Source organism: Anser cygnoides, chromosome 13, assembly GCF_040182565.1.
Source record: "Anser cygnoides isolate HZ-2024a breed goose chromosome 13, Taihu_goose_T2T_genome, whole genome shotgun sequence".
In the NCBI taxonomy this organism is placed as follows: Eukaryota; Metazoa; Chordata; class Aves; order Anseriformes; family Anatidae; genus Anser; species Anser cygnoides.
Window position 1 is genome coordinate 410,839 of NC_089885.1, and position 1,113,681 is coordinate 1,524,519.

Sequence of the window (1,113,681 nt, forward strand, 5' to 3'; positions counted from 1 at the left end):
ATCCCCAGTGGTGCCAGTGCACTCTCTGGACTCACTGCACTGCATCCCCACTGGTGCCAGTGCACTCTCCGGACTCACTGCACTGCATCCCCAGTGGTGCCAGTGCACTCTCTGGACTCACTGCACTGCATCCCCAGTGGTACCAGTGCACTCTCTGGACTCACTGCAGTGCATCCCCAGTGGTGCCAGTGCACTCTCTGGACTCACTGCACTGCATCCCCAGTGGTGCCATTGCACTCTCTGGACTCACTGCGGTGCATCCCCAGTGGTGCCAGTGCACTCTCTGGACTCACTGCACTGCATCCCCAGTGGTGCCAGTGCACTGTGTGGACTCACTGCGGTGCATCCCCAGAAGTGCCCGTGCACTCTCTGGATTCACTGCACTGCATCCCCAGTGGTGCCAGTGCACTCTCTGGACTCACTGCACTGCATCCCCACTGGTGCCAGTGCACTCTCTGGACTCACTGCATTGCATCCCCAGTGGTGCCAGTGCACTCTCTGGACTCACCGCACTGCATCCCCAGTGGTGCCAGTGCACTCTCTGGACTCACCGGGGTGCATACCCAGTGATGCCAGTGCACTCCCTGGAGTCACTGCACTGCATCCCCAGTTATGCCAGTGCACTCTCTGGAGTCACTGCACTGCATACCCAGTGGTGCCCGTGTACTCACCGGAGTCACTGCAGTTCATCCCCAGTGGTGCCAGAGCACTCTCCGGAGTCACTGCACTGCATCCCCAGTGGTGCAACACTCTCTGGACTCACTGCACTGCATCCCCAGTGGTGCCAGTGCAGTCTCCGGACTCACCGGGGTGCATCCCCAGTGGTGCCAGTGCACTCTCCGGAACCACTGTACTGCATCCCCAGTGGTGCCAGTGCACTCTCCGAACTCCCTGCACTGCATCCCCAGTAGTGCCAGTGCACTCTCCGGACTCACCGGGGTGCGTCCCCAGTGGTGCCAGTGAACTCTCTGGACTCACTGGGGTGCATCCCCAGTGGTGCCAGTGCACTCTCTGGACTCACTGCACTGCATCCCCAGTGGTGCCAGTGCACTCTCTGCACTCACTGCAGTGCATCCCCAGTGGTGCCAGTGCACTCTCCGGACTCACTGCCCTGCATCCCCAGTGGTGCCAGTGCACTCTCTGGACTCACTGCCGTGCATCTCCAGTGGTGCCAGTGCACTCTCAGGACTCACTACAGTGCATCCCCACTGGTGCCAGTGCACTCTCTGGACTCACTGCACTGCATCCCCAGCGGTGCCAGTGCACTCTCTGGAGTCACTGCACTGCATCCCCAGTGGTGCCAGTGCACTCTCGGGACTCACTGCAGTGCATCCCCAGTGGTGCCAGTGAACTCTCCGGACTCACCGGGGTGCATCCCCAGTGGTGCCAGTGAACTCTCCGGACTCACTGCACTGCATCCCCAGTGGTGCCAGTGCACTCTCCGGACTCACTGCACTGCATCCCCTGTGGTGCTAGGGCACTCTCCGGACTCACTGCACTGCATCCTCAGTGGTGCCAGTGCACTCTCCGGACTCACTGCACTGCATCCCCAGTGGTGCCAGGGCACTCTCCGGACTCACTGCACTGCATCCCCACTGGTGCCAGGGCACTCTCCGGACTCACTGCAGTGCATCTCCAGTGGTGCCAGTGCACTCTCTGGACTCACTGCGGTGCATCCCCAGTGGTGCTAGTGCACTCTCTGGACTCACTGCGGTGTATCCCCAGTAGTGCCCGTGCACTCTCTGGACTCACTGCACTGCATCCCCAGTGGTGCCAGTGCACTCTCTGGACTCTCTGCACGGCATGCCCAGTGGTGGAAGTGCACTCTCTGGACTCACTGCAGTGCATCCCCAGTGGTGCCAGTGCACTCTCCGGACTCACTGCACTGCATCCCCTCTGATGCCAGTGCACTCTCTGGACTCACTTCAGTGCATCCCTTTGGTGCCAGGGCACTCTCCGGACTCACTGCACTGCATCCCCAGTGGTGCCAGGGCACTCTCCGGACTCACTACCCTGCATAACCAGTGGTGCCAGTGCACTCTCCGGACTCACTGCACTGCATCCCCAGTGGTGCCAGTGCACTCTATGGACTCACTGCACTGCATCCCCAGTGGTGCCAGTGCAGTCTCCGGACTCACTGCACTGCGTCCCCAGTGGTGCCAGTGCACTCTCTGGACTCACTGCAGTACATCCTGTGTGGTGCCAGTGCACTCTCCGGACTCACTGCACTGCATCCCCAGTGGTGCCAGGGCACTCTCCGGATTCACTGCACTGCATCCCCAGTGGTGCCAGTGAACTCTCCGGACTCACTGCACTGCATCCCCTGTGGTGCCAGTGCACTCTTCGGACTCACCGGGGTGCATCCCCAGTGGTGCCGGTGCACTCTCCGGACTCACCGGGGTGCATCCCCAGTGGTGCCGGTGCACTCTCCGGACTCACTGCACTGCATCCCCAGTGGTGCCGGTGCACTCTCCGGACTCACTGCACTGCATCCCCAGTGGTGCTGTTGCACTCTCCGGACTCATTGGAGTGCATGCCCTGTGGTGCCGGCGCACTCTCCCGACTCACCGGGGTGCATGCCCTGTGGTGCCGGCGCACTCTCCGGACTCACCGGGGTGCATCCCCAGTGGGGCCAGTGCACTCTCCGGACTCACTGCACTGCATCCCCAGTGGTGCCAGTGCACTCTCTGGACTCACTGCACTGCATCCCCACTGGTGCCAGTGCACTCTCCGGACTCACTGCACTGCATCCCCAGTGGTGCCAGTGCACTCTCTGGACTCACTGCACTGCATCCCCAGTGGTGCCAGGGCACTCTCCGGACGCACTGCACTGCATCCCCAGTGGTGCCAGGGCACTCTCCGAACTCACTGCACTGCATCCCCAGTGGTGACAGGGCACTCTCTGGACTCACTGCACTGCATGCCCAGTGGTGCCAGTACACTCTCTGGACTCACTGCAGTGCATCCCCTGTGGTGCCAGTGCACTCTCTGGACTCACTCCTGTGCATCCCCTGTGGTGCCAGTGCACTCTCTGGACTCACTGCGGTGCATCCCCTGTGGTGCCAGTGCACTCTCCGGACTCACTGCACTGCATCCCCAGTGGTGCCAGTGAACTCTCCGGACTCACTGCACTGCATCCCCAGTGGTGTTAGTGAACTCTCCAGACTCAGAGGGGTGCATCCCCAGTGGTGTTAGTGAACTCTCCAGACTCACAGGGGTGCATCCCCAGTGGTGCCAGTGAACTCTCCGGACTCACTGCACTGCATCCCCAGTGGTGCCAGTGCACTCTCCGGACTCACTGCACTGCATCCCCAGTGGTGCCAGTGCACTCTCTGGACTCACTGCACTGCATCCCCAGTGGTGCCAGTGCACTCTCTGGACTCACTGTACTGCATCGCCAGTGGTGCCAGTGCACTCTCCGGACACACCGGGGTGCATCCCCAGTGGTGCCAGTGAACTCTCCGGACTCACTGCACTGCATCCCCAGTGGTGGAAGTGCACTCTCCGGACTCACCAGGGTGCGTCCCCAGTGGTGCCAGTGAACTCTCCGGACTCACTGCACTGCATCCCCAGTGGTGGAAGTGCACTCTCCGGACTCACTGCACTGCATCCCCAGTGGTGCCAGTGCACTCTCTGGACTCACTGCACTGCATCCCCAGTGGTGTTAGTGAACTCTCCAGACTCACAGGGGTGCATCACCAGTGGTGCCAGGGAACTCTCCGGACTCACTGCACTGCATCCCCAGTGGTGCCAGTGCACTCTCCGGACTCACTGCACTGCATGCCAAGTGGTGCCAGTGCACTCTCCGGACTCACGGCAATGCATCCCCAGTGGTGCCCGGGCACCTTCCGGACTCACTGCACTGCATCCCCAGTGGTGCCAGGGCACTCTCCGGATTCACTGCACTGCATCCCCAGTGGTGCCAGGGCACTCTCCGGACGCACTGCACTGCATCCCCAGTGGTGCCAGGGCACTCTCTCGACTCACTGCACTGCATCCCCAGTGGTGCCACGGCACTCTCCGAACTCACTGCACTGCATCCCCAGTGGTGCCAGGGCACTCTCTGGACTCACTGCACTGCATGCCCAGTGGTGCCAGTACACTCTCTGGACTCACTGCAGTGCATCCCCTGTGGTGCCGGTGCACTCTCTGGACTCACTCCTGTGCATCCCCTGTGGTGCCAGTGCACTCTCTGGACTCACTGCACTGCATCCCCTGTGGTGCCAGTGCACTCTCCGGACTCACTGCACTGCATCCCCAGTGGTGCAAGTGAACTCTCCAGACTCACAGGGGTGCATCTCCAGTGGTGCCAGTGAACTCTCCGGACTCACTGCACTGCATCCCCAGTGGTGGAAGTGTACTCTCCGGACTCACTGCACTGCATCCCCAGTGGTGCCAGTGCACTCTCTGGACTCACTGCACTGCATCCCCAGTGGTGTTAGTGAACTCTCCAGACTCACTGCACTGCATCCCCAGTGGTGCCAGTGAACTCTCTGGACTCACTGCACTGCATCCCCAGTGGTTCCAGGGCACTCTCCGGACTCACTGCACTGCATGCCAAGTGGTGCCAGTGCACTCTCCGGACTCACTGCAATGCATCCCCAGTGGTGCCCGGGCACCTTCCGGACTCACTGCACTGCATCCCCAGTGGTGCCAGGGCACTCTCCGGACTCACTACACTGCATCCCCAGTGGTGACAGGGCACTCTCCGGACGCACTGCACTGCATCCCCAGTGGTGCCAGGGCACTCTCTCGACTCACTGCACTGCATCCCCAGTGGTGCCAGGGCACTCTCCGAACTCACTGCACTGCATCCCCAGTGGTGCCAGGGCACTCTCTGGACTCACTGCACTGCATGCCCAGTGGTGCCAGTACACTCTCTGGACTCACTGCAGTGCATCCCCTGTGGTGCCAGTGCACTCTCTGGACTCACTCCTGTGCATCCCCTGTGGTGCCAGTGCACTCTCTGGACTCACTGCGGTGCATCCCCTGTGGTGCCAGTGCACTCTCCGGACTCACTGCACGGCATCCCCAGTGGTGCCAGTGAACTCTCCGGACTCACTGGACTGCATTCCCAGTAGTGCCAGAGCACTGTCCGGACTCACTGCACTGCATCCCCAGTGGTGCCAGTGCACTCTCCGGACTCACTGCAGTGCATCGAAAGTGGTGCCAGGGCACTCTCCGGGGTCACTGCACTGCATCCCCAGTGGTGCCAGTGCACTCTCCGGAGTCACTGCAGTGCATCCCCAGTGGTGCCAGTGCACTCTCCGGACTCACCGGGGTGCGTCCCCAGTGGTGCCAGTGCACTCTCCGGACTCACCGGGGTGCATTCCTAGTGATGCCAGTGAACTCTCCGGACTCACTGCAATGCGTCCCCAGTGGTGCCAGGGCACTCTCCGGACTCACTGCACTGCATGCCCAGTGGTGCCAGTGCACTCTCTGGACTCACTGCAGTGCATCCCCAGTGGTGCCAGTGCACTCTCCGGACTCACTGCACTGCATCCCCAGTGGTGCCAGTGCACTCTCTGGACTCACTGCAGTACGTCCCCAGTGCTGCCAGTGCACTCTCTGGACTCATTGCACTGCATCCCCAGTGGTGCCAGTGCACTCTCTGGACTCACTGCACGGCATCCCCAGTGGTGCCAGTGCACTCTCTGGACACACTGCACTGCATCCCCGGTGGTGCCAGTGCACTCTCTGGACTCACTGCAGTGCATCCCCAGTGCTGCCAATGCACTCTCTGGACTCATTGCACTGCATCCCCACTGGTGCCAGTGCACTCTCTGGACTCACTGCAGTGCATGCCCAGTGGTGCCAGTGCACTCTCTGGACTCATTGCACTGCATCCCCAGTGGTGCCAGTGCACTCTCTGGACTCACTGCATTGCATCCCCTGTGGTGCCAGTGCACTCTCTGGACTCACTGCACTGCATCCCCAGTGGTGCCAGTGCACTCTCTGGACTCACTGCACTGCATCCCCACTGGTGCCAGTGCACTCTCTGGACTCACTGCGGTGCATCCCCAGTGGTGCCAGTGCACTCTCTGGACTCACTGCGGTGCATCCCCAGTGGTGCCAGTGCACTCTCTGGACTCACTGCACTGCATCCCCAGTGGTGCTAGTGCACTCTCTGGACTCACTGCACTGCATCCCCAGTGGTGCCAGTGCACTCTCTGCTCTCACTGCAGTGCATCCCCAGTGGTGCCAGTGCACTCTCTGGACTCACCGGGGTGCATCCCCAGTGATGCCAGTGCACTCCCTGGAGTCACTGCACTGCATCCCCAGTGGTGCCAGTGCACTCTCTGGAGTCACTGCACTGCATCCCCAGTGGTGCCCGTGTACTCTCCGGAGTCACTGCAGTGCATCCCCAGTGGTGCCAGAGCACTCTCCGGAGTCACTGCACTGCATGCCCAGTGGTGCAACACTCTCTGGACTCACTGCACTGCATCCCCAGTGGTGCCAGTGCACTCTCCGGACTCACCGGGGTGCATCCCCAGTGGTGCCAGTGCACTCTCCGGAACCACTGTACTGCATCCCCAGTGGTGCCAGTGCACTCTCCGAACTCCCTGCACTGCATCCCCAGTAGTACCCGTGCACTCTCCGGACTCACTGCACTGCATCCCCAGTGGTGCCAGTGCACTCTCCGGACTCTCCGGTGTGCATCCCCAGTGGTGCCAGTGCACTCTCCGGACTGACTGCACTGCATCCCCAGTGGTGCCAGTGCACTCTCCGGACTCACCGGGCTGCATTCCCAGTGGTGCCAGTGCACTATCCGGACTCACCGGGGTGCGTCCCCAGTGGTGCCAGTGAACTCTCTGGACTCACTGGGGTGCATCCCCAGTGGTGCCAGTGCACTCTCCGGACTCACTGCAATGCATCCCCAGTGGTGCCCGGGCACCTTCCGGACTCACTGCACTGCATCCCCAGTGGTGCCAGGGCACTCTCCGGACTCACTGCACTGCATCCCCAGTGGTGCCAGGGCACTCTCCGGACGCACTGCACTGCATCCCCAGTGGTGCCAGGGCACTCTCTCGACTCACTGCACTGCATCCCCAGTGGTGCCAGGGCACTGTCCGAACTCACTGCACTGCATCCCCAGTGGTGCCAGGGCACTCTCTGGACTCACTGCACTGCATGCCCAGTGGTGCCAGTACACTCTCTGGACTCACTGCAGTGCATCCCCTGTGGTGCCAGTGCACTCTCTGGACTCACTCCTGTGCATCCCCTGTGGTGCCAGTACACTCTCTGGACTCACTGCGGTGCATCCCCTGTGGTGCCAGTGCACTCTCCGGACTCACTGCACTGCATCCCCAGTGGTGCCAGTGAACTCTCCGGACTCACTGCACTGCATTCCCAGTGGTGCCAGTGCACTCTCTGGACTCACTGCAGTGCATCCCCAGTGGTGCCAGTGCACTCTCTGGACTCACTGCACTGCATGCCCAGTGGTGCCAGTGCACTCTCCGGAGTCACTGCAGTGCATCCCCAGTGGTGCCAGAGCACTCTCCGGAGTCACTGCACTGCATGCCCAGTGGTGCAACACTCTCTGGACTCACTGCACTGCATCCCCAGTGGTGCCAGTGCAGTCTCCGGACTCACCGGGGTGCATCCCCAGTGGTGCCAGTGCACTCTCCGGAACCACTGTACTGCATCCCCAGTGGTGCCAGTGCACTCTCCGAACTCCCTGCACTGCATCGCCAGTAGTGCCCGTGCACTCTCCGGACTCACTGCACTGCATCCCCAGTGGTGCCAGTGCACTCTCCGGACTCACCGGGGTGCATTCCCAGTGGTGCCAGTGCACTCTCCGGACTCACCGGGGTGCGTCCCCAGTGGTGCCAGTGAACTCTCTGGACTCACTGGGGTGCATCCCCAGTGGTGCCAGTGCACTCTCTGGACTCACTGCACTGCATCCCCAGTGGTGCCAGAGCACTTTCCGGACTCACTGCACTGCATGCCCAGTGGTGCCAGGGCACTCTCCGGACTCACTGCACTGCATCCCCAGTGGTGCCAGTGCACTCTCTGGAGTCACTACACTGCATCCCCATTGACGCCCGTGTACTCTCCGGAGTCACTGCAGTGCATCCCCAGTGGTGGAAGTGCACTCTCCGGAGTCACTGCACTGCATGCCCAGTGGTGCAACACTCTCTGGACTCACTGCACTGCATCCCCAGTGGTGCCAGTCCACTCTCCGGACTCACCGGGGTGCATCCCCAGTGCTGCCAGTGCACTCTCCGGAACCACTGCACTGCATCCCCAGTGGTGCCAGTGCACTCTCCGGACTCACTGCACTGCATGCCAAGTGGTGCCAGTGCACTCTCCGGACTCACTACAATGCAACCCCTGTGCTGCCCGGGCACCTTCCGGACTCACTGCACTGCATCCCCAGTGGTGCCAGGGCACTCTCCGGACGCACTGCACTGCATCCCCAGTGGTGCCAGGGCACTCTCTCGACTCACTGCACTGCATCCCCAGTGGTGCCAGTGCACTCTCCGAACTCACTGCACTGCATCCCCAGTGGTGCCAGGGCACTCTCTGGACTCACTGCACTGCATGCCCAGTGGTGCCAGTACACTCTCTGGACTCACTGCAGTGCATCCCCAGTGGTGCCAGTGCACTCTCTGGACTCACTCCTGTGCATCCCCTGTGGTGCCAGTGCACTCTCTGGACTCACTGCGGTGCATCCCCAGTGGTGCCAGTGCACTCTCCGGACTCACTGCACTGCATCCCCAGTGGTGCCAGTGAACTCTCCGGACTCACTGCACTGCATCCCCAGTGGTGTTAGTGAACTCTCCAGACTCAGATGGGTGCATCCCCAGTGGTGTTAGTGAACTCTCCAGACTCACAGGGGTGCATCCCCAGTGGTGCCAGTGAACTCTCCGGACTCACTGCACTGCATCCCCAGTGGTGCCAGTGCACTCTCCGGACTCACTGCACTGCATGCCAAGTGGTGCCAGTGCACTCTCCTGACTCACTGCAATGCATCCCCAGTGGTGCCCGGGCACCTTCCGGACTCACTGCACTGCATCCCCAGTGGTGCCAGGGCACTCTCCGGACGCACTGCACTGCATCCCCAGTGGTGCCAGGGCACTCCCTCGACTCACTGCACTGCATCCCCTGTGGTGCCAGGGCACTCTCCGGACTCACTGCACTGCATCGAAAGTGGTGCCAGGGCACTCTCTGGACTCACTGCACTGCATGCCCAGTGGTGCCAGTACACTCTCTGGACTCACTGCAGTGCATCCCCTGTGGTGCCAGTGCACTCTCTGGACTCACTCCTGTGCATCCCCAGTGGTGCCAGGGCACTCTCCGGACGCACTGCACTGCATCCCCAGTGGTGCCAGGGCACTCCCTCGACTCACTGCACTGCATCCCCTGTGGTGCCAGTGCACTCTCCGGACTCACTGCACTGCATCCCCAGTGGTGCCAGTGAACTCTCCGGACTCACTGCACTGCATTCCCAGTGGTGCCAGACCACTCTCCGGACTCACTGCACTGCATCCCCAGTGGTGCCAGTGCACTCTCCGGACTCACTGCAGTGCATCGAAAGTGGTGCCAGGGCACTCTCCGGGGTCACTGCAGTGCATCCCCAGTGGTGCCAGTGCACTCTCCGGAGTCACTGCAGTGCATCCCCAGTGGTGCCAGTGCACTCTCCGGACTCACCGGGGTGCGTCCCCAGTGGTGCCAGTGCACTCTCCGGACTCACCGGGGTGCATTCCTAGTGATGCCAGTGAACTCTCCGGACTCACTGCACTGCGTCCCCAGTGGTGCCAGGGCACTCTCCGGACTCACTGCACTGCATCCCCAGTGGTGCCAGTGCACTCTCTGGACTCACTGCAGTGCATCCCCAGTGGTGCCAGTGCACTCTCCGGACTCACTGCACTGCATCCCCAGTGGTGCCAGTGCACTCTCTGGACTCACTGCAGTGCGTCCCCAGTGCTGCCAGTGCACTCTCTGGACTCATTGCACTGCATCCCCAGTGGTGCCAGTGCACTCTCTGGACTCACTGCACTGCATCCCCAGTGGTGCCAGTGCACTCTCTGGACTCACTGCAGTGCATCCCCAGTGGTGCCAGTGCACTCTCTGGACTCACTGCAGTGCATCCCCAGTGCTGCCAATGCACTCTCTGGACTCATTGCACTGCATCCCCACTGGTGCCAGTGCACTCTCTGGACTCACTGCAGTGCATGCCCAGTGGTGCCAGTGCACTCTCTGGACTCATTGCACTGCATCCCCAGTGGTGCCAGTGCACTCTCTGGACTCACTGCATTGCATCCCCAGTGGTGCCAGTGCACTCTCTGGACTCACTGCAGTGCATCCCCAGTGGTGCCAGTGCACTCTCCGGACTCACCGGGGTGCATCCCCAGTGGGGCCAGTGCACTCTCTGGACTCACTGCACTGCATCCCCAGTGGTGCCAGTGCACTCTCTGGACTCACTGCACTGCATCCCCAGTGGTGCCAGTGCACTCTCTGGACTCACTGCAGAGCATCCACAGTGGTGCCAGTGCACTCTCTGGACTCACTGCAGTGCATCCCCAGTGGTGCCAGTGCACTCTCTGGACTCACTGCAGTGCATCCCCAGTGGTGCCAGTGCACTCTCTGGACTCACTGCACTGCATCCCCAGTGGTGCCAGTCCACTCTCTGGACTCACCGGGGTGCATCCCCAGTGGTGCCAGTGCACTCTCCGGACTCACTGCAGTGCATCCCCAGTGGTGCCAGTGCACTCTCCGGACTCACCGGGGTGCATCCCCAGTGGGGCCAGTGCACTCTCTGGACTCACTGCACTGCATCCCCAGTGGGGCCAGTGCACTCTCTGGACTCACTGCACTGCATCCCCAGTGGTGCCAGTGCACTCTCTGGACTCACTGCACTGCATCCCCAGTGCTGCCAGTGCACTCTCTGGACTCACTGCAGAGCATCCCCAGTGGTGCCAGTGCACTCTCTGGACTCACTGCGGTGCATCCCCACTGGTGCCAGTGCACTCTCTGGACTCACTGCGGTGCATCCCCAGTGGTGCCAGGGCACTCTCTGGACTCACTGCACTGCATCCCCAGTGGTGCCAGTGCACTCTCTGGACTCACTGCACTGCATCCCCAGTGGTGCCAGTGCACTCTCTGCACTCACTGCAGTGCATCCCCAGTGCTGCCAGTGCACTCTCTGGACTCACCGGGGTGCATCCCCAGTGATGCCAGTGCACTCCCTGGAGTCACTGCACTGCATCCCCAGTGGTGCCAGTGCACTCTCTGGAGTCACTGCACTGCATCCCCAGTGGTGCCCGTGTACTCTCCGGAGTCACTGCAGTGCATCCCCAGTGGTGCCAGAGCACTCTCCGGAGTCACTGCACTGCATGCCCAGTGGTGCAACACTCTCTGGACTCACTGCACTGCATCCCCAGTGGTGCCAGTGCAGTCTCCGGACTCACCGGGGTGCATCCCCAGTGGTGCCAGTGCACTCTCGGAATTCCCTGCACTGCATCCCCAGTAGTGCCCGTACACTCTCCGGACTGACTGCACTGCATCCCCAGTGGTGCCAGTGCACTCTCCGGACTCACCGGGGTGCATTCCCAGTGGTGCCAGTGCACTCTCCGGACTCACCGGGGTGCGTCCCCAGTGGTGCCAGTGAACTCTCTGGACTCACTGGGGTGCATCCCCAGTGGTGCCAGTGCACTCTCTGGACTCACTGCACTGCATCCCCAGTGGTGCCAGTGCACTCTCTGCACTCACTGCAGTGCATCCCCAGTGGTGCCAGTGCACTCTCTGGACTCACTGCACTGCATCTCCAGTGGTGCCAGTGCACTCTCCGGAGTCACTGCAGTGCATCCCCATTGACGCCCGTGTACTCTCCGGAGTCACTGCAGTGCATCCCCAGTGGTGCCAGTGCACTCTCTGCACTCACTGCAGTGCATCCCCAGTGGTGCCAGTGCACTCTCTGGAGTCACTGCACTGCATCCCCATTGACGCCCGTGTACTCTCCGGAGTCACTGCAGTGCATCCCCAGTGGTGCCAGTGCACTCTCCGGAGTCATTGCACTGCATGCCCAGTGGTGCAACACTCTCTGGACTCACTGCACTGCATCCCCAGTGGTGCCAGTCCACTCTCCGGACTCACCGGGGTGCATCCCCAGTGGTGCCAGTGCACTCTCCGGAACCACTGCACTGCATCCCCAGGGGTGCAAGTGCACTCTCCGGACGCACTGCACTGCATCCCCAGTGGTGCCAGGGCACTCTCCCGACTCACTGCACTGCATCCCCAGTGGTGCCAGTGCACTCTCCGGACTCACTGCACTGCATCCCCAGTGGTGCCAGGGCACTCTCTGGACTCACTGCACTGCATGCCCAGTGGTGCCAGTACACTCTCTGGACTCACTGCAGTGCATCCCCTGTGGTGCCAGTGCACTCTCTGGACTCACTCCTGTGCATCCCCTGTGGTGCCAGTGCACTCCCTGGACTCACTGCGGTGCATCCCCTGTGGTGCCAGTGCACTCTCCGGACTCACTGCACTGCATCCCCAGTGGTGCCAGTGAACTCTCCGGACTCACTGCACTGCATTCCCAGTGGTGCCAGAGCAGTCTCCGGACTCACTGCACTGCATCCCCAGTGGTGCCAGTGCACTCTCCGGACTCACTGCAGTGCATCGAAAGTGGTGCCAGGGCACTCTCCGGGGTCACTGCAGTGCATCCCCAGTGGTGCCAGTGCACTCTCCGGAGTCACTGCAGTGCATCCCCAGTGGTGCCAGTGCACTCTCCGGACTCACCGGGGTGCGTCCCCAGTGGTGCCAGTGCACTCTCCGGACTCACCGGGGTGCATTCCTAGTGATGCCAGTGAACTCTCCGGACTCACTGCACTGCGTACCCAGTGGTGCCAGGGCACTCTCCGGACTCACTGCACTGCATGCCCAGTGGTGCCAGTGCACTCTCTGGACTCACTGTTCTGCATCCCCAGTGGTGCCAGTGCACTCTCTGGACTCACTGTTCTGCATCCCCAGTGGTGCCAGTGCACTCTCCGGACTCACTGCACTGCATCCCCAGTGGTGCCAGTGCACTCTCTGGACTCACTGCAGTGCGTCCCCAGTGCTGCCAGTGCACTCTCTGGACTCATTGCACTGCATCCCCAGTGGTGCCAGTGCACTCTCTGGACTCACTGCACTGCATCCCCAGTGGTGCCAGTGCACTCTCTGGACTCACTGCAGTGCATCCCCAGTGCTGCCAATGCACTCTCTGGACTCATTGCACTGCATCCCCACTGGTGCCAGTGCACTCTCTGGACTCACTGCAGTGCATGCCCAGTGGTGCCAGTGCACTCTCTGGACTCATTGCACTGCATCCCCAGTGGTGCCAGTGCACTCTCTTGACTCACTGCATTGCATCCCCAGTGGTGCCAGTGCACTCTCTGGACTCACTGCAGTGCATCCCCAGTGGTGCCAGTGCACTCTCTGGACTCACTGCACTGCATCCCCAGTGGTGCCAGTGCACTCTCTGGACTCACTGCACTGCATCCCCACTGGTGCCAGTGCACTCTCTGGACTCACTGGGGTGCATCCCCAGTGGTGCCAGTGCACTCTCTGGACTCACTGCGGTGCATCCCCAGTGGTGCCAGTGCACTCTCTGGACTCACTGCGGTGCATCCCCAGTGGTGCCAGTGCACTCTCTGGACTCACTGCACTGCATCCCCAGTGGTGCCAGTGCGCTCTCTGGACTCACTGCACTGCATCCCCAGTGGTGCCAGTGCACTCTCTGGACTCACTGCAGTGCATCCCCAGTGGTGCCAGTGCACTCTCTGGACTCACTGCACTGCATCCCCAGTGGTACCAGTGCACTCTCTGGAGTCACTGCACTGCATCCCCATTGACGCCCGTGTACTCTCCGGAGTCACTACAGTGCATCCCCAGTGGTGCCAGTGCACTCTCTGGACTCACTGCAGTGCATCCCCAGTGGTGCCAGTGCACTCTCTGGACTCACTGCACTGCATCCCCAGTGGTGCCAGTGCACTCTCTGCACTCACTGCAGTGCATCCCCAGTGCTGCCAGTGCACTCTCTGGACTCACCGGGGTGCATCCCCAGTGATGCCAGTGCACTCCCTGGAGTCACTGCACTGCATCCCCAGTGGTGCCAGTGCACTCTCTGGAGTCACTGCACTGCATCCCCAGTGGTGCCCGTGTACTCTCCGGAGTCACTGCAGTGCATCCCCAGTGGTGCCAGAGCACTCTCCGGAGTCACTGCACTGCATGCCCAGTGGTGCAACACTCTCTGGACTCACTACACTGCATCCCCAGTGGTGCCAGTGCAGTCTCCGGACTCACCGGGGTGCATCCCCAGTGGTGCCAGTGCACTCTCCGAATTCCCTGCACTGCATCCCCAGTAGTGCCCGTGCACTCTCCGGACTCACTGCACTGCATCCCCAGTGGTGCCAGTGCACTCTCCGGACTCTCCGGTGTGCATCCCCAGTGGTGCCAGTGCACTCTCCGGACTGACTGTACTGCATCCCCAGTGGTGCCAGTGCACTCTCCGGACTCACCGGGGTGCGTCCCCAGTGGTGCCAGTGAACTCTCTGGACTCACTGGGGTGCATCCCCAGTGGTGCCAGTGCACTCTCTGGACTCACTGCACTGCATCCCCAGTGGTGCCAGTGCACTCTCTGCACTCACTGCACTGCATCCCCAGTGGTGCCAGTGCACTCTCTGGACTCACTGCAGTGCATCCCCAGTGGTGCCAGTGCACTCTCCGGACTCACTGCAGTGCATCCCCAGTGGTGCCAGGGCACTCTCTGGAGTCACTGCACTGCATCCCCATTGACGCCCGTGTACTCTCCGGAGTCACTGCAGTGCATCCCCAGTGGTGCCAGTGCACTCTCCGGAGTCATTGCACTGCATGCCCAGTGGTGCAACACTCTCTGGACTCACTGCACTGCATCCCCAGTGGTGCCAGTCCACTCTCCGGACTCACCGGGGTGCATCCCCAGTGGTGCCAGTGCACTCTCCGGAACCACTGCACTGCATCCCCAGTGGTGCCAGTGCACTCCGGACTCACTGCATCCCCAGTAGTGCCAGAGCACTCTCTGGACTCACTGCACTGCATCCCCAGCGGTGCCAGTGCACTCTCCGGAGTCTCCGGTGTGCATCCCCAGTGGTGCCAGTGCACTCTCCGGACTCACTGCACTGCATCCCCAGTGGTGCCAGTGCACTCTCCGGACTCACCGGGGTGCATCCCCAGTGGGGCCAGTGCACTCTCCGGACTCACTGCACTGCATCCCCAGTGGTGCCAGTGCACTCTCTGGACTCACTGCACTGCATCCCCACTGGTGCCAGTGCACTCTCTGGACTCACTGCACTGCATCCCCAGTGGTGCCAGTGCAGTCTCCGGACTCACCGGGGTGCATCCCCAGTGGTGCCAGTGCACTCTCCGGAACCACTGTACTGCATCCCCAGTGGTGCCAGTGCACTCTCCGAACTCCCTGCACTGCATCCCCAGTAGTGCCAGTGCACTCTCCGGACTCACTGCACTGCATCCCCAGTGGTGCCAGGGCACTCTCCGGACTCAGTGCGGTGCATCCCCTGTGGTGCCAGTGCACTCTCTGGAGTCACTGCACTGCATCCCCAGTGGTGCCCGTGTACTCTCCGGAGTCACTGCAGTGCATCCCCAGTGGTGCCAGAGCACTCTCCGGAGTCACTGCACTGCATGCCCAGTGGTGCAACACTCTCTGGACTCACTGCACTGCATCCCCAGTGGTGCCAGTGCAGTCTCCGGACTCACCGGGGTGCATCCCCAGTGGTGCCAGTGCACTCTCCGAATTCCCTGCACTGCATCCACAGTAGTGCCCGTGCACTCTCCGGACTCACTGCACTGCATCCCCAGTGGTGCCAGTGCACTCTCCGGACTCTCCGGTGTGCATCCCCAGTGGTGCCAGTGCACTCTCCGGACTCACCGGGGTGCGTCCCCAGTGGTGCCAGTGAACTCTCTGGACTCACTGGGGTGCATCCCCAGTGGTGCCAGTGCACTCTCTGGACTCACTGCACTGCATCCCCAGTGGTGCCAGTGCACTCTCTACACTCACTGCAGTGCATCCCCAGTGGTGCCCGTGTACTCTCCGGAGTCACTGCAGTGCATCCCCAGTGGTGCCAGAGCACTCTCCGGAGTCACTGCACTGCATGCCCAGTGGTGCAACACTCTTTGGACTCACTGCACTGCATCCCCAGTGGTGCCAGTGCAGTCTCCGGACTCACCTGGGGTGCATCCCCAGTGGTGCCAGTGCACTCTCCGGACTGACTGCACTGCATCCCCAGTGGTGCCAGTGCACTCTCCGGACTCACCGGGGTGCATTCCCAGTGGTGCCAGTGCACTCTCTGGACTCACCGGGGTGCGTCCCCAGTGGTGCCAGTGAACTCTCTGGACTCACTGGGGTGCATCCCCAGTGGTGCCAGTGCACTCTCTGGACTCACTGCACTGCATCCCGAGTGGTGCCAGTGCACTCTCTGCACTCACTGCAGTGCATCCCCAGTGGTGCCAGTGCACTCTCTGGACTCACTGCACTGCATCTCCACTGGTGCCAGTGCACTCTCTGGAGTCACTGCACTGCATCCCCATTGCCCGTGTACTCTCCGGAGTCACTGCAGTGCATCCCCAGTGGTGCCAGTGCACTCTCCGGAGTCACTGCACTGCATCCCCAGTGGTGCAACACTCTCTGGACTCACTGCACTGCATCCCCAGTGGTGCCAGTCCACTCTCCGGACTCACCGGGGTGCATCCCCAGTGGTGCCAGTGCACTCTCCGGAACCACTGCACTGCATCCCCAGTGGTGCCAGGGCACTCTCCGGACGCACTGCACTGCATCCCCAGTGGTGCCAGGGCACTCTCTCGACTCACTGCACTGCATCCCCAGTGGTGCCAGTGCACTCTCCGGACTCACTGCACTGCATCCCCAGTGGTGCCAGGGCACTCTCTGGACTCACTGCACTGCATGCCCAGTGGTGCCAGTACACTCTCTGGACTCACTGCAGTGCATCCCCTGTGGTGCCAGTGCACTCTCTGGACTCACTCCTGTGCATCCCCTGTGGTGCCAGTGCACTCTCTGGACTCACTGCGGTGCATCCCCTGTGGTGCCAGTGCACTCTCCGGACTCACTGCACTGCATCCCCAGTGGTGCCAGTGAACTCTCCGGACTCACTGCACTGCATTCCCAGTGGTGCCAGAGCACTCTCCGGACTCACTGCACTGCATCCCCAGTGGTGCCAGTGCACTCTCCGGACTCACTGCAGTGCATCGAAAGTGGTGCCAGGGCACTCTCCAGGGTCACTGCAGTGCATCCCCAGTGGTGCCAGTGCACTCTCCGGAGTCACTGCAGTGCATCCCCAGTGGTGCCAGTGCACTCTCCGGACTCACCGGGGTGCGTCCCCAGTGGTGCCAGTGCACTCTCCGGACTCACCGGGGTGCATTCCTAGTGATGCCAGTGAACTCTCCGGACTCACTGCACTGCGTCCCCAGTGGTGCCAGGGCACTCTCCGGACTCACTGCACTGCATGCCCAGTGGTGCCAGTGCACTCTCTGGACTCACTGCAGTGCATCCCCAGTGGTGCCAGTGCACTCTCTGGACTCACTGCACTGCATCCCCAGTGGTGCCAGTGCACTCTCTGGACTCACTGCAGTGCGTCCCCAGTGCTGCCAGTGCACTCTCTGGACTCATTGCACTGCATCCCCAGTGGTGCCAGTGCACTCTCTGGACTCACTGCACTGCATCCCCAGTGGTTCCAGTGCACTCTCTGGACTCACTGCAGTGCATCCCCAGTGGTGCCAGTGCACTCTCTGGACTCACTGCAGTGCATCCCCAGTGCTGCCAATGCACTCTCTGGACTCATTGCACTGCATCCCCACTGGTGCCAGTGCACTCTCTGGACTCACTGCAGTGCATCCCCAGTGGTGCCAGTGCACTCTCTGGACTCATTGCACTGCATCCCCAGTGGTGCCAGTGCACTCTCTGGACTCACTGCATTGAATCCCCAGTGGTGCCAGTGCACTCTCTGGACTCACTGCAGTGCATCCCCAGTGGTGCCAGTGCACTCTCTGGACTCACTGCACTGCATCCCCAGTGGTGCCAGTGCACTCTCTGGACTCACTGCACTGCATCCCCACTGGTGCCAGTGCACTCTCTGGACTCACTGCGGTGCATCCCCAGTGGTGCCAGTGCACTCTCTGGAATCACTGCGGTGCATCCCCAGTGGTGCCAGTGCACTCTCTGGACTCACTGCACTGCATCCCCAGTGGTACCAGTGAACTCTCTGGACTCACTGCACTGCATCCCCAGTGGTGCCAGTGCACTCTCTGGACTCACTGCAGTGCATCCCCAGTGGTGCCAGTGCACTCTCTGGACTCACTGCACTGCATCCCCAGTGGTACCAGTGCACTCTCTGGAGTCACTGCACTGCATCCCCATTGATGCCCGTGTACTCTCCGGAGTCACTACAGTGCATCCCCAGTGGTGCCAGTGCACTCTCCGGAGTCACTCCACTGCATGCCCAGTGGTGCAACACTCTCTGGACTCACTGCGGTGCATCCCCAGTGGTGCCAGTGCACTCTCTGGACTCACTGCACTGCATCCCCAGTGGTGCCAGTCCACTCTCTGGACTCACTGGGGTGCATCCCCAGTGGTGCCAGTGCACTCTCCGGACTCACTGCAGTGCATCCCCAGTGGTGCCAGTGCACTCTCCGGACTCACCGGGGTGCATCCCCAGTGGGGCCAGTGCACTCTCTGGACTCACTGCACTGCATCCCCAGTGGGGCCAGTGCACTCTCTGGACTCACTGCACTGCATCCCCAGTGGTGCCAGTGCACTCTCTGGACTCACTGCACTGCATCCCCAGTGGTGCCAGTGCACTCTCTGGACTCACTGCAGAGCATCCCCAGTGGTGCCAGTGCACTCTCTGGACTCACTGCGGTGCATCCCCACTGGTGCCAGTGCACTCTCTGGACTCACTGCGGTGCATCCCCAGTGGTGCCAGGGCACTCTCTGGACTCACTGCACTGCATCCCCAGTGGTGCCAGTGCACTCTCTGGACTCACTGCACTGCATCCCCAGTGGTGCCAGTGCACTCTCTGCATTCACTGCAGTGCATCCCCAGTGCTGCCAGTGCACTCTCTGGACTCACTGGGGTGCATCCCCAGTGATGCCAGTGCACTCCCTGGAGTCACTGCACTGCATCCCCAGTGGTGCCAGTGCACTCTCTGGAGTCACTGCACTGCATCCCCAGTGGTGCCCGTGTACTCTCCGGAGTCACTGCAGTGCATCCCCAGTGGTGCCAGAGCACTCTCCGGAGTCACTGCACTGCATGCCCAGTGGTGCAACACTCTCTGGACTCACTGCAGTGCATCCCCAGTGGTGCCAGTGCAGTCTCCGGACTCACCGGGGTGCATCCCCAGTGGTGCCAGTGCACTCTCCGAATTCCCTGCACTGCATCCCCAGTAGTGCCCGTGCACTCTCCGGACTCACTGCACTGCATCCCCAGTGGTGCCAGTGCACTCTCCGGACTCTCCGGTGTGCATCCCCAGTGGTGCCAGTGCACTCTCCGGACTGACTGCACTGCATCCCCAGTGGTGCCAGTGCACTCTCCGGACTCACCGGGGTGCATTCCCAGTGGTGCCAGTGCACTCTCCGGACTCACCGGGGTGCGTCCCCAGTGGTGCCAGTGAACTCTCTGGACTCACTGCAGTGCATCCCCAGTGGTGCCAGTGCACTCTCTGGACTCACTGCACTGCATCCCCAGTGGTGCCAGTGCACTCTCTGCACTCACTGCAGTGCATCCCCAGTGGTGCCAGTGCACTCTCTGGACTCACTGCACTGCATCTCCAGTGGTGCCAGTGCACTCTCCGGAGTCACTGCAGTGCATCCCCCTTGACGCCCGTGTACTCTCCGGAGTCACTGCAGTGCATCCCCAGTGGTGCCTGTGCACTCTCTGCACTCACTGCAGTGCATCCCCAGTGGTGCCAGTGCACTCTCTGGAGTCACTGCACTGCATCCCCATTGACGCCCGTGTACTCTCCGGAGTCACTGCAGTGCATCCACAGTGGTGCCAGTGCACTCTCCGGAGTCATTGCACTGCATGCCCAGTGGTGCAACACTCTCTGGACTCACTGCACTGCATCCCCAGTGGTGCCAGTCCACTCTCCGGACTCACCGGGGTGCATCCCCAGTGGTGCCAGTGCACTCTCTGGAACCACTGCACTGCATCCCCAGTGGTGCCAGTGCACGCTCCGGACTCACTGCACTGCATCCCCAGTAGTGCCAGAGCACTCTCCGGACTCACTGCACTGCATCCCCAGCGGTGCCAGTGCACTCTCCGGACTCTCCGGTGTGCATCCCCAGTGGTGCCAGTGCACTCTCCGGACTCACTGCACTGCATCCCCAGTGGTGCCAGTGCACTCTCCGGACTCACCGGGGTGCATCCCCAGTGGGGCCAGTGCACTCTCCGGACTCACTGCACTGCATCCTCAGTGGTGCCAGTGCACTCTCTGGACTCACTGCACTGCATCCCCACTGGTGCCAGTGCACTCTCTGGACTCACTGCACTGCATCCCCAGTGGTGCCAGTGCAGTCTCCGGACTCATCGGGGTGCATCCCCAGTGGTGCCAGTGCACTCTCCGGAACCACTGTACTGCATCCCCAGTGGTGCCAGTGCACTCTCCGAACTCCCTGCACTGCATCCCCAGTAGTGCCAGTGCACTCTCCGGACTCACTGCACTGCATCCCCAGTGGTGCCAGGGCACTCTCCGGACTCACTGCGGTGCATCCCCTGTGGTGCCAGTGCACTCTCTAGAGTCACTGCAGTGCATCCCCAGTGGTGCCAGAGCACTTTCCGGACTCACTGCACTGCATGCCCAGTGGTGCCAGGGCACTCTCCGGACTCACTGCACTGCATCCCCAGTGGTGCCAGTGCACTCTCCGGACTCACCGGGGTGCATCCACAGTGGTGCCGGTGCACTCTCTGGACTCACTGCACTACATCCCCAGTGGTGCCAGTGCACTCTCCTGACTCACTGCACTGCATCCCCAGTGGTGCCAGTGCACTCTCTGGACTCACCGCACTGCATCCCCAGTGGTACCAATGCACTCTCTGGACTCACCGGGGTGCATCACAAGTGATGCCAGTGCACTCTCTAGAGTCACTGCACTGCATCCCCAGTGGTGCCAGTGCACTCTCTGGAGTCACTGCAGTGCATCCCCAGTGGTGCCCGTGTACTCTCTGGAGTCACTGCAGTGCATCCCCAGTGGTGCCAGTGCACTCTCCGGACTCACTGCACTGCATCCCCAGTGGTGCAACACTCTCTGGACTCACTGCACTGCATCCCCAGTGGTGCCGGCGCACTCTCCGGACTCACCGGGGTCCATCCCCAGTGGTGCCAGTGCACTCTCCGGAGTCACTGTACTGCATCCCCAGTGGTGCCAGTGCACTCTCCGGACTCACTGCACTGCATCGCCAGTGGTTCCAGTGCACTCTACGTAATCACTGCACTGCATCTCCAGTGGTGCCAGTGCACTCTCTGGACTCACTGCACTGCATGCCCAGTGGTGCCAGTGCACTCTCTGGACTCACTGCAGTGCATCCCCAGTGGTGCCAGTGCACTCTCCGGAGTCACTGCAGTGCATCCCCAGTGGTGACAGTGCACTCTCCGGAGTCACTGCACTGCATTCCAAAGGTGCCAGTGCACTCTCCGGACTCACTGCACTGCATCCCCAGTGGTGCCAGAGCACTCTCCGGACTCACTGCACTGCATCCCCAGTGGTGCCAGTACACTCTCCGGAGTCACTGCACTGCATCCCCAGTGGTGCCAGTGCACTCTCCGGACTCACTGCACTGCATCCCCAGTGGTGCCAGTGCACTCTCGGGACACACTGCACTGCATCCCCAGTGGTGCCAGTGCACTCTCCGGACACACCGGGGTGCATCCCCAGTGGTGCCAGTGCACTCTCCGGACTCACTACAGTGCATCCCCACTGGTGCCAGTGAACTCTCCGGACTCACTGCACTGCGTCCCTAGTGGTGCCAGTGCACTCTCTGGACTCACTGCACTGCATCCCCACTTGTGCCAGTGCACTCTCTGGACTCATTGCACTACATCCCCTGTGGTGTTAGTGAACTCTCCAGACTCACAGGGGTGCATCCCCAGTGGTGCCAGTGATCTCTCCGGACTCACTGTACTGCATCCCCAGTGGTGCCAGTGCACTCTCTGGACTCACTGCACTGCATCCCCAGTGGTGCCAGTGCACTCTCCGGACTCACTGCACTGCATCCCAAGTGGTGCCAGTGAACTCTCCGGACTCACTGCACTGCATCCCCAGTGGTGCCAGTGCACTCCCCAGAATCACTGCACTGCATCTCCAGTGGTGCCAGTGCAATCTCTGGACTCACTGCAGTGCATCCATAGTGCTGCCAGTGCACTCTCTGGACTCATTGCACTGCATCCCCAGTGGTGCCAGTGCACTCTCTGGACTCACTGCACTGCATCCCCAGTGGTGCCAGTGCACTCTCTGGACTCACTGCAGTGCATCCCCAGTGGTGCCAGTGCACTCTCTGGACTCACTGCACTGCATCCCCACTGGTGCCAGTGCACTCTCTGGACTCACTGCAGTGCATCCCCAGTGCTGCCAGTGCACTCTCTGGACTCATTACACTGCATCCCCACTGGTGCCAGTGCACTCTCTGGACTCATTGCAGTGCATCCCCAGTGGTGCCAGTGCACTCTCTGGACTCACTGCACTGCATCCCCAGTGGTGCCAGTGCACTCTCTGGACTCACTGCATTGCATCCCCAGTGGTGCCAGTGCACTCTCTGGACTCACTGCAGTGCATCCCCAGTGGTGCCAGTGCACTCTCTGGACTCACTGCACTGCATCCCCAGTGGTGCCAGTGCACTCTCTGGACTCACTGCACTGCATCCCCAGTGGTGCCAGTGCACTCTCTGGACTCACTGCGGTGCATCCCCAGTGGTGCCAGTGCACTCTCTGGTGTCACTGCACTGCATCCCCAGTGGTGCCAGTGCACTCTCTGGACTCACTGCACTGCATCCCCAGTGGTGCCCGTGCACTCTCTGGACTCACTGCACTGCATCCCCAGTGGTGCCAGTGCACTCTCTGGACTCTCTGCACTGCATGCCCAGTGGTGCAAGTGCACTCTCTGGACTCACTGCACTGCATCCCCAGTGGTGCCAGTGCACTCTCTGGACTCACTGCACTGCATCCCCAGTAGTGCCAGTGCACTCTCTGGACTCACCGGGGTGCATCCCCAGTGATGCCAGTGCACTCTCTGGAGTCACTGCACTGCATCCCCAGTGGTGCCAGTGCACTCTCTGGAGTCACTGCACTGCATCCCCAGTGATGCCCGTGTACTCTCCGGAGTCATTGCAGTGCATCCCCAGTGGTGCCAGTGCAATTTCCGGAGTCACTGCACTGCATGCCCAGTGGTGCAACACTCTCTGGACTCACTGCACTGCATCCCCAGTGGTGCCAGTGCACTCTCCGGACTCACCGGGGTGCATCCACAGTGGTGCCAGTGCACTCTCCGGAACCACTGCACTGCATCCCCAGTGGTGCCAGTGCACTCTTGGACTCACTGCAGTGCATCCCCAGTGGTGCAGTGCACTCTCTGGACTCACTGCACTGCATCCCCAGAGGTACCAGTGCACTCTCTGGACTCATTGCACTGCATCCCCAGTGGTGCCAGTGCACTCTCTGGACTCACTGCACTGCATCCCCAGTGGTGCCAGCGCACTCTCCGGAATCACTGCACTGCATTTCCAGTGGTGCCAGTGCACTCTCTGGAGTCACTGCAGTGCATCCCCAGTGGTGCCAGTGCACTCTCTGGACTCACTGCACTGCATCCCCAGTGGTGCCAGTGCACTCTCCGGACTCACTGCACTGCATCCCCAGTAGTGCCAGTGCACTCTCCGGACTCACTGCACTGCATCCCCAGTGGTGCCAGTACACTCTCCGGAGTCACTGCACTGCATCCCCAGTGGTGCCAGTGCACTCTCCGGACTCACTGCAGTGCATCCCCAGTGGTGCCAGTGCACTCTCCGGACTCACTGCACTGCATCCGCAGTGGTGCCAGTGCACTCTCCGGACACACCGGGGTGCATCCCCAGTGGTGCCAGTGCACTCTCCGGACTCACCAGGGTGCGTCCCCAGTGGTGCCAGTGAACTCTCCGGACTCACTGCACTGCATCCCCAGTGGTGCAAGTGCACTCTCCGGACTCACTGCACTGCATCACCAGTGGTGCCAGTGCACCCTCTGGACTCACTGCACTGCATCCCCGGTGGTGTTAGTGAACTCTCCAGACTCACAGGGGTGCATCCCCAGTGGTGCCAGTGAACTCTCCGGACTCACTGCACTGCATCCCCAGTGGTGCCAGTGCACTCTCCGGACTCACTGCACTGCATGCCAAGTGGTGCCAGTGCACTCTCCGGACTCACTGCAATGCATCCCCAGTGGTGCCCGGGCACCTTCCGGACTCACTGCACTGCATCCCCAGTGGTGCCAGGGCACTGTCCGGACTCACTGCACTGCATCCCCAGTGGTGCCAGGGCACTCTCCGGACGCACTGCACTGCATCCCCAGTGGTGCCAGGGCACTCTCTCGACTCACTGCACTGCATCCCCAGTGGTGCCAGTGCACTCTCCGAACTCACTGCACTGCATCCCCAGTGGTGCCAGGGCACTCTCTGGACTCACTGCACTGCATGCCCAGTGGTGCCAGTGCACTCTGTGGACTCACTGCAGTGCATCCCCTGTGGTGCCAGTGCACTCTCTGGACTCACTCCTGTGCATCCCCTGTGGTGCCAGTGCACTCTCTGGACTCACTGCGGTGCATCCCCTGTGGTGCCAGTGCACTCTCCGGACTCACTGCACTGCATCCCCAGTGGTGCCAGTGAACTCTCCGGACTCACTGCTCTGCATTCCCAGTGGTGCCAGAGCACTCTCCGGACTCACTGCACTGCATCCCCAGTGGTACCAGTGCACTATCCGGACTCACTGCAGTGCATCGAAAGTGGTGCCAGGGCACTCTCCGGGGTCACTGCAGTGCATCCCCAGTGGTGCCAGTGCACTCTCCGGAGTCACTGCAGTGCATCCCCAGTGGTGCCAGTGCACTCTCCGGACTCACCGGGGTGCGTCCCCAGTTGTGCCAGTACACTCTCCGGACTCACCGTGGTGCATTCCTAGTGATGCCAGTGAACTCTCCGGACTCACTGCACTGCGTCCCCAGTGGTGCCAGGGCACTCTCCGGACTCACTGCACTGCATGCCCAGTGGTGCCAGTGCACTCTCTGGACTCACTGCACTGCATCCCCAGTGGTGCCAGTGCACTCTCCGGACTCACTGCACTGCATCCCCAGTGGTGCCAGTGCACTCTCTGGACTCACCGGGGCACTGCATCCCCAGTGGTGCCAGTGCACTCTCTGGACTCATTGCACTGCATCCCCAGTGGTGCCAGTGCACTCTCTGGACTCACTGCGGTGCATCCCCACTGGTGCCAGTGCAGTGGTGCCAGTGCACTCTCCGGACTCACTGCACTGCATCCCCAGTGGTGCCAGTGCACTCTCTGGACTCACCGGGGTGCATCCCCAGTGGTGCCAGTGCACTCTCTGGACTCTGCACTGCATCCCCAGTGGTGCCAGTGCACTCTCTGCACTGCGGTGCATCCCCACCCAGCACTCTCTGGTGCATCCCCAGTGGTGCAAGTGCACTCTCTGGACTCACTGCACTGCATCCCCAGTGGTGCCAGTGCACTCTCTGGACTCACTGCACTGCATCCCCAGTGGTGCCAGTGCACTCTCTGGACTCACTGCACTGCATCCCCAGTGGTGCCAGTGCACTCTCTGGACTCACTGCGGTGCATCCCCAGTGGTGCCAGTGCACTCTCTGGTGTCATTGCACTGCATCTCCAGTGGTGCCAGTGCACTCTCCGGACTCACTGCACTGCATCCCCAGTGGTGCCAGTGCACTCTCTGGACTCAATGCGGTGCATCCCCAGTAGTGCCCGTGCACTCTCTGGACTCACTGCACTGCATCCCCAGTGGTGCCAGTGCACTCTCTGGACTCTCTGCACTGCATGCCCAGTGGTGCAAGTGCACTCTCTGGACTCACTGCACTGCATCCCCAGTGGTGCCAGTGCACTCTCTGGACTCACTGCACTGCATCCCCAGTGGTGCCAGTGCACTCTCTGGACTCACCGGGGTGCATCCCCAGTGATGCCAGTGCACTCTCTGGAGTCACTGCACTGCATCCCCAGTGGTGCCAGTGCACTCTCTGGAGTCGGTGCACTGCATCCCCAGTGATGCCCGTGTACTCTCCGGAGTCAGTGCAGTGCATCCCCAGTGGTGCCAGTGCAATTTCCGGAGTCACTGCACTGCATGCCCAGTGGTGCAACACTCTCTGGACTCACTGCACTGCATCCCCAGTGGTGCCAGTGCACTCTCCGGACTCACCGGGGTGCATCCACAGTGGTGCCAGTGCACTCTCCGGAACCATTGCACTGCATCCCCAGTGGTGCCAGTGCACTCTTGGACTCACTGCAGTGCATCCCCAGTGGTGCCAGTGCACTCTCTGGACTCACTGCACTGCATCCCCAGAGGTACCAGTGCACTCTCTGGACTCATTGCACTGCATCCCCAGTGGTGCCAGTGCACTCTCTGGACTCACTGCACTGCATCCCCAGTGGTGCCAGTGCACTCTCCGGAATCACTGCACTGCATTTCCAGTGGTGCCAGTGCACTCTCCGGACTCACCGGGGTGCGTCCCCAGTGGTGCCAGTGCACTCTCTGGACTCACTGCACTGCATCCCCAGTGGTGCCAGTGCACTCTCCGGACTCACTGCACTGCATCCCCAGTAGTGCCAGTGCACTCTCCGGACTCACTGCGCTGCATCCCCAGTGGTGCCAGTACACTCTCCGGAGTCACTGCACTGCATCCCCAGTGGTGCCAGTGCACTCTCCGGACTCACTGCAGTGCATCCCCAGTGGTGCCAGTGCACGCTCCGGACTCACTGCACTGCATCCCCAGTGGTGCCAGTGCACTCTCCGGACACACCGGGGTGCATCCCCAGTGGTGCCAGTGCACTCTCCGGACTCACCAGGGTGCGTCCCCAGTGGTGCCAGTGAACTCTCCGGACTCACTGCACTGCATCCCCAGTGGTGCCCGTGTACTCTCCGGAGTCATTGCAGTGCATCCCCAGTGGTGCCAGAGCACTCTCCGGAGTCACTGCACTGCATGCCCAGTGGTGCAACACTCTCTGGACTCACTGCACTGCATCCCCAGTGGTGCTAGTGCAGTCTCCGGACTCACCGGGGTGCATCCCCAGTGGTGCCAGTGCACTCTCCGGAACCACTGTACTGCATCCCCAGTGGTGCCAGTGCACTCTCCGAACTCCCTGCACTGCATCCCCAGTAGTGCCAGTGCACTCTCCGGACTCTCCGGTGTGCATCCCCAGTGGTGCCAGTGCACTCTCCGGACTGACTGCACTGCATCCCCAGTGGTTCCAGTGCACTCTCCGGACTCTCCGGTGTGCATCCCCAGTGGTGCCAGTGCACTCTCCGGACTGACTGCACTGCATCCCAATGGTGCCAGTGCACTCTCCGGACTCACCGGGGTGCATTCCCAGTGGTGCCAGTGCACTCTCCGGACTCACCGGGGTGCGTCCCCAGTGGTGCCAGTGAACTCTCTGGACTCACTGGGGTGCATCCCCAGTGGTGCCAGTGCACTCTCTGGACTCACTGCACTGCATCCCCAGTGGTGCCAGTGCACTCTCTGCACTCACTGCAGTGCATCCCCAGTGGTGCCAGTGCACTCTCTGGACTCACTGCACTGCATCTCCAGTGGTGCCAGTGCACTCTCTGGAGTCACTGCACTGCATCCCCATTGACGCCCGTGTACTCTCTGGAGTCACTGCAGTGCATCCCCAGTGGTGCCAGTGCACTCTCCGGAGTCACTGCACTGCATGCCCAGTGGTGCAACACTCTCTGGACTCACTGCACTGCATCCCCAGTGGTGCCAGTCCACTCTCCGGACTCACCGGGGTGCATCCCCAGTGGTGCCAGTGCACTCTCCGGAACCACTGCACTGCATCCCCAGTGGTGCCAGGGCACTCTCCGGACTCACTGCACTGCATCCCCAGTGGTGCCAGTGCACTCTCCGGACTCACTGCACTGCATCCCCAGTGGTGCCCGGGCACCTTCTGGACTCACTGCACTGCATCCCCAGTGGTGCCAGGGCACTCTCCGGACTCACTGCACTGCATCCCCAGTGGTGCCAGGGCACTCTCCGGACGCACTGCACTGCATCCCCAGTGGTGCCAGGGCACTCTCTCGACTCACTGCACTGCATCCCCAGTGGTGCCAGTGCACTCTCCGAACTCACTGCACTGCATGCCCAGTGGTGCCAGTGCACTCTCTGGACTCACTGCACTGCATGCCCAGTGGTGCCAGTGCACTCTCTGGACTCACTGCAGTGCATCCCCTGTGGTGCCAGTGCACTCTCTGGACTCACTCCTGTGCATCCCCTGTGGTGCCAGTGCACTCTCTCGACTCGCTGCGGTGCATCCCCTGTGGTGCCAGTGCACTCTCCGGACTCACTGCACTGCATCCCCAGTGGTGCCAGTGAACTCTCCGGACTCACTGCACTGCATTCCCAGTGGTGCCAGAGCACTCTCCGGACTCACTGCACTGCATCCCCAGTGGTGCCAGTGCACTCTCCGGACTCACTGCAGTGCATCGAAAGTGGTGCCAGGGCACTCTCCGGGGTCACTGCAGTGCATCCCCAGTGGTGCCAGTGCACTCTCCGGAGTCACTGCAGTGCATCCCCAGTGGTGCCAGTGCACTCTCCGGACTCACCGGGGTGCGTCCCCAGTGGTGCCAGAGCACTCTCCGGACTCACCGGGGTGCATTCCTAGTGATGCCAGTGAACTCTCCGGACTCACTGCACTGCGTCCCCAGTGGTGCCAGGGCACTCTCCGGACTCACTGCACTGCATGCCCAGTGGTGCCAGTGCACTCTCTGGACTCACTGCACTGCATCCCCAGTGGTGCCAGTGCACTCTCCGAACTCACTGCACTGCATCCCCAGTGGTGCCAGTGCACTCTCTGGACTCACTGCAGTGCATCCCCAGTGCTGCCAGTGCACTCTCTGGACTCATTGCACTGCATCCCCAGTGGTGCCAGTGCACTCTCTGGACTCACTGCACTGCATCCCCAGTGGTGCCAGTGCACTCTCTGGACTCACTGCAGTGCATCCCCAGTGGTGCCAGTGCACTCTCTGGACTCACTGCAGTGCATCCCCAGTGCTGCCAATGCACTCTCTGGACTCATTGCACTGCATCCCCAGTGGTGCCAGGGCACTCTCTGGACTCACTGCGGTGCATCCCCAGTGGTGCCAGTGCACTCTCTGGACTCACTGCACTGCATCCCCAGTGGTGCAAGTGCACTCTCTGGACTCACTGCACTGCATCCCCAGTGGTGCCAGTGCACTCTCTGGACTCACTGCACTGCATCCCCAGTGGTGCCAGTGCACTCTCTGGAGTCACTGCACTGCATCCCCCGTGGTGCCCGTGTACTCTCCGGAGTCATTGCAGTGCATCCCCAGTGGTGCCAGAGCACTCTCCGGAGTCACTGCACTGCATGCCCAGTGGTGCAACACTCTCTGGACTCACTGCACTGCATCCCCAGTGGTGCCAGTGCAGTCTCCGGACTCACCGGGGTGCATCCCCAGTGGTGCCAGTGCACTCTCCGGAACCACTGTACTGCATCCCCAGTGGTGCCAGTGCACTCTCCGAACTCCCTGCACTGCATCCCCAGTAGTGCCAGTGCACTCTCCGGACTCACTGCACTGCATCCCCAGTGGTGCCAGTGCACTCTCCGGACTGACTGCACTGCATCCCCAGTGGTGCCAGTGCACTCTCCGGACTCACCGGGGTGCATTCCCAGTGGTGCCAGTGCACTCTCTGGACTCACCGGGGTGCGTCCCCAGTGGTGCCAGTGAACTCTCTGGACTCACTGGGGTGCATCCCCAGTGGTGCCAGTGCACTCTCTGGACTCACTGCACTGCATCCCCAGTGGTGCCAGTGCACTCTCTGCACTCACTGCAGTGCATCCCCAGTGGTGCCAGTGCACTCTCTGGACTCACTGCACTGCATCTCCACTGGTGCCAGTGCACTCTCTGGAGTCACTGCACTGCATCCCCATTGACGCCCGTGTACTCTCCGGAGTCACTGCAGTGCATCCCCAGTGGTGCCAGTGCACTCTCCGGAGTCACTGCACATGCATCCCCAGTGGTGCCAGGGCACTCTCTCGACTCACTGCACTGCATCCCCAGTGGTGCCAGTGCACTCTCCGAACTCACTGCACTGCATGCCCAGTGGTACCAGTGCACTCTCTGGACTCACTGCAGTGCATCCCCAGTGGTGCCAGTGCACTCTCTGGACTCACTGCACTGCATCCCCAGTGGTGCCATTGCACTCTCTGGACTCACTGCGGTGCATCCCCAGTGGTGCCAGTGCACTCTCTGGACTCACTGCACTGCATCCCCAGTGGTGCCAGTGCACTGTGTGGACTCACTGCGGTGCATCCCCAGAAGTGCCCGTGCACTCTCTGGATTCACTGCACTGCATCCCCAGTGGTGCCAGTGCACTCTCTGGACTCACTGCACTGCATCCCCACTGGTGCCAGTGCACTCTCTGGACTCACTGCATTGCATCCCCAGTGGTGCCAGTGCACTCTTTGGACTCACCGCACTGCATCCCCAGTGGTGCCAGTGCACTCTCTGGACTCACCGGGGTGCATACCCAGTGATGCCAGTGCACTCCCTGGAGTCACTGCACTGCATCCCCAGTTATGCCAGTGCACTCTCTGGAGTCACTGCACTGCATACCCAGTGGTGCCCGTGTACTCACCGGAGTCACTGCAGTTCATCCCCAGTGGTGCCAGAGCACTCTCCGGAGTCACTGCACTGCATCCCCAGTGGTGCAACACTCTCTGGACTCACTGCACTGCATCCCCAGTGGTGCCAGTGCAGTCTCCGGACTCACCGGGGTGCATCCCCAGTGGTGCCAGTGCACTCTCCGGAACCACTGTACTGCATCCCCAGTGGTGCCAGTGCACTCTCCGAACTCCCTGCACTGCATCCCCAGTAGTGCCAGTGCACTCTCCGGACTCACCGGGGTGCGTCCCCAGTGGTGCCAGTGAACTCTCTGGACTCACTGGGGTGCATCCCCAGTGGTGCCAGTGCACTCTCTGGACTCACTGCACTGCATCCCCAGTGGTGCCAGTGCACTCTCTGCACTCACTGCAGTGCATCCCCAGTGGTGCCAGTGCACTCTCCGGACTCACTGCCCTGCATCCCCAGTGGTGCCAGTGCACTCTCTGGACTCACTGCCGTGCATCTCCAGTGGTGCCAGTGCACTCTCAGGACTCACTACAGTGCATCCCCACTGGTGCCAGTGCACTCTCTGGACTCACTGCACTGCATCCCCAGCGGTGCCAGTGCAGTCTCTGGAGTCACTGCACTGCATCCCCAGTGGTGCCAGTGCACTCTCTGGACTCACTGCAGTGCATCCCCAGTGGTGCCAGTGAACTCTCCGGACTCACCGGGGTGCATCCCCAGTGGTGCCAGTGAACTCTCCGGACTCACTGCACTGCATCCCCAGTGGTGCCAGTGCACTCTCCGGACTCACTGCACTGCATCCCCTGTGGTGCTAGGGCACTCTCCGGACTCACTGCACTGCATCCTCAGTGGTGCCAGTGCACTCTCCGGACTCACTGCACTGCATCCCCAGTGGTGCCAGGGCACTCTCCGGACTCACTGCACTGCATCCCCACTGGTGCCAGGGCACTCTCCGGACTCACTGCAGTGCATCTCCAGTGGTGCCAGTGCACTCTCTGGACTCACTGCGGTGCATCCCCAGTGGTGCTAGTGCACTCTCTGGACTCACTGCGGTGTATCCCCAGTAGTGCCCGTGCACTCTCTGGACTCACTGCACTGCATCCCCAGTGGTGCCAGTGCACTCTCTGGACTCACTGCACTGCATCCCCAGTGGTGCCAGTGCACTCTCCGGACTCACTGCACTGCGTCCCCAGTGGTGCCAGTGCACTCTCTGGACTCACTGCAGTACATCCTGTGTGGTGCCAGTGCACTCTCCGGACTCACTGCACTGCATCCCCAGTGGTGCCAGGGCACTCTCCGGATTCACTGCACTGCATCCCCAGTGGTGCCAGTGAACTCTCCGGACTCACTGCACTGCATCCCCTGTGGTGCCAGTGCACTCTTCGGACTCACCGGGGTGCATCCCCAGTGGTGCCGGTGCACTCTCCGGACTCACCGGGGTGCATCCCCAGTGGTGCCGGTGCACTCTCCGGACTCACTGCACTGCATCCCCAGTGGTGCCGGTGCACTCTCCGGACTCACTGCACTGCATCCCCAGTGGTGCCGTTGCACTCTCCGGACTCACTGGAGTGCATGCCCTGTGGTGCCGGCGCACTCTCCCGACTCACCGGGGTGCATGCCCTGTGGTGCCGGCGCACTCTCCGGACTCACCGGGGTGCATCCCCAGTGGGGCCAGTGCACTCTCCGGACTCACTGCACTGCATCCCCAGTGGTGCCAGTGCACTCTCTGGACTCACTGCACTGCATCCCCACTGGTGCCAGTGCACTCTCCGGACTCACTGCACTGCATCCCCAGTGGTGCCAGTGCACTCTCTGGACTCACTGCACTGCATCCCCAGTGGTACCAGTGCACTCTCTGGACTCACTGCAGTGCATCCCCAGTGGTGCCAGTGCACTCTCTGGACTCACTGCACTGCATCCCCAGTGGTGCCATTGCACTCTCTGGACTCACTGCGGTGCATCCCCAGTGGTGCCAGTGCACTCTCTGGACTCACTGCACTGCATCCCCAGTGGTGCCAGTGCACTGTGTGGACTCACTGCGGTGCATCCCCAGAAGTGCCCGTGCACTCTCTGGATTCACTGCACTGCATCCCCAGTGGTGCCAGTGCACTCTCTGGACTCACTGCACTGCATCCCCACTGGTGCCAGTGCACTCTCTGGACTCACTGCATTGCATCCCCAGTGGTGCCAGTGCACTCTCTGGACTCACCGCACTGCATCCCCAGTGGTGCCAGTGCACTCTCTGGACTCACCGGGGTGCATACCCAGTGATGCCAGTGCACTCCCTGGAGTCACTGCACTGCATCCCCAGTTATGCCAGTGCACTCTCTGGAGTCACTGCACTGCATACCCAGTGGTGCCCGTGTACTCACCGGAGTCACTGCAGTTCATCCCCAGTGGTGCCAGAGCACTCTCCGGAGTCACTGCACTGCATCCCCAGTGGTGCAACACTCTCTGGACTCACTGCACTGCATCCCCAGTGGTGCCAGTGCAGTCTCCGGACTCACCGGGGTGCATCCCCAGTGGTGCCAGTGCACTCTCCGGAACCACTGTACTGCATCCCCAGTGGTGCCAGTGCACTCTCCGAACTCCCTGCACTGCATCCCCAGTAGTGCCAGTGCACTCTCCGGACTCACCGGGGTGCGTCCCCAGTGGTGCCAGTGAACTCTCTGGACTCACTGGGGTGCATCCCCAGTGGTGCCAGTGCACTCTCTGGACTCACTGCACTGCATCCCCAGTGGTGCCAGTGCACTCTCTGCACTCACTGCAGTGCATCCCCAGTGGTGCCAGTGCACTCTCCGGACTCACTGCCCTGCATCCCCAGTAGTGCCAGTGCACTCTCCGGACTCACTGCCGTGCATCTCCAGTGGTGCCAGTGCACTCTCAGGACTCACTACAGTGCATCCCCACTGGTGCCAGTGCACTCTCTGGACTCACTGCACTGCATCCCCAGCGGTGCCAGTGCACTCTCTGGAGTCACTGCACTGCATCCCCAGTGGTGCCAGTGCACTCTCGGGACTCACTGCAGTGCATCCCCAGTGGTGCCAGTGAACTCTCCGGACTCACCGGGGTGCATCCCCAGTGGTGCCAGTGAACTCTCCGGACTCACTGCACTGCATCCCCAGTGGTGCCAGTGCACTCTCCGGACTCACTGCACTGCATCCCCTGTGGTGCTAGGGCACTCTCCGGACTCACTGCACTGCATCCTCAGTGGTGCCAGTGCACTCTCCGGACTCACTGCACTGCATCCCCAGTGGTGCCAGGGCACTCTCCGGACTCACTGCACTGCATCCCCACTGGTGCCAGGGCACTCTCCGGACTCACTGCAGTGCATCTCCAGTGGTGCCAGTGCACTCTCTGGACTCACTGCGGTGCATCCCCAGTGGTGCTAGTGCACTCTCTGGACTCACTGCGGTGTATCCCCAGTAGTGCCCGTGCACTCTCTGGACTCACTGCACTGCATCCCCAGTGGTGCCAGTGCACTCTCTGGACTCTCTGCACGGCATGCCCAGTGGTGGAAGTGCACTCTCTGGACTCACTGCAGTGCATCCCCAGTGGTGCCAGTGCACTCTCCGGACTCACTGCACTGCATCCCCTCTGATGCCAGTGCACTCTCTGGACTCACTTCAGTGCATCCCTTTGGTGCCAGGGCACTCTCCGGACTCACTGCACTGCATCCCCAGTGGTGCCAGGGCACTCTCCGGACTCACTACCCTGCATAACCAGTGGTGCCAGTGCACTCTCCGGACTCACTGCACTGCATCCCCAGTGGTGCCAGTGCACTCTCTGGACTCACTGCACTGCATCCCCAGTGGTGCCAGTGCACTCTCCGGACTCACTGCACTGCGTCCCCAGTGGTGCCAGTGCACTCTCTGGACTCACTGCAGTACATCCTGTGTGGTGCCAGTGCACTCTCCGGACTCACTGCACTGCATCCCCAGTGGTGCCAGGGCACTCTCCGGATTCACTGCACTGCATCCCCAGTGGTGCCAGTGAACTCTCCGGACTCACTGCACTGCATCCCCTGTGGTGCCAGTGCACTCTTCGGACTCACCGGGGTGCATCCCCAGTGGTGCCGGTGCACTCTCCGGACTCACCGGTGTGCATCCCCAGTGGTGCCGGTGCACTCTCCGGACTCACTGCACTGCATCCCCAGTGGTGCCGGTGCACTCTCCGGACTCACTGCACTGCATCCCCAGTGGTGCTGTTGCACTCTCCGGACTCATTGGAGTGCATGCCCTGTGGTGCCGGCGCACTCTCCCGACTCACCGGGGTGCATGCCCTGTGGTGCCGGCGCACTCTCCGGACTCACCGGGGTGCATCCCCAGTGGGGCCAGTGCACTCTCCGGACTCACTGCACTGCATCCCCAGTGGTGCCAGTGCACTCTCTGGACTCACTGCACTGCATCCCCACTGGTGCCAGTGCACTCTCCGGACTCACTGCACTGCATCCCCAGTGGTGCCAGTGCACTCTCTGGACTCACTGCACTGCATCCCCAGTGGTACCAGTGCACTCTCTGGACTCACTGCAGTGCATCCCCAGTGGTGCCAGTGCACTCTCTGGACTCACTGCACTGCATCCCCAGTGGTGCCATTGCACTCTCTGGACTCACTGCGGTGCATCCCCAGTGGTGCCAGTGCACTCTCTGGACTCACTGCACTGCATCCCCAGTGGTGCCAGTGCACTGTGTGGACTCACTGCGGTGCATCCCCAGAAGTGCCCGTGCACTCTCTGGATTCACTGCACTGCATCCCCAGTGGTGCCAGTGCACTCTCTGGACTCACTGCACTGCATCCCCACTGGTGCCAGTGCACTCTCTGGACTCACTGCATTGCATCCCCAGTGGTGCCAGTGCACTCTCTGGACTCACCGCACTGCATCCCCAGTGGTGCCAGTGCACTCTCTGGACTCACCGGGGTGCATACCCAGTGATGCCAGTGCACTCCCTGGAGTCACTGCACTGCATCCCCAGTTATGCCAGTGCACTCTCTGGAGTCACTGCACTGCATACCCAGTGGTGCCCGTGTACTCACCGGAGTCACTGCAGTTCATCCCCAGTGGTGCCAGAGCACTCTCTGGACTCACTGCACTGCATCCCCAGTGGTGCAACACTCTCTGGACTCACTGCACTGCATCCCCAGTGGTGCCAGTGCAGTCTCCGGACTCACCGGGGTGCATCCCCAGTGGTGCCAGTGCACTCTCCGGAACCACTGTACTGCATCCCCAGTGGTGCCAGTGCACTCTCCGAACTCCCTGCACTGCATCCCCAGTAGTGCCAGTGCACTCTCCGGACTCACCGGGGTGCGTCCCCAGTGGTGCCAGTGCACTCTCCGGACTCACTGCACTGCATCCCCAGTGGTGCCAGTGCACTCTCTGCACTCACTGCAGTGCATCCCCAGTGGTGCCAGTGCACTCTCCGGACTCACTGCCCTGCATCCCCAGTGGTGCCAGTGCACTCTCTGGACTCACTGCCCTGCATCTCCAGTGGTGCCAGTGCACTCTCAGGACTCACTACAGTGCATCCCCACTGGTGCCAGTGCACTCTCTGGACTCACTGCACTGCATCCCCAGTGGTGCCAGTGCAGTCTCTGGAGTCACTGCACTGCATCCCCAGTGGTGCCAGTGCACTCTCTGGACTCACTGCAGTGCATCCCCAGTGGTGCCAGTGAACTCTCCGGACTCACCGGGGTGCATCCCCAGTGGTGCCAGTGAACTCTCCGGACTCACTGCACTGCATCCCCAGTGGTGCCAGTGCACTCTCTGGACTCACTGCACTGCATCCCCTGTGGTGCTAGGGCACTCTCCGGACTCACTGCACTGCATCCTCAGTGGTGCCAGTGCACTCTCCGGACTCACTGCACTGCATCCCCAGTGGTACCAAGGCACTCTGCGGACTCACTGCACTACATGCCCAGTGGTGCCAGGGCACTCTCCGGACTCACTGCACTGCATCCCCACTGGTGCCAGGGCACTCTCCGGACTCACTGCAGTGCATCTCCAGTGGTGCCAGTGCACTCTCTGGACTCACTGCGGTGCATCCCCAGTGGTGCTAGTGCACTCTCTGGACTCACTGCGGTGTATCCCCAGTAGTGCCCGTGCACTCTCTGGACTCACTGCACTGCATCCCCAGTGGTGCCAGTGCACTCTCTGGACTCTGTGCACGGCATGCCCAGTGGTGGAAGTGCACTCTCTGGACTCACTGCAGTGCATCCCCAGTGGTGCCAGTGCACTCTCCGGACTCACTGCACTGCATCCGCTCTGATGCCAGTGCACTCTCTGGACTCACTTCAGTGCATCCCTTTGGTGCCAGGGCACTCTCCGGACTCACTGCACTGCATCCCCAGTGGTGCCAGGGCACTCTCCGGACTCACTACCCTGCATAACCAGTGGTGCCAGTGCACTCTCCGGACTCACTGCACTGCATTCCCAGTGGTGCCAGTGCACTCTCTGGACTCACTGCACTGCATCCCCAGTGGTGCCAGTGCACTCTCCGGACTCACTGCACTGCGTCCCCAGTGGTGCCAGTGCACTCTCTGGACTCACTGCAGTACATCCCGTGTGGTGCCAGTGCACTCTCCGGACTCACTGCACTGCATCCCCAGTGGTGCCAGGGCACTCTCCGGATTCACTGCACTGCATCCCCAGTGGTGCCAGTGAACTCTCCGGACTCACTGCACTGCATCCCCTGTGGTGCCAGTGCACTCTTCGGACTCACCGGGGTGCATCCCCAGTGGTGCCGGTGCACTCTCCGGACTCACCGGGGTGCATCCCCAGTGGTGCCGGTGCACTCTCCGGACTCACTGCACTGCATCCCCAGTGGTGCCGGTGCACTCTCCGGACTCACTGCACTGCATCCCCAGTGGTGCCGGCGCACTCTCCGGAGCCCCCGGGGTGCATCCCCAGTGGGGCCAGCGCACTCTCCGGACTCCCCGCGGTGCAGCCCCAGTGGGGCCCGCGCACTCTCCGGAGCCCCCGGGGTGCATCCCCAGTGGGGCCAGCGCACTCTCCAGAGCCCCCGGGGTGCATCCCCAGTGGTTCCGGCGCACTCTCCAGAGCCCCCGGGGTGCATCCCCAGTGGGGCTGGCGCACTCTCCGGAGCCCCCGGGGTGCATCCCCAGTGGGGCCGGCGCACTCTCCGGAGCCCCCAGGGTGCATCCGAAGTGGGGCCGGCACACTCTCCGGAGCCCCCGGGGTGCATCCCCATTGGGTCGGCGCGCTCTCCGGAGCCCCCGTGGTGCAGCCCCAGTGGGGCCGGCGCACTCTCCGGACTCCCCGCGGTGCAGCCCCAGTGGGGCCGGCGCACTCTCCGGACTCACCGCGGTGCAGCCCCATTGGGAACGGCGCACTCTCCGGACTCCCTGCGGTGCAGCCCCAGTGGGAACGGCGCACTCTCCGGACTCCCCGCGGTGCAGCCCCAGTGGGGCCGGCGCACTCTCTGGACTCCCCACGGTGCAGCCCCAGCGGGGCCGGCGCACTCTCCGGACTCCCCACGGTGCAGCCCCAGCGGGGCCGGCGCACTCTCCGGACTCCCCGCGGTGCATCCCCAGTGGGGCCGGCGCATACTCCGGAGTCCCCGGGGTACATACCCAGTGGGGCCGGCGCACTCTCCGGAGTCCCCGCGGTGCATCCCCAGTGGGGTCGGCGCACTCTCCGGAGCCCCCGGGGTGCATCCCCAGTGGGGCCGGCGCACTCTCCGGAGCCCCCGGGGTGCATAACCAGTGGGGCCGGCGCACTCTCCGGAGCCCCCGGGGTGCATCCCCAGTGGGGCTGGCGCACTCTCCGGAGCCCCCGGGGTGCATCCCCAGTGGGGCCGGCGCACTCTCCGGAGCCCCCGGGGTGCATCCCCAGTGGGGCCGGCGCACTCTCCGGAGTCCCCGCGGTGCAGCCCCAGTGGGCCGGCGCATTCTCCGGACTCCCCGCGGTGCATCGCCAGTGGGGCCGGCGCACTCTCCGGACTCCCCGCGGTGCAACCCCAGTGGGGCCGGCGCACTCTCTGGACTCACTGCACTGCATCCCCTGTGGTGCCGATGCCCTCTCCGGACTCACTGCACTGCATCCCCTGTGGTGCCAGGGCACTCTCTCGACTCACTGCACTGCATCCCCTGTGGTGCCAGTGCACTCTCTGGACTCACTGCAGTGCATCCCCTGTGGTGCCAGTGCACTCTCTGGACTCACTGCACTGCATCCCCTGTGGTGCCAGTGCACTCTCCGGACTCACTGCACTGCGTCCCCAGTGGTGCCAGTGCACTCTCCGGACTCACTGCACTGCATCCCGTGTGGTGCCAGTGCACTCTCCGGACTCATTGCACTGCATCCCCAGTGGTGCCAGTGCACTCTCCGGACTCACTGCACTGCATCCCCAGTGGTGCCGGTGCACTCTCCGGACTCACTGCACTGCATCCCCAGTGGTGCCGGTGCACTCTCCGGACTCACTGCACTGCATCCCCAGTGGTGCCGGCGGACTCTCCCGACTCACCGGGGTGCATGCCCCAGTGGGGCCGGCGCACTCTCCGGACTCACCGGGGTGCATCCCCAGTGGGGCCGGCGCACTCTCCGGAGCCCCCAGGGTGCATCCCCAGTGGGGCCGGCGCACTCTCCGGACTCCCCGCAGTGCATCCCCAGTGGGGCCGGCGCACTCTCCGGACTCCCTGCAGTGCAGCCCCAGTGGGGCCGGCGCACTCTCCGGACTCCCCATCGGTGCAGCCCCAGTGGGGCCGGCGCACTCTCCGGAGTCCCCGGGGTACATCCCCAGTGGGGCCGGCGCACTCTCCGGAGTCCCCACGGTGCATCCCCAGTGGGGCTGGCGCACTCTCCGGAGCCCCCGGGGTGCATCCCCAGTGGTGCCGGCGCACTCTCCGGAGCCCCCGGGGTGCATCCCCAGTGGGGCCGGCGCACTCTCCAGAGCCCCCGGGGTGCATCCCCAGTGGGACCGACGCACTCTCCGAAGCCCCCGGGGTGCATCCCCAGTGGGGCTGGCGCACTCTCCGGAGCCCCCGGGGTGCATCCGAAGTGGGGCCGGCGCACTCTCCGGAGCCCCCGGGGTGCATCCCCAGTGGGGCCGGCGCACTCTCCGGACTCCCCGCAGTGCATCCCCAGTGGGGCCGGCGCACTCTCCGGACTCCCCGCGGTACAGCCCCAATGGGGCCGGCACACTCTCCGGACTCCCCGCGGCGCAGCCCCAGTGGGGCCGGCGCACTCTCCGGACTCCCCGCGGTGCAGCCCCAGTGGGGCCGGCGCACTCTCCGGACTCCCCGCGGTGCATCCCCAGGGGGGCCGGCGCATACTCCGGAGTCCCCGGGGTACATACCCAGTGGGGCCGGCGCACTCTCCGGAGTCCCCGCGGTGCATCCCCAGTGGGGCCTGCGCACTCTCCGGAGCCCCCAGGGCGCATCCCCAGTGGGGCCGGAGCACTCTCCGGAGCCCCCGGGGTGCATCCCCAGTGGGGCCGGCGCACTCTCTGGACTCCCCGCGGTGCAGCCCCAGTGGGGCCGGCGCACTCTCCGGACTCCCCGCGGTGAATGCCCAGTGGGGCCAGGACACTCTCCGGACTCCCCGCGGTGCATGCCCAGTGGGGCCAGGGCACTCTCCGGACTCCCCGCGGTACATCCCCTGTGGTGCCGGTGCACTCTCCGGACTCACTGCACTGCATCCCCAGTGGTGCCAGTGCACTCTCCGGCCTCACTGCACTGCATCCCCAGTGGTGCCATTGCACTCTCCGGACTCACTGCACTGCATCCCCAGTGGTGCCAGGGCACTCTCCGGACTCCCTGCAGTGCGTCCCCAGTGGTGCCAGTGCACTCTCTGGACTCACTGCACTGCGTCCCCACTGGTGCCAGTGCACTCTCCGGACTCACTGCACTGCGTCCCCAGTGGTGCCAGTGCACTCTCCGGACTCACTGCACTGCATCCCCAGTGGTGCCAGTGCACTCTCCAGACTCACTGCACTGCATCCCCTGTGGTACCAGTGCACTCTCTGGACTCACTGCGGTGCATCCCCTGTGATACCAGTGCACTCTCCGGACTCACTGCACTGCATCCCCTGTGGTGCCAGTGCACTCTCCGGACTAACTGCACTGCATCCCCAGTGGTGCCAGGGCACTCTCCGGACTCACTGCACTGCATCCACTGTGGTGCCAGTGCACTTTCCGGACTCACTGCACTGCATCCCCAGTGGTGCCAGTGCACTCTCTGGACTCACTGCAGTGCATCCCCAGTGGTGCCAGTGCACTCTCTGGACTCACCGGGGTGCATCCCCTGTGGTGCCAGTGCACTCTCCGGACTCACCGGGGTGCATCCCCAGTGCTGCCAGTGCACTCTCCGGAATCACTGCAATGCGTCCCCAGTGCTGCCAGTGCACTCTCTGGACTCACTGCACTGCATCCCCAGTGGTGCCAGTGCACTCTCCGGACTCACTGCACTGCATCCCCAGTGGTGCCAGGGCACTCTCCGGACACACTGCACTGCATGCCCACTGGTGCCAGGGCACTCTCCGGACTCACTGCACTGCATGCCCAGTGGTGCCAGGGCACTCTCTGGACTCACTGCACTACATGCCCAGTGGTGCCAGTGTACTCTCTGGACTCACTGCAGTGCATCCCTCTGGTGCCAGGGCACTCTCCGGACTCACTGCACTGCATGCCCAGTGGTGCCAGGGCACTCTCTGGACTCACTGCACTGCATCCCCAGTGTTGCCAGGGCACTCTCCAGACTCACTGCACTGCATCCTCGTTGGTGCCAGGGCACTCTCCGGACTCACCGGGGTGCATCCCCAGTGGTGCCAGTGAACTCTCCGGACTCACTGCACTGCATCCCCAGTGGTACCAGTGCACTCTCCGGACTCACTGCACTGCGTCCCCAGTGGTGCCAGTGCACTCTCTGGACTCACTGCAGTGCATCCCGTGTGGTGCCAGTGCACTCTCCGGACTCACTGCACTGCATCCCCTGTGGTGCCAGTGAACTCTCCGGACTCACTGCACTGCATCCCCAGTGGTGCCAGTGCACTCTCCGGACGCACTGCACTGCATCCCCAGTGGTGGCAGGGCACTCTCTCGACTCACTGCACTGCATCCCCAGTGGTGCCAGTGCACTCTCCGAACTCACTGCACTGCATCCCCAGTGGTGCCAGGGCACTCTCCGAACTCACTGCACTGCATGCCCAGTGGTGCCAGTGCACTCTCTGGACTCACTGCAGTGCATCCCCTGTGGTGCCAGTGCACTCTCTGGACTCACTCCTGTGCATCCCCTGTGGTGCCAGTGCACTCTCTGGACTCACTGCGGTGCATCCCCTGTGGTACCAGTGCACTCTCCGGACTCACTGCACTGCATCCCCAGTGGTGCCAGTGAACTCTCCGGACTCACTCCTCTGCATTCCCAGAGGTGCCAGAGCACTCTCCGGACTCACTGCACTGCATCCCCAGTGGTGCCAGTGCACTCTCCGGACTCACTGCAGTGCATCGAAGGTGGTGCCAGGGCACTCTCCAGGGTCACTGCAGTGCATCCCCAGTGGTGCCAGTGCACTCTCCGGAGTCACTGCAGTGCATCCCCAGTGGTGCCAGTGCACTCTCCGGACTCACCGGGGTGCGTCCCCAGTGGTGCCAGTGCACTCTCCGGACTCACCGGGGTGCATTCCTAGTGATGCCAGTGAACTCTCCGGACTCACTGCACTGCGTCCCCAGTGGTGCCAGGGCACTCTCCGGACTCACTGCACTGCATGCCCAGTGGTGCCAGTGCACTCTCTGGACTCACTGCACTGCATCCCCAGTGGTGCCAGTGCACTCTCCGGACTCACTGCACTGCATCCCCAGTGGTGCCAGTGCACTCTCTGGACTCACTGCAGTGCATCCCCAGTGCTGCCAGTGCACTCTCTGGACTCATTGCACTGCATCCCCAGTGGTGCCAGTGCACTCTCTGGACTCACTGCACTGCATCCCCAGTGGTGCCAGTGCACACTCTGGACTCACTGCAGTGCATCCCCAGTGGTGCCAGTGCACTCTCTGGACTCACTGCAGTGCATCCCCAGTGCTGCCAATGCACTCTCTGGACTCATTGCACTGCATCCCCAGTGGTGCCAGTGCACTCTCTGGACTCACTGCACTGCATCCCCAGTGGTGCCAGTGCACTCTCCGGACTCACTGCACTGCATCCCCAGTGGTGCCAGTGCACTCTCTGGACTCACTGCACTGCATCCCCAGTGGTGCCAGTGCACTCTCTGGAGTCACTGCACTGCATCCCCAGTGGTGCCCGTGTACTCTCCGGAGTCATTGCAGTGCATCCCCAGTGGTGCCAGAGCACTCTCCGGAGTCACTGCACTGCATGCCCAGTGGTGCAACACTCTCTGGACTCACTGCACTGCATCCCCAGTGGTGCCAGTGCAGTCTCCGGACTCACCGGGGTGCATCCCCAGTGGTGCCAGTGCACTCTCCGGAACCACTGTACTGCATCCCCAGTGGTGCCAGTGCACTCTCCGAACTCCCTGCACTGCATCCCCAGTAGTGCCAGTGCACTCTCCGGACTCTCCGGTGTGCATCCCCAGTGGTGCCAGTGCACTCTCCGGACTGACTGCACTGCATCCCCAGTGGTTCCAGTGCACTCTCCGGACTCTCCGGTGTGCATCCCCAGTGGTGCCAGTGCACTCTCCGGACTGACTGCACTGCACCCCAGTGGTGCCAGTGCACTCTCCGGACTCACCGGGGTGCATTCCCAGTGGTGCCAGTGCACTCTCCGGACTCACCGGGGTGCTTCCCCAGTGGTGCCAGTGAACTCTCTGGACTCACTGGGGTGCATCCCCAGTGGTGCCAGTGCACTCTCTGGACTCACTGCACTGCATCCCCAGTGGTGCCAGTGCACTCTCTGCACTCACTGCAGTGCATCCCCAGTGGTGCCAGTGCACTCTCTGGACTCACTGCACTGCATCTCCAGTGGTGCCAGTGCACTCTCTGGAGTCACTGCACTGCATCCCCATTGACGCCCGTGTACTCTCCGGAGTCACTGCAGTGCATCCCCAGTGGTGCCAGTGCACTCTCCGGAGTCACTGCACTGCATGCCCAGTGGTGCAACACTCTCTGGACTCACTGCACTGCATCCCCAGTGGTGCCAGTCCACTCTCCGGACTCACCGGGGTGCATCCCCAGTGGTGCCAGTGCACTCTACGGAACCACTGCACTGCATCCCCAGTGGTGCCAGGGCACTCTCCGGACTCACTGCACTGCATCCCCAGTGGTGCCAGGGCACTCTCCGGACTCACTGCACTGCATGCCAAGTGGTGCCAGTGCACTCTCCGGACTCACTGCAATGCATCCCCAGTGGTGCCCGGGCACCTTCCGGACTCACTGCACTGCATCCCCAGTGGTGCCAGGGCACTCTCTGGACTCACTGCACTGCATCCCCAGTGGTGCCAGGGCACTCTCCGGACGCACTGCACTGCATCCCCAGTGGTGCCAGGGCACTCTCTCGACTCACTGCACTGCATCCCCAGTGGTGCCAGTGCACTCTCCGAACTCACTGCACTGCATCCCCAGTGGTGCCAGGGCACTCTCTGGACTCACTGCACTGCATGCCCAGTGGTGCCAGTGCACTCTCTGGACTCACTGCAGTGCATCCCCTGTGGTGCCAGTGCACTCTCTGGACTCACTCCTGTGCATCCCCTGTGGTGCCAGTGCACTCTCCGGACTCACTGCACTGCATCCCCTGTGGTGCCAGTGCACTCTCCGGACTCACTGCACTGCATCCCCAGTGGTGCCAGTGAACTCTCCGGACTCACTGCACTGCATTCCCAGTGGTGCCAGAGCACTCTCCGGACTCACTGCACTGCATCCCCAGTGGTGCCAGTGCACTCTCCGGACTCACTGCACTGCATCGAAAGTGGTGCCAGGGCACTCTCCGGGGTCACTGCAGTGCATCCCCAGTGGTGCCAGTGCACTCTCCGGAGTCACTGCAGTGCATCCCCAGTGGTGCCAGTGCACTCTCCGGACTCACCGGGGTGCGTCCCCAGTGGTGCCAGAGCACTCTCCGGACTCACCGGGGTGCATCCCCAGTGGGGCCGGCGCACTCTCCGGAGCCCCCGGGGTGCATTCCCAGTGGGGCCGGCGCACTCTCCAGAGCCCCCGGGGTGCATCCCCAGTGGGGCCGGCGCACTCTCCAGAGCCCCCGGGGTGCATCCCCAGTGGGGCCGGCGCACTCTCCGGAGCCCCCAGGGTGCATCCCCAGTGGGGCCGGCGCACTCTCCGGACTCCCCGCAGTGCATCCCCAGTGGGGCCGGCGCACTCTCCGGACTCCCTGCAGTGCAGCCCCAGTGGGGCCGGCGCACTCTCCGGACTCCCCGCGGTGCAGCCCCAGTGGGGCCGGCGCACTCTCCGGAGTCCCCGGGGTACATCCCCAGTGGGGCCGGCGCACTCTCCGGAGTCCCCACGGTGCATCCCCAGTGGGGCTGGCGCACTCTCCGGAGCCCCCGGGGTGCATCCCCAGTGGGGCCGGCGCATACTCCGGAGCCCCCGGGGTGCATCCCCAGTGGTTCCGGCGCACTCTCCGGACTCTCCGGTGTGCATCCCCAGTGGTGCCAGTGCACTCTCCGGACTGACTGCACTGCATCCCCAGTGGTTCCAGTGCACTCTCCGGACTCTCCGGTGTGCATCCCCAGTGGTGCCAGTGCACTCTCCGGACTGACTGCACTGCATCCCCAGTGGTGCCAGTGCACTCTCCGGACTCACCGGGGTGCATTCCCAGTGGTGCCAGTGCACTCTCCGGACTCACCGGGGTGCGTCCCCAGTGGTGCCAGTGAACTCTCTGGACTCACTGGGGTGCATCCCCAGTGGTGCCAGTGCACTCTCTGGACTCACTGCACTGCATCCCCAGTGGTGCCAGTGCACTCTCTGCACTCACTCCTGTGCATCCCCAGTGGTGCCAGTGCACTCTCTGGACTCACTGCACTGCATCTCCAGTGGTGCCAGTGCACTCTCTTGAGTCACTGCACTGCATCCCCATTGACGCCCGTGTACTCTCCGGAGTCACTGCAGTGCATCCCCAGTGGTGCCAGTGCACTCTCCGGAGTCACTGCACTGCATGCCCAGTGGTGCAACACTCTCTGGACTCACTGCACTGCATCCCCAGTGGTGCCAGTCCACTCTCCGGACTCACCGGGGTGCATCCCCAGTGGTGCCAGTGCACTCTACGGAACCACTGCACTGCATCCCCAGTGGTGCCAGGGCACTCTCCGGACTCACTGCACTGCATCCCCAGTGGTGCCAGGGCACTCTCCGGACTCACTGCACTGCATGCCAAGTGGTGCCAGTGCACTCTCCGGACTCACTGCAATGCATCCCCAGTGGTGCCCGGGCACCTTCCGGACTCACTGCACTGCATCCCCAGTGGTGCCAGGGCACTCTCCGGACTCACTGCACTGCATCCCCAGTGGTGCCAGGGCACTCTCCGGACGCACTGCACTGCATCCCCAGTGGTGCCAGGGCACTCTCTCGACTCACTGCACTGCATCCCCAGTGGTGCCAGTGCACTCTCCGAACTCACTGCACTGCATCCCCAGTAGTGCCAGGGCACTCTCTGGACTCACTGCACTGCATGCCCAGTGGTGCCAGTGCACTCTCTGGACTCACTGCAGTGCATCCCCTGTGGTGCCAGTGAACTCTCTGGACTCACTGCACTGCATCCCCTGTGGTGCCAGTGCACTCTCCGGACTCACTGCACTGCATCCCCAGTGGTGCCAGTGAACTCTCCGGACTCACTGCACTGCATTCCCAGTGGTGCCAGAGCACTCTCCGGACTCACTGCACTGCATCCCCAGTGGTGCCAGTGCACTCTCCGGACTCACTGCAGTGCATCGAAAGTGGTGCCAGGGCACTCTCCGGGGTCACTGCAGTGCATCCCCAGTGGTGCCAGTGCACTCTCCGGAGTCACTGCAGTGCATCCCCAGTGGTGCCAGTGCACTCTCCGGACTCACCGGGGTGCGTCCCCAGTGGTGCCAGAGCACTCTCCGGACTCACCGGGGTGCATTCCTAGTGATGCCAGTGAACTCTCCGGACTCACTGCACTGCGTCCCCAGTGGTGCCAGGGCACTCTCCGGACTCACTGCACTGCATGCCCAGTGGTGCCAGTCCACTCTCTGGACTCACTGCACTGCATCCTCAGTGGTGCCAGTGCACTCTCCGAACTCACTGCACTGCATCCCCAGTGGTGCCAGTGCACTCTCTGGACTCACTGCAGTGCATCCCCAGTGCTGCCAGTGCACTCTCTGGACTCATTGCACTGCATCCCCAGTGGTGCCAGTGCACTCTCTGGACTCACTGCACTGCATCCCCAGTGGTGCCAGTGCACTCTCTGGACTCACTGCGGTGCATCCCCAGTGGTGCCAGTGCACTCTCTGGACTCACTGCACTGCATCCCCAGTGGTGCAAGTGCACTCTCTGGACTCACTGCACTGCATCCCCAGTGGTGCCAGTGCACTCTCTGGACTCACTGCACTGCATCCCCAGTGGTGCCAGTGCACTCTCCGGAGTCACTGCACTGCATGCCCAGTGGTGCAACACTCTCTGGACTCACTGCACTGCATCCCCAGTGGTGCCAGTGCAGTCTCCGGACTCACCGGGGTGCATCCCCAGTGGTGCCAGTGCACTCTCCGGAACCACTGTACTGCATCCCCAGTGGTGCCAGTGCACTCTCCGAACTCCCTGCACTGCATCCCCAGTAGTGCCAGTGCACTCTCCGGACTCACTGCACTGCATCCCCAGTGGTGCCAGTGCACTCTCCGGACTGACTGCACTGCATCCCCAGTGGTGCCAGTGCACTCTCCGGACTCACCGGGGTGCATTCCCAGTGGTGCCAGTGCACTCTCCGGACTCACTGCACTGCATCCCCAGTGGTGCCAGGGCACTCTCTGGACTCACTGCACTGCATGCCCAGTGGTGCCAGTGCACTCTCTGGACTCACTGCAGTGCATCCCCTGTGGTGCCAGTGCACTCTCTGGACTCACTCCTGTGCATCCCCTGTGGTGCCAGTGCACTCTCCGGACTCACTGCACTGCATCCCCTGTGGTGCCAGTGCACTCTCCGGACTCACTGCACTGCATCCCCAGTGGTGCCAGTGAACTCTCCGGACTCACTGCACTGCATCCCCAGTGGTGCCAGGGCACTCTCTGGACTCACTGCACTGCATGCCCAGTGGTGCCAGTGCACTCTCTGGACTCACTGCAGTGCATCCCCTGTGGTGCCAGTGCACTCTCTGGACTCACTCCTGTGCATCCCCTGTGGTGCCAGTGCACTCTCCGGACTCACTGCACTGCATCCCCTGTGGTGCCAGTGCACTCTCCGGACTCACTGCACTGCATCCCCAGTGGTGCCAGTGAACTCTCCGGACTCACTGCACTGCATTCCCAGTGGTGCCAGAGCACTCTCCGGACTCACTGCACTGCATCCCCAGTGGTGCCAGTGCACTCTCCGGACTCACTGCACTGCATCGAAAGTGGTGCCAGGGCACTCTCCGGGGTCACTGCAGTGCATCCCCAGTGGTGCCAGTGCACTCTCCGGAGTCACTGCAGTGCATCCCCAGTGGTGCCAGTGCACTCTCCGGACTCACCGGGGTGCGTCCCCAGTGGTGCCAGAGCACTCTCCGGACTCACCGGGGTGCATCCCCAGTGGGGCCGGCGCACTCTCCGGAGCCCCCGGGGTGCATTCCCAGTGGGGCCGGCGCACTCTCCAGAGCCCCCGGGGTGCATCCCCAGTGGGGCCGGCGCACTCTCCAGAGCCCCCGGGGTGCATCCCCAGTGGGGCCGGCGCACTCTCCGGAGCCCCCAGGGTGCATCCCCAGTGGGGCCGGCGCACTCTCCGGACTCCCCGCAGTGCATCCCCAGTGGGGCCGGCGCACTCTCCGGACTCCCTGCAGTGCAGCCCCAGTGGGGCCGGCGCACTCTCCGGACTCCCCGCGGTGCAGCCCCAGTGGGGCCGGCGCACTCTCCGGAGTCCCCGGGGTACATCCCCAGTGGGGCCGGCGCACTCTCCGGAGTCCCCACGGTGCATCCCCAGTGGGGCTGGCGCACTCTCCGGAGCCCCCGGGGTGCATCCCCAGTGGGGCCGGCGCATACTCCGGAGCCCCCGGGGTGCATCCCCAGTGGTTCCGGCGCACTCTCCGGACTCTCCGGTGTGCATCCCCAGTGGTGCCAGTGCACTCTCCGGACTGACTGCACTGCATCCCCAGTGGTTCCAGTGCACTCTCCGGACTCTCCGGTGTGCATCCCCAGTGGTGCCAGTGCACTCTCCGGACTGACTGCACTGCATCCCCAGTGGTGCCAGTGCACTCTCCGGACTCACCGGGGTGCATTCCCAGTGGTGCCAGTGCACTCTCCGGACTCACCGGGGTGCGTCCCCAGTGGTGCCAGTGAACTCTCTGGACTCACTGGGGTGCATCCCCAGTGGTGCCAGTGCACTCTCTGGACTCACTGCACTGCATCCCCAGTGGTGCCAGTGCACTCTCTGCACTCACTCCTGTGCATCCCCAGTGGTGCCAGTGCACTCTCTGGACTCACTGCACTGCATCTCCAGTGGTGCCAGTGCACTCTCTTGAGTCACTGCACTGCATCCCCATTGACGCCCGTGTACTCTCCGGAGTCACTGCAGTGCATCCCCAGTGGTGCCAGTGCACTCTCCGGAGTCACTGCACTGCATGCCCAGTGGTGCAACACTCTCTGGACTCACTGCACTGCATCCCCAGTGGTGCCAGTCCACTCTCCGGACTCACCGGGGTGCATCCCCAGTGGTGCCAGTGCACTCTACGGAACCACTGCACTGCATCCCCAGTGGTGCCAGGGCACTCTCCGGACTCACTGCACTGCATCCCCAGTGGTGCCAGGGCACTCTCCGGACTCACTGCACTGCATGCCAAGTGGTGCCAGTGCACTCTCCGGACTCACTGCAATGCATCCCCAGTGGTGCCCGGGCACCTTCCGGACTCACTGCACTGCATCCCCAGTGGTGCCAGGGCACTCTCCGGACTCACTGCACTGCATCCCCAGTGGTGCCAGGGCACTCTCCGGACGCACTGCACTGCATCCCCAGTGGTGCCAGGGCACTCTCTCGACTCACTGCACTGCATCCCCAGTGGTGCCAGTGCACTCTCCGAACTCACTGCACTGCATCCCCAGTAGTGCCAGGGCACTCTCTGGACTCACTGCACTGCATGCCCAGTGGTGCCAGTGCACTCTCTGGACTCACTGCAGTGCATCCCCTGTGGTGCCAGTGAACTCTCTGGACTCACTGCACTGCATCCCCTGTGGTGCCAGTGCACTCTCCGGACTCACTGCACTGCATCCCCAGTGGTGCCAGTGAACTCTCCGGACTCACTGCACTGCATTCCCAGTGGTGCCAGAGCACTCTCCGGACTCACTGCACTGCATCCCCAGTGGTGCCAGTGCACTCTCCGGACTCACTGCAGTGCATCGAAAGTGGTGCCAGGGCACTCTCCGGGGTCACTGCAGTGCATCCCCAGTGGTGCCAGTGCACTCTCCGGAGTCACTGCAGTGCATCCCCAGTGGTGCCAGTGCACTCTCCGGACTCACCGGGGTGCGTCCCCAGTGGTGCCAGAGCACTCTCCGGACTCACCGGGGTGCATTCCTAGTGATGCCAGTGAACTCTCCGGACTCACTGCACTGCGTCCCCAGTGGTGCCAGGGCACTCTCCGGACTCACTGCACTGCATGCCCAGTGGTGCCAGTCCACTCTCTGGACTCACTGCACTGCATCCTCAGTGGTGCCAGTGCACTCTCCGAACTCACTGCACTGCATCCCCAGTGGTGCCAGTGCACTCTCTGGACTCACTGCAGTGCATCCCCAGTGCTGCCAGTGCACTCTCTGGACTCATTGCACTGCATCCCCAGTGGTGCCAGTGCACTCTCTGGACTCACTGCACTGCATCCCCAGTGGTGCCAGTGCACTCTCTGGACTCACTGCGGTGCATCCCCAGTGGTGCCAGTGCACTCTCTGGACTCACTGCACTGCATCCCCAGTGGTGCAAGTGCACTCTCTGGACTCACTGCACTGCATCCCCAGTGGTGCCAGTGCACTCTCTGGACTCACTGCACTGCATCCCCAGTGGTGCCAGTGCACTCTCCGGAGTCACTGCACTGCATGCCCAGTGGTGCAACACTCTCTGGACTCACTGCACTGCATCCCCAGTGGTGCCAGTGCAGTCTCCGGACTCACCGGGGTGCATCCCCAGTGGTGCCAGTGCACTCTCCGGAACCACTGTACTGCATCCCCAGTGGTGCCAGTGCACTCTCCGAACTCCCTGCACTGCATCCCCAGTAGTGCCAGTGCACTCTCCGGACTCACTGCACTGCATCCCCAGTGGTGCCAGTGCACTCTCCGGACTGACTGCACTGCATCCCCAGTGGTGCCAGTGCACTCTCCGGACTCACCGGGGTGCATTCCCAGTGGTGCCAGTGCACTCTCCGGACTCACTGCACTGCATCCCCAGTGGTGCCAGTGCACTCTCCGGACTCACTGCACTGCATCCCCTGTGGTGCCAGTGAACTCTCCGGACTCACTGCACTGCATCCCCAGTGGTGCCGGTGCACTCTCCGGACTCACTGCACTGCATCCCCAGTGGTGCCGGTGCACTCTCCGGACTCACTGCACTGCATCCCCAGTGGTGCCGGCGCACTCTCCCGACTCACCGGGGTGCATGCCCCAGTGGGGCCGGCGCACTCTCCGGAGCCCCCGGGGTGCATTCCCAGTGGGGCCGGCGCACTCTCCGGAGCCCCCGGGGTGCATTCCCAGTGGGGCCGGCGCACTCTCCAGAGCCCCCGGGGTGCATCCCCAGTGGTGCCGGCGCACTCTCCGGACTCACCGGGGTGCATCCCCAGTGGGGCCGGCGCACTCTCCGGAGCCCCCGGGGTGCATCCCCAGTGGGGCCGGCGCACTCTCCGGACTCCCCGCAGTGCATCCCCAGTGGGGCCAGCGCACTCTCCGGACTCCCTGCAGTGCAGCCCCAGTGGGGCCGGCGCACTCTCCGGACTCCCCGCGGTGCAGCCCCAGTGGGGCCGGCGCACTCTCCGGAGTCCCCGGGGTACATCCCCAGTGGGGCCGGCGCACTCTCCGGAGTCCCCACGGTGCATCCCCAGTGGGGCTGGCGCACTCTCCGGAGCCCCCGGGGTGCATCCCCAGTGGGGCCGGCGCATACTCCGGAGCCCCCGGGGTGCATCCCCAGTGGTTCCGGCGCACTCTCCGGAGCCCCCGGGGTGCATCCCCAGTGGGGCCGGCGCACTCTCCAGAGCCCCCGGGGTGCATCCCCAGTGGGACCGGCGCACTCTCCGAAGCCCCCGGGGTGCATCCCCAGTGGGGCCGGCGCACTCTCCGGAGCCCCCGGGGTGCATCCGAAGTGGGGCCGGCGCACTCTCCGGAGCCCCCGGGGTGCATCCCCAGTGGGGCCGGCGCACTCTCCGGAGCCCCCGTGGTGCCACCCCAGTGGGGCCGGCGCACTCTCCGGACTCCCCGCGGTACAGCCCCAATGGGGCCGGCGCACTCTCCGGACTCCCCGCGGCGCAGCCCCAGTGGGGCCGGCGCACTCTCCGGACTCCCCGCGGTGCAGCCCCAGTGGGGCCGGCGCACTCTCCGGACTCCCCGCGGTGCAGCCCCAGTGGGGCCGGCGCATACTCCGGAGTCCCCGGGGTACATACCCAGTGGGGCCGGCGCACTCTCCGGAGTCCCCGCGGTGCATCCCCAGTGGGGCCGGCGCACTCTCCGGAGCCCCCAGGGCGCATCCCCAGTGGGGCCGGAGCACTCTCCGGAGCCCCCGGGGTGCATCCCCAGTGGGGCCGGCGCACTCTCTGGACTCCCCGCGGTGCAGCCCCAGTGGGGCCGGCGCACTCTCCGGACTCCCCGCGGTGAATGCCCAGTGGGGCCAGGACACTCTCCGGACTCCCCGCGGTGCATGCCCAGTGGGGCCAGGGCACTCTCCGGACTCCCCGCGGTACATCCCCTGTGGTGCCGGTGCACTCTCCGGACTCACTGCACTGCATCCCCAGTGGTGCCAGTGCACTCTCCGGCCTCACTGCACTGCATCCCCAGTGGTGCCATTGCACTCTCCGGACTCACTGCACTGCATGCCCAGTGGGGCCAGGGCACTCTCCGGACTCCCCGCGGTACATCCCCTGTGGTGCCGGTGCACTCTCCGGACTCACTGCACTGCATCCCCAGTGGTGCCAGTGCACTCTCCGGCCTCACTGCACTGCATCCCCAGTGGTGCCATTGCACTCTCCGGACTCACTGCACTGCATGCCCAGTGGTGCCAGGGCACTCTCCGGACTCCCTGCACTGCGTCCCCAGTGGTGCCAGTGCACTCTCCGGACTCACTGCACTGCATCCCCAGTGGTGCCAGTGCACTCTCCAAACTCACTGCACTGCATCCCCTGTGGTACCAGTGCACTCTCTGGACTCACTGCGGTGCATCCCCTGTGGTGCCAGTGCACTCTCCGGACTCACTGCACTGCATCCCCTGTGGTGCCAGTGCACTCTCCGGACTAGCTGCACTGCATCCCCAGTGGTGCCAGGGCACTCTCCGGACTCACTGCACTGCATCCACTGTGGTGCCAGTGCACTTTCCGGACTCACTGCACTGCATCCCCAGTGGTGCCAGTGCACTCTCTGGACTCACTGCAGTGCATCCCCAGTAGTGCCAGTGCACTCTCTGGACTCACCGGGGTGCATCCCCTGTGGTGCCAGTGCACTCTCCGGACTCACCAGGGTGCATCCCCAGTGCTGCCAGTGCACTCTCCGGAATCACTGGGGTGCGTCCCCAGTGCTGCCAGTGCACTCTCTGGACTCACTGCACTGCATCCCCAGTGGTGCCAGTGCACTCTCCGGACTCACTGCACTGCATCCCCAGTGGTGCCAGGGCACTCTCCGGACACACTGCACTGCATGCCCAGTGGTGCCAGGGCACTCTCCGGACTCACTGCACTGCATGCCCAGTGGTGCCAGGGCACTCTCTGGACTCACTGCACTACATGCCCAGTGGTGCCAGTGTACTCTCTGGACTCACTGCAGTGCATCCCTCTGGTGCCAGGGCACTCTCCGGACTCACTGCACTGCATGCCCAGTGGTGCCAGGGCACTCTCTGGACTCACTGCACTGCATCCCCAGTGTTGCCAGGGCACTCTCCAGACTCACTGCACTGCATCCTCGTTGGTGCCAGGGCACTCTACGGACTTACCGGGGTGCATCCCCAGTGGTGCCAGTGAACTCTCCGGACTCACTGCACTGCATCCCCAGTGGTACCAGTGCACTCTCCGGACTCACTGCACTGCGTCCCCAGTGGTGCCAGTGCACTCTCTGGACTCACTGCAGTGCATCCCGTGTGGTGCCAGTGCACTCTCCGGACTCACTGCACTGCATCCCCAGTGGTGCCAGTGCACTCTCCGGACTCACTGCACTGCATCCCCTGTGGTGCCAGTGAACTCTTCGGACTCACTGCACTGCATCCCCTGTGGTGCCAGTGCACTCTCCGGACTCACCGGGATTCATCCCCAGTGGTGCCGGTGCACTCTCCGGACTCACCGGGGTGCATCCCCAGTAGTGCCGGTGCACTCTCCGGACTCACTGCACTGCATCCCCAGTGGTGCCGGTGCACTCTCCGGACTCACTGCACTGCATCCCCTGTGGTGCCGTTGCACTCTCCGGACTCACTGCACTGCATCCCCTGTGGTGCCGGTGAACTCTCCGGACTCACTGCACTGCATCCCCTGTGGTGCCGGTGCACTCTCTGGACTCACTGCGGTGCATCCCCTGTGGTACCAGTGCACTCTCTGGACTCACTGCGGTGCATCCCCTGTGGTGCCAGTGCACTCTCCGGACTCACTGCACTGCATCCCCTGTGGTGCCAGTGCACTCTCCGGACTAACTGCACTGCATCCCCAGAGGTGCCAGGGCACTCTCCGGACTCACTGCACTGCATCCACAGTGGTGCCAGTGCACTTTCTGGACTCACTGCACTGCATCCCCAGTGGTGCCAGTGCACTCTCTGGACTCACTGCAGTGCATCCCCAGTGGTGCCAGTGCACTCCCCGGACTCACCGGGGTGCATCCCCAGTGGTGCCAGTGCACTCTCCGGACTCACTGCACTGCATCCCCAGTGGTGCCAGTGCACTCTCCAGACTCACTGCACTGCATCCCCAGTGGTGCCGGTGAACTCTCCGGACTCACTGCACTGCATCCCCTGTGGTGCCGGTGCACTCTCCGTACTCACTGCACTGCATGCCCTGTGGTGCCGGTGCACTCTCCGGACTCACTGCACTGCATCCCCTGTGGTGCCGGTGCAATCTCTGGACTCACTGCGTTGCATCCCCTGTGGTACCAGTGCACTCTCTGGACTCACTGCGGTGCATCCCCTGTGGTGCCAGTGCACTCTCCGGACTCACTGCACTGCATCCCCTGTGGTGCCAGTGCACTCTCCGGACTAACTGCACTGCATACCCAGTGGTGCCAGGGCACTCTCCGGACTCACTCCACTGCATCCACAGTGGTGCCAGTGCACTTTCCGGACTCACTGCACTGCATCCCCAGTGGTGCCAGTGCACTCTCTGGACTCACTGGGGTGCATCCCCAGTGGTGCCAGTGCACTCTCCGGACTCACCGGGGTGCATCCCCAGTGGTGCCAGTGCACTCTCCGGACTCACCGGGGTGCATCCCCAGTGCTGCCAGTGCACTCTCCGGAATCACTGCAATGCGTCCCCAGTGCTGCCAGTGCACTCTCTGGACTCACTGCACTGCATCCCCAGTGGTGCCAGGGCACTCTCCGGACTCACTGCACTGCATCCCCAGTGGTGCCAGGGCACTCTCCGGACACACTGCACTGCATGCCCTGTGGTGCCAGGGCACTCTCCGGACTCACTGCACTGCATGCCCAGTGGTGCCAGGGCACTCTCTGGACTCACTGCACTGCATGCCCAGTGGTGCCAGTGTACTATCTGGACTCACTGCAGTGCATCCCTCTGGTGCCAGGGCACTCTCCGGACTCACTGCACTGCATGCCCAGTGGTGCCAGGGCACTCTCCGGACTCCCCACGGTGCAGCCCCAGTGGGGCCGGCGCACTCTCCGGAGTCCCCGCGGTGCATCCCCAGTGGGGCCGGCGCACTCTCCGGAGCCCCCGGGGTGCATCCCCAGTGGGGCTGGCGCACTCTCCAGAGCCCCCGGGGTGCATCCCCAGTGGGACCGGCGCACTCTCCGGAGCCCCCGGGGTGCATCCCCAGTGGGGCCGGCGCACTCTCCGGAGCCCCCGGGGTGCAGCCGCAGTGGGGCCGGCGCACTCTCCGGAGCCCCCGCGGTGTATCCCCAGTGGGGCCGGCGCACTCCCCGGAGCCCCCGCGGTGCATCCCTAGTGGGGCCGGCGCACTCTCCGGAGCCCCCGGGGTGTATCCCCAGTGGGGCCGGCGCACTCTCCGGAGCCCTCGGGGTGTATCCCCAGTGGGGCCGGCGCACTCTCCGGAGCCCCCGGGGTGCATCCGCAGTGGGGCCGGCGCACTCTCCGAAGCCCCCGGGGTGTATCCCCAGTGGGGCCGACGCACTCTGCGGAGGCCCCAGTGGGGTCCCCAGAGGGCCGGCGCACTCTCCGCACTCTCCGGACTCCCCGCGGCGCAGCCCCAGTGGGGCCGGCGCACTCTCCGGACTCCCCGCGGCGCAGCCCCAGTGGGGCCGGCGCACTCTCCGGACTCCCCGCGGTGCATCCCCTGTGGTGCCGCCCCAGTGCACTCTCCGGACTCTCCGGCACTCGGATTGCACTGCATCCCGCAGTGGTGCCAGTGCATCCCCTCTATGGACTCACTGCACTTGCATGCATCCCCAGTGGTGCCAGTGCACTCTCTGGACTCACTGCAGTGCATCCCCAGTGGTGCCAGTGCACTCTCCGGCCTCACTGCACTGCATCCCCAGTGGTGCCAGTGCACTCTCCGGACTCACCGGGGTGCATCCCCAGTGGTGCCAGGGCACTCTCTGCACTCACTGCACTGCATCCCCTGTGGTGCCGGTGCACTCTCCGGACTCACTGCACTGCATCCCCTGTGGTGCCGGTGCACTCTCCGGACTCACTGCACTGCATCCCCTGTGGTGCCGGTGCACTCTCTGGACTCACTGCGGTGCATCCCCTGTGGTGCCAGTGCACTCTCTGGACTCACTGCACTGCATCCCCTGTGGTGCCAGTGCACTCTCCGGACTAACTGCACTGCATCCCCAGTGGTGCCAGGGCACTCTCCGGACTCACTGCACTGCATCCACAGTGATGCCACTGCACATTCCGGACTCACTGCACTGCATCCCCAGTGGTGCCAGTGCAGTCTCTGGACTCACTGCAGTGCATCCCCAGTGGTGCCAGTGCACTCTCCGGACTCACCGGGGTGCATCCCCAGTGGTGCCAGTGCACTCTCCGGACTCACCGGCGTGCATCCCCAGTACTGCCAGTGCACTCTCCGGAATCACTGCAATGCATCCCCAGTGGTGCCAGTGCACTCTCTGGACTCACTGCACTGCATCCCCAATGGTGCCAGTGCACTCTCCGGACTCACTGCACTGCATCCCCAGTTTTGCCAGGGCACTCTCCGGACACACTGCACTGCATGCCCAGTGGTGCCAGGGCACTCTCCGGACACACTGCACTGCATGCCCAGTGGTGCCAGGGCAGTCTCCGGACTCACTGCACTGCATGCCCAGTGGTGCCAGTGCACTCTCCGGACTCACTGCACTGCATGCCCAGTGGTGCCAGGGCACTCTCCGGACTCACTGCGGTGCATCCCCTGTGGTGCCAGTGCACTCTCTGGACTCACTGCAGTGCATCCCTCTGGTGCCAGGGCACTCTCTGGACTCACTGCACTGCATGCCCAGTAGTGCCAGTGCACTCTACGGACTCCCCGCGGTGCAGCCCCACTGGGGCCGGCGCACTCTCCGGACTCCCCGCGGTGCAGCCCCAGTGGGGCCGGCGCACTCTCCGGACTCCCCGCGGTGCAGCCCCAGTGGGACCGGCGCACTCTCCGGACTCTCCGCGGTGAATGCCCAGTGGGGCCGGTGCACTCTCCGGACTCACTGCACTGCATGCCCAGTGGGGCCAGCGCACTCTCCGGCCTCACCGGGGTGCATCCCCAGTGGTGCCAGTGCACTCTCCGGACTCACCGGAGTGCATCCCCAGTGGTACCAGTGAACTGTCTGGACTCACTGGGCTGCATCCCCAGTGGTGCCAGTGAACTGTCTGCACTCACTGGGGTGCATCCCCAGTGGTGCCAGTGCACTCTCCGGACTCACTGCAGTGCATCCCCAGTGGTGCCAGTGCACTCTCCGGACTCACCGGGGTGCATCCCCAGTAGTGCCAGTGCACTCTCCGGACTCACCGGGGTGCATCCCCAGTGGTGCCGGTGCACTCTCCGCACTCACTGCAGTGCATCCCCAGTGGTGCCAGTGCACTCTCCGGACTCACTGCACTTCATCCCCAGTGGTGCCAGTGCACTCTCCGGACTCAGAGAACTGCATCCCCAGTGGTGCCAGTGCACTCTCCAGACTCACCGGGGTGCATCCCCAGTGGGGCCAGTGCACTCTCCGGACTCACCGGGGTGCATCCCCAGTGGGGCCAGTGCACTCTCCGGACTCACCGGGGTGCATCCCCAGTGGTGCCAGTGCACTCTCCGGACTCACCGGAGTGCATCCCCAGTGGTGCCAGTGAACTCTCCGGACTCACCGGGGTGCATCCCCAGTGGTGCCAGTGAACTCTCCGGACTCACTGCACTGCATCCCCAGTGGTGCCAGTGCACTCTCCGGACTCTGTGCACTGCATCCCCAGTGGTACCAGGGCACTCTCCGGACTCACTGCACTGCATCCCCAGTGGTGCCAGGGCACTCTCCGGACTCACTGCACTGCATCCCCAGTGGTGCCAGGGCACTCTCTGGACTCTCTGAACTGCATCCCCTGTGGTGCCAGTGCACTCTCCGGACTAACTGCACTGCATCCCCAGTGGTGCCAGGGCACTCTCCGGACTCACTGCACTGCATCTACAGCGGTGCCAGTGCACTTTCCGGACTCACTGCACTGCATCCCCAGTGGTGCCAGTGCACTCTCTGGACTCACTGCAGTGCATCCCCAGTGGTGCCAGTACACTCTCCGGACTCATCGGGGTGCATCCCCAGTGCTGCCAGTGCACTCTCCGGACTCACTGCACTGCATCCCCAGTGGTGCCAGGGCACTCTCCGGACACACTGCACTGCATCCCCAGTGGTGCCAGTGCACTCTCCGGAATCACTGCAATGCGTCCCCAGTGGTGCCAGTGCACTCTCTGGACTCACTGCAGTGCATCCCCAGTGGTGCCAGTACACTCTCCGGACTCACCGGGGTGCATCCCCAGTGCTGCCAGTGCACTCTCCGGACTCACTGCACTGCATCCACAGTGGTGCCAGTGCACTTTCCGGACTCCCTGCACTGCATCCCCAGTGGTGCCAGTGCACTCTCCGGAATCACTGCAATGCGTCCCCAGTGGTGCCAGTGCACTCTCCGGACTCACTGTGGTGCATCCCCTGTGGTGCCACTGCACTCTCCGGACTCACTGCACTGCATCCCCAGTGGTGCCAGGGCACTCTCCGGACACACTGCACTGCATCCCCAGTGGATCCCGTGCACTCTCCGGACTCACTGCACTGCATGCCCAGTGGTGCCAGGGCACTCTCCGGACTCACTGCACTGCATGCCCAGTGCTGCCAGGACACTCTCCGGACTCACTGCACTGCATGGCCTGTGGTGCCAGGACACTCTCCGGACTCAATGCACTGCATGCCCAGTGGTGCCAGGGCACTCTCCGGACTCACTGCGGTGCATCCCCTGTGGTGCCAGTGCACTCTCTGGACTCACTGAACTGCATCCCTCTGGTGCCAGGGCACTCTCCGGACTCACTGCACTGCATGCCCAGTGGTGCCAGGGCACTCTCCGGACTCTCCGGTGTGCATCCCCGGTGGTGCCAGTGCACTCTCCAGCCTCACCGGGGTGCATCCCCAGTGGTGCCACTGAACTCTACGGACTCACTACACTGCATCCCCAGTGGTACCAGTCCACTCTCCGGACTCACTGCACTGCGTCCCCAGTGGTGCCAGTCCACTCTCCGGACTCACTGCACTGCGTCCCCAGTGGATCCCGTGCACTCTCCGGACTCACTGCACTGCATGCCCAGTGGTGCCAGGGCACTCTCCGGACTCACTGCACTGCATGCCCAGTGGTGCCAGGGCACTCTCTGGACTCTCTGCACTGCATCCCCTGTGGTGCCAGTGCACTCTCTGGACTCACTGCGGTGCATCCCCTGTGGTGCCAGTGCATTAGCCGGACTAACTGCACTGCATCCCCAGTGGTGCCAGGGCACTCTCCGGACTCACTGCACTGCATCCCCAGTGGTGCCAGGGCACTCTCCGGACTCACTGCACTGCATCCACAGTGGTGCCAGTGCACTTTCCGGACTCACTGCACTGCATCCCCAGTGGTGCCAGTGCACTCTCTGGACTCACTGCAGTGCATCCCCAGTGGTGCCAGTGCACTCTCCGGACTCACCGGGGTGCATCCCCAGTGCTGCCAGTGCACTCTCCGGAATCACTGCAATGCGTCCCCAGTGGTGCCAGTGCACTCTCCGGACTCACTGTGGTACATCCCCAGTGGTGCCAGTGCACTCTCCGGACTCACTGCACTGCATCCCCAGTGGTGCCAGGGCACTCTCCGGACACACTGCACTGCATCTCCAGTGGATCCCGTGCACTCTCCGGACTCACTGCACTGCATGCCCAGTGGTGCCAGGGCACTCTCCGGACTCACTACACTGCATGACCAGTGCTGCCAGGACACTCTCCGGACTCACTGCACTGCATGCCCAGTGGTGCAAGGACACTCTCCGGACTCACTGCGGTGCATCCCCTATGGTGCCAGTGCACTCTCTGGACTCACTGAACTGCATCCCTCTGGTGCCAGGGCACTCTCCGGACTCACTGCACTGCATGCCCAGTGGTGCCAGGGCACTCTCCGGACTCTCCGGTGTGCATCCCCAGTGGTGCCAGTGCACTCTCCGGCCTCACCGGGGTGCATTCCCAGTGGTGCCAGTCCACTCTCCGGACTCACTGCACTGCATCCCCAGTGGTACCAGTCCACTCTCCGGACTCACTGCACTGCATCCCCAGTGGATCCCGTGCACTCTCTGGACTCACTGCACTGCATGCCCAGTGGTGCCAGGGCACTCTCCGGACTCACTGCACTGCATCCCCAGTGGTGCCAGTGCACTCTCTGGACTCACTGAACTGCATCCCCAGTGGTGCCAGTACACTCTCCGGACTCACCGGGGTGCATCCCCAGTGCTGCCAGTGCACTCTCCGGACTCACTGCACTGCATCCCCAGTGGTGCCAGGGCACTCTCCGGACACACTGCACTGCATCCCCAGTGGTACCAGTGCACTCTCCGGAATCACTGCAATGCGTCCCCAGTGGTGCCAGTGCACTCTCTGGACTCACTGCAGTGCATCCCCAGTGGTGCCAGTACACTCTCCGGACTCACCGGGGTGCATCCCCAGTGCTGCCAGTGCACTCTCCGGACTCACTGCACTGCATCCACAGTGCTGCCAGTGCACTTTCCGGACTCACTGCACTGCATCCCCAGTGGTGCCAGTGCACTCTCCGGAATCACTGCAATGCGTCCCCAGTGGTGCCAGTGCACTCTCCGGACTCACTGTGGTGCATCCCCAGTGGTGCCAGTGCACTCTCCGGACTCACTGCACTGCATCCCCAGTGGTGCCAGGGCACTCTCCGGACACACTGCACTGCATCCCCAGTGGATCCCGTGCACTCTCCGGACTCACTGCACTGCATGCCCAGTGGTGCCAGGGCACTCTCCGGACTCACTGCACTGCATGCCCAGTGCTGCCAGGACACTCTCCGGACTCACTGCACTGCATGTCCTGTGGTGCCAGGACACTCTCCGGACTCACTGCACTGCATGCCCAGTGGTGCCAGGGCACTCTCCGGACTCACTGCGGTGCATCCCCTGTGGTGCCAGTGCACTCTCTGGACTCACTGAACTGCATCCCTCTGGTGCCAGGGCACTCTCCGGACTCACTGCACTGCATGCCCAGTGGTGCCAGGGCACTCTCCGGACTCTCCGGTGTGCATCCCCAGTGGTGCCAGTGCACTCTCCGGCCTCACCGGGGTGCATCCCCAGTGGTGCCAGTGAACTCTACGGACTCAGTGCACTGCATCCCCAGTGGTGCCAGTGCACTCTCTGGACTCACTGCAGTGCATCCCCTCTGATGCCAGTGCACTCTCCGGACTCACCGGGGTGCATCCCCAGTGCTGCCAGTGCACTCTCCGGAATCACTGCAATGCGTCCCCAGTGGTGCCAGTGCACTCTCCGGACTCACTGTGGTGCATCCCCAGTGGTGCCAGTGCACTCTCCGGACTCACTGCACTGCATGCCCAGTGGTGCCAGGGCACTCTCTGGACTCTCTGCACTGCATCCCCTGTGGTGCCAGTGCACTCTCTGGACTCACTGCGGTGCATCCCCTGTGGTGCCAGTGCATTCTCCGGACTAACTGCACTGCATCCCCAGTGGTGCCAGTGCACTCTCTGGACTCACTGCACTGCATCCCCAGTGGTGCCAGTCCACTCTCTGGACTCACTGCACTGCATGCCCAGTGGTGCCAGGGCACTCTCCGGACTCTCCGGTGTGCATCCCCAGTGGTGCCAGTGCACTCTCCGGCCTCACCGGGGTGCATCCCCAGTGGTGCCAGTGAACTCTACGGACTCACTGCACTGCATCCCCAGTGGTGCCAGTGCACTCTCTGGACTCACTGCAGTGCATCCCCTCTGATGCCAGTGCACTCTCCGGACTCACCGGGGTGCATCCCCAGTGCTGCCAGTGCACTCTCCGGAATCACTGCAATGCGTCCCCAGTGGTGCCAGTGCACTCTCCGGACTCACTGTGGTGCATCCCCAGTGGTGCCAGGGCACTCTCTGGACTCACTGCACTGCATGCCCAGTGGTGCCAGGGCACTCTCTGGACTCTCTGCACTGCATCCCCTGTGGTGCCAGTGCACTCTCTGGACTCACTGCGGTGCATCCCCTGTGGTGCCAGTGCATTCTCCGGACTAACTGCACTGCATCCCCAGTGGTGCCAGGGCACTCTCCGGACTCACTGCACTGCATCCACAGTGGTGCCAGTGCACTTTCCGGACTCACTGCACTGCATCCCCAGTGGTGCCAGTGCACTCTCTGGACTCACTGCACTGCATCCCCAGTTGTGCCAGTGCACTCTCCGGACTCACCGGGGTGCATCCCCAGTGCTGCCAGTGCACTCTCCGGAATCACTGCAATGCGTCCCCAGTGGTGCCAGTGCACTCTCCGGACTCACTGTGGTGCATCCCCAGTGGTGCCAGGGCACTCTCCGGACTCACCGGGGTGCATCCGCAGTGGTGCCAGTGCACTCTCCGGACTCCCTGCACTGCGTCCCCAGTGGTGCCAGTGCACTCTCTGGACTCCCTGTACTGCGTCCCCAGTGGTGCCAGTGCACTCTCCGGACTCATTGCACTGCGTCCCCAGTGGTGCCAGTGCACTCTCCGGACTCATTGCACTGCGTCCCCAGTGGTGCCGGTGAACTCTCCGGACTCACTGCACTGCGTCCCCTGTGGTGCCGGTGAACTCTCCGGACTCACTGCACTGCGTCCCCTGTGGTGCCGGTGAACTCTCCGGACTCACTGCACTGCATCCCCTGTGGTGCCGGTGAACTCTCCGGACTCACTGCACTGCATCCCCTGTGGTGCCGGTGAACTCTCCGGACTCACTGCGGTGCATCCCCTGTGGTTCCGGTGAACTCTCCGGACTCACTGCGGTGCATCCCCTGTGGTGCCGGTGAACTCTCTGGACTCACTGCACTGCATCCCCAGTGGTGCCAGTGCACTTTCCGGACTCACTGCACTGCATCCCCAGTGCTGCCAGTGCACTCTCCGGACTCACCGGGGTGCATGCCCAGTGCTGCCAGTGCACTCTCCGGACTCACCGGGGTGCATCCCCAGTGCTGCCAGTGCACTCTCCGGACTCACCGGGGTGCATCCCCAGTGCTGCCAGTGTACTCTCCGGACTCACCGGGGTGCATCCCCAGTGCTGCCAGTGCACTCTCCGGACTCACCGGGGTGCATCCCCAGTGCTGCCAGTGCACTCTCCGGACTCACTGCACTGCATCCCCAGTGGTGCCAGTGCACTCTCCGGACTCACTGCACTGCATGCCCAGTGGTCCCAGGGCACTCTCCGGACTCACCAGGGTGCATACCCAGTGGTGCCAGTGAACTCTCCGGACTCACTGCACTGCATCCCCTCTGGTACCACTGCACTCTCCGGACTCACTGCACTGTGTCCCCAGTGGTGCCAGTGCACTCTCCGGACTCACCAGGGTGCATCCCCAGTGGTGCCGGTGCACTCTCCGGACTCACTGCAGTGCATCCCCTGTGGTGCCGGTGAACTCTCCGGACTCACTGCACTGCATCCCCTGTGGTGCCGGTGAACTCTCCGGACTCAATGCACTGCATCCCCTGTGGTGCCGGCGCACTCTCCGGACTCACTGCACTGCATCCCCTGTGGTGCCGGCGCACTCTCCGGACTCACTGCACTGCATCCCCTGTGGTGCCGGCGCACTCTCCGGACTCACCGGGGTGCATCCCCAGTGGTGCAGGCGCACTCTCCGGACTCACCGGGGTGCATCCCCAGTGGGGCCGGCGCACTCTCCGGACTCACCGGGGTGCACCCCCAGTGGGGCCGGCGCACTCTCCGGACTCACTGCACTGCATCCCCAGTGGTGCCGGTGCACTCTCCGGGGTGCACGCCCTGTGGTGCCGGCGCACTCTCCGGACTCTCCGGGGTGCATCCCCAGTGGGGTCGGCGCACTCTCCGGAGTCCCCGCGGCGCAATCCCAGTGGGGCCGGCGCACTCTCCGGAGTCCCCGCGGCGCATCTCCAGTGGGCCGGCGCACTCTCCGGACTCCCCGCGGCGCAGCCCCCGTGGGGCCGGCGCACTCTCCGGACTCCCCGCGGCGCAGCCCCCGTGGGGCCGGCGCACTCTCCGGACTCCCTGCTCTGCGTCCCCTGTGGGGCCGGCGCACTCTCCGGACTCCCTGCTCTGCGTCCCCTGTGGTGCCGGCGCACTCTCCGGACTCCCTGCTCTGCGTCCCCTGTGGTGCCGGCGCACTCTCCGGACTCCCTGCACTGCGTCCCCTGTGGTGCCGGCGCACTCTCCGGACTCCCTGCACTGCGTCCCCTGTGGTGCCGGCGCACTCTCCGGACTCCCTGCTCTGCGTCCCCTGTGGTGCCGGCGCACTCTCCGGACTCCCTGCTCTGCGTCCCCTGTGGTGCCGGCGCACTCTCCGGACTCCCTGCTCTGCGTCCCCTGTGGTGCCGGCGCACTCTCCGGACTCCCTGCTCTGCGTCCCCTGTGGTGCCGGCGCACTCTCCGGACTCCCTGCTCTGCGTCCCCTGTGGTGCCGGCGCACTCTCCGGACTCCCTGCTCTGCGTCCCCTGTGGTGCCGGCGCACTCTCCGGACTCCCTGCTCTGCGTCCCCTGTGGTGCCGGCGCACTCTCCGGACTCCCTGCTCTGCGTCCCCTGTGGTGCCGGCGCACTCTCCGGACTCCCTGCGGTGCGTCCCCTGTGGTGCCGGCGCACTCTCCGGACTCCCTGCGGTGCGTCCCCTGTGGTGCCGGCGCACTCTCCGGACTCCCTGCGGTGCGTCCCCTGTGGTGCCGGCGCACTCTCCGGACTCCCTGCGGTGCGTCCCCTGTGGTGCCGGCGCACTCTCCGGACTCCCTGCGGTGCGTCCCCTGTGGTGCCGGCGCACTCTCCGGACTCCCTGCGGTGCGTCCCCTGTGGTGCCGGCGCACTCTCCGGACTCCCTGCGGTGCGTCCCCTGTGGTGCCGGCGCACTCTCCGGACTCCCTGCGGTGCGTCCCCTGTGGTGCCGGCGCACTCTCCGGACTCCCTGCGGTGCGTCCCCTGTGGTGCCGGCGCACTCTCCGGACTCCCTGCGGTGCGTCCCCTGTGGTGCCGGCGCACTCTCCGGACTCCCTGCGGTGCGTCCCCTGTGGTGCCGGCGCACTCTCCGGACTCCCTGCGGTGCGTCGCCTGTGGTGCCGGCGCACTCTCCGGACTCCCTGCGGTGCGTCGCCTGTGGTGCCGGCGCACTCTCCGGACTCCCTGCGGTGCGTCGCCTGTGGTGCCGGCGCACTCTCCGGACTCCCTGCGGTGCGTCGCCTGTGGTGCCGGCGCACTCTCCGGACTCCCTGCGGTGCGTCGCCTGTGGTGCCGGCGCACTCTCCGGACTCCCTGCGGTGCGTCGCCTGTGGTGCCGGCGCACTCTCCGGACTCCCTGCGGTGCGTCGCCTGTGGTGCCGGCGCACTCTCCGGACTCCCTGCGGTGCGTCGCCTGTGGTGCCGGCGCACTCTCCGGACTCCCTGCGGTGCGTCGCCTGTGGTGCCGGCGCACTCTCCGGACTCCCTGCGGTGCGTCGCCTGTGGTGCCGGCGCACTCTCCGGACTCCCTGCGGTGCGTCGCCTGTGGTGCCGGCGCACTCTCCGGACTCCCTGCGGTGCGTCGCCTGTGGTGCCGGCGCACTCTCCGGACTCCCTGCGGTGCGTCGCCTGTGGTGCCGGCGCACTCTCCGGACTCCCTGCGGTGCGTCGCCTGTGGTGCCGGCGCACTCTCCGGACTCCCTGCGGTGCGTCGCCTGTGGTGCCGGCGCACTCTCCGGACTCCCTGCGGTGCGTCGCCTGTGGTGCCGGCGCACTCTCCGGACTCCCTGCGGTGCGTCGCCTGTGGTGCCGGCGCACTCTCCGGACTCCCTGCGGTGCGTCGCCTGTGGTGCCGGCGCACTCTCCGGACTCCCTGCGGTGCGTCGCCTGTGGTGCCGGCGCACTCTCCGGACTCCCTGCGGTGCGTCGCCTGTGGTGCCGGCGCACTCTCCGGACTCCCTGCGGTGCGTCGCCTGTGGTGCCGGCGCACTCTCCGGACTCCCTGCGGTGCGTCGCCTGTGGTGCCGGCGCACTCTCCGGACTCCCTGCGGTGCGTCGCCTGTGGTGCCGGCGCACTCTCCGGACTCCCTGCGGTGCGTCGCCTGTGGTGCCGGCGCACTCTCCGGACTCCCTGCGGTGCGTCGCCTGTGGTGCCGGCGCACTCTCCGGACTCCCTGCGGTGCGTCGCCTGTGGTGCCGGCGCACTCTCCGGACTCCCTGCGGTGCGTCGCCTGTGGTGCCGGCGCACTCTCCGGACTCCCTGCGGTGCGTCGCCTGTGGTGCCGGCGCACTCTCCGGACTCCCTGCGGTGCGTCGCCTGTGGTGCCGGCGCACTCTCCGGACTCCCTGCGGTGCGTCGCCTGTGGTGCCGGCGCACTCTCCGGACTCCCTGCGGTGCGTCGCCTGTGGTGCCGGCGCACTCTCCGGACTCCCTGCGGTGCGTCGCCTGTGGTGCCGGCGCACTCTCCGGACTCCCTGCGGTGCGTCGCCTGTGGTGCCGGCGCACTCTCCGGACTCCCTGCGGTGCGTCGCCTGTGGTGCCGGCGCACTCTCCGGACTCCCTGCAGTGCATCGCCTGTGGTGCCGGCGCACTCTCCGGACTCCCTGCGGTGCATCGCCTGTGGTGCCGGTGCACTCTCTGGACTCACTGCGGTGCATCCCCAGTGGTGCCGGTGCACTCTCCGTACTCACTGCACTGCATTCCCTGTGGTGCCAGGGCACTCTCCGGACTCACTGCACTGCATCCCCAGTGCTGCCAGTGCACTCTCCGGACTCACCGGGTTGCATCCCCAGTGCTGCCAGTGCACTCTCCGGACTCACCGGGTTGCATCCCCAGTGGTGCCAGTGCACTCTCCGGACTCACCGGGGTGCATCCCCAGTGCTGCCAGTGCACTCTCCGGAATCACTGCAATGCGTCCCCAGTGGTGCCAGTGCACTCTCCGGACTCACTGCACTGCATCCCCAGTGGTGCCAGTGCACTCTCCGGACTCACTGAACTGCATCCCCAGTGGTGCCAGGGCACTCTCCGGCCTCACTGCACTGCATCCCCAGTGGTGCCAGTGCACTCTCCGGACTCACCGGGGTGCATACCCAGTGGTGCCAGGGCACTCTCCGGCCTCACTGCACTGCATCCCCAGTGGTGCCAGTGCACTCTCCGGACTCACCGGGGTGCATCCCCTCTGGTGCCAGTGCACTCTCCGGACTCACTGCACTGCATCCCCTCTGGTACCACTGCAGTCTCCGGACTCACTGCACTGCCTCCCCAGCGGTGCCGGCGCCCTCTCCGGACTCACCGGGGTGCATCCCCAGCGGTGCCGGCGCCCTCTCCGGACTCCCCGCGGTGCAGCCCCAGCGGGGCCGGCGCACTCTCCGGACTCCCCGCGGTGCAGCCCCTAGCGGGGCCGGCGCCCTCTCCGGACTCCCCGCGGTGCAGCCCCAGCGGGGCCGGCGCCCTCTCCGGACTCCCCGCGGTGCAGCCCCAGCGGGGCCGGCGCCCTCTCCGGACTCCCCGCGGTGCAGCCCCAGCGGGGCCGGCGCCCTCTCCGGACTCCCCGCGGTGCAGCCCCAGCGGGGCCGGCGCCCTCTCCGGACTCCCCGCGGTGCAGCCCCAGCGGGGCCGGCGCACTCTCCGGACTCCCCGCGGTGCAGCCCCAGCGGGGCCGGCGCACTCTCCGGACTCCCCGCGGTGCAGCCCCAGCGGGGCCGGCGCACTCTCCGGACTCCCCGCGGTGCATGCCCAGAGGGGCCAGGGCACTCTCCGGACTCCCCGCGGTGCATGCCCAGAGGGGCCAGGGCACTCTCCGGACTCCCCGCGGTGCATGCCCAGTGCGGCCAGGGCACTCTCCGGACTCCCCGGGGTGCATGCCCAGTGCGGCCAGGGCACTCTCCGGACTCCCCGGGGTGCATGCCCAGTGCGGCCAGGGCACTCTCCGGACTCCCCGGGGTGCATGCCCAGTGCGGCCAGGGCACTCTCCGGACTCCCCGGGGTGCATGCCCAGTGCTAGCAGGGCACTCTCCGGACTCACTGCGGTGCATGCCCATCCCAACCTAGGAAAAGACTACACCTTACCTGCCTCCTGCTGCTCTTTTCAGATACATGCTTGCACAGGGAGCTTCCATGATCCAGTTCTCCTAAACCCTGCTCCATCACTTTACCACCACAGCTCTAACTTGGATAATATTTGACATACAGGCCAAGACTCACAGGAAGCCCCAGTCAATCTCTCAAAATCCTAAGGGACCTAGAACACACAAGCTAACATTACCACCCTATCCAGAAACACGCTCTAACAACTACTCACCTGAAGAAGAGCTGCATGCAATAAGGGCACCTCCTCCTACTATATAGATTGCTTTCCTCTAACAGATCCTTCTAGCCCTTACCTCAAAGAGATGTGCATTTCCAAGTAGAGACCGGTACGCATCAGTCCACAGACTACAACCCACCCAAAGAACCCTGCAACTGACAGAAGGAAAATCAAAGCACTTACCCTAAGAGCAGCCCAGGCAGAAGGAGCTCCCCCTCAGGCCTTGCCTGGGGCTCATATACCATTTGGCCCCGCCCAGCACCCAAACCCAATCACCTGGGAAAGGGGAGGGGCAAAAAACAACAAAGCAGACAGAGCAGGACAAGCAACAGGTGTAGGTTTTTTTTTTTTTCCATATGGTTTTTAGCTCAACACCATGCAGAGTGCAGACAAGAGAACTGGGGTGTTTCTAGAAGCAACAATCCCCAGGCTTTTGCTTCAGCTTTGAATATTGAGAGGACCATACAACCAAGCAAGTAACTGATCTTCTTCAGCCTGCATTAAAGCTTTCTTTCTGCACAGGAAGAAAAATCTAGGAGCACCACAGATGACACACCAAAAAAGAAAAACCAGTTCCATGAAATAACATCACTTACAGGAAAAATCACACACTTGAGTAGGCTATCTGAAAACCAAAAGGCTATGCTCATGGCTCAGCATTTCAGAAACTAGAACCCGCTGACGCCCCCCCAGGAACATGGCAGGAGATGCACAATGCTGTCACAAGTGCTTGCAAAGCCTGCCCGACAGGCCAAACAGACTAACAATGCACCCACCAACTCAGGGCCCACACTGCCATCCGCTCACCCTCGTGCCTCTTTCAAGTTTCCAGCTTAGTCCATGCCCATGACCTGGCCTACAAGAACCAGAGAGAAGGCCACGCCCATGATGGACACGCAAACAGTACAGCTCCTTGCAGAGGTCTCAAGCACAGAGACCAGAGCCAGAAAAAAACCACCCTCAGGTCCACAAAGGCCAAAAGGCCAGGAATGCACAGCAGCCCCTGCAAGGGTAATCACAGACTTATCCTCTACAGATGAGGAAGGTGACCCTGCTCAGCCTCTTCCTCATACTGCCCTTATGCAGTCAAGGCCCTTGCCATGCATACTGAGGCTCTTTGTGAATCCTCTGGACAGTTACGCAAATGCCTTGATATATCTAGAGATTAAAATAGAACGCCCAAATAAGGAACCATACCCCACCATTTCCCAAACACAAGTTAGCCAGCAACCCCTCCTAAAACATACCTCTAGGACGTGAATTCCAAGCACTTAACATCTGGAAGGCTGCAAGGTCTAAAGACTCCACAGCCAGCCAAACCACAGGCAAAAGCTCCAGAAATATAACAAACTGCCCCTAACCCTGGAAAAGACTACACCTTACCTGCCTCCTGCTGCTATTTTCAGATACATGCTTGCACAGGGAGCTTCCATGATCCAGTTCTCCTAAACCCTGCTCCATCACTTTACCACCACAGCTCTAACTCTCTAACTTGGATAATATTTGACATAGAGGCCAAGACTCACAGGAAGCCCTAATCAATCTGTCAAAATCCTAAGGGACCTAGAACACACAAGCTAACATTACCACCCTATCCAGAAACACGCTCTAACAATTACTCACCTGAAGAAGAGCTGCATGCAATAAGGGCACCTCCTCCTACTATATAGATTGCTTTCCTCTAACAGATCCTTCTAGCCCTTACCTCAAAGAGATGTGCATTTCCAAGTAGAGACCGGTACGCATCAGTCCATAGACTCCAACCCACCCAAAGAACCCTGCAACTGACAGAAGGAAAAACAAAGCACTTACCCCTAAGAGCAGCCCAGGCAGAAGGAGCTCCCCCTCAGGCCTTGCCTGGGGCTCATATACCATATGGCCCCGCCCAGCACCCAAACCCAATCACCTGGGGAAGGGGAGGGGCAAAAAACAACAAAGTAGACAGAGCAGGACAAGCAACAGGTGTGGTTTTTTTTTTTCCATATGGTTTTTAGCTCAACACCATGCAGAGTGCAGACAGGAGAACTGGGGTGTTTCTAGAAGCAACAATCCCCAGGCTTTTGCTTCAACTTTGAATATTGAGAGGACCATACAACCAAGCAAGTAGCTGATCATCTTCAGCTGGCATTAAACCTTTCCTTTACATAGGAAGAAAAATCTAGGAGCACCACAGATGACACACCAAAAAAGAAAAACCAATTCCATGAAATAACATCACTCACAGGAAAAATCACACACTTGAGTAGGCTATCTGAAAACCAAAAGGCTATGCTGATGGGTCAGCATTTCAGGAACTGGACCCGCTGACGCCCCTCGGGAACATGACAGGAGATGCACAATGCTGTCACAAGTGCTTGCAAAGCCTGCCCAACAGGCCAAACAGACTAACACAATGCACCCACCAACTCAGGGCCCACACTGCCATCCACTCACCCTCGTGCCTCTTTCAAGTTTCCAGCTTAGTCCATGCCCATGACAAGGCCTAGAAGAAACAGAGAAGGCCACGCCCACGATGGACACGCAAACAGTACAGCTCCTTGCAGAGGTCTCAAGCACAGAGACCAGAGCCGGAAAAAAACACACCCTCACGCCCACAAAGGCCACACCCTCACGCCCACAAAGGCCACACCCTCACGCCCACAAAGGCCACACCCTCACGCCCACAAAGGCCACACCCTCACGCCCACAAAGGCCACACCCTCACGCCCACAAAGGCCACACCCTCACGCCCACAAAGGCCACACCCTCACGCCCACAAAGGCCACACCCTCACGCCCACAAAGGCCACACCCTCACGCCCACAAAGGCCACACCCTCACGCCCACAAAGGCCACACCCTCACGCCCACAAAGGCCACACCCTCACGCCCACAAAGGCCACACCCTCACGCCCACAAAGGCCACACCCTCACGCCCACAAAGGCCACACCCTCACGCCCACAAAGGCCACACCCTCACGCCCACAAAGGCCACACCCTCACGCCCACAAAGGCCACACCCTCACGCCCACAAAGGCCACACCCTCACGCCCACAAAGGCCACACGGCCAGGAATTCACAGCAGCCCCAGCAGGGGCAATCACAGACTTATCCTCTACAGATTAAAAAGGTGACCCTACTCAGCCTCTTCCTCATACTGCCCTTATGCAGTCAAGGCCCTTGCCATGCATACTGAGGCTCTTTGTGAATCCTCTGGACAGTTGCGCAAATGCCTTGATATATCTAGAGATTAAAATAGAACCCCCAAATAAGGAACCGTACCCCACCATTTCCCAAACACAAGTTAGCCAGCAACCCCTCCTAAAACATACCTCTAGGACGTGAATTCCAAGCACGTAACATCTGGAAGGCTGCAAGGTCTAAAGACTCCACAGCCAGCCAAACCACAGGCAAAAGCTCCAGAAATATAACAAACTGCCCCCAACCCTGGAAAAGACTACACCTTACCTGCCTCCTGCTGCTCTTTGCAGATACATGCTTGCACAGGGTGCTTCCATGATCCAGTTCTCCTAAACCCTGCTCCATCACTTTACCACCACAGCTCTAACTTGGATAATATTTGACATACAGGCCAAGACTCACGGGAAGCCCCAATCAATCTGTCAAAATCCTAAGGGACCTAGAACACACAAGCTAACATTACCACCCTATCCGTAAACACGCTCTAACAATTACTCACCTGAACAAGAGCTGCATGCAATAAAGACACCTCCTCCTACTATATAGATTGCTTTCCTCTAACAGATCCTTCTAGCCCTTACCTTAAAGTGATGTGCATTTCCAAGTAGAGACCGGTACGCATCAGTCCATAGACTCCAACCCACCCAAAGAACCCTGCAACTGACAGAAGGAAAAACAAAGCACTTACCCCTAAGAGCAGCCCAGGCAGAAGAAGCTCCCTCAGGCCTTGCCTGGGGCTCATATACCATTTGGCCCCGCCCAGCACCCAAATCAAATCACATGGGAAAGGGGAGAGGCAAAAAACAACAAAGTAGACAGAGCAGGACAAGCAGCATCTGTGTTTTTCTTTGTCTTCTTTCCATCTGGTTTTTAGCTCAACACCATGCAGAGTGCAGACAAGAGAACTGGGGTGTTTCTAGAAGCAACAATCCCCAGGCTTTTGCTTCAGCTTTGAATATTGAGAGGACAATAGGACCAAGCAAGTAGCTGATCATCTTCAGCTGGCATTAAACCTTTCCTTTACATAGGAAGAAAAATCTAGGAGCACCACAGATGACACACCAAAAAAGAAAAACCAGTTCCATGAAATAACATCACTCACAGGAAAAAATCACACACTTGAGTAGGCTATCTGAAAACCAAAAGGCTATGCTCATGGCTCAGCATTTCAGGAACTGGACCCGCTGACGCCCCTCGGGAACACAGCAGGAGATGCACAATGCTGTCACAAGTGCTTGCAAAGCCTGCCCAACAGGCCAAACAGACTAACAATGCACCCACCAAGTCAGGGCCCACACTGCCATCCGCTCACCCTCGTGCCTCTTTCAAGTTTCCAGCTTAGTCCATGCCCATGACAAGGCCTACAAGAAACAGAGAGAAGGCCACGCCCACGATGGACACGCAAACAGTACAGCTCCTTGCAGAGGTCTCAAGCACAGAGACCAGAGCCGGAAAAACACACACCCTCACGTCCACAAAGGCCACACCCTCACGTCCACAAAGGCCACACCCTCACGTCCACAAAGGCCACACCCTCACGTCCACAAAGGCCACACCCTCACGTCCACAAAGGCCACACCCTCACGTCCACAAAGGCCACACGGCCATGAATTCACAGCAGCCCCAGCAGCGGTAATCACAGACTTTTATCCTCTACAGATGAAAAAGGTGACCCTGCTCAGCCTCTTCCTCATACTGCCCTTATGCAGTCAAGGCCCTTGCCATGCATACTGAGGCTCTTTGTGAATCCTCTGGACAGTTACGCAAATGCCTTGATATATCTAGAGATTAAAATAGAACGCCCAAATAAGGAACCGTACCCCACCATTTCCCAAACACAAGTTAGCCAGCAACCCCTCCTAAAACATACCTCTAGGATGTGAATTCCAAGCACTTAACATCTGGAAGGCTGCAAGGTCTAAAGACTCCACAGCCAGCTAAACCACAGGCAAAAGCTCCAGAAATATAACAAACTGCCCCTAACCCTGGAACAGACTACACCTTACCTGCCTCCTGCTGCTCTTTGCAGATACATGCTTGCACAGGGAGCTTCCATGATCCAGTTCTCCTAAAACCCTGCTCCATCACTTTACCACCACAACTGGAACTTCGATAATATTTGACATAGAGGCCAAGACTCACAGGAAGCCCTAATCAATCTGTCAAAATCCTAAGGGACCCAGAACACACAAGCTAACATTACCACCCTATCCGTAAACACGCTCTAACAATTACTCACCTGAAGAAGAGCTGCATGCAATAAGGGCACCTCCTCCTACTATATAGATTGCTTTCCTCTAACAGATCCTTCTAGCCCTTACCTCAAAGAGATGTGCATTTCCAAGTAGAGACCGGTACACATCAGTCCATAGACTCCAACCCACCCAAAGAACCCTGCAACTGACAGAAGGGAAAACAAAGCACTTACCCCTAAGAGCAGCCCAGGCACAATGAGCTCCCTCAGGCCTTGCCTGGGGCTCATATACCATTTGGCCCCGCCCAGCACCCAAACCCAATCACCTGGGAGAGGGGAGGGGCAAAAAACAACAAAGTAGACAGAGCAGGACAAGCAGCAGCTGTGGTTTTCTTTTTTTTTTTTCCCATCTGGTTTTCAGCTCAACACCATGCAGAGTGCAGATAAGAGAACTGGGGTGTTTCTAGAAGCAGCAATGCCTATGCTTTTGCTTCAGCTTTGAATATTGAACACTTCTCTCCTCTACAACCCCTTTCTCAGGAACCAGGCAGCATTCAAGTGACCTGCTTTGCTCCTATTCTGAAGACTATCACAGTCCACCTTGCCTGTGGCACCTGAGAAACAGAAGAGAAAGCAACCACAGCAGCAAAAGCCACAGCACCCTTAGGTCAGTTACTCTCATCCCCTCCTTTACCTCAGCAGCTTACCTACCCCACAGAGCAGATGCTTCCATCTGTTCTCTTTAGCCACTTACAGCACCTCAAAAAGGCAAACTGGAATTTTACTCTATTTGATGTCGTAAAATAACTGCAGTGACAACCGCACCCCAAAAGCAACTGCTACATCTCTTCATCGCCCACCAGAGTCACTCCAGAGGCAGCTCGGCTCATGACATCCTTTATCGCACACTGCGTTTCCGCCTGAACAAAGAAAAACACAGAAGATAAACATTCAGCTGCCACCATTAGCACCCATCCCTCAACAACAGAAGTGACTCCATAGTTCATTTTATCATTTTAAAACAGCAGTCCACTTGCCTCTGTACCTGGAAATTAGATCCAAGCTCAAAAGGAGTAGACAGCATCACCCATGCCACCTGGCAACACAAAAGGACAAAATGACCGCTGTGCTTGCAAGCAACCACCTGCCACACCGCTCCTCTGGCCCAAACAGCCTCACCTCAGACCCTCAGAGGGAAACACTTGAACGTCTTCCCCTGTGGTAGTTTTACTGGGGTGGGCAACCGAGCTCCACCACAATCACTCTCTCACTCAGCCTGCTTCACCATGGTCCTCGGCACAGGCCGCCGGGGACTTCTGCTCCGGCGCCTGGAGTACCTCTCCCCCTCCTTATTCACTGACCTTGGCGCCTGCAAGGCTGTTCCTCACTCCTCTTGCTCTCCCAGCTGCTGCGTGGCACAGCGTGTGGTTTTTTTTTTCCTTTCTTAAATATGCTCTCACAGACGCGCAAACAACATCACTTATTGGCTCCGCTCGGCAGTGGGGCCCATACCTAACGTGGGGCAGCTTCTAGGCTCTTCCCACAGAAGCCACCCCTAGAGCCCACTGCTACCAAAACCTTGCCACATAAACCCACTACATCCCTTCACTTCGGTTAAGGGACGACCAGGCTGACAACACGCTCACCTTCCCTCACTGCTCCGTGACACGGGGATTTCCCTGTCCAAGACTGCACTAGGCACCTGCAGAGACAAGAGAAAAAGCACACCCTGAGGCACCGCACAGCCACAGCGTACCTGCTACAATACCTCCCTCATCCCAGCTCCTTTACCTCAGCTGCTCGTTAGCTCCATCTGAGACAAATGTGCCCGGGCGGCGCTGCGATCACAGACTTATCTTTCATGAATGGAAAAGGTGAGCCTGCTCACTCTTGTGGGAATAGAAATGTTGTTTTTGCAGTGTTACATTGTTTAGAAGGAAAGAATGTGGTATTGTGATATGCTTACAGTGATAAGAAACCTCAGCAGGTGACCTCGTAAAATGCAGACAACCAGACTCCTTAGAGCAATCAGGTAAAAATCACTATGTTAAGTCAAGCCAGATAAGGGGAGAACACATTACCATCTCAAAAACAGGCCGGAAACTGAAGGCCAGGCATTGTCTGTGAAGCATCAGATAGATTGTGAACCTGGATTACCCACTCCACTGGGGAAACACGGGAGGGTCCTGTCATCAAAAAGTGTATAAACTGTGCTTTGGAACCAGTAGGTGCGCTCTCCTGCTTGTGGGGTGCCTGCCATTGCAATCGCGAATAAATTACTACTTCACTGAGATCCTCGCCTGACCCTAAGTTATTGGCTACGGAGTGTTTCTCACAATTTGGGGGCTCGTCCGGGAGCCAGTCACCTACCGGGGAGCCCCACCGCCGCAGCAGCAGGAAGGCATGCCCCGCTGATTTCAGCGGTCCTGTGCATCGATGGTGGCGGACTGCGGAGAGCTGACAGAGGGCCCGAGACTGAATAAAGAGGCAGGATCCATGAAGTAGTGGGGAAGGGAAGAAGGTAGGCACTCCGGGTTTAAGAATTGATCCAGTAACTCTGTGCACAGACCAAGGTAAGAAATATTAAGTATTGCCTTGGGGGTCGGGTGAGACTCTGTGTGATGTGTGATTGAGACGTACTTTTGTACGAAGCAACTGTGGAGTCCTGATCTGCAGTTCCGTAGCTCCACGAGGGTCGCGGCCAGAGACGGACGAAGCGTGAGATAAGGGAGAGAAAGGAAGAGTCTCGGGAAATTTGGTGTATGGTAAGCCCTTGCACAGGGAAGTGCTTGGCAATACACCAGGGAAATTTGGTGTGCGGTAGTCCTTGCACGGGGAAGTGCATGGCAGTACACCAGGGAAATTTGGTGTACAGTAATCCTTGCACAGGGAAGTGCTTGGAAGTACACCAGGGAAACTGGTAAACTCATAGGTGTGCGGTAGCCCTTGCACGGGGAAGTGCTTGGCAGTACACCCCCATTTTCCAGAATCGGAACATTAGTGTGTGGTACCCTGCAGGAGGAAAATTTCTGTAGCAGCACACTGACAAGGGCTAGGAAAAATGGGAAATATGAGTTCCAGGGGACAGGGAAATATCCCTGGGGGAGTGCCTACCGAAAGTTCTTCCTGAAGAATGATAAGAAATTGAAAATATAATCTCAAAATTAGAGGAGATGATAAAAAAAAAATATATGGTTAAATATTGTGTATTAGTCTGGACAAAAGAACCAATTAAGGAAACAGCAGTATTTTGGCCAAAATACAGGCCTGATAAAAATTCAGGCTTTAAATTTACGTGTAAACAATAAGATTCCTTTTTTTTGGAGGAGGAGCCAAGTTATGCTCCCTATAATCCTAATATTGCACCAGTGGCAGCAGCAGCCGCTCCAGGAAAGGAGACAGGGACTGCAATTAACACTGTCCCTAGAGAAGAGCGTACTCTAGGCTCTGGCAAGAATTAGAACAAGGTAGAAGAGGTACTGAGAATTTTGCCTTCCCTGATACTAACAGTACTAACACTAACCGTGTATCCTCTTAAGTGAACTTCCCCCCCTCCTTACCAGCAGAGAGGTTAGGAGTTTCCTAGGACCTAACTTATACTCTGGGGGGGGGGAATTATGTATATAAATATGTTGTTTACAGGGAAAGAAATGGGAATGATCAGGAGGAGAGCTGCTATACAAAAATGGGAAAGAACTCATCCTCCAGGACCAGGGGTAATACCGGCAAGGCAGAAATAACCACTTGCCGATCCTGGCTGGAATAATCTTAGTGTGCAACACAGAAATCATATGAGAGACTTGGGGTCAGAATGAGAAAGTACTTGGGGATGAATCCTGAGGACCCGGTATCCCAAGGACTCTTGAAAGTTCATTTTGTGATTGAAGCCTGGCAAGATACACAGAAAATGCTCCAGAAGGTGGGGGGGATGTAGTGAACAGTCACTGGGGGGCCCTCCTGTGGGAGGCCCTGAACGTGTGTGTCAAGAGGGGAGATGAGAAGGAAAAGCAGAGAGTGAAACTAATGGTATTGACAGTGTAGCAAGTAGTCAGGCAGAGGGTTGGAGAAAGAGGAAGAAAATCTTCAGGGGGAGTCAGGGCCAGGATGGAAAAGAGAGGAAGAGAAATGAAGGAATGGCAGGCAAGGAAAGCTACCCGTGTTGCGGCCTGAATCTTAGCAGGGACAGGCTTTGATGGGATGTTTTAAGTGTGGGCAGGCTGGCTACTTCAGGTAGGAATATCCGGAGTGGAAGAAGGAGGAGAGAAGGAAAATGGGATGAGGGAGAAAGGTATGGAATTAAGTTGGCTAATGACTGAGACTTTGGTGAAAGTACAGGCTGGAGAAAGATAAGAAGTGTTAAAAAGGGTTATTGAAGGTGTTAAAGGTGTAGGATGTAATGTTTGACAGAGCTGTTTTTTGAATGAGTTGGGAAAGTTGAATGAGCAGGGAAAGAGGATGTAGGCATTATCTAAGTAACAGTCTAGAAGTTTTGGTATATTTGCTGTGGTGTTTGGTCAGTTTCCCAAGTATCGAGAAGGGGGGGGGGGGGGACGGGGGGGGCAGCCTGCTCCACCAGGGGCGTCTCCACAGGCCACAGGGGGCTTCAGCTCCGGCACCTGGAGCGCCTCCACCCCCTCCTTCTGTGCTGACTTTGGTGTCTGCAGGGAGGTTTCTCGCTCCTCGCTCTCCCAGCTGCTGTTGAGCAGCAGGTTTTTGTTTGTTTGTTTGTTTTCGTGGATGTGCTCTCACAGAGGCACAGACTGTGTTGCTCATGGCTTGGCTCTGGGCAGCGGTGGGCCCCTCTGGGGCCGGATGAAATTGTCCCTTATCTGCTACGGGGAGGTTTCTGGATTCTCCACGTGGGGGGCTGTCACTGCAGCCCCCCCCAAACCTTGCCATCAAACCCAATACACTGGGGCAGCTAGGTCATTACTGGCCTGTAAAGTATCAGGGATTAAATTAACTAATGAAACCCTAAAAAGTGATGGGGGTAGAAGGGGCTGGGATAACAGTGCCACCTTTGGGGGATACCAAGCTGAGACTAGGGGATAAGATGATCTCTGGGCAATTATTGTATGTACCCAAGGCAGGGACTAACTTGTTGGGAAGGGATTTGATGATGAAATTGGGCATTCAAATAGTAAATTGTTAGACTGGAATAACAGTGGTATTAATGGAGTGCTCTCAGGCCCTGACAGCAAAGATATATTCACCTCTGACTGGAAAGACTCTGAAGCGGGGGCGGAAGCAACAATACATATGGACAGTTTTACCTCAGGGGTTTACAGGGCCACCGATTAATTTGGGCAAAGTTCTAGAACAGATTTTGGAGCAATTCCAACCTCCCAAGGAGGAATTTCTGTTACAAAATGTGTATGATCGTTTATTGTCAGGACAGGAGAAAACAGTTGTGAAGGAAGCTACTAACAAGCTATTCAACTTTCTGGGAAAGCAGGGCTTGGGAGTATTGAAAAATAAATTACAGTATGTAGAAAGAGAAGTCAGGTATTTAAGGCATCTAATGTCTGAGGGAAAACGGAGAATAAATCGAGAGAGTTTTCAGGGAATTGTTGAAAACTAAGAAAGAACTAAAAAGTTTTAAGAGAGATTTCTTTAACGAATCAGGAGCCACGAAGTCTGAGGGAAAATGGATACTCCCTGATGGGAGAGAAATGCTGAATAAAGCACCAATGAGGCAAATATGATGTTTTACATCAAGAGAGTCACTGGGAGATGCAAGCAATGTGTGATGTTGTGCTAAGAAAGTATGTCTGTGTAGGAATATACACTTTAGTGAAGCAAATATGCACAGGATGTACCACATGTCAAAAGGCAAATAAAAAGGTCATTTGTAACTCACCTAGAGGGGGACAGGAGCCAGGGATTCGACCTTTACAAAGTATACAGGTAAACTTTACTGAGTTACCTAAAGGAGGGAGATTTAAGTACTTGTTTGTCCTAATTGACCACGTGACTGGATGGGTGTAAGCTTTCCCCTCTGTATCTGCCACTGCAAACACGGTGGCTAAGGTATCACTGGAGCAAATAGTCCCTAGATATGGGATAGCTGAAAACATTGATTCAGATCAAGGAAGTAATTTTACTTCACAAGTACTGCAAGGGTTAATGCAGGTCTTAGAGATTGAGTGGGATTTTCACACCCCCAGGCACCCCTCCTCTTCTGGGAATGTAAAGCGAATGAACCAGACATTAAAGAAGCAGTTAACTAAATTAGTGTTAAAAACCCAACTTCCTTGGGTAAAATGTTTACTTTTAGCACTCCTACAGGTTCAAACAGCACCAAGAAACGATATAGGAATTTCACCGTATGAGATGCTGTTCGGATTACCCTATCTGGGCAGAAGGGATGAGATACCACAATTCGAAACGAGAGAGATTTCTTAAGAACTGTATTCTGGGGTTGTCCTCTTCTTTGTCATTTCTCAGGACCCGTGGGAAATTGGGTCCTGATTCGGACCTGGAAAGGATCAACTCCGGCCCGAATGGGAAGGACACTTCCAAGTACTACTAACCACTGAAACAGCCATAGGAACTGCGGGAAAAGGTTGGACTCACTATACTTGAGTGAAGGCATCCGTCGACCCTAGTACCTGGGAAGCTGTTCCTACAGAAGACTTGTTGGAAGCTGAAATCGAAGAGAAAAATCTCATAGTGGACTCTGAGCGGGATAAGAGCTTGCAATTGTAAACTAACCTTTTATTTTCACAGGTAACTAATGAGTGTGACTTGTGATTGAGAGAAAGGACAGACCTATAGCGAATTGAAGTGTTCCCAAGGGGGGGTTTGTTATAGTAGTAGTGTATATCTTATTCTTTGTATTGATAATTATTTGGAAACCTAAGGTTTAAAAATAATGACAGGGAAAAATCAATTATTAATTTTGTTTTTAATGATTGTAGGCCTCAGAGAAAGCCTTGGTCAATTGGCAACTTGGAAAAGGCACGACCAGATAATAGTAAGATGGGATACCCCGTCAAAATAGGGGTGAATGTGACAGAGGGTTATGTACCACTATCTGTCATGTTTGGTGCTTGTGAGGTGTTAGCTTGTGGAGATTTAAATGCCCAACGACAATTGAGCAGAGAGAACAAATAACTGGGAGAGACCCAACAGCCAGATTGAGAATAGCTGTATGGAAACGATCCTCTATTTCCATCAGAGAAAGGGAGAAACTCAAGGAGAAAACAGGAGAGAAAACAGGAGGCCCTCTTTGAAACGCAGCAGTTCAAACATTTGAGATTGAAACAGGGTATGGGGATGTGAATGCCTGGATAGAATGGGTCAAATATCCTGTCCAGAGTCTCAACCATAGCAATTGCTATGCTTGTGCCTCGGGATGACCGATTGCCCAGATAATGCCCTGCCCATTGGGGTGGACCAAGGATTCCCAGGGAATGCGATGTATGATTGCACTGTACCAAGAAAAGACTGCCTGGAGAAATGAGGCCTGTAAGTCTCTCTCTTTGCTGTTCCCTTCCTTGCATGATAGCAATATCAGGGCTCCCCCTGTATTCTCCACAGCTATAGGTAACCGTACAGCTTGCCTCTCACGGCAGGGTGTGAGTGCTACCCGGCATCTGGGAGAATTTGCCTTGTGCACGAGGACCTTGAATGCTACCGAGGACTTGATGGGAAACTATTCAAGACTTGAGATCCCCAGGGCAGATCTCTGGTGGTACTGTGGAGGGAAGATCTTACGGTCCACCCTGCCATCTAACTGGGAAGGCACTTGTGCACTTGTTCAATTACCTATACCCTTCACCCTGGCATTTGAAAGAGAAACATCCCAAATACCCAGAAGAAGTAAAAGAAGCTTAGGAGTATCATTTGATGATAGAGCGTACATAGATTCTATTGGGGTGCCTAGAGGATTTCCTGATGAACATAAAGCCAGGAATCAAATTGCTGCAGGGTTTGAGTCACTGTTCTGGTGGGTAACAATTAATAAAAATGTGGATTGGATTAATTATATTTATTATAATCAGCAGAGATTCATGAACTATACAAGAGATGCGATAAGAGGAATCACTGAACAACCAGATGCCACCAGCAAAATGGCTTGGGAAAAGAGAATAGCATTAGATATGATTCTTGCGGAGAAAGGTGGTGTGTGCGTGATGCTGGGCAACCGTTGTTGTACTTTTATCCCTAACAATACTGCCCCGGATGGCACAGTAACTAGAGCATTGCAAGGGCTTACCACCCTTGAAAATGAATTGGCAGAAAACTCAGGAGCAGACACTTCCATCACAGGATGGTTGGAATCTTGGTTTGGTAAATGGAAAGGGATGGTAGTGTCCATATTTACATCCAGTGGCTGTCAAAACTCCTGCTACTACAGTCAAGGTTGTTGCATTATCCCCTGTGTAAGGGGACTTGTCCAGCAGTTAACTGAAACTGCACTTTTGAAACAAATGACCATGGATCCACCACCCTACTCAGATAAGATGATGATATTAGAGAAAATGGAAAGCAAAGAAAGTGAAGAAGAGGAAGACATCTACCAAATTACATCTTAGAGAAAAATTTTGCAAAAATCAACAAATTATAAAAAGAGAAAAGGGGGGAATTGTGGCAATAGAAATGTTGTTTTTGCAGTGTTACATTGTTTAGAAGGAAAGAATGTGGTATTGAGATATGTTTACAGTGATAAGAAACCTCAGCAGGTGACCTCGTAAAATGCAGACAACCAGACTCCTTAGAGCAATCAGGTAAAAATCACTATGTTAAGTCAAGCCAGATAAGGGGAGAACACATTACCATCTCAAAAACAGGCCGGAAACTGAAGGCCAGGCATTGTCTGTGAAGCATCAGATAGATTGTGAACCTGGATTACCCACTCCACTGGGGAAACACGGGAGGGTCCTGTCATCAAAAAGTATATAAACTGTGTTTTGGAACCAGTAGGTGCGCTCTCCTGCTTGTGGGGCGCCCGCCATTGCAATCGAGAATAAATTACTACTTCACTGAGATCTTCGCCTGAGCCTAAGTTATTGGCTATGCAGTGTTTCTCACACTCTCTAGGTAATACTACTCTTCTGCAGTCAAGGAACCGTACCCCACGATTTCCCAAACACAAGTTAGCCAGCAACCCCTCCTAAACATACCTCTAGGACATGAATTCCAAGCACTTAACATCTAGAAGGCTGCAAGGTCTAAAGACTCCACAGCCAGCCAAACCACAGGCAAAAGCTCCAGAAATATAACAAGCTGCCCCTAACCCTGGAACAGACTACACCTTACCTGCCTCCTGCTGCTCTTTTCAGATACATGCTTGCACAGGGAGCTTCCATGATCCAGTTCTCCTAAACCCTGCTCCATCACTATACCACCACAGCTGGAACTTGGATAATATTTGATATACAGGCTAAGACTCATAGGAAGCCCCAATCAATCTGTCAAAATCCTAATGGACCTAGAACACACAAGCTAACATTACCACCCTATCCGTAAACATGCTCTAACAATTACTCACCTGAACAAGAGCTGCACGCAATAAAGGCACCTACTCCTACTATATAGATTGCTTTCCTCTAACAGATCCTTCTAGCCCTTACCTCAAAGAGATGTGCATTTCCAAGTAGAGACCGGTACGCATCAGTCCATAGACTCCAACTCACCCAAAGAACCCTGCAACTGACAGAAGGGAAAACAAAGCACTTACCCCTAAGAGCAGCCCAGGCACAATGAGCTCCCTCATGCCTTGCCTGGGGCTCATATACCATTTGGCCCTGCCCAGCACCCAAACCCAATCACCTGGGAAAGGGGAGGGGCAAAAAACAACAAAGTAGACAGAGCAGGACAAAGCAGCAGCTGTGGTTTTTTTTTTCATCTGCATTTTAGCTCAACACCATGCAGAGTGCAGACAAGAGAACCGGGGTGTTTCTAGAAGCAGCAATGCCTATGCTTTTGCTTCAGCTTTGCATGTTGAAAGCTTCTCTCCTCTACAACCCCTTTCTCAGGAACCAGGCAGCATTCAAGTGACCTGCTTTGCTCCTATTCTGAAGACTATCACAGTCCACCTTGCCTGTGGCACCTGAGAAACAGAAGAGAAAGCAACCACAGCAGCAAAAGCCACAGCACCCTTAGGTCAGTTACTCTCATCCCCTCCTTTACCTCAGCAGCTTACCTACCCCACAGAGCAGATGCTTCCATCTGTTCTCTTTAGCCACTTACAGCACCTCAAAAAGGCAAACTGGAATTTTACTCTATTTGATGTCGTAAAATAACTGCAGTGACAACCGCACCCCAAAAGCAACTGCTACATCTCTTCATCGCCCACCAGAGTCACTCCAGAGGCAGCTCGGCTCATGACATCCTTTATCGCACACTGCGTTTCCGCCTGAACAAAGAAAAACACAGAAGATAAACATTCAGCTGCCACCATTAGCACCCATCCCTCAACAACAGAAGTGACCCCATATTTAATGTTATCATTTCAAAACAGCAGTCCACTTGCCTCTGTACCTGGAAGTTAGATCCAAGCTCGAAAGGACCAGCCACCATCACCCATGCCACCTGGGAATACTAAAGGACAAAATGACCACTGTATTCGCAAGCAACCACCTGCCACACCGCTCCTCTGGCCCAAACAGCCTCACCTCAGACCCTCAGAGGGAAACACTTGAACGTCTTCCCCTGTGGTAGTTTTACTGGGGTGGGCAACCGAGCTCCACCACAATCACTCTCTCACTCAGCCTGCTTCACCATGGTCCTCGGCACAGGCCGCCGGGGACTTCTGCTCCGGCGCCTGGAGTACCTCTCCCCCTCCTTATTCACTGACCTTGGCGCCTGCAAGGCTGTTCCTCACTCCTCTTGCTCTCCCAGCTGCTGCGTGGCACAGCGTGTGGTTTTTTTTTTCCTTTCTTAAATATGCTCTCACAGACGCGCAAACAACATCACTTATTGGCTCCGCTCGGCAGTGGGGCCCATACCTAACGTGGGGCAGCTTCTAGGCTCTTCCCACAGAAGCCACCCCTAGAGCCCACTGCTACCAAAACCTTGCCACATAAACCCACTACATCCCTTCACTTCGGTTAAGGGACGACCAGGCTGACAACACGCTCACCTTCCCTCACTGCTCCGTGACACGGGGATTTCCCTGTCCAAGACTGCACTAGGCACCTGCAGAGACAAGAGAAAAAGCACACCCTGAGGCACCGCACAGCCACAGCGTACCTGCTACAATACCTCCCTCATCCCAGCTCCTTTACCTCAGCTGCTCGTTAGCTCCATCTGAGACAAATGTGCCCGGGCGGGCGGGCGGCGCCGCGCCAAAATGTGCCCGGGCAAAATGTGCCCGGGCGGGGCGGCGCCGCGCCAAAATGGCCCGGGCGGGCGGGCGGCGCCGCGCCAAAATGTGCCGCGCCAAAATGGCCCGGGCGGGCGGGCGGCGCCGCGCCAAAATGTGCCCGGGCGGGCGGGCGGCGCCGCGCCAAAATGTGCGGGCGGGCGGCGCCGCGCCAAAATGTGCCCGGGCGGGCGGGCGGCGCCGCGCCAAAATGTGCCCGGGCGGGCGGGCGGCGCCGCGCCAAAATGTGCCCGGGCGGGCGGGCGGCGCCGCGCCAAAATGTGCCCGGGCGGGCGGGCGGCGCCGCGCCAAAATGTGCCCGGGCGGGCGGGCGGCGCCGCGCCAAAATGTGCCCGGGCGGGCGGGCGGCGCCGCGCCAAAATGTGCCCGGGCGGGCGGGCGGCGCCGCGCCAAAATGTGCCCGGGCGGGCGGGCGGCGCCGCGCCAAAATGTGCCCGGGCGGGCGGGCGGCGCCGCGCCAAAATGTGCCCGGGCGGGCGGGCGGCGCCGCGCCAAAATGTGCCCGGGCGGGCGGGCGGCGCCGCGCCAAAATGTGCCCGGGCGGGCGGGCGGCGCCGCGCCAAAATGTGCCCGGGCGGGCGGGCGGCGCCGCGCCAAAATGTGCCCGGGCGGGCGGGCGGCGCCGCGCCAAAATGTGCCCGGGCGGGCGGGCGGCGCCGCGCCAAAATGTGCCCGGGCGGGCGGGCGGCGCCGCGCCAAAATGTGCCCGGGCGGGCGGGCGGCGCCGCGCCAAAATGTGCCCGGGCGGGCGGGCGGCGCCGCGCCAAAATGTGCCCGGGCGGGCGGGCGGCGCCGCGCCAAAATGTGCCCGGGCGGGCGGGCGGCGCCGCGCCAAAATGTGCCCGGGCGGGCGGGCGGCGCCGCGCCAAAATGTGCCCGGGCGGGCGGGCGGCGCCGCGCCAAAATGTGCCCGGGCGGGCGGGCGGCGCCGCGCCAAAATGTGCCCGGGCGGGCGGGCGGCGCCGCGCCAAAATGTGCCCGGGCGGGCGGGCGGCGCCGCGCCAAAATGTGCCCGGGCGGGCGGGCGGCGCCGCGCCAAAATGTGCCCGGGCGGGCGGGCGGCGCCGCGCCAAAATGTGCCCGGGCGGGCGGGCGGCGCCGCGCCAAAATGTGCCCGGGCGGGCGGGCGGCGCCGCGCCAAAATGTGCCCGGGCGGGCGGGCGGCGCCGCGCCAAAATGTGCCCGGGCGGGCGGGCGGCGCCGCGCCAAAATGTGCCCGGGCGGGCGGGCGGCGCCGCGCCAAAATGTGCCCGGGCGGGCGGGCGGCGCCGCGCCAAAATGTGCCCGGGCGGGCGGGCGGCGCCGCGCCAAAATGTGCCCGGGCGGGCGGGCGGCGCCGCGCCAAAATGTGCCCGGGCGGGCGGGCGGCGCCGCGCCAAAATGTGCCCGGGCGGGCGGGCGGCGCCGCGCCAAAATGTGCCCGGGCGGGCGGGCGGCGCCGCGCCAAAATGTGCCCGGGCGGGCGGGCGGCGCCGCGCCAAAATGTGCCCGGGCGGGCGGGCGGCGCCGCGCCAAAATGTGCCCGGGCGGGCGGGCGGCGCCGCGCCAAAATGTGCCCGGGCGGGCGGGCGGCGCCGCGCCAAAATGTGCCCGGGCGGGCGGGCGGCGCCGCGCCAAAATGTGCCCGGGCGGGCGGGCGGCGCCGCGCCAAAATGTGCCCGGGCGGGCGGGCGGCGCCGCGCCAAAATGTGCCCGGGCGGGCGGGCGGCGCCGCGCCAAAATGTGCCCGGGCGGGCGGGCGGCGCCGCGCCAAAATGTGCCCGGGCGGGCGGGCGGCGCCGCGCCAAAATGTGCCCGGGCGGGCGGGCGGCGCCGCGCCAAAATGTGCCCGGGCGGGCGGGCGGCGCCGCGCCAAAATGTGCCCGGGCGGGCGGGCGGCGCCGCGCCAAAATGTGCCCGGGCGGGCGGGCGGCGCCGCGCCAAAATGTGCCCGGGCGGGCGGGCGGCGCCGCGCCAAAATGTGCCCGGGCGGGCGGGCGGCGCCGCGCCAAAATGTGCCCGGGCGGTGCCCGGGCGGGCGGGCGGCGCCGCGCCAAAATGTGCCCGGGCGGGCGGGCGGCGCCGCGCCAAAATGTGCCCGGGCGGGCGGGCGGCGCCGCGCCAAAATGTGCCCGGGCGGGCGGGCGGCGCCGCGCCAAAATGTGCCCGGGCGGGCGGGCGGCGCCGCGCCAAAATGTGCCCGGGCGGGCGGGCGGCGCCGCGCCAAAATGTGCCCGGGCGGGCGGGCGGCGCCGCGCCAAAATGTGCCCGGGCGGGCGGGCGGCGCCGCGCCAAAATGTGCCCGGGCGGGCGGGCGGCGCCGCGCCAAAATGTGCCCGGGCGGGCGGGCGGCGCCGCGCCAAAATGTGCCCGGGCGGGCGGGCGGCGCCGCGCCAAAATGTGCCCGGGCGGGCGGGCGGCGCCGCGCCAAAATGTGCCCGGGCGGGCGGGCGGCGCCGCGCCAAAATGTGCCCGGGCGGGCGGGCGGCGCCGCGCCAAAATGTGCCCGGGCGGGCGGGCGGCGCCGCGCCAAAATGTGCCCGGGCGGGCGGGCGGCGCCGCGCCAAAATGTGCCCGGGCGGGCGGGCGGCGCCGCGCCAAAATGTGCCCGGGCGGGCGGGCGGCGCCGCGCCAAAATGTGCCCGGGCGGGCGGGCGGCGCCGCGCCAAAATGTGCCCGGGCGGGCGGGCGGCGCCGCGCCAAAATGTGCCCGGGCGGGCGGGCGGCGCCGCGCCAAAATGTGCCCGGGCGGGCGGGCGGCGCCGCGCCAAAATGTGCCCGGGCGGGCGGGCGGCGCCGCGCCAAAATGTGCCCGGGCGGGCGGGCGGCGCCGCGCCAAAATGTGCCCGGGCGGGCGGGCGGCGCCGCGCCAAAATGTGCCCGGGCGGGCGGGCGGCGCCGCGCCAAAATGTGCCCGGGCGGGCGGGCGGCGCCGCGCCAAAATGTGCCCGGGCGGGCGGGCGGCGCCGCGCCAAAATGTGCCCGGGCGGGCGGGCGGCGCCGCGCCAAAATGTGCCCGGGCGGGCGGGCGGCGCCGCGCCAAAATGTGCCCGGGCGGGCGGGCGGCGCCGCGCCAAAATGTGCCCGGGCGGGCGGGCGGCGCCGCGCCAAAATGTGCCCGGGCGGGCGGGCGGCGCCGCGCCAAAATGTGCCCGGGCGGGCGGGCGGCGCCGCGCCAAAATGTGCCCGGGCGGGCGGGCGGCGCCGCGCCAAAATGTGCCCGGGCGGGCGGGCGGCGCCGCGCCAAAATGTGCCCGGGCGGGCGGGCGGCGCCGCGCCAAAATGTGCCCGGGCGGGCGGGCGGCGCCGCGCCAAAATGTGCCCGGGCGGGCGGGCGGCGCCGCGCCAAAATGTGCCCGGGCGGGCGGGCGGCGCCGCGCCAAAATGTGCCCGGGCGGGCGGGCGGCGCCGCGCCAAAATGTGCCCGGGCGGGCGGGCGGCGCCGCGCCAAAATGTGCCCGGGCGGGCGGGCGGCGCCGCGCCAAAATGTGCCCGGGCGGGCGGGCGGCGCCGCGCCAAAATGTGCCCGGGCGGCGGGCGGCGCCGCGCCAAAATGTGCCCGGGCGGGCGGGCGGCGCCGCGCCAAAATGTGCCCGCCAAAATGGCGGGCGGGCGGCGCCGCGCCAAAATGTGCCCGGGCGGGCGGGCGGCGCCGCGCCAAAAGGCGCCGCGATCACAGGCTTATCTTTCACGAATAGAAAAGGTGAGCCTGCTCACTCTCTAGGTAATACTGCGCTTATGCAGTCAAGGAACCGTACCCCCACCATTTCCCAAACACAAGTTAGCCAGCAACCCCTCCCAAAACATACCTCTAGGACATGAATTCCAAGCACTTAACATCTAGAAGGCTGCAAGGTCTAAAGACTCCACAGCCAGCCAAACCACAGGCAAAAGCTCCAGAAATATAACAAACTGCCCCCAACCCTGGAAAAGACTACACCCTACCTGCTTCCTGCTGCTCTTTGCAGATACATGCTTGCACAGGGAGCTTCCATGATCCAGTTCTCCTAAACCCTGCTCCATCACTTTATCACCACAGCTGGAACTTGGATAATATTTGACATACAGGCCAAGACTCACAGGAAGCCCCAATCAATCTGTGAATATCCTAAGGGACCTAGAACACACAAGCTAACATTACCACCCTATCCATAAACACGCTCTAACAATTACTCACCTGAAGAAGAGCTGCATGCAATAAAGACACCTCCTCCTACTATATAGATTGCTTTCCTCTAACAGATCCTTCTAGCCCTTACCTCAAAGAGATGTGCATTTCCAAGTAGAGACCGGTACGCATCAGTCCATAGACTCCAACCCACCCAAAGAACCCTGCAACTGACAGAAGGAAAAACAAAGCACTTACCCCTAAGAGCAGCCCAGGCAGAAGGAGCTCCCCCTCAGGCCTTGCCTGGGGCTCATATACCATATGGCCCCACCCAGCACCCAAACCCAATCACCTGGGAGAGGGGAGGGGCAAAAAACAACAAAGTAGACAGAGCAGGACAAGCAGCAGCTGTTTTTCTTTTTTCTTTTTTTCTATCTGGTTTTCAGCTCAACACCATGCAGAGTGCAGACAAGAGAACTGGGGTGTTTCTAGGAGCAACAATCCCCAGGCTTTTGTTTCAGCTTTGAATATTGAGAGGACAATATTGTTAGTAATAGAAGAAGAAATAATACAATATTGTTTAGTATGTTACATTTGCGATGTACTGTTCCGAGGCTGCGCTTGGAAGATACAAAATCTATGTGCAAGGGTAACATGAGAATGCCCCAATTCATGATGAGGAGTAGGGAGGATTAAAAGAATGCTCAATTTGCAAGACATCTAGATAACTGGGGCTTCTTGGACTCTGGGAACTGGGTCAAACCAACCTTGCGGTTTGGACTGAGACCAAGGGCTCAGAGAGCATGCGTGAAAAGGAAAGGTTAAAAAGTTCAACTCTGATGAAGACATCGTACTTCATCCCGACGACCACCCGGACGACCACCAGAGAGTAATACGCAAGCGCAGAAGGACTGATAAGATAATTAGCATACGAAGCGAGGCTAGGCGGAGCTAGGAAATGAATATGCATAGATGAGTTGTGAAACCTAATGCATATGTAGTATCTTAGGAGATAAAAGAGAACTAAGAGAACAAATCAGACGAAGTTAGATTTGGGCAGGCATGCCCCTAACTTCCGGCGCCTAATAAAGCACCTTCATATAATCACTTTGTGGATTATGTGTCTTCATGAACGCTAACATTTTGGCGACCCAGGTGGGACCTCGTGGGCACTGCTGAGGCGGCTCGCGAACTGATCACGCTCCAGCCGGCACCGAGGAGTTTCTCGGGGAGCCATCGGCCGCGACCGACCCCCGCTGCTCACAACGTACCTCTGAAAGGGTAAGAAAAAGGTGCTTTCTGGTAATCGGTACCGATCTGGTCTGGGAGCCTGCCGGTCAGACGCGGCGAAAGCCACGCACGGTTGGGCTAGGGAATTCCCGTGGTAAGCCTAGGCGCCGTCCGTCAGACAGTCGCGAAAGCGCTGCAGGTTCGGCATCAGTGGTCTGGTTTTGCTGCAGGCTCAGCATCTGGTTCGGTTCGGTAAAAGCTATAGCTGATAATGGAAAAACTTAAAAGTATTCTGGGCGGTAATGCTTCGGTACCGCGATCCTCCCCTTTGGGCTGTTTACTAGCACACTGGAAGGAGGGGTGTTTCGGGCAGGAGTCACGAAAGGGTAAACTGGTTGATTACTGTAATGTTTGGTGGCCACAGTATGAACTAGAAGATCAAGAAAGTTGGCCAGAAAACGGAACCTTACAGTACAATACTATCTTACAATTAATGTTATTTTGTGAGCGAGAGTGCAAGGGGCCTCTCTGTGTGATTGCGTGATTGTGTTGTGAGTGAGACGCAGCATCGCTACGAAGCGAGTGCGGAGTTCCGATCCGCGGTTCCGTATTCTCCGCGAGGGGAGCGGCCGGAGATGAACGAAGCGCATGACAGACCGAAAAGAAGTGCTGCTTTATCCAAATGTTGATTGGTGGTGCCCAATACACGGGCCCGGCGGTGCATCTTGCAATCCTATTTCGTTCTTAAATGTTTTGAGTGTGACAAGGAGGAAGGTGGGAGCATTATCTAAGTAACAGTTTAAAAGTTTCGGTATATTTGCGGTGGTGTTTGGTCAGTTTCCCAAGTATCGGGGGAGGGGGGCTGACTGATTATCAAAGCGGTAGAACGGAGAGTCACTTCTTTGGTGGTTCGGGCCTGAGCCCTGCGAATTTGGTAAGAAGGGGGAGAGCAAATTTATTTAGGCCTCAATACCTTTTAAACCCCCGTCTTGATGGATACACAGGAGTGATTCCTTGTTTTGTGTAGGCTTACTAACAAAGTGCATGAGAAAAATTAGCATTCGGCTTGAAATTCGGCCTTGTTGAAATGTAAATTTTGTGGAAAAGGTGGTATTGTTTGTCTAGAAGACGGAAGGCTGAGTGCTTCAGGTGTTTTTCCGAAGTCCTGTGGATTTACGATTGGAACGGGGCTCATTAATAATCTGAAATAGTGAAGTTTGTATGTGGTGTTTAATCCCAGAGAATTGGGACATTTGAGAAGACTAGGAAAACATAGTAAAAACCTGCAATAAAAAGGTTTGCGTGGAAATTGAAACAAGGGACAGTAATTAATATAAATAAATAAAAGGGAATGGGAAATCAAGGAAATGGGTAATATCCAAAACAAAGACGTTTTAAAGAAAGCCTCCTTGGGTGTATATTGGCACATTGCAAGGATATTGTCGGAAGGGGGAGTGGGGGGGGGCGCGGAAAGCAAGAGGATTTCCACTAAGTATTGCAATCAATTGTGGCCACTGTATAAACTAAATGGCCACTTTATGGATCAATCGACTATAACAGTGTCTTGCAATTAATGTTGTTTTTGAGGAGAGAAGGAAAATAGGATGAAATGTTGTATACTGATATGTTGTTTCAGCATCTTGGAGGGAAAAGGTATGGAATTAAGTTGGCCCCTGACTGAGGCTTTGGTGTTGGCATTAGAAAAGTACAGGCTGGAGGAAGATAAAGGAAGTGTTAAAAGGGTTGTTGAAGGTGTTAAAGGCTGTGTGGCATGTAGTATTTAACAGAGCTGTTTGAAGTTGAATGAGCAGGGGAAGAGGATGTAGGAATGTTAATAGTTCCGCCTCAACCCGAGGCTGAGATCTCAAAATCGCGGTGTGAGCCCTCTGGGGCGGAGGGACCGTGATGGGTCCGGGAGAGAGTTGTCACGGAAACAGAAAAGCAGCTAACTCTTAAAACAACCTGAGTTCCTGTGTAAGCTCAGATTGCCAATGGGACCGCTCAGGGAACTTTCAACCATTGCATTCCCCTGACCGACCCCCCCCCCCCCCCCCCCCCCCCGAGACCCTTACCACCCCGGAAATTATGTAAATACCAAAATCTGGTTAAATTGGGAATTGAGAATCTGTTCCAACAAGGTCCAAAAGAAAACCCTATGGAATTTTTGAATTTTTGGACCAACTTTGAAATGCAATGGAAAAAAAAAAAAAAAAAAGACAGAAAATTTGGACCTGGCTTCAGAAAACAAACAGAGGCAATTGGCTAGCCTCTTTCTAGGGCAATCGGCCCCTGATATCAGAAAGAATTTGTCTTAGGCTGCAGGATAAACTTACAACAGTCAGAAATGACAGGGACCTGGGGCATCTACCCTAGCAGGTCCACTAGTTGAAATAAAGCTAGGAAACGAAGAGAGAGGCTTGAATTTTTGTTGTTGTTGGTTACAGGAGCTTCTTTCTCTGTGTTAATTAGTCTGTAAATGTAATAGGAGCAACATATTCAGTGTTAAATAGTTTAAAAGGACGATTGGGAACTAAGACAACTACAATAATTGGAGCCACAGGGAAGGAGGAGGAACGGCCATTCTTACAACCCCTTGATTTGCGTTTTGGGGGTAAGGAACTAACCCATGAATTTTTGTATGTACCAGAATGCCCGATTCCACTCTTGGGACGGGATCTATTAGCTAAATTAGATGCAACAATAACCTTTGAGGATGGAGAATTAATAATGAAGGTACCTGAGTCCAAAGTAGGACAAATCCTAATGATCAAAGATAAACCCTTTGTTAATATTCCAAGAGAAGTAGAAAATGCAGTTATACCAACAGTATGGGAAACAGATGTACCAGGGAAGTCGAAACTGGCACAACCGGTAAAGGTGGAATTAAAGGAAGGAGCCAAACCTGTTTGAATCAAACAATATCCACTTAAGATAGAAGCTAGGCAGGGGACAGTGAAAATTATTGACAAATTTCTCAAACATCAGATTCTGGAAGAATGTAAATCGGAATACAATACTCCAATTTTTCCAGTAAGGAAGCCGAATGGTGAGTATAGATTGGTACAAGATCTTAGAGCAATAAATGAAATAACAAAGGACATTCACCCGGTAGTGGCTAATCCTTACACATTGTTAACATCTGTGAGAGAGATATATAAATGGTTTACTGTGATAGATTTAAAGGATGCCTTCTTTTGCATACCTCTTGATAAAGATAGTAGAAAATTATTTGCCTTCAAATGGGAAAACATATTGAAGTTTTTGTACCACATATGGTAACAACTGTTTTAGAACAAAAGGGGGGCCACTGGTTATCACCCAGCCGAATGATGAAATATCAGGCAATACTAACTGAACAAGATGACGTAACCTTGAAAACAACTAACCTGTTAAATTCAGCAGTCTTTCTAGGAACTGTTCCAGAAGAAGGACCGTTGGAACACAATTGTGTGGAAATAATTGAACATACCCATGCGAGCCGTGAGGATTTGAAGGATGTACCCCTTGAAAGGTATGACTGGGAACTTTTTACTGATGGTAGTAGTTTTGCGGAGAATGGAACACGATATGCAGGGTATGCAGTAACAACCCTGAAGACAGTGATCGAAGCAAAACCTTTACCACCTGAAACATCAGCACAGCGAGCGGAACTGATAGCCCTACCTCGAGCACTGGAACTGAGTAAAGGGAAGATGGTAAATATTTGGACAGATTCAAAGTATGCTTTTGGAGTAGTCCATGTTCATGGAGCATTATGGAAAGAAAGAGGGCTGTTGTCCTCACAAGGAGCCAATATAAGGTATCAAGAGGAGGTGTTAAATTTGATAAATGCGGTGCAAAAACCAAAACAAGTGGCTATTATGCACTGTAAAGCTCATCAAGGAGGAACCTTGAAAATATCAGAAGGGAATCGGCTGGCAGATCGAGCAGCTCGACAAATTGCTCGGGAGGTGTGGAATGTAATGGCTTTGGTACCACTCAAGGTAGGCCCCACTCGTCTTAATCTTCCCAAGGAACCAAGATATTCACCAGAGGATGAGAAATTAGCAAATCTCCTAAAGGCCCGAAAGAACTCTGATGGACGGTATGTAACTGCTATGGGCCAGGTAGTAATACCCCCCTTGGTGATGCGAGAAATACTTCAGACAAGACATAATGAGTGTCACTGGGGTGCAGAGGCAATGGTAACATTTTAAAACGTAGCATTATCTCTACACATATGTTAACAATGGCAAAATCAGTAATGTCAAAGTGTGAGATTTGTCTGAAAAATAATCCAGTAGCAAGAAAACATGCTGAAATGGGAAGAGTTAGAGTAGGAATAGAACCAGGAGATTACTGGCAAGTTGATTTTGTAGAGTTACCTAGGACTAGGGGATGTAGGTATTTGTTAGTAGGGGTTGACACCTTTTTCAGATGGCCAGAAGCCCTTCCCTGTCGCACCAATCAAGCTAAAGAGACAGTAAAATGGTTACATAATGGAAAACCATTCCGAGGTTTGGGGTACCATTAGGAATATCCTCGGATAGGGGGCCGCGCTTTGTTTCATCTGTGGTTAAAGACGTAAGTCGGCTATTAGGAATTTCTTGGAATTTACATACTGCATGGAGACCCCAATCTAGTGGACAGGTAGAAAGGATGAACCAAACTCTAAAGGGACAGATCAGTAAAATCTGCCAGGAAGCCAAAATACAATGGCCACAAGCTTTGCCTATAGCTTTACTGAGAATAAGGATAAAGCCAAGGAGTGGAATGTCAGTAAGCCCATACGAGATTACGTATGGAAAGCCTTATGAATCCCCAGAACCAAATCCTAATATGCATATAACAGGGAACCAGGATGTTTATAATTATGTATTGTCTCTTGGTAAAACTTTAGCTCAACTTCGAAGTGTTCTGGTGTGGAACCGACCGTTGGCACTGGAAAATCCTGTCCACGACATTCAGCCAGGTGACCAAGTGTACATTAAAAACTGGAATGAAGAACCCCTGAGAGAACGGTGGGCTGGACCTTATCAAGTATTATTGACTACTTTTAAAGGTAGAAGGGGTGGATGCTTGGATTCATTATACTCGGGTGAAAAAGGTTCCCGAATTTTGGTCAGTGCGAGCAATCGGAGATACAAAACTACAGATGAAGCGCGTATAACCATACAATGTTGGGGTTCTTAACAACAGTAACGATAACAGTAATTGTTTTGTGTAAATACCTTGTAATTGGGTTCCTAGAAATACCAGAAAAATATAAGAAAGAGGAAATATTCAGAGGAGAAAATGTTACTTTGGAATGTGGAATGCACAGCGATAAACCAATAACAATTAGCTCTCTACAGGTGGTCTGGGAAAAAACAAGTGACTCCAGACAGAGCCAGGAAATATACGTAGACACAACCAGGGACAATACAGGACTGAAGGCTGGATGGAAGGGGAAGGCATACGTAAGTAAAACCATAGAATTGGGCCAACAACTGAGAGGAGCTACCACCTGAACCCTGTTTAGTGTTACTAAAGTCAACAAAGGAAACTACCGGTGCATGGTAACACATGAAAATAGCACAGATTACGGGATAAGAGAAATATTGGTATATCCGAAATTGGATAAAGGAATATTGGTAGCCCACTGGAAAGGATCTAGAAGAAAAAGAGAGGGCCAGGTGCCATGGACACAAGTGGTACAGATCCCACACAGGCAACCATCAGAGAATTTACTGGTAGGATTGATTAAAGATTTTGCCATAATGAAAGGAACTGATAGAATTACTGCTTGTTTGCCCATCCCAAAAGCAACGGGGGACCCGCTTGAGTGGGGTATAATAACCTCCCCACTGCCCCAAGTAAAAGGAAATGAAACAATTCAATGTAAAGAAGTGAAAGTTCTAGAGAGGATAAATGTTACACAATACTATAGGAAACTGAGCCCCCCAACATCAAGGTCTGAATGTGAAAAGAAGAACTACCATTGCATAACAATAGGCAGATTTAAGAATGTGGGACAGTGTTATTACGACGAACTACGTGTAGTAGAAGGAGTTAGAGAAAAGATTGTTTGGGAATGTCAAGAGAAAAATAAGCCAAAAGGAATGAAAGGGTGGGATAGTGATTGGACAGTAAGTTTATTGCAGAAATTCCAGTATGGAGGGAATACATCATGGTGTATTAAATGGCAGGGGAAGCAGAATGGAACTGATCAGTTTTATACAGTAAGCCGGGTTGACAGTAGTGGTAGACAAGAGTCAACAAAGGTAGCTTGGTGGACTTGTGAGAAGAAATATACTTGCGACAGTAATAATGAAGATATCAAGCACTTACTTCCGGTATTGATAGCTCTTAGGGCAGGATGTGCTTGCCGAGGAATTAAGTACAATTCGGAAAGAAATAGCCAGGCTGGTCAAGTCGCAGTGGATTGTAGCTATAGTACCATAAAAAGTCCAGGACAATTTGTATGGGCAGCCAGTAATGGAACTTGGACTACACACCCGCCGATAGATGGGGAAGTAAAAGAAATAACTCTAGGACTCCCTCCCCACACTGCGTCCAATATGGAAAAAGTCTCCTTTTAAGGGAAAGTTGGAAACCCTACAAATTAGTAGGGCAAAAAGAAGTTTAGAAGAAGGGGCAGATGAAGATATATGGCATGAACCCTCGGATGGAGTAAAATTCAGTTGGGCGTTAGAATCTCTATTTGCACAGGTAGCTACTTATCGAAATAGGGAAATGATTTATAAACTTACAGGACAAGTGAGTAGGCACGAGAGCCACGAAAGAAGGCTTTAGAGACCTTAATATCCAACTACAATCTACAACTAAAATGGTGCTACAAAATCGATTGGCATTAGATACACTGTTATTAAAGGAACATGGAGTATGTGGATTTCTAAAAGATCATATTGATCATTGCTGCATCCACATTTCAAATGTGACTATTGATGTAGAACATGTCATAGAACAACTGGCTTGAGTGGAACAAGATGCAGAACAGGAAGAGAAAGATATGACAACAAGCTGGTTGGATAAAATTTTTAGTGGATGGAATATTAGTAATTGGGTTAAGTCCTTACTGGAGACAATAATTATATTGGTGATTGTAGGGGTACTAATTTGGTTAACATTTATAATGCTGAAAAGTCTGATTCTAAGGAAGACAACCTGGAACCGGACAGTGATGCAAACTATTGCTCAGCAAATGGAACCACATCCTCAATATCCTCCACCGGCATCTAACAACTTTGGATTTCAGAGAAAGAATCTGAGGAACCCAGGAAGTGAAATTGAATGAAAACCGAATAGACAAGATCAGTTTCAGATCAAGTGAACCCAACCAGAAGGGTGAACGTAACATAAAGCAGAAGTGGTGGACTTATGAAATGTTGTGACAATCCTAATCTTTGTAATTTCCTTGATTCTTAATGATGTAATTTTCCATGATTATATTATTGGTGAGCACTGAGTGTAAAATATTTTAGTTAGTTAGTGAAAGCATTTGCCCTCCTCGAAAGGAGTGAAATGCTTTCAAAGGGGGGAAATGTTAGTAATAGAAGAAGAAATAATACAATATTGTTTAGTATGTTACATTTGCGATGTACTGTTCCGAGGCTGCGCTTGGAAGATACAAAAACTATGTGCAAGGGTAACATGAGAATGCCCCAATTCATGATGAGGAGTAAGGAGGATTAAAAGAATGCTCAATTTGCAAGACATCTAGATAACTGGGGCTTCTTGGACTCTGGGAACTGGGTCAAACCAACCTTGCGGTTTGGACTGAGACCAAGGGCTCAGAGAGCATGCGTGAAAAGGAAAGGTTAAAAAGTTCAACTCTGATGAAGACATCGTACTTCATCCTGACGACCACCCGGACGACCACCAGAGAGTAATACGCAAGTGCAGAAGGACTGATAAGATAATTAGCATACGAAGCGAGGCTAGGCGGAGCTAGGAAATGAATATGCATAGATGAGTTGTGAAACCTAATGCATATGTAGTATCTTAGGAGATAAAAGAGAACTAAGAGAACAAATCAGACGAAGTTAGATTTGGGCAGGCATGCCCCTAACTTCCGGCGCCTAATAAAGCACCTTCATATAATCACTTTGTGGATTATGTGTCTTCATGAACGCTAACAATATGACCAAGCAAAAAACTGATCTTTTTCAGCTGGCATTGGCTTAAACTTTTCTTTGTGCATAGTGAGAAAAATCTGAACCTGATCTCCTTCTATGACCAAGTGATGCGCTTGGTGGATGAGGGGAAGGCTGTGGATGTGATCTACCTTGACTTCAGTAAGGCTTTTGACACCGTTTCCCACAGCATTCTCCTCAAGAAACTGGCCGCTCGTGGCTTGGACTGGCGTACGCTTTGTTGGGTTAAAAACTGGCTGGATGGCCGGGCCCAAAGAGTTGTGGTGAATGGAGCCAAATCCAGTTGGAGGCCGGTCACTAGTGGAGTCCCCCAGGGCTCAGTGCTGGGGCCAGTCCTCTTTAATATCTTTATCGATGACCTGGATGAGGGGATCGAGTGCACCCTCAGTAAGTTTGCAGATGACACCAAGTTAGGTGTGTGTGTCGATCTGCTCGAGGGAAGAAAGGCTCTGCAGGAGGATCTGGATAGGCTGGACCGATGGGCTGAGGTCAACTGTATGAAGTTCAACAAGGCCAAGTGCCAGGTCCTGCATCTGGGGCGCAACAACCCCAAGCAGCGCTACAGGCTGGGAGATGAGTGGCTGGAAAGCTGCCGGGGATAGAAGGACCTGGGAGTACTGGTTGATAGGCAGCTGAATGTGAGCCAGCAGTGTGCCCAGGTGGCCAAGAAGGCCAACAGCATCCTGGCTTGCATAAGAAGCAGTGTGGCCAGCAGGTCTAGGGAGGTGATTGTGCCCCTGTACTCGGCTCTGGTGAGGCCGCACCTCAAGTACTGTGTTCAGTTTTGGGCCCCTCGCTACAAGGAGGACATGGAGGTGCTCAAGAGAGTTCAGAGAAGGGCAACGAAGCTGGTGAGGAGTCTGGAGAACAAGTCTTACAAGGAGCGGCTGAGGGAGCTGGGGTTGTTCAGCCTGGAGAAGAGGAGGCTCAGGGGTGACCTCATTGTTCTCTATAGGTACCTTAAAGGAGGCTGTAGAGAGGTGGGGGTTGGTCTATTCTCCCACATGCCTGGTGACAGGACGAGGGGGAATGGGCTAAAGTTGTGCCAGGGGAGTTTTAGGTTGGATGTTAGGAAGAACTTCTTTACTGAAATGGTTGTTAGGCATTGGAACGGACTGCCCAGGGAGGTGGTTGAGTCACCATCCCTGGAGGTCTTTAAAAGACGTTTAGATGTAGCCCTTAGTGATATGGTTTAGAGGAGGTCTTGTTAGTGTTAGGACAGAGGTTGGACTAGATGATCTTGGAGGTCTCTTCCAACCTAGATGATTCTGTGATTCAAAGAGATGTGCATTTCCAAGTAGAGACTGGTACGCATCAGTCCATAGACTCCAACCCACCCAAAGAACCCTGCAACTGACAGAAGGAAAAACAAAGCACTTACCCCTAAGAGCAGCCCAGGCACAATGAGCTCCCCCTCAGGCCTTGCCTGGGGCTCATATACCATTTGGCCCCACCCAGCACCCAAACCCAATCACCTGGGAAAGGGGAGGGGCAAAAAACAACAAAGTAGACAGAGCAGGACAAGCAGCAGCTGTGGTTTTCTTTTTTTATTTTCCATCTGGTTTTCAGCTCAACACCATGCAGAGTGCAGACAAGAGAACTGGGGTGTTCCTAGAATCAGCAATCCCCAAGCTTTTGCTTCAGCTTTGAATATTGAGAGGACCATACAACCAAGCAAGTAACTGATCTTCTTCAGCTGGCATTAAAGCTTTCTTTCTGCATAGGAAGAAAAATCTAGGTGCATCACAGATGACACGCCAAAAGAAAAAAACCAATTCCATGAAATAACATCACTCACAGGGAAAATCACACACTTGAGTAGGCTATCTGAAAACCAAAAGGCTATGCTGATGGGTCAGCATTTCAGGAACTGGACCCGCTGATGCCCCTCAGGAACATGGCAGGAGATGCACAATGCTGTCACAAGTGCTTGCAAAGCCTGCCCAACAGGCCAAACAGACTAACAATCCACCCACCAACTCAAGGCCCACACTGCCATCCACTCAACCTCGTGCCTCTTTCAAGTTTCCAGCTTAGTCCATGCCCATGACAAGGCCTACAAGAAACAAAGAGAGAAGGCCACGCCCATGATGGACACGCAAACAGTACAGCTCCTTGCAGAGGTCTCAAGCACAGAGACCAGAGCCAGAAAAAAACCACCCTCAGGTCCACAAAGGCCAAAAGGCCAGGAATGCACAGCAGCCCCTGCAAGGGTAATCACAGACTTATCCTCTACAGATGAGGAAGGTGACCCTGCTCAGCCTCTTCCTCATACTGCCCTTATGCAGTCAAGGCCCTTGCCATGCATACTGAGGCTCTTTGTGAATCCTCTGGACAGTTACGCAAATGCCTTGATATATCTAGAGATTAAAATAGAACGCCCAAATAAGGAACCATACCCCACCATTTCCCAAACACAAGTTAGCCAGCAACCCCTCCTAAAACATACCTCTAGGACGTGAATTCCAAGCACTTAACATCTGGAAGGCTGCAAGGTCTAAAGACTCCACAGCCAGCCAAACCACAGGCAAAAGCTCCAGAAATATAACAAGCTGCCCCTAACCCTGGAAAAGACTACACCTTACCTGCCTCCTGCTGCTCTTTTCAGATACATGCTTGCACAGGGAGCTTCCATGATCCAGTTCTCCTAAACCCTGCTCCATCACTTTACCGCCACAGCTGGAACTTGGATAATATTTGACATACAGGCCAAGACTCACAGGAAGCCCCAATCAATCTGTCAAAATCCTAAGGGACCTAGAACACACAAGCTAACATTACCACCCTATCCGTAAACACGCTCTAACAATTACTCACCTGAAGAAGAGCTGCATGCAATAAAGGCACCTCCTCCTACTATATAGATTGCTTTCCTCTAACAGATCCTTCTAGCCCTTACCTCAAAGAGATGTGCATTTCCAAGTAGAGACTGGTACGCATCAGTCCATAGACTCCAACCCACCCAAAGAACCCTGCAACTGACAGAAGGAAAAACAAAGCACTTACCCCTAAGAGCAGCCCAGGCACAATGACTGGGGCTCATGTACCATTTGGCCCCGCCCAGCACCCAAACCCAATCACCTGGGAAAGGGGAGGGGCAAAAAACAACAAAGTAGACAGGGCAGGACAAGCAGCAGGTATGTCATTTTTTTTTCCATCTGGTTTTCAGCTCAACACCATGCAGAGTGCAGACAAGAGAACTGGGGTGTTTCTAGAAGCAACAATCCCCAGGCTTTTACTTCAGCTTTGAAAATATTTAAAGGGGGCCCCTGGCGGGCCCCCAGGCGCCTCCCAGGACCCACCCCGGCGACCCCCGGCAGGCCCGCCGAGCGGCCCCGGAGTACCCACCCCGGCGACCCCCGGCGGACCCCTGGGCACCCCGGAGGACCCACCCCGGCAACCCTCAGCGAGCTCCCGGGCACCCCGCAGGACCCAGCCCGGCGAACCCCGGCGGGACCCTGGGCGCCCCGGAGGACCTACCCCGGTGACACCCGGCACGCCTACAGGCACCCCGCAGGACCCACCACGGTTACCCCCGGCGGGCCCTCGGGCGCCCCGGACGACCCACCCCAGCGACCCACAGCGGGCCCCCGGGCGTGCCGGAGGACCCACCCCAGTGACCCCTGGCTGGACTCCGAGCGCCCCGCAGGACACACCCCGGCAACACATGACAGAACCCCGGGCGCCCCGGAACACCAACCCCGGTGACACCCAGCAAGCCTATGGGCACCGCGGAGGACCCACCCCGGCGACCCCCGGCGGGCCCCTGGGCGCCCCGGAGGACCCACCCCATAGACCCCCGGCTGGCCCCCGGGCGCCCCGGAGGACCCACCCCTGTGACCGCCAGCGGGCCCCCGGGAGACCTGGAGGACCCATCCAGGCGACCCTCGGCGGGCCACCGGGCGCCCCGAAGGACCCACCCCGGCGACCCCCAGCAAGCCCCCGGGTGCCCTGGAAGACCTGTTCCCGTGACCCCCAGTGGGCCCCCAGGCGCCCCAGACGACCCAACACAGTGACCCTAGGCTAGCCCCCGGGCGCCCCGGAGGATCCAGCCAGGTGATCCCCAATGGGCCCCCGGGCGCCCCGCAGGACCCACCCCCATGACCCCTGGCAGGCCCCCTGGCACCCCGGAGGACCTACCCCGGTGACTGACGGCAGACACCAGGGTACCCCGGAGGACTGACCCCAGTGACCCCCGGCAGGCCCCTGGGCGCCCCGGAGGACCCACTGCGGTGACCCTCGGTGGGCCCCCAGGCGCCCTGGAAGACCCACCCTGGTAACCCCCGGCAGCCCCCCGGGCACCCCAGAGGACCCACCCCAGCGACCCCCGACGGGGCCCCGGGCACCCCAGAGGACCCACCTCGCTGACCCCCGGCGGGGCCACCAGGTGCCCCGGAGGACCCCCCCCGGCGACCCTCAGCGAGCTCCTGGGCGCCCCACAGGACCCAGCCCGGTGACCCCCAGCAGGCCCCCGGGCGCCCCGGAGGGCCTATCCCGGCTACCCCCGGCAGGCCCCCGTTCGCCCCGCAGGACCGCCCCCCGTGACCCCCGGCGGGCCCCCGGGCGCCCCAGAGGGCCTATCCCGGCAAACTCTGGCGGGCCCATGGGAGCCCCGGAGGACCAACCCCAGCGACCCTCAGCGAGCTCCCGGGCGCCTCGCAGGACCCACCCCGGCAAGCCACGGCAGCCCCCCGGGCGCCCCAGAGGACCCACCCCGGCGACCCCCGACGGGGCCCCGGGCACCCCGGAGGACCCACCTCGCTGACCCCTGGCGGGGCCACCAGGCGCCCCAGAGGACCCGCCCCGGTGACCCCCGGCGGGCTCCAGGGCGCCCCCGAGGAGCCACCCCGGTGACCGCCAGTCGGAGGAAAAGCCCTTCCACTCCAGCCCCAAGTATGTGGAAAAGCTCCTTCCCCTCAGGCCCCAAATATAAAGGATTACCCATCCCCTCCAGCTACAACCCTTCAGAAAAAGCCCCTTCCCCTCTGACTCAAACCCTGAGGAAAAGCCCCTTCCCCTCTGACTCAAACCCTGAGGAAAAGCCCCTTCTCCTCCGACCCAAACACTGTGGAAAAGTCCAACCCTGAGGAAAAGCTCCTCCCCCTCCAGCCCCAACCATGAGGAAAAGTCCCAATCCTGAGGCAAAATCCTATTCCCTTCCAGCCCCAACCTGGAAGAAAAGCCCCTTCCCCTCCGGCCCCAACCCTGAGGAAAAGCCACAACGCTCAGGAAAAATCCTATTCCCCTGTGGACCCAAACCTGAGGAAAACACCCTTCCCCTCTGGCCCCAACCCTGAGGAAAAGCCCTTCCCCTACGGCCTCAACCCTGAGGAAAAGCCCCAGCTCTGAGGAAAAGACCCTTCTCCTCCGGCCCCAACCCTGAGGAAAAGCCCCTTCCCTTCTGACCCCAACCCTGAGGAGAAGCCCCTTCCCCTCAGGCCCGAAGCCTGAGGAAAAGCCCCTGCCAATCCGTCCCCAAACCGGAGGAAAAGCCCCTTCCCCTCTGGCCCCAACCATGAGAAAAAACCCCTTCCCGTCCGGCCCCAACCCTGAGGAAAAGGCCCAAACTTTTTGGGAAAAGCTCCTTCCCCTACAGCCACAACCCTGAGGAAAAGCCCCATCTCTGAGGAAAAGACCCATCCCTTCTGGCTCCACCTATAGAGCAAAGGCCCATCCCCTCTGGCCCGAACCCTGAGGAAAAGCCCCATCGCTGAGAAAATATCTTATTCCGCTCCGGACCCAACCCTGTGGAAAACCCGCATCTAGTCCGACCCCAACCATGAGGAAAATCCCCTTCCCCTCTGACCCCAACCCTGAGGAAAAGCCCCTTCCCCTCCAGCCCCACCCCTAAGGAAAAGTCCCTTTCCCTCAGGCCACAACCCTTATGAAAAGCCCCTTCCAGTCGAGCCCCAACCCTGAGAAAAAGCCCCTTCCCCTGCAGCCCCAACCCTGAGGAAAAGCCCCTTCCCCTCCGGCCCCAGCCCTGAGGAAAATCACCTTCCCCTCCAGCCCGAACCCTGAGGAAAAGCCTCTTCCCCTCTAGCCCCAACCATGTGGGAAAGCACCAATCCTGAGGAAAAGCCCCTTCCTGTCCGGCCCCAACCTTAAGGAGAGACCCCAAACTTGCGGAAAAGCCCATCCCTCTGGCCGTAACCCTCAGGAAAAGCCACAACCCTGTGGAAAAGCCCCTTCCCCTCCGGCCCCAAACCTGACGAAAAGCCACTTCCCCTCCTGCCCCAATCCTGAGGAAAAGAACCTTCCCCTTTGGCGCCAACCCTCAGGAAAAGCCCCTTCCCCTTTGGCCCCAACTGTGAAGTAAATCCCCTTCCCCTTGGCGCCAATGCTGAGGAAAAGCTCCATCCCCTCTGTCCCCAGCCCTGATGAAAATCCCCTTCCTCTCAGGCCCCAAGCCTGAGGAAAAGCCCCTGCCACGCCCTCCGACCCCAACCATGAAGTAAATCCCCTTCCCCTTGGCACCAATGCTGAGGAAAAGCCCCTTCCCCTCCGGCCCCAACCAAGAGAAAAAACCTCTTCCGCTCCGGCCCTAACCCTGAGCAAAAGGCCAAAACCTTAGGAAAAGCCCCTTGCCCTATGGCCACAACCCTGAGGAAATGCCCCAGCTCTAAGGAAAAGACCCATCCCCTCCGGCCCCAACTATAAAGCAAAGCCCCATCCCCTCCAGCCCCAACTGTGAGGAAAAGCCCCTTCCCCTCTGACCCCAACCCTGAGGAAAAGCCCCTTCCCCTCCAGCCCCACCCCTGAGGAAAAGCCCCTTTCCCTCAGGCCGCAACCCTTATGGAAAGCCCCTTCCAGTCGAGCCCCAACCCTGAGGAAAAGCCCCTTCCCCTCAGGCCACAACCCTTATGAAAAGCCCCTTCCCCTCCAGCCCCAAGCCTGTGGAAAAGCCCCTTCCCCTCCAGCCCCAACCCTGAGGAAAAGCCCCTTCCCCTCAGGCCCCAGCCCTAAAGAGAAGCCCCAACCCGTAAGAAAAGACCCTTCCCCTCTGACCCCAACTGGAGGATAAGCCCCTTCTCCTCCTTCCCCAACCCTAAGCAAAATCCTCAACCCTGAGGCAAAGCCCCTTCCCCTCCGGCCCCACTCCTGAGGAAAAACCGCTTCCGCTCCAGCCGCAACCCTTAGGAAATGCCCAAACCTTGAGGAAAAGCCCCTGCCACCCGGCCGAAACCCTGAGGTAAAGGCCCTTCCACCCCGGCCCCAAACCCTGAGGTGAATCCCCTTCCCCTTGGCCCCAACCCTGAGGAAAAGCCCCTTCCCCTCCGACCCCAACCCTGGGGAAAAGCCACAATGCTGAGGAAAAATCCTATTCCCCTCCGGCCCCAACCCTGAGGAAAAGCCCCTTCCCCTCTGACCCCAACCCTGAGGAAAACCCAGGGGTCACCTCCTGGGCCCCCGGGTGCCCGCCGGGGGTCACCGGGGTGGGTCCTCCGGGGTGCCCGGGGGCCCGTTGGGGGTCACCGGGGCGGGGGGGGGGGGGGTGCACTTAGTCACATCGTCTGAATTTTGGGGTAGACCTGTGTGGTGTCATGAGTTGGACTCGATGATCCTTACGGGACCATTCCAACTCAGGCTATTCTATGATTCTATAACCGCCTTCGGTTTCAGCGAGAATTAAGGCCCTCACAACTGAAGTTTCTTCTGGATGGTGTTTCTTCTTAATAGGATAATTTTATTTACCTTTTGAAGTCTTACAAGGATGTAAGAACAAAAGCAAAGCCCTAAAACAGTACCTGAGGCATAGGCTACTTTTCAGCCTGCAGCAGACTATAGGTATGATATTTTCATTTCAGATAAATATGATCTACTTAATGTGAAGTGTTTCGGCATGCTTACAATCTGCCAAAGGCCAGAAAAGGCCAAAGGCCAGACCTTCATTCTAAGACTGTATGGGAAAGAAAAAAAAACAACAACAACAGAGAAGGAACTTTTCCTTCACCTCAATTTTATTATTATTTTGCAACTCCTTCACGTGTCCACAAGGAATTCTGCCCCTCTCCCCCCCACTCCAAAAAAAAAACAACAAATAAATAAAAATTAGGAATTTTGGCATAGAGGTATAATTTCAGTTCACACCAGAAGACATTCTTCTCACTGAAGTACAGTTAAGACCCACAAAGTGCCAAAAAGCCTGCCAAAAAGTAATGTGTTTACAAGTTAGTTTTATACGTTGATATTATTTACTTATCTGGTCTTGCATTCAGGGCTTGGTCTATCTGGGGGGAACATGGAATGCTGTGCAAGGTTGTTTGGTTGTATGACAACATGACTTTAAAATTCTGAACTGTTTGTATAGAAGCAAAATACAGAAGAGTACACTATCCCCAAGGGAAATGTAGAAACTACCTGTTGCTTCTCAGGTAGAAAGTTAAAAAGTGTAAGCATCTGTTAAGGTGTAAGAAAAAGTGTCATCAGCAGTATGAGCACAATTCTTACGTATACATGAAGATTTTCCTCTCCAATTTCCAACTTGGAGTGCAACATTTTTCATCATACTCTTAGATCAGAATTCTGGTTCTAACACTGGTTCCTAGTGCAAATTTCCAAAGAGAGAAGCAAACCAGTCCTGACTGCTTTAAATGAGTTGGAGATAGCAACCAAATGTAAATGAAGAAAATAAACCTGTAGGAATGTTTTCAAATAATTGTCATTGTCCAAAAGCTTTAAATTGCTTGAATCCTTGAAAGTTAATTAATGTAAACTCAGGTTGCATCACTGGATTTGAAGTAGTAGGATAGACTTGCACCATTGCAGAGCCTCCGTCACAGTTTAAATCGGCACTGCCTCTGACTTCACAAGAATGAACGAGAAAAGCACATCTTTCTACCTTGTCAGCTGCTGGCAGACCTAGAGAAAGAAAAAACAAAAGTTGTTAAAATTAAAAAGTAATGTCTTTTTAGGACATTTCACCCAATATGTAATATTGAATAGTAACCAGACAACAAATGAAAGGGAAGATGAAACAGTAGAAGGTACTTGCATGGCCTTAATTTACATGGCAATTGACAACAACCTCAATCTGCAATGATTTGTAAGTGCCTTACACCATTCACCCTTGAGACATAAAAATGAGATTCCCGTATTATGTAAGGGGAGTGCAATCCCTCTCAAAATACGAGAGTCTGGGCTACACGACTGAGTACTGAAAATCTTAAGACTAGGCAGCACCAAAGTCAACTGAGAAGGGAGGATGAGTCTCTCTGGACATTCACATAACAGAAAGGAAACTCAGATTTTAGCCCTAAGCAACTATTTTTAGAGACAGGCTGGGAAGCAGTTCTTTTCAAGCCAGGGACCATTTCAGCATCCTCAAAGCTAAAGAAACAGTTGACAGCTCTGTCGAATCATGTTCCTGGCAAAAAAAATCCTGGGGACCAGATCTGGGGACCAGATCTGGGGACCAGCCCTGGGGACTAGGTCTGGGAACCAGCCATGGGGACTAGCCCAGGGGAGCAGGTCTTGGGACCAGGTCTGAGGAGCAGGTGTTGGTAGCAGGTCTGGGGACCAGATCTGCAGAACAGGTGTAAGGAGTAGGTGTAGGGATCAGGTCTTTCAGAGCAGGTCTGGGGACCAGGCCTGGGGATCAGTTCTGCAGAGCACGTCTGGGGAGCAGGTCTGGGGAGCAGCCCTGGGCACCAACCCTGGGGACCAGGTCTGGGGACCAGACCTGCGGAACAGCTGTGAGGAGCAGGTGTAGGGAGCAGGTCCTGGGGACCAGTTCTGCTGACTACGTCTGGGGACTAGCTCTGGGTAGAAGGTCAGGTTAGCCCGTCTGGGGAGCAGGTCTGGGTACCAGTTCTTGTGACCAGATCTGGGGACTAACTCTGGGGAGCAGATCTGCAGAACTGTTGTGGGGAGCAGGCCTGGGGACCAGGTCTTGGGACCAGCTCAGGGGACCAGTTCTGCGGACCCGATCAAAGAAAAGTTCTTTGGATCAGATCTGTGGGACCAGGTCTGGGGAAAATATCTGCGGGCCAGATCTGGAGACCGGGTGTAGGCATCAGGTCTGGGGAGTAGTTCTGCAGAGCATGTCTGGGGACCAGGTCTGGGGAGCAGGTCAGGGGAGCAGGTGTGGGGAGCAGGTATGGGGACCAGGTCAGGAGACCAGGTTTGCAGAGGGATCTGGGGACAAGGTCTGGGGATCATGTCTGGGGACCAGCTCTGGACACAAGGTCTTGGGACCAGATCTGTGGAACAGGTGTGAGGAGAAGTTGTAGGGAGCAGGTCTTGGGGGCAGGTCTGGGGACCAGGTCTGGGAACAAGTTCTGTGGACCACGTCTGGGGATCAGCTCTGGGGAGCCGGTCTGGGGAGCAGGTCTGGCTACCTGATATGGGGCCCAGCTCTGGGGACCATGTCAGGGGACCAGGTCCAGGGACCAGGTCTGGGGACCAGGTGTGGGGAACAGGACTGGGGACTCGATCTGGGGAGCACGTCTGGGGACCAGGTCTTGTGACCAGATCTGGGGACCAGCTCTGGGGACGAGAACTGCGGAACAGGTGTGGGGAGAAGGTCTGGGTAGCTGATCTGGGGAGCAGGTCCGGGGACCGGATCTGGGGACCTGGTTTGGGGACCAGCCCTGGGCACAAACTCTGAGTAGCAAGTCTGGGGACCCGCTCTGGGGAACAACTCTGCAGAGTAAGTCTGGGGACCAGATCTGGGGACTTGGTCTGTGGACCAGTTCTTTGGATCAGATCTGGGAGACTAGATCTGGGGAAAACATCTGTGGACCAGATCTGGCGACCAGGTGTGGGGTCCAAATCTGGGTACAAGGTGTGGGCACTAAATCTGTGGACCAAATGTGGGGGGTCAAATCTTGGGACAAGGTCTGGGGACCAAGTGTGGGGAATAGGTCTTGGCATCAGGTCTGGGGAGCAGATCTGGGGAGCAGATCTGGGGACCAGATCTGAGGACCAGGTCTGGGGACCAGGTCTTGGGATCAGGTCTGGGGACCAGATGTTGGGAGCATATCTGGGGACAAGGTGTGGGGACCAGATCTGGGAACCAGATCTGGGGACCAGATCAGGTTAACAGGTCTGGGGAGCTGATCTGGGGCCCAGCTCTGGGGAGCCAGTCTGGGGACCATGTCTGGGAACCAGGTCCAGGGACCAGGTCTGGGGACCAGGTGTGAGGACTAGACTTCGGGACGAGATTTGGGGACCAGATCAGGGAACGAGGTTTGTGGACCAGGTCTGGGGACCAGATCTGGGGACTCGATCTGAGGACCAGGTCTTGTGACCAGCTCTGGGGACCAGGTCTGGGCACCAAATGTGGGGATAAGTTCTGGGAACCAGGTTTGGGGAATAGGTCTTGGGATCAGGTCTGGGGACCAGCTCTAGGAACCAGGTCTGGGCACCAAATGTGGGGACAAGTTCTGGGAACCAGGTGTGGGGAAGAGGTCTTGGAACCAGGTCTGGGGACCAGATGTGGGGACAAGAGCTGGGGACCAGATGTGGGGACTAGATCTGGGGATTAGATCTGGGGATGAGATCGGGGGAACAGGTCTAGGGACCAGGTCTCAGGACAAGCCCTGGGGACAAGTTCTGGGGACCAGACCTGGGCCCAGCTCTGAGGACTATATGGGGACCAGGTCTGGGCACCAGGTGTTGGGAACAGGTCTGGGGACTCAATCTGGGGATCAGGTCTGGGGACCAGATCTTGTGACCAGATCTGGGGACCAGCTCTGGGGCCAGATCTGCAGAACAGGTGTGGGGAGCAGGTCTGGGCACAGGTCCGGGTCTGGGGCTTGGGGTCAAATCCGTGTCTGGGGCTTTGGGGTCTGGTCTGGGTCGGGGGCTCTGGGGTTGGATCTGGGGTGGGGTCTCCAGGGTCTGGTCTGGGGCGGGGGCTCTGGCATTGGGTCTGGGTCAGTGGCTCGGGGGTCACAGGTCTGGGGTCAAGGGCTTGGGATCAAGGTTCTGGGGTCAAGGGTCCAGGGTGGGGGCTCCGGGGTTGGGGGTCTGGGGTCGAGGGTTCCGGATCAGGGCTCTGTGGTTGAGAGTCCGAGGTTGGGGCTCAGGGATGATACTCAGGGTTGGGCCTCGGCGTCAAGCCTGGTTCTAGGGGTTGGGGTCGGGGGCTCCGGGGTCGGGTCCAGGCTGGGGGCTCTGGGGTTGTGTTTCCAGGGTCAAGGGTTTGGGGTTGAGTGTCCGGGGTTGGGGCTCAGGGTTGGGGCTCGGGGTTAGCTCTGGGTCTGGGGTCAGCTCTGGGGTTGGGGGCTCGGGGTTAGGGCTCGGAGTCAGGGCTCAGAGTCAGGGTCAGCTTGGGGTGGGGGCTCAGGGCTCAAGGGTCCGGGTTGGGCTCAGGGTTGGGACTCATGTCCAGGTCTGAGGTCTGTTTTGGGGGTATGTGTCAGCTCTGGCTTGGTCTGAGGCTCGGGCTCAGCTCCATGTCCGAGGCTTGTGGTCAGCTTCAGGGTCGAGGGTCCGGGGTCGAGGGTGCGGGGCTGGGGTTTGGGGCTGGGGCTCAGGACTGGGGCTCTGGACTGAGGCTCGGGGTTGGGGCATGGGGTTGGTGCTTGGGGTCAGCTCCAGGTCAGGGCTCAGGGTCGGCTCCGGGTCTGGGTCCTTGGGTCAGGTCTGGGTCTGGGGTTCGGGGTCAGGTCTGGGGTGCAGTCTCTAGGGTCGGGTTCAGGGTGGGGGTTCCCGGTTCAAAGGTCTGGTGTTGAGGGTCTGGGTTTGGGGCTCAGAGTTGAGGCTCGTGGTTGGGGCTCAGGTTTGGATCTCAGGGTTGGAGCTTAGAGTTGGGGCTTGGGGTCAGCTCCGGGTTTGGAGCTTGGGGTCAGCTCTGGGTTGGGGCTCCAGGTCAGATATGGAGTCGGGGATCGGGATTAGCTATGGGGTCTGGGGCTCGGGTCTGAGGCTCAGATTTAGCTCCAGAGTTGGGGGCTCTGTGGTCATAAGTCCGGGATTGGAGCTCGGTATTGGGGTTCAGGGTTGGGCGTCGTGGTCGGGTCCAGTTCCGGGGCTCAGCTCCAGGGTCCGGCGTTGGTCTGGGTTAGGGGTTCTGGGGTCATGTTTCCACGGTCAAGGGTCCAGGGCCAAGGGTATGCGGTTGGGGTTCGGGTTTGGGGCTCAGGTTTGGGGCTCTTGTTTGGGGCTCAGGTTTAGCTCTGGGTCTGGGGTCAGCTCCAGGATTGGGGGTCTCGGGGTTGGAGGCTTGGCATCAGGTCTTTGGGTGGGGGCTTAGGGTTGGGGCTCGGGGTCAGTTCCACGGTTGCGGGCTCAGGATCGGGGCTCAGGTCCAGGTCCAGAGCTCAGGCTCAGGATCTGGTCCGAGTGCAGGTCTGGATCTCGGGTCTGGGTCTGGGCCTTGGGCTCGAGCTCGAGTCCAAGGCTCGGGGTCTGATCTGTGTCTGGGATGGGGGGTCAGCTCTGGGTCCAGGTCTTGGGGTCAGTTCAGGAGTGGGGACGCTGGGGTCGACAGTCTGGGGTCAGCTCTGGGGTCGGGGGCTTGTACTCGGGGCTCGGGGTCAGGGGCTGGGGTTCGGGGCTCAGGGCAAACTCCGGGGTCGAGGGTCCTGGGCTCGGGCACAGGTCCGGGTATGGGGCTCGGGGTCGAATCCATGTCTGGGGCTCTGGGGTCTGGTCTGGGGTGGGGGCTTTGGCATTGGGTCTGAGTCAGTGGCTCGGGGGTCACGGGTCTGGGGTCGTGGGTTCAGGGTCAGGGCTCTGTGGTCGAGAGTCTGGGGTTGGTGCTCAGGGTTGGGCCTCGGGGTCGAGCCCAGTTCTGGGGGTCGGGGGAGGGGGCTCCAGGGTCAGGTCCGGGTCGGGGGCTCTGGGTTTGTGTTTCCGGGGTCAAGAGTTTGGGGTCAAGGGTGCGGGGTTGGGGCTTGGGGTTGAGGCTCAGGTTTGGGTCTCGGGGTTAGCTCCAGGACAGGGTCAGCTCTGGGTTCAGGGACTCGGGGTCAGGGATCGAAGTCGGGGCTCGCAGTCAGGGCTCTGGGTCCAGGGCCTGTTCCCAGTGTTGGAGGCTTGGGGTCAGCTCCTTGGTCAGAACTCAGAGTCAGCTCCAGGGTCTGGGGCTCAGGTCCCTGCCTCAGGGTCAGGTCCAGGGCTTGGGCTTGGGTTTGAGGCTCGGGGCTGGGGCTTGTGTCTTGAGGTTGTGGCTCAGCGTACAGGGTAATGGGTCGAGGGTCTGGGATCGAGGGTCTGGGGTTGGGGCTCAGGGTTATCTCCGGCTCCAGGTTCTGTTCCGGGGGTCGCGGGTCGGGGTTATCTCTGGGGTCGCGGTCAGCTCCGGGGTCGGTAACTCATGGTCAAGGGCTCGGGGTTGGGGTCTGGCTTCGGGGCTCTGGGTCTAGCGTCTGTTCTGGGGTCGGGGGCTCGGGCTCAGCTTTGGGGTCAGGGGCTTGGGGTCAGCTCCTGGGCCAGGGCTCAGGGTCAGCTGCTGGGTCAGGTCTTGGTGTCAGCTCCAGGGTGGGGACTACAGGGTCGGGGGGCCAGGGTGAAGGGTCCGGGTTCGATGGTCCCAGGTGAAGTGTACGGGGCTCAGGCTTGGGGTTTGTGCTTGGTGTTGGGAATCAGCGTTAGCTCTGGGTCTGGGGTCCATTCTGGGTGTCGGGGGCTCCAGGCTCAAGGGTCTGGGATTGGGCTTGGGGTTGGGACTCAGGATTAGCTCTGGGTCTAGGTCTGAAGTCCATTTTGGCGGTCTGGGTCAGCTCCGGCTTGGTCTGAGGCTCGGGCTCAGCTCCAGGTCCGGGACTTGTGGTCAGCTTTGGGGTCGAGGGTCCAGGGTCAAGTGTCCAGCGTTGGGGCTCGGGGCTGGGGCTCTGGACAGGGGCTTGGGGCTGGGGCACGGGGTTGGTGCTCAGGGTCAGCTCCGTGTCAGGGGCTCGGGGTCAGTTCTGGGTCCTTGGGTCAGGTCCGGGTCCAGGGCTCAAGGACAGGTCCCAGGTGGGGCTCCGGGTCAGTTATGGAGTCGGGGCTTGGGGTTAGCTATGGGGTCTGAGGCTTGGGTCCGAGGCTCAGATTTAGCTCTGGAGTTGGGGGCTCTGTGGTCAAGAGTCCAGGGTTGGGGCTAGGTGTTGGGGTTCAGGGTTGGGCGTTGTGGTTGGGTCCGGTTCCGGGGCTCGGCTCCAGGGTCCGGCGTTGGTCTGGGTTGGGGGTTCCAAGGTCATGGTTCCATGGTCAAGGGTCCGGGGTCATGGGTACGGGGTTGGGGTTTGGGGCTCAGGTTTGGGGCTCAGGGTTAGCTCCAGGTTCAAGGGCTCAGGGTCAGCTCCAAGGTCGGGGTCAGCTCCGGGTTTGGGGTCTCGGGGTTGGGGGCTCGGAGTCAGGACTTCAGGTCGGGGCTTGGGGTTGGGGCTCATGGTCAGTTCCACGGTCGCAGGCTCAGGACTGGGGCTCGGGTCCGGGTCCAGGGCTCAGGCTCAGTATCTGGTCCGGGTGCGGGTCTGGATCTCGGGTCTGGGCCTCAGGCTCAAGGCTGGAGCTCGGGGTCAGATCCAGGGGTCAGCTCTCAGTCCAGGTCTTTGGGTTGGGTTTGGGTCCAGGGCTCAGGGTCAGTTCCAGGGTGGGGGATCCGGGGTCAGGTCTGGGGTGGGGCTTGGGGTTGGCACTCAGGGATGGGGCTTGGGGTTAGATCTGGGTCCTGGGTCAGCTCCGGGGTCAGCTCCATTGTCCAGGACTCATGTTTGGGGCTCATAGTTAGCTCTGGAGTGGAGACTCCGGGGTCAAAAGTCTGGGGTCAGTTCTAGGGTCAGGGGCTCAGAGTCGGGGCTTGGGGTCAGGGCTCGGGGTCAGGGCAAACTCTGGGGTCAAGGGTCCTGGGCTCGGGCATGGGTCCAGGTCTGGGGCTCAGGGTCGGAACCAGGTCCGGGGCTCTGGGGTTGGGTCTGGGTCGGGGGCTCCAGAGTCAGGTCCAGAGTGAGAGGTCCCAGTCTCCAGGGTCTGGTTTGAGGCAGGGGCTCTGGCATTGGGTCCAGGTTGGTGGCTCGGGGGTCAAGGGTTGCTCATCATTTGTCGCAGCGATGATAGCAAATTACATCCAAAGACAATCAAGAACACCCAAGCAATCACCTCTAAACGGCAGCTTTGATTATTTTTTTCCTCTAACATTACCATATTTAGTAACTTGTAATAAATTTCATAACCATTCCTCCATGGAATTTAGCACTATTAAATTATGCTTATTCTTGCTGGTACAATAAGTTTAAGAGTATTTATTAATCTCAAACAATTATTGTTTATACAGAGTGGAATTTACAGAAGCAAGTGGTAGTCCAACTATGGCGAGACCATACAAGGAACTAGCCCTACATGCTTGAGTCCCAAGTTGCCATATTACAGGATAACTTGGAACATAGCATGACACTACATATTCTTTACAAAGCCATTCCAGGAGATAAAAGGACATATTAGGTTGTGAAAAATCAAAATACATTTTCTCAATACTGACTACAGGTTTAAGCAAAAGTATGGAATAGTCGGTAAAGCCTACCAGGGACATCACAAGGTAAGACGGACAGTGCTTAAAATAACAGCTACTCCCCCACCACCCACCCCCCCACACCCCTTTACCTTTAAAAAAAAAAAAAAAAAAAGGCAAACAGATACAGTGATGAGACTCTGGCAGACTACATATAAAAGACTTAATCCTATACCACTTGTAAGCTACTTTATTTTTGACTACGAAAAGGTAACATAAAAATTCCATCAAGTCACAGCAGTTAATATTTCATTGCCACATTGCGTTGTTGGTGTAAGGTTGTCACAGCCTACAAGGTATATTAAGAGGTTTGACCCTTTGGTGTCATTTGCTGTTTTCAACTTGACTGGAATAAAATAAACAAGAAGCCCCGATAACAAAAAACCACCCCACGCTGAAGTAACAACCTGTATAGAGCAGTTGACAGAGACTTGATGGAAAATTGTGCTCTCTAGTGGACAAATGTGATTTTGCACAATAAAGTTTCAAACCATGCTGATTCATCCACCTGACCAACCCATCTTTAGTGCAGAGAAAAATATCAAGGTTTGGACAACATGAAAAGAGTGCAAGTGCCTTGTTCAACAGATTTATTATAACCGAGATAGGTTTATACTGAGTTACATGACAGACCAGAGCTAAATAAGGCTTCTAATTATACAAAGAAAATACCTGAGACATGCTTTTATGCTTGTTTACATTTAAAAAAGTGGCACGTAATGCAATAACATGTTTTTCTTTTTTTTTAATAACATGACTACTTGGTTAATTTTAGTGTAGTCCTAGATAATACTGTATAGTCTGTATACTGTGTTTTTACACTAGGTAATGCTGTTTGGTTTACAGAATAAGGAGTAGGATTTTTCTACAAATAAGCTGAATAACAGAATTATCTCTGTTGATTTATTTATAGGAAGAAGAACTATCATGATCCCCAACTTCTTTATTTGTAGTCATGCATACACCACTCTATTCTTAAATATACTGAATGAGTCTTCAGGAAATACTAACTCTCTAGCTTTTCTTGTAGTGTTAAGAAAAATATAACCCATTTTCTTCATCACTGCTGTCCTATGTTTATTTTTTCTGGGCAGGTATGGACTAATGAACACATGAATTCAACTTAATAGCAGATGAATTAGAATGTATTTTTAAAGAATAATTTGGCCACTTTATGCTTCCTCAACAGTATACAGAATTTAACTTCTTTGAACTCTGCATCCTAACTAGGTTGCTGGAATAAGTCTGAAGTTAGAAGACAAAAATATGAAAGTGTTTAAAAAGCTAAGTTTACAGTTAATGTGCTAATTTTAAAAGGTATTAAAATATGGCATGTATTTAAATCAAAAGCAAGGATCTAGAAAGACATGGGACATTAGATTTTCTCTTTGATGTGGTTGCTGAATGCGATGATCAGCTGTTGACTATTACAGAAAGTAGCATTCTCTTCCTCTTTGGCCCTTAAAGATGAAATATGGGAAGGAAGCATGGGGAAAATGTTTCTTTTTATAATGCATACAGAAATCTACCTTTCATGTTTTAAGTTACCTAATATACTCAGAACAGGCAGCCTAAGACTTAAGCAAAGCCAATTTGAAAAGTATCATAAGCCATGAGGTATCATAGAAGTTAAAAATCTGCCTTCCAAAAATCTAGCAGACAAATCTTTTGGTTTCTTATTTTTAATGAAAAAAGTTTAATGGATGATCTTATGCCTAGAGCAAGAAAGGGAGAGTTGCACTGACTTGGGGTATAACTGGTGCTGATTTGACAGTAATTTTAACAATTGTATTTAGTTAGTCCCATGACAGCAAACTTAAAAAGTTTCTGCACTGGCAGTCATTCATAATTTTAAGTCAGAGAACAGTTGTCAGTGATGTGATAAAAGGAAAATCTCTAGTTCAGCAGTTTTGTCAGTTCTTATTATTTTTTCTATTCAGTGATATAAGATAGAAACTGTAGTTTGGGTATGGCTAAATATCCATATTTTTGAAGTGCTGGAACTCTAAGAGACAGTTTCCATTTAATATTCTCCTGGCTCTATCATTTAAACCATACTATATTTAACCCATATCATTTAAAATCATATATAAGAAAGACTTCAGTTCATCTAAGAAAATGGTTTTGAAATTAAGGAGACAGAAGCAAGAGATACCCCTTCCAGTTCTGTGCATTTATCATTACAGATAGGTAATACAGAGAGATCTTAAATATATTTAGCTTAAAATTCCATAGTATTCATGCAAAATTAGCATAAAGTTTTGAGCATGTTGTAGCACCACTTCAAATTAACTGATACCTGATATCATTGGTTTTGTTGTATTAATACCTGTCAGTTATACTAGTGCACATACAGAGGGGAGGCAGGCCAGTAACTGAGAGAAATGCTTGTTTTTCTAAGCCTCATTTGGGAGTGGGCAGGTCTGTAAAACCTGCCTTTTTAGCTACAAAAGCGTTACCACAGCAAGACAGAAGTTTCACTGGGTTTTGCAGACTCAGCTAGCTACATCACATTAGAGTTGGTTCGCTATTGAAAGTCATGGAGAAAAATACTAAAGTATAGCTCAGTAAATTAACACCTTAATTGTAAGCCATCCAAAAATTAGGTCAAATGTTATAGGCTAAGATCCTACTTAGAAATTCAATTTAGCCCACATAGGAAGTGCAAATATGTTATCTTCCAATTAAAAATCAATCTTGTTTCTTGAGGGGAAGAGAGAGACCAAAACCCCAGACAATTCATGCCAGCTTACAATCCCATCCTACAAGAAAACTTTGAGGTTTTTGGAACAGCCCGGAAATCATCCAGTGACAAATTACTGTTGCTGCTACAACACTACTGCGACAGACCATTTTAAGGGTAATTTCCAGTAACTCCTTCAGAAGCCATTGTGCAAAGAACGCAAAAGCTCACACTGACCTATTATAATTCAAGTACTCTCTCTACTTCATGATAAAGAGGCTTTAGAGAAGATGAAAGCACAGCCCAGGAGATCTTCTTAAGACAGGGCAAATGTCAGAATTTTTTCCATTTCCTACAGCTCAGCAGTTGCAGAAGTGCCGTTTGTGTAACCACCTTTAGACTTTATGTGGTCCTGAATCGATGCAGTCTAGAAGAAGAAGGGGTAGAGTGAGTTAGAACATTCATCTTACAAAGTCTGGTTGTCAGAGCAATTTCTGAAAGCATAAGTTTGAAGAAGCAGACAGTGCTAGGTCCCAACAGCAATGGGGAGAAATAACAACTAAAAAAAAACCAACAACCTGGAAGTTCTGTGTTAAGTCAGTGTATGAAATGGGTATTGCTGTCCGAAGTCCAACTATTCTTACATCTCTCACCTTGACACAACTTTGATTTTGGGTGATGCGAAATCTGGACCTAGTATCAAGTGCTTCCACCCACAGAATCATTATCCCAAAAGGTTCTCTTCACATGTAGAGACACTGGGGAAGTCAGACTGTCTTGTGGAACATATCTTCTACAGTATTTTATGCTTACAGACCAAGGGGCAATTCTGTTCTGAAGCTATTCTGGGGGGTTTGGGTGAACATGAAGACAGATGTTTTTTCCTTCCATGATATTACCTAGTATTTTAGTATTTAGTGGCTCTACAGGCTACTGAGCCGAGATTCCTGCTTATCCAAGAGTGCGTACTTACTGATGAAGAGTTTCTACTCATCTCTCTTGTCCCAACATGAGCATTGTGGAAAAAGTTCATTGGCTCCCCTATCATGTTCCGGTACAGTCTCTGACACCTCTTCTATAAGAAGGAAGGTATGTTTCTACTCAGAAAATATGAGGCAGCTTTCAGACGGAAACAAGGAGTGGCAAACAAAGAAAAAAGACAGCCAGTTCTGACCCCCCAGTGACTCCCTGTGGCAACCAGGCTTGTCGCGTTAAGGGGTGTAGCCAATTAACCTTTACGGGTCCGGTCGGATTCAGGGTACTGAACTATCACAGTCACAGATTCACCAATAACGCATTAACCAATATGGGTCTGATCAGATTCAGAGCACTGAACTACCACTGTCACGGATTCACCAATAACGTATAACCGCCCTTACTCTAGTCGCATTCAGTGAGAACTATCACGGCTAGGAACAATGCAGTTAAGTGCAATTTATTACAGCAACAGGTACACAGGTTCTTTGGATTGCTGGTGATAATTTACTGTCTGCAAATGCAAGCTAGCATGCATGAAATACACAGGTGTGCAGCCTGGAAATTAACACATTAAAAGGCACAAAGACTCTAGAGATTTCTAAGTTTCCGTGGAGACACACAGTATAACCAAGTGTTCAAATCTCACCCAAAGGCATCCCAATGGGGGGGGGAAGAGAGGCTCAGCCCGTCAACTGATCCCAGGGGTCAGGAGGTCCTCAGGATTCCCTCGTGATGGTACCTTCCCTGATGGTTGTATCTTCCCTAACGATGGTATCTTCCCTAATGATGGTATCTTCCCTGACATGTCGTCTCTCTTAGGCCAATTTATATTATTTCCTATCTTTTAGGTGGAGCTTGAGTGACTCTAGTCAAGCGTATCTTAGTTATGATTGGTGAAAAGTTTTCCCGTCTCTGTTTAAAGGTATAGGTTCCGAGAAATTCAGAGCGCGTGCTCAGTGAGGGGTGGTTGCACCTTGGAGGTGGGTAGCTTTTGGGATGGAGGTGTGTTTTGGTATTATAATGACATTATAATGAGCAAAATTACACTAGAGTACAGCATTTGTCAAAACATGACAGGTCGTTGGCTCAGGGTAGCAAAAAGTGCAGCATATCAGTCTCGGTGTGCACATGAACAATCGAGTCCCCACCTGATCACAGAGCCTAGCCGTGGTGTCTCCACTCCACTCTATGCTCTGTACTGTTCCTCAGAGTCAGCACACCAGGTTCCGCCAGTGCAGTAGCATCTAAGATTGGAAGCCTAGGGAACGCTCAGGTAATGCAGCTACACCCTACCCTGAAAGCCTCTTCAATGCTGTACATTTTCTTTAAAATGTGAATATTAGTTTTATTTTCCTAGTTACTTTAGGCAATTGCACCATAAGGCTGAAGCTTCACGCTGGTCACACTATGGGAGGGTCAAAATCACCTTTATTACTGCTACTTGATTTTTAGCAAAAGCTTTCTTGAATTTTGGAAAAGTCAGTCCCCTACATACAGGGTCTGAGAACTGCAAACAATCATACAGGCAAAGTTTCTGGCAAAAAAACATATAAAGCTTAAACACAGCATAACACATCCATTCTTAGCTTTTCCATTACTTAGTCCAATTTAATCAAAACAACGTGATAGTAAAAGTGTTTTATATTATAACCAAAAGATAAAATTACAAATGTGATAAAAGATGGTAGTTGTGCATCTACCTACCAGCTGGGGTTGTTCACCATTGCACCAGCTAAAACAAACCAGGAATTCAGTCATTATATGTTTTCAGTAGGTTATACAATCTTGTTACTTAATTATTTCTCTGGGAGTTAAAGCAGTACAAGGACCAAGATGAGGTTCCTCAAGTGAATTTAGGAAGGAATTGCTTGAGCAGATTCACAGAGAAAGATCACAGAAAGCATCTGACAAGTATACCTAGAAAGAAATTATTTAATTTATACTAAAATATCTAAAATTTTGATAACAGTTATTGAGCAACAGACATTTCAACAAGACTGAAACAAGTCTGTAAGACAACTGTTTTAGACATACCTACACAGAGCAGCAGTATCAATTTAAAAATCAGTATGTTCACATCAGAAAACACCATGAAGAAGCATGCACATTTATTCCCAGGCAGAAAGTAGAATATATTCTAGTTTCTGTAAAGAAGTGTAATTAAAGCAAAACAAGAACTAAACTAAGTCTTGTTTAACAGTCAATGACCCTGTTGTAACTAGAGCTGGCCAAAGCTTCTCAACTATTTAGTATTTCCAGAAAGAACAGCTTAGAAGCACAACAGATTGAACGCCTAAGCTTCACAAATATTTGCAAAACAAAGTATTCTTATGTCTTACATAGTTGCTCTTCACAGACACAGAGAAGTTCAAAGTAAAGAGAACTCTACAACTCCAAAAAGCCATTAAACCAGAAAAAAAGAGCTTTTTATATCGGCAACAGAACCAGTTCATCAGACAGAGCCCAGACCTTCCCAGAACACAGAGAACTATTAACACAGCAATCCCAAATCAGAATCACAAACAGGAAACTCACAGACTATACATGTCCTAAAGCTATGATAAAACCCAACAGTGTAGTCTTAGTGACTTTTTTTATTTTTATTTTTTTTAAGAAATATCCCCTCAGGCACCTTTAGTAGCCTTTCATATAAGCTTTTTCACATCTTAGAACACTAAAACAATGTAATAACAGGCCAATTTATTAAGAAGTTCTTTAAAAAGCTTATACCTTAACAGAAGTTGCAACACCATAAATTCAGCCTTTCTAAATCAATACCAAAGTCTTCACAAACTGCATAAACTCCCCCTATCGCAGGCATTTCTTACTTATGTAGTCCCACAGCTACGTAATTAGCACATCAATTTCTTAAACCTTTGTAATTTTATTTCACTTTGTCACTTTTCACACTTCAAGCAGATTTTTTTAATTTCTGCCATTTATCTTTCAAAGTGTTTGCGACATTTGTGTCCTAGCTTTAGGTGTTCTATATGATACATTATTGCAGAAATGAAAACTTCCATTTTATCCTGTGTGGTTTTAATACAACTCACTAGCTGGCAAAATTATCATTTTTAACCCCACTTCATCCTCTCACAAAGGCCTTTATCAGCATTGGTGCCTTGTATGGGTGCAGCAAAGAAGGGACAGTGGTCCCCACAACCGCAAGAACACGCAGAAATGAAAGCTTTTGCCCACATTTCACAGAAGTTGCAGACTATTTGGGTTTATTGCATGTTAAGAAGATTATCAAAGCTAAGATTTTCTTAAAAATCACAAAGTGTGTCACTGTACCCTAATAACCTATTTTGAAAGCAGAATTACTGGGGGGTGAAATGAGTTTACCAGAGTCAAATTAGACATGGGAACATCCCCATCCCAAAATAGTGGCCGTACGCCTGCTCTCCTCTTGCTGTACCCCGCAGCCTTCAGCCTCAGCAGCATGTACCTGCATGTCACCTGCGACTTCAGGTGTCCTGCCAGGTGCCACCTCCTCATTCAAGCACTGGCAAGCAGCCAGCTCGTGCCTTGGCAACCCCAGCATATTTGCAGCTGATATTCCTTGATTATAATCCTGACAGCTAAACTAGACCACTTTGGTGTGAATCCGCACCCCAGGATGATTCCTTTGCTTGGTAACTTGCTGCAGAAGTCTATCTGGCAGTGCACTTCATGCTTACCTACAAGTGTCAGAAAAGGAGAATGGAAGCCAAAATGATGCTCTGGTTTGGCGTGAGATTTGTACAGCAATGCAGTTTTCTCAGCACTACCCATCCAGTCCTTGGCTCACTTCCACTCCTGAGCAGCCCTGCAGGTGTCATCCTGGCAAAGAGCAGCGCTAAATGTCTTCCTGTTGTGGTCTGCAACTGGGCTCTTCTTTTCCTCTGCATGAGTCAGGGTGTCATACTCCAGAACAGGAATGTCCGCACAAGGGCACATGACACCACCTTCCTCCTGGAGACTCAAGGTTTCCACAGTAATTTAAAAAACATCTTAACGTGCTCAGGCTCGCCCAAGACTAATAAAAGCCAACAAGAATCCCAAAACCGAGGAGAAAACATTTTGTCACTGTTGGCACACAGCCCAGAACCAGACAATATCCTGTTGTTCTTTCTCTCTGTTTTTCCCCATAGCAGCAGCAGCATCAAGAAAAGAGAGACAAAGGGCTGGGGAAACGGCTAGCACACGCAGACACAGATGTTGAATGCGATGGGCAGGATATACAGCCATGCTGCAGTCTGTGGAGTTAAAGTGCCCCAGAGCTTTATGAATGTTTAGATATATTTCACTGAATGTAACAGTCAATTTGTCCCACCATTGCTATGCATTAAAAAGTATTGCAAATATTTCTGTGTTTTACTTATACTAATTCTATATGAAGTGTAGAACATTCTCCTGAATGAAAACAAAAGGATCTCCCCTTTCCATTGATAGGAGATGAGCACCATAATCTTAATAACAGAGTAAATGCATCTATTCTCCACAATTGCCCTACAGACTCAAGGTCTGGTCATGGCGAATTCTTGACTCAAGCTGCTGGTGAAAGGCAATAACTGCAAAGTTAGCAGCTGCTACCTCACCTCAGCTGCAGGCTGGTCTCCCTTGTGACTTGCGGAAAATGGACTCCACAATCAATAAGACTGTAAAGTAGGTATGTTTATTCAGCGCTGGGAAGCATGGGGGGTAGTCCCACCAAAGTCGTGCGCACCTGACGCAGCAATTTGCCATGGTTATATGCAGCAAAGAGTTACATATGCATGAAGCTTCACAATACACCTACACATATTCATAACCTGTCCCCGCTTCATATTAAAATTAGTTCCAAGGTGTCATTTCCATAAACTCCTCCCATCTGCACTTGTGCAGTGTCTCCTGGTGGTGGTCGTCGGGGGTCGTGGGGATGAAGATTGATGACTCTTCCTCGTCACCGCTAGTTGACCTCTTGTCTTTGCGCAGACTCAGTCGCTCCTTGGCTCTTGTCCACCCACAGGACCAGTTTCTGTCAGTTTCTTAAGACAGGTTCACACTGTTATTAAGAGACTGACCTTGGTAAGGGGCCCAAGGCTTCTTGCTTTAGTTAATTTGCACAACGCACCATAGTTAGCAAAGACACTAAGTAGCATCCTAGTTTAATGCTGTCAGCACTCTGTCTCTACTTGATAAGATTCTCCTAACTCCCTCTCTCAGTCACCCCTTTTCTAAAAAGTTAATAAATTCTTTTACTATTTCTAGGTTCAATATAGTGTTTCCCCATCTAACACTCTTTCAAAATACCTGTTAGACTCCAGTTTCCATCTGAGTTGGCTCTTTTTCCACTCACTGTAGGAGTTTTCTGTACTCTTAAAACACCGTAAGGTACATCAGATCACTACGCAAAGAACCATGGACAAAACCATGACCATGATTATTGTAATAAACTTTTTCAGCCAGGTTAGGTTTGGCAAGCAAGAAGTTAATTTTTCTACCAAGTCTGTAAATCCCCAGGATGTATCATCCTGAGCTACTGCATGCAAAATTTTATTCTTTTCCCAAATCTTCTCCAGGTCAGTCTCAATCTGTTTTTATTAACATATACACAGCAAGTTCGGTTTACGACTGTACACAATCCTCCCTCCTTGGCTAAAAGCATATCTAATCCCATCCTATTCTGAAGCACTACATTGTGTAGGGAGGAAATTCCTTACTGTAATGCCGAAAGAGCATCGGCTGTGGCATTTTCAATAATTTCTAATGTGGCTGAGATATTTATGACAGCTTTTTCTAATTCACTTATTCCCAGGGATGGAATCAACCATCTTACAAACTATGGATTCCCATGGGTCTCATCACAAGGGGTTATTTGAAACAGTACATGTTTGTCTCCATAAGGTCCGGATTATTCCCGGAGGTGGTTCAGTGAATATACCCCCTCGAGTGCTAAGACAGCCTCCAACACAATGACCCTTCTAATTTAAGGGTAAGCTTTTTCTAGCACACCCATCTCTGCATAGCCAATAGGACCCTTCTTGTAGCTTGCAAATTTGCGTGAGAGAATTGAGGCCATGAGATCCTGAGTTCGTATCCTTTTTATCAGCACATATTGTGACACCTACACCATAATCTCTAATTTTAGTAAGATTAAAAGTTCCTACATGTTCTTCCATACTACAGTTGTCAGGTTACTGGGCTAAATAACTAAGTGGACCTGTACCTACGCATGGGGTTTTATCGCTTAAGCATCTGGTGTATATGTTAACATTTTCGCGTGGGAGTAGTTCAAATCTCTCCCCTAGATGTTCACAATCATCCTTGCCAAATGGACATGTTCCATTTCTTGGGTGCGCAAAGGTCAGTGTCCAATTCATACTGGGTATGCCCCATACGGGGAATTCTAGGTTGCCTCTAGGCAGCAGTGTGCACACACAACAGTCAGAAAGGTTGAAACTATCACTCACTGCCTGGGTGAGTTTCATATAGGTATTGTGCACCCACTGTTCAGTTCCCTTGACCAATGATACCATTAAGACTGTGAGAAATGTAACCTTCCAGGTGGCACCTGAAAGAGGTAAGGAGTACCTGGAACGGTCCTTCCCACTGTGGTTCCAAGGTCTTCTCTGCAAGAGACTTTACATACACACAATCTCCAGGTTGTATATTGTGAACTGGTCCATCTAGCCCTCTACCCAGAGTCCCACTCACATGCTTTCCAATTTAATTGAGGTGTTTACCTAGGGCCACCATATAGGAGGTCATAATTTCATCCCCATCTTGCATGGATATTCCTCTTTGTATTCCATAGGGTTGTCCATATCAGATTTCAAAGGAGCTTAGCCCTTCCTTTGCCCTTCGTATACACAAAAGGGCTAAAGGAAGAGACTGAGGCCAGACCAAATTTGCGTCTTGTCCCAGCTTCACAATTTGCTGTTTGATTAAGTGGTTCATTTTTTTTCTAATTGGCCACTCGACTGAGGGCGATATAGGGTATGAAGTTGCCAGTCTATACCTAAATGGTGGCTAATTTGTTGTACCACTTTGGAGATAAAGTGTGGTTCCCTGTCAGAGGATATAATTGCTGGAACTCCAAAACGAGTTAATATCTTAGTTACCTCCCGAGCCCTGGCTGTTTTGGTAGGGAATGCTTCTGGCCATCCTGAAAAGGTGTCAGTTAATACCAATAAATACTGATACCCCCTTTTCTTGGGAGTTTGAAAAAAATTAATTTACCACTGTTTGGAACTTGATTCCTGTCTGTGGTTTACTTTTCAGCTCCCCAGCATGCTTTATTATGTTCTCCAATTACCATTCAATTTAATATCACAATTCTCCCATAATTTATTTACGTTAAACCTGTAGGTAACAGTTTCCGTTTACATCTTAGAATATTCTACTTCATTTTCTAAAGCTTTTGTTAATGCCTGGTTTTCTGTTCCTGGTACTAGTGCCAAAATTTGACTCTCAGATGCCTGTTCTGCCACCCCCTTGGCTCCTGCATCAGCCAATCTATTTCCCCTTTCAATATCAGTATCCCCTGCTTGATGTAACTTTAGTAGGCAGGTATACCGCTTGGAGTTACTTCAGTAAGATAAAAGTCCTCTCTCCTTCCAAATTGCCCTGTGTGCATGCATTACACAAAAGGCATATTTCAAATCTGTCCAAATGTTTGCCAGCTCAAGAACTCTTATCAAGGCGATGATTTCCACTTTTTGGGCTGATGTTTGTTACCGCATATCCTGTGAGGCGAAGTCCCTGGCAGACGAAGCTGCTGCCATCTATATACCAATCCTCCGCATCTTCTAGGGGTGTATCCTTTAAGTCTGGTCATCTGGAGTATACCTTGTCCATGGTCTTGATGCAATCATGAATGGGTAATCTGGAAACTCTGTTACTAAGGAAAGAGGCTGGGTTCACAGTATTAGTGCCGAAAAAAATCAGCAAACTAATAGTCCATTGTACACATTCTTTTTCTTCTTTAGTGGCTATCATTTGCATATTGCAGCAGTGTCTCCTTTTCCCGAAGGGGTCCTTCAAGCTTCAAGATCACAGGCTAGTTGTTTCCCAAATATGGTGGGGCTATTCTTGAACCCCTGTGGTAACACTGTCCAAGTAAGCTGTTTTCCCTCCTCTATTAGGATTTTCCCATTCAAAGGCAAAGAGTTTCTGGCTTTCAGTTGCCACAGGCAGGCAGAAAAGGCATCCTTTAAATCTCGTACCGTGAACCAAACTTGACTGTGTTATAAATTAGTTTTGGTAGAAATCATCCCCAACACATCGTGGGTAAGGTAGATCGAATTTCTATTTATTTGAGCAATTCAGCAAGCAGCGATAAGTAAAACAGCTCTGGGTGGCCGGGGAGTCTCCTGCTCCGCCAACGGCACACACCTAAGCCCGCCAGAGTCTCGATTTATAGCCTAGTAGTTCCGGGTTTAGTGGCACATCCTGGTGTCTTCTTACGACTGCGAGGCCTGTTGCTAGGGGGTCTTCGTCAGTCCTCTGGTGGTCATGGGGATGAAGATCGTTGCCTTCCTCTGCGTTGGGGTCATGACTTTGCTGCTGATATGTGTGTTCTCATGCGAGGGGGAATGCCATTTTGCCCTTTTTTGGAGCTGGTTTCTTCTGCAATTGTTAACTTAACAGGAAATGCCTATACCTGTTTTTTTCCTTCAACAGGATATTGGGGGTATAAGCAGTTAACTATTGAAAACCTTCCCATCAGCAATATTTAATGAACAAACAAGGCTTTACCCATTACAATCCCCCCTTTTTCTCTGTATCATTTTGTTCATTAAATCTATTTAGTTCTAATTGACTCAGGATTCATGTTTCCTCTAGTATGGGTCTATCATTTATCGATTTGTACTTTGTCCTCATAAGCATCAGATGAGCAGCCTCCAATCTACCTTTAACAATCGCTATGACTTTGTTAAGGATACAAGGACCAAACATCAGTGCTAGGGTTAATAAAATCAGCGGGCCAACTATTGTTGACAACAGAGTGGTGAGCCACGGCGAGTGATTATACCAGGACTCGTACCAGCTTTGCTGGGCCTCCCGCTCTCTTTTTCTCCTTTCCAATCCTTCTCTAAGTTTGGTCATGGTATCCCTCACAATTCCAGTATGATCAGCATATACACAGCATTCCTCCCCGAGAATGGTGCACAATCCCCCTTGTACAATAAATCTAGTCCTCTGTGATTCTGTAATACCCCTTCGGATAATGATCTTATAGATTTTTCTAAAGCAGTGATAGATTTCTCAATTCTGGCTAAATCTTCATCCACAGCTGTTCGTAGAGAGGTGAACTCTCTTTCTTGTTTGATTAGCGAAGCAACTCCTGTGCCTACCCCTGCACCCCGCCCCCCAAAACCATTAGGGTAGCCACTGTCAGTGTGGAAATTGGTTCCCGTTTTGTCAAATGGTGTTCTTGACTGATCTGATTGTCATACATAAAATTCTCTGGCTGGTAGAGTATCTTTGGGATGATTATTACTTGAACACAGAATTCTGCAGACCCATTGAACAAGTCCAGGGATAAACAAGGGGTAACTCCTATCTTTGAGCATATCCACCTAGCATCCTTCGCTGGTAATAACCACTCCGCCAGTTTCTTTATATTTCCGATGTTAGTTTGATTTGCACACAAGTGCATTTTATCGGGTGGGACTTGTCCCATGCATCTCCCCTTCCCAGTCACTTGGGTCAGCGTTATGCCCTGACCCTCTTTCCCCCACATACATTGTGAGGGATTGGATCCATTTACCCGTCGGGCCTTCTCATTGACCCCCACAGCTTCGTAAAAGGGCGGCCTTACCCCATAACAGAGCAAGCACCGCTCAGTCAGGTGAGGGTTGGTAGCATTTAACAGCTGGTAGCTTACTTGCATCAATTTCCATAGTGCCCCTTCCTGGGTTCGAGCTGGGGCAGAGGTAGAAATCTGTTTGGTTCAGACACAGGTTTGGGGGTGCCAGTTGACAAAGGGATGTGAGAAAACTTGGTGCACCCACCGTAGTTACTTGGTTAATGATAACTTGGTCCTCCCACCTAATTAAACTCCACTTAAAGGGCTGGTGCGAATATCCCTGGTCGGCCCCAGCCGGACAGGGGATATTCAATAGGAGAGGTAGCGCCAACATACACCAGGGCAACGTCCTTTTAGAATTCTGGGGAGGCGGCTTCAAGTTATGGTGGGTACTAGGCGGTTTATTCGGCCGGACTCCATCATCTCAAATAGGGGTGGGTACCAAATAACTCTCCCCACTGTTGTACCCCTCTGCCTCGCCCGCCTACTTGGTTGCCTCAAGCAGCGGGGGTTCACTTTCTTCACGGCAGCAAGGGTAATCTTCAGGGGCCTAGGTACCGATTTCCCTGTTCCAGCCACTCCCAGTCCCAGTTACTCACTCCTCCTTAGGCGCATTACCCTTCTGATGTATGGGTCTGGGTACATTAAAGAATTTACCTTCTCCTACTTCCCAGTTTCGTTTACAGTGAACCTATTATTCCTTAGAGAGGGTTACCGATCATACGATTACAAATTCACTCTTCAGTCCCTTTTCGCATGGTCGGCCTCAAGTCTCCGGGTCGGCTGACCACTCTCCACTGTTCCTCCGGTATTGGTCCTTTAACTCGGCTAGCGTGAGTCCATCCTTTCTCAGCTGTCCAGACAGCTGTGTCTGTGGTAAGTAGAACAAGGTAGGGTCCTTCCCAACGAGGAGTTAAAGAGGTCTCTTTCCAGGATTTTATCAGAACCTGGTCTCCTGCTTTGATCCTGTGTATGGCCATCTCTAGAGTGGGGGGGGCATTGTACTACTCACTTTGCTGCAGGATCCCCCTTATATTGTGAGGTGACAATACCCTCAGTTCGCCCCCAAAGGTGATTTTATGTGTTTCTTCCACCAAGAGCGCAGCCACGACCACTGCCTGGAGACAGGTGGGCCATCCCCTACTCACGGGGTCCAAAAGTTTAGAAAGATATCCCATGGGTTTCTTTTTCCCTGCCCAGTCTTGAGTTAAGACCCCAAATGCTGTCCCCTCCTTTATGTTGATAAATAGATAAAAGGGTCTCTTCGCATCGGGTAAATTTAACACAGGAGCGTTCACTAAATCCATTTTTAAGTCTATCAGGCTTTGCTCATCGCTTTGGCTCCATTTCATTAATCCTTCCCCAACCAGTTTCTGATACAAAAACTTCACTTTGCTACTATAATTTTCAATCCATTGCCGACAATATCCTAACAATCCCAGCAGCTGCCTAACTTGTCTTTTGCTTTTTGGCGCTTGTAGTGACAAAATCCCATTTACTCGTTCGGGGTCTAGTTTCTTAGTACCCTTACTTAGCCAATGTCCTAAATATTTCACCTCTTCCTCCGTAAACTGTAATTTTGACTTTGATACTTTCAGTCCCTTTAAGCTCAAGAAGTTTAGTACCTTGATACTTTATGTTCTGACTGCCTCCTGACTCTCTCCTGCTAACAGCAAATCATCCACATGTTGGACTAAGGTTACTTCAGGATTTGGTTCATAGTTCTCTAATACTTGTTCTAATGCCTGACCGAATAGATTTGGTGATTCTGTGAATCCTTGGGGAAGCACGTTCCATTTTAATTGTTATTTCCGATGGGTTGCAGGATCTTCCCACTCGAAGGCGAAATAATCCCTGCATTCCCTTTTTAAAGGACATGCCCAAAACACATCTTTTAGGTCTATGACACTATACCATTTCTGCACTGGGGACAGCTGGCTTAGCAAAGTATGTGGGTTAGCTACTACAGGAAATCTGGTTATTGTTCTTTTGTTGACCTCCCTCAAGTCTTGGACTAGCCGATAAGAGCCATCAGGCTTCTCAATAGGTAATATAGGAGTGTTATGAGGTGACATGCAAGTCTCCAGTAATCCCTGTTGTAGTAGCCTCTCGATTACTGGTTGCAGCCCCTCCCTGCCTTCTTGAGACATTGGGTATTGTTTTACCCTGATAGGAGTCTCGGGATTCCTGATAGTGACTTCAAAGGGACTAATATCTAAACAGCCTACTGATTCGGGAGAATACCACACCTCAGGGTTTATTTTTGCCTCGTCCTCTACAGTATAATTTAACCTCAATTCCTTTATTTTCTACCTCCAAATTAATTTTTAGCTTAACCATTAAGTCTCTTCCCAACAGGTTATATTCAGCTTCTGGTACTAATAAAAAGGATCCTGTGCAACTTTGGGCTGGGGTCTCTATTTCCACCCATTTTATTACTGAGACCCTAAAGGGCTCTCCTTTTGCTCCTATCACCTGTAATTTCTCCGAGGAAGGTTGACATCCCCGGGGTACCATTTGGACAGTCGATCTTTCTGCCCCAGAGTCCACAAGGAACTCCACTTCTTGATGCTGGGGACCTAACTTCAATTTTGTCAAGGGCTCCGTTATACCAGAAGTCCCCAGTCGATGGAGCCCCTGACTCCCCTAATCTTTAAACATTCGCTCATCTTGTAAGCGTTTTCTGCAGTCCTTTTTCATGTGTCCCTTCTTTTGGTAATAAAAACATTCTGTCTTAGATCCCTCTGATCACTCTGGCTCCTCGGAGGTCTTTTTCGTGGTAGCGGAACACCCTTTGGGCGAGTGGGGGGCCCTTTTTGTCCTTCCCGGACCGCTGCCACTAGAATCCTGGCCTGCCTTTTATGAATCTCTTCTTCTCTTCGCACATATACCTTCTGAGCTTCTCTCAGCAGTTCATCCATCCCTCTATCCTGCCAATCCTCTAATTTTTCTAATTTCTGCCTGATATCCCCCCATGATTTTGCCACAAATTGCGTTTTTAACAAGGCCTGTCCCACTGGTGTACCAGGGTCCAGTCCTGAATAAAGCTGGAGGTTCTTCCTTAATCTCTCCAGCCATTCTGTGGGAGTTTCATCCTTCTTTTAATGTTCACTAAAGGCCTTATTTATATTTTGTCCTCTAGGGACTGACTCCCTTATACCTTGTACAATAATAGTCCTTAAATCCTGCATATGATCCCTATCTTGATCATTTTGGTTATTTCAGTTAGGCCTCTGTAGGGGCCATTTAAGATCTCCCACAGGACCCTGCTGGTGTTGTTGGTCCCAGATTCGCATTCCAGCCCTCAGGATCATATTCCTTTCTTCTGCAGTGAATAATATACCTAAAATGGCCTGGAGTTCTTTCCAGGTGTAAACATTAGATGCCAAAAATTGGTCTACTCACTCAGAGACTCCAAGAGGATCTTCTAAGAGATTTCCCAACTCCTTCTTGAATTCTCTGACGTCTCCCGTATTTAGGGGGATGGAGACGTATCCCATACCGGATTGGGGCTCTCCCATTGCAACCTCTCTTAGGGGATGTAGTCTACCCTCACCCTCTCGATTTCTAGTTTGGCTCCAAGTTACCCGTCTAGTTCCCCGAGGGGTGTCCGTGGCTGAATCAGAGTCACTATGGTAGCCCGGAGCTGTGGGGGGGGGCTGGAGGTGAGGGAGGAGGGGGTATATAAGGGAGGGGTGAAACTGGGACTTCTTCCTCATTCCGTTCATTCTTTTTCCTCCCCCCTTTTTCTCTTAATGGGTATAAGTTGGCTCGGTTCTCAGATCCTATCCATAAGTGTGCATACTCACTCTCCTCTAGGCTGAAAGGCTCCTTTGAATTCACATAAAGGTTTAGAGCCTGACAGATCCATTCCTCAAAGGACCCAAACACGGGCCGATATAATGGGTGAGCCACTAATTTGATTCCCAACCCAACTTCCATACAATAATGTATCATCTTAACTTTATCCTTACCCCACCTAGAGGGGTAATCTTTCCAATGTTTAATCATTAACCCTAACGGGCTCTCCGGTGGTATCGGGGGCAACCTAGCCTTGGGTTCCGACCCACCCATGGGACCAGAAGACTTGCTCCTCTTCTGTCCCATCTTCCAGAGTGCCTTCACACACACACACGGTCTTTACCTCCCGTTCATGGCCCAGTCCCTCGCGGGAGGTGGGAACCGCACTACCAGGGAGTCCGCACTCACTTCGTCCTCGGTTGGACGTCTCACACAGGCACACTCTGAGATTCCCAACCCCAATCGAACAGATAACCGGCCTATACTTACTCACTCCTGAGTCTTCGTTCGGAGCTTCGTGCACAAAGATTAAGGGGTTACCGGTTATTTATTTACTTATCGCTGGAACTTTAGGTTCGTCGGTAGGGGTGAGTTGGCTTGGGGACCTCCAGACAGGGACCGCAGAATCAGAGGGGCGCGCCTCCCCTGGGAGGGATCCAGCTGAGCTACCACTATCAAAGCCATGGCAAAAATTTGTTATAAATTAGTTTTGGTAGAAATCATCCCCAACACATCGTGGGTAAGGTAGATCGAATTTCTATTTATTTGAGCAATTCAGCAAGCAGCGATAAGTAAAACAGCTCTGGGTGGCCGGGGAGTCTCCTGCTCCGCCAACGGCACACACCTAAGCCTGCCAGAGTCTCGATTTATAGCCTAGTAGTTCCGGGTTTAGTGGCACATCCTGGTGTCTTCTTACGACTGCGAGGCCTGTTGCTAGGGGGTCTTCGTCAGTCCTCTGGTGGTCATGGGGATGAAGATCGTTGCCTTCCTCTGCGTTGGGGTCATGACTTTGCTGCTGATATGTGTGTTCTCATGCGAGGGGGAATGCCATTTTGCCCTTTTTTGGAGCTGGTTTCTTCTGCAATTGTTAACTTAACAGGAAATTCCTATACTTGTTTTTTTCCTTCAACAGGGTATTGGGAGTATAAGCAGTTAACCATTGAAAACCTTCCCATCAGCAATATTTAATGAACAAACAAGGCTTTACCCATTACAACTGTTTTTCTCATTTTGTAATTCCAATCATTTTTCCCAATTTAAATTTCAGGCATTGCAAAAAACGCCTTTTCCTGTTGGCCAGTTGCTCCTATTACATTTACAGACTTATTAACACAGAGAAAGAAGCTCCCGTAAGCAACAAAAAATTCAAGCCTCTCTCTTTGTTCCCTAGCTTTATTTCAACCAGTGGACCTGCTAGGGTAGATGTCCCAGGTCCCTGTCATTCCTGCCTGCAGCCTAAGACAATTTCTTTCTGATATCAGGGGCCAATTGCCCTAGGAAGAGGCTAGCCAATTGCCTCTGTTTGTTTTCTGAAGCCAGGTCCAATTTTTTTGTTGTTGTTTGTTTTGTTTTGTTTTTTCCTTCATTGCATTTCAAAGTTGGTCCAAAAATTCAAAAATTCCATAGGGGTTTCTTTTGGGCCTTGTTGGGACAGATTCTCAATTCCCAATTTAACCAGATTTTGGTATTTACATAACCATACATGATTTCTGGGGTGATTAGGGTCTCAGTGGGGGGTCGGTCAGGGGAATGCAATCGTCGACAGTTCTCTGAGTGGTCCCATTGGCAATCTGAGCTCAAAGATGAACTCAGGTTGTTTTAAGAGTTAGCTGCTTTTCTGTTTCCATGACAGCTCTCTCCGACCCATCATGGTCCCTCTGCTCCAGAGGGCTCACACCCATGATTCTGAGATCTCAGCCTCCAGTTGAGGTGGAACTATTAACATTCCTACATCCTCTTTCCCTGCTCATTCAACTTCAAACAGCTCTGTCAAATACTACAGCCACAGCTTTAACACCTTCAACAACCCTTTTAACACTTCCTTTATCTTTCTCCAGCCTGTATTTTTCTAATGCCAACACCAAAGCCTCAGTCAGGGGCCAACTTAATTCCATACCTTTTCCCTCCAAGATGCTGAAACAACATATACAACATTTCATCCTATTTTCCTTCTCTCTTCAAAAATATTAATTGCAAGATAGCGTTATAGTCGATTGATCCATAAAGTGGCCATTTAACTTATATAGTGGCCACCATTGATTGCAATACTTAGTGCTTTGTTTTGGATATTACCCATTTCCTTGACTTCCCATTCCCTTTTATTTATTTATGTTAGTTACTGTCCCTTGTTTCAATTTCCACACAAACCTTTTTATTGCAGGTTTTTACTATTTTCTCCTAATCTTCTTCCCAAATGTCCCAGTTCTCTGGGATTAAACTCTTCTTTCCACATACAAACTTTACTATTTCAGATTATTAATGAGCCCCGTTCCAATCATAAATCCACAGGATTTCAGGAAACACCTGAAGCACTCAGCCTTCCATCTTCTAGACAAACAATACCACCTTTTCCACAAAATTTACATTTCAACAGGACCGAATTTCAAGCTGAATGCCAGTTTTTCTCATGCACTTGGTTAGTAAGCCCACACCAAACAAGGAATCACTCCTGCATATCCGTCAATATGGGGGTTTAAAAAGGTATTGAGGCCTAAATAAATTCGCTCTCCCCCTTCTTACCAAATTCCCAGGGCTCAAGCCTGAACCACCAAAGAAGCGACTCTCTGTTCTACCACTTCGATAATCAGTCAGCCCCCTCCCCCCCAATGCTTGGGAAACTGACCAAACACCACCATGAATATACCAAAACTTTTAAACTGTTACTTAGATCATGCTTCAGCCTTCCTCCTTGTTACACTCAAAATATTTAAGAACAAAATAGGATTATAAGATGCACCACTGGGCCCGTATATTGGGCACCACCAGTCAACACTTGGCTAAAACAGCACTTCTTTTCAGTCTGTCATGCACTTCGTTCATCTCCAGCCGCTCCCTTCGCGGAGAATACAGAACCGCAGATTGGAACTCCGCACTCACATCACAGCGATGCTGTGTCTCACTCACAGCACAATCACGCAATTACACAGAGAGGCCCCTTGCACTTCTCGTTCATACCACAAGAATATGTCACTTAAAACAATAACCAAACTTGTTTGTACCGTCTCTGGCTGTGTTCCTCGTGGAGTAATTCACTTCACAACAATACTTTGTCTCAAACACATACACTTGCACAAATGCTTTCAACATGAGATACCCAGACATCCACAAATAAGACATACAATTATTACCACTCCAGTTAATAGCCCTCCAGCAGCTGTAAATATTACCCAGATAACCTTGTCACAACTGCGAGAGGCCCGCTTACCCGTCTCCTGATTCTTACACAGTCCTTAGCAGGTCCATCCTGGCTCCCAAAACTGAGATGCAGCGGTAACCTCAGATTTGCTTGATCTGTTCCCAAGATTTCTAGCAGCCACTCTATCGGTCAGCAAATACCCCTTGACCACTCCATCGGTCACCAAATCTCCTGTGACCGCTCTATCGGTCAGCCTGTAGGTTACCCTCCTCCCTTACGGGGACTATGCTCCACGCCAGATGTCTCTGCGTGATTTACCAGCTGCCCCAGCCACGCATACGACTTACAGGCCCTGCCTGTACTATAAAACATACCGTTTCTCCACAACTTCAGGAGGTCTTTTTCTGCTCCCGCGGTGAGTGGCTGAGAGTGGAGGCTCCTCCAAGGAAAATACTCGGGGTGCACCTAGGGGTGTCCGCTCCGCAGTCGATCCCGCAGCCAAGCAGAGCGTCTCCTGGCTGGCTCGCCAAACTGACTTACGGAAAACGGACTCCACAATCAATAAGACTGTGAAGTAGGTATGTTTATTCAGCGCTGGGAAGCATGGGGGGTAGTCCCACCAAAGTCGTGCGCACCTGACGCAGCAATTTGCCATGGTTATATGCAGCAAAGAGTTACATATGCATAAAGTTTCACAATACACCTACACATATTCATAACCTGTCCCTGCTTCATATTAAAATTAGTTCCAAGGTGTCATTTCCATAAACTCCTCCCATCTGCACTTGTGAAGTGTCTCCTGGTGGTGGTCGTCGGGGGTCGTGGGGATGAAGATTGATGACTCTTCCTCGTCACCGCTAGCTGACCTCTTGTCTTTGCGCAGACTCAGTCGCTCCTTGGCTCTTGTCCATCCACAGGACCAGTTTCTGTCACTTTCTTAAGATAGGCTCACACTCTTATTAAGAGACTGACCTTGGTAAGGGGCCCAAGGCTTCTTGCTTTAGTTAATTTGCACAACGCACCATAGTTAGCAAAGACACTAAGTAGCATCCTAGTTTAATGCCGTCGGTGCTCTATCTCTACTTGATAAGATTCTCCTAACTCCCTCTCTCAGGCCCTTCCTGTACTATAAAACATACTGTTTGTCCACAGCTTCAGGAGGTCTTTGTCTGCTCTTGTGGTGAGTGGCTGAGAGTGGAGGCTCCTCCAAGGAAAATACTCGGGGTGCACCTAGGGGCATCCGCTCCGCAGTCAATCCCGCAGCCAAGCAGAGCGTCTCCTGGCTGGCTCGCCAAACTGACTCGCAGAAAACGGACTCCACAGTCAGTAAGATTGTAAAGTAGGTATGTTTATTCAGCGCTGGGCAGCATGGGGGGTAGTCCCACCAAAATCGTGCACGCGCGACACGGCAACTTGCCATGGTTATATGCAGTAAAGAGTTACATATGGGGTCATCTGAATGAGACAGGTGGAAGCTGCAGTGGCTGTAACTTTGCCAGCTGACTGCACTGTGTGAGCTACAGCTCGGGACCTTGCCGCCTCAGGAGGAACCCGAAGCCTGGGGTGATCCCCAGCACCGACCTGTCCTCACAGGCTGCCCGAGTTCATCTACCCCCGCGGTATGTGAAGTCGGATCTCCCTAGGAAGAAGTCCAGGCCGCCGTGTACTCCCAGCACCGGGTACATGAGTTCATGTCACCAACACTCCAGACAGATGCCTAACATAGGGACCTGTCCACGTGGCACACGAATGCACCCCTGAGGCCTCTGGAAGGGCAGGCGATGCAGCCAGGCCTCCCCAGCCTCCCCCCAGGCATTTCAAGAATTTGAAGTTCCATTCCTAAAAGTAGTCTTAGCTAGGATAACTGTTGAATTTTTATTTTATTGAAGTCCCCAAGTGGAAACTCATTGGTTTGTTTAACCAATGTAATTTATTTTAATGTAAAATACACTTTTTTATGACAGAGAATGCTTCTGTCTCTGATTTGTCAAGTCTTTAAAACAATTTTTTGTTCCCACAAGCTGCCTTTTTAAAAAAGAAGAGAGCTCTTTGAAGGGCTTAACTGAAAACTTGTTGCTGGGTTGTGCATTTTCTTGTTTTCTCTCCCCCCCCCCAAAAAAAAAAAATGTAAACATCACTTCTTGCAATTTGTACTTGTAATTTTCAGAATCTCTAATCCAGAGTTTCTTTGGATCACTGGTAGGCATTAAAATAAAAGTTGGCGTTGTTTCTCTCACCTGTATTTCCAGTTCTAAGAACAACACATTTAATTAAATGTTCTAGATGTCTTTCTTGTCAATATCTTAGAAAAAATGGTTCATTTAATTTGTCACTACATAAATTTTTACGTAAATTAAGTCACATAAGACTTTCTAGGCTAATCTAAAAATAAAAAAGGCGGAAAGAAACAAAACAAAACCCTAAGAGGCGTGTGTCAGACAAAAAAAAAAAAAAAGTCACTGAAATTCTGCATTGAGGTGCAGGAGAAATGAGAGGCAGCTCCAGTAAAATTTTTTGAGCTGGCCAGCTTTTAAAATTTAAAAATATTTCAAGCATTAGCTCTGACCTGCCCACAGTGAGACAACAGCGGAGTTCAGATTTTACATCTGATCTAAGAAGCTGCCACAGTGAAAAGTTTCAGTGAAGCAGGGGAAGTCCAGGAGATGGTGAGACTCGCACAGCTAGACCATCATGTTTTACATGAGACAGTGCCTAAGGGTAAGCAGTTCAAAACCTGACTGTTCAAAGCTGATGATGCTTCAGGAGCAGGGCTTCTTCCAACTCCGTGCTCATCTGAATTTTCCTGTCAGTGTTCAGAAAGGGAATTGACAATGAGATGAAGAAAAATCCCTAAAGCTGAGGGATAAAAGGCTAAGAGATAGTTTAATTTGAACCACTGGATGTTTTTGGAGGAGAGAAAAGAACAGTGGATTGTATGTTAAGACTTGAAACAGTCGTAGTGCTATTTTCATTTGATGTGACCTCCTGTATAAAAACAACTGAGAGCCTGTATCAGGAGAGAACCCAACTGAAGGGTTTTATAAGGCAGAAAGCCAATCTTTCCCGATTACTCTTTTCTGTTCGTCACTGAACTCTCAGAACAAGCCCAGAAACAATCAGGAACTGGCTCTGCAGCCTTTCAGACCCGAGCGCTCCGTTAGAGGAGCCGCTTCTCCTCCCGGCTGCGCCAGCCCCGTGGCCATGGCCTATCAGCGCTCCGTCAGCGCCACACAAGGGCGGCGGGGCGCGGTGCTTCCCGGGGCGGGAAGCCGGAAAGTGCCGAAGCCGCTCGGGTTGGGAACCGAAGGGTGCCGAGGCCGCTCGGGTCGCAGCCGAAGGAAGCCGAGGGCGCTCGGGCGGAGCGCGGCGGCCGGCGGGGGAGGGCAGCGCGGCGCAGCGCCCCCTGGCGGCGGCGCGGCGGGGGCGGCGCGCGAGCGGAGCCGAGCCTGAGCCCGAGCGCGAGCCCGAGCCCGAGCCCGAGGAGCGGCGGCGGCCGTTCGTGAGGGGAAGGGCGGCCGGAGCGCAGGTAACGCGGACCCTCGCCACCCTCCCCCGTCCCCCGCCGCCCCCCGCTCCCCGCCGCCGCTCCCCCGGGCAGGGCCGGGCCGCTCCGGAGCTGCGGGCCTGGGCCCGGGCCCGCCGCCTGTCAGCGCGGCCCGCCGCCCCCGGGGGCCTCCGGGCGCTGGCTCCGCGTCCAGCCGCGGCCGGGGAGCTCCTCCCGGGGGCTGCCCGGCCCCTCGGGGCGCCCCGCTCCCCCTTTTGCTGCCTCGCCTCCCCGGAACGGCCCTGCAGATGCCCGGGGAGCGGGGCTGTTTCTCTTCCTGGGCAGGGAAGGGAGGTAGCCGCAGCGTTTCCAGCGGCGCCGGGGCAGGTATGCACGGGTCCTGGTGGCCGGGCCCTAAACACGCTGCCGAGCCTCTCCTAAATACTGGTGGAAATATTCCACAACTGAAAACAAACCTCTGTTAACGCTTAGACCCTTTGAGGAACACCCATACGGCATCCTGGTTTTCAAACTTACCCTATTTGCTATTGAATTAGACCAGCAGGTTTTTTCCTCTCTAGGAGATAAGAACAGAGGGTATATTCAGCTCTGCACGTACCTTGCACGGGAGGCAAAGGGACAGATAAAAAAAAAAAAAAAAACAAATTCGCAGAGTGCTGTAGCATTAAGCTTATGCTTAGTATCTCATGCCGAGATTTGGTTTTTCAAAATTATTAAACTGCAAATGTGGGACACTGTCACACCATTAAAGCCATAAATCCGTGGTTTTGCTTATTTGATACCTCTTGCTTTCTCTTTTTAGGAATGGAGGGGGAAAAACTGATCTCTGCAACAGACACGCAGTATTCTAGTGCGCTCCTTCAGTCTTTGAACGAACAACGTGGCCACGGACTTTTTTGTGATGTTACTGTCATCGTGGAGGACCGGAAATTTCGAGCTCACAGAAACATTCTTTCTGCCTCAAGCACATACTTTCACCAGCTTTTCTCGGTGGCAGGGCAAGTGGTTGAACTGAGCTTTGTAAGAGCCGAAATCTTTGCGGAAATACTTAACTATATGTATAGTTCCAAAATAATCTCTGTCCGATCTGACTTACTTGACGAATTGATTAAATCAGGGCAACTGTTGGGCATTAAATTCATAGCCGATCTGTGCATACCACCTTCTGAAGGAAAAAGCACGTCAAACGAGGTCAAAGATGCTGCTTCAGAAACTTCAACGTCTACCCCCACTCAAAAGGATGCTGAAACACAAGTACCTGCAATCAGGCAAGAGGGTGGGGATGTATTGGGGGGGATGCCGGTTATAACTGAATCGTTCTCCTTGCATGGCATATCATATGAGACTGCAAAAATAACAGTGAGCGACTCAGATGATGACGATGATGTCATTTTTTGCTCTGAGATCATTCCTCCAAAAGAATGTACTAAAGATACAAGTGCTGCAACCCACAACCAACCTTGCCCAAATGCAGCTGGAGTTTCTGACCAAAAATCATGCAGCAGTGGTGGCTCCCCACTATTGACTAGCCCCACAGCAACTCAAAAACTCTCTTCCTCTGCTAACCAGCTGCATCCAAACCAAACACAATCAAGTGCGGAATCCCTCATCTCTGGGACACCGCAGCATTTGACACCTGAGATTATTTTGCTAAATCGGCCTCCAGTTAACACACCACCCAGTGTCAGCTCCTCACATCAAACACATGTGACCCCTACGATTAATTTGGTTGAGGAGAACCAGAAGCCATCTAACAACAGTTCTTCAGCTGAAACAGAAACGACTGCTGTTGATGATGTAGAAGAGGTGGTTGAAGATGACGACGATGTCATTAGCTCCTCTAGTCCTGGTTCAGTCAGCAATAGCTCTTTGGTTCAGCAGCCTGCTGCGTCCAAGGCCACAGCCTCTGAAGGATCAGGTGTACAGAAAAAACAGGTTGTTACGTTTTCACAAGAGCCATCTTCTAAGCCTGGAGAATTTAAAATAAAAATCTCAGATGTCCTTACTGGAAACAACAGGGAATTCAGTGCAGGCATTGCACCAAAACATGTGGCAGAAGGGCAGAAAATCATAACATTAGATACAGCCACTGAAATAGAAGGCTTATCCACAGGCTGTAAGGTCTATGCAAACATTGGTGAGGACACCTATGACATAGTCATTCCCGTAAAGGATGATCCCGAGGAAGGAGAAGCCAAGCGTAATGAAACGCCCAAAACATCTGGTGATGATTCTCCAGGCAGGAAACGCATGAAAGTTAAGCACGACGACCACTACGAGCTGATAGTGGATGGAAGGGTCTACTACATCTGCATTGTATGTAAGAGATCCTATGTGTGTCTGACGAGTTTACGGAGACATTTTAACGTTCATTCCTGGGAGAAGAAGTATCCGTGCCGATACTGTGATAAGGTTTTCCCTCTCGCAGAATACCGTACAAAGCATGAAATCCACCACACCGGCGAGCGGAGGTACCAGTGCTTGACGTGTGGCAAGTCTTTCATCAACTACCAAATCATGGCCTCACACGTAAGATCGGTCCATAGCCAAGACCCTTCTGGAGACACCAAGCTTTACCGATTGCACCCTTGCAGGTCGTTGCAGATCAGACAGTATGCATACATTACTGATCGTTCAAGCAGTATACCGGTATTAAATGAGAATGGAATTGTTTATCGTGTTGACACAGGAAAAGAGAGCACCGAAGGAACAACATCAAATCCTCCAGCCAAACAAATGACCTGGGATGATATTTTCATTCCGCAGGCAAACGAAGCAATTTTTAAACAAAATCAATCAGAGGGTAGCACTGAATTTGAGTTTGTAATACCAGAATCTTACTGAAATGCATTAAATGCTGGAAAAGGGCTTCAGTGCGGAAACACTGCAGCTGTTTTAAATGAACTGTTAAAATAATTGCAGAACAAATTGTTAAAGTGAAAACAAGTTAACTTGTTCTACCAAGTCATCAAATGGTAGTACTTAGATGGATCGTTAGTAGCTGCAAGCAATTTGTGGAAGCAATTCATCTGAAAGTTTACTTGAATACAGATTACGACATTTCCAAGGAGCTAGCAGTGTTTGCTAGTATGTTAATTTTGATCAAACTGTGGGGATTCGTAACTTGAAAAAGGTACAGTTTATTCTAAAGAACTAGAGATCTAAAGTCATTTGTAAAGTAATCGATGTATTTCCTGTACCCACACTTCTTATGTAAACCCTTTCTTTCATGGTAGCACTTTAATGCTGAACTGTGTTTAAACATTAATCAAGAAAACAGTAAAAATATTCATCATAGTCTCTTGAATGTGGAACCATTTAAAAAATTAATCCCACAACTCATTTTATTTTTTCTGAGCAATGCATTACTGCAAGGGTCCAGAGTTTGGAGTAGTGTATTTTTGAACTAGCATCTTCATTTTGCTTTTATAAGCAATATGAATCATCTGTCTTCATGCAAGTATTCTTGCCAACACGTTAGCCAGTCTGGGCTAACTTGAACAAACTTTATATTTGTGTTTGGCAGTATGGTGAGCAGAGTATTCAGTGTCTGGACCATTATAATTTACTCTTTGTAACAGGGAAAAAAGTCAGTGATCCGTAGCGAGGAAACTTGGAATGCTTAGGAAGATAATTTTGCCCTTTCAAATCTTGAGGAATATTGTTAGGTTTTCTTATTACAGAAGATACCAGTAGTTTGGAATAAAGTGCTGTTTTTTGCTCTTCATGGAGAAAGGTTTCAATCTGGTATATAAAAAAAAAAAAGTAATCCTTATGATATTTTTTTTTTTTTGCTAGCTGAAGGCTTTGAAATTTGCTTCTTAAAACTGAGAAATAACCCAAGTGCTGCGTCAGCTTAGGACTGAGACTGCTGAGGATCTTGTATGTCTATTTGGCTAGATTTTTAAGTGAAACAGGAATTTTTTTTTTTTTCCTTCTCCCATTTATAGAAGGAATGTAACCATGTAATAATGATGAACCAACAATCAAAAAATACCCCTCATCCCTCATAGTCCACAGTATAATTCCTCTACAGCTGCCTAGTTGTCATCTGTTTTCAGTTTCAAGTTTATTATATTGCCCTGTTTTTTCTCCTTGCAATTGGTACATTTTTAGACTCAGGAGATGATCCAAGAAGTCCAACCTGAACAGGAAACAGTAGATCTGAGAAAAACAACTGTTTACCATAGTTTAGCATGTCAGATTTAGTGACTTCTTGAATTTCTGTAAATGGTAATACGAAAACTGCACAGAAATTCTAGCAATGACTGACTGAGCGAGATTGTTGTGCGTAGTGCTAGTTAGTTATTGTAACCTTTCATTGCTTAAATTACAGCTAAAAGTTTTTCTTCTCCTGTTTCAAGTAAGCGTCTTGGTCCTACGACTTTCAAAGATTTTAGGCATGTTATGAAGGTTCCAGTTGTATATGAACCTTCCTGACAGAAAGATACTTAACTGGTAAATGGTTCAAATACAACTGGAGCTATAAAAAAGGGTACCAGAAATGCATAACGATGGGAGAAAGAGGAGAATGTTTACTTTCTACGTGTAATACTCAGCACTTCTGTTTTGTAGGCCAAAAATTATATACGTGGTTATTTCCCAGATCATGTTGCAAATGCCTTTGAGTATAACGGAATATGCTTTCAAATGTTACAGGTTGGATGTAGTCTGAGATAGTATTGCAGCAGCCACATGTAATCCTCACAAGGAGTAAGTATTGATTGCCTGACGTAGCTGGCTGCGTGCTGTGTAGAAATTTCATGAACTTTTGGTCATAAAAAATGCGATGGTTCTGTAGTTGACATGACACATAGAGAATTAAGGATACACTGCAAAGTGTGCGTTCAGTAATAACAAAAAATAATGGCTATCAATATTTGCTGCTGATATATTTAAACCTTAAATTAAACTGTGCCTACTAAAGGTCTCTCTTTGGAGGAAAACTGGAAAATTAGGGCTTTGTAACTGTATTTTTGCTAGAAGACTCGTGCTTGCATGTGTCTCAGGGTCTTCAGTTTTCCTTGGAAGTGATTTTTGATATCCAAAGTCCAGAGGTCACATAAAGCGTTTTTTAATTTTACTTCCAATATTTATTGATTTGGAAACATGTTAGATCCTCTTTAAACTTTATGGGGTCATGAGCTTTTATATTTAGATTCCTGGCTATTGCACTTATATTTGTTCGTTTGTTTTTAAACATTTAGCTTCCACTTTAACTTAATGAAAAAACTTATGTAAATATTAAGAAATTGGCTTTGGGGTAATGAGCGAAAAAGTTGGAATCTGAAAAAGCATTTATATAAAAATTAACAATTTCAACAGAGTGCTAGCAAACCTCAGTCATTTATACACATATAAAAACATTAACGGATCTGCTGCAAAATGTAATGATGGTGGTTGCATCCTCATTGTATGGTTTCTTTGGAGATTCATCCCATAGCATTCCAGTATATGAATAAAATAAAAAACAAGAAAAAATCACCTGCTTATTTATTTTGTACTGTTAAGGCATGCAGCTTATAAAAAGATGCAGAAGCTGACAACTATATACATTGAACATTTGAGTTCTACACCTGTTACCTATGAACTGTTCCATGTGAAAAATCAATAATTTTTGCTAGATCTGTAATGTATATACTTGTATAGTCTTTCTTTAACATACTTTTTAAAGTTGTGTTCTACTTTTCATTAATCAATACTTGATATTAGGTCTTTGAGCTTTCTATGTCAAAAAATAAAAAGTTTAATTCCAGAGATGTGTAGCATGTTTCTTTTCGATCACAAATCAGCTTCTGCAATCTAACATGTTCAATGGCTAATAGTTTGTAACATTCTTCTCCAGGTCTATAAGAATAGCAGGAAACTCTCCCTAGAGGTTGTTTTTGTTGTTTTTATTTTTATTTGAGGTTTTCTTTGTTGTTTTTTTCTGTTTTTCCTTTGATTGAGCACTTTCCAAGAAAGCATTTTAGCTGAAACACTCCTCTGCATATTTTTAAGCTGAATTTTGTTATATATGCTTACCCTTCAGACCAGTAGAGTACTCTGTCCAACTACTAATGTGGTTGCAAATGACCTAGAAATCAAGAAAAATATATATAGTGACCAGCACAATGCATTTCAGCTAGCTCAGCGTTAGGTCTTCTATTCTTAACTGGTTATCATATGGAATAGTCAGATTGCTGTGGAACGGTGGCTAACATTGAGAAAATTACTGACTTCAGTTGAGCTTAGCACAGATAAGGGATACAATTCAATGAGTAATATATAAAAATGATAGTTTAGATGTCTTTATCTACTTGGCACAGGTCTTCCACTTACTTCTGTTAACATCAAATAGCAGTTGGCATGATCAGGAAAGAATTAGGCCCAAATACAATAAACACAAAAGTACATGAAACTCTTAACTGGATGGATTATTCACCCATGTTAAGCAGAAGTTCAGCAGCAATGACTTTACAGTGACTGAAATCAACGTGCACCGTTATGTGGGTAGGGCTGCAAAACTATGATGTGTGGGGACATCTGAGGCTTAACAAAACAGAACTTAATAATAAAACAAATCTCTGCCTACTCCTGGTAGAACCACCCATTTCCCAGTACAGCAAATCCTGTTGTTTTGTGTTTTTGTTTGTTCTTAAATGCATGCTGTTAAACCAAATTCCTCAACTAGCATTAAAGGTGCTTGTGAAACAGGACCATTGCTAAAGCGTAAAATGCAAGTTATAAATGTTTACAAAAATCACACAATTTTATTTAACTTTGGTAAAGTAATAAAAGGGTACATATGAGTCACAATTTTACGTTCGCATAAGAAATAATGAATACAGTGCAGAATGTTGCAGTTACATTAAACAGTTTTACTCAAGCAGAAGGTAGTGGGTAGTTCAACAGAAAAATCCAACTGGTAATTTTTTTTTTTTTTTTTTTATAAATGTGACAATGGCCTTATCCTTTTACAGTGAATTTAAAGCAGCAATGTAATTTTTGCTTAAATATTCCTTAGAGTTCCTTAAAAAACAAGAATTTGGATAATTTCCTAAGTTTAGTATATCTGTCAAGTCGAAACCAATGACACCATCATTTCCTTACTGTTTCTCTGCCACTAAGTTGTGCTCCCCTCATGAGTTTTCTTAGTCCTGTCCTATAGTGTCCCCTAGTCCTTCTAGCCCTATTTGGTAGACAGGCACAAATGGTATAGTATGTTTGTTGAAAGTGGGACAGGACTGTTAGCTTCCATTTCAAGGATGCAGCAATAAAAAGTTTTCTGATATTAAATGTATGTATCCTTCAAATTCTAGGTTTGTGGGGAGTTTTATCAGAGGTACTGCCTATTTGGAAATTGCACACGAATCTCTTTAACAATATTTCGTTCACAAAAACGTAATATAAAATGGATGAAGCCCTAGTATGCAAATTTATTTTCAATATGCAAATTTACAGGAGCTGCACTTCAACGATCTCAGTAAAACAAAATGTCACCAGGAAATGTTCTGCATACACTACTGCTTTAAATCCCAAGAGCTGTATTGCTTTCTCCAGCTATTTATTTTTCTTTGTTGCTGGAGAAAAGGTACATGCTTGCTTCTGGATAAAAGGTGTCATCCTTTAACTTACTGATATATTGACTAGAGTTTGACAGTGGAATGATAAGGTTAACACACAGCCGAGCTAAAGGCTTTGCAAATGCATAGTAGTAAAAACAGCATTATAAAGTGTGGGTATACTTTGAAAAGTGAGATCAGGGACTTCAGCATTTATTTTCCATTTTGACAGTATTTCAATTTGTTTAGCTTAAGAGCAGAGAGATGCTACAGTTTAAATTCTAGCTGTTGTTTTCTTTCCCTAGCATGTATACCACTTCCAGATTCTGCATGCCAGATTTAGCTTTCTGGTACCTTTCTGTCTGCATCAAATTGAAGGTCATGTAGACCACTTAAGAATAGGATCAACAGTTTGGTGCAAAGGAAATCAAATCTTTAGGAAATAAGGAATAAAATGTCAATACCTTTTTTTTTTTTTTTTTTTTTTTACCTCTGAAGCAAGCAGTTGAGAATGCTCAGGTTGAGCAGCTCAGATCTAAAAGCTGTCATCTGAAGTCACTTCCTGGAGTAGAACCACACTTTACAGGACATTATTGTATCACATAACAAAGCTGACCTTCTTTTGTTATGCAGGATGCATGCAAAATCTGTTGGAATCTAGATCAATCAGCACAGTCATCAGCTGAAGATTAAATGAAAGTCACGACAATAATTGTAAATTCCTATCAGCTTCACCCTATATTACATGGTGTTGAATTTTATCCATGTGAGACTTACATCTTGGAGAACTAGTAGTGGAAATTCCTTATGTGCAGCCTGTAATACAGCTACTAAAACGGTGCTTATTCAGGGTGCTGATTCAACCCGTTAAAAAAGTTAAAATTAGAAGCGTAAAAAAAATTCCCAACCAAACAGAAGGCAAAAAAAAAAGTTTTCACTGCATTGTTTCAGTGACTTGTGGATAGTTCCTGATGCTCTTTTTAGGAATACAAGGAAGATTTAGGCAGTGCAACCACCCGAACTGTTTGATTTCAGCATTACATATACAGAATTCAGAGACAAACAACTGCATTTCACCTTTTATCTTAAGAAGTAACCCAAAATAAACCAGCTAATAAAGCTTATTAAAGTTTTTCCTGTCAAAAAAGCAATATTCCAGTTGTTCTGCTAGACACATATGAAAATACCCTATGAAGTTATCTCTATTCTTTAGTTTTAGTGTTAAGAGACGCTGTCGTGGCTCCTCACGAGGATTTCCATTACACAGACTGTAATCAACAAGTGACGTGAGCTAGGTTCTGTGGCCCCACAAAATCCCAACAACTGGAGACCAAAGACCAAACAAAACAAGCATCAAGCTGAGCTGTCTGCAAGCACACTCACCTTGAACAGATAGATATTCTTGGGCAACTGTTGGTCCTGGCTACTCTTACTTCGGCTTGGCTCAAGATGGAGTAAGGCAGACCAGAATCTAACATACGTGTCGTGACACTTTATTAAAAACCAATGACTATATGAACCTCACTGGAAAATGAGGAGGCTGGAATTTAGGTCCCCTGCTACTCACCACCACTGCAAAACATCCGCAGTATATCCCCTTCCTCACACCCCACTGATAAACCTCTGAAATAAGTTTTGCATGAAATAACAGTCTGATCAACTAGTCATATTTGCAGTTATCTTCTGTTTCTATCCTCCTGCTACCTCCCACAGTAAAATATAAATACAAAATGTTCACAATTATTTCAATGGCAAGTATTTCTTCTCTCCCACATTCTTTATGGCGTATAAGGTGGTGGCTTTTCAAAAGGTGGAAAATACGGCGGGGAGTAACGAGGCGGTGCATTGGAAGACCACATATAGCTGGGAGAAGGTGACACTGACTGGGGGTCGTCGGAGAGGCCAGAAGGAGTGGAGGCTGGAAACACGCTGGAATGCTGCAGGAAAAAAGCGAGAAAGCTGTAACATTTCTAAATAAAGGACAATGGTAAAATAAGATTTCATTACCGAGCAGTGTAAGATTAATATTTCAAGACTCAATTCTGCAAAGCATGTGTACACACAAGGAAGCATTCAAATAACTCGTTGCACTCAAGGAGGCATTTAAGAATTTCTCTCTCATCACTTCTGCTGCGTACCTGCTTGCGTTTCACATAGCCTGGCCAACTGAAAACTGATTAATCTCTTTCACATCTTGGGTTTCATACATCAGTGAGTGGCAACAAAGAGGCTAGAGATCATTTCTTCTTGTACTACTTTTATCACTAATTAAAAAAGAAAAAAGCAACCAAAAGAAAAACAATGGCAATAAGATAGTGAAATCCTTCAGTAAGTACAAAGCTTCAAAAGGTTTTACACAGAAAATTTGTGCGTGCCTGAAAATTAACTTCTGCTCTCCAAAATACCTTTGTTATCAAAAATACCTTAAGCCTAAAGTCATATGACGTTGGCACTGTGAGAGACCTGTGAACATGCTGCGTTCTGTCCACAAATAGGCCAGACAAATTAACTCTGAATAGGTAATGAAATACTGTCACTTACACCGGCTCCTGGGCCACCAATACACTGGTATCTTTATCCCTGGCAATCATATTCCCAAGCTGCACCTTGTGTTACCATTTGGCCACCTGGCCCATCCTAAGGAGGCACTCGTAGGGCAGCCTGGGGAAGGGACAGGGTCATGCTATCAGCACACTGCGTTTCTGAAAAGTGTTCCTGCTTTGGCACTGAGCAGCAAGCACCCTCAGGCTGGCTCATCCCATGGGCTGCGGGCAGGCACTGCTCACCCAGAGCCAGCATGACAAAACGTGTGCCAGGAGAGGATTTGTATGGCACTGCTGAGGGATCAGCACTGGAGCAGGGCACTCACACCCTGCAAGACTGAGCTGCAGACAACGTTCAAGGTCAGATTTTATCCTGGTCGGGGCAAGGATGACTGACTGTGGAGATAGTAAATTGTTTTCAAACAGCTTTTTTTTTTAATGCTTACTTACTAAATCACTTATCTAAAACTGACCTGTGACAGTTTATTGATTGGATATATAACCCATGAAAGCCCAGCTTGGTCATCTAGGTGGCCACAGAAAGCCATACAGCTCATTCTCATTTTAAATAACACAGCAGCCCCCATCAGTGGCAACCCCGAGCCTGCAGAACCACTTATTTGGAAAGACACTGCTGCAGCAGCACAGCACGGACACCGTTGAGCAAAGGCAGCCTTGGGTTTCAAACACAACAAAGCATCTGAGTGCTGCTGCCTGGCAACAGCCCAAGGCTTTGAGGAGAGCTGCCTTTGTTGCAGCTGCAGAGCCGGCCTGGCTTGCTCCAGCTTCAGGCAGCAGCCCGGTTTTATTAACGAAGCCAGCACTAATACCTCTCTTTCGAAAGGGGATAAGAGGCAGAACATGCTGCTGCTGCTGCGGTGAAATGAACCATTCATCTGCATCCTCTTGCAGAAGGCAAAACGTTGCAGGACTGAGATGTGCTCAGCTAATTGTCCCCTGGCCACCAGACCATGCAAAGGGAAGAATAACATACAGGCTGCCACCCCCACCAGAACAGCTTCCTCCTGCCCAGTTCCTGTCTCAGCATATCGCAAAGACTTTGTCACCATGAAGAGCCCGCCCTCCTGGGGGATGTCCCTTCCCATGGTGAGTACTAGTAACTGCCAACATCCATCGGCAAAAACCAGAGCGCCAGTTCTGCTATCTTACATTGTGTGGAAAAGCAAAGATGCTGCGGGGACACAAATTTCCTTACAGACTTTGGAGTGGCATTTTTTTCTTTTCTTTTCCTTGGGAAAGAGGTCACTTAGAGTGGGAAGTACTGACCTTGCCAATTTTAGCACCAGAATTTTTGCAGCCTTCGAGAGGGCCTTGAGGAGCAAGGTTGGGCATGCTCCATATGCTACAGAACAGCAGGGGAGAAGGTATCAGTGTGGTAAAGACACTGCTCAGATCAGAAAAGATAAAGAGACTACACAACCAGAGCCCTCAGCTAATGCTTTCACACAGGCTCTCACATTTCCTCGAGGACAAGAAAGGATCACACTTAGAACTGCGTCTGAAAGCAAGACTTGGCTATTTTAAATTTAGATTACCTTAATTTACAACCAGCTTTTGTTGGCCAGCTCCTAAGCCAACACCTGTGGTATCACAGCAGTGAGAAACAAGGGCTTTCATCTGCTGGCTGAGATGTAAATGCTAGGAGAGCCCCAGCAGTACTTTTAGTTGAAAAGCAGGGCAAATCAACCCATGCTGAGCTCACTGCTGGTGCAGTAGCAGCACAGACAAGCACAGAGTTAAACAGTGCTTATTATCAGCTGAGTGTCTGGCAAATGGACTTCACAGAAGAGCTTGTTTAGGTATATGCTGAGGTTGGCATTTCTGTAACAGGAAAAAGTTATACAACACTGCTGACTGTCCCAGGTTGTGCTAATCTCAAAAAATAAGTCACGAATCTGTATACATAAGTCCTAGAATTTCTGATGTTCAAATATCTCTAAGAAATTCCAACAACAGTGTTGTCCAGTGGCACTAGCAGTAAAAACAGAAAGGTTTGGATGCAAGGCACATTTAGTGCATGGGTCTGATGGGGGAGATTGTGGCTACTGCAGACCACATCTCTTAGCTGACGTCTAAGAAATTGAGCTCTTGTTAATTAAAAAAAGTCTCCAGCCATGATGGTTGCCAAGAAAATGTATGATGTTAAATTAACATCACCACTCTGGTAATATCCACCTGAAGGAAGAACTGATGTTGAAGCAGATATGGACATTTCTACAAATGAAAACTGATGCTGACAGCAAGGTTCAAGTGAAATCACAGGTCCATAACTCAGAAGAGACAGGGATTGCAGCAGCAGTGGTGTTTGCAGGGACTGCTCTTAGAACAGCTGAAGTATGTCGGAAAAACAGAAGAGGTTTTCAGTTGGTATACCAGGAGCTCAGAGAGCTCATTTTCAAAAGCTCATCTGTTTCTCTCGGGCACAGCAGCTGGCCTAATAAAAACTATCACCAGAACATCTTGCTTTGCCTCTATCCTCAGAGCATCACAGATGCCAGAGGCAATGCCTATTTTTAATGTGGCCTCTGCTGGTGAATGACAGGGGAAGCAGGCAGCACGTCCTGTTGCCTTCTCCTTAAGGAGAAGCTTTCAGGAAAACCTTGTCTTAGTCAGAGAGAGTGCTGCCAAGGAGCAGTGGATAGTAAGAAAGGCCTGGTGTTCTCTGTATGAACAGGAAAATTAAACCGTGTAAATGACAGGAAGACAGGCCTCCAGAGTCCTGCAGACTGGGCTATATTTAACTTTCTAGCTAAACAAGGAAACATCCCATAACGTTCTGTACCTGAAAGTCATACGCAGAGTACGGAGGCAGGTGAGGAGTGCTGTGGTAGTAGGTGTTGTAAGATGTCACCTGTGGCCTCGAGTAATAGGACACCGTAGGATGTGCATTTTCAACCGTGCAGTTCAGCGTAGGGAGGGAAGGAGTCTGTTAAAACAAAGAGAATCTCAGCTGCTAACCAGGACATCTTCAGAGTCACCAAAAACTGACAGCTGAATGAAAACAGAGATGATTTAAAGGAGCAAAGTGTCTCCCTAGAGCTTGATTCTGCTGAATCAGCAGCTAGCAATCCAGTTCCCTCTTAGGCAGCAGGCAAGTCTTGAGGTCATTTCATTCTTTACCAATCCATTGTTTCCTTTAGATTCCCCAGAACAAGCCTGGCAATAGCCCAGTGCATGCTAGTACTCAAACAAAGTGACTGCTTGGACTATTTCTCCTATTTGTGAAGGTGCTAAGTGTTAATTTTGATTACTCTATTATTCAGTGCATTTTGAGATCGGCATATTTCAAATCCTCTTGTGCTGCTGTTCACAGACACTTCCATATATCTTTTTGCAGTGGTTTACAAACTGTCTGGTGTGGGTCAAATCTCAAAAGACTGTAACGCACAGCTGGGAATGTATCTCAAGATGCGTTTGGGAAGATTTTAGTGGGTCTGAAAACAGAGTAGGAAAGTTCAAAATTCTGAAATAAGGCACCCCTGGCGAAGGGCCCAAGATTTGTTTGTAAGAAAAATATATTGCCGAGACAAAAAATGCTCTTTTTCTGTGTGTCTCATTTTGTATTATTCCAAATGAGTCACAAGAGACTGAAAAAAGAAATATGTTTTGAATGTTCAGCTCTCCCCATTGATTTGTTCTCGGCAGAACAAAACTGTATGGGACGTGACAAGCAGCCTGGTTGAGTGAGGGTACTTCAAAGCTTGTGGTGCCAGAACAGCATTTTTTTCCACTCTCTGAAGTTTGCACTCTCTTGCCTGGCTTTGGTCCTAAGCTTACCTTCTCAGATTCTGCACCATTAAGAAACTAGATGGAGAGTTTCAGCCTAGCAGGGCTGCGTAATACAGTTCAGAACTCTACTATTGCTATAAAATCAACAATTTGAGAGCAACAACCACGCATTTCCTTGTTGAAGGTCAGTGCTATGAAAAGAAAGATCATTTTTAAAGAAAAAGTTCATTTTTATTCATACTGGTATTGCCAACACTTCCGAGAAGGTTCCTTTTGAAAATAAAATCCCTATTTCTTTTCATCTTTTCTAATTGTGTTCAGGCAGTGACACCAGATCAGAAAAGTTAATCATTTTCACTTTCTCCTTAGAATTATTTCATGTCCTTCTTCCTGGCCTGATTGCAGTGATGCATAGATCATTTGCACTGAAATATCAATAGCTGTTTCCATGCTTATTTTAAAAAGGCAATTTGTCTGATTTGCACAGAAATTGGTATCACCTTACCATGTCTTTAAAGCCTCCAAGTATCGCTGCTGTAATGATCCCTAGGAATAGCCCCACTATGTTCAAAATTGTTGCCGACCAAAGCAAGTGGTAAAGGTGAATGATGTCCTGGCAGCTGCTGACATCAATGTATTCATAGTAGCCTCCAGAAATCTCTACTCTGCTGGATTAGGAAAAAAAAAATCCCACAATAAAACAATAATGATAAAAAAACGCACCACATAATAAAACCTAAGCTCTTCACTGGGCAGTAAAACACACACTGCAATTTAATGATTGCCTGGACCTAACCACCAAGAAGAGAGTGAGGGTAAAGCCTGCTAGATCCCATTCTTGTGGCATCTGAGATCTCCCTGCATGATACTGGCAGCAGAGATGCCCTGATATGCTGTGAAACAAACAAGTCCTGCGAGACCTACTAATATCAAAATGCCCTTGAGTCTGAACCTGCCTCTTATTTCCATCAACTGAAATCTCCAGAGCCAGCCCTTCATGCTGGTGGCTTCCCAAGGACATACCAGTCCTGGAATCAGTAGGGAAACCAGCCTCCTTCCCCTATTACTCACTTCCAGTTTCTTCTTTTCCTTTTTCTTGTTGTAGTGGGCCACTGCAGAAGAGATTGCAATGAGGAGATGATTTCAAGCAGAATCGAGGCAGAGGTTAACCACTGGCCTTGGCTGTGAAGTGCCTGAACAACCTGAACTAGAGAAAGCACATACCATGACTGCCTTTAACAACACAACCTGTACTTACTGCTTGTACGAGCTTGTTCCTATGGAGATGCGTAAGAGCATAATGCTCTCAGTGAACCCTGGTACACCATCAAGAACATTCAGCACTGTACAGACTTTAAAGAATACTATAACGACGTGAAGAACCATGAAGCTGCTGAATCTCACCAGGGATGGCAACCCTGCACAGCATTCAGCATGAAGGGGCTCATACAATACTGCTGCATCCAGCATTCCTGGCATCACAAAGGACGTAAAATTGCCTCGCTTTTTCAGTAATTCCCATCCTTTACACAATAAACGTGTTAACCAGCCTTTAGTGCCTTTCTTACTGAGATCCCAAAAGAACCAGCATCTCCACAGTGCAATGCACTTATGGGGCACCAAGCAAGATTAAGATTGTAACAACTGGTACAAAATAAGGGAAAATGGGTCCAAGGCAGAACCCTGAACCAGGCTGGCTGGGGAAAAAATAAATAAATAAACACCCATTAATACAGAACAGTTACGAATTTTTCTGTTCCAGTCACTTCTAGGTGTATCATTCCCTTCAGTTAGTAAAAAGCAATCATGTTCTTTAAATGCTCACACAGAAACGACGTACTACGGAGACAAGGGATTACCCTTCCCACCATGCTGAGCCACCCTCTTCCAACAGCATCTTTTGATCTCCCTCCACAGTCAATGATTTACACTGGGGCCAGCTCAACTAAGTATGATGAGAAACATTAACCTCGAAACAGCCCTAGGCAAGAGCCAGCACTAAGAAAATCATTTTCTTCTCTGCTGACACACACTAGACACTCCAAATGATGTAAGAACTGCATGCTCCACAGTTAGCTTAGGCACAGCAGCCGGATCAAACAATGGTGTGATCACTGTGTGAGAGTGCTCTGTTGCTTCTGACCCTTCTGACTCAGCCTTGCACACTGCTGGTGCGCTTTCCACTCTTGTATCCATAGAAGATATTCGCTGGGCAAAGAGGGCGCTGATTTATGAACATGCAGGTGGCACTAGTTTGTGAACTCTCCTCCCTGTTACTAGGGTGGGGAACAAAACAGCGAGGAAGGTGAGGAAGAACAGCATCGGAAGAACAGTGTCAGAGTCTTTATCTACTAAAATGAAATAAAACCCAATGAACAAGTGGTACCCACAGGTGTCAGGACAAAGGACACTCAACAGTGGGAAAAAAAAAGGGACCAGGAATGGAAGTAACGGAACATTACACCCATAATGGGAAGTAACACCCATTTTTCCAGCTGGACTGGCGTGGGGTATGCTTACATGTAGCTGGCATAGATTTAGTATACTTCATACACCCCTTCACTCTCTTTCTGACTGGGAGTCCTTATGGGGAGCAACGACAGCTTCAGTTCCCTTCCTACAACAGCTGTCATTAACCAAAACTTTGCTCCTGCCTTATCCTGGCCCTTCAGACACCTGCAAAACAGCATGACAGCATGACCACTGCTTACTCTGCCCATGGCATGAATGGTTTTTTTTTTTTTTTTTTTTTTTTTAAAGCTTACTCACTTCCCACAGTTGTACAGGTCACAACAGAAGCAGGTGTTGGTTTTTATTTTCGGTGTGCAGGGTGCACGGCGTTGTGGATGACAGATTGCCTGTGTGAATCCAGAAGAAATACGTAAAGCACATGAGGATACAATCACCAAACACGATTTCCGCTGCCATTTGGCCTGCTCTACACGTAGGTTTTGCACTGATCCCAATACAAGCCCCAGGCAGATTTTTCTTCCCTTATCTTGCAGCACAGCTCTCATAAAGTAGGCAGACTGCAATAAAGACACACATGACTAGAACAGACCAGGCTTTCCTTCCACCATGGGGAAGTCACAGATAAGCACACGTCTGCATAGGAAGGGGGTTGTACAACTCTTGCAAAGAGATAAGACCCTGCTGAATTAACACTCTTCCCCAGATGGCAATGTAGAGCAAAGAACTGTCAAGAGGCTGACACTAACTGAGGGAAAGATTCCCATATCGGCAAATAACTGAGCAAAGAGGTTAACTGGCTGCCTGTGGGTGCTAACACCTAAGTTCACATGGATGGTCTTTGGGCTGAAAAGGGAATGGACACCACCAATGCCACTGGGTAGCACTTTATTTGCACCTCCAGCAGGCATTTTTATGTGGAATGTAGTGGTTATTCACAGCTACTCAGACACCTGGGAGGAAATCTTAGAGGAAAAGAAGCCAAGGGTGTCCCATACACACTGTCACTGTGTGGCAGGAACACCTGCCCCCAGCAGGAGAAGACACGAGCAGAGGTGCAGAGGAAGGTACATTTTGTTCACATCCACAGAAATCACTGCTGTCTGGACTCTTAAATCCACACCCTGTTCCTGTAATGAACGTGCAGCTGAAGAGCTAAAGAAATCAGTGTATTTTCCTCTCCCATCTCCTCCTTTCTAATTACTTCTCCGCTAGCACAGCACCAAACATGGAGAAAGGTATTCCCAGCCTACCAGCCGCTCCGCAGAGCTCTGAAGATGGCAGCGGCCGCCTGGCAGGAGGTTTCTCCACCTGCAAGACGAAGCCACCCCTGCAAGGAGACAGCAGAGCCACAGCTGCTCTCACCTCTGGTGGCGTGGTGCTCTTTGAGTAGTACTGGCATCGCCCTGCATACAGCGGCCGTAGGTCCTGCCGATGGAAAAGCGCCAGAATTAGCACCACATTAAAACAAAAATCTGCTACCCAGTTGGGCTGTGGAAGCAGGCCAGGCTTTGGAGAGACTCCTGCCTCAGGACCCACCCACGGCATCCCCCCCAAGCCCCATACAGTTTTTAGCTCTGGTCCTTTGAGGCACATATCTGTGGCAGCTAACATGGGAGCAGCGGGCTCTTAAGCCAGCCTCGCCTGGGTGAGGGCAGCCACCCTGAGCTGAATTACTCATTCCTCATTTCCCCAGACGCATCCCAGGGACACCTAACATGTTTCCAAGGGTTCTTCATGCTGAATCATAACGCTTTATCATTAAAGTATCGGGAAATCTGCCCTTCTGGGCTCCTGAGTGAATGGTGGGAAAGGATGACGGGTGGCTCAGCCTGCAAACACACGTTAATGCCTCGCTTAGGGACAGCCTGCTCCCCGGCCAAACCTGCAGAGAAAGCAATGCCAAATTTCCCTTCGGGGCAGGGAGGGTGGTGGCAGCTCCTTTGCCTTGTGCATGCTGGCTGATGTGCAGTAGGGACAAACCCATGCCCAGGACCCCCCCTGCAGGCAGCCGGGCCCACTCTCTGTGTGTCACTCAGAGCACCCAGTGGCAGGGCCACAGTGGGAACACTATGTGCTCGGGTGGCAGGAGCACGTCTCTGGCCAGACAGCGACATTCTTGCACGGTTAGGGGAGGCCGAAAGCACGCCCATTAATCAAGAGACAGAAACCAGAGCCCTCATCTCCCCAGCCACACGGCCCCTGCTGCAGACGCACAGGCATTCCAGCGACTGGCAGGACCAAGTGCCAGCTCACGCCGTCACCCAGCCCACGAGGTCAGCGCCCCAAATCACGCAGCTGGCCTGTGGGCTCAGGCTCTAGAGGTGCTCTATCAAAGCTTCATGAGCCCCTGAGAGGGTTTATCAAAGCTTCACGAGCCCCTGAGAGGCAGGCAGAGGTGGTCAAGAGTTACTCATCACATCCCGACAGACTGAGACCTATTGCTGTCGTGTGCTCTGCCAGCAAATCCTGCCATCCCAACATCTCTCTACCACTTGGATGCTCAGAGGCAGAAAGGGGAGTCTGCATTACAAGGCAGAATAAAGAGCCAGCTGACACACGGAGTTTCCATTTCATGGTAACTGTGACAGTCTGAAATTGCTTCCCACTCTGATTGCAAATAAACTCTAAGCGTGTCTTTTTAATCCCATTTTGACAAAAATTAAAACCAAACAAAAACAAAATCATCAAACATCAAAGCTGCAGGAAAAAAAAATCTGTTTGCAGTTATAAATTTTGATTTAAAACTTCAAATGAAATCACGTTTGTTTGGTTTTTTTATATCCTAACAGCTGAAGTTTTTGCATGTCCTGCTGTACTAGTGATTGGTCATGCCAGCAGCAGCTCATATTGGTTTTTAAGTCATCAAATAGAAACTTAGAGCCCAGTGAGTGCTTCCTGTTTGGACTGCACCCCCGCAATGAACTTTGTATCAAACTGCTTCCCTCTACTAGAACATACACTGATTCAATCAGCATTAGGAACGACCACTACAAGCATGTAAAATAAGACTGATGCTACTGCTCGTATATTATCACTTGACACTAGCTGTAATTCACATTACGCCTTATACATTTCAGTCTCAGTAAGCACACAAAGCACAAAAGAACTAAAGCAAAGTTTCCAGGTCTTAATGCTTAATGTAAGTTTCAAAATATATTTTTGTAAAGCCAACACGTTTTTCCTAAATTTTGTAATTTAAACCAGCATTCAGCACCTGACACGTATTTACAGAGCTCGATGCAGTCTGTTGTGGCGTGCGGACACATCACCTCTTTTCCTCGAGTAAAAGGACGGCAGGCCCCGTGTTTTCCTGGAAGCACTTACTATGTGTCTGGCAGCAAAGACGCCATCTACTATGGCACAGCAGAACGCAGCAATGACACCAAAGCTGATGAAGACAATCGATGCGACCAGCTGAGAAAGGAAAACAAAGCAAAGTATGATCTGCCTCGCCACAACCAAATGCTTCGTGCCCGCTCCACAAGAATACAGAAACCACAGTCAATAAGCCCTCGAGCAATCAATGACCCAAACGTTTGCCTGGGCTGCACAGACTGGTCTCATTGAAGTCGATGGGATCCGTGTCTCAGAGGAGAGCCTGTTCTCATGCAGAGGTAGAGGCAACACAGTAGGAGCAGCAGCACTGTGCCAGACAGGTTCTCTGGGGATGTGATATTGTAATGCAAGTTCTTCCGTGACACCAAAGTGCTAAACTTAGGCTGGGGATACACCTCCTCTTCTGGCTGCTGCTGTCCTTAACTCTTCCCTGAAGAGAAAGGAGGGATTTCTTCTCCCCCACCCCAAAGAGCTGCAGACAAGGTGCTCCCGTGAACACCCCTCAGGCCATTTCAGCCCACGGTGGCTTCTGCTGAAGCCAGCAAAGGCCACACAGGACCTCAGTGACTGTGCTGGCTGGCACAACAAATGGCTGAGGGCTGCAGCTTCTTCAGCTGGCAAGGAGAGGTGCGTGCGCTGCCTCTGTACCCTGTGCCAGGTGAGTGCCAGAACAGCCCCCTCTGGCTTGGAGGGGCTGCAAGGAGTCAGCCACGGCCATGTCGCACCCTGTGTTGTGCTGGGATGGAGAGACACCGAGCAGGGAGACCACCGAAAGCAGGGGGGCACTGAGGGGCACGACAAGCATTTTGTCAGTATTAGCATTTGCCCTCCAAACTAAGCAGCCTACCAGACAGGTTCACACACTTGGGAACGGCAGCATTTCCATTTAAAGAACTGAAAGCTTTGGTGAGTTTTTCCCCAGTGGTTTTTAACTCCAGAGGTTGTAGTCTTCAAGTGCTGCTTGCTAAAAGCTGCTTCTCCACAAGTACAGAGGTGATTCTGGTAATTAGGAGTTCTGAGCAACATTAAAAGTGATTAATAATACACACACAAAAGTAACAACTAGCCTGGCCAGCACTGACAAATACCTCAGGTCTCTGGGCATGGCTGGGGATGTTTGTTTTAAAGCCCAGCTGTTAAGTAATACTTAACTTGAAAAACTCAGTTCTTGGCACTGCTTAAAAGAGCCAGTTCTCAGGAGGACAAACCAAAACCCTTGACAAGCACAAGCCAGAAAGGATCCTATATGTATTTTTTTTAAGTATCTTGGAATTTTCAGGTAACTCACACTGGTTTTATTCTGTGAAAGCAGTGCCAACAAAGAGCAGACACCCCTACTTTTCTCCCACTGCTGCAGCCTCTCCAGCCAGTTGTTCGGTGATCCTGAAGGAAGAGGAGTCATTTCTCTATCTCAAACACCTTTTCTCTCTCCTTGAGTCTGAAGCGGTTTTCAGGGAGACCACAAAAATCCCTGAAGGCCTGAGGGCAGGCAGGGTGCTCCCTCCCCACCCAAGCTGGAAAACAGCCACCACCCAAGAACCTGAACAGAACAAGACAATGTGGAATCCACAGGTGGTGATACATCCCTCTATCCCTATATCTTTTTCCTTTATTTGGAACGTATGTGCTTTTACCAAGCCTCTAATAATTCCTCAGCAAATTATCAGTAAAAGTTTAACCTTGCTAAAACCCTGAAAGGCTCCTATTGTCTTGTCCTCCAATCCAGACCTTCAAACAATCCTATTTCCTCCTCAGCCAAATGGAATGAGACATCATCCTGGACACACAAGCATGCTTCCAAGACTTGCACTGCCCCATTGCAAAGAGAAACTGTGGTGGTAGGCAGAGCAGACTAAGATTAATCCAACTGCTGCAAAAACAAGTCACTGTCACCAGTAACAAGCTGCTGCTGGAATTAGATGCCCCAATAAGCCTGCCGATGGTAGCAAGCAACAAGTTTTCCAGGGTCAGGACCCCATTTCTGTTTGCTGTAAACACCAGCAATTCCTCCCCACTTGGACCCACTCCATCTCCACGGCTGGAGCACAACTTGGACCATCACTCACAACGGTCACGCTCCTCTGCCCTAACCAGTGAGAGCACAAAACGGGGGAAACCACAACTTCGTACAATCTCAGTGGAAGGAATGTTTTTTATGGCTTAGGTTATTCTGTAGTAAGTTTCCCTCTGTACTTTCCTTCATTGCATGCACACACAAAGGAGGATGTTCTCCCTAAAAAGCACGAACACTGGAGATGGTAACTGAGCCAAAACCTAAGTATATACAATTGGGTTATTTGTCTGTTGGCCCCCCTCTTGCAGACAGGAGCTGTTAATGTGGTTATTTCAAATGACACAAGGTTAATTTTTCTTAAGACTTTAAGACTTTAATTTTCTTTAAGACTTTAATTTTTCTTAAGACTTTCGTAACAGCCCCACTAGGATCTGAGGATCTGGAGTCAGAAATGGGTTTGCTAACTTTACATACCCCCGATTTCCTCTCTGAGCTGGAGAAAAAGAAGCCTGAAAAACAAACACTGAGAATTTATGAGAAAGATAATAAAACGGCAAATTAAAGTATAAAATGGCATTTTAAAAACTGTGTGGTTTTCAACTAATCTTATGATTTGTCAAGAAGATTTTTGATTCAGAGTTGACAATACTGTTACTCTAACAAGAAAAAGATAGTGGCTCTTCAGGTAGCTGTCACTGATGTCAGTTACATGGAGCTGAACTTGCACAAGAAAAGACAAACTGATTTTGGATAAAGTAGGAACTATAAAATAGGAGCTTTCTGGTCTGAAGTCTCCTTCAGGCCACATCCCAGCAATACGCGGGATGCAAAGCTGCTGGCAACTCCTTTTGCATGGCATAGGTGACTGTCAGAAAGCTGCACAAAATGCTGACTCCTCACTTGAAAACTGCTGCCCCCGAGGAACAAGCTCTTCTGAAAGCTCTCCCTCGCTCTGACAAGCCAGAGGAGCAGCCACACGGCAGGGAAGCCAGCATGCCAAGGTGGGAGGAATGAGAGCCATCTATTTCTGCCAGCAGGCGGGACAGAATTAAGTTTCAGGTTAGTTCTCCCTTTGGCCATGTTGGCACACTTAACTCCTCGTGCCCCCCCAGCCAGCTCATGGGGAGAAACATGCACAGGAACACAGCTATAAAAGTTGCTTTTAGCTCGTCCTGCCCTCACTGAGGAGAGACTGAGTAATGAGCAATGCAGACAGCCTTCTAGTAAATTAGGACACCAAGGAAGTCCATAAAAAAATAAAACCATCTTGCACTGCCAGTGGTATTAAGGAAACATGTAATGGGCTCAAGTGCCACTGTAAAATTAAGTGCCCCTGGGTAAAGAGGAAACATGAATAAAGTATGGGGACAATGAGTGGCAGCAACTCTGCGTCCTCTGCAGTCAGAGCAGGTTCACGTTAGCCTGCAAACTGAGGTGGCAGTGATGCAATCCTTGCAAAGCTGGGTCACGCATGCTTTTTAGGACAAAAAATGACAGAGAAATGAGAAGAACAGACACCTGCTACCCAGGGCTCTTCAGAATAAACAACCAAGCCAGGTCAGAGCCACGCTGTCATTTACGAGCAGCCCTGTGAACATGGCACTGGTATAATATGATGCTCGCTCAACCAGGCTCTGATCTGCTTCTAATACACGATGAGCAAGAGGCTTGGAAAGCTGCAAGGACAGAAGGAGCAGGACATGTTGCTCTCACATAGCTGGTGCAAGAACAACAAATAGCCATCAGGAAACCCACCTACCCTGAGCCCTGTAGGAAAGGAAGGTTTCCTCTCCTGCAGGGTCTGTCCCATCCTCTCCCTGCTGCCAGGGCTGTGCTCTGGGGGGAGGACGCTGCTTGCAAAGCAAAGGGCAGCCCAGCCTCTGACAGTACAAGCAGGAATTTCTCCAGATCCCCTTCTACCTTTGTCAGCAGCACATGGTGCTAAGCAAGTCCACAGGCCTCTCTGCAGAGGCAGCTCCATCACTGCAAAAGCAGGCAGTGGTGGTGGGCGCGCAGGACGGGCAGCTGCAGCACGGTCCCCCCGTGCCACCTCACATGAGGAAGGCTGGAAAGACCTTGCTGCCAGGGCCTGGGGCAGCCATTGGGAGGGACACTGCAGCTGCTGACACCTCCAAGCACCTCCAGGCACAGGTGGGAAGAGGAAGAGGTTGTGAAACAGAGCCTGCAAGACACCCTTAGGGGACATGAGAGACCCAGCCAAGACAGGCCTTTCTGCTGGGCCTTCTAGAGGCTTTCGCCTCGTCTCTGGGTTGGCTGTTTCACCACGTGCTTGATCTTCCTCTCTATCCTTTGCTTAGAATAGAAAGCCACCAAAAGCAATTTTTGCAGAGCTTCAAGCCTCTAGGAATTTATTTTAAAAGATTTAAAATAACTGTATTGTACCTAAACTATTTCTATTCTGTGCCACATACTGTGACAGCTCAAATGAAAAAGCGCTGGGAGTGAGTCCACAAAGCACTGAGTGTCCTGAAAATGCCAAACACTATTTTGAGCCCTTGAAAAATCCCACTGAGTTCAATGAGACTGTGTATAGTCACTGTGTGCTTCCTCAAGCATTTTTTAAAATTTAAAAAAATATCTGGGTTAACAGCCTTGTTCTCCTGGGCTGCCAAGAACCATCCACAGTTCTCAAGAGGCATGCAACTCTAGCCTGGAAGGGTTAGGAAAACTAGTAACACTCTTCACATACAAAATTCAAGTTACTGTCACTTTTTTTTTCTTGAAAGTCTACATAGTGAACTTACCATTTGCCTTTTGTTTTCTATCAAGTTTGATCCAATTATTCCAAGAAACGACCCAAAACCAAGCTGAAAGACAACATATTGTTAGCATTTAGATCAGGAAGACACCCAACATATTTCACATACAGACAGAACACAAATCCAGAAGCAGCAAAAGAACACATTGATGCGTGAGCACTCTTCCCTCAGCAAGGAAATCAATGGAGTCTGTCACTAGTTAGAACTGTCAAGTGTATCCCTCATGTGACACTAAAAGGTGTGTAAAAACCAAAAGGATGAATTCTGACCTCAATCCCCTCCCTGGTGATGCTGAGAAATGGGTGGTGGATGAGGATGTGCACTGCTGTCTTGGAACAACCCTGCCAACGTTCAGCAGTCCTCAGATGCAAACCTAGCAGGACATCACTAGCATTTGCAGGACCAGGCTCTAGTAACCTCACCAAGGATGCGAGCTTTCACCTAAGTTTTCAGCTCAGAGTCCCTTGATGTGAAGCATGAAAAAAGGGAGAGCTCATGCTCACGAAGACTCAGCAGTTTCTCTCCACCTGCTACCCCTCCCTCACTTCCAGGGGTGAAGTGTCATCAGCCAGTGTCTTTCTTTCACCAAAAGAGCCCACAGCAGCCCAGCCAACAGAATGAGCTACTCCAGCAAAAGCATATTTTCTTGCTGCTGTAACTGACAACCCTGTTTTTATTTCAGCTCAGTGAAGTCAGTTAGGAGTGCAGTGTCCTACCACCTTTCTCTATAGCCTTAAGCTATTTAACTACACTAAAGAAGTTTCTAGGACACAGTATGCCTCAACCAAGCTAAAAACAGGGAACTGAGGACTACAGGGGAAGATCCAGACGTACTTCTGTAAGGGTCATAACTAGAAAGGTCTTTGATCAGTGCATAGCACACACAACCCCGCTTCTCTTGGTCAGCAAAGAGAAATGCTGGGAAGTCCTACAGCTGCCATTGCTTGTACTCAGCGGGCTACAAATCCATTCAGTAGATGAGGGGGGCAGTGAAGATCTGGGTGAGAAAGCTAAATAACTGGCCAGCTCCTAAGGAAGCAAAGTAAGGCACAAAACAAGTTGCAGTGGCTCAAGAACGGGTCAAGCAACCTGAAATCGGTATTTTAAGATCCAGGAATGGAAAGGAATGGTTTAACAAATCCAGTATTAACAAGGAGGGGCATAAGTAGAGATTAGCAGGCAGAAACGTGACAAAAAGTTGGTGTTAAAACTTACCATGCCCTGCTTAAGCCCTGTAACATTTGGTGCTGGTGCAAAAGGCAGCAAAGAGTGCTGTCTCCAACAGCAGGGGATTAAAGCAGAGCAGCTGACTTAGCTACTGCTTCCCAGCTGTCTGGGCTGCACTCTGAGCGGACCCACATTGGGCTCCAAAGGAACCAGCCACCACGGTGTGAAGCACAGCAGTGAGGGCAGGCACTAAAAGGGAAGAGAGCCAGGGCGTGGCTGAACTGCCCCAAACAGATCTGCTGATGTTTCTGGGCTGATCTTTTATTATTTTATTCAGCCTGGGAAAACAAAAACCCCCACCTTTCCCATGTAAGAAGAGTCTTAAAATTCAATTTCAAGCCCCAAACCTGAGCGATCCAGGCATTAACAGTGACTTGGATCCAGGTAATATTTTCAGTCTGGTGATATTTAGCAGCAAAGAGGATGTCTGGCAATACACACCTAAGGCAAACATTCAAGAAAACCATTTTGTACCCTTTAAACTTGATCTGACATGTTTAAGAGAAGTGCACATGGCATTTCAGAGCAGCCCCAAACCAAAATGTGAGAGACTTGAGATAATTTAAGATAACTAAAAAAGAAAAAAAATCAGAGTGACTGAGCACATCCAATGGGCAAAGATCAAATAAGTTGGTGGATTCTCATCCTGCATTAATGGGAAAAACAGCAGTTCTTCATCAGAGCCCTTAGTAATCTGCATTAATTGCATCACTGTTATTTGCTGGTGGATAGGATCCCCCGGGGACATCTGTCTGGAAGGAGGACAGGGTACAAATGAACGTGCTTTTCCAGAAGAATGCCCGAGGCCAACTTCCTTGACAAGGAGCCATTACAGAAAAGGCTTTTCACTCAAAGCCTAAGAAAGGTCAATCATTTACACTGATGCCAGAAGCTGTTATAACTTGGAGAGAGCATTTGTACCACATGGATGGCCTTTAACAAGGCAACACAGAGAAGAGGCTTCTTATAAGCCTTGTTCTGCCTTCACAGAGGCACTGTCCCATTCCTCAATCCGGCTGTCTTGCACAGAGCTGTGCCACATCTGGCTGCCTCTGCAGCTGCTGGACACCCCTCTTCCACTGTACAAAGCGAAAGAGTTCTTGGAGTTCACAGCTGAGAAGTCTTGAAGAACATTTTTCTTGAAGATTCACAAAAGAGATGGAAGAAACTTGTGAGTTATTACTTTAAAAAGATGCAGGATTTTTAAGCTAACCTCTCAACCTGTGATCCCCACTCCCATAAGGGTAATTGCCCTCTGTACCTGATGATTACTCCTGCTTGCTGAGCATCACTCTTGTAGTCTGGGCTTCCCAGGCCCACATCAGTCAGCCAGCCACAGGTGATGCTATTTCCCATGGAGGCACCGCTGAGGTGTTCACAGAAGTAGCTGTGAAGGTACCAGTGGTCAGGGTGGCAGTGAAGGCAGCCTAGGTACGGGACACGTCCTCGTGCCCTCTGCTTCAGCTCCTCCAGCTGTGTCAGTGAGGAACTGCTCTGTTTGTGAAAAAAACAAAACCCCACTGACGCATGGAAGGTCTCTAGTGCCTGCTTCAGTCCTTCCTCAGGAGCAGAGGCCTAGGAAGGTGATTTCCCCACAGACATACACTTCCTTCTATACCCAACACAGGCGATCCAAGGGAGGAGCATTAGGCCTGGGGGCTAGGAGGCACCCTGGCGGCCAAATGGCACAGTACAGATCTACTTTTAGAGAAGCCAGTGCCAGCCAGGTGTCAGTGACAGCACATATGTGGAGCCATCACACCCAGGGTAGCTGAACGTCCACCCAGATCACCACAGGGCTGCTGTGCGACCACAGATGGAGCCTGCTGCTTCATCTACTCGCACATGTCAGGGCCCTAGGCTGAGGAGCACAAAGCTAGACCAAAACAGAGCTTTGGGGCTCTCTCTTTTCCTCACTGACACAGAGTAACAGCACCAGCAATGCCGTGGAGACATGTGTGGGCCTAACCTCAGTGTGAAGCTGTGGGTGACACGACTTCTGTGGAGCCACTGCCTGTGGATGTCATCTGCCCAGGGACACCTCACCAACGCCCTTTCAGCACAGCAAAGGGAGAGATCCCATCTTGTTACAAAACATCAGCTACTTTAAGTACCTGCTGAGGCACCCAGCAGCAAACGGGAATGCTTTCCTGCTCAGGAGAGCAGCGAGGTGGTTGTGCATTTCCACAGCTTAGTGGACTGAGAGAGGGAATTTGGTGACAAGCCTACAGACACAATCAGGGGGTCTCCAAATAAAGTGAGTGACTCAACACCCTTCTCAAGTACAGGAACTCAAGAAGCCCTTGAGCAGATCGAGTCTCAAAAAACATGCAAGCGGTGCTGACGTTGCCAGAGAATAAATAGCAAGGGAGATGTCACAGGGATGCAAACACCAGGCTCCACCATCTGCGGCAGTCTGGGGGACCTGCTCTGAGGCACGAGGTCCAGCTCGGGCTGACAGCATAGGCTTAGCCTGGAGAGCTGGAAGCCAGATCGTCACCCTTCGCAACACCTTTCCTCGATAGTTCTCTTTTAAAAAGATCAGGTCCAAAAGCAGAGTTACTTGCATGAGCCAGAAAACTGATCCTAAATCAAAGAGACCAAATGCTGTCTGTAATAACATTCCACACAAATGGCTACAAAGGGGCTTTCTTCACTCACAGAAGAGCTTGTCCACAGGGAAGTAAAAACCTCCCAGAGATCAGCAGTGCATGGTAAATAAATCAGATAGCAATAAGGCAAGAACAACTCTCCCCCTAGTAATCTGACCTGGCTTTAAACCTCCGACTTTGGGGCTCCAAACCTAAGCGCACAGCAGCCTTTGGCTGTTACACCAGGAGCCTCTAGCTCGAGGGCTGCAGTTGTGCTCAGCTCCTAAGAAATGGATTTAGCTGCAGCTCAGTCCTTTTGGTTCTCCTGTACGAGCATGCCTCAGACATCGGGACAGCCCAGCATGTGCTTTCCAGCTCATGCTGGACCTCTTTTTGGGCAGCACCACAGAGTGCACACGTGTGGTTCTGAGCCAGGAGGTGCACAATGTACTGTCCCCACACGCTTCTGCAGACGGTTGTACATCTACTGGCAGGAAGGCTGGGCACCAGTGGTCTTCCCTAAATTAAGCAATTTGAAGATCATCCTTCCTCATTCTCATTTATTGATTTAAAAAATAAAAATAAAAAAATCGATGTGCTAGCCGCTTTGATATGTATGCTTCCCTGGCAAATTGCCAAAGCTATTGCCAGCGTGGTTCTCCATTCAGACTCCCAACCATTAAACACTTCTGCATGTGAACTTTTTGACCATGAGTTCATATGAACAGTATTTTGCTTTTGGACTCCATTATCTTTGTAGGTCCCTTTCAGCTGAACTAGTCTATCCTAAAACCCAGTCTCTCAGCTGTTGTTAGCACCTCATGGTCCTTCTCACTTATGGCTGGGGTTAATCTGATGCATGCAAACAAAGAAGTTCTTGCGTTGCTTTGACTGACGTCACACCTATTTATCTGTCTCACTATTAGATCAAAAGCATGTAATTACCTAAGCTCAGGGGAAACTGCCACTTGACTGGATGGGATTTTTGCATGGGAATGAGCAGCAGGTGCAAAATAATAATAAAACAAATAAATCAAATTGCAATGAAGTAGCTGAGCATACGTTAATATTCAGGACAAGATCACCCTTTACAACATTTGCAGCATCACAAGGGACTTTGTAGGCAATAAGTTTTCTAGACCTACCTAGGAGTTCTATACTTACAATAACCCCTGGGTAATAACCTCCAACAGTCACATTTTGGGTTCTTGTTGTAGCAGCTAGGCCCACCGTTAGAATTAATACTGACACAATGAGGAGAGTCACAGTTACGTAGAGGGAATTTCTTTTTCTTCTATTGAACGACCCTAAAAACACACATACACAACAGAATTTGCTAATTCCATCTGGGGACGGTCACTGTATCGCAAAATTCTCCTCCCACCACCAGCCACATAACAGTGAATTTCCTTTCTGGTAACGTGAGAATATTTTTGGTTTTGGCTGTCTCTTTTCACCTTCACTAACATGCTTTATCAACTGCTAACTAGGGCATCTGAATTCACATCTGTTTATCATTGCTTGGATATGGATGAAGAGAGCCTTAAGAACTGTAACTTGGCAAAGCTCACCTAGATAAAACAAAGCTTTCCAGTCCCTTCGAGTCTGGGACAATTGACCTAATGAGAAATACTACCATTAGGTATTCTTTTCTGATATGTCTGCTTACATCGAGCCAAGTATCCACACTCTACACCACCTGTTTTGAAGGGGGAAATTCACTGTTCACTGTAAACATATCAGAAGGCATCCACAATTTTCCATATAAATGAGACATCACCAGTAACAGCCACTTCCCCTGCGGTATCATCCTCTACTTTCAGCAAGGGCCAGGTATTTTTACATGTTTGAATAATGAATTTGTGGGTTAAGGAAACTCATATACAGCTGCCTAATTCTTTTTTTTTTTAATGTATTTATAGATCTCCCAAACAAACATAAATATAAAATAGTGATCCCATCAGCCAAGAGGAAAGCTGGCTGCCATCTTACGCTCAGCAAAATCTTTAGGGGTGTTTGTTCAGTGTGTATTCTGCAATCTTTAAATCACTTTGTGGAACAAGCCTTTTGATTATATTTCATGCATTATGTAAACACAACCCATCACAAGCGAGCAGCTGGCAGGATAACAGGCTGTAACGGTCCCCTGCCTGCCCCGGGGCTGCGCCTGCTCCCCGCGGCTGCCGGGACCACTCCAAATCCCATCCCTGCAGCCCGGGGCTCTCCAAAGCACCCAGGGAGCAGGCAGAGGCATTACCCACTCCAGAGGCTCCCAAGTGGTGTGCACACCACAAGCACCTTGCAAGGTATTTCAAAGCAGGGCTGGAACGCACCCCAGGAGCAAGGGGCTGCTTCTACCATGGAGCATGTTCCCTAGAGAAAACTCTATCCCAGCCAAACCCAGGACATGTTAACTTTCTTCCTAGGAGCTGATGTAGTGCTGTGTTTTGGATTTAGGAGGAAAATACCAGCTCCTAAGAAGAAAGTTAACTCCATCCCAGCCAAAACCAGGACAAAAACACCCCTGGGAGCCCCCATCTGAGGTGAGCAGGGCACTCTGGCAGCTTGCATGTGGTAGAAAAAACAGCCGCCGAAAGGAACTGCTGACTCAACGGGCTGACAGGACTTGGCCAAGCCAAACACCACTGTCCTGCCGAAATTCTCCAAAGGTAAATGCACTTCAGGCCTCACAAGGCAGCTTGCTGTCTTGACGATGGATGTTCCAGACTGTAAAGAAGGGCCTGCACCTTCTCCAGGGTCTGCAAATTTTTGCAACAAAGCTAAAGAGATCTTCTGTGTTCACCACAACAGCTACATGGACGCACATTGGTACAAACCACTTCCTTCCTCTGCAGGGACAGCTCTCCCCGTCAAGCAGAGACCCCACCACCAGCCACAGCACATCCTCACCAAGCTGGTCCATGCTCTGTGTTGGCACAGCCACAATCAGCTCCATGCTGAACCATCACATCCACAAAAAGCAGATGAGTTCAAAAGCACAGCCGAGTCCTGAGCAGGCTTACCACCCCACAACAAGGAGATAAAAGGCAGGAGGAGTTTGCAGGGAAAAACAGTGTCCTTTTTGACTTGCTAGCATCTCTGGAAGGAAAGCTCTTCTCCTGCTTGTGCCCTTGGGCACATCTGTAACTGCAGTAATGGGACATCACAAGGTCCAAAAGCAAGAGATCTGACAAGTGGTTAGTCAGTTCTTAGCTGGAGTGAATATCTAGACAGGTGCTAGTTCCAAATAAAACACAGATTTCAAATAACTGCTAAAGCATCCCTAGGGCCCAGGCTGGATCTTTTATCAGCACCCTCCTTTTATTCTCCTAAATCTGCCAAATAAGCTAATAATATAAAATCTGGACTTTTAGGTGTTTAAAATCCATCAAGATACCAGGCCATTCTGAACATACTGCCTCCCAAATACCAGAGCTTGTGCAACGCTCCAGTTCCAATGTCATCCTTTCAATGCAAGCATCACAGAAATGTCATGAAATACCAAACCACTGGGACTAAAGGTTCAGCTGAACAAAAAGCTTCAGAAAGGGGGGGGAGCAAGTTACTACCTTTTACAGGGCTTAGTTCTGAATGGAAGGAGGGAAGAACCTGTCTTGCTTAAACACACAGTAGGTCACCAACCTTCTGATCACCACTATAGCTTGGCTGGTAAATGAGAAGTAGAACAGCCATAAGTTCCTCACACAGCTTAAACTCTTTAGGGTTAGGCTGTGTGGGTGTGCAGATCCTCGTTTGCCTGTCAAACAGCCCTGCAGAGCCAGCCTGAATGAGTGCGTGGCATACACATGGAGCTACACACCGGTCCTTCTGCATTTCCCATTATCGATCCTTCAAAAAGTCACAATGAAAAATGGCAAAATATGCCATCTTCCTCAAAACCAGAGTATTTTGTAGTAACTTTTCTTCAAGAAAATGCTCTAAAACAAGAAGCTTGAAACATCACATATGCACTTGGAACTTGTTTCACAACCGTGCTCCCCACATTCGCATTTCTCCATTGTTTCCCAGCTCACAAGTGACACACACTAACATGCGATAGAGTGGAACAAAAGGTTTCCAATCAAAAAACTTCTGAAATCTTCTAAATATTCCTTAATAAGAGAGGGGAAAAAAAAAAGCCAAATGCTTTAATCCCAGGTCTGAAGAAAAACCACCATAACCCTTTAATTTGAAATCTCACGGATAATGCGATCATCTCCACTTCATCTCTGTTCTAGGACACTAATGTCATTATTCCTTTCTCTGAAAAGCTTCTTTGTTACACGTACATTGATAAAGTGGTTTTGTACTTCCAGAAGGACGCCTGCAGCTGCTTCAGCGGTCCTGTGGCTTGTAAACAGCATGCCCACTGATGGCTGCCCTGGCTAAATCACCCATCAGGACATTAATTTTTGCTGCGAAATTCCCCAGTAGCTTGGCTATTTTCCTCTTTGCTACTGAACCTGGTGCAGCTTTACGTGCAGGAGAGCAAAGCGAAGCCACAAGCGCTGCGCAGCTTTGCCATCTCTCCTTTTAAAAGGCAGTAACAGCCTTTTCTCTGTGATTTATCCAGATACCTCTAAACTTGCCGTGTTTAGAGGTATCTTGCAGTGTGAGCATATGAGGCAGCTCACGTTTAAGTCTGTGAGGCAGATGTAAAGAAATTAGCGCTGCGTATCACCTAATTCTTTCACTGGAATGGCACTCGAAATGCGTTCAGGCTTCACTAAGACCATTTTTACATCGAGCCCCAGAAACGTCCTCAGCACAACAGCCACAAACCCACCACCAACCGGGGTGTCAGCAGGGCGAGCCCCCTACGAAACCAGGGTGGTTTTCTGCAGATTGCTGCAGAAGTTCGGAGTGACAGCTACCTTCGTGTGGCCCCGATGTGCTCCAGCTCCTGCCGCCGGGCACAGCGCCGACTCCTCTCGGCGAGAGGGGGGACGAGCGTGCAGCGGGGCAGCCCCCAGTAACCACCGGTCCCCTACAGCCCCCGGCCCCGCCGCCCAACATGGCCGCGCCGCCGCCGCCCCCGCCCCCGGCCCCGGCCCCGCTTACCCACGGAGTCGGGCAAGGCAATGCCGCCCGGCCGCTGCTGAGTCAGGGCCTGCCGCATGCTGCCCGCCGGGCCCCGGCCCCGGCCCCGGCCCGGGCAGCGGCTCCGCGGCGCCTGCGCGCAGCGGCTGAGGCGGCTGCGGGGCCGGGGGCGGGCTCGGAGCCTGGTGGGGGCCGGGCCGGGGCCTCGCTGTGGGGCCCTAAGGGTATTGTGGGCTCCGTGCGACGCCCGAAATCCCACCCGGGAGTCCGAGCTCTGAGCTGAGGGACCCCTCGCTGAGCCGGGCCGGGCCGGTTCGCTTGGCTCGGCCCCGTTAGGAGCACCCTCCGAGCCGTGAAGCCCCGTGGCAGCCCCAATATCACTAGGGGAGAAGGGGAGGGGCGTTATAGACACACACCCTAATTCCCCGCCAGAATTACAACTCGGCCCTCACAGCCGTTAGCACATTTTGGGGTGCGGTGGGGTGTTTCTGCCCAGGGGGTTATTTTGTGGATGGGAGGGCTGAAAGTGCTGCCCTGTAGCCAAGTTGTGCCGCAACGCTCGGCCCCCTGCGCTCACCAGTGGCACACCACAAAATTCAGGGCTGGGGCTGCCCTGCCTCATCCTCCCCGCTCCCCACATCGCTCCCCTGGCCTCTCTACACCCCACCAGCTCCCCCCCATCTCAATTCCCTGCTGCTTTGGGTGCTCCCATCCTTTGCCAAACGTCCCTGTCCTCCCCATCCACACGGGGCGATGGTGAATCCAGCACAATCAGAGACAGACTTGGGCACCTCCAGCCCCTGTCCCCCCGTGTTTTGGTGCAGATTTTTACTTCCCAGTGCTCCGGTTTCCCTGCAGTGCCTGATGTTGCCCAGGCCCCATCGTGAGAGGCCCCACGAGCACCTCATGTCCCTGGCTGAGGAGCTGGGGCAGGCCCTTAGCCTCTGTTTTCCAAATAGTGTCTGTAAAATGGGGATAAAAGCATCTTCCCAGCAGGCTTTGTAATTGCTTGTAAATCATTTTTAATGCCCTGGGCTGAGAGGCGCTAAGTGCAAATCATGTAATTATTTCAAGCCAAATCATATTTCATCAAGTTAAAAGAAACTAATCCTATCTCTACTTCAAAAACCCACACTTTTATTGGATAAGAGCCTAATTACCAGCCTCTCCCGGGAGCAAAGAGAAAGCACACACTGACAGCGGTGCAAGAGGCAAGCTACAAATGCCCAGATCAATTAATGGCAAAGAACGCTTTGCCTCCAGAGAAAGCAGCAGTTATTTACCTTGGATGAACCGGCACAGCCCCATGCACACCGATACAGGGGCGTGCGTGTGCTCACGGGGAGCTGCGTGCACCCCAAGTCCCACAGGCCCTGTGGAGCACCAGTGCCCCATCCCAGCTCCATCCTGCACAGGCTCTGGTACCATGCTAGCCCCACTATGTGCCCAGTGGCAGACATGGGGCAGCCCGGGGCCACTGCCAGATCCCGCTCCTTCCTGCTGGGCACATTTGCTAGCGCAGTTGGGGAGCAGCTCTCGGCCACACGCGGGAAAGGCGGTGCAAGACGGCACTCGGCTCCTGCGGCCCTGTGACGTCCCCATGCCTCGGTGCAAAGCCTAGGGCTGTGGCAAGGCAGCATTTCCTCACCGCTAAGCGGGGCCTGAAGAAAGGAAGGTTTCTGGCTATGTTTGAAATGTGCTGGGGGTGTGAGCTGAGCTGGTGGCTGGTGCCATGCTCCAGCTCAGGCTGTCGCTGTAAAACAAACCCCACTGTTCCTCGAGAGCTGCATGGGGCACAACAGGAACGGTGGCTCTCACATAGCTCCCATGCTGCTGGAGCTACTCCAGGAGGTTCAGCAAGGCTTTTCTCTTCATCCCCCCACTGCCCCCCACCCACAACCCATTGCTCCCAGCATGCAGGTCCCTCACAGCCACAGGACCTTAGCACCCTGTACCCTAACACAGCCTCCTGTGCCCATAATTCACTGACAAGGGAAAATGTGATCCTCCCCAGCACGGAGATGCAGCAAGGCATCACTCCAGAGCATGTCCCGCTGGCCATGCCTGGGGAGCAGACGCTGTGTGCCCCCAGGTGCTGCCTCGATTCAAAGGGATAAATATAAACCTGCCCCTCTGCTGCAAGAGAGGTTTTGCAAGTGTGGAGCGGGGTCCGGCGGTGACTGACAAGCACATATTGACAGCCACACAGCCACCGAGAGCCCTAGTGACTGCCGAGTGTTTGTTAACAGACACCCCGTCTCCCCATGGCACAGCGCCCCGCTCCCCGTGTCGGGTGTTAGCTGCTGCTGGGGGGGCTCCAGCAGTACAGTACGCTGCGGGGCCGCTGCAAAGGGCACCAGGTGGCAGGGGCCTTATGCCCGGAACGGGATTCTGTTGCGTTGAGCTCACCCCTCTTAGGAAAGCAAGTTATTTTTTGACCCACTCCTGAACACTGAAGTCTTCTGGGTGAGTGAGCAAAAGCAGCCGTGGTTCGTCAGCCGCTACCACTGCGGGCAGGCAAAGGTCTCCCGCCCCCCTGGGCTGGGGGAGCCTCGCTCAGCTGGAGCCAGCAGCGGGGCTGGGGGCTGCAGTGGGCAGGGGGCTGTGCCCACGGGCCCCACGGTGGGGACAGAGGCGCTGGGCTCAGCCCTGGGCTAACGCTCACGTTTGTCTGTTTCAGAGCCAGGGATGGAGCTGAACGCTGCCTCCCCAGGAGGCAAAAGGCCGGTAAGTGTTCGGGGGCTGCTCCGAGAGGCGAGGCAGGGGCTGCAGCCACGCAGCTCACCTCCTGGCGGGTGAAAGTGGCAGCTTTGCTTTAGGAAATGCTGCCTGATGCCCCTGCGAAATGCCAGCGCTGTGCACTGGGAGGGAAGGGAGAGGCAGCGGGGCCGGCGGTGCTGCAGCCCTGTGAGCGGCTTTCCATAAAATCCTTACGGTTGTCCTGGACTCCTGCCCTGTCCTTCCTTGCTGGCCATGCACCCTCAGCACCCGGACATCCTCACGGGAACAGCCAGTGCTGGGGGAGCTGCTCCAGGCCCCCAGCCAGCTGCCCCAGCTCCGCTCAGCCCACCCCACTGAGCTGGCAGGATGGGACCTTCACTGGGTGCTGCATCTGCAGCATGGAGCCTGTGTTCCCCTGCTACGGCTCTTTTTAGCGGGGAGGAGACTGGGAGGAAGGAGAATTCATCCTCTTCTTCCTCCTTCTTGTCATCTTTCTCCATCAGTTGCCCCATGCAGGTGTTCTGCCTCGCACACCCACGCCTTTCCCCCACTTCTCACTACTTCGCAGTATCTGAATGGAGCTCAATCCCCCTCGATCCGGAGGGATTTCCTAGCCAGACTTTCTGCTAAGCCACTGGCCGCGTCCCAGGGCAATCCGCAGGCTATAAATGCATCGCTGGCCCAACAGGTGTCCGCAGCCAGTGGGTTTCCACGGCCCTTGGCACAAGCTGCCAATGCAGCTGCTGTGGGGTCCGGCTGTGCTCGCCCGCATGGCCCCATCTCCCCGAGCCCGCTGCAAGCACGGCCAGACCCAGCCAACTGCACCCAAGCTCTGCCTTACGGCACAGGGAGGCGATGGGCCGAGTCCAGGGCTCCAGTTTTGCATGCTTTCCATTTGGTGTCCTAGCTCAGCCCCCATTCTCCCGGCATCCAACCTCGACACTAAGCCTGCTCCTTTGGGGAAAGGTGGGTTTGGGGAGAAACTCCTCCTGGTGGGCAAGCCCTGCTCTGGGGTCACCCAGCCCTGAGCTCCAAGCAAGGGCTGCACCCCGTCCCACATTGCTGCCTGGTTTTAGAGCTTCCCCAGGTTCAAGGCATTTAGGGACAGTCGCCCTAAATCACATCTCCAGTGACTCATGGCCAGAGAGAGAGAATTTAGCGTCTGTGAGCTCCAGATAAATGCTTCTTCATCACCAGGGCCGTGGCACAAAGAAAACTCTCTCTGTGCCTGGGGATGCGCCTTTCCTGGGAACTTGGTGTAATTCAAAAAATAACATCACAGGGATTTCTCCAAAGACTAAACACTTGCTTGCACGCCAAGAAAAATAAAGCGGATGACCTCTTCAGTGATGCTGCTTGGTGTCATCCGCAGTAGCACGGAAAATGCGCGCATGTGATAAGAGATGTGGTAGTGTGGGAACAGCCCCAGCTCGCCCAGCTTGCAGGCTTTCTTGTGGTCGCATTGACGCAGGTTAGAGAAGACAAACTTCTGTAAATGCCAGGACAAGGAGACGGCACTCAGCGTGACCGCAGTGCCATGGAAAAAAAAAGAACACTGGAATCTAAGTGATCATAAGTCAGAACAGCCAGAAACCGCCATCCTTAACTCAAGAGTGATGATGGGAAAATGGAAATTTGAAACATTTCCAGCTATTAAGTGCTTTTGCATTTATTTTTGGCCAATGAGATGCTCAGCCTGCCTGTGGGGGTTGTGTTCTGTAACTCTTCCAGGAAAATAAGGATGAAGAGAAAGTGCAGGATCCCAACACAGGGGAAGCAGAGACCAAGGCAGAGATGGGGAACAAAACTTGGGCAGACCTGGCCGGGGAGATGAAGACCTTCCTGTGGAACCCAGAGGAGAGAACCTGCCTGGGGAGAACAGCCAAGAGCTGGGGTAGGTCCTTGTTTGAGCCTCGTTTTCAGGGATTGGTGCCTTTTCTCCTTCATGGTGGATGCACTTGCCTGCGAACATCCTCACTAGCCTGGATCACCACCCCGTCCCAGCAGTGAGGGGTGCACATTTCTGAGCGGGGCAATAAAAACAGCTAGTTGGCAAGGGGGAGGACAAGGAGACAACCTAGAAAAAGTTACCTTGGTCTGGACGCCAGTGTTTATCAAGAGCTCATGAGCAAAAGTTTAGAAAAAAATTAAGAGACGGAGAAAATGCAGGGGACCCCAGCTCTGTTGTGGCCTGGATCCTGCCAGTGCAAGCAGGGAGCAAGCCCTCTGCACCTGGTGAGGTGGCAGTAGTGGTGGGCCTGAAGTGAATGCTGGCCGGACAGCCCTCCTTGCACCCCAGGACGGTCTCGTCCCTGTCCCTGTCCCTTTCCCCATCCCCCCACTGCTCCTTGGGTACAACTGTTGGGCTGGCATGGATGCGTCCCCAGCCAAGCAGTGCTGGAAGTTGCACATCTGCAGGCATGGGGAGGGCACAGTGAGCACCAGCACACGGGTAGCACCTCCTGGTGCCCCACGGGTGGGCAGTGATGCCACCCCTGGTGGTGACAGCCCCATCTGCCCCATCCTGGCCCGCAGCGGGACGCAGCCCCACAGCAGTTCCCAGCCCCATGCCTGCGCACAGCTGCGTTCCCAGGGCTCCCTCCACGCTGCCGGCACGTTTCTCCTGGGAAATGTTTGGGTTAGGTTTTGCTTTGCTCCGCGCCACTGGGTTTTATTCATAGGCCGTGGCCTCCTGAGACATCCTCAGCCGTCAGCCTGGCCCTGAGGAAAACAAACCCCGTGCCTGGACGTCAGGGCTGAGATGCCGGCGGTGCCGCGGGCTGGGTGATGCCGTCTGCTGCGATCCCAGTGCCTGGGTCCTCATCACAGCCAATGGGAGGTCAGGGTGGGAGCACCTCCACGCAGCCCCCTCCTGGGTCCTGACCCAGCTCTGGGAAGGGCTATGCCACAAAACAGACCCAAAGGATCCATCGCCAGGGCCTGGACAGGCAGGGAGTCTATCCAACAGCCCCATGCCCCAAAATTCTGGTGTCAGGGTGGAGGTGGCTGCCAGCATCCCCATGGGACATGCTTGGGTTGCACTGACAGCAACATGCCCTCTCTGCTCTGCAGGCCTGATCTTACTGTTTTACTTCGTTTTTTACACGTGCCTGGCGGGGATGTTCGCCTTCTGCATGTACGTGATGCTGCTCACCCTGAGCCCCTACACACCCACCTACCGGGACCGCGTGTCTCCACCAGGTACGTGCCGGCCTCGGGTGCCTCTGCTGGCACACACAGGGAAGCTGTGACGGAAGAGTTGGGTAGGCAGAAAGAAATATTATTAGTATTAATTATTAATAATAATAATTGTTATTAATTATAATAATTATTAATAATAATAGACATAATAGGAAATTTTGCAGACTAAATGTAGAGGTCTTTTTTCTTACCTTCTTTGCAAATGGACAGAGAGTCAAGGTAAGATCTTGAAGCTTCTGTTGAAGCAGAAATAAAGAACCAAAGAGACTCACCAGAGATTGTCCCGAGCCAAGTCCCAGCTGCTGCAGATCCAGGCAGAGCCCTACTGGGTTTCCACCAGCTGAAGACCTGTCCCCATCTGTTGTGGGGGCCAGGCTCCAAGCCTGGTTCAGCAAAGTGCTTCTAAACGGCATCGCCCAGGGTGCTACTGTGCAGTGCAGCAGCAATGCTGTTGCAGCTCCCCAGCCATCAGGCTGTCTGGAGAGGACCAGATGTCTTAAATAGCCCCCACGTGAAGCCTTTGTTCAGATTATATTAATTGTTATTGTAAGTACTCAATTATTCTGATTATTCTCAAAGAGGCAAGTTTAGGCATTTCATAGATGATACCCACTCATTTCATCTGCTGCCCTTTTATACCTCAGACCTTCAAAACCAAAATGCAAATCAGGAGTAGCTTTTACACTTTTTTTGGTTTTGTTTCCTTTGGGGGGGGGGGGGGGAATAGGGAACAATGTTCAAAACCTTCTTTCCCCATGGCAGAAGCAGCATTTCCCTGGGCTTTCATGTCAGTGGGGAACAAGTGACCCCCTGGCCCTCTCCCTGCCCACAACTGGCTGAGAGCATGGGGGTCCCTTGGCCCCTGCGTGCTGCAGGAAGATGAGGATGGGGATGATGAGGATGATAACGATGTCACTGCCTGCTTGAGAGCTGGTGCTGCTGGCCCATGCCCGTGCCCAGCCCACCCGACGTGCTCCCCAGCCCATGGCCAGTCCCCATACCTGCTCTGACGGCGTCCATCTTGTTCTTCAGGAGTGATGATCAGGCCGTACCTGAATGGATTCACCATCGCCTTCAACATCTCCAAGCGCAGCACATGGCAGCCGTACGTGGACAGCATGCACCACTTCCTAGCAGGTGGGTGCTGGGGGGCCGTGGGGCAGAGCACTTCTGGGTGCCTCACATCTCCTGCCTGGAAAGGGAGGATTCATGAGGTGGTCTCAGGAGCTTCTGTGGGAGGAAACTTCCCGATCCAGGAGGGACTGCCCTTCATGTGAGGGTGCACTCAGTGATTTGATGTGAGCAGGTCTGGAGAAGCATTAATGAGTCGCTTGGTTTCCACCAGCTTATGATGACAAGGTTCAAGAGGAGAAGAACATTGAGTGCATCTCGGGGCAGTACTTCATCCAAGGGGGCAATGAGAGCGAAGAGAAGAAGGCCTGCCAGTTCAAGCGCTCGCTGCTGCAGAACTGCTCGGGAATCGAGGATCAAACATTTGGCTACTCCAGAGGCCAGCCCTGCATCCTGCTGAAGATGAACCGGGTACAAAAAAATCTGGTTGTCGTAATTCCTTCCTTCAGTGGATCCCAGTGGGACAGACTAAGGACTGTGCGGGGACCGAAACTCATCCTGTTCTCAGGCCCAGGGAAACAGGGAACGAGAAACCCCAAACCTGCTGGCTTGTACCTACCAGAAAACCTAAAAAGGAAGCACTACAAAACTCTCCAGATTTGATTTGATGAAGGGCTGGGTACATGGCAGCACCTGTGCCAGCCTCCTAAAGTGAGCTTTAGGGCTACACCTCAGGCCCTCATTTCTTTATAATGGGTATTTTTGCAGAACCAAATTTATTAGAAAATTTCCAGTATTCTGGCAGCTCAGCGCATGCTGCTGGAAAAATAAAGGAGGGGGGGAAGCGAGCTGTGTGGGGAGGTGGCTGTGTTATACCAGGGATGCTCCCAGCACCCTGCTCTACCTCTCCTGACACATTGTGGTCTTCCTGGGCGATGTGACTGCCGTGCACAAGAGCTCTAGAAAGGGAGGCAGCACGTGCTTGGTGTTGCATTTCCTACAAGCGCGAATGTCTTTTTTCTCTGCAGATCATAGGCTACCGCCCTGGTGCTGGGGTCCCCGTGAGCGTGGACTGCAAAGTGCAGGTACTGCCGCGCGCCATGCCCTCAGCTTAGCCCAGTGCCCTCTCAAGGCCCTGTGCTCCTCACGCCCCCAGCCCAAGCAAGGTGGTCTGCTGAGGGCTGCCCACGAGCCTCCTGCTTCCCATCCTGGCCCTCACCCTCTCACTGCTGGTTCCCAAAGCCCCCGGAGCTGGGGGAGGAGGCTGGAGCTGCTGGCATCCACCCACAGCCCTGTCACGGAGAGCACCCTGCAAGCCGACAGCAGCAGCAGGAGCGACTCCCATGCAGGGCAGCAGCTGGATCATACCCTTAGAGAGTGATAAAGAAGTAGCCAAGCACAGAGAGAGACCCATGGGCAGCAAACGCTGTAACCTTCACCCATACCCTCCTAGCAGTTTCGCTCTGGCTTGCTGCAGCAGCCACTGGCTCACAGAGCAAACCTGCCATGAGTGAGTGAGCAGCTGGCGCAGCTGAGCCATGGTGGGGATTTGCAGGAGATTTTTGTGCTAAAGTTCCTTTGCCTTACTTATTTTGTGCCCCACATGCTACGTGAGTACCTTTTTGTTTCCATCACAGAAAGGCAATGAGAGTGACCTGAGGTCAGTGGACTTCTACCCTGGGAATGGCACGTTTGACCTCATGTATTATCCCTACTACGGCAAGATCACACATGTAAGTAAGGGTTCGGATGTTCTGGTGGCTTTGTTACCTCTCCTTGGGAAGGAGCTACTGCAGAGGGTACAGATGCACTCACTGGCTATTTCAGGCAGCTGCAGGCAGGAGGGAGGCCATGGGCACTGGGATTGCAGCGCTCTATTTTTGTCTCTGACAAACTGCAGGGAATCTTTAGGGACGCTGGTTTTCCCTTGCCAGCAGTGGGAACAGTTACTTTTTCTGCCTGGAGTCCAGGACTGGCTGTGCTAGTCCCCCAGACTAACTCTGGGGGGATGCTAACTAACACTAACACTGGTCTCAACACCACCATTTTCCTAGGGTGCTGGGGAAGGTGACAGGCAACACAGGAGGAAAAGCCCCTTAAAATGAGGTTCCTATTAAAGACATGACAAAAGCACTGCAAATTGAGCAGCTTGATGCAGAGCGGGAAAACACCAGTGTGTTTCTGGTCCCACTGGTGGGGGCTGAGCTGGGTCATGCAGCCAATTACCCGTGATATTTACTGACCATGACAGAACATCGCCTGCTTTCCTGCTCCCTCAGCAAATCTCCCTCCTTTTCAGGTCAACTACACGTCCCCACTGGTGGCCATGCACTTCACAGACGTGAAGAGGAATTCTTTGGTCCCCATTCAGTGCAGCCTGCACGGGAAAGGGATCGTCAATGACGTTAACAGCGACCGCTTCCTGGGCCGGATCATCTTCATGCTCAGCATCGGGAAGTAGCCACAGCAAACACAGGGCACTTAGGTTTTGTCAGGCAGAGGCTTTTTCCTTTTTAAAGCATAAAGGCAGCATTTTTTTTCCTGCTAGGAAAACAGACACATGGAAAATTTTAATTTATTTTTGTTTATAGTTAGGAAACAAATGAGATGCAACAGTGTGGAACCACATCTTTTACCAGCTGATGTAAATCATTATTAGTAAAAGCTAAGTTATACCCTGGGCAGGGAACCTGCAAGAGCATTTCAGTTTTTATTAGAGGAACTCTGGTATCTGAACACTATTTTCATAAGGTCTTTTACAAGTCACCCCTGCGGAATGCATTTTTCCTGGCTTTAAATTTCAGTCTTCACCATAGTTTTATGTGCATTTCTCAGGCAAATGCTAACAAGATGGTAATTTATAAGTACTATTCTTGTTAAAATAATAAACAGCAAAAAATCTGGATTATGCTTGCAGTGACAGCTAAGAAGTGAAAATGGCAAATCTCAGGATGCCTCCTAGGAGCCTCAGCACCTCATGCAGCTTGGTCAGCATGTGCCAGGTGCTCGAGCAAAGGCCACATAGGGCAGCCCTTGAACCTTTCCAGTTGTTCCCAGGCAGACAAGTGCCTTTCTCCCTCCTCCTCACTTCAGTACTTCTCTCGAGTCTGTTGGGCAGGGGACAAATGAAAGGAGCTCTTTATTCTCTCCCTGTCACGGCTCACAACTCCTCCTTCCCCTGCTCACGCCCAGAAGTGCCCGTGAAAAATATTCCTCCCTGGGGAAGCCCCCACTTTGCTCCATCCCCAGCCTCCTCAGGTGGAAGCAGGGCTGAGCTAGCTCAGAGAGGCGTTACAAGGCTTAATCCGTGTTCATGTCGATCAAGGTATTTGCTATCTTTGTTCCCCAGGGCAAAGCAGTGGTGATTTCAGCATCTATTACAGCCAAACACTTTGTTTCTACAGACACTCAAACTCAATTTAAAGTAGTTTTGATTCTTTGGAAAATGAGATTTTTTTTTATTATACACCTTCACATTTAACATACAGAGAGTATATTTCATCTCTCTTATCAGCTATGAGCAGGACAGGACACCTTAGGATAACGTACTGCTTGGAAAGCACACTTATTAAATTACTTACTGACTGAACAAGAGCATTATGGTATGTTTGTCCTACATCCTAGTCCAGATACTTAATCTGCCATCAATTTTGATCTATATAAGTCTCTAAGAAGTCTTTTTTTGTATTAAAAATAAAGTGACTACAGTAAAATTAACTCTATGGTATCATTCTTAAAACACTAATGTAACAAACGTAATTTGTAACTTTTGTGGGCTCTGCTGGCCAGCTAGGGACTGGTTTTCAAAGACGAATGTAATGTGTGTAATCCTTGAATTTTGAGCATTTGATTAACTTTCTGAAGAGTTTAGAAGTCCAGCACAGCAAGTCTCACTATAAGGCAAGTATCACAATCAACCCTTTGGCAAAACCTATTTCTTAAGAACCCTTAAAAATATTAAATACTGGTATTTTAGGAGTTAATTCTCCTCAGATGTGATTATCCACATGAAACTGATAAGAGATAGGGCAACGTTATCATTTTTTCCTCCACAACTTACCCAAAAGGGCTTGTTCTGATTAACAGAAAACAGCCTCTGCCCATGAAGGCACTGCAGCGATAGTTGCTCTAATTTTGACATCAGAACTAAGTTAAAACCACAGATGTTTCCCAGCCTGCCAACTGCTTTAGGTCTTTTAAAGCACTTCTGTTTCTATAGGATCCTGAAAGGAAACAAACCCCACTGTGCTTCAGGCCAAGAAATGAACAGCTATCCAGCCAGCAACAGGATCAAGCATTATTTATCCATTCCATGCCTGCCTGGTGGAAGGATTCACGAAGCAGCAGGGACTGTCCTTTGGCAGATGCTGTACCAATACACAATTCTTTTTTTGTCACCCCAACAGCCAGACTTAGGCATGTTAAAAAGCCCCTTGGAAAAGCTCTGGGAAATTGCATGTGTGTTTACTTACACCGATGCAAACATTTACAACCATCAGAGTTAACTTTATTTGCCATACACATATTCTGCTTCCAGCAGGTTCAAACTGTCACTCCAAGATCTGGAGAGCTGTACACACTGTTCTTCATGCTACAACAACCTTTAAGTGCTGGCTCAATTTCTGACTTCTATTGAAGCCCAAAATAGTCTTTTATATACATATATTTTATATATACACACATATATAAAATATACGTGTGTGTGCAACCAGGAATTCACCACATTTTAATAAAACAACCTAGCACGTGATGCAAAAAAGTGATGCAAGATTGCAACCTGAGCATGAAACCGTGGCTGGAATCCACCTGCTGGCAGCAGAGAAGCGATGCCCCTCGACAAGCAGATGTTACGCAGAAGTTACCAGCCTCAAAATAATTCACCGTTCAGCTCTCTGGCAGGGAGATCAGGTATTGTGATAGCAAAGATACAACATAAAAGACCACGACAACCAAAACTGAAACCCAGTCTGAGTCAGCAGCATTAAATTATACTCCGTAAAAAAAAAAAAAAAAAAAAAAAAAAAAAAAAAAAAAGACAGCTCGGTTCCAGGACGGTTCCAGGACCCATTGCAGTGCAAAAGTCAAGTATGTCAGACTCAGGTAGAGCTTAGGTTTGGTCACACTGAGGACAGAAATAACTGAACACACAGGTATTTCTCAATCAGCACTATCTTATTAGCGATCTCCCTTCCCCTGAATAGATGTGAGCTACTAAACAACGTTCCTGACTGCCTCCTTTGTGGATGAGTTATTGAAGGTGCCCTCCCCACGGCATAGGTACAGGCTCAGCGCACAGAGACTCAGCACTAAGCAGATTTACTCAACACCACACTGCAAGCCACCAGCACCTCTCTGCAGACCTGGCAGCTCTCAAACCACGCACAGAAAATGGGAACGGAGTTCACAAGCTGCAAAAGGCTTTTGCCTTGCTGGACCAAATAGGCTGAAAGTGGCTTCTGTCATCTATCAACACAAACCTAGTGGGAACGAAGATGAATTCAACCTCAAATGACTAGCTTCTGTTTTGAAACAGGTTAGATACAGAACAAAAGAAGTAACAAAGAAAGCAACCTCAGATATTTTTTCCTTCAGAAGCCACTTTCTTTAGCATGCGTGTGTGTGTGTATATATATATATACACACACATATATACACACATATATATTTGAAGTTTCTGCTTTATGGTCAGCATTTCTCATACTATAAAGTTTGTGCCCTTACCCTGCTAAACATTTCTGAGTGTGTAATAACTAGGAGGTTAAAGCCAGATTAATCCTATAAACACATTCCTAGACCACAGCTTTTCAGTGATCGCCTACTAACCCATGCAAGCTTTCCAATGGAGCTGCAGGAATCTCTGAACAAGCTGTGCTCTCAGTCAGCGCTCAGAACAGCCAAGCCTCGTATGGAGCAGGGCTGAAAGGCTGCAAGGTTTCTCGTCTGTGCACAGAATCAAAACTGAGACAAGCTGCTGCCAGTGAAGCACCAGCCTCCCGTCCTCATTTCACAACTGGGCTCAGAACAAGAAGAAAAACACAAATTAAAAACGTTAGCTTTAGCAGACTGCTGACTTCTCTGAGTAGTGGAAATTCACCAGGACTTATCTTAGTGAGCACAGACATGCTAATGCAAAGCCGTTGCACACACGTTAGCAACCACCTTCTTCATACTGGCATTAAACACGTGGATTTACCAGAAGAATAAGCTGTTCTCGTATTAGGTTGATTTACTAGTGAGGCCAGGTACTACCTTTACATTCAGAAGGAACAGGAAATTCAGACTGGTTCACAAGAAAAAGCTGCGAAGCAATGAGAAAAGACAACAGCCATAAGCCAAGCTCCAACTAGAAGTCTGTTAAGAGCTTGGTAGTCTTCTCCCACAGCACGTACAATCCTTTTCTACGTAGCACTCATACCTTTAATTATCACATGGTTTTAGCTTCAGCATTATCTGAGATAAGCTGTACACAACTAGAAATTTTCTCGTATAAAAAGATTAAACAACAGAAATAAAGTCTCTTAGATGTTGTCTGTAGTCAAAATAATCACATTTCTCACGTGTGCACACATTAACTCTGCTCAGTCCTACGGTCCTCAGAATATTTACTTTCTCCAAAACCATACAGGGACTTCAAATACATTTCCAAGTCATCTCATGGCAAGTTATTCTGTCATGATGCATGTGGGTTGTTTGTTTTTAATAAACTATGAACTTTTCTTTTTTAGGGGCAGATCAGTGAGTCTGGGAAAAGGAGAAGAGCAGGAGAGGTGGCAGCAGATACAGAACTAAGAGATTATACGGACTGATAGCCAGTACGACTTTTCCTTCTTCCAATGATATAAGATATAAAGACAAGAATGATAAGGAAGCCAAGTGCCATGCCCACCACGATGGGAATAAGAAAGTTCAGGTCAGAATCAGCAAGGCATTCTTCGGCTGCAGAAAGAACAAAAAAAACAAACGAACAAAAAAAAAAAAAAAAAAGAAAGAAAGGCAAGGGAGAACAAATTAGTAAAGGAAACCAAGCATTAGAATCCAAGTACAGCAAGGAACAAGAAGATGCTTACATTTTTTAATACGTATCACTGTATTATGTAAATAATACATTTGAAGTAACATCACCATTAAGTAAAAAAATTCATATAAAGATGTATTTCTTTAAACATATATACAGTGCACATTGCTTGGTAAAATACTCCTGATTTGTACATTAACTTTCATCTTGCTCTAGTGCACCGTCCCCTCAGATATACTAGAAACATGAAGACAAGACCGTAGCCTGAGCATGCACTAGCTAATTACACCTGGCTAATTACAGCTGAGTTAACAGCAATAAAGGAACATAAACCAGACTGGTATACTGCTGTCTTGTCCAAGCAATTTCCCAAACCCTTGAATCACCAACCTGCTCTAGGCTTTAGACATGGAGAGATAACAGAGAAGGCAACAAAGTAACTGAAAGTAGAAACTTACTGGAGACTTTAAAAGGCAGCCAAGATGCAAATGCTGAAAGCACTGAGCAGAAAATACTGAGGGACACTCTTTTTGGGTGGGTAACTTTATTTATTTTCAATTCAAGTACAAGAAAAGGGTTACCATTGTCAGCTGAGAATTAGGCAGACCTTACTGAAATCAACAGAAGAGAGGAGACAGCTGTGACACTGCAGTGCTTCTCAACAGACCAGTTGAAAAGTATGTGACCAACTCCTCCCCGACACAAACACTCATGCAAATATCAGCAAACACAGCTGGGATCCTGTTTCAAATGCAGCCTGGAGCACACATGGAAGCAGAGCTTAGCATTCTTCACCCGTTTCAAGAGAGGGCTGGGTTCCACTCACGTGGTGCCAAGAAATGGGATGTTCAGTGAGATTCAGCGTCAGCATCCTGCTTCAGCACCGCGAGGGTGTTCGGCTATGAGGCTTTTAAAGCATCTCCTTAGAAATTTCCTTTTTGCTCAAGTTTATTTTAGAATGTGCTCAAGTTTTAGAGCAGAATAAGCATCATGCACACACTCAATGCTTTATCAAAAGTTACCAGCTATTAAAGTGGATATTTAAACCATTTGAGTGTCATTCAGCCTTAGTTACGGGAAGTTTACTGTCTTGATTTAGCTCACTCACAGTCCAGCACAGTGACCACCAACCTTCAAAGAAAGGCTATGCAAGGCCTTTGGTTTGTAAAAAGGAAAACAAGAACGTCGGGGGGCTCAGCACCTGAAAATACTGATCTGACACTCTGAAGGCACCGACTGCCAAGCTGAGCAACACTTTAAAGTGGAAAGAAGAGGAATGGGACATGCACCTTGTACAATGAGCTGTTGCAAAACATTCAGACTACTAAAAAAAGTATTTAGGTATCTTAAAAGAGAAGCGTGAATTGTGCTATACCTTTGATCACTGAGGATTAACATATACAATTTAATTACTACATGCTGCATAATGGGTAATTAATACCGTGAATCAATTTGCTAGGGATGAAGTGTGCCCAGCAGGCAGCAACAGAAATTCCCTTTTTCTCTTTTTAAAAGCAAGGAGATTGCTGCAATGTATGTTACAATATAGCACCGTTGCAAGAAATTAACAGGATAAAGAAGGTTTAAAGTTTAAGACCAGAAACATCCCATCTCTTAAGTTTGCCACCGCTGCTGGCTTGCGTCTGTTTAAATATTGCCACTGTACAATTGTGAGAAGCTTCAAAGAAGCGTCTCCAAACAGACCACCTGGAAACCATACATCACCATAAACAGACTTCACATTCAGGCCATTAGGAGAAAAAGGGTTAAATGTTTTAGACACATTAGATTGAACGTCTGTGTTCAAAATAACCAGAAATCTTGGCTACCAAGATTTTTAGCCTTGGTATAAAAAGCTAGCTTCCCTTTTAATTCCAATCATGAAATGCAACTAATAGCCCAAAACTTTGTAATGTTTTTATTGGTATAGGCTATACAATAAAGAACACCATAGTGTTTATTGTTTTTACTTTTTAAAAGGAAGCATTCATCAGCTGAAAAAACTTTTCGAGGACTACTACCATGGCATCTTTAAGCTAAAAGACCAGAAATCTTGGTATCTTAAAGCACAGTTTTCATATTTAGTAAACTGTATATAAGGCACAGTCAATACTAATTAAAACAAACTGCAGTGCACGATAGATTATATACATTAATATTCAACATCCACAAGCACACATATTAAATGCTGTTTCCACAGACCAGAACAAAACTGTTTATTCTTATAGTGCCACTGCATGTCTTCACAATTCTGAAATTTGAAATGTAGTATTTTAGAAGAACTGAAATTAATTCATCAGTTGATTAAGAACTAGAACATACTCTGCACGTCATAAAGTTCAAACATAAACCATGACAATAAATTCCACATCAGTTCTTAGCCAGATGCTAGTTTTAACCTATGATTTGCCTGACTGTGCAAGCAAGCTGCTGTTCTGAGTCTTTTGAGTTCAGTTTTATTAATTTGCTTCAAGAAAGTTAAACTTTCCCATTTTAAAATTGCTCGTATCCAGCATTACGGTGTTTCTTGTGGCCAAAAAAGTAAGCCATAAGTACTAGGACAACTAATCCTCCCAAAGCTGCTCCTACTGCTATGGGTACAATGAAGTTGTCCACCTCTGGGCTGCAGTCTTCAGCTAAATAGAAAAAGGGCAAGTTTGAAAAAGAAATGCATTTCAACATAAATATTTAATACTATAAGCACCCTCTAATTATTTAGAACAGTTACCCTTTCCCCATCAGGGCATTAAGACAGTCATCCAGAAAACCTTGTCCTCCTCCCCCCTTCCCAAAATATGGTAGCAATAGTCCCCCTTCCCAAACATCATACTAACAGATTCATAATTCCATGATACGTGTTGTTGAAAAGCAGCTATCTGTATATTACTATATAAAGAATTATAATTATTGTATACCCTTTGTATACACAGGCGGCTTCCAGTGACCAGTTACCAACTGCAAGTCTCCAGGACAGAGAGCAATACTGGAGATATAACTACAATCAAAATAGTAATGCTTTGACTAAAACAAAAAAAAAGTTAAGAAACCTTTATGCTTATTATAGGACAACAGTAATTGCTGCTTGTTTCAAGATTTGTCAGACTCAGCCAGACTGACACGTACTGACAAGCTGATGGCAGTTTGATGCCTGCAGTCCCATCGTAGTTTAAGTTCACTTTGATTTACAGCCTCAGGAACAGAAACTGTTAAGCTCTTTAAAAAGAGCCTATTAAAATATTTGTTATTCTTCACATTAAAACACTTCAGCTGACCTCAGCTTACAGTTCAGAAAGGTACTAACATTATTTTGTCTTTAGGTAGCAGACATGAAGGTAGCTTTAATGTAATGATGGCATATGCAGTGCAGGCTAGAATCAAGAAGAAAGGGTGTGTGATTAGATTGTACTTTTTCCTCCCATCATATCACCATTGAGTTCACAACACAGGCCAGCAAGAGGCATGGTAAAGAGAAGACTAGTGTCTCTCTTGATGCAGAAGAAGCCAAAGTGCTTAGTAGTACTGTTATGAGAAGAACTGGCAGCACAGAGAGGACCAACATAACTTCTGCCTTAGAGGATGAAGCTGCTAACCAGCTCCCTGAAGAGTCCCTAATGCTTTCCCACTCTTGCTAAATGCTGGGACTTACTTCATTTTCCAAGACAACTTAAAAAAAATAAAATAAAAAAATGAACTACTCACAACTGTACACCAGTTTAAGATGGCTAGCAAAAATGAAATTGTAATGGCATCTTATCTGGAAGGAGCAACAATTGCCAAAAGAGTTTACAAGCAAATTTCTAATGATGAATGGGACACAGTGTCTCAATTAGTTCTCAAGCTGTCTTCTGCTAGAGGATTGTACCCAAGCACACTGCAGAATGTGCTACAAAACAAAGCAATAAGACACAGGCAACCAAGGACTCTTTGAGGAGCACCTTCACAAGTTACATAACAGAATCTCAGATATAGACTGATTAAGTTGGCCTTACTCCTTTATTTTATTTTCTTTAAAAAAAGGTAATACAAGATGTCTGTTTTCAAATCGGTTAAAAAATATGAACAAGTTTCCTTAAGAAACAGAACAATCTTTATTATTTAGAGCACATGTTGAGCGGGTTGACAATTCCCTATGGAGCAATACATACAGGAAAACTAGTGGTTTTATAACAACAGGCAGTCAGGTGAAACTTAGATGTTTTTTGAACCAGTTATCTGCACATCGGTCTAGGAGCACTTTAATCTCTCAGCCAGTAGAGTTGCAAACAAAGATCAAGCTCCGGGTTTTTGCAAAGGTGCATTTAGTTTTGTTGGATTTTAGGAGCAGTTTGCACTAATCTTCTATTTTGTCACTTGGAAATCATGCAAAGATCAAAAATGCACATGATCAAATGAATACAGTGTGGTGACTACTCCATAACAGAAATGTACGTATAACTGGTGACACTGAACATCAGTCAGGAAAACGCTAAAAATCTATAGGAACTTCTGCATTTAATGATATATTAATATGATAAAGTCATTAGATCCACTATTTGATTTTGTTTTTAATTAACATGTAAAGTCTTGAAGCCTGTTTTGAGGTTAAACTTATAGTAGCTCCCCACTTTCATTAAAATGATTCAGTAACTGATGCAAAATTCAAGCTGCAGACTACAAGCTATAGTAACCTTTATCCACCCATTCTTGCTTCCTTAGCTACTGTCAAGGTAAAACTGTTTTCACCAAAAAAGTCTTTTTACTGAAAGTGTATTATCTGTACACAAACATGCCACAGACATCTCTACAAGCCTAGAAAACACCAATAAAACACTAAACCAGTTTTGATGCAAGCTAAACTCATTCTAAAGAAGAGACATAATGTTCATTAAATGACTAGTTTAGGCAGCTCATGTTATGACATATGCAAAAAGGTCACACATTTTAGAAAAAGAGTTTTTTTCCATGCAGTAAAAATTATGTATTACAGCACAAGGAGGCCAGAAAAAAAAGTGCAGCAAGGGTTAAGACTCTACAGAGCTGCAGCTTAAGAACAGTCCATTTGCACTGCATTTTTTAAGCTAGTTAGCCTTTCCACACAGCAAGGAAAAATAGGTGTAATTTGTCTATCTCAAACTTGTTTGGCTTTTGCATTCTTAACGTTAATAAATGGTACACAGCAAACAAACAAACACAAAGTACATTAAACACTGAGGATGCCAATGGCAGACAGTTGTTATGTGGATTTTGATTAGCAGAGAACCATTCAAGATGAAGATTTAAAGACAGCTCAAGTTGCAGCAACAGATACTGGCTCATTAAATGAAAGCATCTTTAAACAATGGTAATTCAAAGCAACAAGACAGACCAGTTCTGTGCAAGGTATGATATAAAGTTAAGTGCACTTTAAAGTTCTGGAATATTTAGACCAGTTATTCCCTTTAAACTGATTCCAGAAAAAAAAAAAAGTCTGCATGACTTTAGCAGAAACCTGCCTCAGTTGAATTATTTCAGGGAATTGCCAAGGTATATAACTGATGAAGAATTCAGTGCCTAATAGTATTTTTTTTATTTTTGGAAAGCATTTAGAAACTGCACTGAAGTCTTCCAACATATCAACCACCTGGCAAGCATACGTTACCCGCTTTGTTTGTATAGCCAGGGTATGGGAATGGTTCCTGAAACCACCAAGGCAGGAGTAAACTACTCAAACTCCGTCAAAGCTAAGTAAGTTACTGCTGCCACTTCAAAACACCACTTAATTACCAGCCTGAAGTTCAACTCTATGAAAAACAAAGTTATTACTGGGCATCATACAATCCGTAAGTACTACGTGAGTCAACATAGTGACTAATGCTGTCAACTTAACCGACAATTATGACAAGTAAGGAACGCAGAAGGGAGAAGCAAGTACATATCCTATGCAATCCTGGGAATTGCCCAATGCACATCAGTTTAGAACGTGTTCTAGTTTCAGGCTACAATTTGTAAAAAGTGGAAATGAATCCTAAACACTCCAGTGGTTTTTCTTCCAAAATAAAATACTCAGCCTAGCAATGTATCCAATAGTGGTATATGAACATCTTCGGAACAGCTATGAAACCCACGTCGTCTTCTCTGGAGCAGAAAAACTAAGAATGTAGTTCTGCTTCATCTGGGATAAACATTCTCCCTTTGTTTCCCAACTCCAATTTGCCGTGGCTAGCACTTAGTCCTAAGGTTTGGGGCTTTTTTGGACTTGCACTTGCTTCATTTAGAGTGAAATCAGAACAGTGATTACATTTAGATTCACAAAGTTTGATATCCAGCATAGCTTTTTCTTCTGCCAATTATGTAAGCAATCACTATAATGACAATCAAGCCAGCAAGTGCAGCACCAACTACAATTGGGATTAGAATGGTGTCATCATCCAGCGAACACTCCTGGGCTGTAGATGAGAGAAAGGTTGCAACAAGGAATAAATAAAGATAGAATACTTGCCAAGTGTGGTATAAAAATCTATTTTCCTTAATATGAAGATGCTCAAAATCAAGTATGATTATATCTTTATGCTAAAAGAACTGTAGAGGTCACATGGGTATTACTAGCATATATTAATCCTTGTAATCATTTGGAACATTTGATAAGCTAACAAACTAAAGGAACTGTCCTGGCGTACAAGTTTTCATGTACACAAGGTCTGTACTAGACAATGGAGCAGCCATTCTTCTACTGCTAAGACAAAACCAGGCTTACCTATTTCATGCTTAAGGCAAGCCTGGTACATTTACTGATTAAGAATAAAGTAACCTGGATTTGGTGTTGAGAACCTATCTAGAACAGAGACGTTACAGTGAGATGAAATTGCTAGCTAGAAGAAAGAAGAAGCAGCTAGCTGCAACTGGAACTACAAGGTAAAATGGGACTAACTCTTTACAGCATATTACAGTAAACTTACTGTAAACAGTAAAATTACTGTTTACCCTGTTTATATCTAGGGAGGTTACTTACCTCTCGCTAAGGGGAAAAACAGTTCAAAAATCTGCACCCAGTCTATTTACCTACAGATTAATCTACAAATATTATCATGAAGCACAGTCTGAATACCAGGTTACACCAAAGGGTAAGAATTAGGTCATTTAAACCATTCCAGTTTTCCCCAGACAATCAGGATAGTGCAGCAAACAATCATTTTGGATTGTTTCTTTGGTCTTGGATATTCAAGACTGTTTCCAAAAGTAGCTCTGTCAGTTCATTTTTCCCCAACATTCCTATTCCTTAGACCCACAGGTCTAAAGAAAAGAAATGCCTAATGGTGTTAAGAAGGTCTTCCACTAAAGTTTTATCCCATGTTCTTATACATTTAAGCTACAAAAAGCTGTATGTATGTCAAGAAGATGTTGGAGAACTTCTAACCTACTGTGCAAGGCAATGCTAAGTCCCTCTTCAGCGTCTCTAGATCCTTTGAGAGGGAGAGCAACATAATTAGCAGACTGTTTTTTTTTTTCCTTAAGTGATGAGAACAAAGCTGACAGTCTTCCTTGACCTGGAATGTCAGTCTCAGAAGTTCAATTCATTCCATGTATATAAAAAAAACAAACCAGTGGGGCAAGAGCTTCAAAAGCAAAGTACTTATGTCCAGCTCTAGTACTTTTTAGCAAGTAAGAATTTTGCAAGCATTGCAAGAGTTGTTGCAAAAAAGCAATCAAGTAAAAAGAAAGAACTTTTACCTATTGCGAACTTGTTTTCCTTCACGAGGAATGGTTGAACCCACAGATTAAAAGTATGTACTTGAAGATCTTCATTAATCTCAAGAGTTTGCTCTTTTCGACACATGTAGGAATTACCAAGGAAAGCATCCCACTTGCTGAAGTTGTTGTTATCTGCATTTAAAATGACTAAACAAAGGGGAAGAAAAAAGAAAAAAAAAAAGGAATTTGCACACACTTTAAATGCAAGAAAGATGTTAATACATTCATAAGACTAAGGAGCTGAATCTAGATGGACCAAGAAAGACAAAGAGCTTCACAGTGGACACAACAGTTATCTCATACCTCAAAAAAATATTTTACTGAGAACTGTGAAGCCCACCTGATTTATATTTATCAAAAAGAGGCTCCATGAGCAGAAGCCTAGGAAAAAACAAACCTACACTGTTGTTTAGAGCAACTTTTGTAGCCATTTGTGGTTGATACTTGGTTCATACCCACTTAAAGATTTAAAAGCAGGAAGTAACAGTAAGCACCAGCAGTATTTATTTCAGAAGGAACTGATATAGACATAGAATTAAAGCTTACACTTGCTTTAAGGCAGGTATTATCTCTTACCAGAACCATTCAGGTGGTTGAGTAGCGTAACATTCACCTCTTTCAGATAAAATTTTCGTACACTTGCACTTGCATTCTGTTTAACAAGCAAGAATCAACTGTCAGTGTGCCATTCTGCATTTTTAATTTTAGTAACACATGCTTTCCAAAGCCTATCACATTTACCAGTCTTACATTTCCCACAACTTTATCCCAGTTATCCATTTGTCTTGAGGCAGCGAGCTGCCACTTCCACTTCCTATATGGGAGCAGCCTACCACCAGCAAGTTACAAATGTTTGTTTTTTTAAACCAAAAATGCTCATCATGCAATGCTGTTAAAAGTTAAATCTTAGTTAAAAATAAAAGAAGTTACTTACAACAATGAACGTGAAATCAATCAATGTGCTGTTTCCATCGTTCAATTTCAGAGTAGCTGATGTGTTCCCACATGTCCCATCCACACTAGTTGTTTTCGGATTGATGTTGATCAAAAGAGGCTGAAATACATACCATGTCAAAGCAGCTCAGCTAACATCAGTAATTTATTATTTCAGTCAACAGCAGTCTCAAGCTAGAAGAACTTGTCATGAAGGAGAGGACAACATGAAGTCCTAGTCTGGCTACTACCTAACCAAGGCTGTTTGAGTTACATTTACATGCTGGTAACACAAACAACTTGCCCTGTGGTATCTTATCCTGACTTGAGAGAGAAGAAAAAAAAAAATAAAAAAAAAAGCAAAGGTCAGGGCTTTTCTTTTGTGCTCCTAAAACAACAGTTTAGCTTTGGCTCCCTCTGGGGGAAAAGACAGCATCTGCAGGGCTCAACAGCCTTAGAAGCTAAGAAAGTTCCAGGCCTTTCATGACCTTAGAGGTGCTTCCAGTAACCAGTTAAGTTTAATGCAGGTAAGGTTTTGAAGCTAATTACATATCATGCCGCAGAACTATCCTGATGCCAGAGAGGTGTCATGTACACTGAGAAGCAGTTTGGACAACCTTTCTACTCTTCTTCATGAGGTTCAAAAAGGCCAAGTACATCAACAAGGCCAAGTACAAGGTGCTGCACCAGGGTCAGGGCAATCTCAAACACCAGTACAGACTGACTGACAAATGCATTGAGGTCAGCCCCACAAAGAAGGATGTGGGGGTACTGAAGGATGGAAAATGCAAAATGAGCCGGCAACATGCACTTGCAGAAGGCAACTGTACCCTGGGCTGCATCAAAAGTGGGGCCAGCAGGTCGAGGGAGGTGTTTCTGCCCCTCTACTCCATTCCCCTAAGATCCCACCTGGAGCACTGTGTTCAGCTCTGGGGCCCCCAGCACAAGGCAGACATGGACCTATGATAGCGGGTCCAGAGGAGGACCATGAAAATGAACAGAAGGCTAGAGCACCTCTCCTATGAAGAGGGGCTGAGATAGCTGAGGTTGCTCAGCCTGGAGAAGAGAAGGCTCCAAGGAGACCTTACTGTGGCCTTCCAATACTTAATGGAAGCCTACAAGAAAGATGGTAAAAACTTTACCAGGAAATGTAGTAATAGAACAAGGGGTAATTTTTTTTTTTTTTTTTTTTTTTTTTTAACTAAAAGAGGGTAAATTCCGATTAGATATAAGGAAGTAATTCTTCACTATGAAGGTAGTGAGACACTGGAACAGGCTGCCCAGAGAAGCTGTGGATGCCCCATCCCTGGAAGTGCTCAAGGCCAGGCTGGATGCAGCTTTGAGCAACCTGGACTAGTGGAAAGTGTCCCTGCCCATGGCAGGTGGGTAGAAACTACATAGTCTCAAAGGTCCCTTCCAACCCAAACTCTTCTATGATTCTAAAATATAAGAGAGGCACCTTGTCTTGGGAAACATTCAGCTGCAGCCCCACAGTAGCCAGAAGACAAGTTTTATTTCCAGATTTAAGAGAATAGTTTCCTGTGACTGGATTCTCAACAGGTTTGGGAGCAGTGGTTGGAGCAGGCGATGAAGTGGTGGTGGATGCGGTAGTTACATTGGCAGCAGTAGGCACAACAGTAGGTGCAGCAGTGGGCGTATCAGCATGACATCTAGTCTCTGAAAAGAAGTTTTAACACAAATTTCAGCATAGAAATGGTGGTTAAAGTCTCATGACCCAGAGGTCAGTTCAATACAAATACCAATTTCTCTGGTGAAATCTAAGCCCACTGGGAATCTGCTAATCCCCAGTCAAGAGTTTCAAACTCTGCCCTATGGCACAGGATGCCAAGCAATTAACTGCTACAATTTATTCTAAGAAATTTTATTAATGCCCACAGATTTAAATCCATGTACCACAAACAATACTACTTCTGATACACTGAACTGAAACACATCCACAAAGATAATTACTCTTGGTGGTTATAAAAATTGATGCACACTTGCTTCAAACTAAGTAAACAACACTACTGAGCTGTAGGTAGCAGGATAATGTACTAGTCTATTCTGACTAGTTGAGCTATGAGACTACAAGCTACAGCAGGCTCCGTATTATTTAAAAGCAGAGAATCTACCACTGAAAACAGAAGGCAATGAGTTAAAAATCCTGAAGCTCCAATGATCTAGTCTACAACAACAGTTCTGTAGTGTTTAATACCCCGATTATTGAAATACACACTTTATTAGACTGTTGCTTTGGCATGAAAACAATCTACCTTACAATATATAGCTAAATCTGCTCTATTAATTTATTTTTCCAGGAACAAGGAAAGGCATAAAGGATATTTATATATTATCGAATATAGCACATCTTAGAACTGTTGGATTTTTTTTTGTATTACAGGACTTCGGTCCCTGCACTAAAATGCAATACAAAAATGCTCACTCACAATTTGAAAAGCTCACCTGTTTTACCAATTGTGCCATTCTGAACAAAAGGCTGCATAGTAATATTCCAGAAAAACTGCGTTACATTTTCTGCTTCAAAAGAGGTAGTATGATGACACACGAAGACATTATTTAGTTGAACTGGATGCATAGAATCCTTTACGACAACTGTAACAGGTCCTACAAACGAGCACAAATATTTTAATACCTTGTTTACAACAAGAACATTTATAGGCAGTGTCACATTATCTATAACTCCATAGTATTAAAAATAAGAGAGAACAAATGGGAGTTATGTTTAACAATCCTATCCTCTCCTGAATGTTTTACCCACGTGTCCTGACCCAGGGTACTAAGTACTGCTGAGAAGTAACCAAGCTTCCGGAACTAGAGAAGTCATTAGAAAGGAGAACTCTCTTACCTATTTATTATTTTTTTTCAAGAAAAAACCCCTATTATTAGTAGGCATTAGTAGAAAGAAAGCCTAACACCGCATTGTTTCACTAGGTGGAAGGTGAAATAGTGCACAAAGAAATAAGTCTTCCATATACTTGTTACGTACTAGCAGCACACCAATCAAGGCTGTTCAAATGGTTAACATTCCCCTTCCTTTCTGTTTAGAGGCACTACTAGATTTAGTTAAGCTAACTAGTTGGCATTCTTATCCAGAACGCAAGTACTCTGAGCAACAGTTGGGCAGCACACGGCATCAAAGTCACTAGATACACTCTTAATACTTAAAATTTTGAAAAAGCCTAGCAAGGTCAGGTACGTGAGATACGACCTGAGACTGTTTTGTACGCAAGATTCTGCACTGGATACTACCTTTTCTTTTAGCATCAGGAAATACAGCAGCATCATTGGTGTTGTAGGTAAATGTGATAAAGTCAGCCTGGTAAGTTTCGTTAGTTTCTGTAAAGTTAACACTCCAAGAGTGACCATCTCCAAACTGTATTGCCAGAAGTGCAGCTTGTGTGTCATTGCCACAGACACTTCCATCGTGTGTCACGTTAGATGGCAAATCCAAACTTGCATTTTTCTAGAAGAAAAAAAGTTTTAAATGTTTTCAGATAACAATTCTTCCCCGTGATGGTGTTACAAACGTCCTGGGAATAGGCTAAAATAATCTTGTGCAATGTTCTTTTTCACAATTTTGTACAATAACCTATATGAGTCCGGTATCAGGGAGGAGCCACATAAGATTTGAGGACAAAAGTACAAATCTCACTTGGATGAACATCTCAGCTACGCTGAGCATTTACTGTTTGTGTTAAGAACACTACTACATTGATAAACAAACTCCACCAAGTCTGACCACTATGCCTTCTACATAAATACAATAGGGCACTTGTCAGTTATTTGTATTATTAATCGAGAACTTATGCTTTGTTTCAAAATGCATGTTTAGGAGTATTCTTAACTGACTTCGTCAAGAAAATCAACAAACTAAATACAAGAGAGTACTTAAAAGTTTTATCCAAGGCAAAATGCATTTCTCAATGGAAGTTAGCTTCAGATACTTACATAATCACTACTGTTTGTTTCATATTTTATCAAGAATTTCATCATCCATTGTGCATACAAGCACGTAACGTTAGAGGCATCCTTTACATCTACTTCCACTGCATAGGACTGGAAAAAACCTGTAAGATAGGATTATTAGCTAGTAAGACAGATTTTACTTCATTTTCTAGAAGCACTTAGGAGAATGATTCATTACAAAGTAGTAGGGTAAATTATTTCAGGTCTGGATTCAATTTGCCAGACAATGAGAGTCAGTGAACTTGTGACAAATGTAAAAACCAGGAAGCCCACCATGACGTTATCAAGGCTAGATAAAAATTGAGAGGATGTTTTATAGTCTACTTACCTGACGAAAACTAATTGTCTAAATCAGCATTCGCTTTCTGGTGACTGAAACTGAGTAAATTGAATTGCACAAAAACCACATTTGAAACAAAGTAGTGCTTGTAGACCAGTCTCCAAACTATTTGACATGTTTCATCAGTGGTACGACCCAAGTTGACCTCTAAGAGAAGACGCTGGCGTGCCCTCATTGTGTTTCCACGATTTCTGGCTCAAGGTACATGGAAGCTAAATTCCATTTAAGATCTTAGAGAACTTTTTATAGTTGCTGGATTTTTAACCCAGTCTGACTCTCAACAGGGGGATTTCCCCATAGCCAGTTTTCATTTGCTTTTGTCTGCAATTTCTCGTCTGCCACATCTCTCTAGAACAGATAGATCAGAAGGATCAAAAGAATCAATCCTGACTAACCTCAGGTTCATGTTTATCAGGCAACCTTCCTTAAACATACAGTAATTACGACCACACAGTTCTCTTCAACAGCCATCTGAGTTTCTTCATCCTCTAACACACAATACTGCACAACTAGCTTCATGTTCTACCTCAATATTAGAGGATTTCCTCCCTGCCCCATACAGGTTCTCTCCTCTAGCAGCAATACCAAGTTCAGTACACAAGTCAGTTGGCTGTCACAACACTAAACTGCAGCTTGCATTGTTGATGCTGTCTGGAACTCAAAACTCTATGTACACTGACAAGCTTAAACTGGCACACCTGTAAAAAGTATCTAAGGCAGAGCTTGGAGAAAAGTCCACTCTGAAGCACAGGAAATTGTGCTGGATGCCACACCAGTGATTTATTAGTGTTATAACCTTCGTGTAGCTATCGTGTTGTAAGAACGTTTCGGACTAAGAACAAGGCAGTAAATTAGGGTTTGGACGTGGTTTATTTTGAACTTGAAGCAACAAATATCAAAGAGTTTTAGCTTCGATGGTGGCAGCAAATACACTACCCCACCTGACGAAGCGTAATACCTGTTAAAATCATTTACCTATCACGTCAAGTAACTGAGGCCATACTCTATTTGTTGAGAGTAGGCACATAAATGTGCACCCTGCTCTCGTTACACAAATTGTTGTTGCCCCTGTTATCTACATTTTCCTGGAAGAAAATTCACCAACCACTTTAAATCAGCTCATTAAATGACTTATTCAATAATCTGAAAGAGCCATAAGAAGCCACTCGTTGCTAACAGTCACACTTTATTTTTTTTCTGACCTACTAATATGGGCTCTACCATTCTAACAGAAGCAACCTTCATATTCGTGCTATCCTCCTCAGTCATTGACAGGAAATGAAAACCCACAACCAAAATTTGGGTTCTGTTGCACCATCGAGCTTGCTTCCTCCTGCCCTCAGCGCCTGCATGTTTTGCTAAGCAATACTTTTCTGATCAATGACTGATCAGCCTTCAACAGCACTCAGTGTGTGGTCTCAAAAGGATGTCCTCCCTCCCTTAAAAGCTGAAAGGGTACACCAGAACTTCAGGCTACTGCCTCCAGCAACGCAGCCCGTAGTAGCTCACCTGCACCCTCTACCATCGGGGAAAGTTGTTTTGGTATCACTGTGATTGCTTGGCGTAACAGCTTCAGCACAAGAGAAGAGCAGCATGGGCAGCATTGGCAGCTGGAAGCATGAGCATTGCTTCTTTCCAGTGGGAGAGCAGGAAACGTGGCTGGCTGAATTTGGAGTGAGATCCGAGAACATGTAGAAGCTAGAGCTTCAACACTGCAGAACTATACAATGCTCTCACAACAATTACAGACTATGTCAGAAGGACAAAGCATCATTCTGGCATTAAAAAATGAAGCAGAAGATGTTTTGTATCACACAATTTCTCTGTTTATCTGTTTTAATCTATTATTTCTTCAGACCATCAATTTGAACAAAAACAATTTTGACAGAACTGGAACTATTACTCTCTCGGGATATTTTTCAAGTTTCTGGAAGTTTCTACTTAAAAACGCTAAAGATAAACAACACCTAAATATTCATGAACTACCCTATTCCCCATCCCCTGCCAAAACCAGCAGTACTAGGTAGATGTAAAACCTGCCAGGTACAAACAGGAGGAGGAGACAACTCAAAGAAAGCAACTCCTTTCTGCGCAGACCTTTGAAGTTTGTTGCTCACGGATGGCTGCCTGGAGACGCCAGAAACAAAAACAGTTGGACTTTTACTCCCGAAAATCCTTAGGGCTACCATACATTCCCACTTTCCTGCAATAATCTGCTGTATGCGGCATTTCTGTGTGATCCATTGAAGCCTGCAGATCTTTCTACAGCACTTGAAAGTTCTCCATTTAGTATCTGCACAGATGCTGACCCTAACTAACTGTAAAACTTTACACTTAGACCTGGGAAGTAACTGAAGAAAAGGAGAATGCAATCCAATAAATCAAAAGACGGTTCATATTCATAACATTCATATTTCCACCATCCACAACACTTGCTGTTTCTCAAAATTTTGTAATATTTACTTTCCTCTGCCACCTAACCACTGAATAAAATTCTGACTGTGGGCAGAGCAGAACCCAGCTCACTTTCAGACTGACAGCAAACAAATAAAATGACTAACAGCACATGAAGAATACCCATACATCTGAATCCCTATTTTCACTAATTTCTACGCAGGAGATTGTTAGACATCCACAGCACCCATACTGTACAGACACAGGCAGTGCATCTACTTCCCAGGCAAGGTTTGCACATAGCTCTATGATGCAACCAAGAGATAACAGCTTTGCGATCTACTCCCATAGAGCACACACTTGTTGCCAAGAGGCAGCTTAGAGTTCCAGCAACACGAAATATAAAACTCTCCCTCTTCGTTTAAGGAGGTATTTGTTACTGCACCTGAGCACCAGCTCTGCATTACTGCCCAGTCTCATTTCAGAAGGAACGTGGCCAAACCTTAGGTTTTTGGAAACAACTGCAACCTAGCCAGGACAGCCATATACACACATCTATAGGTCACATCACCTGCCGTCTTAAACACCCCCACTGAGCCATAATGCCTGGTACGTGCAGGACGTAATTATTTTACCACAACCCCAGAATAGTATAAATCAAAAGGAGCTTGATAACGATGCTTCAGTAATTTGCTTTGTAATGCTGTGATTTTATTTTTAAATTTTTTCCGTGTTATTTTACACGGCACGTCTTTTTCACCTTCATAAAAAGGCACACAAGTATAGAATGCTGTAACTGAGGTGTGACATTCTGTGCTATGGGTTAGCAAGTGACAGCAGCGAAGAGACAGCAATACTTACAGAGACTGAAAATATCCTCAGAACAAAGTGGGCCCTAATCAGAAGTATTGGGTTACCTAGCACACAGACTGTTTTATTTACACAGAAATTAGCTTGCAAATAACTTCTCCAAAGGGGATATTTCTGCATAGGTTTTATTAGATGCAACAGTAAAGAGAAATGGAGAAATCCTACACTAAGCAACTTCACGGGGTAGACTGGACCAACACAGATAATTCCAATACACACATGCACCTTGCACACCCTGACCTACTTAGTTACATCAGCAGCAGCTAATGACAACTGGAAAAATGTTTTGTCCAGCACAACTTCTTTCCAGATGACAGAAAAAAATACACGATCCCTGCTTTATAAAGCATTTGTTCTACTGTTAAATAACTGATTAGAGGATGCATTCAAAAGTCAGGTGTGCAAAGGTAACTTACACCTGGCAAGAAGCACTAGCATAGCAATGGACTACATTAACCGCTAAATTTATAATATGTAATCTGGAAAACAGAGGCACCAAAAGCACGAGAGCTACTCTTCACAAAACCTAAGGATCAAACTGCCTCCTCACATGCTTTGCTTGCATAACAGTGCTGGAGACAGTAAAACCCACGATAATAAAAAGGTAGGTTACATTTATTGGGAGACGAATCTGTCTTTTTACAAATTGGTCAGCGTAATCATTTGTAAACATGTATATTGTGTATAAAGGTGTGATATATATATATATATATATATACACACTTCGCTGTCTGTATTATAAAGGCACCCACTCAACCAGGAAGCTGTAGCACGGCCTGCCACTTAATGCAACTGCAGAAAGTTGCTGAAGTTAGCATTTAGGCGTAAGACCTTTTAATAGAGCAGGTAGAGCATTAACCAACACGGGGAAGGAAGCAGAGGCTGACAAGGCCACTGCCAGAAGGCCAGCTTCACAAGAGCAGGGCAGCTCTGGGCAGCATGCTCCATGCTTCCAGAGCAGCCTGTGAGGGAGATCCCGCCTCAAAAAAACAAAACAAAAAAAAACATATAAGCGCACAGCTATAAAGATATAAAACCGCATCAGCACCACTTGAACGAACCATTTATTTATTTATTTATTTTTCGTGAGGAGGAAAAAAAAAAAGCACAAGTATTACAACAGCCCCTACGAGGGAGCGGCCCGAAGCTGCGTCAGAAGGCTGCTCACACACAGGGCGGCAGCCGGGGACCGCACACACCCCCTCGGTTCCTCCGCAGCCCCCCGGAGGCTCAGGCACCGGGGCCGTACCGAGCGCCCCCCTCAACTCCTCGCCCCGCCGCCGTCTCCCCTCAGCCGGGGCCCCGTGAGACAAGGAGCGCGCGACCCCCCCCCGCCCCTCGCGCACGGCCGTTGCCCTCGTCACGTGCTCCCCCCCTCCTCCCCCCCGCTCACCGGAGGCGCCCAGCAGCAGCAGCAGCAGCCGGGAGAGGGGGAGCAGGGCGGCGGGGCCCCGGCGCGTCTCCATGCTGCCGGCCCAGGCGCTCTGCCGAGGGTCGAGTGAGGGAGGCGGGCGCGGCAAGAGCCTCGCCACCGGTCATGTGAGGGGAGGGGCGCGGCTCGGTGCTGTGGTTCGCGGACGGAGAGCCTGCCGCCCGTGAGGCGGGCGAGCGGGCGGGACTTTCCGCGGCACGATCCCACTTCTTCATCGTGTGGGGAGCGTGAGGGGTTTCCGTCTGTGCTCGCCTTTCCCATGCAGAAGGGAAAGGTGTTTCTGGGCGCATCTGAGCCCCTTCCAGAAGCGAGGCTGAGGGAAAAGATGTTTTGTGCCCGGCGTCAAAGCCGCGGCCTGCGCCTCAGGGGAGGCTGGGTTGCGTGAGGAGAGCTGAGGGAAGGTGCACCCACTAGGCCACCCCATACAGAGGTGTTCACTGCAAAAAAATAAAGCTTTAAAACACCTGCCGTGTTAAATAAAGTAATAAAGGGGTGAGAAATGAGCTAAAACAAAACACTGAATTTGGGTAGCAGGGCAGGCATGGCAAGAGCGTAAGATGCGTGAGCAAGGCTTCTCGTCACGAAATGGTGGCCACAGTGCTCTGTGTGGTGCCCCCATTTCCAGCTGCCTTGCCAGGGTGGTGGTAGATCCATTGCGTGCCCCACAGGCAGCAGCCACAGCTTTTGGGGGGTATTTGTGTTCCTAATGCTGGAGCAGATTCAGTGCTGGCAAGCTGGTGCGATGACTGGACAGAAACATTTCCCGTAATTGCCTCCGCTGAGCGGGGTGGGGTTTGGCACCAGCACCGAGAACTGGGATGCTTTGCTGCTGGTTTTGTTGATGCCAAAATGCAGAGCGAAAGTGGGAGAAAGCGGCTGCCTGGTGTAAACCTGGGGAAAGGACAGTGGGGTAGGAAGGCAGGGAAGGCAAGAAACCTGCTTGACTTGAGGCTGGATGAAGGTATAAAGTGTGGTGTATGCTGGACTGTGGCCTGCAGAGTATTGATTAGGGGAGAAAAGAGAAAAAATAAAATGAAAAGAAGACAAGACTGGTCTGGCAAAGAAGTGAGATATGGGGAAGAAGAAGAGACTGAGACTGGGAGACAGAAAAAGCAATGGCAGGAGGATGCTCTGAGTAAGCAGGAGCTCTGGGTCCAGCAAGGAAAGGCTCTCCTGGAATAAGATGTTCCTGCATCTGGTGCTGGAGGAAAACTGCAAATCCTATCTGAATAGTCAGGAACTAGGAGACATGCCCAGTCATGAGAAAAGAAAATGACAGCTCTCTTCAAGGACAATAAAACACATTAATCTGATACAAGGAGACAGTGGGAGTATAGATGGTGTAGATAGGAAAGCGGTATGAAGTCCTGAGGAAGTAGAAATAATGCAATTGGTGGTGAAAGGTCAGTTAAATATTCTCCATTGTGTACTTGTAATACCATACTTCTCCATGGTAAAATACTTTGTATTTTTCCAAAAAGCACCGCAAAACAACACCTGGCAAGGCAGGATCACCACTGAAAATAGTGAGTTGTGCTATGGGGGATCCATGCTTAAGTGCTTGTGTGGTCAGATTTGTTCTCTGTTTCTTTACATTTCTTGCTGTGATTCACGAGTTCTCCTAGAACCAACCTACTGTGTGTATACATACGTGTAGGTACATCTGCCTAAACATCTTGTGTGTGAACATCAAAATTCATGTCATTTCAAAATACACAGAAATAGTATATTTTTTTATTCAGCCTTTGGGCTTAATTTACAGAAAAGTTACCTACCAAAATAAACTGCATACCCGAGCCAGCACTTGTTGCAGGCTGCAGGGGAGCATCAGGTAACAGCATCAGAGCTAAAACCACTAATTCTGAAAGTAGCAAGTCTTTCATCTTTCTCAGTTCTGTTGTGAAGAACAGGACGTTTCAGAGGCTTGGGAGGGCCCTGCCTCTGGTGCTTTTACATTTCCTCATGCTTCATTGCTTTGGTGCAAAGTCCTGTCTATAAAGAGTGGTGTCTCAGGGAGTTAGGAGCAATTACATTAAGAGGATTTGAATATTAGGATAGAGACATAATTGGGCTTTAATTAATAGAAGGAGGAGAAAATGTTTGGTATGTTTCAGGCACTTTGTGTGCTGGAATGTTGTATTTTGTGTTAACTGGAACATTGACTTCAGGACATGTAGCTTTATTTATAAACATTGCTGTATTCAAATATCCCCTTGTTCTGAGTGAAGAATCCTGAACATTTTTGATCTTTTGCTTTGCACTAGGAAACAGACCGAAATTACAAGAAGTTCTGCACAAGTAAAGGGCAGACCGATTACTTTGTTTCCGTTACAGCAATTTAGGGAAATGTGAAATGAAATGGCAGATACCATAACAAGTGAATCGGTTTCTGTTCAGTAACACAGACTGAAATTAGCAACTGGTGTAGGATTAAAAACCAGTTTATATAACTTAGTACAGTGAGAAATACATTATTTTGCACCAGAAATATCTTCATTAATATCAGAACACAGATTCATCTCTTTGCTTGTTGCAACACCTGGTTGCTTTACCCTCCCTGTGTTTCCATCCTTGCTATGCAACCACTTTCCACATGCATTTTGTGGTGTTATGCCATTTTACCGTGATGTGTTGTATGTACTTTTTATTCAGGAGTTTACTTCTTGCTTGCTGTATCAATCAGGATAAATGAGAGGACGGTTCCTCCCCTGGAGCTACGGAAAACAACGTATGGGCCTAATTCTTTTTGCCATGAAGTTAGCCCCAAACTGGCTGTAAGAGTAACTAGCAGAAAGCTGGAGTTGCAAGAGGACAGGGGCCGTCTTGGAGTTAGCTCAGCAAAACCTACATGCTTCATGTGTCTGAACATGGTGGTTATCCACAAGGGTTGTTTGGGGTTTTGCAAAGCAGTGTGCTCTTGCATAGTGATACTCTCCTCTGGCCCAGCCAACTGACAGAAGCTTGGTTTTGGCAGTATTCTCCCTAAAGGGAGCATTTTTGGGCAGTTCCCAAAGCCTGTCTTCTGTTGGTAGCTCTGGAAGGAAAAAAATGAACTGTGCTCCTCTCTCTCTGTTAACAAACCAAACCCTCCAGCTTTCCTTAGAAAAAAATTGTACTGGCTGGGGTCAGAGGTTGTTTGATTTCTCTTAAATTCTGTGGAAAGCTGGTATGTTCAGTACTGGTAGGATTCAAGCTCTGACAAATATTCATTACTTCTTATTTGTTGTGAATAATTAATTTGTGCATCGTGGCAACTTAAAGATGGTGGCATTTATGTGAAAGCTGGACCCCAGTAACACAAGATCCTGCTCTTGTGGTCACCTGTTTTCCTCTAATGATAGAGGCCTGAACAATTATGACCATGATGCAGAAAAAAACGCCTTCCCTTTTGCTTACTAGAGAAATGATTTTGCATTTGGCATGATTTTGAGAGCCACTGGTGGATGGCAAGCTGATCCTGTTTTTGAAAGACATTCCTTCCATTTACTGCTGGATTTGAACACGAGGACTGCAGTGTTTCTGTACAGCATTACATTTTTACTGCAAGTTTGATGTCAGTAGTTTTAAGAAGGTATTGACATGTACTGAAGACATCTGCGATACATTATTTATTTAGAATTTGTTTCATCAAGGCATATAAATTCATGCCTAATTTCAAACATATAGGCTGTTTTATGGCTTTCATTCATGTCATATGCTTGATGCCCAGCATCTGCTTAATCCTGTGTGAATCCTTTAGCAGTTTCAGCTGGTTGGATATTAGGTTTGTAATCAGATTTTTCTTAATCTGGAGACTTGCAAAACTCGATGGATGGTCAAAGCAAAGTGTTTGGTGTTTAACAGAGCACCGAGTAACCTAATGCTTCTGATCCATGGTGCAGAAGAGTACAGCTTGTGCAAAAAGAAAAAAATATCTAGGACGTGCAGTAGTTACTGCTTTATTCTAATGTGTTTTTATTCAATCTTTTAGAAACTTGCTTAAACAACATGCTATTTTGCATGTCTTTTCCAGAGATGCTTCTGTGGGAGGCAGGGGAAGGCTTTGGCACCACTGTGCAAGGGAGGAGCAGAGCAGGGAGAGGCTGGCACGGCAAGGTGGTCACAGAGCCACTTGTGGGTGGATGAAATGTGGGGCTGCACTGACCACTGTGAGGGATACAGCTGCTCACTGAGGTTTTCCTTCTTGTGCAGCCCCATTCCTTGTGCTGGGCAGTGGAATAGGGATTTGCTGCGCCTGGGCACTTTAATGAAGAATAAACATTGTCCAGCAGAGCTGGCAGCTGAAGCGCTTCAGCTGTGTATGTTATTGGAAACGTGTGACTCCCAGGAGCTCTGCTGCTGGAGCCCTGAAATAATTGATTGCTATCCAAAAATGTAAGAAAGCTGCGGTTCAGTCTCGCTCTGAGCAGATGGCGGTGTTTCTGAGCGGCTCCTTTTCTGGAGGAGGTGGTGGTAGGAAACCAAACCATTAAATGCTGCTGCGCCAGCAAACTGCTGAGTCAAGACTGGGGCAATCACGTGGAATGCCAAAAAAAGAAACCTTTGTGCTGAGGTGAAGGGATCAGAGACCAGGCTGCAGGACACAGCTGCAAAACTTCCTGCAAAAGCCCTCTGCCAGCTCGTGTTGTGACACTGCTGGGAAAGCACACTCCCAGCTCAGAGGGAGAAGCAAAGGTAGGGGAGAAGGCATTTGGCCACAGGCATGTTATTCAAACACACTCAAAACACCATTTGAATCCTGCGCTGGCTGGGATATTGTGCCTGTAAGCAGATCTTAGGAAGCGAGCACGATACAGGTGCAGCAGGTGCTGCTTTGCTGTCCCACTGCTGCCAGCCCTGATGCTGCTGTCACTGGTTTGCAGTACCATGTTACACACAGGAGCACCCACCAGCTGCTGCTGGTGATGAGTGGCACAGTGATCAGCTGTTGGGAGGTGGCAGGAGATGAGATTTACACATTTTGTGAGGTTTTCAAGATTTAAATCTGTTTGATGTGGAAAAACAAACTTATTTTTCAATAGATGGACTAACGACTCAGTGTATTCTTTGTGCTTGTAAGAGCTAAGTAGAGCAAATGTCAGTACTCTCCCTTTTGCATTTTTATCTACATAGATGGCTGACTTTCTGGAGATACGTGCGTCAGCTTCAGAGAAGAAACTATTTTGTGAAGAAGCCTGGCTTTGCACAGAGGGCATCTCCCACTTCCACTCTTACAGAAAACACGCTTTTTCGGAGAAATTTCAGCAGGAAGTTTCAAACTCAAGCAGGAAGCTGCATCTAAAGTACAGGGTTGGAAGGGAAACTATATATCACAGAGCTGTTATATTATGGGGGTGCTACTGCAGGGCTCCAGCGCTCCATCATGCCTGGCCTGTTCCCAGCCCCGGCAGAGCAAGCAGGCTTGGGCTGGCAAAGCCTGAGCTCGTACCTTGCACTGCCCTATCCCACCAATACTGTTGGAGTTTGAGGCTGCAGATCTGCTTTGTGCCTTTGGAGCTAGGGTCTGAAGCAGCAGCTGCTGCAGGAATAAAAACAGCAAGAAAGGAGGCAAGGGCCATGCAGAACATCGCCATTGCGGGCGAGTGGCAGCATTGCAACGCTCCGCTCGCAGAACCAGTTCGATGTAGCATAGAGCAGGCCCTACTGGAGCTGGGGCCAGGCTCCAGCTTACCTGTGAGCAGGCAGCTCTTGGCACTCCTTGTAGCATTGTTCCCAGCCCCTGCCTCCTTCCCAGCATGCACCCAGCTGAGCAGGGCCTGACACAGCGCCAGACATGGCCTTCAGCAGACACTAACAGAGCTGTGCTGCTGGGAGCCTGCAGCTGGCACTGAGGGGAACATTTCCTTCCCGTAGACAGGGGGCTGTTTTAGAGAAAGGTAACCTTTTTGTGAACATTGTCAAAAACAGCTATCAGATATACTTCAAACTTCAGAGACCACACAAGTGTGAGCAAAATGCACATTGTGATTTCATGTGAGGCTTTCTCTGAGAGGGGGGAAAAAAGCAACACAAAGTGAACATATTGCTAAGAATCCAGCACCAATAGTTCAGTAGGTATTAGAACTACTTCCCCTTTCCACATGGTAAAAAGAAATCCATTCCTTATAATCTTAGCTGCAGCATACTCTCATGCTCTCTCCCTGCTGCAGAGGCACAGTGGCTATGCTGCACCAAGGCTATGCCTCCTACAATCTCCTTTTTACTGAAAACATTGTTAGGTGGAGCAGAGCCTCTAGACTTACACTTGTTTAGAAAAGCCAATCTTTCATAATAAAATGCCCAAGTAATTTTAACTTTTAACACAGAACACCTAGTGACATCCCTATTATAAAATACAGATATTTCAAGCTGAAACATCTGATTGATTTCAGGAGTTAAGCTAAACAGTCGTCACTAAAAATGTAGTATTTGCTGGATATCAGCTACCACCCTTAAAAAAGGAGCTTTATATGGCACTGCCACATGCTACTTCATTTTAGAAAGTTACCTTTGACACTTTGTGTATACTTAATACTTAATGTCCGGTAAGCAGCAGCAAGGCAAGATCTAAGAGATATCTGAAAGACAGCCTTGTATGAGGAAGCAAAGTTACTTAACCAGAAGAAATAACTGCTCCATTGTAGGTAGATCAACATCTGTTGCTTCTCTTCGCAGTTGAATTCAAAATCAGGAGGGATTACTTTATGAAATGCACTGTGGTTTACTGTAATAGGAGTATTTACTGCTTTTGTTCAGAGGGAATAGACAGAAGATCCATCAGTCTCCAACTATCAATCTGCTTTTGTAGGATTATTTATTTTTTTTAAACAAAATTCTGTAGGATTGTGGAGAACGTAGGAAGTAGGAAATATTCTTTTTAAGAAGAAATTGTTACTGGAAGAAACATGCCATGCATTTAGATGTCTCCAAGCTATAACAGAAAAAAAGTCACTTGAGCAGCATTAGTGGAAGACATTTACCATATCTATTTTAAAATGCCACCCACTAGGACTGTTTTGTGATCACGGCAGTGCTGTGCAAGGTCAGCCTCCCTACAGTATATGCATCTTCAAGAGAACTGCTTGGAAGAATCATCACTTGCCTCCCTGCAGTTATCTGTGCTTTCAAACTACCTCTCAAGTGCTCCAAAAGCAAAACCACCTCGCATCTCCCCACCTGTCCCCAGAACACCTGCATTAGGAGAGGCTGGGCTGAAGATATTCCCAGCAAATTCTGCTCAGATTTAGTCTGACAGTTCCAAATGGCTGAAGAAAAAATAGGAGCTGGCCCAATCAGCCATCACCAACAAGAGAAGCCCTAGCCTTTACTCCAATGACTGTGCCAGAACCATTAGAAAAATCACTAAATGCACTGGGAGACCAGGAATAGTGCTCTCACCTTTAAGGCCAGACATACACCAGGAGAGTAGCCTCCTCTACTAGCAACAGGCCACCACATTTGGTGTTTTTGTACCATTTCTGGTTTAGAAAAGTCAAGGGATTTTAATGACTGAAATGAAAAAGGAACTACTCATTATATTTAAATAGCACACGGGTATTTTGCTATCAAAGCACAAGCTAAAGATTTTAAAGAAGCCAGAAACATTAGTAAGCCCAACATACAGAAATTTGAGTAAGAAGGCATTTTACACAAGAGTTTATCAACACAAAACTGTTTAATATTTATTAAATGACACAAAATACCTAGATAACAGACTCACTCTCTGAAAGGACATGTATTTACATTATTTACCAACTTTAAGAAAGACTCTCTGTATCCATATCAGACTTGTTATGAAACATTAAAAAGGTTTTGCTGCTTTTTGCATCGAAGGATGCAATGATGACACATGCCCTGTTTGCAAGTCTGCATAAACTATAACTTTTTGATGCAGTGAAAAAGCACATTTTTTTTTTTAGTTCTGGTAGCCGAGTGAAGAGGCTTCTGAAAAGTAACAGGGTTAGGTTTTTTTTTCCCCACTCCAGACATATTCTGAAGAACTGTTATACAAAAAGTATATTACATTTTTGAATGCTGCTGTACTCTTACAATTTTAGTGTAACTTTTCAAAGAAAATATTATTCCTACTGTATGAAGTCACTAAAAAAAAACAAAGTGGTATCTGAACCACTAGATGCACCATTAGATGCACTTTTGTTTCTTTAAAAAAAGAAAAAGACATTAGGGCAAATGATATGCTTAGGAAAAAACAAAAGTCTGAATGATAAAAAAAAAAGAGCAGAGACCAAAATATGAAGCACAGCTAAAGCAACTTAACAATTTGCTAGTTTTTTTTTTTTCTTTTTTTATTATTAACTATTTACTTTGGCACCTTTGTGTAAACTATAGAACAAAATGTTTACAACACATTTGCAATTACAGCATTTAAACAAAATGGTCACTTTTTAAGCCAGCCAAGACAAAAAAAATAGTCCATTTATGGGTATAAAGATTAAAAAAACCTAAAATATATATTTCTAAGAATAAACTGCAATTTCTTATGAACAAGGTGCTATAAACTGCATGCAAGAGTCAAGATTAAAAATGTGTGGCCAAACAGACAAGCTGTGTTATAGCCAGATGAACTGTGGTCCAAGCCCACTCCTATTTTTATTTTTTTTTTTCATATAGAGATATATATGGCTCAATAGGCAGGCACGTGATCCCAGCAAGAAGTTGTAGAGTTATACGGCTGGACAAGAAATCTTGGCTGCAGCTTTGTCATTAACCAGGAATGAGTGAGACCTTAGCAGAAGAGATGAACAAGTTCTTGGGGAAAAGCTGTGAAGATCCAGCAATGAGAAGCCTTCTCCCCTCCCCTCTCTCACCCCTTCGCTCAGCCTAGCCAGTATTCTCAAAATCCATTCTTCGGGTTGCTTTAACTAGGTTGCCACTCAGGGTCTGCCTCAGATCATGGAAGTCTCATGAGAGTTGAGGACATTTTTCTATGTACTAATTTTTGCATTTAAGTTACTGAAAAGGATGGGATAAAAATTAATTAAGCCTTTGTACCTTTCTGATTGGTTTGACTGAACGCAACACACTTGTCTGATGAGGGAGGATTTTACCAGAGCAGACGTTTTTAACATGTGGTGGTGTTTGATTTGCTACAACTGATTGAATGGAACCAGTTCAATGTCGATTTCATCGTCTCCTGTCTCACAAAGAGAGAAGTTTTATGCTCCTTCTCCAAAAACCTTTTTAAAAGGAATCTTTTATTGGCTAAAGATACAAAACACATACAAGAAAAAGGAACACTGAATGGAAAATACAGAAGGTTTTTTTTTTTTTTTTTGGGGGGGGGGGGGGGGGCAGGGAATGACATGTTTTCCTCCCCAGTGGATGTCTATTCGAACTAATACTTAAAGATTTGCCTCTGTTTGCTGGAGCAATCTTCAAGTTGCTTACCAAATAATTGTATTAGCATTTATTACAGAGGCAAGGGTGGTCCTGGATACCTACCAGAAGTTATGCTGCAATATTGTCAGAAGATAAGGTACATTTTCTGCAGATCATATAAGGAGCTGTATGACAGTTAGTGGAGGGTGACAGCAAGTAATTTAGTGGGAGAAAAAAACAACAATCATCTGCTTCATCTGACAACTGAGGACTGCATACAAAAGAGCTTGAGCAAAACACAGCTGGAGAAAACATGGAATTAAACAATGGACCAAAAAAGCAGCAAGGATGGGATGTGTCAAATGCAAAACAGACACGCACGCACGCACTCCCCCTCTCACACATACACACCCCTGAATGTGGTATCACAGTGATAAAAAGTTATAGATCCTAGATAGCTAAGTTACACTGTCACTAAAAAAAGTATCATCTTGCTTTCAAGAAATATCTGGTATTCTCCAGGACTATCAGTGCCTGAAAGAGGATGAGGTTTTTCACTGTACTTTGCAACACAGCTGATTGTAGGTCTAAAGCTTGGCTGGGTAAGGAAGAACTGTTATGTGGAGGAGTTACCTTTTCTGCTGACACTTTTTTTTCCCCATGTATTCCTGGCATACACTGCTATAGCAATAAAAAACGCATTCTGTTGAAAAAAGCTCTACATTCAAGTGACTTAATTCTCCCATGTCTTATCAAGATGCAAAGAATGCTTTCTGGTCATCTAAGAAAATGTTTTAGATGCCTCGTAGCAATACTCAACTATCTTTCTGTATGAGAGGTAGGCTTCTGGGTTCTAGGAGGCCTGCCACATCTAGGGCTGAGTTCTTAAAGCTTTAAGTTAAAGCAATCCAAAGCAGGGCAGTCTTGTAAGCACCCTGTCTAAACCTTGAGGTTTGTTCAAGTTCAGAATGTTGCAAAGCAAGTATTAAAATTAGTTTGTAACTTTTGTTCTTATAGCTGTACCACAAGAACAGTGTGGCTTTTCATAAATACCTTTAAATAGATTCTCTTTTGTAGAGTATTGCTGCCAAGAGGTGAAGGCCTCCTACCCATGACTAGTAAAAACTGTCACTTTTGTTTCCATTATGGCTGTTTTATGCTTAAAATTCCCGAAGGTGAACACCAAGTCTTACAGGCAAGCCATATAAATATAAACCTAAACTTGTTTTGTTGTAGCAGTTATTTAAGAATGGTATTTGTATATATAATATATATGCCCACACTGCAACCTTTATACATCATTTTTATATTGGTATCATTTTTATCTTAATTGCAACCAAGAATATATTCCACTAGATCAGCAATAAGCATAGCTTGGCTTATTCCCCATTTCCCCTCCCTCGAGAAAAATCCAGGTGTGGGTATCAACCAGATCAATGGTATGTTGCTAACTGAAATGCATTCTGTACAGTAAATTAAAAGTTTGCATGCAGTTTAAGCATTTTAAAGGCTATTTTCTTACATTAACTAACCTTCTGTTTCCATTTAAAGGCATCAAAGACATCTGTCTTATCAAGGGACTCCTCTTCAGACCCAGAGACAAATGGAATCACGAAGACCAGATACTTTCTTGCAGCTTTCTGCACATCTTACTAAATAACATGCAAAGAGTTCAACAGCATTCTTCTTAAAATGTAAATAGTACTCTTTAAATGGGCATGTTAACCACTGAAAGAAGTCGTCCACTCTACTATACTTCTCCATTACACTGCTTTCATTCAGTCATCGGTAGTATAAAAAGTCAATTAACGGGATCAACAGGCTAGTTTATCCACTGGCAATTGCGTATGACACCAAGTGTGCAGTAAAACAAAGGCCAACATATGTTTATGCAATATAGTTGTACTGATTTGGGTTTTCTTTATCTCTTTCCATGTAGTCCCTGTCAATTAAGGATTCTATTCTCTTCTTAAGGTCAGCAGGCTGTAAAATAAAGCAGATGTCAGTATTATGATTTTGTGGTCAATGTTTCTCTAATTCTTTCTATTTAAGCCAAATACGATGCTGTTCAAAATGACAAAGGAAACAAATATCATCACTTAAATCCCTTAGAGCATTAAAGATCCTTAAATTTTCAGTGTATAACTGACTGAAGAGAAAGTTACAAAATTAGCTTGTTACTTGCAACTAAGCATAGTCTTTTTACAGCAGGGAAAGATATCTGCTGCTGTTTAAACTGAACTCTACTACGAACAACCACAATTCATACATTTCATACCAAAGCGGTTTTATTTGTGACTTTTACCTAGATGGTGTAAGTCATTTTATCTTGATGCAAATAAGTTTTGCAAGAGTTTGGGTGCCCTAAGACTTTGTTCAGTGAAGAACTTATATCAAACGTCTCAAGATGGAGGAGTGGGGAAAAGCAAGCTCAGCTACAGCTTATGTAAAACTTACAGGCCTGCAGTAGCTGAACATGTTAACAAAACAGAGTAACATGGCAATACCTTTAATTTTAAATTCCCATTGATAGAATGCACTGTATATTTGAACTCAAACACAGATACATCACTGTCTATTTGAAAATCCATTTGGCATTTGTACACAATAAGCTATTCATTCATATATTGCAACTATGGGCTGCTTTAGCTTTGAGACATTCACAAATACTTAATTTTCATTCCATAGATATTTGTATATATCAACTAATATAATCTGTCTAGGAAAAACATTGTACATTTATTGGCTACTAATTTATTAAAAATTGTCAACCAAATTAAGTCAAGAATCAAAAACACTTCTGTATATCTGAACCATTTTTCTCTCACCCCTAAAACAGCATTGCCAGAAAACATAAGCAATGCAAGAACATCCATGTGTAAACATAGACAGCTTAGCTTCCAATTAGTACTAGCAAACTCACAGTTCTGAGAACCATTATTAATATGTTTTATTAACTTACCAAAAGCCAGAGGCAATATTCAGATAAATGAATGAATGCAACTGGCACTTAAAAAAATTTCTGAAATTAAGTATTTGTCTCTCCTAACAGTTAAAAAAAAAAGGCACACTTTAGACAGAAACACTGTTTAACTGAGGACAGGCCAGGGAACGTAACAAGTAGTAACACATTTTTAAAGAAAAAAATCAGTACTACACCTTTACTGGGAATTTAAGCTGGTTGTAGACCTCTGACACAAGCAAGTTATGACTCAACGTTTTGCGCATCTTCATGATTCGTACAATTGCGGCGTCAATCTGGTATTGCCGGTCCTGGAATACTCTCTCTGTAGTGCTTGCCTGTTCCTCTACCTGATGGATCCATTTAAAAGAGTTTTAAAGAGAATACTAGAACTGTTGAATCAATTCATCTTCATATCTAGGACAATTCTTAGTTTATGACAATAAAAGGTTTACTGTCATATATTTGACATAAATCCTTTAAAGACGAAACTCTGCTCTTAAGAAGAACTTGCACAAGGGATGGTAAATTCACTGAATTGGTTTCTATGTTCACAAATCAGTAAAGCCCTAGAGAATGATTAAGGGTGAAAAAGAACAGTTACTAACTGGAACTTTTGCTAATCAACCTCATTTATAGAGCATCATTGGTATCTAAGTTAGTCTGGAAGCTCACATTTAAATCCTCATTGCTATGTTTGTGCTAACATCCACAATATACGTGCATGTTTCACACAGATACCAGTATGTACGTTACAACTGAGAGGGAAAAAAGCTTGTAAACGGGCAGGCAACAAGATACCTAACCAAGAATCAAAACCCCACAGCATTAAACACAAAACAAAAAACCAATCAAACAAACAACAAAAATACCGTTTCTTTCATCTGAATTTGGTTGATTTTTATCCTGAAGAGCTTATGTCTGAAATCATCATTGCATGTGAATTTATCACCGTCTTCAACGTCTTTTCCTTTGGGGCTTTTAGTCAGTACTCTGGCTTTGCCACAAGCCAGAGACTGAAGTGTCCTTCTCAGCTCTCCATCCTCTATAGCAGAAACAAGTTGTTTAGTATTTTTAGTCAAGAACACTTGGAAGTACTCAGTTGTTTTCAACACCAACCTATCCCAGTGGCTTGCTTTATCTCCTCTAAACTGAACTCCTCTCCTTCATTAAACATGAGCAGCACCAGTGTCTGGAACAAGGAGACCTGAAGTTCTTTTTTCCCCTGTCACAGGGAAAACAACAGACATCAGTAGGGTGTTTTTTCAGGGGAGAAAAAACGATCAAGTCACTGTTCTATGTCAATTCTATATCAATTATTTCACTTAAAGGATGCAGTTGCTCCTTTATTCATTAGGGAATATAAAAGAATAAAAGTTACTGGTCACCTTTTGTTTTTAAAATGAAATGCAGACTAAGATAGAGGTTAGAAGGTTAAACTACCAAATACCAAATTTGCTAAGGTATACATCTACTTGAGACAAATTCAAATCCATCAAGTGCTTAAAATCACAGTTTGAAAGACCTCTAATCCAAAGTGTAACACATGCATTAGTTAAAAATACAGCATCAGCAACCATAGGATCTTTGCAATAACCATGTTTGATATTTCCTGTTTTATCATTAACATTGTTATGAAAAATACAACTAACTGGTAACATTCCTGGATTCCAAGATAAATTTTCTTGAAATATATTCATGACCATGAAGAAATGCTGAAGGGAAACAGAAGCTCTCTAAAACTGACATTTTGGAACTGACAAAGCAACACAAATAAGAGAAACAAGACTCACCTCTTTAAATTCTGCTTTTAGTACACAGTGACCTAGTGTTGATTGCCACTGAAGTTTCCTACCACTGTGTTTTCCTAAATAAAAGGTCTTGAAAATCTCCTGCAGTTTTACCATCTAAAAATGGAAGAAAAACAAAAAAGCACATACCAATACACAATTTCTACTTTAAAAGCATCCCTTCGTACTCCACAATCAAACTACGTAGCAGTTGATGATAAAACCAAGTTGCAGTTGGTATCAAGATGCATTACTATTAGGCTGCTATTTGGTGTAACATGACTCTATTCATTACCTCTGGGGGTAGGTGGACCTCCATAGGCACATAAGTTGGCCAATAACCCATAGTCAAGATATTCACTGTTAGTTCAATGTTGCCAGGTACATTCTGATTTTGCATATACTGCAGAAAGAAAACAAATTGAAATACACGAGTGTTTATTAAACACATTTCAGGTAGAACTGAAAAGCTACCTAGAGCAGACATTAGAGCACAGAAGGCAAGTAACCTTGTGATGCCTTTGTTATGTAAAATGTGAGCTACATACAAGAAAATTAGGATAAGAAAAAGCACTTTCAGGTGTTTTAAAGGTGTTTTTCAGGAAGAAAACAGGAAAAGAAGTGCTTTAGCAAGCTGATGTGAAGATGTACCTAGTTATATCCTATAACTAGATGTACTTATAAGTAGGTACATCTTCACATCACAATTCATGTAAGATACATCAATTGAAGAAATTAAGTTGCACTTCACTTGTAGTCAAACAGTTACAGGACTGCTGTAATTGATGTCCAAAAGCATTGTCTGAGAAGCATCGTTACTTGCCTAAATGACTAAATTTATGAGCCAGTCCCATCAGAATATAGTGCTACTAACTGGTGTTGAAATGTTTTAGAAGTTTACAATTCTCCTTTTATTGTTTTCTTTCCTTTTTTTTTTTTTGTTTAAAGCTTCTTGTTCCAGGAAAACAACTAATAAATGCAGCATTTTTTTCTAAAAGTAGAGAAACAAATTAAGAAAACTCTCACTGATTTTCAGTGAGGGCTTTTGCCCACTCCCTTTGAAAGGGATCACTAACAAAGCCCTTTTCTCTGTAGTGAAAGAACATTACAGACTAGAATAATTCAAAAGGAGTTTAAATCAATTACAATAGAAATGTTTACAACTGAAGACATCCTGCACTCTCTTATTAGCCTTTTTGAAAATAACTCATTCATAAACCAAGCAAGTGAAGGAGCCATGGCAGGCTTTCCAGCATTACCTGTTTAAATTGTATCATTATGTCTTTTGAAAGCTCCATATCTTTAAACATTCCTTCAAGTTTGCTGGTGAAAGCAGCTCCACATTCTATAAAAAAGAAAATTTCATTCTTTAAAAAAAGATCAACAACATAGAGTATTTATTGTAAGTATTAGAATGCACTTGGAAGCAAGACCACCTATTTCAGTAAATGTTCAGCAAATAAAGACCCGGACTTAATTATGAAACGTAATAAGGTTATAAACAAGAGGGGGAAAAGTGTTTTTAATGTGGCAGCTATTTTGCAACCTATTTTTTTCCCCCGTGTGGACATGACTATTCTTCCTAGGAATCCACCGGCAGCTTGTCACTCAGACTTTGATCTTAATCTTAATGAGCCGCCTACCAAACCCTCTCTTGATGGTGGAACAGCACTGAGCTCTAAAAATCTTGCTCCTACCACCCAAAGAAGCCATACTACGAAGCAATGAAGACCAGACTACAAGACTGCTAACTGGCAGCTTCATGGTTCAGACCTTATACAGAGTAAATTGCAAGAGGAAAAGTCACCCTCAAGTTCTCTGAATACATCACTGATTTATTCTGCAGGGAACATCAACTCTATCCCACAGGCCACGAGACACAGTGAACTTTAAACTGCTGGGTTTTGGCTATTTCTGCTATAGTTACTAAAATAAAAGCAAACGATTCTCCCCAAAAAACACCAGTCACTCAAGAATTGCATGCAAAGATTTTTGGCCTCATGTAAAGCATGAAATACAAACAGCACTTCTGGGAGGTCTCATTAAAATGACTGTTTTCAAAAGGAAGCTGGAAAAGGGAGAGAGATTTACCATGTTTGAGTTTGGAAAGCATAGATTTTTCAGCATCGACTGATGCACTCTTCCCAACTAATAGCCTCTTCGCTAGATCTTTTTTATAAAAGGCCTCAAACACATCTTTTCCTGTAACAGATGAGATTTGACAGTGATCACAAGTCATTGGGAGCTTTTAAACATTACTGATATTAAGGGGCCCAATTCAAAATTCAGTAAAGCTAGCAAGGACCTTCACGTTAAGATTTAAACAGAGTTGGAGTCAGGTCTCATTACAGGCATTTTAATAAATACTAGTTAAACAGCACTGCACCAGCAAACTGCATGTACAGAGAATGAATGCTTAAAAATGTAGAAAGATCGCAAAAGTGAATTCAAAGTACTTTTATGTTGCTGATTAAACAACTGTATCCACACACAAAAACATCACTTACCATATATGAATCTAAATATGATCATAATTTTATCCAGCATTTTTTCAAGTTCTTCATCGGTAGCTTCTTTGTTGCCTGCACGGAGCTTTGAATCTACATATTTAGCTAAAAGAATGTTAAGGTATAACAAGTTTATCATATGCCTAGTAGCACAATGGAAACAACGATGCACTTGTTTTTAAATTTAATATTGTTAAAATCTTTTTATTGTTAAAATCTAAATTGTTTAAATCACCTGCATAACAAGGCACAGAAGATACCACAATTTGAGGATGTAGTGTATGTTGTATCTCAACACACAATTCCGTATCACACCACATCTGTTTAAGCTGCATCAGCAACCCCCTCCTGTCCCCCCACCCAAATTCTCACATAGGAAGAGACCAAATGAAAATACCTATGAGTTCAGCTGGCTTATTTGGTCTTTTATTAATGAATGTTTCAAAGGCTTCTTTCATGGCATTTACAAACTTCTCATTCTTGAGAAAGCAAACATCAATAATATGGTCAACTTTATCTTTAAAATCAAGCAGTTCTTGGACCATGGTTTTGTCTTTTTCTGGATTAATTACTATTGTGCTACCAAATGCCTGAAAAATAAAACATGTCTTTCAATTAGTCTGAACAATGAATTTAAATGAAAACACTTTTAAAACTTAAGTTATCTTTGTAATGTTTTGGTTTTGATATTCCTATTAGTTCCACTAACACAACAGAAGTAACAGCATTATAAAGGAATTATATGTCGTCATTCTCAGACCGTGTATGTTGATTCAAAACCAAACTGTCAATAGATAAACAAATTTAGAACTTTTTTCTGACAAGAAATTTCAGAATGGAGATGATAGAAGTGTTTTGTCATTATCAAAACACATATTGGAAAAAATATAGTTGTCTCCCACAACTAGCTATAAACAAGGTAACTCCAAATTTATTTTGGAGTTTATTTGGAGTTCAAATTTATTTGGAGTTCAATAATTCAGTTGAACAATTTGCTATTTTCTTCAACAAGACCTGAACAGTTACTGTACTTTTCCCAGTAGAGTTTCAAAGGCTGTTAATATTTGCTTATAAGCATGTAATGATTTCTTACAAAAATGCAATAGTTTTTAGAGATGACTTAAATATCTGTGTATAAAACCCAATCAATACCAGAATTCTAGAAATGGTACCTTTATGTACTCAATCCAGTGTTGTAAGAGAACTTGCACTCCACCTCTCACACGACTAAATAACTGATACAGAAGAGACAGGTCTTGAATTCGATTTTCATCAAGAAGGTGATTTAAACCTGCAAATGAGAGAATTTCAGTAAAAATTGAAAACATACAACGATCCCCAGAGAGCACAGCATATTACTACAGTAAGGGACCTCTTCAATACTAGCATTTCTTATCAATCTGTTAGGTTGTATTTTTTTTAATTGGAATGCTACCCGATTTAACAGAAATCCAGTGAAATGTAGAAGAGCTATCTGGACTGGTTCTTAGGCTACTTTACATAACATGTTAATCACAACACCTTTGCTTACTTCTGCTCTACTCTGCCCTAAAAATTTGAGAGGTCTATGCTCTATGGATCAGAAGGAAAGGTCCTCTGGCAATACAGAGCTCTAAGTCTCAATTCCAGCTGAAAAAATGCATTTTACAGATGTCTGAAGGCAAGCAACTTCAAGAAATATCTTCACCTTCCGCTTTTTTTAACTTTCTGGCAGAAGGCCTGATACTCTAGAGCAAGGTTCTAAAAAGTACATGGGTAAATATTGCCAACCTGATACTCCTCTCAATAAACAGTCTGTTCCAGATGTGCAGGAAGATGCTCACATACTAACCAGATTGTGGACAAAACAGATAAGAATTTGATCATTTTATTATCCAACTTTTGCTACACCCATATTTATCTCCAGACTATCCCTCAGAGTAACAAATGGTCACTAACTCCACAGAGACTGTTGAAGAGCTGAGGTTAATGTACATCACTGCTCAAATTTCACATTTTTTTATTTTTTAAATAAAAAAAACAGCTTTATTTTACAAACAGCAAGCAATCAGTGTTTCTCTTTTCCGGTGCAGCCAGAATTCAAAGGCTTTTCCCTTACCTCTAAGTCTTCAGAATGCTACTCAACACATTGAGCTGAAGAGTCCCCTATTCTAGTTTTCAGTTTGCTTTGTTATATAACTGAAGACACCACTGTGGCTTCTTACCTCTGACAAGGAGAATGGTACTTGCCCTCTTGCAAAATGGTCAGTGCTATTTCATGAACTGAGTAGCAAAGGGCATTAAAGAATGATGTAGCTTGTGTCATCCCCCAGCACCTGAATCTGTCACTTTCTTTTTCAGCAGAGGAATTGAAAGCCCCGAAGCAGTAATTAGAAACATTTCTATAAAGAAGAAAGATTACCTTTCTGAAGAATTGCTGTTAAATGTTCACCTAGAAGTTGCTTTTCTACAGTTGCAATTAGTGGCTTCCTATAGAAAAAATGTTTAGAATTACTTTTCCTTTTTCCAGTATTGACAGTTTTAATTATTTTGAGATTACACTAACTACAATCAGCATTGGGAGTGCTCTAATTATCTGTGGCCAAAGACGTAAATGAGTATACACATTTGTCCTTTTTTCAACCTGATTTTGTGGAAATCCTGACTCCAAGTAGAAAAGACTGAAGAGTAAAATTAGTCAATTTTCCACACCCCATTAAGAATATGTAAATATTAACAGCCTTTTACTTGAGAATTCTCTATCCTCTGTCCTATTTTTTTCAGGTAGTATGACAGCTGATTATTTGCATTTCAGGAAGATGTTTGGACGGGGAGTGGCAGCCTGTATTTCTAAATAGAGATGCCCAACAATGTTTATGTCAAAGCAGTGACTTACAAGAAAAGGCTATCAGCTGTGTGAACCAAGACAGTACTTCATCATAACCAAGGAATTTTGGGAAATAAGAAGCATTTGATGATTGTTTAATAACTGAAATAAACTGTAGCTATTAGATGGCTCTCAACAAGAGAGCCAAACCACTAATGATACAAAGCAAAGAGAGATTACACTTACTGTGTACTCTGATCTAAGTAAGTGATTATCCTGTCTGCTTCTTCTTCCAAGCGCTTGTTGACATGGTGAAGATATTCTGGAACCTGAAAATGCCAGAGTAGTTTTGTATGTTTTAAAAATCAAAAGAGAAAAAAATGACAATGCTGGCTGACAGCTCCAGCAGCTCCAGTTTAAAGCACAAATCATTACACTGTGAATGAAGGAAGCCTCATCTGAATTTGCTTTCTCAGAGTACTATAAAACATACAAGACACATTATTGCCCAGTACACTATTTAGTGCAACAGACTAGTTCCTCTCCTTGAGAAGTGTCCCGTCATTAGGCATAAAAAAATAATTGAAAATTCAAAATACCTCTCTTTCCTGCATAAGCCTCTGGCCCTCTGCTGCATACAAGCGGTTAGTCTCTTCCAAGAATCTATGTTCGAAAGAATCTTGATATATCTAGGGAAATAACACAACAACAATCCAGGGTAAAGCTTAATGAGCACTAAATAAGAATAAGCTGGTTTATTGGTTGAAAGCTGAAACAAGCTTACTCACCTGCAAGTCAGAAAGCATGCTTAAAAGGCTTCGCAGTAAGCTCCTATCAATAGCCTCACCATTTCTTTCCCTCTCAATGAGTAGAAGAATGCCATCAATAGTTTTGTTCTGAACCTTCTGATCACTTATTATATGAGTTCTGAACAATTCTAGCCCCATATCCCTAAAAAGAAAATAAAAACTATTTAATATATTGCATAAGAATCAGCCCCAAATATTAATAAAATTTGATCTAGATCAAACAGAGCCCAATAAATTACATGCATTCTCTGAATTCCTCACTCCTTTATCCCCAAATGACTCATGATGAACAAGCACATACATACTAAAATAAGCCATGACAAAGCACCAACTCTAAGTTACAGATTTTAAAGACCAACACGTTTTTTTTAAATAACCCCCTAACTTTTGCAGTATTTTTCAGTTGACAGGCTGATTGAAACTAAATAAACAATAGCTTTCAACTAGGAAAGGAGAATGCCATTCTGGGCCCCAATTCCAAGTTTAAACTGTTGGACAATATTCCTTTTAGTCCACCACTTACTGATCTAAGTGTGTTAGGCAGACATCAGAAGATCTCAGTGATTTGAAAGAGAAGGATCTCTATGGCAAAGTAATCCAGGTAGCTTAGCACCCAGTGAAGAGCCAAATGTTGTATGGCAAAGGCACTGTAGGGCATTTGCTAATTACTAAAATCGGGCTGGGGAAGGAGGGGTTGTGTTCATAAGAAAACTACTTGCTCTTATTTTTAGGTAACTTTTCCCCTTCAAAAACGTTCAAAGAACTTCAAATACTATGCATGTTACTGTTACACTACTAAAGGCAATAACTGGACAACCCAAACCCTGGCACTTCAGTTGTTGAACATGTCCTCTCCTTTTACTGTGCAAACTGGAGGCTGATATATATTTAGCTGAGATTTGCTATCACAGTTCTAGAAGAATCCTACAATTCATGGTAAGTACATTAAAAATGTGACCCCCCTTTGCAATAAGCAGGTACATATTCACCATCTAATTTACAGGTCACTAGAACGCAGCTAGTAAGATAACATGGGATAATTTAAATAGTCCCCTCACAATTTTATCCTTTGTGCCCTTACCAAATAGATGGCAGCATTGAATTCTGAAGTACGTAAGTTCGATCCAAGAACAAAAAGATACTTCTAATCATAATCTGGTATGAGAAGAAGAAAAAAAGCCACAATCATTTTACTCTTGAAACTGAAGAGCAAAACAAATTATGCTTGACAACAACAAAAAAATTCCAGTGACAGGCTTTAGGCAGTGCTTTGTTATTTATTTAAAACACTCCTCCAATTACGGTGAGCTGCTCAGTCAACATTTAGCATTTTTCTCTAGAAAAAAAATAGCTCCTTTCATAACAGGTATGAACAGAAAAAAGGTTGCATAAGAACAACTGTTCAGAAGTGGTGTACCCCCACCCAGCCCCAAGGTCAGACCAATGTGTTAAAAAAAATATACTACATTATTTTCATGGCTTAATTTCTAACGTACCAGATACGGTTGTATTTCACAAAGAAGCCTTATTAAATTTAAGACAACATTTCAGAACCACAGTGTGTTTGTAAAGGAACAGAATTAAGTAAAGTATCAGCTGGACTAGTGAACTGTTTTTCTTTAAAAGGAAAAAAAAACACTTACCATTTGTCTGCAGTGGTCTTGCCAGCATTTGTCTATTTTCTTTAGAAAAAGAACACTATCCAATGAATCCATGAAGAAATCATTAAGAAAATTATGATTAACAGGCAGCACTAACGGCGAAATGAACCAGCATTTTGTTTTATTTAAAAGACACTTAACATACAGCACAACGAACTCACCTACTCCCAAACAAGACCACTTAATTTCTTCCAACTTGTTTAGTTTTAATGAGGGTCCTGGCGTAAACAAGGTGTTCTCAATAATGACAAACAAAAACAATTTGAACTATTTAAAAAAAAGGAAATACACTTCTGAATGCTTTGTCCAATGCTCCATCCTGGCAGGGGCTTGCATGGGAAACAAGCAAACCTCAAAACCCAACAATTCACAATATGTCTAACAGCCTGCCACTACATAGATTCTGTAATTTCATGTCATGTTAAGAGAGAACCTTAAGAGAAAAACTTTGTTTGCAAATTTTGACTTGTACTCAGTTCACAGGGTAATTCTGGTACTAATTAACATCCACTTTACAAGATCTCATTCTGATGCAACTCCAAACTTTTCTAGATACACCATTTTGATCCTCAGAACTGGTACCATCGTACATTTCCAGTCCACTAGCACTTTTCCAAACAGAAAAAAAGGAACTAGTTCCAAAATTTTTCTGTTTACCCAAGCACGGCAGGTTTGGTACTTGATGCAGCCAACACAGCCGTTTTTAAGCCTTACTTTATGAGCTTCTCCAAGATGTCAAAACGTATCATAAATACCAAGAACATTTTCTCATGAAGTTATCACACGATTACAGATAAAGGAACTAGCAGTGTTCTTTGTGAGGTCCCCAAAAAAATGGAAACAGACCCAGTTATGCAAAAAATAGGAATTCAAATCACCATGGCCTAATGTCACGAACTAGTGAAAGAAATCGATCGCCACATGCTGGCAGGTAAAAACATTCTGGCTTGTCAACAGCTTAATAAAAAGGATATTCTCTGAATTGGTGAATTTGTGCTTTAATGTGGTCTTCACAGATCTGTCTCAACTGCTTGTACAAGTTTGCAGAAATCTTGTAGGAGCAGAGATTTTCAACAGCCTGAAGTAAAGAGAAACAGATACTAAGCAGTCTGCTTATAGTCTGACATGTGGTTTTACAAGGAAAGAAAGAGATGTGGAATTCTTCTGCTTCTCATTCAAAGGTTACCTGCTTTTAATTGTAACACTTAACAGCTGCATGCAAGAGAGAGACATGACACTAACAGCAATATGCGACAAAATGAGAGCCATGCCCTGAACAGCTTAGAACATGAGGGCTTATTAATTTCAGCTGGAGTATCAATAGCTAATAAGGAACACAAAGAACAAGGATGTTGGTTTAGTACATTCAAGCAGCTTGCTGTGTTTCATACTTCAAAGCAGACACTAAGGTCCTCATTTTATCAGCTGCCGTGCTCTGCAAGTCACACCAATATTGGTTAAAAAAACACACTGCTTGTCCTTTCCTTGATTAAAATTCCCCTTACCCACAAAACTAAGTGTGTGTGTCCCTTTACCCATTGGCTATATTTAGTTTGAATCCTGAACAATTTTTGGTAGTATAACTACATTCCAGGTGTTTACAGTGGCAAACGTTCTAGATCACAATCAAGTACTACAAGATTTGTGCCTGTGCTTCATAGCAAGAAAAGTTTAATGAGGACTTGTCTTAGGAGACTGATCACGGAAACAAGCATTCTACAGTCCATAAGCACAATGAAGACTTTTCCAAAATGTATGCCTATTGCCCAGATTTGGCAAGAAACAGAGCAATTCTAACTCCTTGAGATACAAAGTCACAATGTGTGTATATTCTGGAAAACATCTGTACAAACAAGAGAGGAAAAACATATATGGCTTTCAACCAATGCTTCCTGATCTTATTTGTTTTCTTAATGGAAAGTGCTTTAGTTGCCAGTACAACCAACTCATAGGATCAAAGTACTGGAAAATCAAGTTTGCTCCCCAGCAACCATGGGCAGCCAGGCAGTGAAAACAGTTCAGATGTGTACAGAGCATCCCTATTCCATTACACTGAAGTCCCCACATCCCCAAATACTTCCTGACAGTGCACATAGAAGCCATCAGCTTCTCACAGTTAACAGCCACCACTGCAAGCACAGCAATAATCAAAACAGCTAAACCAGTCATCGTTCCTGGGGTGGAAGCACCAGCTTGCTTGCAAGTGCACTACAGCTAATGTGGGCTCTATGACAGAGAGGTTGAATCAAAAGAAAACAAAACCCCAGCCAACACAACCAAAAAAGAAAACTAAACCTGCATAAGCTTATTGTCATAAAAAGACAGGTACAGCAAGAGAGTGAGTACACCAATTAACACTAAAGCAGCATCTCTGAACACTGACCTACACAAATACAAACCAGGTATGTGACGTATGAATCATGATTAGGAAAGCCAGAAATTGATTGTCACCATACACAGACATGAAAGTATACAGACCTTAATAGCTGGAAATGGCAGTAAAATTCAACTCTCAGCCTTAACACTTAAGAAAACCCAAACAAATACAAAGATGCAATAGGAGGAGATAATCTACTTCATGGTTCTTTAAACACCAAGTTTAGAGAGGCTGATTAGACCTGTAGTAAGTGCAATAAACAGACTTCTCCCACTTATTTTGGAGAAGAAACAGAGCTGGAAAGACAAATGCTGTCGACTTGTTAGTCACCTGCATAATCCCGCTTAGACTCACTTCTAACTAGCAGCCTGACACCAGCAGCCATTTCGCTGTACTTCATCAGTAAAAACTACTGGTCAGCTCCCCCATCTCAACAGCTCATGTAAAGCTGCGCTTTTGCCTCTGTGTATCAGAAACTCCTATATGTTAAACACCAAGTATGTGCTAGAATCTGAGTGCTTGAACAACAGGTACAAAGCTTCTGCATCCTCATTGAGAACATCTGTAAAAATGTTTTAGTTTGTGAATTCTGCTCAACTTACTGGCATTATTATGTTAATTTTTAAGAGGGCAAACTTTCCAAGGACACAAACAAAACTTTAAGATTTGCTCTGTGGAGCGAAACAATATTGCAATGTTATGTGCAGCAAATTTAACTACTGGTGCTACAAAACAATAGTTGTATTATAGAGAGAAAATTCCTGGTAACTTTAGGAGCTACAGTTCAAAAAATTGCTTTGTTCAGAATTAGTGGAATATAACATTTTGGCCAGGGCATCGGTGTCTTAAAGATGGTCAGAACACCTGAAAGCAAAGTGTTGTACTTCTTTTGTGTAACGTATTTTTTTAATTTTTAATTGCAGCATCCACACCAGGGTCTCTGTTAGGAAAAAACTGGAAAGGGCTCTGATGAGAGAACAACAGAATTTCCCAGAAGTACTTACATCTGTGATTGATTAGAAAAGGAAAACTAACAATGGATCTAGTACCAAAGACCTAGATGATTTCTTCCTGGTACTACAAGAAGGAAACTTGTTTTGATAAAGAAGCTGTCAATTCTGTAGCACTTCAGCTGATCACAGATGTGTATTATTTCTCTTGCTGGGGTAGGTGGCGAACAACATAAGTAATAAAGTTATGGCCCACAAAGAAATAAAGCCTCAAAATGTTTGCTCAGAGAGGTTTTCCAACACAGACAACAGTTAAACCAAATTCAAATTTAACTCAATTATCAAGTATGTTATTTTGAGGTGTGCAGCAAGAACTTTTGCAGGTTATTTTGCAATTCCCCTCTGTGCTTGGATAATGGTGTCTGCCATGGCATATTTGGAACCAGATCCATTTACCAAACAGCTGTTCAGAAACGACATTAGTTAAGTAAGCATTTAAAAACGCTGATTGCTATTCTTATTTTTAAATGAAGACATTATTAGATTTATAAAAAGAATACAAAGATTTCATACTAGATTGCACTCTATTCTCTTAAAACCTAGCTACATTATTATAATGTTAACAGAGATTTAGAAAAAAATCTTATCCTTTTGTTTTCTGAGCATAAACACCATTAAAAAGCAAGGCTGTGGTAAAACTGAACAGAAATTTTTCATTGCTAATTTTGTAGCAGAGGCAAAGTTTTCAATACAACTTTGCATCTTTAAACAATCTTGAATATCCTCAAGTACTTGATTAACTGTTATTTGCTCTGCTGATCAGTGTACAGTGAGTTGTTTAAAATACCAGCCAATATAGTGTATTGTAATTTATTAATTTCATCAGGTTTTGCAGAATTAACAATACTGTAGTTACTTTAACAACACCATATATCATCTTGACCAACTGTTAGAAAAAGCTATTTTTAAATTAATTGAACATTATAAAGAATTATCATAACCTCAAAAATGCACTGGACCAAGGAACTCGACCAGTTAGGTTCCAGGTTCTACAAGGAATGGCAATTTATCTTTCCCTAAATCTGACCCCAAACCTTGTGCAAACAGGATTTTTCTCCCTAACTTTTCACAGAAATTAAGTATAACCAAATGGGAATTTATTTTTTTTTTATGGAAAGGGGAGGGAATGGGGAAGAAGAGACACTAAAAACAGACAGAGAAGGATTTATATATACACATGGAGAAACCAACCAACGAGGTAATAAAAACTTTAGGAGTAATTAGAGTGCTTCCTTATACCCAGCTAGAGCAGCATGGCTACTACACCACTAAAACCACAAGCACTAGGATGTTAGGAGGGGGCAGGTGAGGAGAAAGAGCTGAAAAAGCAGAAGTTGAGTTTACAGAAAAACATGTTAGGAAATGCAGTTCGAGTGTGATCACTTCCTAAAACGTCTAGGGCAAAGCAATCAAAGCTGTTGCTGGAAATAAATGAGTTTTAATTCTCAATTAAGACATAATGCTCAATGATAAGCAACTGCAATCAAACCAACATAATACAATGGTATTCTATTTACTTTTTAAGGGGCAAACAAAAAGTTTCAGTGTTTAAATGAATTACTTATAACCCTCAATCACAGATACTGTCTTGAGACAAAGGATTATATCTTTAAATCATCTTTTTCATACCTAAACACCACCGTCTTAGGATTTCACATTTCTCCTTCAGCAGCTACACACCATAAACCCTCAAACAGTAAAGGAAATACAGCCCCTTGCCTTATTTAATTCTTGTCAAGTGTTGCAAGGGAAACCACACCTTGGATTATGTTGTGGCAAGTAAAAAAACTTTGTTCAATGTTAGGTCTCCTGAGATTTGTGTTGATCAATTTCAGATCCGAGAAACTGTTCTATGAAAAGATTTCAAGTGAGAATATCAACCAAAATATCATATTCCTAACACTGTCTCAAAATTGTTTTAAATAAAAAACCCAAATCACCAAAACCCCACCCCACCACTTGTACTTAAAGCGCTTACCTGATAGAGCTCCTCTAAATTGTACTTAATTGAAGTACTGTTCTGGATAGCTTCTACAGCCTCTTTCAGTTTTTGCCAGGTTTCATCTGTGTAGTTTTCGGGCAATTTGGGTTTATCTTGAAAAGAAATTATTTTATAGAATTTGAGAAAGTATTAAGTAAAACATTTTACCTTTTACAGAAAGACATAGCTCAGAGAAGACATAGGCTGATGCTCTAGGTTGTACTTAGACATTAGTGTAAAAGCAGTACCTTATGTTTGAAATGATATCACACCGTAAAAATTCAGCATTATTCTTCACATAACACATCACAACATCAGTAGCCCAAATTGTATGTGTGATTTATTAAAAAATAAAAATCACAATGTGTCATACATGAGCAGCTTAATAGGTAGAAACCCTAAAACCCAGCAAAACAGACCTGCATCTTCATTACACTCCCTTTTTGTACAAGGACATCACAGATAAGAGTAAAAAACTGAACATTAAAGCTGAAAATGATGGATTAACAGCTGTGTATAGATTATTTCTTATCAAGTTCATTAATTCTACTCTGTATTAGCACTTGGAAAGAAACCCCAAGACACATACACGGAAATACTTTATTATAAAGTAAGGCTTTATAGTCACAAGGAAAACCTTCCAATTCTGAACTAATCCATTTATACGTCTCGTGGGTTTGGCCAGTGAATATTTGTGAGTGAAGCCCTCTTTTAATGTTCATACAGCTCAAGCTTTGCAGATTTGATGCTTTCCATTAAGTTTCTCCCATTTAAAAAAGGCTGAGAAAGATTAGCCAAGTCACACACCCAGAAAACTGTAACTATTTTAAAACTGTGTGCTCTCAAGCTAGTTAAAACAACCCTTTTTGTTGTAACACACAAGTTCTCAAATGGAAGCAGGAGGAGGAGAAACATAAGGAAGTCACATGCACATCCATGCCACCAACAAGTGGAACTGATCCAGAGTATTCGCTCTATTTAAATGGACTTCTGCAAACCCAAAGGTAAAAAAACAAAGCTTTTTGATTTCTTTTGAAAAAAATAATAAAAGCAAAACAACCCCACTTCTCTCTTTTTGTTTTTCCTCATACATTTCCCTACAGTATTGGCAATATCTCAACATTGCTGTGCTGTAAGAATCTATAGGGACAACTCATACGAGCAGGACTTGCCCACTTTCGCTAGAAAGAAACGAGTACACTACTCAGCAGTAAATACCAAGATTTGGGGTTTTGGGAAGTTGTAAAGGATGTTATTGCTATCACACACAAAAGCACACCGAGACTATTGTTCAGTTTAGCATCTGAGAGTAAATAAAAAGCAAAGCTGGCAGCTTCTCAAAACATCCTTTTAAAGCCAGCAACTAGAATACCAATTCCTAAGCAATGAGAATTGCAGCACCATGCAATCTATGACATTTAGCTAGTATTTTGAACAGAAAAAGCCGACTTTCCTTAAAGATAACAACAGGGTACATGCAGCAGAAGAGTGACATTTCTTTTTCACCATCGTGCATCACAAGTATAAATTTTCAAACAGCCAAACTAAACAACGACAATGTGACCAGGGGAAATGGGTGGAGAAGATTCTTGAGGATTACAAGGCCCTCAAAACAAAAAGTTACACTGGAACACTACAGTGACTAAAATGATCCTGATCCTTACCTCCTGGGATATCTCTACAGCACATCTGCATCAGTTGTGTATTTCAAAATTAGTTTTAATCTTAATATCCTTAAGCCCCTCTACCCCTACACTCAAACACATTAGGAAAAAGAAGTTTCTTTCTTGATTTGTTTTTAATCAGACTGTTGTAAAAGACTGCAAGAGGCAGGAAGGAAACAAAAAAATTTCACAATTTACCCATCTTTATAGGATAAAGACTACAGAGTTTTAGCTAAGCTGTCTACACCTACTGTAATTTTGTTTACTAGAATATTATGCAGCACTGCAGCAGAAAGTTTCATCTCCCTGCTTCAGCTGGTCTCAAGTAACAACGCTGGAGAAGCTCAAACATGTTTGTTGGGAAACTGTAAAATAATGTAAACTTGAAGAAAGAGCACATCCAGAGAGAGAAAAGACATTAAAAAGCTAAACAATAAGAGCTGAAGCAAGGATATTGTGCGGAAAGCATCCAACAAAAATCTGACCTTCTTTGAATGTAAGTGGGGGAAGCAGAAAGAAAATCTGCCATGATAGCCTGATAATCACCTTAGTTTCAACATTTAAAGCTAAGCACAGGCAGAATAACCAACAAACAGACAAAATGGATAGGGGCAAGACATAGATTCAGGTCCAATTTAAAAAAAAAAAAGGCCATGAAATGTTAAAAGTTTAACAAAAGCAATTTACACTCTTATGTAGTAAAATATTTTGTTTAACAGGCAGGTTAAGGCCTTCTCCCCGACAGCGTGAAAGCAGACTGAAAAATAATCCTAAACTGGGAAGACTAGCTCAGGATGTGTGCATGACTGGGCAAGTATGCATGATAAATATTATTGCCCCCTTCACGTAAGTTTAGAAACGTTTACCACAGAAAAGCATTTCCTGTAAAACCTGGAGCTATTTGAAAGCCAACCGGTTTTCATGTTGAAAACAAAACAGAGAGCTGAGAGGCAGCTCCGCACGGGTGGTGAGGAATTATGGCCTGTTACCTTTAAAGTTCTTGATCACTAATTTCTTAGCGGACCCAGGTTTACTGTTGGCGAAACTGGAAACGGTAGAGGAGGCAGCTTTGGTCAGGCCATTTGCGTGGTGCCCTACAGCCACTGAAGAAATTAAAAGGCTTTTATTTTTGAGCTGCTGTTGGTGCTGCTGTTGAGAAGAGGCAGCAGGAGAGGAGGAGGAAGACGACTCTTCAGCCATCTTCACATCGAGTCCAATAAAATCCAAGGAGTCCTCAAAGCGCAGCTTCTTCTGGAGGTGATGGTTGGAGGAGGCAACCCCTGAGGAGCACGAGGAGGCAGTAATGACAGCGGAAGATGAGGAGGAGTTGGTTTTGGAAGGAGAAGAGGAGCAGGAGGAAATAGAATCAAATTCTTCTCTTTCAGAGTTGCTGTTGCTACTGTTATTTAACTTTCTCTTCTTGCAGGAGGAGCTGCTGCTGCTATTACCATCAGTGGCAGGTCTGACCTCCTGAGCTGCAGCTGGGGGGTTGGGGGAAGAGAAACCTGTGGGAAACATGAACACACAGAAGTGAACAGGCTGTGGGGCATCAAATCCTTGTGATGTGACAAAGAGGGGGAGAGAGTTTTAGGGTCAGTCGCCGGGGTCTCTTCAAGGAGTCTTTTAATTCCTCTCTCCTCCTCTTATCAGCGGAGTCCTTCCGTGCTCCCCCTCCTTCGCCGCCTTCTTCCTCGGAGCGATCGCCCTGTCTCCCCTCTCGCCCCTTTATCGCTTCGCTTCTCCTCACAGTTTGCCTCCGTTTTCCTGCCGGCACTCCCTTCTCAAGGGAGTGTGTCCGCTCCTGCCTCTTGCGGCCCACCGTCTTCTCCCGGTCCTTCTCTCCGGCACCCCCGCCTCCCCCGGGCCGCCTGCTCCCCGAGCTCTGCCTCGCGCTCCCCTGCCGCCTCCTCTCCGCCGAGCAGCCCCGGGGAAGGCTGAGCGCGGCTCCTCACGCCGGGCCTCCAGCCCCTCGCGCCTCCCTCTCCCGCTCCGCCGCCCAGCCGACTCCTTTTCCCCGCAGCCCGGCTCCGCTCGGGCTCCGCTCGGGCTGCCCCCCTGCCCCTCTCTGCGGGCTGCTGGCTCTGCCTGGGGCGGGCGGCCCGGCACGGGGCTTGTTATTGTCAATACACGGCAGAGAGGGAGCCTAAAGATGGCGGCACATCCGCTCGCGCTGCATGCTGGGGCGGGGACGCCCGGAAGCGCGGCAGGGCGTCCCGGGGATGCGGCGGGCCCCGCCCCGGCCCCGCAGGCCGCACCTCGACCCTATAGGCCCGGCCCCGCCGGAGCGCATCCCCCACGCGTCCGCTCCCGCCGCCCTCCCACCGCCCTCTGACCCACCGGAAGCGATCATGCTGGCCGGCCGCGCGTGGCGGGAGCGGGCGGGGGGCGGGGCGGGGCCGCGACTCCCTCAGGCGGTCCCGGGGGGCGGGGCCGCGGCGCTGAGGGGCGGCGGGGGGGGGCCCGAGGGGGCTCCGTGGAGGCCCTGCCCCGCGGGACCGCAGTTCCTGTCCTTAAACGTGGCCGCGCGAACTGAGCTACCGCGTGCGGCTCTTCTGGGCGCTCACGGGCCCGTCCCGGCGGGCGGGCGATGTGGGGTGCTCCGGGTTTTGGGGGAGCTCCGGCGGTGACGGGGCGCCGCGGGTGGAGTTTCGCTGGGTTTCAAACTGCCGGCGCGGCTGCGGGGGGTGCTGGCTCGGCAGAGTGCTCGTCAAGACTGCTCTGGGGAGCGCGGGAGACAAGTTGGGACGGCCTGTCAAGGCGGCGGGCTCCTGCTCGCGCCCAAGTGAGTGTGTGAGCTCGGATACCACAGCCCTTTCCTGTCCCTTTTTTAACTATTAGTGTGTTCCTGACTCTGTATTTTACAATAGGAATAAATGATACCATGTAAAACAGCTGGATTTTACTTTGTATAGCTGCATTGCCATTGTATTAGGTTCCAATTAGCAGCTATAGTAGCAAAGTTCATTAATTCCTTTGGTATGGAAAAATAACTCAGTAGTTATCATAAACGATGACCTTTTGTCTTCTTTATGCCTGTGGTAACATTTCCGTTGCTCTAAAACGAAATTGGGCTGTTGTCTGTGTGTATGTCTGTATGCTTTTATAGCAGTCAGCTGCATAAAGAGCAAAACCATTCGCGTCTGCTCCTCACAGAGATAAAGAACAATACTTTTTTCATTTTGTGTTTAGCATCATTAGTTATGACGGGCTGATGTTCATAGCTATGACTCTGGTTTCGTGTTAGAAGCGATATATTTATTGCTTGCCAACACAGCAGCTCCAGCGCCTCCAGCCGCCTCCCGCCCGGCCCGTCAGGCACTGCCCGCCTCCCCACTATGCGCATGCGCCGAGTCTCCGCGCGGCCCCCTGGGAGCTGTAGTCACGCCCAGCGCGGCGTTGGGTTGCCATGGAGGCGGCGCGACACGCCGTAAAGCGCGCGGCGCTTCCGGCTGGCGTGGAGGGCAGGGTCGGCACCTCGTGTGAGGCTGTGGCTGCCCGCGCCGACGCCTCCCGCCTGGCCCCGCCGCTGCCTGGCGCCCGCCGCCCCCAGGATGTTCAAGAAGTAAGTGGGGCCGCGCTCGGGAAGCTGAGGGGGGCCGCCCGCGGGCCCGCCGCTCTCCGGGCCCGGCCCTGCCCGCTGCTCCGGCAGAGCCAGGCCCGGGGGGGGCGTGCCGTCAGCAAAATCTGCTCCATGAGTCCCTGGAATACCTCTGCGTGCCTGTAGGACGCCAAAGAGGTGTCTCAGGGGTGTGCACGGTGTGTAGGGGACAAAGCCAGCCTCCTGCTGGGAAAGCTTTCTCCTCCCTTAGCCGGGCGTTCCCAGGGGGATAGGTTTAGGTTTAAGCCTCGTGAAGTCCTACGCTGAAAGCTGTACAGATGTTACCCTGTTAATTCCCCTATCGATTTACAACTGTTTCTTAATAATGCCTCTCAAATATGCCACCTCTTGGGCAGCAGGTTCTGTGTTTCTGAAATGCTCTCACTTGGCAGATTTGATGAAAAGGAAAATGTATCAAACTGCATCCAGTTGAAGACTTCAGTTATTAAAGGTATTAAGAACCAGCTGATAGACCAATTTCCTGTTATTGAACCATGGCTGAACCAAATTATGCCAAAGAAAGACCCTGTCAAAATAGTACGATGGTAAGTTTCTTTCCTCTTAACCTCCACTTCCAAAGTGCTTGGGTTGCTTCATTCTTCTGTTTACTTTCCATAGCAGAAGGACATAGGGGATTCGTTTCTTATAGATAATAGTGCTTGTTATCACCAAACCAGAAAGTTTGCACGTGCTTGTTGTGCTTTTGAGGGTGTGTTGGTAGGATGCTTGCGGAAAATAAAAGTGCTGGCTAATAGTGAATGTACAGCATACTTGGTGGCTCTGGGAATTAGCTTATTGAAGGGAAACATTCATCTTTGTGAATGTGAAAGGTCAAACTTGTTTGGACAGTTCCAGTAGCATTTTTTTTTTAATATTGGGCTTCCATGTATTGTTTGGATGACTTTCCTTTTTTTTTTTTTAATTGGAGGGTAGTATATTTTTGCTAATCTTTGTGAACAGCTGGTTGGCTGCTTCTGGATCTTTAAGGGGAAGAAAGTGTGCATGGGACCAGTGTTCAAGGCATACAAGATAATATTTTTAGTTTTAAACTTTCTTGATAGTTGACTGCCTTCTCAGATGCCAAGGTAGACCAGAATGTGCAAAGTGAAATATTTAACTTAAACAAAAAAAGGGCTAAGGAGTTACTAGAACTATGTTTCTATTTTTTTTATCTTGCAGTCACGAGCATATAGAAATACTCACTGTGAATGGGGAGTTGCTGTTCTTCAGACAAAGAGAAGGGGTTTTTTACCCAACGCTAAGGTTGCTTCACAAATGTAAGTTTGCTGAGTACAGTGGAGGTGGGGAGAGGGGTGAGTGTGTGATTCAAGAGGGCTTCTGTATAAATAGGTTTAAAAAAACCCACAACCTACTACACGTTACAGAACAGATCTTTAAAATGTCCTATACCTTCCAAACTGTAATTGCATGGCCTTTGCAGGTGCCTATGTGATTTGCATTCCTCCAGAATTAATGTAATTCTATATGTTAAATAATGTAACCTCTGTTTTTTAAACAATAAATTGCATAAAGTCCCACAAAAATTCTTTACAGTGAATTCTCTAGCACATAGTCTAAACTTCTTGTTGTTAGTCCTGTTGCCCTGTCTTTGTTCTTCCAAGTCTTTCTTTAAACCCTTCTTGCTGCCTTCAAATACTTGTAGGTTCTTACTGCAAAAATAGTCTTTAATTGTGGATTTAATGATGCAATGGATGCTCGTCTCCTTTCAGTATTTAGGCTGCCTGGTTTGTACTTGTTTCAGTGTCATATCTTAAGTTATTTTTATTGCTGTTCTTACTGTTCTGCTCAATTCTGTTATGATTGGATGAGTTTAGGTGACAGTAAGTCTCAATGTTTGAAATGTTACAAGAGGTTGTACATGCTTGAAAAATGCCTTTGAGAGCTGACGGCCTTCCTAATTTTGTCTGTCTTTGCCTTTTTCGTCTCAATAATGTTAAAGTGTTTATTTTTCACGGGAGAGATTATACATGTTATTTGGGGGATTTAACGTCCCTTAGCATGTGGGCACTTGAGCAATTGTTTTCATGGGGGAAGCTCATTAAAACTTGCTCAGTATGTGGGCTCTGTGAGTGAGCAGGAGGCTTAGGCCCAGTGTTTGATTCTGATAGTTGCAGCCTTTGTTTCTCAGAGGAAAAAATAATATATATGTATTTGATCAGGGAAAACTGTCCTCGTGTCCTTTCAGGACAGTGCTGTCTGGCAGGTGCTCTGATAATTGTTTCTCAGCCTTCCTACCCTTGCAGCACTTTAAGCATCGAATTGCCCCTTTTAAAGTGACTTGGTAATGAGCTATTCATGTTGTCATCCTCACATATTAATTGTAATGCTATATCTTTCCCCTCCTAGATCCATTTATTCTACCACATCAGCAGGTTGATAAAGGAGCCATTAAATTTGTGCTAAGTGGAGCTAATATAATGTGCCCTGGCCTGACATCTCCTGGAGCCAAACTTTACCCTGCTGCGGTTGATACTGTTGTTGTATCCTTCTTCATCTGTGGATTACTGCTTGCTGAGTTAATTTTCTATTCATGTGTTCTCAGCTGATTGTAATTTGAATTACTCTGGAGTTGAATGGTATGGAATGGAGTAACTAGCAATCTGAAAAGACCTGCAGAGGTTCAGGTGTTATTTGGCAAGGTGAAAATTGTTCTTAATTCCTTTTACTTACTGTGATGTTCCAAACCCCCACATAATTAATTCTGCTCTGCTCCATTAGGTGGGATGCTCTACCATTAATCTGATAGGTAATTGGAGCTCCTTCATGATGTTGGAACTGTGGAAGGAGATGAGGTACAGCCTAATTTGTAACCTGCCTTCTTAATCAATTCATCTTCAGTTATAGAAGGATGTGGTCCTGTTCTCAGGGCATTTGGACGGAGGTTTAGGATCAGCTCTGCTGTAATCCGGACTTGCTCCATGCATCTGGCGAACTTCAGCATATCTGAAAGGAGGAAAGTGTGCTAATTCACTTCTGCTAATTGTATTAGTGAGCAAATACAATGCCAACCTCTGCTGCTTTTGTCGTTATTCGGAAGCTGTGGGAAAAGATGAGCAGTTGGCATTACATGTTATTGAACTTTGAAAAGGCCATGTCTGATTTCAGTGCTTATATTTTCAGATTTGTCTCAATTATTCTCCACGTTGGAATCTAAAATGGCCTCATGTATAGTTGTAGCTTTGTTCTAGAAAGGGAGAGACTGTCATCTCTCTGTGCTAGGCATAAAGGAAGAAATAGAATGTAATGGTGGGAGGTCTTTTTATTTTGTAATTGCTATTTGAGGTTCATAAATACATGCTTTATGTTCCGTGCACTGTGATTCAATTGTTAAATGCAGTGTGTGATTCTGCTTATCTTCAAGAGCTAGTGCTCTACAATTACTAAAGGGGCAACAGTTCAACTAGGGAGTTTGTTGCTTTTTGAAAGGTGATTTTATGTTATTGCTTTTACTTTTCTGAAATAGTTTTAAAAAAATCCGTTTTCCTTAGTGGTAACTTGTAGGCAATAATGGCAGAGGGAAAGCAACATGCATTATGTGTGGGAGTAATGAAGATGTCAGCTGAGGACATGTAAGTGTTGTGACAATTGAAATGTAACCTGTCCCGTGTCATAATTGTTAGTTTGGAATTTAAGCACCCCTGTCATGGTTACTGAATCACTATTGTATCATATTTCTTTCAAGTATGGCGTTTATTCAAGCTGTTCTTTTGTTAATTAATATTAAAGTCGAGAGGAAGAGGAGGCAAGGAATCCCTTCCCTAGATTTTTGTTTACGAAATTAAAATAAAGTATTTACGTAAATGTGGATTTTAAGATGCACAACAGCAGTAGTGCCTCTGAATGTCACTGTTTCTTGTGCTCTGATCATACTTCTTCAAAGATCTTGCTGAACAAAGAAATATTTGTTACAGTACTTGCTGCCTGGGCTGGGCAAGAAGTGTAATTTGGATCTGTGTGGGTTGGCATCATTAAAGTGATTTTGTCTGCAGGAGTAACAGAGACTAAAGTCCTGCTGGTACTTGGCTGACCAACTGGGCATTTCCTCTGTGGCCTTCTCTTTTTCTTTGCCTTGTACCGATGTGCAGCACTCCTGCCTGATGTGCTTAGTAGCTTAGCTAAGCTGCTTGTGAAATGTGGAGGTCCATTTGGGGATAAACATCAAGTGAAAACTACTTCAGAAGAAAGAGGCAGAAAACTAAAATGGGCATTAGTTATTCCTAGCATAAATGCTAAATTATGAGGAATTAAAACACTTTGCCATTTTAAGTTGTGGCACCTGGCAGCAGCATGATCTTGCATCATACAAAGCAGCCCCTGTAAGTCTGGGCTGCTTTGGTTGCAGCCCCATCCAGCAGTAGTGTGGGTGACAAAGCTGATTCTGATGAAAACAAGCCACTTTTTCTTGTGGGGTTATTCTCATCTGGGTCATCTTCTGTACTGAGTCACTGTGCAATCATAAGGAGTAATGAGAGCATGAGGGGGAGAGGTGGCAACGTGCCCTAACGGACAGGGGTAGAATGGGACTGCTGCAGCCTGGATTTGCACCTGCTCTAGCTGGTAGGGAATTACTGCTCAGGATTATCTGTAGCGTTTTTGAGAGGTTGAGAACATGTAGGAAGAAGGGAAATGTGTAGCTATTTATTTATTTATTTAGCTAGCTAGTCTTACACCTGCAGTGATGTGCAAGCCTGGATTATTTGTATTCCTAATCCTAATTTCAAATTCAGCAGCCTTGCAGGTGAATGTCCTGTTCTTACAAGGAGCAACATAAACTGGAGAGGAAAAATTGATATTGATCTATGCAGCATGTTAGCATACTGTTTGCTGTGATACTGTTTCACAGTTTTGTTTTATTCAGTATGATTTCAGTCACTTGGTATGAGTATGATTATGATACACGATGCATTAATGCAATTAGCATAGAAGTATTTTCCTTCCTGATTACCTTTGGACAAGTTCTATAAGTAATAGAGTACTTGGTGTAAAGAGGGTAAATTATATTCTCCAGGGTAATTAAACTTTTCAGTTTTGGAATGATTAGTTTTGTCTTTTATTGTGACAAGACTGGATTTTTTTTCTATGGAATTAATCTACTGGAAAAAAGATGAACACAAATCCAGTGCAGATGTATAAAACAACCACTTTTAAGAGCTGACTTGACTCAAACTATATAGGACAGGATGTCTGTAACACGTTGCAAGTTCCACATTAATTTAGCATTTGTAGTCCTTTATTAAGTGGGTAGATGACCTGCAACTAGAAGCAAACCAGCTCACCTGTATTTGATCGTCTGTGGCATATTTGGAACCAGAGCATGTCAGGCTCTGTGTTCTTGCCTTGTTTCCTGTTACACCCCCCCACTTGTGCTACAAGGGGAAGAGTCATTTACAGCCCCTGTGCTTCTTTGATAGAGAAATGCTGCAATTCATACAACCCTTCTGGTGACTTTCTTAGGAACTGTCTCCCACAAAGAAGCAGTTAAAAATACTATCAAAGGGGTTTGACAAAATATGGGAGGCAAATATTGTCATATTATTACACATGACTCACATTGCTGAATGATAGCAAACACCGTTTCCTGTCCATATGTCGTTTATGACTTGTGGATGATAGCTTCTCCCCTTTTAATTGACAAATAGTACACTTTTTTTTTACTTTACATATGGAGTCTAGTACTGCTCTAATCTTTAACGTAATGCTTTTGTACTCTTTTCATTCTTCAACAGTGAGAAGGTCAACAAAGGGATTGGCATCGAAAATATCCACTATTTAAATGATGGTCTTTGGCATATGAAGACATACAAGTGAAACAAACGGGACTGTGTTACTCCAAGGGAATGCACTTAGGTTAAATGTGGACTGCTTTGTAATTCCTTGTTTTTAATGTGACTGAATGTACAAGTTATTTTGTTCTGTGGCTATGCTAAAATAAATCAAATGAATGCGAAAGTACTGTTAGGCTACAATAGTTTTCTAGATTTCTTTTTATTACAGTTCTTAATTGTTTTGTCTTAAACCCTCATCTTCAGTCACTGAAGATACCTGATGGAGAGATGCTGCATGGACTGTGAGTAGACTATTTTGAACGACAAAGAGGAAAAAGCCAAGAAATGTTTACATTTTTATGCTCTTCTAAAAGAGTAATTTAAAGTGTATATGAAATATAAGTAGTATGGTTTCTAAAACCTCTCAAACACTCCAGATTTTTTTCTTCTGATTAATGTCTCACTCGCTTACCTGTTTCTTGAATGTGGAGAGATCTTTTTTAACTTTTTTTAAACTTAATTTATTAACGGCATTAACTTTAATATTTTACATCAGGAATTTCTCTTTTTAAGATGCATTTATCTGTATAGGACTTATGAACTTAAAGTCATACTTGGACTATAAATTCTTTTATGCTAGTTCATATCTTAAGAATATATATTATGTTCCGATTTCTACCTGACAACACTGTTTGATATCACTCCTTATAGTGGAATTTACAGCAACGGTGGGCATACTTCAAATTGAGTATGTGCCAGTTGGTGCCTGATGTTCTACTCCCTGTTTACCTTCATATTTTAGGAGCAGGAACAAAATCACTGTTCAACAAAGGCATGGTAGCAAAACCTAGTTATCAGTGTAGCCAGGAGCAGCTTCTTCAGGTGGAGATGGCAGCTTGTGCGCACTGCCATGTGCACGTACATCTACACATCTACAGAACTGGTTAAAGAGCACGGTGTTTACCTGGATAATCTGACTCTGTTTAGTGACTGCATACCCAAAGCTATGCCGATGGAAAACAGCCTGTGCCATGGAATTATTTAATAAACTAAGGAAACTTTAAGGTCTACTGCTCATAACTCTGTCTCTGGAAGTATTTGTTAATATTTCAAGTCTCTATTCTAACACTTATTTTATTAATCCTAGAGCTTAATTTTGTATGCAGTGCCTTGTCTCAGTGCTGTTCTGCATGTTTAATTTCTGCACTCTGGGACCTTTCAGCAGATAGTGGCAGAAGCGTTCTCAATCTAATTCAGAAGTTAAAACACAACATGAGAGATGAAACGAATTACTTAACGTGCTACTTTAAGATTTCTTCTGTGAAGTTATTTAAAAGACTACTCTTGAAAATGACAGGATATGTCTGAAACTATTGATGTAGGAATACAAAAACTAAGATGATTAACACTTTGCACAAAGTTTGGTCAAATCTCACACAGTCCCTTCAGAATAATAGCAGACGTTATTATGCATATCAAAGACTTAGCACTAACAAGAAATCAGGATATTTATAACAGGAATCAGTTTGTGCCTCAGTGGCTCTTCTGGGTATGAGGTGAGCTAGCCTGAATTCAATGGTTTGTTTTTTCCTCTTCTGTCTTTTCTCTTTGTCCCTTCCTCCCCCTGTTCTGCTACAGCATCTCTCAAATATGGGATAAATGAAGTATATTCTGGTTTGGACTGTTAATGCCCATTTATTTTCTTGACCTGCTCTGAGTGCTGCTGTTGTAGTGGTATCACAGTTGTTTCTAATATCAGAAACATCTTTGAAATTTCAGTTGTATGTAGGTTTTGGCAGCAATTATGAGCATGTTTGCCTTGCTGTCAGTTGACCTCTGACAGGAGGTAAGGTGTGCCTTCTAAAACAGCTGAGCTGTGGTAGCTTGCCTGGGGTCTGAGCAGTTCTCTTCCCATTCTTACAAAAAAATCAAGGACCTGAATGATGCTCAGCACACAAAAGTTGCTACTCTCATGAGCTCTGGAGTACCCATTGTGGAACAGCTACTTCATACCCATCAGCTACTTCACATCACCTTTTCTCCTTTACTGCAGCTAAGGATAGGATGAAATGCTCCAAATGCTGTGTCAAAAGAAAGTTGTCCTCACCTAATAGCTATTTTATAGGTAACTGTAGTACCAGTAAAGCCTGTGCTAGATGTAGCACAGAGATGCAATACCTACTTTAAATCTTGAAACGTCTAGGTCAGATAAGTGAATTTTAAATGGCGTAAACACCATTATTTATTACCACTTTGTTACCATGTAACTGTGACTGGTGCAGGAATGGAGTTGTGACCAGGTGGCATATATAAAACTTGGGATTTCAAGTGCACTTATTTTTTTAAAGTGGAGAGTTCTACACATTGCTGTTTTGTATCATGTACAAAGAAAGGGTGAGTGTACAGGCGCGTTGATCTTTCTGCATATTAGTGTTCAAAAATACCTGTAAATGCAGCTGTACTTTCCACTTACATTGACAGCTAACCAACTTCCTTGTAAATACTATTAGCACTACTAACAGTGAAAACTGCTAGATGGAACCTTTATTCAAATATGCTTATAAAACACTTTTAAATGAGCAATTACTCTTGTGCTAACAGGCTACCTGACCGTGTTAATATTTATCCAAATTTAATTATCTCTTGCTTTTGTGTGATTGAGAATGGCCGTCCAAAGGTCACTGATTATTCTGCGGGAACTTCCTAATAGATGTTTCTTGCTGGCTTGTTCCCTGCTAGCTTCTTACTGGGTTAGGAGACCACATAAAGCGATGGGTGCACCCTTTGCAGTGCATAACCAATGTAGCTTAAGCTGATGTGCAGCTTGGAGTAAAGGAAGTCACTTAATAGTCTTTGAGACTGAATCTGTGGCCAGTTTTATTGGTACATTTTAGAAAGATACAAAGATGTTCGAGAAGTGCCTGAAAGAACTGAGAGAATGGAAATCTTGCAAAAATATATTTGTAACAGACTAAAGTTCTTCTTAGTTTTCATTAATAAATAGTTGGATAATACAACCCCCCCATATAAACTTAATTTCCTTTTATCACAAACATCAACAGGTCCTTTATTTCCTTCTAGCACTGTCAAAAAAACTCAATCATTTCTGTATAAAAGATTAAGAAAGAACATTCTCCTTCTACTTTTAAAATTAAGAGCTTTACCAAATCTGTGTGCAAAAACTGTACACCAGTACCATCAGGTACGAAAATTGAGTGTCTGTACAATGAGCACAGTTAACTCCTTGGTTCTGTGTCCTTTCTCAAAGACATCAGTCATTGTCTGAACCTTCAGGTGGCAGAAAGATGAGTGCATCGTTGTAAGTGTGGCCATAGGGTCTCAGCCTGTAAACACCATACATCATCACGTGCATGTGGTTGGGGGTCAGTCCATTGAAAGTGATGGCCATGTCTGAGCAGCAGCCATCTACCACCTGCTCAGGGTGATTAGCCATTGCTTCTTTGATGAGGGCGTTGACTGACTTGGTATTAAAGACATCTTTTCCTTCTGAGTCTTCAGCATTGTCAGCAATCACTCCAGTATACTTCAGGCATACTGCTAGCTGTTTATCCTCAGAAAGTTTCCAAATCATACCTCCCTGCTCTGGACACTTGTCAGTGTCTTCAAAAATACGGGAAAGTCGTCTCAGCGATCCGATGCTTAAGACGATTCCTCCCTTGCTATCTACATACTCCAGGTCACCAGATTTCACAGTATGGCCTATGTAAAAAGGCTGTGCAGGGTCTTTCTTCAGTAAGAAATACTTGAGATTTTCAATAATAGCAAATGTTGTTGGATAGGCAAGAAAGAACCAGTTGAATTCATCTTTGTAGCGCTCATATGTTAACTTGTAAGCTTTTCTCATCATCATCCACATATCGTTTGTGTTGAGGACTACCGAATTAAACACTTTGACATTCTCAGAGCTGTAGAACTCTGCCTTGTCACAGTGCTTGCTCCACGTCTCTTTCACTGCAGCCCAGTGCCCGAGGTCCTTAGGTTTCACAAGGATGATACAATAAACACGGATACTCTGACTGAGCTCCAGACGCTCATCTTCTGAAAGATTCAAGACATCTTCTTTGTTGGGAGCCTGGATATGATGGTGCTCATGGTGATGTGCTCTAGTCCCATGGCCCATCTTAAAATGTCCGAGAAGCGTAACCAGCACGCAGAAGACTCCTCCTAACACCACACCTTTCATGAATGAACCGCTTTCGGAAATCATTTTCCCTAGAAAAGAAGCACACTTCAGCAGCTCGAAGGGCACACGTTTACGCCGCAGACTCCCCGTCCTTTCACTGCAATCTCCCACCCCCAAGCCCAGCCTCGCTCCTCTCACGTACCGGGCGGGACAAGCCCCCAGCCCACCGGCTCTTTCCATGCCCGACCCCCGGTCCTACCCCCGGTCCTGCCCCCGGGGGGGCTGCGAGGAGCCGCCGGGAGCCGTGGCAGCGCCTCCGGGGCAGCCCCCGCCGCTCCCCGGGGCTCGCCGCGGCTTCAGGCCCAGCCTCCACTCACCGGTGCCGCCGCTGCCGCCCTGCGCCCGGCCACCGCCCCCTTCCCTCCCCTTCCTTCTCTTCCTTTCCTTCCCTCCCCTTTCCCTCCCCTTCGCCGGCGGAAGCACGGCATAGCCCTTCCAGGCGCCGCCCGCCGCTGTGGGGCCGCCCCCTGCCGAACCCGCAGCCCGCTGCGGCCTTGCGCCGTGCGGGGAAGGCTGGATGCAGGCCGATCCCGTGAGGGGTCGCTTCCCTCGCCCCGGTCACCTCCCTCGCCCCAGGAGGAAAAGGAGGAACCCCCCAACCCACAGCCAGGATCAAGCCTGGTGCCCCCCTCACTGAATGCCCGGCCCCAAATGCCCCGTGCTGCGAGCGGTGTTTGCTTGGTTTCCTGCTCCCGGCCCAGGGCACGCAGGATTTGTAAAAATTTAACAAAAAAAGCAGAAACATTTTTCAGAGGCAGACTTCCCCCCCCCCCTTTTTTTTTCCTTTTGTGGTAAGCGCTGCTGAGCTGCAGGTTGAAAGAAGCATGTCAGAATCCGTTTGTACACGTCACCTCTCAAGAGTTTACCATTGACATCTGACTTGAAGGCCCTTTATTAGCAGATGGCAGCGTACCCTTAGTGATCAGGCTGAAGTCCCATATGGGTTTTCCCTGTATTGTAAGATACATATTTCATTTTTAGCCCTGACTGGCTAAACTTAGTGGGTTTTATTGAAGGCTGTTTACAGCTGAGCTGCTCTGGATTCTCTGGCATCTGGCTGGGATCCACCAAGGCCTCACTATTCAGCTAAGTTTCTTTATAGGCCACTGGCTGTAGACTCCAAGGTTTAAAGATGTTATCTTTGGCAAAGAGATACGTAAGAATGTTGGTTGCTTGATTCTTCTGGGCTTGGGGAACCAGTGCCTGTGGTTCAGGTAAAAAAATAATACAAAAGAGCTGGTTCTGGCTAGTTCAGTATATATCCAGAATGGCTCCGTTCAGTGGAGCTGGTCCCCAATTACACACTGATAGAGAAGGACCTACTGTCAGTTTGCATGTTCTCCTAGTCCTGTTACCTCACTAAAGAAACATCACTTATCCCATCTTCTCCCACCCAGCTGCTTTTAAAGTATAAGCAGGACGATTCTCAGGTGCTTATCACAGCAGAAAATGGAGGTCAATTCAAAGTTTGTATTATACATCTCCTGTTTGCAGAATCCATTGTGGCTTTCAGGGCTTCAGCACTTGCTTGATCAGGTTCTTCAGAGATTTGAATGAGTTGCGGCTTGTTGCTTCAGCTGATGCTTCAACAAATTGTTTTCCTGCTTGACTTTAGTGAGGTTCTTTCCAAGGCTCTGACAGAATGACTAATGTAGCCACAGATTTTGACTGTCACTTTAATATATTTTCAACATTGCCTTTATCCAGCAGCAGATCAGTGAAGAGAAAGTTTAAGCAGCATATAAAGCATGTTATAGTCCTGAAAAGACTCTTCTGGCTCCTATGTTGCTTGAAATTGTTGCTGGGTGTTAAAAGGAGTAAAAAGGCATAGGAATGCATAAGATCTCACCACAGCCATTGTTAGTTCCTCTGGAGCTATATTAGAGATCATTCAGACACACACGTACTCTTGAAACCACCTCAAATCCCTGCAAGAACCTGTTTTTAAGAGCTGCAGGAGGTGACTGTTTAAAGTCATTCCACCATGGGCTGGGAACTAGCCAAATGTCAGAAACAGGGAAGGCACAGCCCTAAGATGGGAGTTACAGGAGGAAAGCCAAGGGAGATGATGAGCCACAAGGACCGAAGCAGGAGCTGGCGCCTCCAAGACTGAAGCAAATGGATGTGCATTAGTTTTGTATTGAAACACATGTGCCCACAGAATATCAGCCAGATTTCGGCTTTGAGTACCAGCTTGCTGTCCACTGAGATGTTCTGATCATTTGTGATATCTTTACCACACTCTCCAACAATAGCAGCTTTTGAAACCTATGACTTGTGCCAGGATCTAAGCTGCTGACAGAGCTGAAGAGCTCCATGGCTTGTTGCATGTCTTGACAGACAGCTGATCCCCTGCTATGTTCTGTTTGTCTTTCTTCGCTGGCTGTAGCTGCGCTGTCTTCTGAGGCTCTTTCTTGCCTCCAAGGAAAGACATCAAGACGTTATGTTCTCACTTGTGTGGTGCAAAATGTCCATGAGAGATTGGCCATTATCAAAACATATTTGATAGGAACTTTGTTCCAATTAACATGAAATGTTTCAGCTGACACACGAGTTGTCATCTTTTACAGTGACTGCTTGTTAATGATCACAAATGACTGCTGTCCACTCTCCTGGAAGCAGAGGCATCTGTCTCTCTTAACTATGCGTGCAGTAGAGAGGCTGGGCTAGAGCAGTGCGGTAACATTCAGAAAGGGTAACCAAAACTAGAAATGACCTATTGTGGATGTTTCTGGGTAGTTAAAACAACAGATGAGCTGTATAGAAAGAAACTTGAAATTACGAGAAGTGCAGAGGTATGGTTGGACTGGGACAGCTGACTTTGTCATCACATCACCCATCTGTTTAATAACTTTATCAATGACATAGACAGTGGAATCTAGTGCACCCTCAGCCAGTTTGCAGATGACACCGAGCTAAGTGGTGCAATTGATAGGACAAAAAGAAGGGATGCCATGTGAAGGGACCTGGACAAGCTTGAGAACCTTGTCCTCCTCTGGTCTGCCCTTGTGAGGCCCCACCTGAGCACTGTGTTCAGGTCTGGGGCCCCCAGCACAAGAAGGGTCCTGTTAGAGTGGGTCCAGAGAAGAGCTACGAGGATGATCAGGGGGTTGGAGCACCTCTCCTATGAAGAAAGGCTGAGAGAGCTGGGGACCTTCAACCTGCAGAAGAGATGGCTCTAAGGACACCTCATTGTGGCCTTAGTGATAGGATGAGGGGGAACAATTTCAAACTAGAAGAGGGGAGATTTAGATGAGATGTTAGGAAGAAATTCTTCACTCGGAGGGTGGTGAGGCACTGAACAGGCTGCCTAGAGAAGCTGTGGATGCCCCAGCCCTGGAGGTGTTCAAGGCCAGGATGGATGAGGCCCTGGACAAGCTGGTCTGGTGGGTGGCATCCCTGCCCATGGCAGGGTTTAGAAATGGATGGGCTTTAAGGTCCATTCCAACCCAAACCATTCTGTGATTCTATGATGCTGCTGAAGCTGCTGGCATACCCACTAGTTATACCAGTCCACCTGACTCCATCAGAAGAGAAGGCCACGCATGGTTATGGTGCAAGGCCTACAAACTCTCATCTTGAAGAGCTGAACTCCCACAGAAGCCTACAGAGCCAGTGCAGATGAAGAGGGGCTTTTGTGAAAAGACCAACTATTACTGTCCTGTTACACACCTGGTACTTTCTATAGTTTTGTTCAGCATGTAGAGTGCACAATGAACAAACAAATGTGCTTAGGTCTTTGATCCTATTGTTGGAAAAGGTTTGGGAATCCCTGTTTTAAAATCTCAAAGTAGTTAGGTGGAGATTCTAATTAGCAGGTAGGAAAAGCCAGATCTTTTCATTCACTTCACAGGGAGCTTCCCAGCTCAGTATTTCTTTTGGAGGAGTATGGGTTCTGGAGCCAAACTTTAGCTCCCTCTTCTGAAATTTTTGCCCTGCATCCTTGTCTTCACTTTAATTTCACACTCAAAATGGAATCCATGCAGGCTGAGCTGAAGAGTGATGCAGGCACAGACCCTGATTGCTGTGAGTCAGTTTTAAGCAAGCCCCTAGTTAGCCAAGAGATCAAGAAAGCCTCTTAACTTCATGTATCTCCAAGTGGTGAGACCAAGGATTGGCAGCATCCAGCCAGATAGGTAGGGGAAAGGAGGGACAGGGACTTTTTGTAATACATTTATATCTTCAGCGAGTGTTCACAGCCACATTCGACACAAAAACTTTGTCACAGGGGTAGGCATTGGACAATGGAATAAAGTTTTAATGCAAACAAGAGATTTGTGTTGTATTTTTAATACTAATTTCAAACTCCATGATGAGGTATTTACCTCTGAAAAACGTGTTCTCTCCAGGTGTTGGGCAAAATGCCAGAATTACCAGTTGAAATTTTCTGGCTGTATTATATAGGAGATAATGCATAATGGACTCTTTCAGCCTTGAAATCTTTTAAATTGATTAACTGTATTAAACAATAGTTTTAAATCACTTTTCTCTCCTCTTTCATCCATGAGCACTGTCAAGGAAGGTCTTGGCATTGAAATAGCCATTATTTAAATGATGCCCTCAAGCACAGGAAGATATATGAGAAGCAAAAAACTCCAGAGGAACTTACCAACTTTGTACTGCTATATAGTTTCTTGTTTTTATTATGTGTAGCTAAATGGAAAAAAACATCTTATTTTCTGGCTATGCTAAATCAATCAAGTGAATGCTAACGTCCCGCTAGCTGCAGCAATTCTGCTGGAATTGAACTAACAGAGACAATGCCCAGAGCTGAGCTGACATCATTGTAGATGGCTCCAATGTGCAAATACAACAGAAAGAGAATACGAACTAGCCATTTAATGCTATCTCTCTCGGAAGGACAGGAAAAAAAGAATCATTATTGATCAAATAGAAACAGACAGGGAAAAAAAAAAAAGCCAGAGGCAGAGAAATCTTATTTTTCAAGCTCCCAAAGAAAAGAAAAAAGTGATGACGAAAATAGAATTCTATCAGAAAGAATGGGTTCTTAATAGTCTTTTAAAATAAAATGCATGAAGCAGTGATGAAGTTATTTTGCTGCATCCCTAAGGAGTTTGCTTTTGCCAGTCTGAGCCCCTAGCACTTGGAAAAATACCTCTGCAGAAAATGATGGTCTCAGCAGAGCTTTTCAGGCTAAGATCACATAGGTAAGAAGCCCTGTTGTGAGCAGCAGTGACAAAGACAGCCCCGTGGCACACAGACAAGCCAGAATGGGAGCTTTGCTCTTTGGGCACTGCCTTGATGGGATTTACAGACAGTTCGTGGTGCCTGAGCACAGGGGTAGGTTTGTGGTTTGGCTTACAGGAATTCTGGGCCTGGGTCAGAAAACCTGTAGACCTTGCCTCAGTTTGGTTACCTGCTGCCTGGAGATGCACAAGTGTTTCTGTCATAGTATTAGTATATAGTCTAGTAAATAGCAAATAGTTATTGCTAGTAGATGGAAAGACCTGTGAATTTCTGTTGATGTTATCGTATTATGGGAAGAGGAAGAAGAGAAAGGGTGGAAATAGAAGAGCTTTAGCAGGCCTGAATGTCAATAGCTTCCATGAGATGCTTTGCCGAGCTAAATGTTGACATCCTTCTGACATGGAAAGTGAGGTTGTGAAATAGATTCTTCAAGCAGACATTTGCTTTCCTATACCAATGTTGAAGGAGGAGACTCCTGAGCTATATGTGCAGAGGCCAAACAAATGTGTCTGCTAGCTACACGTATTTGCAGCAAGCTGGAATTATTCATGATGTTAGAACAGCAACTCAGCAACTGTTCTGCAGCTGTAGATCTGTGATTTAGGGGAGGGGAGATGTACCAGGAACATTATATGCCTGGTCCTGGGGTTAGGGGACAAACTGCTTCATCTTTACCTGCTAGATGAGGACCCAAAAAGAGGGAGCTACTTCTGTCCGGGAGGGGATTGTGTTGCTCTGGGACTGTGATCAGATGCAGAAGCTTTATGCTTTATGCTTTCAGGTGAAGCAGGTGTGAGAAACACTCTGTAGCCAATAACTTAGGCTCAGGCGAGGATCTCAGTGAAGTAGTAATTTATTCGCGATTGCAATGGCGGGCGTCCCACAAGCAGGGGCGCACCTACTGGTTCCAAAACACAGTTTATATACTTTTTGATGACAGGACCCTCCCCTGTTTACGCCCCTGGCAGATAGGGGACAATTTCATCCGGCCCCAAAGGGGCCCACCGTTGCCCAGAGCCAAGCCATGAGCAACACAGTCTGTGCCTCTGTGAGAGCACATCCACGAAAACAAACAAACAAAAACCTGCTGCTCAACAGCAGCTGGGAGAGCGAAGAGTGAGAAACCTCCCCGCAGACACCAAAGTCAGCACAGAAGGAGGGGGTGGAGGTGCTCCAGGCGCCAGAGCCGAAGTCCCCTGCGGCCTGTGGAGAGGCCCCTGGTGGAGCAGGCTGCCATCCTCCCCCTCCCCCCCGTCCCCCCCGCCCTTTCTCGATACTTGGGAAACTGACCAAACACCACAACAAATATACCAAAACTTCTAGACTGTTACTTAGATAATGCCTACATCCTCTTTCCCTGCTCATTCAACTTTCCCAACTCATTCAAAAAACAGCTCTGTCAAACATTACATACCACACCTTTAACACCTTCAATAACCCTTTTTAACACTTCTTTTCATCTTTCTCCAGCCTGTACTTTCTCTCCTCCTATTCCTATTTGAAGTGGCCAGCCTGGCCACACTTCAAAGCCTGTCCCTGAGCTTTCCTTGCCTGCCATTCCTCCATCTCTCTTCCTCTCCTTTCCATCCTGGCCCTGACTCCTCCTGAAAATTTTCTTCCTCTTTCTCCAACCCTCTGCCTCACTACCTGCTACACTGTCAATACCATTAGTTTTGCTCTCTGCTTTTCCTTCTCATCTCCTCTCCCGACACACACCTTCAGGGCCTCCCACAGGAGGGCCCCCCACAGTGACTGTTCACTACATCCCCACACCTTCTGAAGCTTTTTCTGCATATCTTGCCAGGCTTTAATCACAAAATGAACTTTCAAGAGCCCTTGAGATATCGGGTCCTCAGGATTCATCCACGAGTACTTTCTCATTCTGACCCCAAGTCTCTCATATGATTTCTGTGTTGCGCATTATTATTATTCCAGCCAGGATCGGCAAGTGGTTATTTCTGCCCTGCCGGTATTACCCCTGGTCCTGGAGGATGAGCTCTTTCCCATTCTTGTATAGCAGCTCTCCTCCTGATCATTCCCATTTCTTTCCCTGTAAACAACATATTTATATACATAATTCCTCCCCAAGAGTATAAGTTAGGTCCTAGGAACTGGTCTAGTAATTCAGCTAGCCTGTCGGGGTCCTCAGTTAAAGACTTCATCTCCTTCTTAAAACTCCTAACCTCTCTGCCAGTAAGGAGAGGGGGGAGTTCACCTAAGAGGATACACAGTTAGTGTTAGTACTGTTAGTATCAGGGAAGGCAAAATTCTCAGTATCTCTTCTACCTTGTTCCAATTCTTGCCAGAGCCTAGAGTACGCTCTTCTCTAGGGACAGTGTTAATTGCAGTCCCTGTTTCCCTTCCTGGAGCGACTGCTGCTGCCACCGGTGCAATATTAGGATTATAGGGAGCATAACTTGGCTCCTCCAAAAAAAAAAAAAAAAAAAAAGTAATCTTATTGTTTACACATAAATTTAAAGCCTGAATTTTCATCAGGCCCGTATTTTGGCCAAAATACTGCTGTTTCCTTAATTGGTTCTTTTGTCCAGACTAATACACAATATATAACCTTTTTTTTTTATCATCTCCTCTAATTTTGAGATTATTTTTCCAATTTCTTATCATTCTTCAGGAAGAACTGTCGGTAGGCACTCCCCCAGGGATATTTCCCTGTCCCCTGGAACTCATATTTCCCATTTTTCCTAGCCCTTGTCAGTGTGCTGCTACAGAAATTTCCCTCCTGCAGGGTACCACACACTAATGTTCCGATTCTGGAAAATGGGGGTGTACTGCCAAGCACTTCCCCGTGCAAGGGGCACCGCACACCTATGAGTTTACCAGATTCCCTGGTGTACTGCCAAGCACTTCCCCGTACAAGGGCTACCGTACACCAAATTTCCCTGGTGTACTGCCAAGCACTTCCCTGTGCAAGGGCTTACCATACACCAATTTCCCGAGACTCTTCCTTTCTCTCCCTTATCTCACGCTTCGTCCGTCTCTGGCCGTGCCCCTCGTGGAGCTACGGAACCGCAGATCAGGACTCCACACTCGCTTCATACAAAAGTACGTCTCAATCACACGTCACACAGAGTCTCACCCGACCCCCAAGGCAATACGTAATATTTCTGACCTTGGTCTGTGCACAGAGTTACCGGATCAATTCTTAAACCCGGAGTGCCTACCTTCTTCCCTTTCCCACTACTTCATGGATCTTGCCTCTTTAATCAGTCTCGGGCCCTCTGTCAGCTCTCCGCAGAACCGCCACCGTCGATGCACAGGACCGCTGAAATCAGCGGGGCATGCCTTCCTGCTGCTGCGGCGGTGGGGCTCCCCGGTAGGTGACTGGATCCCAGACAAGCCCCCAGATTGTGAGAAACACTCTGTAGTCAATAACTTAGGCTCAGGCGAGGATCTCAGTGAAGTAGTAATTTATTCGCGATTGCAATGGCGGGCGTCCCACAAGCAGGAGCGCACCTACTGGTTCCAAAACACAGTTTATATACTTTTTGATGACAGGACCCTCCCGTGTTTCCCCAGTGGAGTGGGTAATCCAGGTTCACAATCTATCTGATGCTTCACAGACAATGCATGGCCTTCAGTTGCTCGCCTGTTAAATTTCAAATTTCTTTTGACTTTTTTTGCTGCTTGAAGTGGTAATGTTTCTTCACTTACCTGACTTGACTTAACACCATGATTTTCACCTAATTGTTCTAAGGAGTCTGGTTGTCTGCATTTTACAAGGTCGCCTGCTAAGTTTTCTTATCACTGCAAGCATATCTCAATACTCCATTCCTTACCTTTAAACAACGTAACTCTGCAAAAACAGCATTTTTATTCCCACAATTCCCCCCGTTTTTTTTTTATAAATTGTTGATTTTTGCAAAACTTTTCTCTAAGGTGTAATTTGGTAGATATCTTCTTCTTCTTCACCTTCTTTGCTTTCCATCTCCTCTAATATCATCACCTTATCTGAGTTAGGTGGTGGCTTCATGGTCATTTGTTTCAATAGTGCAGTTTTAATTAACCACTGTACTAGTCCTCTTACACAGGGGATAATGCAACAACCAACGGCTGTCAAAACTCCTGCTACTACAATCAAGGATGTAAATATGCCTAATTTTTCTGCCAATTCACTGGCAAGGGTGGTAAACCCTTGCAATGCTCTAGTTACTATGCCATCCGGGGCAGTATTGTTGGGTATAAAAGTGCAACAATGGTTGCTCAGTTCACACACACACACACACACACACCTCCTTTCTCCGCAAGCACCATATCTAATGCTATTCTGTTTTCCCGAGCCATTTTGCTGGTGGCATCTAGTTGTTCAGCGATTCCTCTTATTGCATCCCTTGTATAATTTATGAATCTTTGCTGATTATAATAAATATAATTAATCCAATCCACATTCTTATTGATTGTTACCCATCAGAACAGTGACTCAAACCCTGCAGCAATTTGATTCTTGGCTTCCTGTTCATCGGGAAATCCTCTAGGCACCCCAATAGAATCTATGTACGCTCTATCATCAAATAATACTCCTAAGCTTCTTTTACTTCTTCTGGGTATTTGGGATGTTTCTCTTTCAAATGCCAGGGTGAAGGGTATAGCTAATTGAACAAGTGCACAAGTGCCTTCCCAGTTAGATGGCAGGGTGGACCGTAAGATCTTCCCTCCACAGTACCACCAGAGATCTGCCCTGGGGATCTCAAGTCTTGAATAGTTTCCCATCAAGTCCTCGGTAGCATTCAAGGTCCTCGTGCACAAGGCAAATTCTCCCAGATGCCGGGTAGCACTCACACCCTGCCGTGAGAGGCAAGCTGTATGGTTACCTATAGCTGTGGAGAATACAGGGGGAGCCCTGATATTGCTATCATGCAAGGAAGGGAACAGCAAAGAGAGAGACTTACAGGCCTCATTTCTCCAGGCAGTCTTTTCTTGGTACAATGCAATCATACATCGCATCCCCTGGGAATCCTTGGTCCACCCCAATGGGCAGGGCACTAACCGGGCAATCGGTCATCCCGAGGCACAAGCATAGCAATTGCTATGGTTGAGACTCTGGACAGGATATTTGACCCATTCTATCCAGGCATTCACATCCCCATACCCCGTTTCAATCCCAAATGTTTGAACTGTTGCATTTCAAAGAGGGCCTCCTGTTTTCTCTCCTGTTTTCTCCTTGAGTTTCTCCCTTTCTCTGATGGCAATAGAGGATCGTTTCCATACAGCTATTCTCAATCTGGCTGTTTGGTTTCTCCCAGTTATTTGTTCTCCCAGCTCAATTGTCGTTGGGCATTTAAATCTCCATAACCTGACACCTCACAAGCATCAAACATGACAGATAGTGGTACATAACCCTCTGTCACATTCACCCATATTTTTATGGGGTATCCCGTCTTACTATTATCTGGTCATGCCTTTTCCAAGTTGCCAATTGACCAAGGCTTTCTCTGAGGCCTACAGTCACTAAAAACAAAATTAATAATTGATTTTTCCCTGTCATTATTTTTAAACCTTAGGTTTCCAAATAATTATCAATACAAAGAATAAGATGTACACTACTACTATAACAAAAACCCCTTGGGAGCACGTCAATTCGCTATAGGTCTGTCCTTTCTCTCAATCACAAGTCATATTCATTAGTTACCTGTGAAAATCACAGAATCACAGAATCGTCTAGGTTGGAAGAGACCTCCAAGATCATCTAGTCCAACCTCTGTCCTAACACTAACAAGTCCTCCACTAAACCATATCACTAAGAGCTACATCTAAACATCTTTTAAAGACCTCCAGGGATGGCGACTCAACCACCTCCCTGGGCAGCCCATTCCAATGCCTAACAACCCTTTCAGTAAAGAAGTTCTTCCTAACATCCAACCTAAACCTCCCCTGGCACAACTTTAGCCCATTCCCCCTCGTCCTGTCACCAGGCACGTGGGAGAATAGACCAACCTCCACCTCTCTACAGCCTCCTTTAAGGTACCTATAGAGAGCGATAAGGTCACCCCTGAGCCTCCTCTTCTCCAGGCTGAACAACCCCAGCTCCCTCAGCCGCTCCTTGTAAGACTTGTTCTCCAGACCCCTCACCAGCTTCGTTGCCCTCCTCTGGACTCTCTCAAGCACCTCCATGTCCTTCTTGTAGCGAGGGGCTCAAAACTGAACACAGTACTCGAGGTGCGGCCTCACCAGAGCCGAGTACAGGGGGACAATCACCTCCCTAGACCTGCTGGCCACACTGCTTCTTATGCAAGCCAGGATGCTGTTGGCCTTCTTGGCCACCTGAGCACACTGCTGGCTCATATTCAGCTGCCTATCAACCGGTACTCCTAGGTCCTTCTCTGCCAGGCAGCTTTCCAGCCACTCATCTCCCAGCCTGTAGCGCTGCTTGGGGTTGTTACGCCCCAGATGCAGGACCCGGCATTTAGCCTTGTTGAACTTCATGCAGTTGACCTCAGCCCATCGGTCCAGCCTATCCAGATCCTCCTGCAGAGCCTTCCTTCCCTCGAGCAGATCGACATACGCACCTAACTTGGTGTCATCTGCAAACTTACTGAGGGTGCACTCGATCCCCTCATCCAGGTTATCAATAAAGATATTAAAGAGGACCGGCCCCAGCACTGAGCCCTGGGGGACTCCACTAGTAACCGGCCTCCAACTGGATTTGGCTCCATTCACCACAACTCTTTGGGCCCGGCCATCCAGCCGGTTTTTAACCCAAGAACAAGGATGTAAGCAGTGCTAACAGTGTATGATGTGAGCAGGGAGTAACGCAGGCTGCAGGCAAAAGGGGAGGGCACAGAGGGTCTGAGATTGCTGTGTTTGAGATCAGTCATGTCAGATTTTAGCTTCTTTCCCTTTCAAACAGATATTGACAGCGCTGCGTTGCTTCATGGGTGCTCAGTTTGGCCACTCCAAGAGTGCTGTCTGGTTTCTTTCTGTCTGGTTTGTAAATAATGAGCTTTTCTAGACTCCTGACTTGCACAGCCTTGTGCTACTGCAGCTTCTGTGCTGCAGCCTTTAGCAGAGGCTCTGCTGTCAACAACAACCACAGCACTCCCGAGCTTTGCCTTTTATCGGCCTTTTTGGAAACCTTTTCCATATACAAAGGTGCCTCTTTGCTCCTTAGCGCTATGGTAATCTCTCCAGCATGCCAACAGCCTAATCCTACAGGAGGGGGCACCAGGAGAAATGTGCCTGGGGGATCCCTGACCCTACAGCTTGGTGCTGCTGCTGGCTCCCTGCAGCACTGCCAGCCTGGACAGCAGCAAGCACTGGTGGAGGGGATGCTTCATAGGTGCTTCATAGTCTGCTCTGTTCTCACCTCGTTTCTGTAGAGCTTACTTGCACTTTATCCTCTATATGTGGACTTAAAAAAAAAGTTCAATATTTAACATGCCCATGATTATGAGAGCACACTCATAGTTTCAGCTGTTGATAAGCTGACTCATGAATGATGGTGCCCTAATTTCACACTCATATCTACACATCTACCTTAAGGCCAGAATAACACAGTTGCTCCTTATTACTCCTTCTTTCACCTGGGCTTAATTTTGTTACCCATTATTCTGAAGAGTTTTTCATGAGAACAAGTTATGGATGTTTGGGTCAGTTATCTCAGTACAAGAGGCTGTGAGACTGCTATGGAAGAAAAGAAAAATATGTTTAGGAATGTGAATTGTCAGTGATGTACAGTATCAATTCACATTCTAAAAGATTGAATTAAAAGTGATAATTATGTGCTGTTTTTGCTGCTTAAGTGGTTTAATGCCATTAAGACTTTGCTGCTTAATGGAAAAGCTTAGAATCAGACTAGCATGGGAATACTAAAAATTTTAATGGATTTCTGTTCAAGTTGTTCTTCCTATTAGGAAACAAATGTACCAAAATATATAACTAGGTCTTTGAATTCAATTATTAATCCTCTCTCCTAATTTGAAGAGCAAAATTATCATTTAACAGCAGTTCTCTGAAATGGAATTTTAATGATACTAGTCATCTTGGAGTTGAACATGATTTTTCCCAGTCGGAACAAAGTTAGAGGATTCTTAGTGCTGAATCAGTTTTAGACATTAATCCTAAGCAGTTAAAATTATACTGTCAAAAGCAGGTCTTGAACATCTATCAAACAGAAACATTTTCAGTGCATTCTCATGTGTTATCTGGCTTCACTGTATGAGAAAAAGGCTTTGGAAAGTGGTAATTGGAACGGGATTGTAGGAGTAATGTATGGGAAGAGAACTACAGCATATACTTGGAAGGATTTGCAGTGGTCAGATCCATGGCTCTAACATAGATCTGATGGGCTTTGTCAAAATGGGATCCTGTCTACCCAAAGAAATGTGTTGTAGTTTAGGTGAAGTGCTTGTTTTGACTGTGGAATGAGAGAGGAAAGCAGGCAGAAGACTGCCAACAGTTGGTGGCTCACCCTTCTACAGGCTGGTGCTGAAGCAAATGGATTGAGGTGTAACTCAGGCTCCGTGAGTGGGGATGGAGACATTCATGGCTTATAGTGAGCTGCCCTGGGTTACAACTGCTATTGCAAATTCAAAACCAGGAATAATCCCCAGGAAGAATCTGCAAAACTCTCTAGGAAGAATCCAGATAATGGTGGGATGACCCGATTAAAAAACTTGTCCCGTTTCATGGTTAGTCCCGTATTTCCAGCTGCAGCTGCATCTGATTATTCCCTGGGATTTTCTTCCATCCCCTCTAAAAGGGATATAAACTCTATGGAGATCCAGGCAGGTTTTTGCTCAGTGAGGTTAACTACCAAAGCTACTTTGTTCTCAGTGCTTAATGGCAGCTGTTTGTGCTTTATGATTCCTATCCTGGAAAATTAAAGTTAGTAGTTATACTCCACAATGCTGTGCTATTTGGGACAACAGTAATTTGCCAGGAGCAACTTCATGACACATCTGAAAATGAAGTCATCTCTTTGGGCCAGCAAGACGTCAGTCCCTTCACTCTGTTAGTATTTTAGGATTTTAAACTGTATGACTGAAGTTGATACTGACTAAGAGGCTTGCTTGGCCTGTTAGTAATAGTAAACAGAATACCCACAATTACAGCTTGCTTATTTGGATTATTACTTTTTTTTTCATGTATTTGTATTTTGTTTTGCTTCTTTCCATGCTTTAATGACCAAAAAATGTAAAAGATGTATCTTGTATGTTCCCAAGATCTTTCTGATGGAAGTATCAGGACCTCCTTTACAGTGGTACTCAATTTTCCTGACTTACAGCAGCACAGCAGAGCAGTCTTTTAACTGAAAAAATACTGTGAGATAGAATTCCTTTCCCTTTGAAATTGAGAAATTGCTATAAGTTGACAGAAATGCTTATAATGCAAGTAACCATCTTGCAAGTCTGACTCTGAGGTTCATGGATGTTATTGGGATCAATGGATATGTTGCCTTTTCATCTTCTATGATCCCAAATTGTCTGTCAGGGGTAGCTAGGCTAATTGTAGGACTTCTTCTCTCTGGTGATTTTTCTGGTTGGAAGTCCATCAGGAATACCACCATGATCAACATGAATATAGGTCCCAACGTCATTCCCCCTCCTTGATTTGAAGTGAAAGGTAGGTTGGAATACAGGATCAAGCCCTTAATTTGTTACTTACATTTGATTTGAAGCTTAGTGTTCAAGGTTAAGCTAAAAGGTTAAGGGAATAATTCATGCCTGTGAACAACTCATCATGTTAGACAGAAAGTAATTTGGTCCAAGGCACAGCATGTTGGAAGATTGCCACTTCCTTTCTTTTTCAGCGCTCTTCTGTATTCTCACTCCTTTTAAACAGTCTTCTCACCGCTTTTTGTGTGTAACTGGGCTTCCTTTCTGAAGCCTTCCCAAATTCAAACTGAATTGGGCAATAATTTCCTATTTGTGTTTGATACAAAAGTTTTCAAAAGAACTTCACAGACACTAATCAGGGTAAAAATGAAAATCTAAAATCTGTCTTACTCTAATGTTTCCTTTGGAAACCATTTAATTTCTTACAAGCACACTTTGGCAGATGATGTGGCCCTTAAAGTAATAAATCACAGGAACATAAGACACTTCAGTGCAGCTGCAACATGGCTAGTTAGGATCCTATTCAAGAAAAAGGCTTAGGCAGTGTATTTTCTTTCCTATATCCTGCTGTACTATTTCTCCCCCTTATAGATCATGTGAAAAGACTCTCAGAATGCTCTTATAATTGTCTCCTTAGAGTTACAATCTGCAAATGCTTTTTTTCTAAAAGATAAAAATACCCAAATCTTAATGGAGCTTTTTTAAATGGCACATCGTTAACTCTCCAACCTTCTTCACAGTTTTGTAAATCTCTTTAATAAGGGTGAGGAGAAGCTTAGACAGGTCTCTTTGATTAAAGATTTGACCTGGAATTACTTTGATTTTGTATTATGGAATCAGCAGGTTTACTGTGGCAGCCTTAACAGAGAATCTTTTCAAGTGTTTTGCAGGTAGAGCTGTAAAGAGAGTAAATGCTATATAAAACTTCCTAAAAAAACACAGCAGAACCAGTTAACCATCAGAACACTATATTGAAAAGATGTATCCACAGAGCATGGGGAACAAACTACCTTGCTACTTTACAGCCTGAATTTGCAATTCCTGTGAGCTCCTGTGGCAGAGTTTCAAGAAGAGGAGGCTGGATTCAGTGATCCATGGTGTCCCTTCAACCCTGTGCCCAGGGTTCCTGTGAAATTCTAACAGTTCTGAGAAATGACTCAATTCAGCAAGAAATATAATCAAGCCAGTGAGTTTCATGGAACCGAACATGCTCAGTGCTCTGTCACCATGCATGACTTGGCTCAGAGGAAGTAACCAAGGACACAAGAGCCTGTGATGCCTTTTAACCCCACTAATATCAAGTCCTATGGCTACAAGTTTCTTAGAAGTTGATGTTCCTCTCCACAACACCTAACTCTCTGCTGCCTGAACACATTTGCTGTATTTGTCAATAGGATCTCTAAAGCTTAGGCAAAACTTTCAGTATGAGGCAGTAAGTCTACACTGGGTTTATTGTACAATATTTAATAAAACCCAACTAAAAAAAAATAAAATCTCTCTCTCTCTCTCTCTCTCTCTTTTTGCTTTCATGGCCTGAATACACTGACAACATCCCTGTAACTGTCAGCTAGGAACAGAAACCTGCACAGAGAAATTAGCACTGCTGTAGAGGTAGCCTTTGCTCTGGAGAGTCTTAAGTCTGTTTGCTAGGCCCGTATGTCTCACGTCAGCATGATGGAGCGTGCCTTATATGTAGTTAAATCTGGAAGACCTGGAAGCATAACCACAGTGTTAAGAACACCATTATAGAGTCAGCAAGGGAGTCAGTCTTAATTTTCCCTGTTTGCCCATTCTTCCTGGTTGTTGTGTGCTGCAGAATTGCAAATGGTGTGTATAGAGCAGCAAGTGTGTGCACATTTGAGCTACTCATTCACTGCAAGCTGATGCCAGCTGAACTTGCCATGAAAACAACACCATCTCACTAGTATGGATGACCCTGCCCATGAGACAGGGTGTCTATATGTTCCCTTTCCTTAGCTGCCCCCAGCCCCTGCTGCTCTCCTTTGCTGAGGTGCCAGGACACGTTCTTTGAGACTCGCCTTGTGCTGGAGGTAAGTGAGTGCAGCCCCAAGAAGGAGGGCTGGTCTCCTTTCTCCTCTCCCACCAGCACCAGGTACAGGAGCAGCTCTTCCCAGACATGCAGGGCAGCTCCACATCGGTACTTTGCTGGGCAGATGGGAGCACTGCTGGTGGGGAAGGGGAAAATGTAAGAATAGAGTGTGTTTTTCCTCCCCCAACTGCTAGACCAGAAAGACCATTCAAAGAGGGCTCAGATCTGGAGGAGGGAAGCAGGGAAGACTCCCAAAAGGAGCGGACACAGTAGAGATGGTGAGAAATAGGCCATGAAGGTGACACTGCAGATAGCTTTTCAGCCTTAAAGAAAAGTAAAAAGTCTTCATGGCTCCTGAAGGAAAGCCTTTCCAGTGGCTGTGGGTAGTTATTTTTGTCAATTTGCAGGGAATATTAAAAAAAAAAAAAAAAAAAAAAGACTTCTGGTAGTATGTTCTGATAAAATGTTCTTTCCCCCCTGCAATGACAGCATTAAAGATGCTGCAAGTGAATTTATTAGACTCTTGTGTACCACATGCGCATCCTACTCCAGAACTTGATGGGTGAATGTAGACAGATATTTCTGCAGGATGTTCAATGGTTTTAATCCCTCCTGAGGTTGGTAACAGAGGAGGTTTCAGCCCTTATCAGGGGCCCTTAGCATTTTCTTAGAATAAGCCCCATTTCTAGAGACCCTGGGGAAACTGAGCGCTGATTGGTTTAGTCTGATTAGGTTGCGGCAAGGCTGAAATACTGTTGAGGGAAACAGTGCTGCAGAGGTGCTTGAACAAGAAAAATACCGAAGGTGATCCCAGAAGTAGCTGGTATTCAAAGCACAGCTCAGGTAAGGACACAGCACATCTAATGGGACAGGGTAGAGGACACGGAGCACTAGCAGTGCTGCGTTCAGAGAGCTGTGCCAGATTCACCTCTATAGGCTTCCCGAAAACCTTAGAGTTTTTGGATATTTGCAGATTTGTTACTATTTCTTTTGAGGAAAGATGGTAGATATACATTCCTTAAGTAGCAGCATCTGGGTACCTGCCTCTGGATGCGGCCAAATAGGAGGGTTCAACAGCAAGCTGAACAAAGTAAAGCATTTAGCTGATTCTGCTGTAGGAGTGGGATGCATCTCCTCTATGACTCCCTGGCAATCTGCATACATCCTCCTCAAGAGAGGTGTGATTATTCCTGCCTGTGACAGTCTTTTTGGAAAGGCAATTGCAGTGCTTAAGTCTAATCAAATGCCAGATGACAGGAGCCAGGACAAACCCTCAGTCTCTGTGCAGTGCCGGTGTAACTAGGGAGGTGGTGTGACAGTAATCAAATGAAATGGCTCCAGGTCACTGTTGCCCTTTGTTTCAGTAGGGAATGCTGGCCTTCATCCTGGGTTTGATCCAGCTGCTATTAATATGATGCAAAAACACTCACAAACTTTTCTATTATAATATATATCTCTATAAAGATCAGATCCATAATGTTTGTTGCCAAAGTATGTTGTGCTACCTGTGCACTGTTTTCACAGACATCAGTGAGATCAGATGATCACATCTGCTTAAGAAAAAAATCTCGTGATTCTCTCCTGATTGGTACAGAGTTTTAAAACAATGGTGGAGCATCTAAAGGGACAGTGCTGAGACAAGTCCAGCTGCTTTACAGGTGAGGGGATTATTCACCCCTTCCATGTTTTAGGCATGCAATCTTTTGGCACTCTGAATCACCACCTCTGTTGGAAGCATTCCCCTCTCTCCCCCTGCATTTTCCTCACAGGGAATACAAACTTCTATCTTTGGATATGGCTTTGAAAACCTGAACAGGCTGCCCCTTCACGCCCACAAAGCTAGAGTACAAAAAATAAAAATATTACCTTCTATTCCTTGGAGCTCTGACATCTCTCTCCTGTTCTTGATTTTCATACTGTGCCATTTCCTCATCTATTTTACTGAGTGCATAGGAGCCTTTATTGCTTCAAGTATTTAGATAGAATGAAAACTATTGCTTAAATGAATAGCTCCTGAAATTGTTTCCTTGCTGGGAATCGTTAATATGCCATATGGATTCAACTCATGTATCTGAGCTAATATTGCACCCTGAATTGCTAAAACAATTTATTTTGAACCCTTAACACTTTATTGAACAGGAGAGGATGATTTTTCTTTTTTTTTTAAGTAGTCGAGGCTTCAAATGTGTCTATGCCAGAGTCATTCAAGATATCACCTGTGTGCATTTCCTTCTCCCAGGGTGTTACATATTTTACTCTCCCACCGATGGTCTGAGGACATTTTGCAAAGTTATTGTCTATTCAGATGAGGGGAAAAGGAGGCGTAAGAAATGTCACAATGTCTCATGCAGAGCTGAGAACAGAACTGCCCTCTGGCTTCCTAGGACACCAGCAAGCCTCTCCACCTCCCTGGATGGTGGTCCAGAAACCTGTATTGCTCAGGAACAGGGCTCTCTGCAGCACTCAGAAGTCAGCAGGCAATTCAGCAGGACCTGGCCAGAGTAGCTAGTGTTGGGAGGGTTGGAAAAGGCTGAAATAAAAGGGTGAAGCAGGGTAAGGATAAGAGATTGGAGCTGATGGAAGTTTCAAGGCAAGCACCACCTTTGAGTAGCTGACAGTGTTCTCTCAGCATACTGCAAATGCAGAATTAAACGTACTGGCTTTAATCACCTTCCTCAAGTCTTTCTGATGTTTACCTGCTATATGCAAGGAAATAGTCACTCTAGCTCAGCTGACAAATGGTAGTTCATTAGGATATGGTAATTTGATTGCTTGTTATTGTCTTTCTCTGCTCTTAGTATCTGAGAGTATTCTAAACCGTAAGGGAAATAATCTGTCCCGATTTATGTCACCAAAAAAAAAAATTATCCCAAAGGAAGATTAATTCCAAGAAACAAAATTGTCTGTTAACATAAATGGCTGTTAGCTGTAGTGAGCATTAAACCCAAATGTATCCATTCTCTCCACGTGGCACCACAGTTTTTAGTACAGAGGCTTGAGTGCTACATTAAAGCTGAAAGAGAGCTTTATGGCTCAGCTAGGCATCGAAATGGTACCGGTTCGGAAAGCCTGACAGACGAGACAGGCTAAAGAAGAATAGGTGAATCAAAGCTGAGGGTAGAACACTAACTCAGCCCCAATACACCCATTGCTCCTATGGTTTAGGAACGATACTTCTGTTGATTTACTTGCCTTGCCTTGTCTCAGGAGATGAGGTCTGTAACAATGATTGAGAGCTCCCTCCTGAACCTGTGTGGACTTGCTCAACAAGGGGATTAAAACTGGATTTCATCTCAGTAGCTCACGCAGTCTAGCACCAGGAAGCCTGCTGTTAGCAGGGTAGATCAGTTGCCTGGCGTGTGCCTGTGCATCCTTATGAGCTAGAGAGGTGTGTCCCAGTTTTAGGGCAGAGGTGCTCAGGCTGCAGCTTGAAAGCCTGCTGTGGCTGGCTGGGTTGGGCCTCTGGGAGAACAGATTTAGGGAAGGGAAAAAAACTGCTGAGGAACAGCATCTGGGAGAGTGAGGAGTGAGAACCAGCCCTGCAGAGACCAAGCGCAGTGAGAAAGAAGGGCTCCAGGCACACAGCAGAAGTTCCCCTGCGGCCTGTGGACAGGCCCCTGGTGGAGCAGGCTGTCCCCCTGCACCCATGGGTCCCACACGGAGCAGATCTCCACGCTGCAGCCCGTGGAGGAGCCCCCGGTGGAGCAGGTGGATGTGGCCTGGAGAAGGCTGCGGCTCTTGGAGAGCCCCCGCAGGAGCAGGCCCCAGGCCGGAGCTGCAGCCCGTGGGGAGGAGCCCACGCAGGAGCAGGGGTCTGGGGGGAGCTGCTGCCCGTGGGGGACCCATGCTGGAGCAGTTTGCTCCTGGGGGATGGACCCCATGGTACGGAGCCATGTGGGAGCAGTTCTTGAAGAGCTGCTGCCTGTGGGCAGCCCATGTAGGATCAGTTCGGGAAGGACAGCATCCCGTGGGAGGAACCCCACATGGAGCAGGGGCAGAGAATGACTGTGAAGGAGTGGCGGAGATGAAGCATGGACTGACCCCATTCTTCTCCTGTGCCGCTCAGGGAGGACACAAAAGAGGGTGGATGGGGCGGAAGATGGTTTTATTTTGTTTTTAGTTTCTCACTGTGCTAGTCCACTAGTGATAGGTAATAAATTTTATTAATCTCCCTATTCTGAGTCTGTTTTGCCCGTGACAATAACTGATGAGTGATCTCCCTGTCCTCATCTCAGCCCTTGAGACCTTTTCATCGTATTTTCTCCCCCTTTCCCTTTGAGGAAGGGCAGCGAGAGAGCAGCTGCAGTGGAGTGCAGCTGCCCAGCAGGGTAAAAACACTACAGGGGCCGTGCATTCACAGGAACCATTCTGCATGCTGGCAAGCAACCACAGAGTTCACGCCTGACTACAGCACTTCAGCTCTGCAATAAGCACATTTTCCTCAGCTGCAGGAGCTCTTCTCCTACACTTGCAGAGCAAAGCCTGTTTGTCTAGCAGGTGTCAGGGCTGCACAGTCAGCTCAGCGTGGTGAGAGGAGATGCGTTTATTTTTAAGCATCTCTCTTTCTGAAAGCGGGAAGGTAACAGATAGATTCACCTCAATAAAAAGAGTACTGTTCTTCCCCAAGCTTCTAGTCAATACCACAGCTTGTTCTGAGCCAGTCCCATGGGCTGGATGAGTGCATTGTTAGAAGCCCTTGCAACACGCAAGCAAAACAGACCCCAAAGGAGCTGACCGTGTTTTGGGAGAGAAAGAACTGTCTGAAAGCTTCATCCTTTGTTCAGGTATGGGTTATTCTATTGCCTGTCATATTTTAACTCCAGTTGCCCTTCAAGCACATATCTAAACTCTTGCCAGTAAGGGATCTTGTAAGTCATTTCATTCCAACTGCTTGAAATCTGATGTTGAAGGACTGGTGATAAAATACCATGCATTAAAATTAAATTGGGAAACTAGCAGCGTGATACAAAATAAAGGGCAGGGTTGTATGTATATGGCTCTTGGCACAATATTAGTTTTGGTCTGTGAAGAGCATTCCCACGAAGTAAATAAATACAAAAATTTGCACAAAGCTTCCCTACTCAAAGCACTCATTCTCCTAGTGACACTCCTAGCCTACCTCTTAGCTCTGCAGCACTTTCTGAAAGATCTTGTTTGCTCTGGATGGGCTGGGGGTGGTGGAAATTATCTCCATTCACAAGATGCAGTGGGACATGGTATTCTATTTTAAGAACAAAAGTCAGATTTCTCTAAGTACAGCTAATGGACTGAATGTTTGATGTAGAGCCCACACAGGTCACTCAGTGATGGTGAAATAACATTATGAGACTTAAACCTTAACAGGTTCCTCGCTCAGTAGCTGTCTTAGAAATAAGCTGTCCTCCTAAATGCTTTAGTCTTTTGAGCTCTGCTGAGTGCTGGGCTGCACACTGTGCTCTCACAACACACCAGTACCAGAGCAAATGCTCCCTGGCAATGGGATGGGGTGCTAAGCAGTGAAAAGGATGGGTAGGAAACCTCTTTTGTTCCTTGCTTCCTTTCCTCTTGTCAGATTGAACAAATGACCCTGATACTTGGGAACACTGTACAGAAACAGCAGGTGTGTATAGGTCAAGCCTAACCATTCTAGCTGGAGTAGGGACTGTCATGTTTGACTTTTTTTTTTTCTTTTATTTCTTTTTCTCGTACAGACGGCTTATTTTATCTTGAGTCCAGTTATATTCACATCTGTGAATCTCTGTGAAACAAAGATGTTTGTGTTTATAGGTGGGAGCTGAGGCTTTTTGTAGAAGATGAGTTATAAAGTGCTTAATTAGGAGGGTGGAGAGCTTGAAATGAAACCTACACCTTGCCATTGAGAGTGGCATCGTGCTCCTCAGCTGTATTGATTAATTCATGCTGCCTTGAAATGCTATTGTGCAGGTTACCTCACCTCTAGCAAATGGTGTTGTTTTTATAATGAAGTGGAAAGGGTTTGGAATAATGAGACACAAAAATAATCACTGTGGTGGAGCAATAGAAAACTCCCATCTTCTTAAAAGATGTATGAAGTGCCTTTTCCTGTGCGATTGGTCAGCACAATGATAGGATAGCATATCACACTGACTGCTCTGCTTTCTTCCATCCGAGATGATGGTGGGAAGGCAATCTCTGAAATGAAGATGAGAACACAGTGAGGGTACTTAAACTGACTACAGGCTCCTTGATCAATGTGATGAGTAAACTCAGACCATGAACAATATATCACAAAAGCACACAGATTACGTTCTCCTTGAAGAGGGATGAGAAGGGAGCCAATGCTTATATCCCCCCCCCAAAAAAAACACACCAAAACCAACCCTCAAAAGTCTGTCAGGCTATTTTGTGGTTATTTTGAAAAAAAAGCAACCTACCAGGCATCTAGGCCTGTTTTCTGAGAGAAAGGAAACCAAATCTCTTTATATTAGAATGGTGGAATAGTCCCAGGGGCATCTCTATCTTATTGTGTATTCACTGTAGGAAGAAACAGGAGGAGAGAAGAGGAGGGAGACTTTTCTCCTTGACAATAGTCTGGTCATCTGTGTAAACTAAGTCTTTGTGATTGCAAATATTTATTTGAGCAGAATGCAAGGGAAGATCAAAACTATTTTATCACATCTGGTGAATAAAGAGGGATGAAGGAAGTTGTTTAGGTACAAGGATTTCACTGCCTTTGAGACAGCATTTCCTATAGCAGCAGAAATTGCCAGCTGCTAGCCAGAATTCTTTTTCTTATTTTTTTTTTTATTTAAAACAGGAAAAAAAAATCTCTACCATTGTAATGGTTCTGAACATTTACATATTATCCTCTGTTTCATACCCTCCAAATACCCTCCAAACCCTCCAAGCTCTGAGTAACTTCAGATTCTGTTAAGTACCAATGCACTTAATGATATTTGCTCCTTACAAATGGGATAGTCTCAGGTTCATTTTGAATTGTAATCCTTAGAGCTATTGCCTTCTTACAGATCCAGGTGAATGCAGGGGTAGCTGGAGAGGCATCTTGTAAGAGAGGATACAACCAGACTAGGCTGGATATGGTACTGTGCTGGCACAGGTATGGCCTTAGCATGGAGTAGAAGACTTGTGCTCTGTCTGCACTTGCATTTTCCAGAAAGCCCCAAATGACTTGCCAGGAATAGAAACACGGTCTGCATGGTGGTAATGATCTTTTTGCTCTCTGCGTGTGTTTTTGAGATGAATACATGCTAAAACTAACCCGCTAGCCATAAAAATCAGTAAAAATTACCCTGCTTGAAATAAAAATGTCAGACCCACTTGGTCTTATTTAAGAGGAAAAAGTCATCATGTGCACTGACGATGAGGCCTGTGGGAAAGAGATTTTAGGAGATTCTCTGTATTCTGTCTCAGTGCAGCACTGATGGCTACTTTGAAGCAGAGCTACTTAAAATAATAGTTTGATGGCTTCATTAAACTCTAAGTTTCTCCAACGGAAAGTGTAGTCCAGAGAGAAGTATTTTTAGTATACTCTTAAAAAGTCAACAGCCCATCCCTTCCTGATGTGTACCCTTGACTGTGAGAACAAATTGTACTGTAACTACTCTGAGTCCCATTCTTGTTGAAAGAGACAAAGTATTTCTCTAAATAAAAATAATAACAATATAAAAGGCTTTATTTGTCTAAACATTTCTGTATAACCTGAATTAGAGAACTGTGGATTTGGGTCCCAGTGTAATATGGATGCAATTGCAAAAATCAATGCATAAAACAGAGCCTAGAAAAGAATTGTATTTAACAGGAGACAGAAAATCAAAACAGATTCCAAACAAATTAGAAATTAAGACCGCAGCAGCTTGAGCCGAGTTTGCCTTATGGGGAAAGCTTATTAATGTAACTAAGGTGATTTTTTCTTTTTCTTTTTTTTTTTCTCTCTCTCTCTTTTTTTTTTTTTCCAGAACTCCCCATCAGTAGTATTTGCCCATGTCACATCTCTGTTCTGTGACTTGATATGGCAATGAGAACAGCAGATCAACAACAATAAAATGACAAGATAATTAAAGCTTTACTTTACAACATGTGGGAACTTCAAAGATATTAGAAGGTGCTGATACAAAGTCTGAGCAACTGAGCTGTAGCAATATCACAGAACTGAAGCAATATAGCTTTTAGTCTAGAGAAATATGCTGTATTTCCCAGATCTAATAACGTATATTGCATCCTTAATTTGTTTTAGAAAAAAAGATCCAAGTGCTTTGCATTTGTTTAGCCCAATCCAGTCTTAACCTTTGCTAAAATGAAAGGGTCTTGCATGTCATATAGAGGAAAATCTACCAAATATATAGCTTTTGGAAAAGAACGGTCATTTGTGGTTACAATATTGGAGTTGTGGACACTATAGGCCTCTCCATAATAAGAAATCCACTCTCTTTCATATAGGTTCATTTCATTTAAAAATCACTGGAAGTGTTATAACTGTTCACTATCTAAACTATTACTAGGAGGATACGGTTCAGGGGAGACCTTATTGCTGTCTGCAGCTGCCTGACTGGAGAACATGGAGGAGACAAGTCCAAGCTCTTCTCAGAGGAGCACAGTGATGGGACAAGAGGCAATGGGTGCACACTGGAACATGGGACGTTCCGGTTGATTATAAGGAAAAACTCTTCTACCACAATGGTGACCAGAGAGGTTATGGGATCTCTGTCCTTGGACGTGTTTGAGCCTGAGCTGGATGGGTCCCGGAACAACCTGCTCTAATTCAGTCCGCTTCGAGCAGGACCTCAGAAGGTCCCTCCCAGCTTAAATTATTCTGTGACTCTATGATTTTTGAGATTGGAGCTAGATCCTTAACTTCTGAACTAATGTTTATTATCTTTAGTAGTACTAATATATGCATATATACATATATATAATCTCTTGACTGTCTGTAGCAGATGAAATAACTGGAAGGCATTTGACTTGACATTATATATAGCAAAATGGTGCACCAGGTTCATTATGTGTCAGGCTGTTCTTCATGGAGTCTGGAAGTAAAGAAACAACCATGGGATTGTTGCAGTATTTCCCAAAGTCAGCACAGCTGGATAATGGGATTTAGTATGCTGACTTGTGGAGCTGAAAAATGATAACTGGAAAGATAAACCTCTCCTAATTAAAAACAAACAAACAAACAAACAAAACCAGCATGGTATGAAGTTGCTTTTGTGTCTATGCTATGGTAAAAGTAGGAGCAACTTCTGTGTTACAGATTGATACTGGAACGTATTTTACCCTGAGTTTATGTTGGATTTCAACACAGATCTAGATGTTTCTCCAGTGCTTTCCTTCAGGCAACCTATTTTATGGACTGCTCTGTTCCTGTGCCCAGTTCTGCCACTCACCTTTCTGACCCTAAACCATTTCTGGGTGCTAGCATCAATTACTGAGCAGCATGTGCTTTGTGCTTTGCTGTCTTTTCTGACTGAGATTTTTTCTGCCTGCAGCAGATGAAGGAGCTTGTACAAAGTCAGCTGTTTTTTTACAGCCGTCCAGCAGTCCATTAAATGTCTGCTCTGGATACCTGAAGTCCATGGGTCCATTCAGTTTGTTAGTTCAGAAGCTTTTAGTGCACTAAAACACCACTATCCCCTTTCTCCCTTCAGTTACTACAGCATCCTTTAAGCCTCCTCTTTGTTTCATTCATTTTGCAAAATAAAATATGTAATGAGCCCCAGTCATGATCTTCCAACTGTTTGCCTGGTTGCAAACTGTCATTTCCAAGAGGATATATTAATGGTGCTGTTATCCCTTGATCATGTCAATTTTAATGCATGCAAGTGCTGTTTCTGCCTCATTCCCACATAATTACAAGCCTGTGTTTGGCAAATGAGGATATGTTTGCTTTCTTGATTAAGAAGGTTCTAAAATTTTTTTGCATGCTTGGTAGGAAATAACTTATGAAAAGAGCTAGTTTTAGAAGAGAAGCCCAGCAGTAGAGATTTTTAGATTTCCCTAATACTTTCCTCTGCTGGGCAGAAAGCAGTTTGTGAATGCTAATGAAATCAGCTTTGCATTACCCCAGTGAAGTAGCTGTGCATTATTCCCACAAGGAGATGGAAGCACAGTGTGATTAAGTGACTTGTCTGCATTCGTATGGCTGCTGGGATTCCAGTATTTGCTCAGGTGTTGGCTCACAGCACTAGACCCAAGGGCCAATTTGGGATACAGTAAAATTTTTCTTCTTTCATTGTAATGAAAGACTTGGTAATTTTTTTTCATTCCTTTTTTTTTTTTTTTTTAATTTTTAACTTATTGAAATTTTTTAAATTTTCTCACATCTGAGGGAATGGATGGTGGGCTGTATATATATCCTCATTTATTTCCACTCTGAGCCCTGCCTGGATCACAAAGGAAGGAGCTGTCCCTTAGAGCCAATCAGTGGTGTCCCATAGTTCAAATTCCCCTGGTAAGCCACCATTTTAATGGCATTTTTCTCTGATGAGCCTTCTGATGTCCCTTCATAGCTCTTGTATAGTCAGGATCATGCGTTTCAAACTAGCTTCTTTTACTGCAGCATTAAAAGAGTCATCTAGTCTATTCCCTCCTATTGCATACTCCTGATTATTTTTTACTGAAGTTGTTTTAGTAACTTTAAATAGTTTTGTTTCTAAAACAAAATATTATTATAATAACTTTTGTCTGTATGAACTTCAGTTTTTTTAAGTTTTTCTGGAGGAACTTGGAGCGTTGGAAGGAGTTGGCTATGGAGGGCCCAAGCCATTTCTTGGTGTACACATACAGTCCAATATTCAAATAGTCCATGGATCTGTTCAGGCAGATTTGTTGAGATCTGGGGACAGTGACACATATGGGGGTCTGTTGGCTGTGTGTGTGTTCAGTTCAGGAAAGCTGCTGAGATCCTCCACTGTGTAAAATGAAGCTGCTGTCTTGGAATCAGCAGTGCTGCAGCTGCTTAACCACAGTGCTGCTTACCAGCCAGCTACAAGACCGATACTCTTATACGCTACCCTGCAGAGAATTGCATAAATTAGAGACCATGCAAGGAGGCCAATAAACACGTTAATTTAGTGGTTGATAAGTGCTGCTGATTCCCATGCTTCTTCCAGGATATAATTCTCTAAACACCCATGTCACAGAGGTGACCACTAATCCCCAGTTCACCGGCAGTGGTGCTGCACCTGGTAACTTGGGGCCGTAGCAGCAGGGAGCTACTTATTATCTCAGTTTTTTTTTTAAGGAGACAGAGGTAATCAGTTGAATGACAGGCTGACTGTGATGCCAAGTGGTCTATTGTGTGCTAACCCCAGTGACAGATGAATGCATGCTTCAAAGAACCAGCATGCCAGCAAGCAGCAACAGGAGTGTATCTAACGCTGGCTGGCTGGTTGGGGGACAAGGAGAAACAGCAGATGGTCCCTTGCATCTGATGCTGTTGTCTCCTGTGCTGACAGCGGGGTCCTTGTGACCAGTATCAGAAAATGAGATTATTCCTGCTGCTTTAGGAGGGATTTCTGTTTATCCTGACAAGGGGAAAATGAACAACTTTTGTCAGAGTTTGTAATGCAGCTCTCAGATCGCAGAGCAGCACTGACTGGGAGGGCAAGGTGGTTCCTGTCTTGGGATGTGAGCACAGGCCGCGATCAAGGCCTGCGGCCCAGGCTCTGGCATGCGAGCTCCATCCATCCAGGATCTTGGGATCTGCTGCACTGCCCTTCCACCTCACTAAAAATCCAGTAGCTTTTGTATGAAACCATGCCCAGGGCAGTCTGCCAATTACTGTTCATCTGAAAATGGCATTAACCAGCAAGCGTGTGCTTGTGTATGTGCTGGGAAACAGGGGAGAAGAAACAGTCCAACACCAGGTTTTGATTTAGGCTTTGGGGATGTACAAGCCTCCACACAACATGCTTTCTGTGACACATACGTACTGAGACACATTTACATGGCAACTATTATGGTGCATGTTGTTTGTGATTGGGACTGCAGACAGTACTAATTTTCTCCTTGAAAGGCAACAAGCTCTAAATTGCATCAAAAGACCCAGAAAACTTATGAATAACTTTCTATGGCTGTGTGTTTGCTTGTGGCATGAGTCCCTCCTCCAGTTCCTTAGTCTGCTTACCTTCAAAATTTAGGGTGGTTTCTGAAGCCCCAAGTAATGGAGACATGCGCCCACATAAGCATTTGACAGAGATTGTGTTGTTTTGTCAGTTTTCTCACTATTGTAACAAATTACCTTAGTAGTATTAGTGTTATTATTATTATTGTTGTTGTTGTTGTTATTTTTTTGGGCAGAAGGGAGGCAAAGAGTACTTTGCTGTCTTAACAGCCTCAGCCCTCACAGAATCAGTTAAAATGGAAAGTTACTGCAGTGTGAAGATCAGAGCAAAGGCTCTGACAGAGTGCAGCTGGTTCAAATCATCATTGATTAATCTATCATCTCTGATTGAAAATTGGTGGTGTGACGCTGTCAGAGTCATTTCATACAGGACAAGTCTGATGGTGGTTATTCCTTGAGTGGCTTGGCTTTCACCCTCCTTTGCATCGAACTCTCAGAGTGCAGTGGAGAGCCACGGGAGGCCTCTAGGGCATTCTAGAAGACACTAGGGGCCACTGCGAGACTTTTGCGGGGGGGGGGGGGGGGGGGCGGAGTTAGAGGACACTGGGGTGCCCTGATAGACATGGACAGGCACTGGAGCACACTGGAGATTCATGGGAGGTGTGTAGTGAGCACTGGAAGGACTTTATAGGACACTGGAGAGCCTTAAAAGGTCTCTAGCTGGTGCTAGAGCACACTCAAATGCTCTGGGAGGCCTTAAGTGTGCACTAGAGAGCCCTGAGAGGCCTACACGGGGGCAGTAAATGTTACATACAGTAAGGGTCCCTGGGAGGCCTCTAGGGTGTATTCTTGTGTCCCCTTGTGTCCTCTACTGCCACCTCGAGGCCTTCTTCCTCTTGTGAGCCCTGGAAGTCACCTAGAACCTCCTTTTGGATTATATCACTTTCCCAAGGCCACCTAGGACCTGTCAGTTAGCTGTAGGATTACCTAGAAACCTCCCAGGGATGCCAGTGCACACTCTTATGTGACCTAGAGGCCTCACAGTGCCCCTAGAATTTTCCAGGACTTTCCAGTATGCTCCAGCACCGCTCAGAATTCCCAGAGCCCCCTGGTGTTTTTAATGCACTCTGGAGACCTCACAGGTGTCTACAGTGGCTTCTAGTACAGCTTAGAAGTCTCCCAGGATACTCTAGAGGCCTACCAGCGCCTTTCACTGTAAGCTCATTTGTTCTATAGTCCTACTAGTGCAACCTCAAGTCTTCCCAGGGATTATTACTGGAATCTACTTCCCCCTAGAGGTCTCACTGGGCTATCCAGTGCATTCTAGGACATGCTAGAGGCCCCCCAGAGTCCCCTGGTGTGCTATGTTGCCTGCTTGAGGCCTTTCACGGATGTCTGCTGTCCTCTTGGATGCCCTAGAGGCTTCTCAGTGCAGCCTCGAGGCCTCCTGTTGCACTATGGTGTGATCTAATGCAATCAGGCGGAGCCACAGGGCCTCCCAGTGGACTCTAGTATGCCCTGAAGGACTTGCTGGACTCCCCAGTGTTTTCTAGAGTATCCAGCAGGCTTCCTAATGCTCTTCAATGTGCTATAGTGCTTTCTACAGTCCTCCCAAGCCTCAGAGTACAATCTTGTGTTCCCTAGCTGCTTCGGAGGGCCTCCCAGTAAACTCTATCGCATCCCAGGCCCTCCCAGATAGCTCTAGGATGCGCTAGAGACCTGAGGAACCCCACTGCACTCAAGAGAGTGCTAGAGGTCTCCCAGAGGCCCCCTGGGCCTCCTGGTGTAATCTGGCACCTTCTGGAACATTCCCATGGCCCTCCCAGTGTGCTCTGATGCCCCTGTAGACCTCACAAGGCTCTCAAGTGTGCTCTAGCATCCCCTAGAAACTTTCCAGGGCAATATAGAGGCCTTGGAAAGTTTCCTGTAACCTCTAGTATCCCTTGCAGGCTTCTGAAGGCCCCTCATTACACTTCACAGAACACTAGAGGCCTCCCAGTGCACCCTAGAGTTTTCCGGGGCCTACCAGTGTAGTCCAACACCCCCGGAAAACTGTCAGGGCTGCTCAGTGTGCTCTAATACTTCCCGGAGAACTCATGGGACTCTACAGTGTGTTCCAGAGTCCCACAGAAGATTCCCAGGGCACTCTTGAGGCATCCCAGGGCCAGCAGAGCACTCTGGATTGCTGGACGGTCCTGCTAGTGCACCATAGAGGCCTCCAGAGGACAGCAGATTACACTACGGTTCCCTCGAAGGGCTCTCTAGTGCACAGTAGGGCCCACTAGAGGCCTCCCGGGGTCTCCCAGTGTGCTCAAAGGACAAGTAGAGTGATCACAGGGCTCTCCACTGTCCTCTAGGAGTTCCTAAAGAGTTTCCAGTTTCCCACGGCCCTCCACTCTGTTCTAGAGCCTCTGGAGCTCTACAACGGCACCCCAGTGCAGTCAAGCTCCCCTAGTGTCCTTTAGGATGTCCTAGCAGGCTTGAGGTCTCCTGTTGCCTTTTGGTGTGATCTGATGCGTTCTGGAGGTCTTGCAGGGCCTCCCAGTGGACTCTAGTGCTCTCTGAACATCTTGCTGGACTCTCCATTACTCTCTGGAGTATCTGACAGAAATCCTGGTGCCTCCTGGAGGCCTCCCAGTCTTCAAAATGCCCTCTAGTGTCCTGTGGATACTTCCCAGGGCCTATCGGTTTTCTCCAGGGTGCCCTAGAGGAATCATAGGGCCCCCCACTGCACTCTAGAGAGTCCTAGAGGCATCCCAGTAAGCCCTAGAGGCTCCCAGGGACTCCCAGTGCAATCTAGCACCTGCTGGTGTGCCCTAGGGCCCTTTGGAGACTCCCAGGGCACCCAGAGGCCTCCCAGGGCCCTGCAGTGTACTCTAGCACTAGCTAGAGGCCTCCCAGGGCTCTCCGCTGTCCTTTGGGGTGCCCTAAAGGCCTCCCAGTGCACACTACAGGCCTCCCATGGCCCTCCAGTTTGCTCTAGAGCCTCTGCAGGTCTACAGCAGACCCCTACTGTACTCAAATTCCCCAACCTTAAGGGGCTTCTGTTGTGTTCTTGGGAATTCGCATTAATTGCTGCTAGATGGAGGCCTGTAATAACAGACAGTCGTGAACATTGCAGATAACTAATAAGCCACAGAGGGAGAAGAATGTGGGAAGGAGCACTGGTGTTATTTTTCTTCTGGGCTCCATACTGGGCAGTGACAACAGGTTCTAACATGCCTTACTAAAATTGGGTTATGTTTCAGTGAGAGACTTATAAAGGACTCTTTGTTTAGTGAAGGAACCTTTGTGGTTCTTCTTCTTCAGTGTGCTGCAGTATTTGTATGGTGCTGAGGGACCCTGGAAGTGTAACTCAATGCCACACACCCCTCCACAAGGCTAAACAGCTAAAGCATGGGGAGTTGCAAAACTCTGCTGAGATGTTTTGTGGCTGCAGTTCTTATTTCATTCAAAATGGTACAGTTCAATATTGAGATGAAAGAGCATAGGTTTTTAACTAATTCAGCTCTGTTTTTCTTATAATAGTTTAAACCTTAGTGTTCTGAAAAGCATGGTATTTCTCTATCGAAGAGGAAGGTTTATGGTCCATATTTTTTCATTGAACTTCATCTTTATAGAGAAATAGTTCATCACAGATATTTTTTCCTGAGTATTTTTCAAGTACTTACTTGCTTTAATAGAACCATTATTACCATAATTACTTATAAATAAAAATGCTAACTAACCAGAAAAATGCTTTGCTGATCTCCTAATGATGTTTTTCTGGGCTGTATAATGCTGTTACATACTTCATAAGCACAGAGATACTTGTGTATTTATTTTTAAAACTGGTATCATATTAATAAGCTGAAGGCTTCCTTAAAGCAAGGCTTTAAGACAGCCAGATCTTGCTGAACCTGTAATTGCTATTTGCTGGCAGGGTCAACAACTTTCAGATCTCATCAGAATACTGGATGGTTGCAAAACTGCTATCCAAATACAGCAGCAAATATATTACTCTCTGCCTCTGCTCCACCTGCACATTGTAAATAGCTAGAGAAGGAGAACTGCTGAACTGAAGATTCTGAAATGAGAGCCATCAATAACTTAACCACTTATAATTTATTTCTTCATTACTCATTGCACTGTGGCTAAAATTAATGTTTTGGGTTTTTTGCTCTTTTCTAACAGTATTACCATAAGTAAAGGTTCCTTATTCCTGAATTCCTGCAAATTCAGTGCATCTACAGGCAACAGTTTATCACATCAGAATGAACTGATGTAGGCAAAGAATGGTAGGCTGAGAACTAGTTTGCTTGCAGAAACCATGGGCAATCTCGAAAGTGTTTAGGGCACAGGGGGAGAATGTACTTTTAGTTAAGTAACTACTCACACTGGAAATCAGGAGTTTTATTATTATTATTATTATTTTTAAGTTACAAAATTACTGATCTAAGGTTTGTACCTAACTCTGAGGAGAACTTGCATGGTTTGCTTAAATCTTGAAAGTGGCTACTGAGCTCAAAAGGTGTCATCATAACAATTGTAGTCAAGGAGAGCCAATGTGGCTTGAGGAAATTTCTGTACTTTTTGGACAGTCTGTTCATTGCAGCTTAGTGCTGAATGAAACCTAATTTAGTTTGTGTCAGGAGTTAGATACTTTAACATAAAAAATCTGAAGACAGGGTGTTATTCGTGATGTTTGGGTTTCTATAGCCCATTGTAGTAACGTTGTGTAGAGAGTATATAAAAACAGAGGTCCTGCTGCTGATATATTTACTAATGCTGTCATATCTTAGGTTGGGAGGGACTTCTGGGGGTTATCTGTCCTGCTTTGAGGAGGGCATCTCTTGAATCAGGCTGCTCAGTGTCTGCTCCAGTTGAGTTGTAGATATCACCAAGGATAAAAATTCCCCACCCACCTGGCCTGCTTCTGGTGTCTGACCACCTGTATGGTGGAAAAAAAAAAACACCTTGCAAATATCTAATCAGAATTTTCTGTGTTCTAACTTGCATCCAGTGCCTCTTGTCCACATTTCTTTCCAGGAAAACCCTGTCTCCATTTCCTCTACATCTTTCCAATAGGTAGCTGAAGACGGCAATTAAGACTTCCTTCTGCCTTTTTCAGGCTGAAAAAAACAAACAAACAACAACAACAAAAAAACAGTTCTAAGCTTCTCTTCATATACCAAATGCTCCAGGTCCCCTGACCATCTGTACTGAATCCAGCATACCAGTGTCTTGTACTGAGAAGCTGAAAACATGACAGTTGTACTCCAGATGTGCTCTCACAAGTGTCAGAGGGGTAGATTTCTTCCTCTGCACTCATGCTGATTGCACCCAGTAGGTGATTGTCCTCCCTTGCTCCAAGGGCACATTGCTGTTCACGTTGTTCATTAGGACCCCCAGCTCTGTGCATACCTGTGTTGCTGCCTGGGGTTATTTCATCCTAGATGTAGCACTTGGCATTTGCTGAACTTCATAAAGTTCCCTTCAGTTCATGTCTTCAGCCTGCTGATGGCCCTTTACAGGGGTGCTCAGCAGGTATAGTGGTGCTGCTCCTTGGAGTATCAAGCACTCCCCTCAACTTGGTGTTGTCTCTGAAATTGCTGAGAGTGTCATTCAGGTCATTGAAAGACTTTAAACAGCATTGACTGATATTGATCTCTGAGGGATGTTACTAATGGCACTAGTTGGGCTTGATGGAATTGAAGACAACGTTGGGGGTTTTTGTTTAATCCTATAAACACAGGAAAACTGGTTTAGGGTAGTAGCTGATGTACACATTTCACCCTGTTGCACATGATGTGCCTGGATGTACTTCCTCTATTGTTGGCTGACTTCTTCCATTCCCTCCCCATTTTAAAAATGAAAATGTGCCACCTATATTAGTTATGATTGTGTGGCTCATATTTCAAAGAGCGGCAGAGTTCAGTCATGCTGGGCTGAAGGGCCCTTTTCTCTTTTTTTTTTTTTTGAGTGAGCAACCCTAGGAGCATGCTATTCTGTGCGTTGCATGCCTTCTATTTCAGGAGAAGCAGATCCCCAGCACATCCTGTGTTTTGGGGTGAAATGTCTCTAAGCTGCTGCTTTGCTGTGTGTACTGCACCAGTAGATCAGGGTGTGTGTTGGACAGCCATGAGGCAGGCAGTGTGCCCAGAATATTAACAGTCGTTGTTTTGACTCATTGCCTCGATTGTCTCCTGCCTGAGTTCAATTACTAATGATGGCCCTGGGGCAGTGTTGGCTATAGAACACTGGCTTTGGGAATAGTTTGTTTTAGCAATCATGTATTTTAATTACAAATGAGGGGAGGTTACTTTGCTCCTATTAATGTGAACTGAAGTTTGAATACCAGGTGCCCTGCTCCTGATAGTAGGAAAACAAGTTAGGTGCTGGGGAGCAGCAAGGGCAGGTGAGCTGGAAGCCAAGGGTGACGGGTAGCCAGGTTGGGCAGTGACCTCCCTGAGCTTACAAACAACTCCTGAACCAAGGGGAGAGCCCATGGCCAAGATCTCTCCCACCTCTTCTGCCCCTGTGGCTCTTCCCAGTAGTTGGATCCCAATTTATCTCTGTGCTGGGTCAGAGCTGGGTTTGAGCAGCTAAGCCTTGCAAGGGAGAGTTTACAGAGCATCTCCGTGTGCTTGGACCCTTACATTACAGCAGGAGATACCAATCTCTTTAATTTGATACCTTGTAGGTACCGCTGAAGCTTAACTATAATACTTGTTTTATAGTCTGAAGTCTTTTTTATAGCTGATAAAGGGAATTAGGACCTGAAGTTTAATCTCTTTTCTCAAGGCTTAATCAGCTGTGAGACTGACCATGCAAAACAGATCACAGGTTGCTAATGAAGATTCCTCTGATCAGTATGAGATATGAGGTGCATTGAGAGCAGACAGGTATGAAAGGAAAACGTATTTTGGCTACAGGCTTGACAAAGTGAATTAGGGAGCAGTAAAGTCAGCCTGCCTGTGGTATCTAGTCTACGTCATATTATGGTACCTTATTTCCAGATTAATATAATGCAAAAAAGGGGATGGTATTTACAGATCAAGAGACTCAAATCCATTGTTTTCCTCTCTCTGACCGAGAGCAGGACCATTTGTTTCTTGCTAGCATTCGTGAGTGTCAGATTTTGTGGCATTCCATCTTCCTTGCTGCTCAGAGAAAATCACTTGCTACTTAATGAAAAACACCTCCCAGGATGTAGAAAATGAAGACCGTTCTTTGAACCTTTCTGGCTTTACTAGGACCTGCCTAGCCTTCAGACGGCCAGCACTTACCACATGATGGTACATTTCATAAATGCCTGTAACACTCCCTCTGATCTTACCTGCTCTGCTTAGGAGAATGCCACTTTATTTGGGAAACAGATGGCCTTCAGTCATAGTTCTGCTACTCTGCTGGCCAAATGGCAAAGTATCTCTTGGTTTTACTGCTTTTCTACTATTTTTCTTGCCTTGAGATTTCCAACTCCATGCTATTTTTAACAAGTATGTTGCATTGCAAGTGTTTTCGTGGTCATGCTTTCAGTCCCCGCTGGCTCCTCTTGTTCTGCGCAATTACTATTCACAAATTTAATGTGCTACTTATTTGCTCTTCCAGGTGCTTCAGTAGCAATATTATATAAAATGGAGTCTAATGTTAATCTCTGTAGAAGCACACTTAAATACTTTTCTCGTTCAAGAACACTTCTGCTCAATGTTGCACTCTGCTTAAATTTTCCAGTTAACTTGCAAGCCATCTGACAGCGCTTCTGTCCTATCCAATTTGATTCAAACATCTTAGTGATTTTTGTGAGGCAGTATTGTGGATGCTTGACAAAAGTCTAGATATTGCATCTCCTGTGTTCCCTTCATCTACAACTTTGGTAACTTGATTAAAAAAAAAAAAAATCCATCTTATTTGGTCCAGTTTGTTGCATTGGTTATAGTGCCATTGCAATAGACTCTTCAGGCTCACTCCTATTTTTCGAGTATTGTTTGTAAGCCTCTGGTCACTGACTTGGTCTCTAAGTGCCACAGCAATACGTGTATTAAAGCACTTTTCCTTAGGCCAGGGGGCTCTTCAGAGTTGTCTGAAGGAGCTGCGGTTCTCCAGGACTAAAAGGAGAAGGGCCGGAAGATAGACCAGGGAAACTATAGGCTTGTTAGTTTGACCTCAGTGCCAGGGAAGCTCATGGAGCAGATTATCTTGAGTGTCAGCACACAGCACTTGCAGGGCAACCAGGCAATCAGGCCCAGTCAGCATGGGTTTATGAAGGGCAGGTCCTGCTTGACGAACCTGATCTCCTTCTATGACAAAGTGACACACTTAGTGGATGAGGGAAAGGCTGTGGATGTGGTCTAACTTGACTTCAGTAAGGCTTTTGACACCATTTCCCACAGCATTCTCCTCAAGAAACTGGCTGCTCTTGGCTTGGACTGGCATACGCTTGGTTGGGTTAGAAACTGGCTGGGTAGCCGGGCCCAAAGAGTCGTGGTGAATGGAGTCAAATCCAGTTGGAGGCCAGTCACTAGTGGAGTCCCCCAGGGCTCAGTACTGGGGCCAGTCCTCTTTAATATCTTTATCGGTGATCTGGATGAGGGGATCAAGTGCACCCCCAGTAAGTTTGCAGATGATACCAAGTTAGGTGTGTGTGTCGATCTGCTCGAGGGTAGGATCTGGATAGGCTGGACTGATGGGCCAACTGTATGAAGTTCAACAAGGCCAAGTGCCGGGTCCTGCATCTGGGGCGTAACAACCCCAAGCAGTGCTACAGGGTGGGAGATGTGTGGTTGGAAAGCTGCCTGGCAGAGAAGGACCTGGGAGTACTGGTTGATAGTCAGCTGAATATGAGCCAGCAGTGTGCTCAGGTGGCCAAGAAGGCCAACAGCATCCTGGCTTGCGTAAGAAGCAGTGTGGCCAGCAGGGCTAAGGAAGTGATTGTCCCCCTGTACTCAGCTCTGGTGAAGCCACACCTTGAGTACTGTGTTCAGTTTTGGGCCCCTTACTACAAGAAGGATGTCGAGGTGCTTGAGAGAGTCCAGAGAAGGGCAGTAAAGCTGGTGAGGGGTCTGGAGAACAAGTCTTACAAGGAGCGGCTGAGGGAGCTGGGGTTGTTCAGCCTGGAGAAGAGGAGGCTCAGGGGTGACCTCATCGCTCTCTATAGGTACCTTAAAGGAGGCTGTAGTGAGGTGGGGGTTGGTCTGTTCTCCCACATGCCTGGTGACAGGACGAGGGGGAATGGGCTAAAGTTGTGCCAGCGGAGTTTAGGTTGGATATTAGGAAGAACTTCTTTACCGAAAGGGTTGTTAGGCATTTGAATGGGCTGCCCAGGGAAGTAGTTGAGTCACCATCCCTGGAGGTCTTTAAAAGATGTTTAGATGTAGAGCTTAGTGATATGGTTTAGTGGAGGACTTGTTAGTGTTAGGTCAGAGGTTGGACTCGGTGATCTTGGAGGTCTCTTCCAACCTAGATGATTCTGTGAGTTGGTCTGGCCGAAAACTAACAGGATGATGAACTCCTGAGTAAAATTCAAGGTAGAGCAACTTTGCTAAACCTAGTCAAGGGAGCTTGTTCTCCCTGGTTGGAACGGGGTCAGAATTATAACATACCTTGGCAAATGCCAATTCCCTAATGCTCCTGCTCCCTGCCAGCACAGTGATGTGCTGCAGTTGACTCTGTATTGCAACAATTGGCTCCATTGCTGCCGTTGTAGTTCTGTATCGTCCCAGTCAGCCTGTGAGCTGATTTTCAGAGAAACCTGTAGCTCTGAAAGTGCTTTTAAGGCCTCTGTATCCTTTACTTTTGTGCTTCAGTGTTGGCACAAGGGAAATAGAGAAAATGGGACTTGGAGTTAGCAGTTAAATGCTCATAGCTAGGAAATGCCTTGTAGTGTGGAAATCCTGCAAGAGGAAAGTCTCCTGTGGTCTCTGTGGCTCATGGACTGGGAAGGGTTGAGAGAGCAAGGGGAAAACTAAGGCTGGCAGCCTTCTCCTGTGCAGCTGGAGGGTGCAGGGTGCTGGTAATGTGTGTCAGGGTCCAGGTGCTGTGTGCCAGGGTGCTCTCTGCTTTCCTCGTAGTCCTGCAGTGCTGACCAAGCTTCCTGTAATGATTCCTGCATGTGGAAATTCATCTCAAAGCACTTGCTGTCACATCTGTTCAATGTACTTACTGCTTTGCAACAATGGCCAGAGCTCTGTGCACATCCCTGAAATGTTTCCTGCTGGGGCACAAACCAAACCGCTTTTAGCAGCGCAATGCCCTGACTTTGTTGGCAATCCCAGCACTGCTGAGGTGCTGTGCTAAAAGTGTCCCCCCACAGTACCTCCTGAAAGACGAGGATTCCTGTTTGAGCCTCGTGTGTGTGCTGCCTAACAGCCTGCCTGCAGCTGGCAGCTTGCTGCAAGAGGACCTACATCACGTGTGGGATTTGTGGCTGCAGTTGAGGGGTGTATCGATCTTGTATATTGTGCTGCTGCTGGGCTCTCTGGGATGGTGGGAGGGGAGGTCAGGATTGTTACAGCTCTGCCAGGAGCTCCAGATTTCCCCCCCCCCATCTCCAAACTGGCTAAAACAACCTAATATGCACAGTTTTCTGGGAAATCAGGAAGTAATATGAGGAAAAAATAGCATATGCTCAGGAGCATGTCGCCCAAAGAAATGAAATGGGTAATGTTGCCCTGAGCAAATAGGATTTATAGCAATTTCAATATGTGGGTGTGGGAGAAAATGCAGACAAGTGTAATAAAAGAAATATTGGTTGTTTTTCGCAAGCAATAGCTGTGTAAAATATTGTCCTTGGGACAGAAAAAGTTACCTTGATTCTGAAATAATGCACTCAGCCTCTGGCTGTCAGTGTTATATCAAAGCCTCAGTAAATTTTTTATTCCCACAGGCATTATTTTACAGCTATTGTCCGCCATATCAAACTCCATTCATAACGTGTATTTATAGCTGGGGTGATCTGTGAGATTCTTCATAATATATAAAAATGAGGAGGCTGCCACAAAATGGCTTTTGGTTTCCTCTGAGGTTTGCGAAACAGATGTTAAAAGCAAATGATTTAAAGCAGCAATTTTATTAAAAATGTATTAGTGCCATTTGGAGCTTTCACAGCTATTCTCCAGAACTACGCTGGGCTTCCAAGAATGAAGTGTGAGGCTTTGAATCTGCAGCTTTGTTTTTAGCTTATTTTAGGCTTTGAGGCAACAAATCTGCTGGACCAAATTTATGCTAAAGAAATATGTGCCAGATTTATGCCAATAGACCTTCTGGTTCAACCTTTGTGTGTATATATGTAAAAATGTATTCATTATAGATTCAATATATATAAATATATATTCATTCGGCTTTTGTTTCACGTTAATGGCAGACAACTGAAGACTAGCCTTCTAAAGGTATTCAGGCACTTAGTTATGCAGACCACTCTCCAGGTGGATTTACAAATGCCTGAGGAGGCTGTATGTTTCCCTGACATTGGCTTTAGGAGTGACCTGCTTAGGCTTGCCTGGAAGCTCTAGTAAATACTTAGGTACAGTTTGGGAAAATAACCCCATGGGCCAAACGTGTTTTTCCCAAAACACAGAAGGAGCACATCAGGCAGGGATTTCAGCCCAGGTTTCCATGTTCCGGCTGGTGCCTGCCTCCATTTGGGAGGCCAGGCTGTGCAGCTTTGCACGTCAGGGTCACAATCTGCGTACTGACCCAGGTCTCACTTATTTACTTTGAAAGGATCAGCATGTACCAGGCTGTATTATGCTGGTCAGTCTAGTGAAGTAATATCACAAAGAGTGATTAAATAGGCCAGACTATGCAGCTGGCAGTGAAGACACAGGACTCAGTACCCAGATCATGCTTCTCTGAAAGAAGTAGGAGTCTAGCCAATGCTAACAGTAAGAAGAGCAGCAAGCAGTTGTGTCCTAAGATCCTGAGCTGGCATGAGAAGACTGATTGTTAGTGTGGTATGCTTCCATTCAAAGTGTAAGACATTTGGCAAATGGGTAACATGTTAGTTTGAAAGTTTAAGGTTTTTGTGTTGTCTATGTACCTGTGCTGGTCCACATGCACATATGAATTATTTCACGTGGTCAGAGCTCCAAAGCCAGGAAGGAAACACCCCCATCGGGGCAGAAAAAGGGTTTCCTTCTTGCAGAAGATCTGCAAGGAATAACATAACATATCTTCTGCATTTTCTGGAAGCATGAGGGGTTTGGGTGAAAGCACTCCTGTCCTGCCCAGCTCCCCTTCGCACACTTTGCTTGCAGCTGGGATAGAGCTGCGTCTTTGAAGGCTACTGGAGGAACGTTTTATGTGCTGCTTGGCTTTATGTTGGTTTGGGTAGCTTTTCTTCCATCTTCTCTAACTATTAAAGAGCAAGATAAAATATAAGTGTGGGAAAGACCTTGAGAGTTCAGTACAGCCTATTGATAAAGCTGACACTTATGTCAGCAGTAGTGGAGGAAACTCAGCTCCAGTTACAGGGTAATGGTTGTGCTGCAAACCCTGCTTTGTGAGAATATTTAGTGAGAGAAGACAACTTTGTCTCAAGAAACAAATAAGATCTTCCCTGTTACATTACGGCATCAAGAAATTACATCATAAATTGCTATTTTTGTCATTAAACCGCAGGGCATTTTTTTGAATGTGAGTGTTCATAAATGAAACAAAATGGAGACATTAAAGCAGGCAGGTAATACTTCAAGGTAGTGACTAGATAGCTTTTTTTTCCCACCTCCTGTTTTTATTATTCTTTGCTTCTGATAATAGCTTCTTTAGAGGAGGTTTTAAAAATGGATTGTCCATAATGTTCTGCAGTGTCAGATATAAATAAAGGAAAAGTGCCGCATGTTTTCTTGTCGAAAGCTTCTTGTAGAGCTATGTAATCAGGGCAATTACATCTTTGCCTGTAGTTTGTCTTGTGGGTTTGCTGTGCATACCAATTAAATCAGTCAAGAATTGAACGTAATTGCCTGGCCTCCTTGTACATCTGGCAACTTGCTCGGAGTGTAGTGGTTTCTGACTCCCCTGGATCCTACATTATTTATGACAGCAGTTTTTCTTATCCCTTCAAAAATATATTTTGAGGGCTTTCTGCCTCTTGTGTTTTGCATTTCTTCTTCTGTTTAGGGATCACAGTCAAAGATGAATGATATACATCTGGAAAGCCCAGAGCTACTGCTTTTCTCTCAATGGAAGGAAACGAGAAGAAAGGGGTAGTAAAAGCTAAACAGGTGATGTGGCAAAAAAGGATGGCTGACATGGAGGAGATACAGTGCTTGGGATATCCTGGAAAAGCCAGTATTCCAGTGGAGTGAGACTCCTGGTGTGAGGTGCATGTACTTGGATGGGGAGGAATGACTCAGTGTCTTCAGACAGTAGCTACTCTCTGCTTTTCTCCATTCAACTTGTCTGCCATCCTAATTTTGCGTTCTTTCTTAATCTTCTGACTGTTGGCATAATGCTCTGTACTTACTATATATCTTCCTTTGTGCATGCAAGCTTAGTTCTCCTTTGGAAATATTTTCTTTACCAAAAAAGTTGAATTTATTTTACATGCTTTCTTTGGAGCAAAGTCTATGTCATGCTCTGCAGAATAGTAACTCTGATGTCCAAATTACAACAATTCACTGTACAGACCTGTTATTTCTCTTTACTCTCAGGGTTTCCCAGTTTGACACTAGGGAGCTGCTGAGCTTCAGATCAAATTGCCTCCTTGTACCACCTGCCCTCTGCTCCAGCCATCCTTACGTGCAGCAGAGTACCTCGATGGGTAGCATGCCAACACCTGCAGGGAACAGGTGATAGCTGGAGATGGATGGACATTTTGAATAATGTAGAAAATTCAGTTTTCAAATGGATTCTCGAAGGTCTTTGTTATAAAATGTCATGCCAGCAAAAATGAGGGAAACCAACACTGCCTGGCTGAGAGAACATTATTCTGAATTGAAACTCCAAAATCTGAATTATTTAAAAAAGAAGCCCACAACCCACTTCTGTTTAAAGAATTCCCTATCATCCTATTCTCTACTTCAGCATCAGAGTTGTAGGAGTAATAAAGAAAACAAGATGTGCCCTTGCTTGGAAAAATATTTACTTATATTATAAATGGATTAAGAATGATTAAAGACCAAGTCTTTCAAGGTTGCTTCCAATGCTGTGATATGGTGGCCAGTGAACACTACAGTTGTCTTTTATCAAGCTTATTGCTATGACTCTTCAAAAGCAGTGGAGTTTCTAGGTTTTCTTAAAGATAATGGCTTTATTTGAATTGACATTCTAAATGCAGCTATACTTCTGGCAGGGGAGAGTGGGAATTAATGTCTTGCTTTGCTATGTTATGAGATCTGCAAGTAGATGGCTAATATTTTCCTTCTCTTGAGTTTTGTTTCCTGATTTTAGTAATTTGTTCCATGTACTATTCAATGAAAAATGTATGAAAGGTCTCAATGTTGAAATGAGAGGGCATTCACTGGATTTATCACAGAAATTGAGATGTATTGTGAAAGATAGGCATCTTGGATAACATCACTTTCTCTTTACTGCCAAGCATCATTACGGGATTGGTAAGGAATATTAGATACTCACTGAAGAACTGGCTGTGGTATTGCATAGGTTTGGGGTGATATGGCTACAGCTCATAACACAAGATCAGATTGTGGCACAAAAGCTAAGTAGACTCCCAAGCAGATGAGTAACCTCAGAAGTGCATGAGGTATATGCATTTCTTCAGTCTTCTTGATAGTGGTCAGCACGAGTAGATATCTTATGCTGAGTCTTGAATATCAGCTAAATATGTATTAGAGGATAGGGCTTGAAGAGGAGTTAGCAGTCTTCATGTTTCTGATTTCTAATTTATGAGCTGTAGCATTCAAACATTATTCAGTCTGAGTTTTTGATGTGGTTAGTCCTCTGCACTGAAGGAAGTGTATGGATATTTTCTGAGAAATTTCTTTATTTCCATTAGTAAATTAAATGATGTGCTCAAATATAAGGGATGGAGACCTCATTTTTCAAAAGAATGGTAAAATGAATGCCTAAGTCATTACATATTCCGGGAACACTTGGTAAATTTAGGGCTGCAAGTCTGTTTGCTCATAACAAATTTCAAAATCACATACTTCAGAAAAGAATACCTGTAAAATGTTACTGTATGTTGTTTGATTGGATCTGATATACGTATACAATATGACTTTATTTTTGCTTTAATGTGAGAGGTGTTATGAATAGATTATCCATATAAATTACTAGTGCAAGGAGAAACCAGGGAAGATGCCAGAAAATTTCCTCAGCAGACAGAGGTAGAGGAAAACCTCTGGTGCATGGTGAGGCTGTCAGCAAGCAGGAAATACAGACAGAAAGAGCAAAATGGAGTCTGAGGAGGTGAGTAAGGGTGTTGACTTGATCTGAGGAAGATATTGCAGTCCTGCCTGGAGATTACCTGTGTCCTAGGATTAATCTCTTACACTTGTAGTTGATAGAAACTATAAAAATTGTTGTTACCTGAAAGATGCCTTTTGGCTATGTGTAGCAGTCATGATAATAGCAATAGGCAGTGTTACTGCCAAATGTGCCTGCCATTGTCTCTTAAATACACATAAGAACTAGCAGATGAGTTTCCATTATCATGACATGAGTTTACTGAATCTAAACATATAAGTGAGATAAAGGAGTTATTAATGATACATATGAATTTATTAAAAGAACAGATTTTTCCTATGGAACTGAGTATTAAAAAAGTTACTTTCTAGGCCAAGCTATGACTCCAGTGCCAGCAGAACTTTGGACACCTCTGTCCGTTTGGGAGAAAGGGATGGTGGTTGGGTGTAGCTGTTGGAAGTGGGATGCTGAGCCAGGCTGCCCTGCCAGCCAGCCCTCTGCTAGGCCCTGGGGAGGACAGGAAAGGCTTGTGCATCGTGGAACCCCAAAGATCTCAGTGTTTGGCACTTCTGGAACTCCAGAAGAACAGAAATGTATACAGTAGGAAGCCTCATTTGTGTTGAGATTAAAACAAAAAATAAACAGCTGGAAAAAAGTTGAGGGGGAAAACTTAGCTGTGATATAAACAGAAGACTTGAAGGACAACTGTAGGGACAATTTTAGTCAGGCTTCAAATATCCCTACACAAAATCAAATAATCCTACACCACACTTCACAATCCTGCCCAAACGGTTAAGTGAGGATGACAGTACCTGCAGGGAGATAAACAATGCAGTCTGAGAGTTTTTTCTTAACATTAAGGCCTTCAACATAACATAGTAAGATAATATTTAATGATAGTTCTTCATCTAACATGACTTTCTGGCCTTTAGATGGTTAAAACAATTACAGTTTATGAAAATATTGGGGAAACTCAGTTTCTAAAATACCCTGTGATCTTGTGTTAATTTGATTGAACACTGGAATTTCTTGAAAACCCTTGACTTTTGGTAACTGATTGGACAGCTAATTAAACTTGAATTGTAGTAAAATACAAGTAACTTGAGGCATTTTGTCCTCTAAAAGCTACCAGAAAAGGTTTTGCAATAAAAGCTGAAATCCTTCTTCTGACTACGTTGGGAAAAATGCTTTTCTGGGGGTGGGTGAGGTGTAGAGTCCATTTTTTTCAGCAAGGTAAACACTACATCCTATCCTTTTTCCCATTAATGGAAACAAGTGTTTTTATGGCTGACTTAATATGTTCAGGGGGTGGGGGGGAACAGAGGAAGAGATGTCATAACATGCTTGCATCACTAACTATGAGCTGCTTCAAGATCTGTAATGGCTTCTTGAAACTTGTTTTGTGTATACTTTCTCTGAAGAGCAATACAGCGTTGTATAATTATGTCACTAAAATGTGAATCCTGCCTCCTCCCTCAATAAATTATAGTGAGATATAGACAACCAGATACAAGTTTCTTTTCTGAGAGTTATGATAGTGGTAGTCCAGGGATTTGCAGTTAGACTTTCCCTCCTCTCGTGCTTTGATTGCACTCCCTTTCTACTGGACTTAACTGACAATTTTTGTTTTCAAGGAGAAACTCTCAAAAATAGCTTTGTGTGACAAGATATAGCTTGGTAGTAATATAGCTGAAAAGAAAAAATAAATTTTCTTTTTCAGATAGTCTTCTAAGCAAGTTGCAGAACTTCTTTAATACACTGAGCCCAGCACAAGACTTTGAAGAACCAGCCTTCCAGTCATTAAAAATTAAATGAATAAACAAAACAGTTGTTTTTCACCCAGCGTACTGTCACTGTTAGTTTAAAAGCAGTCATCTGATTTACTTGCAAACCAGAAGTCTAGCATAAAAACTCTTCAGTGCTGCTATAATTGGGTTTTATAGGCAGCAATCTGCATCATCCTTCATTTGCACATATAGTGCAAAGGTATACCTGCTGCTCCTTGTTTGAGTGTAGAAGGACTGGGAGACTAAAGAACAGCAGCTTCTTGAGGTCTTTGCAGTAATGCCTTTTCTACTTTTGGGTTTCTTTCAAGGGGAGAAGATTCATGCACGGAGATTGAGGAGTAAAGGGTATCAGGACTGGCAGATGGGGTAAGAAGCCAAAACATATTGCAAAGAAATTGAGATTCCATTTTTGAATTTAATTCCTCTTCTTCCTTTTCTCATCTCTCCAGTCTGCAATATTTTGGGTAAAACACTAGTAAAATGTGTTAATTATTTTGTGTGGCAAATAGAAAATTCAAGTACAGCTTGAGCTCTATTCTACATTCCTGTTTCGAATCAATCCTGAAATATGGCACAAACATCATGGTCTGTCCCTTACTGATCTCAGAGGGCCTGATGTGCCTGATCCCCAGTAGAGAAGGCAAGAGTGATCCCAAAGCAAAATTTAGGACTGTACGTCTGTACAGCAGGAGCTGTGTCATACAGGACACAAGTTACTTGTGCTTATGATGGATCATGAGAATGCATGGTTCTGTATTTTAGTGGTTTTACGACCTCTTCCTTCTGCAGATTACTTAACTCTGCTTGCTTTGTGAATGTGGTACTTTGCAGCTTGGTTACCCAGGAGCCTTCCTGACATCCCTGCTAGCCTATTGCTTACCATACAAGTTCTGCTGCCATGTAATCTAGCCCAGATATCCCAGTGACTGGAACACAGGACAAGAGCCTCTGCAAAACTCTGGGTGTTTACTGAATTGCAGTATCAGGATATAAGATTGGACAGGATATAATCATCTGGGGTGACAGCTGGCAAGACCCTTGGTTTTAAGAGCAAAAACCATGAATGCAAAATCTCTCAATTTAGAAGACAGTCTTCAAGCAAGGTATTTATGAACCCAGATGTATCATCGGGTTATAAAAGCAGGGTAAATAGATAAATTATGGTGAACTCTGACAGAGGTGCACATTTAAGCGCTTCTGAGAAAGGAAAGAGCTCGCACTAGGCTGAAACACCTAGATATTTCTGATGCTTTTTGACCTGACTGTGACATGTTCAGAGAGTGTAAATTGCCAGGAGAGTAGTGGTTGTCCTGCATCTAATCAATGATTATAAGGCCAATGTGCAATAGGTATCATTACAGAGTAGTGTGGGGCACATGCATGAAAAGAGGCTGGTAAAAGAGAATTTCCTGACTGTTTTAGTCAGGAAAAGCCAGTCTACCAGCTGAGAGGAAATTAAGGTAATAAAACCCCCTCTGACTAGCAGGCAAGAGGAAAAACACTGAAGTTGTAGGTTTGAGAGCTGCATTTTTTTAATAGAGCCCTCCCTAATGAGATGACTGGTACCTGGGAACAGATGAGTGCCCTTCAGTTCAGCAGAATTTAAGAGCTTAAGCTCCTTGTGGTAAGAGGCCACTCAGAACAGCTTACTCAGCTCTCTTTATCCGTCCATGTGTCTCTTCTCCAGGCCTTCATGCTTACCCTACAATCTCTCTTACCTTGTGTCAAGGATCCACATCTGAATTACAGCGTTATCATTTTCAGGCAGGAAATGCAGATGCTAATACACGGGGTGATATTTGTTCCCTTCCCCTACTAGTAACTCTCACTTTGTGATTTGTGAGTGTGTTCCTCTGTCTGAAGCAGGAGCCTGTTCCTCTGTGCTGCATGTGCTGAGATTTCTTTATAGAGGACCACTGAAGAACGTAAAGTGAGCTCACGCATTGGTTGCATGTGGAGAACGTGGCAGTAGCTGTTTTGAAACCTGAGAGGTGGCTCTGTAGCAGTCAGAACAAAAGACATGCAACTGGGAAGGATTTGTGCAGATCCAGGCCTCTAGCCTCACCTGAGGGAAATTCAAGGCCAACAATGTGTTAATTGTAATCTAATTTAAATATGCACTGTAAGTGTGATTTCTTTCCTTCCTTATTCTCCTGGCATGAAGTGTTATTAAACTCACAGTTGTCACCCAGCTCTGTTTGTTGGCACTCTATGGCTCAGTTACTACGTCAGTTATCAAATTAACTTTTTTCCTTTCCATTACAGTTACCAGTCTAATAGCATAATAAAAACCCTACTACCCCCTGGGAGCAGGAGAAACTGCAAGGTGTTTCTTCATGTATGACTGCCAGGACAGAGCGACTTTAGCTGAAATTATGGATGTTCAGCTGGTACTGAAAACACCAACCCACAGGCCTGGCTTTGAGATCTGTATTTATTTTTTTTTGTACTTCCAGATAGCAGGGGTGTTCTGCAGGCTTCTATCCTCTCATTATTAGTAATGAATAATAATTCTGGCCTGACAGGTGTCATGGCATAATCCTTAATTTGCACATTGAGTTTTGCACTGGTTGTGAATGTGATGTGCCTGCTGAGTGTGAGTAAGGGGCAGTGACTGTGTTGGATCCTACTCCAGAGCCTTTTTCCCAAGATAGGACTGTAGATGTCAGTGTTTAACTGGCGCAGTGTTACTGACTGCCCTGCTGCATTAATTTAAGTCAACGTTTGGTTCTGACTCTTCACTGCAGTGGGGAAAAAATGTGCTTTCAAACTGGGACTCAGCACCTGAAAAGAGCAGTCTCCTTCAGTGAAGCAGTGCTTGATTCAAAAGCCCTTTTCCCTCATTCATAACAAAATTCCCACTGTGACCTTGCATCTTGCCACAAAAAAAAAAAAAAAGCCTTGAATTGCAGGCTTGTAAATATGTGCTGTTGTTTGGAATCTGTTTTTTAATTCATGCGATAGGATGCCATGCACTATTGCCAAATGTTATTCATGAGAAGCAAAGAATAGTTCTGCATGTTTTTAGTATGTCCCAAGTCTTTGAATAAGGATTTTCACCAAAGAATTGTTCAATTAATTTTTTATGGGACAACTGAAGCCTAGTGGGTGAGTTTGAAGACTCCCATTGACAGTAGGAGGCTGTGACTGTAGAACATAGCATATTTTTTTTTGCACAATATATGCAGTTTTTCATGTCTTAATTATGTAATCGTAAGTCCTGATTCTTATATCTGATTTGAAGGGCACTAAGCATCTTAATTATAGTTTTGAAAACGAAGGTAGGGTAAAATTATCCAAATTCTGGAGCATTTGCCAAACCATGGAATTGAATTTCATACCATGTGAAGGCTGCAGATAAAAACAAACTTAGCTAGCATGTATTTTGTTCACAAATTAGGTGTGCTGGATGCATTACAATCTGAAACAATTAATTTCGGATCCGGTTCCTGCTTTTCAGGACAACAGGCACTGCCTATTATAATAGGCTTCCAGGCAACTGCATCCAACGCTACCCAGCAAAATCTTCCAGCTAATAGGATGAGATGTAAATAGGACTTGAGTTCAACATGCTCTGATTGTCCTGTGCCAGAAGTAAACCCTGTGGAGTGCTTGTTGCTCTATGCTTGCTTTGGAGTGCTTCTTCAGCATTCTAGTTAAAATTTAAGCAGGTGAATAGTATCAGTTCCAGTTGCAATTGGAGGACATAAGTAATTCCAGTAAGAAAATAAAGGAAGATTTCTTGTAAAAGAAATGAGATTTTTTCTTCGGGATAATGAACTGTAAAGATATTATGGATGGGAGAGTCAGGGTGGTCCCTTACCCAGTCCTGGTATTTCCACAAGGTGGGGGAGACAGGGAGTTAATAATTTAATCAGGTGGTAATTTTTGTGTCAAGGTTGTTACTGAAGAAAACTTGTCCAGGTTTGGCCAGCTTGTTCTATTAAACGCTCCAGGAGTCCAGTTTGGCCAGGACTCTGCTGCATGTGTCCTGTTCAATGCCCTCAGCCATGGCAAAATGGGCCAAGTTGCACTGGGTTTGGGTCTCATCTGCCCCCAAGAACCTCGCTTTGATCACCTGTGGCTTAAGTGTGGAAATAATGTCTGCTGGGGGGACAGGAGGGAAGAAAACGGGAGTGGGAATCCTGCAGAGACACAGAGGTTGGAAGCAGAGAAGGAGAATTATCATGTTTCAGTCAGAGCTGCTTCCAGTGGAGAACATAAATGGGGCTTACCAAGGACCCGAATTGATCTCTTCTGGATTATTGTGTACAGCTCTGACCCATATCCAATGAAAATAAACTGGTGCAAATAGAACCTGCTAGCATGTTAAGGAGAATAGAGAGCTTATTTTATGAGAGGAGAATAGAAGAGGTTGCCTGGCTTGATTAGCATAGTATAATGAAGGCCAGAGAGGATATATTTACTTATAAATATATCAAAGTGATAAATTTGAAGCAGGGAGAGGGCTTCAGCTGGAGGCCAACTAAAGATTAGCTCTGAGTAAAGGCTGTTGGTGGTAGGAGGGTGAAGGGCTGGAAAATGACTGATTTTTCCTGTCCATGGAAGTGAAAGCCCCGATACAGTGAAGTGAAGCACAGTGCTGAAGGTGGTGATGGAGCAGCCTAAGGCCTGGCAGATGGAAGGTCCTGTGACTCCCCAGAGCAGGTTTTGAGGGAAGGGAGCAGCCCAGCACTGTGGTCAGACTGGTCATGATGCACAAGGACCTTCCAGATATAGGAATCTCTGGACTAGATTCTGTTTGTGTCTCTGTTAATATTTATGGGCTTCAGTGGAGCTTGCCACAGGCAGGAGGGTTTGCCCGTGCAGATGTCAGACTAAAGCTTGTCCAGAACCTTTTAACAGAAGGATTTTACATTGTTTGCTTCATGGCAGCCTCCCACTTCTAATTAAATTTAAACTCAGTGAGTTTTCTGGGGTACGGGAGGGCTCTGGTGTAAAGCTGGAAATAACAATAACCCAGTTGTTAATTGGAGAGTCACAGAGTTGTTTGGGTTGGGAACTCTGGAGGTCATCTGGTCCAACCCCTAAAGGTGTACTGTGGGTTCCACACTTCTCCAGACAGAATTGGGCTCAAACCTTAACTTGGCATCTCATATTTTTGAATGAGCGAGCTTTACTACAGTGGGATCCAATTTTGTACTCTCTTCTAATCAGTTAGGAAAATTTATTTAAGAAATGTATGTGTAAGCCTATATTGGAAACAGGTGTGTCCTAACCAGAGTCTCTTAGGAAAGTGTGTTAGAGGCAAGAACTGAGAACAGCATGAGCTTTGGGAACTGTGCAACCGGATTTTCCCCGAGTCCAGGTGGTTATTAAAGGTGCTCAGACTACCGCATCCATCTCCATTAACGGGAGGTGCAGACTGTTTCCCTATACTGCAAAGCTGCATTTGTTTGCTTACAGGAGAAGGCAGCTGCTGCTGGCTCTGCTGGTCTCTGAAATCCTTTAAAAGCAGTTCAGTTGTTACTGTACTAGCTGGACATAAAGCAATATTTCTTATTTTATCCAAAGATGTTAGTGTGCTGTGGGAAATACAAACTTTTGCTAGCCATTTAGTTAACTTCAAAGATTAATTTCCATTCTTTTTGCACTTTCTCATTCAAATGCATGCTAGGAAATGCCACTTATCAGTAAGAGCCTGAGGCTTTATTAATGCAAAATTCTTAATTAAATTTGCTAACAGAAGAGATTTGTCATCACTTATATACCTCTATGTAAATATTTAACCATGAAAGAAGAAACTTGTAGGGTCCAATCTTGCCGTCTAAACATGGGCAGCTCAAGGATTCTTAAAGCAGATGCACGTGGGTCAAAATGGAGCAGGGATGACCCACAGACTTTTAACACTACCCAGAGGCTGTTCTTCCCGTGTCATTAATTGCCAATAATTTAACTGCAGTGGCTTTACCCTGTGAGTGTGCTGTCTGCACCAAGGTTCTGTCACTGGGAGCCTGTTAAATTGAAAGCCGACTTAAAGCTCTGCACAGAGCAGCTCCCAGGGGAAATGGAGATTTCTCTCTGGGAAGATTTTCTGGATTATATCCAAGCTTTGGACCACTGTACCTGCCATTCCATATAGGAAACGTGTCCAGTTTTCCATGTTGGACTCAAGTTTAGCTATAGCTTGAGGCTCTTCTTTACTTCAGCATTGTGTAGAATGGCCTTTTGTCTTTGAAAAGGTATAGCTGAAGAAAATGTATTGCTGAAAAATGTATCTGAATCCCAAAACACTTACTACAGCCTATTTTGAATCATTTGTAGAGAGAGTTGTGATTCAGCATCTCCTACAATCAAACCTGGCCAGGTCTCTCCACTTGAACAGTCTTACTCTCTCTTATCCCTTAGCTGAAACAGGATCTCATCTGCTGTGATCTTAGAGTTTCTGTAACCTAGAAGAAACTTATTGAAAGTCCCAGGAGAACTTGGGGGTTCACTTCAATACTTCTCCTGCCTATTACAAGAAGAATTGGCATCCAAAGTTCAAGTAGGCAGCCTGTTTCCTATGTGTTTGCAGCAGGGAAAAATGCTCTTGGGGTTAGCACATTAGCACTTTAGCTTGGATTAGATACCTTTGTTTACCTCATGAGGTGGTCTCAGAGTATATCACCTGGATTCCTTTTGGACAAAACTGAACTATAAAACATGATCTAGGATTGCATCTAGCTTGCTGCAATGACCAGTGGGCGTGTTGGTCTGTGGGACCAACTAGATTTGGTCTGAAGGTGAATCTTTCAAAAATGTGCATAATGCAAATATTTGTTTTTTAGCACTACCTGTTTTATTCTGTAGATCTGATACCATTGTGCTGTGCTACTTGTCAGAGCAGACATAACCTGAGCTCCTTTACAGCTGATAGCAAAGAACCTCTTTGATCCAGGAATTTATTCAGTGTCAAGAAGGTAATCCCATGGAATACATGTAAGTTGTCAATAGACAGCCATTTTTTGCAACTCCATAACTTGCAGTTAAGACTTGCATTTAACTTTGTATTATTGGTATAAGTTGCACTGCCTGCAACTCAAGGTAGGATGTTAGTACATTTTAGTACATATGTAGTACACTTCAAACACTCCAACAAACCTAACTTGATTTTGGGACAGTCCTGAGATAAGCAGCACCAAAAGTTGTCATGGGAAGCCAGGCTTTTCGTCATTTTTAACTGGTGAGATGCTCAGTAAAAAGAAATAGCAAACATTTCTAGTGAAATGGAAATGCAGTCGTGCTGGAGCACTCTGTAAAAGGGTGCCTTCCTTCAGCTGTCAGCCTGGCCTTCAGGTAGGATGGTGACCCCCTTGAATGTAATGTCAGAATTCCTCTGGATTCCACCAAACAAGGCTCATCCATCTGCCAGCCTTTGATACGAGGTTGTTGCGGGGAAAACAAAACCTCTGTTCAAGTCTGCCTATGCTGCATACAGATTTGCATGTTTTCCCTTAATGTACTGTCCACCTTCCAGGGCTTAGACATTTTGTTCCTGTTATTTCCTTACAGCAAAGCAGAATGTTCCTGTAGGTGGTTGAAATAGGTGACAATACTGATCTGAGGCTCTGTGTTGTTAAATGAAATGGTATCTCATGCTCTGGCAGGGGGAACTCACTGGGTGTGTATGTGGCAAGTTCTAAATCATGATCCCCATCACTTTATGTGGGGCTTGGGGTTATTCTGGGTAGAGTATTTCCTTTAACTTGATGTAAATCACATCAAATCCCTTGGTTCTGGGGAGGAGAGGAAAGGTGGTGTAATTGCAGAGAATTAAAATCCTCAGGCAGGGTTAGTTCAGAATATGAAAACTCAGTTGCTGGTTCTGGCAGTTACTGAGGCATTGCAGGTTTTCACAACATGTGCCACACACCACAGTTTAGGAGTCAAATCCTTGGTTCATGCCATGCTATACCCTCAGCCATCCTAACTTGCATCTGGCAGGCTTGCCTTTATTTACTGGAATAGCTTGTATCAGCCTCTATGTAATCTCCATCATTTGTACCCCAATATTTACAGGTAAAGTGGTGTTTCTAGCCAAATGAACCCATCTGCTTAGACCGAGACAATTCATTGCATGCTGCAGCTTATTTGCAAACGTGCATGTATATTGACTTAACAGAGGGAGCTGTGAGTGAACAGTGTGTGGTTCCCTTGTTTTAAATGTGCCATCTTTGAGGCCTTTTTGTTAAAGGTTTGGTTGCATGGCACTTTTTCAGGGTTTCTTAGGAAAGGTTCTTCAGTGTCTGAAGTATTCAGAGCACCTGGAAACAGCACTGTTAATCCCCAGGAATTGTAAAGGATGGCAGTAGCGTACTCAGCAGAATGCAACACTTCAGCTTATAGGGTACCACCAAACTGGAGATAAGATCTACTTGTCAGCCCTTCATTAATACAAGCACCCAAGTGACCTTAGGCAATTTCTTCTCCTTGCTTCTGTTTCTATTCCTGTGGTTTTTTTTTTTTTCTTTTTTCTTCTGACTTTGCTCTCAGTAGAGTGCTTTTCTGGCAAGAAATGTCTGTTATTTTGTGACTCCTGCTATAAGGACGATCTGCTCCTGCTTCACACCTCTGGATGCTGTGATGCAAGTGAAAATAAAAGCTTTTACAGAACAGTGTAATTATGATGATCTTTCTAATACCCAGTTTGTGCTTCAACAGAGTGTCCAAGACAAGTCTCTGAGGTCCTGGCTGGGAACCAGTGGGCATGTTGCTAGAACCTTGCTCCTGCGCTCGTGGAAATGGGCTTGCTTCATAAGGGAACTGGGAAGCTTGATGATTGCCAGGTTCTCCTCCACAAAAGATTTGTGGGCAAAAGGCAGTATATGAAAACACATCTTCAGAATGGCCTCAACCGTTTGCAGTTTGGATGGCAGCACCCTGAACGAGTGTGACCAACAGTAGTGGAATGCCTGCAAGCAGTTCTGTCTTGTACACGTTTTGAGTTTTCCAGTTGTTGGCTTTAGTACAGCCAACCCCAAATGCGGGCAGACAAACCTCTGAACCCACAGTCTTTCCTTTTAGCATTCAGGTACTCTGTTGCAACAAGTATGCTAATACGTGTCAACACTTTGTGCCAGTGCTTAGCTGCTTCTGCAGTGAAAGACTTCACGCTCAGTAGGTGACAGCAGCAGTGGTGTGCAGGCTCCATGCTAACTCTCTGCTAAGGAGGACAGTATGATGCAAAATGTTATCTCAGCTAATTTTGGACAGTATATGTCTTCCATGGGAAGAAACCCTCCCCCTGCCCCAAATAAACCCCGACTAGTTTCACTGAACCCTCTTCCATTTCAGTCGTGCAAAAGTCTGCTGTGTTAAATGCTGCTATATTAAAGAATTGTGTGATTATCAAGGAAGTGTTTACCCAGTGGTTTTGAATTACTCACATAAAATCTCCCCGGCTTTCTAAATATTGGAACAATAAGTAATACCAAAAGTTAAACTAGTGGATAACTTCAGAGAGATCATGCTGATTTCCATAAAAAACTACTAACTACAGAAACAACTTGTTGATTTGTTTACTGAGTGTCAGTAATCTTTCTTTAAGCTCGGACAAATTCAGCAATTTCATGTGCCTTTTTCTGACCTTGGATTTTTTTCTACCTTGGACATATATTTGATATGATATTAGAGTTGTCTGCAGTAATCCTTAGGGATGTGTAGTCTCTTTCCATGAGATCAATAGCGCTTTCCTGCTAAAGTGCTTTTTTTGTGGGTAGTCATTCCAAACGTGGTGCGCTCCGTAAAAAGCCCTCTAAGTGTTATTTGAAACAGATTGAAGTTTGCACCTTCTGTTATAATGTTTTTCAGAATGATAGAAAAATAACTTCTGTACAGAAAGCCTTTTGCTCAGTCATCACAAACGCTGTCATCTTACCAGCCACTGGCCTCCAGTTTTCACAGAATCACAGAATCACAGAATCGTCTAGGTTGGAAGAGACCTCCAAGATCATCTAGTCCAACCTCTGTCCTAACACTAACAAGTCCTCCACTAAACCATATCACTAAGAGCTACATCTAAACGTCTTTTAAAGACCTCCAGGGATGGTGACTCAACCACCTCCCTGGGCAGCCCATTCCAATGCCTAACAACCCTTTCAGTAAAGAAGTTCTTCCTAATATCCAACCTAAACCTCCCCTGGCACAACTTCAGCCCATTCCCCCTCGTCCTGTCACCGGGCACATGGGAGAATAGACCAACACCTACCTCTCTACAGCCTCCTTTAAGGTACCTATAGAGAGCGATGAGGTCTCCCCTGAGCCTCCTCTTCTCCAGGCTAAAAAACCCCAGCTCCCTCAGCCGCTCCTCGTAAGACTTGTTCTCCAGACCTCTCACCAGCTTCATTGCCCTTCTCTGGACTCTCTCGAGCACCTTCATGTCCTTCTTGTAGCGAGGGGCCCAAAACTGAACACAGTACTCGAGGTGCGGCCTCACCAGAGCCGAGTACAGGGGGACAATCACCTCCCTAGACCTGCTGGCCACACTGCTTCTTATACAGGCCAGGATGCTGTTGGCCTTCTTGGCCACCTGAGCACACTGCTGGCTCATATTTTTTCCTGCATGTTTGTAGTGGGCAATGGATGTGGTATATGTTGGGGACTGCTGATGTTCTAATGATGGTTGTGGTGATTATGACACCAAATGCTGACATAATCAGCCTGCAGGATGATGCTCGTACAGAAAAGCCCAGCTTGGGTGGGAAAGACTCAGAATGGCTCAGTTGCTGGATGTTGGTCTGCAGCACTGCAGTAGCAATGATTATATTGGAGAAACATCGTATGCAGGGGCAGCAGCTGTCTACCCACTAGATTACCAGCATGGTAATTCTCTATAGAAATTCACTAATTTCATTTTTTCTCTCTCTGACCATGTAAGCTAGTAATGTATATGTATGAAAAGGATGATTGAAAATTGCAGTGGAAGATTGTGTCCTGAAGGCTTGTTACTTTGCACGTGTAGCTCTTGAAAGAATGTCTATCTATTCCTACAGTTTTAATATCAGAGTAAGTGGAAATACCCAGTTTCTGGTCCATATGCATGTTCTGCAGAACTTAAGATGCTTGAAGTCCTTGAGTTTCCCCTGGCTGTTTGTGTGGGGCTCTCTAGCAAAGTGTGGTGGCTGACAGAAGAGCAGGAGGAATGTGGTTTCCTGGAGGCTTGGTCTCAAGTTAGGTAGCCTACAGCTTCCCAGCTGGGCAGTCTCTGGCAAAACTCCTGAATGCCTGCTATTCTGGTGGCTGAACGGAAGCACAGAATTGTTTCACACTTTTTCTTTCACGCCAAAGTGCAAGCCCTAAACCTCTTACCCTCTAATTACATTGCACCTTCAGTTTTCAGCTTCCAAGTTTTCAGAGATTCTAAATATCTTTTGATGCTTTTGTTCTTGTTGAGAAGTATAGGAGTTGACCATGAAACTGCACAGAAGAGAAATGTATTCATTCACCTTAACTTTTATTCTATTCCTACTCTTTGGAAACAGCTCCCAGACCTCAGAAGAGGTTGTATGTGTTATAAGGGTATAGACAGTCTGTTAACTAACGTAGAGAATTGGAAGCTCAGGCTGAAAACCAAATAATTTTTAGTCTTTCCTGTAAAAGATGGTGGTAAGTTCACTAAAAGCTCTGATAATGCTGTTACTGCTTAAAGCTTTTCTGCTTGCTTTTTTTGTGTTACAAATACTTACTATAACTTTTTTTTTTTTTTTTCTTAATAGCCTGCTTTTACCTCAACCTTGCTCTATTGTGGTTTTAAACAAGTTATCAGAGGGATCATGCTCTTATCTTTGCATGTTTTGGGGAACTGTGATTTTATCTCCTCTGCCCAATTTGTGTTTCTTCATGACTACAAGGAAGTCACTTCAAGATTAACTGCAATGGCTGTTGGTGAAATGAACTTTTGTACGAAGAAAGCACCTCACCAAAAGGCACTGCAAGGAGTATGGTAGATCTTGTGTGGAAAGGTGTAAGAAATATATTACATAGGGCCTAACTCTTTCCTTTGAAAAGAGTGAATTCTAGTCTTTACCCTGTAACGGTAGATGGAAATGGGGAATGTTCAGCATAGGTTAGGACTGAGCCCTTACTGTCCAAAATTGGTTAAATAGATGAAATGATCAGAAGACTTACAAGGTTGCATGTTTTTTTTTTCTCCACCTATTTGAATTGATGATGGGTTATTGTGCCATGCAAAGTAGCTTCAGCAATTTTTCTGAGGGTTCAGTTAATACTAGTTCTGCTTTCCCTACTGTCCTGGTTCCAGTTAGGACAGAGTTAATTTTCCTCATAGTAGCTGGTAGGGTGCTATGTTTTGGATTAGGATGAGAAGAGCGCTGATAACATGCTGATGTTTTAATTGTTGCAGAGCAGTGTTTACACCAGGCCAAGGACTTTTCAGCTTCTCGCTCTGTCCTGCCAGCGAGCAGGCTGGGGGTGCAGCAGGATCTGGGAGGGGACAGACCCAGGACAGCTGACCCAAACTGACCAAAGGGGTATTCCATACCATCTGACGTCATGCTAAACAATATATAGGGGTGGCTGGCCGGGGTGGGGGGCCGGCTGCTCGGGGATAGGCTGGGCATCGGTCAGCGGGTGGTGAGCAATTGCATTGTGCATCGCTTGTTTCTTACACATTATTATTATTAATACTATTATCATTATCACTATTATTATTATTGTTATTATTATATTCCTGTCTTAATAAACTGTCTTTATCTCAACTCACAGGCTTCACTTTCCCGTTTCTCTCCCCCATCCCAGAGAGGAAGGGGGGAGGGTGAGCGAACAGCTGTGTGGTGTTTAGCTGCCAGCCGGGTTAAACCACAACACCTCCATTCGCTTACTAAACACACTTCAGAGACAAAAGCTTTCAATACTCTGATATCTGCTCCTGTTAGTACTGTTTTATCCAGAGTGCAGCTTCCACCTACTGCAGGGATTTAGGGAGGGGAAAAAAACAACAACAACAACAAAAAACAAGCAAGAATGTATTTTCAAAGTTGTATAAAATGTCTTTAAAGTGCAGGGAAAAACAACTCAGCAAACCTCCCCTGCCTGGGCACCACAGAAGAACTCATGATGACCTGCTTGATTGTTTTGCTTGTCTTGTTAGTTGTAGCATGTGATATGAACAACACACAGCTCTTGTTTCTCTAGTATGCCCTTCTCTGGCATCACTGGTCTTGTGAGCAAGTACATTTCCTTGTTACTGTGCCCCAGGGGCTGTGGCTCCTGCACAGAGGAGCAGGGTGTGAAGCTGGGCTGCACCATATTGCTGTCAGCTCATAGCCAGCCACCCCCCAGCAAGGTGCTCTGTATTCACTTGTGGAAGCAAAAGCAGGTGGAAAGTTGATTTATTCCCTGCCTGGAGATTTCTGCAGCATAAGATTATCTGTGGGTGACATAAAGGCAGCGTAGCTGAATATACAGGGGCTCTGCTGGGAGCTCTCCTGCTTGCTGGCCCTGGGCACACAGAGACAGGAGTGGGGAGAGAAGGACACGGCTGTGAGCCTGTTGTGCTCTGTGTCCAGGCTGATGGGATAGCCCCTTGAAGGGCTCTGCAGATGAAACAACTTGGCCAGATTGTCAGTCCTTCAGGCTGTTGTGGTTTTTGGCATGATGTGATTTTTCTCTATCAAAACCAAACACAGCCTTTTCTCTGCGAGAAATTGGCCTACACAGGCTTATCTTCAGCATGGAGGTTGTTGGCTTCTGTTATAAGCTTGATTTATCCATTTTACTTGCTGGTATGAGGCACCCACCATGTTGTCCAAGGTATTTTCATTTAGCTGGTGAAGCAATATGTGAGACTTCTGGGTTTGATGCTATGGTGTCCACCTTGGAGGTGTAAGTCTGCAAGGAGGGGACATTGCTGCTGGCCCTCTTGGTCCTCCTTTGTATATGAATTCACCCCTATAAGGAGAGCAAATTGCAGAGGACCTAGTTATACCTCTTATGCTGTTGGTGACATTGTACCTTGTTCCTGGTGACCACCAGGAAGATGAGATGCATCCTTGTAGCTACTTATAGACTCCCAGTGTCTGATGGCATGAACCATTGAGTAGGGTGTATGGTTACATGGGGCAGCCCCTTGAACTGGGGTGAATCTCTGACTTTCTAGCCTAGAAAGAGGCCAAGGTAGTTTCTTCCCAGAAAAAAAAGCTGTTCATTTGTACAATTACCATATGGCTTGTAAGCCATTGCCTTGATGTTGCCTGTTCAGGACAGCTTTATTAGTACTTGTGTACCCCTGTTCTTTGTGGGCGCATGAAAAAAGAGGCCTAATTTGTGGAGACTATGCACTTGGACACGGTAAGAAGTTACAGATCAGCTAGTTATTTTATGTGACAAGCTCTTGCTGTCCTGATGGTAAGCCCTCTCTGGGTGCCTGCCTGCAGCAGACAGCTCAGCCAGTCCTTTCCTCCCTGCTACAGTTCCTGTGTCACAGCAGCTACTATGCTGTGAGACCTGCATGCAATTCCTTTCATTTAATCTGCTTTCAGAGCCTTCTGCAAGGCAGGTATTTTACCACTGAACAAGAAATGAAGATGATATTTACTATAGGCACAGTTTGCCCAAAGCCATCGTTAGCAAGACAACTTTATTAGTATGTTTTGAAAAGGTAAAAGCAGGGTTCGTGAGCCTAGTGCCCTGACTTTGTTATCTGGATTTTGGAAAGCCAAAACCAGGCAAAATTGTCTGTGCTTCAGACAAGACCTTTGAAAGAAAATTGTTTCCTTTTGCAAGAAATGTTCAAGATCGGAGGACAGTACCTGGCAAGCTCTTCATTTGGAAATAATTATTATTGGGCTTTGGGAAATGAGGGCACATGGAAGCCCTGGGGGAGCCTGGTGTCCGAGGGTTAAGGGGCAAGGGTCACCTACTGTGACTCCTGTTATGATGCCACAAGTCCAGTGCTGAATTCACTTTCCAGCACACAACGACTGTGAATACTCTTTTTTTTTTTTTTTTTTTTTTTGAGTGGAAATGCAATATGTGATGAGCTAACTTTTATCTTGTGCTTCCCTAAACCTTTGGGACAAACTCATCACTTCTGCAAGCCGTTTCATGTTGCTGAGGAGCCTGTCTGGGGATGGCTCAGTGTGTGCATAACAAAAAAGTTAAAAGGAGTAAATGCTGAGAAATGATGAAAACTATGGCTCCAGCCCTTTCTTGAATCCTGGCCTTCATGATAAGAAGCTGCCTCATGAAGCACTGCCTCCTGACTTATTCCACCATCCGTCCTCGCACAGTTACAGTGCCCTGTTAACACAACATTGAATTTATTCAGTGTCCAGTGTATTTATCTGGTTAGTGCTGCGAGGGACAGTGCTGCTGACGTCCCCAGGAGTGAGCCAGTGCTGCACGGAGAAGCTCGGTCAGCTCAAGGTGACACCAGCAGTCCTTAGTTAAACAGAGCTTCAATCTGGAGCTCCCAGTAGGTTAGTGTCAGAGCTGCATCATCTTCCTTGCTGTGCCTCCACATCCAACTTTCACAGCATCACAGTTGTTTAATTATTTGTTGGTTGTTGCTGACCTCAGTAATTGTCTGCAGAACTTCTGGAGGAAAAAAAAAAAGTATCTAGGCCATTTAAAAAGCCCTTTCTTTGATTAGTCGCTTCTCCAGGCTTTGGGGACTTTGCTACCTCTTCCTTAGCAGCCGGTTGGGGGTGGCAGCAAGGTTAGAGAGCATCCTTGGTGCTGTTTTAGGTTAGTGCCACTCTGGCCCTCGTGATGCACAGGAGGGTGCAAACAGCCTATTTTTGAGTTGAAATGGGTAATGTCAAGAATGCATAGCTTCTAACACATGCTGTCTTATGAAGTAAGCATGGGATTGTGTGTTTCTGATTGCTTCTTGACTCAAAGTGATAACGGAGAGTCATTTGATCGAGACTCAGCAGGAAAACTACTAAAAGTCATTTAACTCTTAGTGTGGATGTCTCTTCCTAAAACACATCCATCTCCTGAGAGATGTCTTCATCTATAATAAATAAAAAGTGTTGTATTATAACATCTTAATATGCTTTTTTTCCTGATCTGGGCAAAGCTCTTTACCTTTTAAAATTCCCCATGATTTCATTCAGGAAATATATATAACAGTTTTATACCTATATCTCATTTTCTGAGTGGGTTTGTAGTGAGACTGTTGTGATATTTGAAGTGAACAGAAGCTTTTAATTGTGATTACAGAACTGTTTTAATCTCTCTGTAGTGGTGAATGTAGAAATGCAAACTATTCCTTACAGTATAGCCATGTTTTACTTAATTTGGTGGGATTTTGATCTCTGACTCCTGTGGATCTCTGATTTGTTGTATTGAAGTGCCTCCTGAGGCTCCAATTGAGGACGGCTGATGAGACTTCACTGCTGAAATACAGTGAATACCTTCAGTAGCAATAATTACTGCCTGGAGCAACTCAAGAGCTGGCATGTTATTGAAATGTTCCTGTTACAACTCAATTTCTGTGGAGCTAACAGGAGAATGCTGTCCTCTTCTTTACATAAGATTTCACTCTTTACTCCTAATTATGAAGGATCGTGTTAGGATGACAGTTTATTTTCATATTTACTTCTCATTTTCCTGTTCTTGAATGGTTTTAGATATCTGTCGTGTCTTTTAGGAACTTTTAAATGAAAACAGTTGTATCAAAGGAAAAGAATGTGTTATTGTTTTATGCTGTTTTCATATCAGATGTGAAAAATTTCTGGCAGTGCATTGCAAATATACCAGAGTGGTTCTGTTCTCAATAGCAGTGATTTGTGCTATTTCCTCTAAGAGGAATTTCATCCTTAATTTCTCTTTTTGTCTTCAGAAATGGTTGAGTTTCAACTGTAATTAAATGTTCTGGAGATCCAGTCGAACAAAGATCCCCAGATAGTTATGTCATTATTTATGCTGATAATAAATAAATAGTAGAGTTCTTGTTTAAGGTCCGCTAGCTGTACTGAATGATGAGACGCTGGCATGTTCCCACAGATGTGTTACAAATGAGGGGTAGACTTTTGTTTTGAAAGAACCGTTTGTGGTCAAAACCAGAAACTTCCTGAGGGATGCATTTTTGATTAAATGTAAACTAAGACTTTAAAGCTTGCAGACTTGTATTATGTTTTTGTAAAGATTTTAGAGCTCCCACTGTGCATTAAAGATCCCAGTCTCTTGTTTTCAGGCCTGGCAGTGAAAGAGTAGCTTGGTGAATCCCTGTATATGTTTTCAGGATAACGTGTCCAAGGAGATGAACTGTCTCATAAAACTAGCAATATGTGAAGCATTAAATATGTACATAACTCAGAATCACAGAATCGTCTAGGTTGGAAGAGACCTCCAAGATCATCTAGTCCAACCTCTGTCCTAACACTAACAAGTCCTCCACTAAACCATATCACTAAGGGCTACATCTAAACGTCTTTTAAAGACCTCCAAGGGTGGTGACTCAACCACCTCCCTGGGCAGCCCATTCCAATGCCTAACAACCTTTCAGTAAAGAAGTTCTTCCTAATATCCAACCTAAACCTCCCCTGGCACAACTTTAGCCCAGTCCCCCTCGTCCTGTCACCAGGCACGTGGGAGAATAGACCAACACCTACCTCTCTACAGCCTCCTTTAAGGTACCTATAGAGAGCGATGAGGTCTCCCCTGAGCCTCCTCTTCTCCAGGCTAAAAAACCCCAGCTCCCTCAGCCGCTCCTTGTAAGACTTGTTCTCCAGACCTCTCACCAGCTTCGTTGCCCTTCTCTGGACTCTCTCAAGCACCTTCATGTCCTTCTTGTAGCGAGGGGCCCAAAACTGAACACAGTACTTGAGGTGCGGCCTCACCAGAGCCGAGTACAGGGGGACAATCACCTCCCTAGACCTGCTGGCCACACTGCTTCTTACGCAAGCCAGGATGCTGTTGGCCTTCTTGGCCACCTGAGCACACTGCTGGCTCATATTCAGCTGACTATCAACCAGTACTCCCAGGTCCTTCTCCGCCAGGCAGCTTTCCAGCCACTCATCTCCCAGCCTGTAGCGCTGCTTGGGGTTGTTGTGCCCCAGATGCAGGACCCGGCACTTGGCCTTGTTGAACTTCATGCAGTTGACCTCAGCCCATCGGTCCAGCCTATCCAGATCCTCCTGCAGAGCCTTCCTACTCTCGAGCAGATCAACACACGCACCTAACTTGGTGTCATCTGCAAACTTACTGAGGGTGCACTCGATCCCCTCATCCAGGTCATCGATAAAGATATTAAAGAGGACTGGCCCCAGCACTGAGCCCTGGGGGACTCCACTAGTAACCGGCCTCCAACTGGATTTGGCTCCATTCACCACAACTCTTTGGGCCCGGCCATCCAGCCAGTTTTTATCCTAACAAAGCGTACGCCAGTCCAAGCCACGAGCAGCCAGTTTCTTGAGGAGAATGTTGTGGGAAATGGTGTCAAAAGCCTTACTGAAGTCAAGATAGACCAAGGTAGACATCCACAGCCTTCCCCTCATCCACCAAGCGCGTCACTTGGTCATAGAAGGAGATCAGGTTCGTCAAGCAGGACCTGCCCTTCATAAACCCATGCTGACTGGGCCTGATCGCCTGGTTGCCCTGTAAATGCCGCGTGATAACACTCAAGATAATCTGCTCCATGAGCTTCCCTGGCACTGAGGTCAAACTAACAGGCCTATAGTTCCCCGGGTCTACCCTCCGGCCCTTCTTGTAGATGGGTGTCACATTTGCTAGCTGCCAGTCGACTGGAACCTCCCCTGATAGCCAGGACTGCCGATAAATAATGGAAAGCAGCTTGGCCAGCTCCTCCGCCAGTTCGCTCAGTACCCTCGGGTGGATCCCATCCGGCCCCATCGACTTGCATACATCCAAGTGCTGTAGCAGGTCACCAACCATTTCCTCATGGATAGTGAGGGCCACATCCTGCTCCCCATCCCCTTCCACCAGCTCAGGGTACCAGGTATCCAGAGAACAACCGGTCTTGCCGCTAAAGACTGAGGCAAAGAAAGCATTGAGCACCTCAGCCTTTTCCTCATCTTTTGTAACTAAGTTTCCCCCCACATCCAGTAAAGGATGGAGATTCTCCTTAGTCCTCCTTTTTGCGTTGATGTATTTGTAAAAACGTTTTTTGTTATCTTTAACGGCAGTAGCCAGATTGAGCTCCAGATGAGCTTTGGCCTTTCTAATTTCGTCCCTACACAGCCTCGCAACATCCTTATAGTCCTCCTGAGTAGCCCGCCCTCTTTTCCAAAGATTATAAACCCTCCTTTTTCTCCTAAGCTCGAACCACAACTCTCTGCTCAGCCAGGCCGGTCTAGTTCCGCATCGACTCGTCTTTGGGCACGTGGGGACAGACCGCTCCTGAGCTGTTAAGATTTCCTTCTTGAGGAGTGCCCAGCCTTCCTGGACTCTTTTGCCCTTCAGAACCTCCTCCCAAGGGACTCTGCCAACCAGTGTCCTGAACAGCTCAAAGTCAGCCCTCTGGAAGTCCAAGACAGCGGTTTTACTGGTCTCCTTCCTGACTTCGCCAAGAATAGAGAACTGAACCATTTCGTGGTCACTCTGCCCGAGACAGCTCTCGACCACCACATCTCCCACCAGTCCGTCACTGTTTGTGAACAGAAGGTCTAGCGGGGCACCTCCCCTGGTAGGCTCACTAACCAGCTGCATCAGGAAGCTATATTCCACACTCTCCAGAAACCTCCTAGACTGCTTTCTCTGGGCTGTGTTGTGCTTCCAGGATATGTCTGGCAAGTTGAAGTCCCCCACGAGAACAAGCACTGACAATTTCACGGCTTCTGCCAGCTGCCTGTAGAACTCCTCATCAGTCTCCTCATCCTGGCTCGGCGGTCTATAACAGACCCCCACCAGGATGCTTGCCTTGTTGGCCTTCCCTCTGATCCTAACCCACAGGGACTCAACCTTATCATTCCCAGCCTGAAGTTCCTCAACATCAAAACACTCTCTAATATAGAGAGCCACACCACCACCCCTTCTGTGCTGCCTGTCCCTTCTGAAGAGCCTATAGCCAGACATTGCAGCACTCCAGTCATGAGAGTGGTCCCACCACATTTCCGTGATGGCAACCAAGTCATAGCCTTCCCGCTGCACGATGGCTTCCAGCTCCTCCTGTTTGTTGCCCATGCTGCGTGCATTAGTGTAGATGCACTTCAGCTGGGCCATTGCCATCTTCCCCGGCTCTGCCATTGTTCTCCCCGGCACAGCTCCAACAGGCCTTCTTTCAGCCCCATCCCCCTTCTTTCCTAGTTTAAAGCCCTCTCAACGAGCCCTGCTAGCTCCTGGGCTAGAATCCGTTTTCCCCTTAGAGATAGGGACCCGTCTGCGGCCATCAGGCCGGGTGCCGAGTAAAGCGCCCCATGGTCAAAAAAAACAAAATTTCTGTGTTGGCACCAGCCTCTGAGCCACGTGTTAATCAGGTAGGCTTTCCGTATCCTCTCGGTACCCCTCCCTGCTACTGCAGGGATAGGTGAAAACACCACCTGTACTCCCGCTCCATCCACTAACCGTCCCAGTCCCCTAAAGTCCAGTTTGATAGCCTTCAGGCTTCTCTCATCAATATCATCACTGCCAGCCTGGACTATCAAAAGAGGGTAGTAGTCAGAGGGGCGGACCACGTTGGGAAGCTTCCTGGCAACATCCCTGACTCTGGCCCCAGGGAGGCAGCCAACTTCCCTACAGATAGGGTCAGGTCGACAAATAGGGCCCTCCGTTCCCCTGAGAAGGGAGTTGCCTACTACAATCACCCTTCTGTCTTTCTTGGTGGAGGCAGTCTTGAGGCGTGGAGTCGGCTTCCTCGCCCTAGGCATCCTCCTGGGTAGACTTTCTACCTCGTCCTCACCCACCAGTCTCTCAAGCTCCAGGGCCTCAAATCTGTTACGTAAGGGCACCTGGGAATGTAGGGCCGGTATGGGGGGGCGTTGCCTGAAAGGTCGAGCAGGGACCTGTCTCCATCCCTCCTCAACTTCTAGGTCGCCCCCCTCTGCCCGACAGCAACAGGGCAGGGGGTCCATCCCCATTTGGGGTGTCTCACCCCGGTACCTCTCCTTCAGGCCCTGCAGGGAGTCACTCCACCAGTCTATCTCCCGCTCACACTCCCTAATAGCCCTCAACCTCTCCACCTCCTCTTTGAGTTCTGCCACCAGGCAGAGCAGGTCGTCCACCTGCTTGCACCTCACACACACGGCGCCTCTGCCTCCCTCAGATGGCAGCAACAGGCTCAGGCAGTCCCTGCACCCAGAGACCTGAACTGCCACATTTTTGAGCAGGCAGTCAGTCCGGGTGGTTACAGACTTTCTAGTGAGAGTGCTCTGCCTGGTGCAGACCATCGCAATCCAGTTAGCAGTCGACAGCCGTTAAAGATGTTGTTTTTATGTGCGGGGGGAAACTCTGCCCTCACCGCCCTCCCTGCTCGCCCTCCCTGCTCGCCCTCCCTGCTCGCCCTCCCTGCTCGCCCTCCCTGCTCGCCCTCCCTGCTCGCCCTCCCTGCTCGCCCTCCCTGCTCGCCCTCCCTGCTCGCCCTCCCTGCTCGCCCTCCCTGCTCGCCCTCCCTCGCAAACTGCCGCGCCCACCCTTCTGACGCCCCGCGCCCTGTTTGCCCGCCCTGTTCGCCGCGCTCCCTAGGGGCTGCTTTTGAACGGCCGGGGAGGGGGCGCTGCTGGCTCCGCCTACGCCTCGTCAGCCTCCCTCGCGGGGGCTGCCGGGTCCTGGCGGCTCCCTCGAGCGGCCTCGATGTCGGAAAAAAAGGCCTGCCTGTCCCGATCCCCCGCTCCGCTGCAGACCGCGTCTACCCCGGAGCCGATCGCCTCGGCAAGTGGCTCAACTCTTATTAACCACAAACAGTCAGCATCTGCAACTGAAATGACAAAGCGCATAAAGCACCAGGCATGAAGGCAGAAAGGAAAGGATGAGCAATGCTGGCATGGCAATTACTCTGCTCTCGAAACTGGGCCCTCTGTGGAGACTCAAACTCCCGAAGTGTGACACAGATGATGGTACTTTGCACTTGGTTTGCACTTACATGTTCACAGTGCTGTACAAACATTTGTGGTAATTAATCCTCAACTCTCCTGTGGGGAAGATTATTATTATTACTTACTCCAGTGACAAGTCTGTAAAAATCACAGGCTACCACTGTCTGGTTATTGCTGTAGTCTTGATGCAGAGATCCTGAGCAACTGGCACTTAATTTGTACCATGATGTCATCAGAAATATACTAAACATCTCCAGGAGGTCCATGTTATTGCAAGCTTTTTTTAATCACGTATCGTGAACATGGATGATCTTAGGACTGTGAACTAGTCCCTTTCCTGCAGGTAGTTTCTCAGCAGCTATAATCTGCCCAGGGAAGTTCTTGTTGTAAGGACTGTCATTATAAGAGCTCGCTTACTCTCCTTGTGGTCCATGCCCGGTTTTAACACACTGCGCATCATTCAGCATGATATGGCCCAACACTTGCTTCCTGATCTGCTCAAGGAAGAGTGGTAAGGTACAGATGTGCATTGCATTGGATACTGTTTCAGTTGATACATTAACCTTAATGCAGGATTTTCAGAATTTTAGTGGCTTTAATCTTTTCTCCCGTGTCACTACTTCTAGTTTTTGGTTTTGTTATAAAGAGAATAATAGAGGCTAAAGACCAATTGCTTGTGCAAAATACTGCTTGTGCATATTACTGGGTCAATATATTTGTACTTGAATTAATGCAAATATGCAAGACAATATTCTGATCCTGTACTCTTAATTTGTACATGCAAAGTACGCTTGAGTACATTTCCCATGTGTGAATCTGTCATTTAACTCTGAAGGTACTACAGATTTGAAGAATGGTGTGTGTTTGTTTTTTTGGAGATCTCCTTGGTGGCTTTGGAGATCTTGCTCTATAGGAGAGGAAATGTTAACCAAGCTCTTCATCCAAAGTGAAGCTCTTTGGAAGAGTCTTTTTTTATTTTTTATTTTTATTAAATCACATTGTGTAAATGAGAGTCCCAAAGGAAAAGACTGTGGCTTGAAACAGAAAAACATCATCCTGAATGTGGAAGAGGGGAAGTAGTTAAAATATTTATTTCTAGTAGGTTGGAGAACAACATATGTTAGGCTGGCTTGACTTTTTCCAGGCATAAACTACTGTGACATGCACTGCTACGCACAGCAACAAACACTACCTAAAGCAGAACGCCCCATGAAGCATTCAGTGAGCACAGGGTGGTGGAGGCAGGATGGTGTTTGTTTAAGAAGAAGCTGATGTTTGTCAGAAGATGTGGCAAATACGACATTATTTTTTATTTTCTACACAACCCTGTAAGGTATCAGACATGTTCTAATGAGATTCTGAAATACCAGGCTTATAAATATTGATCGAGGATGTTCATTCTCATCCACAGAGAGATTGCATTTTGCAATTATACAGCTTCATTCATGTGAACTGTATTGCAATTTGTTCTTCTGTCTCCTTCACAGGAGGAACTGTTCAGAGTTACAGTTCAATCTCTGTTCTCAGTCAACCCTCTTTTGCCACCTCTATTTCTGAGCTGATGAGATATTTAAAATTGCCTGGTATTTGAAGGATGCCAAACAAGGAGATTTCAAAGGCTTGTGTATGAAACTTAAGAGGTGGCAGCAGTTGTTTTCTGTTAGAAGAACGGGAAAGTTGGTCACTATTTGTCGTTTTAGAGGAAAATGATCTATTTTCACTTAGAGCTTTCTAAAAATGTTGACCTATGCAAAATGCTGTAACCCTGGAGTGCACTATGCTTCTTGTGTCTTGCAGTGAATGCACGTGAAATTTTGCATTAGTCTTCGCTTAGTTCATCACAGTAAAACCCATCTGAAATTTCCAGGCCTTGTTTAACTTCAGGCTTGGGGAGAGACACAAAATGAAACAGGCACCCTCCCAGTCCCTCAAAACTAAAGAAACCACCCACCAATGCTCCAGTTTCCTGGTTCACAGCCCTGCTGGTGATACTTCATCAGGTGGGCTTAGTTTTTGAAGAAATTTGAATATCACAACTCAAGTCTGAATGTCACAACTCAACAACCTTTTGTTTGAGAGATGCAAGTCTTTCTCTTGATGTCTGAACAGCGCACTGATTTGTGGGCAGTGTGTGGCCAGACAGATTGCCTTCCTCTCCTTCAGCCTTCACTGAGGTATTTTCACTGCTGCATCTGAATATCCACTGTTAGTGATGGCTGACAGGTAAATACTGTCTTGTGAGAGAGAACACAAGCTGTGTAGGTAATCTTTTGCTGCTTGTTTAGTGTTTTCTAAGCTGAAGACAAAGCTTTTGAGTCTGGTTTGAAGTGAAAGATACTTAGTGAATGCTGCAATGGGGAGAAATAGCTGACCTCAGCTGCTTACATATAATCCTAAAACAGGGAAGTTGAGCTTTGCATTTCCAGTCTTGAGATGTATACAACTGAATAGACTATAAAATGGAGAAGCGGGTTGAAAGGCACCTCATGCCCAGAGGGATGGCTGAAGGGGCACAGAGAGGTATTCAAGTTGGCTGCTTCTGGTCTGTCTCAGTGCTGTCCCTGGGTCTTGATCTGGCAGAGCTGCCAGGCTGTAATGTCTACCTGTTCCTGTGTCACACCCTGAGCTTTCCTCACAACCCTGCTCTACTTTTCTGCCTTCCTGCACTTGCTTGACCATTTAAAAAAAATAAATAAATGTACTGCATGGAAAGTCGATAGCTGTTTGCTGGGGGGCCCCCTTCAAGGCTTCTTGCTGCGGCCAACAAGATGTTGGCCAACAAATGTTGGCCAACACTGACATGGGGACTGACTGCCCCTTCAGCAAAAAAAAACTAGGAAGGGGAGGGAAGGGGAGAATCAAATGGCTTTTCAGAGGCACTGCTTTCCTGTGCCAGCTACAGGCTTCTTGCCTGCTATCCCACAGTTGGTTGTATTTTCTGTTAACAGTAATTTTCTATCATTATGACTCCAGCCTTTGTTCTCTAAATAGAAAATAAGGATAGGCCATGCAGTGAATAGATCAAAGCTGCTTTAATAGTATGCTTTTTGTCAAATGTATGCAGCCACAGCAGAGCTGTATACAAACGGAATGCTGTTAATCTTATTTTGGCACCAGTGAGAGCATGTAAATGAATTAGATATTGAAGTAAAATTACATCCTAAACTTCTTGCCCTTGGAATTATCAGACATTGATTTTTGGTATATATCACAGTTACTTCATGCACAACCATAATGCATTTACTTTCTGTCTAGTAGAAGGGCTTGTGAATTTACCTGATTCTGGGAGCATGAACCCATGTCAATAATAAGGCAAAATGAAACGCAAGCAAAAATCCAAACCCTTCAGAGCCGAAAATCTACTCTCCTGGGCTGTGATTTGGCAAACAAAGCAGGGCCATCTTGTATTTGAGCCCTTGGAGAAACAAGTATATTGTTGCAGAAGGGAATGGCTCTTCAGGTGTCTCTGTTCCTATTGATGGTAACACTGAGGTGGTTGCTCTGCCTGGAGATGTTTCTACATGTGGCTGGAGTGGGTATCATAGCTGTGGTGGTGGAGGAGAAAATCCACTGTAGAAGGAACGAGGCAGAGGAAGATGACTCATGACTCACCTCTCCAACCTAGCAGAGCATATCTGCTGTGAAATATGAGGTGAAGTTAAAGCAGCATGAACTTAGGAATTGTTTTTATGATGTGCAAACTGTGCTGATAAATGTACTGTGGGAGAGAAACTCTGCAGAGAGTGCCTGTGGTAAGTGGAAGCTCCCCATGGGCTCTGTGCCAGCCAGACGTCGTATGGCTGAGGCAGGTACCGTGCTGAAGCTGAGCTGAAATCCTGGCAAGAGGCTGAACAAATCTTTTTTTGGAAAGAATCTAGAGAACTGGGATTCAACAGTGCATGAAGGTGACTGTATATGTTTTGGCCCTCTTGAACCTATGCTGTGACAGTGGAAATCCCCTGAATATATTCCTATATTGGCCTGGGATGAGGTTTGCCCTGGAATAGGTTTCCTGGCATTATGCATGTCAGCACAAGATGACTTCAACATCTCATCTGTAGAACAGCTGTGTGGCATGAGATATTGCCTGCTTGTAGCTTATTAAACTGGTGCAATAGGATCTACAAGAACAGGTACTTTATCCTTTCTTAGTGAAACGTCTTTTCTATGCAATTAAATACGACTACAGTATTCATTTTTTCCTCTGTGTTGGCAATTGTGTGCTATGTTTCTCTCTCCCTCCTTCATCCCTTCTTTCCCTCATAAGCTGCATTTTACTGGTGGCTGCGGTGGCCTGCTGGATTTTCCCTTCAGGGGTATGTTTCCTACTTTGAACCATCCCTTGTGTCACTAGAGGTTCTTACTGCAGGTGACTCAATATCAGGCTGAAGCCTTCAGATTCTCTGGATGGAAGAGCTGTGATGTGTAATTAGCTTGAATTTAGAGACATTAGTTGCCTTGAACTAAATGTGTGTAAAACTTCTGGGTTTTTCATCCTTTGATGGAGAAAAGACCACAGTGTTCAGTCATGGATGTAAAACTCATCAATGCTTCAGGCAAGTGCTGTGGTTTGTGGTGGCATGGATAAATGCCAAATGTGAAGCTCTGCCTGATGCTAAGCTACAGCGTGAAACTGTTTGCACTTTGGAAGTCATTCAGTGCAAACACAGCTTTTCCAGCATCAGGCTATGATGGGACTGACAGCAGTTTTTGGATGTTCCCCTAATGCAGTGCAGCATATATGAAGAAATCAAATGCTTCAGAGTGGGCAAAATACTATCTGTAGTGCATGTTTCCCCCTGATATTAAGAGGGAGTGACTAGGGCAGAATTTGTACAAAAATGCATTATACTACTCTTCATCAGTGAAGGCTGAATGTAAAGATTTCTCATTGAAATATGACTTGTGGTATGTCTCAAGGACATATGCAGACATGTTCTCTAGGTACTTATCTGTGAAGATTTTTCACAAGTTGATGCATTGCTACCTTACGTTTGTTCAAGGACAGCTCCAGTGTAGAATGAGAAGAACTTGAACAGCTTCGGGTGGTTCTTTTATTATAATTCAAAATTAGAGAGACCACATTTTTCATAATTAGGGATAAAAGCAGGAGCAGTTGACTGACTTTTTTATTAAAGAATAACTGAATATGCTTGGCAGATATGTGAATATGAACATGAATTATGCGTTGGGATTATTAGTAATAAGATGGTGAATCTTTCTTGTTAATGCAGGGAATATGTCCCTAGAATTGTTTGCTTACCTTCAGTTCAGTCCCTGTGTTTTAGGACAAGAAAAATTAACATTACTTATCACTGTCTTTTCACCATTTTTTTGTAGCCAATTATATCTCGCATTCATAACTCAGATTTTTAGTAGAATATAAATGAAATAGGCAGATTACCTGCTTATTTTTAGTTAATAACATTGCAGCCAATGAAGATAAAAACAAAGGAATGGGAAATCAATGCAACAACTCCAACTAAAATTAGGCAGCCAAACTGTTAGCGAGTAGGGAAGGAGAGGGGCAAAAATGTCAGTATTTGTGCTTAATGATCTGCTAAGAAATGGCATCCTTAGCGAGGTATTTTCTACCTCTCTCCCGGGGAGGTAAAGCTGTCTGTTTTCTGAACTTCAAGATCAAGTTGTTCCTGTTTAGTTTAAATAGGAAAATGTCTGAAATCCCCTAATGATTGACCGGGCCATGCTCTTCAAAACTGCCTCCTGGTAGAGCTTCCTGGCACCATATCTGTGCTGGATCCAAGAAAAATGAAAAGGTACTTGAATACCTAGCTCAGATGTGCTGGAAGAGAGCTGAGCTCCTGTCACCTATGGTGCTGGCTCACTGAGGGGAGGGCACGCACGGACACAGTGATTTTCCTTTTCAAGCTGTCAGGAGCAGCTTTTTTTTTTTTTTTTTTTTTTTTTTTTCTGTTTTACAGTTCATCAGTGACTTTTGCATTAGTAAAGCACTATTTTGTCCACCACACATCTGCCTGTCACTTCCTGCTCTCCAGAATCAGCATCTGTCTGTGGATTTTCACTGCTCTGCCTAGGGCAGATTCTCCACCAGCCACTTCAAAACTGCATTGCGTGACTTGAGATGGACAAAGCACTCTGCAGATGGATGACCTGGAGATTCCCATGTGGGGATTTTGGAATTGTATGCCTTGGGAGGGTTTGGCTTGCTGCTCTTCCCTTTGGAGCATTCCTGCTATAGGTTCATAAAACATCAGACAGGAGCATCTGTGAAGGATGCTCCTAATGTAACATGAATCACTGACGTTCTCCAGTGCCTGAGGGTGAGTTTCATTATTGTCAGGCTTGGTTTTATCCAGGCGAAGCTGTATTAAAGCAGAATTAGAGCTTGGTATTTATATTCTTATGCTGATTTGAATTGTTTTTAATTTCTTTCTAAGTACCCAGATGTGATCATTAAGCATAATAGATGCCTCTTACCATCTCAATTCATTACACACCACAGGCCAAAATATGTACTTATTAGCTTGAGTTCTTGTTTAACCCTTTTTATCAAGCAACAGTTTTGGAAATGGATAACACAGCCGAGGAAAAAATGTTACCATCATACTGGCTACTGTGGTAAGTTGTGCAGCAGAAAAAAATGTCATGTTGCAGCAACGAGACCATGGTCTATTAGATATTGTATGGCTGCAATTTTCACTCCTGCTTTCTGATTATTGGTGCTGAGACTTTAATCACATGCGTTTTCTTATTGTGCTTAACAAATTATTTAGCACATTCTACCTTATTTAAGGCACATGAAGAATAACAAATAGGCCTCCATCATTCCCTGTCCTGAGGCAGGGATAGAAAGGGAAATTTAAGGCAAAACAGCTTTGTAAAAGAAAAAGAGGGACTCATATCTAATGGATTTGGGGGATAACAAGGACAGGATAAAATTATCCTCTCAGGAATGAAGTGCACAAAAAAGGGCAAGACCATTTTAGGAGGTGCCTGTGGCCACATTCATTCTTGGGTTGCTGCTGTAACCAGTCCGTTATATATCATATATTTTGGTAGTGATGCATAGATCTGGCCAACCACTCACTGGCTGTGAGGAAGATAGTACAACTAGGCTGACTTCAGGATATTCTCAGCCATAGCTGCTCATTGGAGCAACATTTGAGTTTTGTTGTAAAATCTGCTGGTTTTAAGCTTATGAATAAGGGGTGTGTGTGCATGTGGTTGATGGTGTTTGATTTGCATGGTGACCAGGACATTGTCCAGGACTGCTGGAGCAGCTGAGCACCATCATGAGCACACGTAGGTAGTAGGGGCCTGCCATCATTTTCTGGAGTACTCCAGCAGAGGGTATAGCTTTGTGGGGGGCCATCATGTGGTAAAACAGAGTGAGTGGCTGTGGCGTAATGACCACACGGACACCAGGGTTCTTTTAGGATCAGTAACTGCTGCTACTCTATTGATGACATAACTTCATTATATATCTCCCTTATCGAGGACAGGCTCCCTTCTTATACCATTTGCCCCACAGCAGTACTTTTCCACTAAATATTCATTGGTCAACAACTTTGCCCGGCAACCGCAAACACCCAGCAACTTCCATGCCTTAATGGCTGGAGAACAAGCAACTTGAGATGGCAAGGCATCTCCTCAGTCATCCTTCTTTGTTCCCTCTAAACTCTTTACATTCCTGATGGCCTCATCGTTAAGAGTCCGATGTTACCACCAACCATGGGGCTTATCGACCCCCATGGCCACACTCCCACAAGTGGTAACTTGCTTTTGTGTCTGGAGGCTGATGGTGGGAAGTGATGGGAGGGGAAGTAGCCTGCCAAAGCTGCAATCTGGGGAGAGGCACTGGTAGGGGTCCCACGGTTCAGAGCAAGCAGCAGGCTGCAGTTACTAGAGCTTCCTTTCCTTTTTGGAGGCTTTCCTGATTTTCCTCAAATTGCTGGTATCATAAGGGAAACTGATTTAGGGCCATCTCTGAGGGCCTGTCACAAACCTAGGGTGAGAGAGTGTGTGGGTACTGCTGTCTCCTTTGTCTTTGGGTTATTGGACGTACCAACATGGTACCAACATAACCTGATCTAGTGGGTGGAATCACTGCACGCTACAGGGAGTAGAACTAGATGGTCTTCAATGTCCTTTCTGACAGCTTCTACATTGGCATGATGGGGAAAAATAATCCTCTTAGCTGATTGTAGTTGCTTAACTAGATACTTTGAGCCCATGCTTTGCCCATCCTCACATTAATTTTCACTGATAAGAGGAGCAAAAGGGTTGGGTCTGGCCTGGGCCCATGCTGTAAGTATGCAGGCTTGCTGCAGTGCACTCATCTTAGGTTCCTTGCAGTGCTGTTAACAAAATTATCCCATGGGCATATAATTTTTCTTGCATAAACTACTATTCCTTGCTTTGATTTACCCATTAATACAAAGGCTTTATTGTTGCTTTTCTTCTGGAAAAGCAACCCTTTTATTTTTCTTTCACATGGCAAAAATATTCATATTGCAGCTCTGTGTCCCCCTCGCCTGGGGGACAATCCCTGCTACTTTGCTGGTATTTGATATAAATAGATTCTGAGAAGGTGAGGCAGGTTCAGCAGCTGGAGATAAGGACAACGAAGGGAACTCCGCCAGGATGAAATGATGTTGCGTGGCTGAGAATTTCTTGCTGAAGCAGTTATTGACTGTGAAATGGTGAGAGTTGACAGGTACTGCATGACATCTCTTATAGAGGAGATTTCCTAGAGATCTTTGGGCAGGTTTGAGACTTTGCACTTGGCTTTTCACTACCTGTTTAGGTAAAGAGAACTTGAAAATGGAGAAATGGAATAACTGTACTGATATTTTAACTTTTTACTGAGTACTGTAGATGAACTGTTACATTCATTTCACTGGGAGGAGAAACAGGCAATTGGATTGGGCCAGTGTGAGGCTTCAATACTATTTTCTGATGTTAATACTATTTTCCAATGTTTACCTTGTAGTCTTAAATTTTCATTTAGGTTTATATGAATATGTGACAATTCCTTCTTGATTGCTTTGCATGGAAAATACAGCATCTATGCACATATTGGAAGGATAAAATAAAGGAGGGTGCACCTTCTAGTTACAGGAGAGTAGTAATAAAAGTGAGCATACCAAATGCTGCCTTTCATTTCAGATCCGTGGTGGGACATAAATATTTCCATGCCAGTCTTATTTTCCATTGAGCACAGTAGTTTGTCTCTAGGCATCCTCTTTTGGGCACAGTCAGAGAAAGAATAAACGGAATAAAGCAAGTATGCTCCAGTCTTTTGCCTACATCAAGTACTCTCAGGAATTGATAGTTTAGGGTTTTTGACCCTCTGGGAAAGCAGAGATTCCTTAGTATATCTTAAGGAACCTGACAGGTTAAATCATGCTTTGGTTCCCTGTCAGATGATTATGCTGGGGAGTGAGCAATTTCATTAGAAAATGGGCTCTGAGAAGCAATATTAGGAGTTGCAAAACTCTCAGTCAAAGCTGAGGGTGCAAACTAGAATTTTGGCAGATGAGGATGACAGATAAACACTAGCTGAGATCTTTAGAAATGAAAAATTTAGAAGCACCTATCAAGAGACTGGGTGGTAATACATAATGTGCCATTTGCCTGTTCAGATTCAGTATAGACTTGCAAGAACGCTGCTTTCTCTGCTGACAACTGTAATATATCTGATAATGCTACTGGACTCCGGTACTGTGTATAGCTGTGCTGCATATTCATTTGTTTTGTGTATGAATGAGTCTTCTACTTTGTTAGAATGATGGATTATACTTGGTGCAGATGGGACTGGTGTTGGCTGGGGTCTCCTCTCATTAGTTTAGCGAGGAAATTCCTCTCGATTTCAGTGGGAGCACACTTATGCCAGTGCTGGAGGGCTTTTGAAAGCTGGCTTTGGCCCATGGCCACTCGCAGGGCAACGGTAGGCTTTTGTGCCAAGGCAGCAACATATTAAATACTTGTACTATTTGTTTGCAGATGAGGCATGGGTGCAAAGATACAAACCCTCAGTTCTTGTTAAATGTCATTTTTCACCCATGACACTAGAATTTGGCATGCTTCCATCCTCTTCAAATGCTCTTGCAAGCGCATGGCATTGCACAGACTGGGAAGTTACTCCTGGTAGTGTAAAGAATATTGGTGACAGTAAGCTCTGTTTTTCTAATTCATTTAAAAAAAATAAAAATCTTTGCTGTAGAATGGTTTCTGGATAGCACTGCTTGAAAACAGCATCTTGAAAACATTCTAAAAAGAGCAGAGGAGCTGAATTACTTGGGAATTTGCTAATGAGAGCACCGCGGTCTTTATCTGTTTTGTGCTCTGTGCAGCTACCCTTCACAAATCTGTGCAACTAAAACAGCCAAGATCTGCATCAACTTCCCCAAAACAAATTAAGGTCTTGATTTAGCAGTTTAATTACTTAGGAATGAGCTGTGAACTTCCCAGATACTGGTTTATGATGTGTGAAGCTTTAATTTGAGCCCCCAGTCAGGTTAGAATCATCAAGTTAGAGTACTTCAATATTTTATGTGCATTTTGTCCATGGAGGTACGGTCAGACGTTCTCCTCTGGCTGTGAGCTCAAGTTCCCGGGGAGTCAGGATGGGGACCTCTTAGGGCTCTCACTACAAATCCCAATCACTTCCTTCCTGACATTCACTGAGAATCCATTTTGTAAGTCTTTGGTAGATGATGAACATAGTTTGAAGGCTCACAGCTGAGATCAAGACCATAAGATTCCTTCCCCATCTGATTTCAGTCTTCTCCACTTCATGTCAGCCTGTGGAGTCCCTGGCTGAGACTGCTCTGTAAAATTCTCTCCTGTACAAGTAAGTGTACGAAAAAAACTGGAAGAGGACAGAAAATGTATTCAGATCTTGCCTTCTGCTCCTCTCCCTGCTCTATACTGTTTCAAGAGGTGTATGCAACCCAGTATTGTTGTCTAGAAGCATGTGAATTCTTTTTGCTGTATTCTGTCTACTTTCAGCCAACACTTTTGGGGGTCAGGTGAACCTCAGTGTGGTGAGTATTCTTGAAATGACAGGTATCTCGTTTAGGTGGCAGGCTGACTGGTTCTTTATGTGATTGTAGAAGCTTGTTAGCAGTGATTTTGCTCTTGGTTTTGTTCCCAAGCATTTGGCTCATCTGAGATTTAAGTGGGCATGCGATCCTGAGTGACAGCCGCCAGTTCCTCATGGCTCGGAGTGGACTGTGTTAAACGAAGAACCAAGTTTCCTTCAGTGAGGAAAGGATTGATTTTTCTGTAGGAGATGAAATGTCATTGCAGAAACTGGTTTGCATATCCCAGTATGTCGGATGTTTGTGTAGCAACACGTAAGAAAAAGAAGTATTTCTACAGGTTGCTGAAGTTATTCTCTAAGTTGTTTCCGGAGAAGGAAAATACTTGGTGGAATATGGGGCATACTGAGTTGGTAAAGAACCAAAAGCTCATATCTCCATTTCCCAGCCTTTTGCATTCTAGATACCTGAGCTTGGTCTGAATAGATGAATCCCAGAGCTTATGACTCAACACCATCATTTCAGCTTCATAGAAGCACATTCCACAAATACATGGAAAAATAAAGCTGTTCGCCTGGTCTTTTCTAGCAGTAGAAAATGAGGCTTCATGTGATATAGCACTAGTTATTGTGTAGTGATTTAGTAAGCATTTTAAGAATCCATTTATTCAGGGCTAGAGTTACACATTTTTGTCCTGAGCAGCATCTTGTTTTGTTAAATCAAGGCGCTGCTGACAGCAGGGAGGTACTTAAAAGCAGGATGACTAATTCAGGGGTTTTATGTTAACAGTAAATATTTTTGCTTCAGCATTCGTAGGAAAGGTCATATAGATGTATATTGCTAATTCTAGTAATAATTTTTATTCATTAGCTGGTCAGCAGTGATCTATGTCTCTCCCAATTTACCTGAGCCTTTTACGAGCAGCTCTGACTAACATCTGTGGCTCTCGCCTACCCAGGGCTGAGCTCCTTTGTCTGCCGCTTGCTGTGTTTTAGTGAATCACTCTGCTGAGGAGCTTTCTCCACACCTCTGCTTCTTAGCAAATTGCCTTCTGAGCCCTGGCACTGAAACGCAATTGGTTATGCTTCATTATCTCATTCAATAGAAATTCAGTCTCCTGAAGACTGCAGTTAAGTTTCCTCTTTGCCTGAAAGACACGGAATTTAACTGCAATCTCGTTGGTCTTCTCTGAAGCAGGGAAGGGAGGACAAGGCAGAAAAATACTGAACCAAACCAGAGGCAAGATGCTTTGGCAGACTATTTGGTAGCTTCTCTCCACTGTATAACTTACACGTGGAAGCTGTAAGGGCTCTGACTGAGACAGCTTGCAGCCACAAGGTGTTGGTGGTGGCTTTAGGCCATGCTGTTATCTTCAAGGCCTGATGCTTTGGCACAGTGGACTCATGCTGCTCATGCCACCTCCAAATTCTCTGTTTGAGAAGATCCCTTGTGTTTATCATGCATTAACTTTATTAGAAGAGCTACAGGTTCTGTGTTCTCCGTTCAGTAAGGATAGTTGTAAACTAGTTGTAAACTACAAAAGTAGGTTGGCTGGTCATAACTGGAGGTAGTTGTTGCCCAAATTGAGGGTAAATGGTTTACTGACAGTAAAAGGAATCCCTACTTCACTGTCCTTAATCCCTGTTCCTGTCTTAAGGGGAGCTGAATGCATGAAAGACTTTCAGCCTAAATTTCTGGAGCTTGAACTCCTGCTGAGGCTAGGGCTATGATTAGTAGAGGATGGAATGATGAAAAGGTACAAATATTTGGTTAATATTTTTTTTTTTCTTTTTTCCCTGTGGAGTGTGGAATAGGAGGAGGTGTGGTGCTTTATTCTGTGTAAACCCAGCGCTGCTGTTCTGCAAAAGTCCCAGACCCTGGGCCTGTAAGTTTTAGCTGCTCCCAGTCCAAACCACTGTCCCCTCCTGGTTCTCCTCTTTTCAGGCCTGCCTCTTTCTGCCTGCTGTTCTCAGGCTTGCTGAGTTATTCTGTGCCACTGTTGTAAGCTCAGAGGATTTTTCAAAATGATGGCTTTATTTTTCTCTGCTCTTCATAGTCCTGCCAGACTGCCCTGCAGCAAAATGCATTTCAGGTGTGAGCTCTCACCAGTCCCTCTAGGAATAAGTCACTGCTTCATTTCTCATCCGTAAAAGGGAAGCGATTGCTTCTTCTGTCTCATGTGATATAAGAATAGAAAGTTCATTTGTAGGTATGGGATGTTGGGACTCTGTAGACACGAGGCTGTCCAAGTTTTTAGGAGAGTTGTAAATGTTTTTCAAGGCATTTCCCTTCCCTTCTGCTTTGTTTCTGTAGGATGGTCCTGTAGAAAATCATTCATTAGCATACTATTTTGGAACAGAAGAAACATTGTTCTTCAGAGAAGGTGAGCAGCATGAGTAACATTCCGTTGCCCCCCACTTAAGCACCATGACTATCAGTGTCTGGTTGAAGATGAATGTAGCTTGTACTTCCCAGTTGTGTGTATATTTAAAAAAAGGAAAAAAAAAAAAAGCCTATGGGAATTTTTATAAGTTTTGCAATTCTACCAAGATGCAATATAATGTGATGGCCTCACTTCTCTTTAACCCCCCAGATTCCAGAAAATAAGCAAAAATCTCCAGTTACAAATATACCACTGTTTCTGCCTATTTTCTGTCCCTGGGAAGAGAAGGTGAAGCTCCATAAAGCTATGCTATGCCTCCTTCCTCTGCATTGCCACCACCTTTATGTGGGCTCAGCTGTAATACTCCTCTGCCCACTGACGCCAGTCCTTGCTCTCCTTTCCCATCCCCTCCTAGGTGGGAGCCGTGCTGTGGGGCACTCTGCTCGTGACTGTAGACGAGTAGAGCTGTGCACGGCTGAATTATCCCATAAAGGCAAACTGAATCGTTACTATCAGGTGTTAAAAGTGAGGAACAGAAGCACAGCTTGACCATGGGATGAGAGGTGTGTAGATCATTTCTAAAGGCTGCTAAAAGCATGTTCAGTGGGGCCTAGAGCTGGAGGAGTGATGACATTTCCTTGTTAGCTGCGTTGCTGCTGAGGTTCAGGTTTGAGGCAAACTAGCAGCCAGCTAGTTTGTTCTAAAGATATTTAGATCATGTTGGTTATTACTGTATGTGACAGCAGTAATATCACCTGACAGGTTTCATCACTGCTAAGTGGTTCCCTTTAGACTTGGCTTTTGTAGCCACCTCAGGTTGTGACATACCTTTAGGACCCTGGGGAAAAAAATAATCTCAACTAGTAATCCATCTTGTCTCTTACATGGCTGGTTTCCACTGCCAGAAGCGTCATCTCCCCAAACACAGAAATCACAGATCTGAATTTCTTAATTCAGACATCTTGAAGTGAAACAGCAAATCGGTTTTAATTTGCAGAATGCTTATGTATGCCAGCATCAAGTGGTGTCTCTTGCCTTTCTTAGTTTATTGTCCAAAGCTTCTCCCATTATTAAGTGACTGTGTTGGTAAAGAAGCTAGGAAAGCCCATCTTCTGAACCTCGGAGCCCTGAATGCATAGTAAGCCTAAGTCATCTGTCACTGTTTGTCTGAACACCCTGGCCCTTTCTGCAGTCTCTCCATATTACCCGACCCTTTCATAGACAAGCATATGAATACAGAGAGAATTTGTGAGGCACTTAAGGCCTCCATTTCAGGTGATTGGAAAGGGACTTAGATGTCTGAATCCAATGCAAGACTGTGCTGAGATGACTTGTTCAGTGCTTTGCAGAGATCTGTGTTGGAGCAGGGCATTAAACAAGTCCATACTGGTAGCTTCATGGTGGATCATCCTCCCTGCTAAAGACAAGACTACTCAGTCATGCAGGCTGTCTCCGGCCCTTGATGAGCTGCCTTCTATATTGACTTTGCTCGTTCTTGCCAAGCCAATTTTTGAGTCTCTGGTAATAAAGTTTTTGCTACTGCCTGCCCTCTGCCCTCGTTAAATTGCTGATGCATCAGGCTTATGGAAGGGGTTGGAAAGCTCTTCTATCCCATTGTGTTATGCTGTGATATAGAATGGACTACTTCCAGTTACAGATAGCTGGGTGTAGACATTATTCTTGCATGCATGTTAAATGGTTGAGTTTGCATGTAGAGGAGAGCTGGCTTAAAGGGAGTTCACCTTTAAGAGTAGTGATAACTCAGGATGTTTTCTTGCAATATTTTCTTTGCTTTTCTGTTAGATTCCTCTGGATTTCTGTCAGTGACAGCATGCCCCTGGCTCTCATTACTTGCCTGCTTTCGTTAATGTATCTTTATTCATTTTTCTAGATTGCCAGTGAAGATTACAAAAATGCACCCTGCTTTTTGGCAGATTCTCACCTTACCCTAGTGTGCTCTTCCTCAACAGATTGGGGCTTTATCTTGCGATGCTATCTTTTTTAATAATGTTACAGAAAACTGTCAGTAATCTGATGTCCCAGCTGTTCTTGGTTTTGAGAGTAAAATTTGAGAGACATTGTGCAGAAAGCAAATATATTCCAGCTGCTTCTGTAATAATAAACAAGTACTTTTGTGACTAGCAGAACTAATGAAAACTGGTTTACTATGGCTTTGTGTCTCATGGTTGATTGGCTTTTTAACTAAATTATTCTAAAGCTATAGAAGTGAGGTGGAGCTTTATAAGCCATCAGAGAATTCACAACAAATGGAGATAAGTTCAGGGGAGAGAATATTTTGGTCAGGGGAAGAGCTTTAACAAAGTTTATAACTAAGAGTGAGCTCTGGAGGATTCGTGGTAGGGTACAAAAAAAGTAAGAGGTGGAAATCTCACGTCTAATAACTGAAAAATTTGAGAGGAATTTTCTGCAATTAGGGCATACAAAATGAGTTTTTCCCATGAAGGTTTCTTGATGGTTGATAAGGGTTGAGATCACAATGAGTTCTTACAATCTCTGTTCACCATAATATTTTTTCTCCTTTACCTGTCTATTTTTCTTTAAGTTTGAAGGATTTAGTACCATTGAAGACCTCTATCCAAATATAATGCCATGAGCAAATAGGTTTACATGTGACCATCACAGCAGGCAGAGAGAGTCTCACGGACAAAGACGGAGCTTTCACATAAAGCCCCAAACCAACCTGGCATAATTTAAAGGAGGTTTGCATGTTCTTTCCTAGAAATGGAGCAAAGCAGGCTTTTTTGGGGAAGTATATGTGTCAGGTTACTCAAGACCTGCATCTGTCCTGACACCCTGATGATCTCAGCATTTGTTGTTACTTTTCAATGGTTGCTCTGCTTGTCTTTCCGAACTTCTACTTGGGCACTGTTTCCTTATTCTTTGTACAATCCTTCCATTTCAGCTCCTCCACTCACAGTGTAGCTGTTTGGAATAAGGATGTGCTTGTTGTGAATGTAGTTAGAAAGGTAGTTCAGTGGTACTTTATCCTGTCGACTGAGCTTCTGAGGAGATCTTCGGTTTATTGAAATACCGGGGCATTAACTGAACGCTTCATATTTCAGGTATAAAATGAAGTCCACAACTAGGTTTTTGTTGGCTTTTTTCACCATTCTTTAGTATATTTGTCTAATACTTCACACTTAAAGACCATTTTTTCCAAATACCTTTTGTTTTTCTTTTCCTTGGCTTTTCAGTGATATGTCAGCAGTTACTTATGTGAAGAATTTTCTAGCTGAACTGCTATGGGTGATGAAAAGCATATTGGTTTGGTGAAAGAGCAGCTTAAGAAATAAAAATAAAAAGTGAAAATACTGATGTAAAACATCTCAAAATCCCATCTGCTCCAGGAAGTGAAATGCTTTGAAATCCCAGGGAGAGGTAAAGTGCAGCACAAAACCTGTGAGAATGTTTTTTTTTTTAACAGTAGGCAAGCTACTGACCAGTGATGCTGGCATTGTTTTATTCCCTCCAGCATTTTTTTTCCTGTTCATCTTCTGAAAAGCATTAGTATTGGCTTTTTCTCCTACCTCAAGACAGTGTGAAGTGTTGTATAAACATGTTGGAGTGCCTGTCTAGTATCTTCCTGAAAGGATTCTGGGATCCCTGGCAGACCTGCTTTGGCAGTCCAGCAGCACTTATTCAAGATAAATAAATAGTTTCATGCAGTGTCTGGTTAAAACAATTTTTTTCCTGAATTATCATTATGTTGTGCTTAGCCAGGTGAAAGCAGTACCTTTTTACACAGCTATAGATAGTTACAGATGGATATGATGTTTCCCATATTGAACCAGACAATGGATAGTATGAGGAAGACTGTAGGCTGAGTCCCTGGCATTTCCAGCAGGATTTGGGCTGTTGTTTAATGACATTACAGATAAAGCTCATCCCTATATTTAAATGACTGATGGATACATCCTGTGATCCGTGCAGGCTTTAACTTAAAGTTGAATTATGTGGAGTCAGCCTCTTGTAAGTACCTGGAACTGCAAAGAGCACCAAAATGATGCATTAGGCATTCAGCTCCACAATTTAGCTTTTCAAAATCCCTCTCCAGCTTCTGCCTAACTGGGGAGGTTGCAGTGTTTTCTCACAAAGTTACTTTGGCTCTTAGTTTCTGATTTCCTACTGCCTGGGCTGGAATTATTAACGTCTTGACACAGCTGCATGGTTAGGAACCCAACTGGCATCTTAGTACGTGACAATCCAACCCAGGCTGGCTTGTGTTTAGAGCTCAGGTTTCCCCCTACTTGCTAATACAGCTTCTTGTGCAGCAATGCTCCTCTGTTGATGTCTCACTGTCCTGGTGATTATCTAATTATTGCATACAAAGTGGGACAGCTTTAGCACCTCAGATTGAGTGAGAGCGTGTCATATGGGCATTGCTATCAGAACTGTCCTGTGTCTGCACACATCTTATTTTTAAGTTTGTTTTTAATCTGGTACCCTAGGTCACAGTAAGCAATCTGCTTTGGAACAACAGGAGCTCCATCTTTAGAAAGTTTGTGGTCTTATTCCTAACTCTTTTTCTTCCTGGCAGCCTTCCAGCTCCTCTCCTATGCTGCATTGCCGTGAGCTTGTCTTGTCTTGTCCCTGTACCTGTGTAAACCTCAGTGTAATGGTTTATTTTCAACAGTTGCCACCTGTTTGTATGAGTGCTTCTAAAGGTGTCCTTTTTCTGATGACTGCTGGTGGTGAGTTCACACCTGAGGCTTTGAGCCTCCTCCCCTCAAAAACTCCTATGTGGATCTCTTCAGATGTCCTGGATATAATTACTCTTTAAGAGCTGTACCACCAGCCTCTTCCAGAGGAAATCGTTGTTGTCCTTTGTGGTAAGGAACATCTCTTCCTCTTGACATATAAGCAAGGAAGGGTCTCATAGATCATTAATATCCACTGTCTTTCCTTACTTGTTTTGTTCCATGTCATACTGCCTGGATTTCCCAGGTATCAAAAAGATAGCATGACAAAATGATTTGCCTCTTTGTAAGGGATTTCTGCTGCTTTTTCAGTCTTCAGAAGTACCTGGCTGACTTCACCACCTTCCTCACGTACCCGCTATATCCCCACAATGTCAAAGGACTGCAGTCACTTCAGAGGTGGGGGCTTGACCTATAAGACATACACACAGTTCTGTTCAACGCACTTGTACTGTCCTATATGCACCAGTCAAACAGATCAATTTAACTATTCCTTACTCCATCTTAATGTGGAAGATTGTGGAACAGTTTCAAGCAAAGCTTGCCAAGTTAGGGGTGGAATACTCCTCTTCTAGGTCATGTTGCCACTTTTTGGGAGCTAACATAGTCTTTAAGAAGAGCTGTTTTGTCCCTTAGATAATGAGATTTTTAACTGAAGCAAGTACTAGCTAAAATCTTTATGGTACCCTCTCCAATGCTTGGTTTGTTCTTTATCTGTAGTGAAAATAGCTTCGTGAAGGGTGTTTAGTCACCAGTTACAGTGCTGAATCACGAATGATGAAGTTTTTGGCAAGCTGGGATGAGGGGCCACAACTGATACTGAGAAAGTGTTGTCATGGAACAGAACAGACACGTTAATTTTTGATTTACTCATAACCCGGGGGGGGGTGGGGGGTGGGGAGAGGGAGTAAATCAATCTTTGCCAAAGGGAAAGAATTCAATCAATAGGAAAAGACACTTGCTTTTCAAGCTAGTGTTAGGGTATTAAAACATGAGTAAAAAAAAAAAATAAAATTAAAAGCCATAAAAATGTCTTGACGGTGTAATTTTAATCTTAAAATTGCCAAAGCATACAAGTGGATTATAATGTCTTGCAATAATAGAGAAATGATTGATGACTTGGATTTGGAGTGACTTTTTGATATAGAGCATGGAGAATAGGGTAAATACATTTTACAGTGACAACACATTACTTTCCTTTTTTATTTTCTTTATATTATAGCTGTATGGGATGTTTTTCTCCAAGGGAGAAAGACAGGTCAATGTTAGGCAAAGAGATAGAAAGAGCTTCATCAAAAGAATTAAAGTCTAGGGACAGGCAGAGAGAGAGGTTTATGTGAGGTTGAGAGAGACCCAGCAGAGCAGAAGAAAAGAAAAAAGATGAAGTAAAAGAGTCTATTCCAACAATCTGTGTTGTATGAAAAGTATTCCAGGTGGCTAATTTACCAATTTAATTCTTGTATGCTAGGAGGTGGTCTAGACGTATGTGGGCTTTCCCACATTATTCAGAGCCCTAAGAAGTCTCTTCCGTTCTTGGAATCAGATCTCCTCAAAGAGAACAAGTGAAAAAAGCTCCTTTCAGCAGCTTTGCGCTCATTTTCCCCCAGTAGTCAGCACAGTACATGTGCTTTACAAGGGTTTGAACATGCTGCTCCTTAATATCCCCGTGGATACTGTTCTGGGTTAGCTTCCCTTCTCCAATGTTTTCCCTGCTGGCTAGTAGGGTTAGTACTTAGAATTCCATTCCTCTTACTCTGACATAATTTCTTGTGAAGTGTTCCTTAATTTTGAGGTACTAAATTGATTTATCCCTGGGTTCTTTATCAATGGGCACACCTAATTATGGAAAACAGACTAAATCCATCCCCTTGGTATGAGATTGAGAAGAAAGAAATCTTTTCTTGCAAGATTTTCAGCAGCTTTCCTATGGGCACAGCCTGGAAACACTTGAGCTATGTGAATGTTTCACCTGTTTCCTGCTGAGTCAATAAGCAATAGTCCTGCTGGCAGTAGCATCACCTGGTCTGCAGGAAGAAGGTACTAATGGTAGCCACCCCTCAAAAACCTGGTTAGAGCAGATGGATGTGATAGCTCTTCATGCTTCAGGTTGAATGGATGAGGCCATCTCACCCTGCATGTGGTAGTGGAAATGGCAGGAAATTACTGTTTCAGGCCTTGGTGTGTGTATATGGCGAGGCCAATTAAATTAAACTGAGCAGACTGATGGCAGCAGCCTTGGACTGACTTTTGTGTGTGAGAGTAAAACTGAAAGGTGAGGGGGCTCAGTGGGGTGAGCACAGATCTGGGAGGAGGTAGATATGGAGCTTCTCTAGGGCATTGGCTCGTGGCAAAGACCAAGTGAGACATCTGAGTTAGGAGGGAGGTGTTTCCTCTTGTTTTTTTGTCCAGGCAAATGGGATGTTGTAGGTTGTTTAATTGCAATGGCACTGAAGGAAGCTTCTCACTCTCATAATCCCTTTTCATGCTGAAAAAGAGCACTCAAGAGTCTTAAGAGTTTTACCTAAGTAATCAATTTCTTAGCCATTTACATCTTGGAAATGATTTTACAGTCTAGGGCTCTCAATCTTTTTTTCAAGTACATAATGCAAATCTTTTTAAGGCTGTGTAATGCATTCAGAGAAGAAAGGGGAGCTCATGGTTGAGCTGGGAGGTGTTTTTTATTTACTTTTTTTTTTACATGGAGCTATGGATAAGAGGAGGAAGGGGAAACTGTTCCATATAGGGACTGAAAATCACTATTATAACCTTCTTCTGGAGGTCTAAGTCCTATAGAGGTCTCTGCCTCCGGAAAGGAGAGCAGACCTTCTTATATTCTTATCATCTGTGTGTCTTTGCTATCTCTCAAGCATCTTGGAATGGAGATTCAGGTCTTCGATGAGTTTGTAAAGCATTGCTTGTGTCTGGTGCTGCCCAGGTAAAACTAGCTGTGTGAACCACTATGAAATGAACTTATCTCTGTTCTAGTGCTGAGAATTACTCAAATAACTTTTTATGTTTGATCCAAAAATATAAAATGCTAATGGCAGTAATAAGCTCCTGTAGGGGTTAACGGTCTGTCCCCTGGAACCAATGTTTCCTGGATGAAACGAAACATTACATCCCATCTTTTTTCCCCCGTATACTATGATTTCCAAATGGATGGATAATTGCCAAAAATAGGGAGCTAGAAGATCAATAAGAAGCATATGGTGAAAGTGCAAATAGAAAAATCATGTATCATTACAATTTTATGTATTTCTAGTGTTGATAGTCAGGTGACCTTTTAACACAGACTAAAAAAGCTTTTAATAATTTTAATCAACTTCATTTCTAAAGAGCGCCATAGTCATGAATAAGCCTTTGCTGAGGATTGAAGCTGTTCAGAAGGTTTTGTCTTCCTTTAATTAGTCTTGATAATGAGGCCTCATTTTAGAGGAAAACCTAATTTAATGGTCTTGGTATTGAATGACCTTGATGTGGTTAAGATACTTGTCTATATGTGTGTGGGAAATGCAAATAATGGAGGCTCTTTTGGCTCCCAGCCCATGAGCCTCAATAAGGTACTGGATGTTACTTTAAATTTGCTTGCTTTGCAGGTCAGATTGAAGGATGCCTGAGATGAGCAGTATTTTTTTTTTCCTGCTGTTGGTAGGTTGAACCTGCTGATTAATGTACCTCTTGCCCTTTTTTTTTTTTTTTTTTTTCAAATGGTTGAATTCACCCTCCCTTTGAATTTCCTTTGCGGTGCTAGAGGCTTCCAAGATATTTTATTTTCTTAAATATGTGCTAAATGAAGGCTCTGACTCATCAGGGTCTGATAATTGAATCCAAACTTGTAACTTATTTTAATTACAATATGTTTTAATGTGCTGTGCAGAATTTCTGTAACAGGTTGCTCCTGCAAGTGCAATTCTGCTTGAAACAGGAAGGGCACTTATTTGTCACCCTGCTTCATCCAGAGACCTGTATGTATTACAGTATGTAATATATAGGTACTTTTTATTACACCTTGAGCTCAAGATGTTTATTTTTGTACTTTTTTTCTCATACATTTAAGATTTCAACTCACTTATTTCAGCATCTGCTTTATTTGTATATTACTTTATATTTTATGTACATCTTAGTTTTTGGCCCTAAACTAGATCTTAAGCAACATACATGAATTGCTTTCTCAAAGTTAGTGGAAGCCCAGGCTGGAGCATACAACAGCAGTGACTGGAACAAGTTTGAATTGTAGAGAAAGCTTTTTATTGCTTTCTGACGGTTGGCTAAGTTGTGAGAACAGAAAGCAAGCTGCAGCTTTCCTGGGAGAACAGCATGAGACCTAGTACACGGGGCACTGGGAACACCAGGTTTCTGTATCTAGTCTTGCTATTAGTTTGCTGGATGGTGAATGAGTCACTTTATTCTCCAGGATCTGTTTTCTCTTCTCTAAAAAAGAGGAAGATGCAGATTGCCATGCTAAGCTTGGTGATCTACTGATGGAAAGCTTTCTGTAAAAGCCATTATTACTGCATAAGTAGTGTTAATTAGACGTTGTAATGCAAATGATAGGAAGGAAAATGGAAATGACCTCTTAAAACTGAGCAATAATAGTGATGATGTGGGTGTCTGTGTGGGAGTGAGATGGAAGAAGAGGAAGAAAACAAGTGGAACTCTCCAGATTGTTTCCCTAAAAGGCTGGATTACCAATTGGGGCCTTTTCTGGGTGTGCATGGGTACACAGGTGCACACGTGTGGGGAACTGTGTGATGTGGCAATGTCTCAGGTGCCTCTAATATCCGAGCCCTTACCATAATTCACTGCATCTTTCAAGTGCCTAATCATACATGTCACCCCAGAAGTTGGTGGGCAATGTAGTGTTAAATTTTGCCTGTTAGGATTAGTCTGATGTCCTGCTTCCTTAGACAGAAGGTGCTTTTCTGCCCCACTGAAGCATGGCTGACATAGCTCTCAGCTGCTGGCATCCTGAGAGGCTGTGCTACAATATAGGCAGATGTATCTGAGAAGCAGGGATAAAGTTTGGTTAAAAAAAAAAAAGTAATTTTAAATTGTCTAGTTTGTAGGTGTTTTTTATTATTTATTTTTTTTCCCCATACCGGTGTTGCTCTGTCTGCTTCTGTGCTTCCTGGCTGTGGATGAATGCTGATTAAACTTTGGTCATTATGTGTTTGAACATCATGTGTCTTGACGAGCTGTTGAGGAATGTACAGTTATGATGGATGTAATGTTGGCTTTTCACCAGCTGTGAATCAGGATAGGATCCTAGTTGTGCATTCATTCTTCCTGATTGTTCTTGAGGGGAAAAAGGGAGGAGGAAAAAAACACAAAACAGAACAAGCCTTATGTAATGATCAACCAAATCAGAGCATATGCTAGGCACTGCATATGTGCTGTGTGTCTGTTCTTGCAGCATCTCTCTTATTGATATGCACTGGGATGTTTAGACCACTGTCTTTGAACTTATGCAGTGAAGCAACGGTAGCAAAATATTTTTACTTAGTGCTATTTTAGTGTGTCATATATTTGCTTCTGCTGTGGCATATTTTTGCTTATATTCTAAATATTGCAAAGTTAAATTAAATCTTTGTCCATGAATTATAGTGCTTAAAGATTCAAAATTTTGGTCCCTGAATATCCATAGCCTTAAATTTACAAACCTATAAAACAATAGCTATATTTCTTTGTGATTTGTATCTGACTGTGTTTTTTCAGACCTTATGCATAGAGTACATTGTTCCCAAATGATATCATCTCCCTGGAAACCCATAAAATCATCTTGTGTTTAACTGACTATTAACACCATTGCCCTGTTTAAAACTAGAATTTTATGAAGATGACTAGGAAATGTACAGATTACATAAGGATTACATTACACTGCTTTGGAGCTGCAGTGCAAGCTGTTTACAGCAGAAATGCAAATAGCTCGACAATCTTGAGCCTTCCAGTCTTCTCTTTGCTCTGTGGATTACTGTGATGGTTCATTTACATTTACTTTGACAATGCTACCTGCCACTGATAAAGAGGTGAGTCTAGATTTGAGGGGAACCGTTTAAATAACAGCATAATTGTATTTATAAAAATTGTCCCTTGGGGGCAGAGCATGGCTACAGATGAGCAAAACCCATTTTCCTTCATGTAATCCATTACTGTTAATTTGTTGCTCTCTTTAAGAGCCTTCAGCTGGCCAAGTGGGAAATTATTTCTTGCCTGTGTACTCTTGCCTCTGAATTCAGAAATGTCAAAGGAAAGAGTAAAAATGGAAGAGTGGGGGGAAGAATCCAACCTTGCTTTTGTGAACTCTGCAGCTCAGCCTGGGCTTCAGAAGGGCAGCTCTGGAGCTCCCACCTCCTGCCCATCTCAGTTAAGGAAAAATAATCTGTTAAAATGGAGCCATGACAAGATGTTAAGAATTCTCCTAAGCTTACCAGACAGTGAGGCAGAGGAAGCCTTGATGAAGCTGATCATAGTGGAAGGCTCTGTCATAGGTCAGAGAGCTCAATCTGGAGGAAAGTAGGACAGTAAAGCTGGGGGAATGGATCGTGTAGCATTGGCAATAGCCCAGTCACAGTAATTGCTGCAGAGAAGGGAATTCAGAGTGCAGGAAATGGGAAAGAGAAAAACCGTCCATAAAAATCAAGGAGAAACCCTTACTGAATGTATTGCTGAATGTACAATGAACATGACCTATACTTTGAAGATGATGGCTTCCCTCAGAATAGCAAAATAGGATTTGTGTTCATGATACCTCCATTCTCCTAAAACAAATATTCTGCTTGCCCAGGAACTGATTAAAGGCTGCATTCTTAGTCATTTGGGACCTAAGAGAAAAGGTAAGCATCCTCCCGTGCACCCTGTCCATGTGTAGTCCATTTGGATAAAGCTGATTGCTCTCTCCAACCTACCTTGAGCTGATGCAGATGACTTTACAGGACCATGATCCTGATGCTTCCTTACTGATTTCTTTCCTCTTGCATCTCCCTTCCAGTAACGTGCTCCTTAGAGGAGGGGTCTGTAACCTTTTATGTTCTCTACTGAACGTCAACAGCTAATGTGTATAGAAGGGAGGCTGCATGCTGAAAAACTGGGAGATGATGGCAACATGATTTGCAGTAAAAACCAACTATGTTCTGTATGTGTTAGAGCCCTGATGGGTTTATGGCTGTTAGCTTCTGACTGTCAGTAGTGTAGGTGGTCCAGGTGAACTGGGTTAGTAACAAGAACGCTGCTTGCTCTGTCTGATATGCAGTGGAAGGAGGGAGTAGAGCGTAATACAGCTGTTAAAAGTTATGGGAGAATTAGGGTAGTGCCAGGACTTTGGAAAATAAGTTTGCTTGCAGCCAATTCTAGTGACTCATTTTCCATCTCTTCAGCCTCCTGTAAGAGGCATGCTTGCCTTGAGCATGTGTTTTCCAACCACAACTGGCTTCCTCTGTAATGCTCTTAAAACTTCACAAGTTTTTGGTATTGTTTCTTTCAAGGATTCTGACATATTTCAAAGTACTTTGTGGAGGTGAGCTCAAAGCTTGCAGGATTTATTACCTTGTTTTCTACGTGCCTGGGAAGAGCAGTACTTCCCTTCGGAAAGAGATTCTTAGGCTGAGTGAGCCAGTGACAGATGGAATAGAAGCAAGATGATCTCTGTCACTTTTGGTATGTTTTAAACCACACACAGACTGTATAATTGCTTGGGACCATCTGATTGAACATCTTCTGTTGGTCCATCTGGTCTCTCCTTGCCTCATGATGGCCTAGGTGACACAGTCCTTAGATCAGTCCTTGCAGTGATCTCCTTATGTTCTGAGCACTTAAAAAGAGCATCTATGTTGGTTTTATTTTTGATAATTTCGCACAACATTCAACGTGCCTTCTTTTAGTCTGTAGCCTCTAATCTGTATTTCCTCTGCTTCATTTTAAGCCTATTTATTTTTCTGAAATGATGGATAAACTGTTCATTATAGATTTTTCTTCTATGGAGTGATACTGTACCCATGACATGACTGCTATTTTGTAGTTGCATAGGCATTAGAAAGTAAGTCAGTTTTGCATTTCATGAAAAGGTGGAAATTCATAGTTTTTTCCCCTATCTTTAACCAATGTTTTGTCATACAGATTTTGGTGATGTTTCTGCAGGGTAGGCTGCAGTTTTCAAGGTTTCTTCTTGTGTGAATTCCTCTTTAAGTTCTCAAGTCTGAGAAGTTATTGACTCATTTCCTTTGTATCTTGTTCTGCTGTAGGTGGGAGGCTTATGGTTAGGAGGTGAGGCTTTCCAGACCAAGCAGTGGGAAGCTGATGCAGGTGAGACACTCTGCATGCTACATGGATAGTCTTTCATGTTTAGTTTATTGGAAAAGTGAAAACTGTGCAGGAGTGGAGGTTCTTCCTGCTGCATTTGCAGTGGTACAGGAGAGCAGGATCTCTGGTGATGAGTTATCATAGTGGAGGCCAATTGTGTAGGTCAGGCACACAGGTATGAAGATGATTTCAATCTTCGTCCCTTAACCCTAATATTTTCTTCTTAAGGAATTACATTGTAAGGAGACCAATGTGAACATAGTTAAGTATTTCAAAAACCAAAAATAAATTAAAATCCACAAAAAACCTGCAGAAACTTGGGGTTAAGGCTTTTTGTTGATGAACTCTTCTCATTGATGCATGGGCATAACACGTTATAAATACAAATGCATTGATGTTTCACAAATAACATAGCTTTGTACTTTTGGGTTTCTATTTGTTCTAGGTGTTTCGCCAAATCCGTAAGAGTCATTTATATCCGCAGTGCGTAGAACTTGCCATCAATTAAACTGAACAAAGTATTTGCTGCCTTCTGCGAGGATAAAGCAAGCATCTTGTGTTCTCAGCCAAATTAGCTTTAGAGTTTAACTGCCTTTTTTGGATTGAACCTTGCAAGCTGCCAAAATGACTCAACGGGGGAAAAAAAAAAAAAAAGTGAGGCGTTCAGTGAGGTCTCTTCTTGGTATAATGGTTATAACTCTATCGTTAGTCAGCAGCACAGTCTTTAATCACCGAGTGTGCTCCACTCAGAGCCTGGCTGGGAGAGGGGTGCTGCATCCGAGTGCAGTGCCACAATCTGTCACCATCAGCTGCTGCTTGCAGAGCTCTGCAGATGGTGTTTGCTCTCCCTGTCCCTTCCTCGTCTCACAGCGCTGGTAAGGAATGCTTAGAGTTGAGTGATGTTGAAAGAGGATGCCCTGTACCTCCTCAGGTAGGCATTTCTTCATCTGTGTAAATAAAACAAGTTTTTTTTTTTTTCCACTTCTGTCTGTCTATGGCAAGGCACAGTGAGGTTCCTCAACTCCAAGGCTCCTCTGTTTCTGCTGTCAGCTAACAGCTTACCACCACCAGCAACTTCAGGTGCTCTTAGGTATGACCAAACTCTTACCTGAGGTCTGGGCTGGGCAAACACATCCGCTTGGTAGGACAGGAAAAACACTGTTACTAAATACCTATGTCAGGATCTGAAACACTGGGACATTCTTGGAGGAAGTGTTACCAATTTTTGTCCTGTTCTAACTTCCCATGTGGCCTCTCCTTACGGCTGCTGTTAGGACACAGGATTAGTATTTCCTCTAACCCCGTATGGCTGATCTCATGTAACTTCAAGTCTGAATCTGGCAGCATGAAGCCTCATCTGTTCCAGAAAGCCAGGCATCCAGTGTGTTGTGGTGGCTTTTATTTCTCTCTTGGCTCTGTGTATGAGACCAACAGATTTATAACAAGTGTGAGGTTGTAGGCTGTTTGGGGTCTTGCTAGTTGGATCAGCCCTGAAACACCCCTCACAACAGACTTCTTTTTCCTTCTGGCTTCCTAGCCTGGTGCTGAATGAGTTCAGCAGACCCTCCTTGCCCTTCATCAGTGCATCTCCTTTGGGAAGGAGCAGTGGTGCCTTGCTTTCATCTCTGGGGCTTTTTCCTAGTTTTGTCTCTTTGAGAAACATTGGCAGGAGTTTCCCCAGACACTGTCTTGGGGTTGGTTGAGCCCTCCCCAAATCTTCCTCTGCAAGTCTCAATGCACCTGGGCACCAAAACCTCCCAAAGCTGCTGAGGTTGGGTGTGACAGACCTCTCTGAGTCCTGACTACCGGTAACAGAGATGAGCTGTCCTTGGTACCGCAGCGTCAATCTTTTTCAAATAAGAAGAATAGACTTTTATTTTTTATTTTTATTTTATTTTATTTTCCTGCAAAAGGGAGCAGGCAGAAATGTCTGTGCTCTCCCCAGGGAGCTGCTCTTTTCCTCCAGACTCCTCCCACCCCTAAAAGCTTTTGGCTGGTGTTTTTTCTCTGGGAGAGGAAGGCGCTTGTTCAAATAATCCTGCCTCTCCGGTGTGGTGCGGGCATTGTGGCCGCTGTCGCAGGCTATTCTCCTCTGTAGTCTCAGCAGCACTAACGAGGGGCATGTGCTGTTTAATGCATTTTATCCCTCCTGTCTGCCCTGCCTGGGGGGCCGTTCATTGTGTTGCAGCGTTGCTTTTACATGAGGTATTGCATCAGGCAGCACAGAGGATGTGGTGCTGAATTTAAGCAGCTGGAGGTCGTGCTGTGTGCTTTTCAGGGAGAGCGGAAATAGCCACTGGCTCTTTCCTCTTTTTCAGTACAATTTTGTGCATCTGAAGTGTTACGGCTATTGTATATTTCCAGAAGAGGTTGCTGAGTTAGTAGCCAGGGTTTTCGGTGTGGTAGTTCACCTGTAAGCCTATCAGAGGTGTTTTTTGTCACCACGACAGCCCAATGCAGCTTTCAGTGGGACATATTTTACTCATTTGACGTACTTGAACAGTCTGGTCGTAGCTGGTTTTGATTGTTTTGCAAAGTTTGATAGAGAGCAAAGAAAAGAAGTAGTGTAGGGTTTCTGCCTTTGGTGCACCACAGCAACACAGGCCAAGTTTATGGGGTCATTTTCCTCTGCCCTCTGGAGGGAAGCGATGTTATGCCTTGTCACACTGGCAGAGCAGGGTTCACAGATGATTTCTCTGAGCTAACTTCCCCAGTGTGAGTCTGTGGAAGGAATCTTGGTGGACTACTGACTCGTGTGTGTGCAGGCATCGTGTGTATCCTAGGTTTCTGAGGAAGCGAGGGATTGCCAGGGCTTTGCACAGATGGCTCTGCACGCCAACCAGTGGAACCAGCTTGTGTCATAGCTCATCACTTTTTAATGACTACTTCAAACTTGTCTCAAAGCTGTTTGTTAGCATGGCCTTGTGGCTGGCATTTATACATATTTCTCTCTTATCCTGTCAAATTCTTCTTCTTTTTTTTTTTTCCCCCCATGGTAGGCTGCTCTTCTTTTTCATTTCACAGCATATTTATTTTAAATTTTGTTTTACAGTTGATAGAGATGGTTTGCTTTAAAGTGAAATGAATTGGGTTATCCTTGTGCAGCAGGTTTACCTTCATACTACATTTTTTTTGTGATGTTTATAAACCGAATGAACCTAGAGGGTAAAAAATTCATATCTGATAAGCTATCATTTAGAACAGTTGGTTGCTGGTGTTGCTAATATGAAAGTAAGTAATTCTAAGGCAGACTTAATATTTGAGTATGGCAAAAGACAGAAATTAATTGTCCTGAACTACATGGTTACTGATCTGCATCAGGTCACATTTGCACACATTATTTTCTGTCTTGCAGCTGCATTGTTTTTGCTTTCTGGACTGTGAGAGAAAGGTCTTGGCAGGAACTCTATCAACCAAGAATATTTTAAAACACAAGTGGATGTTACCTTTTCTGCATGTCCATTTTACTTGTAAAAAGTAAACATGTGAATTGGGGTAGGCAGCAGGAACGCTTTCATCTTTGCAGTGACACAGAGCTGCTTTTGTTGCAGACTCTGCAGCGAGTAGCTGATTGAAGAACAGAGAAGAAGAGCAAAGTGCAGCCCACTATGTGGGTCATGAGGCCATCAGAAGCGAGAGGTGTACTGGGCAGTTTCACTGATTCCCAGTGCCCTTATCTCTTAAGAACTACAGAATCAATTTCTAGCACACATCCACTTCATCTTACTGGTTTTGGTCACAGCTTGTTCCATAGACATTAATGCTATTTCTCCAAACCTTAGGTATCCAATTATAATTATGATAAAGCAGGTTCCATAATACAAATTGCACAGATAAAACAGTCTGTGAAGATAACATGACTTTGGGCAAATTCATTGAATAAACAGATTTGTTACACAACTTCCCCAACACTGTCAGGGAGCTTGCCCTCCCCTTGTACCTCTAGCTCAGCCCAGAGGACTCTGATACTCCCAGGGAAAAAAAATGAGGCAATTGCTAGTATAAATAATTATTTCAGGGAACATGAAGGAAAAAAGTCTGAAAGCAGAAGAGAAGTCACTGGAGTTTGTGTGAAAAATACACGCAGATCTCTGTTGGGTAGAGTTGAGCTCTGCAGAAGCATCCCAGTGGCCAGATTTTGCTTGCTGGGGTGGTGCTGCCTCCCTCCCCTGGCCTGTGCCCCTTCTGTCTGGGTGTATTTCAGTGCATGCAACTCTGACAGTAGCAGGATTCCAAGAAAATTTGAATGCCAGTATAGTCCTTTGGTTCATAGTGGTGTGGATTGAGTAGTTTCTAAGAGCAATACATGGGGAAGCTTACTCTGAGTCTGCTGTTTTGTATGAATTTCCCAGCCTTTGGTTTTCCTTGGGACTGAGGATTTCTGTTCCAGGAGCAGTATTTGTAAAAGGGCAAATTATCTAAGATGCCTCTGAATATATGCATAAGTCTCTATCCAAGGGAAGATTTTCGGCCTCTGAGGCAGAAAATTATTCAAGCTTCCCAAGTGTGTCAAGGGCTGTTTTACACCCTATTCTTGATATACGCAGGGTGTCTTGTCTGTTTTGCTTACATCTGTGATGGTCCTTCTATAATACCTTGTTCAAGGTATACATCAGGCTGTTCTGTTACATGTGGCGGCACCCAGATGGGTCTGCAAGCTGCCTGGACTTGCATATGGTCGGTGGTGCTGGGTTAAGGGCAACACATGACTGAGAGTTTGAGGTCTGCATAAAAGAATCTGGGCAAAGCTGTACCTGTAGGGGACCTGTGCCAGGCTGAAAAACTATTTCATTTTTACCTCCAACGTTCAGAGCTCTTTCCATTTACCTCAGTGTTACTACTTAAGAGGGGAAAAAAAAAAAAAAAAAACATCTGGATTTCATTACCTCCTTGAAAGGAAACAAATAATGCAAAACTCCCTGATAAGTAGTAATAAAACTATTTCACCTACTGTAAAAGAGGAATATCACTTCTATATGTGACTAAATTGAGTTTTGAGCACAGGATAGCCTGCAAGGGTGTTTATTTTCATAGTATGCCATCTCAGGAAACTTTCAGCCTTACTTGAAGAGAAAATAGTATTTGAATTAACTTCCATAATTTTCAGAATTATAATCAATGCTACCTATCTGACTCTCTAAAATCTTGGAAGTTCTTCCTCTTTGTGGTGTTCCTCTAAATTAGCTGTTTCTTGGCAGTTTGAAAGATATGAGCTCTTTATCATTTTTTTTCCTCTAGGGATTTTTTTTTCTTTTTTTCTGATACCTTTTTGATTACAGCTTTTGGCAATGATTTGACCATTCCTTCAAGATTTGCTATTGCTTTCCTATGTTTGGGCAGATAAATATCACACTGCTCACTTGTGTTTAAGTAAAACCATGACATTTTTTGTATTATGCTTTTTCAAACAAATAAGAATATTTTGACCTGTAGGTGGACTTTGTGTGTTCCTGCTGTGAAAGCAGACTTGGAGTACGTTTCCAGTTCTTCTTTTTGTTTCACCTGTGGCAAGAAAGTAAATACATCAATGTTTACTTCTTAGTATGTGTTTCTGAAATGGGTTTAGACAATGGCCCTCTTCTGTGAATTACCCTGTCGTACACAGATAACATGTTATGTTCTGCTTTATTAGGGAATGTATATGAAACATGCTAATTTATACATAAAGACTCAAAGAAAACAAATGAGTATCAGAAGCATTAATTTAACAACAAAAGTGTCCACTTTGAGATGGGACTGGTGTCAGGGAGATGAGTACTACTGATGTAACATTTCTGACTGGTGTAATAACTGCCTTAACCGTACCTGTTGATGCTTGTTTCTGGAATACCAACTACATAGTTTTTAAATGGCACTTACAAATATCAAAAATAAGAAATAATTTAGTGCAGGTACCTTCCTAGTCCTTACCCTGACACCATATTCCTGCTGATTATTTAACTTCTTTGTAACTGTAGTGACGAATTTTGTTCTTTTTATCTGTTCTCCTTGGTACTGGGGGAAATATTGTTTCTTATACTGCGTTGTTTTGTTCTTTGAAAGGGCAGTCTGTTACCTCTTTAGCAACAGTATGGTAATTGAACACTTTTTGAAACTTTTGGTATGTATGTGTAACTTCAGGGGACCTACATATATCTTGCTGCTCAAAGGTGAAATGTAAAGATATATTTTCCTCATTATCAGGGTTATGTATATATTGTGATGAACTTCATATCTGGTACCTCTGCCTATTTATTTTTGTAATCTTTGTAGAATTGATGTAAGTCTTTTTTTTTTTTTTTTACTGGAAATATGACAATATTTAGGCAGCTAATTCTTTATGCTATTGGAAGAAACATAGAGCAACTCTCAACTCTACATGAATGTTTCATTATATTAGTCCATAACGTGCAATTGAATATTGTATTTTTGACACACAAAATAACTAGAAATGGCATTAGCATTTTTTTCACCTGAAGCGAAGGAAGGTGTCTGGCAGGAAAAAACAAATGAAGGAAAGGGAGTGGAGGGTGCATCCTCTTCTGATGCTTTAGTTGGATTTTGTGATTGGTGTGGCCCTGTACTTTGTATGTGGACTCCAAAATTCCTGAGGACGAAGGGACAAGGTTTTGAGGATCTCAGCCTGGCTTGCATTTTGTTGTGATGGTGAAAAATAGGAGTTGACTGAAAGAACTTAGCTCAGCATTGCAAGCACAGCAAATGAATATCAAAGGCTGATGAGTACTGTCATTGAAATGGCAGGCAGGATAGTCTTTTTAATGTGAAATCAGACTTAAGGAAGATGGCAAAAATACCTGTTACCTAGGTCTGTATTTCTTGATAAGTAAGAAAACTTGTGACTCTGCCCTTAGTTAGGTAGTTTTAAGTTTGGTAGTTTTTATGTTTTAGCTGCAGCCAAAAGTTTGTATCTCTGCTAGTGTGGTGTACTCCAAAGAAGAGTATTTTTCCTGTAAATGTAATTCAGTGACTTACAGGAACTGTTTTTGCAGCCTCCTTTCTATGTCATTGGTAATGGAAAAATAAATGCAGAGCAAATAAAATTTCATACTGGCTAGAGTTAAGAGGAAAATAATTTCTAATACATTGAGCAAGTTTTGTTATATATATATAGTAATAAATTGTGGAATGGGCTTTTCCTTTTTTCCATCTGTATCTGTCTTGGGTCTTACACAACCATAACCCAATTTCGTACTTCTTTTTAAACTTTGGGTCAAATTCTGCTGAAAAATTCTTAGTGACACACAGAAGTGTCTTACAAAAAGTGCGAAGACCTAAGAAAGATGAACTCAAATGATTTTATTGATGTAAAATGTTTCACTGCAGTCTATTTTCAGAGTGATTTCTTATTTAGGCAGGCAAAGGTACTCTTTTTTTTTTTTTTGCTATAAAACTTCAGCTAGAGCTGAGGGAAAACCTTGTGGTGAATGTTCTAATGTTCTTTCTTCTCAAAAATGCTGATTTAACAAGGTGCAAAACTTCCCCAGAAGTGACTTTTTTAAATTAATAAGAGATGCTGTTACCAAATTCATGATGAAGTTTTGAAGTCAGAACATCGTACCCTACATCAGCAACAGGGGCAGCCCTTGAGTGGGCATGGTGGCTGTTGTTCAAGGCTCCTTGGGAGGTTTGGTCTCAGCCTCTGCTGTTGGAGCTGCTCTTCATTGTGTAAATTACATCCTAGTGTGAAGCATACTTAAACTTATGGCCTGTGGTACTCGCTATATGTCATGACTTCTTTGTTTGTTTCTTGTCTGCAGTAAACATTCATTTATAAAAGTAGTTCATCTCTAAAGGAGTCCAGTCTCTGGCTGGCAGTGATAACTAGAGATTGTATCGCTTACTGGATTGTGCAAGACCAATGTTCAGGAGATTTTTCACTGTCTTGTGAAGCAATTATTCTGGGACCTCATCGTCTTCCCCCTGGAAATTTCTTTTAAATTCCTCCTGTTCCTCCTTTCCCTTGCTGCATGGCACTGCCCTGATAATCAGCCTGACACATGGGCTGCCTACATGACCTTCCTCAAACCCCAGTCTCTAAATGGGCAGTGATGGCAGGAGCCCTTTGCCAGGGAAGAGGGCTGGTCGACACTTTCTATTTTCCTGCTGTGCTGTTATTGAAGGTTAGGAGAGAGCTGGATCAAAGCCAGAGGCAGCAGGCTCAGCCCCCTGACTAGAGCAGCACTGCACACACCATCCCATCTCTTCCCAGGCTCAAGTCCCCAGCAGTTGCTTAAGCATGCGTATTTATCGTTTTGCTTCTCTGTGCAGCAGTCTGATTGTGTAGCTCTGGTGACTTAATGAGCACCTTTGGGATCTGGGCGCTGGCATTTCAACCAAAGAAATGCACTTGCTTGAGCTGGTTGATACCAGCTTAGTGTGGGAGAAAGGAACAAATCCCCCTGGCTTGAAATGCATTGGATAGAGAAATAACCATTAAACCTTCTGATGTGGCAGCACCATTCCTGTTTGCCGCTGAGAAGTTTTTAGCGTCTAGACAAAGAACAGAGTAAAATAAGTATATTTACATAAACTTTATTGGGAAGGAACAATAACAAATGTAAACAGCCATTTGTGCATGTTAAGATAACTGAAGCCCGGTCTCACCAGCTAGCTTTTAAGATGATCCCTGTGGGAGTTGCGCAGGAACTTTCCATTAGTTGCATCGTTTCACATGTAGCAGGTGTATGATGGGGATTTTTTTCCTGACACAGCCATTAGCTGGTGCTGTCAGATGCAAAATACAGCGTGACTCTATTGATTTGCCTTCCTTAGCCCAACATGGACAATCTCATTGTCCTCTGGGTGAGCCAATTTCCATAAGTGAGCTTAGAGGAAGATTACTCACTCGTACCATGCACAACAAAGGCAGGATGCTTCCCCTCCTCAAAAACTGATTTGAAAGAGAACAATAGCAGATGTACAGAAACTATTTAGTTCCACTACTTTTTGCCTGCAGCTGCATTGAAAACAAGGCAATGAAATGATCTCACTTTGATGCAGAATTCAAGAAAAGCTGCTCAAACTTGTTTTCTGAACTTCTTTTCTCTGTGGGCTTTTGTGTGTGTATGTCTTAAAAAAAAAAAAAGGGGGGGGGGGTGGTGGGCAAAAAACAGAACCCAGTCCCCTTAGTCTTCCTTTGTGTCCATCCTCTGTCTTGTTTGCAGTATTGCTCTTGCTGGAGATATCACAATGGTAGCGACCCATTGAGAAGGATAGCTCATGTCTCAGTCTTGCAGCTCCAGAGAAGAGTGGTGATTACTGTTGGGGCTTAGAGGATGTCTGTGACTTGTGGTTGATATCAAAGCCATAGTTACAGTGAATGCAATACCACCCCTTACTCCTGCTAAAATTAGGAAAAGGAAAAGGCGGATTTAACGTGACTGGAAAAAAACAAACAAACAACAACAACAAAACAACTTTGTGCTAAGGTTGTCTTTTTTTTTTTCATAGTCAGTTACTGAGTTCTGGGAAAAATGGAAGCTTTTATCTTTGCCATATCCTAAAAACCAAGCAAAACCCTCAAACTTATTTTCATTTTTTTGTATTTATTTTTCATAAAGTAAAACAAACCAAACCACAAACCTGCAGTTTTAAAGCAAGATTAGTTTGTGGTGTTTCCCCTTTCTTTTTTCATTTTATGAAAAGTGTTAAGATGTGTTTTTACTGCTGTATTTGTATTCTTGTGAAGCTCCCTGCCACAGGTTTACCAATCCTTTTAAAACTAAAAAATTGCATCGTACGTTCGTGTTTATGGATCACGAAGGTTTGAAAGGTATTGATGGTTCACTGTCTCCGTCTAAAACTCCTTGAGGCATACCTACTCACCGTCAGCTGTCCTAGGGGAGCTGTGCACCTTTTCCAAGTCATTGGGATATCCATCTGAAATGGGCTTCCAGGCTGAATGGGTCTTTGATCTTTCTCTCATGTCTTGTTCTGAAGTACTATCTTATTTCTAAAAAGTTTGTTGGAATGATACAGATTCCGTAAGATTTTGAAATTCCAGGTCAGTGGTCATAAGTGGGAGATGAGGTTGCTGAACAGAATAGGGGCCAGGGACTTGCCTAGAAAGGTGCCAGTGGGTGACCAGCTAATGAGTTACTTTAATTCAGCGGAGTGTTGAATTGTCTTTAAGTGCATTCTTACAGCTCAGACCATGAGTAGCCCAATGGTAGGAGCAGTTTCTTGTATGACTGAAAGTGGTTTTGTTAAATTGGGGTCAGCATCTGTAACACTGTGCAGGAAAGGAGTCCGAAAATTATAATTAAAATTACAATCAGGAGAATACCTGCTGGCTGGCCAGCATTAAAGTCACATCAGCATTGCTAAGTACAGTTAGGGAGTAGCTGCAGCTGGAGAAATGAATGTTCTGCTGGGAGCATGCTGGTACGGTGACGGTGCATGCCCTTTACTAGCAAGGGTCTATATCAAAGCCAAGGGCACGTATGCCCTGTCTGCAGGCCGTACACCAGGCCCTGCTTCCCAAGACTACAAATGCTGAGCTGAAGACGGTTGGTAGTGCTGGATCAGAGAGGAGAACTTAATTCATTGCTGCTGCCTGAGCCCGAGCCCAAACTGTCTGCTGTATCCCTCATTGTGGGAGCAGGGGTTTGGGTGGGCTGTTGGGTCAAGCACCTTTGCTTCCCTCCTGTCCCAGCAGTAGAAGAGTGGTGTTAACTCTGCAGTTACACTGCTAACAGCAACAAATTCTGGTCTATTCTGTTCCAGTAGGATTATAATGACATTATCTCATTACAGTAGTGCTAATCTTTCAAAGCCATCTTCAATGGGAAATTAAATTAGAAGGAAGTTGTAAAAGTACAGTAAACGGTTGTCCTTGTGGACCTCAACAGTGCATACAATATTAACAGGGCTGGAGAGTCCAGTTTGCACTGAAGATTTCCCTGCAATGTGGAAGTTGATATCTATACCTACAAAGACTTATTTAAATGTTTCTAGCCAAAGTGGAAAAAATATAGCAATACAGTGATGTCTGAATGGTAATGCAAAGGCAACCAGTTTGGGCAAAGGTGGAAAATTACCATTCCTGAGTTCTACAGAATGATGAAGTTAATAATGTTTCAGATTACTCTCCTACCCCCCCGAAAATGTGGATATAAAAGTGACTTATATTGTAAAAGAGCTATTTCTCAACTAAACTGTCCTTTTAACTGGTGGAAGGTGTTTCTGCCCTGAAAAGAACTTGAAATAGCTTAGCTCTGCTGATACATAGTGTTGTCTTTCTGGACAAATATAATGCATTTCTGTTTTTATTAATTTCTTAAGATGGGCAGCTTTTGTGTAAAGGGTGAGTTTGGATAAACTCTCATTTTTGAAGTTGTCTGTGGAATCATCTTATATCCTGTTTGAGAGAGAAGACAATGCTATGGAAATGAAAAATGAGTTTGTGCAAAAAGTTATCTTTCCTCCAAGATACTACGGAAATAGTGTTTCACAGCAGGGTTTATTACTTTTCCCTAAGATATATAGACATGTGTTATCAGTTTAATGCAGCTATTGGATTCATAGAGGAGTAACATCACTTCCAAAGTTGCAGATAATATTGAGTAGATATTCTCAGAGAGTCAAAGAACTTTGATGCCTTAGTTCAGCTTTGGCCTTCGTTGTTTGCATCTCTTGGCATCTCAAGAGATTTTCTGTAATTATTGTACTAATTCTAATTTTCTGTTCATGAAAGTATAACTAGTACAATCCAGTTATTTCACTGGAGAGAAAGTTACGCTTGAAAAGATATACTAGAATATTTAAATGGAAATGGCATATGGGAGAAGTAAGAATCTTCTCATTGGATATTTGGATTATCTGCATTGAGTGGGTGTTGCACAGATACTTGTTTAGCCCAGGAATCATGTTTCTTGAAAGAAGCAGATCAGTTTTCATTCAGTGAAGAGATTTAAAATCTGAAGATAAACTTAGTCTGCCCCCCTCCCCATAAATATGTATGTAAATATACACAGTGCTTTGGAGATTTATAGGAAGTAAAACTTTAGGCTCTCTCTCCATACCAGGATTACAATAAAAATAATTTCATTCTACTTTTTGTATGAAAAGGGTAAGTGCTCAACCCATTTTCTTTCCTTGTTCTTGATATTAGTATTGCCTCATTATATTTAATGAATGCCATCTTCCTGGGTGTAATAATTTCTGAGAGGGAGAGTAATCTTTGGAAAGCCTAAGAAAAAAAAAATCAAAGGGAACAAGATAATTAAAAGGACTGCTACTATCTGATGATACAGGAGTGCATATGTTCTCTGCTAGAAGTGAAAAACCTGTGTATAATCAGAGCTCACGTGTAAACTCACATGCATCTGGATAAAGTCAGAATTGAGCCTAGTGTTGCAAGTGGTGGTGGTTATTCAGGGTAGAAAGTTATTCCCTCCAGTCGTGCTGGAAGCCTCTCTGCTAAAAGTCATAATGCCATCCTTTACATTTTGATTTGAATGCAGTGAATTGCAAATGTCAACTTCAAAAAACATCAGCAGTAAATCGAGCTTCTCATTTGTAACTGTAAGGAAGAATATTACTGCTTCAAACATGCAAATTGATAAGCGTGAAAACAGGCTTTTTTTTGGCATCTACCTTGAAATTGTTGATCTGTGTCTGCATGGTTGGTGCCCTTGAGAAGTTTAAATGATTAGACCAGTAACATTTGTCTAGATCACTCTGTATTTAGTAGTAAGAGTCTCTTGGGCATTCAACCACTTGGCTGAGTGCAAATTGTGAATCCTAGACATACAGTACAGGAAGGCAATCAAAATGTGGTATCTATCTACTTTCTAACTGTAATGTAAATAATGTTTCTGTGCCAGCTCAGGGAAGAGTGCCTGAAGGTATTAGGAGCAAAAAATGAAATCATTGTCAGGTGCGCCTTGCAGGGCTTTCATTGTATGAGTTACTACTCAACACTAATAAGAGATGGGACAGCTATTAGTCCAAAATTGCTCATATGAAGTGAAACAGCAAAAACTCATTTTAAACCTTGACCTTTCTGGTGCTAATCACTGCTGCAGGGCAGGAATTACCACTGCCCTTTGGAGTCTGATCATTCAGTTATCCTGCCCACGTGAGCACGATGCTGCAACAGTACCTGTGAAGTGGTGAGGAACTTGTGATGGATGCCATTAAATAAAACTGCCTCAAAATTTGGTAACGGTTGTTATAATGATTTCAAGGCACAATGGACAGATCACTACTGTGCTCCCCTTGCCTCAGGCTAAATGATGAAATTATTTTCAAGCCACCTGGCTAAAAGCAGGATATCCCTTATAGGAAATTTGTACAGAATTTAATAGATGCTTAACAATAACTGATACTTCTTAATGCCTATAGGATTCTTGGGGCATTTCTCTATGTCCTACTGAATACTAGCAGGCTTGCTCACAGGGGGCACGATGAAAAGTCAGTATGCCAACTGATTTGGTGAAAATACCTTCACCCTTATGCTTTGTTTTATTTATGATGAAAGTATCAGAATGTGTTTTGTGCTGCTTGGGGAAGAAAACATAAGGTTGGTGATGTCCGCATGAGCTGGACAGAGGCCCTGCACTTCTGTGATTGAGTGGAGTAACTCCTTGTGAAGCTGCCTTGGGCTCAAAGCAGTCACAAGAGTGCTTACCCATCTTCTGTTTGTCTCAGCTTGGAGTCAGAAAGTCAGAAAGTTTTCAATCTTTTGGAGAAAACTTTAGAGAGAAATTTCTACTTGTTTTCCATCATCAGTTTCCACGGAACTGAAAGGTTCCATGTTGTACCTTTTAACAAGAACTGTAAATGGGTGCCCAGGTTTTCTATGACATTGTCTTCTATCCTAGACCATTCTAAGGGTTATAGACCTTGTCAAGCTGGATAAGAAATTGCTCAAAGGGCTGGTGGCAGTCAAGTCTTCTTTGAGACTGCTGTTCATAGTATCTTTGGTAGGATCTCTCCTGTTGGAAAGAGTAATGCATTGTCTACTACTAACAGACTGATACCTTTCTTCCTCTTAATAAAGAGGAAAATTATAGTTTATTGTCAATCACAAATAGATTGCATAAAGAATATTGCTGTTCCTCTTTTAAAGTTAAGACTGCAGCAAACCATGTATTTCTTCATTAATTAAGTGATTTCCCAACAATCTGACTTAATTTGACCTCTGATCACTCCCCATTTTTGTCTCGCCTTATTAAAATAGCTTTTTCACCCGTTTCTGGATCCATCCTTCCTCAGTTTTGGTGAGGGAGAGTAACAAGCTTTATTTCAAAAGGAATGAGAACCTCCAGAGTTTACTACCAACTTTATTCCCAGAGAAGATGTAAAACCTTCCCTGGTTTCCTCAGAAGATGCAGTGGCTGTCAAGGTAAAGCGTGCTAATTGGCATCTTCATGTTGATGATCTGTCAACTCTTTGCTCCACCAAGGCTTCAAAATGCAGCATTAGTGTGGCTGGAGCTGAATGAACATGTTTTCCCCCAGCCAGCAGTGGTCACAGGAAGCAGTGTGTGGTCTAAGCATGCAAACTAAGCGTTCAGTAGGAAGTCCAAGCTATTTGTACCAAGGGAACTTTTTATAAAAAGAAGGGAGATACTTTCTAAGTTTCATGTTTATCTGTCCACATTGAAAAGGTGCCTCCACTCCTTGGATAACTGTGAGAAGGTTGTCAGGTCACAGTTCTCCTGATTGTGCCCGTGCTTTGTGTAGGAACAGAATTGATGGGTTGAATTTGGTGCTATATTTTATTGCTCCTAAAGTTTCTGTTAGGGTGTACCAGTGACAGTGTAGCCTTTTGTCTGCTGGGACCAGGACCAAAACAACTAATCTCATCTCAGGTGCTGCTTTCCAAATGCTTCTTGGTTTCTACTGATGTGGACCTTGGTAGAACAGGTGACTAGCTCGTCTGGCCAGGTACGAGCGGCCAGATATGAGCAGCCAGATAGCAAAACTGCAAGTGGGTTGTTGAAAAACAAAAAGAAAGCAAGCTCTGTGGCTAGGGTGGCTGTTAGCAGTATCCTCCTGACTGAAGCCTGTCCTGTGGCTGCTTGGTGCAAGCAGCTGTGGGCACTGCTGGCCATTGAGCTGCATGCAGAGCATCTGCTCTTTCCACCAGGGGCAATCTGGGCCATGAGGCATCTTGTGGCCTTGTTCTGCAGGGTGCTAACATGCTCCACTGTCGGGGGGAGGGGGGGGGGGGGGGTATCTCCAGGTCGTTTCCTACAAAGGCTGCTTAAATATTTTTATTTCAAACACAAGAAATGGACAAGTAACCATTGGGCTAGCATGTCGTACTGCCACCATAGTATTTCTTGTACATTTCTCTAAACCTCGAAGGTACTTTAAGTCTTTTAGCTTTGGTTTCCTTTTCTACAAACTTGTGTTTTATCTGGATAAGCTCAAGTTCTTTTATGCGGTCTCTAATTGATTACATTTTTACTGAGGTGGTACAGACAGAAAACAACTGACTGATGGTTAACTTCTCAGGTTGTTGTCATGTATTGATGCTTATGTGAAAAATCAGTGTATGAGAGAGGTGAAAGATAAGCATTAAACCATGCCAAGTGGAGAGAGCAGAACATAGGTTCAAAAATATTAATGAGGGCATGTAAGTATTTAGCTTCATTTATGAATAAAGAGCTAAAGTAAAATGCAGTATTCTCTTAAAATTGTATGACTCAGCTTTGGTGTTTCCAGCTGAGGCTGTCTGATCTCTTCAGTAGCTGGCAAACCCATGGGGCCAGAGCATCATTGGTTTATGTTGGCAGTCCGTTTGGATTGCACTTTTATTTATTTTTGAAGATGGCTTGTCCAATTTGGTGGCATGAAAAGGTTTTATTTTGCTGTTCAGCTAGAACACACAGCATTTACAGGCTGGCATGGAAGAAGGTGGGTGGTTTGTGTGGGAAGTGTGCAGGATAAGCAGTACAAGAGAGGCTGCATGAAGAAGAAAAAAAGTAATGTACTATTCAAAGACATTCAAAAATTAGAGCTATAGATCTAAGGACTTGAATAGAACAATTTGCAAAGCATTTTAGTGGCATTCAGTATCTTGCAAAGTTAAAATACTTCCAGCAGTGCCTTTCTTTTGCCTTTTGCTAGGAAATCCTGGGATAAAAACCAACTCATCTGCAAAGTGGCAAGAAAATATGTATTGATTAGATGGGAAGAGGTTGGACATAGCCATCAGCAATCCAGAGATACAATACAAGTGCCCAAAAATGTTTTAGCTGAATTTAAATGACTTTTGTGGGGTAATGTTCATACAGCTTCAGAGTTGTTTAACTATCTAGCTAGCTTCAGAATATGGTAATGAACATTAACATCTGTTATATCAGTGATTTTTATTGTTAGGTAATTAATTTCTGATTTTGTGAAGCTTCCTGTGGTGATAATGAAGCCTGGGGTATGAAGAAATTCTTTAATGTGTTCTGTGTGCATCATCCTGTTCAGTAGCCTTCTTTCCTTTGCGTCTGCCTTCCCCCCCTCCCGATTACATTTTTTATATCTTGCTACCTTGCAGCAGAAAAGACAGCTGAAGCTGTGGGATTGGCAGGAAACACATGGGTCTCTGAATCCAGTCTGCTGCAGTCACAGGCAGCTGTACAGCAGGTGCTGGATGTTGCTGCGAAATTGTCTCAATTCATTCTTGCACATCTCCTGAGCCACTGCGAGGAGATCACTCAGCAGCCCGCGTATTTATTCAGAAAGTGGGGTTGTTTAGGACAAAGACCAAAAAGCTTCACCTGCTGTATGTCAAGTGCTGCAGTGGAAGAGCGCAGGAGGAAGCAACCCCAACTCCACAGTGCTGACATCCACGGGAAGACCTCGTTTTCCTGAGCAATCCAGATTGCCTTGCTTAGCATCGAGCTATAAGTCTGTCAGTTGTGTTTAGATACTGGAACTGAAAAACCCATGAGAGAGACAGGCTATTTGTACAACGGGTTGAGAGTGTTTGGGTGCCAAGACTTTAGCTTAATATTTTACAGCCTCTTTTATCCTTTTAACTCTACTGAGGTCACTGAAGTCAGAAGAGGGATGAGGTTGCCCCATTCTCTTTTACTGCTGTTGAAAACGGTTTTATGCATACAGAGCTACCCTTAGTTTCTTTTCCTCCCTCCAAAGTCTCTCTTTTTTATTAGTCCTCCCTGCTCTCCTCCTCCATAGCTTCTCCTCCTCATGCTTACTTTCCTTCTCAGTTTCCAAATTGCTACATTCATCACTGTCGGCTTCCCCTTCTTTTGTAAACTCCTTCAGCTTATCTTCACTTCAGATAAATAGTTTTGATTTAATATTTTAGATGCTTCCAGGTTTCTTCTGAGTTTTTTCTTATGCATCATCTTTGGCATTTTTTTTACACAGATATAAATATTAATTAGATTTGATTTTTTTAATGTAGAGGGTTGTGAAGACTATTTTGTACTCTGATCCATATTTCATGTGCCAAATTTCATGCAATCAGCAGTGCTCAAAATAGGGAGGATCATAGAGACAAAAAAAAAATAAAGAGAACTTTACTTTTCTTGTAATAGTAGAAGAAACTTGTAGTTTAGGAAGAGGCAGAGAAAAGCATGGGTGGAATATGGCATCAGAGCAATGTGTACCAAGAGGAGTTGGTTATTTTTGGTTTAATGTACTCAGGCTGACTTTGAAATGCACAGATTTACACTAACGTTAGTCTGTTATTGCTAAACTTGCTCCCATGAAGATACCAGATATGGAAACGATGAAAGATCTAGAAAAATCAAAGTCTTACAGTGATATCATGTGTGGGCTCTTAGACCTGCCTAGCTTTCTCTGTGAGCTGGATGTAAGTGAACCTGATGGAAAAGAGCCATCAGAATCCACCAGAATCCTTCTCCATTCTGCTTCTTTTCTGTGGCTTTTGCAAAAGGGACATCTGTTTTCTTAGAAAAATGCAATATTATCAACTCTCAAAAATGGTTTGTGAGATGCTGGCAAAGCCCTTAAGAAAACAAAGATAAGGCTATTAGACAAGATAGACTATTACAGGCTTTTGAATTCCTTTCGTAGAATGATCTACGGAAGTTCTCAGCTTCTCAAACTCCCTCTCTTCCTGTCCTTAGGAAAATTCATTTGAAATGTAGGTGCTAGAACTGAAACTCTTTCAAATTCCCTGACTGTGCAGGTTGCCATCTGCTGAAGCGGCATGCTTACCTTGTTATTGCCTCTGTTTTGAAGCCTGATTTGTATAGGTTTCCTCCAGCACTTTTGTGGTCTATGGGCTGTGCATTGATAGTGCTCCAGAATAAAGCCTGACAAGGCTAATGTGGATAACGAATTGTTCTCACAAGTCACAGTATGGGGTTTGGGAGAGAGATGGGGGTTGTTTTATTTGAAGGTTACAGGGCGGGGGGAAGAAAATCTTAGTTTTGAAATTTATCACTCTGTCTTGCTCTCTTTTTATTTGGTCATGTCACAGTCCTCTTTGTCTTCCCCTTGCCTCAGATTTAAGCTTCTTGTCACAGCTCTTCTACCTTATCTGCAGCGTGACTCCTCACAGCACGTATTTCCTACACAAATTTCTTGATGTGTTGCTGGGTTTTCTTCACGTTCAAAAGTTCCTTTGTCAACTCTGGGTCCCCTTAAAGGTGTCACAAATTAACCTGGTTCATCAATACTTTTCCTCTAGCTGCCCCTCTATGTCTCAATAAATGATGCTTGAACTGTGCTGCCTGTAGTGAATCTGGCTGATAATTTTGGGTATTTGTTTGCTTTTTTCCCTTCTCCTTCATAAGATGCTGACCAAGAGATTTTTGCACACCGAGGAGCATTTACAAATCTATAATAACAATCTTGAATTTATTAGCAAAACTTCTTTCTGCATCAGCCCCTTTTGTGATTTCTCTAGTCTAGACCGACATGTTTTTCTGTTTTCAGGATCTTCTGTCCAAAACAGTGACTATAGCTATAGAACTGACAAATTGAGAGTTTAAATAAAGAGATTTACGAAAAACCTGGATGTGGTTAAAATGGCAGGGAGAAGGGAGCTAACATGCTATTAAAGAATGCTAAACATTAAGGAGAACACTTTAAAAAATACATGGCCTATAGCTGGCAGGCTAAAACGATATTATGTTTTTAGTGTTTCATCTGAAAGCTTATATATAATAAATGTCATTGATGTGACTTTGAGTGAAAATATCACCAGCTTTGTAGTAAAGCTGTTGGAATGTAATGTTTATTTTTTTTATTCGCCTACTAAAAAAGAAGTAATTTTTGGATATATATATATATATTTAATTGCTGCATTTCCCTCAAAGGACCCAAACAGAAGCTCTAATTTATGGTCTTCATAACCATGGGCAGTGCAGGGAGTTTAGACTTTCACTTTTGTTATTGTGGCCTTATTAAATATGAATGTACTCTTGCCACATAAGGGAAAACTAAATCAGACCAAATTTGTTGCACTTTACATAATTATGCTTTGAGAACAATGTATAATTAATAAAGTAATTGTAGATTCAGGGTATGGAGTGCTATTACCACTTAAATCTAATTTTTTTTTAAAGGTGAGAGATTCCTGTGTATATCTGGGGAAAACAAGCAAACTACAAATAGAGATGTCACCTTAATAAATGAAATCACTGGAGTGATAAATTCCTCTGTCCCGTAGAAGGAAATGGTTTTAAGCTCAGGTGAACCCAGATGATCTCCCTTCCCCCATTTTCTTAATTTGAATTTTTGTTGTAGTTATGAAGTTGCCTAGTTAAATTTAAATTGATATTGAATTAATACTTTATAGCTCAGTTTTTAATGTGCCAAACAAAAAATACTTATGGACTCTTTCCCAGTGTAATAAGGCAGGAAGAATATACCTAAAGACTGATGAGGAAGACAGGAATTTGTCAAACTTGTGAACCTTAATAGTGGATCTCCTATACCTAAAAGAAAAGGAAGAACATTGTACTGTTATCTTTTTTTTGGTTTTGTTTTGTTTTAAATAGGCTTGAGGTTTCTATTTCTAATGTTTTTCTTCTCTTCTATTGCTGTATTTTAGAGAACTGAACAGATTAAATCTTGCTCAAGCAAATATGCTGAAAATATGCAAAGGAAAATAGAGTGGCACCACATCAGCTGTGCATCCTAGTTCTGCTGAGGCTGTTTGTTTTCCTGGGCCGGAGGAAAGCCTGTGAAAATCAATGCTTAGGACCTAAAGACATCTGCATGGCAGATGGCTGGCATCAGTTCTCCTCTTGCTTGTGCTTGGCACTACTATTTCCTTATTTTGAAACAAAAAACAAAACAAAAAACAAACACAATACCCAAGTATCCCTAGTGTAATAAGCCACAAAACATATTTCTGTGCTCATCCATGTTGTGTTCCTCTTCTCCAGAAGGAACCTGGGTAATGTTTCCAGGACCTTCTGTACATTTTGGCTGGGATCAGTGAGATCCTAGCTTGGGTGTCCCATGGTAGAGTCTGGGTACCAGTGTCGTGGTTAACAAGGCTGGAGGACAGTGCTCATCGGTGTTCACTGCATCCAGGAAAGCAAAATCAAAATGCATTTCTTTCCTTGACAGCAGGGGAAGAGTTGATAGAATGTACCTTAACTACTAACAAATTTAGGATCTTTCACATAGTTATAAGGCTGCTTAAATTAGTTCTCTCCTCTAATTTTTAAACAGAACAGATGCAACTTCTATTCAAGTGCCTCTTTGTTCTGCTGTTAAGAACTGTTCTGCTGCAGTTCTTAAAAGCAGCTGTGAAGACATTTCTCGTTGAAACACCATAGATAGAAAGAGCTTTAGGTTATGTTTCTCCAGTCTGACACATGATCTTATTTATCTTTTCTCTTGCAACACCACAGTAATGAGCTGTGTCTTTGTTTGGGAATCAATATTGGAATACATTCTTCTCAGCAACTGAATTTTGGAGCAGTCCTGAGAGAAGGTTTAGGGGGGTAGCCTGATTCCCTCTATAACTGTACTTGCTTTATTAGTTATAGCTACTGCTGGTTTATGCTGTGGGTGGTAGGTGGAAGAAAAACAATACAGACAGAAGCAGAATCCAAATGGAAGAGCATCCAGGCAAGAGTTATTTCTTTAGAGTGGTTACGAGTGGGCTATTTGGTGGTGGCATTTTAGTGGAGCTATGTTGGGGCAATTACTTAAACATAGAGCTGATTTATTTCCTTTGAACCAGTATTAACAGGCATATAGCTTTTCTAGCTAGCTGAAACTGGTGGCATCACTTTTAGAGGGGAAAAGTAGATTTCAATCATAAAGATAGCTTGTCTTTTTCACAGATTACGATAGAAAGATGAAACCAAAGTTTACCATTTTTTGTCCTACAGTCCTGATTTCCATGTAACATTACTGCTGTCCTAACTCTTCTCAATCTGTGCTGTCAGGGCAGGGGGGTAATGAATAAAATGGTCACTCGAAGTTTCCACATCAGATGGGTTCAAAAGAAGTAAATCAGCCTAGAGAGTAGAGATGATTTTTGACAGCTACAAACAGGGAAGAGATTCTGCTGAAATTCTGTTGAATCAACAGTGTTCACCAGCTCCTCTGCTAGTTTCAGATATACTGTGTGAATAGTTCTTTTCTGTAAGCTTTTCCCACAAAAATAACTTCATGTTGGATAACCAGTGGCTGCCTGTTAAAAGCTAGCAAATTGAAATCGCAAAGAATGTTTCCCTTGTGCTTACACAGAAGATAATAAAAGGTTAGGGCAGGAGTACACAGTATTTTTTTTTTCTCCCTTTCTCTATTTCCTTAGACCAAGAGTCAAAGCTTGCCTATAGTTTAATCCATCTCCAGATACTGGATTTCAATGTGAGAGAAAGTGAATAGAATTTAAAGGTTGTTTTCAGGCTGGACAAGACCCAGTGTTGCTTCCTGCCTTAGTATCTTCCTGCCTTAATATGTAAAAAGGAAAAAAACAAAATCAGAAAGGAGCAGGATCAATAGCATCTCTAAATACATTCTCTTATAGCAAGATATATTAGATTCATTTCTGTCCCACAGGAGCCTACTCAAATTGGATGGAATTTTAAGGATGAGAATTATAAATGTAAAAACTCTCTCTCTGAATAGAACCTGAGGTAGCGGAAACTTCAGGGAATTAGTGTAATAATTCTTATGACTCTACAAAATAAGCAGCCAGCCACTTTGTTTATTTGTTAAAGCTTCTGAGTAGCCTTCAAGGTTGTATGAAACAATTACAGCTTTTACTCATTTGTACTTGCAATTCTTTCATCTATTATTGCAGCCTGTGAGACCCTCTGTGTCCTAAAAAAAAACCCCAAAACAACACAACAAACCAAAACAAACAAAAAACCCACAAATGAATATAAAAATATTAACATATTACTAAAAGGTATGTGTGTTAGTTCCCAAATTATCATCTATTTGTATCACACCTGTCACCATGGAGTGTGGTTAAATCCAGCTTTAGGAACAACTCTAGATATTCCGTAGTACACAATTCAAAAGCAAAAATGTGTGTGAATCATCTCAAAATTATTTCAACTCTTTTGGCTGAAGTTTGAGGAAAAGTCTATTTTTAATTCCATTTGTCTTCCTGCAGTATACCCTTGTAAGGCTGATGTATTTCAGATGTTTTTTCCTTACTTAATGTTCCTGACCCTTGCGTAGCCTGGACTGTGTGGCTGGGTAGAGCTGGCCAGTGAAACGTTACACCTGATGCTCATCTCCAGCATGGGCTCTGGGGCTTCTCACTGATTTATCAGCCAGTGCAGAAAAAGTTCCAGGCTGCCGCATCTACACACCTTGGCCGTGATGAAATAACCTTGCATCTGATAAAACAATAGCGTGTGACTAAATGGCAGGTAGCATGCAGTTCTGACATTTACACTGCAGGATGAAGGATTCTTTCCCTTCTCTGGCCAGACAGCAGACCACACGTACTCTGTCAGGATGTGTTCAGGAACAGCCAATGAATAATTTCGGCCCTTCCTAAGCCAGCCAGCACATCAGCTCGGAGAGAGTATTTCTGCACTTATTTATTTTCCTTCCTTGTCTGGCTTGGTTTCTCTTGCTGCCCCCCCCCCCCCCCCCCCCCCCCCCTTTTTTTTTTCCAGTGGGGTCTGTCGTGACACCAGACCAGCTATGACTATCTCAGGGGGGTGACAGATGCTTTCTTTGTGCTCAGTTTCACTTCCAGGCCATCACCACAGGCATAACACACTCTCTAAGCTGGATTTTTCACCTCCAGAACTAGAGGCCAGATTCTAAAAAAAAAAAAAAAAAAAAAAATCCCAAACCCCAGTTTCTTTCCTTTAAACCAAGTATAGGTGCCAAAGTCTATTGGAGTGATCTACAAAACAGCACCCAGTTGCTCAGGTGTTTAACAGCCCACCAGCTGCTCCTGGTCTGTCAGGTGTTGCTTTGGGCCTAACATTGTGTTTCTGTGCATAGCTGCAGCAGCACATGTCTGTAGTCTGTAACTAGGAACATCTCTCTGGAATGCGCAGGTGAGATAAAGATAAGGAGCCTGGATGTCACAAGCATGCTGTGGCCTCTTATAACCCAGCAATGTGGTGTTCAGCACAAGGCACCCTGTGCACAGCTGCGTGGCAGCTCGGGCCTTGCATGTGGGAGTGCTCGCCACCTCTCACTTGCTGGTTAAAGCACTTTCTGAGGATCAGGGGCTCTGGGTGAAGCTCCGTCCCTGGACCTTTGAACCCACATCCCATGTCTTCCAGGAGCATGCGAACTTTGTCATTTTCTTGATGTTTTCTGTGGTGCTTGTGGGTGCAGAGCCCACTGGCCTGGGATGGCACAGTGAGGCTGTGGCTCTGCAGGGCACTCGCCTGTTGGGATGAGGCCTAGCTTCCAGTGCCTCCTTCACCAGTGCTATTTCCTCATCTTAAAAGCAAACAAATGAGAAAAACAAATCCCTAAACACTTGGCTACTAAAGGTACCGTGCTCCGGAAATCCCATGTTGCCTATTTTGGCATGCTTAATGAAAAGTAATCAAATAGAATGATAACTTTGAAGCAGAAGATGTGGAGATTTTAAGGGAACTGCCCCTCTTTTCCTTGATTTCACAGGCTTGTGTTTTCACAAGTCATTTCCTAATACTAAGTATCTTTATTTGCCTTTTTCTTTCCATTTAATCAAGTGTTGGAATTTGGGTAAACAACCTTTTATATACAAAGCCTTTGTGTATAACAAATGATATAGGGAAGTCATAAAGAAGAGACAAGATGGGAAAAATACTGTTTTTCTTGGCTTGTCTTCACACCCTGCAGGCAAGATTCAACGCACAAAGTGGTTAGCCACTGATATACTGTTTCATATCTAAATGGAATTTGCTATCAATTTTTTTTTCATTCTAATTCTTTTAACTTTACGCTTACCTGGCTTCTGGGGAGGCAAACACCTCAGTTCCTTTCTCTCACTTTGTTTCCTTGTATTGCAATATGTTGGAAATAGGGCTGTGAAATGAAAATACTGTTACACAACAGTGAATAATACTACAGTAGCTATATTAGGCTATACTAACCAGGAGAAGATTTAGTATCTTCTCCATGCTTCAGGTCAATTAATTTATAAAATGAGAACATCTTGTACAAGGACCAGGATAAGTTGAAATTTGAGACTTAAGATCAGTTGTATGCCACGTTTAATTAAGCAAATATAATAAATTGCAAATAGTGATTATGGAAGAAAGAAGGAGGACTAGAGCAAGGCCACATATTGGGAAGAAGCTTTTCTGCAAGATTCTTAGGAGTAAATGAACCCTTTCTTTAATGATCTGTGCTAGTCTTTGAAATGAGAATATCTGACTACAACAGTTCTGAAAACCTAAATTAAAAACTGTGAGGAAAATCCAGTTGTGCTTAGGAAGTGTTTGTCAAGATGACTTTGTAGTCTACAATGGCAAAAACTGAAGTGAAACGTGGGTGGCAGAAATCCCAGGCTGGGCTCACCCCTCTCTTCTTTCAGAAAAGAGATGGAGTTTTGAGGATAGTGATGAGCAAAGCCAAGGGGTCTTAATGATCCCTAATGAAACAGTTACTGGATTCAGGATACTAAAACAGAGAGAAGCTGCCACACTGAAAGAGTGCTTCTGGATTTTTGGGTATTTGAGTGGTAATAACTTATAACCACTCTTGGTGGGCTGTTAACTGATACTGTTTAATAGACTGAAGTGAGAAGCATAGGGGAGGTGGTAGTGGTGATGGGGAGGTACTGAGAGAAGATCAACTGTTGCTGCTTTTTATATAGTGTAAAATAACAGCACTGAGGCAGGGCAGTTCTGCTGAAAGCTTGCTCTTCCTTGGAAACTGAGGGGTTCTCCAGTTCCCAGTGTTAACAGGACTTTGGATATGCAGCATCTTCCCTTGAGGCAGTATTTAGTGGTATCTAACAATGTTATTTTGATTGATGGGGTGGTTTGAGAGATCTTTAATTCCCACAGAAATTTATTGCTGCTGGAGAATGATAGTGGGGACCTTCCACGGTAAAGAGGCTTGTAAGAAACAGCTATTTGTCTTGTACTGCATTTGTAGCCTTTCATTAAACCCTTAGCCTAACTCTTAAGCTGAAGATTGTCAGTGATGTGGAGTTTTTCAAGTCAATACTTTGATCCATGATATATTTTTTTCCCATCCTGTCATGTGTTGGACAAGTACAGCTAATGCAACTAGAAGCAGTTGAAAGAATATTAGGAATGAGCATGAGGAGAGGAAGGAAAGACAGATGGACTAGACATTTTAAATGCCTCTACAAGTGGTATATAATTAATACCAATTACAAATGAGTCACTTTTTGATTGTACAGGTAGTGCTTACATGTATTTGCATCTCTTGCTGAACTATCATTTTCAAAGGCAAAGTTCTGTCAATGTATGAAAGATGATTTTACACAGAATGGAGATAAGTTAATAGAAACCACCCCAGAGTGAACCAAAACCTTGGATAAACTAAAGAAGATCTAAAGGATTGCATATTAATCAAACTGTGACACGTTGTTCCTGAGTATTTGTGCTGCTGTCACTTATCTGTGTGGAAAGTCATTTTAACACCATTCTCAACAGAGTACAACTGCCTTTCCTAAGCCTTGTTAGAATCAAAGGTGCCATCAATCCTCATCTGATTTTGGAAGGTAGTATAAAATCTTTTTGCTTCTCAGTTTGCCATGATGGACAGTTGTGTGTGAGGGAACATTTCTCAATATTTTAAACCTTAATTTATTGTTGCAAATGCAAAATTTAAAATCAACTGGAAAAAAAATACATTTGTTCTGCAAGTCTGCTTATGAAGAGGGAGTTTTATTAGTTTTTAGGTCTCACTCAGTTAAGCAGTCTTTCTCAAATTGGTAAAGGCATCATTAAGTTCTGCATGAAGATGATCTGTATTATGGTAACAAGAATTATCATCCCTATCTGTAGCCAAACTGAGGTTGGCCAGGAAGTTCTTTGAGATTCACTTAGTTTTGTTGTTCTTTCTCCTTTGTTCCTATTTATCATGCAGTAACTAAGCCTACTGTTTTTTTCCTCCTGTGACAGGAGGCATAAGTGTTAAAATGCTTATTAACATAAGCCAAAGTTACAAATTTAAATACACCCACATTCAAACTGGAAACTTTCCATCTGGGCCCATCTCTGTGTAAAACCTGTCTCTGGTGCTGTTTTCAGACTGTTTGGAATGAAGTACTGGAAAGATCAAGATGTTTTGCTCCCAGAGGTCTGTGGATGCATTTTGGAGAGTTCTGTATAAATGCCTTTTTCTTTAAAAACAAACAACAACAACAACAAACAAAACAAAACAAAAAAACAAACAAAAAACAAAAAAAAACCAACAACAAAAAACAAACCCACAAACTTAACAATCTCTAATTTATATAGCTGTCACTTCTTTCATCTTCAACACAGATGCAACTGCATTAATGCTGCCTTGTAGAGATTTTCATTTGCTGTAATGTAATATAGCACACATAACATGTAGGCTCAATCACAGTTAGTTGTTTAAGTGGTTTTCATTTGATTAAATATGTAATGGTTTATTTGGCAAGCCCACTAGTTTGATTGCTTCACTCCTGGCAACTCCATTTCTGTTTAATTTGCTGGGTTTGTGTTTTTCAGGAAGAGGCTGGAGTAAGGAAAAATGTTGAATGATTACTGACAGTGCTGCCTTAAATGCAAAGAGAAATAAAGTGTGATAGAAAGGTGGTGCTGCTTAAAGATGCTGTGCTGGTGCCGGATAGAATATTTTAAGATTTGTTTTCATCTAGCATGAGTTAAGTTGAAGGCTGGATTCATGAGATAAAATGACATCCACAGCTAGGTTATGCTGTTCCTATGAGTCTTGCATGGAAATCACGATGCAGACTTCACCATTATGAATGGTAGCAAAGTTCTTGTAAATGCAAATTCTTTATAAGAAAAAGTTAGCTAAGATTTGTACTTTGCTGGATGATGAGAAGCAAGGTTTGCAGGAGGTTAGCATCAAGCAATACAAGTTCATAGTTAGTGATGCTAAATATTGTAGCGTTACAATCTTACGTGCTCACTGCATTTATTTTGTATGTCTCTATTTTGTATATTCCTTTTTCATTCAGTTACAATATCCCTCATCAAAATAATGCTCATCAAAATAACTCTACTAGGAAAAATCTGAATACAGGATTTCACTGAACATTGCTTTGCTTGTGCTGCTAGACAAAACCCTACGGTGAGATGGAATTAAAGATGACATGCTTGTAATCATCTGAGACCAAAAAATTATGACAGAGGATATTAGCTATCCCCCAAACAAGTACAACGCATCAGAAAAGTCATAATTTACCATTAAAGGAAATCTTAATATTTCAAAACATGGAAATACAGTGTTAAAGGCCCAAGTAACATTGTGACAATAATAAACCTGCTCAGTAGCAAAACTGTTTTTCAATAGAATTATTTGGTATCAAATTAGGCTTTAAAAAAAGTGAGGACCTTTTTATATTAATTTCTCTCTTCTCATCTTGGAAAAAAGCACTTGATTTAAGAAATGAATTGCTATATTATTGAGCAAGTGAGCATTGTTAACTTTGTGTGTAAATATGTTTGAGATGTTTGTACTGTTTTCTTTCATTGGCATGGGATAGTTTAATGTATTAAGCCTTGGTAAGGAACAATATTAACTTATTGATGTTTCTCTGTCATCTCTATCTATCAAGATGGAGATGGATTAGTAGGGGGGTGCAAGTGGATCAGGCAGTAAGGTTGGTGTAGCTACATCAAAACATTTAGTAGACAGATTTGCTAGTGTACTGAGTGCCAAGGTCTTCTGGTGCCTAATTCCTCAAGTAATCAGCAGCTTCTGAACCTTCAGCAGGCAGTCTCAACTGAGCCAAGAACAGCCAACCAACAATAAAACTTACTGTGTCAGTGCTAGGGCAGATAACTGCAACGTCACGTGTTCCACCAAGTTGCAGCAGGACAGACTAGCTACAAAGGGTTATTTATTTAAGGATTACATGTCTAAATTTTCTGGGAAGAAGCCCTATGCACCCCAGACTGTCTTGTGTAATGCTGATGAATTTGTGTTCTGAATCCACTTAAAAATAATTTTCATGTATCTTTATTTTTTGATTCTGTTTTCTCCTCCCTGTCATCATACCTGTTTTGTATGCTTGTTTATGAGCACAGAGACACGTAGTTGCTCTCTGTTAATGTCTGCAAGCTTCTTGTCGTACAGCTCTTCAGGAATATACTGGGCAGAATGACTGTGAGGTCCCTTCCAGCCCTGCATCATTCTATACTTGGACATAATATACATGGTGTTTTAATGAATTTTGATGATGTGGAAGATTATAAGCATCTCTTATTTATTGAGATATAAAAAAGTCCAACACATGCTAAATTCCTTTAAATTAAACTTGAGTCATTTAACTCAGTTTAACTAATGGTTTTACTTATGGTCTCAGATCACGTAAGCCTCTCCTCTCCAGACATGTGCTATACTTCTCATACCTGAAAAAGCTTAAATCTTTATTAAAATAGGGAGGAAGGAACAGAATACACTATTTCTATGGGTTGTGTTTTTTGTTTTGATAAGATATAAGAAATACCAGCCTATTTGTAATGTTTTTCAGGACAAATTGATTTATATCTAGAAAACCTATATGACTTCCCAGCACAGAGTTATACTGTTGATTCATTTCCTTCCTTCCTGTTTCAACATGTGCTGAAAAATAAACACATTTCATGTCTTGGCAATGATCATGAACTACCTCAATTTGTTGAGACCCTTGAGGCCTGTGTTTAAACAAAAAAAATGGACAGAATCGGCAAGTGAGCATTTCCCTAAATGGAGAAATAATTGCCTAATTTGTGGCAGGGGAATGGTGACTACCTGACAATTACAATTTAGTACAGAATGAGACTTTCTAGTGCTTATTTGCATTGTTCAAGAGGACAAGAGAAAGAAACGATCCTCTTCCCTTTCCCACATGCTCAGAAGTCATACATCCCATGGGAAGCGAACCCAGCACCCTGCTGGATGCCTCTCGAGGAGCATAATGGGGTTGGCACTGCTGCCACGGTGGGCTGGGCACAGGCTGGGAGAGCACCTATTTCTGTCTTGCTTCTTGGCTTTTGCTTTTTTTTTTCCTATCCTTTTGTGGATAAAGGAGTAAATAGGAACTTCGGTGTAGATTTCCTTAATAAAAGGTTGGACGAGTCTTCTCATTGCCCCCACTTTCATTCAGGGAAGTGCAGAAGTTTGCTCCTAGACCTGTGCAGCTTCACTGAGGTATAAGCATTTGTGGTAAGCTTGGGAAGTCACTGGACTCTCACAGGTGTTAATACTTGTAAAAATACTGCCAAACCCCACTGGTGCAGCAGTCCTGCATCATGCCCAAGAGAATCACATCGTTTGCTTAGACTTTATGTGAATGTTAATTTTTTAAAATTGTTTTCAATTTTGAATGGCTTAGTGGTTAGCTTTTGTGGCTTTATAGGAAGAAGTTAAAAGGACTCAAAAAAACAAACAAGCAAACAAAAAAACCACACAAAACAACCAGTGAAACTTAAGAATCTCTCAGGAGCTTGAGCAAGGAGAAAACATAAAGTGCCACAAGTTAAAGTGTCATCCTAAATGTAAGCATCTCATTGTTCAGCACTAAAACAACTAATTTTCTTTGGTCAGGGAATCATGTGATGTTATCTGAACTCAGCAGTGTGATCTGAGTGAACTAGATTATCCAAACTCTTAAAAATAATGAAACAAACAACTGTGCCCTTCATGTAGCATTCAAAAGCTGCTTCTAGTTTCACCAACCTCCAATTTCTTCTAGGATATATCACTAAAAACAAGTTCAACTCCAGCATGTATGTCAAGGGAAAGCCTCTAAAGAATAAACTACCTCATTTTAATATTTTCTATATTTAATATAGGAATGCTTTGTTATGTAAAAACAGTTCAAAGATATTCTGTTAATTTAGCATGGAGAAAGTGGTGAAAATCGGTGCAGTCCAGGAAGCTGAAAATTTTTTTAATTAAAAATGCCAGGCTAATTTGTTTCACTCCGAGCTGTTGCTATTGTGCTATTGGGCTGTTGTGCAGTCTTGTCGGCTATTTGTCTGAATATAAATAACTGTAATTTTCACACTTGTCTCTTCCTACAGTTTCTCAAAACGTTTGGTTATAGCATCAAATTAATTTCATATCTGCTGAGCAGGTTTTTATACAAAAAGTTTTCAATAGCAAATTATTTTATCTTTCATAAAAACAAATAAATGGACTAGCTGAGCAAAGGAGTATTGTTTGCAGCTAGCTTGAACAAAGCTCTTTCTGTAAGCTCACGACTCCCAGGCAAAGCTGCTCTTGCACCATCAGGGCTGGGTGGGAGCCCAACCCTCCGGGCTGCCTGCAAACAGAGAGATGGAAGTGAACACTTGTGACAATGAAGGGAATGGGTGTACCGAGTCATGCTGCCAGCCTCCAGCAGCTTGTGGGCTTCCGAAGCTAGAGGTGGTATCTGCATATATATCTGCAAAATACCCCTGCAAGTTTTAAGTGGTTCTTAGCACTCGTTTTCCACCTCAGGCACGGGAAGAAGATAGGACTGGGTGCAGTGTAATTCTTCTTTGGTGATAGTGGAAAAACGTCACACTGGGTATCTGCATGCCAGTGCTTCAGGGGCTTTTGGATTAGTTAATCAGCTGACCAAAACAGCAAGATGTCTCTTCAAGCAGGCTGATTTCAGAAGGCTTTAAATTATGGCTATTTTGGGAGCTACAGCTGCTTTTTTGTATTCATGCAGCTGGTGAGAGACTGGTAATTGGGCTCCCATGTAAAAGTTTCCAGGTGTGTAACGAGGAGGAGCAGGTACCATTATACCAGATGTCTGAAAATGTTCAGAGTAAAGGGTTGAATTTTGTGAAGTTGAAAGTTTTTTTTTTTTTTTTTTTTGTGGAAGTACAATGACAGGAAAACCTTTAGCAATAGCTTACGTAATCTCATTTCTCCCAGTAGGATGCGATTAAAAGGAAAAATGTTGGGTTCACATTTGTCCCAATTATTTGGGGAAAAGGATGGATGTACACACTGGAAAAGCAGGAGCAATCTGACTCTTTCATTACTGACTATAAAAATGGCTGGAAAGGAAAGTCAGCTGACTCAATACCAGCAGTCTCTGAGTGTTGCGGCCCGCCTTGGAAAGGTATGGCTTGTCTCTCACCTTCAGGCAAATTGGCACCTATGACACCACTGTCAGATAATACAAGTTACCTGTGGAAATCAGCTGAAAGAGTGAAAAAACAAACAGAAAAGTAGTAACCCACGTTACTCCCTTAGCTGTTCCCTTCCTAGGATGGGAAGAGGTCCTCCGTTATCAGGAGCTGTATTGATCCTAATGGGAAGTGAGAGGCTCTAAAAAAAACTAATAAAAAAAATAATAATAAAAAAGAGGCTCTACAAAGAGCTGCTGGAATCCCAAGTGTGCAAGATAATGAGGCAGTAATTACCTAGCAGGAGAATAACAGGTTTTCTTGCATATGGCTGATCTTAACTCAGCTTAAAAGGTCTAAAGTAGAAGGTTGTTGACTGCTGCTGTTCTTACTGCTTTCTGTATTTGCAGGCTGTCCAATATCTGTAAGTAGTGGTCATAAGCGAGAACCTTAGTGATGAGAGAGCTGAGCAGTCTGGTTCTTATCCACAGAGTTTCTGGTGTTGGTGTCTCAACTTGAGGAAATAATGGGGTTTACTTTTTAAAAACAATAAGGTTAGAATTTTATTTATATTCTTTCAAAACATTGGTAGTATGCCAAGATTTACTTTATCCAACATGAATATCAAAAGCATGATTTGCCATATCATGGTAAAATTGCTGCTCTCTTTAATATATACTTTAGCAATACCCTTGTGCTACAGGTTGCAGGCAAAATGTTTTGTCCCATTCCAGTTTTCTATTTATTTCTAGAAACTTAGTTTAATCCCAAAAATGATTAGTAATGATTTGGAATGAAGTGACATTTCAGAGGCTTGCAAAGGCCATTTAAAAAAGTGTCCTCAAACCAGCCTCTTCTCACAGAGCTTGTGCTGTAGTTACCCTCAGTCCTTCAAACCCTGCCCAGTGTTCTGGACTCCAGGTTTCAGTAAACAGTTATAAACAAATTATGAGCAGCTCCAAAACTATTGATGTCTGACTGGATCTTCAGTGTTGTTTTTTGCTGCAGACACTCAGGCTGTAACTGCTAAAAGAGACTAACAGGCGTACTTGTGTAAGTGTTTTTTTAGAGACACATTGAAAAGCTGATGTTGTGGTCTATAAAGTAGAAATACGTTAACGCGGAGGAATGGGATGAGATCCCCCACAGCATGAATCCCATTAATCTCTGTGGGTAATGCTGTGTTACCCATGAGATCCTAGAAGCATTAATCCCAGCTGTGGCTAGGGCTTGTGTCTTGGTGGTGATGCTTGGTCCTAGATCGCTGCGGGGCACTCTCAGGGCGTAAAGTGCCATGTAGGGGGGGAAGCAGCGTTGCTCTGTTGTACTTGTGAGCAGTGCATGGGCCTGCGTCTTCTTTCTCCTTGGCTCCAACATCTCCAGGTGATGTGCCTTCATCGATGTTTTCAGTCCCAGAAGGTCCCTGTTGTGATAGAGACAGGGTTAGGCCCTGGGAAGCCACGCTGATGGTGGCTTCTGTACCTCCTGCCATGAGCACAGCTCTGCCTGCCTTTGTGTGGGAAGGAATTTGAGGGAAAAGGGACAGGGACGTAGGAGCAGCAAGCTCTGTTCTTATCAGTTCTCCTTTACTCCAGTGAAATGAGATTAAAGATGCAGGTTAATTGAAGAGCACTGGGAAATCTTGTATCCTGCAAGGAATCCAGGAATGTCCTAATGATGGATAATCATGTGAAATCATGTTGGTATAGCTTAACTGCATGCATTGAGGTGCCTCTGCACTTTCCATGAATTGTAAAGATTTATGAAGCTTCTGCTCGTGACAAGTGCTTGCTTTCCTTACTTGTGCATTTCCATATTCTTCTGTCACATCCATCCCGTGAGCCAACTGCTGCTCCCCCTGGGCTGCACACAGTGAGCGCCCAGCGTTATTTGCAGGTACCCAGGGGGTGATTGTTTCCGATGAAGAAAGATGAAACGCTTAGTCACCTCATGAAGAATAAGTGAAGGTACTAGTATTTAGCAAAACGCATTTGCAATCTGTGTCTGAAATACTCATTCCAAATTTATTGTGAATATCGGATCATTTACAGGAATGGATGTTTTGTGGTATGACTGTTTGGTGGCAGAGTATATAAAAATTCACAACCTGTTTGTTCTTATTTAGTTCTAAGTCCCATTTACTTCAAGGCTTCCTGGATCACACCTGAATCACCTTTTTACTAATACAGTGACATATCTTTATAAATCAGAAGGTTTATGGCCTTGACTCATGCTCTTTTTATTTTCCATCCATCTAAACAACCCACGACTATTACTAGATAGGTATATTAATGTTCTTTCCCTCAAATGTGCAGTATCACAAAATATTGTTCAACTGAACAGTTTTTCTGGTGCTTTTCAATTTTTGGTACGAATGTATAACCCTAGGAGGTATTACAGGCATTCCTCCTCCTCCCTCCCTCTTTCTGTCCCGATCCATAAACTCCATTCAATTCACTTTGGAGCACGGATGGTGAATTACTGTAATGCAGAAACCTAATGTGAGTCAGCGTGTGTTTATGACGTTTGGAATCCAGTACCTGAAAAATGCCTTTGAATCTGGCCCAGGGCAGTGACAACATGAGGACTCTACACAGTGCTGGAAATAAGGGAGTGGGGTACTTCTGTGGAAATATTGGAGCTTTGGTTTATTCTGGCTGTGGTTAATGCCATCATACACCCAGTCTGCCATCAGCACCTGCTGTATGGTAGAAATTACTTGTTAGTGCATCACCGTTTTTATTAGTGTCCTTGGTGGACTAGAGATCCAGGAATTATATGTTGAGAGAGGCACTTGTTCATTGATTTTATTAAAATGAAAAGAAATAATATCCTGGGAACATTTTGATTGTCTTAGCTTTTGCTAAAACTTTTTATAAACCCCAAATTTTGGGTTTAATATAACTTGGCCGAATGTGTCTAACTTCTCACCTTTCTGTGGCTGTCAAAAACCACTATTTATTAGTGCCTACAATATAGCTGTTTCTGCACTTTAGAGTTAAACATGATCTTTAAAAGTGGCAACCAATATAACACTGGGTGTCAGCAGTACATCCATCATGTCAGAACGCTGTTTAGCTTTATTTTATTTTTAGCTGTTTATTCTAGCAATATTTACGTCTCCTTATTCTTCATTTCTATAAAAGCCATTTCTGTTTAGTGTGTGTTTAGATCTCTGCTTCGTGCAGGTGGAAACAGGTGCAGTGTTCAAATTATATCTTGGTGCCAGGCACCTCAGGGACGCTGCTTTTCTGCAAAGGGAAATTTTGGAGGTTTTAATCATGACAAGAGAATTTTTTTTTTTTGGGGGGGGGGGGGTATTAAAAAGTATGAAAGCATTTAAAAGTCAAATGAAAGTCCCTAAACAATGTGAAATCTGTCCCCAAATCTGTTTTCACTTAAATCTTTGACCAGGATTTCATTCCTCTGATGTATCAAATCAGTTTATTAGGGATCACTTGAAATCCTTTCTCCTTCCCTGTGTAACACCTAAGCCCAAGGTAGGATTTCTCCACTTGCCTGTGAACGTGTAATTTTTATTCAAGGAGCCATCCAATGAGTCATTCTTTCATTCTTCTGATGGTAATCAATTTCCTATTGTCTTTTTCTGGCATATTTCCTTCTCCCAGGATCTGGGATAAAAGTGATGATAACATTCTGTCACAGATCTGTACGTTCTTAAAGACAAGTTCCCTTGGGAAAGAATGTATTACAGGTAAAGATTTTGCTTACTAGCCCTGTAATACAGCAATAACTACATATACTAGAGCTCTTTTAAATATTCTGGCTCTGGTTTTTCATCAAAGACCAAACCCAAATCCCATCAAAGTCAGTGGGAACCTACTGACTTCTTCAGACTTCCATTAGAGGTACAGGGACTACAGAGCACTTCAAGGAAGTGCTTATATTCAAACACCATTCTTCAGAGCATCTCTTTAATTTTTTTTTTTTCCTGTTAGCAGAGACAGCATTATGGATATCTTCATCCCTAGGAAAAAAGGTTATTTCTTTAGATGGGAGTTCAGAAGCACTGGCCCAGTTTGGTGTTGTAGCACAACTCGTGCCCAGCAGAAAACTCGGGGGAAGCAGGGAGAGGTGATGACGGTGGATTGCCCTCTGTCCAGGCACTCGTTGTGTTCACAGCAAGCTGGCCCTGAGTGCTAGGTTGCTAGGAAGGGCTGAGTGGTTTCTGCTGAATCACTGCAGGGAGTTTATTGTGAGCACAGCAGCCTGCATGGTGCCCTGGCAGAGTCTTGCAGGGACCTCCTGGTCCAGTGTGCATGGTCCTGTCTATGTGCAGGTGTTTCCCTGCCTGGCACAGGCCACTGAACTGCAATTTTTCCTCACAGGGCTGTGCCTTATAGCACATAGATAGCTTAGAAGTTTCATTGGAGTTTGTGAATTTCTGGGGAAAAATAAAGACTACACCAGTGGTATTCTTTTAACGCTTCTGAAATTCACATCTTTCTGAAACTGGATAGTTGTTGCTCTGCAACAGATTTGCTTTCCTATACAGTTCTGCTCCTAAAGTATGTGCTTTGAAAGGATGGATTTTGAATATTTGTATCTCAAAACATGAAGCAAAAGCAAGTATACTCTTCATAAGTTACCTCGTTTATTCTGTTTTCCTTCCAAGTACGTGTGCCTGGAACTTTCCCGGTTGGTTCCCCAGTTCCAGGTGGTTTCCTTAATTGCAGGTTTCCCCAGTGCAGAGACAGAACTTCAGCTTTAATTACCTTTCTAGTAGTGCATAAGGATTTTTGGTTGGCTAATCTCAACTACTTCATCTGTTGCAGAGTCTGAGATGAGCATTTTGCCATTAACATGCTGTCATAAAACAAGAGCAGCTCATGTGCTCATACAGAATCACAGAATTGTCTGGGTTGGAAGAGACCTCCAAGATCACCCAGTCCAACCTCTGACCTAACACTAACAAGTCCTCCACTAAACCATATCACTAAGCTCAACATCTAAATGTCTCTTAAAGACCTCCAGGGATGGTGACTCAACCACCTCCCTGGGCAGCCCATTCAAATGCCTAACAACCCTTTCGGTAAAGAAGTTCTTCCTAATATCCAACCTAAACCTCCCCTGGCACAAATTTAGCCCAGTCCCCCTCGTCCTGTCACCAGGCATGTGGGAGAATAGACCAACCCCTACCTCGCTACAGCCTCCTTTAAGGTACCTGTAGAGAGTGATAAGGTCACCCCTGAGCCTCCTCTTCTCCAGGCTGAACAATCCCAGCTCCCTCAGCCACTCCTCGTAAGACTTGTTCTCCAGACCCCTCACCAGCCCCGTCGCCCTTCTCTGGACTCTCTCGAGCACCTCAACGTCCTTCTTGTAGCAAGGGGCCCAAAACGGAACACAGTACTCAAGGTGCGGCCTCACCAGAGCAGAGTACAGGGGGAGAATCACTTCCCTAGACCTGCTGGCCACACTGCTTCTTACACAAGCCAGGATGCTGTTGGCCTTCTTGGCCACCTGAGCACACTGCTGGCTCATGTTCAGCCGACTATCAACCAGTACTCCCAGGTCCTTCTCTGCCAGGCAGCTTTCCAGCCACTCATCTCCCAGCCTGTAGCGCTGCTTGGGGTTGTTGTGCCCCAGATGCAGGACCCGGCACTTGGCCTTGTTGAACTTCATACAGTTGATCTCAGCCCATCAGTCCAGCCTATCCAGATCCTCCTGCAGAGCCTTCTTACCCTCGAGCAGATTGACACAGGCACCTAACTTGGTGTCATTTGCAAACTTACTGAGGGTGCACTCGATCCCCTCATCCAGATCATCGATAAAGATATTAAAGAGGACTGGCCCCAGTACTGAGCCCTGGGGGACTCCACTAGTGACTGGCCTCCAACTGGATTTAACTCCATTCACCACGACTCTTTGGGCCCGCCCATCCAGCCAGTGTTTAACCCAACCAAGTGTACACCAGTCCAAGCCCCGAGCAGCCAGTTTCTTGAGGAGAATGTTGTGGGAAACGGTGTCAAAAGCCTTACTGAAGTCAAGTTAGACCACATCCACAGCCCTTCCCTCATCCACTAAGCGTGTCACTTTGTCATAGAAGGAGATCAGGTTCGTCAAGCAGGACCTGCCCTTCATAAACCCATGCTGACTGGGCCTGATTGCCTGGTTGCCCTGCAAGTGCCGCGTGATGACACTCAAGATAATCTGCTCCATGAGCTTCCCTGGCACTAAGGTCAAACTAACAGGCCTATAGTTTCCCGGGTCAACCTTCCAGCCCTTCTTGTAGATGGGCGTCACATTTGCTAGCTGCCAGGCGACTGGAACCTCCCCTGATAGTCAGGACTGCTGATAAACGATGGAAAGTGGCTTGGCCAGCTCCTCCGTCAGTTCGCTCAGTACCCTCGGGTGGATCCCATCCGGCCCCATCGACTTGCATACATCCAAGTGCTGTAGCAGGTCACCAACCATTTCCTCATGGATAGTGAGGGCCACATCCTGCTCCCCATCCCCTTCCACCAGCTCAGGGTACTGGGTATCCAGAGAACAACTGGTTTTGCCGCTAAAGACTGAGGCAAAGAAGGCATTAAGCACCTCAGCTTTTTCCTCATCCCTTGTAACTAAGTTTCCCCCCGCATCCAGTAAAGGATGGAGATTCTCCTTAGTCCTCCTTTTGGTGTTGATGTATTTGTAAAAACATTTTCTGTTATCTTTAACAGCAGTAGCCAGATTGAGCTCCAGATGAGCTTTGGCCCTTCTAATTTTGTCCCTGCACAGCCGCGCAACAGCCTTATAGTCCTCGTGAGTGGTCTGCCCTCTTTTCCAAAGATTATAAACCCTCTTTTTTCTCCCAAGCTCGAACCACAACTCTCTGCTCAGCCAGGCCGGTCTTCTTCCACACCGGCTTGTCTTTGGGCATGTGGGAACAGACCGCTCCTGAGCCATTAAGATTTCCTTCTTGAAGAGTGCCCAGCCTTCCTGGACTCCTCTGCCCTTCAGAACCACCTCCCAAGGGACTCTGCCAACCAGTGTCCTGAACAGCTCAAAGTCAGCCCTCTGGAATTCCAAGACAGCGGTTTTACTGGTCTCCTTCCTGACTTCGCCAAGAATAGAGAATTCTACCATTTCGTGGTCACTCTGCCCGAGACAGCTCCTGACCACCACATCTCCCACCAGTCCGTCACTGTTTGTGAACAGAAGGTCTAGCGGGGCACCTCCCCTGGTAGGCTCACTAACCAGCTGCGTCAGGAAGCTATCTTCCACGCTCTCCAGAAACCTCCTAGACTGCTTCCTCCGAGCTGTATGGTATTTCCAGGATATGTCTGGGAAGTTGAAGTCCCCCACGAGAACAAGCACTGACAATTTCACGGCTTCTGCCAGCTGCCTGTAGAACTCCTCATCACTCTCCTCATCCTGGCTCGGCGGTCTATAACAGACCCCCACCAGGATGCTTGCCTTGTTGGCCTTCCCTCTGATCCTAACCCACAGGGACTCAACCTTATCATTCCCAGCCTGAAGTTCCTCAACATCAAAACACTCTCTAATATAGAGAGCCACACCACCACCCCTTTTGTGCTGCCTGTCCCTTCTGAAGCACCTATAGCCAGTCATTGCAGCACTCCAGTCATGAGAGTGGTCCCACCACGTTTCCGTGATGGCAACCAAGTCATAGCCTTCCCGCTGCACGATGGCTTCCAGCTCCTCCTGTTTGTTACCCATGCTGCGTGCATTAGTGTAGATGTAGACTTTCTAGAGAGAGCAATCTGCCTGGTGTAGACCATTGCAGCCCAGCTAGCGGTCGACAGCCGTTAGAGGAGTTGTTCGTATGGGCGGAGGGGGGAACATTCTGCGCTCTCTGCCCTCCCTTCTCGCTCTGCCTGCGCGCACTGCTGCGCCCTGCCCTGGTCGCCGCGCTCCCTAGGGGCTGCTTTTGAACGGCCGGGGAGGGGACGCTGCTGGCTCCGCCTATGCCTCATCAGCCTCTCTCGCAAGGGCTGCCGGGTCCTGGCGGCTCCCTCGAGTGGCCTCGATGGCGGAAAAAGAGCCCTGCCTGTCCCGATCCCCCGCTCCGCTGCAGAACGCGTCTGCCCCGGAGCTGATCGCCTCGGCAAGTGGAGATACTCTCATATATACTGAGAGTATCTTTTTTGGTAGCTGGTATTTACCCATGATGACTTTTGTGAGTACCTCCTAACTGATTTTGGATCTGTCTCTGTATTTTGCAGGATTTGGTTTTAGGTACTGTAAGAGGCAGCAGAACAAGCCCTGGGATATGCAGGCAGGTGGAAGAAGCAAGGAAGAGCTTTTAACAGGAAAGAGCCTTTAAAGGAAAACTGCTTTCAAAAAGAATTTTATTAAAACATTTATTTATTTATTTATTAACACCACTGCCTGGAAAACAATTTATTTTGATCTGTAAGACTTTATTTAGATTAACAGTTACCCTAAAACCATAATAACCATTACAAAAAAAAATGTGGTCATTCCCATCCTAAGAGTTTGGGAGTAATTGGATTTGTCTGGGCTGCTGGTAGCAGAGCTCTCACCTACAAACACCTGGGACGAGGAGCCTCAGCTGGTGTGGTGGAGCCCTGCTTCCCTATGGCTGCAGGAGTGGGAGTGAGCTGGTGTTTGCAGACTGATTAGCTGTCGCTGATCCAGTTAATGATTTTCCCTTTCCAGCTATTTCTCGGAGTCTGTAATGCTGTAAAAGAACTGCATAAGAAAAAAAAAAACAACAAACACAACACAAACAAACATGCCGTCATGTTTTATCAAGAGGAGAACCTGGGTTTGGACACTTGGTGTTTCTTCTTGATGTGCAAACACACAAGGTCATAATATGCACCTCAGATACCAAGGTTTAGCCTTAAGAAGCCATTCTTGAGGGGGGTCATAAATCTCTAAAGGGAGATAATGACAGAAGTGCTGATGCAAACTGATTATATCAGTCTGAATGCAACTGCCAAAATACAATTAAAGAAACAGCTTATATTCTCTGTCTCCTAGGCAGGATATGATTGTTCATGTCATTACCACACTTGTTATTTTCTTGGTGACAATTGATTTAATGTACTGTTTGGAAAACGTATGTGCTTATTCTCTCAGTGCTGATTTATGACGTGATAAGAAAGTGCCAAATTTTTTAGCAATAAAGCAGATCCTGTGCAGTGTGGGATATAGTCAGCATTTCATCCTCTAGTCCCCAAAGACTAATGGATAGATTGAGAGAATTACTGTTGGCTGCCGTTTAGTACAGTTGCATTTAATATAGGTGATGTGTGGCACTAGTCTGCCGGATTCTACTGTTGTGCCTAGAGTTTTGGAAAGCAGAATTGCTCACTGTAGCTCTGCTGTGCTCCAAAAAGGCTCAAACTTCACACAGCTTGTGGGCATGAGCACTGGCTTTGCTGGGAAAGGTGGTGGTTCTTCCACGTAGTTCTTCCACCCCTGCCCTATGTCTGCTCAGGGGATAAAATTCTCTTGTTATCTTCTGTGGGCATGCTAAAGTAGGGAGGGTCCAACCAGAACTCATGACAGTCAACGGGAAGGGGAGCTCAGGTTTGGGGAGGTTATACTGGTGCGTTTTGGTGTTCATCGGGTAAATCTAGAGAGCATTGGTGGAAATGGGTGATCTGAATCAGCAATCAAACACCTTTCCACATTGTACCAGTAGTATTCTTGTCTTTTATTTATATTCTTAAGGATTATTTTTCTGAAGGGAGGTTTGTACTGATTAACTGGTAAACAATTAGAATATGGATTTTCAGTGGAGTAAAGTCATTATCCAAGATCTGGCACTTAGTTTTACAGAGTCAAACGAGGTATCTGCTGTATCACGTGAAAAGATGCATAGCTCTGACACACATTAGGTTGGCTCCTTAATTTTACAGTTGGCTTTGCTGTCCAGGTTGTAATAACTCTTCTTTATTTACTAGACTCATTTTGACTCTTTGCTCTGGCTCTTGAATAGAAGCTGGAATTAAACTTAGGCAGAAAAGGTGCTTTAAAATAAATCAACAGTAAATGTGCTGAGTAATGAAGAAAAATATAATCAAAATATATTTCCTATTTTCCTTGAAAGTGTCATCTAGCGCAGATTTATAAAAGGAAATGTTTTCAGCACTTGGTGAAGTGAACTGATTTCTGGTCAAAAATCTTTTGATTTTGGATTGTCCAAGCTAGTTTTTATTAATAGATTATAAAAGGGAAAAAATCTGAATTTTTGAATCCTAGCTGTTCTTTTACTTTGGAAAAAAAATGAACTGAACTGGAGTGAAGGAAAGAAAAAAGCAAAACTAAAGAGAATATATTCTTGAAATCTATTGGAGAGGTAGCTAAAATGTCAAGGCTTGGTTTGTTACATAATGAGACTCCAGCTCAAATGCTTAGACAGTGACTCCCTCACCTCATTTTTTCAGAAACTTTGTCGATAGCATATAATTGCAAAGATTAGCACTTAATTTGATTTGTTTCAGTAGGGACCCAGTAACTTTAGGCAGTGATGAATATTTTCATAATACATCGAAACTGACGTCTATAAAGAAAAATGCATGTTTGAAATTTAAACTAAACTATTTTGAATATAACCAGTGCTTATTAACTGTTGAAAAAGATGAAACAAAATCTTTTGAATCAATAAGTTCCAGTCATTAGATTACCAAATACCAGTCATGATTTGCTCAGCTCCATGGCATCAAGATGCCCCGCTCTCCCTAAAAAAAGGGTATTTATGTGCATACATAGTGGGTGCCCGTGTGCTCTACTGTACTGCAGAACCGATGTTTTCTGAAGTCATTGCTTTCTATGTTGGTGATCTGGGAACAGCCATCAGTAGGGCACAGAGTAGAGCAACAACCTGCTGAGAGGTGTTGGGCAACCCAGGAACTTGGGGGGAATCTTAAATTTGGCCCTGAAAGGGATGGCGCAGGGGGTTTGAGACAGGCTCTTCTTGGAGGTGCTCAATGAAAGGGCAAGAGTCAGCAGACGCTTAAGGCAGAGCCCTTGCAAGGGCCCTTTCAACCTGAATTATTATTATTTCAACCTTTCAGGGTTTTGCATGAGGGCTTCGCTGCCTCCAGCTGTGGGTTTGCAACTGGCTGATGGTGCTGTGCCCTCCTGCCATGCCACCCTGAACTTCTGTAGGTGCATATTCCATATTTTTCAGTCTTTCTGTTGTGGCAATGTGTATTCTCTCTACGTGCTGTTGAGTAATGCTGCAAGTATCATTAATGCATAAGGATTTATTTAAAACTATTCTCTCTGAGGCCTGAAGGAAAATTTCTCATTGTTTACCAAGCTGTATGTATAATAAGCACTTGCATCACTTACTGAATTCCTAGTGATATGGGAAATACCCGTGTATTTCCCAATGGGTTGGTGAATATTGTTGCAAATCAGCTTGCTTTATGAATGGCTTTGTATCGACTGTCGGTTTTAATCTTGCTGGTGTTGTTTGAGTGTTTCACAGATAATGGCTTTTGCCTCAGATGGCTCATAGAGTAATGGAGATTTCTTTAATGAGGATCATTATTATTTGTAATGCACTGACCTGATCATGCATCAGGTTTCCATTGTGCCCTATAAAACCACAGGGCAAAAATATTTTCAGTTTTAAAGAATATCCAACCAAAGCATAGGTCAAATGTCAGCAAAGCTGACTACAAAAAACAAAACCAAACCAAAACAAACAAACAAAATAAAACAAAAAAACAAGTCATGTTAATAAAATAACTTTTGGGGGACGAGAAGGAAAACAAATGTTCATGATTTAATTAAAGCTGCGAAGAAATCGGACGCTTTGAAGTTGTGTGTTACTGTTTCTCTCTTGTATGGAATCCACATTTGACCTTTCAATAGAATAGAGTATCTCGCTGAAGAGAAAATGACTCATTAAAACTGAATGTGATAGATAGCACCTATTAATCAATGGTATGGAAATTCTTTAGGCTTCGGACTAGGTGTTTAGATGCATCTCTTGGGAATCAATATTGTTTCCAAGTGACTAAAACAAAATCAATAGGAGACATAGATTTCATTTTGGTTACAAATCATTAATTTCCAGTGTTTCTGAACTTTAAACTACAAACAAAATCTTTGTAAAAGATTTTGCCTTTTAAAGAATAAGCAGTACTCAGGAGATCCTGACAAGTTATGTCATCTGAGGTACAGCATCTTGCAAGCATCTAATTCACTATTCCTGTGGTCTTGCAATGTATTGGTACTGCAGACTAGTTGTGAGCAAGATCCTGATTGCAAATACTCCATCAGTGCATTGAGGGTCTGTAGTAAAAACTGAGATTTTTCTGTCATTCCTTTCTATGTTATCTTATACTCTTCTTTGGAGTATGCTCCTGTAGAAAATGCTGATATGATATAGAAATGCTGTGGCTTGGAAGAAATTTTCTCTCTCTGTTAAAGAAACAAAAGTGAAAACACCCTTGAACCATAGGGATGTAAAAAGCTAAAGCAATAACAGCCTTTAGGTTACTGCTGAAGACTTAAGATGGGACAACAGTTAAATCCTAAGGAAAAAAAAGTGGTAACAGAGGAGGTTGGGGGAGCAGAGCATGAACTTCTCTTCTGGGAACTTAGAAGCCAGTGAGTCATCTCTCTTTATTCAAGGGGCAGGGACAGAAATGAGATTTTTATCCCACAAATATAAGGAAGTGAATTTTGGGGCATTGCCTGTACTGCACTGCAGCATTACATAGTCACTACCTTACGCTGTTTTGTTGAATTTTTATGCGAGAAAGTTAGCAACTCCCACACTGAGCACCTGACCTGTAATACTGGTGCTCAGGAAAGAATAGGCCTATTGTGAAATTGTCTCCTCATTAGCTGTAGCCTGCAGAACATTCATCCTGGTTCCCATCACTTAAAGCCTAATCAGTGTCCTTGCTTTTATTTTGTTCGATGATGCATACAGAGAAGAAGGCATTGCTGTTCTATCTTGGTAATGCTTTGTACAGTTCCACCTCCCCACCTCCTTTCTGAAGCTAGGTTTGTTTGAACAAATATGATACTGGGAAAAAGAAAAATTAAAAGTGGGCTACAGAATTTTCACTTTTCTGCTACAAAAGGTCAAGAGCTCTTAACATAGACTTGAATCTCAAGGTGTAATGGAATGTTATTGGAAATTCTTATTGGATTCATATTTGCACTCTTTTGTTCTTTGACGGTTTCAAGATGTGAATTCTCCCTGCTCCTCTGTGGTGCTTTGCAGTGAAGATTACTAGAAAAAAGAGAAACACAGTCTAACTTCCTCTAGCTGTTACTCTGTTGATAGTCAAGTGTGCAATTAACACAAAACCAGATTTAATACAAAGCATAACAGAGACTTGCAGCAGAAGTGAAACTTCAGGAAATCTGGTAAAAGCTGCCAAGAGGAGGAGAGGTTGCTGCAAGAAAGAAGTAGAGCTAAAGGAACTCTGATTGGAGTTGAATGAATGCAATAATAAAGTATTTGAGAATGTTCTTGTGAATAAAACCTGCTGATTTGATTTGCTGATATTACATGGGATTTTAATCACTTATTTGCAAGCATCTGGTTGAGCTAATTCTTATTCACATGAGCAAAACATAAAGACGAAAGTGCCATGAATACTTGCTTAGATTTCTGAGGTATTCCCACTAGAAGTGGCTTAGTCCTTTTGCAAAGCTTTTTTTCTTTTAATTTGCACCAAAGACTATCAAAGTTACATGTGTAGTGAGGGAACTCTTGAAAATCAGTGTGTTTGTTGACCATAGGTTAAAAGAATGGAAGAGCGCTGGCAGCGTAGATCATAGAGAAGAGGAAGGGGTGACTCAGTGTGACTGTCCTGAAGATGTCAGTAATATGGGGCTACCATTTTATGGACAGAAATGGCTGGGGTGGTTATTACTGCTCTCAATTTAAATATTAATCCAAAGTCTTCAAGAGTTAACCAATTAATGATAAATCTTTGGTACCAAAGGCATTATATGAGTATTTAATATGGCACAGCTTATAAGACAGTAAATCCCACTTCTGAGCAGCTGTAGCTGTTTGCAAGCCTTTGAGAAGCACCACGGATTTGTGGTGTGCAGCATTAATCTACAGTGGCTTGGCCACTTCAGAGGTGTTCCAGGTGTATTGGTGGGTTACCTGAGAATGATCAGGTTTGCGCAGGCTCAAGTTTTGTATCTTCTTCTCTCTTAATTTTATGCCAGGTCAGATATCATTCACCCTTCCATAGCAGGCACTATACTGTAATGCATATTATAGCAATATAATGATATGTGTCCTCAACAGCTAAGGAGCCCTTTCTGTACTCAGAACCACATATTCTTCTGGTCTTTGGCAGAAACATCATGCTGTTATTTTTAATTTTGTTCTTTTTTCAGACACACACTGTGTGGTCTTTAACATCCACCTGAGTGACTGTGAGACTCAGCTCAGAGGGAGAGTCTTTATTAGGTCAACATCTTTCATCTTCTCTTGCCAGTTTTAAAATTCTCTGTGTGAGATGTCATCTACCCTCTCCCCCCTGAGGTGTGTGAACCCTGTGTCCCATAGCAAGGGAAGAACACACAAAACCTCAAGGGGCTACATGGTGGGAAGGAGACTGAGTCCTTGTCCTGTATGCCCCTTACCCAGGATGGTATGTGAGATCACTGTATGGGATTTACTCTATTATGTAGGATATCCAACTTCTCTGACGATTTCACGCTTTCATTTTTTTCTTGTGCACAAGTAGATGAGGAAAGGTGTAGAGTCCACACCCTCTTCTAAGGCTTGTTTCTTCTTTTTTTTTTTTTTTTTAATTGTTGCAGCTTTGTCAATTGAGTCTGTCACTCCCACCCCATCCCTTCACAGCATAGGAGCAATTACAGCAGAAGAAAGTCCTCTTGCTTGGATGGTTCATAGACCTCAAGGAACTGTTTTATACCTATATTATCTAAAGAGTTGCTGACTGGAGTAGTTTGGCTTTTCTCATAGCTGAGCACTGAGAACAGTAGCAAGGTCTTGGGCATCTCTTTGGGCCCCCTTTGCTCCTACATTCAGCTCTGTGCTCTGCTGTCCTCCCCTATGGCTGTTGTAGCATGCTGAGGTTTGTCACTGTCTCTGAGGCTTTGTCAGGTGTGTGCTGTCCCTGATAAAATCAACACTGAGTTTTACTACAATAAAATATTGATACACTTAAAATGAATCCCAAGTTCAGATCCTGCTAAGACTTCTGTATGTGTTTAACTATTTGTGGTGGGTGTCTTCTCTGTCTGTATGAAGTAGAGTTGAATACATGCATGTATGCATGCGGGTGGGAGATTGCTGTGATTTTGTCATTCAGGTTCACCATTTGTTCGTGTTTACATTTATGAGTAAAAAGAGCTACAGAAATTCAGTGGAGGAAAATATTCTTTCCGCCCCCTCACATTGTTAGTCTAAGTCACAGCAGTGGTTTTTTGTTTGTTCTTACAGGTTTCTTTGCTAGGGCCCTACTCTCATCCCTAAATTGATTATTTTTGCTATAGGTTCGTATTTCAGTATGCAGATGTACAAAAGAGGCTACCTTCAACCCATACTCTGTACCTGCTGAGATTTGATTTTGGAATGACCTCGTTCTCTTGAAGACTGAAGATCGTACTTTGTAAATTAATCTCTTCTCAAGGCCCAATCCAATCTACCAAGTAAAGATTGAAGGAACCTCCTATAAAAAGCTTATGATAAAGTCCAAATGAGACCACTGTAAATTTCACCATGTACTTCAAACAAAGACAAGTGATTCAAAAACATTTATTCAATGTCTTCTTTGAGACCAAAGGTGCCAATTAACTAGGCCTTGCTGCAAGTTGAGTTCTTTTTGCTGTCAATAACCGTCATGCAAGATGCATTAGTTCTCTTACAGGCACTTACCACGGAAATTTTATGCCTACCATAAATTTAAACATGAGTTATTGAGAGAGAAACGTACAAGAGCTCCTACTAAATTATATGCATCACAGTTAATACAATCATTTCTTTCATGACCTGGTGAAACAAATGACAAATAAATGGTAGGTCATTTTGCTGATAACAATGCAAATATGTTGTTAAATGGCTTTGGAGCCAGATAGAGAACATCATTACCTTTGACCTAATGTCCAGCTCTACATTGCCACTTTCTAACTTAATCCTGAATAGATCCCAATTAAAATCAGTTTAGTTGAAGAACATTTTAGGACAAGTTTGTGTTCATCTGCTTAATTATATTTCCTAATCAGGTAAACTTTAGTATCTGTCATCATTGATTCCTGAGGCTGGAAGTTGAATATGTCCACGTGTGGGAGCAAATTTCAGCTGATAGGACTTTCATAGCCTTCATTATTGCTCTCACAAATACTGACAAAAAGCTTTAATCAGAAGCTGCTAGAAGCAAGTTAGTCAAATAAGAAGTCAAAAAAAAAAGTACTTTTCTTAAGGTTACTTTTGCAACAGTACAGATTTAAACAATATCTTCCTTTCCTTACTATAGTAACAATTGGAAAATAAATGAAGTTTCATATCTCATGGTGAACATATGTCTGGAAATGGTTTAATTAGGAGACTAGAAACAAGTTTATCACTTACACTGATACTGTGCTAAGGAGCTGTGAGGGGCATTGTCTGGTGTCTCTTCTTGTCTATCCAGTGTTTATGAAGAGTGGCTTTTTGGTTCCAAGGTTTTTAGTGTCTGATGCATGAACTGAGGTGCTCAGGCAAGCTCAATTCACCTCTAGCAAGTTATTTTTGCTACCAATAATAAACTGTATAGCACTTTAGGAAGTTGTAGAGTTTATCAGCTGCCATGATTAAGCACTAATGCTATCAAAACTTAAACTTGCTATTGTCCTACTGACTTTGTCATGCTGAATTGTGTAATACAGTGGGAATGCTCAAGCAAAAAGAGGAAGAGTAGTTTCACACCTTGACTTAGCAGAAGTAACTCAGTCTGTAGATGTTTAACCTGATTGGTGTCTTCTGACAAGGAAACCTCAAGGTTCATTTTGTATAACTTAGGGCTGGGCATGAGATTTTTAGTTGTCACTCTTATGGTCAGAAGTGGTGGGGAAGATAGCAAATTTTCAAGACTGGGAGAAGGCAGAATAATGGCTTTATAGGCATAGTTAGAGGTATATAGGCTCTTCTCTAGACTACTGGTAGGGGATAACTTGGTCTTAAGTGGAACACCCAGTTTTAGCTGCACTGGTGGCTATTCAGTATTAGTTGTTTATAGTTTTGGTATGTACTGTTTGCAAGCACATGCTAAAGCTGGAGATGCCTAATGGCTCTGCTATTATTGTTTATGCTAGATAGATCTAGACAGCATCCTCCCAAATGTGATTTTGTTGCTGCAAGAGAGGAGGCAGGCAGTTACGCTGTAGATCATGCAGGATTATTGATTTCAAATTCAATGTACACAGACTTTGATAAACTCAAAGAGTTTAGGAGGATTTCCTTTGCTTCAAATCTCTTGTCAGGTTTAATCAGTCTTGAAACAATTTTAAAGAATATTTTTAGGCTATTCTTGAACCCAGGAAGGAAGTGGAAAAAAAATCCTCAAAAAAGCCCTATTCCCTATGTTTTTATAGTAATTTTTAATTATTATTATTTTTTAATTTTTTGTTGGAAACAAGTATATGGAATCTAATCTTAAACCACAGTTACACAGGCTCCCTTGCTGCTGTGGCTGCTTTTCCAGGCTGGATGTGTTATCACAAGTAGAGATGCCTTAGGTGCCATATAAAAAATAAATATGTCCTGGTAACTTGTTGGGGCTGCCACTGAGTCTGCAATACATGAACAGGAATGAATGAGTCTTGTCTCCCAAAACTTTTTTAGAAAGCTTTAATTTTGAAATAAAAGAGCAGGCGAAGATGTGAAGAATTGAGGTAAAGAGACTTGTTCAAAACCATGTGGGAAATCATTAGTGAGGACATAGCTTCTGTCACCTGGATCCCAGATCCCCAGATCCCTGTCACATGTCTCAGTAAGGAGACAGTTTTGTTAGCAAGGCTTTCCCTGCATGTTATTTATTGCTTCCGTCTCTCCTGGCCTTCTGCAAGGTCTTTGGGAAGCAATTAGAATGGATATTTGAAAATCCTTAGTATTCTTCCCTCAGTTCTCTCTTTTTTTTTTTTTTTTTTACTATTTTCTTTTTATTTTTGTGGGACTGGGTTCTTCTCCAAACATTTAGAGGCTTCCCTGTCTGTGACAGACTTCATAATTTTCATGACCGAATTACGTTACATTACTGTTCCACACAGACATTGTAGTGATCGATAGCATAAAAATAAGATGTGGCTACAATTCCCACCGAAGAAAGATTAACTGCCTCTATAGATTTCAAAGAACAGAAGGATATGAATGGAGAAAGGAAAATAGCCTACTTTTTCCCCAAATGCATTGGGTATACAGAGGGCATCCGTTATGCCAAATTCCCTGTTGTACATGTGAGAGAAAGGTTGGAAGTATCAGGTGAGTTGTGAGGGCACAGGTCGGCTCTCTGCGAACACCTATTTGCTGTGAATGGGTGTTTATGCTGATCCCAGGAGGTGGTTCATGACAAAGGGATGGATGTTTTTGGCTCAGTTCTGAGTGCTCTTGACAAGTAGGAAGATTAATGAGTTGAATAAACGAAAAATGTATCAGGAGGATATTTGTTCTTTGGAAAGATGAAGAATATAGAATGAGAACGCTTTGGGTGTAGGTGTGCCAAGACACTTGCAGAATGCAAAGGTGTGGTAGGATCACCGAGACTGCAGAATGAGAAGCAGCTGCAAGGAAGTTCCTGAGGTTCCCCGCGGTGGGTACCACTGCTCAGAGCACTGCCACAGCACTGTGCACCTACCCAGAGGTCAAAGCTTTGCACACTTTACTGACCCCTACCATTCTGTGAGGCTGATGAAGTGAAAATGGGAATTCTATCCCTCTCAAGAAGCATGAGCCTTGGTGATGGCCAAATGATGCACTGAATGCTAAACATGGGCTGATCTGTGGGGCCGGGGGGGCTGTTACTGAGTCAAAATGCAGTGGAAGGGAAGGTAGGCACTAAGCTGCCAGCTCTACATGGATTCAAGTGGCTGAGAAATTCTTTCTGCAAGGGTGCGATCTGTCAGGGCCCCGGTATATCAATAGGGGTTGCATGTCCCACCCTACCTGGGGGTTTGGCTGCTGACGCTGAAGTCTGACCCCCTGACTGCTCAGAAGAGCTAGGAGAAACCTCATCCACCCAGAGCCCCTGCCCCTTGGTCCAGGAGGTCTTTGTAAGCTCAAACACCTCTCCTTTGGCCCTTGCCTGAGCTGTGCTGTAGGTAGACCCGTGCCTTGCTGGTCCTGACCTCGTTTGGCTGACTTCTTGGCTGGACCTGGGACCTGCCTCTGGTGGTCACTGTGGCTGCTGTCATGGAGCTGCTCTGCTTCAAGTTCCAGCAGGTCACACCGTGTGAATTCAGGGGCTGTGTCCTCTCTGCATTTGAGTGAGTCACTGTCAAGTCCTATGTAGCTCGACTTGGAGAGTCTGAAAGAGAGAAGCAAAGCTTCAAATCTGATTTGGGTGGCCATGGGCTACCTGGAAGTGCAGGCTGTGGTCTGCTGTTACCTATCACTTGGGGGTCTGCTAGGAATACCCTGCAGCAAGGCTGGGAGACTTGCCTGCCCCATGCAGTAGTGTGGGTGAGAAGGGTAGAAAGATGGTGGAGGAGCAGTAAGCACCTATCTTAATGCAACTATATTAATCTGGTCTGTGTAGCACTTACCTGAGTTTCTGTGAGGATTTCTTTTCCACCAACTGACCTTAGAGATGATAATGCTGCCATTTGCTGTAATCTGTTATTTTTCACTGCAAACCCCAAGTGTGTAAATGCTGAAGGTTTTGTGTTTGGTCTTGCTAATGACCTACAGAAAATCTGTTCTGTTTGCCCTTGCACTTCTCATTCTTCAGTTTGTTGAAAGTCCTGTGTTTAATTGCAGTCAAACAGCTGCTGTTTCTCTAGAAACATGCACGTTAGAGACATGAACGCTTAAAATTAATAAATGTAGCGTGATGAACCATTTAGTGTGCATATGATTTTTATTCTGTCTGAGGCACATAACTGAGCAAACATGTATCGCTTGTTCTGCACCTTCCAAGAATGAGCAGAAAAATCCCTTTTCTCTATGCTTTGTGAATAAAATTCTCTCTTTGCTAGTTTTGTTCGATGTGAGCAGCACCAAAGCTGGGTTTTGTGGTTGCCTTGTTATGCGTGTCTCAGTATGGTCCTTATGTCTGCTGAGTGAAATTTACGATGTTTATGATGGCTGATTTGTAGGTTTGGTCCACATCACTGAAGACATGCCCACATGTGCTAGCAATGGTATGGGAAAGAACATTCTAGTATTTCTAATGGTACCTGACATGACACTGAATAGCCAAGAGGGGATTCTGACATGGCTATGTGGCTTCTAGGACTTAATGTAGCTTTTGAGAGCTAGCTTGGGTATCTCTGTGCAAGTGCTGTGTGCAGTCTTGTAATAGAGATACGACTTGCCACATGCAGGTAACCAAACAATGCCGAAACACTCAGGAATTTGCATGGCTGGCTGGCAGCATGAAGGATATTTCTGTTTTATCCTCTGTTCAGGACAATGTGGAGTCTGATTGAAATCATTGTAGGATAACAGTTCTGCAGGTGCATGCGTGCTTGATCTTGAATACTTGGTAGAAGTACTGAAAAAGGAGCTGGTATTGGTGGAGTGGGGAAGGGTGGGAGACAGTGTGGACCCTTGTAGCGCTACACCTTGATTTCACCTCAGAAGACTTCTATGTCAGTCTTCCAAGTAAAGCTCAGTTTATGCACTAAAGCATGATTTATTGCAAAGTTTAGATCACACTAGGTAGTGTAGAGTCCAAGGCAACTTCCCCTTTTCTGTGAGCAAATTTACATTGTTCTACAGGATCCTAGTTAAAAGACAAAATATAAAATACTATTGGAGGACCAGTTGATATTTCCTGTAGTGTTTAAACCTGAGCTTTCAGATACAGTTGTATACAGCCATAACATGAAATGCGGTAATGTTTGGGAGCTTTAATATTGAACCAAGAGGAATTATAAACTCAACAGCTGGACATCAATTCCACAGCATTAATTCTGTCACAAATCAAATACATCAGAAAAAAGGTCTTGTCATCAATAGTTTATTGCCATGTAAAGAATGCAAATAATTCCACACAACTGTGCAGTTTCTTTACAGGAGCTATTTTAAACCAGAATCATTAGATGCAGTACTGTGTGTTAATGGCAATTAGCTTCTGACTACCGCTAAGGGTTCCTCATCTACCATTGACATTAATTATTCTATTTTGGCTCATTGACTTGCAAAATCACTAAATGATTCCTTTGTTACAAAACACCACATTCAAAGAGCATATCTGATGGAAACACAGGTCTGCTCATCATCTTATTGCTATTGAGAACTTGTCACTTTGGAGAAGAATTGGAGAAAACAGAAATTTTTGCAAATGGTTTTCAAAAGAAATTAAAGTTGTTATATTTAGAGTGTGTCTGCTTGTCACTCATGCTTTAGCTGTCTTACAGTAGAGGGCAGAAGTGAATTCTTTTCAATTTGCAATCTTCAGGCTTGTAAATTGAAAAATTCACATCTGCCCTTTCTAGCTTAAGAAAGATTGACAGCAAAAGGTCACATTTTCAAAATGAATATGTTATGAATTACCCCTTATGTTGTATCATTATTTTCAGATTTTATATTGGCCCGCTGCAATAGTTTTTGAGCACCCAGTAATCTTTAACATAGTTATACTTGCAACACCTATATGACAGAGGGAAGTCCTATTATCTTTCTGTTTGTAACCAGAAAACCCAATTGCAACAAGTCTTGTTGACTTGTCTGTGGTTGCATGAGAAGTCTGTGATAAAATCAGTTGTCATGTTACTATACAAGTTGCTCGACCCCTGGTTATGTTGTAGTGTCTTCTGCAAGGTGGGACTCCATCTCTGTTTCTAAGGATGAGGATGCAGGTTTTATCTCACTCTGTGTGCTTTCTGATTTATTGCTGTAAAATTTCTGACATATTACCATACATTTGAATGTTTTACAAGGTTTCTGACTTGAGGCACTGACGAACCAAGGAAACAGTCGACAAAGATCAGCAGTCAGCTGGTGCATGACAACAAACAAGAGCAGGAATTCCAGAGAGCAGCAGGTAGAGACAGTGCAAATATTTGTGTTTCTCATCTTTGCAGAGGTCACAAATTTGGGTTGCAGAATGTTAATTAGACACCTGCTTTGCTTTGTCTGAAGACAAAGGGGAAAAAAAAGGCTAGCTTTCTCGTGTGTCATTTTTTGACAGCTTGAAGTAGCGTCATATTTTTTTTGGTGGACAACACTATCATTACCTGCAGTTAAAATGTTTTTGTGGCATTCATTCCTAGACAGTGACAGTCTAAAAATCAAACCCATTTGGGAATACAATTAATACTTGGAAGGAGGAAGAGTCTGAGATGTATAATTTAACTAAGTGACAATGAAAGGTCTGACATAATCAGACAACTATTTTAAGAGTTTGAGCAGCAAGCAAGGAATAATTACTCAGGATGGATTGAGGGATAAAATTAGGAAAGGTCAGACTATAAAATGGTCTCTAAAAGGAGATTGCAGGAGACACTTTAGAAACAAGAGCGGTAGAATTTTACTGTAAGTACTTAAAAAATGGGTACCACTAACCTAATAAATAGTGATTTTGCATCTAACATTTGTAATTCATGAGTGTTGGGGAGCTTGGGGTACCTGAGTGGTTTTCCACTAGAGCAGCTGAATGGCTTCAGCTCAGGTGCACACCGTGCACTAAAAGCTGTATAACAGTTGGTTTTTGGAGATGAAGATTACCTCCTACTCTGGAGCAGAGGAATGGATAAGAGAAGGTTACAAGGGAGCATGGATGCCCAGGCTTCTGAGGCAGGGTCTAGGATGAAAAGCATGAGTTGTACCAAAAGGGATGGGAATGGGAGTGGTGGTGATGTGGCAGTGGAAAAAAAGGCAGCATCTGGAGGCATGCAGGGAAGAGGCAGTCTCAGAGCGAGGTCAGTGCAGATGTGTCCTTTAAACAGAAGCAAATGGAAGTCTTTGGGGAGGCTGGGGAGGTCCGTCAGTTGGAGAATGGGGGAAGAAAATGAGAGATTGCTTCTTAAGGCAGCAGAGGGAATGGCAGGCACAAAAGCCTAGTGCTGGGACTGTGCCTGGATAGAGTTGAGAAGCTCCGTGCTTCAGTTGTTTTTCACATCATCCAATGATTTTATTCATGTGTTTTTGGGAATTGAAAATTTCCTTTCATCTGCAGTCTGCAATTTCTCATTGGCTATTCAACATATGTTTCTTTTTGGGAAAAAATAGTGACATTTCCGTTGGCATGAAGTGCTACCAGAGGAGTTGCATGAATTTGCATGAGCCACTTTTTATTTGTCAAGTGCTTGAAGATGCTTCTGTGTTTTTAAAATATAAAATTCTCACTGAGAGAAAGTATGTGTCTGGGTGTAACCCAAGAGCCTGATTCTCTTCACGTTCACCTCAGTTTCATACCAAGGCAATGCTGTAGACTTGTCTGAGTAGGGGCAGTCTGAAACTCAATATCTCCTCCGTTTGTGATAGGAACTGTGTAACAGTAATAATTCATGTTCATAGCTTAAAGAAAACAAACAAAAAAAGCCCAACACACCACCACAAACTTGTTTGGATAATAAAATGTTCAGTAATGAAGTAATCATAGATCGGTGGGATCACCTGAGGGTTTTTATATATCTGTCTCTCTTCCTAATATGTTTTCCTCTTTGCCTAACCATCCATTCATGCTGTTTCTCCTCTGCAGAAACACAACACAACGCTTCTGCTGACTGGACAGAGGGTCAGATCAATACAGGGCAAATTCCTGTTAATGAGATTTTGATTCTTTGACATTTCAGTCAATGTTTACTTGAAACACATGGTGGGAGTCTGATGTTAGCAATCCGGTTCTCAATCGTTTCTGAAGTAGGCAATCAGAGATACTGGTGTCTTTTATTTATTTATTTATTTATTTATTTTAAATGGAGGTCATAAATTTGTGTTGCTCAGTGTTAATTAGCTCCTTAATATGCCATTGGTCTGCATACCATTGAAAGCTTACTTTCGTGTTGGTGCTAGCTTTTAGAAAGAAAGTTTCAGTTTATTTTACTAGACAACCCCCATGTCTCTTAATTAGTAACTTCCCCTAATTTAATTCCATGGCAGTGACTATTTGACAGATGAACTAGTCTTTTGTGTGCACGCGATGCAAACAGCATTTTTATTAAACATCAGAGGTGCACAACCAAGCAACACATCCATCAGTTACGTTTCTATTTGCTGTGTTTTGCCAACATCTAATTTCTGGGGGATTGCACTTTTCTGTTACCAAAAATGCATCTCAAAGGTGAAATCTCTCATTTCATGAGAGAGGATGAGGTAGCTATTTTGATGTTAAAACATTACTTCTTGTAGAGTCTGGGCTGTCCTTTGCCATTAACATGTAACCTGGGTCACTTTATGTCCAAATCCTGCTGTATGCAGGACAACGGAGATCATCAAATGACAAGTCTCTTCTTTTTTGACCAGGCTTGCCTCTATTTAAGTGGAGTAATGAGAGAACAGACAGCAGAAGAGCCAGGAACAGGTAGTAATGGTTGGTGTGTGCCCAGTTAGATAATGTTTTATCTCAGAGAGGGCTGGAATGCCACGAGACATCGAGTGAGGACATACACAATACAGATCACTGGCAGGTTGTAGAGGTATTTGCTGTGATATCAAAGATAGATGATATCTTCTGCACTGGTGGTTGCATTTTGAGAATTTCTTTCAAAAACTGTTTATAGGTACATATCCTAAGGAGAGTATCTCTTTTGGATCCAGAGTGTGTAAAGTAACTTAAACATATAATACTGTGTAGTGCTAGCGCTTCCCTAAGATGCTGAACTCTAAGTGTGAGTTTTAATCCTGACAGTCTGAAATAGAGTCTAAATGGTTAAAACCGGAGTACCTGACTTGTATTGACTGTGTCCTGCATTAGATCTCATTTGACAGTCTCCAGCTGTGGGAACTAGGACTGCTGCTGTGATCTCCCTGTTAAACAGGTCATTTTGAGCCATTCATTATAGCTCACCACTTCCTGCAAGTATAAGGAGTTTTTCAGGTATCAAGCAATGTATATTCTGTAGAGCTACTGCGATCCTTCATTTGAGAGGGGCTTGTCACATCAGCCTGGCCGTGAAAGGCCTCTCCTTAAATGTTTTATTTTAAAATAAAGTGTAGCTCAAGGCCTGGTATGATAACTTCCAGTTAGTTAAAAAAGAACCTGCTGGAGGGCAGCATTTTGAGAACAGACAAACCAGCATTTGGAAATTCGGCCAGACAGAGGTCTACAAAAGGTCGCTCAGAGATGCAAGGAGAGAGTTGTTCCAGATGCTCCCTCTGTGCTCTGTCTCTGAATTTTCTTGACTCTGGGGACCCTCTGCATAAAAGAATGAAAAGAGCCAGGTTCTAGGAACGGGCTGACCCTCTGGCCAATGCAGATCGGTCAGGCAGCTGCAAAGCAGCGGTCAGAATACAGTCCCGTTAAACGTGATGAATTATAGCTTCTCTTTCTGAAGAGGGAAAAAAATCCAAATCTACTGAAATTGAAACATAATAAAATAAAATTCCTCTAATGCAGGGTAATCATGTGAATTTGCCTTACACATTGTGATTTACAGGGCCTTAAATGTACTTCCAATTTCTGTCCCTTTTATTCTGTGCAGTCTTGGAAAACTGATCGGTTGAACTTGGCTTTGAGAATAACACAATGCAGCCAGCCTAGCTCTTCTCCCAGACAGAACCATGCTATTTATTCAGATGAAAATATTTATTAAACTATTCTTGTGCTGGCTTTGCTATCCTTCAGGATAAATAAAAGTTTCCAGTCCAATTAATAGCTAACCAAAAATGAAGAATATTTGTTTGAGATCTTGGTGGATGAAATGAGTCTCAGCAAATACTGCAAATTACTCCAGTAGCATCTTTTCAGAAATATAATACTGAACTGCAATTGTAGTAAATTATCGGCTTTTCTCTACAATGCTTTGATCCTTAGAGCAATTTTTTTTTCTTTTGCTAGTATGCATACCCCCAAAAAAGAAATGTAACAAGATGCTTAAATTGCTGAGTGTTGTGTGTGATAGCGATTGGGCTCATTGATGCTGCATTATCTAAGACTAAATTGGCATCAACTTTTTTTCCCTCTGAATCCTGAAGATTTTGTGTTCTTTTTAATTGTTGGAGGAAGGTCAGCACAGAGTGTACCCTCTGGCTTTTAACCTTAGACAGAAACGTCCTAAATGAATAGAAAACTGCACGTCAGTGAAATGAACTCTTGCTGAAAGCAATGTGTAGGCTTCTCATGTTTTGCGTTTGTGATGACACAAGCTTTGACCTTGGCATGTATCTTTTTGAAAGACGAGTCACATTTGTTGCCTTCAGCCTAATAGCAGTGCTGATGGCAGAAACTATGCACTTGCATGAACAGCAGCTCCTGACCTACTGCAATTTGTAGCCCTAGTTGGAGAAACACTTTAATATTGAAATGCTGTTCTCTTGTAATATCTCAGCATAAGTTTCTCAGCTTCTGTCTTTCTGCAGTCAAAATGGAAGTGGTAAGAGACATGGATGGTTAGGGCTTGATCTGGTAAATTAATTTCTTTGCCCATTTGGCTGAGCCTGGCGTCTGGTAGTTGTAGAGAGCTAACCTTGTGGACTGGACTGTTCCTACAGCCAGAGGGAATTTCTGAGCTCATCCCGTATCTTTTTTTCCAGCTGTGGCAGGCAAGAAACAGGAGTCCTCTGCAATATCTCAGCCTTTGGCCCCAAAGAGCAGCAGTGTGGTGCATGGGTGGAAATGGATGCTGTGGGGCAAGGAGTCCTGTTTATTTCCCCCGAGCATTCAACTCAGCCTCCACGGTGTCCCACAATGCAGATCTGAGTAATGGGAGGAAATACAGGTCAAAGTTTTAACTTATAAACAACTGGCAGGCTGGAGGTGCCAGCACAGGCTGCGGTGGCCTTTGTGTGAGAAGGGCATCGAGCCCAGAGAGGTCCACGTCTCAGTGCCAGCTGATCCTGTGCTGCTGCACTGGTAGGAGATTAATTTCAGCACCTACTTCTGAAATTATTTCAGGGTGTTTGCATCAAATGCTGTGGCTGAATGCAATCAGGTTGAATGCACAGGGAGAGAAGTTTATTTTCCATCTACCTGAGCTTGCCCAAAATTAGGAAAAAAAAAAAACAACAAACCTCAAGCCCATTTCCCTCGGGGTTTTGGCTCGTATTTCTTTGTTGAGACAGGAGATTCATCAGTAGAAGAATAGCTTCCCATCTGTTAGGGATGCAGAAGAAGAGAAATACATTTGGTACTCTGATTCCCCCCACCTAAGTTCTGCTCTCCCTGAGGAGAAACAAATTTGGTTTTCCTTCGAAGCCCAATGAGGGCAAGAAGAAAGTGGAACAGCTGAAAAACTTCTCAGCATTTTAAAGAATATTTGGAGGATAAACAGGCCTGGAGGCATCACAGTGACTTTGAACAAAGCTGGAAGCATTACTGGCCTCTGTTTGCAGAGGTCTGTGTAAACAGTTTCCAGTTGGGTGAATTTAGAGGCTTCCCTGGTTTGATTTGAAATTTCACTTAAATTGTCCCCAGTGTGTCAGGGACACTCTCAGGCAATGGCAGTTGGGAGATTTTTCATGTCACCAATTTGACCATCTGCCTTTGACAATAAAACGTGTGCAGCAGTTGATGAGATGTTGCAAGAAAACACAGAACGTGCTGGGAAAAATGCTGTGAGCAATTCGTGTCTCATTTCTCCCCGAGCCTTCAGCCAGGGAAAGCTGTGGAGCAGATGCAAGCCCAAAAGGAGGGGATTTTGTGCACTAAATAAGTGAAATTGAAATACCAATCTTCAGATGTGAACCAGCTATGAGAAACATTAGATGCTTGCACAATGTTTATGGGAGTCTGTACAAAACCTGTGTGTGAAATCTCTATACAGTAAGCTGAATATAATGCTTTTGTATATGGTTCTTCTGAGTGCTGTTTTGTGAGCAAGAAGATGCTGAAGAGTTTGTGGTTTCTGCCTGTGATTTAGCTTAGGATATCCAGGTGGAGTTTGAAACACCTCATCCATGGGTTCCTGGAGACAGCTGATGCTGAGGAGTGCTCTGTATCCGGCAAACCTGGAAAGTGTGTGACTGCCAGCTCTGGCTTGGAGCGAGGGCTGGGGGATGCAGAAAACCCTCTGGCTCCAGCTCTCTGTCCCACCAAAGTGGGCCAGGTCTCTTTTTGTCTCCCTTCTCATTCCTGTTTCTGTGTTTTCCATCGAAAAGCATGCTTCAGCGTGACTGCGCACGGTCTGTCTTCCAGCAGGAGAGGCTGGAGAAGAGATTAGAAAAAGAACCAGGTTCCAATTTCCATTCAAAGATCCCTGATATGGTCCCAAGGGCTCTGCTGTCCATGTGCCAAGCTGTTACTTGTACAAGTGTGTTACTGTTTATGCATGTAATGTGTCCTCTTGGTTGCTAAAAATATGATAGTGTAAAGGGAATGTTTAGTTGTTAATCAAATGCCTTAATGGCAAGAACTGTTTTTTTCAGAGCTGAGCCTTATTCATGCATAGAAAGAATTTCCTTTGATTTACACCGAGCTCCTTTTGTAGGACACATTTCTCTGGTGGTTAGTATGGTTTTGTTAATCTTTTGTTGTGCTGTGTTAAATGCAATTATTTTCTGATGGGCAGAAAACTAAAGAGCAGCATTCTTCAGGAGACCCAGCTGAGGGTGTAAAGAATGACCTCACAGAACCTTCCATTAACAGGAACCTCTGACTGAAGCTGCGCATGGGATGCTTTGCTCATCCTCTGATCTTTCTCCCTGCCATTTTTTTTCCAGCAGCAGCAGCATGCTTCCCTCTTTCTCAGTCACTGAGATGGCCATGCCTGTTTCCCTGGAAATAGCACTGAAGCTGAGGCCCTGCAGATCAGCTCCTGCGTGCTCTGCTCTGAACCATCCGACCCCAGCCAGAATTCACCGTGCCAGATCTTTGGTCTGTTTACTCAGCACACCCGACACCAGGCTCCTGAATTCATAGCTTTGCTGTGTTGAGGTCTGATGTGAGGCATGGCCGTCTTCTTCCCTCTTTTTCTCTTTGAGACCATGTTTAGGAGACCTGGATTTATTTTTGCCGTTCTGCAGAGCTGTAAATATCAAGGGGCTCTACACAGTTATTAGTGTTTTTCTGCCCTGTAGGCTTCAGAAGGTAAGATTTTTTAGCATATGGGAAGATGAGACTATTAGAGAGACTGCTGTGAAGTGTTATGTGAAACACTTTGATTTCTTTTCTTGCAGAGCACATTATGGGTCATGTTGCCCTGAACTGTTCTTCTTACACCCACCTGCTGTCTTGAGCTCATTTCCTTACATTGAGAAAGTACCTGGGAAAGAATTGACTCAGAAAATAGTTCATGGTGATGTAATCCTATAAGAGTTTAGAAAAGTAGGCAAAAGAGATGTTTTAAATGAAATAGTTTGTCATTTTGGGCACTGGAACCTGCACCTGGAGATGTTTTCTCACCGGTAGGGGAGATCTACCTTTTGCCATGCTTATTTACTGTAAGTTTTTCTGAGCTCTTTGAGGAATCTTGGACATAGATGCTAGGATGTGAGGTCACATTTCTACATCAGTTATACTGATGTAGAAATAATATCATATATGTTATATATAACATACATGTTATGCTAGTAACATGTAACATATATGTTATGCTAGGATGCAAGGTCACTCCACATTTATTGTGTGGAGTGAAGTAATGGAGAGCCAGCAAAGGCTGTTTATAAATTGGTTTTCTAAGCACTGTTGGGCTGTTCTAGAATTTGTGCTGTGTATTTCCTAGCATTTCATCCACACATTTAGCAATCTATACTCAAGATCACTTTTCAGTTTTTCATTGTCAGTTCATGGCCTGCCAGAAGAGTGAATTACTTTTCTACCTGATCATCTGCTTATGCAGGCACAGAAGAGAACTTTTAGATCATGTTTCTGCTCTGTATTGTAAAATCCAGTGTTACTACAGGCAAGAATTTTATTTTAACACAGTATATCTCTCAGATTTCCAGAACAAATCCCATATGTAGCTCTGTTCCTTTCAAGAGAACCCCCTAATAACAGACATCTGGTCTTTTCCTGTATGCATTAATTTTGCTTCAATAGCCAATAAATGTTTGATGTGCACGTAATAATGCAAAGAAAAAGTGACTTTCTGCTGTGTTGTATTTGCTTTCATTAGATATTTCAAAGAGGATGTAATGTTTGTAGTGTTCCCAGATGCTTCATGAAAACAAATACTAATACCTAATTACTGCCTTACAAACACTTTATTCTATGTGGCAATAATTTATAATTGAATAGTATTAATTAGACCAGAGACTCGGTCCTGATCTAAGAGGTATCTGCCTTTCTGATCACATTTTTCCCCCCTTTAGCACATACATCCTTGTCATTTTCATTTTGTAATAGAGACAAAAGAAGTAGAATCTTTGTTAAAAATACATTCTTACTTATGATTTTGTCAAAATTTTACTTGAGTTTCTAGAAAAAGAAAAACAGTGAATGAAGTCAACAAGTTGTCTGGTCCCTTTCTCTACGTTACCATGTGTCATCATGGTAGCTTGAGGACTGGCAGTGGGTTAATGTCCTAACTAAAATCAATTATTTCAGAAAGTGGTATCTGTAATCGAATCAGAAACCGTTCATGGAAAAGAAACCAAGCACCAGACAAAGAGTTCAGACATAGGAAACACTGTATATCAGCACAAATCCAATAAAAGTAAAATCAAACCAACAGTGACATTTTCCTAGTGACAGAGAAATGTGGTACATGCTGCAATGAACTCACTTGCCTGGGGACCCGTGGTGACCATCAGCCTGCAGGCATGATGCATGATGCTGAGTGTTTGACTTGCAAGTGTGCTGCTAGAGATGCTTTTTGCTATTCCTGACTGAAGCCAAAACATTGTTTTAAGAATAATTTACAACAATGTATTCTGGTTGATGCATTTATATCCTGTAGTGTCTTCTTTCCATGAAACTCAGACTGTGCGTTTTATGTAATATAGGACTCATTAAAGCCAAGCATTGTCAGTTAAGAAAGTGTTCTCCTTGCACAAAATAGTAAAATGGGCTTTTGATGCAAGTGAATTCATATATAGACTTGGGTGCTATAAACTGAGCCTTGTATATGCAAACTACTAAAAATTTCATACAAATGCTAGAGAATGTACCATCCAGCTACGTTTGGACTCTAGAGATATTCATATTTAGCTTTCTATGGTGAATATGTTTCTTGACAACCTGGTAAAATACAAGATAATAAAGAGACACAAAATGTAGCTAATGTTCATTGGCAACATATTTCTATGTATGTTATTGTCACAACTGAATTAAATTATATTAAAAAAAAAAGCTTGCTAGTAGGTTTAAATTATTACTTAAATCATGAATTATGTCTGTTAAAAAGTCTAATCAGACTTTTCAGAAAATCTATATTATTCTGTTTTCAGATGGATTGGCTGCAGTGGTAATCAAGAGAAGAAGAAAACCATAATATTGTCCACTTGAAACCTGGGGAAAGAGAAAAGGTAAAAGACCTTTAATTCACTAGTTGCACCTTTTTGGTTGTTTCTTTGGGAAACCATGTCATTACTGATGAATGGATTCTCTGATAATGTTGAATAATCAATTCCTATTTATTATAAACCCACAAGGAAAGAAAATTATTTCTTTTAATCAAAAAGAAAAAATGAGATGGTATAATACAACATTCAAAGAGGCTAGTAAATACTATAGCTGAGTTAAACTACTTGTTATGATTGACAATAATGGCTTTTATTCTTGAGACAAGGCTAACATTACCTTGGCTGAAATGTGTGTTAGGATTATATGGTAGAAAGTTGTTTTATTATTAAAACTTAATTAGGCACGAGAACCATTCATTGGTGAATTTGGATGGCAAATTTTATCCTTGGCGACTTCTGCTTTTTGGGTTTTCCAGTGGGTTTCTGTCCCATGCACTCAGGGAGCAGGTAAGGACCAGATGCGGGTCAGGAATGGGAGTCTGGTGACGCACTGGGCTCTCCTCAGGGACATTCTGGGTTTTACGATCACCTGCTTATGTGTTACCTTTTTGGTTACTTGTTTGTGCTGTGGTAGTCATTGGACTCTTTGTTGCTGAGGTCTTGGTTTTTCTAGGTGTGTTTTGGAAACCTGGGATCCTTATAAATTTATTTAAGATGGATTGAAAAGCAAGGAAAGAAGAAATAGAAAATATTATTTAGAGGCAATATTCTTAGCTGGTGATGCCATTCCTAACCCAGCTAACGATGGAGTTACACTGTCCTTAGGTTTCTGCCATATGTTGCTCCTGTCTTTTGCTCATACATCTGCAAACTTAGCAAATAGCCCAGAAATTTCAGTGGAAGCTGTAACAACCCTGTAGTGCTTCTTAGACCGGTTCAAGGCTTCTCAGCAGAGCAGACAAAATTGTATTTTCTGATCCAAGCCTGAGGGCTGGAAGCACAAGCGAGACAGAGGATGGTTCAGGGGGGAGGTCTGAAAAACTGGGTCACTGACTCACGCTCCCTGGGGAGGCTGGAGGGAGCCGGGAGGCTGTGACTGCTCTCCAGCCTCGGAGAAACCTGTGTTTGTCCACTTTGTTTGGGCCAGGAGCTGCCCTTTTGTAAGTAGGTGAAAACTATCTGTCCACCGTTAAAGTTCAGTCTTGGTTGCTATTGTCTTGGGGTGACTGAAGCCAGGCAGCTTCTGTAGAGATGCTAGTCTTTTCCCATTTTTTAGCAGCTGTCTCTGGTGTTTTGTTGTGTGTGCCCAGTCTCTGAATTGTTCCACCATTCTCTGTTTTCAGCCTTTTTGAGTTGAAGCATCTTTTCTTCATAGTATTTATTGTCTTGCTGAGACAGGGAACATCCCTTAAGAGGTTTAGGATGCCAGACGTACATGATGGCAAATCTTCCTGCTGCTGTGGAATGTTAGCAGTGCAGTGGTGGATGCTGGCTGATATGTAGTGTTGCTGCCCACAGCCAGGAAAAAGAGCATCCAAAAGGTAACAAAAATGTTCTTCTTTTCTCAAGTGGACTTCCTGAAGGTCTGAAAATGATCACTTTTTTATGTTCCTTCTCTATTGGACATGTACTCTTCCAAGGGCTTGCATTCAAATTTTAAGTCTTGCAACATACTTATAGGTGAAAATGATTATTTTCATACCTTCTATCTCTGAGCAGGTGAATATGTTAGCCCCTTTAGGAATATTTTACATATTTTTCTCTTTCTGAATCATGTTTGTAATGCACTTCAATGAGCAAGGTTTCCCAGTGTTAGCTGCATAGGGATTTATGCAGAATTTAAGATTTAAAAGTATTTATTTTTTTTAGCATCCTCTTGTTGCTCTCATGGCTTGATATGTAATGGCTCACAAAGGAGACCAGGTGCAAAGTGTCCATAGACAGCAGGTGGAGTTTGGGCTCTCAAATCCACAGGGAAATGTTCTGTTATCCCCTGTTAGCATAAGAAGTTTCATGGCTGATATAAAGTAACACAAGGGTTCAGATGACAATCAGATTCACATATGCTGTTTCTAGAAAGACAAATTGCAAAGGACTCTTGAAGATGCTAAACTTGCGCTGTAGTTGCCTATAACGTGATTTTGAAACTGGAGCGAAGAGAATAGCAGAGCGAGCTATTAAAATTCAGTTTTACAACCGGCAGAAAAGGTAGCGTGAGCTGACTTCCACTGGCATTTGCTTCTGCTCTCTTTTGTTCTTGTTTTGCTTAATTAAAGAGCACAAATCTAACCTGAAAATGTCTGTACAAGTACAGCATACCTCTATTTCCAGGGTTTATCTGCAGTAATGTTAAGATAGAAGATTTTTTCTTTATTATTATCTTTTTTGCAGGCAACTTTTATCTAATAAATATAATGAAGGCAGCGAGGCAGCTGTGTGTTTCAGTTTTCAGATGGTGCCGGGCATGATTAACATAGAAGCAGGCAGTAAGGATTAAACGACAAACTCAAATCACTTTCAGGCTCTTCCTCAGGGCACTGTTTATTAATTCAAACAGCAACAAAAAAAAAGAAACTCACAAGGCAACACAAAATGAAGCATCATTCCTCAACCAACACAGCTGCTGGCTGCCTCCCTCGCTTGCCTGGGACTGGTTCCAGGAGTCACCTTCCCCTGCTAACCCTGGCAAAGTAGGAAAAAGCTGTCTCCCTGCACAAGATGGGCTGGAAGAAGGGTCACTGGGTTTTGTAAAAGTCAGGCCATGTTACGTATACAGTTAATACGAGGGTTTGTGGAAGGTGGGGATTCAGGGTTGGGTGCTCAGGAACACACCCTGCATTGCTCTTAGGGGCAGGTGTCTTACTGTTGACCCTTGAAGCAACGTAAGACAGCTCCTCTCTGAGCTTAGGCAGTAATCTATATCCTAGAGGCAAGGCCATGTGGGTGACTCCTTGAATTTCCTTTTACATGGTGTTGTTGTTTCTGTATCAAATCTTCTGCATTCTGTAGATGAATATCATGAATTTGGTCAGTGAACGTTAATCATGACTGTGTCCCTTTAACAAATGTAATGATATATAACTAGGCCCACAGTAAGTAATTACTTGGACTCTCTTACTAATTAATTACCTGAGGATGTTTATGGTCTGTTCAGCACAAGAACAACTGGCATTATCCATTAAAAAAAAAGAGCATTTGCAGAAACGTTCCCAGTGTAAAGTGTGTTATCTTAATGCTTCATTTCAAGAACAAATGTTAATACATTTTTTTTTCTGTTGAAATAACTTAATTCCAGCCCCTCTGGTTCATAGACAAGTCATTCATTTACTCCAAGTAAATATTCCAAAGTCTTCCATTATGAAATCGTAGAAATTAGAGGTGAAAATGATGTGTTTATTCCTGCAGCCCAGTCCTTTTCCCTCACAGAGTTGGTTCTCCTAGAATACATGCTGATTTTTGATACTACAGAATAGCCTCCCCCGGGAGTTACACAAATTGTGTTAAATTCCGACATTACTGAAATCAGAACTTCTGTTTTTATTGAGTGATGATTTCATATAACAGATATCAACTCTGCTGTTAAGTATGGCAAGCAGAAGAACTGGAAATTCTCCTTACTTTGGCTTAGTGATGCACTGGGGTGGATGATCAGATCTTCCCAGTGGAAATTCCTCTAGGTGTGGAAAAGCAGTACAATTGTATGTCTGTGTGTCCTGCTGTTGTAACATCCATGGCAATAAGTCGATCCTCTGAGCCACAGAATCTGCTCTCAATATCAGTGCTTAGAAAAAAAAAACAAAACATGTAACATTTACTAGTCATATTTCCTAGATGAACAATGGAATAGAGGATTGCTCAAAAATATTATTACTGATTTCTGTTGGTTTGGCTCTCCCAAAGGCTGGGATGATGAAGGTCTGTGCCTTAACTGAGGCATGAGGCTTCATGAGTTACACTGACCCAAGCTCTCAGGGAAGCAGGAGGGAGGGTAAAGGTGACGGTAGAAGGGAAGAAATGAATGGTGGCGATAAAACAGTAAGTAAGTGTCCTTTCATTTAACAAGTGCCAAGGTACTGTGGAGGCTGGGGCAAGTGCTCGTTGGGTACTTTCTGGAGAGCTGTGGCTTGGGAGCTTGTGTGGAGTGCTCAGGAAGGGCTGGAGTAGGGTAGCAGGAACACAAATGAGTACCACCAAAGTTCATGGGTCGCTTGGACCTCAGTCTAACAATCCTTGCAAGGATTTTCTTGTGTCACCTCTCCCTCAGTTGCTACATAATCCCTGAAGTGTTTTTATTTTGAGTGCACAGTGCCACAAAACCTGATTTTAACGGGTGAAGTGCTACCAGCAGTCGCTCTGTTACCTCCCATGTGCTGACAGTGGCTCTGAACGTGGCTGGCTGGTTAGTGGGTCTTTGCATGAGGTCATTCGCATATTCCAAAGGTTAAAGGGAAAAATTTCCGGGTCATTCAAGCCTTTGCTTGTTTGAATGTGTCTGCCTGGACTTGATAAAATAACAGCAATTAGTATCATCTTTCTGAGAAACAGGAGTGATCTTATCAAATTTTGGGAGTAGGTTAATGCTAATGCATGATATTTATATGGCTTTGCATTGAAGAACTTCAATTTGCAGCATGAATAGTTCAATTTCTATTTAGGGTACAACTCCAAAGGAAGTATAATTACAGTTAAGGGGTGTCGCAGAACTGGTGAAGCATGAGGTTAAGAAAACACAGGAGATATTTTGTGAACACATTTTAGGGTTATGCCTTCCTAAATATAGAGGAGGCATAACTAAATAAGAAACAACTTACCAATTGGTTTGGGCATTTCACCTCTTGAAAAATGAATGAATAAATAATGATGCTCTTGACTTTGTTCACTTGATTTTTGAAATATCCACCTCTGCTAGAGCCAGCACATATGAGACTATCCAATCTCCCCAAAATATACATAATTAGTTGCACCTATATCAGAATCTCTTTTACATCTGTCGTGTTTGAGCTATTTTTGTTAATGAGAAGGTTATTCAGTACCTTGTCAAAGCATACATAAATCTGCTTGGTGGCAGTACTTATAATTCATTTGAAGTGGATAAAATTGATATTCATTTAATATGGACAAAATTTGAAGATGCCTATTTTTCTTCACCTTTCCAGTTTGTTTTCCCTTGCACAGCATGAATAGTTCGTAGTGACCGTGATTGTCCCCCATACACACCTGTTTAATCATACTTTTTCTTCTTTAATCCACCCATTTACAGCAATCTTTGCTTTTAGCAAAATATTGAGATGCAATCAGGCAAAGCTGTCAGATTGTTCTGTGTCTGAATGCAAGATGCTGATTACTGTTGCCACTGTTAGCTGAATAACACTATTAAAGGCTTTTATGAAGTATTTGCATTGCTTGTTCATACAAATATAAAATCATGGCAACACCACGGTGAGAAAGGAAACAATGCTCATCTTGTGACACATTTCTTCCAACACAAGACAGCAACAATAATCTGTGGAAAATATCTGTATACACAGCACATTTGACAGTGTCTTTTGGTTTGTTAATTGCTAAATTGTTTAAACAGCAACACTCTCCATTGCATGCAGATTGTCGAACAGCTCTCAGCAAAGAGGGCAGAGTTGGTAGGGATGTGCATATCCTTGCCTCTATGGGATGTCCACACTGCTGGTGCTCTCCTGGAGGATAGGGAAGGAAATTGGACCTACAAATATGAGGTAGAAAATAGGGTAGTGGATTGTGTCATTGCAGAAGGTTTGTCTGTGGGACAATGTGCCTACTGTTCTGTTAAGGTTTATTACCACTGGATAAATCTGCAAGGAAGACAATGCAATGTTGGCTTAGAAAATACGGTCTTTGGAGGTGCTGAGTGAGGGAGCAATTCCAGAGAAATATCACCAAGCTAGGAGGTTTTCTACCTGAGGCAAAGAAGAAGGGTCTTGGTTTGTCTTGCAAGACAGTAACGCCTCGAGTTCTCCTTGCAGTCAGCTGCAGCTGTAAACGTAATGTAAATAAAAACACTTGCAAATGGCCAGGAAGCCTGTGTGGTGGTGCTGAGGCACATCTGCTTGCGTCCTCTGTCACTTTGGTATTGTTGTATTGTTTCTTGTATTCCCCCATAGCAATTATGCCACTATTACAAAAGAAAGTATCCCATTGTTTTAGTAAGAGTCATTCATGATAAGCTTGATTACAAAGCCGTTCAGCAGCCAGAACTCAGCAGAGCACAGAAATCTCTTGCTGCAGCCTCATCCATGGCAGCAGGGAATGCCATAGCAGTATGGCCAAGGTCTGCAGTGGCAACACACGTGAAGAGTAACTGCATGAAATAGCGATGTTAGAAACAGCACAAAACCAGAATCCTTGTAGTGACCTGCTGATGCCCCTTGGCACCTGTCTAAAAAGTGTCTGTGTTACGGTAATACACTTGGGTGAAAATTGTCTGCCTTGTCTTATGTGCTTTATTGCTTGCAAATATCATTCTGAAATACTTGCTGGTGCATTTCTATTGTTTAATAGCCACTTAATAAGATCGGATAAAGATTTTACATTTTGGCTTTTGCTTTCAATTTGACAGGCACTTTGCAGTGCAGTAATGGCTCTAGTAATCAGTTTTCAGTGTCGCGTGACTGAGAGGACTGTGAGTGTGTCTGCTCTTGTCCAGCCATAATCTGAAGTTATAAACACTTCTTCCCATACAATTCAAGAAATTGCCTTTGTACTTCTCACTTTAATTTGTGCCAGTTACAGATGTAGGACTTTCAAGGAACCATGTTGATCAAGAGTAATTTAATACCTGGTTATTTTTGCAAGCTTTATAATATAATGATTTATCCTATGCTTTAATAGTACCTGTTTTCATTCTTACTACTTTGTGTCTTTTGGCTGATAAATATTTAGAATAGAATAGAAATAATTTTGAACTAGCACCCAGTTATATCTTCTATGCTCTAATAAGAGCTGAAAATATGACAAAATAACTTCAACTGACCTGAAAGCAAATATAATGAGAATATGGAATGAAATAGTTCCATTGTCAATGCAGGGCAATCCATAGTCGATGTGTGTTTCCCTTTGAAATGTGTTAGAGCCACTGAGCTCACTTTATAAAGGATCTGCTCCTTTTGAAGTTCCCAACCTAGAGCAAGAGTTGCAGACCTGAGGGTCCTGGCTTCTGCTTTGGAATCTGCCATGAAAACATGATGCCTATGCTGTGCATGCACCTTTTCCACTTGGCCCCTGTTTCCCACCCATCGCCTATTTGATGATAATTAAAGCAGAATGAAATGTTCTCACAAAAATTCCATAAAAATTACATATACTCAAATTGGCCAAATATTCAGTAATTTCACTCTGGTTAGGCCATATCAGCCCATTTCTATCTGCCAGTTTCAATTAATCCATTGCTGAAATGCTTAAAGCATGCAAATGTCTCTGCTGCCTCCTGTCTCTCCGCTTGGCACATGAGAGTATGATGGGCTGAAGACTCTTGTCATCCCCTTCTGATGTGGTTTGCCAACAGATGGCAACAGGTCTTTGAGGACAACCCTGTTGTTGCTACTTTCAGCATCAACATGAAATTTCAGCACTGTCTGGGAGGGGAACGTGACACAAACCTGAGCTGGTTTCCGTCCTCAGACATTCTTTTATCAATTAGCAAAACCGATGAAGGATTTGACACAGCCTTGGGAGTGTCTGTGTCCCGCAGGATGCGATTTGCTGCGCATACTGATGATGATCAGATCCACAGGATATTGGGGGATATAGAAGTTGAATTTACGGTACAATTTTTTCATATTGGGTAGGTAGTTTTTCCTTTATTCTGGAAAGGATGGAGTGCAAACCCTGATGCTTTCAGGAGGCACAGTTATGCATAGTATATTAGGTAAACATCTCAAGTAGAAGCAAACCTTTTCAAACCTTCACTCAGGCAACATTTACCGAGTAGTGTCTTCAGTTCAGTATCGTGTAAGTGCTGGTTGGTAACCAAATGATGGTTTGGGGGAGTGCTGCTTTAATTAATGTGATCAGTATTTCACAGTGTAAGATATAGCACCCACGCTGCTAAATGGAGCAAGTGCCAACACTGGGGTTGGTCAGGACTTGGCTTCCAAGGTGTGTCAGTGACTCACTTCCCCATCACTGACCCAATCACATTTGCCTTTCTCACTGCAGACCCTGTCATGAGCCCCAAGATGAGTAAATTGTACAATTCATCGAAGGAGAGATTGTAGCAGTGCACAGTGCAAGACTGAGGGTTGTCAGCTGAGGCCATGCTCTTGTAAACAGTCAGGAGTGAGAAAAGAGTAAGGAGAAATCGTCTTGTTAAAATAAAATGTTTGGAGAGTGCTGAGACAAGAGGTGTACTGAAGCTTGGCTTCATGCACGCTCCATCACAAGATGGATATGTCAGTATTTGTCTGCTTTGCACAACCCTGGCTTGTGGCTCTCAGCCATGTCCAAATGGTGAGAAACACACAGCACTTCAAGAGTGGTCATCCCGAATGTAAAGGAGCTGGAAACAATTCTGTTGGTGCTCAGATTGACATTTTAAAACAGATTCAGAGCCTTAGTTTCGGCCTTTATCATCCTCCTATTGAGCGCACACAGTTCACCAGTCTTAGAGTCATGTCTGGCCATATTCTTATACCCTCTAGGTACCTTCAGCAGCCCCTGGTAGGAAGCGTGCTTTGGTGTTTTGGCCACCTTCATTCCCCTGTTCACCATATGCTGTCACAGATTTATTAAGGATTACATCTGCATAATCACCAACCTGCTTTATTTCATCAGCTGTTCCAGTTGGCAGCACCAGGTGCTTTCCCCAGTCTTCCTGCTTTTTTCCCTTTTGGTTTTGATCACAGCCCACAAAACAAATGGTCCTCCTCTGACCACCTAAATGGCTGCCATTTTCTTATTACCATATGGCTCATCCCTCAGTGGATCGTACAGTGCTCTCATATCGCCTAGCCAACAAGCTTTGCTGCCTGACGTTCCTCACAGATTCAGGGCTGTTTGTGGTTATTGTTTGTGTGACTTCTTGTAAGACAAAGTGAGCTCGGTGTTGTGCCCTTCCCTGAGACTTCTGCATGCTTCATCTTCACATAAATAAGCCTTTTATTAGTCCATACATCTGTCCTTTTAGTGAAATGGGATGGGGCTTGCCAACAAATGAGGAAAAGCTGGTTTTACTTTTTAAATTAACATTTCTGCCTTCAAAATAAAATAATATGTTAACTTGATGACCTGTTGACTGTCTCTTAGTAGAAAGAAGCTTTTGTTAATGTCCAGGTAGTGGTCATGTAAGGATTGCAATAATAGCCCCAACCTGAATTTATATCACAGATTTTGATGTGTTTTGGGATTGTTTTTATGTTTTTTTTTTCTTTATTTAGAACGCAAGGTCCTTGGAAGCCATCTGGGACCTACTGTGTTGTTTACCATAGAGATAATACAGTGATACATTTTAAACTGCTTTTTAATGTGTTTTCTGGCAAATTATCTGTTGCTGTGCTAGGTGTGAAATCATCTTAAGGGGGACAAGTGGTATTGGCATTTGTGCAGGCTTGTTGTTTCTAACTAACATTTGCATTAGATTACAATGGTAAATGCTGTCTTCAGTGAAGAAACATTTTGCATGTTCTCAATGGTATTTTAAAATGGAGTATTGCTAGTCTGAATATGAGTCAGCTGAAATTACAGAAAATGTTTCCTTTAAAATACCATCTGAATAGAAACAGCTGTCATATCACACATAACCTGAAACAAAGCCTAGCACGAAACTTGCTTGGCATGTAATAACCCTAGTATTAGAATCTATAATGTTTTAATTTCTTCCTTGGAATATCTTTTGTGCACTTGGCATAGTGCATTTGCATATGAATGGGAAAAGCAAAATTATATTCCTAGGTTCATGCAAAGAAGCTAATTTCTAATGCTATCAATAGGGGAACTTCATTTTTATTTCTAGCATCATTGTATCAGGCTAAAACTCTTCTTATTGCCATCAGTATGTTTGTCAGATGAAGTTCTGAGATCATCTAAATATTTTATGAAGTTCAATGAACAGTGAAAATAATCTTGTTAAGACCTGTTTCACTAGTAGATTAATCAGTACTATAGTTTCTCTTTCTTATAGGAAGTTATTACTATTCAACTTAGCTTATGGTCATCTTTATATATATATATATATATAAACTAAATATGAAGAATCATTCTCTATATGTATAGAGTCTGTACTTAGTTTTATATGGTAAACAAATGTGGGGGAAAAGGTCAGAAATGGTATCTTACATTGGTCCATTTTGATGCTATGGAATAATATGAAATACCATTTTTAGAAGGGCGATTGAAATGAAATCTTGAGTGTATTTGAAATCAAAATGATCTGAAGGCACAGCAAACACACAAGACATTTTATTTATTGCAAAGAAGTTTCACAAAGAGGGAAGATAAGAGTGACTGGGTAAGCAAGCAGCTTTTAGATAGCAGATAAAACTGTAAAATGAAAGCAGTAGAGTGAAGGACAGAAAATATTATACGTCTATTCTCTGAGCTATATTATCCATTTCATGAACGGTGAAGCAGCAGGCTGACTTCCTCACCTCTCCTGCTGGCAATGTAAAATGAGCTACTGTATTTAGTCAAATTGTCACTTTAGATTAATGATTTCAAGAAACTCAGCACTGAAATATAATCAACGTGCTGAAACCTTATCCTGAAAGGGGAGAGATGGCTTATAGTAAAAACTGAGTGGAATATTCAGAGCAACCCTTACTTCATAACATTTAGGGCTGGCACAGGAGATAGATGAAGAGCATCATAACCTCATGCTGCTCTTACTGGAGGCCTCATTCTTGTCAAAATGAGGCTGTGTTTGGGTCTTTAAAAACGTGTGAATGATGAGCTGCACTAAAGGCAATTTGCCGCTAATATTTTTGTGTTTTCCTTTCAGCGTGGTGAGGATTTCAAAATTCAAAACCCAAGGGTAAAATGCAACCTAAAGAAAGAGGGAATGCAGATTAGATGTAACCCATTACTCTGTGTTCATTGTCATTAAACAAGCTCAGAAAAACGTGCTTTGAAGCCTATATAGATCTTTTTGCACTAAAGCAGTTGGGCTTTACTAGGGTTTATTAAGCAGTCAGGATGAGCCACATGCTTCTGAACTTGGCGTGCAAATTGAAAACCTCGTTTTGGGGTTAAAAGAATGAATCCAATGAAAAAAATAGTTCTGGGAAATAATAGGGAAATGTTTTAAGAATTTTTCTTGTTCCTGACTTACTGCATGGTACCTGTGTGGTGCAGGGGATTGTGATCATCAGGCAACCTGATATAGTGTATTGATTCAGGAGCTACAGTCAATACAAAGAAAAAGGATGCATCAAAGATGGAGGGGGAGCCTTTCAGTATTGACTCTCTTGTTTCTGATGGCCCAAGTGTCAGAGTTGATTCTGGAAGAAGTTTAATTTCCTTTGCCCTCTAGGTATTCTCTTAAATAAAGAAAATAGTGTAGCAGGAATTGCATCAAGACCAGTGAAGATTCCCCAGGTACTTTTGTCTTGTAAAATCTCAGGAAGATTTTACACAAGATTTTGGGCTATGTAACAGGTTTTGGGCTATGTAACAGGTTCTGAGCTATATAATAAGCATACTAATCTGTGGCCATTGCAGTAACTCTAAGATGTCCTATTTGTCAGCAGCTATCTGGAGTAGAGGGAGAAGGATACCCAGGTGGAGGTGCATAACATGAATAACACGAGGTCTGGGAGTGCTTCCGATGTAGGATAGGATTCAATTAATGCTGATTAAAACATTTGGGAATCTTTCCAGATACACGGATCCTCATTCATACAAAAACTAGACAGAAAAGAGTAAAAACAAAAGCAAACAATAACAACAAAACAAACAGGTGTAGCATAATTTAAATACACTGAAGGAAGGGAAATGAAAGTGTAAGTACCAGTTCATTTGTCCTGAGTGTCTGATAGCACAGCGGTTTCTGAAAGACATGGAAATTGCCGTATTGCTGTGCCTACTAATAGGGTGCAAAATGTTGGAACCCAGTTGTGGCATCTTTGAATTCCCATCAAATTGCTAGCATTACTTAAACATCCATTCTCATGACTGCATTTATTGTCCAGTGGTGGCTTGCTTGCCTTTCACTGTGTGAGAATCTCAGTCCTAAAATCAAATCATGTTTACTTTGCTTTTTTCTCCTTGGTCAAGGATCACAATCCTTTTCATACTGAGTATTTTGGTACTTAACCAATTAAAACTCCCCTTCTCTATCTAGTAATCTACCTTCCTGTCCTTTCATCCTTTCAGTCCACTGCTCAAGTATTACAGATCTAGAAGACTTTAAAGGTTTTGTATTACTTCCTTTATACTTTCCCAGAACTGCCTAGAGGTTTGATTTTTTTTTTTATATTTTCTTTTATTTTAAATATTCTTCCCTGTCCAAGACCTCTTGTGATAGTACCAGCCCAAGGATATTGCTTGCTGTTGAGTTGTAACACCCCAGGCTTAAAGATGTTGCTCATGCTTTTGCTGCTCATGATGTTGTTACAGAAAGGGCAGTTTGTGCCTGCTGCACCAAAATGATACATTTGAATCTGAAATCAGGGATTTTGCAGTACCCAGAGAAACTTGGATCTCCTTTGGTTTTCATATTTATTTTAAATTCATTTCAAAAACATAGAATAGTTAGTGGGCCATATCTGTGGAGCAGTAACCATGTTTGTTGATTAAAGGGTTGTTGTTTGATCAAAAGCATTCATAACAATTACAATCAAGATAACATCTTTAATTCCTCAAACACCTTGTAGGCAGAAGGTTCCTCAAGCCCATGGCAAAAATATACACTGTACAAAAGAATTGTTTTATCTTCACTGACTTACTATTGCCTCAGGGCTATGATGCAGCAGTTGTTTCAACTGAGTATGAGTTAATCAATGCTGTGCTGTAGATAGATTTTATTTGGATTTTTCCTAGGATGTGTGTTAACGGTATTTTTTCATTTGTATAAAAGGCTTCAGCAGCACAAGAAGCAGATTGATCTTGCCTGAGCTCTCACTTGGGAAGAGAGCATCCTGTTGCCCCTTTTTGTGGCATTGTCTCATAGCTGTTAATATACCTGCATCTATTGTGCTCCTTTCCTTGTTCTTTCTGTCTGGCTGGCATTTCAGCATGCGTGGGTACTAATCTATACATGTAGGGACAATATATTACGGATGGAAGAATTGTCTGTATATACTAACAAAAATCTCTTCAGTTCACAAAGGTTTTTTTTTCAGTAATGTAGCTGTTAACTTCATCCTAAAAAAAAAAAAAATCAACTACAGAGAAACTACAGCTTCTCAATAGTGGGGAGGCTAGGCCCAGAAATTTAATTTGTATTGCATTTAAACAACATTTAAAATAACCAAAAGCAGTATTGGATCTCTTCCACTGAGAGTTTAGCAGAAAAAAAATAATTTAAAAACATGTAGAAAGGAAGGGGAATCTGTGCTTAAGTGGCATTCACTAAGGGGATGCTATTGTTCTCTGACATATCCTATTGTTATACAAAGATAACATCCTTCATCAAGTACATGATCTTTTCATGAATATTGTGATTCAGAATCAGGCTTTTATTAAAGAAGATAGGAATAAACGTATCAACAGAGAGGGATTTTCCCATGCTCAGGCAGAGCTGGAATTTATAATTCTGTAGTATAGTAATGGCTTGTAGTTCAGGTTTGTGCTCAACTGCTATGAAATGAAAATGGACATGTGGGGTCCATCCAGTACCATCAGAAACATAATGGAAAAAAGGAATAAATGCCTAGTGGATCACCACTTTATGTATGAGGAAAGAGCAGCCTCATGTGCTGCTGCAGGGTTTATACTAAATGGAGAAGTAAAAAAAAAAAAAAAAGTGTTAAACACTGGCAGGTGATGAGAACTTCATAGTTTAGAAATATGCACTTGAACAAATGATCTGTCCATGTTAATCATGGGTATTCTTGCATCCCAAAATTAATGACATCCATAGTGAATAATATTATCTAGCCTAAAATAATTCCATACTCTATCAAAAACAGCTGTCTTCTCATTTCTTGAAAGTTGAAAACACCTTACCTTGATTCTTTTATTTCAGGTTTTAGTTTTTATTTCAGGTTTCAGCTTTTATTTCCATGTGTTTCAGATACTTATGCTCCAGGGGTTAAAGAAACGGAGTTGGAAACTCTTCTGTACAAACTAATACATTATAGGCACTTCTAGTGTCCCTTCACTGACCTCAACAGCAATCATGTAGGCACATTTTCTGTTCAAGTAATAAGTGTTGTAATTCACATACTTTGTGAATTAATTCAGCTTCGATAAGCAGAAATTGCTAAATGGTGTCAAGTTATGAGTAGAAGTTTTATGAAGCAAGATCTTTCCCCCTAGAGATGAGGCTAACAAGTCATCTGGTCTATTTCAAGGAAAAATACATAAAACCTGGTAGGCCTCATAAGACTTTGTATTCACAAAATCATCTTATCATTGTCTAATTTTCACATCAGGACCAAAGTATGCTAAGCATGTCTCAAAAACTATACTGTCATGCAGTAAATTTTGCAAAACACGTTAGTTTTATACTTGCTGCTACATTGGTTTGTTACTTGCATACCAGATAAATGTCATTTTCTATATAATAAGGATTTCAAAAAGCAGTCAGTCCTCATTTTAGTATGATGATACCATACAAATGTCTGGCTTTTCATTTTTTTGGTGCGTGGCTTCAGAGAACATATAACTTCTTGTCTTTTTTCCAGTTGCAATGCAATCAGTTTTGTAGTTATAACAAGTTCCAGTTCTGTACGTGACTGATTTTAGTTAATAAAATCCTTATTGGTACCTTTTCCTGTAAGGGACTGTTGGACATAGTCAGAATTTTATCATCAGAGCTGCACATATTTTTATAATGGATTCCATTACGGAGAACAACTTAACACAATGCAATGCAAATCCTGATCAGTGCTCTCCTTTGGTGTCACCACCAGCACAGTTTGTTAGAAATGGGGACGAGGACAGGCTGATTAAAAACAAAATAGGGCACTGTCCTTGTTGAGCTATCTGAACTTTGTCTTTCTTTTTCAGCTCTTCAGCTCATTTCCATTTCATTTACTTGCTCTAGCACTCTGATTTTTTTTCCAGTGCTTCACATATTGACCACTTCCCTCCTGCCTTCTCTGACCTCGTTCTTCTACACAGAGACTTTTACAGGTAGGTGAGGATTTTGAGTACCTCAAGGATAGCTTTTTATGAAGTGATTGTGATCTGACTGTGTATCTAAGTTGAAGGAGTTTATACACAAGCTGTCCCAAAAGATGCACTGGATAATGTTTCTTACATAAAAGAAAGTAGAAAGCAAGGTGAGGAAATTGGTGGTTCAAGCCAATAAATGCTTTCTATTGTGTTTGTTATTGTACTTTAGGGTTAGGAACTCCAGAGGTCTTCAGTGAAATATTGGAAAGGAATACAGCATCCAGATAAGGAAGCTCTGTAAAACCCTGTCATTACAAACTCTGAGTCACAGAGATTTTCATTTATGGTTAGTTGTCTAAGAAGAAATGAGCCCTAGGTAAAACAGACCATTAATTTCATCAGCTTACCACAAATTCGTGCTAGTCCTAATATGGTAGATGTAAAAATCAGTAATATGACTATGGCTTTGCACAGTGGCTGCTTATGAGCTCCCAAGAGGCTGCTTGAACCACCTTTGCCATACTGCAGAATCTCTCAGCAATCATATTTTCACTTTATTTCTGTCAACAGAAAATCTGAGACCCACTAAATTCAGCTGAGGACATAGCTTATTCAGTAGTCTGGCCACCAAATGTATTTGTTGTCTCTTTTGTTTTCTTCTCTTTTTATCTTTTCTAAGCCTTTTTTGAATGATAAATGGCTGCTGTAATTAGCTATTCAGCAAAGGTAAGAACTTGAGCTCTAGCAGCTACTGAAATTCTTTAATACATGTACATTTAGGCTGAATGTGATTTATGTACCATAGAATGGTTACTAAAAAACCTCCTATTTCATGAGAAAGGAAACATTCTTTTTACTTCAATTGAAAACGTTTTTTTCTTGTGTTTTACAAAATGTAACTAATTTCTTTTACACTTTCATTGATTGGATTTTGCAATTCAAAACATCCTTTACCCATACACTAGTATGTATTAAAGTTAAACAATTCATCTGAAATGAGATGCTTCACACTCAATTATATCTAAATTTCTCATCTACAACTCTTGATTTCAATCTTTGGTGTCTGTACAGCTATTGAGGCTGAAACAATGTAGAAAGAAAACACTGTTATTTTCAATTTGTAGCAATTATACTCAGAGTGAGGCAGATGTGTTTTTCAGCTTTTGCACATGGAAAAAGGCAGGCGACGTGGAAAGGTTGGCTGATTTCTGTTATACCTGCCACTATCCCCCTAAGTATGCACATAAGGTCTGAAAAACAGCTCCTCTGGAAGACAGCAGTGCTCAAAGATGCTTAAGATCACTTAAGCATTACCATAGCTAGGCCTTGAGTCTGCGCTTATGATGAATGATTAATTGGGAGAGCTTTCTTGAACTGGGGCCATAAGTAGGTGCCTAAACTTTTTTGTTTTAATTTAAATGTGGTGAAGTCAGTGGTATTATGTACATGTATCCTTTGAGGTAGATTAGCAAGATATCAAGAGCATTAGTGCAGCCTGGATGCCCCTACTCCCAGGACACACCTCCCATGCCCAAGAATAGTAAAACATCATACCCAGATCTTATTAGTACAGAATCTGGAATTAAGCACCCACCAAAATCCTCCCTACCATTGAATAGTCGTACACTAGAGCTGAAATCCTCAGGACAATGTTGGGAAGTTATAAGTGTATGTTTGCCTGAATTGGAAGGTGTGTAGCCAAAACCTAATTCATTGTTTCAATAAATAATACAGATTTTTCATCATTTTAGAGCTTCTCATGGAATGCTGTTTTAGCACCCATCCTGGGCATCCCTAGAGTCCTGAGCCCTAGAGACAGTGAAAATGTGAACCCAGATCCAGGTCTTTTTTATTCCTAGCTCCTCTTGGGATGGTTAATGGAGGCTTGTAGCACCTTGTGAAGAAAGCTGATAGTCTGCACTTCCAAGATGAGTGCTCATACAATCTCTGATTTGTTCTGTTTCATTGTTATGCCTAAGGAGGTAGTACCAGCTCAGGACTTTCTACAGAATATTTTGTTATGGTTTGGAATAGCTGTGTCCCTTAAAGAGTGTGTTTAAAAGTGTCCGAAACTTTAATTTGTGTTTGCTGTGGTTGTAACTTAAAAACTGCATGGGAATTGAAAAGATGATGAAAGCAACCTAGACTGGATCTAATGAGCTAGATTCTGGAATAAAACAGAGGACACTACATAAACCATAATGTGCCTGATCTTATGCCTATTGTAAAGCAGTTGTTCCATTGTTGACTTTTTTATTATAACTGGTATTCTAGTTAATAAAGTTCTTATATATAACATAGGACTTAATAAAGTTCTGGAGCACATTATATGGATTTTTTTCTCTGATTTTTTTTTCCCCCACAAGATATAACAAGAATGTTATTTTGTCCAAATAGCATTTAATGTGACATTTGTGAATGACCTTGGAGCAGGGCCTAGAAACTACAACCTTCTGCGCTTAGTGATGTCAGCCTGCAGAGCTGTGCTCCATGCTGTTCTCTCTGGCTCTGTGAACATTTCTAGTCTAAGAAGTAGAACAGCTCTGAGAGAAGAAACAGAGCAAATGTCATCATTGGATGTTATGGCCTCACAGTGGGAAGGTGTGCTTGCAAAATAAAGGTGATAGAGATTATTTAGAGCATAGGAGAAAGGCCAAAATGACAAGACTGACTGCAAAGTTCAGGACTTCTTTAGGTCCCACCTTACACCTAGGGTCCTTTCTGAGAGGAACATGTGTCTGAGTTGGCATCAGGAGATGGAGCTGGATACAATTCACTATCTCCTGGGTGAGTGCTTTGGCTGCTGTGTTCCTGGGGAGGGGACAGGGAGGCTCTGACTTTCCCAACTCCATTGTGAGTCTGTGCCCAGTCTCTAGGAGAGTTGATAAAAGAGCTCAGGCCATGCCTTTAGCAGAACGCTAGCCTGTATTGGACAGTCTGGTCAAGTCCATGCTCCAGGAATAACCTCTTGCCTGCTTTAAAGCAGAGCTAGTCAAAAACAGATTCTGCAGCAAATTACTCCTTGTTGGGGTCTGTAGAGAGAGACAGTGCTAGAGACAACACAAGACATTGAGCCACCTTGACCTTCACACCACTCATATCTACGTGGGCTGAGGGTGAAGGCCCCTGAAAGGTCAAGGACAGGACAGCCTTTTCCAATTTGTGGTGTTTTCCCTTTTTCCCTTTTTCCCTTTCCCTCTAGACACCTGGAGTCTTGCCTGGCTGCTTTTGCTGCAAGTCAGCTTACCTTTCTACCAAGAGACTCCTTGATTTATAATGTTGCATTTCTTTTCTCATTTGTCATCTTCTATCCCTCCTGCCTTCTCATCATTAGTTTGGCCAGCTGGTTTTTGGTTTGGTTGCCACCCACACAGAACTTAAATTTGAAACAAACAACAAAAAAAATCAGCAGTGTTGCCTATGATGAGAGATATCCAAGAGTGTGTCCTTTAAAATAGAAAGTTACTTAATTCTGTCATCTCTGTGCTGTTAATCCTCTCCTGTCACCCTTGTAAACTGTAGTTCAGGATGGGAGATGGCAAAGATGAGCTGTGCAGTCAAAACATAGTTTGCAGACTGACACAGATTTACAAAGAGTTCATATATTGTACACTGGTTCCCAAGACATGGAAACTGCACGATCAATTTTTGCTAGTTATTTGGATGCTCATTATGAAGACAACTGTGACCATCTACAAGTCATTTTGTGATTACATTTCTTTTTGAATATAACTATAATGTAACATAGGCTATTAAATTAAGCACTGGAAATAGTAGAGTTAGCTATGTTTAGATTTAATTCATACATTTAGTGGTCCAAAATCAGAGTTTCACAGAAGTAAAGTCCTGCTGAGCACAATTAAGCTGCATTCTGTTATAGGATGCTGTCAGCAAAATAAAATGAAGACTAAGATAAAGTATACAGAAGCTGCAATGTACTAATAAATTGAATACCTGCTAATTTACCTGCAGCATATTTGTTCATCAGTTATTCTGAAGATATATAGGTAAAGGAATTAGGCTAGGGAAAACACATTATTAACTTCGTTTTCAGATGCTCAGGCTTTGTGTCTATTTGTAAAGCTAGTGCTTCAACTCCATGCAGTGTGAAAGGCAATTGTACTATCTAATACCTGTAAAACGCAGAGAGGAATCAAGTTTTAAATTGCATTACAGAAATACTAATAGAGTTTTCAGTTTCTTTAATCATGGTATTTGGAGGAAGATAAATGCTGATAATGTACAGATCAAGTCTTTTTAAACGGATTGGCTTTCTGCAGAATTTCCAGTTTGGATGTTGCAGATTTCCCAGTAGTTAACACGTTTTCTGGCTGTTAAAAAAAAAAGAAAAAAAAAAAAGAAAAAAAGAATTAAAAAGAGATCCTGCACAGTTGCATCATATCTAACATGCTCCAAATTAAAAAAAAATATATCCAAATTTTATGTGTGTTATTTAAAGTTTGAAATTTCCAGGGACGTTCCCACACAATAGATTTATCCCTGTCTGAGTCCTGGGAGTACAGATTTTTGCATGTTGTTAATAGGATGCAGTGGTTGGGTTTTGTGGGGAATGTGAAGTATATTCTGAAGTATATATTTAATCATTCAGATGTTCAATTCTGATAGCATTTCATTGCTATAAATAAGTTCATGAACATTGTGGGTGACCTAGCATTGCACAAAATAAACATGTAAGTTTTCATAAATATAATTTGCAGATCCCCCAAATTCAAAGTACAATTTCTGCCACACATTATTAAAAAAAAAAACACAACACACTCAAAAACAACAAACAAACCAAAACACTAAGTTGTTTAGGCTCATAATTTACTGGGACTTTTCCTGGTAAAGGCTGAAGTAGAAGTAGTTTACTCCATTGTTGCATCTTATTCTTGGATGTATTTATATATACTCCTTTGCTTGGTCTTATTTAAAGATCTGCAGTCTAGCAGAAGGCTATGAGAAGACATTCTGTTAAGGTCTATCTCATCTCCAGCAACACCCACGAAAATAACGGTTGTGAAGGAAACAAGCATTTCATGTGCTTGCTTCAAATTCCTTCATTTTGGATGAACATGTTTTTCTTGGGACTTGCTTTGCTGTCACAGATGGAATGCAGAATACAGTATTATTGCATCCATCATAAAATCAAAAATTTTGCACTATTTTAAAACCATAAGTCTCATGAATATTGGCAAACAAATTTTGAACGGGAAAATAAATCTCATTCAAAGTGGGAAAATGTTAAGATACCCCTCACTTCATCAATGAAAGGTCTTAGGTGCAAAGGTTAAAATGGTAACTCAGCAAACTATACAAATATTTTCTATGTACAGAAATGTATGTTTTTCAGCTACGCTTATTAAAATGAAAGCTTATATGCTTGCTTAATAAAGTAAGGGTGTTTTTCTGAATAAAAGTTAAAATAAGAAAGGAAACTCATCAGCCAGCCTGCACTGAGGCTTCCACCAGATCTCCTATCACCTGCCTATTACCTGGTGTTATGGGAAAGAAAATTATGAAAACAAAAGCTGTCATGTTTTTATTATGAGTTTAAGGTGTGACCAGGCATTGCTGGTACTTTGATGAAAACATCTGCTTCCTGAGTGCCTGATTACGTGCATGTCTTTGAAGAGTAGGTGTTGTGGCTTTTGGGTCTCACGTCTGTTGTGGAGTAGTGCTCTGCTCTGTCACATGCCATGCAACAAAAACCCAAAGGATAAATCTTTACACGTTATTATTTTTTATTAGCATCTTTGTGCTTTTTCAAAACAGAAAAAAGATTTCCTCCTCACAGCGCCGGTAACCTGTATTGATCCAAGTACGGTAAAAAGCGGGGTCTGGAATAAACAAGGTGGTGCCAAATGGCCACTGCATGAGTCTTGGCAACGGGGGGAAGTGGTGTGGAGGGAAGCAAAAGGCTTCTCCTCCTTCAGCTGAATGAGGCATTGGTGTCCTCCTTGTCTCTCCCAAGCCCAGAGCTCTGGGGCTGGGACAAAGTTAGGTGGCCTCCCCAGAAGGCTGGCAGAACAGCAGGCAGCCAAATGTGCTTGAGAGGCATGAGGACAAAAGGGAACAACACAGCCTTGCCTCGTGGTAGCAGACGCATGTTGTATGTGATTTGCAGTGTCCAATTAAGAAAGTATAACTTCTATGCTGCATAAAAATTGAAAGCAGCTGATTCTTATGTGTAATCTGTGAAGGTGTCTGTCAGACTGTTTTAAAAACAGCACACTGCAAATTGGAATTTACCAAACTAGCAAAATGCCTTCAGGGGAATTTTGATGAGCCTTTAGAAGAAAGGGCACTGTCAGATAATTTAAGCAACTCTGAGAAAACATGCTGCAAATGCTTTTCTTCTTCTTGTCTCTCGGGGGGGTGTGAGGACGGGCGCCATTTTCCTGCCACCAGGTCCGCAGCTGCCAGTGCAGCGCCACTGAGGCTGGTGCTCCTGGCTGCTGTGGGAGAGAACAGTTGATCTACACAGCAACCCTGAGGTGTTTTTTGCTGTTTTATCAACCCTGTCCCACAACATCTTCCCTTTTGCCTCACATGTATAGCGCCAAAACACCAATTTTGTTCTATTGATCTCATTCCCACATCCCAATCATGGGGCAGCTGCCTGCACTATATGGCCCTCAGGCTGGGGCTGATCTTGGGGCTGCAGCTCCTCGTGCTGCGGCTTCTGCAACTCCAAGCTGTGCTGGTCTGTTCCCCCACGGTGCTGGGACATGCCTCACCTTCCTTTCCAGCTCCAGCTTGCAGGTCCCTGGCAGAAGCTGTCTTCTACTGATGTTTAAGCCAATGTCCGTGTGGGCAGTGCAGGCACTGGAGTCGGTAAGTTAAACCCAGCACAGGGCTTTCAGCTGCAGAGATGGTGGTGGATATAATTTTTGTTGTGCCTATTGGGAACACAATTTTACTAGAAATACAACTGATACTTTGCAATATTTAGTGCTGGTTTTAACAAAGAGTTATGTGAAAGTTGAAATAAAACCTATAGTTTATATGTCCCTATTTAACAGAAAATACGTACAAGCTGCTTTTATATTTGGACATATCCCTTTCACTGGCATCACACCTTATCTAACAAAGCACAGTTTCTTACGTTTTTATGAACTAAAGATTACTGCTACTCTCAGGAGAAACTGAAATCTGAAACAGTGAAATCTTTTTGCCATTATCATAAAATCCAAGGTGTCTGAATAAAAGAAATCTGTTGGCTCTTTTGTCCTTTGGTTTCAGTGGACCTTAAATACAAACATTTAAGACCTTGAAGCAGAGAAAGGCTTAATACCAACATTTTATTTTCCCCACCCTTAAAACAAACAAAAACAAACAAACAAAAAGCCCAAGTATTTTTAGGGACTAAAATTAGATTTACTAGACACTAATAGTATATTTCAGGTTTTCATTTTCCTTTTTTTTCCCTCATGATCACTGCCATCCTTTTTTTTATTTCTTCAGTTTCTCAAAGTTTTGAAAGAGATCCCTGAACTGTTTGGTACTTCCAAACTATTTCTTTAATGTTTTATTGCTGTGTATCACTGATATTTAATGATCTGCATATGGCCATGTTGAAGAGTTTATTCCCATGAGTTTTATCAATGATTGTATAGGCAATATATCCATGAATTCTTAATTTTCAATATTTTCCTAATTTTCCTTTTTGAAATACCAATATTTACAATTAGATAAATACTACTGTTTCATTAAGATATATGTATATATTTATTTGTATGTTTCTGTCTCTGCGGGTAGACCTGGAAATATTTTCTTATTCCTCTTAAAACTAAGCATTCTTTCATTCTGCATTCTTGTATCCTTTATCTTTCTGTTGCAAGCCTGTAACTGAATGTATAGGCTGCCTCAGGTACAGACTGCTCTCATATAACCCACTTGACTGCTCAGCATAAATGAGATTTTTAATGGTCTGGTTACTTGTCATTAATTGGCTCAGACAGGCTTGAATTTTATCACACATCTTGACCTTTATTGAACCAACAACTTTCACAAATATAAAGGTCAGCAAATTCTGGCCTTAGCACCTCTTTATAGAATTACTTTGATCACATATGCCAAAATCCAAATCTCTGGTCTCTGAAAGTGCTTCCATAAATACACCTAATCTAGCACCTGAATGGAGCTGAAACATTAAAATATACTTTACATTACCAGCGGTTTCAGTAATTCAAGCTTCTCTGACACCAGTCTGCTTCAGTCTTTGAGAGGGAAAAACCAATCCACAAAACTTAAAAACAACCTAATTTCAAGAATTACTACTGTAAAAAAAAATCAGCCTTTGGATCCTATTGCCTTTAGGACGGCTTTTTAAAGGCTGTTTATGGTGGTTACACCAGGAGTAGTTCAGGGCTGCAGAGAATGGAGGCAAGGAGCAGCATTGTTGTTGCTGGGAGCCACCAGCATGCTGCCTAGCCAAAGCTTACCTCTTCATCTTAATGTGTCTTTTTGTCTATTCACAACCTGAGCATGATGTGACTCGAGTAATGCTTGGTTAACTTGTGCGTCTGTCCTTTAAAGCATAGAGTAAAGTGTTAGCAGCAGCGTTGTATATAGTAAAAACATTGTATGGACAGGTATGGACTTCCCTTCCACACAGAATAAGCAATGCTTACTGAATCTTAGAATCATAAAATTATCCTATATAAATCCTTAATCCTTATCATATATAAATATGAGCAGTATTCATGAGGTTACTGTGTCTGTGGAATTCAGGATATGAATGAAAAATTATCTGCAGTCTGTAAATCAGTGTCTTATATATTGATTTTTATATGTTCTATATGAAAGCAGTCAGGTTGAGCCTGTGCTTCTAAGTTCCTGTGTTTTTGTCTCTGAGACAACACTTAGCATATTTAGGTTCAATAGAGGAAGAGTTAAAAAAAAATACCGCAACAAAAAAACTCATTTTTATCACAAGAAAGTTAAGAAAGCTTATTTGTGGAGCAGCCCTTCTATTTGCAAGTGTGATTCATGGCCTGCTTGTGCTCTCTGTAACCTTTTTGTGAATGTAGGGCACTGTTGTCTACCCATGTGTGCTGCTCCCGTAGTCCTATGGGTCCATAGCTATTAATAGTCCTTATTTCTGAGCTTTCTTGAACTGTGCTTTTCTTTCCCTGTAGTTCATTTGTCCTAGGTGTTTATGTCTTGTAGATTTGACTTTTGTGAGTTGTAGTTGGGGTCAGACACTCTCCTGTGTCAATATTCTCTGAAATCTGCTAGGGTAGGAAGAGTACAATTTACAGTTGTGCTTGTAAATGGCAGAAGCAAATATACTAATGAACCTGACATATGGCATTACGTGAGAAAATTCTCAGTGGCATTGCCCTTGATTTTAGCTGCAGTCCTTTAAAGCTGCTCAAACTGCATGAATCTTTGGGCACGGCTCATGCTTGTAAATAAGTGAAATATTTTATATACACAATTTCAGATGTCCCTCTTTAATTTTATGAGTAAAAGTAAGCGATAGTCTGCCCAGAGTAAGCAAGACATTGAAAGTTACAAAACGTTTAAGGTGGAAAGCTAGAGAATGACAGTAATTCAAAACTCCTATATTTATTAGGACGGCTTCTCTTGTTTTTTGGTGCACTGAGCCCCAGGTACAAAGGCTGAAGGACAATACGTGTGAAGTAACCTCAAGGTCTATGAGGGACAGAGAGATTTTGTGACAAGTGCAAACAGTCTGCTTCTTTTTGTTATGCGTATAAGTACTATGTATCTTAAAAATATTGAAAATCTAAAACTTTCTATGCTTTCAGTGCAAGATTACAAATCAGAGTTTGGAAGCCCCATGATACTAAATATTGTTGGCCTAGCTGTCAGATTTTGAGATAAATATGAATGGGATATTTTTAAGTACAGATGCTCTATATGCTCAGCTTAACAAGACTATATTCTTTTGTCAGTGTGAGACGTCTTCTGTTCTTCTATGATGAACAAGAAGATTCAAGAAATAAAGTGTCAGTATTGTGGGCTGAGGAACTTTGAAGGACTTGTCAACTTCATGTACTTTTAGCCATGGAAAGGCAGCACTAAAGTGTCCAGAGAAACTGTGAGTCTAGCCTGAACTGTTTACTGTTCAGTTTTAATGGTGGAGTGGTTAATTGTCCTGCTTTGCTATTTAATGCTCTAAACAAGCCATCTAATTTGGGCACTTTTGTCATTGACAGAATCCTTCTAAAGGTCTTTCATTTTAGAGTTTTTACTCTAATACTCAATGCTTTGAGGCAGCTGCCTTCTAGTGATGCTGTAATACTTAATGCTGTCTCGGTTATTGATACTTCCATGTCTAGTATATTTTCCACTCAATCTCTATTACTTTAACATCAGAAAACTCTCAAGAAACTATGAAACATACTTCTGCTTCTAAACTGTGTTTTTGTCATACAGGATTATTATACAATCATGAGCTCTACTGACTGCAGGTATTATTATTTTCAGTACTTCTTTTCCCCTTCAGGTAATGTTTGTTTGTCTAGTGAAAACAGCTACTGTCTACTTGGTATCTTAACACACTTAATGTAACTGAAGTAAAACCTGACAAAAGGCCTCTCATTTTTGAAGGTCAGCAGCCAAGCCAAAGAAAGGACAGGAACAGTCACTAGCCTAGTTAGAGAAACAATGTGTGTAGATATTTGTTTCTTCATTTAAAACTATCCTTTCAGATGATAAAGAGCTGTCAAAAGCTACTTCAAATGAATTTGCCTGCTGCCCTCCTCCTCTTTTCCCCATTCACTCTGGAAAATTTTTGCCACATGCAGTGTATTTAATCACAGTTCTGAAATACGTATTGTGTGTGGTTACATCTGCGTCAGCACAGCTGATGAACGCAGCATAGATGACTACTCCTCTGGAGCCTTTGACTGTAGTTTCTCCAGGTCAGAGGAGAATATATTTATGGGGTCATATATATATGATGCTTAAGATAATGAGACCTAGATCGTAACTAAATTGTGAAGAGCTAACTAACACAAACAGTACATTATCATTAATCTTAGAAGGAAGGTGGAAAATAGCACATCACGCCTTAGACATCTATCTTGGTACGATTTAAATTATGGTCTCAGTATGAAACTGGCTAGAAATTAAAAAAAAAAAAATTACTATTATGTTAAATCTCAGCATTTTATTAGTGTGCACGTTGGGATCAGTAATGTTTCACTTCTTTTAAAGTAATTCTTACTGCGCAGAGTAAAAAGGTATTAAAATTTTCTCACAATTTAGGCATAGTCACCCTATCATCATTTTTATCATTTTAATATCCTTCCTGGGGTCTTAAAATATTTTAATGTAGTAAATGCTTTCCTTTCACTTATTCTAAGCAATATTGACTTCACTATGACATCTTATTTCAAGATTAATGTTTCTGTATTGTATAAGATCGTGATGAAGTATCCAAAATAACCCTTAGTTGCTTGTTTTAAGAAATCTGATAATTATCTTGCCCCATGGCAGGTAATTTTGCTACCGTTACATTGAAAAATACATTATTATTTTCTTTTCCAATTCCTATTAAGATGAATATTTTTCAACATATTAGAAGATCATTACCAACTCAAAATAGACTTATGAAACTGGTAATTTGCCTGTCAAAAACAGGCCACAGATGTAGCTGAGAGAGGTATACTAATGGAATGGCACTAATGCAATTTCACAAATAACTTAATGAAGCATGTAAAGCATATTTCTTCCATTAAGTACACATAGCATGGAGTCACATCTTCCTTACTGGGTATGAAAAATATTTTTAATCAGCTTAAAGATGAAGAGACTCTTCAAGGTTATGCTACTTAAAGCTATAAAAAGGAAAAATTCAAACAGAAGACTAAAAAGAAAAAGCAAAGCAACAGTATCTCTTTGGTATGTACCTTTCTTGAGGCCCTTAAGCCCCAGGAAGGAAGAGCCTGATGTAGGTGGCAGTGCTTCAACACACAGGCGGTTGCTCTCAGATGTTCTGCTGCCTTAACCCAAAGTGTGAAATGAGGGAAAAAACAAAGTAGAGATAATGTTTCAGACAGTGTTAAGCCCAAAAGCACTGAGACAAGAGCCTACGCTTAACGCACGTGAGGCTTTGCAGAGCTTCATACTCCTTTGTAATCCTGTTGGGTGCAGTCCTAGCAACTGAAACCTGTGTGAGATTTGCCATGCTCTTTAACAGTGGCAAGAATTTGTAGGTATTCCTTGAGAGTATTCATCCATAAAATTCATCACTGATGTAACACCTCTTGAATGGAGCAATGGGATGCATGCAGGCAATTTTTTTTTTTTTTCATCTTTCCTTATTCCTATGCTTAGGTGACAGACTGTGCCATGGAGCCATGTGCTGCTGTCACTGCCTCCTCATGCCTTAGGAGAGAGCTCTATCATTATTCAAATGAGTACTGCACCAAATGATAACAGAGAGGAAAACAAGACAGAAGAAATGAAAAAGCAGTACTATAAACTAGGGAGTCCTGCTATGAATTTATTTAAGGTGTCATGGCTTAACAAGAATGTGTTCAGAGGAGTTAAATAGTAGACCCAGGGCTATTCCCGTATGCTTTCCAAATCTTTCCTTTTCTAAAGGTTGATGTGATGGAGCATGCAGTTGGCTTTTCACACTGAGATCATGTATTGCTGAAAATCTATACTCCCAATTACAATTTTTTTCAGTCTCCAGAGTTAACTTGGCCTGCCATGCCTGGTTATGTTAGTGTTATTGTGTAATGCCATTAACAATAAATGCACTGAATGCCAATACAATGTTAAGCAGCACCATTCAGAGTGACACAGTTCTTTTACTGCATTTTACTTTTTATAAAAAGAACATAAAATCCTTTTAATTTCCATTTTCTATCATAGGTACTAGTAAATTAATCTGTGTATGTTCTTGTTTACAGTGCCAAATATCAAGGAAGTAATACCTGCATTGTAATACTGTCCAATGCAGTGCAGACTAGGGGAAAAAGTTTTCTCTTTTTCTTTTAGTTATGTTTTCACTAGTAAAGCTTTGAGTCAGCAAAACGTTTAAGAAGAAACTTTATTCATCCAAACATTTTAGCTTGTACTCATGTTCTTGACTAATGTCAACAGATAGTGTTACTGGATTTCTGTTTTAAGCTCCGATACTTGTGTTAAAGCTACTTGGCTGATGACTACTTGAGATCTTCAAGCCACCAGTAATTCAACAAAATAGGGCAAATGCAACCTTGAGTTGAACTAAAACCAAAAGCATCCAACACTTTGGATGTATTTAAAAGTAAAATATATCAATCTGATTTTTTTTTCATGCAAAAGAAAACGCCTCATTTTAATTTTTGAACATTTCAGAGAAAATTTGTTTTGGATTAAAATGCTGAATTTGAGTTAGAAAATGTTGAAGGAAAATGTTCAAATTTATTCATAGTTGTAAATCATTCTTCTGGCGCTCAGAAATGAACTTGGATTTTAACCAACATATTAGTTTTTAATCCAATTCTATCTGATTGAGTAAAATAGTTCATTGTGGTGTGTGTGTCTCACTAGTTGGATGCAACAAATGTCCTAAGTACTGGCTGATTCCAAATCTGGTTGTCAGGGGAAAATTTTTCTTCCAGTATTTCAAATCCTCCAATTCTTTTTTCCCCTCTAGCTGTGAAGGAAAAGGTTCTTTTATTCATTCTTTCATAAAAGAACATTCCTTTTATGAGAAAAACTGCCATACACATCCATAAATGTGAGAACCAGTAAAAGAGAAGAATTGCAGGAGCTCCTTTCATTAAATGACCACAAAACAGGGTGAAGGTTTCACTAATCTTGTTGGTTTCTTACGCTGTAGTTCTCTGTAGTCATCCATACCAACACAAACAATTTGGAATATATAGAACGGAAAAAAGTTTTTGGAGTTAGTAAAAGATTTTACTAAAAAAAAATATTATTTGTCATGTTTTGGAACAACTAGCTTTCACATTGTAAGATTATTTGGCATGTCATTGAAAACTTTTGGAATATATACCCCCTAATTACAGCTTTATTGAAGAACACTGCAAAAATCATTCACTGTCTAATAAAATCACTGAGGGAGTTTAATTTATGACATCTGTATTTGTGATTAATACCTGTGCATATGTTTTGTGTGCGGAACTGCTAAAGTCAATGGGAATTTGCAAAGGAAACAACGTGGATCTACCCACCTAATTTTTGCCCCCAAGGCAGTCCATCAAGTGCAAAGTTTTGCAAATCAGATTTATGTTCCACTTCTCAGCTACGAGGCTGATTTCCCTCTGGCCACTACCTGATAGAAATCAGGAATTAATATCATTGATTTCAGCTGTTACACTCATATTAAGTCAGCTTAATGGAAGGTCACTTATTTAACACACTGCAGTGATGTGGAACAAACAGTGCACTCAGTTGTAGCAGCAGTAGTATTGCTATTTCTACTTTCTTTCCTGTAGGGCAAGCTGAAACAGAAAGATCCTTTCTTTTCCTTCTGGAGTTTAAGTTTTGTCAGGGTTAAATGCGAATGTTTAGGAAGGAGGAAAGCCCAGTATCTGGTCTGTCAGTGTAAACTTCTAGTATGGATCCTTTTCTTAAAGATAATAAAATGATGAGCCTAGAAAACATGTAGTGAATATTGACCCTTTTTAAAATATCATAAAATGACATAGTAATAGGGAGGTGGCACATCTTAAAAGCTTGTAGTGTTCTGAAGGGTGCAGAAGAGAGTTAAAAGTGGTTTACTATTTACTGAAGTTGGGGGAAAAAAAGATAAAACCATTGAGAGCCAACAGAAGTAGCTGGCTTACTCCAATAATTATCCATGAACAATTTTTCTAATTATGGATGAAATCCTGAACTTCTTAATCTTGCAAAAAGCTACTGAAGCCAGAAGCAGGATAGATCACAGTATGCTGTTAATTATTTTTTCATGAAAGCTTTCTTTTATGTTTGGCTTTCTAGCTCTCTGCCCCTGTTTTTCCTAATATTTCATAGGTACAAGGCAAATTTGGTAAAATCTGAATTCCCAGCAAGCATGATGTGCATAGAAAATTAGCTGATACTTACTCACCTATCCATAATGGTGATTAACCTATGTCTATCTTAAGGGGGTTTTCACAACTGTTCACAGTCCTCGTGATGAATTCATAAGCCCTATTCAAAAGGGGAAGGAAATCAAATTAGTGTATAAATGATATGAAATAAAAACCACCAATCAGTAAACAGAAACTATTTCACATAAATTGGAGTCAAAGTGTCTTTTCAGAAATTGAACATTTCTCATGCTGAATTAAAGAGATCAAGAATGAAATTACTAGTCATGTGTAAACTTTAACACAGAAGCATGCCAATAAGAAAGCATTACCAGGAATTTAAAAAAAAAAAAAAAAAAAAGAATTTTCCTTTTTTCCATATTGCAATGGGTTTTAATAAAATGTAAATTATAATGCAAAAACAAGTATATGTACATGCAAGTAAATATGAATTGCCAGTTTTCTTCATTATTTCATTTACTTTTTCAAATTTCATCAAAGGCTGCATTCTGTAATAAATATTTTTCAATGTTGTAGACTCATACAATAACCCAAGTTGGAAAGGACCCACAAGGATCATTGAGCCCAACCTCTGGCTCCACACAGGACCACCCAAAAATCAGATCATGTGTCTGAGAGCATTGTCCAAACACTTCTTGAACTCTGGCAGGCTCAGTGCCATGACCACTGCCCTGGGGAGCCTGTTTCAGTGCCCGATTGCTTTATTTATATATATATGTATGTGTGGGTGTGTATAACACTCTTCATTTGTATTTTAAGTAATGGATTTACCTTGAAAATAGATATTTTTTATGCTGTTATTTTTCAATTAATAGAAAGAAGAAGTTATTTTCACTTTCTGTGTATTGACTCTTTGTAGTAGACACTTTGTTATGGAAGAGTTGCTCATAAACCTGTTTCTATTGGAATTTTGACAGGGTAGAGAGGAAATACTGTTTATAAGGTAAATGCTGCAAGCAAAGCCTGGCTTCCTGTAAATCATTTTGCTATCTATGGGGACTCCCTTTGGTCTACAAAGTGAACATACCTTTTTTTTTTTATTATTTTTCTCATATTATACTTATCAATTCCTAGTGACACTGCTGGTATTATTTGAACAGACTAAACTGGCACTGAAAACTCAGCCAAACTTCATACGTGGCAAATCTGTACTGAATTCTTCTGTTGGTGCTCAGTTAAGTCAATGAAGTTGCACTGATGTAAGCGAGGGCCCAGGGACTACAGAGTTTATTGCTAACTGCCACAGATGCTGCGAGGATATGTGAAGGATAGTGAGCAACTCAGGAGCTCTGCTGGCAAAGGTCATATAATTGCCAGTGACAGTGTCCAGCAGCTGGGAAACACAGCCTGTTGTATGAAGTTATCAGCTGGGTGATATGGAAAACCAGGCATTTATTGTTCATCTGCAGATCTTGGTGGTCTCTGATTTTAAAAGCATATCCTGCACTTCATTTTTAGAGTAGGATTTCTTCAGCTGAAGGATTTTAAGGGCGTGAGACTGAATCAAAGGATTTATTTTTTTACAAAAATGTAATGATAGCCTGCTGATTGAATGTTCGCTGTCAGAACTGCGCCGTGCAGGAAGGTCTATAGTGAAAATTGAATGTAATATGACTTTGCTATAATAACTGTAGAATCTTAAAGAATTTGAGTGCTTCACTCTATGTATAGTGCTTTTAAGAAAGATTTCCATTCCTTGTCAAATGTTTTTTGGTTTCAGAGCAACGAGGTTTCCAGCTTTGTTCTTTAGCACCAGGGTTAGTAACCAAAGAGCTTTGCATTATAGCACTGATGGGAGAAAGATAGAAGACAATGTCAGAAATGAGAACAAAAAATACTGGGAAATTCTTGATCTGCATTAAATATAAAAACTATAAAACTCGACAGCAGAGATGTGCACAAATAGGTTATACTATTTAGCATTGATTGTATTGATCCAGATAATGCAGAAGCTTCATCTGTGATCAAAATACATCTCTGCTTTGTGTTATGTTGTACTGTCCACAGATTTAGCATTTTGAATCTGTTAGCTTGGACACTGACCTGGGGGAATTCAGCAAGGCCTTTCAGAAGGCAGAGGGAAGCTGAGGGGACAAGGGACAGTCCCTGTCCTCCTGAGAGCTGCATGGAAGTGACAGCCCTGCCTGCCCTCAGATCCTTACCCCCTGCAAGACTAGAGGCTGATTCTTGTTGAGAAAAGAGAAAAGAAGAGAAAGGAATGGAGAAAAGTTGCAGCTAGTTTAGATTTCTCTCCAAAGGCTGCAGATGCTTCTCTAAGGCTGGGGCTTGGAAGCTAGTTGGCATAGCAGCTGAGAAGCCTTGGTCCTACCACTCAGGATCCTTCTCACAAAGTTCCCTAAAACAAAGCATAACGGCAGCCTACAGAAAACCTGTAAAGGAGGCAGCTGGTTGGGGATCAGTGTTCAGGAAAGGGGAAAGAAAGAGGTGACACCTTGGAGATTTTTTTTATTTTGTACCTCTACATTTTGTTGGTGAGGCTTGAAAGACTTCTGGGTAACTTGCTTTAGTGGGGACTGGATGTAGGACATACACAGCAGCATTGGCTGGGGGTTCACAGGCAGTCTTAGCCTTGATGTACTCAACATGCAAGGAAAAGAAACCAATGTGGTGCCAGTTATACTAGGAAAAAGTTCTTGACAGGAGAACCATGTCCAGGAAAGGGGTTGTAGCAGTGTCAGGAATTCCTTGGGCTCTGCGCTGTCTGTCCATTGTCTGTGCTGAGTCTTTTATGGTCTGACAAAGCAGAGCGAAGCATCCTGCACTAGGATCTGTGCTGTTGCAACAGATTGCTTGTCTGGTGCAACTAGTTAATTTACAGATTCCTTGGTTATTTCTACATCTCAATAAAGGTTATTTCTCCCTGTGTTAATCCTTTAATTGCCCAGGTTTTCCTGTGTCCTACTATAGCTTCTTTACCTTTGCCTTGGGATTGTAAGTTTTGGTTCTTGCTATTGGTATTGCTAAGGCTGTTGCCAGGCGATTTTATTTATTTATTTATTTATTTATTTATTTATTGAATTAAAACTGGCAGTTTGGGCACAACAGCTGTCAATTTTCCTTTAACTAGATTTTAATCCAAGGCATGGGTGTTTGGCAGTTTGTGGTTAGTGAGTTTCCTCAACAGCTTCAAGGAGTTGGTTTTGCTTTCCCTGTGCTTATTCCATTTCTTCAGAAAAGTCAAGTGCTTCACGGATTAACGAAAACACAGTAAAAGCCTTTAATGCATCCACTTCCCGATTGCATTCTGAGTGCTCAGATTTAACTTGCATGACCTTGGTATTACTCTGGTTGATATTCAATCTGTAATTTCACTCTTAATCTTTCAAAACATTCAAAAGAGGGAACCAATCTTGTTCAATTTCAGCAACAAGTGTTGCATCTCATGTAGTCAAGGTCAGTCAGAATAGAGTAACTGAACTGAACGCTAGGATTAAATACTTGGGGAAAATTGGACATAATCACAATTAAAGAGCTTAGCAGTACAATCTCAAAATTACTTTTGAGATAAGTGCAAAATCTCATTATTTGTTTATGGATTTTAGGAGGCATTTTTCTCTTAAATGTGTCTGATAGTTCTTGAAATGAAAAAGTAGCAAATTTAATAGCAATAACAGGTTGTAGGCTTCTACTCAAAATGTAGTCTACCTGTGGTGCTTGTGATTGCAGAGTTTTTTGTTGGATTTTAAAAATAGATTATTGAATTAAGAAGCAAAATGAATCACAGATGGCAAATGGGTAATAACCTTTGGAACTGCATGAAAAGCGTCAGAGTTATGAGTTTATTATTAATTGATCACATACTTAAATCTGTAGAAACGTGGGGTGCATGTGTGCCTGAGTATGTGTAGGCATACCTGAGGTAGCTTCAAATGAGATGCCATGTTTTTCCAGAGCAGTGAAGACCATACTTTGGTACCAACCACACAAAACCTGCCAGAGAGGCTCGCTGATATTGCTACCTGAGCTAGCTACAACCTGGTATATATCTACAGCACACTGATACCATAATCACAACTGCAAAATGGACAGAGATGTAAATGTACCTTCAGATGTTCCATAGTGAGACAAGCTCATCTCCTGAAGGTTGCATTCACTGCTGTGTTTTTCTAGTAGCCTTCTCTAGCAACTTAACCTCATTTTGTTTGTTGTTGTCTCTGTAATATCACCCATGATCAGCTCATTGCAATGAGTAGCCTGATGCTTGGTGGAGAGCATCAGGCTCCTGTCTTAGACAAGGGGCCCTCTGGAGGTCCAATCCAGTCAAGGTTTCTACAATTCTGAGAGCACATTTTCTAATGTATAGTTTGAAGAAGTGTTTGGTGGAGAGGGAAGAAAGAGGTATTAATTACTGTCAGAATTGATTAAATCAAATTGTATTAGATTTAGTGATCACACAGACAGCCGTGCGTGTCTTTAGTTATGGTTTTGTGAGGAGACTTCTTTCCTAAGGCGACATCTTTCTTTTGGGTGTCTGCAGGATAGATGTAACCTGAGCTACATGAGAAACTGTTATTTTGGCTTGCAAAGTGATTGAAATACAGGAAAACATTAATAGAAAAAAAAACACAAAACACCTACAATTAAATGTAAGCTTAATTTTGGTACACATGAAAAATTTTTTGAAACCATAAGAACCATTAGAAAAAATATTTCTAGTTTTAAAAAAAGAGAACACTTTTTGGACTGAAACAATTCGATTAACTCAGCTTGACTTTTCAAATAGGTTTATTTGTTCTAAGTTGTAAATATTTGTGTTTTTTTTTTTTTAATTGACTCTCAGAGGCTTAGAATTAGAGCCTTAATGGAACATACTGTTTTATTTAAAGCTGAAAAGGTGAAAATAAAAAAAAGAAATAAAAAATTAAAAAAAAGAATCAGTGTGTCTCTTAGATCTTACACACAATGTATCACATACTTTTGGAGATGAAGGTAAACAGATTATAAAGATCTACAATGAGTAATACAGACACTGCAAATGAAAATCTGTTATCTTAAACCTAAGTTGACATATATTTGATTTTGAAGTACAGAATGTTTTAGGTACTATGCCGTGAAATGAGTATAAAATACAGGATCTTCCTTTCTTTCTCTTTGTCCCTCAGCAGGGGACTGCTCATAACAATGAGATAAAAAAGAGCAGAGATGCACCCTTCTTTTCAAAAGTGTTGCTGAATTTCTTGACAATGATCTAGTCTTCAAATTACTGAAAACAGGATGTAAAAAGGTCTTCTGCTGAAGAATAATGCAGCAAATATATCTGGTTATATTTTTATTTTCTGGTTATATTTTTATTTTTTGAGTGCTCCTTACAAGCCTCATTATTCCTTGCCCTATGCAAAATTCAAAGAAGCTGCTAAAGCATTTAAACCCCTGAAAGCAAAAATACTCTGAGTATAGGCCAAAATATTCCCCTTATTTCACTCCGTGGCACTGTGTCTCAGGAAAAATGGCCATTTACCAGGAGCTGACTCAAACACAATGAGGTGGAAAAACATGACCTTCAGAAGGATGATTTAGCATGTAGATCATAGAATACATTTCTATTAGGTTGCTCGCAGCTTGGAACCATTGAGGATATTTGTAAAAGAGCTTTGCAAATATGGCATGTTGCCATGTATACAAGCTGCTATCATTAGGAGTAAATTTTGCTTAATATTGAAGGTAGTTTGTTGGTATTGACACAGTGGAATTGTCATATCACAGACATATTATATATATATATTATATATATTCTTATATTGGGGGAGCTTTGCTACCCATATGTAGAAATCACCTTCCTTTTGACTGCGTTTGAACAATTGTTTTTTAAATAGAAAGTGGCTGCTTATAACCAAAATTTTAACTCTAAGGCAAGCAGAGCCAAAACAAGCCCTTTTTATATAACACAAAAGGCCCTGATCCAAAAATCCTTTCTCCTTCATTTGCTGCATGGCCCAAACTTGAGGGAATGCCTTCTCTAAATACTGGCAGCATTCCTAGCCCCTTTGTGTGCTTCCTGGATAATTTTTGTTCATTCCATATGATGCATAAACTCCAAACATCTCTGTCCAGGCTCTGTAGCTGATTGTAGGCTAGGCCTCTCACCATGTGGTCCTAGAAACAACTTTTATGCCAGAAAGATATTACTCAGGTCTGCTATTAATAGTAATAGACTGTGATAATAAGGTTGCATTGTGCCAAAATTCTGAAAAAACAGGAATGTATCGGCAGGTTGGATAAGGGGTAAGAAGTATTAAAAGCAAAAAGAATTGTTGTAAGGACTTTTCTACAATATTTGTATTAAAATACTTAAAATCCAAGTGAGTAATTGGATCTATAAAAAATATTGGGTCTATTGGGTCTGATATTAAGATGAGGCCGTATTTGTCCCCCTTTTTCCTACCATTACATTTACCCATATCTCTAATGCCCATTGTCCTTCCCCTAAAACTGTCTGCAACTCTGGATGCAGGAGTTGGCAGGGTGTGCCTCCACGGCTGCCCAGCTGGGGAGCTGCACTCTGCAAGTCAGAGCCTGGATGAACACAGCAACGTGTCTCCTGGCTTCTGTTGGACAAAGGAATGGCCATGCACGTGGCATGGCTTAATGCATTCAAACATCCATGTTAGCACTGGTGTCAGCTCTTGGACCTTTTGGTATCCACTGGATTAGGTGGCATGACTTGTGGAAAGGTGAAATTGTTCCCGTCTTCCTCTTTTGATGGCATTTTTGGGTGAGAGGCAGGTATGTGCTGATGTGCCTGCACTGGAGGTTTTAATTTGGATCAGGAGAACATTTTGAAGCTAGTGAAGCTTTTTTGGTGATCCCTCTATATGAACTTTGGTGTCAGGATACAGTCTTGAAGCACATGAACTGTTTTCCTTCTGGATGAATCAAAACTTAGAAGACATATTCTGGGACTGTAGCTGAGTACTCCAAGTGCAAATGAGCTTTCAGTCCATGGGACCAGACTAAAACTATTCTGAAGCAGATGAAACATTCTGGAATATGCATACCGTGGATATCAGGACCTCAGCAACTTTTTACTCTATACATCTGCTATTATTGCATGCTGATTAGTAAGGAATATATGCATAGCTTAATAACCATCACTTTTTAAAAACGTGATGATAATTGAGGAAGAGAGCAGGAGATTTACAGCTCCTTTTTCTCTACTAAGCATTGTGTGGCCAAGTGACGTAGGCATCGCTCTTTGACTGCGCAGTCATTCCATCCCTGCTACAGCACGATTCAGCCCTTTTGGTGCTGGAACATTACAAAGGCAGATGTGGCCTTTCAGGCTGACTTCCTCCAGAGTACTGACCACAGACCTTCTGTGAACAAAACCTCCTTGAACTGGAGTAGCAGAGTTGAGTGAATGCTAATGTTCCTTTTCCAAGAGATAATACAATCTGTTCATAAAGGAATTAGGAGACTTTGAAGAGAGTTGCCAGGACTTGCAGTAAGAGTGACAGATGCTTGAGCAGCCTTAGAGAGTGGTTGTATGGAGGACTGTGTAAGAGAGTTACTGGGGTGGAACAAATTGGGTCAGGCAGAGGAGCTAAGACAAGAGAAGAGTCAATATTTGGAGTGGAGGTGCAGACTGTTGTTGTCCAGGATAAGCAGGGTAAGAATGCTATTGATCTTAGGTATTTATAGAGCACCCAGCACTATAGTATATTATGTAATCGATACTTCCATTTTCAGGGGCACTCGTGAGAAGCATGACATTTTAGAGAAGCTGCTGACTGAAGTGGAATAGGTCCTGGTGCCTGCATGTCTCTGCTCATACAGGTACCTAAGGAGACTATGTGAATCAGTGCTCAACTCTCCAGCCATCTTCTGAAGAGGGAAATGGCTGTCTGCATGTTTCAGATTTGACATTGACATTGAGCTTGTAGCTTGTCTGCAAATCACATCATTTTGATGCAAACTATTCATTTCAAATGTAAAATTCAGGATGCAAATTAAAGATTTATGACTTTTCTGTCTGTCAGTTTTGATTCCATCATGTATTCATTAGTCATGCCCTACTGTGCTGCCCTGTAACAGTTCTGACTGATGTTGACCACAGACATTATAAATGATCCCTTTTGATACATTAGTTAATTACAAAGGAAATCAGCCTGTTCCTGGCAAATTCAAATCCATCTTAAAATTTCATGGAGAGGCAATTCATTATGAAGAAAGTTATTTATGAATTTACTAAAAAAGTGAATCTGTTCTCATTAAAATAAGCTTAAAGGTACAAAGATGATGATAAAATGTCAGTTGCCTACTTAACTCTTTTGGTGCATGTTTCACTGATGAGCTGAGAGACTCTGAGACTTTTCAGTTAGCACCTACAATTAAATTCAGCTAATGCAAAGCAAAAAGGTAAAGGCTTGGAAAGAACTTGCTTTAAATGTTAAAAAATAGAAGTATGAAGGAACAGACATAATGTATATACACAGATTTTCTTACTTAAAGCAACATTTAGATGCTGATCAACTTTTGTCTTTGTCTTCCTGGTAAAACATGGGAAGTTTTGCACGCAGCCATGATTTCCTCCAAGAAGAAGGTAGGATTTAAATTCAGGGTTTGCACAAATATTGCCATTTAATTTAGAAAGACATGATAGAATTGGACGTGACCTTTGGAAAATTACTGTCCTTTTTTGATTGTTTTCTGCATCTTATCTCTGGATAGGATTTTCCATCATGATCCAGTGTTTTCAGATCCTGAGATGAGGTATCCTATATGTGGGCAAAGATAACAGGCTTTCTTTCTCCAGATATTTACTCTTGACATGTCAAGGGCTCACTTAAGAGCAGGAGCTGAGAACCAGTTGGCCACTATACCTACCCATCTGACTGTCTGCAAAGATTGAGAGATGTTACTAAACCATCCCCTTATCATCATCAATAAATTGTCCATAAGAGGTGATTTGAAAAGGATGGAGGGTACACAGATGTGTAAATCTACACAGAAATATGTGAAGGTGCTCTAAGTCTATCTTTTCAAGGCATCTGAAGTCAAGAAAAGCATCAAACTTGACAAATTAGGTGGTAGATTTGTAGGATGTGGTCACCTATGGGCTGAGAGATGTACTATGTCTCTGTGATTTGACACAGATAGTTGCTCTGCCAATCAAACAGCAATAGCTGTCATTCCCTAATGACCTCCTGGTTTAAATTTTCATTGCAGTTGATTTTGCAGGATGGCAAAATGTAACTTTTCTCTGACTGAATATGCAATCACTCTTGCATTTGTTTTCGCAGGTGTTTCTTTTACCACACTCTGTAACATCAGTAAAATGAAGAGGAAAAAGATGATGATAAGTGTTCTTGGGAATGTGTTTACCAAATGATTGAAGAGTAGTTATCATGGCTTCCATACTGTAGGTGTTGTTCTGCCTTATTCCTGGCTTCCAAAAATGTATGTTTTTTCATATCAAAATTACAGCTTGCAGAAGAACTTTCAGTTGAAAAGATGATTGCTTGTTTCCTCTCAGTTATTTCTGTGATATTGAAAGGTCACTGACTGGTAGTACTCTATGAGTATGTACTGCCTGGGCCCATAGGTACCCAGGGACAGTACGTATACTAGCATCAGTGAAGGAAGATCAGTCACCATACTCATGAGTATGTGGAGAGCTACAGCAGTGTGGTAGAACAATCTCAGAAATTAACTATACATCCATGAGTAATTTATTATTTTTTTAGAGCTCAGATTAAACCAAATTTTAATCTCAGAATTCCTTTAAAACTGCAGTACTTTACAGTCAAAATTCACTTATCCATCTGGATTCTCTCTCTTTTTTTCCTCCTTGTTTTTCCCAGTAATACCTCTCTCTCCAATTAAACCTGTTTTTAAATCACATTCTAAAAGGATCTGATGTTCTGCCCTACAGGTCAGTGATTACTTGTGGATATATCCAAACTGTTCTCTAATATTTCAGATTCTTCAGGCCTGAGAAACATTTTAGTTCCATCTCAAGAGCAGATCTCTGAAGGAGACAAAGATCCCTCACCTTGTTAGCATTTCTCCCTTGATACCTGCTCTGTGTCACCTGGCAGAGCAAAGGGAAGGCTACCACCACCCCAGTGTGCTGCTGCTCTTGCTTTACCTCTACTGGGGAGAAATTCTAGCTTGGTGGAACTGTGTTATTGTCTGATAAATGCAGAAATGTCTGCATAATGGTGCTAGACGATCTCGTACTCTTTGTACTTTTTTTGAGGTCTCGATTGTCATCTTCTGGTCTGGGATGGGTTAATAGCTTACAAAAAATAATGAAAGAAAGTGAAAATGCTCACTATCTCTTGGCGATTCTCTTTCATGAATATTTTTAGAAGTGGTGATAAATGTTTTCTTTTTTTTTTTTTTGCCTATTTGCATTTCCTGTCACTAATTTGTGCTGCCGTTCTCATGGGTTTCCTTGTAATGTAAAGTTAGGCCCGTTTTAGCACTATAATTCTATTTGCATCAGGAATTTCATGTCAGACCTTTGTAGGCATCTGAGATAGCATTGGATCAGCTTGCAATTCCTGTGAAACCCGGAGCAATGTACTCTTATGTAAAATATTGGAAATGAAGAAGGGCAAAATGACTCATTCAGAAGTACTGGCTAAATCAGTTTTAGATGCCAAAATTGAACACGTGATGACACAGTGTTTCATTTTTAATTTTATTTTGTTAAATTTGCCCATTTTGCTAAACAGTAGGTTCACCAAACATCCTAAATGTAACCTAAATGGTCCACTATGTTTTTCACCAATGTTTTTGTCATTATATTGTTTACAAGGTAATGTATTCTCCCCCTGGCAGTCCATTCACATCTGTGTGGCAGTGACAATAAACAGTCACCTTTAGATCCAGATACAATACATCCACATGCTTTTTAGTTCAAATCAATGTCAAATCAGCTAGTCAGGCTGGCTAGACATCCCACTGAAGTTTAATAAAACTAGGTCAGCTATATTGTACAGCCCTTTTATTTTGCTCTAAAGGGGATGTTTAAGTTAAAGAGACAAATGTATGGTTTAAAATTAAAGCTTCTGTATTTGTGGGTCCAGCAGCAACTGCTTTGCCTGTGGAAAGTCTCTATGATCTGTTAAGCTTTCAAGAGTACTGTGCAGGCTAGCATGAAATATCAATAATTAGAAACTGAGCTGTAAAATTCATGGGAATTTATGTATGGGAATTTTCTGTGTTGGGAGTGAAGAAGTCACATTCCAAATGAAGGTGATCCTATTTCCTGTCTTGTGGTTCTCGTAAGACATACTTGCTGATATCTCATGGTCCATGAATTTGCATGGCTCTTACTGTTCCCTAGCAGTCAGGAAGAGACAGATTGGCAGAGAAGGGGTGTGAACAGTTACAGTTTTCTTCTTGTTGAAGGCTGTATCAGAAAATCATGCATCTTTCAGTTTCCGTAATGCTAATTTATTTCTACTGATCTCATTTTTTGGTTATCTTAGCATCTTCTACATTAGCATAGTTATATGTTCTATTGTCTCTGAGAGGTGACTTTCTTTTCTTCAGGTGAGCTGTATGCATTGCCTTTCTGTCAGCATTGACACAGTTTTGTGGGCAGGAAGCTCTTTGGTTGCATTTGGTCGCTGTGGAAGAATATTGCACAGCCAGCTGTGCAGGCTTGTCTCCAGCTCCTCCATACGTGGGCCTGGCTGTTGAAATCATGTTAGGGAGAGTGTTATGGTGACAAGATTTCTTGCAAGAGTGAGGAACTAAAATTCATAACCTAGAAGGTCCTTTCTAATCCTGCATACTTCTGCTTCATGATTTGAGGCAGAGTTGGCCTCTAGATACACCTGGAAGAGCTTTGAAAATGCTAAGACCTCTGATTGTTCTTGCTTTCCCGTGAGTAGCGGGAGGAGAGAAGGAAATGCCAGGATGAGGGAGCTTCCATTTTCTGTCTTGGCACCAGCTGCAGCTACTTTAGCTTTCCTGATTTAGTTCCCAGTGCAGTACTTCACCATAATCAATTCCAGAAAGTATGCTGGTTTTCTATGAGCAAGTGTATATCTCAGAATGGTGCATAGCCTCCCAGGTGCACAACAGGATGAAATGCCTGGTAGTGCCAAAGGTTGTATACCTTTGAATCCCTCATGAATTAAAATTTCTACCCCACCAAGAATCTAAGATGGCTGCAATACCAAAGTCTGCTCCACCAATACTATTTAGACTTCATTGGAAAACAGTTTTGTCCCAACTCATTTTCAGCTGCAGAGTCTCAAAGTATTAAAGCAAAATGGAACCTAATTTCCCCAAACAGACAGTTGCTGCTGCTTAAGCAGGGTTTTGTGGAGGGAGGTTGTTGCAAACCCTTTTCCCCTGTAGCTGTGGCTTTGTCTTAAGTCTCACCACACTGGCGAGCCAGAGGGTAAACTTGTTCTTCCATTCATTTCAACAGCACACTCTTCATTTAGGCTCTCTGATAATCTGACCTAGTGTATAATCTAAATCTGCGTGAGAAAATTCCCTTCTCAATTTAGCAAAGCATCAATGAGAATTTAAACTATGAAATGCACTCATGGTACAAGCCTATTTCACAAAAGTTCTTGTGGCGCTTCTGAAGCCCTTTCTCTGTGTGAATGATCTGTAAAAGAGCTGAAAACACTCATGAACACATTCATTAATTTGAATGTATTCAGTGAATGCCATTTGTAATTATAACTCAGTGTGTGAGTAGCTTATAAATTATCATCCATGAAGCTGCCGTGGGGATTCACTCTGTGTTGTTTGCTGTTTGTGTGACACAATCGGCCCCAGCAATGACGTGATAATATTGCAGTGCTCTCTCAGTGACACTTGAGCCTCCAAATAACTATCTTACTGTGAGAACCCAGAGGAGAGTTTTGGGCTGGGGTGTTCTGTGAGTGAATGTTAGAAGGGGGACGGGGAGGGAATAAGGCCTGTTAGAGGTGTGCGAGGGAGAACAATGTCAGGGCCGGGACAGCAGGCAATGGCCCAGCTGAAGTGCATCTACACTAATGCATGCAGCATGGGCAACATGCAGGAGGAGCTGGAAGCCATCGTTGTTGTAACAATGTGTAGGGACAAAATTAGAAAGGCCAAAGCTCATCTGGAGCTCAATCTGGCTACTGCTGTTAAAGATAACAGAAAATGTTTTTACAAATACATCAACACCAAAAGGAGGACTAAGGAGAATCTCCATCCTTTACTGGATGGGGGGGAAACTTAGTTACAAGGGATGAGGAAAAAGCTGAGGTGCTTAATGCCTTCTTTGCCTCAGTCTTTAGCGGCAAAACCAGTTGTTCTCTGGATACCCAGTACCCTGAGCTGGTGGAAGGGGATGGGGAGCAGGATGTGGCCCTCACTATCCATGAGGAAATGGTTGGCAACCTGCTACAGCGCTTGGATGTATGCAAGTCGATGGGGCCGGATGGGATCCACCCAAGGGTGCTGAGAGAACTGGCAGAGGAGCTGGCCAAGCCACTTTCCATCGTTTATCAGCAGTCCTGACTATCAGGGGAGGTCCCAGTTGACTGGCAGCTAGCAAATGTGACACCCATCTACAAGAAGGGCTGGAAGGTTGACCCGGGAAACTATAGGCCTGTTAGTTTAACATCAGTGCCAGGGAAGCTCATGGAGCAGATTATCTTGAGTGTCATCACGCGGCACTTGCAGGTCAACCAGGCAATCAGGCCCAGTCAGCATGGGTTTATGAAGGGCAGGTCCTGCTTGACGAACCTGATCTCCTTCTATGACAAAGTGACACACTTGGTGGATGAGGGAAAGGCTGTGGATGTGGTCTAACTTGACTTCAGTAAGGCTTTTGACACCATTTCCCACAACATTCTCCTCAAGAAACTGGCTGCTCTTGGCTTGGACTGGTGTACACTTGGTTGGGTTAAAAACTGACTGGGTAGCTGGGCCCAAAGAGTCGTGGTGAATGGAGTCAAATCCAGTTGGAGGCCAGTCACTAGTGGAGTCCCCCAGGGCTCAGTACTGGGGCCGGTCCTCTTTAATATCTTTATTGATAACCTGGATGAGGGGATCGAGTGCACCCTCAGTAAGTTTGCAGATGACACCAAGTTAGGTGCATGTGTCGATCTGCTCGAGGGTAGGAAGGCTCTGCAGGAGGATCTGGATAGGCTGGACTGATGGGCTGAGGTCAACTGCATGAAGTTCAACAAGGCCAAGTGCCGGGTCCTGCATCTGGGGCACAACAACCCCAAGCAGCGCTACAGGCTGGGAGATGAGTGGTTGGAAAGCTGCCTGGCAGAGAAGGACCTGGGAGTATTGGTTGATAGTCGGCTGAATATGAGCCAGCAGTGTGCTCAGGTGCCCAAGAAGGCCAACAGCATCCTGGCTTGTATAAGAAACAGTGTGGCCAGCAGGGCTAAGGAAGTGATTGTCCCCCTGTACTCGGCTCTGGTGAGGCCACACCTTGAGTACTGTGTTCATTTTTGGGCCCCTCACTACAAGAAGGACGTTGAGGTGCTCGAGAGAGTCCAGAGAAGGGCAGTGAAGCTGGTGTGAGGGGTCTGGAGAACAAGTCTTACAAGGAGCGGCTGAGGGAGCTGAGATTGTTCAGCCTGGAGAAGAGGAGGCTCAGGGGTGACCTTATAGCACTCTTTAGGTACCTTAAAGGAGGCTGTAGCGAGGTAGGTGTTGGTCTATTCTCCCACATGCCTGGTGACAGGATGAGGGGGACTGGGCTAAAGTTGTGCCAGGGGAGGTTTAGGTTGGATATTAGGAAGAACTTCTTTACCGAAAGGGTTGTTAGGCATTTGAATGGGCTGCCCAGGGAGGTGGTTGAGTCACCATCCCTGGAGGTCTTTAAGAGACATTTAGATGTTGAGCTTAGTGATATGGTTTAGTGGAGGACTTGTTAGTGTTAGGTCAGAGGTTGGACTCGGTGATCTTGGAGGTCTCTTCCAACCTAGGTGATTCTGTGATTTTGTGATTCTGTGGTCCTGGTAGGACTCTCAGCCTGGATGATGAAGGAATCTGTGCTGTGGGATGGGTGGCGGAGACCAATTCTTCTGCTCGCCCCTGTCCCCCAAAGAGAGAAAGGAGGAGGCGAACATGTGTCCAGCCAGTATCAGTGTTAGCTAGCCTAGTACCATATTTTTCACAAATACTGTGTGACATGAATTCTCTAAATTAATTCGGGAGGTTCAATAAGAGTTTTGTGGTAACATGGTGACCCTTATAAAGTGTACCTGCAGTCCTGTATTTCCTTCCTTCCCCCAGTGGTGCCTTACCCACAGTCCTACAATGAGGCTGTCCCGGCCTGGTTCAGAAGAGTTCCTGGGCCTTGAGTCCGACCTGCCAGGTGGAGAGCCCACCAACGAGCTCTTTCTGAGCTCTTTTCTCATCTTCTGCACCTGCTGATGAAACTCTGCATGTAGCACGTTCATAATTACAGTATGTAGAACTGTTGTCTCAAGATGTAGGCTGACACTTAGGTGATTCATTGAATTCGTTTTCTCTCTCCCTTTCAAGACAACTTCCTGGTCTCCCTTTGATGAATCTAGCTCTGAGCCTGTTATGTGCACAGGGCACATACTGCCACTGAGCAGTTGGCACCCGTGTGCATCTCCATTGTTAAAGTAATGATTTCCTAATGGCTAATGGTTGCTGTTAAGGTTAAATCAATCATTTTAGATATGATGAGGCAAGAAGACTGAATCTCAGTTTGATACACAAACCAGGATAGCTTCCTTAATTCCTTTCATTTACATAGAACATTAATTAATAGGAATGCAGAGAATTTTAGATGTCCTGTTTATGCTGATACTTAGCAACCTCATAAAAATAAGTTTACCGTGCCCTTTACTAAAAATTGATTGGACATCTAATTAGTTAATATGATATCTTTGTATATTTTCATTATCATTTTTATTTCCTAGCCAGTGAGTTTATAGAAAATAAAAGAAAGGCAAAGTCCTCAGATTAGAAGGTGATATTGTGGAATATAGTTTGACTATAGCAAGATTAACAGGGTGAGTGAAGGTGAAGGAGATGATATTTATTCTGATAGCATTAATTGGTGATCTAGTTATGGCATATTCTGGTAGTTAGTGTAACTATTTTGATGTTCTGTTGCTTAACAAAGCTATAATATAATTGAAGTTGTAGTGCGTGGCACATTTGTGTTTACACTGTGTTTCTTATTCCTCCCTACATTGCTTACTGAGGAAAATAGAAACAAGATCATTTTGTGGTTTGGAATGATGTAGTCCTGAGAGGACAGTATTTGCATCTCAAATATTACTTGAAACTTAGCTCTATTTTTACCTGTAAACAAATGTTTATAATTTGTATATTTGTTTAATTTGTATATTATGCACGCCTCCAGAGAATAGACCAGTCAAAACCCTGAGCTTTCCAATTATGGAAATAGCTGTTTATATCGGATTTTTAGAAGTAATATTGATAGTGCTATTCACTAGGACCAATATCTGAGATTCCTTCTTGGAAACATTTTCATAGCTTGCGAAGATTATTTGCTATTCAGGGGTTTCAAAAGAGAAAGGAAATTGGAAAAATTGGGCCTTTGTGTGCAGCTTGCTAGAAGAAGTGATGGATGAGCTTTGCTTTCCTAAGCAAGGTCTCTTTTGTAACTCTGCTGATACGAGCTAGCTTTGGGTTTTCTCACATATTGCCAGTTCCAGCTGCACTTGTGAGACCTGTCTTGGAGGCGCATCTGTTATTTTCATGCAGCATTTCTTGCAGTGACAGCATTCAAACCCAGAGTTAGTCATAGGTTAAGTTCTCTAGTGACCAGGAAAAATGGTGCAAGCAGCAGTCTTTTTTAAAAGACCATCAGAATTGCACATTGAGAGATGCTTTCTGGTGAGACTGCATGACTGCACTTGGCTCATAAATCCTTGCTACAGAGCAGTTGCTGTTTCCTCTGCAGTCTGGAGCCGGCATTGTTTGTTAGCACCCCACGAAGCACCTGAAACTGTTCTTCCCAACACTGGGCAGTCATGCAGAGAGCATCATGTGGTAAGAGTTGTTAAATGTTCTCTCTTTAAGAATAAAAACTGGATGATCTATAATACAGATTAGTAAATTCTGCAGGAAGATCAATTGTCCTTGTAAAAGTAAAGCTCTTTTTCTTCCTGTGTCTATTAATATTAATAATCATGGGCAGTGAGGTTGCCACAAAGATTCTGAAAATTTATATTGAATCTTTCTGAAAGTTAGGAAATCAACATTGGAATCTTAAAATGGAGACAATATTGGAAAATTTCTCTTGTTCATTTCTCATTTGTATTGACATTGATTTTGGGTGGCAAGCAGTGCTAACATAAAAAGAAATAAGAGGCCATTAATATTCACCCTATCAAAATGAGCATTAGGCCCTCATGATTCATAAGTGCTGCGGTAAATAGGCTTATAGATGTCACTGTTCTTGTCATCATCTTAGATGTTTCAGTTTCCTGGGAGCTGTTTAGGATTTGTTTCAGGTTTGTAGAGTATGGGAAAATTGTTTTTACAGTGAGCATCCTGAAAGTGATATCTGGTATCATTTGGAAGTCACTGTTGTTAAAGCTGTTCCCCAAATACCATGGATCTTTCCACAGCAATCACGGGTTAACACTCTCTTAGCATATCATGTCAAGAGCTATGGGCTGTACTGTCTCATGAACTGCTTTGCCACCATCAGGGTACCCCCAGGCATTTCGGACCCAGTTTTGTCCCTGGATTCATCCTGCCCACTGGCTTTCTTAATGAGACTGGAGCCGAGCCCATCGCCTGAGGGAGCTGCCAGGTGCTCCTCTGGCATGGCCAGTGTCCCTGAGCAAGGGGAGAACACATTGCACTTCCCTGGCATGTGCATGGTGATCATCTGCAGTTTGACACTGGGACTGGGCTGTTTTACCTGAACTGGAGAAATGCATACATCACACCTTGTGTAGAAGTCCTCTTTAGCTACAAAAGCATCTTTAGGCTGGCCACAAGTTTCTGTCCTATAGAAGTGGAGGAACAAAATAGCCATGGAGATGTCAAACAACACAAAAAATTGTAAGAACGCAGTTTCTTGCCTTAAATATGGGCACTGACAATCCAAATAGAAGTTTCTGTATAGCTTACCTTGCTTTTATCCCAGACCCCCTGACCATTTTTCTTCTACAACAAAAGTATTAGGGTAAGAGTTTAAATGGCAACCAAAGATTAGCAAGCCCGAAAGTACTACTTTCCAAATCTGGGAAGTCTGAGTGAGATCAGAAGCACTTCAGATTTAAGGTCTCATAGTCAGAACTTTGATTTACATGGGAGCTGGCATGTAAATACCTTTGGAAACATGGACTGAAGAAATTGACTGAAGAAATAACTTGTGGAGCTCAGATTTACTATTCCAAGTTGGCTGAAGTGTTTTTTGTTTTTTTTTTTTGGTGTGTGTGTGTTTGTTTTTGTTGTTTGTTGCAAATGTTACGCTTACTTCTGACATGCTAGAAAGATTTTCTGTCTGGGACTTGATTTTAAGATACTAATAAATTACCAAATATTGTAATAAATAATTGTAATGATAAAATCACAGGGCATTCTTGCTGTCTCTTGTGACCTCCAAAGTATGCCTGAACTTTTAAATACGTATTTTCTCCCAATAATGCTCAAATCTTATTTAATGAAAATTTATTCCCCTAGACTGTTTCACTGTAACATCTCAGCTGATTGATTGTCAGTTCAAGTCTACACATTAAACAAGCCTTTTTTTCCTGGCGAAACTGAAACTCGAAGTCACATCACAACTTACCGTTCTCGAAGTAGGTGCTTTAAAAGATGGTCTCTGAGCAGGGGCTGCACATAAATCTGACAATTTATTACATTCGTTAGTATCTAGATAAAGGTTATTAGGCAATAAATCAAGGCCATGTCTCATTACCCTTTAGTACTTGGGATGTTTTCGAGGTTTTCATTAGGGAGTCAAGTTATTTTCTTTCCCGCTGCTGAGCAAAGAACTCCTCCAAGTGGATATTGTCTAAACTGGCGTATTGAAAAATTAAGACCAGGCCATGTGAAAAATGCTAATGACTCAGGCAGTTTATTAATCCTCCTCGAATGAATACAAAGAAGGAGATGTTCTTTCCAGATGGAGACGTGGATGAGTCACTTAAAGGGCAGCTAATATGCAAGGGCTGTGGAAGAGGATGTGACATGGCAGATAGAGGGAGTAGCTAACAGTGCAGCTTTGGCTGTGAAGATAAACCGGAACGTGAAGGTGTCAGCTGTGAGCTTTTATCTCACTTTTAGCTAAGAGATTGGAAAAGCAATGACAAAGTACAATCAGGCCATTTCTGCAGTAGACCGTAGGGGAACGGGTTCAGTTCAGATCAGCAGTCACAGGACTTGTGGGCAAATTCTGTGCCCAGTGGAGCTGTGTATGCAGGCAGTGAGTTAACTTCTGAATGCTTGTCTGGTGCTCCAGCTCTTTTCATTCTTCAACGTGGGGCTGGTAATCTTAAGTCAATTGCTTTTCTCAAAGCATCTCAGCATTCAGTCGCTGTTTATCTGGAGTCATCAAGGACAGAGGCAAGAAAAATCACCAAGGTTTAAAAAATAATAATTGAATTTATATAAATGTCAGTAGAGGTTCCAGCCCAGCTGTAGGAAAATAGGTTTGAGAGGTTCCTATATCTATCGGGTCCAATTTACTCTGTTATCCCATATTATTAATGATACTTGTATCCATGCTAATGTTCAAGATAGGTGTTCACAAGAGATCTTTGCTGTAAGCTGGCAACCACATTCATTTCTCCTCTGTATGTATGTATGTACTGTGCATAGGGATGACTAATGACTGCATGAGCTTTGTGACATTTACAGCCTAAAATCCAAGTGAGTGTGAAACTAGACCACTCATAGGTTTATGTCCTAGTTCCAATTTACTGATTTTTTTGCTAAAGATCTCACTGAAACTCAGACTGTTTTGCATTGGGTCTGGTTTTCCAAACAGTGATTTTGAACTACGGATAACTCCTGTCCTAAAGCTGCTTTTATTTTTAGAATAAAATAGAATAGAACAGAGCAGAACAGAACAGAACAGAATAGAATAGAATAAAGTAGTTCAGTTGGATGGGACACACAAATATCATCAAATCGAACAGCCTAACCACCTCAAGGCTAACCAAAAGTTAAAGCATATTATTCAGGGCATTGTCCAAATGCTTCTGAAACACCCACACAGTAAAGAAATCTTTCTTAATGTCCAGTCTGAACCTGAAGCTTTTTGCTATTCCCACGTGTCTTGTTCTTGGTTACCAGAGGGAAGAGACCAGCACTTCCATATCTTCACCTCCTCAGGAAGCTGCAGAGAACCATGAGGTTGCCTCTCAGCCTCCTTTCCTCCAGACTAGACAACCCAGGAGTCCTCAGCCTCACCACATAGGTAGGACAGGCCTTCCAGCCCTTTTACCAGCTTTGTTGCCCTCCTCTGGACACATTCAAGGACCTTAACATCCTTTTTATATTATGGAGCCCAGCACTGCAGACAATATTCAAGGTGAGGCTGCACCAACACTAAGTATAGTGTGAGAATTAACTCCTTTGACTGGCTGGCTATGCTGTATTTGATGCACCCCAAAATGCAGTTTCCTCTCTTGGCTGCCAGGGCACACTGCTGGCTCATGTCGAGCCTGCTGTCACCAGCATCCCTAAAGCCTTTTCTGCCGAACTGCTCTCCAGCCCCTCATCTCCCAGCCTCTACACATGTCTGGTGTTACTCCACCCAGGTGCAGCATCTGGCATTTCCCTTCCTTGAAATCTGTATTGCTGCTGATTGTCCAAGTTAGGATTCTGTAAGTGTAAATTTTGCTGTGAAACTGGTCTTTTTTCATTGTACATCTCAGTGTCTAAAGCTGTTCCCAGGACATTGATGAGGCTTGAGGAGGGGAGAGGAAGTCTCTTACCCCAGCTGCTGCACCCCAAGCTGTGGAATGGTGCGGACTGTTGTCTGCAGTGCTGTGTGAGCAGGCAAGAGCAGTTCCACTTCTGGGTTACAGCAATTCAAGCTGCATGGCTATTTGTCAAAAGAGTTGTGAGTCTGGTCCAGGCAATGATGTTTTTATCATTTTTTCCCAGTGAAAGCTGTGCTTTACTGTCAGACAAAGCAAGTGTGATAGCAGGGTAATTGCCTAACACTCTTCAGGAGAGGTTTAGGGGAGCAGAAAAGTCTGAGACTGATTACTATTGTATGATCCTTTTTGCACAAAGTTATAATCAGTACTAGACAAAGCCTTGCCGTAGAGTTGGTCAGTGTGATTTTGGACAAAGCAAAGACTGACTGAAATTACTGACTTTTATTTTTGATGATGAAATTAGCGAATTTTGATATAAGTGCCACTTGAAAATAAAGTCATTCAAATTTGCACAGCTGACAGGATTATTCTGGAGAAGAACACCAAGATACCAAGATATGCTGTAATATAAAGGTTAGTAAGTTAAGACTTGCATTTGTAATGAATCTTAGAGTAGATCATGAATATATGATTTTGAATTTCTTTCAAATTTTTTTTTTCTGTTGAAATACATTGATACATCTATTTCAGAGCAGAATCAGGAAACCTGTTATATGATATTCCTGTATGCCACCAGAATAACTGGGAAATGAACTTTCATTTGCTATTTCTAATTGGGATATGCTCAGTTTGCTGTTTTGTCAAAGAACCTGTTGTAAATTAAATTAGAAGTTGCTTGGAACCTGTTGTAAATTAAATTAGAAGTTGCTTGACTGCTTATCAAGTTCTTTACTACATCACTAGGAGAACAGCATGCCAAAATGACTGAAAGTTAATATCATGTTCTCTGACATCAGTCTAGTGATGTATAGCTTGCAGAATGAATTTTCATTGTCAGTAAAACTTTAAAAACATTTACATATATCAGACTCACAATTCTGGAACCCCTTAATGTCCTTTCAATATATGACATGGATACTAGAAGCAAAGTGACAGCTATATGTCTATCTGCTAGATTGTTCATTATCAACTGAAGACAGGGGCATAATATCATTGCACATTTACTACTGGGAATGCTAGTAAAAAAAGAAATAAAGATGGAAAAAATGGAAAATACTGTTCACAGATCATAGTTTCTGCTTTGGTGGCAACATGCAATATAAGATTTAAATATTTTCCGAGAAGTAGGAATCTCTATTTGCTTTTTTTTTTTTTTAACTACCCCGAATTAAAATGACCCCAGTCAGCCTTCATATATTTTTTAATTAGATCAAACCAAATAAATGCTTGGTACTGTGACATTACAAGGTAAAGCTATAAAAGAATAGTGGGACCAAACTTTTCTCAGAAGTAAAATGCCCTGGACATTAATACTTTAACAAAATCAAATAAATAATGAAAAAAATCTAAGCAGAATTTTCTCCTCAATGTCCAGCAATTCATCATTTTACTAAGATGCCTCCTCTCCACTCCCCCTGCAAGATCCATTTGCATGGATCACAAGACCTGATGGGATGCAGGCAGGATCCTTGGAACCCCATAGATGTTGCAGCTCTGGGTGCTGAGCCTCCCCAAAGGCTTTGGGTTGGTCACTCTTGCTGCTGTCCAGGAGCAGTGGCTCATGTCAGCAGTCTCCAGAGCTGCTTGGAGAAGCAACTGATAAGCAAGTAACAGGACCAGTGGAAGAAAAAGCAGCCAGCAGGAGTGCCTGAGGAGTCTTTGGAAAGCAGGGGGATCTCAGGTCGTACACACGAGGCATACTGGCATGTTTTGGCCGCAGCATTGCTGTTAACCAACAGATAGCATCCGGTTCATCTTCATTGAATCAAAACTCACAAAGCAGCATATGGAGCAGTCCTAAGCTGGCTCAGTGCTCTCCTCATCTGCAATCTGCTTTGATTCTTTGTTCCCTTTGGGGACCAGAAAGCACATCCCTGGTGCTTTGTACCAATAATGCTGTTTTGTCCCCTGGGAGATCCCCACTGATTTGTGGAGGGCTTCTGAGGCATTCTTCTTGATCGGCTTCCACTCCGACATCAATAACAGGAGCAGCCGGGTAATGGGGATGGTCTCTGAAGTGATGAATCCACATGTACACAAGGAGACAACAGACCAGCCAGGCACTAATCCCATTTCAAGTTTAGATAGTCACAGTCCCAAAAGCCTGCTTGTAGCCTTTGCCAATGTTCTTATCATTATTTTCAGTGCTGGAAAGCCAAGAGCTACTCCTCCAGCTATGGTGGTTGTCATATCTTGCATGATTCATGCCTCCTACAAAGAATTTCAAATGAAGCAGATGATAGGAGCCCTAGTTTTACTGAAACAGTTTACCATTAAGTGTTTTAAAGGCAAGAAACAGCAAACTGCACTGCTTAATAGCATGTTTCTGCTGCAATGACGCAATGTGCCTGTCTTGTTCCTTTGAGGATAATATTTTTACTGTTGTGGGTGTAATCTGTGTGAAACACGAGAGTTACCCCTCGCTTACAGCTGCAGCATGGGTAGATGCAGTGCTCTGTGGCATGCTGCAGCTCTGACATACTGCTCTGGCATGCTCCTGATCTTTTGGCTGTATTCATTACACTGGCTTAACTGAGAGGTGAAGTACAAGTTGCAGTACCCCAGTCCCATTCTCCCTTCACCACCACCCTGCTCACAAAGCAGGAAATTTTATGTATTTCTTAAGAAAGGACACTTAGGTTTGCTCCAAGCACAAGCACAGCTAAGGCCAAAGCATGTGTTGCTGCTCTTTAGACCGGCTATCTTGCAGCTGTTTTGTTTCAAGCTTTCTTTTTATTTAGTGCTGTTCAGCATTGTTCTGTGGCGAGTCTTTGTGTGTCACGTCACCAGCCATGTTCACCCCTGGTACAGTCCTTGGAGCTTAACGGTAAAGGGATGGAGGTAAATTAATGAGGAGTGTGGAGATTTGCATGGGCTGGCACAGGACAGGACATCTAGACGAGATTTTGTTGTTGTTGTTTGTGAAAGTAAACAGTTTGCCATTTGGAGGCTTCTGTTTTACAACTGCAGGTAAATGCAGATGTGTTTGTTCTTTGGGCAGTAGCCTCATGGTTCCTGTAAACTCTGCAGAAAAAACATTCAAGTGACATCAATGTTTTTTCCACTTGCCAGCCTACTAGCAAGAAGTGGTGGGAAGGAGCTGGGAAAGAGAGAAGAAAGCTCTCTTTGAAGGACAGCTGCATTTTTGAGTGTATGTTTTCACATTTCAGCCTTTGATTACATTTCAGAGTGCAGCAGTAATCCCATAACTCCTTGTGTTTGTCATTTGCAGCAGTAGCAGTGGCTGGCATCAGTGAACTTTAGAGAAGTAGGTTTTCATGTATTGCTTAATTGGGTCAAACCAAATGAACACATGGCACTTTGGCATTACAAGGAAAAGCCATAAAAATAGAAATATAAAGCAGGTACATCTTGGCATGTTGTATATTTTTCTCTTGCTCACTTAAAAGCCTTTGTGAGTAAGAATTGAGAATAAAATTATTTACATTCACAACAATGAAAACTGCTTGAGAAGAGCTAGTGCATAGGTAGCAGAGTGCATCCAGCAACACTGCAGATGCAGCTGCAGGCTAAGTCAGGAGGTGCTAAAGATTTGTCTTAGGCTGATGTCACTTAATTGATAAATTCCACGTATTCATTTTTTTACTGCTAATGCTCTATCAAACCAATAAAATACATCTGCAAGAATGTCTTCAGCTGGTAGTCTGTTTCCATTGTGAGTGCACTGTTGGAATCAGAATGTATTTCCTGCTTTACTTAAGATAGATCTCTTATTATAAAATACTGTCAGAGAAGTAGAATTGCCACCCACTGAAACCAACATAAGTCATGGACAAGAGGGAATATAAATGGATTTAGGGCTGTAGATAAGAGCTTTACTCTGTTTGCTACACTCAGGCATCATTGCTGGTCTTCAGGCTGGGATACGGCTGTATCTTGGCAGAGCAGGTTACCTGGTGAATATCTCTTAGCTTTGGACAGTAAGGAAATGTGTACACACTTGTTAATACAGTGAACCCTGATGTGCTGCTGAGTCCCCCTCAGGAGTGAACTGATTTAAAGGTCTGATCCTTCCCCATGAAGAGAAAGCAGAGACCTGCAAGTGGCAGCTGCCTTGCTGCCTTTGGAGCTGTCATGACTGTTGTATCATCTTTTATCTCGTTTTGCATACGCGTTGACTCCTTAGAGGAACAGCCTTTTGGTGCAGCACATGTATGTCAGCTACACCTTATGTTTCCTTCTCAGCTGCCAGCTGCACTTCTGGCACGTATGTTGGATTGCCTCCAGTGTGAAAGATACTGCCTGCAACTATAAAGGGCCAAAGGATGAGAGCCTGTGGATGGCAAACCTCTAACGAGTAACCCATGCTACAGCCTCATCAGTCAGGGCTGCCTCCTGATCCTTTTGCGCTCTTGGTTCAGGTCTCAAAATGTAGACAAAAATATCCCTGGAAGCTCTTGGTGTCACAGCCCTAGCTACAGTGTTCCCAGATGTCATTTTATTTCCATTGTCACCTGTTGCAATGCTTGCTACCAGGGATGAGTGATCTCAGTTGTCTTGAATTTCTTTACCACTTTGACATGGCAGTGGCTATGTTTCACATTAGCTTTCTCAGAATACCATCCTAAAGAAGTAAGAAAAATTATCTTTCTCAGTCCATAATGAGGCAAGTAGGAGTTTGTGGTTTGTTTTCTATTTGAAATTTTGGTGGTCCATCAGTTACCATGGTGACAAGAGTGCCGTACCTAGAATTTGATAGCTGGGAACAAGAAGAGATCCCAGCTTTGAGCAAGGAGTAGACAGTAACGGTGCATGTGCGAGACTGTGTGTGGGCAAGAGTCTGAATAGGTTGTTGTGCCTAGGGATTTAAAATTCACATTCATCAAGACATTTGTCATTCCTTTAACTCATTAAACGAGAGGCTTCCACTTGGGTTGAAAAATTTGTAGGATTCCTTTTAATTATTTTGGCAAACTTTGTAAATTAAGCTGTCTAAATGCATGGCAGACTTGTCTCCATCACTAATAGTTTTTTGCATGCTTCACATATGAAGGATTGTTTGCAGTTAGTCTTCCGATTTCTAGAGTTTTCTCTCTTTTTTTTTCTTTCTTTTTCCCCAATCTCTGTAGTATTACTGCTGCTGAAAATTTGAATCACTGTTTGAATCACTGTTCTTTGAGACCATTGGAAATATATGCTTTTGGGTGATAAATTTGTTTTTCACACATACAGCAAATAACATATGGAGGAAATTATTCTAAGGAACAGAAGGCAGAGAGCTGTAGGATTCAAAGTAATTTTCCACAAAACAGTAAGGATTGGTAGCTAACAGGGGTGGAGTCGGCTGGAATTTAAAATCTCAACCCTTCAATATTTCAGGGTAAAATTTGGACTTATTTGTCTGAGTCAGACACCACTACCACAAATGTAGATTTTGACTCCAGATGAGAAACACTCAAAGAGTGGGTCCAGTTTACTGATCTGGATATTTCGTGATAAAACACTTGCACAATTTCTCTGAAGGTTAATTCAGACAGTGATTTAGCCTTCTTTAGGTACAATCATAATGCACTTTCTCACAAACATATTCAAGATTTCTGAATGCTCCCAGGGAATGTATAACAGCTATGTGATGTTGGGTCTGTTTGCACAGACCTAATCCAGTTGCATTATTGCAATAGGTCTCTCAGTAGGGTTAAGCAGGTCATTTAAAAAACTTAGGTACTCTGTGCTGACATTTAACTGTCACTTACAGTGACTCCCCTACCTTAGAGTTTTTCTCTGGTTCAGAATACAGTGAAAGAGACTGCAGATCTGATATTCCTGGTCTGTGAACCAGGAAGCACTAGGAAGCATCTCAGAGCACGCTCTTGCAAGTGTTTTGCTGCACTGCACACATCTGTGATTATCTGTATCTTCAGATAACAAAGAGTCTGCAGTCGTTCCTGCTCTTCAGACCTTTGGAATTTCACTCAGCCAAAGCCTTAGGAGCTGGCTGGATAAAATGGAGGTCTTTCGTATATTTTAAGGATTTTATTAATAATTTTATACTATGAAACTGCTTAATATCCCACCACTGGGAACTGTGATGCTTTCCATTCAGTTCAGAAGTAATTTTACACAGGGTGGCTGCAACCTTTTCCTTTGCTGCCTCTAATAAATATTATATGTCTGACATTTGAGCCTTGCATCTCACGGTCACTGGGATCCTTCCCATAGCAAAGCCTAAGGTCCTATTAGACGAAAACCCAACTGTGCTGGCATCTAAACTTGTGAAAGCATGCTCTCCATGAAGTGTCTTGAAAATGACCACAGCATCCTGGCTGGGAGCAATTTCAGTAGCTCAGCTGATCTTGCAAAATCTCCACTTGGGTGACAGTGCAAAATCTTGTCTACTGAATAACAGCCAGCTTTCCTATTAACACTCCAGGATCTAGATTAACTCTTCGTGATGCAGGAAGAATCAAATCCAAGGTATCCCTCCAGCTACGTGTTGTACCTCAACTTAGCAGAGCCAATGCTACCCAAAGTGCTGGTATATTTTTGCAGGCATTAATCATTTGTTTCTCCTTAATGTTATAGTTGTATTGTTTTTTTCCTGTATTTTTGTTACATGTTTGTAGAAAAAGGAGGAAGGATAAAAATTGCACTTGTAATTTACTTGGAATTGCTTGTCTGGCTCTGTGGTCAGGCTCAAAAACATCCCATGCTCAAAACAGCACCAAAATTTCTCATATCTTTAAGGCTGAATAGCTATTTCCCTTCCAGAATTACTCTCTTTTGGTCTCATAAGAAAATATCCAGCCTTTTCCATATCCATACAAGCTTCCTGTTCATAATGCATGTTGGTAGGCTGCATTTTTGCATTTGGAGACTCTAAGATGTTTTGTAGGTTCAAAATACAGAGTCAAGCAAAGGAAATTGCAGCCCCATTTTTAAAAGTTTTATGGGCCTTGGAAAACGCATGATCTAAAGAAGAAATACACTTCCCTGTTAAACATTGCCCATATTCAGCACAACTTTTATTTATAAACGTTTATATCTTTGCCCTTTTCAGACATCTGTCATGTCAGAAGCCTCAAGAAAGTACTCTTAATCGGTGCAGAATTTAGACAAACTAGGAAGATAAAGAAAAAAAAGAAGGAGAAAGATGATGTGAAAGAATGACTTGCTTCAGGGTTTAATTGGGTCTTAAATTACCATGAGTCTATAGAGGAGGCAGAGGTCCAGGGAGGAGAAGAGCAAACAGCTTAGAGATGAAGTGAGTGCTTGACTGCGAGCTGAAAAAAGGAGAGAGAAGAGAAGATGCCAGACTTAGAGAAACAAGGGTGCTATTCCAGGTTCAGTGGGTGGAGTGAGAGAAGCCCAATGACAAGGAGCTGAAAAGCGCTAGTGTAACTTTTCTGCAGTACACATACATCCTTTGCTCCCTGTTTCATCGATAGACACACATTTATTATAAAACAGTGCGTGGGGGAACCACATGGTGGTTTCCTATATCTTTTAAAGAAACGCATGTGAAACATTTCATGATTTACCACCTGACAGCTTCTTTAGATTTCTTCGCCTTTGCTTTTTCAGTTGTCAGAGGCAAATGTTTTCTGTTATTTGTCGCTAGCTCTCTCTGCCCTCCTCCAGCCTCCCCCCAGCAGCCACAGTGTGTTGCCACGGCCCTGGGCGATGCTTCGTGGCTGTCAGTGACAGAAATCCCCCTGCCTGCCTGCCTGCCTACAGACCGAGCTTGCTCTGCACAGCACTCAGCAGGGTGGTAGGGACAGGAGTGACAGAAAACATGGCTTTTCAGTGCTCAGGAGAACAATCTGTGAGGAAGAATGTGGGCATGAGAAAAGTCGAGGTGGGAAGTGTGTCTGCTATTTTTCAGGCTCGAGAGACTTGAGGGGTGGTTCAGTCTGTGCAGAGAAAACTTTCCATGACACACAGATGCAAAGCCCATGGGAAAGATCTCTCCTGAGCAGGATTCATAACCTGTGCTTTAACTGGTTTTTATTCCCCAGTCACGTGTTAAATATGGAAAATGATGAACACATATGATGAGACACAACAGCAACAGATAGAAATGGCCTTCTCTAGAGGTTGAGTGTAGGAAACTGGGACTTCAAGGTGATGGGGATAACTTGCGAATCTGGATAGACTCAGATGGCCTCTTACACACAGCTGAGGACTGCTGCTTGCAAATTATTTTCTTTATTTCACACAACAGTTCTCCCCCTTACAAGAAAAAAGACAATGTATAAATCTGTCAGACCAGAAGATACCATAATAAATCTCACACATGCATGACATATTTACAGCTTTATATGTGCCGTTCTTGATGGATTTGGACAAGCAGCAGGCTAATTGCTCTTCTCCAGAGAGGTTAGGAGGAGAAGAATCATTAAAGAAAAAGTCCTTGGCATAATAAAAATTCTGATTGTCTTTTCCAGCCTTCTCCAATGTGCCCATGGAGGAAGGGTGGATTACCTAATTTAAAAAAAAAACAAAAACACAAACATATATTCGTAGTATATTTCCTTAATATCATTATGTGAGAACTGTTTTCAAGAAGAAAAAAGATGAATAAGGCAGGTATCAGCCCTGTCAAGGACAAGCAACACTGGAATTAAAATTCAAAATGGATTATATTTATTTGAAATTTTCCCTGTCATTTAGTAGAGGTTCTTTAATTTGTTTCTCTCTCCATAAAATTGCCTATTGAATTTAATTAAGTGCACCATAGATTTATGAGTCAGGGCAATATGAAGGTTTTTTTTTTTTTAACAAGCTTATCTGTTCCTTGGATGAGTTTTCTCAAAGATGTTGTAATTATATGCCCTGATTACTGCTGGCACAGCAGAAAGTTCACTCATAGGATAGGCAAGACAGTTGTCATGGGCTTGATGAAATCTGTTAGTCCCCGTGGCCATGCAGCTATACATTGCTTAAGAAATCATTGTTGATGATGCAACTTTAAATTACTTCTGATGGCACTTATACTTTTATATATATACCTGATATATCTCAACTAGGATTATCCTAGTATATTTACTTTCCATATTTGTCTAGACTCTTCTACGATTCTCCTTATTCATCTTTTCTTTCAAGAAATAGAATATCTATATGTCTCATTTTATGTTGATACAAATGGTTAGCTTACCTGTGGACTCCTTGAAATCATGCCCATCAATAGCAACAACAAAAAAAATAGTTATTAAATTTGCCACACTACAAAAGTCCATTAGTAAAAAATTAGTTTTTGACCCTTTCTGACTAGAGATTTCCAGATAGGTGGTGCATTAAAGTTAATGAGGTAGCTAATCACAGTTTGTCATTGATGGATATATAATCATTAATCCAACTTTAGGTTATTTCTGTAAATCGTGAGATAAGAAGGGAACTGATTAGGTCTGTTTCATGTGTCTGGCTCAGCTGAGAGAAGAGCTGTCATTCCCGTGAGTAAGGGGCAGGTTATTCGTGTTCTGTATGCCTGTACGTATTGTTCTGAAATATACCTATATATACTTACAATTGTATGAGCAGAGTCCGACCCAACTGCATCAAATTCAGTGGAAAGCTCCTGATTAAATACAGTGAAGTGAGAGGAAGCACAACCTCGCTTTTGAGGCTTCCCTGTACCTTCAGTGATTATAATATGTTGAAATAATTACTCACTAATGGAGTCTGAACCTTAGAGAAATGTAGCTGCAAACTATATGTAAAAGGAAGGTTTACTATGTCCATGATAAAGTTGCTATTTTGGTTTTGCATTTGTAAAACGTTTAATAGGATGGTTTTAATTCACATATACAGGAATTTAAAAAATCATTATTTTTTTTTAAATTTTAACAAATGTAAAAATATTCTGGTCCAAATTGAGCCTGTGGCAACATTCTCATTGCTTTCAAATGGGCTGGAGTTTCACCTGCAGTATTTTATTTATCAACTGGAAATTTTAGATTTCCAAATGGATGCCACACCATATCCTGGGTTATGGATCAGTCTAGGGAGGTGCTGTGTTTGTTGGGGCTTCAGTTTTTGCCACTATTTCTATTAAAGCTGTGTGAGAATTTCATAAAATCTATGAAATTTGAGGCTGGTTTATTTCAGTTCTCTAAAATGGGGTAGAAATAGAAGAAGGAATTTCAGGCAATTTCAAGAAGCCAAAGATATTTGGGATTTTGGTCAGAAATCACAAGCTCACTTTGATCAAAATCAAGTTTTTGTTCAAACCTGGTGGTTTCAGCTGAACTTCCTGTTCCAATCTGAGATTCGTTCAAACTCTAAATATAACTGTAAGAGAAAGGACAGCTACCAACTGATAATGGATGAAATTTTGCCTTAAATTTTCCAAGCTGAAGTGTCTCCATTCATTAAGTTGTATGTTAATGGCTGCTTTTTAATAACAGTTTGTACTGTTGTTTTGCTTTCCTTTTAGTAACAAAATTGGTGAGATGATGAGGACTGACATATTGTTTTGGAAAGGCATGAAAATGTGTGGGTATGAGAAAGGCATATGTGAGAGAAAGAAATGGGATGTAGTAAGTAAATCAAACCCTGATATTTTCCATTCCTTCTTAGAAAAAGAGGAAACACATTTTAACCTTTAGTTTAGATCAAAGAATTAGGAGAAATGAAGTAGATGTTTGTAAGGAAGATGAGAGCATTTACAATTATAACATATAAAGTGTACGCTTTTTAAAATGAAGATTACAGTTTTCTCTATCCTTGTGGTCTTGTCTGTTAAGCTACTGGTTGCTGTCATAAGTTTCATGCATTTAAAAAAATACAGAAACAGTCATGCAAAGGCTATAAGCTTTCAGAGTTATGTTCTGGTGCATTAGCCATGGGAATTCCTGTCTTCTACAGGAGAATTTTTTTTTCAATGAACTCATTTAAAAAATATGAGATGCTTCCTGCGACTTATGTTCACAGGTTATAAAGGCAAAAGAGAGGACTCTGATTGTCCAGTCTGACCTCCTGTACACCATAGGTCACAGTATTAATTTCTCTATGCAGTAGAGCATATCTTCTAGGAAATGGGGAAATAAAGATATTAAATAACCTTTGTTGAACTGCTGCCAAGATAATCTAATCTCACGAAATACTGCAGGTGTTTCTGATCTTAAGCAGTGTAACATAATGACCTACTTTAAACATGCTTCTTGGGTGATTAAAAAGGATTTAAAGTTGGTCTTCAATTTCTTTTTAAATCTGTCCATATCTATATGTACATATGAGCTCTTCTGCCCTAATAGATATTTTCTGTGTGGTCATATCCTTTAGACTGTATATATAGAGAGACTGTCTGGGAAATGATTTTCAAATTTTAATTGTTTTATGACAATTGTTTGACAAATGAATCTGAGTTAGTTCCAAGCAGAGGCTGCATGCCTGATAGGGATGAAGGCATAGACATTTGCACAGGCACAGTATGTAAAAGCCTCGGTTAATTTTTTCTGTCTGGGGCCATGAGAGTGAGATCCCTGGAAATCCTCGTGTAAGTTGGAGCTCTCCAGAACCTCAGTTCAAGACTGCAATGGGAATTTTTAGGCTCAGGCTCCAGCAGCAGAGAGCAGATCACATCCGTGCAGGGTAGCCAGGGCTGGGGATGCCATGCAGCCCATGAACGAAGGAGACTTCGTTAGGACCCTCAGGGATTGAGGTGCACTAAGTGATGGGGCATTGCCCCTTTCTGAAATGCCTAGAGCATGAGCCATAAAACTGGAGCAGTTTTACTGTAATTTCAGTCACAACTCTCAGAGTCCTAAGAAGCATATTGTGTTTCAGAATCAACATATGCTGACATTTCCAAAATGAATTTCTCCTCTCCCCTAGGTTTTCTACTTTATAGGAATCACAAAATATCAGAATTTGCTCTCCGTTGCTGACTCTATCCTGAAAAGTCTTTATCACCATCGCTGCAGTTCCCTGTACCTTCTCTCATCTTTGGTGCTTTCCAAGGTGGGGAAAGATTAATCAGATTTCATGCAGCATGGGGATCTCTATGGAGCTATAAAATGGCATAATAGTGTTTCTTATTTATTCTCTCTTCCTTTCTAATAATTCATAACATTTTATTTACCTTTTTAAATGCTTCTGAGTAACAAGCTGATGCTTTCATGGTGCTATCTATTATAACTCTGAGATATCTTTCTTGAGGGGTAATAGCTAATTTAGACTCAGTCACAGAATATGTATAGTTAAGGTTACTTTTCCCCATGTGTTACTTTACATTTATTGACACAATTTTGTCTGTAAGTTTATTGACTAATCATTCTATATCATGAAACTCTTGTGCAAGTCTTTGCAGTTTGCTTGCCTTTTTACTACCTTCAATAACTTGCAAATGTTACTATCCCTGCTAGCCCTATTCCAGATAAGTTATAAAAAAAACTAAAGGCAGTCATCTTACTACTTATTCCTACTTTAGTTTCCTTTCCTTTTGATCTGTTATTAAGCCATAACTAGACGTTCCCATGGCATTTTATGAACCTTTTGTTAAGAATTCCTACCGAAAACTTCTAAAAAATCCAAGTAGAGCACATAAGTGGCTTGTCCTTGTCTTTCTGAGAACTGTAACAAGTTTCTGTGGCTTACATGTACAAGATCAGTGTTGTCTCTTTTTTATTATAACAGATTTGATCCTGGATTTACTATTTTTTATTACTATTCTATGATTTGATTGGGTGAAGATGTGCTTACTGACTTGTAATTTTCTAGATCCCCTCAAAACTCTTTTCGAAAAACTGGGCACCTATTGGCTCCTATTTACCATCTTGCACTCCTCTGTTGCAAATAGTATTTTAAGTGGCTGGTATAACAGTTCTGCAGTTTTATATTTAAGATTCACAAGGCTCCTCTGTGTCTTATCCTTTTACCATTTTTTGATGTCCCCTTCTCTTAACACAACAGTTTAAAACCAATCCTAAAGTATACATCCAAACACTGTTGAGTCTAAGTGCCTGCACATATCCCAGCTATAGTATTTTGTTAGATTTTCTTCTATGGCATTATCCTCCTTGAATGCTCCCTTTCTACCTCTGCTATCAGCTGGTCCTGCAGAAAGACTGATAGCCTACATGCTTTGGCTATTCTTTAAAGATTTATTGTTAGTTTTAGTGTCTTCTGCAAGTTGTTTCTCGAGAAAAGTTCTCAAGATCTTTTCTTTTTCATTTGTTTGCCTTTTAGCATTTTTATATATAGCTTGCTAGATATTATGCTTTTTCTTGTTTCTGTCCTTGGAAACATTTGCAGTATTTGAAACATGTATTTTTGTCTCTGATAGATGCTGTTATTGAACCATATTGGCCTTTTTGAGCTTATTTAAGCTTTTTTTTCATAGGTTGCATGCTTCAGCTGATGCTGTTGCATAATCTGCCACCTTCAAAAAGTAACTGTTTTGGCTGCTGCTTCTTAGTTCCCTTTTTGAAACTAAGCACAAGCACAAGGGATTTTGGGTTCCTCTTCTTCTGTGTTATATCCTGCTACACTGGGGAACTCTTCTGTAATGCTAGGCCTTTGGAAACAATATTCTGAATAAGGTCATAAGCACCATTCAGTGTGAAATCAAGAACTGGGTTTTAAGAGTAATGTTTTTTTTTTTCTTGTGGGTCCCCATATAGTTACTCTGAAAACCAGATGTTTTTGTTAGCTGAGAATTTTATCTCAGAATCACCTATATTGCCAACTGTACAGTTTACCTGAGTGTAGTTGAAGTTGTCCATTATTAATTATGCTTTTTGTCCTTGAAGATGCTCTTCACAGTCATTGTCACCTTTCTGGTAACTGAGTAGTATAAGCTTACTACCGTTCTTTTGTTGCTGAGGACTGGAATTACAATCCATAGTGATTCTGTTCCTTGTTGATATGTTTAATTTACTTATCAAAATTCATTCTGAGCTTTCTTTAGCAAGCTGCATATATTTGTTCTGGTTGCTTATTCTTAGACTCAAATTTAAGTCTTCTTTGTTACAACTGCTTTGATGCTTCCTACTTGCATTTTCTTCATTTTCGTCTTCTGCTTTGCTGGAGGATACAGAGCTGTCCTGAATTTGCTCCTAGGAGAAGTGTTATGCTGAACTCTATATTCCACTCCTATCAACTTTCTCTACTTCAGCTCAGAAACATTCCCCTACAATCATTTTAAGTGCCAGTACTGAAATAAATTTCCTGGAGAGTCAATGCCATATTCATCCGTGGACATGCTAGACAAACATCTGTCAGGAGTGATATAGAGATATTTGAACCAGCTTTGAGGCAAGGAGATGGGCTATATGACCTCCAACTATCCCTTCCAGCCCTATGATTTCTTTTATATTCATATCTGGATAAACACATTCAACTTCTGTAATCTTAAAAAAGTATCAGATCCATATTTTTTTTCTTCTGTAGTTGGAGGTAGGAGCCCCTTGGAGATAAAGGTAGTGGATAATCCATTGAAGTACAAGAGAGAAGAATTCTGATGTACTTTTTATTACTATTAGGACTGTAGTACAGAAAAAAAATTTCTTTTCCTCAGATTCCTTGTAACAGTCAGCCATAACTCCAGTAAAATAGGCAAGTGTTTGCTTTTAAGAAATATATTTTTTCTTTTAATGGTGATGATTCTATGTTCAAAGTCTATGAAGTACCCTGTGTTTGGTTATATTATTTCCCATTGTCATGGTTTGGACACCCATGATTTGGTGAGACTTGGCAGAATTCTTTCAATCGTATTAGGATGGTCAACTGGCTTGAAAAACACAAAGTCAAAAACTCACTAAAAATAAATGCAATGGAGATCTAAAAAATCGATTTTTTCTAATTTATTTGTTGGTAAAAATGTGTACTACTGAACAGCACATCTCTAGTTGTTGCAGTTGTTAGGTAACTATGCAGCCTAGGTTAAATAGAGTACTCCTGAATCCTAAAGTAATACCCTTTTGCCTGAACATACAGTCTGTGAAAGCACTGGCTTTCACTCAGTGTTTGTCTAAAATAGCACAAGGGGCAGTCAAGCCATACTTCATTCCACTTGCATTCAACACACTGCTTGCTAAGAATAGGTGGATATCATATTGTATAAAAAGTAGCATAATGGCATGTGACTGTGTTTTCAATGAGGGAGGCAGCGTGTGACTGTACTGTCAATGAGACTGCTGCCTCACACTTTGTTATGCAGTCCTGCTTTCATGAAATCAAAATCTGGGTGGCTCATCAGACCCACTCAAATACTGTCATAGTGTAACTTCATCACACAAAAAAGTATTTAAGACCTTCTAATCACATTACAAATAATTTTGATAATTCCACATGGTGCTGATAGTGAGCAACAGACTTCAGGAAATATTTTCAAAATATCCATTACATAAAGACGTAGACACTGTATATATCTGTGAAGTACACAGAATCTCTGACCTGAGGTGCAGAATGGTGTAGATGAAAGCACTGACAGAGTTATCTAATGGTTAAATAGGAAAATTAACACAACCAACCTGACATTAAATATGTTGTATTACAACCAATTTAACATTTTCCTTGGTAATGTCAAACCAGTTTCACTATCTTTCACTATCTTTCACTATCACTTTCAGTCTCCCTGGTAAAACTGGAGGATGCAAGTCACAAGAATATAGAGATAAGGTTATATGCTTTTAAATTTGAAATACAGAAAAGATTTAGAAGGTATGTCAGAGATATTAACAAAAATGGGGGAGTGGAAGAAAGAAATAGTAAGACAGAAACACAACACTGGTTGACTGAAAAAAAAAAATATAAAATTCAGCGTTTCAAAAATTTATGCCCATGGGAAAAATAAACTGAAATATAGATGCATAACAGTGGACTCTAAATCCTCTATAATTGTTTGGGGAAGAAATCTTGGAGTCATTCTGGACATCTCTCTAAAGAATCAGTCCATTTCTAGCAATAAAATAGATTTTGAAGCATTATTAGTAAAGGAAATGATAGTAAAGCTAAGTACATCATCACACCACCATATATTACCCATTTGTTCACATCTTGAATGTGTGCTTATGGCTCTGCCCTCTCAATGATGATATACCTAGCTCTGGAAATACATGGAGAAAGGTAACATGGATGGTCAGAAGCTCTGGAAAGCTTGTCAGTAAGAAGATACAAATTGGACTAGAATTCTTCAGTCTACAAAGGGAGATGTTTGAGGGGAAATATGACTGTTAATGCACAACATGATGTGAAGATGGCATGCAGATCACAAACATTTACTGTTTCCCATAACAGAAAACTAGAATTTCCTTAAGCTGTTAGGCAACAGTTTTAAATAAATGAAAGGGTGTGGTTTTTTGTATATACTCAGTTGCAAAATTAATTATTACTGGAAGTTTTTTACAAAACTGTAAATAGGTTAAAAAGAGGATTAGGTGAATTGCTAGAGAATAGACACAGCGATGATGATTAAACATGATTGCCTGGTTGCAGCCACTGTTTGGCTCAGGAAAACCTAAACTGTTGATTCCTGGGAGCAGTGAGTATATGCACGAGTGGAAATATCACTCCTTTTTATTATAGACTCTTTCCTGCCCAGTCACAGCTGGAGACAATTATACTACAGCTACATAAACATTTACACAGACCTCATAAAGAAGTTCTAATGTTCTCACCCAGAAAACTGGCATTCAGTGACCAAACAAAGAGGGTTATAAGATTTTATATGCATCTGACTAACACAGAATCCCGTGTCTATGGATCTAAACCAGAGATGATACCTGTTAGATGGAAAATCTGGTGTTTGGGAATTCTGGACCATTGGCCATCGTGGTCTTCTGTCTTCATTTGCAGTGTGTAGAATATGAAATGATTACACTAGCTGAGTCTCTTGTCCTCTTTCCATTCCTATTATTAATGTGCCCCATTCCTCTGGTGTTTATTTATTTATTTGTTTGTTTGTTTGTTTTGGAGCAAAAAGACTTCCAAAAAATTTAGATATCTGAGCATCTGAGCATATTGACTGATTTCTGGCTGAAGCCTGAAGATGGTTTGATGATTTTTCTACTGCTGAGGAAGCACAATTTCTGACATACCTGCACATAACTTAAGCTGATCTCCATTGCCTCCCGTCGACCTGTGGTCTCCCCATTAAACTCCCTGCTCCAAGGGGCTGGTGGTTGCATGTTGTGTGAGGTGCTGGCCGCCTGGCTAGCCACACGTGTGCAGTAATAAACTGGGTCTTTCTCCTCTTGTAGTTATAGCTTTTGATTAAATATGTAGATATTTGTATGTTTGAGACCTTTAGCCTTCTGTCAAATTGGCTGAAATTGTTCAACAGGTTCAAAACATGCTTGAGGGAAAATAGCAAACTGACAGATGGCAAGGCAACACAACATATGCCTCATTTCTTAAGGAACCAGGCTAAGAATACACCATTATAATAGACTACAGGAAGGAGGGCAAGGAGTGACAAGAAAACCATAGATTAGGAAGTCAAGAATACTATCTGAAACACGCTTCTGTCTCTGCATGGTCCTTCTGTTTCTATGGGAAGCACCTCCTATTTTTGCATTTCTTTTGGAGCTGCACAGTTTCACTGAATTGGTTGATTCCATCCCTTAGCTCTGACAAATGTCAAATCTTTCTGTCTCAGTCTGATAGACTATACCATGCTGGGATTCATCACTGGTAACTGCCACTAGGGAACAGGTCGAATTAGAAGTTACTTCATTTAATTGTAGTATAGAGCTATTAGCTTTAGTTACAAATAGCGCTTTAAAAGTCTCCTTGTAGAAAACTAAAAAGTGAGACAAGTTGTCATTGTTTAAATTGCCTTTTATGAAGCAATTTTTTGTTAAATTGCTGCTCATATATTTTTTACTCATCTGCTCCCCTCAATTCCTTGGTGAATTCAAGGTGGACAAAATATTTTCTCTTCTACTGCTATCTGTTGCTGCCATTACATAAAGGCTCTGGCAGTCATAGTATTTTAGTTGTAAGAGAGCATCCTGCAGCAAACACAGTCTAAAAGTTTCTGTTTGTTTTACTGCATCGGTTTTATTTGTGAGATTGAGTTTTGGTGAAAAGCTGGTTGCTTATACTGGAGTATTTTTACTGTCCTTGCTTGGGCAAAGCATGCATGTTAGACATGGAAATTAGGAAGAATTCTTGTGCTAGCAACAAAAATTTACACCCATTTAGAGACATGCAGTTAATTTCCTTAGATTTTTTTTTTTGTATCAGCTGATTAATTTAAACAATCACCCCTTCCTTTTTTAATCTAAATGCCCCCTTATTCACTGTGTTACAGTTAATGCCACTCTGCTCTCACAGTGCTGCTGCCAGTGCAGTAACTGTTGTGTGCTGAATTCATTGGACTGGTGCATTATAGGCAGAACTTCCTCCATTCTTCCTCCTCCATTCTTCTTCCTCCCTTCTTCTTCCAAGTGCATCCATCTGCCTGCTACCTGCAGTCCTCCTGCGCGCCTCCAACAGCTGGCCCACTGGGGCTTTCACCCAGAACACTGCTATCCGTGAATATGTGAATGCTTACATACTAGATTTTAGGTATTGTGCAGTGATTGTGGTTACGTTTGGATGTTGTGTAATATTTCCTACTATAGCTTATATATCCTGATTTGTTCCCTTTATTAGCTGAGTTTTCAAGGATTCTGTTAAAAACAAACACCCAAACCTTTGACAACACCCTTGGAATGAAAAACGTCTTTAGCTCTGCCAGAGTCATCTTCACTGGTGCCCTTCATCCTTTGGGGAGCTGTATGTTTAAGATGCCCAAATGAGACAGCTATGTTCTGGGGACGCTTCCATTGCACAGTACTGATCAGATGGCTGGAAAGAAGGCAAATCACCATCTCCATTTTCTTGTATTTTCTTGTATTTTTGAGTGTTGTCTTGCAATTTAATACAAGGAATCTGATCCTGATCTACATCCCATTGGCTTCTTGCTAGATTTCTGTGAAGAGGTGTCAATGGATTCAGACTCTGATGTGAGTCTAGTTAGGCTGCTAGTGCTGCCAACTCCAAATTTAGAGAATTGTGAGTGATGTTCAGAAAAGGCTCATTCTTCTTTCAGGGCATTTTTCATGAGAAATGTTATTTCATCCACTTCCTTTCCCAATATTGAATATGCAGAGTTTAGTGTCTAGGTAGATTTTCATTGTGGCTCTGAATGCAGTGTTTGAATTCTCTAAGGCACTAATTTCAGGATGTTGGATTACTCTTTTTAATGAATTAGGCAAGTGAACTTATTACACTATGTGAGTGTTGTAATAAAATATAAATTTCTATTTTCAGAATGGTTTGGGATGGGTTATGCAAGACACCTGCATAGATGGCATGGTTTTGCTTGTATTTTTCAAGACAATTTGCACAGTTTGAGATAATTTCTACCAGATCTTCTTTAGATATATCAGATAGCATCGCAATTTATAATGCTACTGTAAAGTAAATCAGATGCTTATCAAATTAATTGAAATATATTAAATTGTATAATACAATAGCAAATATACTGTGTACCAGATCATATATGTTAGTAATAACCTACTGCAAAACACTAAGAGAGTAATAGTAAAGAGAATCAAAGGACTTCTATATATTTTTTATTCCTCTTGATGTTTAATGAATGCATCATTAATATCAAGGTTTATGCTGGTGCTATTTAACATTTAATTTAGTGGGGTTCGTATTTCTTCATTAATTACATGGTTCAATTCAAGGGGCAACTGTTACATACACTAATAACAGGCATCCATTCCACTTACAGTAGAACATCAAAAAATCTTGTATTGTAGGATTACATCCACTATCTACAGTCCTTTTTGATATCGTCAGCTTCTGAAAACAAAGGCTAGTCAGCTAAATTGACTCTTTTATTCCTCCCTGGGGGAACTCAACAAGAAAGAGAGCTAGGGCTGTTAGCATTTAGCCTTTGAAGGCTTTAATAAAATATTTTGATTCCCTGAGAAATTTCAATCTGACAAATATGATTCAGATGGGGGGTTAATTGTCTAGTGGTGGAATTAATGTACTACAGTGTTGTGTTAGCAGCAGATAAGAACAGTACCATCAGGTGTGGAGTAGCTGTATGTAACTGGGATAGTGCAGCAGGCCAGAAGATGTTGTAGCAGATACTGATATATCAATACTTTAAAGAGGAAATTAAGAAATTGTGTTAAATTTGGGAGTTTAGGAAGTTTCAGTGTGAGATGCCCTGGCACAGTTTATATATTTGCTTGCATTTGTACACATTATCAGTGTGTTTCTGTTGCATGTGAGGTTTTCACTGTGTACCCTGCTATGGGTGAGCTTTGGCTGCTGAAGAAAGTCTTGACAAACGTGGATTTCACTGCCAGAGTCCCACAGGTTGGTGGTTCAACATGCCAGATGTGAGTCTACAGATGTTCAGAGAATAAAGTTGTGAAGGGCGTAATATAAAAATACAGTATTTTGACATGCTGTCTTTAAAGTCATTACACAGGGTGAAAACAGATGTATGGTTTTTTAGATTAACAATCAATGCACTCTGTTATTTCCCATTGCACTTTTTAGACCCTGCCTAAAACTTTTAGCACCTTGTCAACGAAATATGTCCAATCAGACAGAAAGTTTAGGTGTGTTTGACTTATCGATTTTTTTTTAATTTTTTTTTAAGGTATCTCTACAGATAAATAGGTACATGGCAAAAAATAAAGGAGAGTGTTTGCAAAGGGTTTCTTTAAGGTTAAGTTATGATAGTATTACTGCTCTTGGACAATATCTAAATTTATGACTGCCGTACAGCCTTGGGGTTGGAGCTTATAGGTATTACACCAGCTACACTTGGGAGGCAGGAGACTGATGGGTTAGGGAGGGAGAAAAGAAGAGGTGGAAAAAACTTATGAGGCAAACATTTTTGTTTTTTTACAGAAAGCTAATTTCCTTGTATTCATGAGTGAAAAGCTATTTTCCTTGTATTCATGAGTGTCTTTCTGGCCTCAGTGTTGTACTCTTCCATTGCTCAGTTTTTCTGACCGTCAGGGAGAATGTTTGAAACACCTTCATCATCTTTTCTTCCTTTTGCTTCAGGCCATTAGAATGTGTATTGCAGATAGCAAGAAAAATAGCATTAACATAGACAGTACTTTGTATCAACAGGCTGGAGGGGAAACAAGCTGCTGGAGGCAGAAATCAAGCTTTAGTTGAGAATATTTTTGAAATAAGAAAGAACAGTACTTCCCTTTAATAGCTGTTATGGAATAGCTGAACAGTTTTGCCTGAAAGCTCTCCAGAACCGCATGCTAACTTTCTTCTTTCACGTCATTCATAAGTATCAGGTTTTCTGTACACTTCTTTCCTTAATAGGTGCAACATGGAAGTGTAACTTTGTTCTCAGTAAATTTTTACTTATGATCAAAGTTCAGCCTCTGTGGGAATGTGGAGAAAATTCTGTGCTTTCTTAATAAAATATCACAAAAAAGTTGAAAACCAAATTTCTGATTTAAAAAAAAGACACACTGAAAATGCTGCGAAACCACTAGAATGGCACAAATGTAACAGGGGAGAGAGCTTATGCCAGAGCTTCTCATCTTCCCAGCAAGTTCATTATAATAATACATTATTCAGTCTTGCTTTACTGGATAAATACAAAACACTAGTTTATATGCAATGGAAGCCAAAGATATTGCCCTTTCTCATATGTGCAAACATTCATTTGGAATGACTGGTTGTATGGATCTGCACATTGCACATCAGATTATTTATTTATTTTGTAATAGCAACATTAAAAGAAAAAGTTATTTTTATAAATGGTGTTTGCACAGCTGATGTTTCTTTTGATGTGTTCGTAAGTCTTTGATGCTTCTACCTGGGCATCACAGTTGTAACCTCCCAGTGCGATGAGCAAAGTCTGGGCTCCTGAGGAGTATCCTCAGTTCCCTCCAGAGACTTAACAACTGCAGAGCAAGCACGCCCAATTTGTAAAATCTTCTGCTGCTTTGCAGTCAGTTATCCTTTGGGAAAGCAGCATTAGATGAGCGCATAGTTTCAAATTTCATGTTGTATTCCCTTGGTTTTGGTGTTCCTGTCACACTCCTATTGTTAATTGACTGTAAGTAGTAATTTAATTTCCTCCCTCAACCTAGGGCTGTCTGTTTAGCTTCTCTGTATTTAGCAGAGGCCCATTAATCCATACTATTGACTCAGAAGTCCGTCAGTATAGCAGCAATAAAGACAACTTTCTCTGGTTTTGGTCTCTACAGAATCCCAATAACCTGCATGTGATTATTCATGTGGGAATCATAGATTTTGGCTCTCAGGGAGGTGAAAGGGAGTGAAATTTCCCAGTATTGTGTGATTCTCTTGGTTATAAGTAGGCTAACTCTTCCACATAGCCACTGTGCCTGGTTAAATACATTAAGACAATATTTTTTATTTATAAGTATACATGTGTGTGTCACTTCCAGTGTAGCTCCCTGTTAAGAGCCAGCCAGAACTCTGGCCTTCTGGGGACATTTCAAGAAATCTTAGACCTCAAGGGTAATCTATAAATCTCCAATCAATATATCTCAATAGTTCCCGTTTTGAAAAGCAGCTACCCTGTGAGTAGCCTTTAAGGAAAATTACTGATGTAAAAAAGAAACTTTTCACTAGTCTTTCACTTCATTGCACCAAACATTTATTTGGTGAGTAAATACAATACAATGATTATAGTTTTGGGAAAGCTTGGGATTTTGGGTAACGTTGCAGAAATTTCTGGCATCTGCTTGTAATCCACCCATGCTGACGAATATTTGATGTCACAGTTTTCAACATTACACTTGGAATAGGCTTAGTTTACAAGCTAGAAGTAGATGGAAATTGCTCAGGCGAGATTTGTTTTGGTGAAGCAGCAAAGCTGCTGCTAATAAAAAATAGAGCTTGCATGTGTAAATTGTCTCTTCAAACAAATCTTTAAACTGTTTCACACAAGGAAGTTTGTTCTAAAATGATGAAAAAGTAAATGAATCATCCTAAAGTGATTCATATTAAGAAGGTTTTTGCAAAGTGGTTGTCATAAGCAACTCATCTGAATCATCTGTAACAAATTCTGTCAGCGAGGCAAGGTTGTCAGCTTTCCCTGAACAACAAGATGCAGAATAGTTGCAGTGTGATTAGAGATCTCTGAAAGTCATCAGAATAATCTGACCCATGATTTTTCTGATCTCAGACTACTGAATGATATGACATTAGCTGCAGTCAAAAGACAACATTAAGTGAAAAGGGTGTTTCTGAAGTAGAACATTGAAGTTTCAGGTTATTCCTAGAACATTCAATCTTTAGGTTCTTCCTACATCCAGATATGATCTTAATTTACAGTTTCTAATTTCTCTGTCACATTATATTTTTTCACCCTGAGAGTAGCGCAGTGAATGGAGAGCAACCCAATTCTTCCAGCCTCCGTACTTTGAATACAATGGTAGGATTCATTTAATGCCAGTCGATCAGACTGCAATTGGCTGTGTGTTTTTCTCTGACAATTTATGTGAGTCTCTTGGGATAAGCTCCATTCTGAAAAGTGATTTAGACACTTTCAAACCTTCTTATTGGGACTTTGGCCTTGCAGAGGGGAGCTGTGCATAAATACCTCAAAGGCAAAAGCCTGAATCCCTGAGAAAGGAGAATTGCTCTTACAAGACCGCTGTGATATTCACAGGTATTAACATCACCGAGGGGAGGGAGTAAATACCTCAGTCCAATGGGGAATGGCCAAAGGCCGAATCACTTTAGGGAATTTCTGAAAATTTCAGCTCAAATAATTACTCAAAACTACAACCAGCCCTAAACAGAATTTGTCCTCTCTTTGTTCCGGTACTCATGAAAGGCTCAGGCTTTTCCCCCGTGTCTCTTTGAAAGTGCGGATGTCCATCTCTTTCACCATAGGGCTAACTTGCCACAACATAGCAAAAGCATGATAAGATATTAATTCTTCTTGGTTTGTTTGATTCTGACAGCTGGTGAATTTTCACCTGCTTTCATTAAAGGTTTTTTTTTCCATATCCCGGTGCTAGTTTTCCTGTATGAATAAACTCATAATCATTTTGAATTATTACTTTTCCTTTCCTTTCCTTTCCTTTCCTTTCCTTTCCTTTCCTTTCCTTTCCTTTCCTTTCCTTTCCTTTCCTTTCCTTTCCTTTCCTTTCCTTTCCTTTCCTTTCCTTTCCTTTCCTTTCCTTTCCTTTCCTTTCCTTTCCTTTCCTTTCCTTTCCTTTCCTTTCCTTTCCTTTCCTTTCCTTTCCTTTCCTTTCCTTTCCTTTCCTTTCCTTTTTCCTTTCCTTTCCTTTCCTTTCCTTTCCTTTCCTTTCCTTTCCTTTCCTTTCCTTTCCTTTCCTTTCCTTTCCTTTCCTTTCCTTTCCTTTCCTTTCCTTTCCTTTCCTTTCCTTTCCTTTCCTTTCCTTTCCTTTCCTTTCCTTTCCTTTTTTCCTTTCCTTTTCTCTTTCTCTTTTCTTTCCTTTCCTTTTCTTTCTCTTTCCTTTCCTTTCTTTCTCTTTTCTCTTCTCTCTTTCTCTTTTCTCTTTTCTCTTTTCTCTTTTCTCTTCTCTTCTCTTCTCTTCTCTTCTCTTCTCTCTTCTCTTCTCTTCTCTTCTCTTCTCTTCTCTTCTCTTCTCTTCTCTCTCTTCTCTTCTCTTCTCTTCTCTTCTCTTCTCTTCTCTTCTCTTCTCTTCTCTTCTCTTCTCTTCTCTTCTCTTCTCTTCTCTTCTCTTCTCTTCTCTTCTCTTCTCTTCTCTCTTCTCTTCTCTTCTCTTCTCTTCTCTTCTCTTCTCTTCTCTTCTCTTCTCTTCTTTTCTTTTCTTTTCTTTTCTTTTCTTTTCTTTTCTTTTCTTTTCTTTTCTTTTCTTTTCTTTTCTTTTCTTTTCTTTTCTTTTCTTTTCTTTTCTTTTCTTTTCTTTTCTTTTCTTTTCTTTTCTTTTCTTTTCTTTTCTTTTCTTTTCTTTTCTTTTCTTTTCTTTTCTTTTCTTTTCTTTTCTTTTCTTTTCTTTTCTTTTCTTTTCTTTTCTTTTCTTTTCTTTTCTTTTCTTTTCTTTTCTTTTCTTTTCTTTTCTTTTCTTTTCTTTTCTTTTCTTTTCTTTTCTTTTCTTTTCTTTTCTTTTCTTTTCTTTTCTTTTCTTTTCTTTTCTTTTCTTTTCTTTTCTTTTCTTTTCTTTTCTTTTCTTTTCTTTTCTTTTCTTTTCTTTTCTTTTCTTTTCTTTTCTTTTCTTTTCTTTTCTTTTCTTTTCTTTTCTTTTCTTTTCTTTTCTTTTCTTTTCTTTTCTTTTCTTTTCTTTTCTTTTCTTTTCTTCTAATGGATCCTTCTTTAAGTTCCTCTTCTTTTTTTAGATGTTGACATCTAAAGCTAATTTTCCTCTTCTTATCCCCACTGTGGTTTCCTTCTGCTTAGAACTGCTTTTCCTTTTTCTTTTTCCTCTTACCCGTATAGATCATTGCTGAGTCATCCTCCCCCTGTTCTCACTAGTGCTAGGGAGCAGGAGCTGCACAAAAAATTCGGTTTAAGTGGTGCTATTTCTGGACGCTGCCATCTGCCAGGTTTTACTTCCATTTCAAACAAACTTTCAGTTCAGTTTCATCTTTCATTTGGAGGCACATCTGCTCATGAATGCTTGGTAATCACTGGTGTGCAGCACACACCTGTACTCAAATGTATAAAGGAAATAGAAAGAAAGAGCTATATATTCCCAGCTTGTTAGCTATTAAACAGGTTAGGCAGGAAACGGGGACTCTGTTATCTTTGCTTGTGCAGATCTTTATTTTATAAACAACGTTTTCTCAAAGGAGTAATAAAGAAGAACAAACACAGAAGAAGGATTACCAAGCTTCTCTTAGAGTGAACCTTTGCCAATAACAAGTTTATCAGGGCAGTGCATGTGCAGGGGGCTTGGCATAGTGTTAATTTGTTGCTACCACCGAATTAACTATTCTCTATTTTGTTTTCTTTCCAATTCTACATCCATGATTACACATTCATAAAACTGTCCTTCCTTCCGAGCATAAATACAACTGCTTTGAAAATATAATTGTGTGTGTTTATCAAGCACCTAATTTGTTTTACTCGCCAGCTACTAATTACACAGGAAATATAAATGAATTGCAGGTCATATATTCCATTTAAAATACTAACAGTAAAACTTTCCAAACCACAAAACTGAATTTAAGTTTCGGCATGGGACACACAACATGCAGTACTGTCTCTAGCAGTACTAGTAAAAGAAAATAAACGTCTGAGCTGATAGCACATTTAAATTTGTCAAAACATACTGAGTGATAAGTGTGCATTCTGTTTAAGTGAATTGTTTTGGTAGCCTAGAGAGCTTTCTCTCTCTTTGGTTCCTACATAATCTGAGTCTATCACTGCTAGAACTTGTTTATAGTACAGCAGAGAAAACCAAATGCAAAACAGACTGAGAACATGCTAGGATTTGGTTTTATCCACCATGTCATTCATTTTATGTCTCATCCATTTTCTGAAAAAGATATGTAAATTCTCTCTTGCTTCCGAGTTGGATTATTGTACCATCTCAATCCATTCAAAGTAATAAAATGAGATTTAATAGACTATGTTAGTTAATTGTTAAGGAAACATGGAGTTTTAATCACTGTGACAACCACAGATCTGGGAGTAGAGAGCAGAACATCTTTTGCATATGTAACAACTCTTGCAGAAATTTGGTATTAGCCAGCAAATTACAGCTTTCACACCAGTCTTAAAACTACTGTTTCAAATTTATAGTACTGAACAAATATTAACTAATTAAGCTTAGTACCACATTTGTAGGATTGGTCAGTGAAGAGAGATACAGTCCTGGCTATTTGGAATTTCACAAATGGGAGAGAAGAGCAGTGACTTCTGGAATGAAACCTGATGCTGCTAGAGCATATGATAAAGAACCAAATTATCCAGCAGGAATAGAGTTGTTGTTTTTAGGAGTATCACAACTCCACAGCAGACACAGGGCTGAACTCACATTATATGCTGGTAAATCAGTTCTTCTGAAAGTTGTTTCAAACATAAGTGACCAGACTAGGCAGGTAAGTGGGAGCCATCAAAACCGTAGTCGTGGGATTTTCCCTTTAGTTTGCTGCAACCTGATATCATCATATCTACTAGAAATACATATTTGTTTTCCCTCTCCTATGAAAAACGAAGTAGTTAAAATTCCTGCCCAATGGTATATGATTGGGGCCCAACCCTGGGTTATTTTACTATTGGAAATACCAACCATGCAAAAGCCCTCATCTCTCTTTTCATGATTTTAATTTCTGATTAGTTGCATTGTGTGATGGATGATAAATGTTTGTTCATTATTTTTCATGGCTATATTAGGGAAGGAATAAAAGAAGTTACTAAAACGGTGGTAAAATGTTGAGACATCTTACCAGAACAGGATGTCTCGGATACGTGGCTGAGAGAACATTGGGTAAACAGTACATTGCTAAACCGATAACCTACTTCCCTATTTTAAGAAAAACTAACATACCCGAATAAGGAAAAGAGAGAGAGAGGAAGACTACGGCCTTCATCTGTGCGACCACCAGAAGAACAGAGACGACCCCTTAGCAACAATTGACGCAGCCGCAGTAGAAGAAAGGGCTACGCAATGCAACCCCGGAAAGAACTGGTGATAAAAGGGGACGAAAAAAGGGGAAGTTGCGCGCCGTTTGGAGGAGCATGGACTCCCCAGCTGCCCAGCGCTGTTTTGCTTGCTGATCGCTTACTCAATAAACTAATCGACTTACTATAAATTCTTTTTGGCTAAAGAGTAATTTATAACACATTGGATGTCATTGGAGGAAGGGGTTCGTTGGGGAAAATCACTGTTTGCAATGGTGTTTGCAGGTAGTGTAAGATATCTATTATTAGTAAGCAGGAAAGGTGACTGAGCACAGAAAATCTGGAAAAAAATCTGTTCTCTAGAATGCAAAGATAGTCCATTATTGGTGTGGCAAAAATGAAGAATTCAAATATTCTCTTCTATAATGGCTGACTACAGTTCATTAATAACATGCCAATTGCTTATATGGGCTTTTAGCACATTTTGCCTGGAAATCCAACAGAACTGTTAGACTAATTAAAATGTAATAAGCTGTTATAAATAAGAATGAGATAAGCAGAAAGGTATTGATTTTCTCCAGCCAAGACATATTTAAACATAGAGAGGAGTAGCTGAAGAGTTGTGCTTTTTTGCAAATAGAATTCACTGAATACGTATAGAATTTATGCAGTTTCCATCCATGACATTCCTGCTTCCCTCTTTTTTTTTTTTTTTTTTTTTTCCCTGCAAAGTTAAGAAAATACATCCCCATTTACTAACAGCTCAGGTTACAGCAGCTTCAGGGGAATCATCTGAGATTTGGGGAGAGGACTGCTGCACTGACTTAGCTGTACAAATGAAAGCAGATTTTGGCCCAGGCTGTCAAATGTTGCACACATCTCAGCAACCTCCTGCACTGGGTCTTTTCTTTCTTTTTTCATCAGGTGAAAGGAGAGGGTAAAAGATCATTCTAGGCTTGTTTGAGAAGCCAGTTTATGGACAGCATTTCCCAGTGGTTTGTGTTGCACAAGATTATTTTAGTAACCATTTTAAGTGGTGGAAGTGTCCTTGGTGCCATCAACTTAAATTTTGTCAAAACATAGTACCATGCTGAAAGTGCATAATTGGAGTATTTCAGTGATGGAATGCTTGTTCTCATGGCATTTCCTGTAAGACTCACAGAGATGCTGGGTCAAAAGATTTAATTTTTCCATATTATTCACAAAGATTAATTTTATAAGTGTGTGTAATCCTTCTGTGCTGTTTATGGGCATTCTTATTTTGCAGTTGCAGAGTAGGAAGGACCTATGTATCTTTTTCTTTTTTTTTATTGTGATTTTTCCCTTACATTTCACCAAGCTATGCTTGGATTGACCTTGGTGACTTGGTTAATTTTAGTGTTTTGATTTTCTACTGGTGTACTGAAAGGAGAAACTAGAAGAGACTGATCTGTCCCCAAAACATCAGCTCTGCTAACCAGTAAGGAATTGATTAGGGGAAAGTTGCCTAAATAACTCTAGGAGCCAAAGCTGCAGATTAGCAATAAGCCAAACAAAAAACAAAGCAGCTACTGAGGTAAAATAACGAGGTAAAAATTTTACCTGCTCAGGTAAAATATCTGACTATAGATTTTCTGGGCATTTTAATCTTGAAACAGAAACACCGGTGCTTATCAGCACTATGTTCAAGTGCTGGGTTACCACATGTGCAGTCTTTGTTCTAGGTGTAGACAATTTTTTATATATCAAAAGTTGGAAGGAAAAAAATATCGGTAATCTGACCAATATCTCATAGGGTTATTAGGGGAAAGCAGAGAAATCATCCCAAAACCTTCCAGGAGACTGCATTTGCCTATTGATATAGTATTTAAATAGGCAACATATCCTCATGCAAATTTGCAAGTAACATGCAGAAACTGAATTCTGTGCAGGGACAATGTGATTCCTCCAGGCTATCGAGGATGAGTCTTCTGTAGTACTTCAAATAACGTGTGGTTTAAAGGATGTATTTTAAAAAGTATTTAATCTAATTTTAGAGGCTCACATTGGAGAAGGCCATCACCTTCAACGGAGAAAAAAAACCACACAACAACAACAAAACCCCACCAACCTGTTCCAGTGTTTAATTAGCCCTTGTGATGGTAAATGACTTCTTATTCCAGGTTGAATTTGCATGACTTCAACTCCCATCTGTTGGCCCTTGTTTTACCTTTGTCAACAACTTTGAAAAGCTGCCATCACAGCTCTCTCTTTCACCTGTATGTATTGTGATCAAGCTACCTCTGAAGCTACGTTTGAGAGCTAAAGATATTTAATGTTTTAAGCCCTGCAGCGTAAGGCATGTTTCCCAGGTAGAGAAGCACATTCGTGGCTCTCCTTTAAACTGCTCATCATTTTTGCAGATCTTCCTTGAGTTATACTGCAGCTTAATAATGTTTTCACGGATGTTGTGCTTAGAGGTGATACTGACTTTGTTCTTCAGTTGCCGTCTTTTTAAACATTCAAGGATGGTATTAGTCCTTTCTGCCGTTGCAGACTATTGGGAAATCATCTTGAGGCAATTACTTGTGACGGTCCCTAAGCTTTTCTCTGTACCTCTGTTTTTGATTGAAGACCATGACTTGCCTCCAGATGTATTACATAGCAAAGTACTGTATTTTACTGGTGGCAGTTAACTGGCAGTAAATAACAGGTTTATACCATTTGTTAATCTGTAAGATGTCTAGTCACTGCTGCCCTTTCTGCATTGCCTTTGCCCTTTTAAATACACACACTGGCAGTACAAACACCCTTAAAATTTCCTCTGTTTTGAGAAATGCTAAAAGTAGACCTCTGCGGTTCAGAGAGATCTTCAGCTCCCTGCTCATCATCAGTTAATTTGGAAATAGCAGTAGCTTGGTCTGGCTCCTTCATGTCTTCAGAAAAATCCTTTTTTTTTTTCTTTTTTTTTTTCTTTCACTTACAATATCAGCCATCAAATATAAACCAGAAATATCTGTTCAACTTTTCTACATTGATTGCAAAAAATATATAAAAAATAAAAAAAACTTTATCAAGTAATATTTTTTCCCTGATCTACAATTTTCTTTTATTCTTATGTTTTCAAATATTGTTGTAATATATTTAACATATTTATCATAGATTATTGTTTGCCTTAACTACCAGTATCTATCACTAATATTTTAGAATTAGAAACATTCATTGTGAGATTATTTTCCCTTCACTTTACTCTTGGAAAGTCCAGGTTCTATTGTTATTTTCATATTACCCTTTCCCCAGAATGGTACTTGCGATAACATAGTTCATTTGAATATGCCATTGGAATTCTAGCTATTTGACTAAAACAACTTTTTAGATATTTTCACTAATTTTATGAAAGTTGCATACTAAAAGCATGGAATGTAGAAATAAAAGCTTGAAACTGAATCTGAATTCCCTTAATAGGTGAATTTTCATTGCTTTTCAATGGGATTTGGGGACCCATCTCTCCTTAGCCTCCCTGAAGATCATAGTCTAAATCTGCACAAATACTCTGTTACATGTGGAGAATTAGCTTGCAAACTGTTCATTTTATCCTTTTATTCCTCAGAAATACCATAGGGACACTTAACATTTTATTCTGTATCTAGTGATTTTAGCAACATTTCAGCAGTGTTTCCCTTTTTATATATAGGGAAAGCATCCCTAAATATGGAAGGCATCTGAATTTTTCTTGCAGCTAGATGAAGTTCTGCACCAACTTTTCACTTCTCCTTTAAATTGTGTCCGTTGTCCTTAAAACAAAGAAACAAACAAAAACACAACTTTTGAAGAATCTGAAATCCAAGGTAAATTCCATGTAGCAGAAATGTAAGTTTGTTGTAACCCTTCATTTACCCCTATATTTGTATTATAGCAATGCTCCAACATGGCTGCAGAGTTGAGTCCTCTAAAATGTGGCAAAATGTGGCATTATACTTTGGGATGACTGTCACCTGCCCTTTATATTCCCAGAGCTGCAGCTGTAATTACATAGGCAGCAGTGCTGTCCCTCAGCCACATCTGTCTGAATGGGGATGTTAATAGTGGCTCACAGAAAGGAACCAGAAAGCAGTTTTTTTTGTAGCTTAATTAAAATACTTTTCTGTTACTTTTCTGTTTCCTTCCCCGTCTTCTGTGTTGGGGCTTGTTTGGTTAAGCAGATGCATAAACGACATTGATGCCAGAGCATGTATTATGGATAGTGAAGCAAACTCCCCTGTTGACTGATCTTTTCTGCTCAGAAACATTGACCATACAATTTTAATGTTGGTTTGGAGATATAGAAGCTATTTCGTGGATGGAAGAAAAATACAAATCAAGACTTGACAGGTAAAATTTGCAACAGTGATGGTTAGAAGATATGTAGGGAGAAAAAAAAAATTGAGGATTAAGAAAAAAAAGAGAGGTTTTAAAAATAGGTCAACAAAAAAGATGGGGATCTGACTCCACCTCATAGTATGCCTCTCAGGAGTAAGGCCATGTAAGGATGGGATTATAGGGAGAGGACAGGAGATCCTGGGCTGTCGGTTCTGTTCCTTTAGGTAGGTGGCTCGGGCACACTGACCCCTGGTGCCCCAGGGGGTTGTAGCTTTGCGTGAGGCAGGACCTCGATGTCCAGACAGGCTTGTTCTCACCTAACTACTGGTTTCAGGAAGAGGAAGCTCTCCATGTTGTCTCTTCAGAAATAAATAAGTAAATATATTTTTCATCTGGGTTTTTGATTTTCATCTAGGCAGGGCTACTCATCTAAGAATTTATGAGACTTTAATATTAAAATGATTTCTGTTGAATAGCATGGCCTTTTGATGCTCATTGTAATTTCCTGAAGACTCCTTGGAGAAAAATCTTTGCCTGATTGATGCATTTATGAAAATGTATTTCATGCTGCAAAATGTTTTGATAGACGTGTCATGCCCGCAATATTAAATAAATAACTAAATAAATTCTTGGTTAGAGTCAGGGTGGATGCAGGCTAAGAACCTGAATCTGCCAGAGATTTGAATGTTTTGGGAGTAGCCTGGGACTGGGAGATTTTGCTGAAATGTTAACGAGTAGGACCTCGAGCCTCCAGGCTCTTTACAAATTTAAAGCCATTCCAATTAAAGCTGCTGCAGGAGTCTGCACAGAAGGACCTTGCTATAGCACACTGCGTTGTTTAGTTCATCTGTGTGGCTATGGTTGCTGAGAGTTGCAGTTCTTTTCCGGTCCCTCTGATATTAGTCACTGAGCTGTTGAAGCAGGCTCTGCTGCATCCCCAGCACCACACACTTAGTAGCTGCAATTAGCATTTGCTGTGAAACGCCGCATTGACACCCATCTTGTGCAAAGTGCTCTGTACTAGGTAAGCACTGTACCTGTGTACACATAATGTACAGCAAAATCCAGTCCTCGCTGCAGAGACTGCATGGCTGCGGGCCTGCTGTGGACTTCGTGCTGTTCTGAATGAGGCTCTGCTCAGGCTGGGTTGCAGCTCATTGCAGGACAAGGACTGAGCAGGACAAAAAGCCAGGAAGGGAAAGGTACCGCAAGAGGAAATGGCAGGGTGGATGCTCTTGCAATGGGGAAGGTAGAAGACTGCTGTTACAGAGCCTTCATATGACAGGGCTCCCAGATTTCCCCCACCGACCAGCATTGTGGCTGGTCTGAAGCACGGATATTTGGCTGATGGTAGGTTGTCACATTTATTAATGGGGCCTTGATGTCCAAATTCCCAACCCAATGCCTGTAGCACAACCAGTGCCTTTTAAAACCAGATGAAAAAGGACAAACAGTGGAGCAAGGGGAAAGTCCAGCAGCAGCACAAACTGTAATTCCCTCCTAAGCAGTGATCTTTCTTCAGAAAACTGTCCCTTAACCTTTTGCACTAACATGATTATTGACACCATATATCTAATAAGAGCCACAGCAGAAACTCAAGAAGGCTTGCAGCCTGAATACATGAACAAGTCTTTAATCTGTTTTATGATGATGGAGTGAGAAGTAGTACACTCATGCATTATTTTACCAGTAGCTAAGGTATAACATTGTGTTTGCCTGCACTTGGTAACAAATCCCAGAACAACCATCATAAAAATTCTCAGCACCTCTTTCTCTTAGAGAGACCAAGACGAGATCTCGACAGATGTACATGTGTACTGTGGCCTCCCTCAAAAAATGGGTCTGAAATGTTCACCCCCAGTTCTCAGAGATAGGTCTCAAGAGGTTAATCCTGCATGGGAAAGATTAGTCTAAGGAACCTCTATGCGAGCATGATCATTGAGCTGTTAAGTTTCTTGTGAACCTTGTTTGAATATCAGGCACCGAAATGGGGAGAGAGTACAAAACAGCTTTCATATTCACAGGTCTTTAAAAATAGCAGTCAGGGATTTGCTAAGAATGAAAGCTTTTTGGTTTCTGATCTGCAAAATAACTACCTTGGGATTCAGGCAAGTTTTCTTTTTCTTTCTGTTTGGCAAATTTTCACCACAAACTCATCTGAACATTGGCTACAAGGGACAAAGGAAGTGTTTTACTTAGAGGTTATTTCTCCTGCAGGTATTCTCCTGCAACATTGAGGATTTGTTTGCTTAAACCTGTAAAGAATTTAGTTCATCTGAGAACGAGGTGGAAAATTCCCATGATAAAGCTTACAGCTGAGAAATGTATTAGACGTGCAGGAGGGGTGCAGGTATATGCTGAGTCTAAGAAAAGGTTAACGTGAGACTATCGGGGTGAGGAGGAAGCTAAAGCAAATGCCATGGGAACAGGGGAGAAACTGCTATGGAAACAATAAAAAGATAATGGAAAAGTCAATTTTTCACTAGTAATGGCCGCTCTAGGACTCCTCGCAGAGGAGGAAGAGTAAGCATACCTTATTTCATGCCTGCATTGCTAAGCAACATGCTCAGATGAGCTGGTTTGGCTCAGAATGGAAACAATGAAGAAAAAGTGTGTTGTAGGGGAGAAGGTGGTAGGTGACACAGATCTCATTAATGTAAAGAAAGCCTGTTGCAAGCAAACCTACCGACTGAGCAGGTCCAATTTGCCAGATTTTCTGCTCTACAGGTATATCTGTTGAAGTGGAGTTTAGAGAGAAATGTAGGCATTAGGAGCCTGGATTCTCTGTGCCTGGCTCTGCATCCAAGTCCAGGTAAGCTCTGCTTCAGTCCCAACAACATCTCTTGCCTGTGTGACAGCTGGTGTCCATCTGTCTCCCAAGTGAAGAAAATTTTCCCTCTGGGTAACAGACTTATTTCCACTCCCTTTTTGCCACCAGAGTGGCAGGAAGGCAGCAGAATATGACCAAGGTTATGGCAGAGTGATAAACATATTGCTTTTCCCCAGGCTGTGTAGGAGTTTTTTAAGGTGACTGGGATTTGCCAAGGTTGTTGTTAAACCTGAATTTCACTGGGAAAAGCTAAGGATTGGTAAAAGAGTGACACTAGCCTTGCTGTATGCACAGGGAATGGGCATTTTGGCATTGTTCCTCGCGTAGGATGTGATCTGTAAAGCAATTGCTGGCAGTTGATCCCTCTTCCAGGCAGCACCGCAAGCTGAGTGGAGAGACTCTGGGGCAGAGTTCCAGCAGCTTCTTTACTTCCTCAGTTGCTGATTAAGCTTAAGAATATATGTACTTTGTCTTTCTTTCATTCCTTCCTTCTTTCCTTTCTTTCTTTCTTTGATGCTGACAAGTCCTGAAGATTTGGATTTGCATATGGTTTTGCATTATTTTCTCCTTTTCTGATAATACCTTTGAAAAAGAGTCTGAAACATAGATAGAGCAGTTTCTATGGCATATCCACCCTGCCCAGAATAAATGCCTACACGTGCTGCAAAGAAGTGAAGTTACTACTCAGGTATTGATGAGGTTTAGGCACATCATGTTACTTTTTTAAACTTGACCCTCTGTGGAAGCTTTTTGTTCTGTTTTGTCCATTGTTTTCTGGGCTGCTTACTGTAGTCTTATCTGCCCCATTACATACAGTTGATCTTTCATTAGATCCCTTTGGGGAACCAGTCTTGCAATGATCAGTAATGACTTTTTATCAGTCAGGGTGAGCAAGAATTGTCTTAGTGTAATGCCTAATTATAGCTGTAAATTTTTTTGTTGTTGTTGAAGAATGAACCTCTTCCCCCTCAACCTTTAAAATCAACGTATTCTGACAAGCTTGGCCTTTAAAATGTTTTGAAGTTAAATTATGTAAAGAGAGGAAATCTAGCAGAAGACTATCTTCTGACATAAGCCATGACATTTTTATTTAAAATTCTGCATCTACTGCCAAGGATCCTGACTGCTTTGGTGATCAAACCATAAGCCATCAGAATCTGGTGTTATATCGCTTATATAATTAGACACTGCCCCCTTTCATGAATAACAATAATTCAGAAGTGTTCAGTTAGAAATCAGAAGAAACCTGAAATTATGACAGCTTTTCCCACCAACCAGCTCAAACAGGAGTGTGTAATCCACTTCAGAAACTAGGGGCACATGAAATGTTCCTAGGACTCAAGAGATGCAGATTCCATACTAATCTTAAACTAAGCCAATATTTTACTCTCTTTTCATCTCTCACAAACTTTATCATTAGGGGAGATTTCATCCCTCAAACTAGCTTAAGTGGAATCTGTTTACTTATTTGTCAGAACTCCTCTGTGTACACAGAGCCTGAATTTGTCACTGGACGCTAACTCAGCTGAAGTCCAGCATCCAGCAGTTGCTCAGCTATAGGCACAATACTAAGAGCTATTAGTGTTACCCCGTAGCAGTTCCCAGGGTAATACATAATGGAAAGCAGGAGGTTTTCTGCCAGGGCTGCATGTACAGAGTAGTTTTATGGTAAAAAATCTTGGCTTTGACTTTAGGGGAGCTTTGTTTAATTTCTAGATTTGTCACAGACACATCCAATTGTAGTTATGTCTAATCTCTGTTCCCAGAACAAATGCTCTCCATAAATAATATAATTAGCTAATCTTGTAATAGTACAATACTTTCTGTGACCTTAAAAGTGGCTATGAATTTTAAACCACCTTTTCTTATTCTTTATCTTGATCTTGTAATGAGAGCAAGAAGATGTAGTACCTTTGCTAGTCCCTGGGAGTCACAGTTTTAATACTTATTGCAGCTGCGGAAGCATCGTCAGCTGGGTGTCAAGAAGGCAGTGTTGGCTGGGACCCTTCCTCTGAGAAATTCTGCTGACAGAAAATGCTGTTTCTACAGACAAATATTGTTTCTGCAAAAGTAAGCATTTTTTTTTCTCCATCAAAATCTTAAATTCCAAATGTTACGTATTTTCTGACAAGATTTTCAATTTTAATTTTGGGTTGGTTTTGATCTGAGATGGATTTTCTTTCAACTTTACTATCGAATGGCTTCATATCAAACCATCCAACTACATTTTCTTAAGGGAGGCTCCAGCTGAAGTAGCATCTGAATGTAACTGATGCTCAGTTACCTCACTGTTGTGCACAGAAGTGGAAGAAAATTTTTCTATCCAACTCTTTCTGCACTTAATCATACATTTCATGGAGCTATGCCAGTTTCAGTAAACAGTTCTGATGTGAAAACTAAAAACTTATTTTTCTATTTTCAATTACCATACTTGTTTAAATAAAACCTATTAGGACCTTTTGTATGGTCAAAACGTTTTTATTCACAAGAAATTTTCAAGTTCTCATTCTGAATAGGAATTTGAATATCTTCGGTGTTGTATTTTGATATGGTGAGACATCAAAATCCTGACAATTCTAATCAAGGATGATAAGTTTACTGTAGAAAGACTGTAACACAGAGAGAGATACCTCTCATTTTAAGGAATGTGAGATGAAACGCAGCATTTTCTGTGTTTCAGTCACTATGCTTTTACTATAAACAGGATTTAAACCCAGCAGTCTTGAATGCACATTTACCTTGTTACTGTAAGACTACTTTCTGAAGGATTTAGCAGACTGAGGAAGAAGCTCTGACTCTCATTTCTTCTGTGGCCAATGGGCTGTTTGGCCAGTGGGTGAGAGTGTGAAAACACTGCTTGCACCGGCTGCTTCGCATGACTGCTGGAAGAAACTGTGGTATTTGTGAAGTGCATTTGGTGAAATTTACAGCGTTACCGAGCAATTTATTCGCACAGTAATAACACTTCCTGGTAAATACAATTCAGTAAGTAAGGATGACTGTGCATTCCAAGGAATAAAGGCTAAATATCTGGAAGTTAAATGGCACAAACATTGCTTTTCTGTGGAAAACGCTGCCAGAGCAGCAACCATTCAGTACAAGCCATCAAAGTCCCGAGGCCACCTGAAATGCCAGATGCATCTTCTACATTTTTTAAAAATTGCATTGTAGAGTGTTTAAACATTTAAATTGTCATATAGGCAGTTTTTTGAATATATAAGTTAAAACTCTTATATTTCAGATAATTTCTGTGATTGTCCTGCTATCTAATATTTGAATCTAAAATCTTCAGCTATATAGATTGAGTGAGAGGACGTACTAGCTGATTCACAAAGCTTTTTAGGAATCTCAACCCTTAGAAATAAGTGCTTCACTGAAATCAATAGGAATGAGAAGTTCAAGTGTATTTTTTCTGTAGAAGGCACAAATGAGATACCTCTCTGCTCTTCGTGTCGGTTAAACCTGAAGCCAGTCTTTTTGTTTTGTAAGGTGCTATTAGCTTCTGTTTTGTAATTCTCCACTCTAAATGTATCTACTTATCTAAAGTATTGAAGACACATCTTCATCACTGAAATATTTGCCAACTACATAATTGTTTTCTAAATATACTCAATGTTTGATTTGTACAATTCTGTTCAATGGTTTGGTTGCAGTAGCCCCAGACTAAGTGAGACAGGAAAGATGACTAGAAAAGTAAGTCTGTTGTCAATAAGCTTAAATTTGCCAGACTACAGGGTTCAGCTCTAAGGCAATTTTTTTTTTTTTTTTTCCAAAATTTTGGAAAAAAGCTCTGGTAAATTTGAAAAAAAAAAAGCAACAAAACACTACACGTAATTTTGTGCCTTTGAGAGTAACTCAGGTGCAGCCAAATCCAGATTGCTGGGAGCAGATATATATGTCCCCCTCGCCCTCCCTCAGCAGTAGTCTGAGCAGATGGATGAGCGTAGTGCAGTGCCCTGAAGGTGAACCAGCTCTGGGACATGTCTCAGGCCATGGTGCAAAGTGACTAGATTTAAGGGCCCTCCACGGAGATTACTTGTCACCAATCCATATTCCCAGCTAGGGATTTGTTGCAGTTGATCCTGGAGACAGTGCTTGTGCAGGTAGGTCCAAGCACATGTGGGGCTATTAATGATCCACATTGTATCCCCCTGAAAATGAAAAGCCAGCGTGGTCTTTATGACTTCATATCCCTGCAGCAAGGTAGGAAATTATTATTAATGTAACAGTGAAACAAACAGCTAACACTCTCCCAAAGCAGAGTTTTTTGTGTCATGTATAGTGACCTTTAAAAAGGCTGTCAGTACAATTTTTACAGTGCTTTCTTAGATACTGCTGTGCATTTTCAGTTACAGGGGTTTTAATTCCGTAGTGGCAGATCTTGTATTAGAGACAAACCATAAAAATCCTGTAATATAATTATCGAATTAGTGTGCAAAACATGCATACAACATGCAGCCTGGTTTCAGGTGTATCTATATACAAGTATGATTGTTTGTATCAGTTCTGGGTGTGAATTTAGAGGGGATTGGCAGTGCCTGATGGGGCTCTATGAGTGTGGCCATCACCAGGGTCTTGGTCCTGTGACCAGACAGGACTTGGCTGTCACCTGGAGGCTTTGTCAGGGCAGAGGCTGGAGTGGCACAGGCTTCATCCCACTGCCCGTGCTGACCTAAAGGAGAAGCATGGTGAATTCCTGCAGGAGAGAGGCCAGAAAGGCATGCTGAGGTCTCTCTCAGTGCAAAATATTTCCTAAGAATTTCCAGTGGAGATTTTGATTTCCTTTTTCATGTTTAATGGCCATTGTTCGGGTTGGTGGTGCTGGAAGCCGTGGAAGAAATCCTTGATCCCAGTTGGTTCCAGTTAGGACAGAGTTAATTTTTCCTCCTAGTAGCTGGTAGGGTGCTATGTTTTGGATTAGGATGAGAAGAGCGCTGATAACATGCTGATGTTTTAATTGTTGCAGAGCAGTGTTTACACCAGGCCAAGGACTTTTCAGCTTCTCGCTCTGTCCTGCCAGCGGGCAGGCTGGGGGTGCAGCAGGAGCTGGGAGGGGACAGACCCAGGACAGCTGACCCAAACTGGCCAAAGGGGTATTCCATACCATCTGGCGTCATGCTAAACAATATATAGGGGTGGCTGGCCGGGGTGGGGGGCCGGCTGCTCGGGGATAGGCTGGGCATCGGTCAGCGGGTGGTGAGCAATTGCATTGTGCATCGCTTGTTTCTTACACATTATTATTATTAATACTATTATCATTATCACTATTATTATTATTATTGTTATTATTATGTTCCTGTCTTAATAAACTGTCTTTATCTCAACTCACCGGCTTCACTTTCCCGTTTCTCTCCCCCATCCCAGAGAGGGAGGGGGGAGGGTGAGCGAACGGCTGTGTGGTGTTTAGCTGCCAGCCGGGTTAAACCACAACAGTCCTTTTGGCGCCCAACGTGGGGCTTGAAGGGTTGAGATATCGACAAATTTGACCAGAGTGTGTTAAATTAAAATTGGTGTAAGTATTGGACCTGCTTAATAGTTGCTAGTCACAATGTTGATTGCCTTAATCTCCAGTCTGCTGTGCCTGTTTTCCAAATTGAGTTTTATGGTGCGTTACTTTCTGTTTGTGCTCCCTGTTGCACTGTTTATCCTTTCCGGGCCCTGGTTTAAGATTGTTATGGTACTGTGCGGTGTAACAATGGCTTATGAAATGATGAAATATCTGGTCACGACTATAACCTGGTATTTGTACTCAGCACTGACGTCGACTCTATACTTTGGAAACCATATCTCGGAAACTATTAGCAATTACACCTATTGCCTGTTTTTGTCAGGGAGCCAATCTGTGAAGGGGACAGGGGAAGACATGTTTCCCTACCTGTTCACTCTCCCTTTCTCCTTCACCACCACCCTCTTATCCCCCGAGCTAGTTACGGTGGTTCTCCGAGATGTTGAATATCCTTGGGATACTCAGACCAGCCTGCTCTTGTTGTTATGTCTCCTGAATGCGCTTCAGGTTTTGTTGAGGGTTAAACAACTACTTAGGCATCTCATCCGGAGATCTGTCTTGAGGCGGGATAGTTGCAAGTGGCAGGGAGTGTGGGAGGATATGGGCAGGTTTCTAGAGCAGTGGTCACCTCCAGTGTTTTGGACATTCACCCCTGAACAACTGCAAAATCCTAAAAAGCTGGCAGAATGCTTGAAAAAAAGGTGTCATGACTCTGGCAGTTCCAAAGTGACACAAATCACTGTAGCGTGCTGGGGTCTGGCTTGTGCCTATCGAGCTGCAATTGATGCTACTAGCAACCCAGCTCCAGCTCCTGCAGCCGCTCCAGCTCCTGCAGCTGCTCCAGCTCCAGCTCCTGCAGCCGCTCCAGCTCCTGCAGCCGCTCCAGCTCCTGCAGCTGCTCCCACTCCTGTGTCTGGGTCAGAGAAACGAGCTGTAGCAGTGCAAGTTGACCCCGCAGAGGGTATTCCAACCCCTGTGGCAGACCCTGTGTTTGGGTCAGAGAAACGAGCTGTAGCAGTGCAAGCTGACCCCGCAGAGGGTATTCCAACCCCTGTGGCAGACCCTGTGGCTGGGTCAGAGAAACGAGCTGTAGCAGTGCAAGCTGACCCCGCAGAGGGTATTCCAACCCCTGTGGCAGACCCTGTGGCTGGGTCAGAGAAACGAGCTGTAGCAGTGCAAGTTGCCCCTGTAGACAAGGTGAAAAAATGGTATAGAGGCTCAGGTCGTTTAGAACGCAGTCTTCTGCTAAGTCTGGGCATAGTGAAGACGAGGCTGGGCCATCAAAGGTGCAGGAGACTGAAGATGAGGATGGGGATGTCGAAAAATCAACAGTAACTACCCGGACTCTATACCAGCGTGAGCTACGAGATGTGCGAAAAGATTTTGGTCGCTGTATAGGTGAGCAGCTTGTCACCTGGCTGCTCCAGTGCTGGGACACCGGAGCCAATTATGTGGAATTAGAGGGCGAGGAAGCCAGGCGGCTGGGATCCCTTGCTAGGGACGCATGCATTGACAAAGCAATTGGAGATGGAGCACGATCTCGCAGCCTCTGGAGGCGTCTCCTGTCAGCTGTGCAGGAAAGGTATCCCTTCAAGGAAGAACTTGTATGTCTACCAGGCAAATGGACCACCATGGAGAAGGGAATTCAGTACCTGAGGGAATTGGCCGTACGGGAAGTAATTTATAAGGCCCTAGACGACGCACAAACATCCACAGATCCAGATGCAGTCCGGTGTACACCACCCATGTGGCGGAAGTTTGTACGGAGTGCACCATCATCATATGCCAGCTCATTGGCAATACTAACCTGGAAAGAGGAGGAGAATCCCCCAGTGAATGAAGTGACTAAAATACTCCGGCAGTACGAAGGAAATCTCTCCTCTTCCCTACAGGCCTGTGTCTCGGCTGTGGAGAAACTCTCTGAAGAGGTCCACCAACTTAAAGAGAATTTATCTTCCCCTCCCTGAACGAACCAGTGTCCACCAGCTAAAAGAGAATGCTTTGGAGAAACTTTCTGAAAAGATCCACCAACTTGAAGAAAGATTATCTTCCCCTCCACCTGAACGAACCAGTGTCCACCAGCTAAAAGAGAATACTTTGGAGAAACTTTCTGAAAAGATCCACCAACTTGAAGAGAGATTATTTTCCTCCCCACCTGTACAAACCAGTGTCTCAGCTATTAGGCGTAAACATTCATCTATGCAAGGAAGACAATATGGTGGGCACACACACCGCGCCACCCTGTGGTTTTACCTACGTGACCATGGAGAGGACATGAGAAAATGGGATGGAAAATCTACTGCGACCCTAGAGGCACGGGTACGTGAATTGCAAAGGAAAACAAGTGGGAAAAAGGAATTCTCTGAAAAGTTTGCTGCTCCAACTTCCAGCAGGCAGTCCTTTAAACACAGAAACGAAGATTCTGACCAGGACTAGAGGGGCCCTGCCTCCAGCCAGGGGGAGGAAAGGGACAATCGAGTTTATTGGACTGTGTGGATTTGATGGCCTGACACGTCAGACGCACAGAAGTATAAGGCTTTGGTAGACACCGGTGCACAATGTACTCTAATGCCATCAAGCTATAAAGGGCCAGAGCCCATCTGTATTTATGGTGTGACGGGGGGATCCCAGCAGTTAACTGTATTGGAGGCTGAAGTGAGTCTAACCGGTAATGAGTGGCAAAAGCACCGTATTGTGACTGGCCCAGATGCTCCGTGCATCCTTGGCATAGACTATCTTAGAAGAGGATATTTCAAGGACCCAAAAGGGTTCCGCTGGGCTTTTGGCATAGCTGCCTTGGAGACAGAGGACATTAAACAGTTGTCTACCTTGCCTGGTCTCTCAGAGGACCCTTCTGTTGTGGGGTTGCTGAGGGTTGAAGAACAGCAAGTGCCGATCGCTACCACAACTGTGCACCGGCGTCAATATCGCACCAACCGAGACTCCCTGATTCCCATCCATAAGCTAATTCGTCAACTGGAGAGCCAAGGAGTGATCAGCAAGACTCATTCACCTTTTAATAGTCCCATATGGCCAGTGCGAAAGTCTAATGGTGAGTGGAGACTAACAGTGGACTATCGTGGCCTGAACGAAGTCACGCCACCACTGAGTGCTGCAGTGCCGGACATGCTAGAACTCCAGTATGAACTGGAATCAAAGGCAGCCAAGTGGTATGCCACAATTGATATCGCTAATGCATTTTTCTCCATCCCTCTAGCAGCACAATGCAGGCCACAGTTTGCTTTCACTTGGAGGGGAGTCCAATATACTTGGAATCGGCTGCCCCAGGGGTGGAAACACAGCCCTACCATTTGCCATGGACTGATCCAGTCTGCGCTGGAGCAGGGGGAAGCTCCTGAACACCTGCAGTACATCGATGACATCATTGTGTGGGGTGACACTGCAAAAGAAGTTTTCGAGAAAGGGAAGAAAATAGTCCAAATCCTTCTGAAGGCCGGTTTTGCCATAAAACAGAATAAAGTTAAAGGACCTGCACGAGAGATCCAGTTTTTAGGAATAAAATGGCAAGATGGACGTCGTCAAATCCCAATGGATGTGATCAACAAAATAACAGCTATGTCTCCACCAACTAGCAAAAAAGAAACACAAACTTTCCTAGGTGTCATGGGGTTTTGGAGAATGCATATTCCAAATTACAGTCTGATTGTAAACCCGCTCTACCAAGTAACCTGTAAGAAGAATGCTTTTGAATGGGGCCCTGAGCAACGACAAGCCTTTGAACAAATTAGGCAGGAAATAGTTCATGCAGTAGCCCTCGGGCCAGTCCGAACAGGACCAGATGTAAAGAATGTGCTCTACACCGCAGCCGGGGAGAATGGTCCCACCTGGAGCCTCTGGCAGAAAGAACCTGGGGAAACTTGAGGTCGACCCCTGGGGTTTTGGAGTCGGGGATACAGAGGATCTGAGGCCCGCTATACTCCAACTGAAAAGGAGATATTGGCAGCATATGAAGGAGTTCGATCTGCTTCGGAAGTGGTCGGTACTGAAGCGCAGCTCCTCCTGGCACCCCGACTGCCGGTACTAGGCTGGATGTTCAAAGGAAGGGTCCCCTCTACACATCATGCAACTGATGCTACATGGAGCAAGTGGGTTGCACTGATTACTCAGCGGGCTCGAATAGGAAACCCCAGTCGCCCAGGAATCTTGGAGGTGATTATGGACTGGCCAGAAGGCAAATACTTTGGGATATCATCAGAGGAGGAGGTGGTTCGTGCTGAAGAAGCCCCACTGTACAACAAGCTACCGGAAAATGAGAAGAAATATGCCTTGTTCACTGATGGGTCCTGTCATATTGTGGAAAAGCATCGGAGATGGAAAGCTGCTGTATGGAGTCCTACACGACGAGTTGCAGAAGCTGCTGAGGGAGAAGGTGAATCGAGTCAGTTTGCAGAAGTGAAAGCCATTCAGCTGGCTTTAGATATTGCTGAACGAGAAAAGTGGCCAGTTCTCTATCTCTATACTGATTCATGGATGGTAGCAAATGCCCTGTGGGGGTGGTTACAGCAATGGAAGCAGAACAACTGGCAGTGCAGGGGCAAGCCCATCTGGGCTGCGGCATTGTGGCAAGATATTGCTGCCCGGGTAGAGAACCTGGTTGTAAAGGTACGCCTTGTAGATGCTCACGTGCCCAAGAATCGGGCTACTTGGTGTTTAGCTGCCGGCCGGGTTAAACCACAACAGAACCATAGTAACTCATGGCAGAGGGCCCAGTGAGGCATTAAGTCACTGCCAGGACTCTCTGTTATCTAAACAGTTGTATAGTTCCATCTCATTCAAGATGCAGTAATGTCTAGGAATGATTTTGCTAAATATTGCCAGGACAGGCAGTTTTATTTGTTTTATAGAAAGGGGACTGATGGAAGGGCTTTGGGAGGAGCTGAGCCAAGCTGTTAGGATTAGAGTTTCTGGAAGGCTGGGGAAGAATAGAGAGGGTTCTTCTCCTATGCTTTAGGTTTTCCTGTTATGTTAGGTCATTTCCAACTAGCTACCTTCCCAGCCTTTTGGGAGGCTCTGTAACAGAGATCAGTTCCTCAAGAAAGAACAAATGAATTTGGAGATACACTTATGTTGTAAAGGAAGTGGTTTGTATGCATTATCTCCTACAGAGAGAGATCCCATGGGAAAAATACTCTCTGCCTAGAAAAATTGACTCATATGGGGTTGTCCATGAGCAGAATGGTTCTTGTAAATAAGGTTTATCATCCCTGACCTTACACCTTACAGATCTGGACTCCAGGATGGAAGTTTCCTGGGGACACAGGTATACTGCAGACATGCATGTTACCATACGTTGTAAAGCCGGCACATCTCAAAGATTTTGGTAAGAAAAGTGGTGCACAAAGGACAGGGTGAGGTCTGTCATTACACACATCGAGTAATCCACTAACAGATCTGGCTGCAGATGCTTGGCCAGCTCTCTGTCCAGGGGTGGATAAACTGGATGGATTTGCTTTGTGTTTGGGAGGAAGCCTGTCACAGGTGAAATGCTCTAGAACCTCAATAACATTTTACTTTTCAGATAAGTGAGTTATTTCTGGCAGAAAATAAGGTGATCTTAAAGTCTTGAGGAGATACTATAGCCAGTACAATTTTGTTTGGTGGTAGTGGGAATGTGCATTGGGAGCAGCATTGGCAAAGAATCATGAAATATTTCCCTGTGTTGCAAATATGCCATCTATTCCCTGTGACAGCGTACCCAAAGTAGACTGCTGTACCCGCTCTTCCCTTGGAAAGAAATATAGCTGTTTAATTGACTTTACTGAGAATAAGATCAGGCTTAACTTCTGTAAATCACAATTCAGGGCTGCCAGTTTGCTGGAACACGTGTCCTGTGGTTCCTTCCTGAACCTGGCCACATCCCTGAGGTGCAGATACCTTCTGGCTGTGCGGACAGCTGTCACCTCTGGGTCCTACTGCGTCCCACGGCAGCGCTCAGTGCGGGCCTGCCCTGGAGAGAGCAGTGGGTGACACTTTTGAGTAGCTTTCTCCTGATGTGCAAAACACAGGGAAAGGAGAGTAATCCAAACTGGAGGAGCAGCTGGCATGTCTTACTTTTTGTCTGGAATGAAGAGCAGGTAGGGACCAGGCAGTGTACAACTTCTTCTGCAAAGGCTAACAGTGATGTTCTGCCCTTAAATTAGCCTGGTTTGCAAGGCACCACTAAATTCTTGTGAAAATATCTCCATTTAACTGTAATAGCTGAACTTCAAGGCACATCACAGCTATTACCTCAAGCCTAGCTAGCAGCAATTTAGTGATGACAGTAATGTAGATTAAATAAGATCTCATTTATAAAATTTCATCTAAGTATCTTTAAAAGAAATCAAGCATAAATATGATTTGTTTGTTTGTTTTTAATGAAATAGGCAAGTCACACCTGTGTTTTGGTAGGTGCCACAACTTTGCTATCAGACAGTGGCATTTGTCATTACAGCAAATGTCTTGGGTGGGGGAGTGCTATAAATCTGTAGCAAAACTGAGTGGCATGTTCGTGTTAGAATTGGAGACTGCTCTGAGTTTTTATGAACCACCTCAGGAGCAGTGGCTGCAGCTTCCTTGCGAGGGTATTTGCTCTGATATTAAGGGGATGGCAAGTCAGGGAGAACAATGAGCTCATATTTGGCCAGGATTTACCACGCACTTTTACAGGCACTATGATGTATATTAAATAGACCCAACTTGCTGATATAATTTTGTCCCTCTAGTAATAGAAAGGAGCCCATTTAATGCCTGCATTTATGGTCATTGCTCTATCCTCCTACACCACGTGGAAGAAAAGCAGCTGTGATAATACATGTGTATGTTAAGGATCTCATTTAAATTCTTCCACTAGTTACAGCGCAATGGGCTTTTGGTGAAGATGCTATAGCTTGTCTTTACTGCTTTTCATTATCAGACGAGTTTCAGACATTTACTAGTATTGTAGGTTAATTATAGCCAGAGCTGTGCTGTTTCCTGGTAGGCCCAGGATAGCTCTGGTGAGGATATTCCTGCCAAAAAAATGGACTGTTTCTCCACAGCAGAAACTAAAATTACACTTCATCGATTTCTACCCAGTCCTAACAGTGAAAAAAGGCTCTCAGACTTTAAAAGCTGAAGTGATATATCTGAAGTTGGGTAGCCTGTTTCTCTGGGAGGTGGTAGAGTCCCAGGCCCTAAAAATGCCACTGCACTGCCATTTTATTTATTATTAATTCAGTGAGTGTATCAAATAGCTAGAGGCATCTGTCTGTTACATTGAGGCCTGTCCCAGCAATTCGAACACGCGGCTGCACAAAGGGACAACCTCTGAATATTCTCACCTCCATCCCTGACCTCCTCAGCAGTCTGCAAAACAAAAGTAAAGGCTGATGTGTGAGTTACACACACAAACAGCTATTTTGGTTCCTTCCTCTTGGTTGTGTGGTGATGTTTTACCCTCTCCTTTCTCTAAGGGAGGTAAGGAACGACTGACAAGTGTCTCCAAGGGCATTCAGTGAAATGAAGCTTCTGATGAATCCATAAATGCTCTACAACCTTTGAACTGAAAGTGCCTTGCTGCTGCCTATGTCCCCTCTCCTCTGTGCATGGTGCCCAAGGGTTGCTAGCATGGGCACCTGACCTGACCTCGAGGCTGGATGCTGGCTCTGGCAAGTCTTCATAGCTGTTGTTGTCAGATGTTGCCTTCAATTTTTGCATCTGAAAAGGCCAGATTTTTCCAGTTACCTGGGAGATTTCACTCCATTTGCATTTTTCCTTGTGTTGTTTTATCATGCTTTTGACTGAGGTTCTCAAGATTATTTTTTGCATTTGAAATGAGCAGAGTTCAGGGGAGAAGCCTTCAATGTCACATCTCAGCAATCTGTTTAGGCTACATTTCTGCTCAGGGCTCAAGATACAAAGTTAAAGGTACAATCCTATCAGTCCAGTTCCTTCCTTTCCTCCTGTTCATGTGTGGTAAAAGTACAGATTAGAACCTCACTGAAACATGCCAACAGTTAAAATCTTCTTTTGGGTTCTGAAATAATTCATCCAGATTTCAGTCTCGTTGAGCTTATTCTAGGGCACTGGAAAAATGCACGAGCCCCAGACAAAGATACAATTTAATGTGCTTTTAAAGTGCATATTCACAGTTAAAATTGACTTTGTGATTCTCCTTGCCTTTCTAATCTTTGCCTAAAAAAATAGGTTTGCAAACACATCCAGTCTAGCCAATATCTCTATTTAAATCTGAAACCCTATACTAGGGAGAATCTTTTCCAGTTGCTTGGTCCTGTTACCCAGAATCACATCTCTTACAGAGTACCCTATTATTTATGACAACTAGCAGGATGACAATCAGCATAAAACTGTAGAACCAATACAAATGCCTCTTTCCAAATGTATGCTGAATGTATCTGGAGGCATTAAAGAAGTCAAGTGGATCAAGGAGTAGCTACTACTTCGCAGACATCTGGTAAAAGCACAGATTGATTCTGAATGTCCTCCAGCAATGAAGTAGTGCTATAGATAAAGAAGTAACCAGTATTGTGAGAACATCTGCTAATTTTTGCGTTCACTGTAGAATATATGCTATGAGGGAAAACGTTGCTCCCTCATTCATATTACCCGGATTGCTTCATAATTTGGGCTTAATGGTGCAAATCGGATAATAGCAAAATTGTTCCAAATTTGTAAAAAATATTTGGCTAATTTTATTTATTGTGAGAACCAGTACAAAATGTCTGTCTAACTTTGTACTTCCTGATGGCAGCTCACACAGGGTCTGTAATTCGTTCTCCCCTTCCTCACACACAGTTCTGCTTTGCCTGGGGGAACAGCCTGGCAGCAGTAAGGATCTCCAAAATCCTTAACTCTTCAGATGAAGATGAGGGAGATTTTAGCAATGCATGGGCAGCATAGGGTATGAAAATTCTCCAAAGCAATAGCTCTGCAGCAGTTGGAGCCCTAGCCTCAGGCATTGAGAAACTGGGGCATATTGGGGGAATGCTCCCACCTAATTTTCCCTAAATTTATCATTCTTCCTTAGGCAACTCCCCTGTAAAGCTCTGCATTGTGGGCCTTCATAAGAACAGTAGTAAACAAGATATCCTGACCAGCTGCTTCTCTATTTTATGAAACACTAATGTAGACCAACTTTGCCCTGCATGTGACTTCACTGGAGGCTTGGGGTTTTGTTGGGTGTGCTTGGGCACATTGTGGGCACCTGGGGCTTGTTGGGGGGTGCTTGGGCTCACTGTGGGCACCTGGGGCTCATTGTACCTGCTGAGGAACCAAATTGTTTCAGCTGCTGAGGAGCTGATTCTTCCTCCTCTGCTGTTTCTGGTTTGTTGTTGGTGGTGAAAGGAGTGTGGAACCCATCATTTCTAATGGTAGTTTCAGTAGGGCTATTCAGCGTAAAAATATTTCGTGCTTTGCAGAAGGTATAGGAATGGCAGAACGTCTGGAGGGAACAGAAAAGGTAAGATTTGTAATGCTTGATAGTGAGACCTTCCGTGAATAACAATGTGTTTGCAAAAGATTTTGGGTTTTCAGTGGGGAGCTGCTTTTTTGTTTCAAATGGAAGCTGGCTTTCAGTTAATATAGATTTATCCACTTTGGGATACAAAATCCTGCTTTCTGCTCTGTGCTATTTTTTCTGAATGCCACAGGAGGCTTTATTTTTCCCTGACAGCTAGCTAAAGGGCACATTTATTTGACAACTTCTTCATCAGTGAAAAAGTAGAAAATACATTAATCTAAGGCTTTATGCAGTCTAGTTACACCAAGGATCTCAACAGAGTACTTCAGGAAACGATAGCAGAAGCTTCTTTCAATGTTGTAGGGTTAACTGGGAAATCGAACTTCTTTAAGTCAGTTCTAATGTATGCTATGTGAGAGAACTGCTTTTCAGGAATAAATCCAGGGTAAGGGGTCATGGGTGAGTATGAGGGTTGCTGGGGAAAACCCAGATGTGAAAGAAGCACAAAAAATCAGAGGGGTTCTTGGCTTGCACAGGGTTAGCTTGAGCTGCTGGGAGTAACAGTGTTGTAAGTTCTGCCCCCAGGATGCACTGTAATTAGCTCAGCCTGGATTTCGTAATTATTCATATTGTACCATCATGTAGAGGCCTGGGTCAGTGTATTATGCACACAAAATTCACAGACAGGTTCTTGTACTGAAGCTCTCTGCAGGAAAGGGAAACTACAGTGGCATTTCTTATGGTATGCTCTGTTATTGGCCCCATGGGGCTGTTCATGGTCTTGGTGGGACACTGTAGGAAACGCACCTCTGGTAGGATGTGTGCCCCAAAGGGACAGCAGTCTTCAAGTGAGTGAAATTCATGTGTACCTGCTGCATTCAGATGGATGAATAATCCTGGAAAACCATGAAATGTTATGTCTAAATGTGAGTACATGGCTTAAGTTTGTATAAAATCAGAAAGTAAGCAAAGAGAATGGACGGGGAGAGGGCAGAGAGTTGTGAACTGCTTGCGTACACCAGCTCAGGGCACAGCCTGAAGTACCAGGAATGAAATCCTCGCTCCTCTGAGGGTTTTGTGGTTCTGTCATTGACTTTGGTTGAGTCAGGGTTTCCCTAGTCTTTGTTTCCTTTTTATAGTCTTTTATTATCATCCTGAGCAACTGAGAAGGTTTGGGCCTCTGCAGATAAATCCTTTTCAGGCATTGACTTTTCATGACAGTTTTAAATGTCAATCTGTTCTTAGCTGATGGATTAGTGAGGCTTATTACAGACTATGTTAATTTAGTCTGTACGTGTAGATCTGCATTTATAAGTAGCATGGAAACATGTGTTAACATTTTTACATAATGATAGGTAAAGCACTCAATGTTTGAGATGTCAATGAGAGTTGGCTGAAAGGCTGTCTGCAAATTTTTCTCCTGGGCAAGCAGGATCACCTGCTTCGTGTGGTGATCAAGAAAGACCCTTCCTTGCATGCAGAGAAAGCAAATTTACTTATGTAAATTGACAACACAGCCAGTGGGCATTCTGCTTGTAATGTAGCCAAGTCCCACCTAATATGAGACTGATGTAATTTGATTTCCATTAAAATGTAGTATTTGAGGTTTTATCAATTCTTGCCTGCATGCAAGATGTTGCTGATGTTACTGGCTGCAAGAAAGTGTGGAAACCGCATTAGTGTTTAAAATAAAATAATATGCCCTCACAGGGAGCCCGGGGGAGGAGAATGAGGCATAGTGATAAATCCACTAGTGACTATTTTAAAATGGATTCCTTTGTGAGATTTACTTTTATACCAAGAAGAACCTGTGCATGTTACAGATGATGAGCTTGTACAGTTCTTTGTAAGACAGTATTTCTGGTACTCACAAGAGAGTAGACTAAACAGAATATGTGAGCTAGTAGTTTGTGCAAGTTAAAGTGGAACAATCCCTTTTAATACTTAATTAGATTATGGGGAATCTTTATAATTTGGAATGCTTATTTCCAATATGCATCTGCTAGAAACAGTATCTTAATCCATACTTCTGTTTTTAGCATTGTATAGTTGTCTTATTTATTTTATACCCAAGTTTACTTAATATATTAATTCTGAATTTGACAAAAAGGCTGCCAGGCAGGTAAACTTGGTGCTGGGTCCTGTCTTGTTTGCACATATTACTGAGGATGCTGAGGTTTCTCATTGTTAGCTGAGTGCAGTAAAGAGCTGCATATCTATGGAGGAGCCAGAGAAGAATCCAGATTTCACTGCTGTGACTTTGAGATAACAGCAGTGAAATGCAGAAGTGTTTAACTTTGAATGTATGAAGAGAACGAATCTGAGTAATTCAGTTTTTTTTTATATAGTCACATTGGTGATGACGTTCTTCCTTGCGGGCTGGGAATTAAAGGCAAAACATTCATACTGAGAAGCTCTGTTTGAATGGGATAGGAAGTTGAAATCTGCACTTTTTTTGTGCGACAGAGCTACGAAATGAGTCATTTTAGTCTAACACTAAACAGCTTATTCCAATAAGGCACACTACTACCTTTTAAAGCTACTCCCTCTGTTCCACTTCAGACTCCAGCATTGTTTTTTCTGTTCTGCTGCTCTGGAGATTTGTGTTAGGATTTTACAGAGCAATTCGCATAGTGACTCTAAAGAAGAAATCCAATAATGATGTGCTTATTTGTTTAGATCACCCCACCCACACCTTGATATAGTTGTTAACAAAGTGAAGTTACTGACACCAGTATCCTGTTTTACAATGGTCTATAAAGAAATGCCTGGTAATTGTGGGTGGTTGTGGTAGTAGTGAGATTTTTTTTTTTTTTAATTAAATGCTTGGATTATTTCTGTGACTTTGGCTTCACTTTGGGGTGTCATCTCTGTTAAATGCTTGTGGTTTGCCCTTACAAGACAGAATGTGATAATGGGAAATATAGTATGTTTAAAATACTGTAGGATTATGTGTTTCTGTAGCCTCTCTGTTGGGAGCAGGTGAAAGCAGAGCTGGGCCTCTGAGCAGAGGCAGATCATGACACTGGTTCCCCAGGACTGCATGGGGTTCTGCAGACAACTATTGGGTCTGGCACTCTCCTTTCCAGCACAGATAGTAGAGGATGTGTGCTGGGGTTGTAAGGTAACTGTACCCAGCCTTCTCTGGAAGGGATGCCCTATGGCTCTTACTGTGGCTGTATGCCTGAGGCAGTACTATGCAGGGCAAAGAGGCAGAGGAATTGATCTCGGGTGCAGCAGTGCTTAGGAGGAGTTTGACTCTTCAGATATGCACTTTCACATATGATCATCAGCTCAAAGCAGTGAACACGTCTGGAGTTCAGTGGTGCCAAGTCTTGCCCGCTTAGATGAGGTTTCCATTGTGTGTACTTCTGGTGCCAGGGCTGCCCTGATGACAGTATCCTGCTGAGGGCAATAGTAACTGAACCTACACTGATATGGACAGAGTCGTCCTCCATTCCTACTGAGATTGAACTGATCTAACCTTACCACATCTAATTTGTTTAATAGGATACAGTTTGTTTTGATGTTGCTTCCCTTTCCAAGGACATAGCATTACTGTACTGTTAATGATGCATCCCTGTATCTATTTGGCACCAGTGGAGCAGCATGTTAAATGCAGATCTTTAGAAAATGCATCTTTACAGCTGTCTAATCTTTGTATTTGCCACCTAGCAGTATACAAATGAACCTGGGGCTGTGTGAGTCAGCATCATGGGATGCAGCACAAAACACGTGTGGTTTATGAATTGAGTGGATGAGCTGGAAAATAGCAGCTGAATTTAAGCTGCCAAATTGGTGTAACAGAGGGAGACTTTAAAGCACTTCTTCAGAGATTGAAATGAATTGCTGTAGGTTGTGGTGCCCGTGACCTTTAGATATTTTTGACAGTGAAGCATAACCTGTTGTCATGAAGAAAATCCCCATTGCAAAAGGACACCTCTTCCATTATTCAGTCCTTTGGTGTGTGTGGTTAAGTCATTTTATTTTGGAAAAGTTAGTATGATTATAGCATGAGGATGCCCTCTGCTTTAATTCAATCTCCCTGACCTAAGTTCAAACCCATCACATGTTGTAGCAACTGCAAATAATTCCTTTGTAAGATTGTCAGAAGTGAAATGAGGTTAAGTCAAAACCCCACAGGTCTGCAGAATGTATGACTAACGTGTATGACGGGGTGATTGGCAATTGCCAGCTGGAAGTGTCAGTTTTAAATTGTCCTTGGAAGAGTTGTCATCCTCAATCAAAGTTTCAGCTTGGTGACAAGGAAATTAGAAAAGAGCCTACAAAAGCCGATCTCAGCTTGAAAATGTCCGACAAAAGGATAAAAGTTCGACAAGATAACTTAAGAAAGGATAAATATTAACTTTCTCTCTGCACAAATGTTAATGGCTAACACCGTGAGCTGCTTCCATGCTGATTATCTTCTGACTTAGCCTCATTAGGCCAAATTTTAAAAATATTCAGGGACTAGGCATGTAGGTGACTAGTGGGAATTTTCAAAGCCTAGGAAAGGCTAAACGACTAGGTCTGCCTCATCATCACAGCACTTGGGTCTTCAGCCTGACTGGATGTTAGGGCTTGTCAGAGGAAAGCAGGTTCCTAGCTTACATCTCTGAGATGCCAAAATATTTGTGCAGATAAGTCTGTCGTCTTTGAGGCTGCTTTTGTAAGAGCCTTTTTGGTTTTGGGTTGGTGTATTTCTTGGCTCAGATGCCTTAAATGCTCTTCAGGAATGCAGATTTATTCTGAAGTTGATTTTTGAAATTCTCTGGGTTAAAATAAGGTGTCTTTACAATAATAAATACACAATGAATACAGAGGAGTTGTGTGCTCCAAGTGTAGGTCTTAACTGGGACTTTGCATAGGTGGAGTTCTCCCTCCACTGAGCAGATTAACAACTGATGGGTTTACATCAAATGTAGTCTCTTCTTGGCTTTGTCAAATGTACATGTTCAGAGATCTAAATCCTGCTTGTGCTGGGGATGTGGGGAGTACATGTGTAATGACGTTGCTATAGCAGCATAAACTAGTGCACTTCTGAAGGTGCTGCCTTTCTTTCCTTGTTTTTGCTTGAATTAATCTCCCACCTTTATCTCCAAACAGTAGGAAAAGACACCAGCCACAATGAGTTATCCATGAGCTGGATTTCAGAAGCCACTGGGACCTATGGGTGGTGGTGGTGGTGTAGAATGTTCTGTATTTAAAAAACAAAAACATTTACAGAGTTCAGTTTTATCGGTGTAACAGCCGTGGAAGTTCTACTCATTAAAAGAAGGGAAATTTGGGGTAGGAAATTAAAATGGACTATCTTCTTTCACTAGTACTATAGAATATCCAAAGAAAAATCAAAACTTCTTTACCGCTCTTTCTGCTAGAATAATTAGAAATGTCTTTGTGCAGTGTATCCAGCTACTTTTACGCCTTCTCTGCAAGGTATCTTTCAAACTTAAATTTAACTTGACAACTTTCTCAGTGACCATTAATTCAGTTTGTAAGAGACTCTGGAAACCTTTGATATTGATACTGTGTTGCTGCAATTACTGCCTATGGTCCTGCAGCCATACTAAAATAAAAAGGCCTGCATACTTTGCTTTCAAGTCAATCCCTTAGAGGCTCAATCAGTTTGATTTCTGAAACCTGTGCTTGGCAGTGAAGCTGATTAAATTCTGCTGCTATCGAGGCTGTGCACACTGGGTTCAAAACCTAGGTGCAATGTCATGTTCTCATAGTGGAGGTTGTTATACCAAATTTTGATGCTTTAGAATCCATGTTTAAAAAAGAAGCCTTCAAAGGGTATGAAAAAATGTGTGGAGTGGGGCAGTAAATGAGCTCCAAAGCAGTAGATCAAGCTATAGGACACAGACTTTTTGCTCATGTTGAGTTTCTTTTCCAAGCATGTTTCTTGCAGTAGTCACAGAAGTTGTGTGTAGGAACATGACCCAGCATCAAGGGGACATCAAGTTTAGGCAGAGACTGAGTGCATTAGCAAATTAATGCCTATGCTTTGATGCAAATTTCTGTCCTTTTTTTGCTGTTTAAGGAAATGGAGTAAATTGCTCCAGAACTAATTCATTTTAATTAGAACTTAAGTGAAGTATTGCTGACTTCCCTGCAGGTTACAACTGCGCTGTGCTTTGAGAGTCTAACACTACATCCAATTTTCAAACTGAATGATAGAAAAGACTATAGGTTTTAAGCATTGATTCAGTGCGATTTTATAGGACAGTCATGGTTTTTCTGACTTTAAGATCATCTGCATTAGCTTTTATAACATTCAGGCTTGTCTAGATTGTAACAGAAAAATTTGTCAGAGTAGACTCCTCCATTTCCAGTGCCACAGAATTGCCTGCTCCACCCTCCCATTACATCAGACTGTCTAGAAATGTCCTAGATTACTGTTATTATTTTGGTTACAAAAGCAACACTTCTTTTTACCACCAATTGCTCTCATAAATTATACTAGGAAATGCCTGTCAAGTAATAGGAAGCAATGTATCCTTGGAAGTGAAAGGGAGGGAACTACTAAAAATAACCCACTCCTCATTAATTGTAGCGTACTTCTCCAAAACTTGCTGTCAAGGCATTGAGCCAGGCAAGAATAAGAGCTGAGTAAAAGGGAGATTTTACCACTTTGTTAACAAAGGTAGTATTTGTGGAAAAAGGCAAGCCCATAGCAATATAACTCAATCTATGCTGGTAGAGTGCTTTCTTAAGAGAGAGTTTTTAATAATTCTTGGTAATTCCCAAGTACACTGAAGAAAAACTTAGTCTAGTGAGTTGTGATGGAAGTCGGTTAACTTTGTATTTTCTCAGCAATGCAGCAATCCTACTTGCCTTAAAACAGACTCACTGAACTAATGTCCAAAGACTTTTCTTGAGTGACTCAGGAGTAGCTTTGACAATGAAGAGCACTGAGTTGTCTTTCCATAGTATTGGCTGGTGTAAATCCTTGCACTTTGACCATAAACAGAGTTGCTGTGTCTCATTGCCAAGAGTCTTCCTGCTAGAATGTCAGAAGTGTATTTACCACTGCAGTGTCTTTCAAACATATATGAATGGATATCTATAGAAAAATGAATGGTGTTCTTAAAGGTGCTCATATACCTGAGGATATCTGGTTGGAAGCTTTTTATTACTGGCAGTAGGAAAGACAAAATGCTTTTCTATGGAAAAGAATTACCCATTTGATATCAGTCTCTGGGAAGGAACGTTAAAGAAATACACAACTCAAGAATTACTTAGTTATTTGGAGCAAATAAAAATTAAAAATACTTTAAATTCTTAAAATTAATGGGGAAAAAAATGAAGGAGGGGGAACCTTTCACCTCATAGAATTAATTTATATCCTGACCTCATATAATTGAAGAGACCATGAAGAAGATAGGTGGCTTGATAGGGTGAGGGAATTACAACTTGTCAGCGTAGACTGCACTGTTACTTTTCTCAGTTTTGGTCACTTAGGACGTTTAGTCTTGTAAGGTTCTATGGAAGCAACTAAATCCCAAGCACTGGGTTCACTATTTAAGGCTGCCTGGATAAAGGGCTCTGCTTCTGTAGCTCTGCAGTGCACAAGAGTGGCCCGATTTATCCACAGTGCTTGTAAATTTTCTACTTCAAGCTCCGTTATGAAAATTGTTGGTCTCTGACATCTGAGCTTACCATTTCTTTCTGTGAAATTAGTCGAACAGCCTCACTGATGCTAAAGTTGAGAATATCTGAAATTGCTAGTGGGATGCTGAAACTCGTAGGGGAAGGAATTTACCTCCACTAGAAGAACGTAGTAGTTAACTGAATTATTTTCTTCTTAGGGCTGTGAGCAAATGCAGAATTGTTCTTTTCAAGTGAAAGTGATATATAAATCCTAACTAAAGCGCAGGCTAATGTGATGCAAGCCCATACCACGTAACTGCATATAACTGATGAAAGAGGAGGCGTTCATTTCCCTGAATTAATCTGAAGGATGGAAGAAAAAAGTAAAAGGAATTATTCTAAGCATAAGAATGCATCAGAGAAATAATTTCGTTATGGGAAAAGAGACTTGCATTTCATGCTATTGCTTTCCAGAAATGAAATGAAAAGGCAGCTCTTGTATAGCTATGTATTTACTTTCTAAACAAACCCAATCCTATTCAGTCTCAGTCCTTTTGTAACTCTAAATCTCTTGCTGATGCAGGTTGACCTTTTTGCTCCAAAATTTAAAATCAAAATGCAACTTACTCCCACGGACACAGATATAGCCCAGAAGGAATGATAAGGTACACAGAAATAATAGCATAGTTTGTATGCAATTGTACATAAGAGATATATAAGGTCAAAGCAGCACCTAAATTCAGTTTTTGATTGGGGGGAAGGCTGTACTTTGTACATCAGGCAAATACAGCTTGGAACGCTGATTGCTCAGGTGTATGTGTATATATATATGTATAATAAATAAATATATTTATTCCATAAAGTGAAAAGATTTTAAAACAAATAGTTGGAAAACATTAAGTTAAATGTAGTATATCAGGGTTCTTAATGGGAGCAAGAAGCCGTGTTTAGAGTGCCATGTGAAGCTCTTTCAGTAGTTGTCTACAATATATCTGACATTCTCCACCCTTAATACCTCTTGATTCCAAGTAACGACTCATACCCTGTCAGTGCTAAACAGATACAAAAATGTTTTCAAGCCTGTGGGGTATGGGAGGGTTTTAGTGTCTCTTACTCATGGTTTTTGACAGCTTACAGCTCTCTAATAACCTTGCTGTTAGTGGTTTGGGCACAGCACTGCATGAACACTCTTGTTGATTGAGGACCACAACCATAGCCACTCAGCCTTAGGGAGCTGGCTGACTTAACGTTTATGCACTCTTGAAATGTGGAGTATCATGTTCTACTCCAAACCTGGAACTCCTGTTCTTTCAGTGCAATGCATATCTGGATGTGTAGATGAGAAGACTGCTGTGTCAGAGTTCATTAGTATCTTTACACCTGTGTTTTTTCTGTAAGAATACAGTATTTCCTGCATAAAATATTTTATTTTTTATTAAAGTGGGAGTAAATGAATACTACTTATTAACATAAGTCTGAATCTTGGGCTTCTGCATTGCCTTATAAGTTGTACTTTGTGTACTATAATCTTTCTACCACTGGGGTTAGATGGTATGGACAGATGAACATTTTGGACCCTTATGCCTTCTCTCTGGCTTCGCTGCTGTAGTGTGCTGGAGGAAAACGTAGGCTTGTGCCGGTGATGGTACAGCAGTGAGTGAGCCAAGGAATATAACAGAGCTGGAACTGCTACTGAGTGGACGTGGGAGGAACCTTTCATCCTGTGAAAAGTCTGACTTTAATTTGGGTTTTGGTGGCTTCACTTTTTTCTTTTTTCATTCCAGAAGAAAATGCTAAAGCATCGTGGTGTACATATACACTTTTTTGTGTGTGTGAACACAATTTTGAAGTTTTGACTGGCTGTATTTAATGACTTCAAACAGTAGGAGTTGACTGCTGGAGTCTATACAACTTATTTTGATGTTCTTTTCCTGTGTTTTTTATTACTGAGTTGACAGTGGCGTAGCAAGAGAGCTGTGGATCAGCAATATCCTTGGCTGTTGCTGGGCTTCATGTTCTGCTTATTCTCCCATGCTTTTCCTGTGGATCATTCTGACAAACTCTGTGAACTTAAGGTAGAAAATGTGTATCAAGTGTCTTGCATTAGCATAAAATCAATTAGGACAAGCTAAGTAGTCAGGTAAGTGAAGAGTCAAGCCTGTGGTGATGGGTCTGCTTCCCTCTGCTGTACTGCTGGCACTGGGCGATAGGAAATACCAAATTCAATCACTTAAAATGCGTACTGGTGATCAAATACAGAAAGGACAATGTTGTGAGCTACATGAGGAAAAAAGAAGCTTAGGAATTTCTTATAGGCAGAATCAGGCCTATGAAAAGAATTACTGTGGTCTTCTCCAGAAGCTGTGCCACTTAAGTGATTTACCTCTTGGCATGACGATGAAGGAATTCTCAGTTGTGCTGAACTAAAATGTTTTCACATCTGCTGATGGAACAGAGGTACTGGACCAATTGCCTAAAAGCTGGTTAGGAATAGCCCTCATTAAAATTAGCACTTTTCTGGTTTTAACTAAACTATTTAGCTTTTGGCTTAAAAATAATTAAATCAGGGTTACACTTCTAAACTCAGGAGGAAGAAAAAAGTATGACAGAAGCTATTGCAATAGCAAATGCTTACTTTAAGCATTAAATATTTCAGGCCTGCGTCACGCCTGGAGACATGTTTTTAAGGCATTTTATGAGCTCTTAATAAAATAAACTCCTTTCCAATATTTTTGCTTTTAGTTTTACAGTGGTTTTTGCTATTCACTGTATTGTTCAGAACTCTGTTTACAAACTTGATCCTTAAAACACCACCCTTTTAGAAGTACCACCTGAAAAATTTCACATTAAATTTGTCTTAGTGTGTTTTGAGGTGATTGCCAGTTATTTTTCTGGATGATCTACTTAGAGTAGAGGTGTTAGAGCCATACTTCTTCAGAAGTACTCTTCTGGGTCGTATAACAATGCAGGTTTTGATTTGGTGTGACAATAGCATCTCACTTATAGTGTGGTAAAGCAATTCTTAGCACTTGCTTAGTATTTAAGATCTAAGCAAAGTAAAACCTTAAACTAATCCTTCAAAGCAATCTTGTGAGAATCTTCTGTGTCTGCGTTTTGCAGTAATGTGGAATGAGAGTACCATGTGATTAGCCACAGGCTAGGCAGTGAGCAAGTGGTAAAGTGGGGATTAAAATATGAAAGCTCCTGGCTCTCAGTCCTGCACTCAACCCACTAGATATCACTGTATCCTCTAATCAAACCTCCAAAACTACAGTATCTTACACACCATCTGTTGTGCAAATTTCCTTCGGGAACTTCAAGACTCTTCTACATTTCAAGCTTTCTGAAAACTGTAAGGAAAAAAAAAAGCTAAAACTGAACCAAAATCTATACAAATTATTCATTTATTCTCATCGTGTTGGCTTGGGTGTTGGAATCCTTTCATTATTGAGGGAAATGAAAGGTGTCTCCCACAGAACACTTCAAATTTTCATCTTTGTTAGGCAAAATGTTTTTTTTAATGATGAAAATAAAAGGGGGAAAAAAGCCAGCTTAATTATTTCCATCTTCCAGACGCCTCTGTCACACTCATTTTGATTTAGTGACTTGCCAGTATTTACCCATTGGCACAACAGTTATTTTTAGATATGTTGTTAGATTTCAAGTAAAGCTCACTGGTGCATACAAATTATTCATTTAAGCACTGATTTGAAAATAATAATATATATCTCTAACAGAGTGTCAGGAAAGCATAAAATGTAGTCATTCTGGAAGCAGTAATTGTAGGCAACAATTTATTGGAAGCTCATTCAGGTCTGAATGACATCAGAAAATACAAGCCACAGAGTAAAAGAGCAGGAATTGAAGTGCCTGCTCCATGCTGGCATGTGGATGTCGCCTCAAAACACCAACTTGCCCACAGCAGTGGCAACCTTGGAGCTGCACATTAGAAAGCACTTGCCCCAGTGCCATGTCACAGCAATTTGTCCCAAAGCCGCTCAGCACATGGAAGGAGCTCATGTGCCGGGGTGAGGAGCAGGGTGTTCGTAACTCCTGCAAGGTCATGGCCAAGACACAGGTGGTTGCACTCCTCACCTTATCTGTAGCCTATCCTGCAAGATGCTGCTATCCATAAGATGATGCCCAGATGCTTTGACATTCTCTACTGTGAAGCATCATGTTATATGTATTTGATTAACTGTTTTCATGCCCTTTGATTATCTATTTATGACTTTAGCACTGGATCCTGTATACGGTGTGATGGTTGTACAACAGCTCAATGGTAATGTGTTCATATTTGGATAAAGTTCTGCATCCACCTCTGGTCATGAACAGCTTTACTCCACTATACCTCACCTTCTTCAACTCTCTCCTTTCTCATCACATCAGTTGTAAGCCGTTCAGCTCTCTTAACACCTGACAAGATAGATTTTATTTCTTTATCCCACCTCACTTTATCAGCACTCACATGTTTTCAAGATAGTGGCTTACCCTTGGTACTCTTGGATTGTCCCTCACGCATGAAACGTTCTCTTTAATCTGCTTTGAAGTTGCTATTCTCCTCCATCAGGTGCCTCTGTAGAGGCTGCTGGCTTGGTGAAACTACCGAGGCAGTATCTGCTGCCTGATTGTGGGTGAGTCTGTGGGAGGGACTGCAGAGGGAGATCTGAGATGGTGAGAAGCCATGTGTTGTGTATGGCGTGATGCCTGTGATATCACAGAGCTCCATGGAAACACAGGTGTGATGCCCATTGCTTCCCTGATCTCTCCTATTTATTGGATGTGATTTATTTATGCTTATGGTATGATTGCGTTGTATTATGAAGTCTCCTGAGCAAGCAATTTTGGGAGCACTCAAAGCTATATGGCTGAAGAACAAAGCAGCACTGCTTGAAGCTAATACACTGTGCTTCTTACCAGGGCAACTTTGAGCAAAGATGTTTCCCAAGGATTGTAATCTGTCTTGGCTGGAAACCATGTGCTGAGTCTATATAATATGCAGGACAAGAGGGATTTGGTCTGCATTCAGAGATCAAGTGGCTTCTGCTTTACACACACACAAGTTATTACCTACAAAGCGTACCTACAACTCTGTTGCAAGAATTGGTATTTTCCACTGCTGCAGTGGAAAACCTGCTCTGAATGTACTTGACGCCTAAACAACATCCAGTCTTTGGGGACTATCAGATGGTAACTGTCTGCATGCTGTTTGGATGGGATGCTACATAATAAACAAACCAAAAAAATATTGATATTCAATAGAATCTACAAGGCAGGGCAGATGAATTGTAAAGGGGATGGACTGTGCATATGTGTCTGTTTCTGCTGTCAGTAACTGTTTTATTTGTCATTGAGTAGCTGCTGATTAAAATATCTACTGACTAACATTCATCCAGGGTTTTTTTGAATAGTTTTTTTTCATTATACAAAGACATAAACCAAAACATTTCTGCAGCCAACCAAAATAATTTGGAAGGCTGTCCTAATGGACACTAGGACCTAGTCTCTTAAACGAAGTACTTGCTAACTACCCATATATTCATGCCCAGAATCATGAGATAAGAGAGGAAAGGCCTGACATTAAGCTGTTGGTTTTCCTTCATAAAAAAAAAAAAGTGCTGGTAGGGGGGAAAATCCCTCTTTCTCAAGGACTGATGATTTGGGGTTCCCGTGAAAAAGCTGTAACTTACACACGAGAAAAGATCAACTGGGAGATGTGTGAGAGCAGCAAAAAAAGAAAGCGCATTCTGCATGGGAGAGCAGAGGGTATGCCTCCCTTTAGGGTGTTCTGTATGTGCCCTATCTTTAGGAAATGATGCACCAACAGAAGGTGCCTTACAAGTGTGGTCCAGGAAAAAACAACAAACACAGCATGTCATGCACCTTGGACTCCTACAAAGTTCATGGTAGCATGAATCACTGACTTTTGTTGTTTGGAGTTACGTGTACCTGAAGCCTGATCTCTCTCATTTTGACCTCACAAGCTCTTCTTGAGTAAGACATGAGCTGAAATGGTTGACTGAGTGTAGTAATTCCTAGCATATCCAGAACAAAATGTAGCGAATTTGGCTAGCTGGAAGTTGCTTAGCTTCCTACTTCAAATGAATTAAATCCAATGTGTTTTTAGAGCGGCATTTCAAAAACAAAGCTGAAGCTTTAATATTCTTATGTGGGAACCCAGGCCCCCATATGGGTCTCTTTGTATGACAGTAATATTCAAACCCATTTGAAATGATGCAAATGCAACACAGCTGGAACAGCCTTGCCATTCTGGGTGCCGTTGCTGCCAAAATTATAACCCATAGGATTGTTCAGAAATGCTGGTATGAGTTATTTCACTAACTCACATTTCCAGCAAAAGTATTTTAACTTTCTCATATTTGAGACTGCCTCTACACGTGACTTCACACAAGCCTTCTCTTTCCCCAGATGGCAGTGGCTTCATTGTCCTGTTAAGGGTCTGTAAGTGAATCTCGCTCCCTTTTTATCAAGTTAGGTCTACTAGGATAAAGAGGGGATGCTCTTGCTCTCATATAGAGGCAAAATGATGGTTTCTGAGTTGTAATTTGACTAAAATTGCCTTGCATGATCATGACAGAGGTACAGTTTTACTTTATATATTTGATTAGAAATTCTAACCAATCCAGGAAAAGTATTTAAACAGGAAAACGTTGCAGAAAAATCCTTTGAAAATCCTGTTAAATATTATTTGGCAATCATTCTTAGAGTGCTGAGAGACCTGGAGGGAACCAAATATACATAATGCATTGGGTTACTTACACTTACTGACAAATGCTGCCTAATATAGATTTTATAGGAAGAATTCTAATGCAATGTTAAACTACATTAAAGAAATATCATTAAGGTTGCAAAATTAAGCAATCAAACACAAGGTTGTCAGTGCAGACCTGATTCAGGCCCCATGTGTGTGCATTATGATACAGTCTTTAATTACATGATCATATACTTTTTTTTTTCCTCCTGCCTAATTCAGTGAGCAGGATGAATAGCACTCACTAAATGAGCAGCTATTCAGTGTTATGTTTTCCCCATTGTTCAGTGTGTGGTCCTGTGCCTTATTTATGGCACACTATTCAACTTTTCCTCTGAAGAGGAAATCTAAATCTCTTCATGGGCTTTTTAACAGCAGTTGCCACTGCAGTGTCTGAGCGCTTCACAAGTGCTAATGATGACTTTATCTTCAAAACAAGCCTGTGAGTTGAAGGAGTGACAGCAACTTGAGGAAGCTGAAGCAAAGGTATAAAGGCCAAAAGTCTTCTGCCAACTTGAGTTGCTCAATTAAAGACCTTTAGCATCTGATTCTTTACTGCCGATATTGCATTCTAACTGTTTAAGGCTACTTTTGGGAAATTGAGCACTTGTGGCTGTATCCCTGCTGTTCTGCCCATCTGACAGCATCATTCAGTTGCCTTGGTTATGAGACTGTCCTTTCTCTTCCTGCTCTCTTGGGTCTAATTTAGCATGAACCTTTCCCCTACCTTCAGAGACTAGCCTCAGTGCTGGCACATGTTGGGCAGTTCTGCACAGATGTATATGACATAGATATGTGTATCAGAAGTTGGATTGTATTTAGTGAGAAAGTCTTTTAAATATTATACAAAAGTAGAGCTTTTTTTGTTGTTGTTGAATGTGTTCCATCTATAGTTCATCAAAACTCTTACTCTGGCCAACTTAGATATTCATGAGGAGAATAAAAAGAATAGCCATCCCTATTGCGTGCCTGTCAATTTTCAAATGATTAGCATCTCTGGGGCTTGGAAATTAAAGTTTGGCTAACGAGGAGTTCGTGGTGTGGTAAATAGGATTTGGCCTTTTACTTTTTGGTCACTTTGTGGTGTTTGCCTTTAAAAAGTTTGGGTTAGCTGGAGGTCCTGGTAGAGAGCTACTGCATCTGCTCATCAATATAAGCCTCAGGAGATTAGAGGGCACAGGCAAGGTGTTGGAGAATCCCAGCATCTCTGAGAGACTTGGATGTTTCTGATGGGATCCGCTAGCCAGCCCTTGGGCTCAGTGGAATCATCCCTAGGGACCAGGTGTTATTGGGCTGTCATTGAGTTACCTGCATCCATGTTCAGCCAGTGTAGTTCTTTACAGGGTTGATTTGGTGGATGGGAGGGCATGCAACTAATTTCCATTCTGTTTTACCTAGTTTTTTGAGGTTTTCTCAAAATGAAGTATTCCCCCTTTTATCCTAATAAGAATCTGACTTTTGATTATTTTGGTAGAGTTCATAGTAAAGAAAATATTTTAGCATATGTCAGTACTCTGAGGCTAACAGAAGAAAATCTGCATGTGCTTTCTTTACTACATTGTTGAAAACAGCTGAATTATTTTTGCTGAAGTTTGTACTTCAAATCAGCTCAAGGTCAAGACCTGTTATAAAAATATTCAGTATTGTGTACATTGGCTAACCTTGAGGGGAATAAATCTGGTGCATATAATGGGAGGTTAGGGAATCTTAGTAATGCATAGAACTACCAGCCTTAGCAATGCAAAGGCCAGGTTTTCAACTAGCATAAATGGCGATGCTTGCCTCGACTTCAAAGGTGGCATGTTGACAGAGCAGCTGACAGTCTTGCTAGCATATTTCAATATAAAGTTTGTTAAAGTTACAATGGAGGGGAAAAAAAAAGTTGCAATACTATCTGCAACGTGTCTCATTCTGGACACTGCCAAAGGAATACAGCAGTTTGGCAGGATTATTTCATCCATCAAGGATATGAAATTGTCACATCCTGACACATACCCAGCTAACAAAAGTCGGGTGTTTCAAGCACATTCTTTCTGATTGGTGCAAGTGTTCAGTTTGACTCTCCCAATTTATTCTTACTTTGCTTTTTTATTTTTGGGGTGTGGTGGTTCATGAGTGTTTTTTTTGTTTGTTTTGAGATCTCTTTAGGTTATGGCTGTCCTGTTGTAAAATACCATGTCATTCTCCACTTGTGCAGAAGTCTCATTGGTGACTTTTCTCTATGGCCTGGAATCAAGAGGAAAAACAAGTGACAAGGCTTCATAATTCCTGTTCTGGTGAAAAGGAAAAGGTTTCTCAGCTCTGTTAGCAACTCATTTCTGTATAGGGCTACACTGATGGCAATTTAGAGAAGGGTGAAATGAGGTGAGAGACAAAGAACAGGACTTCTGTAGTGAATTTGTTTTCTGGCTGAATTCATGTACCCTGAAAATGTAGGAGTAGGCTGTCTGAATATCAGCAGTTCTCCCTACCACACACAAAGCTAAAGCTACTGATGAGCTGCGTTTACAGATCCTTCAGTGTTCCTTAAATTCTTTTGGTGCAGGGATTACCACCGAAGCCCAGTGTCTGACAGAATAGGTTGAACTGGCACAAGGACAGATGTTTTTTCATTAGCTGGGCAATATGTATTTATTTTTGAAATGGTTTTTGAATGGTATTTTATATGGTTGAAGCAAGCATTAGTAGTGGTTATACCACCACAACAAATAACAGCATCTCAAATGCATTGAAATTAGCCAAACATCAGGGGTTAGATCAGGAAAGGGAAAGGCAGTTGTGGGTTTCTTAATGTCATAGTTAAGCTACTTAGGTAAAAGTGCTCACGTGCCTTTTAATGGTGGTGAATTTTAATATAAAAAAAAAGAAAAAAGCCTGATAGAAGCCTTGCATCTCTTTCATACATGCATTAGCAAACTAAAAGTAGATTTAATGAAGCAACAAGCATGTAACCAAGGGTTCAGCTGGCCTTGTCCCACAGGTTGTGCGTGCATGTCTTTGGGATGGAACTGCAGGAACCTTGAAGTGCTGGCTCTGCAGGCATCGATGGCTCACTGAAGAAGAAAATGTGAGGACCAGCCTGTTTTAAACACCTTATTAACCCTGCTTGTGCATGGTAAACTGACTCCTAAGCTCAGGTCTATGTGGGTTTCCTTTTGGATATGAAGGGGGTAATGGGGCAGGATTCACCTTTGTTGTTGAAGTGCACTGGCTAATGCTCTTGGCTTGTTCATGCTGTGGCTTCTAATTTGCTACAAGTAGATGAATAAATATCTGTTGTTTTGAATGCTACTGGCCTTCTATTTGAAATGTCTTCACTTTAGCATTCCTTGTGCAGCAGGCTTGTTTCCTTTCATCTCCTTTCCCTTTCTGGTTGCTGTGTCCAGTTCCCAGGCACGACCTGTGTGGCTGGTGCTGGGGCAAGGAGCCCCCATGGCTGATCCTCACCAAGAGCAGCACGGGCAGCTTGTGCACTGCTGTGCTGCAGGAAAGGGTAGGGGTGGGTCAGCTCTAACAAAGGCAGGGAGGCAATAGGGAAGTTATTGAAACTCTTCACCACCTCCTTGCACAAGAAATTCTGTCAGTGGTTGGCTTCAAAACACCTGTTGACTGGGAGTGCTTTGTTCTTCTCTCCCAAAGTGGGAAAGCAGCTCCAGAGAAGAAAAACTGAAGCTCCTGATAAACACGTGTCCTGGTTTCAGTTAGGATAGAGTTAATTTTCCTCCTAGTAGCTGGTAGGGTGCTATGTTTTGGATTAGGATGAGAAGAGCGCTGATAACATGCTGATGTTTTAATTGTCGCAGAGCAGTGCTTACACCAAGCCAAGGACTTTTCGGCTTCTCGCTCTGTCCTGCCAGCGGGCAGGCTGGGGGTGCAGCAGGAGCTGGGAGGGGACAGACCCAGGACAGCTGACCCAAACTGGCCAAAGGGGTATTCCATACCATCTGGCGTCATGCTAAACAATATATAGGGGTGGCTGGCCGGGGTGGGGGGCCGGCTACTCGGGGATAGGCTGGGCATCGGTCAGCGGGTGGTGAGCAATTGCATTGTGCATCACTTGTTTCATACACATTATTAGTAGTTGTACTATTATCGGTGGTATTATTATTGTTGTTATTATTATGTTCCTGTCTTAATAAACTGTCTTTATCTCAACTCACCGGCTTCGCTTTCCCGTTTCTCTCCCCCATCCCAGAAAGGGAGGAGGGAGGGTGAGCAAACGGCTGTGTGGTGTTTAGCTGCCGACCGGGTTAAACCACAACATGGAAATCATCTAGAAGGAAAACGTGAATTATGGAGTCAAAGGTGTTTTGCTGGATAATGATTTGTGTGTAAGGGGACAGTGCTCTTCTTCCCTCGCATCTGTCTAGCTATGTGCTCTGAGAAATCCAGCAGAGTCCGCCCTTCAAAGCCAAGCATCTTGGGCAGAGGTTTCTTAAATTTCCCTTTTCCATCTGCTGACATACTGCGCGCAGTTTAGCTTGCATGAGGCAGAAACACTTGCTAGAGCAGGCAGCAGAAAGCCATTATAAGCTGTTGGCTGTAGCGCGCCATTCCACCCTGGCTCCCGATCGCATGTGTTAATGGGCTGTGTCGTGGTGGGCTGCCTGGTGTGCTTTGCACAGGCAAAGCCTCTTGCCAAGAATTACGTGTTTCAATGTATATTAGAAGCCTGTTACAGCAAGCCTTGTGTGTGCTGCTGGCAGGAGGGGAGAATGAAGATTTCTGTGGCAAAATAAGTGACTCTCAAGGAATCTATTTTTTCAGAAAGTAGTTTGGGTGCTGTGTAGTGTGTGCTCTGGTTACTTTGCCAAGTGCTTTTATTTTTACTTAGTATCTGTTCAGGGAAAAAGGAAATGAAAAAAGTAGGAATTTGGTCTTCTATTTGGAGCAGGGCTTTGGCCTGTTTCCTCTTTGGGTACCCACATATTCAAAAGTGAATCAATTCACTTTCTGTGGTGCTCGTGCAGTAGGGAAACTAGACAGTAACTCTACTGGGCTGTTCCCTGGCACAGCTAGCTTTTCTGTTGGTAGCATCTGTATGGTCAACCCTAAGTGTCTCAGGTTTTAGCTGTGGGACGTATGTCGTAGTATCTACCCAGATACTTTGAGGTGAGGCCCTTTAGGCCCTTCCCCTAATTCTCTCAGCCAGCTTTCCGAACTTGTATTTCTCCTTCAGGAAGGAAAAATATCCAGCTGTCCCTTATCTGCTCCTGAAGTCCCCATAGTGTACAGACTATCCCTTTTCTCTCTAGGTCTGTGGGGACACGTCTTGCACCCAGCTGAGATTTAGTCAGTGCTGAAAGAAGTCAACAACTTAGCAAAGAGCAGGGCAGGGCGTAGTTTGATAGAAGCAGCCTTCAAAATTAGGTGTCGAGCAGAGTAGTTGAGCAGAGCTATTCCTCTCCAAATGTCAGTACCTGCCCCCTGAATGATAAAATCAGAAATCTCTTCGAGTTGTGCAATAAAAGATTAACAGCAGCACTGGCAAAATTAATGACTGTGCTAGTAGTAGCAGCGGAGAAGGCTTGCGTAGTGTGCTTGGAATTACAGGAATTTGTCTCCCTGAAATGCAATGAGATGTATTTTAGCTGATAACCAGAAATCATTGACTTTGATTGAAGAAAGCTTTTTGCCATGGTTCTGTGTCAGGGACCTCTCTGTGCCTTCCTTCAGTGGTGGAGGTGGCTGGGGAGGGGGCAGGACTGGAACAGAGCAGAGAGACAGTGGGGCTGAGCAGTTTCCCCCAAAATTTCTCAGAAACTGCTTAATTTCTGGCTGTAGCGTTAGCCTTTCTACTCGCACCCTCTCTTTTGGGGATCTTCAGTCTAAAAAACGTGTGCAAATCATTTTCAAATGGCAAAGAAGAGTGCTAAGTATGTGGAATTTCGGAACCTCTTTCATAGCTAATTTATTCTTTGGATATTCAGGAGGTGGTTCCAAACGGTCTCTGTCATAGACAGAATTTTCTATCAAATGTTTGTTGGGAGTTTTTGAAGATTTATGAAAAGAGCAGGCTTATGTAGGAATCATGCTGGGACAGCTCTTCACAAGCCTTTTGAAATAACTTACTTTATTAGCTTTTTGAGTTTCTCCTGCTGGGATTATAATGGGTTAAACATTTTTAAAGCACACTATTTTTTTTAAAATGTAATTGAGAACCCTTAGTAGATGATTAGTAAAAGAGGTTGCTGCTATGTTTTTCTTTAAACACTTGGGCAACAAGATGAAACAAAATGAGCTTCTTGCATCTTGCCTACAGGATGGCTGGCACTTAGTGTGGGACAGCTGTCTTTGAGTTCTGAGTAGAGCTAACTATTTATGTGGGATAAACTTTGTTTACCTGTTAACTTCTATTGTGGAGGAACAAGAAGTAGAAGGAAGCAGATGTATTTGGGAGCTGGGTGTAGGAGTAGAGTGTCATTCTGATAAGAGGGAAGTGTGCCTCAGTCATCAGGAGTGACTGTGAACAGTGTTTGGTGTCTGCCATTCGTGAGCTGGAGCCATGGTTTCTGCAGCGTCAAGGCTGGGGAGCTGAAAGGGAGAACATCTGAGCCCCCTTTCAAGCTGTGTCCCTCTTCATGTAAACCAGGAGATCTGCAGGTGGGGTGGAGGAATTGAACATCTGCGTTTTGCCCTAGCGTGGAGTTTAAACAAGATGTGATATTCTCCTAGACCTTGGCTGTTCAAAATCACTTCCCTTCTCTTGAGTTAGACATTGCTATAGACACCTGAAATATGTTAGGGGAGGGAACCATAAGGCTCAGAGGTGGTTATCACTGCTCTCTCTCTCTCTCTCTCCCTTACTGGAAGGGTGTTGTGCTATCTCAAGGAGGATTTTCATTGTGAAGTCCACTCCTCATTGAACAGATAACATGCATTTTCTGTGACTTTTGTTCTGGGTGACTGCCTAGTGATTGTAAGGAAGGGTAATTCTAGGTCAGTTCATGATGGGAAATATATTTTTACTTCTGCTGCTTTTCTTTGTTGCAGTTATAGCTTTATTTTGTTCATGGTAGTTACTGTATATTACTGTCTTTTTCGATTAGATATTTAGTAATCTTTTTTATTGATCATTGAGATAAATCTGACAAGAATATTATAAACAGAAGACCAGGGAAGCCAGACAGCATCTCCATTCAGAACAACATATAAATCCTCGGCACAAATATGCATCATGCCCTGTCTTAACAGTAGAATTCTCTCTCTCAACTGGTGAATAGAATAGGCTAATCCCCAGAGCCAAAGATCATAATTCTGGGCAAATCTTTGCAATTCTTGTATTGGGTATCACCTACTAGCTTCTTTTTGGGAAAAGAGCCTTGCTGGGCATAGAGGTGACATTGTTTACCTTTGAAAATAATGTTCGCATACATGAAGCGAGGTCAGTAAGTTGTATTCAGTAAAGGATTTGCTTTCAGAACTGCACAGTACGTTGCTGACTGTTCAGTCATATATCTCTTCAGACCACATTGTCAACTTTTTTTCCTATTAGTACAAATGTATTATTACTTTTCCTGAAACCCTGATGAAAGAAAAAATAGTTAAGCAATTTCAGGTAATGGTGTTTCCCAAAGATAATCACATTTTGAAGACACTAAAGGAACTTGGCTACAGTTTCTGCTCTGTTAAATCTCAGAGGGATGATTAGCATGTGGTAAAAGTTCCCTTGTGAGTTGTTTTTTGTTCTTCATGTACTGCTCTTTTATCTTCTACTTTATGATACAGCTCTGAACATCCCTTACCGCTGCACCTTCTCAGCATAAGCCTGCTCAGAGAACCAGGGGCAGATGCTGTTTTTATGCCCTTGCTGTTCCTGGTAAAGCACTGTTAGCCTGAGAGAACACGATGCGCTGGTCTGGTGAACTTAGAGTGAGCACAGACTAATTGCCAAGGGAAAAGTGACAGAGGAGTCCTTGAGGAAAAGGTGATGCTGCAGATAGATGGGTTGTCAGTATACCTGTTTTAATCCACTTTGTGTCATCCAACCAATCTCACAGCAAGGCAGGGTGAAAGTTTAGTTACTGAGAAGACTCAGGGCTGCTCTCACTTGGGACAGCAAGACCCTCCAGTAAGAGGCTGCTAATATTTTTTTTTTTTTTAGCTCCAGCCAAGTTTTGTGCTAAATGAAGTTCCTCCCATCCAGTTGGAGCTACTTTAAACAGACAAGCTTAAGAGCTTGCCAGTTCTGTGTAGTGCAAACAATTACCCACTCAAATTCTTATTTTAGAATGTGGGTGCTAAGGAAGGGCTAAGGGCTAAGGAACTCCACTCTGTTCAGGTCTGAGCCTTGGGGAGCACTGTAATCTTCTGATGGGGAGAGTTGGGATGAGAGAGAATAAATGTCCAGTGTCTAGTACTGCTTAAATATGTTAGACTATTGCCAGGTTTTCCTTCATGCCCTATATCAGATTGCGACCTGCATCTGAGGTGACATTGAAAAGCCTGAAGCTTTTTATGGGTTTATTACCAATGATTCCATGGATACAGACCATAAGCAGCACAAATATTATGTTTGTATTGAGCTTAAACCTTCTTTGCACTAAATGATATGTATCATCATGATGTAGTTGGTCATTTTTCTTGGGGCAAGGGAAGGATCAACCGCATGAAGAATAAGGAACAGTGACATATTCTGAAGGGCGTTTTTAGGGAAACTTGATATCCATTATATATCATTTTTATTTCTAGTTTACATTTGTATTCAACTGATATAAATTTAAACTTATTTAGAGACTCAACTCTCATTATATTTTCATATGACTTTGCTTCTTTAATCAATTCATTCAGTTCTGTGTAGGTACAACTGGAATAAACTATGATCAAATTTATTCGTTAAAGAATCAATGGTTCTATCTGTATACAAAGGAAAAGCTGTTCTTGTGCTCAGGGCAGATAAACTCAATTCTCTATCTTATAATTGAGAACTGGAGTTTGAAGGTGGAATGTGAGACCATTTTCCAATGTAAGACTTCAAGGCACACGTTTGTGCTCTGCATAGTAATCCTCACGGAAACAATCCTTTGGCATTTGTTGCAAGCTGCAGCTTCTCAGTAGTGCTTGCGATTTCTGAAAAGTGAACACCTCTTATTTCTTCAGAAAAACAGCCAACAAATCAAGTTACTGTTTTAGCTGATTGCACTCAAACACCCGACTTTACAGGCTGATATGAAAGATGATATAAGTAATCACTGAAATATAAATAATCACAGAAAAATCCTATCCACAGTCCCTTCTTTGCAGCGTTTGTTCAGAAATAATTCCAATCAGTCAGAGAACAGTTATGAATTTTTTTTGACTGTAGGATATAGAAATAGTAGGGTAGCAGGACATAGAAGTAATCATCCTCTGGGGACATGTCTTGACTTTATGTATTCAAGACTGATAAAATGAAATATGTTCTATAATTGTGACACTCTTTCGGCATATGTGGAAAAGTGACTGAAAATGTTTTTCATCTTCCAATTTTGATTCATCTCTACCACAGCTGTTACACAATCCAGAACATAAACTGAGCAGCTAGTTTGAAGCAAATATTCATATTGATTTTCTGTTTATTTGCAGTTAGAGGGGTATCTATGAAAGATAACATTAGCATTATTACTTGTAATTATATTTTCAAAAATCTAAAGCACTTGATTTAATTACTTTTACACTTTAAACATTTCAAAGTCAGATTCACTGTTGTGTTTTTAGCTGTCTACTGACAAATATTTATGAAAATCAAATCAATGCTTCCAGAGATCAAAGTATTAGTAGTCACAGAGGGGAAAAGTCTTTAATTGCTTTCTTATTTAAAAGGGGAGCTAGCGCATTGTTAGCGGTACACAAAGGTTTTGTCTTACTGTGATGTACCATTTCTGGTCATCTTGGGGAGGGGGATTCTATTTAATCTGGTGTCTCAGTTAAGTAATCTGTGTGAATAACTGTGGATTCTACCGTGATGTGCTCTGGCTGTTTCTGTAGCAACCACCTATGATTTTACCTGCGTTTTCATGTTTCTTTCCAAGAATTTTTTTCCAACAGTTTTGTTCTCAGATGCATTGCTTGAATTATTTTTATATTCTCCATTTGTGTGTAGTCTTGTATGTGACAGCCCACCGTGAACAAACGAGAAATTGTTGCATAAATTACACAAAGCATTATGGCAGTTGTAGCTATCTTTAGTGATCTGTACACTTATTGTAATGAGTAGAAAATTGATTTTTTTAAAATTTTCTTCCTTTTAAAGATGGTAGACTTATCTGATGAAATGTTACTTTGGCAGTCACTGTGACAATTGTGATTTGTGCAGAGGTATAAAACTCAGCCAACTCCAAATATAAGTGAAACTCAGGTTAAACCTTAAGTTGTTATTGCTGTTTACTTTACGTTGCTTTCAGGCACTGCTGCAGTGTTTCTAATGTATTTTAGTGCTTAATGAACACACGGAACAAGAACTTTTTTCAGTGCCAAAGGCTGAGTAATCCAGTATGAATTTTGGGCTTGAAATTCAGCATCTTTTAGGCAATTGTACCTATACAGTCTGTAAAAAGGATCCTAGTTGCGTGAATGTAGTTGTGGTGGGGTTGTGTAAGAGGGACAAGGAGATTTTGGTTTTGCTTTGTTTCTGTACTTAGTCTCATTTTAACAAACCTTTAAAAAATATTAAAAATAGTTCCAGTAGCCTCTCTCTGGATGATGATGAATAATCAGGACACACGCTTCCCTTCATCCCTGTTCTGTCTTGCTTTTAGTGGATCCTCCATCCTCAAGCAGCAGGCATAGGGATCTTTACAAGGCAGTTGTGGTGGGCTGACTGACCAGCTGCCAGACACCAACCCAGCTGGCCTCTCTCTCTTCCCCTCTCCTCAACAGGACAGGGGAAGAAAAGATGGAACAGCTTGTGGGTCAGAATAAAAATAAGACTAATACACTCTCCTCCAACCCTCCTGCTTCCCAGGCTCAACTGTGCTCCTTTGTTCCTGACTGATCCTCCTCCCCTCAGCCCCATCTAAAGGGATGGGCATGGTGACTGGGGTCAGTGCATAACAGATCTCTGACACTACTTCCTCCATGCTGGCTCTTCCATGGGCCGCAGCCCTTCACAGACTGCTCCAGAGCGCGCTCCTCTCCATGGGCTGCAGTTCCTTCAGGGCACATCCCCTGGCTCCGCCATGGTTTCTCCACAGGCCGCAGGGAGCCCCAGGCCTGCAGCACCTCCCACTGCCTCCTGCCCCTGAAGCCAGGGATAGAAGAATGGGGGCTTGCTTAATCGCATTAAAATAGATATCGCTGAGTGTCTTTACTTACTAGTGTGCAAATTAACCGAAACAAGGAGTCTCAGGGCACCTCACAGAGGATGTTTCCTGACAAAATGGAGAACCTGTCTCAAAAACCAGTGGAGACCAACCTTGTGGTTTGGACGAGAGCTGAGGAGCAGCTGAGTCTGTTCAAAGGCAGGGGGTCAACTAGTGGTGATGAAGAAGAGTTATCAACCTTCATTCCCACGATCACCACCAGAAGGCACTGCGCAAGCGCAGACAGGAGGAGTTTATGGAAATGACTTCTTGGAGCTAATTTTAATACAAAGTGGGGATAGGTTATGAATATATATAGGTGTATTGGGAAACTTCATGCATATGTAACTTTTTACTGCATATAACCAAAGCAAGTTGCCGCGTTAGGGTGTGCATGCCTTTGGGAGCTATCCCACATGCACCCGGTACCGAAATAAACCACGTACCTACTTTATAACTCATTTGCTTTGAGTTGTAGAGTTCTTCCACTAATCACCCCAACCCTGGTGCCCCAGGGCCATTCCTCCCACTCTTGTTTCTCACAGCTGGGTAACCTTTCTCCTTTTTTCAGATATGTTTCTCCCGAGGTACCCCCAGTGCCACTGCTGGGCCCAGGCCTGCCCTGTGTTGGGGCCGCTGGAACTGACTGTCACTGGCTGTGACAGGCCTGCAGCAGCACCGGCCTCTCCTCACAGCGCCCTGCAGGCCCACTGCCCCACCTGGGCATGGGCACCCAGCACAGAAACTGCTGATCCGTTTTCTTTCTAATTTTTCCACCCTTTCTTTTTCCTAAGTCTTCCTCACAGTTTTCCTCAGTAGCTCTGCCATAGAGAGATACTCTTGGCTACTAAGCAGTCTATTTCTCTTTTTCTGGGTCCATCCCCAGCACTGAGGCTGTCTTCCTACCTTCAGGGCAGCAGGCCGTGCTGTCACACAAGGTATTATTAAAGCCTTTCAACTTTCTTCACTCATGCTTCAAAGCTAGCAGGAAATTTCCAAAGATATCTACATACATTCTTACACGATAGGGATGATGTGTGGGGTTTTAATGGTCAAGCGTATAACATGAGGCGTCAACCAAGGTTGTCATGACAAGCATGCAACTATGTGAAAGCTTTTAAACACTGTAGAAATCTTAAAAGAGCTTCCTACACTGAGAAAATAAAGCTTAAGAGCTGTTCTGTTTGCTGCTGTACTGCAAAGATTTATTCACCTGCTTTCTTGATGAGTGATAGAATTAGTAAATACTAGATGATTCTTTAAAACAAAAAGCAAAGTAGACACTGTAGTACTCCCAATGCTGGATGGAAATGCATTAAAAGCCTTCCCAAGAGAGATGAACTAGCATAATATATTTGTAAAATTTAGCTTTTGGTATTAAGGGGAGTACTGGTATGCTTCAGTAGCTGCAAGTATTTTAGCATGTTATAATTTTTAGGGATATTAATAGAAATTAATATTTTCTACTTATCTTTCTATGTAAAACTTCCCTGTAAAATTAGGTGCATGTTTCAAAAAAGGGCACACTCAACAAGTACAGATCGTAGGCTGCAGAGCTGTGGTGCTTTTTGTTTTCCACAAGGGGCTGATCCATCAGGCTTACGCATCTGGGGTGCTGAGCCTGGCAGATCGAACACCGAGGCAAGTATGTAGCCAGGGAAGCTGCTGTCTTTAATTAGACTTTATCTGCTTAGTACTTTCATGTTAATAAAGTTAGGAGCTTTTTGCTATTCTTCTGTAATCTAACAAAGCATCAATATTTTCAGTGATAAATGAGTCTTGATTACCTTGTGAAGATTGATTACAGGCTTTAAATTTGCTGGACTGAAACTTGTGTTAATGTACCCCCTCTAATAATCTTTCAGTTTACTCAAATCTACTCTAATTGCAGGCCTAGGATACCGGTGCTTCCTCTTCCTGGTGACAGTTAAATTCTCATTGATATCGGTTAAACTATTTGGACAATGTGGTGTAGCAAGCATGATAGATGGCTTTAATTTGATATTCTTAGACTGTCTTTGATGTTGCTCCTGCACCAGTGAAAACTTGCCGCAGAATTAAATTAGCACTGCATCTGCTTTTGTGTTTGTATTCCAACAGCCCGAGGGCATGTAAGCCAGCATTAAAAAAATAAACAAACATCAACTTATTTCTACCATAATACTGAGGGGGATCTCCAACTCTCAGATAGGGTGAGAATGCTAGTAGACAAGGTCTCAGTTTCTTCATTTATCTGTATTGTCTGTTTTTGCTGAGAGGTAAAAACAAACAAAAAAAACCACTCAATTTAAATGTGTTTATATTACAGAAAATGTGAAACTTTTGAGGGATACACTTCGTATTTGTGTAGGGGTTCTAAAAACATCCCAAGTTACAAGAAAATGATGAAATAAAAGTGGGGGAAAATATATGCATAATGTTTTTAACTCAGTATGAAAGACATGAACAACACTATTGATTTAAATTTAATCAGTCATGAATTCTTGAACAATCTCTTTACTGGTTAGAAATAATCCATTAACTTTTTCACACAAGCACTTCTGTGAGTTAAGACCTATCCTCATGTAAGCAAACATGACACGATATGTGTCCCTTGAGCCTTTTTGGTCCAGGCTAGGGGACTCTTATGTAAGCTTTAAGTAGTTGTTGGCAGCATGGTATTGTTTCAGCTACAAGGATTTATGCATCCCTTTTCATACTCTTGGTAATTATTCAGTCACCTTCACCTACCCCCACCTTTGTTAAAGTCTAAACTCTGAAATGCACAGTAAAAATATTTTCTCTAGGATCTAACATGACTTTTCCAAATGAAGTATCTTAATTATCATGTGCCCACCCCCCACTTTCATCAAATTTCAGTCAGCTAGTAATTGCAAAGATGAAAATGTTTGCCATGTTGCACACAGAAATGAACAAATATTTCCAGCCACTGATGTTGAAGCAGTTGAATTTTGTTCTAAAGTAAAGATTAAAGTAATGGTAGAGGTGCATATTTGGTAGATAAAGATGCAATTTGTTCCTCTGGAAGAAAAATCAAACTGAATAAAACCAATTACTACCTAATCCAAAGTCCGCTCAGATCAATGAGAGTCTTTCTGATGACTTGAATGGGCTTTGGATCAAGTCCTAGTGCACAAATTACAAATACTGTAGCTAGGTCATGTTATTCAAGAAATACACTGAGCTAGAGATGGTTCAATTTTCCACTAGCATATGCCCTTTTGAGATAGTTCTTCAAATAGTAACATGTTCACTGACCCAAGTCCAGACTATTTCATTCTGCAGAGGCCACATGATCTTTACAGACCTATTGGCACTTCCACCAACTCTGTTTGCTTGGTTTATGTGTCTGGACTTCAGTCCATTCAATAGCTTCAATAGATCCATATCAGTAGAGAAGATAAAATGAGTTTTACTGTGTTGAGGTGAAGTAGTAGTTACAAGATTCAATAAGATTTTTCCAAAGCTTAACCTGTGTTTGTTTTTTTTTTTGGACACTTAAATACATAGGGGTGAAAGAGTACGCTGCCTGAGCAACTTTTTCGTTGTACGCACTGTCCATTAGTGTCTGTGGGTTTAGTTAAATGTGTTCCTGTAAGCCATAAGTGCTGTTTTTTTTAAATATACTAGATGGACAAGTTATCGAAATGCTCACTTGGCACTTCAGGGTGCATGTGCTCTCACACTGGCAACATTATGGGGTTAGACTCTCAGTAAAGCTGTACAAAATAGTGTTATTTCATGATAAACCTGAGAAGGTTGCTTGTAGGAGGAGGTCACTGAATAGTTGCTGGGGCATCAGCAGGGAGGAAGTTTGACTCCCCTCTTCCACCTCCATTCCCCTCAGCAGAGCTAAGCTATCCTTGTGCTAGGGCACGGAGAAAGCCTCTAAGTGGCTGTTTGGCATCTGTGAAAATTAAATCCCTTTGGCTTGGACACCTAAGGATTTTAAAAGAAAATTGCATGAACTTGGCATTCAAACGCTTTCACTGTTTGTGTTGGTTTTAATCGCTCTGAACCAAACAATCCTCATGCTAAACTTGAGATTCCAGTGACTCGTTTCAGGAAGGAAGGAAACCATAAAATAAATGTACATTTAATGGAAATTTTCACAGCTGTATGTCGAATAAGATTTGTTTTTGCTGTTTTTTTAAGACAGGATGAGTCCAGATAGGTTTAGACAGTCAGCATATCTTTTGGTACATGAATTCCAAAGAAGAAGAGAACGTAATTTTCTTAATAGTTCTGGAATTTGCACAGATGTTTTCCAAAGAAGTGTGTGTTCTAGCAATTCCTCTGAAGTATTAGAACAGAACAGTGTCTAAAACAGCATAACTTTCTGGCCATTAGGCATGGAGTCCTTTCAATTCTTTCTGTAGATTTGTAGTTGCCCATTTCAGTCATGTATTTAAGTTAACAAAAAACACGTTTTGTACAGTGCAGAGAATACCCACCTGTATTGTACAGTCTTAGTAGAGAAAATTATCCCTGCCCTCTGCAATAATCAGCTCTGTGCTTCTAGGTATTTACTCAGCATGTGTGCCTCTGGGTTTGTTGGTGGTTTTGTGGTTTTCTTTGGTAGTTACAGCACATCTCAGCAAATATCAGTATCTCAGAGCAGCTGAGATAAATGTTCTTCACTCCACCCCTTTTTTTTGAGTTATGAAACTCTTATGGCTTTATTCCCTGTGATATTTGAAACAAATAATGTGTTGTATTTCTATATATTCTACCCCCCCCCCCCCGCCTTTTTTTTTAGACATATTCTAGTCAGATACAGAAAATTCAAATGAAATTCTCTCTTCCAAATGGGCCTGAGAAGTTCCAGGACAATCAGGTGTTTGTGTCATTTGCAGAGACTGGCATACCTTTGCAGAAAAATTAAAGTTTTCATTTTGCTTATGTGTGGTTTGTATTTTTTTCTCCCCGAGAAATGTCTTGAATATATACTTGCATTTCTTGGCCAATATTATCTTTTTATCTTGTCAAGATATAGCAAGAAGGAGATGCTGAACAAACTCATAAACCAACAAAATTTCTAATGTTCCTGTTTGTGATTGCTTGTAGGATTTGGAGAAAACTTTTTAGTATTCTGTCCAAGTAGTATTAATGCAGGATTTCCCTGTCATTGGTTAAAATTTACAACACCTCTGTCTTAGAGAAATAATGAATCAATTTCTTAAAAATGGTTTTTAACGTTTGCTTTTCTTAAACCAGATATTAGTCTTTTGGATCAGCAAAGAACTATATTTTCAAACTTGAACAGAATATCATCACTCTTGCATCAATCCTTGCATTAAAAGCACTCACTGAACTTGTCTTTGCTACGAAAACAATCACGATTAACAGGTGGAATGGTGCATTTGTATTGTGTGAACATCCCAAATCCTGGGTGCTCTGGCAGTGAACCAGTAGAGCATTTGAGTGCCTGCTTCACTTCAGGAAAAATGGGCTTGCCTTTTCTTTTACTGAAATCAACATTCATGGTGCAAGTCCAGAGATGTATTTTTTTTGTTTGTTTGTTTGTTTTTGTTTTGTATTTTTTCAAAGTTTAAAGGCTAAAATCAGTGGGCAGGGCTACTTGCATCTTTAATGCACGCAGAGCCTTCATTTGCTAATACCAGAGTTTTGCATGACTGAACCTATTGTGAAAATTGGAAAAATGTCTGCTATTTCTGGTTTAAAAAAAACAACATTGGAGCTGGCTACTGTGACTGGATTAATATGCTTTCATTGTATTCTTATTAAAAATGTTTTATGAACTTGAAATAATGCACTCATTCCTGCCATCCGATGTGATTTGCCCTACTTAATCCATCTTGTTTTTCTTGCTTTCCCCCTATCTATTTTCAGATTGACTTTGTCCAATTTTTTGTAACTATTTTTAGAGGTGAATGTCCTTTGTGGTGTATTTTTAATCATGCAGAGTTGCTATATTATGTTAAAGTCTTATTAACAGCTGACATGAGCTGAGAATAGTTCATTGTACTGGGCAGCAGAGTGCAATAACTTATGACTTCTTAAAATAACTTTGGCTTTTTTATTTGTCATTTTTCTCTTTTGAGAGAGATTGGAATATAAAAATGAGGACTTTTAAATCCCTTCTGTTACATCATAAATCCTTTGCTTATCCAAATTGCATAATCAGGATGGGGTGACAAAGGAGAAAGGGAGGGGGAAAGTTTCTTGTACCTCTCCTAGTCCCCTTTCACTTTCTTTTGTGAGTCTTTTGCACTTGCAGGCTTGAACCCCTTGGGAATCTGAACAATTATCTAGTGGATACAAGGTTCCCTGTAGATGATGCATTACTGAAGCCTGTACCTATAGAAACAGAGCAGAGACCTTAGTAGTTTGTACCTCCTGATTGCAGGAGAGGAGATGACCTTTATGGGATGCTGAGTGCTTCCCATAAGCTGTTGGCTGACCTCAGTCTACATAGGGACTGACTGGAAACAGGAGGGCTCACTCCTACACCATGTCAATCCTGAGTACTTGATGTTTTCTAGCACAAATATTAGTGATAAGAAACCTAACCACAGTTTCAGGACTATATCCAGAGATTTATGGCTATGAGAAAGCATCAAAGCTAATGCTCAGTTTACTCTCCTTCTGGTACTGTCCTAATGCGTTGCACTATTTGGTTGTTAAAACAAAAAGTAAACATGATGGCTAATGCACACTTTTCCTATGAACTTAGGATTATTTACAGGAGTGTTAGCATGGCTGTGGAAGTGCCTGATGTCTAGAGGCATTGCATCTGTCCCTCACTCACATCTCTCATGGCCTTCCTGCCGCTAGGCAGGGCTGGGAGGCAGCAGCACGCAGCAGGCACACTTGCTGCAGCCCGTAATGCTGCCCCTGGCTGGGTAAGACTTGAATGAGGGTGACTCTTGAGAGGCGATGGTAGCAAATTATAATGGTATAACTTCTGACAGGGTGAGGCTGCAGCAATTTTCTGTTGCAAAGTTTTCCACTGAACGATCCCTCCATGGCTCCTCACAAAGGAGCCATTGCTCAGTGAAACACGGAGAAGCATGCCACAATCAAAGCTAACTGTAATTAGCTACCAGCAATCGTTAGCCAATTGTACATGAGTAGTGGAACACGATTCTTGAAATGGTCTATCAGGATTCCTCACAAACAACACTGAATTCAGGAACAAATTTTTATTCTTTCCATCCCTGCCAACTGAACTAATGTAAGTTCTAAATCATGAATTCTGGGGGCTCATTTCCCTGGTAAGGGAGAGTTATGGTGAAGCCTTCTGGGTGGAGGTAGTATGTAAGGGGAATCTCCTGTGGGCAGTGGTGCTAAGCTGAAATAAAGGCCTTAGACACTTTCACGTCAGAGTTTCTGGGGTGACATTTCAGCCCCTCTGTCACCTGGTCTTCCTGGCTGGTGCAGACCGATGTTCCTGCAGCTGCTGGCATTGTTGCTGAACTTTCTTTGCTCTCCCAGAGATTGTGAAAATGATGTGTCTAATGACAAGGGCCAGGTGAAAAACATTATTTATTTTTTTTTCTTTTCCTCCTTCCTTTTTCCATACCAGATAGTCTGGTTTTATCTTGCTCTCAGTGTGTGCTATTACCTAGGTCTAATCCCTTTCTGTTATCAAGCTGCACTTTTGTGCGCAGATTGTCCCCTTGATTAGTTTTGCAGTGAAGAATTATAAAGTGTGTGAGGGGAAGCTGGGGTCAGCGAGAAAGATTAATGAACTGAGAACTGTCTCCTCATCAGTTGCAGAGAGATGGGGAAGAGAAGCACTCTGCTCACTGGACCTTTGCAACAAACTTCTCTGCTAGTTTCCCTAAGACAAAATGTAAAGATTTTATAATCCTCTTATAAAAGTTTATCTACCACACCACATGCTTACTCATGGTGTGGGGAGATAAGTGCCATGTGCAAGGAAGGTGTAGAATTTGGATTTGGGACCTGCAGGACTGTGCTGTGATATGAGGTTGGACAGGGTTTATTTGCATAAATGTTTCACTTTTTTTATTGCCTTGTAGTTTGAGGAAGTAAGAAGTCGATAGGTTGTGGCCTAGAGTCTAAATACTGGAAATCAGCTAGTGAATTAATATTGAAAGTGTAGGGAAAGAGTTTCAGTTGAACTACTAAGATATGGTTTGCTGCTCTTATCAAAAAATGCCCGGTATGATTAATTTGCATGTAGTGATGTAAAAAGCTTAAACAGAGCTATCTCCAAGTGTTCTTAATCTTCCTTTTTAACACTTCCACTATATTTTAAGGGTAGAATAACTTGTATTTCCTTTTCTCAGTATAGTCTTCTCAGCTTTGAACTGACTTGTAGTTAAATACAGTGGAAGTTTCAAGGACATTTGAGGGCCAGCAATACTGTCCGAATCAGAGCTGGACACAGTTCTGTAAGTATTTATCCCTTTGCCTGCAGGGACCTCAACATATTTCTCAGTCGAAGTCCTGACACGCTTGAAGTTCATGCTTTGGGATGCTACCTGCTTGCCATACTGGGATTGTAACTGAGTAGGATCTAGAAGTTTTGGGTGATGTCATCCTGGTACACTCCAGTCTGTCATTGACATTTGACAGTTCTCAGATTCTAGTCTAGGAGTTGCGTGATGCAAGTGGTCCTGGAACTTCTCATCAGCTTTCATAGTGTCCAAAAGCATCAAACCAGACAAAGACTCCTCAGGCTGTTGCAGTAGTGGACAGAGGAATTGGCAAGGTCGTGTTCCCAAATTTCCTCTCCGAGCATTGAATAGAAAACTGTTGTTTAACAAGGCCTGAGAAAGGGACTCCTGGCATGGGTTTTGGGCATATGTTTGTTTGTAAAATCACGTTTCCCATTTTCCCCTTTTCTGAGAGTACTCTTATGACAATCATTCTTTGACCAGATCTCCCCATTGTAAATTGGGGGTGAAGGACTGCAGTGAAACTCATGATTCCAACAAGATGTCATGAGACAGGTGGGAAAGATTGCTCCTCCTCTCCTGGACCTGCATGAATACTCTGCATGAGCACAAAACCTGAGCACAGGCTAGCTGTTTGCTTTTTCTCTTCGTGTAATTGCTATAGAAGCAAAATCCAAGTGCAGCAACCATGCAAGAGCTTTGTGATGTGCTTCAACAAATCTAGGTTTGGCCTATAACATGAAATTGATAAAGCAGACTAAGTATATCAACAGAGCATGTTTTGTGTGTTGTATTCCAATCTTTGTACCCACAAATGTTAGGCAAATTTAGGCATTGGTGCCTGTTTTACTGCAGACACCTGTGACTAAGAGTTAGTCCCTTTCCCTTTGCTGGGCTCTCTGGTGGTAATAGACCTTCATGCCTTTGAGGGGAGCTTGCTGTGCAATGGCTTGAGTAAGGTCCTGATGTTCTCTTGCACTGATACATGGATAGCTTTAGCCATTAAGCCTGTTCACTCAGCTTCAGAAGAGCGTGTGGTTTTCTCCAGGTCAGCTCAGAATGAGGGTACAGATTAAGCCAGTCAATTAGATCCATATGGTTAGCTGCACTGGTTGGCTTCAGCAGCTTTGCTGGCGTACTCGGTTGATTTTCAGCACCATGAACACTAAGCAGTTGGAGCCAGCTGGTGAATGTCTTCCTAATAAAATGTGCTTGTGCTATTTCAAGAGATTTGGTTGAAACTTACAAAGAGCTATTTTGTTGTTGTTGTTGTTGCACGGTATTATTCTTTCCCAGTACCTTTTCCAAAAAGTATCATCACTTTGCAGATCTCAAGTAGAACAGCTGCACTGTCTGCTTTGAATCTCACTGTAGAAATGCTTGCAAAGGACTAAGTAACTCATAGCAGCAACTGGCAAAGCCAAGTCGAGCAAAGACCACTGTAGGGTTCCTTAACTGGCTTCCACTACATGCTGCTGCATGTGAATTATTTACCAGCTCACACTTATGAATAAAATACATGCCTCGGGAAATCCAGCTGGTATGTGCCCTTTTTATACTGTCTTTTCTCTTTTTTCTTCCCTAATAATGGTAAGTTTACATTTATGTTGTCCTAGCCTGTAAAAGCAGAAAAGCTTTATGGTCTTGTCATAAGATTCCAGGGAATAACTGCTACACCTGAGCCCATTCAGCAAGAAATGTGGTGGTTCTTATTCATCTTTTTGGTAACTGTTGTATGCTCTCTAAGTAGGGATTTTCTGCATTTGCTTATTGTGTTACAGAGCACACTCACATAAGCTGCTGGTGCTGTTTCACTACACTGGCAGGTGCTCTAGCAGGAGACGTGAACCTCCATTTGTTTCTTTTATGTATTGTAAACTTCCCTCCACAATGCATGTGTATTCTGGAATTCTTTTTCATAATCTGTTAAAATACTATTAATTTTCTTAATGTTGTATGAAATATTGCTCACATAAAGAAAGTTCTGGTCTGTCACTGGACCTATACTGATTAGAAATTGCCAAGCTTGACTGAAATCTTTTGGGTACTCGCTTGTTATTAAAAAGATTAAAATTAAATCACCAAACTATTTTTCTCACATTTAAAGGATTTAATTGTTATAGAAAGGGAAAAAAGTGTTAACGTCTTCATGAAACCTCATCCTGTTCCTTTTCCTCCTCCCCAACAAGAAATGTGGCTAACTTATTTCATAAATAACATTCAGCAGGCTTTACAATTCTCCTTGTCAGTAGACTCTAAACAGCTGCTGGTTCAGTTATTGTTTTTGCTGCTGCATTTTTTGGCTCTGCAGGAGTCAGATGTGAAGGAGCTGCAACAGCCTGAAAACAAACACGGCCCTTTGTTATGCTTTTGAGTCTTGGTGAAAGATCTTGGGTGATCCCTGTTGACTAAGCAGGTCTTAAGTGTACTGTAGCATTAATAATCATAATTACAATAAGATGCTAATGACCTAATCAAAGGATAATTTGGACAGGCACATTCAAATTCAAGATATTAGAAGCTTTGTCATGTCATACCTAGCAGTATGCTTCTACGCAGCCTTTCATTGCAAATGACTGCAAAATACAGGGCAAAACCTGGGGTGTTGGGAGGAACTAATGATCTGGCAAGAGACTTCTTGAGAAGTTGTCTGAGAATATCTTTCCCAGGCATTACTGGGAACTGGAAATCCTCCTGGCAGCTATGGCCACGTAACTGCCCTTTACCGTAATGGACCAGCTGAGGTGCACTAGGGAGCAGTAGCTTCGGTAGCCTGTGGGCGGGCAGAAGAAGCTCTGCTTTCTGTCTCTCCTTTGCTGGGCTTTGTTGGCTATCTAAATCCCTGCTCAGGTTGGCCAGTGCAGGACTGCAGCCACTAGGTTCATCGAAGGGCTTTAGGCTCTAGCTGGGCTTGAGTCATTGAGCTGTTGGGCATTGGCTGGGGGACTGCTTGGGGCTGGAGCAAAACAAAAGCAGGAAGGAAAACCCTGGAACAAATTCCAAGAGGCTTGTCCTCACCTTCTGCCCAAATCGAATTTCATTTTTCATGTGCTTTTTACAATAAGCATAGTAAGGACTTTATAAGTACTGGAATATTGGTGGAAAAGAAGCCTTTCCTTATTAAGGAGTCCAAGATCATTGCAATATACCCTTCACACATTGTCTAACAGTAGAAAACAGTGCAATGGCAGGCTCTCCTAGCTGAATATAGAAACTAGAATTATCAATGATTTTTTTTTGATGGTTCCCTCTTCTTAGTATCCATAAAGTAAGCTTTTTCAATCAAATATTACTGACAGCAAAAACATTATCTAGTGTATAGGCAGATGGCAGGACGGTAATTGTTTAGAGGGACAGATGGTAGTTTCTTGTACCCACTTTCTATTTTCTGTGTTTTTAAAGCTCAGCAGTTGCATTGTGGAGCATTCATGGTGCCATAAAATACCAACCACTTTAAATAACTCTGAACCAGGCTTTTGAGTGATTTGTTTAAAAGGAACTAGTCATATTTAAAACACGATCAGCTGAGGATGCCTAGATATTTGACAAAGCAGACTGTAATTTAGAGTAAGTGTCTAACTTGAAGCTTATATTCCCAGCAATTGCCGAGCCCTTCTGTCTCCTTTCTGTTGGAAATAAGGGTGAAATTAAAGAATAAGAATATTCATTTGGAAAAAAAATCTAACTCAGCACTAAGGAGAGGGTGCCATAGTAAGTAAAAATAATGTATGAATTGGAGTGAGCTGCCACAGACATTGTTTGTAGACGCATGCTTGGAATTCCACATTTGTTCCTCCCAAGGACTACAGTAAATGTGATTACATCCACAACATAAAGAATCTTCTTGGACATAAATGGCTTATAATGAGAAAACAAATATTTAGTTACTTTGTAATCCAAAATCACAGAAAATAGAAAGTGGGTACAAGAAAGAGGATTACACAAAATACCTTTATCCTTCTCTACAAAAAGAAAAGAGCATTTTTAAGGAGTAATTTGATGGAACACATGGGGATGGTTCAGTCCCAATCATGCATGGTTTAGCAACTGTTTTGCTTGTGGAAATCTTCTGGTGCATCTCCCCTCTCTTTTTCTTGCTTTTAAGAACCTAAGCAAGCAGAAAGCAGGGATATCAGTTCAACAGGATTGCTTTCAAAAGTTGGATTGGCAGGGGCAGCCTTAAGTATGACTGAAGCCCTCATATCACAGGGAATGGATCCACATCATGAAAATTGTTTTCTGGTGTGTTTCTCGGCCTCCACGGAATTCCATTTCTATAGAGCGTGTTGAAGTATTTTCAGGCTTTCTGGGGTGGATACCTTCATTTGGAGGTGAACTACAGGTTTCTTGTCTTTTCTTTAATATTTATTCAGAAAGTAAACTATGGTATATGAAAGTTCTGCTGAAATAGACACACAACTGGAAGACTGCAAAGTTATTAATACGGTAATTTTCAAGATAGCAATAACCATATGCAGGGTGGCTATGCTCACAGGACTGATCATTTTGCTTCATGGGCAGTTCTCTGCTTGGGGTGGGAAGGGAAGATTAAGAACTTGTACTGCTGCTTCTGAATATCTCATACTAAAACTCAGCCTTTGACATCCTATGCTATGAGAAACTGCTCAGTCCAAGCTATATTTATCTGAAATGTGAATGGATATAAGCACGTGAAACAAGTTTCACTTAAAAAAAAAAATGTGTGTATATATATATATATGTATCCCAATTCTAAGAGTTCTCTGATTGTTGGACTGGTGGCTATCCAGTCTGGGAAAGGAAGAACATTCTGTGCAGCACTAGGTGAAACAGACAACCTAACCAGTCTTTTTATCTTGTATAATCACAACGAGCTGCTTGTGAGCAATCTGGAAATGCACAATTATTTGAAAAAAGATATTTTGCAAATAATTCTAAATAAGAAGTGCTTCTGAAAAATGCCAAATGTTCTTGGACAATTCACGAACAGGAGGAAGCTCAATTCATTAAGTAAATGATTCACTACGCATTAGCTCAGTTTTTCTCTTGAATTTGGAGCTTGTTGGAGCCGAAAATCGTTTTTGTTGTTGTTTTTAAACTACTTTTGGCTTATTTTCCACAATGTAGTCATGTTGTTTGAGTTGTCAGTGTCAAAATAAACGTGGAGGCAATGAGAGTGTTGGAGACTGTCTTCAAAATTAAGCCTCTAAAGGAGCATCGCTGTCTGCATCAACACTCACGTAATGCCCTGCAATGGTTAAGGGGCTGAATTGTGGGGGCTTTTCCTGTCCTTAATTGTACTGTTCTGAACAACGTGAATCTTGCCCATCTGGGTACATGCATCCATACGCAAACTAACTAAACTTTATTGGGTTTTGGAGAATTATTGAATTTGTTATCTGATGTAATTATCTGATGTAACTTTGCTATCAGTTTCTGTGGGGTCAGGCATCCCCTTTCAGTTGCTTCATTGCCATCTCGGAGTGCCACTTCACTGTCAGCTGTCTGAGTCCTTATCTGCTGTGTGCATCGGTGCAACTGGTACATTGCAACTGAGAGAATGTGGGTTGTCCAAGAGCAGTCATGTAGCTGAGGCTCTCCAGTGGTCTTGTCCTTCATTTCCACTGCTCCAGTTGGCTTAATGCTTTTGCTTAACTGCTTCTGAACTCTTTCATGATAGCAGATATATAGCCAGTGTCATCTGACAGATTTCTAGGCATCTCTGTTGTAAACATGTAAGTATTCATTTAATGCTTGAATTGCTTTACCATCCTCAGTGGCTGTATTTCTCATTCCTTTCTGAAATGATCTTTCTTCATTCTTGGCTGAGCCCCTTTCTATGTGTTGAGAAAAAGCTCCTTGATGTCTAGCACTGCCAGCTATACTTCCAAGCTTATTTCAGATTCTTTCCTGATTCATCTGTCTTTTTGTGAACAATTTCTTCTTGCTCTGTCTTGATTCACTTTTTTTTGTTTGTTTTTGGTATGGTATGTTGGTATGTTTATCCTAAATTTGGTTGGAACTTGCAGACCTTCATTAAAAGCTTAAAAAGATTTCTGGAAGAAATTAAAAATAGCTGCATAGGTTGGTTGTTGCCCTAACCTAGGGAGGAGATCTGAGCTGAAAATATGTCAGCTGCCTCTGGTGTCTGGGAGGAAGGCTTCTTCCACCGTATACCCTCCTAAAAGAACAGCATAACCAAACAAATGCCCAAAAAACTATTTGGCAGGTGTCATTTATTTCCTTGCAATGAAGTAGGAAGGAGCTTGCAAGCTGTGGGGCTTGACGGGGGAAGGTGGCAGGGCTTAGGCTGCTGAGCCTTGGCTGTGGCCAGATAGGTCAGTGCCGTAGCCTGGCCCCATCCCTGACCTGCCACAGCTGGGTACCGATAGAAGAGGTGTTGGAGCTGGGGTAAAGGGTGGGGGCACTCAGTAGTCTTGCTATAACCCACCCAGAAATAAGATACTGTCTTGCCTGTAGGCAAAACAGGCAGTTTCTCATAACATAGTTGTGGAGCGGTTGCTGCAATGACCAGGTGGTTCTTCATGAGGGGAAGCTGTGACACAAAGTGAGGCAGCGAAACCGAACTAAAACTGCTGTGAGTAGGAAAACCTGGTCCTTCGAACTAAGTGATGAAACTTTACTCTTTGGAGGCTGAAAGTGAAAAAATGTGCACAATTATCTCCCTGTTCATAGCAATAGCATTATTACTCAGGCTATTCAGGAGTCTACTATGCATGTATAAAACTAGAAATTAAAAAAATCTACTCTTGCCCTACCAAATTCCCAATTCACATCCCTCTGTCTAAACCAGACATCTACGAAAAGGTAGTGATTTCTAGTAGCTTTCAGAAGTCAGGCAAAACATATTTCAATGAAGAGGGACAGTTGAGTGACTGTCAAATTATCAGAAAACATTTGCTTCTTCACGAGCCTTTTCCTTTCTCCTACCATTAATCTATACTACTTTGGAACAAATGTTTGCATTAATTGTGCCAACTTTTGAATTAGCAATAGAGGAATCTCTAGCGGCTTAGAAATTTGCTTAAGTAAACAACCAATGAATCACATGTTCCTCTAGGGTTTTTTGAAAATAAACAACATTTTTTTTCCCCCGACATGAAATAGGACCGTTTCTATTTTAAAGATAGGCTCTCTGCTTGAGGCTGAAGATTACAAGCCACAATTTTTCAAAATTCTAAAAAGGCAGATATCTGGGCTTGAAGAAATCATACTTTTAATGACTTGGAGAAGGGCTGACCTTTTTGCTAGTAGCATCTTAGTAATGCTTTACTTTGAATTGACTTGAGTTTGAAGCTAGAGTCAGGCCAGCGAAAGCAGAGGAACTGGCATCTGGTAAACTGCTGTTGTCTCCTCTGTGTGTTCAGTGTTGTGCTGTCCTCTTTCTGCAGCTGTAATATGATGGCATGAATGGTTAATCTTTCAAGCACCTCAAAACCTAAAACTAAGTGTGGAGTATAGAACTGGATCACTTTAGGACGTTTTCTAGGATTTGTGTAAACTGAATCCTCTGTGACAGTTTTGTGTGTGTTTTTTTTTTTTTTCCCCCCTGGCACTGCAGTAGTCACACTGCTTGGAAGTAGTATATTCATTAAACAATATATTTCCATCAATTATCTGTCTGTTTTTTACATGTATCCTAAAACCCAGAGGCTTTTCTGCATGTAGAGATGAAACAGGTGGTGTTCAGGTGAGCTGAAACTATCCCACTTCTATTCCTGTGTAATGAAAACCATGGACTGAAGCTGTACTGAAAGCCCCAACAGCAAATGATTCAGTTGATCACTACAACCAATATGATTTTGCTTTTTCCAATTCAAGTTAATTTAAAGTGAAGATGTATTTTATTAGTTGCAAGGAAAGCCTTTCTTTGAATAATTATTTTTATGAAGAAATAGATATGCTTTAGCATTGGTGTCAAGGTACTATATGGAATCAGTAATGCATAATGAGGATTTTTTAGGTCCTGATATTTAAGCCACTTGTACCTTACTACTTACCCATTATGTAGTTATGCTCAACACAGGTCCTGGTCATACAAACAAGGTAAGAAAGCAAATTAAATGAAGTTTGAGTAGATGAACTGAAATGAGACAGACTTGAGAGCTAGCACTTGATCTTATGGCAGCAAGTATGATAGGTGAGGGATGGAAAGCTAAATGCTCCTGGCATGGGGTAGTTTAACCAGCAAACCTCTAAAGTTTTTCTGGTAATTGGAAGCCATAAGTACCTGAAAAAGGCTCATCATAAGCTAAACACTGCACAAGGTTCTCAGATGAAAATTTTAACTAAGGTTTGGGTACAAGTGAAAGTTTATAGCAGTAATTCACAAGATGGCAAAAAAAAAAATATATCAATGAGAGAGGAAGGAAATGGTTCTAACTGCACATAGAATAGCTAACATAGGAGATGGCATTAAATATAGGGGGGTGGATGGAACAACAGTCAGAAGACCAGGTTTTGTGCTACACACTGTGATGGAGGCTGTGAAAGGAGGTCCCAGAGGACAGACAGAGCCACGGCAGGAGGATGTGGCACTGCCGGGGGCCCATGAGTTGGGACCTGAGGAGCAGTGGGGGCTCATCCCCAGGAGCTGCTGCTTCCAGAGGAGGCTGCCCAGGGGGTGGGCTGAGCCAGCCTCAGGAAAGAAAGTTTAGTGAGATGAGAAGGCAGGGGAAAGAGCAGATGTCGTTTGGAGAATGGGGGAAAGGATTTTTCGGTATCAGCTGCATACTGGTGGGTGCCTTTTTAGTGGATGGGTGCAGCAAGGTCTCTCAGATGTGGAGGTATCTGATAAATTGTTATTTCAGCACGATTTCTTCTGCAAATAGTCATGATTGAATGGGGAAGGGTCCCTTTGTTCTCCTTGCGCTGTAACAGATTTAATGAGCCATGATTTTTTTTGTTACTCTTTACAGCTGGATGAATTTGCAGAGGGCTGAGATAAAACAGTATCTTATAAGCAGATGCAACTTTGTTGGTTCTCACCTTCCTAAATGTTTTCCTTTGCAGCAATAGTGATGTGACAAATATTTGAGTTAGCTGCTGCTAACTAAGGCATCATTTCAGTATTGTTACTTTGCTACAGTCACACCTTTGAGTGAGGAAGTGTTGGCTATTAATGTTCTATGTCTTTGATGCTAATCCTGTGCTTCTGTCATGCAGCAAGATGCTGCCTGTACTATGAAACAGTGTGGAGTCTGGGCTCATTTTTTAATTCCTGTGAACATTTTGTGCTCTTGATGAAGATGTAAAGGCACTCTTTGCTCTCTGCGAGAGGAGAATAAAGAGCTTTAGAGACTTAATGTTTTGCAAATCATTAAGAGGCAGCCCCTGGGGGCTCAGAGCTCAGGCTTTATTAAGAGTAAATGAGACAAACTGAATATGTCCAGATATTCTCTTCTGGTGTACACTTTCTCTAGACAGCACTGATAATAGTCTGAGTGGGAGGTGGTCTAACCTCATCAATACAGTGAACTTAGAGTGTGAGCTGTACGAGGAGCTGCTGTGGTGGGGCATGCAGCCCTTGCTACCAAAGTGTGAAATGGGAACAGAGCTTGAAGCTTGGGCACTGGAAAGTTCATGTTCTTATCGTGAGACTGGAGTTTCACAAGGTCCAGTGGCATCTCTGCTGCCTCTTCGTGATGTGGCAGGTCTTGCTTTTGTCTTTCTGGCTATTCTGGCTGTTATACTGCTTCAGTGCTTGCTCAGGCTGATCTGGCTTTAGATTTTATTTAGCAGCTATTTTATTCCAGCCAACCTTCCTGGGTAGGCATGGCAAGTGACAGTGAGTCACTGAACATTTTTTTTTCCCTGAGTAATATTCTCTTTCCAGTGATTAATCAGTTCTCTGCCTCTTATTTTATGTTGGAATATAATTTCAAGTATCTCCTCTCTTTTGTTTAAGAGGAGGCAAACTCATCACATAAACAATACACAGTTTGTTTGCTTGAGTATAACCATTAAAAGAAACGCACCTCAGCTCTGGGAGCCTTTGGGCAGCAGAAAGTTAATCACTATTTCCTCATGCTTTGTGTATCTGTCTCTTCTGGTGCTCATTAAAAAAGGACATCAGTCCCTTGCTAAGTACCACACCAGATGCTACTTATTCTGAATGTGAACTGAAGGAACCGTTGTGAAGGGAAAATTCACATCGTTTATGTGTGTGGTGAAAGCCATTTGCAGTCATGTATGGAAATGCTGCTTTATAATTGCTATTAGTGAAGCTTCACAGGGAGGGGGAATGTGATGGTGACCTCCAAACATGAATACACTTGTTTTCCAGGAGGTAAGGAATTAATGGCTCAGGATAGAATAATCCAGTTCGAACCGATGGTAAATGACGAGTCACTCCCTATCTTTTATTTGATTGAGAAGGCTGAGCTCTTTGCAGTGCGTTAAATCTTTCTGACCCAAGTGCTGTAGGAGTTTCAAAAAGCTCTTCCACTCAAAATCATCCCCTTTTAAAAATTGTTACCTGCTAATGCAATGTCTTTGTTCTTGCCTCTGACTATAGCTAGTTTCTGACTAGTCACTTTCCTCAGGATATGTTCTGAGTTTGTGGGGGATCTTTAGTATGAGGTTCATATATGAATTTTAACCTAGATATATCCAAGATGAATTTCCCTCCGGGTTTTCTCTTTCTTGATTAAAAAGGTACAGCCTAAGGACTAGTTTATGCATAGACAACAAATTTCCATGTGTCCGTGTTACATCAGGTGAATCCTACCAAAAAAGACTGATAATTTGGCTGGAGTGTAGACTGAAGGTAGAGTGTTCCTTGGCATAAACCAATGTCTGATCACTTGATGTGCAGGATTCTTCTAATATCAAACTAGAAATGAAATTAAGACTTAGGCCTGTTTAAAATGCCTTTGACTAAAAGTGCTAGGTCACATTTCAGTTCCTGAAATAATCTCTTTGCCTGGTGGGGCTCCTGGTCACTGCTGGGGCCAGGTGCTCAGGATGACCAAATTTCTGTGCCTCTTGGGGCTGTCTGTTTGTTGCACAGCTCTGAACCCTGCACTGAAAAGCCATGTAGTGACTGCACAGCCTGTGATCCCTTTCTAAATCAAGGAAAGCTTTCTCAGCTACTGCATTATTCTTGGTTTGCTTCTTGCATTGCAGCAATCCTGCATGTATAAACTCCAGAAAAATCAGACCTATTTGTGTTCTTGCCGTTTAGAAAATTTGCTGCAGAGTAGTGCTCCAGCACATATGATGAGTGATAGCTTTATTACAAAATGTATTTAAAAAACAAAACAAAACAAAAAAAGCACAAAACAATCTACAACACATAACATGCATTTTTCAGACTTTGGAAAGTCCCTGTGAGATATATAGGCATAGATAATACTGCATTTCTCGAGCTAACTTTAGTACTAGGAAGATTTGCTTATATTTAATGGAGCACTGTGGTTTTGCAATAACATTCTCTTTCTCTGAGCCACTGGGAAAGAAGTATGACAAAATGTTTATAGACCCGAAGGCACTTTGACCAAACAGTTGGAGGATCACTGACCGTAGTGTTTCTACCAGTCAGTATATATTTACCAGAATGCTGTAAAGTCCATTTAAAGCTAAAAGTTCTCCTCCTCATCCCCTAGAGAGAGTAGGAAATAAATTCAGTTTCAGCAAACAAACATTTCCCTGCTGAGAAGCCAGTGCAGCGGCTGTCAGAAAGGACACTTTAAGTTATTGGTTACTGGGAAGTTGGCTGGCCCTAGTACGTCCACCGTCCACAAAATGTTCTCTACTGCAGTTGCTCACCATACCAAGTATACTCAAATCATCCTCAGTGCTGCTGGTAGCATTTTTATAGCTCTGGCTTCTGAGAGCAGTCAGTGCTGATTCTTGTTTTTCTTTTTTTTTTTTTAAGGTGGAAATTTTCCCAGTCTATACATCCCTCTCTGATTTGTACTTTTGAAGATAAGGTGGACCAGTGGAGCTATTGGAGAACTCCGATTAGTTGTGGAATGTGGTGTATTCTTTCTCATTTTTTTCCCTAAAATAGGCTAAAATTTTGCTTCTGAGTAACAGGAGGTCCCATAGCTGTGTGCCAGGTGATAGAGGCATACTGGTCTGCAGAACACCCTCCTAACTGGCCAAGGGGATGCTGGAGGTGACTGTGCTGCCCTGGGGAGAGGAGAATCAGCAGTGCTCTGTAAGAGTTGCTCTACTGACCTCTTCCTTCTCATCCTTATTGACTTCACCTGTGTTCTGTGTCTCAATAAATCCCTTCATTTTTGTGATTCCCCAAAAAGGCAAAAACTTTTGGAAGAGCACTGTCGTGCTGGCTAGCTGACGATTACTTCGTTTCATGGATACCTTACTTGATTTCTCTTTAGACTTCTCAGGCCTGAGCAGTGGTGCTGAGGGCACCTGGGAGGTGTTTTGGGTATGGGATTGCAGCGTGGAACCCCACCCTGTGGCCTCATGCTTGCTGCAGTTGAATGAGGAGGAGGCTAGCAAAGAGGAAGGAGCAGGGTTTTCCTGCATCTCCTGGCACAAGCAGCGGTATTTAGTTGGTCGTTGTATCTTAAACCTTTCGCCCTGGTTCACTATTTGCACTGTTATGACATTATTTGCAGTGTTACGAACAACAGGCAGAGCTTTTAGCACAGACAGCTGTTTAACTTAGAAGCAAAACAGTTTGGGCTTTTACGTGGAAGCAGGCAAAAATAGCTTTCACCAACCAAGACATGTTAGAAAAATGCGATGAAGCTGCTAGCCACGGGCTGCACAGCCTGCTCTGACCTACTGCATCCTTCTTCCTGCCTGCAGTAGCTACTGGCAGTGGGTGTCAGTGGGTGCAGCAGAACCCCAGAGCAGCAGGGGACACCAGCCCTGGCAGCTCGGGGGCTGTTTGCTCCCTCCTGGGGCTCCTGCAGGCCACGTGCTGCTGCGGTGACATGGGAGCCTCACTGCGGCCTGCCTCCAGAGTGGGAGCTGAGATGTGCACCAGTGGGTTCCCAGATATCCTGGTGTTTGTAATGCAAACTGCTGCCTAGGAGTTCTGCAGCATGGTGCTGCTTTCTTGTGTGTTTGGGGGGTGGAGGAATGCTGGCTTGAAACATGTCCCTGAGGAAGAAGAGGAGAGCGGCTCCTGGGGAGAGCCATGAGTGAAACAGTGCTGGTGTGTGTTTGCTAAACTGTGTGCTTTCAGTGAAATGAGTGTCGTGACTTTTATTTCCTCTGCTGCTACTTTATGCAGTGCTTTTTCCTTTAAAGCTTAGTAATTCTCTCTCTATTAAAGTGTTCTTCTAAGCTTGTGCTTGGGTGCTGCCACTCCTGAGATCAACAGTTCCAAGTTTGTGTTCATGCTAACGTGAAGGTAGGTTAGTGCTGTTTTTTTGCTGCAGTGTGATTCTGCTCCCGCTTTATGCCCAGTAATTACTACTGAGCTCTGCAAACTCTGCACTAAGATGGAGCTAGCTCTCTTTTTTTTCCATGATATCTGTCTGCATCTACATCCATGGTACGATTACCAAAGAGTGCTCAAGTAGGCCTGACAGCCCTGCCCTCTGCCTGCAACCAAAGCAGAACCCTCCTAACAGTGTCTGCTGTGAGCGTGCAAACTGTCCCCACTGTCCTTGAGGGAGAGGATCTGCTCTTGTCCTGCCACCAGTTATCTCCTCCATATAGCTTTGCTTTCCTCTCGAGTATGTTATCATATTGATGCCTTGTTTTCTTATGTTCTATGGGATACATCCTCGGTGTTTGGAAAGGTCCTGTATGTTCACTGACCTGTTTTCCTTACTATGTTTCTGTACCCATTTACCCTCTGTTCTCATGTTCTTTTTTTGCTCAGTGGTCTTGCTTTTTCTTCTCTGCTGCATGCCGCTCCTGTTTTGTGCTGTCTCACCATTCAGACATGAGATCTGAAGAGCCCCTTCCATCTCTACCTCCCTGCAGACTTTTGCAGTTTCACTTTGGCTAATTATGCTTGTGTTTGGCAAAAGCTGCTGGCATAACTCTAACAGCTCCTCGAAGAACCTTGCATCTCAGTTCTCTGGCTGCTTTCAGCTTTTAACTCATTTATCACCCTCTTCAAACAAGCTTAGAGCTTGTCTTGAAGAATAAAAATCCATGACTTCTTGAGATATGCATCTGTAGACATCATGTGGAGTGGTGTTCTGAAAAGCTTTACTTGGTCTTTGCCAATGATAAGCTAGTTTTTGAATAGGGTATGATGCTTTATTGACTTTCTAAATCCTACTGCTTACCTGGTGCCTGAGCTTGCTCAGCATGTCTCAACTTATATTTCTTAGTAACAGTAACAGTTGCTTCTTTACACAGAATTGTATAAGCAGTTATTACATGGGTTTTCATCACATCATTTTTTTTTTCCTGAGGTTTTTAGTTGTTTGCTTTAAATAACTAGATGGCAAAGAGTCTTAGAGTGAAAACCTCGGAGGCAAGTTCAGGCCTTCCAGGGTGAAGGTTTTTGTACAATCTCCACTTTAGAAGGAGAGGCATTGTCATCTATTCGTTCAAAGAACAAGGTATAGAAGACTTCCTTGTGCCTGGAAGGCTTTTTTGGGTATTAAGTATTTAAAAACAAAATCCACATTTGATACCTGCTTCCAATGTAAGCAGGACCATTTCTGTTGTGCAGCGAGGCCCACTCGCGGTGCTGTCAAAAATGCTGTAAATGAAACCTCTTTTTCATTACACTAGGTTCTAGGTTGTTCGCTAAGGATGAACACTGCAACATATTATATGCTATATTATAATTTTGGTTAAATTTCCAATAAAAAAAAGTTACTAATTACTCTCCCACTTTTTATTGCAGAACACAATGAGGCCTAAAGTCTTTGTGTAACTGCTGTAACACTGCAAATATTTTGCTTTCCTTTGCAACGTCACTGTGAGGTTCAGAATTTTACTCTCTAGCAGTAGAGAAAGTGGAACATAGAGGAACATAGTGGAACAGGTCCTCTGAATTTGCATCAGTATTGGGTGACTTCAACAGCTGGCTTCTTAATCTGTGAGACGTTTCAGGGACGGAGTCATTAGTGGAGTTGTGTAGTGTGTGTGTGTTATGCTATCGTGCCTAAACACTTTATGCTAGAGGATATCCAGTTTTATCAGTGAGTTCCAGGGGAGCACTAATGAAATGCAAGTGATTTTGTGCCAGTAGCCTTCTTTGTGTTCAGCTGTGTTGCTGGTGAATATGGGGTTGATTGGTCTAAACCTTTCCTCTGAATTGGAAACTTGGTAGGTTTAAATGGAGACTGACCTTGTTCCAATTTGACCCTTTCCTGATTCCCTGGCAAGATGGCACATTCTTAGTTTTCTGTAGGTCGTTGGCCACGTGCAGTGAGGAAAATATTCAGAGCAGGTATTCTGCTGTGCTCTGCAGAAGTTTTGTGATTCTGTGAAAGGAGAATTGAATCACTTGCATCTTGCTCAAAATTGGAAAATGGGCTACTGGAGAACAGGAGCTTTAACTGGGTAAATATCCAAGCTGAGCACAATGTGAGTGACTGCCTAGCCAGTCTTAGTGTCTGAGAGTTTGTCAGACGTTAAGGAATATTTTAGAAGTGAATCTCTCATGCTTGTCGCTTAATATTGCTATTTTCCTAAAAGATTATTCTATCTTGGTTATAATAATAGTGTTAAGTGGATGAGTTTATTAATTAGCATTATAAAACCTTTAAAGGTAATGGTGAAGGGATTCCTGAGGTCTAGCCATGCTGAAGATTGTTTAGAATGAGGAATTAAAAAAAATAAGAGGTTGTAAAAAGGCTAGTATAACTGATGACTTTCTTTCACTACTCAGATCCTTTGATCTGAGCCATCAACTTTATCTGTGTTAACAGGTGGATTTAATCTGAATTTCACCCTTTAGCTCTGAGTTCTTGTAGATTCTGAAAGGCAGTGCTATATAGACCAAATCCTCAATCTTCATCAGACTTTATGGATGTTCCAAAATATACCTTGAATTTCTGAGCGTTCAGCATGTATCCGTAGTGCTGGAAGGAGCCTTCTGCTTTTCCTGTATTTTATTTCTCTTCTGGTCTCTTGGGCTCAGTTTGCTGTTGGACGATTCCTGACTGACCTGGACCTTTGCTGGCTCATTTCCTAGTCCATTAAAACCAGTTGCCTGCCCAAAGGACCATCTGGACTGCATCCCCTCAATTCCCCCAGCCTCTAGGCTACTGCCATGCCCTACTTTTACACGGCTGTGCAGGAACATGGGGCATCAAAACACCCTCTGATTAGGCCTAGCCTCAGGGCTGCCCTCAATCCAACTTATTCTACTTGTATAGATCCTGTTTGGTTATTTTCTCACTTGGAGTGGCCTTAGCTTCACTGAGAACACAATTTCTGCACAGAGAGGTGGCGTCAAGACAGCTGGGATCATTGCTCCATGCGTAGTTAACACCTGGCCAAGAATTGATTTACATTTGATCAACAACCATCCTGCAGGTGCAGGAGAAAAAAAAAAAAGGATGTCTTGGGTTATGTGTCAGCTTAGTCCAATGGGGAGGATAAAAGCTTCAATTCTCTCTTCCTGCTTCATTTGAGGGGTCATATTTTTTGCTAAATGTGACAACAGTTCCTAGAAGTAATAGCTACTCAGATCTGATTGCTGAGGCTGTTATGTTATTGTTACCTGTGCCAAAAAGGGGTCTTGTTCATGTCTGGAAACAGCAATGGAAAAGGACAGTGTGTAACAATGCTGAAAATGGTTTTGATAAGGAAAATTGTCTCCAATACTGGCAGTCAGAATACCAGAAGTTATAGAGAAGTGAGCATTGGCACAGCAAGGGTTCAGGCTAGCAGGAGAGGCAAGGGTGTATTTGTACTGGGCAACAGAAATCAGCATGCAAGCATCCAGTCAGATGTAAGCTCAAGCACAGCCCAGTGCCATCAAAGATATCAGCACAGGTCTACTTGGGTGTTTGCAGCCTAGCTCTGTTACATTTGATAGGGATGTGTGTGTGTGTGTGCATGCATGTGCTTTGGTTTTGTGATCTTGTTGCAGTCCTGGCAGCAGAGTGCAAGAAAGCCTGAGCTGCAGAGCAAAGGCATCGTGGGAGGATGGGGAGCAGGACCACGAGGTCCTGGATCTTGACCAGCTTGTGCTGCTGTGCATTGCCTCTCACCGTGGTCACCCTTTGGACCTGCAGCTCTCCTCCTCACCTGGTGTTTCAAATTGTGTTGGGCTGTTGTGGGGAGATCCTGGAGGTGGTCGTTTCCTTCTGCGTTTCAGTAGTGACTGTTCATGCGAGCAGCTGCCCACTTCTCCCTACAGTACGCTGCCTACGCTGTAAGAGCAGCTTGCATCAAGAACAAGGCAAGTGTGCAGGTTTTTCTTCCAGTAAAACAATGTGAAAAGACATTCATAATACTTGCTGAGAGGTGGTTTTAATGTTCTCTTCTTTATGGGCTTTCATTTTGTTACTGCCTGCTGGTTGTGGAACAAACATGTTTCTGCCTGACCCTTCAGTACAGTAGCAATATAGAAAATGAGTTAAAGTTTTGATATAGATTGGAAATCTAGCCATGCAGTGTGGTGCTGCAGGAAAGAAATCCAGAAAACTATTAATGGAAGCTGATCTAAACTTAAATCCACTACTATTGATACTTTAAACTGGGGTTTCAGGAATAAAGCAGTTAGTGAAGTTCACATGCCCCATGTCTTTAGGAAACTTGATTTTAGCAGCCCCTCTGAACAGTCCTTTTTCTGTGGCTATCTCTGAAGTCTTGCATTCCCATGGGGAAAGGATCTATGCAGCATGGCATGAGAAATAATTTCATGCATCACTGCAGTCTCTTGAAACTAATTTAACATCCTATTTCATCGCAGTACTTCTTTGTGGTAACAGGCACAGCACATAGTCCACCTCACATGCTTACTTATCTTATTACTTACATCTTACTCCTTTTTGTTTGCTCTTTTTTTTTTTGCTTTGTTTTTAGTGCTTAGCATTTAAGTGTTTATATCAGCAGTGTTTCAGCAGTGTTGCTAATTAATGAGGTCTAGTATAAACAGGTAATCATTCTCTTTTTCCAGGTGGTTAATGGCAGCTTCTTTTAGTACCACCAAGGACTAGCCAGGAGAAGTGTTTGCTTACACACATGAAGTTGTCCTCAAGGGTGCTCTAAAAGGAATGCACAGTGATATTTTATAGCAACTGACCAAAGTCTATTTTACATGGGTTAGTCTGGAAATAACAAAAATATTCAAAGGGTCAGTATCCTTGTATTCTTAACAGTTACTGGGGCACACTTCATGTTGTGCGAATTAACTAAAAATATCCCAAGAAGCACTTTTTATCTATCTATATATATACATATATATGAATCTAATATTAGCAGTTACTCCTTTATTAACTGAGCTGTTGCTAGCAACGTTACCTGGGCCAAAAGTGTTCCCCACCCCAATCTCAAGTACTTATATCTTGGCTCTTTTTGAAGTCTCATACAGGGATTTTCAGAAGTCTTTTCAGCAGGAGTCCACTGACTTCCACTCAAATGTGTGCTCCTAATCACATTGGGACAGATTAAACTGAATGCTTAAGTGAGACTTCAGTGGTAGCTACTTAACTCCAAAACTGAGCTGCCAAAAAAACCTTCAGCTAATGAAACTGACTTTGGAGGAACTTGTGGGGCTCTGGCTGTGGACCAGAACATCCCCGTCCCCTAGCATGGAGCAGGGGTCTTTTACCAGTGTGCATGAGCTGAAAACTTGTTTTCAAGGAGCAGATTTATTTATTTATTTTTTACATGGTGCATCTCTGAGCCTCACTCTCTGCATTTAAAATGCAATGGATTTTCCTGCCTTCGGGAAAATCATGGCCTTAACTTCTATAGGAGGGATTAAATGTGGTTCTCAGAAGTACGATGTGGTGGTTACCAGGAGAAATTAGATCAGTTAGCATTTAAAAAAGAAAAGCCTCTTGGAGCACCTTTCTGTAGCCTGCCAAAGGTATTGGGATGTAGGATGCCACACAGGCATTTCTGGGGCAGGCATGGCTTGCTCTGGCTGTTGGCGGCAGGCAGATGTCCTGGCTGTGTCCTTCTGTCTGCTCTGGGTCTCTGGGCTCCCAGGGGTCCCATGAGCCCATGAATGCTGCCTAGACCAGCTTAAAGCAACAGAGAAAATCTTTCCTACGGACCGGGATTTACCATATGCTGGTATCAGGTGATGGGAAATGCTGCAGGTTGACAGAAGCTCTTGGTAGGAGGGTTGTTTTGCTCAAGAATATTTGAAAGGAAAATGACCTACTTCATTTTGACTAAGGTCAAAAGCTAGAAAAACAGGAGAAGAAGAAAATAGCTGTTGTTTTGTTAATCTGTGTTGTTTCCAAGTTTGTGTGGCCAGCTTCCATCTTCACTCAATTTGTTACTTTCACGTGGCTAGCTGAAGTACTCTGAGAAGATGTGCAATGCTATCAGAAGAAATGACATCCTAGAAATTCATAAACAATTAATAGATGTAAGTAAGGGTAGCAAGTAGGGTAGTAATAGGGTCATAACGCCTCCCAAAAGTAATACAATCTCTAAGATAAAAATAAAATAAGGGAAATGTTTAATAAATTCTACACTTTTCATATATGGCTCAGCTAATTTAGGTTTTGTAGATCAAACAAATACAAAGATGTTGCTTGCCTAAGGAGTCAGCAAAGTGTTATCATCACTTCATCTTTAAGTGTAGTGAGAAATATTTTCCTACTCCCAGGAGCAGAGCGGCCAGGTCACTAATTTTCTCCATCGCTAGAGGGCTCAAAATACTTTCAGAACGTTGCACGTCTGAGCCAACCTTGATGTTTAAATAGTCCCTGGGCTTTGTATAATTTGCGTGTGTGTGCAGAGAGAGAGGTGTGTCTGTTCTTCACATGCTGAAGCGTTACTGCACTTCTGACTTGCTTTCTGCTTGCTATCAGGAAGTTCTATGCAAGCAGCTAAGGGCATGGCTGTCTCCTGGCCCATGCCATTTCTCTTTTCATATTTTTTACTTTTTATTTGATTTATTTGCAAGGAAACCGAGGATTCAACAAATCTTCTTCAGTCCTTTACAGTACAATCATGGAAGTGCTGTGTTTAGAGATCTGCTCTCAGACAGGTAGTATTGCCCTTGCACCTGCAGTGTGTGCCACCAGCTTCTGTGAGGTTGAAGAGAGCTACCAGCAAACCTAGGGGAAAATAAGAGTGAACTGAATCTAGCTTAGCTTCCATGAAGACAGCCAAAATTTCTTTATGCTTTAAATGGGAACGTGAGTGTCAGAGATATGAAGTCCTCTTGCTGAAGAGGTCCCCTTTCTCAGAGTACCAGTATTGGAAAAAGAAAGCAAGGATGTTTGACACGTTCCTCTGGCAGCTTCTCTGAATTCTTAGGTTGTGGATACAGTACTCATGGAAGGGAAAGCAGTGGGTGTGATTCAGCCCTGGGGAGCTTGGCAGTCTTGGTGAGAGCTGCAGACTTTATTCAAGCATTGCTAAACTCTGTTCAGAGTCTGCATGCAAGCTTTCCTTGGGGAGGTTTCTATTGAATGTTTAGACTTACATAGCTCTGAACTCTCTAGCAAAGCAAATATCTAAAGAAGCCTAAAATCTTTGTTATAGCATCACTTTTAAACCATTCATATTCTTAGGCATTGAGTCTAAAAGAAATGGAATGAATTGGTGATTATTATTAATAACCTTAGCGCTTCCTACAGTCGGAGTAACAATTGTGTCACAAATGATACCAAGATACTTTGTTGTGCTGCCGAACTAAATCTGTACTTCGGTTTCTGAGTTGTCTGATGGAATAAGCCAGGAACTTACATATGTGGAGCTTTGTTGAGCCTGAGCCTAAGTTCTTCTTATCTTTCATAATAATCACATTGGCAGGAAAAACATGTATTTTGGGTAGATTTTGGAGGAAAATGAAAATGTTTCTTTAATTAGACATGCTTGCTTATTTTGCTAGATGGGAAGTGTACCAAAAAGTTGGTTCTGTTTTAAAGTTCATTGAGATAGGAAAAGCATTGCAAGCTCAAAGCTGTGTTCAATCTCTAGTTAAACTTCGCGTTTTTCTTAGCTCATGGTCCTGAGCTGCGCATTACTGAATGAGTGTTAATGCTCCTGCCTCAGCAAAAATAGATCCTTTCCATTTCCTTTGCTGAAAAGGTGTCATCTTCTGTAAATGGGACCTTGATCTAATTTGTTTGCTGCAGTCCTGGGAAAATCTCTGTTAGATTTGATGACCAAAATGCAAGCAGTGTTCTCTTGTGTCAGTGATGAAGTCAGTCTGAATTTGCAATTCATTCCCAATGAGGAATATTGCCGAGTTAGGACTGCCATTTGTCACACTAGCAAGTGTAAAGAAAAATCAACGCATTATTTGTCATTGTCCATGTATAGTTGTGAGCAGTGAAGTAGCTAAAGAGTGGGCTCTCTGAGCATGGGTTTAGTTACCTGGGGTGTGCCAGTGAGTCCATTAAAGGGGCTTGTTCGGACAGTGAGTGCCATGCAAAGTCCAGGTAAAATCACAAAGCCCTCAGATCAGAGTTTGAAGTTGAGTGATTGGCAGTGCTGCTCATATTGCATCCCATCTGTTGGAGAAGTTGGGATGACTTTTCATGTCACTGTGAAAGCAGAAGATAAGTGCCATTTGTGTCCTAGCACTGAACTCTGGAAAAAGCCCCATAAACCCAGTGACAGCTGGCAGTGCCTTGCTGTGACCGAATTCAGTGTTACATCCTGCTTTTTTGGGGGGTATTACCCAACACTTCCAGACATTGTAGTTTTTCATGATTCCTAGCACATTTAGTGATATGGCTTCACCAATCCATTTGCTGTGATAAGCTCAGTAACTGAATTACAAGGTTTTTCTGCCACTGTAGCTCTTGATACCTTCACAAAATGTTTTTAATCTTGTTTTTGATTCAGGGTAGCTGAGCAAAAGTACAGATCTCTATTTTCATCTAAGTGTAATGAAGAGAATTTGTCTGTTTTTCACAGTTAGAGATTTCTCTTTCCTTGAGAAGCTGCATCTTGAATTATTTTTTCATCGCTCCATAGTTGTTAGATAGGGATGTGACGTCAATGAGTTTTTGGTTTCTTCCCCTGGAACTGATGGCTTCTGTTCGCGGTGAGGATGAGACACTAATTGTAGGAGGTTTCACAGCAGCATCTAACTCTGTTATGATGCTTTTATGCCCCTTCAGTTGAAACACAGAAGGACTTCCCTCCACCCCCTGTTTTAAAACTTGCCTTGCTTTCTGCAGAGATGAAAATTGCTTCCATACACACCCCCCAGTCTTAAGTTGGGAAGGTTCTTTTGAATGAGTTTACATCATGATGCAGAGCAATGAGGCACTGAAATGCTGGTTCATTTTGTCTACTGTTAAAACTAAATTTGACATGTTCACCAGTTGGGAATAGACCATCCTTGCACCCTCCTACTAGTTGTTATTCATAGCTTGAAGCTATGCTAGAAATCTTTTCTGAAATTTCATTGTCACTCAGGTGTTGATTCACACTGCTGCCTATTCCATGAACAAGTATTTATTGGTACTTTATTAGTTACTTTAAAGTTACTAGCATGCCATCTATCCATAGTTGAGAGCCTTGTTTTGTATTTCTGAATACAATCACCCTGTGCTGACTTGAAGAAATAATGCCAGAGTGTTCAGACAAGTGAGTCAAAGCTGGGCAAAGACTTCTGAATGCAAATAAATTTCTTTTGTAGAACCAAAGAGCGGAGGAGTGGATCTCTGACTCAACTCCCCTCTCTTTGCTGACAAACTGTGAGCTTTCAGCTGGTGTTCTTTGGGGGAAAGTGATACAGAAGGAAAAAATAAAGGCCAAAGTTATGTTTATGGAGCCCTGCCAGAATCTGTGGCTGAGGAAAATCTGCCTAAGATCACCAAAGAATTACCTTAAAAAGTGAGAGGAGAAGGACTGAGGAAGAAACAAGATTTCAAGAGCAGCAGTATAGTTGCATACCACGTACCAGCCAGCAGGAGCGTGGTGGTGTTCCTGAGATGTGAGCAAGGTGAAGTCATTCGTCTTGGTTAGAACAAATGCAGAGAAATGCCAAGTGAGGTACAGAAATAGTAAGCAAAAAGTACGCTATGAGTTGAAATGCAAAAGCAAAGTATAGTTGAAGGTCAGGCTCTTTAGGGTGGGAACAACTGAATCGTGCTTGTGTTCTATGAGGAGAGATTAGAAAAGGCCAAAAGTGATTAGGAAAGGATGAAACCATCTGAGGGAAATGGCAAGGTGAGAGTAAAGATGGGACAGAAAACAGGTTGCAGCAGGGTTATGAGCACCTTGGGCAGCCTCCGAGGTCAGGACTCTGCACTCTGGACAGGGCTGGGGACAGGAGGAGGCAGGTGAGGAGCTGATCACTCCTTGATCACCCTTGTAGGGCAGCCAGCAGGTCGTGTGGGGCAATGGCACCACCGGTAATGCACCTGCATCGGGGCAGCTGTGCATGTCTTGCACCCCTCTGCCACTCTCCCCAGAGCTGCTCTACGTTGCAACCCTTCCCATGTTATATATTGTTTTTAAAGCCACTTTCACTGTTGTGACTGTCTCTACAAATTTCCTCGTCTTGGCCCTATTTGATGAGCAAACACCACTCTGGTTCTGCTGTCACTTGCTCAAGAAGAGAGGAGGGAGATGTCTTGTGCCGGTGACACTTGTACTCAGTAGGATTTGTCCTTTGATAATGATATATCAGTGTCATGCCCCAGTCTGCTCTGATGAGGCATACACAAATGAGTGCCAGGAACAGGGCAGGATGTCATAGAACATAATTTTCATTCATTTGTGTTTTTTGTTACATTTTTTATGCTGCCCTTGCTTAAAAAGCAAGGGAAATATTTTGGGCTTGACTAAGTCAGCCATCTTCATACAACATTTGTCTGCTAGTGAAGTTGTGCCTCCTTTTCCCTGCCGCCTCATCTTCTGCCTCTAGTGTTCACTGTTATGCTCCCACTTGAGTCTCTTTCTGCTGCTGACAGGAGACAGCAGCAGTGGGTTTCTGCTTCTATTTCTACCTTCTATTGATTTATTTTTTTTCTATTAGAATGAATGAGGAGGGTGTTGGGCTCAATTTTGCTTTGAGTTGCTTACTCTGTTGCATCCTAGGCTCTGTAGCTTCTCAGTGCTCATAAAAGCAGTTTGTAATCATCAGCATTTGGATGCAACTTCCATGCAGGTGAGAAGTATTTAGTAGCTTGGACTTTCCTGATTAGCTGCAGCGTAGTCTAATTAACCCCTGTGTCCCTACTGAGTGGGCAATAACCACAGGCTGAAGGGCACAGCATTGCAAATGATGATGTGAGTAGGCTCTTAGTCTTCACTCCCATTCTAGAGCTAACTGAAAAGTTCCTAAGCAAGAAGCATGTTGGTTAAAAGCTTTGACTTTTAGATTAACAGTCTTTTTTTTTTTTAATGAAGGAACTGGAGGCGGGATTTTATATATAGATCTATGTATGTGTATATACACACAAACATATGTGTGGACCATGCTCCTAGTTCATGCTCTAAACAGGATGTAGTAATGCCATGTTCAACGTGGACTTCAGTTCAGGTAGAACTGGAATATTTTTGGTGTTTGTTTTCAATCTCACATAGTGTGAGTTTGTGTAGTTTGTAGCAGTGTAGTTTGATCTCGTCCCAAAGGCAGATAGGTACAAAATTGTTCCTTGCTCTTTTCCGACAAGAATAAACTGAGTTTGTTTTATGAACCTCTTACACTGTTTTCTGGAGCACATGTTTTCCTTAGTAATCTAACATTGAAATGATTCTTTTCTTCCTATTTTTCTTTTAGATTGTGAGGTCCGGTGATGCCTGGAGCTGTGCAGGGGTGTTTCCCTGAGGAAGTTGCCAGTGATACGTGTACTGCTGAGCTGACCGCAGCACTTCTTGCTAGAGCACACCTGTCAAGAGGATGAATGAATAGCATGGTAAGGATGCAGTGTGTCTTCAGTTTAACGAAGAAAATGGTCCTCCGTTTGTGGTCAACCTAGAACTGAAAGTCAGTACACTGTTAATCCGTGGTTTCACAATCACAGTGCTTTCTGATTAGTGTTACTGTGGAACAGGCAAATCACAGGGCACTTGTGTTTTGATCTTAAAATGAAAAATTTGGAAAACTGAGGCTGAGCTGCTTACTCTGAGCTGTAGTATGTAAACTGTGTGTTGTGGATGCTTCAAAAGGAATGAATTTGCATGGCAAAAGAGGTATCTGTGTCTAAGTCTAATATGTCTAATGGACTGAATGTCCATTAGGATGCGGAGTTTTGTGTGCTGCCATTTCATTTCAATTGAATTGTGAATATTTGCTGTTGCTGATTATATTAATATGTAATTATTACCATGAGAGTCTAATCCCCTGAAACCATTGGTCACTTGGTGTGTGTTCATTTAGCTATAAATGCTTTTCATTTTCCACTTGTGTTTTATCATTTAATTGCTTTACTCTCTTCAACATCACTCTTTTTTGATCTCCTGTTAATCATTATTTGGAATGAAAATTAGCCCTTAAGCGAACAGTGCCTCAAATCTATCTTGCTTCTTTGTGTGTAGTGATGACCTTGTGTTGGACAGAAAAACTACTAGCTATCATGTTAGATTTTATAATAAGAATTGTCTTCATTATATTTGAAAATTACAGTTTGAAAAAAAAAAATAATCCAACACTTATATTGTAAATCAACAGATTATATTTTTGAAGGACCTCAGATTCTAAGAAATCCTGCTCTTCTGGAAGTCTAGTAGAAACCTTTCATTAAGAAAGTATAAAATCTACATCTCTTTTTCTAAGAGTTCTAGGTATGTTAAACTTCTCCAGTGCGTGAAGGGAATCAGGTTTGTAAACACTGCTTTTAAAATAGGAGTTGCTGTCCATGGTAGTGATACATCTGGGTAATCTGACAACCGAAATGACATAAAGAACTGTATCCTCACTGACGTTGTTTGAGCCAGGCTGTAGAATGGCAGCAGGACTAAAAAGATGGGTCAGGAAGCTGCCTGTGATACACTTGGGAAACCAGGGTAGTTCTGCTTTCCATCCACCAATTCCATCCTGGGCTGTGTTTGTTTGTGTATGTTTTCCTCTCCAGAAGAGAGGGTGAGGAAGCATCAGGGTTGTTCACAGTCCTTTGGACAAGGCCTGCACATGCATCTGGAGAATGGGTTTGCAGGTTGCACAGCCACTCTTTCTACTCTTAGTTAAGACAACAGCAATTGCTTAGTTTCTACTTTGGGACCCACTCCATTTCCTCTTAGTAGAAAGGCCCTTTATTCATTGTAGTGAACTGTATTTGTAAGCCTTAAATGTTTACGTGTTTTGTCATAAAATTAATGAGCATCCACCCCCTTAAAAATCTCATTAAAGTTCGTCTTTGGCAGGTTGCCTCCTAAAGACTCGACAGCACTTTGGTGGCTGATCTGATCGGAGTGTCGTCTTATTCCCTCCTCCTTTCCCATCTGTTTGTATCCACCTCTTGTGTTACGAAAATAAACTGTTTTGGGGTAGGAACTGTTTTTCTTTTTTCCCTTGTAGCTTGGTGCAATGCTGTCCTGGTGCACAACTTCTCTGCAGTGAATTAACCTGTGCTGGTTTCTGCTACGCTATCGCCACTACCCAAACAAACTACTTGTATGGTAGGCTGCGTGCTGCAGTATGTGTGTAGCATATGACAATACAAATAATTGCCGTGCTTTCCTGTATATAAACTGCGTTGTACACCTTCCATTTCTTTTAGTAACACTGGCACCTTGCTTAAAAGCAAAGGTATAATCTGAGGGACTGTTGAGCTGAACAAAGGGATGGAGGTATGGAAGCTCAGAGGCTGAGGAACTTGTAGGGAAAAATGAGGTCTGGTCCCTCCTCCCAGATGTGAACTCTACTGCTACCAAATCATGAAGAGAGGGATATTGGGAAGCTTGTGCAGTACAAATAAAACTGTAGCAGGATTTAAAAAAAACTTAAGTTACTTCATATAATGCTGCTCTTTGTCTACTGATTTACTGTGGTCTGAGATGATACAAGGCACAAAGTAAGGAAACTGGAGGCACAAACAGCTTACATTAGCAAATTCATTCCTTGCCTTCCTTTGAATGTGTTAAAGTTAAAATTCATTAAACAGCACTTCAGGGGTTGCAACCAACATTTAAAAAAGGCTTCTTTTCAACAAACAAGAAATAGTAAAGCCAAATGCAAGTACGATGATAATATATATCAGTGCTTCTTTGGTAGCCCTTTATTAAGTATTTGTCTGTAAGCAATTTTACAGCTGATTGCATTGTCATGTGTATGCAGTGGGCTGTTAGAAATTGGGGAAATTGTTGTTTAGGAACACCAAAACTTTCATACTTATTATATAACTCTGAACAATCATTAATCGTTTTAAAAATTTCTGGGGACAGATAACATTATAAACTGCCCCTGGGATGTGTTTCTGTTTTATCAGCCAGCAGTTGTAAGTAAGACAGAAATGGTGCTTCTAGCTAGTTTTGTTTAAAACAGCAGGAATGAAGAAAAAGTTATCAGGATGTGAAATGTGTTAAATCATAGCAAGAAAATTCCTTTCATCCTGAGTATGGCTGCTGACTGTCAATAACTGAGATTAATGCTACAGGAAACAAAGCAGAAATGTTAAATATAATGACATTTAAAAAAGAGCTATAACCAGTTTATTGAAGGAAAGTGGTTTGAACTCTGTGAGCTTGGCAAATGGAGTTTCAGAATCATTTTAAGATACTTTTGCCTCATTTAAATCATCATAGGAGTAAATTAAAATATATTCTGTAAATGAAATCTGGTCTCCTTCTATTACCTCCTCGAAGGGATATGCACACTCCTGATTCTTAAAAGCAACTGGAACGTCTTGACTGTGACCCTGAAATCCTGTATTCCAGAAGGTGCCACTCCAACAACCTGCTTATCTGATGTGAATACACTGAAACAGAGGCTGCTTTAGCAGTGCGTGTTCCATTAACAGTGAAATTGAGCCATTTTCTTAAAGCTTTGTTTTGTCCTTTAGCTTTCTCCATTTCGTATCTTAAATAAGCATAGTTCCTGGCAATGCTCGGTGCTGCTGCTTGCAGGGAAGTGCAGAGCCTCGTGGCTTTCTGCTGGCTGCCAGGCAGCCTGTAATAGTTTAGTTGAGCCACTGTTTTAGTGGTGTGGCATTAACCTGGATGCATCTCCTCTCCAGTTAAATTCTTACAAGTTCTGCAAAAATTATGTTTTAGCACTTCCAGGATCAGTTTGGTGACAGTTCGCTCGAGAGTTGAGGGGAAGATGGATTGACAGCTCAACAATGTAAGCCTCGTTGCTTTGGAGAACCTCGCCAAAAATGTTTCATGGTCCAGTGACCTTGGTAGAGGCAAAAAGGCTCAACAGCCCTCTTAGTGGGGGGCCTAGAAGGAATTTTATATCAGAGATGTTGGCAGAGCTGTTGGTTAGAGTCTATGGCCAAAGATCTCTGTAGTTCAAGGTGCTCTGACATTTGAGCCCTGTATCCAGCTTCATAAATTTCTACAGAGCCCTAAGGATGCAAGGGAACATCTGTGCAGAGAGGCTGGCTGTAGAAGGACCCTTGGTCTATGACTGCAATGAGCTTTGGTGCAGGAAACGTGAACTCTACACCTCTGATCATAAAGGGCACAGTGCCATTTACCACTGGCATGCTGCTACCTCCTTCCCCTTGCTTGAATGTTGTAATTACTCCACTAATTCCTTCTCCATTTATTTTACTAGTATCTGTAGCTCCGAGTCCTGTGTGTTCTGTACCAGTCCAACTCTGCATGCCAGTCTGAACTTGCTTTCATCTTGCCTGCCTTCCTGCCTAACACAGGCCATACAGCTTTCTTGAAATGATTTGGTGATGAGGGAGGCGTCTTTCTCTAATGCTCGTTTAACTGGGCGTAATGAATAATCTGTCCATCAATATCTCAGGAAAAAAAAGCCCACCCTAACCTATGATTAACTGAGAGCAATAAACATGTTTTAGATTGAAAAGTTAAAACTAACAGATTCAAATTGGCTGCTGAGGTTGATTAGTAGAAGTAACTAATTTCTCTGGCAATTTCTAGCCTTTAGACACAAGTCTTTGAGGTACACTTGGCCTTTTTTGCCTGTCTGATGGATGAGTAGCTCCTGTTAATATCCTCAGGGTGGCTTTTGTGTAAAATAGGTATGTCTGTCAGCTGAGTGGTGCGGGGATACCTCGGCAGGCTCCTGTCATCACTGCGCTCCCCTCCTGGCAGATTTGGGCATCCTGTTCATCCTGGGAGCTGTCTTTGTGCTGCTGAGAGGGACAGAGGAGTTTTGCCACTGTAGTATCTTAAGACTGGCTTGTATCAAACAGTATGAAAGGTAATGGTGTGAAATTTCACTCACGTACGAGTTGAGAAGCAGAATGTGCTCAGATGGGAGTGGGGCCAAGAACTCTTAGAGCATAACAGAAAGTGACCCTTGGAGATGCTTGTTTGGGAGCAGCTTTCATGATGATGTGGTGATTACTGCTTTAATGAGAAAAATAAGTAGACGTATAACACGAGGTGAAGAAACAGCAGCAACAAAGGGGATCAAAGAGAAATGACATAAAGGCTAACAACAAATGGGAGTGATAGGTGGGAAAGTACTACGGACCTTAAATCTGAAGAATATAGTTTTCCTGGAGCAGGCAATATATGCACTACTTTGTTTAGTAGCTATCCTTTTCTTTAGTGGTAAAGAATCTCTGCAATTATTGTGGGTAATCATCATCTCCACAAGAGAAGCTCCTGTGAAGAAATAACTTCAACCCCGTACAGAATAGGAGAAGGGTTTGTATGTCTCTGCTCTTCAGAGGCTTTGTGCCCTGCTCAGAGCGACCAGGGGCTTGACCGTACTCAGGAGTCAGTGGGACTGAATGCCCTTGTTTGAAGGCACCTTTGTTAATTAAGATTCTATAATTGCTTTGTGTTGTGTGGTAGCCTTGGTCTACTGATACTGCTTACAGCATGTGTCTTTGTTTGCTGATCTTATCTGCAAAACTGTGAGTTGAGAGGGGGAATGAATGGTGCAGGGGATTGCTGATGGCTTTTTGTGTAGGCTGACTCCTCGTGGACTTGCTATCGGAACAGCTCGTGAACATCTTCTGCAACCTTGCGTGTTAAATGCTGAAGTAGAAAATGGAACTAACATCTCAGGAGAGCTTGTGGGTGGAGTTTGGGCATTTTCAGTGTAAACTCTTGTGCTGTCATGATGTATTAGTGTGCGCTGCTTTAATTGTTGCAGTCGTTAAGAAACAGGCTCAGTTATAGGACGTGACCAACCACATTCTTTTTTTTCTAAAACTGGAGGTTTGTTAACTAACGTAACCTTCATTTTTCACAAAAAAAAAAAAAAAAGGCGTACAAAATACCATGTGATGCTGGCTCTGAAAGTCAGCACAATATCTCTGTAGCAAGTGGTAGATGAACTGAATTTTCCTGGTTTTGGTGAACAAGGAAGGATAGGTGACATGGGTGATGCTGTATGGCCAGAGTGATGCTTGGCTGTTTCCTGTGGGGTAGAGCCACTGATCAGACTCAGAAATCAGGGTAGGGTTGAGATTTTTGTTGTTCTTTGGGTCTGGCTTTTTTTTTTTTGATGTGCTAGAACAGTTTCACATGACGTAGGTGAGTCTCTGTTACTGTTATAGTATTACTTTATAACTGTAAATGCTGGATCAATAAACAAAGTTTGCTGGCTTTTTACTAATCTACATTCAGTGTACATCTTGACTTTTTCACAGTTAGTAAAATATGTTTCTAACACTATTTGTACTGCCTTATTGACTTAAATCCTGATTCTTTCCAATTTGAGTAAGGCAGCATGTGGAGTTAGAGGAAGAAATGTTTCACTGAGTAGATTATCAAAAACCGAAAGGAGAAAGTAGTTTTAAAGATGACTTGATCCTGCTATGTACGTCACTAAAAGTAACAGAAAGCTCCTAAGCAAATGGATGCAAGTTTCTGGATGACACAGCCTAAATGAACTCTTTCCAGAATGATGTTCTGGTAAGAACGAAGCCATCTGTACTGAGTGAGAATACAGGTAATGGGGGTCTGAGGTGCTTTTGATTCTGGAGTGGTAGTATTGCAGCCAGGTGAAAACCACTGGATAAAGAACTTAAGCTTATTGATGGAGTATGTCGGGAGAATAACGCAAACTGTACGCACTCTGCCAGTTTATTTTGAAAAGTTCTGTCTCATTGTGCTTCATATTACAGCAATGAATTAAGTTTCAATATTTCACCTGTTCATAGGGGTAGTATATTCAGTGACTATGAGAGAGTATAGCACCGCGTCTCCTTGTTGGCTGAAATGTCTCAGCAATAGTTTTCCCTGCTGCATTTCACTCTGAAGCAAAATGGCTGCATCAGAAAGGGTTTCCAAATCCTGAATCTTAATGGTTTATTTTTTCTTGTCTTTTTGACTTCTCAGCGTATGTCTTCCTTAAATTAAATAATAATGTTTAAAAACCGAGCTATTGTAGGTTTTAAAAATGAGAGAGTAGTATAGAACATAAAAATAATTCAGAATTCAGTTGAAAGTGTTATCTTCCAATTAGGTATCTCTCTTTTGTTTTGGAGGGGTTTTGGGGGTACTGTCAGCAGTATTCTCAGTGCTTGAAATATTACTTTTCAGTAATCTGTGTAGGGAGATTAGTAGGTGAACACATAATTTCCTGTGATCATAAAATAAAGAGCTTCAAATAGAGGCTTCAGACTCTTTGGGTCATACAACTTAAATTAACTTCTGGGTTGTCCCCCCCTTTCAAAATGGCTAAGAGCAGCGTAAGGCTAGCTAGCAGGGGTTTTATCTATTGAATCTTGCTTACAAGGACTAATGAAGAGGAAATGGGAGCTTTTGTTGTAGGAACTGAGTGAATCTTACGGCTTTTATAGCAAACTATTTGTTGATTTAGTGGAAGTTGTGTTTCACTAGCAGGGTAATTCATCAGCATCAGACACCAGTAGTACTGTATGTGCTAAAATCAATTTTTGTTGTGAGGTTCAGAGCTCACTAGAAGTCTTATGCTTTAAAATAGCTTTCTGGGTATGACAGAGAAGAATCAAATGATTACCATAAACTGAAGTAAACAGACATGCTAAGACCTGTCAAGCTTTATCAATCAAAGCTATTTAACGAAAAAACTTGGCCATTTTTATCCTTGTTGGTAATAAATACATCCATTCTCTGGAAAAAACTACTTGGGGAAATTCTTATCATGTTGAGCTCCTCTGATAGTACGGTGGTAGATGAAAAATGTCAGAACAGCTATTAACTGGAAACAGCTTGTATGCTAGCAAATGATATATGAGTGCAACAGGCCACGATGGTCAGGATGCCCAGCCCAGCCTGGGTTTTTCCTGGCTGGTGCTAATGTAGGAGGTTCTGGTCCATGTTCCTCTGAAGACTAGTGAAGAAGACTACCTGTGATTTTATCTTTTCACAATACGTATGTGAAAGCTCTCATTAAGCTTGGCAGGACTGTGGATGAGACAGGGTAAGGACACAACTAGCTCTGTCCCACAAGTCTGTAGCTGTTTAAAATCAAGGCAAAAAAGCAGTTTCTGAAATCTGCATTTTTTCCTCAGAACTTGCTGTATATCTACGTTAAGAGGAAAAATAAGAACTATTAGTGAAAAAGAAATTAACTACATGCTAAATCAGCTCTGCATATACACATTTACCTGATTTTGTAATTGCCCGAGCTGAGCTATTCACAGAAATAACTGCTTAAAGCTGAATGCTCAGGGCATAAAAATTACCCAGAGTTGGAAGTTATTAAAAACATGTAGCAAGGCAAAATAGTATTTGTGTTTAAAAAAAAAAAATTGATTAAACTTTACAGTGTATTATTGGAGTCGTCATCTTTAGATCCTTGCTAAAGGTTCATTCAGACACACCAGTTTTCCATTAATCATGCAGTCATTCCTGGCTTGACTTTCTGGAGACAGATATTTTGCAACATGTGAGCTTCAGAGCTTATCAAAAACCTGGTGTTAGTCATGCTCTTAGTAATATTAGAGAATGTTATTAGTACTGTCACTTCCAGAGCAAAAATGTGTATGGCTGTACCCTGGGAAACTTGCTTGGAAAATGACACATCTTTTTCTTCAAGCTTAATCAGGAATATATGCTTAATGGACCACTTCATGCGTGCAGGCTCCATGAAGTTTTAAGCATGGGGTGTGTTCAGCTTCATTCTGAAAGCTCTCCCAAGCAACCATGAACACTTGGCACTGCTGTACCATGCTCTCTCCTCTTACACGTTCACAATATTACCTGTGTATTTCTGACAGGTTGATTGCTATCAACTAAGCCTGATTTTGCAGGTATAAATAATAAACTCACCATTAAAAATTATTTGCATCTTCCAGGTAAGTCACCTTTACTCTTCTGTGTCCAGATCGGATGCTTAGGGTATATCTACCCTTAAACTGGAAGATAAGCTTGCAGTGCTTCCATAGGTTCCTGTATGTTGAAGAAGGGGCAGTGGCTCTGGCGGGAATGAATGCCAAGTATGTATCCACACACCCGGCTGTCGTGCAGATAGTGCTGAAGCCATATGACAAAGCAAGACTTGCTGGCTTTGTCAGTTACAAGTAACTGTGACGTATCTGTGAAGTACTACCAAATATTTAAAAGGAAAACATGGAGTGGGTTATCTAAACAATGCAACTAGAAGCATCCCATCCTGGCAATGGTCTGCGACTTTTACCAGAGCAATTGGAAAGCAGCATGTGATGCCTGCGTTAGGCTGGCTGTTAACAGACTTCTGTGATAACCATATGTGTAATTAGGGTGACTTAATTTAAAAAGAAACAAACAAAAAAAAAATCTATGGGCATATTTAAGACTTTCACATACAAGATTTTAGTCTATACTGCTGTGAAGATGAGCAAAATGTGAGGACACCCAACTTACATGAATGCCTGTAAGTGTTGTGCTGCTCTGACAGCTCTAAATCAGGAGAGGGATGACTGCAGCCTTGCGGTACTGCTGGTGATTGGAAGGTGCTGAGGAACATAAACACACAAACCACTGTTCTGGGTTAGAGCTAAGGTTTGTCTTCCCTGCTCTTTGTTTTTTTGTACAGGAGAAAAATTAACCCCATTCTGACAGGGCTCATTAATTTGTATTCAGAAAGTGTCTCCTGCCTTACAGCTGCTTACAAATTCAGCCTTTTTATACTACCCTCTGCTGCACTGACCCTTGATCCCTTCCCTTTGTGGCCATACCTGCAGCATGCAGCGTGCTGAAGGAGCACCAGGAAACCACAGGGTCCACTTCAGCTGCAGCCCAGGTGTTGCTGCTAGCTTTTGTGCTGCTGCTCTCCCAGGAGAGAGGGCCCGCAGCCAGAAAGTAGCTGCCTTGTCAGAAGCTGAAATGGAGAAGACTGAAAGGAACAGAATACAGGCTTGTTTATAGTATGCCATAGCTCATTGCATTTTGTTGTCCACATCTTTAAAGATGGGCTAATGGAGAAGGGGAACTAATCCCGTGGGTGTTGAATCACTTCTGATGGTGAGAAATGCAAGCATAAAATTGCAGTATAGCAAGGCGGTCTCCAAAAAACTTTCCTAAGAGTAAGCTTTTTTCCCCTACTGTGCAAAACAACTAGAAAATTTCTATTATAGCCATGCTCTTCACCTGAGTTAATAGCTTTATATCAATGACTGGCTTGCCTGTGTAGCCTTCCTCAGATGACAGAACACGACAGTATTTTGTCTACTTGAAATTTCACTTTTTACTTATGTTTCATAATTCTTGCTCTTTGTCATGGCAATAAGGAGCTAAAGAGGAAAATGTCATATGGGAAAAATGGCATTAGTACACACAGTACTCAATGTGGCCCAACTAGGTTAAATTGATTTTTGTTTGCCAGTGGTGGGTTCTCTTATATATGCCCCAGTTTTTTTTTGACTGTTTTGGTTTTATGTTACAACTGATGAAATCTGACCATATGCTTGTTACTCTCTTCCCAACTTTGTTCCCTTTCAATGTTCTTGGTTTGTGGGAGAACTGGGTCATGTTGTGGTTGCCAGAGAAGTAAGGGCAAGCTGTAGAGAACAGAAAGGGAGAGGAAGCTTTGTGCAGAGCTGGTGGGACAGCTGGGCTACTGTTGAGGCAGATGGTCCTGGTTTGGTTTTACTTACCGTGCTTTTCCTTTTTACTACAGAACAACTGGCAGAAAATTCAACAGCTGAGGAAGGTTCTAGTTCTGTGCAAAAAAATTGTACCACTCTGAGAATGGATCATAATCTTATGTGAATCTGCAGGTTGAACAATAAATCTCCTTCTTCAGTACCTTATGGTGGCATTAACCACAAACATGAGCTATGTTTGTAGGCTGAATTATGGTTCAGAAATGGCAGTAAGAACTGATTTTTTTCCTCCCTGTTAACCAGTAAAATCATAAACCAAACTGTTTGAAAGGTCTTTGTGCATATTGGGATTTTCAGTCATTGACCTTTAGAATGTATCATCCATATCTTTGTTTCAAAATTTCTTGCAAAGTTTTTTTTTTGGTATTTATTTGTCTTTGAGTTATGTGCTTCTTAAACTGAATCTAGCTGCAGTCTGAAGTAGGAGCCCAGCTCTTTTTCCCTCAAGAATAAAACCAACAAATGCTAAACTATAATATTGGCAACCACGATACAGAGGAACTCGCATTATCATCAGCTGTCATTCTGATCTGACAATACTGTATTATATTCTCAATAGATACTTCTGTGAGCAAACAATGAGTGGCATAAATGACTGTGCTGGTCTGACATGGGGAATTTGACTTGTCAGTTAGAGAAGAATAGGGCAAAAATTGTATACATGGCCAAAATATTTAGCATAAAAATTCTTGTGCTCCTCCATCCTGCAGAAGGAAGAAGGAAAGTTAAGGGGAAAAAGAGGAATATATTTAACAGATGGAGGAGGCTGCCTGGTTGTACTACCTCTGTCAGCACTGTAGTCTTCTGATAAATGAAGTGCCTTGCATTTGCTGCACAGCTGTGGATACTAAAAGAGAAATTGGAAATGCATGCTGCTCAACAGAAAAGCAACGATTATTTGTATGAGCTCTTCACTTACTGGGCAACTCCAATATGTGCGGTGGCAGGGCTGCAGCGTAAATGATTGGGGTTACATTCTTCTGGAGTAGACCCTCTTATGGGCTCTGACCTTCCTCAGCTCATTGCCTAGAAAGCAGTGCATTTCAGCAGAATGCAGCCTCTGATGGGAGACACATTGCCAGTCACAAAGGAGTTTGGCCCTATTTAATATAGTCTTAGCAGAAATATAACCAATTTACTCGCAGGGCTCAGTTCCTATAGAGTGGGTAAAAATTGGTCTTGATTACATGACCGTTTAGTGTACTTTAAAAAAAAAAAAAGTATCTTTCAATCAACTTTGAACATGGAAAAAAAATTAGTATGCAGTTATCCCTGGTAACATGGCTGCTGTTCTGTTCAGCAGAAAATCTCATGAGTTATAGTAATTTACCTCTTATATGCTTTCATTATATCTTTCTTATAACTGACCTTTGTGAGGAGGCGTTAGTTCTAGAGTACTTCAGCCCTGCTTACTGTCCTGGAACATATTTTCCTAGTGTATAAAATGGTCCTTAAAGATCTGCTTATCTACTGTAGTATAATATTCTATGGAATTAGACTATTTTTTTCCATTGGAAGCTTGCATCAGTCTTGTTACCTTAAATGATATAGAATACTTGGTAGTTCTAAACACAGCTGTAGCATCAATAAATTAAAATGCCTGCCTGGCTGTAAGGTTTATAGGTGCTTTAGGAAGAAGCTTTACTTACAGGAGGGTTATTTCAGAACGATCTTATATGTGACAGAATAGCACTCGAAGGCACTGTGAGGATCAGAGCCTTTCTGGTGTAGCTCTATTGCAGATGCAGTTTAAAAAAAAATAAATAAAGAGCCAAGAGAAATTACAAATGGTAAAAAGCAACTAGGGAAACAGCTTTCCCTAAGTGGGGACGGTGTGGCATGTTGGCCATTGATTGCACATGAAATGGATTCTTAATTTGGCACTTCCACAGTAGCATAATAGTTTACCTTCGGAGATAAGTACTTTCTGAAGAATAGACTTGAAAATGCTTTTTTTTTTAATCTTTATCAGAAGAGGACTTTTAAGATGTCACTGCATTTTATCATAACTGGCCAGTCTGGAATGAAAAACACCCATCTGTAATAGAAATTGCTTGCTTCTGACTGTAGCACCCTCTGTCCAGAAACAGTCTTGTGGATGGTACTGCTCACACATGGATCATTAACAAAGCATTCGAGCTGCTCTGACCTAACCCACTTTTGTAGGATTAAATGTGATTTAGAAATCACGAAATAACTAACTAGCTTTATAGATCTTCTCACCTTGGTTGCTTTGTACTTGTATTGGTAGAATTAGGCACAACAGTAGACAAGATGATTTCCTCAGGTAGGAGAAAATTTAGGATCATGTCAGCAAAATGACTGCTTTTGCCAGTGAAGGAAGCCAGGAAGACTGGAGGGAAGGTGAATCACTCTAAGTGTAGGCTGTGCAGTGCATTTACTTGAAGATCTATCCTGTGCCAATAGAAATAACACAGATAACTGCGCAGGACCTCTGCAGCCTGCAAAGCATAGGTCAGAAAACTGAAACTAGAGGGCGGTGATGGAGTTCTAAGCTCATTTGAAATAGGCTCTTTGCTTGAAGGCTTACCATTATGGTTGCACATATCTTTGGGCATTTCTTGGGGTCTGTTTAGTAGAGACGAAGTTGGGGAGAGGGGGAAAGTGATTCCATTTCCAACATCCCCCCTTGTCCTCCTGTACCAGGGCATCGGAAAGCTGCACGGTTTGGTCAGGTCCAGGCCTCTGACTAAAACAAACCAGAATCCCATGCAGGTTTTGCACTTAAGCCAACATGTGCAAATCCCGGCCTGAGAAATACCACTGGGGCTTAGCAATACGCGCAGGGCAGCCCATTTTCATGCACTGTTTAGTTCCCTGCCAGTTTAAGCACCAGCATGATGTCTCTTCTCTGAGAATTTGGGACCTCGGGACAATTAGTATACAGCATAATGAATTTCATAAGTGAATATGGCAATATCAAAGTGAAAATAAAGTCGGGCAGCAGGTAGCATACCCCCAGCAGGTTTTCACCACAGTACCTTTTGTAGCAATGCTCATTGCTGCTGACACCTCTGCCTTTGGGGACATTAGCATCAGTTTTTGAGATCTTTTTTCAAAGACAAATTCTGAGATAATGAATGATTTGATCACACCTCTTTTACACCACAGCTTAGAAGTCCCAGAGAAATCAGTGGTGCAGCATTTGCCCCTGGAGCTGCAGTGCTGACAGCAAGGCTGCAGCAGGCCTGCAGCTGTGTTGTATCAGCACAGGAGCTTCCTCTGCTCACCAGGCTTTTGTAGTAAGACCAGCAACCTTTTTCTTTTTTTGCCTTGAGTTAAATAAACTTTTGGCCTGAATTTAAATAGATTGGGGGCTGGGGGGACTGTAGCTGTGGCTTTGGCATATTTTCTTCTTTCAAGACTTTTTTTTTAATTCAGTAGAAGTTCTGAGTGGGCTTTTTGCTGTATGTTTGACTGGAACCTCAGCCGACTTATCTCATCAGCACTTCCCCGGCTTTCTCACCTTTCCAGCAGAAGGTAGTGAAGTGTGTGGCTGGGCAGGAGAGGGAAGGTGGCACCCAGACCCTGCCAGTAGCTCTGTGATGGGCTGCAGGCACACCTACTGATTCTTGTGTTAAAAATTGCCATTATGTGAAAATCTCAACAGAAAATCAAGAAAATGTAGTAACTCAGGAAAGCAGAAGTGTTCTGTCACCGTGGAGTTCTCTATAACTTGAATACCAACTGCCTTGAGCAGCACTGAGCAGGGAGGTGCTCTTACCTCCCTGATGCCAGAGGGACTGCTTCTCTGAACTGCCCCCGCAGCAATGCGGGAGGAAGGGGTTTTAGTCTGGCCCCGGTTATCCTGACTACAGCTTCTTTTTTCTCCTAGGGATACTCACTGCATAAGATCTCTTCATAACAAAATGTTTATTTGAAGCCTACACTTAGTGTAGGTCCCTTACGTGCCCTAGGTGGGTATCAGCCTTTGGGTGGGCCCCCTGCAGCAAGCTGGCCAGTAGACGTGTGTCACTGCTTGCTATACAAAGCTTGAGCTTCCTTAAAAAAAAAAAAAGTAAATAAAATAAAACATTGCAGTAAAGAGAGATTGCTGGCTTCTCTTCTAATGGGAGTAGATTTTGGTATCATTTGCCATATGGAAAGTGTTTAGTCTGTTCTTTAACCATAATCATTCTTTTATATAGCCTTGGCCTCTAAAACTCCTTCTGCCCTTCTTGCCAGGCAATCTAAAGGGTTTATTTATGGAAAGTTTTGTTTATAAAATTAAAAATTTTTGCAGAGGGTGCATTTTTAAGGCCAATAAATAGTTTTCAGGATGGTTGCATTTCTTGCAATATTTTTGTATGCTACGTTACCTTGAACAATTCATAGGCACTGTATAGAAGAATTCTTATTTAAAAAAAAAAAAGACTGTAGTAAGTAATTTTTGTTTTTCTCTTAGAAAAAAAAATATATATATATATACACACTTTTAGTATATTATATAGGCTTACTACTGAAACCTATGCTTTCCTTAACTGTGATTAGTTTGGAAACACTGCTTAGTAGCTGTTAGATCTTTTATTTTTGTTGTTTTTTTTTAAATAAACCTGCAACAGCAAAATTACATTTCGTTTCTTGAGAAGAACCAGTGCGTCATGCTTTCTGATTGAGTTTGGAGGAGATTTAAGCTAGTATATCAGCTGGTGAATCTGAGTCAATGATTCAATAGCCAGATGTCACTTTAAAAATCAAAGTTTGCTGACGAGATACCAAAACCATTTTAGTTTTCTTTATTAATAGTACTTTAGAAAAAATTTCACTTAAGGGTCTCAAATCATTTTAAAGAAGTTTGAAAAAAAAAAAAAACACAGAACAACAACACGACCACTTTTCCTGCAATTAGAAAAGCTGAAACATACAGTGGGGGGAACGGTGATTAAGTGTCAGGGTGGAGCAGTGGTGCATATATTTATACAATTCCTGGCCCTGAAGCCACCTGGTGTGTAGTGTCCTGTGCACATGCTGCTGAACTCTGATGGGCTCAGAAATGGGGAGCTGGGGGTTATGGTGAGCTAGGGACTGTTCTTAAACATTGCTTTAGAAACGGAGGGCAAGAAAAGGGGTGAGTAATGGGATTTTGAGGTGTGGCACCGCATTTGCATGGCAGGGAATATTCCTGGATCCCTAATTCTGTGGGTTCCCCTGTGAGAAGCTGGTGTGCCCTCACTGATGGGAGAACCCGAGGGACTTGCCCACTCCACAGGGCTCTTGCACATTGGGCAGTGGCTGTCACTGGGGCCTTGCTCATAGCCCTGCGCCCATACCCTGCCCAGCACTGTGCTGCCTGATGGAAGGGGCGGCTGGTGGAACTGTGCTGACTGGTGCCTCCCGGGGACCTGGCCCAGGGTCTCTCATTGCAGGAGAATCTGTCCTTTACAGCTGAGCTGCACAGCAAAGGGAAGATAAATGGGAGCCACCCCTGTAAGCCATTTCACACGGGCTGTATCAGACCTCACAATGGGCCAGGACTTCTATTAGGAAGGCACACGTGCTTTGTGACACTTCATCATGCTATTTTCATCTATTTTGAAAATGGTCAAAAATTGGATTTTCCTTTGGGGAACACAAATTCATTTTTAAAAGATAGTCTTTTTTTTTTCTTTTTTTGAGTGAGCTTTATAGATCACAATAAATCATAGTGACTGGTGATAACAAAATATTTGTTAGGATGAAACTGTTATATTTGATTGGACATTAATCATCTTTTCTTTGTGCTGTGGAGATGGGTTCCATGTAAATTGTTCACTAAAAAATACATAGTCGGTGTTGAAAATTAAGTGACACGTTGGATGGTAATATATTCCCTTTGAAGTAATAAAGATGGATGAGTCTTTTCATTATGACTGCTGGGATCTGAATGAGAAATATTTTGAGAACCTGACAAATACCAGGGGTTAGGGCTGCAGGCAGTGATAACTTATGGTCTGTGTTTTCACTGAAACTGTCAGGATGTGTGGCACGGATCGATCCTGATTTTAGACATTTACCGAAGAATTCCTCCCGTTGACAGTATTGGCAGAACAGCACCGGCTGTAGTAGTAATAACTTGGGCTCAGCCTCGTTTATTTGGCTCTCCTCACACAGTGCAATCTGACGTTTTTGTTCTGTAGCATTTTCAGTTTCATCTCCTGTGAATTAAAGCTGTCATGCTCATACTGGATGGTGACGCTTGTTCAGGTAGAGGAGCCAGCGACATCTGCTTCAGTGACCAGATGACCTTTGTCACATCGTCCTCCTCCAGCTGCAGCCAGCACAGCCCTGGATGCTGCCTTCCCCAAACCTTAAAACCCTAAAAAGCAGGGCTGTGAAAGAAACACACGGCCTTACCCAGGCACATCTCTTCTTTTCCCCTTCTCTGACACAAATTTAGCCGGTAAAATTGAGTCTTGCCATCTCTCAAGGTTATGTCAGTCTGCCCCAAGTCTTTTTTGGTTGCTCTGTCCTTTCCAGAACAGCCCTCTTCTCTTTGAGCATGAATACAGTCTCAGGTTTTAATTTTGCTTTCTTTGTTCTTTCTCCTTCCACCATCTCCTTTCAGAGCCCATATTTCTTTATTAGGTGAAATATATTACCCAAATGTATGTGTAACACATTTATGTACCGTCATTTTACAAATTAGTATTAATTTGTGAAGCTTCATTCTTCCTTATATATTTGCTTGACCGTGCTTCAATTTTCATTTTAAATGAATCTTTGGAAGTGGTTTCACCGAGACATGGTTATCCTGCTGTTTCCTTACATACATGACCGATAGTTTCCCTGCGGCTCCTTATGACAGAGAGCTCTTAAATAACATCTGCAATGAGCTGTGTGATGTGATAAACAAGAAAACGTTAATAAAAACCTTGGCTGAGGAGATCTAAAAATAGTTCTTCCCCCTGATTAAGTAGTGATGGCGAGTCTTAGTGGGCATCATGTTGGGAATTGACGCTGGCCTCTGTTTGTAGTAGAGCATTTATTTAGTGTGCTTAGGGTGGGATTATCCTGGTAAGAGAGCACAAGAACAAGTTGTCCCCATCCCCAGAGCATTACCTTAAGCAGGTTTGTGTAAGGAGGGAGCTTTAGATTGGAAGAACAAGGCTTTTGGTTTCATGCGTTGTATACTATAGTGTGTGATATGAAGCATCGTTGAACTCAGAAGACCCAGGGATTTTGGCGATTGAAGAATTTTTTTTTTTTTTTTTTTGCTGTTAATGCTTTCCAGTTTGAGATTGCTGCAGCTCAGTGTTACTTGTTCGTTACTCGTCTTACACTCGGCTTTCTTTAAAATTGTATATATTATTTTTAAAAAAGCAATCACACTGCTTCCAAGATATAAATGTAAATTTGTTGAGACTATTGTTGAGAGTTCTTCATAATTTACACACTGGAGTCCTTTGCAAATGCGTAGAATAGCTCTGATTAAACATATAACAAATGCAGAAGGCTCATTGTGGAAATGAAAAAGGCATTTACATCACTTTGAGGAGTCACTGAGCTCCAACGTGGATGTTTCACAGGCAAAAGGAAGGCCAGGAGAAGTTGTTAAACAGCAAAGCAACATCCCAAATTCTTACTCAGGAAGCAATGTAAGGTCTGAGGAAACCCCTCAGGAGTAATAACGCCCCCTTGTCCCACATTTTTGTTGAACTGCATTAAAAACTATTTTCTGCCAACTTAATACTTTAAGAAGATCCGTTTAAAAGCAAACACCAAACACACCCACCGTGTCAGGGCACTGGTTTCATTTTAACTTCAGGCCACTGTTAAGTTGGACTGAGTAAGGCTTTGAGTGTTTCAGTTTGGACTGAAGAAGGAAATTCCCATAAGGCCTAATAATCACAAGTGCATTTTGTTGTGCCTGGTGCTAGATTCAGTTTGGGTTCTTGTTGCAACAAGCTTTGCAGTATTCTGATTCCAGGTGTGGTGAGCTGGTTGATGAAAGGAAGGGGGGTCTCCTATTGAGGTGAATGCCAGCAGAGGAGAAACTTGGTTGGGTGATGTCAAGGCTTGTTACCTGCCCCCAAGGCAGACGTTGGCTTGCCTGCCAAAGGAGGCTGCCAGTATTGTTGGAGCTGGGAAGATGTTTGGGTGATTTAGCTACTCTGGCTATGCACTGAAAAATTCATGATGTGCCATCAGATATAGAGGTAAATGCATTCATGTTTTTTATGGATATTGTCACAACAGTCTGAAGCTACTGTTCTGCTTTTGGGGTTCTTGTCAAGATAGTTAGTTAATAAATACCCAGCTTTCTTAGAGGTAGCAATTTTATGAATACGATATCTGTGCATGTATCTATTTTCCAGAGAGTGTAAGGCTCTGCAGGAACGACTCCAACCAGGTATATTGTGGCCATACAGTGGTGGTGTTCTGGTAGTTCCACCTCAGCTTGTCTGCTCTTAACATTGGTGCCAGTTGTATTAGTGCAATTAAATTCTAACTTAAGTGAACTGGGATATTAGGAAAAGCTATTTATAGACAGTTTTTGTTTCTTGGCAGTTTGAAAGCTAAGCCTGCAACATTGAAATGGGTTTACATTTTTCCAATTCCTGATGGGTGTTCTGTGGGTTCTTCCCCTTCCCCCAGGCCAGAGGGTCAGTGCTGATTGCTCTGTTTCTTTTATGCTTTTTTTTTTTTTAATTATTATTAGCAGAGAGATCTTGATAACTTTCATTTTGAAAATTATACTGGCTTGCTGCACTTCTTTGACCTTTTCAATATTCTGTAATTAGATTGGATGCAATTCCTCATTTCCTCCTGTTTACAGTCTTGCTAGCCTCTGGGAAAGGGATGGAATTTCCATTTGCTCAAATATAAAATACTGCAAAGGTCAAAGCAGTGTAGTATAAAACTGCATTTCACTAATAGCGTTTTAAGGGAAGGCTGGGGGAACAGGAAGCATTCTACTTGTAATTCTGCAGATCAGGTATTATCATGCAGATTTCCTGGATTTTCTTCAAAGCACATCACCTTAATGCATAAAATTACCAAGCTGTGGTGTAACCTGGCATTGCAGTATATTGGATTCTATAGGGCTCCGTTAGAAGATTCTCCAACAGTATTGGATGCCTTAAATTCTTCTTGATATGGACATTCTTGCAAGTGATTACAGTTCTTGAAGCTAGGGGTCTATGATACACTAAATTGAAATTCAGTGCTGTTTTTTTTTTTTCACTCCATAGACTTGTATGACCAAATCTCAGGTATTCAAATGGTGCCAGACACAATAGCATCATCATAACTAACACTATAATACAAGACAGGCTTTTTCCCTTTTGCTGTTGTGAAGTAGTAACAAAATTCTGTGGACTGTCTCTGGTTGCTGAATGTATGCCCTTGGGCTACCCTCTGGTTAGTTACAGTGGATGTAAGGTCGTGATGTGTGTGTATGTGTCACAACACATTTGTTCTGATTGCTGTGTATGATGCCTCATTCATTTTCTAGTGGAAAGCTGTAAATATTGTTCTGTCATTTTACTTGATGCCAGAAGATCATACAGCCTCTGCTCTCTTGTAACCACTGTGTTGTTTATGTGAAGCATCTTCAAAATCTCAAACATCAATAAAATGAAGCTATCCTCATGTGGGGGAAAAAATATAATAAAGTCTCATGTCATCTATTTTCACCTGGCATCTACACCATTTATGCTATGTTTCAAGTCATGTGGAGGATATGTGTGGTGCATGTTGTTTATGCTGTCTTCTCCATTGGGCTGAGTTTTATCGTGTGCTGGCTGAGGTGATCGCGTTGGAGGTGAAGTTGTGTAGCGCTGTCTGCAGTGGCAGCGTTCAAGTTGGCTTAATGCCATTCCAACCATGAATGGAGATTGCCTGTTTTCATCCAAAGCTCTTGAAAAATGCTGAGGTGGAGATTCTGGAGTATGTACAAAATATTTGATCAATAGTTAAATCTCAAATGTGAAGCACTTTGGGGGCAGCCGGTGGTGTCTGGTGTCTGAATGTGGTCTTTTTATCGGTCCTCAAAGGATCTGCATTGCCTAGTGCTTTTCCAGCCTTACAATTACAGGTGCTGTTATGAGATGCTTATCACTTAGAATGGAAAAAAGGCAGAAAACTTCATGATGTTGGGCATGAAACAGCGTCCAACCCATCCTTGATGTATACAGCATTTTTCTTTCATGTGTGAGAACTTAAATGCTATAGCAGTGAGCACTACAGAAATTCTAAATGTGGGAACCCTTCCGCACTTACAGTGAGCTTCTAAAAGAAAGTGGGTGCACCTTTACTGCTATTTTGTAGCAGTGTTATTCTGTCAAAGCATTTTTGTCCTGAAGCTTAATTTATGATAGTTGCACTTCCTTCTGTAGTTCGAGTATTAATCTAATTGCCTTTGGGTATATGGACTGGGTTTGTGGTGGACAATTGCACTCAATTACAATGTTATTTATTAAAAGGTATATATTATGCCATGGATAGAAGGATCTCTTATAATTAACTTTTATAAGCTGCAATTACACAAAATTATACATTATGATTTTCTCCACGGGTGATATTACTTTGTGGGAACATAGTCAAGAAATTGGAAACATTCTTAGGCTGTGTTGTCCAAGGGTCCTGGACCATTTTAGTACAGTTTGGATGGATGTCAGATTTGCCATACAGTAAGCTTGTGCAAGCACTCAGCCAATCAGAAACATTCCGTGGTTTTTAATCATCCTGAAGGGACTTGAGATGGCATTTAATACGATGCTAGTGCTGCAAGCAGCCAGCATCAGTACAAACATTTATCTTCATCTGCCTATGGGAGGTAGCACAGCTGCACCAGCCCAAGCCCCTCTGTGGGGAAAGGGAAATGAGCAGTCCCCTGGCTTGTTCCAGGCCACGTATCTGCCCAGGGATGAATTCAAGACCTGAGGTCAGATCCTCTGAATCGCCACCCTCCCTCCACCTTCCTTTTGCTGTCAGTTTGCCAAAAGAACATTTTTATTGCAGAACATGCAACTCCTCTTCAATGGGAGACAAGTGAGGTAGTGCTTCTGAATTGGGTAGAGAAGGGGGTTATGTTGGGGTCTTTCCCATCCTTTGTGCACACCCCTAACTGACATTCAGGCTGTTCTCTCTTCTGACAGTCGCGCTCCTTCCCCTTGAATAACTTTGACCTGAACTGTAAAAGCTGTTCCCAGTGCTTTCATTGAATATTTTTGTTGTTGTTGTTCTTGGTTTTTTATGTTTGTTTATTTCTTTGTTTTCCAGGGGAGGAAAGCTTAGAAAAATAATTGGGTTCCAGTCAATGAGTGTTTTTTGCCAAAAGAAAATGTGTATTTGGAAAACGAAGCCCAACATCCTTTGCTGCTTTGAATAGGCTAGTATTTATAAGTCTACACCTCTTTTTTGTTGAGAGAGATCTTTTACTTCCAGAGTTTAAATTGACAAAACTATTTGGAATGTGTTCAGTTCTCTGTGGGGAAAAAAGTGTGTTCCAGAGAGCTTTCAAATTAAGCTGATGTTATGCAGTCTTTTGGTGAACAGCACTGTTTCATGCCTGGAAACCGTCCACAGCTCCCTTCTGACAACACACAGTCACATCTAAACCAAGTGCTCTCTGACCACGCTTGCATCCGTAATGTGTGCACTCTCCATGAACTCCCTGGTGGTGTTTTTGCTTGCACAACTGCTTTCAGAATGCGAATTTAAAGCATTTCTGAATTTTAAACAGAGTAGTACATTTTATTTAGGATTTTTGGATACTGTTTGTTAATTGGATTTTGCTAATTTATTGCAGGCTAAAGTGTTGTACCTCTCAAGCATATTAGCCTGTCTGCCCTGGGCAAGGAAATTTTAATTTCTAATCTATGTGAAATACAAAATATTTAAAAGGCAATCAGCTTCAACAAGAGAGTGATTACATTTTTTTTTCTTTTTCAGTAATGTAGCATAATAAAAGAATTTTTAAGAACGTGTTTTTGGGGTTGGAGGGCTAAAATCAAAATGATGGCTTTCTGAGAAACCTGTTTTTTTTCTTAAGAGGTTCTTCCCCATTTCTGCCTGTAGCTTGCCATGCAGCTTCTATATATATCAGGCTGGGGTTAATAAAAGCAAGGAAAACCACCCTCTCTTTGGGAAAAAAAAAGTAAATATCAGGAAACATTTGAAATTATTGAGGTCATTAGAATTTATAACTTAACAGGGTTGCCTGGGCTTTGAGCTCTTTGTATAACAATCCCTTCAGTTCTTCCCGGATGTATTCAGAATTTGCCAGTGTTGAAAAGTTCTCACAAGCCTTTTTCTTTGCCTGTTATGTAGTAAATAATGCATTAAAATGCATGTTAAGTGGATGCATATTCAATTCAGTGGTCCCCTAATACACTAATTTCATTGCGGAAATCTTAGTCGTTGCTGCTCTGCTGCTGTAATACTGCAAATCAGATGCTAATTAAAACTAAACTCATTATATAACCTTTTTTACTTCAAAGGTTAAACAACTTCGGTATACTATATTCTTTAAGTACTTCTTTTTCTGAAGTCTGAAATTAGAGCTGCTCCAATTTGTATGTCATTAATGAAGTGGGTTTCTGTGGGCAGTGTCACCTCTTTATTTCTCTTTCTCCTTCGAGGAAAGGCAGGTCTGGAAGATTACTGAGCAGGCTTGGCTGCAAGACAAGGCATTAATGTTTCTGTAGCAATTCTTAGAAGATCCTTTGTGTATTTAAACACCCTTCAGATAATAAAACGCAGTTTAGCAGTACTTGTGTCCAAACAAAGGTCCTAGATCCCATAGTATATCTGTTGTCTTTTTAGACTGTGGGGTGCTTTTTGCAGTTAAACTACATTAATCAAAGTCAAGTATAAAATTCTGATTTGCATGTTTATCCTGTGATGTCTTATTCTGATTTGGGGGGAGGGATGGAGGCGTGTAAAAGGAAATGGGAATAAAAGAGGCCAAAATACTTTTATACTCTGCAGAAATAAAGGGACCAGGCAGAAAACCTTTAAAAGCAGTAAAGGCATTTAACACACCTCCAACTATTTCAAGATAGTGTCAAATAACCACAGTTCGGTCAAAGACAGTTTTTCTATCAGATAAAACATCAAAAGTACTGCAAATCATTCCTGCGAGTTGTGGGTGGTGCGTTTGGGGATAAAACCCTCCTTATCCTTTGATTATTCTGAATTTACCGTAATCCTCTTTGCGGTTCTCTAAATGTATAATTGATCAGAAGAAATAACACGTACCAGGTGCTGTGCTTACAGAGTTTAGCTTCATCTCAAGAACTGATCAAAACAGCTCTTGAGCATCGAGCGGCAGTAGTTAGACTAGTTAGATGTTCCTGGTGACCCTTCCTGGCCTGAACTTCCTGCATTTCACTGGGGAGCTCAAAAAAAGCTACCGTGACTTCCTTCCAGAAGAAGTAATAAATTAAAAAGTTTGATGAATTTTAAGATACTTTAATATTCATCCTAACCTACTTCCTATTTCTCTGCTTGAGGTACTGGGGCAAAATAGTTTGCCTTTAAGATTTACTCAGGGTTCAGTGTACTCACGTGAGTCAATAGTTAGCATGTATGAAAACCTGGTCCATTGAATAGCTTCTCTCCACGGGCTCCCAGTAACAGGTTTCAGAGTACTGGGAAGTGCTATGTTAAACTTCCCAGTTACAGGGGGATGACACAGGCTTTGCTGAGAACATTGATTGCAAATGCTGAAGTTGCATTGGCTGTTTTCATTCTTGGTGATATTGAAAGGAGGCAGTTTATACCCACTCATCCTGAGGACACCATATAACGTTAGCATCTGTATCCATCTGGCTGGCCAAAATAAGGTCAACTGTGTTAAGTGAACACTTTGAAGGCATTTTTCAGATAAAAAGGCAGTTTTTGTAGAGTTTTTTTTAAAGCTGCATCAGGAAACCATTCAGCTGTAAACATCTTGGGCCTCTGATAAAGCTGGGATGTGAATAATCTTACACATAAATCATGAATCAGACCTTGGAAATCAAAAGATTAAAAAAGTATGTACTTGCCTTGTTTCTTGAGCACATCTGTATTTTTTCTCTGCAGTGATAGAGGCAACAACAAGTATTTTTTTTTAGAGAAAGTTAAGATTCCCCTCAATGCTGTGAGATGTCTTAAAAAAATCCAAGTTATTTTAAGACTTACTATGAGAATTGAGAATTTTGCATGCTTAATATGGTTAGCTGCGACTGTTGGACAGAAGTAATTGCTTAGTGTGTATTTGTATATACGGTAACATCAGTGAGCCTTATTAGACTGCTGTCTGTGCTATTGAGATAGGCATACAGACATTGTCATTACAGCATCTTGTATGGTAGGGCCAGGCGAACTTACAGAACGAGACTTTCTTACACATCTCTGCATAGCAACTGCCAGAATTTGACAGTTTGCATTCTTTTATAATGCAGATAATTTTCCATGGCCTGAAGGCTTATCAGCTCTTCTACCTTCTGAACCCCTGTTACGCTCACAGGGAAGGCCGTTGAGTACATTTCTGACAATGTAACAGTGCTCCAGATTGAATGGCTTGTCATAATTCAAAGTCTATAGGTCATTCAGTGATGGGGCACTGCCACTTTCTTCGTAAGCTCAACCTTCAACTGCTCTACATAAAAAGGGAAACAAAAACTAAGACTAAGAGTGTGCTGAATTACTTAAATGTATTGTGGTGGGCAGTATGCTCTGTAGTTTATAGAGACAAAATTATAGCATGCTTCTGTAAACTATGCTTCTAAAATAATTTATACTTCCAAATTAATAATAATCACATGGATCTGATAAGCCTAGAGGTGGGTGATGAGGGTGAAAAAATTGTCTTGGAAAATTTTTAAGAATTTAAAACTTGAAATTTAAAAGAATTTAAAATTCCCTTTCTTTAAGGGAGGCTTTAAAAACAAAACAAAAGAACCAGTCACAGAAGAATGCGCCCCTTGGGACATTCCTATGAACTGGTGTTAAGGGGTAGCCAGGGATGTGGCTAATGCGTCTTCATCTCTGCTTTGAATAAGAAGGAGAATGGATCTGAGCCAAAGTTATTGTCTTAGGTGAAGGTTTGCCTCTCCAAGCTACCTGCAATTCCAGGTTAGCTTGAACGGTGAAAATTGCATTCTCCATCTGGAAGCAATTTTCCAAAAAAGGTTTTGCTAGAACCAATACATTTGGATGAAAATTAAGCATTCAAAAAGGATTTGTCAAGAAAATTTTAATTTCCTCAAGATTGTTTTAAAATGTAGTAGTACTGTTGTCAGATTATTATTTTTTTTACTGTACAAGTTACAATAACAGAAATCTTTTGAAGGAGTGGTTAAAGAAATTAATATTACCTAAGCCTTTACAGAAAACTGAGTTTTACCTGAGCCATCATATTTATTATAATTATCTGGTGTTGAAGGCTTCATTCTGCCAAGCCATACATGCCGGGAAGACATCATATTTGTACAAAAAGCTTTAATTTTAAAGTAATGACAAATGGAAGATAGTGAAGAGGTGAGAATGGTAAAAACAGTTATTCCAGAGACCAGTAATTTGCATGAGTTGATTCCACCAAATCAGTGAAGAATGTCAGCTTAGCTCAGTTAAAGATTTATGTTCCCTGATCTTCTCATCAGTAATGCTTAAGTCCAGAATGCCTGATGATAAAAATGAGATTTGAATGGAGATCTGGAGAAAAATGAGTCTAACTACAAAAGCTAGGATTTGCATCTTGTACTGCTAGCATATTTATGTTTTAGCATTCTTATATTGAATTTTATTCAGCTCACATTTCATGAATGTGTACTTATAGGGTGTGCTAGTATTTAATACAGCTGAATTCTGCAAAGACTGCAAATACAGTATGCAGGGGAAACTCTGAATCTCCAGACATCTGTGCATGTTCCAGTGCAGCATCCTCCTGAAATCAGTTTTGCTCCTTGTAGTGATCTAGTTACACAAGCGTGGCAAAGTCTGGAGAGTTAGAGTACGGTAGAGAAGTTAAGAGCAGTAGGATTACAAAATGAAGATTCATGAACAGTGTCCTGTTGAGATCTTTGGTTAGGACTTGGCTTTGGGATGTCCTTATTATTTGGTGCATTGTTCCCAAAGGCTGTTCCCATGTGCAGTGTTTGGAACCCAGCAGAATCCCGTTCCTCTTAAAAAAATAAATTTAATGTTGGCTGTGCCCAAGACTAGGAGGGAAGGAGTGACTTTTACAACAGCAAAAGCAATGTTATGCATTTTTTTCTTGTGTGAAGCAGAGATTGAAGATAGTTTTCAAAACTTGGGGTTGTTGAGATTGGAAATTATGCACGTTTCTGAAGTGGATGCCAAATTTAAAAACTGAATTCATATTCAGCTTCTCAAAGGAACTTGCCGTAATATGTGAGGAGTAAAGCTTGTGTGGGCTTGCTTTGAAGGCAGTTCAGACACACAAACCCAACGACATGTGGGTGAGGATGGGCTAGGGAGGCCCAGGAAGCTTCAGCCTCTCCCTTTCCATCCATTGCCAGTGGAGGGCCCTTGCTCAGGGTTTCCCTTGTCATCAGATCTATGAATGTGCAAATTATATGGGTGGACTCCAGAAATAAGCTATACGTTTAGGTTAATTTCTGCTCTCAGCCTTCCCTATGTCTGAAATAAATCTATGTATTTCAGTGAATTCTGTTAAAGAAAAGTGATCAGGCGTGCAGTTTTACTCCAGTACAGATGCACACCTGCTGAAAGTCAAGCATCTACTTATGCTTTGCAGATATGGGGCTTGTTTCATTTCCGTATGCATATGGAAATGGAATGGATTACAGGAATTAAATTGGCTGAAGATTTTATAAATAGATGCATCTTCTTTGTGGAGACTTTTTTTCCCAGCAATGTCCTAGACAACAATGTCCTAGACAACTGACTGTTTAATTAGGGATCCGCCCACCAAAACTGTCATCCAGATTCTATTTTTAGCCTGGGCTGTGGGGTGGTCTCACAGTGGAAAGGCTTCAGCTCTTTTTTTTTTTTTCCCCCCTCTCTTTGGAGCGGAGATGACCCTGCAACAATAACAGCCCTTGTCCGCTGCGTTAGTGACTACAACTGCTGCACCATCACCTTGCTTCAGCCCTGTGGGAATGCTCCCTCTTGGTTCCCTTGGAAACATGGCATTTTATTACTATATGCTGATGCAATGTGCCATGTAAACTGGGTACCAAGTTTAAACAAGAGGGAAATAATCCCTCACCAATATAATTGTAAATAAAAGCGACAAAAAGACCATTCAGGATTGCTGCCCAATTGCTTCTTGTAACCATTTGGCTGCAGTGCCATGTCAGCTCCAATCCAAGGCTTTTTTTCTCAGCCTTGGAACAGAAAGAAATAATCACTGAGTGAGATAGTACATCATGCAAGTGTGTAAGCACTACAGAGAATGGGCTAAATACACTAACATCAGGTTTGTAATAATATAGAGCTGAACAGTCAGCAAAAATTTTTAGTACGCTTTCTTTCAAACTTAGAGATGTTGATAGTTATCAAGAATAATCTGACACAAGACTGCAGCTCTCGAGTTTGTTTTTTTTGTGTGTGAGATGTACTTTCTATAAAAGTTACTGCAAAGCTGATGTTCTATAGCAGTGTGTGTGTCATTTGTGGAAATCAAGGGGGCAGAGTTATTGAAGCAGATATTCAATGTTGTTTTGCCTGCACATAGAGTTCCCAAATGTCAGCAATATTTGTGTTGGGTTGTTGGTAGTTTGTTTTTTTTATGATGAATTTAATAAATAAAACAATAGCAAACTTTCAGGAATCAGGGTGAGATGATGGTACCTGGAAAGGCAAGCAAAAATATGTTCAATAGGTTTAACTGGAAAAAAAAAAAAGAGTATAACATCCTTTCCCTAAGTGTGACACACAACTGTCTTTTTTCAATAGGCACAGCTTTCCAAGTAATAGTTCTGTATGCTGAATGAGGTCCATTCTATAAGTAAAATAACTTTTAAAAAGACTAGCCACAGAGTTTTATGACTGCACCAGGTTGTAGCACCTATTTTCCCCTATAGTAAAAAGATGTATGCATAAAAAACAAAGATATAGTAAGCTCAGATGACTTGTAGTGCTGCACAGTACATGACCTGGTTTTGAAATGGTAGATGACCAGATACAAGTATATTTTCTGAAGAATATTCCTGTATATTAACTTCATAATGGAAAGAGTTAATTCACATCCGTTCTTGTTAAAATTAAGCTAATACAAATAACATGGTGTTCAGATGGGTAACCTTTAATTACTAGAGTGATATTATATGTATTATGTCTGTCTTGCAGAACAGAAAGGATTTACGTACATTCTTATTAATTACTTGTGAGAAAGTTTACAGGATATGGTCCTTGAATGTTAATTTTGGAAGAAACCTAAAATATGGGACTTGTTTTTTTTCTTAATATTTTAAAAATAATTCCAAAAATTCTCTTTAGATTTGGGATGTTCTCCTGAATTGGGGAAATGCAAAGCTATACTCTCTCTGTGCATTATGAATAAATGTTTTTCTTAACACCTTTCAAGTATAGTCCAACAATAAGAGTAGAATGATGCAATGTGGTATTTGCAAGGAATTACTGATGATCTAGACATCTGAGTGCATTTGAACAATATTTCATCATTTCAATAAAATGGTCTGTTAAAAATCCTGTTGTCTTTTTCCCCTGATGGAGAGAAAAAATCCCTAATTATTTAAAGTTATAATTTATTTTTTATCATCACAAAAGATGCAATTCTGTGTTCTAAGAACGTAACATCTACCATCATAAATGATCCTAGTATATAAATGAATTCTTTTGTTTCCTTTGTGATTTTAAGCAGCATGGACTATGAAATCTATGGAGTAAGTCTTCCTGAGGGACTCTGAAATATCCAGAAGTAGATAAATACCTAAATTTATTTCTGCAGGTGTCATTGTCAGGAAGAAAAGAACAAAACAAAAAACTTAAGCACTTGCATCTATTCCCAGTGCATGTGAATCACTTCTATTCGATTTTTTTTTTTCCCAGTTCCTATCTAGTGAGGAAGCAGAGGGTAGCTGTAATGAGGATAAAATAACCAAAACTGGCTTTGCGGTAGAAATAGAAATATATTATAAATGTGAATGTGGAATAGATCAGATCCAAAAGTCACTCTGTGGTCAATGTTTCTCGCATCATTAAGAGAGCAAATCTGCAGTCATCTAGGGCTTTGCTTTCCATCTTCAGTCAGTGACCTTTTCTTACCAGCCAGAGAGGCTGAGTGAGATTTCCCAAGACATTCAAAAATGTGTTTTATAAATAAAATCTCTAATCAACTCATGAGGAGTGCTTCACATTCATCTCATTCCTCCTTTGTCTCTGAGTCTTGGCAGAGGAATCTGGTGGCGTATGCATACATCTGGACGGAGCAGAAAATTGTCTTCATTTTCAGTCATGTCATTTTTATTTTAGGAGATCCAACATCTATAAAAACAAAAGCTTAAAACAAATGAAAAGCAAAAGGAAAATTCTTGAAAATTATCTGGTAGTGTGTGTCAGTTCTTCTATATGTTTTAACTGCCAATATCATGTCTGTTTCATGTTTATACATGTATGTCATCTCCAAGGAGGATGCTAAGGCAGCCAGTTTTTTGTCTACAAAATGCATAAAGCCAGCTGACTTTAATGATTGTCAAACACGTAATGTAACATACAGTACGACTGTTGGAGATTACCTTGCATATGTGAAAAGAAAGGACAGTGGGGAAATATATATATATATTTTTTTTTTTTTTTTTACAAAACAGATGTGTGTGGGGAAACAAGATCAAGAATATTTGTCAAGCACTCATGAAAAATAGCAACTGATTTTCGTTATCTGTGGAATGGACTTGGAAGGCTTTTGATAAATTGTGAGGTGGTTGGTGTCCAGTCCTACCTCCTGCTCAAAGGAAAGTCAGCAATAACAGCAGACTGGGTTACTCAGGGATTTATCTAGTTGGGCCTTAAATAAACCCTGTTCCGCTCCCTAACTGTTCTCACAGAAACCAAGTCTCTCCTCAAATCCTGTGCGAACTAATTTCTGTTTCAATTAAGTGAGCCTCCCACCACACACCTCTGGAGAGCATGGCCTTGTCTCCCTCTTGTAGGGATCAGGAGGCAGCTGTTAGGTCCCTCTGAAGCCACGTCATCTCTGGCCGAACTAACCCCATTCCCAAACCTTTCTTGGGTTTGCATTGCTCTTAGTCAAAGAAGCTGATCAAAGTAACACCACAGACACCACAGAATTCCATGTGTGGATAGTTTACTTTGTGCAATGTCTTCTGTTTTCCAATAAAAATATTGCTAGGTTTTCCAGGCTTGCTTGTACTTGGCAGCTGGGGAAAGAGTTGCTGTTTCAGATATCTGGAAAACTTCGCGTGTCCTAGAACGGAAAAGTATGTAAAACAGTCTTGCTAGAGGTATAAGTCTGGTTTTGATCATTTCTGAAGTGAATTCAGATGCAAATAATTCATATCACATTTTGTCCCTTTTGTTATTTTTAACACCTGACTTTCAGTGTTGCAGAATAACGGGAGCTACCTGGCTTCAGAACTGACCACTCAGTGTTTTCCGTAGGTGATACCCACAGTGAAAACTTTGACTAGCAATATTCAAAGTTAGTAATTTTGTGGAATAGTAGGAATAATTAACAAGAGTAATTAAAAATTCAAATTATCTGTAAAGGATTGAAAGACCAATAGCTTTGCAGAGTCTGTTCTTCATCACTTAACAAAATCATCTGGGATGATACTTCTGTTGGAATGTCTTGTTATACTGGTGTAATCATGTAGATAAGTTTTCACCATTTTGAGAAACAGGACTAAACTGAAATCTGTGTAACCTGCTTTGTCAAAAACAATACACTAGGTGGCAAGTAAAAATTCTTTGGTTGGCTGTGCATTTAAAAATAATTCACTCTCTAGGGAAGTTTGCATGTGGAACACAAAAATGGTCGCTTAGGCCTTTTTGTGAAATCACATAGAAACAGACAAGGTTCAATAAATAAACATTTCAAAGTGTCGGAGCTTTGCTGTATTAAGAAATGTCGAAGGCCAAATTCAGTGGTAGACTCTGCCTGTTTCGTGTAGGTTTGGAATGAACTAGGTCTATGAATACTCTCTTTTGTTTAAGTGAGATCATCATTAAAATGGAGGAATGGTTTCCTAAATTTTCATCTGCTTCATACTTACAGGCTTGGGAGGGAGTGATGCTGGACGACAAAACCTCCACATGTCACTTGTAATGTGATTTATTATTATTTCTGGAAAAGTGGATTCAAGGCAACAGAATGTCATTCTTGGAGGCAACGTGAGCTTTCTCTATAGCTCCAGTGAACTTCACAGAATCATCAAAACCAAAAAAAAACAACTCTATTATAAAAAGTTCACGATCTGTATGAAACGACTGTCATCCACCTCTGATCAGAAATAGTGTCTGAATACAGGAAGTTTTGAGGAGAAAGCAGCTATCCTTCTTCCTAAATCCTCTCCAATTAACTTTATACCTTGAACCAAGTTTCTCTTCATCTGTCTAGAAACTGCTGTCAATTGCCATAACTTTATGTGCATCTAGATCAAAAGGGATATATTGTAAATGGATGAGGATTGCACATCCAGGAAAGACAGTGCTGGGAATGGGTAATTTTCAGTCAGAACTAATCGAAACTCATACTGAAACATTGTTAGCTTTTTTTTTTTTTTTTTGGTCATAGAAACCCCAACCTTGAAGCACCACCAATAAGAAATGTGTAAATCTACTTCTGTAAAAAGCAGTATTTCTTCTGTTCCTTCTCTACAGTAAATCTCTTTTCCCAGAAATTTCCTCTCATCTGAAGACGCGGTGCTATGGATGCTTGTGCTGTAGTATATCTGGGAAACAGAAGGGGCGTGTGCAATAGGAAAGGGCTGAGTGTGCCTTTCAGGATGAAAGTGAATGAATACAGTAAGATTATGACTGGCGTTAGCAATTTAGATGCACATTATGGGTTGAGATCACCTTAGTTTTGTCTTTCAGCCTGTTTTGATGCATTTCTCAACAACTTCAGGGGAAGTAGCTAAGCTGACCTAGTACTTTCAGGCAAATTCACATTATCAAGTTACATCTGGTAAAGCATTCCCAGCACTTCATGTTCCACAAAGGAAATGTGTTGCATGTGCACTGAAGTAAACTGTGCTGCCTGTGTGCTGCCTTTATTCATTTTATGGATGCTTTATCTGCGGTTGAGATCAGATTCAATGCTTCTTTGAGTATCTCGAGTAGATTCCAGGACCATTTGAAAAATATTATACTTAAAGCTGTACCATCTTGGGAAAGAAAGCCAAATCGAAAGCAGATTTGGCTTTAAATGGATGAAAGTGCTTAAGTAATTTCTAGGCTCTTGCTGTTGTTTTTCCTTTTTGTTATATGATAATGAAGAAACTCCTGGGAAATGTAAGGCCCTTTTTATTGTGATACTATCTTGTTGGGTTGGAGCTGCTTGTCAAGGACCATTTGAAGGAAAAGTGGATTGTGCTCTCTGCAGACTCTGAGCAGTGATGGTAGAGCTCCATAAACAGTCGCTCTGAAAACAGGTTATAATGTAGTTCTAAGAGACTGCCTAGCAGTAAAGAGCAGCCTTATTTAATCATGGTAGTAAATGCCACAAGGTGGTTTCATTTCCATGTTTGATTACAAAAGCTTAAATGTCTCTAAACCTTTCAGAAGTAGATGACTGTCTGCAGTTCATAACGATACATATAAAACAGTGCTCTTGAGGGGGTTTTGTTGATTGTTGGAGATATTTTAAGGCTTTGCCCAAGAAGAAAACCCAATAACTATTTACGGTAATGATAATATTTCTATTTGAAAACATTCTCAGTCATTTTCATGCCAGTTTTGCAATGCTTGTTGCAAGCAATAAAACACTCACCTTGTGTATTGTCAGCTTGCAGTATTTTCCATTGCAGCATGCTGTGGGTGATCATATAATTTGAAGTGTAAATTGTAAAAGAAGAATGCATTAGCTTACCTGGGTGTCCTGCTGTTGTTGAAATAAGCAATAGAGCTGTGCATGTTGTCATTAATTTGCATAGTAGGGGAGTAGAAAATATCTAGACTTTATTCTGCTCACATACAAACAGTGACACGCTTTGATTAACTTGAACAGAGACTGGTTTCTTCATGGGCCATGATTTCTTAGCTCTCTACTTTTGAATAGCTTCAGTATCAAAAACAGCTTACGTACCAGCTGAAGTAAAATGCTTAGTCTTAAGACAGTGGGTAGAGGTAAGGGAAATGTGCAGGCTATTAAAAAAAAAAAAAAAGAAAGAAAAACCTGCAACAACAAAAATCCCCAACTAATTCTACTGTTCTGTCCCAGCAATACTCTTGTAGTTTCCTGTTTCTCCCATCTGGAATTTCTCCAGCATGAGAAAATATCCTCAGGAATGCAAAAGGTGATATAAACAGATCTTAGACAAACAAGAAAGCTACTCCTGCAGTGGCGCAGGAGGTGAGCACTGTGGAGCATGGTGTACTGTAACACTACCCACATCAGGTATTTTCTTGGGAGCCATTGCTGAAGGCTTTAAACCTACAAGAGGAAGTGGATAACTGTAAATATGTCACTGATGCCAACCCTGTTGCCTCCAGAGAAATAGAACACCTTGGTCGAACATGAGCAGCTTTAGCTCAGGTGCCAGATGTTTGCAAGACTGGGCCCTTAATTTGTATGTTCTCTTTGCTTTCAGTGTGATTCATTGGAGCTTGTAAAGATCTTGGACTGTGGCATAAATCACTGACACTGGATGAAACTTTTGTTAGTTCTGGTGCTGGTCGGCATGTACGATCCTCTCTAGAGACAGAAAAGGCTCCCAGGTTAGATGTCTGTGTGTAGGCTCTGTACTTTGAATTACAGTGTAAAAAGGGTCTGCTGTTTCTTACCTTGAATAAAGCTGTCCTATGTTGCCAAAGAAATATTAAACAGAGGGAGAAGAGTGGTAGAACTCGAGAGTAAAGGCTAGTGTACCTTTAACATTAATAATTCATTGTATCATTCATAATTTAACACTTAGAATTATTTTGCTTTGTCTTGTATCACAGACCAGTTGAAAAGAACTGAGCCTGATTATTCTCCATAGGCATATTCTTGCATTGGTCTTCAGTTCAGATTGAGCCTTTCAATTTTAATGCTTCATCTAGTAGCAATACTTAAATTGAATGCAATTATTGCTGTATTTTTTGTGGTTGTATTTTGAAGTCAGCAGCAGGTAGGTCACAAGTTCCCTTGGCAGCAGGTGTTGGTGTCCGCAGTAACAGCCTGGCAGGGGAGCACTGGATGTGTGCTTCCCAGCCTTCACTTAGGGAAGAGCAACATCAGCAGTGGCCACCCCGAGTCAGACCAAAGGTCCATCTTCCCATGTCCTGTCTCCAACAGTGGATACGTAGAGAGGAGCGTAAAAACAGGGCTAGCATGTAATATTAGCTGCCTGCAATCTCCCATGCTCAAACAACCTACAGTATTTCTTGAGCAAGAGGTGTTGTCTTAGTACTTAAAATGGCTCGATGGACTGTAATTTTTGTTCATTCTTTGGGGCCTGCTTTAAAATCCACAGCATCTTCCAGCAGGGAGGTCAATAACTTGCTTAAATGTGCAAAAAACCACTTCCTGTTCTCTGTGCCAGCCACTTGACAAGTTTATTTTGTTTTCTAGCTAATTCTTCTATGGGAAGTGGTGCTAAGCAGCAATTCCCTATCTCTCTGTTTGCTTTTCATGTTTTTAAAGAACTCTGCAATATCCCTAGTCTTTTCTTTTTGCAAGCTGTAACATTTTTGATGATTTTCTCCTCCCTTTTCTGCAAGTTTCCTATTTCTACTCCATTCATTTTAAAGTAGGGCAACTGGAAGTGTTTGTAGCATTCAAGACACGGTCACACTACAGGTTGATAAAACTGAATCATGGTTCTGTTTTGCTTTTTACTTCAGTCCTAATAATTCCCGTGTTTACTTTTTTTATCTGCTTTTGAGAACTGAGCTGATGTTTTCATAAATTCATTTCTTCTAACACTAAGGACTCAGTCCTAAGCGATGATCATTTTATATGTAAAATTAGGTTTGAGCTCCGCTAATTTTCCCCTATCTTGCTTGTTTACTGTTCTTCACAGAGGTCTGTAACATATCTTTCAGATGCGGATCAAGTTTTTGAACTCTCCCCTTCCCTGAAGTGTTTGGATACACAGATGTAGGTCAGGTACTACAAATAAACACAGTGCTGAAAATCTGCACTGGATGTGCAGTTTCCAATCACTCCTTCCTTCCCTCTGCATGGCCTGCTTGGTTTCACTAGTTTCCTAGATGTAGTTTACCCAGCCCCTGAAAAATAAGTGAAATATTAATCTCTTGAGACTTTCTGAGACAGCACCATTTTTTAAATGGCCATAAAATTGCCCAAGAATCTTTTTCTTCTAATGTACCATGACTAATGAACTGCAATAGGTTTTCCTTGTTATATCACTGCTATTTTTGCCTTTGAAATACAGAAACTTCAATCACTGTGATTATAGGTAACAAGACAGGCTGACACTTAAGCTGTTCAAATGTGTGTTTTTATTATAACTTCTATGAGTACATTTAGAAGTTGTCATTTTTATTTTCATGGCTCTCTAAGGCTTTGAAATTGTATTACACAGAAATTAAAAATAGCTTCGTCCAGAACAAATTCAGATGTGGACTTCTCTGGGCTTTCCATTTACAACTGTTACGATATTGATATTCTCCTAGGAACAGAGGCACAAACCCAAAACAAAACTCCTATTTTTAGAAATCTAATAATATACTATCTTTTGTATTTTGTGATTTTCAATGACCGGTACCATTTCTTTGAGTCTAGCAAAGATATACTAAATCTCACAAGGGATCTTCACCACTAACAGTGAGAGAAACTAATACTCGACTGAGAATTCAGCTCATGTCCTTACAGGTGTGTTGCCAACACAAGAAGTGTGGAATTAGCTGTGAGAAAATCAGCTCAAAACTGACATGCCGTAAAATTTAAAAGCTCTTTTATTATCACTAAGCCATCTTTTTTGACCTCCCTAATGACCCATTTTGTCTGTGCTGGAATGTAGAAATCATGTACTTTTTGGTAATAGAGACAGGATTCCTTGCAGTTACCTGAGAATTGATAATGAGGACTTGAATTTGTCTGTGTTGCTAGCACAGTCGTTCACAAGGGAAGATGCGTTTGGTGGCAATCAAGGGCTTCAACTTAAATTTGAAAATAAGGCATGTTTTTCTCTATCTGTAAAAGGTATAAGAAATCTTTTGTTCCATAAACGGTATCTGTCATTGCCTGCATGACATTGTGTGATTTTGGGCAAAGCAGCTTATGGGGATGCTGTAGTACACAGCAGCCAAGAGGATAGAAATTAAGTTTGTATGAGAATTTTTGAATATTTAAAGGCGGAGTCACTTTTTCAAATGCTAAACAAGACATCAGCTTTAAATCCTACTTTTCAATCTACAGAGATGGCCATTCTCATTAAAAATTTTCAAATCATTGAAGATTACTGTTTGAAATTAAAAAAATGCAATATTCATGAGTAGCTTCAACATTGTGTGTTAACTTTTAGCGTAAAAATGCCCTTTAGAAATGAAATGATGCTCTTATGTAACATCATTTACTTTTTTAAATTTAAAAATACTTCCCCCCCCCCCCCCCCCCCGTTTGGTGGTAGCAAAGTAGACATCTACTTTGAGTACTCAGAAGAGAGAGACTGCTAGCTATGAGAACCTTTTTTTTTTTTTTGATAAAAATGTAATGGTTCTTAGCCCAGAAGATTGTTTTTCAGCTTTTTGATTGTGGTGATTAAAATTACCTGACATTTATAATTTGAAGGTCAGTCAAAAACTCTGTGCGGTGTGTGTACACATACACCATAGCTGGAGACTTTTTGAAAAACCCTTTGAGTGGCCTCTGAATTGAAAAATTGGCATTTTTGCAAACTTTACTACATCTTCTTTTGGAAGAGCTAGAAAGCCCTCCAAAGTATTGTGGCCAGATCTATATGGAAACAGAAGTGAAGATTATCCAAAGTGCTAAACAAGAAAGGTTCTTCCTTTCTACAAAATGAAAACATAGATGCTATTCTCTGAATGGCCTATGTGTACCACTTTCTTGGAAAAGAACAGTGATCATATCTGCCTATACTCTGGAACAGCCACTGGTTTTGATTTCTAGATATTGGAGATACCATTTCCAGTGTTGCAGAGGCATGATTTGCACTTCAAAGACTTATCCCTTAGAGAAATTCCAAGAGGATGTACACTAAATCCTTTGCTGGGCAAACCTGCCAGTTTCTTCTTCAAGCAAAGTACAAGCTAATGATATTACAGGAACCATATATTTAGTTCCTGTTTAAATTTGTCCTCTCCAGTACTGGCAGTCTTTGCAGTGATTGATTGTGGTGTTAATGTTCCACTTTTAGTCGAGAGAATAGGAAATTTTGGTGTTAGTGGTTCTCGGTTTCTGATTTCATTCACTTTTATTGTCAGCTGTTGCACTTGCCTTTGATCAGAGGCCATCCACCAGTCACTGTTGTCTGGATCAAATTACTTTTAGGTGTTGTCATAAGTTAGCGTGCATTTTTGGTGCTCTCACATGATTCATTAACTTCTTGGTTATCCCAGGAATGAATCAGGGACCAGGGTACTCTGGAGTGCTGGTAACTCTGCTGTTAGCCCACAGGTATTTGAGTGATTGAAGTGAGAAGATAGGGAAGCTGCTAGCTCTTGAAAATATTTGCCCCTTGCCGGTGCTGGGGTAATAGTCTCCCTGCCTTTGTCACGTTACACTAAGGCAGGATGCTTTGCATCTCACCACTCTAATCTTTGGCAGATAAACTGGTGGGCTGTAGAAGTTTCCAGAGAATTTGACTAACAGCAAATGACAGCTTCCACTGCACAGCTTGTCAATGAGACATCTAGTTCCCAGATTGCTGCAGGCTCCAAAACAGAACGAATGACTAGTTGTGTTTTTTCTTTTTTTCATTCATTTTCTTACTTGGGTGCACCTGCAATACCAGTAATAATGCCACTTCGTGTGGATGTAGGCTAGCTGGCCTTTACACTGCAGAGCAGATTTAGCGGTGACAGAACTAGGTAGATGATGGCTTAGGTCACTGAAGATTGTCCTCGTTTCCAAGAGGAATTTCACCACTTGCCTTCTGTAGTGTAGCCTGACAAAGTCAGCGTGACTAGTTTGAAGCTAGGATGGGCATCTCTGAATGAATAGCACTTCTAGTTCTGACTGCGTAGGCCTGTATCCAAGTCACCTGAGAGCTTACAACCATTTCCTTCTGTTTCATTACTACAGACCTTCTTTTTGTTGCGTAAAGGTCAGGGGTATTCTATGTTGGGAACTCTCAGAAATCCATCTGCAAACAGATGCTAATACTGAACAGGGTGATCTGCCCGATTGGTTAGAATTGTTCTTTTTGAGCAGCTTACATCGATGTTCTGACATTAATGCACTGGCTGAAATGTAAGGAGTTGGTTAAAAGAAAACCAGGTGCTTACATACAGTCTCTTGCATGGCTACAGTTGCAGTCACCAGTAGTGCTTACACTGACTTCTCCATGCTCTCAAGAGTCTCCCATAGCTCAGGATTTAATGCATCCCCAAAGTGGGCTTGGCAAGACCGGGCTTCAGAATGAAGTGCAGAGTTCTGCTTTTTGAAATGGACCCAGAATGTGGAGGGTGAGGTTCCTTCTGCAGCTGTCAGAAGGGATAAGACCATTTGATCAGAGCTCTTGCTAATTGTTTGGCTATTCTGTTGGTTTTAGGGCTATGAATTTTACTGCTAATGCATATGAGGGCATCTAGAAGCAACGACGTACCTCTTCCATGGTAAATGAAAATAACTAAGTCAAATAACGTAGCCAAGCAGATCTTGTGATACATAAATTGATTGGAAATAAAAAATTGTTTTGTTACTTAGTGTTTTTATTGCTTTTGACAATTACACGGGTTGTGTATCCACCACTACATATCCTTGGAGAAGTGATAAATTATTATTATTGCTCTGCAGCATCAGTATTAAAGCTTTCTTTTTATAATATTTAAGTATGCAAAAGCCTCCTACACTTAGCCCACTGTGTGCTGCTTAGGTAAATTAAAGACTGACTAACGTGTATACATCAAACTCTGAAGCAAGACAAAAGAAAATTTGCTAGCAATCTTGCCTTGACATGGCTTACCTGCCAGAGAAAAATCCTTTCTAAGTTGCATCCCACACAGATTTACTTTTCCTGTTAGAATTCTGTATGTGTTGCAAGTAGAGCATTCATTAATTGTACACCAGGATTTCAGCTTTATGTAGGTGTCAGACTGGTTTGTCATGGATTTTGTTTGTAACACTGGATGCGTTCTGCAGGTTTTTTACTTCCCATAAAAGCAACTCCTCTGGGCTTCTACTGAATAGACTCCCATCAGTTATAGTTCTAGGTGGGGGAGTGGTTTAGTATTGGTGGGCTTCTTGTTTTTAACCCCCTCCAAAATGAGTGAACCACAACCACAATAGCCTACTGCACACAAATACAAAAGAAACTTGGACTGAATTCCCTGCTCTCCTTAACTATTTTTTAAAACATTTCCAGGAGGAGGTACTGTGGGAGGCCATCCCTGAAGTGCCTGCCAGCCCTGTGCCTAGGAGACAAACAGAGAACCAGAAGTAGAGCAATCCCAAACCAGAGAGGCCCCAACTAGTAACATGGGGAAACATTTGATTCCTGCCTTCTTTGTGCCTAAATATTTGAACAAGAGAAAAAAAATTGCAACTGTCTGTCATTTTGAGTATAACTGGTCAAGCAAAGCATTTAAGTTTTAGTTGAATCATAGGTTTCTAATGGCAGTATCATTTAATCCTCGCTGATCTCTAGCTTTATGCATTACCAAGACCTAAGCACAGTCTGGCATTGCACGTTGTAATGTAAAAACTCTTGCTGTTTAAGCACAAGGTTTTTCAGTTTGCATTGCTACAAGTTAGGATAGACACGCTTACTTTGTCTAATTTTGAACCCACTCTAATAACTGTTTCAAGGACCTCTCAAAGTCCTCAGGACCAGGTGCTAACAGCAGCAATACTGGATCAATGCTTCTTACAACAGTTGTATTTAAACCTTTGATGAAGGACGTTATTTAGAAGAGTTGCAGCGTTCCACAGAATACTCTGGGAGTGTTCGCTTTTCTTTTGATTCCTGCAGGTTAGCATAAAAATGCTGAACTAATCTTCTCCCACAGTCTTCTGCTATGTATGTTGAGTTCAGGTTTAAAATACAGCTGCTCAAGCTTCATAACTTCTGTTTAACAAAAAAATCTGTACCTTTTGTTTTGGAGGTGAACATCAAAACAAGCAAAAACTGATTTTGAATTCGTGATGACAATTTTGAAACAGTTGTGGAAGAAAGGGAGGAATTAATGCCAAATTGCAGGGAAATTTGTATATGTAAAACCAAATCAAAAAACAAACAAACAACAAAAAAACCTGAGATGGAAATAAAATAGGAGAAATTGCATGTATCAAACTCCAAATAGAAAATAAATTGTGTGGCCGTTTTTTCAAATGATACTTCAGAATTTTTCAAGTTGAAAAGAAATGTTTTGTAGGGTTCGTTTGTAACTAAGATGAACTTACAGCAGCTTCAGATTTGTCCGTATTATGTTTCATAACACGAAAATTAGACTACAAATAATTTAATAATAGCAATAGATGCTACTGTGGTAAGCCACTCTAGGCACGTCCCAAAGTTACAAAAATAATCAAAAATTATTCAAGTTTTCTAACCTGTTTTCCCCCAGACTACTTATGTTCAGAGAGGATTTGTATAAATGGTCATTAGATCACTGCATATACAATCCAGAAATTATTTCTGTGGTCTTGGATGCACTATTAGAAAAGTAAACTGTTGAGCACACACCTAAATGATCATCAACAAAATCTTTACTTTCAAAAAAAAATACAATGGTTGGGTATAACATAGATGCAACAAACTCAATTCTGCTTGCATATTTGAAGCACCACTTCAGAGTAACTTGTGGTATAACTATGCAATGGGAATGTATTCAGCCTTCATTTCCTATACATGTATATCCTATTGATCTACAAATATTGGTATACGTATGATCTTTCATGAACTTAGAGTTCTGAGAGTACTCTTGCATGAGGGCTATACATTTGAAGTGTTTTGATTCTTTATGCTTTGAAAGTTAGCTTAGCAGCACATAGCTTATATCTAAATTGTTGCTCAAGGCTAACATTTTGTTTTATGGAAATCTTGAGAGGTGGTAACAGCCTATTGCTCAGTGTACTTTGTACGTGTCAACAGCAGAACCTACTGTTAGGAAGCTTGTATATAATTTGTAATTTCATGTTGCTATTTGTGGAGAATTGTTCGATATTCTTATCTGCCTCTCTGTTTGACTCATAGCGAGTCCTGGTCAAATGGAAGAGCACTTGACAAATACTTCTGCTGGTGTTTCAAGCTCTACTTCCGGTCATTGTTTAGGAATGTTTAACTGAGTGCCATCTGAATCCTAAATTTTCTGAAAAACTCTTGCTGAAAATGACTTAGTTAGAAGTATGTTGGGAGAAGCCTGTTTATATTTTCTTTTTTTAAATCTTATGTCATTTTTAATACATTATGACACAGCAAACAGACAATACTTAGTTGAATAATCCAGTGCACTGCTAAACTATGCTGGCTGAAAGGAGTAAAGTAATTTTTTGATATATTCTGAGCTAAAAGAAACTTGGATCGGCTCCTAAATGACTTAGATACTCCAAATTTACCATAAAATAATGTCTTTATGACAATTTCTATCAACTGTGTATTTATTTAAAAGCATGACGAAGACTACGCTTGGTGTGACAAGATGTCTGTCTTGCCCAGTATCCTGATTCTGACAGTAGCCAGCATGATAAGAGAAAAACATTTTACAGCACAAATATTGTGGTATCTCTAAAATATCCTTTCTAACCTTCAATTTTCAGTGGAAGACTTCTTTAAAGCAAGAAGGTAGTGGTGGTGTACTCAATAGCTCTAGAAGACTTCTCTTCCCTGAACTTGTCCCATTGTTCTCTGAGCCCAAGTACTTTTCAAGCATCCTTATCTTCTGCATTAAGAACCTGCAGAATCCAAACACATGTGAAGAGTGATAACTTTGTATTTGTTTTTGCCTGCTGGTTTCATCCAAAGTTCATTAACTTCTTTTTCTTTTTTTTTTTCCCCATAGATGATGGACAATCAGCCCCTATTAATCTATTTCATTCCTCTACACTACACGTGATGTTACAGACTTCTGTCTCAGCTGTACCATTCATATCTCCATTCTACTATGGCAGGTCCATGTTTCTGTAGTTGCTCTTCAGCAACTGTTCTTACCTTGTCGTGCTTACTCTTTCCGAACTCTTTCGAGGTCTTCTATGTTGGTTCGGAGAGAGGACACCAGAATTGCACAGAATAATATATAACTATAGTTTTTAATTTTAACCTCTGAACCCAATTTCTGAGTGGGAATGGTCAGCTCAGCACCTGTCATTCTGGATGTGAAATTTGGGATGTTTTTTCTGCATTGTTTCACTTGTCATTTGGATTCCCAGTTGTCCTAGAGTAGCTCTTCAGTCAGCCCTCGTTTTTGCTGCCTTGAGTAGTATCATCAGCAAACTTAAAGAAAAGCAAATAATTTTTCTGTGACCAAGTCAAAGACACTATACCACAGAGGAGGGCATCCAGAAGATAGAGGAGAGTAAGAGCCTTAACGCTGGATTCCACACTTTCAGTGGTGTGTCAGATGCAATCTTACATCCATACAGCATTTAGACCTACTCTACAACTTTTCTCATATACATCAGAAAGGATTTTCATGATGTGGTTATCTTTACGAGCACCTAGAAATGCATTTCCTTAAGCGTGTTCTGAGCATGAACATCTATTGATTAAGCCACTTCTGTTTTGTTTTTTTTTTCCTTAAACTTATACATCCTTTTATATTGGCTAGGCTTTTGAGAGATTTCTGCAGTTGTTATGCTGTCCTCTAACTTCTTTGTTCTGATTTAAGAAGTAGCAAACTTGTACAGTTTCTGAGCAAGTGGGACTCTATGACCCACCTCTCCTTTAGAGATTTAAAGACATTCTTTATCTCTGAGCACATTCTTCAAAGAAAATCAAAATGGTAGTGTTTATTAATGACAGAATACTCCTCCTACTTTGCCTGGGTAGGTTGGTCTTTAAAGGACTAAATTAGCACTCAACGACTTCCTTTCTGGAGACTTGAACTCACTTTCACAGAAACTGTCATTTCTCAATGACTGGGATTTAATTTCAGGCTATTTCAATATTGGCTTTTCTGAGTCAGGTGCGAGTAGGAAGCGCTGCTTGTCATACTTAAAAGACACATTTCAGGGAAATTCTCCCACTGGAATTCTAGAACAAAGAATTTCTAGAGAAGACAGCTATGCCCTGGGATGACTGTGTGCTCATCTACTGCTTAAATATATATTATTTATATATATAATTTTATTCTTTTCCATGTATATAAATGTAATATCAATGTTCTGGATTTTCATCCAAAATAGAATCTTCTATACTTTACACCTAATTTCACTCTATTAATGACATTTCCATAGCAGAATATCAGGTTTCGTTTCCATTGTTTAATTAGATTTATTGAAGACAAAATTTGGTTCTGTGTTGAAGTTGCTATGCAAAAATTTGGCTCTGAGTGTTATTGTACAGTTGTACATAGGTACAATGTCTGCAAATGTAAACTTCAAATGGAGTCACGTGCAGACATTTGGAGACAAAGTCTTGAATGTGTGCACAACTAGAACCTTTGCTTCTGCTATTTATAGACTCGTAGAATATCCTGAGTTGGAAGGTACCCACGAGGATCATAGTCTACTCCTATTCAACTCTATAGACACCAAATTTGAAACTTTGCAACACTTGCAGTGCTGAATAGCTTTGGGTGTCAATTGAGTAAGTTAGGTTGAGGGTAAGAATGCTGAAAAAAAAGGATTCCAAAAACTGGAGAGACAAAATAGGAACAAAATATCATTGATCATACCTCTTTTCATGCACTTCATTGCTAAAGGTCTGATTCCCGGGGGAGATGCAAGCCCTTTCATGATACAGGTTATATCTTGTGGGCTGAGAGGTAGCAATTGTTGTTGTAGCCCAGATACAGCCTGCTTACCATGCTTAGTGCAGTCAAAAAGTCTTGGCCCTACTTTCATATAACCATTTCAACTCCAGAAAGGCAGCTTTGTCCTTGAACTGATGCAGATGGCAGAAGTCAGCCTGGTAGTTGCTCGAAGTGGGCTTTTTTCATCCAAGTAAAAGTCGGGCAAGCAATATCTAAATTCATTCTTTGTGTGTTGCTGTGATCTTGATGCAAGTCTCAGCTTTGGAAAGGGAAGTCTGTAGGGAATACATTTTGAAGTAGTTCTGCTTCAGCTGTCTCACGGATTGGTTAAAAAGTGCTCAGTGCCTTGTCACTTGGCCCCCTTTGCTTTCTAAAATGCTTACAACTGAGAATGCTTCACCACAAAGGACCAATTCTTAAATTAAGTGCAGGTTAAGTAGTTCGCACACGTATCCCCCTTGAATGTGGAATACTTCTTAGCAGGGCTTCAGCTGCAGCAGACATATCAGCTCTGCTCAGTTCTCCTTGTATTATAGCCAAAGAAAGTGAGCTTGAAGGTCAGCCTTGCTTTCATTTCCAGAAGCGATCTAGTTAAGCATGTTGTACGTGTTTTCTCTACTACTTCCTTTGGGTGGCATCTTGCTGACTTTCCCCACAAAATTTTAGTGTCTAGCAGGCTGTCCAGGCTCCCTGTGTACTTAAGGGCAACTCATTGCATACATCTTGGGTTACTGTCTCCATTGACTGTGGATGGCCAGATTAACTGTTAGATCATTAAATTTTTGTTATTATTAGCCAGAATTTTGATTTCTTTTTCTGGCAGCAATGGAGTGTAACTATATTCCTTAGTTTGTCAACAGTGTGTAGGAGTGATTGTTGGTTGGAACCTAGAAACTGTAAGCTAAAATTTATCTTTTTTGTGGGGGGTGTTTCATATCAGTGAAAGAAAATATAAGAATAAAATGACGAGCCTAAGAAAAGTTAGGATTATTTGCTCGATGCATTCCTGCAGACCCAAGGCTGAGCTGCTGGCCAGTTGACTTTGAATGTGTACATGTGGAATTAAAGAGTTTGTCTTGCTTATACAACCAAAAAAGTGTCACACGAATATGACTTTATAAATGATCTGATTTATAAATGATACAAATAAGTCCATCTTCACGGAACAGCTTTAAATTTTACTTTAAATATCTAAAACTGAGTCTCTCCTGAAACAGGATGAGTTCTTGCCACTCATGCTCTAAGGAAAAGAAAAGTGAGCATTTATTGTAGAGTCATCATTTGGGAATACTTTCCCTTTCTCTGAATAGAGTATTCTCTTGACTTGAAAGCTGAAATGCAGAGTCTGATGAGTGCTGACCCACATAGAGAAACTAGATGAAAGAGACAATGATCAACTATGTTATTGTAGGTTGGTAGTAGCTAAAGTTCTGGCAACTGATGTATAAGCGTACATTCGATGATCTTTCTTTCTTTGAGGTTTCGACAAGCATTGCCTGCATGAGGATGCATTTCTATTGGTCTCCTCCATTTATTTTTTATGTTTCAGCATTCTTTGAGTAATATCTTACAATATATATATTTGTTACTTTTTCTTGCTGTAGCTGACATGATTATTGACTTAATCCAGCAACTTAGATTTTAAGGCATAGAAATCCATGGAATCAAACATTCTGTATGCGTATCACAGCATCAGGTAACAACACATCAAGTCTATACAAGAAGAATGTAAGCTTCTGGAATATGACTGATTCAAATCAAGTTTAACACAGAGGAGAGAGCTTTCTTCTCTGGAAACAATCTTGCTATGTTTGGAATAATTTCACTTGAATATAAAAAATAAAGGATCTTTCTAAAATCCAATCCTAATACCCTGTGTATGAAACCAGTTTAGTTTAATCTAACGTGATTTTACAACAGCATTACAATCAGATGCAGCTTTCTGCATTGGGTTGGAATTGTACAAATTTATATACATCAATAGCTGCCTCAGTTATGGCTTGTGTTTTGGCATGTTTTGGCTTGGTAGATAGTTGTATAGATAGTAACTTGATAGTTACTGGTCAAATCACACCTTCTTGTTGATTTTGGTATGTAGAATTGATTAGGCAATTGGAACTTCTGGATTTCCCTAATAAATTAACTGTTAATGCTTATGGAAGAGAAAAAAATATCAAGAGCTTATCTTTGCAGTCATTGGACCTCACCACTGGAGTGGCTGCAGTTTTCATGGGTGTTAAGCTACGGGATTTTGAGCACAGAATAGAAAAATTCAGGACATGTCCCTTGGCTCCAGCTCAGTGCTACAACAGTTAAATAATTTCTGGCCTGTCCTTTGGTGTTTTATTAGGCAGCAATTAGATGATTTGGTACAAAAAAACTAGGTGTTTATAAAGCACTTTACACAGGGGCATAAGTCATGATTTATCAAAATCAGTTAAGCTACATTTTGAATGAAACTGCAAAAATCAGTCAAAAATTAGTTTGCTTCATGGTCATTTGTTCTTATTTGGTGATGATGTGAAAATGTTTTTGCCTGAAAACTTGTACTACTGTATTCCTCTTTTGTTATGGGTCCTGCTATTTTTTTCGTAGTCCATTTGTGCATTGATAGCTGTAGCCTCAGATTTTTTGGAAATGTTTTGCTTGTCATGAAGCATAGAAATGCCTACAGAAGGTGATGGCTGACATCTACAATCTCCTGGTGAATTTCTCAGTCTCAGCTGAATTATGTTCTCTGCAGTAGGATGTAACCTAAGCACCTGCAGTCTTTCAAAAACTAATCAAAAAGAGCTCCTGAAAATGACAATTTGGATTTTGTTTTCTGCCAGACATGCTTATGTCTTGCATAACTTTTTATTTGAATGTGCATCTTGGGTGAAGGCAGATGCTGTGCCTGTCTTTCTGCTCTGTGGCAGAGATGTGTTGCCCCAGTAGAGTTAGTACCAGGGCTACTGGACTCTGCTGTGACTAGAAATCTGCTTTGCTGCATTCGGTAAAAGAGGCTTACCTGCTCAACGCTAATAACCACAAAACTTTAAGATGATAAGAGCAGAGAAGGCCACTTTATATGGTTTAGAAGACTTTTGTGCAGACAAATCCGGTGGTTGCATTTTTCTCCCCAATTAATTTTTGTGTATGCAGTGATGATATTAAGTACCACCATTTTAAACATCACAGGTATGCAGATGAAGTATTTCTTCCTATTGAACTAGGTCACTAGTCCTAGCTAAATGAAATACCTTGGCAATTGAATAGTTTGAGCTACAGCTTCTTCCACGATGTAGAAACAACTGAAGGGACATTTGGATAGCGACTTTGCTGGTGGAACTGATTTCATTCTTGGAAATCTTGTGTTGATTTGCCAAGAACACCCCAGCTCAGGCTGATAGCTCTGTAGTTCAATAGCGTTATGGGCAGTGGTGTTAGTGCAGAATCCGACAAGGCTTTTTCCCTGTGCTTATTAATGCTAATTGTTAATAGGCACAATGGCATTTTTTCTGTTATGACTGCTGTTAAGTTTGCATAGTGGCAGAAGCAGTTATGTGAATAGCTGGAGGTTCTGTTCCCTATGCAGGGAACCCTATGCAAGGGTGCCCCCTAAGAGTAGGCATTATTGATGGGCTAAGGATGTTAGAAGAAGAGATCTCTTTTCCTTGGCTGATGTATGTATGAATGTAGGTTGTGGTACAGACAGTTCAGGCTCCTTACCTTTGTTCTCTGAGAGGCTGGCCCTGCAAGGTTCCCAAATTCTGCTTTCAGCACAGGCATGAGGAAGACGTCAGATGGAGCAGGAGGGCTGGATAAAGTAGCAACAAGAAACCCAGGACTGAATGGATGTCTGGGGAAATGACACCAGAGCTCCTTGTGAACCAGAACGATTCAAAAGTTCACTTATGGTAGAATAAGGTGAACAGGTCTTAGGCCACAAAATTCCTTCAGGGAAAATAAATAAATAATTAATTATAAATAGATTTTTCTTCCTATTTGAGCAATTTAAAAAAGAAATCATCACAATGGAGATTTTTTAAAAATTATAATTGGTGTGTTAAAATACCCCTTAAAAATAAATTGCTAGGTAAAACATTTGCCTTCTTTTATAATGCCTTATGTTTCTTTTCCTTGTCCAGACTGTTGGCTTCTTTGTATTAAAAGATGCTAATTTCTGCAGATGTTCAGAGCATTTAAAGGGAAATAATTAGTTTGCTTCTAAATGTCAAAATTTTCTTGCACTTCCAGCATCTGTGTAACGTACTGACATTACAGCCCTGGGAGAGAATTATGCCTGTAGGAAGACAATTGATAAAACAAAGGATATTTAAAGAGCAAGCTATGTATCTTCACGGAAAAAAAAGTATTTGAAAAAAACCTGGTACATAAATTTGGGCATTACTTGCTTGCACTCATGCTACCTATTTAATAGGTTTGCTAGATAACTTCTATTGTATGTTACTAAAAGAAATTTCCACAGCAGTTCATGTATAACTTCTGTTTGTTTTAGGAATTGCCTGCATTTCTTTCATGAGAAGACTTGAACTTTCAGTCTAAGGGCAAATATTTTATTCAAAATGATAGAGGAAAAGAAAAAATGCAGGGATTTTCATTTGAAGCTGCACTGTTATTTCATCTAAGACTTCAGGTTTTTTGGCTTATCACAAAGTTTACTGTTTTGGGAACAGGTTTAGAAATTTTTAAATATAATTTAAAATTTCTTGAAGAATGTATTATCGGGTATCTGGAAAGGAGCTGACTTTTTAAGCGAATGTGGCGCTTTTGAAAGAAAAATGGACAACTACATCATGAAATGTTTCTGACTTCCCTGCATCTTGCCTGTTTTCCTGCCAAAATGTCTGATTCTTTTTAGGAAGAATGATTTCTACTAGGCAGCAAAGATATTCCAGACTTTGTGCCTGTTGTGGTTTAGCCAGCTGCCTTAGCAGGCAGCTCAGCACCGCACAGCTGCTCGCTCTCTCACCCCAGTTGGGATGGGGGAGAGAATCCGAAAGGTAAAGGCACGAGAACTCACAGGTTGACATAAAGACAGTTTGCTAGGTAAAGCAAAGCAAAGAAGCCACTCCCTACTTCCCATCGGCAGGCAGATTTTCAGCCACTCCCAGGAAAGAAGGGCTCATCACACATTGTTTTCTTGGGAAAATAAATGCCATCACTCTGTACATCCCCGCTTCTTCTTCCTTTACCTCAGCTTTATTGCTGAGTGTGACACCATATGGCATGGGATATAGCTCTTTGGTAAGCATGGGTCACCTGTCCTGGCTGTGTCTCTGGGCTGCTCACTGTGTGGCAGCATGGGAAGCTGAAAAGTCCTTGGCTCTGTGCGAGCACTGCTCTGCAGCAACTTAAAACATCAGTTTTATTATGACAATTTTAATCAAAAATCCAAAATAAGGCATCACACAAGACTCTGTGAAGAAAATTAACTCCATCCCAGTGAAAACCATGACTCCTTCTCCAGATCAGTCCCCACATCTGATACTGGGTGGGATGATAATTTTTTTTTTTTAAGATTAAACACTTGTCCATGAAGTATTATTCAAAGAAATACTACATTGTTTCAGAGCAATGAAGAGCCATCAAATTACCACTCTAGAAATAACTGACCTAAGCATGGTCCCAATTCATTTACTCACTGGAAGAGAAGCTTAGGACAGAATGTGACCGTTTTGTATGTTATTGGATCTCATGTCACAAGACACAATTGGTTGTATTCCATAAGAGGCCAAATTATTTTCAAGAATACTTTTTACAGTTATGACCAAAGTTTCTAAGAAAGGTTGTTCATAAATATTCAACTGACATTGCATTCTAGGGAAACAGTATCTACGTGGCAGCAAAAATACCTTCAGGGCACATACTTGATATGCAGTTGTTGATAGACATGGTTCTAATTGCTATCCAGCAGTGAATAATTTGATTAGAGAATAACTGGGTTTTAGGAAGGGAGGTGGGGGATCGTTTGCCCCAAGCCCATTGCTCCCCTACTGCTTCTGGGCTCAGCCAGCAGCCAATCATGAGCTGTCCTGTGCAGACTGCTGGGTTGTGATGGTTTGGGCGTACTGCTTCAGATGTAAGCTCCAGTGAATGTGTTTCATGCTGAAGGATACCCATAAGGCACTGAGGGCAGGGAAGAGAGCTTTATTGTGTGGTGATTTCCTACCTGTTTAAATGTGTGACTTGATTCCCAGTCTAGCAAATAGTCATTTGTATATTTGAGGACTGACCACTATTTTGTTTAAGAAAGTTTTGTTTATTGTAGCTTTTCAATACTTAAAAGGGTCTTATAAAAAAAAAAAAATGGAGAGCAACTTTTTGCTCAGTCTGATAATGACAGGACAAAGGGGAATGATTTTAAACTAAAAGAGGGGAGATTTAGGTGAGATGTTAGGAGGAAATTCTTCACTCAGAGGGTAGTGAGGCACTGGACAGGCTGCCCAGAGAAACTGTGGGTGCCCCATCCCTGGAGGTGTTCAAGGCCAGGCTGGACGAGGCCCTGAGCAACCTGATCTAGTCGGTGGCATCCCTGCGTATGGCAGGGGGTTGGAGCTGGGTGGTCTTTAAGGTCCCTTCCAACCTGAGCTGTTCCATGGTTTGGTGGAAAGTTGGTGAGCAGTCCTTGTCAGTCCTCCTGGAAACCTCTCCCTAAGAGGATACGGTGATGACTTTTGCTCTTTGGAAATAAGTTTATGCAAACTTGTCACCTCTGATTTTTGTTGTTTAGCTAAAACGTAGCTCTCCTGTGCTGCTGCTATTTATCCAAGAGCGTGCTATGCGTGAAGTCATTAGCTGAGAGGTTTTACCTTAATAGACCTTTAGAAAACTTCTGGGAATAGGGAGTTGAGCACCAGTGCTGATAGCTGACTCTCTGAAGTCCTGATCCAGGTAATTTCCTGCATGAGCTGCATTTTTTGGAATGAAGAGAGAAGAGATTGTTAGTAATATCCTTCCTGTGAGGATCTGCACATCACTCAGCAGAGAAACAAAGAGCAGATGTGTAGGGCAGAACTGGTATCTGCAGGTGCTTAAATTTACAGTCCTGAATGAACTCTTCTTCATGGGAGTTTTTAAGGTCAAAAGTGTGCTAACAATAGAGTAAGGTATGTATAAACTTAGTTCATCGTTTGTCAAATGTCTCTCTTCCTAGTTTCTTCATCTCTCAGTATTTAATAAGATGTCACAGTTACTGACCAAATATCATTTTGTTTCCGGCTATTTATGAGCAAAGTAAAGCCATCTGGAATTGAAGTAAAGACTTTTCACTTTTCTTCCCAGAAGAAGCAGGCTGTATTGTTGAATAAACAGTATACACAGTATTTATTTAAAAATGGATTTTTTTGGAAAGTGAATCTTCTGTTTGGAGCAAATAGGAAAGTGGGCAAGTCTTTGCTGTTCCCACATTGGCATGTGGCTGTTAAAGAAGAGCTATTTATTTTGCAAGTGAACAAGCCTGGAGATCACTGTTGGTGCTGAGTTTGCAATGTTCTTGTAACTCATCCTTTTGACACAGCAGGGAACAGACCCATCTATAATCCCTTGGCTGGGTATCTCTATTTGACAAGGGTTTCTAAGCATGACACCTTACATAGGTTCATTCAACCTGATGACAGCCTTTTTAGAAACCAAGGACTGCCCAGCCTGTTTGGCCCAGTTTATGCAAGGTACTCAATAGGGTAGCATGTGGTGCATCATCTGTGGCTCTTGGCAGCCTCTCTCTCTTTTTGCATTCAATGGAAATGTTTGTGTTTGATTGTCCAGTAGTGAAGCAAACTGTGGAAAAGCCTTGTGCTGTCTTAGTGCAAGACTCAGCTCTGGTACAGAAGCTTATGTGAGTGTATAGCTAGGGCTTGTGGTACACTTAATTCTTCACATTTCATTCCTCTGAGCATTGCTGTGAATTCTCCTCTTGATGCAAAGCATGTGGCGGAGAATTTTATTTCTGTGAAGCAGTGAATAAGACATGCCAGCTGCTGGCAGTCTGCTCTTTGAGGGGTGAGGAACCTGTGTTTAAAACAAGGACTGTCCTCACACCTGCATGTAAAATAACAGTGGAGTCAGAGGTTGGCTAACAGATACAGTAAAAATGGTACTAATTTCTAATAAATTATGCCTTTAGGGGAAAGAAAGCAACAGTAAAGAGAACCCAAATACTTCGTTAAGAATTTTGGTGTTGCAAAACTACTAATTAGGGTCCTCGAAGCATAAAAACTTTGCTTTGTGTTGGTGCAGATTCAGGCTTGTTCTAGAATGGTCAGTACTGGTTCAGATTTTTTGACTTAATATATTTTGAATGAGACATGGAGACTCCTCAGGCTTAAGCATCTTGCAGGTATTACCAAAGTCTGCGTGATACAAAGTTTCATTCCATCCCATAGAAAATTGTATATTTCAGAAAAATTCTCTATTTAGGAATAACATGAGACCATGTATTCAGATATTTAAAGCATCTAACTACTAATGTTAAGTCTTTAGAAATCATGAATACAAATATCTATCAACAATCATTCTGAGTGTATCTTGACTATTTAAACCCCTCTTGTCTAAGGCTATTCCACTTTATTTTTCTAACTATTCTACAGTTTGAGTCTTGTGAGTGTTATTCCATAGTGCTCTAATTGCATGGCTTCTACCGATGCCTTATCAGCCCATCAATATTAATGTGGCAGAAAGCGAGTGCCCTTGTGTCTCTACAAAGCCAATGTAAATTATTTCTAGAATATACTTTTGAATTGCTTTCCTTCATGTTATTTTAGATATCACTGTGATTTAAATAAACTGCCTCTGGGGCATTATAGTTTGATCAAAAAGTGCTGTATTGTTCTATTGGTATAAATTCTTGGTGCTGCAATAAATCATTTTCTGCCTATTTCATTTGCATTTCTCAAGTGTTTTATTTAGTTAGCATGGGATTGCCTTAACTGTAGGAGGCAGAGAAGTGAGGTAAAGTGTGGAGGAACAATGTTTATGAGAGGTATGTGTAGCAGAGAAGGATTTTGGCTGAAATATGGAATAAGAAACTATTTGAGAATGAAGCAAAGGATTTCAATTTTCTTCTGGTCTATAGGAATCAACAGAAATGTAAAACGCCGGTTGGAGCCTGGACAGAAAGGAAGATTACAGGAAGCACTGTGTGTCAGGTGCATGTTTATTAGTGAGAAATTGACCTGTACATTCTGATGAAAGCGGCCGTTTCTCTGTGCGAGCAACTTCAGATAAAGGCTAATCTTTAGCCCATGCCCTTGAACAAACTTGCAGAGAAGCTTTTGTACACGGCTTTCCTGCTGTTCCTGTAGCTTTGTCTTTGAAATGGGGCACAAAATTTTTCTCTGGTTGTAATTATAGAAAGCAATTGACCGCTTTTCTTCAGTAAAACATCACAGTGATGTTCTTTAAATAGGTACATTTATTGAAGAACAAAAATATGAAGCAGGATGAAGATTGCCTTTTTTTTCCTGCCCTCTAATTAGATATGTACAGTGCTGCAATCCTATAATTATGGCTTTCTGATTTTTGGTGTACAAAATGTTGGCAAGTATTTTAATTCTTTTGTGCTGAAATGCAGAACCTGGGACACGGTTTTCCTGTGTGTGTACACCATGATGTGATTTCTGGGCATCTTTGCCTCTCTTCTGCCTCCTCGTTTCTATAAAGTTAGTGAATATCTGGCAAACTTTCCCTAAGAAATTCTTCCTTTTATCCACTTCTTAATTTTGGCCTATTATTTTTTTCAGCAGATTTTGTAGGTATTTTTTTAAGTGCGTAATTCAGAACTGATCATGGTGGGAAGATCTTTTCTGGATATAGGGTAGGGCTCTAGCTGTAACCACATATGCACAAATGAAACTTCATGAATCTGGGTCAACTTGCACCTGATTGTCTATCCAACTGGACTTAAAAAAAAATTGCTGCCCAAATCTTTAGCCTAGAATTCAAGGGAACCACCCGCACCCTCCAATAAGAAACCCTGAGAGCCTGATGTTCGTTCTTCTCTCAGCATTCAGTAGATGTCATGTGGCTTAGTCACCAGATGAAGCAATAGCAACAGGTATGAAGGTTGTGGAATCTACTTGACAAACTGCGATTTAAACATGTATTATTCATGAGGAGGAAGCCAAAAGTCTGTCATGCTTGATGTTCAGGGAAATAAAAATTTTAGTGGGGGCCAGGAGGGGAAAGGCACTATTTACATATCAGTTGCAGTGCTCTGGCAATAGCAAGTAGCTACTAGCTGACATGCTTCTACGTTATGAACTATCAAAATTTCTCAGTTTTGATGAGAATGATGAACCCACCAGCCAGTCCCAAACTCATGGCAGTGCAAACCATCTGAATGTAAGCCAAGAAGGATTAATTTAGCCTCTGCCCTGTTGCATGAATGGAAAAGAATTCATAATTTATAATGTGACTTGGCAATGTATAGCTACCAGCCTATATTTTTAAAATGTCTGCTGTTCTTTATGTGGTGGTTCCTAGGTTTTGGCTATGAACTGTAAGATCCCAGAAGTCTGACTTTTTTTTAGGCACGTGAAACAACCACAGTGAAGTTGCTGGGAGCAGCATAGCTTAGTTCTGCTGGAAAATACGAATTTATCTGATATTAAAATGTTCTGAAGTGGACATAGGTCATTCCTTCTATCACTCCTAATGAATGTAATACTTAAATTTTAGAAGTTTTCAGTGCACAAACTACTGTGGAGCTGAAAAATGTAGAATCTATTTTAGAAAATGATAAGAAATGTGTATTTTGCTGTGTCATAGGTCAATTTAGATAGTTTCAGTTCTTAGTTGAGATGTATTGATTTTCGTCCTTTTCCCATAAGTTAGCATGGCATATACATGATATCAAATATGAATAGTAGCTGAGGTTCATATATCACAGTCCCAAAGCCAACCAAGACCTTTTTAACTTTCAGATATAATGGAAATAAAATGTAATAGAGGCCAATATTCAAACACCAACTTAATTGAGAAGCACAAAATATGATTGCTTTTCCATAATTTTTAATATTTCTTCATTGAAGATGTGCCAGAATTCAATTTCTCTGATAGCTTCAGTACCTTGGATCTGTTACAGTTCTGTTGTCTGTAAATCATGTATTAGGTGCAATAATTCTTTGCCCTGGTTTTTGCACAGGGCCCTGCAAACAAACCAACTTAAAAGTTCATCTTTTTTTTTTTTTTTTGAGGGTGTTTCTATGCAACTGAGCTCACGGATGCAAGTGGCATGCTGTTTGTCCAATGAGCTTCATTAGCTAAAGCCTGTCTTGCCTTCTAGCTAACCCTGCTTCAGCAAGTGATTCCTTCAGACTTGTACAAGAGAGAGAGCACATTTGAGATGAGCTCTCTGACCTAGGAAATATACTTTTTTTATACCAAGACATTACCTTTGTGAGCTAACATGGATAAGAAACTGCTGATTTTCAGCAGCTTCCTTCGTTAATATATGTACTTCCATTTAAAAAAAAAAAAAAAAAAAAAAGAGAAGAAGAGAGTAAAGGCATTTACTTAGGATTAAACGTAAAATTTATATATAAATTTATATATAAACCCATTGAAATTTAAGTTGCATTATTTACCAGTTTTGTGTATATACATATATGCATACACATATTAGAAATACAAACACAGACATACAGACATACGATTCTATATATTCTTCTACTTTTTAAAACTTTTGCTGATTCTCTCTTAGATTTGTTCGCTTTCATGCATCTTGTTGTATAGCTGTTATTCCAAGAGGTGCAAGAAGAAACCATTTGAAAAACAGGCCGTGACATGAACCTGCAATGGGGAGCCGTTGGTTCGCTGTTGTCTCTTATAGTAATTTCTGTACTCTTGGAAAAATAAAGGCAGTAATAATTTGCCATTTCCAGCAAGTGTGCTAATGCATATAGCATTGGCTTTGACATAGCACTCCTCTGTCTGCACAGCACAGATCTTCGGTGCGTTTGTACAATTTACCTGGGGTTTTGAGACAGAGTCGTATTTAGTTTAGCAAAACTGCAAAACTTATTTGTCTGTAGATTTCTTGGAACGGCGATGGACTTGGGAAATTTTCAGTTTATTTGGGAGTAGACAAAATGGTGGAATGCTCTGAGGAGGCTGTTGTGAACACACTAGAATAAAGCAGACTGAGAGGATGTGCAATTCATAAGAAAAATTGATCTGTCCAGGCAGAGCAAATTGACACTTAAAATTATAACTGAACTCAAACAAAATCCAGCATTTTTTTGGTTTTCCTCTGGAATTTCAGTGCTTTTTTAGACTGGCGAATACTGGAAGTTGATCGATGGGTTGGTTCCATGTTACACGGGGAACTTTCTTATGATGTTCCCATCTGAAATGCAGTAACGTCTTTTAAGTATATAGACCAACAAAAGGATAAGCAGTAGTGAGAAGAAAACCTGAACCTAGCCATAACTCCTCAGAGGACAGGGGTGTTTGTCCAGAAATGGCAAATTGGTGCAGGCGAGCATGCAATAGCAAATCAATCCCAATGCTTGAATGTCCCTTAAGCAAGCAGTAAAATAAAGCACTTCTGCTTCAGGGAGAAAAATAAATACACATATATTTAACAAAGCGTAACCTTTTTAATGTTTTTAATGTAGAAAAGATAGTTAAGCATTTTTTTTTATTTTTTTTTTTTATCATTTCTAAACATCTATTGGATAAGATGAGACTTAATTTACATGAAAGAAATGGCCTGGAGGACCCTGTTCAGAAATATATCATTTTCTGTTTTAACAGGAAGAAGTCATTTATCTCTTTTTCAGAAAGCAGTTTCCAATTATAGATTTTGTACATGTTATACTCAATATGCAGAAATGCAATCAGATCAAATGCCTACACACAGTGCCCACCACTTCAGAATTACTTTAGAACAACAGTTTGCAATCTTTATGTAAATTCAGATGTGCCTGTCTCTATCTTGTTCTTGCAGTGTTTGGTGTAGCATGAAAAACTGCGTACATCATCTTTTTTGAAGAGAAATGACATGCAATTTTAATAAAGGTTACTAACAGTGTTGTGAATCAGGTTCAACGAGATAGTAAGGACTGGATGGTAAACAATTTTATTCTGCAATACTGCAAGTTCTTTTGAAGGAGGAAAACCCACCTGTGACCTCTTATTTGTGGTAGTTCAGGAGGCATTAAAATATTTCTGATTCAAACTTGGAGATGAGTTTGATTTCACTAACTTCAAATAGGTGAAAAAAGGATTTGAAAACACACGCACCATGTTTCAGAGCTCATGCTTAAAAACTGCAGCTTCCTTTTGTTCTTGTCTGGCTGGCATGAACATTGCAGAGGGCTTTTGGGGATGCGGGGAAAAATGCACTGCCCTGAGCAGGGGCATGAAGCTGCTGCTGGGTGTGCGGGGCTGGAGAGAGAGTTAAGGCAGCTCAGCCGTGAAATCGCACAGGGATGGTCCCAGTCACAGTATCACAGTATCACAGATTTCTAGGTTGGAAGAGACCTCAAGATCATCGAGTCCAACCTTCGACCTAACACTAAGTACTCCCCTAAACCATATCGCTAAGCTCTACATCTAAACGTCTTTTAAAGACCTCCAGGGATGGTGACTCCACCACCTCCCTGGGCAGCCCGTTCCAATGCTTAATAACCCTTTCGGTAAAGACCCTTCCTAACATCCAACCTAAAACTCCCGTCGCAACTTTCGCCCATTCCCCCTCGTCCTATCACCAGGCACGTAGGAGAACAGACCAACCCCCACCTCTTTACAGCCTCCTTTAAGGTACCTGTAGAGAGCGATAAGGTCGCCCCTGAGCCTCCTCTTCTCCAGGCTGAACAAGCCCAGCTCCCTCAGCCGCTCCTCGTAAGACTTGTTCTCCAGACCCCTCACCAGCTTGGTCGTCCTTCTCTGGACTCGCTCGAGCACGTCCATGTCCTTCCTGTAGCGAGGGGCCCAAAACTGAACACAGTACTCGAGGTGCGGCCTCAGTCAGATCAGATGAATTTTAATTGGGAGGTTGGTATGTGAAGAGGGATGCCTTTGACCCTTCAACATCAGTTTGTGTGTGAATTGCTGTGAGGTGAGATGGCAAAACTCCACTGAGTTGGAGGTGCTTTAATTTTTAATTACTAGGAAAAGAGGAAAATGTTCTGATATTCCAATAAGGGCCAGGGAGAACATGGAAATGATGGAAGACACTAATGCTGGTGGACTGCAGCATTTCTTTCCCTAATCTGATACACCTTGGTGATGCTGTGACATAACTGTTAATTTAACAACTTCCAGAGTGCTTGTGCTGTAATGAATGGCCTCAGCCAAAGGGATTTATTCTGTATTGTGAGTGCAGTACGATACACAATCCATGCGCCATGTAGCCAAAGGTGTGCTGTGGCAGTGAAACAAAAAGTCCAACCATGAGACAAGGGAAGATCATCTGTGTGACTTGGGGAATGGTAGAAAACTGCTTTGAAATTCTAGAAACTCTGCAGGGAGGAGAAGAAATATTAGTTGGGGTTTTAGCTCCTTACTGTGTAGAAGAGCACCCCATTGTCCATGGTGGTACGCACAACCCCTGTTAAAATGAGGTTCAGGTTTTAGGGGATAGCACAAGGATTTGGCTGCATCCCTTCAGGACACCAATCAATTTAGGGGGAGAAGTTTGCATCCTGTTACATAAATCCTCTTGGCTGTGAAGGCTTGAATGCCAAACCATTCGATTCCTTGGTGACATGCATTTTTATCCAACTGTATAGGTACCTGGGACAAACGCAGAGATCTTAATTGCTGTAACATGCCAAAAATTCTCATTCATTAGATTTGTAGTCTCCTATTCTTTGTCTTGCATGCTCTGCTTTTGTAATAGACTTGTCAGGATGTTTTTTATTTTAATTGTAGTTTTTTTGTTGATCCACTGCAAGCCATATACTGCTTGAAATATGCTCCTCTCCAGTGTGTAGTCTCTGAATCATCAATTTATGTTTTCATTTTCATCTGGTTTTGACCATTTATGCAGTGCTTCGGGAATTCAGAACTATAGCTGAGAAAACAACATACTCTCACAATGTAAGGGTAAAGCAGATCAGTGTTGCTACTTCAGGCTTTTTTTATTCTTGCTTCAGTCTGATTCCTCTGCTCTGCTGCTAGGAGTGGAAAGTGGCATAATCAGACAAGAAATCAGGTCTCCAAAGCATTCTGGTAGGAATGTGCAATAAGCAGTAGGTATCAAAGAAGCAGCTTGCTGTGTAGAGCTTCACCATTCAGATGTACGCACCAAAGAGAGCGAGTGCCTGGCCTGTAGTTGTTAGGAGTTGAGCCTTTCCTTTCTCCCAGCTAATAAGCCAATACATCAGTAGCCAACTGTCCTGATGCTTCTGGACCTGAACCATCCTTTGTTAGCCCTTTCGTTATCAACTCCGTGGCTGTAAAAAGGCCAAACATTATCTAAAGCAGTCACTCTTTTTGTTTACCTCATTCTCTCCCCTTTTGCCCACTTTTTTGTACCCTGTTGGTGAGCGAAAAGAAGGAAGCAACATGTTTGCTTCTGCAAACATCACTGCAGGCTGGAAAGCAAATAGGAACCTCTTTAGGGAGCTGGCTGGTAAGTTATAAACTTTCGCAAGGAGCTATTTTCGTACAAGAGTTCTTCATAAATGAGCCACATCATTGTGCTCTTTATGCTACAGAAGCATTTGTGTATTCATCTTCGTTTCCCATTACAAAGCTGTATAATGCTCACACTAATACCCAGATCGGTGCTGGGTATAGCTGAGCCATCGTCAGCAGTCTCAGTGGCAGCATGAATTCTTGGTGTAAGTGAACTGCTTACAGTGTAAATCGCAATCAGCTGCAAAAACTTCTCTTTGGAAAGATAATAAAAATCAATAATGGGCCTGCTAATGTAGAAAGGACAGCAAGAGGCAGACATTTAATTTAGTTAAAAAGTAATCGGAAAGGAAAGAGGCAGACTAAATAACTTGTGTAATTAAAGGGCTTAAAGGAAGTTCCAACTGGAATGTGTGGCTTTTATGTGTGTGGGAAGTAGAGAAAATATATGTATGTATACTGAGCTAAATTTAAAGTTTTTTTTCTGGCACTACCACAGCCTTCAGCAAAGGAGCTTCTGCTTTTGACAGTGATGTGAATATTAAAGCAAATTCAAGTTTAATATATTACATAGAAAAATCAGTGACTTCCTTAAATGCTCGAAAGAATGAAAGAAAAAGAAAAGCTCGCAGATGACAAAAAGAACGCAAAGAATGGACGGTGAATAAGACATTTGCTGATAATGGAGAGATGGAGGAAGAGGAAAAAACTGGCAAACAGATTGTGACATTCTCAAATGTCATTTTTCTTAAACATACTTCTCATTCTTCTAAATAGCTCAGTGCGGAGCGGTTTGGGACTTGCATGCACCCATGCTTGCAAATACAAGTGAGTAAGAAGCTGGCTCACATCCCCTCCCACGGCAGCGGCACTGTGAGCCTGGGCTGTTGGGAATCGGAGATGCCATTTACCAGTTTGCAGAGGTCTCTGCAAACATGGGTAGGACTTAACCCACCTCAAATCCATCCCTGGCCAAATCCACCGAGCTCAGGAGCTCTCGGGTTGTGTCTGGGTGCCACTGCTGTGCAAGCACCAGGCTTCAGGTGGCAGATTTAGAAATGTTGGTTTAAATAAGGCAGGGCATTTTGTGTTTTAACTAGCTGCCATTTGTTTGCAAATCTTTGATTAAATGCTGTGTTAGGTACGAATAATTTAGAACTTTAAGATTTTGCTGTTGAGGGCTCACCCCATGCTTCCCTTACCCACAGTGGAGACCGGGTACAGCAGGACTACACTGAGGGCTCGCAACCTGCGGCTGAGGGTTTGATGTTTTCCTTCTTGACAGGGTGAGCATTTTTGTTAGAGTATTTCTGAATGGCTGGGAGATGAGGGGAGAGGAAGCTAGCAAAACCATTTTCCAGGGAAGGTCTTTTAATTTTTCTGTTCTTTCAGCTCCCAGCATTAGTTTCTGAAATAGATTTTAAAAAAAAAAATAATAATTTCCAGCCTCATACACAAAACAGAAAGGTGAAATGATGAAGAAAACACCAAGTCATAAAGTGCAGAAATATCAGAAAGCAAAACTTTGCTGCTGCTGCAAGCTAGCAGTGTTTTAGTAACTCAGTGGGAATGGAGATTTCTCAGAAATGATTATTTTAATTATCATTTTGCAGGATTTTTCTAGTTCCTCCAAGCAGTGCAGTAATATTTTTATTTGCAGATGTCTCGCAGCAGTAGCACTCTATTAAAATATTGTTCTTACATTTAATAAACCACATTTAAGGTAAGATGGAAGGTTCTGATCCCCCTAGGACCATTCCCATTGTCCCTTGCGATCACCGGGGAGCTGGATGGAATTTGGAGATCGTGACGGTTTATTCCAGCTTGTCAGATTTTGTCAGCTTCTCAGGTACTTCTTTTGAGCCGTCTACAGTGTTTTCTCACTCAATCTGTTCTCGCTCAGTCTTCATGTTCTTCCTGCAATAATCACAAGCTGTTTATGACAAATTACTGTGCAAAGTAACAATTTTTCTATGTTTACCACCAGCGATTAGCTCACTGGAGTGACTGGTGTTTGGAGGAGAAAAAGAAAACTGAATGAGTGCAGACAGCACAAAACCTGGCTTTGCAGAGGCAGTGAATGCTGTCGATGCATTTAATTTCCCTTATGACCTTATAAGCAGAACTGCTGGTGCAGGCTCAGTGCATCAGGCTGGGGACCTCCTACCTGTCCGCAGTGTGGGGTGTTCACTGTGTCTCCTGCCCGCGTGTGGTTGCTTTGCCTCGTGCCACAGTGACTGTCACCTCCAAACCCAAAGCCATGTCCCCATCGGACTCTGCAGCAGCAGTCGGAGTCACGTGGCTCAGTGGGTTGAAGACAGTAGGCAGAGATGCAGAGAGGAACTCTGGGGGAGAGGTGGAGAGGAAAAGCACTGAGCAGAGGCTCTGGTTTCCATAGAAAGGATGGTGTAGGTGGGAAATGAAGTTGTGCCTGAAGCTGGCGGTTCCTGGGTTTATTTGCCAGTCTCATAATTTTAGGAGGAGACAGGAGTCAGAGAGGAAATTTGACCTGTAGGGTTCACTTGGGTATCTTTGCTGTTTTTTTAACGCCACACTTGGTAATGTTTGTTGTGATTCTGTAAAATAGACTCACTTTAAAAAAAAAAAAAATTAAAGTTCCCTTAACTCCTCTCATTACATTGGTAGGTAACTAGTACTTGCATTGTTGGTTTTCAGAGCTCTCAAAACTGTAGCTCTGTTCTTAGCTGGGATTCCAGTGTATGGATCTAAGCCACCAAGTAGTAACGTTTGTAAGCATTTGAGGACCTGGGTGAGTTACAGATGTATGCAAACAGCTGTTGTGACTGATGTAACTCAGATATGGAAGAACAGTGGTATCAGAAATAGCCTTTTTTGTGTAAGTAATATTTTGATATGGTTTAATCTGATAGTTATTGTACAAAAAAAAAAAAGATAAAATAAACATAGTTACCCAAATGTGCATAGGATTCTTAGTATTTTGAGGCAGAGAGGAGGAAAGTTCATTTTTAGCAGTGCTTTATGCATTGTATGTTTTTATTATATTATAAATTAAAATGATGTAAAAACATCTACAACCTTGGACTTTATTGCCTTTTTATGTACTGCACTAAATAAGCAGAATATTTTTTATTAGAAATACTTTCTTTAAAAGGAAATTAAGGGTGAGAGTGAAAGCTGGATATCTTCACTTTAATGGTGGTGTCTCATTTCTAAGGGAGGTTGTACTCCCTTTATGCTCACACCGAGCAATTCAATTCTCAGACTCAATAGTCCTGGGATAATTCAGTGTGGGCAAAGGTAGCAGAAAATTCTTCTTAGTGTATCTTGGCAAAAGGTTTTTTTTCGTTATTTTTAAAGCTTTTTTTTTTTTTTTTTCCTTTTTAAACAATGGGAAACAGTCCATATTGTGGAGGCTGCAGCATATTTATAAATGTAACTGCTTTTGTTACTAGGGAACCTGTCTGAGTCAGCTAAGCTTAACATTTCAGCAGCTTGTTCTTTTCTCTCGTTCCTGTTGTTCTCCATCTGATTTTAGGCACCTAATGACCTAATGTGCTTTATCAAAACAGGAACAGTTTGTCACAGCTTCCTTTAAGTTTTGATAACTGTGTTAAATCTCTGCAACTCTTGTATTTTCCAGGATGGCAAAAGAAAGCATGCGTTCTGTGCCTCACTGTAATAAGAATTGCTGGTATTTCTACTTAGTGGCGGTATCTGGTTGCGTGTCGAGGGTATAGATCAACCACATTAGGAGTGTAAACAGAGCAAACAGGACCTTTGCAGAACCTGGCAGATTTGGAGTATCTCTAATTTAAGATAACACCTTCCTATTGCATCCTATCGCCAGTCTAAACCAACCCAGCATGAGATCTCTTTTTTTTGGCTCAGTTCAACATGAGCTGTAGTTCAGCACTGATTATCTTCACTGAGTCATCTTTCTCCAAAAAACCAAATATCCAGTGCAACAAAATGTCTGTTCCTTTTTGGTCATATTATAAACGTTAAATTTCTACTACTTCCCTTAGCAAATATGCTCTGCTTGTCTTTGCTGTCCAGCCTGGGCAGCCTGCCTGGTTCTCCAGCAGTTTTGCTGCTCTCTGTTCTCCTGGGTTAGGTTGCTGGTTATGTGAGAGAAGAAGCCAGCCTCGCTGGCAAAGCAAGTGTACGTTGCTCACCTCAACTTAGAGGTCTCTTCTTCACCATCCCTAGTTTATCTTGTTGCCCATGTCAAAACCTGAATCCATAGCTGTGCATCCTCTGGGACTCAAGTTTTTGTAGCAATATGGGTTATGGGAAAGAATGTAGGACTAACTTGAATGCCAAAAAATGCAAAATTCAGAAATGTTATAAAGAAAGTTTACATTACTGTTCTGAAATATATAATACTAGTCTTAGAAATCAGCTATTTTAATCTATCAGATTAAATGTTTTTAGTCAGATGTATAGAGGTTAATTTGAAGCTTCTCTCTAGCAGACGTGGTATTTACCAGGTTTCTGCAATATGATCATGTCTGAAGGACATGTTCTTCTGCTGCTGAAACTGAGGTAGGAACTTGCCAAGTCTTTCGAAATCAAGAGAGCTAGATTTTGAAGGAAGAACATCAGTTCATTTTCTTGTGTGAAACTTCTGAAGCGAACATTCTCATTCGAATGGATTCAATACTCAGTATGGAACGTTTCTCATATAACAGACTGCATCTGGCATTTATCATATTTCAACCCTCCGAATAATCCTTAATTTAATAATAATAATTCAATAATTGCATGGAAGGCTGACATTGTGTGTTTTGTGGTTTTTCTTTTTCTCCACAGAATATAGCTGAATTAAGTTACAGTAACTTTACTTACTGAAATCAGTTTTTTAAGATCCTTCTATCTTTTTCTGTTTTACTATGATGTGCTTTTAGATTAAAAAACAAATAAAAAACGTACATTTCTGGCCAGACCACTGGTCTTCAAGTCCTTATTCTAGCTAAGACTTTGATAAATGCCTTATGGCAGAAGCTTCTGTGCGAGATCAGATTTCTCTGGTTTTAAGAAGTGACTTAAGAAGTCTCAGCACAGTTTTTAGTGCACTGGAAACATGCACAAGCATTTCTCAACCATTCAGGGGTTAAGCGTTTTCTGTCATCTGTTTTTTACTGTTCTTAAAGTTTTGAAATTTGCAACTTGTTAAATATGCTTAAAGTACAAAAGCAACTTCTAGTAGATTGAAATCTTTGCGTATAAAAATCTTGTAAACACCCTGAGGCATGTTCCTGTGTGTTCAAGATTGGCTGAAGCGTTTCTCCTGTAAATTCTGAAACTCTTCTGATGTATCAAGAGGGGAGATTGGAAAATTTTCAAACACACCACTTCAGATGAAGTGATGACTTTTCTAACATTGCTCAATAGCGTGTTAGACTATGAAATGGAAGAAAATATTCATCCTCATTTTTTATTAATTTGAAAACAGAGCAGTGTCTCCCAGAAGGTATGGTACCAGTTGTTCTGCAAATTCTTTCAGTGTCAAAGCTTACACCATATCATCTTAGTGTTTTCTTTATATTTTTGAAACTTCTGTAGTATGTTTCATAAGCTAGCGAGTAGCTTATTCACGTTTTTCAGGTCTAATAGCAAAAATTCTTAGATTATGATAGGTTTTAGGCACCAGTGATCACATAGAAAAATATATAATTTTCAATCAAGTCCTCAATTATTCTCAGGTAAAAGGAGCTAATTTACAGGTGGTGTCCACAAAAGCCTTTTAATCATAGAAAGTGGTATCATTTTAGGGTGAATCTTGAAATACGATGTTTGTTTAATTTTCTTTAGAGTCAAGGAAACTGTATGAATAATTATAGATACTTCTCTAGTTGTCTCTGGCTGTTTCCATAGCACTGTCCTTGTAGTTGTCTATATGTTTCTTAACAGTAGAAATAGCCACAAGAGTTTTGTTTTTAGACAGAATTACTTTCATTACCCATTTTGGTTTGGGAAATGTTGTACAACGGCACACAGTTGTTGTCTGAGACCAGGTATGCAGAACCTGATCTGAGATGGTGAGAAAGCTTAGGAAACTAAACCACCTAAAAACTAAACTAAACTAAAACTATCAAAACTGAGCATAAATGTAGCTCATCAGCTTGCAGTTCTCAGAAAGCCACTCCTTTTGAAGAGTAACTTTTCCTGTTGACTTCATAGCATGCCTGCCAACTCTGAGTTCCTCGGGCAGTGTGGCCTTGATGTCAAATTGCAGGAAAACGCCGAATGGCTCTTTGCAGAAGTCTTCCCTTTCAGATCTCTTGAAAGCTTTTATCCAGGCCATCCCTGAAACTTAAAGGAACCTGCCTTGCTTTCCTTTCAGTCCTCTGACATCCTCCTAGAGTCACTTCAGCTATACAACTAGCCAGCCCAGTACAGTAAAGCTCCAAGGACAACAGTTTCCTCCAAGAGCACGGTAAATCTGGAGGAGATTTTCAGAAGATTATAGTGAGGCAATTAAGATTAACACCTGCAAACTTTATAACCCTGTGCGAAAAAAAATCATCCTGCTGCCCTGTTTCCAGGCCCCATGCTTTGATCTGCAGAGCAGAGCTTTGTGGCCCCAGTGCCCATAACTGCTGAGCTGGGGCTGCTTGCACAGCAGTGAAAGCTCTCCAGAAGCTCTCTTCCTCTCATGTAGTTTCTTTACTGAGCTTGCAACCATAAAAGCAGTGATCTGGGCTAATTTCAAGCTTTAGAAGTCAAAGCCCACTTCCATGATTATTTTAGGTAATACAATTCAATGCAGTCTTCAGCAATACAACCAGAGAAGCTTTTTATATTTATTACTTTTTGAACTTTTCAGTTGCTTTAAAGGACTGTGTTACTTCAGGCTGAATTCTGTACCAAAACCAACGAACTTTAACACTTAGACTGCTTTCCTTTGCTTTGTGCATGTTTGATTGATTGATTCAAGCTCTTGCAACAAAATAGAGAGTAGGTGGTCACCTGAAGGAACAAATCGAATGAATAAGCCAAGTTGCTTCATGCTTGTCTGGGAGGGGATGCAGGAGGTGAGGAACTGGAAAATGCTCAGATGAAAGGGCTGTCCTGGAGGGGCCGGAAAGCAGGTTCAGCTCAGGCCCTGATGTCTTGCAGGATCTCTAGGCTGGGGCTGACATAAAGGATTGACTTTTAATGGGGACAGTGGCAAAGTCCCCCCATAAGTGCATCTGGACCTACCCATCAGATATCCCTGCATTCATTTGTATGGAGGCGGTTTCTGCACAGTGCTCCTTGCCATGGTGCCAAGCACTACGCTGCGTGTCAGGCGAGGCTGTATGTTAGGTCTGCAGAACATGCACTGGGCAGGCTTTCTGTAGACACAACCAACAGCACGTGTAGCACTTGGTAAGTGACTCAGGGATCACGTCTGCACTGCCCAAGATAAACTGTCCTAAATCTGCAAGCAGTGCCACGGGCTGGGTGCTGAGTTGGTGTGGGTTGAAAAAGGTCTTGGTACCCTTGCCCCATACTTCATCTGAAAAACAAATATTGCAGTTTGAAAATTTAATTTGGGGTGATATTAAAGTGTTAAGATATCTTGGAAATTTAAAGCATGGAGATAAAGAAAACAAGTCAGTATGAATCTGAACATTGCTGTCAGTCATGGGCAATTCTTTAATGTAGAACATTTCAGCTCATCAGCAATATAACCTGTAGTAATGGCTTTGTATTTGGAAGCTGTTTTTCTGAAATTGGAGGTTAACCTTCAAAATTATAGCTTAGCAAAATGTCATTTTTCTACCGGCATGTTCTTTGTAGCGCACCCTGTTCGTATTGGTGGCTCATGTCAATCATCCCAGGAATTGTCACATTAAGCAGCAGGATGCACAGAAGAGATGTTCAAATGAAATAATAAATGCTGTTGTCTGCAAACTGGGATTCCTTTGCTGAACTCTGAGGCATGTGAGGTTCCTGTAGTTCATGCGCTCCAGCAAGCGTTAGTGCTTAGCAAGGTGAGGTCCAAACCAGTGGTAAGAGTGATTCTTCTGATAACAACTGATACTGCACCTGCTGAAAATGAACATGAGTTACTTGAACATCTTGGAGTGATTTATATGCAGCTTGGCCATATGAGGTAAAAAATTTGTTCTGTACCATAAGTTGTTGTGATCCATGTGCATCTCTGTAAAGCTGTGTATGCAATAATGGCACTATAAACTCAGCTGCCTTGCACTACATTGAAGCTTGTTGTAACCCTTCATCTTCTCTGATGAGAAAGGAGATAAATCAGTTTCCAGTAACTAGGTCAAACCATGTCAACACAGCAAGTGAGAAATAATTACAAACTGATGAACTAAACTAATCATACTACTTTCAGGGGTTGTACTGTATGAAATTAACAGTATTGGCTATCCTTTTCCTTTAATTTTCTGTACATCCAAGCTTGTCTTTTAAAAAAGAAATTCATTAGAATTGTTTTTTCTATTGCACATCGGGCTTTTTCAGTTAACAGCAACATCGATGCAATTTATCTTCAGTACATGTTTCCTCATCAGAATTTTTCTGATACTGATATGTAAAATTAAGTTGTAGCCAAACTTTTTTACTACTCACTCATTTTCAAACCCTTACATGTAATTAATAGTCACTGAACCATAAGTAACCTTCAAAACTTACCTTGTGAGTAACAGACTGTAGCTGTGCTTTGGAATGCTGAAAAGTAAATGACTCCAATAAACATTTAATTTAGATTTAGTAATTGATACATAAATGTTTAGGGACGTTAAACTGTATATTGGAGGAAGGAAACGCTATTAGTGAGGTAATGCAGTTGGTTTAGCAGAAATTAAGGACCGGAATAATGTGAATATTAATTGAAGTTCTGACTTCCAGATCTATGCTAAGCTAATTAGGTTCTGTTTAAAAGGTTGAAATAATTCCACCAAATTATATGATTTAAGTATCAAAAAGTTGTGAATTAAGTGTAGTCTAAGGAAATAAAATTGTTATAATAGAACAACAACAACAACAAAAAAAAAGTTTAGTAGTAGATAAGACAGGGGTGTGTACACTAAAAATCCTTTATACATGTTCCAAAGTATGTTGTGCTGATTTTTTTTCAAAGCCAGAAACAGCTGACCGTATCTTAGGGCATGAGCCCCAGTTACAAGAAGGAAATACCTGAGCCAAGGTTTGAGTTTTTGAAGGAGCCCGATAGCTTGAGGACTGTGTATAATTTCAAATACTTTAGCACTATTTCCTATTTGACTGAGAAGGAGAAAAGACAAAGAAGGTTTTCTGTTTTGGGGATCTGTTGACAAAATGAAATAGAGATGTGTAATGCCTTTTTCAGACAGAATCTTCAGAGAAGGAAAGAGACAGTAAACAAATGAAACATTGATCATCATGGACTATAGGAGAATGGAGAGACAGAAGGCTCAGGAGACATCTGGGTTGCTCCTGACTTTATACCATCTTCAGTGAGTGGTAGGCCAAGGCAGAGAAGGGGCAAAGCTGGGGGGACAGGGAAGGAAGATAAAAATCTTACCATCTTTTAAAGTAACATCACCACTTCCAGGTGGGATCTTAACATAGATGTCAAACCACGAAACACGTTTGTCATTGCTGAGGCTTTGTCTGCGGACTTGCCTCCCCTGGCTAATGCTACTTGCTTAAATACTCTGTGCTCATGCAGGATGTTTCACAGGCACAGGTTAACAGCAACCAGCTTAGAAGAGAGAAGCATCACCTAGCTCACCCTTCTGATCAACTCTGCTTTACTCCATTTCCCCCCACCCTTTTTTTTAGTGGATCCAGACTTGCAGTCCTTGGAAAATGTAGCACATAATTTGCTTTAGTTGTGAATTGCTCATCCTGAGAATTGGCATTGATTCCTTGATTAATGAACACACGGATATGCTGCTTTGTTGGCATTAGCAACATTTGGGCACAAACACCTAGTATTTGCCCTGAAATGAAAAAATGCAGGCAAAAACTTATCCATAGAAAGGAATGTGGTTTTAGCCTGAAGTGATGTTAATCTGAGGGCTTCCCTAGTAGTCAGTGGAGCTATACTGACCTGTACAAGCTGAGTCTGCCCGGGCACATTTGCTTTGAGAGGGGTATCAGTTTTGAGGAGATCTTAAAACTGTTACCACTTGAAACAGAAAATAAGAAATTCATTCTTATATTTTAGTTCTCAGCCATTATTCTAGCAATGGAACATTAAGAGCTACAGTCAAATCAAACTGCGAATAGTGCAGTAACCACTATTCCTTGCAGTTGTTTGCATCTTGCACAGTTTCTGGAATGATGCAGAACACCATCTGAATTTCCAGAGATCCAGAAGAGCAGAAAAACTTTCTGCTTCTGGGATTTAGGTGGATGGGCAGCATTCAGGCTCTAGTCTGTGCTACCATTTGTTTCTCTGAAGTAACACGTATGATCTGAACTATTCCTGATGTTAGTAGATCAGAGCTAGAGGAGCTCTGCTGATTTTGCTGAAGTCATTTGGCTAAAGACAACCTATGTACATTAAAATAACAAAATATTGCACAACAGATTTTTCTTTTCCTTGCCTGCAGCTGCCTTGTTACTGTAAAGTGGTTTATGCTGCAGAACTGGCATCCAGACCCTCAATAGCTCATTGCTCAGTGGTCTTTTGAATCCTGACTTGTAGTTTAGGCTGTTTAAAAAAATGAAGTCTGTTTCCCAGTTGAAGATTGTATTTCAAATGCTTTCAGAGTGCCCACACGTGTTTTAGTGTTGTGTAATAAATGATTATCAATGCCTTTTGTACATCACACACTAATGCCAACAAAGAGCAGTTGCTAATATTCCTTAACAAGGCTCAGAAAACATGAAGAGGTGGCTGCCAGTTCGTGCATGGATGTTTAAATGGAGCAGGAGCTCTGCACTAATATCAAAGAGAGCCTGAGGGGAATAAAAGAATTAGGAGCTGGAAACAGCATCTTTTCTCTTTTGCTCTTCTGTTGTTACAATTTTTTAATAAATGCACATTTAGGTTTGCAAATAGATTAAGGAGGAGTAAAAATGTTAGTCCAGGACTATATGAATTTCTGCATTTGCAGATCTTGAATCATCCTTTTCGCTCCAGTGTATGTGTGTGTGCCTCGTGTATAAAGAGGAGAGGATTTGGCACAGATACAGAGTGGAGAGTGTTGTGGACAGGTCCTCATATTTGAATCTTCTAATTCTTATGAAGTAAATTATTTGAAGACGTGCCTTGATCAGGACTGTTCACAGGAATGGAGGCTTTTTCCCTATATGGGAGCAGTTCCAGACAAGGCACACATTGCTGGCCTTAAAGGCTGGCAGAAATGACCAAGCTCTACCTTACACTTCTGTCCCCTTTTTTCCTGAACAATCTGGGGACCTTAGCCCAAATAAAAATACTTTGTTGATTCCCAGTGAAAGCTTTTCCCTGTATCATTGGGCCATACCATGTTTCACCTTCTACCTGACTGATTCAGGCAGAGCCACTGAGGTGCCTCACACAGGATGGAGCCACACAGCATCACTGCGGGCCACTCCTTACGGAAAAGCTGCTGTATGGTAAAACCAGAGGTGTGAATTCAGAGTGCTTCTCTGGCTCCTCATGTGGAATCCCTAGTGTATACTAAGGTGGAAAAGCAGTTAACACTGAGAGGAGCCTGCTTATTTAAATTTAATTATATTTGTGCAAGGCAGTAACCTCAATAATGTAAACAATACTTTCTGAGAAGATGGGTAAAACACATTGTAGTGGTAGTTGCTAGAAAGGGTAAGCAATTTGGGCCATGGTAAGTAAAACCTTTATGGCCTGAAATAACTTGTTCTCCTATTGGCAGGCCTGGAAGCGTGTTTCTACATCTGATTTCATTTCCGTGCTGGGCCAAAGACCTAGCTGACGGTGCAGATTTTGGCAGTTCCAGGATCCGTACCTGAGTGAGAGCAGAGCAAGTGTTTCTCCCTGTGCCAGGGGTGGAATGATGTCCTGACTTGAACCTTTCTAAAACACAAAGAATATTTCCTGGAAAAAACTGTTGCAGTTTAACCCAGCAGTCAGCTCCGCAACACACAGTTGTCTGCTCACTCCTCCCCAGTGAGATGGGGGGAGAACTGCGGAGGAAAAAAAAAAAAAAAAAGATAAAACTTATGGGTTGAGATAAAACAGTTTAATAGGACAGGGAAGGCAGGGAAAATAATAATAACAAATATATAAATACGCAAAAGAAGTGATGCACAATGCGATTGCTCACCACCCACTGATTGATTGCCAGTCAGTCCCCAAGCAGTGACCACACACACACACACACACACCACTTTTGTTGTTCATCACGATGCCACATGGTATGGGACTGGGATGGGGCAGGGTCCTGATTAGCAGAAACATCCTTGATTAGTGCAAGCGCTGCTCTGCAATTTCTGAACCATCAGTGTGTTATCAACATTACTTTTCTCCTAAATCCAAAACACAGTGACATACCAGCCACTATGAAGGAAATTAACTCTGTCTCAGCCAAAACCAGGGCAATGTCAAATAATGTTTTAATGTGTGATTTATGTGAAGGAGGCAACATTTTCTCAGGGGACAAGAAAACCCTCTTTCACTGTGCAGCTGGAAGCATCAGAAGCAGCGATATGCTGCATCTAATGGCGCATCCACCTTAATGTAAAGAACTGCAGCGTGCATGTTTTATGCAGGATAAACCCTGTGCTGGTTCATTGACCAGAACACACATTTTTTCTGTGAAGCAAAGGTTGTTTTAAAGCACTTCTAGTGCAGTGTTCCTCAAGGCAAATGCAAGATATGTAGGTCTAGGAGTGCTAATAGGGATGTGCTCTTGCTTCACCCAGATCCCCCTTTCCTTGAGATAGCCTACTTCTTACACACTGAAGAAATTCAAAGCTGTTTTAAATACCCTCTGTGCTAGCCTAGCAGCCCAAAGGAGAGCTAATTGAGCTTTGAACATCTGCTGAAGTATAACTCCTGCTGCTGTGTCTTACCAGCCTGCTGAGTCCCTCTTGGTAGTGCCCTGTTAGGTACCTCTTCGCTTGCCTGACCGGGTGTGACCAATTCACAACATGGGGTCTGCAACTCTCAATGGTACATGGTGGTGCTGGTTAATGCCTCGAAGAAATTAGGATTTTCCTCATCCTGTTGGCCATGGAAATGTGTATTCTTCCCACGGACGCCCCAGGTCTCTCAAGTCAACATTTGCCTTTTGAAATTTCCCATGGACTCTTTCTGAGGTAGTAATTGCCATACTTTATAGCTGCTGCACAGCAGATAATTTCCCAAGCTGTGAGGCTTGTGTGCGATTCTTGTACTGGGAGGCAGAAACCGACAGCTAATCCCCCCTTCTTTAAACAAGATAGACCTAGCTGTTAATTCTTCTCTTGATGTATGGGGTAGTGATGGACATAAATCCCATTAGCATTAATAGGAGTTAAATGTGTAAATCCCTGCTATGCCGTTGGGAGCATTGATTTCTCAGTTTCTCTCGTCTTTCTGGTTCACTAAAATCCGAAGGTTCCTGTTCAGGTTGCCTGCAGCTATACCGTGTGCATTTCTGTGATGTCCTCTCCTGTGATATGACAACCACTGTTAATTATTCTGACTTCATTTTGTAGACCTTTATATTTTCAGACTTTCACGTTATTAAAATAAATGCCATTTCACTTTTACTCTCTACCTTAATTTACGGGTGTAGGAATTGTTTGTGTCAAGTGCAATGATATGATGCAATAATATAGCGAAGAGACCATCCAACCACTCAGAAATGGGTGGTCCAGTTCTGTGCCAGACATTTTGAGAATATCATCACTCATTTCTGCCTCTGCTGCGTATCCTGTTCAGGTCTTTGTCATCTGAGCTGAAGTCAGCCTTGCCTGCAGTAGTTCCTAATGGTTTCTGTCTTCCACATGTATGAGATTTTTTTTCCTCATGCATCTGTTCACCGGCTTCCTTCATCGAACTGCCATCATACTCTGGTTACTGATGCATCCGTGAAAGAAACCTGTCCTTGGTCTAGTGAAAGCTAGATGAAATACCTCTTTTCCCTTCAGATTATATTATATCAGCATTTTTTTGCTCTGAATACTGCTTGCTGTTACTCTTGCTGGTAGAAATACCATATTTTTGGCCTGTGAATACCTATCTGCTAGCAGCTGGTAGCAAGCTGTGGGAGATGTGGTCCTCAACTTCAAGGATGGGCTTAGTCATTTAAGAAGGACATCCTTATTTATTTCCTAACCAGTTGTCTTCATGTTCTACTTCATCACACGTTTTCTACTTTCACTATAAAAGTCTCAGCTTTTGTTCTATTACTGTCTTAATTGTTACATACGTGACTTTTTTTTTTTGCTTCATAACCCACAGCTTATAAGAAGTCAGGTTATACATTAAATATCAAGTTCCTCTTCTTGAACTATCCATACAGCTGCAGTGTATCTTCTTATATGATTTAGATAGCTATTGCTGGATAAGATGGGGAAAAATATATTGCTGAAATAAATGTTTGTTGGCTTTTTTCAGTCACCTGAAGTTGAAGAGTATCAGATACAACTATCTTCTGTTATTTGGAGCTAAATAAGGCTTTTGAACCTCCTTCCAAGCAGTTCAGCATCTCAAATTGCTTGAACTGAAGGGATTTCACTTCCAGTCATGGACTATTTGCACTCTTGTTTGCTTAAGTTCTGTGTTTGCAAGTGGAGCTGGATGCCAATTTGCTAGCTGTGGAAGTCTTAAAATTGTGTTTGCATTGTGTCCCAGCACTTTGCAATGCAGAGCTGTCTGAAAGTTTTTTTTTATATATATATATATGTACATATATATACGCTTTTTTTTCTAGATAGGATATCTGAGACATTAAGGGTTGAAATGCAGACTGCAACTCAGAAAGTCATGGCCAGAAAGTACTGTAAATAATAACTATGGAGATGGGGAGAAGAATTATTTTAAGTCCATGAGGGCATCAGTGCACAGATGGCCAGTGTCCCTGTCTAATGTGGGCATGGAAAATCTGGATTCACAGTATCAGCTGAATATGCAGAGCCTGAAAGCACCAATGGAAATTTCAACACATTGGTCCTGTGCAAAGGAAGTTTATGAATGAGTCTGTTTTGATGGGAAGGCAGAGGATGACCTGGCTGAATTTAGCGTTGTAGCTTCCCTTGATAAAGGAAGGTACTGAGAAGAGGAAAGCAGGGAAAACATTAGTTTCAGTATTCTAATTTCCATAGTAAGTATATTGCTGTTAAAGGCCCTCATGATATGATGACAAAAATGTCACTTAAATAGTCAGTGCTGAGCTCACCAAGTCCCTTAAACAGTGCCCCCCCCCAAATTATATATATACAGACAATGGCCAAAATGTGTGTGTATATATAAGTGGTATAAAACCATTTTTAGTTTTCCTGATGTTCTTCTGAAAGAAGAGAAACGAGATCTGTTTTAATTTATTCTGAAATGCAGTCTAATTGTACAGGAAGGAAAAGCATTTATGGTGGTGTGTAATGATGATACATCCTCACATGCTGTAAAATGGTAGCTAGCCTGGAAAAACATCAAAGAAATGTTAAAAAAAAAAAAAAAAAATTAAATAAAAATCAAGTTAGTCTACCAATACAGTATGTCCAAAAGAAGATTTCAAAAAACCTTCAGTCTCATTTTGCATATTTTTATCCCTTTTATCTCTGGTTTTCTGTTTTATTTCCCTTTTATAGAATGCCTCTTATTTTGCTTTCACTTTACCATAATGTTTTTAAATGCTGTTGCTTCATGGGTAGATGAAAGGCTGGAACAAATTTCCCACTGCTGTTTCTTGTCAGTGTCTGTAGTTTGGAGTCAGCAAAACCTTCCTCATTCCAGCAGTGTTGACTGATTCAATTTCCATGCATCTTTTTTCCACGTATGAACTGTATCACCAATATGCAGAAGGCCAGCTTACTAAAGCAAAGGATTTTCAGACATTTCCAATGTTGTCTTTTACGTTTTGCATCTAAATGATAAAATTGCTGTTGCTGCATCACTTTATAGCCACATTGAATGGCTTTTCTCTGCATTACATCTAACCTGAAGGCTACTCTTTTCTGTTATCAGGTATTAAATAATCAATGATAGCTTGGTCTGCCCACCTTGCCTTCCCCAACTGTAAGTTCCTATTGAAAGCTTCCTTATTAACATCTCTATTTAAAAAAAAAAAAAAAAAAAAGTACGAGTCTCTCGACAGCACTTTAAATAATTCTTGCTGATCACTGATTTTTATACCAAGTTTGTGAACAAGAGACAACAAATCCAAATTGAACTTCTGTGCTATGCAAAAACCACTCATTCGAAGAAGAGAAGGAAACTGAACTGAAGCCATGAATCGTCAAAGAGTCAAGGCAATGTTGAGCACTTTATGTAAGCCTAGCAGCATCCATCTTGAAAAAAATAATTCTAAGTAGTGAAATGCAGTTAAGATGGTGTGAACAAGTTGCAGTAGGGAGTTTTCAGTGGCGTTCTACAGCTCTGTAAATCAATTTTTAAAAAAAAAAGAAAGTCTAATCTATTCCTTCTGAAATATCTTGAAATATTTTTTTCACATCTCTTCTTGACTATGCTATGGAAAACTGGATATGAAGGTAGCATACTAACAAAAACAAAAAATTGCTTCAGGTTTTCTCTGGGGATGTTTCAAAGAACCTAATCCTAATATCAGATCCCAAAAGCTCTGCTCTACAGTTTTAATGTTTTGAAATGTAAATTGAGTTATTGAATCATTTAACTTTATCTGATTATTATTAATGTTACAATAAGGGATTTAAGAATACTGAGAATTAAATATCTTTACAGCTCGTATTCAGAATAGCCGTTACTCTTTCAGAATAGCTGTACATTCATTTAAAATTTCTTAATTAGCAACAGTAAAAAGTGGGATTTTCTGAGCTTCCTCAATTTAATAGTTGTGAAATAATGGTAGCTATTGGATTGCTTTGCATTGGAAAAAGTGCGTAATATCTGTATTGCAAGTAGTTCATTTAAAGATAAAACACTGGTATCACCAGAATTCCTGTTATTCTGTCTTGTCTCTATAGACTTTTTTTCTCTTCTGTCCTTTTCATTTGCTTCTTTAACAAAAATGCATGTCCCAGTGGCTTAGAACATATTTTTTGTTCTTCACTTCCTACACTGTAGCTTCTGTCCTTTCATTTTATCATTTCATTTTTCTTGTATCTCACATAGTATTTTATACTAAAAAAGAACACATCTTTGTAATGAGTTTTATCTTATTTCACTAGCAACTAATATCACCCTATGTTCACTCCAGCCTTCACATTTAAAGACAATGAATCTGCTTCACTTTTGTTCTATAAATAGAGATGCTAAATCTTAATTATCCTCTCAAGTTACTACGTCTGTATCTAGCTGTGCATATGAATGTTTCTGATCAGCATGTATGTATTACTGAATTTATTTTTAATCCCAAATTGCATCCTTCAGGATACAAGACAATGTCTGAAATAATTTGTTTTTATATGGACACATGTCAAATGCTGTCTGAGACCTGTCTTACTGATCTTGGTTTGCTTCCTTCCACAAGAATTTCTGAAATATAATATCACGTTGGAGCTATGCAAGCTTATATTTTCCTTTTATGCCTATCCTATTGAGGCTGGATTCTCAAAGATAGCATGCAAGTGTCAGGCATGAAATTTTACAATCCTCCTGTATTTCTTTCTTCATAAGTTTGTAGCATGCTCTGAAAAGCAGAGGTACTTGAAGGGATTTTATATTTTAGCCAGACTTCCCCCGCCCTACACGTGTGAGCCTTTGCAAATGTGTCCTTAAGTTTTTAGTTGAAAACAGTTTATGATGAGGAAGTTAGCCATGGCTGTTGGTTTGTTTGGTGTTTCCCCTCCATAACATTGTTACTCAATAAAAATCAAAAAAAGTTCTTAGAGGAATTTGTGAGAACAAAGTCTAGAAAAAATGGTGCTACATCAAGAAAAATGAATCAATCTGCTATTACGATAACGGTTCTGATTTTACCTCTAAACAAGAGCAGCTATTGTTCCAACAAAAAATATTTCAGAATGCCTCTGTAGCCACGAGAATACATACTCAAAAGACTCTTTGAAATTTTGATGTGTGTGAGGAACGTTGGGTCAGGCAAATTCACCTAAATGCAGCATGGCGTTGTCCTAGGCTGCAGAGTTATGGTATGTAGGAGTGCACCTTATGCCCTGTTCAGAAGGGAGCTTTAGAGAACCAGTAGTTTACGACTTTAGCCCGTGGAATTTGTGCAAGCAGCCATAGGCAGAGCATAGTCAGGAAAATACATCAGCATCATTGCTCTGAAGAATAAAAGGGGTTGGTTTGTGGTTTCTCCCCCCTCCCACATTTCAAGACGTTCTGTAGTAAGCTAAGTCATGCCATTGCATTGTGCGTGTATTGTGAAGAGCGTTTTGTACTCTTCTGGGAACAATGTTTGTAGCCTTGATACTGCAAAAGGGGTACGTGTTGCACTGAGCATACAGAAACCTTCAGCTGGCGCTTAAGCTGCATAGGCACAATGGGCAGCCTGAGGCCCACTTTTAAAACATTGTGCTTTGTTGAATGCCATTAGTGCTGTAGTTTCTACTTTGATGCATCTAATGGTATGTTATGTCTATTTATATTAGCTATAGATAAGAAATGTCCTATATAAATTCTGATCCTTCCTACTTAATCCTTCACCAACTTCTGCCTTAAAAGCTTTTTTCATTATTCCCTTCTCCTGGAAGAAGTACTTGCTGCTTCATACTTCTCATTACCTCCAATAAAACATTCTTTTTCAAGTCTTCCCTGCAGTAGTTTCCTTATCAAGGAGTGCTGCACACCCACCTTTGCGTGAACTGGTGCTCTGTTTTTATCCTACTGGCACCAGCTTCCGCAGAACTGGAGGACAGATGGTATATTTTGTCTGGTGTTCTTATGTGTTCTCAGAAACATTTATGGGACTCTATCAAGTTAGCAAAATGATGATTATTAATATTACTTAGTTCTTGCCTCGTTTCTAGCCAGAAGAATACTGTAAAAGCTGCTTTTCTTGTTTTGGTGTCCTTGGAATCAGGGAACCACAGACAAATCATAAAGATTTTAAATATATAGATAGGTTTTCACCTTTTTTATCGCTTCCTTCATTTCTTGATTTTTGTTCCTGCTCCAGGCAGATTTCTCATTTTAATCGGATTGCTCTACCCATCCCAATTATATTTTGTGTTCTGCATTGTCTCTCCTAACAGTCCCTCATTCCAGGAGGGGAGAACTGGGAACCAGATTTCTGAAAATGAAAAAGCTGAGCAATAAACAGCTAATGTTTTGGACCTGGATGCTTCCTAGGAGCCCCAGGGAAACGGGCTGCTGCACGGGTCCAACGCAATTTGAATACATCATTCTGTGTCCCATGATAAAGTCCCCAGGAAAGCTTAAGTCATTCTTAGACTACATATACCTTTTATCCTGTGACAGAGGGGATTATTTTTGCACAGACCTCTTTTGCCTTGTGTAGAAGTAGGGAAAACTGCTTACTGCATTCAGAACGCTATTCTGCTATTACATGGAAAACAAGCCATTTACTTTTGCTGGCGTTAGTACCTCTTCCTCTGGGGAACTGGCATTTACAGAGAGAGCAATCAACAGGGAAGCCATGCTGCCCTCCAGTTTGCTACCATTAAAATAAAACAAGGGCAGAGATGGTTCAGGCTCTCTGGACAGGCAGCTCTTGACTCTGGGAGACCAGAGGAATTGTGAAAGCAACTCTAGCTTAGTCCCCAGGGAGGGGGATGTCAAATCGTGTTCTTCCTGCACGGCATATGTTTAGGGATTCTTTTTTTCCTTTTTCTATCAGGCTTTTTCCTCCCATATCTGTCCTCCAGTGGACTGCTCCTTTGTCTCAAACCATCATTTGGCTACGTACTGGCTCTTTCCTTCTAAGCGCCTGCTTTAATCTCCTATGGTTGAGTGCCAGCAACCGTGACAAAGGCAGAGGTTTGCTTTTCATCTGCTCACTAGATTGTTAGTTGAGAGCAGCAAAGCCCCATTGTCCTGTCAATGCAATTTAAAAAGCCATATTCTAAATTGCCACAGAGGGTTTGTTCACCGGAGCAGAAGTTCTCCAAGAACCAGCTCTGTGTGCTGGGGCTGTTCACCTATTTTAGGTCAGAGCAAGGCACTGCTAAGGCTTCTCATGCAAGGTGTTCATGCACCCTTCTCATGCAAGGTTCTCATGCACCCTTCTATTGCAGGGTGTGAAATTAGATTGCCGATCTTAGGGAGAGCAGCTTAAAATAAAGAAGTTATTGCCAGCTTGATGAAGTTCCACTCCATTTAACTTATCATAAAAATATCAGTTTTCATATTTGACCATCTCTGTTCGGAGGGAAAAAAGACTGAGGGTCTTCCTCAGAGAAGACCCCTCTCATCCTCTCCTGCCAAATCGAACAAGGCAGCGAGCTAGCCTCCCCTATATATTATTATTTTTAAACATAACATCTGCCCCTTTTGCTTTTCAGTCTGTGATCAAAATCCCCTCAGCTCTGAGTAAAAGCTGAGTAAGGACCTTGGGGTATAGCCTGTGGGTGCTTGGAGACTCGGCTGGCATCAGGCGTGGAAGGAGTTGCTGTGAGATTAGCTCGTTCCCTGGTATTTCCTCCTGTCAGAGCCACAGATGTGCTTCATTTCATTAGGTGTAGCTGTGGGCATACTGCCATCCAGCTCTGCTGCTGACTTTATCCCACTACTGCTGAAGGCCAAATAATCATAATCATTTCAAGTTGATAGCACAATATATTTCCCCAGGGAATGCTATTCAAATTAAATCAGTCATACCAACAATGATTTTATAATTATATAAGGGGAGCCCTCTACTCTAGGTTTTTGTTTTTTTGTTTTTTTGTTTTTTTTTAAAAAAAAAGTACATCTTATCATGGTTATTTTTTTCAAAGTATTCTGTATTCAAAAATCTCGATACTTTCCCTTCTTTTCTGTGGGAAAAAAATACAACATTATGCTGATGATTAGCATGCTTAAGTGCAATCAATGTCAAAATAAAAACAAATGTAAATTTCAGAATTTGTTGTAGGTAGACACTAGAAGATGCCATGAGATGACTTTATGTGGGCGATGGCAATAAGTCAGAACATTGCCTAAGCTGATTTTGAATGCACTGTGCCTTTCTGAAAGCCAGATTATCTGGACAGCTAAATTTGCTTTGCAAGCTTTTCTAGTTATTCCAGTCACACTCAATGGAGAATGAAATTCTTTAGTGAAATTTCCATGGTTGATATTTATTGGTCTGTCCTCAAACTCTCCAGCCTCAAGTTCAACAGGGTTAGAACTTGAAGTCCCTGCATGGTTTCCTGATGCAACTTAGATGCTTGTGGTGGCGAATCTGCACAAGCACTTGAACAGAAGCAGACCCTGTATGATCTGGCATAGCCGGCTGGACTGTGAGTGAGCACAGCTGCACTCTGGGTCATTCCAGCATAAAGCAGCTCCTGCATCTTTGTATTAATGCTCCCCTTCTCTACGGCAGACTAATAATTTGAGTAGCAAAAAACCCTTATTTCTCTTACTGCAGGTAAATTGCTGAACACTTAGGATGCTCTGAGTTAGATAAGGAGAGCTAGCTTGGAAGCAGGATGAGGCCTTGTTGTGAGGTTAGATCAAATTGATTGCAAAAGAACCAGAGCAAAAATTGTTCCACCTTTTTAGAATGGGATGATTTATATCTCCTTTATGAACAGGAGATAAAATGTTCTGCTTCTTACTCTCCACAGAAATAAAACAGAACTAAAAATATATCCTAATGCAGACGAGTTTAAAATAGAGCTCAGTATTCATGAGCAAATGAGTTAATGATTTCTGACTAGTTGGGCATATACCAAAATATTAAATGTAACCTTTCCTAAATGTGTGTGGTTTTATTCCATTGCTAAGCAATAAGTGGAATTGAGTGGCAGGAATTGTGAAATCTTTCATTAGATGAAGTTGAATCAGTGTTTAAGACAAGACTTCAGTAGCACGCAGATGAACTTTGTGAATATGTCTCTTTGTTCACCCATTTTCCTCTACTCTCAACTACTTACATGTACGGTGCAGCAACTGGTTTCTTTAAGGCAGTCATTAAAGTTTTCCTAACACCATAAAATACAAGAGAAGGGAACTCAGATCAGTGAAAATCAAATTCAGACCTAGATTTTACATCTGAGTCTTCTGAATTTTGTGCTTCTGTTAGTTTATACCACAAGTGATCCCTTTCTTTTATTGTATCATCATCTAGGGCTGGGGGGAGGCCAAGTGGAAGGATTAAGTTCAGAAGGTCTCTGGTGCATAGGAAAACAACAAAGTTTTTGTTCTGTGGCTGTAGTTTTTGGTTTAGTAATTGTTTTTGTACCTGTCTTTTGGAAGTCATTTCAATCTCAGATGAACACTTGTGTCACTAAAGGAGAGACAGGTCTTTGCCTTTCCATCATTAATCCCCAAACCTTCTCAAAACAAAATAAAATTGCTACTACGCTGAAAATAAGACTCTAATTCCCAGCAATTAATTCCTTGAAGTGCACATCGCTACTTCTCATCTATTAGTCTCCTTCCATCATAAACTGTATTAATGTAGCATATTGATGTAATTAGTCTTTTAACTCCTGCAGAGACAAGTGTAGCATGCTGTGCCTCATCAACGTGATAAAGGTTACGTGGAGAGCTGTCTCAGCAGACAATGCGCATGCTGTGTATACGTGAACTTAGTTTCCACTTTGTGGGCTATATTTTGTCTCCTGAGTTTACACCTGGGCACAGCCCACTGCCACGCATTAGCGGTTCCATATCACTGTAGGCGAGGGCAGTGCTCAGCTCTCATGGGAAGGTGTCATTTCGGTTTGAATTTTGTGTAACACACGTTGCAGTGTAGTCTTGCTCCCCAGCAGGGTTGCTAAGGCACTGTCGACCTGCAAATAATGGTGTTGGGAGAGTAGCTGTTGCTCACCTAAACCCCATCTGCGGGCTTTTGGCCATCCATGCAGCAACGAGCAGTGGCCATCATTATGGAGCCGTCTCTTGCCTTGGGCTGTAATTGCAAACATGTCTTGCTATTCACCAAATGTCTTAATTAAGCATTCACTTAATTATAGTGATTACAGTTTCCTCAGTTTAGTGATTTTTCTAAGATACAAGTGACTGTGGCATCAATTTATTGCTTTCTTCTCACAAGGCATTTAAAATTCCTTCTTCCAAATTTTGAGCATCTATCTAGAATTATGGTTTTCACAGCATTTCCTGTCTCCAGGTCAGTGCTTTAAACCTAAGCATCGAGGCTAGGACCCTTCACTGTCATCACTAGAGATACTGTGCCCACTGATCCTGGCACTCTGGTCTTGCCTCAAAGAAAACCACTTGCTCCTTCTCCCCAGGGCATCCTACAAGCATTTGTTGTGGCTTCATTTGTCCTTTACTAAATTCATTTATATTGCCCCAATACCATGTCTTCCTTTTCATTCTCTTCTCTATATTGGCCTTCCTCTATATAGCTATGTTTTTTCCTTTATTTGTACTAACTTTCTCTTATTTTATCACATAAGTAATGGGAGCTAAAGATATCAAGCAATAGTGCTTCTACCAATTAAATTAGAATTGGAGTATCCATAGCTTAGGGCAAACTTTAACAGCTTGATAATGTGATAAACTAGAAACAGATCAGTAGAACTTCCTTCTTTGCCTAAATTTTGTTTTCCACATACATGAGCTACGTCATTAATAATGCTAATACTTAGCATAAATCCAAACTGAAGAATTCTTGAGACAAAGAGATGGTGACAAGCTTGGACTGGAGTTTGATCATCGTATGGATTTACTTTAACAAGAAATCTGGCGATGAATGAATGGCCTTTAAGGACATGTGTACCTTGCTCTAGTTCTACACCCTCAGCCTTGGCTTTGGGCACTGCTGCCGCAACTTTAATGCTGCTCTTTAGATTAGCCTTTAGATTCTTAAGTATGTTTTTCAAATGACCACTTTTCAAAAAATTGCTTTCAAACGATTTTTAATGAAATGTTGCAAATACCAATGCAATTCACTGGACACCAGGGCACTGGGACTTTTATTGTCAGATGATAATAAAAACTTACCAGGTGGGAATAACGTTTCAATAGTACTCAAAGTACTTTAAACAGTATCTGCAATGTATGCTGATCATATGCTGTCACTTGTGCTAGCTGAACTTGTGTGTGGTGAGGCAACAGTACTGCCAGAATATATTGGAGTGTGTGTAGAAAATTAATGAAACAATAGGTAGATTGGGTAAGGAAACCCACTGACTGACTTGCATCTGCACTTGGAAGCTGATATAGCTTGTTTGGGCTTCTTGCTCTAAGGAAAGGCAGTTCTGGTTTTAGATCAAGTGTTGGGGGAGAGAGAGCATTAATGACAGAGAATGAAAAAATTCAGTCAATCATTTGCCATAGAAAAAGTTCTTCTGCTTTGCAGAACTAGGATGATGCACTGTGCTTTTTTTTTTTTCTCCTGGTCCTAAGGAATAAACAAGCAACCTACATAATTGTTACGCACACAATTGTAGGTGCAAAAGATAATTTTTGAAGACATTAGAATATGCAGTAAATGTTTGAAGTACTTGAACAGTGTTGATGAAAATAAAATTCCTGGGGAAAAAAAAAATCTCAAAATCTGAATTATTAAAATAGCATAATGTTGTTGATCTTTTAATTTCTTCAGTGGATATGTACCAAATGAACAGTTCGGTTTCAAATTTAGTATTTTGAAATTCAAGTTGTCAACAGCTCAGCATGAAACATTGTCAACAAAACGTGTATATCTCGGCACAGTATTGCAGATTGGTACTTCTGAACTTTTTTCATTCCCCACATTCCTTTCTATTTTGGACCACTCAGATGTTAACATCTTGCAATTCCTTGCAGACTAGAAATTGCACTCTCTAAACTTTTGCTCACTGGATATTACACCTGGAGAATTCTTTTTCCTCTTGGAATATTAAAATTCTGTGTAAATATACAGAGATAATAGTTGTCTTTAGTGTCACTAATTTGGGATTTTCATACTCTGTTTCTGAGTGACGGTTGGTCAGTTTTTGCTAAGCTTTTGGAGGCCATTCTGTAGAATAGCTGACTTGTGTTTGTTTGTCTACCCAATATCTTGGATATTTACTGCTTGAAGCTCTGGTGGAAAGTAATGCTCTGTGATCATCAGCTACTGAGCTGACGCTTTGGGAACAAATGAGATGAATTTCATTTGTATATTTTGCTTCATTTTCCCTTAACCAGGCTTCGGTGTTTTTAATAAGAGATGTCTTCTCTGTGGGGGGAACACAAAATACTTAGTTGTTTCGGGGATTCTGGGTAGTACCCAAAGCTGATGTTGTTTGTAGGTTTCAAGAGAATTTGAACAGTGAAACATTCTCTCGACATCTGCAAGAGCGTCTGTAAGACTGCACTTTAAATTCTCACATCTGACCTTCCGATATAACTTTGAAGTTACAGTAATGCAGTCTTTCTGCAAGCAGAGCAGTTGGTTCCTTAAATTAAAATGATTGGTAATTGCAATTTCATTCTTTACTAGAAAGATGATTATTTTTTTTCCAAGCAAATTGCAATTAATGTCTGTGTGTTCAGGTGTTGCTACTGCCAGAGACCACTGAACACTTTTCACTTTCCTGGGATAGCAACAGCTAAATCCCAAATCACAGATTTTTGTTAGGAACATCTGGGTTTGAGTTATTTGCCAGTCTGTAGGGAATAGTAAGTAGACAATAAAAATTTCTCATTCACTTCCAGCCCCTTGCTGGCCCTGCAGCTGGCAGTGGGGGCTGCTCTCAGCAGTGCTGCTGTTGGAGAAAGGCGACGGCCAAGTTATAAAACTTGGTCCTACCATAGCATCATCAGAAAACTAGATTTAGTGAAACCCATGGGTTGTTCTTGTGAGTACATTTATGGACTAATATCTTTGCTTAGGAAAAGAAATCACTGTTATGTCAAGTATTATCATCTGGTCTCTCTGGCTCTGTTGAAATTGTTGATGGTCTCTGGCTCCTGGTGAAGTCAGTAATGGGGCAGTTGTTTGTAGCCATTGAAATCTTCAAAATACTTTGGCTACAAATATCAAAATCATAGCACTGTTCTGTATTTGAATAGGCAGTATGACAGTGTAATCCAAATAGGGATATAAATGGCTGAATAGCATTTTGTGTACTGATCCTCTTGTGTTGTACAGATGAGTGAGAGAAATTCCTTGCTTTTTCCTACTCCCTTGTATTTCCCATGCTCTGAGCAAAGCAAAACAAACTGTAAACCTCAAAGACTGTTTCTCTAGCTGGGTTCACTGTACCCATGTTAAAAGAAACTGTATTAGCTCTGATACAGCCCCAAGCTGTGCTTCTGAGCATAAAAACTAATATAAAAGCTTGAGATCTGTCAGTCTGTTAAAAAACAACAGTAAGTTACACTGATGCAGGTCTTGTGCTACAAAGTCAGAAGAGAGCAATGTTTAAATGTAAAACATGTCAGTGCAGAAGAGCCACTTGTATGCTCCGTGTCAGTTTGGTGCCGTGACACAGTGCAAGTCCCTAACTGTGGTTTCAGTGCTGGAAAAGGCTTCAGTCATGCACACTTCAAGGTCATAGTGCATTTTTGTTATTAATTATCCTGATATTTTCATAATTTTAGTATGTCTTCCATTCTGGTACCCTGAAGTATTTGTGAAATGCTGTAGACGAGAACTGGGGAACTAATTTGCAGAAGATAGAGACCTTTGCAAAGTGAAATTTTGCATAGATACTGCTTATATTTTACTTGTTCAGCTTCAGACATCAGCCTAGGGTTTTATAATAAGTGATAAAAATTTATTATGTAATTTCCTTATTTAGATGACTCAGTACCTATAAATCCAAATGATAGGAATGAGAGGTGAAGTTGCACAGTAACTCTGAAAATAAACCCGCTTAGGTGACTAAATGTCAATTCTGTTTTATGACATCAGAGTAGACTTCACATACTTTGTTCTGGGATACTGAAATCACATCATTAACAATAGTGATTCCTTTTTAGACCAATATTTTCAAACATATGTATTCATATTCTGCCACCCACCCATATTTCACTTTTCTCCCTGTAATTTCAACGTAAGCTTTCTGATTTTTCTTGTCATGTGCTCCCTTGAGGCGCTAGATAAGTCTCAGGACCGAACAGTTCTTGTTTAGTTCCTCACTGGTGCCCGGACCAGATGGTACAGAAGAACACGCATCCCCAAGTAGCTGCACAAAAAAAAAGTCTGTTGAGGCCCGATACACAGAGGATCTCTACCGCTTGCAACATTTCCATAAATCTTCCTCCAGTTTGATCAATCGTTGTCTTTAGCTGGGAGAAAATATGAGTTTGGGGTTGCTTCTAGTTAGCGGTTTCTTGAATTTCATTTTTTGAATATTCAGTGCATCATCTTGGAGATCAGAGAAATGCCTTTCTTTTAAGGCAGTGCTCAGCAGCATTGTCAACCAGGGTCACTCAAGAAATTCACATGATGTACCTATTCTAGGGCTGCTTCTGTTCAACATTTTTTTTTCAATGTTCTGGATGCAGGAATTGAATGCATCCTTAGCAAAATCACTGATGATATTAAACTGGGAGATACTGTTGACTCTCTCCAATGTCCTGTGTGTAGAGGCTGAGGACACCAGGGTTGTCTAGTCTGGAGGAAAGGAGGCTGAGAGAGGACCTCACTGCTCTCTGCAACTTCCTGAGAAGGGGAAGTGCAGGAAAGACATCAGTCTCCTTGTCCTTGTGACCGATGGCTGGACACACAGGACTGGCAAAAAGTTGTGCCAGGGGAGGGTCAGACTGGACATTAAGAAAGATTTCTTTACTGTGAGAGTGATCAAACACTGGACCAGGCTTCCCCTGCCTGTCAGTGTTTCAGAGGCATTTGGAAAATGCCCTGAATAATATGCTTTAAATTTTGGTTAGCCCTGAGGTGGTCAGGCAGTTGGACTTAATGATATTTGTATGTACCTTCCAATTGAACAATTCTATTCTACCTCCTACCTTCTGGATGTATGTTGTTCAGCTCAAATTTATCATAACATCTTAATTCCAGGCATAGTTGACTTGCCCTGTATTGGAAATTTTAAAAAGAGTCAATTATTGTTGAATCTAGTATTTTAAGGTTTTTAGAATTACATTACAAGTGTGGAGAAGAGTTCTGTTAAACTGTAAGCTCATATTTTGTGTTTAAATTAACAAAGCCTTTCAGCACCTGTCAAGAGACCTAGTCATTACTAATTTTGCACTTGTTCAAAATGATCCACAAAGTCTGCAGTTGAGTTAGAAATTGACCCCAAGAGCCCTGATTAACTAGACAACACTTAAGATAAATGAGTCACCTAAACACCTTCCTGTGCCACTTCCCGTGGCTTGTTAGATTAAGTAGCAGAACTATTCCTTGGAGAAAGGGTGGATTCTCTTGTGATCTAAGAATAATGGCCTCAACTGTAAAGTTTCATGTCAAGTAATATTACGTGTGTTTGAAAGGATGAGAAAAGAAGGCTAGAGAACAGCCTGAAGAAGGGGCGTTTGGGAATATAAAGTCATATGGATGGGCCTTTGGAGAAAACTCTTAAGTTTCCCCTCAGCTAGCAACAACAGTCCTCTTATTCCTATAATTGTATAATTCTTTCACGAATCATGAAATGCTCTTCTCCTAGTACTGTGTGATGGGAAGGTTAATTGCAGACCAGTGTAAAAGGAGACAACCTTTAAAAAAAGACTCTTTCAAATACATTACCTTTAATTTCATTGGCTGTCTCCACTAAGTGGAAAACACAAAGGTAGTGTTGACTTATAAATGGAATCTCCTTCAGGAGTTTTTTCTAATTTCTCTTGAAAATCAAGCAAAGTATTTGGGGAGTTTGCTTAGATATGGGTTATGCTAGAATTCAGGCAGTCTTTCACAACCAGAAGGAATCAAAACTTTTTTTAAATGAAAGCTGAAGTTCTGACATAACAATCGTTTGGGGGACCTTAAAACTATCCTATGTATATAGGATACAGGATATCCAGTGTTTATAGGACACAGGAACAAGAGAAAATAAGATGTATGGAAAACATTATGCAGAACCTGCGAGCCTGCAGTTAAATGTGTATTTTGAGTGATTTCATTTGTTTTGGGATGGGGATAATCAGTCAAAACTAATGCATTCATCTGGTCTGCCACCTACTTCCAGTTCTTATTTGCTCTTGTTCCTGTCATGCATCATTTCAGAGTATTTTTGAGACGAGAACTTTCCAAAAAGATCTTGGAGCATTACTTTAGTTGCCACCCAAATGATTTTAACCAATGTATCCACCAGTAAGAATTCGGTGAATCACTTACCTATTCAGCTCTTCTTCAGTTTTCATTTCCAGCAGCACTAACAATGACGATGTTAGCTCTTTGTTTCCCAGCTCCAAGTTTATCTACTCTTTACTGTGAATTACTATTGCTGTGTCTGTTAAACCTTTCCCAGTTGTAAGAAGAAAATCAACATTCATTTGACGTTTGCAACTATAGAACCAACACTAGGTAGAAATGTAATGATTTTGCTGTTGTCAGCATAAGTCCATAACTGAGCTGATGAACAGAATTTCAGATGAATGGCTAAAAAAGCTTGTTAGTGTTCTGCTAACTGAAGGACAAAGTGGGGATTTGAACATTATCAAAAATATTTTCTGATCAGAAGCTTTGGTTACACAGCTTCTGATTCAAGAGGATTAAAAGAAATACGATTTATTTGTTGAAGTGTTCATTAAATTTATAGTTGTGAGGAAGACCGTAAACATATTGAGTAACACTTGTAAACACTTTTTTTCCTGATTTCTTCATTAAAGTATTCCAAGTGAGAGTGAATACGAAAGTACTGGGATTCTGGGTCCTCAAATCAAGATTTTGCAGACTTTCTTTTCATTTGAATACACATATATTTTGAACCAAGTCCTGTTTTCAAAAATTGCTTAATACGCTTTAGAAGAATGTTTTAGCACATTTATAAAAAGGGTTTGGACTCTTTTCAGTTTGAAAAATTCAACTTCCCTATTAAAAGGAAACAATATTTCTGTCTTTAATGTGAATGATGAGTCATGGGAAATTAATTGATAGGAAATATCTAAAAATCATTGGACAGAAACTATTGTAAACTGCATGCGAGACATTGCCTCTAATCCCGTTGTTAGCAGCTGGAGGCAAACTAATGGTTGTCTTTGCTACCAAAACCCAATTGCTTGCACAGTTATTCTTTTTGCAATGTTTGTTTATCTGTTCTTTATATATTGAAGACTGCATAAAACCAAGGTAAGAGAGATTAAAGAAATATATAGCTAAAATAAATATACGATACTGAAAATAATCATGACTTGCAAGAACTGAAATCCTTCCCAGTAAAGCTACACACTTGATCCTGTAAAGATTGCAAGCTGGCATAGTGCATAACTGTGTACGAAATGGGAAGCGGTACTAAAGTCTTTGGAGGCCTAACTGGTAGAGATAAGAGCTCAGTATCATCGCCCTGATTCTCTAGGCTGAATGAGTGCTTGAGAGCACCATGGAATGAGCCTGTTCCTGCTTGGCTTCACCAAGGCTTGTGAGGAGGGAAGGAGGAAGGCAGCGCCTCTGGCACTGAGCTGCAGTTCAGTGGTAGGAGACCGAGCAAAGCTTCTGGCAAAACTTCCATTGTTTTTCCCTAATTGTTTAAAAATGGGAAGGTATAGAAAAGCTTTTCATTCTTCAGTTTGGACACCACCCAAAGAGTATTGGAAAGGAATGATTAATTTAGGGACTTCTTAAAATCAGATCACAGGGACTTTAAAGCAGGAAGGTGGGGGGAAAATTGAAATCATATGTGCTGTCTGTAGAAACAGTGACCAAACTGTAAGTCAGAAACAGATGGCAACTTTTCTAGAGTTTTATTTGTTTCAATCTATAGCTCTGATTTTATTCACTGCAAAGACAAATTTTACCTTTTTTTTTTGTCATTAATTCTCCAGTTGGAATTCTGTTCAGATCAGTGCTTAGAATAAATTTAGAAAAAGTGTTCTTATACAGCTTTAAAAATATGAATGCTCTTCAAACAAACTTTATGCAAAGTTGTCAGAAACCCACGCTACTGGTTAAATTGTCAGGTAACTTTATTTCCTATGAGGATGAAGTCTTATATAGATAGTAGTCGTAAGATGATTCACATATTTCTTGCTCATCTCCCAACTGCTTCCCTCCTACAGAAAATACAAGACATGGTATCTCCTACAGAAATCTGTGCAAGTCAGTCTCACAGGCATTTTCTTCTTGCAGACAGATACATGAATAATCCAGATGTATATAGATTAAAATAGTTTGGCAAGGAATAAAGTTCATTGTATTTTAATTGATCCAGTAAATCTTTACATTTCTGCTCAGCTAAACCAAAGAATTCTAACAATATCCTTAAGGGTATTTTATTTTTGTGTTCAAAAATGGATAGTGTTATGCTTCTTTTTGAGGACTAGTATATGTCAGTCTCTTAAATGTAAGCAGAACATCTTCCTCTTTCAAGGGTATGCAAGCATTTTAAAGATACCAGGGTGCTGGATTGATTTGCAATAACTAGAAATGCTGTTCATATCGCCTGCTTTTTGACCACGTGCTGGTGCAATATCTGTTGTGTAAATATAGCATGCTGAGCACAAAGGGTCCAGTTCCACCTGCTGTTCCAATCAGACAATCCCATTAAGCTAAATAGCAATTCTCATGTAGGATTAAGATTTTGCTACGCTATATATATAAATATTTTCCTATACGACAAAATCAATATAAAAAGACTACATTTTGTTATGTATGGGAAAGAAGGCAGAATTGCAAAAAGAGATCTTGGTACCTTTTATCATAGAAATGCAGGTTTTCAATGGGTATGTCATTTAATAGCATGCCCATCAGTATATGAACAATAACAATTTTGTAAAACAAGCCCCCAAATAATATTTTAATATTCATTAACAGAATGCAGTGACACTGAGGTGCATTTATCCTATAAATTGTCCTGCACTGACATTGGGAGTCATTTAATATAATGACAAAAAGCTTTTCCAAAGGATAAAGTGATTCAGCTGACAAACTGGCAATTACTCCCACAGACTTTTCAAGTCTGTCTTTAAATAAAACATTTGTTAAAACATTTGCTATGTGCCTTGTGTCACCTGCACCACCAAGATAAATGCTGCATTATATTCTATCAGTTACTTTCAATTAAAGATATTTCAAAGCATGTTGATATAGCTGGAAAAGCACATGTTTTAGATTTTTGGAACCATGAGATTTCATTTTCTGTGATGACTAGCAAAGACTAATGAAATGGGTGTATTAATTTAATGGCTATGGATTTTTATTCATTCATAAGAAATCTACATTCCATTTGTTATTTCCTAATCACCATTGATCATTCCTGCTACTACGACAGAGTGGAATAAAACCAGATTAGATTGCCATTACTTACCCCCCTCTCAGTTGTCTTGTGCCCTGTGCACAGGCTTTGTATTTACAGCAGGTGAATCACAGAAGTCCAGTCCAGTAATGCTTTGGTTGCTGTTTTCAGCACACAGGCTTTAGGGTAACCAGGCATCATGGCCAATGAATGTTACCAGTAGAGATTAATCCAGTTGCTTTAACATAATTTACTAGGCAGCACGCAGACTAATAATCTGTCCCATGCTGAATATTTTGGCACTGCAGAAAAGAGAGATCACATTTTTAAAGCTGAAAACAACTTGCAAAATGGAGTTTGTTGAGAGAAGGCCACACATTTTACTTAGCTAACTGTTGTGGTTGGAAATGAGGTTCATGCAAGGCTGCTTTTACATTTTGGGATCAATATCTGAAGAAGAGACCTAAAGAATATCTTGTGTACCTAAAAGATTATTCCCTCCCCTGTCAAGTCACTTGGGCTAATAATAGCAATGACTTCTCCTTTTTTACCTTGCCTTGCTTGTGTCTTGGACTGATAGAGCTACAACAGTCCTACTGCTGAAATGCTGCGTGCATCCAGGTACCAAGTTTTGTCAGAATTGATTGCAAACATCCAATCACCTGCTAAAATCAATGGATTACATGCTGCTAAATCCTCACTGTGTTTTAAAATCTGGGTGTGAATGCCTGCTCCCCAAGGATGTTCTGCTTGAAACCAACTAAAACTATATTTGAATTTGAAAGCTGCTATAGTAAGAAAAGTGCATCCTAGTCACCAAGAAAGAAATGCTAACTGCTGTAAGGGATGCTGGACGCTATCCTGTGAGCAACACGTGGGGTTTGCTGTGTGTTTTGAATTTGAAGGCACAATGAGTGGAAAGTGATTATTAAGATGCAACAGTCACTGCTACTTTTTATTGTAATGCACACTGTTTTTCAACATACATATATATATATACACATGAGATAATGGTCCCATGCAAACACTGTATTCAGTTCTCATGTTTGCCTTTGTGTACAGTGAGTGAGAACTACATCAAAATCAAAAATCTTTATTCATGCTCTTGCTAAAAGTGTTATTTCTTGCCCACCTCAATTGCAAAAGGGGGACTCAGCTGAAAACCGGATCTGTCCATGGAGAATGGGAGGAGGATGCAACAAGGGTGCTGCCATTGGTGTCGTTCCCATACCCCTGCCAGAAACAAACAATGACAAGGTTACAGTTGCTGGGTTCTATCTGCAACTTTCTCAATAGGTATCATTAGGAAATTCTGTTTTTGTGATTGCTTGATTTCTGCCTCACAAGGAGCTGGCACATTCAAGGCAAAAGGCAAAATGCAAACTGCAGCAAACCCCAACACATGCAATTACTGAGAGAAGCAGAAGTTAACTACTTCAAGGGAGACTGTGCCAAAGACTTCTAGATCAGGAAGCAATTTCCTCATTTTTAGAGGTCCAATATAAACTGAGTAAGGAGTGGCTTTGAGTTGTGTCAGCTTACAAAAGAGCTGAATGATTAAAGCATCAAAACTAGGATTGCAGAGAAGTAATTCTCTGAAATATTCTGAATGTATTACTTAAATAAAAATCATGTGCCAGAACTTGGCAAAAAAATGAGATAAGATGATGCCATAAGAGACTGTGTATTATTCCAGTGTTTTGTGGAAAGCTTTTTAGACTCTTAAATTACCTGTTGAGAACTTTCGAATTTCAACTTTCTTCGTGATTATTAATTTATAATCACCTGCATGTGGTAATTTAGTACTCTTTGAATCTTTAATGCCTCTTCAAGATTGATATTTATAATGTGTATATAATGTTATTTTTGAATGCCATTAAGCAGTGTGGAAACAAAATAATGTAAATTTCTGCAATGGCATCTTCAATAATGTATGTGATTGTTTCTCTGAGGGAGAATAAAATCTTGGGTCTTTGAGAAGTTCTGAACAACCAACTGTACCGACAGTAGGGAATTTGGGATAGCAGGGCTTCTGGAAGGTCCCCAAGACCAACTCCAGAATTTTATTTGTAACAAGTTCACTATAAATTAATAATTTTGCTTCAGAATATCAAGACTCATATCCAGACATATATATATATATAATTCCCAAGAACAGTATGTAAAAATTCATGAGCAAAGCTGATTAATTTGTTAGCTGAGGTGGAGAAGTAAACTGAAACCTTCAAATGTAAATTCAAGGTATTCAAATTGAGTCTAAGCAACCAGTTGATTATATACATGAAACTGCCATCACTTCCCTCCTACTTCTCTTCCCTTCTTTCTATCTATTTTCATTGCAGCCTTTAATGTCTACACAGATATTGTAATACGCATGGAGCTCTGTATAGGTAGTAATAATACCTCTAACTGATGTTCCTAGAAATGACAGCTGAAATTTAGCCAGTCATATGATATATAAATCTTTCTTAAGAATCTTAGCAAATTCTGCTTCTCCTCTAAATTTGCCTGATGTCTTTCAAATTCGTGGTCTCTGTGGTTTGGTTGCTGCATCTTTGAAACAGCATGGAATGATCAAAGTTGTTCGTGTTGGATCCCATTAAAATCTTTTTAAGGAACCCCAGAGGCGTTTACAAAGCAATAGACTACATGTCCCCAGTACTGCTGAGTTTCTCACAATTCTGGTATGGGTTTCAGATAAGTGACTGTGCAGTTCCCTCACTGGGATACCAGTGACAATCCGGATGAAAATTAGAGGATGGATTCTTGCTTATAAGGTGGCTAAAGAATAAAGAAAACAATTGTGCAAATAATATCGACCCTTTCAACAATGTTTTCATAGCCTTTTTTATTAAGCTGTTGTGACATTGCCTAGTAGTTCATTTTGTACTATTGGTTCTTTACTTAAAGATATTGTACTTATAGACCACCTACAACAGTCTTATCTAAAACAGGGAGATTATCAAGAAAAAGTCAAAAGAAGTCCAATGTGTGAATTTTTTGTTTGTTTTTTCCTTGTACAGGAATTCATGATTCTTCAGTGGAGCTGACATGGGTTTCTGAGGCTCTGAAACAGGACAACCAACCACACAGACAACTGGCATTCATGTGAGTATGCTGTTCTCTTGATGCCAAACAAAATGTCCTCTGAGATTTCCAGGCAATCATTAAGATTAAATGGAATAATCAGGCTAAATTAATGAAGTTTATCAGTCAGATGACTTGGAATATTATTATGAGACTTACAGAGTACACTTGAATGATGTAGAGAGTTTTCATTTTGTAGCAGAAACTGGATCTTCATATATGGTAAATCAACATACTTGCATCTGTTGTAGCTCTTTTTCAACATCCCAAGTGAAATCAACAGTTTGTAATTTGCTGGTCAGACAGAAGTGCACACGGAAGTAATTGTTGTTCTGCGTTAATTTGCAACTGGGCAGATGTGCTCTAGTTTAAAGCAACCAATGGAAATGCTTCCATTCAATGCTATCATTTTGATGAGGGTAGGGTTTGGAAAATGAGCTCCTTTGGCATAGTGGTAAATGGTTTTCCAGATCGAGCTGTAGGCAGAGGTGTAGGTAACAAATATTCTTTCACCTTAGCAATCTTAATAGGATACCTTCTTTATTTAAATATATTTTTATATATATCTACACTATAGTGATAAAAATAGTGTGGTTCTCTTGTGGATTCTTATTTTCAGTTTATCTGAAACTTATCTGAGTTTTCCTCCTCCTTTTTGTCTGAAAAGTCCAGTTATTTTAGAGCTGAAAGCAAATCCCTCCAACTAAACATCTTTAGCTCCAGTAAGTCTGGAGCTAGAGAGTGAAATACTGAGGAATGACAGCAAAACATACTTGAAACTTTGGAATATTTGTCCTGAAAGTATAAGTCAAAGATGCAAGATTGAAGGACAGTGCTCAAGAAAACTTGTCTCCTGCTGTGGCTCTTGGTGAACCTTGCAATTATTTTGCATACTTGTATTGCCTAAGGAACAAATGGGATCCGTGTCTTGTTGCAGTTCCTTGGATACACTGCTTTCATTTGGTGTTTTACTGATGTGCTTTTGAATCATCTGGAAATAGCAAAAGAGCAACCTGGTTATGGGCAAAGGGCATGTGTAGCAATGGTCATAGGTTGGCACCAGCAGCACACAGGACAGTTTGAGGGATGACTAAAACCTGTAGTGTTTTAAAGAAAATGTCAGACCACGTTAATTCAATTTGAAGGGAAAGAACACCTAGCCTACAACTAATATACTTGAACAGTATGGGAGATAGCTCGTGAAGACTTTTATAGGAAAACCTACTTCTGACAGAATGGGAGAAGGGCAGAAAAGCCAGGGGGTAGGCTCTTGCACAGTGTTCTAAACCATTTACTATAAAAGATGGGTTAACTGTATGCAATTCTTACTCTTCTTAATGGACTGAGCCTGCATGAAATTAAGAGATACGCGGGCTTTGTAGCACATGGGGCTTAAAGGTTATTTATATGCCCTGCAATAGTCAAGTAAGAAACCATTTACTCATGGACATAAATACATTCTAATTGCTATATGTGGTCATGTTCTGAAGATCACGCATTTTTAATACATGGCAAGCTGCTGAAATATCCTTACCAGTTATTTCTGCATCATAGCTTCCTCACTGAAATGGTACTAGCAGAAAGGTCTTCCATTTTAATATTTCCACCAAGACTTTGAAAGCTCACGGTGAAGGTGCAAGAGGGATGTGACAGACATTGCATTAACATAAAGCTCCGAGTAGTTATCTGTTTCTGCTTCCCAGGCAAGCTGTTGCTCAGCTTCCTGTAAAAGCATAAAGAGACTGGGATCCATTATCAGCCCTCTTGGGCAGAACTGCAATACCGAGTGCTGTGCTTAATATTGCTTATCACTAATTTTGTGCATGATGACTGAAGCATGAACAATATCCGAGTGGGAAGCAAACTAGATCTATAGCTGCATAGTCAAGCCTATCAAAATATATTGCTGAGCTCCTACAGCCAAACAATTCTGCAGAATATCAGCTGAAGCTGGGTGTTCCAGCTCACTGGGCCTCCACTCACCATATGCTTATGCAGCCTCACCTGTAATAACAAATAGCTGTGTTCAAGGGTAGGGGTAGGGTGCATTAAAAATTAGGAAGGGATGCTGGAGTGAAAATTGACAAGTATTGTTGCATGCTATATCTTACTGAGTTGTCAGGCAACGGCAATGAAGTAAGTCCTGCTGAAATCACTCACGAGTGAGGACCATATATTACTCTTAGACATATATATACAAAGTCATGCTGTGGAGACTTCTCTGAAGAAAACCTGCTCTTGTCTGACTTCATTCTGTAAGAGAAGTAGAAGGAAGAACATTGATATTACTATATAGTTTGCTTGTATAAACAAGTAGTGTTTTCTAATTTATATTTATCCTGTGGAGGGGGAATCATCTGCGTATTTTGAGTGACCCAACTGTAGCCAAATATTGTTTCAGAGGATGTAGGATGGCAGGGTGGGGTTTCATGACAGTCTGCGCATACTTCGTGAGTTAGCTGTAGGTTACAAACCTTACACTGGTGAGGGGTCTGAGTATGGCCTCTGGTTTTAATGTAGAACCTCAGGATTACCCTGATTTTTTTTCCCTTCTAACGAAGGGAAAACACTGAAAATAAAAATGTCAAAAGAAAAATATTAATGACATGTTTTATATTAAGAAATCTAATACAAGATTTTTTGACAGTCACATTTAACTGCAAACTATTTTTTGTGGGAATTCATGCACAAATGACTCGATAAAACCATTGTGAGGAAAGAAATGGGGTTTACATTTCCCTGTTTGTTTAATAGTGAAAGACCCTTTTGCATTAACACCATATTTAGAACAAATAACTGAAAAAGTTTAGCTAGATTAAGTTTATGTTAATGTAATATTTTTCATATTTGTAAAGCAAAGGAATCTTCAAAAGGTTTCAAAGCTTGTGAACTGCAGTACAGACAAGCCCAGCAACACTCAAGGGTTTTCAGATTTCAAGTAGGACTTTCTCTTGGGAGGCTGAGGATGTTTTTGGTTTAATTCAAACTAAAAAGGTTAAAGCAAAGAGAGTGTCACCTCATGTTTACCTTGCTTTCCTTTTTGTCTTGGTCCTGTTACTACAATCGCATCTGAGCGGATGGCCCCAGGCAGGTGAACAAAGCCCTGGTGGGTGGCTGGTGCCACTTGCCAGTAAGGTTACAACAGGGCTTACATTAAAGTGTTAAAAATTAAAAGGACAAAATTGCGAGGCAAAGGGATGAGGAAGGTTGTCATTCCTTGGTGTCTGCTGCAGTCAATGCATTGAAACATCTGAACGTCTTGCTGTGAGTTAAACATCATTTTGCTGCTGCAAGTTAATCTCTACAAAAAATACTTCCCTGCTGGACGGCTGCTTGGGAATCCAGCTGTGGAGAGAGTGAGGGCAGGATTATCATGAGCTCCCTGTGAAATCTCTTTAATAAATGTGGTTTCGTATCTAATGGTGATTTGGATAAACATGATCTCAGGCTGTTCAGACATAGTGGTAGATAGCACATTTTCCACCAAAAATATTTTCTCTGTTTATTCTAAAAATCAGTGTCTATGATTAATTCTAATCCTAATGGCCTTTTTTGTTCCTCTTTAAACATGTCCTTCTGATAACACTGAGGGCAATAATAAGCTGAAGCCAAGCACAAGTCAAATAGGCAATTGCAGAGGGAAAATATTAGGAACTACCATAAAATCATGTGCCATTAATGGTGCTTTGTTTTGACCGTAAAAGGCAATAATTATTCTTTCATGAATATTTCAGATCAGGACAGGTTATTGGGATGGGATGAAATAGGAAATTGTTCAATTTAACTGTACTTGCTTCATTAGAAACTCTGGCAATGCTCTTTTCCTTCTTAAAGTACCTTTTTTCTTTTCCAATTAATTTATTAAAGTAGGTTTGTGCTCTTGTGGTAAATCATGACTTCATCTTCGTAACAAGTGTATGTATAAACCAGCATACATGCATGAAAATAAACATGGAGTGTAACTTTGGGTGAAATCAAGTATCTGAAGTAAGTTTGTAACAGAGCTGTGCCAGACCTGGCACCAATTTCATGCTTTTCAGAAATCTGATGTTGCTTAAACCATCTTGATAACCAGAATAAAATGATGAATCTGTTCACATTAATTAAACATATTACGTAAATGATGTATTATGAATGCTCTTATATCTTTACTGTTTTTAATTTCCGTGTTATAAAAGAGCTTGCAGAACAAGAGAGGTGTTGTGAAGAGGAAAGAAATAAAAAATACTTTGAAGATTTTAAATAAAACATGCTGTATATTTTCTTTTTACTTAGAGCAAAATTACAGTGTACTTAAGAAAAAGTGAAATGTCAATCAAAAAAATATATATATTACTGGTGGCCTCTAAAGAACTCCCAAGCAAGCAGGTTAATCAAGCCTTTTTTTAATGCACCTGTCCAAACTTCAGCACAGTAATTAATTTCAGGTTCCAGTACAGAAATGCATCAAATATCGTCTTCGGATTTGTGCTTTTTCATAACATACTAATTAGTCCTTTTTAAACTGTGACTTTATTAAAATGCAGGAGGGTAGTAGAACAAGTCTGACATTTAAAGGGTCTGGCCTTACTTTCTCTGATAATCCAGTGGAGTTGTGATTACCACACAAAAACAACATGTTTTTCAAACTGCTTTGTGATGAGGATGCATAAATAAGCCATAGTAAAATATGTGTTCTTCACCTTTGAGTGGTTTGGAGATTTGTTCCCCCAGGAGAAGAGCTGCTCCACTCCCTCTGCTGAGGCTGGCAGCAATGCTGGCAGGTACTGCTATCCTGTTCTGCTTAAATATTGGTGGGGTTCACTCCAAGCCCTCCAAGATTAAAATCTGCCAGTGTTAACAGAGTTGGGAGATGTGGACAGCTCCTCGTCCCCTGCCTTCTTGGATTCCACCTGTGCAAGCGTGTGTAAAGCTTTCCACCGAGATTCCCACAGAAAAGATGATTTAGAATCTGAAGTGGAGAGGTTTCTATAAAAAGGAAGGAAACTGAAGGAGAAGGAATGAAAAAAATAGAATAGTGGAAAATAGGAACTGCTATTTTTCACTTTTTGTCATTAAAAGTTTCAGGCTGGCACTTCTCTGTGTTTTTGTGGGTTTTTTTGTGTGTGTTTTGTTTTTTTGTTTTTTAATTTAACAACAACAACAAAGTAATTCCAAGGGAAAAAGTATTGCGTTTGTATTAATTCTTGTTTAATTTTTCTTCATCTGAGTAATTCTACTTACTGAATGCTGAAGAATGTATGTTAAATCTGTGGAAGCCTATTATGAAACAGTACTTCAGCAGAAGAGTAGGACTTAGCAGATATTGTTTTCCTATATATTGTTTCCATAGACAGTGTTTTTATTCTTCGTACAGTTTTCTGAAGATGCTGAGACTTGTGTTTCAAAACTTCTGCCTGGAGTTAAGGATGTTTTTCAGAAAAGGCCTTTTACAAGAGTATGATTGATGGTGGTCGATAAGATTTCATTCGTACAGGATGTGAAAATTGGACCATGTTAGATCTGACAGAACAGCTAGAACTGCATACACTGGGCAGATACAGGACATAGTTAAGCATGTTATCGCTACTAAAATAAAATAAAAACCTGAAAGTTCAATCTATAAATGATATGAACTCTATGATGGCATTATGTGTATACAGCTGTATATTAGGTTTATTGTGGAGGTATAAAGGTTAGTTTAATTTTATGAGAGGTATATACCTCCTAGATATATAGACAACATAGAGAAATGTCTTATAAAATAGGTTTTGTTATGGCCTGAAGATGCAGCTTATCACAGGTAAGAAGAATATTGCATTTATCTCTGCTGTAGATAATGAGACTGCCTGGGAGTAGCAGTCTTGTCACATGAAACAAATCGCCGATGACGAGTCAAACATACTGGAGAGTTTCATTTTTATTTTGAACCAAACTGTGACAAAAAGGGCAAAACCCTGCGTTAGCTGGTACAGGGGCAAGGGGAGAATCTGCTGTGGGGAGAGGAGGGAGTCTGGAGATGGTGGTTGAGGCATCATGTATTAAGTGAGGAGGGGAAGCACCTGCTGCACCAACAATCAACCGAAGGTTCTTCTTGCTTAGCGAGGTGACAGCAGAGACATCCTGCTTCTGCCTGCCACCCCAATGCTGGTGCTGTGGGCAGGATGCTCTGCGCAGCGTCCTGGGGAGCCCATCAGCTCTGTGCCCAGCAGTGGGGTGACCAGGCAATGTTTCTCTGCCCTCCTGGCAAAGGGTGCTTGTTGCTGGGAGAGCTATTTACATAGCACCTACTCACCAAGTGAGTGCACTTGTCTTATTGTGTTAGGTGAAGGGCTATTACCAAAAATAAAGTGTGTTGGCACATTGTGACATGGTAGCGCTTAAAAGATGAGCAGTGTTTTTGTTCTAGAGAGCACATCATCAGGTACAAGTGCACGCACGTGGCGTGCCCAAGTGGCTGCTTGGTTATTCAGGAGAAAGGTGGGTGTGATGGATGTACCAACACTGAGGGAAGCCAATTCCCAGCCTTTCTTTTTTCTGGTAGAGACTGCAGCCCTGGGAGAGACCCCAGGATGGCTGGCACTACACACGTCCAGCACCCAGGGTGCTATATGCAGCCAGGGGCACCCAGATTTGCCCTGTCCCTAGAGATACACAATGCTGGGGCAGACTGTGTGAATTGCTAGAAATTAGGTCATTCTCTGATTTATTTTGTGATTAAACACTGCAGCCCCCATAATATAACAGCATCTGTACTTGCTCCTTGCTTATTCTTTCTCTGTTCGTTTTTCTTCTCAGTAAGCTGTTCCTCCTCTAGGTCTCTTCTGCATGTAATTAAAGTGTGAGGCTTAATAACCTGTGCATGCTTCTTGGCTGGCTACATGGTACTCTTTCTGCCAGTGATTTTGTCTTTAGTACAAGTAGATAAATAGTATATATGAGATTGTAATCAACAGCCGGGGAGGAGTGTACTGAAAGTTCCTTGTCTTCTTAAGTTCTTGTGCTTTTTGTTAGGCACCTGAAGTTGTTGAGCAAGAGAGAATTTGGGTCTGACTGAATATGACCAGTTCTGAGTGAGAATTTGAGTGAGAATTCAGTGATAGGAATATATGGTTTTACGTTACTGATATGTGCTTTGGAATTAAAACTAGATGTGCGGAAAATACAGCATTGTCAATGTGTCAGCCTAGCCGACACCTTTCAACTTGAAATGAATACTGATTACCTTCTCCAGAGCAGACAATTCTCCCATCATTCCATTAAAACACTTCTGAAATGAAAGTCTGCTTCTAAATTTTAAAGGAATTTATTGGGTGGATCAGACCAGAAATGTATGTTTTCCTTAAATAAATAAATAACATCATAAAAGAAGATATTTAATTTGAATATTAATGCTTTTCATAATCCACAGCAGATCTTGGAATGAATTTTTTTCCTTGCTGAAGGTGGTGTTTGTAAGGCCAGCTTCCAGGGGAGTCAAGCAACACTAATCAGGAAATATGTTACATCTCTTGTATGTTTTTGCCCTTTTACACTGAGTTGTTCTAAATGTGCATTAATGATGCCACGGTAGATAATATTACTAATAAAGATTTCCTAATAGTTGAAATGCTAGACCTGAGGTGTTATGCCAGCAACCTTTGAACAGATTTGTTGAAATCAGAATTTCCACTTCATTGGAAAGCTGAGCCTTTGAAATGCTTGAACTGGAAACATAGCTCTCGTGTTTCTCAGTTTTTGCTTAACTGAATCGGAGTAGCCAGTGGCCCTGACTCCCAGGGACCTCCCCATTTTGCCTTCCAGGCCTCCTTGCAGGACCGCAGGATCCTGCCAGCAAACCTCAGTGCAGCCACCCAGTGGTGTGGGACCCGGGGGCAGTGGATCTAGAGCTGTAATTGAGGTACAGGCTGCATGCGATTGCTGGCCCCAGCAGTAGGCCTGTGAGGCCAGTTTTGCCAAAAGGCATCAGTGAGCTGTCAGGGCATTGGTGGGCTTCTGTTGGAAATTCCACTTGCCTTGGCAGAAGCTTGCTAACACTGAGCTATTTCTTCAAAGCATCTGTTCTCAGTGAACTAGAGAGAAATTTTTCCTTGTCTCCTTGAAATTTTCTGTGCTATCTTGCTGAAGTTCTGTCTGGTATGAGGGATGGAAGAAAGTCCTAAATGTTGTATTGTGTGCATTTAGACGTGCATTTAGATGTGCTTTTCATGTCATCACATGAGCTCAGGCATTTAAAAATGTTTCATCTTTGGAGAGGGCACCCTTTTTACCATTCAATGAAATGCATCCTTTAATTGTCCTTTTTCTGTGGGATCTTTGTGTAAATGAAGAGTCAGAGATAGGGACTTTTGCTCTTAAAATGACTTAATAAAAGCCACCTGATTGCTTCTTGGCTTCCTTGTCAGATGGATGATGGAGGTGGCATGTCCCACATTACTCACTCTAATCTGACACTTCATATATTGTCTGTTATCAGAACACAATGGAAAAGAAAATCCTTTATAGATGCCTCTTTGGGAGCCTTCAGAAATAAGATTTCAACAATGCTGAGTTTTTATGACAATGTAATTAGAGCTTCCACCAGACTGTAAAAACTCAGTTTGTTGAAAAATGTGCAAGCTGATTTAGGGCCAAATCCCAGAGTTCTTATTCACCCTTTCCACTGATTTTCCATTGATATCACTGGCATAACTCAGGTTTCCTCTTTGTTTTCCAGCAACATATCCCTGTGCTGCTTTACTTGCTCTTCCAATAAGCAATCTTCCTTCTCACAAGCTGAAATTTCAGAGATGGATGTTGAAAAGATGTTACTGATGCAGTTAACAGAGCAAAAAAGGATATTCTGTATCTGTGATGCTGACTTTAACATTCACTTGATGCTACAAGGCTATGAAGGTTAGCTCGAACCTTGATAATCTCTTGTAATATAGTCTTGTGCCAACAAAGCCACAGGTGCGGCCGTGGAGATAAGATGAAAATTTTGAGTCTGTTATGTGTTCTCCCTTCTTTTTCTCATGGTTATGCTTTTAAAGGTTCAAAAATCTAGTAGATAGAATGGGGAATCTGTTTTCTTTCTGTTTTCCTTTCTAAAATGGCATCGTGGGGCTGTTTTTCAGATACTACTAATCAAATTGACAGAATTTACAAGTGTGAAGATGTGTTTTTCTAACTGCCAGTTTGATCTAACCTCAGGCTTGCATCTGAAAGCCAGGCTGTATTCAGTGTGAGCTGGAGGACCACCTGTAGAGGCCCATGGTTTCAATAAGTCTGTGGGGATCAGTTCAGTTAACTGAATTGCTCTTCTGGAGAGGATTATTATTATATACACCAGATGCAGGAGCTGGTTCTCATTCTGCAATCTTGTTTCTAGGTCAAAAAACACTGGTAGACCCCAGCAATTTTCCCTGAATTATGTTCTCTCTGAAATACTCAGAAGAGGAAGAAGCATTAAAACTTCATTTTCAAGCATCCTAGAGATCACATAAGAATCTGAACTCACACAAGGACTGTATCATTGATTAAGAACTTGCTGGGATTTCTTAAAAATCATTGTTAGCCTCAGTAGTGTATGAGGAGACATATTTCACGTGCTTATTATTATATTCCAGTGGCCTTTTGAGACACCACCTCTCCCCAAGAGTCCCTTTGAGGTAGGTGCCTTACAAATGTGGATTCAGCACTATATCGACGTGACAGAGTTTATAATCCTCAGGATATAAGGTAACCAAAGGGTAGAAGAAAGGAAATATGGCCCCTCTCACAAAGGAAGAGAATTGAAGGACAGAATTACAAAGGAGTTAGTCATATTGGGTGGGCAGCAGAAGAGAAAACAAATGACCTGTGGTTTTCTTTATGGTGCAGAGCCCAGGGTGCACAGCAGTCATCCTGTTGAAAGATATTAGAGAAGTCTAAGCAATGACAGAGCTAACCATGCAGTGTTATTCCAGCCCTTCACTGATGGTATCACCTGGGAAAGTTTCCAGATTGACAGGTCTAGAGCAAGACACATAGGACACACAGGCAGTTTCACTGCAAGAAAGTCCATCGAGGAAGCTTTCCTAATCTCATTCTGTCGTCTTAGGGCTCCAGGGTAGATGGCAATCCTGCGGTGCTTTGCTTTGCTGCCAATATGGTTCTCTGCAAAGAGAAAGGTGGCTCACAGGAGTTTCAACATCCCACTTTTTTCATGTCTCATGTAATTTGAGCTTAAAGGCTGCCTTTTATTTATTTATTTATTTGGAAACAAGCTAGAAGACCACGATCGCTCTCTTCCAGAAGAGGCTGTAAAGCCATAATTCTGTGTACAAGATAATTTCTTAGCACAAACTGAGTTTGCATTACCTGGGAGTTCACAGCTTTCCAGAACTTGACATTGTAAGGAACAGAGCATTGAGATGACAAATATCTTGTAAGCTTTTAACAAGACAAGTAATCTTTTATATCAGAATTGCTGTAGTATCTACTCAAAATGTACTTTTCCAGCAAATCACTCTTATCGCTCATTTTAAACAGAACTGAATTCAGCCCTCCTTCTCTAGGGGATTTCAGATTCAGATCCAGATGCTGCAGCTTGTTTAAAGCATTGAGATTTGATCCTGTAAGATGCCAAACCCCCTCAAATACCAGTGTAAGGCCATCATAAACTGTGCTTAGCATGCCACACAACATGGCCCTTGGCACACAGCAGTGGTCTCAAACTGCTTTCTGCACTTTCCAATATGGTCTGCTCTTCAGTATTCCCATTCCACCTCTGGTGTTCCTGCTTCTCCACGTTCCCTTTTAATGAAGTCTAACCAGAAAGTGTGTAAACAGTAAAAACAGCAGGAAGAACATGGTGGCACTAGCATGAAGCTTTCAAGCTTTCCTCTGACTGTGTGTGCTGCTGTCCCTCCTTGTGGGGACCGCTTTCTCTGCTGACTCCCAGGCACTACCAAATAAATCAGTGTCGTATCAAGTGGCAGGGCACATGCTTCCAGTGCTCAGATGTAGGCAGGATGAATCTATGGTTGCCAAGATCTTTTTCTGCAGAGGCAGCAGGCAGGTTAGGGGCATATTTCTTCACTTATTCTTGGGAATCATCCTGTTTGAGAGCTGTCAAGTAAAATTTCAAATCCAAATTTTCTAATTCATTATTTCTTAAATCAAACAGTTTAGCTCTTTGTGTGCATCAGACTATAAAGGGAAAAAGAAAGCAAGCTTGAGACAGTTCTCAAGATTTTTTTAACTTTTTTTTATGTCTTTTTTTGTGGAGGTCTGGAGGCAGGGAGGATCTCTATGGCTTCCCCCAGAAGACACAAGGTTACTTAGACTGACATAAAAATACATTCTCTCTCGCCACTGTGGGAGATGTAATCTATTCATTTTAATGGCCAGTGAACAAGGACTTCCTCAGTATTCTGTCACTGGTGTTCTGTTCAAGTGCATGCCCCAAGGCATGGGTCACAATGCATACAGTGACAAAAATGCTAAGATTTTACAGAATCACAGAATTGTCTAGGTTGGAAGAGACCTCCAAGATCATCTAGTCCAACCTCTGCCCTAACACTAACAAGTCCTCCACTAAACCATATCACTAAGCTCAACATCTAAACGTCTTTTAAAGACCTCCAGGGATGGTGACTCAACCACCTCCCTGGGCAGCCCATTCCAATGCCTAACAACCCTTTCAGTAAAGAAGTTCTTCCTAACATCCAACCTAAACCTCCCCTGGCACAACTTTAGCCCGTTGCCCCTCGTCCTGTCACCAGGCACGTGGGAGAATAGACCAACCCCCACCTCTCTACAGCCTCCTTTAAGGTAACTGTAGAGAGCGATGAGGTCACCCCTGAGCCTTCTCTTCTCCAGGCTGAACAAGCCCAGCTCCCTCAGCCGCTCCTCGTAAGACTTGTTCTCCAGACCTCTCACCAGCTTCGTTGCCCTTCTCTGGACTCTCTCAAGCACCTTCATGTCCTTCTTGTAGCGAGGGGTCCAAAACTGAACACAGTACTCAAGGTGCGGCCTCACCAGACCCGAGTACAGGGGGACAATCACCTCCCTAGACCTGCTGGCCACACTGCTTCTTATGCAAGCCAGGATGCTGTTGGCCTTCTTGGCCACCTGAGCACACTGCTGGCTCATATTCAGCCGACTATCAACCAGTATTCCCAGGTCCTTCTCCGCCAGGCAGCTTTCCAGCCACTCATCTCCCAGCCTGTAGCGCTGCTTGGGGTTGTTACGCCCCAGATGCAGGACCTGGCACTTGGCCTTGTTGAACTTCATACAGTTGACCTCAGCCCATCGGTCCAGCCTATCCAGATCCTCCTGCAGAGCCTTCCTTCCCTCAAGCAGATCGACACACGCACCTAACTTGGTGTCATCTGCAAACTTACTGAGGGTGCACTCGATCCCCTCATCCAGGTCATCGATAAAGATATTAAAGAGGACCGGCCCCAGCACTGAGCCCTGGGGGACTCCACTAGTAACCGGCCTCCAACTGGATTTGGCTCCATTCACCACAACTCTTTGGGCCCGGCCATCCAGCCAGTTTTTAACCCAACAAAGCGTACGCCAGTCCAAGCCGTGAGCAGCCAGTTTCTTGAGGAGAATGCTGTGGGAAATGGTGTCAAAAGCCTTACTGAAGTCAAGGTAGACCACATCCACAGCCTTCCCCTCATCCACCAAGCGCGTCACTTGGTCATAGAAGGAGATCAGGTTCGTCAAGCAGGACCTGCCTTTCATAAACCCATGCTGACTGGGCCTGATTGCCTGGTTGCCCTGCAAGTGCTGCGTGATGACACTCAAGATAATCTGCTCCATGAGCTTCCCTGGCACTGAGGTCAAACTAACAGGCCTATAGGTCCCTGGGTCTACCCTCCGGCCCTTCTTGTAGATGGACAAGGACTATTTTAGGCAGTTCTAAATGATGAAAGCTTTAATAACGGTAAACTTCAATGCTAAAAGTAAGTGTTTTTGAAGGAAAATAGTCACCTATATTTCTCTTTGCTTGAGCAGATGAGGATGGCATTGTAAATTACAGAACTGGGCTACAGCAATCTTGATGTAGTTCCCAACACAGTTGGAAGCTTTGCATGTGATTTTTGGGCCTCTGGCTTCACATGCCCCGTCTTTCTTCTCCTACTTTGAAATGAGATAATGATATTCCCTTTCTCTACCCTTTGACCACCACAATTATAGGGTTGGAAGCCAGTGGCACATTAAGTGTTTCTACAGCACTTAACAGATTCTTGGTGTTGCATAAAAATAAAGCTACTTTATATTGATAGCTTACAGAGTAAATGAGTGAGCAAACCATCATAAGTTTTCTGAATATCTGGTAGAAAATATGTGAAATTAATTTGAAATGTTTAAAAATAATCCAGTCTCTAATCTTCATTTCTAATGATAAATTAGATTTTTACAGAGTGTTCTGTGAAGCAACTGCGTATGATTTTTTAAAATCTGTTTGTGGTAATATGTTGTATTTTAATCCATGTCATAACCTCATAAAACATATCATCCCAATTTGCTCTATTAACTGAGTTGGTTTTTTTCAAATTAAATTGCAATCTTTTTCTTTAAGCAAACACTATACATCATGTTGTCATGGCAACAGAATATGCTCTTAGGTTGAAATGCTGACATTTCCTCCAGTGCTCATCATGCACCTCCCCTGCTTACTCCTCTCTTGGCCAGTTCTGAGGGTCTCTGCACGCAAATGTAAAACTACAACAGAGCTGCATTTTGGGGCCAGAAAAGGCTGACTGCCATACTTTTCTTTTCTTGGTTGTGAGTTTCTGTAAGTGGGTAATCACTTTAAAGCTTGGTGATACTATTGTACCAACATCTGTAATATAATTCAAGAGATGCACAAAGACAAGGACATTTTCTGTATCACCAAAAGACATCTAAACTGTGTCTCAACCAAATGTTTTTGCTGGAATTCACCTTCAAGCAGTCTTGATTGAGTCTGTTCTAAATGATGTTAGGAGGAAAAAAAAAAAAAGGGAAAGAAAGAACAGTCTATGACGAACTTGTAAGTATAGAAGACCTAGAACAGGCTGTAAAAATAAGTATACTTTGTCTTATTCTCTGGAAGTATTCATGAAATTGAATACATGAATACGAGAGTCCTACAGTCCTCAGGGTATTCAGATACAATTCACATCCTTCCTTCCTCCCCAAAGAGAACAGGTGATGTTGAATTCTAATTGTAACAATTTCTAGAGAATCATTTTATATCCAAAGTGAATGGAGGCCATAGTAAGTGAAACACTGAGTTGCCATGAATAGCAACATTCATGAAAATGCCTATTTTGTGCAGCTTCACTGATTCACATAGTACTATAGTACTTGAATATCGGCTTTGAATATATAAGACTACAGCCATTACTTCCACCTACTAGGGTTGACAAACATGTCAATTTGTCTCCATCGTGCTTTAATCTCTTATCTTTGCTAAAAATATGTACATAATTAAACAGAGCTGTTTAAAACTTCTTAAACAGCTTTTTTGACACTTACATATTCTTCTGAATATCTGGAAAGATGTTTGTAGATAAAGTGGGTTTCTGGTCTGGTATGGACATCAGAAAGAGTTGGGAGAGAAGGGAAAAAATGGAAAAACAGGATATGACTGGTGAGGATTCATATAAATAAGTGTTAATACTGGAAATATGCCTCATTTTTTCATGCTCTGAGGATGTAGGTAAACGTTGTGGACTGGATATAGTTCTGTATGTGAGTTAGGCAAAGCAGATTGTCTCACATCTGCTTCCTGTAGGGTCTTTAATCATCTTCTGAAACATCTGGTACCAACAACTGTTAGGGAACTGGATGATAATGTACCATGAATATGGTCCATGTTGGCTACTCCTTGTTTCTCTGTGGAATATAGTAGTTAGAGTCCTACAGGGATGGCACGAGCATAAAATAATTGCTGTGGCTTAGGGGAGAAGCTGAAGTAACAAAGTAAAAGAGAAAAGAATGGACTGATGCAGTCCATGGACAACTTTCCCTGGTTCAGCACCATGTGAAGTGGTTAATTGGTATTGGTCACATTAGTTAAACAAGAATACTTGTTTTATGTGTAGGACACAGACAAGGTTAGAACTTCTTGCAAAACTTTATGGCCCACTCAAGCATTGAAGCGTCACTTAAAATCTGTGAGCAGGAGATATCAGAAAATTTTTAATAACTATTATTAGTATTATTATTGCATTTTATCTACTCTCATTTAGTCCTTCATAAAAATATAACTAGGTAAGAAATTATAAAGGAAAATTCAGAACAAGACTCTAGCTGCATGAAAAAAAAGTCAGATTTGAAATTTGTGCCCTAGAACAGAATGAAATCTCAAATATCTGATGAAAATGGGATCACTCGAGTAGTTTCACAGTTAGGACACACAAGGCCGATAGCTGTGGATTCAGAATTGTTCTTATAATCAAACACAGCATGTTCAGTGCTTTCTCCGTCGTAGATGAGATTTGACCTCCAAGTTTGATTTTTATTAACTAATGATTATTCTCTGCTTTTCACCAGAGAAAACTTCTGATGAACATTTTATTAAACAGGATGTAGGTCCCTGAAAAGTTTCGATCCCAACTAATTGGCTTTTCTTTTGGATGGGAAAAACGTAATTAAAAAATCTTCAACCAGCTGCAGTTATAAGCCCTTTAACTTCATTACATATGTAGGTCTTTCTACCTCTCTGCATAAAACTTTCCATGCCAACACTATACTAGATGAAGACTGGTGTGTGTGTGCTTGAAAGTGAAGATAGATTAGCTAAACTAATGAGCATCGATGAGCTTAATTAAAATTAATAGTGAATTTAGAAATGAGAAAATAATTATGGCATCAAGTAAAACAGCAAGATGAAGAAAGCAACTATAACAGATTATGAAGCTGCCAGAAGACCAGTTGCCTTTGGCTTGCTCAATGAAATAGTCAAGGCAACTGTATAGCCCACCACTGATGTCAAGCATAAAAGAGTTTGGTCACTTAAGAACTGATGTTTGTGACAGTGAATGAAATCCTATCGTGTTTGGTCTCCTCTGCCTTCTTGACTAGCTGGAAGGCAATGTAGTGCTAACATAAGGGCTCCTACTTGTAGTGCCTTCAGTTAACATTTTTATGTTAGGTCTGAATCTAACCCTAGATGTCCAGTTGTGGCAACCTCTACACAAAACTATAAGTTTTCTCCTTGAGATACTTTCCACAATAAAACTAAAGAAAGTCCCGGGAAGTCAGCTTGGGAAACATCCCTGGAGTGCTGCATCTTGATGGAAAGCTTTGGTCTGCTGTCTTTGTGTACTCAGATTTCCACCTCAGCTAGGACTGCATTTAGACCACTCTCATATTTTCAGCCTTTAACTGATAATATATCAACAGTATGCCAGTAAACAGGACTTCTCTAAAGGCAAGTTTTATCTTCCTTTCTCCCCTATTCTGATCATTAATCTGGTTACGACAGGTCATTCCTTTGAAGCATCGTCAGTGACAAGCATTTAGCTGAGGTGCTTATGTCAAGATTCAAGCTGTTAAAAGTCAATGTCAATCACCAAAAGGTGAGTCTTGCTCCTTCTGTTTATCTCCCTTTACAACTGATTTCTTCAGGACCATAATTCTGTCCCTGTAGTTTGTTCTACCACATCTTTTCTAAATACAGAAGCTTGTGCATATGACAGTGTGAAGCAATTTAAAAGCTTCCACTAAAAGTATTTTAAGAGAGAAGAGTAATTTCAGATTCTCTCTGTTCTAATTTTTGATTCAGAGATTCCTCCTTGATAATTTGTAAATGAAATCAAAATTCTCCAGAAAGCTGAGCTGTACCACGTGAACTGGGCTATAAGAAGCCCTTGTATGCTGCTGCTTGTGCATAGCCTGGGAATTTGTGAATTCACTGGAAACATTTTTTTATAATATTCAATCTTTAAACTCTGGGAAGATTTCTTTTGCTCTCTATTGAAGTTCTTTAAAAACAGAGCTGTAGCATTTCCTTGAAGAAAGAGGAACGAGAATCTTATAATTCTCTGACATGCATTCCTGACTTGTTCAGCAAGAGGGGATTTATGTGGGCTGTTCCAGTGCCTCTCCATTTGTAACAGTTAAGAGTAACCTTAATGATTTTTTCTAGTGGGCAAACTTGCTCTCATGTTCACCTTCTCTGTCAGTCAGCTCATTTATTTTAATTTCCACCTTTTGAATGAAACCAAGGTCTAGTTCATATGAATTAAGTGAGCCAATATATCTACCTAATGCCTTATTGAAATACTGTACACAGTGGTTCCGGATCTTCTTTCTTTGCAGATGATGATGTAGTAGTAGAGTATGAAGTGTATATGCCTCTTCCAGAAATCATATCTGGTGAGTTGGAATTGGTGATCTCATATTGCACTGAAGCTGAAAATTAAGCTGCAAAAAAGGGAATTTCTTTTCCATAGAGCTAGTTGTAAGTAGTGGACCAGTCCCAGATCATTTACTATGACCACCTCAGATAACATCTGAGAAACAGCTGTGCTTCACTAGAGGCATCACAAAAGTCATTAATTTTATTATATAGTATTTTTCACATTTTAATTTAATACTTAATTTCATTATCCAGTAGTTCAGATGGTCACTTTATTATATTTTCTTTAGTGGCTAGATGTAGGTACCTGGCTCAGCTTCAGCTTGTTTAAAAGGGGTATTTGCAGACTTGATAAGATCTCCATGCACACACCACAACAAAGCTGGAGCTTATTTCAGTTCTTCTAACATTTTACAGTGCTGTAAATTTCCTGATTACAACATTTATTCCCCATTGAAAGATGGGAATGATGACAATCTCCTGCTGGGGCATAGCATTCTTAATCAGGTAGTGTGAGAGTCACCCTGTAGATAAAAGAAAACACACCTTCATATGATTCAGTACTATGGCCAAGCGAATCAAATGAAAGGGAAAAAAAATAGCCCTCAATCACTCCAGCCTAATTTAGTGAAGTGTGTATCAAAATTTGGAATCAGAAGCACAGTTTTCTGTATTGTTCTGCAGTGACCAGATATTACCCTTCGTGCTAGTGTGAGACTGGCTAGACTTCAGCAATGACGCAGGGAAACCACCCGTGGCTTCACAGCCCTTGTGGCAGTCCACAAGGGCAAGGATGCTGCAACAGGTCTCATATTTCTGCAGTTATCAAAGGCTAGGAAAAAAAAAAAAAAAAAACAGGTCTAATGCAATGGAGAACATTACTTCTGCAGCAACATTTAACAGCATATGAATTAACCTCCCAGCCAAACTCAAGCTCCACAGCCTTTGAAGCTTCCCCATCCTCACTTTTAGTTGAGCTCCTCACTACTTGGAAATAAAAGGTAATGCTAAAAAATTGCTGAAATTTAAATTGCTCGTACACCCACAGAAATGCAGTGGGTTTAGAATTTGACTGATGCACAAAGGCAAGGAATTCACAGCACTTTTTCATAAATACATTGAATGGCTAAGTTAACAAATGGTTTGTGATAAGGAATGAATTTAATATTTTGTGACAAAGGCAGGACATGATAGGAAATTTTGCTTTCTGCTAAGAGCTACGTGTACCTAAGGGAGAGCATAAATAAGGACCTGGAGAGCAGGTTAAAAGAACCTTAAGGAAGAAAGCTGGTATCTGAATCAGGTCAGGGGGTTACAAAAAATAATAAATTTTGTTGATCACAACTCATCTGGAAAATTTGCTCTGAGCAGGAAAGAAAATGTACGCCAATGCAGAAAGCACAAAAATATTTGTTACTAGTCTGGGTTAATGAACAATTTGAAGATGCTAATTTTCCTTCCCATTTGTTTTGCTGCTGATTGATCTTTTTTGTTAATTACTAGCAAATTAGAATTGTCCTGATTTCAGTTCATTACATGCATTTTTTAAAGCTCAAATACTGTTTGGATTTTGTGTTTTTGCACATGCTTTTCAACAAAATTTATTTAACTGAAAAAGGAATTTTGTCTTTCCAGAGATTAAAATATGATGAGATTAGAAATCTTGCATGCATACCCCTCTTTCTCCTTCAAGTCCTAGTTGAGCTTTTGTGTAAACATAATTTTTCTTTGAAATAACAGATGTGTGTGATGCATGGTGAGCAAAACAGCAAAATAACATGATTGCTATTTAATCAAAGCATAAGGGTGTGAAGCTGCCTTCCCATTGTTAGCAAGCACTGCTGTGTCTCTTGTAAAATTGGGGACAGTTGCAACAACTGGGAGAGCTTTTGTGTATCAGATCCTGCAGTATCATTACACAAAATTTGATTCTAAATACCATCTATTGAAAATAAATATTTGTGACCAAGACTACACAAGAATCCAACTTATCTGCACTAGATCATAATCAAAAATGAAATTGTTTCTGGAACTCTCTTTTGTCTTTGATGGTTATGTTGGATGATGGTCGGCATGCTTCTGCCAATGGTTTACTGGGCAACAGGCTTCAGCAAGTGTGTCATTTCCTCGCTGTGTTTCTTCTTGTAAACTTATCAACCAAACCTTAACTTTCTGCTAATGCATCATGGTCCACAGACCAATAATGTGTGAGCACTTAGACTTTTCTTCCTAATACTGTGGCTTTCTAGTTGTGAAGGGCCTGGGTGGCACAGCCCATTTCTGTGGGCCTTGCTTTGCTGGCCTATATGTAACTTAGATATCTGGGCTGCCCTACGTTCATAGCTTCTGTCTCAGTGCATCTTGCTCACCCCGTGAAGCTTCTGTTTGTGATACAGTTCTCAGAAAGTTATTAACCAGGTTGGAGTTATCACACTGTACCATACAGCTTTATTTCTTTGTTGTTTTGCTTGAATTGGTTTCAGTCATCATCATAATACACCATGAGTACGGTAGAGAGATCAGGGTTATTGCTCTGAAAATACTCACATTGTTATTAAAAACACCTGGTAAAATAGATGAGTGAAGGTGAACCATTTCTCTGCTTATTGCTAAAGATGACTTTTTATAACAGCACATGGAGCACCTTTCCATGAGCGTCAGTTAGGCAGAACAGGAATTTGGTGAGCTTAGCTCTGGTGTTCTTACCTGTGCTCTTCTGTGCAATGTCTACTAATAAGCTTTAATGCTGCCCACTTTAACTTTCTCCTAGAAAACATGGCTGTCTTACAGTAAGTGTAGATCATGGATGGTTTCAACTGATTGACTGGCTGGCAAAACAAGTTGTTGGTAATGTGCTCCATCTGCTTTATGTTCTACAAGATCCAGTAGCAGTTGGTAGTGAGACTACCAAGGCGGCAGTCCAGATTTGCATTGTGTTTAGTGTGTAGGCATTCAGGGAAAAAAAAAAAAAAAAAAAAAAAAAACAGGAAGGAGCGCTAGATTTCCTTTCAGTCTCTGCACAAGCATGTATGACACCTTAAAACAACATTAGAAGGAATTTCATTTGGGTGTTACTGAAAATTCGAGATTTTCTAGATAATTGCTTGAGTAGTCTTTTATTGTATATCTTCAGTATCAAAAATTAAATACATCTATGCAGTCTAGTTCTTTAACAAAATTATCAGGACATTGAACAAAAACACATTTGAATCATCCCTACAACAAAGTCTCTGTCTTTTATAGACACACCAATGTATTTAAGCCTTCTGAACTATGCCTGCCTTTAAACCAAACAGAGTAGGTAGGAATTGTAACTTAAACTAATCTAGAAAATTCCCAAAATTAGGAATGTTATATTTAGTTTTGGATTTTATTTCTCTTCAGTTCAAACACAGTATATGCTTTTCTTCAAATCTTAATTTGGTGATTATGAAGCATAGGTTGCAAAGCCTGGAGACTGAAATCTATCTTGCTACTCACGGGCTTTGTGTTAGCAGAAACAGCAGCAAAACAAAATTCCTCAAGTCCAAGCCTTGTTGGGGAAGAACTCCTGTAAAAGCAGGATCAGGCCTCCCTGATCAGGTCCTCAAGTCTTCTGCTGAGCCTTTTAAGTAAGGTACTTGCATCCTAGCTAGCTACCAACTCTTCAAAATGAACTGAAACTGTGAAATCATTTTACATAAACTGGTTTTAAGAAGATCTTTGAATTACCCCAGCTTGGGCAAAATCTCAACTGACTTCCTTTCTAAATGCAGAAAGCTCCTTGTCTTATTACCACCCTTCTGATTCATTCAGGTATTAAAATACTAAAAATCCTGCTGTTTCCATAGTGACTGTTCTTATTTAATATTTTCCTTCTCCTGTCCTCTGTCTGCCTTTAGAGTTGCTATTGCTATATCATTTATTTTCTTCCAGCAATTGCACTATTTGACTGATGGTTACAATAGCAAGCTCTGGAGATTGATTTTTCCCTTCAGTATATGCCCATGGCTGCTTTAATGTTAATAGAAATCATATCTGTGGAGAAGCTTCATCAGTTTGTAATTTACCCCCCTCATGCCAGAAATCACAAACTAGTTTATTAGCATTATAAACATATCTTTCTGCTAACCCTGTCCAGTTCTTACAGTTGCTTGCCTCCAAACCTCACGCTTTCCCAGGGCTTGACTTTATTATTACGAAAACACCCTACGATTCAACCCACATTTTCTTTGGCTGTTTGTACAGTTGTGTACTCTGCGAGCACTCAGCTTGCACACTGTCAGCTTCACTGACCAGGGTCCTGGCTTTAGCAAATTCCAGGAATTTTTTGCAGAAGATTCACCCCCACTGGGCGCGTTCAGGAGGAAATCGTCACCGGTTTGACATAATTATGCAACTAATTCCTGTAGCCTTTCCTGTATCTTCGATAATGAGTTCAGTAAACAGTTCTAAGTGCTGCCATTAGGACGGTTTAAAATCTTGGCATTGCATGACTTTAAACTGTTAAAAAGGGCAGTTTTTCTCGTTTATTTGGAATAAAAGTCTCTTAAAAAGAGATTAAGATGTGGTTTAAGAGAACGATGGGAGAACTTTTCTTCACTGTATGGTATTGATGATATTGGTGGCACAGTTTTCAAAATACAGTTCTAGAGTGAAAAAAGAGGCAAAAATATACTCATGTAAGCCCAGCAGACACACAGATGACCACAGAAAACAGATCTGTCAGACTGATCCTTAGTCAAATCTAACCCTAGATCAGTTGAAACCGAGGATTTACCTACCAGCACTGTCTGTCATGTCCCTAGTAGTATGACCTTAGTATTCACTGGTAGTATGTCATGTGGCCTTAACAGAGAAGAGGAAAGGAGGGGTGAGGATCCCAGTTCAGGTACAAATTTCTAAGTCTATGTAACCCCAGCAAATAATGGTTTTGACTAAAGCATCCTATCCATAGCACAGCAGTGCCAGAAGCTCCTCTTCTTTCCTTGTGGCCTTTTGCTTGACAGATACATGTGTACTGGCCTTTGTGAATATACATTTCTCCCTCTCAATCTGTTCTATCAGCCCTCTCTATCCCACCTACCCACTTGCATGAGGCGTGAATTGATATATTTTTAACTTTGCATCTGTGTGGGTGCATGTGACTGGCAGACTGCCAGTGTCTGTTGTTTCTGAACTCTTATCTTCAATCATTTTGGGAGTAAGCCTTGTAGGGAGATGCTAAGCAGGGATGAAAAAGGATTTCAGCCTACCTGCTATGTGTGGCAGTAAGTAATCACTTAAAAGGAAAACATGGAGAATAAAGTACAGTGCAGAATAGAATAGAGCATCACAATTCAATGCATTCTTTCAACTCTCAATTGTGAAATAGTTGTGTATTTAAAAGCTAAAATCTACAGCCAGAATTTCTGTGTGGTCAGATAATGTCCTGACACCCCTCTTCTCTGGCTCCCTTTCTATTCCATAGAAAGACTGCAGAAATCCGGCAGCTAACCTGTCTGTCAAATGACAGCCCTACTAGGAGAATGTGCTATGTTTAAGTCATACTTTTTTTTTTTTTTAAGTCATATCATACAATCTTTGTGTGTCTATTTAGACTAGACAGGGCAAAATACAAACACTTACACTTGCTTCCTACCAGATAGGGCATTCCGTGCCCCATTGTGAAGCAGGATTGATGTGGACATATGCATTACCTACAGAATACAGTGTCAGAATAGCCAAATCACTAGTCAGTGGAAGATGTCTCCCCTTCCTACAAGAGTTTGTTATTTAATGGAGATAAAATATAAAAAATAAAGCAAATTGAAGGTATTATGGTATAATATCTACCATGTAGCTAGATAGGACAATGTTATCCTGTCATTGAAGGTACAAGTAAACTGAAATGTAGTCTAATGGGAAGGCTCCTCTCAGCACTCATTCTTGCCTAGCAAACCTGTCTTTCCAAGAGAACACATTATTGTTTAAAACACTGCTTACAGTAGATTAGCTGTAGGGTCTGTGTTCTGGCTTTAAGAATACTAGTTTCCTCTATTTATGTATGTTTTAGTGGCCTATTTGTGGTCACTGTTATTGCAGTTGCCTAAGAGAATAGTCAACATGGATGATGGAATATAGTTCAGATGTTATTGAGGCTGTAACTCAGATTAACTTGGTTTTCTTCAGTGACACCTCTTTTTCTCTGTTCCTGCATCTGGAAAAACAATAAGACCTTGCTGTTTCATACAACATGGATCTTAAAGCAATTAAGAAACTATAATGAGGTGTTTCACCTATTCAACCATGTAGAAAGTTCAGTGAGTACACGATGGTCGTTTTTGTCTTGGTTGAAACAACAACACAGAGGTATTGGAAAGATTAATAGTGCCTGTGTGGCATTCTGAAGCTGCAATATGCTAGCTTTCACACCTGCACATAATTTCTTTGTGTTCAGATGCTTAATTGCATCATAATTATTGCCTGATTTAAAGCAGGCGTGTAACTATGGATGTTTTGAGTAATCCTATATTTTTGTCTCTGTTCTATATAATTCTAAATTTTATGACTCTTATCTCTTTTTCTAAGCTAAGCTTTCTATGCTGAACATATTTCTATAACCTGCTCTAATGCTCTCTAGTATCTTTAGGGCATTAGTTGTATTCGTCATAAAACCAAAGAGTATCTGATGGTACAGTTTCTCTTCCTTTTAAACTGTGGAAAAGTATATTGAATGTAATATTTGGTTTTGGAAATATCTTTTCAGTAAGTGTTACGTTATGTAATTAGGCCTCAGATGTGCTATGCTGTACTTAAAAATCGAGGCCACTGTTTATCAGGATATATTAATATTGAAGACATTTTGCTTTATATCTCTTAGTAAGGTGTTGCTGTTTGGTTCAGTTCTGCTTCTCTCTTTGATGCAAGTGAATATTATCTACCTATGGAAGATTTCTGGTGCTTCTATAAAACAATAAATCTAATCTTTATAATTAGACAAGGAAAACAATTGAGTCTTATTTTGCTAATTTCCTGCAATAGAATGCCAATATAGATGCTGAAAGCTGTTCCTCATGCTGAACTCCGTGTGTGGCCAGCAGACTGGCCCAGTAAGTCTGCTGAAATCATTTCATTGACATTAGATTAGGCTCAATGTGATTTGTCTGTCTCGAGGCTGTATGATTTAGTGTAACAGTGGTTTTTGTGCTGAATCATCAGTAGGTAGTGTCCTACAATTTATTACATTGGGAATGGGAAATGCTTGAGCACAGATTATTTGTCCTCTCCCACTGCTGCCTGTCTTAGCAAAAAGAGTCAGTGCCTTGTTCTGGATCTTCCAAACATGCTCTAAAGATGGGAAGGTTTGAGGGAAGCAGAGAGTCTGGTACATAAGGCAGATAAATAACCTGTTGCAATAACCTACTGCAATTTAAGCAAGGTGAATGCAGGATTTTATACTCGGTATATCCAAGTATAGTATTTCATGCATATGGCCTGTAATTTAGTATGTAGAAGAAACAAGCACCAGAAGTGTCCTGGAAAAGCCTAAGGTGAGATAAGTGACCTGTGCATCCACCGCGTTCATCTTTATTGAGAAAAGTTCTTGTACAAAGAACTGGCTGACCTGTATTTTAGAGGCTTTTCCCCACTGTATTCCCTGTCCTGTCCTACATCTTGGTGTTCTCAAACAAAACATTATTTGCAGTGAGGGCTGCTGGCTGTGAAAACAGTAATATAGCACAGCTGACTTTATGGGGAAAAAATTAAAGCAACAGCGATCTGAAATGAGTTCCATTAAACTCATGGACCTTGAAAGACAAATAAAATAGATTAGTATAGTACAAAACAACTTGACAAAATTTGAGCATTGGTTCACTTCGTTGAGGCTTTATGTATTACTTGTTGAATTGGTTACTGGGATGACAGAAAGGAGATTGAAAAATATAGAGAAAAATGGTCGAAGGGAGAGGCACTCAGCTTTGTCCTTGTAAACTGGTAAGCAGCTCATCTTACTGCCAACTGTCCCTTCTTGCTCAAGAAGCTTGTGCCAATATGGACATTTGAGGCAATTCTCCCTTAACTTTGGAGAATTATATCTTCCCCTCAAAAGGATACTAAATTCCAGTGGAAAACATAAACAGCAAATGATCACATTAAGTTTCCAGTGAGTTGTTTTCTTCATTGACAGAATCTCGTTTCAGGAAATATTTAACAAAGAACAGATAAATCTAAGAGCATAAAAAAATAATTCTCCAGGTTTTTTTTCTATTTGGCCTAATTTAGACCAGGACAGAAGACCTTCTTTAATCATCTGATATCATAATACAGAAATGTGTTTAGCCTTACAGGAAAAAAAATCTCTCAGAGATGAATCACTGAAATAATTGATCTATTTAAGTTCTGCTTGAGACACATTTCAAGGGCATAAGTTATTTCTACATGTCATTAAAAAGACTTGGCACATTGCTACAATGAATTATTTGAGTAATATTAAAGTGGGATGAGATTTTTGGTGTCTCAAATCAATTATGTATGTGTGTTTTTTTTTAAAGCATCATTTAATCGTGTGATGAATTTATGGCTATATCTGTTATCTGATAGTTTGTAACTAAATCCTGCACCCCTGAGTATGAATGTACCTGATTTTGGGGAGATTTGATTTGGAACTGATATTTGTAAGTGTGGAATTGATAAAAAGGAAAATTAAAAGAGCATACAAAAGTACAGACCATATGGCATACAAAGGTTATGGCTTACAGTTTAAACACTTGTTTTTTGTAGGTGCATAGGGACTGTGATACTCAGGGAGATGAGTCATTTTCATACATAAATTATTTCTGAAAGTGGTCAGCACCACATCCTGTTGTAAGGTACAACAATGGCACCTACCACATTTCTCAATTAGGTCTCAGGGCACCTTGTTTGTATTTCTACCTCTAGTTAGAGATGGGAAAAACACAGGACAGGGAGCTGAAGTGACATTTTGGACATCACCCAGCAGCCAAGAAGCAGCGCTGGACAAAGAGCCAGATCTTAGGAGCCTGATGTCGAGTGCTGGTACAAAGTCCACAAGACTTTCTAGCACGTACTTACTGAACCATTTGCTGTAGCAGAAGTTTCTTCTTGGCCTGAAGCAGTTTGTGACACCCATTAGAGGGACAGTGCACTATTGATTTAACTTTACCTGCTCATACACATTTCTAAGTTGCTTTGGGGCCTGGCATCTCTAAATCATGGGGCTGTGTCACCATTGTTTATCCCTCGGTGTCTAAGCTCACCTTAGATAAAGAAGAGAACTCGGCCACATTTGTCTTATTTTTTGTGAATGCTAAGTTCTTGGTTGCCATGACTTACTATAATACTGAATTGAAAGGTTAATTATAAGTGATGTGGAAAAAAAAGTATTTCTTTTTCTTAGCTTTTAACTTTATTTTACTTCAGTTTCACTTGCTTGTTCTCTTATTCTTGTTTTAGTAGAAGGTAGATACTATATTCTTCTGTCATGCCCACTCTCCCTGAATTAAGTCCTGCATATTTTTATTTTTCATCTCTTACACAACAAACTATATCGAATTGTTGCGAGGGGAAGAGAAGACCTTGCTCTCATTAGACAGATGGCATTTGAAAGGGTCAAGACTATGTTTCAACATTGTCAATCTGCAGCTGCAGAAATGCTCAAGTTCTCTATCTTTCCGTGACTATACCTCCGAGGCAAAGGCTAAGTAGGAAGCAGCTATGGCTGTAGAGAAAACAAATGACACTTTGTCCTATCATTCAGGGTCTGTGAAATCTCTTTAGTCCAAACTGTGAACAGAATGCTATCCTGAGAGTAAGAAACCCAGTCAGACACCATTTTAAAATGCTCATAAACCAGCCACGCGTCTGCCCTTTCTCAGCTACAGTATTCAAAATATGTTTCCCTTTGCTATCCCTTCTAATTGCTTCACCGCAGCAATTACTGAGCTGTGGCTGTGCAAAGCAGTGGCTGGGGACCAGGATCAGCCTTGCATCCCTAAGCTGAATCCAGCCCAGGCTGTGTTGGGGAATGGGGGGAGAAGGTGGCCTTTTATCACCAGCTGCGAGTGATTTGTCTGAAGAGCCAGCACAAAGCTCCAGCAGTGCCCAAGAAGGCAAGATGCCCTGTGCCAGGTATTGGATATTGGCCATACCTATATTTTCTGGGGGACTTACGGTCTTCACCTCACTTGTACTGGCTTTTCCAGATGTTTTCTTCAGTGCTGCAGGAGGGCCCACAACTCTTTTGATGTCCTAATGCATCCATGCTGTTGCAGTCCCAATTTCTGCCTTCAAATTGCCTCTATCTCTGCCGTCAGTATGAGTGACATTTCTTCCACCACCACCGATGCCTCTAGCTTTACTGGTCCAGCCCTTGCCACTTAGTTCCTCTCAGGAATGGCTAGTAATTACGTTTTCTCAAATTCATTCTGAGTTCCCGTTGCAATGAGCATTTATGCTTGTCGTTTATGACATCCCCTTTTTTCCATCTTCAGCAAGGAACACTAAGTCAGCCGGTGCAAGGCGATGCTGGGTGTTTCACCTGGCTGTGGCAGAAGCTGTATAATTAATGTTTCATAGAAATACTAAAGAGTTATCTTGGATTAGCCTGCTAGAGAATCAGTTGTTGTGTTCACAGGGGCAGCAGATGCATTAGTCTAATTAGCAGTCTCCTTAAATAATACATTCATCAATACTAACAGAACACATTCAGTGCTATATGATTTTGTCTTTGTGTCATCTTCCATGAAAATACTCAGGTATGGAATATTTAGGTTTGATAAAATTGGATCTTTTGGCATTAATAAATAAATTTCTTAGGTCATATCAAAGCTCAGACCAATTAATTTTTTTTTCACAGGATTTCATAGGCATAGCACATACACTAGTAACATTTAGATGCATTTGAAAAACTAAGCTATATTCTCTGTCTCCCAGGCAAACTGTGCTTGTTCTTTGACCCTACCATGTGGCCAAATTTGGGAGAAATTTTGCAAAAAGGAAGAAGAGAAAGCCCTGTTTCACAGTCCTTAATAGCTGTCCTTGTTATATCAGGAAGTGTTTCATCTTCCTTCTAAAAAATACCAATTTTGACTATACTGTTATGCTTTTATAAGTGGTAATTATTTCACTGGCTACTTGTGTTGTATTTAGAAATCTTGATGAGGCAGGGAATTTTCAAAACAAAAAAGATCAGGATTCTGCTTCTGGGCAATGATGTTCTTCCATATATATGCGGTTGTTTTACTAATGAATTATTCCTTAAAACCTTGATTCAGAACCCTTTGAATTTTGTGAAATAATAAATCGTTGAAACTATTTGTAATTCCTACAAAGCTGGAACGTGAAAGGTCCCGTCCATGCGTGTGTGGCGAGTCACATGGCAGCAGTTTTGTATTTTGATGTGAGTGCACGCTGGGAACTTGTAGCTAGCACCACAGTCTAACAGCAGGGGAATTTTTAGACATTGTTTGTTATGGACTCAGTGGTACCAATGGTACCTGTTCACAGGGGACAGGAGAAATTTCTCTGTGGAGCTATTAATCTGAGGGGCCCAGTACCTTCAAAAGTTTACTGTAGCAGGCTCCAAAGTAAAGGGAATTTTACATTTACTAAAAGTAAAATGTCCTCCTGTCCCCTTCTTTCCTTTCTTTCAGTTCCTGTGAGCACCTGTATTTCTGGGGCTGGGCATTTATTTCTTTATTTCTGGACAGGAAGTAAACACTCTGAAAGCAATACAGAAAACAAAAAAAGAACACTTATTTTGCATTGCATAAAATGGCTCTGGTAGTGCAGAATCATTTTCTTTCTTTTCCTTGTAAAGAAAAAAAAATATTGTTTGCATGCTCTAGTTATCTTGAAGCCCTTCCTTTCTCGAAGAGATGAAACTCTGCTGACCACGGTCTCCGCAAAATTGTATTTACCTCCTGCCCTCTTTTTTTTTTTCTTTGCTTTTCTCTAGATTTCCACTCTGGTCTGCTCCTGTGTGCTCTTGTCCTGCCTCCTTCACCTTTTACTTCTTGAGGTAAATTCAGAGGGACAGTGAAGACATCAGTAAGGGCAGATGCAGACTGGGGACAGTGACTTCACTCATGTTAACACACGCTCAGATCTCTGTCAGATCGAACATTAGCAGCCACGGAGGGATTTCTGAAGGACTGCAAAATCTGACACTGCCCATGCCTAGATAGTTCAAATTTAATTTGAAATAAAAGAAAAATATGCTCAGCTTTCAAGTAGAAATTCACACTTGATTTGGAGAGAGAAAGAAAAAAAAGAATCTTAATCAGAAATCCATCTTGATAGCTCAATTTCATTTCATCCAGTCTGAGAAAAGCAATTGTGTCCTTTCCTTGTTTACAATGCAGCGGAAGGAAACCAATCACCCACAGTGATGTGAGCTGCAATTAAGAGATCAATAGCAACTTCTCCTTAATAAAAGCCACAGTTCTGTGCTGGGCTGATGTTTTATTCCTTTATGGCAATCAGCACAATGGATCTTTCTTTAATCACTGCATGTATGTCTTGCTAGATACATACTTATGTAGCAGTAATAGGTGTGAGTCAGACCTTTTGAAACGGGCAGACGGACTTCCCGCAGCCACGCTCCCAGCACACCCTCACCTCTTTACAACAATCTGTGTCTTTCTGCACCAGTGTGTAATTACTCACCACGTTCCACTTCAGTGCCGTATGTGTATTCCTAATGATTTACCTTATGAATAAATAAGTAGAACAAATCTCCAATGACACAAAATACAAAATGTACATTTTAATCAGGATAATATTTAGAAATCTACTTGGTGTATGTTTATGAGAAAGTTCTTTATTTCTAATGACTGAGAGGTGCTCTAGTGGAACTAATTGTGATAGATTATTTTCTTGGTCTAACAATTCATCTGATTAACTTAGTCTACATTTTTTCTTTATAAATTGTCTAAAGCACTTGGACTTCTCTAAATATACATATTATTTGTAATTGTTTGCCAAATTGCTTTACCAGTGGTTCTTGGTCTTTAGATAATTTGCAAGCTGTTTGCAGCTAGTACTTGCTCATGAATATGAGAGCTGTGTAATTTTATTTGGATTAGTCACATGGGTATTTAACTGGATGAACAGGACTCCTGATGTGATCTTCAGCCCTTATGAATTCAGATTTTACTTCCTATGGCTACTTCTTGATTCATTTGTACTTCGTGGCTGCTTATTTTTTCTCCTGCCAATATCATAACTAATATTCTTATTTATGGAAAGTAAGCGTAAAGTGGACAGGAATACACAAAGCCTCTTCCAGACTTGGTTGGTTTTGTTTGTTTGTTTTGTTGATTTTTGCTTGGTTGGTTTTAGTGAAAAAATATTGAGGGTAATTAAAAATAAATGATAGGCAAATACTTAGTCTCCAGGAATCCCTCACTCCTGCCGAAGTATATGCACTGTAGATATGGATTGCTCTCTAAATATGATAGTATGGTCCCTGGTGCTCTTGCATGCGGAATTCTCGTTGACTTCAACTGTCTGGGAAGTGGCTGAAGGTTAAGTGTTTAGATAAAAGGTCACCAGTAGCCACAAAGTAAGGCATAACTATTATGACTTTTCGTTTAACAACTTGAGAAGCATTAAAGTAATGAATTCTCTATTACCCTTTCCTAGTAAATGCATTCTCATCATGATAAGAGCATCAAGCAATAGTCAAATGTATGAATATAACCCAGATAAGAAAAACAGCTGACACCTGAGCACTGGAAAATGAAAAGCTAACTTTTCCTATAATGCAATTAATTCTTGAAATAGTTAAGGTTTAATTGAATAGGAAAGCATCACAAGATAACTTTATTCTTGTCATTGGGTCATTTTTACCTTTGTATGAGAGGTGCCATGCTTGATAGAAACCAATTAGAACTGAATTTAATTTTGCAAATTATTCATTTAATCTTTAGTTCTCATTTATCAGTCTAGAAAATAAGGTAATTGAAATACATACTGAACATGAATCAAAGGAAGTAAGTTGTAAGAACATTTGAAATTAGTTTAAGAACTTTTGCATCTTCTGTGCCATCAGGAAGTATCTCCAAAGACTCTGACAGCTGCCGACATATATATTTCAAAATCCTGTTTATTCAGAAATTTATTCAACTGCAAAACCTATGTCTTTGTGCTAGTCTTCATACCTGTAAGCCAAAGACTTTCCTTGCTTTTACAGAACATATTAATGGTGTAGCCATAATGGTCAGGGATATATGAGAAGTAATTACAGAAGTCTCGATGAATGTCAGTGGATTAGGACTTTAAAATATTGTCAAGGCATGATGTTGCAGTGTTGCATGATGGCAATGCAATGGAAACAAAGTTAACAGTAGTGGGAGTTTGGGGCCATGTTTTCTGGGGGGATTTCAAAGATCACTTGAGGCTAGGCAACTACTTTTCAAACAAGGCTGTGGGAACATTGCCCAGATCTTTGATGGGCCCTTGCAAGAGTTCAAAAGATTCCTGGCTGAGTGTTTGCACATTTCTCCTGATGGAAAAGTTACGCTGAATCCAGCCCAGACAAGCAGGATTTTAATGGTCCATAGACTTCAGGCATGTTGTATTCCTCATGATTTCCCCAGTGCACTGGTGTGATAGGTTCATATATGACAGTCGGTTTTCTTCTCAGTACTCATATTGGAGCGCTCCAGTTCTGGCAGGAAGCTGAGCGTCTGCATGGATAGGGCGTTCTGTCCTGCACCACACGGTGGGTGTATTTACATGATGATATGTTTTTCCACTCAGGAATACACCTGAGAAATACCTAGATATTACTAGGAAGTCCTAACCAGGGTTAAATTATAGTTCTATTCAGATGACAGTGGCATCGGGTGGTTACTAGAAGCAGAGTTTATGCGCTTCCTTAGTTATCATGACACTACCAATATATCACCAGGGTGGGACGGTGATATATCAATAGCCAAACTTCCCTTCAAGCCAGGCAACAACAGAAGGTGAGCTTAGTTGATTTTGTATGTCAGGCTACATTCACCTTTCAAAACACAAACCTAGCACTGTTTTAGCATTCTGAAAAACTGCATTGGTTGTGGCAAAGTAAACTAAGTCAGGTTCTCTGAATTTTGAAATGAAACAAGTGTTAATTTTGCATTTTGTTATATGTATAATTTTTCGTAGTATGGTTTGTTTAGGTTTTATGTGGTGGAATATCAACATGCATTTTCTCAATGCTTTCTTTAATATGAATCATGGATAGAAGCCATATAAACAAAGAAAACTCATTTTCCTCTTATTTGTATTCAGCTCGTGTATTTTTATCCTGGAAAAGTAGAAATAGACTTGAGAGATTCACGTGTAATGTTCATAAGATCTTAATGAACGTGTGAAGTGATTCCATCACAAATGTGTACTTATAAGTTCTGCACAAGGTCAGACTTTGTCAGTATTGATTGGAAACAGAATTAAAATGCCAGAAGTTGTCCAGTTTATTATCAAGCTACTGAAGCCATCTCTTCTCTGATATTTCAACAAAGGAGCCTGAGGCAATCACAGTAATTATTCAGAAAAGCAAATCTCAACTACTTTTAAATGCAAAATTCTCTGTCCTAGCCAAATGATTGTTAGCAAGGGATTACAACATTATAGAAGACACTTTGCCCTTCCTTGTGCGTAAATCAATCTTGTTTACATCTGGCCAAGCAGAAAAGACAAAAATTCAGTCAAAAAATTCTAGAGATCAGCTTGTGATGCACAGCAGATGATGTCAATAAACATGAAAGAGTGCTCAGTAATATCCAGTTTTTAGCTGATATCTGAATATGAAGCATTTGTGAGAAATCCATACACTCCAGCAAGACCTGAGTGTATTCTATGATAAACCTAAAGTTATTGATCTTTTCAAATAGGGAAAAAAAAAAATTCCTCACATAGAAAAGTCTATAACCTGGTAAGACAGTTTTTTGTTGTTGTTGTTCAAATTAAAAGACACATGTTTGAAAGAATGTAAATGTGAGAATTAAATATGGACTCTGACTTCTTTTACAATTAAGTGAAGAAAGTCTTCTTACATGTTAATGGTCCGTAGACTTCAGGTGTGTTGTATTCCTTGGGGAATGTGTGGACCATGAATAAAAAATGACAGTGCAAAGAAAAAACATGTTACCCATAGCTTGTTCAATGATAGGAAAAAAGGCAAAGAGGAATAAACTGCCTGGCAGCGGATAAATTCTGGAGGGCCAGGTTCAATAGCAATCAAAAGTTAAGAAGGGTTATCCTGCTCATTTTTTAAAAAGGTCTTGCCTGCCTATCTGCAAGAAAGGACTTAGGAGAGAGATCTTACTGGAACTGAAATACTAGAGCTGTAGCGAGGAACAAGCTATACAGATTTAAGACACATGGTCTGTCCTCAGCTCAAGGTGAATTCCCTGTTTGTATCCATTACATGACACATTCAGGCTCCTGAAGATCATATTCTGCCTAAAACAAGGTCTGAGCTCTGCTCTTTGGTCACAGTGTGCTGCACAGGGAAGTTGTGCACTGCAGCACCCAAGTGCTCTATGCCATGGATGGCCTGCTGTAGTTTTCCTCCTGTAATGAGGCCAGATCTCCTACCTGATAGCACTCTACATCACTCAAGTGACTAGTTCATTTAGGTTTAAATGGCCCTTCTGCCTGAAGAGAAGTGTTGGCTGCTGTCTTCATCTGTCATGGCCATCTGCTCTACTCTTTTTTTCTTCTCAGTGTGACTAAAGTAACTTACATATAAGAACAGATTGTGGGACACACGTTAACCTCTTTAGAGACCATAAATGATCCCCGAGGAGTGTAGAGTTTACTCTTTAACTCTGATTCCTCTTTTCTTGCAAGCACACAAGCGATCTTAAACTACTATTCCTACATCTGAATGTTTCATGCATCTCCAAGTAACTGTCTCTCTAAATTTCTCTTTAGGGCACATTCTGCCTTTAGTTTTTAAAGACTTCCTATTGATGTCAGAGAAGGCTATGTGCAAATATTAAGGACAACATATGTCACAGAGTCAATACTTTTTTTTTGTCCTGTCTTTTCCTAATAGTAGAATATCACCTTGAATCAAATGTGTCATTAAAAGATAACAATGTGCTAAGACTCTTTGAGCTCTGTCATTGCATTCACTGAATTAACTTAGAAATACACAAAATAGTCATCTCATGTACACAGTTCCTTTAAACACAAGGTTGGTTGGAGTGTTAGTTGAATAGGCTTTTAATCTTGCTATCAGTGATTCCTAAAAGCAGATTTCATATTTAAGGATACAAGTGGAAATATTTCCATTTATTAGTGTTTAAAAATACAACACATATTTGGACATTGATCTGTTCCATATGTCTAGATCATAAGACTGTCATGCCAAAAGGATGTTACTTTTTATCAGTCCCCTCTTAATCAATGAGTTTATGGTACTAGCAACATGCACCTTTGAAATTTTTCAATTATTAGGTAAAAGCTATGCATCAGCGGCCACGTATTTCAAGTGTTTGAATCTTATTAATACCTTGCCTTTCCATGTCACACAGATTACAATGAATTTAGGTGCGACTATTTAAAAATCTCTATGGGGATCATTTGATAGTTGTGATTTCTTTTGATTTTGGAAATACATTTCTGTTAACAAGCAAAACTTAAAATCATGCAGGTATCATTGTGGTGCTAAATAAGAAGGTGGTACTTCACTAGATCTGAGATCACCAGAATCACCTGATTTCCTATTAAGACCTAAAATCCTCCCCCAAAAATCACCAAAAGATATCCAAATCTGGTTTTGCCCATCACCATTGTTTTTGAAAAGCGAAAACATGTTTGCTAGAAATAGCACATTTCCAAATAACCAATTAGTTTGTGCAACATTGTAAGCCAAAACTACTGTAGAATAATGTTTAGTCCTTCACTGGCATTTGCAAGAAATGTATCATCTTTATGAAAGGCTAATTTTTTTTTTTTTTTGCACTTACACCTAATATTAACATTCAGAAAGGAGTAGTAGATGTGCCTGCTTTGAAAACCTTTGAAACTTCACTGGAAGTCCTACACAGCTGTAAAGGCTTCCTTGTCTTTATCTTCTTTATTTTTTTCTTTATTTGTTGTTGTTTATGTTTGTATTTGGAGATGGAGCTGCAAGAAACAATATAGTTAGGAAATATTCTTTCCTAATCGGGTCACTCACTGAGTAATCAAACTGAAAGAATATATTTTCTTTACTGCTTTATGGTCTGACTCACAACCCTTGCTCCCATTAAGTGGTGCTTACCTGCTTAAATAAACCTATTGAATCCTTCACAGTCACCTCGAGTGAATTTCCCAGTGCTGCTCAGGACAACTGAAGGCTGCCAAAGAAGACCCACTGTTAACATTTTACCATCATTTTCAGTTTACTGTCTGAAGTCCTACTTTTATGTCACAGGGGAAGTCTAGTATTCTTCACAATGTGACAAATAGTTCGTCAGATGCCTACAAATCAACGTCATACAGAGGCAACCAGGGTCTTCTGCGTCTGCCTGAAACAGCTTCCAGATGGAGTGCAGGTTAATAACCCTGTTTGAAGCTGACTAGTTTTTTCAATGTGTATCTGTTTTTATTGAGGATTTATATGATCTGCAGATTTTGTGTGGTTTGTTCAGAAATTTAATGTCTCTGCCACTGATAAACCTTAGCAATATTTTTTTCTCCTTGAAAAGCAGACATACAAGAAATTAATAAAACAAGAACAACAAAGGTGAATGACAGAAAGGTGTTAACACATGGCTGGGGAACAAATAGTTCTGTTTGTAGAATCAAGACCACCATGAATTTGTCCCTGCCTGAGCCTGCTTATTTATTTTGATTAAAGCACTCAGCCTGTGTGTGTTGTGGCAACCCCATGTGATTGATGAGGTCTCACTTGCTGTAACTTGATGTTACCTTTGCTGATCCAGCAGGACTGCACCTAGCAGGGTACCCACAGCCTCAGAGCTTAGGTGTGCAAGTTCCAAGCTGGTTTGGTGACCATTCAGGGTATTTAGGACAGCTGATGTTAAGTTTGGTTTGTAAAGAGTTTAGAAATATTGTGATGAAATATCTGACTGCTTTGCTACTCCTCCCCTGGGCTCAGAGGCTTTGGAGACAATACAGGCAGTACCAATGCCTGCAATGGCACAGGTTAAGCCTCAGATCTGATTTCTGTTCTCGCCGTTTTGTGTGAAAAGCCTGCGTAATTTGTGGGTGCTCTTTTCATTACTCCACCAGTGTCTGCAGAACTCGCTTTGTTCTTGGCCAGAATATTTTAGTTTAAATATTAATGGAGAAACAAAAGAATCTGCATGATACAGTTGGAAAAAAACATAGAGGGAAGAAAACATGAATCAGTAGAAAGGTCTGACACTACCCGTCTCTCTCCCAGCTTGAGTACTGCAGCCCAGAGAACAAGGGTACCAATTCCTGGTAGCCACAGGAAAGAAAGAAATGCTCAGGGCTCTCAGGTAATAAAAGCTTTTCCCACATTGTCACTGAATTCAGTGAATGCAAGAGCATGCAGCCTGGCCTTGGGCCAAGCTAGCCCGGCAGCTAATGCCGTGCTGAATTGTGAATCTTCTCCAGGAGCGTGAGAAGAAACTCTGCCTCGCGGGCACAGCCTCAGCTCCAGCACCCTGCTGTGAGATAGAGTTACCAGGATTTGTTTGTACGTCCATCAGAGAAGGGAAGAAATAAAAAAATGTCTGAGACTGAGGTGAGGGCACCACACAGGTTAGTAGTAAGTGTAAAAACCTTTAGTGTAGGCATGGGATAATATATTCCTATGAAGAGCTCACCTTGTTCTCTGTCTGGATATCAGTTTAATCCCTAAAGCATGAGAATTTTATGTTCCTTGTAAGGTTTGCTTATGCTACCTATTCTAATGCAAGATATTCTTGACACCCCTATACTGCGATTCAGCCTTGGATTCTGGTAAATTTGTGAAAATAAATTTACCTTCATCCCTGCTCCATCTGCCAGTCCTATCTCTGCTCTTAGTGGTGTCCAAGACTACAGTTTGCACTGAAAGTTGTGCTGGCCTGTTGGCCTCTCCCACAGAATGGCTTCCATCTCTCTCTGCAGTTTCTACATTCCCAGTTATTCCTGTTTTTTAAAATGACATATTACAGCCTTTTAAATAATGTAAAGGTTTTAGATGTAAATACTTCTTTCACCATCTGTACCTGTTTAAATTAACATGTTTGTTTATGTGCTTTTAAATTGCTTTTCCATACCAGTAATTTACAAATCAATATCCTTGGCATGTAGATTTGTGTAACAATATTGGTCAGCCCTTAATTAGTGCCTCACAACTACATGCAAGTCCTGTTAACACAGTAAGATAATACGTGCCGTATATGTCTTGTTTTTAATCCTGGTCTGATGAAAAGGAAGCCATAATAAACATGTTCTATAAATATTATTCAAATGTAAAGAGGCTTGGAACCTATCTTCTAGATATAGCTGTTGCAGGAACGATAAATAATACTTATGTAAGTTTTCTAGGCCATCAAAATGCAGCCATCCCTAAGGATGTGCTAGAGTAAGTATGTCCAAGGTCAGGATAAAATGTCCTTACTGAGCCTCTCTTTAGCTCTATTACATGCAGCTGTATCTTGAAAATACTTCGGGCCAGACACTGTATTTTTCCATTTGTTTTTGGAGAGCCTGTAGGAGCACTGCAAGCTAAATGATAACTACTTCAAATAAATTTACTGATTTTATTTCAGTCCCATGGGATTTTCCTACCATCTCATGCTGAAGGTGTTGCCCTATTTATTTATTGATTTGGGGAGATCTGCCTTTTGGAAATGACTCAAAGACCATTTTGGAACCCAAGTCAAACTTTAAACAATGACATTATGTAAACTGTTTTATAGGAACTCCAAAAACTTGTATATTATCTGTACGCACACAGTGCAGCAGAATTGACAAAAAACAGTCTGTTGACTTCATTATGCCATGCACAGGTACCGAGTCATTTTTTATTCAGGATTAAGTCCATTTTTATGGGAAGCTACTGAATAAATCCTGAAAATGAGCAGAACAAGTCTAAAATGAAAAGTATACCCCTATTGCCATAGCAAAAAATTCAGTTTATTTTTCCCTTTGGTACTCAGTCCCACAGATGCCAGGACAACCATTGCACTGCCCCTGGTCTTAGTGCTGTAGCCTACACTTCTCTGTAGGTTTGCAGCTTTTCTGGAAGCTCATCACCCTGTAGCACAAAGAAAATAACCTTTGGGTGCAGAAGGCATGCGAGGTGCACCTCTGGGTTTGGCTGCAGTAGCTTGGGTGTATCTGTGCATTGCCTGTAGGTGCCTTAGGGTGCCTGTGCCTGCACCTGCTGGGTCACCTTTCCACTGCACTGTCACCACTCCGCAGGATCCCAGCGGTGCTCTGACAGGCCCTATGCAGTCAGACTTTCCATAGCACACTCTCATAAAAATTGGTTAACAAGCAATTCAGTGTGGACTGCCAAACACCTTGAAGTTCGTAACACAAGATTTAAAATGTGATGATTTAGGCAACACCACTGACTAGTGAGAGTCATCTGCAAGCCTCCTTGGTTTAGATAAACTTGGGGAAAAGATCAAGTAGTGGTTCTATTAAGCCATATACATATTCATGCAAGATTTGTTATTTGTATACTCATTATTTTTTCTGTCATAAGTATTTTAAAAGCTACACCTTTTGTATGCAAATTTCTGCTTAATAATACTTGCCAGGCTTCAAATTAATGAATTGCAAGCATAATTTTGCTCATGACTTTGAATCACAGAATGAATTAAAATTCAGTCACAAAGATGCCATTTATCTTCAGTTTTGCAGTAGATGCTTCTTAGTCCTCTGTGCGTCAGCGTGTAAATATTCAGGATGGAGATGCACAGACTTGTACAAAGAGATTAGTGAAAACTTAAACTACACATAGCACTTATATTCTTGTGTTTATATATACTTACAGTAACTGTCAATGCGCTGAATATTTTCAACAGATGAATGTGTGTATATATATGTACTGCATTGACAGGGTATCTTGTTAGCACAATGAACAGTATGTAAAATTCCTCCTCCTCGCAGATACATAAGGGTTATATAAAGATTGTTGTGACTTAGATGTACTTACAGATATTGGCCAAATCATAGCAAAATCTAAATTTTGCACTTCCTAATATAATAGGCAAAATATGAAAGTTTGTGACAAAATTCCCAGTAACTGTGGAAGGCTTTTTCTCAAATCTTTCTTTCCTCTCTAGTCCCCTCTAGCCTAGCTGACAGGTCATTTCCATGGAATTACATGGAACCTGTTTCTCATTGTCTAATTGCCAGTTTACGCTTCCATCAAATAACCTTGGGGCTTGATGCTAATACAATTGAAGTGAGAAGTGTAAGGGAGAGACTGGGCAAGATAAGCCTTGATGCTGTAGGAGCAATGCATTTGTGCATGCCAGTCAGGTGTAGCAGCTCAGTGCTTTGGTTGAATGAGTGATCCTTCAAGCAGGAGAAGTGACATTTAAAAATGTAATGAAGTATATGAGTATTACTGGATGTTACACGTCTCTAAATGAAACAATGCTAGTATTGAAGACAGTTCATTTCATACTTGAGGACAGGTTTCAGGCAGGTCATTCTTTCAGTTTCTCGGCTTTAGTTAGTGCTTTGTTGGTAAAGAGGAAAAAAATAATGAAAGTGCACTACAATTAATCTGTAATAAGGCATGTGCAATTATTACTCACAGTGAAAAGCAATTTACTAATTCATCCAAAAATAGCATAGGAAAAACCTTATCTGTAAGAAGTTATCATTTTATGCATTATTCCATTTATGCATTAGATCACAACAACTACTTATTAACTCTGGGAATTGTTAGGCATTTCCATAAAGTGTGTGTCTTGGTAGGATTTTCCACCATTTGCGTTTTCTGTTGGTATAATGGTGTTTTTAAGGAAATATTTCTTGCCTGCATCCAGTTCATTTTCCTGCTTTTTCAGTTTTAAACATCTGCTTCACAAAGCTTTTTGAAATCATTCAGATTCTCTTCTGTTTTCTTTCTTTTCAAAATAGTGGTGTTTTCAGGAAAGGTGTTCCACTCAGAACCATGGGGACAAAGATTTCAGAATGTTTTTTTCTTAACCTGCAGGACATTTAAGAGTTTGGCCCCATCCCTGCTTTTCAGAGGTACTTGGGTAGCGTAGGCAGTCCCTTGTGATAGTTTTCTGCAGACAGAGATACTGAAGAGAGATTTTATTGCATTACAGTAATGTTCTTGTCTTGCTGCCACAGTAATAAGCTCCAGTAATCTTTTCTCTCCATTGTTATTTAAATAATCGATAGCAGCACCACTTAGTGTCCCCAGTAATAGAGCAACATCAACTGTTTGAGGTTGATACCAAACCTGTATTTAAGCGCATTGCTATGAGCACTTTATCTTGTATTATACCCACGAGTGTGAAGAAGAATCACAGCAGAGAAATAATCAGCAAAATACTTTGATTTTGCCTATTTTCCATTGTGTTTGGCACATCACTGTCATGGACATGGTGTAGTTTCCATCCAGTTAGACTGTACTTGGTACTAGCTAAACTGTTTTGCTCTTCAGACTTGTTCCGGAGCAGTCTGCAGTGCATGTGCTGTATGAAACAGTGGTAGTTGGGGTGAATGCAGGCAGGATCTATGCATACCTTCTTGCTCTGGTTTGCCTTTTCGTATTCAGACTACTGTAATCTTAAAGTCTCATTCTAGTGTTATAACTGCGGATGTTCATACAAAATTAATATAGGAAGCATATATTCCTTTGTAAAATGTAGGCGAAGGAATTCCATTCCAGGAATCCATTCCTGGTATGACCTTAAAAATAAGGTCAGGGAGATAATACTTAAGGTTAATGAGCCAATTATTGTAAAAGACAGCAGTCACAATGACTGTTTTCTTCCTTCTTGTTATATACGCAAATTGATACTGGAGTCGGAGAAGTAGTGGAGTGCTGAAGTATTGTTCTGTACACAAGCAAAAATTGCTTGCTGGAGGTAATTACCCATCCATGTACAACTCAGAAAAATAAATGGCTCTTTCATTAAGTTTGTGATTCAATACATGCATTTTCTTGGGTTATATTGGCTCTTAAGCATAGCACATAGAAGCTGTATTTTTAGGTTCTGAATCAAATTTAGAGGAAATTGTAGTAATGTGAAGTAATGTAGTAATGTAAGTTCCCCGGGGCTCACCGATCTGTTTGCTTAGTCACATACAGGTGAAAACTTTAGTCTCTTACGTGCTGAGGCACAGAAAGAAAATGTCAGTTGTGATAGGGAATGACCCTTTTACATGATGTGGTGGTATAGTGAAATACTAGTTTTGTTCAGGCTTTTTTATTGTCTGTAACTCGTAAATCTAAAATTAAGGTTTTTTCTTAAGTTACAACTTTATTGTTGCTTAGACTGCGAAGGTAATAGCTCTTCTGAAAACATTCTCCATTTTGCATGGTAAATCTCCCAATCACATCTGAGGAGAATATTTTCAGCTCTCCCACCCTACCATCTCTGTTTCCACAGTTAATCCTTACTAAGATACTTTGAGTTGCCCACTGTGCAGTAGAGTGTAAACCATACAGACTGTATAGACTATGGTCTTTTTTTTTTTTTCTCTGTACTGTTTCCTTTAGTAGGCAACTGAACTCTCCTGGGGTCATATTTGGACTGTTTTTTTAGTATTTCAGAACGTCACTTAAGTGACTCTTTCCACTGATGATACTTTTCTTTGTGTACTTTTTTATTTATTTTGGCATGGTCTCATGAGTTTACACCATCTGTGGTACCAGCTCTCCATCTCTTAAGTGTAACATGCATCAGTGATCGGACTTAAGCTGGCCTGTATTCAAAGAAGCTGATTGATGATGAGCTCCCTCAGCAAGCAGCAACTAATAATAAAAATGACCTTACACGGTGATTTGAGTTACTGCAAGTAACTACTTACCACCTGCAAGCAAGCAGGAGAGAGGGCATAATTTATAAACAGACTGAAATTGAGAAGATGGTAGAGGTGGTGCTATTGTACCTGCTACCTGCAGCTCACCTTCTTTTACCTTCAAATATGTATTGCAGGGAGAAAGAAACCCCACTAAAGCAGAGAGAATGAAAAAGATCGTATGCTCAGATACGTTAATCTTTGTTTATCATTTCCCTGTTCTCAGATTTGTTTTTTTGACCAAAAACTTATGTTAAATGCACTTCTCTGGTTCCCAGTTAATCAAAACCAATGTTGTACTCACTTTCCAGTTTGTCGAAGACAGAATCTGACCAGTTTGGGAAAATGTTGTGTACAGTAGAATTTTATTCCATGAGGATGATTCTGGAAACTGTCCGTGCATATCCAAAATTGTTACTTTTTTTTTCTGCACACCTTCTCAGCTCCTTCATTCACTCTCTAAGAATTACTACTTTTTTATGATCACTTGATAAAGTTTTCAGTAGAACAGACACAGCTCTACCTTTATGTAGTACCCTCAAACCTTTAATCATAATCTTTGCTGCGTGCTATAGTAGTTTGCTAAGTACAAAGCAGTTTTCATTTGCTTTTAATAAAAAAAAATAAATACTATAAAAATAAGGAAGGTGACACTAATGAGGGGTATTTTTGCAGCATTGAGAAAGCTTAAATTACCATTTGTGATTGATATTCCTAGAGTTTCACACCATACAGTTCTGCTTTCTTCAATCACCATACAAATTATTATACTAAAATGTTAATGATACAGTCAGCAAGTCATATAGAGATGCTGATTTATCAAGTTAGCAGAGAAAATACAGGTAATTCAAAAAAGATAACTTTGGAAAGTTAGTTTGTCACTGCCTGTTGAGGAAAAAGAAGAGTGAAACCACTCATAGAGGCAGAAATAGGTTAATTTTGTAATAGCTACAGATGTTCATTACAATTTGTATCATGAGAATTTTGTTCAAACTCTGTTAGCATCACAGCTAAAAGATTGTTATGAGAATGTTATAAGAATTATTCTATTTTATTCTCCTTTAATCTTTGTAACAGTTATGAGTCATCACAGAATTTCAGTGTTCAGTATATTGCCAGTTTAAAACCATGTCAAAATGCATAACAAAAAGAGAAACTGTGCAAGTTGAATCCATTTTTGTGAAAGTTTTAAAGAGTTCTGCTTGTGATAAATCGATCTGCTTGTGATAAATTGTGTTTCTGGGTCTCTTCCTGATGCAACATTTTGTAGATTGCGAGGCAGATTGTCACCGGATTCAATACAGAAGATGTGTGAAATATCATTAAGGGTTTATAATGTGTATAATAAGTCATATCATCCATTAAATGCACGCTTGTTAAAGCATCGTGATGGATAAATTACCACCTTATTCATGGTAATTGAAATCATACATGCAACTTCAACAATAATATAGGTTCTGTTTCTGGATTTTAAGGGGCAAAATTACACAAATAATCAAAACTACAAGCTTCTGTTGGGCACAAAGGACCTGGCGATGTGTGAAGGGTCCATATAGATTGCAGATCAACCATCCTGGAGGCATCAGAATGCCCACTGGGAAAAAAAAAAAATAGGCCAGTGTTATCCCAGATTGCCAACTTAATTCCCGATCTAGCTTGACTGAAATGTGTGTGGTTACCCTTGAGATAAAGTTGGCCCTAACAAGACAAATCACATCTACTCAGTAGGATGGTTATGCAGTTGGCAAAACAAGGTGTCCATTTCCATACCAGAGCAACAATGATTTATTTTTACTCTTGATATATTACATTGACCTCAAAGTGATGATGTTCAATATGTGTAATTGTATTTGTCTCTTGGAGGATGGGTTAACAGAAAACATTCTTATGATAAATACATTCAGTCCAATTTGTCGTTATCAGATGATGTGGCAACTGTCAACTTTGCAAAAGAAGCATAAAATGATGCCTGCTCAGAACAGCATGTGAACTCATTTTGCACAAGCTTAAGTGCTAAGTCCAGATACAAGGCCATGTGAGTTAGGATCAATATGCTCCTAGGCATCTTAGCTACTTCTATTGTTTATCTTATTTTATACTTTGCATAGCACAGAATCTGTTATTTAATTTCATAAACTATAAGAAACTATTTCTAGCAACTATAAATGTTCTATAATGAAATAATTTCATCCTTAAATTTAAAAGTACAAGAAGTTTATAGAAGCATCTTAGCATTAACTCTCTTTTATTTTAAATGTACCCTAAATGAGGTTTAGTCATTTGAATGCCCTCAGAATGCCCTCTGAATTTGGACATCATGAAAAATAGCTATTCTTGGGCAGCTTTTGCAAACAAAAGCAAGAGCAAGAAATGGCATAGAGGTTAGCTTAGGAAGTACAAGCAGCATTTGTATCTGAACTGCTCTAACATTTTCTTTTCTTGAGGCTTGCAGTCAGGACCGAATCTGAAACTTTTGTTTGATATTCTCTTCAGTATGGAGTCAATCAGGAAGCTACTGAGCTGATTCCCCAGACATAAAAGAGCACTCAGAATTTAGGCCAAGGAATTTTAGAAAATTTAACTGCCTCCCACTTAAAAATCCTACTGGCTCCTTCTGTACCATCTACAATAATTGCTTGCTTTGTTTCTAGTTGAAGATCCCTGGATTTGTGAAAGTTGTATTAGTGACAATATTTTTAAGAGGTCAGGATCAGTCCACACTGAATGTTATCTCTCTTTCCATCATTATAGTGCATGCTGTCTTTTCATTTAGAGTTTTCCTATATCCTTTCTCTACTGCTGGTTGGTGACATTTGCCTGCTTTGTGTAGTGACATACTAAGGTCCTCAGGTGTAGCAGTAAATTTTATATACTATTTTATTAAATCCATCTGTTATAGACACTAACTACTATCTATGAAATGTTTTTCATCTCCTCCACGTTTAGAAGGTGAAGGTACTTCAGAACAGTAATCCATGGAATTTTTTGAGATTTGCATATACCTTGCACATCAGTTTCATCACAGAAACACTTTCACACTTCCCTGAGTGTTTATGGCCTAACATAAAGGCAAAAATCTACATGCCATCACCACTAATAAGACCTGTCATCATTTTCTGTTAGCACCCAAAGATTCAGCTGAAGATTGAAGCTTGATGTAGTACAGATCCACAAGAAGACCTAGACCTTACTTCAACCTCTAGGCAAAGACCAGATTTTGTTACTGTTACTCATAGTGAAGAATCAGGAAATAACCTGTAAAGGAGAGTATTTCACAGCCTGAAGGCAAACAAAGAGAATTTTCTTTTCTGTCCTTCAAAATTTCAAAAGGGACACTCCATATTATCATACTATCAGGGCTGACTGTTTCAGGTAATGTAAGCTAGTTCATGAAGAGACCTGCAGATTTCATACTGTTGGTTTAAGTGTTAATGGATACCTGTATTTAAGTTCCTTGATGATAGGAAGAAATCCAGTCTCATAAAAAATATAAGGCAAAATTTACTACCCATATTAACATGAATTTAAGGCCATTGCTCTCAGTTACTGTGGAATATATAAAGAAAAGAGATGTTTTATTCAGTGCTGGCACAGCTTATCAACAGCATGTGTCTGTGCTAGCAAGGGGAGCCTGCTGTACTCCATCAAAGGCTGGGACAGTCTATAAAAACATTTAAGGAACTGGGAGAAGTGGCGGACTCTGTTCCAGCTAAGAGACAGCAGCTCTGTGCCAGGATGTCATACTTCCTGCTGTAACAAGTAACAATAGCGAGCATAAATTAAGGAGGTGGAATGGGAAGTGATGGAGAAAGAGTAACAACAACTTGGAGACAGTAATTTACAAATTGTTTAACTGTTTGGCATACCCTGGTGCCAGCAGGGCTGGATCCAGCCTTGAATATCCCTTCCTGACCATTGCCACTGTTCTGCTGTTGTTTTGTATGAGGGGAACGTGACAGCCAAATAGTACTGGGAAGTTGAGCCTGTATAGAAATGGACACAGATGAGATACCTCACACAGGACAGTGCTCAGTTCAAGGACTGTTCATTGTTTCTGGATAGTCCTCTCTCCACTTGAGACATGAACTGAAACCAAAGATGCAATTCACTTAGGTCAGCTGAGAGCCAGCAGATAGAGGTGACCTTCAGGTGTTCTCAATTTGGTTCAGCCCTGTGGGCAGGAATTGAACAGCCTTGCGTGGTGCTGCCAGTTGTCTGACTCACACAGTTCTCTGCTGGCCTTTTTTTGTGTTCAAGACCTCATGCTTTTATTCTGGAAAATCTCTGCAGTTCCATCCGGGGAGGAAAAAAAAAAAAAAAGCCAGCTTCAAGCCTAATTAATATGTTTAGTTATATTATTAATATGTTTAGTTATATTCAGCAAAGTTCAGAAGGGGAGCCATTCTTCTCTAAGGTATCTGTACCTTCCAGCCAGCAATGAGGCCTCCAAAGGAGCAACTGCTTGAAAAGTAGGCAGCGATGCTGAGAGAGAGAGCCACAGGAGTATCACCACCTAAGTTTACAGGTCACCCAAAAGGTTCACCCCTCAGGGTAGTCCAGCCTCTATTTAAAGTTACCCTCACATAATTATGCCCACCTAGAGGAAAACAGGGCAAACAGCAGCCCCATTTCTTGAATTTCTACCTTCCTGAACTTGACAAGAATGTTATATATCTAATAAATATTTCTCTCATTCTATGGAGGAAGGAAGAAGGCTTGTCACTCAGGACCCAGCTATGAGGTCCTCACACTAAATCCCAAGGCCTCCTGCAATATGCTACAGAGCTTAGAGGCTCGCTCCCAAAGGATCTGTGCTCCCAAACGTCAGCATTTGTTTCCAGAATCCTTTCTGCTTTGCCAGATGACATTTCAGCTCCTTTAATTTCCTCCTCTTGTCTTCACAGCATTTTTATGGCTACCTACAGATACATTCATCCAGGCATTACCTTTACAGCACAGTAATCTATCAGCATCACAGAGAATATTTTGATGTATTTGGCCTCCCACGGTTGCACAAAATTCCCTAGTAAATCCCCTCCTCTTTTAGAAGAATGTATAATTGTGCTATGTCTTTTTTTTTTTTTTTCGTTTTTCAAAGCTGAGTGGGATTTACAATAATACAAGTAGAGCATCAAAGGAAATAAAACCTATTTGTCAGTTTTCAGCTAGCAAAAGAGAAGCACCAGCCCACCTTATCCACGTGGGTGTTCTTGGTCTGTTCCAACAAGGTGCATGCTTTAAAATAAGATTGGGACAATAAAGCTTGGGAATCGTTCAGCTGAAATCATCAGCCTGCATACACTTGGCAGATTAAAACTCTGGAAAATTTCAGGCTCACATGTAGAATGGAGTGAAATTGTTTAAACTACGTTTAACAGTAACTTTTCCATAGCCTTTGTCTCTTCGTCTTCCTAGCATGAAGCCAATGGGCAATTCGCTTGGCAGTCTGCAATATGTCTATCTGAGACAGTGCCAGTCTCACTTGATAATGTGTGTTGCATATGTGCTGTGGTGATTCAGTGGGCTGTATTAGACACACAAAAGAAACTTTGCAGAGGCGAGGCAGCTTAACCTTTAAAACCCTGTTTGGAAGGTATTTTGCAGTATTTTGTGCTCGCTGCTGGAAAACCACCTCAGTTACCCGACTGACAACCACTGAGCTGTCCTGCTCACCTCTCCATGTATTCAAGTGATTTTCAAGTGCGTGGAGAAAGGTCTCTGTGGTGGGTGATTGTCTAATGCTCCCTATTAGCTGTCAAAGGAAGGGCAGTATTGCCTTCTCGAGAGTCTGTTCTCTCTTCCTTGATTAAATCAGTAGAAAGATGCTTAAAGACGTGGAAACAATTAGTGCTGGTTGAGGTATACTGCAGTGACAGTGGGAGAAAATGTGGAGATCCATTTAAAAAGAATAGCCTTACCAATATGTGGAGAATATCAGTATTTAATCACTTGTTTGTTGTGCAGTATTCTACAAATACTCACTGAAGTTGGAACCAGCCTCGCTGACTTATACAACATTAGTTTTCACTTAAGGATTTTGTGCCGAGCAAGTGTTTTCATTTCCGTGGTGGGCAGAACCAAGAGATGGGATGGGAAGCAAGTGCCACCTGGCCTTGTGTAGCACAGTTGTCACAGGAATGGCAAAACCTGCTCAGAGGATGCTGCGGAATTAACATTCTCCTCCCAGCCACAGACAGAGAATTGCCAAGAGCTGAAAGCAACTGATAGCCTGAGAGGGAATGAGTGTGCTGCTGTGACTCTTGGGCCAGTCTCACTCTCAATCACCTAACTCAGGTGACAGCAGGGCACTGGGGCCGTGGTGAAAAGTCACGACAGCGGGCAGTTGTGGAGAGGCTCTGGCTTTCTGGCTGAAGAGGGGCTTAGTGGTTTTCCCAGGGTTTGTGTGCATCTAACAGGGCAGCTCACCTTTCAGGCTTCATAGCCATGTTAGTTTGCCTCTGGAAAAAAGAAAAAATAATAATAAAAAGAGGCTTTTAGTTATCTAATGGAATCGTTCATGTGTCATCTTCAAAACCACGCTTTGGTGTATTTCAGTATTTCACCATATGTCACGTGTTCCTTCTGTTCACCACGTGAACAATATTGACTTGAATCCACTAAACAGAATGAAATGAAATCTCATCTATTAACTGTAATGAGCTGGAGTTTATTTTTAGGAGCTTGGAGTACTTGGCATAGGAGAGCTCTGTTGTTCTAGCAACTGCATGTGTACCTACCCTCAACGGTAAATCACAGTACTCAAGACTTCCAAGTATCAATAATTCGTTTTATTTCCTGCTAGTATAATATGCATAAAATAGTACTTACCTACTTTCAGAAATATAACTATATAATCCTTCATTCAGTCTTTGTTCTTGGTAGGCAGACTTTAGTGAATTTCTTTAACTACAGGCACTTTTGCAGCTCAGAGAAAATGCCAGATAAATAAGAGCATAGCTCACACTCCGCTAAACCTGTGGAAAGACTCCTATTGACATCAGTAGGAATACTACAAGGGTTTAAATGTTTCATCCTTTTTTACTCCCTTTATACCTTGTACTGTTATCTATAATCTCCATTAAATACAGTTCACCTCTTACATGATGATGATGAATCCCCAAATAATGGTAAGAAGAATCTATTAATGGACAGAAACTAGTTGATGACAGAATCCCATTATAGTTTCATAGGATTATGGTGACACAAAAATCAGTAGATATTCCCCAGAAAAGAGAATTTGCAAGGCGATTTTCTTCCACTTCAAGCCAGAATACTGTGTTCCTTAAAGATAGAAGAAACACTGGGAGACTTTGTGGGCCTTGATTCTTTCAAGAACTTTATCAGGAACCAGTTAAGTGAATTTGTTTCTTGAAAAGCTTACTGTGTTAATTTCTTTTTTTGCCTCTCACATGCTTTCTGTAAAATTTCACAGGGAAATGATCAGGGAAGGGATCTTTGGAACCCTTGTTCACATGAGATATAAGAAAGCATCACACTAAGTATGAGCTGGAATGCGTGCTTGAAAAATATGTAATATTTATGTGAATGCATAGTTCAATTCTGAGGTCATTTTCAGAAAGATAAAGGCTGTCTCTTTCCTAGAAGACTGTGTACAGCAAAAAAAGAAAATCTTCAGCATGTCTTAACTTTGGAAATGGGAATCTGGTGCTTTTCCCTGATTATATCCAGCTTCTCTTATTTTATTTTTTTCTCTAGCCCTCTGCATCCCCTCTGAGATCTTTGCCTTCAAAAGCCTGGTAAATTCACATTTGATTAAGGGAAAAAAAAAAAAAAAAGAGCACGTAGGCTGAGAATCAAAGCTGCAGTAGGGGCCTTTGCTATGCTTTCTCTTGCAACAAAGCAACATTACATAATTCTCATGCTGTCCTATCTCCTGTTCCACTATGCTTCTTGCTTTTCCACCTCCCCAACATCCCATCAGATGTGATGAGTCGGCTGCATGTAGAGCCTTGCCTGTAGGACTTTAAAATCAAGATTAAGAATGAAATATTATGGAAATTTGTTTTGTGGGTTTGCTTTTTTGTTTGTGTTTTTTTTTTCATGATCTGTATCTGGGATCAAGTTTATAGCTTGTTCCCTGAAGGCTAGAATAGTCCCACTTAGAGCTTAGCCCCACAGACAGTTGCGTCTGCCCAGCAAAAGGGAGCAGTAAAGGACAGTGGTGAGCAGCAGTGGCCAAGACAGGTTGGACACTTCCAGAGCTGTCCTTTGCTACCTGTGAAATCCTGATGGTGTGACGCTGCAGATAAAAGCATGGGTCCAAAGACAATTAACAGCTGAGTAAATTAGCTGTGACCTTGCAGTTTGCGGCCTGTCCCATGGGATCCACTGAAGGACATGTCCCATGCTACAGTAAATATAAGTTTGCTTACCACATTTCATTAGGAAGGATGTCACCCTGTGGTGCTTAGTCCAAGGTAATGGCAAATGTGCCTTGCCATCGGGTAACTTGCATGCTGTAAGTCAGAAGCTGTGCTTGTCCTGTTCATCTGCCATATCCCAAGCTCATATCCCAAGCCACTGATTTAAATAATCAGTGTAAAACCTGATAAGGATCCAGCCATTCCTTTTTTAACTCAAATTATTTTTGTCTTTTAAATTAAGTTTTCCTGTGTCCTATTTAAAATTCTCCACACGCTTTCTCCAGTTCTCCATCCAGTACACTTATCTGCTGCACACATTCTCCAGTGATTGAAAATGCTGTGCTTTTCACTCCCAGTGCAGCCAAGTCAAGCTGATAAACATGCTTCCCCTTCTCCTGTGTGTCAGTTTGCAGTGTGCTGAACTTACATTTTCATTAACTTGACTTTAACAAAACTTTTCACAATCCTCCAGGGACAACATCTCCCCAGTGTAAATGCTCAGACCTCCACTGAAGTCAGACAACTTATGACAAATTTTGCCAGCTGAGGTCCTGCCTACAAACATTGGGTTGAATCTGAATTCTTTATTCCTCATGAAGCTTGATTTATTCTGCACTCCTGCCCTTCCTGGGGACGAGCTTTCTGCAGGAGGGGGACTGCATTATTTCACCAAATGGAAGTGTGTGAGATTGTTTCTCAGCAGAAGTTTCTGCAGCCATTTCTGTTGCAGAAATGCTGCAGAAAGGTCTTTGAACGTGGTTTCAATTGGAAAGTAGAAAGAGAAAGACACCCTCACTGTTTTGAAATGTAATTTTCTTGCTGAATTATTTATCGTCCCTTCTGCTTCTGTTGCCTCAGGTATTCTTTCAGGTGAAATGCCCTTAAAGCTGATCACATCAATGCCACTCTCTGTCTCTTGCTTTCACTTCTCCATGGTACTGTGTTTCTTTTTTTTCTTGCATCTGTGAAGAGAGCTATGGCATATCAATCGCAGAGCCTACAGCTTCACAAAGGTACCATGCTAGACAGCTCTGAGTTTTGGGAATGTGTCAAGGGTCTTTTCCTTTATGTATGTCTTTTCACAGCACAGAATGCTCACAAAGATGCCAGTCTTTTTTCCTTTTAGTTACATTACATGATTCTGGTTATCAGATACATTTATAGTCTCATTACCCCCCCCCCCCCCCCCCAGTTTGATCACTTTCAATTTGGTGAATGTCACATTGTTTGACCCATGACTTGCCAGCTATAATATGCCTGCTTGCATATTATAATTAAAAGTCAAGCTCAGAAACCACCACTATACTTTATAATAAATATTTAACTTGTGTCCTTGGCAGGAAGACAAAGCCCTAACCATAGATTTTAAAATGGCCTTCAAAATCAGAAACCATTATTTACAAAAAAAAGGTTTATTCTCAGTTCAGCCATCTATAATTACTGTACAATATCAAGCATCTGTCTGTCCTAGTTATATTGCCAAGATGAAATTATAACCATGGTTTTATTCTCTTTATTTTTATACTGAGAACTAGCATAATCCACATTCTTTGCAAAAATAATCACCCTTGTCATTTAATGCTGTTAGCTTTTCAGTTTCACTGAGACTTCAAAAAATCTCTCTCCATATTAAATTCATTAAGAATTCTCAAACAGAAGTATTTTTAATCTCTAATTATCTGTTGTTCTTACTTTGTAAATGTAGCAGCAAGAGGAATACTACTTGATTTCCAGCCGTAGCATTAACACTAGATTTGCTATGCTGCGAGAGAAGGGCATAAAGATCCTGGTGATGAGTATCGTTAGCAGGGTCCTACTGAGCAGTGAGGGTGGCAGTGCTTAGCTCAGCTGCTAACTAGGAGCTGGTCACTGCCTGCTGGCTCAGGCTCCAGACCTAAGCATAGATTCTTCACATGAGCACTTCCATTGCCATTGGTGAGATAATTTATATGAATAAAATTCACACGTAGCTATATGTTTTCACAGAATCACAGAATCGAAGGGGTTGGAAGGGACCTCGAAAGATCATCAGGTGCAACCCCCCTGCCAAAGCAGGATCTTACCCCGTAAAATCATCTAAGTGTATCTGCAGAAATGAAAGGAAATTCTAGTTTCTGGTCATGAATTAACTCTGTCTCCTTTTCCAAAATCTCCAGTTCCCCTCTTACCATATTATTTTGATTTTATTGACCTTTAATCCAAGTCTTACATCCGTTTCCCTGTGTCTTTCATTTCTGATATTCTGCCTTGCCCCCCTCCATCACCCCCTAAGCCTGACTAGCAGCAAACTGGAAGTTATCTCTTTGACATCTTCATTTTTTTGATGCTGTAAAGACACAAAACCTGCTTGGACTCTCCTGACCTGCCTTTCCCAGAAAAATCCTTTTTCAAGTACTGCGAATCTCAGTGAGTAGATATCTCATAGAATTTGTCATTTGCAAGCAAGCTGGCTGAGAGTAGATGGGGTCACAGTGACCTGTTTCAAAATTAGGTATGTTTTTTTCACTCTGGGTATGGAGAGAGTTGTAACACTCACTGCCAGCATCAAAAAGACATGCTAGCAACTATAATACTTCTTATAAGCTTTTTTGTTGTTGTTTTGTTTTGTGTTGTGTGTGTTTTGGTTTGGTTTGGTTTTTAATTTTTCCTTCTGAGCTGATCAGCTGCTTTTGTGAGGATATTAAAATCCAGAGTTTATAAGTGCAACAGCATCAGAGGAACTGGTGACAGAAGCATATTGACTATTGGTATCAGGATTCTCCATGTGAAATCCAACCAAGCCACTGCAATTTATTCCCTTTTGAACATAAACAGTCTCAGTGCATTATCTGCTTGTGCCAACTGGCTCCTTGTGGCAGGGCTTCAGACAACATAAAATGTGTAATATACACAAAGAAACGAAATGGCAGGGAGATCTGAATAATTCTCCTTTTAGGACAAGGCTGAAAGACTCAGGGTTTCTTTGGTTGTTGTTTTGTTGTTGTTGTTGTTTTCCCATTTCATGGTTGAAAGTAAGGAATCACCATGCGTAAGTCAAAATACAGACGAATAATTGAAAAATCCAGTTTCCTGAACTATTTTTTGTTCTAATGCCCTGGCTTGAAAAAAAAAAAAAATAATAACACAACTACATTGTATTGTTTCTGCTCCTCTGCTGACATTCATGGGAATATTTTCAGCATAGCATAGCTAATCTTAGACAGGGAAACATGAAACTGTATAAGCAAAATTCAGGCTAAAAATCTTGAGAAATTCTTAACAGTGAGGTTGTTTATATCCCCTGAGTTACAGCAGTCTCAGTACAGGAGGCTACCAATAGAAGCAGAATTTTACCGTGATTTTATTAAGTTACAGTACTTTTAACCATGCTAGCATGGTAGTTTGAATTAAAGTTAAGGAAACATTTGAAATATAAATATTAAAATAAGGAGCAACAAAGAAAGGTCAAATACTTTGTTGATGTGTATGGGCCTATAAGATTTGGGAGGGGAAGCGGAGGTTATTTAGCAGCTCATTTTCTTTGGTTAATTTTAGGCTTTCACTCTTTCCAAACATTAGGGGAGAGCAGATGGTATTGATATTTTGCCCACTTTTATCATTGCTAACTGTTTAGTTTGGAATGTGTTTATGTACCCTCATTGTCATGGAAATGCACAGACAGGAAGCCTTAAATCAATTCAGTCATGTATGTGCTTTTGCAAAAGCACATACCTTTTTTTCCTTATTTAGCTATGAATTGAACTGGTGTGTTGTTGTTGTTGTTGTTTGGTTGGTTCCTGAACAGACATATTTTTAATATCTGACATTTAAAGAAAACCTGGAGAGGGGATGGTGGCTATATCCAATTAACTATAGGGTGCCAAATTAAACTTACTAGGGCAGGGGCTTAGAAGCTTCAATACTGCATTCATTCACAGTAGCAAAGGCAGTGGATTGGTCTCCAAAACTGCTGTTAGGCCATAAAACATTTGCAGAGGTGTTTTTTGCCATTCCTCAGAACCATTAAATATTTATGTAGGGGTCAGTGCCTCCCTTCACTAAACTGATCAAAGCATGGGATATCAATAACGACCTTCCCTCTGATCCAAAGCCCTTATCATATCGCAGAAAATTCCTAGAGATACAAAACGAAGGAGACAAGGTCTACGAGGGAGATAAAGAAGGCAACCAGTGAATAGAAGAGAACAGAAATGCAGAGAATGGGTTATTCAAAGTGCCAAATGCATGGCAGTCTGGGCACTGCCTCCTCCCTGGCATAAACCAAGTGGGTTCCTGTACCTGCGTGCCATGGGGTAGCTCTGGCCTGATCCAGCCCAAGGCTCACCAGCTCCCGGAGCAGTGGAGCAAAACAATAATAATGATTTAACATCTCTTCTGAAGACAGAACAATTTCATTTGGGCCAATTATTCTGAGCTTGTTGGGGAAGTTTGTTTTAATTTGCAACTTTTCTGTTTTCAAGTGTCTGTATTATTTCTGTCTTCTGAATGATGTTTGTGAATCATCAACCTAAAAAATACAGAGGAAGAAAATCATCCACAATAAATAGATTAGACAGTAGCGAGGAACTGGAGGGCAGTAGTGTTGAGAGAGATCTGAAGGAGAAGGCAAGCAGCAAATTAGATTTGCATTTGTAATTGATATGGCAGCATGAAAGACAAATGCAATTTGGGGCAGGATATGCAAAGACATCATGTGACAGATCAGGATAAAAGGCACCAAATAACCAGAAAGGTCAGTTAGGAGGTGGGATACATTATGGAATATGTTAGGTTCCAGGATTCTTGGGACCGCATCCCCATGTAGATTCTTTTAACTTTAATGCATTTTCACCAAGCATATTTTCTGTTTGCTCAGTTTTTTCTAGTCATCCCACAGATTTTGCCTCATTACAGCCTTTTTCACAACTACAATGTCCAGTGTGGTTCTGTCTTTGGATTTCTACCTGCATTTCAGTCTCTTCTTGCAAAGCAGATGGATGGTGACCGCCTCACTATTTGACCTCTACTTATTCTTTGTGGGCCAGTGATGCATATTGCAAAGTCCTCTAAAGTTTTCCAGTCTTTTTCATAAGCACTTCCTGTGCTATTTGGATCGATGTTTAAGTCACAGCAGGAAAGAAACAGAGGCCCAGGAGGGTCAGTAGTTTTAAAATGATGGTGCTGATTTTGAGCAGTGTTTCTGATATCACATTTTCTGTTATCGCAATATTAAAACCACAGTCCGAATAGTCCTAAACCTTAACTTTAGTTGAAGTAATCTTTTTTAAAGTTAAAATACTTTTTAAAAAGCTGTTTATATTAACTGGCAAACCTTCATGCCTCTATACCAGATGGCAACCATCACTTTGAAATTAGCAAGGAGATAAGTAATTTGAAGGTACAGATTGAATGATATATGGGCTTTCTCTTTTTGTTTCAGTGCTATTACAACCTCACTTGAGATTACTGCTGTAATTTTGATGAATGTTATAAAGTTATTTGACAAAACAGAGTCTGGACTTTGTAATTACATTTTGCCGAAGCATCTCTAAGTATTTTGATGAAACCTTAAGCCAACCTATGGCTGTGAAATTATAACATAGCTACTTGGGGCTCATCGAGCAAGCTGCATGATGCAAGGTTGATCCCCTTTTTCTTTTATTTATTGTCTCAGTAAATTCTCTAGAACAAATATCTCCCCAAAACATTCTCCTCAAGAAACTGGCTGCTCGGGGCTTGGACTGGCGTACGCTTCGCTGGGTTAGAAACTGGCTGAATGACCGGGCCCAGAGAGTTGTGGTGAATGGAGTCAAATCTGGTTGGAGGCCGGTCACTAGTGGAGTCCCCCAGGGCTCGGTACTGGGGCCGGCCCTCTTTAATATCTTTATCGATGATCTGGATGAGGGCGTCCAGTGCACCCTCAGTAAGTTTGCAGATGACACCAAGCTAAGTGCGTGTGTCGATCTGGTCGAGGGCAGGAAGGCTCTGCAGGAGGGTCTGGATCGGATTGCCTGGCTATCGGCTCTTCAGGAGGGACAGGCAGCACAGAAGGGGTGGTGGCGTGGCTCTCTACATTAGAGAATCTTTTGATGTTGTGGAACTCCAGGCTGGGAATGATAAGGTTGAATCCCTGTGGGTTAGGATCCGCGGGAAGGCCGGCAAGGCTAGCATCCTGGTGGGGGTCTGTTATAGACCGCCGAACCAGGATGAGGAGACGGATGAGGAGTTTTATAGGCAACTGACAGAAGTTGCAAAATCGTCGGCGCTTGTCCTCGTGGGGGACTTCAACTTCCCGGACATATCCTGGAAACACAACACGGCACAGAGAAAGCAGTCTAGGAGGTTTCTGGAGAGCGTGGGAGATAGCTTCCTGACGCAGCTGGTCAGTGAACCTACCAGGGGTGGTGCCCCGCTAGACCTTCTCTTCACAAACAGAGAAGGACTGGTGGGAGATGTGGTGGTCGGAAGCTGTCTGGGGCAGAGTGACCACGAAATGGTAGAGTTCTCTATTCTTGGCGAGGCCAGGAAGGGGACCAGTAAAACTGCTGTCTTGGACTTCCGGAGGGCTGACTTTGAGCTGCTCAGGACGCTGGTTGGCCGAGTCCCTTGGGAGGCGGTTCTGAAGGGCAGAGGAGTCCAGGAAGGCTGGGCGCTCCTCAAGAAGGAAATCGTGATGGCACAGGAGCGGTCCGTCCCCACGTGCCCAAAGATGAGCCGGCGTGGAAGAAGACCGGCCTGGCTCAACAGAGAGTTGCGGCTGGAGCTTAGCAGAAAAAAGAGGGTTTATAATCTTTGGAAAAAAGGGCGGGCCACTGAGGAGGACTACAAGGATGTAGCGAGGCTGTGCAGGGAGAAAATTAGAAAGGCCAAAGCTCATCTGGAGCTCAATCTGGCTACTGCCGTTAAAGACAACAAAAAATCCTTTTACAAATACATCAACGCGAAACGGAGGACTAGGGAGAATCTCCATCCTTTACTGGATGCGAGGGGAAACCTAGTTACTAAGGATGAGGAAAAGGCTGAGGTGCTTAATGCCGCCTTTGCCTCAGTCTTTAGCGGCAATACCGGTTGTTCTCCGGACACCCAGTGCCCTGAGCTGGTGGAAGGGGATGGGGAGCTGGATGTGGCCTTCGCTATCCTTGAGGAAATGGTTGGCGACCTGCTACGGAGCTTGGATGTGCGCAAGTCGATGGGGCCGGATGGGATCCACCCAAGGGTACTGAGAGAACTGGCGGAGGAGCTGGCTGAGCCGCTTTCCATCATTTATCGGCAGTCCTGGCTATCGGGGGAGGTCCCGGTTGACTGGCGGCTAGCCAATGTGACGCCTATCTATAAGAAGGGCCGGAGGGCAGACCCGGGGAACTATAGGCCTGTCAGTTTGACCTCAGTGCCGGGGAAGCTCATGGAGCAGATTATCTTGAGGGTCATCACGCGGCACTTGCAGGGCAAGCAGGCGATCAGGCCCAGTCAGCATGGGTTTATGAAAGGCAGGTCCTGTTTGACGAACCTGATCTCCTTCTATGACCAAGTGACGCGCTTGGTGGATGAGGGAAAGGCTGTGGACGTGGTCTACCTTGACCTCAGTAAGGCTTTTGACACCGTTCCCCACAACATTCTCCTCAAGAAACTGGCTGCTCGGGGCTTGGACTGGCGTACGCTTCGCTGGGTTAGAAACTGGCTGGATGGCCGGGCCCAGAGAGTTGTGGTGAATGGAGTCAAATCTGGTTGGAGGCCGGTCACTAGTGGAGTCCCCCAGGGCTCAGTACTGGGGCCGGTCCTCTTTAATATCTTTATTGATGATCTGGATGAGGGCGTCCAGTGCACCCTCAGTAAGTTTGCAGATGACACCAAGCTAAGTGCGTGTGTCGATCTGCTCGAGGGCAGGAAGGCTCTGCAGGAGGATCTGGATAGGCTGGACCGATGGGCTGGGGTCAACTGCATGAAGTTCAACAAGGCCAAGTGCCGGGTCCTGCACCTGGGCTGCAACAACCCCAAGCAGAGCTACAGGCTGGGAGATGAGTGGCTGGAAAGCTGCCTGGCCGAGAAGGACCTGGGAGTATTGGTGGATAGTCGGCTGAATATGAGCCAGCAGTGTGCTCAGGTGGCCAAGAAGGCCAACGGCATCCTGGCCTGTATAAGAAGCAGTGTGGCCAGCAGGTCGAGGGAAGTGATTGTGCCCCTGTACTCGGCTCTGGTGAGGCCGCACCTCGAGTACTGTGTTCAGTTTTGGGCCCCTCGCTACAGGAAGGACATGGACGTGCTCGAGCGAGTCCAGAGAAGGGCAACGAAGCTGGTGAGGGGTCTGGAGAACAAGTCTTACGAGGAGCGGCTGAGGGAGCTGGGCTTGTTCAGCCTGGAGAAGAGAAGGCTCAGGGGCGACCTCATCGCTCTCTACAGTTACCTGAAAGGAGGCTGTAGAGAGGTGGGGGTTGGTCTATTCTCCCACGTGCCTAGTGACAGGACGAGGGGGAATGGGCTAAAGTTGCGCCAGGGGAGTTTTAGGTTGGATGTTAGGAAGTACTTCTTTACCGAAAGGGTTATTAAGCATTGGAACGGGCTGCCCAGGGAGGTGGTGGAGTCACCATCCCTGGAGGTCTTTAAAAGATGTTTAGATGTAGAGCTTAGGGATATGGTTTAGTGGAGTACTTAGTGTTAGGTCGGAGGTTGGACTCGATGATCTTGAGGTCTCTTCCAACCTAGAGAAATCTGTGAATCTGTGAATCTGGATAGGCTGGACCGATGGGCTGAGGTCAACTGCATGAAGTTCAACAAGGCCAAGTGCCGGGTCCTGCACCTGGGGCGCAACAACCCCAAGCAGAGCTACAGGCTGGGAGATGAGTGGCTGGAAAGCTGCCTGGCCGAGAGGGACCTGGGAGTATTGGTTGATAGTCGGCTGAATATGAGCCAGCAGTGTGCTCAGGTGGCCAAGAAGGCCAACAGCATCCTGGCCTGCATAAGAAGCAGTGTGGCCAGCAGGGCTAGGGAAGTGATTGTGCCCCTGTACTCGGCTCTGGTGAGGCCGCACCTCGAGTACTGTGTTCAGTTTTGGGCCCCTCGCTACAGGAAGGACATGGACGTGCTCGAGCGAGTCCAGAGAAGGGCAACGAAGCTGGTGAGGGGTCTGGAGAACAAGTCTTACGAGGAGCGGCTGAGGGAGCTGGGCTTGTTCAGCCTGGAGAAGAGGAGGCTGAGGGGAGACCTCATCGCTCTCTACAGTTACCTTAAAGGAGGCTGTAAAGAGGTGGGGGTTGGTCTATTCTCCCACGTGCCTGGTGACAGGACGAGGGGGGAATGGGCGAAAGTTGCGCCAGGGGACGTTTAGGTTGGATGTTAGGAAGTACTTCTTTACCGAAAGGGTTATTAAGCATTGGAATGGGCTGCCCAGGGAGGTGGTGGAGTCACCATCCCTGGAGGTCTTTAAAAGACGTTTAGATGTAGAGCTTAGCGATATGGTTTAGGGGAGTACTTAGTGTTAGGTCGAAGGTTGGACTCGATGATCTTGAGGTCTCTTCCAACCTAGAAATCTGTGATACTGTGTGTGATACTGTGAAATATCAGCTTGACTTAATGAATTGTGGTAATGTGAGGTCATGTATGAGGTGTTAGAATACAGAGAAAATGGGTCTATTTACCTATGACATGCTTGCTTTAGTCTGCTACTAAGTGCACTGTAATGTTCTAGCCAGATAACGTACAAATACTTTTTTTTTAATTTCTGTATACCTAGACTACCTAATCTTGCTTGATTCATTTCTGAAACACATGCTGTTCTTACTGCAGCTAGAAGTACTAGTTCAGTTTGTACTCAAGAAAGTTGTTTCTGCTTTCTTTTTTTGTATCCACTTTGTAAATTAAAAAGAATGATTTGGGTTTGCCTTTTTTTTTTTTTTTTTTAAGAAGTACACATAAAAGTTCCTTTTGGAACCTTGCTATAGAATTTAAACAGGAGCTAATACAATTACTGGAAATCACTTGGGCATGAATTTGTGTGCACACTAGTTAGTCCTCTTAAGATCCCCTCAAGTCTTAGCTGACTTGAGAAATTTCAGGCAATTACTCAGAAATTACTGAGACTGTAGTTTTAGACAAATTATCTTTTATTTTCAGAAATCTCCAATTACTGTGAATGAACACTAGCATTGTAACATTGCCGAACCTCTGTGCTTTTTTACTGGTAATTCTTAAAAGCTGAATACCTAAGGAATTAGAATATTTCTGCAAAAGGATCAAATAACCTCCTTAACTATAAAAAGTACTTTTGAAAAATGGTTTTGATCCAATACTTCATTTTAGTGTAGTTATAACTTCCTGGTACTTAGTAGTCTAACAAGCAGAGAATGAAAAAAGGTCAACAGTTGAACCTAGGTCAGCTTCATGACAAAGGAAATTTCTGCTCTTTTTTCTTCAATTAGAGGATGGATTCCCAGATCTGTGGAGTTTAATTCTTTCATTATTGCAGTATAAGTGTGATTACGTGGTTTACATTTCTGTGAGGCCATCTTATTTCTAGTTTTAAAAATTCATTTATACATACCAGTCAATTGAGATATCTCTCCTCCTGTCCTATGTTCTGTTCCCTTTTTACCAAATCCTAACTACTTTCAGGTATAATTGGAAGACCTCTCCACCTTCCTATTCCTCGAGAAAAAATTTAGAGTAAGAATAAATCTGTCAAAACTCGCATCAGATGAAATAATTTTGATCATTTACTTTTTGGTACCTGTGCTCAGAATAGGGCACAGGATATGTTGCATAATATCTCCTGTTCTGGAGACATGTCATTGCAATTATATTAGCAATACTACTCCATCATTGTTGATCTCATGCATACAGATATACAATTAAATGTATAAAAGTTGTGTTAAAAGGAAAAAAAATATCAAAATGCAACCTTCTAAATGAGTTTTGCTGGATCCCAGTCATTGCTGGGTTAAAATTGCAGAACTTCCACAAAAAGGTACTTTTTAATTTTATTTTTTTAAGGGAATAGGCATGGATGTGATAAAGGAAAAGACTTTTTGTCACCCCTGAGTTTTTCTTCTGTCTTCCCTTGCACCTTAAGCAGGGGTAGGATGGCTCTCTGTAGAGCCTGGAGTACAGAGCAGCCAACATGGCTTGTGGGAAGGCTCACAGATGTCTTTTCCTCAAGAGGAGAGATGGTGCCAGGCATCAGCCGGTGTGTGTGTTGGGACCATCTGGGATGTGATCAGGGCCCTGCTGTGATCCCCATGTCCCTGCTATGGGGGTGAGGGGGAAGGTCGGTCACTGTCAATGTGAGGGAGCCTGAGACGCAGGAGGGTAGCTGGGGAGTGAGTAGCTGAGGGGACAAAGTGTTGCCTCCTTTCCTCCTCCCTTGCTCAAAGCAGGGCCAGCACGGAGCACAGCCACCTACCTGTGCCCCACAAAATTCATCAGATTTGAGAGCAAACTCACTAAACATGCAGATTTTCAAACACCTGAAGAAAGAATCTCCAGCTTTCACTGTAGCACAGCTAACATTGTCTCATATGTATACTGGTGCATCAGGGGAATCGTTTCCTTTCCCCAGGTTAACAAAGATGGGAACAACCCCATCTGAGAAACATATCTGTCATGGGTGGAGATCAAACTGCAGCTGCCTACAGAGCTGGCAAATGTAACTAGACAGGAGCAGAGATGGTTGAGATCCACTTTGGCTACCTACAAGTGCAGTCGTGTCTACAAGCCGCACGTAGGACAGCTGAGCTGATGTAAAGGCACCTATATTCCAGACATAAAGTTTTACACAATTGCAGATATTCCACACTAATTGGAGCTTTTTCAAGATGCTTTTTTTTTCCTGTTGTAAACATAGCATTAGAAACCACTGTTACTGCTGAATGATGTGTAGTAACTATCAACCCATAAATCAATTCTCTTGAGAAGTGACAGCTTTGCTGAACTACAGAATTTGTCCGAAGTGTGTTCAGTGAGAACCTCATGAGGAACAGGGATGCAGTTTTACCCAGCTTGCTGATTTCAGGAGAAGCCAGGACTCAAAATCAATTAAATCAATAGAAACCCTTCCTTTGATAGCAATATTTTTCACTGTAGAACATCATTGATGTTTCAAATATTTCTGTATTATTGAGATGTATTTATTTTTATTTGCCGTGCATGTTTACTAGACATGTGATCTCCTTATTAGCCTAAACAAGCTTATAATGCTCCTCTGAGAGAAAGGAAGAAAATGAAAAGAAAGGAAAAAGAAAGATCAAAGGCCAGGAAACTTGCAGCTGCACTGTTGAATGGGATAAGCAATAAAGTACACAATGATATGTAAAAGGTGATAAAGATATGTAAGGGTAATAAAGTCATCAAACTTCTGCCGTTATAAGGGAAATATTTTTACAATTAGACAGAAGGACCGGCCTACTTATTTTGCTATAATTACAAATATGTTAGTGCTGAACCAAAACAAATTCCAGCAGTGTGCAATGGTATCACTGAAGAAAAAAAAACAGCAGTGTAAGTGCGTTATTACGTTCAGTAGTCTTAGTGCATTACTACACTTAATAGTTCTCTTGTAGTGATCAAATCATTATTTAGTAGAGCAAGCAAAGAAATAAAGCAACATGTTAGATCCACAATGGCCAGTGAAATCTCCCCAGTACACAAACTGGAATGCAAAATACTCCTATTTTAATGTTAATGCCAGTCATTTCAACAATGTAAGGCATTAAGCAGTAGACCTTATTCAGTAAGATACATCTATTTCCACCAGATCTTTATCTTCCCATTCATGTATATCCAGCACAATAAAACTCAGACTGTGAAACCTTAATTATAGGGACGTAAAAGCACCATTTTGGAGATGGTTCATTGTATTGATTGTCCCTTCTATTTACCTCAGTGTTTAATAATAATAATAAAAAGAAACACAACAATCACCTAGGCTATGATATTAAAACCACTTCACACTCTGCTCTCTTAGTCCCAGAATTTCTATTCTGTTTTTTAGAATGACCCCTGTTCATTAAGTGGGAGCTAGGGCAGGGAGGGAGCTTTTGTTAGGATTTTTATTTGAAAGTGTTCATTTTGATTTAAGAGCCTGCATTGTAACAGAAAATTCATTGGGATTTTTGTGTGTTCTGAGACAGGTACAGGAGTCTGAAGAATAAGTGTCTTTCTGTAATACAAAATACTGCTATTTCATGCATGAATTCTGTAAGTGCAAATGAAGCCAAACATAGCCAGTGAGAGAAGAAAATTAATTGAAGGTATCTATAGGTTATTCAAACAGCATCTGAAAATTAATCTACTCAGCTGAACATCCCAAAGCCGAGCCTGAGATTACAAAACTGTTGCATGTATCAATGTGTCAGTAAATAAGGTGAAGAACATTTTCTGCAGAGACTGCAGTTGGCTGGATCAACACCTTCTGAATGTCACTGCTGGTGGAAGGTGTCCCTCAGCTTCGCCTCGCTGCCCTCTTTCAGCGCTCTGAGATTCAAAAGGGATATAATGATAATAGGGCAAAGAGTGCTCTGAACCTGATTCAGCAGCACTCACATCTTTGAGGGGTAAATAAAAGATAACCCCTCTGTTTGTGCCAATACACAAAACAGATGTAAGCATTGCAGCCAAAACAGATGTAAACTGCATGCCTTCACCAGAGACACCTGAGTACTAATGTGCCGTCTGATTAATAAGGTCATGGACTATAACACCAAGATAAAACTATGCTGAAATGATCTGGCTTTGTTAAACATCTATGAATTTATTCTTGTTTGAACTAGAGTTCTAAGAAAAACATCTACTTTTGATTTTCAAATTGCCATTGATAGAATTCATCACAACCTTGATTAAATTGTTGCAAGGTCTGATAACTCCTGCTGTTAAAAATGTGCATTCTATTTTTAGCCTGAACCATTTGACATCCATATCTAACCACTGAGCCTTGCTAAAGCTTTGTGGAGCGAAGACACTGTTATCAGAGTTACATTCTCCACACTGGTCCTTATATACAGTTGTCTTCTTTCCCCTGCATCTTCACATCAGTAAACCAAACAGACTTAGTTCCTGGTGCCTATGCATTCTTTCATCAAGCATTCCTGTCTCCATACATTTAACAAAAGCCTTTTGAATGGTAATTTTCCAGTATAGGTCTCACCAGTCTCAAATAGATTAATAATATTTCCTACTAATCGATACTCTCCTGTTTATATACTCAAAGATCTCATTAATCCTTTTAGATTCAGCATCACACTCTGACGGTTATCTACCAGGATCAGTCAGCTTTTGTACAGTTAGTGCTTCTGCGTTGGTCTTTTGTCTTGTAAATATGTCTTGACTCTAGATGTAGGACTTCGCTTCTGTTTGTGTTACATTTTTGTGTATCTTTTTATGTCTTAGGATGTAGCCCAGCACACTTAGGTAAGTAATCTATTTACCCTATACATCAGCAATTTATTTCCACTTCAATTTTAATAACCGTTACAGTATGCTCATTTTTTGTTTGGTCTTGGAAATCTTAACTGCAAATATGTGGTCCTCATCCCTGAAGATATTCACTGAAGACACACATACCTGCCAAGGAGTCACAGTGCTCAGAGTTATATTATAAGCTTTGTACCTTAATTGTTAACTGACTTAAAGTGCACGACACTTACTTGATGTTTTCTTAGTCATGAAGGATGATTGGATGTATTGTAGAGATGCTGTGATCCAGAGAATGGTCTTTCTTCTCAAATAGCTTCTCACAATTTTTCTTCCTTGTTTTCTAACACCTGCATAAGAAAGCATGTATTTGTGTCCTGTGCTGCAGCCATTGACTGGCAGTTCGAGCAGAGTGGAAAAAAAAATGTCTCTGAATATAACTACTTGCTCTATGGTAATGTAAAATAAGAAAATAAAAGAAATTGTATTTGTAGGTTCATCACTTGTCATAAGTGTCTACTCAGCACTGCATCTCAAATATTTGGGTTAAAGGAATAGCTTCACTATTTGCTCTCCTACTGTCACTCTTGATTAGCTATCACAGAAAGGGAGAAGAGAAACCATGAGAAAGCTGCCCTAATATTCACAGAAAGCTTCATTATCTCCTTAAATATGCCAAGTTAAATCTATCTTAAAAAGCTAGTGGTGTCGGCTCACCTCAGAGGTATTATCTCTTAGCTGGTTCTCCTGTTTCAAGAAGACTCTGAAAATGCCTGTGCTCTATAGAAAAGACTTTTAGCCTTTTAGTACCTCTAATTGCCAAACTGATATAACGAAATGATCAGCTAAGGCTCTGGGCTGAAAGTGTATTTTCAACTGTACCTGAAAATTTTTAATGCATAAATTGCATTAAATAAATGCATAATGCGTAAATAATTAAGGATTTATGCTTTGTGTTGGTTTATTTTTCATTTCAAGAAACAATTCCTGATGCGTAGTGATCATTCATAGCAGCATGCATCTCACTGGGCCATTGCGTTAACAAAGAAATGATTTTGTCTTTGTTTTAGTTAGTAAAGTTTAGCGCTTTGACTGCAGTCTATAACAGCCCCCTTGACACACCATCTATTCTTCTTGTTAATGTTCACTTGCTTCTAAGCTATTGTCCTGTAAAGGTTGATTGCTGGCAACTCCTTTTCTCTTAGACTTTTCAACTTGTGGCCGAAAGACATCAAAGGCAAATAGATGATTCCAAGGATTCGGGTCTCTGTTGATTTTTCGTTAGAACAGTGCAAGCTTCTTAACGCTGCTCTGGATAATCTGATGAGGAGCACATTTGCTATAGGCCAAAAAATTGAGAGATAAAGCTTTTCTGGTGTATTTATCATTTTAAAATGTTTTCTGACTGCAAGTGTTCCTGTCTGTCAACATTTCTTGAGGTCAGTTGCTGGAATAGAGGGCCAGCTGGGACAAGAACATACTGGGGAAACAGGGAATCAAAGCTGTGTAATAGAAGACGAGGTTTTCCTATAGCACTTCACAAAGTGCTGTTAAGTCTCTTCTGCTGCTTGGTTGGCTTTACAAGCCCCACTTGGTGCAAAACAGTTAAGTAACCTTTGTGTTTAAGAGAGATCTCTATTTTGGGGGAGTGGGAGGGGGACTTTTTATAGTGGCATGTGGTTTAGGGTTTTTTAAGGCAACAGTGGCAGAGAGTCTTAAATCATAGCAGAGCTTTGTGCCAAATTATATAGTGCTGAGTTCTGTGCTTCTGGATAGTTTCTCTTAATTGTGCTTATCAAAATGTGTTTTAGAGTTGCATGTCACGCACAGTGATTTACAGTTATAGATCTTGTTTCTGCTCACAAATAAGAAACCTTGCCTATAGCTGGCTGGCCCAGTAAATACCTGGAACAGGTATGACATCCCAGTAAGTCATTTAGTTCATTCCCTGAAGGCTGTTACCAGACTACCTGTTTTAGGTGTTCTTTAAGACCTATTGTCCTAGTATCACTGTGATTTTTTGCTGAACTAAATCTACATGAGGAGAACCCTAGGACTTTCTTTCTAGTCAGTCTTTTAGACGTTCTGCCTCAGGCCAAACCCTAACTGCAGTCAATGAAGTCTGAACCAAATTGGATTTGAACCTTGTCTTCTACCTTTTTCTTTTGCATGTTCCCATGGCTCCATTCAAAGTTCACCTCTTCCTTGTTGTTATTGAAAGAACTCAAACTAGAAGCCAGCCTTCATAAATATGGCACTTTAAGCCTCATAAACATCAATCTTAGAGACTTGTCTCCAGGTAAAATGAAACCCAAGCACTATTCTTATTTGCTATGGCAAACCAGGAGCAGTTTATAAGAGGAGCAATTTCAGATTTCTATTCAAAAGTTCTATCCAAATTACAGGTTCAGAATTCAGTTTAAAGGTTTTGTTTTCCTGTGTAATTTATTCCTTTAGTATGTACAAATACTGCAATTAAACTCTCCGGTGATTTCTTTTTTTTCTTTTTCTCTTTTTTTTTTCCCCTCTATAGAATGAATTTTGCTTACCCTGTGATTTTTCTTAACTACTCAGAACTCCAACAGAAGTTTGATACCAATATTTTATTGAAAATATCTGTTCACTAGGAGTTGTGGTAGAAGTCCTGTACATGTTTTTAGTTAAATATTCTCCAGGCTCAATTTCTATAAGCAACGTTTGCCTAGTACATGTTATATTTTTACCAGTACAGGAGGAGAATTACACGTCCAGTTGTCCCTTCCCATGCCTATGTTTCTCAAATGTTAAGCAAGTTAAGCAAGTTGCAGGTGTTACTCTTTCTTTGGTTTTAGAGATGTGTTTCTTGTCTCTGAGGTGTTTACTTGCAATTGTATTTACTGCTCATGGCCAAGCATGTACACGGTCATTGCAGACCACTTTGAAGCACTCTTTTTCCCAATGTAGATTTGGAGAGGTAAAGCTCAGGAAGACAAAAGACAACTTAGAGTCGCAGGCCAGTGCAGAGATACAGGAGCAAGCTCTGAGGAAATTGCTAGAACTGCATTGTACAATACAGCAGCACAGGCTCAGGTGCAAGTAGAAAGACTGAAATGTTGCATGTTTCAGAGGCAGCTGGTTCAGCAGGAACTGTAGGATTTCTGCAGGACGTTGTGTCACTAAATATAGACATGCTGAATTTGATTTCTCTAAGGTTATATAGAAACAAATCCACATCTTGTGATAACAATAATCATGAGACTATCCTTCCTCCTGTTTTTCATCTCTCCTGGGAATGCAGATTGGGAGGACTGAGAATGTCAGTCTGAATATTCTGAAAGCTTCACAAGCTCCTAACTGGGAGGGAAACAAAGATACCCAATGCTACCCAATAGATCAGAGACAGGTGGAAGAAAACGTTACCCACCACTGCCATAACCATTATACTATACTGTTTCAAAAACACATGATTATTATTTTGTCTTATTTCTAGTTTTTAAACAATCTATTCTTAGAGGCAGAAAGAGTGTAAATTCCTGACTTATTTCCAAAGATCCACATTCTTCAGTTATAGTAAATGTCTTGAAATATTTTACTTAAATTAAAACTTGCCTATAAATATTCAATGAGTTCTGCTGACCAGAATAGATGTGCTCATTTATCCTTCTGGCAGGGATTTTGGAGGGTCAGGAACCATTATGCTTACTTGGGGCTTGCTCCAGAAATTGCACATCTCAGTCACTATCAAGCTTTCCTGTTGCTCTGGGGCCCGGTATCCACAGAGCCCACATAATCTTGATGCAAAATTATGTGTAAATCCTGTAACAAATTCACTATTTTTTCATCCCATTCGCTATGCTGAAGAGATTACTTTCTTCTTTAGATTTCCTCTCGCGTATCTGAACTTGATTTCATGTCCCTTCCACAGTCTCTGTTCTTTTTGTCTTTGCTTATAGGCTGTTTTCTATGCTTGTTTTAGCATTTCTTCTCTGATAGGACTGGCCAAGGTCTGCAGGGAAGCTGTTGCCAAAAATCCAGGACCTAGAATTCCTAATTTCCTACTCGCTGTATATCGGACTCTCCTGGCACGCTAAACAAATATAAATATACCATATCAGACTGAATGTAATAATACTTAATAAAGCTAGTTACAAATGATATACATTGTCAGTGAACGTTGGAATTTGCTAGGATTGTGAACATGGAAGAACAAGTTATTATTTGGTAAAGGATTCAGCACAGCTGTAACTAACAAGAATTGGAGATTTGGGGAGTTCGTTTACCTTGTATTTCACAGAATCATAGAATGGTTTGAGTTGGAAGGGAACGTTAAGATCCTCTAGTATTTATCTTACAGTATTTATAGAGTCAGACCTGGGAATCTGCATAAGAGCCGTTAACAGCATATGTTATGTCAGAAATAAGAGAGACTAAAAAAGGACCGAGCCAGTTTTATCTCTGGCCAAACATGGAAAATAGAGGTGGGTGGGGAATCTTTCCAGAATACAACATAAAATGAAATAAACAGGTTACTGCCATTTTTCCATTCAGCTCCTTTTTTAGCTGCAATCATGATTTAGCTCCAACATTTTTCCTGGATATCTCCATAAATACTGTTTTCCAGGGTAAAAATTATTTTAATCGGGATTAGTGTCATTGTTAACCTGATTTCTGACCACTGTATTCTATCTCACTTCATACAGCACAGCATTTTCAAGCATACAGACACCTAGGCTGGCAAAATTATATTCCCCAAGATGACCAGGTTTTGCAAGTACTTTTCCTGAGTATGAACTATAACAGAGCAAATATCTTCCCTGTTATCGGAAAGACCTTACATATTTGTGATCAATTCAGATTTTATAAGAGCTTGCTAAACTCAGTATTTGCACAGTTAGCCTGAAATTGCTTAAATTTAATGAGCAATGAATATCAATTAAGTGATTACTATTGAAAAGCTAACCTAGCCTATGCACAATTAATTTCTGTTGAAATCTGATCCCTTAAAATTTAAGTAAATTGACTTGGTTCTGTTTTAATGGAAAGTGTTTTGTGGTTTGTTTTTTTTTAAATTAAATATTTTAACAAGCCATGTCAATTTTATAAAACAGGGTGTCCAATTGCAAAAGCTTCCACTTTCATTTGCAGATGCATACATCTTGGAAAATTAATGCACCATATGTAATGAGAAAATTCTGCAAAGTGATTTAAAAGCGTATATAACTGCTTGTACCCAAAGGCCCTGTCTTAAAAGGGCCTGATCCTAGTATCCAGGTTATACTCTGCAAGAGAAAAGACTTGCTCCTCCAAGTTTCTAAGGAATAATGTCATCTGATCTCCTTACCAAGACACATTTAAATGAGAGCATTTTCCCTATGTGTTCACTAAGAGCACTGCCAAGAGAAAGCACCAGCAGCAGAGGACCACCAGATTCAGTGTCCATGGATCTGCAATATTAGTCCTACAAATCCCTTGCAAGACATGTTGAGGATTGGAGCTGCTCTTCCTGTTGCTTAGCATGTTCTGTCTGGATGGTCTTTGAGAGTTCAGAGTATGTGAAATAAGTGGCATCAAATTAGGTTTGTTCATTTATTTCAACTTCCAGTGAATAAATTGTATTTCAGTATGGCTGTTGTACCAAAATATCTGAGAAGACTTGGGGCTATTTCTTAAATCAAAACTAAGTTTGAAGTGTTTTTGCCATACTAAGCTTAGGGAAAAAGTTTGCCCTGGAAAGCTGTATTTCCTCTCAAGCCATTTTAAGACAAACAAAGGAAATGAGGTGTTACAGGAGTTACCATTCACTTCTAGTAACTGGCCAGTTCCAGCATTTCAGCTGATTACATATTCAACTCAATGATGCAACTCAATCCCTCAAAGGGCTTGGACCAGCAGGCTGGATGACTATCCTAATCTCGTAGATCTAAAGTCATCCTTGCTATCTGTCTCTGGGGGTGTTTAACTCTATCAGGTCAGTGAAGTGTGTACAGACCTCCGCCTGCAGAGGTGAGGCTGAGGAAGCTGCTCTGCCCCAACACAGCGAAATTAGGACAAATTAGGATGGCAGCCAGTTAGCGATACCCTCCAGGCTCCCACATCCCTAATGCTTTGTGATAACTGTTGGGCTGACTACAGGCTAATTGTAGATCTACCACTTTCATCTTCCAACTTAAGAGTATGTGTTGTACGCAAATTAAATCTGTGAATTTTGGTCACCAGCAGTAGCCAGCATGTCAGCAATGAGCAGCAATTCAGTGGTACCTGTTTCAGTGTGTTTGTTCATTTTGTGCTTGAATTTAACTGATCACTTCACTTTGGAAGGAGCTCTGAAAATCAATGCAATAAATAAATACCAGTATTAAGTTCTATACTTGTTTGTTATGAAATCCATTGTTTTAAATGAAAATTTCAATATGCTCACATACTACAAAGTAGGATCATTGTAAATTTTAACCCAACATTCACATACTGCAGGGTACACCCATAAAATTTGTAGAGGTTATTGGATTTTTTTACTTGTAGGTTTCTTTAATATTGATTTAAAAACTGTTACCCAGAAGGCTTGCTGATACTAAGCTTTTTTTTTTTCCTTTTTCTTTTTTTTTTTTTTTACAGTGAGGAAAACCAGTCAGGACTCTAAGTTTTCAGACACTGATAATATGCATAATTTTGGGCAGCCGTTTAATAATGCAGCAAAAGGATATGTAAATCTGCCAATTTCATTTACAGAGTTGAAATCTGCTTCAGTAATTCTTGTGAGATAAAGAAGAGATAAATTATATGTGTTCATTTGCATCAAAAGTTCATTGACAGCCAGCTCTTAAGAATAGTTCTGGTACTTTCTTTATTCTAATGTACAAGTTTGAAATTTTATTTTCTAATAGAAAAAGAACAAGCAAGTGAAAATGGGCTCTTACATAATGGACCCTTCCCCTGCCAGGCAGCCTGCAGTGGGGTCTAGCTAGAGTCTCTCTTCTTCAAAACCTAGAGAAAATATTTTCTTCACCATACATTATCTATGTATTTATTTTCCCACGTCTGTCAGCCAGTTTGGAAGTAACAGTCAACACTATATGTTGGGAATTACAATGTATAATCTTAAAAAAAGCAATTTGACTGAGTTTTATTCATGAAATAGGTCCCAAAAAAACAACTGAGATACAATGAATACTGAGATGAGGCTACCACAGTGCAGCAAGATAGTCCTTCAGAAATCTTTGATTCCTTCCAGGTGATCCCCTCAAAAGCATACACTCATGAAGCAGAGGTAGTATATAAGTTTTAAGAACCTGTGACAAGGATATCTGGCACAAAAATGGCTCACAAACAATTTGCTAATATCCAAGTTAATTGTCATCTACTGTTAGTGTTTAAAAGTTCTAATTTTAGCAGTAAAAAGAATGAAGTATCAGTTGTTTTCTTATTAGAGACACTGAGTTTGGGACACTCCTTGTTTTTCTTTGCTATAAGAAATTGATTCAACCTACATTTTACAGAGGAATATTTAAAGTGCTGTAGCTTTGCTTGCCTAGAGATTAACCAGCAAACATACAAATAAGAGACTTTTAGCCAGTTTTCTTGAGTTGATGTAGTTATTCTCCAGGGCACAAGTATATCACTCTTCTCATAAGTAATGACACCTGCTTTGCAAGCTAGTTGAAAGAGTACTTCTATCCCTGGTCTGTTCAACGTGGCACTGGGATTTCAGCACAGCAGCAGCTCAGAGAGAAGAGGGACAGTGCGAAATCACCAGTGCCACTCCTGCAGGAGAGGACTGAGTCCAGGGTCCCCACAAGGCTGAATACCAAAGGGTAGGCAGTGTTTGCTTACTTTCTCAGCGCAGATAAAACTCAAGTAAAAGTGCGTATGTTTTACAAGAGAGACAAACCTTTGGGGCTGTAAGAATGCTTGATTTAGCCTCGCACTTTTTTCTTATTACAACCAAAGGAGAGAATTCTTCATTAAATCTGATTCTTTTGTTGTTTTTGAAAGCCAAAATTATTTCTACTGTTATAAAGCAGTTAAAAGGTGCCTGTACATATTAATACCAGAGGATTAACAAAGGCCAGGCCACCTATAGTTGCTGAGTTTTTGTTCCACAATATTTTATTTTCTTTAGATGCTACAATAGTACAATTTGCTTAAAATAGGTAGCCAGTCAGAGAATCCCAAATGTCATTGGTATTTATCTTCTGAACACACAGCTGGACATTCAGTGTGTGCTACAAAAGGCTCTGGCTGTGTTCTTTGTCTGGGGAAGATTCCTGAAACTGACATTTGTTAGATATTTCCATCTTAAAATAAGAGAAACTATGAGGAAAAGGAAAAAAATAAGCAGTAGATTTCAATGCATTTATAGGTACTGTCATTTTCATTCTTAAAAAAGGCATGCCAAGGACAAGAGGAACTGGAAAATTTAAGGGGAAGCCATGAAGTTTTGCAGATGCTGGCTAGGTTTACTGCTGAAACTACATAAAATATTTAAAAGTACTGTAAGAGGTCTAGAGTATAAAGTACCTCTAATAGTGCTGTTTAAGTTATGAATTTATTATGAAGACTTAACACCTGGCAAATCTAAAAAAAATAAAAGGTAAGATGAGTAATTTCTGGGTCTTGACAAATGGCAAATAGAACAATAACATTTTTTTCTTGACCTAGTTCTGATTGAAACCTTTAATTCCCATCCGATTAAACCTTTAAAAATACAGAGGGAACATCCACCAGGGCCTTGGCCTTGCCAGCGCCTGACCAAGTGTCTTAGATTAACCTTAACACAAATAGAGCTGGACCAAGTTGGCCAGATCTGAGCTGGAGTCACTGAAATGTGTGCATCGTCTGCTGAATGCTGTGTGGTTATTATCTGTCAGCAAACTGCCATGAGTGGACTGCTGGGAATACTACCTTCCTAAACTGACCAAAAAAAATTATCCAGAGATCATGTCATTCCCTTTTCTAGTTCTTAATATTTGTTTCAGGGTTACCTAACCCTAAATGTTTGACTATCGCCATAGCATCTCAGCTTGTAAGAAGTGGCTAACTTCCCCAGATGGCGTAAAACAAAAAGAGCTTCTGGGAAAACATGCCGGATCAGCACATGGTTTTTCTTTTTACTCTTCTACCTCCCTATACTGGCAATACACACAAGACCCTTCAACTGATTTCACAGAGGGATAGTATTTGCATAAATATGCCTACTATTCTCCATATAAGCCTCCTATTATATGCACATTTTAAAGGAATATTGCCTGCAGGTGTTATCCAGGAATTGAAAATGCACCAATTTGGGCTTTATTTAAGCAATAATGACTGGTGGAGAGGGTGTTTCTTTTTAGTTAAGTGTGCCAAGACTTAGGTTTTCTCATAATTAACTGCTGTGAAAGTCCTCCCTATCAGTCATCACTGCCTAGGTATTAGATGGGGTGGAGGGGGAAGGTTTATCATTAATCACTAGAAAATGCCAGATAACTGCTGTTTTGTTGTTATGGAACATGTAGGTATAAAGAAAAAAAACCACCAACAGTTACTTTTTAAGGTATTATAATCGTACGTTGGCCTGCAAGTTTTCTTAGATATAAGTTATTTATGTATAGCATTTAGAGATCAGCATGGTAACTGATAAGAAAATAGGACTATACCAATTTTGTAATTTTCAGTACAATTGCTGTTGCACTTGTTTGCTTTCAGCATGCTCTCAAGTGAAAAAACAGCAGCATTTTCTAGGGACAGGTGTGCATCAACTCTCAGAGACTGGAAAGAACTCAAGCTATCAGCCACAGCTGCAGTAAGGAGGCTGTTGTGAGCATGCAGCAGGACGCTCGTTTGGTGTTTGTCTGCTATGTGCTTCATTGCAATCTATATGAAGTACAATAAATATGAAATATAGCAGTAATTATACATGACTAATATACATTTCACATTTATATAAATATCTATATCTTTATATAATATATAAATGAAAATTATATAGACGAATGTTGCATAAATATGCTAAAACAAAATAAATATAACCTGTGACATAAACAAAACATGACAAAATGTCTTATATTTCCACATAGGAAAAGGAAGCTCAGTTCATGGTTGTCTGTGTTGGTCCTTTAGCTCCAGCTATCACAGTAACAGTGCATGGACTCTCTCTCTTCTGCATAGGGAATGTTATTACACTGCTGTATTAAAATGAAACTTGACTTCTCCAGCCCTAAGCTGCTCTGTAGGGGTACTCCTGTATACCAACACATGCACATAGTCCTGCCCTCAAATATTTTGGCCCTACCATGAAACCAATGTGGGCCATTGCAACTGATGCCAAGTTACAGCAGCCCTAAGAACTTCTACACTCAGAGGTGAGTGTCCCTTCAGCTGGGATCAAGAAGGACTTTGGTTACGCATATTATTTACATTTGCCTGTCTCAAGAACAAGTGAAACTGAACCCCGTCTTTCCACAAGAGAACACAGACATGAGCTGAGTGCTGTGTCTAGATATCATTTTCTGCCTGCCACATATTAGAGAGCTGCACGCAGGCTCTAATGCTTTCACATTAGGAACCAATAGTCACACAAAAGCTTTTTTCCATCTTACTAAGAGAGTGATTCATGCCACTGCTTTCCCTTTTCCAGCAGCAATATTCAGTAACAAGGAGCCTTCAAAGCAATATACTCCAGAATGAACAACCAGCTAGTACAGTTTAGCATGGATGCTATAAATTTTACTAGCTTTACATGCTGGTGCACATATGGACTGAAATTCTAACCTCTGTCAGTCACTACACTGTGATCAAGACTTCACCCACTGTATCTTAAAATGCAAAATATCACCATACGTGGTGGATGCAGAACCCTGCCTCTGTGCTGTACCTTTGGCAGGTATGCTATATAACAAAGACAAGATAATTTCTTACATGGCTTATTTTCTTGAAATTGTTTAATTTCAATGGAATTATGTGTATTGATGATACCCAGATGAGAGTAGCTGTTTCTAGATATATTGCCAAATCTGTCTAGTTTAAATCCTAAGATTTCAGAACAAGAGATCTAATAAGGCTTATTGAAGAATACAATGGCACAGCAGGCTGCCCAGGGGCAAGGAAGAACTAACAAAGCCACAATATTGATATTTTAGCCCAGACACAAAGCAGACTTAATAATTTGATGCAGACATATTCCCCTCTGCAACAAGGTTGGTGTGCTTGCCTATTATACACCATTTGTACATAGCATATTGCATAGCTCCCTCCTGAGAAAATCAACCAGGTTGTGTGCACGCTATGTAACACCCACAGAGAAGATTGTGCCATGGCTGGAAGAACCACCCTAGCAAAGAGATGAGAACAGGAGAATAATTCAGCAGACAGACAGCCCATATCAAGTAAAGGAAAAGATGGAAGCAGTGATTCAGAATGTTGTTTTCCAGTACCAAAGGATGATCCTAAGTCAAGCAGAACAAAAGGGTACATTTGTTTATGGTACATATGAATTGGAAGGCATCTTTTTTGGCGTAATCATAGATTGTATTTTAGGGTTAACAGGCAAAGAGAGAAACAGGCATAAGAAAGTTCATATATCGCTCTACTTTGTTGCAAGTGTGTGGTTTCTTGAATAACTAAATCTTTTCAGGCATACATATATTAATCTTACAATTTGTCACAAAAGTACTTCACCATGATTTTAGGACTAATGCCTTGGATTAGGATTCAGGAAGGCAAAGTATCAGTTTTATCCTGGCCCCTACTCGCTCAGTGATTTTCAGCAAGTCCATTTCTCAGTCTCAGCTTTTCACCTGTAAAATGGGAATAGTTATGATAGCACCTTTGCTCATCTCATCTATTCACCTCTCTCACATACGCACAGCCTTCTGATTTTTTTTAAAAAACCTGGCTTATATCACAAACAGTAATATATGCGCCTTGGTAACTTCTCTGGGGAAGTATTTTTCTTTCTGGATGTACTGTACATCCATTATTCCTTGATGTTGTATGACCACACTGCTAATATATAAATGCTAAATATCGATGCTTGTAATTGCATAGAGTCAGTGTGCAAATGAGACTTTATTAAAGACATCTAAAAAAGAACAGTTGGTTACTGAGGGAAAGTTAAAGAGGAAACAAATACAATAAGCCAGGCTTATGTTTCTGCAATGCAGAAAAAATCTACGTCTAAAATGAACTCATGTATATGTCTAGACGTTAGGCATTTCTCTGGTGAGTAGTTTACCAGTTTGTTACCTTGCCTTGAAACCTTTATCTAGTTATTTTCAATCTTGCTAGGTTCTAATTTCAACCAGAACTTAATTTTAAGTTATGTTAGCTCTTTTGCCATGCCACGTTTTTGTATAGTCTTGTTTTTTCTTATTAAAAGCTCTCTTTTTTTTTTTTACTGTGTTAGAAGTATGTTGTCGGTGGTTGTTCTGGATCGTCCAAAAGAAGTAAAGGAAACGATACGCTGCAGTTATTTGCATGCTTCTTATTTTAGAGCTCTTTACTATGAGGAAATTGGAATTACAATGACTGGTTCAAAGCAGAAGCATTTAAATGAAAAGGTCTGTGTTCAGTTTCAGTTATCCTTGAGATATAATCACATTGCTTATCATTTTATCAATACTATAAGCATTGGTAAAGTAAGGGGTACCAGAGAAACTACTACTGTAATTTTTTTTTGGTTTCTTTATTGTTGGCTTTGTTACGAAAGCCTTTCAGGTACTAAGAGTAATTCTGGATGGTTGGTTGATGGTTGGTTTTGTTTGTTTGTTTGTTCTGGTATTTATAAAAGCCCTTCAGGGACTAAGAGTACTTTTGGTTTTCCTTTATCAGATAAAATCTTAAAAATCAATTTATGAAGGAGCTGGATTATTCTAAAGCTAAGCAAGACCAAAGTCCTACTGGTTGTCATTGGAAAGCACTCTGACAGACCAGCAGTCTCCGTGAGCAGAAGGCACAGAGCCACGTTCGCCGGTTTGGCCGGGACCTCAGGTGTGTATTTGCTTTGTTGTTAGTGCTGCTGTCCAGCACTCCAGCTTCTGTCAGTGTCATCCTCTATTACCTCCACTTCTGCACCTGATGGTCCATAACATAAAAGCACTGCTTCCTTTGTGGGTCCAACAAGGGAGTGAATTAGAGAGGTAGCCATCAGCACAACTCTAGTCCAGAATGCAGTATTGCCAGGAGTGGAGGATTGTATGTACATCTCTTGCCTGTTATTATTTCTGAAGCAGCTTCAGATTGCCTGAGAGTGTCACAATAAGCAAATGAAAGATAAATGAATTCAATTAAATTTAAAGGGGGGAAAGAGGAGCTGGATTTTCAAAACTGCTTCTATGATTTAGAGCCATAACTCCTGTCATAACTCTCAATTCACTGGGAATTGACTGTCTAAATCTTTCAAGCTCTTTTGAAACTACCACCCAATAATTTTTCCCTGGGCAGATATCACTAGCTGTTTCTTTTCCCCAATGAGATAAGTGTATCATAAATAATGTTCAGCAAAATAAGTTCATAATATACACTTTTTATGCACTTTTATACACTTTCACAAGGGTAAAATAATATCTGTATAAAAAGTTAAAATGGTTTACTTCTGCTATGGATTAATACATATTTAAACTGTAAAATATTGATTCCTTGCCAAATCTCATCTGGCGTAGTGCTTTCCAAGTCTGTCTTCCATTTCAGTTTGGTTTAAAAGATCAAAGAAGTTCCATTACCTAATAAGCCCAGTAAATCAAGGAGACTGAAATCTGAGATTCAAAATGAAGTGTATCTAAAGGCTAAAAAAAAAAAAAAAAAAAAAAAAAAAAAAAGTATTATGTTAGAGGTAGGTAAATAGTAGAAAACATGAATTCACCTCACTGAAATAAAACTTGCATCCCACTTCTATGGTCTACAAAATTTATTTTTCAGTCCACGTGAACAAGAGGCTTCTTCAGTTCCAAGCCAAGCTAAAGTTCATTGAATGCTTTGACAAGTGTCAGCACTTGTGAATCTGCCACCTGTTCCAGCAGTTAATTACCCCTGTAGTTAGGGGGGGTTCCTACTCCCATGGTTTCCCTCCACTTCTCTTAAGTGGTTTTAGCATTTCATAGATGTGAGGCTCTAATACTGTTCTTGCCATTGCTGTCAAGAAGGATTAGATAGTTTGATAATTCCTCCTCCTTTTATTCATCCAAGGATATTAGATTGCACTGCTCAGAACAGCAGTGAGAGCTCATTTGAAGTAACTGTGTATAATGACTCAGGAGTTTCTCTGCATCGGGTGAACAGAGATGAAGTTCTTAATCCTTTTGGCATCATTTTCATCCATGTTCTAGATAGATGGTTGCACGTTTGGTAAAAATTAAAAATACTGTGTTGACTTGCGTTCGTTTTATCAGGTGAGTCACACCACACTGACAGAGCAGCCTCTCCTTACTGCCAACTTTGGTGGTAATAAAAATACTGGAGCTTGTTGGAACACAAACCAGTCCTTGAGTGTTACCAACAGGCGCAAGAAAGTTGATATCCCCTCAGTAACAACTATATTTTGTGATCTGTCTGTAGGCCAGCAATCCGTCTAATTTTTCCTGTTTTATGTCGCTGTAATAAGCATTTTTAAAGCAAAATTTGATGTGGTACTAAGTCAGGTGCCTTGAAGAATTCATGTACCCTGCCTCCAGGGAGTTGCCATTATCAGCCAGGCAGACACTCCTGCCAAAATAACAAGATCTGCCTTCTGGGAATGCTGACTGGCATTCATTTTGTTTTTGGGTTTGGATGTTTGCTGACACAGTCCTGAATGCATTGATATCAGATGAACCAATCTGTTATTCTCTAGGTCATCCTTCTAATATATCAGGACTACGTTGGCAATTTCCAGCTCTTTGATATTTTCTCAGATTGCCAAAGTGTGCTAAAATAAATGTTAATGGTTGAGAAAGAGCTCACCTACTACAACCTGTAAGACTCCTGGGCTGAATTTATCTGTGTATGGTGATCTGAAAACATATCAAAACACAGAATAAGCTTTTCTGCTTTTTAAGTGTATTGTGTGAAGTATTGCCCTCTTAATTGATACCAGAGGTTGTATTTTGAGTGTTTCCTTTAGAAATCCTGTAATCCTGCACACTGTTTGCTTTTCTCATTGGAGTAATTCTATTTATGTGTAAAGGAGGTCATAAATATGAGAAGCAGTTGATCAAGAGAACTTCAGGTTGCATTTCCAGAACAAATAGTACCTAGCTAGAGAATCAGGATCTCATTTATCTGTGAGCTACCTCTGTTTTATGGATGCATATGTACAGGGCTTTGATCTGATATCATACAGATACAGGTGTATCACTTTAGTATCTGATCTTCCTTAGATGTGAATATATTTGAGCAAGGCCAAGTTTTAGTTGGTACCAACAGCAAAGACTTTACTGGCTCTCCATTCTTATCTTCACAGGAAAAAAAATAATATATATATATAATATTATATAAAAATGTATATATACTTCTGATTCTAAAGCAACAAAGAAGAAAGAGAGACAGAAGCACTGGCCAAAATTAACAAATTGCAGATTTCTACGGATGATCAGAAATTTTAGAAAGAGAAATGGAAAATGTATCAGAATTCCATCCAGTGTTGGAAGATATTTGTGGAGTAAATAGCCCAAAGTGTCCAGCCATAAGGCAAAGCAGGTGTTTTGAGGAAGCAGAAATGTTCTCAGAGTGGATGCAGATTTCTTGTGTGTCATCCTTATTGTTCCTCACCCTTAGCACAAGGTGATATTTTAAGGGAGGAAGCAGTGGGATCAGAACTAAGAGCTTTCCAGCTTGAACGTAACAGTTGCCGAATGATGTTGTAAGATTTACCTATGTACAATAACAAACCAAATAGGCACACTCAATCATGAGAAAAGAATATTAGAAAGGTTGATGTATTGTTGTTCTTACAAAATACAGAACAAAAATGCATCTGAAAGTAATTTTTTCCTGTTTCATTATACTTTACAATATGCACACTGAATACTGGACATTAACAATGAAAACCATATATACTGGCCGATATAAAGGCTTCCCACCTAATCCTAAGCAGAGCCATTATGAGCAATTTTAGTATATTTTATTGAGTCAGTGAAAATTTTATTCTCTGAAAGATTGTAAGAGAATGAATTGCTTTATGAAAAAAACAGCATAGTACCGCATGCGTTTTGGAGGACTAGTGACATTCCCTGACTTTAATAAGCCACCCGAGTTCAGGAGCCATGTGCTTCTCCTCTCTATGCAGTACCAAGGAATGACATCTCTGGTAATATTGTCACACCTGTTCCAACGTTCAGGGTCTCCAGAAGGCTTAAGACAGATAGGTTCTTCTGCAATTGAGTTCTTCTGCAAATTTCAAGCAGGATAACTTGGTAGCTGCTGCTAGGTAAATGGCTATTCGCCAGCAGGTATCTCCTTGTCTGGTGCCTCCAATGGAGGAAGGAAGAAAGCAAGTAGTAAGGAGAGCCTAAGTGTCCTTCCTTTCCATCAAAAGACCAAAGGTGTGGTGTTTTTTCTTTGTTGTTGGTTTTTTTAGGTTGAGGGGTCTGTGATTTGAGTGTGCTGCTGTGAAATCTTGTGCAAGGCTTCTCTGAGCACAGGATCTCCTGGTGAGGCAAACCTGGAGGTACCTCACAGTGCTGGGTGTTCTCTACTCCACTCACAAGGTGGTTGGGGTAAGACTGGGGTGAGCCTAGGGATGTATGAAGCAGTAGCCAGATCATATGAGCTGATGTGTCTCAGGGTGTTATAAATGACAGCCTTGATCACGGCAGCCTGTATACAACGCTTTTCAGGCTTTTTCACTATCGAGGCCCTAAACACCTTTCAGAGAAGCAGACATTTCTGTAAAGATAAGCCTACTAGTATTGGCCTTATTCTTTTCTTAGTTACCTTCCTTGGATATCTTACAGACCACTACCCTTGGGGCTCACAAACCATAGGTTGAAAACCACTGCTGTAAACACACACACAAATCAAGCAGTGGCCCTGCTATTGTTTGGAGGCTGTCATTCATTTCACATTTGTTTTGTCTCCCTGGACTGCAAGCTTTTCAGAGTAGGAACTTCCTTTTTCTGCTCTGTGTAATATATAATGCTCAACACAGCAAGGACTCGATTTCAAGTGACAATACCAGAACCCCAACAATGAATAACAACAGTGAATGAACACAGTGATTGTCACCTAGTGTCAGGAAGGATTCCTCCACAGAAACCCAGCAGTTGAGAGACATGATTACAATGAGACAGAAGAAAGTAAGAGAAACTTTCTATCCCATTACTGACTCAGTCATTTGCTTCTCTTTGCTACTATTTTATTGTCACAGCAGGACAAAGATGTCAGCCTATTTCAGGATGTAACATGCATTTTCTTCCTATAGTACTGTACCTGCAATAGTGCAGTATAGAAGGTTGCAACCACACTTGCTCTCTTACATGTGACTGTCTAAATACTGACACAAATACTGTACCCATGCTGTTCATTCCAGAAATCTGACATTTCTCAAGATGAGGCCAAATGTGTTTACAGATAGATTGCTGAGTTTATTCAAGCTGAAAGGTACTTCTCATCTTTTGAAATGTCAGGCTGCTGCTCCAAGAAAAATGAGTACAAGAGATAGGGCCACTGTTGCACAGCTCCATTTTTAAATGAGCAATATCTGATTGAAGATCCCAGCATTCATACAGCTCAGTGTTTTGATGTGATATTCACTGCACTGGCAGAGTTTAATTACTTGTGCCTGCTGATTGCTCACTTTCAACTGAACTTCCACAGCACTCCCAAAATTCTAGTATCCTTTACAACTTTTCTATTTCAACATCTGTAGTACAACTTTTCTATTTCAACATCTGTAGTATCACCTGAGGAGCTGTACCTTTTAAATGATTCTCTTAATAAGCTAGAGGGCACAGGTTTGCCATAGAACTGCTCTGTAGAAAGGTAAGGAGAGGCACAAGGAGAGCATAATGTTGTTGAGAGTGTCACTGTGAAACTGTTGTTAGCAGACTACCTGTGCATGGCAAGAGCAGGTTGGGACCTGCAGTACTGAGGACGTCAGAAAAATGTTGGTCTAACATCTCCAGCTTCAACTCCCAGTGCCGATAGCTTTCATTTCTCCTCTATATCTTTGTATCTCCTCTATACTTTAGGGTTTTTTAAAATCCACGTGTAGTATCTAAGCAATCATACCATTCTGTTCACATACCTTCCACATGTACACTGGATGGAGATGTTTTTAAACAGGAATCATCTGTTCAGAGTCTGGAATGTGCTATTTTATTTTCAACCTAGACGAACTCAATAACTAGCATTGACTATTTGCCTCAAAATTGTTAGGATACGGGGAATGCACCTCTCCAGAAAATCGAACAGAAGAGCACAACATTAAAAAGGTTAATAAATCACACATCTGTATAGTCACTTAACTGTTATAAAACTGCATTTGGTTAGGCTGGTAGTGCTAGAATCACATTAGAGCCTGCTGCAAGGTAGTAACGTGGATTTGCTGTTGAAGCCTCAATTGAATCTCTGTCCCAGAGTACAAATGACCTAGTCTACACTGAGCATTGGAATCACTTTGATCCAGATCTCTGCTAGAGCAAGAATAATTTTGTTTAATTTAATATTGTTCACTACAAAATTAAAGGTTAGATTATCTGCAACAGCTGCAAAGTTTAAACATGGCAGAACCACTGTGAAGGATTGGGTCACCTAGCTAGTAATAAAAAGTGAAGCAGCTTGGAAAATCTGCCGGTAATTTTTTTGCTGTTTATCTTTTAGGTTTCCCTTTCTTTTAATGAAGATGTCTATTGTCGGAACATCACTTATTACAAATCTCAGTGCTCAACATAAGCTGTTTTATTTTCACTTGTCTCTTCAGACAATTTCATCATAGTCTCTTTTTTTTTCCCGTCATATGGCACCCTTCTCAGAGAACAAATATCGACATTAGATCTCTTCTGTTTGTATGGAGAAAGAGAGGTATAATGATATTTAAATGACTTTTAAATAAAGCTAATAGTGCTGCTTTAGACAAGGCATGGGTGTGTGGAATTTGTTGTACAGAATCTATCCTATGGGGAATTTTATCAGATTAGATTTCTATGAACAGACATTTATCTCGCTATAAATAATATCAGTCCTAACCCATACAGAGCTCTATAGGAAAGGAAGGTCTATGCAAAATTTCTGGATACCCTCCATAGGCATGGGAGAAGAAAACTAACTTGCAGTCACTCTGCTGTGGTGGTACCTCTCTATTTGAATTCTTCCAGCATCTTCTACAAGTCTGACTTCAAATGTCTTCCTTCTGGAGACGCCCATGAAACTTGCTGGGTTAAACAGATGCTAGAGAGACAAAATGTTCCCTTCTGTCCCTTGACTTTGGAAAGCCATACAAAGAGGGAGGCTGAAGGCTGTACGGTCAGGAGGTGCTGTCTCTTAGGCCAATAATTTTCTGTCAAAAGGAGCAAACAGTATTCTCTGTAACAAACAGCTACGAAAGCAATGTGGCACTCAGTACTCCTCACAAGTGTGTTGTAAGACCTATCACAAACCTAGGCAGCAAAAGCTAGGCCTTCCAGTCTCCTTTCAGTTAATACACCCAGGCGTTTGACTGGTTCAGATGCTTATTAATTTGTGCTTGTGGTCTCATGTTGACATTGTTGTAAAAGTGACAATTAAAAAAAAAAAAAAGATTTTTATTAAGAACAAGGAGGAAAGAGATTAAACTGCAGAGTTCTCGATGCATTATCAATGCCTAGCAGTATTTTCCTAGTGCATTTTTTATTAGTAGAAACTATGGTATTTTCATATAAAAGGGAATAAATTTACTAAATACATGAAATCTGGCATCAGGTATGATTTTGATATACACTCCCCTACACGGAGCCTCTCAGAGGATAGGTCTAACATTTATGAAGCTGTGTTTGGTAGACTGAGTTTATATTTGCTGCTGCAGCAAAAAGCATTCACGCCTAATGATGACACGTGTTATCCTCTTTATGCCATAAACAATTGATTTTCAAACAAAGATAAGGGAATTATATATTATGTATTCTATCTGTAAAACTAATTAACTCCTTTGATTTAGCTGAGAAAGGTGATGTTTTCTGAAGCTCAGCTTTACTGAAAATTGACCTTTCCATCTACAAACATACCATTTAATTTACAAGGGAAACAAAACCTTCGGAATTATATTTACTCAGTTACTTTAATAAAGGTCAACCCTTTTCAGAAACAATTGTAAATGTGGCATTTAGCTTTTCATATTTTGGAAAGTGTTACTTGAATCTCCACATCCAAATAGAACATTGCTTTTGAATTAAAAACAACTACATAAATAAGAACAAAGAAATTTCATTAAATTGTCTCTATCTAAGGTGCTGTAATTAACCCTTAGCTTTTATACTATTTTCTTTCTCCTGTGACTAAGGTCATCTAATTTTCAATACATATAATATGTGTACTAAGAATGCTTTCAAAGGTCCCCCAAGTTCAGTAGGAAATAGAAGAGGCCTTTTCTTTGACCTTTAGGAAGGAGACTTGGCAAATTCATCGAGGAATTTTGTCTGAGATATGGAGGCCCCAGTCCAGCAAAGCACTTTACTATATGATCGAGTTTAAGTGTGAGTAGCCCCAACGCAACCAGTGAGTCTACTCCTGTGCTTGAAGGCCAGCAGCAGCAGTTACTTACTGAATGGATTGTAGCTGAGCCCTGGGATGTCCAGCTGGAGCACAGCCCTGCTGTGTACTGAACTTAAAAAATACAAATCAATGGAGTGTGCTAAAAAGCGACAATTTCAGTGATTTGTTTTGTATTCAGACTTTCTGAGATCAAAGAATCTAATTGTGTTGGTTTCGAGGTATGGAAAGTGGCATCAGGACAATTTCCTTGTTCCTTCAGTCTCTTGCTCACTTGTATAGCTGCAAAGAATGAGTCTTTTGATCTGCCAATTCTCTAATAGAAACTACAACAAATGAAAGCCATTTGGATGAGAACCATTTAAAGTTTGTACAATCTACAGAGAGAATGACCAAATAAGAGTGCTAAGACAAGCAGAGATTTAAACCTATTCTTTTTGCTCCTGGTTCCTTTCTGAAAGTGCACTCTTTTTAAGAGCTGACAGTGCTAAAGATCATGGTCAGGTGGAAGGTTTTCTGCCATCTCATGTGAAGCTATAATAGGAAGAAGGACTGGAAGTCTGCAGTAGACCAGAAACAGTTATTCTGAAGCTTGGATTGCTGAAGAAAACCTAGACTCTTACAAGGTATTTGTGATGTTTTTTCAGTGTGTGGTTTCTATAAGCAACCACAGATCCCTTCCAACAGCTTCAATGAAGAAAGGATTTACATAAATCCAATTAAAAAGCTTACATTTGTCATCATATGATAACATTTCAAACTAGCATGTGGAAAAAATCTGCGTAATAGAATTAGCCTGAGAATTGTACTGCCCAGGACATTTCAGTCAGATTAATGCTAATCTTACAGTAATTTACAGCATGAGGAAACTTTCTCTACAGAATAAACATACTGGAGCCAGGTCAAAAATGTAACTGTTGACTTCAGTGCTGTTACACCTGGATGTACTGAGGTTGTCCTCCCATGTGCCCTTTTCTACAGTTCTTGACCAACGTTTAGTCCTGCTGCCCTTAAAAGCCTAAAATAATTGTGAATGAATCCCAAGTGATTGTTTGATTTGCTTCAAACTTGAATGCTAATCCTGTGTTTTGTGGACTGAGCACTGTAGGCTAAAATTTAAGTTTGGGAGCTGCTGGAGCAAGAAATTGTTTTGCAGAGGCAGCATAAAAAATCCTCTAAAACAAACTCAGTGTACGACCTATAACAAGGCTTAGCCATAAATATCTTGCTAGGTGCAGAAATGTTCTGGATTGCTGAAGTTCACTGTGGTTTCAGTAAGAGGTTCAAAAGCCTCTTTCCTATAAAAAGCTTGACCATAGGTGAACCAGTTTCCAGCATCATTCATTCAAAACTATCATAGTTTTCAACTTTGCTGTCAGCATCTGAGCTAAGCTTCTACAGGCTTGAATCTCATGAAATATCTCAGTGAAGAACCAGCCTCAACCAAGCAGTTCATTACCTTGTGTGACAGACTTTGGGAAAACCCTTCACCTCACTACAACAAGCGGCCGTGAGGAACGAACCACTTGAGCTTGCTCAGAAAAACAGAAGGGAACCCACTTCAAACATCTCAGCAGATGAAATTAGCAAAAATTAACTAAAAATGTTATGTCCTAGCTTAACAAAATGAAACCTGTCTAGCCTCAACTAGTGGAAGTTTGTAGCAGCAATTTCCATGGAGACCAATTCCTCTTCGGTTCCGTTTGGTCCAAATGGTGGACCAATTCCACCTACTGTCAGAGTAGGTAGATAATCCAGAGGCAGGACAGGTGAAAAAGACAGTATCATGCACATTCCTGGTGCATGTCTTATCCTACTGAAAGAGGAAGGAAAGCGTGTTCGTCTTTCCTTCTGCTCTGGAAGAGTAAAAGCAGCTGGTTGGAGTTCTTACAGCAAAATGAAAAACAGTCAGAAGTCTTACCAGACTAGGAAAGAAGAAAGCAGTATGTAAAACAAAGTATTAAACAATCACTGAATGACCAAAGGTCCTTGCTTTAGCTGCTCTATACCTGCTATATTTGGTTGAAGTTTCCAGAGCATTCTCCCTCACAGTTTTTGATGCAAGCTACATACAAAGAAGGGGCATTTGCTGCATCTTATCCAGTCCTAAATCTGTACAGTTTTTCAAATAGAGGATTTTGAAGCCTTGGTTGAATTCAGATTTTGCAACTCTTACCGCAGTAACACAGTGCCAATAGTACTCTCTCGGTACTGTTAGAAATGGTCCTCAGTCAAACCATGAATGGTGTATGATAAGGAGAAATTGCAGGTCACCTTGTACAGCTATCAACCTTAGTAGCTACAGGTTCTTAGCCACATGCTTCCTTTTAAACCTGTATGAATTAATGGTTACAATAACAAAAAGCACTAGTGGAAGTCCAGGACAGATTTTTCCCTGTAGTAGAGACTGGTAACATTTTGACTATATGAAGTGTTTATCTCAGGACAGAAAAAACTTAAATTCTGCCTTGTAGTGAAATGGTTCTAAATATGGGTTGACGATACCAGTTCAGTTCTTCTTTCCCACAGTCACTGTAATGCATGCTTCACCTCCATAAGCTGACTGTATTCTTTCAAATCACTCAGAGTCCTTTGCAGTGTTGTCACTAAAAATGCAATCTTACTCAGCACAGTAATAAATCTCAAAGCCAGCTGGGGAACTCTTTGTAATGTGTTTTAAGTGACACTTCTGTCTTGTTATGTGTCATTTGGACAGTAATGAAATGGCAATGGTTGGCATGAAGCTGATCAGACTGTATGTATTGGATCAGGCAACATGTTCAGCTTGATTATAGAATGAAAACATGCGGTTTTGGAATACTATTTTGTGGAACCTGTGATGATAATAAAAATAAGGCAGACAAATCAGCCTGTTCCAGCCAGGTTCAACAAGGCTTTTAGTACATCCTTTGCCATTTCCAAAACAAATTATTTTCTAGGCTCAAAAGGTGAAATCATGATGTTCAAAAGCCTTATTGCTTTAGAAATAAAGTACAGCATAGCTTAAATATCAAAGGTAAATGGAAAAAATATGTGAACATGGAATGTAGTGGGAAAAACATAAATACTAAGGTGTATGTCAATACATTCAGAAACACTGATAAATGTATTGTTTATCTTTCTGATTTTAATTCTGAAAACAAATATTTACAGCTTTCAGAAACCTCAACACTAAAGATTAAGATCTGCTGGAACTTACAATGTTAAGATAACATATTTAGTAATAAGCACTGCCTAAGTAAAAGCAATCTGAGAGTGAATACCATAAAGGTTATTTTACTAATGAAGGATCTCCCTAACAGAAAATTCGACGAGACAAATACTTCCACTGTCAAGCACCAGCTGTGCTGGAGTTTCATGTTTATCTTGTAGAGACTTTGGTTACTAAAAATGTGCCCTTCACTTTTTCACACCAGGCATAAATATTTCAGTAAAGGGAATTCTGAACATCCTTCCTTTCTTTTCTTGAAAGAAGAGTAAGAAAAAATCTGTGTTTGTGGGCATATGCTCAAATATTGCAACATTATTTGTTATTTGTAATATTTGTGAATGGGATTTGTGTTTGAAAACTTACTCATAAGGGACTTGCAGATATTGCACTCCTAAATGTAGCGCTTCTGGCTGCAGTTCCGACATAATAGCAGCATGCCAAGGGGCTGTTTGGGAAGCGTTTGGCGCACAGCATTATCTAGCTCTGTTCACTCTCCCTCATGTTCTTCTCCTTCCTCCCAGGTTGACACAAATTCCTCTAACAGTTTAGAAACCTAAGAGAAAAAATAACAAGTTCCCATGTATTCCTTAAATATTCAGAAGTCCCACTGATCACAGTGGGAAGTTTGCACAAGAAAGGGTGACAAGGTTGGGTTGTAACCAAAATCCATATTCAAAAACTTGCAAAAGCTTTTTCTCCTAAACTTTAGAGATTGTTAGAATGCAACAATCCCCCATTCATGTTCGTTTGCTGTCCTAATCTAGGCAGCTGGACAGTATAAAGGTATAAAATAGACCAAAAGTTTCTTAGTAAAACCCCAAGCTGGGTTATCTTGCTTAAGAGGTATTTCTTTGTTCTTTTTTTTCTTTCTTTTTTTTTCATATCAGTTCAGAGGAATTAAGCAATAGAGAGAGCATCCTAACAAAGAACAGCATGCGAAGAGCAAGAAAAAATGAAGCGAATTAATGCTATTTTGTTGATGCCATATTTCAGTGCTCCAGTATCTTGTATCCCACTTGTGGCTTCCAAGCTGCTTCGAGCTCCTTGCTAATATTTGATTAAAACATCACATGGTGTCCTGAAGGTGATATGTCAGCTGTCCCCAGGCGATTTGAAATGAAAAATAGAGGTGTGAGTGTGCCCACACACATACGTATATATTGACTTATCCAGAACCAGTCTTCTGAGACGGGTGACAGATAGCCGATGAGTCCAGGTCTTTGGTTGTGCTCTGAAAAACACTGCTCCTGGCTGTGGATTTTGCTGACTTGTTTGGAGCAGTGTATTAACTCTCGCATAAACTGCCTGTGCACATTTCTCTATTTTAAATGCGGTTCATTCTTTCATGGTTTTGTGAGCTCTGTTTGATGACAAAGTAGCTCTTAGCTTGTCAAAGGCTGAATGCCACTTCTGTACAGCGCTGGAGCTTTTTGTGCCTAGCTATCAGTGCATGCCAGTGTTCAACAGCAAAGTGATGAATTCATAAAATGTACTAGCTGCTCAGCATTAAAAATTCTGCACCACGAGGATGCAATAATCGCACTGACTTTTGAGAAAATGTTTTGGGGTTTGGTGTTACAAAATGTCTCTGTGTCTGGGAGTTGATGCTCTAACCCCTAGTAGTACAAGTAGACCTCTGCAGTGCCTCCCCTCTCTCTAAATAGTGTATTTGCCGATGTGCTCAGCTTCAGCCTGGAAGTAGTAGGGAAGGCTTCCTTCCCCCTTTTATACATGCCAGTGACAGAATAAATTTTCTTTCCCCAAGACTGTTTTTGGTAAATAAGATATACCAAGGATTTGACCAAATAAGCATTCTCACTGGAAGTATTTGCAAAGCTGTTTGAAGGAGGTGATGTGTTTGCAAATCAACTAGAGCAGGATCAGAAGCAATGGGATGTGACTGGGGTGACCAGTGACGCTTTCAAAACCGAGAGCCGATACTTCATTCATTCAATATGTAAGGAAGATGGATGGTGCTATTGCCTTTAATTCCTCTTGAGGGTTTTTCACGTGAATATGTATGCACAGGCCCTGCTGTTCCATTTATAGATTTAAGTTTAGAAAAACAAAGTTTGTTATTAATACTGAAACTAGAAGGGGAAAGTGCAGCCATTGGCTATTTGTGGTTAGACAGGATCTATGCTATTACCTGCGGTCATTAACTTGCTTACAACTCTGAATGTAGTGGTAAATGGTTATGAAAACAGTCTTAGTTTTCCTTTGCTCTTAGCAATGTTTCTAAGATTTATGTGACCACGTCAGTTAGGATGTGGGCTCCTGGAGGCAGATGAAGGAATGGCAGAAAAATTAGTAGAGTTCCTCTTATGCACAGTTGTTAAAATTCTCTAACGTAGAGGAGCAAAGATAGGCTCCTGCACCTATGTCTCACCACAGAGTAACCAGGCTTCTCAGAGTTATAGAGCTACTGCTGCTTTTACTGATTTATATTGTTTTCAGGGACGTAAATTAGAGACTTGATGTCAGAGGGTATTATTCACAGTTTAAATGCAATACAAAATGCAGCTACTTAGTGCAGCTATTCTGTCTGCTGTGACACGGTGCTCACATGCAGAGTCAGTTGCCTAACCGGGGAATCAGAGTTTGTTTTTTCACCTCTCTATTTCAGTTTCTTTCTATCAGTTAGTCATCCTTGGTTTTGCAGACAAAAAAAACCGCTAAGCCCTTTTTTAAAAAACATGTATCACATAATGTGTTCTTTGAGGGTTCGAGCCTGTGCCCATTGAGGTCAATAACAACGCTTCTATTGACTTCAGTGGTACAGAATCAGGCCCTGAGGCTCAAAGAATTGGTGCATTGTTAATCCCTTGGAGCTAGGACGGAAAAGGGGCTTGTAAATGCATATCCCACTGCCAATAAACGGATGCCAAGCAGTTAGCGTTTCTTGCACCAAAAGCATATGCAGTTTATACCCACATAGGTTTTTAGAAGTCTAAACGAAGGATATTCCCTCCCTAGCCTCCCCAGAAGTCACATCACTCCGGTCCTTAACAAACAATGTCAGCCAGATGCATTCTGAAAGTAAGACATAATTTCCTAAGAAATAACAGAGCTAATTTTTCTACCTTCTGCTTAAAGAATCATTAATTAACAACCCAAATTGTGCTGAATTAAGCCCAAACACAATTCCAGCATATTTATATCTGGAGCAGAGGTATAGGCTGCTTGTTTTATTATCTCCACCATCATCGATCATGTACAGTACATTTTACAGAGTAAAGTTTTGAAATGATTAACTGCCCTGTTCCCCCATAGTACTTCGTACATTTGATCGATTTCTAGTCATTTCATTCAGCCCTGACCTTGCTGTGTAACAGTCATTTCTATAGCCCCAAATCCAGTTAATCTGTGCTTAGTGTCTGAATTTATCTCTGAACAACCAAAATATTTCAATATTAACTAATCTTTGCTTGTGTTTATATTCCTTTTGGCTTCCTAAATTGTTGTTATGGCATGATTTCACTACTCTGCATATAAACTGTGGGGCCAGATCCTGAGGTCTGTAATCCTGTTTTTAGGCAGAAAAATCTTCTAGTGAAGATGAAGGTATAACCTTAAAATTTTCTCATTCTCCTTTTTTAGAAAACAGCTCTATTTGGAGGAGGGTACCTGTCCATGACTTTGAAATACCAAAAAACATCAGGCAAGATGGGTGAAGGTTAGGGAGGATATAGACAGTTTTCTGACAGTCTGAATCCAGAGGTAGGGAACATTATTCCTGTGTTTGTGTGAAACAGCTTTCCTTTCCATGCTGCTCCTGGAACAACAGAGCTGCTTTTGTGATCAAACTGCCTTTCATCTCCAAATCATTTTGGGGAAACTGAATCATGTAGTCCGCTGAACAGAAGGAAAAGTTGTAAAGCCACAATACCTGCTAACCCCTACCTGAGCAGTTTTGCCCAGAGAGGGGGGTGTTTATTGCACATCCTCACCCAGCAATCCTGCTCAAGACTTTCAGGGTTCAGAATCAGTTATGCTGGCTTTCACGCCAAAACCAGGCTTTTGCTCCTCTCTTGCTTCTGTTTGCCAGAAAGAGCAACACAGCTTGCAGGTGCTGGCTGGATTCTTATGTAGTTTCAAAAGGATTGTTCAAAAGTTTCAGAAGTTTCAGTGTGTTACGCTTGATAAAACCCTGTCCTGGTTTCAGTTAGGATAGAGTTAATTTTCCTCCTAGTAGCTGGTAGGGTGCTATGTTTTGGATTAGGATGAGAAGAGCGCTGATAACATGCTGATGTTTTAATTGTTGCAGAGCAGTGTTTACACCAGGCCAAGGACTTTTCAGCTTCTCGCTCTGTCCTGCCAGCGGGCAGGCTGGGGGTGCAGCAGGAGCTGGGAGGGGACAGACCCAGGACAGCTGACCCAAACTGGCCAAAGGGGTATTCCATACCATCTGACGTCATGCTAAACAATATATAGGGGTGGCTGGCCGGGGTGGGGTGCCGGCTGCTCGGGGATAGGCTGGGCATCGGTCAGCGGGTGGTCAGCAATTGCATTGTGCATCACTTGTTTCGTACACATTATTAGTAGTACTATTATTATTGTTATTATTATTATTTTCCTGTCTTAATAAACTGTCTTTATCTCAACTCACAGGCTTCACTTTCCCGTTTCTCTCCCCCTTCCCAGAGAGGGAGGGGAGAGGGTGAGCGAACGGCTGTGAGGTGTTTAGCTGCCGACCGGGTTAAACCATGACAACCCCACTGACAGGCTTCAAGCTGCAAGGACATCACTGGGGGTACAATTAGAAGGCAGTGGTATTGCACAGAAACCATCACACGTCTTGTATAGTGTTTAAAGACTGTACTTGGTTGTGAGACTGGGAAGGGGAAAAATGTAACTCGACTCTGAAGGCCCCAAATGAGTTTGCAGAACTGAGAGCTTGAAAGTGCATTTTTAATCTTAAAAGGAATATGTTTGGTACAAGTAATAGAGAGATACTTGGGACTCCACAATGCTGTTTTGTTACAAAACTTGTGGGAAGTTTTTCATTTTGGGGTCAGTTGGAAGCATTCCAACTTCTGAATCAGAAATATATTTCCTCTTTCAGGGAACGTACACATATATGTACTGCATGGTTTTAAGATTTCATTGTCCTGACCTCATCAAAATGAAATTAGAATAATGCTTCCTCCTTCTTGCATTTGTGATCTAATAACTCAGAGTCCAGTGTGATGTCCACTGAAGTCACTGAGGGTTTGTACTTGGAACCAGAAATTTATCTCAAGGTTACATCTTTATATTTTGGGGCCTAATGACTCTGATGACCTTGACACAGTCTGTGAACTTCGAAAAATGCTGTTGCTACTAAGAGCTGCCATGCAGTTTCTCTTTGGCTTGAGTAGCTTATATGGTCTGGTGTGTTCCAAAGCCTCAGTAATTCAGCAAAAGCCTTTTGATGAACACCAACTAAATTGAAAGTATAGATCTTCCCTGATGAACCAATTTTGGAAATTTTAGTTATGTTTTGTCATCAAAAATGAACATTGCTGACGGATGTGAGAAGTGCTGTCAGCTGATCTTTGCACTTTTAGCTTACAGCTATAGTTCTGAGGAAAGTATTTTCATGTATCTATTTTAGAAGATCACTATCAGCTTATTTGAAATGTATCATAATCAAGGCATATGTGAGTATAAAGTTATGGGGACTCTGCTATTTGACCAAATGATTCTTAGTAAATTCGAGAAATTCAGGAATAATCTCTTATGATTTTTGAAAAAGCTGGTTCATACATTTCATACTGAAAATATAGAGAAATGTGTTGACTTTCAGTTCATTATTGTGCAAAGTATGGCAAATGCATTCATTGAGAACAAGTAAAACAGCTGGATTCTGGTCTTGTTTTAAATGCAAATCTCAGCACTCTCATGAAGTTCCCGATGTCATTTCCAATGTGAAATAACTGTTAGCTTAAGCAAAGCTCCCATTGCAATCGAGGAGGCTGTGGCCTGAGCTAAAACTACAAAGTATATCTGGAGTACATGACCAACCTCACACAGTTCTAGGCCTACGTGGAAACATGTCCATCATGGCCTGACATTTACTTGGCTTTGCCAGTAGGACTGCAAGGCTATTTCTCAGGATTCTTCTTGTGTCACTGACTTGAGTTTCTTTACATATTGTCTCGTGGAGTGTTCTAGAACAACAACTGTTTTTCCTGAATTACAGTTCCATCCTCTGGCTTATAGTGTCATCTCCAAGCCTCTTTTTCCTCCTCAGACAGGATCCTCTACCCAGAAGTCGTGTGTGAACTGGCATGTTAGAGTGGTATCACCAGGCTGGTAATCATAATTTATCTTTACAAAGAATTCCTATTGACTGCTGACTGAACAGGAGCTGAGGGGGCTCCTGACACTCTGAGGATATTTTACAGCTAGCCATTTTTGACATCTACAATTCAGCCTGCTGAGGTGGCATCTTTCAGTATTCTTCTGCAAAAAGATACAGAGCATGTGGAAAGAAGGGTTAAAAGCTGCAAAGAGGTATATGAACTGGCAGGTAGTTTCTAGCAAGAGCCAAATGGGAGACAAATGACTCATAAACTACAGGGTCCAGGAGTCATTATGGTCCAATTCATATAGAATTAGAATAACGCTCTGTCTCCTTCTTGCTTATGACAGGTTTTATTTGCTTTTCATGCTTCAATACATTGGTAAGTCTGCAAGAGATAGTTATTCTCCAAACTGAATCCATAATCCAAGCAGATGTATATAGCAAACATATGATTTCATGTGTGCCCTAAAGCCAAACTCCTCCTTGAAAACTTTATAACTGGTGATCTACTTAGAAGTTGAGTTGAGCTTTGGCAAAGCCAGGTTCAAAGTTCATGTATATCTAGGCATAAGGGCCTGTGCGATGCTGTGTGGAACGGGGTGGCCCTAGAAGTATGAATAAGCTTGCAGTGAAAACATGGCCTTTGGTACTGCTGTCATTGTCCTTCATCTTTGACAGCAGAATGTTTCCCTAAAAAATAGTGGAAACAAGTGCTTTCCAAAAGATTTCCAGCATGTCGCTTTTCATATGTAGTTAATACTTCAAAACCTTGTAACAGCACTCCAGAAATTTACAGCACCAAGGAGTCCTATTTGGCAACACCTTTCCATTAATCTGCCTTTTTTTTTTTTCTCCAACAGTATAATTATGTTAGAAATAAGGAAAGCAACTGTGTATTCATGGTCCAATTTAATGGGCCCCAATACTTTGCACTGCAGTGGATCAGTTGGAGTTAATTATTATACAAGATTACACTGCAAATAACAACAGTACATCAAAGTAATGTGTAAGGTCTGCCATGCAACACAAAAGCAAGAACTTTCAGAGTTAAGTCTAAAATTATGTGTTTGCATTTCCTCTTTAACTCACTACCTCACACTTAATGTTTGTGCCCCCAATGAAACCTTGTGTAAAACTGGCCACTTCTTACCTACCACTTCTGATGACTGTGTATAGCCACCTAACAAGAAGGTGCTAAGGTCAGTTCTGAATTGTCTTGCTTTCAGAAATTTAATTAACTGATTTATCACTGTGAAACTAACTGTTGGGTTGGATGCTTCTCAGAGCCAGTGTCCATAACCTAGATATAGGTGGCAAAGCTCCAGTTCCTGAAAAAGAGTGATTTTTATGTAAACAGATTTCAAGGTAGAACTCTAAGGTGATGTCTCTGCCACCTTCCCACAAAATAGAATGGTCCACACTCATATTTTATACTTTCTGTATATTTGATTTTTTATCTACTTTCTGATGTACGAAGAACAAATAGCTTATGAGAGATTTGAAGTAAAAATTCCAGTCCTGCCTCTCCTCTCCAGTCTTGTCCCTAACCTCTCATGCACCTCAAGAATATGGATATGGCTACATATCCTACAAAATACGCTATTAGCTTTATTCAAAGACCACTGAAGTCAATAGAATGATGTTTAATAAATGTAACGGTTTTTAGATTACACTCGGCTACTGCAAGTACCAAGGAAATGGCATCTCACTCCTTGAAAGGAAGGATTTTACTTAACTTACATTTATTGTTTTTCATTTTTTAAGATACACAAATGAACACCAGACAAATAGGTGACTCTTCCTAGACTTTGCCAGTCAATAACACTGTGAAGTCTGCTTGTGAAGTTTCAACAAGCGAAACTTACTGAAAGTAATGACTATGTATACAATCCAGTGCTTCAAAATACAAAAATAGGATGTTTTAGCAACATCATGGGTTAGACAAGCTTCCCATAAATGGGCAGTCACTGATAGCAGTGACCTTGTTTGTTAGTGCTTGAGTGCTTAGTTAGTATTGGGTGCTTATAAGGACACAACAGAACTGAAGTAAAAACAGGATTATAGCAGTTTACCTGTTCAACATTAGTTTCCAGACAATCTGATACTAAAACATTTAACAGATGATAATAAATATCTCTTTTCCTGCAAATCAGGACTGTGGACTCCTTGGGGCTCATGGGATACTTCTGAAGCGTCTGCAAAAGGTAATTAAGAAACGTAAGTCTATTGTCATTCGACTTCTATTTGCTGCATAAGAACTATGGCAGATCTATTGGAAAATGCTTAAGACTCTTCAAATTGATATAAGGTGAGAATTGCTACTACAAAACCATTTTGCAGGGTTGTTTTTTTTTCACTTCTGATGCCTTCTATTGTGCTGAAAGAGCAATCAAATAGTCAGTTTCATACTGTAATTATCAAGACCCAGCACAGTTGCTACAAGGTGTGAGTTACAAAGCCAAATAACTTTTAATTGGGAATAGAAGTTTTATAAAGCATGAGAATGCTTCTGTTAACATTGGCTATACTGTTAATATAAGATCTTTTCAAATAAACTACTGAGTTTCTGAAGGGTTTGCTGTCTCCTGAACACTGCAGATTATCAGAACTACATTGTGTTATTCATATCAATGTAAGTATACAACTGTAGTCATCTTTGTACTCTCAGTTAATCCCACTGAAATCAATAAAACAAATCATGTTAGGTGGAATTCATCTCTGTGCAGATAGACAATGCAAGTCCTCCACAATAAGACAAAATATGATTTAAAGACTGTGGATTCGATCTTTCAGTATACAGGGGTCAGAATCTCCAGCCTGTGGGTTAGACTGTGATGTTACAATAGGATATATCTCTTCTTCATATGATTTTTCTCTACTACCTTCTTAGATTCTGGATTGTTCTGTAAATTCCCTGTATTGACACCTTGCTAGCAGCGTTGGCATTTTTCTTCCAATTATTGTCCTGTTAGAGCTTGAGATGCTGTTGGAATTAGATGGTAGGTTAAGTATCTAGGTGAGAGAAAATAAAGGTCTAAAAGTAGCAGAGCTGCTCATTCCTCTCATGTATGCTCTATGTACCTCTTTCCTCTGAGGAAATGCTTTCTTTTCATGGAAGTTGCACAGGGAGAGTTTTTTTTCATGTTCAGGTGAAGTTTTTTGGGTAGTGACAGAGCAAGGGAGAGACAAACACCCCATAGACAATATATTTCCTAGGACTAATGAAGACAAAGCTTAAAGTTCCTTTTCTGTCAAATTTCATTCCCGTATTAATATCTTGTTTATATGAAGTGAATGGACTCTTGAAAAAAAAAAAAGGAAAAAAAAAAAAAAAGCCTGGTTTCCTACCTTAGTGCTGCAAAGGCTCACTCCAGAAGTAAAAACACAGGTTCTTCGAAATTAACAGAGGTGAATGTCAATTTCTTGCATAACTCAAACTTTGTAACTACCAGACCACTTGCTTAGGGGAGGAGAGGGATCTCTCTCTGATCAAGTGGAACAGATCAAATCTGAAATCCTTAAACTTCAGTGAAAAATGTATATTCTTATTGTATAGACATCCCTTTCCAAGAATCAATGAGCTTTTTCAACAGATATTTTCACTAAAAACCACTATTATAGATCTGAACTGAAATGAGTTATAGTAATATACAAACAAATACTGGGAGAAAAGTGGACTTTTGATTGGCAAGCAGTTATCTGAAGTCATTATTCACTACTTACAGCTAAAGGAGATTGTCTTTAATATACTTCAGTAATTATACACAGAAATAAAATAGTGGTCAGATTCTGCACAGAGTTCTAAGTGGTTTAAAAACTGGTTTTAACTCTCAAGATTGCTTGAAAACTGTATTTATAGGTATGAAAGAAAAAGAAAGAGGATTCACTTTATTGACAGTGTATATGGGATACCGTTACTTTTTTGATTTACTTTTTCCTTAAGTAATAAATATAGATGCACTCAGCAAAAGGGTTTAAATAAGAATTGCAGGGTTATGTTATGCCAGCAGTGCCTAGTGTACAGTTCATCAAAAAGCAGAAGGTAATATAAATTGTTTCTGACATTATAGGACTATAATAACCCTACACTTCCACCACCCCCTAGCTCTTAGAAGGACTAGTAATATGGATCCTTAAGATACCACAAACTCAAGAAAAATGAAGACGTTTGTACATGCTGTTTCCACATTTGTCTTAGTTGTGCAATTGTAGTATATATAGGTTATTACTGTAACAATCCGTGCTCAAGTCTGATGAAAGTTGATGCAGGAATTTGCTACCTAAAGTTGAATGTCTCCAATAATGGAGTAATGACTTATTTGTCAACAAGTTTCCTCATCGAGCCTGATCCTATACAAATCTTGATCACCCTTCCATGTGCTAGAACATATTCCTATATGCCAGACAGTATTATTCTGCCAGGGTGTAGTGGATAAAATCCTAGCTCCGATGACAGAGGAAACAAACCTACCACACGTTTCTGGTGTTCCAGGATTTCACCTGTTGACTATTCTTAGCAAAAAATGAATAACAACAAATCAATGATTCACCCAGTCTCCTATACTGTCTCTGCAAAAACTTTCAGAGAAGGTTAAACATACGATGAACTCCCATCATGCGCAGGAAGACCAGGTCTTCCTTGAGGCATCTAGCAGCTACTTTCTGCCATGAATTGTGGATATTAATCCCAATAGCTTTTTCATCTAACAGATTTACTCTGCTAATTCATATAAATTTTTAAGGTTTTAAAAACAATTATTTTTGCCAAGAATAATGTGTAGAAGGCAGCTTTATAGATTAGCTATAAACTGCATAGCAGAGTATTTCTGTTAAACTGTCTCTCCTCTGCTGCTTTTTAATTTAATTTTATGTCTCTGTTACTGTTTGGTAATGAAAGGTAAACAGGAGAGCTTCAACAGTTTGTTCTATGCCCACTCATAATTTAATCAATTTTAACTAGATGTCCTTTGACCTGTTCTCTGAAATATATGCAACTACAATGTCTAAATTCATTCTCCCTCTTTTGACACTGTACTTTCCCTTTGACTGCTGCTATCTGTAGTTTCATCTTCTTCTTGAATCCCTTTTTGTCTTTGCTTCTCTCTCTGCCTATCACTTTATCTGTAAACTGTCAATTGCAGAATTAATTGGTTTAGCTAACCAAAATGCTGAGATTAACATAAAGTTCAGTTAATTGTATCTCCTGTTTTTATGAAGAAATAACTGGTTGAAATAATTTTTCAAGGCTGTAAAACACAATTGGTAATACCTTTATTGGCAATTATAATCTAGTTAGGTTGGTAGTGGGAGAAGCACAATGATTTCTGGAAACTCACTGCCTGAACTTCTCTCTTGCAATTAAAAATTGGGAATTACAAAAGTGCTAAAATCAGCTTAGTGCAGTTAGGGTGAAGTTTGAGCCAGAGAATCCTGGTGTAGATTTTGCCATGACTTTATGCTAAAACCATGGATTTAGCCTAGTAACATCAGAAAGCTCAGTGAGAACGCTGTGTCCCAAATTCTCTAGCATTTTTCTAACCCAGTATTAGACATCACAATGAGAACACATTAGCTAATTATAAATCATTACCTCCTCCTGGCTCAGGTAGATAGTACTCAGAATCCCCTAGTGCCCCAGGGCACTGTGAATCATCTGAACATGAAACTCTGATTATCCTGCAAAATCTTGGTTGTATTTAGTTAGGAAAGGTTTGGGAAAGCATCTGGTATGACCTTGGTTACCACAGAACTCATTAACTTGAGTCATTTAACTTCCGAGTATGTAAACTATTTGTAAGGCATTAATATTCACATAAAGCCAACTAATATCATACTATTTTGCCCTAGGATAGATTGGGTTCACTGTAAGAAAGAAACAGGGATGTAGTCTCTTTGGGATTCTTCAAAATCTGTATAGGATTGTTGCTGTACCATTTGTATCTAAAAACATTACCATGAGATGCATAACAAAAAACTAGTGTGTTTTGAAAATGTTAATAATAATGTGAATGTTAGGGGCTTCGGGAGGAGAAATGTGATAATGAAAATTTATTTGCCTCTTAGCACAGATTCATTTTAGATTATAACGAGACTCTCAATTTTGAGATGAGGCTGTTAAGTACCATTTTATTTGGGATCAGGTACCCATCCTACTGGCTATCTGTGAAAATGAGATTCTGCCATATGCCACCTTCATTACTGGTTATTTAATTTCTTCTCATATGTCCTAACATTTATAATGTTAAACATAATTTCTTTCATATTTTTTCAGTACATCATAATCAGGCATGTCAAGTGGGGTCAGGCTGGAATACACAGCTGGAGGAACAGGAAGAAGAAATTTGTGAGAGCAAGTGCACGGGAAGAAAGCAGGGCTGCTATGAAAGGACACAAAAGAGGACTTGGAGACTGTGTGAAGAATGTGTTAGAAATGGACTGGAGGTAAGTAGAGTGGGGAAAGAGGCATCGTTTGCAACCAAAAAGACAACTTATTAGCCTATAGGAACATGTGTTTCACAAGTATATTGAAAGTCTAAGTTTCATGTAGCTGTCTGTAACTTTTAGGTCTGCTATTTTTACCAAAGGACCTTTGAGAGAAGAGTGCTTTACAGTAAAGACCAGCTGTTGCTCGTGGTCTTAATTCTGGATCTGAAACTTCCTGCCTGGGTGAGCTGGGTCAGTTGCTTTCCCTGATTCTTACATCTGTAAGAGAAGAATACAATCCTGCTTCACAGGCGTGTCTACGGGAATTCATAAATAATATTAGTAGAGTGCTTTGGGCTAGAAGAGTGCTACCGATATAAAGATATTCTCCACATATCTCTACAGAAAAACATTTCTTTATTTAAAGAAATAAAGTGTCAACTACCATCTGAACCTAAAGCAGGAACATTCCCAGCCACCCTACAGCCTGATCTCTACCCTGCCTGAACTGGAATAGATTCCATCTTCTGGGAATGATTCTCCTAAAGGAGCACGCATATAGCAACCAATGCATGCACCTAGGAGTAAGCAGGAGTCACACGTGTGCGTAAAGTCATACATGTGCTTAACAGCTCTTGCTGTGTGGATGTGATGCCCTGTTATTCATCTGTGCCTTTGGCATCCTTCAAGAGTAGCAGTTTGAAACTGCATGTGTGCAGTCATCTGCTAGTCTCACATAAGTACTTACTTACATGAAGCTACAGCCAGTATCATTGGCTAATTATACTGCAAATGCAAAGCCAAGTGCTTCTGATATTATTCCTAACTCAACTGTACATAGACCAAAAAAAACCTACCAGCCTGAGATTAACGAGGGAGAAAAAAAAAAATCAGAGGCAGACCAAGGGAAAGTGGTCTGCTGAAATCAGAGGAAAAGAAAACATCAAGTGTAAAACAATCTTCCCTGGGCCTAGGAGATGGACTGGGTGACCTAGTATCTCTTTTCTGTCTCCATTTTGTACAGTTCCGTGAGCCTCAAAGCAGCAAGAAGAGAAAAGAGCTGCAGGCTCCATACAGTGAGATGTCAAGGAGACGGGTGCAAGATCAACATGCCATAGAACCAAATTTCCAGCAAAAGCACAGTGTCTCCGTACGTGTCCACAGGCCAGGGGCGTAACAAGATTGATGCTCAGCCAAGGGGTGGGTACCAAGAGGTACATGGGGTGCCTGACACCCGTCTGCCTGCTCCCTGTGGAGATCTAGCATCTCTGCTACTCCGGGTCTGTCATTTTGCACAGCATAAGGGGCAACGGAGAGACTTTGCTGGATTTCTCTCTTTTAGAGGACGTTTGGAAGGATCTAATATTTCCTTGTGCGGGATAAACTCGTCCTGACGTCCCTTCCCGCTGCCCTGTGCCATCCCCGGCCCTGTCCCTGCCCTGCCGCTTCCCTCTCCCCTCAGGCGGGCCCTCGCCCTCAGCCCCGGCTTCCCCGGCGGCACCGGGCCCTCACGGCGCCCTCTGCCCCCGGTCCCTGCGGCTCCTCAGCCGCCCGCCATGCCGGCCCAGGACCCCGGCCGCATCCCCTCACCCTCCCCGCGGCTCTGCGTCGCCTCCCCCTTCCCTCCGCTCTCCTCCTCCCCTCAGGCAGCCGCACGCACCGCACTCTCCCTCACTCTCACACACACGCACACACACACACACGCACACCCGCACAGGCGATGCAGCTTTAAAGGGACCAGACGCAGCCCCTGAGGCCGGTCAGCTGCCGCCGCCCGTAAGCCCCTCAACGGGGGCCGGGGGAGGCCGAGCGGCTGCGAGCCCGCCCCCCGCCAAGTTTGATCGATCTCCCCCTCCCGGCCCGGGCGGAGCGCCTCGGCGGCTCCGCTCCCCACCATCTTTGGGGGAAGTCCCATGCGCTGGGGGGGGGGGGGAGGGGGGGGGGCACTGATGGAGACAAGGTGGGGAGAGAAAGGCAAACCTCGCAGCCAATGAGCCCTGCCAGGCTGGGGTGAAGACAAGAGGAGAGGGATCTGAGGGGAAAAAAATAATAAAAAGAAAAAGAAGAAAGGAGGGGATCGTCCTCCCCGCTACCTCCGCCAGCATCAGCACCACCGTTGGCTGCTCCGAGGCTCCCTTCGCGCCCATGCCCGAGCCGCCCGCTTCGTGCTAGGGGCTGAAGCGCAGGGGCTGAAGAAAATGGGGCAGAGCGCGCCCCGGACTCTGCTGCTGCTGCTGCTGGCGGGGCTGCTGGAGGAGGCTCGGGGAGGATTCCCCAACACCATCAGCATCGGTAAGCGGCACCCAGTTGCGCCGGGGGGCGGCGGGGAGAAGCCAGCAGCAGCCGGCCGGGGAAAAGGGGCGAGGGCGGCCGCGGCTGCTCGCGGGGCCAGCCCGGCTCCGGCCCCTTACCGCACCGGCAGGGAGATGCGGGAGCGGTGCCCGGGCTGCTGGGGCGGCTGCTGTTCACCCCGGGACCGACGGGAGGCTGGGGTCCGTCTCCGTGCGGGACCGCAGAGCGGTTTAAGGAGCGGCGGCGTGAAGCGCAGCGCTGTGCCCTCAACCTGTGGCCGAGGGAGCCGTCAGGCTGCTGGCGTGCGAGTGAAAAACTTAGGGTTTTGTGCCTTTTTTTTTTTTCCCCTTCATCGCCTGTCACACCGCGAGCCCGGCGCCCCGCTGCTCAGGCCGGGGTCTTTCATCCCCCCAGGGGTAGAGGCTGGGGCTCGGGGGTGCCGGCGGCCACCTGCAGCCCCCCAGGGCTCGGGGGGCTACGGGGGGCTTCGCCAGCCGAACTTCAGGGTTGGCATTTCGTGCGTGTGCTCTGCCCAAATGATGATCTCACGCCTAGGCTGCTAGTATGCAAATGTAACTTACTACCGCTGCTTTTGCTAACAATTCATTCTGAAATACCTTCTATCCCCTCTCCCGTTTTTCTCTCTCATCCTAGGTGGACTTTTCATGAGGAACACTGTTCAGGAGCACAGCGCGTTTCGATTTGCAGTGCAGTTATACAACACGAACCAAAACACCACAGAAAAGCCCTTCCATTTGAACTATCATGTAGACCACTTGGACTCTTCCAACAGTTTTTCAGTGACAAATGCTTGTAAGTAAATACATGCTTTTAAAAAATATATTTCTTTGTTATCTGTCTTTACATTTGATTTCTCCCTGGCAGCCTTGTGTACTTGTTCATAGAATACAGTGCAACAAATGTGTGTACTAACACGAGGCTTAGTGGATTTGCGGCATAATGTGGTTGAATAATACCTTGGGGAAAGTTCTCTCACCACTTTTTCCAATCCTTTTAGTTTTGTTTTCCAGAAAAACAGCCGTGTTGTTTATATAGCAGCACTGTGTAGCCATGATCAGTTATTTGCCACTGAAGTAACATCCCTTTTCTGTTAAGGCTACAGCCTAGCCATGTGAAGCAGCATAATTTGCAAATAATACTATGTAGGAGTAAATCAGAAACAGCTGTTCACAAGTGACCTTCAGGGGACAGAACTAGAGGGGCTTTCTTACCTCCTCTGCCCTGAAATACCACCTTGTTTTCTTACAGTGAAAGTCCTGTTAAAAACTGAAGAGTCTGTCAACTGATGAATACCATTAGAGCTGAGGGGAGAGAAAATGGAATCAGAATGCTCAGCATTATGAGAAATAGCTCTGCACAAGCAGTTCATATGCATAATTTGAGCATTTATTAACAAAAGAAGCAAAATAGAACTTTGAGTAGTATTATCATGGTGTTAAAATGCGAAATCCCTTTCTGAAAGACCAGTGCGTGTTCTGCGTTTAATAAAGCATTCCTTTACCAATAGTGGCTCCTGAATATTTCTTTTACTGATATGTCCATATTCAGTTTTATGCAGCTGTTATCGTAAACCTTTGAAAATGAATGGAGTCCTCTTGCAAGGTAGTTGCATGCACTTTGCAGTATACAGAAATATGTCTGTATGTGATCTAAAGAACCCCTGAATGCAATGTACTAACTTTCTGGTATGAACAAGATTCCTCTTCATATATTCACAGTATAAAATTTTCAAAGAGGAAGCATTGTACTAAAATACCAGAGTATTGGTGAGCTGAGAACTACTGTGTCCTGTTTTAAAACAATTTCATGTTTTGAATATATTCTTTCAGTTTTGTTTGTTAGACAGCTCTTATTACCCTCCCCTGAGCTACATAATAGGAAGGCTAGAGGAGTAGATATTTGATTCTTCCTTGGATTTCGGGTATTTTCTGAGAAATGTGGTGGTTAGAAAATATATAGTAAGGAACTACTTGGGCAAATTTGGGGTTCATATTCAAACATATCCCCCATGTGACTGCTTCTTGTTAGTGCAGCGTTACACTTTTTAAAGGGCTTTGAAGTAGGACCTTTGAAAGTTGGGGGGGGGGGCTATAATTATATCCAATTAAAATATTTTGTAAAGTGGGGGAAAAAAAGGGTAAATAAGCGTGTCTGTACTTTGCATCTTATTTTACTAATCCTATCCTGCCTCAACAGCTCTTACAACAAATATCTGACTATTAATCCTTAATCAGTGTAATCCCTTCAAGAGGGCTGTATCTCAAACATAGTTTCCTAAATATCAATTATATGGATTTAAAGTAAATACATTAAACTGCTTGGGTGATTAATGATTAATTGTTTTTTTAAAAGTTCTACCAGCATTTCTTCACAGATCCCACCAAGACCAGTGAACCACACGTTCATTCAGAGGCAGTCAATGTATTATTTAGTCAGTGTGCTTCTCATCTTCTGACATCTAATGATTTTTGTCATTGCTTAGTGAAAGCTGTGGTGATTTTAGCAGGATGAGCTGCTGTTCTGTAGAATAGGGCTGCGTATTTCAACACACATTACCAGAGTAGTAAAATTTGGAAAACTTAAATCTCTGGAGAAACCGTAGATCAGAGAATACCAACCTACAGTAACCTATTTAAAAATAGAAGACGTGAAAAAAGAAACAGGAGAAAGAAAATGAAAAGGTGACCTTGTCCATAGCTACGTCAAACATCTGGTAATACTGTTGACAGAAAAATAATACAGTGAGTCCAAGTCACTAGCTAGATAGGTCTAAGTAGCTCAAACTGAAAAAAAAAAAAAAAGCTGCTCTTTTCAGATATACAAGCAATTGTCTTTGAAAGTCAGAATGCTTGTGCATATCGATGCATCAGGATGAACTAATAAACTAATAAGCTCCTCACACTGCATGGCTAACATGTAAAAGATTCTGGCCCAAATACCCTTAGTCCCATCCTCGCTTCCTAGTGGAGTGGCAGATAATTTCAGGGTGCTGCCATGAAGGAATTCTTTCCACAACATTTTTACTTCTCTTGAAGATAAGCATAAATTGTCTCCGGTGCTGTCACACAACCTTTTGATCAATATTTGCAATTGGCAGGGATCCATATGAGAGAAAGCTGCAGTGACTGTGACTGCCTTCACCGGAGAGAAAGACTGTGACTGACTTTGTGGTGGGATATATAGAGGAACCAAAGGGAAATCAGAGAAAGTAGCATGTGTAGGTTGAGCCTAGTGTCTGTACTGGTCTGTATCCATAAATTAATAATTTTCATTCTCCTTTGCTCTGAATTATGTGATAGTGGCTGTTGTAAGTGTTCGTGTGTGTGGGAATTGAGGGGGGCTCCGCTCAGAAAGGACTTAGCTTCTTACTGTACATTGCACATCCTACTTGCTGCAATCTGGTGCATTCCAGAGGCAGGAAAAAATATCTCTTCTGAAGTATCCTCATGAGCCAGAGATAAAAAGCCCACCTCTAGTAGGCTTGATTTGGCAATATCCCAACATGAGAACAAAGTTGTTGAGAAGCAAAAGAAAATTCCTGCCCTAAGCCCCTCCTTCTCATTCCTTTTTCAGTTAAATGATGCATAATCTGATTCATGTACATGCATTCCCTGCTTCACTGCTAGCACTGAGCCTCTGTCTGTATATTTAATTTACACACATGCATACGGCATTCATCCACTCTGTGTGTATCTACCCATCTATTTATTTAGCTGTATGATATCTTCACAGAGAATAAATGCAAGCACAGAGGAAAATTCCAGTGTATTTAAAGGCGAATTAAAGTTTATCAGTTGGCTTTGGCAGGATTTATTGTATCTCTTAAAATAGGAAGCTTTTTGCCATCAGAAAAAAAAGAAGAAAAATAAAAACAGAAAGGAAGAAAGTTAAATTGAGCTGTGAATGTATAAAATGAAGTAAAATATGGATATTTTATCTTTTCTTCAAAAATGCTCACATAGAGAGTGAGCTGCCTTTTTAAAAAAAATAATAGGAATATAGCAACTAAAATGTATAAATTCATTGCTAGAAACATCTTTCACATTTTTATTGTAATCTCTGATGAAGGATGTTAGTATTAATGTTGAATTATGCGTACAGTTCTGTAGATCATATTCCCTAGAAATAACCCACGTATGTCTTTCTGCTCTGCACTTGTAGTGCACTATACTAACACTGCTCTAGCCTCTGCAGTGTCAGCTCATTAGCACACAGATCTCATATTCCCTCTCTGCACTGTCATTGCAAAAAATTGCTGTTGTACACCTTTACAGCCAACAAATGTGTTCATGCATTACGTACAATTTTCAAGAAATATTTAGAAAAGCAAAGTCAACGTTATACATAGTCTCCACGGAATTTCTCAAATGAAAGCATTAGTTTTAATAAAAATCTGTTTATCATGTAATGATAGTGATGGGATGTGTACGGGAGAAAGGGAGTTTGATTGCAGAATCTAATTAAATCTACAGATTCCCACTCTCAGCTAAACCTAGCCTACTGACTACAAATTCTTGTCCCATTATTTTTTTCTAAGTCATTTCTCATATATCTTTTGAACCTGGAAGGCTCTTTTTATATTTTACCAAATTTTGGTATGATGTTTTTTCCCTAGGCACTCATTCTTGAAGAAAAGAAAAGAAAAAAAAAAAAAGAAAATGTAATTACGTCCTTACTTTAAGTTGCTAAAATCCTTTAACAGATCGTATAGGAGTCAAATTTCTGCCTTTCTTTGAAAATCTTTCTTTAGCATCCTGCAGTCCTTTATTTAATGTTGAAAATTCAGGAAGATTTTAATTGAAGAAAGGCCCATTTGTTATTGTGAGAATGTTACAGAAAATGACACCATAGGGCTAGTAGCAGACAATTTTTTCAGTTTAACTGTATTTATTCCTTTTCCCAAAGCACAATTTCATATATATATAAATATATATATATGCTCACATGCATACTCACACATGTGCATGCATGCATACACACAGTATTTCCTTAGGTGCTGCTCACCATTTCTTTTTGTCAGTGGGCAGACAATTTGCTTCCCTTGCATCTGTGTACTCTTTGGCCAGCTGGCAAAGGATGCTGATGCTGAAAGTGGTCAGTTCCCTTCTGCCAAAAGCATAAGCGTGTCTCTGACAGTCTTGCCAAATTTGGGCCATGTAGCAGTGGTTTTGCTCAAGTAGAAACTGCAGGGTAGGTGCCCAGCTTTCCCAGTACAGATTGCACTGTGCTTTCTCCCAGTATTCCATAGTAAAACACCTAGAAATGTGCTTTCCGCACTGTTCCGTTAATTACAGATCCCCCAAAATGCCTTTTGTGCTGTGGAATTTGTTAAATACGGTATGTTACTGCTGTATGCCAAAGCAAATTAGCTGGCTTTAGCTTAGGAGTCAAAGCTTTTGCAACATTGGGATAGATGAAAAGGTGAAGAAGAGCGTTCCAACTAAAGTTTGTGTCCAGTTCATGGCAGAGCAGGTGATTTGTCATTACAGCGAATGTTATCTTAGTGTTAGCAGAAGGAACCATGTTGTTTCAAATTAGTTTTTCTTATATCTTAATTTTAAAAAAAGTTGGCTTCCCTTTCTCTTCTCTTCCACTACATACAAAAGCATTTACATGTTGTTTAGCTGTTAGGATTAAATTTAACTCGCACCGTAGAGAAAGTAGAAAATCTCATATGAATGGACACTTTCTTGAAGAAGCTCTGTGAATTCACCACATGGATGAAGAGTAAAGCATGATGAAGAGACCCATTTACTTGTTCAATTTCAGAAAGATTTTGTGCAGATGCGTAGATCAATTTGTTCACTTTTCCTATATAGCATTGGGTTTGGATGACCCATGAGACTATTGGCATGGGTTGGAGAGCTACTGATTAACTCCAAATCCCACTAAAGTGTGCGACAGCTATAGTTTATCTCTAAGAGGAAATGGAGATGCCACGATAGGAAGCAAGCATGTGTCAGCAGCTTTTAACAATGACAGAAAAGCACAGTTTTTTTGAAGGCTGACTTGGGAGCTTGTCCAAAAGCCACAGAAAATAGTGGGTTTCTTTCCTCTGGGCTCACTGTGCTCAGTGTCTGGGAGGTGGGAGGCCATCCCACTGCAAGTGTAGGATTGTTATGCAGGAAGGTGTGAAACAAGGCAACTGATGTATCTTTAGAGATTTTTTTATTGTCACAATCCAGCAATTCAACATTTTTCCATTTAAAGTACATACTTTGTCATTACCCATTCTGCAGTGCTAATTTTGACTTGGTTAGGCATCCTTAAAATGTTATTAGAGTATGTTATTTTTAAAGCAGAGACAGTTTTGTTTCATAGTTCAGTTTCAAATCAAGACAAACAATATCATTGAAAACTCATGTTCATTTATTGCGAAGAAGATGTTTATGTTGATTTTGTATTTGGCATTTAAGATTCATCCTAGAGTCAGTGGTTCCTGTGCTGCTGTAAAGTACAGAACACTGGATGGCCGAGGCCTCTGTTGCGAGAGAGCTTGTAAGTATGTAATAGCTCCATACCTATTGTCATAAAGCTTACATTTGCTATACAGGGGCTTGTACCTCCACTAGAACAATGTAACCATCCAAAAATAGAAATAGAAAAAAGATTGATCCACACCAAACCAGTTTCTTTGAAACTCTGTGGTGATTGCTGCAATGAAGCAATTTCCAGATTTCATCTATTCTTCTAAATGTGTGTTGATTCCTATCAGAGTCGTTTCCTTTAGTTATATTACTAGCTTTGTATTACTGTTTATCTTCAGAATATCAGATGCCTTAGAAACCTCAAAGTTGGAATAATCTTGGAATTTTTCATGTGCAGTCCTACCATGAGGACTCTAAAGTAGGCAGCTCCTGTTCAGTTGTTCATAGGTATTGCAGTGAAGGTTGGTAACTATCACATGGCTTCACGGTCCATACTCTGACCTTTCTCTATTTCAGGGAGTTTGGAGATAGCTCTGTAGCACCAAGTGTGTGTATTGGATATCATTTATCACACATATCTATATGTGAAACATTCAAATACTGTGTGCATTTTTAGTTGACAGCACCAAGATGTAATCATTAGGGGTAAAAATATCATATGTACACAGAGCAAGAGAGAAACAGGCAGGAAGGTTTCTGTGTAAAGAAGAGTAAATGTAGGAAGGAGTTGTATCAATGAATCCACCTAGCAGCCATTCATGCATATCCCTGTTGTGGAGTCCAAGGCACTGGATGTGCTTTAATAACTTCTTAACTGCTTCTAAATTAGCGAATGGCAGTGTGCAGCCCTCCACACACACACTGCAGGAGGCACGGAGGCCCTTATGCATGAGGATCAACCTGCAGTGGCACTGCGTTGCGGATAAGTTGCCCAGACACTTCTAAAAAAGGTGAATCACTCTCCTAGAATTGGATAATAGCCCAGGTGAACACCCTTCTGCTGGAATGGAGTGACCTAGCTGATCACATAAGTGCAATTGTTTTGCTAGACTATGTGGATGCTTCAGATGTGCTGAAAGTTGGTTTTATTTATTTATTTTCAAACAGAATTTACAACACGTTCACTTGTACATTACATGATTACATTTGGATGCTTGGTCCAGCCCATGTATTGGGCTTGCATCTGATGGAGTTTAGTCAAATGTGGTTTGAAATTCTCATCAGGAATTTAAAAAAAAAAAAAAAAAAAAAAAAAAAAAAGCAGGGCTGCACAATGACATCACTGTCTTTTATCCCTTTTAATGCAAGAACTGGGCTGCATGATAACTCCCTTGTCTTTAGTCTATTTTCGTACAAGAACTGTCTTTAAAATGTTACGCAGGTATCTGGGAAATGTATATCCAGTGTCTGACAGTGTATATTCCACATATGCTTGCTTTATTTTCATTCCTCTTTCTCCCAGACTGATCTGTGCATGCTGATTTCACCAGTTTTGTCATCTGCACACATCATGCATTTTGGGCCCAGGCCATGCAGTTAGGGGGCTGATCTTCAGAAATTTTGGGATATCTGATAGCTCCTATCATGATTTGGAGTAAGTCCATTTGCTACTTCTGGTAGCACAATTTTGGTATTTCTTGTACAGGAGTAATACAATTTACCTGTACAAGACAGAGACTGTGGGGCTGTTTGGAGTTAAAAACTTGGAAAGCCTTGGCTAAGTTGCCATTTAATTGATCACTTCTTCTACTCCTAGCCCTTCCTAGAATATATATATGTATATTTATATATACTCATCATGCTTCTAGAAAGAAAAAAAAAAAAAAAAGAAATCAGCACTTACTAATTTGCTGTCCTTGCCAGAAGAAGACATGTTCCCACCGAGGGACCTAGGAGAACATGTGTCAGCACTGTACAGCAAGCCAATCTATCACTTTACAAAGGAGAATTCTTCAGCTCTTCACCTGAAATAAGCAAAGCAGTTGGAAAGAAATCAAGTTTTAATACTGGAAAAGTTCTTTGCCTCCTACACATGCTGGATCTTTGTTATAAGTATGGTCCACACTTTACAGCACAGCATGTGCCTGATTCTTGCCAGTCTGACCCACGCTCAGATTTGGGCGGGGTAGGAAGAAGTGTCTTTACTGGAAGCGGTGTTGCCTGTTGATTTCTGTGGGGTTTGTAGAATGTATTGTAATCGAAATCTCACAGCTGCTAGCTTTTCCAGTAAGTGTGAACAGTGCATTTCAGGGGTTGTTGCTCCCATGATTTCTTTGTGTGCTTTTTGTATCAGAGATCTGAGTTGAAGAGAGATGCTGCAGTGAATGCCTTAGTGAACACACCTTGCGAATCATGGGGTTGCTGCATTGTGGCACAGATCCAGATTGGTCTTTGCACCCTGATGTGTATGATAAACTCCTTAATACTCTTTTGCTGTTTTGTTGTTGTTTGGCAGGGCCATAGGTGCAGGGAGAGAGACGGCTTGGGGAAAAACGGAAATTGATTTTTTTTTTTTTTGAGTGATGAACTTTCCCTAGCCTCTCTACATGAGAACATGGTAAAATATTGATTTTTATCAGTTGTAGGAGTTTTGTCTTCTTAGGCTTTACCACTTATGTCACCAAGTTTGGATTGTAATGAAGTCTGATGGTCAGAAAGCTCAAGTTCATATGCATTCTTTTGTCCTAGCAGTTGGATGAGAGCTAATTAGTGTCCATTGATCTGTAAAGGACTGACCCAGGGTCTAACCCTGCATTGAATCTAAACTGGTCAGGGGATTTAAAATTGTCTTGCAAGTCTAATGTACTCAACCATCGTTCTCCAAAGAGTTTGTTTAGTGGTCTGGTGACACCTCCAGGGTGGCTTCTCTTCGATTCTGGAGTATGTCAAAAGGAGTTGGACCTGAGGAAACACTAAATCACAGAACCACAGAATCATCTAGGTTGGAAGAGACCTCCAAGATCATCTAGTCCAACCTCTGACCTAACACTAACAAGTCGTCCACTAAACCATATCACTAAGCTCTAAATCTAAACGTCTTTTAAAGACCTCCAAGGGTGGTGACTCAACCACTTCCCTGTACAGTCCATTCCAATGCCTAACAACCCTTTCAGTAAAGAAGTTCTTCCTAATATCCAACCTAAACCTCCCCGGCGCAACTTTAGCCCAGTCCCCCTCATCCTGTCACCAGACACGTGGGAGAATAGACCAATCCCCACCTCACTACAGCCTCCTTTAATGGCCAAGCAGTCAGCATATCTGCTATCTTACTTTTGATTTTCTTTTTAAAGCATTGCTTTTTGTGCTTATTTTCTTATAACTTCTTCATGTGTAAAAAACAGTGCTAAAGAGAAAAATTGTGCATGATCGTCCCATGCCAGCAGATCCCGTCTCTCTTCTATGGTAGCCGTGGCAGCAGAGCGAAGTGCTGTGTCAGCATGACCGAAGGCATTTTCCACCTGCTTGCCTCGAGCATCTCAGACAGCTCAGGCCATGTTGCTCCATAGCGCCGTTCTCTCACTGCACTGCTGGGTGTCCCCAAATGGATTGTATGTCCCAGGGCATCGCACTGCATGATTTCAGAACCACATATGATCAGGAGTGGTGGCAGCTGTGTCAGCCACAGGCCTTTCATTTCAGATGTAGTTGCAAAAAGGTTTTGACGACTAGTTTGGGATCAGCCAGAAAATTGGAGAATTGAAAGCTTTTTAAATAGTTTTAGACTTCAAAAATTTGATTCAGTTTAAGCTAAAGCCAAATGTTGTGTTTTGAAAATGTTGATTTCTGGGTTTTGTACTTTTTCTTTTTCCTGACTGAAACGATTTGGTGAAGCCTATATCAGTTAGCATAATATTTCTGCAGACAAGAATCTGCCTTTTTCAGTGTAAGAGCACCTGTTCTGTCCAATTTTTCTGAAGACATATATGATGGATGTGAAAATTGTGTGTGTGTGTGTGTTTTGGAAGAAGCTGTCTGCATTTTTCAGGGTATGTAGTTCAAGCTGCATGTGATGGATTTTATGGATAGACAATTTTTGTCAGTTCAAGTATGTATAGCACGTCTTTCCACACCATCTACAGGCAACTTACTTTATTACCTGGAGAGGCAGTGATATAAGCCCAAAATTGATCAAAAAGAGACCAGTTAAACCTCTGAAGTTTTCTGCTGTTGTAGTTTAGCACTTCAGGTGCAGAAGTTACCTTGTTTAAAGCACAAATCGGTATAGCTTTACTACATGCCAGGTGTTGTAAATGTAACCATGTTTTCTATGATTACAATGTCTTGTTTCAAAAATGTGCCTTCACGTGCATCAGGTGTGCTTTGCTGCGGGTTGTTTTTTGTGCTATGTAACATAAAAGCAAATCACAAGTGGTGATACGTGGTTATACGTGTATCTGCAAGGACCACTGGGACTGAAATGTTTTGATGCTTCGTTGTTCTACCCTAACATAAAAAAAACAAAAAACAAAAAAAACATTTTTTGTATCCCATATAATAAGTATGGACAGTCACGATGCATAATGAGGTCTTATTCTGATCAGATTTACACCAGGATGAATTGGAGTGGCTCTGTGGGAGTTTGAAGGAGAGAAGCCAGTAAGGGGTAAAAACAGAGTGGTCCTTCATGAGGTATTCCTGGCTCTAAGACACTGGGTAAATGGGGGTGCACGTCCCAGGAAAGCCCATGGATACTTCAAGGGAGACATGGAGCATCTTAATCAGTAGCACAGCTCTCCCCCAGGACTGCCCAGGTTGTCCAGGCTCTTGACTTCAGCAGCCAGCTGAATATCCCCTTGTGCAGCATCGCACATATTTCCTCTTGGAACTTTGGGAAATTTAACAAAACATTCACGTTCGGCAGTAATAAGTGTCCCTTTATAAATGATGCTGGGTATCTCAGAAGTGTCTGTAATAGACTGTGTAGAGCAGAATCTGCCAAGGAAAGATTTTGTTTTTCAATTGAAACAAAATAGAGTAAATCAAATAGTCTCCAATGCAAAGTGCTGACCTTGATTTTAACAGGAGTCGCTTATACCATCTCCACTTCCAGATTTTTATTTTTCTTTTTTCTCTTTTTCCCACATATATGTATTTTTGTAGCTGTGAAACTTTCACTACTTTTCTGTCTATCTCTGCATCAGTTTATGGATTTTGCAATTCTCATATGAATAGAGGCTGGGTGACATTAAAGACTGTAGACTTCCCTGTGAAATTTAACTCATTGTGTCTCTTGCATGAATAATGATAGTTCTGATTGAAAAACACGGCACCTTTCTCTGAGTCGCTCTAGAGCTAATTCAAGAACAGGTCTCTGGCAAAAGAGGGTCTTTTGGCTGAAGCATAAAGCTAACATTTTAACCTACTTTCATCTGTACAAACACCCCATTATTTTTCATGAGTAGCGGTGCTGCTAACCTGTGCAGCCTGGTCAGGTTCCAGCCTGGATCGCTATCAACATAAATCAGTTATTCTCTTGGAAGCTTTATTCAGATAAATTATCTGCATTTCCTGTCTTAAATTCTTACTGTGTTGTTCTGCAGTGGGAGCCCCTCTTTCACATAAGATGCGTTTGGGTTGAAGCAATCTCTGCATACACTGGTGGATGCAATTTGATATTAGTTTTTCCCTGCAGGTTTTTCTGAAAAGATTTTATACTTCCTTGATAATATCTGGAGATTCCCTGTGTTAATAAGAATTGCGTTGTTAATTGATTCCAGTGTCTGCTGCTCTGGAATACTCTGCCTTAATCAGGATCTTCACATGAATTTAAAAATGGTATCTTCCTGGACAAAATTGCAGGCAGGATTAATATAATTCTTCCTTTCGACCATGCGGTCTCTTGAAATGCTTATATCAGTCCTGAGTAATTTTTGTGTGTGCTGGGCTGAATTCAACCTATTGCAGGGTTCTCTTTAAGGAGACTGAAATCTTCTTGGCAATAATGTAACCAATATTGATTATTAATCGTGTTTTCAAGAAGGTTGGGCAAAGCTGCTTGTAAAATACGAATCTATCACTTCAGTTTCCCAGAAATTCAGCCATGTAATTCAGTGTATGTGGAGTGCACTTGCAAAAAGTATCAGAAATCCCCAAAGGCAGGTGGTTTCCTTCTGCAAAATGGGTGTAGGAAGGGCAATAGCAGTTTAAGATGCTCCCATGCTGTCCTGCCTGTCTTGTTCCTGGATGATAGATACCATAGATGTATAAAGCATTGAGATCAAGCCTCCTAGATGACCAGGACCCTGTGACTTTGCTTGGTGTGGCAGGGAAGGGCCTGCAGTTCAGATGCTGCTGGCTGCTGCTCTGCCGAGCCTGCCAGCCAGAGGGTCAGTTAGTGCCAATTGCAGGAGCACAGCTCTGTTACAAAGGCCTGTGGCCACTTAGGGCTCTTCGTCTAAGCTCTCATTAAGGACTTTGGGCTAATAGTGGGGTACACTGCTGTCTGACCATTTACCTGAAATTGAGAGACTTTGTTTTACCAGTTTACCCAAACTGGGTTTTGTTGGTTTTGTGGCCAATTCCCACTTTGAATGCAGTCACAGAGGAGCGTAAAAGCATTGTGCTGTCTTGATTACAGTTCAAGTGTATAGAGTTATTGCCAACATAGAGAAAAATAGTAACTTTAAAATATTGCTGATCCGAGCAATAAAGATCTGCAGCTTGATAAATTCACCCATTCTTAAGAGCTGGCTCTTTCTCTATGAATGTCCCGCACACAGTTTTGCTTCAAAAATATTATCAAGGCTTTCATTTTAAACCAGCCATGGACTTCTGTCTGCAAAGGCAACTTCCATGGTACAGCTTGTCTCGCTTCACAGAGGCACCAACTGGGCTGTGAGCTTCCCCTTTGTCCACTCAAAAGTGTACTCTGTTACAGAAGAAGTTAATGCCATTAATCTTTTTGCTGTTGACCATGGCACTACAAACACACCACCAAAATGCTTTCTTGGTGTGGCTGGATGTGCCAGTCGTCCTTCACATCTTGTAGTGGCAATAAGCTTGTAAATTGGTTAATGCTACAATTTAAAGATTGTTTTAATTGCCAGGTTATGAATATTTTGAGCAACAGGCTTTAAGAGTGAGCAGGGTTTGCAGGTATAGATGGAACAGTGTGACCATTTAGCTTGGCCCAGCAGCAGTTTGGTTACCCAGACGGATGCTCCCTGCTCATTAGTCTGTTCAAGGGGCCTGGGCACTTCTGCAAAGCTCATCTGAGGGAGTTTCTGTGAAGCTTTGCACTCTGCGAAGGAACTGAGGTGAAAGAGGCTTTGGTTCCCATTCATGGTATCCACAAAAAAGAAATTGCTGCAGTCCGTGGTGTATCGAGCTCTCTGCAGTGATGTCTCATGGCAGCACAAACCCTGCCTGGAAGCAGATGAGTGCCAGCCTCTAGCTACTTGGGAGAACGATCATTCATCTGTTTCCCGTGAAGCACACACCAGGGATGTCATGGTTCCTACCAGCTGAAATAGGGAAGAAAGCCTAATAATTCTTCCCAAGGTTCGGAGATCATCCTGTGGGAGCAGGACATGTTCTCAGAGCCGCAGACCATCTCGTGGATGGGAGAGCAGCGGTGTTGCTGCAGCAGTCCAGAGCCCCAGCCCGGCTGCGAGGTGGGGTGAGTCACCTCACCTGCAGCAGCTGGATCCATCTTCGTGGGTTTGGAAGTCTTATTTGGGATCTGGACCCCGCAGAGATGTGTTTTTTCCCTTTAGTCATCTGCCTTTGTTCCTTTTCCTCTGTTCTCTGTGCCTGCCTTGCTTTGAAAGGCAGGAGCAGATAGAGCATAATTTTAAAAAAAAAAAAAAAAAAAGAGCTCTTTCACTTTCCAGAGACAGCGAACAGGCCTGCGAACGGCACCGTCTGTTCCCTGTCTGCCTGGGTTCACCTCGCACCCGTCAGCCTCAGCTTCAGTCTTGTTCCCATTGAGCTGTGAGGCTTATTTCGGTCTCAAATACTCTTTGGAGAGTGGGCAGGTTTAACACTGAAGTAGTTAAAAATCCCCAAGTCACTTAGGTTTCCTCAGAGCTGACATCGGTTACCCTCAGGGTAGACTTACTCAGGTCATTGGAGCTTCCTCTGAATCCCATTTGACTTCGAGATGGTCATGAATCCTCGGGACCATGCGAGTTCCCTGCAGAGCTGGAACTGCTGCAGCATGGGGGGTACTGGTGCATTCAGTGGAGCCTGTATGTAAATACAATAATTGTGTAAATGAATAAACAACAGGAAAATTCTTCAACATTTCTTCAGTTTCTTGAAGCCTGCCATGCCTTTTGCTCTGATATGAGCCTTGTGTTGCACCCAGTGATGAACCTCCTAAAACAAACAGCTGAGATTAGTGTTATTTATAGATAACCACAGAGATCATTCATTCATCTCAAGCTGTTTATTTTTGGGCAGCCCAGTGAAACTGATGAAATTGCCAGTTGTCTGAAATGCTTCTGCCAGTTGTTTGAATGAACAGTATTGATTATAGTTACGGGACTATTCATCTCGTACTGGCACGCATACAATACATGTATTATAAAAATGTTGTGTCTGTTGACAGCTGGGTTATGAAATGATACGCTGAATTACACATCCTTATACACAATGTATACATAGACTTTCCTTAGTCCTAATTCAAGAATATTAAAAGTAACTTAAAGGAGAAGCGAATGGAATAGCAGACTCTGAAGAATATTATAATGGCTTTGTTAGAAATGACCAGATAATAAATTTATGTTGAAATGAGCTGAAATGGTGAAACTGCAATGGCTGCTAACTGGACTAAACAGTCCTCTGCTGTGGGGCCAGAGAAGTTGCTATTTTACTAACTGACTAAAGGATTTCTTAGAAGATGTGGACAAAAGAGACCATTTCAGTCTACTCTATTACCACATTTTTGGTTTAAATCTAAGAAAACCTTGAGCAAGCCCAGTTTGCATATAGTAGTAGTCTTCTGGCTTCAGAGCAAGTACCTTCATCTTCGTTGGTTTTTATATTAAAAAAAAAAAAAAAAAAAGAGTGATGGAATGATTGTCTTTGTCCACACTTACCGTCCAAAGTTTTCCATCCTTCATTCTGTCGCTTAGCTAATGGTGCGTATCCCAGTTGCCTGGGTGCTCCATCACATCCTCCTTTTGCTGAAGGAGGGATTCACTGCTGAAGCTGAGCAGATGGCCCTTCCATGCAGCTTCTGTCCCCTCCCTGGAACAATCTGTTGTTCTAACTCAGTGCTAAGCAAACCCCAAAAGTTGAAAGAAAAGTCCCTCCCTCATTTTATAGGATGTGGTCTTTCAATGATGCATTACTCTGTATTTTCAGTGATTCATCTTTAGAAAAACTATGGTCGTTAAATAAAGATTAGATTTTAAGTACTTTAAAATATGTGCTTTAAAATTTCCATTGTCTTGCTTTGTAGTAATGAGTGATCAAAAACAGATTAAACTGCCCAGAGCATTTTTTGTTTATTTTACTAATGTTTATTTGATTCAGTCTTAAATAATACCATCGCCTGTAGTTGTCCCAAATTTAGACTAGTGCAACTGAGAGCAGACCTTGCCTACATTTAGCTGTGTTAATTGGTGCTTTGAACATAACTTGAGCGGTACACACGGTGTGGTGACAGGTGTGACTGCAGGATGCCTGGGTGTGTGTTTTTAACATATATTTGAAATTGTAGCAAATTTATTAAATTGCTGCATTTAAGGATTCATAAAATATGTAAATCCAGCCTCACAGCTGGAGCAGACTGACTTAGTATGTGTGGTTTAAGTGGATGGAAGCTGATTTATATCACCATGATTCTTAAAATGGTATTTAGCAGTTAGTTCTTTTGGGCAATATAATGGATAGAAATATTTACTAATTTGTGTGTTGTTCAGTTCCAAAGGATCATATTCTTCAGCTTGCCTTACCTATGATAGTTTTCAATTTGAATATTTTTTTAACCTTAATTGCAATTTTCCACAGTGTAAACTACCAAAAATCAGTTTCTTTCTCTTGTTCATTTTTCCTTTTACTTCGTACTCTGAGATTTTCTTTACTAATATGTAATACATTTGTAACAATGAAAAAGCTTCATTTGAGCATCTCTTGCCATTGGTGCTTCAGATCCTAGCAAGATCCATCTGCTTCTTTCTGCTTAATGCTTCTTTCGTTTCTGCTGTAATCATGTTAATTGATGGTGGCTTACTTTTTTAAAAATCCCTCAAATTTCTCTAAAAATTTAGTTTCCCATTATGAGACAGGATATTTATGTACTCATCCTCCATAAAAAATGATGAGTTAGCAGAATAAATATCCTAAATGTTTGTGGGAGAATAACCCCCCCGTGCCATCAGCATAAAGAGTGAGAGATGGAGTCTTCTGATAATTTGTGGAGTGCAGCAGCTGGTGAGATACAGTAGCAAGGATAAAATAGTAGCTTCTGCACTTGCCAAAATTTAGGGGTGTCTTCAGCTGTGAATGACTCCACTTAATTGTTATCGAAGCCTCACCTGCTGAAATTATGCATCAGAGCAGCACAAGCTGAACACTTGTGATGGCTGAACCTGCTCCTGCTGCTCATGAACCAGATACACTGTAAATGCAAACAGTAGGTGCTCCCCTTATCTCTAATTAAAGCACGGATGTAAGTTTCACTATTCAGTTGCTGTATCAAGTTACTCAAAAAGCTAACTTAGGAGTTGAAAAGCAGGTATTTTTGCTTGGTATGTATTCTCAGCAGCTTTGCTTTTCTAGTTTCCTTGGTGGACAGTCTGATGGGGGAAACTTTAGTGGTGAGTCTCTCTCTCTTTCTCTCTCTCTAAAAAAAAAAAAAACAAAACAAAAAAAAAAAAAAAACAAAAACTGGGATGCTTTCTGCCGTTACTTCAGAGTACAGAGGAAAATTTCTTGGAAATCATAAGGAATTTCCTGTTATTTTTTCTTTCTTCTGTGGAGCTGCAATGCGATTGATTTTGTCCTTCTTGCCTTTGTCTGGCTGTCCAGTGCACAAGCCCGCGAGCACAAATATTACTAACTTTGCCCACATGACAGTTTCCATGAAAACTGAGCAAGGCTGTCTCTGTAAGTTAAGCATGTGTGTGAGCACATGGAGAATCAAGTCTCCTAAGTGTAGGGCCACAAGCCCCATTGCATAATTCTTTCTAATACCCATTCTGGTACCAATAATTTATTTTTAAAATACAAGGTCATTTATGATAATAAGGATTATATGTGGTGGCTACCTGGACTGTTAAGAAAGCAAAGGCAGACGGTGAGATAAGGAAGGGCAATATTGTCATTTGAGAGGACGCATATATACGGCTTGTAGCTTGTAGGATGCATATATATGGCTTGTAGTCTTTATGCATGATATTCTTCAATGTTCTGGGCACTTCTTCATAAACACATTAACAGTTCAGCTGTATGAAGTGCTGCTTGGATGCTCTAATCCAGGCCCGTGCTTTGATCTTCATTAGTCGCAGTACCCATTGTGAGAGCCAATGAGCAGCCTCCACCGTCACCTTCCGTCAGAAGTCAGGCAGATCCCAGCTCCTGGGTTTTTGTCCTGCCAGACAGGGCGAGTATGTGGGCTTGCTTACCAATAAGTGGCTGTTTCTCAGAGACACTGATGTAATTCTTGGTCACAAGCCCAAGTTCTTCACCCAGTCTTTCCAGGATCATCTGTTCGAGGATCTTTTTTCTAAGCTTAGGCAGCAATTTAACTTTTTGAACAAAGAAACCCCGATTGTGCAATTTTAGAGGAAGAACCCTATCTTCTGAACCATGTTTTCTCTTGTGGTTGATTTTCCTTTTTTTTTTTTTTAAACATTGATTTTTTTTTCCTTTTGGATTTTATTTCTTTGGTTTTGTTGTTGTTTTTTTCTTTTCCACTGAAAAATGCTGTCTGAATGAAAGACATATCTCCTATTTGTACAGACATCAGCTTGTATCAGGGACAAAATTTTAGACTATACATTCAGTGGCATTGTAGTGTAATATTACTGGAATCAGTAATATTTCTTAATAAGCTACACACGGTACGATTGCTTGATTCCTGAGAAAAGTCTCACAAAAATGAGTTAAGTTTTATGGGGCGGGATAATATTCACTCGCTCCCCCCATATAACCCAAACCTGACATTCAGAAATAAATCTTTTAGGAGAATAATTTAATTATCTTGCATTTCCCATATCGTTGAGCCTAAGTAACCAAACATGCTTTGGATTCTCTCCCTTTTTTGGGAAGTTTGACCGGACTCTGTAGATACAAGAGTTTTAGAAGTAAACTTCAGAATATGGTTTGTCAGAAGACTACAGCTCTGTACAGCATGATTAGTTTCACTTATTTGCTTGATCTGTCACATCTGTTCCGCTTAGCTGAAGAAAATGTGAAGGCAATCATGAAAATACCAGACACTGTACTCATTTACATTTGCTTGATTGTTCCTTTTGGTAAGAGAAAATATTTTTATTGTGTGAGTTCAGTGCTTTCTCTTTATTCCCTAAAATTATACTCCATTATATGTTTTTATTCAAAGTTAATTTTGTGATAAAAGGACACTTTTTATTTGAGAATAGTTTGGATCTGGGGGCTGGGAGGGGGAAGGAGAGGACCAAGTACATAAAGGGAAGCCACAGCTTAGAAGAGGATCCAGCATCAAGAGAGTTACTTTGCACTTCTTTCAAAGATGTGAAATTTGTTGAAGTGCTCCCCGCTAGGGCACAACCTTGGTGTTTTTGCTGGTGCTGTTTTGAAAAATTTTTATTGCATCATGAGTAGATTTTCTGGAAGGGAAGCTTTCTTTCCGAAAACCAGAAAGTAAATCATAGTCGTTTCATTTGGAACTAATGTGTAGTGTATATCCATATATTCACGGCTAGTGAATTATTCTGCTTCTGGCAATGTCGCTTTCTGTTCCCGTAGTCCCATATAGTTCCCATAACAAAATAAGAAGATAGATTCAGAGTATTCTGACTCCTCTAAAGAGGAAGCTCCTATCAGCTGACCACCACCTGAAGCCATGTAGAACACAGAAATTTTGAAATGATTAAAGATTTGCAAATAATTTCTTCCTTTTTTATTTTCTAATTTATTTGCACATGTAGCAGCAATTTCTGACATGTTGCAGGATTGTATCTCTGGGTTAGTTCTATCACTTTTTGCCTTCATTTTTATACAGAAGCAAAGAAAAGAGGAAGATCTGTTTATAAAAGCATGCTGTTAAATCCATAAAAAATTATTGAGAGATCTGGGTTGAATGCACGGCCTGAAACTACCTTGAAAATGATCTTTAAAAACTGACTTTGTAACCGGTCAAGGATGGAACAAATACATTAAAGAGGATGAGAAAAAGAACCTGGGATAGCACAAATTTACTACTTGAAAAATAAGCAGTTCCAATACAATAACTCAAATCCTGGTTGCTTTCCTTTGCAGGATAGATCAAATAGGATTTCATTTAGGACCAGTTCAGCTGAGTTATGGAAAAATTGAGAGTCAGGCAGGGTTGATTTTGTGCGTGTTGTTGTTGTTGTTTTTTAATTATTTTGATGCTTACGAAATATTGGCATTTTCTGTCCTTGGAGCTCAGCTGTTGGTTTGTTTGATTGGGATTCTGTAGGCCACATGACTTTTTGAAATACTGGACTGGCTGTGTTTAACTACAACCAGTGACAACTTGTGTTTGCATTTCTGGCAAGTTTTTGCAAACTTTTCCTAGTTTAGTGGAAAACTTACAAAGGTCAGTAACTTGCCATACATCCATACAGTAATTTCAGGGTTCAAAACCCATTCTGCTAACCAGAAAGGAAGTTACAAGTGTATTACTATAATAAGAAAGATTATAAACAAATCTGGAATATTTTTAAATAATTCATGATTACTTACCCCAGATCAACAGAGAATTTAGCCCCAAAGACAAAGAATGGCGTAACAGAGAGACTTGATGCCCATTTTTCTGTTATAGGTGCTCTCTGTAGACCAGGAGGTAAGAAACAATGTCTGGGCTTCTTTGGGAAGCTTGGAGGGGCTGATAAATACATCAGTCCTTTCTGTGCTGCTCTACTGGAGGATTTGAATCTTTGTGTCTTCACTGTATTAGATTATTGTAAGAATGTCATTCTATTGTTATCAAATTCATTTTTCTCATGCAAGCTTCTATACTATTTTTGTTATAGGAAGGTATTGTCTCGCTGATAACATTGCCAGTGGGAAGGAGGGCCTGGATTGGCTCATGTAAATGAAAAATATACAGAGACGATCAGATTACAAAGAAGTCTTCTGTGCCTATAACTGACATTTCTGGGAAAATGAGGTCTCTTGTGCCTTCTGTTATAGTCTGGAGAGTCACTTCACTTAGTCCATTAATCTATATCTAGAAGCTATACTACCTGAGTTCACCAAATAAATCTATTCCAAGGCCTACAAAATTTTTAAAGTCCAAAAGTAATCTGTCGATGGGCTGCTTTAAAAGAATTGACACCATCGGTCTGCTTGAAAATCAGACTAGGAAAATTCAGTAACAATAGCTTAGCAGTGCCTCCACACTGTGTATTAGTTTAAGCAAATACAAAGACACATTCTCATAGTACTTTCTGTTGTCTGCTGTTTTGATAAGCTGTATAGAATTACATAAAGTGTATATATGTGTGGGGAGAGAGAAAGAGAGAGATCTGTTTTAAGTTATGTTTGTGATGAGCTGCTTTTTGTTGGATGATGTGAATGCTTCCCTTGATGACTGTTATACTTGTTTTAACAAAAGAAAAATATTTATTCTAATTTTAAAATGTAATTGGCACTGACTTGCAAGTTAAACCTGGGAGTCATTAATCTCTAAGACCTAGAAGATATTGTTAATTAATGTAATGCATTTATATTTGGTAGGACATGGGTACATTTTCACCGAGTTCTTGATACAATTCCTCCAGTGGTTATGCCTGTGCCGTCTGTGAATGAGGGCTTCCCTGCCTACAGAACCAGTCTATGCCACCCAGAACTGGCAGTGTTTCTCCCCAGTTTATCTCTTGGTAAGATCGCTCCCATCCTTTGCAGTTTTATTCAATGACACGGGTGGTGCTGCAGATAAGGGATAACCAGCAACAGGGACAAGCCTTCAAGGTGGTGATGGCCTGCTATAAAGAGCTCATCCTGCAGCTTGCCACACAGCATCAACAACTCTACCACCATGCAAGAACTTTTCTTAAGACAGGGAAGTTTATTGTCATCTGTCATCCAAACTACTATAGTTAAACTGTATGGTGCTGGTAGATTGGCTATAGGAACTACTGTCTTAGAGGTACACACTGCTATTTTCGTGCCATTCCCCAAAGCGTTGTACTGATCTGGGTATTGCTGGGTTTGCACAGTTGTGTTGGAGCCACAGGTGAGATTCATCTGCATGTTCCTTGGCTGAGCAATACCCCCTAACGGGGCAATTTCTTTATGGTGCCGCAAGGAGCAATCAAGTGCTGTGGAAAATCCACTGCAGTGGCTTATTGAGGGAGGGATCCACAGCTCTTTTGAAATTAATACTTGTTTTCTGCCATAAGGATTAGTGTCTTTGTTCCATGACCAGAAAAGACTTGAATAGCATTGAGATTTCTTTGCTGTTTTGGACTTCTCAGTTTTCCTCTCATTCCTGGGTTTACCATGTTTTTGTGGGATTGTTGGAATTTGTTGGTGTTACTAATACAAGAAAGGTATTAACAGATTTAGCAATTGTTGTGAAAAGCCAGAGAAGAGCATTTTTTAGATACTTCTAATAAATGCTACAATCACAAAGGGATTTAGAGTAAGGTTACTGATGCATCCATGAGGATGGAGCACCTCTGTGAACCAAGAGGGCTGAGGAATGAGTTGGAAAGTAGGTCTGATATAAACGATTGAAGAGTAGGTTGAAAAAATCCTTATTTCAATAGCAACAAATTTGCTTGAATATATATTTTATACACGTGCAAAAAAATATTAAACAGAAGCTGGCCTGTGTTTGAAACACAGTACACGTGATTAAATCTGGTCATGTACCAGGAGCTCAGAATGTGAAAACACTAAGTTTGCAGTGAGCAGATTGGTTAGCTGTACATTTGAAACAACAAATACACAGCACACACACATTCTCTCTTTTCAGTCAAAAGAACTGCCAGGTATTGCAGATGTTGTTTGCAGTAAAGCTTAAAAATAAATATTTTTTAAAAAAAGGGCAACGAAGATGCTTTAGCACATAAAACTAAAATTTCTCTTTGAGTCACTTTAGACTTTATAAGGGGCATCAGTAGCTCAGGCTTAGGAAGCCTCTTGGTTAGGAAGATGTGGATGCAAAGCAGCTATTGTATCCCACTGATGTTAACTCTACAAAAAAAGTTGGAAATAGAGAGATTGGAGAAAGGGCTGTTCTTTGAAGTCACAGATTGGCAGGTGTGTTTCTGCTAGCAGAGATTTTAGTAGGTGACTGTAGAGAAGAGACTAGTCAAACCTGGAAAAGCCATGAGGTAAATCGACTAAATCGTGCAAATACCCCTAATAGAGACAGACTGCAATGCAGTACTGAAGGGGGACCTCCTACCAGTTGGATCCTACCTCTTGGATCCACAGCTCCCACTCAGTCTTGTGCGCATACTTCAGTCTGTGCCTCTTCAAGGAAACACTTAGGCATGTGCCATTCGTGCACACAGCTTTGGGATCCAGGACACTTAGCAAAGTCTTGCTGGTATCAGTGAAGCAGCTCTGTGCATGCAGAGTAAGTTTGACCAGGCTGAGGTTCTTCAGCTGTTGGCAGTTCTGCAGAAATTCAAGTGCTGCCCCATCCTACCACTGTCCCATGAAACACTAGATTTCTGATGAGGACTTCTGCGACCTCCTGAGTAGGACCAAAGGGCTGCTAGTCTGGCTTTGGTACGAGGCATGTTGCTCTTCTCTGTCAAGAGAAGATAGGAGGATTTCCACTCCTGACCGCAGTAAAACAATGGAGTTGCACCAGGTTAACATTTTACTATGCTGCTGGCTGACAGCAGGGTTTGAATCAGTATTTAAAGCTACAGCAATCTGTCCAAACCCTCCAAGATCAACAAATAATTTCAAACTTGGTCTGTTGTCTCACTTGGCCACTTTCTCCTCCTCTGAAAGGGCAGAACTCGATTAAGGATTAACATGTGACTTTTCTTTCACAATCAGGCTTTTGCTGTACCATTTCCATCAATTTTGGCTTTCACATTATTCAGCTGTGCACCAGACAACTCTTTTGTTATGTGCCAATTAACCCAGCTTGATAAATAGTGATTATGCATAATTTACACAATAATATTCTTGTTGTTCCCTGTAAATAAGGCACTGACTTAGCTGAGGGTACCGGTCTGTGAATTATTGTCAGATGTGATCATGAAGATCCAGGGGGCTGGTAACAAGAAGGCCTCTTTAGACAGCAAGGCAGATAGAAGTGATATATAAGATAATAAAATGGGGGAGGTGGAGGTGTTTTTAATTTTTTTAGGGGATGTTGGGATTTAGTTTTTGTGGTCCTGTAGTTTGCTCTTTCAGTGTACTGAATGGGCCTCGCAGTCCTAGTCCACCTCTCGCTGAAGTCGTTTTCCAGTGGTGGGGACTTGGACTGGACTTGGACTGCTTCCTAAGGAGCATCTTCAAATGATTTTCCTGGCTGCAGAAGCCAGGTTTTCACAGTTCTTTTCCCTTTTTTGAGTTAGCTGATGTGAAGTCTCTCAGACCAGTAAGCTGACAACAGAGGGACGCGAGGAGCAGGTGAAAATTGCTTAGCCCCATGAAGCCTGAGTAAACGGGAGGAGATACAGTAACCTGAAATCTAACCCACTGATCCAAGATGCACATGTAGAGACAGTGCTTGCTGGAATAGTATTGCAGAGCCATCAAGAAAGTGTTAGGGACTGTTGCTTTGGGTAAAGTGGGCTGTTGGTCAGCCAGTACCATGCTCAGCATCCATAGAGCCAACTGGAAACTGTCCGGAGCTAGAGGATGCTTGCACAGCTGCCGTGCTGGCAATCACGTCCCCTTTCTCCTTGGACAGCCTTAATCCTGGCCTTTACCTCATGGTGAATTTTACTCAGTTCAGTGATTCCAGGTGTGTTTTCCGTTTTGTCTCTTCTATCTCATATTCCATAATATATCCCCACAGGCCTATAAATGGCACCACCTCAGCAGACTCAGCTCATCTTTCATCACGCTGCCAGAGTCTTGTTTTGATTTATTGCCTTTCACCACAGTGGCCCAGAATGAAGTCAACTTCTCAAATCACATAGAGGAGGATCTGCTGAACAAGCATACGTTTAATAATGTGCCTCTGTCTTTCTACTTCCTCTGTGCTGGGATGTTCCAATAAAATGAGTAAGAAATCCCTTTAGAATATGAGAGTGCTGTAGTTATCTGGCCACTGATTTGCAGATCTGATTGCCTTTAACTATTGGCACTTTGTGGTGTTCAGCTTAATGTTCAGCATAACACCTCCAGTCTGCGAAATGCTGCCATTTCTTGATGGGTGTGTGGGTTTTTTTTCCTTCATACCACAAAATGCTTGCTTCTTTCTTGCCTGCTGTGTAAAGTATTGATGAGATGTATACGATATACATCATGTCTGAAAATGACGATGATAGATGATGACTAGGATATTCCCTGGTCTACCAGATTATGTGGAATTCACATTAAAAATGCTTTTTTAGGGCATGTCTTTTTCTTCCAAAGCACTGTGCTTAATGTCTTGTGGAACTCTTGTTACTTTGAAAAAAATTACAGAAACATTCATGATTTTATGTTGAACTATTAAATGTTACTATGAGTTTATTAGAATATGCATATTAGTAGAGTATATTGGCTGTCTATAAGTAAATTGCTGCAAAATTTCTGGGTGTTTTATAACTGAATGACTTTTGAAACAATTTTTTTCATGTTTTTCCTCTCACCAACATTCTTAGAAAAATTGCTTCAGAAAATACTAGAAATAGTTATAATCCAAAGTAATTAGACTGGCGTAACATACTAATGTAAAATAAAAAGCATCTTAAATGGTAAAACAAATAGAAAACAGTTATTTAACTCAAGTGCATGGTACGTACTAGCGTTGTGTGCACACTGTCCATGTTTCTGCAGGGATTTGTCATGATGCATGAGATGGAGTCTAAGAAGTGAAGGACACAAGTGATCATTCTTTGCTGCAAATATATTTAGACTCTCCTGAGGAAAACTTTGGTAGGTCCTCTGACTCCCTCCCACAGGTGTTAGCTTATCTTCTACATTTCAGGGAGAATGGAGAGTGTGGTTTTCTCAAAAGGCAAAAGCTCAGTGAACTGCTTTACATCCACACGGTAAGGCTGTAACTCTCCTGGAACTTGAGGCCAGTGCCCGAACTATAAAGATCCAGGGACATAAAGCTAGCTATCAGGAGCAGTGTTGGCTTTGCGCATAGTGCTGTTGTTGGCAAGGCACGGTTGTCGTGGAGAAACTGAGCAGAAACATGTCTTCATCAAATGCTGCATGTTTGAAAGTCATGCAGATACCCAGTGCCTTTCCATTTCTCTCCAGCAATGAGTTTAACCACTTACAAAGAGAAACCTCTTGCTGCTCCTCCTCCTAATGCTTCCTTTGGTGTCAGAACCAGCATGGGCAGTAAGGGAAAGAGCTCCTGAATAACAAATCCACAGCATTTATATCTGAGCTTTGCAGCAGTGTTACAAAACATTTCTAAAAACCTTTTATTTTAAACTGCACGGTATGTAATTGATGTCTTCCCCTTCAAAACTTAAAGGAAACCTTGTGAGCAGCTTGTGGAGGTGGTGGGATTGGGGCGGAAAGGGGACTGTTTACAGTAGAGTATGGTACTGGAAGAGGCTGCCCAGAGAAGTTGTGGATGCCTCATCCCTGGAGGTGTTCAAGAGCTGGTTGGATGACACTCTGGGCAACTTGATCTAGTGAGCGGCATCTCTGCCCATGGCAGGGGTTTGGAACAAGATGGTATTTAAGGTCCCTTCCAACCCAAGCTGTTCTATGATTCTGTGATTCTGTGAGTACCATCCATTGCCTGAATGTGTTTAAAAATAAAAAACGTCTGTAATGTTGCAGTGGCTGATCTGAGAGTTTGAACTCCATCTTGTAAAGGCACAAGCAAGATAATGTAGTATTCTGATTAGCACATATTTAAGTATAGTCCTCAAAAACTTAATACATTTTTTAAAATCATGCTCCAAGAGATTGGTTGATTTGTATGGCATGTCTGTATCTCCCTTCACCTTTAATCCATTTTAAGCTTTAAACCAGCTATTATGGTTCCCTCAAGCTCCAATAGATTATCCTTCAAACTGAGCCATGCTAATCTGTTTAATATTCTTTCAAAAGAAATATTCTCATACAACTCTGGATCCTGAGAGTTTTAAAAGATCAGTGTGTAGTATTTATTCTGGTTAAACAACGTTTTCGAAATTGGACCTACTGATAAGGGGCTGACACTTTTCCTGCACACTGGGTGAGTTGACTCCCGTGTTTCTTCCACCATCAGAAATGTGTTGTAAACATGGAGATTCTGAATATCAAGGGATTTATTTTTTCTTTAAGAAAAATGAAACGTTTATGATAATTTGGTAGGCTTGCAAGACAAGATATTCGTTCTGTGCTTGAGTTTAATCAAGGTTCTACATAAGTTTTGTTTTGTTTTTTAGCTTTGTGGCCAGTAACCTGGAAGCAGAAGTTGTGTAATGGCTCAGATTCTACATACTCTTAGTCTTGGAAGCAGCATGGGAGCCAAACAGTAAGCTTGTAGGTAATAGCAGCAAAAGTTTGTTGCACGTCCTAAGCCACTCAGGTCACCTGCGTATATTCTCTGAATGGAAGAATACCTTTTAGAAGGCTAAGCACATCTTTCTCAGGGAAGTCAAAGTGGTGTTTAGTGTGACTTTCTGTCCATCTTACCATTTGGTGCTCACAGATGTCATTGTTAATGACATTTAAAGTATGCTAGCTGGTTTTTTTAATTACCAATATTTTATTTGCATATACGTCAGTTTGGCAGTCTAGGGACAGAGGGGGTCAGGGTTTACCTCTACCTGAGTAAGATTATGCTAATGGCCGAAGTACATCAGACCTGAATGAACTTGCTTCTGAGTGCTTTCTGAAAGTAGGCCTTTCATCAGCCTTTGTGTCCAGAAGGATTTGACCTTAGATATGCACTTCTTTCTTAAGAGCAGTCGTGCGGGGCTCAACTGGAACCTCTTGGCATCATGGTGTGCATGAGAATCAGTACTGTTAGTGCTCCTACTAGCACTGTTATAGCCTAAGTGGCCTATTTTACTGTTGCAAGCTGGCATTTTTTATACGCTCATAAAATTCATACGAATGTTTCAATGAGTGTGAAGAGGAGATCCAGCATGCAGCAAATTCATGTACATTGTTAGAGTTTTATTTGACTATAGTAAGATATATAAAGGCCAAAATGCATAAAATTTAATGAGTGGAGTCATGTAGGTCATAAATAATTAGGCATACTGAAAGAAACCAAGGTTATGGAAATGTATTTGTACAGCACCCAGCACCCAGGAGGTGTGATTGTGATCAAAGCGATCGTGAAAAGTGGATAATAAATAAAGGCTGTTACCTAATAGTGTGTAATGGGGTTGTGATGAGATGACAAAAGTGATCTTGAATGGAATCTTGACCAGAGAGTGTTTGGGGATGCTTGTATCTGGACATTCATTTTGGATTGCTTTCTAGTAAAGGGCTTGTAAAATATGAATTGATTAATCCTTATGCCTGTCATTTGCAATTTAATAAGTCCTTCACTCCCTCTTCACCCAGTGCCTGAATATGCTGTTGTTATCTTATTGGCTCTTCTAAAAAGAAGTACAAACCGAAGGAAGTGTCTATGTATGAAGAAGGCACTAGACAGAGCAAGTTGAGCAGTGTTTTATGAAAAGAATGAGATAAAACGAACTTCAGTTATATCACTGAGAAAAATGTTTGTTGCCATAAATGAAGTAACAATAGTAAATTGTAATTTTGTTTTGCTTTCTGCTGTGAGGTTTCTTTGTGTTTGCGGGGCATTTTTTATACTTGTAATGGCACGTTCTTTATTAAGTAGAATGAGAAGTGATGTTATGGTCAATATCTCAGGAGGATTTGGATCCAATTCTCAGCTGTAACTTCCTTGGTTCACTCCCACCTCCATGAATATTCACTATTAATTATCTCAGAAATGGATGTTTTCATAAATGCTTCTTTTTTTCAGCTGAATTTTAAACAACTCATGGAATCTTTTCTTCTTGACAGTTCAGAGTCTTAAGAATTTAAATGTGAAAACTGGTTTTATTGGCAACAGATAATTGTATTTCATTTTAATTTTCATTTTAAATACAGTGACTTTGTCTTTAAAGCAAGCTCTCAAGTCTGTTTGCCTGGACCATCCTAAAGTAGCTCCTTCTGCATTCGTGGGCACTGCTGTGCTGATCTCCTTGGGGCTCAAAGTAGAGAGAAGGTGCTTATTCATTCAGGGTATTAAAATGAAAGGGAAAGGAAGAAGTAGAGGCATTGTCAGTCTCTCTAAGAGCTGTATGAAGTGGAGTTAATGATAACCCTCATATTGTTACAGCAAGGAAGTCATAGGATGGAGACTCTAAATAGAAAATAGCCAGTACTCTACGATGCGCTGTGTATTATTCCAATACAAAGTAGTCTCCTTAGTCCATTGGCAGAGGATGGCAGTGAGAATTGTGTGGAATCCAAGACAGTTGGCAGAGGAAAGTGGAGGGAATAAAATTATTTCACAGCTGAGGGAAATACAGAGCACAAAACTGAGGAAATGGTATGAGCAACACACAATAATATCAGTTGTCATTATACTCCTACAGAGAGTTTCAGCCCAAAGAACCGCTTAATTATCAATAAAGCAGACCTTACAGTGTCCCTTTGATATAGGTTAATTATGTCAGACCCATTTTACAAGATATTGATGTGAACAAAATGGAAATTACTTGTCCATACAAACAGTGATGAAGAGGGAATAGCGTCTAAAATACTGTAACCTCCAGCCCCTGACTCCAGAACTTCCAGGCTCCTGCTCCCATGGTCAGAAGTGTGACAATTACGAGGATCCTGTGCAACATAAAGTCCGTTGTCAAAGACATCATCTGGTGGAAATGGCATATTAAGATCCACCCGTTAATATGTTTCTTTTGTTGGCTTTATCTGTCTTTTCTCTAAACAAGCAAAAGCCAAACCTTCTTGTAAATGTCCCTAGTAATGTCTCAGTTGTTCATAGTGAGAACTGGAATTAGAAATAAATAAATAAAATAATAGGTGTCAGAGAAAAATTGACATTAGCTTGCAGGCAACAGATAGTAGGGATGTCAGAGCCTATACAACATTGCTGTGTCAGCAATATTCACAGTCACTAAAACGTAGAAAAAATGAATACAGATAGAAAGCAAAAAATAAATTTAAAAAAGACACAAATCATCTAATAACTTGTGTGAGATGGGGCATCTTTTGAAATTCTGGCCTGGAGCCTTCCTGGGGACTGAGTGAAAAAAATCACATCTGGTTAGTCTTAATCTGGTTAAATTTCTGTGGCGGGGCTGTTTTGACGGGAGGGAGGACGGAACTGCTAGTAAAACAACCGAAGTCAGGGGTTCAATGAGTTACACTGAGGCTTAGGAAGGTTCAGCTGCTGTTCCACAGAGAAGCAAGGATTTTTATTTAATTGGTTTTGGTTTGTTTTGTGTTTTGCTTTTGTTGTTCTTGTGTATGTTTTATCATTGTGGGTTTTGTTGTTTTATTATTATTTTAACAAATCACTGTTATTTAAAAAAATAAAGTGATCATTATGGCTCGGAGTATTTCCTTTCCTTGGCAGAAAACAATTCAATCTCTCATGACCTGGAAGCTCCTTATCTTCTCTTTACATGCTTGAGAATTCCCAGGCTTCTGTCATACACCCCTGCCTCTGCTGAAAAAAATAGCATGTGGCAGCTAGCTTACTCAGAGGACAAGCCCAGAGTTAAGTCTCCATTTAAAAAGTTGTATCTGTCTTGCATCTAATGCCAAAATAATGGCTTATTATGGTCCACCACTAGGACCATAAGGGGTCCACCATTAGAATAAGAGCTACTCAGGACCTTTCTCCCTTACTTATACATGTTACAAATTTTTCAGATCAGGCAATAAAGGAACTTGGTTGTGTGCTGTCCTTGGAAACAGTATCAAAAATAATAGCGGTGATTAAGAACAGTATCTTAAAGATATATCTCAGAAGAAAAAATAAAAATTGACTATTTTTGTGGAATGAATGGTTACATCGGGATTTGTCCAAATCATTCCTTTAATAGCCAAAATATGTGTTTGACCATCTGCATTTTTTTAGGAGGGAAAAACGAACATAAATCAACTGTGATGAATTAAGGAAAAATACCAAAATTCTTACTCTAAAATGAGGATTGTCCTATTGCCAATAGCAGATAGTTTGTATAAAGAGCTTGAAGCTAAGGTTTAGTTACCTAAAACTAAATTTACCTAAAATTAAGTTGTTGTTGTTGTTTTTTTTAATTTTGTTTACAGATCCATGGTGTTAGAATGGTAATGTAATTAATATAAGTGTGATAATGTGTTTGGTTTTTGGAAACCAAGGAGCAGTATGGCCATGGCTTTGTGGATGTTCAGCATGTTGATCTGACCACACGAGAGACTGGGTCACAGAGTAAACAAAAGACATAATGCTACAAAATCACAGCAAAATCGTGAGTTCAAAAATGCAAGTGAGCATTGAGGACCAAGATAATTGGTCTTTTATCTTCCCCTTATAAAAACAAAGGTTTATTTGCCTTTTAAATGGGCCAGTAAAATTGCATTGGCACCCCACAGTGCATGCAGAATAGATAGTCAAGAAGAAATAGGGTATAAAGAAAGAAGTAGAGGAGCTTAAGAGATGAAGATATTAAAAACTAATACAAGATAGATAGCCTGTAAAATGTTAAAGATCTGCAGTGAATACAAACCCGAATCAGGATATAAGACTGGGCAGGAGTCTACGCTTATTGGAAGATATTGCTGGTGATCCTCTCCTCTCACCTGCACTGGGATGCCCCTTGCAAGCAGTAGCTCCATGTTGGCTATTAGGTATTGTTTGGAGAAGGTCCTGCTTACGGTCAGGCTGTAAACAGCCTCTGATTTCAGTCCCAGTTTACTCACAAATTGAGAACGGACCCCTTGCTCACATGAGCATAAGCTGCTATCTTAAAAGATATACATTAATTCAGTGTTTTAAAATAGACATGCAAGATGGTTTTGTGCAAGAGACAAAGACTTTGAACCATTTCCAACCACTGACCACAGTACTCATGTCAGACATAGGAGCCAAATCTCCAAGAACAAGAGAACGCACAGGGCAGACCAGTTCTCAGCTGGTTCCCAGCATGGTGCAGAGGAACTGGTCCGTGCTGGAGGCAGATGCTGTTTGTCACCCACCTTTAGGATTGCACCAGTTACTTCCATTGACTCAGTGGGATGTAGGCACTAGTAGTCCTAATAAAGGCTAATCTGTATTCTTCATTATAGTTCTAAACTTAGATATCGTGGTAGATTTTCTGAGCCCCTAGTGAATCCTTTTTCAGATAAGGTGTTTTGTGTAACTCTCAAAGATTTCAGTGGAGTCACAGTTTAAAAGTATTCCTGAGCCTTATAGCTGATAAGAAATCAGGTGAATTTAGGATCACTTGAAATACTCTGGGCATTTAGTGTCAGGAGACTTTTGGAAATACGTTTTGTTTGCACTGCAAGAAGGGATACTTCCTGGAATACACTGACTTACTCTTTTCTTCTTTCTCCACAGTAAGAATCTGCATAAAAACTGCTAAACTAAGCCATTAATAAATATGTAAAAGAAGTCTGATCTGTAAGGTACTGACTCAGTGTATGTGAGGACACTCAGCTCTTGCTAGCCCCACTTCAGTGATTATTCCCATGCTATCAGAGAGTTTTTATGTCATTGAAATGATTTGGAGACTGCTAGCCTTTCTAAAGTAGTCTTTATTTTTCTCTTTTTTTTTTACCTGTAAGTTAGTGCCTTTTATTTGTTACTTCAGTGGGTAATTTTTATGGTAGCTTTTATACTTTATATTCTGCTGGTATATAGTTAACAAAATGCCTTTTGAATCTGTGTATTTAATTCCTTGGTCATGCCTCTGGGAATAAATTCTTGCTGTATTATAACTTCTTTTATATCTTTTCTCCACTGTGGTTGAGAACTTCTTCAAACTTTTCTTTCAGAAATCAGTATTTCTTATTCCCTCTCTGTGCCCTATCTGCATCTATTTTCTATCTATGCCAGCTGTTATTTGCTGCTGGTATCCACTTCTGGTCATGTCCTTTTACAGTGTCTTAAACATTTAAATAAGTTCTTTAATAACCTTCCTATTTTTGCATCTGGACATCCAGGAAGAAAATGAAATTTTCACACCTGAGTACCAATTTGAGGTGTTTTCCATGATGATGTTCCAATGAGCTAATACGGTGGCAAAACCTTTTCAAAATTACTTTGGTAACAGGCTTTGGTGATTCTGAATAGCATTTATGGTAGGAAACATTTCATGATGGTACTTGCAGAAGTAACGATGCTGTATATTTCTGTGTAGAAGTCATGTCTACTTTACCAGTAATTACTTCCCCTTGCTTTCTGCAAAGTTAAGTACACAGTGTTTTGGCAAAAGTGGTTAATGGGGCTAGTTGGAAATTGGTGTAAAATCCAGCTCTTGACAAGTGGAATTGTTGATGCTGAGTGGCCATTTTTCTTGGAAACTTGTTTTTCGTTACAAATGGGACCTGCTTATCCCAGTCCAGAAAGGTTTTGATGTAGAAGTGCTGCTGTGCTGTAGCGTGCTTCATCTGTGTGGTGATCACCGTCCTTACTATGGAGCTGAGCCCTTGCATCCTACCCGTGAGGTTTCTTCAGTGTCTCTGATGCAGTCTCTCCACAGGAGGAACCCAGGGCCACAAGAAATTTGCTCTGTTCCTACAGAATTGAAAAACAACAACAAAAAAAAGTCATTCTCCCTGCAACTTCCACGAAGTTGACTACATTTCTAAATCGAAGTACTTTCATTTTTGCCTGAAATGGTCATTATTCAGATCTTTTTGAAGTCTGGGAAATGCAGTGTTTCTCCAGACAAGTACACATGCAACAAAACACCTCTGGCTGAGTTTTGTGTCCTGACACTAGATGAGTTCCTCAGGTCACCAGAATGATTAAACACTAAAAACCTCCAGGTTAAATGATATCAATGTCTGTCATGTGAAGCAACAATAGGTATTCTTTATATTGGTAAGCCTTACACCTTCCAAATTGCTTCTGAAGATTTTAGTACTCTGTTAAGAAGTCACCATAATTTCTCATTGAAAAAGACCTCACCCAGGTTTCCTACAGGGATTTCAGAGTGGTGGACTGTAAAGAAATGAAACATTGAGGTTGCTTGGAGTCAAATCTGAAGGTGGGATGCCAGGGAAAACTGCATCTTAATGTTTTGATATTTAGGCAGACTTGACATTTGTTGTGTAGCTGCTAACAGAGCTCTCAAGGTGCTACTCAAGGGAGGGAAGATATTTTACAGATAGGCAATGTAATCCAGTGTTTGTTTTTTAAGGAATGTGGAAAGATTAGTGGATTATAACAATGTAACAGCACAATTTGAATTAAAAATGTGCTCAGACCAGTTTAATTGTGACAGAAAGTTTGTACAACTCACAGCTACACTGAAATTAGTATATAATATCTCACGAATTCATTCAATCTACTGCATCATACAAAACAATTTCAGGATTGCTGAGAGGGCTTACTTCAAATATACTTCAAAAAATTGTTTGCATTCATTTTATTTCACATTTTAACCCCTCTGTCTGTTTTTGTTAGTCTGTTCACAGTTTTCCAGAGGAGTTTATGCCATCTTTGGATTCTATGACCAGATGTCAATGAACACACTGACGTCATTTTGTGGAGCCCTTCACACTTCCTTCATTACACCCAGCTTCCCAACAGATGCAGACGTGCAGTTTGTCATCCAGATGCGGCCAGCATTAAAAGGAGCCATCTTGAGTCTCTTGACCCATTATAAATGGGAAAAGTTTGTGTACCTCTATGACACTGAACGGGGTAAGCACCATTGCTTTAAGTGCCTTTGCTATTTTATGACTTGCCACAAGTACTACCAGAATCATTATGTGAAGCCCATCCCAAGTTGCTTCTGGGTGCAGGTTGCAAATGCTGATTGTCCTAGAAATTTACTCTGATGGAACAAAAATGATAGGATAGATGAAAAGAAGGTATTGTCATATTACTTCCCATTTGTAAAGACCTTTTGTTAGGTGTGTAAGCATTCAATTTGGAATACATGGTTTCCATGGAACTGCAGACTCAGCTTTTGCCAGGGTTTCTGAGTCCTTGCAAAATGAATAAAGCCGGCACTATGAAAAAGACTGTTAAACAAGACCTTCCATCGTGCATGACATTGCAAATCCCTCAACACTTTGCATAAATGTGTGTTTCTCCTGTCACTGGACAAAGACAGTCAATGCTAAGATACACTATTGAAATGTCCAGGCATCAATAACAGTATAAGAATATAATGCATAAAATGCTTTAGGGCTCTGCTGGAGAAAAGATGTTCTAGATATGTCACATGGATATTCAGAGATGAATTCAGATTCATGACAAGAGTGATCAGAGATATATTTTACAAAATGAAAATATAGTAAAACCAGTGTTACCATGCTTAAGCCAATTGCTGACTAGTTGATGCATCAAAGGTAGAAAATCCTGTCAAAGGGAGATTTGAGCATCAGAAGCCATTTACTGTGAAGAATCTTGCATGTTTCTGAGGAGAAGCTGTTACCAGCTGCTCTGAATATACTGACTTTGCATAGCTACAGTTTTTACCCGCATAGCAATTTTTGCATCAGGTAGATATACTGCTGTCTTTCTTACCCATTTTATGACTCCAAGACCTTCAAAGGAGTCTGGATAGAGCCAGATAAACTCTGATTTCATTCCCAGCTCCCATGACAAAGGTCTGATGCCCTGGGCTACTACGTATTGGTAAAGATCAAGTCTTCAGTGGCTCAGCTTTTCACACTGAAGATTAATAGCTTGCCCAATAAAGGACGTAGTACATGTTCAAAATAATGTATAAAGTAACTGATAAAAGTTGAATGCTTGCTCAGCATTTTTTTGACTGATTTGGAGATGCTAAGTATTGCTAACTTTGAAAAGCACTAGCTATGAGGTCAGGTAGGAAAGTATGGAAAATCTTAGAGTGCCATTAGTTTTTAAATCTTTTAAAACCACTATACAAGCACCTTAATTTGTGATTTAGTCCACTTTTAAATGAAAGCTCCTGTGACTATGACAGTTATCAGAGTAAGGAAGGTTTATGACATTTGATGTTATTTGTGGCTAGCATGCATGTTATGCTAGCCATATGTTGTCAGGCATTCAGACTAAGTCTACCAGAATGGGGAATTTGAATTAGAGAACAGCATAAATAACTCTAGGATTATAACATGTAGCTCAGGGTTAGAAGATAAAGACCTGTGTCTTTAGGATGGAAGAGGCATCAGTGCATATACATAGCTTGATGATGGTCTTTGAGTTGTTTCTGATATGTGTGTGTTTTGAGGCACACTTACCACATCTTGTCTTTCCTTACTTTACATATATGCTCACTGCTGTTGCTTGATAAAATATTTGCCTTCACTAAAACAGGAACAAAAATGAACAATTAAATGTTACTGTATGTTTATTTGGGTTATAAAACAAACCTGGTAGCAGTTTTATCAGAACTATAATTGCTGTGCTTTTCCAGCATTAAAATAAATTAAGAAGATTCATATAGGAGGGAAAAAGGCATTAGACACTGAGAAATAGACATTATATTCCTTTGATAGCAGTAATCAGGGATGACCACACCTGAAACGTTTGGCAATCCCAGTAGCCTCACTGATCTCTTTGATAGGCCTTCAAATACAAAAAAACATCCCAAGAAGTTCTACAATAATAATGGTGAATGACTTTTTGTATCAGATAGCAAATAAGGCTGTACATGTTCCTATGCTGAGATACCACTGGAAACGAAAACACTAGAGCCGTTACAATTTTTAATAATTCCTGTCTTAGATACTTAACTGCCTTGGGGCACAAGCACTGTAGAGAGGTGTTAAGCAGTTCACTTTCAGTTCCTAAAGTGAACTATCATTATTTTGCTGCCTTTCTAGGAAGATTATTGTCATCTCACTGGTTTGTTCTGAGAATCTGAGAAATTTCAAAACATTACACTGCTCTTTCTTATGTTGAATATTAGGTAAGGAGTAAATTGTTCTTGCGACTAGTTTTATAATGTTCTGCGAAACTAAAGCACTGCAATGTATTAAACATTGCGTTTACTATTGATAAATACCACAGCATATTACAGGTGCCATACAAAACTGAATAAGCCTTATTGTGGTTTTATCGTGCTTATTGAACTATTTCAATTAAAGCTTAGGAGAATGGAGAATCATCTTCTTTATAAAACTGCTTTCCTTAAGCAGTGCTTTTTTCCTTCTTCACCGTCAAACTATATAATCATATGGTTTCCCCCTCAGTGACAGTAGGCACAATACTGTGACGTTTGGCTTTTGCAATGAAGACAAAAGATAAATCTCAAACAATAGAATAAAGTTAAGATCTACAATTATATGGAGAGGTGGTGAAGCTTTTAATCTGGTGAGTTAGTGCGTAAGTGTTGTATATGTTTATAATTGTAAGTATTTTCTGTTGCTATGAGATGACTGAGTGTTGCAGATTGTACTCTCAAATGCATATTTATGTGCAGGTGCAAAATAAAGTTTCTTAAAAACAGGAACTTTGCTGCTAAAGCACACAGAAAGAAAAACAAAGTGTGAGATTTATGAATTCCAGCAGCAAGACTTACGTCTTATTGCTTATTTCAGCTGCTGGACTTATTCTTCTGTGAAGAAACTGAAATTTAAGAGAAATATCAAATTGTATGTTCCCCTAGTACCAGCAGAAAAAGAATAAATTATACTTTGCAGAGAGTAATGATGCATTAGGAAAAGGCTGTTAAGGGAAGAAAGGACATTAAGCAGTGCTTAGAGGATATAGTCCTATGTTCATTCCATGCCACATGCTTTAGTTCATGTGAAAGGGAAAGGCAGGGCTGTGTTCTGTTTGTATGAACTCAAATCAGTAAGTTGACACTGTTGGTCTCTGTGATGCGTGCAAAATATCTGATTAATTATATGGTGCTAACTGCCTCAGTAGGCATCTCTGCAGTAGAACTAAGACTAATTAAGATTATGTCAGGATGAAATGAGATCGGGTTACATACAGAAAGCCATTAAGAATTTGGATATCACTTGTCAGGAAAGTCACCTTTTGCATCTCATGCTGAGGATTATATTTCATCAAAAAAAATCAAGTTTATTCAGTCTTCAGGTCTGTTTCTCCTCTGGCTTTGTGTTACTGTAAGTCAGACATTATTCTGCTGAAGCCAGCGGACCAGAGTAACACTAGTACGAATGTGTGGAGAGGTAGACTTGTGGGTTTCATAGTCTTCTTAATATTGTGTGAAAGTGTGAAGCACTTCTCTTCATTTAATTATAAAATTGGTGTGTTAGATTGCAGTACTGAAGCTTTTGTTTATTTAAATTTCCAGAATGTTTCTTAACTAACATTTCAGTTTATTTTTGTCTGAGAAACACTGTTTTGTACAGATTGTTCACTCCCCATCTGTCAGCACAACACAGGCATTTTGTCCTAAGTTATTTTGATTTATTGTATCTACTGTGCACAAAGACACTGATTTATGTCATGCAGATCATTTAAACAAAATAGCACCAAGTGATTTCTGCGATGTGCATCAAGTTTTCTTCCTCTTCCTTCAGATCATAGTAGTCATCCTAAAACATCAGCCTTGTAGGGCTGGAAAGGAGCTTTCTTTATGTTTGTTTAATGACAACTTACACAGTGGGACCTCAGTCCAGACGGAGATGCACATAGGCTTTATGGCATTGCAACCACATAGTTCTAGAGACTTAGAAGTATGAAATTCTTCTGTCATTTAGTTTTCATTCAGTTTGTCAGTAGGTATCTAAGGATACTGAAGATCAGGAAGAAAAGTATTTGCTAAATAGGATTATCATTGGCTAATAAATATTTTTTAATGGGTTAACATTGGCAAGGTGAATGGTGAGGCACAATAGTGTGTGTCTAAAGCTCTAGGTTATGTGGCTAAGAAGATTTCAAAGTATCTGGTTTCATTTCTGAAAGTAATTACATCTTTAATCCTTACTGCCACAGAAACACAAAAATACAACCTGATGGGTAAGTATGCCGGAGGGCTGAAAGTTTACTTCCAGAAAATACGACCTGTACCATTCATCTTCACCGTGAAACCTTATGGTACCCTGTTGCATAAAGAAATGCCAGGTAAAGAGACAAAAAAAAAAAAAAAAAAAAAGGAGAGAAAAAAAAAGTTGCAATTGTAAGCTTCTTGATGATTATGCATAAGGCATTGAGTTTTTTTAAATTGGGTTCAGTATATGGCAATGAGGACTGATTCAGTGCTGCTGAAGACAAAGAATAACTCTTCTGTTTAGTTCTGCTTTTACAAAATGAGGTTAGTTATCTATTGCTATCAAAGGACAAGTCACTTCTGTGCTGCTTTCCCTGGGGAATGAGAGATTTGAGCTGATAAAAGAAAAGGCCTGTAGAACCAGTCTCATTATATCTCCCACCAAATTAGAGTGATGTTTTTTTGGGGGGATGGGGGGGTGAAATAGTTGCATTGAAAAAATACTGCTATGTAGAACATACCATTTTTTGCAAAAGTTTTTGGGTAAGATTAATTTTTGTGGAATCCAGCGAGACTTCGCTTTAATACCTGATGATTCTCAGGGATTTGGGAATGTCAGGTGCTGGTACAGCTTTTCTGAGCAGATGGAGTCTCTGCTGTGATGAAAAATGTAATCCAACACAGAATGACCGACTCCTGTTTTTAATCACCTTCCACCAGCAGACAGATGCAAAAGAACTCTTCTTACCACATAACCGGTTTGTTAAACTCCGTATTGTCTTTCTGCATGTCAGGAACTGTTAGCTTCATTTCTAAAGATCACTCTTCAATAAAGGGGAAAAAAGAATATGGTGGTAGCAGCTACACGAGCTTTAGCAAAACCTGAATTCAGCACCCGCTGAACAGTCAAATGTCAAAAGAATTGATAGCTGAGCTGTTCATTACCATGTTTATTCTTCAGAGCAGGGGAGCTATGTCACTAGCTGCAGAGCTGGTCTGACTCCATTGCATGAAGGAAAATGGATTTGAAAATGACTCATATACAGTTTACTTAGAATTAAACATGGGATCTTTCACTTTGAAAATGATAATTCTTGTTTATAAGTATGTTTATACCTCTTGAATTTTTCACAGTTTTATCTTTTGTAAATGTATTTTGCCTGCACTTTCAGAATAGTGAAAGGATTTAAAATCTTGACATTATCTTCTTAAACATCGGTCTGTGGCAAAGAATAATGGAGCATACAAAGCCTGTTTGGAAGCCTATAAAACGCCATGAGAGGCAAGAGTTACTCCCTTGATTCTTCACCTTGATTCTTTTGAGCTTTTTGGATCATTTGCTGGAGTGTTTTGGACAGCAGCCCAGGATCACATGCATGACATGTAGGCAGTATCAGTTGCTAGCATTTAGGCAGCAATGTAGATTGTAGAATCACAGGATGGTTTGCATCAGTAGGGACCTTGAAGGTCATCTAATTCCAACCCCCATGCCATGGACAGGGATGAGCTACCATGTTCTCCTATCCCACTTCTTTGTGCACTGGGAAATGCACAATAAGAAATAAAATCCTGGCAAGACCTCCAGAACTGAGACTTGGCCTCCATATCACAGAAATAGATGTCACCGGTGTCTGTACATTTGGAGAGTAAGTCCCAGTAACTGCCATCCAGAAATTCACTTCTAAGTCACAACCTCAGCAAAAGGCAACTTGCAGCATCGCCACAAAATGTTGCATGTTTTGCATGGCTTTCATTGAGAGGATGCGATGTAGCTTCAGGTTTTCAGACTCTGGTACAACAGGGAACACACACAGTGTAAAGATCCTTATGGTGGAAAATCCATTATTTAGATTTAAAGAACAATCAAACTCCATTTAGCTATGTGCGGTAAGAAAAAATTTTCTTTCTTTCAGTATGTTTTTATAAGAATGAGTGATTCTACCATCTCATAATGCCTGGAATTTGTATTTATATTGAATGGAGAACTGTAGATACTGCTTAGCAATGTTTTTATGAAATATAAATAATTTACCCTGACAAAGAGGCAAATTTTGACATTCTTATTTAGGTCACATTGCTTTGTCGCTTTCAGCAGTATAATATATGAACTAAGGCACTATTCAGGAAACACACCAGAATCTCAGCTGAAATATTCCAGGATTGCTTTACTGATTGACTTTACTGCCTAAATGTGTTAGGGAATAATCTGAGCCTGAACAGTTAAATCTAGCTTTTTGGTAATCACCTGCCATTTATTTCCTCTGAAACCTGTAAAGTGTCATACAGACTCCCTTTACCTTGGTGTCTGTGGTATACAGATACAGAAAAAAGCTCTTTCACTGATCCTTCCCCAAACAAATGTTGAGACCCTGTGTGGGAGAATGGATGCTGGCTGGTTTTTCGGTGGACTGCGAGCCTTAAGCATTTTTCTCCTGATTTTTCCCATTAGCTGCTATTTGTTTAGCTTACCCCTGGTAATCACTTAAACCGTTTTTCGAGCTTATGAGCAAAAGGAGTGAATAGACTTCGAAAATCATCCAGCGTGACATGTATCATACTGGCAAAACTAAGTTGCAGCTAGAGACCACCAGCATACAGAGTTCATCCTGGTATTCTGTACTGAAGCTTTGTGCCACTGCAAGTTTTGTGTGTACACAGAGGGTTCGGTTTGGTGTTGAGATGCCCGGGCAAAATGCCTGAAGCTGCTGGAACATGCACTACTGTCAGCAGTATTTTCCAACAACAAGTAGAGTAACTGCACATGTGCAGCAAACACGTGTCTTGTTTCATGGAGCTCCTGAGGAAGCATATCAGCCCAGCCATGAAGGAAGGTAGGAACACCAGAGCAAAAGCATGATATAACAGAGCCTTCATACTGCTTGTGCAGTGATGCTGTGATGTTGTTCATTCTCCTATCCACACGTAGTGGTATTGGGATAGGGGATTATGGTGGCCTCGCTCATGCTGAGTGTGAATCTGGTTGTGGCTGAGAGGAGGAGCACCAGAATCTGACCTCAGTTTTTGTGAAATCAGCTTGTAATAATATTCAGGGATACAGCATGTGTGCTGGGAAAGTCCTGGATAAATAATTTCTGGAATCCCAAAGCAGGATGTGTGTTACACGAGTATCCCTAATGAAAGTAACTCGAACTCTCAGGCGTGTGAGCTGAGGCCTGAATATGTTACACAGTAAACAGGAGAACAAACTCGCCCATGCCATAGGGATGAAGTTCACAAGTCTTTGCATTTATAAGCTTATTTGTGTAAATGCATACATTTGAATAGTTAGCTTTTCATGAATATATATGCTTTATCAACTCTTGGTATAGCCATAACACATTTAATTTTAGTGCTATTTGTATTAGTAATTTAAGCAGCAGAAGCTTTTGTTCTCTCTTGATTTTGGATTTTGTGTGTGTCAGCAAGGCCTAAATGGCCAGAGTCTCACATTTCCAGATTCCTTGAAACAAAGGTAAAATTCAGGACAGCTTCCAAGTAGAGGAGGAGGGGAGAAGGGCTGAAAAGATACCTGAGAGGGGTTGCTGGCCCTTTTGCTATGAGACAAGGGCAAGGACTTGACACAAAGCCAAGCCTTAGAGGTGAGGAAAGGCTTTTGCTTGGAACCAGAGGAGTTAAGGTAGAATTTGTTGAACTCAGGGAGGTGCTGGGACTTTTTAGACTAGGAAGGAAGGCCGGGAGAAAGACTATTGACATGCAGAGGATTGAGCACACTTATATCAAACCTATTTATTAACCCATCTCATCCAACAGATCAATGAGTTTACTTAGAGCTACTTTGAATGTATTATTTTGTATTGATATATATAGCATAGCTTTTAAGACTGGAAGACTTAATTGTCTTCAGCATGTAAATGCTCAGAGCAAGGCAGGCTAGCTTTACCTGGGAGCTTGTGCTGATTCTGTTCATGGAAGTGAACTGTCTTGCTTATTAAAGTCTGTGTAAAGGGGGTGGTACTTTGAGTAGGACTGAAGAAAGCAGGACTGTTTGGTGATGAACTCAAGATGAAGAAGTTCTGAAGTATATATCAAAAAGAGACAGATGCATAATGTTGCAATAGTATGTGAACTTTAATACATATTTCAGTGGAGTTGCCTGTTCTGGTTGTCATACATTCTCCAAAGAAAGACATGTTGACATCCTGTACCTTAATGCAGTTACAATAGCAGTATTTAGCATTTTTGTATTCTTACAAGTTTGTGTATTTTATCACTCTTCATTGGATCTTGACTCCATGTTTACTCTTCCTATGTATATTTTTCCACCTAGAAATAGTTTATTTTAACCTGATCAAGATGTATTATTGGTGGCCCGTGATATTTTGTGGAACAATGTGTGTTTCTTACTCAGAGTGAGGGAATAGATTCCCTACATAAACCACAAGAGACTTCACACTCTTGTGAGCGTGATGTGATAGCAAGAAGATCTTCAGTTCAGGCAAATGAACACCATTCACCAGGTGAAAAACTTTTGTGGAGTGAGCACACGGTGTTGTGGCTTAATGGAATGATACAGGAGTGACTGTAATAGGTACAAGTGGTAAAAAACACCAAACACAAAGGAGATTTCTCCAATGTTTGAGGAATATACAACTAAATTGGAGCTTCTCAACAAGCAGGGAAATCAAAGCTTCTCCTTTCATAGACTGGCTTCAGACACTCAAAGGCAGGCTCTCAGCTAAGCAATGACATGTTCTTTTCTCACTACCAAAAGAGGGGCTTCGTACGCAGTTTGAATTTCTTTTGATAAAGGACTATATTGCATGCTGGATGAATGGTGTCTAAGAATTTAGCTTTGTTAAAAGCACTTTGGGCTTCTGAAATGATTTCCATTTGATGGTCTCAAACAACAATGTATAAAGATCAGCAGCATCTGTGTAGGGCAAACAACAGTTTTCAATCCTGTTTTTCAGATGGAAAATTTGAGGCACTGATCAGGTAACAGCCTGATCTTCATCTACTTACATCTATGGAAATAGTTATTGAGTTCAGAGCACATGGAGCTATGATTTAAGAGACATACAGAATGCCAGACTGGAAGCCAGTGGCTGGGTTACTGGTGACAAACAGATTTTCATATTCCTGCACAAGATTCACTTTCCCTTAAATTTTACCTTGAATTTCCTTTCTCACATAGAAAAAAACTCGAGCCTTCGAAGAAACTCTTAATGGACTACTAAGAAGCTTTGCATTTAAGGTACTTAGTTAAATTTGGAGTTTTGTATGAAAGACATATCAGTTACAGCTTCAATACCTTCCTTCAGGTATGATATCTGGCCCTCTTAGATGTATTTTACTTCTTCAGACTTAACAATTGACTAAACTAGTTTGACCATAAGCCTTTTGCTTCCCAGAAAATATCAGCTGTCTCAATATGCATAAAGATGACTCGGATGCTTTGTAGGAAGAAAAATAAACGTGAATGCATTTATGATAAACCCACTCATCCGGCAGGTGAAGTGACCTCATATTGTATTTAGGTTAAGGATTTTTTAAAGGAATTTTCTCTTAAGAAGATAGGTTTTTCTCTGGTTTCTCATGAGACATTTAAAATCACACCTTTTTCTTTTTTTAAAAACTTTCCTCCTTGCAATTCACAGCTTGATAGCACTGTGAGCATGCATTCCAGACGCTATGTAAAACAGTGTACTACTGTAGTACAGTGGAATGAAGGATCACAGAATCACAGAATCGTCTAGGTTGGAAGAGACCTCCAAGATCATCTAGTCCAACCTCTGTCCTAACACTAACAAGTCCTACACTAAACCATATCACTAAGGGCTACATCTAAACGTCTTTTAAAGACCTCCAGGGATGGTGACTCAACCACCTCCCTGGGCAGCCCATTCCAATGCCTAACAACCCTTTCAGTAAAGAAGTTCTTCCTAACATCCAACCTAAACCTCCCCTGGCACAACTTTAGCCCATTCCCTCTTGTCCTGTCACCAGGCACGTAGGAGAATAGACCAACCCCCACCTCTCTACAGCCTCCTTTAAGGTACCTATAGAGAGCGATGAGGTCACCCCTGAGCCTCCTCTTCTCCAGGCTAAAAAACCCCAGCTCCCTCAGCCGCTCCTCGTAAGACTTGTTCTCCAGACCCCTCACCAGCTTCGTTGCCCTTCTCTGGACTCTCTCGAGCACCTCCTTGTCTGTCCTTCTTGTAGCGAGGGGCCCAAAACTGAACACAGTACTCAAGGTGCAGCCTCACCAGAGCCGAGTACAGGGGGACAATCACCCTAGACCTGCTGGCCACACTGCTTCTTATGCAAGCCAGGATGCTGTTGGCCTTCTTGGCCACCTGAGCACACTGCTGGCTCATATTCAGCTGCCTATCAACCAGTATTCCCAGGTTCTTCTCTGCCAGGCAGCTTTCCAACCACCCATCTCCCAGCCTGTAGCGCTGCTTGGGGTTGTTACGCCCCAGGTGCAGGATACCTCCATAAAATGATTAAGTATTAATCTCTATAGAAAAAAAAGTGAAAAGTTCCTGACATGAATTTTATACTCCGTAACAACGATTATTCACTCCTTCAGCTCTAGATGCATAGCTTTTGCTGGCCAACTCTTTTGCTTTGATTCATGGTGCAGAGAAGAATCACTGGGAGAGAAAGGTGACCCAAAGTTTTATTCCTCCTGATCCTGAGCTCATCGTTTTCACAGCCTGTTACTTTGCACTTAAAAATATTTCTGACTTACCTTGGTTGCTAACAGCCCAAAGAAACAGATCACCAGCCAGTGATTTGCAGAGCATAGCAGCATTCAGTCAGAGCTGTTCTTCAATTTATTAAAGTGATTAAGCACAGAATTTTCATCTCTTGCAATGGCAAACTATCCCCTTTATTGCTGAGTGGTTCTCCTTTGATTTTTAGGGCCTGATTCCTCAGGCACTGCTCTGCAAACTGGGTGTACCATGGAATCTGGATTTGCATGAGAAATAAATCTGTGCACCCTCCAGATGAATGGGCTGAGTCTACGGAAGCTGAGGTGTTTCTGCCAGGATAGTAATCATTTAGTGAGCAGTGTGGGTTTATGCATCATGCCTGAAACTGAGCAGTTTTGTAAACCAGACCTGTAGCAACTGGAAGCATGGCTCCACTTCTGTTCTCTGCCCCAGTGCAGTGATCTGTGCTGAGATGTGAATGTTTGGTAAGCTACGAGCATCGCGGTTCCATGCTGTTATGATAAAACAGCATCAGTCTGAAAAGGTTAGCAGATACCAAGCAGTGGTTGTTAAGTTTTTTTTAGGAGCTTCTAAGGTGGTGTTTGCTTTGGGGATATTTGTGTCAATGCTGATAATAATAATATGCAGTGAATTGCTGGGTCTGTACACACACCAGATATAGGAGGACTGCTGTAATTTCTGCTGTTTTTTGCATAAAGTGCTAAACTTTTATAGTGTGGTGGTTTTTTTTCCTGCTGTTTTTGAAGCTATAATATATGTCTTCAGTCTATTCACGTTCAGGAGAGCAATAATTCATTTTTGATAACACAGATTTTGATAATGTACCCAACTGTACTTGAGAATGGGTTTTTAAAGGAGCATGGCCACACCATACACAGCACTGAACCATACTACCGTAGACCAAAGACAGATCCGAGTTGTATTGTTTGTTATAAACACTTAATGTCTCATGAGCATTTAGCTGAAGCTCCTTTCCCCTTTGTAAATTAAAAGCCCCTTCCAGCTATTCTAGTATAACCTAATGAAATGTACGAAATGTCTACTAAAGCCTTTCTGTTCTCTATATGTGGTATATAAAGCAGTCCCAAAGACTGGCTCTGGTCTGTTCTTAAGCTGTCTAGGTCACAAAGCCATCGTTAAGAAGCCTTTTCCAGAGAAGAAAATACATAACAATGGTATTTAAAGATTTTCTCAGGGTACTTCAGAATATTTTAAGCACCCTGAAGCCATCAGATAAATGTAGTAAATAATGCAGCCAGTTTTAGGTATCTTTTTTGCAAGGTGGTTCATGGTGATAACTCATATTATTGCCATCTTTGTAGCAAAGGCTATGTATGACTGTAAATTTCTACTGTGATCCCCTTGGTGATATTGAAATAATGAATGTAGTCTCAGAATTAACATGGGAAAGCATTTACTAAAACTCCTGGGTGCCTTCTATTCAGTTTGAGAGGTATCATTCATACCCAAGTATGGGTGGTTCTAATGGGAGAATATATCAAATAAACTAAAATGTTGGGTAAAGTTATGATATAAACAGTATATTTCCTCTATTAGATGTAATTTTCAGTTGCCATTACATCCTGCTGAGCAATCTAAAATATATGGAAGAATCCATAATTATCACTCATCTTTATGAAATGTCAAAGTCATATACTCCATCAACCTCAATCTATGTGCATTAATTCATGAAGAATTTAATTTGATGAGTTTAAGTCAGAACTGCAGTATAAAAGCCTTTCAGTGCAGTTTAGTTATTTTGCCAGCATTATATACACATAACACCATCATGGTCTAGACTGGATTGTGTCACAATCTGCTCCTAAGACTAAAGATTTTGTAAATGTGTTTCTAGATCAAATAATGCTACTTACTGCAATCTTATTTCTTAATGATTTTTCTTTTACCCTACTTAAAAAAGGGGAAATTACAATTTTATGCGAAAATATTAGTCTTTAGTTTGGGTAGTTTAACGTATCTTTTATTAGCAAGATAAGGCTTCATTCTTTAAAAAAAAAAAAGTGGGGAAAAAAAACAGTCGTCTGACATTGACTGAGCAAGATCAAACCTTTGAGCTGACTACAGTGGTGTCAGTAATTGCTCTGTAGATAGAATTGCCTATTGCTTAGTAGTACTAGTGTTATCGATCAGTTGTTTTTGTCCATGAGCTGACAATGATAACCCGAAATTAGATCAAGATTTTATTAAAGGAAGAAAATCAAATTATGCCTGGCTGTAGACAAATAATAATGAGTTATATGAACATATAGTTATTGCAATAACATTTTTTGCAGAGATTTCTTGAAAATAACCCCCCAAACCCTCCTGTTTCACTCATTTTTCACACCATGCTATGCCTCCCTCACCTACACAGCAATGGGCAAGCCTACATGCTCGTAATGACATTGTTACAGTAGCCGCAAAGAGGGGGAGAGGTGGCGGGGGGAGATCTGGACTGTTCTGTAAGAGAGGAATTTCAGGGGAGGTATGTGAGGGGGTGAATACAAGGATGCATAAGTTATTGCAGCCTCAAGGCAATGGTAATTTATGCACTGACAGTTCGAGTTTCATGCTATGCTATTTTAGAAAAGCCTTGCAAAGTAACTGCCTCTGTTACATTAGTGTATGTGTTGGTTTTAGAGATATTCCACTTCGTGGAGACAGTTTGAACACAAACATTTGAAACACATTCATCGCAGTGTGGTAGTTGTCCTCCTTCAGCAAGAAAAAAAACAGTAATATAGCAAGGATAGTTATTTTGCACATTCTAACATGAATTTGAATGCCCTGAAGGATTTTTCAGGGTTGTTTCATTGCTTATTTGTCGGTTTGTAGATATGTTGATGAAAGTGAAAATTGTGGCTTAAGATGATGCATGTACATTGTATTAGTGTAAATATTATTTAGTTGTCCTTTCTGGCACCATTTTGCTACACTTAAAGAAAGCAACAAAACGGATGTGAAAGGCATACATTAGAATAATGACCATTTTGGTTTGCATGTTTTCCTTATGCTACAAATCAGAGAAAAGCCTAGCTGCACACAGGGTCAATAATACCAAGCAGTGCTTCCCTTTCGACATGAACAATATAATAATATTTGTACATTAATGGACCATTTCCTTAAAAGGAAGAATTCAGTCTGGCTGTTTGATGATGAATTCTCATTTAGATAGCAATAATTTCAGTGAGTTTAATAAATATAGTGGAACTATATATCTGGAAGAACAAATAAAGAACAGTGGCTTCAAAAGTGTGACATGACTAGAATTACGCTGAGTTTTCATTAATAATAAATATGAAGCCAAACACAGTGAGTGTAAGCAGCTGTAGGCCATTACCATTTAGATTTAATTTAAGTAATCTCTGGATTGACCTTCTTCAAAAACCGGTAGACAATATAAACAGATCATCATCGGACTTGTAGTGAATTTTACGTGCCAGCCGCATCCTTATAACATTTTATTGGGTGTCCCATGAAAATTATGGCTAGAAAGCTAATGGGAGCCGTGCTGTTATTTGTTCCTAAGTTTTAAGTGCTATTCATTTTGCACAGATAGAATCTTGGTTTACAGGACATTCATTTGCATTTTTCTGCAGATAATGTTTTTGTGGCTTCAGTGACCTCCCTCTGACTATAAAGCTGGATTTTGTCAAAGTGCTTTTAACATTAAAACTTCTACAGTAAGGGATTCGGAGTGTTGCTGAAGGTAACTAAGTTGGTTCAGTTGCGTAAAAATCAGAATATGCCTCAGAGCATAGGAAAAGCCATTCACTACATTTTTTTTGAAGTGAAGCATTGCATGTTTGAAACAGGTAAAGGTTTGACCTCATGTATTTTAAAATAGTTTCATTACAGGTTCAGGGGAAACAGCAACAAAATTGTAACACAGACATAAAAATCATGATTATAAAAGAAGACGAAAAATTCTCCAAATTTTTATATTCAAATGTGTTCTTTTTTCCTAATCCCAGACAAGTGATATTTACGACTTCATATAAATAATGCTATTTAAAATGTTTGCTTAAGAGCAATGAGTTAGTTGTGTCAATAATGAGAATTTTTATTGTGGGCCACTTTGTAATACTCTGATGGTTATTTTTTACACTTTTATTGAATTCAGATGGTAAAAATCCACCTAGCTGTTGTATTTAATCTGCAGTCGTTACTGGGAATGGGAAGGGGATCTCTTCTGGCCTGGAGTTTCGGCAGCATCTACCATGATGGTGGTTCTTAAGAGCTACTAAAGAAGTCATTGCTGATTATTACACCAGAATGAAGGCAAAAGGATGGGAACATTTTGCTTCAAAATTGAGAATTAGTTTCAGTTTTATTACTTTAAATATATTTATAAGAGTTACAATATGAAGCATAATGGCCTCAATTGTCATACAGACCACAGAGTCTAGAAGCAATAGAAATAGAAATTGCTGGGTCACGAGGGAATCTAGTTTTCCATAAACTAATAAAAATAATGTTCTAATAATTTCTATGTGATTCTTCAAGGATTTTTAGGGACATATTTGTTAAAGAAAAGTCGAACACTAATACATTTTAGTTTTACTTTTCATTAGAAAACTAAAAATTTTAGTTTTTTCCAATTACTTTCCTTTACAGAGTATTCCTTTATGCAGTGTCGTAATCTCAATTTACTGTTCACAGTTTTGTCTCATTTTCTTTCCAGGGCTTTCTACTTTATTCTGTGGTAATATAACAATAGGTTCTTCAACATAGGTAATAACTGTGTATTTTCTCCCCTTCCTGTCAGAAATAAAGCTTAGAAAAAAAATTTTGTTCAAGTCAAGTAGAACCTGGGAAGGAGTGGGAAATGTTCAGCAAAACAAACATTACAAAGTTCATTTGGGGCCACGTTGAACAATTTTAGTTTATCTGGAAAATCTGGTTCACATTATTTTGAAAACAACCTTTTGTTTAATCTTTGTTCAAATTTTGAAATGAAAAGTCTGGAAGAATCATTTTAAGAAATATTTTTCTTCATTCTTTCAGCCAAAATGATAAGTTTAGCTTGGCCTGAACTAACTTGTAGCTGTGGTCCTCTCCCCTCCCAAAGTTCTGTAGCTCTGTTCTTTCATTATTGAAAAAAATTGCTTATTGAAAAAAAAAAAATCACCAAATCACCAGCTCTGTTACTGAACTAAGGGAGCGGGAATTTCTAACATGACAGTTCCCTAAACAGTAAATGAAGTTCTGTGCCCATTTGTGATTCATGCAGTGCATCAAAGAACATTTTTAATTTATTTGAGAATGGCCAATGGCCACACTTTATGGAAAAAAGACAGCAGTAAACACACTGCTTTTAGCCAAAATAAATGCATTAGGACCTTATTTTGGCAATCTTCACATCTCAGTTAAATATTATGATTCTATGCAAGGATATGATTTTACTGAGACTAGAATTATTTATATACCTGCCCTCATTTGTTATCATCAACACTTAATTTTGTTGTATTAATATTTTTTTAAATTATGGTTATGAAACTGTAAACATATTATAAGTTTTGTCCTATGCTAAGTTTGCTCAAGAAGCAAAATTAGTATTTAGCAATGATTTTTAAATCATTAAATTACAGATTTACTGCCCTTCTACAGTATATAAAGTTATTTGGCATTCATCAATCATTTGTAGGTATAAATGATTATTATATATAGATACATATTTCCTAAATAAAAAGCATGAAATTATCATTAACGCTTTATGCAAAGACAGATATAACAAAAGTTTTGATTACAATTTTTCAGGTACGGATCAGACTACTTTAAATGTTTATTTTCTGCTCAGTGCAATCTTTTCCATATGACTTTTACGTGCTTTTGTGCGGTGTTGATCATATATTATCTTTGTAGAATTCATGAGTATTGTTCATTTAAACAGTAAGTTAGCAAGGTGAGTAATAGCATACTATTTTATTGGTGTTTTCTCTTTGCCCCAACTATTAGTTTGTATTTACATAAGGAAAGTTTATCAGGCATAGGTGTCTGAACTGCACCTATCATAAGGAGCCTCATCTATTTAAGAGCTAAGGCTGTTCCACCCAGATGCAAGAAAACCCTCAGACAAGAAGCAGTCAGCTTTGCTTAATGTCATATTTCTTGCAGGGTGCTTTCCAGACAGTCGGCCTCATCTCTGTTATTTTTGTCTCGTCTCTTGGAGATGAATGGTGCCATGGTACCGCAGGGGTCAGGTGAAGCCATGGTACATAGTTGTGCCTTCTAGTGGTGAGAGTGTTTTTGCAGATGGAGTAGATGAACACAGACAAAATCTTGTGTCGAGACTGTCTCATCTCTTAGGCCTAATGGCATGTATCACTCATTCTCACATCGGGATTGCTGAAGCCCTCACAAATACCATAGTAAAAATTCCATTAAAATTGATGACAGCTTTTCCTTTGTCCTGTTCAGTTTTCAAAGCAAAAATCCCAAGCATCAGAATAGAGGCTCCAAAATCCATTTAGCTAAGTAAGAAAAAATTACCTTGCCAGGAAAGCAAGCTGTTCTGTACTCCTTGCAGAGGACACAAAAGTTGGTGTTTCTTCCAGAAACCTGATCACAGAGGAGCACTGCATGCTATTGCATTCTAGCCACTGGCTCAAGAAAGGAGCTACTACCTGCCACAGTGTTGTAAGGAGAAGTTGCCCCTGTTCCAGGCCTCTGGTCTTTTTAGACATAGTCAAATTGTAAGGTAAAACCAGCTTCTTCCTCTACGGTTTATAGAAGTGTATAGTTTAAGAGGCAAGCCTTTAACTTAGCCTTAAACAGCCTCGAGTTGTGCCAGGGGAGGTTTAGGTTGAATATCAGGGAGAATTTCCCCACAGGAAGCATGATTAGGCATTGGAACAGGCTGCCCAGGGAGTGGTGGAGTCGCCATCCCTGGAGGTATTTAAGAGACGTGTGGACGTGGCCCTTTGGGACCTGATTTAGCAGTGGATTTTCAGTGTTAGGTGGAGGGTTGGACTTGATGATCTTAAGGGTCTTTTCCAACCTCAGTGATTCTGTGATTGTATTCTAACTTTATGTATTGGAGCCTTATTTTCTAACTGTGCCTGGAAGTTACCCTGTGCACCAACTCCACTTGTTTTTCCCATAGGATTGTTGCATTCAGCTGCTAGGAGTTGCTTTGAAAATGCCCAGTGGAGCCTCACCTTCTGTGGGGGAAGCACAGTCAGGGTGCATCAGTTTCACTGTTTAAAACCATTAGATTTGCTGACCATTCAGTATAAAGGCCATCCTGTTTGGAACAGAACAAACCAGCCAGAAAAGTATTATACAGCTTCTGCCCCACCCGGGTCCCAAAACAAAACACTTGAAATAGCCAGTTAGCAATGCATCACTGAGGTCAGTATGTGTATTTCAGATACAGGCACTGTGCTTTTATTTACTACTCAGTGTAGAGGGATGCAGTCTGTACATCCAGCAAAGGAAGGAAGAGCTGACTTCCACCGTGTTCCACCTGGATTGGAACAACAGCTTAGCATAGTCTGGGTGCTGCCACATCTGAGCCTTTGTCTCTTGTTCTTGCCACATCTGAGCCTTTGTCTCTTGCCTTCCTTTGTGCTAGTAGTGGTATTCTGGAACAGTTGGAAGAGAAACCACAACCTGGGTCCTGAGATGCCAAGAAGGAAATTGAAGGCATTCTCTGACAGACAGCTGCTGCAGAAGCTCCCCGAGTATTGCAAGGCACTCCCATGGTGCTAGAGGTGGATCCAGTGTGTGTCTGAAGATCAGTGTTGTTGCTCTGAGGAGCTATGTGAAGGATACAGGAAATGAAGCTTCAGTAGGGAGTGAAACCTTTCTCACATTGTCAATACTCAGTGTTTATTTAAGAGAAAAATCAAAAGATTGTCTGATAGCAAAGAGCTTTCCTGTGCCACACCAGATGTTCAGCTGCATGCAAAATTCATAGAGAAGCTGATGGGAGGTATGTCTAGTGTATTGGGCATTTCCATGCTACTTGAATCTCATGTCTCTTGTCCATGTACCTGAAATGCTGAAATCCATGGACCAGAAATGCTCTTTGTGACTTTTTAAAAGATGATCATTGGGATTCAAATTTATCCTTTCTCTCTTCTTTGGCCATTATAAAATCAACTGCTTAGAAAGATCTAAGTTACTCCTGATAAGCCTTGACAGCTACATACTGATTTCTTGTTAACAGACATGAGTTTCCACTTTGGTAAGTGCTGCTGGTTCAAATTAGAGTCCTGGTGTTTGAAGACATCTGTCAGGAGGGAGCTAAGAAAGATGAGTTGAAGTTTATAAAGCTGACAAATACAGGTGATGAGGCTTGCCTTCCAGTTTTTTCTATATAACAAAACATCATTTTGCTTCTTCTTTAATAATGTACTGCAGATGGCTAAGTTAATTTTAACTTTAATTTTTAACAAGATAGTTTTTAACTTCAAGAGACCAGCCAGTTTATTGCATGTAACATGTAATAATTATCCACTAGCCCAGTGGAAAAACTACAGCACATGTGGTGCAAAATCACAGAATCGCCTTGCTGATACGTGTTTAATAGTGTAAGCAGTTTGACATAGTGCTTGATGCCATTCCCTCTGCAGTGAATGGCAAAGCTCCCTGGAACCTGGTGCTGTTGGAGAGGTGTTCAGTGATTGGTATTAAGTGAATTACTTAGTGATTCCTAAGTGTGCCTCAAAAGAAATATTTGTAGGTCTAGACTGTAAATGAGTTCTGTATAGCTGTTGACAGGAAGCATTGCGAACCACTTTGTGGTCATGGCCTGATGAGCAAAAGCATTACATGAAAAATGTTGCAAATTGCTTGCTTTTAAGTTCTGAATGGCATGAGGTCCTGGTTTGTCTTTCGGAATTATATGCTTAGAACCAAACGCAGTCTTTCTGTGAACCCTTTTAGGAACAACACATATAATTTCTGCAGGAATATGGCTGACATATTCAGAAGTGTTCTAAGAATTCCCACAAAAATTCTAGATGTCTCTAGCTGAAGCATATTTAGGCTTGTGGTCATTGACAGCGTTTTATATCTCTTTTCTTGTATGGGGAATGGAAAAGAGCTGATCTAGAGAATATATAGTTCATTTATCTCTCTCCCTGCTTCACGCCCAGGGTGTTATTGTTCCAAGATGTAAGAGGGAGAAGAAAATATTCCTGTATGTGGAAAATAAGGTACTGGTGTTACATGTAAGGCAGAGAAACTGGAAAGTCAGGTTGTTTCTCTTCTGCTATTCAGGAATAGATGATGGCATAAATCTAGCCCTCTCTGGAGTCCTAAATACAAACGACATTTGGGAGTGTGCTTAAGTTAGGCTGAAGGTCTGCTGTGGCAGATCCACTAATGCTACATGGTAGGACCATAATCTCAGCTTTGCATCTTTCAGCATGCATTTGTTTTTAATCAACCCTCAGTTCCACATCGTCCAAAGTGATAGCAGTAAATCATAATGACGGGGCAAGTAAATGAGCAGAAGATGTGAGGTGTAGCAAGGGAGTCAACAACAGTGCTGTTTCTGGTAGACAGGAGTGAAGACACCAACAAAATTTCCATTACCAGCACAGCCAAAAGGGCTATCCAAAGAATAAGGGCAGAGATGCACAGTGTAGACTTTTTTAAATAGGGACAAAATTTTTGCTGCTTTTGTTAACAATAGCTAAGGCTAACTTGTCTGTGCAGCAGCACAGAATGTGATTCATGACCTCTTGATACACTATAGTTGTATAGCACAGTCATAATAACCCAGTGTTTAAAGAATATGCTTTTAAAATGTTTGCTTTTTTTTTTTCCCCCAGAAAAAAAGAGTAGAACATTTTCTTGTAAAAAGAAAGGTGTTGGCTTGATATTTCACTGCAAGGAGAGGGTTAGCTTTGAGAACAGTCAGAGGGGACCAGCTCCCTGGAGTAATCACTACCATTATATTTTGAGCCTGGAACGTCTCCACATTAATAATTAGTCAGGATAGATGGAATTTTTTTATTGAATTCAATACCAGTTGCTCACAGGCGTGACCGACCTGGTTTTTCATTGCTTTTCATACCTGCACAGAGATTATTACAGTGGCACAAAGCGTTAAAATAAATCTTATTTAGTTTACTTGGGGAAAAAATAATGACTAAACATCAAACAACAGGTGCCACCCAACTGAAGGAGGCAGTGGTGGAATGATAAACTTTTGTTTTTAAGCTTTCATCTGTGCAGAACCTTTACAACCTTCCCATTCTGTATACCAGGGACTTCACTTGTTCTGTGAAACCTTTCTCTGCCCGAATGACTACAGTAATGATAAACTGAGTGATAAGGACCGTAAGTGTTTGTGCTTCTAACTCTGTGCACCATTCACTATATAGTTTCTATTTCAGATTAGATAATACAAAACTTTTTGCATGTTTTATCATTGTAGTTTGCTAAGCATGCAATCAGATTTGTGAGGCTTTGGAGTCACAGAAGAGTAGTCATGTATCAGGGTAATGTCAGAACAAATGGAATAGAAGAGTTCTTTTGTTCCACTGAATATTGGATTGAATATTTAAATAGCATATAAACGTTTTAAATAAGAGTAAACACTTGGCAGTGTAATTGGGTGCGAAGCCCAAAGTAATTGGAGTACTGAGGCTGACTGATCCCAAGGATGTTTTTGTTGCAGCTTCCTAATTTTACGAAACAACTCTGAGAAAACATTAAGAACAATTTAGTTTCATATTATGAAAATAATGAGCTTGTAGCTTAGATGCAACCCCTTCCTTTTGCAATATGTATTCTGCCACTCTGCAACCACTGATAGTCTTTCTCAGATATGTGCTCAACCCTTTTAGTCAGGTAGTGCTTATCTGTGCACTTGTTGAATGTGTTGCAATGAAATAACTAATTAACAGTGTATTCTGTAGAGAGTTCTGTGTCACTTTTTAAGCAGGCCACAATGTACGTATTCTACGCATATCCTATTTTCATAAATTATTTACAAAGGCACACAGGACAGGTCTTTCAGAGGTATTTAGGGTTTCAGCATAAATGTAGGCACATTGTGAAAAGTACCTTAAGCACCAACATGCCTTAAAGTTAAATCAGCAGAGTGCAGATACCCTGCCTGTTCAGATTCTTCAGCAACTGCATCTTAATTGCCTCAAAAATCTTCTCCTACCATCCTACCCGAGTCACTTTTGAAATGAAAGGCAGATACCTGTGAAAATGTTACCTACATTGCACTGTGACATGAACCCTTTTCTGAAAGGATCACAGGCAAAAGCATGATTATTTTTTTCACTTAACAAATTGTTTCCATTTCTAGATTATATAAGTCTTTACCATTTACCATGGGCACACGGTGAATGAAGCACTTGTAACCTTTTATTGATACTGTTCCATGTTCGTGGTGATGCAGTAGTGTACATTTATGCTAAGATGGGGACAAATTTTGAGGCTATATGCCTGTCTATTGACACGTCCTTTATATGCAGAATCAGTTTTGTCTAAGGTAGGTTGATATGGTAAGGTTGAGCTTTTGTTGAAATTGCCTTTTAAGTCATATGTTTTTCCCTGAGTTCTGTTTCTCTATGAAGCCCATCAGATTAGTCTTTCTAAACCATCAATTATCAGAGCAATAAGTTAGGCAAACTCTGTCCATGCCTAGCTAATGTTACCTTTTTTTTTTTTATGATAGTTCAGAATTGTGTTATGCCTTCCTGTGCAAATTCTATTTGTGGAGCATAAAAATTAAGGGGATGGCACCACAGGGAAAAAAAAATATCCAATCCCTGAGCATAATGTCTTGGAAGGAGGTATGCTGTGATCACAAACTAGAAAATCTGGTTCTGAAACCCAGCCCTTGTTAAAGTGTGGAGCCAACCCCAAGAATATTCTCCCTCTCCTTCCTTCCCCAAGTGAGCACATCAAAACTTGGAAAAATGGAGGCAGAGCTAAAGTTTTGAATCACATTCCCGTCTTCCTTTAGTGAATATCTATGCTGGAATGTTCACACATTTCCATGTATTCCAGCATAATATTTAATCTAAGCTGCCTCCATGAGCTAAATTAGGAATAGCATACGCAGTAACTGCCCACAGATACTTAAATCTGTGTTTTCCCCCATCTAAGCATACGGACTACAACCTCTGTATTTGGAAGTGGCAAAATACAAAGCAGCAGCCAAAAAATAATCTGTGTGTTAGCAGAGAAGGGATGGCTAATGCTAAAATCGTTAATGTTTTTTGTTGTTGTTGTTGTTTTTTTGATATAATGAAACAGACCTCTAATATTCAAACAGGATTATAGAACTGCATATTAACAGGGCATTGTTTCCCCTCTACTATCTTTCTTCAATAGCAGGTAAAGATCTAGGAATCTCCTGACTGACAATTGGCAGTTTCTGCTCTGTAGGTGATGTGAGCCTGTTTTGTGTCACCATCCTGCGGAATAAACCAAGTCTCTTTGATGTCCAGAGCACGATGGTGCAGGAAGTAATGGTGTTGGGTCACTGATGTAGAGCACTGAGCCCATACATACTCATTCTGCCTCCTCGTTCGTGTTAAATGTCTTGAAAAGTGACTTGTAAGCTTGTAAAGCATAAGCTTTGCGCTGGGTCAGGTGTTGTGGTGTATATCGATGTCATGCTAACCATCTACTAACTTTGTAAATTGTCATACTGTTGCCTCACTGCTGCAAGAATCAGTGTAAAGGAAGTTACGTGATATATATCTGGTGCTCTGGTCATTGCAGTGGAACTGTACTTTTGTGTTTAAGCCCAGTTCAGGCCAAGTAGTCAGGGAGGTGTACAGATCTGTCTTAAATTAATATGAGACCTTGTAATTAATGAATACGTGCTTGTTATGAAGAGAAATGCTTGAACTGAAAAAATATAGGTAATAGTGCTGTATAAAAGCTCCATGTTGCTAGCTATTGGTAATGAAAAGGCAGAAGTAACAGTGACTGAAAAGAAACACACATGCAGGCCGTGAGGATGGATCCATAAATTATCATTTACATTATCATAAAAAGTCATTTAAATTTCAGAATATTTTTTAAATCAGCACTCACCCTTTGATTGCTATATTTTTTTAGTGTTCAGAATAAATAAAAGGAAATTAACTTACAGGCTGGGACATGAGACATATTCCAGATGCAAGGGCAATTAAAATGCTGGATACCAAAGGGTGAGATGTTGATGAAGAGAGACTTTGAAAGGCTGATAGCATCTGTTAACGAAAATTCTCAGAGGCAAAAGATTTGTTTACTCAGGTAGTTTGAGAAACAAAGTATAGATAAAGGTTAGGGACAGGAATAAATATGTTTCTAACATGATTGACTGAAGGTCAGATAGAAAGAACAATTTTACTATGTTTGAGGACAGTTCAACTAGCATAATTTTTTTCCAAGACATTTTTCTGAGGTGAACCTAGTTGTTTTTTGTGACATGTATTTCAGTTCATAGTCTGATTACCATAATCTTCTGTGATTGTTTCTTCAAAGGAATAATATTTATCATTTCTTAGACTCAGCAGCTCTCAACGTTTTTAAGAGAAAGCAGGCAGCAATGCCCTTGAACGTTCATGCTAAAAACCCTGTGTGTATCATGGCAAAGAATTAACTTGTGTTATCAATAATTTTAAATTTGCAGCATAGATTGAAAATACATTTTTAGCTCTTTAGATTAATGCAGAGATAAGTGTAGCCAAGTTTTAGCTATTTTCGAAATCCTCTGCTGTTGATAAGAGGATAAGTTTCCCTATTCCAATGTATCAGAATAAATGCACTAATATTCTGTTTTGGCTAAAGAAGTTATTTAAGATTAAAAATGAATTCATTTTTATTTCTCTTTCTCAAATGATAATTTCACACAATATTTTCCTTTTAAGTTTATTTGTAGCTGTGTCAAAAATGTGCAACTTTACCCTGAATAATAAACAAGTCTTTCCATCAGTATCCCAGTTCAGTAGGGGCTGGGTAGCTTTCCATTTATTCTAGCAAATAATATCAGATACAAAATGATTCTGATATAGCATAATGATGGTTTTACTATGTAATTTCACTGGCTACTGTGTTTGTAGGCAGTATAAGAATCTTTAAAAGTATATGTTCAACTATGTTATCGCTCGACATAAAAATAAATCCTAGATAAATGAACCAGGAGAACGTGAATTTGAATTTTGGCCCTATTACTAATTCTCTGTGTGGTATAGGATGAATCATTTTTCATTCTTTGTGAAATTTATTATTTGTCTATTTCATATGGGAGTGTTGATAGTAAATCTGTTAATTTGCAGAGCTTAGGGATGTATTTAATATTAACATTATTAATATATTTTTAAGATTTTTTTTTCTGAAAACTGAATGATATAAAAATATCTCCCATGATATGCACTGCTTTGTGTTAAGTATTGACTCTGTGGGAGATAGAAGTCCATGCCGTGTGCTTCTGAAGTAATGAAGCTAGGCTGCAATGTGTCAATGAGGCACTGATAGATCAGGAGTTCTGCAGGCTTATTGAAGAGAGGAAGGAAATCCACGTAGCTGTATCAGTGCCAATGGGAAGGTCAGTATTAGCATTGTGTACAGGATCAGACCTTTTGTTTCCTAGGTAAAATCAGTGTTCATCACACCACCCCACTCAGATTAACCAGTCAAGCCTTGAGAAAGGTAGTTCAACAGCTTGGCTCATCACCGAGCAGCAGCCTGCTTTTATTGTAGCTTTTCATTTCCCGTTTTTCTCCAAGTGATAAAATAAGCCAAATATATCCCCTCAAAGTCACTATTGTCGCCAGAAACTGAGTTGGATTCACTATGTGTCTTGTAATATCTTCACATGCTCTGATTTTGGCTTTTTTAAGCTTTCCCGTTGAGAACTGGCTTCACATGGGATGTACTTAGGTTGTCTTGCAGACAAGTTAGGTTTTCTTTTCCAGCCTGATAATTGCTAACTGTGACTCCTAATTAGAGTCTTTTTGCTGAGATAAATATGTAAACACAATTAGGTATGTATTTTTAAAGTGCAGTAATTAGCCTCATCAGTTGAGTGCTAGTCAACAAGTTGGGATTTTTGTTCTCTTTTAGTTTCTCAATTACAGGTACAGGTTGTGAGTGATTCCTACAAAATGATGCCTTACACTGTTTCATGTCTGTATAATCTTCCGCTGATTTTCTGTGTTACAGATATAGAAAAATGGCACTGCTTTTGCATGGTCTCTCTTGCAACTAGAAAGAAAACCTAAGAGGTGGTCATCCAAATGTGCCTGGAGTTAAGGACAGACTAAGGCTAAAGCATCTCACTTAGGCCTGACTTTGGTCAACTTGATGGCATCTGACATCAAGAGGATTACGGCTGAGGTTCTGTCCAGGGTGGCCAGATCTGGTTTCTTCAGTAACCAGTGGATGGGAGTAATGACAGAACCCAGCTTTAGTGGTCTGAAGGAAGTGGTTGGTAATATCTTGATTTCTCCATTTTTGCCCCAAAGATCTTCTGCAGGCCCCAGAGCACGGTGTGGACACATTCCAGCTCGCTCCCTTTAGAGGCAGTAAACGGGGCTCCTAAACAGTATGATCAGGGGGTTAGAAGTGGTCACAGGTGAACAGAATGAGTGGAGCCACTACAGAAGGATGCATTTAGACAAGGCTATGATACATGTTGTTGGTTTCCTGACACCAGTAGGATGCAGGACGGTACAAAACAAATGGTTTATTCTGAATTTGCTGATGTCAGTTGGAGTGTGCCCTTGCTGGACAATTCAGAGCACTCAGGGAAATTGGTGTTGGGCAGGAATATCATTGGAGTTAAACTCCAAGTTTTGAATCCCGCTATATTTATGACAGTGTTGTCCTTGCTTCATAGTTTCAGGCTTTCAGGTCTGCTGGAGAGAGACCTGAAAGCCCTGGATTCAGTGTAGAACTTGGCAAATGAAATCACTCTGTACTTAAGCAGTTTAATTATTTGTATGAAGATTTCCTGAAATTTGGAAGTTAATTATTTTTAATGTTAATGTAGTTTTACCATTTCACCATTTGCATTTTGTAAAAAATGTTTTCCTTTTGGGAGGGATTTCCTTCCCTAGCCCTAGGCCCACACCTCCCAAATCTCATCATCCTCTGGTGACAGCATGCCCTCACCACTACCTCTGTCAGCCTTCTGATAGCATCAGCATCAAAAGTTCTTAATAATAAGTACACAAATGATACCCTACAGCCTGTGCCCACTAAACAACACATCGCTCTTCACCTTCTGTCACTTCCCAAAATACATTTTTTTCTTTGATCTTCTGTGCTAGTTCTTCTGTCTTCTCTGCACAATTGTTTACCTGTTATATTTTCCTCAAGCAGAACGTAGTCTTGTTTTAAAATGTCTCTATTTCATCTGTTTTCTGTTACCCATCTGCATCCAGGAGACTGTAATAGCTCAAGTATTATTCTTCATTTGGAAAAATTGAAATAAAGATTGACGTGGCAAGGCTAAAACTAGAACACAGCTGTTTCGATAAACTTCAGATCATATTATTGTATTGAGGTATACCTATCTGTCATATGCTAGGAGACCTGCCAACATCGTTGTGAAAGTCATATGTAAAAGTTCTCTTACAGAAGTGACAGCATTGCTTATGGCATCTTTACGTCTGACCTTGGTTATTGTGCTCTTTGGTTCCTTACTGCATTACTCTCATTTTACAATGGCACAGCTGCATTCAAAAACACTGAGTTGCACTGACCTAAAACTTGAGTAAAATGTGGGGTGAATGAGATGCAAGAGTGTTATAGAAGAATGGATCAAGGTGAAAAGCATTCAGAAAGAATTTTTTTTTCTTTTTATTTAAAAAAAAAAAAAAGTCTTTTTCTTGCATTCAGCAGGTCTGAATTCCTACATGTTTAGCTACATCCCATTCTGAACAAATGCAGACCAGATGGTTCCTGTAAATTCTCCCTTAGAGCCAGGCAAGTTCACATTCACACAACCAAGCTGACATGTCTGTGTAGATTTCTGTGTTTATGGATGACAGTTTGCAGTAATATAATATGTGTACAGGATAGACTAGAGGTTTACCAAATAGAAAAAGCAGAAGAAAAAAACAATAGAGTGTGTTTGCGACTTGGTCTAGAAGGTTGTCTGATACCAGAACATCAGAGTGCAACACATCACGTGTTGGTTGCCAGATAGAGGTGATCAGATCAAAAACAGATGTAATGTGTTTATTCAACTTTTATTTAATGATTTGAACTTGCACCTGTTGGATGAGGGAGCACTCCAGTGTACTACTCATTGCTACATCTCTTCCTGGTGACCAATTTTAGCAGCTTGTTCATTGCTTCTTCCACCACTGTAAAATCATTACATGGACACAAGTTAGGCAAAGGATACTTACCTAACTGACATGTTTGGATTTTGAATGATGGCGTGTATTTTGGGCTGGGTACATGTTTTTTAGTCATACCTAATATGTTGAGCTGTTTGCTTTTAAATTAGTGCTAGGCCCAGTGCCAAGCACACAGAATATGTAAGCGTATCTCCGCTTTCAGACCTCTGGTACGCTTTAATGTAAGCTGGCATCACAGAATTTGTTTGCTTGGAGAAGCACTTGCCTTGATGGCCTCCTTCCTGGTGAGTTCATTGTGCCCTTGTCAAATGTGAGTCCACACCTAAATCCCTGAAGTTCACTCATAAACCAGAATCTTAGTTCTTTGGATCATGTCACAGATTGAAAACACAAGTATTCGTATCAGCACTGATGTTCATTCAGCTGGCACAAACATGCTGCCTTCCAGGAAAAGATACCCCTTGAAGATCTTCAGTACTAAGCAAGGCAAAAGAAAGAGGGACTGCAAGCAAAGATTTTTTCATTTCTAATAGGAGTTTAAGGTCCAAGATCTTACCTGGAACATTCAGAAAAGGAGTTATTTACATCACTCCTAATTTTTTCTCAGTAGTGCTTTGGTGTCACTTGTGAGAGCTCACGTGATGCTGCAGACATTCCAATGTGGTCATTTCCTCATGAAACATTAATGATTGCTGTTATTTAAATAAGTTCAATGATGATAAATGTAGAATTTCTTTTGGCTGAGCAAATTGCTCGGATGAATTTTGCTTATGTGGATGTGGGAAAAGTTTTATGAGCTTCACAGACAGATGAAAAGGAGTGAAATGTCCTCTTCACCTGTTTTAGTGGGGTCAGTTGAGACATCCTTGTATCAGAGGAATGATTTGAAAGAGAAAGATACAGGCTTTTGTTCCCTGGCAGAAGTATGAAGATACTGGACGTATGAGTGTCTCAGTCCAGCTGCAGTGAGGACTGCCAAGAGTGTAATTCTGTCTGGGATGTTTAATGCACAGATACAGCATTGCAACAAATGATATTTTCCATGCTTTGAGGGAAATTCCTATTGAATATTTTCCCTCTTTTGCAAGCCTCAGTCAGCAAAAATCAAAATACTTGTTCCAGTTCACTGAGTGGTGAGCTGGGCACTTGTTTTTGTTCTAGTTTTATTGCTATAGTTGCCTTCAGCCCATCATTTTGTGGACTGGTTAGATGAGGGCTAGCTTTTTTAAGTCATCACTATTTTAAGAATAAGCCAGACAATGACACACTTGAATATTAAGACCAGGATTGCCTGTGCATTTGGTAGGTGCAGATAAGATTGGCTTGCATGATTGCATTTGACAATCACAACCACTCCCCAGTACATGGCTAGAAGGAACCAGAATATAATGTGGGTCTTTTATCTGACCTGGCAAGTGTGGACATTGCCATCAAGTGACCAGACATAATTGTAAATCAGTAATGCCAACACATTAACAATGTAGTGCAGCAAAGGGATGTGGTGCCATCAGAAAAGGTAGCCTCAGAAATAGCTCTTCCAGAGAAATATGTCTTCCATCCTGTTTCTTTTTCACATCCAAGGTCAGACTGAGAAAAAAAGAGTTTGAAGGATCAGGCTGGAGTCTGAATGACTTTTTCCTCTTGTCTGTGTTTATATTAATGACTGTAGAATGAACAATCACTGAATTTTAGTAATGGTGTCGTGAGCCTGTTTAGATGCTGTCATTGCCTAGAAGGAAGTCAGTTTTTCTTGCCTTATCTGATATTTTCTGGCTTTAGCATTTGAAGTAGTATAAACCAGCAACAGTATTAACAAAAACCTTTCCTGCACGGCTTCTTTGCAGAGCTGTTGTGGATTATCAGTCCTTTAGCCTTTCTGGATAGATCTGATGCAGACCATAGAAAAAACTACAAAACAGAGATAGTTGCAGTGGCTGGCTGGTTTCCTGTAGGGTGAATGAGATGAGAGGCACTCATGAGAGTTCAGCACCTCCAGGGTGCTCGGGGCAAGCATCTCTTGTGCAGCATTCACAGTGTGCTTACCGGAGGGCAGGAAATGGAAAAGCTCAGTGCACGGGTCTGGTCACAAAACAGAGAGTACGATTTCCCCTCTGTTTACCAAAGCAGTGCCCCAGAACAGGCACAGCTCGCGTTGTTGTGTTAAGGAGCAAAAGAAATTCACATCTGAAGATAAAATGGTCCTTTTATTTATACAATCACGCAGCTTATGTAACAGAGCTCTTAATGGTAAAGTACAGCTGAAGCCTGGAACGTGTTGTTTACAGAAATACCACGTAACAGGTAGCAATGTAAAATGTAGTAAATGGTGCCGAAGGCAATCGGCATGGAGAGAGATCAGAGCCTGGGAACTGGGAACATGCGCTTCTGAAGAAACAACTCGGTTGCCTCTCTGAAAGCAGGAAGGGTGGACGGTGTTTTTGAAAAGAAAGAGGAATGGGCTTTGGGCAGGATTAGAGGACTGGCCTTCCTAGAGGAAGATGTCCCATGAAAAGCTAGTTGACACAGTGCAGATGGTGACCACAGGGGAGATTTCAAAAACTGACGAGGATAAAGGGGACTGTGGCTATAAAGATTTCGTGTGACAAGGAGAACAGGAGGTAGAGAAGTAAGAAATGATGAAGCTCCAGAACTGGTTTTGCACTAAGACTTGTATGGTTGTATTTTCATGCAGAGAAATGCTGCTGAGTAACCTTGCTCTTCTCTTTCTTGAAATGCTCACCACTGACTAATACACGTGTGCAAAACCACCCCACCCCACAAACATGCAATTGAACAAAATTAGGAAAATTGCCCACTTTTCTTCAGAGGTATTCAAGGCTTGACAAAATGAGCTCTGACTCAAAAATGTTAACTGAACCCAGGGTATATGGCAGTCAGTCAATGGCACCTGTACTCCAGCATGTTCATTTTCATTTCATTTCCTTTAGACAATTCATAATTTTATATGTTACTAGTGAAAAACAGAGCTATTGATTTTCTTTGTCATGTTTTTATAGTCCGTTGAACCATTTTATTCAATTCTGAGTGAAAAAAATAGACTTACCATGATACATGCTTACACATCATATGAATGATGAAACAAAGTTGTAAATATACATTACTTACTGGAATCACTTCTTTTTTAAAACATATCTTTATACCCAAAGTATTTGTAAATCCCCATTAGTAGTATTTATGCTCCCACATCAAAATTCCTCATTTGTAGCCAACCAAATATCTTAGGCTTAGATCTTCCTCCTACATGTAATGGAATCATAATGCTGTCACAGACATCACAGCCATTTTTGTAGAATATGATGTTAAGGAAGACTGAGTTCATTGTACTATACATATGTAAATGCCTCCCTTTTAGTAGTCTCAGGGGAAAGAAGATGCCAGAAAGAATTCCCAACCAGTGTACGTATTAATTGTCACCACCTTTCATGGGATAATAAAACACATTAATGTGAGGAAACACATTAAGAATCAAGGAGGCTGCGTTGGGAAAGTGAGGACATTTGAGTGAGACTTAAGGAAGTCACATGGTAAATTATAATAATCTAACTGCAGTCTAGAAAATCACCCTCTTTACTTGTTTGTATCCATAATGATGTGACTCCTGGCTTCAGACAGTCACGACAAATTTAGTGCAGGCTGCGGAATATCAGACTCCAGCACAAGTTGTTTGTTGTCACTGTAGCCCTACAATGACAGCTGAGTTCAGGATAGCTATTGGTACAATTTAAAACAGGGAATATTTTGTTTTTGTGGAGCTCAAAGTCTTTTCAGTTTTGGGAGCACAGGGAACTATTTATCGCAGAGCACAGTGAATTGATCTGTTGAGCATGTATGTTTATGAACGTGTTTGTAGGTGTAAAGGCATTCTCAGCTTCTCAAGCCTGGCTGGAGAAATCCGCAGTATGACTAAATGATCGGACTGAAAGTTCTGCATATAAATTATCTGAACAGAAACATAGCTCATGTGGATGCTTCTGTACAAATAAACCACACTGGAAACCACTTTATGGGTTTGGGGTAGATGGACTCTGTCATTGACTGGCATCCACCCAGATTTGAAACAATTAGAATGATGCAAAAAATTGAATTTCCCTGAATCAAAACAAGTAATTCACCAAATTCTCAACTACGTCATATGATAAGGGGATGCAAATCAATGGTTCTTACATAGCATGACTTGAAGGTTACCGTTCCCAGTTCCACCATCTTTCACTTGGGGATTTTACTTGAGTTCTGTCTGCAGCCCAGGCACAGCTGTTCACAAGAAATGAAATGCTGTTGCTGGTATAATTCCTCACAGTGCAGGCTTTGGTGAGTCCATGCTGCTTCTCTCCTCTGTTTCAGGTGCTAAATGAGTTGGTGTTACCTCAGTGTAAGCATTGAAAATGTAGTTAATCCTGATACACTCTCTATTTAAAAACATTTTTTGAAATCAAAGTGAACATCAGTAAAATATTCTCCCGTGGTTCAGGGCTCCAATAACCAGTACAATGACTTAATTGGCATTCTTGTGCAGTGCTTGGATCTTTGCCAGTTAATGACCCATCGCTGCAGTCTGCACAGGCAAATTACCCCTTCTGTCTGGTTCTTGAAACTGATGGACTTTTGCCCAAGTAATGGCTGCAGGCTCCTATTCTCAGCTGGCATAGACCCCAGCACAACCATAAACATCCCTGAGAGGGTCATAATATGATATATTGGACAGATTCTGATACGCCTCACAGTAATATACTGACAAACAATTCTGCTGAAGTCAGTGACTTTGGCAGTGGCATAGCAGAAATAGGAAACACTGTTGCTTTCTCAAGTAATGAAGCAATTGCAGGCTATTAATGAGTCTGTGTCCCTTTAGATGGCATAATTTTTTTGTGAACCCTTTGTCAAACATCCAAATGTTTTTATATTAGTTTTTTATATTTGTTCTGTTTTTAAATGGCTGTACTGTCTCTTCCCCTACAGGATTTTCCATTCTCCAGGCAATTATGGAAGCAGCAGTTCAGAACAACTGGCAAGTGACAGCCAGATCTGTAGGAAGCATAAAGGATGTTCAAGAATTCAGAAGAATTATAGAGGAGATGGACAGGCGACAAGAAAAAAGATACTTAATTGACTGTGAAGTAGACAGAATAAACACCATTTTGGAACAGGTATGTTTTTAAGTTTTTCAGGCATTGTGGTCTCTATATAACAGACTTCCTTTGTGTTTCCAGAAGCATCTATTTCTAGAAATTAATTGAATGTTCATTGAGATTTGAGTTCCAGTGATTGGCCAGTTACCTAGTAAAATTAAAATTCTTCACCGATGCTCGTAGTTGGTGGCAGCACTTACATGTAACCTACAAGGAAATGTCTCTGTGATATTTTTTGCGAAATGTTAATAATGAATTATTTTTAAGTAGGTTAAGATCCTAAAACCTCAGCTGCCAGGGCAACATTACTGGCAGCAGGGATTGCAAGACAGGTGTGGTTTGTTAAGTGGAACGTGAGACAGGAAATAAAAAGCCAGTGAAGTAGTTTGAATCATGCTGAAGAATTCTCAAATGGAAATATTGCTAATGAAAAATTCAGCTGGCAGTCCGAACTGTTTATTGGCACTCTGGGGGACATTAATCCCTTCTGTCTCCACAGGTATTACTGTTGACAGGCTTAAATTCAAACACCTTTACTGGGGAGGACTGAGTTTGGGGTGACTGGTTTGCTATTGCACAGCCTTCTAAGTGTTTGCTTTGCCCCAGGGGAATGGCCATACCCCGACCATGACAGGGTGCCCCCAACATGCCTGCATCCCCGTCTGTGCTGTGCAACATGCTAGAAGAGATCATATCATAACAGAGACACAGACACATCCCAGGGAGCAGAAGCAGGACAGGTCCCTGCTGCCTGGCTTGAAGCAAAGGTGGGGTTGGTACAGGACCAAGTCCATGCAGATTGTTTATTCATTAGCATGCGGGGATTTGCTTATATTAAGACTGAAAGGCTCTCTGATTATTGCCACTTCATAAATTTACTGTGGGTTTAAGGTATAGAGTAGATCAAAAGTAGCATTTAAATTTCATAAAGCTTTAGCATGTCTTTTAGAATTGTTGTATGGTAAACTAGTAGCAAACTGACCTCACTGCCATAAACAAACCCTAGAAAATGGAAAAGATGTATTTATTTGCTGAGTTTCTTCTCAAGGTATTCAGTTCCAATCAAGCCTTAAGGTGTATCACTGATGTGCGTCTTTTGAAATTAGTTTTCATGAAATCTTTGTCCTAAATTGTCTCAAATATTTCTGGAAGATCTTAAAATTTTCTTGCAGTTGGATTTTATGACTCAGCCAGTTTTAGCCAAGCAGTTAAATATAATCAGTCCATTGCTTTTCAACCAAATCCATAAGACATTTTCACACACAAATTCTATGTCATGTATGTTGCCCTACGGATGTAATAGGATTATTTCTACTTAATTTAATTGAAGGTACCTTATGAACACAATTGTTTGAATTTGCAGTACCAAAAATGGATTTACAACTTTTTGTTTAGGAAACAAAACTAGGTAGTAAAGCAAATCAAACATAGCTTCTGAGATAAATACTCTAGTAGTAATCCTGTCTTGTTAGCAGTCATACAAGAGGATTCCAGTTATGCAGCACTTTCATTGGAGTATTTTCCCATTTATTTCACTGGGACCATTCACTTCAAAGAATTGTCCAAGCAGATCCCAAGCTGATGCTTCTTATGCTAAAAATACCTTCTGGCAACAGTTTCCAGAGCTATTTTTGTTAATCTGAGACCCTAGAGCAGTGACATGAGTTTCTGCAGGGAAAGTCAGTACTAGTGGACCCTAGGCTGAGAGCTGAACAATTACTGGTTTTAGGCTTTTCCTTCTCCATCCCCTCTGCTTGCCTTGTTATCTTCACATAAGGTAGCTAAAAGAATTCACAAACACGTGCAGTACTGAAATCCAGCCAGCCAGTTTGCTCAAGGGAGTGGTGAGTTGTCTTCTTTATAGCCAACTGTGTTTGCTGATAGCATACCATCGCGGGGAAAGGTAACGCTGGATTTACATATTTCAAATCTCGTGCTTCATTGCAGTTTAGAAAGTCAAATCAGTGCTTTGTGTGGTGTCTAGAAAGTCTGCTCAGCTAAGAGGCAGTACCATCTGCGCACGTTAACAGCATGCTGACTGCACAGCTGCAGGTAGCCTTAAAGCTTTCTCCCAGTGAGGGCAAGGGGAAGCCAGGCCTCCCTGCCTGTGATGGCAAAGCACGGGAGGACAAACTCTTCCCACTGAGCTGGCATAGGTTTAGCCATTTCATTCCATCAGGGACAACAGCAGCACTTGTCAGAGACCCTGGACTTGAGAAACGTAAATAGGACTTACTTAAGAGCAAAAGTCACAGCAGAAATAAACAGTCTGGAAAGCACTAAACAGTCTGCGCACATGCTGAGCTCGCTATCAGACTTTTGGGCTCCTGGCCAGGCCATTCGGCAAGCTTGTCAGTTCTCTGCTGCAGAAACTACATATCATGGCTTCGTGTTAGTGCTCAGATTAAATAAGAACGACCTCTTCTTCTGTGTTAGGCTGGTCAGTTTGTACAGTTCTCTTCCTTTGATGCTTTCTTCAACCAGCTCAAGCTAGGGTGCATTTCTCTTCCAAAGGTGTAAGTTTATCTAAAGCCAATTACCTATCTGAGGATTTTCTTCTGGGACTTCAGGTCCTGCTTGGAATACTTTGTACCTTCCTCCAGTGATATGCAGATACGTGAGACAATGACCTTCAATCTTCCATATACCTCTAGCATCTGGCACATCTGTATATCCTTATGTTTCTAAAAGCTGATACCTATCATACGAGGTGTTTCTCTTCTCGGGGCTGGCTGGTACCCAGGAAAGGATGTCTCTCTCCTGTCTCTTCCTGGTATGTAAATGTAAGGGAGGAGAAAGAGAACACCTCAGCTCCTGCTCTTCCTGGGTAACCTTTTTTTGTGCCAGGTTTCCCTCTGCAGCACCTCTGGTTTCGCTCCACATCCAGAGAACCTTGTGCGTGACCCCATGTTGTGTCCTAAAGGTGGATGCCTGGCCCAAATCACCTCTGGCCCTGTCTCCTCAGCTGCAGAGTAAGAGGAAGCAGAGAGATTAATAGTCATCCTCTTGGTTACAATCTGTTTCTTTATTTTCCCTATAGTTCTATAACCATGTGGATCCATATCCCTCCTTGCACAACAAAACTATATCCAATTTAATCATCTAGTGGCCTCTCAAGCATACAGATAGCAACACTTATGTCATGCAAAATTCATAAGCTCCCCACACTTCTTGTCCCTTGATGCTAAAATATTCCAGTATTCCTTCACAGATAGATATAAAATTTTGTTCTCATAAACAGAAGAACGTTTTCTTCTGAGAACTAACAGTAAACTTTAGCCTGTTCAACTATGTATTTAGAGACATGTTTTTGAGTTAAGAAATAGGTTTTTCTTATTCCCAAGATAACAAGCTGTATTTCAGACTAGAGTGGCTTTGTATCCATTTAGAAGTAAAACTCCTGAGGGAAAATAAGGAGGAAGAAACTCTATTCAGGATCAAAATGCTGAAACTTTACAAAAGACCTGATTATTCCAGAGACTGCATGCTTTTATCAAAAGGACACTATCTCTAAACATAGTCATATAGGTTAGACTCCAAGGCAATCTCTTCTGAGTGGAGGCATCTCACAAAGCAGAAGTAATATTATAGTAGAGAATGCAGTCCCCAAAATTTTACAATGACAGGCAAACCACTGAAGGAGACTTGAAGCAAAGCATCCATAGGATTAAGAAGGGTAATCTGATTGACTGAACTCTGTCCAGTGCAAGCACAGACTATGGCTTGACCTTTGAGTCTGAAATTTCGAGATTAAGAAGATGCTCTGCAGGTTTTCAGTGCAGCCACTGCTGCATCCCTCTGCAGTGTGGTTCAGATCTCAGAAGAATGGGCTCACTGCACAAGAGCTTTCCTATTTGGGGTGTAAATACAAAACAGCAGCGTTTCGTTGCACCAATAGACATAAAAAACAGCAACAATAACTGCCTATAAACACAGTGGGATACTTGAAGGAGAGAATATCCAATATGTACAATGTTGTGTAATGTCACTCAGAAAGTGGTACAGTTCATTTTTATGTTTCCAGTCAACTAGAAACTTAAAATTTAGGGCATTTCTTCATTAGGTGCCCATGAGTATTGTTGAAACTGGGATCTAAAGCAGAATGACAGGCCACTTCTTTCCCCTCACATCTTCAGGTTTGTATGGCACGTGGGGAGGAAAGGGGAATTACTTGAGTCAGTTACCCTCAGGACTGCAGCTCGCAAAAGGTAAGTAAAAAATGGGCATATGTCAAAACTGACAGCTGTATCTGCCTGAAGGGCCTACTGCTATCAGCTATAAAACTAATAAAGAGCCAGAGATGGATTGCTAAAGCAGGGAGAAGCAACATCTTGGGTTAATCTGCCCCACGTATAGCACATTTCATGTCTACCTGGGGATAGAATTTCTAGCCTGTAAATAGTAATGCCTCTCCCAAGCCATCATCAAGGCTTCATAATGCAAGGCAGATTCCAAATGACAGGAATTTAACAGTTTGAGTATTAGTCACCCCACAGAATGACTGAGGTAATGGCACACAAATTTTGAAAATGTTCAAAACACATTAAAGCACAATTTTAAACTTAGCTGATCAGTAATAATAATTAATATGAAATGTCCCACCATAAATGCACACACCGCTGCATGGGGAAGACTGATGCCAAGCAAATCTGGTTTCTTATGCCAGAGGCATATGAACCTGAAGTCACCATTAGAGTTTTTAATTTTCTGCAATAGTAGCAATTACTCATTTTATGTTTTATGATAATTCATGGGATATAAACACACACACCAATGCACACACATGCATCTGCTTTTGATATTTTGCATATTTTTACCACCACATTTGCAGTATGCCTTTATGAAGTTAGAGGCATATTTATAAGGCAACCTCTGCATTGCCATTAAATGTACAGTGATCCAGAATATTTTCTCAGTTACGCTGCTGCAGGTATAGAGCCAACCATCATCCTGGAGACAATGTTTAAATTGATACCATTGCACTCAGAGATAGACTGTCTTTGCTTTGAATTTCAGATCATAGGTAACTAAAAGCACATTTTGCTACAGAGTTTGCCTTCCTCTGCAGCTTTTCAGCATGCAGAATTTGTGCATTTCTATTTGCCCTCGCAAAGCCCTCGGAGGGTCCCACTCATTATTTAGCCTGTGTCCACATCGTCACCAAGAGCTGCTTCTGCACTTGGCACTAATTGTTACCCTTGCTGATAGTCTCGGCAGAAAAGCCAAGCCTGAGGGCCCTTCGGAGATAGCCTCTCACTCCCATGTTCAATGTACTCTGGAAGGAAATGTATGCATTGATGCTTCCCATGCCATACCTGGACTGTGGGGGCAGGAGTTGGTTTTTCATTAGCTCCACTGATACTTTCCAAAAAACAACATTCACAAGAAATCTTTGGAAAATGCAGAATATTAGTGGGGAAAGGGAGAGCTTGCTAGAACTTGCTCGACGTGTGATCTCCTCATTTTTTTGTCCCACTGTATTTGAGCATCTTGCCATCCCTAGCAGCTCTGGGAATCTTTTTTCACCTCTTCTAAGCCACTGTCTGATTTTAAAATCGCTCGCTCACATGTCTAGTCCAGGTTTTACAAAATCAGTGTTGTACAGAAGTTGCTTTATTTCAGTCCTAGCATTTAATGTAGTTCTTTCTTCTCCATATAAAGGATAAACCCTTTCATCTTTGCAGACATTACCTTAATTTCTGCATCTGTCTCTCAAATAGTTTAATGCTTTAAACTCTGCTTCTAACCAAAGGCTTTCCTTAATTAGTTTCCAAGGCAACCATCTTGGCAACAATTCAGATGAACCAACTGCAGGGAGAGGAAGGAAACACACCATCAAAATGAATAGTATTAGCACAATACCACTGTGCAAACAGGCGTTGTACATCACCAGAGACAGCATGATAGTCCTGGTGTCTCATAAGTTCATTTCAAGGGAAGAAGTCCTAACTCAGTAAAAGAACAGCCACACAGCAGCGTACATCTTTTTTTCCCCAGCTGACGAAGCCAGGATTAATGGCCTCAGTGTGTTATGAATCACCCTGTCTGGGGGAGGAAGAGGACCACTGGTGCTTCTCAGGGCTCCTCGTGAACCAAGATGTTCCTAAATGCACTTCGTAGAGCACCGAGGTGCTGCAGCTCCGATTTCCAGAGTGGGACTTTCTTTTTTAGCCCAGAGGTTGGCAGTGTGGTATATGAGACAAGCAACTGATAGCTACAGCCTAGTGGGGATGTCGCTAATAGGAGGTCCCTAGGTGTGATCCAGAGCTGCGGTGCCTTTGCTGTGGAGTACAGATGGATTTGGATCAGGCCCTAATACAGCAAAGTAACATCCCAGTGCAAGTCACTCACTGCTTGTAATTGCATTCATATGCAATTCCTTTCTCTTATCCCACCTTCATACCAGAGCAATGCCATTAGCCTCCCTGGAGTAGATTAAAACTACCAGGGCTAGCCTGGGGTAAATTTATAAAGAACCAGGCCCTATAAATCATCAGCTAAGCCTGAAATGTCAACATGCCACAGTATTCAACCAGCAAGATGGAAAACAACATAACAATTTTAGAGGAAATTAATGTTCCCAAGCTTTAAAAAAGTTGATGTTACTATATCAAATTTATGTGTGTGAGACCATGGATGTGCATGCATAGGAATAATGGAGTATGTACTACTATAAACTCAATCCTGCAAAATATGTAATGAATAAAATAATATGAAATATGCATACACCTTTAAAAGTACCCTGAGTATCTTTTATCCTGGGAAGATGCATGTAAAGGATCAGAAAGGAAAAATATTGCTGCAACTTTATTACCTCATAATAGTAAAAAGACTTCCCCTGCTGCATAGGCTAAGCCTAGTAAAAATAAATTAACTCTTTGTAATCTCTTTTGGTTCATGATTTATGCACCAAGCTTTACAGGGAGTATTGCAGAGTGCTGTTTATAGCAAAGCAGAATAAACCTTTCAAACTCCTTCAAAGCATTGAAAAGAGCAAATTGAATGCAATCCTAGTCACAGTAAAATTCCATTTACAGAAAAAAAAAAAAAAAGAATGGCTACTATTCAGTGTTTTTCAGTCTGCTTGAAGGCAGTGCTCTGCAGTACAACCCCCCCCCCCTCCAAAAGATTCTCATGTGAGCATTGGGACTGAATTACTGCGACACTTCTGGGTTATATCCAAATAATGGTTTGAAGTGATCCTGACATGCAGTAATGGTTTATATAAGCAGAATTCTGTTTCCAAGGGCTCTTGTTCAATTCCGGGGACTAACACAGGTTTTGGTCTGACATGCTGAATAGAGGTGTAGAGAAAATGGGAAGTTTATGTATTTTTAAAATGAAAACTGTGTGTCTCGGTTACCTAATTTCTTCTTCTCTTTCCACAAACTTATATACATCCTATTATATTGAGAACAGCTATGACTGGGGGAGTTTCATTTCCCCTGCAGAATATGAGAAGAAATGAGCATTATTCAAGTTCGTCTGTGATTGCAAGAGTGTACTCTTAAGAACTATCAACATACAATTTCAGAGAAACCCCAAAAGAGACCCAAAAGGCATAAATAGATATCATTTTCTGTGTCACAGGGATGAGGCATTAAAGGCCACTAACAAGCTGCTTGTTAATGATGAGGATATACCTTCACACTGTATGACTGGGCTGAAGCATTCGTGATTCCTGCAGAGTTCGGAAAATTCTGAGTAAATGTAAGATGGCTATTGTTAATAGCATTTGTGAAAGGGGCTTTAGATGTTGTGAAACTTAGTTAAGGAGGATGGTCTGGAAGTCAGTTTTGATAGTGCTGAATTTGATATATTTAATTTGGTCTTGTAGCTCTACAATGAAAGGATCCACAACCACAGAGAGGCAGGAGTAAAGAGAACATCTGCAGAGTTGGCCATGAGAATGTTACCGTGACGGAACCCTATTATGTTGGGATAAGAGCTGGTTACCTTGTGGACTGAAGGAAATCTAAACGTGAATGTTGCTAGGTAGAGGCAATTGACTGTAGTTGCACAGCCACGTGCACCTGTTTGTTTAACTTTTCTGAGGTAAGAATTGACTAAGAAACACTGGCATCTTTTAAAGAGGTGTTTGTGTCAGTGCAAAGTATGGTTACCAAGAGCTTAACCTACCTGAGCAGTTAACAGAAATTCCTGTTCTTATGGGCTGCCTAGAATATCAGAGTAGAGATAGCAACGCTACATATTCATTCTCAGGTTAGCAAAACCTCATGTCTCTTCTCAGAGGTGCTTGAGCAGCAAGGGATATATTTCCACAGGGCCTTGACTAATGCGTGAGACTTGCCCTTGAGTAGGTGAAATGCAAAAAAGTTAAGTGTTTCAGAATTTATCAGAAGCAGTATACAATATCAGAATACAGAATACAATAATCTTTCTCTGTGTATGTTTCCTATCAGCTGATATAAATTGCAGTTTCTTTGGAAGATCCGTGTAGAGAAACAGCCAAGTTGCAGAGTCCCAAATACAGTACCAAAATAATTGGCTTCAAAAAAGGTCATTTGAGCTTTGGGGAAAGTTGCTCAGAAAATTTACAATAAGTCACCATTGTACTCTTCAAAAAATTTCAAAGTGGGGTGTTGCTAAGAATACCAGAATTCCAGAGAAGACATCAAAAAGCATCGCTGTGATCAAAAAGATGATTGAAGTTTGATGGCAAGAGTCCATTGAAAAGCCTCAGACCCAGGTAATTGTCCAACATTACACCAAAAATATGTCAGATCACATAACTTAAACCCTTTCATTGCTGACCTTCTGGTAGTGGCTGACCTGAGAAAGATTATAGCCAAGAAAGAGGGAGGAAGACAAAATATTGAACCAGCAGGACTGGAAGGTGCAACTGATGAGAAGAGTACCACTGCCTGGTTTGCCAGTGCTGAATTAAAGCAATTCTGGCATTCAAGACTAAAAGCTTATTGTGTTTTGACATTTCCTGTACGTGTTTACTTTTGGTTTGGTTTCTGTGAGACTTGAGGTCTCTGTGAAATTTCATGTGAGTTTTGAAATTAAGGTTTCACAGAGGCTTGAGAAAATACTGGAATCTCTGTGAAATCACCTTGGATGTAAAATCACTTCATTTTTGAACATCTTTCAAGATAGGATCTTTCTCAAAGAAAATACTAGAACTATGGGGACAATTAAAATATGGACTCCTTCCTAAAATGATCTGTGTGTGGAAATCATGGCTGCAGATTAACATAGTTCATTGATTTACTTCCCTTATATATGACTCCAAAAATTCCTTCGGAACACAACTGGATTTTTACACTTTAATCTCACTCCAGAAGCCAAAGAATCCACTAATAAAAAATTCTGTAACACATAAATCTCTTTGGGGAAGCTCTCTGTAAGAACAAATAGCTCCTCTTGAGAACCTCTTGGTAGTATAAGGGGCAAAGGTCTGTTGGCCATTTTGGCTATCTCTTTCTTACACTACATTTTTTTTTTATTTATTTTTTTGTAGCTTTAAAAAGCCGTATATCTGATCTTGGATTTAGCAGAATATCTTTAAGTGATGAATGATAGCTTAAGTTTTGATTGATTTTTGTGTGAAGGTCTTTGAACTGAAGGACTTGTGAGGAGAGATGCAGTCCTGAGAGATACAACACTGTGCTCATCTGTCAACAGATGAAAACAAAGAAGAGATTTTGATAGAAATTTCATATATTTTTTATTTTTTGATTTCATATATTTTTTCAATATTTCATGAATTTTATTTGGCTTAAAGAGTAAACAATTGTGATTACAAATGTCAGTTACTAGGGATCACGAAACTCTGCATCTCAGTGTCCTCCAGGGTCTGATGCCTTTGCAATATATGTCTTTTAATAATAACTATGCCATCAGATTAGTTAATCTGATAATATTGTTAAATCACACCAAGGAAAATGAATCTAGGGAAATCAGTACAGGGCACAGAAAACTCACAGAAAACTTTGTCATCACGCTGAAAGGAATTAGAAGAAAGTATCACGCTCTCAGAACCTATGTTGCAGTTTGTAATATTTTGCTGAAATAATTTCTTATATACTCTTTTATGCATGACTTAAATGCATGTTCTACTACAGTAGTCTTCAATTAGCAAACGTCATATTCGTTATGGGGAAAAAAAAAGTTTAGCTTTCTGGAGAGAGAAGGAAGTACGATACAGCTTCAGATGTCGCCTTTAATTACCCTCCAAGGACTAATATGCATGACCACCATCTACATGGGGATGGCGTAAAAGTAAAATTTCACTCTTGAAGTGACTAATCATCAAGGAGAAGGGCAACAGAGAGAAAGACACAGAAAAGAGCTAAAGAGGGGTAAACTTTATTAAAATGCTACAGAAGCATCTCAGGTCCTCGCTTCTACCATGCACATTTTTGTCCCTTCCGTTAGGAGATTCCTGTCTTCTAGGAGATTATCTCCCATAAAAGATACATTGTGGTAAAGCTGAAATCTGTTTAGAGAAAGTTTTAGACACGTACTAATGATCTGTGCTATAGAGAAAGGTAGGATTATGGTTTTGAGGTGTAGTTAAAAATGTAAATGATGGCAACAGCATGCAAGTAATATTCTTAGATCTATACACTGCACAAAAATACAAAACCCAGCAATCCAGACTGTGCATGGATTAACGACATTCCCTAAAGGACAGGAAGCCTCTGAAATGGTGGATAAATTAATCTCAGCCATATATGCAGTTATTTTTATCTGCAACAAATAATACGTGTGTAGAATCTTCATCTTAATATTTAATACATTCTTCATTTAATATTTAACTCAAATTTAATATAGTACTCATTCTTCATATAAATGAAATCATTGTTTACTGCATATTTTACAGCATCACAATCCCTGGTGGCCAGATTCTCATACCATTAATATTAAGTGAAGAAATAAATCACCTTCACTGGTTTTGCACTATGGTTACTATTATGAGGTTATGGCCCTTTGTATGAGGAGAGCCACTTCTACTGTAGGTAGAAATGGCTTTATTTCTGTGGGATTAAAGGCAGGATAAGTATTATCTGTTTGGCTGCGACAAGGCCACTGCTAGCTGTGATCTTTTGCCACATTCATCCCTCTGGAGCTTCATACATTTGTGCTGGTGCTATTGGTGTGATAGAAAGAGACAAAATCATAACACCAAAAAGGTGTCAACATGCTATTGCTTATGAATTTACTCAGGGAAGATCTCACCTTGTCTCGTGCTTAGAATCCTCAAAGTGAACTTGCTTATTGTGCAGGAGCTTGCATGTGAATGGGAAAGGAGGGGGGGGGGGGCAGACACTGCAAACTTACAGCAAAATGGAGGTTACAAGGGATCTTATTTTTACTTTGGCATCTGGTTAGATGAAGAAAATCCTTTTCACTTTGTAGAAGAGCTTCTATTTTCTATTCTATTTATCCTATTCCAGTCTGGAAAATTTACATGACAAGGGGTGACCTGTGCGAAGTAAACATAATGAGGAATGATTATGTATGGCTGTCAAATGCTGTTTCACCAGATCATTTGCCCACATGACAACACTGTAGACAATAATGTTGGTATTAACAATGCACCTTCCTTAGATTACCAAAATGTGGTGGCTGTAAAAGCCCCATGGGCAGCTCCCACACCACAGCAAGGGGCTGTGTGAGTGGGAAGGGGGCCAGAATAGGACTCTGCATTCTCCAGCTGTAGGACTTCTTCAGTTTCTTCTTTTCTTGATCTACAGAAACAGAGCTGAGATGCAGTGCATTGCAGATGCCACTCAACATAAGCTAAGCATCCTTGGTAAGGTACTGATGAGAACTTTAGGGGACTTGACTTCAGCTTTTATTGAACTAATTGGACTGTGATGCTCCTTTCTGAAGTGGGTCTTGAAGACCAGATTAGCCAGTGCCACTGGTCCAGTAGGGTGCTGCCACAACTTTTCAATCATTTAATCCAATATCAGGTAGGAGCTGCTCAGATCTGAGATAAGCTTGAAGTAACTCCATCCTCGGAAGTGCAGTGGTGCTATCAATAGGGATACGAGCTAGAAAATGCCTGACCTGATCACCAGGAGAGCAGACAGTGCTCCACGGCAATTTAGGCTTGCCAGACAGTTGTTGCCATGCTTGACATAGCAAGGGCCTGTTATCCGTGCTGTTCCCACAAAGAGCAATCAACACTGATAGCTAATCCTGATGATTCTGTTGAAATTTTTTTAGACCTGTGTCCATATTTCTATTTTGCGTGTTTGCTGCTGAAAAGCAAGCATCATGCCATCATTGCTGGCATTTGCACACTGCTTTGAAGGCAAAGGTGTCACAACTGTATTTTGAAAGCAAGTCCTAGTGGAACATTACTGCTCATGTGGAGGTAACTAAGCTCTCCTGTCCTCAGAAACTTACATGTATGCTTAAAAATGAGATGACATGCTAACATGCTTGAAGTTAATCGTGGGCTTTTTGCAAAATTGGGACCCAAATTAATGTATGAATAACCTCAACAAAGGTGACAAAATCCTTTTTTACTCTGAGCTTTTAGGAAATCTCATTTTTCTTGCTGCCTTTTTAAAACCTAGGAAAAAAGAGTTCTGGACTTAAACTGCCTCATTGTTCCCAGATATGTTAGAAATGGAAAGACACAGTGAAGCAGGTCAGATCTCTGCCTGTCATTCCATTTAAGTGGCATATTTGTGCAACTTGTCAGGAGTGAAAAGCACGGGAAAAATCTTTAGACCTTCTTTGTGGCAATACTGCCTGTCAACATCAGTATTTTATGTTATGGGAAGATCTAATAGACTCATAAAATATCAGGGTTTTGAGCTGTAGAACAGGTAGTCTGTACTTTTGTGATCTAATTTCTTTTCTTTCGTCTTTGATTTGTAAATAAAGGATGATAAATAGCTTTGATTAAAAAGACTAAACTGACCAGATGGCAATGGATTCAAATGAAAGGAAGATGAGCTCCAAACAGGTATTAATTGGACATGGTAGTTTTCCTTTCACTGCTGCCAAAATCATAATAGCCACTTCTCTACATAAAAATGCAAGCATATCCTCTTAGCTTGTACTTTTCAATGACTCTTTTCAAAATCAAAGCCCACAGAGATGCGACTGCAGTAGCATTTCTAGACCTTTTCTGATTTGGCATGTTTTAGTGTAGAATTCCAAAGATATTGCCGTCTTCACCTCTGCCGTTACTGGTGAGATTTGCCTTCAGGAATCCCAGGTCCCAGTGGCAAAGTTTGGAGCAATGAAGACTCACCTTGGTAGAGGTAGAGAAGTATCAAGTTAGGGAACATTTGGGCTTGATAAGTGGAGATAAAGTTAGGGAACAATGGGCTTGATAATTGCAGATAAAGGAGGCAGAAAACTGACCGAATTCCTGGGCTTTGTGATCAGCAATACCAAATCCAGCTGGAGACTAGTTACTAGTGGAGTACCCCAAGGGTACTGGGGCCAGTACTGCTTAAACTCTCTATTAATGATCCAAGTGATAGGACAGAGTGTACTCTCAGCAAGTTTGCAGATAATACAAAACTGGGAGGAGTGTTTGATAGGAAGAATAACACCATACACCAGTACACACTGGGTAGAGCCTTCCTGGCTAGGAAGCAGCTCTGCAGAAAAGCGTCTAGAGATCATGTCAGACAATTTGAACACTGCAAGGGTAGTCAGACACTGAAACAAGTTGCCCAAAGGGGTTGTGGAATCTCTGTCTTCAGGGATATTCAAAATGTAGTACAGTCATGAGCAGCCTGCTCCAGCTGCCCTGCTGTGAGCAAGGGTGCTGGAATAGACATTCTCCAGAGGCCCCTGCCAACCTCAGCTGTTCCGTGATTTCCTCCATCCATAAGTGAAAAAATATCTTCCCCATCCCTGAATCAAAGACAAACCAATGATACTTTAATATACAAAATACACCTGCTCTGCCCCACCTGCCAAGCTTGCACTATTCTTTAATTGCTCCTTTTCTTTTGAGCCCATAGACTCATTTCTTCCTTCAACCTATTCTTTCCTTTCCTCTGTTCTCTTAGTTCTGTTCACCTTCATGTTCTGTACTTTTACCATTCCAGTTCCTCATCAAGTCTTTGGAGGACTATTCCAGCACAACCCTGGGGTCTCTGTTACTACCATTTAAAACAACTTCTGCGCCTTGATCGTCATCTAAGATCTTGCCTGTCTCCTCATCTTAAGAATTCATCTCACACTCATATTGTTCCGTTCACCCTTAACCCCAACATTTAATTTTCATGGCCAAAAAAAAGCAGATTCTTGTTCTAGACCACAAAATAGCTGTGGTTGTAATTTGAGTAGGGATTAAGTCAAAAAGTAGCAGAGTAATTATGGGGTTAGTGTTAAAGATATTTCGCTTCCATTTCACTATTGTTCCTCTCTGACTTGTATAACCTTTGGACTACATCGTGAGGGAATCATCACTATTGCTTTAGAACTGTCACGGTGCTCATACCAATTTAACATTAGCCGGTTCAGCTAATCTCTATAATGCTATCTTCAAAAACTGTACAAAAAAATTTAAAGCTAAGGGAAAAAAAAATGTAGTTGCCTATTTGTTATCATGATGACTGATACAGTGAAAACCAAGTTGTCTTTATGCTTTCATTCAAAAAATTGCTTCACCAGGGAAATGAAAACTAAAATTGGCGATGCTGATTTAATTTCTCAAATCTGGCATATTGTTCCATACTTCCAGTAAGCCTCGTGCTGGCCAGCAGTTTATGCCTTTTATTTTAAAACTAGATACATTTTAATTATGTTCCCTCTGGACTTTCTTAATTGATTGGAAACATCCAAAGAGTTAATTAAAAATAAAAACTTTTTTTGCTCTATATCAAATCTGACATTATGATCTTTTTATCTACAAGACGAGAACTGTGTGATCAGAAGTCTGAATTATTCATGATAGTTTCCAGTTTTTTTTTCCTCTTCCTTTGTTCACAATAAAATCTTATAAGCTTTTCTTTCAGTCAAGGTGAAAGCAATATTAAGTCTTGGAAGTGAAACTTACCAAAGACATGTAGCTCTGTGAAATCCTTGTCCTGTAATCCTGGCTTTCTATTCACCACTACTATTCAATATCCCACTTTCTATATAAGCTTCACAATATATAAGCAGTTGATGAGATTTATTTGTTATACTCCTGTTTTCCTTCTTCATAAAAAATCTTTATCCATCTCATGCTCCCATAGGAGTAACCCTGATGGCTGTGATTGTTTCTGCTAGGCTCGCTAATCCAGCAGCTCCCTGCAAGATGCTGGGCAGTTGCTAGAGGGTGGAAAGTGAGGGGGGAGGAGAGTCATCCTTGTTAAGATGTAGGGTAGCGCGTGTAGTGAATTTTAACAGCATTGTTAAGATCCAGTTAAATAATTATGAACTAATGTGGTTGATTGTGTGAATAGGAACTCTAGCAGGTCATTTCTGAAAGATGCTTTTTGAATTAAAGCTTGACTGTAGTATGTTGGACCTCTCTAAGGGACTAAATAGAATTATTTCTGGCCATTTTGGAGACATGATAACAGAGGAGATGGAAGTTGAGTCTGATCTATGCTAATGAGTCCTACATTTCCTATTTGCAGTATTTCTCCAGATGTCTGTAGCAGCTCCATGTATGTTTTCCTTGCAGCCTCTGACTTCATCTGTCATGGTATTTTCTCTTAAATAAATGCATTTCTGGATAGAAATGTAAAAGCTTTTGTATTTTTTATCAAGGTTAAAATGGCAAAGAACGCTGTTGTTGTTAAGTTCTTTGTCTTTAACCTTTTAAAAGTAAATTGCTGCCTTAAAGGTGAAATTTAAACAGACAGTTCAGTATGCAAATAGCGCACACACAACATGATCTAAAGGAAGACTGCACATTTCCATAGAAAACAAATGTGAGTGTAGGAAAGCAGATGCTTTCTACCAACAGAGTGTATATACAGTTCTCAAGAGGACCTGAACAGCAATTTATTTTCAGGCTGCTGGAAGTATTCAAATTTCTACAGAATTAAATGTGAATTTGAAAGAGGTGGCATCTATTAAGGACAAGCAAACCCAAAGAGACAATTGGGAACTTAATAGTTTAATCAAGAACTGTAAGGGGGTCCTCAATATATCTAAAGTAAATGACTCAAATGTCATCTGATTTTAGTAAAGACTTAAGTGGTCCATTAAAAAGCATCGCCTGATTACTTGACCTGCTCTTAGTGATACAGTAATGGTGTATGGTCAGACTTATGTTTGCTATTTATAAACTTTTAGCAGTTTACTCCAGCAAGGTCTGAGTAAGTTGAATTCTGTCCTGACACACACATAATCACCACAATTATTAATTAAATTCTTGCTGCTAGACATTATTCCAGCAGCTGTGATACTGGATGGATGTTACTGAGGTTATAACCTGAAGAATGGAATAGTGCTAACTGCAGTGGCATAATCTTGTACAAAGGGTGTTGCTGGTGAGCTGACAGCCAGCTGCAGGAACATGGCGAGTGTATTTTTGTCTCCTTTCTGCAAAAGCATAGTGGTGACATGAGCACACAGGATGGCAGAATTCTATCTTCCCACTCATCCCCTTTATCTTTAGAGAGTCTGTCTGCTCAGTTCAACCTACTGCTTTTTGTCTCTTCGTGATTCCATTTAATGGCACCATTTGTACATAGACATGGCCAAGTGGGGTCAGGGAGGGCAAATGTTAGTTTAGTGGGCTGTGCAGCATCATATTTAGTACAAATTTTGACTAAACATGTAGGGTCAAATGTGTCCATTTACACTGGAAATAACAAGTTTTCAGGCTGTCAAAAGGTGATGAAGGTCACTGCCTATAGTTTCAAGAATTTAACTTTAAGCATTGATATATGGCAAGGCTTGGCCAGGGCTCTCCTGGCAGGGAGCCCCCAGGACTAGTTGTGCTTTCAGAGCCCTGCTGTGCTGGTACTGTGTAATAAACACTGGACCGTCTCACCTACCTCTCACGTACTCCACAAATAAGGAACAACATAAAAAAGAGTCTACTAAGTGGGTAGATGTAGTGCTGCCTCATTTCAGAGCAGAAATAATTGAAATGATAACGAAAATGAGCATAGTCAGCAGGGAGGCACTATGATGACAAGGGTGAGATTGCCAGGTTATCTCTGCAAGAAGAGTCATCTCAGCCTTGAGAGTTATTCTCTTTTGTACAGTGCCCATGTGTTTTAAAAAACACAAACGACTACATCATGTCTCTAAAGTCACAGGTCTGTAATATTCATGCTACCCTTCGATTGGGCATAGAAGAATGCAAAAATGTTCATTCTCTGGCTTACTTTCCACTAGTTGAGAATCATCCTCATACACTGAATAACATGTAACTTTTTTCTTCACACAGGTTGTAATCCTTGGCAAACATTCTCGAGGCTATCACTACATGTTAGCTAACCTGGTAAGAATTTTTCTTCATTACAAATATAGCTGAGGTTGAGAGGGTAATATATTCTGTTCAGGTTGTGTCAACTTTAATCAGCAAAAGAGGAAATGCATGAATAAGTTCTTGGATTTTGAGAAATGGCTTCAGTAAATACTGGAACCGGTATGTTATAGTTACTTGTACTCAGTTATGGTCTTTGTTTTATCTAAGCAGGTCATATCCTCCACTAATTTTAAAATAATAATTTAATTATATGTTTTCCACTAATTTGTGTCCTCATAAATAAGGCACTTGGTAATTGTTGTCTTCTTTACAACATTTGAAATTTAGGCACTCCAGGAAAAATAATTGTAAAATATGTATGTATAATATAAGTGTTGAAAAGCTGCAAATGAAAACAATAATTCCATCAAGTAAAATGGCCGGACAGATTTAGCCATTCTTTTGTATTACAGAGTGTAGGGTGGTGACAGTGTATGTACTGACCTTCCAGGACAAGACAGCACATTTTTATTTGTACCAGAACTTCTGGCATTGAATCTGAAATTTACTTTCAAGGATGTTTATAATGCCTTCGAAACAACATCTGCTAGATTTCCTTAGAATAAGTATTATATTGTAATCGATCCTTGCAGAAAGACTAATTTTTTGATTTCTGTGTCTACGGTGAGTAGAAAAATACTTTTCCAAAGATCACACACTGATGTTAGCAATCCCACTTAGTAGAATATTCTATATATTCACGTTTTGGCGTGATTAAAACAGGAAAGACTAATTTTTAAATCCCCTTATTTAGTATAAGTACTGTATGACTTTAAAATGTGTCATTTTGCATTACAAGAAGCAGTCATGATCTCATTGATTAGGCTGTAGAGTGTGCATAGAAATACAGGGGTTCTTATTCTGGGTTGCCTTTTAGCATGTGTAAGCACTGACGTTGAGATAAATGTGACTGCAATCAAGTCACGCTAATCAAAAAGACACCAATTTACTGCCACAGGTATAAATAACAACAGAGTGGGAGAAAATCACACCATTATGTTTGAAAGTGAAATGCTAAGTGATGCTGTGACTGACAGCTGCTTGCCAAGGAGGTGCATGCTTTGCCTCCCCAGAATAATACGTGTTCAGTGTTTTTCTGCTCCCAACATTGAACCTTTGCCGTACAAAGCTCTTGGACAGGTTTTCAACATGATGAGGAGAAAAGTGGAAGTAGTACTTCAAGCTTCCCCAATGCTTTCTTTCTGACCAGTGAATATTATATGCCACACTGCCACACCACAACAGGGCAGTTTTCCATCGCAAAGGTCTGAACAAGAAGTCATTTTAAAATTCTGTCCTATGCCACTATCACAATCCTATGTGCTGTCATGATAGCAATTGTCTCCTTGGTAGAATATTTTCAGCTAACAAGAAATAAATTCATCAAATTATTTTGTGCTAAGTTTTTAGCAGGTAAAACTGAACTAAAGAAAAGAGGCTTTGGATGACAATGATTCCTGTTTACTACATGTGTCCTCCCAGGGTTTCACAGACATTGTGCTGGAGAGAGTAATGCATGGAGGTGCCAATGTTACTGGATTTCAGATAGTTAATAATGAAAACCCAATGGTTCAACAGTTTCTACAACGCTGGGTGAGGCTCGATGAAAGGGAGTTCCCAGAAGCCAAAAACTCACCATTAAAGGTATTTGTTTTACCTGGATGAGATGAAATGAGTTGCTTTTAATAATTATTTAGGGTTTTTTAACCCCAGGTGTGTATATGCGTGTGATACAGATCCCTGACTGGAATATGTTGCAATGTTCACTGCACTTCCAGAAGTAAGAAAGAGGCAAAAGTTGTCAGTTGGACACAAGTGCCCACCACATGGGAGCAAAAAGTAAAAGGCTTGATCTTGCAAATCCTATCATTGTGCAGTGGGGATAAAAACTTATAACTTGAACATCTTGAGCCAGTCTTGGGGTGCAGGTGTGGGTGATTAGGTTAGTTTTTCAATGCAAACTGTGGGCTGCTGGTCAATTTTAATGCTAACAGAAAATTTCTTGTGAAAAATTAAGTAGCTCTGGATTCACCGAAGGGCCTCTGCTGCCTGCTAGTCACTGCTGACTGTTGCCCTCATAATCTAAACGTGTTTTCACTGCTGTCCTTTACTGAAATGCTCTGGATATTAGAGCATTTAACCAATGACATTTTCCAATGCAACCAGTAATATTTTCCAAATTTGTTATGTCCCAAGTTCACTGAAACTGTCCTAGATTAGATGAACTAAAGGTTACTCTTATTAGGAGACTTGCAGCATGTTAATATCTCCCACAGATTTGTTCTGCCTCGGCATCTATATGGTAAAGGGGGCGTGCTATTCACTGTCCAATCAAGGAGTGCATCAAGGATGCTCTGGTCAATATTTCGAGTTATAAAATCTTTTAGGATCACTGCATATTATTAATATTCCTATTACATCCTTTCCTTTTCTTATTCTTTTGATTAGACCTGTTCTTTTGCACCAATACAAATAGTTGAATAAAACCAGGGACTGGTGGGGGATAAGAGGACCTCAGACTACTGATGGTTTTCAGCAGAAAGCCTGTACAGCTGGTAGCACCAGCTTCTTGGAAGAAGTAAACCAGGGAGAACAAGCTGAGAGAGAATTGAAAAAGATAGGGAAAAAAAGTGTCACTATGAAAAAGGGTAAAAATCCCTCTTTTTAGTTTATAAATAAGAAGGAATTGATGAGTGGTGTGTAGTAATAGTCTTCCAGTAAATAGAAGGTTGGTAGAGAAAAGAAAATAATCCGCTGTTTTCCTGAATTTCATCACTACCGTAAGCTAAACAATGCTAGAGACTGTTCTCCGGTCCTGCCACCAAGAAACATGGTGTGGCTATGCCCAAGCTGTTAAACTGGTCTAGCTATACCCAAGCTGTTAAAGTGTCTTAGCATCTATAAAGGGTGGCTGCATCCAAACTACCTGTCAGCGAGTCCTGTCCCGTGCATGGGAAGTGGTGGGATGCAGGCTGGGCTGGCCCAAACCACTCTAGGATGGTTCTGGTCACCAAACAACTGTGGTCAGTTGAGTTCATCTGCCCTCACCCAAGTCTTGGCAGAGTTCAATTCTCTAATGTAGGCATAACTCAAATGTCTGCCAAGACGGGGACAGGAAGCAGTCAGCTGAATTTGCAATCGAGATGATTTGTAACAAGCACAGAAGAAAAAAAAAAAAAAGTGGTGTTAAGCACAGTAAAATGTACCATGAGAGGTAAATGGACCCCTTTGACGGTGAGTTTAAAAGCGACAGATTTAACAAACATGTCAGGGATAGTCTATTCTGAGTGGTCCTATTTCAGAAGTGTTGGACCGGATACTTCACTGCAGTCTTTTCCATCCTGCAGGTGGATGTGATTTCATTGGGGAAGGCAAATTATCTTAATCCCACACCATCCCACAGCCTTGCTGGCATTTCAGAGAAAGCTCAGAAAGGCAAACAGAGGCCCATAAAACTCAGTGTATTGTTCCCTGTTGATTAGGAGCTAGTCCTGCTTTCTAAAGCTTCCTAACAGTGAGGCAGAAGCAAAGATAAGTGTTGTACTAATCTTTAAAGCTCTGAAATATATAAAGTTAACCTGGGAAGATTTTGTTCCACTTGAAAGCAATTTACCTCAAGGGAAAAATTATTCTCTATCCTTAAAAAAATAATCTTAAATATATGGTACAAACACAGAGATTACATTACCTTTCCACAAATGTACCACTCATTACAGAAATGTGCACAGTATTTGTCAATCAGACAAAAAGCATACTTAAAAATTGATGTACAATATTTTTGATTAGGAAATAAAATTGCCTAGAGATTAAAGCCCTGATGTTTAATTTATTCTGTATTCTATCACCCTTTCCCTTCCCTCTCTCTTTTTCTCTTTGCATGCTCATGCATTTATAAGTAGAATTCAAATAAAGTAGAAAATTAGATAGCTCTCTTGGCATGACTTGGAAGGGACTGCATTAAGGTTACTGACAATTGACGCAGTCTGCTGAAAAAAAATATCACTGTGTAAGTTTTATGTAGTCCTAGATTGGATGGCTATTACAAGATTTTTTTTAAGACAAGAACAAATAGCTGTTAAAATCACTATCTGATTCCATGTTGTTGTGTGGGATGTGACATGTAGTCTTTGATAACTTATTAAAGAGGAGAGGGTGAGCGTTGCAAGGCCAGCACCATGAGAAGAGGTAAAGGTAGGCAGAGTCAACAGAATGCCTGTACTAGGTACAGTCAGAGCAAGAACACCCCACACACGCTGAGTAAGGGTTTATAAACTGTTGTCATTTAAAACTCTGTAAGAAAGGCTCCTGTAAAGCCTTCATAATGCTACCTTTGTGCTCCTTTTTATCAGATCTGCTTGTCTTGATCTGCACACGCGGTTATGCCTTGTTCTGTTCAGATTTCCTGAAGCTTTGTATTAAACTGAAGATCTTGCAATAAGATGATACACATTTTTAAGAAATTCAGACCACTACTCGTGCTGACCTGCCCTACAGGACAGAACTAACTGCCTCAGAATTTAGGAAGTCTTATCCACAAAGAGAGTGGCTGAGTACGTAGATAGGCAGAAGGGCAGGCACACCAGTACACACAGATAGCCCTTCCACTCATCTTTTATTTTCCCTCTTCATTCTCGTATAAAGATGTGGAAGAAATTGAAAAAAAAAATCTCTATGATATTTTGTAGGTGCTATTAAATTTATAGCATTGGGAGATGTCACCAGATACATATGTCCAGCAATGGATGAAGTTGACAGCAGCATGAACAGGTTGTAAAGGAGTCTTGGGGTTTTGTTGAAGACTTGTTGCTACACAAAGCTTATCACCTTCCTCAGATTTACAGTGTGAGAGAAGTCAGATGGGCAATTACCAAGGAAATGTAATGCCTAACATGTATTTTGTGATTACTTGTTTGTATATCTGTCTACTAAAAAAAGTTATTTGATCTATTTCCAGCCACAGATGCTACCTAATCAGGATTGTGGTCCAAACAGAAATGATTTATGTTACCTTCGATTCGAAACTGTCTTGGCAATCTTGTTAAAAAAAAAAGTTTTCCAAGCAAATAACAAATATGAGCTCTTCTTTGCTATTAGTAGCAGTAGGGGCCAGCACGGAATTGCAGATTTTTGTAATGACCTCATTTAGATGAGCAAGCTTCCACTTAAAGTTCGTGCAGCTGTAAACTGGTTTTGTTATTTTGCTGTTCTGTATTACGCAAAATGAAAATATTTTTAATTTGTTATTTGATATAAGTGGAATGGTTTAACAATGCAAAGCATCTGTGGCAAGACAGACTGCAAGCAAAAGGGCTTGTATGCATGGTTCTTCTAAGAGCATTTTAACTAGAGAAGGACTAGACCTGATAAATCTAGGATGATTCTAAGATTGCAGTTTGTCACGTTTTATTTGCATCGATTTTAGTATACGTCTGCCCTGACCCATGATGCAGTCCTAGTCATAGCAGAGGCTTTCCGTTACCTGCGAAGGCAGCGTGTTGATGTCTCCAGGAGAGGTAGTGCCGGAGACTGCCTGGCTAACCCTGCAGTACCGTGGAGCCAAGGAATTGATATAGAAAGAGCGCTGAAAATGGTAAGGGCAAACATACCGTGGCTATGGGATATATTCACTAATGTAGCATTGCCCACACATGTAGAGATGTTTATTAAGTTTAACCTTCACAGTAGTTAAAAAATTTGTGCCATCTGTTTGAACTTTATGGCAAGTGAGACATTGAAAAGTGTCTTGAAAAGTGCTGCATTTTCCCACCAAAGATAGAAATAAATTAAATTTGAAGTCAAAAGGTGTCAAATGCACAGTGCTCATGTCTCAATACGCACCAGGATGAACCTGACCTAACAAGCTCTGCTGAGACATACAGTCACTGTTGTACTAAGGTAGCCAGACAGCTTCCAGCAAATGCCAAAAGCAGGCACAGCAACTCCAATCTGGCTGCAAATTATATGCCAGCTACCCTACAAATGCATTTACTCAGTCCACAGTTGATAAAACCTTTTTAGTGACAGATTTGGCTTTCAAAGTCCCTTCCACACCTTTAGGTTTTTGGAGATGGGAATAACTTACATATTCTTCCAGACTCTTGAAATCAAAAACTGTTTTACAAAGGGTTCAGATCCACTTACTAATAAAAAAAAAATACACTACTACACTACTTAAATGTCATTCTTGATTTGTCTCACTGGATAATTTGGGGTCCAAGGAATTTTGACTGTTTTATGGAGTCCATCCCTATGCATCATAACAAATCTGATTGCACCATCTCTTAACCATAATTAGCGGATCAGTAACCAGCCCTGAACATCTCCAGGGACCATGATTTCACAGTTTCCCTTTGACCAATTTTCCATTAGTCATTCTGTAGCTTCTACAGCATTTTGTTAAATATTAAAGATAATTTACCCCTACCGCAGTTTCAGACTGTTACCGCTTTGCCTAAGATGACAGCTTGTCAGTGTTGATAAGTGATAAATGGAAATATCTTACCCTTTCATACAGGGAAATAAGAAAGATTTTTTCTCTGAAACAAAGTATTTCATACTTCCCCTTAAAATGATTCATGTGAGTAGGTAACGATAATCACTTACCGTCTATATACCCATCCATCCAGATTGAGACCAAAGCTCCATAAGCAGTAGAGACAATTGTCTGTGTTCATTCAGAGGAGACATTCATTCCTTTCTCCTACACTGGGACTAATCTTAAAATAAAGCACTTCCCAGAATGAGCAACGATATGAGATTCTGGTCCATGTCACAAATCACTCTATGCCATACTGTGAGGGGTTTAATGGCATTGAATTGTTGCAGGTGCATCACTGATACTCCATTCTGTATCAGCAAACCCAGTGTGACTAAGCATGGCAGAATCAGTCTTTCTTACATTTAACATACATGCAGGGCTAATTTCACTTACACTTAAATGCAGCTCACTCTGCAGTAGTGAGTCACCAGCTGAGTACTAACTAACAAAGAATATGTACAGCTGAAACAGAGAATTGGGGCTTTTTTATTACAAAGAATACCACTGACTGTGTCAGAACTGCTACAAGTCTCTCATATAGATAAAAATTTTTCTAGAGCTAGTGAGTTCCTGTAAAATGTAACAGAGGAAAAAAAAAATAGAGTGATTCTGTTATTAAAGCGTTTTGTTGGTTGTTTTTTTCTGTTTATTGCCTTAAGGTGCAGGTTCAAGGAATGACAGGGAACATCCAGTTCGACACCTATGGGCGAAGAACAAATTACACAATTGATGTGTATGAAATGAAGGCTGCTGGATCAAGGAAGGTGAGTTTCATGATAGGCATTTAAATTCCATACCTTCAGAAATATTTATTCCAACAAACTAATGGAACTCAAAAATACTATGCAGCCTCTGTAAAAACAGGACCCAGAGGAATCCCTACCTTCTTGCTGTCCTCCAGGAACCTTGTTCTGTTTTGTTCCTGAACCAAATCACTCATCCTGCTTAATATCTTCATAGGTTTCCATTTCAACTTCTAGCACCACTTCTTCCATTAGAAGCCACGTGGAGCTTTTCCACTGCTGAGCATGCTACCTGTTGTCATGTCCCTGTGCTCAGCCCAATCTCCTAAACTCCTCTCCATTTTTCCCTTCCTCTCCATAAGAGGCATCAGAGCAGTAGGGAAGCTGGAGTAAGAGTATTTTAGAAACCTTCTGAAATTAATAGAAAATAATTTGAGTTTTAATTAGGATTTTCACTACTTGTTCTTGTCTCCTAAATAAAGTATAGATCCTAAGTGGCATGATTGGCTAGGTCCCTGTTATAAAAGCAATTTAGGGCAAATTTTCAAAAATAATTAGGTAGGCAAGCTCTCAGGAGTATCAAGAGATGAGTCTGAGTGTATGAGACAGATAAGTCCTGATGATAGACACCTGATGATAGGTACGTAACCTGTTTAGTCACCAGTGAGACTCCTTAAACAATTCTGCACATACTTGATAACAAAATACCTCTGGACATGGCCCAGCCATTCAGCAAGGTTTACAGTGCAGACATAAGTGTTACTGCTGTATTGTGCAGAAATATAAAAACCAGTGTGATAGCGTAGCAACGTAGCCACAGCACTATGAAGGTCGGCACAAGCCAGATGACAAATAGTCACCTCATACTCACCGAGGGTTTTGTAACCCACCTCAAAGATTAAGCTACTGTGCCTGCATTGCTAACAGTGGCTGTGCATCTACTCAAAAGTTAGTTCAGACACATCTACAGGTACTGTATGCACTGTCTGAACTGCAGCAGAATATGGATAAACATTTCAAAATCAAATAATTTTACTCAAAGTGCTATGGAGTTTATTTTCTCATCTATAGTTAATCCTTATGCTGTGGATAGAGAGGAATTTATCCTACAGGCACCATAACAATGTGAATATAGATAGTGAGAATTTAATATGTATTTTCACTTAGATTCAGCTTGTATTTATTAAAGCTCATGTAGCCCTGCATAAATGTTACAAAATCATATCTTTTGAGAGTTCTTGTTATAAATTAATGCACCAGAGTCCTTGTAAAAATATGTAATGACATTAACAATCTCCCTTTTTATAGGCTGGTTATTGGAATGAATATGAAAGATTTGTGCCAGCATTAGATCAGCTGCCCTCTAATGACACTTCATCCGTGGAGAACAGAACTATAGTTGTCACTACCATCTTGGTAAGTTTCATGTTCTTAGTGTGTTTGTGTTTAGGAAATAAGATGCACAGCTCCTGAGATGTGTTAGACACCTTGCCAGGAGGCAAATGTTGAATGCTAAATGACTTCAAGTGACTGAAAAGTTCAGTATCTTCGAGATATGTGCTGAGGGCTTGACAGTGTAAGCTTCTATGTGTATCAGTGACTTTACTCACAGGAGTCCCGCTGAGCTCAGCAGTGTGCTTCCCTGCTTCTCAGACACTTGAACTCAGTCAAACGCCTCACATAAGTGAAGTTGTGCATGTATGTAAATGATTATTGCAGGGTCTGGCCTTCCCGCTCTAGGGTCACATCTTGCACCCCTCACTCAGGTACAGCTTCTGTAAACTCAACCCCTGTGGGCTGAGGAAGGGTGGCACAAGGAAGTCTGTAGAGAACTGGAAATGCTCTAGCACTGGGAGTAAAGCTATCTATACCCATGCACTTCCAGAGGAGTACTGCTCTTACTGTGTCTCGTAAACAGCAGCACCTGTGTCAGTCCCAGTGCCTCTACCAAATGTGTTCTGTGTAGCATTATTTGTGACTTTTATGCCTGTTACGATTCTACTAAGCATGAGCCAATTTTATGCTGTTTCCTGAAGCACTGTATTTTATACTCCTATGAATTTAGTGAGATATAATCAGCATTTCAGCTAGAATTTTCCAAGAAGGCTAAGGGAATTTAGTGACAAAAATCACTGCCAAGGATTTTAGCCTAGCTTACCTTAGGCTGCTTTGAAAATATCCCCATCAGTGCCCCATTCTAGGCCATGGGGGCCTTAGCAAATTATTTTGATGCTGCAGGTGTTGGGTATGTCAGTTCTTTATACACTAAAAACTGAATTATTACTGCAGTGATGCTAATCAACTGTCTAATAACATAAAAATTAGGCCTAATCTTACAGACAATAATGTAACTGTTAAAGTTGAATAGTCATGTTGTCTTCAATGGGTCCATAGTAGGAATAAAATCTGTAGTATGTGTGACTGTAGGACCATGCCAAGGATTTTCAACCTGCAAAAGTCTGTCTTCCTGATCTCTGTACCAAAGTAGAGAAATATTGTAAATACTTGCCAGTGGTATAAAGTAAGGATAATAACAGCTCTCATTTTTTGTGTTTTAAAGCTGTATTTTACATTCATAGACTTTTGATCTTTACTTTTGTTTCAAAGGAATCACCATATGTAATGTATAAGAAAAACCATGAACAACTAGAAGGGAATGAGAGATATGAAGGATATTGTGTAGACTTAGCTTCTGAAATAGCAAAACATGTTGGAATAAAATACAAACTGTCAATTGTTGGAGATGGGAAATATGGAGCTAGGGACCCTGAGACTAAGATATGGAATGGCATGGTGGGTGAACTGGTCTATGGGGTAAGTTTCTCTTAACCTTCATTTTCATGTTCTTTATTATAAAAAGTTATGCTCAAAATTAATAAACTGTAAAGTAAAGGTCGTATGTTTGAATACCACTTTTAAAATTCTAGGTATTTCTTTGTAATGCTATTTTTATAGCACAGTTTCCTAACCATTTCTTTGTAGGAAAGTGTCACATTTTGTCACTGTTCTCCAAATCGGACTCCACAAAATGTTGAGAAGTAGCACTGGGCAAATTTCAAGTTCCTTATCTACAGCAGATTTTCCAGATTGCCCTTCATGTGCTGTTTTTTTATTTGCGACGTCTCCTTTTTCTTTCTCAGTCCTGTACGTGATGAGGGCTGCCCCTGCTATTAAAGGTCTGATCCTACAATGCTGAGCCTCACTGGATCACTGATGTCAGATTGTGTTTGACTAAAGGCTCAGTTAGCCCCATGCTTGCTTTTCAGGATAGGAAGCAATGCAGGCCTGAAATCACCCACAACTTTTTCTGTTTAAACCCTGGATTTATCTTTTAAAATGAACTGTCAGACAAAAAAAAAAAAGTCTAAATCATTACATTCCTCTTTATATTTCTATATTGGGTGTACGTTGCTTTCTTTAGTAAGAACAAAACCAGCAAAAACAGTCTGGAATTGCCATTTTAGAAACTTCTTTGGAAATGCGAATTTTGGACTGCTGATAAAATAAACCAGATGGAAGGGGGAGAAAGTTGGCTTTGCAGAAAAGACTTTACAAGCTGATATGTCATCTTTGCTTTTTTTTTTCCCCCAAATGCTAATGAGGTGATTTGTGATTCCACCCAATCTTTACGGTTTATTTTTAACAATCTTTCCTTTATTAAAAATATCTGAGCAGAAGTGGTTTCCATTGCCTCCTTTTGTTCCCTTGCTGAGTGTAGTTTCTAAAAGTCACCTCAAAATTCCTCTGTGTTAACATCATATCATCATCTCTTGCAAAATGTGTGGTGAGATAACTCTTTTCAAATCAGTCTTTTTTAAAAGTAGTTGCAGGATTTTCAAAAAGTTTTTTTTTTCTCTGGAGCAGTCAGTGCTAATCCCTTGTTATATACTTTGTAGCCTTTTCGACTTCAAAAGATTTTATACAAGCAACAATGGTTTTGTGGTGTTGTACTGAGGGGAGGGAGGGAAATCTCCCAGTGAAAGTAAACAGGGGTCTGGAACCCTGGGGTGTATCTTTACTTTCCTGTTGCATTGAGGTTTGACATTATGCAAGTCTTTTGAACATTCAGTGCCTCAGTTCTGTGATTCGGGAAAAGTGTTACCTCTCTTAGAGAACACAAGTATGTTGAGAACTTCTGAAGAGAAGGTTTAGTTTAGTTTCGAGCAAGATTGCATTGCAATGAAAATTTAAATCCTCAGTTTCCCAGTGTGTGGTTCAAGAAATATCAAGGGTATTAGCTGTAATTGGGTTCTTTTGATATATTTGCAAGTGACAAGCAATGAAACAGTTTATTCACTTAAAAGAAAAGTCATATCATACGCCAAAAAAAAAATTAAATAAAAACTAACAAAGGGAATCTGAAATTACTGCTAACAGCCAGGGCGCAGGGACCATCTATGCCAGAGGAGGAAAGGTGCGATACGGTCCACTGCCTCCGTGACGTGAGCCAAGTAAGATTAGGCTGTGCAGCTGCTGAATGATTCAGGATCCATCTGTATTAAGGGCTCGCAGACCTGAGCCATATTCCTATTTCAGCCCAGCCTTTGCTTGGATAAGCAGGTTGGCAGCAGTTGCCTTTTCCACAGCCACTTGGGATGAGCCTCACTCAGGAAGCTCTGCCTCCATAGCATCAGACTGAGCCCAAGCCACTTCTCCTCGACCCAGCCATGCTTGTGACCTTTCCACACCAGCAAAGTACAGCCTCACGGGCACCATCCGCCATACCTTAAAACACCCCTGCCATTGTCATTTTTCCCTGCAAAAAGGTCTGTTCTTTTGTATCCTGGCCCAGAGTTTTCATCTGTGTTTTCTCATTAATGAAAAATTGAGGAACGTTTCCCTCCCTGGCCCCCAACAGCTCCTCTCTGCGCACTGTGAGCTCGGTTACCCAGCCTCTTAACTGCAGGCTCTATTATTCAAAGGTCAGATGCATCCCTTGAGGTTTGACTGGAGGCCCAGGTTAATGCTTGCAGCTTGGCACTGCTGAGCTAGCTCCCCATCCTGCTGAGCTGCGCAGAGACCCACCCGGCTTTCTGTAAGCAGGGGAACAGCCCCTGAACTCAGCACAGACCTCCCCAGCCCTGTTTGTCAACACCATGGCCTCTTTCTCCAGCTGTTGAGAGGGGGCTATGTACACAACTCACAAGGATGTGCACAAAGCCCTTTGAAGATGAAAAATGCTCTAGAAGTGCTAATTATTTGGAACAAGTGCTTCATTTACGTGCTGACTGTCCTTTATCTCTCAGGGGCTCAAAACTCTATTAGGGAACTAAAACTGTACATTTCCCCTAATGCCCCTGTGAGCCTTGTCTGCAAAATGACTGTCATATTTGGCTCCTCCGGATTCCATTTTCGGAAGACTATAGGGAGATTAGATTTAAATGCCTTTATTAGCATGTGTGGAAGACAGACGTGGGGGAATAAAAGGGGCCTGATTGGTTTTGGTACCAGTTATCCAGCAGCTGAACCAAGCTGCGGCAGCAAACACAATCTTCTAGATTGCATTTGTCTCAAGTGTTTCCTACGTTAAATGCAGCATATTCCTGGTCCAACGGGCTTGTAACCACCGCGTGGTGCTGCTGGGAAGTCTTACCAATCCTTTTTAATGCCGTGCCCTTTTTTGCATAGCCCCATGCACGCAACACTTCTCTAAAACTGCTCTTAGCACAGTCACAGGAAGTGAATGGCATGGCGTTTTAGTGCCAAAACCCTCATTAACTGTAATTAACGTTTAGTGTGTGCCAGTTCTTTGCAACTGTCACTCTTGCTTCCTGTAGGATGCAGTGCAGCCAGGTCCTCGCAGCCTCTGGACACCGCAAAAACTAAGAGAAATTTCAAATTCAGAGAAATTTCTAGAACACAGTGGAAAATTTTAACAGTAACAAAGCAAGTAGTTAGAGCTTTTTTCCTGCACATTTCTATTTAGAAGAGTATTTTTCATTCTTAACTGAGACTTAGAAATATCAGAATAAGTCTACCAAACACTTATGTTTCCAGATCAGTAATTTCTTTCATTTTAGACATTCCTGGTGAAAAGTGGTTCCTCACTGCAGTCATCACCAAGCTCACGCTTCTGCATAACCAGGGTGCCACTTTTTCTCACTGCTGTGCAAGCCTAAAACTTGACTTACACATAAGCCGTATTCCCCATTAAGATTTAAGGTGCATACATGTCGAGGAAGATAAATAGCCATGTTATTAATACATAAATTGATTTATGCTCCTTCTAATATCCTGAGATGAAATAGGGAAGCCAGCCCATACTGATGCATCTCAGTGCAGCTCACCCAAGGACTGGGGACTGATCAGACAGCCACCTGCCTTCTGTGTAGGTAAAGCAGTTAACCTCTCCTCAATTTGCACGAGTGAATCACTATTTAAACCTCAGCAGCATGGCAAGCGCTCCCCTCCCGTGATCCACCCGATAATGACTTGCCTGCAGCCAGCACTGAGGAGCAGGCAGAGACGTGCGTGGGGCTTTGTGCCTGCCGCTGCTGAGCTCCAGACAATGGGCTGCTCTCCTCTGCAGGGTAAGCCTCTTTCTGCAGGCTTTTATTGCTTCTTCCCCTCTCAAACTATGCTGCTGCTCTTCCTTTAGTGTGCAGCCAGGGAAAGGCTTCCCTCCCAGGGCCTGATGCTTTTCACATCGCTGAGGCTAATTGGCAGTAGGTTTAACACGTATCTTAATTGTAACTACACATGCTCTGGGATTGGGAAGAGCAGATGGACCTTACAGCCTTTAAAACTCTCCTCAGGTACAAAAAGGCCTTTATAAAAATCTCAGAATATGTAAAACACTGTGAAGGAACGAAGCAGGGGTGTAAAGGGAAGGCAGTCCCCCAGCTGCGTGCAGCCTCCAGTGTTGGTCAGAGCGAGGCCACCTACACATCTCCCTGCCCTGAACGGGCTGACCAGCCACCACAGCCCTCAAAGCAGAAGCAAAAAGACCATGTGGACAGCTTTTGAGTAGTAGCTGAGAGGAAGACTAATTCCACTCCTCAAAAACATTCCCTCATGCTCTCAGTCGATGGCAGCATTCCCTGCACAGCAGGCAGGAGAAGCCCTCCACCCACCCCTTGCCGCTGGTTCAGGCAGTAGCAAAGGCCAGGTACAAACACTAAAAGGCACTAGGAGGTGTCACAGCAGTGGCGCTACCAGGCTTCAGCCACCCTGCACCCCGAGCAGGAGGCACGAGATGAAAAAGCAGACGTGCTGCTTTTCTCCATTTGCCAAAGACAACAGTAGTATCTCGGGAAGAACTGTGGGCATCCTTTGGACAAGGAAGGTACTTAACAGCAGATGAGGCCAACTGCAGTTTTAATACCATAATCATTTTTTATGTTACCCAGTTAATACACAGTAATACCTCGATGCTGCTTGTTGCTGTTGCAATTTCACCTGTTGTTTCTAAATAAGTGTTAAAAGCACAGGACCCTTGTGACCTGGCCCCTCAACACACCCTGATATCCCTGGGTATAGTGGACTCCATTCTCAAGGTAGCTTTTACCAGCAGGCACTGCAGGTGATGTGTTGCTCTGTCTGACACCCCATCCTGGCACCTGGAGACCTCACAGTGCCCAAACGAGTCCTACACTGCTCAGAGTCAGTTGTCACCCCAACGTGGTCTCTTTGATGCCACTGTGTGCCTGCATTCAGTGCTTTTGGGGTGCCTGGAGCTCTGGCTCCCGATGGAAATTGGACAGTCAGCAGCTGGCACAGTGTCCCTCTGCTTCAGTCTGAACATAGGTGCATGCTGGGGGGCACCCCATAACACAAACCTCTTGCAGAGTGACCGTAGCCCAGACCCACTTATTGGAAAGTGATGCACTAGCAAAGAAATTCTTCAGCCCTGCAGACATGAACAACCAGAAAAGACGTACGGGCAGAAGCCTAGCTGGTATCTCTTGCTACCTCTAGTGCGTGTCTTTGAAGATAGTAAGGCTCATCTTTAGGTCTGTAAGCAGAAGAATTCCATCCCTCCTTTTGGATTACAGAGGTGGAACATCTTATCATTTTTCTTTCTCCACGCAGAGGGATATTTCCATTTACTTTTTTTTTTTTTCCCTCCTCTTAAGAGTCTTGAGATTTGCAGCTCCCTGGGGTCAGCTTTGAACAGAGTGGGCAGCGCCTCTGTGCTGCATGTCCTCCCTAAATCCGTCTTCCCACACTGGTAGGCAGAGACAGAACGAGCCTCAGAGGAATCCATGACATTTCTCTCCCGGCTTAAATGCAGTGAATATGATGTTTGAAACACCATTAGTCATGAGTGATTAGCAAAGCTTAGTTGTTGACGTTCTTAACTGCCCCCCTCCAACTCTGCACAGGGAAGGGCATGTTTGTGATTGTGCTGTGCGATTATTTTTTTTTTTAATCTAGTTCAATTTTTATGGGTTCAGCTTATCTGCGGCCATAACAAGTAGAGAGATTCACAACCATGCTGCAATTATTAATGATCCATTAGGGTGCTTAGAGCTCTCCATAAGCTCTCTCCATTTCAAATATTATATATCTACATAAATATGCAAAGAGTGGTCTGATTTTAACCTCTCCAGTGTAACTAATACTCAAGGAGGTGGTGGGGAATGGGGCTCAGGTGCTGGATTTTTGCTGGGCCACTTTCAGGGCCCATGTTGTTGATGGTTTCCTGAGACCCTATGTCTGAATTCATTCTCGTTCCCTTTGCTGAAACAATTGCCAGCATATTCATTTAAGACCTGAGGATGTTTATTGGTGTTCCCAATATGTAGAAGGCCCATCAAATATGGTAGGAAAGCAGGAAGACTGAAGTGTTTCAGAAAAATAAATGTTTCTATCCCTAGTAATATTAAAATGCAACTTAAAATCATTTACAGAGAAATGCCGTATGATACGAATGAGAACATGGTAACAATTGAGCATTTAAAAACTGCTTTGTCAGTGCTAAACAGAGCATCAGCTTCATCCTCTGAAAGACCCCACAGGAACATCCCACATGAGCTCAGCTGCTCATGAAGGAGATACAGGCTTTATTGCATGCTGCATCAGCACTTAGGAAGAGCACCACTGTGTCTACTTTGGCAATTAAAATATTACTTCGGGAGAATTAAATTTCTCCAAGTCCAGGAAAATGCTACAAAAAGTAAACATGCTTATAGCTGATCCAGCCTCTTCCTGCCTCAACAAGCTGGCTGTCCATGTGCACGAGGACAGGTGGTGAGGCTCCCGCCTCCCACCTCAGCTCCACTTCTTGTGGAGTCATTGCCAAGTCTCTGCAGGGGTTCTGATTCATTCAGCTTGCTCTAATAGGGATTAATTTGTAAGTACCTCATTAGTTCAACACGAAACGCAGTAGCCATGGTCAAAGTGCTTAGTCTTCCAGCCAGCAGTGGACTCTGACTACATATAAAACTGATGTTCTGTGTGCATCTCATACCTACTGACTGCAGACATTTAACATTTAACAGTAGTTCAATAAGCAGTGCCTAAAAGACAAATACACATTTGGGGGGAATTCATCAGTGAGCAACTTCCAGGCCCATCCAGTCCCTTTACCACACTCTACCCATGTGCCCCCAAGTCTCCCTAATACTTAGACAATTAACACGTTCATCTGCAAAGCCAGTAAACACCCAGCCATTCAACAGCAACCAGCACTTTCAGTCTCTAGATGCACGCTACGTTAAACTAGATTTTTGCAGCAAGATCAGGTGGAGGGTTTTCTCCTCAAGGAGAGCATTCACTTGAGGGGAAAGACAGTGTCCCAGTATGCATGAATGTCTAAAGGAGCTGAGGGGGGCTGTAGTGTTGTACACCATGGGCTGTGTTTTCCAAATGGCTTACTTAAGTACGCAGACATGGTTTATTTGATTATTATTCCAAGCAGTGAAATTATACCAAGCCTCTTGGTTGTACACACAAGTGCAAACTGTTAGGAGACATTCCTGAGAGGCTGGAGCAAGTCTGGAGGTTGTGTGCAGACGGAGAAGGCAGGCAGGGCTGCCGTCAGCCCCAGCCTTACAGCATTGAGAAGGTGTCTTGGGCATGACTGCGCAGGGACTCTGCAGCACCAGCTGGTACAGAGTGGTGAGACTGAGGTTAACTTTCCAGGAAGCCCTTGCCATTGCCGCTTATTAAACTTAAACAAATAAATAAATAAGCAAACAAACAAAAAAACTTAGTAGGAAGATCGGAAAATCAGATATTAATGAAAGTCACGAACATCACCGTCAGATTTACATAAAGGCATATTCAATTATTTTATGGCACAGATTTTCATCACTTCTTAACGTTTCCTATTCACTTTTATTCAAAATTCTACTTAATAAGATTTTATTTTTCTGTCAGATACATACTTACTAGTTAGATACAGAACACTGATTTAAAAGGTGCACAGTGGTTTAGTTACTGGTAAGTTAAACTTTCCCTGAATCACTTTAGAATCACTTTTTCTTTCTGAAATTCTTAATTATGAATGAAAGGCCATCTTGAAAAGGCCCAATATCATGAATAGTTATAGGCTGCTTAAAAGAGGCAGAAAATTACAAAAAAGGGTACATAGGTATATAGAGTCAGAATAATTAAACCATTTTCTTAACATGCAAAAGGACTTTTTTTTTTAAACATCCTAGTCCCCTCTAATTGCTGACATCAGCTTGAGTAGTTTGCTGAATCAAGGTTAGGTTATCAGGTTATGAATTGAATCCTTCTGGTACCAAAATACAATTATAATTAAATATGTTGAAAATCTATTCTGGAATGCTATTTCTAATGAAGTAACTAAGCAATTTTTTTATTTTTTTGTTTACTTCTCATTCTTACTCTCCCTCAGAATCCAGCAGAGATGTAAGGATTGAAAGGAAGGGGTTCCAGGTATTGCCTCATTGCAAATACCGACACACTGCTGAATGGTAGATGCAATGAGATGAGGTTGTGCTTCCATATGACCCATCCTCAGAGCATGGTCTATGTTACAGATCTATGGAGTTTAGGTTTTGTATAAGATGGCATAGATTATAATCAAAACTACTATTTTGCGTTTTGCTCAGATAATCCAGGCTATTTACTTCTCAGGGACTCACAGATCTGTATTACTGCTCTTCAGTGACCTCAGACAGGATGAACTGTCTGGTTCCTGTCACCCACTATTCTTCCATCATCTATCCCTTATTGCAATGGAGTTCCAGAGGAATATGTAAGGGGTAGTGCCCAAATCCAGCTGAAATTCAATGACTAATCACTTCTCTCAGGTTCCTTTTAAGGACCCTGGACTAATCAGTAAGGCAACAGAACTTGCTTTAAGAATGAAAAAGAGAACATCCAGGTATAACAAACCCGTAATTTGCCCCATATCCTCAAGACAGATGGATAGATACAGGCTATTACTACAAAATGATGTAGGAGTCAAGAAGCAAGCGCTTGCATCACACTGTGTCTATCAGGCATACAAGGACAAACCCATGTAAAAGGGAAAAGGGCATGCTCACAGACTAGCCCTAGAATTATTCCCCTTCTCCCCTAGTAACTCCCCTTCCTGGAATTAAAAATTAACGTCAAACAACTTTTTAATGACTAAAAAGGAGATTTAAAGGCCATCAATAATCCACTTGAACTTGAAACACCAAACACAATCATTTGTTGTTTCATTGTGTTTTGTTTTGTTGTTTTTTTTCCCTATTATTTAAGTACATTTGTATGTTAAATACAGTTCATTACTGATCTAGACTTGAAATGACATTCTATATGCAAGTTATATTGACTCTATATGTTATCCTGGAAAATATAGCTTTAATAGTAGTTTAATAGTCCGGTGAAAGTAGTGTTTATTTATCCATTAACTTAACAGAAACATAAATACATGTTGGTATGTATCTCCCTCTGTCTTGAGGCCCTTGCACAGATGTGGTTGTATTTTTTCTTGTTAAAAATTTTCTGTCCATGTAGTCCTAAAACAACTTCAATGACTGCAAAATGGACTGCAAAGAATATGTTTCCTACTCACTCTTGTAATTCATCACCTGATTCATTAACCTCAGACTCTAGATTGTGATCATGTTGCAACTGTTTTGTAACTAACTTGGCTTTGTTTTCCCTTTACAGAGAGCAGATATAGCCGTTGCCCCTCTCACTATAACATTGGTGCGAGAAGAAGTCATAGACTTTTCCAAGCCCTTTATGAGCCTGGGAATCTCCATCATGATCAAGAAGCCTCAGAAATCTAAACCGGGCGTATTCTCTTTCCTGGATCCTTTGGCTTATGAAATTTGGATGTGTATAGTCTTTGCTTACATTGGCGTCAGCGTAGTTCTTTTCCTAGTCAGCAGATTCAGCCCTTATGAATGGCACTTGGAAGACAGCACTGAAGAGCCACGTGACCCTCAGAATCCTCCTGACCCTCCAAATGAGTTTGGAATATTTAACAGCCTTTGGTTTTCCCTGGGTGCCTTTATGCAGCAAGGATGCGATATTTCTCCAAGGTTTGTTCCATATCATTCCATCACCTTTTTGCATTTTATGGTCATTTTCTGATGCCATGGTGCATATATGTTACGTTTTCAAATTTCTTTTCAATTCCAAATTTTTGTTTTGACATCCCATTCAATGCTAAGCAGCATCATCGATCCGATGTTTGCTAACATTCACCTCAAAAGTGTGTCATTGCCTTATAATGCCACTTACACATTTCTGCCAAACTTATATACACCATGTTGAGGCTGTAAAATGCATGGGGTTTTCTGTTTTCAGCAATGCTTGGAGGGCTACCGTGTTTTTGCTGCATATCTCATTTTACGGTCATCTCCTTCGTGCATATAACATATTATGCTTTGCAAAATCTGAATTATTTATTTTTAAAAAGCCACATGCAACAGCACTTTAAAACACATTCGATCCTGCCATGGCTTCTGCTATTTTTGCTAACTTTTTTTGTCCCTCATTTCTCTAATTTTGTTCTTGAACTATCTTTTCATCTATTAGTAATTTGCTTACCACCATGTTTTATATGTTCAGATCTCCATGTGTGCTCCTCTAGCAGTTATGGTGTGTATCCTGTGTGTGTATTGTTATTTATATCTGGTCTAATCCATTTCCCTGTGTTCATAGTCAATATGGTCTAATAAGCATTGCCTGTTTCCATAAAGATTTTTTTTTTCATTCAGAAAGGCAGTCTTTCTGAATAAGGCTTTAGTAAAACATGCTTGGTATTAGTTCTGTTTTAACAGAGAGCACTGCTATTAACCATTGTAGAATTGCATTTCTTTTTCAAAGAAGCATTTTGAAAACCACCAGAGAATAGTAAAGTTCTCTCTATTTGAACAATGCATACCTCAAATATTCTTTTAGTAATACATATATTATGTTCCTACCTATACACTGTAAAAATACTTTGGTGATATGCCTGTGGTAAGCAGTAAAATTATCTAGTTTCTTAGTGAGGGAACACTAAATTTTGTGTGAAAATATTTTAAAATCCAGTTTACAGCTATTTTAATTATTAAAATGCCTGTTTATTACAAACAGGATGCAGTTTTTCCCTCTAACAAGGTTGCTAATTAAATCAAGAGAGACAGATATTTTCTGACTAAGCACTTATATTCAAAATACACCTTAGTAATTTCCATATTTGTGTACCTTTTGCAAGACTTACATCATTCAAAAGTTACCAGATTTTCCTGGTCTGAGAGTGAAAGAAGTGACAAAAACCTCATGGAAGGAAGTTTCATGGAAAGGATCATGATTTTGCCTGTCATAATCTAATAATGGTCCTTTAAGCTCACAGTCATTGCACGTTCAAATCTGCTAATGACTGCAGTGAGGTCCAGGATTTTCAGAGATGCTGGCAGATAGATACCTGTCATTATTTGATGCACATCATTCATATGTTTTAGAAGTCTTGATAGCAGCAGGTAGATACCATATGTAGCTGACTGATGCATATACCTCCCATATAAAACATACATGTGATATTTTTGCCTGGTTGTGACCCCACGTCACAGTTCTCAGTGTTTCAGTGTGCTGTCTCACTGTCCTGCTACAGCTGCCAGCCTCCTCCTCCAGTTTATATGCTCAGTCTCTGCTTTATTCCCAAATTCTGTAACGAAACTTTGCCTCTCTGCTTGCTGTTAAAAGTGATGGATAGTGATAACATTTAAACTGCTGTTGATCATGTGTGTGCCTAATATAAAGGACCGGGAAATAAGCACTGGGACATCACATGGAAAGCTGTAGGCATTGCACAGTTTCCGCTAGGTCTGTTTATTGACAGCAAATAGCAGTGCATAGGATTTTTGTTAAGCTCTCATGCGACTCTGGCATGCTCAGCCATATATAACCTTATATAACGAGTGGAACATACTCTATTTTTTTCAATATTACTATGATATGTGCCTAGGAAATACATAGAAAAAACAGAGACAGCAGTAAACCTATTTATTTTATTTGTCCATCAGAAGCTGTTAGGTCAATATTAATTCATGGCCCTCGTTAGAAGCTATTATCTGGCTATTTTGTTATCTTTCATGATAACAGATTCCAGGCAGTTATGTGCATTGCTACAGGAGAGAGAGAGAGAGAGAGAGAGAGAGAGAGAGAGAGAGAGAGAGAGAGAGAGATTTAATACCTTGGTTTAAATTCCAGAAACACCGTTCCCTTGAGTGATATGTTGGTTTAAGTTGATTTAATGTCAAATTTCTTTTCCGTAGAAGGGACTATTCCCAAGTATTCCATCCTGAATCCGTATCTTTGTAAGGTTATGCCATTCACAATACATTGACTAGATGAATGTTTCATACTATTCTATTGCCATTAAAAGGGGCTTCATTCTTCCATTGTGAGTTTTGTCTGAATAAATTTCTTATATGAGAGCGTGCAGCACTTGTAGAGAGATGCCGACAAGCAGTCTAGAGAGATCACTTTTGTACTTGCTGATAAAGGCTCTTTCAGCTGCTTTGGGCAGAACAGCTGTGACATCTAATGACTAGTTAAATCTATCCTGGTGAGTATGCTTTGTGGATATTCCAGAGGATATATCCCTATACTCTCCAATCTGTATTTAATAGGAGTCGTCTCAGCTGAATCAGAAAGCAGCCAGAGGATGGTGGTTAGTTCATCCCATGATGGAACCAACACTTGTTCCAGTGGTTCTGTTCTGCTATCAAAGGCTGCTGTGTTTTCTGCATAGTGAGCTAAAGTATTGAAAATTCACTTTTGATGGATCAAAAGTGGATTATTAAATTTGCTTTAATGTAAGATGTGTACAGCAAATGGAATCAGGAGGGAACAGTCACATTTGTAACACCATTCCGAGCAAAAGTATCTTTGAAATCTGTATGAGACCGTGTGTTTTAATTTTGCTCTTCATTCATGTGGAACAAGGAGGCTAGATTAATTAATATCTGATGGAAAAAGACAGGGGGTTCATTAAAAATTGTCACAAGAGCTTGGTCATTTAAGAGGCTATATTTCTAGACCCATATTTTTGCAGCAGGTCTCAAGAGACTCCTATTAAAGGCCATGGGAATGACTTAGTGGGAGTTTCAAAACAGCAATGGGAGCTGGGTAACTTGATGTTCCTGAAACTCCCACCAATGGTTCCGATGATGAGAGAATGGAGCATCTCAAGGCAGAGCTTCAGATGCTTTTATTTATTGTGTTCTGTCTCAACAGCCGAGGCGAGTGCCTCCTGGCCAAATGAGGCCAGCAGGAAAGGCAGATGTTTTGCTGGGTTTGTGAGCAAAGGACTGAGCTCCATGCTTGGCGGGTACCCTGTAGCGTGAGCTCAGAGTGGAAAGGCGGGTCTAGGCAAGCAGATTTTGCACTGAAGTTGTTCAGGGCTTTTTGTCAATATACCAGCTATCTTGTATTGATCATAAGAGCCCAATTAAAAATTAAGTAGTATGAAAAGCTTATTGTTTCTGTTTGTTAGAGGAAATCAAATATGTTTTATGGCCATGAGTAGAAACAAACTTCAAGCTATTTTGTTAAAAAATAGGATTTTGTTTGAATGTGTTATTCTCTGGCAACTGAATGTGAAATTGAATATGTATTTTCTTTTTCGCTTGTTACTAATTTGCTCTCATTTGACTCCATGCTTCCTTTTAAATTTCCTCTCAAGGTATGCACTCTTCCTGTTTACTTCCTTTTGAAAACACCATCTGACCTTGTTTTGATAATTGTGTAATAATTCTGCTATACCAAGGCTTTGTTACTCCTCTCGTTTGTTAACACTCTAATTCACTTTAAAATGATGTTGTGCAATGTATTGATTTATTGAAGCAGTTTGGAAAATGACATGTTAGGATAAAGCATTAGTTGTTTGTTTTCAAATTACAACACTGCACACTTGGACAGGTACGTCTTCATCAGAAAAAGTGGTGTTGGTATTAAAAGCTGTGATTGATTTTTCTGTAATTGTTATCTGAGTAATGGAGAAACATTTCTGTGTTTCGCAGTACAAAACAAACAAGTATTCTCTTATTACCAGCCTGGTGTTTATATACTAACCCTTTTTCTCCCTCATCCCTCTACACCAGCCCCTGCAGTGGGTATAAGGAGTCTTCGCATCAGCAGATGGACTGGGGGGATCTGGGGTGCTTTTGGAAAAGGAGGCTGCCAGGCCATGCTCAACTGTGTTCTTGTTCTTTGATTTTGTCTGTCTGTCTGTCCTTCGGCATCAGCTTTGTGGTTTGTTTTGTTTTTCTTTTGCTCCATCCTGTGCTTGACATCAATTACAGCTACATTAGCCCAGAGCACTTCGTGGTAGCAGCTGTTCAATCTTCCCTTTCGTGCTCATTGGAAGGCTCTGGGAGAAACAACTCGGTAGTGACATCCATTTCTCTTTCAAGTGACCTCAACTCTTCTGAGAACTGCTCTGGTCCTCCTCTAGCAAGACCCCTCTCTTGCACGTAGGACCCTCGCTTGGGGAAGCGCCTTCTTCTTCAGTGAATCCAGCCGTGCCCACCTCCCCCTGCTCTCAGCTGTTCTCCATTTTTTGTCCTGCGTGTGTCTGCTTGGTTTATGCAGGTTGCAAGATCGTGGGGGCAAGATATTTTTACTGTTCTCTGTGCGTAATACGCTGTACGAACAGGCAGCTCGACACAGACATTTTGTTGTTGCAGCAATGTGGGACTGAGGTTTCACTGGTTTGGAAAATGGCTTTCCTCCTGCACATCTTCACCCCAGCAATGCATCTGTCCTGCAAGCAGAAGGGGCAGCTCCTGATGCAAGTAAGACATTTCCTAAGGAAAACTGTAGGGAGAATGAGCTCACACCATTTTGTTTCCGATAGTTCCATGAAATTTGTCCGAAGACCCTGTCAAGTCTTTTCTTCATCTTCCTATTTCAAGAGATGCTGTAAAGCAAGAGGGCCACGGGACCCTGGAGCAGCCAGATAAAGCTAGTCATAGTGTATGCAAGTGGAATTTCATCTCCTTAGTCTGGCTCTGAAGCTGTCAACTTTACTGCAGGGAGGAGGAATTCAACTCCACGCCTATCTTCATCTCAAAGGTGGAAAATATGTATTGAAAGAATGAATGAAAGAGGGATGAATTTCACCTGACATAGCCATGTAAAAGCAGTATAGTGTGCTCCAGTCAGGCATCTCACTTCTCTTCATGCTCATGGGAGACGGATGGGCACCTTCAGATCTATCCCACACTATAGCAAGTGAGGTAAATCTTGTTCTGAGGGTGTCTGTCTCCTTTCTGTCTCTGTGATGGCTCCAAAGGGAGCCTTATTCGATGAGTTCAGCTGGCACTGCTTTGTAGATGGCTAAAATTAAGTTTTAGCTGATGTGAGAGTTTGATTTGGTGTGTAGGTTATCAAGTTTTACAAAGCAGCTAAAGCAAGACCCTAACTAGTAAGGGAGCTGGCCAAAAAGGGCCTTAACCATCTGTAAAATTCCAGAAGATGCTCTCTTGACACCTACACAGAATGTAGAGCGAGGCAGATTTCTTGACTTGCTCCATTATTCTGGCTTTATATTTCTGGAATTTACTTTTGCAACTGTTTGGTAGCCCTCTGTTGGTGAACACTGCTGCAGCACAGCCCCAGCTTGAAACTTGGAAGCCTTTTAACCTCTTGGGAGGCCCTTGGGAAGGGCAGGAAAGCCTCCTCTGCTTGTTGGTGATCCATCAGACGTGTGCCTGCCCTGAGGAAGCACACACAGGCCAGAGCGATGGCAAGTTCTCTCAGAGTTCATACCTTGGAAGTCATCGCTTCCTGATGGACAAAGAGGTGGTGCTTCGCTCCTTAAGCTTCCTTAAGCCATGTAACTACCTGAACCACTTGGCCCATCAGTACGGAGCTGGTGCAGCAGTCCCTGGGGCTGGCAACCCATAGGAGCCAACCGGAGCCTGCCCCTCCAGTGGGAGCAGCGGTTCCATGTCCTGGGGAGAGGAGAGTGGAGAGCAGTTGTTTCACCTCTTAGCTTGTTTCTCCACATTCCACTGGCCTGTTCCAGACTGCACTCTCTGTTTTTGTGGTGTTGGCAATAATTTTCTTTGGTGTGCTCTTTAATGTTGGATGGATTTTTCTTTTTCTTTTTCTTTTTCTTTTTCTTTTCCTTTTCCTTTTCCTTTTTCTTTTTATTTTTCTTTTTTTCTTTTTCTTTTTCTTTTCCTTTTCCTTTTCCTTTTTTCCTTTTCCTTTTCCTTTTCCTTTTCCTTTTCCTTTTCCTTTTCCTTTTCCTTTTCCTTTTCCTTTTCCTTTTCTTTTTCTTTTTCTTTTTCTTTTTCTTTTTCTTTTTCTTTTTCTTTTTCTTTTTCTTTTTTTTTTTTTCTTTTTCTTTTTCTTTTTCTTTTTCTTTTTCTTTTTCTTTTTCTTTTTCTTTTTCTTTTTCTTTTTCTTTTTCTTTTTCTTTTTCTTTTTCTTTTTCTTTTTCTTTTTCTTTTTCTTTTTCTTTTTCTTTTTCTTTTTCTTTTTCTTTTTCTTTTTCTTTTTCTTTTTCTTTTTCTTTCCTTCCTTCCTTCCTTCCTTCCTCTTTCTTTCCTTCCTTCCTTCCTTCCTTCCTTCCTTCCTTCCTTCCTTCCTTCCTTCCTTCCTTCCTTCCTTCTTTTTTCTTTCTTTCTTTCTTTCTTTCTTTCTTTCTTTCTTTCTTTCTTTCTTTCTTTCTTTCTTTCTTTCTTTCTTTCTTTCTTTCTTTTTCTTTTTCTTTTTCTTTTTCTTTTTCTTTTTCTTTTTCTTTTTCTTTTTCTTTTTCTTTTTCTTTTTCTTATTAATTTAATGGGATCTTTTCATGGCTCAGGCGATCTCAGGCTCTGGCCAAGACTAGGCAGTTTACCAGCCAACCCCCTCCTTGTGTGGGCAGGGTGGGGACCCAGCACCAGACTTCTAGTCTTTTCCCGTCTCCATCTGTTGGTAGGACAACTTGTACCCACTGTCTGGGGATGGCACTGAGGGGCTTGAAGGAAACAAACAAACAGGTAAGAGTTTTCTTGTTTTCTATTTCTTCCCTTCACACAAATTGAGGAGTGCAACACCCAGGTTCCGTGGATTTAATACATTTGGGATTCAATCTTCCTCCATTGATATGGGTAAAGAATTAAGGGAAAACATACGAAATAGCTCTGTCTCAGCTTCTGAAATGATTCCTGATCAACACGCTGTGTTTGAAGAATGTGTACTGTACATGGCAAATTCCCCACCCAGCTGAGCAGAGTGGTGCTGGTGTCCTTCAGCCCCCCAAAAACGTTTTGAGCCTGATGTTCAATTGCTTTAAAGCAGCAAAGAGCATTTATAGACACACAGTCTAAGATCTCCTAACCCGTAGGTGTTTTGTAATTGTGTATGTAGGAGGGTTTTAGTCCTTACAGTTTTCTTATTTGAAAAAATACATATATATATTATTTTTACTACTTACTACGACATTGCTCTGGTGGTTGAAAAGCTGGAGTATGCTTGATCTGGAACAGTGTGTTTTAGGCATGCAAATTTCAATTAATATAAAGCAAATCAGCTTCTTTCCCCACTTCAATATGCAGATTCAGTGTGTAATCCCTGCTAGGTCATGATGCTAAAATGATACTGGATCATACTGGATCATTTTTATTTTATTAATTTGGGTGTTTGCTCATGCCTTTTTGCCCTTCACCACATCTTACATTTTAAGAGTAAAAGGTATTTTTTTCCTCAGGGCTGGTCAGACCCCAGAGAGCCAGCGATGCTGATACACCACAGCAGGCAAATCAGTCAAGGGGGAAGGCTGGCCAAACAGAGAAGACAAAAGTCTTCTGGCAAAAGACTTCCCCACCAAAGGGTCTGTGGAAGTCAGGAGAGCTTCTTGCTCCCCGAGCCTCCAAATGGGTTGGGCTCAGATGAACCACTATTTCTTTGTCCTTGTTTCCACTGAAAGATTTAAGAGGGTTTAACTAAGAAAGAATAGGTACATGCTGAGCTTGCTCTCCTGATGAAGGCTATCAGGAGCCTCTCCACAGATGCCTGAAGGATGAGGACAACAGGGTTATGCATGTGAATTTCTCTTCAACAACAAAAAGAAATCAAGGAATATCTTCAACAAAATTTGATGATATGTGTTTTTCCATAGATCTCTCTCAGGGCGAATTGTCGGAGGAGTCTGGTGGTTCTTCACTCTCATCATTATCTCTTCCTACACTGCTAATCTTGCTGCCTTCCTTACGGTGGAAAGGATGGTGTCTCCCATAGAGAGCGCAGAGGATCTGGCTAAACAAACGGAGATAGCCTATGGCACTTTGGATTCAGGCTCAACCAAAGAATTCTTTAGAGTAAGTCACATGCTTTAAAGCAGTTCTGTTAAATCTCCGTTAGAGCTTTTCTAAACTGTACGTGCCTGACACACAGGGCCATGGTTTTCAGTCATTTGTTTCTACCTACCTGTAAAGCTGTTCTGATGAAATCTGCTTTGTGCAATCAGGGCAAGCCTGTGTTCAGATTTTAAAGATGCTTTTTAAAAGGCATTTTATCAAGAATTGGTAGTTTTGCTCAACCTGAAACATCTCAAGATGAAAAACCTGACCTCTGCTATTGTGGGAAAGGTTTCTAACACCAGTTTCCAAGCCTCGGTCTGATGAGCAATAATGCAGTCATTAGCACAATATTTAGCAAAGAAAACTCTTGGAGAAGTGACTCTCTTGACCTACTTGTTCTGTTTGCCCAGCTGGCAGCTGTTAATGTCATCCAGCATCGGTGTTTACTTGCCAGAATGAGAAGGGGGTGGGAAGCATGTGTTGCCATTTCTATGTGGGGCACTGATTGCTGCTGTTGCTGTGTCTTCATTGCTCACGAGTGTCTGGCTGTGGCTGTATCAAACAGCCAGGAGTGAAATGATTGTACCTCAGCACACTATCGTGTGTTCACCTTGCTGATAGAAATGCTGGGTTTGCAGTATTTGAGGGTGGGGGGAATAAATGTACATTTATTTAAGATCATCCTTTCTTTCTAATCACTTGCCAAACCACAAGCTGCATAGGAGGTCATTAAAAACTGCATAGGATGTCATTAAAACTTCTAAATAAGACCTCAGACTACTTTTTTGTATCTAAAAATGTTATGACCTCCAGAGCTCTTATTACTGGCCTTTCCAATGGTGAACTGAGATGCTCAGCCCTTTCAGGAAGCTCCCAGCTCTCTTTCAGCAGTGCCAATCAAATGCCATTCAAGCCAGCATTTATTTGTATAGAAAAGTGGTCAGTCTAATTATTAGCCAGGACTAATTAGTGCCTATTGCACATCCTGGTCAAATGCAAGTGTGAGGGAAAAGGGAGCAGTAAAACCCTTGCTGCTGTAGGCTGATTAAATATTGATGGCTCCTTGAATTTGCTTAAGATGTTGAATGTTTAGGCTACACATGAAAAAGGAGGTAGTGAGCGAAGACTGGAAAAGCTGAGAAGCTTGTAAGATAAATAACATCATCACAGATACAAGACTACACACACATAGGCAGGTGTGTATAAATCTGACATAAAAAGCCAGCAGTGAATACAAAGATATTTTATGAAGTTTTTTTGTACTCAGCCTTATCTATACGTAATGTCTTCCTATAAAAATGGGTACTTGCTAGTTCTTGTTTAGCCGTGGTGGCAGATGCATTACAACAGCTTCTCTTTTGTATTAAAATCCTGTAAGATAAACAGTGACCTTGCTAAGGGTGACATAAGTGTGTAAAATTTTGTATTCGGATTAATTATCAGCCTCCAGCGGTATTACCTGTACAGGAAAATGAGTTGAGTGGACCTGTCAGAAAAGGTGGTACAAATTGATTAGAAATATTGGTGCTGTTTACAGGCACTGTCGTGTGCTTAGGGGAAAAAGATCTTCCTAGGAGTATCTCGTTACATTAATACAGAAAGAGAGATTGTCTGGGGGTGTTTCTTTATTTCCGTAATAGTTTGACATAACATGGCAATCCCTTCTCACCCGGAGATCAAAGGAATGAGTGTTTCTTGTGAAAAGATACAAAGTCTAGTGAATGTATGAATGCTTTGTTGTGCTGGTAACAGTCTTGGGATGAGCTGTGACTCTCATGGTGCTTGGAGAAAGTGGGGCTCTACATGAGGATGATCTGTCAGGGGCTGCCAGCTCCGTCAGGCAGAGGAGGATGTGGTGGGGAGGGAAGAGAGCAGAGCCCCAGTGCAGCAGATCCCGGCGTAATGCCCGCTCAGTAGGGTCCGGGTGGGCCAAAATGGGGAGGAGAATGGACCCCAAGTGGTGCTTGTTTCTTCTTGACAGTCTCAAGGCACCCAATATCATTTCAGTTGTATTAACTTTTGCAGAGTAATTAATTTGAATGGAGTGATGCAGCCACGAAACTGTTGTAATTAGTCTTCTTCAGCTGATTTAAGAACGGCAAAAACTTTGCCATATATTAAATGTATACACTCACATAAATACTTCATAGTACAATCTTTATTAGGTACCTAATAAGGTGGTAATGATGGCTGAAACTTGAAATAACTCTTGGAGGACACTTGGTTTCTGAGTGCCTGCTGCACAGAGGATGCTCGGTCTGTGCTTTGGGCTGCTTTTCTCCCTCTGAGCTCTTTTTGCACCGCTTCTGGAGCACCACTGGGAGTGATAGTGGTCTGAGCCAGAAAAAGCCTTGGGTTCTGCTGGGTTTACTGTAATCCTTATTCCCCTTGTGAGGGGAATATCCTCATCCTCCCATTCCCCACCAGCATTTAACCGATTTGAGAACAGCTGGCTGAGTGGGTCAGGACCATAACTATTCAGCAAGAAAGGAAGATTATAACTGAGGGGATAGCTACATGAGCAATTTAGTGCAGTACTTACTCTAATTTCCCATACATATGTACGCCCACTGTGGCTGTGACATGTGAGAGGTTGCTAAATCTTCCCAGGTGATGGGAGAAGGTACCTGGATGTGAACAGGAGGTGAGCACGTGCGTAGAGGCACCAAAACCAGTAACTTGGCTTTGCAGCTGGGCCTTGTCTTCAAACAGGAGGCACAGGGCAGAGGCTGTCCCAAGAGCCTGGAGAAGAGAAGGCTCTGGGGAAGCCTTAAAGCAGCCTTCCAGGAGTTAAAGGGGGCCTCCAGGAAAGCTGGGGAGGGACTCTGTGTCAGGGAGTGTAGTGACAGGACAAGGGGGAACAGTTTTAAATAGGGTAGGTTTAGATCAGATATAAAAAATTCTTCACTAGAATGGTGAAGGTAGTGAGGCACTGGAACAGGTTGCCCAGAGAAGCTGTGGATGCCCCATCCCTGGAGGTGTTCAAGGCCAGGTTAGATGAAGCTTTGAGCAACCTGGACTAGTGGCTTCCAACCCAAACCATTCTGTGATACTAAGATCCCATTGAGAAGCTTTTCTGGGTTTGTCTCTTGATAGAGGTGTTTCTCAAACAAAGCTACTGATCAGATATTGATCTTCATGCCTTTTGTTGGCCAGTGAAAGGTGCTAGACTGACCACAGTGAGGGAAAATCTCCTAATGCATCACAGAAGGACATCACATAAAAGAGCTTCAGGTACCCACTATCTCATCTGCACAGTTTTAGAAGGAGCTTCCTTAGATCCTCCAGTCCATGGCTCCCTTCCGCCAGCTGCATTTCCAACTAGGATCACTTCGGAAGGTTTCTTATGCAGTGTGGATATCTATCTACACAGAACTGGACCGATACCATCCCCTCATTTCACATGAACAGATGGTAATTACTTTTAGCCACTTCAGACCTCTTCAGGCCTGGTCAGATTCCAGCTAGTGACCTATTTTGTAGTGTTGGCTGTTTCCCTAAACGTCACAATGTCTCCCAGATAGCTGCTATCGCAGCAATGTAGATTAAAACTAGATGCAACATTGCTGTTTCAAGCATGCATGATGAACACTGTCGGCGTGACTTTGCTCTCACAGTTAAAACAATAGAGCATATTTTTTGTAACATTTTCACAGCAGGCTCTATTCACTCTCCTCAGTGGTTGGTGACTCTCTGCATCAGGGTATCTATCTGCCCAGTATATCTAAGAAACAAATGAGCCTTCCTATGTTTTTATGGTTGTTGCTTGTTTCTGCTCAGAAACATTTTATTTTTTGCACTAATTAGCTTATAAAGGCATTTAAATGGCACTCAATACATTACACCAATTCCCTTTTGGCTTTCAAAGGGCATTCATCCATATTGAAAATGAGAAGAACCTCTTCTTAGATATTTATTCGCATAAAGTCTCAGATTAAAGGCTCAAAAATAACTTTCTTTTTCTTGAAAACCAACGAAGGACTGTACTAGAAAGCAGTTACAAATAGAGACATTGCTACTTTAAGGGCATATCTGTTAAAATTAACATCTTCTAATACATTCAATTAAAGCTTCAGCATATCTGAGCAGCTCATCAAATCAATATAACATCATTTAATCCAAATTCAGCACTGAGCCTAAGTTTAATACCACAGTCTGATAGGTTTCAGACCTCCAGTATGCATGTATTCAAAAGGCATGAACTTTACAACTAATTAGTAATTCTTATGTAAACTTAGCTGTATTTAAACTTCTGTAGAAGTAGAAGAACATGTTTCTAGACATTTAGAAATAGAAACCGCTCTTCAGTTTATTGTGTTTTCTTTTAATTGATAACAGATAACTGTATTAAGAGGCTTTTGAAAGGTTTCCCTAAAACAACTCGTATAGTAGGTGTTTGGTCATTACTAAACACAGCTGACCAACCAGTACACTTCACTGAAAACCTGAAATTTCAGAAGGTGTCCTTGAATTTTACGTAATATGACAAGACTTTACAGGATGCAATATTGAGATAGGTGACATTTAGCAAGATTTTCCATTAGGTCTTTTTCTTTTTTTGTGGGAAACTGAAGCATCTCATATCATACCGTTACCAATGTAGTTAATTACTGTTAACTAAAACTCAGAGGAAAAAAAAGAAGGCCTCAAAGGACTGATATTTTATTGTGCAACTTTGTATTTTTCTCAACAATGGTTTCAAGGATGTCCCTGAGAAAACAACTGCTATCCAACAGTTCCCCAGTGCCTCCGATGAAATGACTTGCTGTTCTCAAGTCAGTTCCTATTTTTTTTCTCCTGGAAATGGCATCAGTTCTTGGGACTGTTAGGAGTTTCAGCAGAAAGGCCAAAGATCCTTTGGATATGATGGTTCTTCTGCTACAGCTGGTTACTCCTACCTGGCACTGATGTTCATTAGTAGGGGACAGAGAATTTGACACTGAAATTGTTTGTGCTGTTGATAAGGAGAAGACTTCAGGCTCAGTGCCTGGAGAAGTCAAACAGGATGACAGCCTTCAAGCACAGCTTAGATACTTGAGATATTATTTTTAGGTGTTTTTTTTTCAACATTGTATGAAATTCACAGGTTAAATTAAACTCTCTGTTACTTCAGGACACATGGGAGCAATAGTTGAGTTGAGGACACCAAAGAGCCGACGACACACGTTTTCCTGGTGCCTCCTGTGGGAAGGCTTCACTTCTCATTGCATTTGGATACCCTACCCAGACACTTCAGTAGTATCTTTCTCTTAATTAATGTTGTGCTTGGAAGCGATACTGTTGTCTTTCTCCTTTGCAGGGATACTCAGCACTTAAAATTCCTTTTCAGCAGTTTTCTCAAAAAGTGGTTCTTTCTGAGTCAGGCTCAGATCCGAGCCCTTTCTGGACCTCATACATACACAAAAATATGATATAAAAACATTTTTAAGACACAGAAAGTCATACTAAGAATGGGCCTAAGATGGTCCCCACTTTCACTTTTTCTCTCTTCTTGGTTTCATCAAGTCTGAATAATTCAACAAGAGCAGACAGAAAAGCATGCGATGTCCTGGCAAGATGCTTTGTGTTTCTTTTAAAAAGAACTTTAAATATAACTTGTTTATCTGATAAAACTAAAGCTGATATAAAAATATATATATTCAAAAGAAAAGAAAAAAAAAACACCAGGCAGATTAGTGCCAAAGCAGAAAGTAAACATTTATCTGAAAAAATAGCAAGAGAACAAATAAACAGATTAACCCCAAATTCCTTGGAAATTAAAAAAAAAAAAAAATCCTTAAACTCATCCAAAGGATTTTGAAATACCTTCCATTAAAAGCACTTTGGGTACCTAAGACCCTTTGGGTACCTTTTCTTCAGGCAATGCTTTGTAATGGGCTGAACAAGGTGGGGCTGTGGTGACACCCGTGGGTCCCTGCTGGACGCAAAGAGCCAACTGCCCGCAGTGATCCCAATCCAGCCAAAAGCATGCGGAGACCCTGAGCCCCTGGGACCCTCAGCATGAGGGCAAGCTGTGGCCAGCGAGGCCAGTCCCTCGGGGTGGAAAGCCAGGTGGGCAGGGGTACAGCATGATCCCAAACCCATTAGGGAGAGAGAGAGAAATAATGGCTCTAATAGGCTCTGAAGCACTAGCATATTACACACCAGTTAGAAGATAAAGAGCTCATTGCTTTCCTCTGATAAGGTTGTAGGAAGATGAGAGGCAAGGGAAATAAATTCTACCAGCAATCAGTTTAGTTGAGGGAAAGCCATTAATTACGAACCAGCAGTTGCCATGTGATTTTTGTGCATTTTGTGCAATCAAACAGTACTGAGACCATCATTAAAGCCTATTAAAGCCACCATTGTGAACTCTGTACCTGTACTGCAAAGGGTTTCATCTGTAGTTAAACTCCTTGATTTTTAATTTCAAAATTTATTTTGCTAGTGAAGATGAAGGACTTGTTTCTAGCACAGAATTCATACACGTTTTCCTTTTGCCTTTGGATAAAACTATGATTAGCACTTTCAAGTTTTCAGTATTCCTGGCACTGAGCAAAACAACACAGTGATCATAACAAATGCCTGACAAAAATATTGAAGTGTGGTTGTATTTACGGACTTTAAAGAATAGAACATCACAGAAAAGTGATAGCTTCAAATATGAGCTGCGTCGATCTTTGATGCGCAACGTGGCAGCAATTAATCAGAAAAAGTACTATGTTTTAACTGCTTTTCAACACAGAAAATATGAAAAGCTTATTCACCCATATATTCTTCTCTCCCTTCCCTGTTTGACATAGGTGAGTGTGTGCACGGATACTGAGGTGAAAGCATGTGTGCAGGGAGTTCACCAGCTCTCCACTGCATAACGATGCACGGTCTACTTGTAGGTTATTTTCTCTTAATTTGTCGAGCCTCCCTTCTGCCACATGGCTAACAGGCAGTTTTAAAGATGACAGGAAATCAAATGTGACATAATTATAAAAGAAATGGTTTCCCATGAAGTGATCTAATGTCCTTAAGCCTATGGATTGAAAAGGAAAATGTATCCTTACGGGAAGCAAAATTAGCAGCTCATCCATCATCCGCTCCTTGGCAAAGGATGTGTTTGTGTGGAAGCAGGGGTTAAGGTGCCCGAACCATTCTACTAACTTCAACAGACAAGCCAGGATTCAGTGAAGCTTTCAATCAACATTTAGTAACAAATATTTGAATAAATCTCTCCTTATCTTCAATAACAGATGGGATTTGTCTATCAGCTCTGCTTGTGTTCCTTGTTTAGGCTTTCCAGCTCACATACATCTCGATCCTGTTCAGAAATTGATTCCTCTAAGTCCAGGGTTGCCGACTGCGTTGCACAGGGGAATTTTGTGCTCAGGTCCAGCAGTGAGAATGGAGCCAAGCCCACAGTGAGGATGAGTGCAGTGGATAGCAGTGGGTTAATCAAATAACCATGTCTGCACTAGAGGAGGAAACAGGGAGCGCCTTGGGGGAAAATCACTTGCTGTTTGAATGCTCTACTTCTTGGAGAACAGCTATATGATAATGATAATGACATTGCTCAAGACAGTGAGGACCCTGGGTTTTCAAGTCTCTCCTACTTTATGTAATGCGGCCATGTCACATTAATAAGTGCTTGTTAGGGATTCATTTAAAATACATGGGTGCTGATAAATTACTTACAATGCTGCTACTGTTACTTTTGCATAATTAGAAAATACATGGAGGTTTAGAAACTCTAATGACGAGAATATGAAACATCCCCTCTTGCAGTCTGCTGGGGTTTCTCCCTCATTGCCTGTATGTTGGCCTGTTCTGTCTGGAGCTGAAAACTCATTAGGCCTGATAGTGTTCAGATACTGTGCTGGAAACACTGTTCTCCGTTAATTTATTAAGGCTGAACCCAGAGCAGGGCTGGGGAGTTGCTCGGTTGCCCAGACAAGACTAGTCTGCTAAATGTGACACGGCTGGAAGGATGCCCCTCCACCTGACGTAATCCTGCCCTCCAGCCATTCATGCACGCTGCCTCCTGCTCCCTGGGCAGACAGACAGACAGACGGACGGACGTTCACACAGCACAATCATACTGGTCTGCAGTGGTGCCACCAGCCCCATTCGTTGCCTCTACTTCATGGTGAGCGCTCAACGTGCATGGCTCCAGCCATGAATCACAGGAGGATTTACAAAGACAGCTTGTCTCCTGGTAAAGACTTTCATTTTAATTTTCTGATCAGTGTTGCAACGTGCAGGAATGGATGGCAGCAATAAAGCGAGGAGATGAATCTAGGCACAGGCTGAAGTTCAATATTGTGCCAGGAAGGGAAGTTTTAAATCTTGATTTACATTCTGCTCCTCAGACTGTTACTGACTTGTCAGCGAAGTCTCGTTGCAGCCAGAGTGACTGTTTGCTCGCCTGTCTGTGTGAGCGGAGTGCACCTGAGACAAGGTGTCTGTTACAGCAGCTGCCCGCTGCCAAAGCCCATGTTTTCAAAATGACCGTGATGCACAAGAAGAAAGCATCAAAAGAAAACTCTTACATGTTATTTTTACAAGATGGACTTTTCTCTTGTAATTGGGACACTCTGAGTGTCAGGTGTGGTAAAGCAGGAATGCTGCTGGAGCCTGGAGGATTTTTTTTTGCGGGCTTCGTCCCCATCCCCTGCATGTGCAGTGCTGATGATGGGCCTCCCTGCATACCTCCTCCTCCTCCAGCTCCCTCCCGGGCTCCAGCCATGCTCTGCCCAGGGGTGGAAGCAGCCGGGGGCTCGGGGGTGACTGCTCCAGAAAGTGCTCACTGTCCTGACAGTCACCATACAGGGACTAGCCAAGCCTTTGCTTAGGGGACCCTAGAAGGAAACAGGACGCCCTGGGCTTGTGGGCCTGATCCACCAGCTCTCTGAGCTTCGTTTGCCTCAACTGGGAAAGGAGATTGCAACTTCTAAGCAGAAGTTAGAACTTCATTAGCGTTGGTAACAAACCACCGTGACAGTGTCTCCCATCCCAAACTTGACTATGAACTATTCACCCTTTCCTTTACATTTATGCATACAACATTTTGTATATTCCTGCAAATATAAGGACTAGTTCACATAGACGTGCTTTGGCCTTGCTTATCAGCAGCGTCCCCCAAATCCATATGCTGTGGATAGGGTTTGGCAGATCTGGAGGCTGGCCTTGCTGAAAGAGAAGCACCCTGTGTGCGCTCGTGGCTTCTGACCTACTTTCTTCTGCCCAGAATGTAATAAAAACAAGAGGTTCATGTAATGATGGGATTGATTTTTCTGTCCATATAGGTAAGTAAATTGCTGGCATCACAAGTTATCTATGGCTAAAAGCTGTGACATTGATCTATTAGACTGTGCCCTACGACATTCAGTAAATGACATCCCTGCCTTCATGTCCACAGCTGGGAAAGGGGACTAACGTGCCCTCAGGCCTTCTCTGAGACCTACTTTTTCCTTCTTAGTAAAGAGCTTGGAAATCTCAGGCAGAGACACCTTAGCAATAATATTTATCACATTTATGTTGTTGAAGCTGCAGTGTTAGGCCAGGCTCCGCCTGCTCCAGAGCTGGCATTTGGCCGGGGGCACCGGCCCCTGCCTTGCATTCCTTCCTGAGGCTGCTCTGCGCCACGCTTGCAGGAGCAGACAGGCATCCATCCGATCAAATCTTGTCCAGAAGACCAGGACGGTTGTAGCCACTCGGTTGTGGTTTTCCACACTGGGAGCAGCTCCCAGAACCAATGGGTCTCGAAGTGATCCCAAAGCCAGGCGGCAGGTGCCATAGCAGGGCAGTCTCCCGGTCCCTTTTCACTCCCGTTGAGTGACTTGCTTTTTAATGGTTCATAAGCTGCTGGATTCATTACCTGCTGTAGAACAGCTAATTGTGCATGTAGAAGAAAAGCAATGATGGATGATAATGAAGCTCAGGTTCACCCTTAACTACTCAGGTTCATATCAGTGAGGCGTGCATCTATATAAAGGCAGCATGCATTATTCAGATTAAATACCTGCACTGCTTTTAGTATGGACCTTTGTGTTTTGTGTCAGCAACATCTGTCTGACTTAGGGCTATTAATTTCCCTTGTTAAAGAGCTATAATGTGGTGACAGGGCTGGTATAGTAGAAAAGCTTGTGACCTCTGCTGCTGCAGGTCCTTTATAGATGTCCCTGCCTATCCCTGTGGTCAGGATGCCCAATCCAGTTTTCAGCAGTCTATCTGACATTTGCTGCATGTCCACGTTGCATTTACTGCATTTCAGTGCATACTGGGCTACTCCAAAGTATATGAAACCTATATATATCCTGGACCCAGCCCTGAGACCAGGCAGTAGTAACTGGCATCCTTCTGGGTCTTCTCCCTCTTCAGCCCACCAGTCCCATTTGTTACAATAGCATTGTGGTCATGAAATGTTCTCCCACTTGTCCTTAGTTGCTGTGGGCATCTTTTCTCTTTCTCAAGTCTCTTGTTTCTTTGTTCCTCTCTCTCTCAGTTTTGAAGACAGACGTAAAAAATGTTAATCAGTATGGTCTGAAATGTTAAATGTACAGGCTGAAAAAAGAGAGAATGTGCAGTTTATTTTAAAAGTAAAGTTGATTTAGGTGAATTTGGCTCATGACTGGGTTATCACCGGTAATCATCTGTAAGAGAACATTTTTGCACTTGACTGCCGTGAAATAATTTCCTGGTGCCCATCAGAAGAAACAAAGGTCCATTTTTGATCCTTTTAACAAAATATTCCACTAGCATGCAACAGGAGGGAATTTTGAAGAAGACCTGCATGTAGCGGAGGAGGTGGCAGAAAGGGCAAAACCGTCTGAAACGGGCAAAGGGCATCCCTGTAACAGACTTCAGCTCTAGAGGAAAAGCACTGTTGCTTTCAAATATAACAGCTTCATGACACTCAGCAGCGGAGGAGCTGACACAACGTCACTTTTAGCCGAAATGTGAGACAGACGTCTGCAAGGGGGGAAGGTAATGCAGTTAATGGGATAAGGCTTCTGCCACAAAGATTCTTTAGAGGTAAATTTAACCAACGTCAAATAACCCTGTGAGAGGTGCTGGCTTTTGTGCTATCTCTTTAGGCAGTTTTGAGTATGCGAATGAGGAACAAAGGTGTCTGATCATAGTGCTGTGGGGCCGGGCTTGACGGCGCTGAGCTGCTGATGCTGGAAGGTGGACTGAAGCAGTAGGCATGCTGATGGGTCGCTCTGACGCCATTCTGACACTGTTCTGCCACCAACCTGCCACCATCCTGCTGCTGTCCTGATGCCATCCAGCCACGCGAGGCACACAGGCCTGGCCTAGGTCATGCCGCACATCTCGGTGCTGTGTCTTGATTTGGTTTTCCGTTGAGGTGCTGGAGACAGACCTGCTCAAAAAGAGGGAGAACTGCAAGGCAAAATTAAGTTAAAAATGTGGATGGCTTGACTTGGCACTTCCTTTGATGATAAGCCCACTGCCACCCGGAGGAGGCAGGCGTTTGGGTGCTGGGTGGTGACAGGCCCAGCAGGGGCTGCCGTCCTGATGGTGACGCCGCAGCCTCATGGTGCCTGGGTGCCTCGCCTGGCGGGGGTGGGGGGGGCTCTATTTATGTCTGCAGCAAGGGTTTAATCATGGAAAGACACTTTAATGTGTCCCGAGGCCTAGATGAAACACTGAAAATGTTGCTTTTAAGAAAAAAATGATAATAATATACCCTTGAAATCCCAAGGAAATGTGTGTGACAGACTTCTTGAGAGCAATATCAAAGAAATGAAATAGGAGTTGCAGAGCACAGGGAGTTATTGCAGTTAGGGGCTCTGAATTGGCTTAAATCTTTGCTTTTAAGCTTTTTTTTTCTAAATATCTCCTTAAAAGTAACACTTTAATGAGAGGGAAAATGTTTTACTGCCACTGAACTCTACCAGTGGTGTAGGTCTGTCCAACCTTACCCTGTGTGGGAGCATAAATCATTTTTGTACCAGGCACCTCTGTGGCCAAGACCCCCTTGCAGGTGTGACTTTTAGGGGCTTCTGGTTTGGTTTGTTTGTTTGTTTGTGTTTTGTTTGGGTGGGTTGTTTTTTTGGGGTTGTTTGTGTTTTTCTTTTTGAAGCAGTTGGAAAATTGGACAAGCATTTACTCCAAATACCATCTTTCATTTCATCTCTTTGTGTATTTGACCACCTTTAGCCAACCAGCCATTTCATTGAGTGGAGCAGGTGCAAAATATGGTCCCTAGGGTAGGCAAAAACACCCTGGTGCTTTCCCAGACACCAAGCCCAGCCTCAGGCTGTGAGGAGCAGCACCAGCCCCACAGGACACAGCAGCACGGAGCCTGCACAGATCCCGTCCCCGCTCCCGGGACCTCAGCCAGGCCCTCCTTCATGGACTCTGGCCCCTCCAAAACTGACTTGCCTTATGCATTTTTTTTTTTAAAGCTTCCTAGCTTGCACATTTCTGTCTACTTAGATCAGACCAGACTGCTGTACTCATTTGGTTAATTTGTTAATAACAAGGTACTGCAAAAATCCCACTTGGCAGAGAGAGATGTGGGCAGTGATCATATAGAAGTGTCTTGATTTTTATTAACCAGATCATTCAGAAGAGTAAAATGAAGGTAGCAAACTCTAAAACCTAGTTTATTTGTTGAAGTTTAAAATAAATCTGTGGCCTTATATTTCTGAGTCATGGAATTTGGGCTTTTGAATGATGGATGATGATGTTCACTCTTTGCCCTTGGAGCAGGGACCATGCTTTGCTCAGACCATTTGCAGCTCTGAGTGTGCTTGGCACTCATCAGATAACTGTTATTATTAACAACACACAGATGTATTGGCAATTGCTTTTAGGTAGGCAGGCCAGCTGGAAAGAGCATGAAAGAACTTATTAAAGACACATTCTGGTGTGAGTTAGAAGATGAAAAGAAATTACGGTTTATCTGTGTAATTAAAGGCACACTATACAGAGGAAAACAAGCAGAAGCATACATAGTGTCTGCACTATTTTTGAAGGCAAACTATTTTAGCTGGCTGAGAGATGTAAAGAGAACCAGTAAAGCCACATTTTTACCTTCCTTTTGTCCTTTAGATGCCCATTTCCAAATATAAATGGGCAGGTGCATTTGTATTATTTATGTTAAAAGAAGATTAAGGTTGTAGGGACAAGCACCTTGAAACTAGGACACAGCAGAATTAACATTGCTTATGCAGTCCCTGTGTTGGCCAAGCAATCTGTTTCTATTACGTTTCTGCGTGAGCGGATTGCATGAGCAGAGCGGGCAGCTCCGGCCGTGGTCAGCCCCGTGCCGGGGGCAGTGGCGAACTCTACCCCTCACACAGCTGTGCACAGATGCCCACGGGGCACGAAGAAGGTGGCAGCCACCACACCAGTGACATTCACCACCTGCGGGCAGCTCCCAGCGCCCCGCAGGGACACCTCTCCTCGCCTCTCCAAATGCCTGGCGTTCCTCGTGCTGACAGGAGGACCCACGTAGCCGGTCTTCATCCAAGGGGTGTTTGCCATGCAAATCCCTCTGGCTTGCTCTTAGCACCCCGCCCAGCCAGCTAGCTCCTAATGAAACCACATTGCATTGCCGTCTCTCTAATTTTGTATTGTCAATGGTGCTGATTTTAATTGGTTTGCATTTTTCAGCTCATCAGGAAGGATAATTAAAATAAAATCTTGCCCTCCGTGCTCCTCGCTCTCTGTCATAGTGATGCTACCTGGGTATTTTAATCTGAAGAATGGTGAAGGCAGGATTTACTTCCCATGAAATGTTTGCAGGCTGGCTGTTAAGCATTGCATTATTCAAAACACATTAAATTGTCCTGAATGAGGAGGAAACGTGTCTTGATCATCAAGCTGATGGACATTAACGGTCTTCTGCCACAAGTTTGTTAAATTTGAGCTAGATTTAGCTACTGCGTGTTTCATTCCCATTCTGCAAGGAAGGCTGTGGACAGGAAACTGGCAAGGAGTAGGAGGCATAAATTCAAGATAAACACAGCCTGGGCTGAAAGCCTTATATAAATCCTTGGGATTTCTAGACTGTAGGGCAATAACGTAAGTGTTACTGCCTTCTATCGACGAAGGAGGGAAGTTTAACTGGTAGTGCCAGATAGGGATGCCTTGGAGCCTTGAGGTGGCTTTAACATCTAAGGGTGGTTTAAGTCTTACTGGAGAGGAGGTGGGAGAGGGGGAAGTAACGCATTTCTCAGCATTTCCAGCATCACAAAACCTGTGTGCTGAGCTAGAGGCTGTTAGAAATGGCTCAGTCTCAAAAAACAGGAGAAATTAAAAAAAATATGTGCATGGCACACAAGCAGTTAACCAGCAATTGCTTCAGCTCATTGCTAATATTTGTGTTTGCCATCTTTTAGGAGAATGGAAAACTGAATTTTGAAAGTTTGATTATTACATAAGAAAGGGTTTTGTTACTGCTATTTATATCCCTCATGTGAGCACCACTTTAAGAGGCCACTAGAGCTGTTCTTGCCTCCTGTATCATAAACCTTACATCTCCGCTGTGAAAAGCAGGCTCATGCTTTACTGGGAACATTTAATAAGCAAGCAGTTGTGTTTCCTAACTGTGAGTGAGCACAAAAACCATTGCTGAGGACTTGTATGGAAAGGAGCGGCTGCTTGAGATGTGTCCCCCCTCCCAAGCACTTCCATGGCTTGGTAGTGCCCAGGGGGCTTTGCTGGTGCAGCAGCCCTAGGTGATGCCACGCATCCCTGGTACCCACGTCGCTCTTCATTTCCCTCCTTTCCTCTCTCCCAGAGATCAAAAATCGCCGTCTATGAGAAAATGTGGTCATACATGAAGTCGGCCGAGCCCTCCGTGTTCACCAAAACCACGGCAGACGGGGTGGCGAGGGTGCGCAAGTCAAAGGGGAAGTTCGCCTTCCTGCTGGAGTCAACTATGAACGAGTACATCGAGCAGCGCAAGCCCTGCGACACCATGAAAGTCGGCGGGAACCTGGATTCCAAGGGCTATGGTGTAGCCACCCCCAAAGGCTCAGCATTAAGGTGGGTGGAATAATATAACAATATCCATGTTGTTATAGTATTCCACCTACCCTGATGTATTGTGTTGTCATTTTCTTTCTTGTGGATTTTGAGGTAACTTTTAAAGTTTAAAAATCTTCAATATTCCATGGAGTTAAATAAGACGGTAAATTACGGTTTCGTTTATTTAATGCATCCATTTTTTAGTGTTCTCTTCGTGTTGTCCTTTCTGATTGTTTGTTGCTGTTTTAATTTTACAGTTCGATGGCTTTTTCAATTTAAATGGTAAAAGCCGAGTTAACCTGCCATATGTGACGAATGTTAACTGCATGATGTGGTGTTCTTGTTACTTTTTTTCTCAAAGACAATTTCCCCATCCCGCACACTTCAGTTTTGAGCAAATGTTATCCTCCATGCCACCTTCCAATATTTAACCCTGTATTTGCTGTACAAACATTTTTATAGCTCCACGTTCTGTGAAATTTTAGCCAATTTGTCCTCTTGTGCTCCTTTTTTTATACGTTACGATTTCCTAAGCATTTGTGCATTTTTCTTACAAGTTATGTTTTATCGTTTCAAGAAATGCTGTTAACCTGGCAGTATTAAAACTGAATGAGCAAGGCCTCTTGGACAAATTGAAAAACAAATGGTGGTACGACAAAGGAGAGTGCGGCAGCGGGGGAGGTGACTCCAAGGTCAGCCTCAATGTCACCACAATCGGGTACCTTAGTGGAGAGTAATCGGCAAGGCTGTTATTGTACTCACCAAGGAAAAAAAAACGCAGATCAAAACCATCAGAATAATTGTGGTGGGAAAAAAAAAAAAACAAACATTTGCTTGCCCAGTGGCTCTTGCAAAGAAACAGTGTTGTTTAATGTCGGCAGCAGTTTTGGTCAAGCTTGGAAACCTCATTGAACTAACAGATAGAATCCCTGTGTCGGTGGGACCTGCGCAGCCAGCACTTGTGGCTGCTCAAGGAGACGCGATCGCACCCGGCTGTTGTGTCAAACCCTGAGGATGAGGCTTTGGGGCCTCCTCTGTGACTTAGCTGTGGGTTAGAGGCATTGCTGAGAGGCTTTGTGTGTCAGGAAGGGCTCCCTTTCCCTGGACTCTTCTGGAGACAGGTCCCCAGCGAGCCCAGCCTGGGACTTTGGTGGACAGACTGGTGCCAGTGGGTTCTGTGGCTGAAGCCTGGTCTCCAGAGCTGGGCTGCTCCCATGTGCCATAGCTCAGGGAAGGACACGGCGGCTGCTAGATCATGTGCAGTCTGCGGTCACTCAGCACTGATCACAGCAGTGGCATTAGCTAGAGCAGGCTGGATATTATCAGTTGTCTTGGGTACAGGAATTACCAATGAATTTACTTTCAAATACTTTGGTATGCTAAAAGTTAAACGGTGATGGTGGTCGCCCATTAATGGTAAAATACTGACAATAACTGCAATGTGTAAGGAGTTAGCACTTGCAGTGGGTGAAGCTGAAACAAGAGATGTTGCTTGCAGCAATGAAGTGTATTAAAATGATGCAGTAAAGTGGAAATTCATCTTAAAGAAAGGTTTGGGTAGTTTTGCTTAGAGTTACCTTTTATATGACAACGACCACAGCACACAGGAGCACTGCACTTGTGTTTGCTATGCTTTTCAAGCATGGTTTAAAACCCCAGCTCTGGTGGCACCACTGGCAACACCTCCATTGCCTTCTGTGGCAGAGGGTCCCCTGCTGCACCCAGCAGCCGTGCCAGAGCCACGCTCCTGAAATTGATTTAAGATCTCGCCCGTTGCAGAAGCTGTGTGCACTTTAGTACTGCCAGCCCTGCCTTGTAGAGCTAACAGGCAATTTCTGGTGAAGAGAAGCTGTAGCTAGAGCAGGTTGGACTTTGTTGCTCACCTTGGTACAGGAATTACTAAGGAATTTAGTTTCAAATACATTGTTATACTGAAAAGTACTGAGATTAGTTTTCACAGTGACACTCTCTTACAGCTAGTAAATCCAGTTCCTTAAGGAAGAGTAGCTTCTGATCCCCCTTATAAAAATGTTTCATCTTTGGTCCAAGATCAATAAGAATAGTATTTTCAGGAAACCACAGTTTCAGACAATTACTGCAAATTACTGCTGTGTTCTATTAATAAGAGTTGCTTACAGTTGGCTACTTACGAAGTTATTCAGCTCCTCATCTCTGATATTAGCAAAAGGAAGGAGAAAATCTCCCATTCAGGCTCGTTCAGTGCCTGCATTTGCAGTGCTCAACAGCAGCCTGCAGATGAGTGCGAGCTTTTACATGCTTTTTAGCTCTGCAGCTCATCCTTCATGCAACGTTTTTATATAATGTTATACTTGCTGGTATATTAAATGTTTAATATTCTCCTGGGATCCAGCACTGCGTTGTCTAATACTACCTCCATGAAAGCAAACCCTTTGTACCAAGCAGCATCAATGAACTTCATTGCTGCAAGTTCCTTGCATTAAAAGCAGTCAACTAAAGCTTACAACCCTGAGGAAACTGAGAAGGATTTTGAAAATGGTCATAATTAGGGCAGGGTCATCCTTCTGCTTCTGCTTGTGCTGAAAGTCCTTTGAAAAAGAGTAATACCACCTATTAGCAAGCTCTCGCCCTGCTCGGTAGATGTTGGGAGAGGTACACCAGGACAGACTGTCCAGCAAGGACAGAAGAAGGGCGAACACGATGGGCAGGCAGGGAAGGGGTTAGTTGTTATTTCTAGCGATGGCGTAAATCAAAGGGCTCTTTTATGACAAAATGGCTTTTCCTTTGAGGCAGCGTTCTGCAGGCACTCAATCCTGCAGGCTCAGGCTGTGCAGCACTTGGATAGACAGGCAGACAGACATACAGATGCCTTCCCGGCAGAGCACGCTGACATCCTCTGCCATCACAGTGTCATGGCCGTGCCATCCTCGAGCCCTTCCACCCACGCTGCTCCTCTCCCCTCCATCCTCCTTCCAGGTCCTGTACTGATCTCATCCCATCCACACAGCTAATTGCTCATACCAGCATGGCTTTATGAGTAGAGAATTCCATGGGAATTGCTTCAGGGCTGTTCTTTTTTCCCTTTTCCCTGAGAGAAGGCGATACCTGAGGGGACTGAGTGAAGGAGGTGGCACCTGGGGGATCAAGTCGCTGCTCGGCGGGTGCACCCCATGGGGAGGTGATGCACAGGGTCCATTGCTCGCTCAGGGCAGCTCTCTCTACCGGCTGAGCTGACAGAGCCCCTCTCTCAGCTTAGCCAGTAGAGGCCCGGGCTTGGGGAATAGCTGCCCTGAACTGGCAGTCAGCCCTGCCTGCTTCCTGCAAACGAACTGCGTGCAGAAATGAATGGTGGTGCCAGTGTCTTAAGCAGAGCTGTGAAGCCAGAGGTAAGTATGCCACCCGTTGGCCCGTGCCAGTGCCCATCACCAAAGTGTGAAGGACCCTGGTCCCTCTGTGTGTCCTACCTGAGCTTTGTGTGCAGCTCACCTGTCAGGTCATCAGTAATGCCGAGCTGTATTTGTGAGTTCTCTTCTTGCTGCCACGTGATCATGGGCACTGGAAGATTGCCCAGTGACTCGAAATTTCAAAAGGATTTTGAGGCTTATGGTAGGAATCGGAGAAGGTATTGAATGGCCTTTCAGAAAGTTTCTAAACCTACTCCATGACAGGAACTGTGTAAGGTTAGTCCTATGAGCACCCAAAACTCCTGCAGCCACTTGTAATTGAAGACTAAAAAGAGATTGAGCTAGTTCTCAGCTGACATTTCAGTGCCATCAGGATGTGCCAGCTCAGGCAGGCACAGCGGGCATGGGGCTGCCCCGCAGCATCCAGGCTTTCCTGGGTGCTGGGTCTTGCTTAAAACCAAAGGGAGCCGTGCTCCATCCATATGTGACGTTAATAAGTGTAGAGTGACTTAGCTGACACAGGCATACTGGTAGGTGCATCGAAATTTGCCCATTTTTCTCTCTTAAATGAGCATGAATTTAGTTATTTAGTTTCATCCATTAGCTTCATGGCACAATTATACTGTATTCACAACCTCTTATAGGTGTCGCCTGAGTTTGCTATTGTGAGAGAATGCAGAATAGCAGTTACTATTAAAAAAATATATATTATTCCAGGAAATATGTTACAGCGTATTACCAGTTTGGAAACTAATTATTTTGTTTATTATACAATCCTATCATCCCAGAGCTGAGTGACGGCTGAATAGGAATTTAACAAGAAATAGAGAAAAAGAGATGTAGACAGCAGGATGAGTGACTTAAGGGAAACTAATTATTCAGTTGCATAGGAACAATTTTCTGCTAAGATTAATTTCTATAGTTCTGCTGTTGATACATTTCTTGTATTCTCCTACCTTCACGGTAACACTGAATGACAGCCAGCACAGGAGGAAATTGTTGGAAGGTAGCATTTCACCAACTTCACATGCCAGGAGCCCTTGCTAATTATTTGACTTAATTTCTCTAACGTATTCTTTTTTAGGCTGATATCTCTTTTGGAAGGCATCAGTGAAATGATACCTGATGCAATACTGCTTCATTTTTTGGCTGTTTCTTTTTAATCAGAGGATAACTTTTCCGGAGAGCTGTTTGAATTCTGCCCTCTGAGCCACACATCATAAAGCATGGCATTTCTGAGCCCTTCCGAGACAAGAGCAGGGCCATTAGCAGATGGGATTCATTTCCCCCATTTCTCAATGCTATTTTGCTTTGATACATCTGCAGCACAGCAGCTAGCATTTGCAGCATAATTTTTTAAGTGGCATATTTTTAGAAGAAATCTGTTAGCCATCAGTTTAGATGATACCTAACATCTAAAGAGCACCACCACCAAACATGTGGTGCTTTATAGAGAACATTTGGGGAAATGGCGAGCTTAAAAAGGTGCAGCACAGTTTATTTGAGCAATTTGTTTGAAATTATGTTCATCGGCATGAATTTACTTGTTACCCATTCTATAGGCCTGGGTTATGATCTGGAAAAAATAAAATGGCCGGTCAGAGCCAGTGGTAGTAGCGCAGAGCTAATTCATGCTCAGACCTAGGAAAGTATTAGGAAATTATTGTATTGTGCAAATGAGTGACAAAGCAAAATAACAGTTTAAAAAGCAAAATAATGCTTTCAAAGGAAGACATCGAAATATGTGTTTAATTGACAGCTATTATTTCATAGCAAATTAACAAATAAAACTGTGTATGTTTTTTACCACTAATGAAGTCTTAACAATTTAAGAGTTCAGTGGAGCATCTCATTTAGAGCACTGCCAAGAAGGGCAGAGAGCCTGCCTTGGTTTGCAGAAATGTCAGTGAAATGTCTGTCTTTGAGGATGGTTTAGGGAGGATGGAATTAGGAGACTCAGGACGAGGACTAAGGACGAGCAGGTTGCCCAGGCTAGGAAGGAGCTGGTGGAGTCAGGGCTGGCATCTAAGGATTAGGAACTGCTTCATTTTGCTTGTGTAACTTTGATGTAGCTGCCGTGGGGACTTGCTTTGCTCCCTTGACAGGGAAGCGTGCTTGTGCGGTGCTGACTGCGGCAGAGCGACCACACGTCCTGCCTTCACGGCCACAGGAAACCTTAGCGAAAGGCTTGTGACTCATGCCTTCATTTTGATAATATGTGTGGTGCTTAAGAGTAATTTTCCATAAATTGCTTGCATGAGTCATTTATCCTGCACTGTAAGCGTCAGGATTGGGGGAGCTGAGGCTTGGTTCCCTGGGACTGCAGAAAGGACAAGGGAAAACCAGCAGCTGCAGGTGGAGAGCAGGACCCCTGTCCTGAGCATCTGTATGGGGCTCCAGGCTCGGCTGTTTCCTCTCCATTGTTATTGACTGTCATATAAAATACAAAGGGAAAAATAAATGCCTTTCTTCTTCTTCTTCAAAGTAATTCTAACCTTGCAGCACTGAGCTCAGATGGACGCAGGCACTTGTGCGCTCGCCAGCGCTGTAATCGTGCTTGGGACACGTCTGGTTTGTACCAGCGACACAGCTGTTCGGTGAGGGCCTGGTGGGCTTCTGACTGTGCAGCACCTGCCTGCAGCTGCCTGAGGAGCCAGGAACAGGAGCCACAGAAGAGGCCATCCCAGGAGGAAAATAGATCATAGAAGATGGGGGGAAAAGTGGATATGTCTAGCAAGAGAAAGAGAAGGTGAGGGGATAGCCCACACGCAAGGTAAGTTGAGTCTCTTGCTCGTATCACCCAGGCTAGGAAGGATCCAGGTAAACCCAGGAAGGGCCCACACTGCTGTTGGAGGCACTGTGGGCTGGAGCGTGACGTTAAGCATCCGCTGTCCTGCTGCTGCCCCTCTCCTGGGCTGCTGCGCCACCCTCCCTCGCCGCAGCCCTACCTCGAGTCTCAGGCACTGCTACAAATGAACTACAATGACTTGTTACAGCTTGCGTTTCCTAATCCAATATGCATGTATTATTGCATTAGCACTTGGCACTTCTATTAAATTATGATCCTGTTAGTACAGACTTTAATTTGTTTGAGCTACATTTATGAAACATATAAATATACTTTCCTAGAGACTGTGGCTGCTGTACACAAACTGCAAACTATCCGCAAAGCGTGGAGGAACCTGCGGTCGCAGGCGGTGACACGTCTGGCTCTGCACAGGTCTGTTCAGCGTGCGTGTAGGTGGTGTGATGGCACCATGCATCTGTGCTCGTCTTCCACATTGCAGCAAATACAGCACCAGCTAAAACCTGGTTTTAAAATGCACACCTAGTTCCTGCAAGGAAATCCCTACAGGATTCCACAAGGATGCAAAGGGTGCTCTGACCCTCTTCTAAAAAAAGTAAGCATAAAACAAACTGTCCCGGGCTCACAGGTGCCTGTTCAGTAGGAGCAGTCCTCGCAGGCTGCTGCACTGCGTAAATACGACAGAACATGGCACTGCCTGTGTTCACCTCCTGGCTCTGCTGCTGGCAGTAGGACAGCATAAAAAATGTTAAAAACTCCTTTACATCCTAATGCAAGAGTCTTGTCATCCCATGACACCATTCAATACACAAAACAAGCAAAACATGCGGCAATCTCCCTGAACCTCCCAAGTCAGCAACAGCCATGGCTGAGCCTGCAGCCAGCGCCTGCAGCAAGGGGAATGGCATCTGGTTGTGCCGTTGAGAGAAAAAGTGAGAAAAAACCCTTTTGTTGGAGGATTTAATGCTGTGACCGATGCCTCTGAGTGTGACACCAGCCATCAGCATGCAGTGTATTTCTTTAGTGGCTTGGGGATGTATGGGGCTCGAAGTGCCTAGTTTTAATCTCCTGATTTTGAAAGCTCTTCGTCTTTTCAAACGAGATGGCTTTCACTTCTACCCCTTCCTCTGCCCACCCATAAAGCATTCCAATCCCTAGGATGTTACATGTTTGTACGCCTGCGACTGCTGGTTAACGCAGGGCAGAAAGAAGTTACAAAGGTCGGAAATGGTGGCAGAGTGCAACCAAGTGTTCGTTTCTTAAAAAAAAAAAAAAATGCCTGCTGCTGTTTCTGTGAATATGAAATGCTCAGTATGAAATACAGAAGATCACTCTTTGAGGCAAAAGTTAATAAAGAGGAATAGCGAGTGACTGTATTTCAGGGCTCTGTTCACGCCTGCTTCAAGTACCATGCAACTGTAGTCTTTAAACACACACAGCGAGTTTTAATGATGAGTCCGTTTCCGTCCTAAATCTTCCCCGTTTCTGACACACGTGTGCATAGCAAGACACAAAGCCGTGGCAAAGAGACATCACTAAATTGGTGAATTATGACAGGCCATATCTTGAGAGAGATCTGATCTAGGAAAGAGCAGAACTCTTGGGCAATACATTCACCCTCTGGCTTCCTATCTAGTCAGAAATTATTTCAGTAATAAGATCTGACAAAAAGTACATTCAGTAGTTACAGATCAGGTTGGGATTTATAGAGCTTGGGGGGATAAAGTGCTGTATTTGATTTAGACAGGTCTTTAACCTCAAGCAATGCCCTCTGGAGAATAGTGCTGGATTTGGTATCTCTTCCTGGATTGTTTCTATCTTTATATTTTAACGATGCCAAGGCGATTGTTAGTTAGATTGGTTTGGTGCCCTGTCAAGTCGAGCAGAGAGCTGGGGCTTGATGTCTGCTCTTGCCAGTGCCCTTCACTGTGATGTGCAGGAGCTGCCAGGCGTGGGGTATGGGGCAGGGGCACTGGCTGCTCCCCTTGGGACAGTCCTGGGTTCATCAGGTTCCTGAACGAGATCTCGGGGCAGCTGTCTGGGGCTTGCCCTGTCCCTGTCAGATATTTGTTGCTTGGCTCATGTGAGAGGCGGAACTTATCACATCTCTGCAACCAGCTTCACCCCCTGCGTCCCCCGATGTGAGTGAAGATTTGCCAGTGACACCAACAGGAACAATTAATTCAGTGTTTTCAGTGGTTCTGCCCCAAAGGATTTTAAGAAGCTTTCTGAGTTAAGCACTTTACTTGTTTGCTTGCACCTTATTCTGCTTCCCTTTCCTCTGTTTTTATGAGATGGATTTTAGAAACCCAAGCATTCAATGTCTAAACTCTTTGATGTTACAACTCGGTTGGCTGGGTTGTGTTGACATCAGCAACTCTGGTGATGCCTCAGCCAGCAAGGACAGCTGTGGTCATAAGAAACAAGAGAAAAAAAATCATGCTGCAGGAAGTAGTGCTCTAAATATGTCAAATTCCTAAATTAAAGAGATTAGGTAAGAATAACAGGGATTAAAAATAAAACCAGTGGGGGAAAAGAAAAAAAAAACACTTTATAATGTACTCATGGAGATCTGATGCAACATTGAGCTTTTGCCTGCTTTATGTCGCTGAGATTTGCACAGGAGGTGAAGGCCCTTTACAAGGCTGCGGCTCATGGTCTGCCTTCATGCTGCTCAGCAAGGCTTGCACATTAGTGCCAAGTGAGGACGTCGTTCTTCGTTAATCTCTCAGTCTTCAGAGGGACATATTTGCCAGAAGCCTCCTGTGGCTTTTTGTTGCTCTGAGCCCACAGATCGGCCATAAACCTGGCCTAGCCAGATATTAAACTAGATTTACAGCCAGCGCGGCGTGACACAGCCGGAGCCCAGAGGTGCCCTTGGCTCTGTGATGTTGCCTACCCTAACGCACCCCAAATGGCCAGTGCCAGGGTACACAAACAGCTTTTCTACAAATATCACATCCCTAATGTGCGTGTGTGCTTCCACAGGACTTCACCCAGAGTTATTTGGCATCTAATATACTGCTGAAAATAAAAAATTAAAAATAAAAAGGCTTTCTATCGACTCTTCAGGACTTTACGTTGTAGGAGATGTGGTTCTGAGAACACTAGGAAGTTGTGTCTTCGGCCCTTCAGCCAGGGGACAGGCTCCTTCTGGTGGCCACATGTACCGTACATTTGGAGCCAGCGTCCATCTGCCTTGTGAGGAGGATCCCATCGCCACTGCTCCCAAATTTCTCATCCTCAGCACTGAGCTAACATTCTGGCCTCATGTCAGACAGCAGACGTCCTGCCCAGGTGGGCACAGGGGATGCAGCCCTGAACACAAATAATCTGAGAAACATCAGAAACTGGCTGCTGATGGGACCGAGGAAGCCCTTATCGAGTGCCGTCATGAGCCTTTAGTTGTTGTGCCTTTTCTTTCCAGCTTCCTTTTTCTGAATGATTGGGTCTGAAAATCCTAAATTAATTCTGAGCAACATTTTATCAGGTTTGAGGGGAGAAGAGTGGTGTCTGCAGCGTTCATTTGCTGTCCTTGGCAATGATCATTTTTGGGTATAACATTTATATTACATCCATTAGAGCACAGAATGGGATATTAATTATCCAAAGCTGTTCCAATCACCACTTAAATCTTTATTGATTGCAAGTAATAAACATAACTATGGTTTTACAGAGAGTTTATGCTACTTAGACACCGGTTATATGCAGCTGACAAAAGCCTAGGTGTTAGTGGGTGAGATTTTCCTGTCCCAAAGTGACTTTTGCTCCTGAAGTTGCTGAATGCTCAGCAGCTCTTCCCTCACGCTTTGGCATGTGAGGGCCAAGCCAAGAACAAGGGCACAGTGCCGCAGCCATCAGTATGTCCCAGTTTCTTCCCGGAAAATGCACTTTCCTAGCAAGGCTGACACTGGAGATGCTCTTCTCATCAATTAACAGCACTTCTGCCAAGAACCTGCTTGGCCGCTCCTGCACAGGTTATTCAGTGACACGGGCTGCTCGCAGCACTGGCACATCAAAATATTGGTAGGTAGTGGGAATTGGTCACCAGCAGCCCAAACATGACGGCTTTTGCAGGTGTACGAGGGCCTTCGGCCTGCTGCGGCCTCCTGAAGCCTGTAGAAGCTGGAGCAACGGTTTTGTGTATGAACTCTGGTTTTGTGTATCTGCTTTATAGAGGTGCAAGTAGAATCACGAAAATGAGCCCAAAAGGTCATTAATCAGATTTAAAACCTGTTATGATTTATAATTCGTAAGGCACATGAGTTATACCTGCTAACATCTGGGACTGATAAAGAATTGTTTCTTTGATGATTAATTTACTCTTCTTCTACTTCAAACTCATTCAGGCCAGAAAGAAAAATCATCATGCCACAGCGTTTCTTAACAGAATAAAAATTACAGCAACTAATGTGAAATGTTGTTGAGCTGCTGCAGCAAGAGGAGGCCAGGCGAGAAATCCCTCAGACAGAGTGACAGTGTCATGAAGAGAAGGAATGAGAGAGCCAGATGGGTTCTGTGTTGAAGTGTTCCCTCTTTTCTGTATTGATGGCAAGGATGGAAAATAATCAGAGAATGAAAGAGAAAAGCAATAGAAGCTCTGCACATTGCACATTGCCTTTCTTCTGAGGGATTATCTCACATGTAAGCAGGGGGAACATCCTCAGCCTGGAAGCAGTGCTGTGTCTTGTGGAAGATCACCTTCGTGACAAGGAAGTGCCATAGCAATTCCTACATTGAGAGGAAGAAGAGTTCAGGATTTTTAAACTGAACCAGAAGCCTGGGGGACCCGGTTCAGATGTGGGATTTTAATGAATGAAAGCACAGTGCCTCTCAAAAATCACACCATCAGCATCGTCCCATCCACTGAGCCAGCAGCAGCAACTGGCACCTCTTGTTCGCTGGCCGTAAGGGATGGGTGCCCACTCTGCCAGCACCCAAGTGGGGTCTTCTAACCAGGAACAGAGAAACCGAGCTGCTGAAACACCAGTGAACAACCTCTCTGTCCCAGGTGTCAAACAACGTTTGCAGCACACTAATAAAGTGAAGGCTGTTAGAATGGCTGGGCACCAGTCTTCTCAATGGCATGCCTCCCTTAAATAAATCGGCCATAGCAAATGGCTTAATTTGCCATTGGGGGCAATATTACTCAGTGTTAGGGTATTGGTACCATTTCCCTCAACTCAAGTCTTCCAGTCCTATATAAACATCAGCCACCAAAATCTCAGCGGCGTTTTGTAAAGATGCCCAACACACCCAACCTCACGTGGTTACACTGGGATCAGGTGAATCTGGATTAAAATAACAAACAACAGAACAAAAAGTCATTCAGTTATGGTGAGGAGGAAAACCACGGCAAGTCTGTACCCCAGGGCCCTGTGCTGTACCACAGGACCGCCGCTGGCCTTATCCCATTCACCACACCTCGCCTTGCTGGGAGTATGGAGCACAGCAAGAGCACAAGCTCTCAACACCTTAACATTTCACTGTGATAAAAGCAATCAAACTAATCAGGAGCTGGTCTAGAAATCACGCAGGGGAAGATGAAAAAGAATCCCATCATAAATTAAAGGCAGAGGAAAAGCAGCTGAAGCCACCAGGGAAAGGGCTAAGGACCTCACTGAGCAACCCATACAGTCTCTGATCAGTAATCTAATTTAAAAAAGCAGCTGGAAAGTGCAAAATTATCCCAGGAAAAAGATGAAGAAATGCAAGTCTTTTGAGAGAGAGACCCAGGAACAGAACAAACAATCCCCTGAGCTGCTGGTGGGGTGACCAGGGGGTCAGCAACTGGGACGAAGCCATCCCACAGGTCACAGGCAACTCGCTGGTCCATAAAAAAGCCCTCAAGCAAACAGTGCCAGGGCAAGCTCTGAAAAGTCACCTTCCTGCAGCAAGCACAGAAAAAAACCTCCCTTGCCTTCAGTACCAGGACATTGGTCCAACAAGAAGCACCTCATGCTCTGTGACACCAAAATTCGCTCCTTGTCCAGCACCCAGGGATGGGCTCTTGGCTCAGGGGGGTGCCTGGTGTCCCCGTCCCCAGGGTGCTGGAGTCCAGGTCGCCTGCCCACCTGCTATACCATAGGCAAATTCCCCTGTCCCCTCTCTTTAGTTAAGATAATTTTAGTTTACCTTTTTTTTTTTTTTTGGCAGTTGCATGTGCACAATTAACTGCAATCTTGGCTTTAAAAAAAATAATAAAGCGCCCTAATTAGCATGTTAAGCCTCCTCATTTCCCAATACTGTATAATGTTGTGAAAGCTAATCTATAATGTATTGGATGTTATGCAAATTCTCCGTGCTCAGTAAGGTGTTTATAAAGGCATGCAAATTAAAAATAGTGTTTGGAATAGGACTGGGGGGAAGGGAGCATTTGCACGATAAAATATGCAGAGAGCAGGAAAGGTGTTTATAACCTTCTCCCTGTTGTTTCTGTATTCTCAGCTGCACAATGCTTTTTCAAAGCGGAGAGATGTATTGCATAAAATCTCTCCAAATTGGATAGTTTTTAAATGAAATTTAAAATTAGAGAGCCGTTCTCTCAACAATCATCCACGCCGCTCTTTCTGCTGGGGCTCGTAGCAGATGCCTAAAGGCGCTCGGCTCTCTCTGGCTGCACGTGATGCCTGGACCTTGTGCTCACCCCAGCCAGGTCAGGGGGCTCCTGGGGGGCTTGGCTGGGACCCAGCCGGTCCCCATCAGCACAAAGCCGGTGCCAATCCCAAAAGGTGGCAAAGCATCGGCAAGGCTACGGATCAATGGCCCACTCTGGGCACACGAACCCGGCATTTTGACATTCACAGAGGTGTTTCATACAGGTCTGCACATCCTGATTTTCTGCTGCAGCTCCCCGGGGTGCCGGCTGCGTTTGGGATGCTCGGGGCCTGGTGGCTCGAGCCCACATGCTACTGTCTGCTGGGGCTTCGCTCTCTGTTAGTGCCATGGGGGTGTCCTGCTGGACCAGAGCCACCACCGGCCACAAAGCTACTCCCAATGCCTGGGGCTGTGCAAAAGTGGGAAATTGGCCTTGCTTTGTTTCTCCTACCTTCATTTAACAGTGAGTGCCGATTACTCAAAGCGATATGGGCAGGACCTGGTAATATAGTGTTGCTCTAGCATTAACTTAAGGGGATGATCCAGTTGCCTGCAGTGTAAATACTTTGTGGCCAGGAACCCTGCTTTATCGCTTTGTATAGTTTTAAAGTAGTTTAAAGCTTGAATAACATAAAATAACATAATATAATGTTATTTATGTTATTTCCCACGTGAAGAACTCCTGTAAACCTTGCAGTATTGAAACTCAGTGAACAAGGCATCTTAGACAAGCTGAAAAACAAATGGTGGTACGATAAGGGTGAATGTGGAGCCAAGGACTCCGGAAGTAAGGTCAGTCGCTGAAGGTCTTTTCGTACTGATTAGAAATCACATTTTGACCCACTGTTTGTGTATACAAAGAATGACTTTCAAAAGTTGCAATTTACATTTTGAAGGTTGAAAGAAAAGAATAGAAAAAATATATATCTATTGTTTCCGAACATGACAGCATTTTTCTTTCGTGCAGTAACAGACTTAAGTTGTAAGTATGTTTTGCTGTTTAGTATTTTGCTGGACACACGTGGAAGGAGAATTCCCCAAAGCCCTCAAAGCTGCTATCTTCATTTGAATTTCCAAGTTCCACCACAGCCAGTGTATATTATTCAGACCAGCATCTTTTTTTTTTTTAATTATTATTTTTTGTTTGATTGAATGCCCCCACATTTTGTTGCAAAATTGTAAATTAGATCCTATACAAGCCAGTTAGAAAAACAGTCACATGCTTGTTAGGGGTAGAAAATAGCAGGGCAGACCTGGGATAAGGAAGAAACATCCTTCCTGCCCAATTTTCCAAGTCACTTTGAAACTTGTTTGATTGAATTTTGGAACTATTATTGGTGATACATTACACAGACGTTGTCTGCTGTTCTCCTTATGCCTGGGACCATTTTGCTGCAACACCTCTGTGCCCTGGGACATCCAGCATGGGCAGCAGTGGCTGCATCAGCCACGCTGGATTTGCAGCAAACATTCATTTATGCTGCTAAGTTAAAAGAAAACAGAGTTTCGTTTTGTTTTGTTTTGTTTTTCTATACTGAAAGAGGCATTGAGGATGAAAACACTGATGTGCTGTGCTTATTGTTGGAGTAAAGAATATTTTCAAAGGCACCTATAGGATTTCTCCCGCTGAAATCAGTCGCAACCGAGTGCCTAGCTCCCTGGTGCCTTTGAAAGCACTCGCTGTAACAATTCCCACAGAAAATGCTTCTGATTTGGAGGCTCCTTCATGAGTCAGGCACCATTTTGAGTTCCAGCCCAGCCAGCAATGAAACACACTGCTGTCAGCTGGGCTGGAAACTGCCTGGGGCACAGCCTCGGACCTGTTGCTTGAGATAAAGCCGGGATCCCAGGAAATCTGAGCATAGCCGCTGCAGCAGCAAACCAGATAATTGTAAAGGGGTGCACATGAGCAGTATTTTCAGAGCTCATAGCAGGCTGCTTGCTAAAACTGCATCCATCTAAACTGCCTGTGAAATGCACAGACACTTAACAAGGTAGACCCTCTTTTATTCCGAGTGCATGAAGTTTGGATGCTCCTGGAGATAGTCATACACTCAGATCATCTGTAGGCGTCTGCAGTAAGCCCAGGCAGAGTGGGGCTGGCAGCAGCCAGGAGGCTCACCTTGCCTCACAGCTCAGACAAGAACCACCAACACCCTTTTTTGCAGCAGCAAAAGGATTGCACTTCTATTTAAGCTCATTACAAAATCCCATTTTTAAAACCAAAAGCCTGCTCCCCCGTCTGTCACATCCTTAAAGGATGCAAACCCCAGGCAGCACATTTTGTTCAGCTGGTCGCTGCAGGTGCTGGGTTAGCTTAGGGCTCTCCTGCTGGACCTTAACCTAGCTGACCATCTTCCTAGGGCTGATTTTTATTTTTTTAAACCTGTTGAAAAAAAGGTAGAAAAGTATAGCAGCATCTCATTAATTTTATCTACATTCACTAAAGCCAGGTGTCCAGTGGCTTGTTTTTTTCTGGTTTTAATTTTATAATGTAAGAGCCTGCTACTTTATGTAGCCCAGTCTGCCTGTTAGAGCATCCCGAAGGTGGCCTGGCCACCAGCGGTGCCCAGACCTAGGCAGCTTTGCTGTGGGGCAGCGAAGGCCTGGGGAAGCCAATGGCAAAAATCTTACCGCCTTCCACATGGCCAAGGTTTCACACAGCAAACGGTGCGGGACAGAGCAGCCTCTGCTGCCGGCCCTGCTCCGCAGGGCCAGTGGCACCAATGAGCGGGTCACGCAGTGTGACCGCCGTGGGTAAGGTTGTCGGGTCATGCGGGGGTTTGGGGAATCTGAACTCTGGATCAGAAAGTGTGTATGTGTGGTCATTGCGGCTAGGACTGAGTGAAAAATAACCTGTCTTCTGTCTGCCTTTTTCTCACAGCAAAACTAATGCCATGGTTCGTTTCTCTTAGGACAAGACCAGTGCTCTGAGCCTGAGCAATGTGGCCGGGGTTTTCTATATTCTTGTTGGAGGCCTTGGGCTCGCCATGATGGTGGCTTTAATCGAGTTTTGTTACAAGTCTCGGGCAGAGTCCAAGCGAATGAAACTCACCAAGAACACCCAAAACTTTAAACCTGCTCCCGCCACCAATACCCAGAATTACGCTACGTACAGAGAAGGCTACAACGTGTATGGCACAGAAAGCGTGAAAATCTAGGGGTACGAGTACGGTTCAGTCAACTAAAAAAAAACTTTTTTTTCTTTATGCTTTAACTTCCGTGTGTTCTTTTGTTGTATGCACTAGAGGACTGCTGTAAATGGTCTTTAAAAATGCAGAGCGTTGGCAGTCTCTTTTCCATGGTGTGGGCTATTGGGGATTTAAAGTTCTCCCCTGCACAGAAGCAGGCTCGTCACCAGCCTGCATTACCAATGGCGATGGTGGGGTCATGCTGCAGTGAGGACTCCTCTCCCCAGTGGTCTGCTATTCCAGTGGCTCACTGAATCCAAATATTTTGTTAATTAAAAAAAATAAATCTCAACTTTATTAATTTAAAAACAATCCAGAATTCACACCTCTTTTGCTTGAGAGCTCTTCCCTGTTATTTTTAATAGCCATACTCAGATCAGGTAAGTGCTTTTAGAAATCATGATATGTAAAGCATGCAAAGCAGAACTGAATTGTTAGAGGTGGCTGTGACACCCTCACTAGCTCCACAATGCACACAGGCTGCATCCTTTTCCTGCCTGGCTACCGGGGAGCTGCCCCAGGCAAGGGGGGGGAAGGTTTGGAAGCTCATTTTCAATACATATTATATATACCAGCTGCCTACAGGCTGCATGGGGCTTGGAGACTGCTGCCGAGCAGGCCGTGGGCACCCAGGGAAGAAGGGTCCCTGGGAACACCCCAGCAGCACAACATCTCATCCCGGCCACAAGTGAAGGAGCGGGGCAAGTTGTTCCCAGCCTCACTGGACATTATTAAAGCTCAGTGCTGCTCGTGCTGCCTCCTTTCCCGTGCAGGTTGGTTCGTTACCTTCTAATGAAAGGCTCCCTTTCAGAGGAGAAAAATGAAATCTCGTTGTTTTTATTACAGATCCTCGCTCTGACAGCACGCAGGAGGAGAAGCAGCAGAGAATGTGGCTACTTCACAGATTCGGACCACCTGAGCCAGTCAGTCGTACTCTAGCCGAGGTGTCGGCATGACATGCATTGATGATGGTGCAATGAACTTTTAACAGGAAAAACTGATTTTTTTTCCTTCAGTGCCTTATGGAAGACTCTGAGACTCACAACAATGCAAACCATCACCGAAATATTCTTGCTTTGCTTGAAAGAAAAAAACAGGAAAAAAAAGGAGAAGCAAAGAAAAAAAAAAAGGAGAAAAGGAAGAGAAGAGAAGAGAAGAGAAGAGAAGAGAAGAGAAGAGAAGAGAAGAGAAGAGAAGAGAAGAGAAGAGAAGAGAAGAGAAGAGAAGAGAAGAGAAGAGAAGAGAAGAGAAGAGAAGAGAAGAGAAGAGAAGAGAAGAGAAGAGAAGAGAAGAGAAGAGAAGAAGAAAGAAAAGAAAAAAGAAAAGGAAAGGAAAGGACTGGTAATAAGACATTACTATGTGGAAAAAAAATCTTGTAAAAAAAATCAGTGCAACAAAAGCCATTCTTTGATACCACTGCACAGTAACTGAACTCATGTCCTGAAAGCAAACCACAGCCGGTGCCATCAGCCACCCGACCACATCCAATTCTGAAACTCTTCCTGACGCCCAGCCTCAGATCCTGCTGTGCATGCACGGCCTGGCCTGGCACTGCTTTCCGGGCTGATGGCAATGTGGTTGAAGTATTTACTTACAGGTGGTGTGATTGATAGTTTATTTTTTTGAGCCACTTTAAACTCTCCAGCTAATTTGAGCAATTCTGTATATCAGTGAATAATACCTGAAGAAAAGAATATGTGCATTAAAAAAAATTAAGGTCACTGACTGTGAATCTGTAAATCCAAAAGAAAGTAATCTGTGGAACTGCATGTCTTGCTTCCAGATCATTAAATTAATTTTCTTGACAAGGTAGCTAAGTGCAGGCAGAAAATACTGTATTCCTTTTTTTTTTTTCCTATCATCAGGCATACCTACAGGTGCTTTATTAAAATGACATTGGGTGGCTTTAAAAAAAAAAAAAAAGCTACTTGCTGTTTAGTTTCAGATCATATATCTCTTTCCTTGCTGTGCATTTGCATTTTAATTCAATGTTTAATATCAAGCAATGAAGCAAGAGAAGCGCAGGTTAGTTTTTCCCAGGCCTGCTTCTGCTTCACACCAATTTTCTCAAAACTAGCACTGTGCTCAGTTAATGCTTCTCAACAGTTGTCGTTTTAAAACCGAAGTATGGGAAGAGGGTAGTAACTCCAATTAGAGCCGCAGTTCCCGAGTATTACTTAGCGACCTAACATGACTACAGCTAGCACTGGTAGATTATAGCAGCTCCTGCCAGCTTTGGCTCCATGGCTGCTGGCGGGAGGATGCTCCCGTCCCCTCCTGCAGCCCAGCGCACGCTGTGGGGATGGCTGGCACCCACCTCCGCCTCACAGGCAGCAGCAGCAGCCTTTCAGCCTCGACCCTCTGCCTGGAAACTGCGTAACGTCATCTTTAAAAACAAAAAAAAAGGACAAAAAAAAACACAACACTTTAAACATATTGTCAGTCACATGGGAAACGTTCAATGAAATGTCTGCATACTAATTACCTCTAATACGACAATATGTACTTTCTGTAGTTTACTGTAGGGTTTTGTTTCATCAGTAACATACAGTGAAAAAGAAGTTCATTTAAACCAGTCTGACCCTTAGGTGTTTAGTTTGCTGATGATAGAGTTGAACTTTTAATAGGATTTAAAAGAAAAAAAAAATATTATATGGGCAAAGTCTTGTTAAAAATAAGTATTTCCAACAAAATGTAATATAAAATCATTTTAAAAGCTCATCAGAGAATAATTTATTGTTCAAGTTTTTAACAAGCTATTGAACAAAAAAGGTGTTTGGTTTTGGTTTTGTTTTGTTTCATGAAACTGTGATTTTTTTTCAACTTCTGAATGCAATCGCGTTCCCAGCAAGGGCAAACTAAAGCTGTGCAGTTATAAGTTGTATTTAAAACAAACATTTTTCTTAAAAGCTGTATAAAAATGTGTGTTTATCAAATAAATTTTTAAAGAGTGGAGGCTTCAGACCAGTAAAAGGAGTTTGGTAAATGGTTCGATATTTTTTAAAATTGCATGTAAATCTAAAACAAAACGTGTCAATTGCTTACAAATCCCAGCTACCAACTTCAAGCTATCGGAAGTTCAGCAGTAGTCTCATGGTGACCTGGTTCAATATATTCTTTTCCTTTGTTTCCTTTGTTTTGCTTTGGGGTCTCTTGTGTTCTTTCTTCTTTTCTTTTCTTTTCTTTTCTTTTCTTTTCTTTTCTTTTCTTTTCTTTTCTTTTCTTTTCTTTTCTTTTCTTTTCTTTTCTTTTCTTTTCTTCTTTTCTTTTCTCTTTTCTCTTTTCCTTTCTCCTCTTTTTTTTTTTTCTTTCTTTTTTTTTTTGTGTGTGTGTGTGTGTGTGTGTGTAATTTAAGTTCCTATTTTTGGTTGTTGAAACTGCACTTCAGTGAGCAGAAAAATTGCCAAGCAAACTAATGGCTGTAAAAGCATAAACTGCATGTGTGGGCATCAATTACTGAGCCTCATTTTAATGAGGTGTTGTACAAAGAGTTTTAATACATTTTGTAAATAAAACTGTAAAGAAAAAGAAAAAAAAAAAAGAGCTGGCTGATGTTTTCCCCCAAGGAGAGGTGCTGCCTGCCTATGGGCACCACTGTGGCCAGGCAAGTCTGTCTCTTTTTTTGTTAAGGACCAACAATTATTTTGTTTGGGGAAAGGCTTTGGGGCACGATGCTTCCGGGAAATAAGACTGTGGGGATTGGCGCCCTAAAAACGAACTGTTTTTTCTTGGTGTGATTCTGGCAGGGTGCAACAGGCAGCAGGCAGGGAGGGTGGGAGCATGGGAAGGGGCAGAACCAGGCCAGCAGTGATGAACCACACCAAGGGTGGCACCAACCATCCCATGTTCCCTGCAGCAGCCCCAGGGTGATGCCGCTGTGTGTGTGGGGCTCCATCAGAGCCCTCAGCAGCTCCCATACGGCTCAGCCCTGAGGTTGAGCAAAAACCCATGGGGATGGCTGGGAGTGCAGGAACAGGCCAAGGAAAGGAGAGAAAAGAAAAAAGAAAAAAAAAAATCAAGGAGCATCCCATATGGGTAGTGCTGCTTCAGAGCTGGTAGGCTTGGGGCAAGGGGGACAGGACCAAAAAAAAATCCACACCTAATTCATGTAGCTTGTGTGCTGGCGATCTGGCACTTGTAGATGAGACAAACACAGACTGAGCCCCCCTGCACGTTGCATGGTCAACGTGCAGCAGTGGGGATGGAGCCTGGGGTGGGGGCAGGCTGGTGCCCCAGCCTGTGTAAGGGCCACACCGCATTCCTCCAGCACCCCTCTGCTAGGCCTCAGCACTACAAACCCCACAGTGCTATAAGGGTGCACAGCTGCCCTGCCGGGGGTGGGTGCAGAGCACTGCAACTTCTTTTTTTAAAACAGTTATTGTTTGTGTTTATTAAAATAATAATAATTCATGGTTATTAAAATAAAATTACAAAAATTCTTTGGTGTTCATATTCATCATCTCAGTCTGGAAAATTGAGTCTATTTTGCAGGCAGTAATACATAAACAAGCTCTGGGTAATGATAGCTCTTTTCAATTAAACTAAGGGATTTAAGTACAGAGATAATGTTTTCATAGATACTATAAATTTCAAAGCGCTATTAATTGAGAACATGGAACAGCCACAACCACTACAGGGGAAAAATCACCCACAGCCACTGCTGCCCCCGGCCTGGGGTGGCTGCAACCACATTTCACCGTGCACTGGCACCTCACACCACGGTGGGACCCCTCCAACACCCAAAATCCCTCAACACCAACACTGCATTTCATTAAACACCACTAGAGTGCAGGATTTCAGGATGACAGGATGAACTTGGAGGCCGAGGCCTGGCTCTGTGGCCATTTCTGAAGTTAGGCCTGGAGGAGCGAAGGGGCCAGGGCAGGAGACCTGAGGTGCAGGGGGCGTGTGGCTGCCAGCCGAGGAAGGGGCTGTGGCAGTAGGGACACCCACAGTGACCCAGGGCCAAGTTGTAGCAACCTCTGAGGCTGGGAATACAGCTGTGCCATGAGGCAGCTGAGCTGTGGCACCTGGCCTGCCCGAGGGGACAACTGCCACTTGCTTTGCTGCAGGGTCAGGTTTTACCTCATTCTGGCTTCCTCACAGGAGCGAGGAGCTGAAGTCAGCAGCGTTAACCAAGCAAAGGCCAAAGGGAAAAAGCTCTGAGAAAGGCCCAGAAAACACAAGGCACAGCAGGGGCCGGTGAGGGCTGCACAAGGCTAGGTGTGCACTGAGGCCTGCACTAGCACCTGTGGCCTCAAAGGCAGGCCCAGGTAGGGCACATAAAGCTTTTAAACATGTGATGCAAACCCCAGGCACGGTGCTGGTAATGACTGGTGCAGTAAATAATGTTTAGCATATAAATAAAGTAATTGAGCAATTAACGAGCACATGGACAATGCTTGGTATGCTGTAAACAGTAGAAAAATGTATGATACAACACAAGGATTTGATTACACAGCCAGTGCCTGCTCTCTGCTCACCAGCAGTGACAGGTTTGGGATCAAGGCCCCAAGCACGAGTGAGGGACAGGGGCCAGGTCCCTGCCACCACATCACAAACACCGAGGAAGCTGAGAGGCTTTGCCTGCACATGGTCACTGCAGTTGTTTGGAGCAACACTGACATTCAGTGGCCAGACAGGGTGGGAAGCGCTGCTCACAAAGCCATGTAGCCCCCCAGAGCATAGCCCCTGGGGATCCTCACCCAGCTCATAGCCCAAGGGGGGCAGCTCCCTGGGGAGTGGGGCCTTGGGGCAAGGGGAGCTGTCCCGATCAGGCTCTCAGCACCCTTCTACCAAATCACTGCACCCACCATGCCTCAGCAAGACACAGACCAGGGCTGAAGCTGGAAGGGTGAGGTGAGCATTGTGTAAATGCTGGGATCGTATTTTAATGTCAAATGTCATGCAAAGCTCTTCAGCAAATATTGGTTTTGAATTCCAAATATGGACTGAGCAGGCTAATTACAAAAAACCTACAAAATTAATGTAAGAGCCACAGTTTGAGCTGAGGCAAATAAATATAAATGGTATTTATTTAATATTCTCCTGCCCTTTAAACAAGGGAAGTTTGCTATCTTCAGCAAAATAGCTTATTATAAAATAGCTGAAGCTGTGACCTCTCACAGACACCGTGGATTGCACAGTGCAATTAAGATATCACATCAGACCTGCCACACTGAAACTGGGCTTAATTAATGACTGTTTTTCCTTAGGTTTTCTCTAGCCACAATGTAGGGTGCACCACTCAGGAAGCGCAGTGGTGCCCATCCCTTTTAGGTGCTGCTGTCCTATTGCACTCAGCACCCAAGGGCAGGTTCAATGTTGTTGACCCACAGCCTTCACTGCTACTGCTGTCAGCATGTACCAGAGGTGCCAAGATAAACATGGTTCCTTGAAGTATAAACAACTGTTCCAATTCATCTCTAAGTGCCTGAGCTGACAGGCAGCCTCCTGTTTTGCTTGAAGACCACACTACACTCAGAACCTTGCGTCACCTTTCTCTTCACAGCCTTAATCCCATTTCTGTGCAACAAGCTCCCCACAGCAGCTGGTACATCCCCAGCTGGTGTCATTTACACAGCCAGCAGGCCAAATCCTGATGCTGTTTGCATTTGTGTACATCCCAAGGAGTGGAGTGACAGTGATGGAAGTATTTCATTTCATATCACCCTAATGAGTCAATTAAAAGTGCCTATTTAGCTCTGTTACTCTATTTTTTTTTAGTAATTCCTCCTCACCTCTAATTAGCCCAGTAATCCTTACCTGGTTCCCTGTCCCATGTGCTCGTGTCTTCTGTGCACAAGGAACAAGGATTCAGTCTTGCTGATTGATTGGGAAATAACCTGTAGTTAATAAGGAAAATTCTAATCACTAAATTTTAACTGATGATGTCTATAATTACTGTAGTTTCTTAATCTTTGCTTTCAAGTAGAGCCACAAAGACGACACCTGTCTGTCCCACATCCCAGGTGACAGAAGACACAAACTGACCTTCACAGAACAGCAGGGATGCACCACATTTTATTCAAGTTCTATGGATTATACTGAAAACAAACAAACAAAAAACAACAAAGCAATATTTAAAAGAAAAGTAAGCTCCTGGGTTTAATAGTATTAATATTTGTTGCAAGAAGGTCAGGTTTTTACTGTTGCAGTCAGCAAATATTCCATTAGCTATAGGTTTGTTTTTGTTGATGTTAAATCAATGCAAAAAGTGTGTTTCTATATACTCTCAGGAATAAAACAAATTAATTTGCTTTGTGGACAGTGCCTGTAGATCAAAATCTTCTTTTGCAGTTAAAAACAAAAAAAAATCTGTCTAGGTTACAACTCCTTGCAAAGCAGTGGTTTGAAGCAGGCGCATACTCAGTCTCCTCTCACTCCTATCTGCTTTAGTATCAACAGTAGCAGGCACTCCAGCATGGAAATCCCAGCTCCCCATCACCTCTGAAAACACCCAGGCTCAGCACTTCAGGCACATACACTTAAACTGGAAAAAAAAAAAAAAAAACCTCTAGAAGGGGAAAATTACTATTTTGCAGTTATTTTAAATGTCATTATGTTGCCATTGTAGCATTTTCCCCCAACGCGTGTCACATTTTGTGAACTAATGGAGAAAAACCAAATGTTCTTCCTGTTTTAAAAGGTCAGGAGCAGTGACCGCTGCTGTGCGACGAGCCTGAAGCACAACAGCAGCACAGGAGCTCACAGCCCACCCGGCACAGTGGCTTGGGCCAGCTGCACAAAAGGGAAGGCTTGCCAGTCCCCTTCTGGTGGAGCTTCAATATGTGAAACACAGAACAGTAGCAATCACTCTTCACAGAGGTTAATGCATGCTTTGGTTCAGGAAAGGGAAAAATAGGTTACACTAATGATTTGCTGAAAGTATTTCATAGCATAATGGCTGCCGACAATCAAGGCCTGCATCTGCAGGATCCTGTCAGAATGGGAGGAAGGATCAGCAATAGTTGCTCACCAGTTAAAGCAACTAACTCACAACGCAGTTTTATTGGGCTCAGTGCTGTTAAACACTGCTGTTAAACACAACTGCTGTTATTTTAGCACAGTACATACCTTACACATCTTACTACTTTCAAATTGTCAATATAAGCAAATTCTGAACCACCCTTGACAGAACTTCACAGAAACTTGGCCTCTTAGGACAACACAAACCTCCTGCCTCCACTTGATCTGATATTGAGGGCACACAGACATAATCCTGTCTGTAATCAAACAATCCGAAGTAGTTCCTTGAACAAGAAGTGTCTCAGAAATTGTAGCTCTAAACACTCTTTCACCTAGCTTCATATGATTTTTTTGGACGAGGGGGAGAGCAGGGCAGGAAAAAAACACTACAGGTGTGACATGCCACGTAGAGAACAACTGCATTTGACCACAGCTTACAGGAAAAAAAACTTTAATCATTTAAAATGGCAAGTTAATATCATTCATATTTCCTTACAAGCTTTTAATATAACAGGTCACAGAGTATTGAGCATTTAATTCTATTAAGCATGGCTCTCAGACACATCATTAAAAGTAGTTTACTCTGACAGAGTTGACTTATATACATTTCCTGTGAGCAAACTGTCTTCCAAGTCTGTTTGGCAAGGATTCATTTCCCTGCATAAACTTCAGTTGTTTTGTATCACTTTCAGTAATAAGCATCAAGGAACCTCTTTGTCAGAGGACAGGGCCAACAGAAGCAGTTATGAGAATCATTGCTACCATAAACACACTGCTTAGCAAAGGTAAGCAGAATTAATGCAGAGATCAATATGGAGCATGGCTGGCAGTAATACAAACCACAGCAGTCCCACAAATACGTCTTCTGCTTGTCAATCTAAACATGTAACCTTAAAAAATGTGATCATCCTTATCCTTTTGTTAGAGATCATAAAAACAAGGAGACACTCCTTATGAAATCCATAAAGGACTGTCAATACAATTGATACAGTTGTCAAGGGGATGTATCAGGCCCAGAGGAAGCTGTACCCATGAGGAATTTCAGTCTTGTCAAGATCACCTCTTTATAACACTTAAATCTTAGAAGATACTTAGTTTCCAGACCTCCTCTAAGAAAGTGGTCTTAACCTGGCATAGCTACATCTTTTAAAAATAATTACTCAAATTTAAATGGGCCTTTTAAAAATAGGAAGAAAATTCACTCCATCCTTCGCATAGCAACTGTGATAGCTCATGATGCTTCCACTCATCTTCTGAAGTTACATGAGGACAAAGGCTGTCAGGTTTCATGGTCCTGCTAATATTTCAGTCTTGATGAATATCTCCCACTAACACCAGATCCTCTCCTCCACGCCCAACACTTTTTTATTGCAAAGACTTTTAAAAGACAGCAGATCCTTACCAAATGGACAAGAAGCAGAATTTTAAAGGGAGACAGAAGATACAGTAAGTATAAAGGCTGAAGAGGAACTACTTAGTGCAGTGTGGTATTCCAGTTCAACTGACTTGATGTGTAAGTGTCACCAACAGGCGAAGGGGGGTGGCAGAACATCTTGTTCTACCATAGCTACTGACTACAACAGCAAAGGAGGACTTTGCTAGGGTTTACAGAAAGCTGTATCACAGTGCTCCTGCAAACAGAAGTGCATTCAATTTCAGTTAGTCCCATGAGAGAATCTGCTGTAAAAATAAATAAAATTGATGCACCACCTCCAAAATTTACCAAGAATCTAGATGTAATAGCAGTTCCTGCTTGTTAGTGAATACACATTCATCAGCTATTTAAACTGTTGTGCCCAGGCCAAAAAAGCTCAGCTTCCAGTTAAACCTTTTTAAACTTTAAATAGTGAGCAATGCATTTGGGAAAGACATTGGAATCGCCTCTTCTCCGAAGAATACAAACTGATATTTATCTTGCAATCCACATTTTCCTAGTTTAAACAATCTATTGATCATTTTTACTTAAGAAAATCCACAGCCTCAGGGAACAAAAAATTAGTTATGAATACGAAGTTGAAGACTTCCAGACATGAAGAGTTCTTACCCAGGTGAAAATCTGAGTGGTATCAAAGTGACCTACCATGCTATGTCAGAAGTCAGGCAACATCCCCCCCCCCACTTTTTTTTTGTTGGACATTAAACCACTGAAACTAAACTAAGACATTTTAAAGTCAGTATACTTTGACTACATCAGGAAATCTAGAAAAGAATACAAGAGCACCAAAGATTTTAATGAGCTTTGGACCACAGACAAACATCTCAAGAGAAAGATACAAACTTGACTGAAGGCACAAAAGCAAATCTTGAGCTTCCTGAAAGCATTGCAGAAGTATAATACATTTGTCATTTTACAGTAGGCAGATATGTTTGGCTTGTTGACATACTATATAAGTAACTCTTTCAATATGATCAGCCAGCAAGTACAGAAGACTTGCAAGCTAAGGCAGAAAATACCCTCCCACAATTCCAACTCCAATATCAAATTTTCGTAAGAGTACATAAAGCAATAAAGCGACCACACACACACAATGATTTACGACCCATTGAGAAAACTATTGTTTATTTAGAAAAAAGGTTACACTGGTAGAATTCAGCAGATAAAAAATTTTTTGTTTTTTCTTTTTTTAAAAATGTCATTGTGAAACTTTTCAGACTAAAGTTCAGCGATAAAAAGCTCCTGTAGCTGTAATTGAAATTTAATTTATTTCAGTTTTGAAGAGAGCACTTCCAATTAATCTAAAAACAGCATGACAAACAAAAGGCGTGGCAAGGGACAATTGAGCACAGGTTTAGGTTGAGATGGAGGGGATAGGGTTCATTCTTTGTTTCTTTTAAAGAAGTCAACGTTGTACACAATATACAAATAATCCCTAAGCGTTGCATGAAAACAGTGCTCCCACTTGGTTCATTTGTTTTAGTCACCGATATTAAAAACAGGCCAAGTAATAAATAAAAACTGAATTTAAATGAGGTAAATTCAAAAAGGTTCAATAACTGTTTATTTGTGGTTTTCAAACATCTAAAAGAATGCATTTCAGGTCAAAAGAATTACTAAACTCAGGCAGTATTTTAGACAACCTAAAGTGGAACTCTGTACACATGAAACCTCATTTGCACTATGGCAACTGTTTGCAGCACATTGTGCTAAAATATGGAATAGGTAACACTTTCAGCCAGGTACTGAAAATAAATGTGTAAGAAACTAAGCAACAAGTTAAAATACAGTAATGTACAACCCAACAATTAAATCTTCAGCATGGGGAAATAAAGCAGAGAACTGAATAATTTAAGGAGATGCAGATGGGTCCTCTTCATTCACAAATTTCTGTGCAATCTATACTCTGGAAAATACATTTCTGGTCACAGCTGGATATCTTTCCATTTTAATCTCACCTGCAAAGAAGGCACACACAACTGAAGTTAGATGCTGTTTAAATGAATACCCATCTCACATTTTGTTCCATTCACAATTCAAAGAACAAGGGAGAAAATGAAACCATTTTCAGTCATTTATTTCCTGACTCCAGTTTATTCCATAAGAAGAACTATGTTAATATAAGTATTGCATTGCAAATACTGAATACAGTGTAAATACAAATTTAAAGACACAAATAAGAAACAAGTAGTCATCTGTCAAGGTGAAAACTGTTTTAGAAGTACAACCTCCTCAAAATGTTACTGTATCTAAATTAGACAAAATAAATGCAGTCAATAAGAAGTTGTACATGAGGCAGAATATAAGAGATTTAACAAACAGGAGCAGGATATTAAATTCCATAACCATGTTGCTACTAAGAGCGTTTTTTCATATTTCACTATACAAATTACAGGGTATTGTCAGTATTTTCTGCCAGATGCCCCAGGCTAGCCCGCTGCATGCTTGATGTGAATTTCAGTGTGCAATTGCATTCACCTAAGCATTTGTTTAAGTCATGAATAGTTACAAAAACCACTTGTGCTTTTAATTAACTACAATCCTCCCTTTAAACTGAACTGCTGGACAAGATAAAACTTTACTTTTCTATTGAAGAAGCTACAATTCCTCAGTAATGAACTTCATCTGCCAAGAAGCGCCTCCCCCCCTTTTTTTTTTTAATAAACACAACAGCAAAAAACATTTAAAGAAAATAACTACGTCTGAGATCCCCTCCAAAGAGTGTAAGGTATCAGTGCAAACTTTGTTACCCAAAACCCCTCCACACATCTGCCTTTGGCTTCAGTGACAGAGGAATGTCAAATGATCAAGATCCTTTTTCCAAATAATCTATCCATCCAATCCCTCTGAGGCAACAATCCAACTGTGAAGCCAAGTTCAGAAGATGCTTCTAGACAATCAGAAGATTTCAGGAAGGTTCTTCCCCTACTAAAGCTGCATATTGGAGAAGAGAAAGCAGCTTTCCTGCAACATTATATTTCCGTGTCTAAAGCAAAACTCATTTGCCATCCTTGCACAACTTCTGCTCTAAACTGTTTTGATTTTAGGTTTTGTTGTGGTGGTGTTTTATTTTTAAGACCCAAGCAAAGCACAGCTATACTTCTCCTGCAGGGGACCTCACCATTCAGGTTTTGAATATTCTCCAAGCCGACAACCCCATACCTCTCTGAGCAACCTGTTCCAGTATTTCACCTCTCTCAGAGATCTCCCCGGCTTACTTTTTAAAATAGAATTCACAACAAAGCTTTCATAAGAGGTAGCTCTGCCTTCTAGACCAGCTAATACCATCATGAAAACAAAAACAAGTTTTCAGCCTCATTAATCTGCCTTATACATTGTTCTTTAATAAGAACAATATTACTCTGAGAAAGCAAATAGCTCCAACAGCAAAAGATATTCAAGTGAATTAAAAATTTGTGTGAAGTTTTGTTTGTAGGTTCTCGAGCATTCAAATAGAACACAAGGAGAAATGAAGTAGAAACAATTCATCTCTTCTAAATAGAGAACAAACAGGAATTATTATTGGACAAATTGGAAACAAAGAGAGAAGCCATATTCAATAGTTTTGAATAGTAATTATTTTCAGATTTACCCAACATAAGCACACTGGTCACCCACTGGTCTATGCAGAAAGATTAGAAGTGAACAAATTTTAAATTCAGTGGGGCACTTTACTTCCCAAATAACTGAAAATGTTATTCCTCCTCAGATCTGATCAAATAACAAAGATTAAGTGGAGGTGAAGAACTGACTTACTATACTATATAGCAATTTGGTTTAATAGTTACTGCTCTCCATACAGATAAAATGAAAGAGGATAAAAAAATTAAGTTTCCAACACATTAGGCAAAGATCTTCTTAACCAACAAGTAGACTAGCAGGACTACCAGGATCACAGTGATTCACCCTTGTTTTTGTATGGCAACTGTTCTTGGAAAAAGTGCCAAACATACAACTGCACCCAACACTGTCAACCACCTCATCCCACCTGACCCCATTTTTGGGGGGCCAAATGAGTTTGAGCATCTATTCAATCTCTATACTGATGACAGGGAAAGCTATTTAGCTATTTCTCTAGGACAGAATTTTTAAAAACTGTAGTTTCAGCCCTTTCACACTCAGGCTGTTTTGTGTGTATAGCCTTTACCAGTCAATAGGAGCCTCAGGAGCTATCAAGTCAAACAAGGTAAACCATAAAAATTTTTACCTTGACTAGAACATTCTTCATTATCTGTGCTTGTCTGAAGATTTATGAGTAGATTCAGCATTAAGGAAAAATATACATATATTTATCACTGCATATAATAAAAAGGAAGCTACTTTTCCGTAGCCTTCCTGTAACATTGACATGTAAAAGGATATTGTTTCTTTTCTTCTTTCCCTCCAGCACTCTCTCGTTTTTCTTTCTTTTCTGTTTTTTCTTTATCATGTCTTGATTCCTTCAAAAAAACATATGGAAGTAGTTTAGAGTATACACTAGACAGTCTGACTAAAAGGATTAAATGAGTCACATAGGTTAAAAAATCACCAGTCAGAATGACTATAGTCAGCTTCTGTGATTTTTGAGATTTACTTAACTGTCTTACAGCTCAATAATAATCTCTATCACTGAGGAGTTACAACTGGGAACTTATTTAATGTAAGTATGATGACAACATACTTACCTGGTTTCACAAAGCCTTAACACACACACTTGACAACACGAATACAAGCAAACTGGTTTATATTTAAATGAGACTTGCTTTTACATAGTTGCTCACCAAAACAGTCTGCAAATGCACTTTAGGTTTTGGATACTCTAGCAATTTCTGAATTTTCCTGGCTACTGCCAAGAAGAACTACTTTATCCTAATTTATCCTATCAGGAGTGACTGCTGAAATATTTAGAGCCAAAAGGCACCAGAAATTCCACAAGCATTTTCCTACATATTTACACTGTACTTTATTAGGCCATAAAACTGCATTATAGTGGAGTAAAAAGAGCGAGCTTATTCCATCGAAACAAACAAAAAATGAAGAACAAAAAAATCCCAAATCAAACAAGTAAACAACAACAACCACTGAATAAACTAAATGATAGTGGCTTATTTTACCTTTTTGCTACCAGAGGAGCTCTTTTCCATCTTTTCTGCTTTGATTGAATCACCTTTTTCCTTTCCTGAAGATTTTGATTTGCTCTTCTCCTTCTCTTTTTCATTTGAGCGAGGAGAATCAGAAGGACTTTCACTTTTGCTATGTTTTGAAGAACCAGCTAAAAACACAACAAAAAGTTTTAATTCACAACAAATAAAAGCTTAATACACATACAAACACAAAACAGAATACGTACTTGTCCCGTTTTCCTCTTTGCGTCGTTTAGCTGAATCCTGTGGTACCTCTCGGTCACTGTTTGAATGATCCTGGCACCAAATACACAGATATTAGTAGATTAATTCATACTCCTAAAGTAGGTACCTGCTAATAGTGTTATTTTGAAGTACTGTTTTTTGAATAGTTAAAATGTAATGGAGTTATTCCAGCTTGTTTAAGCTACCTTGAGATCGGTTTCGAAGGGAAAAAGTTTTGAATGCATTACTCTAAACCAATCTTTGAAAATGTAATGGAACAAAAGAAAACAACCCTAATATGGATCACTTCTACTTGCACAGGCTATGCCACCAATTATTACTGCAAGAACTCCAAATAAGCTTTCCAAGTATATACCAACTTTTTCTATACTAGTTCACAGAAGTTTCACCAACCCTTTTTCGGTCTTTCCTGTCCTTTTCCTCTTTCTTCTCTCTCTCTCTGGATCTTTCCCTTGATTTGTCCAAATCTTTCTTGTCCACTTCTCTCTCTTTACTCTTGGACAGTGTTGGAGTAGTGTGGTTAATGTAGTGCTGTTAAATTAAGGCAATATCACCAAATATTAATATATATTCCTAGATGCATAGGAATAAGAAGTCTTACTCTAACATAACAGATCTAGCTCAAAGAGCAAAACTTAATACTTTGATTAGAAAAGTGACTGAAGACACTTTCAAACTAGTCATATATAATTTAATTTACAGCTTTGTTTCCTCAGCACTGAAAATTCAAGAAACCTTTCACTTAACTGGAACACCTATTAAATAGACACAAAGTTGTTTACCAGTATTGTTTGATACATCAAAACAAATCAGCAGAACTACTGATACAGGATATGCAGACTCGTGGACTGACTTAGCACTTGCAATTCTGCCTGGAATGAATGGAGTCAGTTTCTTAGACAGGTTCTAATTAATTTTTCAAGAATAAACTTAAACCGCAAAGTATTTACAACAACTTTGAATAATGGGTTTTTCAGCTAAAGTAATACAAAACTCCACCTTAAACTTCCAATGATAAAAGCAGCTAAACACAAAATTCTGTGTGTTAGCTCTAATGTGTTCTAGATTGTTACTGCACTCTCTTCTAACCAATTTTAATGAACTGTAAAATATACAAATATTCAGCTTTGTGAAACTAGTAACGTTAATAGTAACATTAACTTAGTGAGGCAAGAGGGGGGACAGGGAGAAGAGTAAAAATCAGAGTAGCATCTTTAAAAAGAAGCACAGTAGCATCAGTAGAACACTTGGCAAAATTTAAGTGCTACTGTGTATATACATAAGGTAGCACACATTATATAAATATCAATGCATTACAGTAACCAATTCGTGTTTTTAAGTACAATTGTATTTTTAGTCATATCTAAGAAACACTTTTAATAAAATAACACATAAAAGCATATTTTAGCTGAAAAATAACTTTTTGGTATTTTCCTAATTTAAGTTACATCAACACACTCATTTAAGTTGATATACTTTAGTATTTCCCCCATTCCATAAGTTATTAATTTTATTTGAAAAAGTGTGTTAAAATGTTCTATATTTTTTTCTTATTTTAAAAGTACACCAGAAAGAGAAGCATGCACAAGATTAGTTTAGAACAATCTAGAATCCGTTAGAACTAACCAAAACAAACACTTTCAAATAATTTTATTCTTTTAAGTTAATCCTGTCCTTCTACAGTTCTGACAAATGAGTAACTTCAGACCAGTAACCCTAAGTTTTGGTAAAAAGCACACCAACAATGTTACATCCCTTTTCCTTTTATCACTTACTGGAATGTTATCACCTTCCTATGCCAGTAAATGAGCCTTCAGTATCCCTTTATCTCCGTTCTTTCCCCTCACTCTTTTTTTTTTCTGTCACCTCCCCAGCATGTTTATTCCACAAATTTATCCTTGCTCCCTTGTCTGCTGTCACCTTTTAACATGACTTGGCAAATACATTTTTTCTAAGCAGCCCCATTTAGCTGTCTACCACAGATCCTTTCCATGTGAGTAAGTAAACACTCCTCTTTCCTCCTATTCTGCTTCTTACATTCACATGGCTGTTCAGGTCAGATTCCACTGCTCTTCTACTGTTCCAATGCAGAGTTTTGGAAAAAATTTACTCCCTCCACCTCTCCTTACAAGAAAAACATAGATTTGGCTTGTCAAGCTTTATTAGCTTGCTTCTAGAAATGCTGTTAGCTGAAACCACATCAAATCTGGGGCGCTGCCATATGTTGTATAACTTGGGCGAAGGCCAAAACAAGAATAACACAAATCTAACTCAAGACTGGCAGCATTTATTTTATAACCTGCAATGTAAGACAACATTTTAATGGTCTGCCCCCCAAAAAGTCAGGCAAAGATAGGAATAAAGAAAGTCTGTAAGTACATAAAAGCACTTGACTTCTACTAACTCTCAGTGGAAGCTGAACTCAGAAATCTTACAGGCTTCTAAATATCACATCCTTTCCCCCAGACACGTACATGGCAGTAAAGAACACTTGTCTTACACCACATACCAGGAACATAGTCAAGAAGTGTGAGTTCAATACAAATGTTAGATTTTTTCTAATTTTAAAATCTTAAATATACAATGATATATTTAATCTATAGACACTATCATTTCATCAATTTTAAGTCTAAGAATCAAAGGATGCCTCCTATGTGGACTCCCCGTATAAACAGGTACAGATGGCACTGGAAAGATTCAATTTTAAAAAGCTAGCAAGTATTGGTTATAAAAATCAGAGCTATTTTGAATTAAAACATACAAAGTGCTCTGAACGCTTTGTTTCACAAAAGGGAGCTAAAACTAAAACATTAGTGCAGTGTATAATACAGAATAGAACTGGTAAATCCATCACATTTTTAAATTTAAAGTTATCTAGAATCACATATATTAAGTAAATACACGTAATTCTAGATAAACCTACATGTTATCCAGAAAGTTCAAGTGTTCAACATTTTTCAAGTGATAAGCATTTGTGCTATTTACATAATGATACTGACTCCATAAGCTAAAATCTTAACAGGAACTATGGGAGAAGACTTGATCCATTTCCATCCATTAGCCAGATAAAATTAAATGTGTATTATACATGTTCAAAAGAAGTAGCAGAAAGCTATCTTAATATATTAGCAAGTTCACAGTATTTGTTACTGTCACTGTGTAAGTGGTTGAGTTTTAAAATAAAAGCAACAAAATAGTTGCAGAATCTGCCTAAAAATTTAATACTCTAAAACGTCATTTAAATCTTGAAAGCATTTTTAGTATGCGTTCCCATAAGCTTTCGAATCTGAAGTGTGTTTACAGGAAGCAAACAGATACGATGATCATTTAAGAGGTTGCCTATGATGCTTAGAAATAAAAACATTAAAACATAACTGTATTAAAACATTAAAACATAAACATAAAACATAATAGTAGCAAGGGGAAAAGAGTAGTTATTCCACAGATAATTCTCAAATATTTTTTGTTTTAAAATAACTGATTTTTTTAATACCGATAAAAAAGAAATACTATTCTAACTATTCTATTGCCTCTTGGGACAAATAAAAGGCTTAATCATAGGGAGGTTTCTATAAATGTGCAAGTATCAGTGAGGACCAGAAAAGATGTTTGTTCTGTTCAGAATATCCAAATAGCCAACATTTTTGTTTTGCAGTTTTAACTGACTATTCAGATGTGTAATCTTGCTTACTCGTTTGGAAGTAAGTGAAGCCAAAAGACAGTTGTGCTTCTTTTTCATTCCTTTCTACAGACTAAAGGAGAAGTTATCAGCTATGAAATAAAATCTCTTAGAAATATTGAGAGAATGTTAAATTCAGGGGCTTTTCTTAATGTTGCTTTCACTCAACAACTCTCCTTCTCTCCTGTACAGAAGTTCTACATAGTAAACTGGAAAAAATTCCCTCCTCTACTATACTAGTATTTACAGGAGTGAAATTTGAATTTTCTGATGTGGTTTGCCCCAAGATCAAGGTTGTTTCCTCTGCAACAAAAAGTAAACTTTGGTGGTGTCTAAAAGATTCAAACCTTTGCTGAAGAGTCCTTGAGTTCGTTGAGGTTGTCCTGTAGAAAATGAATGGAGATGACACGTAAGCTGGAATAGTTTTCAGAAACCAGAGGAACTTTGGGAAGCATGGTCGTACCCTCGAAACAAAAAACAGCTACTCCTTCTGGAATAAATCTCATGTTAATACTTCACACCGAGTGAATCTAGGAACTAAAATATTTTCTTAAAAAGGAAGAAGAAAAAAGACATCTATTCTCTAGACCCAATTCTTATGTAAACTACAAAATGTATTTATACCTAATTCTTCATAAAACACTGAAAAACAACCACTCTCCCACCAAGACAAAATATTAAGAAAAATAATCTTAATTCTAAATACTGCTGAACCACAGTTGAAATAGGCTTAAAAGGTTTTTAAACCTGCATCTTCTCCACATTCAGTTAAATGTGACAGAAGTTACTCTAGAACAACTTTTCTTGCCCGTTTATAAAAATAGGCAAGAAAAAATTCTTAGTTACATTTTGAGTAGTTATCACTGTCACCTGCTTCCTAAAATTAATAAACGCAACTTGAGATCTCCAAAATTAGCCTAAATCTTTTAAGTAAATCTTACATTGAAAAAGACGTACTCTTCGGGGAAAAAAAGAAAAAAGAAAAGCTTGTTCTAAAGTTGGTAAGATGGTGAAATTTAAAAGCCCACATAATCCATCAGAGTGCTCATGATGAAGTATTAGTAACTTACAGTTTTAAATGTTCAACGTACTGCAAATTCAAAGATCCCATGAACATAGATGGTTTAGAAATAAAACAAATATGGAGCAAGGAATGGCTACCCTGAGTCTTCAAGTAGGCTACGCCCAAGGTATTGTGCTGCGCTTGAATGCTTGGGGTTTCTCTTTGCTGGGTAGTAGGCTTGGTTGCCACATCTGGTTTTATCGTACCGCAGGGCTCAACATGGTGGGAACCCATTGGAAATAAACAAACCTCGAAGGGAAGGTACAACAGAAGCTGCATGCTCACTGATTATACACAACTACAGGAGAACTGATCACCAAGGAGACTTTAAAATGGAACTCCTTTCAAGACTCCTCCTTAGAAGGCACATATCGGTAAGATGCTCATCAAGAAGCCTGATGAATTCAGAGGTATCGTACATCCCGTATCATCCAGGAATCTTCAGTGCTATAGATTCTTCAATAGAAGTGCAGAAAAATATGCTCCATTCTGCTGCAAAGACTCATTTGCTTGTAGCTACCATTGCACTCCAAAAAAACTGACTGCTTAAAACAATGAGGCACTTCTGTGTAAAAATTCTCTTGCCATTTCCAAACACTATTTACAAAATTTGTGCTAGGTCCTTGAAGCTTTACTTTGGTTAATTAAAAAGATATATTTTTTAATAGAAAAAAAGACAGTCCGCCAATAAAGAAAAGGAATGCATTTTCTAATGCAATATAAAACCTCCAGTGGCTCCAGTGTATACTTGGCACAAAACTTGAAGGAAGTCGGACATTGGCATCCCAAACTTGTGAGCCTAACATGGGCGCTGCCTTCCTCAGGCTATACTAACCTTTACTGTTGAGGAATGTGATGGAGAAGAATGGGTATCAACTTTGCGGCGTTTTTGTTCTGAGAAAAGAAGAGAATAACATTATTAAAACACATTTAACAGGAGACGACTAATAATATGACTCTCTGAAGTACCAAAATCTAAGTTAGAATTCAAGCTTTTCAACTACATAGAATTTTTTCTTAAGCTACCTAGAGATACCAGCATGCCTTGACCTCGTTATGCAAGCTTGCAGGAAAAATTAAATGTGAAGAAACTGCCACAAAATTATGTGTATTTCAAGCTTTCAATTTTACGTAAATTTGTATCTGAAGAGTTGAACAAAATAGAAGGCATTCCAGTCCTCCTTTACTTGGTTTGCCTAAAGCAATACAATTATAAAACTCAACATCAGCCTCCGCTTATGAGGAACTTAAAATACCAACATTTATCTTATTTATCCTTAATATATGAAAGAACCAATAAGGCTTACTGAGGCCTTCTTAAGGAAGGAAACCTTCTACATCCCTTTTTTTCAGTTCAAAAGTTAAGATTAAACCCTGAGCACACTCTTCAGGATATATGCAAAACTTCTAAGGTCATAGTTATAAGATACGTTTTAATAAAAAAACATTTAGAATTATACCAAAAATATTGTGAATGTCAGTACAAAACATTTATAAACTGATAGGCTTAATGAAAATCAGCAATCACTGAAGGCAAGCTTCACACATTCACGCAGTTATCATTCTGGAGATATCCTGAATAGCTACTTCAGGCACTAAAGATGTCTACAAGTCATTGCTAGCATGGCTACATAATAGCTAGCACTTTCTCTCACCATGGTGGGTGTGAGGTGTTCGCTTTCAGTGATTTTCCAAAGACATGTCCTTACTGTTCTAGAAAACGAGAGAAGTTACACCAACAGACTTACCCCTCTCAGATTCTGATGTTTCTGATCGGGGAACAGGAGACTTCAAGGACCCAGCTACTGGAATCTTTTCTCCTCCTTTAGTAATTTCCTTGGATTTCATATCCTTCGCTACATCTTTTTCTCTGGATGGCTCCTTTTCTCTCTCCTTTTCTGCAGCTGACTTTGACTCGACGGTGGTAACAACTGTCTTGGATTTTTCTTCCTTTGAAGCTTTTTCTTCTTTCTTGGCTTTTTCCTTCTCCTTGTCAGATTTTGGTGTTTTCTCCTTGATCTCTCTTGCTTTATCATCTTTGTTCACCCGTTCTTCCTTAGGTTTGTCTTTCCCATCCTTCCCAAGTGCCTTCATCTCTGGAGTGGCAGCTGGAATCTTTTCTTTTTTTTCTTTATCTTTTTCCTTCCCACTTTTTTCTTTATCATCTTTCTCCTTAATAATTTTGCTGCATCAAAAATAAAAAGACCAATTGGTACACACAAAAAAACAGCTTTTGTTTTGTCATCAAGTTTTACTCCTGATGATTTGATAGAACCCCCCGAAGCAGTCAGACATTGTTTTATCGCTATTAGAAAATCATCACGCAAGTGTACTACTTTGTTTATCCTCACTAAACTAAAATGGAATGCATTTAACAATTGTGTCAGCTCAGGACAGCTACGTATTTTGGCAGAAATCATCTTATTTATTAAGCTTTGAAGAAATGGAAACAAGTTAAATGGTAAGTGAAAGAAAAGGTTTGTGAGTTTAAAGACAACATAATATCAAGGAGTGGATTTCTCACCTATTAGAAGCACTGTTTCCATTGCTTGTTGTCACCTTCGGTGTAGTGTTGACAGCTTTATTAATAACTTTCACAGCACCCTGAGACTTCTCCTTTAGTTTTTCTGTTTGAAGAGAAAAATTTCATCTCAACAATATACGTGTAATGGAATAAAACAAGTGTCTAAGCATATTCATGCACAAACCATGTAGCTAATAGCCAAAATAGGTAATTAAATGCAAAACTCCCCTGCAAAACCAACCTCCAACCAACCAAAGAACACACATTGACCCTATTTAGCATCACATTTTTTTTTTCATTTTAAAAAGCCAAGTTTTGAGAGAACAGGCTTGCAAACATCAAAAGAATTCTACTAAAAATCAGGTTTGTTTACCAGTCTCTTCAGCAGGGCTTTCCTCCAGTTTAGCTGTGTTTATTGTGAGAGATGTAGGCATCCCAGCACCACCTGGCCCATTTTGTACTGTTGCAGCTACAGCATTCCTGGCAGGTGGGTCTTTGTGGTGGAATTCATTTTCAGGTATCATGAAAGGCTTCCTACTTTTCAACTGCCCAGAATAGCTGCAAGTCGCACAGATTGTTAAATATGCACAAACATAAAGCAAAATATGGGTTGAATTTTAAATGAGGATTTAATCTAACAGTTCGTCTGTTATTTTTCACAGTTTTTCCCAACTGATATGCAGTTTCTTCCCCCTTTATCGATCAGCTCGAAAAAATAAAAATAAAAAAAGGAACGAAAAACCCTCACACAACAGAAGCCCTACCTCCAAGCCCTCTTTGCCGCTACCACCACCACACATGCACACACACAGCTGTCAAACACACAAAAAATGGCCTACTGACAACACTGGAAGGGCAACCTGAACTGTCCCTCAAGCATCCATGGATGATTCTGCATTCATCACAGAAAGATGAAAACCATCATTAAGCATTTTAGTTTAACACTTTCAAATTGTATAAACTTCCCAAATCTATGCAGTTTTGCAACAATAGCCCTTGGCTTTCTTCATTTTACTCTCCCTTATATCTACTTGCTGCTATATTATTTCTCTACAATTAAACTATGCTCTTGCGAGTGGAAATCTTTACTATTAAATGTGTTTTACTAGAGTCTTGTAAAGGAAATTAGTGATCATCCAGCACGAAATGAAAGTTTTCATTCACACTGCCAGCCCTGAGATGCAGGATAGCGAAATCTTCTGTGATAAGGTAAAAATCAAATGTGTTAGGACTGTAACAGTTCCAAGTCTTTAGAAGCCTTTCATGATCCACTTTTAACCACTTTCTTAAAGTAAGGTGTTGTTACCCCATAGCCAATGCATATAGATCGGGTCTCTTCTCTTTCTCTTCCTGACATATCTTATGTACTCTTCTTTCCAAGGCTTGGCCCAGGTTCAACACTTTTGGATACCATGGGAGGATTTTGGTCAGCACAATCAGGATGTTTCTGATATGCGTATATTCACCTGTTTCAAGGCAGTGTACAGAAGCCTAGAAGACAAATTAAATCTAATCAATATTTTTCATTAAAACTTCCAAAAACCATGAGATTTTCAGTATCCTTATTTACCTTAGTTAATTTATAGTGCCATTTGTGTACCACATGTCTAAAATTCTCATAATCCAATTGATCAGCTTTATTTCCACCATCAAATCCAGTTGCCCGTAATATAGTTAGGAAGCCTGGATAGTTGCCACATTCCTGCATGTGCACAAAAGACAAAATAAAAATTAAAAATATGTATTTTTTCCAGTAAGCATAAAAACGGGAATTCTGCAAAAGTTAATATAACTGGAGCACTTGATTATTGATTCTGGTAAAGACATGAACAAACTTTACAAGACTTGCACACTTTTTTTTAAAAAAGCTTATTTATGTTGAAGCCTTACTTGTAGGCAAGGGAAAGAGTTATTTGCAATTTAACTAGCTTTTGTAAGAAGTATTATGAGGGTTCCCATATGCTACCTAAATTGTTATCTTCAAGACAGGCTACAAGAAAGTTGGAACTTTACTTTACTTTTGACACTATACAAAAATAACTTAGTGACATTAATTACAGAAACTGTTCTTACATGAGGCCATCAGAATACATTTTTGTTTTGTTCAAATACAATGTTTTTAAAGCAAGTTAATGACTTCACTAAATCCATTTTTATTGGGCCAAATTATACAAGTGGTCGTTATATAACTTTTCACAAGTGGAAGTGTTTTAGTAACTTTACATACCTTTTCATATATGACTCTGTCACTGTGCCATCTAGTCACAGTCTCCAGCATACAGCATAAAAACCTGCCATATCTACTAGCTTCATTTTCAGTGCAACTTGCTACTGTATATATAATATCAGAGAAAACCTGCAAATAGTAGCAATGAAAAGTCACTTTGACTTTACTGAATTACAAAAGGAGTAAGAACCATCAAGAATTTCAAATTCCTCTCATTTAATCCACTGTTAAATTGTTTCCTAAATATAAAGGAGGTCAAATTACAAAAATATTACAGAAATACCTGGAAACCATGGCTATTTGATTGAACCAAATCATGTTCTACTCAGAGAAATTAAAGGTACGTTTGCCTACAGAAGCTTATCAAGTACTCTCATTTTTTTCCAAGATTTTAACTAATTATTAGACCTTTATACTTAGCCCAGAGTTTAAGCTCTGCATACATCTGCTACTGATACACAGTTTTCCAAGTGTAAAGTGCGTCTTCACTGACATGTAACTGTGTTGGTTTCAAACTGTTAATTGAGTTGAACAAGCGAAAATAAACAGAGAACACAAGCAGAATATTTGAATAAGAATGCTCTTTTGGACCCATGAAATCAGAGCTGATCCCAGAGCTGATCCCAACTTCAAGTCTCATCTCAAAGGAAAACAGAAATTTTAATTGAAAACTCACAAAAATATTATCTTCACCAGTCTTATTATACAGACCCATAGATATCCTCTTAATCAAAGCTCATAGTCCAATGTGTTGTAACCACACAGATGATGCACTAGCTTAATTATCTGGCTTCTTAACAGCAGAAAGTGCCAGAAAGGTTCTGATATCCGCAAATAGTAGAGTCAGCTGGTACCGTTAGAGCTGAATGCATCCTGCAAAATTACCCCATTTACATTCACCACCTTTTTTCTCCAAAAGACAAAAAGAATGGCTACATGAACTGTGAAAAATGTCTGAACAAATACCTTCTCCGAGCACCCTGCTTGACCCAGAGAGTCAGGCTACTGCAGCTATCAGAAGTGTTCCCTATGGCATCCTATTCCCATGTCTCAGCAGTGATACAAATTACTCCCATATCTGTCACCAGGGTCAGGTCAGAAGGGTCTTACGGATGCTACTTGCTGGGGCAAGCTTAACAGAAGTTGCAACAGTATGGCCACAGAGCTGAAACAGGAAGGTTCGACGAGGCCGTAGAAACACAGATCACTGCAAGGCTGCAAAATGTATGCAACCTGTTCGACTAATGACTTCGCTCTGGAAGTCTAGATCCGTTAGGATAAACCAGAAACAAAATTTATTGAAAATAATCTTCTGAAGCACTAGTGAAGCTTTGTTTGTAGAATAGGAAGCATAAAGATAAACTTCTGATTATCACAGATTTTGGAATTAAATATAAGTAAATATTTTGTTGAGATCTCTTTTGGGAGGCAGGTGGGACTCTAGTCTTTCATACTTACAACAAAAATTAAATATATATACACACACACACAAAGCTCTAGCTACTTACTCTGTCATAGCAGAGAAGAGTGGAGAAGTTGGGTGTTTTCTGCTGATGCACCAGTTCTACAAAGTGAGCACAATAAACTGCATCGATTGCCGAAAAAATGCAGCGAGGAAATATACATAACTGCAAAAATTTTGTGATAGTCTCATTTTTGGTAGACTCTTCGAAAGTAAAGAAATTGAGAGAAAAAGGAACAAAACAGTAGATTAATGGGTTAGCACAACTACTCTTCCCAATAAATTCAGTATTGCACATCCATATTCTCCAAGTTGTATTCTACAAATATCTACATATTCGACACTACTCAGAAAAGAAAAATAAGTTCTAACTGTTTGATGAACATGTGAAAGGGTAGAAAGGCTGTTACAGCAGATCTTCTGAAAATAAACATATGGAAGACTGAACACTGCAAAAGAATGCCTTCAGAGGAAGAATAGTCATGATCTTTTTAAGGGCAACTGATGTCACTATGCTGGAATTCTGCACAGGCTGCAGAGCACCAAAGTCGTAACAACCAGAAATTACTTGCTTCAATTCTGTGGTGCTCATGGAATAAAGCTTGTTCAAAAAGAACCATCAGCTTTTACTAAACTAAAAAAAAAGTTGATTTTATTAAATTTTAGTACCTTTGATGCTTTTTCAATAAAAATCACAAGTCACAATTGATTGTTCTATGAGCTGTAAGTTTTAATCCAAGGGCAAGGTAAGCAAGCAGCCACAGCAGAATAGCTAGTTTAATTGTTAGAACTACCAAAGTCCAGTTATTCTGCCAAAATTAATCTGTTAGTGATGTAACCACTCTATCAGAAGTGTCTACATGAGTCAGTCTTGGAACAAAAACAATTTCAAATGTCAATAAGAAAAATGATAATACTACAGCATATGTATTGTTCAATTTCCTCATATAGCACAATTACAGATAATTTATTTCAATGTGGAAACTACTGAAAATAGGTATCTATCCTCACACTTAATCCCAGAAAACAACAACTTGCAGCTGAAGCTTGAGCACTCAAGAGCCAACAATAAGGTATACATTCACCCTCCCAAAAGTCATTAGCATTAAGAGTACCTGTTTATATATACACACACATCATATCTACATGTGCAATTTTCCACATGCTTTTGGGTACTTCCTTAAATCAACAAATGTAGCAGTCAACTCTAGACCAAGCCACAGTCAGGTAGCAATTTTTCAACTAGCCATTTTATGTAGCTAATGTAGTGGTACAGAGAACTAATCAAATATTTATAGAGAAGAACCTCTCTTGATTTAACCGTCAATGGTTCTTTATCAAATCACTTGGGTGTATCTGGCATGGGTTAGACAATAAAACGCTTTTCCACTGGATGATGTTAGGCTCCTTGGGACAGACAGACAACTGTTTCCGCTTAAAAATAAAAAGTTCCTCCAGAGAACAAAACTGACTAGAAAACATTTTGGGTTAACCATACTACTAATTTCCTCATCCGTAAGAAACATTACCAAAGCGCTCCCAGAGAAAGAAGTTTGTTCTGCCTCCCTATGAAACATTCAGGTGGTGTTTTATCTGATGTTGCTGTTAGACTGACAATATTTATCTTGTCATCGGAATAGGGTAGATATTGTTGGCCAAATACTGACACATTGTTCTTAAACATAGCACTCAAAGTTAGTTAACTCAAATAAATCATTGGGAGTTTACATTCCTATTCCCTGCAATACAACTAAGTTTGTAGAATTCTACCTGCAGAAACTGACCTGCAAACCACCCTGTAGCTATACCATCACACTTAGTGAGTCAAGCTCATATTTTCTAAGTCACCACAAAATTAAAAAACATCTTGACATTGCAAGAAATAAATAAAACATCTCCCTAAAAAGCAACTACTCAGCATTTGCAAAGACACAAAGATACTACATTCTAACTAAAACTTTATCTTGCTGGCAGACCTCAACATAAAGAGAGATCAACTTTTAAAAAATCAACATTTAGAGTACTAGTGCAAGCTAAGATTTCAGTTCTAAGGGCAGTGCTGACTACAAAAATATCCAGAATGTGTCATATATCCCCCCCACACACACTTACTTGCCAGAAGCCAGTTATCCTTCTCCAGTTTCAGTCTCTGTAGAACCCTTTGCACATGCTCCAACTGCTTCTTCTCCTCTTCAAGGAGCTTGTCTTGAAGAGCTGTGCAACGTTCTTTTTCCTTTTTCTTTTTATTTGGAGGCTATAAAACATCAATAAACTCATTTAATATTATACTAACATTTGCTGTAGACAGAACAATGACATTCCTGGTACTGCTAAAAAATGTGAAAAGCTTTCTGTCTCACTAAGTAATGTTCTGCTCTAATAATCACCTGATTTTATTTATGAATACTGGATAGCTAATGACAAAAAGTGATCACCTAAACTACATACACAGGTGTCAATGATTGTTTTCCAGAAGACTGATTTTTCCAGTAATTTTTACTCAGTGGAGCCACTGGTGTTTTTTAAATGGAAATCATATGCAAGGGTCAAATTAGATGACTGAGAAATCAGAACGGTGAGTGAGGTGACAATAAAGCTCTCTGAATGGACCAACTTACTCAGAATTAAGTTTTAACTTTGGTTAGCTTAACATAAAAATCTATTTACATAAAATAGGTGAAACAGCAGTTAAATGATTTAACTCAATATGGTACTTCAATATCCTGTCATTTACTGCAAATCAGTAGTTGATTTTTCAGAGATTTTTATCTTAAAAAAGCCCACACACCTCCATGCAGTCTATCTTACTCCATGGAAGGAAGTAAAATTTAGAACACAAATTATAATGTGCATGCATAACTTGCAGTTCCAGGAAAAGTTCTGTCCCTGCTGGCAAACAATCAATAATGGTATCACAAACAAATAGCACACTCTTCCTTAGCAATGACATATGCATACAAAAACATTTATTTATATAACTTTTAATTCTGTATTTGCTACAAAAACTAATATCCAGCACTACCCAAAGTGGAATAATCATGTCTTCATAATGGCATTTTGAAAAGTACTAGTTTGAAACAGTATCAGTAAACAGATAGTTGCTCTTTGTTTATATATGGGATTAGTCATTAAAAAAGTCTTAATACAACGTTTCATGAAAAAAAGTCTTTCAAGATTAAACAAGCATAAAAACGTATAAACATACCATTTCCTGATTGTCATCTATGGCTTTCATCTGGACTTTAAGTTTATTGACTTCTCTGTCATAGCTACTATGTGGGACAGCAAGGTCATACATTGTCAAAGACCAGAACGTAGCATAGAACTGAGGACTGATATCATCCCAGACTTTGGGAAGGTGCAGAGAGATCACAGCATCATGAACAGGTGCCATTACCAGCTCACACGATGTAATGTATTTGTGAACCTTGTGCTGCTGTTTATTTCCCTTTTCAGCTTTTTTTAGTTCATCATACTTGGACTGTGGATAGAAACACAAAGGTAAACACTTGTAACCTCTGTACACAGAAATCACTTAATTTCACAAAAGCTCTTCTATGTAAGAAAGATTTATGTAAGATATTTTATTTACGTACATAAAGAACTGAAGAATATCATACTGAACCTTTAGTGGATTTATCATTCTTCAATGATGGTACTATCTTTCAACTCACCTCTTCTTAGAGAAATAATTCCTCATAAGGCTTCTGCATTTTTTATTTAGCAAACAAACTTTCATAGGAACCTAACACATATAGTAATAAAATGTAGAATGGCCTCTCTAACAGCAGACAAATTAAAAAGCGTTCTACTTACTGAAATATGGTGAGCATACATAGGTCTCGAGAGGAAAAACGCAGCATCATGAGGTGTGTGAAATTCATTACAGAGAACATCAATTGAAGGCACTCGCTTGATGTAATCCTCTGTGCTTAGATTGGATGCTAGAAACCCACCAAATTGTACCAGGGTGTCATGGCACTATGTAAACGACACAAAGAGAGAACAATTTTATTTTGTTCAGAAATGAACCTAGGGAGGTCTTGAAAGTCTGTTTGCTTTTTTGGTTGCTCTTTCTTTTTCAAGGGTTAACACCACATATTACACCAAGAAATTTCTCATGGGGGAAGAACTGCTTAGTTTTCCATGCTACATACTTCTATCACTCAATGCTGATTCAACTGTTTCTGCACCTAAAGGAAAGACTTACAAGAGTCAGCAGATCTGTAAGAGCATTCTGTTCTACCAGAATGAAACTAATTCCCACTGCCTAAGGCAGCAAAGGAATCGGGCTGATTCTTTAAAAAAAGAAGAATCCCTCTAACAAAATAAGATCAGAAAAACACTATAACCTACTTTAAAATGTAAGTCCTTACCTCCTATGACAAAGGACACTTCAATCTTTCACTCAGAAAGATTAAGTATAAATTATGTTGACATCAGTGTGTTATAATGATATCACTGTAAATTTTAAAAATTCTTATATGTTGTGCTGATACCAAACGCTGACACACTAGAGGTTACCAAAGAAAAGTCTTAATGTTTTTATCTTACCTGGTCATACAGTTTTCCCACCAGCTTCAGATGTTTTTCCCCTCCCTCTTGAAAGATCACACCATTTCTCTGCTGAGCCATAAGCAGGCACAGTGGAAGGGCAAGGTCATGGTCCAATAATGCATCTTTCAATCTCTGAGAGGATTTTTTTGTATTCCTGATTTGGCCAAAGTATCCACCCTGCACAGTACAGGAAAAAAAGTTGCCTAAATTTGGAAACAGCAAATTACAAATTTAAACCATACGTGCTTCTGATCATGGAAATACTGGTGAATTAACATCAATACAGTTTCTTGTGTGTCAATAAAAATTTCTCTCTGGATCCTGTGTTGCTATGCATATAATATTAGAATCAGAAACAAACTTGTCTTGCATGCTGTTAGTTTTCTACACAGTAAATGCCACTTCTCATCATGGGCATCATGACACAGCATCTTTGAGCAGACCGTTGCAGACCTAGGTCTAAGTCTCTTCTATGATTCAATACAGCTATTATTCAATTCAGAAACTTCAGAATTTATTTCTTATTCTAGATATTCATCTGCCTAGGGAGTTCAGTCTAGGTCAGACTCAACTAGGTCTTTGCAGCCGAGGCTGCAACAGTTTGAACCATTAAGATGGCTTAAGATATTACTCCACTCAACAGGGAGTTGCCACACTCATAACTGGGCTAAAACAGCAGGACTGCACAACATACAAGCTCACTGGCTGCTGTAATTTGCAGTCTGTCTTGTAACAGCAGATAATGAAGGCTGCTTTCATTAACAGAGGGATGCTGTGAAGCACAGCAACTAAGGCTTGTGTATACTTTATCTTGGCTGCCTGTCTGCAAGGTCTGTAAGCTCAATGGAGTAGGAAGGTCTCAGACAAAAGCATTAACACCTTTCTCAGCTATGCTGCCAGAGGTCATGAATCAAGAGTCTTCAGGAGCACCATTAACAAGCAACAGCTATTATTAATTAAATCTAATATGAACACACCTCAGCTTTTAGTTGTTCTCCACCAGTCATGGCTTCCAATTGCTCCATCGTCATTTCTTCTGTAATTTCTATCCCTGCCATTTTTTGTACTACCTCTTTTAAAATAAGCAAATCAAAGCTGCACAGAAAAGTGGAGTAAAAACAAGAAAATTTGCTTAAGAAATGGAAGCTGTGACATTCAATACACAGTAGAAAGCAACAATATGATGCATGTTAAACCAAATGACATCTTAAATTGTTTTTTGCAGGGAAAAAGAGTATGATGAGCACACAAAGATTTCTCTATCACAGGTTCAAAGTTGTTATTTCAAAGCAGCACAAGCATTCAAGAGCTGGATTTTACAGTCCCTTACGAAAAACAGATTTCATTGTTTTTGAAAATATTGAGTGTAGTCCTATTAGCTTTAAGTATCAACAAATTACTCAAAAATGTATTGTTCTCTCCTGTTGTTTTACATGCTTCATACTGTATCTATATCATTTCACCTACTGTGAACATGGAATTCACAGATTTTTTTTCTTTTTCGAATTTCTACAACAGTACATGGGTTTTGAAATTTACTGGCACAATTAGTCAACAGAGCTGACGTGGAACACAGAAAACATTGATATTTAAAACACAAGAAAGTACAAAATACTCCAGTAATTATGCCCTCCAGCAACTAGGCTTCATTCCATGCTATGAATTCTAAGGGCGATGACTAATCCTCAACAGAAGTACAGTTAAGGTATATTAGAATCATTCAAATAAGCAATATTTTTTATCTTCTCAAATTTGTGACCTACTTAGAAAAAATGTGTTGACCCATGCACTCCAAAACGAAGTTGTGCATTTAAATAATTTATACTGTTTATAGCTGGAGAAACAAGCAAAAATGTGTCTTCTGTTTAGGAACTTTGCAATACCAACATATACTCTAATCCAAACACTTGAATACTGCAGTCCTATGGAACTGGTCACAGTGGTAAATCTATTTTATTTCTAACATCAGAAGTACTAATATATTTTTTTTAAATATTCTGGGTTTGTGTTTTCTTCTAAATACTTAGTCTTAATATATAAATCTTGGTAAAGACAAGAAATACTACTTACCCTCCTGTAGCTCAATGTGATTGTATCACCATCAGAATACAAAACAAATTGGGGACAGGGGAACACATGAGACAGAGCATCTACTTTGCAGGGAAGGGAAAAAAACTAGAGTTCTCGATATAAATACCCTAAAATAACATGCTGCGTTATCTCCTGCTGTCTTTCAGTAAGACTATGGGGATTCATAATAGAATATAAGTCAATATTCACCTATGCAATGAGAAATAATCCATTAAAATTAATTAAATAAGGAAGCAGTAATACTAAGTGATGATGGCAGAAGGACAGAAGAACATAAAAGACTCAAATTGCAAACCTTAAAAAAAATTTGAGTGATTAATACTGATGTACCAAGAAGCAATTCAACAGTCATTACATAAATCAAAGTATTTAAAACACTATAAAAATCTTAAAAGATCCCTACAGATAAGACATTACAGGAAAGAAAAATCTGAAGTTTGAACAATCACATCCTTCTGTATCATAGATGGTTTTGGTTTTCCCCTCTTTTTTTTTTAAATAATGGACAATAATTTCTACAACAGTATTGCAGACCAGGAGGGCTTTTTTTGCCTGGTTAGGCAAGAAAACTCTATTAAAATAAGTTACAGATGAAAGACTAGTGCTTCAAATAGTAACACAGCACAGCTATAAAAGTTCAGGAAAAATCCAGCAAACATATTATTCTTTTTTCTATTTAAATTTCTTAACATTTCTAGTAATATAAATGGAGCGTTACCACTACTAGAGTAACTACTAATTGAGTGCTATATATCAGCAGAAGAAACATCCAAAAAAGACATTGTGAAAATGGAGTTTATGAAGATCAGTTGTGCAAGACTTGCCTTTTCCCAGCTTTCAGTTGGTTGGCTACGTATTGAAGTAGGCCAGCAAGTTCAATTGGGTATTTTCTGAAAACAGCACCACAAAAGCTAGCCAGACCTAAAGCAAAGAGAAGCAGAAGCTGTGAATGAATCTCATTATATATATATATATAAGTATTAAACAAATACACACAGAACATCGGCAATGTGTATTTTTTTGTAATACAAAGAAAAATGTTTTTCCATTGATTAAACTTGCCAGCTTTCTGTTCAAAAAAATAGCTGGCAGATCCAAGTGAAAGACTGATAACAACAATCAATAGCATGGCAGATCATAGTGACAGTGAAGTATTAAATGTTAATGTAATAAAATAAAAATACTAACTCTGAAGCCAGCTTGAAATAGTAGTGTCATCATGCTTCATTCTCTCCTTCTCGGGATTTGCCAGTGCTTCAATGATACAGTCTTTAGTGGAGTTAAAGAGAATATTTTTCTTCCTTTTGTCAAAACAAAAGCTATACAGACATTTTTTCCAGCTCCACAATTTGTAATGTATGAATATGATATACAAGTACAGAAAGCATGATACAAGGGATCCACTAACATATAGCTCTGGTGTTAAAAAAAAAATCATGAAAACGGTAACTTAAAATCTTTAACCCACTATTTACAGGTTTGCTATGCCTTCAAGAAGGGTGCAAAAACAGTAAATCAACTTCAAAATAAAGTGTAATTTTCATAGTATGAAAGTAGTGTAGAACAAGTAGAGAGTATTCTGTAACCCTGTAAGTGTAAAAAGGTATTCCAAAACTTCACTAAAATTTCCAGCAAAAAGCAGCAACCAAACAGTATTTACTGACAAAGAAGAGATTTAATGCATCTACAACTGCAACTATATCAGTACCAGATGTATTAATTTACATAAAAGGATACATGCCAAGACATCGTAATTCAGTGAAGTGAGGTATTTCAGTGAATCAACAACTGGGGTTATTAAGTTATCGTATTTTTGTATTTGTGATAAAATCTGAAAGTTAGAAAAAGACACATTAAGCTGGAGAACAAACAGCATACCTTCTCTTTCACATAATAAACCAAAACCTTTTAGCGACACTCATCTTCAAAACCTACTCAAAATACTTAGAAATATGAGACAAAGCATCTCTAAATTCTAAAAAAAGAATTCTATATTAGCATTTTCTTTAAAATTAGACAATATTAACTTTTAATCTATCAGAAAATAAAAATCGCAAAAACATTTCACTGATTTTGTTTTTTCTAAGACCTCTCAAAATCCTAGACCCTAAAGCAGCAACAGAAACTTACAGCTATTTTAAGACTACCAAAAAGAAACTATTTCACAAAATAATACAAGTAAACTGTATTAATCAAATTTTAGTATGTTCTTTGCTACATGATTTAATACACAGACATAGTTACACTTCAAGTTAATACTGAAAAAATACTTAACAATAAATACAAAAAATAATACTTAAACTTATAAATAACAATTGGTAGATAAATAATCTGGTGTATCATTCCTGAATAACCTGATCAGCACATCTGTGTACCTCAGATCTACCTCAGCTGTCTCAAATTAAATACTTCACTCATATACAGAAGCAATGAAATTTTCAGTGCAGTTTTAGTTATTTAAGAGCTATTGTCAACATTTAATATCTCGGTCTTTGTTTCTATAGTACAGCAAATATCACACTTCAAAATTTGCATCAGAAAAGTAAAAAAATTGAAAATAGAACTGCCTTCTCATCAAGACCACAGGTGTTTTCTAATGCTCAAATATCTAGAGTTAGGATAAAAGAGTCTTTAAACACATGTAACTACATACATAATCAAATAAAATCGTAGGATTGCTGTGACTGAGCTTTCCGATTTGTCTTCCAGAGGGTTTCACATTTTCCTTAGTTAGACGCCTGTAAAAGAGAACATTTTTTATTGCAATGGAAAAGCTAAAAGAATATTAGAACAGGCTAGATCCAATGAAGAGCTTTATTAGTTGCAATGATTAAATCCTCAACAGAAGATGCACTTTTTAAGAAATCTAAGCATAGAAATATTATTCCTCTAGGAATCTGAAGCCTATAGTCCTAGAACGTGTAGAAGAAAAAAACAAACCTGTTGTCCCCATGTTACTATGGGCTGAATTCTAGTTTCAATTTTGAGCACCTTGCATTTTGAAGTTGTCAACAGGACAGATACAGCTTACAAAAACAGCCCGTAACACTGTTAGTTTCTTATGCAAATTTAAATTAGCCACAGATCAGTCACTTTGTATTCATCGCCCTGTTTATTGAAAACAAAAAAGCCCCCACACCCTCACTAATTTTATTGTTTTACTTCCACATCATTCCTTAATAAAGATAAAAGCTTAACACTAAATCTGAAGTTGATACATGAGTGTAAATTGTACACATTAATATTAAAGTAGAAAGGCAACACCTCAGCAGTTTTAGTTTCACTTGTCTCCAGTTCACACCCCACAGATGTTTAAGCACCATTTCTGCCTCAGTGATAACAACAGTATAACACCATCACAACCTCTAGTACTTCGTCAAAATTTTCAAAATGGTCTATATTCTGTACACAGCTTCCATGAACAGCTCCAACATGAAGAAATCCATTGTAACTGAATCTGCAGAGATTTTGGTATGTAGCAAGGTTTTTGAGAACTACACTGTTCTATTTAAATTGTACTTCAAACTTTCAAATTATCTCAGTTTCCTGTCTCAATTCTCTACCTGGAAAAGGAACAATACTGTAAATTGCATAACACCTTTAAAGAGTTTGGCCAAAACGATCATACACAAACAATTTTACCTTAGTTTTATTGGCTTTTCATAGCAATCTTAACTGTCAGCAGTGTGGCTCACCTGCCCAATAGAAATTCACTGTACAAGAAGGGACACACTTCCATAGTCTTCTCTAGCTATGCTCCAAGTCAGAAAAGAGAATCATAATCCTATCTAGATTTCACATCTGCAAGACCGAAGTCTCTTAGCCAGTAACAATTATTCTGTCTTGCCCATGTAGCAATTATTGTCTTGCCATTAAAGAAAAAGTTTGTTTTTAGCCCAAGCTATACAAAGAGAATCCAAATTCTTGAGATGTCACATTGAAGGTAAATCTTCATGCAAGCTCAAACAATTTAAGATGAAAACAAACCATTCAATTCAACTTATTGCTCTGCTATGAAAACTACAGAAAAAGAAACTGGGACAAGACTTTTCAGTCTGTTGGGATTAAAGAGCCTCCATACACAGAGAAAATTTGTTGCACTCAGGACATTCCCATAAGCAAAGCAGTTTATCAACAGCAGCATATCCATGGAAAAAGTTTTAAAAACATTTAATGGGTCATTTCGCAGATGAAATACCCTTATTGGTGACAAATTAGTCCATTTCACTACTTATTTTACAGTTTTTAAGCACACTACATTAAATATTTTACAAACAAGGATTGTCATTAGAAAAGGAAAGTATTTGTCAAGGTATTTTTTTTTTTTTTTCTTCAGCTGGTGAGATGCAATACACTGCACCACAGTTGATAATTTATGGAATTAGACAACTTACTTCATAATATATTTGGCTCGGTCTATGGTTTGAGCTTTAACTTTCACTAGAAGTGGATGACTATTGTAGGTTTCGTTTTTCCATTGTCCATAAAGACGGTACCTTGAAAAATAAAAGGAAAACTATTTTTAGTATTCACGGTTTATAAGAGGCCACTTCCAAAGAACAGAAACAAGTTATTCTACTCACCGGTACTGATATGGAAAAGTTTTGAACATTCCCCATAACTCCTCAGACATGCATGCATTGCAGTCCATCAAAGAAAGAGATGGAAGCAAAACTTGATCAGTAATACTCAGCAAACAGCTAAACAGTATCTCCTGAGATAAAGACAAAAAACTCAGGGTAACTACCATGTATGTCAAAAACAACATGAATTGCACATTTGCCACAAAATTATGACTTCTTAAACAAGAAAAAAGTCTAAAAGGACTTAGCTAATAAAAGACTTACGATGTGAGATATTCTTAAATCAAGGACCACATATGCTGTCAGTATTTTTTTTGCCTGTATAAAGTCTTTTGCAAAGTAGCTGACATTTTTCCAAGTGTTATATTCATATTATAGAATCAAATAATACATAAAAATGAATAAATTAGGGACTTGCATGAAGTGCAACATCAGAAAATAGATTTGGGCAACTAACTTCAATGTATTACGGTACTCCTTGCTATTACTTAAATTTTCAGAATTCTAGGTTAAAATCTAAAGGCATTGTATGTGTTCCCAAGGCACACAGTAACAATTTTCATGTTTTTCAATATCAACTATTTTTTTTTAAACTTGTGTTTTTTTTTTTAAACTTCCGTTTCCCATTTGGACAGTTTTCTAAAGTTTCTGTTTCTGTGGCTATTAGAATAACCACAATGTAAAAAAAAATAATAATAATTTCAAGAGAGCATAATCTTTAATATGGTATCACATCCTACATTATAATATATAAATACTAAAAAAGAAATAGTCCTTGTGTTTTTCCAGCACTTCCATGTACGAGCAGCTATCCATGTCTCCAGCCAAGATTTCTTTGCAACAGGTAACTCGGTCATGGATCCAACTGCCTTAGGAGTCAGAACTAATTCCCAACTGTGCACTCTACTCACTTCTAAGCTGCACTTCCTTTCTAGTGAGGCATAACAGACCAGTTAATGCACTACTTGGCAGTTTCTTCTGAGTCTCACTTTACATTCATGACAATCTCCTACAGGAGATGGACAGACTCAGTCTACAACTGTCTCCCTGAAACACATGGTTCTCTCTTTTAACCCAGAGAAACTTTCTCAGAGCTAAGAAAGAATGGGATAAACAAAGCCTACAGAACAGCAATCATCTGCAGAAGACTGCATGACTCATCTGCAGGCCATGGATCACAGCTGATGTTACCCCACAGTTAGTAAGTTCAAAATCTAAAGTGATTCTGATCAAATTGAACTCTTAGCTCAATTAGTTCTAATTATTAGTGCTTTTAGAAACAGTTCAGATTTTTTTCCTCTCTGCCATGATTCAAGAAGTCAGGAAATCATGACAAGTGAGAAACCGAAGTAATAAGAACCTGCTGAAAACTACACAAACTTTATACTGAAAACTTGCCTGTTCATAAGAAGACTGATCTCAGTGGGATACCTGGATTTCACTGTGGCCAATCTCGAGTTCACAGAATCGAAGGGGTTGGAAGGGACCTCAAAAGATCATAGGGTCCAACCCCCCTGCCAAAGAAGGTTCCTTAGAGCAGGCTGCCCAGGTAGGCATCCAGATGGGCCTTGAATATCTCCAGAGAAGGAGACTCCACAACCTCCCAGGGCAAAAGTTAGTGAGTTAGCCGATAAACAAAAATTACCAATTGTAGTGGAAGTACCTACCCTACTTCTAATTTCTCATTTCTCTATGCTCTTATGCATAAATTATTTAAAATACAAGATGCCACTATGACAGTGTATTTATGTGACAGAGATGCTCTACCTGATTCTAAGCCAACTGGTAGTAGAATGCACTAGGCTATTAGAACAATATTAATTGTGAGGCATCTGTGGGGAGAGAGGAAAACCCACAGCAATTCAAAAAAGACTGTGACTGGCTCAAACCTGCCTATAAAACCAAGACAAGTCTTCAGTGTACGTTTGGTAAAGAATTAAATTCTACAGAGGAAGAAAGGCTGCACAGTTATTAAAAATTTAGTCTCAGTTAAACTCTCATAAGAACTCCTTCCTCCTCAAAAGATGAGAGAAGTAAAATTGACAACACAAGTTCACCTCCACAAATAGACTGCCATTTTACTGAACTAAAATATGTAATAAAAGCAGTGTGCAGGAGGAATGAGATCACTAGAACATTTAAAGCTCTTCCAAGAAATACGTAAGAATTAGCTCTACTAGAAATTAGCTCTACTAGAAATGTTACGTTCATTTTCAGATCAGAAGTCTTTAAGAAACTCACCATTTTCTCTTTATCTTCTTGCTTACTTCCATCAGACTGAAACTATAACAAAGACAATGATGTTAATTTGAGAATAATTAACATAACAGCTTCAGAACAAGGTTACCTCAGCAAAAGCACACACCTAATGGGCCACATGCCTAGTAAATGTTTAATTTTCCAGATTTGTTAGCATTAAAATAGTTGCAGGCCTAGTGGGTGGAAGGACATCTAAAGACCTACACATATCCTCCCCAATCTTCATTAGCACCATCTGCTGCAGTGTATGCTCTCAATGCTACATGCTGCAGTGCTTTCATCTTTTCACATATGGCCTCTTCCTCCTCCATCTAAATCTCTTCATACCTACTTTCATCATCTCTGAACTGGGTGTAGGACACAGCTAAGCCACATGCAGAAACACTGCCACTGGTCCATTATGCCGTTTGTGCATGCAACATTTGCAACCCCCAAAGCTTTAAAATACACCTTATTACACCTAAAAATCCATAGGATATACACTTAATAGTTCTTCTGGAAAAAAATTATACAATACAGGGAAAAGTGAAAACCACTGATATTTGATCCATTTGTGGAAAAAACATCACGGTTATAAAGTTACTTTTACTTCATTTAATACTTACCATGAACATAAGATTCATTACTATCTTGTCTATCATCATAATGTAAAATTTTGACTCTAAGTTACACATTTGCACTTGACCAAGATTTCACCTTCTCTAAAACATACTTTTATCTAAATTCATAACTAGGTACTAAAATTGTGATCGACTGTCAATATCAGCATTTGTTCTAGAAAACACTGCAAAATATACAACATGAAATGAATAAATCACTTATTTAGAAACATTCTAACAATCCAAAATCAGATGCCATCCTGCTAGAAAAAAATTTTTCTCTTATTTTCAACAGCTTTTAAAAGCAACTCAGAGTGAATTAAGAGTATTCTCAGCACTACACTCGCATGGCTCATGAAACTACCTCCCTGATATAATGTGTTCTATAATGTGTTCTAGTCTCCCCCAAAAACCCTGAAAAATGAAGACTGATCTCCTACAATCCAAGATCAGCAACTACAACTTTACAGGACCTACGGAGGTAACCAAAAGAAGTGTTAGCTTCACATGGAAGCTTGCTGTATTTAGTTGTACTTGTTTGCAAGTGAATCATCTAGATATATATCTTGAAGTTCACTATGGAACAGAAAATGCCTGAACCCCAATCTGGTGGGCAGTTCAGCAACAATATGTTATACTATGCTTTGGTATAAAGTTCCTGGCAAACAAATCAAAGCACAACATTTTATCAGTCAATAGGATTTACTGTTAATAAGAAATAAAAAGTATACCCAAAGATTAGCTACACAAACTCCTTGGTGAAACTGGTAATTATTAATGGAGTTTACCAAGAGCTTCTAAAGAAAAAAATATTAATGTATTTGAGAGCTATTATTGTGAGCAGAATCAATAGAGAAATAGAAAAGTATTTTCTTCGAACAAAAAATCAAATAAATGAAATATATTGCCTACATATGTAGCGACACTGAATGCTTATGTTGAAAAAGAGATAACTCAAGCATCAAGGAAATTTATTAATATATATGAAATACTCAATTTTCTTACTGGAAATAGGGAATAAACACACCTCAACTTCTACCTAAAAAAGAACCGCACTTCCAACACAAGTTACCAACAGCTATAGATTATTTTCCCCCATCTTTCTCTCACAATAATACCCTCTCAAGATTTTAGTCATAATTATACATTTCTTTTTTTGTTCCACTCACCATAAAACGCATAGTAAGCTAACGCATCAGTAAGTGCATGATTATCTTAAAGCTACACTTGAGCACAAAAGCTGCAGTGCAATGTTAGTAGTCTAAATTTTAAACTACTGAGTTAACTTAGTCAGATCACCTCCAGTTATATATCTACTGTATGTTATAGGCTTCTTAACTAGAACATGCTGATGGCAGTAGTGCATTAAAAATAACTTTCCCTATGTTACCTTAACCATTCTGTCACTGATGAATTTCTTCGTAGTTCCAACCTAAAGCAAATAGCTAAGATGTTGCTCATCCCTGTCATGAACACATTGAACTACTATATTTATATTATTTGTAATCCAAGTATGTATATATAAATATATAAATCAAACTATAACCAAGTAATCTCCATTCTATTGCCCGCATCCGCAAAGAAACAAGGTCTCACGGATCTTCAGTACTTGAACTTAATTACAAAGTCATCCTGATAGTCTGCTGACAGCAGTAATATGAATTACTCCCTTGAAATTATAATTTCCACATTAACTGCACTGTCAGTGCAATACAGTGTATCATTCAAACACCACTCTTCTCACAGGGCAGCAAGAAATAAACACGAGTATTAGCCACTAGGGAATCTCATAGTTCTGGAAGAGAAGATGCTGGAAATTATACCTCATGGAAAGACAAAGAAGCAGGAAGAAGTAGGAAAAAGATAAAAATGCTTTAAGTTACCATGATTTACAACAAAGACTACTAGGAAGTCAAACTTACTGTAGGCTCTGTTACCCTATCCTTGAATTTTGGAAACTGAGGACAAAAAAACTCAAAATCTGTTAAGTTAAATAAAAACAACTTCAATCCTAACATCTATCTACATTCTTACTTGCACATCTCCAAATACAGCTGGACAGCAAGTACAGCTACCCCTCAGCTAGGTATGTTGACAATGTACACTTCGGACATTCTAATATTTTTTAGCTGTAGCCAAAATCAACAGTATTTTTATTTGAACTTTTAAAACTGAAAATTCCCCCCTTGAATACCATTTAAATCAACCAATCATCAAGTGCTTCACTTCATAAGTTAAAATTAAAAGCCGGGAAATATAGTGGTTTTCAAGGTTTTTTGTTTTGTTTTTAATAATAAAAAGGTATTTCAAAGACTTTGAATTCCAAAGTTTCTCAGAACTGATATTAATAAAAAAATAGAGAGAAACCTCTACTGTTGACTTGGAAAATAAAACAAAATAGTTAATCAAAGAGCAAGTTGCCAGAAAGGTAGCAAAATTCACTAGCCTCTGTCTGAGCTTCTAATTATATTCCAATGAAGTTCAGAACAAAAACTTCGTAGCCTTTTAAAACAGGTCACATGACCAAGTCTTCAACATACATGTGGGAATGTTTATTTTTTTTTGTCTTACTAACCTCTTTCATAAATGCTTTTCCAAGGCGCACCACTTTAGCAAATAAAATGGGATCGTGGGAGAGATGAGGACCAAGGTAGCACAGCATGTTGAACACTTCCTTTCTCAAGTCTTCGAAGCTGTCTGCTTGTTTTGGTGCTCTCTTGTTTGGCAAAGAAGAAATTGGTGACCCTTTTGCCCCTTTTGGTACACCAACCCTGAAAATAAGATGTAAGGCATTTTGCATGAAAAAAATATTTAGACACAAATACAGTTAGGCTCACTAGTGAATTCATGCTTGTAAGCTTTATGTAGTTTTCCCACTCTTTAGCAACAGAAATCTAGCTTTTACTTTACCTGCGGTACAAAGGTTCAATTGTCACATGCACAAGCTGGCAAAGGGCAATTGCAATAGGCTTATGTGAAGTAGCATAAAATGGAGGCATCTGATCCATAATACTTTGTGCATGCTGCCAATCACCAATTTTTAATAAAGCTTCCAATAAACCAAGCTTCTGATTATCAGGAGGCTGCAAGAAAATGAACAATTAATCAAAGTCTTTTCATAAAATCTAATATTTTTCCTTAAGTAGCACACAGCTGTAGTCCACAAGAAATTCCAGAAAAATATTATGCAGACTAAATACTAGTTTATATATATTATATATAAAGTAAAAACATAAAATTCAGCTAGACATTTACGCAACAAGAACAGTTCAAAAGCAATAATAAACCAGTCCACCTAGAATCTAACATCCTAAAGAAAAACTTAAGAATGAAGTTAAAGACACTGAGCTCTGAAATATGTCTGATCACGTACTTTTCAATATGTCACAATCTATTACAGGTTGCTTCTTTACATGACATTTTAAGAACAAAGCAAGCATGTAAGAATCCTTGGCACAGTGTGTTACTCTGGATTGAAAATATGAATTTCTTAACTTTTTTCCAAATAAAGTACTTAGCAAAACTAGATCTAAAAACAAACTTCCTTGTCTCTTAGTTTGCTCATATCCTAAGTTTCACACTGACACCTACTCTAGAAGAATCTAGTTTTAAGTGCAAGACTACAGAAAAATTAAATTTAAATCATGTATCGTTTGCATGGACTTTGTTTCCTTCTAAAACTGTTTATAACACTTGTAAGTGTTATAAACAACTGTGTTTTTCTGATAGTTATGAAAACATCGAACAGTATAGTATGTAACAACAAGCAGAGGAAATTTTCAGAGCAAAAAATGCACAGATATTCACAATATTCATACTGAAATCACACAGTAATGAAGCTTCACTTTTTCTTCAAGAAAAATACATATCCATACATCAGAACAGAATCAGCCTCTTGAAGATGGAAAAGGTACATGTGCAAACAGAAATGCATACACTAGTATTACTTCACCATGCAACTCCTTACCATGCAGTACCAAAGTTCCTCTGACGCCAGGGCTTGTATTTTTAAAGTCAATCTATACTGTGTTAACAAAAGGGTACACTAATCCTTCACTGAAGCATTTAAACACTTTTCCTTGTTCAGTATAAGCAGGAAGCTTGAAACCCACACTCAAAATTACAGACTTCTTAGAAGTCATGTTGTTTAAAATATCAAAAGTCGTAATTATTTAATTGGTATTACCATAATAAAGTTTGATACTACCAAATTGCCTTGTTAGGTGATTACTACTGTATTAGAATCCATGTTTCAGGTCACACAGTCTTTCTATGGAAATGAATATTGCTTCATTTCCAAAGCAGGCACTGCTTACATATACACACTGCTTGACCGTGTCTGTCCTTAAATAAGCGTGCTCTTCTGTAACATACTCTCCAACAGCAAAAGCACATATGACAGAAAAGAGTCGGTCTAGACTTTCTGTCAAATCTCATCATACTGTTGAGTTCTGTGACCTCAAGAATTTTTATCTCCCTCTCTGTCTGTTTTCACCATTATTTGGTTACACCAAATGCATCCCAAAAGGCAAGAGTAGATGATGCATTTGACAACACTATTCATATTAAGAGTCATGAGACAATAATACATTTTACTTACAAAGGACAGAACTTCACGAATTTAAAAAAATAGTTAAGCCAGTAATTGTTAAGCATTTTTCTCCCTTATCCAGGCATGTATTTCACAGTACCATATCAAAAATAGTATGTTAAGACTGCATACTGGATAAAAATCACTCATGCTGGGACTGCCAACGGTGTTGGAACCTGTCGTTCCTCATTGCTACGAATTGCATAGCTAACATACAAAAACACTATTACAGAAACAAGCCTTTTGAGAAACAGCATGCATTCAGAGAAATTCAGAGTCAGAGAAATTGCTTAGGTACAGCTCTTTATCTTCCCACCACACAGACTCTGACTTTGTTACTCATCACTGTAATGCTTCAAAAAATGTTGCAGTTTTTGGTAGAGCTTAAAATTCCCTAGTTCTTAAATATAAAGCTTAGCCACAAGAACACACTCTTAATTCTTCTGACATTACTGAGCAATGTATATGCTCCCTATGTCCAATCGAGAGTTCGATCTTCCATCAGAACGTTATGACATGTGAGCTTCAGAAAAGGCCAGGCAGCTCATCTGACTGTAGAAAAGACAGACCAAAGCAATGTCGTTTAATAAAAAGCAATACAGAGATAATGAATGGGGAAAGAGGTCAAAAATTAAAGCTAGTGAAAGGAATCAGTTTAAGCAGCAGATGTGACTGCAGTTGAGCACCAGAGAGCGGTGATTATATCAGCTGCCTAAGGAACAAGAAAGAAATTAGATTTTTCAAGCTAGGCAAAAAAAAAAAGAGGAGGAAGGAAGGTCAGAGATGCAGAGAATCAAGGTAAGGTAGAACAAATGAGAATAAGTAGACAAAACAGCTGGATATAATGAACCCAGAAGGATACAGAACATTAAGAGCAGGAGTTATCAATACTGATGGACTTGTCCACCCTTTCCATTATTCAAACTATCAAATGAAAGTAGCAATTTTTTTTTACCTTTGAAAAAAAAAAGGGTATTTCAGCAGTGGTTACAACTCTGAAATGAAGAGGAAAACAGGCTCCCCAAAAATTAAAATAACTGCTAAGCTTAAAAACAACGAAGCAAGTTAGACCTAGGGCAACATGGACAAGACATGACACAGTAGCACCTTAAATAAGTATACACTGACACAGACAAAGATACAGGTCTAATGGAAAGCACAAAGGACAGTTTCCATAGAATATGTACAATTAAAACTTTTTCTACAGTGGAGGCTAATTATACTAGCATTCTTAAGTTTGGCAATTTTTTTCATCCCAATTCTTGACTGGGAGAAATAAAGAATGCATTTTATGTCTGCATCCTTAAGGTATCAACTACGATTACAACGTAAGACCTAGAAGACACAGCTTTTAAAAGACTCTCAAGTACATGAATGCCGGTACACACACTGTGGAGCTGATACAACAAAAAGGAGGAATCATATTAATTAATTAGACAAGGAACCAAAAGCCTAAAACGTACAGAAATCCAGAACAAATCCCAAAGAACATGCTTGAACTTTTAGCATAAATCAAGTGCTATCAGAAGATAGACAAAGCCTTCCAAGAACAGATACTTGGATACCTGTATTTTTATATTTGTTTGAAAAAAATATATTTTCATGACAATGACTATGTTCCGTTTAAAGTTGTTTTCCTGGAAAAGAAGCTACTCACAGACACTAACCTTTTCAGTTTTCTCCTCCTCTTTTTCTTTTTCCTTCTCCTTTTCCTCAGTCTTTTCAGAGGATAAGACAACCATTGTAAGTTTTCTGACGATTTGCTTAGCTTCCACTATCTCTCGCTTGTGTTCTTCAATGATGGCATTATCCCCTGGAAGAAGCTAAGAAAACAGAACAAACGTGATTTCTGAAAATGAAAGTTAGCTACTCCTGCTTTTCAACACCAGAGGCCCAAGCCACACTTGTGTCCTTCCTCAATACTAATCAGATAAAACATTCCTTGGAAGATTTTTCTTGTTATCATAATCCCAACAAGGAAGCATGCTATTAACAGACTTCTGAAATCAAAGACAGATGAACAATAACATTGTTCACTTTCCTCCCAAAAACTGGTTGCATAAGCTCCCCTTTTTCCACCAAAAACATAGAACTTCAGATTCTTTCTTCTCCCACCTGGAAAGGTTTAAAGAGTTACACCCTTGTCACTTAATAATGTAAATAATCTATTAAGATTCACCAAGAAATACCTAAAGTGGAATGAAAAGTAACAAATCATATCTATAGGACCTAATGCCTGTTACGTACATGCCTGTGTGCATAAATAAAAGCAAAGAACGGTTCTTGTACGACTGTGGGGCAGGGGAGCAAGGACATTCTTGATGTAAAGTGTAAGCCTGACAGCTGCTGCTGCACAGAAGCTGCACAATATATACCACTTAATGCTCAGCACCTGTATGTTAATTATCTTCATGAAACTCTCATATCACATGAAATTAAGCCTGACTGAGAAGAGGAAAATGCCATGCCAAACACGCAGTCAAAGATAGACACCGAGACTGGCAGAGAAAATTCTGGAATGAAAGCAGATTGCAAATGAGGCTGAGAATCAACGTGACTAAAGGTGAGCAGTACAAATAGATGCAGGGGCCGTTCCCACTGTGAGACTGGCAAAAAACACAAATACCTATACAGGATCCAGCTGAGATTGCACAGGCCTTCTTAACCTGAATCGAGGCATTCATTTTGTAACCTCACCAACATTCCTTAACAAACTAGCATTACCATCACACATTCCTCCCTCCACGCTGATTATTTGAGATACTCACTCCCACTCCTGCTCCACCTGACATATTTTTAGCCAAAAAAATAATGAAGCCAGAGACAGTAATTGACAAGTCAGATTGTGAGTGACGCTATTAACTGCCACACAAATTAACAGCAGAACTACATTCCAAAATTTCCATAGCTGTAATTAGAGCTCATTTGCTTGATTTCAGTGGAAGACTTAAGAGCCTTGAAATATATGGATATTCTGAAATTAAAAATTGGTGCATAATGTAAAAATATTTTGATAACTCTAACATTCTGTTTACCATCCGTCAAATTAGTATGCTGGCTGGTTGACAGAGTGCCAGACTGGAGAGGATAAATCTCTCAGATTAAATCTGAACGTGCAACTTCATTTTGCTCTTGCAGGCTAACAATTCAGAATTCTTGTAGGTTAAATTACAGACAGATTCGTGAATATGTATATATGAGTTTTTAAAAAATATACTATTAAAAAAAGGTAAGCTGTTAATCATCCTATCACTTTCTTCAAAAATTTTCAAAAGTGAAAACACTCCAAGGGTCTAGTTTTTGAGGAAGGTTACTCAAGGCATTTAAAACCAATCTCTTATCACTTACCTCCCGTCTCCTAATCCAGGCAGGAGGTTAAACAAACCTGGAAGATACTACACAGATAATTCAAAGAAGGCCTATCCTCTTTAATACTTCAGTGTGTGCTTGTTTGAATATGTGACATTACAAAGTGTTGGGAAATTTAAAGGATATTAAATGTACATACACAGGTACTACAAGGTATGTCATGAGTCTTAAGCTTTAGGAATAGGACAAGATATCTAGCACACTTTTTAAAAAATAATTCTTCGTTTTGGCATTTGACCAAGTAGCACTGTCACTTACATGGACATAAAGATCTTCCAAATCTATCAGATTATGTTGCAACAGCACAGCAGCAACTCTGTATAAGGAAGGAGGCGTCTCACCACTTGGATCCTAAAGAACACAAGATTACAAATTTAAAAGAAAGGAAAAGACATGAAAACAAATGAAATTTCATCAACACTGTTCCCCTTGCTGCCATGTCAGTTACACCTGCTACTACTCCAAAGCCATATTGCCTTATAGCTAGACTTAACTGCAATAAGCAATCAGATTTTTCAGAAATTGTAAGATTTAATTATCTCCACATCTCGTGGTGCTTGTATGCAATTCTATACCATACTTCAAAAATCTGCTCGAATATTCTCTTAAATATTAACCACCTTGCAAACATGCTCTCTACTCCTGTGGACAAGTCTTTTATTTATAAGGTACAGTTTCTTCGTTAATGCCAGTCCTTATATAACTATACACCTTCAAATGGAAGGTGTCATGATCAAGATTGCTGACTGACCATAACTCAAGACAGGCAGCTGAAAGCATTTTCCTCAAAAATACATTATAAAATTCTATTCAAATAATGAAATTATTGCTTTTAAAACTGGAATTCTACAACATATATTAATTTCCATGCTAAAAACACTACAGCAGATGTCTGTTATCACTGACTGCAGTTCATTACATAACCAACCAATGATGAAGATAATTAAGAAATACATTACCTGATAAAATTTGAATTTGAACCCAAGGATATGGCATAAAGTTTGTGGTTCACACATGTACATGTACGACTCTATCAGTGGTACAAAGAAATCATCATACTCAGGCCTGCACTCATAGACTTCCAGGATAATATCCAAAACTCTGTTAGGATCAAGGTTAAAACATCCTAGTGGAAAAGAACAGTAGAAAAGCTTAATATCACTACTACTCATCTTCATTCTGTTACTAATCTACAAATGCATTAATTTTTAAAATTTAATCAAGGCGAAGTTTTAACAGAAAAGAATTACATACAACAAAATAATCTGGATCACCTCTAAATACACCGATCATTTTGACTTGTGTCTAGTACTAAACCAGGCAAAAGGCATTCAACAGGACTTTCAATTCAGATTACACAGAAATTTTAAGTTACCATCTTAAGTTCAGCATTTAAGAAGTACAAAACAAATTTCACTAATCCCATAGTGCCAGCAGAAGGCACAGACTTCCTCCTCTCTCCTTGTGTTGCCACACGTATTCATGCAGCTGCATCAATGAGCCATGTAAACCCAAAGCATTATTTTACACCCCAAAGAAGTGTTCAAGTTTGCAGCTAAATCCTGACCCATCTGGTTACACTGTCGTGCCAATTCAGCATTGCTGCTAGCAATAGGGAGAACTGCTTGTTTATTTTAAGGGAGCAAGAGCAAGGATATAGATCAACTTAAGCCAGTGTTGAAATAGTATCTGTATTTCACTAAACTTTTTCTGCCACAAAATAAATACTATTATTTATAACAAAAGAATCCACATCTACGCTATTTTCTTCTTTGTACCATGAGAAAAAACGTTATCCATGCACATCCACTACGCCGCTATGTAATTACATCAGTCTTTCTTTCCCCAGAAGCTATTTCCACTATGTCAGGACCTCCTGCAAATCAGTACTTTAGAAAATTGGACATTTTATAGGAAGTCTATCTGCAAATCCTAAAACTGCAGAAGACAGAAAAATACTGTTATGCAATTCCTCAAACTGAATGTGTATTTTTTACTGTAATAACCACCAAAAACCATCTTATTATCTAGCTCTCTTCCAAAGCAAGTAGTATTACTACAGGGATTTGACAGTCTCAAGCAAAATTTTGTGACAGATGGAAAATTATCTTTATAAAATACTAGCACATCTTCTGGACCACGACTGCACTGGCACTGTATAGAACAGGAAATGGTGCGAACATTAATATATTATAAAACTCTTTGTGCAAAAAGGAAGTCTAAAATATGGAGAATTACACAACATTTCCTGTTTCAAATGTATTTTGCAATTTTATTGTGACCCTATTACTACTAAATTTAGATATATGGAAAAAAAATCACAAATTGAACTAGACAAAGGAGAAACATTTACTACTCATGTCTCTTTATAAAGAACCAGTTGTTCAGCTCCTTCAAGATTAAAAGGATATTCATGCATTGAGTTCAGTACCTTAAAATAGCAAAAGACATTACTTTGTTACTTTCTAATCTTCCTGCTAAGAGATATCAAGAACATCCTCAAAAAACACTACTCTTCAAGTAGCTGCTGAAATTGATCAAAGTCACATTTGGGACTGTACTATACATTTAGTATCTAATTTTTAACTACACAACATTCCCAAAAATCAACTTTGCCAAAGAAACAGGAGCATCCAAATTTCATAATCCAATCGAAGATGGTCTGCCAATACGTTACTACCACACTACATGCCTGTATCATGTTATTTGATTCCCAGATGATCTCAAACAGTAGTCTAAGGTCACCCTCTACAGTTGCAAGACCATTTAAGAAAATCAGTACCCATATTCCTCCAACAAATTCCTTACCTATTAAAGATTTGATATTTTCAAGGATTAAATCACTAGTGATATTTCCAGATAAGTCTTGCCCCAGCTCTGCAATCAGCTTGGCGTAACCTTCATTCTCCTCTCTTAAGAGATTAAATTTCTGTTGTTTATAACTGCAAATAAACAGAAGTTAAACACTATTGTTTAACACATCCACAGTGAAAGCTTATTCATGTTCTTATGAATATTAAGCTTGCTATATAAAATGTTAACTTCAAATATATTTTCAAGAACTTGCAGTTTTTATCAGCTATTGCAAAAATGAGATAATGCAGTACGACAAATATCTGCAAGGCAGCAAGCACTCTCCAAATAGATCCATCTCTTCTTGTATTTCAGATGCAGACCATTTAGAAGCTAGATTATGTTAGCACTAACAATAAAGCTTGTCCTTACATGCTATGCTGAAGAACTACTCAGCACCTTATCAGTCTGTGAGTAAGGACCTATGCCAGTTTTAAATGCTCTTCTTTAATATAGAGACTGAAGCATTGGATGCAAATGCAAAAAAAAATACATTCACAAAAATCTATAGAGAGTGTTGCCAAAATTAACATAACTGCTTTTGCTTATTTATGGGAACATCAAATACCTATGCTTAATTGATGTAACAGCAAAAAGATATATATGCTCATACTTAATAAATTTATATTACAAATAAAATGAAAGATTAAGTATTTAATCTGTACATACAGGACAACTGTAGCAAAGAAAAGGTCATAGCAATAAGTGAAGTTAAAACAGGTTTTAGCATTCACATGCTTGAGAAATATAAGAGGGCTAATGATGTTCTATTATTGTCAGTGACTTGTTAGAGTGCAATGGAACATTTTTCTTAAAGAAAAAACAGTATTTTATTACAAGAAACTTTTTTTTAGAAAGCATTATTACCAGATTAATTAGCATTGCCCTTCCCCACCCACTCTCTAGAAAACCCTTACCCCAAAACTTACAATAGCTTTGTCTTTATTTTAACAGATTTCTGATTGAACTGTTGAGACTGCTTGATAAGTCCTAGTGATTCCAGTGTTTCTGGATCTAAACGCTCCTTTAGGACAGTATCAGATACAAGATACTAAAGAAAGACCAAGAATACACATCAGATTTGCCAGTCATGAACACGTAGAAACATACATATCATATACCCTCACACTAAGTTTGAGGCAGAATGCATTTAGAAGTGAATACAACTGAGAAACTATTTAACTAGAACTAGAATTTTACAAGGGTACACTTTATATACAGAACACCTTGAATAAGCAAGCTGTAGAGTCTAACTGCTGGTTACAAAGTATACACTGCTTAGCATCTACAGATGTTATTACAAGAACTGCATATTACAAAGCTTAAACCCACTCTCTCAATATGCTGAAAGAAGCCTTATTTTCTTACGCTGATTTTTCCTACAAGTCAAGCTTATTCCAGATGGCTAGGAATGCCACTTCAAAAGGCAAGAGTAGGTTGCATAAAGGAGAATATAACACAAAATGTACTGCAGAAGCAAAATTTGTTTAACTGAGAAGGGAGGAAACTTACACTCTCTCAAAACTACTTCCTTAAAGGATTCAAACAACTAGACTATATTACTCTACCCATAACGCATGTGATAAAGGTATGTAGAAAGAAGTACCAAGTCAGCTAACATAGCTGAAAAATGCAGAAAGAGGAAAAGTTTAACCACTTCCTGCTTAATCAGTTAGTCTAGTAAGAGATCTAATTCCCAGCGTTCTCCCAATACTTCTCTTATACATATTTTATAATTTTTTTTTTTTTAATTCTCATTGAGGAAACAAGAAAAAAATCAGCAAACATGCTTTTAGGAACATTAAAAGTTCAAATTCACATTGCAGGACAAAACTCTGGATCAAAGTTACTTGTGTTACATCTCATTCCTGGAAACAGTGTTTGTTTCTGATGGCATGTATCATAGCTGCAAGTGCTCACTTCATCATTTCTTGTCTCCATGCTATATTCTTCCCCAATCCAAAAAGTATTCATTAAACAAACAATGCAGCAGCCTTACTGCATGAGAAGTTTGTTTGGTCACAGAACTCCTGGATGTCCCTAAATATTTTGCACTGCATTAAAAACAGGAAACTAAATGAACTACTCACATACAAGCAGCTTTGCATCTTACAATCTTGAGCTACATTAAATCTGTAGGTCCAAATGGCTATAACACTAAAACTAAAACAATGTTTTTTGAAAATGGGAAAGTAAATTTTTCATGCAGGTTGGGCTGCATCTAAACTCAAGGTCAGCAGCAAGAAGAACAAGTTACCTATATATATATATTAAATTGTAGTTTATTTTTCTATGATGGATAAAGCTAACCTAAGAAGACCTCCCTGACCAGACTAACAATATGGAAGATACAAATGAAAAGTTTCAATCCATAGGAAGGAATAGACTGACTGCAATAAAAGTATATTATCAGCATTCAAACTGCTTAGCCATCCGTTATGAACTGTAGTCAATAAGCAACAGTACATACACAATAATTTTCTCCTGAAATCAGCAGAGAAAATAACAAGCTCAGTGAGTTAATTCCTTTAAAAAAGAACCCAAAGGTTGGTCTATCTGATGAAACAACAGGTCTACCTATGCCATTTTCTAAACTAGATTAAAAACACGTTCAGCCTGAACCATCTTGTCAACAATACAAAACAGCTAAAAAAAATACTTCTTTGTGTATAATTCCTCAAGTTGTTAAAAACATTTTAACAGACTTCCTCAAAAAACAAAACTGCAACAACGTAGTTTTAAGATTATCTATTCTTTCTTAACAGATTTTGGCATATACGTTTACCAAAAGAATTTGTAAGTGCAACTGAACTTACCAAACAGGCTAATACCAGTTGAGTAAAATTATCCCTCTTACTTTTTTCTTCTAAACAACTTGTTTCAATATCTAGAAGAAAGGAAGAGGAGAAAGAAACACACGTTATTTGTGGAAATTTGCCTCTGTCACCTTCACGGAATTTACAAGTTTCTTCTATTCTTAACTATTGCAATAAATGCTCATGACGACACAACGCAAAGTAGCTTGTTTTTAACACACTAGCTGCCTGTAACATTGCAGCTACTCATTCACCTTGAGATCCCCGTAATATTTCAATGACAAATCTCACACATGCACAAATCTCACAGAAAGGTAGAACAGAAACCAGAGGAATGTCATAATCATAATTCTTTTCCCTTTCTTTGTTGGAATGAGGTTTATGGTAAACACTAAGAATGAATAATAAGCAAGAAAATAGAAATACAAATTGCTGAAGAGAACTGGGTGACCCTAGCTTTAATGTCACATCGTTCTAGTCTCTTTTCCCTTGTCTTCAGAATAACTGCTGTCTGCAGTCTTTTACTAGCTGTAATTCTGTATTTCCATTCTTTTTGCATTGTCAACGACTGAACTCAATTCAGAAATTCATTCCTGTGGAAAGAGAGGCCATAAAACAAAGGAAGTATGCCTGCCTAAAGTGGCTAAAAAAAAAAACATTTCATTACAGGAAGCAAGGAGCTGCAAAAGGAGTGGAAAACTCCGTAAACAAAGAATCAAAGGCAGACATTACCAAAAATAAATAAATATGTACAGACACGAGCACAAAAATACACAGAAAAACTAGACCCACAAAGTGACAACAACAAAAATCAGAAAAAGAGACGCCCAAACAGACTGGAAAACAATGATGTAGCAGGGTGGCAGCAGAGGGAACAGACATGACAAATCAGTCTGGACCCCTGCACCCAAGCATCTCAGCCATGAAGAATCTGGAGGAAAAAAATTAGTTTAAGGAATACAGATTAGAGGATAAAAACAAGAACCAAAATTCTTATATATGGAGACACAGTAACTGAGAGAAGGCTACATTAAAGGGGGAAAAAAGAATCCTGGTAGCAGCAGACACAGCTTAGAGGGGAAAAAGTGTTAGGGGAAACTCATGGAAAAATAAGCAAGAAAGCATATCAAATTTCATTTGTCCCCAGAGTAAACCTACCTCCCAGTTATACTATTTCTCTGCTGCTAGTAAATCTAGTAAATGCAGGGCAGCTGTCTACATAATATGGGGGGGGGGGGAGCAGACACACACTAGTTTCAGTTATTCAAACTGTTTAAGGAGCAACCTGAGTAAATTTTCTAACCCAGCTCAAAAGCAAAGGATATCAGTACAATACTGCACTATAAAAACTATTACAAAGAAAAAAAAGATACAAATACAGAGTGAAACATTATGAATGAAATAGTCAAAATGTATCAGTTCAATATTACAGAACTGAGGCTGCACATACAAATTTAATTGGCTGTGAACAGAGACATATAGTCTCAGCACAGAGGACCCTAGACACCTTCAAACCAGTGCCTGTGACGAAAAGACTGACAGCAAAATTCACTGAAATGTGTTGAAAAGAACAAAAAGACATAGAACAAGAAATTAAAAGTATGATCTGAAAAAAAGTATTCAGGATTAAAATTCTAAAAACGTGCCAGAAACAGCTTTGGATCAGCATTATACAACACAAAAATCTGAAAGTTATTACCAGAACAAGAGGCATACATCTTTAAAGCCTGCTCAGTTTGCAGATAATAACTTGGCAAGCAATTCCAGTTGCCTTTAGGTTTCTGCACAACTAGTACAAGCTCCATTTCACTAACGATGACAGTGCAGATAGAAATATTTACAGAATGCATTCTGAGAACAGAAGATTATGCACCGATTTATTTAAAATACTTATAAGAACAATAACTACATTAAGTCACTGATTCCATTAGCTAGCATCCAATGTTCTTCCAACCTATCTACTTTAACTTTTCTTGACAGAACAATTTCCACTGCCTTTAATAGGTAAACATATAGGAACTGTAACAGAACAAAGCAGAAAAGACATTAAGAACTTTGATACAGATACACCGAGAAAGAACCAAACATTTTGTAGAGGAAAGTAATGCTATACAGATCTAATGAGTTTTCCTGAAGAAGTGAGCAATTAGATGTACAAAGCATGCATTTCTCCAAATCTATCAGAACACTGAAAAGGAAGGGAACACAACTCACCTAATATGCAGAATACATCAGCTAAGATGGAAGGCATGTCTTCCCGAAATTCCTAACAAGGAAAAATAACATACATAGTAAATACAGAAATTCCAGCAACTACACTTAAAAAAATAAATTATTCTGTTACATAAAAGAAAACAGTGGCTCTAGAGGAGGCATCCTACTGTTGAGTACCTTTCTGCTTAATACAGAAGGGTAATTGATTTATAGCATTAAACCTGGCATCAAACCAGTAACAGGTTTTATTTTTTCTTAAATTATAAATGGGTAATTAGTTAAGCCCTGTCACAGGCCTGCACTCATTCAGGAATAACTAATTGGGAGAACAAGTTCTTAGGTATATTTGCCCTTGTCAAAGCCTCTATATTAAGCAAAAATCCTCAAAAATTTCACAGCGAGATGCAGATAAATCAGAATCAGCTTTTAATTAAAAGAAAAAAAAAAATTACATGTCACAACACTAAAGCTTCTCTAGAAAAGCTGTTTTTCCTTCCTGTGATTTCCAGTATCCTTCTACAATAAATATGACAAATGCAGAAGATGAAAGGATTAGCATTCTATATGTATGAAAGGAACTTTAAAAGTTACATTAAAAAGTATACTTACAGTATATAAATATCCGTATGTATATTATATGCAACATATAGAGATGCATCAATAATAAATAACAGTAGCATCGAATAGGAGCATTATTTTAATGGTGGTCATGGGACTTGGACATCTCAATAGTAAAACGGTAAACAAGAAACATAAATTACAAAAACCAGTAGGTGGCATCACTGCCATGCTGCATAAGCAAGTTAAATCTATTTTTATCATTTATGAAAAACTTCAGTCTTCATATGCCCTTAAAAAATTTATTTGTTTATGCTAAAATGAACAGAACTACTCCTCACCACAAAAAGTAGGGAATAAACAGAAACCCTAACAGCCTACATACACTTCAAGCACCCAGAGATGAAGAAAAAGGACTTGACAAGCACAACTTTTTAGATGTGAAAAACACGTTTCTCAAATATTATCCTGCTTGATTTGCATTCTGACTTAACAGACTAAATATTTGGTAAGTCTACAATTAAAACAAATATAAACTTACTATAACATCACCAAGAACATTAGAGGCTTGATCATGCTTCAGATTTCCTCTGACAACATGACATGCAAGCTCATACAAAACCTGTTGGATATCTGTTGAAAGAAAACAGATGATTAAAGAACGCATTAGGTAATCCCTGGTCTAACTTCCGAAACCATGTGTACAAGAATACTGTAGTCTTCAGACACTTGACAGGTAACGAGGACATGTTTCCCTTCACGAAGAGAGGGATTTTACTGACACTGACACATTAAATCTGAGCATCAATGTTTAAGACTTCGCATAAGCAGGCAGTAAGAGATGATCTACTTTCCTGAGAGTTTACAAAAAAAACAGTAAAATGGGATGAAAAACTACAGTCCTGAGCATAACGACTTGAGTCTGCAGTTGGTTTAACAGAAAACTTAAAATTCACGTGGATATTATATATTTCAGTTCAGAACTTTTTTTTCTTAACCTTCTTATAACAGATGTACTTTCAAAAGCCATTTCTCTAGCAGAAAGTAAGATTTAACTGGGGAAAAATGTCTAACCAGGATTTATTACTACTACTATTTATGGAATTCCCTCACAACCAAAGAACAAAAGCTTATATTACACTGAAATACTAAACACAGGTGCATTTGAGAAAAATCTTGCAAAGTTAAATATGGTGTTTGCAAAAACAGCTATGGTAAACTTATAAAGGATTGTTCTTTAATAAACAGCAATGTTGATCTACTTTTTAATACATGAAAAAATTAAAATTCCATGCTTTCAATTTGCAATTGTACCACATTTTCCTCAATAAATAGCATTTTCAATGATCATAATCATTTTCATTTAAACCAACTGATTAAGAACTTGGGGCCTGCAGACTACTGTCATTTCACTAAATACAGATGATAATAAAAAGAAACATGTTACTTTTACTTGTAACAATGCTTTTGGCAAAGAACACTAGTTGCACAAGACCTGAATATAGCAGGATTGGTTCCTATATCAGTTCTATGTAAAACACCCTTACCACTTTGAAGGCCAATTCAACAGCACAGCTTAGGGAAGTACCAAATTTAAAGATTTACAATGAACCCAAAGCAGCCATAATCATGGCCTTTGTCGTGTCTCTGCAAGTGCCTTCCCGTAGTGGAGAGAATTTGTTATGCAGGTACACTGCCAACCCTGACCCGGCCTCACAGGCCTGGGGTATACTGGACTTCAACAGATGTCTTTCTGGAACTAAAAGGCAGAATTGCAAGTGTCAGTGTACTCTTCTCAACAGGATCCTGGTCATGTGGACTCAAGTTCTCAGCAGTCAGCAACTCTGTATCTCACTCCAGACTACAAATATTTTCAGTTGATTTTTTGTTTGGTTGTTTTTTTCTGCCCATCACCAGAAGGATTTCAACCCTTTCTACTGTCTTAATAATTTCTTCAAAATAGCTACTGTGTGTATCTAGTCATTCGCACTGGATCTCTTAGATTCTGACAGCAAGAAAAAAAATGTAAGAATTGCCAACCTTGGTCTAGAATAATTAACATCTGGTGACCATTCTTAGAAAGCTTTGGGAATAGCCCGTTTGCTTTGCTAAACAAATTGTTCTTTCTTAATGTTACTTGTAAACCAAAACATTTCAATATAAATTATCTTCTCCGCTATTACTATCACCTATGACTATTTTAGCAAGAACTCAAATCACCACCTAAACAGCACAGCAACATTTGCTGTCTTAGCAATATGGAAGCTTTTCTCCCAATAGATTCTGCAGAGTAAATCAAAATGTAGTTTTTCTTTAAACTTCAAAGACTTCCTGAAGTAAGGATTTAAAACTTAAAGACAACAGTGCTTTTCATTAACAAAAGGGATAGCATCTGTAACATGGGTAATGTAAAAATTACTTTCTGCAGTCCACAATCGCACTTGCAGGTATCAGTATTTACATAACTTGCTTTTAGAACAAAATCTAGTGGTATATTGAGTTTGTAAAATGGAATTGTACTTTCTACAGCTTAAACGAAATACTAGCCAACCTTAACACCAGCTACTACTGTCCAAGTAATCTCTCATCATGACATCTGAAGACAAACCTAGGTGCGATGTCTGCACTGCCTTGCTACCTGTAGGATTCTCCTTTAGCATGCATTAATTGCCAATGTATATGAACACTCAAAGCAGATACATACACTGGTATCATAATCAACTGTTTCCAGGCTTTCTTTTCATTTAATTTGAAGAAAAAAACGAACACACAACTTACCTCTGAAACCGACATTATCATGGCTTTTGTTTTCACTGAGAGTGCGACACAGTTGCAAACTGCAGTAAGAGAAAACATGAAAAATATAGATATTAGGATATTAGCATTGAATAACCAGCATATGTTTCAGGGCTCTTGTTCTGGCTAAAATAATTTTAACTCTGGCAGTTTAAATACCTGACTACATTTTAGTTTTCATTAACATTTATTCAGAGGAGTTACACAGCAAAGAAATACGAGACTTCTAATATATCAAACATAGAATAAGGCCTTTTTACTTCAAAAAAGATGCTTCCTAACATTACACGTGCTTACACATAGAAAAGTCAGAAAACTAGGTGATATTAGTACACCTAAGGAGCCATAGAAATGCTAGCACTAACCTACTGTTAGACAGTGAGGAAATGTTCATCTATTTCTATGACTTGCCATCACTTCCAATCTCTGGCCTGCAAAATTTTTAATGTTAAACCACGTGCATGTCTTCCAAATGCAGTCTTAGCAAGGGTGAGGCAGAACTTTACCTCTAAGTGCAAATTCTCATCAAGAAGAGAAGCCACCATAGGCTGCAAAGACCTGTTGTGATGTTTTCTTGGCTACCATCGAGGTCTCCCTCAAAAATATCAGCCATATGTAAAAATTACACTAAGTACCACACAGACTGCAATAAAATAATAGTCCTTTGCATTATAAAATAAATGCTTAAATAGCAGCAGGCTTCACTACACTGAAGGCTTAGAAACAGATGTGCAACCCAAGCTGCTGAGGATTTTCTCTCTTCCATTACATTTTCACTACAGGATGAGGCTTCAAAAACAATTTCACATTTAAAAGCAACAGCACTCAAAAAGAGGTAGCGGTTCACCTACCGCATTACAGACATTAAGGGAAATCCTAAGAACTTCCTTCACATTTGCGAATTTCCAATCAAGCTTCACATTTTTCATCGTAAGTCTTTCACATGCAGAAACGGAAGACAGTATCAGAGCTACAGTGTTCCTATATAAGATGCTAAGTCTACAGTTTCCCGTGTGAGCGATTTTTTAGGCAACATTATCTAAAAAAGCAGGTATGTACAATTATTATAGAGGCTTATCATGGAAAAATAAATTGTAAAGGATTCTGTAGCAATCCAGCACTCATTCTATTTGCATCCTGTACAGATTATTACCTCTCTAGCAGGTGTAAACAGCTGTTCCAAGAATCAAAGGACAATATTTAGCAACTACAAGGTAAATACACCCTTAAAAAACAACTGGAAAATAGGCAGTTTTACGTATAGGTATAATGTAATCAGCAGAAACATGCAAGCTCAGCAAAAGTGAGGGTATGGCTAAGATGTTCTTAATGCTATTGAACAAAATGCAATATGTTTTGAAATAACCTGAACAGACACAGCAAAATAGAGGACTGTAAATTTATTTTATTCTTCATGAATGGTAAATGCACTTCTCATTTCTCAAGTGTGGATGGATTTTCCCAGCTGTTCTTGGAGACTATTAATTCAAGTCAGATTTTTCTTCATATTAATTACTACTCCTCAATGAAGAGGTTATCCTGCTCTCATTTCTAACCTCTGTACGCAAATAACAGGAAAGTAAAACCACTGATTCTACAAAATTATCTACCGAGATGCACGTCATGACCCCTACGACTTAAGATGATACCATCACATAGGTTGCAGTAGCAACAGCCCTGACTGCTTGGACTGAAGAGTTCACTGAAGCACATGTTAATACAAAATACAAATTGTAACCCTCTTCCAATCCCATCTCCAGCGATACCAAAATACTAGTATAAAAACTTCATAGCAATACAGGACCTGTTTGATCAATATAATAGGTCATACTAAAGATCAGCCTGTAAAGCAATCTGCTTTCCACTTTTAATTACATTTGAAAAAATGACTTAAAAATCTGGGAGATGGGGATAATAAGTTTCCTTAGGTCTACATGGGAATTTTGGTGGTAGAAAATAATGCGCTGGCATTCATATTTGGATATAAATTAATATCTGTGCTTATATTCTCCCATACAGGTAGACAACCTCTATAAAGGTGGATGACCTTCCCTGAAGGTGCTGGCAGGCAGTGCAGCTCTTTCATAGCTCGCTGAAGAGAAAAAAGAGCACGTTTGCTGCTCCTTCATCCCTTCCTTTCTGTCCTTGGCCACACAGTTCTAGCTCTCGTTTCAGTTAAATCAGTTAACTCAACTGACAAACCCGGTGGAAAACTAGTGAAGAAACAAGTCATCTGCCACTTTGCAAGCTGAATCAGCCCACCAAGAGGTCAGATAAACACCAGAGTGAATGATGCAGTGAGGAATGAAGACCAGGCAGAAGCCCTCCCACCCAGCACCATCAAACCATGACATCTAGTCTTAGCTAAGTGCCTAAGTTAAAATCAGAACATTCGTCTTTTCAGTAGAATAAAACCCACCAATATTAGTATGATTAACTAACTCAGGCAAAAAAAAAAAGCCACTACAATATTTTCCCACCTAAACAACACCCAGAAAATGGAAACTCATTAGTTCGTTTTCAGTTCAATATCCCAAACGTTAAAAGCTCCCTTGAAACTTTTATTATTCTAACCTTGGAGGTCATTTCTGCATGTTTAGGACACAGAACTTCTCCATTCTACCACAACTTAAATTCCTTTTGAATATAAAATTATGTAATAAATTTGAGGTGCCATAGATAACAGGATAACCCAGAAAGTAAACATTAAAAAAAAACAACCAAATAGAACCACTTCCGAAAAAATCAGTCTCAAAAGCAAATTTGTTTTGGATTAAGATTGGGTAGATTTGTTTAAACAGGAACTGTGAAGCTGTGTCGATCACCTATAGAACAAGTTGGCATAGCAGAGCCAGAAACCCAACCTAAGCCTCCCAACTCACACGCAGCGTCCTATATACTCAGTTACACTCCCACACATGGTCTACGGCAGTAATTATCATAAAGCACATGTGCCTGCAAATATGGAAGTATATGCATAACTTAACTGATGTGGGTAGTTCTTTTGTTGTGCACAATCAATTGCATTTTGCAGTCAGAACGGCACAACTACAACCAAGGTCTGTGTTCCTGACTCTCAGCCCTTACATTGCTCCTCATGCTACAACATTCCTCATGGAAGTAAAGTAACATGCTGGGAGTGCCTATAAGACGTCTCCAAATTTCACGTTCGCAGAATGTTGAGCTTTTTCAGTTTATCTTGCAACTTAATATACTGCAGAAACTGCGAGCTCAGCGGTGTACTTGGCTGGACTTCTCCTTTGAAGGGTCCTCGATGCACTTGATCCATCACAAAAAAACAAGTAACTATATCCCTGTAACAGTAAGTGCTTGCCATTGCATGATTGCATGTGCATTATCAATGGCCTACAGTCATAGATGAGCACCTTGTCGTGGAAGCCACTGGAGAAAATGATGTAATTTAAATACAAAAGGACAGTAGATGGGTACACAAATAGGTCTAGAAGGAGTCTAGACTGATGAGAATAATAAAGCAGTCACACAGATGCCAACTCAATCTCTCTTTTGCAATAGCAAAACAAATACACATAATTTAATAAAGTGTATTTAGACAGAGAAGGGTCTGAAAAAGAGATACAAGGTGACCACATCCTGACCAATTTTTCATTTTGGTAACAAAGAATGCTTGAACCTAGCACATGATCTGCATTCATGTATCTGTATTAAATATTACATATTGGTAGCTGGGTTAATTAAGTTGAAAGCATGTACAGCTTTGAAAAAAGAATCAGAACAATTTCTACAAAGTGAATGGTCACTACTAGTTCAGCTCCAGAACGCTGCCTTATTAAATGGTTCATTTTAGAAAGCGCACTGTTTTATTTTCCTCCAGTAAAATGGGAGATTAAAAGCTTTGGAAAAAGAAAGACTAAGTTAAACACTAAGAAGCGCTCTCAGAAAAACTTGGTTTAGTAAAAAGTTGTCTAGGATATTGGCTACAGATACATTATTTTGCTTCCAGAAAATACTTTCATGCATATTCCACATTTATAAAGCTAACACTGTAAAAATTGACAGCCCTCATCCAAGCAATCATATTTCCTTTAAAATGGATGGCTTCTTTTGAAAACTACTGATAAAATCATGTCTGGAACTGCATTTCAGCAGTATTTGGAATAAATAATTTGGAATAAATGCCACAAATACAGGAATCTAGCCTATTTTATTGGCCCACAGCAGGTTATCGTTTTCTCCCTGGTCATGCGTACAGAGTACCGCTGGAGGGGAAATGAAAGGTGTTAGCATGGCCAAAAGTTCCTTCCACCGTTGAAGTTCTGAGAATTCAATTCAAATGGTGCAACCGTCATTACCGGATCAATTATAAAGTTTCTGTCCTTGTGCAGTCTTCATACAATCTCCGTGTCCATAACAGCGAAGTTACAAAAATCATCATCATATTTGAAATACATAGAGCAAAAAATGATTTAATAACCATTATAGAAGGAGACTATCAAGTGAATTTCACAAAATAACACCATACAAAACCAGAGTCTGTTTTATTATAGCCACTTAGGCATTTTTAAGAGACGTACCCGTTTATACATTTCATTCTTTGTTGTTCATACAGAAATTCACTCAAGTTCAATAAAAAAGGCTCTACTTGTTGCCTAAATATTGTTCAGTTATTGCCATAAAACCTAAGAGTTTTAAGAGAGAGACTGAAAGGGTATCAATATGAACTTCAGCATCATTTGGGGGCTCCTGAACATGTAAGTTATTGTTGTTAGAAATCCAGGTATTGAACAGACTTCTGTTCACCTTGCATCATTCACATCAAAACACGTTAAAGTGACATGACAACACAATAACTGTTCTAGCACAATTCAAACACAATGGCTACAGAGGGGCATCCCTTCACTACAAAATGGAGGGTCTGGGGAAAATAGAGTTTTGTGCAGAGAGCCTCTATGTTGTTTATTCCCTACACCACTACCTCTTTCTTCATGCATAGGGAAGATTATTACCCTAGCTGCACAACCTTCTAAAATAGATGAACAAAAGAAAATAACATAAGGAGTGAATATCAAGAAGTGTATCTCATATAGTGACCCTCCAAATGCCTCTGTTTGAAACTTTAGGGTTTTTTAGTTACAACAAAGAGCAAAAGCAAATAGACGAATTAAAAAAATGAGCATTTAAGGCTATGCGGTTGGTAAATAGGGCACTATTGTCCCAGGTAACATAGTAACAAGAAATTGACGAAGTGGTGAACAACCCCCGGACCAGCAGTGCTCCTGGAACACAGCAGGCAGCACGGCTTGCAAACCTGCCGAGCAGGGATTGCTCAAGACAAACAGAGGGAAAGCCCTGAAAAGGAAGCCCCTAGCACACCCGGATCGCTTTGGGAAGCCGCAGCCAGACCCTCTGGCACCCAGGCGTTACCCCGCAGGATAACTGGGGCCGGCCAACCAACCCCACCTAGACCGAGCCACAGAACGCAGCGCCGGCCACCTGCCAACGGGCAGAAAAACGGAACGGGGGCCGAGGCCCGGGCCCGAAAGGCCGTGGCGGTGACAACGCTCCCGAGTGAAGGGGGGGGGGGGGGGGGGGCGGCACCCGCTAACCCGGCCCAGGGCAGGAAGAGGGCGCTCGGGCAACGGGCGGGCCAGGCCAGGCCCGGCCGGTGGGGCGAGCTTCGGCGAGGCCCGGCAGCGAGCGGCGGAGCCGGACCCAGGGGGGCGGCGGTTGGGCCCTCCGGCCCCGGTAAGTCCGCAGCGCCCCCCGCAGCCGCGCTCAGCCCGGGCCCCCCTCTTTCCTCCCCCCTGCTCCCCCCCAGGCCCGCAGCCCCGCACTCACAACTCGTTCTTGCCCCCTTTCTCCCAGTTCTTTATCCACTCGGCGGGGATCGCGCCCGCCATCTTCCCCGTGTGGCGCCGAGAGCCCGGATGGGGGAGCGGCGCCCGCGGGTCAGAGGGGACGCGGCGGGCCGCAGGGCACGACGGGAGCCGCGCGAGCTGTGCCCGGGGAGACGGCGCGTTCGCGGTCACGACGCATGCGCGGTTGCGAGGCCGCGCCCTAAACGGGTGGCCCCGCCCGGTACGGGTGTGGCCCCGCCCCCAAGCGCGCCGCCAGACGGTTGCAGGCCCCTAAGGCCGCTACTGCTTGACAGAGGCTGTGGGCGCTGCTTGGCAGCCCCCGGCACTAACGGGGGCTCAGTAGGGATAGGGGTGGGCCCCTCGCTAATTCTGTGGAAATTAACGCAGGCTGTGGTCTTCTAGAGACGGAGCTGAGCGGTCGTGCGGAGATGGCTTGTTTAAAGTGTTAAATGCACGCGAAACGTGATTTGTGGGCTGTGTCACTCCCTCAGAAAAATAATAAAAATTAAGACCAGTTAAACAATTGTATTACGATTCATATCCTAGGCTCTCAATTCAGATTCCAGATTCACTGATGGCAGTAATACATTTAATTTTCTTCAGAAGATAAAGCATGTTCTGGAAAGGGGATAAAGGACTGCTTTGTGCCACTGCTCCCCAAAACCATTGTTTTGCATTGCTGTTCCCCAAAATCATCACAGCATTGGGGGTAACTCTTCAGCTGGAGTCACAGAGAAGAGACTCAATTTAAGGGTGCGAGTTAACAAGCACAAGCAAACAATCTGCTTGTTTCTTTTATTCCAAAAAATACATCAACGTTTTTCGGATGTGGCCTTCCACGTAAGCAATTTACTCGTCTAATTGACAGTGACCCAAAGCGAGGCACTGTGTGAGTACCACATAGCTTTGTACAGATCTGTGAGCCACTGTCACATGAGCAAAAAGGACAAAGTTAGAATGGCCAACCAATGAGGCCTGACACACAAAACTAGAATTTAAAGGAAAGAATATAACATAAATAAAGATGATGATACAGTTTTCAGAATGCAATGCACCTGAAGCTTAAGTCACCCTTAACGAGTCTTTCAGGGTATTTTACGTGTCATTTGAGTTCTGCATATTTGGAAAGCACTGAACAAAAGAGTACGTGTGCGTGTGCACGCATTCAGTTCTCCTAATTATTTGGAACTGCAAAAAATTATAACCCTAGTTACTCAAAATGCAGGGACCCTTGTCCAAAATGATGAACCATCTCCACATCCTTTGTAAACCATGTTGCAAGATGTAGAGGTTTTATCTTTCAAAATAAAATGCAGATACTCTTCACCTGTTGACACAGCATTTTTACCAATAAATGATCAAATTAGCTTTTCAATTCCTATTTAGGCACTATTTTGAAAATTAAAATATTTGTCATTACCCCTTGACAAGATTGGGGATAAAATATTTTAATAAATTATGATATTTATTAAATGTACAGCAAACAACTTCATAGATGTTCTCTTGTGATCATGATCCCTAATACACATGCCCATCTTACAACATGTTTTACATCCCTGCAAGTCTCCCCAAGCTTTTCTTAATTTCTTTCAGTTGCTAACAAGGATATATAAGTTAAGAAATACTTAATTTGGTCAGGCAGCACATTATGTCATCCCAAAACTGCACATGGCCTGAATGTGAACAAGTTGAATTTTACCTTCATGATGAGTGTGAAAGGAGACTATTGAGAAAATAACAGAAGGCTAAAGACATCTAGTCATTGCAGGAGCAAAAAGATTACATCCCAAGTTTATTCAAGGAAACCAAACTACTTTTGTAAAGGATATTCATTACAGAATGGGTTGAAGATAAATGTAGTTATAACACACAAAGTAGAAATATATGTGACAGAAACAATTTGAAAATCTGAGCTTATACTAGTAATAAGTAATAGCTATAAAATCTATGAGAAGTGTTTAAGTAATAGCTATAAAATCTATGGAAAGTGTATACTCATACTTGTTGATATATTTCTTGTTAGAAGATAATCACTTCGCTATCAAGACCATTGGTTATGGGTTATAAGAAAAGCCATTTCAGGTCAGTATAGCGGCCTTATGCTTATTTTCATTATAACAGTGTTTCATATTAACAAGTTTTTGTCTTCCAATACTAATGCAAATATCACAGCAGCAGTGTCACAACTATAGATTTCAAAACTCCAACTTCTCTTTTACTTGAATTTTGTAATTTGACAATGGAACAACCTAACAGAGACAAATCATTGGAAACTGAAATATGGGCTTGCGTAACTGAATATGGCTTTAAAGCATACAAATTATTCAGTTGTAGGGAAGAGACAAATGTTCAGTGTTGCATAGTCATGCAAAATAATGACTGCTCCTTCTGCAAATGCTTAGATCCATTGACCTCTACCTTAGATCCCTTGACAGATAGTGATGAATAGAAGAGAATTTCTCTAAAAATACCATCTTCCCTCTCTCTTGGCCAGAGCTACGAACTTATTTTTTAACAATCTATATATAAATATATATGTATGTTTACTTCATGCAGAGACTTCAGTGCAGTGCCAATTTTTAGTGGTTCAAAGTCTGTGGATTTTTGTAGCAAATGGCCTATGGACTAGGTCTGTAAGAGTAGTACAATGCCATGTAGCCCTAATAAATGAGTAGTATTATATAACGTTTACAGTTTAGTTAGTGATCACAACATTTAGTGACATTAAAGCCAATTTTAAAAGATATTAAAGATGCAGTTGGGACTATAAAAAGATTTTGCAAAAGCAGATCACTTAGCTGGCTCCCATGGGCATCGATGGGTCTCATAACTATATGGTTTTGGTACATTTGTCCCACAGGCATGTCTGCAACTTTAGACCTAGAAATATCTTTGGATATCTGAATCTTAGGATATACACAATTAAAATATCATTAAAGTATGATACAGCTTTTGAAGGATGAGAGTTTTATGTGGTTTCATGGTTTCTAAAGTTTCACAATGTGAAAGTCACCAAAAAGAATTAAAAAAAAAAAAAAGTATTGTAGATCAGCCATTCAAAGGTGACTCATTAAAGGACCATCTCATTATTGTAAAGTTTGGGCTGTTACTTAAGTAGCTTATTAAATGCTTAAATAATTACGGAATAATTAGGCCTGGCATTAAAGTACAGCCAATTATCAAAAAAAAAATGTACCATGTCAGCATCACTATATTTGCTATGTTTTCTATACATTTCATTTGCCATAAGTGGGGTAATTAAGTTGTGATGAATGGTGCAACGTTTACAGTAAATGAAATGCATTATCTGTAGGTGCTGCTATACTGGAATTCTCTTCAGTGGTAAATACTTTGTAATATATTTATAATCCCCTTAGAATCAATTTTGTGAACATTTATGCTGGTGAGTGATTTTATCTGCTGAGACTTGAGGACTAGAAGACATGAGTGAAATTTTCCTTTTATGTAAAGAATTGCAAAGTCAGGTCCTGAGATTTTGTTTTTCTTTTGTAAATATATTAATATGTATCTCAAAATTATTAACAATTTTCAAAGCATTGCAATTCTCAGTTCCAAATCACTTTTTTTTTCATTTTTTAAATAAAAATAATTAAGAATACTAGCTGAGCATAGGTAGTGTATTATGTAAAGTCTTCTTATAAATCCACATAAAATGAAGTCTATTCTCAGAAATTATCATCAGATGAAGCACTATATTTTTCTTATTTCACATAGAATCATAGAATCATTCAGGTTGGGAAAGACCTCTAAGATCATCTGGTCCAACTATACCCTTACCACAAATGCTACCCACTAAATCATGTCTGTAAAGCACCATGTCCAACTTTTCCTTAAACACCCCAAGGGATGGTAACTCTACTACCTCCCTGGGCAACCCATTCCAATGCCTGACTACTCTTTCTGAGAAGAAATGTCTCCTAATTTGCAACCTAAATCTTCCCTAGTGCAACCTGAGGCCATTCCCTCTAGTCCTATCACTAGTTATCTGCGAGAACAGGCTGACCCCCAGCTCCCCGCAACTTCCTTTCAGGTAGTTGTAGAGAGCAATAATGTCTCCCCTGAGCCTCCTCTTCTCCAAACTAAACACCCCCAGTTCCCTCAGCTGGTCCTCACAGGACTTGTGTTCCAGGCCCTTCACCAGCTTCATAGCCCTTCTCTGTACACACTCCATCCAGAGCCTCGATGTCTTTCTTGTAGTGAGGGGCCCAAAACTGAACCCAGCACTCGAGGTGCAGCCTCACCAGAGCAGGGTATAGGGGGACGATCACCTCCCTGGTCCTGCTGGCTACACTATTCCTGATACAAGCCAGGATGCCATCGGCCTTCTTGGCCACCTGGGCACACTGCCTGTTCGTGTTCAGGCAAGCATCAACCAGCACCCCCAGATACTTTTCCTCTGCACAGCTTTTGAGCCACTCTTCCCCAAGCCTGTAGCACTGCATGGGGCTGTTGTGGCCAAATTGCAGGACCCAGCGCTGAGCCATGTTGAACCTCATCCCATTGGCCTCTGCCCATCAACCCATCCTTTCCAGGTCCCTCAGCAGGGCCTTCCTACCCTGTGGCAGATCGACTCTTCCCCCCAACTTGGTGTCATCTCCAAACTTACTGAGGGTGCACTCAATTCCTTCATCCAAGTCATCAATAAAGGTATTAAAGAGGATGGGCCCCAACACCAGCCCCTGGGGAACACCACTGGTGACCAGTCGCCATCTGGATTTCACACTATGCACCACCACGCTCTGGGCCCAGCTGTCCAGCCAGTTGTTAACCCAGCAAAAAGTGTACATGTCCAAGCCATGGGCTGCCAGCTTCTCCAGAATACAGTGTGAAAGTGTGTCAGAGGCCTTGCTGAAGTTTAGGTAGACTATATCAACAGCCTTTCCCTCATCCAATATATCTATCTATATAGATATAACTTACATATAGTTATATGTCTACATAGATATATATATATGTAGAGAGAGAGATTTGTAACTACATCATCAAGGAGTGAAAAACATATATAAAAGTATACTTGTGTTTTAGAGATATATTTGTTCTAGACTCAATCTGCTTTCCATTACTTCCATTAACTTTACCAAAGCTATTGGTTTTTTTTCCAGTTTAAAATAGATATGAGGAAAAAATCAAACAAAAAAAGATCTAAGCTGTTTCACAGTTGGCTAAAATATATTTTAGATATATTTTAGAAATTCTCTTGTGAACAGGTTAGCTATTGCATATTTTCTAGTATCTATTATATATAAATATGTATACATTTATATCAGCCATTTACATTTTTACAGCTTTTATAGTCACAGAATCATTGAATACTTCATGCTGGAAGGGACATTTGATGGCAATCTGTTCCAAGGCCCTGCTCCAAGTTAGGCCTAAAAGTTCAAGCAGGGTGCTCAAAGCCTTATCTGACAGAGTTTTTAATTATTCCAAGGAGGTGATTTCACAGCTCTTCTGGGACCCCATCCCAGTTTTGAGCATCAAAGAGTTTTTTCCTTCAGTCAAACTGGAATATCCCTTGCTGCAACTTGTGTCTGTTCCCTCCTGTCCCTTTGCAGTACCTCTCTGAGACTGGCCTGGTTCCTTAGTATTTCTGAAGTACTAAAGAAAGCACCTTGTGATAGAATTTATATAAAATATGTTCTACTTATCAAAGATGCATGATATATAACCCCTAAAACATACTCATTCATACATTATAATAAGTTAATGGAGGCAAAGCAAGATACTTAGGAATACTAAGATGATTAGGGAACTGGAGCATCTGTCATACGAGGAGAGGCTGAGAGAGCTGGGCCTGTTTAGTCTGGAGAAGAGAAGACTAAGAGGGGATCTGATCAATCTGTATAAATATCTGAAGGGAGGGTGTCAAGAGGATGGGGCCAGACTCTTCTCAGTGGTGTCCAGCAACAGGACAAGAGGCAATGGGCACAAACTTAGATGCAATCCTGTGCAACATGCTCTGGGTGACCTTGCTCGGCAGGGGAGTTAGAGCAGATGATCTCCAGAGGTCCCTTCCAATCCTAACCATTCTGTGATTCTGAGGTTTTAAAAATAAACATGCACATTTTCCTCTTCAGATTAATATATTATCAACAAAGAATAGTCCTCAATCATAGGCTATAAAGTCATATTTAATTTTGCCTTATCCTTGCCTATATGGTGCACATCTTTGTTTGTAATACCTGGTATTAGCTGAAGTGTGACCAATTCCTGGGCTGAAAAGTAATATCTATATTGCAGTCCTACACAACTTCTTTTAAAGTTTATTGTCCATCCCTTCATGAGGCTTTTGTGTGCTTGAAAAAGTGTCATGAGCATCCTACAATTCCTATAAATGAGTCAGAGACCCTTTTAAAAGCTAGGATGTTTCTCTCATTTCCAAAAATTACAGAGAGATTGGCATTTTGTTTCCTTCTGTTATTTTTAGAAGTTGGCATTTACCTTTCTAAATATTCAAATAAAGTAAAATGAATGAATGAATGAATGAATGAAAGAAAGAAAGAAAGAAAGAAAGAAAGAAAGAAAGAAAGAAAGAAAAAGAAAGAAAAATAATTATGACTGCTATGACTGCAAAGCCATGGTATGTCAAACTGCAGTCTTAAGTCACCTACTGCGCCTTGTGCCTGAATAAAGAAGCAATCAGAATGTTTTGTCCCAATTTCATTAAAGAAAATGCCTCAGTTGGGCACTATGGTAACAGCTGGATAGCAGTAGGTTATTATTTAGCTTAACTACAACTATAAGGTTTTCAAAGGTGTAGTGTATTATGCAGCAAATACATAGTTAGGAGAAAATTAGTGTTAATTTAATCTTATAAAAATGTGTATGTTCTTGGTTTTCTAAATAAATACTACAGATGCCAATTAGGAGAGCTGTAAAATGTACAAAAGCATAAGAAAGAAAATGTCTGAACAGCTTGTTTCTTCTGTATGAACCTACTGCATGAATCTGTGTGACAAGGCGCAACTTTATTATCTGCTCTAAGGGGTAAACAGCTGAATGTTTTACTTTTCTTGCACAGCCATTTAAGAGTGACTGGAATGAAATTGCCTTTAATGCTTGGGTTTTGTATCATGTACATGTAAGAATTAATTACTCTAAATTCCTGAAATATATGCTTTTTTATTATTATTTATTTATTTATTTATCAGTCATAGTTCAGTGATCGTTCCTGTTCTTTTTCTGGGAACATTTCCTAATTTCTCACACAGAAGAAAAAGGGTACAAAGAAGGCATGTTTCCACATTTTCCAGATGATTTCCATTCAGTAAATGCTGTTTAGACAAGATTCCTAAACATTATCTAGTACTGTCTGTTTCTATGCAGCGGGGCAATTTAAAGGAGAAACATTCTCACATAAGTGACTGCCAAATAGATGTTGTAACTTCTGTTTTTTTTCATAGCTAAACTCAGTATCAGTCAGCCATAGATTTGGGTTCGATATCCAAACGCTGTCAGCCTGGAAGCGTTCTGGTCCAGGTTTTGGAATGGTTTTGTTCCACTTAACTTTTTTGTTCATGCACCTGCTGATGGAGAATGGAGGGCAGAAATACTATTTAAGCTCTGTTCTACATGATGCCTGTGAAAAAGTGGTTTAGTTTATTAAAAAGGATGCTGTGCCCAATCCCTAGAGCAATTAATCATCCAACCTGTGATTGAGACTGTGTTTGGTAGGCATTAGAACAGTTATTTACTTGACAATATACTTCACTCTACCTCAAAATGCATTTCTTTCTGATCAGAGTGAATAACTCTGCTTTGAAGAGTGTTGCTTTTTGGGGTGTTGTTCTTCTTCTAATCAGCTGTTTCAACGTCGGCTTTGAACAGCTGAGAAATCTACAAATACAGGAAAAAAGAGAACTGTCCCTTTAATCACAGTCTCACCAAATGGTAAAATGTTAGTGGCAAAATGGAGATCTGCAAGGCAGTAACTGCTGTGGTTTCTCTGAAGGATGGAGATGAGCTGTTCTGATGGGCTGTGCTCACAGCCTGTGCTGGAACAATTGAGAGAATAGATGCCTGCCTGCCTGCTTTGAGGAAAGAAGGCACAATGGAAAAATTGTAAATGCTTTAAGATACATTCTGTCTTCTAGTACATACACCTGCCTAGCAATGGCTGTATCAAAGTCTATTAATAGAATCTCAGATATTAGTATTGGGAGTATGGAAATATGGAAAATCTGGGCGTTTTGCAAGTTTAGTAAGCTGAGCAGTGACAGCATCAAGCAAGGCAGTTGAGGGTCTTGCAGCATTACCTGGCTCCACTGCTGCAGAAAGGCAGCGTAAACTTGCAGAACTGCTATTCCTGACCTTGCAGCTCCTCATTACTCGCTGGGTTGTCTCATAGCAGGGTGTTCTTCAGGATGGCCCTGCATCATTACACTTTTTAGGTAACATACATCCCACAGAACATTGCATTTGATTTAATGCACTTTTGTTTACCGACAGTACCTGTTTGCTAACTTCAGCACATAATTAGTCTGCAATCCCATATGTGAGGCTTCTGGCATGGCAGTGGCCGTGCTGGTCTGAGCAGATCTGGGGCAGCAGTGCTTACAGCTTGTGCTCCTGTCCCTCATCTGGGATGTGTCCAGAGAAGACTCCAGATGACTGGAGCATCTGGGGAGGGTTGGCTGCGTGCTGCAGGAAGCGTGGGGGGCCAAAGACTGTAAACAGCAGGCTCAGCTTGCCATTGGGTGGGCAGCAACTGCAGCTTGCAAGAGCCGATTGGCATGGCTATTGCTGAAGTTCACAGGCACTTACGCCCTGGCATACTTGATTAGGTAAAAGTCTGAACACTGTAGTTACCTCATGCTGGTTTACTGTGAGAGCTAAGGGTATTAGTGCATTGAGAGAATGTGAAGGTTTGAAGGTCAGCCCTAAATTTGGTAAGTCAAACTCTTATCAACATGGTCCACACGCTCATTTGGGTTGTGTACCCCAGATATCAGGTATGTTAAAATGGAAGTGTGTCTGTGCCTAATGATAATCATGTAAGAGAAAACCTGAATTTCTAAACTTGGTGTTTGCAGACTGTTAGGCAAAGAAGCTATTTCTGAAACTGTCGGTCCTGATTCCTTTTTCTCAGTCCCACATTGGAAAACAGTTTCCATTGCTTCTCTGTTCTGCTCCACTACTTCTTTTCCTTCTGCTGTTTTGATTCTGACCAGAGTCCAAAGGCAGCATATACTTATTAAATACCACTGCCTCTGATATGTGAATAATATATTTTTAACTACCTACTTAAGCAGCAATATAAAGCATTTAAGGACTAGAAAAAAAAAATTGCTCTGCTAAGATTTGGACAGTCATCTTGAGTTTCCCTCATATACAAAAATTATCAGACATCATCAATAGGATGTGGGAAAAATGAATGACCAGACTGATCAACTGAAAGGGACATGCTTGTTAACTGTAGCATTCCTCTTCACTCCTCTCTCCCTCTTTTCTCCCATCAGGATAGTATGTGCTGCCTTGAATGTGTCAATTTTCTAGTTATTGTAGCACTGAATTATACAGTACCTGTAAGCCAGCACTAATATTCCAGCATGAAGGAATTATGAGTAGAAAACCATGTATGTGGCCATGTGCCACATGCTTGCTAAGTCCAAAGTCCCAGCTCTAGATAATTATTTCTTGCATTAATCAGTTCAAACAGAACTAAAATAAATCACTAGTTGCATGTTTACCATTTTTTCCTCTCTGTTTGGCATTTATCTTTGCTCACCTGCTCAGTGAATTGTGAAAGAAAATAAATACTCTGTTTCTTCCTGAGTTGACACCATATGCAAGTGAACTTGAAAGTAGTTCCAGCTAGCAGTATATCAAAACATTAAAAGATGTTTGTTTGTTTGTTTTGTGGGAATAGAAATGTTGTTTTTGCAGTGTTACATTGTATAGAAGGAAGGAATGTGGTATTGAGATATGCTTACAGTGATAAGAAAGCTCAGCAGGTGTCCTCCTAAAATGCAGACAACCAGACTCCTTAGAGCAATCAGGTGAAAATCACTATGTTAAGTCAAGCCAGATAAGGGGAGAAAACATTACCATCTCAAAAACAGGCCGGCAACTGAAGGCCAGGCATTGTCTGTGAAGCATCAGGTAGATTGTGAACCTGGATTACCCACTCCAGTGGGGAAACAGGGGAGGGTCCTGTCATCAAAAAGTATATAAACTGTGTTTTTGGAACTAGTAGGGGCGCTCTCCTGCTTGTGGGGCGCCCGCCATTGCAATCGCGAATAAATTACTACTTCACTGAGATCCTCGCCTGAGCCTAAGTTATTGGCTACGGAGTGTTTCTCACAGTTTGTTTTTCCTTGCTTAAATGCTAGCTTTTCCATAGAGCATATATTAACAGATTAAGTACCACCACCTTTATTTCATGCTTTTAATTTTGATTAGAAGGATATTTTATTGCACTGTGTGATCAGCAGTGGGTTTGGGAGTTACAGGAAAGTTTGTCTAGCTTAAGACTTTATTCCTGAAATTGAAAAGGCTCGTCATGTTGTGGGAATAAAAATGTTTTTGCAGAGTTACATTGTTTAAAGGTAAGGAATGGAGTATTGAGATATGCTTGCAGTGATAAGAAAACTTAGCAGGCGACCTTGTAAAATGCAGACAACCAGACTCCTTAGAATAATTAGGTGAAAATCACGGTGTTAAGTCAAGTCAGATAAGTGAAGAAACATTACCACTTCAAACAGTAAAAAAGTCAAAAGAAATCTGAAATTTAACAGGCCGGCAACTGAAGGCCATGCATTGTCTGTGAAGCATCAGATAGATTGTGAACGGTGGATTACCCACTCAGTGGGGAAACAGGGGAGGGTCCTGTCATCAAAAAGTGTATAAACTGTGCTTTGGAACCAGTAGGTGCGCTCCTGCTTGTGGGACGCCCGCCATTGCAATCGCGAATAAATTACCACTTCACTGAGATCCTTGCCTGAACCTAAGTTATTGGCTACGGAGTGTTTCTCACAATGTTTTTCAATTTTTCCTACTTTAGTGTGATGATACCCCTGATTACCTCTAGTCCTTTGGACTTTTCTACTACCTTCATTAAAATGTAATGAGAATGATGTTTATCATTTGCTGATGAAAGGAAATAAAGAAGTGCTGTGGGTGTTACACACTTCTGGAAGAGAGAAGCAGATTTCATTTTCTGTGGAACAACAAAAAAAAGTGTAAGACTTTCATATTCCCATCAAATGACTGTATCTCCTCCTCCAAGGGCAGCAAGAACATTGGATGAAATTCAGAGGAAAAACATAGCTTTCAGGCATCTGTTATTTATCAGTTATTCAATTTATTATTGCCATATTCATGGAAAAAAAATTCCTTGTTAGGCCACTCTTCTGTCATATTTTTGCATTTGATTTTCTTTCTCTGCTGCATCTCTGAAATTTCAGCTCTGCAGTGCATAGCTTTTTTCACCCCATTCATTAACCTGATAATAATGGGCCAATTAATGCTGGCATTTGAAGGTAATGAATGGGTTTTAAAATTCCTATGTAAATGAGATTAGTAGGAAATAAGAAGTTACCTTAATTTATTAGAGAATATATCAACAAGAATGGATTCCCATATTAACCTCTGTGACTCGTGACCCATTATTGATTAAACAGTTCATGTCAGTGAACTGTTTGCTAAGGCCAGTTTATATTTATCTGACTCAAACAGCCTGAATCTGATTGAAATATGTAATATGATTGTGTAAAAAAAAAAAAATGTTTCAAAGAGGTTAGCATTTTTTATGATCTGATTTTTCAGTTTGATATAATTTATTATGTTTGTAAGAAATGGTCCAGCAATTCGTGCCACTAAGGGGTTTTGAAGGGTTAACATTGAGGCCTGGGTTTAGGCGCGAAAAGAACAAGGGATTTCTTCGGAGAAAAACTACTGACTTTGCACGGATGTGCAGTAACTTCTGATAGCCGGCCAAGAGACCACCAGATAAGGAGGAAGAATGAGAGCCTTCCTGTCTTCCTGTCTCCCTGGACCACCAGATAAGGAGGAAGAATGAGGGCCTTCCTGTCTCCCTGTTCGAGCGGCCCCTGAGAAAGTAACAGAGACTGATAAGCAGGCGACATCGGATTTGGGAAACCAATTATAATAACCCTGCCTCTTCTAGAAGTAGTAATGAATATGTATTAGCCTAGGAGTATAAAAACCAGCTGCCTTACGTAACAGGTGTGCGTCCCGGTGGAGCAGAGACTCCCGGCGCACCCAGCGCTGTTTGCTTGCCTCTATTCGTTTAATAAATTGTAAACTCTGATTGTAATCCTATTTGGGACTCAGTCATTTATAACAATTGGGGGCTCGTCCGGGATGGTCTTGGTTCCTGAATTCTGACTTGATCTAGGAGGGGCGCCCCCACCATTTGGTGGCTCCTGTTCGAGTCAGGTCGGGGCTAACACCATCCTGAACCTGAATAAGGGCAAGCAAAGATTTAGATTTTTTTATGAGCTCCCTTTGCCGGCTGCAGCACTATATTTTGCCCGTAATTCTGCGCGCGAAGATCCGAACGAAGACGACGGAGTCGTAAGTATTTAATGTGTATACCGTTCGGTTGGGTGGGATTCGGTTGCCTGTGTGTGTGAGAGTGTGATTGAGACGGAACGTAGTTCCGAAGCGATTGTGGAGGTCTTCTAACCGCGGTTCCAATCTCCCGCGAGGGACTTGGCCGGTGAAGGACCGAAGCGATTCCTATAGGATTCGTGGGTGGGTGATAGGTCCTAAACCCCCTGCAAGACACTCTCACTAAGGCAACCAAGGGCTGTAGGAATTGCCACAGTAAAATTCCTAGATGGGTCAGACAAAATTGAAGACCCGGGACCAGAGAAAAGGGAGCAAATTACCAGACATACCACCAGAAAGTCCATTAGGGATAATGATTAGAAATTGGAACGATAGGGGCCCCAGAAAAGGGAAAAAGTAAATTAAAAATGGTTCAGTATTGTATGACAGAATGGCCAAAGGAGCCTTTAAGACCACATGTCTTTTGGCCCGTTTTCGGATCCTTTGAAGACTGGGTTTGCCAGGCCTTAAATATACATGTTAATTCAAAGGAACCTTTTAGCCAGGAGGAAAGTGATTATGCAGGATTATGGATCAGGATCTCACGTCCTTTTCCAGCCTCAATATTTACACTAAAAGCAGACGAGAAGTTTGACGACGAAGAGAACAAAAAAATAAAAAAGAAAAAAAAAGGAAAAAGAAAAGATGATGAATGGGAGTCATTGGATAACCTACCACCTCTATATCCTAACAATCCACCCCCGGTGGTGCATCTTGTAATCCTGTTTTGTTCTTAAATGTTTTGACTGTGTCAAGGAGGAAGGTGGGAGCATTATCTAAGTAACAGTTTAGAAGTTTGTGTATATTCGCGGTGGTGTTCGGTCAGTTTCCCAAGTATCGGGGGAGCGGGGCTGACTGATTATCAAAGTGGTAGAACGGAGAGTCACTTCTTTGGTGGTTCGGGCCTGAGCTCTGGGAATTTGGTAAGAAGGGGGAGAGCGAATTTATTTAGGCCTCAATACCTTTTTAAACCCCCATCTTGACGGATACACAGGAGTGATTCCTTGTTTTGTGTAGGCTTACTAACAAAGTGCATGAGAAAAATTAGCATTTGGCTTGAAATTCGGTCTTATTGAAATGTAAATTTTGTGGAAAAGGTGTTATTGTTTGTCTAGAAGACAGAAGGCTGAGTGCTTCAGGTGTTTTTCCGAAGTCCTGCGGATTTATGATTGGAATGGGGCTCATTAATAATCTGAAATAGTAAAGTTTGTATGTGGAAAGAAGAGTTTAATCCCAGAGAATTGGGACATTTGGGAAGAAGATTAGGAAAAGATAGTAAAAACCTGCAATAAAAAGGTTTGTGTGGAAATTGAAACAAGGGACAGTAACTAATATAAATAAATAAAAGGGAATGGGAAATCAAGGAAAAGGGGAAAATCCAAAAAAAAAAAGGCGTCCTAAAAAAAAAAAAAAAAAAAAAAAAAGAAAAGCCTCCTTGGGTGCATAGTGGCACATTGGAAGGATATTGTTAGAAATGGGGGCACAGAAAGCAAGAGGACTTTCACTAAGTATTGCAATCAATGGTGGCCACTATATAAACTAAATGGCCACTTTATGGGTCAATCGACTATAACAGTGTCTTGCAATTAATGTTTTTGAGGAGAGAAGGAAAATAGGATGAAATGTTGTATAGTGATATGTTGTTTCAGCATGTTGGAGGGAAAAGGTTTGGAATTAAGTTGGCCCCTGACTGAGCCTTTGGTGTTGGCATTAGAAAAGTACGGGCTGGAGAAAGATAAAGGAAGTGTTAAAAGGGTTGTTGAAGGTGTTAAAGGCTGTGTGGCATGTAGTATTTAACAGAGCTGTTTGATGCTGAATGAGCAGGGAAAGAGGATGTAGGAATGTTAATAGTTCCGCCTCAACCCGAGGCTGAGATCTCTAAATCGCGGGTGTGAACCCTCTGGGGCAGGGGGACCGTGATCGGTCCGAGAGAGTTGTCGTGGAAACAGAAAAGCAGCTAACTCTTGAAACAACCTGAGTTCATGTGTGAGCTCAGGTTGCCAATGGGACCGCTCAGGGAACTTTCAACGATTGCATTCCCCTGACCGACCCCCTCACTGAGACCCTAATCACCCCGGAAATTATGTAAATACTAAAATCTGGTTAAATTGGCTATTGGGAATTGAGAATCTGTTCCAACAAGGTCCAAAAGAAACCCCTATGGAATTTATGGAATTTTTGAATTTCTGGACCAACTTTGAAATGAAAAAAAAAAAAAAAAAAAAAAATGGACCTGGCTTAAAAAAAAAAAAAAAAAAAAAAAAAAAAAAAAAAGAGAGAGAGAGAGAGGCAACTGGCTAGCCTCTTTCCAGGGCAATCAGCCCCTGATATCAGAAAGAAATTGTCTTAGGCTGCAGGACAAACTTACAACAGTCAGGAATGATGGGGACCTGGGGCATCTACCCTAGCAGGTCCACTAGTTGAAATAAAGCTAGGAAACAAAGACAGAGGCTTGAATTTTTTGTTGGTTATGGGAGCTTCTTTCTCTGTGTTAATTAGGCTGTAAATGTAATAGGAGCAACATATTCAGTGTTAAATAGTTTAAAAGGACGATTAGGAACTAAGACAACTACAATAATTGGAGCCACAGGGAAAGAGGAGGAATGGTCATTCTTACAACCCCTTGATTTGCGTTTTGGGGGTAAGGAACTAACCCATGAATTTTAGTATGTACCAGAATGCCCGATGCCACTCTTGGGACGGGATCTATTAGCCAAATTAGATGCAACAATAACCTTTGAGGATGGAGAATTAATAATGAAGGTACCTGAGTCCAAAGTAGGCCAAATCCTAATGATCAAAGATAAACCCTTTGTTAATATTCCAAGAGAAGTAGAAAATGCAGTTATAGCAACAGTACGGGAAACAGATGTACCAGGGAAGTCGAAACTGGCACAACTGGTAAAGGTGGAATTAAAGGAAGGAGCCAAACCTGTTTGAATCAAACAATATCCACTTAAGATAGAAGCTAGGCACGGGAATAGTGAAAATTATTGACAAATTTCTCAAATATCAGATTCTGGAAGAATGTAAATCGGAATACAATACTCCAATTTTTCCAGTAAAGAAGCCGAATGGCGAGTATAGATCTGTACAAGATCTTAGAGCAGTAAATGAAATAACAAAGGATATTCACCCGGTAGTAGCTAATCCTTACACATTGTTAACATCTGTGAAAGAGAAATATAAATGGTTTACCGTGATAGATTTAAAGGATGCCTTCTTTTGCATACCTCTTGATAAAGATAGTAGAAAATTATTTGCCTTCAAATGGGAAAACGTATTGAAGTTTTTGGACCACATATGGTAACAACCGTTTTGGAACAAAGGGGGGGGGCACTGGTTATCACCCAGCTGGATGATGAAATATCAGGCAATCCTAATTGAACAAGATGACACAACCTTGAAAACGACTAACCTGTTATATCCAGCAGTATTTCTAGGAACTGTTCCAGAAGAAGGACCGTTGGAACACAGTTGTGTGCAAATAATCGAACATACGCCAGCCACAAAGATTTGAAGGATGTACCCCTTGAAAGGTATTCAGTGGGAATACCACACTCCGTGGCACCCACAAAGCTCAGGGAAAGTAGAAAGGATGAATCAAACAATAAAACAACAATTGGCTAAGTTAATGATCGAGACACAGCTGCCCTGGACGAAAATGCTTACCATTGGCACTTTTAAACATAAGAACTAAACCACACAGTGAGACTGGATTATCATCATATGAAATGTTATATGGTATGCCTTATTCTCAAGGGATGCCCCTAGGGAACAATGTAGTTGAGGATCATAGTATCCAGAAATACATAATTACCATTGGAAGGAGATTACAGGAGATAAGAGAAATTGGGATGATGACTCAGACACCACCTTTAGGATTTGCTATTCATAAAATACAACCAGGAGACAAGGTCTTAATAAAAACCTGGAGAGAAGAATCATTGAACCCCCGATGGGAGGGACTGTACCTTGTTTTACTTACTACTGAAACAGCTGTGAGAACAGCAGAAAGGGGTTGGACCCACGCATCCAGAATAAAAGGACCAATAACTACCGAAGCCTGGAGGGTTGAGTCCACTCCTGGGGAACTGAAACTGAGACTAAAGAGGAACTGATATCCCAGCAATGAGGTTCTGCATGAATTAAGGGCACTGGATAAAGAGGACAAGGCTGAAGGGAGGAAAGGGAGAAGGCAAGACCGGGGTAGGACCCTCCACTGCGGCGTGTATGGTCTACCGAGGGAGGCAACCCCTATGGGTATTGACCGCCGAGTGAGAGTGCCTCGACCGGACTTCTCCCACACCAAGATCAGTTTGTCCTGAGAAAAATAACATGAGAACCTTTTAAACCCATAATAAAATTGTGATTAGTTTTTCCAGGAGCTGGATCACCCTGAAGGGCTGAATGGTAACACAAGCTCTGAAAGCGGGCCCAACCCCATGATTGAAGGCGCTTCCCACACTCTCAAGACTGGACGGCGAAAAAGGCTTATAATATGACAGGTCGCCAAAGAGAACTGAATTGTGACTGTAAGTGGAAACCCAACGTGGGAGCTTGGAAGCGTGCATATACGAGTACAAACGGGGCAGACATTGTAACAGGACCACTCGGTAACAAGGACACTCTGTATTATCACGCCCCAAAGGGTAAAGATGGATGGGATGGTCATTTTCCAAACGGGACGTGGGCCCTAAAGAGACATTATTGGGTGTGTGGCAAACATGCTTACAAGAGGCTACCTGGAAACTGGTCGGGAATATGCTATGGGGGGTACATAAGACCCTTGTTCTTTTTATTGTCACAAACACAAGGAAATCATTTAGGAATAAGATTATATGATGACCTGAACAGAGTAAAACGATCTATTGATACTTCCTTATCCGGGGATAGTGCCCAAAAATGGGGAAAGGATGAATGGCCTCCTGAAAGAATCATACAGCATTATGGGCCAGCTACCTGGAACCCGAATGAGTTGGTATCAGGAGCCCGAGAACCTATTTATAATTTGAACCGAATAATTAGGTTGCAAGCTATCCTCGAAGTTGTAACAAATCAAACAGCGACAGCCTTGGATCTTTTGGCTGACCAATCCACTCAAATGAGAAATGCTATATTCCAACATAGAATGGTCTTAGACTATTTACTAGCAGAAGAAGGGGGAGTATGTGGAAAACTGAACGATTCTAATTGTTGTCTACAGATTGATGATAATGGAAAAGTGGTTAAGCAGATAACAAAAGAAATTAAAAAGCTAGCCCACGTCCCAGTACAAACTTGGAAGGGTATGGATTGGGATTTCTTTTCATGGTTGCCCGGTGGACCATGGGTTAAAAGGATGCTGTTTTTATTTTTATGTGGTGTAATGACATTATTGTTTATACCTTGTATGATACCTTGCTTTACGTTGTTGATACGGCGAGTAATAAATAGCACCCAATTTGTGATGACTTCAGTGGAGAGAAAAGGTGACGTGTCGATAATGATGCTTAAGAAGTGGACACCCCGAGAACTGACTGATGAAATCCAATTGTTACTGACAAAGGTTGAAGGAGAGACACGAATTGATGATTAAAAAAAAAAAAAAAAGGGAGGAATTGTAAGAAATGGTCCAGCAATTCGTGCCACTAAGGGGTTTTGAAGGGTTAACATTGAGGCCTGGGTTTAGGCGCGAAAAGAACAAGGGATTTCTTCGGAGAAAAACTACTGACTTTGCACGGATGTGCAGTAACTTCTGATAGCCGGCCAAGAGACCACCAGATAAGGAGGAAGAATGAGAGCCTTCCTGTCTTCCTGTCTCCCTGGACCACCAGATAAGGAGGAAGAATGAGGGCCTTCCTGTCTCCCTGTTCGAGCGGCCCCTGAGAAAGTAACAGAGACTGATAAGCAGGCGACATCGGATTTGGGAAACCAATTATAATAACCCTGCCTCTTCTAGAAGTAGTAATGAATATGTATTAGCCTAGGAGTATAAAAACCAGCTGCCTTACGTAACAGGTGTGCGTCCCGGTGGAGCAGAGACTCCCGGCGCACCCAGCGCTGTTTGCTTGCCTCTATTCGTTTAATAAATTGTAAACTCTGATTGTAATCCTATTTGGGACTCAGTCATTTATAACATGTTTTTGAGTCATAGTCTCATAGAATAATTCAGGTTGGAGGAAATCTCAGGAGCCAATCTAATCCAACCTCCTGCAGGGTCAGCCATGAGATCAGATCAGGTTGCCTAGTTTGGTCATGAAACCCTCCAAGGGTAGAGACCGCTTGACTGTCTTCATGGTTGAAAAGTCTTTGCTTACACCCAGTCAGAACCTCTTGTTTCTGTTTATGTACATTGTCCCTTGCCCTTCCAGCATGTCCCACTGTGAAGAGCCTGCCTCCATCTCCTTGGTAGCCCCCTTGCAAGCAGTGGAAGGCTGCTGTTAGTTCACCCAAAACCATATTTTGTCCACACTGAACAGGTCCTCTCCTTTGCCCAATCTTGACTATCCTGGTGGTTGCGGGGTGATGACCTCTACCTGGTTGATCAGGTTTGATTTTTTTTTTTTAGATATTTTTTTTCAGGGGTCCCTAGTACTGGATGGAGCATTCTAGACGTGGTCTAATGAGCACTGAGTGGAGGGGAATAATGACTCCTCTCAATGAGTAGATCCTGCACTGTTGTTTGTACCTTCCATGATACTTTTTATCTGCTTTTCAACATGACTTGTTTCTTAACTTATCCATAGTATAAATTACATGATCTGAAAAAAATACTACACAGTATGTCATGTAGGCACTACAGACACCACGTTGTATACATGCATCCATGTACTTCCACACAGTAAGATAATTTTCTGTATCCATTGATTATAATTTAATGAAGCATATTAAACAGATTGAGAGAGGCATTTCTTTATCTCATTTACTGGCAGGGACAACCTCAGAGGCACGCCAGTGAGCTGAGCAGGCACAGTGCTCCTGGCCTGCTCTGGTGTGCCCTGTGCTGGGGCGGCTTCACCTCAAGCACTGTGTGCAATTAGGAGTGCCACAGTGTAAGGAAGACATAAAACTATTCGAGAGTGTCCAGAGGAAGGCTACAAAGATGGTGAAGGGTCTGGAGGGGAAGACATATCAGGAGCAGCTGAGGTCCCTTGGTTTGTTCAGCCCAGAACAGAGCAGGCTGATGGGAGGCCTCCTGGTGGCCGGCAGCCTCCTCACGAGGGGAGCAGGGGGACAGGCACTGAGCTCTGCTCTCCGGGGGCAGTGCCAGGACCCAAGGGAACGGCATGGAACTGGGACAGGGGAGGGTCAGGCTGGATGTTAGGAAAATGTTCTGCACCAAGAGGGTGGTCGGGCACTGGGACAGGCTCCCCAGGGCAGTGGTCACAGTCCCGAGCCTGCTGGAGTTCAAGAAGCACTGGGAAAGCACTGTCAGATATAGGGTCTACTGTTTGTTGAGTTGGCCCAGGAGCTGGACTCGATGATCCTTGTGGGTCACTTCCAACCAGGGATATTCTATGATTCTGTGATTCTGTAAAAATTCTTTTCATATCTGTAAGATTTCAGTTCTTTTTTTTCTCAGTTTATCTGAGAAAAAAATACAGGAGTAACACAGATACTCAAACGAATGGAGTTGCTCTGTGATCAGTTAAGATCCGTAGTGTAGAGGCTACAGGTCCTTCCACAAAAAGCAAATAAAAAGCATGGAGTGGTGAGGTACTTGAAATCTGTAAACTACTTTTTTGTTGTTGTTTGTTTTTGCCTTTTTTTTTTTTAATACAGACTACTCAACCTATTCTAAGCACGATTTTGTTCATTCCATTTTAAAGGAAAGGGTGAATATAGTAAATAAGACTCTCTCTCTACATCCAGTTTGTGTTAACAAAGATACAGCCTGCAATTTTCTGCTCAAAGTTTAATTACTTTCTGTAGCTCAAGTACCACCATTGTAAAATTCCATCTACAGTGAAAAGTACTTCAAAGTAATACAATTACTTTAATGTTGTCATGTCACCAAGGGAATTGTTAGTTTTGGTTTACAGTACAATTGACTGATTCCGAATTTTATTTTAAACTGACCTTTAAATTGGTTAACCTTAACAGAAAAGAAAGAACTCACTTGTGTAGAAGGTAAAACATTTCATGAGCATTACTGTTCTTATTGTCATTATTTTTCTTTTCTGCTATGTTTTCTTATCTTCCAGCTATTCTATGTATTGAGGCTAGAAGTTTGGGGTTTTGTTTTATCAAAGTGCATGATTTAGACATCAAAACTTGTAAGTTGGTCACTGTAAAAATACCTTATGACCTCTATAAACAATCTGCTTCATTTGGAAAAGTATCAAAACCTCAACAAAGGAATGCCATTTGTGAAAATCATTGCTAATGAATGTATTAATAATGTGGTATGACAAGAATTTATAAGATTAAGTATTCATATTCCTATTACAATGTTAAGGTGCTACCCTCTTGCTGTGTCATAATATGTCTAAGATTCTTAAACAAATAATCTTGCTTTGGTATGATGTGAAGTGAGTTTTGATTTATGTGAATTTCTACTACTGAAATAGAGCTATTTCTCAGATTGTGAAAAATGGAATTTTTAGGCAACTACATTCTTCCTGGCTTGCATAAATATTGCCTGTGATGCTCAAATGTTTTACTTTTGATTATTTTCTCTTCAGGAAATAGAGAATACAAATGAAAAAGGTGAAAAAAATATGAGTATACACTATGGAACAGGTAAAGATTTAGACTATTTATTTGAAAGGTGTGTTTTATATTTCAGTCAGTTGTGTCTAAATAAATTTGTTTTCATAGAACATTTCTTGAGGCCATCTCTGTTCATAGTAAAGAACATCCCTTAAAAACTTAAATAATATTTTAGTAGTATGTGCCAGAATAATGGTCTGCATTTTCAGTATAGTTAGTTTTCTTATTTAGAAATTATTCGTTTCTTGTTTTTACTCTATACAGATAACCCTGAAGATTCAAACTGAGGGAAATGCCAACCCCCTGAGAAATTAGTCCACACATTACCAATAAGGACTGGAAAAATTATTTATTCTCATGAAGGAGTGAGGGCCATAGTAGCCTCACCAGATGCCACAAGTATAGAAACATGTTGAATTATACTAGTTTTCAGAGTCGCTGTAAAACATTTTTTTATTTTTGCAGAACAAGAGGTTCTTCAATATTAGAACCACAGGACTTTAATTAGATTGTAAGGCAAGTAGATGACTTTGCCTAAAGTTAATCATCTGCATAATCACATACTTGCAGTAATGAATTACAAAATGTTTATAATACTGCAGTCAAATCTGTACTAACAGCCTATCTGATATTTTTTTTCATGAGAACAGTCTCAGACCATTTGAGCCATTTTTTCCTTTATTTCAGAGAAATCTTTTGTTTCTTGTAGGCTTAGCATCACCATTAGGCTGCCATCACTAAATGTAAATTTTTAGGTTTCAGGGCACTCTCTTTTTTTGGACCTGAAGTCCTACCAGAGCAAATATGATGTGTGGTAGCATCCTAAATACCGAGTATTGTTGCTGACTGCTGTTGCTGATTTCATTATGACTTTTTTCTAACTGGCCAAAGGGCACCTATTATTTTTTCTTTACTTATAGTAATGGAAGTTAATACAGTTATTTATAGGGACTAGAAGCTTTGAACCAAGTTGGGGTCTCTAAATTCCGGACAACAGAAATTGAGAGATAATCCCTATCCAAAGGGCTTTCAATCTAAGCCCTGGAATCTGCAGGCATTCTGGCATGTCATATAATTAGGTTGCTTCTCTTGAATTTGTCCCAGATTCTCTGAGATAAGCTTTGGTAATTGGCCTATTACTCTGGGTTTGTTACTTCTGGAGTAGGCCCCGGGGAGGCCTTATGGTGGCCTTCCAGTACCTACAGGGGGCCTACTAGAAAGCTGGGGAGGAAGTCTGCCAGGGGTTGTAGTGACAGGACAAGGGGGAATGGTTTTACACTAGAAGAGGGGAGATTTAGATGAGATGTTAGGAGGGAATTCTTCACTCAGAGGGTGGTGAGACACTGGACAGGCTGCCCAGAGAAGCTGTGGATGCCCCAGCCCTGGAGGCCAGGTTGGACGAGGCCCTGGGCAACCTGATCTAGTGGGTGGCATCCCTGCCCATGGCAGGGTTTGGAACTGGATGGGCTTTAAGGTCCCAGCAAACCCAAACCATTCCGTGATTCTGTCATTGGCTACTTTAAAATTTGTTGGATTAATCATGAGGGCATGTGAGTTTCTACAAAAAAAGAAAGGTTAATGAAATATTTTAATATTGCAAAAGAACTGTCTTAGTCATGAAAATGGACAAATGATTTTGGCTACAACTACCAAAGAAAGTAGCTTGAGGCTTCTGTCTGACTTGGGATATTTGAGTCCAAACGTGTGAAATTTAACAGGTTTAATAGCTAGTGAAAACACAGTCTGAAGTGGGGGGGGAGGGGGGAAGGCATACTCCTGGCAAACTTAGTAAGGACTTTTTTAATAGCGAAGATTAAGATGCAGTTGTAACACAGTGCACTCTGCAGTGTGAAGTGTGGTCAGCAGGCACCTCTCATCTTCAGTGGATACCAAAACGACCAGCATCTGGCAGATGATTTCTCAGCGCCCTTATGCAGCCGGTTGAGAAAGGCCTACGGATTTCGGGGTGAATAACCGGTACTTTGAGCCGAGGTCTGTGCGGAACCATGTCAGCACCTCACCGCAAAGTCCTGCTGCCCGTCCTGCGGGCTGGCGACCTCCGCCCGCTCCGCTCCCGTGTGTTTAAACGCTGTAGCTCGGGCAGGGGGCGAAGAGAGCCGGGGAAACCGCTGAGGAGCGGGGTTTATGCGCTGCCCACCCACCTGCCACCACTGGGTGCCGCCATCCGCCGGCGGGCGCCGCTCCCCTCCGGCCCCGAGCTGCTGAGCGGAGCCCGGGGGCTGCTGGGAGCCGCCATTTTGTCGGCGTGCGCTGGGTACCGGGCGCTTGCTGCAGCCGGGGCGGGCGAGGAGGGGCCGGGGCTCGGTGAGTCGGCGGCGGTACCCCCGCGGCGCCGGGGCGGGGGCGCTCGGTCCTCGGGTGGCCGGGGGGCTTGAGGGGTTAGTGGGGGCGGCTGCCGTGCCGGGGAGGCGTTGCCACGGGAACGGGCGCGCCCCCATCGCCCTGAGTACGGAGCCAAGCCGGGCCGGGAGCTCCCGTCCCTGGTGCCGCCGGCCTCCGCGCGGGCGCGGGGCTCCCTGCGGAGGTTCCGTGGTACAGTCGCAGCGGGTGCCTGGGGGGCATCGCCCTTGCAGTGGTGTTTGGTGGAAATTCAGTGTTAGCAGCGCCCGAGGGGACTGTACCCGAGGCTGTTCCCTTTGTGCAGGAAGCTCTGGGTTTATCAGAGTGCTCAGCCGCCGGGACCTTGTGGGCACGCGGAGCCTGCTGGCCCCGGGTTGTGTTTTCGCAGAAAGAAGGGAGCCCTTGTGTTAACAGAGCAGGGGCAGAGCAGCCTGTCACACCGCTGCCTGATCCTAGTACCTCTTGGGAGAGCCAGAATGAATGATAAGGTGAGACGTCCGCAAGTGACTTCCCTCTGGATAGAACAGAATACTGTGTTTTCTTCACATAACTAACTAAAATAAACATTTCTTATGCTAGCATACACTTTTCCAATCTTCATGGGTTCTTTTGAACTTTGTCTCTCCTTCCCTACTTTTTTTTTTTTAATACCCATTTCAAGAATGTTCTTTCTGCTTCTTGTAAATAAAAATGCAGCTTTATTAAAGGTCTCTGCAGTAAGAGTATTTGTTCTCTCAGGTCACTTTTTTCAGCTGTAATTCAAACCAGTTCAAGCAGTTCTCATTTGCCTAATAGTTATGTATTTATGCTGATATATTTCTTTTTAATATTTGGTGTACTTATGTTTCTGTACTATTGTCTATCTGAGGCTCGTATCTTCCTGATAGGAGCTGCATCATTGGGTGTAAGACCTAATTATGGTCTTGATAATTTCTGTACTTTTTAACTATATTGTTAGGCTGCACTTGCTAAAAGCTGCATTTGCTCTTGAAGCTGCTTTTAGATAATTTTGCAAATCCGCATTGATGAGGTTTTCATTGTTGCAATCTCACCTGATTTTTGTACTTCATACGGTTACATGAAGGTGTTATTTCTTAAGTGAACAACCAGAAACTATAAAATCTTACACTAAGCCAGTTTGGAATGAAAAGCAGACAACCAAAGGGAAAAAAAAATTGCAATTTTTTAAATCAAACAAAATGTTAAATCCTTTTTATCTAAAACCTTAACGAAGTCATGTAGGATATACATTAACTTAATGACTCTGTATAATGAAGTCACTGCATAACAGAGAAGACAAACTCAGTCTTCAAAAGGTGAGTTTTCATGTGGTGGATTTGTTAATTAAGTTCTTATTTGGATATTTTTCATTTTCTTAAGCCCTTTTGCTACCTTGCAGTTTTCTTTGGAGCCCTTTAAAGAACAGCTGACTTCTTCTGTCCTTAGAAAACTGGGCAGCTACTTGTTGGCCAAGAAGGGCAAGGAAATGAGTTAATGATGATCCTGTACCTCCTCTGACCTTGCCCTTTGTAACCAGCAGCAAAAGTGAAAGAATTCCGATGTGGGCGTGGGGTTTTCTTGGTTTCTTTTTGACTGCTCCAGCTGATATGAAGCAGACTTACATTTGTTATCAGAACAGTTAGAAAATGTGTGTTCATATCTAAGTTTCTGAATTACAAAGACGGATTTTGTTGCAGGCCTCTGTGTACCCATGATAGCAATTCTACACCTGAAGCAGTCCTGCCCGGGTGGGAGAGGCAGCTGCAGGGAGCTGAAGAGTTTCAGAAAATCCAGTTTATAGTCTGATGCAGAACTCTCTGAGGGAGAAGAGAAGGCTGGATCGCTGGATCTTTTTCTGCCTGCTTATAGGCTTTCTTCTTTTTGCTGTCCTCTAATTTTTATTTCCAGGATTTTGTTTTATCCTCTTTGCATCTTTTGGAGTTTCCCCAGTCTTAAAACCTTTGAACTTTCAACAAAAACATCTGAATTTCAGACTTTCCCTGACCTTTGATTCTCTCAATTTTAAAACATATTTTAGCTTGGATTTCTTGTCCAAAAGATGTAATTGTGAAATGCTTTATTTGAATCATAGCCTTCTTAAACTATGCTGAAGGTTATATAGAAAGGAAAATTTTTAACCTTTGTATTTCTAGCAGCAAGAATGTAAATATTGGAATTTGTTGTAGAGATTGGACATAGTACAGGTGCAACTAGTATCTGCTTTGATTAATATATTGCTAAACTTGGTTGATGATTGGGTACTAATTTCATACGGGGAAGCTATTGTAAATACCCTTTTCATTTTACTTTTTGTATCAGGAGTTAACAGTCTCTTGCAGCTTTTTATTTTGTCTAACAAGTGGTCTGTCCTGGAGAGTTCTAAGCCAAAATACTCCAAACGTGACTGTTGAAAGTCGGGCTCCGGAAGCAGATTTTTGAACCAGAGGGGGAGAAATACGTGGTTTTGCAGGAAGGTTGAAGGTATGTGAAGACTGAAGGAGACATCACAAAGCCTGAACTGGGTTGTCCTTCAGGACTAGGAATCCTTAGGACTAGTTGCTGATGATTCCGAACAGCCCAAACTATGCTACAGAATATTTATTATTGCCTTTTCTATCCTTGATTGGTTATCGAGTTGATACCAGCAATCAGAAGTTTGCCCCCTCCATGTGCTGCTGTGCTTTTGAGTGGGAGAGGAAGGGAGAGAAGCTCAGTTCATGGGATGAGTTTCTGCACAGCTAATTTTGGGAGCACTTCCTTTTATAGAAATGGGAATGGTAATACTGTACGAGTACAACTGAAAATTGTTACAAGAGAACTTCTGTGCCTCCTGTGTTAATTTTGGACTTGATGACTATCCAAAAATCTTCTTTACTAGAGAGCAGGTTCTATTTTAAAACTTGCTTGATGGGATCTTCCCGGAGTTGAGAAGCCATCCTCAGCGAGCGGCGTTACTTCTGGTACATAAAGCGTAAAATGAAGTGGCACGTATCTTGTAGTCCACAGTCCTTCCCCTTGTGTGTTATGAACAGTTTCTTGTTAAATACAATGGTAAGCTGAGTGTTTTCAACAGGTGCAATTTTCATACTTCACTTTTGGTATGGTATTAGAATGAATCCCCAAGTCGAATGAATCCGACTTTCCTAACAAACCTCACATGAAATACAGAGGATAATTCGAGAGAGATTCCAACTTACACGATGAGGGCTGTGTGAGTGTATGCACATGTGAATGTACGGCCCCGCATGCAATAATGGTGAAGCGTTCCCACTGGTGATGCCAAGAAGAACCATGTTGCTGTCAGTCCGTGAGCCTAAGCCTGAGCTGCCTGCCCTCCTGTGCTGTAGGAGGTCCCAGGCTCACTGCACTTCCCTCCTACTACACTTTCTTTCCTTACGATCTGGAAGATTCAGCAGGTTTGCTGTGGCATTCATCACTTTATTGTAGCTAAAGTCACATCTTAATATGTCTCCTTGATGAAAGCTGCTCTCTTTTTTCAGTCTTTTCCTTCAATTATGAGTTTAAATAATTTGTAGCGAAGCAGTAAAAGCTTGTGATGCTGCAACCTGGAGCACAGCTCACGCTCAAGAAGGGAGCTGCATCCATCCCAGGGCACTGCAGTTTTTGCTTAGCAGTTTATGCTCTTCCATATTTATTTAATGTATTTCCATTGACTGGATAATTTGGTTTCTTAACCAAAAGAGCAGTAGTTCAGCTTTCAGAGGTTACATTTCTGTAGTAGCACACTTCATAATCCCAGATTAATATTTTTTTTCTGTATTTAACTCTGCTGCTTTAAAGTTGACAAAAGCAGCTCGTCATTTCCAGTCTTAAGAAGGCTGGAACTGCACGGGGATGAAACTGCACAGCTTGCTTATTTGCTTCCTAAAGTTGCTCTGTTGTGGCTCAAGTATGTGTATCCTTTTCCTTGAGGACTCTTAGGGTAGCTTTGAAAAGGACTGCACCTTTTCTGACGCAACTTGGAGGCTGCTAATGGTCATTGGATTGATTTAGGGAAGATTCATTAAAAAAACAAGCCAGCCCCTGAAATTGTTGGTGTTGGTTTCATGGATTAAAGTATGTTTCAGTTTGTATCAAATACAACTGCCAAGCTCTTAGCTATTAAAGGGGAAGATTCTGGAAGTTTAGTTGCAATTTCCTGGTGTAGAACTTGTACTAAATTAAATTTCTATGAATAATACAGCAGTTAATGAGTTAAATGTTCTGAAATTAAAACAAAAACTTATATAAAATGTAGATTTGCTATCCCATCAATTTTACTTCCAAAGTGTATGTACAATGTAAAAAGTAATATTTTGGGGAAAAAAAAGTTTTTGTTTTCTCTGTGTAACAGTTTTGTCCTATTACAAAATCTGAAGTTGTTGTCACGTTGATTTGTGGAAGAAGCCTTTTATAAGAGGGGGAATGGTAAAATATTTAGGAAAAGGAAGTTGTCGGTAGGGTTTGTGGAAACAAGATAGAAAGACTAATAGACTAGTTTTCCAGTAGGGATAAAAAAAAAATCCAAAAATGCTGACTTTATTATTTCCCTGTAGTTTATCTGTAAAGAACACTTACAGAATATCATTAGGCTGAAATGGTACAATTCTAAGTGACCTTGTAATTAAAAATTGATAGCTGAATCATGTATAGACTTTGGTAGGATTTACAAGAGCCTTTCTTGAACAGTATTTCGTAATGTTCCTGCTTATGCCACGTATAAAATGTTCATCCAACTGGAACTGCCAGAGAAATTTGAGACTGCCAGGATTGCTTCTTCCTTTTTAATATTCCTTTGTTTTGCTGGGGGGTTATTTGGAGTTTTTTGCTCTTGGTGTTAGCGCTTCTCTACTTGTACCCATAGTCTCTCCGTCTCACTCTCGGTATGCTTGAGGTTTGGGTTTTGGTGGGAGGTTTTTTTCTGTGATTTTTTTTTTCCCTTCTCCTAACCTATCTTATTTTTAGGTACTGTCATCTGTAGGCCAGGCCCCATTTCAGGGGCAGCAAATGTCAGATCTAAATTTCTGCTTTGGATAGGTTTCCCAAACTAAAGATGCCAGCATCTCTCTTGCACTTTACCGTGTAGTAAGCACTAGTAAGGTGTGGCACGGCTAAAATAGTTATCTCCAGACCTTCATTCCTTCCTCTTCCTTGGTACAATCATTAACAGCTCTAGGTGGTTATGTTTGACTGATGCCTCTGTAGGACCTCATACTTAGGCTGCAACATGCCAGTATTTTCTACAGCGGCTGATATTTATTCTTTTCTTATACATAGAGCTAAAATTCTTCTCAAGATATTATTTTGCAAGTTGGCAGATGTGATTTTTTTTTTTTTCTGTGCCCTTGGCAGATACAAATTTGTCTCACTCATCTACTGAAAGCACTGCCATGAATCCACTCTTCTTGTTTATTGTACTGATCTGTACCCATGTGACTTCTTCATGAAGAAAAATACCTGGTGAAAATCCTTCTCAAAACGGTGTGCTTCTATTGGCCTGGTTATATTTATTTCTAAGATTGATGGAGAGCATAAAAATCCTTGTGACTGAAGTCCAGACTTAGGAGGATCTAATCGCCTCCTGTAACCTTGAGCGGCTGACTGACTTCATACGGTGTTAAACCTTGACAGGAAGCTAAGTAGGACCAGTTTGAAAAACAGACACAGTAAGCTGAGCTGATGCATTTACGTAGGATTTGGTGCCAGATCAAAGAGCGTAGTGTAGATATATGCCCTCTTTATTTAAAAACAAAAAAAACGACAACCTTCTCCAGGCAATATTTTTTTAATGGTTATTGATACTTAGATATAAATGTGCTGAGGTTTGTAAACACTTTTAAAATTTCTGTTGTTATTAGTCCTTGTAGGTATAAGTAAGTTAGTAGCATGTGTCTTCCTTGATCTAATTGCAGTTGAGCAGGCACAAAATGAAATTCAGTGAAGTGACACATGGACAGTCTGCGTGTCAGCTGGTACGGCGTGTCCTGTCTGGTATTTACTTGGTGCACCACTCTCACATTTCAGACTTCAGTCAACAATAAACACTAACATTGCTCTCATAGTGAGCGTGTCAAGTAGTAGGAGCTGGGTGTTGAATGTACCCTCTGGTCAGGAGCACCAGGCTGTGCAAGTGTATTTCTGACCTGAAGGTTACAGCCGTGCTTGCCATGTGGAAGGAGAGGACTTAAAAATAACTCCTTGTAATGTCAGTCTGTTGCAGGATTAAGGATGGAAGTCATGGCTGGTAAAACACAGTGAAAGAGAAAAGCAGGTTCTGTGCTTCCCTGAAGTATTGCAGTCCTGGGTGATATGGTGGTGTCGTATTGTTGCATAAAAACATACCTGTTCATGTTCTTAAACTTGAATTGAAAATCTTTGACTTGTGAAGCCCAAGTGTGCAGTTTTATATTTTGAATAAGGTAATATCTTCGTTTTAAACTTTTGTCTGCGTTTTTTCATCTGAAGCTTAATCAATGGACTGTATTAATTGGTACTCTAGCTTGAAAGTGGGAGGCGTGTTGTGACGAATACCTGCAGATATTAAACTTGGCTCAGCTACTTGAAGGCTTTCAGGCTAAAATAGGCTTTGTTTACTCACTGCACATGTAAGATACTTAATGCTTCAATAATAGTTTATATATATATATATAAATAAAATCTCCTGGGCTTTGTAAGTGAAAACTACGTTTAAAATTTCTGGACCTTCTACTTACAATTAATATGTGATAAATTAAATATGTGTCAAAAGGCTTAAATAACTTCCTCTCTGAACTTCAATCTACAGCTGGTATATGTTGTAGAGTTTTATGTATACATGCTAGTTGGCTGCTTGTTATTAATTCACGTTTCTCAGCCATAAACTGTTTGAAAACTTTTTTTCTTTTGTAGTTAATAATTTTGAGTTGTATGTAGCAAGTTATTGTTTATAATCATTGTTCCATGTAATATGTAAGGCAGCTGTTACAAGACCTGTGTAGAAATATTATTCTTAAGCAACAGCCTAGTTGTAACTTTACACTTCTTTTGTTAAAAAAGGTAAATAAATATTGAAGTACTCACAGCACTCTAGAAAACAGTGTTTGAAAGAATAAAGTCATTAATTTCAACGTTCTAAATAATGAATTCATTATATATACGTTTATTGGTTTTGCCCTAATGTTTATTTCCAGTCATTTTCCCTTGATTGTTATAACCTTCAGCACAGTACGTAGAGGGGTTTTTCTGCTTCAGATGGTGGTGTTACCAGCCTGGCAGGCATTGTCCTGTGATTTCCACGGCGGTAGAGGGTGGTGCAGAATTTGAGGTAGTTCTGTTTGTTTGGTTTTGCTTAGCATTCACAGTTAATTAAATGTAATCACAGCTGAAGTGGTAAAGCTGGAAAAGAACATCTCAGTTAAGTGAATATAATCTCCATCATAACATCTACTATTTCGGTTTAGTCTTTGATCTTCTTGCTCCCCTCTTTGCATGTATTTCCTTCTCAATTCCTTAAGTATAATTCAAACACACAGCTTTCCAGGAAGCACCAAGAGGATCAACAGAGTAAGTGAAATAAAACAAATAGAAGCCAATTTATATAATAGTTCAAAGCTCATGCTGTTATTTCTGCAAGGAGAGTCTGTCACATATGAGATGTACCACCTACGTGATGTTTTGAGTTCTGTAGCCCATATTTTTTAAAGGTGATAAGTTATTTCAGGAGAAGAGGAGAAAATGTACAATTGAACTTGATATGCTTATAAGCACCCTGAAAAAGAAATCTTCCTTAAAAGAACATAAATGTTTGCCAATTACTTGAAATCAAAATTTTCAGAACTTCCATCTTATTAAATGATTAAATTTATATATATAAAGAAAATGAGGTGTCTTTAATTTTCTGTTGGGGTTGAGGGCAGGGGGTTGAGGTTCATTGAAAGAGTCCAGAGATGGACTGCAGGACCCGGGCTCGCCCATGAAGCATAAGCATGAATCAGAGGGTACTGGAGAAGTCGGGCCTCACTCAAGATAGTGTTTGCTCTGATTGCTTTGGTAAAGTACCACATTTAGCTAATGAAAAATAATAACTTAGTGTGAGCAATGTATGCATGTTATAATGAAGTTCAAACCTAGTGCACGTTGATGTATTTTTTTTTTTATTTTTATCCATACATATGAATAATACTGCTATACTGGACTTTTATTTTTTTAAGAATGGAAAAATTTCAGATGAGTTGTGATAAAGCATCAATTCTTCAAGTTCTACCTGTTCAAGATCTGCTTCTTGAAGTGCTGCTTAAAACATGTTGGTAGTTTATGAGAAATGGAGGCATAGGAAATCGTGTCTCTTAACAATTTTTTACTTCCCACGTACTACTCATCATTGTAGTGTGAGGTCACCCATCTGACATAAGGAACAAAGAAGGAGGAACCAAGGGGGATCTTTGGTTCTCTAGTAAATTCTTCGGATGTCAGACTTGAGCCTCTGTCCGTCTCCTCCCCTTTTGCTGAAGGGAGGGCGAATGACAGAGGGTGGCTGAGCACATTGTGATTTGCCTCAGTTAGATTGTATCAACAGATCCAAAAACGTTGGAGAAGCTCTGTTCTGGTTTTAAAGTATATATACGAGGAGCGGCTGAGGGAGCTGGGATTGTTCAGCCTGGAGAAGAGGAGGCTCAGGGACGACCTTATCACTCTCTACAGTTACCTTAAAGGAGGCTGTAAAGAGGTGGGGGTTGGTCTGTTCTCCTACGTGCCTGGTGACAGGACGAGGGGGAATGGGCTAAAGTTGCGACAGGGGAGTTTTAGGTTGGATGTTAGGAAGTACTTCTTTACCGAAAGGGTTATTAAGCATTGGAATGGGCTGCCCAGGGAGGTGGTTGAGTCGCCATCCCTGGAGGTCTTTAAAAGACGTTTAGATGTAGAGCTTAGCGATATGGTTTAGTGGAGTACTTAGTGTTAGGTTGGAGGTTGGACTCGATGATCTTGAGGTCTCTTCCAACCTAGAAATCTGTGATACTGTGATACAATTTACTATGTAAAAATTTTTATAGGGTAAGAGTCGTGTTTTGTGTTTTTCATTGTTTCTGAGCTGGTTTCTATGTAAGTAAAGTAAAAAGAAAGATATGCTGCTATTCATACATTGAAAGCACGTGTATTTGTTTTTTCAAGATTGATTTTGAGAAGGAATCTCAGAAGGGTGTGAGTAAGCTTTGTTTGCTGCCTTCTGGGAAGTCTTGTAGGCATGAAGATAAGAAGAAGAGTGTGCAGCTCAGGCTATTTGGGTACTACAAATCGTTGTATGAACACAGTGTAGTAATAACGATGAGAGTCCCTTAAGGTCATTTGAGATCTTTACAGAAACAATCCTGGAAGATTTCAAAATAAGATTTTTAAAAGGAAATAAACATGAACCTTTAAACTTGTGATTATAAAAGCGGGTTTCTTTATTAGTAGTATGTATCATGACAGTTCTCATATTACTACATGTAATTACTGTTTTTTGCCCTTTGAAAATCCAAAGAAACATATAGGTCAGATTTCTAGGTCAGTCAATGCAATTTGTTCAGTAGCTACTTCTGAATTTGCTAAGCTAAAGCAGAGAAGTACAGTATGATTCAGTGTAACGTCAGGTGTTACTACACTAGTTACAAACTGCCTTACAGAAATAATTCGGGTCGGTGCTCAGAACTAGTCACGTCTCTGTGGCTGCACGAAGTGAGCATGCCGGCTCTCCAACGTCATGTTTTCTCACCCTGCTTAGTGGTTAATGAGCTTTGTCATTTCGGCAAGCAAGGCAGTGATCCTGCAATACACAGTAATTTTCCCCACCCATGTCAGAAATTTGAAAAAGGTTTTGCCTCTTCTTGCTAAATCTGGTATTATACAAACAGATATAATTGGAACATCTGCACTGACTGTACAGCAAGTATAGTCGGTGTTACTGCAGGTGTTGGGGAATGAGAACTGAGAACAAAGCTCTTGGGCAGATAAAGGCCTCCTGGTTTTTAGATGTTTTCAGCATTGTTTTAGTTCAAGTTTCTCTTTTTTTAAAATGTCTCAAGCAAATGCTTTTCTTTGAGCAAATGTAGCTCTCAAGAAGGGTGTTGCATTGAACTAAAGTCTTTGATGGCAGTAACTGCTGACAGTACAGAGGGTCTTCCTGGCAAATTTTACTAAGGACAGGTAATAACTGCTTGCCCGTTTCTGATTTGCTTTACATACCTTACTGGTGTAAAGCATGTTCTTGCCTAACACAAGGAGCAGAGAGCTGTGGAGGTACTGTGGGCAAGGGGCAGTCTGGACCTGCTGTGGGCTGGTCCCAGCTTATCCCAGGCAGCCCTGGAACTGATGGAAATAACGGGGAACCCTGGTGCTTTACGTCAGGCTGCAGAACAACGTTCAGACCAAGAAACGTAGCACCCTTTCCTAAACTTGGCTACCTGGGGCTGGATTCACCTGCCTGGGCATAGGCTGCTCCCTGCCAGTAGGGGCACAGGTACCCATAGGCGGCTGCCACCTGCAGGCAAGCCACGCTGGAGAAGGAACCCCTAATTTTGCAACACCAACTCATCCTATTGCTTTGTATTAATGAAGTCCTACCAGTAACGAGTTGGGTGGGTGCTTACTTGGAGTAGTTCCTCTCAAATGGAGGGAGTGGAGTGCACCAGGTGTGCAAGAGGAACTGGTTCAGGGACAGGACCACTTCCAGTGCGAATTGCCAGGGATGGACGCTAGCATGGCTTTTGCTCCTGTGCTCACATGTGAGCTCTCAGTGCTGTTTCAAATCACAGGTGGCTTTGTGGCCATTTGAGGAAGAGAAGTGTCCTTTGACCACTGAATGTGACTTGGTGTGTCCTGTGTTTATTTTTGTGGAACAGCTAAAAGAGGAATTGGCCTCAGAATTTGTGGTTGGTTTATTGCAAAGATTATTGGTAGGAAATTTTTGGAATGTTTAAAATAAATGTGGTATTATTTTATCCATAATATGTGTCATTTTTTGTTGTAGAGTAATGAGAGGTTTTTTTCCTCATGGAGTTCAATGGATGCTGCTAGCAAAGCGGTGTGTTTGGCAGTACAAATATTAGTACATCCTCTGAGAGAGGAACTAAAGCTGTGACTTGTTTCTTGGTCGTGCTGTAATTCCAGGAATAAAAATAAGCATAGATAGAAGGCACCTCTTGGCTTTGATGGCATGGCTGGTAGTAAATAAAGTTAAACATATCCTTAAGCATTTTTAGGATTAGCATCTAGCTTTGTAAAATTATATTTTTCCTAAATATTTTGCAGACTTCATATTGTGTAAGTTGAGGGACTACAACTCACCAAGTTTGCATCTGACTTGGACCGAAAAGGGTTGTTCTGTCTTGCTCTGCACCTGGCAGCACTTATTGTAATGAGGATAAAACCGCTTACATGACCTTGAAGATTTACCACTTCCGTGAGCTTAAGGGTCTTACAGAGGAAAACCAGCTAAATTAATGTACTACCTGAATTCTTCATTACAGTTGGTAGGTTTCGGAGTCCTCTACAGAGTAAGTGGTATCTTTCCCTGTGGAAGATGAAGTTGTTTGGCAGTGCGTACCAGGAAACTTCTAACGTGGAATGCTTACATGGAATGCCTCCCTGTACTCGTGTAATGCTTACCTGTACTCTTAACTTCTTTGTCTCGCTGGGGAATGTACTTGTGTCCTCTGGAGTGTGGTTGGGCTGGGTGGTTTCTTTCTCAAGTCCTTGTCATCTGTTCTTAAGGTCTACCGAGTTCTGCGAACTAGGCCTTCGGTGTGGCGGGTCGCGTGCTCTCTGTAACCTCAGAATAGTATTTTCTCTCATCCCCCTACTGCTTTGTTGATCCCCTATGCAATCACTTTGGCATGAGTAAGCTTGAACAAGCCTCTTCCATCTACCCCACCTTTTCTTTTGTGCTTCTCCCTGAGCAGGATTGACCAGTCAAGCACATGCTGAAGCGTCTCTGTCTAAAGGATTTACATCCTGTCAAAATTTGATAGATATTTTGTTCTGTTACGTGGCTTTCACAGTGAAAGTCATTATTATTTGAAGTAATAGTTCTCAAACAGAATGTAATTTTCTATATATTGGCTTTGTCTTGCTGCTCGTGGTATCTTTTCCCTTTCCTGGTCACCAGTTTTCATGATGCTGAACTTTAAGGACTTCATCGCCTTGCCAAAATGGGTATCAGCTTGCCCAACACACATGAGCTCAAATATTCCCGGCAGAATAGAAAAGGGCAGCACAGATGACCTGGCTGTTAGATACATCTTGTATCTTTTTACCTACAAGATAATGTCATGAACTTAGCTATGTTATTGCTATGAATGGTGTAGTTAATTAAGAACCATGGAAAATGTATGCTTTTTTTGTATGTGAGCTGTGTACATTAGTGCAAGCTCTTAGCCTTGAGGCTCAGACAGAAGAGGCTTTTTTGCCCACAAGCCTAAAGATCCCAAATCCAGAAGGTTTTATGTAATTTTTGCCTCATGATTTACACTTTTTGAGTTCTTTATATAAGCAGTACTGCTTCTAATTGCCATATATACGGTTTTGAAGAGCAATATATCAGAAATAAGTGGAATTTCCTTCCATTCAATGAAACATCTTTTCAGAATAATAAATGCAGTCTAGTTCTGTTTTCCAAGCACTGCTGACGAACTGATTGAGATTGACCATGAAAATAAGAACATACCTGTGCTCCATAGCCAGCACTATGAGTGCTAAATTCTTGCCTGATGGCCTGCCTTGTAAAGCTGCAGATGGGAAATAGGATATATTACAGGACTCTTATGTAGAGAATGGCACTTGGTTAAATAAATACATTTTGTTCTTCCATTTCTTTTTGCTAATCGCTGAATTACTGCCTTGTGCTATGAAGTTTGTTTGAGCACTCTTGTAGTAATTCAATTTACCGCTTAGCGAAGGAGTAAGCTTGAGATGTCTGTCAACAGTAGCCTGTGTTTTACATGAGGTTTTCTAAATCATATCACTGCACTTGTTAGGAGAAGGGATGAATTTTTACTGTACTCCTACTTAATCTGTCTTGGGATGAAGGTTGTGATTGCTTGGGCTTTGTACACCGAGTTGCTTTATCTCATCCTTATGGCAGAAGGGGCTCGTCTGAGCGCTTTTAGCAGCCACCTGGTACAGAGGGGCCCAGGGTGCTCGCCCAGGAAAAGCATTGGCAGAGGTAGGAGTGGGACCGGTGGTAGAGAGAGAGGCTGGTTCCCTTGGGGAGGGCAGGGAAGGCAAAAGCTGAGGTGGTGGCAGAAATACAGGAACCTCTTGTGCTTCTGCTGGCCAGGCACGAAAAGAAGCAGTGTGCTGGGCACAGCACTAACCCTGTGTAGGGCAAGAAACTGAGCTGAAAGGCGAGCACAGCATCTTAATAAATGGACAGTGAAACATCTGAATTAATTTACTCAGATATTTTGCTAAAATGAAAACTGAGAAGTATGTCTTGAAAACATAAACACAAGTCCGAAGGCTATTATTTTTTCTTTCTGATGATGGATTTTGCCAATCTGTAATGGACAGGTGGTTGTGGCATTAGTACAGGGGAAACAAAGATAGTTGTGCTACAAAACTGGACTGTAAAATCTTGCACATGTAAATCAAAGCCAGACTACATCACATTCAGTAACTTCATATTTTGGGTTTGGAAGTTTTTTGGCAGAGTTTTTGCCCAGAGCTTTTGTTAAATACTTAATTTCATTCTTGAATTCTTTTTTCTTTAAAAAAGAACATTGTTTTAAATTTATAAATGCATAAACTTGTATACATTCCAGACAAGTTTTTATTGGTCAGGTTTTATGATTTTTTTTCCTGTAAAACGTGATCTCCCAGGCTTTATTTTATTTTTGGTTTAGCAGGCAAGGGTGAGATGGAAGGAACAGGAGGAGGCATTCTTTGTATATTTAAAAGATAGCTAGTTTAATTTAGCCTCTTTCCAGGCTTGCAAATGTGTACCATGGTTTCTTCTGTCTGAAATTAACATCTATGTGCTTCATTTAGGAAATCTGAAAGAAGAGCCCTGCACATGAAGAGATGACGTGTAACCCAGGTAACTTTGAGCCTCGTGCCACTCCAGGCACTGACTGTGACCAGGACTGGGCCCAAGAACACCACCGACTAGGAAGCTTTGTTGAATTTCCACTTGATTGTCCGGTTTCAGCATCAGCTCTGGCACAAGCTGGCTTTGTTTATACCGGCGAAGGCGATAAAGTGAAGTGCTTCAGTTGCCACGCGACTATCAAAGGATGGCAGCCTGGGGATTCTGCAGTTGAGAGACACAAAAACCTTTCCCCAAACTGCAAATTTATTACCGAGTCTACTTTTTTGGAGAATGATCTGCGTCCTCTTGCCCAGAGCTACCAGCATAGAGCTGAAAATGGCAGCAGCAATTCGGCGTTCTCGCCTGCTCTGGATGACTCGCCTGAACTGGAGGCAGACTACCTGTTGAGAACTAGGCAGGTTGTGGATATGTCAGATATTTTGTATCCTAAAAACCCTGCTATGTGCAGTGAAGAAGCAAGGTTAAAGTCTTTTCACAACTGGCCCTCCTATGGTCTGTTGACGCCAAAGGAATTGGCTAGTGCTGGACTCTATTACACGGGTGTTGGTGACCAAGTGGCATGTTTTTGTTGCGGTGGAAAACTGAAAAACTGGGAACCTAGTGACAGAGCGTGGTCAGAACACAAGAGGCACTATCCCAGATGCTTTTTCGTCCTGGGCCGGGATGTTGGAAATGTTCCAAGTGAATCTGTGCCTGCCGAGCTTGGAAGAAATGGTCTAAATGATGAACAGCATCCGAGGAATCCGTCCATGGCAGAATATGAAAGACGGATACAAACCTTTTTAAATTGGATATACCCTGTTAACAAGGAACAACTTGCTGGAGCTGGGTTCTATAGCATAGGTAAGACGGACCTTAAAATGGCTAGTATCTCTTACAAATACATTTTAATTGAAAAAGTACTTTATCATGAAAAAATAAGCATTTTGTTATTCTAATATAGAATGATTTGCCAGAATTTTAGTTGAGTTGAAATTCATTCCACTCTGCTCTGTAAACTAATTTTTGTAGTTCTTATATAAAATATCCGTAACATCAAGGGTTTTTTTGTTTGTTTTTTTAGCAAAATATAAACTTATCATAACTTTATTTTTCTAGCAGTAAAATGTCAAAATGAATTTTCCTTGCTGGCTAAAACTTTGTTAATCTATCTTTCACAATGACAATTATTGAAGTTAATATTTTTTAAAAAAAAATATGAAGTGCTGTCTTTCAGGTAGTGACCTCAGGTTTAACGAGCAGGCTTGTGGCTCATACACAAGCCTATGAACAAGGCAATCCAGGTTATCTGCCATTTTAATTAGGTAATGAGTTCCCATTATCATAGCATCTGGACACCCAAAACAAGCCAATGCCATTATGACCTACAGTAAAAGCTTTTTGAAGACAATGACTCTACTGGCAGAGTTTTTACTCTTAGAAATGTAGTGTGTAACTTGGATAAGGCTCTGATATCTTTGTGCATTGGTTTCCCAAGCTGGAGAAGGCAAATAATTCCTTATTAGATTGAATTGCACAGTGCAGATAAAGCTCTCTGAAATTCTTCACTGAGAGATGCTGTGCAAAGTATGGCTATTATTAGGTCACAAAGAAAAGGGGGATTATCCAGGATAACTTCTTCGTCTGATCTTAATTGGCTTCTATCTTGGTAGCTCCCGGGAGAGCTGTTTAATCTGATACCATTTGTTTTACTTGTGGCCATAAATGAAACTGTTGATATATTCTTATATGGGTGATACATGGGCAATATTTGTACCCATTAGAATTGTTTTATTAATTTCATCTTGAATTCCTAAGTATAACTAGCTTACCACAGCCAAGATAAATATGTACTGCGGAGGTATGCTAAAAGGGCAGTTTGGCAGACCAGAGAGCTTTTAAAGTGACTTCCGTGGAAACTGTTTCTGGGGGGCTGAGAAGGGTTTAATGCTGCAGAAAACAAGTATCCCTACTTTCTCTCATTTCAATCACCACACTAACTAAGCAGTTTCTGTTGCAGTCTTTAATTGTAGCAGGCCCAATGCTAGAACTGAGAGATGCAATTTCTTTTAACACCTGAGCCAGTTATGCTACAGCTGCGTAGAGTCCATTAATTTTAATGGTGAAGTGGAGGAGCAAAAAGGCACATAAGCATCCTTTTGAATTAAGTTTCTATTAATAATTTTCACTCTTGCTTGCTTAGCTGTGACTTAAATAGAAAACAGATCTCTGGTCATGAGGACAGATAAAGTTGTGTCAATTACTTTCCAAATAAATTCTTTGTGGTAGTCATGTAATGGTGTGCTTATCAGTGGAATGTGCTATCTGATAATAGATTATTTTTAGCATTTGCTTTTTATCTGTATAATTACATGCTAAAACGGAATTCAGAAACATTTTATATGACTCATGTTTTGTATTTTTTTAAGCTCAAGTTTTTTCCTGAATGTTTGTTTCAGATCATATTTACTATGTCTTCCTTTAAATTTGATTTTTTTTTTCCAGTTGCAATTGCTAATCAGTATTACAAATACTTTTTTCTTTGTTTCTGTTTTTACTTCCTTAATAACATAGAGTTTTATTTGAGAACTCACATACTTTTTTTGTAAGCCTAATACTGACTTTATCCTCATGTGTTTCCTAAGGTAACGGTGATCATGTTGTGTGCTTCCACTGTGGTGGAGGATTGCAAGAATGGAAGGAAAATGAAGACCCATGGGATCAACATGCCAAATGGTTTCCCGGGTAAGTTATATTTTGCTGTTTTCTTGTGGCATCCCTAAGTCTTATTTATAGTATATTATGTCTTTATGACAGAGCATATGAATAAAATTTTCAGAAATTTGGCTATGGCTTGACGTATTTATGAAAGTAGTTTCATTTTCTAGTTGCTTTCCTCCTCTTCCTTCATTTCTGTCATGTAGGCACCAACGTATTGTTATCTTCCATGTTTTATACTTTGTGGTCCTCATTTTTGTTATTCCATATGTTTTATCTTCTATAATCTTGCTGTTATGTGTATAATGATCCAGATATACTTAATGTTGTATTGCAGGCCTCAGAAGAGGATATTAACACAATGTCGTCTTTGAGAGGTAGAACGAACTTATTCTAAAGTGGGTGGGGAAAGAACTAAATCTCAAGAGGTTGAGGGCACAGCTAAGTCATTAGAAGTGATCAGACTGAAAGTCTGTCATGAAATTTTACTTTCTGAAACTCTAAGTCAGTATTATATGTACGTCAGCTTGATTGTAGGGATTATTAAAGGGAAGACTTGTGTCTGGAGTTACTGACATCTCAGCTAGCATAATTGTGAAGTTTTGTGAATACATATCTGATTATTTCCTCATTATCCAAGCAGTATATTCTAATTGTTATTTTAAGAGCTTGATACCTGCCAAAGTTTTTAATTTAAGTCAGGATACAAAATGGGTAGTTTACTCATGGTGCAAACAAACCTGAAGAAATCAGTTATGGTATTGAATTCAAAATAGACTTCTGCATAATTTTCAAGGATTGAGGATTCTAAACCTGTAAGTGTTTTTTAGAAGGTTGTCTATTTTCTAAAATCCCTTTTGAGGAAAGAAGGAATGACTCATTGTCTCTTACAGGTGGGTAAAAGCTGTCTAAGTACAAAGTGTAAGCTACTTGTATAAAAAGGTGAAAGATATCTATCTTTTGTGTGTTAGCTGCCAAACTCATCTTCTGCAGTGAAAGATCCTCTGGAAAGTTTAAGTTAAAGATCAGCTAATGCATAAACATTTTTTTCCAGTAGTGATACAAGCATCTCTTAAATATTAGTCTCTCCCAGTTGAAAGCATACAGTTCCTAGTTTTGGGCTTGCTGTAGTAAATGATTAAAAGATATTTTCTTGCTGCTACATTTCATTCCTCATATGGGTTTGTCTTTGTTTTAATTTTCTTTGTTGTGAAAATTGTTTCCTTAAATTATACCTAATCTGATTACCTCCTCTCAGATCATTAAAAGTTATATATGGAGTTTTTGTTTACACATCCACTTCAGTGGCAGTGTTTGAGTCTCACAACATGCTATGTATGTCCATGAACTGCTGAAGGTAAAGAACTACTTGGGAGAAGTTACAGCGTTCCCTACATCATCTTCTCATAAGTAAAAGCTGTGCCCAGTGGCTAGGACTGGTTGGAAGACACAAGGCACCTGCCTTACCAGGCAGGTTACGTGGGCTTTTCTTTGCTTACTAAAGACTAAAAGAAACAGCATTTTAATATAATGTTAGTTACTCATTGGAGTCCTAACTTTTATAAATTTGTGGTGTCAGATGGCCTGGCCAACAACTCTTTAGCTTTCTGTTTCACCAAAAACATGCAACAGTAAGTATTGCTGAAATGATTAAGATGTTTTTAGAAATGCTAAGGTGTTACTGATGTTGATTAAACATTTAGAGATTCAAGAAGCAAGCATTCTGTATGATGTAGGAATTCTGTTAAACCTTTCTAATGCCATATAATCAACTGTTGTTTGCTGCTTGTGTAGTTATATTAAAACTAAATATTTTTGTTTATAGATGCAGGTTCGTGAGAGAGGAAAAGGGACTAGAATTTATAAATAATGTTCACTTAGGAGGTGGATGTAGGGATTCAACAGTAAGTGCCTTGCTTATTAATCAAATACCATTTTGTTAAAATAAAAAACAATATTAACATAATTTTCTTATGGTTGCTCTTCTCATCTGTGTAATTTATAGTCTTCCTGCTGCTTCATTCATTAGCAAAAAGTGAAAAACATTGAGGTATATTTTGGGTTCTGTTATTTGGGGTTTATAGATCTCACAGTTCTTCCTAATTACGTTATGGATCAGAGCTAGGGTACCTTTTATGTGTTGTATATTTGATACTAAACAAATGCTATTTTTTGTAGCCTAGGAATCAATGGCTTACGAATAATTTCATTATTGAAGTGTAGTAGATATCTTTTTTTTCTTGTTAGTAGGGCATTGATAAATTGTATAGTTACCAAAAAGTAAATCTGATGTTATTTTAGAATTCTTTGGTAGACTAAGAACTATATAAATCTTATCATTGCAAAGAAGTGTTAAAATAAAAATTTAAAACAATATGAAAAGCATAACAAAATAAGGATCCCTTTGTCATTGTTGAGAACAGATTGAAGTTTTACTCAATAAAATAACCAAGATCAAATAGCTATTTGATGTCTTGTAACTATGTAGGTTTTCCTTTGTCAATTTCAGAAGTGTAATTTTGTCATCTTTATATTACTGTTTTTTAGATAGAAGCTGCTGAAGTGACAGTACTTCCTAAAGGTATCTATTAAAACAATCATTTTATAATTAGGTATAAAAATAATAAAAACTATTTTGGACTATCCATATTTTCAGGGATAGTAAAGGAAATGGTTAATTTCAACGTTGACTATTATATTTTTCAATAACAAATGACAGGCAAAATGTTGGGTGATATTCTTCCACTGCTCCATTGCTTCTAAGCAACTGCACAGTGAGGCTTATTTTCCCTGGCGGAATTTGAATCATGATAGGATAAATATTGTAAAGAAGAGGTAGTAAACCATGAGAGTACCGATAGGGTACAGTATTATTTTTGTATCTAGGAAGTATGCGTCAAGTATTTAATTAGTAGTGTTATGGGATAAATTCAAGAATACTGAAATGAAACAGTCGTTGCTTTTCAGTGAGGCAGGGAGAGTTCGACTGTTGAATGGCAAGGAATAGGAAGCTAAGAAAGCTTTAATAGCTTGTTACATTTTCGATTATTAGACATTCCTGCAATGTTTCTCACAAATATGAAGGAATAAAAACATAAGATAGTTAAAGGAATAGTAGGAAGACAGCATCATGACAGGGAATGATAGCTGTTGCTATTAAGAGTGTTTACACAAAACCTAGTTTAGAAATCTCTTAAATACTGCTATTTTATGAGAGGAAATTAAGAATTTTGCTCTTTGAATAATCTTGTGAAGTAAAGAAGAAATTAGTCTTTTACTAAAAGAGGAGTTGGAAATAAGTCATACTGCTAACAAACCTATTCAAACAGTAACATTGAAAAAGAGGAAGGAGGAGGTCCAATAGACTGAAGTCTGGTTTCCTACAGCTGTATTTTTTTATTTTTTTTTTTTTTTACTGTGGAGAGGCTTACTTCAGAAATAGGACAAAAATCATGCTTGTGTTTTGGTTTTGTAAATTCATATTTTTTGGTTTCTATCACTGTATATGATTTTTTTCTTCCCCAAACTGAATTACAATTAATGTAATGTTAACAAATACTTATGTGTTTATTGTGCCTTGGGATTTCTGATGAATTTCAGCTAACGTTCAGTTATGGAATTTGTGATATTAATTATACAAGACATTTGACTTTAGAAATTACATTGACGCTGTTGAAATAGTAGATTTGAATAGTAAACGTAGGAGTAATTTTCTTATAAGTAGATAAAGAGTCTAGGAAAGCTAGGGTTGAAGAACTCAAATCTGAAATTTCCAGTGTTTTTACAATTCCTAGAACTAGCAAAATTTCCTAGTTATTTTTTTTTGCTAAGTATTTGCAAAGATGTCTTAAACTATTGTGAATACTGTTCGAAACTCAGTCTCACTCTTGTTAATTTTTTTCTTGTTTTAGATGATCACTTACAGAATCATTTGGTACAAAATGCCGTACACATGGGTTTCAGTTTGTCCGAGATTAAGAGCATTATGCAAAAGAAATTGCAGATGTCTGGAGCAAGCTATACATCTGTTGAGGATCTGGTAGCAGACTTAATAAGTGCTCAAAAAGAAAATCTGAAGGAAGAAACACCAAATGAAAACCCACTTGAGCAAGGTGAACTTATTAAATTGTAAAACTTATGTGTGTATTTTCATATCAGCTCTTTAGCCTATGAAATAGATCCTATTATTATCTATCTATCCTCAGACCCAAGTCTTACTTAATTTAAAGATAGAGTATTATAGCTTAAAATTCAAGACAGTATTTTTGGACATAAAAAAGATGAACAAGGGGGTAATAAAGATATTTGAGGTTAGTAACGTTTAGAAATATCATCTACAAAATAAATTGAGTTGTATTAATACCACAAAGCTGTATAATATTGAAATAGTCTAGCGTCCTGCTGGGAAAATTGATACGTTAACTAAAAAGACAAAATTACTGTGACCAAAAAAAAAAAAAAGGCAAGGATAACTATAGGTGTGGAGACTCTAGTGGCAAACTGAAATAGACACAACAATGTTCTGTCAAATATTCGGTATACACAAAATTGAAATAAATACTCCACTGTTAAGACTTTCCAAATATAAAGTTAGCATTAGTACTAACAGCACTGGATAGAAGCATTTTCCTTCTTGGCAAGTAAGAAAAAGTGTACTTCTAGGTGGTGGTTTTTTTTCAATTATTTGTGTTCCAGCTATGCGGGGATGTGCAGGTCATGGTCGGAAAGCCGTTGTGGTACATTCCACAAATAGACCAGAAATGAGATTTCTGAGTCAAGAGACTTGTAGTTTAAAGACAAGCATATGGGTGAATTCATAGGGAGGGAAAAGACCATCTGGTTGGCATGTTAGGCAGGGATGTTATTAGCCCACTCTTTTTGATAAGATTTTTCATAGATATTATTTGGATAAAGAATTTGCAATGAAGATAGGCATAATTTTTTTTGTGACTGATTGTGGGGAATTTTTCCCAAGTGGTAGGGGCAGGCCTTTGAATTGGGCATTTTCAAAGTGGGCATTCTATAAAATCCAGAGCTAATGTACAATGGAAAATGGATTCATTCTAGATTACAATTCTTTAAGCTTTTGAAGTATAGGCATTTTTGTAAACAAAGATAGGGAAGGAAATTATATCCTCATTCTTCTAATTGAGGAAACTTGCTAAGAAAAGAAAATCCAAATTACTTAACCAGTATCAGTGAACCTTTCTTTCACATTCTTTATAGATTTTGAGAAAGCTATTCATGGGAAATTTTTGGAAAGAAAAGTTCCTAATTGGAATATGCATAGTCTAGATTCCATGTATATTTCAAACTTAAAATATAGCAAATATAGATACTTTCCCTGCATTGGCACTGGAGGTGGTGTGTGTGTGAAGGGAGGATTCCATGTTACAGTGTGGCTTCCTGTCATGTGTAAATTTATTTTTGCTTTTTAAAGGTGTGACCTTTAAATCATATGAAGAGAACCTTGTCCCTCTGTGAAGAGCGGAAAAATTAGATGTAGATGCTATTAAAGTATGTTAACTTTTTTTCTATGTGTTTATTTTCCTTAGATCTCAGTATGGAAGAGAAGTTAAGGCGCTTGCAGGAAGAAAAGCTTTGTAAAATCTGTATGGCTAAAAACATATCAGTAGTCCTCATTCCCTGTGGCCACCTAGTTGCTTGTAAGGAATGTGCTGAAGCAGTTAACGTATGTCCTTTGTGTTGTACAAATATTCTAAAAAGACAGAAAATTTTTATGTATTAGCGTACAGTACTGTAGATGCAACTGTTTCCTGCTTTATTTCTTTAAATGTGTATAATGTGCTAACAGACAGTTGGTTTTTCAGCAGTCTAGCACACCTATTTATGGAGCATCTCACTTTAGGGATAATGTAAACAATAAAGCTTTAATCAACACTCAGAAATAGGAGTTGACTGTCAGAAGCTGCTAATTTTTGTTTATAACACTCATGTTCAACTGCCTCTTCATTGCATTACTTACTTTTTTTTTGTTTTTACTGCAAAGTTGTAACCTCAGATAACTTCCTGTATTTTCAGATCTTCTATTTGAGTGTCCACACTTCTATTAATATAACAAATACGTGAGTTAAATATATATATTCTTTCATGAAATGGAATAGGAAAACTGAGTGTTTTGATGGAGCAGTAGTGATGCTGCATTTTCCCCCACTAACAAATCAGCCAAGTCATACTGAGTGAAAAGTATATATATATTTTTTTTTGCTATTTATTTGTAGTCTGTTTCTGCTAATTGTCATTTGCTCAGCTCTCATTTATCAGAAATAGAGCTGGTTAACTTCTTGCGGAATCAAGGATAAAAACAGTCTAATCAGAGGAAACAAATTGCTTTAGAATAGTTTTTATGTTGTTACTTTGAATTCAAATGTCTGAATTTATTTTCTGGGGGTTAAAATACTTTCTGATTTGTTAGATGCTACCATATATCTTATCCCCTACTAATCCAGTGTTACTGGTTTTAAAAAAATATCAGCTAAAATATCATGTCTGCTTATTTTATTCTTGTCACTTGCTCATCTAAAGAGTTAGATTCCCACAACATCAGTAAGAACAGGTTTGCTATACTGAATTGTCATTTTTTTTCTAGCTACAATTGCCTCTGAAGGATGTCTGTCTTCTTGTCATTCATGTTTACACTTCTAAGCTTCCGTAACCAGCCTTCAAATAATCATTAACAGGCTAAACAAACATATGCAACGCATAGAAAGAAATAGCTCTGAATATTTCTGATTTTCTTCTGTTTTCTTTCTTGATTGACAAGTTAGCAGCATCCTCACAATTAATGGACCCTTTTGAAACTACTTTAAAAATATCGTAATTGCTTCTGTATAGCTGTGACTAACAAAGGACAAATTTTAACTGATGTTAATCATGATGTTAATCAGAACATTCATTCTTAAGTTAATTTTATATGCTACTTACAAACATAAAAAAGTGCAATTAATCCCAGGATGTAATCATATGGCAGTATTTAGATTTTTCTGCTGACAAACTACGTGTATTTAAAATTTTTAAAAATTTTTGTAATTGATTTTTTTCTGTAAACTCCAATACTGAAAGGTAAATAAATCTTCTGTAAGTTCAGTTCATAGACCTAGCTTGGCAAAGCGTAAGGAACATAAAGCTTTATTTATGTGATCGTTCCTTTGCTTCATTTTGGTAGGACTCTCTAACTGAAGTTTATGCCAATACAGCTGTATGAAGAATCAGGCGTTTGATAAAAATTGGTGTATACTAATTTTTGAAATTCAGATATTATGTGTATCATCTCAGGTTTTAGCTTCTCGAAAACATAACGTGTGATTGAAAATATTGTCTTATTTCTGTAAGTATGGTTGTGACATAATTCAGAGACTGTAAACCAGCTGCTCAAAGATTTCACCTTATGTTTGGTACCGCTACTCTGTAAGTTTGTCTGTTCTGATAAACAGTTCCTGTCTCCCCATTTATTTTTTCTGTTTTAGCTGTATATAAGTGGCCTCAGTAAACTGCTGGTAGCCTTCTGTTTTTCTCAAAAATTCCTCTATACCAAGTTCATTCCTTACAAGAGAACTCAACAGAAATGAAGGAGATTTTACATACCTCAAGCCCTTCATTATGACAGTAGCTGTCTTACTGTAAAATTGCCCCATGTACACAAAGATGTTCAATGTTCTTTTTTCTCATATTTGTAATATTTAGCATTATCCTAACTCACTTTACTGCTGATACTTTAAGTACAGCTGGCTTACAGTCATTCCAATTATGTGACTTCCTTATTTTGTGGATGTACTAATATGTTCTGTGTACATAGAAATTTTATCTTGGAGTTGTACACACTGAGTAATATATTCAATTAATGATACTTTTTACAGAATATAGTTTTTTTAATATGATACAAGTTTTAAATCCAAGACACAGAAACATAATGTCTCTATTTTTTGTTAGATATTTGCTATGATTATATGAGATTTCACAGAACTGACATGTTGTTCTGGTGCAATTTTGTGAATATTTTAAATAAAGTGCAATCCAGTTGTTCCCGGAGTAGCATATTTGATTCTTACATGCAGAAGATGTCATAATAGAAGGTTGCTTTCTGCTGCATTTTTGGTTTGTAACTCAACTGTTCCTAATTAACATGTGTTAGTAAAGATGATATTTTGAGAGGAAATAATCCATGTTTTGTATGAGTTAAAAACTGTTGATTTTAAAAGAAGTTCAATTAGCTATTTTTTGTAATAAATTAGAATTTAATTCTTAGGAATATACGACTAGAACTTCGTAAAGAATTCGGCACTTGGATTCATATTCCTCTTCTGGGGAAAAAATAGATATGTCATTCTGGTAAGAAAGGTTTTATTTTTGCTGTGTGTCTTTTTAGAAGAGCTTAGCGTTTGAGAACTCATACATACAGGGCTTACTGAGACAAAGGTTGGCTGTTCTGGCAAGCTTGTTTATAGCTTCCATATTCACTTACAGGGAAGGTTTTTGTTAACTTTCATAGGAAACTAAAGAGAGGTAAGTGCATGTGAGCTGGTGTATCTTGCCTGAAGTAGCTTGTTTAGTTAATGTTGCAAACTATGTTAGGTTTGTTACCTAACCTTGACCTAAGTCACATGAGAGAGACTATCTGGATGAGTTGGATCTAGCTTACAGGCTGCAAAATTTGGCATGAAGACTAGCCAAAACCATACCTGGGAAAAAGATTGACCAAATGTTATTTAGAATCCTCATAAATTTTTATCATAATAAGGAGGTGAATTGGGATGTTAGTATGTAAACTGTTCAAGAAAAAAATAGAAATAAGGCACAATATCTTCAAAAGTGAAATGGATATTGCTTAATCTGTTTGCTTTCCTAGTAAATAATACAAAATGCTTGATATTAAATCTTAATACTAATTTTTAAAAGATATACTGTACCATTTCCTTTTTTAAATAAATATTATAAAAGATACAGTACTATAGCAATACTTCAAATTTTAATCATTTGGGAACATTAAAGGGTTAAGATCCTGTTAGCAAGATGACAAAACTGCTCTGTAGGTTTAGTTTTTTTATTAAAAAAATTATAATTAGTTCTATTCAGACTAAATGTGAGAAAATAATTAGCATACTCATCAAATTTTGACAGCTTGAATTGGGAAGATTTTTTTTTCAAATTACTTTTATTTTCAGTATCTTAAAGAAACAGAAGAAATTACATGGACACTGATAAGGAGTATTTAAAGTGAGTGAAATGAAAGATGCAAATAAATGCAATAGAAGCACAGGTCGTTTGAAAAGGAGGCTAGTAGCAGGATAAAGATGCCTGGAATTTGGCTCTTACAAAAGATTTTTTGGAATGAAGAGCTATGGAGTAAAATCAAGTATCGTTTATTTGGTAGCTGTTTTTCTGCTGATTACTATGTAAAATCTTTCTTATTTCCATTTAACACAGTGGTAGAACTATTTGCTGCTCTAGGTATGTGGGAGATTTACATGGGTTTTTAATAATGTATTCAGGATTTTTTTGTTTAGAAAATGTGGAAATTACACGCCTAGTTTAGCATGCAAAGTAAGGAAAAAACATAGATTAAATTCTTACGTGTTTAGCTTTTTCTCAGTGTTTTGAAACATTATACTGATTTATTCTACAGGTTGCTGTAACTTGTATCTCCACAGATACTTAGCTGTCCATACTTTTTTTCTTGTTTTGTTTTTGGCTTGTTCTAAAGCCCATAGCTCAATAAAAAGATTTTCACTGATTATGGAATTTTTTGGATCATCTTTCCTTTTCAAGTAGAGTATATTAAAAGTTCTTTTTGTGTTGCATGATTAATTTTGACCACAATGAATGCCCAAATGTTTATTTTGGTTAGTGGTATGTGCTGCCTTAAGCTGCAGGACAAATAGTTTGAAGTTTTCAATGTTTTCATTTTTGTTAACCTAAGACATATTTTTAAAGTTAGCTTTTATAGTAAAATTAACATAAAGATAATGGGCCATTAGAAATAAAAATATAACTGGGTGAGAAGTTAATGCAAGCACTTGATTACCATATTCATAGTAAACTTCAAGCTTAAGTGTTGTATACTAGGATTAAACTTCAGAAGGTGTAGTAAATTTTGCTGCCACGATATTTAGTGGCAGAAGAGAATGTCCTGCCTTTCAAAGCATGCAAGTTCTAGTGTACTGTGTGTAAGGCCTACCCAAAAATGTCATAGACAGAAGAAGGATTTGGAGGTATTTCTGGCCTTTGCAATATTCTGTGGAGGTAAGTATGTGAAGGAGTTGTTGAGCAGTGTTCTTTTTTACCCTCCATTTTGTGTGAGATTTACTCCTACCAGCAAGAGGGCTGGTTGCCAAAGAGGGGGAAGAAGCACTTCCATTCATTGCAAGTCTCATGCAGGATGACTGTGTTGGTCTTACCTCCTGAACCTGCTTTGTGAAAGGTCATGACTGTCTTCTCCAGTGAGATCACCTTCATTCCTCCTGCAATTGAGCTATGAGTGAATACTCACCCTGTCCCCATACTGTTTGTGTTTCACGTGAGTAAATTTTGCTGAGTAGCTTGGAAATTTGATCAAGAATATTTTTCCTTTGCTGTGACCCTACCCTGCCTTTGCACTGATTCAGGTTGTTGAAAGTATGTCACCAGCTTCGTGAGTCACTGTATTACATTGCTTCAAGGGACGTGCTGATGCTGCTGTACAGAAATTATTGTGCCATAATCGTAAAATGGCTTTTTGTGGGGAGGCCAAAGAGCTGTGATAATAAATAAAAACTGGATTCCAGCAGTTTATCTTCAATTTGTTTAACCAGGGTTAAAGTAAGCTTACTTAAGCAATACTGACATCAATGTTACGGTAAAATTATTAATGTTAATTCAGAGAATACAGCTCTGTGACTGACATAGCAGACGAATTTGCTTTTTCCTATGATAGGGAAGAGGACAGTACACTTTCAGTTATAAATGGCTTGGATAATCAAAATTCTCTGGAAAATCTGGGAGAAAAGTGTGTTAATTTTACTGTAAATGTGTGATGTTGAATGATAGGTGAAAACTACTTAGATTCCTCTGGATAATTAGTAATTTACAATTTTATAGCGTAGGAAGCTATTGACGGCAGCAAAGTTAAATGCTTGATAATTGAAAAATGGAGTTTACTATCAAATGAAGAAGTCCTTTGCGGAGTGCCTTTATGAAAACTACTAGGAAAATCATTACAGTAAGTACTGAAAAGTCAAGTTTAGTAAAAATGCATGAACATCTTGGGGAATGAATTACTCTAACTTTGAGAAATTACCAAGGCAGAGAGCACTTACATTTATTTACACATAATATGTCTTTTTAACCTTACGAAGTTGGATCTTGTTGCAGAACTCTGACACGATTTCTCTTACCTTTCAACAGTGTGATGAGGTTTGTCACTTAAAGCAAATGGTTAATCTTCAAAATGCATGCTTTTCAAAAGTGGGCATCAAGATGTAGTAAGTCTTTTCCTTTTAAGTCTTGCCTAAGAGAACTAAATTTCTGAATCTAAGATTGACTTTGCTTCCTTTTTCTGTATACCCAACCCTTGCGGAGTTACTGGAGTCAGTAGGGGAGCTATTTGTAGGGTACAGGCCACCAAAAAAGTAAGAATCAATGCAAATGTCTAATGGCATTTTGCAAAATACAGTGTACCAAAAGTAATATTAATTCAATATCTATTCCTATGTCATAATTTAGCCCTTTTATAGCAATGTTAGAATTTGCTTAGTAAATGCTTTATCAGCAATGGCAAGTCTTTGTAACAAAGACCTGTGCTTGGGGTTGGAAGCTTCACTTCTGCAAATGGCGATTCAAGAGGATGGGAGAGGCGCACTGGGAACCGCTGTCCTCGGTGCTTAGAGTGAGCTCCCGGGAGCGCCTTCTGCCCTGGAGCACACAGGGACAAGTGCTTTGGTTGCAGTTGCTGTTGCTGAGGCTTTGCAGTACTTCTAAAAGCATGCTAAAGGAAGTTAGGTTCTAAAAATGGTATTTTTATCTTAACGGTTTTCAACATCTGTGCAAACCGCCAAGATGTCATAAACTGTTGTATTACTTGCCACTTGTTATGCTTTGTTTCATTAAGAGAAAATGTCAATCACAGCTTAATGACAAGATCACGCTTTGCTTTGCTTTCATGTTAACACTGTGTTAGAGAGTTCAGGCAGCAGGAATGGCTTTGGGGACCCCCCATGCATGATTGGAAGGAGGGGACTTTCTGAGAAGCGCTGCCTGAACGAAACCTTGAAGCTGGTTGATGAAGAAAACTAAATCCAAGGAAACGGCGATAAAGATACAGGTAGGATCTTGGGAATGTGATAAGTCAGCCACATAAAACCCTGCAGGCTTATTATCTGAAAGAGCAATCAGTTCTGTAGCCAATAACTTAGGCTCAGGCCAGGATCTCAGTGAAGTAGTAATTTATTCGCGATTGCAATGGCGGGTGTCCCACAAGCAGGAGCGCACCTACTAGTCACACAGTACGGTTTATATACTTTATTTCTCGATGACCAGGACCCTCCCCTGTTTCCCCATTGACTGGGTAATCCAGGTTCACAACCTATCTGATGCTTCACAGAAAATACATGGCCTTCAGTTGCCAGCCTGTTAAATTTCAAACTTCCTTTGACTTTTTTACGCTTTGAAGTGGTAATGTTTCTTCACTTATCTGACTTGACTGGACACCGTGATTTTCACCTAATTGTTCTAAGGAGTCTGGTTGTCTGCATTTTACAAGGTCGCCTGCTGAGTTTTCTCATCGCGGCAAGTATATCTCAATACCACATTCCTTACCTTTAAACAATGTAACTCTGCAAAAACAGCATTTTTATTCCCACAGTTGCCCCCTTTTCTTTTTTTACAAATTGTTGATTTTTGCAAAACTTTTCTCTAAGGTGTAATTTGGTAGATATCTTCCTCTTCTTCACCTTATTTGCTTTCCATCTCCTCTAATATCATCACCTTATCTGAGTTAGGTGGTGGCTTCATGGTCATTTGTTTCAATAGTGCAGTTTCAGTTAACCACTGTACTAGTCCTCTTACACAGGGGATAATGCAACAACCAACGGCTGTCAAAACTCCTGCAACTACGATCAAGGATGTAAATATGCCTAATTTTTCTGCCAATTCACTGGCAAGGGTGGTAAACCCTTGCAATGCTCTAGTTACTATGCCATCCGGGGCAGTATTGTTGGGTATAAAAGTGCAACGATGGTTGCTCAGTTCACACACACACACACACACCTCCTTTCTCCGCAAGCACCATATCTAATGCTATTCTGTTTTCCTAAGCCATTTTGCTGGTGGCATCCAGCTGTTCAGCGATTCCTCTTGTTGCATCCCTTGTATAATTTATGAATCTCTGCTGATTATAATAAATATAAGTAATCCAATCCACATTCTTATTGATTGTTACCCACCGGAACAGTGACTCAAACCCTGCAGCAATTTGATTCCTGGCTTCCTGTTCATCGGGAACTCCTCTAGGCACCCCAGTAGAATCTACGTACGCTCTATCATCAAATGATACTCCTAAGCTTCTTTTACTTCTTCTGGGTATTTGGGATGTTTCTCTTTCAAATGCCAGGGTAAAGGGTATAGCTAATTGAACAAGTGCACAAGTGCCTCCCCAGTTAGATGGTAGGGTGGACCGTAAGATCTTCCCTCCACAGTACCACCAGAGGTCTGCCCTGGGGATCTCAAGTCTTGAGCAGTTTCCCATCAAGTCCTTGGTAGCATTCAAGGTCCTCAAGCACAAGGCAAATTCTCCCAGATGCCAGGTAGCCCTCACACCCTGCCATGAGAGGCAAGCTGTACGGTTACCTATAGCTGTACAGAATGCAGGGGGAACCCTGATATTGCTATCACACAAGGAAGGGAACAGCAAAGAGAGAATTACAGGCCTCATTTCCCCAGGCAGTCTTTTCTTAGTACAATGCAATCATACATCGCATCCCCTGGGAATCCTTGGTCCACCCTAATGGGCAGGGCACTATCTGGGCAATCGGTCATCCCGAGGCACAAGCATAGCAATTGCTATGGTTGAGACTCTGGATGGTATATTTGACCCATTCTATCCAGGCATTCACATCCCCATACCCTGTTTCAATCTCAAGTGTTTGAACTGCCGCATTTCAAAGAGGGCCTCCTGTTTTCTCCTTGAGTTTCTCCCTTTCTCTGATGGCAATAGAGGATCGTTTCCATACAGCTATTCTCAATCTGGCTATTGGGTCTCTCCCAGTTATTTGTTCTCTCTGCTCAATTGTCCTTGGGCATTTAAATCTCCACAAGCTAACACCTCACAAGCACCAAACATGACAGATAGTGGTACATAACCCTCTGTCACATTCACCCATATTTTTATGGGGTATCCCGTCTTACTATTATCTCTGGTCATGCCTTTTCCAAGTTGCCAATTGACCAAGGCTTTCTCTGAGGCCTACAATCACTAGAAACAAAATTAATAATTGATTTTTCCCTGTCATTATTTTTAAACCTTAGGTTTCCAAATAATTATCAATACAAAGAATAAGATATACACTACTACTACAACAAACCCCCCTTGGGAGCATTTCAATTCGCTATAGGTCTGTCCTTTCTCTCAATCACAAGTCACACTCATTAGTGACCTGTGAAAATAAAAGGTTAGTTTACAATTGCAAGCTTTTATCCTGCTCAGAGTCTATTATGTGATTTTTCTTTTTGATTTCAACTTCCAACAAGTCGTCTGTAGGAACAGCTTCCCAGGTACTAGGGTCGACGGATGCCTTCACTCAAGTATAGTGAGTCCAACCTTTTTCCACAGTCCTTACGGCTGTTTCTGAGGTTAGTAATGGTCCTTCCCATTCAGGCCAGAGTTGATTCCTTCCAAGTCTGAATCAGGACCCAGTTTCCTGGGTGATGGTGGTGAATGGGGAATTCCAAAGGTGGGGTTTGAGCCAACAACCCACGGGTCCTGAGAGATGACAAAGAAGAGGACACCCTAGAATACAGTTCTTAAGAAACCACAATTCGGAACAAGAGAGTTATCTCATCCTTTCTGCCCAGATGGGGCAATCTGAACAGCATCTCATATGGTGAAATTCCTATATCCTTTCTTGGTGCTGTTTGAACCTGTGGGAGTAAGCATTTTACCCAAGGAAGTTGGGTTTCTAACACTAATTTAATTAATTGCTTCTTTAATGTCTGGTTCATTTGCTCCACCTTCCCAGAAAAGGAGGGGTGGCAGGGGGTGTGAAAATCCCACTCAATCTCTAAGACCTGCATTAACCCTTGCAGTACTTGTGAAGTAAAATTACTTCCTTGATCTGAATCAATGTTTTCAGCTATCCCATATCTAGGGACTATTTGCTCCAGTGATACCTTAGCCACCGTGTTCACAGTGGCAGATATGGAGGGGAAAGCTTACACCCATCCAGTCACGTGGTCAATTAGGACAAACAAGTACTTAAACCTCCCTGCTTTAGGTAACTCAGTGAAGTCCACCTGAATACTTTGGAAAGGTCAAATCCCTGGCTCCTGTCCCCCTCTAGGTGGGTTACGGATGACCTTTTTATTTATCTTTTGACATATGGTACATCCTCTGCATATTTGCTTCAATAAAGTTTATATTCCTACACAGACATACTTTTTTTAGCACAATATCACACATTGCTTGCGCCTCCCAATGACTGTCTTGATGTAAAACATCATATTTGCCTCATTGGTGCTTTATTCAACATTTCTCTCCCATCAGGGAGTATCTGTTTTCCCTCAGATTTCGTGGCTCCTGATTCCTTAAAAAAAATCTTTCTCTTAAAACTTTTTAGTTCCTTCTTAGTTTTCAACAATTCCCTGAATCCTCTCTGGATTTATTCTCAGTTTTCCCTCAGACATTAGATGCCTTAAATACCTGACTTCTCGTTCTACATATTGTAATTTATTTTTCAATACTCCCAAGCCCTGCTTTCCCAGAAAGTTGAATAGCTTGTTAGTAGCTTCCTTCACAACTGTTTTCTCCTGTCCTGACAATAAACGATCATACACATTTTGTAACAGTAATTCCTCCTCAGGAGGTTGGATTTGCTCCAAAATTTGTTCCAAAACTTGCCCAAATACATCGGTGGCCCTGTAAACCCCTGAGGTAAAACTGTCCATGTGTATTGTTGCTTCCGCCCCCGTTTCAGGATCTTTCCAGTCAGAGGTGAATATATCTTTGCTCTCAGGGCCTGAGAGCACTCCGTTAATAACACTGTTATTCCAATCTAACGATTTACTATTTGAATGCCCGATTTCATCATCAAATCCCTTCCCAACAAGTTAGTCCCTGCATTGGGTACATACAATAATTGCCCAGTGATCATTTTATCCCCTAGTCTCAGCTTGGTATCCCCCAAAGGTGGCACTGTTATCCCAGCCTCTTCTACCCCCATCACTTTTTAGGGTTTCATTAGTAATAGGCCAGTAATGACCTAGCTGCCCCAGTGTACTGGGTTCAATGGCAAGGTTCCGGGGGGGCTGCAGTGGCAGTCCCTGCAAGAAGAATCCAGAAGCCTCTCTGTGGCAGATAAGGGACAATTTCATCCGGCCCCAGAGGGGCCCACCGCTGCCCAGAGCCAAGCCATGAGCAACACAGTCTGTGCCTCTGTGAAAGCACATCCACGAAAACAAACAAACAAACAAAAACCTGCTGCTCAACAGCAGCTGGGAGAGTGAGGAGTGAGAAACCTCCCTGCAGACACCAAAGTCAGCACAGAAGGAGGGGGTGGAGGTGCTCCAGGCGCCAGAGCCGAAGCCCCCTGCGGCCTGTGGAGAGGCCCCTGGTGGAGCAGGCTGCCCCCCCCCGTCTCCCCCCCTTCCCGATACTTGGGAAACTGACCAAACACCACAACAAATATACCAAAACTTCTAAACTGTTACTTAGATAATGCCTACATCCTCTTTCCCTGCTCATTCAACTTTCCCAACTCATTCAAAAAAACAGCTCTGTCAAACATTACATACCACACCTTTAACACCTTCAATAACCCTTTTTAACACTTGTTTTTATCTTTCTCCAACCTGTACTTTCCCATTTTCCTTCTCTCCTCCTGTTCCTACTTGAAGTGGCCAGCCTGGCCACACTTCAAAGCCTGTCCCTGAGCTTTCCTTGCCTGCTGTTCCTCCATCTCTCTTCCTCTCCTTTCCATCCTGGCCCTGACTCCTCCTGAAAATTTTCTTCCTCTTTCTCCAACCCTCTGCCTCACTACCTGCTACACTGTCAATACCATTAGTTTCTCTCTCTGCTTTTCCTTCTCACCTCCGCTCCTGACACACACCTCCAGGGCCTCCTGCAGGAGGGCCCCCCACAGTGACTGTTCACTACATCCCCCCACCTTCTGGAGCTTTTTCTGTGTATCTTGCCAGGCTTTAATCACAAAATGAACTTTCAAGAGCCCCCAGGACACCGGATCGCCGGGACTCACCCCGAGCACTCCCCCACCCCGACCCCAAGTCTCCCACATGACCCCTGTGCTGCGCACTATCACTACTCCAGCCAGGATTGGCAAGTGGGCACCCCTGCTCTGCAGGTATTAACCCTAGTCCCGGAGGACGAGCTCCTTCCCTTTCTTGTATAGCAGCTCTCCTCCTGATCATTCTCATTTCTTCCCCTGTAAACAACATACTTAGTATAGACATCATTTCCCCCCAAGAGTATAAGTTAGGTCCTAGGAACTGGTCTAATTGTTCAGCTAGCCTGGTGGGGTCCTCAATTAAAGACTTCATTTCCTTAAAACTCCTAACCTCTCTGCTGGTAAGGAGGGGGGGAAGTTCACTTAAGAGGATACACACAGTTAGTGTTAGTACTGTTAGTATCAGGGAAGGCAAAATTCTCAGTACCTCTTCTACCTTGTTCCAATTCTTGCCAGAGCCTAGAGTACGCTCTTCTCTAGGGACAGTGTTAATTGCAGTCCCTGTCTCCCTTCCTGGAGTGACTGCTGCTGCCACTGGTGCAATATTAGGATTATAGGGAGCACAACTTGGCTCCTTCTCCGAAAAAGGAATCTTATTGTTTACACATAAATTTAAAGCCTGAATTTTCATCAGACCCATATTTTGGCCAAAATACTGCTGTTTCCTTAATTGGTTCTTTTGTCCAGACTGATACACAATATTTAACCTTTTTTTTTTTATCATCTCCTCCAATTTTGAGATTATTTTTCCAATTTCTTATCATTCTTCAGGAAGAACTGTCGGTAGGCACTCCCCCAGGGATATTTCCCTGTCCCCTGGAACTCATATTTCCCATTTTTCCTAGCCCTTGTCAGTGTGCTGCTACAGAAATTTCCCTCCTGCAGGGTACCACACACTAACGTTCCAATTCTGGAAAATGGGGGTGTACTGCCAAGCACTTCCCCGTGCAAGGGGCACCGCACACCTATGAGTTTACCAGATTCCCTGGTGTACTGCCAAGCACTTCCCCATGCAAGGGCTACTGTACACCATATTTCCCTGGTGTACTGCCAAGCACTTCACCGTGCAAGGGCTTACTGTACACCAAATTTCCCAAGACTCTTCCTTTCTCTCCCTTATCTCACGCTTTGTCCGTCTCTGCCTGCGCCCCGCGTGGAGCTACGGAACCGTGGATCAGGACTCCACACTCGCTTCGTACAAAAGTACGTCTCAATCACACATCACACGTCACACAGAGTCTCACCCGACCCCCAAGGCAATACTTAATATTTCTTACCTTGGTCTGTGCACAGAGTTACTGGATCAATTCTTAAACCCGGAGTGCCTACCTTCTTCCCTTCCCCACTACTTCACGGATCCTGCCTCTTTAATCAGTCTCGGGCCCTCTGTCAGCTCTCCGCACACCGCGGACTGCCGATGCACAGGACCGCTGAAATCAGCGGGGCATGCCTTCCTGCTGCTGCGGCGGTGGGGCTCCCCGGTAGGTGACTGGATCCCGGACGAGCTCCCAAATTCTGAGAAACACTCCATAGCCAATAACTTAGGCTCAGGCCAGGATCTCAGTGAAGTAGTAATTTATTCGCGATTGCAATGGCAGGTGTCCCACAAGCAGGAGCACACCTACTAGTCACACAGTACGGACTACTTTACATATTTAAATATACTTTATTTCTCGATGACCAGGACCCTCCCCTGTTTCCCCATTGACTGGGTAATCCAGGTTCACAACCTATCTGATGCTTCACAGAAAATACATGGCCTTCAGTTGCCAGCCTGTTAAATTTCAAATTTCTTTTGACTTTTTTACGCTTTGAAGTGGTAATGTTTCTTCACTTATCTGACTTGACACCGTGATTTTCACCTAATTGTTCTAAGGAGTCTGGTTGTCTGCATTTTACAAGGTCGCCTGCTGAGTTTTCTCATCGCGGCAAGTATATCTCAATACCACATTCCTTACCTTTAAACAATGTAACTCTGCAAAAACAACATTTTTATTCCCACAGTTCCTTATCCTTAGCTATCGTGTCAGCAACAAGCCTTCACTGCACTGCCACTCCAACCTCCTAAGCTCCAGCCTCGGTAGTTTCTGAGGAAAAGACCAACATAAACTGATCCACTGTCAACATCCCTAACTGGTGTTTGCCTGAAAATGCAGGAGAGAGCTGACTCATTTGTTTGATGGATCATTTTCCTCAAAGCTCATTGATGACAATTTAAACAAATACATTTGACTTGTTTGTAATCTTTTTGCTCTACGATCTTGGGCAGTTTAAGCTGACTAACAGCGTTTCTGTCCCAGTTCCACTCTAATCTCATCTAACTACAAGCCAGCCTTCTTCCCCCCATTTTCAGGCAAGAAGCTGGCTCCGTGTCAGTCTTTGAGGGACCTGGGTCTTGGGAAAGCCCGACCAGCTGAGAACTGCATGCTCCTCACAGGTGAGCAGCCCTGGGCATCCAGGGCATGGTGTAGTCTCAGTATCTTTTTTTTTTTTTAAAGCTGTTTCTTAGCTAAAGCTGCTTCCCTGTTTATGACCAGAAGATGCCTCATTGCAGCTTGTCTGCTTCTTGACCCAGCCCTATTTTTGTTGTTTTAACACCTGTTGTTTCCTGCCTCTGACTGTGCCCTTTGACTGAACCAACTCACCCAATTTGAAACATGCTTCTCTCATACCTGTGCTTCCTCCACAGCCTTCATCACAGGTGCTACCATGACTCATAAAAAGGTCTGTGATGCACTGCCCCTCTGCCTGGATGGACATCTTGGCCGTGTCCTCTGAAACCTCCCTATGTCTGGGAGCTGGAACAGATCCTGTGCTTGATTCAGGAGAGGCGGCCTGAACGGTAATGCTTCCTCCTTCCTGTCTGTAAGGCTGAGGTCGTGCCTCAAGTAAAAGCAACTACTCCTGACTGAACCTAGGAGAAGGGCTTTTTGTTATTTCCTACTAATAACTGGCATGGCTTTTACACAGTTCAGTGATGAAAGCTCTAAAATGTGGCTTCGGGATTTTTACCTTGAACTAGACATAGCAAGAGCCCCTCACCTCAAGTATGGGAATGAGGGTGGGGGCTTTGGGGAGCAAGCAGCAAGCAGCAAGCAGATGGCTGAGGGAAGCTGCTGATGAATGCCTTCCTGCTATGTCCTTTTAATTCATTTCTAGAGCCATCACTGAAGCAGAGTTAAAACTTCCTTCTTTTTTAGTAATAAGGGTATGTATGGGCTGTGACTCTGTACTCCTTTGCAGGTCTGAGAGCATGGTAGGCAGAAACTTACTGAATCCATGAAAAATCAGACTTGAGTGAGGTGTTCTGGAATGGACTGGTGAGAAATAGGGGCATGCAAGGGTGATTTATGTAAACCACAAAAGGAAGAAATTATTCACAGAACAGGGAAAGGCCTAAGGAGCTACTGATGTTAAATCTCCTGTGGATTATGGGAAAGTAACCCATTTTTGGGTCTTTATTTTTGTTTCTTATGTAATATCTCATCTTCAGAAGGACTTAGAGCAAATTTCCCTAGAGTGACTAAGCTAGTATCAGAAATTTGGGAAACAAAATTGGACTGGGAAGACTGCTTTTCCCCTCTGTCCCCAACTAGACAGATAAAAGTGGCTTACTTAATACAGGTGATTCAAGGTCATCACCTCACCTTGGAATAAATCCAGTGTACAAATTTTCTTTTTGTTCCAACTCCTATAAGCAAATAAAATATAATGAAGTAAAAGGTTTTGTCTTTTTTCTTTTTAATAGAAAACAAGAAATAGAATTGCAGGGTGAGTTCCTATTCTACTGTCCTCAAAGAAAAGGAAGCAGCATGAGCATGAGTCTCCTGCCTGGAAGAATGAATCCTATCTGGCAGCTTGAGGGTATTCTTTTCTAGTGATGAACCTTTAGCCATTGATTGAGGCATGGAATTGGTTTGGTATCTCTTCTCTCTGAGCACTGTTTCTTAAATGTGTGACTCTGATCAAGACTGACTCTAATCTCTGACTCTTTGGATCAAACGTCATAAAAAATCCCTGTTGTAAAAGCCATTGTTAAGTAATCTCTGAAGTGGGCTCACTATCAGTAACAGTGGACTTAGAAGTCTTAAGAGTAGCTATTGTAAGAAAGTTGATGTAGTCCTGTAAAGTACTTTCTCCTACCATTTTTTCTCACAACTTCTTTTCTATCAGGTACAGATCCTTTCTAGAAAGCTGAGAGTTTTAAAATGTCTCTATTTCCTTATTGTCTTATTTCCTTCCCTGTTGTAGCTACTGGAAAGTTCAGTCTCAGAAGCATGATCAGTTTTGGGAGAAAATGCAGAAGTTAGGCTCTTCATAGAGCCATTTTTATCTTCCACAAGACAACAAATGTAGCGGTTAAGAACTTACTCAACTTTTCTATCTCCTGTATTCCTGTCCACAGGTTGAGAGATTGTTATGGTTGCATCTTAGATGTGTGCTATAAATAACCATCAGAAACCAGTTTATTTATCTTCTGAGTGTCGTTCTGCATTATGAATCCTTCAAGGGCACTGCTGCATTAAGAAATCCTGTCTTCTGTTCCCTGGAACAGAGCAGGCACATTTCAGACCTCTAGGAGTTCCCCGCACCTTCTGTTGTGCTGTGTGAATTGTTTATGTAGTTGTACACTAAATAGCATCTGAGAAGGGATATGTTGGGGGAAAAAAAAATCGTAGGAAAGAAATGGCCCTCCCTCTTCTCTGACGATGCAAGTTTTGAAGTTTTGCTTAGACAGCATTTACAGATGAATGGAAAAAGTGGGAGGGAGGAAGTGAGCCAGAGTGCAAAATCCTCTTCAACAGCCTCTGTGCCCAGCGATTCGTGATGGCTGCTGCACCTGGAGTCTGGTCTCTAGAGGGCTTCCATGATTTGTTGTCACAAGCTTAGAAAACAAACACTGTCGCGTGAATCAGGACGTACGGAAGTTTTATAAATCTGGGCTTTTAAGGTCTGAGCCAGCTTTGGAAACCGGCTGAACTATCTGCCACGGCATTGTCAGTGCTTGTACACTTCGTGTACTTCAAAACCACACCCTAAAAACTGTGTCATGTTTTCTTTGTTAAACACATTTTTCTTGTTAAACACATTTACCAAAAAAAACCCCTCCCTCAGCTATGAGGTCAAGTGTGTTGAGAAAACACTGTGGTTCAATATAGCAAATATTGGATACACATCTTCATGCCTGACTCCAAGGCAGGTTGGTGCTTCTCCCAGCTGTTGCAGTAGATTATAACAATCTTAAAAAGTTTGGGATTTGAGTTTTAGTATGAGTAGCCCTACTGTACCTCAAGTAGAGGATATGTTACTGAAATTCTGTGTGCAGGCAAAATATTAGTTTTGGAAGTGTGCAGTTTATTTTCATGGAAAAGCTGTCTATCTGGCAGCTGTGAGAAGCTGACTGTACAGGGAAGACACAATTAAATCCAGTTCTTTTTGATCTTTTTCTGTGTGTAATTTAACATCCATATATATCACAGCAAGTTTAAAACTTTTTTTTTTTTTTTAATTTTGAACAGACTATGTTTTATTCACAGTTCTTTTGCAATTTCCAGATAGTCATTAGCAGGTTCCCGTTAAAGATCAGCAACTGCCCCTGTAACTGTGACTGAAACCTTGAACACAGATTTATGACTAGGCACTCAAGATGCTATTTTCAAGCGTTGCCTAAAAGGGAATCTTTCTCTTGATTTTCTTCCCTTATGTTTTCTTTCCAGCCTTTTCTACAGAAGTAACACAATGAACGTGTGGTTTACACACAACTATCCAGCATGAGTAATGTGCTTAGCATATAACTACACAGGGAAAAAAATGAAACTTTTTATTTCTAAATGTCTAAACCTGCTCTCCCTTGAGTCCTCGGCGTTGACAGGAAGTGAAAAAATGTTCTTAAAGTTGAATATAATTTATTTCAGGTCTGCCACACGTACCCAGCACCATTACGTCTAGCATTGTCACGTGCCATCAACCCATCTTTACTAGTTTATTTCAGCCACTCCTTATCTGATCACAATTTCCATTGTAAGTGTCGTTTGCGCTGTGAGGCCTCACCTTAGCTTTGAAAAGACAGGAACTGCTGGCTGCTCTTCCCTTAAGTGTCCCGCCTTTGTTAGGCGGGTGCACGGAGCTCCTCAGCTGAGCGCCGGCTTAGTTATGCTAACCCTCCCCCGAAAATTAAAAGTAGATAAACACAAGGGGACGATGAGAGCGTAATTACCAGGACAAAAAAATGTTCCTGTGCTGACTAATCTAACTATAAGCTTACGTGCAACTATCCAGCATGAGTAATGTGCTTAGCATTACACAAGAGAGGGGAATGAGGAAAAAAAAAAAAAAGCACACCACCCTGCTGCGTTGTGAAACGGAATAACCACACACAAGTTGTACGTTCATCTCCGTGAGGTGAAAACTCTGTTTATGGGCGACCCTCGGAAGTCTGTACGAGGTTTCGTGGGGGGGACACAGAGGGACGGAGGCCCGAGCCGGCGGGGAAGGGCTGGGCTTGAGGCTGAGGCGGCCACGGTGCTGCTGCTGCTGCTGCCGCCGCTCTCCTCAGCTCTGCTACCGACACGGGGCTAGCTCCGTGTCTAGCTAGCTAGACCGAGCTAGCTCCGTGCCGCCCTCCTCCTCCTCCTCCTCCTCCGTTCAGGGGCGCCGTTCCCGTCCGCGCAGGGGGAGGAACGGAGCAGGGAGCGGCGCGGACATGCGCGGGGCCTTGTTTACCCCGCTCGGCGCGGCCCGGCCCCGCGGCCGGCCGCCGGCAGATGTCGCCCCACGCCCAGGAGAGCGACCCGCGCCCGGTGGCCGCCAGGTGGCGCCTGCGCCCTCCATTCGCTCGCCAGCCGCCGAGCAGCGAACACCCCAAACAATCCCCAGCGCCGCCGCCAAATTAAATAACCTGCCCGCTCCCAGCGCCCTGCCCCGAGCCCCCCGCCGAGCCCCCCCCTCCCCGCGGCCGAGTCTTCGGGGCCGGGCCGGGGACAGAGGAGCGGAGCTCCGGGCCCGGGCCTTCCTCGCCGCCTCCGCCGACGGCTCGGGCAAGGTAAGTTAGAAAATGGCGGCGAAGCTTCTGGAAGTTTGGAGGGGGGGGTCGGGGAGCGCGGCGGCCGAGCGGGGCCGGCCGGGGGCCCGCGGTCCCCGGGGGACTGCGGGGCCGGCGCGGAGCGGCAGGCCGGCCGGCCGCGGGGCCTCGGCGCAGCCAAGATGGAGGACGGCGGGGCCGAGCCGCGAAAACACTCCCGGCCCCCCGCTTCCCCACCCCCGCTTCCCTCGGCGGGGAGCGGGGGGGACGCGGGCGGGCGGCGGCGCTGTTTGGGAGCCCTGGAGGGTCCCGAAAGCGCCCCCCCCCCCCCCCGCTGCCCCCTTTCCTTCCGCCGCGAGCAGGCCCGGCGCTCGGCGAGCTAAAATGGAGAACCTCCTTCTCCGCCTCTTCCTCCCCCTTCTCCCGAGCCGAGCAGGGGCTGCTGGCAAGATGGAGGACCGGGGCATTGTGTCTGCGCGTGTGGCGGCGGCGGGTCGGGGCCCGGAGGGAAGGCGGCGGGGCTGGAGGAGCCGCGGCTCGGCTAGGAGGGCGCTGGGCCGCGCGGCCCAAAATGGTGGGCCCCGGGCTGGGCGGCCGGGGGAGGCCGGCCCGGGGGGGCTCCGGCCCCGGGTAGCGCCCGTCCTCCGTCCCGCTGCGGACTCCGGCTTCTCGCTCCCGTGCCTCGGTTCTCCGGCCGCCCAGCCGGGGCAGCTCCGGCCGCCCCTTCCCGAGCGCTCCGGCGGGGGCTGTGGCGGCAGCGGCTACCCCCGGCCGCAGCCAGGACGCGGTCCCGCCGCGCCTCCGCTCACCGCCCCATCGCGAAGAGTTGTGTCCCCCTTCCCCGAATTAAAAATAAAAAATAAAAATCGATGGGGAAGCCTTTGTGGGACTCGCTTTTCCCCTCCGAGCGACTCTTTTCGGCGGCTGCCCGCTGCGGGAAGGAGTTGTGGCGGCTTCCCTTTGGGCGCGATTTATCACTAATCCTTATTATCACCATTTGTCGGGACTTTTCTTAGCCCCGCACAGGGCAGCGGGCGGCTGGCGCCGGGGGCCGCGTGTTGCGGGGACCCCGCTGGGCGGCCGGGGGGGAGGGAAGGGGAGGAGGAGGAGGAAGGAGCCGCTCCGTGCCGGGGGGTTTTGGCGCCACTTTTGTTTTCGATAGCGCTCCTCGGGCCCGGGCCGGGCCGTGCCAGGTAGGCGGCCGGGGCTCGCCGCCTGCTCCCCCCGCGGGAAGGGGCTGGGGGGACGCGGCCGCCCCCCCTCACTCCCCTCTCTCTTTTTCTCTGCACTTTTTATTATTTACGCGCGTTTGAGTGTTTTTCGTCTTCCCTATGAACGCGGGGTGTCCCCCGGGTCAACCGGCCGCTTCGCCTCTCAATTCCTCCCTTTATTTATCGCTCGGACCGAACACCGCGAGCAGCGCCGGGCTTTTACCTCGGGGCACCCCGGCGGAACCCACCCGCTCCCCACAGCCGGCACCCCCATAACACCCCCCGGGCCCTTCCTCGGCCCTTTCCCGGGCCGGCCGAAGCCGCGGAGGGCCGGGCCCAGCGGCGGGGCGGGCTCCGGGCCTCCCGAAGTGCGTCACGGCGGGGCCCGCGCCGCCGCCTCCGCCCGCCGCTCGTTGGCCGGCCCCGGGCGGGAGGCGGTGGCTCCGTGCCCTCAGGGGCTTCGGGGTCGGGCGCTGAGCGGGGCTGGGGGCTCCGGGGGGAGCTCTGCCCCACTCCTGACTCGTTCATACCAGAAATAGGCCCTTGGGAATAACTTTTCCCCCTTTTCGTACTCTTCCCCCCCCCCCCAATCCCTTTTCTAGTTACTTAGTGCGCCTCCCGGAGTATTTGTCTGCTGTTGAGCTGCCTGGGACTCAACCAGCCAGCCTGCACGTGGATATTTTGCTCTCCACAGGTAAATAAATACCAGGAGTGGTTGTGCAATTGGCGGACCTTAATCTTTGCCTTCCTGGCCTTGCCTGCTCATTAGCCCCAACTCTCATCAGCTTTGCGGTGATGAGTCACGGAATCGCGATGCCCACCGCGGCTGGGTACCCCTGCCCCGTTCCCCTACAGCCCCAAAAGCCCTTCCCATAAAAGCAGGGCCAGGAGGCAGCCACCATGTTGGTGGTGTCAGCTGCCTTCTTGCCTTGGAGCTGGATGGGCTGGAATCCCCACACTGTTCTGAGGAATTAAAAAGTAAGAAAGCTTCAAAACTACAGGAGAGAAATAAGAATTATTTTCCATTTCTAACAGATCCTGTTTTCTGACCAGGGAGGTTCTTGTGGGTGATTTTTAGCAAAACCAATCATGTTTTGCTTTATTACCTACAGGTGGTCTTTAAGCAATCTGTGAGGGAAACCTGTGCCCTTATATTACTTTTTTTTTTTTGCTGTTGTTTGAATTAAGCTAACTATGCTGAACTTATCGTTGGGTAAACAAACAAAAAGTAGCCATGGAAATGGGGGATGGGAGACTCTGTAATTTTCCTGTGAAATTTCCTAGCGCTCAGGTATCTCTCATGTTACATACTTGTGCCAAAGTTGTGTATATGGATTTTTTTTGTCCATTTACAGTTTCTGGAATATGATGTGAAGTCAAGTCAGTAAGCAACATTAGGGCTCGTTAGTCTTGTATTTAGAAGACTAGTTAAAATTTATCTAGAGGTCTTTTCTTTTAGACATAAAGTCTTGATGTTTCACAACTGAAAGTGGAAATTATTGGTTTGAATAAGTTGGTTCAAATTAATATTTGGATATTTTAATATATAGAAAATACTTATTTGAGATCTGTGTAGTGACAAAAAGTTGGTTGCTTCCTAGCTTATTAAAATACCTCGTTTAAAGCAGTTGCTGTGTTACTTGATTAGAGAGAATTCCATTTTAAATATAGAAATATTCAATTAGCTGGCCATTAATCTAACTCAAATTCCATAAATACGTCACATTCCTGCTTTACATCTTAAAGTATTTAAATCATAAATGTATGGAATGAAATAATTTCCACTTGGAAGGAGTGTAAATAATGAGCAGTCTCCTTAGGTTTACCTTCTTTTAGTCCAATCTATCAATGGCAACTAAATTCTTTTGTTTTGTTTTTAAAGTAATCTAGACAGATTCTCTTGAATATTACATGCTCCTGCAGTCTTGTGGAAAATAGCTGCAGGCTACAAACCACTTGAAAGTGAGTGCTCTTGTTGGTGGAAGCAACTACATTAGACTTAGTCAAATCATGGAATGATGTTAGCACGTCAGAGTGTTACGAACTTTGTTAGATTGTTCTTTGTCATTCAGAGTTGAAATTTAGGATGATTTGTCATTTGTCATTTTCATTTGTGGTGATGCTGTCTCAGTTGTGTTGCTGCAGGCAAATATAAGAGAGATTAGGGTGTTTTTTTCTTTTTTGGCATTTGTGTGCCAGCATAAGCAGGCTGGATGTTTTACAGAAACCCTAAACACTTCAGTTGCTCGTTCTTGTCAAGTGAATTCCCAAAAGTAAGCAAATATTTGTGCTGGTTACTTTTGTTTCTTGGTTGTGTTCCTGGAGTGTTGCGTGTTGTCAAATGAGATGAGGTTTGTAACTCGGCATGATCTCTGCCTACGGTGTGACCATTTCTTCCCCGAGTAATTTTAAAACTTTGGAGTATATTGTAGGTGTGAATTTCCAGAATGGTACCGTCCGTCTATTTTTGGGTGAGGAATCAAGAAAACATATTGGGAAAGGGATGTGTTGTGGATTGTGTCTCTGTCAGCTAGATGCTGTTATTTCTAAGAGCTTCATCTGCTTCAGTAATTGTCTTGTAATGGGAAGAAGTGATTGATGGCAGCCATCAATGTAACAGCTTAATATTCTTAAATAAGCCCTGCTCATTTTCCCAGTATCACTTAATGTATCTATGTTCTGAAAACTTCAGCTTCCTTATTTGAGGGTCATTGACAAAGGAGTGGAGAATTTATTGATAACCTAGCCCTTGGGAAACTGGTAACTGGAGCTTTGGCTTGGGAAATTGGAAGCTTCTGGAGCAAGCCCTGGAGCGCCACAGGGCCGCGCTTTGGCCGCAGCACTTGCCGTGGTCTGGGAAGGGTCTCCGGGGGGGAGGCCATGCTGGGGGGGCTCTCTGAAGGTAGGAAGTCCCGAGCTTTTGCTTTGGCCAAGTACATTTGGGAGGGAGGACCTTCGGTAAGCTTTGCGGTATTACGTCAGTGTAGCTGAAGCTCTTGTGCTAGTGTTTTGTTTTTTTTTTCTATAAAGGTTCTTTCCGGAGCAAACTGGTTGGGCTCTTCCACCATTCTTTGAGCAGTTTTCGTGTTTGAAGACCAGTCCAGTGACTTCGATTGGGTTTCTTTTTGAGAATAATCTGTTTTTGACAAGGCTGGTGTCTGTGGTTTCAGGGTGAGCCTTGAAATCTGACGTGACTTTTAAGAAGGTCAGATTCCTACTTCAGAGTGGTACAGGGACATCTGTTTTGAGAGTTGGAGATTCAAAATGTGCTTTTAGTCGTATGTTATTTTAATTAGGAGTTGTTTTCTTTCAATTCAGTTTTCTCATGTTGCAGTTCATGAGAATCTGGTGAAGGTGGATTTTTTGGAGAGTAAATATGAAGCTTCTGAAGAAGGAAGGCCCTCATGTAACATGGACTAATTTAGGTTTGATGGTGACTTGGGCAAGCTGGGAAGCTTGAGGGGCTCTTGTGTGACTGGGGTCTGTCTTGTGGAAAATGTTCTACTACTTGGGTATCAATGCAAAAACTGTGTTGTCCTTTTGTGTTTCTTTTAGTTTGATGTCCAGGATTACTAAGACTAAATCCAAGCCTCTAAGTTTAATGGGTTATGCCGTTGAAGTGTTTCCACAGTATGTACTCTGTCCCTTTTTAGTATTTATGCATCTCCAAGTTGCAACACTTTCTATTAAGAAAATCACATACCAGTGAGATATTGGGTAGAAAAACAGACAAAGTGAAAAAGTTCTCTTCTTTCATCTTACTAACTTATTTCCTTCAACTGATCAGAGCTGAGGAGAGATCTGGCACCCAGTTTTTGAAAAGGGGATGCAAAAAATTTGATCCAAAGTTTTTCACAGGTAACCCCTTGGCTTTCATGTGGCAATTAGCTCTTTTCTAATCCTTACTGGCTACAGAGCTGCATGGAGGAGCGTGGTCTATTTTTAAACTTATTTATCCCAATCTGAGTCAGAACCAAAGTGCGTATAGAACTGCATTTGTATGCAGTTACTTCTTGTCTTATTATGACTTCAGAGGGAAATTAAAAGTTAGCTGCCATGTAGATGCTTTATCCGTGTATGTATTTTATTGTCTACTTGGTACATTTTTTTATTCTTTGACTGTGTAGTTAGCTCTAACTTCTCCTGTGGGAGGTGGTGGTTGTTTTTTTTTTTTTTTTTTTTTTTAAGAATATGATTAGAATAAGTAGACATGAGAAAATGGCATATATCAGAGGGTTGGTTGTGGTCTGTGAGAAATTAACCACAATACCCACCCAAAACCAAGTATGTAGAGGAGAGCATGCCTGGTTTTGGTGGATTGGCCCTGTGTTTTCTTACAGCTTTGATTCTGATGGTTTATCTGTCCTGCACTTACACACCCTCGTTCATTTCACTCTTCTATGCATCTGTTTCACTAAAGGTTAGTTACTGGGTAGGAGAAGGGAGGTGTGTATGACAGGAGAAGTTTGGTGGAAGATTTGTTCCTTACAGCAGCTTTTCATAAGCGCTTCTGTGCGGCTTCTGACAATGGGAGTATTTTTGTGTTGGTTCCCATTGTTTCAGGGTTGATAGGGCAAGCAAAATTTCACACGCTTGCTTATGATGACTCTTGCTCGTATTGTGAAGAGAAGTCTCAACTGAGGTATTTTACCATGTAATACATACCTCTGCAGTGGTTTAGATTGACGCGAACAATTAGAGCCGGAGTCCAAACTTCAGGGTTTTTTATTGGCAAATCATGAAAAGAGATCAAACATGCATTTCAAAAAAGCCCTAAACCTTTCCAAAAGTAGTGGCTACTTAAAAAAGAAACAACAGACCTTAGGAATGTGTGCTTTGTTCTGCTGGGATTGTACTCCAGAGCAGGCTTGGAGGTTTTGCCAAGGTTTGGGGAGATGTTGCTCAGCCTGCGGGCAGTGAGGGAGCTGCTGCGGGGTGGGCGTCCTTCCCGGGTGTGCCTGTCCCTGCTGTGCCCCTTTTCAAGGGGTGCTGATCTACCTGTCATCACACAGTAGACAGGCCTTTATATGGTTGTTTTCCTACTGCTTAACACGAGCCATCTGCCTGGAAAGACGTGGGGATCTTGGGTTTGGAGGTAACATTACAGCTCTTGGTTATGGCTGAATTGCATTTAATTTTTTTTTGTGTAACGTAGGATTTCGGCCTGAGCTTTATGAGACAACACCTCTCATTCAGCATCTCATCTGGGAAAAAAGGCTGACTTTTACTCTGTTTGCAAATAAGAATAAGAGGTTTAAGATGAGGCTTTTCATTTGTGCGGTTACCTGTAGGTAAAAATCCCAGTTTATCCCTTAAGAAAGATGAACTCTGGAAGTTTGGACCCGTATCAAGTCTTAGTAAGCAGATAATGTGCAAGTAATATAACTGGCTGGTTTTATTTGGGAGAGTGTTCAGCATGAGGGGAGCTTACATGGAGTAGGGGTGTGATTTGAGAGGGAATATTCAATGTCCATATTTTTATGCTATTTTTGTTACCCTACTATGGGCAGTTAAGTATATAGATAGCCAAAGGGTCCTAAAAAATCCTGTGAGTAGTAAATGTCAGAAAAGCAGTTTTCTAGTTCATGCAGCATGTGTCTGAGGTGTCTAGTTTTTAATTTTAAGGTGATTTTATGTGACATGAGTCCTGGAACAAGGTATTTTGGATAGTTATGGATACAGTGGCCAAATAATTTAATTTGTTTGAGTAATGAGACTCTACATCCTGACCCCTGGCAGTAATTTCCATTTCACTTCTGATCTTCCTAGAAGCAGGCAGCCGAGTAATTATGATGTTTTCTCCAAGGAGAAAAAAAATGGAGAAACTTGATAAAAACTCTAAAGCAAGGATGACAAGTGACTGCAGCCTAAATATGGCCGTGCTATGCTCATGACAGGCAAACGGGAAGGAAAGTTGATACTGGGTGGCTGCTTCCATTTAAGTCAAGTTGAAAATGAAGGAGTATGATCTTCATAAGTTAAGATTAGCAACGTAAGTCATTTAAAATTTTGTTATTTTGAACTCTTTAGGTATGAGAACCACATTCTTGCAGGAAAGTTCCAGTCTGGCACGCTGCCACGCGCTGTTCTATTTTTATCATTGCTCTAGGTACCTTTCTGAAAACTCGATCCAAAATACTGTATTTTTATCCCCCCATAAAACCAAGCTTTGCATTGTGAATCGGCAGTCGCTTCCTGGAAGCATTGGCACAGTGGAATACTGATGTGTTTTAGGTGAGGGGACACAGGCTGAGGGAAGGGCCCTGTGGAGGGCTTGGCCAGCCTCCTGCTTAAACCTGTCCTCATGTGGGACTTGGGCTGCTTGGGTTCTGAGCTCCTCAGAAAGTAAAGCTTCCCGTCTCTTACAAATCATACTATTCTTATTTGGAAAGCCCAAAGTTGTCTTGCAATACCTGCAAGATTAATTCCCTGCCTATGCTCTATTCCCTGCTGTATGTTTGGCGAGTATTGCGTGATGATGGAGGCTTGGGGAGCTAACAACTTGTTTTAGAGCCGATTGTGTTTTTTATTGGTGATTATTGAGAGAAAAGGAGAGAAATAACTTCCAGTGCCCATCTTCCTCTTCCCTTTGGTCACTTTTTCTATCTTTATTTTTTCCCCTGCTGTCCACCCTTAGGCTTCAGTACTGTGCTGTGACAAGGTCTTGCAGATAAAACAACTTCTCCTAACCGAGTTGCCTGTTCACTAAAGCATCATTCATACACCAATCAAAATGATTCTTTAATACTGTTTATTGCAGTTTTCATATTTAAGCAGTGATATTTTTATTCCTTCTTGTAAGTATTATTTCTAGAAATCTACAGTTCATTGGAAACTATGGTAACCAGAAAGGAAAGCTGCACAAGTAGCTGTTGCATCTGTGGTATAGGTCTGTCATTACTTCCCTAATAAACTAATGGCCAAAAAAGGTGAAACTGGGTTTTAGCATATTGATTTACAAAACATGGAAAGGGTTTATTAAAGCAAGTGCTTCAAGGATGGAGGGAAAAAATGCTTTTTTTTCTTTCCCTCTAGCATGTGCTGCTGGTTTACATTTGTCTTCAACGTTGCATGTTTAAACTACTCTTGTTTTATTAATTGGGCTTCCATTCAGCACTGATAAACATTATTTCTGGACTGCTGTGTTTATATCAGAATTTGTTTAATTTTTAAAAAGTTTATCAGTTACAATGTACTGCTGATGTAGCGACATGCATATGCCATATTACTGCGCTACTGTGAAATAGAACGGATTTTGTAAACTAGAAACCTGTGACAGTTTGAAAATCAGAAAAAATCAGCCTTTAGGCATTTTATTCCTCTTGCTGCACTGCATCGTCTTTCTGGTTATACTGCTCACTTTCTACTCACCAGCGTGATAGTTTTATGAAAGTTAATAAAGATCTGTGCTTAGAAGAGAGTCTGTGCCTTAGAGCAGTATTGTTGCTGCAAAGCAAAAATTTACTAATTTGGCAAGACAGACAAAAAAAATGACAAAATGACAAAAACATTAAAAATTTTCAGTTCAGTAACAGTGGATGGAAGAAAATACAGTAAGTCATTCTGTTCCTATACAGTAGGTCAGGCATTAAGATTCTTCAAATACAATAACAATCTCTGCGAAACTTAATTCTGGGTTTTTCTTCACTTTGTGCCAAGGGGATGCAAACTACATTAAGCATACCTTGATTTCAGAACTGGTTGGGGAAGTTTTGTTTACAGAGTGGATTAATGTGTTCATGCGTAATCCTGCAAGTGGGCTTAGCCTTCCTCAGTCTCCACCAAAGAGGAATGTGGAAAATGATGATTTTTTTTTCTTCTGGGTGCAAGATTGCATCTGTGTTCTTAGTAGTTTGGAGATCTAGGAGATTTAATGGAGTTTTTTAGTTCTTTTTCAGTAAGCATAATTTGAGAATATGTAAGGAATTAACATGTAAGCATCCTAGAAGGTGAAGTAGGATTACCAGGTCAATACCACGGAAATGGGGAAGATAGAAGAGTGTAGGAATGTGTTGATGCTTGCTGTAGGACCATTTGATAAGTGTGTTCTGTGTCCAGATGCATCACCTTCACCCTTCTGTTTCTGTTGTGGCATATGTTGGCATTGAGCTGCTAGCTTCATCGAGTATAACTAACGGCTTTTACGTAAAGACTGAACCATGTCCTATCAGGTGTGGAAGGTGCAAATGTTTGTCTTAAATGTGTAAGAAAGTTAAGATTTGACCACCCTTCTGGTGGGATCTGGTGGAGGAGAGAAACCAAGCTAGCAATCGATTGAAAGCAGAGCTGTTCTTTAATGTAAGGAGGGTGTTGATGGGTGGTTGCTGGAACTGACGCGGTAAGTGGGAGCCATTTCAGAAGAGAGCCCCGCCTGCGGAGTTTCCTCCCTTCTCTTCCCCTCGAGTAGAGCTTCCCCTCCAGCAGTAGAAGATGCAGGCAGGTCAGTTTGGTGGCCAGGTGCCACTAGCGTAGTGATCCCAGTCCTGTGCTGTGGCCACGCGTGTCTGTGCTTCCTGTGTGAGCCCATCAGGCGTGCTGGCTAAAGGAGCTCTGCTGAACAACAAGAGAGGAGTTTCCTGCCTGATTAAATCCCTCTGGAGTTGCGAGGTGCTGCCCCTGCGTGAAAGGGCACAGTAACTTGGGCCAGCAGGAATAGTGATTGAGTGGGGCCGTCCCTTTCAGCACCTGGAAGCGGTGTCTCGGCTCTCTGCTCAAACCGTAGTGGGAATGCTTTCAGTTAACTGTAGGGCTGCACAAATAAAACTTGGCTCCCACTGTCATCTACCTTTCTACCTGCTCATACTCTTGAAAACCATTTGGGCTGTATGCCAGTTGCAAAAGTAATCCTATAATCTTTGCTGTGATCTTCCTTTTATCTTTTTTTGTCTGAAATGTTACACAGTCTTTAATAGATCAGTTAGAGCTCTGCAAGGATATTCAGGACCGCTGTTGATTTGCATTAATTTATGCAGGCAGGAAGATCATGTACGTTTTACTTTGCTTTCAGTCTGCACACTGATGAGAAGTTGTGCAGGTGCTGCTCGGAATGAGGCAGAGGGGAGAAGAGAAGATTTAGGAACATGGAGGCATTGGGAACATGGAGGCAGGAACCCTCCTCTCTACAAGGTTTTCTTCCGGCCTTGGCGTGGTTAATCAGATGCAGTTGTGAGAACCCTGCTAGACCTCCTGCTTCAGTTGGATGCTTACCAGCCTCTTGTGGTTAGATCTCATTAGGAGCCTTTGCACTCTTGAGTTTTCTGTGGTTTATGGAAGCTGCGGTGCCAACTCTGTACTTGAGGTCTGTCGTAGGTCCACGTTTTGTAAAGAGGCCATCAGGGATCGCCCTTTGTGGACTATCCTGTGCATTGATCTTGCGTCCTGTTCTCCCAGATCATCTTCCCAGCTTCGGAGTTTTGGGGGCATGCTGAGGCTACATGTGTCATCTTCAGGAACATCTGACAAACCAGATACGTTTTTTTTTTTTTTAAAAAAAAAAAACAAAAAACAACAACAAAAAAACTTGTTCGTCAGAGATGCTGAGAAGTAGGCAAAATAATGCCTGAACATACTTCCTTGCCTCTCCTCTACCCCTCTTTAGGCTCAGTTCAGAGCAACTTGTTCTCTTCCTGCTGTTGGAAGAAAATTTGCAGGGCATTTTTTTTTTTTGACTAGGTGGGATCATACTAGCTAGAATATTATGCTTTTCTTTTTGTGTCCAGGAAGAGCTTCACTGTTAATTGATCAGGAGCTATTGCACAGCAATTGCTTAATTCCTCAGCACTTCAGATATGAGGAAACTGGTCTGCTTTAGGCAGAAGCTGTGATTTGTTGAAAATAAGCTTCTTTATGAATAATCAAACTGACAGCTACGCTGTAGGCGGTGTGTTTTGCTTGGTGAAATTGTAGTCTGGTCAGAAATAGACAATAGAAAAAACACATGTACAAACTGTTGGGAGTTTTGTAGGTCATTTTCGATTGTACAGAGGGTTATTGAGGTTCAGGTGGTTCACTACCTGTTAAAATCGTGTAACCGGTTGGAGTAGGAGTTCCTTTTTTGGTGTTGAATCTGTAGAAGCAAGTGAGCATGGCTGGTGGGCATCGGTTTCCCCCAGTTCTGTAGGTGCTCCTTGGGAAGACGGCTGTGAATATAGCTGCGATTGCCTGATCTATGTCAGGTTCTCTTTATTGCTTTTAAAATGTTTCTGTGGGACTTCCCTGCTTGGAGGCATGCCAAAGTGAGTGTGTGGGAAGACTTAATACTTGCTGCTTACATAGCATTTTGTATGTTCAAAGTCATCTGCAAATATTAACTAATCTTCATTTAACACTTGAGCCTAATTCCTGTCACTATAAATCAGTAGCAGCCAGTTATGACCCGTTTTTCATGTCAAAAGAACGAAATGCCGTAACCAGGGCAGTTAAGAATAATCTCTGCCATCTTATTAACATACTGTTTTTGTCACTACTGTTCTGGCGTAGTGTGATGGAGAAAAAAGTTATGAATAGGATGTAGTACTACTCCTCGGGAGGTCTGTGCCTTTAGGATGCTGGCTGCTGCAAAGGATGGCGTTGTGTTCGTGTAGTGTATGCAGTTTCAATCTTTCTGGGCTAGTTTTTGTTTCTGCTCTATTAAGGTTTAATTTTTTTCCAGTGTGAGGAGCCATAGCATATTCAAAACAAATAATGCTGGGAGAATATTGCTCTTCCTGAGCTTGCTTCTTAAGAGCTGTCATTCATTCGTCTTGAAGCATAGTCTTAAGTTGTAATTGATTTTAGTTATTTACTTTATACTTACTGAAAAGTCACTAAGGTTTTCCCTATCAGTGTTGTGGCATCGGATAACTGATACACATTATATGGAACCAGTAGGACAAATTCATTAAGCTGCTAGTGTTTAGATCACAGTCAAGTGCTCGCAACACCAGAAGCAAAGTGGCTGCGGACATCCTCACTAGGATCTTGTACTCTACTTTGAACATTACTAGTAAGTTGGCTTTTTGTTTATGCTGTTTACCATCTGTTAATAACTAATGTTTTTAGTTGTATTTGTGGAAGTAGTTTGCGGCACCAGGGTTTGAAAAAAACAGCATATGTATTTAAAGCAAGCAGATTTATAGCTCATAAAAGTGCCCCTTTCAAGTGGCAGTTTTTACAGGAAGTTAGGCAGTTCTAGCTTCTATTAACTAGATTTCCTACTGCTGCTTTTTCTCATAAAGAAGTTTAAAAATATGTTTTTTTTCCAAGTTGTTTACAACTGTACGATGTGTTTACAAATGTGTGTCTTTGCATGGCAGTTGGATTGGCCGTATTGAGCATCGTTTTAGAGAGGCTTCAGCAGTTCTCATTCAAGCTTTAAGATGTTGTTGTTTCAACTTCTCCGTGGAGAGATAAAAGGGAAAAATTGCAGGAACATGTCTATGCAGTAACCTGCCTGTCCAAAGCAGTGTGAGAAAGGAATCCTGAGATGGGGGCAGTTCCGGGGCAGTCAGGGCGCTGTGCTGAAGCAGCCCTTGTTATCCACGTCAGGACTGGCCTGGTGCTGCCTTGGGTCTTGGAGACACCTGCAGAGTGCCTGGGAAAACGGAGCGGAGTGAAATCAACCTGGCAGAGATGTATGGTCTCTGGGGACGTAGAGAAGAGTTGGCTGTATTTTGAGAACAAACTACTAGTCTCTAAGCAAGTTTGAATTGTAACTTTAAAAGTCAACTGCAAATTTCAGGGGGAAAAGCCTATAGAAGCAGGTCAAATCCTTTACTTCCTGTAACTTTTCGTCTTTGGCCAAGTAGTTCATTAGTGTCAGTTGTTAGGTACTAATTTGTTGTAGGGTTTTGGTTCGTGAGTGGTGTTTTTTTTGTTGGTTGTATGACTCAGAACTTTTGACCTTCACTAAATGTCTAAAATATAGGTATCCTTTTAAGAAAAATAGCGTTGAGTACAAAAATAATAAGAAGAATGCATAAGTAAACCATATGGAGGCCTGGTACCATTTGAAGAGTTTTAATCTTCTGATCTTAGGTAAAACAAACAATAAATGTGTATTTCTATTTGGTTATTGTCTGACAAAATGTTAGTCAAAACAGCTCATGTAGGAGCACAGTCTATAAAAATCTTGTTTTCTGGTAATAACGTGATTTTTAGAAGATGCACAGATCAATGAAGAAAATCATTAGAAATAGAACTAGTTCTCATTACTTACTTGTACGGTATTAAACTACTCGGGGTGAGTGCTGCCTGTAATTGAATAAAGCTGGTCCCAGCTTTCTGTGGAGTAATGGCAGATTCTAATCATGTCTGATACGCTGCAGAAACATTGTAAGTAGTAACGGATTGGAGAACCTGAGTGAGACCACTCTTAGCTGTACTTGGTAAAATGAGCTAGAGCTGCTTTGTTCAGCAGGGATGTAACATGTTTCTATTTCTGTCACATCTCTCCTGTTTCCCTTGCCTTTTTATATAGGGTTTAGGTAAAGGTGAATACCTGTTGGTTGTCACACTTGTTCAGAGACCACAAAACAAGCCCGTTTAGAGGTTTTGTTATTGTAGGAAAAGCAGCACTGGGGCCAGGTTGCTCTGATAACTGGTGGGATAACACTTGGTATTTGGGTGCTGTACTGACTGCATCCCAGTGCCCTAGCTGGGGGGGTAAGCTAGGTTTGGGGCACCCTATGGCAATGTTTAAAGCAGCTATAGTCTACCAAAACGCTATGGACAACTCTTTTTCTTCTACATCATTTGACAGTCAATTGCGCCTGCTGCAGTGTCTCACTGATTTGAAAAGATGGGGTCCTTGCACCAGCCACAGGACTCTTGTTGAGCCAGCTCGACTTACTGATCTGCTAGAAAGCAAACTAATTCCAAAAGATTAATAGGTTGTTGCTCAACAGGCACAAGGAAGGGTCTGACAAGTGCCCTTGACCATGAGATTTTGGCCAGAAGTAATGCAGGGCAAAAGAAGGGGCCATGGAACTGTTCCTTTCACCCGTAGCAGCTCATCTGTTCTATTATCAAACTACTGTTTGTGTTTGGTTATTGTTTCTAGTGTCATTCATGATTTAGGAAAAAAGAAAAGGATAGATATATTTAATGCAATTCGTTCAAATTGGTATAAAATGTGCTTTGAGTTGATAATCGAAAGAAATATTGGAGAAAAAAAAAGGAAATCACTGGTACTTGGCCAGGTTGTTTATACTGAACAGCTCCTTTTTCTAAAGGTGAAAGGCATTTTGAGGAGACAGAGAAATGGCAGACGGAAATAGGGAAGTAAGTGGAACTAATGGAAACGCTTAAGTTTTAAAATGGTGTTTTGTGCAATGTATGTGTATTTTAACCAAGCTTTCAATAATAACATGAGGGTAAAACATGCAAGTTCTGGGGAGAGCGTGATGATTTCCAATATCCACTGTGCTTTCAGGATTAGGGAGCTCATACACAAATGACTTTACACGTTTAGAGTTGGACTGGGCATGTTGCGGGCTGTATGGTGGCACTTGTGTATTGTGATATTGTAGAATTTTTGTCTAGAGTGATAGAAATGGGAGATGTCTGTTTTCTCAGACTGGTAAAGTATCACCACGTTGCTGGATCTATTTAAGTGGTTCTCTGGAGACACTAATCTGGGAGTAGATTATACTCCAAATAAAATGGAGGATGGCTATGCAGTTTATTCAGAGAAACTCGTAGGTGAAGGAATTAATCAGTTGAGTAGACTTCAAACAGCATAGCTGGCGTGTTGCTGCAAAAAATATTGCTATTTCGGGCACTGTACAAAAGCTCAGCTATTGCAATTGTTATGCTCACAATTGATATTTTATAGCAAATGAGTTAGAGCAATTAATATATTTTTATGAATGTGAAGAACAAGCAAAAAATGTTCTTAATTGTATGCAAAAAAACATTACTTGAAAAACTAGGTTGAACTAGGTCTTTAAATATTGAGAAAACAATGCTAGGGAATGGCTCGGTATGGAATACATACGTGGAATGAGATTGAAAGGAGGGGAAAATAAGGGATTTATTTTGAGGGGAACAAATCACCAGGAAACAGAGTTGTCAAAAAATGGTAAATTTAGATAAGAAAATATTCGTTAAGAATATTTTCATGATACAGGATGAAGGCATATCAGCATTGAAGGAAAAGCCAAGTTAAGATAGTAAGCAGTCTTTTAAGAAAAGGGGGTAGGAGGTTTCAGGTAACATGATTGCAAATGCTATCTCTCCTTGTTGTTGGGTATATACTGTGGCATTTCAGTTTGTTACTTGAAACATGTTGCATTTACTGGACAAATAACATCTTTATTTTATTCTTGGGGATACTTTGTCCTGCTACATTGGGTAGGCTTGACATTCTTTCATGAATCCTAATGTATTTAGCTTTGTTACCTTTGAGTAGCAGTGCCATTTGAAGTTGTCTATGTGCTCTGTGCCTTCTTTTTCCATTCCCCCCTTCCTTTTTCTCCCTTCTTGGCTTTTTTTCCTCCTGCAGTTCAGGTGTTCTTTCAAAGAGCACTAAATTCAACAGGTGAATCATAGAGGGTGGCCTTGTTTGTCTATAATAGTGGTTTTAATATTATGTCAGTTAGTTCATGTTGTTATAATTCACAAAACGATCGTGTTTTTGTGCCCATCCTTTGTGAAAAAAGCCTGGCGGCACTCCAGTTGTCAATAAATCAGAAACGCCACGGCTACGTGTTAGAAAGGTGCTAACCTATTTTGCCTGCTTGAGAATTTTTAGGTTAAAACCGGATTTAATGTTGAATCATGTATCTTCTGTGTCTGGGCCAGGCCTGGAGTTGTGTGTTCCTGCCTGGCTACCAGAAACACAGCTGTGTGCCTCAGTCTAAGCTGCATCAGGTTTTTGTGACTGTGTGACCTGGTGCTGCTTTGTCCAAGGAGTTAACAATTGGTGTGCCAGCATTTCTGTGCCCTCTTGGCACTGAAGGCAGGTTATGGAGAAACCTGAAACTGTGATTTGAGCATCTTGCTGCAGTTTTTGACTGTCTGTAAATTAGATGTTCTTGTGCTTAGACTGTTCATGTGGTGACTTAGTTCCAGAATTAGACAGTTATTTATTCTGGAAAACCTACACAGTGATTTGGAAGACACTGGATTATTCTTGCCCTGAGCGTTGTTCCTTGAGGGCTGTGTGTGATGACAGTACAGATGCAAGGCTGTTGCTGTGTTACCTACCTGTATTGCCTTATGGGCTACAAAATGAAATTTCATATGTTTTATTTTTTGTTGAAGTTTCTACTAAATGTGAATCATTACTAAAAGACTAAATTCTTCTTCGTTAAGAACCTGATTAAAGTAAGGGCATATAATGCAGAAGAGTCTGTGCTACTAATTTTGCTTAATAAAGACCAAATGATTTGATAGGTAAATACTGTCCATTTCATTTGGGCTGAATATTAATCTTCTTATTCTAATTTGCTAGCACTTACCTTCCTGAAGTAATTCTTTATCCATGCCATTTCCATTTGTCTCCTCCCTAACCCTTGTTCCTGCCCTCACGTGTTTAGATTTATGAGCAGCATCTGTCTTAACACTGTTAATTTCTCTGTCTTTAGGAATTCTCCGAGAGGCACAGAGAAGCCTTTTAACATTTAATAATGTTAAAAAGTCTCTTTCTGGCCTTGATGTTCGCTAATTCTTCTCGTGCGGTAAGCTGACTGCAGTGTGGCAAGCAGAAACAGGGCAGTTGACAATAACGGAGATGTGGGCTAATTGGGTCTACATTATCAGCTACCACTGACAAGGTATAGGGACCTTAGTCCAGACCTTTTCAAAAAATCTGTTAAGATGAAGAAGGAGAAAGCATAGGGGTTACACTGTTTCTTAAGGATGGATGGTTCATATCTGTGGAAGTAGACTTGGTTTCCTAGTACGAGTTTGGGAAAAAAGGCTACAATGGGAAAAATAAAATATTTTCTCCCTTGTTTCTGTCAATCCCTGTTGTTTGGTTAGAGGTGCAATTTTGTGTTTATCAATATAAAGGTCGTATTTATTTGGGATACATTGTTATCCCTAGATAGCCCTCTGTTTCTCTCCCTACAGAAATATGAAGTCCGAAAATGAACTTTGTCCTAAATTCAGGCTTGGGAAGCAGTTGTTGGACCAAAATTTCATTTTTGCTCTTGTATATATTGATGGAGCAGGGGAAAAACCACAAACAAATGTTATTCACTATCTCAGGAAAGGTTTTCACAGTAGACCAGTCAACTTTAATTGAACTAATCAATTACTTTGGAGAGCAAAACAGTATTGCACTCAAAGTTTCTAAGAAATCTTCTGTTAATACAATTCTATGGCTGGTCTATTTTGAAACTAATATCCATACGAGAAGTTCTATAATTTGTTGTCATTAGCATTGCTGGCATTTTTCTGAAGAGTATGCCAGTGTCCGGTCCTGGTGGGGAGAAGAGTATAAATTTGGATCCTTGATGGTTTTTTACGTGACCAAAACACGTGAGATTCAGGTAGATAGCCTCTAGGAAAAAAAAAAATGTGGGTTCCATGGTATTCTTAGCGACAGTGGCTTAAACTTCCAAACTCATTTTTCTTGTCTTGTACCGTTGATTGAGAACAGCATGGCTTTTTCAGGGAACAGGACAAAGCTTGCCTTGTCTGGAGGGTAACTGGTAGGTTAATAGCCTATTTTCAGGCATAAGTTTGGTATAATTAAAGTGCTGTGATTTTTAATGAATAATGGCTTAATATTTGCATCTGATAGTTTTTTGAACATATACAGTGTATATGTATACATAAGGATACGTGTGTTCTGCAGATGGTTTTCTCTGAATATCATTTTGCTTGTAGCATTAGAACCACAGCAGAGCTTTTCTTACTAACCATTGATAATTCAGCTGATGAGTTATTGCCTGGATTTGTCCTCTGACTGCCCCTACTTCATGCGCTTGTATGATTTAGAGTTCATTGGAGAAGGGTTGTGGAAGCCTCCCAGAAGCTCCAAACAATTGTCATGCATTACAGTGAGATTTCCAGAATGTAGAAACAAGTAGCTCGTGCCTTTCTTCGGATCAGTAGGGGATCCTAAAGGGTGCCAGGAGCCTGTGCTACAAGGGCAGCCGAGAGATTGGAGAGAAGCAGGTGTGAGCACCATGTGTACATTAATACTCGAGCAGTTTGGGGAGCTAATGCCTGTTACCGTGCATTGTCCTCACTTTTTCTCCCCAAATGTGACAGTACAGGCACCACTGGGGCTGACACACTGGAAATTTTGTCTTCTGTAAAACGTCTGGGGGAAGTCCAGAAAGGTAACCGCTTTCTCTTCCAGCTCTGCAGTTTTCTTTGGGGTTTGGGTCATGGGTGGTCATTATTCATTCTGTTTTCAAGCCATTTTATTGGCAAATAGGCAACTTGTATCCACTGTGTGAGAAATCCTTTCATATTTAAAAGTTTGTGGAAAATTTGTTTCAAATGGCTAGAAATTAGGATGAGAAATTATATTTTTAATATTTATTAAGGTGCTGCTCATTCTGAGGGATTTTTTCATTATTAAAAATACTGAAATACCAATATTTCCTGTGTCAGAAGGGAGACCTGCTAATTGTGGGTTAACAACTGTTTTTCATGTTGGGTTCTCTTCACTCTTCACAAAACGCACATGCACCCCTTCTCTGACGTGGCGGTGGGACTGCAATATTGCCATATCGCTGCTTTGGTTTTTGTTGTTGTTTCCTTTGAGCTGCAGAGATTAACACAAGTCGTGTTGTCTTGCACTTCTTTCCTCTCATGAGAAGTGCGGGGTGTTCGTTAGCTACCTATGCATAGCTGGATGTGTGTTATTGATGCTGCTTTAATCAACCATAAGCAGTTTCCAGAGAACATCTTGGAGGCATATTGTTTCCTTGGGGATTTATTGCATTTGCAATATCACACCTCTGTTTCTGCTGCTTACAGAATATGATTATCAGCCATTAGTACTGAATACTTAAACGTGGTCACTACATAGTGCTTCCTCTCTCATCTGTGATTCCTATCCTGCTCGCTATTATGGATCCCTCTCTAGTGTGTTTGGTTTTTGCTCACCCCTTTCATGCTCTTTGTTTATCCGTGTGCTCACTGTTCCAATATAAATCCCTCCTAGTCAATCTTGCTGAGAGAACTGTAGGTAGGTTGTTGGGTTTATTTTCTCCTACCAAGTGATGTCTTCATTTTCCTATGTAAGATGAAAATTCCTTCCATTTTACTAGTGATCAGTCAGTGTCTTGGAAAAGATGCTAGATATTTAGGATATTATATCATTTGATTTCTCACCCCCACCGCACCCCCATTTAATCTTGAATGCGTGCTCTAGAAAACCGAAAAATCACATCCAGAGTTTTGAGCTTTTGCCTTCATGTTGCTTAAATTAGAGCTGTTAACAAGTAATACGTCATGTTGCACATTCGTATGTGATATATGAGCACACAAAACAGTATTTCAACCACGATGGTTTAAATCTTTTTTGTACATATAGTCATCCGTGTTTTGCATTTTCCTGCCTTACTGGAGGTGGACATGTTTTAAACCATTGCTTCTTACGCAAAATGAGATTGTGAAATCAGAATTGCGATGCTTTAATAACCATGTGTAGTCTGTTAGTTTAATCTAAATTTTGGTAACGGTAAGTACCAAAACAAAAAAATTGTTCTTTCCATTTCAGCGTAGGGGTTCATGGTGGTGCATGAACCTTGATGTGTTTGTTGGTAAGAGATTTGGTTTAAGTAGGCAGCCATGGTGCTCCTTTGTCTTCTCTCCCTTGAAATACTAGCTTCCATTCTGAACAGGAATACTGTTTTGGTAAAGGGTAAACAACTAATGGCATCGTTTTATGCTAACACTTGAAGATTTAGAAGTATTTTGATCTAGCACATACCTGGAGATGTCTTGAGCTAGAAATGGTTGCTTGTGTTGCTCCAAGGAATCACCCCACATGTGAAGTGAATTGCTCTATGAGTTACTTCACTTTCCTCAGGGTTATTGGAGGAAAAAAAAAATGTTTTGATATCTGCTTCTACAAATAATGCTGGACGATTGTCTTCCTTTTCTCTGCAAAATTATTTTTACCTTCCATTTAAACTTAAGGAAACCGATTTTTGGGGAACTCAGATGCTGACATCATTAAATTATGTCAGGGTCAAGACAACTTTAATTTTCTCCCTGATGTGTGCTTTTGGAGTATGCTTAGTTGTGCTGTAATACAGAAATACTGTAGTGTGAAGAATGATTAATCACCATACACTTACCATGTCATTATATGGTCTAGTAGAGAATGGTATAAAATGATTTTGCTTGGGAAGAAGAGATCAGTATTCGTATGTGCTACAGAGGGACCTGGTGACATTCTCTTAGGGCTGGGCTGGTAACGTGTCCTGTCTGGATTGGCTTTTCTGTCGACACTGCTTTGAATTATTTTCTTAACCACATCTCAGGTGGTCAGACTGTTATGCATTTATTTGTGAGGAAGCTGTGAACGGCAGTTTTGATGGAGTACTTCCTCAGTATCACTACTACAGGTAGTGGTAAAGGCTGTTTTAGAGCTTGTTGCTGGCTGTATGTGTTTACTGTGTAAATTGAATGCTAAGGTTTGATACCCAATTTTTAACACTTGGTGTGCTTTCTTATTCTTACTAATATATGTGGAAGTTAATTGGAATCAGTTCCCCGGGGGACTGTAAATCAAGCACTGTCCTCGGTTCTTGTTGGAGCTCTTTACTTTCTCAGAAGGTGTTTGTATTTATGACATTTCATTCTGCTGTTGAACAGCTGTCTTCGCCGGTCTTGTGCTGTAGTCCTTCAACTGCTCCAGCTGTGTTGGTGGAGCATCGCTTGCCACGTAAGTGAATTTGCTGGTGGCTGCTGGTTCTGTGGTCAGCATCAGGCTTCTCCGACCTTCCCAAGGGCTCCTTCCATAGTGCTGCTCACCCCAATTCTTCCCTGTCCCTGCTGAAGAGGAATGTCACTTGTAGCTCCACATCAGGTCTTGCTAGCATCAGCCACAGGAAGAGCTGGTACACTTCCCTGGGTTTTATTCTGCCTTGTTTTCTTCGTGGGCTGTGTATTATACAATATTCTGCGGTTCTAGAGTAGTTCTTGTACTTAGCATATAAAGTCTTAAGTTAATTCACATAGTAATAAAATTTATGTTCTGTAATTAATTTTTTTGGCAGGCATCTCTTTCACAGTAATGAATTGGTAGCAGTTCCTAAAATGTCTGTTGACTGTCTAGAGAATTGTAGGAAAGCTGGCATTTTAGAAATGTTTCTTATAACAGAAAGAAGCGGGCCGCTTCGTATTAGCTCATCTTTTCTCAGAACTTCCAACTGAACTGAAAATAATTTTATTTTGGTGGATTGTTTTTCTCTTTACCCCTGAACTTAAAGGGTAATTGCTTTCTCTTCTTCTCAAATACATCTTTGAATTAGACAATAGTATTCTAAAGGTGCAGATAGTAGTTACGGTTCTTTAAAACACAAAATCAAAAAAAAAACTGGCACGGTGTTACCTATTATCACAATTGTCTGTTCAGCTCTTTTAACAGCAGTTAAAAACCATGGCTCTGGTTCCAGGTTCATTTTAGGTTGCTTGCAAGACTAAATTTGTAGCATTTAATGATCTAGGATTTTCATACCCTAGGGCAAGATTACAGTAAGTCGAGGTCAAGCTGAACAACTGCCAGACCTAATTTACACTAGGATAAAAATGTTCTTGTCTAACAATTAGATTGAATGCTATTACCTCTTTCCCTAACTTCTGCTAAAATTTGGTTTATATTGTTTAAAGACTAACGCAATCTGATGCTAAGGAAGTATCCTCTGAGTGGAATATTAGTTTATGAAATTGCCCAGGATCAGGTATCCATGTTAATGGCCCCTTGTGTGCATGTTCTGGAGGGGATGGGAGACTTAATCCAAATAGGATATTTTCTTAACATAAACTCATACTAATATGCCGTCTTCAAGCAAGTAGCAATGAATGATGTTGAAACAAGGGAAGAAAAATTGTGGAGAAGATGTAGCCCCTTGAATGTAAATATTTGAACCTTCCCTGCCAGATCTGAATCATTTATTTCAATAGAATTATTATAGTTCCTTCCCCTATCAATTGATTTACAAGTAACCTGTGTTTTCCCACCAATGTCACAGGTCCTGACCAAACTCCTAAAGAGGTTTTCCCATATAGATTACCTGAAGAGTGAAATCTGATGGGTTACCCTGAAACGGTGAAACTGATTCCGCTCAAAGTTGTGTTTGGGCTAACTAAAGAAAAGGTGGTAAATATATTTTAGTCAAAGTACTGCATTATAGTAACTAAACGTTAAGTTCAGCTATATGCTCAGCTTACATTAACTTCTGGTGACATGTATATAGGAATTTTGTTTAAATTCTAGAAAAGTTGAAGAGCAAACCTATTTGAAACCAGATATTCGACTTGTAATCCTGATTAGTGCTACCACAGGATGATAATTCTATACTGTTGATTTATTGTAAGAGCAATAGTAAAAAATAAATGGCTTTTTGAGTAAGCAAAACACAAAGGCAGCAGTTTGCATGACTAACATACAGAGATCAGCGTAATGTAAGTGCACTGAACGGGCAGTAAGCTCTGAAATCTGTCTGGGGCATTAAAATCGTGCTTTGGGGAAAAAAAAGAAAAAAAAGCTACTGCATGATACTTCAGTACGCTAGTTTCATTTTTGTACGAAGGTATCTTAAACATTCATGAATCTTAATCATTTTTACTTTATTTTTATCCCTTTCCATTTTCCTGTGATGAATAGTTAGCTCCTTGATAACAAACTATGTCATCTTTTAAAATATTTTTTTAAAATAGATCTTGGTTTCAGGAGCTGGGAAGTTGCTATAAGTAGCAAATAATTTGGCAGAATCCTGACCAGGTTAAAGCCTTTTATTTGCATTAAATGTTACGATTTGATGTTAGAGTCTGAGCAGTGATCACAAGATATTATTGGTAGAAATACGTCACCAACAACATCTGTTAGCCATAAGTAGGAGCAAAGTCTGCTGAGTTCAACACAGGACTAACAAATAGTTATATAATTGATGACTAATTAATTAATTTAAACAATACTCTTGAATAAGTCGCTAGAACACTATGGGGAATTCAACTAGATAAATTTTGTAGTTCAGAAACTTAAATATGTGGTTTGGAGAAAGTGTATTGACTCTTATTTAAGAATTGTGTAATTTTAAGTGTTCAACGTAAAAAAAAAAGATCAAAGCAATTGAAAAGAAGTATTGTCAGTACAACTGTTTCAAATACTTGGAATTATTATTTACTGAAAAAAGTTAGAGAAACCAAAGTAGAACTGAAAAAGTCCTGTATGCTTAATGGCATGTTGGGTTTTCAGCTGCTGGGTTACCCATTTCAGAGCTGAGTGTGAGGGGATGGAGCGATGTATTTCAGACAAAACAGAGGAAGAGAAGTGTGTGCTAAGGGTAGGAATGCAGTTAATTAGAAAAAAAAAAAAAGGTTGGTGAAGATGAGGTGACTGATACAGCACTTGAAATCTAACAAATTCTTCTGACAATAATTACAAATAATTTCAAACTGGTAAGTCAAACATGGTCATCAGCTGAAAACCACAAGCTGATGATACATTCCAGATAATAAACAATAATGAGCTCTGGTGGGTGATGGAAGCATTTTGTCATGCCATTGCTAGGCAGCTCTAGGTTTTGACAGTTGTCCTCTGGTGACTCCTGCCATGGTGGCTGTGTTTTCCACCCCTCTCTTGGAGGTTACTGCGTTTGGAATGAAAGTTGGCAAAATGGGATTTGTCAGCTCTATAGCTCTCCGTATTTGTGGTTCAGCATGTTAGCTTTAATTGTCAATGGAGATGATCTGTCGTTGATAAATCTGACTGTAAACAAACCAGAGGATATGAAATGTGCAACCTTGTTCCCTTTTTTTAATGGTATGTTAAAATTTGGTCTAGTTGTTTTTTCCCTAAGGTGATAAAAATGACAGTTCAAATTCTTTGCTTACACCAAAACTGCATTCTTGTTATAGCTGTAAGACAGGAAAAACAAACAAAAAAAAACCAACAACCCAAGCTTTTTGCATTTGAGACTTCTGTCATCAGTGGAGGTGAGGGGTTAGTTCGCACGGGACCGGTACCTGTGAGTCCTCCCTGGGAAGTTGCTGCAGGTGCTGCACCATTCCCAGAGCATGGGGCAATTCCCTCATACTACGGGGTACTGTGTCGCTGGGGGAGAGGGGGAATCACAGCACATATAGCTTGTTTAAGAGATGTCTAGCACTACTGCTCCTTTTTAAAAGCAAAAAGCAGGGAGAAAGAGGGCATAGCCACCTTATCTCAATAGCTTCTACTATGTTGCTGAGCTAGTAAGTGCAACAGTTGTGGCTTTAAAAACATTTTCTATGTATTTAACATTGTTCAAGTAAAATACTTGTTACAGAACATGATTCTTTCATAATGTAACCAGTGAATTTTCAATGAAATGTAAATCTAGCTGTAGGCTATAACTGCCTTTTGGAGGAGGAGGGAGCTACTACCTTTATTTACATCTTGAATTTACTAGAGAACAGATGTGTAAGGATATAGCTTTTAGAAGAAACCTGAGGTTTAATTTTGGTTGATTTAACAAGCTGTATGTTTTTGTATTTTAGATCCGTGTGAAATGGATGTCCCTGTATCCCTAAGGTGCCTAATGCACAGTATTTGAGAGATTTATGGGAAGATAATTTCAAAAGGACAAGTTTCACTGACCTTTGCTTCAGATTATTTTATACACATCAAGAGTTTCTCATTATTTGTCAGCTTACTTATTAAAATGAGTTTGGTCTGTAAGAAATGTTTCTGATATTTCTTCATGTTAGCTTTTATAATGCAGGCATAGTATGTTATAGCTCTCCTAGTTAGTGTAATTTATTACCTGCCACAAGTAAGCAATTACAGAGTTGAAAGAACTTATTGATTTGAATAATGCCAATATTTTTGCAATGTTTTTAGGATACATGCAAGTGGCCAAGCTGGTTTCCGATGGATGTGTAATGGATTTCAATAGCGAACTGTAGGTCTCCATAAATGAGATTTCAGCACCAGACATCTCTCTTTCAGGATTCTTTTAAGAGGACTTTGGTTTTAGGATAAATAAAAGAAGAGAGGGTGCTTTTCAGGCCAGGCAATAATAGGTATTTTTTCATCTAGTAATGACTTTGTTAATGGATTATTGTCTTTCTGCATTGTGGATATATTCAGTTGTCTAAGTTATGTGGGGGAAAGCCATGAATATCACAACTGCTGTTTCATATAAAATTAGTATTCAGTGCTGCAAATCTCCAAACAAACCAATTGGGATTTTAGCTCAAATGTTGCAAAGGAGAACGGGAACAAAATGTTGGGTATTAAAAATCTTTAAGTTATGACTTAGGATGTATGGAGCACAGATGTTCTGAGGCTGGCAGACTGCAGGGATAAGTTTCTAATGGAAGTTACAAGATTTTTATCTTTATTTCTTCTGTTTTAGAGGTGAAATCAACTTCTGCATTCTTGAATGGTTGCTTGAATTTTTATCTTTACTTTTTAAAGGATGATTATTTAGATTGATCCTTGAAAGAGCCATAATCCACTTAAGAAAGGCTTAGGTTTTAGCTGTCATGCTCCCTGGTTTGGATATGGCACAATATTTATTTCTTGTTTGCTAAATACTTCTTTTTCCTTTCTTATGGCATAGATTTAATTGTGCCACTTAGTTGTCTTCTGCACTAGTCGGCTTGTCGCTTGAGCTAGGGAGGGATGGGACACTGCTCGTTTGTTCACGTTGGTGTATGTGCAATGGCAGTTTTCAGAGCTTTACTATAAATAGTTTTATACTACCGTTGTGAGACTGATGATGCCAGTAGTGACCAGTGGAGACAGCAGCAGGAGAACAAGCACATGGGCTTTTAGAGCAAGTAGAGACCCATAAAACTATGGGATCTGCTACTGGTGAATATTGGTGGTGAAAAAGAGCTACAACTACACCTGAATAGGGTGCAGATTAGCTCACCTATAGACCCAGAAATATCAGTTCGTTCTGCACAGATGGTTCTTTTTCCTTTTTTTCCCCTCACATTTTTTTTATTTAGACCCAGTCAGCCAAATGCAGTTTGACTTCTGCTTACTCTTTTGTATTTGCTTCTGTGCTGGACTTGATTCTTTTAGTTATCATCTGGAAACAGTTCAACCATTTTTATGTAGTGTTGAAGCTTCAGTTAATAAACTGGTGGATCTGAGTTGACAAAACACAGAACCAAACTGCTCTTTCCTTCTCTCGTATTTCAGAAGGCTTGGGATTGCATTGCAGAGAAATACAGTGGGCTCTTCAAAGGGCTAGCCAAAGTGCGTTGTGAGCTGGGCTGGTAGGAGCTCACTCTGAGATGTGCTTGAGAGGTTTTACTTTCTGCTCTTCAGTAGTTTTATTTTAAGGGGTTTTCCCATATTTGAGTCATCTAATATCGAGTGTGTTATAGCAGCGGCTGATGCTATGTAGTGTGTACCATATGGTCCCCCGCCAGAGTTTATAATTGAATGCAGTTGCTCATAGAAAGGCCCAAACAAAGTCGTGGGCACAAAGCCCCAGTGACCTGGACTTCTCAAAGAGGAAAACCTGTGTGGTAGGAGGGGAAGCTGAGGCTGCTACAAAGTGAGGCAGCTTGCAGGCTCGCATTGATCAGTGGGAGAACAAAAAATAGAACTTGCCAGATGGAATATCTTGTCTGTTGGAAAACCCTACCTCTGCAGAGGGTACTGAAGCCATTCATCACTGTGGGCTGCCTGTTAGAACAATGCTGGTTCTGTTCTTGTCTTTTCTTATGTAGCTGGTTACCTGCTTGCTGTGGACAGTAACTTTTGCAAGAGCCAAGGTTTTGAAGGGTTATGCGTTTTGGAAAAGTCAGTGTGTGAGGGGGCATGTGTTCTATAGTTCAGTTTGGAAACTTGGGGCATTTAGGCAGATGAGGTGTGCTGGCCTTGTATCATAAATCAACTAGTACTTCTTTTGGCTTTTTTAAAGTAGGCATATGTGGCTTTTTTTTTTTAATTTTGGTTGTCATCCGACTTGGCTTTTATTCATCCTAAGAGCCTCATTTTCCACACAGTCAGACTACAACATCTGGAAGCCATTTCTTCTTTGGCAGGGGAATATGTGGCAGACAAAACGAGGTGTAACTTTTACTTTTGTTATCTTACCTTTACCTTTTTGAAAAAGACATCTGAAATCAAAACATTTTAAAAATGTCTGGGATTTTCAGGTGTGTTTTAGAGATGCTCAGGAATACTGTTGGGTGGAATAATTAAAAAGTATTACAGGTACATTTTTTTTTCCTATAATAGTAACAGTTGCTCTTGTTGTACAGTTAACTCATATTCTGGTATTTTGTGTAATGCCTGTATCTTTTGTTTCAAACAATTTACTTGACAGTATGAATTACTGAGTACAGATAAAGAAACTTCATGTGGTTCAAACCAAACTATATTTACACCATGAAATAGTATTTCACTTAGTGTATTAAGGATATTGATGTTATTAGTGGTATTTCCATGAGTAATCGTATGACCCATGAAGCACCGTGGCAAACTCTCTTCCTTCCAGAATAGACGTTCCACCAACTTACGTAATAAAACAAGCAGAAGTCCAAAAAAATCATTTGTAATGAGGGGGGTGGACTATTTGATGGTGAAGCTGGGGTTGGCAGTTATTAGGATGGTATGGAGGTCCTGGTCTGTAATTCTCTTTTCAAATTTCTAGACTCATGGTAAAGTCTAAACCTTTATTTTAAGTTTTAGCCTTTTTCATGTCTTTTATATTCCCACCCCCCCAAATAAAACCTGTTTAAAGACGTTAAGCTGTGAAAAAAACTTGCTCTAGTGTTTAGTGGTGTGCGCATTGTCTCTGGGGACTGGTGTTCTTCCAGCGCCTGGCTTTCTCCCGGCCAGCAGCAGGCCTGGCAGCCGCCTTCACCTCATGGCTGTGCTCCTCTCCTGCAGGAGCAAGGTGTCCTGCAGTCGCAGCACGGCCTGCTACCGAATGAAATGCAGGAACTGTGTGTGGGGAAAAAGGCAGGGAGAATGCCTTGAGAAGGTGTCATGGGTATGGGTGGGCCCCAGAGCATGGCGGCTAGCGGGTTGGTGCCGCCTGGTGGGGACCTGGCCCTTCCTGCAGGCTTTGGCACCCAGAGCTGCAAGCAGGCGGCTTGCTGTGGGCCCTCCCGGGGTTAGGTAGGAGAATTAGCAGTAGCTGTCGCAAGGACTTCAGCTAGGCATTACTCCTTGGTGCTGCCGCTGCAAGGGAGACGGTGAGGGAGCTCTGTCAGGTGGGTCTGAGCTGTCACTGGTACATGCCTGGTGAGTGCCTCATGTGGCTGCAGGGTGACTTGGTTCTGTTGTCCAGTCCAGTGGAGAGCTGACCATGCCAAGAAGAAAAGACCGTTTTGTTTTCAGACCTTTCTTGCTGCTGCCTCAGTTGAGTGCTAGAAGAGAGGAGGGAGCGGGAACTTGCTGTGTTTGGTGAGTGGAGTGGGAAGGAAGGCCACTGCTTCCAGCAGCAGCCCATGGTTACAATATCATAGGTGTGTTACAAAAGCATCTTCTGGCATGGCAATTTACCACTTTACCAGCGAACCATTTGCGTCAGCTAAAGAGCAAATATTATAAAAATTGAATAAACAGCAGGCCGGGGAATAAAAGTGGCAGAGTGACAGCATAATGTAAATGGCCACTGTAAGATCGCTTCTTTGGTTTTTGAAAGATGAAGAGGAACTGAGAGATGTTGACAAAGTGGTGTAGAGGCGGTGTAGGAGCTGGAAGATCAGAAAAAAAAGTGAAGAAATAGGTTGAAAATACAAGACTAGTGCAAATGAGGTCGTTCAGGTTCTTTGTTGGCTTGTTAACTGTTCACTGCCTTTGGCACCATGGGCAGTTTCTGTGTAGGTACACCGTGTCTGCTGGTGAGCATGGAGGAGCGTAGATTGATGATGGCTATTCCAGGTGGTCTTGTAAAGGAAGCTTGAGACTTACTTGTTAAGCAAAAAGTAGAAAAATAACACACATCTAAAGGTTTTAATTGCATTATTGTTCAGTTTAGTCTTGATTATGCTATGATAATATGATCAAACTGCTGATACAGTTATAACTAAATCATGTTGAAGTACAGTTTTTACAATATAGAATGCTACTTGAAGTATGTTTTCTGTATTTTACTCAAATTACAGGATTGCTTTAAAGCTTGTTGGCCGTTGAAATACTAGGTTGTGTAATATTAGTACAAATAGCACTCTTGCAAGCCTGTAGGGAATGTCATGGAGTTGTTCAAAATCTTGCTTAAAATCCACTGTTTAGTCTTGCTTGTGGAGATGACTGCAACAGCAGTATGGAGAGACATACTTGTTTGGAAATAAACAAACTGTATTTTATAAAAACAAAAGTTGAAGCATATTCTGATTTCTCAGAAAAAGAGTGAGGGGAACACTAGTTTATACCAGCTTTCTCTTCTGAAATAGTTGAAGGAAAATATTGGGAATACTTTTGGTCCTTGATTTAAACTTTGATCTGACTAGCATTTTAACTGTCGCTGCTGCATAATTGGTTCTGAAGCATCAGCACCTCTCATTCATGGGTAAATAAATAATTCAGGGATGAACTTCTTCAACCATAATCATTCCTACAGCTGAGTGCATTGCAGTTTTACAAGTTCTAATTTTCTGAATAAAGAAAGTGAGGTCCCTGTTTTTTTACAGATGATTAACTGAATTACAGTGAAAAATCAATACACCTCTGAACAGTCATTCTGCATTTACTAAATCTTTGTCCCGTTCAAGTAGCTGTTTTCCTCTGGGGATCCAGGAGTTGGACTCAATCCTTGTGGGTCCCTTCCAACTTGGGATATACTGCGATTCTACGATCTCTGCGTTCCCCCCAAAAAAGAAAGCCTCCAAATAATAGACTGGGGGGGGTGGGGGGAGGGGGGTGGGGAATCATGTGTGTGTATTTTTGGAGAATCCATCTCAAACCAAAAACCACCTACCTGAACTGTTGTGCCAGGAGTTCGTGCAATAACACTCAAGTTAGTGCTTTTACACAAGAGCATGAAACACAGGTTTCACGGACAGATCTTGTAATTTTTTGTATTTTGTGTTTGTGTATATACACATACACTTAACAAAGGCTTCTGGCTGGGTTATATTCATGTTTGTTTAGCCTGTGCATGTAATGAAGTTCTTTTTCAGTAAAGACACATTCTGATTGTAGTTGTTCACACTTAGCTCTTTTAAGAGTAAAATTAATTTAAATGGAAACTATTACATTTAGAGTTAGCAACATTATATATGATTAGTGTTCCTGGACTCCTTTTCTTGTTGCAATGTTTTTTAGTTTGTTAACATTCTGTTAGCAAAAATCTAAGTAGCAAGATACAGTAAGGGCTTACGTTATTTCTGCTATTAAAGTGTATTTTGAAATTCCTCTGCTTGCTTTCGAAAGCTACTTACAGGAGACTGGTTGTACTACAGCAGCGAGATGCATTTCCGTCTTTGGAAGAGTCACTGAATCAAACATGTTATGTGCATTAATTTCAGGAAAGATGTGGGGAGTCTTCCAGTGTCCTTATGCAATTTAAATATAAATCTTAAGGAAATGTGCTACAATATTACTGCTGTTTTAGCAATCTATTATAAAGTTTATTGCACAGAAATAACTAGGTCAACCTCTGGATGACCTGTCTTTTGGAGTTTCTTCAGTTAGCTTTAGGCTAGAGCTCCACCTTGTGATCTTTCAGCAGGATACATTTTCTTTTTATAGTTAATAATTTAATTATGACTTCACAAAGTTGAGTGACTTTTGAAACTTCTCATAGAGTGAGAGATTTCAGTATATGCTTAAGAAAATTAAAGTTAGAATGCTGTGAACATGCAAATATGCAAAACAAACAAAGTCCAAAGAACTGCATTTTATGATGCACTTAAGTTTAGGTGTATTGAATATACTGGAAAAAATATGCTTATTAGAGCACATTAATAGCTAATGTAGACTTGCACTGCTTGGAATGGCACCTGCATGAATTTTACTTTCCTCCTTTCAGACTGCACTATGAAGAATTTGATGTTTTAAAAGTTCTGATAGAATGCTTGTATGGACAGTTTTCCTCTTTCTCATCAACTTCCCAAACAGCGTGCTTTGAATGAGTCATCAGATCCGTGTGTGAAGAAGACATGTTGGCAGGCATCCTGAATTTCCAAAAGGCATTTACTGAGATCAGGCATAATGGGGGAATGGCCAATACCAGTCTTACCCAATACTAAAACCCATGGACACCAAATAAAATGGGAAAATGTTGAGCTCAAGGATAAGAACATGCCTCTTTATACTATACGGTTCAGTTTTGGAAGCTCTTGTGTGAATATCATGGCAGCTAAGTATTGGGTTAAAAAAATAATGGAATATTCATGGAAAAATACTGATTACGACGTGCTATGAAATGCAGAAATAATGTGTTTGGCTGAAAAAATTCCTGACTTATTTGTGGATGTTGGGGGGAGAAGTCAAGGAGAACATCACCAGTAAGAACAAAGCAAATGGGTTCTTCCCTGGGCAGCTTCTGCCGGCATCTGCCCATGAGGAAGTGCTGGGTTAGCTTGACCCTACTTGGCAAGACTCAGAGGTCCTTCTTGTAATCTTCATGTATGTAAAACTTTAAAAATGAGCCCTTACTGGAACTAATGCAAGGTTTTTTTTTTCAGTCATTCCTGGGGCCTGAGCTTGATACTGGAGATCCCTTACAGCCTTAGCTCTTGTATTCCTGCAGGGCAGTCACCTGAAACTACTGTCTTCCATTAATACCAGTATGTAGTTGCGCTCATGAGGGCCACGTTTCTTCTACTTCCTTCAAGAAAAACAATTCTTGAAACTTAAATCTTAGTAGCTAAACACTACAGCATCTTGAATTACTAGATATTTATTTCCTATTTTCATGAAGTGATTATGCCCAAACAATAACATTTTTGACATGACTTTTTTTTTTCTTCATCTGTTGCTTGGCCTAAGATGAGTGTTTTTTCCAAGTGCAAGTGGATATAAACTCCAGCCAGCTGTTTTTTATCAGGTGATTTGGCTCTTTTTGATTCAGAAAATATATAATTTAATCATTTGCCTGACATTTTACGTGTTTTTTATCTTTTTTCTTCAAAATATTCTTGTGTGATTGTATTATGCTGCTTTTTGAGAAATACTTTTGTGAGAATTAGTAGGAGGGTAATTTCCTTTTTATATAGGAGACTGAAAAAGTTTTAATTGTGTAAACAAATGGTTAACTTGCTTTCTGTCTCAGTACCATCAAATTTTATGGAATAGGTAACTATTACTGTAAATAGGTAGTATTAATGAGACGTAATATGAAATTTGCATCTGAGCTTCTTGATCATGTCTTCAGTACTTGTGGTGCTTCTCACCATTGAAAAACTCAAACTAGAAAAGTCAAATAACACGTTGATGGACAGGTTGAACTTGAAACAGAACTGTGTGCCTTTTGAAGTTTGTGCCTTTACTTTGTGCTGGCTTAGAATCACATGTGTGCCTGGAACGGGACTTGGGTGGCTGGCTGGCTGCTCGCCTCTTGCTTCCCCTCGCCCCGCTCCTCGCTGAGGTACATTCCCAGCGGGCGCCGGCCTGATTCCCCAAGTTACAATTGCTGACAGGAATTGGAGCAAATCTTTGTATTTTTTTAGATTATTGTTATTTTTTATACCTGATACACTTGGAATGATGATACTGCAGCACAGCACGAATGGAGCCAGTAGCCATGCAGGCTGCCTGGCTGTCGTCATAGCTCTGTGCCGCCAAGGCAGGAGCACTGCTTGGCCCTCCCCTGCGCCTGGCTGCGCCGTCATATGTTCCCCATGAGTTGGCTCTGGGTACCCACTGGTGAACCAGTTTAACTTGATAATCCAGGAATAAAGTTCTTGAGGTATATTTTTGCCCATTTTATTGGGGAATTAAATTGGGTGATTCTGAATGGCAGAGCCTCCAAACGATGAATGGATGTTGCACTGCCTGCGAGTAGCTATTTGCTAAAAACTCCATATAAACCAAGCAGGGGAGGCTGTGATGCACCAGTAATGTGATTTTAAGGAAGGGAGAAATGGGTGACAAAGGTTTTCACTGTTCTGCAGCGACAAAGTTTGTGAAGCTTTTGATCTTATACTGTGCTCTGGATGGTGCATACTGTAGTAGTTGTGGACTGTCTTGAGAGATGTACCTACTTATCTTGAACCTCTCTTTTCGCCACTGCTTATTTCCACTCTGGTTTCTCTGCCTTTACATAATTGTGTGAAATGTGAAGAAACAGCGATTTAAGTTCAGGGTTTGTGGTTTTTCTCAGCTCACCAAATTCTGGAAGCTACAGTGGCCCCTAGCATTCAGAAGAAGCACTTGCAGGAAAGAAATGTACAGGCTGTATGTGCTCAATTGAAATGCAGGCTCTGAAGCGTTTCTACCAGACATTGGCATGCTAAGCACATGGAGCTTAAAATTGTATCTTTTGCTTAAATACTTAATTACTCTGACAAGCCTTAGAGTCAGCAGAGTTCCCAGTTCTGAAGGTTCTTCTCTGTGCTATTGCATCTTTAAAATACCTGAACCTCATGCTTTCCTAATTTCTTCACTGTGTAAAATTTAGTTTGAGACAGAAAATTGACACAGAAGGCTTTAGCATGCATGGTTGAATTTCACATTTGAAGCATTCATTGTCTGCCCTGCCCCCAAACATAGGAAAATCTTACATGTAATTAACTTGAAAAGAAAATATTTTGCAATCTTATGTTTTCTAGATAAGATGCTAACACTGTTTCTGATACTTCTCTTTATAATACGTAGATAGTATTATCTTCATTGATATTCCTAGAGACATGTTGAGTGCTTTAAACGTTAAAACTTGTAAGCCTGGTTTATCAACTCAGGAAGACAGGGAGTTGTGAAGTAGCTGGTTAGATTGTACGAACTTGGAAGAACATATCTTTGTGCTAAGTATCAGGAGCATTTACACATCAGATTCAAAGTTGGTATACATAATGCTCTTAAATGGGCACACACTGTGCTTTAAGTTTAACATCAAATCTGTTTTTTGGTTTGGTTAACCACAATATCATAGTGTTGGTAGTAGAGTCTGGACTTTACAGTACAAGGTCTTACAGTTCAAGTTTTAGTCTAGTATAGATTTAGAAGAAAAAAGTTACTTGCAAGGTGTTCATGAAAACCATTCAATTTCCTCATGCTATTCAGAAGAGCATTTATTTTCCAAGCACTTTTTTATTTCCTTTTATTTAGATGCTTTTAACGTTTGTGGAGATACTTTTTTTTTTCATAAGATAATGGGAGGAGTCAAAGATACAAAATCTTTATTTAAACAGGAAAAAGCTTGGCTGGAAACAGAAGGTGGTGTGATCTAACATTTTCTATGTTTCCAACTTTTTTTTATCCCTTATGTGGAAATGTTTCTAATGTGTTTTTTTTATTATTATTTCAGAAGTTGTCCACTACAAAGGAAGAAAGGAAAGTAAGCTCGTACTTCAGACTGGTTTTTGAATATCTTTCTAATACAGTGGTGTTCCAGAAGATGATAAAGAAATGATAGCAGCTCCAGAAATACCAACTGATTTTACTCTCCTTCAGTAAGTGCCTTAAGAATTTCTGGTTTCATTTAAATGTACTGGTGCTTCTCAGTGGTAATAGATGTGGTTGGTTTTTCTCTTGGAAACAAGGAAACAAAATGATTGAATACGGTTATAGATTGTTTTTCCAGTTCAAAATAAAGCACTGCTTGAATTCTTTCTTGAGTATTCAGTGATAATTAAAACAAATATTTTAAAAGTCCTTTTTATAAAGTATTTTTAAATCAATTTTTAAGCTTTGCTAATAGGAAGCCATCGTGAGACTTCTTTGTTTACATGGTGTATTTGTCAAGGTTTTACGTCTTTCAGAATCAAAGTATTGAAAAAGAAACTTTGGTTAGAAATACAGAAATTCTAAGTTTCCTTCCTTCCTTTATAGAGAGGTAAAGTTGTTGAGGTATTTACTCTTAATAACTGGGGCAGGTTGCCTAATGTCTGAAATGCCCAATGCCAAATGCTTTAGTTAAAGCTGAAGTCTTAGCTTCCCTTCAGGTGTTGGTTCCTGGGGTGTTTATTTGACTAGACTGCTGATGTAGTTTTAAGAAAAGGTATCTGAATTTTGAAAAATTTAAATTTAGCAATAGCTTACATTTTGAACAGAGAAATGAAATGATTAGTTCAAGTAGACCAGAAGAATGCAGTTCCTCACCTTTTAGTTGCCAAGAAATCAGCATGAATCCATTTCAACGGTCTGGAGTATATTAAGCTGGTCCAAAATAATCCAAAAAGATGCAAAGATACAGTTTTGTGTTAAGGAGGTTGGTGGTGGTGGGTGGCTTTTAATGAGAAATAAAGCTGTTTATAATGTGTTTTTTTTTTTGTTGTTGATACAGTTATTTATCAAAATATTTGGAATTTGTATTCCGTTCTGTAAAAATAAGAACACCTAAGTAATATTGAAGAGTAAAGATTTCTCAGAGTTTTTTGCAAGGTTGGAGACTTGTTCAACCTATAGCAGAATACATGGATGGCAAAATACATGTTACAAGGCAGAAACTTCCTTTCAGACAGTTCCACAACAGTGAGAAACCTTAAGTTTCTAGATTTTATTTATTCGTAACCTTCTAAAACATTGGAATGGCTCCTTCTTCCCCCTGTTCAGGTCATCTTTATGATTACATTGTTAAATTGAATCAGGAAATGTGTATCAGAAATTTGTGATAGCAGCTGGAATTCATTGTACTGCCTGTATGTGTTAAAATAAGCTCTAATAGCATCATTTAAGATGTCTTCTATAGGAAATGTAGAAATAAAAAATTTAAACTAAGGATTACTTAGTAATAATTTAGGTGAATTTTTTTCCCCTGACTTTGTCATAGGCAATAAAGGGTTTGTATTTTGATACAGCATATATTAATAATGTAGGAAAACAAATTTGAAAATCTTTTATTTTACTTATCTTTTTACCTTACATAAGCCTCCAGTTTATCTTTTTGGTGGAGAAATCTTGCTTAAAATATCTTTTCTCCCTATACGTTTCAACATAACTACTTGGTTCTTTGACAGCATGAAGACGTCTGCTGAGACACTTTGTGAGGGAAGGTAGTATCATTGTTGTACACTGCCATATTTGTGGCAGACATCTACAGTGTTTGATGGTTGAAATTTTGTAATGTTTGTCACATGCCAAAAATGAAGTTCCCAACCTGTTGCTATTTCTGCTGACCTTCATGCTTTTTAGTCCCACTATATGGCTTTCACAGGTAAAAAAGGAAATTTTTTTCTTTGGCTGAGGCAAGGTGTGAGCATGGGGATTTGCTCAGATTTGTTCCTTGACAGTAGACTTAAACAGGAGATAAAAACAATTTTTCTGTTGGAGTTGACTTACTGGACTGAGGACATAATGTGACTTTATGTAGTTTAGTTTAGTTTACTAATGTTTCTGGTGAGATGTATAAATGGTTTGTCTTTTATCCTTACAGGGAGTCTGAAACACACTTCTCTTCTGATACAGACTTCGAGGATATTGAAGGAAAAAACCAAAAACAAGGCAAAGGAAAAGTACGTTCAGTTTATGGGGACAGTGAAATACTTGTACTGTTAAAGCATGAAGAGTTGAGCACTTGTTTTGGAGCTGAATTATTTTATTCTTATTTCCTTATTATACTTTTTTTTTTAAAATGCAACTGTTCTGTGAATAGAGTTTATATTTGTATTTTTATTGAAATACTTCGTCTTGAGTATTTACGTGATATTTCCTTTGTGTTGTGAAGGCACAAGGGAGGGCTTTGATTTGACTAGTCTGCACGTGTGCCCTCTTATACTTAAACCTGGTATTAATACAGTCTCTTTTGGTTGATGTCATTAATTCCGGCTCTTTTCATTTGAAAAGTGAACAGAAACCAACATTTCAATTAAAAATTTATTATTTTGTTTTACAGTTTAAATGCAAGGAAAACCTTTTGTGTCGTTGCCACTAATCACATTTTTAATTGCCAAAAGATTTTAAACCAGAGAAGGAAATACAAAACCTGTAGAGTTTCTGTTAGTCTTCTCTATCAGTGAGAATCAGCTATTCTACCCTATCTAATTTTATCTCACCTTCTGATTTAAGTTTGATTCTTGGAAACATAAGGTCCTGTGTATAGTTTTTGTGGTATGAATAATAATTTATTCTAATTACTATGTAATAACTATTTAAAACGTGTGTGTGTGTGTGTATGATTGCAGACCTGTAAAAAAGGTAAAAAAGGACCAGCAGAAAAAGGGAAAAGTGGAAACGGAGGAGGGAAACCTGGTGGTCCAAATCGGATGAATGGACATCACCAACAGAATGGTGTGGAAAACATGATGCTGTTTGAGGTAGTTAAAATGGGCAAGAGTGCTATGCAGGTAAGACTTGAGATGTCCTTCAGACTTGTATGAATGTACAAGTTAAATATAACAATATTGTACATATAGTTTAAGAAAATAAAGCCTAGGGTAATTTTTTCTTCATTGTAGCTTTTAGTTACGGATTAGAATAAGAATTCTTGCGTTGTTAAGATTTGAACTTGAAATAACTGACTTCTCATTGCTAAATGCAAGGCATGAATAATCAGGTATATAATAAAGAAATTCAAAATACTATTCAAAGTGAATCCCAGTATTCTGAATGAAGAAAGTTTGGAATTTAGGCTAGGAAATTTCAACCTGGTAGAAATTACTGCATTAGACACTGCATTTACTAATCGGACTGAAGTCAGCCTATTAAGAGCATTAGCTTTTTATATGGAAAATTATCTTAAATCACCAAATTTTGCTTGACTCTGTGAATCTTCGGTGAGGAGAGGGTTAAAATGTAAGCCTGCCAGCCATGAAGAGTTCATGCTGACTCACTCATGTGACTCCTCAGCAGCCTAGCAGAAAGACTATCTTTGGGATTAAAAATCTAGAGTTTACAGCTCCTCTGGTATGTGTGCAGGAAGCTGGGTCTATGTGCAGTCCTCTTGAGATTTGCAGGCTCCTGCTTCAAGGTGGGAACCTTGAAGCCTGAATTCCTTGGGAGAAATTTAGTTCAGATTTATACATACTACTTATACTACTTCAGTACTTACTACTTATACATACTGCTTTAATATATTTGCTCAGAGAAATTCTGATACTTCTGTTTTATTCTGACATATTTCAATGTAAGTGAAAAACTATGCCATTCTAACTGCTGCTCTGATTGCTACATTTCCAGCCAATTACCACGGGTTATATTTTCATGACATCTTAACTCTATAAACAGTCAAATCTTTTGCTTTCCAAGAGAAAAATAGACCTTTGCCTGCAACGCCTCTGTTTAGTGGGGAAATTGATACCTAGGTAACAGTATGAATTTTAGTCCATATTTTAGTTATCAAGAAGTATCTATAAAGTAAAATAGTCTTTAGTTCAGCACTTGGTGTAAAAATTTTTCTCTGTAGCCATCAGCACTTACTTTCCTCAAAAGATTTTGATAATCAAAATCTTCTTTAATTCTGTTCCATACCTTCTTCCAAGTTTGTGTCAGTTCTCACTGGGAGAAAGATTGTTCATCCACAGAGACAAAAAGTTTCAGGACACTTACTTTTCTGCTGGAGGTTCTTTAAAATAAATGAATTCTGAAAACAAGGCTGCCTAACTGAAATATTTGTCCCCTTCCTAGTGTTATCCTGGTTTTGCACAGTGACCTTTGTAAGCCTAATTTAAGACCTTTCCTAGGTTTCTTTTCCTTTCTTCCCCCATGATTAATCAAATCAGTACTAGTTTGTAGGTTCTGCTCCTACTGGGAAGACAACGACAGTTTCACTTGCATTTTTAATTCTTCTCATCTTGCTGACAAAAGTTGTATCATACTATAAACAGTCTTTCATTGAGGGAAGAGGGATTTAGCTGTATTTCTGTTCAGATTTTTTTTCCTATGGTAGTATATTTTATTTGCCCTTGCACCATGATTGCTTTTAAGAGTAAGCACTGAGAAGAGTTGACAGGAAGCACAGGGGATGCTGTGGAGTCTGTTTTTCTTATGGAAGTCCTGAACTATTTCGTCATCTCTTGTTATTGAAAATTACTCTACTTTTTAGGGCAGGATACCAACATATTAAACTACTCAAAACTGAGAGCTTGGCACTAAAGCGATTCTCTTGTGCTTGTGTTAAATGTATGCTTTCATATGATTTCTGCAGTAGACAGTTTGTGCTATACACATGGATGGTTTGTAGATAATTGCATGTGAATTCTTCTTAAAACCACAATCACAGATTTCCTGTTAATTTGCTTCTCTTTAACATTCTGTAGTAAAATTGTCTTATTGCTATTCCATTTTACTAGCCATTATGTTTTAGTTTAGCTAACACAGCAATTAATGTCAATACAGTTTAGGGCAATGCTGTTCATCCTGTTATAGCTCATGTACATGCAACACAGTTCATCGTAAGGGCAGAATTTAGGAAGAGTATAGGGAGTTGCAGCTGTTGGAACTAAAATAGTTAAAAACAAACAAACCCCCCTGCTGTTATAAAATCTGCTAATTGTGTTTTGTACTCTTCCTCAAAAAATGTTACTATGTGACTGTATGGTATTCCTGTGCTTCATGTCTAAGCATCTGTTTTGTGCCTGTATATGTTTATAGAATGGAAACGAGTTCTTTTCCTGAAAATGCTACTATGACAGTAAAGGATCATTCAAACATTTTGTTCTGTATCAGTCAAAACATCCAGAGTTCCAGTTACTTACAGAAGGAGCAAGAATCACTTACTAGAAAGCAGTTTAAATAACACTAATTCTTCAGTTTATTAAAAACTAAAAATTGCCTTTATATTTGTTTGTTTTCAGTCTGTGGTGGATGACTGGATAGAGTCATACAAACATGACAGAGATATAGCACTTCTTGATCTCATTAACTTCTTTATTCAGTGTTCAGGCTGCAAAGGTAAGATACGGAAATATTTGCTCATCTCTTTATATAATTTTACAGCATGTTTCTCATTCTTGGCTTTTGTACTGCATATGCTGAAGGACTGCTCCATCCCTAGGGCTAGTCTGTATTATAAGGTTCTTGTAGTCAAACAAGTATTTTTGAAGATGGGAGCAAGAGGTTTAGAAACTTTACAGAAACACTTCAAAATGTACGTTAAGCCTTTTGCATTCACACTGAAGAAAACGCAGTACTGGTACTTAATTACTTCTCATATCTTCCTCTGTTGCTGATATTATGTTAGAAAAACATCCGTCTTCAGTATTGATAGCTTAACTTTCTTGGTCTTGGAATCAAAGTTTGGATTTATCTACTTCACATCAGTGAGCGTTCCATGGTCATTTAATAGCCTTTTAGAGTTGTTTCATGTAAAAGAAATGGGCAGTTCCATGGTAGCCTGTCTACAGTAAGACTGTATTTCTATATTTTATGTTCTATTTTGGGGAGCTTCTGGTTTTCCAGAATCTTTCCTCTAATCCACATCCTCCATTCTTTTTCCTCTCATCTTGTTTTGAAGAGGAGGAGAAGGTAACTTACTCTACAGTGTCAGTGCATTTGATAATGTTTCTCATTCCAGATAAACTTTTAACATGTATAAATCTTCAGAAAGCTAATAGCATTCCTCAGTAGATGTTAGTCATGCTTTCAAGAGCAGTGACCTTTTCATTATTGTTACCAGACAAAATGACAAAATCTTTTAATGCTTTCTGAGATGATGCTTGTCATGAATTTTCCAGTGCAGTTGTAGTAAGCTTTAGGAGGTCTCTTTTATTTTTATATCACCCTTTGCACATGAAAAATTTGAGGCTAAGAGAAATAGAAATTGCATGAAATCATTGAGTTTTATCATAGTGAAGTAGATGATAAATAGCAATAGAACTGTTCAAAATAGTCTTATACCATTTAGTATCTTGAATACTAGAAGGTCACTTCAGATTAGTGTGGTCTCTCAGCTGATGACGTCTGGAACAAATATCATTGACTTCTGGATATGAACGAATGAGTAAATTTTAGATGGTGTGAGCACACGCTTTATATAATAGGAAAAACTGTAGTGCCCCACACTTGTTACAAATGCTAAAATGAAGAGTATAACAACTTGAAAAATAAGCAAACAGCAACAGAGCCACCCAGCACCACAAAAAAAAAAACATGTATAATCTGTAGGTTGGGTGTAAATTGACCATTTTTACATGGTAGCAGGAGATATGTCATCTGCTATCCACCTCTCTCATTTTAAAAGCGTTAATAATAATCTAATCTAAATTGTAGGAGTTGTCACAGCAGAGATGTTCCGACACATGCAGAATTCTGAAATAATCCGAAAAATGACTGAAGAATTCGATGAGGTAATTTAATGAAAGTGCTGAGAATGTATTGATATTAGAATGTTTTTCCATTTTACCTGTCCTAATCCTACTGCAGATTTCTTCAAGTGTAAGAACAACTGTAAAAATGACAAGACTTTGATGAATGAAAATCTTAAACTTTCTAATTTTGAACTTATGAGACTAGTAAATAAAATTCTATGTGTATGTAAGTGATTTCTTAAATTATTAATAAAACAAATGTCCACTTTCAGTTTTTGAACAGTGGGAACTTCTACTGCTGGGGCTATGTGGCATACTTCCTCCAATGTCCCCCATACCCCTCCGTGTACATGAGGCCATTAAGTCTTTTTTGAGGAACGCATGAAATGTTTGTTGAATTTATTTCAACATGTCCATTAATCTACAAACTGTGGAGATTTGAATTTGATTATTCCTTAGTTGAAGACTAATGCTTTCCATTTCATGGGAAATGTAGTTTTTCTGCCTTCAAGTTGTCATTTATTCTCGTTCCATTGAGTGTGGGGTAAACGAGATGGACTCTTATTTATTTTGTTGGGGTTTGTGTTTTTTTGGTATTGTTTTCCTTTTACCCTATGTTCCGAAGAATGTGAAGATAACCAGATCTTCCTCCCAAAATTTGTCTAGTAAGGATTTTTTTCCTCAAGTTAAAATCCAAAGAAAATTAGTAACTTTAACAGATAAAGGTTTAAAGGTATTTTATTATTCTTTAGCTTTAATTCATAAATGGATTTGATTACTGTCATGTCACCTGAAATTTAAAAAGCTTCAGTTAGGATTATTTGTTCAGATTTGTTTATCACTCTGTTACGCTTACTCTTTCTTGTAACAATTCTAATGAACATCTCAGCTCCCAGATTTCTAATCCCTTTTCATGGATATATTTTTTGTTCTAAGTTGTAATGTAATTTGGCATCTTATCTGATCGCAGCTGATCGCTTATCTGATTGCTGCTGATCGCAGAAACACTAAGAGAAATGATCATCAATTGTTTTTCTGTCATTTTATCATTATTTATAAGGGTACCCAGAGCAGGAGAGGAGTACACATTTCTTATTTTCAAGGCGTAATTTCTTATTTTCAAGAAGTAGTTTGTCATTTGACTTAAGGAATTTTCAGTCTAATATGTAAGCATCTCCTTAGAAACTTCATTAAGGTCCTGATCTGAGTGTTCGTGGATGTTAACTAACGCTGCATGTGATGTTTTTTTGTTCTAGTGTAACCTGAAGCAGATTTTAGGCAGTAGAAATCAGTTGCTAATTTGGTATATCTGATTTTGTGCAGCTTCTGTTGTAGGACTTGTAGTATGTTGTGTCTGCATATAACAAACCTGAGCTGTAAATTAGAGTAGATGTGTATTTGTGCAATAAGGTTATTCTGATGGATTGTTTTTTGAGATCTTTTTGGTTCTGAGGTCTTATTCCTCTTTTTATTCTCAACTTAAAAAATAATTCTAAAGACATTTGAAAGAGTTTCCTGTTTGTATCTCTCTCTCTTTTTCTTTTTTAAATAGGATAGTGGAGATTATCCGCTAACTATGGCTGGTCCCCAGTGGAAGAAGTTCAAATCCAGTTTTTGTGAGTTCATTGGAGTACTCGTCCGACAATGTCAATATAGCATCATATATGATGAATATATGATGGATACTGTCATTTCACTGCTTACGGGATTGTCAGACTCACAAGTCAGAGCATTTCGGCACACTAGCACGCTGGCAGGTCAGTGAATTTTTCTTTACCTGTTTATTGCTTCTGTGTTATGTCTTGTGTTGCACAGCAAGAAGTTGTTCTGACAGAATGTTCGGCTCATGTTTCTTTGTGTGATATGCTTTTCTAAGGCAACTAGTTTTAGTACAGATTACAGTGCGTTACTCAGAGTTACTTTAAAGCTTTCCTTACCAGCTGTGTCTAGTACTTCATTTGTTAGCTTTAAGCCTACTAAGAAAAGCAAATAGAAAAAAACTTTACAAAAATAGAGTCAAACTTCTGTATGCTCTGCATTAAGTCAAACCAGGGTCATATTTTAAATTGGATGCAATTTTTAGTACACATTTAAACTGTGCTTTATATAGAGGCCATGGCATACTGTAATTGAAAGTAGCATATCTATTCATTGCATTAGAAATAATTTTAAAGAAATCATCAGTGATACAGTCACTAAATTACTGTATGGTTTTAAATTTTCATTTTACTTGATATTTTCAAGTTTGTCAAGCTATCTAGGTATCTGTTATGAGCTAAATATGACATTTATTTAAAACTCCCTGTGATAATGGACAACGATTAGGCTTACTGGATAAGCAACCTGTCAGTCTGCAGAGGTTAACGAAGAAGGGTCTTGGATGGCATCAGGCAGCAGTCCACTTATGTCAGGCTTATTGTAGCAATTTTAATCTGAGCAAGGTGAATTTAAACTGTACATGAAACTGAGTTTCTGCCACACTAGAAATAGTTCTTGTTAGTTCACTGGAGCTGTCAGATTTACAGCAAATTTCAGCTCTGGGTGTCTGGTCAGCTGCTAAATTTCATTGGCCATCTTCTTTGAATATACATTAAAACATTACATATTAGGCTGCTGCTCTGAGATTCCCACTAGTCAAAGCATTTACTGTGGAGGGAGGAACAAAATTGCTTTTTATTTCAAGTGAATATACTGATTCTGCTGTATCATCAATTTGATTGTTGCACCGTACTGCAAATATAAACTTCAGCTCTTCAAAACCACAGTTTGAGTACCTTTTTAAATTTGAGTTGTGCCTGAATGGAAGTTGCTGAAATTGCCCTGTTGCATGTTAATTTCTGTCACACAATGTTTTTTTTAGTAGTCTTGTTTGCATTTGTTCACATCAGTAGTCAATTCTGTTGATTCTGTGTAGTTATTTCTGCATTTCACATGATCACAGCTTGTATTCTTGATGATTGGGTTTTATATAGGATAGAAAAAGCCAACAAAATCCTTGTATTCCTATTTACTGTTATTTGCAGTAATTTGGCTTCTAAGATTAGCTCAGACTACTTCTTTTCATCTTGATATCCTTAGAGATCACAGCATGTGACAATATTTAGATATATCTGCATGTCTTTATGCCTTACTCATCAACTTTATGCTAGTGTTAACAGTGTTCTGCATATGCCCTGTTGGCTGCCTCCTTGTTTACGGGGTAGGCATATTTGTCTGTGCCCTTTTAAAAAGGGGTGATTAAAAAGTAAAATCACACACAAAGAAACAAAACCAAGTATTTTTACATTTTGGTTGGTTGTCTTTTAGTTGGCTAATATTGCTTTTCTGCTTTTGCATGTAAAGGAATAGTTAAAAGTTGCCTAATTAAAATGAAATTGATGGGAAAAGAGTGGTTCGGTATGGTGGGCGGTAGTTGTCTAAAACATTTCCTTTTGAAGGAAAAAAAGCTTGTGTGTTTTAGGTTTAATGATTGGGCAATATGACTCTTAACTGATTCTCATAATGGAATCCTTTCAGTGTTTCCTGGGCTACATTTATAAATCTTACATTCCACATATTTTTTGGGGGGAAGCATGTCCTATATATCCATTCAATAATAATGTTGATAGTATTAAAAAATAACAAAGAAACAAAAGGTCAGTGTGTTATCTACTGTGTTGTTAAGTAGTCGTGCAGAACAATTTCAGTAAAGGAGTAGCACTACATAAAACAGTGCTGAAGTCCTGAAGCTTGTGAATCAAGAAATCTACAGTGAATATATTTTCATAAATACAAAAACTGGTGACAGGAGGGGAAGTATCAGGATGTTTATCTATCATCCTTCTTCAAATATAGGTAACATAAATAATCTTTACTATTTTTACTGTTTTGTAGCCATGAAGCTGATGACTGCTTTAGTGAATGTGGCATTAAATCTTAGTATTAACATGGACAATACGCAACGGCAGTATGAAGCAGAAAGAAATAAAATAATTGGGAAACGGGCTAATGATAGGCTGGAACTCTTACTACAGAAAAGAAAGGAGGTTAGTGCTTTTTGTCTTCTCGTGTGCTTTATGACTGCTGGAGGATGAACATTGATATATGACAAACAATAATTATTTTTGCCCTGTAAGGGTTTTTTGTTGTCCTTTTTGTAAAGGTAGTTAAAAGTCCATCTGTTTCATTCTTTAATTTCTTCATATTTTTAATATTTAAAAAACTTAATCACTTTGAAAGTGCTTCTTTCTGTTTTTCTGTAAAAAGAGTTAAATTTCAGATAGTGCCATTAAAATTATTAAGAGAGACTGGAATTGGTAATAGATAACATTTTGTTGTATTTCCTGACCAGTTTTCTGAACAGCTGAAATATTCAACAACAATTTCCATGCCTGGACTGTTTTTAGCTTCTAGAGAACCTGTCAATCATGGTGCAAAATGCTGCTGTTACGATGTCAATATCAGTCTCAGAATAAACTGTTTTAGGGCTTCTGATAGGGTCCTTTCTTCTACAGAAATCACTAAACAAATTGAAAATGCTATCTGCTTCTATTTTCTTTATTTCTGTGTGTAAGGGATTTGCTGAATCATTGCTGACAGTGCTGTCTTGTTGAAAGCTCTAGCTCATTCAGGTTTTAGTTTTTATTTTCTGGGGAACGGGTGAGTTTTTTGCTTTTTAGACATGAGAAATAACTTTGATGATTAAAGGGGGAACATTTCTCCTTCGGTATTCAACTTTTTGCGTTGTTACTTGCTGCATTTTTACTGCCTCGAAAAATTAGTTTTTTGTTTATGTCCCAAAGATCTTGCAGTTTGAGACCAATCTCTTAAATACCCAAGCAGTACCATTAAATGCAATTGTGCTAGATGTGTGTGCAGGACTAGTTCTGTTATAGGTAATACATGGATACAGAGAGAAATGCAGTGATGTTAAAGTGGAGACTTTTTCCCAATCTCAATTGTTCATACGTAGATTGGCCTTTAGGATTTCTTACAAGATTTTCTAGCTTTGGTTGTGATTTTCAGTTTTTCTTGTACTAAGTGAAAGTAAGCTTCAAAGTAACATTCAATCAAATGTTTAATTTCAGGGTTTGTTTCATTTATAACAGCCTTCTCTAGTACAGAAATTTATTTTATCTGTTGATTTTTTTTTTTGCAAGTCTCTCATTTTAATATTTTTTTTTCCCTCTCTCACTCTACGTCAGAAGACAGGTATTGTTAGATTAGATAAGTGTTAGATATTTTGGCTTGTTAGTCTTTTTATTCTTGCTGTATTTCTTTATACTTTTGCTTCCAATTCCAAAATCTTGTGATGCTATGGAAACTGTTGGTTCTTACTCTTTGTTTAAAATTCTGTAGGGAGAAGTCTTTATCTTTTGTAACACCCACCCACTCTCTCCATTATTCTGTCTGAATAATGTCTCTTTAGGGTTTATTTGGTTGTTGTTTTTTGTCTGATTTTTGTTTTATATATAAATGTTAATTTGGTTTACTGGAAAGCCTATATCTGCAGTCATTGGCTATTCTCATTAACACTGGCTTATTCTGTCCCACCTTAATAGTTCAAACTGCAAAAAGAACATGCTTCTCTTCTGACAATATTTACTTAACTTCAGATCTTTCAACTGACTTTCTTGCACTTTCAAAGCAAATGCAACTCTCTGTGTTTTAAAAGATTATGGATCATTTTTCAAATCCCTTGCGTGTTGTCTCCTAAGTTACTTTTCAGTTCCATATTCATAAATTCTTTTTTCCTGCCATTACTTTGTTTCTGGATTTTTTTTTTTCTCTCTGATGTTATGGCCGAGGTGGAAAGAAGCGTGCAAAATGGTGTATACTCTGCTCATGCAGCCACTTGCAAAGTGCTTGATCTATATTTTCTCTATATAGATCCTATACTTTTTAGGATAAAGAACAGTCTCTCTGTTATTTCACGTTTTTCATATGTTATTTCACATGATTTAGATATTGACCTAGTGTAATACAGGTCCATAAAGAACATAGCATATGTATTAAAAATTGGGCTAAACATTAGGCTTAATAAGTCACTCACTAGAAAATAACATCAAGTTTCCTTACAAATAATTTCTGAAGGGGCCTGCAGAAACCTTAGCTATCTTTGCCACAGTTGAAGAATTTCAGTGGTCAGAATTACCAAAACTTACATGCTGTGGTAGATGAAATTTATTATAGTGTATTGTACTGAGAAACACACTTGTAGATATTTCAGGAAGGGATTTAACACCCATACTTGTGAAGTAAATGTTCATTTAGTTTAGTTTGTCTAGCATCAACACCATGTGATCTGACTACAGAAGTGGTGATCTGTATTTATGTACTCTGTTCATTCTTTCAGCTCCAGGAAAATCAAGATGAAATAGAAAACATGATGAATGCAATATTCAAAGGTGTTTTTGTGCATAGATACCGGTAAGCTTTATTTATTAATTTATTTTGGAAGCTGGTGACTAGTTACTTGTAATTATTTATCTCCTTGCTCCAATTGTTCTGCTTCTCTCCACAGAGATGCAATTGCTGAAATAAGAGCTATCTGTATTGAAGAAATTGGAATATGGATGAAGATGTACAGTGATGCCTTTCTCAATGACAGCTACTTAAAATATGTAGGGTGGACTATGCATGATAAGGTAAGCTGCGCTGAAGGTAAGGAATGGAATATCAAGCATAAATCTACGTTTTTGGATGTTGATCTTGCCAAATCAGGTTCTGACCTCTTAGCTGTTCTAATCAGTCACTACTTTTCTTAGCACTCACAAGCACTAGTGTTTAACATATGTATAAAATACTGATAAGGTTTGAATGGTTTTAGAGAGCGTGTACAGATTTTTAAGGAAATGTTACTTGTAAGGAAATGGCCTTTTCTATTTATCTAGTTACTTATTTTTTGTTGATGCAGATTTTTATTCTGTAATACTTAACTATTTAAATTGAATGCATTTCATATGGGATTATCCAATCATGTGTAGCCAGACAGTTTCTCTGTTTTGCCAAGTTAAGAATCTATTCTGATATTACCAGGTAACTTAAAAAGCATTTGAAAAGAAATCCCCTTTGGTGATGAGTGCCCCGAGCTGTTACTTAAAAGCTAAAGATTCATATCTGTTTGGAGTGGTCTAAAGACATAGCTTATGAATGATCCTTGATTCATTGTATACTCAGCAGATTGTCTCAGCTCTTGTATTTGTTTCAAGTTACTGAACTTTAAGTAAGACAAATAAGGGATTTTCGCTCATGCTTTTTATGGGTTTGGCATCACAAACCAATAACCACTGGCAGTGGTGTGATAAGAAACTGTGAAGTCTAAACACTAAACTTCTGCAAAGTGTTTGTATCTGTACCTTACAACATGTTCTCTGCTACAGGAAAAAATGTATTTCAGAAGGAATACTTGTTTGTCCCTGTATCTACTTGGTAATTGTGATCCAACAAGAGATGGTTATTAATGATATATGTGTTGCCAGCTTTAATTAAGTGAAAGGAAATATGTTGAATTCTACTTCAAAAATGTCTGGAGATTTAAAATACACTTGTTTCAGTCTTTAAAGATGTATCTTGACTTAGAGATACTAACTGCAGTAAGACAGATTTTTCTTCACTTGTTACAAATGGACATATTCTTATGTCATTAACATGATATTGATGGTATATCTTGACAACATTTAATCTTTGAATTAATTCAGACTGCAAAAGAATCTTGTCATGTCTGATTTGAAGATCACATCTATATTCTACACTTGACTTTAATCCAGTTCTTAATTTTATTTTAGCAAGGGGAAGTAAGGCTGAAATGCCTAACTGCTCTGCAAGGGCTTTACTATAATAAAGAGCTTAATTCCAAATTGGAACTCTTCACCAGTCGGTTCAAGGTTAGTGTGGCTTCATATTTTTAAGAACATTAAAAATATATATTTTTTTATTTGTATTTCCTTTCTTTGCTCTTTGAAAATAATCGTCTTTTGTGTTCTTAGGATAGAATTGTGTCTATGACTCTTGACAAAGAATATGATGTTGCAGTCCAAGCAATAAAATTACTCACTCTTGTTTTACAGTAAGTATATCTCCTTACATGACCTATAACGCACACTAAAACAGAAGTATTTCTGACATCTGTGGGCATGGACAGTAGCCTGACAGAATTCAGATAATCTGTAGTCTAGAGAAGTGTCTCTGTTTCTTACACTAGAATAAACTAGAGTTGTGGAAGTAATCTGGCTAAAACAGTGTTGTTACTTACCCACCACGGTTAAGTAAAGAGATGTAGAATTGAGTCTCACAAATCTGAAGCTGTTGTGGAAGATTTGAACTAGAGAAAATAAATATAGGGTCTCCTGAGCAGTAGTTGAACTTCTGAGCCTAACCTTTTACCAAATGCTCATGCTGTGTAGGTAACTGCTGTTTAGCAAGATTTTGGAACCAAAATACTTTGGTTTTATTTTTAGGATGCACATTTGAAGGAAAAGCTTTAGCTTCTCCTTCATTTCTATCTCCCATCACTAGAGTTCATGGTTTTTTTTGAGTCAGCCTCTTTTTCTTTCCTTCATTCCATCCCCACCTCTAGGAGTAGTGAAGAAGTTCTGACTGCAGAAGACTGTGAAAATGTCTACCATCTGGTTTATTCAGCTCATCGGCCAGTAGCAGTTGCCGCAGGGGAATTTCTTTATAAAAAGTAAGAGGGGAAATTAGTTTTTTACTTTTCTTGTAGATTTTAATGTGTGCATTAATACTATGATTTAGCTTTAATTAAGAAAAATTGAATAATGAAGTGGCCTTAAGAAATAACTTCTAGAAAATGTAATACTAATGTAGTTTTTCTGAATAGAAAATCAGAAGTAATTTTGAAGCCTACATTTTAAAAGCTTCTACGTACAGAATAGATAATACAAGCATTCATCTCTCGTCTTCTTCCCCTTCCTTACTGTGTTTTTTGAGACATTTAAAAATGCTCATGTAGTAGATAAAGTTTGTACTTCTGTCATACTAAGCATTTTTTCCCTAAAAAAGTTGTATCGGATGACCATTTCATGAAGTATTTTTCTGTAAAACAAACAAAATTTGTTCAACACCTTCATCAGATGTTCAGGAAAACAAGATAGTTTCCATCTAATACTTTTTAGACCTTTTCCTAGTATTTCTTTGCTGCTTTAAAGTCTCATATGGGGATGTTCAATAAATGCTAGTATTTGCAATTATCGCTGATTTTGTACAGTATTTTTTTTATAATTACATGTTCCACTGGACGCTGTCAGTAAAATACTAACTCAGCAAATACAAAATTGTTCAAATAACATTTGTTCCAAATTACTTCAATTCAAAATAAAATGTAGAGCTGTGCACTGAGATATTAAGTGTGCATTTGTAAAAACAGTACATAGATATAAAATTAATGTGGCAAAGGCAATGAAGAAGTTTGTCCTGAAATTGTTCTTCTTTTAGGCTTTTTAGCCGCAGAGATCCTGAAGATGATGGAATACTTAAAAGGAGGGGAAGACAAAGTCCGAATGCTAATCTTGTGAAGACGTTAGTGTTTTTCTTCTTGGAAAGTGAAGTAAGTTGGTTTCATGGGTGTTTTTTCAGTTTGCTTTTTGTTTTTATTCCCCCTACCCCCCCAATCAGTTAATAACTATGAACCTATCCTAGTTTTTCTCCATTACTTGAACATTCCAGAGGACATAAGGGACAGTTTTGTGTGGTTTTGTTTATTTGTAGGATCTGTTTCTGTAGGTACATAATGTTGAGACAGGCTGTAAGCGCTCTGACAAATATTTTTCCCCCGTTCTTCATGGTAACATACAGGTGAAAAGAGATTCTGATTTAGGAACTCTGTAAGGAGGTAAAAGGGGGGGGGGGGAAGCATACGAAAATAAGAAGTTACCAAATATGCTCAAGATCCTATCAAGTGCTGAGAACCTCCTTTAGGTGAAAGAATTTAGGATTTTTGCTATTTCTTAGGATATTTGTTAGGGCTAGGCTTGCAGTTTTTGAAGGTTGGTCACACAACTAATGGTGTTAACGCTGTTCCAGAAACTACAGACAGGTGTTTTTGTATTCTACTGTTTCATACTCCTAGAAACTAAAAGTAACTCTGTAAAGGTCAAATAGGGGAAGAAAACACAACCAGACAAGGAAGCAAAACAAAACAATGAAACAAACGAAGAAACACACACACAAAGCCCCTCCAGATTCTGATGGATCTTGCAGCACTTAATACTCTGCAATAGTTGAGATGGATTTATCTCTTACATTACTTGGGGAAGAGGGATTTCTGTTGAATCAGAGATCTCACAGCATTTCTATGTTGTGTTTTGTTTGTTTGTTTGTTTGTTTGTTTTTGCCATGGACAAGAGCCAGCAAGGAAAATGCCCTGTATTGTAGCAACTTCTGGAATGAACTTTATTACTAATGAAGAAAAATACTTATTTTCTTACTTATGTTCTTATTTCAGTTGCATGAACATGCTGCTTATCTTGTGGACAGCATGTGGGACTGTGCAACAGATCTCTTGAAGGACTGGGAATGTATGAACAGTCTTCTGTTGGAGGAACCTCTCAATGGAGAAGAGCGTAAGAGATTTCAGTAGTTCTTCTGTATATTGCTAAGCAGTTTCTATTGGGTGTGACTTATAAGGGAACAAGATGCTTACATTTATGAGTACCTGTACATTCTCTATTTTTGAATGACTATAATCACTAATTATGAAACGTGAGGAGAAGAAGAAAGAGATCACTTCTGGTATGGAAGCTAGATGCTGAAGAAGAGAGGCAGGGAGTATGGGAGAAAAAAGAGGGAATAACCATGCAGTGTCCAATTGTCTTGTTGTTCAACAGGGTCTGGCTGCACTTTCGGGCTTAAAGAAACTAATTGCTTGTGAAACTGGTTCTTTTACTCAATGTTAAAACTATCATATGGGAAAACACTGTCATTTTCTTAATAACTATAAAAACAAAAAAGCTGAGATAATTCTGTAATTTATGGGTACTAGTAAATGGACCTTAGAATAATGAGAAAGATCTAAAATGATTATAAAACTTGATAGTCTCTTCATCTTGCCCCTTGACTTGTCCATTGATATCCCCTCAATTTTAAACATTTTCCTGTGCTGTTTTAAAAGGTGCTTATATTCTCCATCTCCTCACCCCTTTATTTATTTACTTATTTATCATTCAAAAAAAAACCGTTTTGCTTCTTGGTTATTTGTATTTGTGGAAAAGCACAAATAAATTCAGCTGTATTATAACGTCTGTTTCTTGAAATTTCAGCTCTGACAGATAGACAGGAAAGCGCACTGATTGAAATAATGCTTTGTACAATTCGGCAAGCAGCTGAATGTCATCCTCCAGTGGGAAGAGGAACAGGGAAAAGGGTAGGAACCAAAAACCTGCTTATGTAGACATGTGGAAGTGGCTTTGTGGGGACAGTGTGGGGAGAAGGAGACAGTCATAGGCGGCTGCTGCTGAAGGGACTGAGTTCAGAAATTGAGTTTGTTACCACAGCCTCCAGTGTCTGACAGCCTTGGTTTGTTCACTTGTTCATGACTTTGGCACATAATTAATATTGTTTGGTCTACTGTCTTTGGTTTTGCTATTAAAAGTACTACAAAATTGATTTTAAAAGAAGGTTGGAAAGAAGACCAAATTCAGTATGTGAAAAAACCATAAGGCTATTTTCAATTTTAAAGAGCACAATAAGAGAGAATTGGATATATTCCATAGATTGTTTGGAAGGACCACAGTCCAACCAATTGGCTTTTTTTTCTGATTATATGAAGTTTAGGCAGCCTTCTTTTACTGAGACATTAAGCTGGGAAGGGAACTGCTTTCAAGACTTGTGCAGCTGTTGGTGAAAAACCTATGTAGGTACAGACTGAACATTTACTCAGATATGAAGATCAGATTGGCATATGAATTGAATAAATATTAATCATTAAAAATTGTAAGCAAGCTGGAAAAATTGCTGTTCTTTCATTATCAAGAAAAACATTCTGATCACAGTGTTTTGTTGCAAGGAAGGTAAACTTTTTGTCTAGATTGTCAGTTCTGTTTTGAGCATAATCTCAATAGTTTTAGGTGCAACTCTTAATTGCATTTTCTGAGTGCTGAAAATTTTTATATTGACTTTTTTTCACTGATATTTTATAGTGATGTTAGAAGGTTGTAGTTGTAAAATTCTTGCAATACTAATGATTTAGGTGCTGACAGCGAAGGAAAAGAAAACCCAGTTGGATGACAGGACAAAAATTACGGAACTTTTTGCAGTGGCACTTCCACAGTTGTTAGCAAAGGTAAGTTTAATTCCATTTCTTGCTGTTGAGATGCTGTTAAAATGTTCAACGAGAAGTATAATTTCTGTAATTAACTGTATGGCTTACACAAGTTTTCATTTTTTTCTTATGAGTCTTTATTAATGTTTGATTGTTCTGTGATGTATTGTGTGATATTATATCCAAGATTATTTGCATTTGAACTCTTTATTTTTTCCTTGTCAATTTTACAGTATTCTGTAGATGCTGAAAAAGTCACCAACTTGTTGCAGTTGCCACAGTACTTTGATTTGGAAATTTATACAACAGGGCGACTAGAAAAGGTAAGGTAACATCCCTTAACACTTAACAGAAAAGGCGGGGTGGGGTAGATGGGGAAAGGGACACATGACAACAGAATTTAGACTTCCTCATTGGAATTTCAGTCACCATTGTAAGTGCAACATTTTTCATTAAGTGTGACTTGGTCTGTCAAAACCCTTGTTGAGGATAAGACCTGAACATAGGTGTCCGGCTGCTGTTCTTAGCTTTAGAAGGCCTGTTTTGGCCAGTTGTAACAGAGAATCTCGTCAGGTAGATTAACTTAATGCAGAAGCGTTTATTGTTGTGTTAGGGTCGTGTTTGAGGTATGCTGTTTGAGAGAGAAAGCTTATAGAAATGGCTTGCTAAATTTTCTTTTTCTGATCACTGAAGCTAGTAAACCACAATCTTCATTGCATGAAAAAGTGGAAAACTACCAGATGGCAAATTAAATAGTTACTGCTCTGTTTATTAGCTGTGGTAATGAAGCTGGCTGTTCCTGTCTGTTTTCTCCTTCTAAGATGCACCAACTTGCTGCATTGTGAAACAAGTAGCTGGAAACGATTAGGGTCAAATAGTAATAAAATATTTAGTTGACAGCATAGCCTAGAGGGCAGTGAGTGACTTGGGGCGAGGAGAGGCAACAACTGAAGTTGGTTTCAGTGCTAACACTTAACATGAAACTAATTCTCCATTTATACAGCTTTTAAGACCATGTATAAATGTTTTTGTGGGTGGGAGATAAATGCTTCTGTGTAATTTATCTGTCATTTCAAATTTAAGTGTTAGATAAACCCATGCCAACAACTGCAAATTTTTAATAACTTTTTAAAAAATAGATTGAATTTTCAGTCTTTGACAAGCTCCTACTTAATTTTAACTCACTGTTAATTTACCCCAAAGTATCACCTGGTTTCTAGAACTGTTTTGTATTCTGTATCAAGCTTTAAAAAACAAATAAGTAATAAATTGAATTTTAAAATTCAGTAAGTTTTATCAATTTTTTTTATTTTTTATTTTTTTTTTCCACCTTGTTGTTCTTGTAGCATTTGGATGCCTTACTGCGACAAATCCGGGATATTGTGGAGAAGCACACAGACATAGATGTTTTGGAAGCCTGTTCAAAAACATACCATGCTCTCTGTAACGAAGAATTCACAATCTTTAACAGGGTTGATATTGCAAGAAGTCAGTTAATAGATGAATTGGCAGACAAGTTTAATCGACTTCTTGAAGACTTCCTGCAAGAGGTATTTTAATGTGCAAGATCAACTTTTCCTGCCCTTGTAAATATTTCCAGCATGTTTTTCTGACTTGCGAAATTCTGAGGTCAAGCATAATAATACAGCAGTATCATTGCTGTGATTATGTGATTGTTTCTTTACATCAGGACAGTGATTCTTTGGCCTCTTTTCGTACAAGTATTTTTGGGGAATTTGAGGTAAATTTCAGATAAACTATGAAATTGTTTGAATTTTCCACCTTTGCTATAAAGATTGTAATTTTGAGAGATGTAGCGTTCTAGTTCTGCTAGGATTCTCAGATGTACTAGTGTTGCCAGTCTTGCCTGTGATTGATCTTTTATCAACAACAGTGTGCAAAATCTCTGGAAAACACTTTACATCCTTGAATGTATTTAGTAGGTTAAAAATAATTTTATTCCTATTCTTTGCTGCTTAAGAGAGAGAACTTCCTGGTATGTTATTTAACGTCATTAAGTTCCTCTGATATTGAGACATTCATACGGGACATTTAGACAAAACTTGCTTCTCTTCCTCCTTATCTGTGAAAGCATGGGAAGCATTTTGTTGATAACTTCTTTGTTCACACCTCTCGGCAGCAGACTTATTTGGTCATGCTTTGCTCCTTTTCCTCTTGCTCATTGGCCTGAAATCACTAGATGTATGTGGGCCAAGTAGGAAATGTGCCTAGTAATCATTTAGTTCCCTGTCTGTAAGAAAGAAAAAAAAAGAATGAGGGGTAAAGCAAGGAAATGAAATGTCAAACAGCTGACTAGAAGGAAAATGACAAATACTCCGGTAGAATTGTTGAAATCCATAGTGCTTTGGTCATGTGCTACCATAGGACAGGAAAATGCGTGGCAGTTGCAGTGTGACTGATACACCAATACTTGGGTTATAGCTGGTGTACTGAGGGGGGTTTTCTGTGACCTCAGATGGCTTATCCTGTGTACCCAAATAGATACTATTTTGCACCTTTTCTTTGTACTGCTTTTCTCTTTCCAAGTACAAATTTGTCAGGCGTTGTGGGACCATCAGAACTTCCTTTACCCCTCTTAGAGGCTTAGGTCTGCGATTAAAGATTGAGGTACTGACCCGTGGCCCGTCTAGTCCAGTATCTATTGTCTGACAGTGGCCTCTGCTGGATTCTTCAGAGAAAATTGAAATACCTACATAATACACAGAAATCTAGGCTGCCTGAATACATTCTTCCTTCCCCCTGCACTCCTCACCATATTTTTCCTTGTGCTGCTGTGTTACTTCTAAACATGAAAGCTGATTGCCTTTTCAGCAGTTTGGGGCATGCAGTGCATTACTTTCTCCCCCAACCCCTTCAAATCTTCTAAAAACAAGCATGTCATTAATAAATAATTTAGATAAAGTTATTTTTGCCTCCCCCCCCCCCCCCCCCTTCTTTGTGACTTATTACAATGTGGTTTTTAAATAGGGGGAGGAACCTGATGAAGATGATGCTTATCAGGTCTTGTCAACATTGAAGAGAATCACTGCTTTCCACAAGTAAGTAGGCTTCTGCACATAACTGTCAGGATTTGTGTTGTATGATTTGTTTTTGTAGTAGTTTGTGTTTTGTTTTTAAAATTTTAGACCTATAAAATTTTATGGAACTTTTGTTTCAGTGTGAATGGTGGAGTGTTGTGCAGAACATGGCGCATCTCTTGAATATATAAGGAGAGAGAGACGCAAAACTGAAATCTTCTGTTTTGGTTTGGGGGAGGTTGTGTATGTGTATATACATATATGACTGTATTTTTTTTTTTAAGTGAAGCTTTTAGTAGTTGTTACCATTGAATTTCAGAAGTGGTGTTTCTTTTACATCTCTGTTTCATTTCTAATGCTTCTAGTGCTCACGACCTATCAAGATGGGACTTGTTTGGCTGCAACTACAAGTTATTGAAAACTGGCATTGAAAATGGAGACATGCCAGAACAGGTTTGTAGCTAAAATGTGCTCTTTAGGTACAACAGTAAATAGCTTTTGTTGCTGACTTCCATTGGCCTCTTTTTAATTTAAATTTTTTTTCTTTTTGATTTCAGATTGTTATTCATGCACTGCAGTGCACTCATTATGTAATCCTTTGGCAGCTAGCAAAAATCACTGAAAGCAGTTCCACAAAGGTATGCCTTGTTCCAGTTGTGTTAGTAAACAAATGTTTGTATGTACCTGCAGTGTCATCAAACAGGAAATGTGATGGAATCAATTAAAACTCAGAAATTTTTTATACATACACCTGTTGAAAGCTGCATTTCTAAGAAATTCTTCAGAATTCATCATTTTAACAATGAAATACTTGGCTTTTAAATCATAATATTTCCCTAAATTGTTATGTTTATTATTGACACACAAACACTAAGTTGAAAGAATCTTAAGTAATTGAATATATCTATTGTGATCATGGAAGATAAACCTCTGGCAAATGTCATTTTTCTAATTTTACTTCTTCAAAAATCTCAGAGAAGGGATTGCAGTTTGCTTATGTCCATGGAATTAACGTGTTGTAGGCGTCTGTCATAGTTTACTGGAGGGAAAAGGACTCAATTTGCAATCAATGAATTGTATAATTTTTTTTAAATTAATATATTAGCAATTAATTATTACAATGAGTTTGTTTTAATGTGAGAATGTATACATTTTTGCCTTTTTTCTTTGTTTCTGGGTATGGTAGTGTGGGCATCCAATATATCATAGGAGTAGAGAAGCATGATATGTAACTTGAGCTATTTTTTTTTAATAACAGAGAACACCTATGTGAGATCATAGTGTCTTCTCTTTATATTTTTAATCATGTTATGACTTCATTAATCCAATGAGTAATTGCAGCCTTTCTGACTCAGTCATTAGAGTCTGAAGTTCTACTAAATGCAAAATTCTTCAACACATGCTGGCCAACTAGTTCATCATCTTGCTTTTAACAATTATTAAAAACAGAATATCAGATACAAAGTGCATACATAGATTGTTGAGAACTCTTTATGTGAGTGAAGGATTTGGAAGATTTATTAGCTTATTCTTTTAAGGGGAAGCAGAAGTCTGAGTTTTTGGTAGCAATGATTAAGACTTTATCACAAACCTGACTGCAGAAGCTGAAGTAAATATTGAAAAGTTAGGTTAGAAATGAATATTAACTTAGCTATTGTGCAGTAAAATGTAATTTGTAATACTTTTCAACAGGAATGAAAATAACTTACTTGGAAAAAAAAATAGTCCTTTATTAAGACTATTTCTGCTCCAATATAATAATATTTGGTAAATTAAAGCTTTTACAGTTGTGGTTGAGAAGTTAAACCTGTTTTATTATATTTAACTGTTTGACTGCTGCCAAATATATACCAGGTATATACAGAAGTTCCATTGACTTAGGTTCAATGTCAATGGAACATAACAGCAAAGAATTTGACACACAGAACCAGAAGTGACAGGAATGTACTGTGCCTAAAGATTTTTGTTCCATAACAAAAATTAAATTCTAGGCCTGTGCTGTCTGTGAACAGGTTGACTAAGTATGAGAAGTAGCTTCATGATGCAGGCTGTTGAAAGTAATAAATATCAAATTAATTATATATTTTTTTAAATTTAAAAGAATAATTCTCTATAAAAGTAAGAATATGTTCTTGTGTGTAGTTCACTTAAGATTGGTATAGCAATCTGAATGGTAAATGTTGAGATAAAACTTTGTATGTAGTGAAAGCGTTCTAAAAACTTACTATATTTAAACTCTGTACAGTCATAGTCAATAAGTGGCTGTTGCTTTTGTGACTCCTGTTGAGATTCAATGACGCATTGTACCAACGTGCTACCTGTTTTCTTGAAGGGAGAGACTTCTTTTGTTTTAGATTGCTTGGATAGTTTTTAAATTTCTCAGGGGTATTTCTTCTTTGTCTGGCCTGACGATAACTTGTAATTGGACTTCCCCAGTTCTGCCTGAGCTAGAATCTTTGCATGTTTAGTTGAGTAACTAGAAGTTAGGACACCAAATATGCTATGCAGATGGTATTTGTATCAGTTTGATACTTTATTTGCTCAGTAATCTACTTTCCTGGAAGTCATCGCAAATTTTTGAAGTTACTTTTAAAATCACTTATTTTTTAGAGAAGAGGGAAAGAAAACCCCAACTCGTATCTGACACTTTGCTTTATCCCCAAGCAGTGAAATAAAAGTATACTACGTAGCTGTGTCTGGTTTAGCTGCACAGCTACCTAAAATCTGTACTTAGGGCTGAAAATACAGATATTTTAAAAAGAAAATGCTTTGTGCACTGTTTTTTGTTGTTACTATTTATTTTTTTAATAGTTTTGCCGATTTCATCCCAACTTCCATTTCTATTGTAGTACACAGGATGACAAAATTGAGGGAATAGCTCCTTGCTAATTTTGTTTGTAATAGTGAATTTAACTAATGCAGTGGACTTTGATTCGCATCTACGTATGAGGTCTGTGGTGGATAGCTCTGAAAATGCATGCACTATATATGAATATGAAATTGAAAAAGCTGAACAGTTACATGAAATCTTTCTCTTTAAAGGAGGATCTTCTACGTCTGAAGAAGCAGATGAGAGTGTTCTGTCAAATCTGTCAACACTACCTGACCAATGTAAACACTGCAGTTAAGGAACAGGTTAGTGATTGTTGTTTATCCTGATAGTCTTCTAATATTATACTTCTAAAGAAGTGTCAAATACTAGCAAAAGGAACTATTCAAGTTTATGTGAGGATGTGGGATAAGTGTCTTGGATGCTTAGGCTTAATGCCCTTTGAGTCTTCTGTGTACACTGCACTTCTGTGTATTTGCCCTCTTTTAAGTAATTTAGGTGGGATTTCAAAACCAATTTAAACTTGATTCTTTCTAGTAACTTTAGGCAGCATAAACTTTATTTGAAGAGTGTTTTTTTTTAATTGTTCTTGTTATTTTATGTAGACAATGGGCAGGTGCACTGTGGAAGCATTACAACTTTTATTTTAGGTGGGATAGTTCAATCTCAAACTCTTGGTTGTCATGTCACACACCTCCAGCGGAGGTGCTTGTGGATTTGTAGACAGAGTTGGAAGGGATGGGAACAGCTATATAGAAGATGCAAGTTATTTATTTCTTAGAGTGCTTTTACACTGCCACGTTTCCACTATTATACATATGTAACGAAGCACTCAAGACCCATGAAGAAAACAACCTTCCTCTCCCCTTCTTGTAAACACATGGGAACATACATGGTCAATTTCACTCTTCCTCTTCGGTATGGTGCTGCATACAGAGTATATTCCTCACTTCAGAACCCTAGGATTTTGTGCATCTCTGGATCAAGAGAAAAAGGATGAGTAGTCAGTGTGTGTGTTAATGAAAACACATATGCACTGTAACCTGAGGGATTTTATTGTTGAGAAGAGGCATTCATTTTTCTTGGTCGCCCTTCAGTACACATACACACTGGTGAATTGTTAACAGCATTAGTTCGAGGTGCTTGGAGACCATTCCAGCAAGTGCTTAAAAGCCTCAGCAGTGATGTACTGCTCAGGCTGTGATAGGAGCTTCAGATCTAAGGAGTTAGGGCACTGAGTAAAGCTTCAGATTTTGCTTGAGTTCCAGGGAGCTGCATTCTGATGACCTATTTGTCTTACCAATTTTGTAGTCAGTCCCTCATGTAGTTGTTCCTTGTGGCCGAGAGTTTTAGCTGAATCCAAGTCCTTAGATAATTGAGACGTAAAATATGTAGGTATTTAGTCCATGTCAGGAGTGCCTGGTATCTCAGGTAGGAGACACAAGTCCTGGCTTTTTGAAGGAAAATACAGGCATGAAGGTTTGGGGATTTTTTTTTTTCTTCAGTTTTGAACTGAGATATCTTGCCTTGAGTTCTGAGGGTAACTGGGTCAGCTGTAGGGGCTGGGTCTCTTCCAGTCTGTGTTCAGATAGTCCTTCAGCCAGGACATTTGTATGGATTTCAGGATCCACTGAAGAGCACAGGTAACTGATAGCAGGATTAGTTCAAAGTAAATGCCATAACAACCTTTAGAAAGCTAAAACAAGATTAAAAAAAAAAAGTTTAGCATCTCTCTATGAAGAAGGACCAAACTATCTTCTATAGATGTACTTTTAATTTAAACAAATAGAAAGCCCAGGAGCGTTTTGCTATAAAAGGTGATTAAAAAAAAGTCCTTGAGCTTGTAGTTGAATATCTAGTCCACTTAGTCGTACAATTGCAGTTTTTGCAACTCTTGCTATAACAAGAATCTTATTATAAGTTCTTCCTGGAACTGCTTGTTTTAAGTCTGAGAGTTAACTAGTATCAAAGTCATAAGGTGTAGGGTGTGAAAGTATGACAAAAGTCACTGAAGCTCTGAGTAGGTCTCTTTAAAAATCTACTCTTATTTTCGGGCACATGCCCTAGAAACAAATTGCGTCAGTCACGTAGGGCATGTAGGTGTTTTCCCTTTCTAATCTCCTGGAAGGGAACTTCAAGAGGAGCGTATGTATTTCCATGACCACGAAAATGATAGCATTTCCTTTGAGGAGTTTGAGAACTGATCTTTACGCTAAAATGGTAGTATGTAAGAGATTATGGTGAAAACGATGAAGTGCAGCGTTAAGCAATGTATTGTCCAGTTAGTTTAAAGAATATCAGTCTAGGTACTGATGCATTCAGACTTCGTGGGGTTGTAGTACAGACATTGAAATCTGATGTCAGGTGGACAAGTTTGCCAGCAAAATGAAGAGGTGGTTGGTTTTTTGGGAGCAAGACATACCTTAGGATCTGAAGGGATTGAATATCCTCAGCCATGCTATGTGTTTTCCAGATGTGATCAAAACAATTAGAAAAGTGGAATGTTCTATGGTTGGTGACTGCAAAGTTCTCTAGTATCCTCATGTGGCATCCTTCAAGCAGAATTTGAGAGTTTCATGCTCTTCATATTTCATTCTTAAAATATTTTGATATTTAGTTGGATACATTTGTGCAGCATTTTTATTTAGAGAGAGTCATACAGCAACTTCATGTAGGAAGCTATTCACATTTTAAGTTCCAGTTGGCCTGTTGAGTTGATTAGGACTTGAGGCACCATCATACACCATTGGGCTTTAAATACTTAGCTCAGTGAAAATATGTTATTCTGTATTTAAATAAATTAAAATCCAGTTTCCAAGCAAATATTTATTAAGGCTTCTTTTTAATAGGCTTTCACAATTCTGTGTGACGTGTTGATGATCTTCAGCCATCAGATTATGACAGGAGGACGTGATATGTTGGAACCACTTGTTTACACTCCTGATTCTTCATTACAATCTGAACTACTCAGTTTTATTTTAGATCATGTCTTCATTGATCAAGATGATGATAATAATAGTGCAGGTTGGTGCAAAACTTACGTTTCTTTTATGTTATTTGCCTTCTAACTAATACATTTGTTTGCCAGTGGTATTTTGTGCCTTTATTTTTTTTCTCTTCTTCTAGCAATGAGAAATGTGCATGAGCAAAGAGGTAGGTTTGTGGTTTTTTTCTAAATGTCAGCAGCTGTTTAAAGCCCTTTATGTTTTGGGGACATGTAGGGTAATCATGATGGTTTGTTTTCATAGGCACAAATATTATATATCTCAGGAAGAGAGACTTGTCAGTGGGCAATGAAGTGCATTGCTGTCAGAATTGAGATTTGATTTTCCTAAACCCTGACCACTAGCCCGCATCATTGTATACAATACTTAAACTTGAAGTGTTTAAACCCAACAGTTTTCATCTTCCAAACTCTTTGCAGATGGACAGCAGGATGATGAAGCTAGCAAAATTGAAGCATTGCACAAAAGAAGAAATCTGCTTGCAGCTTTCTGTAAACTCATTGTATATACTGTGGTGGAAATGAATACTGCTGCAGACATTTTCAAGCAATATATGAAGGTAAATCGGAAGGCTAGTGGTTATACTTAGTAGAAGCATTAGAATATAGTAGCTGTGGATTTTTTATTGTTATTTAATTTGTTCCTTGTGAGATAACTGATTTGAAATACGAAGCCTACAAAACTCCGTATCAGTAGAAGGCCTGTTGAAGTTCTCCCTCCATAAGAGGGGGGAAAATAGCTGTGATGATTTCACAGTTCCTGTATAGTGGGGGAGCAGGAAGAAAAACTGATAATTGTTTTTACTTTGTTTCTAATAAATTTATTTTCTTAAGGATATCTGGTTGATGGTATATTTTTACCTCAGCTTTAAGTTTATCAGTCTTTTTAAGAATCTTCTCACACAGGTTGACTTGATATCTAGCCTTATCAAATAATTTCAGCTTAAATTTTGTAGAAGAGAAGAAGATTGTCTTGCAAGTTTCCTTTATTTCTCCTAGAAAAAACATGTTCCTTGTATCTGCTGCTACTTTTGTTAAATATGAAATCCCTTCTTGCCACCTGGGATTCACAGCTGCACAATAATATGAGTTCATTTTGTGAACATGTTAAAAACTTGCTTCTTGATGATTACATTTTAAAAACAAAAATAAAAATTCAGGCAGCCAGCTTTTGTATGAGTGCCCTTTATTTATATTCTGAATCGCAAAATAACTACTTGGGACTGTATTAAACTTCAAATACTTTAGAAACTGAACTGGCAGCTGTCTCTATTGGAAAAATTATGATTATGAAGTTGTCCATAAGAGCCTAGTTTAAACAGAGAAAATAGAAAACTCCCCATCAGAGTTACAGTAGTTCCAAAAAAGATTAGATTCTAATCTTGTACCCTGAAGGGGTGAATATGTGCTATTAATAAGTGTGTCATGGCCTTCAAGATAAATAGCTCATTCTGCCTCTAAAGTAATATTGATGACATTAAACGAGAATGAAAATAAATGGAAATACTGTTTGATTTTTTTGAGGTATTTTAAGATACAATTTTGATGGTGTAAGCATAAACATGTTAGTTTTTTTTTCTTTTCAGAGTGTCTGAATTTCTCTTTTAAATAGCGTAACAGATGTCATTTTCTGAAGAATTCGGTAGTTGTTATGTTTTCAACTAAAATGGAAAGTTAACCTATTTTGTTTGGATTTTTCCTAGTACTACAATGACTATGGTGATATTATTAAAGAAACAATGAGTAAAACAAGACAGATAGACAAAATCCAGTGTGCTAAAACACTTATTCTTAGCTTGCAACAGGTAAGAATGATTTACAATCTTCTAAGCATGAAATTCCATGCAGTATATCATGTGCTGTTGTTTATAGTGTGAGGTATTAATGAAGAAGCTCTTATGGAAGGTAGATTTGAAAACAAACAATTACTAAGACCAGTTGTGAGTTTGTTTTCAGTATTTCTGAATGTTTGGTAGGTGCTTCACCTATCTTTGAAATTAAAACGTTTTAGTGCTCTCTTCAGTAAACGAGCGTGTCTGTGTGGAGACCTTATGAATTCAGTCATGAGTTGGATTCATCTGCTCACATGGGCCATCTGCATGAATCTTACAGGATTGAGGAGAATCAGACCAGTAAAGCACATCTCTGCCAACCACTTCAATTCAACATAGATGTGTGCTACTGTTGAAAGGAAAATGTATCTCAATTTGTCCTCTCTCCACACCCCTTTGTGTCAGTACTGGAGTTCATACAGCTTACGTGGATCTGGTTGTGAACTAACCAGAAAAAATCCTTAGTGAAGCCCCTAAGCTGGTTTATCCATCTAGATATTATTGCCAGTACAAGAGGAGGATGATACCTTTCCTTTTGATAGCAGTGTGACATTAACTAGCTGATGGAACTGCAGCACAAAATATGCAGCTGAAGGCTAGGGTCTCCTTTTACTGATTTTGCTGACTTTTCACTAGAGTTTGCAAGTATTTGTGATGTCAGGAAAATTCTGTCCTTGTTAATCTTTTCTGTATCATGAACAGCCTGCCCCATATATTTTAAAGGGCAGACAGAAAATGGATGTGAATTTAAGAAGTGATTGGACTGTGCGCTTAGTCACATGGTCTAAACTTTTGGGCAGACCTGTGCGGTGCCAGGAGTTGGACTTGATGATCCTTATGGGTCCCTTCCAACTCGGGATATTCTATGATTCTATGAAATTGCGCACATAATAGGAAGGCAATTACATAAGCCTAATACAACTACAAGAATAGTAACACAAGGGGACCCAAGTATTGTTAAATATCCAAAAACAAACAAACCACAACCAATGGGGGGAGAGGGGGAGACATGAAAACACAATCTCCTTACATTTAAACGTGAACTAGCATGTTTCTATGAAAACTCAAAACAGAAACCAAGCAGAGAAGGAATACTAGAAGTGACGAGGGATAAAGGGAATAACTAAGTTGGAGTAAGCTGCACCAGTTTAAAAGGAAGCATGCAGCTGTGGGCCAAAGTGTGTCTATAAATGCAAGTTAATGTGCATAGCCTGACTAAACCTGGTTTTGGTTTATTCTCTGTTACATGGGTGGGGAAAGGATGCGTGTGTTGCACAAAATTAGAAGATAATAGAAAAATCATCTGTTGAAGAGAATTACAGAGAAATTCAGTAGGGTGTTGAAATAACTGATCTAAAAAAAAAAATTATAAAGTTCAGAGCGTTCAAGTTTGCTGGCTGTTGATGAAGAGCTGAGTTTGATCCTCACTGGCAGAGCTTCTGGTGGCGTTGGCAACTTCCCTGAAGACATGTTTCCATTTTAGAATTTCTTTGCTGTATTTCTATTTGGAAAATACACAAAAAATGAGTTATATAGGAGTAGTAGTTTACTGCATTTATTTTTTCTCTGTTAGTGTACACATCAAGGAATCTTACTAATTTTCAGTATTCTCAACTCTGGGACGTCCCACTTAAGGAAGTGCTGAAATCTGTAGTCCAACATAGTTTGATGCATTCCTTGAAGTGCACATATTGTCCAAGCTTAACTCAAACATACAAACTCTTCAAGAGTAGCTTTGACTTACTGATCATAAACTTGTATCTTTACAGGTTGTTGATTTAAGAAATAAAGCTGTAAAACACATTTTACTGAAACTGAACTCTATGCTGTTTGGTCCAAAATTTGTCATGATCTTTTAATAAATGAAAATCTCCTTTTTCATTTCATACAGCTTTTCAATGAAATGATTCAAGAAAATGGTTATAATTTTGACAGATCATCGCCAACATTCAGTGGCATAAAGGAACTTGCTCGACGTTTTGCTTTAACGTTTGGACTGGATCAGTTGAAAACAAGAGAAGCTATTGCTATGTTACACAAGTAATTGTGTGCTTTGTATTACTGCCATTTTTGTAGCACTTCTCGACTAACATCATTAAAATGTCTTTCTAGTCTTTCAAAACTGGTTTAATATAAACTGCATTAGCACTAAAGAAATTCATTTTAGTTATAACCCGTTTATAAGTTAGGAAGTGACTGTGTCTTTGTTCCTGAATTAAACCCAAATGTTAAATCATGTTTTTCTTTAGCATCATTGTATAAGCCTGTAAATGATAAGCAGTGTTGATGCTGTCACAAAAAAAGCATTTTAATGTACATAACAGTAAGAACAGATCGATTTTAATTATCAGTGGTGATGATCTTTGCCACCTGCAGAAAACTTGAAACGTGAGTTAGAAACATTAGGACAAAAAGTGTGTCCATGTTCAAATTACGAACTGTGTTCACTTTTTTGCTAGAACATGGAAACACTGAATGGTTGCTCCCTTGAAATAGGGGAAGGTGTTTAGTTTTGATAGCTCCCAGTACTGATAACTTTTTCTTTAGTTTATGCCTTATGTAAATAAATCTTCAACTTTTTCTTAGGGATGGCATAGAATTTGCCTTTAAGGAGCCTAATCCACAAGGTGAGAGCCACCCACCATTGAATTTGGCATTTCTTGATATTCTGAGTGAGTTTTCCTCCAAACTTCTCAGACAAGACAAAAGAACAGTGTAAGTATTTTCTTAATATCATTAATATTTGTAATGATAACAATAAGATATCTATTTGAATATGTATGTATGTGTATTGCATTCACCTAGAAAGGAATCTCTGGCACTAAAATACAACTTTACAGTGATGCAGTCAAGCATAGTCATAAAGGGTAAATTGTATTCACCCTTGTTTTCTCATTCTGTGGTGAATGAACAGAAATCATATTCTGAATTTGTTATTGGTTGGTTTTGTTAACTAGGTGGGGAGCCTTGGGTGTTAAATTGAGTAGTTACTTATCTTGACATGTTAACATCATGTTACAGATGTCTTGCATCTTTCTCATTTTTTTCTTCCATTTAAAGGTATGTTTACTTGGAGAAGTTTATGACCTTTCAGATGTCTCTACGAAGAGAAGATGTGTGGCTTCCTCTCATGTCCTACCGAAACTCTTTATTAGCTGGTGGGGATGATGATACAATGTCAGTAATTAGTGGAATCAGCAGTCGAGGATCTACAGTAAGAAATAAGAAGACAAAGCCAGCAACAGGGAAACGGAAAGTACCTGAAGGTAGAATTTCTCTCATTTTAAAACTTACTAGAGTAGATACTCAGAAGCTACATTTGTTGATCCCTATTTCTTAGCTTGAGAGAATTTGCATGCTTTAATGTATATCTTTAGATAGGATAACTTTGTGTGCATGCCTGTGTTTAGTGGAAAAACTGTTCATCTGAGGAGTCTGAATAACATAACACTGAGGCACAAAAGGAAGTAATGGGCACTACACTGTGCTAACTTACAGAAAATAAAAGCATTTTAAATAGTCTAGTCAGTGGTTATGAATTAAGGCTTTTTGGGGTCACATGTAAGAATTTGTGGTGAAAAGTAAAAAAACTGATTCTCAGGAAGTACATTTGTTTAAACTGTTTAAACATTCAGTTTTAGACTAGCTTGAAAAAGTTTCTTAATACCTAGTGTTTTCTTCTAGCTGAAGAAAGCAGCAGTAGTGACAGTATGTGGATGAACAGGGAGCAGACAATGCACACACCAGTCATGATGCAGACACCTCAACTTACTTCCACGATAATGAGGGAGCCCAAGAGATTGCGACCTGAAGAGAGTTATATGGGTGTCTATCCTATGCAGCCTGAACACCACCAAGCTCCACTCGATTACAAGTACGTAAATGAGTAGGTCTGCATTGTGCTAGTTCATACACAAAAACAGTTCATGTTTAAAATAGAATAATGGTCTTTTTAAGCACGCAAGTAACGTGGATGTTGGCTCAAAGGCAACAGGAAGAAGCCGCACGACAACAACAGGAGAGGGCAGCGATGAACTACGTCAAGCTGAGAACCAACTTGCAACATGCTATGTGAGTGAGAGTGAAATGTTACTACAGGGGGTTGGGAAGCGTATATTAAATGCAATATTATTCCTGTATTTTTTAAGAGAGATACATGTTCCAATTCTTCAGTAGTATTTTTTTGTGAAAGTGCATGGTGATGCATTTAGCATAATATATTCATCTGATCTGATTTCTGTCTTGTTTTTTAACTTAAGAAAAATTAACAGTAGTGAACTTTGTAATAAAGGGAACTGGGTGTGTTGTTGAACTGACTGCTGTCTGTGGCAGATACATATAATCAGTGCAACATGCAAAGCACGTTCATTATGTATTCTCAACTGCACAATCCTTTTTAGAAAAGAACAATGAAAATTACTTTTAAAAGTAGGTTTTCAATGTGTGAAGCAAAGTTTAAGCTCAGAAGTTTATTTCTACTGTTTCATTCTCCTTTTACTTCTGAGTTTAGAGGTCAGGATCTATTTTATTAAATATATATATATATATATTCCTTTTAAAGAAACTGCTGTCTTCAGCATTTCTGTGATCAATAAGGGTTTTGTCTGACCCAAAATTAACATGAAAATTGAGAGGAATCCTGTAGTACTAGACGTCCAGTTGTGTATGTTGATTGTCATGAAAATCTTATGTAGAACTTCCCAACCCAAACAGACGTTGCTATTTGCCTTGTCATAAGGCAGGGAAGAAAAAATAAAATCCATATTTTATTTAGGTGGCAAACCTATGACCTTTCTATGTAGGGCATGAATATTTTCGTGGAAATCTTTGAATTGGGTGTAGTTTTGATCTGCATATCAGTTCCTACAGCACCTCAGAATACCAATTAGAAGTCCCACAAAATTCCTTAAGTTGATTAAGTCATTCTCACCTACTCTCTTAGAATCTTCTAGCTCATCGAATACTTCTTTTAATAGTAGTTAACACGTTTATTGAATTTATTTAATTTCTATGTAATGGAAGTATCATTTGTTGACAGTTCATTAGCAGACATAAACTTGTTAAATATTCAGATAAAACGTAACTTGATCTAGTGCTAAATAACACGCTGCTTTTTTTTTCATATTCAGTCGGCGTGGCACAAGTCTAATGGAAGATGATGAAGAGCCAATCGTTGAAGACGTGATGATGTCATCAGAAGGGCGAATTGAAGATCTCAATGAAGGCATGGATTTTGACACCATGGACATAGACCTAGTAAGAAACTTCCTTGTCCTTTTAGTCAATTTTGGGTTTGTATTGCTGCTTTCGAGTAAGATATTTGAATCAATTTTTCCTTTCTGTGAAACAGAAAACAATTCATGTTGATCTTTACATTCTTAAATGGCTGTGCCACTACCTATATACATATACCTTTTTTTTTTCCAAACTGACATACTAAAGGCAAACACGCTTCTTCAATGAGGATGTATGAAAATCTGTGTCCCATAAATTCTTATCCCTTGAGACTTCAGCTTCACTTATTATAGTTTAAAAACTCTATGTGTATGTTCTGAAATTACTATTAATGTGTTTATTTGATTGCTTTTTGTAGCCACCATCAAAGAACAGGAGAGAAAGAACGGAACTAAAACCAGATTTCTTTGACCCCGCTTCAATCATGGATGAATCGGTAGGTTAACGTACGTAAGAGGAAAATAATGTAAAATCAGTCTTAAGATTACAATACTCTTACTTCAAATTTTAAATGGAAAGAATGCAATCTTTAGGCTGTCTCGAGTAGCTCATTTTGGCAGACTGAGTCAATGAAATGCTTTATGCTGTAATTCAGCTTTATAAATTCTAAGATAGTTAATATTCTTTGCAAATTTACAGGGTTTTTGTTCTTAATACTTTACATGTAGCTATGTAAAAATCAAAAGCCTTTAAATCTGAGAAGGTACACTTCTAGTATGGAAAAGAGCATCACAGAGGTTGGTAGCAAAGAGCATAAAAATAAAATAAAAATCTGTGCATACGCTATATTAAAGCAAGTTTCCTGTTGTGATGAACTCAGTTGATTCTAGTGACATTACCAATTGTCAGTGTTGGATGATTTGGTTTTTTTATAAATTGCCATATTAACTTTTATTCATAAGTAAGATAATAGAGAATATAGATCATAGAGACAATACAGATATATGTTTATAGAGATGAGAGGTATTTTTTCTTTCCATATATAGTTTTAGGTCCAAAACATCCGAAGTCTGTAGTTTCTGCTTGCAGTTGCCCTTTTTTCCGACTTCATAAATCTGCAGTCTCTATTCTCTTTTAAAAAACTGCATGAGGGATTCCTTCTGTCTTGAACCACTTGTAATGTATGCAGCCATTTTTGACCTTGTGTAGCTGGTACAAAATTACACTGGAAATAACAAGCTGCAGCAACCCAGCAGAGGACAGTACAACAAGGCTTCCTGGGAATCTTGGACAGCTTGGTGGAATTTGGAAGACGATTACATATTTTTACAGTATTGTTGCAGCGTGAATCTGTTCTTGTTATGAGAGAGAAAAAAAAGTCTTAATACTGTTTTAAATGCAAATCCATATATTTTGTGCCAGTAGGCCTTTGTTTCTAGTACTAATGAATCAGATTAGGTTGTGCATCTGGCTGTTGTGTGTTCTGTTCTTGAAGTAACACCTAGAAAGTATATCACCAGTTTTCTGACTGTTTTAAAATAGTTTTTCCCTTCCTCTTCTTAATTTTAGTTAATTGATCTGTGAAATACCATTTTTATTCTGACAGCACTGAAAATTTGGTCCTCTACAGGTGAATCTCACAGATTTTCAGAAACCTTTCAGCTTTTCAGTTTCAAAAAGTTAGTTATGAATCGTTTCACTCTGTTTACTGTTAGCTAGTTTTCTTTCCTATTACTTTATTTCTCATTCTTTTTGCCATCCTTGCCACGTGAGCCCAGGATTTGCTAGGCACTCCTTAGCTGCAGTTTGGGAGTATCACCACATGATGGCAGCTGGTTACAGTCGCATTGCTCTGCAAGATTTTGGAGCCAATTCTGAGAGACTATCAGTATCCTGCCTCCATGTGCCAGGAGAAGAAGCTATAGTCTGTTTTCTCTGCAAGGAGGGAGCAGTGGCACACTTTAAATAAGTTGGTATGGTGAAGGGGGCATTATCTAGCAAACCTTTCTCCCAGTAAGGACACAGCAAGGGTGATTTCTGCAGGAATACAGAATACAGCTGCATCACAGAGAGCTGCTCCTTAGCGTAAACTCCACCTAAATGAATTTAACTGTCTAAGTGGGAAAGTTCTATTAATAATTTAAGAGACAGCATTAAATTGTCTTAAAGCAGAGCTAAGGATCACTGGGTATTTAAAATGTTTATAAACCAACCAACCAAAAACACACAAAAAAAAACATAAATGCAAAAAAACCTCCTCTGAGTAAAGTTACTTTATTTTATTCATATAATTTGTTTGAGGTCCATCATTCTTGGAGTTGTGGCACTTGTTTCTAATACACCTAGACAAAATGCATTGAGTTTATTCAGATGCACATAGTTTATGATCAGAATTTTAGCCCACCCTTTATTTTGGGGTGTCCGTTACTGGTGCCAGAGGCAGCTGTGCTGGGCACAACTTTGTTGTGCACTAACTGTCAGAGGCAGGCAGTGCACTACATTTGTATGATGCATCTGAAGTGAATTTAATGCCAAGAGCAGTAAAAATTGGTTTGGAAACAAATAATTGTGAACAGCAGTGTTAAGATTCAGAAGAATTAAGTCTCATGTCTCTATGGCTCTTTCTGATTTAGGGAGTACTATAAAAGGTAGGACAGTCACAAGATCTGGAATCTTCCTTTTTGGCCTATCAGTGATGATACATGCTTTCATTGGCATAGAAAATCATATGGCTTGTCCCCACATGGGAATGGAAACTGATTCTTCATTTCAGGAAAGCTTTTTCTTCACTTAATCACGTAGTCTCCTGAAGGACAGTACTTTATTTTTTTTCTGCTTACTGTTTGATTTGTTTTCTATTCTCTTTCTGATAGAAATTACGTATTCTATACAAAATATTAAGTTTGTGTCCTGGCTTGCTGCTGCAAGATGACCTGTTGTTTTTATGAGCACAGGCATGGCAGCAGCCAGTCTATGTATAGAGTATTTTATCTCAGGCTTAGTTGCTAGAAACTGCCCGCTTGATTACAGGTTAAGGCCTATAGAACCATCATTGTCAAAGAATTCTAGGTTAGGCAACTAATTTTAAATTATTTTGCAATTATTATCTAAAATAATTAAAGCACAGTCTTTAACACATTCCTTTTGGATCTAGTTAATTTCAAGTGTGGAAAAACATTTTCTAATGAATGAGGAGCCCTCTTCATATTATTACGTGAATCAGAAGTGTGGTGAATTTGGTTTGGAGGAAAAATAAACTTACAATGCCTTAACATATTTTGAAGTGTCTTAATCTTAAATCATATATTAATTGCTTTGTTTTTGTTAAATGTGTAGTAGACTACAAATTGACACCATTTCTAACTTTTTTTTTAGGTTCTTGGGGTGTCAATGTTTTAATACCAGAGCAGCAAATAAATCAGTGGTGAAGTCATTTTCTAAGTGGAAGAGGAAGTTTTTCAATACAAAATTGTGGTAGATACAGTGAAATTCTGAACAGATTTTTCTCTAAGGAGAATGACATGCTTTCAAGATCAAGTGCATTGAAGGGGCAGTTTTGTTTGCCTGAAAAAAAAATGTAAAGGACAAGTAAACAATTTGAGGATAAGCTACACTTTTTGTTGGAAAAATGAATATTTTATTTATGTGCTATCAGTTTATTTCCAGATCATAAGAAGTATTCCCTCTTAGTTTTAATCTAACAGTCTGAGAGGTGTTTGGTACAGATTTGAGCCCCTCTCTTTACACATTTGCTGGCTATACTAAATAATCATGATCTCTGCTGGATTGCTGTTTACATCCATGAAGTGAATTGATAGATGGATTGATTTTCTTACAGTGATAGAACCAGAGTGTCAGTATTTTCAATTAAATGCAAACTTCAGCAACAGAAGGTTTGTATTAATTAATCATGGAAAAAATTTGTAAAGCAGAATTATAACAGCTTTTTTTATCTAAAACACTTTTATTCCAAAAGCTTCATGCTAGACATGTCAGAAAGGTCCAGAAACTATGAAGTACCAGAAAGTAACAGATCTCAGTCATGCTTGCCCATTTCCAACCCTGAAAGTTTGCTTGTCCTTTAAGAAAAATGTAATGTTGTGAAATTCCTTCCAGTAGTGCCACTGTATTTTGTCTCCAAATAAAAGAAGCTTATTGTAGTATGTTTGCAGAAAAATTCTAAACAAAAATTATACAGCTTATTAGAGTGTGGGAATAGGGATCTAAATTTTAAATAAAATTATATATATATATAAATTGGTGCTGATTTTATAATTGCGCAGTTTGTTTAGTTTTTTCTTACTTTTAAATTCCAACTTAAAATTATGAGGTTTCAGAAATATATTGAAAGTTTAACAATGTTTAAAAATAGAAGAGCATGAGAATTCATGCTTTAAAAATGATTTTTAAATTTGTATTTTATATTGTTTTATCTATCTGTCTTTGCAAGCAGTCTTCAGGTTAAAGATACTTCTAACAGGTTACAGTACATTTCCTCTGTATGTAAATTAGATTGGATAATAGAAATTCATAAACAACCCATAATATTCTTTGAAAGCTAAGCTTTAAACTTCATTTTGTGTCCATTCACAAATAAATTTGGTCTAAAACAGAAAGTGGATCTATGCCATTTTGACATCGACTCATTTTGCAAGGCTTAGGCAGCTAGACATCATTTTAAAGGAAATATTAACTTATATTACATATGTATATTTTTTGTCAGTTGTCTCTCAGTTCTTGAGGTATATTATTTTAATCATTCCATGCCTTAATATGCTTGCAATACAAGAATCTCCCCAAATGGGTGACAAAAAGGCTTCCTGTTTTTAGACTCAGAAATTAAACATTCGGCTGTGGTAGCCAAAAACCATAGATTATCTAAAGGATCATGATAAAATATAATTATTTTACTAAGTCATGGGGTAACAACAAACTCAAAACTAGATCTGCCTAACTCATTTTACATAAATAAATACTCATGTCTAAAAGTACTGCCTATATTGTTTTTCACACCACTGCATTTAATAGAACTGCTGAGAGGACTGTATATATGATTTTAAACTTAAGTTGATTTTCTTACTCTTGAAGGAGTGTTTCTTTGTGAAAGCAGTTCTTACAGCTTTGTTTTCAACCAGCTAAAAATGTTTTATATATTTACCTTAACCTGTTGTCCTCCACATTCTATTGTCCTAATTGTACTGTTTTCTGATTTGTATTTATGTCTTGAGACAGTAACTTTTTGAATAAAAATAAACCTACAGTATGTTGTATGTTTGATCTTTTTAAAACGGGGATGGGGAGGACAGTGAAGAAAGGGGTATGAGTAATGCAAATGTTATGTTTATAGAAATCAAAATCTTTTTCCATGTCTTTTAAGTGTTTGTCTCAGAGTTCGGATAATGTATGGAAAACTGCACTGTTTTATATTTGTAATAAATTGTACAAGTTTTTAAAATGTGAATAAAGCACTAATTGGGTTAATAATTTAAAGTAGAAAAGTTATGCAATCATGATTGTTTTAAATATGATTTGAGTTAAACCTGTTAAAAGAATTAGCAGTGTAAATACAGAGTGAGCTTTTCAAGAGGTTAGTACCTGCAAATAAAATTTTTAAAATTTGTATAGAACTTTTACATGCCAAGAAATCAATGGTTAATTATTTTTGTGTTACATTTTTTAAAGGTGTATCAGTAGCCCTTCTGCTTGTTTCTTTTTCCTCTTAACTTTTATCAGAAATTATGCAGACTGCTTTTGATTCTGATATTGGAGGTATTGTATGTAGTCAAATCAGGCTGTTTGGTAACA

The 1,113,681-nt window shown here is 42.3% G+C and overlaps 11 protein-coding genes and 5 long non-coding RNA genes across 51 annotated transcripts; 8 read left to right on the forward strand and 8 right to left on the reverse strand.

Annotated features, from left to right (window-relative positions):
• Positions 1-68,538: 68,538 nt before the first annotated feature.
• On the reverse strand, positions 68,539-90,324 carry LOC136791856 (uncharacterized). Of its 6 annotated transcripts, XR_010834742.1 has the most exons (7): positions 89,869-90,278; positions 85,101-85,757; positions 84,390-84,975; positions 84,191-84,269; positions 76,259-76,314; positions 75,658-75,708; positions 68,539-75,532 (listed from the first exon to the last, which is right to left on the reverse strand). It is a non-coding gene; the product is annotated as an uncharacterized lncRNA (long non-coding RNA). The 6 variants fall into 6 exon arrangements; XR_010834741.1 differs by having other exon boundaries at positions 84,191-84,975; positions 90,183-90,324; XR_010834737.1 differs by having other exon boundaries at positions 84,191-84,975.
• A 203-nt stretch (positions 90,325-90,527) lies between these two features.
• Positions 90,528-98,406, forward strand: LOC136791855 (uncharacterized). Its single transcript, XR_010834736.1, has 2 exons — positions 90,528-95,244; positions 96,141-98,406. It is a non-coding gene; the product is annotated as an uncharacterized lncRNA (long non-coding RNA).
• A 41,395-nt stretch (positions 98,407-139,801) lies between these two features.
• Positions 139,802-147,968, forward strand: ZBTB33 (zinc finger and BTB domain containing 33). The gene is made up of 2 exons (XM_067005135.1): positions 139,802-139,955; positions 140,737-147,968. The coding sequence occupies exon 2, from the start codon at positions 140,739-140,741 to the stop codon at positions 142,776-142,778; it is 2,040 nt and encodes a 679-aa protein (XP_066861236.1). The 5' UTR covers positions 139,802-139,955; positions 140,737-140,738; the 3' UTR covers positions 142,779-147,968.
• Positions 146,658-173,508, reverse strand: TMEM255A (transmembrane protein 255A). Of its 6 annotated transcripts, XM_067005137.1 has the most exons (10): positions 173,066-173,241; positions 169,356-169,498; positions 164,359-164,421; positions 159,568-159,657; positions 157,606-157,668; positions 156,541-156,629; positions 154,277-154,439; positions 152,825-152,968; positions 151,309-151,384; positions 149,205-149,415 (listed from the first exon to the last, which is right to left on the reverse strand). In XM_067005137.1, exons 1-9 carry the CDS (start codon positions 173,205-173,207, stop codon positions 151,319-151,321), a joined length of 963 nt encoding a protein of 320 aa, XP_066861238.1. In that variant the 5' UTR covers positions 173,208-173,241; the 3' UTR covers positions 149,205-149,415; positions 151,309-151,318. The 6 variants fall into 6 exon arrangements, with proteins under 6 accessions (XP_047926523.1, XP_066861237.1, XP_047926525.2 ...); XM_048070566.2 differs by lacking the exons at positions 151,309-151,384; positions 173,066-173,241 and adding an exon at positions 173,253-173,402 and having other exon boundaries at positions 146,658-149,415; XM_067005136.1 differs by lacking the exon at positions 151,309-151,384 and having other exon boundaries at positions 146,658-149,415; positions 154,277-154,436.
• Positions 173,509-175,581: 2,073 nt separating this feature from the next.
• ATP1B4 (ATPase Na+/K+ transporting family member beta 4) lies at positions 175,582-183,941 on the forward strand. 2 transcript variants are annotated; one of them, XM_048070573.2, is made up of 9 exons: positions 175,582-175,697; positions 175,912-175,958; positions 177,684-177,846; positions 179,025-179,153; positions 180,186-180,290; positions 180,499-180,695; positions 181,253-181,309; positions 181,862-181,957; positions 182,524-183,941. In XM_048070573.2, the coding sequence occupies exons 2-9, from the start codon at positions 175,920-175,922 to the stop codon at positions 182,683-182,685; spliced, it is 948 nt and encodes a 315-aa protein (XP_047926530.1). In that variant the 5' UTR covers positions 175,582-175,697; positions 175,912-175,919; the 3' UTR covers positions 182,686-183,941. The 2 variants fall into 2 exon arrangements, with proteins under 2 accessions (XP_047926530.1, XP_066861241.1); XM_067005140.1 differs by lacking the exon at positions 175,582-175,697 and adding an exon at positions 175,708-175,754.
• A 1,348-nt stretch (positions 183,942-185,289) lies between these two features.
• Positions 185,290-205,020, reverse strand: LAMP2 (lysosomal associated membrane protein 2). 3 transcript variants are annotated; one of them, XM_048070560.2, is made up of 9 exons: positions 204,864-205,020; positions 199,849-199,967; positions 199,150-199,363; positions 198,343-198,504; positions 197,339-197,556; positions 195,881-196,000; positions 195,523-195,598; positions 194,926-195,093; positions 185,290-187,160 (listed from the first exon to the last, which is right to left on the reverse strand). In XM_048070560.2, exons 1-9 carry the CDS (start codon positions 204,934-204,936, stop codon positions 187,018-187,020), a joined length of 1,293 nt encoding a protein of 430 aa, XP_047926517.1. In that variant the 5' UTR covers positions 204,937-205,020; the 3' UTR covers positions 185,290-187,017. The 3 variants fall into 3 exon arrangements, with proteins under 3 accessions (XP_047926517.1, XP_047926516.1, XP_047926518.1); XM_048070559.2 differs by lacking the exon at positions 185,290-187,160 and adding an exon at positions 187,767-189,875; XM_048070561.2 differs by lacking the exon at positions 185,290-187,160 and adding an exon at positions 191,214-193,643 and having other exon boundaries at positions 204,864-205,019.
• A 7,517-nt stretch (positions 205,021-212,537) lies between these two features.
• On the reverse strand, positions 212,538-236,101 carry CUL4B (cullin 4B). Its single transcript, XM_013185167.3, has 20 exons — positions 234,777-236,101; positions 232,121-232,236; positions 227,730-227,833; positions 226,738-226,807; positions 226,176-226,249; positions 225,074-225,236; positions 224,885-224,974; positions 224,532-224,614; positions 223,881-223,948; positions 222,652-222,770; positions 221,877-222,069; positions 221,480-221,584; positions 221,064-221,174; positions 220,232-220,317; positions 219,268-219,375; positions 218,976-219,089; positions 218,302-218,407; positions 218,055-218,227; positions 217,380-217,532; positions 212,538-216,203 (listed from the first exon to the last, which is right to left on the reverse strand). Exons 1-20 carry the CDS (start codon positions 235,303-235,305, stop codon positions 216,108-216,110), a joined length of 2,661 nt encoding a protein of 886 aa, XP_013040621.1. The 5' UTR covers positions 235,306-236,101; the 3' UTR covers positions 212,538-216,107.
• Positions 236,102-236,812: 711 nt separating this feature from the next.
• MCTS1 (MCTS1 re-initiation and release factor) lies at positions 236,813-243,358 on the forward strand. The gene is made up of 6 exons (XM_048070686.2): positions 236,813-237,349; positions 237,778-237,930; positions 238,565-238,662; positions 239,753-239,886; positions 240,908-240,975; positions 243,133-243,358. The coding sequence occupies exons 1-6, from the start codon at positions 237,339-237,341 to the stop codon at positions 243,212-243,214; spliced, it is 546 nt and encodes a 181-aa protein (XP_047926643.1). The 5' UTR covers positions 236,813-237,338; the 3' UTR covers positions 243,215-243,358.
• A 2,673-nt stretch (positions 243,359-246,031) lies between these two features.
• Positions 246,032-247,787, reverse strand: C1GALT1C1 (C1GALT1 specific chaperone 1). 2 transcript variants are annotated; one of them, XM_048070685.2, is made up of 2 exons: positions 247,693-247,787; positions 246,032-247,404 (listed from the first exon to the last, which is right to left on the reverse strand). In XM_048070685.2, exon 2 carries the CDS (start codon positions 247,397-247,399, stop codon positions 246,443-246,445), a length of 957 nt encoding a protein of 318 aa, XP_047926642.1. In that variant the 5' UTR covers positions 247,400-247,404; positions 247,693-247,787; the 3' UTR covers positions 246,032-246,442. The 2 variants fall into 2 exon arrangements, with proteins under 2 accessions (XP_047926642.1, XP_013040529.1); XM_013185075.3 differs by lacking the exon at positions 247,693-247,787 and adding an exon at positions 247,575-247,687.
• Positions 247,788-276,814: 29,027 nt separating this feature from the next.
• LOC125183579 (uncharacterized) lies at positions 276,815-295,812 on the forward strand. Its single transcript, XR_007165833.2, has 3 exons — positions 276,815-277,457; positions 293,683-293,740; positions 295,241-295,812. It is a non-coding gene; the product is annotated as an uncharacterized lncRNA (long non-coding RNA).
• An 8,290-nt stretch (positions 295,813-304,102) lies between these two features.
• On the forward strand, positions 304,103-910,198 carry GRIA3 (glutamate ionotropic receptor AMPA type subunit 3). 11 transcript variants are annotated; one of them, XM_048070799.2, is made up of 25 exons: positions 304,103-304,198; positions 395,428-395,531; positions 404,975-405,052; positions 492,849-492,964; positions 564,676-564,811; positions 660,256-660,340; positions 738,119-738,277; positions 757,599-757,649; positions 761,717-761,886; positions 762,893-763,068; positions 764,815-764,973; positions 798,484-798,723; positions 831,882-832,069; positions 849,399-849,452; positions 850,962-851,123; positions 854,902-855,069; positions 856,677-856,781; positions 858,069-858,176; positions 859,368-859,574; positions 868,836-869,212; positions 877,276-877,474; positions 892,200-892,447; positions 905,893-906,007; positions 908,131-908,378; positions 909,253-910,198. In XM_048070799.2, exons 11-24 carry the CDS (start codon positions 764,826-764,828, stop codon positions 908,374-908,376), a joined length of 2,565 nt encoding a protein of 854 aa, XP_047926756.1. In that variant the 5' UTR covers positions 304,103-304,198; positions 395,428-395,531; positions 404,975-405,052; positions 492,849-492,964; positions 564,676-564,811; positions 660,256-660,340; positions 738,119-738,277; positions 757,599-757,649; positions 761,717-761,886; positions 762,893-763,068; positions 764,815-764,825; the 3' UTR covers positions 908,377-908,378; positions 909,253-910,198. The 11 variants fall into 11 exon arrangements, 10 of the variants coding, with proteins under 10 accessions (XP_047926756.1, XP_066861337.1, XP_066861338.1 ...); XM_067005236.1 differs by lacking the exons at positions 304,103-304,198; positions 395,428-395,531 and adding an exon at positions 762,010-762,120 and having other exon boundaries at positions 404,989-405,052; XM_067005237.1 differs by lacking the exons at positions 304,103-304,198; positions 395,428-395,531 and adding an exon at positions 762,010-762,111 and having other exon boundaries at positions 404,989-405,052.
• On the reverse strand, positions 515,296-518,145 carry LOC106038548 (uncharacterized). Of its 2 annotated transcripts, XR_001208679.3 has the most exons (3): positions 517,945-518,145; positions 516,740-516,803; positions 515,296-515,522 (listed from the first exon to the last, which is right to left on the reverse strand). It is a non-coding gene; the product is annotated as an uncharacterized lncRNA (long non-coding RNA). The 2 variants fall into 2 exon arrangements; XR_010834858.1 differs by lacking the exon at positions 516,740-516,803 and having other exon boundaries at positions 517,945-518,139.
• On the reverse strand, positions 757,506-762,876 carry LOC106038549 (uncharacterized). Its single transcript, XR_001208681.3, has 3 exons — positions 762,033-762,876; positions 758,328-758,428; positions 757,506-757,640 (listed from the first exon to the last, which is right to left on the reverse strand). It is a non-coding gene; the product is annotated as an uncharacterized lncRNA (long non-coding RNA).
• Positions 910,199-918,584: 8,386 nt separating the features above from the next.
• Positions 918,585-973,383, reverse strand: THOC2 (THO complex subunit 2). 4 transcript variants are annotated; one of them, XM_067005234.1, is made up of 40 exons: positions 973,216-973,380; positions 967,381-967,439; positions 965,144-965,235; positions 964,045-964,096; positions 961,831-961,901; positions 959,944-960,065; positions 958,970-959,103; positions 957,121-957,287; positions 956,420-956,512; positions 954,460-954,615; positions 951,112-951,284; positions 950,777-950,972; positions 949,592-949,633; positions 947,585-947,626; positions 945,344-945,474; positions 945,155-945,256; positions 943,414-943,498; positions 942,498-942,591; positions 941,949-942,029; positions 941,585-941,681; positions 939,647-939,764; positions 938,667-938,846; positions 937,929-938,093; positions 937,318-937,593; positions 936,225-936,366; positions 934,159-934,316; positions 932,651-932,779; positions 931,994-932,125; positions 931,730-931,914; positions 930,797-930,981; positions 930,424-930,526; positions 929,648-930,084; positions 928,735-928,793; positions 927,184-927,219; positions 923,551-923,688; positions 923,139-923,208; positions 922,903-923,060; positions 922,172-922,248; positions 922,017-922,064; positions 918,585-919,767 (listed from the first exon to the last, which is right to left on the reverse strand). In XM_067005234.1, the coding sequence occupies exons 1-39, from the start codon at positions 973,275-973,277 to the stop codon at positions 922,037-922,039; spliced, it is 4,827 nt and encodes a 1,608-aa protein (XP_066861335.1). In that variant the 5' UTR covers positions 973,278-973,380; the 3' UTR covers positions 918,585-919,767; positions 922,017-922,036. The 4 variants fall into 4 exon arrangements, 2 of the variants coding, with proteins under 2 accessions (XP_066861335.1, XP_047926562.2); XM_048070605.2 differs by lacking the exon at positions 949,592-949,633 and having other exon boundaries at positions 973,216-973,379; XR_010834864.1 differs by lacking the exons at positions 918,585-919,767; positions 922,017-922,064; positions 922,172-922,248; positions 922,903-923,060; positions 923,139-923,208 and having other exon boundaries at positions 923,550-923,688; positions 927,998-928,793; positions 973,216-973,383.
• Positions 973,384-996,336: 22,953 nt separating this feature from the next.
• On the forward strand, positions 996,337-1,021,692 carry XIAP (X-linked inhibitor of apoptosis). 4 transcript variants are annotated; one of them, XM_067005216.1, is made up of 8 exons: positions 996,855-997,372; positions 998,582-1,003,303; positions 1,010,886-1,011,789; positions 1,013,571-1,013,670; positions 1,015,469-1,015,547; positions 1,016,191-1,016,224; positions 1,017,555-1,017,755; positions 1,019,199-1,021,692. In XM_067005216.1, exons 3-8 carry the CDS (start codon positions 1,010,919-1,010,921, stop codon positions 1,019,390-1,019,392), a joined length of 1,479 nt encoding a protein of 492 aa, XP_066861317.1. In that variant the 5' UTR covers positions 996,855-997,372; positions 998,582-1,003,303; positions 1,010,886-1,010,918; the 3' UTR covers positions 1,019,393-1,021,692. The 4 variants fall into 4 exon arrangements, with proteins under 4 accessions (XP_047926568.1, XP_066861317.1, XP_013040652.1 ...); XM_013185198.3 differs by having other exon boundaries at positions 998,582-999,365; XM_048070611.2 differs by lacking the exons at positions 996,855-997,372; positions 998,582-1,003,303 and adding an exon at positions 996,337-996,848.
• A 16,223-nt stretch (positions 1,021,693-1,037,915) lies between these two features.
• On the forward strand, positions 1,037,916-1,113,136 carry STAG2 (STAG2 cohesin complex component). Of its 5 annotated transcripts, none has more exons than XM_048070609.2 (34): positions 1,037,916-1,038,132; positions 1,072,865-1,073,009; positions 1,074,932-1,075,010; positions 1,075,680-1,075,841; positions 1,078,290-1,078,386; positions 1,079,704-1,079,780; positions 1,081,294-1,081,498; positions 1,083,615-1,083,766; positions 1,086,076-1,086,149; positions 1,086,244-1,086,367; positions 1,087,508-1,087,606; positions 1,087,709-1,087,788; positions 1,088,299-1,088,406; positions 1,089,174-1,089,285; positions 1,090,183-1,090,300; positions 1,090,997-1,091,100; positions 1,091,926-1,092,018; positions 1,092,231-1,092,320; positions 1,093,344-1,093,547; positions 1,094,986-1,095,056; positions 1,095,401-1,095,488; positions 1,095,593-1,095,673; positions 1,098,078-1,098,170; positions 1,100,715-1,100,889; positions 1,101,290-1,101,429; positions 1,102,573-1,102,674; positions 1,104,593-1,104,741; positions 1,105,288-1,105,416; positions 1,105,762-1,105,967; positions 1,106,386-1,106,575; positions 1,106,659-1,106,772; positions 1,107,831-1,107,957; positions 1,108,295-1,108,372; positions 1,109,086-1,111,241. In XM_048070609.2, the coding sequence occupies exons 2-34, from the start codon at positions 1,072,966-1,072,968 to the stop codon at positions 1,109,239-1,109,241; spliced, it is 3,921 nt and encodes a 1,306-aa protein (XP_047926566.1). In that variant the 5' UTR covers positions 1,037,916-1,038,132; positions 1,072,865-1,072,965; the 3' UTR covers positions 1,109,242-1,111,241. The 5 variants fall into 5 exon arrangements, with proteins under 5 accessions (XP_047926566.1, XP_047926563.1, XP_047926565.1 ...); XM_048070606.2 differs by lacking the exon at positions 1,109,086-1,111,241 and adding an exon at positions 1,111,252-1,113,136 and having other exon boundaries at positions 1,037,917-1,038,132; XM_048070608.2 differs by lacking the exon at positions 1,109,086-1,111,241 and adding an exon at positions 1,111,252-1,113,136 and having other exon boundaries at positions 1,037,917-1,038,132; positions 1,106,689-1,106,772.
• The last annotated feature ends 545 nt before the right edge of the window (positions 1,113,137-1,113,681 follow it).

Coding starts and splice junctions, on each gene's coding strand:
- ATP1B4 (XM_048070573.2), top strand. CDS start 175,920: ATGGAGCTGAACGCTGCCTCCCCAGGAGGCAAAAGGCCG. Junction 177,847..179,024: donor GAGAACAGCCAAGAGCTGGG/GTAGGTCCTTGT, acceptor TCTGCTCTGCAG/GCCTGATCTTACTGTTTTAC. Junction 180,291..180,498: donor CATGCACCACTTCCTAGCAG/GTGGGTGCTGGG, acceptor GGTTTCCACCAG/CTTATGATGACAAGGTTCAA.
- THOC2 (XM_067005234.1), bottom strand. CDS start 973,277: ATGGCGGGCGCGATCCCCGCCGAGTGGATAAAGAACTGGGAGAAAGGG. Junction 937,594..937,928: donor TGTATGCTCACCATATTTCA/GTAAGTAGAACG, acceptor TTCTATCCACAG/TCCAAGTATGATGAACTAAA. Junction 928,794..929,647: donor AACATCAGAATCTGAGAGGG/GTAAGTCTGTTG, acceptor TTCTTTTCTCAG/AACAAAAACGCCGCAAAGTT.
- LAMP2 (XM_048070560.2), bottom strand. CDS start 204,936: ATGGAGACGCGCCGGGGCCCCGCCGCCCTGCTCCCCCTCTCCCGGCTG. Junction 199,364..199,848: donor AAACAAACAGTAGTGATTAT/GTAAGTATCTGA, acceptor TTTTTCTTCTAG/AAAAATGCAAGTTTGGATTT. Junction 195,599..195,880: donor TTGATTTCACGTTCATTGTT/GTAAGTAACTTC, acceptor CTTGTTAAACAG/AATGCAAGTGCAAGTGTACG.
- CUL4B (XM_013185167.3), bottom strand. CDS start 235,305: ATGTTTCCCACAGGTTTCTCTTCCCCCAACCCCCCAGCTGCAGCTCAG. Junction 224,975..225,073: donor GCATGCTTTCTGACTTGCAG/GTGAGTAAGCTT, acceptor TTATTTCCCTAG/ATATATCAAGATTCTTTCGA. Junction 217,533..218,054: donor AAATTCAGATGAAAGAAACG/GTATTTTTGTTG, acceptor TGGATCCATCAG/GTAGAGGAACAGGCAAGCAC.
- MCTS1 (XM_048070686.2), top strand. Junction 237,931..238,564: donor CCTGTCAAAATAGTACGATG/GTAAGTTTCTTT, acceptor TTTATCTTGCAG/TCACGAGCATATAGAAATAC. Junction 239,887..240,907: donor CTGCGGTTGATACTGTTGTT/GTATCCTTCTTC, acceptor GGTAACTTGTAG/GCAATAATGGCAGAGGGAAA.
- XIAP (XM_048070611.2), top strand. CDS start 1,010,919: ATGACGTGTAACCCAGGTAACTTTGAGCCTCGTGCCACTCCAGGCACT. Junction 1,015,548..1,016,190: donor GTGGATGTAGGGATTCAACA/GTAAGTGCCTTG, acceptor ACTGTTTTTTAG/ATAGAAGCTGCTGAAGTGAC. Junction 1,017,756..1,019,198: donor TGAAAACCCACTTGAGCAAG/GTGAACTTATTA, acceptor TATTTTCCTTAG/ATCTCAGTATGGAAGAGAAG.
- STAG2 (XM_048070609.2), top strand. CDS start 1,072,966: ATGATAGCAGCTCCAGAAATACCAACTGATTTTACTCTCCTTCA. Junction 1,086,368..1,087,507: donor GGTGGACTATGCATGATAAG/GTAAGCTGCGCT, acceptor ATTTTATTTTAG/CAAGGGGAAGTAAGGCTGAA. Junction 1,087,607..1,087,708: donor TCTTCACCAGTCGGTTCAAG/GTTAGTGTGGCT, acceptor TTGTGTTCTTAG/GATAGAATTGTGTCTATGAC.
- C1GALT1C1 (XM_048070685.2), bottom strand. CDS start 247,399: ATGATTTCCGAAAGCGGTTCATTCATGAAAGGTGTGGTGTTAGGAGGA.
- GRIA3 (XM_048070798.2), top strand. CDS start 764,067: ATGGGGCAGAGCGCGCCCCGGACTCTGCTGCTGCTGCTGCTGGCGGGG. Junction 832,070..849,398: donor TAAACACCATTTTGGAACAG/GTATGTTTTTAA, acceptor TTCTTCACACAG/GTTGTAATCCTTGGCAAACA. Junction 851,124..854,901: donor CCAAAAACTCACCATTAAAG/GTATTTGTTTTA, acceptor CATCGATTTTAG/TATACGTCTGCCCTGACCCA.
- ZBTB33 (XM_067005135.1), top strand. CDS start 140,739: ATGGAGGGGGAAAAACTGATCTCTGCAACAGACACGCAGTATTCTAGT.
- TMEM255A (XM_048070568.2), bottom strand. CDS start 173,207: ATGTTGGGCGGCGGGGCCGGGGGCTGTAGGGGACCGGTGGTTACTGGG. Junction 154,440..156,540: donor GACCTGTACAACTGTGGGAA/GTGAGTAAGCTT, acceptor TTCCTAATCCAG/CAGAGTAGAGATTTCTGGAG. Junction 152,969..154,276: donor TTGGAGGCTTTAAAGACATG/GTAAGGTGATAC, acceptor TTGTTTTAACAG/ACTCCTTCCCTCCCTACGCT.